Below are 1,153,433 nucleotides of genomic sequence, written 5' to 3' on the forward strand. Positions count from 1 at the left end.
ACTCTGCCTCACTGACCCCAGATTCTGAGACTCTTAGACTTAATTTCTCCAGTGAACAAATAAGTTATCTTTTGGGGGCTTGAAGAAAGGGGAAATCACTTGGTTTTATGGGATCAGGGAAAGAAACATAGAGTCTAATTGCTCTCCTACGGACTGCCAGGCAATCCCTCGTTTTCAGTCATGCCTCACCTCCCCACCTTCAGAGACACTGGACGTCTCCAATGCTTGAAATTTTCCAGCATTGTGAAAGGCGAGTCAACATATTTCTCATTGGCATCTTCCTTAACATTCACTTAGGTTACAATTTCCCTTTCTACAAAGTCAACTATCAATTTAATTATAACTCTATGGTTACAGCATTTAAAAAGAAACCTTGAGAACATCCTAGAGGATATTAGAAAGAAGTGGAGTGAAGGCAACGCTGATACTCAGCCAGTGTGCATTGTTACGGCTCTCCAAGTAAAAATACAAAAATGCTTACATACAGATTGGTTATTGACTGCCATCCCAAGCCTCCTGCCCCTTCTGTGGACCTCTGGATCTCTCCCATGATTAAGCAACTGATGAGGTGATGCCTGGCATAGCAGGGGGCGCTTCCAGAACCCTGCTGGAGTGCTCACCTCTGTCTCCTTGGATTGGTTGGCATGTGTTCTGACTGATCTGCATCTTTTCTATTTAATGGATGTCTGGTTCTGATTGGTCAGTGTCCATAATATTCTCTGTTAAATAATTGTAATATCATCCCTGAATGAAGGAACTCTAATCATAGCACCTGAGGAGGAGTTGAAAGAAATGAAATAGTTGGAAGTAAAGCAGGTTCAGGAAGGATATTTCATTTTCAAATAAAGCAGGGCTTATTGACTTGTTTGAGAGAAGCTACAGGTTTAGATTTAGAACAACTTTAATCTCAGTATAATCATGAACCTTCTAAAGTTAAACCTTTCCAAATTGCAATTGAGCTGTTTTATTTATTCTCTAACCTTGTGAATAATTATATCTAAATTTGATATCTGTCTATAATGTTATATATAATATAGATGTGTGATTTTTAAATATAACATGTATCTGTTAGGATAGCTATTATCACAAAGATGAAAGACAATAAGTGTTAGTGAGGATGTGGAGAAAAGTGAACCCTTGTACACTGTCAGAATGTAGACTGGTATAGCCATTATGGAAAACAATATGGAAGTTCTTAAAAAATTTAAAATTAGAACTACCATATGATCCAGCATCTCTTTTCTGGGTATATAAGCAAAGAAATGAAATTAGTACCTCAAAGAGATATCTGTGCTCCCATGTTCATTGCAGCATTATTAATAATATTCAAGATACAGGCACAACCTAAGTGTCTATCGATGGATGAATGGACAAAGAAATTGTGGTATGTACACAAAATGGAAAAGTATTCAGCCTTAAAAAAGGAGATCCTGCCATTTGTGACAACATGAATGAACCTGGAAACATTATGCTAAGTGAAATAAGCCAGATACAGAAAGAACAATACCACATAACTTCACTCATATGTGGAATCTCAAGTAGAATACATAGAAGCAGAGAGTAGAATGGTGTTTATAGGGGTAGGAAAGTGGGGGAAATGGGGAGATGATGGTCAAGGGTGTTACCGAACCTGAAGTGAGTTCGCTCACTCATTGCGCAGCAAGCCAATCTCTGACACCGGGTGTGGTGGAAGAAAGTAGGAATTTTATTTTTGCACAGCGCTGAACAAGGAGAGAAGGCAGCTAACGCTCAAATCCAAAACTCCCCGAAAAGCTAAAAGGAAGGGTTTTTATTTGGGGGTTTAGGTAGGGGAGGGGGAGCATATGGCCTTGCTGGTCAGAGCTTTCCTACCAGCCTGTCTTTGGCCTTGAGACTACTTGCAGAGAGGAGGGAGCCCGTGACCTTGCTGCTCAGCAGCTTTCCCACCAGCCCGTATCTCTTTGTGGTCCAGGTGCTTGTCCTTGACAGTGTCTGTCTCCATGGAGGATAGCGGATTCTGGAGGCAGGAAACCAGAGAGTAAGCAGGGAATGAGTGTTTTGGTTTTAACTCCATATATGCTGGGTTTAATGTGGGGAAACTGATACCAGGGTCGGTATCAAGGGGGCACAAAGTTGCAGTTATGAAGGATGCATAAGTGTAGAGATCTAATGTACAGCATGGTGACTATAGCTAATAATATTGTATTGCATACTAGAAATTGACTGAAAGAGTAGATTTCTGGTACTCTTATGCACACACACAAAAATGGTAACTATATGAGAAGATGGATATGTTAATTAGGTTCACTGTAGTAATCGTTTAACTATGTATATGTGTATCAAAACATCAACTTGTACACCTTAAATACATATAGTTTAAAAAAAATTAAAGGAATATAACATTTTATGACTATAAGAGCAATATATACTTTAATAGAAATTTGTGCTGGCAAACTTGGAAAGCATAGAAAAGCATGAATGAGAAAATAAAATACCCTATTTTGCAATCAGCTATAATCATAACGAATATTTCGGTATTATTTCCATGTAGGTTTTTTTCCTAAGCAAAAGAAATAAGTTTGTTTCTCTAGGTCTCCCTGTGTTACAACTTTAACATTTTATTGCTTCTTTTAAATATCTACATTTACAATGATTTCCGGTCCTTCCCTTTGGATCACAGGAGGAAGTCCATTCCTCTATCCAAGAAATTTCTGGAAATCACTGAAATATATGTACAGAATGTGTACTGCAAATCTACCGTTTGGTTATATTTGGGAATTGTCTTATTGTTTTGTGTCCTACTTTTGCTCCAAATCTCTAGAATTTTTAGGTCACCTCTCACTGTCTCCAGGGGCTTCTCTGGGTTATATTACTCTTCAATCAATTCACTCACAGGATGAACACACACCAGTCCACATTTAAAGTTCTCACTTTTCCCCTATGATGAGGCTATGGTGTGTCATAAAACCAGAGTGAATGTAGATACCTAGAGCACAGTAGGGGAAGCATGTTACACTGCTATTAGCACTAGTTTCTCTCAGTGCTCAGTTCCAAACCCAACCCGAGAGCTCCTGCCTCGCTCTTGGCAGACTGCTGCTTGGTCAGGAACATCTCAGCTCCATCAGTGAGTAATATCCATCATCTTATACCACAGATACCAGGAAGCAAACTTCCTTTGTAATCTTGGTTTTGTAATAAAAAAAAAATCTGTTCTTTTAAAAATATAAGATATGTTTAATTGAGTGCATGTGAACGCTAAAACACGTAACAATCATCCTTTAGCCCAAAAATTTGGCTATGTGGGGCTGTCCTCAGTGAAAATATGGCAACTCTTTCAGTATACGGATAAAATACAGCCAAATGTACCGTTAGGTATCAAGTTAATGGATGAGGAAGTCAAATAGTAACAAAACATTTTTTTTCTTTTTTTGCAAAGACGTGAAACAAGAGAAGAGAAAATGCTCATGCAAAAGACATTAATTTAAAAACCAGTAAGCGTTGGTTCAAATGCCTTTCAAAAGAAGCAAAAAGTAAAAATCTTCTTTGGGGAAGAACTTATCTTAGGAGATCAACATTATTGCAGTGTTTCTTAAAGGTCCAAAGAAGGTGATTTGGGAGAAGGAATACAACAAAGAGAAACATTACAATTAGTCGATGTTTTTGTTTTGAAATTGGACAGCCTTCAGGAGTTTTATTTGCATATCTATCACCTGTCTGTCTCACATATGTGAATGCATATTTTCAATGCCATTTTTGTTTACTTTTTCCATAACTACTGTTTATGAGAACATGAATTTGTCAGTCATGAAATTCCCACTTTTGGTCCTTCTTAGATACATTGTCTCTGTGTCTGAAGGACTCTGTAGGAAAAGTCCTCCCAGGGAAGGGAGGGTTTAGCTGGGTCTTCAAGGATGCATTTGCTTCCCCAGCCTAAAAATCAAACAGTACATGAAACAACCAAAATTCTATTCTCAGATTTGGAACACAGCTTTTGCAGAATGTTTTTAGCAGCCTCTACAATAAACATATATTGCAGTATCATGTAGCAGGAGATTCTAGAAGTCAGCGGTTAGAAACTAGAAGGGGAAAGGTGATCTGATGTAACTGATTACTGACAAAGCATAGAGACAGAGAAGAGGCCTGAAAAGGGAAATATTTCCTGGTGGGAGGTAACTCAAAGGAGGTTCTGATCTGTATTCTCTGCTCCTTGACCAGAAAGCTTTATGGTATTAGCTTGAAAGCCATAGAAGGTCACAAGCAGATGTGGGTGAGTGGCCTTCTAGGGGTCTTGGGGCACATGACTGTCATGGGGGATACGACTTCCCCTAATTCCTATTTTGTCTGGCTAGCATCACTTATATTAATTGATTCCTCATTCAATGAATGCATTTCTAGAGTTCCTACCAAAAGGGTAGGGACCTATTTTATTCAGAAGATCACTGATTCACAGGGACCAAAACATCATAACAGTCATGAAAAGGATCATGTTCTAAAGGCAGTTGTTTGTTATTTCTTTTATTTACTAAATATAAAGTGTTCTATCTTGATTTTTAAATTAATCCTAGAAGCAGATAGTGGAGATCCTTAGCTCACATCTCATTATCTAAAATTCATAAGTTGAAAGTGTTTAGAGGATTTATGAGATTCATTTTAGCTCTAAATTTTGATGGGCTTATGAGATTTCTTTTCTTGAAACTAGCACAGGTTCATCTAATCAAATGTTGGACTCTGATCAAAAATGTCCAATGGCTTTGAATTGACCTGGTTTTTAGCCTGGTATTCAAATACCTTTGATTACTATCTTCAGCTCATCTCCTAGCATTCCTTAATACAAATACTTCACTGACCCTGTTGGTCTCCTAATTATATTACAAACGTGACTTGGTTTTCTCTGCTATATTCTTTCTCCTTCCTCCTGTAACATTTTTTCCTCTTATCTAAATGCTGCTCAATATTCTCATTTCAAGGCCATTCAAGTCTGTTTTCTGTCCTTTGGGAAGACTGGGGCCTGAGAGTGAGAGGAATCTTTGATGCTAACTAACTTAGCAACCTTGGACCAGTTACTTAAAACTTCTCTAAGCCTTAGTTTCCTCATCTGTGAAATGGGGTTTGTAAGAGTGCCTGGCTCACAAAGATTTTGTGAGGGTACATCCAGAGCACTTACTATATCGTTGGTACATAGAAAAGTTCAGTAAATGATGATGATGATTTTGATAGGTGTTAGTTATTATTGCATATTTGTTTCTTTGCCATGGGCCTACCTTATGTTTTAATTTCCCATCAATTTCAAAAATTCTCTTTAATTAGAACTTATTCTTCCTATACTAACCTGCATGTGATTGTACCCCCAAATGTCCTTCTCCACCTCTGTGAGGAAAATAGGCTGATCTTTATGAGAGAGAAAATACTCCCAGCATCTGAGGGAAAGCAGGCAATTTCACAGCCTCAACTCTTCTGGACATCTGCCTGAGCTGTGCTTTATTTCTTTGAGAGTTTTTAGCCCATTATGCTTTCTCTCCACTCCTTCCTGTCTCACAGTAGTAAACCAGAGTACATGTTATAGAAGAGAGCAGGAATAATTATACCATCCTTCTGATCTGCAAGCACATAAGTTCTGATGCATGTCTTGAGGGTGTACACAACGGGCAGGTGATTGGTACTCAGCACACTCTGCCTTCTTAGATGGCTTTTAAATAGCCTCAAATTCACAGTAACTAGAGAAGAGTATTTCTAGTGAATTACTGAGTATTTACTTCATATTAAAATTTAATGACTCAATACGCAAAAGAATTTGGGAATATTTTAATGAGATCCATACTATTGAATGCACTTTATGTGCATAAAGAAATCTTCCTGTCTCAAAATTCCTACAGTTACTAGTGAACAAAAAGAATGCAACTGAATGGGTCAAATTTCAATTTGATTCTAGGTCTGGGTTGTCTAGTGGCTTATTTTTAGAAATGCCTAGGACACTGACGTGGTTGATTCAAAGGAAGATTATTTTTGGACTTGGTAGTTATGTGCATCCAAATTATACATTTTTTTTCCTGAATTTTACGAGGACCACTAAGATACGTTCCTTGTAGATTTCTCAGTAGAATGGGACAGGCATTTTTAAATGGAGATTACAATTGGGCCCTTAGGTGTTTATGTTTTAGGAATCACTTAAAGTTTATCAGAGCTCTGAGTGCCACTGCATAGAGCCTAGAGTGTCCATTTCTTGCCAAAGAGTGGCCATGTCATCCCTCACCTGTGGAGCCCATCTGTCACTTAGCCATTTCTCCAATCACTCATTCACCAAACATACATTAAATTGCTGGGGATCTGGCACTCCTATGCCCCAGTGATGCAAATGTAAACAAAACATGTTCTCTTTACTCCAATTGTAGCAAAACCGTGATGTTATAAAAGCTGAAGATGACATTGGGTGCTTTCCAGCATTAAAACTGTGTGACCTTGGGCAAGTCCAGACTTTTGTAATATTTGTTTCCTAATGTTTATTCCTATGAAGTGGGATAAGAACATTTATCCTGATTAACTTGTCTTCAGGTGATTGGCTGACACATGTGGGAGTACTTTGTAATGGGCAATACAAGTATAAGATTTTTTTTTTTTTTAACACAGGAGCCTGTGGTCTGTAAGACTTACAAGCATTCCGCCTCAAGTATCCACTTTGCCAGAGATCTAGGGTGATTTCCGAATGTCAAAGGGTTGAATCTGTCTTGTGTGTTTTAAAGCTGGATTTGTCACTAGAAATGTTGTAAAAAATAAAAATTTAAAGAAAACACACGGACAAAGCTGAATTTTAGGTCTGTCAGAAAAGAAGTGGTAGGAAAAAGACTTCCTTTCAAATCTTTAATGCTATTAGGAGTTTTAGTTTTCTTTTTCCACAATATAACATGGTTTTGCATCTTTAGAACTGTGCAATCATCCAGTTTGCTCCTGAATCTAATGGCTTTGACTTTTCAAGCTACTTTCTTTATCTCCATTTATTGCAACTTTGTAGCAAATATGAAATTCATGAACACACATTAATGCTTTCAGTTATGCACTTGTTTACTGAGTAACTTGTTCTCTCATTGGTAACATATTGAAATAATATGATTTACAAACACTTACACAGCTTGGTAAACTTGAAGGGCATGAGTGTATCTGACCCCAGGAGATATTTTTACAAACGTCCAATAGGATAGGAAAAAAATATTGCTGAGAGGAAAGGATGCTACTACTATAATGTATTTGATTGTAATTTATTAAAACCGTCTTGCCCAGATTAATTAGTGAGTGAATGAATTTTAAAATGTCACATAAGTAATGTGTCAGAATGAACCCATATAATTAAAATGTGGTTTACCAATTCCTTTGCTCACATTGTAAATTATTGACATTGTGATTGCATTAGGGTGACTATGTTAATTTCTCTCATGTTTAAAGTCTGCCCATAGGGATAGATTTGCTTATAACAGTAATGAACCAAGAGATGAATGATGACACTTCACTGCCAGGGTTGATCTGATTTGTAAAAAGCTAATATGTTTATATGAATTCAGTGGTATGTTTATTTTTCTCTTCTGTATAATAATTCAGTAGCTAGAATGATCTAAGTCCCCTTTGGGGCCCGTACAGAATCGAAAGTTGGAAACTGGACATGGGCTGAGGTTAAATTGGAAAGGGTAGAATTATGTACTTGGGTGGAAATTAGTGGGTGGGAATATGTAAATTGAAACAATCTTGAAGAGTTGAAACAGGCAAGCAAAGCAAGTTTAGCAACAGACAGGGTTTCAGCAAGATCCTGCAGCTGTACTAGTGAGAGCCTGGCAGCTGCTACGGTGAACTTATCTCATGGTTATCCCAAGCATGTCAGATGCACTGGGGCACACTGTATGCATGCATTTAATTTACAAGAACTCAAGTATTTATAATGATCCAAACAAATGAATCAACAAAGCAAAAAAGAGCAAGTAAAAATAATTATTGACATTGCGCAGGTGAGTACACCAGTGATTTCCCTCAATGAGCAGGAATGGCCTTTCCCTCAGTTGGTCTCAAGTCTCTTATGCCTGTTATAGTATCAGCATCTTGCCAAGCTAAGCAGAACTTTAGTATTTAAACGTGGTACTGTTTTAAAGGGACAATGTGTCCCCTTAAATGAAAATCAAACACTTCAGAATGAGTGGCTCAAATCCTAGAAGGAAAAACAGCAATGATACATTTTTTGAGATATGTATTCTTTTTTTTTGTGCTGTTCTTATGGGATTTTCAAGGGTAATTTTGATGATATATTTTTTGCCTTATAGATTGATGTCAGAACCTAAGCCAGGAGTAAGCTGTGATTTCTCTGTATTATAATTAAGAAGAAATATAGTTGGCTAGGGCAAGGTGTTTAATTAAGGCAGACACTGGACACTGCTGGGTACTGCAGGTCTGGGCAGTGGGTGCTTTGAGTCAGCGGACAGCAGGCTGGCAGGTCCAGGGTGGTAAAGAGGTTTCAGAGATGAACAACGGCAGGTTGGAGAGCACAATTACTGGGATTTCAGGCTTGACCAGATTCCTGAGATGGAGAGATGAGCAAAGACAGGGAGGAGAAAATAAAAAGGAAGGGCGAGCAAATGGTATTACAATCTGATTCTAGTATAAAAGTCACTTGACTTTTGATATATTGGATCAACTTAAGGTTATGTGCCAATTACATACAATAAATATTTCAGCAATTTCTTTGCCATGAAGACCCAAACATTCTATTCCATAATAAGATTCTTTTGTCTCCATTCTTTACCTTAAATATATGACTATATTGGTGGAATCAAAGATTCTTTTTAAAAATGTGTATAGTGCAGCTCTTGTTAGAATATAAATAAATTTGGGGAGAAATTTTCCTTTACTCTTTGAAAGACTCTACTAGGAGAAAGAGGGAAAATGCTGCAAGGATACAGAGAAAAATATGGCCTAAGTAAAATAGTGAGATTAACCTTTTCTTCTTCTTCTTCTTCTTTTTTTTTTTTTGGTGAGGAAGATTGGCCCTAAGCTAACATCTGTGCCAATCGTCTTCTATTTTGTATGTGTGAAGCTGCCACAGCATGGCTTGACCAGTGGTGTAGGTCTGCACCTGGGATCCAAACCTGTAAACCCTGGCCACCGAAGTGGAGTGTGCGAACTTGACCACTATGCCACTGGGCTGGCCTCAAACCTTTTCTTCTTTAATCTGGCAGAGGTGCATAAGCGTTCCTTAGGAAAGTTATTGTTGTAGATTGTTTACCCAAGGAAGCAGACTGGAAGATGGAAATGAGTGTGCAGGCAGTGTGTTAGGGAGTGGTCTTGGGATCAACCCCTGTGGAGGAAGGAAAGGAAGCAGGGCTGGGCAGAAGGAAGAACTTGGGCTGTGATACCATCACAACAAGGACTCAGTTCTGACGCTGGGATAGCCCCTTCAGAGCTATTCCTTTCTAGGGAGAGGGGCTGGGGCTTTATGTCCCCATGTCAATCGGTCCTTGGGCAGAGGCCGATTGGGGAAGAGGGAATCTCACTTATGGAGGCCATACTCAGCTGGGGAAACAAGCCCTTCAGTCCTGAAGGGTGTTGGGGAAGGAGAACTGGGCAGTGCAGCATTCAGAGCAGTCTATCTCTTGCTCTTGGATCCACTCGTCTCACATAAATTCTGGGAGCAGGTCCTTTAGTACTCTGGTGGGCCTCTTTTTTGAAGGAAACTCATAAGAGAAAGGTTAATGGGAGAAACCCCTGCTGCTATAGCTGGGCTCAAGGGTAAACTCCATTATGATCCATTCTAGATTGCTTACTCTTGATTAGTTCCTTTGCTGGTTGAGAAAGTTTCCTTGTGGTTGACTCAGACCTTCATTCCTGAGGGGACCCAGTCCCTGTTTACCACATCTTTCTCAGGCTGTGGCCGTGGCAGTTGGGCGTTTATCGTCAAAATTGGGTCAGGGAGTACTAAGATATGCCAGTCACCTGAGTGCCAAACATGTTCCTGTCTATGCAATGTATGACAGCAGGTCTACCTCCTCCTGATGACTAGGTCAAGTACCCTTGCCAAGATGGTGATCCTCCCTTTTTACTTCTGACCTTGGACACAAGGTGGCCAAAGTGCTCACCATATCTTATACCCAATGGAATTTTTCTATATCTGCTGGTAGAAGGGTTCTCCTAAAATCTGTAGAGCCCAGAGTTGGGAATAGGAAGCACCGATTCTCCAGATTGATCATTGGTGACATTACTGTTTCAGTGCCTTGATTCTGAAATACACATATTCTTTCTTTTGGGGACAATGTACCATGTAATGATCATTGATTTACCATACTGGAGGATGGTGCCTCATGCTGTCAGGATATTGTCTCTAATATGGGACCTCAGCAGCACCTTCAACAGGCCATTCCAATACACTGTTAGGCCAGCGGCTTCTGTGTAGTGAAATAGGTAGGTAAAGACCAGTGAATTTCATGGTTATGGGCCCACTGCCTTATTTCCTTTGGTGTAAAGTGAGTTCGTTGGTTTGATGTGAAGATGTGTGCGGTGCCCTGCTAGTGGATCAAATGCTTTGTAAGGCCTTGGGTACTGGCCTTTATTGAAGCCCTGTCTGAAATGTATGATGATTCCTGTCAACATTAATTACTATGCCATCTGGGGCAGAAGGGGTTCTGGGTGGCCCACCGACCACCAATTGGCTAGTTGGTCTCCAAGAGATAGTGCTGTGTCAGGGCTCATTGTTGATCTTCATTGCATCATTTGGCAGTGGCAATAGATGACCTTTGTTGAGTGAGATTTTATGCTCTTTGGTTCGTGCATGCTTCCATTCCTGCTATAATACTAGAATGTTTATCTTCAGCATATAGGATTTTTTTTAAAAAGAGAGTTAAAGGCTTAAACTTGTTCTCTTAATTACATAAAGACATAACCTTGAGAATTTTGATCCGCCGCCTTCCTGCCTTAAGAACTGCTGTCCATAATCCCCAGGGGCAGTGTGTCTGTGAACCATCCGGGGGCCGCATACTGTGCTCTTATCAGTTGCCCATTCATATGCCATTTCCATTTTTTTAAAGAAAAAATTTGATCAAATAGGCATTTCACTTTCAATAAAAGACTTAAAATCAGATACCAATTCAGAATTAAATTGATCCTCAGCCTGATAATGTTTTGATTTTTTTTTCGTTACTAGAAATTAATGTCAATGCTGTTAAAAGTTAGTGGACACTGCTCTGTATAAAAATAATCCAATGGAGGAATGCAAGGAGGAACTCCCAGGAGCATAAACATGTTAAACAGAACAACATGCCACTGCGTATCAAAAACTCTGTTTATGGATACTATTTCCCAGTGCAAATAATACACTGTATTTGTCCTAAATTTTTCAATCTAGGTTTGCTCCACAGTAGGATTAGACTTTAAAACACAGTCTGCCAACTCAAGGTCGTTCAACTGTGAGTAGAACTTCTTCCAAATTCTTAAAGTTTAAGAAATGACCTGTCAGTTATAAGCTTCAGGAACTTCCTTGAAAATATATGGGCAAAGAAATGTTGCTCTAATTGCTCTTTTGAAGGAGTACAGTCTTATTACAGGGGATGTGGATCTTAATTTGATTCATTTAAGGCAAAATACACTAACAGTTTGATTAAATGAACCCATGAATTGAAACTAATCAAAATTCCCAATGAACTGAACTTTTTTTTTGGCCCATTCAAATTTCATGAGAAGGAAGCAAAGAGTAAGAAATAGTTCTTATTCAAGATTTATCTCCCTCCAGAAAAGCATTTTCCAGGGATATGTGAGCCCTATACAGATCCAGTCCAATGTTAGCACATCCTGTATCTTCAGTTCCTGTGCAGAGGTAATGATGTTTAAAACAATGACTTGGAGGTACTGCAGGGTCTAAAACAATCAAAGGAAGATTCAGTAGTGTTCAGGAGACTCTTCCTATTTAGCAAAGAAAAGTTCCCTATGTGTTTAAAAATAAATAGTGAAGAGTGGAGAGACTGACATGTTCTCTGAATTAACTCAGTTAATCAGATAATCCATTTCCTAAGCATTCTACACACTTATGGTTTTACTGTGTTTGAATTAACTGATACTTCACATAGCGGCATCAATTTCCTCAGAAGTTTGGACACATTTTCCTTAATTTCCTTAATAAATCCAATTCCACAGTTTGGGGGCATTTCTGAGTTTGCTTCTTCATGGTTTACTTCTTCACTTCTTCTTCCCTTTGTGAGGGACTTTTAGATTTCTGTTGCTACCTGGTTGCAAAATATTGTTTATTTCTAGAATTCATAATAAAAAAAATCTAGCCATACCAAATATGCAGGATTTTTGTGGTTCTGGGTAGAGAGGTCATATCAGATAAGCACCAGTCAGTGGCCATCTTGCTGGCTCAATGTCATTTCCACCTGTCCTCTGGGACCATCTCTCACCCAGAACTCTCACAGGCTGCCTTTTGGCCAAGCGACCTTCCCTACTAGGTAGCGCAGCCCCTGGTATAGAAGGGAGCAGCTCCCTCAGGCTAATCAGATTGATGTACATCCCAGCCTCCACCTCTCTCTGCCCCATTGAGTTCTAATGAATAAGACCTACATCAGATTGAGCTTTTATTTCTTGCAAAATGATTATTTTAAATTGCCTCTTCCTCCTCCAGTCCTTGAAGAATAAACAGCCCTTGATTCTGCAGGTCTAACAATCTTAATTCAGTTCAGGTGCTTTATTTTTCAGCTGAAACTAAAGCTCAGAGAAAGGAAGTGATTTACCAAAAAATATTGAGCTATTTAAAGCAGAACTAAAGCCATAAGCTTGGTCTTCTGTCTCCTAGGCCAATGTCCCTTTCTACATGTGTCATTTTGCTCTATTTTAGGCTGGGGTGTTCGTAATGGTGAGGGATCACAGGAGTGCTTATACACCTTGTACACTGTCTATTAGGACTATAAACCTGAATGCATGCTTCCTGCAATATTTGATCATATAATAGAAGGAGATAATGTGATTTCCTGTCCTGTAAATCATGAAAAAATATCTGCTGTATCTTCTTATATTAATGTTTGACATATTGTTACTCTGAGAGTATAAAAAACTTGCCATAGTGTAATTGGGCATAAATTCTGCCTGTTTGTCCCTCCCTGTTAGTAGATGCTGACACAAAGCAATAATTGGTTACATTGCAATAGGAGAATAATGATTTATAAGAATATCACTTGACAATAAGTTTAATGATTTTTTTTCCTATCAGTGGAAAAATTGCTTGGCTTTTCTGTCTACATGGATAGCTTGTTTTTCTTTTGTGGCTGGGTTTATTTTAGTCTTAAGGCAATCAGGTGGTATGAGAGTGTGAAAAAACTGCAGAAATCCAAAATCTAGCAGATAAATTTGAAGACGATGTTCACTCTGAATAAACAAATGCCTTTTAAAATTTCCCAACTTTTAATAAAACTTTGAACCCATAGAAAAGTTGAAAAAGCAGTACAATATGGATACATAAATACCCTTTTGCCTAGGTTCACCAATTGCTAAAATTTTCTGGCATTTGCTTTCTTTGTCTCTTTCTCTTTCCCCCTACATATATGTGCATGTGTGTGCGCACACATATGTTTTAGGGTACTGTATTACTTGAAGGCAAGTTACACAAAATACTTCATCCTAAAATACTTAAAGTGCTTTTCCTAAGAACAAGGACATTCCCTCCTATTAACTACAACAATAATCACAGACATTTGCCACTGACAATTAATATTATGTAATATACAATCTAAATTTAAATGTCTCAAATTGTTCCCAGATATCCTTTATATCAATCAGGGATCACAAATTGGATTTTCTTGCCTTTCTAATTCCCTTGATCTAGAACAGAACTCATTTCCTGCCTCTTTTTTTTTCTTTCTTTTTTTGTCTTTCAAAGCATTCGCATTTTTCAAGAGTTCAGATTGATTATCCTGTGGAACTTTTTTCAAACTGAATTTGTCTAATTCTTTCCTGTGGATTAGATCATGGTTAAAATGTTTTGGCAAAATACTACATATTTTCCGTTGCATCACATCAGGAGGTTCATAACGTCAGTTCGTCCCCAAATTGGTGCAGTTACATGTGATCTCTTCATTTTCAGTGTAACTTTCCACCTTTGTAATTAATAAAAATCTGCTGAGTAATAATTGGGGAGTCTATGAATATCCTTTTTTCCTAGGCATCTCTTAGCCTATGGTTTTAGGATTAATTTCTTGCCTGCATCTTGCACTACATTAATGATTGCAAAACAGTGATTTTTATGTATGATCATTCTTCCAGATCAGAGGTCTGCAAATTTTTAGGTAAAGACCCAGTAATATTTTAGTAAATATTTTAGGCTTTGTGGGCCACATTTGGTCTCTGTTGCTTTTTTCCCCTTTTCTTTAAAAATTTAAAAAATATTGTTAGCTCGTGGACTGCACAAAAACAGGCTGCAGCAGGATTTAGGCCATGGGCAGTAATTTGTCGACATCTGTTCTAGATTATAAAGAAGAACCTTCCCTTCTCCTATAGTGTGTGTATCATTGTAGACCCCAAAATCAATTTTTGATTTAGTGTGATATAATCCATTATGGTCATTATTCCTTTTGATACTCAAATTGTCCCAATTCGTCCAGCAGGAGCAATGGTTCCTATGATTTTGGAAGGTCTCCTTTGGTCTTTGGCCACCTTCTTCCTTTTTGAGTAATACTTTGTTCTGTCTCTGCTCAGACCTTGGAAAAAAACCATTTCGCGCGAATTTAATCACTCGGCCACTGGACTGGCCCCTAAAGTTATTTATATTTAATTTTAGTGTTTGTTTTACTTTCTTTTTTACTTAATTTTGTGTTTGGATATGAAAACTATTTACATAGCTCAAAATCAAAATAGTGAAAATAGTATACTCGGAGAAGTCTTATTCTTATCACTGTGCCTTTCATTTATTTCTCATCCATGCTGGAGGTAACCATTTCATAACTTTTTGGTTTATCATTCCTGTTTCTTTTTGCAAAAATAACTTAAATGCATGTATGTGTGTGTATGAATGCAGGCATACATACACACACATACATATTTATTTTTTCTTTTTTCCATGAACAATGGCATTATACAAGTGTATCTATTATGTGTGTGTGTTCTTTTATATCTTACTTTTTCATTTAATACTATATCTTGAAAATGACTTCTACCAGTTTATAAAGATCTTCCTTCTCCTCTTTGATGGCTGTGTAATTCTCCTTATGTTAATATAGCTTCAAATATTTACTTAGTCTTCTGTGGATAGGCACTTAGGTTTTTCAATATTTTGCTATTATGGAAAACAATATGACGAGTAACTACATGCAAATGTTTCATAGTTGTAGAGCTATATTTTCATGGTAAAATTCTTAGAAATGGAACTGTGGATCACGGATAAGTATATAGATTTGTATTTGCCAAATCTCCTCCATTGTGCATGTACCACTTTGAATGCCCACTAGGAGTGTATGAAATTGTTTGTTTTCCATAGCCTCATCAGTAGTGTGTTTAGTGAACGTTTAAGTTCTTTTGCCAATCTGCTGATTAAGAAATTTATTTTGATGGAATTTTAATTTGAATTTCTTATTATGAGGAAAGTTGGACATTTTTCCATTTTAAGAGACATTTATATACATTTTTTCCTGTGACCTGTCTGTTCATAGCTTATGCCCGTTTTCTAATTTTTTCCTCAATGTTTTACAGATATTTATATACTAAAGAAATTAGCATTTTGTCTCTGATATGTATTGCAAATGTTTTCTCATAGTATGTTATGTCTTTTAAATTTCTGTGGTCATGGTAAAGATGTTCATGTTAAGTGGTTATATTTATCAGTCTTTGATTTCTCTTATTGCATCTGGATTCTTTATAACCCAACATCTAAACAAACCACCCACATTTTCTTCTATACTTGTATGATATCTATATTTTTATATTTAGATCTCTGATCCATTTGGAGTTGACTCTTGTTTATGGTATGGGGAATGGATCCAAATTTATCTTTTCACAACTGGCTATCTAGTAATTCCAATACCACTTATTAAAAAGTCTAATTTTTCCTCAGTGATTTGAGAAAGCATTCACATCATCTACTAAATTTTAATATGTACTAACCATATGTAAGCAGGTCTTTCTATTCAGTTTCTTTAGTCTTTCCATATATTCATATACCAATCTCATACTGTTTTAATTACAGAGGTTTTAATATTTTGTAGGATCAGTCTTCCCAATGACTCCTTTTTATCCTCAATGTTTCCCTACCTATTCTTACATGTTTATTTATCCTTGTAACTTTTGAATCAACTTATCTAATTCTAAATAAAAATACTAGAATTTTATTGGAGTTGTCTTACATTTATACATTAGCTTGAGTGGAAATGCCATCCTGTGGTATTGAATAATCCTATCCAAGAACAAGAGATAGTTTTCTAATTGTTTGTAAGTTTTTAAGTTTTCCTCACGTAGGTTTGCGTATTTCTTGTTAGGTTTATTCCTAAGTATTTTAACAATTTTTGAGGTATTGTAAATGGAGTTTTTCCTTTCATTATTTCTCCTAACTGGTTATTGTGTGTGTACATAGATTATTGATTTTTGTATGTTAATTTTGTATCCTGTTACTGTGCTGAATTTTTTTACTCTTTGTGTTAGTTTTGACAGTGATTTACTTTGGTTTAACTGGCATACTATTATATCATCTGAAAATAGATGTGGTTTATTTCTCCTTTTCCAAATATTACACTTCTACTTGTATTTCTTGTCTGACTGCATTTTGTCTTATTCCTGACCATAATTAAAATGTCCTTGGTATTTCTCTATGAAGTAAGATGAGGATTTGGAACCAAAATATGTTTAGTTTATCATGTTAAGGAAATATTTGCCAATTCTTATTTTAAAATCACAAATGGTTGTTGAATTTTGTTATAGGCTTTTTCAGGATCTATGAAGATAATGTGATTTTTCTCCTTGGAACTCTTAATATGGTGAACTGTAGTAATGCATTTTCAAATAATAAGCCAACCTAGCATTACTAGAACATTCACTCTTTTTCTTTTTCTTTTTTTTGGTGAGGACAATGGGCCCTGAGCTAATATCTGTTGCCAAGCTTCTTCTTTTTGCTTGAGGAAGATTGTCTCTGAGCTAACATCAATGCCAATCTTCCTGTATTTTATGTGGAATGCCACCACAACATGGCTTGACGAGTGGTGCTAGGTCTGCACCCAGGATCCAAACTTGCAAACCCCAGGCAGCTGAAGTGGAGTGCATGAACTTAACCACTATGCCACTAGGCCAGCCCCAGAACATTTATTCTTTTAAAATTCTTTTCTGGATTTCATTTGCCTAGTATTTTTGCAATTATATTCATAATTGTGATTAGTCTTTAGTTTTCTCTTTTTTTGATACAGTATTTTCAGGTAGGTATCAGGTTATACTTCTTTAAATGAAGCTTTTGTAAACTTTATATAAAAAATTTGGTTCTCAAAAAATTATTAGCAAACCAAATTCCATGGCATATTAAAAGGATCACATACCATGATTTGGTGGGATTTATACCTGTGATGCAAAGGTGGCTCAATATCCACAAATCAATAAATGTGACACACCACATTAATAGAATGAAAGGTAAAAATCATATGATCATCTTAATAAATTCATAAAAGCATTTCACAAAATACAACATCCTTTCTTGATAAAAATTCTCAACAAATTGGGTATAGAAAGAACATAACATAACATAACATAATAAAGGTCATATATGACAAGCCTGCAGCTAACACCATGCTCAATGATGAAAGATTGAAAGATTTTCCTCTAAGATCAGAAACAAGGCAAGGGTGCCCACTCTCACCACTATTATTCAACATAGTACTAGAAGTACTAGCTAGAGCAATCAGACAAGAAAAATAAAAGACATTCAAATAAGAAAGGAAGAAGTAGAAGCAGCTGTCAAAATGGTAGCATAAGTGGACTCTGAACTCACCTCCTCCCACAGACACAACAAATTTACAACTACTCTTGGAAAAAATAACCCCTGAGAGAGAACTGAAAACTGGATAAACAGAACCCTCACAATAAGGGACAGTGCTGACTGAGGTGGAAGAGGCAGGACTTCCTTTCTGGAGAGAAAAAAAGCCACCTTCATGAGCTGAAGCACTTCACAGCCATCCGGGAGCAATCCTAAGATATGAAGCCTTCCCTGGAGGAGCAGGGGACTGAGTGAGGAAGTGTTACTGCTATAAGCATCTTTTTGGGCTCCACACAACCTAAATGAGTGTCATAATATCTGGAGTTAATGGCTACTAAAAACAATGGGGAATACCCCCAGAAAAGCTATCAGACATAAGGGGAAAAAAAACTGGCTCTCAAAGGGACCATGCACAAATTCACCCATTTTGGAAAGCAACCTAAATCACCAGAAAGAAAAGTGCACAGTCCTTTGGTGAAAAGAGACTTGATTTGGCTCTGGGTGCATCTCAGTGAGAGGTGAGACCTCTCCAGGGATGGAGACATTGGTGGAAGCCATTATTGTGACCTAGTATAGGCGTGCTAACACAGACACTGGCAGGTGCCATTCGAGTTCTTCCCCCGGCCTGTTAGCCCAGAGTTTGCTCCACTCACTAGAGAACCAATTTAATCCAGATCAGCCAGAGCAGGCAACCTGCCCTAGTGACAGGCCCTAACCAACAGCATGCCCTTGGGCAACTTGTGGGCTCATAGATGTGGGGTGCTTAGAACCTCTGTAGCCAGGCAAGGGGGTCTGCCTCTGTAGGGTAGGGCATGCACAAGGAGTGGGTGGAGTGTGTGGGGCCTCTGCTGTGGGATAACTGGATCTGCCTCTGTGGGTCAGGGTGCAAGCATGGGGAAGGACTGTGTTGACAGGGTATGTGGCCCTGTGGGCAGTGAGGCTTATCAGATGAAAAGACTTGTGCTTCTCAAATAACCACATAGGGAATGGGCCCATCCTTCCAAAGCCTGAAACAATTGGATGCTCACATGTCTTGGGCCAGCCCCACTCAGCTGCAATCCTGAGAGAGCTGACAACAGCCTCCCATGCTGGAGGCTTTACAGCAATTGTAAGCTCCTGAGCCTAGCAATCAGCCACATTGGGAGCCTACTCACGCAACAGGAATGTACTATTAGACCTTGTAGCCAGCTGTACTGGGGCTCCCCATTCCTGATAGAGTGAGTGAAGGGTCCATATAAGCCACACACCACTAAGCTTTATAAACAAAATGCTGCTTAAAAATGATTGGGTCAACGAAGAAATCAAAGGAGACATAAAAATATACCAGGAGACAAATGAAAATGAAAATAAAACATGCCAAAATTTATGGTTTATAGCGACAGTGGTTCTAAGAGGCAAGTTTATAGAAATACAGGCCTACCATAACAACAACAAAAAATCTCAAACAATCTAATAGTGTACCTAAAGAACTGGAAAAAGAAGAACAAAGCCCCAAATCAGTAGAAGTAAAGAAATAATAAAAATCAGAGCAGAAATAAATGAAATAGAGACTAAAAAAAAAAAGAAACTAAAAAGAATAGAGACTAAAAACAATTGAAACCAAGAGCTTGTTCTTTGAAAAGATAAACAAAATTGACAAACCTTTAGCTAGACTCACCAAGAAGAACAGAAAGAAGGCTTAAATAAATAAAATCAGAAATGAAAGAGGAGAAATTACAATGGACACCTCAGAAATATGAAAGATTATAAGAGAATACTACAAAAAGCAATATGCCAACAAATTGGGTAATCTACTAGAAATGGATAAATTCTTAGAATCATACAACCTTCCAAAACTGAATCAAGAAGCAGAAGGGCTGGCACCATGGCCGAGTGGTTAAGTTTGCGTGCTCTGCTTTGGCAGACCAAAGTTTTGCCAGTTCAGATCCCGAGCATGGACATGGCACTGGTCATCAGGCCATGTTGAGGCCATGTCCTGCATGCCACAACTAGAAGGAAGGACTCACAACTAAACTGTATAATGGTGTACTGGGGGGATTTGGAGGAGAAAAGCAAAAAAAAAAAAAAAAAGAAGATTGGCAAAAGTTGTTAGCTCAGGTGCCAATCTTAAAAAAAAAAAGTAGAGAATTTGAATAGACAAGTAAGGAGATTGAAACAGTAATCAAAAACCTCCATAAAAATAAGAGTCCAGGACTGGAAGTCTTCCCTGGTGAGTTCTACCAAACATTCAAAGAAGACTTAAAACCTATCCTTCCCAAACTCTTCCAAAAAGTTGAAGAGGAGGGGAAGCTTCCTTACTCATTCCATGAAGGCAACATTACCCTGATACCAAAACCAGACAAGGACAACACAAAAAAAGAAAATTACAGGCCAATATCACTGATGAACATTGATGCAAAAATCCTCAACAAAATACTAGCAAATCAAATACAATACATTAAAAAGAACATTCACCATGACCAAGCAGGACTTATTCCAGGGATGCAGGGATGGGTCAACATCCACAAATCAAACAATGTGATACACCACATTCACAAATGAAGAATAAAAATCACATGATCATCTCAATAGATGCAGAGAAAGCATTTGACAAGATACAGCATCCATTTATGATAAAATCTGAATAAAATGGGTGTAGAAGGAAAGTATCTCAATGCAATAAAAGCCATATATGACAAACTCACAGCTAACATCATTCTCAACGGAGAAAAACTGAAAGCTATACCTCTAAGAACAGGAACCAGACAAGGATGCCCACTTTTCACCACTCTTATTTAACATAGTATTGGAAGTCCTAGCCAGAGCAATCAGGCAAGAAAAAGAAAAAAAAGGGATCCGAATTGGAAAGGCAGAAGTGAAATTGTCCCTATTTGCAGATGACATGATTTTATATATAGAAAACCCTAAAGAATTCACCAAAAAACTTTTATAAATAATAAATAATACAATAAAGTTGCCAGGATACAAAATCAACGTAAAAAAATCAGATGTGTTTCTATACACTAATAATGAAGTTGCAGAAAGAGAAATTAAGAATACAATCCCATTTACAATTGCAACAAAAAGAATAAAATACCTAGGAATAAACTTAAACAGGAGGTGAAAGATCTGTACACTGAAAACTATAAAACATCATTGAAAGAGATTGAAGAAGATGCAAAGAAATAGAAAGACTATTCCATGCTCTTGTACTGGAAGAATTAGCATAGTTAAAATGTCTATACTTCCTAAAGCAATCTACAGATACAATGCAATCCCGATCAAACTTCCAACAACACTTTCACAGAAATAGAACAAAGAATCCTAAAATTTATATGGAACAACAAAAGACCCCAAATAGTCAAAGGAATACTGAGAAAAAAGAGCATATCACACTCCTTGATTTCAATGTATACTACAAAGCTATAGTAACCAAAACAGCATGATACTGGCACAAAAATAGACATACAGGTCAATGGTATAGAATTGAGAGCCCAGAAATAAACCCACACATCTATGGACAGCTAATTTTTGACAAAGGAACCAAGAATGTACATTGGAGAAAGATTGGACATTAACACTGGGAAGAATGAAAGTAGACCATTATCTTACACGCTACACAAAAATTAATTCAAAATGGATTAAAAACTTGAATATAAGGCCTGAAATCATGAAACTTCTAGAAGAAAACATAGGCAGTATGCTCTTTGACATTGTCTTAGCACCATACTTTCAAGTACCAGGTCTGACGGGGCAAGGGAAGCAATAGAAAAAATAAACAAATAGGACTAGATTAAACTAAAAGGTTCTTCACAGCAAAGGAAACTATCAAGAAAATGAAAGGACAACCTAACAAGTGGGAGAAGATATTTGCAAACCATATATCTGATAAGGGGTAAATATCCAAAATATACAAAGAACTCATCGATCTCAACAACAACAAAAGTAACAATCCAATTGAAAAATGGGCAAAAGATCTGAACAGATATTTCTCCAAAGAAGCTATATACAGATGACCAACAGGCAGATAAAAAGATGTTCAACATCATTAGCTATGAGGGAAATGCAAATCAAAACTACAATGAGATATCACCTCACTCCTGTCAGAATGGGTATAATTAACAAGACAGGAAATAACAAGTGTTGGAGAGGATGTGGAGAGAAGGGAACTCTCATGCACTGCTGGTAGGAGTGCAAACTAGTGCAGCCACTATGGAAAACAGTATAGAGGTTCCTCAAAAAATTAAGAATAGAACCACCATATGATCTAGCTATTATACTGCTGGGTACTTATCTAAAGAACATGAAAACATGAATGTGTAAAGATATATGCACCCCTATGTTCATCGCAGCATTATTCACAATATCCAAGACTTGGAAGCAACCTAGATTGGCCATCAAGGGATGAAAGGATAAAGATGATGTGGTAGATATAGACAATGGAATACTACTCAGCCATAAGAAAAAATGAAGTCCAACCATTTGTGACAACATGTATGGACCTTGACGGTATTATGGTAAGTGAAATAGGTTAGAAGGTGCAAGTCATATCCTGAATGATCTCCCTCGTAAATAGAAGATATAAACAACAACAAACAACACGTAGAGACAGAGATTGGATTAGTATTTACCAGAGGGGAAGGGAGGAGGGCAAAAGGGGTAATTAGGCACATGTATATGGTGATGGATTTTAATTTGTCTTTGGGTGGTGAGCATGATGTAACCTACACAGAAATTGAAATGTAATAATGTACACCTGAAATTTTATATTATAAACCAATGTTAAAACAGAAACAAAAAAGTAGTAAAATTGTCTCTATTTGCAGATGAAATGATCCTGTGTGTAGAAAATCCAAAAGACTAAACCAAATAACTATTGGGACTAATCAATGAATTCAGTGAAGTTTCAGGGTAGAAAATCAACATACAGAAATCAGTTGCATTTCTATACACTAACAATGAAATATCTGAAAAAGAAATAAAACAATCTTATTCACAATATCATCAAAAACAATAAAATACTTAGGAATAAATTTAACCAAGGAGACAAAAGATCTGTACACTGAAAACTACAAGACTCTGATGAAACAAATTGAAGAAGATACAAACAAATGGAAAGATATCACATGTTCATGCATTGGGAGAATAAATATTGTTAAAATATTCATATTACCCAAAGCAATCTATAGATTCAATGCAATCCTTTTCAAAATTCCAATGGCATTTTTCACAGAAATAAAAAAAATAATCCTAAAATTTGTTTGGAACCACAAAAGACCCTGAATATACCATAAAGCTATAGAAATTAATACAGTGTGGTGCTAGTATAAAAATAGACACTAAGAGCAATGGAACAGAATTGAGGACCCGGAAATAAGCTCTTGCATATATAGTCAACTAATATTTCACAATGGGGCCAAGAATAGTCACTGGGGAAAGTATAGTCTCTTCAATAAATAGTAGTGGAAAAACTGAATAATCACATGTAGAAGAGTGAATTCGGACCCATTATCTTGCACCACTCACAAAAATTAACTCAAAATGGATTAAAGACTTAAATGCGAGACCTAAAACTGTAAAACTCCTAAAAGAAAATAAAGGAAAAAAACTCCTTGACGTGGATCTTGGCAATCAGTCTTTGGATATGATGCCAAAAGCACAGGCAAGAAAGACAAAAATAAGTGGAACTACATCAAACTAAAAAAGCTCTGAACAGCAAAAGAAACAATCAACAAAATGAAAGGGTAACTTAGAGAATGGGAGAAAATATTTGCAAACCATATATTAGATAATAGGTTAATATTAAAAATATATTAAGAACTCATACAAATCAATAACAAAAAACAATTCAATTAAAAAATGGGCAGAAGACTACTGGGTATCTATCCAAAGAACTTAAAATCAGCAATTCAAAGAGCCCCATGCACCCCTATGTTCATTGCAGCATTATTCACAATAGCCAACACGTGGAAGCAACCTAAGTGCCCATCAACTGATGATTGGATAAAGAAGATATGGTATATATATACAATGGAATACTACTCAGCCATAAAAAAAGGATAAAATCATCCCATTCACAACAACATGGAGGGATCTTGAGGGTATTATGTTAAGCAAAATAAGCCAGATAAAGACAATCTCTGTATGACTTCACTCATATATGGAAGATAAACATGTGGACAAAGAGAAGAGATTAGTGATTACCAGGGGAAAAGAGGGGGGTGGGCACAAAGGGTGAAGTGGTGCACCTATAATATGACTGACAAATAATAATGTACAACTTAAATTTCACAAGGTTGTTAACTATCATAACCTCAATAAAAAAAATTTTAAAAATGGGCAGAGGACTTGCATAGACGTTCTTCTAAAGAAGACATACAAATGGCCAACAGGTACAGGAAAAAGTTCTCAATATCACTAATAATCAGGGAATACAGATCAAAACCATAAAGAGATATTACCTCACACCTATTAGAATGGCTACCATTAAAAAGATAAAAGAGAAAAAGTGTTGGCAAAGATGTGGAGAAAACGGAACTCTTGTGCACTGCTGGTGGGAATGTAAATTGGTCCAGCCACTATGGAAAACAATATGGGGGTTCCTCAAAAATTAAAAACAGAACTACCATATGATCCAGCAATCCCACTTCTAGATATATATCCAAAGGTATTGAAAACAGGATCTCAAAGAGATATCTGAATTCCCAGCATTATTCACAATAGCCAAGATATGAAAACAACCTAAGCGTCTGTCAACGGAAGAATGGGTAAAGATGAGATAATATAAAATGGAATATTATTCAGTTATGAGAAAGAAGGAAATCCTACCATTTGCAACAGCATGGATAGAACTGAAGGACATTATGCTAAGTGAAAGAAGTCAGACAGGAAAAGCTAAATAGTGTATTATATCCCTTATATGTAGAATCTAAAAAAGCTGAACTCGTAGGAACAGAGTAGAATGGTGGCTACCTGGTGTTAGGGGGTGGGAGAAATGGAGATTGTTGGTCCAAGGAAACAAATTTCCAGTTAGAAGATGAATAAGTTCTGGGGATCTAATGCACAGCATTGTGATTATAGCTTACTATACTGTATACTTGAAAGTTGCTAAGAGAGTAGATCTTGAATATTATCACCATGAGAAAGAAATAGCAATTATGTGATGTGATGGAGGTGTTAGCTAACACTGTGGTGGTAATCATACTGCAATATATATGTGTATCTAATCAACACATACACGTTAAACTTACACAATGTTATATCTCAATAAAGTTGGGGAAAAAAGTTTGGAAGTTCTTGGAAGTAATTTAGAATTGGAATTATTCAGTTTTTGACAGTTTGGTAAAATTTTTCTGTGGAAAGTATCTGGGCCTGATGGTATGTATGTGTCAATGTCAGAGAGACGGAGAAAGAGATTTTTTGATAATTTTATTTCTTTTATAGATTTGGTCTGTTTAAGCTCTTGAAAAATCTCTATTGGAGTTAATTTTGATGAATTGCATTATCTAGGGAAAATTTCTCTTTCATCACCTTCTTTCCTTTTTGATATGGTAGCCACTACCTATCTGCATGAGGATATTCAAATTTAAATCAGTTATGATGAAATCAAATAAAAAATTCAGTTTCTCAATCAGACTTGCCACATTAAGTACCCAAGTGCTCAATAAACACATGTAACTAGTGGCTACCTATTAAATAGTGTAGATTTAGGACATTTCCCTCATTGCAGAAGTACTATTGTATTGTACTGAGCTCAGATTTTAAGTTTATTTGCACAGAGTTGTGCAAAATAATCCTTTATCACTAAAAATTTTCAATTATTTTTTCTTGTCATTTTTGTTTTCATGCTTTTCCATTTATTGATTAATTTAGATATTATTTATTGTTTCAAAGAACCAATGTTTTGATTTATTATATCTATTTTTATTTTTATCTCACTTTTTCCTTTCCTTATGCTTTCTTTTGCTTTACTTTTTTCCTTTTTCAGTTATTTTGAGTTGAGAATTTGACTTGTTTTTATTCTTTTATTTTTATTTATATAAGTATATAAGGCTACTATGGATCTTTCTTTGATCAATGCTTCTATTTTCTCTCACAGATGCTGATGTGCAGTGTTTTCATTATTAATTTTAGAAATTGTATTTTGATGTGTATTTCTCATCAACAAATTCTTTAATAGAGAGATTTCCAATTTTGAGATAGAGCATTTACAATTTTTTTTTTTTGGTAGGGCAATCTTTTAATGAAATTGTGTAAAGTTTTTCTTTTTAATTCAATTTATTTAAACAAACAAACAAACAATAAAAGCCAGTTCACCCATTTCTCCCATACTCTGCCTCTGGCAAATATCTGTCAGTTCTCTGTATCTATGAACTTTTTTTTAGATTCCACATATAAGAGATATCATATGGTATTTGTTTTTGTCGATGTATTTCACGTAGCATAATACTCTCAAAGTCCATCCACGTTGTCACAAATAGGAAGATTTCCTTTTTTGTGGGTGAATAATATTTTATTTGTATATATACCACAATTTCTTTATCCATTTGTCTATTGATGGTCACTTAGGTTGTTTCCATCTCTTCACTATTGTAAATAAAGCTGCAATGAATATGGGGGTGCATATGTCTTTTCCAGTTAGTATTTTTGTGTTTTTTGGGATAAATACTCAGAAGTGAAATTGCTGGGTCATATGGTAGTTCTATTTTTAATCTTTTGAGGAACCTCCATCCTGTTTTCCATAGTGGTCGCACCAATTTACATTCCCACCAACAGTGCAAAAGAGCTTCCTTTCCTTCACATCCTTGCCAACATTTATTTGTTATCTTTTTGATAATAGTCATTCTAACAGGTGTGAGGTGGTATCTCATTGTGGTTTTGATTTGCATTTTCCTGATGATTAGTGATGTTGAGCATCTTTTCATGTACTTGTTGACCATCTGTATGTCTTCTTTGGAAAAATGTCTATTCAGATCATCTGCCCACTTTTTGAAAATTGAACTGTGTTTTTGCTACTGAGTGGAGTGAATTCTTTATATATTTTGAATATTAACCCCTTATAAGATATATGACTTGCAAATATTTTCTTCCTTTCATTAGGTTGCCTTTGATTTTGTTGATGGTTGCCTTTGCTGTGCAGAAGTTTGTTTTATTTAACAACATTTTTTTTTTTTGCTAGGAAAGATTTGCCCTGAGCTAACATCTGTTGCCAATCTTCGTCTCTTTTCTTTTCCCTTTCCAAAGCCCCAGTACATAGTTGTATATATTCTAGTCATAAGTCCTTCTAGTTCTTCTATGTGAGCCACCACCACAGCATGGCTGGAAGCTTTTTAGTTGGATATGGTCCTACTTGTTGATTTTTGCTTTTGTTGCTTTTGCTTTTGGTGTCAGACTCAGAAAATCATCACCAAGATCTACGTCAAGGGCCTTTCTGCCTATGTTTTCTTCTAGGGGTTTATGGTTTCAGGTTTTCTGTTGGAGTCTTTAATCATTTTGAATTAATTTTTGTGTGTGGTATAAGATAGCGGTCCAGTTTCATTCTTTTATATGTGTCTGTTTAATTTTCCCAACATTGTTTATTGAAGAGACTGTATTTTCCCTATTGTATATTGTTGGCTCCTTTGTCATAAATTAGTTGGCCATATATGTATGGGTTTATTTTTAGGCTCTCTATTCTGTTGCGTTGATCTGTGTGTCTGTTTTCATACCAATACCATATTATTTTAATTCCTAGTTGTACTGAATTTTGATACAATAATATTGATAAGATAATGTTTGTATTATTTCTATTTTGTGGAACTTAGACATTTTGAAATTGTAGTTTTCATGAATTTTTCATTTGTGGTCAAGAAGATATATTTTTTGTTTTAATGTCATAAAGTTTGATATAAATATTCATGAGATCTACTTTATTGATATTATTTGTCTTTTATATCTTTATTTGTATTTTCTCTACTTGACCTGTGTTACGCTAAGGATAATGTGTTAAAGTCTCCTATGATGAGTGTGTTTCCATCAGTTCCTCTTTGCATGTCTGTAGTTTATATTTATGAATGCTGTTGCCGTGGGGATTTTTTCCTAAGGAAGATTTATCCTGACCTAACATCTGTTGCCAGTTTTCCTCTATTTTGTATGTGGGTTGCTGCCACAACATGGCTATTGATGAATGGTGTAGGTCTATGCTCTGGAACTGAACCTGGGCTGCTAAAGTGGAGTGCACTAAACTTAACCACGAGGCCATGGGGCCAGCCCCTGTTGCTGTGGGTTTTTTTGGTGTATAGATTCCTAACGCTCATATCTGTATGCAGTCTTTAGTATTACAGAGCATTATTTTTTGTTTCACTTTATTTTTAGCATGACTTCCACCTGGTGTCTGATATTACTATTGGCCTTGTGTACATTTGCCCATTTGTTGCCCTTGATTCTTTTTTTTTTACCTTTTTTTTTTAAATTGAGTTATTGATAGGTTACAATCTTGTGAAATTTCAGTTGTATATTAATGTTTGTCAGTCATGTTGTAGGTGCACCACTTCACCCTTTGTGCCCACCCCCCACCCCACCTTTCCCCTGGTATCCACTAAACTGTTCTTGGTCCATAGTTTTAAATTCCTCATATGAGTAGAGTCATACACAGATTATCTTTCTCTCGCTGGCTTATTTCACTTAACATAATTCTCTCAAGGTCCATCCGTGTTATTGCAAATGGAATGATTTTGTTCTGTTTTGCAGCTGAGTAGTATTCCATTGTATATATGTACCACATCTTCTTTATCCATTCGTCTGTTGATGTTGTTGCCCTTGATTCTTAGTCTTTCTGGATCATTTTGTTGTAGGTGTGCCTCTTGTATGGTATAGAGTTTCATTTTGCTTTGAAAGTCAACCTAAAAATCTTGTTTTATAAATATAGCTGAGTTAAGTTCATTTACAATTATTGTGTTTGCTTATAAATGTGATCTCAACTTTCTTATGTTTTTTTCTTAGATTTGCTGCTTGTATTGATTTATGCTATTTTATTGTATTTCTCCCTCAGTGAGATATGATTTTTTTCCCCTCCTTTTAAATTTCTTTTGTTTTATTGGCAAGTTTGAATTTTTGTTGTAGTTGTTACCTTTATACTAATATTTTTTAAATGATACTTTTAGTATTAATTTCATTATTAGAACTTGATTTGGGTTTGGTTTCTTTGGTTTGTCAGCTTCAAAGGAATACATTTTGATCACCACTTCATACGTAGGGACAATCACTGTGCTTTATGCCTTTATTTTTCTCTTTCCTTTGTCCTCTTTTGTTTTAATTATGTTATTCTGCAGTCAGAATATATAACATGTGCATATGTTTTCAGCCATGTTTCTACCATTGTTTTAGGCTTAGATTTACTTTAAATCTGGCCGATACATGATATTATTCCTCTGCTGAAGTTTTGTCAGTTATCTTTTGATGGCATGAAGCTTATTCTATAGTAAATTTTTCAGGAAGGATTTGTGAATACATTATTCCACAAGGTCTTTGATATTTAAACTGTTTTCTAAATCTTGATGCTTGATGCACAACTTGGTTAAATTAAAAAATCTTGAGCTTACACTTTCTTTCCCTGAGTTACTTGAAAATTTTGCTGTACCACTGTCTTGCTTTCTGTTGCTATCAAGATAATTATAATTATTAATTATTGGCATCCTATTGATGCCAGTGTGACTCGTTTTCTTTTGTAGTTCACCTAGTCTTTTTGCCTGGAGGCCGAAAGGATTATTTTTTTCTTCATCTTTAAAGCTCCTTTCAATACATAGATTTGGATTTTCTATTATTTCTGTAAAATTTCTTGGATTATGTTTTTAAATATTCTGTTCTCGTTTTTTTTTCTTCAGAGACTCCAATAATTTGGTACAGTTTTGCTTATTTACTATATCAGTCTCTCTATAATTTTTTCCACTTTCTTTATCTTATTTTAGTTTTCTTGGATATTTTCATTTCTCTTCTCAGTTCTCATGTGTTTTAAGTAGCACTTATTCTCTCGCACACATTGTTTAAATTTAGCTTTCGTTTCTGAGATATTTTGTATTTTTCTTAAGTTTCTTTTCTGAGTTCAATTAACTCTCATTTCACAGTTTCTATGTTTTGTTCATTTGATTCAGACTTAAATGTTTGATTCAAAAGCTTTTTTTAATATCTACAAATGCTTGTTTAAAGATAGTTAATTCAGCTTGGGCTATTGTGTCACAACCTTTCTCTGCTTCATGTTTGTTTATTTGAGGGGGATTTTTATCAGCTGTTTTCATTTTTATTTATTTCTTATAAAAGATTTGTAGAGATGGCTCTGCCATTTGTCATTGATTTTACATATCTTATATTTTGCTGGATTAGTGATAACAGATGATTCTGCCTGTTATTCTGAAGTTTTGGTGGTTTCCTAAACGTCTTAGTTAAAATCATCCCTGTCTTTTGATGCTGCAAAATCTTTGGTAGTCTTTTAAAGTAAATTTAGTAGATTTTAGTGAGGAAAGAAGGGCATGATATGTTTTCTGATTTGGCAATTCCTTTTTTTTCTATAGGACCCATATTTCCACTGCTTACTTCCCCTTCAAAAGCTTCAAGAATTACCCCTCCCCAAGACTGCTACTATCAGTCCCACACAGTTTTAATCCCTGTCCTTTTGATTTCCCAGGAGCTAGTGCTCTGATCCACAATCTCAGACTTTTTCTTAATGATTTTCCCCATTCACTGTGTGCCTCCCTCTGGCATTGGTTTTATCTGTGTTCCACCACAGTTAGACCCCCACTGCTCTCTCCTCTACTGTGTGCAGTCTCTACCTGATTGTCTGCTCCTGAGTGGGGTTCAAAGCTGACTCCGGTATTTTCAGATATTTGCCTTACTTACTTGTGCATTGTATTGTCTCCTGACTTATGCTTTGACGTGGTTTATGGGTCGTTTTATTTGCTCTCTGTTTCTCTTTGTGGTGGTTGGATGATGGGTAAAGAGATTAGTTTTAGGAAGTTGCTGTTATTCCATGGAAAGCCTGGATTCTTTCAAATGTGTATGTTCCTTGTCTTTCGTTAAGGTAAGAGCACAAAGCTGACCGCCCACTTGAAGGGGGTATAGTGATTGCGTTGGTAGGGGGAGGATTGCAGGGTCGAGCTGGGATGAGAGAAATGAGTTAATGTCTCAAGCTTGAGATCATTTGAATAATTACCTTATAAATGATATTTTCACGTAATTTCAATGCCTGCATGTACACTTTGGTTTACGAATCTTTTGGTGTCAAGAGAAGATTAAATGACTTCATAGCACAGTAGCTGGAATTGAGAACTGTGTCTGGAAAATTAGTTTTAAGCTGTGCCTGCACTCAGGTATTCAGGACCATACCTAAAAGTCGTTGACATATATCACCTTTATAAGTATCATCTTAAAATTCTTCATTAGCTGTAAACATAGTAAATATACAATGAAGACATTTTCCTTAATTTGTTCAGTATTGTTTTTTGAAGTGCACTATTAAAAGAATTCAGTATTAAATATGAGGATTGGTAGTTAGAAATGAATCCATTGTTAGAAAGTCAAAATAATGATAATGATGACAACTCAAATGATTGACTATTATGTTCAAAATAAAGATTCACAAAAGTGAAACTTTTACACAAAAATACATCACTTTACTATTAAACCTATTGTAAATGAATCAGTTTTAATAAATATCACTTTAAAATAATGTTGATACTTGGAATTTTATTGGTCTTAGAGTTTTTGTTGGTGCTAATTTATAAATTTTATACGGTTTTCTAGTTGTATAAAAGCTATAAGTGTAGAGTTTATTTTCGTTTTTATGTTTGTATATATTTAAATAAAAACTAATTTCAGTCAACGCTAGAAGTCTGAGAATTATTTTCCTTTGAAGTGTCTGCATTACTCAAGTTTGAGAAACACTGGTGCAGTTGATACATTGACTACATTGGATAGAACTGAATTCAATTCACTGCCCCGTCATTTACTCTCTTGATGAATTACATAAGCTTTCTGAGCTTTAGTTTCCTCATATATAAAGTGGGGAAAATGATTTTGACATCATAAGGTTGTTGTAAGGTTTAAATGAAAAGAGATAATATATGTGAAATGATAATGTGTTTACAAGATTGTAGCAATTTTTGTTATATTTGTGATTTACAGTCAGTTAAACTGATTTGACTGAGAGATATTAACTCTCAAAATTCTACCATGATTTTCAAATGGGCTTTCTCTCCCCTTCCCCATTAACTCTTTCATACTATCTCCTCACTCCCAAACTCCTACTCTCAGTTACAACTATTCTTGCCTCTTTCTTCAATGGGAAAATAGAATCCACCAGCAAAAACCTCTCTTTTCCTTCTAATACCAAATCCAGAAAATACCAGGATCCACACTCAATTTTTTATTTCTTCCAATCTCAATGGTGGTGAGTTCCTGCTCTTATCAAAGACCATTCTCTCCAAATGTGCTCTACTCCACCCTGCCTTTTACGGACCTCTCTTCTTTGGATATCCCTTCTTTTTCTAGCATCATCAAACTTTTTCCCTATTGGATTATTCTTTCTAGAATTCAAATAACCTCCTTTTTTTCCAGATTTCTATCTAGATAGTGACCTATTTCTCTGCTCCTCCTTGTCACCAAAACTTTCAAAAGGCTGTCTTCACATCCTCATGTCTCACTCACTCTTCAATTTACTCCAGTCTGATTTCAGTCCCACTGCTCCCTTTAACCTGTTGTTGCCTTATTTGCCAATCACCTCCATGTTGCCAAGTGCACCTGAGCAAAATTTTTTGACAAATAAAAATGTATATATTTAAGTCACACAACTTCATGTTTTGAGATATATATATATACACACACACACATTGTGAAATAATCACCACAATCATGTTAATAAACATATTCATCACCTCACATAGCTCTTTTTCTTCTTCTGGTGAGATGACTTAAGATCTACCCTCTTAGCAAATTTCAAGTATTCAATACAGTATTATTAACTATAGGCACATTGATATATGTTAGATCTCCGGAACTTACTCATTTTACATAACTAAAACTTCGTATCTGTTTTCCAAATCTCCCAATTTCCTCTTACACAGACCCTGGTAACCATCATTCTACTCTCTGCTTCTATGAGTTTGACTATTTTAGGTTCTACCTATAAGTGAAGTCATGAGGCAATGTCTTTCTTTGTCCAGCTTATTTCACTTAGCATAATGTCCTCCAGATTCATCCATGGCAGAATTTGTTTGTTTATTAAGGCTGAATAATATCCCATTGTGTGTATATATGTACACACACACACACATATCTTACATCTTACATCTTCTTTATGTGCTTAGCAACTGATGGGCATTAAGGTTGTTTCCATATCTTGGCTATTGTGAATAATGCTACAATGAACATAGGAGTGCAGATATATCCTTTGGATATATACTCAGAGGTGAGAGGCTGTCAGGGATGTGAGATCTCCTAGGTTGAGGACCAGGAGAGGTGCAGCTTGTGCAGGTAATAGGAGAACTAGCTGGGTGGGGAGCTCTCCCCACTGGGTGGGGACCATATCTGGAGAGAGAAGGAAAACTCATGGTTAGGGCTTTGGGGCCCCTGTGAGATTAAAAAATGTTAGCAGAGCACTTCAAATTTTAGGTCTTACAATACACATATCTATGGTTCCCAAATTTCATTCCAAACCTTACCTCTGTGCTCTGTACTTTTTTTCAGCTGCCTCTTTGACATTTTCCACAGAAACATCTCATAAGCAAGTTAAAACTAACATGTCCCAAAGTCTTGATTCCCGTCTCTTCTACTAGATATGTTTTCCCATCTCAGTAAATGGAATCATCATCTACTCAGCTGCACAAATCAGAAATCTGGGAGTAATGTTTTATTTCTACCTTTATTCTCCTTTTGCAGTTCATTATGTTAAAAACGCCATTAATCTTTTATCTACTCCTAGTCTCAGGGTCATCTACTCTTCTCTGTTTTCGCCAACGGCATTTTATCCAGGCTGCCATCATCCTTCTCTTTGACAATTATGATAACCTCCTAACAAGTCTCTCTAGCTCTGCTCTTCTCCCCAATCTGTTCTCACCTGGCAGTTGGAGTGAACTTTTAAAAGTGTAAGTCAGATTGTTGACTTGGGGCTTTGTCTGCATCTCTTTATTGAGCAGGCCCAATTTTCTTGGGTGAGAGTAAGAGCAGAGAGAATAGTCTTAACATTGTTCTAATACAAGGCCAATTTATAGAGGGCACAAAAGTAGTCCATTTCTGTCAGAGATTCCTTACCAAAGATGATGTGCCATACCCAGACTTAACTCTACTCTTCTGCACAAACTCACATTGCTCCTCCATTCTAAAGACCTCCTAGATGGAGCTAATCACACCATGAATTTTTCTGTCTATAATTACTGTATATTTCATTTGAGGGCTTATTATTGTTGTTGTTGTCATTGTTATAATATTATGGGAATGTAGAGAAAGCCCCTTTGCCAGGAGAACCTAGGGTAGTGCTTGAGATTTCAGCCTCAAGTGGACTCTGGTCCATTTGGTCAGACTCCCAAGTGTGTTCTGGGCTCACCTTACCCTCTTGCTCAAAGGAATGTGATTATTCTGCAGTTCCCCCCTCCTTAATTTGCCTTAATTTAGCAAAGTTTTAATAATGTATAGGTTTTCCTCCTGGATTCACTAATTTTGCCTATTCTATTTCTATTGGTTAGCTTTGATAAATATTCTTCTAATCCAATAGATGTTCTTTTTAATCAATACCACCCATTTAACACAGGTCATGCCATTCCATTGTTTGAAATTCTTTAAGAACTTCCTACTGCACATTGAGTAAAATCTACAGTTCTTATCATGCCATATGATGGCTTGTAAGATATGGCTCCTGCCTCACTTTCCAACTTCTTACTTTCCAGCTTCTCTTTTGCTCCTTATACTCTAGCTATCTGTTCATACATTAGTTCCTTGAGTACATCAAGCTCCTTAGTACCTTAAGATCTTGAAAACATGCTGTTTCTTCTGTCAGATCTCCTTTCTCTCCTTTGCTTTATGGTGATTCCTCCTTATACCTATGTGCAGCCTTCCTAATCTCTACTTCCCTCACTCCTTTTTCTTTAAAAAATTATCAAAGTTTGCAATACATATGTACTATGTACTGACTATTTATTTATTGTTTTCTACCCCCACTGGGAATAAGGACTATTATTTTGTTCATCACTGTGTATCCAGTGTCTGGCACTGTTACACATAATAGGGCTCAAGAAATACTTATCGAATGAAGAAAGTAAGAATGAATAAATGAACATAATTGAAGCATGAAAATTTATTTGTGGGTCAGCTTTTTACTTTAGTCTGGCTCAGCAGTTCTCAGAATTTTTCTTCTCAGGCTCCCCTTAAACTCATAAAAATGATTGAGGACCCCAAAGAGATTTATAAACTATAGGTTATATCTGTTGCTATTTATTGTACTAGACATTAAACTAGGAAGTTTTAGTGATGTTTATTAATTCATTTTAAAACCATGAGAACATTATATGTTAACTTTATGAAAATTTCAAAAATAAAAACAATTTGTTCAAAAGATTAGCATTTTTACACTTTTACAAATCTAATGACAACACAATAGAAGAAAGCTGGATTTTTCTGTCTGCTTCTGCATTCAATTTGTTACCACATCATACTTCATGTAGCTTCTGGAAAACTCTACTGTAAACTTGTGAGTGATGCAAGTGAAAAGGCTAATAATGTCATAGTATTATTATGAAAATGTATGATCTCATGCACCCACTGAAAGAGTGTCCCTAAACTTTTTGAGAATTCTGGTCTAGATCATCACCTTTTCATTGAGTGGGAGTGGCATGTACTATTCATAGACACATCATTCAAAAGTTTAGGTGAAGATTGGGGCAGTATCAGAGAGGTAACGATTAATAGAACTGGGTTTTAATCCAAGTTTTAATCCCAACATATAGGATTACCCATGCCTATTTGTTAAACTCATATGGGCCTTCGTTTCTTCCTCTGTAAGATTAAGATAACTGTACCTTTCTCAATTCCTCCATGATAATGATACATATGATATGGCAGATGTAAAGTGGCTGGAAGAAAAGTTAGCAGAGGCAGACAAATGCAAGAGGTTACTTGCTTTTCACCACCATCCCCTCTCACCAGCCCTGCCTTACAAAATGAATAATGGATGCAGGATTTTCTCATCATACGACTTCTTCCCTAGTGGATTTAGTTTTTCATTATGCCCTCAGGGATGGAGGAAAAGTATTGGGTTGATTGATGCTTTTGTAATAGTCTCTATTTTGATTGGAAAATGTGGAAATAGGTGAAAGAAATCCTGCTATAATTTTTGGAAAATCTATTTTCCATGAAATTCAGTTATTTATGTAATGCCAAAAAAAAAGGTCAGTGGCACTCTATTTCGTATTGATTTTCTATTTACTGAAAAGAGGAAATTAAGTAGCTGTTTCAGCAATTTAGCTGTCCCTAGCAGCAGCTCTGCTACAGGAAGAACATCTTTTCTAACAAGGTGTTGCCTATACAGAATCAGTGATTAATGTCAGGACAGTTTTCTTGTCTTACGTTCCCGTAACGTTATTGTCCTGTTTTGCAAAGTCGTGATTCTGATAAAATTGAGAGGCTTATAATATGAACACACCTATAAGTCACCAGATTTTGTAGTGCAAATGAAAACTTTAATGTTTCAAAGAGTAAGAGCTATTGTTTCTTCGTATATTTAATAGACTGGAAAAGTAGGACAACATCTGTGCTAAGGCCCAGATCCTCACAATGGCCAGACTGTAAACTGGATGTGTTTCCAAGTTGTTGGAGTTGCATAGCAGTCTTCAATAAATCCTAAAATTAATAATAACCCTTAAGGTATTTATAATGAGGGAGGGATATTAGCTAGTACTACACCCCTATACTCACATACTTATACCTACCTAGCTACACACACTCACATGCACACAATGACATGAGAATTTAAAGAACCTACAATGATAGATAGTTATCCTGTACTTGCTCTCAATCATCTGATACTTCATTCCTACTTACTTTAGAACAGGATTCTCAAACTTGAGCCTGCATCAGAATCACTTGGAGGGCTTGTTAAAACACAGAGTGCTGAACACCACCCCTAGAGTCTCTGATTCAGTAGATTCAGGATGGCATCCTAGAAATTTGCATTTCTTACAAATTCACAGGTCTAAGGATGGCACTTTGAGAAATACTGCTACAAGAGCCTAATAGAGATCGTGCTTTTAGATAGTGCTTTCAGCTCAGACACAGCATACTTTACATATTTATTCACTCTATGACCTAGGACAGTTTAATTTTGTTATGCCTCAATATCTTCCTCTGAAAAATGAGAATAGCACATCACAAGGCCATTGCAAGTGTTACATGGGATAAGAGGTTTAAGCACGGTTCCTGGACTGGTGAGTGTTCTATAGTTATTACTGTTTTTGAGAATTCTCTTCAATTCAAAGTTGGATTCTCTGCAGGTCTGCAGTGTGGATATTTTATGTTGATGAATGAAAATACCTCTGTAAGATTTAGGTACCCAAACAACAGGTGGAAAGTCTGACAATGCAATGAAAATTGAGACTGTTTTATCTTCTCAATGCCGGGGAGGGCAAACTACGTATTGTATCTTTTTATTTTTCAACCAAAATTATAATATTAGCTTTTCCATAGACCCTGCAATATTTTGGGTCAAAGTGAACTGCACAAGTGCCTTGGCAGTTTTCAGATAGATCAACTGTGTTTTAGATTATCTCATCAAATGCGGTTTCTCCTCCAGCCTTCATGATGTCATCAGGAGTGAAGATGGGATCCCATGGCTTTAAATATTCTTGCTAAGAACCTCTCCTCCCTTCTCACCAACATTCACTGCCTCCCCACAGCATCTGGCTTAAGAATCCAGGACTGATCAGATTGTGTCCTTCATTCTTGTTTCTATCAATTACTCTGTGAACCCCAACATTTCCAAGTCATCTCCTATCATTCATATTCATCCCTCCTCCCAATAAATCTTTTCACTTTTTGTAAAATCTTTCTCCATTATCTCCCCAAACCTTCCAGTGAGTACTCAGGGACTCAGTGTCTATTATCAGCAAAGCCTTCTGAAATCTTAACCTATTTGCCAAACAGTTTTTCACCTCCTTTCTCTCTGAAATTAAACTGTCTCTAAAGAAGCAGCTTCCCATAAAGCCTCTCAAGGAGAGGATGCTTTTTTCTTCTGCACTCTTCCGCAACTTGTCCTCGAGATAAGTAGACATTCCCTTGGTACCTTTCAGGCCATTCTCCTTAAAAATACCCAGATTTGAAGTTCAAGCTATGAGATTATGCCATTCATTGCCCCACCCTATTGTAACCATCTGCAGACCCCCAGGTCTCCTTTTCTTTCCCACATTCCTTCAAACTCTTAGTATCTATCAAATTCATCCTTCTCTTTCTCTCTCTTTATGTATATGTATATACTATATATACTATATATATATATATATATATACTGGATTGTAAACTGGATGTTTGAGTATATATAGAGAGACAATGAATTTCCTTGGTGTGTGTATATATATATGTATATATATAATATACATAATTTTATAAATATAATTTTATCTATGTAGAGAGAGAATGAACCTAGGTAAATATGTATTTACCTAGCAATTTCGTTGTCCACACACCTGCCATCTCAGGTCCTTGACCTCCTCTCCTCCAGTGATCATGTCCTTTACTCTGTCTTAGGCACTCATTTCTGTGGTCATAACCTAGATGTTGGTGTTACCAGTAATTGTACTCCTCTGTAATCTTCATTTTAAGCATTCTACTCTTCAAACACCATGTCTGTTTTTCTGGCCCACTCCCTTTAGTGCTCTGACCCCAAGAATTTTTAAACCCTACCAGGACCCACAATCCATTAGTTTTACTACTTTTGCAATATATCCATGCACCATGTGTTCTCACTTCTGCTTTCACATAGAGATCACTATACTCATCCCCTTTGTTTGTGCCTTCATGGCCTCTTTATTTCTACATTGTGTGTTTCCAGAAAATTCTGAAAACTGTCTAAATACAATTCTCTTCCTACTTACAGAGCTAAAACAATATTGACTGCCTTTGTACCTATATAGCTTCTTTTGCTCTTGTTATTGGTTAAATGTCTGTGCCTCTGTTGAAGGCCAGCCCCTTTGCTTTTACACTGGATCCCATCCTGTTTCAAGTACATGCCTCCGGTAATTGTCTTGTGCCTCTCTCTTGCATCATCAATTTCCCCCGTTTACTGGTTTATTCAAATAAGCTGTAATATTCTCAATTAAAAAATAAACCTTGCTCAACCTCCAATTCCTCCCCAGCTCCTGTTTTATTTCTCTGGGCTTCTTCAGCAAAACTCCTCAAAAGAATTGCCTGTACTTGCTGTCTCAATACGTTTAGTCATCTTTTTCCCATTCTTGCTTAAACTCATTTTAATCAGGACTTGTCTCTACCACTCTATAGAAGTCTTAAGTTGCTGCCATGTGATTAAACCCAGTGGTCAATTCCTAGTCCTTGTCTTACCTAATTTATCAGCCTTATTTGATCGCTTGATCACTTCGTTTTCCTTTAAAAGCTTTTCTTCTTGGCTTTCTGAAGTCTAACGTCTGGTTTTCCTACTTCATTGGCATTTAATTTTCAATTTGCTTTTTCCCTTATTTTCAAGACCTCTGAATACTGGCATATTCTGAGGTTCAGTTATCAGACGTCTACTATTTTGTTTTCATACTCACTAACTAGGTGATCTTATCCAGTGTAAACACTTTAAATACTATCAATCAGCTGATGACTTCCAAATTTACATCTCTACCTTTTCCTAGAATACAGATTCATATATTTTATGATATGCTTAACATCTCCCTGCAGCTGTCTAATAGCTAGTAAAGTTTATCATGTCTAAAAATGACCTCAGCCACATCATATGTAGTTTTATTCTGCCTTGTCTTTCACATCTCAGTTGATAATACTTTCATCCTTCCACTTGCCTAAGCCAAAAACTGTGAAGTCATCCATCATCCCTATGTTCCATTTGTCAGTAAAAGCCGTCAGCTCTATCTTCAAAGACATTTAGAATCTGATCACATCTCACCATTATTATGCCAATACCCATTTCAGGCACTATCATTTCTTAGCTGGGCTATTGCAGTGACCTCATAACTTGTCTCCTAACTTTCTTCCACCCCACATCCTGCTATTTATTTTCAAGGTGTGAATCTGAGTGATCCTTTAACAACATAAGTCAGATCATGTTGTTTCTCTGCTTAAAATTCCTCAATGGCTTCCTACATTTCAGGGTAAAAGTCCAAGTCTTTATAATAACCCCCATGGCACTAAACATTATAGCTGCCCTTTTTCCACTCTAATCTCATTTAGGTCACATGTGTTCTGGCTTCCATGCTGTTCCCTGAGCATACCAGGCTTGCTTCTACCTCAGGACCTTTGCACTTACTTTTTTCTGCCTTGAATGCTCTTCCCACAGATATCTGCATAGCTTACTTTCTCAATCCCTTCCTAGCTTTTTCAAATGTCACTCTATCATCCTGACAATAAGATAGCGTCCCTCCTTGCTCGCTCCTCTGAATCCTCTTTACCTTATGTTTCTCCAAAGCCCTTGTCATCATCTGATAAAATGCGTTTTGTATTTATCTTTGGGTTTTTCCATTGCCTACTTCTCAACAAGAATGTAAATTCCATGAGGGCTGGAACTTTGAATTTGCCACTATATCCTTAGTGCATTGAACTGTCCTTGGGACATCGTAGGTGCCTAATAACTATTTGTTGAGTGAATTGAATGAAATAAATTAATTTTATATTAGCACTTAAAGACAATGAGCTTGGGTTCTAAAATAAATGAACCTTGTAAGCTATAATTAGTTTTTATTTTGTGTTTGATTATTTTTAAAATAGATTTTGCTTACAGCATTTTAATTGCCAGATTGTGGTTATATATTTAAAATTCTCTGGATTCATGATGATGCTAATTATGATAATAAGTGAAGCAATAATAATAATAATAACAAAATCCCTTACCAATTTTAAAGGTTATAGTTCAGTTAGTGTGGGAAAAACAACAGCAACAGAAAATTAAGCAAAACTTTTTTGTGCCCCTGAAGATTTTTTCTCTGAGTAAAAAGAGAAAAAAAACCTTGAATTATGAAATTGCATTTTATCAGTTTAAATATAATATTTAAAATAGAAAATTTGTCTATTTCAAACTTGTCCTTGTTGTCACCTATTACATTGTAGTGAAAAAGTTTCTCAATACCACCTCAGATACCTCTTATTTTATGAACAGTAGATTCACAATCTACTGTTTTCTGTAACAAGCAATGTAACTATTAGGAATTATTTAATTTTCATATAAATTACTAATGTAGGTATTTGCTTTAGGGAGTAGAGATTGGAGATTGATTAGATATAGAGTTTATTTGATAAATGTGGTCCTACTGGGGACCAGAAGTGGTTTATTTCTTTGCTGAGAAAAATTCAGAAGAAAAGAAAAGACATGGTGAAGATAGTCCTGGAGTGGGACAAAAATTAGAGTTTAGGGCTGGATGAGGAGTGGTCTCTGGCAAACATCCCAGACTCCTGGAATTTTGAAATGCTGTATCATATAAATAATAGTGAACTAGTAATAGTTCAGCGCTCACAGGACTGAAACCAAGCTTCACATCCTTTTCATTCCTAATTGAGTTAATGTCATCTTGTATTATGGTGCCTCTAACAAAAGTAAATCCTCTCTGGGAGAAAATAACACACATCATTGACAGTCTTAAATTATCTCTGCTGATCTTCATTTATGATATATAGAACTCAAAGAATAATCAGATATAACAGAAGATAAGATCTTATTGAAAACTGTGAGACACAAAAAGTAATTGAAAGAGACTCTAGATAATGGAGTTTTCAGACAAAAATTTGAAAATAATTTTGATTAATATGTTCAAGATTTGAAGGATTAAATGAAGAGTTTTGGTGGACAATTTTACATAAAACTGAAAGACATGACAAAGATCCAAATGAAAAGTCTAGAAATGAAAGTATAATTGACAGCAATAACTCAATAAATAGGTTTAAGTGTAGATTAGATACAACTGAAGAGAGAATTAGTGAAATAGAAGATAAAAAAATCCATAGACGTTTTCACTCAACTATACAAAATGCAGAAGAACACGAGGCATATACGATATAGTTAAAAGGTCTAATTCGTATGAAATTAATGTATCAGAAGGAGAAAAGAAGAGTATGGTAGAAGTACTATGTGAAGAAGAAAGTAACAAAGTGGGGAAAACTAAGATATGAGACCACAGATTCCAGCCCCAAGCACATTAAATAAAAAGAAAACCTAATTGTGGCACATCATAGTAATGATACTGAAAAAGAAAAGAATCTTTAAAGTGGCTAGAGAAACAGACAAAATAACTACAAAAGAGCAGCAATAAGAATGTCAGTGGCCTTCTTAACTTATGGAAGCCATAAGAAAATCAAATATCTTGAAATCATTGAGAGAGACTAGCTGCCAACCTAGAGTTCTATACAATTCCATCATCAATAAAGATATCTTTCAAAAATGAAAAGAAAGTATACATCTTAAGTAAAAAATTGAAAAATTGTTAGCAGACGCAAACTAAAATATATACTTAAGTATACGGATATTATTCAGGTAGAAGAAAAATAACAGATTAAAGCTCCAAGTGATAAAAAGTGAAAATTCAGGTTAATCTAGTGGAAAGTTGACAAAAATAATGAAAAAAGTCTATTAAATGTTTTAAAATACAGAGAATGAAAATGAATGACAATAATCACTAATAGGACGGAATAAATGAAGTTAAAGTGTACTAAGATCTTTGCATTGTCTAGAAGGAGTAAACATACAAATTTATCTTTTAACTAGTAAAAGTATAGTAAAAAGAATTTTTAATTAGAAACCTAATAGGAAAAATTGAGTAATAAAATGTACTTAATCCAAGAGACAGAAAAGAGTAATAAAGGAACATCGAACAGACAGGACAAAAGGAAGGTGTGTAGTATGTTGATAAATTTAAATGTAATTATTAATTTCATTAAAGGTATGTGGACTAAATACTCCCAATAAAGGCAAATATTTTCTATTTGTTCCATATACAAAGTATGCTGCCAATGAGAAATCTTTGTATATATGTTATACTTATGTATTAAATTTATAAAAATGGTGTGTATCTAATACTTTTTAGGTGAAATAAAGGACTCATATACAGAAATATACAAATTTTCAGAAATATATAACTTTCTCTACTCATTATCTCTGGAAGCTTATTCATACAACTAGTATGAGAATTTGGGGAAGGGATACTGGGAGATTAGGATTCTAGAGTGGGAGAAAGAATTTTCATTATGTACTATTTGTACTGCCTGTTTTTGTTTTACTGTGTGCATATATTTATTTTTGGAATGCATTTTTGCAAATAAAAATAATTATAGGGCTTTGGAGAACAATGACAGCTGCCTGCCTCCAAATATCTCCTTACTCTAACCCAAATAAACAAAACAAACGAGGAGACCAAGCAGAACTATCTTTCTGCATTACAGGAGATGAAGAGCCCCACAGCTTTCTAATTATTTGTACAAAGAGAAAAAAATGCCAACAGATTTTCCATCATGTGCTTATCACTGCAAACCTGTGATTACAGAAAAAGGGGAGAGAAGGCTTAAGGAAATCCATGAGAAAGAGTAGAGAGGAGTAGAGAACTTAGACAAGGAGCAGACAAAATCACCCCTAGAAAGAAAAACAGCATAATAAAAGTTAAAAGACTGAACATATGTCACTGTTCTGGCTACAGAGAAAGGTGTGGAAAGTGTATAGGATTGGAAGTAGCAGCTTTTAAGTAGCATTACTTCTGAGGGAGAATCAGATATACAGAGAAGGGATGGTATTTCTTGCAGTTGAGGCAATAAAGGGAAAGAAAACAATGAGTCAAAAATTAAGAATTCTGCAGAAAAAAAGAGAAACAAGCCTTGCAAATTCTTCTTCCTCCCCAGTCTAACACCACCGTCCATAAAAAAACTGCACAGAACAGAGCAGATCTTGTGGAAGGGGCACTCTTGAATTAGAATACGATAAAAAAAAAAAAAAAGGAATGGCAAAAGGCAGACCACATCCATACAAAACTATTGTAAAAAAATTAGAAAATGCAAATAAAACTTCACTATTGATTAAAGGAAAATCTCCCTCAAAAAATCTACCATAAAGCTGAAGAAAATCATAACATAATACCACAAATATTAAATATTCTCAAATAAAAATTTGAGAATATAAAAATAGACACCTTGAATTAGAAATTTAAAAAGTGAGGCAAAAAATTGATCCCAAACAGGAAAAAATGTAATGACAGTTGATTGAACTCAGGAAGGTAGTAGAAGAAAAAGACAAATGTATATAGGAAATAAAGACAAAATTATGAGTGCCCAAAGGAAAGAAAAATAATGAAAGGGAATAAAAATGAGATAAAGAAGTAAAAAGGATCAGAGAAACAGTGGTTGAATTGGAAAACAAAGGAGGTCAAACGTACATATAATTGATATCCTTGAAGAAAAAACAAACAAACAATGGAAAAATTATTCTTTAAAATTGAAACGTAAGAAAACTTTCCAGAAATAAGAACAACATGAATTTTACATTGAAAGTCCCCAAGTTGGGGCTGGCCCAGTGGCGCAGCGGTTAAGTTCTCACGTTCCGCTTCTCAGCCGCTGGGGTTTGCCGGTTCGGATCCCGGGTGCGGACATGCCACTGCTTGGCACGCCATGCTGTGGTAGGCGTCGCATGTATAAAGTAGAGGAAGCTGGGCACGGATGTTAGCTCAGGGCCAGGCTTCCTCAGCAAAAAAGAGGAGGACTGGCAGTAGTTAGCTCAGGGCTAATCTTCCTCAAAAAAAAGTCCCCACCTGGTGCTGAGGAAAATTGATCTGGAATGATCAACTCCAAAACACGTGAAAATAAAATCACATATAGAAAAAGCCATCAGAGCCTTTAGGCAAAAAGATAAAAAATCATTGCAAAAGGAAGAGAATATGACTTTCACCAGATGTCTCAAAAACAACATATAATGCAAGGCAGCAGTGGAGCAGCGTTTCAAGAAGCTTAAGGAAGCCACAAATTTTATATGTGAACCAAGATATCTAAGATGTTCTTCAAGCATCACAGCTACAGAAATCCAGTTCTGATTGTGCTAGAACTCAGGAAATACTGTACATGTGTCTTCCAGAAGAATATACTAGAGGCTTAGCTTCACCCAAACAGGAAAGCTTTGGCAAAAGGACTGATAGTGAGCATTTCATATATTTAATTGTAGAGCTAAGGGTGGAGTTGTGGATAGAAGAATATTATGTAAACATTGTATGTTATGGTAAAATGAGAGGAGAACAGAGAAAAAAATAGGAAAATAAGAATAAGATCTTTGACTGTTGTATGGATAACAGGTGGAGTCAAATCATACCTACTATAACTGACAAATCAGATGGAAAAAGGGTAAATAAGGAAAAATGTATTAAATAATCATAATAAAAATAGAATCTTTCCTAATAAGGTAAATTTTTAAAAAGCAGAAGTCACGACAAATAGAGAAAAAAATCCAATACTACACAATACCCACAGTAATTACAACATAAGATATTACGATGGAAGTGATGCCAACTATGAAACGTAATGTGTTAATGGGTTTAATTTGCCTATTAGAAATAGATGTTCAAATTGGCTCATTAGGAAAAACTTAACTGTGTATCAAATATAAGAGATACACCTAAAGAGAAGTGATTTATAAAGGCTAAAAACGATATGAATGGACAAAGATTTCCCACGTAAATGGAAAAAATAAGAAAGCAGTTGCTGTAATCCTGATGGAAGATAAAATGAAATTCAAGACAAAACACTTAATATGAGATTTAAAAAAAGATGCTTTGCAAGGTTAAAAACCATATTCAACAATAAAATATAATACCTATGAATATCTATGCACAAATAATGCATAAAATACCTGCGTAAAACAAAACTGCAAGAGATTCAAGGAGAAATATATAGAAAAATACTAACAATAGTAGATACTAACATCACTTTCAGTAGCACAGGTCAAGTAGACAAATACGTAAGGACATAAAATATCAACATAAGATCTATTGGATATGGATTGAACACTAAATCCTAATACTAGAAAATGTCAATTCTTTCAATCACATAGAACTTTCACAAAAACTAACTAGGGCACAAAGAAACATTACTGAGTTACATAAAGTAGAAATATATGATGTAGAAATCTTACAAGCAACACTCTCAGATCAAAGTGCAATGAAAGTAGAAACGAAAAATAAACCTTCAAACAAAAAGTCCCCTTCGTATAGAGATAAAAAATACTTATCTTTTTAAAATGGAGAAAAACAAACCAAAAATCTTAGAGAAAAATGGGCAAAAGACATGAATAGACAATTCACAGTAAGAGAACAATTGGCCTTTAAGAATACAAAAAGATGTTCAATTTCACTCTTACTAAGAAAAATGCTAACTCTTGGGAGAACTTTTGATGAGAAGCAACATATCTTTTTTACTCTTAAGATGTCTCCCCCAAAGAATGGTTACTGGTTTCAAAAAAAAAAAAAAAAAACCGATCATACAGTGGTAAATTTGGCCAACACTTTGACTAGGTGATCAAAAGTTATCACTAATAAAGGGCAGATGGATATCGTAAGCCTCCAGGGGTAATACCGTGAGAAGGACACAACATCAGTCATGTGGTGTTCTGAGTTAGAAGACCTAATCTAAATGTATGCATGAAGGAACATTGGCCAAATTAACAATTATGAATTTTCTATTAAAAGAGGTACTATATTCTTTAAAGATGTCAACATTGTAAAAGACAAAAAGGCTGTGGAAATGTTTCAGATTAATGAAGGTTAACTGAGACATGAAAACTAAATACAATACCTGATCCTACACTGTGTCCTGTCCTGTCCTGTCCTGGAGGGGAAAAAATGGGTCACTGGGCAAAATTGGATGGTAAATTATCCTATCACTATTAAATTCACTGAAGTTGATAACCATGCTGTGGCCATTTAATATTTCTATTCTTAGGAAATACATGCTTAATTATTTAGGGGTAAAGGGCCATGTTATACGTAATTTACTTTCAAATGGTTCAGAAAAAAAATATGTGTGTGTGTACCCAGAGCACAAATGCACAAATAAATAGTAAAGCAAATGGAGTAAAATGTTATCAATAGATGAATCTGAGTAAAGGATATACAGGAGCTATTGTTTCTTATTCTTATAACTTTTCTGTATTTTTAAATTATTTCTGTGTTTGAAATGCTTTTCAAATATGAAATTAAAAATATAAAAAATAATTGGATGAATTCTGTTGTGAGGATATTAGGAGCAAGAACAATTTTGCCCAATATTTTCATTTATTCATCCATTTATTTCCAAGTATTTGTTGAGTTGGCACTGAGCTTAGGCAGTGGAGATGCTGTAGTGCAAAGAAAGAATATGGTCATTGTCCTATGGGAAATTGCATACTGAGAGGTAGACATTAAACAAGTAATAATAGTAAGAATTGCATACATCAAATGGCATAACTACTATGAAGAACAAGTGCAGGATGTTGTAAGAGCACTCTGGAGTCACTCTTCAGCGTTTTAGCCTCTTGGTCATAACTGATTGAATGGAAGAGGAAGGAATCCAAGCCAGGTCACTCCTCCCTGACCTATCCCCTCACCCTGCAATTCTGTTCCTTCTTCATCCTTCTCGGCCCTGCTGTTTGCCCATAGGGCCCCTAGAGACTATATTAATGGGGATCCCTTGCCCTCTGGCTTCCAGTTGGGTTTGGAGTATGGAGGACAGAAGTCTGGATATTTCTTTCCTTGCTCTCTCTCTGCCTCATCACTATCGTTTTTACAGTCATTGTTTCTGTCTTAACTATAGCTCTTGTTGGAAAACTGCGTCCTCCAAGGCTCCCTCTTCTTGCTTCCTCAAGCCTAGGGGTGATAAAGACCTCCTCCTGCTGCTAGATCTTGGGTGCTTCAATTTCCCTTATTGATTCTTTTAATTTTTCCTCCATCACTGTGAATATACCCTTAACTAAATTCTGCTTAAATGTTACAGTCAAGTAAGCCTTCTGTTTTCTGTTGGGACCCTGATTGATACACAGTACTTCTCTATTAATTTGGAGTTAGAACTAAGGTTCAAGCCTCAGTTCTAGATTTGATTACTTAAATAGAGGCTATGAGAAAATTTTGTTATTGTTATGGAATCACCTTACACTATGTGAAAGAACCTAGAAAAAGAGAAGTTTGGCGTGTAAAAAGAGAAATGAAGCATATATGCAGAGACAAGAGACAGAAGGTGAAGATCACCTGGTTCTTACTACTTTCTGGGTGCTGATTCCAGTCCTTCTGAGGACCAGCCACATTCCTGCGCTTGTCTCCTATCAGACACACTGGTATTATTGTCATAAAATTACCCCCCTTTATTTCCTTAGGACAGTCCAAACTGGCTTTAATTTTAGCATTATGAAATTTATCTTTTGTGCTTGAATTTTTACTTTCTCTTCAAAACTTGTCAAATTGTGTTGATATAGCTCTCAACATTCTTCTACTAATAGCTTCATTTAGAATAAAAAAGTCAAATCATGTAATTTAAAAAATAGTCTGGGAGGTATTTACAGTATTTTTGTGTGTGTGTATAGGACTACAACAGGATTTATTTTTCTCTGTATTGTCTTAATTTATTGATAAGAATCACATAGTATCAGAAATTTAATACATTTCTATTTTAAAATTTATTCAGATAAATCTAATAGTATGTAAACATACTTTCAATTTTGTTCATGGGTGATTATTGGAAAAAGTCATATTAGACATAATTTTACTTGATTCATTCAATTTACAGATGAGAAAAAAATGAGCAGATAGGAGCAAAAATAATGAATATATTTTACGTTTCAAAATGAATGAAACATATACATGAATCCATTATGTTATAATATGGTATATAAAATACATATATATCCTGCTCACTTGAACTTTTCCCAGGGCTTTAATATTGATGGGAATTTCTTAATGCTAATAATGTGTTTTAAAGCATTTCCTACCTAAATGGTCAGCCTACAACAAGCCTCATGAATCATAACTCAAATGAGCCGGGGAAGAGGTTTCATCTATTGTAATTACAGAAAGAGAATTAAGCAAATGTATTTTTTAAATTATGCACACTTAAAGAGTGTCTTAATGAGCTGTTATAAATCTGCAGAAAACTAACTGTAAAAACTTTGTGAAACTTAGTGTGGTGAGGGAGACACTGCGCTAAGATCAGAGAACTGGCTTCTCTTTGGGCATCTGCCATCAGCTCACGACTTCAGTTTCTCCATCAATACATTTGGGAATAATGACTCTCTTAATGACTCCCCTACCTATCTCATCCAGTAATTTTGAGATTCTTTGTAATTAGTGGATGTTTAAGTATGTTAACATGTGTAAACATCCTTGCAGCCAAGTTGTTAAAATTGTAATTGTTCTATTTAGATTACAATGCAAAAACAATCAACCAGCAGATGTTTAATTTTTTGCAGTCTATTATCCCATATTTATATAAGCTTTACCATGTTCAAGGCGCTTTCATATGCACAATTTTATTTGATTCTGCAAAAGTTCTGCAAAGTAGGTGCAGCAGGAATCATTCCCTCCCTTTTTTTTTCAATATGCTGAAACTGAGGTTCAGAGGTTTTTATTACTATTGCAGTAATAATTCTAATAGGTAGTATTTTTTATTTACCAACTGCTGGGCATTGTAGTGTAGTTAGATGATTTGTCAACAGTCATGCAGTCATCCAATGGTGATGACTAGACATGTAACAGGATCGTATGACAAGCCCCATGTGTTTTCCACTATGCCGTTGTGGATTTGGAATTTATACACTTTGTTAGATCTATTTATCCAAGTACATTCAGATTCATATTTGAGAGCAATACAGGTTTTCTTCTTCTTCAATCCTATTGGAGAAGCAACAATTACTTGTATTAGACTGGTCAAGAGTGTGAAGGGAAACCTGGAGAAATTGACATCAGAACTGCAAATATATAATGGGGAGGGTGTTGTGTTTTAGTTACTATATTGTATTCAGTGTATTATTTCAGCCAATTTTACTGCTTCAGGTGGATCAAGCAATGCCCCCAAAGCCATGCTCTTTTTTTTTGGCTTAAACTGTGAAATAAGAAATTTCGAAGAGGCTTTTGTCTTTTTTGATTATATTTCATGAAATTTTGTTGTATCTTGGATTAAGAATCACATGACTTGCTATAACCTTGTAGAGATATTTTTCAGATTCTGGATGATTAATTTTTTAGTGTGGTGATGGCTTTGTACATCATTAGCTACTATCTCAAGGCACAATGTCTACTAGGACAAGGTTTGCCCATAACCATAGTGGATGTAGATGTAGATCTATTTTAAAAATAATCTTGATAAATCCAAGATTTTGGAGCCTACTTCTTGTCATATGTGATTAGATTGTCATACTTTTAACCTCAAAGCTGACAAAGTGCTCATACTTAGAGCAGGAAAAATGTCGACTCTGCTTTTGTTTTTGCTCACTTGTGCTTTCATATTTGTTTTATATCCAAACTGATTTTCTGCAGAAATTTTTAAAAATTGTTATTCTTTGGTGAGGTTAGTTTGGTTAAATTTACACAACATAAACTGAAAATCCATTTAACGAGCTTTATATAAAATGAAACATATTGCTGTATGTTGCAAGCAAGCGTATGAGTGAGGGACCACTCGTATCTACTCTGTGTGGGGAACTTCCCCTCCTACTTTAGGGTAGTTTAATGCTCGAAATGTGATATCTGACACAGAGATGTGGTGCTGATTCATATATTAAATGAAATTTAGTTTCTCTGTTCATTTTTATACAAGTATAACTGTAACTGTAAATGTAAATAAAATTGTGGTGTTTTATCAGGCTCCAATGGATCTTATCCACCTCCTAGGACATAAGATAACCCAATTTTGAATGTGGCTGGTCTAGAAAACTTGGTGTGGGAAAGAACAGCAGCAAATGAATTCAACTCCATGAGCCTGGTTCTGGATCTTGAGATTCTTCAGACCATTTGATTTGGCCTCTTTTCTTTCTTTCTTTTTTCTTTTTTTTCCCCCAGTTTTATTGAGATATAATTGACATAGGACATCATGTAAGTTTAAGGTGTACAACATAATGATTTGATGCATGTATTTATTGTGAAATGCTTATCACAATAAGTTTGGTTAACATCCATCACCTCACATAGTTACAGATTTTTTTTCTTGGGATGAGGACTTTTAAGATTTACTCTCCTGTCAACTTTCTAAGACACAATGCAATATTGTTAACTGTAGTCACCATGCTGTACATTAGATCCCCAGAACTTACTTATCTTATAACTGGAAGTTTGTACCTTATGACCACATTTACCCATTCCCTTACCCCTCACCCTCTGCCTCTGGCAACTGCCAATGTTTTCTATGAGTTCAGAACTTTTTAGATTCCACATAGAAGTGCGATCATCCAGTCTCATAATGCACCTCTGTATTCCTCAAGGCACAGAGCCCTCAGAAGACAAATAACTGCACACATTGCTGGTGATGAGTATTCTCTGAAAGGAGGACATGTGATTTGTGGGAAATCCCTTGCCCCCAAATCTGTCATTCTAGCTTTAATTTTATAGTAGATTCACTCTTGCATCAGTGAGAAGCTTGTGTCTCTTAGTGCATAGGAATCATCCCCTACACAAAACCAAACTTATTTTACTAATTTTATTATCAATATTCATGCGTGGATATTTTCCTATAGCTTATGTTGCCCATGTCAGACTAGTCAGACTATAAAAATGAAGCCACCTATAACTAATATGAAACTGCATATTTTTTGATTGAGTCTACCTACTCAGCATGAGATTGAGTCTTCTCTCAAAAAATTTTGGCAGCCTCTAGAAAGGGAAGCATCATGGCTACTTCTTAACCATCAGCATCTTCATGATTTCCTGGTTTCTCAGCTTTAATGGTGACTACTCCTCCATGACACTGAAGCCCTTCAAAGATACTTGTATCAAAACCTGAAATAGTTGCTTCTGCTATCTGCCAGCCAAGGTTGTCTGTGCCTATGTCCAGAGAGCTGATGTCTGAAATGAGACCACCGAAGCTACATTTTCTCACTGCAAGGGACACTGCTACTGTGATTGTTTCCACCTACTTGTATCATTGGTGAGTCTGCAAAAGAGTGATAAGGAGAGGACAGTGCTGTATCCATGTCAAACAGCTTTTTATTTCACTTGGCTTTAGGACTACAGTAGCGCTCTGACCCCAAGTAGATGCTCGCAAAATATTTGTTGAGGAAATAAATGTCTTATGGCAAGAAATTGTATTAAAGATTTTAAGGACTCTGTGCCTCTGTTTGTAGAACTTACCAAATTAAAATTAATTGGGCTTGTATGTAATTGTTTACCCTCTAGTTCTAAAACCACCTCCCTCCCAAGTAAGCTTTGTGAGTCTAGAGACCAAAGCCTGTGCACCAGTACCATCTTAAGTCCTTTTACACATGCATTTCTTCTAATAAAACCATTGCATGTTTAATCTATTGTTGTATTTGCTTCTTGGAAGATCATGACTAAAACAGTAGGGTAATCAGAATCCTTGTTCTCAGTCTGGTCCACTTCACTTGATCAAACGTGTGTGCCTCAGCTTTTGTTTCTTAGGATGGGATTTTTTTCCCCACAAGGCTGCTTGGTCTTTTATGTACATAAACTCCTGAGGTGCTTGCACCCAAATTTCTTCAGACTTACCTAGGCATCTTACCTCCATGGCCTGTAGATGTGAAAGCACAAACTGCTATGATTACTGATAAGACAGTGAAAGAAGACAGGAGACAATTTACCTTGCATCACTGTGGATACAGAGGAGAGAGATATGCAAAGCCTTGTACTCAGCGTTGAACGACACATTAGAATTGGAAGGTTTGAGAAGTCATGGATTTAAACCTTTCCATAAATTATTACTAGTGAGGATGATGTGCTTTTTGTAACGCTTTGCACTTTCACATTTATTGCTTTGAGTAGACATAGACAGTTTTGCAGGAAGAAAAATGGAAAGGCAAATGTGCTTTGTGAGCAGCAAAGTGACAAAACATTACTGGCTAAAATGAGCATATATGGGAGAGCCAAGGGCAAAGTTAATATTATGGAAAAATACAAAGTACTTGGGATTTGTGCTGATAATTTTCTTCTCTGAAATTAGAATTGTGTGGGATAGATTTCTAGTTTATATTGATTACTGGCTGTATTGGCCTATTACAAGTATATGCTGAAGTTGTATAAATTGAATTTGACCAATGGGACTTTATTTCAAAATAAAATTGTAGTTTTATCCACTTGGGTTATGTGTGTGAGGAACTTAGTCAAGAAGCAGCACAGAAAAATGTGATCAACAGAAACTGGAAATTTAGAGAAGATGAAAAATTAGCTTGCAAAAAATGTATATCACTCACTGCGTGAAAATTAAGGTATCCTCATTTAATGAGACTGAGTATTCCAAGGTACAGTGAATTTCCAAAATGCCTCAGAATTGCCCAAAAGACCAGTGGCTTTCAGTGTATCAGTTTTTGTTTGTGCTTTGAATACATATTCAACAGATGGTGAAAACTTTTGGATTCTTCGGGAGAGATGGCCAATGTCATAGTAGAGATAATGAGTGGATGTTCTCTTTAGGCCCAGGAGAAAATGACTAAGCTATTTTCTGAGCATGCATAAATGTATTTGAGAGTAGTCTGAAGGAACTGAGTTGCACTTTCATTGCAAAAGTTTTGTCTTGCCACAATATCACTAAGCACTCCCTAGATCTAGAAGGGAGCTCCTTTAATTGGTAAATACTATGTAGTTTCTTTGGGAAACCATAGCATCATTCCATGCCTGGTGCATTTTAAGAAACTCTAAGTGAAGTGAAATGTAGGTACATAATAGGACATGTGGTGATACCGAGGACCTTAACTCAAAGAACCAAGGACAGGACCAGAAGCTAAGAACTGTGCCTCATGAAAGGATATAGTAATTGAGGAACACTGAGCTTTTTTTTTTGTTTCTTTGCTTCCTATTAGCCTATTGGATTCATCCAGTTCTTTTTAGGTAAACCTAGGTCTACACTGTTGCAGTCTGAGTGAATGGTTTTTGCTCAGTCTACCAGGCTGTCTAGAAAATGGATCAAACCAGTGGATATATGAGCTTTTGAAAGACTCTCTTGTTTCTTAAGACCATAAAATCTCAAACAAAAAGCTTAACTTGCAAGTGAGAGCACCATTGTGTTGGGTCTGGTATGTATCACTATGGGCTATAAGAAACAGAGCAATTGGCTATGGACAGTAGTGCTGGGGGTTCAATAGGACAATTTTCATTTAGGGTCTGCCAGTGACCCAAAATGGATGGTTGATGTTTTAGCTAGTAAAAGCTAGAGAGAAAGAAAGAAGACAGCAAAAGAGGAAAGAAGAAGGAAGGAAAAATAAAGGAAGGAAAAGAAAAGAGAACACAGAAAAAATGAAAATTTACGTTAAAGAGGTGGGGGAATAAAAAATCATGTATTTCCTTTGACCCTCATTTCTATGCCTAGATATTTTCTACATATCTCAAAAAATTCATTTTTTTTGCCATCAAGGACACTCTGTAGTGTTTCTCAGAATAGGAATCTATGCTAAGAAGGATTTTGTCTACTAAATGCTGATTAGAATTAATGTGATACTATTTCTGTTAGACTTTTTAAAATATTGAACATAGATTGGAAACTATCATTTCTACTCTCAAACTCTAGATTGGGACCATTACTTCTAACTTGTCTGTTAATTCAAGGAAGTTAATCCTGTTAACTCTGGAACCATAGTATAGGATAGAGCACTGCTCAAGAGTTCTCTGGATCTGCCAGAGTAGGCTGTTGGCCAGTGGGCACTGCCTCACCCTGTTGCTCATATACATTTGCTGATTTGTGCCGGTACTGTTCCAGTCCCCTTATACAAGAAGGTCCGAGGCAGCAATTCTTTCTTCTTTCCACCCTTTGATTCCCTGAGGGCCTAACTCTACTCTCTTTGGCTCCTAGAAGTTCTACTCTTAGCATATAGCATCGTGGAAGTAGGAATAAAACTATTTAAAAAATAGATAGCTATATTATTGCATTATTCTTATTTATTTTTCATAATCCATCAAAGGAAAATGGATATCTGACTCTTAAAACCGTATCCTAAAACTTTATAGCCTCTGAAAAATGAGACCTCTTCTAATTTATGTAGTCTATCATTGTGTCTTTGAAATTGTTCAGCATATTGATCTTAAGGTCCTGTGCGAGGTATAAATTGGATGCTATTATATTGTATGATAGGCCCCCTAAACTAAGAGGAAAATGGCCTGAAATAATTTTCTTCTGGAAAACCATGAACTCTCTTCTCACCTTCAAATTATTTGATTTTGAAGTGAATATTCCTTTACCCTTTCTTCCACAGTACAAGACAATTTGTTGCATCTAAAAAATTATTAGTGCTTACAACTTTCTTTGAGTAAGAGGCAGTTTCATTACCTTATTTTAATATCAAATTGTTTTCCTTGGTGAAATTGAGCTTATATGACATTTGAATAAAATATAAAAAGTTTAGCTAAAATCTAGATATTTCAAACTATTTTGATGTTTGTTATAGAAAAAATTGTGTGATAAAAATAATTTTTAACTTTTCCTATAATGTTATTTTTCCTATAAATACCTTGAAATCCAGAGAGACACGAGTCCAGAGTCTTTTGGTGGTCACAACGATGAAGCTGTAAAAAGAACTAAATCTTCTGCCACCAGTCATCTTTGGAATATTTTGCTTACGATAATTTCCAGCTCAGCAAGCCTTCTTGATGGCAGCACCAAATGTTTCATGTTAATCCAAGGTGTGATTTCAGTTTCATTTATCTTGCCACACATAGTTCAAGAATAAAGCCAGATGCTGTAGAAATATGTTGTTTAAAGTACAAAGTAAATAAAGTTTTACACGTGAAAAACTTTAGTGGAGATCCACGGGTATATTAGGTTGTGATTGGTTAATGACCATATTCTTTATATGATTTTATAAAGAACAAAATAGAAATTCACATCACCAAAAGAACACAAACAGAAATAGAACGGGAAAGACAGAAGAAAAAAAGTATAGTTCCCTGCTAGTAGATAAAATGAATGTACCTACACTCCAGATACTTGCATATCTGTATCATTTTTTCATTCATTCATTCCCAGATAGATGCCAGATTTTAGCTCTTCTCCTGATCACATTACATATTAACTCATGGTTGAAATAATAAACATTTTATTTTATTTACAAAAAACACCCTCCTTAATCTTATCCAAAGTCACAACTTAAGGACTCCTGTAGGCTCGGAGGTACAGAATTTTAGGATTCCAAGAGAACTTGGAGATGATCTGACTTAGTTTATATTTGAGGAAACCAGGGGCCAGAAACCTAATGTGACTCTTTTGATTCTGTTGACATGGATCAAGGAGAATTTAGTTCTGATTCTCATGACAAATGTTTCTTGTTTCAGTTATAGATGACCAAGTGCTCTACAGATGCCACATCAACTTTACCCCCATCTTCAAGCATATGAAAACTACTATGAACAAAGGCACTAAATTATAGTAGTGATAACCAACACTTATTGGATGTCTTCCATGTATTACCCACTTGACAATATTATTTATAATTCTACCAACTTGTGAACTGGTAATTGTTATATTTCTCATTTTACTGATAAGGCAATTAAAGCTCACAAAAGCAATTACCTTGTTCAAATCCACATAAACAGTAAGCAGCTGAGCCAAAGCCTGGTCTGACTCATTCTAACAATCTCAGGAGAAAGAGTTTGGAGGAAGAGAGATATGAGTCTTTCCATAAATGTATCAAATAACATCAGGGTGAGAATTCACATAATGGAAGACTTGGAGGGGCTTGGACTTCTGTTGGTGACTGAGATCAACAGCAATATCACGAATGCATTGGTTTTTAAAAGTTGTTTAAATGTGGGACATGACATTCTATATATTAAAGATATGTAGAAACCAAAGTATACATATATAGCATTAGAATTTTCTGTTTGCCAAAGAAGATTAGAAGTGATCCATATTCCAGTATAGAATCTATTCACATTTTCGGCATTTTGTTTGACTCTCTTTTTTCGTTTTTCTCTCTTGGGTGAGATTTCTCATTTGTTCATGCATATTGCACATCCTTCCCACTAGATCATTTAACTTATTAATTATAGATATTTTTAAGTTGTTGTCTGAAAGTTCCAATGTCTTTGTTGTCTCTGGGTCTAGTTCTACTGACTACTTTTTCACTTGACAATGGGTGATTTTTATTTTAGCCTCATTGTGTGTCTCATAAACTCCAATTAAATGTCAAACATTGTGCAGATGAATGGTAGCGATTGAGGTGAATAATATTTGTGCCTGGAAACGGGCTTACCTCTTCTTCTGTCAAATCATTAGTGTAGGGGAGTTGAGTAAATCTAGTCAGTAGTTGAGCTAGGTTTGAGTTTTTTGTCATAGTTGCATTCAATGCACCACAGCCTTCAAATACTTCCAGCAGTGGGCTGCTGCTATCTTAGGCTTGGGGTGCCATAGAGTTTTTCCCAATGTTCATACTCCACTTTCATGATCCACTTTGCATATATGAGCCACAATGGGGATCTCTCTCCACATTCTTACCCCTGCCCCAGCATTGATTTTTGATATTGTCCTTCTCCTTGTCCACTGAGGACAGTATGAGTTCCTAACCCTCTCCCATGGCGTAAGGCTTTTGTTTCATAAAATGGTTCAGAGAATGGACATATTTCGTGCCTGTGCATCACCAAGAGGGTTCATTTGGTCCTCCTGCTCTGATCCCCATCTTTTTTGTGAGCATCAGGTGGAGACTTTTGGAAAAGAGCTTGTGAGTGAATGCAGGCACTCCTTGTGTTTGTGCTTCCAGGGATTACAAATTGTCACACTCATCTACAGTCAGCCTTTAAGAATTAGTTACTTTGCTATTTCTTATTCTATTTCATAGCAGTCTTTATCCTGTGTTTTGTCAAAGGTGAAACAATTCTGCTGTCCCATCTCTCTTTGGAACTCAGTTCACCTGATTGTTTTGAAACCTCAACTCTCCAATAGGCTCAAGAAAATTTATGATTTTGTAGATTTTCCAGACTTTTCTTGTTAGGATGAGAATTATGTCTCTTGCTGCTTTCTAGTAGTGGTAGTAGATACCCCTGGTCCATTCGTATTAAAAAGAAGTAAGCATAGCTCTCCAGTTTTTTTTATTCTTGGTTCTAGATTTTATGCAATAATAACTATATGAAGTCTCAATTTGGGTACATTTTAGCCCTTAAGTACATTCCCTTGTAATTTAAAAAATATGAGTCAAGGGCTGCAATGAGGCTGGGTGTTATGGTGAACCTAGAAGCTTGTACTTATAGCCAGACAATACTAGTTTTTGCCATTAATTATCAGGGGCACTGGGAAACTTACTTAACTACTTTGAGCAATAGTTTACTACTTTGCAATGTAATAATAGAAGGAATCATTTTCATACTATTATTGTGAAGATTAGAATGTACTTGTTCATTCGACAAACCTTTCTTGAGCATCTACAGTGTACCAGGCACCACTGAATGTGCTAGGGACACAGGGATTGCAAAAGAGAAGCAATTCCTTGTCCTTATGAAGCTTGAATTCTACTGGGAAGAGACAGACTCTAAACATATAAAATAAGTTCAGCTTGTAATAATTGCTTTGAAGAAAAATAAAGCAGGGCAAGCATATAGAGTGACAGAGTCAGATGGGAGCTGTTTTACATTGAGTGGTAAGCATATCTGAGTACATGACTTTTGACTAGAAACTGAATGACATAAAAGAAAACATCAGCCTTGTGAAGGTCAAAGAGAAGAGAAAATAATTCTAGGCACAAGGAAGCAGCAAGTGTGAGGCCCTGAGGAGGAATAAGCTTCGTGTATTTGAGCAATAGGAAAGCCAGTTTGGCTGCTGCATAGTAGGAGAGAGGACGAGTAGAATGCAGTAGTTTGACAAGAGAGGAAGGAGCCAGATTATGTAGGGTTTGTCAGGCCAGGTTAAAAGAAAATGTATATATGTGTGGTTCTACTCATAAAACTGCCAAATTAAGAAATGTTATTTCCTTTATCATTATCAGTTACTCATTTACATGGAGAAATCTATTTACCCTACCCCATATAAATGAAGGGCATAAGAGGGATGGTGATACACTGCTCTGGAATTGTGAATTTAGATGAATAAGTCTAAACTGAGAATACTGTAGAATTTAAGAATCTAAGAATTTTGTTCTCCAAACTTGTCCTAATATCAATATTCATCTATGTGCTGGCTACAATTAGGATTCCAGGCAAAATTTCAGACTGGTCAGTTTGTGCTTTAATGTCCTAACTCCTTTAATGACTACTTTCCCTCAAATGCTCTTCTGCCCTACCCTACAGATATCAAATGTCTTTCATATCACCCCATGAAAGCTCTCATTCCTAAAGTCAATATGTTAATTAGGAGTTGGAATAAAACTAAGAGATGAATGCTGGTAGATTTTTAAACTGCTAAGCCCTAGTCCATGCAAACACATTCCTACAGGGGTATCTGCATTTCAGACAAAAGTTGCTAGCCAAAGTGTAGTTATAACTGATAAATGTGAGAAAAGCTATTTTTGGGCAAAAGCATCTTGCGTGTTTAAACTTACTATCCTCAGTCCATATTGTGCTCTGTAAACACAATACGTTCAACACTGTTTATTAACATGCAGTCACCCTATCTACTCTTCCTTCATTCTCTTTAGAAACTCTTTGCTTTAAAACAGCAAGCAAACAATTAATTCTTATTCTGGATAGAAATTGACTCAGCACACCACTGAGAGAAGTCTCAAGTTCATTTTCTCATACAATCTTTTTTTCCCCTATTTTAATAGAAAAGAACACTCGTTTAAGAATAGAAACAGAGCCATGGCTGAAAGGCAACAGAGTTATCTTGTCCCATCATCCTCCAAATATTCTGCTCCTCTGTAGTCCTGCTGCATCTCACCAGCTCGTTGTTGGATGAGTCCAGTCTGCTGGTCACTCCAGTGTCTCAAGAGGTAGGCCATTGAATCTTGAATTATTTGTTTTAAAGTTCTTCTTAGAGGTAGATAGACACATACATCCTTTATAATTCTCTCATCCCAAAGTATTCATAAACCGTGCATGTTGGAGTCTGACAAACTAAATGTTCTCAAAATGCTGATATTTTTCCTTCAATTATTTTATCTTGTCTTTTGGGTAATATCTCTTACCCTTGTGATTTCTTCTCTGGTAACTTACATATTTATAATCTTCTGCATTTCTATCACCAACTTGTCAATATGGTGATTTTTTTTAAAGAGCGTAACATTTCTTATTACTAGCACTATCACCAGAAAAGATAAGTTTGTTCATCCATTCATTAAATAAAGAAATACTTATTCAGAGCGAGGTGTTCATTTAGGCCCTGAAGGTACAATAGTGAACAAAAAGAAGTTTTGTAAGTTAGGTGTTCTGACATCTGACCTCATGTGTTCACTTATTTACTTTGTTATGGCCCTAAATTTTACACAGTTCCTATACCCATATACATATACATTATATATACACGTGTAACTCCCTTGGATGTTAAGAGTAAGAAACTCTGGAAATTCTCTAATTTATGGACTTTTATTGTTATATCATAAATATCAATGAAACTGATACTGACCCTGATATCAGTTTCCCTACATTAAACCCAGCATATTTGGTGTTAAAACCAAAACACTCTTTCCCTGCTTACTCCCTGGCTTGCTAGCTCCAGAATCCACTATCCTCCATGGAAACAGACACAGCCAAGGGCAAGCACCTGGATTCATTATCTCCTCCCCCAAAAGAGATATAGGCTGGTGGGAAAGCTGCTGACCAGCAAGGTCACGGGCTCCCTCCCTGCAAGTAGTCTCAAGGCCATAGACAGGCTGGTGGGAAAGCTCCGACCAGCAAGGCCATGTGCTCCCCCTCCCCTACCTAAAACCCCAAATAAAAACCATTCTTTTTAGCTTTTCGGGGAGTTTAAGATTTCAGCTTTAACTGCCCTCTCTCTTTGCTCAGTGCTGTGCAATAATAAAATTCCTACTTTCCTCCACTACACCTGGTGTCAGAGATTGGCTTGCTGTGCAACAGGTTAGCAAACTTACTTCAGGTTCGATATCAAAACTAAAGTAAGAGCCTCCCCATATGCCTTTTTTTATTGCTGAGAATCGCGTACTCCACCCTCTTCCACCCCCCTCCCTGTAGTCTCAGTGGATTCATCTTGAACTCTGGCATCTTTAGAGTCTTAGTCTTTTGGTACTCCACGTCCTCAATGTGTTCTCTTGAAGGTGATCTCTCTTCCCCTCTCAGAAACTCAGAACTTTGTTCTGGTTTGAACTAGACTTCTCAAAGCAGTATACTCCAGGTGACATTCTGGATCTGAACTACCTCTTAAATTTCCTTTAGTTCCTAAGAACATTATAATCAATATCTATTTTATGTGTTGAAAACCTCCTTTGAGATTTCTTTGTATAATCCTTTGCTGTCTCCCTTTCTAAATCTTCAGGCTGCATCCTCAACCGTGTCTTTTTCGCTTTTGTGTGTTACCTTGTTTTCATGTGAAAAATGTTTCCTCTTTAGTGAAAAATCTTTCTAGTCTTTCAAACTGGCAAGTAGAATCTGGAGCTAGACCTACAATTGTTATCTTCTGCTTTTTATAAATGTAGAAACATTGAACTCCTCTGCTCTGATTTTTCTCAGACTGCCTTTCTCTAGTTACATATATACAATGCACCTTCTGGTCAAGTGGACCCAGTTTCTCCATAGGGCTATAAGAGACCTTGCTGGCAGGAGCTGTCCATTACCAGTGTAACAGCTATTATCATTTTCTATCAGCTAGTAAATTCCCCACGAATATACTTTTTTTCTACTTCACTTATTTCCATTTCTTTTCCACTACAAAGGATAACAAATAATCCTTACTGGCTCCTCCACCAATTTTGTTCCTTCAATTCAATTGTATTTCTTTTTCACCCATTTTCTGTAGTTTTGAATTTTGCCCTTTTATCCCTTGCCCCCTCTCTCTTCAGACTCTTTACAACTTTTGATTTTTTTAAGAGAAACATCCACTGCACAAACCGTGGTTGGATTGGTTGGGCCTAGACACCTGAATTTATTATGCATATTTATACTCTTCTCAATTTTGATAAGTATTTTCTATGAAATGATCTTGAAATTCCATAAATTTCCTTGGACTTCAAGGGGCTACTGGAGCAAGCTGCTCATTCTTAAAGATTTTTCTGTATTCAACCTAGGGATATATAGGGATGCTGTCACATCAACACATCAATAGACTTTTAGGAGAAGATTATTTTGCAAGAACTTAAATAGGGAAGCATCTATTAGATTGATAGCTTTTAGATATTATTTTCACACTTCCCTCCTCTGTCGTGTTCTGTGTTTTTTTCCTAAAGTTTGAACAATCAGCTATTTTCTGCTTATTGATGGCACCTACCACTCTCCTCTTTGTCACTGTAAGATTTTGGTGAGTACAGCATTTATCTTTGTCCCATCACTTTCTCCTTTAATCACCGTGACTCTGTTCATTAGGAATGCTCTCACCTATCTTCTCTAATTTTCCACTTTTGTTTATTTCATATGTGTAATCTCTTAAATGGGTAGAGTCTTGTAACATCTTTTTGCTCTATTAAAGCTTATGCATTTTCTCCTTTGATTTAGTTTTCCTTAGATCATTATTCTTCATGATTTAAATTTTTCTCAAGTCATCGAAATTTGCTTACTATGTATATTATACCTCTCTGTAAAATTTCTTATATTTTGGGGAAAAAACATCATTGCCATTGCATGATCAGCAAAGCAATATTTTTTTCTCCATCTATTTTTTCCTACCCATGCTTATTCTCCATATTACCTGGTCACTTTGCTTTTGAGTAAATATGTTGTATTTCTTTGAATTGATATAAGTATTTGTATAATTGGGATCCTTATATGGTTACTTCCGTTTTTTTTTCTCCTTTTTTGAACTCTCTCCACCCCAAGTGCAATATTTCTTGTACTAGGTAGGAACATGTTATATCATTAAATCATTTTTCTTTTTTGGGAGATGAATTAGACACATAATAACCTTCTAACCTAGGTGTCCTTTATTTATTGTTTATATGTTGAAAATCCATAGTGTGTGAAAGCTAAGAAGTACCACTATAGCCTGACTTTGTGGGTACTAGTGTGAAGTGCCCCAAATGGCCTAGTGTGTTTGCCAGTTGATATGTAGCTTTACCTGTGTATTAGGATAACATGACATTTTTGGTAGAAAAGAGGAAAATCATTCTGCCTGTTTGTTTTCCTCATTTGTGGTGGTTTTAGTCCTTCAAGGTTTTCTACAAATCCTCTCTTCTCTTTCCATTTTTGCAGCTTCATCTTCTGTTTCCTGATTTCTTCCTCTGTCTTCCTGGAAGTTGTTCTTCCTATGAATCTTGCAGTGCAGCTACACTGGCCTGTTCTTCTCATGCTTTCAGGATTTTTCTCTCTCTTAATTCTCTCTGTCAACTTTCTTTCATTTCTAATTGATTTTAAAGTCATCTTCCCAAAGGTAGAATTTACATATATTAAAATTCTGTAATTTTAAGTGGACAATTTGATGAGTTTGACAAATACATACAGTCATACAGCCACCACGACAATCATGATAAAAAGGAAAACACTTCCGTCACTCACAAAAATTTCCCTCATGCTGCCAATCGATTGACCAGTTTTTTTCTAAATGAAGTATTGGTTACTTTGAAACCTATCTTCGCTATTATTTTTACCAAATGATATTCATCTTCCTGGTGAAATTATCTGTCTTCTTTCTCCTTCTCCCCATGCCAATACCATAAATCCATCATTTTTAATTTCTCCCATCTCTTTTTGAATTCTGCTCTTGAGATTTTCCATTCTCACAGGAGACTATCCTGCATTTATTGGGACGGGTTTACCTACTCTGTTGATTCTTTCCCTTTCTGTGTTCTAACGCTTGAACAAATGTGCTTTCCTGCCTTTTTTATGGTTTCATGGGTTTGGGTAACTTGAACAACTTAGTACTTTCCTAAAACAAAAACTATACAAGATTTTGCCCCATTCCCCCCGCCCCCAGGCCCCCCCCCCCCCCCCCCCCCCAGTAAGGACGGTGGTGAATTTGTTTTAAAAAGAGTTGTGGTGATTTTATTTGTTACATATTGTATGCAATTTATTTCTAGATCCACAAAACATGGTTTTTCCAATCCTTACCTGAACCTAAGTGAACAGCATCTGGCATTGGTTAATCTCTCCTTCCCTTGCCATGATTTTTACTCAATCTTTGTACTCCTGGATCCAAACATGACGACTTTTACTTAGATTTTTCTGACATAATAATGTATTTATTGTTCTTACAGTAAGCTTTTTATTTCAAAGAGAATAAAAAAAATCTCCTTCGGCTTTTTCTTCCTGTTGCTACAGTTCCCAAAACTTAAGTGCTGCATCAAATACTTTAATTCCTGTGTCAAATGCTTTAATTCCTAAGTGTTTTTAGGTGCTGTCAAAAGACATTAGATATTGGAGGCAAACAAAATACAATTCTAATAACTTCTATCCAAGGTTCTGACTATGAGGCTTTGATATCTAGCTTCCTCAAGCTTCAATTTCTTTTTTTATAAAGTGCAAATAATACTTTTCAAGACACCAAAATAATAAAAATTAGAGATAGTACATGTAAAGGATGATTAGAAATGCATACACGTATTAGAGATAATGTATGTACAATACCTAACACAACATCTGGCTCTTAGAAAGTGTTCATTAAGTGGTTTGAATTTATTATTTTAGCAAATGAGTGCTTTCGATGCATTCCAGTTAAAAAATAACAATGATCATGTAATCTCTTGTACTTAGTGTCACAGCTGATTCTTCTCCTCTTCCACAAGTTTTATGGATTTTCTTTATTTTTGTTTTTTTTGTGTGTTATCTTTTTCACTGGAAATTCTAGGATTTTAGAAAACAAAACAGGCAAACCAGATCTTTGCTTTGGATTTTCTTCTCCACACCTTCCTTGACTTCTATTTTTTTCTCTCTCCTTCTTAAGGCTTCCAGCTTTATGCTGTCTTTTCTCTGTCAGTTTCCATTTTTAAGCAGCCCTGATTCTTTCCCTTTCATGGGTCTTAAGGATGTGGGAAAGGAATAGATAATAAGAAGTCTTAGCACACCCAACCTTCACCAATTTACATTTTTTCTTGTTGTAGTTTTTCTATCTCCTTAAGAAAGAAGAGTCACAAGGCTCTGTTCCTACACCGTAGCCTTCAAATCTTCCTCATTTCATTGGTCACTTTGGCTTTTTCTCAGGTAAAACTCCTTGGTTTTGAAAACTCACAGCAACCTACAACTGTGACTATTGTTATGTGCTGTCAAGTTGGTTCTGACTCCTGGTGACCCCATGAATGAGTGATCTCCACAATGTCCTGTCCTCAACTGCCTATGGCTTCCTTCACCGAGTCAATTCATCTCACATTTGGTCTTCCTCTTTTCCTGCTGCTTTCTACTTTTCTCATCATTATCGTCTTTTCTAAGGAATCCTGCCTCCTCATTATGTGCCCAATGTAAGACAGTCTCAGTTTTATTGTTTTTTGCCTCCATTGATGGTTCAGGCTTAGCTTGCTCTAGGATCCACTTGTTCATCTTTCTGGCAATCAAGGGTATCCATAGAACTCTCCTTCAATACCGTATTTCAAATGAATCAATTTTCTGCCTGTCAGCCTTCTTCACTGTCCAGCCTTCACACCCAAACATAGTAATTGGGAATACAAGAGTGTGGATGATCTTGGTCTTAGTCTCTAACGACATTTCCTTGTACTTCTTGATCTTTCCTAATTTTTTCACTGCTGCTCTTCCAAGTCTCAATCTACTCTTGATTTCTTGGCTGCAGTCTCCATTTAAATTGGACTAAATTCAAGTAAATCAAAGTAAAAAAAAATCTTTAACAATTTCAATGTCTTTGTTGTCTACCTGAAAGTCATGACTTTTGTTTTCTTGATATTCGAATGCAGTCCTGCTTTGGCACTTTCTTCTTTTACTTTCATCAGAAGTTGTTTCAAGTCATTGCTGCTTTCTGCCAGTAAGATGGTGTCATCCATATATCTTAGATTGTCGATATTTCTTCCTCCAATTTTTATGCTTCTATCTGAGTCTAGCCCAGTCTTTCGTATATGTTTTGTGTACAGATTAAACAGGGAGATGAAATGCACCCTTGTCTGACACCTTAGCCTATAGGAAACCTATTGTCTCTCCATATTCTGCCATGACTGTGGCTTCTTGTTCACAATATAGGTTCCACATCAGGACAGTCAAGTGCTGAGGCACACCCATTTCTTTCAGAGCAGCCCATAGCTTTTCATGGTCCACACAGTCAATGGCTTCACTTTAGTCTATAAAACATAGACTAACTTTCTTCTGAATTCTCTAGAGCACTCCAGTAGCCAACAAATAATTGCAGCTAGATCTTTTGAGCCTCTCCCTTTTCAATATGCAGCTTGGACATCAGGTATTTCTTGCTCCATATAAGATAAATGCCTTTCTTGCGGCACCTTGAGCATCACTTTACTTGCACGGGAAATAAGAGCAATGGTCCTAAAGTTACTGCACTCCTAGGCATCTCCTTTCTTGGGAATTGGGATATATATTGAGCATTTCCAGTCTGTATGCCAGTAACAAGTAACAAATGTCTCTGTAACTTTCTTATAAATAAGAAAATTAGGACCCACACAAGTTACTTGAAACTGGCAAATAAAATTGGCAAGCATATTTGGGTCTCAACTGAATCTTATTACAGGACTTTTTTCTAACTGGCCATAGGTCTCTCTAATTCAGTGTTTCTCAGACCTGGCTAAACATGAGCATCGCCTGAGAAAGTTTTAAACAATACTAAATGCCAGAGATACACCATGAATGATTCAGAATCACTGAGGGTAGGGCCCAGGTCTCTATGTTTTTTTAAAGCTCCCTCAAGTGAATCTAGTGTACAGACAGGGTTGAGAAACATTGCCATAGTGAGCTATCTGGTCTCCTAGCTCACTTTTATTTTTATATTCAATTTCAGTGGCTCTTGAACCAAAGAAGTAATTTTTCAAATAAATTGTCTTTCTTGCAGTGGAATTTTTTCTTTAATAAAACAGGAAAAAGTGGAGTTGCTCTGGGGTTAGGGTGTGGAGGTCTACCTAACCAGAATCTCTCAGTCCACATCTCAGAAGTAATAAGGCCACCTACCATACTGTTTGAAAACCCTTAGCAGAGGGTTGGTGTGCAGCACCACAAGGTGTATAGTGAATACATTATAGGGGCATCTGGATATTTATCTCTGTAGTTCTCGGGTTGACTGGGCAGGACATAGACACCAGTACTTCCTGGCCAATTGTCCTAGTAGTCTAGAGCTCTACAAACATCCCCATTTTCTATGTATGCTTTGGTGCGAAAAATGTTGGAAAGCACTGGCCTAAGAAATGGTTTTTAAGTCAGTTTTGTCACCGTAGACATGGCTACAGATTTCACTGCACACACTATACAACAATTAATAGTCAAGCGAACAATTTTAAGCCTATTTAAAATTTTTGCAAGTTTATCCATTTGCTGCTTTTGCTTTTCTTTGTTTTTCTTTCTTTCTAGTGTTTATTTGGTAATTCTTTCAGAAAAAGTACATAATTAAAAATTAATCCACAACTGGTTATAACAGGTGACACCAAACCAAGGAATCATTTCTATCACTATTACTCAGGATTTTTCAGTGGGTCCTAGCCTTGTTTATATGTATTTTTTACAACAGAAACCTTTCTACCCAGAATGGAATAGATTTTTTTGCATCCAGTTTGCCACCTGCTTGTGCGAGATTCCTATCAGGCACGCACACACTCTGGGTCATTGATTCTCATCTCACTTCATCCATATAATGAATTGCTGTTGGGTATAGTTTGGGGGTATGAGTGAATTTCAGCTGTCATCTCTAGGGCAGCTTACCTAGAATTAGATCCTGCCATTTCAAATGCTATTTGTCTTCATTAATTTTCATTCTTGCCCCATTTGTCCTATACAGTTAAGGTGACCTGAATAGCTTAATGGTGCCTGTGTGCTGGCAGGCCAGCTAAGACTGAAATACAGACATACTCTGAAGACTCTGTTACCTGTAAATATAAGTAATATTAAATCTATTCTTTATGTAAATTTGTTGTTGTTCTTGTTAATTTAGCTTTCTTTTATTATTATCTCCTTGGTAATTTGGGACCGAGACTGCTACTGTGCTTCTATTTTCTTCTTATAGCACGGGAGGCGTGGGCGATAGAGAACTGACAGGCTCTTGAAATCTAAAGCAGTGTGAAAATTTCTGTTTAATTCAACAAGTATTTAATGAGTCCTAACTATCTTCTAGGGTAGTTGTTTTACTAGATTAAAAGTTCTTTGAGGTCAGGGAGCATGTTTTAATCTCCTTTATACTTCAGCTCTAAGACAGTGCTTGATATATATAGTAAGACCTTGAGTAGATAAAGTTTAATGATAAACTAATGAACCAGAGAATACAAAAGAAGTACGTGAAAAGTTAATTGTCCTTGAAGAGTGTAAAAAATCTCTTTGCAGAGGAGATAATCCCCTGAACTAGAAGCTTTAAATATATTGTCTATTTTAGTATTCTTAATATCACTATGAGGTAGGCATTATTGTCTTCATTTATAGATGGATAATAAGACTCAGAGAGGTAGAAACTTACACAGGTCACACAATGCATCTGTGGAAGAACCAGTTGTGTAAACCTGAAATACAGTTCATACAGAAAGGCAGGATCAATGTTTGATTCTTTCCTTTAACTTTCTAGTTTTCAGATTAATATGCTGGCATCCTGGCTACCTCCAAAGGGGACCAATAATTTTAGTTTTTAAAATATAACTATTAATTCTTGAATTTTAACGAACATATTTGCTGTTTTAATCAATTGCAGTCATTATTCTTTTCGATGCTTAAGTTTTCTACTTTTAGCTACTGTTTCTTCAAGATGACTTTGGTATCCTTTAGACACTAGCCCAGTAAGTACTCTTTGATATTTTTCTTTCTTGCACAAAAATAGGCACCAGGTTCATTTTGTATATCTTCTGACCAAGATCTTGAATTAGCTATTTCTCCAGTGAGCCCTGGTTCTAGTGGATTGGTTTTTAGAGGCCATGATCTGGGCAATGTGATGTTCATTGCTATTGGGGTTTCATAACTTATAGTCTATTCCAATGGGCAGAACTAGAAAATACATTTTTTAAGAAAAGAAATTATAAATTAATATTGATATTTATAATTCAGAATTCAACATGCAGGTTTTTTCTTTAATTAAAAAATGTTTCTCTCTCTTTAAATTGAATATCTTAGTTCCTAATAATGTTAGCATCATTATTTACTTCCCTTATTCTACATCGTACACTTACTAATTGAAACATAACAATATTATTGCTAACAATAAGGCATACCATTCCTACACTTTATTTTTCACTTAAATATGTCTTGAAGATCATTCTATATCTGTACTATAGAGATATTCATTACTTTTTTCATAATTTATTTTGAAATTTTTTCAAATTTACATTAAAGTTGCAATAATAGTAAAAAAAAAATCTTATACTCCTGCATTCCCTTCACATAGATATCCAACTGTTATTTTATCACATTTGCTTCGTTATCCATACTCCTTTTCCCTCTCTTTCCATATAATATATATTTGCATATGTATATATGTTTTATGCTCATTATCATTATTATTATTTGAACCATTTGAGAGCAAATTGCAGGTATAGTGCCCCATCACCCCCAAATATTCCATTCTCTATTTCCCCCACTTTTTCTCATAACACAATTACCCAAATAGAAAATCAGTAATCCACCACCACCATCCAACTCACAGACCCCATTTACATCACACCAACTATCCCAACAGTTTATCTTTCTTTTGTCTGATCCTTGATCCAATCCAGTATCATGTACAGATTTTGGTTGTGATGTTTCTTAAATCTCCTTTGAATAATTCCTTTGTCTTTCTCAGTCTTTCATGGCTCATGAGTTTTATAGAATACAGGGCTCTCAATCTCTAAGATGTCACTCGATCTAAGTTCCTTCATTGTGTCTTCACGATCATTCTCAGGTCATACATTCTTGGCAGGAATATGGTAAAAATCATGCTGCGCTCTGCTCAGGTACATCAGGTCAAGAGACACATTGATCTCAACACTGGTAATGTTAACCTTGATCACCCGGGCATGTTGGAGTCCGCCAGCCATCTCCACAATGATGTCACCATTTTCCCTTTGAAATTTATAGGTATTTGGTGGGGAAATACTCTGTGACTGTATCAATATCTGGTTCCTTATCAAACATCTACCCACCAGCCATGGCATGTGTTGATGATTCCTGACTGAATTAACCACCGCTATATTGGTTCTAAATAGTGATTTTCTATTTCTATCATTGCTTCTTCACTTTTTTAGTTGATATTCTGCTACAAGGAAAAGATCCCCCTTATCCTATTTATTTATTCATTTGCTTATATAGTATGGACTTATAGCTTCCTATTTTATCAACATGTTGCCATCTATTATCATCATTATTTATTTTGGTGCTCAAATTATTGCAGATTTGGCCAGTGGGCATCCATTCAAGCTGTCTCTGCTATCCTTTTTATTTTTTAAAAATAAACACTATTATAATAATTGTGTATATTTTAAGTATACATTTAAAAAAAGTTTCGACAAGTGTATACATCAGTATAATTACCATCACATTAAAGATAAGGAATAAATTCCATCACCCCTTAACATGTCCCCCTGTACCCCATTCCTCTACCCTCAGCCTCAGGCAACAATTAGAAATCTGGAGATATGTTTTAGAAAAAATTTGCTTTCATTGGAACTCTTATTCCCTTTATGTTTACTATAATGATATATAAATTTCTCTTTGCTTTTTGCCTTCTTTAGTATTCATTTTGAAAAATGTATTTCCCCTTTTCTCCTCTGTTAGCTAGATAATTATACTCTATTTCTATTCTTTCAATGATTACCATGCATCATTGTTTCATTAAAGTATAACAGATTAAAATTTTTAATTCTTTGTGGCCAACGCAAAGAATTTAGAATGCTTAACTCCATTTATATCTCTCAAGTTATATATTAAGGATATTCATTTTAATTCTCATTAAATATAATCCACACCAGGCATCATTATCATTATGATTGTTGTTTCCTACAATCAATATGTATCTTTTTCACTGTTTTTCCATCCTGCATTTCTGACCTTCCATTAGGTGTGATTTTCTTTATATTCACTGTAGCCCCTTTTAATTTGGGACTACTAGTGATGCATTCTTTCAGTTCTATTTATTGTAAAACATCTTTAATTTTCCCTTCATTGTTGAATGATATTTTTACTGATTATAGAAGTCTAGTTTGGCAGTTATTTTTTTTCAGCGTTTTTTGTTTATATCAATGGATTGTCTTCTGGTTTCCATTGTTTCTGTTGAAAGTAAGTCCTTCCTATTGTTTTTTGGAAGATTCTCTCTTTTTTATCTTACTGCCTGTAAGAAATCTTTACCCTTGACTTTCTGCAGTTTTACTGTGATGTGGATTTCTTTCTATTTATCTTTATTGAGATTATAGTACCTCCTGAATCTGAGGCTTAGTGCCATTCATCAGTTTTGGAAAATTCTTAGCTCATATCTCTCCAAATATTACTTTCTTCATTCTCTCTCTTCTCTCCTTCTGTGATTCCAATTTAAAATGTTGGAATTGTTCTTTAGCGCATTTAACATGTACCTTATTTTCTATATTTCCCATTCTATTGTCTCTGAACTTTAAATACTTTCTTCTAATTTGTATTCCATTCAACATTCGTCTCTTCAGCAATGTCCAATTAATCCAGTTCTTTTTTTTGAATAAATTGTATCTTTAATTTCTAGAATTATTTGATTTCTTTTCATATTTCCATTTCTGTGGGAAATTCCCATTTTTGTCATATGCTTTCCTTGAACACATTATTCATGTTTTAAAAGTTGAATCTTAATAACACCATTGCCTTAATTCCTCTTTAGACTGTCTATTTTTTCTCTTTGTTTTAGATCGCCTCATATATTTCATAGGCCTCATTATTTTCTAGTCTGTGTTGAGCATTGTTTAGGAAAAATTATCAAACTAATTTGAAGCTTTGGATTATCTTCTTGTAATGTGGAGTTACTTTCCTATCTTGGAGGCATTTGGGTATAGAGTATCATAATCCAATCAGGCAATGAGATGGTTCTGGTCTATGAGAACAGACTTATTTCCACTTTACCCTTATTACACCCAGGTGTGGACCTGGGGATTTACCAGGACTTACCGTGACTTACTCTTTTTATTGAATCCTGAACTCCAATCTTTGTCCCTACAGTCTAACGATTTCATATGCTTTGTCCTTAACCTCATTGCTGATGTGTCAAATCAACAATGGCCTTTAGAAGAAAAATTGCTACAAATTCAGGGCTCACCTCTCTGTGATTACTTGCTTTCCTATGCCTTAACCCCACAATTCCTCTCTGTCTTGACTGCTTTCTAATGCCATTAAACATCATGTTTATAATACATATCTCCAGGTTTCTAATTACTTTCAGCAGGATGTTTGGTCCAGTAACTGAGACTGCCATTTCCCGAACTGAAACTAAATATCTCTACTTAAAAATCATCTGTAAAAAAATGCTCTTTGCTAGTATTTAGAAATACATTTTCTATATTGATCTTATATTAATAAACTTGCTGAGCTTTCTTAATATTTTGAATAATTTTCTTATATATTCTGTTGTCTTCCCTTTGGTGATCGTGTAATCTGTGTATAAGTATGGTGTTATTTTCTGCCTTTTCTGTCTTTATGACTCTCTAATTGTATCTTTTTATTTTTTAGTGTTTCCTCTAGAGTTTACTGGGTATACATATGGTAGAGATATGTTGATATGTATTTGTATATATATTAATTATCACTATCACTAAGTTTTCACAGTCTACCTTCAAGTAATCTGCCACTTCACATATAGTATAAGAACATTATAAAAGTATACTTCTATTTCTTCCCTCCCATTCTTTATGCCCTTTTTGTCCTAAATTTTACTTATACATATGTTGTAAACCTCAGAATACCTTTTTACTATTTTTTACTTTAGACAATTTATTAACATATTATTTTGAAATAATTTTAGACTTACAGAAAGTTGCAAAAAGAGTACAAAGTGCATACTGTTACACAGCTTCCCTTAAGGTTAGCATCTAAAAAAAAGCATGGCACAATGACCAAAATCAGGAAATTAATATCGAACCAATACTTTTTACTAAGTTATGACCTCAGTCAAATTTTCCAAGCTTTTTTGCTAATGTGCTTTTTCTGGTCCAGGGAGTTATCCAGGATCCCACATTTCATCTAGTTGTTACGCCCCCTTAGTTTCTTTCAATCTGTGGCACTTCCTCACTTTCTTTATCTTTCATGATGACTCATTTGAGTCAGTATGAATAGAGGATTCTTGCTTGCCACAATTATTGCTGTCATGTTTGCCTATCACAATTTTTCTATTTTTCTCATTCTTTCTACATTACTCAACTAGAATTCTACTGTAAGGAAAGCAGTCCCTTCTCAGCTATCTTTAACTATCTATCTATCTATCTATCTATCTGTCTATCTTATTCCATTAGTCAGTTAGTTTATGCGTTATTTTTTTCCACGAAAACTTAAAAAAATTCTATTTAGTCAAAATTTTCAATCATTTTCTCTGGATTTTTGAGTCATAGTTCTAAAGTCTTTCCCTACACACAAATATTAGAAAAAATTACTTGTGTTTTCTTCTAGAACTTGTAAGACTTATTTTTACATTGAAATCTCTGATCCATTTGGAGTTTGTTCTTATGTGTAGTGTAAACTGTACATCTAAGTTATTCTTTTCCAAATGCTACAGTTACCCTAGCTTCATTTATTAAAAATTCTACCTCTGCCTCAGTGGTTTGAGATGCCTTTATTATATTATTATATTATATACTATTATATGCTGAAATCACATATTGTTGAAATTTATTTTGTGAATTGATACATGGTCAGTCTTCTATATATTTCTTATATGATTCAAAGAAATATATATTCTCAAATGTCTGAGTGCATGTTTCTATTTAGATCCATTGGATCTAATTTATTGATTTTGTTGCTAAAATTTTTCTATATTAATGCCGATTTCCTTTGTGTTTAATCTATCATTTATTAATGTGTTAAAATCTCCCACTATGCTAGTATTTTTATTTGTTCCTTGTAATTCTGTCTCATTTTCTTTTAAGCTATGTTATTAGGGGAAAACAACTTTAGAATTACTATTTTTCTGGTTTCTTGAAGCTTTTTAATATGTAATAAACCTTTTTGTTGCTAATGATGCCTTTTGCTTTAAATGGCGTGTACAATGTAATATTAATATAGGTTTCTCAACTTGTTTTCTTAGTATTTGCCTGTTATGCTTTTATCCATGCTTTTATTTTCACCCTTTTATGTATTTATATTTTAGATGTGTGGCTATATGATAAAAATCTAGTATGATAATTATTTTAACTGAAAAATTTAAACCATTTATTTTTATTGTGATTACTAGTAAAGTTGGATTCTTTCCTACCATATGCCAGGGAGTGCTATCAACTCAGGAGCACTTTAAATTAATTTATTAAATGTAAGAATGTTTACAAGATAACAGTATTATTTTGTTTTGTTTTTAACCATGTAGATGATATGAAATCACCTAAACTTGCCTGATGGCTTGCCTTTGGTACCAAAGGATCTTGGGTGCCTTTTTCTCTCCTACATTCAGAATCTAGGCTGAGACAGAAAATTTCTCTGATCTCTTCCTCTGTTCTAGATTTTCCATCCCTGTCTTCCCTACTACTGAGTGCATATCCCCTTTGGGATTCTGTGTTTATGAAAGGGTCTCTATTCAAACCTTGACGAGAACTAAGGCTTTTTTTGGTCCCCTCTGTAGTCATTAAAATTCAAGACCCTGTTTTAATGGCAGTACAAAAACTCTAGATTAGACTTTCTCTGAATACTTCACTTACATGTTGAATCACCTAGTTATTGTTTGCACTAGACCATCTCACAAATTATGTCATTGTTTCTTAAATTGAACATTTACTTTGCCCTACCACACTGGATTTTCCTCAGTCTTCCGAATCTCAGTCGCAGTCACTGACACCACCATACATCCAGTTACTCTAGCTGGCAACTGAGAATTAATCATGTTCTCCTCCATTTCCATTTCTGCATCCAACTGATCAGCCAGGTGTATTGATTTTGCATTCAAGTATATCTCAAATCCAATTCTCTGCATCACTCAACAAAAATCACCATCAGTTTTTCCACAGACTATTTCAATGGCCACCTGACTGTCTTCTCTAAAGCCCCTCTAGTCTATCTATTCCACTCACATGGCACACAGAGAGAGATTTAAAAAAATAAATTTGATCATGTTACCCCTCTCCAGTGTTTTACCATCATAATTAAAATAAAATCTACTTTCTATATTATTTCCTACATAGCCCTATGTTATCAGGCTCCTGTATTTTCCTACAAACTAGATGCCTTCTCGTACAAACTCCAACAAAACAGACTTTTTTCCAGTGCTGTCTTGAGTGCTCTGCTCCCAGCTCTTTCCACTAGAGGAAAATACTTCAGACAGGTTTTCTAAGAAGGCTATATATTCTTTTCATTCAGCTTAAATGTCATATCTATAGAGATTTCTTCTCTGACCAACTTATCTAAATTATATCTAGGTCTCTCCATCTGGCCTTGCTGTTTATTCTTTTTCATTAAATCTGGTTTATTTTCTTTGTAGCACTTATCATATTTTGGAGTTATATGTTGTTTTGGGAGTTTGCTAAAAATTATTTTAAATTGTCTTACTCCTCCTTATAGTGTTAGAACCATGATGGCAGGGATTACGTGTGTTTTGTTAACTCATGTATTCTTAGTATCTAGGATTGTGCCTTGAATATAGCTGAGGCTTAATAAATATTTCTTAAATAAATCATTAACTTTGGCTACACATGTCTCTAAATGTTACTAGACTTCTGTTTGGAAAGACACAGCTTGTGAATTTGATTCAAAATTCAAAGTTGCAGATTTGAGTTCTGTTTCTGTCACTAGCAGCATGTCACTTCATCATTGTGATTCCTAACTTCATCTGTAAGTAGCAGGCTTGGGTTCTCCATGTATTAGGATCATTTTCCCATTAACCAACTTCCCTTAGGGTTTTGGAGTATCATAGCAGAGGGAGAAAAGTTAAAGTATCTTGATTTTTTTTCCCTATGTGACTCCTCCCATGCAGTGGGAATCACAGTGTGTCTTGATTGATCTAAGTACATCTTAGGAAGGAGAAATTCCATGACTATTTTATAAGTTCAATAATATATTTCTTGTTTCTCAGTTGGGTCTCTTTTCCACTCCCCTATAAACACATATAACAAAGTGCCAGAGAAGAATATTCAAAGGTCTATTTTTCCTTAGTGCCTTATCTTCTTTGGTATTCCATGATTTATGACTTAACTAAATAGGTCATGAAGAGACTGCTGTGCATTTCTGCAAAGCATCAAAAATTCCAACTTGTTAATAGATCTACTATATGATCCAGCTATTCCACTGCTGGCTATTTATACAAGGAACTTGAAAACACAAATGCGTAAAGATACATGCACCCCTATGTTCATTGCAGCGTTATTCACAATAGCCAAGACTTAGAAGCAACCTAGGTGCCCATCAAGGGACGAATGGATAAAGAAGATGTGGTATATTATACAATAGAATACTACTCAGCCATAAGAAATGATGAAATCTGGCTATTTGTGACAACATGGATGGACCTTGAGGGTATTATGTGAAGTGAAATAATTCAGAGGGAGAAAGTCAAATACCATATGATCTCACTCATAAGTAGAAGATAAAAACAATGACAAACAAACACAGAGCAACAGAGATTGGATTGGTGGTTACCATAGGGGAAGGAGGGAGGGTGGAGGGCAAAAGAGGTGATTAGGCTAACATGTGGTGATGGACTATAATTAGTTGTTGGGTGGTGAACATGATGAAAGCTACACAGAATTCGAAATATATTACGATGTACATCTGAAAGCTATGTAATGTTACAATCCAATGTTACTGCAATAAAAAAATTACCTTATAAATTAAAAAAATAAAATAAAATAGAGGAGGGAAAGGCTTCCTGTATGTCAGTCCCCTCCCAAAATAAAATAAAATCGTTACCCATCTTGCTTTAAAAAAAGAAAAATCCCAGCTTACTTATATTTTACATGTCATATAGGGCATTGCTCTTTCCATACCTCTGTTCGCAGAGGGCTGTAATTGGCTCCAGGAAAGACTGGGTCACTGTGGTATTGTGTAGCAATCAACAGGCACTACTGAAAAGCTTTGGACCAATATATGTCCTTTCAATGCTATAATGCTTTGAGGATATAAAATCAAATACCAAGTAGGAAATAAGCTGAGGTTCAAACTCAAAGGTTTTCTATTTGAGTGCATTCCCATATTAATATTTGAATAATTAATATTTGGACTTTGCAGTAAGAGGTCTTTGAAATTTTAAACTGTTGATACATCTCTAACTTCTAGAGATGTGACTCTAACTTCTAGAGATGTGACTCTCTAACTTCTAGAGATGTGACTCTAACTTCTAGAGATGTGACTCTCTAACTTCTAGAGATGTGACTCTCTAACTTCTAGAGATGTGACTCTAACTTCTAGAGATGTGACTCTCTAACTTCTAGAGATGTGACTTCTAGACCTATTACTCTTTTATTCTACTATAAAATATACGTAAATATTTTTGATAAAATTGACCTTTTTGCAATTCTTTAGAATGTAAATTAGGTAATAATTTATATTTATATGCTGACATGTCAGTTAAACTATTTAGAAACAAGTCACATGAATGACTTAAGAATTATAAAACAATGCAGGGAACTGTGTTCTGGATTACAGTGTAGCAATATATATTTATATTGTGGTGGTGTGGAAAAAAACAATATGCTTTGAAACAGGAGAAACCTACATTTGAATTACACTTCTAATATTCAGTAGTTAAGTGACCTTGAGATACCTAAGTGATACATTGTCTCTCCCTACCACATTCCTAAAGATTTTCCTGTTTAATTTTGTCTGAAAATGGTAAGTACTGCTTTTAGTCCAGGATTAATAATCCTTATAGTCATATCACTAGGGGTTAATGAACAGATTTGTATCATTCCTTTTATTATTTAAATGACTCTAAATACTTCTATTAATTTGAAGGAATGGCTCCCAAATGTATACTGATTCTATTAGATTTCCATTCATTTCCATAAATTGTCCATTTTTAGGGGCATTATGAATGAGAACAGCTTAGGAAATTCAAATTTATACTAAACACATGCACTTTTAGTAAAATCAATAATGATTTGTTTTTATTTATTGGAAGCAGCAGAGCTTGATACATGATAGCTCAGACTTCAGAGTCAGACAGACTGTAGTGTTGTGGTGTGAATTCTAGCTCTGCCATTTGTTGGTTTACTTACTCGTTTAGGATGAGTGACTTGACCCAATATGTGGGAAATGGACTGAGAGAGGTGAAGTTCTTGTCTGAAGTTACAAAGTTGTTACTGACAGTCCAGGGTAGGATCTAAGCAGTGCCCCCACCCCCTCAAGTCCATCCTTTAAATGAAGTAACATATTTACCCATTTGTGACCTCAAATGTTAATCACAGAATCTGATTGAAGGCATTATAATAGTCCAATCCTGGTGACGTGGCATTGTCACTGTCAGCCCTGGGTCCTGGGCTCTTTCTGGTCCCTGTTTCTTGGTTATCAGACACACAGACAGCATTGTGGGGTGTCATAGCCCATGTGAGGTATATTTTTCTCTACTGTTTATCTTGAGAGAGAATTTTACTGTTATTGGCACCTCTAGTGGCATCTGAGAGCTGGCCATAGAATATTCTTTTGGAGGATTCTAATCTATTCAAGAAGTAGGTCAGTGGCAGGGAAACTATGCATGGTATGAAGGATGCTTTCTTAAGGGAGTTTCTGAGGAAATAGAAATTAATCTGTCTCTTTGAGTGTAATTTTTGTACATTTTAACTGACACGATGGATTTGCTGTTCTGTCCCTGCTACCTCTTGATCTAGTAAGCACTGGATCTGGCATGAAGTCTAGAGCTTTCTAACTCAGATTTATGCAAAGCTACTGGCCTCTAGGATATTTCTTTAACATTCAAATGTCACATGAAGTATGAAATGATGTTTTATTATTGTGAGATATTGTTCAGAAATTAATCCAATACTACATTCTTTTAGATATATAGGATTGTACCAGTATAATCTATAAACTTACATGACCATCACTGTTAATGACTGTTTTATTCTTTTGCTCACACAAAAGTCCTGAGATCCCTGAGGATCCCAGTGCTAATTAAGTGTCTGAAACCAATAGAGTTTCTTACTATCATTGTAAATAGTCCTGCTTTATCATTTCAATTTAAATCCATTCTGAACTCCATGCTTCTTCTGCAAGGGTTTCGTCGCAACCCAGAAGCCAACTTTTCTTGCTCTTTAGTATTTCTTACTAAAATGAAATGTGTTGAGAGAAACGTGCTTTGGCATTCTCTTTCTGTACCATTAGCAACCCTCTGCTGTCCTTCTTAGCTAAGGGGCTGCCAAATGTTTGGGACATCAATGGTGAGGATGCATTGTTCCCAAATTAGCCAAAGAAAACCCAAGGAATCCCTTGAAAAGAGACATGAGAAATTCAGTTCTCACTTGTAGCTCATAATTCTTAGGGAGTTCAGGAATCAAGAAAAGTTGAGTCATAAAGAGGGAATAAATTCCCTCTTTATCATAAAGAGGGAATAATGGTGCCTAATGTTTGGCTGGCACATTGCCACCTGCATACACAGTTACATTCCCTACGCACAGCTAATCTAGTCCTGTGAGGCTAAGAGATTGGCGCTCTGTCAGAGGTTTTGTTAGGTGGACAAATATCAGGGTGGGTAGGAATATGGGCGTTGGAATCAGACTAACCTGCATTCTAATCCCATAGGGCTCTGCCACTTTCCGGGTGCATGATCTTGAACATTAAGTTACATCACCTTGCTAAATCTCAGAATCGCCTCTGATGAAGGATGATAATGCTATTTATTTCATGCATCTGCAGTGAGAATTAATAATATAAAGTACCTAAAAGCTTAGCACAGTTTCTGGTAGGTGGTAGGTGCTCTTTAAACAAGAATAATTATTATTAAGGACAGCAAATTGCTCACTCTTCGAAAAGATTTCCCAGCCTCTGTATTTATGGTAGCTTGAAACTTAGAGACAACCTTCCATCCAACAAATGATGATCAAAGCTGTAAAGAAACTATTTTCTAAATCCCAAATATTTACTTTTCAAAAATTGCTAAAGCCAACGGGAGTAGTAAAATAATTGAAAAGGAACTACCCCAAGATATAGCTGTAGTTGACTCCTGGTGGTCAATTAATATCCTTCCATTGTAGAGAAAAGCCAGGGTTGATTAACATCCATCCCTGGAAAAACTTGACATACAGCAGCTACAAATAGACCTCTTCTAATTGCACAATTGCCCAGTGGTTCCCAGAAAGGAATGTACTTGTTAGTAGTCGGAATAAATAAGGTATAATACTAGACCAGTCACTGACTGGATGATCCTGAAGGAATTGCCGGGACAGATAACAGACCAGTGTGTGCCAGGTGTGTGTTGGCAGCTGCCTGAGAATTCTCCTCCATTTGGAATATACATCAAGCTACAGTGATGGCCAAATGCCCACTGACATAATTAATCATGGTTTCCTGAAATCATGTCCTGAAAAACACCTGGATATAGTTATCCAACTATTTGTGGGAGTTTGGATATCACTGTCTGGCATTCTTTTCGGTAGTAAATCCAGAGTGAACTAATATCCCCACAGATTGGAGCTAAGCAGCTTTAAAGGAAGAGTAAATGTCACTTAAGATTACATTTCAGATCCCTGTGTCAATCATCCTGGCTTAGCAGGACCTTGAGAACAAAGACAGGAAAAAGAGATGTTGTTAATACTAGAGGAAACAGAATATCTTTTGTTTGTGGGTTCCATCTTAGTGAAAGAGATGTATCCATGGAAGTGAGCTCATTCTGTTCTTTCAAAGCTGGCGATTTCAACAATAAGGATTGGAACTTGATGCATGGAAATTCGTGGCGTGCTGTCTGTGCTGAATATTCTCCATCTGCCTCTCTGGCTTCCCTCTCCAGCTTCATCGTGCTCTGGGTTCCAGGAGGTTGACCTCCATGGATCCTATAAACCAGGCTCCCTTGTCTTCCAGCTTTTCGTTGGAATGATCAATGGAAGAACCAAAAGGAGACTGGAGTATGGGAAGAAAAAGAGGTCACAGTGTTTATTTCTTTGGTCCCCTCTCTCTTTCTCTTCCTGAGGCCACAGCTCCTGTTAGGTGGTCCTTGTGGGGACCTGGAATTGGCCACCCCAAGATATGTCTCTTTGGCATCAGGATTATTTGAGGCTGATTGCTTTTGATAAACTGGGACAGGGAAGGAGGCTCTGAGGAATGGAACTTGCCCTTTGTTAGGACACGTTTACATTTGTAAGGTAAATCTCTATCTGTAAAAGGTGCCTCCCTCTCTGTACCAGGAAGAAGAAAGGAGATGATTTTCTCTCTAGAAACTCTTAGTCAATACCAAAGGCAAGGACTTAAATCTGCATTTTATTGTGCTTGTCTGGTAACCTCCTGTAACTAACTTCCCTCCCCCTCCCAAAGTTGGCATTTCTTTAAAGATTAAGCATCTTTCCTTAGGCTAGGAACTGATTGCTGTGCTCACCTGTGACCACCCAGCTCCAGACAATGGACTTGCCTCCTGCTACACCCACCGAGATAGCAGACCATTACCAGCTGTGTCCATCAAGCACTGTGCCGACAGGGCAATCTTGTGACTATTGTGGGAGGGACATTTCAATCATATGTGAAACACCCTGTTTGGGGGTATATAACCACTCTGTGCACCCCACTTCTTCGGTGCCCTTTCTTCCTTCGGGAAGAAAGGCCCCAGGCCATGGTTCCTCATAAAGCTTTGTTTAATTTTTCTCTTGCTATTCTGTCTCATGTGAATTTAATTCATTCTCTGGCCAGACGAACCCCCATTTGGGCAGAGAACATGTCTTCCTCCCCTACATCCTGTATTGGAACATTCAATGGTTTCCAGTAACCTATCCTCTCCTTGCTTTCTGTTGTTGCCTTGCCCCAGGATGTCTTACCATTCTCTGTAATTTCTCTGAACTCTGTCTACCTTTTGTGAACAGTCTCTTTATTCGATTCTCTTGAATCATCGCTTTTGAGTGGGCTGTCTGTTTCCTGCTGTGCCATTGTTTCTAAAGGAGCTGAAGAGGAAAGAAAGGATATCTCAGTGTAATCATGGATTTCTATCAGCTTTCACTAAATATCTGTTAGAAATGAGAGAATTTAATAACCTCAGCCTCTATATATTCCTGACTGCTGGGTCACAGCCTGAGAGGTATTGAGCACTAGAGGATTTGGCAGAGTGGTACAGTGAGCAAAATGCAGACTTGAGGAAAGCAATACGTATATACAATACATATTTGAAAATTAATACATTTCTAAATAACCCATGAGACAAAAAACAAATGAGAGAAATTGAAAATATTTTGAACTAAATTAAAATGAAAACAAACATAAAATTTATGATGTTAACATTTTTGCAGGATGCAGGTTTATATTATATTTCTATAATGTAGCAAAGAACGATTGGAAAATTTTAAAATTCACCATTAAAGTAGTATTACAAAAACGAGAAATAACTAAGGATACATTTAACAAAATATGTGTTTGACCTATACACTGAAAACTACAAAACACTGCTGAGAGGAATTAAAAACTTACATGAACGTTCACGGATCAGAAGATTCAATACTGTTAAGATGTCATTTCTCCTGCAAATGCTCTACAAATTCACAACAATGCTCATTAGAACACTTGTAGTCTTTTTTTTTCTGGTAGAAATTGAGTTACTTCTAAAATTTTCATGAAAATATTAGGGGAAAAATACAGGAATTAGAATATCCTAAATCATTTCTAAAAAGAAAAACAAAGTTAGAAGACATATAGTACCAGATTTCAAGGATTTCTATTATTATAGTAAACAAGACAGTGTACTATTGGCATAAGAATAACCATAGATCAAGGAAACTGAATAGAAAGTCCAGAAATAGACACATACATTATATGTTTGTGTATATAAATGGAGAATATGTATGTATGAAGAGAAAATTATATATATTAAAAAATTACCTCAACTCTTACCTTACACTACACACAAAAATTAATTCAAAGTGTGTCAAGACTTAAACATAAAAGTTAAAACTGTGAAACTTCTTACAGAAAGCATAGGATAAAAAGGATAAAGTCTTCTTGACCTTGGAATAGAAGATCTCTTAGGACACAAAAAGTGTAAACCACAAAAGAGAAAGTTAATAATTAGACTAGATTGAACTTAAAAACTTTTGCTTATTGAGAAATACTCTTGAGAAAATGAATAGGCATAACGCAGAAGACGAGGATGAAATTGTGTGTATCTTTGTGTGTGTGTGTCTATGTGTATTTAACTCATTTATAAGACAAACAACCCAACTAACAATGTACAAAGATTTGAACAGATCTTTTGCATAAGGGGATATACAAATGGCTACTACACACATGTAAATACATTCATTTTTTCAATAGTAAAGAACAAGGGTGCAATTTCATGATATGGAGAGACTGATAACATTAAATAACCAGGTAGAGTTCCTCCATAAGATTTTTGTGGGCATATAAACCAGTTATTTAGCTGCCTTTTCTCATATCTTCCAGATGCCTGAAATCTTTTGGTTAGTGTTTGTGTCTTTCACCTGAGATCTAAGACTTTCTCTTTATCTAACTATCTGTATCTCTCAAAAGTTCCCCTCCTAACAAAGAATGATTTCCCTATGAAATAATGTTTTGCATCTATATTTTAAATATTTTTCTTTGTAAAACAATTCTTTATCTGTTTTTATTATAAAATGATGTGTGTTTATTATTACAATTTAAAAAAGAAGGATGTAAATTAAAAAATGATAGTTTTCCCCTTCCTCTTTTCTTGATAAACATCATTAATCATTTGCTGTGTATTCTTTTCTATACCTGTTGAAGCATAAAAGCATATACAAGCTGTACATATAGCAGGTTTATAGGTAGTCATACTTTATATAGTATTCTACAACTTGCTTTTTTAACAATATAAAATGAACATCTTTCTACTGTACCTGTGTGTGTGTTTCTTGAGTTTTCAGAAGAAATTTCAGAAATGGTATCCCAGTCATCTAAATGTTATGAAGGAACTCCTCCTTCAGGGACACTGGCTGTGTTTATGTTAAAAACCTTTGTGCCCACATGCAAATTTTTAGCTAAGTGGGCCAAATGGACCAAAAGCAGTCTGGAATTGCAATGGCCATTAGGGGAAATTTTGATTTCCCCTAACTAGCTCTTCTTAAAAACAAATTAACAGACTGCAGCTTTAAAATTAAGCAAAACAAATGGTGTGTCTATTTTCATTGATACCTGGATGCTTCTGGATACGCACAAAACTCTAAAATTGCCTCACTGCAAGATAATTTGTCTAAATTAGCTGAAATGACTAAAAAACTAGGGGAGAACAAAATGGCTTCTGAAACCCCATGTTCCCCTCCTCCTCCTTCTTTGTCTAGGCACCATCTTGTCTTCTCAGACTCCTTTGTCTCAGACTCCATCCTGGTAGCCATCCTGTGCCCAGGCTCTGTCCCTGACACCCTCTTCCTCTCTTCTCCTCTGTGAAAATCTGCCCCTTTAAAATCAGACTCTCTGAGGATTCAAATGCTAAACCCCTAAGTACTGTTTCTAAGTTAACTGGAGCAAGTAAACAACTAGAAGGAAAAGTTTAAATAACTTGCTAGACTTTTGATAATAGGACCAAAATGACTCCAAAAATAGCTCTAAAAAGATCTTTAGAACATGCAAATAAAAATAGTAAAAGACTTTGGCCAAGTGAACAGGTAACGTTACCTTAGTCCATCTTCCAGAAATACAATTTGGGTTTAACAATTCTTTTGAGTTTTGTACCTGAGTCACAGCTAAATGTTTTAAAATGAAAGCTATGAGATCTGTTTATGTCTATGACTTTGTATGTATGTTGTAGAGATGAGATATTTTTCTACTTACGGATGATATCGCTAGAATTGATTTGTAAATAGCTCTATTTAATTGACTTGAAATTAAGTGCGTATAAATTAAGTATTCCTAAATCTCAGAAATGTAATAGAAACTAACTTAAATGCTTTTCAAGTTCATGTGATCTAGGATTAATCTTTAAAGCTGGCTTAAAATTGGTGGTGTAAATAAAAAACAGGAATGTCTTCAGAGTTGCTAGACTTGGGCATAACGCAAATGTGCAACATTTTCTCTGTCTGGGTTTACTAGTCAAGTGGCCTCAAGCTGTCTCTGTTACAAAATTTGTCAGCAAGAAAGTCATTTAAGATGATGGTTGGCTATTTAATGTCTAAACCAAGCATGCTTGTTAAAAGCAAGTAATTAAAAGAAGTGTAAATAAGATTAAAGTTTATACTAAGTTAAACTAAATAATGGATAGTCACTGAATACGTAAATCACTTTCCAAACAAGATAAAGTACTAAAACATTAATTGCTGAACATAGGTTTATCTACTTTTGGCTTCCAATAGCAAAGAAACTAAGGATGAATTTGGGTCTGTTGGTAACCATGTCTTATGCCACATTGAAAGATTGCACTATTCAAAGGGCATATACTCCTGGAAATTATGAAATGTATTTATAAACCTGCCAATCCGCAACTGCTTACTTTTTAGTTTTATTAGGAATTGGGAATTCTAAGGGTTAAGAATTCTAATATATGTAACTAAAGCTACTAGAAATTAAAGGGAAACATCTCTATATGCAAGGAAAAGAGGATGTGTGTTTTGGTAAAGGAAGATTTATGGAAAGGAATCTTGGGAAAAGAATTTTATGAGTGGTCAGGACTGACTAAGATTGAAACGAATAAATTTTAACATCAAAAGCTGAAGCAAAATTAAAATGTGGCTTTCTTTTCTGTTAAGAGGACAAAGTTTTATTGGGCTATTGGTCTACTGGTGAAACATTGTGAAATCTTCTTTACTTTTAAGCAATATGCCTAGAAAACAGAGATTTTTGTGTTTTGTCAAAATAATTTCTATATTGTTTCTATCAGGTCTTTAATTACTTAAGAAAACTGAGTCTTCTTGGTATTGAAGGAGTTAAGTTTTTCTTACAACTATGCAACCTTTTGTATTTGCCTTTGAAATCTTTTATTATTACTTTGGTCAAATAGATACTTAAGTATTATTTCATAATGATCTATGATCCTATTTAGTCAAGTGTCCTGACATTTTGATATTTTTGACAAGCTTCCCCAAATATTCAAATTCTAAATGACATTTTTTTTTTGACCCGGATGTAACTTTGGGATTTTCCAAAGCACACCTGGGACATCTCAAAAGATTTATTCCTTCTCTTTATAAAAAAGAGAGATATTACACTAATTAGGCTTATTTGGTATGTAAAATCACATGAGAAGCATGGTGAAATATGTGACAATGGACCTCTTTAGGTTTTATGGATAAATGTTACTAAAAAGTGTTCTAAAAATTGTATAAAATTCCTAAATATCTAATTTCTCATAATATAATGTTATTACCTATAATTCTGGTTACTATCTAAAATATATGTCACAAAAATTTCCTTGTCAATTGCACTTACCTACTACCATAGTTTTTTAAAAAAAGTCTTTTGTCTCTTACAGACAGTTGTTGTTTTACTCTGATGCTTTTAAAAATATGTTTGATTTTAAAAGAGATTCATGGAAAAGACTTTGACAAGTACTCTGCAATACAGGTTTTGATAACTTTAAGATCACAACACTGAACTGGGTGGAAGTTTCTGGAACTCAAGTGAAAGACATTGCTTTAACATTTTGTTTTTTAGTTGTAAAGGACTCCTGTTTTTCTCTTCTCCTTTAAGCTATCTATAACTTACAGCAATTTGGTAAAATGTATCTTTGTAACAAGGTTGAAACATTTATCTTTTTCTCCCTACCTGTTCCCTGAAGTATTCTTTTCATGACAATACATGTATTTACATGGGTTCATTGAAGATCTTTTCTCCCTGTGGAAATATTGGCTACGGTACCACAGCTTTGACTAGAATGTTATATTTTAAAAAGATGTACATAGACTCAGATATGACCAGACAGCTTTAAGGAACTGCTTGAAAAACTGGCCTAGTACCTTGCTTACAAGGTTTCAGCAAAGCAATCTTAAAAAAGAGCTTATGTGGTCAGTCACTATTCTTGCTGCATTTATGTAAATAATCAGGCCAATTTTAATACAAACTAATTTTACTATGATTATCTTTAATAAAAATGGAGGTTAATATGGAGAAAGAAATTACGCTTGCACCTTTGTAGATATTAAATTCTAGTCCTATTAATTGTTTTTAAGGTTTTGTTATATACTTGTAAGTCGTACTGAATCCTAAATTCTTCTAGTTTCCTTAAATGTCTGGTTATGATATTCTATACTGAAGTTTTGAATTTTACTGCCCTTGAAATCCCCTTAGAAGGGACTATGCTAGGCCCTCCTCACTACCTAGACGGCAGCCAAACTCAGGAACTCAAGCCTTTGGTACACATCTCACAGACACAGAAGGCTCCTCCTCATATCTAGTCCTGTACAAACACTGGAGACCTTCCAATCACATTGACTAGGGAAAGAAGCAGCTGACATCGGAGGCAGACAGCTTTCCCCAGATGACAGCACCAGGCTTGTAAACCCTCTTCCCACTGTTGTTTCTTACTTTATTTTCTCCCTCTGTTTCTTCAAAGGACCATGTCCTTGTCCACATTTCCCGATCCCTCACAAAGGGGGAACGTCTCTGATTGCTAGATTTGCCATCAGAAACCTCATTCTGTCCAAGAAAGTAATGATCCTCTAGTTTACCCAATGTGTAATTTCACTGGGATTCCAGATATTGTTGTTTATTTAAATTGCTCTGTTGGCCCATTTTACCAAGACAAGGTGCTAAGCCCAGCTAAGCTCATTTCTTCTTTTAATTTGGCCCAGCGTTGGGCGGGGAAAACAAAATCTTTTGAATATTTGTATGAAAAATTCTGTGGAACCACCAATGTAATCCAGGCTATCTGTAAATTTCTGATATACCCATATATTTAGGCAACCTCTTGGGTATGTAACAACATAGTATCTGAGCCTTGGTTGTATAATGCTAACACCTCTATACCAATGAACGAGTCTATAGATGATATTGCTTATGTGGAAGCCTTATGTACACCACCGGTTACGTCTTCATTTGTAGAGGTTTCAGTAATGGTCTTTATGTGTGGGCAACTCATTGTCTTGACAGCTGAAAAATATAAAGACAGTGTGCCCTTGCCATATTCACTGTCCTATTCTCTCTGCATAACCAGAGGCCTCTCATTTGTCTCTCCCATTGAATCTCCATAGTTGCTCTAAACAAGAACTTCCAGGAGGTGTACATGCCTCTGGGTTTGCCTCCTTGGGGACGGGAGTGAGTGCCAACAAACAAATGATCAGGAATCTCTCCCTGACTCTAGAAGAGTTGTCTGACTCCACAGCCAAAGCAATTCAAGTCAGCAACAGTTGCTTAACTCATTAGACAAGGTAGTTTTAGATTATCATGTAACCCTTGATTATCTACTTGCTGAGCAAGGAGGTGTCTGTGCAGTGGCAAACACTTCCTGTTGTTTAGCCTGTTACCTTCAGGTCTGGGTTCCTGGTTTAGAACCATCTTGCAAACTGGGGTTATAGTTTTGCTGGTAATCTTACTCTGTATACTTGTTGTGAAGTTCTGTAACTATTGCCTGTCAAACCTCTGTAAAAATGATGTACCTAATAAGGTGATATTAGTTCAACAATTTGAAATGATTTCTGATGCTTACAATTTCAAACAACCACAGACTTTAAATAAGAAATGCCTGACAGTTCTCCCTCCTAACCTTCCTTGTTACTCAAATGTGGCCTAAATGGTTTCCAACCACCATGCACTTTCCCTGCAACATGGGACACGACAACCAGAAAAGGTCCTTCCTGGCACTGGGGGACAAGACCACTACATGCAGACAACTTGACTGCTGATTGGCAATCCTTTCAGAGAAAGATCTTGATCCAAAAGGTAAAAGGTGGAAATTGATGAAAGAAATCTTAACTAAATTGGAGTCAGGATGACCTGTAGGGGGAGCTTTTGCACCCTATCATAGATCATCAATTACACCAAACAGGGAGAGACTGATGCTTGCATCTTGGACAGGAAGTAAAGCTACTTTATTACTGAAGGAAGATTTCTCTCCCACCCAGGCAACAGCCCAGCCAATGAGGAACACCTCAACTCAGCCAGTAAGAAGCTATTGCCACCCTGAACTGTTTCTTTCCCCAAATAGACTTTCATTTAGAACAGCCCCTCCCAACTCTCCCTTTTTCTCTATAAAAGCAGCTACCTTCCTTTCTTTTCTGGACTTGCCTATGCTTTGCCATAGCATGCACATCCTGAATTGCAAGTCTTTTGGCTATTCCCAAATAAACTCATTTTGAGGATTTTCAAGTTAACAATGTATGTATATATATATATTTCTTTCTCATGGATGCAGAATATTTTACAGTATCCATGAACTACAATTTATTTAACTATTTGCCCATTAATAAACATTTGGTTTGTTTCCATCTTTTCTTCTTTTCTATGATAAACAATGCTTCTCTAAACATCTTTTTGTGTCTATTTTGTATACTCATGCTTTTGTTTGTTTGAGATAGAAATCTAGACAGACCTGAGCATGACCCTAAACACCTTCAGGTTTTTGCTCATGGCTGTCAAAAATCTCTGTTTGTAAGGAAAGAGGGGTTCTTTTTAAAAAATACAAATTCCTGCGGCTTCCCCACTTCCCAGGATTCTGAGATGGAATCTAGTACTTTCTACCTTTAAACAAACATCCTCAGTGACTTTAAAATAGATATTCCTGAAACCACACTTTAGGAAACACTGTTAAAATCTTAATTATACTGGGAAAGATGCATAGTGTTTTTTTTTTTTAATTTTTTTTTTTTTGAGGAAGATTAGCCCTGAGCTAACATCTGCTGCCAATCCTCCTCTTTTTCCTGAGCAAGACTGGCCCTGAGCTAACATCCGTGCCCATCTTCCTCTACTTTATACATGGGATGCCTGCCACAGCATGGCTTGCCAAGTGGTACCTTGTCCGCACCCGGGATCCAAACCAGTGAACCCCAGGCCGCCGAAGCAGAAGGTGCACACTTAACCACTGCGCCACCGGGCTGGCCCTAAGATGCATAGTGTTTTTGAGTTTCAATTTCTTTATTTTCCCACACTAGAATATAAAATCCACCAGAGTGAGTAGTTTTTATCTATTTAGTTCACTGATGTATCTGCAGAGCCTGGAACCATGCCTAGCACATCAAAAGCACACAAATATTTGATAAATTAAAGAATGAATAAATCTGTGAAATAGATCTAATACCTACTGCTTTTGCAATCCTATGCATCTAATGCTATTGTGTACTATAGTCACTCAGTAAATATGAATTCTTTCCTTTGAATTTTCAGTCACACAGTATACAAAATGCCAGCTACAACTCAATGGATGGTGTTATTTAAAATAATGATAATCATAATAAAACAAGAAGGAAAATGAGCTTGCCAGTTCAATGGCAAAACGTTTATTCTTTATTTTTATTTTTTTGCTGAGGAAGATTCACCGTGAACTAACATCTGTTGCCAATCTTCCTCTATTTTGTATGTTGGCCACTGCCACAGCATGGCTTCTCCCAAGTGGTATAGGTCTGTGCCCAGAAACTGAACCTGGACCACCAAAGTGGAGGGTGACAAACTTAACCACTAGGCAACTGAGGCTGGCCCTACTTTATTTTTTAGTGGAAGGATTATATTCACAATCTACACTGTGTCCTTTCTTTGCCAAAGAATCCATCGAGATGGGAGCATTAACTTATTTCAGTAGCTATGTGAAAAAAATGTGTCATAGAGTACTATACTAATGTTGTTTGTTGTCATAAATCAAGTTCTGAGTGTGTTTGTAGGAGCAGAGGGATATTTTTGAGGCTGATGGGAGATCTATTTAGTTTTTAGACTTAACTAGTCAAAATTTAAGGACAAAATGGATTTTTCCAAGATAAAATAAAATACATTATTTATTCATATCCTGATTGACATTATTTTTGTCTAAGCTGTCAAAACTTCACTTATCACTGTTTACTATGGAAATGCATTGGTTTAAGAAGTACACAAAGCTTTGTAAAATTTTAGGTTTACTAGGTTATGATGCAGAACTTTGACTTTTTATCAATGTTAACTTACTGTTTAGTTGGGCATTTAACTTCACACTATGGGAGTTTCTGTGAAACAGTATAGTCATTCGAGAAGTTGTGAATAAAATTATATTGCTGGAAAATTACTGGAATGGTTAAGTTCCCAAAATAGAAAGTTAAGATTTAGCCTTAAGAGATTTAGAGACAAGATAAACATAGAATTTCAGTGCACCAAATAGGTGGTATTGTATTGGAAAGAATAAAAGAATCTCATAAGGCTGCCTTTTTGAGGGGAGGTCAACGTAATTAGTATGCTTTATCATAAAAAATAAAAAAATAGTACTTTCAAAATCTCAGATATTTATGCTCAAAAATTAGACAAAGGTGGGGCCAGCCTGGTGGTGTAGTGGCTAAGTTCATGCACTCCACTTCAACAGCCCGGGGTTTGCAGGTTCAGATCCTGGGTGCAGACATATACACCACTTGTCAAGCCATGCTGTGGCGGCATCCCACATACAAAAACTAGGGGAGGATTGGCATATACATTAGTTCAGGGCCAATCTTCTTCACAAAAAAACAAAAAAACAAAAAAAAATTAGACAAAGGTGACATTTTACACATGAACCTATAGCTACATCATGTCTTCACAGAGAGTTAACGTGGAATTTTTTTCTTTAAAGATTGGCCCTGAGCTAACATCTGTTGCCAATCTTCTTTTTTTTTCTCCCTCTTCTTCTCCCCAAAGCCCCCCCAGTACATAGTTGTATATTCTAGTTGTAGGTCCTTCTGGTTATGCTATGTGGGATGCCACCTCGGCATGGCCTGACTAGCTGTGCCACGTCTGTGCCCAGGATCCAAACAAGCGAAACCCTGGGCCACTGAAGTGGAGCGTGCAAACTGAACCACTTGGTCACGGGGCCAGCCCCCTAAAGTGGAATATTATGGAACATCTTGACTAGGAAGACTGGTTAACTTTGTCAGTCATTCCAGGTAATTGAAGGAGTCCTTTGGGAAGGTGACATGTAGGGAGCTTCCATCATGACTTATGATTGGATGGGATTTCATAGAGCTGATGTTGGTTAATGTAACAATCTAAGAAGAGAGGGAAGGAGCAACGTTTTTGCCCCTAAGGGGACTATACCACATTACTCTATGTTCCGTCTCAGAGGTAAAAGTCAAATTCATGCAGAGAGAAGGTAAATAACTTGCCCAAGGTACATAGCAGCTAAGAAGCACAGCCAGAACAAAAAATGTCACTGACATAATAAATAAAATCTTGAAATCCTGTTAGATTTACAAATGAAACTGGCTGTCAAATAATCTTGTATCATTTCTTGAGTGAAGAACATTACATTAGTCAGCTGGATGAGGTTTCCCAGACATCTTTCCTTGGGGAAGCTGGCTCATCTGGACTTAAATATTTGACACTACAGATGGCAATAGTCAGTTTACACAAGCAGGGCTGCCTCGTACATTTGTGGTACCCAGCTGATCTAACCACATTGTCTCTTCGGAAACCCATTTTCATCAGGCTAACTGTCTACTTTTCTAACTTCTCTTCTGCATTTGTTTTAGACATTGAGTATTTTCCTCTTTGGCAGGTACTGTAACTGTTAGATGAGAATGCTATGTGAGAAAGTAAGTGTGGTTTCTTCCTTTCGATGCTGAAATGAATTCCAACGCCCATGACAGGCGGGCCTATCAATGTTCTTAGTGCAGGCAGAATGTCCTCTGGGCCCTGCTGCAGCTTCTCAGAATGTTCTAACTCTATCTTAGTTATCACCATTATGGAATCTGTACACTCAGTTGGAACATGGCTGGACCAGGTTGAGCCAAGTGTATGGGAAATTGATCCAGATAAACAGGACTAGATAAGGTTAACAGCTAAGGCAGCACTTTGAGCAAAGGCTCAGAGGTGGGAATAAGTGTCATGTGACGTTTGCGTGGTTGGGGAGGGAGTGAGGAGTGCAATGAGATCATCAGCCCAGTTAAAGCAAACAATAAATTTGTGGAAAGTGGACTTGTGACCAGCAGGGTGCCAGATTTCTGCCAGCATTGAATTCTAGGCAACGAATTTCAATATGGTGTTGTAATTAGTCCCTAAGGATGGGTTGGAAAATAAAAAAGAATATATGGAAACCGCTGTAATATTATTATGATATGCTAGGCTAGAAGCAATGAAAATGTGACTTAAGAAGAAAAAGAAAATTTCAAAGCCATTATTAAGGAAAATAACAAGAATTAGTAGTTCATGTATCACCAAACTCATAATCAATATATATCATGTGCCTCATTGTGTTCGTTGGATCAGATTTGTCTATCAGTAAGAGTTATTATTGTGATTTGAAAATTAAAAACCAACATAACAAATGAGCTGTTATTGGAGAAGTGGCTGGTCCATGGAGAATGTGTTATACCTGGTGCAGACTACAGACAGGACAGCCAACATGCAACTTCGAAAAAGGAAGAAAGGCAGGCAAATTTTTCTTTCTCTTCCAGCTCACTGCTTCACCTCAGCTGCACCCTAGCTGGACTTCAGATGCTGGAGGCCTCCTTAGCTGTCAGGCTTCTCATCCTGGTGAGAGAGAATCATCCTGATGGACTATACATCACACACTTGGAATCAAAATGTCACTACACTGGCAGCTGGAGATTTGAATAAACTAGACTTGGCTAAAGAACCATGGAAATAATATAATAGAGAAAACTCTTGAAACATATGACTCATATTAGACTTTTATATAACTGGCTGTCGAATAGTGAGTCTTAGGACTTTTCTCTGAGAGAGGACATTTGTCAGGTCACCTCTGGATACTGTACTTAGATGAGGGATAGTGCAAATATCTGGGACTTTCTTAGTCCTGTCCTCTGTGCAGCTGCATTTAATGGGAGCTTCTGGTTTGTTCATTTGATATTTGCTTGTTCACACATTCAAGAAGCTTAGACAGCTATTCCAAGCCCTCAGGATGCAGAAATAAAGGTTTAATGGTGGAGACTGATAAGTAAACAGTTGCATAGGATAGGAAAGTGGCATCTGTGTGTGTGTGCCAGGTGGTGGGGGTCGGGGGGGAGCTGTTCACAGAGAAAGGCGATACCAAGGTTTCCTGGAAAAATGTGACTTCTGGATTTAAGTTAAAGGAAGGCCAGTAGGAGCTAGCCAGGTGAGAGAGGATGAAGGTAAGAGCATTCTAGGCTAAGGACAGAGCTTGAAGTCAATTCCTACTTGGACATTTTGTTTTATCAGTTCAGAGAGATGTTTACCATGTCATCAGTACATTTGAAAGGTATTTTGTTCCCTGAAATCTTTTTTTCTCTCATTCAAAAATAAGATAGTTGTAGCTCCCGGTGAAGGCTGACAGTAGCAGAAACCGTCTGAAGGAGAAGAGCTCCTTGAAACACTTAGTGTGACAGGTCGTAGAACTATGCTCTCCAGGAAACTGGAGGAATTAGTGAATCTGAAGTGTTAATGGATTCATTAATAATGATGGAAGACTTTCCTGAAGGGGGGGGGAAGGGCCTAAAGAGTGCCATCTGTAGATTTCTTAAATAAGCCTGGTTTTATCTGTTTCAAAAGAGACAGTGCTTATTTGGTGAGGATATGTGGCATTCCTCACCCAGCAGGGAGGCACAAAAGCTGATAGAGTTGGCTGTTCAGTGGGAAATACATGCAATTCTATTTTCTAAAGAAAGCAGTCTTCACAGAGCAATCATAGAGTCCAGAAAAACAAAATCTTTGATAAAAAAAGATGCCTACCTAGGACTTCAGATTCTCTTCCTTGCATAGTGCAGATTTCAGTGCAACTTCCCCTCTAAGAAATAATTGTATATGAAAGATCCACGAGAGCCACACACTGCCTGGCATTAGGGATCACTGAAAAAAGAATAAATCAATCAAAAAGGACTTAATACTTCAATATGAGGAAATAGGTTGGTTTGTATTTGTTAAATGACTAACTTAGCTGACGAGCTAATTAAGCTATTAATTAATAATTAGCTGTTAAAGTTTTGCTAGATGTTGTCCATGCTCACCAGTAAAAGACACAATAAAACTTTGATGCCATCTGTGTACATGATATTAAATAAAGATACTGTCTTCAAAGTGCGGTATGATGTTTTTCTCTGATGACCTTTAGCAAGTGTTGTGCTCTGCTCTCTAGAAGTTGTAGCTCTCATTACATTCTTCACACTCCCTCAACATCAAGCTTCCTGTGTTACTTGTGACATGTCTCCAATCACAGAATCTTCTTTAAACAATGCTCCTATTCTAGCATTTTTATCTTGTCATCTCCTGTTAGAGTTTAACCCAAACATTTTTTCATAAAAGGAGCAAACTTATTTAAACACCTCATAAAATCTTTTATTTAAATACTATTCAAAATTTAATGCTGTTTTTCTGAAAAAGGGGAAAGGGAGCTAATATTTACTGAGTGCCTACTTTGTATCAGGGGTGTTATGTGTATTTTTCTAATCAGTTCTCAAAACAAACTCAAGAGGTGGGTATTACTACACTCTGTTTACAGAAGTGGAAGTTGAAACTCAGCGGTAAAACAGTTGCTCAAGTTCACACAGTTTGTTGACGCAGAGCAAGGATCTGAGCTCAAAGCTGCATGATGCCAAAGTTCTTCCTCATTCTCTTGTACTCTATCTGTCAATAGAAGGGAATCCCAAAGCTTTAGGGTACTATGAACTCTCAACTGCAAAGAGAAGTGTTAATATATATTGATGTTTCAGGAAACAACTAACTTAGTACCCAGCATCTCAAAAATCACTAAAATCAACAACACAAAACAAACAACAACAATAAACCCCAGCCTAACATAAATCTTCATTTCTTTTGACAAAGTATGAGATTTGAGATGGTTTTTGCAGTTTTAAAATATCAACAAGAAGTGATAGGACTTTATCTCTTTTCAGAAACAAGTAAAACGATCAAAATAATAATACTCCCACACAAGACCCAAAGAAGAGAGAGATTTGTTTGCATCAGTTTTCTCCACCAAAATTCATATAATTATTTAGTATTTTTGATAACATTTTTTGTAACTCATATCATGTTTAATAAGAATCACAAATGCTAAAAATCCTCAAAGTCACCATGGACACATAAGAAAACTAAGTACTGTTGGGGGATGCTTTTTGTTTCTTAAATGGATGATAATTAAATATTGTATAATAAACACTGAAAAAGTATTTACTGAATATCTAAGATATTCAGTTTATTTTACACTAAAAAATGTCAAATAGGCACAAATTTTATGGACTACACTTTTTACGTCAAGAACATATTGTAGTTAGTAAGAGGGAGAAGGATCAGAAAAGAAAAGTAAAGGTCAAAATCAGCAACAAAATCTTAGCTCAGGAGCTTCATACATGAATAAAGAACAGGCTATTTGCTGTTAAATTGAAACAAAGTTCAATGTAAAATAAACAAGTTCCCTGGGGAAGGATTAAGTAAGGTGGCATTTAAACTGTATGTATTCAGACAGGATCTTGAAATCTCACTATGCGCTATGTTGATGCTTTACATGGTTCTTCTATTCCTGAGGGAGTCCCTTTTTTATGACCATGTTGAATAAAGATGCACTTATGGGGACGTGTGTAGATACTGGAGATCTTGCTTGAGAATACTTGGAGTTTTCTATTTCCAGCTCGAGACTAGGCTAACAGATGTTTATTATCCTGGGAAAAATAAGTTTTTGTGGACTTACCCAGTCACTCAGTTTTTCTCTGGATGCCTTAGCCTTTGCAAAGGCCACTGCTATCAAGGAACAAGAAATAGTGTCATTGATTCAATTAAGATTCTTTACCTACCTGACAGAATTCAATGGTCTGTGTTTTTCAAGATTTAAAAAGAAGTATCTTTAAAGAAATGTGAAACACAATAAAATAAGGAAAATATCATCGCTAACCTTATCACTCATTAGTACTATTTAGAATATTGACATATTTATTCACCTATTATGTCTATTTAATCTATCTCCACATATACATCTATATCAGTGCCACTTTGTCTCGAGTACTGCATAGGAATGCAATAATGAGCAAAACAGATATAATTGATCCTCTTAGAACATCTAGTGTGTGTTTTGGGAGAGGCATAGATAAATATTAACCAAATACACTCACCAGTATATAATTGCCCCTGCGATTTAGTGCTATGGAGAAACAGATATAACAAAATGAAGTATCATAAGAGGAAACTATCTTATTGGATAACTAGAAATAAACAAAAATATGACACAAGGAGATATGAGAGGAAACTATATTTTATCACATAAGTTCCTCAATAAAGAAGACTTGAGACCAGATCTTAAGGCTGAGGAGAAAATAAGAAATAGAAGTGTAGAACACAGAGAGGAGGGAGGAAAAGAAATTCCAGGCAAAGGGAATAACCTATGGTGAGACTGCGGGGGAATGCAGGTTGTGCATTTGATGAACATAAGGTCGGAGAACCTCGAGTGCAGAACATCATGTAGAAGAGGTACCAGGGGCAAGGCCGTAGTTTTTCTTTTACATTGTTACTAATTTTGATCTTTATCATATAGACAGTGGGAAACCGTTATACTGTTTTAAGCAAAGGACTTGCATGATGAGATTGACGTTTTAAAAAGTTACACTGGTTGCAAAGCTGCAGGGGAGATTAGAGGAGTCGCCAAAATGGGCTCTAAATGGAAAGGTTTGGAGGTTTGGGTAGTAGCACAGAGAGCTGTGACAGATGTGTAGACCTGGGTGGTAGTGGAGACAAAGAAAAGGTGGGCAGATTTGAGAGACAACAAGAAACTCAGACAGATGGTGCTTGGTCACGGATTGGGTGTGGGAGATCAGGGGTGGGTAACTAGATCTCTCTGACTCAGAACATGTGGCGATGGCGTTTAATTCTAGGTCCTGCTGTTAACGGCCTTTGTTACTTTTAAAAATCCCTCTGTGAAGAATAAATGACATAGTATATGTGAAAAGAGTATGTTGTAAATATTGTACAATGTTAGCCACTGTTATTATTTCCAAAGTGATTAGCTCTGTGGGTACTTGAAAAGTAGTTCAATTTTTTGTTATACATATTGAAAGTCTACTTGGATTTCAAAATTATTGCTCTCTATATAAAAGTTATTCTTTTAAATGTATGAGTGTTGCTTTTTCATAGCTATACTGAAATATAATTTTGTATCTTGCTTTCCTCTTATTACCTTCTAGGCATGCATTGTCCTATGTTTTCACCTAATAGCCATCAATTTTAGTAGCTGTATAAAGCAACAAAATCACTATTTTGTAAATCTGCTAGTTCAGTAATTTCTATGAGTAAAGCAGAGAGCCCATTCCCTTTTTTCTTTGATTCATGCATTATTGCATTCTTTTAAAATTCCAGAAATGTCTTAAATATTGCTGAAAGTAAGAGATTTTATCTTTTTCCTCAGTTTAGAGGGGCAATTTCTTGTGATGAGAGCTATTGATTTACCCCTTATTTTCTCTGAACTTTTATCCAGCCTGTTTGTTAAATTTCATAGTTTGTAGTATCTAACGAGATGATCATTGTAATTTTGTAAATCAATGTCCACTAAAATCCATTTTAGTAACGGATTTCCTAACATTAGATCTTGGTATTCCTAGAAGAAATTTACCATTTGGTCAATAATTTTCTTACAATGCTACTGAATACAATTTGAAATAATTTTACTTACAATTAAAATTTTGTTTCAAATTGAGATTAGTCTGTTGTTTACTTGTGGCATGATAATAATAATTGGAACATATATATTATTTACCATGTGTCATTCATTGTGTAAGCATTTTACATAATTCATTTAATCCTCTCAGTAACTCCAGCACTGCGAATATTTTTTATCCCCATTTTTCACTCAAGATATCTGAGACCCTGTTTCTATCACAGTGGAAATTAGTGTTAAATTAGCTTCATAAAAGAGTAGTTTCCTTTTTTATACTCTGTAACATTTCATAGGCAATGGAGATTAACTGCTTCTTAAACGTTTGAAGGAACTCACCAATAAAACCAAATCCCTCCAGAACTTTAGGGAGAAGATTTTATGGTAACTTATGTCATTCACAGTTACAGCTCAGCCATTTTTGCTGCGTCATGAGGAATCACCGTTGATAGGGCAGAAATGGCTCCATGCTCAGTGATGCTGGGTTTCTTCTAGGCAACACGAGGTACCTACTTTTCTCAGTTTCCCTTGCAGTTAGGCCAATGGAATGTGGTTGGAAATGACGTATGCTTCCTCCATGACTTCCTTAAAATGGTTCCTATAACTTCCGTGGTTACTGTTTCTCTTGTGTAGATGGCTACAAGTGGAGGAAGGATGCGGAAGTCACTGCTTAAAGAAAAGCTACCGAGGAGTCAACCGACCCACATTGGATTTGCTGTCAGTAAGAAATAAACCTTTATTGTTTTGATCCACTGAGACTTTGCATTGCTTGCTATAGAAGTGAACATTATTTGCCCGACTACATTCAGTAAATAAATTTTACCAGAAAAGTGGACATTTTATCCACACTTCAAGATTTGTTAGCATGGGAGTATATTTCTCAACATTTTGAGTCTTTGTAGTGTTATTATTCTTTTTTTAAAGTCATACCTTTGTTGTTCCAAATTTTGCTTATTATTATTTTGCCTATATTTTCATCTTTTCACTTTGCTAAAGGTAAGTTAATTTAATTTTATTTACTTTATTACCTTTTAGTATGGATCTAGGCTGGCCTGTACTCTTTCTTCTTTCTCTCTCTCTCCTTTCCTTCCTACCTATTTAGTATTTCCTTTGTGGCAGAATATTTGATTAATAGTTTAAAATGTTCTCTATAGGCTTTAGAAAATATGTGCACTGCTTGTAATATTTGCAAATTTCAGGAGTGGCAATTCTTTCCAGTTAAGCGTTATTATTCAAACATTATGTATTTTCCATTCTATTTTGGTGTGTCAATCTCTTTTTAAATTTCAGACAGTGTTTGCTTTTAGTCCTTAGTCCTGTGTCCTAGATTTACCCAATTTGTTCTTTTTTTAATTGAAAATATTTGAAATATGACATTGTGTGTTTAAGCTGTGTAACATGTTGATTTGATAAATTTATATATTACACTATGATTGCTATTGTAGCGTTAGCTAGCATCTCTATCTCATCACATAATTACTTCTCTTTTGTGGTGGGAATAATTAAGATCTAGTCTCTTAACAAGTTTGATGTTTATAATACAGTGTTTTTTAAATCTATAATCACTATACTGTGCATTAGGTCTCCAGGACTTAGTTATCTACTATTTGCTAGTTTATACACTTAACATCTCTCTATTCTCTCATCCCCAAGCCCTTGTTAACCACCATTTTACTCTCATTTTGTATGAGTTGGGCGTTTTTTTTAGATTCTACATATAAATGAGATCATATAGTATTTGTCTTTCTCTGTGTGACATCTCATTTAGCATAATGTCCTCAAGGTCCATCCATGTTGTTACAAATGGCAGGAATTCCTTCTTTCTCTTGGCTAAATAATATTTCAGTGTGTGTGTGTGTGGTATATATCACATCTTCTTTATCATTTCATCCATTGACGGACACTTAGGTTGTTTTTGTATCTTGGCTATTGTGATAACAGTGCAATAAACATGGGAGTGCATATTTCTTTTTCATATCCTGCTTTTATTTCCTTTGGGTATATGCCCAGAAGTGGAATTTCTGATTGTTTCTTTTGCTGTGCAGAAGCTTTTAAGTTTGATGTAGTCCCATTTGTTAATTTTTATTTTTGTTGTTTGTGCTTTTGCTGAGGTATATCAAGAAGTTTCTTCCCTATATTTTCTTCTTGGAGTTTTTTTTAATTTAAGTGTAGTTGACATACAATATTATGTTAGTTTTAGGTGTACAACATAGTAATTAAACATTTATATTCTTCACAAAATAGTCACCATGATAAGTCTAGTAACTGTCACCATACAAAGTTATTAAAATATTATTGATTATATTCCCTATGATGTTTATTGTATCCCCATGGCATTTATTTTATACCTGGAGGTTTGAACTTAATCTCCTTCACCTATTTTCCCCAACACCACACCCCTTCTTCTCTGGTGACTACCAGTTTTGTTTCCTGTGTCTATGAGTCTGTTTCTATTTGTTTGTTCGTTTGTTTTATTTTCTTAGCTTCCACGTATAAATGAAATCATATGGTATTTATCTGACTTATATCACTCAGAGTTACCCTGTTGGTCCATCCATGTTGTCACAAGTGGCAAGATTTCATTCTTTTTTTCCAGCTGAATAATGCTCTTTTGCATATATATATGCCACATCATCTTTATCCATTCATTGAATGATGGACACTTAGGTTGCTTCCATATCTTGACTATTGTAAATAATGCTACAATAAACATAGGGATGCATGTAGCTTTTCTAATTAGTGTTTTTGTTTTCTTAAGGTGAATACCCAGAAATGAAATTGCTGGATCACATGGTACTTCTACTTTTAATTTTTTGAGGAACCTCCATACTGTTTTCCATAGTGGCTGCTCCAATTTACATTCCCACAAACGGTGCATACGAGTTCCCTTTTCTCCACATCCTCACCAACACTTGTTGTTTGTTGTCTTTTTGATGGTCACCATTCTGACAGGTATGAGGTAATATCTCACCGTGGTTTTGGTTTGCATCTCCCTGATGATTAGTGATGTTGAGCATTTTTCATGTGTCTGTTTGCCATCTGTATGTCGTCTTTGAAAAAATGTCTATTCAGATCCTCTGCCCATTTTTAAATGGGATTGTTTGTTGTTTTAATATTGAATTGTATGAGTTCTACATATATTTTGGATACTAACCCCTTATTGCATATATGATTTGCAAATGTCTTCTCTCATTCCGTAGTTTGCCTTTTTAATTTTGTTGATGGTTTCCTTTGCTGTGCAAAAGTTTTCTAGTTTGAAGTAGTCCTGTTTGTTTATTTTTGCTTTTGTTGCCCTCATCTAAAGAGACAGATCCAAAAAAAAAGTTGCTAAGACAGATGTCAAAGAATTCACTGCCTATGTTTTATTCTAGGAGTTTTTTTGGTATCAGGTCTTATGTTTGAATCTTTGATCCATTTTGAGTTAATTTTTGTGAGTAGTGTGAGATAGGGGTCTAACTTCATCTGTCTGCATGTGTTTATCCAGTTTCTCATGCACTATTTGTTGAAGAGAATATTGTTTCTCCATTGGGTGTTTTGGCTCCCCAGTTAAATATTAGTTGACCAAGGATATAGAGCTTTAATTCTGGGCCCTCTATTGTGTTCTGTTGGTCTATATGTCTATTTTTATGCCAGTACCATACCATTTTAATTACTACAGCTTTGTAGTATAGATTGAAATCAGGAAGTGTGACATCTCCAGCTTTGTTCCTTCTCATAATTGCTTGGGCTAAGTCCAAAGTTAGCAGAAGGAAGGAAATAAAGATTAGAGCAGAAATAAATGAAATAGAGACCAGAAAAACAATAGAAGAGGTCAATGAAACTAAGAGCTGTTTTCAAAAATATAAATAAAATTCAAAAACCTTTAACTAGACTAACTAAGAATAAAAGAGAGAAGACTCAAATAAAAGCAGAAATGAAAGAGGAGACATTAAAACTGATAGTACAGAAATACATAGGATTATAAGAGACTACTATGAACAATTATATGCCAACAAATTAGATAACCTAGAAGAAATGGATAAATTCCTAGAAATACACAACCTGTCAAGACTGAATAATGAAGAAATAGAAAATCTGAACAGACCCATGATGAGTAAAGAGATTGAATCTGTAATCAAAAACCTCCAAACACAGAAAATCCCAAGACCAGATGTCTTCACTGGCAAATTGCACCAAAAATTTAAAAAATTAATGCAAATCCTTCTCAAACTCTTCCAAAAAATTGAAGAGGAGGGTGCACTTCCAAACTCATCCTATGAGGCCAGTATTACCTTCATACCAAAGCCGATAAGCACATTACAAGAAAAGAAAACTTAGAGCGATATTTCTGATGAATATAGATGTAAAAATTCTCAACAAATTATTAGCAAACTGAATTCAAGAATACATTAAAAGGATCAAACATCATGACCAAATTGGATTTATCCATGGGATGTAAGGATGGCTCAACATACACAAATCAATAAATGTGATACATCACATTAACAGAACGAAAGATAAAATTACACGACCATTTCAATGGATGCAAAAAAGCATTTGACAAAATACAACATCTTTTCATGATAAAAATCCTCAACAGACTGGGTATGGAAGGAACATACCTCAACATGATAAAAGCCATATATGACAAACCCACAGGTAACATTATTTTCAATGGTGAAAAATTTAAAGCTTTTCCTCTAAGATCAGGAACAAGACAAGGATGCCTACTCTCACCACGGTTATTCAGTATAGTACTGGAGTCCTAGCTAGAGCAATGTGGCAAGACAAAGGAATAAAAGGCATCCAAATTGGAAAGGAAGAAGTAACATTGTAATTATCTGCAGATGACATGATTTTACATATAGAAAATCCCAAAGACTAAACCAAAAAACTGTTGGAATTAATCAATGAATTCAGTAAAAGAGCAGGACACAAAATCAACATATAGAAATCAGCTGCATTTCTATGTGTTAATAATGCAACATCTGAAAAAGAAATAAAGAAAACTATCCCAATCACAATAGCATCAAAGACAATAAAACATCTAGGAACAAATTTAACCAAGGAAGTGAAAGACCTGTACAACTTTCAACTTTGTTTCAACTTTGTTGAAAGTTATTGAAGAAGACATTCAAAACAAATGGAAAGACATCCATGTTCATGGATCAGAAGAATCCATATTATTAAAATGTCCTTACTACCCATGTCATCTTTAGATTCAGTGAAATCTCTATCAAAATTCCAATGGCACTTTTCATAGGAATAGAAAAAACAATCCTCAAGTTTGTATAGAGCTACAAAAGACCCTGAATACTCAATTTATTCTTGAGTCATGGACCCTATAATTTAAAAAATCTTTCTTTTCACTCAACTAAAAATATTTTTAAAGTTTAAAAAATGCATATATATCATGAATAGTTACTAGTGGGTTGGTCTTGTAGAGAAAAGGGTTAATGGTTAAGGGAATTGTTTGAGTAAGAAGAAAGAAAGAGTTTCAAAAATCATTAACTAAATATATTATTTTTATCTGAACAAACAATAAAAATATCCAATTTCTTTAGCAATATTTGATTCAAAAGTAAATTTAAAAGTAATATGAATTTTTAACACTGATCTCTGACATGCTAACAGTGTAACAATAAGAACTGCAATAATAGCAACGATATAATTGTGGGCCTAGACTTTTCTACACTGAAAAGGAGGGGTCCATGGGAGAGGAACAAAGAAATATGTGAAGAAACTGTGAATTCTGGTAATATACTTTCATGATATTAAAAATTTTCCAAAGTAATAAAACTGTGGCTAAGGAAGCTATTAACATTTATGTTGCTTAGAATCAGTTAATTTTTGAGAGCAAAACTATTTGCAGATATGAGATTAATAGCATTTTACCAGAATTCAACAATTTTTCAAGAGCATTAATCCTAAAATTGAAATACTGGTGCTCTTTGATTTTTCTTTTAATAGAGATCTCATATTTAGGGTATATATTGAAATTCAAATAGGAATATATGGATAAAAAGAAGAGTCTTTTTTTCATTCTTCTTAAAACATGTTTACCTTCTAAAAGATTAAAAATTTTTTTTCTCTTTATCTCCAGTCCCCATTCCCATATATATCCCAATATCCTGCAATGCAACCATCCCAAGATAATTGCTTTGTTTAGTTACAAGTGCAGTTTTAAAATATATATTTTTCCTGTACTGCATGTATTTTTTAATATAAATAATAATGTGCTCTAGATTTTGTTGTTTTAAACTTTTACAAACCATCACACTGTTTTAAGCTCTGGCCCTGTGCCGCATGTTCTTGTAGTCTGTCTCACACGTTTGGATTGTGTGACGGCTTCTTTGGAATATAAAGCCCGTGAGTGGGACTGTTGAGTGCTGCCATATAGCTTTCCTCAGTGGCTGTACCAGTTTACGCTCTTACTGGCATTTTTGAGAGGTGAATTTCTTAATATATTTTTCAATTTTTAAAAAATGCTTAAGAAGTTATTTGAGGTTTTATATATGTTTTGGCCAATTTTGGCATTTTATATTTTTCTAGGAAGTTATCCTCTTCATCTATTTCTTAGAGTATTTTTGTTCATTATTCTCTTTATTATTAGTATATTTCTGTTTGGGTGATAGTTCCCCTTCTCATTCTCTATTTCATGTAGCAATATTTTATCTGTTTTTCTTGATTAGCCTTGTCAAGGGTTTATCCATCTGATAAATATTTTCAGGAAACTGGATTTTGGTCTTGTTAAACTTCTATGTGGATTTTCTTTTGCAGGAAACCTCTAGGTCTCTGATTTTTTTTTACCTTAATTTTATTACTTTCTTCTTTGTTGTTTCTTTGGCCTATTCTCTTACTTGTCTTTCAGCTTCTTGAGTTAGATACTTCAGTTACATATATATATATATTTTTTTTTTTTTGAGGAAGATTAGCCCTGAGCTAATATCTGCCACCAATCCTCCTCTTTTTGCTGAGAAAAAGTGGCCCTGAGCTAACATCTGTGCCCATCTTCCTCTATTTTATGTGTGGGATGCCTGCCACAGCTTGACTTGATAAGCGGTGCGTAGGTCCACACCAGGGATCTGAACCAGCAAACCCCAGGCTGCCAAGTGGAGCTATGCCACCAGGCTGGCCCCTTCAGTTATATTTTCAATCACTTATTGTTATAAAATAAACACATTTAAGACTATAGAATAACTTTTATATATTGCTTTCACATACAAATTCTGACGTGTTTTTATTATAATTCAGCATCAAATATTTCTTTATTATTATTATTATTTCTTCCATAAGATAAAGGTTATTTGGTAAGATGCTAACTTTCAAACACGTATTTTTAGCTCCTTTTGTTAGTAATTCATACTTTATTGCTTATGGTCAGAGAACACAGTCAGTGAGCTGTTGATCCTTTGGAATATATTGAGTTTGTCTTTGTAGCCTAGTAGCTATTTTTCTAAATGTTCTGCTTTTGCTCAAAAGCAATTCATATTCCTTGTTTGTATGATATAGAATTCTCTATTTATATGTATTTAATAGTTTAAACTTAGTTGAATTGTTGAGATCATTAATGTTTGAGACTTTTGGAGGGCTTTAGAAATTTCTGAGATGGGCATCATATTAAATTCTGCAACTATATTTTCTAGTTTCTCTCTTTTTAATCTTCTAGGCTTGTAAGTTGTTGCTTAAATATATTTTGAGATTCATATGTATTGTTAAATGAATGTTCATCATAGGTTATGTCATGGCGCCTCTTTGTTCTCTAAGGCTTTTTTTTTTCTTTTTTGCCTCAAATTTAGAATGGGAATCATACTATTGGAGTTCAAATCTTGATTTCCTCATTAGCTTCATGGCATGGGGCAATTTACTTAACCTTTCTAAGCCACAATTTTCTTATCTTTACAATGGTTATTATAATACCAATCTCATAATAGTATTGTGAAGAGTAAATAAGTTGATGGATTTAAAAAGCTTGGAATAGTGACGGGCATATTCTAGCAATCATTTAATGGAAGTGATTGGTTATTAAGCATAGAGGCCAAAAAAGCACAAAGGACAACTGGATAAAGGAACTAACCACTCCTGGGGGAAATACTGATAAGGCAGATATAAGTAACAAATTAAAATATGATTACAATAATATAAAATAAAAATATATTGACCTTGAAAACGTTCATATTTTAAATAACAGAGTTCATTGCTCCATAAAAAACTTTAGAAGTCTAAGAAAAGACAAAACAAAACCCCAAAACTCCAAGAAATAATGTGTTAAATTTCTTGACTGGTAAATGTGAAATAAAAATTATTTTGTGCATATTTGATAATAGCGACTATAAATGAAATTTGTGAAAAAACTAAATTAATCACTAGTAGAGTTTTAAATGGAGTATCTTTCCTACAAATTATTGGACAAGATAAATTCCAACAAAACATAATCATCACCCCCTAGTGTGTTGAAGAAGGGAGAGAGATCAGCCCCAGGACAGTCTTTGGCACTAAAGAGCCACTGTTACCAACTCCTATTTGGTACTGCACCAGTAGGAAACATCTAGTTGTCAGAGGTTTACTTCTAAACTCTCAGAACCAACATTGGGAAGACACAGTCTCCTTAGGTTGTAATTTTTTAGCCCTGGGGGTCTAGAAGGGTTGGGGACACAGGAGAGGATTGTCATGCAGCCAACCTGTTTACACCTGGTCTAACAGTGCTTTCACAGTGCTGGTAGTTCTTGCCATTTTCTAAGATGAAGGCCATGATTATCTTCACCCAGGGTAAAGGCCAGTGATGCTGCTAAACATCCTACAACGCCCAGGACAGCTCCCCAAAACAAAAGATTATCCTTCTCCAAAGGTAATATTTTCTCTTATTATTTACTTCTCTTTACTGTCATCATCATTGCAATGTGTGCCATTTATTGCATCTGAAGCATATTTTATTTTGGCTTTGGATCTTATAGTTCGTAGATGCAATGTCTTCTTTGATCTTGTTAATGACATTGAGGAGAGATCATTCAAATTATCTTGATTCTTAAATCAACGTTTTAATATTTTACCAATTTGATGAGTGAGAGAGATTTTGCTTTTTTATTATTTGCATTGAGAGTGAACATGTTTAAATTTATATTTACTGTCATTGCTATTTCTTTTCCATGGATTGCTCATTGATAATATCCCCATTTTTCTATTGAATTTTTAAATGATTTGTATAAGTTTGTGCTACATAACATAGTCGAATCCGTTATTGGATTACGTGTATTAAAAATATATATATATTCTGTTTGGCTCTTCATCTAACTTTGTTTCTTTTGTCATAGAAAAGTTTTAAATTTTAATATGTTCAAATGTATTAATCATTTCTTCTCTCTTTTATGCTTTCTAATTCCTATTTAAGAAATTGTTTCTAATTCCTATATTGTAAAGATACTCTATGTTTTCTTCTAAAATGTCACTGTTTTACTTTTAATTTTTAGGTGTGAAATCCACCTGGATTTTTATTGTGTTGTGCATTTGAGATCTAGTTTATCTATATCCATATAGATATAGAACATATACATTTATTAAATGTATATTAACGTATACATTTATTCAAATGCTGCCCTACCCGACATGATGTTGAATTCTCACATATTCATAGATCTATTTCTATGGAATTTGTTCTATTTCATTGTCTATTTATCTATCCCTGGGTAAAACCCACACTATTTTATTTACTACAGGCTTATGAGAAATCTTGATATTAGAGGTGTGCAACAGGAGGGATGCCTGATTATTCTTCAAAATTGCTTTGGCTATTCTTTTGCTTCCATATAAGTTTTTAAATGAGCTTGTAATATATTACCAAAAAAATCCGTTGGGCTTTTCATTGGAATGTAATGAAAGTTGTAGATTAATTTAGAGGAAATTATCATCTTTATAATATCGAGCCTTGTCATCCATAAAGAAGACCTATATTTTCTTTTGTTTGTATCATCTTCTATGTCCTATAATAGAGGTTTAGAATTTCCTTATATAAATCTTATGCATTGTTAGATTTCTTCCTAGGTACTTTAAAAATTTTGTTGCTGTTGTGTATGGAATATGGTTTTTCTTTCTTTTTTATTAATATATTTTGTAGTTGGTTATAAACCTGTCCATACATCTTTATATGAGCATAAACAAATAAGAATGTGTATGAATCTGGCCAAGTAATCTAAATTCCTCAAGGTTAAGTTTCCTCATATATAAAACTGAAATTAAAAACACATATTTCACAGACTATGATAATTAGAATTATATCAATTCATCTAGATACAAGAACAAAGGAGATGATTAGCATGTGTTAATGTTTTTAACCTCTCCTTTCTATAATGCTATATTCTAAAGATACTCAACCATCTAATATCATAGCTACAAAAAATATGAGAATTAACTGTCTAATTTAGGTAAGTAACACTTTTGGGATATAATCATGATTTGACCATATTGATCCCTTTACTTTCTGGAAGCAGCCCTTGACGACTGGTCTTGAAATAATTAAATGTGCCCAAGACAATGTATTAGGATAGGGTAGAGAAGATAGCTTTAGGAAAACTAGCTCATCTGGGTTCCAATTTCCTATTTAGGGTGTTAACTGGCTGATATTAGGCTAGTCATCACATCCCTCTGGGTCTCAGTTTCTTACTCTTTTTTTTTCCTGAGGAAGATTTGCCATCTGCACCGGTCTTCCTCTATTTTGTATGTGGGTTGCCACCACAGCATGGCCACTGATGAGTGGTGTAGGTCTGTGCCCAGGAACTGAACCTGGGCCACCAAAATGGAGCACACTGAACTTAACTATTAGGCCATGGGGCTGGCCCCTCAGTTTCTTAAGATGTTAAGTGAAGAATTTTGATTAAATGATCTGCATGTTCTTTTCAGCTCTTAAGTTTTATGATTCTATTATACCCTTTTTAGGAAATAACAACATTGATGCTTACAATGTGGACATATATTAGCCTTTCAAATTTGTAGCATAAATGCCTTTCTCTAGAGGAGGCAAAAGACCAATTCATCATGGATGTTTTCATTTCAACTTTCTCAGTTCAGGATTTCGGCAATTAAAAAAATCCAATTAATTATCTTTGTAAAATTATCTAAGTATACCAACTATGTAGAGATTGTCAAATTTGATTTTAAAAAAAGACCCATGTGTGCACTGTCTACAAGTATCATACTTTAAATATAGTGATATTGATAGTTTAAAAGGAAAACAATGGAAGAAAAAAAAATGCCTCTATTTAATGTGATTGTCCATGTACAAAATGCTGAGGAATCTACAAAAAAGATCCTACAAATAATAAGTGAGGTTAGTGAGGTTGCAGGAAGCTATGCTAATATACAAAGATCAATTTTTATACAAGAAATAAACAAGTGAAATTTGAATTTTATCCTTAAATTATCATTTACGCTATCATACGTGCACACACGGAAGAAACACTTGGTAGGATTTGTCTGCTGAAAACTATGAAACACTGATAAAAGAAATCAGTGAAGACCTAAATAAATGAGGACATCTGTTCATAGATTGAAGGCTCAATATTGTTAAGATGTCAGTTGTCCCCATATTTATTTATAGCTTTAAAAAAATTCCAATCAAAATCTCAGTAGGATTTTAAATTTTTTTACAGAATGGCAAAAGTACTAGAATAGTCAAAAACAGTTTTGAAAAAAGAACAACACAGGAAACTCAAAATGTCTGAGTTCAAAACAATATAAAGCTACTGTAATTAAGACAGTGTCACACTGTTGAAAAGGCAGAGATTTTAGAAATAGATCCACATGTTTGGTCAGTGGATTTATCACAAAAGTGCAAGGCAATTCATAGGAGAAAGTGTGCTCTTTTCAACAAATGGTGTGGTGTGGTGCTGGAACAATTGGGCTTCTCTATGCAAGTTAATTAATTAAAAATAAATAAATAGAGAGATAAACCTCAACCCAAACCTCGCACCCCATAATAGAACAACCAACCAACCTCAAAATGGATCATGGGCCAAATTGTAAAATCTAAAACAATGAAACTTTTATAACTAAACATGGGAGAAAATCTTTGTGATGCTGAGTGAGGCAAAGAATTCTTAAATATAATAGCAAAGCCATGATTCATAAAAGAAAAAATGATAAGTTGGATTTTATCAAGATTAAAAACTTCTGTGCTCTGAAAGATACTGTTATGAGAATGAAAAAATAGCCACAGACTGGGATGAAGTATTTGAAATCTTATATCTCACCAAGGACTTCTATACAGACTATGTAAAGATGTCTTCATGGTCAACAATAATAAAACAATCAATTGAATAAATGGGCAAAAGATTTGCAGACACTTCGCCAAAGATAGTATATGAATGGCAAATAAGCACATAAAGAGACACTCAGTATCATGAATCATCACGGGACTGCAAATTAAAATCATATTGAGATGTCACTGCATAAATATCAGAACAATTAAAATAGAGAAAAAACTGATAATACCAAGTGCTTTCAAGGATTTGGAGCAACTGGAACTCTTATCCATTGCTTCTTGGAATGTAAAATGATACAACTTTTACCAAAAATTTCCATTTTGGTAAAAGTTTGACAGTTTCAACATATAATATGACCCAGAAATATTACTAGTAGGTATTCACGCATGAGGATATTTATGTTCACACAAAATCTTGTATATGAATGTTTATAACAGCTTTGTTCATAATCTCACAAAACTGAAAACAACCCAGATGCCTTCTAACTGGTGAATGGAATACTCTTTTGTATGTCAATACAATGGGATACCATTCAGCAATGAAAAGTAAACTATTGATGTATGCCACAGCATGATGACTCAGATGCATTATGCTCAGTGAAAGAAGCTAGGCTCGGAAGACACACACTGTTATGATTTCATTTATCTGACAGTCTGGAAGACACAGAACTAGAGGGCTTAAAAACAGATTAGTGCTACCAAGGATTAAAGGTAGGGAGAGTGCTGTCTGCAAAGTGTTAACATGCTGGAATTTTTAAGGATGATGGAATCGTCCTATATTTTGCTTGTTGTGCTTGTTATGTGATTCTATGACTTTGTCAAAACACAGAAATGTATACCAACAGAGTTAATTTTAGTATATGCAAATTAAAATATGTGTGATTTGTTAAATAGATAACTAACCATTATTCTCTTTTCCTATATTTGTAAATCTTTGTGTAAATATACTTACTATTTCTGAGAAGTCATTTGTTGCAAGATGAACCATTATTTTATATACTATTAAGAAGGGAGAAAAACACCAATTAAACTATAATTTGCCAATGATTATAAAATGTATTCTGATTTCCAAGTTGTCATAATGTGAAAAAAGTGTACTTTAAAATATGTACAATGTGATATTCACAAATTGGAATTTATCCTCCATCAAGTCACATTTCCTAGTTTTTGATTTTGAAAAACAAACACCAGAAGCCTGAATCAGAGAGATCACCAATCTGTGGTGGGCTGGGAGTCAGGGTGCAAGGGGCCAGCTATTTTAAACAAAGGACCGGAGGAAATATAAACACAGGTAGTGCTAGGGAAGGCAGTCTATTCTTTGTGTGTTGAAGAATTCTGCCAGATGGTAATGGGGGAATCAGACATCCATCCAAGAATATTTCCTGAGACTTATATATCTTTGCTTATTTTTCGTTATTTGAGTGTAAAGATTAAAGCTACTATGTTAGTCCATAAGATGGCTAGTGTAGTCATATCTTTATATAATTTAGAGAAATTAAAAGGAGAAAATAAACCTTGCTTCAAATGGTTTTTATAAAGACCAAATGAAAAACTTTAAACTACAATTGTCTTTTATAAATGTGCCTCATTTAAGAGAAATTCAATATATAAATTATCCTAGAAATAGATGAATTAGAGCAGGTTGTGAGGGGGACATCTGATTACTTATCTCAAATAATCGTTCATCAGAGTTCCTTTACATAGTAAAACCCCTGTGGTTTTAAGTACTTCATTTTGGCGAAATTTGATTTTCATGCATTCTTTAAGAACTTCTAAATGAATAACAGAGCTTTGTCTGTGTGTTTTATCTAGAATAAGATAAATAAATCTCCACATACTTTAATGGAGCCAATAGTTGACAGAGATCGCTATGAGCTGTAGAATGATTACTAATTTGGGTATGTAAACTCAACAGACTGTTCTGGAGACAACAGAAATACTTGTGTCTGGGGAAAAACAACAAAGACTACAGAATTGAAAACTATCTCAAAATTAGTACCTGTACTTTATGATATTAATAAACAGACTCAATTCACACTGTCATCATCAGTGTTTGATTGTATTTTATACAAAAAAACTTAATAGATCCAATTAAACAAGCACTGGAAAAAAATACTTAGCTCATCATTTTCTTAAGCGATCAATGCAAACTCAAACTGACGTTTATTCAAGTGTATGATGCTTTATTTTGTGCTGCTAAAGAGCTCAAGTCAATGTTCTGTAAAATCATTATAAGGTAAATTTAGAATGAATCCTCCAGTAAAACAATGAAACCTTTTGTAATATAAGTTTTTATTTAACAATGTTGCTTGTTTATATGTTGAATTTTCTTCATGGGGCTTAACCATATTCAGAGGCATACAGGTAGGTGAATCAGTCCTTCCTTATTTTCAGTGTCTTTACTGTGTAGTATGCAGCTGTTTCCATGAATATAACTCCTGGAAAATTTTTTTCAAATTCTAATGAGATATTAGAACTAAACAATGTGAAGAGTGTTCTATTCAGTAAAAAGAACCTGGAGGTTTTATTCCCAAATAATGAAATGATGTTGTGTAAATGAAATAAAAAGGCAGAAGATACAATAAAGTGTTGCATGTACTTAATATATATCCATTTATTAATGCATATGCCAGAGGATTGCATTGTACTATGCGTTTGGAGAAATCATTAACAAAGCAATTGCTTAACAATTTAACATGAATTAGTGGATCTCAGTGGTCTGTGTTTTCACACCCGGGAACAGAATGGTTCTGAGAGTTGTAATACTCTTCATTTCTGTTCTTAACATATCAGACCAGTCGGTTCACAAAACACAATCATTGTAACAGCTTCTTGTTTCTGCTTGTGTATGTTGTCCACTAACAGTTATGACCATAAGTTACAATTACAAAGTATTGTTTTACAGTCAAGTATTTAGATAGACTCTAAAAAGTCAAACCATAAAAATACAGAAAATGCAAATATTCTTAAACTATTTCATATTCAAAATCCAGCCTAGTTATATTTTTATGTACTGAGCTGTATTGTTTTCCTATTACATCTGATGCATCTTGGGCTTATAAATAACATAAATTACAAAATTGTAAGCAATTTCTTCAGACTTTGTTACATTTTTCACTAAATAGATGAAGACATGACTTTTTGCTCCAGTGCAATACAGAGTAATGCTGCATTCAGTACAAATTGTTGAATATTTTTAAAAAGAAAAAGGCATTTAACTGATTATAGCACTAAATAAATAAGGAGATAGTCATAACTGTCAGAGAGAAAACACTAACAGTGTAGTTACTTATCATAGGTAATTTTAAGAAACAAACCTTCCATCACATTTCTAAACCATTAATCCTATGACTTTCTAAAGAATGCAATTTGGTAGAGCCAAGACATAATGCTAGATGGCAAATGCATCAATTTACCTTTTTTTTACAAACGTGATGTGACCTTGGCAGTTTTAAAGAACAAGGTTTTGTCAATATATCAAACATCGTTAACAAACTCTATTTAGCGCTGCTTTGTATAAGTTTGCTTTAACAGCATTTCTTCACAGTGATATTTCAGAAAGGTTGGAAACTGGTCAGCATAAAATATTTCCCACCTTTTCTATTTTAATTTGTATGCAAAATTCATCACAATATATCTGCAACTATAAAATTACAAACACTTTCTAGAAGTGACTGCATTTCTAGTTATGATAGAAAAGGGTATTTGTGAGACATCTACAATGAGGTAAGTAAATAAAATGGAATTTGAGTCACAAATGCTTCCTGATCTATGGGCAAAATACACAAATTTTAGCAAAGACCACTAATGGACAAACTCAGAAGACTAATTGTTGTTTAGTATGTTTAATGTGTGTGAGAAATTGGAAATGAAGTGAAATCAACGTTTTAAAAGATATTCTAGATATTTCACTTTACATCATAATTTTGGCACTTCATGGAACATTTATTTCTCAAAGACCAGAATTGGTATAAAAGTTCAGCAGGTTTTTCACATACCTTATAGACATTGAGTACTGGCAAACACTGAAACATAGTGAAATAAACATTCCCATGTATTCGCACATGCATGCGGTAGTCAAACGGTTATAATTTATGAATGCTCAAAGATGAAATCTTGTAGTATTTGTTTCAAGCACTCTCTTCAGCAGATCTTGTTTCAGACTTAAGTCTTACAAATTCTTTAGCCACATCGTCGCTGGTCCTCTGAGAGAGTATTCTAAGGATAGTCAAACCAGTTTCATCCATAGAGACATTTTTCAAAAGGGGATACCATGCTCCGTGGCTTCCCTTTTCTGCTATGTTCTGTAGCTGAATTACTGTCATTCCGATAATTCGGTCTTCTCGGGCAAAGCAGTAATCCTTAACTGAGAGATGAAGTTCATAGGCCCCTGGGCGGTTTCCATTACCCAGAATACTGTGTGGATTAAAAATATGAATTTTAAGCAAAAACTTGACTCACGTAGGGATCAGTAGAGTTCTAAAATACTGTTGAAAATTTTATACATTGCTCAGAATATTATATTGGCAAATAGAGTATATTGTATTTTAACTCTGATGCAAATATACTTTAAATTTTACTTAGATCGTCTTTACATAGACATTATTTTGCAATCTAACTGAAAAATTAATTCTTTCCTCAGATAGAAATAGGAAATCAATCTAAATGTGCTTTACTGCCTTGATGTTAAGCATATTAATAGAAACTGCAATTAAAATACTATGTTGTACTTAATTATTGGAGACAGGGTCTCCCCACTGATATAAGGGTAGGATGGGGTTGCTAGGGGTCATGGGAGCTTGGTCAGGGCGAGGGGTAACTCAGAAGAATTTCTGTGCCATTTCAACATCAGTTATTACAATCTGTTTTCTTTACCTCAGACTCCTGGATATGCTGTTATACCTAGGAGCCTTTCTCAGGGGAACACACTGCACAGGCTATCAAGCAGTATTCACAAGATGCTGAATTGGATACAAATCTCTGAGTAAATCACTTCCAGCAAAGCCCTGTGCTTCAATGCCAATTCTTTTCTCTGGCAACAGTTAGACCTGTCAAGTGTGGGGCTGCAAATGGCCTCTGCTAATAACAACCCAAGACAACTTGTCAGTGCAGAACTGAACATAATGAGGAAGGCTAAGTGGTGATATGCTGAGAATAATTTTCCCCTACCCCTTACTTTAATTCATCCTCAGATATTCTTGACTTTCTAATGAATGTACATCTATTCCTCAGCAGCTCAAGCTTCCAAATTTCTTCCTTTTCTAAGTGACTTTTTCTGATCATTTTGCAGAGTCAAACTTTCATTTTCAGGCAAGATTGATAACTAAACTGTGCATTTATTTAGAGACAATCTGAAGTAATATGAAAGAAAATGGAAGCCTGATCGGTAAGAATAGAAGAGCAAAACATGATAGGAGGCAAATTTTCTTGTGAATTAAAATATATCAAAATGACGCTTTTCCCAGAATCATGGTCTCGGTAGCTCACAGTGCTATATCTGAATTTTGAATGATTCAAGTAATTCCTAGAATCTGTTAGAAGACATTTTAATTGGATCAAAGATTTTGTGTAATTTGGAGGAGTGAATAGGTGGAGTCTTGTGAGCTGGTTTCTAGTAGAGATCATTAATGTGATTATTAGAACCTTTTTAATACATGTGGTGGGGCAGTCAAGTTTAATGAGTAGAAGGAGAGTTAAGTATTCAGAGCACAGACTGCAGAAAGGTCTCTGGCAAATCAAGAATGCAAAACAAATCAAGTCAATAAGAGACTATTTTCATGTGTGTGCACTTGTGTGTTTGTGTGTGTAAACCTCTAGGGCTTGGACCTGTGTCCTCCTCTCTCCTCTATCCGTAGGTCAGCACATCTAGATTTATGGAATTAATTACATTGATATCAGATAATTCTCAATTTATATCCAACTACATATTTGATATCTCCTTTTGGATGTACAAAAGGCATCTCCAACTTAATAGGTTTAAAACAGACTCTTTGGTCTCCTCATCTCCTTTATCCCTATTCCCCCATCTCAGTAAATCACTATCTACCTAATGGCTTATGCCAAAACCCTATGAGTCATCCTTGATTTCATTCAGTGCCAGATAACTTCCATTTGCCCCAAATGGATCTACTCTCCTTTGTACTCCTTGCATTTTGCAATAGAATGCTGACCTGTAAACACTACGTCAATAGAGTTTCACCGTGCTCTGGTTTCCAGTTAGTTTTGGCAAAAAGAGCCCCATGAGGATATCAGAAGTAATGATAAGACTAAGGTCAGTCTTCATTTCCCTGGCTCCTTGCATGTGAGGCTGCCTTAAGCAGGCTATTTCCCTTCATGGAAGGCTGCTGCTTTTTTTTTTTATTGAAGTATAATTGACATACAAGATTATATTAGTTTCAGGTGCACGATATAATGATTCAACATTTGTATACATTGCAAAAGGATCATCACATAAGTCTAGTTACCATCTGCCACCATACAAAGTTACTAAAAATGTTTTCTTGTGTTGAGAACTTTTATGATTTACTTTATTAACAACTTTCAAATTTGCAATATATTATCATTGACTATAGTCACCATGCTGTACATTACATCCCTGTGACTTACTTATTTTGTATCTGGAAATTTATACCTTTTGGTTCCCTTCACCCTTTTCCCCCAGTCTCCCTTCCGTCTGGCAACTACCAATCTGTTCTCTATCTATGTGTTTTGTTTTGTTTTGGTTTTTTTAGATTCCACATATTAGTAAAATCATATAGTATTTGTCTAACTTACTTCACTTAGCATAATACCCTCAAGGTCCATCCATGTTGTTGCAAATGGCAAGATTTCATTCTTCTTTTATGGCTGAGTATTATTCCATTGTATATATATTCAACACCTTCTTTACCCATTCATCCATCATTATTTCTATTTAGATTATTTCCATATCTTGGCTATTGTAAATAATCCTACAATGAACCTGAGGGTGCATATGTCTTTTCAAATTAGTGTTTTCATTTTCTTCAGATAAATACCCAGAAGTGGAATTGCTGGATCATATGGCAGTTCTGTTTTTAATTTTTGAGCAACCTCCATACTGTTTTCCATAGTGGCTGCACCCTCATTCCCACCAATAGTGCACGAGGGCATGAGGATTCTCTTTCTCCACATCCTCACCAACACATTGTTACTTGTTCTTTTGATAAAAGCCATTCTGACAAGTGAGAGGTAAAATTTCTTTGTGGTTTTGATTTGCATTTCCCTGATGATTAGTGATGTTGAGCATCCTTTCATGTATCTGTTGGCCATCTGTACATTGTCTTTGGTAAAAATGTCTATTCAGATCTTCTGCCCAACTTTTAATCAGACTGTTGTGTTTGAGCTGTATAACTTATTTATGTATTATGTATATTAACTGCTTATCAGACAATTTGCAAATATCTTCTCCCATTCAGTAGGTTGCCATTTATTTTGTTGATTGTTTCCTTCACTGTGCAGAGCTTTTTAGTTTGATATAGTCTCATTTGTTTACTTTTACTTTTGTTGCCATTTCCTTTGGAGTCAGATCCAAAAAAATTTCACCAAGAGTGATGTTGAGGAGCTTACCGCCTATGTGTTCTTTGAGGAGTTTTATGGTTTCTGGTTTTATCTGCATCATTTCTCCATTGTGAGTTAATTTTTGAGTATAGTGTAAGATAGTGGTCTAGTTTCATTCTTTTGCATGTGGTTGTCCAGATTTCCCAACATCATTTGTTGAAGAGGCTGTCCTTTCCCCCTTATATATTCTTACCTGTTTTATGATAAATTAGTTGGCCATATATGCACGTGTTTGTTTCAGGATTCTCTATTCCATTGATCTGTATGTCTGTTTTTATGCCAATACTATACTGTTGTGATTACCATAGCTTCGTAACATAATTTGAAATCGGAAGCGTGATGCCTCTAGCTTTGTTTTTCTTTCTCAAGATTGCTTTGGCTATTTGGGATCTTTTGTGGTTTCATACAAATTTTTGGATTGTTTGTTCTTGCTTGTGAAAAATGCCATTGAAATTTTAATAGAGATTGCCATGAATCTGTAGATTGCATTGGATAATATGGACACTTTTACAGTATTCTTCTAATTCATGAGCATGGACTATCTTTCCATTTATTTGTGCCTTCTTCATTTTCCTTGATCAGTGTCTTGGTTTTTAGTGTATAGCTCTGTCACCTCCTTGGTTCAATTTATTCCCAGGTATTTTATTTTTTTTTGATGCAATTGTAAATGGAATTGTTTTCTTAATTCTCTTTCTGATAGTTCATTGTTAATGTATAATAACACAATGGATTTTTGTATATTGATTTTGTACCCTGCAACTTTGCTGAATCTGTTTATTAGTTCTAACAGTTTTTTTTTTTTTTTGGTGGAGGCTTTAGGGTTTTCTCTGTATAAAATCGTGTTGTCCACAAATAGTGACAGTTTTACTTCTTCATTTCCAATTTGGATATCTTTTATTTCTTTTTCCTGCCTAACTGCTCTGGCTAGGACCTCCAACACTATGTTGAATAAAAGCCGTGAGAGTGGGCATCCTTGTCTTTTTATGATCTTAGGGGAAAAGCTTTCATCTTTTCACTGTTAAGTTTGATGTTAGCTGTGGGCTTGTCATATATGGCCTTTATTATGTTGAGGTACTTTCCATCTATACCCACTGTGTTGAGAGTTTTTATCATAAATGGATGTTGAATTTTGTCAAATGCTTTTTTTCTATCTATTGAAATGATCATATGGGTTTATCCTTTATTTTGTTAATGTGGTGCATCATGTTGATTGAGTTGCGGATGTTGAACCATCTTTGCATCTCTGGAATAAATCCCATTTGATCATGGTGTATGATCCTTGTTGTTGAATTTGGTTCACTAATATTTTGTTTAGGATTTTTGCATCTATGTTTATCAGGGATATTGGACTGTAATTTTACTTTTTGGTGGTATCCTTGTCTTGTTTTGGTATCAGGGTAATGCTGGCCTCATAAAATGAGTTTGAGAGTATTCTCTCCTCTTCAATTTTTTGGGGAGAGTTTGAGAAGGATATATATTAAACATTCTTTGAATGTTTGAATCTTTGAATTCGCCAGTGAATTTGTGTGGTCCTGGACTTTTTTTGTTGGGGGTTTTTAAATTACTGATTCAATCTCCTTACAAGTAATTGGTCTGTTTAGATTTTCTATTTTTTCATGATTCAGTCTTGGGAGATTGTATGTTTCTAGGAATTTATTCATTTCTTTTAGGTTGTACAATTTATTGGTCTATAATTGTAGAAGTCTCTTATGGTCCTTTGTGTTTCTTTGGTATGAGTTGTAATTTCTCCTCTTTTCTGATTTTATTAATTTGAACTTTCTTTTTTTTCTTAGTTTAGCTAAAGGTTTGTCAATTTTGTTTATCTTTTCAAAGAATCGGATCTTAGTTTCCTTGATCTATTTTTTTTAGTCTTCATTTATTTCTGCTCTGATGTTTATTATTTCCTTCCTTCTACTAACTTTCGGCTTTGTTTGTTCTTCTTTTTCTAGTTCCTTTAGGTGTAAAGTTAGATTGTTTATTTGGATTTTTCTTGTTTCTTGAGGCAGGTCTATGTCACTATAAACTTTTCTCTTAGAACTACTCTTGCCACATCCCATAGATTTTGGTATGTTGTACTTCCATTTTCATATATCTCAAGGTATTTTTTGATTTATCCTTTGATTTATTTGATAACCCATTGGTTGTTCAGTAGCATGTTGTTTAATCTTTACATATTTGCGATTTTTTCAGTTTTCTTCTTGTACAGTCATGTGTCACTTAGTAGGGATACATTCTGAGAAATGTGTTGTTAGTTGATTCCTTGTTGTGGGAACATCATAGAGTGTTCTTACACAAACCTAGATGGTTTACCATATAGCCTACTACACACCTAGGGTATATGGTACTAATCTTATGAGACCACCATGATATATGTGGTCCACTGTTGAGCAAAATGTCATTATGTAGTGCATGACTGTAATTGATTTCTAGTTTCATATTGTTGTGGTCTGAAAATATGCTTGATATGATTTCAGTCTTCTTAAATTTATTGAGACTTGTTTTGTTGCCTAGCATATGATCTATCCTAGAGAATGTTCCATGTGCTCTTGAGAAAAATGTGTATTCGCATACATTTATTAAGTACATATAGTCTAATGTGTCATTTAAGTCTGATGTTTCCTTGTTGATTTTCTGTTTGGATGATCTACCCATTGATGAAAGTGGGGCATTAAAGTCTCCTACTATTATTGTATTACTGCCAATTTCCCCTTTTAGGTCTGTTAATATTTGTTTTTATGTGTTTAGGTGCTCCTATGTCAAATATTTACAAATGTTATATTTTCTTGTTGGATTGACCACTTTATCATTAAGTAATGCCCATCTTTGTCTTTTATTACATTGTTTTTGTTTTAAAGTCTATTTCATTTGATATAAGTATAGCTACTCCACTTTCTTTAGGTTTCCATTTGCACAAAGCAACTTTTTCCATCCCTTCACTTTCAGCCTCTGTGTGTCTTTACATCTGAGATGAGTCTCTTGTAGGCAGCATATAGATGGGTCTTTTTTTCTTGTTGTTGTTATCAATTCATCCAGTCTATATTTTCATTGGAGAATGTAGTCCATTTATATTTAAAGTAATTATTGATAGGTATGTACTTATTGCCATTTTATTGTTTTCTGGCTATTTTGTAGTTCCTTTATGTTCTCTGTGTTTCTGTTTCTTTTTTGTTCTCTTGCTTTCTTCCCTTGTGCTTAATGACTTTTTAGAATATGCTTACATTTCTTCCTCATTATCTTTTGTGTATCTATTATGCGTTTTTGCTTTGTGGATACAATGAGGCTCACATATAACAGCCTATATATACAGCAGTCTATTTTAAGCTGATAGCATCATGTTAAATTTTAATGCATTCTAAAACTCTGCATTTTTACTCCTCCCTCCCCACGTTTTATGTTTTTGGTGTCACATTTTACATCCTTTGATTTTGTATATCCCTTAAGTATGGTAGTTGTAGTTTTTTCTTTTTTTTTTTTTTTTTACTACTTTTGTCTTTTAACTTTCATACTAGCTTTGTAAGTGATTAATTCACTTCATTTATTCTATATTTACTTATACTAGTGAGATTTTTACTTTGATATGTTTTCTTGTTGCTAATTAGTGGCATTTTTTTTTCAGCTTAAAGAAGTTCTTTTAACATTTCTTGTAAGGCCCAATCAGTGGTGATGAACTCCTTTGGCTTTTGCTTGTCTGGAAGCTCTTTCTGTCTCCTTCACTTTTGCAGGGTAACCTTGCTGGGTAGAGTATTCTTGGTCAGAAGTTTTTATTTTTCTTTCATCACTTTGAAATATATCTTGCCACTCCCTGCTAGCCTGCAAAGTTTCTGCTGAGAAATCTGCTGATAATTTCTTATGGGTTCCCCTGTATGTAACAAGTTGTTTTCCTCTTGCTGCTTTTAAGATTCTCTCTTTTTCTTTAACTTTTGAGATTTTAATTACAGTGTATCTTGGTGTGGATATCTTTGAGTTTATCTTGTTTGGAACTTTCTTAGCTTCCTGGATCTAGATGCTTATTTTCTTCCTCAGGTTAGGGAAGTTTTCAGCCATTATTTTTTCAAATAAGTTTTCTGCTCCTTTCTCTCTGCTCCTTCTAGGAGCCCCATAATGTGAATGTCATTTCACTTGATGTTGTCCCAAAGTTTCCTTAAGCTATCTTCACTTTTTAAAATTGTTTTTTCTTTTTGCTGTTCTGTTTTGGTAAGTTCCACTGCCCTGTCTTCCAGCTCACTGATTCTTTCTTTCGTTTCATCTTGTCTGCTGTTGAACCACTCTAGTGTATTTTTTGGTTTAGGTATTCTTCAGCTCTGTGACTTCTGTTTGGTACTTTCTTATATTTTCTGTTTCCTTTTTGAAGTTCTCACTATGTTCATTCATTTTTCTCCCAAGTTCACTAAGCATCCGTATGACCATTACTTTCAATTTTTTATGAAGTAAATTATCTCCACTTCATTAAGTAAGGTTTTTTTTTTTTCAGGTGTTTATCTTGTTTTTTAGTTTGGAACATATTCCTCCATGTCCTAATTTTGCTTGACTCTCTGTTTCTATATATTAGGTGAAACAGCTATCTCTCCAAGTCTTGAAGGAGTAGCCCTATATAGAAGATGAACCTTATCCTTTCCTGAGTTCTTGCTTGTCTCTTGAACTGTCCCTCCAATTGTTTCTGACCCATGGGGTCCAGAAATGCAATACTTCCTGGCCACCAGAGCCTGGCACTCAAGGGGCATCCCCTGTGTAGGTGGCATATGCCCACTGGCTCTGGCAGGGACATTGGAAGTTGCATGGTGGGGTGGGGTGGGGTGCTTGCCCACTGCCTGTGGTGGGGCTGTGGGAAGCAGTGCTAGGGGGTTGCATCCCTGCTGCTTTTGGTGGGGCTGGGGGTGTGATGCAGGTAGGTGGGGCACTTGCCTACTACCACTAGAAGGTTAGAGTGAGAGTGCAAAAATGGTGCCTGCTAGCACCAGCTTTAGCAAGGTAGAGGGAAGAAATAAAAATGGGTCTGCCAGTGACTTTGTACCTGGAGAGAATCCCAATAGGATTCTACCCCTCTGGCAGATGCTTTAAGGTTAGCAATTGAATGTTATTCACATATGGACTAGGCTATTTTTAAACTACTACTTTTGCACTGGGTCCCAGGGTTAGTGAGTCTGCAGGCAAGCTCTTTGGCCACTGCTCCTTTTAAGGTGGCTGACTACACATGAAATTTTTGTTTTCCCAATTTTAGAAATAGCTCTTCCTCTCCTTCCTTCAGGCTCAGTAGGGGTAATCCTATGGCTACTTCTAGCTCCAGGTTACATCACTATTGCTTGTAGTCCATCTATTCTCACATCTTTGAATTGAGTGTTCTCAGGAACCTGACTTACACATTCTTTCTTCTGTGTTCTGCCTTCAATCCACTGCAATTTCTATACAGGAATACCTTGTTTTATTGTGCTTTGCTTTATTGCACTTCATGGATATTGTGTTTTTTACAAGACCCTCTACCAGCAAAAAGATTATGATTCACTGAAGTCTTAGATGATGGTCAGCATTTTTTTGGCAATAAAGTATTTTTAAATTAAGGTGTGTACATTGTTTTTTAGACATAATGCTAGTGTACACTTAATAGACTATAGTATAATGTAAACATAGCTTTTATATGCACTGGAAACAAAAAAATTCATGTGACTCACTTTATTGTGATATTTGCTTTATTGTAGTGGTTTGAAACCGAACCTGCAGTATCTCTGGTATGCCTGTAGAGTCTATTTCCAATACATATTCAGAGTCTTTCCACTTCTTTCTATCTCTCTACTCCTTACTTCTATTTCCCTATTACCATCTGGTCAGTCACTATTACCTCTTGCCTGGACTATTGCAATAGTCTTTTAACTTGTCTTTACATGTTTGGTCTTGCTTCCCTCTAATTATTTCTCTCTAAAGCAAACAGATTAATAATTTAAAGATACAAGTCAGATTGTTCATCCCCTCATCTGAAAATCCTTCAAGGCTTCCTATTGAACTTAGACTGTAACTTACTCTCCTTTACCCTGACTGTGAAGCCCTCTGTCATGGGTACCTATACCCTGAACACCTATGCAAACTCATTTCATCTCACTCCCTTGCCCACTATATACTGTTTCTTAAATATGCCAGACATGCTCCTGCCTTAGAGTCCTTGCACTAGCAATTTTGCTTGGCCTGAAATGCTCTCAACCTTCTTCCTTGCGAGACTGGTTATTTATTTTCTCAGGTTTAAATTTAAAAGTCACGTGCTGAGAAAGGTGCCCCTGAAGACCCAATCTAAGCAGCTGACCAATCCCTCTCTTACATCACTCTGTTTTAATTCTCTGCATAGTACTCACTATCATATGATAAACTTTGTTTATGTGTGATTTTGTTTGTCATATGTTCCTCATCTCTAGAGAGCAGAGATCTCCTATTATATATACCCAATGCGTATAATATTTCCTGTTACATGGCAGGCATTGAACAGATACTGAGTGAATGGAAGGGAACTAAAAACATAGTCTTCTTCATTTGCCTTGGATCAGTGATCAACAGGAATACTGAAACCTATAGGTTTTGCTTTCCTTAGCAAAGCCTGGTGCCATTTCTATCCTGAATCCCTCAATAAGTTTAGCTGTACTATGGGCATTGCCTGGTTGAATAAATGAGTTGGGTCATGACTTACAACTGAAATGTTTCATTGTACTTTGGTGACCACGTGTTGCTTTTTGTCTTTGTGCCTTGTTTTCTCTTCTTGTCTCCAAGGTTGGGTCCCAGTATACAAACTTCCACAAAGGGGCGAAACATTGCGGTGGTCTGCCAGTTTAGGTCATTAATAGCAATCACTAAAAAACAAAAAGGAAAAAGGAAAGGAATGCGAAGTGTTAGCAAACAAATATGTGGAATCTTAGCCTCTCCCTTTAGTCCAGAGAGTGACTTTTTATTTTTAAAAATGATGTGTGAAGCCATAAGTTGCATTTGATAGCACTCTAATCCCATTGACAAGAATGTATCCTTGAAGAAAAAATAATTTACTCTCTGGAATGCACACTTGATGGGGCATTTAGCTCTAAGTTGTGTGGCATTGGTGTGGCAAAAAGTTAACTGTAATTGAAATGACATTCATTACTAATGAAAATTAGTTAAAACATGATAATTTTCATATTAAAATTAAGATATGTTCATCACGAAATATTTAGAAAATAGAAAATAGATTAAAATAAAAGTCTCTAACTTTATCACTCAGAGGAAATGACTGTTAATATTTGGTGTGTATGTTTTCAATATTTAATTACTTTATACATAAAATGGGATCATAATGCATTGCACTCTTTAAGTAGCTTTATGTTTTAAGTCCATCATGGATATCTTTCTAATTCATTATATATTTTCCAACTGCAGGTATTTCACTATATCGATATACCATCTTATATTTAACCAATCACTTATTTTTAAACATTATGGCTGTTTCCTAATTTCAGGCATCATAAAAAATTCTTAAATGTATATTCTCGTATGTATACCTTTTCCCATTTTTTGGTGATGATATCCTTAAGGAAATGTCTTGTAACTAAAACTGCTCATGCAAAAGGTTCATAAAACTTTGGGCATTTGATATATAGTGGTAAAATATTTTTCAAAAATATTTAAGGACACTGGCATGTATAGGCATGCCCACTTATCTGCATGCTTACTGATACTGTACACAATGTTATTATAGACTATAGAAGTGTTACTTTTACAATACAAAGATACCTTAGATAATGAAATTTTAAAATATATTAGAAGGACATAGTTTTGATTAAAGTGACTAAATCTATAATAATATAAAAATAGAATATTTTTCTATTAGGCAAAATTTTAACCATTAAATTTCACCTTTGAAATGTCTCCTGCATTCAAATTACGTTTTTACAATATGCAACCAATAGCTTGAACCACTTATTACAAAAAAAAAAATCAAGCCAGTTGTTGACGATCACATAGAAAATGAAGGAGGTAGATTATGTGAATAGTAAGAACATACTGACTTAACATCTAAAATTTGATTGACAAATTATGGAGCCAACCACAGCACTAAAGTTCAATGTACACCATAGCATCAACCACAGAGAAAATGTTCAATGTGTACAGGTTGATATGTAATCACCAATGTATTTAAACCATTTTGACATTTCAAATAATAAAGGCTAAATATCTGTGCCACTGATTTTTTCAGCTTTGAAACACAAGTTCTGGTTTCATGAAGAAATTTGAGCATGCCCTAAAATCATTTAATATGCATTTTTAAGAACAGAAATCTAAGAATAAAATTACGTTTTCAATATTATTGCAGAGGTCATAGTCTAATAAACTGTTTGATCTATCTGGACCTGAAATATACCTTTTACAGTGACTTTATGCTCTCCAGTTCCTGGGGTGGGGGTGATGTCCACATGAACAGATATCTGACCCACTGAATCTTTGGAGGAGCGACCTGCAAAATAAGCAGAAGTTTACTGGCCTGAACTTTCAGACTGCTTAGTAATGGACATCTACATTCTCAGCATAAGGGACTTTAAAGTATTTTCATGGACATGAATAGTTCTTTTTGTTATTAGCACATGATAAGTATTGATAAATGTTCACTAAAGTAAATTTGCTATGCCAGTTTGAGGCTTGGGTAAAAATCACATTTAACCCATTGAGCTAAAATTTCATATGGTCCTCAAATATATAAGATACCCTCTTAGTATTATTATTGTTAGAAGAACTAGTAGTTGTCTTACTGGACACTTAACAAAGCTGTATCATTGTTTACATACAAAAATATGTCATTGCTTTTCAATTCTTTGTTAAGAGCTTTTCTACAATGTTCCATACCAGAGCACGGGGGACACAAAGATGGCTCTATAGAGCATCTGCCCTCATGAAGCCCACAGTTGGCCAGGAGAGACCAACACATAAACATATTGCTGTAATATAGTGGGATAAGTTCTATAATAGGTATATTTTCAAGGCCTAGTGATGGCATAAAAAAGAGTAGTCAGTTCTACCTTGGTAAGTGTTAGTCAAGGGTCAAACATGTTGTATTGGAAAGTGCCTGTGATTTGGGGTCAGATAAACTTGAATTCAAATCATAGTTATGCCACTACTGGTTCTGTGATCAGAATTTGCTCTATTCTCAAGTCTCAGTTTTCTCCTTTGTAAAATGAGGATAATATCACCGACCTCTCACTATATACACATTTATCAACATATCGTTTATTAACATATAAATTTTTTCCACAAATAGAAGCACATGTGCTATCCTTTACCTTTTCACCTAAAAACATATAATGGAGATAATTTTATTTCAGTATGTATAATGCTACCCCTCATTCTTTAATATACCCTGGAATATCACAGCATTAACTACAAAGTAAATGTTCAATGAGTACTTGCTTGAAAATGAATCACTGAGCTGTTTACAAATATTTGCAAGATTAAACTATTTAAAGCACTTAAAATAATGTTTAGCCTTTATTCCATTATCTGAATATACCATAATTTATTTAACCATATTTTGGTTGTTTTCAATCCCTTGCTATTACAAACTATAATGAATAATTATTTTTCATATTTACAAATCTCTTTCTAGTATAAGCTTTAGAAGTGAAATTTATTTGTCAAAGGTAGGTGAAATTTTAATTTTGCCCATAGAGATTTTAACAGTTAACACTCTCATATACAACATGTAAAATTAACAAGAATCTTATTTTGTCAAATAAATGGCTAATGACCAAAGCTGAAAAAAAAAGATTTTAAGAAACTTTCAATTTCTAACCTCGGAGAATCACTGGATTTGGGCCAGAACCTCTCAACAGGACCTGCTGTCGAGCCAGTTCTCCACAATGACCCCTCTCCCCCTACCCCAGTCATCTGATAATAACAGGATTAAAAGATAGAATGTGATCACTTTGGGCATTAGCAAAGGGGCTAGTCATTGTTCCATGGGAAGGGAAGAGGGGAAATGTTTCCTTTTCCTCAGGTGAAGGGAAGAAAACTCCAAGAGAAACACTCCTAAACTCTGGGAGTGTCAGCAATACAGGCATTTCATTTCTGGATTGCTTGTCTACTTAGCAGACAGCATGACCTGAGCATGGCCAAGTGAGGAGCAACCAGCCGCAGAGTGTGCCAGGACCAGTTCTTTAAATTCATGGTTGCTAACAAGTATGGGAGATGGTTCCTGAATGGACTTGAAGTGCCAGAATTGGGGACAAGAGAGGGAAGACAGGATCATGGGCTTTGGTCTTGTCAGGCATTATCACAGATGGGGCAAAAAGGAAAAGCACCTCAGAGGACTGTGGCATGCTGGTACCAGGTGAGGTGCAGCAGGAATAAGTGACCAAGTCTTCAGCCTTGGAAGAGTCCATCAATGCCCCCAGGGAGCTATTTGGAAATGAGTCTCATACCAGCCAGCTCTATCAAGCTTTTACTTCCTCAAAGACAATGAACTAGAGCAGCGCTTAACACTAATCAAATAGATAATGACCACTAGTCCTCACCAGCGAAGTTTAATAAAGTTATCTTTTTCCTCTCTTTCCTATCTCCTCAACACCAGGGAAACTACTACCAGGAGGAAGAGAAAGAGTACACAGGAGAGAAACCCACGCCTTCTCCTCCTCCTCCTCCTAATGCTAATGTTACATTTGCCTGCTTGTGAAGAGAGGAGAGCTTTGAATCCAATAAGGGATTAAAGCTTTAATGTGAGCAGGCAGAGGTCTTAAAACCCCGAATAACTTTCTAATAGTGAAAATAACTACTATAGTGTGGACCTCGGCTGTGATATCAGTAAGGAAGGTGTCTATGCAGTAAAAAGTGGGTCTCACAAGAGAAGTTAATAACATTTTTTGCAAAAAATAAAATAGTTTCATATTATCCCTCAATTTGTGATATCCTTATGATATGTCTTCCTATTCAAGAATAGACTATATCTTTCCATTGTTCAAATATCCTTTTGTGTACTTCAACTATGTTTTATATTTTTAAGTGAATATTGCACATTTTAAAAAGTTTATTCCTGTGTATTATATCCTATTTTAAATGAAACAATTTCTTCCATTATGTTGTATAATAGGAAGGCTAGTGATTTTTGCACATTAATTTTCTTATCCAGCCAACTGACTGAATTTTTTAATCAAAGATTTTCACTTGATCCTTTTGAGTTTTGCAGGTATACAATCATATTATCTTCAATCAATGAAACATTTAACTTTTTTTCCCAGTTTCTATACCGCTTATTGTTTGCTTTGGCTAATTTTATTGGCTAATACTTCTAATACTATATGATAGGTTTAAAAGTAGATGTGCTTGTTATCCTCCACTTGGCTCTCCAAATTCACATTCTACCCTTCTCCACTCTGCCCTCTGCCCTCAGAGACTGATCTGTATGTACAATTTCAGTGGTAACTTCTATACTTTAGTATCTAGTTGTGTTTGGCCAAAGGAAAGTCTTGGCAAGAGATAGGAAGGAAAGAGGAGAGGCAGGTCAGATATTTATTTGTTTAGTCTCCTTCCTGTGGGGTCACCTTTTGCTGGCTGAATTCTTTAACCAAAAATCATAACTTCTTCAAGTAGCCTTTACTAGGTGACAGTCTCTCTCGTGGCTCCAGTAGCTTCGTCCCCCTCGCCCTTGTTACTTTTGTTGCAAGGTGGTTAGTTCCTTATGGTTTTCTTATATCCTGCCCGTACCTTTGTACATAGTTCCTTTATTAAATCCTCCTTAAATACTCTTAATTTGGGTGTGCCATCTGAGTCCTTCTAGAACCTTGATTAATCAAGTTACTGTTTTTGATTTGCTCATAACTTTAATGGATATGCTTCTAGTAGTTTCCTAATACTCTTAGGTTTTGTGGAATATTGAGACAATTTGGGGGTGGAAGGGCTTAAAATATGGACACTCTCTACTTAGCAATGGTTATCATTATGGATTTCTCAGAGGAGAAAATGCTTAGGGAGGCTTTTCTGTATGTGTGCACATGTGGATGCATAAAACAGAATAGTGTGTCCTCGAAATTGCAATTATTTCAGTATGGATAGAGCATACACAGAGTAGCAAGAGGAAACATTAGAAAAAATGTTGGTACTTTGAATGACATTTAAAAGTCTTTACACATTATCCTACAGCTGCTGAGAAGTCTCTTAAGTTTTTGACCATGAGTGGCACAGTCAGATTTATTTTTTGAAAAGATTTCATCTGTTAAAAGATGGATCATTCTCATCACCCCATTCTCTTTTGGAAAGCCTCACACTTGCATCTCATTATACCATGAATCAAGGCGAAAACCCAGCCCTTCACTAGGATGCTTTGATCACCTTTGCTTCATCTGCCCTGGTGGTCCATGCTGTTCTCTTGACCCTAATTCTCCTAAACTTTCATGTTTTCATCAAGACAAACTACATATTTGCAACATCCTTACTCCGTTGTCCTGTGGAACCCTGTCCAAATACCTCTGCTATAAAATTCTTTGATTTTTGTTATTCTATAAATAATCTGTAATTATATTCTTGATTTCCTCAAATACTATGACATAGTGCAAAAACCCTGGACGATGGAATCAGACTTCCCTGATTATGAATCTGGTCTCAGTCACTCATTAATAGTTAATTAAAATTCTATGAACTTTCATTTCCTTATTTATAAAGTGGGGATAAAACCACCTTCCTGGTAGTATTATGGTGAGACTAAAAAGAGATAATTTAAAAAAAATGTAGGGGCTGACCCAGTGGTGCAGTGGTTAAGTTCACACGTTCCACTTAGGCGGCCCAGGGTTTGCCGGTTCAGATCCCCAGTGCGAACCTACACACTGCTTGTCAAGCCATGCTGTGACAGGCATCCCACACATAAAGTAGAGTCTTCCTCAGCAAAAAGAGGAGGATTGGCAGCAGATGTTAGCTCAGTACTAATCTTCCTCAAAAAGAAAAAAAAAAGAATATTATGTGCCTTGCTGTCTAGCAACAGCTGTCTAGTAAGTGGATCCAAGTTTATTATGATAATGATTCAATTCTTAAGAGTGTTTCAAAGTTACTAAATCTCTTGAAGATTCACGCATAATGCCCACATATAAAAATTATGGAAAAAATCTATGGATATTATGTTATCCAAATGAAAGACTGCAAGAAGAAAACTCCAGAGTGACTGGAGTTTTTCCCAACAACTTTGGAATTCCTTCTTTCTCCACTAAGACTTTCTGGGTTGAGTACAATAACGATGGCAGGTTTTTAAGAGTCCGCACGTGTCTAATAGGAAAAACTCCTCCCTCTATGGTGTAAAACCTTTGATTAAGCAAGAATTCAGTGAAATGAGTTTTCTTGATTAATAAAGATTTTTTTGTTAGTTTGTATATTTAACTACTGTTGAAATCACCTTTAATGAGAAAAGGCCTCTCAGCAACACTGAAAATGCATTCAAGCTGTATATTTGTCTTTGTTTTTGTTCTAAAATCAGAGCCTGCTCAGTTCCCAGATTTGTGGTTAAGACTTTTAGGGGTGGTCTTATATGTGCTATTATATGCAGTAATGTAGCAATGGCTGTTTTCTGCCCATAGTAAACATGAAGAAATGATAGGCAAGTTATTGATTTAACATATTTGTAAATGAGAAGAGCCTTCCATCAAAGCACTCACGAGGAGGTGTCATTTTTTCGTGTGAGTTTCTAATCACCAAGGTAATTTAAAGACTTTAATTGTGGTGTTAGGATTTGAGAGATTTCTATGGTAGGAAATAGAAAATTCTAATTAGGAGAACAATTTCTCTTTGGTGCTCTTAGTTATGCAGGAAAAGATTTATGCTCTTTTAAAACAACCAACAGCTAGAGAAATGTGCCTAAAACCTTTTAAAGGGTGTTCTTTAAATATATAAATACAAGTTTTACCCTTTTCCAAATTGTTTTTCTATAGTCTTCCACTTGTACATCCTAGCTCCGCATGTGTTTGCGTATTTTCTAGAGATATGGAGGGTTTCATTGGAGGAAAAAACACACATTAAAAATCATACTTATATAGTCAGCAGTGCCTGAACACTTCTGTGAAACCTCCTGGGTAGAAACATTTACTAAACTCTCAAAATACACATTTCCTTTTCTAGCACCAATTGTGAAATTTACTGCTCAATCAAGTCAAATGTAGTCTTGAGAACTGACTGCTTAATGCGGCACAACCCTAGAAGAGTGGAACTAGGAACATAATAGTTTTCTGACAATTATGAGTAGAAGCAATTGATTTAAAAGGGTTTATCATTATTGCAATTTTTTCCTCATAGTCATGCTATTCTTAATTGTCATTTTAGAACTCCAGGTTTATGTTTTCATGGCCCATTGTTCATCACTCCTTAGAGCTCTTGTTATCCCTCCTATTGTAGTTAAGTATGCAGATTTTTTCTTCTTAACTACATTCCATAATGATGGGAAACCTCTACTAATATTAGTAATCCACACTTATCTCTCATTCATATAATAAACTTACAAATATTCTTTTGATATATATTCAATGACCAATATATATTTATTCATTGATTAAACATGCAAGTAGTCTTCACTTTGCATGGTGTCAATATGCCTGAATTTTGGTTCCCGTGGTTTAGTTAAATAACACCTGTCTCCCAACGACACATTCAAATTTCAGTTATCTTAGTATATTAAGTGTGTATCATTGCATAAAGTACAAACTTTCCTGCTAGATTTTTAGTCCACAAATCACAGATCGAATCACTAAATAACAGGTATGTGTCATCATCAAGGACCAATCACATCACTTCTTGCAAAGTCTGTTGATGGTTGGTCACTGTGCATCTGTTCAGTTCACACACAGCAAAGTGTGTAGGTGTGTTGCCACTTGTTTCCCAGTGATACACCCATGTGATGTCTTTCAAATATGCATAATCAAAAGTGGGAATTGGCCAGCAAAGATGAAAGTGTAGCAAAGAAACAAAGTGATAAATTCTGGAGTGAAATTTGCATGGAATGTAAATGAGTTAATAGAAAAATTACTGACCCTGGGAATATTGACACCGCTGCCAATGGAGAGACTCTAGAGAAGCAGCCAAGGAACTTAGTGAAGGTGAACTTATTGGCATAAATGAGGAAGAAGATGAATATGTCCTAGTGGAAGTGACATTGGAGAAAAACTTCACCTTAAAGGAACTCTGAGATATGTTATAACATTGAAAGGAGAAAGGATAAATTATCAGTAATTGATCCAAACTTTGGAAGGAGTATTACAATCCACCAAGACATAGAAAAGATGTTCACTCTTTATAGTTATATGATGAGAACATAAAGGCAAGCACTGATCAAACTACTCTTGATAAGATTGTAAAAACAAATGAAACACTTTAATTCTCAATGATTCTAAGGTTTCCAATTACAGTGTATTAAAGAAATGTTTTACTATTTTTTCATTTCCCTATACATTTATAACAGTAAAAAAGTTAGTACTTGTTTCTTTTGACGAAATATTTTTAAAAATGAAGGTAGAATCATAATTTTTCCCATTAATTAGCAAGATTGCTTTGCAGTTTCAGTTTGCAGTTATTTTTACGGTCTTGCTTTACTATGCGAAGTGAGGACTGTCTGTACATATATTTGAATTGATTCATTTAATATTTTTTGCAGATGCAGAAGGTATAGAAGCTACTTAATTCAGTCAGATGTGAGTTATGTGTGTGTTATGTTGTACCACACATTTTTCCTCCCATTTGGTGGGTTTGCTTGACTACAGCGTTGAATCTGATTCTGCAGCCTTGGTGCGTAATGAAATCTGTCAATTGCCTATCCCAGGATAAACATGGAATTGAGCAAAAGCATTTTCAAGTTTAAGAAACTATCTATCAACCAGGCAGTTATTTTCCAAAAAGAGAAAAAAAACCAACATGTAAGCGATTTCCATTTCCCATAGAACGAAATATGAAAATAATCTAATATGGTGCTTTTTATTAATTTATTTAACAACTTTTATGAGCACTTAAAAATTTAATCAGAGGCTATGGCTGTTACATAATCTTGTCTATTCTAAATCCATGGAAATTAGACTATTGTGCCTCAAATCAACATCTGGGTGTCTAGAATGTGTCCTTTGTCACCAACATTATTGGGTCATGAGTACCAAACTTTCCAGTCCAGGAATGAGTAGCGCTCATATGAGTAAACAATGGCAAAGGGCAGGAGGATGAAAGAACTGATTGTGTTATTTGATGTCCTTTTCAGAAAAGCAACTTTTGAGGATAAAAGAACTTGATTACTATCAGATTATGATACAGTATTATATAAGCACCCTAATAGAGTTAGTCTTTCACCCAACATAACTTTAGTACATTCTGTGAGGGAATGAATAATCTTATACACATTTAGTAATGATTATTCATGTAACGTTTTAAACTGATAATCACCCCCAAGTCTTCAAGTAGCATCCTGTAAAATGTAAGATGAAAAATATCATACCCTCTCTAGTGATCCTTACAAGTTAGCCAAACTGCTTAACCCCTGACAAAAGGGTTTGAATTTGTCCCCATGGACCTTTGCTGAAACTCACAAAGGAAGGGTGTAGAGAATTCATGATGGATGATCCCTCTGCCCACATCACAGTTCAATATCAGAGTCCACCTGCCCTACAGCTCCTCCCACTTTCAGATCTAGGACTCCAGGTGGGAGTAACCTACCCCTATTCAGTTCTCTAAGTTGTTAGCCATCATCAAAGATGGTGGGGGTTGAATAAACCAGGAAGTGGCTTGACTTAAACCCCTTTCTTCCTCTTATCCCTTCTTGTGCTTTCCTCCTGTCTCTTCCTCATTCTTTGCTCATTAACTGTAGGTTGTTTAATACATGAAGTATTCATGGTAATAATAATAACGGCTACAATTTTTGACTACTTATGGGTGCAAAACATTGTGCTAAATGCTTTAGGTATAAGATGTTGCTTTGAGATCTGATAAGCATGTTGTGTACAATTTATAGATGGGGAAACTGGGGCCCAGATGGTAGTTACTTGCCAAAGTCACTAAGTGGAAAAAGCTGAGATTTGACCTCAGATCTCTCACATGCTGTGATGTTCTTTGAATAACTTCTCTTCTACCCTTTCTTTCCCTCTCCCCACATCTTTCTTACATCACAGAGAAAAAAGCAAACTCAGTCTTGGTGTCTTTTTTATGGCGTTTAAAATCTTGCTGAACTAAAAGGCAGAAGAGGATATAAAATCGAAGACAAAAAACATACTACATAGACAGAAAATACTTATATATCTTAAGATTACTTTTTTTGTGTGTGATAACATTTAGTTTGCATTTGTAATTTTTTATATTAAACTCCACAGTAATCACTCAAATGTATATTTAAATTAATTTTGCCTCCTGGGACTCTGGTTTCACGTCTTTCTGTGCCTTATCCTTACACTTAAAACTGATTGACTCATCTTATATTGCTGCTTTATATCAGTAAGTTTCCATGGCTATAGCATGCTGAAGTGTGTTGATGAAAAATTAATCAGTGATCAAGATTCAAGATAAGTGTCAAATCCTTGAAGTAAGTCCCTACACTAGTTGGATATCCTTTTAGAACTGTTTTGGAAAGTTCAGTTATCCTAACTTGAAATATTTTAGGATTGAAAAATATACATAGTTTTTAGAATTAAAGAATGTCAGAACTAGAGGGGACCTTGGAAACTATTTGGTCTAATCTCTTTGTTTTAGAGACAAAGAAGTTGAGGCTAAGTGTCAACAAGTTCCCATAGCTGGGCAGTATCAGTGTTAGGTCTTATTTTCAGTAAGGCCTCTTTCCACTGACAGACTAGTTTGTCTCAAACGGTCTTTTGGAATCCACACAATGGGACAGACTGTCAAAGAATAGTAGAATTTTGGAAGTATATAAGATGTGGATATGGTCAATCACTGCTGTTTTTTATGCTTGGAAACTCAGAAGTGGAAAAAATCAGAAAACTAAAGTTTCAGCCCTGACTAATGCCTGAGAACTATTTATAATGTAGTCAGTCACTATCTATTTCCCCTGACTTGTCTGCATCTCTCTTCCAAAATCTGTTCATGCACCATGATTACCAGTAAACACTACTACCTAGGGGAGAAAAAGATGAGAAAGATTACTTCCAAAAGGCAGGGGGTAGCCACACCAGGTACATCATTATTGGCAGGAAGAGACTAGGGCATGATGCGTTTTGAGGGATGAAAGCTTTAGGACATGTCTTTTTGTCTTGGTAGTCGTTGAAGTCAATAAATGTAGTAGTGGGAACTGAGCTGGTTCAGATGAGTAGAGTTAGGCCTGGGGCTATGCACCCCTAGCTTCAAATGGTTGGATCTATCAGTGACCAAAGATTGTTGACAAGTGGCTTAGAGTAATCCAGTTTACCTGAGTGTATTATTTAAATAGATTTACGTGAGCATGAATAAACATATAAAACTCAATGAGGGGTTTCTGAAAAAAAATTCTACAGCACAAGAAAAGGGCAATGATATCTCAAGGACTCAGGAGAGTCCCATCTCTGGAAACTATGTTCCTGAGGAAACCAGAATAAAAAATGGAGCCATAATCTAATAATTATAATAATAATAGCAAATTTCTTTAGCTAAAAAGAGTCCTGAATTTTTAAAGAGTTCAATTTGTTTCAGAAAAATTAATAAATCACAGACTATACCCATGTATAGCTAAGTGAAAAAGAGGAGAAGAAAAGAAGAAGGAGAAGGAAGAAGAAATACATCCAAGGGTAAAAGGGAGAGAATTTCAAATTTCAGAGGGCCTTTATTTTTCCTCACAAAATAAAATTCAGAAGGAAAAGGAGCAATGCCTACAAAGTTATAAGGGAGAGAGTCCATGATCCTAGAAGTTTAAATCCAGTCAAATTGTTTCTCATGTGAGAATAAAACCCAAAGTAATTTTTAAAAATTCAAGAGTTAAGAAAATTTATAATACAGGCACACACACACACATCTTTCCAGAGAAGACAACTCAACCAGAGAGACATATTTAAACCAAAAGAACCTAAGACTGCAGAAGTTATGTTGTAAAAAGCATGGCAGTGTGCACTGGCACCATTTAAATATGAGAATATATTTTATTGTAACTATTAGGTGGACATCAGATGCATATTATTTCTCCTTTTACACTTGAGTTGGTGAGGGCAGGCATGGTCTTACTTAGTTTTATACTCCCAGTGACTATCTTTGTGCCTGGTATGATTAAGGAGCTCCATAAAAGAAGTGCAAGAACAGAAATTTGAATGATGTGTGGATTGAACAGGAAGGCAGATGTTAAGAAGGGATGAACTCTTTAATGGGAAAGTAACTTTGAAAGGTTTGTTCTCTCAGCTCTAATGTTGGAATATTGTGTAAGTGAATCAGTGGTAAAGTAATGAAATTATGGGTGAAATAGTGAAATTATGGGCATATGCAATGGAGATTTTCCTTAACAAACTAAATGGGTATTGATCTATGTCTGGCTTCCACTGCACAGATGTATTCTCTCTTATAACATAACAGCTACATAGGCAAGTTACCATCTTTGCAGGAAAATTGTGGATTCAAATAGTTAAAAACAATTCTGTGAATAGATGATTATGGAGTGTAAAATTTGCTTTGTAGCAGCTCAGGATTCTTATCACACTCCCTTAATTACAGAGGTTTTGGAAGCTTGGGGTTGTGGGTATTAGCTATGGCAGAAGTTCTACTCAATCTTGTGTTAGAATAAAATGGCAAGACACTAGCAGTAATGAGAGAAGAATAAAAAGACAAACCTTGGGAAGAAAAATTTAAAATTATAGAGAAAGTGTACAAAAATAGATCTGAAGTTCACCTGAGGTTTTTACACTATGTGAAGTTTCATGAAAGGAAAGAGAAAAACATGAAAATTATTAAATCTGATTAGGAATGAAACAAGGAGAGCAACACAACAATTAGTCAACGGCCACTTCCCACCAAATCCCTCTGGGGAACTGCTTTTATTGTTAAAACAGCTGCAGTGCTAGGAACTTGGGGTGGGGTTTTTACCCTGTTTTATTTTTTCGTAGTGCTTCTCTGATGTTGTAATACATATTTGTTTGATTTTAGTCTGTCTTTCCCACCAAAATATAAGCTCATGAGGAAAAGATCTTTGCCCTGGTCACAAATGATTAATTAGTACCAAACACCATGCCTAGAACATAAGAGGTACTCAGTACATTTTTGCCAAATACACAAGGTTACAAAATTTGAAAGAAGGTTAAGAATAATGCTTAAAAGTGTGAGGTTTTAGATAATAACTTTTAAATGATAAACTGGATGTTTAACCCTAGAGTTTTATCATGATCTACATCTCTATTTTGATTTGTAGTTTTTACAAAGGAGATAAAATATAGAAATAGTTAAGGTCCCAAGAATACTCCGCCCTGTTCCCATTCTCCATTATCATGGATTCAGAACTTATGACTCCTTGAAATGTTTTATAGCTTTACTGATCAATCTATAAATATTATATATTTATAAATATCATATTACTTCATAGGTTTTAAAAATATTTATAAATAGTATTATCATGAATATGATTCTACATCATGCTTTATTTCATACAATATGGTTTTAGAGGTTTAATGGATGTTGCTATAGTCCATTCATTTCAACTATGGTATAGGATATCATTTTATGAATAGATGATAATTTATTCATGAATTCCCCTATTAATGATTATTTACGTTGTTTCCAATATTTTGCTATAGCAAATATAGCAATAAAATAGCAACACGCTTTCAATAGACATTTTTATATGTCTCCTGAGATTTTGATCAGCATTGCACTGAATTTATAGATTAATTTGGAAATTAGCATTATGATGACATTGTTGTATAGTCCATGAGCATGGACTTTTCTCCATTTATTCAGCTATTCATTTATGTCTTGCATTTAAGAAAATTTCAAATGTTTTCCTAGAAGTTTTACACATATTTTTCCAAAATTATTTGTAGATATCCTGTTGTTTTATTACTATTTTAATTGGAATTTTTAAATTCACATTCTAATTGGCTAATTAATTGTGTAAGAGCATGCTGTTGAGTTTGTTGATTTTGCAATGAGCAATCTTGTCAAACGTTCTTATTAGTTCTAATAGTTTCTCTATAGATTTGCCTATGCTTTCTATGTAAATAATTGTTGTCTGCTTATACGGATTTTTTAAAAAATTCTCTTGTTTTTGGGCAGAGGAGAAGATAATAATCTCCTTAATTGATTTTACATGTATATAACCTTGAGATAAGAACTCAACATGAAGAGTATGAAAAGATCTTGCTAAACTAATTTATACATATAATTGCAGTATTTCTAAATGAAATACTGATAAAATGCAACCCTTTCACCAAGTACAGTTTGTCTTAATAGAAAAAGGTTGGTTTAAACTATTATCCTAATAAATATCACTGAAAAATTCTCTCATAAATGCTGAAAAAGCATTTGATAAATTTCAGTGCCCATTCATGATGAAAACACTTAGATAACTCAGATTTGGAGAATGGTTCCTAAATGTGATAAAGAATTTTTTTTTTAAAAAACAGCAGCGAACAGGGGCCAGCCTGATGGCATTGTGGTTGGGTTCACATGCTTTGCTTCAGTGGTCCAGGGTTTGCCCGTTGGATCCTGGGTGTGGACCTACGCATTGCTTATCAAGCCATGCTGTGGCAGGCATCCCACATGTAAAATAGAGGAATGGGCACAGATGTTAGCTCAGGGGCAATCTTCCTCAGCAAAAAGAGGAGCATTGGTGGTAGATGTTAGCTCAGGCTAATCTTCCTACAAAAAACAAAAAGAAAAAACAAAAAACCCAGCAACCAACCTCATACCCACATGTGAATCATTAGCAACTTCCTTTTAAAATTGGTAACAAAATAAGACTATGCAAAATAAAAATAAATACAGTGGTCTGAAAATTTATATAAAGGTAATGATTTAAAAATAGAAAATATAGGGCCCAGCCCCATGGCAAAGTGGTTAAAGTTCCTCACACTGCTTTGGTGACCCAGGTTTGTGGGTTTGGATCCCAGGCGTGGACCTATTCCACTCATCAGCTATGCTGTGGTGGTGTCCCACATACAAAAAAATAGAGGAGGATTGGCACAGATGTTAGCTCAGGGCTAATCTTCCTCAAGCCAAAAAAAAGAGGAGGAATGGCAGTATGGACTTAGCTCAGGGAGAATCTTCCTCAACAACAACAACAACAACAACAAATGGAAAATATAGTATGGCTTTGGAAATGGTGACATTAATTTTTTTGCAACAATATGCTTATATGAAAAACTAGCATAACAATTGAAAAAGTAACAAGAGATTTTCTTGAATTAACTTGATAAAAGATGAAAACTCAAATAGTTACACGATTTTGGATGACAACATGTCATTCTCAAAGCAGAAAAAAAATATATGTCCTGAAATACACCTAGTTAAAAATGTGATAAAACCATGAAATTTGATTTAGGCATAAAAGAATCATTAAAAATAAAAGAAGTAGTATATCTCTGAAGTTAAGATAAAATACATTAGGATGTTACTTATTTGTGTATTTATTACTAGATTTACTGCAATTATAATCAGAATTCCAATGGCTTTTTAAAATTTTTTGTACAGAATCCAGATTTCATTTGGAAATATACTAGTAATAGAAACTAAGAACTTACTAAAAGCAGAATTTATTAAAAGTAACTAAGAACTTATTAACACTTATTAAATGAATAGTAACTAAGAACTTGAAAAATGGAGAAATAAAAATTATTCTTATAAAATATTTAAGCATTTTATTAAGCAAGAATAATTAAATTGGTCTCTACATGGTCAGATAGAATAGGATAAAAGATTCAGAAACAGAATTCTAATATATTTAGGAGATCAGTGGCCAAAATAATCATCAATGGGAAAGGGCAGGATTCTTCAATAATTTGTGGGAGAATTGTTTATGATTTGAATAAAAACTTTAATCTACATCCTCACTATATATCGTACACAGAAACAAATTCTGATAAAAAGTTAAAATTGAAGAATCAAACTATGAAAAAGGAAGAAAACATATATGAATTTTTATTTGATATTTGCCTGTGCAAAGACTTCCTGAACTTAAAATTAAAGAAATAAATCACAAAGGGAAACACATTGAGAACATTTGTGGGTCAAAGACATCACATGTAAATAATCAACTGAGAAAATGTTTGCAAAAGTTATAGTTACCACCCTTAAAGTATAAAGAAATCACACAAATTGATAAAATAAATTCTAAGCCACCAGTAAATAAATGAATAAAGGTCATAAACAGATAATTCACAAAAGGAGAAATTCAACTAGTTCGTAAATGTTGAAAATGTTTAACTTTTTGTAATCAAATTAATATAGCAGTTATTTAAATAAGATAATTAGTATTACCTATCACATTAGCAAATATTTTAAACAAATACAACCACTTAATGCTAGAGATTTTGTGGAAAAATCTAATATTTTAATCCACTCTTCATGAGAATGGAAATTGGAATAATTTTTTAGTTGTAAAGCTATTTGAGTAATACATGCTTTACAGATATCCAGACCATTGGGTTCAGTAATTCCATTTATGAATTCTATTCAAAAGGTGATTCTAAATACAGAAAATGTTTACATGGGAAAATGTTAGTAAATGTTATTTAAAATGCTGATTGAAAATGAGAAACGTATTTTGTAGTTGGGAATAAATGAATAAATTAGGAAAAATCAATGTGATTGGATCTAAGCATGACAAATTGACAAGGAGTTATAATATCATGTAAAACATTTATATTGGAATGCTGTGTGAAAGATACATAATTGCATATAAAGCTTCTGAAGTATTTAAAACAAATATAATTAAAATTGCAAGAAAACATACCAAAAGTTTAATAATTCTGTGGGTAATCTTTCCCTTTGTTATACTGTTTCACATTTTCTATTTTTTCCAATATGCACATATTATCTTTATAATCAAAATAAAACAAACTTAGTTAAAACAATGTTTTAAAACGTGTCAAAAAAGGTAGATTTTATTGTTATTTTTAATTATTTATTTTTTTGAGGAAGATCAGTGAGCTAACATCCACTGCCAACCCTGCTCTTTTTGCTGAGGAAGACTGGCCCTGAGCTAACATCCGTGCCCATCTTCCTCTACTTTATATGTGGGACACCTACCACAGCATGGCTTGCCAAGCGGTGCCATGTCAGCACCCGGGATCTGAATAGGCAAAACCTAGGCCGCTGAAGCGGAACGTCTGCCCTTAACCACTGTGCCACCGGGCTGGTTCCAAAAGAGCTAGATTTAATACTGGCTAAAACACAAAACTTATCAACAAATGGGAATTTTTAATTCCTGAGTATAAAGGTTTGAAACAGTGTATCCATATATTTTTGCAGAACAGATTGCTGAAGAGATTAAAAATAGCTGAATCTTTCAGGATTCCTACAAGCTCTCCCAGAGAGTAATTCAGAAATGTTTTTAAAAACTCAACCAGCCTATGCTTTGACCTTCTGACTTCTTTAGATGTTATCTTATTTCTCATATTTAATCATCAAATATCTTGAATGTACTATCTGAATTTGCTCACTTATTTCCCATTGAGTTTTTCATCCTCTCTTCTTATCTTACAGCATAATTCTGGGCATTTTGAGAGTCTCCAATGGCCTCTTTTTTAACTGAATATATATATTTTTCCAGTTCCTTCCTATTTGCTTTGACATGGTTGGCCTTGGCCTTGACATGGTTAGTTACCCCCTTGCAGTCCCTTCTCTCTTGGCTCCCTTCACTGTCTGCTTTCTTGGTTCACTGTCTGCTTCTCTCATTTACTCCTTCTCTGTCTTCCTAGTAACTTCCTCTTTCTTCTTTCAGCTTTCTGTTATGTGACATCCCCCAATATCAGTTCTTGGCTCTCTCTCCTCTTTTTGAAATACTTTTGGTTTTATAGTTTTAACTCTCATCTTTATTCTATTAATTTTTAAATATATTTCTAGTCCTTACCCTGACCTTTCAACTGAATTCCAATTCTAATTGTCTAATGGATATCCTTGCTTGATGTTTTCCTCTTAGCTTAACCTCACCAATCCTAAAATTAACTGATGGTGTTCTGAAACCTCCTCCAGTTCTCAACTTCCCCATTTCCAAGCCTGATAACACTCTTTGTCCTACTGTCCAACTTCAAATCATTAAATCCATGAAATCCATGAAAACCCCATGGAACTCTTCCTCTGCCTTATTTGTTGATCCTAACCAATAACTAAATCTTCTCCATTATTCTTCACATAGCTTGTTTGATTCAATCTCTACTTCTACATTCTGCTCTCTTAGTTTAAGGCCCTATCACCATATCTAAATATCTATGTCACCTTCCAAGAAGTCACTTTGCTTTCATACACTTCTACTATATTTTATAAAACTTAGCAGTACTAAGCTTTCCAAGATGCAAATTCCATCCTATTACTATTCTCCTCCTAAAACCAAGGGCTCTTGTTGCTTTGAGGGAAAATTCCAAATTCCCTTAGTAACTCTTCGCTTTAGAAATTCTGCCTCTGTCAATTATAATCAAATTTATCTCTCATTACACTCAACAATATCCCTTTTCACAAGCCTTCCTTCCATATATTCAGATACTACCCCCCTCCATGCTTCATCACCTCTTCACGGCTTTCCCAGTAACTCCATCCTATGTTATTCACTATCACTTGGAGCCACTTCTGTGTTCTTATCCACACCACCCATTTTGGCATTTTGCCTCATCATGTAGTCCTGTGTTTTTTCTACTGATCAAACTTGATTACATCATGAAGTTACACCAAGATTTAAAAAGTTTCAGTACTAAATTAAAAAATTTTTGTCTATGTGTTTGATAATATCCAGTATTGGTAAAACTGGTAGGATAACCAATGTGAAAAATAAAAGTTAATTGGAAATCAAATTTTGGAGATGCAACACAATCATGAGGCAGTGTGCACAGAAAGTAAGAGCTGAGTCTCTGGACCATACTGCCTGGGTTTGAATTCAGGCTCCACTAGATGTGAGCTGGGTGACCTTGGGCAAGTTACTTAATCTGTCTGTGCTTCAATTACCTAGTCCCTGATTAGAAATAATAGTATACCTGCCTCACTCAATTATTGTAAAGTTAAATGAGTTATTACTTATAAGCGACTTAATAAAACTATCTGGCATATAGAAAGTCCTCTACGTTATTGTTGTGGTTGTTTATTAAAATATTAAGCTATTCATCCTCTTTGACCTCGCAATTTCTTTTCTATGAATCTGTTTTACAAAAATACTTGCATTAAATACACAAAGACATATATGACTAAAGATGTTCATAACAACATTTTTATAATGGTTAAAATATGAGAGAAAACCTATATATGTATAAGTAGTAAGACAGTGAGTACATCATCATATATCTTATTATTAAATATTGTGAATCTGCACTAAAAGAGTGAAAGAAATCTGTATATAAGTTTGTAAGAAAAATCAAATAGCACAACAGTGTGCACATGATCCAATTTTGGGGGAAAGAAAGAAGAATATAGGTTTTATATGTGTGTGATGGAGGGTCTGGGAGAATAAACATTAAAGTGCACACAGTAGGGATGGAATCAGCTGAGTGTATTAGCTTTTCCATCCTATACTTTTATATTATCTGATTTGTTTTTAGTGAGCATTTACCACTTGTTAATGAAAAAGTTTAGATCTATAAAAAGAACCAGAAGATTAGAGGAGGAAAATGTAGATGATGAGCTCCTTTCACTGATTTAAAACACTGTGCTTTCCCTCTGTATGGGAATACACACTTCACTGATGTGGCTGTCATTTCCACCAGGATGTTATCCACCCTGCCAAGCAGATATCATCAACAAATTGCTGATTGCAGCATGTGAGCAAGTAACTGAACAGTGTTGAGCGAAAATTGGTAATGTGCATTGATGGGTAGATGGAGCAGTGTCCACAGTGATCTGGTAATAAGTACTTGAGTGACAGCAGAAGACAGAACTGACTTCCTTACAGTAATCGGTCAAGAGTACTCACCCAGCAGAATACCATGAAACAGCAGTAAAAACCATAAAAAAAAAATCAGCTTTGTTGTGAACAACAATGCAAAAAGATCCAAGAGATGACCATGGTTACCAACATTGGGTCCCAGGTTCAAAGCGTATGGCTGAGAGTTCATTTAATACCAAAGACTTTATTGCAGGCCCAAAACTGAAGAGCTAGAGGCGAGTGTTGAAATAGTAAAATGGAACTCTCACCCTCACTTTGAGGCAGCTATTCTGCAAGAGGAGGGCATACACAAATTAACTCCTCTGCAGAAAAGGCGACAGGGCTTGGTAATGTATTGCTCTGACCTTTTTATCAAGAACTGGTCTAATCCAACCGTAATTCAGCAAGGACAACATAACAGGATAGAAGGAATTGTAATGGGCGGAATGAATAACACTTGTCAGAAGACAAATAAAGAATAGATATGGTCCTACTGCCCAGCAGATACAGTGGACACAGACTTAACGCAAGATATCCTCTGCATTTCCTTTTCTGCTTTCTTTCTCTTTCCTTTTTCAGTCTGCTTTGCTTATTGATCATCACACAGTACTGAATAAGACTTTGAAATCTGGAATGTGTAAAAATTGAGTTACTGTATAGACTTTAAAAATAAATGAATTAAACATGATTTCTCCTTTCGGTTATTAATATATTAAACCTGCCACTTTGCTAGGTGTTGTGGGGGAAAAAAAAACATGAAATGAGTGCTTTGCATTCTCTATCTTCAGAGAAGTGGAATACAATATATACATAAATAACTCTACTTGAAGATACTGTTTTTTGTAACTGTAAAGATCTGAGTTTGAATCCTAGCTCTACCGTTTACCTGCTGTGGCCTTGAGCAATCTTCTTTTTATAATTTTTTCAAAATCTTTTTAACATCTGAGGCTCAGTTTCTTTATCTGTAGAAGTGGGATAATCACATCTCCTTCACTAGGTTATGAGGACAAAGTGAGTTACGACCAGCTGAAGTCACAATCAGGTCAGTTCCTCTCTTTGTGTCCTCTCATTTTAATTTGGGAAAGATGATCTATTTAATTTTTATTTAAAAAACCTATTTCCCACTTATAGCAAAATATATGTTATTTTCAAGGAAAATATCTGGATTTGGTTTTAGCTTTGATAAGCTAAGCCTTAGATTTGATTAAGGAAAATAAACATCTACTCTTCTAGAAATGCTTATTTTCTTCCAAAAATCTTGACTTTATCTGTCAAGTGGAGAGAAATTGGCCTTTTTTAAAAAGAATGCAGCAAGAAACTATACCTTTTGGGGAGATTTTAAGTTTTTAAGTAAGCTCACACAGAAATACAAAATCAGTTATTTGTCTGAAGTGATCAGAAAAAAAGCAAAGGGTCTCAGAAATAATGCCCCAAGTCTGTATTCTTTAGCACTACTATCATTCAACCAATTTCACAAGTTCAAACAATGCTAAGAAACTCCCAGGTATGCATAGCATTAAAAATTATTTTTCTTTCCAAAGAAAACATTCAATCCGACTCTGAAAAAGGGCAAACCTGCATGGAGAAACAGAGATAAGAGACAGTGTTCCGAAGGAGTTTAAATACTGTCTTCTAGTAATTTCCATGGCCCACTATATCCCTGTGCCCTGTGGATTGGTCCTAACTTGAGACTTGCCAGCATTTTTACAATTCATTCCCCTCTTTATTTAAAATATTTAAGATTAGACCTCTTTCAGAGCCAACCACTGGTTGCATTCATTAATGCAGAATTTGCTTTATAACTGAACCTACTCCCTCCAAAAATGTCAAGTTTAATGTATAATATATTTTTTAGAAAAAGTTAAAAAAATAAAATAAATGCAAGATTTGAGGCCGAGGCCAAATGCCATCTTCTCCATGAAGCCATCCCTGACCCGTCTACCAGGAAACAGTCCCCCCTCTTATAAAACTTCATTTATAATTTATTTAAACCTATTAGTATTTTCTGCTTTGATTATAGTTATTTGCATACAAAATGCATGTATTTCTAATTTAGTAAATTGTAAACTTCCTAAAGACAGGGATTTTGATAAATTCCTGTGTGTAGCCCCTATGCGCCAGCACCATGAACTCAACATGGCCCCAGTAATGGAGCACAGCAGATGGCTTGAGACCCAGGCTCTCAAGTCGATGCCTGAGTCTGGAATCTAGCTCGTAACTCAGGGTCTGACTTTGAGCAATTCCTTAATCTCTCTAACCCTTGGTTCCTCATCTGAAAAATGGGATAATAATAGTATATATGTCATAGTGTTGTTGTGAAGACTGAATTACGTAAGCATTTAGTAGAGTGCGTGTCAGATAATAAATGGTCAATAAGTAAGTGTTAATGGCCAAGATTATTTCTAAAGTACACTGTCTCCAAAAGCAGATGCATTCAGAACTCTGGGTGTAGGTAAGGCACTTGTGTAGTTAGTTTATCTTTTTTTTTTTTTAAATTAAAGCTGACAAAATGACAAAGAAATTAAGTTTGACCACCCAGGTCTCCCTAAGGGATCCACAAGTTCATAGGATTTGTATGGTAACATCTTTTAGTGACATACAAACTTTGAAATGATTTACTGACCAAATATGGAGCACACGCATTCTTAAATTTGTTTTTAAACAAACTCCTTCAAATTAGAAATTTCTCCTATGAAACACTTGCAAAACTTTACAAAGTTCCTCATATCATATTCTCAGTCATTCTGAAGGAAATTTCAAACTTAAGTTCTTGCTCAACTGTCCTGAAAAGCAAGAAGATTCAACCACATCATGTGTGTTTAAGGGAGAGAATTAGAGATACGTAACTATAATCTAGGAAGACCTTGATTTCTGTTTTAATACCAAGTAACAATAGAATATGTTTGCTTGATAAATCTACTTCTCTTTTATAATTCGATAAAGTAACAAACCATTACCAAAGACAGATTTTTGTTTTATTTACAAAAGTCCTTCTCACAGGAGTGGGAAACAGGTAGTCCAGGAATGACATGCAGTGGTGTCATATGCAGATGCTTTTTGCTTCCCAGAGAAGGCAGAGACAGTGCTCTGGGTACGACAACTAGGCCTGGTTTATTCTCCCTGTCTGCAAAGACTTGTTGTCAACAATTGCAGGCAACACTGGCCAGTGTCCAAGAATAATGTTTACACTGAGCAGAAATGTTCATGTATTTTGAATGCTAAGGAGAAGGAGAAGGAGCATATTGTTAGCAAAGCACTTAAGCCATGGAGCTATATAGGTCTGAACAAGTCCTGCTTTGTTCTAGCTGCATTCTGTTTGATTGAAACCAGCATTGAGTCACTCATTTATTCATTCATTCAGGCATCCATAAACATTTACTGGGCACCTATTATCTCAGGCACTAAAAGTGGTTTAGGGCAGTGATTCCCACTCCTCATGCTGTACATTATAAACACCTCTGAGGACTTTGAAAAACATAGATATGGGCTCCATTCCAGGCCAATTAAGTTAGAATCTCTGGGGTGGAGCTCCAGCATTTGCATTTTTTTTAAAGTTCTGCTGGTGGTTTTGATATGCTGCCAAGGATGAGAACTACAGGTATAGTTACTCCCTAGCAAACACACCTTTGTAGGAACTCACAAGAGTGCATGGAGAGGTTGAGAAGTAGACAGGCACTCACAGTCCAGTGTGGTCTGCACTGTGATAGGGAGGAGAGGGGACTTGGGGAGCACAAAGGGAGAGCGCTTCATGGAGACTAGGGGTGGACTGGCTCGGTGTCAGGGAAGGCTTCCTCCAGGGCCTGGTTCCAGAACGGAACCTCAAAGAGCAATTTCAGTGATCCTTCTCTGTACATTGAAGCTGCCCTTTCCCTAACAGTGGCCCCTCTTGGATCTCAGCCACCTGATCCAGACCAAGACTGATTATGTGGCCTTGCTGACAGGTACTGGATGTGTATCGTTTGACCCTTCCCTGGGGTCCACTGTTTACCTGTGTCTCTGTGAGTTTCCTGCGAATTGCCTCTCCCTACAGCTTCACTACCCAGCAGGTCCTGTGTTCTGTGTCTCAGGCGGTGAATCCTAACCCCAAGCTGGGAAAAAACACCTGACAAGTTCACCTGCTGATGTAGCATCCTTTGGAAATGAGGAAATTACTCATCTAGACATAGAGAACAGAGCTATTTTAGATTTAGGTAGGCCTGGTTTCAGATCATTTATTTGGTTTTAGCTTCTACTTTTTGGTTTTTTTTTTTTTTCCTGCTTTTTTACTCCCCAGATCCCCCCAGTATACAGTTGCATATTTTAGTTGTGGGTCCCTCTAGTTGTGGCATGTGGGACGCTGCCTCACCGTGGCCTGATGAGCAGTGCCATGTCCACACCCACGATCTGAACTGGTGAAACCCTGGGCCACCAAAGCAGAGCATGCGAACTTAACCACTTGGCCACAGGGCCGGCTTCCTCTACTTTTTCTTAAAGCATGGAGATGACTCCATTTTGTTTGATTTTTCTCATGCTGTCTATTATAATGACATTCGGCTTCAATGGCCTCTTGGAATGATAGTGTCCATGAGCAACTCACAGGTCTCCAGGACATTGCTGCCACAGGACTGTCTTGTGCTGGCACTGGAAGGAGGTATCGAAATGGACATATTATCCCATCAGAAATAACGTGGTTAAGAGGAATTGCTGACTTTTGAGATGAAAGAACAGAGGGGAATCTCCTCTCATAGGAGTGGCCTCTTATTTTCTGGAATCAAGATTTAGAGCTGGAGTTTCTTTCAGGGAATCAGGGAGACAGGGGAAGGGGAACCCCTTAAGGATAAAGATATCAGTGATCAAAAAAACTTCTACCACCCCAGTCAAAATAAAGTGTCTACAAGCAAATCTCCACCTAAACTCAGGGCTGTTGCCACTGTGGTTTTTTCTGGTGTAAGGATAAATGCAACTTGAAACTTTTAGTTGTTTTTTCTTAATGGAAAAATGATTGGAAGTAACCTAAAAATGTTAGACTCCTAGCTAAGTACAATTTAACCCATCTTTATGATGGGAAATTATACATTCTTTAAAACATACTTTCAGAGACTTTTAACTGACACATGAAGGTGTTTTGTTATATAATATTGGTGGGAAAAAATCAGGTCACACTATGATATACAATACGGTATATACAATGCTAGAGCATGGATGACAATGGGGGCCAGCTGGTACAGTGTCAGATTAAGATAAGGCTGACTCTATAAAGAGATGAGCAGGGGTCCAGGTCTCAGATCAACAGCTGAGGCTTAAAGAGTCAGAAGCAGATCAAAGGTCTGGAAACTGGAGATCAGGCATCTGTGGTCAGAGGAGATCAAAGGACCTGTGAATAAGTGGGAGTGAACATGTAGGTTTTGTTAATGAAGACAGTGGAAATGCTGTATTCAGGAAGTCAGGTAGAAAAAGTCATGCTCAGGAATGAGCTTTTAATAAGGTCTATTTAAACAGAGAACTTCTTTGTATCTTAGCATCCACATGTGAAGGAGTTTGGGTTGGGAATGGTTATAGATCTGGACTATTAGCAACAGAAGTGATTTTTGGAATATGGCTAAGAATGAGTACTACAACCAGGGTCTGGCAGTAATTTAACTGTGGAATCATAACCAGATAAGCATCTCTCCACATACAGAATAAACATGTTCTCCCAAAGTTGCCAGCAAAGTGATTCTTCTATCAAATATTTTTCTCATTAAAAATTCAAGAATATATTCCTTCAAAAATACATTCAATTTGATTTAAAAAAAAAATCACATTTACAGTATTCTGGGAAGATGGCTGAGATAGTGGCAGCACAATTTTGGGGTCTTCCTAAGTCCACATAAAGACAGCGAGAGCAACTGCCTAATGAAACCGAAAACCCAAGAGAAACATTTACTGAGAAGTGGGTGCCAAGGTAGCCCCAAGAACCCCTAAGTGTGAGAATGTAAGTGGCACCACCAGTAGCCATGAGGCCTCTGTGTAATTGATGTCCGCGTGGAAGAGAAGCACGGGGACATCTGACAGACCTGAGAACCGAAGAACCCCAAAATAGCCAACAGGTACCCACCAGAAGGTTCTGAGGGCCACTTTGAGATAGCAGCTGGAATTTGGAGGGGATTTGTTCAACCCAAGAACTGGCAAGTACATGGGGAAGAGTAAGGACTGAAGGGGCAGAAGCGACCTCGCCTCTATGAATTCTCCACAGTGATTCTACCTATCATTTTGCCTAAGTGATGGAACTTGAATCTATTCGAGCCTCTGGACCCAGAGGCCAATTTTCGGGAACACAGAAGGACATGTTGAATCACACTCTACATCCTTACTCAGGAAAACCCAGATTCTGTGAGACTCTACAATAAAGTTATCCATGTTCTTCAAAAGACAAATTATAAAGAAAAGAAAGAAAGAAAGAGGAGGAACGTGTAAATAAAGGGACTTTAGATGCATCAAATTAAAAAGAATAAACAAGATGAAACTCTAGTGTCTAAGGATACATTCTTGGGTATAAAGCTACAAAGAGATGGAAGGGAGTGACTACAGAAGTCAGGACAGTCGTTATCTTTGGAAGGAGAGTAGGGGTGTGATTGGGATGGGGCACATGGAGAAGCTTCCAGGGTGGCTGGCAGAGTTCTCTTCATTGACCCTGATGGGCCTTACATTTGTTTTATGTGGTTCTCTATATCTATTTATTTTACAATAAGAAGGTTTTACCTTAAAATCATAAAATCTATTCATAATAGAATCTCAAAAATATTAAATATTAAAAATGTCTAACTTCTATGAGGTTGGCTGGGGTGGGGGTGACTCTCTTCCTCCTCTTAACTTACTTTAACCTTGTGTCACTTTCAGCCCAGTGAAATTAATCTATTGTTCTCATTGAAAAGTAGAAACAATTGTTTATTACTCTGAGTATTGTGTTAAAGAACTATTATGGTAACTAAGATATTTCAAAAATAAAGTTATCTCCTCTGCCTCCAGGCTGCAAAGCTCCATGGAAACCACCTATAGCTTTGCTTCTTTTGGATGTTTTCTTTGTCCTCAGAGGCCAATAAGGAGCTAATGTCTCCTCAATAGCTGTTAATTGATGGAGAAAGTGTTGCCTGTTGAGTGTAAGCTAGGCTGAACCAGCCAGGAAAGGGGCTAGGGAGGAGGGCAGGGATAGAAGACTAAGCTGGCTGGTGGATCACAGGAGGAGTGAGGCAGGGGGAGAATGCAAGTCAATCCTCTCATTCTTCTCAGGTGAGGTAGTGAGTGGGGAGAACAGGAAATCACTACAGTAGACTGCAAAAACCAGGCAATTCTCATCTGCACTATTTCCTTACCTGTGTCTGCTTCCACTTCTGCGTTTTGAGAGAGAACAGGGCCCTAGAATGACACCTGGATGATTTTATTTCCTTTTGCCTGTTGTTAAATTCAACAGCACTGACAAAACTGCTTTAGCCTCGAGGTACGGAGGAAGCAAGATAGATGTCTGGACCTTTCAAATAGGCCCCCAAAATGAAAGAGCATACTGGTAATGATCAGGGGAAGTCTTATACTCTCTGTGATCACCAGAACTTTAATACTTTTTCCTGCTGACAGAGTCAGTGAAAGTCAAAGTTAATTTTGATTAGCTGTCCATAGAAGACACTGATGCAAATAAGGCAATTACTATACCACTTTCCCCACTTTTTATGTCTTTCTTTTCTTCTCTGCTTGTTGATGACTATTAAAATCCTACTCATCCTTCAGTGCCAAGCTAGGTCTTGCTCCTTCATTGTCTTCTCAGCCCATTCCTACCATCTAGTACTCCCTCTCTCCTCTAAGCCATAGCACTGTCCCCTAAAGCTCTTATAGGCCTGACTTGAATTATCAAGTAATTTTGTTTGTGGCAGAGCTTATCTCTGCCTTGATGTTAAAAACCCTGTTATATTGCCCTCTGGATTCCCTGTAGCATCTAGCAGAGTTCCTGACATCAAAATATGTTTGTTCTTTATTTGACTTATTTTATTCATATCCATTGCATAGCACACCAACTGTTCTTTGGAACCAAAGAATTAATTGCTAAGAAGAATGCTGTAGTTTAACCTAATCCATTAGATTGTAGATTACCTGAGAGTAGGGGTTAAAATATTCAATGCCGTGTCACCAACATCTGGAATAGTACTTGGTCCATGATAAACATTTAGCTAACATTAGTCCTATGAATGAATAAATGATCAATTGATCTATGGAAGTCTCTTAAGGTATAAAAGAGGTGAGTTTTTTTCAAAGAGAAAAAAAATACTTCTTCTATATAAGGAAAAAAACCTGATTAGGTGAGAAGGATGTTCCATAATTCAGAAATGTTGTTTAACACCTGAAAAAATAATGCACCAAAAAAGTGAATTGTAGCAAATATTCAGGTGTTATGATTATTATACATTTGGCAATATGAAAGTATTATATGGACAAAGAAATCTAAGAGGACTTCTATAATCTAATTTCACCTACTCGAGCTCATCTTGTTCTCAACTAAACCTTCTGTGTTGGCCCATCTGGCCTGCTTCTCAACACCCTGAACACAGCCTGCTCATTCCTACCTCTTGCCTTTGCTGATACTATTTTGTGTTCATAGAAAATCCCTTCTTCTCTGAATCATATGCCTCTGTCAAGATTCCTCACCAGACTTTTCTCTTCCACACAGTTTTCCTTGGGTAACAACTCTATTCTTTTGGGATTTACGGAGGCCTCACTCTAATGAGATCAAGGAACAGTCCAGGGCCTGCTGTATTCCCACACTACGTGCTCCTTTGAAGTGATCCTCTTATGATCCCATGCTTACCTATTATGCCCTGGTGAATTGGATCAAGACTACTCTGGAGTAGGAATGGTGTCCATTATTCTCTTTGGCCCAAAGCACTTAGAAGAATAAAGGGTTAATCAATGACCATATGCCGCTAAGTTACACCTGTGAAATCTCTCTTAAAAACAAACAATCAAAAATAATAAAAACAATTACTTTAAAAGCAAGAGAGGAATTAATCTTTTCAATGTCTCTAACTTAAATAGCATGATACAGTTCTCTGCAAAGTTTACTTGCAGTGGTCAGGGAAAGGCAGGAAAGAAAGAGGAGGGAGAAGACCATATTTTTTTTAGGTTATAAGTAATACTCAGGAAGAAAAGGACCGGATGTCCTTCATGTCCATAGAAACAGAGGACAGAGGACAGAAATAAAACAGACTTAACACCTGCCCAGAGAAAGTTTGTCTAGATGCGGGGAACAAGTTTTCATTGTACAAGTGATTAAACACTGACATAGGCTACCTAAAGATATTCTTAAAAACGGTGTAGACAACCATGTGCTTTGGGTGGTTTAAACATTTGACTGCTCTAGAAACAATTGCTCTCTTGAGGTTCTTCCATGTTTAGTACAGAAGGTGCTGGATGTGGAATCTCAAAATAGGGATTTGTATCCTTGTCACTAGTGATGTGAATTTTAGTGAGTCTCTAACTTCTCTGAACTTCTATTTTCTCTATTGATAAGGAAGGAGTGGTAATATTTCTCTACCTATGTTTTTGTGAGGATCAAGTAAGATCATGAATACAGACGTATTTGATATGCTCTAAAATCTGCTATTACCCTAAGTCCTGGTTAGTATTATGAGAGGGGTTAAGCAGGAAGAAGTGGGAAGGGCAGAATAATAATAAAATTCACTGGAATTTTTAAAAACTTTTCATCCAATAAATATTTATTGAGCACCAGGCACAGGGGTACAGAAATGGACAAAACAGACAAATACCCCTGCTGTCATTTTTGAGGAAGAACGAACTCTTCAAATTTATGAGTATGTGTGTATTTGTGTGAATTTAACCAATATTTGTAAATGGCATTATGAACCATTTATACTAAATGGGTTTTGTAAATAAAAGAGATTTCCATGAACAGATATATGTGGAAATATTGCACACTATGTCCTCGTCACAATGCACATTAGCAAATTAAAAGTTAAGGAAAAACTATTTTAACTTTTAATTTTAAGTCAGAGTTCCCAAAACTACTTTGACCACATAATCTATTTTTTGTTTCTATATTCTTTCCTTCATATCCTCTATAATTATACAAAATTGAGGTGTAGAGAAATAAAGAGCTTACCTAATATTAAATAATTGATAAGTAGCAGAACCAGGATTTGAAGAAATCGATAATATGACCATATTTGCAGAGGAAAGTTCAATTTACTTGAGAAAATAAATAAATTTAAAGTAACATTTCCTTTGTATTTGAGCAGATAATGCTTTGGGTTCTAGAGCTATTCAATGAACCATCTTATCTAGGGCTCACCAATGTCTACCCTTTGATTCTGTCTGATCCAGGTATCAGCACAAAACCCATGTTACTGAGACGAGACTAAAGTGTTTCACTCATGTTCAGTGCCCAGGACAAATTTTATTGTCTTCTGAAACTTAGTGACACAATGAATGCAAATGCACAATGAATCATCATCTTTTTTTTTCTTAAAAATAAAAAGGTGACTCAGTCATTAAAACATGTCTAACTGGGTTCTCTTTTAAATATTTTATTACTGAGTATATCAATATTTCACATGAAGAGGTCTACTTTTTACCTGACTAAAGTAAAAACATGCTTGCCATTTGTATACAGAGGGGGTGTGCAGGGTAGAAAAGCGGAAGGTGGGGAACTAGATGGAGGAGAATCTGCGTCATCTGGCCTTTACTTGCACTCCCCTAACTGGGTTGTCTGAGGGGAGGGGTGAAGGTAACATCTGCCTCTAGGGATAAACTCCACCCTACCAGAAATGCCTATAAATTGAGAAAAAGTTGGGGGTGACCTTGAGGACCAGTGTCAAACTCCTTAGTTGTCAAGTTCCTATTTAAATGTTGGAGGTGCGGTTCTTGGGCTTGGACCTACACCACTCATCGGCAACCATGCTGTGGTGGCAACCCACATACAACATAGAGCAAGACTGGCACAGACGTTAGCTCAGGGCAAATCTTCCTCAGCAAAAAAATAATAATAAATAATAAATAAAAATAAATAAATGTGGAAGTTATAAAACTACATAATCTTTTAAAATATTTAAATCTATACTCTATCCAGAGTACCTTTTACACCACTCATTTTGAGTCAGTGAGTTGTCTTGTATGAATTGGTTGTTGGTTGTTTTCAAGAACTGGGAAGGAGTGAAGAAAACTGTTTCCCACAGTAAACTCTGAGCAAATAGGAAACTCCAAGCCATATAAATGTTTCACGGGTTTTCTGAATTGTACTGGTAGGAGTAGAATTTTTCCATCTGTTATTCTGTCATGTCACTTCATCGGTATTTGTGTCAAATCAACATGACACAACAGGCTGAAATTGAAATCTAAGTTTGAATCCCAATCAATAGACTTATAAAATCTATAATGCTGGTAAATGATTGCTGTCAGGAAACAAATTATCTGGGTAGCTTCTAGCCATACTGGTGTGAAAGATGAATCTATGAATGATTAAATGTTGAGTGAATGGATAAGTGAATTAATGAATGAGTGATACTCATTCATTATTCTTATTCTTCTTATTCTTATTGCTTGATGGCTCTAACAATCTGCACAACCTACTTATATCACCAAGTATCTAGGTGATTCTGCTTCAATATATTCACCTTTCCGGTTCCTTTCTTCTCAAAGATTGGGAAGAAATATTGTTTTTAACTATCTTTCGCCAAAACTCCCAAATGCCAGGGCAAATATTAGACAATATATAAATATCTGTTGAATTGAATTAATATCTATAATTCTGCATCTCTGTTATTATTATATCCACACAAATAATAAGAGGTTCTATTAGACTTTATTACGTCCTAATTCCACTGCTCGTATCAGATAATCAATGGTAGGCTGATGACAAGGAATACTGACTATAAATCAAAATTGGTTTTACTCACAGGTCCATAGCATCACTCTAAATGTTTAGAAAAATTAGCTCTCTGATAAGCTTTGGTTTACTGGTTAGTGGAAAATGTCCCATGTTTATAGCTGGAAGAATTTGGATTTGAGCACAGTTCCACCACTTAATATTGATGTGACTCTTACAAGTCACCCAATCTCACCCTGAATCCCTGTCTCCTCATCTGAAAATGGGTATAGTCTTGTGTTCTTTGTAGGGCCACTGAGAGGATCAAGTAAAACACACAGATGTGCTCTGTATAACGGACATTTGGATCATAATGTTTGTCTAGGATTCACTAATCTTGCCATTTAAATAACTATAACATTTGTCTGCTAATTCCAAATTGTTTTGTTAGTGCTGCCAAGTCAACTCTGATTCCTAGCAACTGTGTACAGCAGAGAAGAACCCTGCCAGGTCTTTTTGAGCCATCCCCTCTGAGGTTTTCATGGCCAATTGTTTTGGAAATGGATGACCAGATCCTTCTTCCTAGTCCATCTTAGCCTGGAAGCTTTACTGAAACCTGTCCACCATGTGACCTTGCTGGTATGTGAAGTACTGGTAGCATAGCTTTCAGCATCAAAGCAACACACAGCTGCCACAGTATGACAACTGATTGATGGGTGATGTGGTTCCCAGACCAGGAAACAAACTCAGGCCATGGTGGAAGAGTGCTGAATCTTAACCAGTAGACCACTAGGGCTGGCAATTTCCAAATCGGCTTACTCTAAGAGAAAATTGACTTTCTTCTTCTCCATTTCTCGTATATCTGTCTGTTCTTCCACTCTTTTGAATTTCTTCCTAGTGGCTTTCCTGCCTTTCAACATCATTTTGTTTCCTGTCTTTAATGATGTAGGACATGTTGCTTATAGTTTTGCTCTGTTTAATTTGGTTCTGCCTCGGAGGTTATCATTGCCAGGGGGCATGCTCTATCAAATTACCTTGCCTTTTCAGTTAAAGAGAATTCAAGGTGTTTGTAAACCAAGGGAATGAAATGACTTCAAGTGGAAAATAAAATGAAACGAGGCATAGCTGCATACTACAAGATAGCAATGCAATTTAGAGCTGGAATGGATCTAATGTGTTCTAAATCTATCATAAAAATTTTACATTACAAACATATATGTAAACAGCCAAGCTTTCCCACAGAAACTGGCTTTTAAATCATTTACATAATATTGTTCATGAACAAAAACTAAATTGAAAATAATTGAAAATAACCCTTTTATTTGGAATGACAGGCAGGAATCAAGTTTCTAGTTCTTCTATTGTATGTAAAAAGGTAGTGTTATTTTAAGTGAAAGCTAAAATATGAGAACATGAGGAAAATATGTGGGGCTGAACGTCAACTTTGGCAAGCATGAAAGTGGTTTTGTTTTCCTTTCATAAAGGCCTTCCTTTATTTTAGCTTTCAGTTTTTTGTCTTTTGGGTGCAGTCTACATAAAGATCTTCCTTTGAGGCTATAAATCACATGCTTTCATTTGGAAAAGAACATTTTTATTGACTCCATAGTTTGCTCTCTTACGCTTTTCGAGTGCTCCTTTTATGTAGAGGTTTCAGCCTGGAGACACATTTCTAAAAAAATTGCCAACAATGATAGTTTGCAGCCAACAAGTTGCCCTGAGTTAGCTAAGGTGGCCCTCATTATGGAGTGCCTCTGTGAAAGGCTTAACAATGGTTTTCAAAGTGTGGTTCCTGGACCAGCAACTTCAGTGGCTCCTGGGGACTTGTTACCATGCAAATTATTAGACTCTACCCCAGACCTAATGAATCAGAAACTCTAAGAGTGGGGTCCAGAAAGCTGTGTTTTAGCAAGCCCTCTGAGGGATTCTAAAGTGCACTAAATTTTGAGAAACACAAGTTTACTGTGACAGGGACCCTAAATGAGGTGACACATTTTAAAAATACATATAAAGGGCCAACATCCTTAGGTCCTTCAGATGCTGCAGAAGGCCATTACCCTGTTTAACAATGTGCCAGGCTACTGTCGCCTAATTGCGTCCAATGATGGTTGTGATTCATAGGTTTCTTAGTTGGCCCTATTCACAAGCACAATGATTTACCCAGAGGACTCACAATGAGTCACAAACATGCCCCTTCAGACATGCTCAGACTCAGTTAGAGACCTTTTGAGGTGATAGTAGCAAAAGTGTTTAAATGGCGCTATTTACCCTGCCCTGATCTTCATCCTCTATTTCCAGGCCACTCCTCTCCCTTGAATGGGGGCTTGCTCAGTGACTTCGCTGATCCTCCCTTGCTGTGTGCCTTTCTCAGAGCTTGCACTCCCCGGGATTCTGTAATCACCTCCTAAATGTAGTGTCAGAACTGACTGCTCTCTTAACTACATCTCCCATCTGCCCAGCGCATGTAGTCACTTGCATGTCCTGCTCTTAACACTGACAGAAATAAATAAAACTGAGTTTATCTTTTGCCTCAAAACAGCATCCCATCTACACTTCCATGTTTTGGTTAGTAGTAGCTTGCAGGGATCTACAAGGTACCTAAGTACCTTTGCTCGCTTTTCTTATAATGACCTGTAGATTTTTCCTTCGTGCTATTCCTCATATTCATCCCTTCTTATCCATTCCTGCTATTACTATTTTTAGACTGTGAATATTTCAACACAAAACTGTTTTCCAAAAGGTTTTTCTCCTTCCTTCCTGTGCAAAACACACAGCATAGCATGAGGGCTTTCCGTTAACCTGTTTGACCCCCCCTCCTTTGGGTCCTCCCACTGACTGCAGATCAATCTCCACACTCCCGGGCCTGACATTCAAAGCTCTCTAAGCTCTGGTCACAATCTCCTTCTTTCATCTCCCCTCCATTCACTCCTCCCTACGTGCTTTTTACTCTAGTGAGGGCTGGTTAAAACACAGATTTTGGGGCCCTTCTCCTGGAGTTTCTAACTCAATAGGTTTGGGGGGATGGCCCAAGACTTTGCATTCCTAATAAGTCCCCAGGGGTTAATTGACCAAATACTTGTGTCCCCCCCAAATTCATATATTGAAGCCCTAACTTCCAATGGGACTGTATTTGGAGATGGGGCCTCGAAGGAAGTAGTTAAGGTTAAGTGAGGTCATAAGAGTGGAGTCCTGACCCAATAACATTAGCGTCCTTATAAGAAGAGACACCAGAGAGCTCACTTGCTCTCTGCACTTTGTGAAGACACCATGAGATGCAGCCATCTACAAGTCAGGAAGAAGGCTCTCACCGGAAACTGAATTGGTTGGTACTTTCAGCCTCCAGAACTGTGAGGAAATAATTTTCTGTTGTTTAAGCCACCTAGTCTATGGTTTTCTGTTAACAGTGGTCTCAGCTGACTCACACATCAGGAGATCCTGATGCTGCTGCTCTCGAGACTACACTTTGGAAAGCACTTCCTCTAGTTCTCCCTAACGAGTCTCCTGGTCAACTTGGCCTCTGTGCCTTGCTCTTCTCCTCCCCTGAGTTGCAACTCACAAAGCTTAGGTGAATCCTTCAAGGCCCACCTTGAACCACGCTTCTTCTCTGAAGCCTCCCAACTCTCCTGCCCACAGGATTTTCTCCATCTTCTGAAAGCCCTTAGGTTTCATCTGGTGTTTAGATTCATTTGGTATTTAGCCTAAGATACCCTGATGATTGTTATTCCCTTTATATAGTTGTTTTGGCTTCATTGGAAGCTCCTTGGAGCAGAGAATTTATCCCATGTCTCATACCCAGCATCATGCTTTGTGCATAGCAAGGGTTCAACAAATATGTGATTATTTGACAAGCATGGCAAGTATGGAGAAGTAGTTCATAGAAATGCAGGTGTGAATCCTTCAGGTGTCAGTGTCTTAGGTTTCTCAATCACTCTGAGGGTCTCTTGGTAATGTGGAGGCACAGCTCACAGGGGAGCACCTGATCATTGGTTTCCTTGCTTAGAGAGCTGCACCCACGAGAGTTCCTCTTTTTTCATATTTGTAGAAGAAAGTTACCTTTTAGACATACACCTAAGAATAATAATTATTATCAATTAAGAATTAATATTCATTGAGAAATTGCTGTGTGCTAAGTGCTTCACATGCATTACCACTTGTGATTCTCCCAGCAACCCAATGGACTTAGGAATTATTATGCTAACATTTTACAGATGGGAAAATTGAGGCTTAGCGAGGTTAAATGTCTTATCTCAAGGTAATATAGCCAGGCAGAGGTAAAGCAGATGCTTAGGCCATGATTGCATGGTTCCCCACTCCTTGTCTTAACCAACACATCAAATTCTTGCCCCAGAGACCTTTACGCTAGAGGTTTATACAAGCTTGGCTTCCAAGCTTTAAGGACTTAGATTTACTATTTCCATGCCACTTAACGCACTTCATATTTCTTTTTCTAAGATAAATCAAAGGCTTAATAACAAGACTTAAATTCTAGTGCCAAGGGATAACTGAAGGAGAAAACATCCCATATCTTTTCTTGGAAGTTAGTTAAAAAGGGCATATGGAGGTTGTAAGGCAATAGTTTGCAGTTTTCAATTAATGCCACTGACGTCATTAGTCACAAAACATGTTCTCAGTGCATTAAAACAGACGTTATGGCTCAGTGAGTCTAGGGAAATTGTATTGCATTTTGCTTTCTTGACTCAGTGATTTGAAGAATGTTTTTCTGACATCTCAGTTTGTCAGCATTTCCATAAAATTCCCGAACAACTGATTCTAACCTCTGTTTTTCTTTCTAATCAGACCTAAAACAAAAATAACAGCAGTAACAAAAATATAAAGGGTATTATAGTTACCCATAAGAAAATATTAAACAATTTTTAAAATACCTGTCTTATCATTGATTTAGCCTTTGATTAATTTTAGTGAATGCATTGCCCAATCACTCTGGTAAATTTCATAAAATAAGATTTATAAATTATTAAATTACATATACACATATAATGTATATATGTGTGTAAAAATAGTGTGTGTGTGTGTGCACAGCTTTCATTGGGACAATTTTCCTACTCACAGAACAATTCTGAGATCCTTTGAGTCCTTAGGAAAAAGTTTAATTGGGCTGTTTATTCCAGCCCACAGATTTATATTCAAGGCCCTGGAAGTCTTCAAAGTCTACCACTTTAAATTAATTATATGTTGTTATTCAATCAAACTCATTTACTTTGCACAGCAAAATGTGTTCTCCATATTTCTTTTTAAAAGAAAATTATGATTCAAAAAGAAATACTTGGAAACTTTGGATAATTTGAAAGTTCAGGAAATTAGAAGCAGGCAGAGAAAAAATCCACCATAATTTCACCACACAGAAGTAAATGTTGCTTTATTTGAGAATCCTGTCATAGAAATTTCTTATCCTAAATCTTTATTAATTTAACAAGATTCATTTCACTAGCCCTTGCCTATTGTACTGCTGAATTACATCTGGAATCTGCCCACATCTTTCCATCGCTGTTCCCAGCAGCCCAGCCTCCAGCCTCTCTGCCTGCTTCTGTCTTGTCTCCCTTCAGTCTTTTGCCCACACTGCACCCTTGCTCTAATCACTTCAATGGCATCTATTGCTCTTGGGTGAAATGACCGTCTCAAAAGAGCATGCAGAGGCAGTGTAGAATATCAGACCGATAATCTAAAGACCTCTGTCTGACTTTGCAGGGTTGTTCTGAGACTCAAGTGAGAAAACGATATTTGAGGATGCCTATAAACTGTAGTAAATCGCAATCGCGAGTAGTTATTAATTAGATCTTTGAATATAATGCCAAATGTCCAGTGTCTTTTTCTTTTACTTGTTTTAGAAACAAAATAACTTTAATTTTAAAATTTTTTGTTTAATTTTAGAAAAATATATACATTACTTTCAGAATTATTTAAACCAATGTTAGCCTTTGAGAGGCAAGTAACAGAGACCACTTTAATTCAGAAAACAGGATTCTAATACCACTGATATTGGGCATGGCCTTGGAATAAGAACTGGTTCTCACCCGATCAGGAAATGAAAAGACACACCTCACACACATGCTTGTTGATTTAAAAGGGTAGTGTTATAAAAAAAAATCTCTCAACTATTCATACCAAAAAATGAATTAAACAATAATGAAAGCACACCTGTTCTAACCTAGAAATATATATACTTATATTAGTGCACCAAGAATGATAATTTTCCCATTGCATGACATACAACACACATCTGCTTATGCTGTGCTGTGAGGACTCTTAAATTTTGCAAATGATTTCACCAATTATACCAAGTTGTCTCAATTTAACTTCAGGTTTCCAGAAAGATGAGATGCTGGGCAAGATAAACTGCATTATGAGAAAGTGGGATCTGGGATTTTGATGCCCTGACCAGAGTGTAATGAAAATAATCCCCCTGAGTGAAAAGCTAATATACTCTTTAGTTCATTCTGCACAGCTCAGACATTAAAATGTAATGTTTTTCCTCCTCCAAAGAGAATTATTCTGAGATTTGACTTGGGAATTTTAACATGCTAATTTTTGATGACCGAAATGAAAGAGAATCAGCATGGAAGAAAAACCTAGCAAAGCCATAAGGATTTTCCTTCATATCAGTGAGGATATCAATAACAAACAGATAGAATCTCAAGTAAGGGTAATTTTGGATGGTTTAAGAACCATGATGCTACTGAGCTTGCCCAGTTAATAGGGGCCAGAATGAGGAAACTGGCAAGCCAAGGAAGAAGTTAGAAGTTTGGGGATAGAGTTTGTTGCCAACACACACAAACTAACTAAAGATTATCTCCTGAACAGAAGGGAGATTTAGTTCTACTAAAATGAAAAGTAAAGAGGATGAAGTAAACTTGATTATTCAAAACTAGGGAGAGGAAAGCATGAGCTGTAGGAAATAATAATAATACATTCTGATTTCTTTGCTGATTAAAATAAGCGCGAGATAGTGGGAAGGGCATTGTCTCTGCCACTTATCTACATGACTTTAGAACATTTCTTAATCTGTTTGTGACTCCATTTCTTAACCTGAGTAGTGGGATAATGTTACTGGCCTTGCAGAATTATTGAGAGGAATAGCACAGTGGTAGACAACTTGCTTGCTGCCCAGTATTGCTCAGCATTACTGTAACCTTACTTAACACTTGCCATTTCTACTTTGGGAAAGGATTCAGTGTACTCAGAACCATATGACATCACCACTCTTATTAGAGTTATTTGTGTATAGCTTTTTGACTGCACTGGAGAGCCTCACACAGCTTTGAATGTCATCAGACCAACTGGAACGTTTTAAAGGCCAAACTTCATAAATTCTCCATTTTTCCACTTGTCCCTCTAAGAAATGCTAACCTCTTGTCTTGGAAGGCAGTGCTAGCTAGTTGAATCCCACTGTCCCAGAGATAAGACAGGGGCATAGATCTGTTGGATGGGATTCTGGATTTCTGGTTATATCTCAAAGGCTTATCAGCTAGCATGAGAAACCACTTCTGACTGTGCTTTCAAATTAGTATTAAATTGAAGATGGCCAAGTGGATTTTAATGTTACTTCCCCATGTATGCTGAACACATTCCTCAGCATTTTCCCCCATAAGTGGCATCCAGTTGAAATTTCAGCTGTGGACTTTGGCTCCAAAGTGAATTTCTTTTGATGCTAGTCTTCTGCCAACTAACTATTATTAATGTTAAATTCTCCTACATTTCTGATAAGAAGAGACCCTTTCACAGTGAACCATTTCAGAAAGGACATATCTTCTATAGTTTGATGAACATTATTAGATATAGTTAATGCTTTCTATACAATGAATGTATTGAAGTGTATTCATAGATTCCAAAATGTGAATCATTAGCTATCTGATTTCCATTTCAAATTAGAATACATTATACTCCACTTTAGCAGGAAACAAGTCATTAAAAGGGTTGAAAGGTTCTGATTTAAATTTTAAGAAACTCCAAATAAGCAGGGACTCAAAAATGTTGCTCATAACAAGTTAAAAAGAGGACAGATCATAGAATAAAAAATTTCATATCATATATTTTAATTGACTGACATAGTCATTAAATGTAGAATCTGTTTTTTCTTTATGAGCCAGTTGTAACTTAGACACGAAAATATCCCTTTTGTCTATAAAGCTTTTGAGATTCAGTTTCTCCCTTTATTAAACTGCTGAGGTAAGGAAACAGAGCACAACACAGGATAGCTCAGCAATTACTCATTCTATGTCTCATTGCATATTGTGTTATTCACTGAAAAAAAAATCAATTTAATATGTTAAAGTTTTATACATTTTCACTGTCTGCTACTGTGTGATGTAGTCAAAGAGCCCTGGGTACAATGAAAAGGTTGTTAGAAAAGCATTTTTTTTTTTTTTGATGATGAATATTGTAATCAAGATGCAAGAAATGAATTTTGTACCAGCTTCTACAACTGTAAGCAACATATCCTTGAGAAACAACAACAAGAAAAAGAGCACAATTTTTCAAGCTAACTACTCAATTTAAACCATTGGGCCAACCTTTAAGAGTAAGAATATATAATAATTACTACAAATATTAAAATAATTTCTAATAGTGTTACATAAACCTACCACAGTATCTAAGTATATTTTAATAGTGTAGGGAAATTTAAGGCACTTTTAACTATATCTATTGCTCAAAAATAGGAGGTGATGTGGTGAATTTTGTTTTAAAAGCAAAATAGACATCGTTTTCCTAATAAAAATATACTGTGGATGTGCTTGAAATATTAGGATTTTAAAATTAAGACTACAAGTATATGCTTTCCTGGACAGTTTCTGCATCCAGAACACTTTTCTCTTTCTACCACTTTATGACACAGTTTGCCCACTGAAGCTTCTGCCTTTCCTATCCTCTCAAGCCAAATGTCCTCCTCTTCTAACATGACCCATGTTATATCACTTCTCACTTTTCAGTCTAGTATTAGGGCAGGGTGTCCCAACCTGGGCGCTTTTGCTATTTGGAACCAGATAAATTCTTGTTTTAGGAAGCTGTCCTGTGCACTGTAGGATATTTAGCAGCTTCCCTGATCTCCACCCATTGGATACCAGTAACAATACCACCATTCCTAAATGTGAGAGCAAAGCTCTTCAGATATTGCCAAGTGTCCCTGGGGAAACAAAATCACCTCTGCTTGAGAATCACCATATTAGAACAACTGGATGTACATCACATTGTGTTCAGGTTTGAATATATGCCTCATTATGTGGGACTTTGTTCGGACATGATGCTTGGTAAATATTTGTAAAGTGAATGCAGAGTAAGATGCTGTTTTATTACTGTAGTATATTGCTAGAATAATAAACATGTTACTCTCATAAACTGAACTCTCAGTTTCATTTGATGACTTAAGAATACTTCTATACCCATTTTGGATTCGTTTATTTTCCATTATTTGGAGTAGAAAGAGGAGAGAAGAAGTGTTTTTCCAAATCAATAGATCTCATTTGAACTCTGTGGTTCATAAATTTCTAATGGGACTCAATCCCTTGCAGTTTTTCCCTTTGTTTTTGTTTTTGTTTTTACTACCAGTGAAAGATGACATATAAATCTATGCCAAAAAGAGAACAAAGAAGGAGGGAAGCAAAGTGAAAATGAGAGAGAAAGGAGCAAAGGAAAAAAAGAAAAAGGAGAGGAGGTAAAGAGAGAATAAGTGAGCAAGATCCAGCAGGTTTTTCTATACTTATAGACCCACTATGTAGAAGCTCAATGAAAATAAAAATATTTTTAAAGGAAAGTATATCTTTCAATTTGAAGACAGTGAAAAAATAATTCCATTAATTGTCATTGTTTTTTTCCTTACATTTAATATTACAGTTAATTTTCAAACACAGACAAGGAAAAAGACAGAAAAGAGAAAGAGATGAGAAAGAGATTTTTAACAAGAGAAAAGGAAAGAAGAAAATGGAGTAAGGGAAGATTTTATGAGAATAAAAGAAGTAAAATATGAATGCTTTAAGAAGCACTCTTAGATTTCTAAAGGACCCCAAGTCCTTTTACACCACATGTAGATGGATTAAACACTTGAATAAAGATTTAATGTTGTTTTAAACAATAATTTCCCTGTAGAGTCTGAGTTAGAAATTAAGGAGACAAAAAATCACTTTGTGTTTTACTGATCATAAGGTAAATAAAACATGTAAAAGTTTTTCCAAATAATGTTTTCTTACTTATAAGTTGAATTTCATTAATTACTTCTGTATTAAGAAATCATGAAAGAAAAAGCTCAAGTGATGGGGAAATATTCATTGAGGGTATTTGGCCTTTATCAAGAAGACATAGGGACTGCCCCTATGGCCTAGTGGTTAAGTTCGATGCACTCTGCTTTGGTGGCCCACGTTCATTCCTGAGCATGGACCTACACCACTTCTCAGTGGCTGTGCTGTGGTGGCGACCCACGTACAACATAGAGGAAGATTGGCACAGATGTTAGCTCAGGGACAATCTTCCTCAAGCAAAAAGAGGCAGATTGACAACAGATGTTAGCTCAGGGTGACTCTTCTTCAGAAAAAAAGAAAAAAGATGTGCACACAATGGTTAAGATTCCGCTAGATCTAGACTAGCTGAATTAGAACCTGGCTCCCCACTTTGTAGCAGTGTGACCTTGGGTTTGCGTTCCCCCAGAAGCAGAAGCTGAGATAAGCATCAAGGGTAAATGGTCTACCTGGGAAGCGATCCCTCTGAGGGGGACCAGAGTTCCATCTCACAGGGGAACTCTGGAGTTCACATAGAATACATGTCAGAGTTGTCCCAACTGAGGAAGCTGAAGTTTTGTTTTTTTAATCAGCCGACTTCCCGTGGTTGAGGGCTGCTCGCTGGGGCATTAACTCTCTGACAGCCCAGTTTACACTGAGTGAGGGTAAGCATGCTCCTGTGGCTCCTCAGGCAGAAAGTGGCAGGGGTTTGCATTATGCAGTACTAGCTTATATTTCAAATTTTATATTTATCTACTTATTTAGTTATTTATTTAAAGATTGGCACCTGAGCTAACAACAGTTGCCAGTCTTTTTTTTTCCTTTTTCCCCCCAAGTCCCCCAAGTACATAGTTGTATATTTTAGCTGTGGGTCCTTCTAGTTGTTGCATGTGGGATGCCACCTCAACGTGGCCTGAGGAGCAGTGCCATGTCCATGCCCAGCATCCAAACCAGCAAAACCCTGGGCCGCCGAAGCAGAGTGCATGAACTTAACCACTTGGCCACGGGGCTGGCCCCTCAAATTTTATATTTAAATATAAACATCAGTTTTGTCTTTTAATGCCAGTATGGTCTTTTAAAATTGTATTAACAAAATATGTTAGATTAACAAAAGTTAAATATAATAAATAGTCATGGGTATTTGGTGCTAAGTCCTAGAAAATTGTTTGAATAATTACAACAATATTTACACTGGAAACTGAGACTTCATTTGTTCATTTTGGACTCTTCATGCTACCAGGATAACAGGTACAAAAAGGGCACAGCTGATCCTGCTATTAACTGTAAACACTCATCTGCAGGGAAGAGTACCAAAGGAATCCAAAGGTGGAGCCCAACTTCATCTCCTTCAACATGTCAATTGTCAAGTGTGAGTAGGATAGTATAGCGCACCATATAAGTAAGATCCTCGAGAATTCAACTTTTCTGTTTCTCTGTCAGTTAAAGAACCCTGGAAGCTAAGGTTCCTTTGAAGCCAAAGGGAATATGGACTGGACAGGAGCATTTGGAAGTCATAAACACAAACCATGACTCTAGAGTCTGCTATAGAGATGAAGATTGTATCCTTTACTATATTTTCTTTTTGGTTGTGTCATAAACATTTCTATTATTCAGCTAATTTTCATTTTATCTCTCCTTTCTCTCACTATTTTATAAAGCATATGATGTTGTTAGCTAACTTTATTATTCAGTCATTGGTAATGAATATTGAGATGGGATCGTGATAGACTTAGAAGAGAGGGAATGAATATAAACTCAGAAATCCTGCATCCATTAACTGAAGAGAATTTGTCTTGCCTCCACTTTTGATTGAACAATGGTTATATTAGGCAGTAGTATTCCTGTCATCCCCCTTCCTTCAATTTGGAAGTACAAATGCTTATTTGAATAAGTGGAGAGGATAATTGTAGAGAGACAACAATGACAGTGAAGCCCCCATCATCACCAAAGACAAAGAGAGAATGTATGAGCTCAAGTGACCCCACAGGAGGAAGTTGGGCTTCAGCCTTCTTGCTGGGACCCCATTTCAGAAGGCTGGCCACTAGGAGCAGATATTCAAGGAGCAAGAAGCTATGGTATGTGCTGCAGGAGGTGGTCACTGAGCGGTCCCTGAAAGGACCTGGAGCAGATTCCACTCACCAGGAAGCTGAACAGATAGGAGGGCCCCTAACACTGGGCCCCCAGAAAAGCCAGCATTTTGATGTACCATAGAAGGGACAATAAGGACATCTCCCTTCTCCCCTTCAGTTTCTGTCCCAAAACTCTGAAGCAGAGAGGGATCTTAGGAGAGGGTAAGGGAGGGGTGGGGAAGGGCTCATCAAGCTCCCTTCACAACTCAGGTCCTTTGGGCCTGATCATGCCTGGCTGGGGGCAGTTGGGAGGATGATGAGGTAGGTAGGGAGGAGATGGAAATAGTTTCCACAAAGTATGGTTGAAGGTAGCTATTGGAGAAAATGCAAAGCCATTGCAGATCTATATCCTGTCAATTTCAGTTATGCGAAAAAAAATTAAAAATTGTTTACTCAGAAAAAGTCAGAAAAGGGCAGTAAAAAAGAAAAAGAGAGAACAAGACTGAAATAAGTCCTGTTAAGTCAGGGGGTTACTGGGATTATGGATCCTCTTGTTTTCTCCCCATATGTTTTTATTGCTGCCATACAATACATACAACAAAAATAAGTACATGTGCCAAATTCCACATACCCAAATTGATGTCCATATGTAGTCTTTTGTTGTGACATCTATGCTAAAACACGGGCTGCATGTGCATATGTGTGTGTGTGTGTAAACACACAAATGTATACCCATAAAAGCAAAGCAAAGATTTTATACACTCACATTCTCTGGGAATAAAGCTACAAACTATATGATATATTAGAATTGCATTCATATTTATGAAGTTCAGCAAACCTTGAGGGATCATGGATTCAGGGAGTAATGTTTGCATATTTCTGCATCTCTTGACAACCCCTCATGAGCTCACCTCTTTTCTCCTTTCTGCAACCATCCCAAGATGTAACTGGGTTTGCATACAGCATTAAAAGGAGCATAGGTAGCATTTAATTGGGCACTATCAGAAAGCACAAAATGTTAAAGACAGGCCTATCATCTACCCGGGCATTTTCTTTCATATAGTTAGAAAAATTAAAATATCCATGAAGAACAACAGACTAGTCTGAAGCATTTTCATCACAGGAAAAAAAAAATCTGTATGCTTTCTTTTCTGAGGATCTCTCATGAATGAAGACAATGTCTTCCTATTTGTCTTTATTATTTCTCTGGTGCAATTTCAGCCTCTATTTGACTCTTTTTTACTGAGAATGACATTTTCAATAATCTCTCAGAAATGCCAGATCTTACATGCATATAATTACCAAAATGTAATAAATCAAAAAGCAACTTGAAAGAAAGGTTACTTAACAGTAATATCCTAGAAGCTTATGAGGTGGGAACTTTGCCACATGAAATAGATCTGAATTTCCAATAAAGTACTTGCGTCTTGGCTTGTTGCAAAGTAAAACTTAGAATTTTTCTCATAGAAAATTAGGATAAAATGAGATTTCTCTTCTGGAAACCCCAGAGCAGGAGATTTCATATTTGAAGTCACGATTTGGGGAATTATTCTCATATTTTAGAAGTTACCAAGACCAGCAAACACTGAAACTTTTGTACCGAATTGAAGAGGATATCACAGTCATGGATATTCAAAACTAGATTTTACTAAATTTTATGTAGTTAGAATCACCAACAAGAGTCACCCATTCTGTACAGTTTTCATACTAAGCATATCCTAGTGTTATTGAAATTATTTATAAAATTATAATCCATGAGCGCTAAAAAATTTTGGTAATTTTCTATTAACCATAATCCTCCATTCTTATTGATGGTTTAATTTATTGTATTAAAATTATTACTATTTATAATCTTAAATTTAATTTTAGTTGTTTTTAGTTTACTTTATTCTCACAACCAATATGTTACTTACTCTGTGAGGTTTGGGTGTCTATGAATTTCTTTATCAAGGCATCAGTAGTTTGGGTATAAAGACTGAGAGCATATCTCAGAGACTGAAGATCTGGGCTTTTCTCCAAGAAATTCTTCTTGAGGCCACTTCCTCCTGCATGAAAGTATTGCTAGAAAGAAAAAAAAAATAATGTAAGCAGAGGCATTTAGAAGAGGTATTGGAGGGGAGATTTTATTGCTGGAATAGTGAACATCAAATGGCATAATACAATATGATCAAAATAAATTAGATACAAAGAAATAATGCTACCATGTGCCCATTGCTAGGTCATTACCAAGTAAGTCAGGTTCCCTCAATATCTTTTTACATCAGAGACCCCAGATTCTTGAGGCTTAAGATTTTTCTTCTCATTCAAAACTTTAGTTAAGCAAATGGGATCATAAAGATGCAGTGGTCAGAATGCTTATAGAATGACAGATTTAGATAACAATTATCAATTCAACAATCATCAAGTTCTATTTCTAGAGCGTGAGAAAAATATCCAGAGTTGTCAAAATTTCACAAAGGAGGTAGCTTCTGGTCACATATTTTTCAGATACTACTTTGCGATTCTAGGCCTGTGCCAGTTGCTTCATGTTCCCAATGCTCTAATAACACACTATATAGATTGTCAACCTGAAGATGCAGAGTTGTCCTTGGAAACCCAGTAACCCCTGAACCTTGTGGCTGATAAATGTACTAAAACATAGAGTCTTTCTTTTGTTTTGTTTTTGATATTGTCATCCAACAAACTCAAAACATTACAATATTTATAGGTAAGATAATAGAGAAGATATATGCTCTTTGACAATAAATATTGTGATTGAGGAATGTTAGCGTTTCTCATGCTGCAAGTATGCACAGACATCACTTTGGAAGGCAGAATATCCAGAGATACGTGATAAAACTAAGGATTTTTCCCCCAGCCATTTATAGATGATAACATATTTGTAGAATTCTGTTAAGGTTAGATAAATTGTTCTCTCTCCCCCTGTGCCAACAATGCTAAACTACACACTTATTGCAACCTGGCTCACTGTGATCTATGACTCTTACAGAATGACATATTTTGATAAAGCTCAACAAATGATTCTGATACCCTCTCTTAAATGGATATGTATCATCTCTCTATCCCACTCCTTAAAAATGTCTGAGGTAGGGGCCAGCCCGGTGGCATAGTGGTCAAATTCATGTGCTCTGCTTCGGCGGCCAGGGGTTCACAGGTTCATATCCCAGGTCCAGACCTACACACTGCTCATCAAAGTATCCCGTGGTGGTGTCCCACATACAAAAAATAGAGGAAGATTGGCACAGATGTTATCTCAGGGCCAATCTCCCTCACACACATACAAAGAAATTTTAAGGTAAAATAATTGAATGAACTGAAAAATGTTAATTGTCTTAGTTTTCTCCCCTATTCAAGGGGAGATACAGAGAAATATTCTGGGCATTTGTAAGCATCTGAGTGTACTTTCAAAGAGTGCAATGCAGAGAAGAATCAAGGCACAGGCCAGAGAAAGTAGGCAATGGGGATGTAATGTGAAGAAAGATTGCTACAATGTGGACACTGCAAGGAGAAAAACCTATGACTACTTAAAACTCCATTGACTGATTCTAGCTGAGAGTACTGTAAGAACACAACTTGTGCCAAAAGCTACCTATGGTTATGAAGAGGAGGCATATAAAAATGGGAAAAGCCTTTTCTTACTTTTTAAGAGATGACAAAGATATAATATTTAAAATTGTTCTACACCTTGATCTTCTATTTTACATATTTTAAATGTTCAAATATTTTAAAATGTTAAAAAATTTTCACATGTAGAAAGTATTTATTGAGGACTATGAGTCCAGAATTGTTTCAGATGTCTTGGCGGGTACAAAAAACTATGACAGTTCCTTTCTTCAGGAAACATGGTATGATATGTAAGGTGGAATATATTAAATGGATGTATTGAGAGGGGAAAATTTAGCTTGGACTAGACTTTCTCTCCTAGAGGAGTGGTTGGGTGCTCTCTGGAGGTCTGTTTTATATAATGAACCAAGGAGTCATCAGATGAAATAACTCACCCTAATTGTAAAGAGCAGTGGGATAAATAATCAGGAAGGGGAGGGGGGCTTAGGGGGTGAGGGTGGGGTTAGGGGTGGCTCTGGAAGGGAACACATTCTCTCTCTCAATGTTTCTCAGGCAAGTGCCAGTCTTATCAAACCTGAGCATAAGTGCTGGAAGATTACAATAAAAAGAAGTACAAGAAGAAGCAGCAGCTAAAATGATGTTTTGTCATCTCTTGGGACTGCTAAGAGTTGACAGGAAAAATTGTGAAAGACTTCAAAATGGACAAAAAAGATTGTGCACGTTCTGTTTAGTATGTCCATCTGAGTTATCTTTGCTTTTCGTTGTCTTTGAGCTTTTTAACACTCTGTAAATTGTGGAAAATGGATAATGATGTAAATGACTCTTGCGCATAGAAATGAAAATTAATTATTTCTGATGGGATGCAACTGATTATTGTTCTGTGGATTGATCTGTTTTGCCTTTATTTGTAAATTTATTTCAGCTTTCTTTATTGCTTATCCTCCTGTGTAGTTCTTAGAATTCTCCTTTGAGCCAGTTGTAAGAGCTTACTGGTTCCCTCATTAATTGATGAGTTAAATAAGATTTTTGACAAGTTTTTTAATTGCATGAATGTCATTATTATGTTCTCTTTTAAAAACTGTTCTTTAACAGTGTATATAAAGCAGCACAGTGACAGCATTCATAAGGATTATCACTGTTACTGTTGAATTTGTGAGGATAGGACCATGGGCCCTTGGCTCACCCTGGTAGCGTCAGTGGTGGGGTCTGCCTTCTTGCCTGTTCTCTCTCCCTCTGTCCCTTATAAATATTTATTAAACCTGTATCATGAGCCAGACCTTGTGCTAGATGCTGAGGATATGAAGTGAAAGAGACCCAGAGGTTGTTCTCAAAGGAATTATAATCTAGTAGCAAATGTAACCAAAATGTCAATGAATAACTCCAATAATACACTGCAGGTATAAGAAAAATGATTTGAAAATACAGATAATGAGGGCGGCAAACAATTCTATTGGGAGAAGGAGTTAGTAAAGGCTTCTAAAGGAGTGACAACTTTGGTTTTTATCAACTTATCAGCATTGTCATTTTTTTTTAAATTTTAGCAGCCACTAGATAATTCATTACAGTAGACTAGAGAAACAGGACAATCCTATTAGGTAACGAAGAGAAACTAAACTCTGGGAATCCCAGCACTTAAGAAGAATTAAGGTAGTTGTAGTTTTCAGATTTCTTTGGTATAGTTTAAAATATACTGCTTTGCTGCTGTTACTCTCTTCTCACCACAAACTTGTGCTGCCTGGAAGCCACAAGTTGCCTCTAGGTAGTAGAGGGCCTAGAGAAGTTAAGAGATGACATTGGGCTTTTAAAGATTCACAATGTCATTAACATATTAAAGGCTCTGAGACTCACTGTGGTAAAGAAAACTGTCTAATCTTTCATTAACATATCTGGTTCTTAAAATTCCTTGGCCATAGGACACCTATCAAATAGGGCATCTATTAACATGCTTGGGGACACAAGTGTTCCATGGAATATGGCTTAGGAAACCATCGGATAGAAGAATGTGACTGGACTTCATATAATTGAGATATTTTTGAGGGTCTAGAAGGCTTCATGGAAGAAGAGAGTTACACTATGAAGGTATAAACTATGTATTCATTCTTGAACTCCTCTAATAATTTTGTAGGAAGACATATTTTTACCATGAAGGCATTATTTTGTAGGTCTCTGGGAAGTGAGGGACTAGTCATGAAGTGAAAACATAAATAAGATATGAGTTTGTTCTGAGTAGAGCCTAAGGCCCTCCCTAGAGTTTTAGGTTATGATACTGAACTGATTTCCTCCTTTTTAGTCATGGGGTACAATGAGTCATTCTACTAGAGGGTCTAGCAGGATAGTAAGTGAACAGTAGGAGATTTGTAGAGGCAGAACTGATGCTTTTGTCTTTTGAGTGCGCTGTGTAATAGGAGATATTGAAAGACAAACCGAGGACAAAAGGTAGCAATATTAGTAGAGAAAACAAGTTGCAAGATGCTAAGAATGAAACCCTCTGTTCAGTGAACACAGATAAATAACACATGCCATGGGCTCCTCACTCGATGAGTGAAGGAAATTATTTCTATAGTTATGCAAATAAAAACTCAATGAAAATGCAGCTTCACGGACGCCTTTTACACAGTGGTTCAGAACCTGGGACAGCTCCTAACAGCATCCGTATGTTTATCCTACTCGCACAGATAACCAAGAGAAAGGGGGCTGCAGTTATGGCTTGCACCTTGGCATTCAGAGATTTCACATTCAGTTTTGACTCTTTGCAATAGCCCTTGAAGGAACAGGAGAGTAGAATTTGTATTTTGCTGAGGCCTGAATTTGAAGAATATAAATTGGGGCTAATGTGTGGGAGTGAATGTCTTAGCTATTAAACAGAACTCGCTATCAACAGCTCTGTGCAGCCTAGTTGATCTTTACTCATTATAGTAAGCATTTGGTGTGTGTTGGGGGGAGTTATATACTAGAGGGGAATTTGTGAGTGTGGGGTTTTAAAGACTTCTGGATGTTTCCCTTATGCCTGAAAAAAAGTGGATTTTTCTCCATTGGTTCCAAACAGAAAAAACCTGGGATTCAGCTTCTTCTTGTTCTTCTGCAAACTGCAACATAATCCAGGAACTTCCAGTTTGATCTGTTTAGATGCTTTACTTAGATTGGTGCAAATCAGCAGAAAATAGTTGGCAACATAACAAGTTGGGACAGGAAGTCATTTCCTCCTCATTCAAGAAAGTAAGTGTCTTTTGTTTTTTTTTGAGGAAGATGCACGCTGAGCTAACATCTACTGCCAATCTTCCTCTTTTTGCATGTGGGCTGCCACCACAGCATGGTCACTGACAGAGTGGTGTAGGTTTGCACCTGGGAACCGAACCTGGGCTGCTGAAGCGAAGTGCGCTGAACTTAACCAGTAGGCCACTGGGGTTGGCCAAGAAAGGAATTTTCAATCAGTTAGAGAACAGTGGAAAAGTTGGTTGTTTAGTGCTGTGAAGGATAAGGATGTCAGCTGGGTGACATTCTCTCTCCCTTGGCCATTTCCTGGCTGATATTTTCACCATGGACTTGGACAGACAAAGGCAGAGAGCATGTTTTTCAAATGTGCAGATGAGCCAAAGCTTGACATTATTACATTGGATGACAGAATCTGGCTTCAGAAATGTCTTGGCAGTCTGGCATGGTGGGTCAACATTTACAGGATGCGATGACAAAGAGATAAGAAAAAGGCTTGTATTCACGATAAAATGTTTACTGCAGAGTACAGAATGGGGGTGACATGGCTTAACATCAGTAGAACTTTAAAAGCCATAAAGCTTTATTTGCTCTCAAGTTCAACATGATTTAATAAGTGACAGGGCAGCCATCAAAGCTAATGAAATCTGATCATGCATTAATATAGGTAGACAGGTCAAGACAAAGGGTATGATAGAGCAACAGCATTCTCTGATGGTTAGAACATATCTGAAATATTAGGGTCATTCCTAATTCATTATTAAGGCTTCATCATTTATAAGAAATGTGAAAACAGTGGAGGGCATCTAAAGGTAGACAACCAGAATTTTGTAAGGTCTACAAGACATGTTATTCAATAAATGGCTGCAGACAACTTGAGGCTGCATGACAGTTTTCTTCAATGTCTGAAGAGTTACATAGAAAAGGAAATAGAATTATTTTATAGTAGTTTCAAAGGACAGAAGGAAAACCAATGAGTAGCTAGAAGTACCATGGAAGCAGATTTTAGTTCAATATAAAGATGACCTTTCTAATAATAAGTGCATCTTAAAAATTGAAGCTGCTTCTTGTGAGTTTAGTGACATTCCACTACCAGTCATTATTAAGTGGTGGCCAGTTGACTATGGGCCAAAAACACTGTGGATGGCATCTCTCTACATGAGCAGGAGAGGGGAGATGTTGCATTACGTTTCCACTGCTGAGATTTTAGAATCCTCTTCACCTCTTTGCCCTCTGCTGTTTAATTTAAAATATGCTAGAAAATGTAATTCTTCATCGTTCCTCTATGCAACGTGATTTTTGTGTATATTATTTAACCTCATAGATTGTCAGTTCATTCTTTTGTAGAATGGGAGCAGAAATACTCACCCTGCCTGACTATCATGTTGTAAAAGTGAAATGAATTACTCTACCTGGAAGAGATTTGTGGACTGTAGAGTTCTCTCTCCTTGTAAGAAGACACACTTAATTGGTAGAATAACTCCCCCAAATCTAGCCCTTCTTTGTTTCCTAAGCACCAGCCCCTGTCTTCAGCAGTTTACCAGATATTTATTTCCATGTTTCTGTCACCATATCTAACTCCAACGTGGCAATAAGAAAACAGGCACGTGCCTGATTTGCCATTTTTCTGAGTGGAACCGTGGTTTCCCAGTCACTTGGCTGAAACCTGAATTACCCCGGGCTCCTCCCTCACTCTTGCCCTGATTTTAGTTCCAGTGACTCTCCTTTACTTGTGTCACTCATATCCGTCTTTCACTTTCTACTCGTAAGGCACCACCCTGGTGATAGCCCTCATCATCTTATGCATTAAATAATGGTAGCTGTAAGATTTCTACTGCTAAAACGGCACTTTTGGCATGCCATATATTTTCAAAACCATCAACGGCTCCGCTTTTACAAAATACACTGAGGGTGCAAAAGGACCTCTGTACTTTCAATCCAAACATTTCCTGTAACCTCGTTTTACACAGCTTAACCCTGAAAATCTCCAGTTTATTCCAGTCCAGTCCATAGAGTGGTCTAGTCACTGACTCCCAGCCCTCTGATCTTGTGCCTTTCCATGGTGAAATCTTTTCCCCTTGATTACGTTCAAGTCATGAATCTCCCTCCAAAAAAGACTGTTGTCTTTCCTATCCAGCCTGTGAACTCCCATCAGGCCTTCAAGACCACGCCTTCAGATTTTCCTGATCTCTTGTGTTCATAGTGTTTGCTCATTACTCTAAGTCCTTACCACTTTTTATCTGTGCTTCTCAATTAGCAACTGTATTACCCTGTTCCATCTCTTACACTGGTGTATTGTAAGTTTACACGTATCATTATTTAATTTTTAACATGCCTTTTCCATTTTTTTTAATCTGGACTAAAAACTCCTTAAGAGAAGGAACAGCATCACCTCCCAGAGGGGAGTCTCAGGGAACACTGAAGATCTTAGATGTTTTGTGCACTTATAGTGAGAAGATGCTGTGCCCAGGAAATCAAAAGCCCTGAGGCTAAGGCCTTAAGGACATGGACTGTTGCTTGGGGCAAAGTTAGATTTAATAGGTAGCTTCATTGAGAGAGAATGAAGCGCTTATCAGGAAAGGAGAAAGAAAAAAACTGGTTGCAGTAGAGTATGTGGGATCCTGGGTTTAACAGCAGAAGGAGGCTCCTTCAAAATAAACCAATCCTCAGGAGATAAGATAATTGCATTTATGAAGAGATTTCTATATTACAGGAACTGTTTTAATTGTTTTGTATGTCATAACATTTAATTTTCTGGCAATAATCCCTTAAATCCCATTATTATTCCCATAGGAGAGGAGAGTAACTTTCACACTCTAGTTTCTCTCTCTCTCCTAATCATGCACTTGCCTAATAGTCTAATTGCCAGTGGTATAATTCCCTATATAGTATCAAATATTTTATTTACATTTGTATTAATATCCATATTCTGATATTTGTACAGGCTTCAACCTAATGTAGTAATACATCGGCTTCCCTAATATAAGGGTGGGTGGTGGGGAGCACTATTATTACAATTGAGTGGGGGTTGGAAAGAGGTATGTATGAAGTATCATTATCTTGAAGAATAACCAGAGAGATTTTTTGTTTCTTGTATTTTTCATGAAACTGCAAAAAATAAAGCACTTCAGACCTGGCTGTGATGGTGAGAAAAAAAATGGTACTGCTAAGTAAAAAATCAGGATAAACATTGTCTGCATGCTTGGCAAGCCATTATTTTTATAATCCCAATAAAAACTCTCTAAATTCTTCTAATTCTTTATATTTGACATATATTTGAAGATCTTTCACAGTCTATTTTTATTGACTGGTGGGAACATGCTAAAGTTTCTCTACAAGTCAGCAGGAAGAATTTACTTTTTGGTTGTATATACTATTTTGGTAGCAGTTTCTCATCATTACTTTTTTTTCCTTCCAATACCTTTATCATACTTTTGGAAAATCCATGCAGACAATTCATTCTGCAAACTTGCATGTAATCATAACAGGCCTTTAACAACTGAAGTTTACCTTTAAAAAAAAATATTTGATAGATATTTTAGAAATTATTTTTTACCAGAACTGGAGACCTCTTTTTTACTTTGGATCTGAATATGCTAACTCCTTCCCTTTTGCCAAAAAACTGAAGCTCAGATTCGTTACCTTGGTGTTTAAGCCTCATCATTTTGGCTCCAATCTAATGTTCTTGATTTAGTCCCTATAATTCAGTAATGATCTGTTCCTCTATACTAAACTATTTGAAGTTTCAGGCTGACCCACACCTTCTCCCATTTCACTATGCTTTTCTCGAAGCCTGCAATGACTTTCCTGCTTCTTTTGCCCAATCTATCTTCTAAACCCCAAAACTTACCTCTCCAGGAAGCTTTCCCCTAGATACCCACAGAGAATTTATCACCCCTTCTTCACTCGCTGGCATTTTGTCCACAACTCTTTTATTTTATCAATTGTAGATGTTTTGTTCATAAGCCAAGAACAAGCTCTCTCTTATCTCCAGCAACCTCTTCATTGCTCACCGTATTTTCTATATACAGTAAGCTCTCAAATAATGATTTTTGAACTGCAGTATTCCAAACTAGGTAGGTCACTTTGTTCTTTCCATGAGCAGCTGAATTTTAAATAATGCAAAAACTATATTTATAATGATAAAAAAAGAAGATGCTGAGAAGCAGCCACCAAAATTGCCTTGTGAATAATGGATAGTGGTTAGGGTAAGAGCTCAGTCAGGGTAAGAGCCTCAGGGGCATAACATTACATATCCTGCTATTTGCCTGGAATCCTGAGTACCAGAAATGGTGTCATCTAGGATTAAATAAGAAAGCAATAAGTAAATTCCTAAGCTATATTTGTATAGATATTCATATTTAGTCAGTTATCTCCTTTATATCAAGAAACGCAGATTTCTAGAGGGCTCTGATCCACGTGTTTATTATTTTTAGAGAAACCTCTGTATCGACACTGAATGATATCAAAAACGTCTGCAACATACATTGCAGAATGTCATGTTCAAGTTCAAATAAAAAGTGTTCCAGGGGAATTTGGAAGGATGGGAAAAATAAAACCAGCCAGCTTTTTTTCTGGGTATTTGAAACTTTATCAGAAAGTAACCTGAGGATTGTTCAAGATTTAAGAATTTTCTTAAGTCTTGGGATTCATGCTTGGGTCAAGAGTACTACTGTTGGAAAAAGGTTTACTGTTTCTCTTTGAAAGAAACCCACATTTCAGAGGATCCCATAGCAGTCCTGAGTCTTCCTAAGATAGGAGCCTGGGACTCAGAGTCTCTACTAGCACCCTTTCAAACTAGGATTTCCTTATTGATTGCTCCATTAGCTTGCACAAACTGATTAAGTTGTTGGTTCTCTGCCTCATAGCTGTCACTTTTCTACTTTTATTTTCAAATACTATTGATTTGGCTGCATGATGGCAGGTGAAAGGAGTGTCTCAAAGCCAAAACATGCTAGCTGTAGCAGATCATTATAATTTCTGTTACCTGTGCATTTTTCTACCCTTTTGACTTATAACTGAAACCACATGTGACTGGTATGACAAAATAGTCCAGTCCAATTAAAATTTTAATATTTAAGAGACAATATTTTTAACAATGCTTGTGCAGAGGTTGAAGGATTTAAAATATTTTTTAAATAATTAGAAAGTCATTTAAAGAAAGGAAATATGTTATTTTAATTTAGAAAGAAGTAATCTCTTGGAAGAAATATGATCCATTTTGGCCTGCTACATTTTACCTACACTTTGTCAACATTTAGTGAAATAACGTGACAGAGAAGCAAGGACACTGATTTTAGAATTTGGAGTCCTTTCTCAGCACTGCCAATTACTAGCAACTCTGCAGGCTGAGACAAACAACTTACCTCTGCTTTTTCATCTGCATAGCCTCTGCTTTTTCATCTATAAAATGTGACAAAACTAACACCCAGGATGTTTATAAGGATCAGGCAAGATGATGTACATACTTGAAAGAATGCAAAACACTATTTCAGTCTATAGTCTACAAACTCCATAGCATTCTCCTTCTACATTTCTCACTTTCATCTTATTTTCTTAAATTGAGCCAAAGAGGAATTAAAGGTCATCTCTTTGGCAGCCTTTGGGAGTTAGCCTGAATAGCATCAGCTGCTTTGGTCCAAGGACATCTTTCTCATGAGCTCTCTGCTTGCCTTACAAGTGTTCCCTTTGCTGGGCTCCAGGCAGACATTGAATTGCTACCTCTTGGGGCTGCAATTTTTTTAAGTATTAGTTCTCTGTCTCCTGAATTCCTTTGTAGTCAACATCAAAATTAGTGCTTGGTGGGATAGTCAGTTGGGCAAATCTCAGATGTAGACAAGATAAAGGGAATCCCAGCTTTGGCAAACTGATAACAGGGCCATTGAAAGCAGATATGAGGTGAAGGCCTTGTCAGATGGGCAGACCACAGGGACAAGAGAATCTAATAGCAGGCACAGCAAGTGTAGCATGGAGACCCCAGAGAAAGAGTTGGCATCACAGACACTGGGAAATAGGGGGCCTGTAGCTGACCTCAGGATCTGAGGCTCAGGAAGACCAGGGTCAGACACTGGTCCCGGAGGAATGAGATAAGGACATGGACCCATTTACTGGATCTTGGACACCAGACAGTAGTTTTTTCCTAAAGAGCAAGGCAAATGTCTGGTGCTGAGGCTGAATTAAAAGATCATCATGAATGACCTGGACAGGGGGATGGGACAGTTGAACTGTCAAGATGTACATCAGGGGGATTTGCTGGGTGATCAGGATTGTCCCAGAGTTTGGGCAGAACTTGGCCTGCAGGTAGAGGTCGTATGTCTCCACCAAGAAGAATTAGAGAAATGTTAGTGTTGAGGACAGAAGCCAAGTCTGTTAACACATTGAATGCCAATCCCTATTTTCATAGAAGATGTTTTCCTTTTCTTAAAGTCATACATTGATCTAATAAAATCCATGAAGTGCTGAATTCATATTCTAAAAATTTTTACTTTTTCCCCTTCATGGTGTACTCCAGAGTTATTATTATTGTTTACTAGCATTTCGCTATATGTAGCCATTTGTGCTGCTATAACTCCAAAGGTCAATCATATCTCATTCACATTTTTGAAAATAATTTTTAAAAGAATTAGTTTTGCCTTTTTTCTGTATTTCTTTTTCATGTTTTCTATTTTTTCCCTCAAAATTATTTTGCAAAATTTCCATACTTCCAGACAATACTCTTGCAGCATCTCTAGAAACTCCGTTTCTGTAATCTCACTGCCCTAAAGTCATACACTCCAGTTTCCACCAAGTGTCACAAAAGTCTCACCGCATAGCTTTCATTTCGCAATTTTTGACACTGAAGCAGCAAAAGATGGCCTCTTATTAGATGCTGAAACTGCAAAACGAAAGCCATGAGGTAATGGTTTTGTGAAGGTGTCCAATTGTTATACAAGTAGAATTCTTTTTTAATAAATACCACTGTAACGTCTGTTTCAATCCAGTGAGATTATTCTGGGCTCTAAAAATGGCTTGTGGTAACTAATAGTTATTTGCTACACTGTCCACACATCCTGGATAATAGAAGCACCCCCCAGTGAAGCATGGAGCATTGGACATGATTTAAATTTAGGAGGCAAATTAATTGTTCACTCTTTAATAAACTTTCACATATAAATATAAAATGTACATCTATAAATATATAAGGAATTATGTGAAAACAAAGAACTTCTTTCTAAGTTACATTTTGAGAACTGCCCATATTTAGCCCACACTACAATAACTTTTGGTCAACCTTTGGCTATGAAAAATTGATGTACACAACTGAATGCCTTTGGGATTTCAGTAGAAAATTAAATTAAATTTTGCACTTAATAAGGGAGAGGAGATTGATCTTTGAAAAATCATTTCAACAAGCATAGAAAACATAAAAAGAAATTCTGCTAACCCCAAATCCCCTGAAGCATCTGTTTAACTGGGGGCATGTGTCTTTCTTTGAAAACACATGTTGCAACATAGATTTCACACACATTTTCTATAGGTAGACAAAGGAATCAAGTATAAGGGCAGAGTAATATGCATGTCATAAGGAGATTGTATGGGCTAGGTCTGACACACTCTGGGAATGTATCTATACAGATGTCTACTGTATCTAGGGATGGCACAGCTCTACAGATATGCATCTGGGGTACTTTTCTCTAAGGGTACACAGAGGATTCTGGATGCATATCCAGAGGCACTATAACCTTACCTTGGTGGTAGCCAGGACCACCTCCATTATTGTGCATTGTCTTGGTGTCAGACCCTTCACATCCTCTCGAATCATGTGCTCCTGGAAAACAGGTTAACAGTTGCTTATAAAATAACCAGTTCATTTATTTAACAACTATTTCAAACAAAACCCGTATAATCCCTGCACGCAAACATTTCCTATTTAAGATGCCATCTTAATATGGACACATTTTAGATGATTATTTTGTCATATATTTAATAAATGTCTATTTTGCCAAAAGAAGAGATGCTAAATGTTTACTTAAAGAGGGGTATTTTGATTCATGTGTGGCTTTGTTTTTCACTTGCAAGTTAATGTTAGGAAAAAAAGAGAAACCTGGAAAATGTGTGTCAAAGCTTTTTTGCTTTAATTCCTTGCTTTATGTTCTGTCACACTGAGGATGGTCAATCATGAAAGGGATTTAGGAGGTGAATTTTAGCCTATTTCAATTGCTACTGATAAAGTCTACTTTAAGTATAATACTCCCAATTTATTATCTTTCTTGGATTCCCTTAATGCTTAGCTATTACTAGGAAAAGCCCCAAAGAGTTAACTGAATTTGGCTCGGGAGATTTTCAATATTTTTAAAAATCATTTTGCATCATTTTGCAACTGATTTACAATAGAATTTCCTCATTGTCCACTGTGGACTGTCTCAGTCTATCATTCAAAGCTTCTTTTGGGAAATGATGGTAGACATTTGAAGATAATAACAAAGGACATAGAAATTTGTCTAAGAGAAAAATTTAGAAATTCCTGACTCCCTAAATTGATAGAATCTCCCCAGGGATACCACTATTCTAGTCAACAACATTCAACAAATATTTATTGAGTGTTCATTATGTGTCAGTACTGTTCTATGTGATTGAGATATATTGTTGAATAAAAGAAAGAATTTTGTCCTCCTGGAGCTTAAATTCTAACTTGTATATTGTCTTTGTGTGAAGTAGAGGAAAAGTCTATATGGCTGGACATAGCTCTGAGAATGCATGGCTTGAGTAAAGGATCAGTGCCTGTGGTCAGCAATAAAAGTGTCTCTTTTTCTATGGAGCACAGCTCCACATAGGCACATATGGGCTTAGCAAGTGGAGCGTGGGCTCTATTTCAGCCATCATTCATTCCCTTAGCTGGGCACTTTTGTGCAATGCACAAATTATGCAATCACATCCAGTGGCTCATCCTTCTATTCTAGCCTTTTCTTATTTTGTTATTTAGTAGATGCTGTGACTTCCTGAAGATAATCTCTAACTATGTCTTACTCACTTCCACAGTCTTTCAGTGTCTATCTTGGCAATTATGACTTGCTAGGGATTCAATATATTTTGGGTAATTGAATTGTACTTCCTTCAGCATATCTTGTAGTGCTCAATGTGCTTGAATGAAAACATACTCCTTTGAATATTGCTGAAAACATAGTATAATGCTTCCTGGATCCATGATATACATGTTTGCTTCTCACTGGATCTTTCTCTGACACAGGGATTTCAACTCAAACATGAATCCATTTAATATTTTTAAAATAGGAATATTAAATACCCATTGAGACTCCAAGAGTAATGGGAAATATTTGCCAAATTATACAGGGAAATGCTTTAGGGCAGCTAAGTACAAATGTTTTATATTAAATAAATCTCTCTGGGTTCATCAATCTTGACTGGTGTTACAGTGTGGTCACATTATTTTTAATAGATGGTAATAAATAATATATGTTGGTGCTAAAGAAAAATATAATTGTTGCAAGAAATAATTCTCTGGGATTTAACAATATCTCATTCAAATAAGGGAGTCTCCGAAAGAGGCTGGCAATGAGTTATTGTCCAATAAGTTGTTACTTCTTTGCAGTAAACTCATAGTCTCATATGTATTTTTATTAATTGGTTTTGATATTGTATCTCCCATCTATGAAGACATAGTCATTTTTGAAAATTTTATGACAAATAAATCTGATCCCATTAAATAGTAATAAGTTGGATATATACAATATACATACATTATGAAGTTCCAGAACATGAAGTAATATAGAATACGTAAAACTGTTGAATAAATAGTTGTTTAACAAATTAATCCTAAATCACAGTCAAATGCAGAAAAACAATTAGTTCCCCTCATTGTTCTATTTTCCTTGATCCTGTGTTCTTTTAAATAAGGTAGTTATTTGTTAATATTTCTACACAGGCTTTCTGAATTTATCTATCAGTACAGTTATTTTCAAATAAGACTTTTTCAAGTGGATCATATTTCCTTTCAAACTAATACATGAAAAATGTAAAGACCCATGGTTTAAAATGAAAACAACAATAACAACAAACAAGCCACTGGCAGTAAATTCTAGTAAAGCAAGAAAAATCAGCTTTGTAAAATTAGAAGTTCTTTATTCTGGCCAGAGTTTTAACTGTTTGCATAAGATTGTAGAGGACTTATTGCTTTGTAATTCAAATAATAAGCAAATAGACTAATAATTTAAAATTAAAAGATCAAGGGCCAATAATAGAAAAATATGATTCATAACTAAGTAATTTATCCATCATCTATAGATAACAAAATTCTAGTTTTAGTCCTTCAGAGTAAGTTCCCTTTTAGGAGATTTTATTCAAAATTTGCTTTTAATTGATTACAAATAGAAAAAATTTACTGAATTAAAGGACTTTGGGGGCTGAAAAGGGACCTAAAGTGTTGTTTTTGGTGGACTCTGATTTTTCCTACTTAGCATACGTATGCCCTCTGGGGAGCGGGTCTCTATCCCACTCAGAGTTCATGAGATTTGGACAGGGGTGGATGCACCCCCAGCTCAGGGGTGGGTATGTGAATTAAGCCAAATGGTATATGTCACTTCCCAGGCCACAGTGGTTGGCTTGGGAATGGCGATAATACTCCATCAGAGCTGATGATGTGCCAGTGGACTTTGCTGGAATTCCTTCATCAAGCGGCTGTTCTTTTCTACAAGATTTCAAGTTCAAAGGATGTTAGCTATAAAGTAGAGACAACCATCTTACAAACAGGAAGGGAGGTTTGTTACAGCAATATATCAAATAAGGAATGAGCAGAATTGATAGTGAGTAACTGGGTTCTGTAACATTGTTTGAGTTTCTAATCAAGCAGTGATGGAAACCAGAGTTATCTCAGGACTATAAAATTTCATGTAGCAATAAATTCCTTCCTTGCTTATGTTAGCCTGGCTTTCCATCATTTGAAACTGAAAACAATTCTAGCTGATATAACATTCCACTCAGGAAACTGAAGCTCGGGGAGATGAAGTGTATTTCCTAACATCACATAGGTGCTAGAAGCATGGCCAGGGCCAACTCTTTTGTAATGAGATACTATGCTGTTTCACCATCATGGTTGTATATGAGAAACTTCAATACTGTGTAAATCCATTTTTCAAAGTAGGGACTAGAAATCCCAGGGAGATAATAAGAGCGATAAAGAAAGGGATAGAGATCCAATATCCAAAACAATAGTTTGGCAGTGACATCTACTTTCTACTTTCCCTCTGAACTGTCAACATCGCTGAATACCCTGGGAAACTACTTTAGGTGATGGTTATGTGTTTTAAATGGATCATTGGCTTTTAGGGTTTTTCTCTGAGGAAAAGGATAATGTAGGTGATAAAATAGGGAGGGCAGCTATTTTATCTCAGTAAGTAATTATGCAGACAAATGGATTATCCTTCCCCTGTGGTGTACACACAAAACAATCCCAGTGATACCTAACTCTGAGTTGCCGACTGGGAGAGAAGGCGGCACACTCTGTGCAGTTACCATGCAAACATAACATATGCATTATTTCATTTATCCTCAAAACAACCCTATGAAACAAGTGTTAAAATTTTCTGCATTTTACAAATGCTAAAACTGAAGATTAGAAAGGTTAAATACTTTGGCTAGTTTCACATAGTTGGAAGCAGTTGAGGTAGAATTTGAACCAAGTTGGTCTGTCCCTGGAACCCATCAGCATGCTATTCTATATTCTAACAGGTATAAATGGAACAAAAACAACATGTATTTTGACTATAGGCACAATGACAGCCTATATGTGGTCCATTGATGAATGAATGGATGAAGAAAATATGGTATATACATACAATGGAATATCATTCAGCCTTTAAAAAGAAGGAAACCCTGCTATATGTGACAACATGGATGAAACGGAAGGACATTATGTTAAGTAAAATAAACTAGTCATGGAAGCACAATATATATTTTAACCAGTCAAATTCCTATCCTAGAGGGATGGAGCCTAAGGTTCCCTGCACAACTGCAAAGTCTTGTGAATCTCAAGCAATAATAAAGGGTAGGGTTATTTAGTTAGCAAATCCTCGTTTATAATGGGTTTGAATATGTTGACTAGTTCAATATCTGCTTTGCTGAGTTTCATTTTCCTACATTAGGCTTTTTGCCTTTAAGATTTCTCTAGACTTTACTAGATTTCTGTGAAGCATTCCATTTTGCCTTTATTCTTACAAAGCCAAGTTAATATATGAAAGAAAATATGTTCTCTAATTTACTCCAAAGGCAATAATGCTGAATGCTACAACACTAAGTCAAAAATTCCCAGTTGTCCCTACCAACTGAAAAATGTGAGAAATATGGGGAAAAAAAGAAAACGGTAAATTCAGTTTCTAAATTTTGACTTGATTCATCCTTAAAGCAGATTGTGAGATCACAGACACACATCTTCTTAGTCCTGCCGTGCTAGATACCATTGCTAGTAGGAGGACCATTTCTTGCAGTGCTGTAGTTAGTTCTACTTTTCACAGGCAACCAATCATTTCTTTATTCTTATTACCTTCAGTTTAGATAATTGTCCAAGATCTTTAGCTGCGATGAAAATCATCTGGGGTCCCTAGAGACACACATGGAAAAGGAGAGAGAAGACTCAGTCTTAAGATCTTCAGAAATAGTTACATTAGAAATGTGGTCAATAGAGAATTTGCTTTATTTTCCTTATTATATTTGTGATTTTTATGCAATCTGCCCTTAATTGGTCTATTTTACAGACTGGGTCAAAGATATCTAGGACTGCTAGCAATGTAACTGTCCTCATAGGCATCTCATTTCTGAAAGTTTTAAGTCTGAGTTACTGAATGGGTTACTGCTAATGCAGCCAGTTTAATGTAGCATATGGATTAAGTCAGTGCTCTTTAACTTTGATTCATTTATTTTGAGAAGAGAAAACTCCCTCACTCCCCTCACCCCAAATAAATCCATGCAAAATGTCAAGATACAGGACTGAACAAGGCGGAGCTGCTCCTTCTGAAATGCTGTCCAATCTATCAGAGACCTGCCCACTTAACTCCTCCCTCAGCTTGAGGCTTTTCCTAGAACTCCAACCACCTGGGAAAGGTTTGAAAAACACAGGACTAACTACACGAAGCACTACTAGAGTGAAAAACTAGAGGCGTGTGTATTGGTAAATGTGACAGGAAAAGTACTAAATTTGGCTAAATTTATTAGTAGACTAGAAGGTTTTCACAGTAAGGAAAATCAGCTATTCTGGTCTAATCTCCATTTTTTAGTGGAGCCTATATTAAGAAATTAAAGACTACAAAGTTAATGAGAACAGCAACTATGTCATGTCTGATTTTGCTTATATTTTAACCCCAGCATGGTGTCTCATACATGGTAGAAGGTCAAAGAATGTGTATTGAATGAATGAATGATATAACTTCCTACTTGGAGATCTCAACACTAGAGACAACTGAGGTGATGGAAAGCTTTCCTAGGAAGACCTTGTATCAAAAATAAAATGCATATATAGCATTTCTGCTATAACATGATACATGTATTCTTGAAGAACCTCATATTCTAAAAAATTCTGCACTAGAAATAGTAGCACTGATAGGGAAAATAGCAGTGGGCAGCACAGTCAAAGCTTATGCAATTTTGTAAGTAAAGAACTATAAAAACCAGTAAGTGCTACTCTGAGAGAGAGCTTGGATAGCTCGCGGGTTGCTCGGTAAGACTGGTGGCTGCCTCAAGGGATATTAAAAATGCAAAAAACCCCAACCAAATGACAACAAACCAATACTGTACAATTGTGAGCTGAGACGACGCCCATACAAGTGGAGCTCTGAGCACAGGGGAAGGGTAGCATGGCTTGTGTGAGAACCATGCAAGGTGCATCTTTCTGGATAGGAAGCGTTGATGTGCATGTATACCTTCTCCCTTGTTTTTTTTTTTTTAAAATAGAGGTGAAAGGGCTCCTGCCTGTGTAGTAGCCAAGCTGAATGCTCTTTCATTTTCTGCTAAAGTTTATAGCTCTTCTGTCATATTCTCAAGCTTGTCACCTGGGAAAATTTACATATAAAGCAATCCAACTTCCAGGTTATGCTGACCTCATGCCCCTTCTGACCAATTACATGATAGCTAACTGGTGTTAGAAAAATGCATTACCTATTGTAGCAGAATAAGGGATGTGTGTGTATCTATGTGGTTTGGCTACCTATATATGGAGGCTATAAACGATTATACCACACATGCACGGCATGAAGCAAAACTCAAAGTAATTTATATTTCATCACTCACTGTCTGACAGTAAGTCAGCAAAAACATATGTATCTTTTCATCTTGGAACCTTTATGAGAAAGCATTTTCTACATAATTTCACTGGATAAATTTGTACTGAGTGTGCATGATTAATGGTGTCAATATATACTTTAGTTTATAATTACTCATTATTTGCATCAGCTTGTCTTCCTTAGGTACAGGAAAAAAATCAATTATTCCATAACAGGTGGTTGTTAGGGTTATTTCTTTCCTTGCTTGGCTCAGATATGTGACCTGAGTTACCTGGCACTGTCCATTGATCATTGGCTAACTTTGCTGCCAATTGATCTTTCTCGTTTTTTGTTTTCTTTTTTTAAATTTCACTGTATATGATACAATCACGTTCTCCAAAGCCACTAAAAGGTGTCTCCTCTATGAACCTCCAGATGGGAAGGTAATAGATGAAAGAAGAATGGAAAGGTGAAAAAATTCCATATATCAGGGTTGGATTTATCTTCTTAAAGTATACATTTTCAGAAAGAAACACAATGGGGATATTCTATCCTAAATCTATTTCCCTGTGGTTTTACAGTAACATTAAACAAAAAAATTATATGTGTAGACCAAGTAACCCTATAAATTGCATTTTATGATACTTTTTTCAACAGATGAAGTTTTGAATGTCAAGTAAATGCGAAGTTTGACTGCTATTGCCACTATTTAAAATTGACTTGTACAGGAAAAAGTCATTTGAATGATCATTGTTCAGACACTGTATGCCCCAAACACTTTTTCCTAAAATGGATTTAATTTGTATTTCATCTGGATCAAAATCATTCACTTAAATGAAAGACAATTAGATGGGTTATTGAAAGTATAATCAATCTTTAGTTTAAATGCTTACTGTTTGATCTGTCAGAGGAGGGAGAACAATTTGTTTTTCTATTTTGTTAAGAACTATCTTCCATAGCTCTTTCAAAACTCGCTTCAGGACTGTTTTCTCACAGATTTTTGCTGAGAGACTTAATCTGAAATAAAATAAAACATCTACTCACTTGTAAATCTCATACCAAGGTATCAACTTATTTTATTGATAAGAAATTCACATTTTTCAGTACTGAGATTCAAAATAGGTTTTTATAACTATCAAATGCTAAATTCCATGTACTGAAAAAGTACATTATATCAGGAATCTATTTAACCATACTGTACATTAGATATTTTACTCTATTTGGTAGAAAATGAATTCAAAGTATATCTTTCCTTAACTTGTTTCCTAAATTGACATCAAGGCCCCCAAAGTACATGACTTTCATCCTCACTCTTGACTTGCATTCACTCCATGCCCCATTCATGGTGCAAGTCATTATCACTACCTGGCATTGAACCAACATAACAACATGGAAAAGATGCATATAATTTCACTCAAAAACTAAAATTTACCGACTGTGTTTATTTTCCAGTTTTATTGAGATATAATTGACACAGAACATTCTATAAGTTTAAGGTGTAAAACATAAAGACTTGATATCTGTATATATTGCGAAATGATTACCACAATAAGTTTAGTTAGCATCCATCAACTCACATAGTTATCATTTTTTTCTTGTGATGAGAACTTTCAAGATTTACTATCTTAGCAACTTCCAAATATACAACAAACTCTTGTTAACTATAATCACCATGCTGTATATTATATACCCAGGACTTATCTTCTAACTGGAAGTTTGTACCTTATGACTACCTCCAGCAACCACCAGTCTGTTTTCTGTATTTCTGAGTTCATTTTTTTTAGATTCAAAATTTACCAACTTCAATAGGTTTAAGATATTTTTTACAAATTCTTCTCATGGTGAGATAATGACAGTAACATCATTAACCACCTTAGTTTAGAAACCTCTTCTGCAGATATTTCTCATTTATTACTGTATCCATTATAGAAACCAAGAACAGGCTCATAGGGGTTAGGGAACTTGCACAAGAAAGTGAAGCTAGTGAGTGTGGGCTGAGATTCAGTCAGGTTCTCTTCCTCTAAACCCCATATGTCTTTCAATGCCCTATGCTGCCTTGACAAATGCACTTGTGGATGCAGGCCCAGCAGTATATGGAGGCACAGTGATGTATAAACATCGAATGTATTATAATATGACACTGAACACTTTGAGACTCCTTTAATAAGATTTCATCAAACCTGTTTTACAGAAAGCCAAAGGTGGGTCCTATACTTCAGGGCAGCCTGATTGACTCCTTACAGTGCTAAGTACTCTGGATACTTTGGGACTCATAAATTGTAACCTGGGTTCTGCTTCTGATAGAGGCAAAATTGACTGGTTTTAATATTTAAAGATATACATAATTAATATTTAAATAATTAATAATTAATATTTAAAGGCATGTGATGTGTGAGAGGCAAAGGGAGAGATTTCCAAAATACATTTTCATGTAGAAGTATTTCTCCTAACACTGCTGTATGTAGATAGCTAGTATACAAAAATACAGGAAAGCAACCTCCTTTGGATGTAGAGGAGAGTTGTGGACCACTAAGGCGTATCCATGGAACTCTCCAGCCCCACTAGTTTGGAAACCATGTTCAAGGGTAGCATTTCTAGCTTGCTGGTGGATATTCATGACATGGGCATAGGGTATAAACCAGCAGATATGTTATAGCAGAACAACAGAACCCATCCTCAGAGAAATTCCTAGGATGATTTGAGACACAACAAATCAGCCAATTTTGCAGCAGATGTGTAATTTGCATTTTCAAAAGGTCTGAGTTTAAGAATTGATCTTGTTTGTATGGTCAGCTCCTGTAGTTGGCATGCTGACTAACCCTGCTTAGACTGGAACTGAACAAATAGGAATAAGATCATTGACATGTCTGCAACTCTGCATGGGATTTCTGCCAGCAGGAAATGGAGTTTAAACAGCTCGTTTTACAGAGTGGTGAGGTCTTGGTGAAGAAAATGAAACATAAAGAAATGAAACGTTTTATTTAGAGAGGCTGCACAAAGACAAAGAGAACCTGTGCATTTATAATACAACATGATTGCCAAGGGGATTTTCTCAAAACCACCTTGAAGACTTTTGGCCTCTATTGTTCACTTTAAATTACAGAAAATAAAGGGGAAATCTAGCAACTTCTTCCTTAATTTAGTCTAACTTGATAATGCAAGCTAAAAAAACCATGTATTTTGAGACCTGAGCTATCTATTTTGTCTGACCACAGAACCAATTAACCAGACAATTTTCAAATGCCATGTATACTAGCTGGCAATAGATATTTCCTGTCATATAGTTGATTATATTTTCATGAAAATTTGTCTAGCCGTTCTTCCTTGTCCGAGAATGCCCATCCCTCATTTCTACACATCCAAACCCTATCTGCCTTTAAAGACCCAACCCAAATGAAATGTCTACTGATTGTCTGAACAGGAGATTATTACTCTACACCTTATTGAGTTTATTTGTGTACCTGTCTTATTTTTTCTTTCTAACCTGTTAGCTCTTTGAGAACAGAATTAACATGTGACTTTTAAACATCTCCTCTAACAAGGAGCCTTATGGTTATGCATTCTGTATCAGCCCTCAGAATTTCTGCAACTCTCCATGCCTCATGTAATATTTCTTTCCAAAAATTTTAAATCTCTTTCACAAATTTTTAAAGCTCATTGATGTTTTCCTATTTTTATACACTGTCTCTTTCTACTAAGAATTACAAGAAATGACATATATAATGATGTAATAAATTATAATTAGAAAATGAAGACTGAGTAAAATAGGAATCTAAAATACTGAAAATCAAGGTCAACTCACTTTTGTATTCGCCCTGTTTTATAGAAGGTGAAATGGATTCAAGGTCCCTCAACTAGTAGATGAGAGTATCAGGATAATTTAACACTTTCTGTATGTGCCACAACTTTTGATTACAATATATACAAAAATAAATAGTTTTGTTAATGATAAGTGATACATCTCTAAACCGCTGGCTAGAGTTTCAAAAATAGAAGGCATTTCAGTAGGAGTTTTAAGAGAATCAGGACTGCTTTGTTCTGCTCTCCATTCACCATCCCATTCGCAACCAATGGTGGTGTGTTTATGTGATTTAATTCTGTTTTGCCCATAGAAAAGAAGGATATAATAAGACCAAAATTTCAAGGAGTTGTACTGGAAATTAGGTGATAAGAATAAAAGTCTGCATTAAGAAACTGAAGAAATGAAGAAATCTTTCTTCCTTTTCTCTTTTTTTCTTCCTCCCTCTCTCCCTCTCTTCTTTCTTCTACTTTTTTCTTCTACATCCACTTGCCTACCTACCTCCTGTGAAGCTATACAACTACCTATTCACCTATCTTATAGATATTTTCTCATAAAGAACAGAAAATAAGACAATTTTTCTACCAAATATCAAAATTAAAGTGATAAGAACATTAGTCTTACTTGTGCAATAAGATTATAAGCAAAGGGAAATGGAAGTAAAGTAGGAGTTATAAACGAATAGAAGACGTTCTCTCTATTAATTCTTGCTTTCTTGTCCCTATCTTAAAAAATAAAGGTATTGTATCCTTCTTATTTATCTTTATCCCTGTAGTATTAATTAATTTTCCACAACAATATTAAATGAGGAAACATATGAAACTATCAGGTGTAACACTGGTCCCTTGGTAGGCATTCCAAATTACTATTTACTTGTCTCTTCCACCTTCAGTTCTAGTTTTAAGTATCACTGTTTAAGAAATCATGTCTCTGCTTGCTTTAGATCAATAGTTCCCAATTGTGGACACATTTTAAAATATAAATGCTATGAACCTACTCCAACCTTACAAAATTAGAAATTCTAAGAGTGGGGACTAAGAAGCATTAAAAAACAAACTTTTTTGGTTAAGAACACTATCTTAGTTGGTCACAAAGACCTCCATTCCCACTCACTCCCATCACTACTAGACCGTAAGGTCCATGGAGTCAGGGACTCGGACTCTGTCATTACTACCTAGTTCTGGGAATAAGGATTGATATGGATGAGTGCTCAATAAGTAGTTATCGAAGGTCGAATTGAGCAGTAATATACTTGCCTCTGAGCTGAATTAATTCTAGTCACATTTGTGCTAGTCTCTTCTTCAGCAGGTTTCTGACATGAAATCAGATATTCTGGGCTCAATTCAGTCTTTTTCTATGTCCAGGAGGATGCAAAACAATGTGTTATCAGAGGAGCATGAAATCCTAGATCTCTCCCCACTCAGAACAGCAACCTCCTTAGTTACCAATATTTATTTCCTCTCCATTTTTCCTTTCCTATTTATTTTAACTCCTGCTATTTTCCCATCTGCTAATGAACTAAAAATGTTTTGCTTTTTAATGAATTAATACATTTTTGTATAAGCCTTTTTAAAGCTGTCTTATATAGAAGAAAACAATTTTATTTCTTAAACCCCTATCAGTCAAATTTAGGGCAATGAATACACAGGAAACTGAGTAGGAAACTTACGTTTTGTCCAAGAAGTCCATGAGAGGTCTTAATACAATCTCTGCATCCATTGCTGCACTGTTCTTATTAGATGCGGTATTTCCATTTGTTCTCATTTGATTTAGTTCAAAACTCATCTGTTTTATACACTCTTCAATGATAAGCTGGAAACTAAAAATAGAGAATATAAATTCTGGAAGAAAAGCAGGCATTTATGCTTTTCTTTGCCTGTATCTGTTTAATTCAACCCTGAGAACTTTGATTTGTTTCAAATGGTATGATTTCCCTCACTCATTAGTTTTCAAACTTGTTGTTCAGCTGCAAAAACTTGTTGCAATAAAAGCTTACTTGGAACCCTTATATGTAAAGCAGATAAAAGTAACACTCTTCAGGTTAAATTAATTTAAGTAGGGGTTCATTTGGCCCCATCTCTCACAGCAGTAGCTGAGATGTTCCTCTGAGCATTGTTTGGAAAAATGCTTGTTCTTGAAAGACCCTTGGCATCTGGGTACACCTTCTTCACTTGGCTTCTGGGACTCCACACTCTCCTGGCTTTCCTCCAACCTTACTGGCTGCTCAATTCTCTCAAGTGTCTGACCTTTAACCATTGGAGCAGAGTTGCCAGCAAATAAAAATACAGGATGTTAAGGTAATTTGAATTTCAGATAGTGAAAATCTTTTAGTATAAGTATGCTCCATGCAATATTTTGGACATATTTATACTAAAAATTATCCATTTTTTTCTGAAATTGAAATTTAATTTGGCATATCATGTATTTTAATTTGGAAACCGAACATTGTAATGCTCTAGGCTCAATCCTTGGACCACTCCACTTCTCCATCAAAAATCACTTCCTTGGTAGGGATGGAAGATGATACTCCAAGCTAATGGCAAACGAAAGAAACCAGGTGTTGCCCTGCTTATATTAGACAAAGAAGATCTCAAGATAAAAAAGACAATGAGAAACAGAGGGGCACAGTATATAATGATAAAAGGGACATTCCACCAAGAGGACATAATATAAATATATATGCACCTAGAATAGGAGCACCGAAATACATAAAGCAGCTATTAACAGACCTAAAAGGGGAAATTAACAGCAACACGATAATAATAGGGGACCTCACTACCTCACTTACATCAGTGTATACATCTTCCAGACAAAAAGTCAACAAGGAAATAGTGAAATTAAATGAAAAACTAGACCAGATGGACTTAATAGATATACATAGAACATTCCATCCAAAAACATCAGAATACACATTCTTCTCAAGTGGACATGGGACATTCTCAAAGATAGACATATGTTGGGAAACAAGGCAAGCCTCAATAAATTTAAGAGGACTGAAATCATATCAGGCATCTTTTCTGACCACAATGATATGAAATAAGAAATTAACTACAATAAAAAATCTGGGAAAGTGACAAATGTGGAGACTAAACAACATGCTACTGAAAAACCAATGGATCAATAAAGAAATTAAATGAGAAATCAAAAAAGATCTGGAGATAGATGAAAATGAAAATGCACCATACCAACTCATATGGGATGAAGCAAGGGTGGTCTTAAGAGGGAAATTCATACTAATACAGGCCCACCTTAACAAACAAGAAAAATCTCAAATAAGAAATCTTAAACTATACTTAGCAGAACTAGAAAAAGAATGCACAAAGTCATCAGAAGAGAGAAATAATAAAAATTAGAGCAGAAATAAGTGAAATGGAGACTAAAAAAAACCATAGAAAGGATTAATGAAACTAAGAGCTGGTTCTTGGAGAAGATAAACAAAATTGACAAGCCTTTAGCCAGACTCACTAAGAAAAAAGAGAGAAGGCTCAAATAGATGAAATTAGAAATGAAAGAGGAGAAATTACAATGGATACCTCAGAAGTACAAAGGATTATAAGAGAAAACTATGAAAAACTATATGCCCACAAATTGGACAATCTAGAAGAAATGGATAAGTTCTTAGACTCATACAACCTCCCAAAATTGAATCAAGAAGAAATAGAGAGAATCTGAATAGACCAATCACAAGTAAAAAGATTGAAACAGCAATCCAAAACCTCCCAAAAGATAAAAGTCCAGGACCAGATGGCTTCTTTGGAGAATTCTACTAAACATTCAAAGAAGATTTAATACCTATCTTTCTCAAACTATTCCAAAAAATTGAAGAAGACGGAACACTTCCTAACACATTCTATGAGGCCAACATCATGCTCATCCCAAAGCCAGACAAGGACAACACGAAGAAGGAAAATTACAGGCCAGTATTGTTGATGGACATAAATGCAAAAATCATCAACAAAATATTGGCAAACTGAATACAGCAACACATTAAAAGGATCATACACCATGATCAAGTGGGATTTATTCCAGGGATGCAGGGATGGTTCAACAACCACAAATCAATGTGATACACCATGTTAACAAAATGAGGAATAAAAATGACATGGTCATCTGAATAGATGCAGACAAAGCATTTGACAAGATCCAACATCCATTTATGATAAAACCTTTCAATAAAATGGGTATAGAAGGAAAGGACCTCAACATAATAAAAGCCATATATGACAAACCCACAGCCAACATAATACTCACTGGGGAAAAACTGAAAGCCATCCCTCTGAGAACAGGAACAAGACAAGGGTGCCCACTCTTGCCACTCTTAAAGATAGTACTGGAGATTTTGGCCAGAGCAATTAGGCAAAAAATAAAGAAATAAAAGGAATCCAAATTGGAAAGGAAGAAGTGGAACTCTCACTGTTTGCAGATGACATGATTTTTTATATATAGAAAACCTTAAAGAATCCATTGGAAAATTATTAGAAATAATCAACAATGGCCACAAAGTTGCAGGGTACAAAATCAACTTATAAAAATAAGTGGCATTTCTATACTCTAATAACAAACTAACAGAAAGAGACTTCAAGAATACAATCTGGGGCAGGCCTGGTGGCATGGTGGTTAAGTTCGCATGTTCCAGTTTGGTGATCCGGGGTTCACCTGTTTGGATCCTGGGTGCACACCTATGCACCACTTATCAAGCCATGCTATGGCACGCATCCCACATATAAAAAAGAGGAAGATGGGCATGGATGTTAGCTCAGGGCCAATCTTCCTCAGCAAAAAGAAGATAGTTGGCAGATGTTAACTCAGGGCTAATCTTCCTCAAAAAAAAAAAAAATACAGTCACAAGAAAAGGATAAAATATCTAAGAAGAAATTTAACCAAGGAGGTGAAAGACCTATACAATGAAAACTATAAGACATTACTGAAAGAAATTGATGATGACATAAAGAAATGGAATCATATTCCATACTCGTGGATTGGAAAACTAAACATAGTTAAAATGTCCATACTACCTAAAGCAATCTACAGATTCAATGCAATCACAATCAGAATCCCAATGACATTCTTCATGGAAACAGAACAAAGAATCCTAAAATTTATATGGGGCAACAAAAGACCCTGCATAGCTAAAGCAATCCTGAGAAAAAGAACAAAGCTGGAGGCATCACATTCCCTGACTTCAAAAACTACTGCAAAGATGGAGTAATCAAAACAGCATGGTATTGGTACAAATACAGACACACAGATCAATGGAACAGAATTGAAACCACAGAAATAAAACCACACATCTACAGGCAGGTAATCTTCGACAAAGAAGCCAAGAACATACAATGGAGAAAGGAAAATCTCCTCAATGAATGGTGTTGGGAAAAGTGGACAGCCACATGCAAAAGAATGAAACTAAACCACTATGTTTCACCATACACAAAAATTAACTCAAAATGGATTAAAGACTTGAATGTGAGACCTGAAACCATAAAACTCCTAGAAGAAAATATAGGCAGTGCACTCTTTGACATGGATCTTAGAAGGATCTTTTTGAATACCATGTCTACTCAGGCAAGGGAAACAAAAGAGAAAAATAAACAAATGGGACTACATCAGACTAAAAAGCTTCTGCAAGGCAAAGGAAACCAGGAACAAAGTGAAAGACAATCCACCAACTTGGAGAAAATATTTTCAAATCATATATCTGACAAGGGGTTAATCTCTAAAATATATAAAGAACTTATACAATTCAACAACAAAAAAACAAACAACCTGGTCACAAAATGGGCAGAGAATATAAACAGATATTTTTCCAGAGAAGATACACAGATGACCAACAGGCACATGAAAAGATATTCAACATCACTAATCACTAGGGAAATGCAAATCAAAACTACAATGAGATATCACCTTACTTCTGTTAGAATGGCTATAATTACCAAGACAAAAAACAACAAATGTTGGAGAGGATGTGGAGAAAAGGGAACCCTCATAACACTGCTGGTGGGAATGCAAACTGGTGCAGCCACCGTGGAAAACAGTATGGAGATTTCTCAAAAAATTAAAAATAGAAATACCATACAACCCAGCTATTCCACTACTGGGTGATTATCCAAAGAACTTGAAATCAATAATTCAAAGAGACTTATGCACTTATGTTCATTGCAGCATTATTCACAATAGCCAAGATGTGGAAGCAACCCAAGTGCCCACCAACTGATGATTAGATAAAGAAGATGTGGCATATATGCACAATGGAATACAACTCAGCCATAAAAAAGACAAAATCATCCCATGTGCAACAACATGGATGGACCTATAAGCAAAATAAGCCAGACAGAGAAAGACAAACATGGTATGATTTTGCTCAAATGTGGAAGATAAACAAACACATGGACAAAGAGAACAGATTAGTGGTTACCAGAGGGAAAGTGGGTTGTAAGGTGGGCATAAGGTGTAAAGGGGCACGTATATTTGGTAACTGACAAATAGTAATGTCCAACTGAAATTTCACAATATTATAAACTATTATGACCTCAATAAAATTTTTTAAAAAATCACTTCCTTAGTAATTATACTTAGTCTCATAGCTTCCATACTATCTACATACTGATGATTCCCAAATATATATCTGTGGACCTGCATTCTAACCTGAACTCCAGACTGTTGCATTAAACTTCCTATGTAATCTTTCTACTTAGAAGTCTAATGAGTTTTTCTCATACCTGATATCTAATCCATCAGCAAATCTTTACAAAGTATCTTAAGTCTGAGGATCTATTATTACTTCCACAACACTACTATAGACCAGCCCACCATGATCTTTTACCTGAATTTGTGTGATAATTTCCTATATTGTCTCTCTGTTCAATCCTCTACAGATAAAATCTTGTTAAAATAAACCAGATCATGCTCCTCCCTTGCTGAAAATCTTCAGTGGCTTCCAGATCCGCTTAGAACAAAACCTAGAATGCATTCCATGAACTTAATTAAATCCTGATATAATCTGGCACTGGAAATCTCCTTGATCTCATTTCTTGCCATTCTTTCCTCTGCTTCTTGCAGTCCAGTCACAACAGCCTTCCCAGTGTTCTTAGAATTCTCTCAGGATGCTCTTTTTTCATGGCCACTATTGTATTCCCTCCCCCATGGAATTTCTCATGAGTGTCTTGGTCTCTCACTTATTTCAGGCATGTACCAACTGTCACTTCCTCAGAGAAGTCTTCCTTGAATGCTCAATCTGAAATGACATTCCTATCATTCTCCATTCCCTTGCCGTTCCTTTTTTTTTTTAAATTGCACTTTCCATTATTTGACACATTTCATAATTTTTATTTGTTTACTGCCTGTTGCCCCAACTAGACCGTAAGCTCCATGAGGGCAGGAACTGTCTTTTTTGTTCAGTGTTACATGCTTATATCATGTGTTGCTCAAGAAATATTGGTTGAATGTCTCAATGGACCATCCTCCTTCCACCCACCACTATTGCCTCACCGCTCTAAGGATTTAAATGTCTGTGAAAAGCCATCTTCAGTATATTGTTTTCATTCTTTATATTCCCTACACCAGTTTTGGTGGTTCTTATCTAAGCAGTGGCCAATAGTAAGAGATTTAAATAATGGAGATTCTCAGCTTATCTATCATTCCTCTATATTGTCTATTACTTTCACATTTCCAAAAATAGGAGTAAATATAATACATATACATGCAGGCAAGAAAAAAGCCCTTTAGGAGAATAGGGACAAATGAAAGCTTGGGAAATGATCACATAACTGGAATGGCAATGAGAAGGAGGGAATTCATTTTAGAATTGCAATCAAGTCAGTCTCATTCTTCTTTCTCCACACAATGATAACACAGTTCATGTTATTTGAGAAGTGTCCAAATACATCAATTCCTTAAATTTTATATAGAAGTTTAGGAATTTTCACTACATAATGCTTTCATTATTAATTAAATAGAAAGAATATAATTATTTATTTATTAATGCATGCATGCATTCTACAAATATTTAATAAATACTATGCCAGTCTCAGTTACTAGATGCTGAGGATACATCAGTGACCAAGACAGATAAAACTTCTTGTTCTTATGGTACATATGAGATCCTTTATTTTAGAATTTATATTATGGAAATATTTTACTTGGCCTGTTGTCAAATACTTCATTTTTCTAGTTATTGGTTTTGCTACCTAATATGAGAAATCTTTGCTAGATTTTAAATTATCACAACTTGGATAATTTTCTTGCTCCCAGCCCTTTTATAACAGGTTTATAAATACATTGGTCCATAATCTTGAACATATAGTCAAGGTCTGATTTTACTCCTACCATCATGTTTAGCCTGTTTCCATCTTTTGGCTCCAGACTTCTCCATGACCTTCTTTACTCTTGACAACACCATTCTTGCCAGTCTGGACTTGGCATTTGTATTTGGTTCCTTGATCCCTGGATCTTAGTTTATCCCCATGGATGTGGCTCATTTTTGGTTCTCTTCATATTTATCTAATCCAATGGAAAATCCTGTTTCAGGCTCAAATCCAAAGGAATCCAAATGCCTGACTATCTGACTTTCATCTGGCTGGATCTGCCTTGGATTTTTGTCAGGTAGTGGTTGTGGGGGAGGGTGGCAGAGAGGATAGTGGAGAAGAGGGTGGAGTTGATGGTGGTGTGTATATTTCGTGCAGATAGTGGTGGTAGATATTTGAGTCAATAGAAAAGGAAGGTATATCATGTTGGAAATTCTGAACAAATTGATTTACCAATGGGTCATCAATGATCCTGCAACTGTAGTAATAATCATCTTTGAAATAGCTACGTTCTTTTACACTGATTCTTAAATCAGTATAATGGGGTGGAGGATAGACTGAACAGAAGGCATGATACTCATGTTCCAAAAATGGGCAAACAAGTTCCTACAACAGACCCATATGGTAAACTTCCACCAGAAGCCAGCTGTGCATGTGGGATCAGGCATATGGAGGAAGGGTTATCACTGTATAAGAGATAATGTCATTCTACCTTAGCTTTAATCCATGGTGAATGAACACCTGCATTTAACCTAAAATTTTTTTGTCTCTATCAACTTTTGGCAAATTCACCTAAAAAGCCTTTTTCTCTATTCATTATTTGGTTGAAAAAGTCTTTATTAATCAGCTTGAATAAAAGCAGTACCAGTTAATAATGACAGACTTTGCGAGCACCCAAGAAGCCAAACACTTACAGAAGAATTCCTATGAAGTGTTCCTGAATTCCTTGTTTACTTAATCCAGCCAGCTCCTGGTACCAAAGTTATCATAAAAGGTGATGTAGTAAATCAAAAAAATCAAACTGCAAAATATGTGTGCAAGCAGAAACCTAAGTAGCATAAGTTGTGAAAATTTTAAGAATATCTTTAAGATATCACTGAACTTATATCACTCAGTCTCAGTTCCCAGGCGGGTGCCCTATGAGCACGTCAGGAACCTGGGCTTCAGATGTGTGGTTTGGCTCTGCGCTGGCTTTACTGAAAATTCGCCCTACCAGCTCCATATGGTAAAATTATTTAATAGTGGGTTTTAATAACACGAGACAAAATGGATTTGGGGCAATTAATTATGAACTTAATTTTAAAGCTCCAGACTTCTAATTTAGACTCTTAAGAAGGATGGATTCAGACTAAAATTATCCAGTTTGACTTCACAGCATGGTCACACTGATCATTATGGACTTCCCACCCCCACCGCATGTGTGATGTAGATCTGGCTGGTAGTGTGGGAAATAAACCCACAGCAACAAAGATACACTAATTATTCTTTTTTAAGGAAAGCATGACATGTGAGCTGTTTAGTCCAATAATCTTAGCCCTCTTCGAACAAAGTATTAAATTCTTTCCTATATTTAAAAAATAATGAGGAAGTAGATACTGGGTACCCAGGAGTTTCAATACTTAGGTTAAAATAGCCAGCTTCAAATGAATAAACTACCTTAAGTGCCATCCTAAGGGCACAAATCCTTATTTCATCACTGAAGTTTGCTCAGACTTTTTCAAATTATAATTCATATTTCAGCCTTAGTAACCTGAATATTTCCCTCTCTCAAAACAAAAAGTAAAAAGTACATGTTTATGAGGGTCATTTGGATATATTACATAAAGTAATTTGTATATACTTTTCCTATCTATATTCTAGTTTCTATTCTGTTTAGATGACTATCTATATTCCAGTTTCTATTGTTTAGTCATCTGACCTAAAGACCCCTAGCTATTCCTGACCCCTGTTTTCTCCCCCTAACTTTGCTAAATAATCTATATTTTTGCCTTCCTAGCTGAAGGCAACAGTCTTTCTGCTAACCACATATTGAATTACAACTAGAATAGAGATAGAAGCCTAAAATCACTGACCAAAGACCCCATGGCTAAGTGTCATCCCAAGTCAGACCAGTGAGACCCCAAATCTCGGGACAAGGTCTGCCTCTCTAACTCCAGGTTAAATGGAAACTCAAAGTGCTTATTAACATTTATGCCTAGTAAGCAGGATCCAGGTCAGCTAACAACACAAAGCAGAAGGCAGAGCAACTACCCTAAGCTCAACACAGCGAGACTGCACCTGGCTCAGGCCCTGAGTGATGAGGGTGGGCTCCATAAAGACAATGATCATAAGCCTGATACTTAAGAGAGAGCCAAGTATTGGATTTTTCTTTACTTTGCCTCGTTCCTATATTGAAGAAAAAGCATAATGCTTTCACTGTCTTTTTTCTTTTTAGTCTTTCTGATTTAAAAGTGGCATAAATAATCAACAAATGTTTATTAACAATGTGTCTTTCCAAAACACAATAAAAAGTTATGAGTAGGGTTCAAAGAGATAGCTAGCCCTTGCCTTAAGAGTAATTTTTATAGTCTTATTTGAGAACTAAACACACAGTTTAAAATAATGTCAACATTCATTGAACTAATATTTAAATCAAATTCTGATGAAATTAATGAGCTTCCTCAAAGATGCATTTTTTAAACATTTTATGTTTATCTATCTCTTTTAACATTTGATGTTAAAATAGAGATGATGGCTTTTTCCTCTGGGACCAAAATGAAGTCTATCTAGGATGACCTCTGTCTCTTTAGAATCACACTATAGACGAGCAAAGTTAATTTTTAAAAAATAGAAAAAATATAGATATGCCAGTAGTTTCCCATGGGGTAATTGCATTAAGATTCCTAAGCCCTAAAACCTAGAATCCTGAATTAATTCAGTTATGGGGTTGGAGTTCAGTTATTTGGAAGTGTAACCACATTGATATGTACAGCATGAATGCAACTCAGACTTCTTATGTACGTGAAGGTTTTCTCCTTGCCTTCCTCCCTCTCTCCATTATTTCAACAGCCAATTGCTAAGCTCTAAATACTAGAATTGCAAATAGGAATGAGATATGGTTTCTGCGCTTAAGAAGTATGTGAGGGAAACAGGCAAGCAAACCAGAACTTAGAGCATAGTGTTATAAATGCTACCTGACTGAAGGATACACCATTAGATTGTGGGGTCATGGCAGACTTTCTGAGAAGATGGTATAGATTGAGTCTTGAAGTTAAATGGATTTAGCCAGTCAGGTGAAAGAAACAGCATTGAAGGCATGATTGTTATTAATTGAAACCTGATACATTTGAATAATAACTACTTAGGCCACTTACCTTTCACCATAAGTGACGCTGAGCTCATCCAAAACCCCATTAAGTTTAACTTGAAGTTCTTTTAGAATAGTACTAGCTTCGGGATCTAGCTGTAGAGAGACCATAAAAATATTACTTTGGGGTTCTGAGAAAGCATGCCCCTGTTTCTCTTAATAAGCATTTTTCTTGTTTTAAGATAAACATCAAACAATATAACACATCTGTACTTTTTTTCCTTTGCTTTTTTTTATCTTTGAAATCAAATGCAAAATTTAGGAAATTCTAAAGAAACTGGAAGAGATTTTATATATAAAAAAACTGATTGAAATGCATAGCATGCATACAAAGAAGAGCTAGATAGCGAAGCCTTTGTTGGTTATAGCAATGGGATGCAAGGCATGACAAAATAACCTCCAGAACATGAGAAATTTATAACTTAGGAAACCTAACATGCTATACATCAGTTGAATATATGTGTTGTTTAAAAATAGATTTTAATTTTTAATATCTCTTTAAATAGATAGGCCCATTACAAATTTAAAAAATTGGTTAAAAAATTAATTTAGCAAGAGTAGTGTGTTGTGCCTCATGTGAAGGCGTTTTCATATTTTTCCAACTATGGAATTAAAAGTAATAGGAAAACGAATGATTCAAGAGCTGCAATGTTTCTCTGATGGCAACAGGCCTGGCTTCTCTTCCCAGATGCCAATTTGTAACTGAGAGTTCAAGCTTCAAAGTTTCACATTTTATTTTTATTTTACTTTTCTTCAAGTATTTGAGTACTTTTAGCTTGAAGCTAAGCTGTTGAGCAAATTTGGGGGCAAAATAAAAATAATTAAATCAAGATAAAGTTATTTAATGCTTGTTGTATTACATTGTAAACTTTAAAGACCAACTATTCTTTTTATCTGATTTCAGTTCTTAAAATAATGTTAATGAATATTACAAAATAACTTACACTATAAATAAACACAAATAAATGAACACATCAATCTATTTACTTGGGAGAATATTTTTGTAATTTAAGTGAAAGGTCATTAGAATCTTAACCAGCATTTTAGAAAATTTTCTCCTGTCTGTTAATTACGTTTTTGCAAACTAGTTGTCAAAAAAGGATGACTTATGATAGATGTATTCTATCAAGCTGATAGAAGTTCATGTAAAGGGAAATCTAGAATATTCTCTGAAATTTAAGTCAATCTTCCTTTGAGTCTTTAGAGATTTAGTTTCCTACCATTTGTACCTATAGGTTTTGTACAAGCTGGTCTACTATTGAAAGAAGAGGATGGGATAAAGCCAACTTTCAGGAGTAGAACAAATTAAAGGAGGACTTAGTATCAACAGGAGAACCTGAGGAGGACACCAAATAAATATAGGACCCAAATAAATATAGGACCCAATATCAGTTAAAACTCCCGGGAGATGCGCAAAACCAAAAAATGTCCCCAGTAGTTAAGGCCAGTCCTGTAATCTTCCAAGAGCATTTCTAACACTAAGAAACTGTTAGGAAGGGGTATTGTTTACAGACTGTAGCAGCTGGGAAGCTCTAGGTTGTATTGACATGACTAAAAACATTGGACTGGAAGCCAAAAATTGCATTTGGCATCTGACACTTTGATTACATCAAACCAATCCTTGATGTCAATTTTAACTTAAATTCAGGTGATTTCGGGATTGATTAGTTTCTGCCCCTCTATCAGAGCCAAAGTGATTCTTCTGGACTCTTTTTTATTATGCCTCTATCATCAGATAGGCTCACAGCTCTTACCCACAGACAGACAGGCCACTAAAACAATATAGACTTCTCTATGTGTTGGAAAACTAGAAAATCCTTGGGTCTTATATTTTCTGAGGGTTCCATTCAACTATAATCAGTTATTAGGCAGTGATCCGGGAAAGACAATTAGACAGTATTTGTTTAAGAAAGACCTGACACTGATATGGATTTAAACACAATTAGCCTAATAAACCATATCCCCGCAAATGTTGACCCAGAAAGCACATGTGGATTGCCTACCCAAATCCTAGGGAACCATGCAGACTGAATGTTTATCATATTTTCTCGCGATTGCTCTAATACTAATTTTAATCTGATTTCATTTGGATAAAATTATTGAGGAATTAGGGAATCAGAAAGCCCTCCTACATGGTTTTCTTCAGGCTCCCACTCCTTGGCAAACTGTCGGGGGGGGGATAGGTGATACTTCTCCACCCACACATCAGCCACTTGCAAGGAAATTGCTCTGAGAATAGGGTTTTCTTCGGGAAATGGGGTTGCTTCTTATTTCAAATGTGTATTTTGTTCCTGTATTAGTTTGATATACACATTGAGGTTGTTTATTCACCTGTTAAGATAATGACTTTAAAGTCACACAAGAAGGCTAGATGCGTCAGTTGTATGAAATTATGCCCCTTCCCCATAAATTCTTTTAAATTTTATGGGAAATTAAATTATAGTTATTTTAGACCACTTTAGGTATTTTGTGAATGGAAATTTCTTATAATTGGTTATTACTTGAAAATCGGAAACTGTCAAACTACAGTAATTTAAATATTGGATTATAGTTTCCATTTCCTGATAGAAGCATGTGTTTCTAAGTAGGTACAGATAGAATGCTTCTGTCACGTAACCATGCCAAAAAAAAACAAAGACACAGAAAAGTTTTAGTTTCAGTTAAGTATTTGATGTTTATCTGATCCAAATCATTAAAGCGTTAAAATAGAAACAGTAATTTTAAGGCCAATCTACGAATTGCAAGTATTTTGCAATAATAATGGGCACAAATATAACACTTATCTAATTATAAAACAACCTCTTTAGACATCAAATTTACTAATTCTTGAGTTCTTTCTTTATGTGCTTAAATTGAGGAAATTTTCCTTATTCCTACAAACTTCCTAAAGTTTCTAAGAAGTAATAATTTAGGGTTTGAGAGTTTATTGCTTAAATTACCAATAGCACATTTTACAAACTATTGGCTACTTTAGAAAGGTAAAAGGTTACCTAAATTTTTTTCACAAAGGTTTAAAACTTAGCATAGTTCTATAAGTAATACAACATCAAATATCAAAATTAACTAGCATTCTTTGTATCATGAGAGTTATTATTAAAAGCAAAAAAAGAAAGAACAAATTTCAAGCATTCAAAAGTCACAGTTAATAAATTTATTATAAATTAGAAACTGAATTAGCATGTGTACCTGAACAACTTAATTGGCTGGCAAAGGAATAAATTAACAATAAATGGTTCCACATAAGGAGGAATATACACAATGAAAATTTAAGAATACTGAGTTAAATTCTGAATTTATAGTAAAGTTTTCAAAATAGATTTTGTTTACATCCTATAAAAAGTTTGGGAATTCCAAAATCTAGATTGGTAAAGTGTGGTTCTAATGACAGAATGAACCATGGTCATATACAGGTAGTATCTGAGTTTTTACACCATTGAGGCATTTTACACCATTGAGCTGTGGTAATATAAGTGACTTGTCTGGAATACATAGCTAGAAGGCAAGGTATCTTTTAAGTTCCCCTTTTTTTTTTTTTTAAAGGTTCACTTCTTTTCCTTTTAAAAGACAATTAACTCATCACCTCCTTTTGCAAATGTCCCAAATGTTGCTTGCCTCAGGCAGTTAGTAGCTTAAGCTTCTGCACTAACTGTGCTTTTTACCATTACTGTCTGTACAATGCTTTCTTCAAATTGTTCTCTTATAAATCTCTCTCTTCCAGCAAACTCTCTGTCTTACTTAACTTTCTATCCTGGGTGTCTGTCCCTGCGTGCATGGGCATTTACCAAATAGTTAAAGAAGGAGGTGAGGACAGAGAGAGGCATGAAGACAGGCCCTCAAAAGGAATCCTGGTATCCAGAGGGATCCTTCTCCTTGGACTGATACTTTGCATTGACTATTAATAGGAGACTTTTGCATATGAAATCTTTCATTCCTTAGCAACCACATATTCTGGAGTTACCAAGTTAGTACAGATTTCAATTTTTTGTCTCATTGCCAGACCATGTCAGATTATGTCCTGATACTTCTTTGGTTCCAAAAATATGGTTACCATACATGCACTCTGTATGTTTTTTTCCAAGCAAAAATTCTTTCCCTAAGGGACCTGAGAGGAGCACATACTATTTCAGCCTCTTAAAACAGCAATTGTTAAACCAACCATCAAGCTCTTGCTAGAGATATAACTAGTGGGTTGGAAAGTGTCAGTTAAACTCTGAAGACAAACTTGAAAAATAAGGACTTCATATGGAAGAAGTTATGGATCTTTAGTGTGAATTTTATTCCTTTTCCACAGTGTTCATCACTATCTCATTTCCTTCCTCTTTTCTACGGGCTACTGGGCTGCCTTTCCTTGAGTTCAGCTCATCAATGTTAGGGTTATATAATTTCATCATCTAAAGAAGTTAGGGAGGATAAGCATCCCCTGGCTTCATCTTCACAGCATCCAAAATTTGATCATTAGTCTGATGAGTTTCACACTGTCATCAAGATTTTTGCAGAAAATCTTTTAATAAGTGAAAACTTCACTACTATTTCTATGAAAAAGAAAGCCTCATTTCCAAGTGAAATGTTGTTCACTTAAGCTTTTGGTTCCTTCTTTTGGGATTTGTTCCATCAAATATCCCTTTCTATCTTCAGTCCTTCCATCGTTATTTTTATTACCCCTCCTATAAATATGCTCAAATAACATTAATGTTAAAATAAAAATAGAACAGATAATAAAAAATCCAACTTATTTCCAACTACTTTATCGTTAGCATCTAGCTAATATCTTTTCTTCTCTTGACCTTCAAACTGCCCACAACATAAATGTAAAACTTGCTGCCTCCACATCCTTGTCTCTTAAACATTCATTAATCCTGTTTTGTAGCTTCTGCTCTGGATACTCCACTGAAATGTTCACATACAGGTCACTGGTAGTCTCTTAATTGCCAATCCTATGACTTTATTTATCCTACTCAGCCTGCATTCAGACTATTGTTTATTCTATTTCTCAAGCTCTTTATTTTCTTGCTTCTCCAGAGACCACCTTCTCCTAGCTAACCTATTTTTCTGCCTATGATTTGTCTATCTCTTTTGTTGACTTCTCTTCTTCTATATAATCCTCAGATATTAATGTCCTTCAATTTTCCCTTCCCAGTACTCTTTTCTTTACACGCTATATTCTCTTCTTGAGCAATCACATTCATGCTTATGGCTTCAACTTCCACCTATATGCTAATGACCCCGGATCTGTTATCTACAGCCTGAGCATCTTGTGCATATTCCCTTGTGCCCACTAGCTTTTTCCACTTCGATGACCTCAAGCTGAACATATCAAAAAATGAACTTATTACTTGCTCATCCTTAACTTATTGCTCTTATTGTCTCTGATTTGATTGATAGCATACAATTGTTCAGGGCAGAATTGTGAAAGTGATCTTTGGCTCCTCTCTGTTTTCTTCCTTCCATATTCACTTGGATACCAAATATATTGACAATATCTCTGAAGTATTTCCTCCGTCTATCCTGTCTTCTTCATTTTCTGACGCAGAATTTTTCTCATCCAGATTACACTGCAATCATCTCCAAATTGTGTTCTTCTTTCCCTCCTCCTAACTGTTCCTATAGTTGTTTTAATACAGCCCAAATCTGATCATGGCATCTGCTGACCCCTCTAGCTGGCTGTCAACCAGGGACACGCTTCAAGAAATTTCTCACAATCTCATCTGGGCTCTTGCTATTTCTTTTATTTTGAAAAGATTATTTCTCTTCAACCCTTCTACTTGACTAGAATCTGTTCATCCTAAAATGCCTAGCTTAATTTACAATATATAATTGAGAAATCAGTGAAAATTCCCTAGTGAATCCAGCAGGAAGTTACTCTCCTTGAAATGCCGTAAATCACTTTGTAGGCCTACAGCATTCAGCATGGATACTGTAGTATGTTGTCAGGAATAAAAGAATACATGGTTCTCTCTATTGCAAACAAAAGTTCCCCAGCTCTACCAATGCTACCCTGTTTTTGTTTCCTTTTTAATTCCCCTTAGGAGAGACCCTCTCCAAAAACTTACAAGATCATTTTCAGAGAGAAACTATGGCATTTTCCTTATGTCAATCAGATTTGCATGAACTGTTAGAGGTATCAGTTATATAAATTCCTGCTTCTAACTTCTCAGTTTCAAAAAGTTGAAGAACATCAGTAGCTGTCTCTCATCCTAATTACAAAGAGTACTCAGTAAATCCTACTGTCATTGTGCTTCAAATCAAGTAAATGCCTTTGAGACATGTTGTTAGGTTCTTCAGCCTAGACAACTGAAGGAAAAGAAATTGCCTTATCTTTTATAATTCATTCAATGTAGTTTTGAGTTAGTGAATATATGGTAAATTGTGTTTTTCTATTTCTCTGAATGTTTAAAAAATATTATACCTTCAAGCCTTATGTGAGTGACATGCCCTTCTTTTCTCTTAAAGATTTTTTTTCCTTCTCACCTACTACATTTACATTATCCTTCTACTCTGTGGACTGCTAGAACGAGGATAACTTCAGAAATCATGTAGTTGAATTCCTTCTTTTTATAGGTGGGGAAAACCAAGGCCTAGATAATGTGTCAGGCCACAAGATGCATTTTGGGGCCACATGAGGATTGAAAAGCAGCATTCTAAGAAGCTATATTCTTTTAAGGGATTCTCTTCTTAAAATGATCATTAAAAAAACTCAAGTCTGATAACTTGGCAGGGAAGAAACTTTGGGCTTATTAACTCCATCTATTGGCTGACTAACTATGAAACTGGACAGAGTAGGAATAAGTCAGGACTAGAAGAAAAGAGACAAAATTTATGTTCAGAATTTGTTCTGTAAAAATTGCCTTTTTTGCCCTGCCTCACGCTGTCTTTCCCATTCAGCTTTTCACATTACTGCATCCATCTCAGTTTAGCAGTGTGAATATAGTCTGTTCAATCAACTGAATTGAGCACCGGTAGGATATCAAGTGATGGGGACAGAATTCCCTCAGTGAGTCACTTGCATGAGCTGCTGAGGGCTACTCTATGAAGTAGAAGAGAGAGGACTGGCTGTGTTAGAGAAATGTTTTACTAGCGTCTGCATTGATTTATGGTTTGCTAAGCCAAGCATAAACAATCAAAGGGGATTACAACAAGACAATAAAGTAGGTCTATTATAGAAGATGGCAGTTCAAGTAAAACTCTATTTCTCTCCCAGTGGGCTGTGGCTTGTATTCTCTCAAGGATCCGAGAGAGGTTAGTTTAAAAAGAGACTTAGTGGCACAACAGTGACCCCATGATCTCTGGATCTCCTGGGACTGCTCTGGGGAATGAGGTTAACAAGCAGCACCTGCCTGGGTCTGAATTTCACTTTGATATGGATCACCTACCCAGGAACCTCTCAACCGCCAAGGTAGCACCTTTTCTTAATTTCACAAGCTTAGCAGTTAGCTGAACTTTATGTGGTGGTAGTACTAGATCCTTAATCATATTTCTTAAATCACCTCAGTGCAATTTGCCCTTCTGGCCCTCATTATTCTCCTAATTTTCTATTAAGTCCAATTTGTTAACTCTAATTGTAGAGATGGTTGGAAGGAGAAAGAAACCAGGCAATATCTGCATGCTGCCACAATAAAAGGCCAGCACTTCAAACACTCAGTCCTCCTGGTTATCTGTTACCATAAAACTAAAAACAGCTGCTTTCTTTTACTGAATTCAGCCAAATGACATCTCACCTTTGAGTTTTATTTACATAGTAAGAGGCTAGAGGTTTGAGTTTATTCTTTGAAGAGTTGCAGAACAAGATATAACAATTACAACTTTCATTTGAAGGATGTTTTCAAGTTTAGAAAGTGTTGGGGGAGTTCCCCCCACAAATCTTACCCCTTTAATTATTCTGACTCCCCTAACAAACTTGAAATTCTTTGAGGGTGTGGTCTGCATCTTAGTAATTATTGTATCTCTGGTGCCTAGTAAAATTTACAGCTCATAATAGGTGCCCAGGAAATAAATATTTGCTGAATGAACTAATGAAGGAATACATTCTGTCTGTAGTTCACTTTGCTCTAACCTCTGTTTTTTATAGTCATCCCAGAGGGGAAGAGATGCTTCAAGTGGTCCAGGCAGGACAGGGAACATTTGGCTTCTAAATACCTCTTTCAATGGGTGCTAATGGGATCTCTGCTCTAATTGTTGTTTTACAAGGTCTTACTGATGTTAGCTCATTGAGGCCTAAGGCATTTATTTTTAAATCTTTTTATTTTCTATCTCAACTCCTGTTTCCCCAAAGATACAGTAAATATAAGAAGGCAACAATAGACACTTCAATTAAATAGGAAGAACTGTGCAAATTGCGTAGGAAGCAATTTTAGAACTAAAAGGAATACATAATTTGACTAGTTAGAATGGCCTATTTTATTATCTAGTGGCAACTAATATATACTTTATTAACTTTATTTTATAATTTATTTTGTAACTGCTATAAAAGAGAAAACAGCAGATTGTCTCATTAATGTATTAACTAGTGAATTACATCTTTATTTACATTAAGGAGAAAAGGTGAGACAGATCAGAAACCCGAACATAAAACTTAACCTCTGTACAACTATAACACCTCTTTTAATAAGATATATATAAAATGTAGGCATAAAGTCTAGAATGTTTAAAAAAAGTTGGATATTTGTATATGACTACAAATTTGCCACCTATATTTTGACATTATTATATTCTTTAATCCAAATATTTGCTGGTGCTATTGCATGCTGTCTCAAGGTTCATCCAACACATTGATTCCCACATATTCTCAAAATTCCAGACACGTTAAGTAGGTCAGTTTGGAGTGGTACACAGCTAAGACAAATGTGTATTACCTATTACCTAGCTGCTTTTCTAAAAGCAAAGAGTGGCAGTTCTCAAAATATGTCTCCTGACCAGTAACATCACCATCACCTGGGAATTTGTTAGAAAAGTAAATCATCGGGCTCCACCCTAGACCTACTGAATCAAATATTCTGGGAATGGAATTTAGCAATGCGTGTTTTAATAAGCTCTCCAGGTAGTTTTGATGCATGTTAAAGTTCAAGAACTTCTGGCATGGAGTGTTATTTCCTTTACAGTGGTGGTCTTCAGCTCCCTGTTGCCTAGCCAGTATAACGTCGAAAGGATAGTACTAAGTAAAATATGACAGAAGTTAATTTCTCTACCCTCTGGTCAGGGGTTGCTTGGCTGAAGACTAAGACCATATTGCTAATAGATTTTACAGTGAATTTCAATCAGCTACATGCATACCCTTTTGGGCAGTCAGATGCAGTTTCTAATTGACACATCAAATTAATCAATAAAAAGTGAAAAGTGACATAGATATGTATCTCTGAAACAAAAGAATAATTAAGTTGCTCATTAAAATATACACCTTTTTGGATAGGTAGGATTATGTTCCAGATTCCTTGGCCCTATTCAGGGAAGTTTACCACCATGAGATGAGTCAGGAGATTCAATCCTTTTCGAGACATATCAATAAAAATAACTTACCATTGTACCTAATTGGTCCTCTTTGTGGTCAGCAGAATGAGAGAATTTAGCTAAGCAAACACCCTCACCCCATTCCTCTAAATGTGTTAATAATGGCTAATTTCTAGAATTTTAAGTGCTGTTAATAGGTGAGCAGGCCTATGGATAATTACGTTTTCTGCCATTCAAGAGGGTTGTACCAATAAAATATTGTGAAGGAGTAATGCATCTTCTGCTTACATAGCAGGCATAATTCTTCTAAATCAATTACTACAATACAAGCTCTGTAGAGTTTCATAACCAATATCTTATGATTCCTGAAAAGAAATTAAATTTTGGGTTATCTAATTTTCTTTTTCATGTACTTGTACAAATTAGATTGAAGAACAAGGAAATACAACTAAGGCCTTTCTGTAGGCTATAACAACATATTTTTATGAAAAAATGAATACAACCTAGGTATTTATTTACAATTGATATGTACTGAGTCATACTCATGAAATAATTAAGCTATTAAAATATTATAAACCAAAATACAGTCATGTGCCACATAATGACATTTCAGTCAATGATGGATCGCATGTACAACAGTGGTCCCATAAAATGAGTACCATATAGCCTGGATGTATAGTAGATTTTACCATTTGGGTTTGTATAAGTACATGCCATGATGTTTGCATGATGATGAAATCGCCTAATGATGCATTTCTCAGAAGGTATCTTATTGTTAAGTGACACATGACAGTATATGTTTTACTTTTGAACTATTTGAACTTTCATAGGACAATAAAACAATTATTCACCAAGGAATGAAAATTATTACCTGGCATCCTGGTGATCATTTTGCTGTAGTTGTGTTATAAAGACACAATAATGTAATACAGGTAATACAGTATGAGCATTGTGGTGTAAATAATTTAACTTGTAGCTCAAGTTGGTCTATACCATGAGTTGGCTATTTTATCTGTTTTAGCATAGTGATTCCCAAACTTTATGCACGTGAGAAATCACCTGGGTTGGTTTTTAAAAAACAAACACTCTGCCTGATTCCTAAAGGTTATTTTTGCTTTATGGTTTTCGTGTGACTTATTTTTTTTTAATATTCTCTAGAGTAATCACAGGGTTGCTTGCCAAAATATGCTCTTAATTTGTATGCAGATAAATGTGTTAGAAAGTCACTTTATAGGAGAAGAAAATTTGTGGCTTGCTTTTCTATTTCAGTTTTGTTTTCTAAATAGAATATTGGAAAAGAATGTGCCTCCATAGCCCATAGGATATCGTGCAGTTGTGAACAGTGACTGCTCGTGTGACTGCTTTGGGAACCATTATTAACAGCATCATCCCAAGATTGTCATCGTGTTAGGCAATGTTTCCATCTTGGACTCCATGCAGAGAGTGAATTTTTCCACCAAAAAAAAAAAGATTTTAAACACTCTTTCCGTTTCCAGAGGGAAAAGTGACTGATCCTGCCAAGAAAGAGCAGCTGTCCCAACGTGGTTGGGTTAAAGCGGCAGAGAGCTGCAGCATCATGCAACAAGGCCTGCAAGTGGCCATCACTTTGCAGATAGTATTAGAGGCAAGCAACACTGTTGTTAGAAGCCAACTAATAAACACATGGCATCAAAAACTATTTTGAGCAAGTGCACAAGCAATCATTTGCTAATTAGATTTTTGTAGCAAGAAGTGCACATCCTAACACAGATGGTAGGGGATCAAATAAAGAGAAACTCTGAAAAGAAGGATATGATCTAGGCTGGAAAGTTTCCCTTGGCAATACCAGTCAAGGTTTTATAACCAGCTCCACTGTGGGGAAAAAATCTGGGAATTGGCATCAGTACACACTATATTACCTTTAAAGGCCATTGTACATGCCTATTTTAAGAGCTATATATACTTTTCATATCAAAGGGTAAATTCTGTCATTTGCAATAAAATCCTTCTTCATCCTTATAAAAGCTCCAAGTTAAGAAGCTTAAGGAACCCATTTAGATACTGCCATATATAAATAACTGGATTAGAAGGACTCTGCCCATTATTTTGAGATTCTGGCACCTGGAGGAGGCTGAGTGTAGCAAGTGGCAACTTTAACATAATTCCGTATTAATAAAGCTTATTTTGGGGCCAGCTCAGCAGCACAGTGGTTAAGTTCAGTGCATTCCACTTCAGTGACCTGGGTTCATGGGTTCAGATCCTGGGTGAGGACCTATACCACTTATTGACGGTCACACCGTGGCAGCGACCCACATACAAAATTGAGGAAGATGGGCACAGATGATAGCTCAGGGCCATTCTTCCTCAAGCAAAAAGAGGAAGATTGGCAACAGGTGTTAGCTCAGGGGTAATCTTCCCCACCAAAAAAATTTGAAAAATAAAGCTTATTTCTATCTAGGAGCCTGCATGTCACACTCAGACTTGGGTTCACGTCTTGCTTCCTCCTGACATTTCAACAACCCCTATGTTGACTGGGCCTGCCTAATTCTTTTTCTTAGCAAGAGAAGGAAGACAAGAGATGGAAAGGAGTCAGAGAAAAGAAACTGCATAGAAAGAGAGACAGGAGAACATAGAAAGAGGACAAAGAGAGGGAGAGAAGGGATAAAAAATAAAAAATATTTAAAAGTAGGAGAAGAAAGGAGCTTGGGTATATACTGTCTCTAAAAAATTACATTGCTAAAAGCTAGACATTCATTTCATTTATTTAATTGAATTTTCCCTTTAAATTATGAGGAGTTTAGCCATTGACATTACAAGAGTTAAAAGAGAGAAGGCACCAAGCTCAGTATTTCTATCTTCATTATTTTCAGTTCAGTTCAGTGATGGAGCCATAGATTTGCAACTAAAGTTATATTGTGAAACCTGTACATTTCAAACTTGCAATTTTATCAGAAATAAGGAGTCCATTTTTGATGGGTCAACAAGCTGCCCCCTAACATTTTTGTTTGGTGAGTGGCTTGGCCCGCATCATTTCCTTTAAGTACAGGTATGATTTGTGTGGTTAATATTCAGCTCAGCAATATATCACTCACATTAGAGTTCAACCACAGAATAGTAACAAAATAGTAGTAGCATTAGGGGAAATTTCTGGAAATATGGCATTTTAAATATAACTTTATCCTTAAGTGATTTTGGTCTTTGAAATTTTCTAAAAGGAGATAGAATTTCCCACAAGAAATCAGTAATTTCTCCACTACATCTTAAAAAAGTAAGTGGACTTGAAGTCTGAATATAAAAACATCACTAAAATCAAAGAGAGACTCTCTAGTTATGATCCTCGATTGCTTGTGCTAACCTAATTTAGCCAAATAATTCTAAAAATGAGATTGATGCCCTCAGACTGCGCAAAAACCATTAACACACGTTGGGGAATGGAGCCTTATTTTATACAAATTAGACTAAGACCGCAGTGGAGCACAGCTCATATAAGTTCATTTTGGAAGTTTTCACCTTCACACACGTATCTTAGCGATTCTCGATTGTAGGACGCTGAATAGCAAGTTCATTTACAAAAGACTGAGACTCGAGGATAAGGAAAAAGACATTGGGGAGACAAGTGTATAATCGTCTCTTTGAAGTTAAAAACAATATCACATGTGAAGAGGCCCAATCTCGAAAGAAGCATTTTCAGCCTTATAAATTTAGAAATAAAAGAGATCTTTGCTTTGAAATCCAACCTGTCTTTACATATAGCTCATATACTTACCACAAAAAGGAGTAATGTGAATAAAATCTTAAACAGAAATATCCCCACATTCTAGCCACCCTTGGGCTTGTTTTATGGAGGTGATGGTGGTGGGAGAATGCCAGCTGCATGACCTTCCCTCTAGGCACCATCTCCAGTCCTGTATTCCCCAGATGCTCATGTCAGCTTGTGAAAAGAAAGACTGAGGCAGCAGGAGGAGGCAGGTGCACAGCTAGTATTTCACTGTCTGTCTGATCCAAACAAGCAAATGAGAATAAGGAGGAAGTGCAATGGTCTTTAGGTTTAGGGGGAAAAATAGCCAGGTAAAGGATAAGATGCTTACTATCACAAACCTCATAAAAGAATCTTTCTCCTTCCTTCTTCTGCTCATGGAATTGCAAGTCAAGGTGTTGGACAAAGACATGACACATTACAGACAGAGCACACAACACATTTTTGACAGAGATTTTTCGATGTGAACAAATAACCACCGATACATCAAAAACCACTAGCGCCACACAGCACGTTACAGAACGAACGTTGGTATCAGGTTAACATTGCACAATACAGTAAAAAGCACGTGCAATTTGTGGAACTTTACAGATCATTAGCATATACATATTTAATTGTGTACATATGACTATATATATATATGTATATATACTACAAAAGGCTATTGGCCATCTCCCTCCTCCCATTCACACTTTTAAAGTATTTACTAAAGTATTCTGTTGTGGATAATAATCGCCTTAGTTGTTAATGGGATTTTAGATTATTATCATTTCCTGTTCTTTGGCTAAACCATGTGAAAACTTAATTACAACACTTTCCACAGCAAAGAGATATGGTGCTAATGATCTCTAAGTAGATATTTGTCAAATGCAAGCATAAAAACATACCCACCTCTTTTCCTCCCATAGACTCAAACATTTTTTCCAGCTGGACCCGCAATTGTTGAATATTGTTCATCAATATACAGGGCTTTAAATAAAACAATCCGAAAAAAAGTACTGTGAGAACCCTTTTATACATTAAATTGTTGAATGAGTTTACCTAAAATATGATAGTGTACAACTATCACTGAATTCCTATTATATTTGGCAAATATAATAATTCTGCTATTTTAAGATTATACTTTTTAAGAGTTAAGAATGGAAGGGGGGGCAGGTGGGCAGCCCAGTGGCATAGTGGTTAAGTGTGTGCACTCCACTTCAGCAGCCCAGGGTTTGCAGGTTCAGATCCTGGGTGGGGACCTATACACTGCTCATCAGGTTGTGCTGTGGTGGCATCCCACATACAAAATAGAGGAAGATTGACACAGATATTAGCTCAGGGACAATCTTCCTCACCAAAAAGAGGAAGATTGGCAACAGATGTTAGCTCAGGGTCAATCCTCCTCACCAAAGAAACAAGAAAAAAGAATGAAGAGGGGGAAATATGACCACTTTGGGGAATGAAACATTAATATAGTCAAACAATAAACCACCGGAGACTTACTACTAAAGTTTCTTTTATTCTTAACATTGTGACATTTTATACTTAAAACTTAACCAAATTCTGTTTTTAAAGACTCATTTTAAGAAAAAGAGATTAATTTAAATTTTTCTATTTCACTGTTTTAAAAACCAAAACGCCATCTGAAATTTAAAAATAAAAAAAACACAAACAAACCTAAACACCTTTAGTGAACTCTCTATGACTACAGATAAAGTCCACATGTTGATATTCAAGGCCTTTACTCATGTCTAAACTATGTTTTCCCTCTCATCTCCATCTACTGCGTTATGATTAACTCTCAACTCCAAGGGGCTTATTCCCACTGGAACACCTGTGCTTTCCAGACTCTGCGACTTGGCTTAGCATGTGACCTCTTCACTTGAATCTCTGCCTATTTGAATCATATCCATCATTTAGGTTAGAGCCTTCTCTTTCCTCAGTTGTAGACTTTTCTTACTCACTTGACATTGTTTTATTTAACTTTATATTTGAGTTGCTTTTCACCATCTTGCCTGCTGACCTTAAATGCACTATATGTGCTGCTGTGTCTTTTTGGTTTTTTTCTCACTCACAGAGCCTTACACATAATACATGCTTTAAAAATGTTTCTTGACTTGTTGTTTCTGAGGAGACAGAAATATGACAATAACAAAAAGATGCAAAGCTTTGTGACAGGACTAGATGTGACCTTAGAATGGTAGTAATTAATTTATAATTGGAAAGTAAAATTTATAGAATAATTTGATATTTGCTGTATGCTGATTCTGAAGAGCCAGTAGATTAGGGAAAGAAAAGAGTAAAAGAAAGGAAAATGGATATATCTTCCAAGTTGCTGGGAAATCAGCCAATAATGAATCAGAGAGAGGAAAGCAAAGGACTTATAGGACATCAGAGAGATGTTAGCACTCATCAGCGGAAAGATTTTATTATTGTTTTAACCACATTACTGACCTTTGAAAAACTTTCTATTTGACTCTTAAAGTGACCACATCCTAACTTCGATTTAGGAAAACAATTTAAAATTTCTATTTTGCTCATTTGATTCCAGTCACTTAAATATTTTATTTTTTAACACAGATATCTGATATTTATCTCCCACAGATTCTGTTCAGTAAGCTGAACCTCACGTTGCACAAATGATTCCAATTTCCTGCCATAATCAAGAGCCACTTGATCTAAGTTTAGTCCTTTCCATAGTATGTATGGTCAGACTTTCATGGGATTCAGCATCTTGACCCCAAATCAACAAACTGAGCTAATAGACGTTTTTCCATTAGGGAATAGCGTCATCATTTTTTTTGTTTCTTTTGTTTTTTTTTTATTACAGAAGGAGAATGTATGGCTTGAACTGGTCAGTCCTACCAGGGAGAAACTAAGGTCAAAGGAAGATCACGACTCTTAATGAGAAGCAGGAAGACTACATGATGAAAGATTTTATCATTCTGCTCCCCATAGGTCCAAGTTAGCTGGATAGACTCTTCTATGGTTATTTGATGTTAATATTCAAGCTTATCTTTTTTGCACATATAATATTATTCTAGTACCCACTTTATAAATAAACACCAACCTCCAAGCCTTCTTACTAAGACCGTTTCCGATGAAAAGGAGCTACTAAGAAATAAAATGAACATAGACACTTGGCTCACTTGGCATTGAGTGCTATTGATGCTTACTGAGATAAGGCTACATAGAGAAAAGAAATGCAGTTATCCAGAAGGAGACAAAAATAAATACAAAACTTTCTTCTTTCCTGAAGCTTTCCCTGACCTTGAAATGTTCAAATTCCAATTTTAGTGAATCCATTTATAAAAACACTACTGGGAATTGAATTACACAAATCCACCCTAAACCTAACTAGGAAACAGCTTTTACTTTAAACACCTCTACAGTAAATGAAACAAACAAAAAAACACCACCACTCACAGTAAAGGGAACATTAAAACCTGATTCAGAAGTATCATTTATTGATGAGCTTGGTTAGATGAAGTAACCTATGTTTGAAGTCAAGTTGTAATCTTTTAAATTAATTAATTAGTTAATTAATTAAATTGTGGTAACATTGGTTTATAACATTGTATAAATTTCAGTTGTACATCATTATATTTTGATTTCTGTGTAGATTACATCATGTTCACCACCCAAAGACTAGTTGCAATCTATCATCACACATGTGTCTAATCACCCCTTTCATCTTCCCCCCTCCCCTTTTCCCCTCTGGTAACCACCGCTCCGATCTCTGTTTCTATGTGATTATTGTTTTTATCTTCTATTCATGAGTGAAATCATATAGTATTTGAATTTCTCCCTCTGACTTATTTTGCTTAGCATAATATCCTAAAGTTCCATCCATGTTATCTGATAAGGGGTTAATATCCAAAATATACAAAGAACTCATACATCTTAACAACAAAAAAACTAACAACCTAATTAAAAAACGGGCAAAAGATCTGAACGGACATTTCTCCAAAGAAGATATACAGACAGCCAACAGGCACATGAAAGATGTTCAAATCACTAATTATCAGGGAAATGCAAATCAAGACTACAATGAGATATCACCTCACTCCCATCAGAATGGTTATAATTAACAAGGCAGGAAACAAGTGTTGCAGAGGATGTGGAGAAAAGGGAACCCTCATACACTGCTGGTGGTGGTGGAAACTGGTGCAGCCACTATGGAAAACAGTATGGAGATTCCTCAAAAAATTAAGAATAGATCTTCCACTTCTGGATATTTATCTAAAGAACGTGATAACATGGATGTGTAAAAATACATGAACCCCTATGTTCATTGCAGCATTAGACACAATAGCCAAGACTTGAAGCAACCTAGGTGCCCATCAAAGGACAAATGGATAAAGAAGATGGGGTATATGTACACATTGGAATACTACTTAGCCATAAAAAGTGATGAAATCTGGCCATTTGTGACATGTTGTAATCTTTTTTATTTGTGTATTTTGGCTTTTCCCCTAAAAACATCATAATACATTGTCTTTCATCTAAATCTAGAACAAAGTTAGAAACCTAAAATACAATGAATATGAAAGTTCTGTTCAGACTATGCTATTTCTACATAACTGAAGTATGTTTCTGAGTTGAAAAATATTGCAAGAAGTATTCAAAATCAAGTAATTCTTATTTGGAGAATGTTGCTTTGCTATATTTCGGAATGTGGGAAAAGTAGATTAAAAAACTTTTGACCCATTTCCAATTTAAAATGTTACCACAGGACTTTTATATAACCTTTGTCTTTAATTCTGACCCCTGGGAAAGCAAATGTCATGGTCTCTTAAAAGACGTCTCTCTTTAAAAATTTCTAGCTCAATTTGCAGATGAAATAGGTATATTGCTGTACATATACTGAGAAAAGAAAAAATAAAAAGTTTCAATGTTCTTGATATTCAAAGAAATCTGTAACAATAGTTATATATACACACAAATGTACAAAAGCACTTCTTCAGTTTGTCCCAGCTGAAAGCATATAGTAAGCAGCTAATTGATATTCTTTCATGGAAAAGCTAAAATGATACTTGGCATTTAGTGAGAGTTTAAGATTGCTCAAGACATCAGTAATTAGTGAAGAAAAGCATTGAGAAAAGCAAAATCAAGTTCCTGTGCTATAATATTTGCAAAAGTGTTTCTTTTTTAATAAAAATTTGATTTTGAAAAGTGTAAAATATACAGAAAAAATAAAAAGAATAAACAATTTATGATTTTTTCTTAGTTTTTTAAAAAATAAAATACTCTACAGAATGGTAACACAAAGTGGAAATCTGCAGTGTCTTTTTAATGTTTTTTCCTTTCTGAATGACAGGAATTAGCCTCTATAATTCTTAGCCACCTGTCAAAATCTTGAATTTGGCATTCTAATAAAATCGAAATCTTTTCTGAAATTATCCGGCTCTGGTTTGCTCTGAATAATTTTGTGCTGGTTACTTTTCAAATGTATTATCCTTTAATTATAATTATATACTTTCAATAAACAACTATCTTGCCTTTTACAATATTTATAATCATTGACAATTAGAAATCACTGCTGAGATATCTGGGTGTTTTAATAAAATTTCTGCACAGTATATTAATTTAAAGGAAAGAAGCATCTTCTGGGACCCTCAAGAACCATTAAGACTGACATCTTAATGAGCTGTCAGCAAGAGGTCAATGATGTTTCAGTGAGAATTCTCTTTTAGACATGCTTGATAGTGAGAACTGCTTTTTTGAGGAGAAAAAAACCTGATTTTCCTCTTTAAAAATCTAGTACTGACTTTTTTAATATATTTTTTTCAGTGCTTTTAAAAAAATTCCTATACTGTTACCAACATATTTCTCCTAATCTTACGTATGGTGAATAAGATTTCACGTTCCATCATAAAATAACACTGATTATATTCCAAATCACTTTACTTTACCTTGCTTCTCTTTGTGCCTTTTATAGACTAAGTTGCAATACTGGTTTGGATTTCATAAACATTTTCTCAATCATCCAAAAAATAAAAGAGTAAGTTAATAACTCAGAGTAGAAATCAGCATCATTCCCTACATTAACCATCCTTCTCAATTTATTTGAAAACTGAAAGACCAAATTATACTCATTTTGGTATTGGTGCCAAACGACACTAGTTGGTGTTAACACTAAATAACCTTTTAACTCCTAATTCTCAGCTCCAATGTTTCACAATTATATGGGCTTTCCATTGTTTACATGAGTCTTGTTCCTTATCATCATGGAAAAGTACAAACTGGCTGGCACTGAGATGCTCTCAACCTTCCTCTGAATTCTGCATCGTAACCAGTTCAGGACTACTAGAGAAGTTTCCAACAGTTTCTTGAGATCCCTATTCCCTATAATCCTGAATGAAGACAGAAAGAAAACAATTTCTCATGCTTACTTATTGATTTGAATAAGTGAATCTCAACTGAGGAGTACTTGAAAGTAGAGACATTTTTACTTACCACATTTTCCTTATCACAATATGAACTGAAATCACTTGATACAATTGCAGCATACTGAAGCAGTACTTTGTTGATAGTCTAGGGAAAAAACCCCAAATATTGTGAAATTCAACCAGGCAAGTAAGTATTTATATACACTATCCAGGTTAATGCTAATCAGGCAAACTTTTCATATGTCTTTTTTTCAGCTGAAAGGGAGCCATAAACAGTGATTAAATCTACACTCTTGCCAAGAGAAGGATCTCAATTAAGCTCTTATATTTAGATCACAATTTGTAATATTTCTGAGTACATTTGAAGGGTATTCCACCTGGACTCATTCCATTTTAATGTAATCTACTCCACAGCAAAATTCTTTATTTCTAACTTAACTAACTACTCAGAAGATACACTATTTTCTGGCAACCTTCTCTATGTTTGGATACTTATTAGCTGATGACCCCTAATGTTCCCCCCCCACCCCAGAAAAAAATGGCACTTCATGCTTTGAATCATCTTTCATGATTTCTAGTGTCACCCCCACCCCTGGCCCAACCAGACACGCACTCATATACCATGCCAAAATTCTTTGTGGTGGTCATTTTCTCAACTTTCTCTAATGTTCCTAAATACCTCATTATAAGTGGGGCCAGAGCATTCCTATACATGGTACTTAGCAATGAATATTTTCAGTAATTTTCTATGATAAGGAGCCTTACTGACATATCAAAGATCACCTCTTAAAATCTAAAACTTCAGCTTTAGTTGCATTGCACTATCTCAATACATTTACCTTCAATTTAGTAAGTTATTTATTGATGCATTATTTGATAAAATATTGCCTGATCTTACCCCTCTGTCTGTCCTTTTCATCTTAATTCCACATTTTCGTTTTCCATCTAATAACAGTTTCTGAGCCTAAAGATGCCCTCTGCTTTCATTAATTATGCAAAAAAAAGGGAAACGAATGAACTTAGTTACATTTTATTTCAATTACTTATAGATGTATTGATCAGTCTGCCTCCTACTGCTTTTACTTATGTACCTTGAATTATCTATCGTAAGCCAAATGTGGATGTGATTTTCTTAGAAGAGAGGAAACAACAATAACAATAGATATATGCCATCTATTTTCATAGAAAAGCGAGGACGAAAAAGCTTTTATTTTCATTTTTGTATAACATATTCTGAATTTTCTTTGTGGCTCAAAATCAACTCAGGGAGACACTCCAAGGAGTTAAACTGAATGAGAGATGTTTAATCTACAAACCTGAAGTCACCAAATGTGACTATGAACTTGCTTTATAAAGTTTTAAAATCACAATGGAAACCTGAAGTTAGGGATAACACGCAGAAAGAAAATCAATGTTTTCTGGGAGTACAGAGTGAGATGATAATATGCATCAATTTAAGTCAGAAGTCGGTCTTGGAAAATATAAAATCTCATCAAGCAGCAGACCAATAAATCTAGGAAAACAGATCACTGATCAGACTGAAGTATCTTCCAAGTGCAGCTGTTCAAATTTTACTTTACACATAATGCTGAAAATTACTTTGGGACTTACCTAAGGAGCACTAATTCACTTGTACATATGAGGACTACTCTCAATTTACAGGTTTTAATGACAGTGTAAACTATAGGGATCATTTCACTATATTGCAAAACCAAAAACAAACAAAAGCCTGACTTTAGGAGCTTGTTGCAACTCAGACATCATAACTTAAGATAAAGTTTGGGCAGGGGAATCCAGATATCCATTTCTGATCATTCTCGAGGTAGCCTATCCCCATGGTCTAAGGCTTGCCTCTGCTTCACAGGAAGACCCAGTTTCTTGAATTCCTGCTTGGGGACAACTGATCCCAGGATCTCACATCTATTAGCCTACAAGCAGCAAGTCAGGATGGGTTGTGGGTAAGGAAAAGTGCTCAGCCATGTAGAACATGATTTAAGGCCTTTTGCCCATAAGAGTTGTGGGTAGACTAGTTGAAATAATATCCATTTCTTTATTAATGTACAAGGTATATCTGAATGAAAGTGTGCATGTACATTTTAGGGGAAATTTGGTTTCACTCCAATTTATTCAACAAAGTAAGTCGCTATCAGATATTAGTTCTTTAACTAATACTAGTAAGTAGTTAATGTAACTCGTGTCTACCCAAGACACAGCTCCAGCAGCAGCATAAGCATCACCTGGGAACTTGTTGGAAATGCAAATACTCTGGTCCTCTCCCAGGTCTATGGAATCAGCAATTCTGGGGTTGGGACCCAGTGATGTGCGTTTTAATGAGCCTCCAGGTGATACTGATCCAAGCTGAAGTTTGAGAACCACAGTCCTAACTAAAGCAAAGCAGGGTGAAAGTAACTCTTCAGAGAGAAACTGTTGATGGAAGGAATACCTAGCAAGGCCTGGAAGATAGGATCTCTGAGTGTCTGAACTTAAGTTGTGGGATTGTTGGTCTTCAGAAATGGGACCGCGCAGAGAGAAAGGCAATAGATAGCCTGGTAGGGGTTATTTGCATCATATTCTATAATAAAACACAGTTTATATGAAGAATAGTCATGAGGAGTAGACAGTTCTTTCATGGATGCAGCAAAGGACCTGCCATTCAAAGAGCTCCAGATTAAATAAAATGAAATTCTAATAGGATTGTGGAAAATAAGCACGTAGTCATAGTACCTATCTCATGGGGTTGCTGTGAAGAATAAGTGAGGCAATATATGTAAAATGATTAGCACACAGTGATGCCCAATAAATTAGCACTGTTGTTTTATTAAAATTAGGATTAGGTTCCCAGAGATGAGAATATGTGTGTCTCATTCAGTATCTCTGGTACCTGGCAAACAGCCAAACTCACAGCCAGGACTTAGTAAATGTTTGTTGATTTGTTTTTAAGTAATACTGAAGATATTGTTACTTCATGTCTCTCTTTTTTTTTTTTTTTAAAGATTTTTTTATTTTTTTTTCCTTTTTCTCCCCAAAGCCCCCCGGTACATAGTTGTGTATTCTTCGTTGTGGGTTCTTCTAGTTGTGGCATGTGGGACGCTGCCTCAGCGTGGTCTGATGAGCAGTGCCATGTCCGCGCCCAGGATTCGAACCAACGAAACACTGGGCCGCCTGCAGCGGAGCGCGCGAACTTAACCACTCGGCCACGGGGCCAGCCCCATGTCTCTCTTTTTTAATTAAACTAGTAGTACAGCCAGAGGAATATTTGCTACCCATGTGCCCACTTTACCACTCATCATAGCTCCTGACTGTGCCGCTATGAAATTTGAAGCATTTGTTTGGTACCTTAGTCAATCTTACATATGCTTTAGTAAGAACAAATCATCCCTTTAAGTCCCAGTTTAGAATGCTATATCTTCTACAATGTCTGTAGATATCATTAATATGTCTTCTTTCCAGGAGTTGGTTTAAATCAATGTTAGGTCCCAGGAAGAGAATATGATTTCAGTATTTTTTGCTACAGAGATCCCAGTCCTAAGGTGGATAGGGTTTTCAAGATCAGTTGGTCACATCTGATGAAACAAAACAAACCCCAATAGTCTGAAGTCACTGTGAAATTGCAATTACATTATCCACAAAGCCCCATTTTTATGAGGTTTTGAATCATTCCAATAAAATATAATTTATTTTTCAATGAAAATTGCCAACTTCTACTGTCCCAGAAAATGTTTTTCATTGTTCTTACATTATTTCCTTGTGATAATAACTGGGGAGTATTGAATTTCCATGAATTGAAAATGTTTTACTTAATTGAAATTTTTTTTTTTTTTTTTAAAGATTTTATTTTTTCCTTTTCCTCCCCAAAGCCCCCCCGGTACATAGTTGTGTATTCTTCGTTGTGGGTTCTTCTAGTTGTGGCATGTGGGACGCTGCCTCAGCGTGGTCTGATGAGCAGTGCCATGTCCGCGCCCAGGATTCGAACTAACGAAACACTGGGCCGCCTGCAGCGGAGCGCGCGAACTTAACCACTCGGCCACGGGGCCAGCCCCAATTGAAATGTTTTTATTGTGCCAATAAAAGCTCACATTTCCTCAGTGACACATGGAACCTAATTCTTTTCTTCTCGCTTCAGAGAATGTTTTCCTGTGTGTGATTCTAATATGACCTCCTTTGTGACCTCCCACACCTATACCTCCCTCAGTCCCTTTGATTGTACCCCTAGTAGTCTCAACATGGCTAGGTTCAGTTTTACAACTGGAGAAAGGTCAGAGCTTCTGAGGGGTGGAGGCTAGGCTGGAGCCCAGGGCCCAGGAGTCCCAGTTCAGCTTTCCTTCCACTTTCTCTCAGGGCTGCCATGTCTCCACCTTTCATACTCTGCTACCTGACTACTCTCAGAGAGAATTCTCATTACTTCTCTAACATGTGCAATTATAATAGCATGTTACGAGATATATTAACTCTGAGATTATTAAATTCTCCTATAATCCTGCTTCCACTACAAGTCCTACAAAGTTCCAAGAATAGCATGTGACATAACTTTTGAAACACTATCCCTAATGACCCTGTTTCATTCTTTCCTTGGCAGTTGCCCAAAATGCAGCTGCAGTTCAAGCAAAGACTTTCTTAGAGAATTTTTTTGAATAATTCTCCTGCAGAATTTACTGCAGATTTCATCATATTGGGAAATTGAAATCAGAAATCCAAGAAAGTCTCCTCTAGGAATTATCCAAATAAATGATTTTTAGACATTATCTTAAAAAGCAGGAGGTTGCTTTAGTCTTCCTAATTAACAGATAGAGACTGGAGTTCAAAATATTTCATGGCAGATAAATAATGTAACACAGCTTAGGCTGACAGCCTGTCTGCCTAAAAGCCTTTGCTGGCTCCTCATTTTCTACTAAGGTTCAGCCACTTTGTCCGCTCTTCAAGACTTTTTACAATGTGGGCCTAAATTTCCAACTGTAGCTCATTAGCCCTTTTTGAGCCTTATGCTCTCTCCTCATTGGGGGCTCTCAGGCTAGAACCTGTTGGTCACAGAATGGTGGAGGGTGACAAAGGTTCTCTCCTTGATCAACCTCTAGCCAGGCTTCTCTGAGCCCTCTTCTCAACTAGACCTCAACCTTGGCCTATAAAGACTTCAAAAAAAACAGTAGTATAGTGTCTAACAGCTCAAGGTCACATCCCTAGGATGATCACAGATTCCCTTAAAGTGTCTGCCTGTGAAAACTCAATGCTTGCAAAAGAATTTTCTATTTGTTTCAGTCAACAGCTCAGGATTGGGCCACTGTCTTCCAGCCTCTGTGGGAGGATAGGAGCCAGCTTCAATAAGCCTCAGTTACAAACCCAGTTGGGTTTCACATGGAACAAACCCCACTTCCTACTTTTTGTGATTTTTCACTTCCCTGACTCTACTGAGCCTCCCCAACCCACCACAGGCCTCTTCCCTCATTCTCCCTTTAAAATACCTGGTCACCTCTGTACAAATCAAAGTTGAGTCCAGTCACTCTGGACTCTTTTCCCTATTGCAATAGCATATTACCTATTAAAATCTGTCCTTACCATTTTAACTAGTGTCTGGCTTTGTTTATCTTTGACAAAGGGTACCCTATAGTGTCACCTAACCCATATCTGATGTTGTATGAGCAGCAAGTAAATCTTTTTGGTGTTAAAACATGGAATTTGTTTTACTTGTTACCACAGTGTAAACTATCCTACCACAATTAATAAAGATATCTCCTGCAAGAAGCCAGTGAACCAAGTTTAAACTTTTCTAAGAGCCAGGGCCAATGACAAGATCAAGCTCAATCCTCCCATTCATAAAGGACCTCAAATTTAGACTTTTTTTGATAACACTAATGAAGTTATATGCTCATTGTGGTCATATCTGTGGTTAAAAGCAGCAGCATGTTAAATGTACACATCCATTATAGGTTGAATTGTGTCCCCCTACAAAATTCATATGTTGAAATCCTAACATCTAGTATTTTACAATGTGACTCTATCTTGAGATTGGGCCTTTAAGGAGGGGATTTAGTTAAAATTAGGCCATTAGTGTGGATTCCAATCCAATCTGACTGTTGTCTTTATAAGAAGAGAAAATTTGCACACACATAGAAACACCAGGGGTGCATGTGCACAGAGGAAAGACCACAGAGGACACAGTAAGAAGGCAGCTATCTGCAAGCCAAGGAGAGAGGTCTCAGAGGAAATCAAACCTGCTGACACCTTGATATTGCATTTCCAGCCTCCAGAACTGTGGGAAAATAAATTTCTGCTGTTTAAGCCACCAATTCTGTGGTATATTATTATGGGAGCACTGGCAAATTAATACAACATCTTAAATATTATACAGTTTGAGTTTTGGCATTTCCTTATTTTTTAACATGTGAAATAGATTTATATTTTCTGGGCCTTTTTCAAACTCTGAGATGTCTTGACTATAGCATTTAAATTTGTCATAGTTGTTTATAGGTTTGGCCCTCCCATTATCAGTTTTTTGAGGTCAGAGATTGTACTTATTCATACTTATTCATGACTACATCTCTCAAAGTAGCTGGTAAAGAGTGCAAGTGAGGCAATGAGTAAGAAGCACTTGTTGAATGAACATCTGAGATCTCTGCCATCATCCCACCCATGGAGCCAGACTTGTCTTTAGGACCATGAGACACAGGACTGTGTAGGTCATTCCCCTACATTACTATGTTTGTTATGTCACTACCTTGCTTAGAAATCTCCAAATGTTTAGTGTTTCTTAAATCATCCAGGAGATTAAATCTAAACTTCTCAGGCTGGAAAGCAAAGCTCTTCAAGATCTGGACCCATCTTCACTCTCCCAACCTTTTCCACTGCCTCTCCTAGCACAAGTCTTTTTTGCCAGAGGGTTGTTTCTCCCTGCTCCTCACATGTTAAGCTTAGCGCTTTACTTCCTTCTTTGTTCTTGCTATTCCCATGGTTTTGAATATTTTTCTAACTTTCTAACCTAAATAAACTTCTCGTTTATTTGAGCCTGCTTTTCCAATGAAACCTTTGTCTATTCAGTTCTCATTAGTTTTCCTTCTGCTCAACTTTGTATAGATCCCAACCGAATTGTGTCCCTCTTCATGTCATCTCCCAATTAGTTCATTCCATGTTATCTTGATTATTACATGGAATCTTTTGTTTTTTAATATTTGAAAGGCAGAGATTACATCTTTTATTTCTTATATTTCCATTGAAAGTCTTGGCAAAGTAGTAAGCATTTTGCAAGCCCTCTTAGACTCCAAGAGGAGGAAGAGGTCTTAAGAGTGATAAAGTTGGTCAAGATCAATCTGTCAACTAAGAAAACTAAATTCGTAAAAATCAAGTGAACTGCTCAGTCTCACACTAAAGTTATTGGCTGATTTCAAATGAGAACTCACTTTTCATGACTTCAAGTCCAATACACTTTTCATCATACTATAGTGTCCACTAAAAAATACTTGCAATTTGAATATGAAATGCCAAGGCTTATTTTCAGTTAGAACCACATTTGAAATGGAAATAATTTGGCTACCCATGGTAATCTCTTCAATTACAAATGACTGTCATTAACGTGAATAATAGGTTTTTAAAATGATAAATCCATGTTTAAGAAACAGGAAGTACAGAAACAAAGATAAATTTCAAACAACTAAACTTATTAGTACTAGAATTAGAAATTAAACTGGGGTAGTTGTGTCAGAGAAGACTAATACCACAAAACAACAGCATGTTTCAGGTTCTGTGTATGAAAATAATAACATGCTACAGTTCCATCAAAGACAGGATTCATTTCATTTAACCTACCTTTGCAAATCTTCTCATTAAGTGAGATAATGCTTCAGGATTAGGACATTCCAGTTTCTTAATAATCTCAAAGCTCTGATTAAGCTGAGCAAAGACATCAACCACAGAACAAGAGAAAAGGGCATGATCAGACGTCTGCTGGAACTGAGGGGAGAGAAGGCGAAACCATCGAGGAAGCACATTAGAGGGACTGTGTAAAGAGTCTTCATTATTTCACATAAACAACTGAATCTCCTATATTATGTACCTTCATATCATGTACCTTCATTTCTTGGTAATAAAATACCCATTTTAAAATCATCCATCAACTTTTCTAGAAAGTGTAGTGGAACTAATATCATGGGGCAGGCTGCTATTCATTGGTTTCTCCATTGCTGAATTGAGGACTAGTTCTTTCATATTTCTCATTCCCCACAGGCATTAGGATGGATTAGCAAGCTGATTGTGACTCAAGACTTTTGAGTTGCTCCAGAGGGGCTGGGAGGGTGTCTGCTCCTAATCTTGTAATCCTGGAAAGGTTCCAGGACAACAAGGGAGTTTTGTACAAGGCTACTGACTCTGTAGATTCAGACCAATTCAAGAAGTAAAGAATCTTGGGGCAAAAGGGTGATTGATGTTTTTTTTTTTAATTTAAGCATTCTCTAGGGTTCCTACTAGCCCTTTAAAATTGTCTTTTAAATTTATTTTGATCATTAGAGAATTAAAACAAAACTTAATTAATAACAATGAGCCTAACAATTCCCATTAGCCTAAAATTGAGCAGCGTGAATGTTTCTTGACAATAAGCAATCTTAAAGTAATTTAAACTCACTCCATCTTTTTTGTCTCTTCCCAGTGCTCCATGAAGGAACTCCATTGATACATCTTCATTTTCATCTAGCCACTGCATGACAAAAGGTTCAAACCACCTAAATAAACAAGAATAATGTTACATACAATAAAAGATGTCATTTGTACATAAATAACAGTGAACATTGCTCTTTTCTTATATGAGAGTAACTCAGGACCAAAAATCTCTTTTTACTCCCTTTTTCCAGTTCTACTTCCTCAGAGACCTTTAGCTTTACTTCATCAAATGTATCCCCCTCTCTTTTACCTTTAGTCCCCCACTCTTTCTTGGTTCTTCCAGTGCTGCCTCAGAAATGCTTAGTTCCCAATTCCCACTCTACAATTCCCTTTACAATTCAGAATCCTGTAAAATTCAGACCTTGTGGGCTGTGACGCCTGTCATGCCTTTCTCTCATAGTGGTTTACGATTGGGTTTCTACTCATACCGACTAGTCTCTTGTAACTTATCCTGGGTACTCACGTTAACTTCTTATGATCTATAATTCATCTGCACTTGGGTTTTTTAAATGGTCTGAGTCAAGTTTCAAAGTTCTTTTTTCTACATGGATGTGCAATTGTCTAGCACCATTTAATTAGAAAACCATCCATTCCTTCACTCCCTTGAGTTAGCATCTTTGATGCCGATCAGGTAACAGCATATGTGTAGGTTTGTCTTTGGGCTATTTTGTCCCATTGGTCTACTTATCGTGCACTAACACTGCACTCTTTTAATAACTGTATCTCTTTAACAAGTCTTGATAACTGATATTTCAGTTCTCCAACATTTTTACTTCTTCTCAAGATTACCTTGGCTTTCATAGCCCTTTGTGTTTCTGTATACATTTTTGAATAATTTGGCAATTTGCACAAAAATATCTGCTGAAATTTTTATGGGATTGTATTGAATCTAGAAGGCAATGTGAGGAGAAATACTATCTTTACAATAATGCATCTTTTTAGGAACATTGTGTGTTTAGTTCATCTTAAATTTCTCTCAGTGATTTTTTATAGTTGCCTGAATAGAGGGCTTGCACATCTTTCATCACGTTTCTTTTTCATGGTTTTAAAGTTATTTGAATAGTATGATTTATATATAATTTTCTAATTGTGGCTATTATATAGAAATGCAATGAACTTTTACATAGACTTACAACATTCACTTTTTATTTAATTTTTTCAATTATTTTATTGAGGTCATAATGGTTTATATCAGTGTAATTTCAGGTGTACATTATTGTTTGTCAGTTTCTGTATAAACTTTATCATGTTCACCACCAATAGTCTAGTTTTTTTATCTTTCACCATACATATGTGCTCTTTTACCCCTTTCACCCACCCTTCAACCCCCTTTCCCTCTGGTAACCACTAATCTGCTCTCTTTGTCCATGTATTTGTTTATCTTCCACATATGAGTGAAATCATACAGTGTTTGTCTTTCTCTCTCTGGCTTATGTTGCTTAACATCATACCCTCAAGGTCCAACCATGTTGTTGTAAGTGGGACAATTTTGTCTTTTTTTATGGCTGTTTAGCATTCATTGTATATATAGATACCACATCTTCTTTATCCATTCATCAGTTGATGGGCACTTGAGTTGCTTCCATGTCTTGGCTATTGTGAATAGTGCCGCAGTGAACATAGGGTTGCATAAATCTCTTTGAATTGTTGATTTCAAGTTCTTTGGATAAATACCCAGTAGTAGGATAGCTGGATTATATGATATTTCTGTTTTTAATTTTTTGAGAAAACTCCATATTGTTCTCCACAGTGGCTGAACCAGTTTGCATTCTCACCAGCAATGTATGAAGGTTCCCTTTTCTTCACATCCTCTCTAACATTTGTTATTTTTTGTCCTGTTAATTATAGCCATCCTGACAGATGTAAGGTGATATCTCATTGTAGTTCTGATTCACATTTCCCTAATAATTAGTGATGTTGAGCATTGTTTCATGTGCCTGTTCACCATCTGTTTATCTTCTTTGGAAACATGTCTTTTCATACCCTCTGCCCATTTTTTGATCAGGTTGTTTGTTTTTTTGTTGTTGAGTTGTATGAGTTCTTTCTATATTTTGAAAACTAACCCCTTGTTGGATATATAATTTGCAAATATTTTCTCCCAGTTGGTGGGTTGTCTTTTTGTTTCGTTCTTTGTTTCCTTTGCCTTGCAGAAGCTTTTTAGTCTGGTGTAGTCCCGTTCGTTTATTTTTACTTTTGTTTCCCATGCCTGAGTAGACATGGTATTCAAAAAGATGCACTAAGAATGATGTCAGAGTGTACTGTCTATATTTTCTTCAAGGAGTTTTATAGTTTCAGGTCTTAATTCAAGTCTTTAATCCATTTTGAGTTAATTTTTGTGTTTGGCAAAGGATAATGGTCTACTTTCATTCTTTTGCATGTAGCTGTCCAGTTTTCCCAACACCATCTGTTGAAGCAACTTTCCTTTCTCCATTGTATGTTCTTGGCTCCTTTGTCAAAGATAACTGTCCATAGATGTGTGGTTTTATTTCTGGACTTTCAATGCTATTCCATTGATCTGTGTGTCTATTTTTCTGCTAGTACTATGGTGTTTTGATTACTATATCTTTGTAGCATATTTTGAAGTCAGGGATTGTGATGCCTCCAGCTTTGTTCTTTTTTTCAGGATTGCTGTGGCTATTCAGGGTCTTTTGTTATTAAATATAAGTTTTAGGATTCTTTGTTCTGTTTCCATGAAGTCATTGATTCTGATCGGGATTGCATTGAATCTGTAGACTGTTTTTGGTAATATGGACATTTTAACTATTATTATTCTTTCAACCTATGAGCATGAATATCTTTCCATTTCTTTATGTCTTCTTCAATTTCCTTCAATAATGTCTTATAGTTTTCAGTTATAGGTCTCTCACTCCTTAGTTAAATTTATTCTTAGGTATCTTATTCTTTTTTTTGTGATAGTAAATGGGAGTTGATTCTTGACTTCTCTTTTTGCTAGTTCTTTATTAGTCTATGGAAATGCAACTGATTTTTATATGTTGATTTTGTATCCTGCGACTTTGGTGTAGCTGTGGATTATTTCTAATAGTTTTCTGGTAGATTCTTTAGTATTTTCTATATATAGAATCAAGTCATTTGCAAACAGCCAGAGTTTCACTCCTTCCTTTCCAATTTGGATACCTTTTATTTCTTTTTCTTGACTAATTTCTCTGGCCAAAACCTCCAGTACTATCTTGAATAGGAGTGGCGAGAGTGGGCACCCTTGTCTTGTTCCTGTTCTCTGAGGGGTGGCTTTCAGTTTTTCACTGTTTAGTATGATGTTGGCTGTGGGTTTATCATATATGGCCTCTATTATGTTGAGGTACTTTCCTTCTATACCCACTTTATTGAGAGTTTTTATCATAAATGGATGTAGGATCTTGTCAAATGCTTTCTCTGCATCTATTGAGATGATCATGTGATTTTTATTCCGCATTTTGTTAATGTGGTGTATCACAAGGATTGATTTATGGGATGTTGAACTATCCCTGCATTGCTGGTATAAATCCCACTTGATCATGGTGTATCATCCTTTTAATGCATTTAATGTATTCGGTTTGCCAATATTTTGTTGAGGATATTTACATCTATGTTCATCAATGATATTGGCCTATAATTTTTCCTTCCTTGTACTATCCTTGCCTGGTTTTGATATCAGGGTAATGTTGGCCTCATAGAATGAGTTAGGAAGTGTTTTGTCTTCTTCAATTTTTTGAACAAGTTTCAGAAGGATAGACATTAAATTTTCTTTGAGTATTTGGTAGAATTCTCCATAGAAGCCATCTGGTCCTGGACTTTTGATTTTTGGGTTGGGGGGGGGGGTTTGATCACTGTTACAATATCTTTACTTGGGATCAGTCTATTCAGATTCTCTATTTCTTCTTGATTCAGTTTTGGGAGGTTGTTTGAGTCTAAGAATTTTTCCACTTCTTCCAGGTTATATAATTTGTTGGCATATAGTTTTCATAGTGTGCTCTTATAATTCTTTGTATTTCTGTGGTATCTGGTGTAACTTCTCTTTCATTTCTAATTTTATCTATTTGTGTCTTCTCTCTTTTTTTCTTAGTGAGTCTGGCTAAAGCTTTGTCAATTTTGTTTGTCTTCTCAACAAACCAGCTCTTAGTTTCATTGATCCTTTCTACTGTTTTTTTTTTTAAGTCTCTATCTCATTTATTTCAGATCTATTCATAAGTGTTATGTCCTTTTGGTGGAATGTCCCTTTTATCATTATATATTGCCCCTCTTTGACTTTCACTGTCTTTTTTATCTTGAAGTCTGCTTCATCTGATAAAAGTATGGCAACACCTGCTTTCTTTTGTTTGCCATTAACTTGGAGTACCATTTGCTTCCATTCCTTCCCTCTGAGCCTATGTGTGTCTTTAGAGCGGAGACGTGTTTCCTGGAGGCTGCATGTTGTTAGGTCTTGTGTTTTAATCCACCCAGCTACTCTTTCTCTTTGGATTGCTGAATTCAATCCATTTACCTTTAGAGTGATTCTTGACATATGAAGGCTTAATACTGCCATTTTATCTCTTGTTTTCTGATTGTTCTATATTTCCATTGTTTCTCTTCCCTTTTATTTCTGATTGCTATTTCAGCTTGGTGGTTTTCTGTGATGGTTTCTCAGTTTTATCTTCATTTATGAATTGTGGCTCTGTTCTGATATTTTGTTTAGTGGTTACCACGAGGTTTATATAAAAGATCTTGTAGATGAGATAGTCCATATTCTGATAGCTTTTTATCTCCAGTAGCCTAAGCAGGTTCCATCCTCTCCAATTTCTTCTTCTGAGTTACTGCTGTCACAAATTATTCTCTTTTGTGTTGTGAGTTTGTGACTAAATTGAAGTGTTTATAGTTATTTTGTATCCTTTCCTTTCTCTTTTATGTTATAATTGTTTGCTAACCTGTTTTGATAGAGAGCTGCAATTTTCCAATTTGTCTGACTGTTTATCATCTGCTCAAAGCTTTGTAAACCTTTGCCTTTTTGTTTAAGATATGAGTGCTTCCTTCAACATTTCTTGTAAGGGAGGTCTAGTGGCAATGAACTCCCTCGGCTTTTGTTTATCAGAAAACCTTTTATTTCTCCACTGAATCTGAAGGATAGTTTCTCTGGATAGAGTTTTCTTGGCTGAAAGTTTTTGTCTTTCAGTATTTTTAATATAGCATTCCATTCTCTCCGAGACTGTAAGGTTTTTGCTGAGAAATCTTCTGAAAGCCTGATAGGGGTTCCTTTGTAGGTTATTTTCTTCTGCTCTGCTGCCCTTAATATTTTTTCTTTGTTGTTGATTTTTCCTAGTTTTACTATTATATGCTTTGGAGAAAGTCTCTACTCTTTGAGGTAAATAATTCTATTGGCTTCAGGTACTTGTAAGTCCAGTTCTTTCCATGGGTTTGGGAAGTTAGCAGCTATTATTTCTTTGAACAAGCTCTCTGCTCCTTTGTCCCTCTCTTCTCCCTCTGAAATACCTATAATCCTTATGTTACATTTTCTAATTGTATCACATATTTCTCCAAGAATTTCTTCATTTTTTAAAATCTTAGTTCTCTTTCTTCCACCTGAAATATTTCTATATGTCTATCCTCTAAATCACCAATTCTGTCCTTCATAACGTCAGCTCTATTTTTTAAGGATTCTAGATTATTTTTTATCTCATTAATTGTGTTATTCATCTCCAGAATTTCTGTTTGGTTCTTTTTAGAGTTTCAATCTCTTTGGTGAAGTATTCCTTCTGATCATTAATTTTATTCCTGAGCTCATTGAATTGTCCTTCTGAGTTTTCTTGTAATTCATTGAGTTTCTTTATTACAACTATTTTGAATTCTCTGTCATTTAGATTGTAAATTTCTGTGACTTCAGAATTGGTTTCTGGAGACTTGTCATTTTCCTTCTGCTCTGAAGTGCTACTGTAGTTTTTCATGGTGTTTGATGAGCTGATCCTTTGCCAGGGCATTTGTAGTAGTATCAGTTTGCAGGTTCCGCCTGCCACTTATGGGGTTGGGGGGAGGTGGCACATGCTGTGTCTGCTGGAAGTTGTGCCACTGGGCTCATCTATGTTTGCCCGCTGGCTGCAGCCACTTGGCTGGTCACACATGCACATGCATGTGCTCTGATGAGGGACTGCTGCCTTGGCAGGGGACCAACCAAGCTGGTGCACTAGCCAGGAGGGGAGGGGTGATTTCTTTTCACTTGAGTAGGTGGGCTCTGTGCTCATGGGTGGTTTGCCTGAGCTGCTCCACTTGGTGGAAGCTCCTTCATGGGGCCTGGGCTGCACCACTTGGTGGAGAGCTTTCCCACGGGCGGGGCCCCTGTGGCACAATGGTTGCTCCTGCAGCTAGCCTGCAACTCTGAAAGCAAACACATTTGCACCAGGCCTGGCTGCCCCTGCCTCCTCTTACAGTCTTGTGCCAGGTGCTGTGTGAGGACCCATGACCCAGATGGCTGCCACAGGGGAGGGGGAGGGTTCTATTCACATCTTTCCACTGCTTCCCAGGAACCCAACCCCCACCTTCAGATGTATGGTGGTATGGATCTCTCAGATGTCCTATTGTGCTTTGTAGAGAATCCTCTGTTGGTTAATGAATGTCCATTTTGTTGTAACTTAGTGGGCGAGAGACTAAGGGAACAACTCACTCTGCTATAAGGCTGTCATCACTCCAACATTCACTTTTTAAATTCTATTAGTTGCTTTTGGATTTTCTAGATACACAATTTTGTCATATAATACTGACAGCATCATTTGATGCTTTTACAGTCATACTTTTCTATTCATTTCTTGTTTCATTGCACTGCCTATGGCCTCTAGTACAATGTTAAATAAAGGTGATGTTATCACTTATCAGTCTCATTCTTGATCTTAGCCCCCTTGCTTTTAAAATTTTATCAATATCAGTAAGCATGTTAGTTTAGTTTTTTTTTTTTGAAGGGGGAATGTCTTTTATTAGATTAAAATAGTTCCCTTCTATTCCCAACTTGCTAAGAGATTTTTTATAATAAATTGATGCTGCATTTTATTGAATGATTATTCTGTGAGTTGTGTTTATGATTACAGGAATCATTCTTCCTTCATTCTTTAAATGTGGGAAATTGCATTCATTCCTTTAAAAATGTTTAGCTAATCTCACATCCAGGAATAAATTCCTCTTCATCCTGTTATGTTAGTCTTTTTACAAACCACTGGATTCTGTTGGCTAATATGTCATTTGAGTTTTTTTTTTTTAAAAACTATGTTCATGAGAGAAATTGAGCTGTAATTATTCATATTTGTTATGTTCTCAATAGGTTTTAGGAGTGAGGATATGCTGACCTTAAAAAATGATTTGAGTATTCCTGCCTTCTCTGCAACAGTTTGTGTAATATTGGTGATATTCTTCCTTAAGCAGTTTTGGAGCCATCTGGGCTTAGAGTTTTATTTGTGACAGGATTTGTAATTGAGGATTCAACTTTTAAATAGTTATGGGCCCATTCATATTTGTGTTTTTTCTTATGTTAGCTTAATACTTTCTATTTTTAAAGGAATTTGTACATTTTGTCTAACTTTCTAAATGTATTGGCATAAATGTTCTTTTTTTTCATCTTTGTAGTATCTTTAGTGGTGTCTTTTTATGATAATTTGGGACATCTCCTCTTTCTTTTTCATTGCTGTTCCAAGCCTTTTTTTTTTTTTTTTTTGTAATGATTGGCACCTGAGCTAACATCTGTTGCCAATATTCTTCATTTTTTTTCTTCTTCCCCTCAAAGCCCCCCAGAAATAGTTGTATATTCTAGTTGTGAGTGCCCCTGGTTGTGTTATGTGGGATGCCACCTCAGCATGGCCTGATGAGTGGTGCAATGTCCACACCCAGGATCTGAACTGATGAAACCCTGGGCTGCCGAAGCGGAGCATGAGTACTTAACCACTGGGCAACGGGGCTGGCCTCAAGTCTTTTTTGATTTTGTCAGTCTTTTCGAAACCAACTTTGGCTTAGTAATTTAAATTTTAAATTTTGCAAATAATTTTATTCTAGGTCATATTTATTATTTTATTTCTTCTGATTTCTTTGGACTTATTTTGCTTTTTAAAAATTTCTTCTGATACATTAATGACCTTATGATTTTTTTCTTGTATCTATACAGAATTAAAGCTATAAATTTTCCTCTATTTCTTTTTTAAGTGCAGTCCACAAGTTTTTACATGCCATATTTTATTATCACTTAAAATATTTTATAATTTACACTGTGATTTCTTCTTTGACTCATGAAATATTTAGAGTGTTCTGTTTAATTTCCCTATCTGGTGATTTTCTAGTTATCTTCTTAGAGGTGATGTCTGGCTTAATTCCAAAGTGGTTTGAGAACACACAGTATATGTTTCAATTTTTAAAAATTCATTAGATTTGCTTTATGGTCCAGCAGATAGTCTATTTTGGTAAATGCACCGCGTGCATCTGATAACAATGTGTATTTTGTCATGATTGATTATAAATTGTAGATAGGTTGTGTGTCTGTGCACAAACTGTATGAAAAATAGTCTATGATTAATTGTGGAATCTTTGGATGACCAGATATAGATATAGATAGAAAAATATCTCTAAGGATGTTATTAATGCTGTTGAAAATTTTCTTTTCTCCTCTGATTCTTCAATCAGTTGCTGAAAGAAGTGTAATCTCCAAATAGAATTGTAGATTTGTTTATTTTGCCTTTCACTTTGGACAACTTTTGCTTTCTATATTTGCCAACATGTTATATCATACATACAACTTTAGAACTTATATATCTTTTTGTTGAATTACTCCTTTAAACATCGTGAAGTGTGTCTATCTCTCAAAATATTTCTTATTTTAAAGGCTATTTTGTTTAATATTAGTATAACTGCATGAGTTTTCTTTCAATTATTGTTTTCATCCTTTTGAATCACCTTTCTATTTTAGGTGAACAAATTGCAAGCAAGATATTTTGGGTTTTACTCTTTTATCTAGTAAGACAATATCTGCTGACTAGAGTATTAATTCATTTACATTTTATGATTACACTTAATTTTCTGATATATCTAATTTTAAATCTATCATCTTGCTTCCCCCCTAAGTTTTCTACCTGTTCTTTATTCTTTTCATCCTCCTTTCTCACTTTTAAGTATTTTTTCTCTCCTCTTCCCCCATTATATTATTGATGCATAGTATTATATTATACCTTAAGGAATTACACTATATATTATAATATGCATCTATGAGTTATTAGTGACTTTTACACTTTCCAAACAATTCAACGATCTCATAACATAGTAACTCCATTTATTGCTCTTTCACCTTTTCATGCTGTTGTCTTGTATTTTAGTTCTATGTATATTTTATTCTATAGAAATTACTTTTTATTTTAAATAGTTAATATGTGTTTATTCTTTACTACATTACTTTTCATGCTTTTTATTCTTTACTACATTACTGTATTTTCACCTTGGGTAATTTTCCTTCTATCTGAGGCATGGCTATAGTATGTATATTTTTGGCGAAGGTCTGCAGGAAATCGGTTCTTTTAGCTTCTCAGTTATGTAAATGTCTTTATTTGTTTTATTTTTGAAGGAGTTTTTGATGCTTCTAGAATCTAAGTTGTTAGTTGTTTTCTTTCAGTACTTAAAAGATATCATTGCATTGTATTCTGGTTTCAATCCCTTCTATTCCACACCTAGTATCTTCCCAAACATTGCTCTGGTACTACTCTTTCTCTCTTCTCCTTTTCTGGGTCTCAATTCTTTGTATATCAGATCTTTATAATTTGTTCCATATATACCTTGTTCTATTTTTTCTATATCTTGCGTTTTCTGTGCCTCTCTATGTTTTTATATGGATATATTGTCCAATCCTATCTTCTAGTTATTTTAGCCCCTCTTCTGCTGTGTATAATCTGCCATTAAGCCCATCTATTATATTCCTAATTTAATCGTATGTCAGTTCTACAATGTCCATATTATTCTTACAGATTTCATTTTTTTTGGTTGAAATTCTCCCACATTTTGAAGTATACATCAAAGTCCATGTCTGATAAGTCTAATATCTGTTTTTATCTTAAATTCTAGTCATTTGGTCCTGTTGCCTGACAGTCTTTAATTTTTTGTTGACTATTATACATTGTTTGTGAAAAATTGAGGAAGCTTTGATTATTTCCTCCAAGAAGGATCTAAATTTCTCCTCATAGGTAGAATGCAGGGAGATTACCATGATCTATTCAAGGCTTGGTTTTAGTCAGGGCTATTTCCAGTTTGCCTTTATTTCTAGGGCAGAGCCCTTCAGGGATCTCACCTGAAAGCCTGGGGTATTTATAAGCTGCTTCTTCCTTAGAAAGCCTTGACCTCCAATTTTTGTCTCCCCAGCATTGTGAGAATGCTGAAGTCTCCATGTAGTTTTTAATCTCTTAGTGCCTAATAAGTGCTTAATCATAGTGCTTAATCATAGCCTACATATTCCTGCCTCCATAATTATGTTCATAGTTTTTCTTTCTACCTTAACACTTGTTTTTTTCTTTTCTTGCCATAACCTGACCATACTTTCACAGTTACATCAAATGCAACTGCATCCATAAATACTGTGTAGAGTCCCCCAAATAAGGCTAATGTCTCTCTTCTGTGAGGCCCCATTGCACTTTACTTGTACTCCTAGAATTAGTACTTATTTCTTTTTGCCTTGCTTTATCATGACTTTGTACTTATCAATGTCTCCTAGAGTATAAGTTCCTTTCTGAGTGAGGTCTTTATAGTATTTACTGTTGTCCTTCAGTACTTGGCACAGTGCCTGGTATATGGAAGACCCCCTCAATAGAATAAAGTAGAATTCTAATAAGTATCCACTGCAGAATATTACATGTCTGATTGTGTGATTACAAATGTATTTGATAGAGACGTATTTATGAAAAAAGTTACCTGTTTAACGATGACTTCTATTTTAGAAATATGAATCTCTAAGATATTTTGCAGTTTGAATTAAAGGGAAAATCTGATCATATAGATCAATATACAAGCACTGTCATTTTCCCCAAAAAACCTAGTTTCAAGCACTTTTATAGGATATAGTTTCATCTTGTAGGCTATATCCTATCATGTGTTTCTTTCTCTTTGAGTCGAATATCCAAGTAAGTCATATTTGAAAAATGCAACACAATTCAATTAAATATGGTTCCCAAAGACATGCAAATCAGTTAATGTTAATTTTATAATAGAAATGTCTGCATTTAAATGAAGACTGTGAAGAGATTTTAGGGCTGCATAATTCAGGTGTAATTTTACAAGACTATGATTTGAGAACAAACTTGGGGGTGAAAATCGCTACTCACAAGGAGTATTCAGGAACAGCATCCTTGAAGGCAGGAAGTTCTCGCACATATTCATTATAAAACCATTTCACTTTGAAATGCAAATTCATATAATCGGTGCTCTTGCATAACCGCTGCTTTTCATGTTCTATAACAGATAAAATCAAACATTTAATAAAGTTTGGTTTGCCAACAATGCTGCTGTGTTCCAACCTACTTTTATTATTAGTATTTCAAAAAGGAAGAAAATAGTGTATTTGTGGTAAAAGCAAAGTGAATTGCTAATGATGGACCTGAAATTTTATAAAACACAGAAAATCATCATAGGTCCTATGTAGAGTAGGTCAAGCAGTAATGTGAAATAACTTGAATGTTATATTGTGCCTTCCTAAAAAAGGTGAGAATTCTGAAGCAATTAAAGAGTAATACCATACTAAAAGTTTTCTATTTATCTACAAACTTCCATAGTTTGACTACTCTTAGCCTGATGCAAAGTGCCAGAAAGAATAAAAACTTTAAGCATGGTTAAAATATGAATCAAACTAGGAGACATAATCCCTGATTAATACTGGAAAGTGAATGAGTAGATCACATTTCAGGCCTGGATATTTAACACTTAAAGAATTGAGGTGGTTGAAATGAGAGGAAATATATCTAATTGCTAAGCCAGATGATTTCTTCTTCACCTTTTAAGTTCAGTTAAAATTATTTTGCACCCTGTGGTTTTTGACACTTCTTTAGCAGGATTTCCTAATATATGGTATTTTTTCTCTCTTGCTCAAAAAGTATAACTTCAAACTGTTATTTTAATCTGGACTTACAGTACTGGGGAATAGAGATAAGTAATAGTGTTACAGAACACATTTCTCCCCCACCCCCATTATTAATATCCTGGGCAATTCTGTCTACGAGTTTAGACACAACCAAACCCAAAATGTCCCTAACTATGTTCATTTGAAAGTGCCCTCTGAGAAGTTCTAGTTGAGGTCTGTGAATCTTCTTCAAATTAAGGGCTTGATTTATAGTAGAAACATCCCATATATTACATTCCAGGCTGAAAATATTAATTGAAGCAATTAGATTGTTATAAACAAATTGAAGGCATCTCTACTTTCCAAAACCTTTCTATAGAGGAACTTAAATCCCAATGATAAACACAAGAGGTAACACATCCCCAAATAGAATATTTTCAAATTATCTAAACAATAACTAATTCAAGACAATTTATAGAACCAAGAGAGAGAGAACAGACACACGGAAACAAAAGTAATAAACTAATCTTTCTAGACCAAACTCCAAACTTCCAAATAAAATTAATGAACTGTGATGTTTTGCTTCAGCTCCCTTCAAATTCATTTCAGTTTTTCCCTCTTTCACCGCCGGCTGTCCCCACTACACCTCTCCCTTTAGATGTCTAGCATCCTTCTACACTTTTAGAGGAAACATTTACTTGATAAACTCAGAGGTAAGAATTTAATGCAGTAACACATTGAAACCTAGACAAGAGAAGACCCTTGCCCTAGGACTCACACATTTAGAGTGCTCCACTTACCACAAATACAAACTCAAAAACTAAATACCTTGTGGGCTCCTCTGTCACTTGGGATCCCACACTTGGTGCTGGCACAGAGCAAGCCAGAATGCTAAACGTTTGCTCTCTTGACTAACATCACTTGCTCTTATGATTAACACCTTCTAAGCCCCAGAGAAACACTTTGGACTATCTTTTCTTCTGTATCCTAGAAACAAAAGATTACTGTCCAAATGCTATCAAGGTTTGCAGATTGCCATTGCTGACAACAGAAATGGATACTGCTTTGGAGGATGGGAAGGAATTTGAGCTATAAAAGCATTTAGATAAGAGAAAGGGCAAACTAATTAACTCAGCAGATTTTTCCTCTGGACAGCATAAATGCAGTGGATTATTTTTCAAATATTAACGGGCACCTCTTTTCTTTGGTTCCAATTCATGCTTTCAAAGGCTCTCACAAATCCATGCAGTATGCAAAACAAGCACACATGATGGCTCAGGAGTATTCTGAATATTAAACAATCCATATTACTCTCAAAGTTTGTATATGTGCAGTTCTAGATGTAATATACATGAAGCCTGATATTGATTCTTTGCCAACTAGATGGCTATTGAATGCTAGAATGGTCCACAGTTTTATTTTTGAAATTTAGACTTATGAAATTTAACTAATTAAATTTTAGTTGTATTCAAATGATTTATATAAAAGTTTACATAAAATAATTTGCATTTTGTCCTCATTTTAATAAATATTTTGAATATTTTAGAAGAAAATAACTTTCTGAAAACTATAGGAACTATATCTGAAAACACATATGGAAATAATTTAAAATTTTAACTTTTGTAGTTTACTAATTACATCTTTTTATAAGTATATATTTAAATCATGTCCATACTGAATACAATAAAAATTTATTTTATTTTATTTATTTTTAAAATTTTTATTGAGTTAATAATAGGTTACAATCTTGTGAAATTTTAGTTGTACATTATTGTTTGTCAGTCACATGGTAGGTGCACCCCGTCGCCGTTTGTGTCCACCCCCCACCCCACCTTTCCCAGTAGCCACTAATCTGTTCTCTTTGTCTACATTTTTTAATTCCTCATATGAGTGGAGTCATACAGAGATTGTCCTTCTCTATCTGGCTTATTTCACTTAACATAATTCCCTCAAGGTCCATCCCTGTTGTTGCAAAAGTGACGATTTTGTTCTTTTTTACGGCTGAGTAGTATTCCATTATATATCTATCTATCTATCTATATATATATATATACACCACATCTTCTTTATCCAATCATCTGTTGATGGGCACTTAGGTTGCTTCCACGTCTTGGCTATTGTAAATAATGTTGTAATGAACATTGGGGTGCATGGGACTTTTGGAATTGCTGACTTCACACTCTTTGGATAGATACCCAGTAGTAGGATAGCTGGGTCGTATGGTAGTTCTATTTTTAAGTTTTTGAGGAATCTCCATACTGTTTTCCATAGTGGCCACACCAGTTTGCATTCCCACCAGCAGTGTATGACGGTTCCTTTTTCTTAATATTTAATCTTTTAAATATTAAGAATGTGTATAAACTGAGATTGGATAGAAAAAATGTAAGCAGATCTCAGGAAAGAAAAAAAAAGGCTGAAAAGAAATAGAAAAAAGCCCAAAGACAAGGTAGGCTTAAATTTTTTAAAACAGGAAAAAATTAGAGAGCAGACAATGTGACTTAGGAAAGGTTGTATTATTTGGCACTACTGTAAGTAGAACTACAAAATATTTGAAAATTTGTATTATAACTGCATAATTAGTAATTTTGCTGAAATAAAAATGAGAATATACATTTTCTGAAAGAAAAATATAATAATTTATAAATTTATATCTTTCTTTGAAAACTCAGACATTGCCAGACCAAGCTGAACACTCAAATATGCATGTTGATAATTAAATTGTGTTCTTTGATATGTTGCCAACTTTAGCATATTAAAAAATAACTGTTACACACAAATTTTTTACCATGCTGATATAAAGGTATCTTTACTGAGGTAGGAAGATAGAACACATTTTATTTAGCAGTTTACTAGCTTGATTTATACATTGTACATATTTAGGTCTATGGTATATGGGCCTCCATTTGTGCTCTTGCCTCTGCAAGTGTTAGGAGTGAGCTTAGGGAGGAAGGGTAACGGATAGAAGTAAACTTAATACAATATGGCAAGTGCCATGATTTGATATGTGGTCAGGAGGATGTGGTTTCTTGGAGGAGATGCATTTAGCCCAACTTCGTGCTTCAGGTGAACAATTAAATAGTGAAATGATTTGCTGTTAGTGGTTTAGTGCAGAAGAGGAATTTGAGTTAGAGGACACATATTATATAAAACAAGACTTCTTACTTATAAGGAATACTATTTAATATACATGTGTCTTTTCTGTGGAATTATATAACTATGTGTCCAGTTAAGACGAGGCTTTTCCCCCTGTCTCTACTCATAGGTTTACATGTTTCGGTGGTGAGTTTGGGTAAACTTTAAATTTATGTTGTGCCTTAAAAGGAAAGCCTATACCAATCCCTGTCCTTTGTCCCTGCCAGGTAAAAGCCAACTGTGGGCAGCATCCCAGTTAGTTTTTCAGGCAAGACTTTCAGTTTATTTGCTTAACCCATTTGCACTTCACTTCTCCATAATTCAGAAATCTTTCCTTCCTCCTCGTTTGGGCTCTCTGCTCAGAAGTTACAGACCTCCCCAAACCCATCCTCCTGGACTCTGCAAGCTCCCTACATTCCTATATTCTCCTTATTCCAGTTTTTCCCACAGTTCCAGGAAAGAAACACTTCTATATGTATAATTTTTTATAGCCACACATTATCCAGGCCCTTTCCCCTTCCTCCCCACCTCCCAAGACTCTCCCATTGAGGATGGATAAGGGAAAAGAGAGATAAATGATGTTAATGATCTTTTTAAAAGATGAAATCTGGTTTGCCTTAGTCTAGAGACCATCCATTTCAGTTCCTAAGAAAGTACCTGATATGATAACTCAAACTATCAGGGTTTTACCAACCCATTTGCTGAAAAAAACCTTAGAATTACTAATAGTTTCCTCCTTACAGAATTGCTTTCACACCCATAAGAATTAGTTTCTATCCTTTTAAGTCATGTATCTCTCATGCACCATCAACTGATATTTACTGCTCTCTGTGGACAGAAATAGGAGACTGGTACCATCTGTTTTCACATTCTGCCAATTCAACAAAAGAATAAGTGACATCTTTTCATGCATTATGCACTTCAGCTGATAAAGCAAGAGGTTTTCAGTTTATTGAGCTAGTTGGTGATGTAGGTTTGATCTTGAGGGAAATATAAAGGAAAATGGAAAGGGTATGCTCTTGAATAATAAGGTCCACCTGTGGTATTTGTGTTTAAGTAGCAAATATTAAATATAATTAAAACTTTTATCAGCAGTGACCTGTTGTAATCATCACGAACCTCAGTATTTGTGCCAGGTTTAACTAACTGGTTACCAAACCATGTCTTTTTTCCTGCCAGGCACACAACCAGACTACATTTCCCAAACTTCCATGCGACAGGTGTGGGCTATGACTCAATTTTGGGTCAAAGTAATATATGCCATTTCCAGTCTTGCCCTGAAACACCTCCTGTGAAATCCTCTGTGCTCTCTTTTCCCTCATTTGCTTGCCAGATACAGAAGATCCAGCCAAAGATTCTAAAACTCTAGGGGACCGCAGAGGGCAGAAAGCACTTCTCAGAGGAGAGCTGCCCCATAAGAAATACCTACTTTGACTTGCACAAGTAAGAAATAAACAAATGTGTACTGTGTCAAATTGTCTGTTATGGAGTTAGGCTACATGGAGTTACATTCTATTGCATCACAAAAAAGGTTTTTGAAGATGGAGACCCACTTATTAATTAATCTCCAAACTACTCTGCTTTACTCTGCTTTCTAATTTCCTGTCTGTTTCGTTATATAGCTATATCTATATAGTGTATTATCAGGCTGTCCCCTTGCTCTGTGGAACTATATCAGTATAAGCACCTCTAGAAGACCCTACAATGAATTGATGCACCATCCCATAGAAAATCAGTTAATCAAACTTAAGTTCACGTTAGAAAATAGCATATAGGCTCTGAGAGAGGATAATCATAGAAGTGAAATACACAGGCTTTGTAGATAGACTGATAGCACTTTTTATCTTCCTGTCAGCCTTGTTTCATAGTTCTGGGCTCTTAGCTATATCCTGAGTAGTTATTATTACCACTTAAATGAGTCTATAAAAAGTGAGCTGTTATTGTTCCAAAATCCATATGCCTGTTTTTCTCAGGTCTTGCTATATTCCTCCCATAATGTATAATCATATACATATAAGGAGATATTTCAAATAAACTACAATTACATCCTAACTACCACCTACGAATATCAGCGTAAAAGATTATAATATCAAATTCAAAAATATCCTTCAAATTATCTTTAATTCTACCCAAATTATCTTCTGCTTAGTGGTAGACGACACTGACAAAATTGTATTTATCTCATATGATGTGAATGACTCTTGGAATTTATTTAGCTATCAATCCTCCTACATTTTTAATTTTGGCAACAAAGGTTTAACCAGCTCATTACATTTACAAAATAAAACATTTAATTCATTTTACAAACTGCAGTATACTAATTTTGTACAAAATTTAATCTTCGAATTTCAATGAGAAATATGAATATTTTACTATGAGACTAAAAACACTTCATTAAAATTGTACAAGGAAAAAGCTTGGCAATTTAGAAGGATATGACTATTTTCCTTCAGATGGTGTTTACCAGCATTTACTTGGAAAGAATACATTTTCTTCTGAGAGTTAGGGTTTATGCATGGGGTTTTATGTACAATGCAGAAATGTATATTAAGTACTGGCTTACAGGGTAGAGGTGGTATACACTCAACCCATTCTCATGCCAAAGGCAAATCTGCTGTCATCAATCAACACAGTGTCATTTTCCAGTCCTTAATTTGTGATGTCATTTTATTGCATAAACACTCTGCATTGTCCTATAGTTGGTAGCACACAATTTTGTAGGTCTCTTAAACATCCCTCTCAGTGTTTGACAGCCTGCTCTGTCTCTAAGAGGTGGTGATATGGAAGGTCTGGAAGGAATATCAAATAAAAAGCCAGTATTAGGGGCCCTATGCATATGATGTTTTGTGAGATATTGTGTGCTCACAAACCCAAAACCTTATCACCTAGAGACTTTGGTTCTAAAAATAAGTATGTATCAGACTTTTGTAGATACATACACACATATAGACAGCTATCAAAGATAACTAAATTCATATTAACAATACATAGATGGGGGTCATGAGTTTTTTTTTTATACACTGAGAATGCTAAGGCATAATTAGAAGTTAAAAAAAAAGAATAAGTGTTACGATTTTCCGTTTTTGAGTAGCTCTATAAAGGTCTTGCAATATCGGCACATCTTTGGGGTGAGAACTCATCTAAAATGCCAGCTGCCAAAGTAAGCTATGGTGTTAACAAGGTATAAAGCTTGGAGTAATAAAATAAAAATGAAAAAATAAGTGGCTATGCATAACATGCTAGCAAAAAAGTAATTTGGACCAATGTGAAGCTTCCAGAGAGGAAAATCAATAAACAAGAGATAAGATTAGCCACAATAGTAAATCATTGTAGTCAATTATCTTAAGAATCAATGACAATGAAGGAACAAACGTCATTAATTTTTGTAGGGTAAGAAAGAAGACATTGAAGTTTCTTTCATGATACATTTCTGATAACTAAGCTTTAGCAAAACACTAGGAAAAAAAGACCAAGCAAAATTAGTAAAATATTGCCTTACTCTATGACCACTGAAACAGATGCCAGAAGCAGTTTTACCCTTGCGAGGAGTACCTGGAAATCCTGCTCATAATTACAACCAATCTCTCAGCAGAATCCCAGAATGAATCCAGGCTCCCTGGGTTCATTAAACCAGGAATGATGTGGGATCATACTTCTTCGTAGATACGCTCTCTGATATAACTGCTTAGAATTCCAGTGTAGATCGACAACCCAAAATGTAGACTAGTGGGTTTTCAGTAAGACTGGTTCTTTTCAGTGGGACCAAGACCTCCTGACCCCCTTTCAGTGTCATTCAAAACTTGAACTTCCTCTATTCCTGGATAAAAATTCTATTCACAAATGGGCTGTGCAATTCGATCACCCTTTTTGACTTCAAACTTTTCTTGGCCAGAATTAAATGGTACAGCACCGACACTTCCTCTATAATCTTCATCTATGACCAGTTCCTACATTTAGGAAGTGTTTTGCAGCCATGCCAGAATGTGAAGCTACTCTTTCATAACACCCAGAAGGAAGAGCATACCATTCCATGGTATGACTTGGAAGAATGCTCCATGACTTGTCTGAGTCATAAACTTTGGAAAATCAGGAAGCAGTATGAAGGCAGGACCATATAATCTGGTGCTAGGAAACTATAGATGGATAGTTATTTTTTAAAAAATGGGATGAAATGGGAAAAAGTGTTAAAAAAGACAGAGATGGCCAACAGGCTGGAACATAATGGTAAAATAAAGACACCCAAAGAAGCTAATTAATTGACAAGTCATGAAGCAAGGGTATAAAAAAGAAATAAAAATGAGCTTCACTTATATTGCATTTTTATCCAGAGTCTTACCAATAGATGTATACAGAGTATTTACATAAGAGTTATAACTGAGGACCGGAATGTGGATTCCATTCATTTATGCAACATATATTCATTGATTATCTACTATGAATCAGGTACTATTCCATACATGGAGAATACAGCAAAGAAGAAAACAGAGTATTCCTGCCATCTTGGAATTTATAATATAGTGAGGAAAGGCAGACAATCAAAACCATCCAATCTAATGTGAGGTAGTACTAAGTGTTCTGAAAAAAATAATGAAAGATAAGGAGTAGAGGAGCTGAGAATTCCTTTTTTGATAGGGTGCTCAGGGAAGATCTCTAATGAGGTGACATGAAAGCAGAACTGAATGAAGTAAGAGAGCAAACCATGCAGCCATGTCCCAGAAGGGCATTTCAGGTAGAAAACACAGCAGGTGAAGTGGCCCTCAAGCAAGAGTGTGCTTGACAAGTTCAAAGTGATGCAAGGAGGCCAATGTGGCTGAAGCTGAGTAAGTGAGTGAGAGTAGTGAGAACTGATTTTAGAGAGAAGCTGAGGCCAGGTCACATGAGCTCTTGTAGCCTATGACAAGGACCTCTCCCCCTACTAGTTATGGAACAACATTGGAGAATTTTGGTCTAATTTACATTTCTAAAACATCTCTTTGGTTGCTGTCTTGAGAATAGATTATAGGGATCCAAAAGTCAAAGCAGGAGGGTATAGAGGAGGCTACTGTAGTAGGACAAGCTATGGATGGGGTGGCTTGGACTTTGGTGGTAACAGCAGTGATTGTGGTATAAGTGGTGAGGCATGGAGTCTAACCTTGGTTCTGTGTATTTCTATTATATAACCTTGCCTCTCACCACTTGCCTTTCTAGATGAGCTCTCTGAAAACAGATATGGTAACTTATTAAAACTTTGACTCTACACCACGTTGTCTGCTTAGAACCATAGATAGAAAGATGGATGGATAAAAGAATATAAATGTTGTATCAAACCCTTTTGCCATGTCTATCCCCTCATTTTCTCCTCAGTCTTGCTGAGAATAGAGTGGGTCATCAATCAGACTGGAGGAGGACCTGTTCAAAACTGGACTTGATCTACAAGTTTTCTGGTTTGTAGCTTCCCCTGAGGAAAAAGTCACTGCTGTGTCTTAAAAGGTCCAGTTTTCTATATTAAAATAAAAGGCCCTATTTATATCAATAAATTTTTTATTGATAATTATCAATAAAATATAAACGTAACTTTCCTCCCATATACATAGCTCATATAAACCCCTCACAAATAATGTTTCATATATTTCTCAGAAGTTTATAACATTTATTGCAAAATCATTGCTTGTAGTCTTTTCTGAAAAGACTCGAATCTTTATGGATTTCACTTCTTGTAGTTTCCTGTACATTTTCTCATTACTTATTTAAATGTAACCTGTAGTTGAAATTCTTTTGTAGGATAAAATTGATTTCTATCCATTATTTACAACATACAAAAATGAAAAGTAGAGATTTCTCTTGTATAGATTTTCACCTAAGCTATTTTTTCCTTTGCTTTCTGGGTTACCATCATGTCATTATTATTTACAGTGTACAATGGAAATGGAACTAATTGATAAGGCATGAATAGGTAAAAAAAAGCTTCAATTAATTTATATTTTATCTGGAAGTTATTCAACCATTGTAAATATTTGATTACTTTTCATTTTATTATTTGTGGTAATGGTTATTTTTTACTTTATTAATAATTTAGAAATTCTAATTTCAAAAAAGATAATGCTCTTTAAACATGTGAAAAAAGCATAACTTTGTTCATATTTAACAAAATGAGAATTTAATGACATGGCATTTATCTATCAGATTGCAAAAAATACAAAATATACTGTTTTGCTTTTTAGGGAAAAATTGCCAACATATGTCAAAATTTTAAATGCACAAATATTTTGATAATTGTACTTCTAAAATTTCACTTCTAAATATATTTTCACTTGTAAACAAAAATTATAAGTTCAGAGGTATTTATCTTAGCAAATTATTAAAAATAATCTAAATATTTATTGATATTGGAAGAAATAAGTATGTTTTATACATCCGTTCCGCTGAAAACAATAAAATTATAATAAAGAATGAGGTAGATCTAAATGTGTTTACATAGTATAAGACCCAAGTTATACTGTTAAGTAAAATATCAAGGTGCAGGACAGTATGGATGATGTATGACCACTTGTGTAAAAAAGAATACGATATGTACGTATGTACATGTGTATGCTTAAAATATTTCTAGAAATACATAAGAACCTGGAAATGATCATCTTTGGGGAAGAAGATTGGTCAGGTATCAAAAAGAAACTTTTTACAAAATACATTTTGGTATTGATTGTTTTAATCATGTACTTGTATTACATTTTCAAAAACCAATACCTCATTTAAAAAATACAGCCAGAAACAATAAAGAGCAAAATAGACAATTTAAGAAAACAACTAAGTAATTTGAAGGGTAGCTCAATAAAATGTTCTAGAATGCACGGATAATACTTAGAGTGGAAAATTAGAGAATAAATGATTGAGCTAAAAATCAGAAACTTCTACTACTAGAGAGTGGAGATCCAACATAGGGAAAAAAGTGAAACAAATGGAACAGATTGATAATAAAATACATAATTAAAGAAAACTATGTTGTAGTTGGAGAGAAAGAGGAAAGCAAGTAGGAGGTTAAGGAATCCTCCACTAGATAAAAGATACATCTAGATACTAGTGGATAGATACATTTGCTAAAATGCTTGAAGGACAAAATAAAGGAAAAAAAAATATTACAGGCTTCTAAACAGAAACACAAACATGTACAATTATTTACCATAGGCTGGCCTGTGGCTCTCCCATTCACTAGAGGCTACGGGATAACCAATCAAGAGCTATTGAGTCACGAGAGGAAAATTTTCCAAGGACTGAAGAATTACATGATCAGTCATATTTTTGATAGGCAAGCAAAGTACATACAACTGAACTGGCTGGCTCCATTAATAAACATGCAAAGATGTGGAGGGATTGGTTCCTTCTTTCGGAACAGCATGTAGATAAAGTTTAAAAGCAATTCACTTTATCCTGAATCATTATTTTTCATTAGAGAAATAAAGCTTCATTGGACACAAGGAGTTCCTCTGTTAAAACCTCTCTCTCCCTTAGGCCAGACTTATAACTAGATTTGGAAGTCTAATTAAATAGGAATTACATTTTTTATTAAAGGATAAAACAGCCAACACCTACCTATGCCAAGAAAAAAGATTGAATGGAAAGATACAAAAGGTTATTGTGATCATCTCCTATGCACTTGTTTGTATTTTAGTAAGAATGTTTCTCATGTTTATTTTGGAAATGAATTTTCACTGAAAAAAATTCAAACAATACAGAAAAGTTCAAAGAAGAAATCATGATTACCAGAAATCCCACGATTCACAGATATGCTCTTAAACTCTGAATACCCTTCAGGATAACACTCTATGAATTTAGGTATCTATAAATACATGTGTTCATACAATTTGTATAAATAGTTTTATTCTATAAGCCACTCCTTTCACTCAACATTTTTCCATACCAATAAAGTGAGATTTATATCATCATTTAGAATGGTGTCTAAGAAACTATGCTTTGTGTATTCTCGAGCATACACTTTTACATTTTTCTGTTATATTCTCTAGATGTATCTGACTTTAGGGTCTAAGCTCTTTCTATTACATCACACAACTTCATTAAGGGTAGTTTGGTGCACAAAATTGAGTTTCAGATGGATTGTAGATCTAAAATTGAAAGGTAAAATAAAGTTTTTAGAAGAAAATATGGGAGATTATTTTCATGATCATAGATAGACAAAGATTACTTAAATAGGACAAAAATAGAACTAACAATAAAGGAGGTTATCGATAAATTACACTGTTGGAATTAAGAACTTCTATTTCCCAAAGACATTAAGAGAATAAAAAAGCAAGCCATAGACCGAGAGAAAATATTTTCAATACAAATATCCAATAAAAGCCTAATATTTACAATAAACGAAGAATTTTTAAATATTAAGAAAATTTCAGACGATTCAATAAAAAAAGATTGAAAAGGTAGTCCACAAAAGAAATATACAAATGGCCAATAAGTTAGTGAAGTTAGTCATCAGGAAAATGGAAATTAAACCACAATTTTAATTCAATCACCATTACATGCCTACCAAAATGGCTAGAATGAAAAAGACAGGCAATACCAAGTTGGTGAAAATATGGAGCAACTGGAACTTTCATACACTGTTGGTGGAAGAGGTCATTGGTATAACCACTTTGGTACACTATTTTGAAATATCTACAAAACTGAATATGCGCATCCCCACGACCTGGTAAGTCCACTCCTTTGGTATATCTATGACAGAAAAGTTTACGTATATTCACTGAAACGTGTGTAAGAACATTTACAGCGGGAGTATTGATAATAACCTAAAATCACTACCCAAATATACCTCAACGCTAAAATCCATAAACAGTAGCATAAACATGCCACTATGAAATACAATATATTGGAATACAATCAGTAATGAGAATGGACTATAATTTAATGCAACCGTATGTGTAAAATCTCACCAAATATAATGTTGAGTGAAAAAAAATCCAGTACAAAACGGAAGGTACTCTATGATTTGACTTACATGAAGTTCCAGAATAGGCAACACCATTCTGTTGTGTTAGAAGTCAAAGTAGTGAGTAACGTTATTAGAGGGATTGGGTAGTGACTGGAAAGGACCATGGTGGTGGCTTCTGAGCTTCCATTAACAGGTAAATTCAGTGTGTGAAAATTTATCCAGATGGACATCTATGATTTGGGCACTGTCTCTATGTATGCTATAGTTCAATAAAATATTTACTTAGTAAAAGTATACCTCATCCTTTAGGCAAGGGTCTGTGATTGAAAATACTTCATGTATTTGAAGATTTATGAACACAGAAGTTACATGATGTCAACTGCACTACATCTAGGCAAACGCTTATCAAAACAGACATAGTGTCTGAAAGTTAAAAATACTAGTCAAATATTTTGTATTTTTAGTTACATTTTATATTCTACCTTTATATAATCAATCTTCCGCTTGTATTGATTTATCTACCTTTTTCATGGTGTCAGCTAACAAACTTTACTCTTCAGGCAAAAGTTCAGACAAACAGAATCAATATATCCAGAGAACTAATTAAGCACAGGCTTTTATTCTTTTCTTTTTCCCTTTCTATTTATTTGCACCACATTGAAATTTAATTCAATTCAGCAAGTATTATTAATTGTTTATGATGTACAAACCACTCTTCTATGTGCTATGGGGACACAAAATAACCCTAGGACATGGTCTCCACATTTAAACAAAAACATATAGAAAGGCTAATCTGTCTTTTGGGTTAAATGGATGCTTTGGAGGACAGACTTGAGAGAGCAAGGGAGCCAGAAGACATGCACTTCAGTCTTGGCGGTATCACTTTCTGGCCTTGTCCCATTAGGCAAGCCATTTTGCCCCTAGAAGGCTCAATTTCCTCTTACATAAAATAGGACTGTACCTCTACTTTCCTTTTGGGTTTTTCCTTTTTGTGGAAAATCCAGTGATATAACATTACTGAAATGTAATTTATAAATGGCAATAAAAGTGATTGTACTTGTAACAAGAACCACTATGTGAGAAAGCTATTACAATAACTTTGTTAAAAAGCATCAAAGACGTGGACTAGATGATAGCAGCAGAAAATGACATTGTTTAGTCCATTCTTTATCTCCATTATTCAAAAATAATGAATTTTGTAATATTTGGATATAATGTAAAAATTATGGAAAAGTTGCAAGAATAGCACAATGAGCTCTCATATATCCTTTACTCACGTTCAACAATAGTTAATACTTTACCAAATTGCGGTATGTGTCTATTTCATATATATATGTGTACTAATACATAGGCATATAAACACATACAATGCTTTTTACAAAATATGCTGAGGAAATATCCATCAATTTACATTTTCATGAATGTTTTTTCAGCAATGTATCGAATTTTGTCAGATGCTTTTTCAGCATCTATGGGGATTATCATATGCTTTTCCTTCTTATATCTTTTAATATGTTATATGATATTAATGAATTTCCTAGTATTAAACTAGCCTTTTGTCTTACTCTGTTTGGGCTGCTATAACAAAATTCCATAGACTAGGTGGCTTATAAACAACAAACATTTATTTCTCACAGTTTTGGAGGCTGGGAAGTCAAAGATCAAGGCACCAGTAAGGTCACATTCTGGTGAAGGCGCTTTCACATCCCAAAGGCCCAGCTCCTAACACTCACATTGGGCATTAGATTTCAACATACGAATCTTGAGAGGACACAAACATTCAGACCATAGTACCTTTTACCTTTGAAATAAATTCCCCTTGACTATGATGAATTATTTCCTTAATATGGCTCTAGATTCTGTTAATATTTAATTTAATGCTTTTGCATCAATATGTCAAAATTAACCCTTAAAGAGATAAAAAGCCTAAACAGACCAATTTCCACAGAATAAATAAAGTTGCTATATTGTGCTTTCCTAGGAAATTATCAATTTCATCTAGTTTTTCAAATTTATTGCATATAATTTTGTACATTAGTCTCATAAATTTTTTAAATTTCTTTATTTCAGTAGTTATTTCTCACTTGTCATTTCTTATTCGACATATTTGTGCTTTCTCGCTCTTTGATGATTAACTTAGGTAATGGTTGGTCTAATTTGTTAACTGCAAAAACCTAGAATTATGATTTATTAATTAATTATGCTTTTAATTTTTATTCTCTATGTCCTTTGTCTTCTTTCTTGTGTACTCTTTTGGTTACTTTGTTGTTTTTTTCTAGATTTTTAAGTTGAGAATACAATTCATTTATTTTCATTTTTACTGATATAACTGCTCAAAATATAGCCTATAAATCTATAGTATATATATATACACATATATATATACACACTACATAAATCTATACAGTATTTTATTATTATTTTTTCAAAATTCTATAATTTCTTTTTATTTCTTCTTTCATCAAAGGATAGAGATTGGTTGGTTGTTTTAATTGCAGGTTAGAAGGATCTTTCTTTAAAAAAAATAATTCTCAGTTTATTGCATTTTGATCAGAGTTCTTTTTTCACATTTCTACCTCATAAAATTTGCTAATGCTTCCTTTGTGATCTAATATGTGATCAATGATTGTGATTGTCTTATATTTACTTGAGAAGATTTCTTCTCTAATATATTTGTTTAAATTTAGATAACAATCACAATCCCTGCTTTACTGGTGTTTCCACTTGCCTGTATTTGTTCTTTGTGCCAAGAGACCCTGAGGATATTTTCTTTATCTTTAAAACTCTAACTAAAATTTTACTAGGCTCTCTTTTACAGGTTACCATTCCAGGCTGATTTTTATAGTATGAAGTGGGCCGTGAGATTTTTTTTGTTGTTTCCATAAAGTTTTCTTTTATTACAGTTTTAAATATAAGTTCGATTCTCTTGTCTTGTTTTTCTTCTTCAGAGACTCTAATTACACATTAGACTTTCTTTACCTAGCTTTCATTTCAACAACTCTCTTTGATCCTCTCAGCTTATTTTTTAAATTTTGTTTTCATTCTTTTGGTTGTTCTGCCTTTCTTCAATGTGCCATATTACATTTTCCTTTGAATCTATTTTTAGATTTCCAGCACATGCACACACACATGGACTGGTGTACCTCTATCCTTAGCTGTACAAATGTGTGAGTGTGTGTGTCTATGTGGTCTGATTGTATTTGCCAAAATAGAACAATCATATATGTAACTCTTTTTACTTAGAGATGCAACATTCTGGCTTGATAATTAACCTCTCCAGAGGCAATTGACTTTTATAGGCAGATTCAGCCCTAAGTTGATCTCTAACATGCCTTTTTGTCATGTGCTTTAGAATCCTGGGATCTGGAGTTATCTTTTAGCAAACTCTCCAGGTGATGTTTTTGCATACTGAAGTCTGAAAGCTACTTTTTTAGGAATAATCCAGGCTTTAGGTGAAAGTAATTTAGACGTACGTGACATCACACTCCTTACGCTGCTTCTTGTATAGTTCTAATCTAGTACCTTTGTTCTGATAATTCTGCCTCTCAGTTAGTTCCAAAATCTAATCCTCATCATGTACCCCAATTCTGGCAGCTGCATATCTGTCACAGTGCTACATTCTGACCATCTTTTTGGAATCATCTTACTATTTCTGCATCTGTGTATTCACTTTGGCTATTTTCTCCCTGTCTTGGACGAATTCCCATTTCATCTAGCTGCAGCCATAATCATCATATTTAAATGCAGCTTTGAATTTGCATAACTCACGGAGTTATCCTTCACTATTACTATTCCATGCTGACCTCTTATTCAGTGGGGAGTCATGCTAATGGCTCCTTGTATTTTCTTATTAACTCTTCCCCTAAGCAAGCTATAATGCTGAGATCTCTGGTTTGATCATGTCAATCTTAGTGTTTACATCTGTGTTTGCAAAAAGTAGGAGCTCAAAGAAACTTTGAATAAATGAATTGGAATTCATCATTTGAAGACCAAAAGGATTGGCAAAGTAAACTATGAATACCACAACATATAATTATTTTTGATGTATCCTTGGTGAATGAATATATGTGCAATAATATGAAGATGAGTCAAGTCATGAAATAGCACAATTCATTTGAAATCTGGAAATTTATCTTATTCTCTTCACTGTCTCTCATTAGTTATCTCATTTTGGTTCATTTATTGCTTATTTCAAGCCTAAGTACCTCATGGACATATTCCAAAAGCAGATAACAGTAGCATCAATACATATTGAAATAGTATGGTACTAAATGCTGCTATCAGATATGTATTATCAATTTAATATACAGAAAAATTCTATTGTATTATATAGCAAATCAACTTCCATTATCCTTGGAACTAGAAAATAAGTGAAAATTTCAGTGAAGCATGTCATTATGGGAGTTCTAAGATACAGAGAAAATCAGCGTCTGAATACCTCTGAACTATTTATCCTTTAAAGGTATTCCATTAATGAGTGCTTAATACCTTTTCATCAGTCAGAAACAGTCAATAAAATTGCATTTCTCTTAGCATTACATTAATTTACTCTCATTTTCTACTAAAAAAAGTCCAGAAAATTTATCTGAAGCAGTACTACCTCTAATATGTGTATGGTTGCTATTGAGAACCTAAAGTTCTTCTTTTTAAAGCTATTCAAATGAAATTTTGATTAAAAGGCTTTTAAACTTGATATGTCCTTTTCCTTGTGTTAACTACAGCCACTATGAAATTTCCAAAAATATGTTTAACTCATATACAATGAATTTTCATCGTTTAGAAGAAAAAATGATTAAATACAAATAAATACATCAACCGATGCTTTATCTATAATTGATTAATAAATATATTCATTATAATGTTTATTTTCAAGAAGGGAAAAATTTATTAATTTTTCACTAAAATATTGCTATAAAAGTAATTCGAAAATACTTGCAAGGCAGTTGATAGCTCAGAGGAAGTTCCTCTATTTCAGGAAGATTTCTTTCAAATAGCTAAGAAAAGGTGAACACAGCAGCAGAAAAGTGGGGAAAGGAATGGAAAAGGAAATACAAATACAAATAATATATGGGAAAAGATGATCAACTGTACTATGAGAAAAGGAAAATTCAGTCCCAAGACACTGTTTTTCACCTAGGAGATTGATAAAGATTAAGCATATTGATAATACCCAGTGTTGGCAAGATATGGAGAAGCAGGCATTTTCAAATACCATTAATGGGAATCTTTAATGATACAATTTATTGGAAATTACTATCACTATTTAAGATTTACGTTCCTTAGCTTACTGCTCCTTTCTCTTCACCTTCACTCCTGTCAAAATTTTTGTGATCTTAATAACCAAGTAGACGGCCTATTGAGTGTCTTGGTTCTCAGCCTCTGATCTCTACTTTTCCATTGGGTTTACCCTCTCTCCCCCCACAGCCACCCCTTTCCATGGTCTTATCGTAGATCATGTCATTACCAACGAAGCATTCCCTCCAAAATCTTAATTTCAAGCATCTGCTCTTTGGAAAGCATCCTACTTGACTACCACCCTATCTCACTCCCTCTTGTATCCACTGAGACACCCATTTTCTCTATAAATGACTTCTTCATAAGTTGACTTTCTCTTTATGTAACTGAGAATCTATGTCCCATGATTGCAATCTCTCTTTTACATACACCCTCAACTATTTGGCCTCTCTTTGTCATACTCATCTGGCAAAAGCCTTACATGGGTAAATACAATTCCTTCTCTATTCTGTATCCCAGTGCCTCAATGTGACTGGAAAAAATACAACCTTGCAGCCTATTATCTAAAGTGATGGCCAGAAATCTCAAAAGGGCACTGAGTACTGACAGCAATCTCTGCATTTCGCTAAGCACTTTGCCTTCTACACTTTGAGATTATTTCATACTAGTGTTCTTCTATTTTCACAAACATCCAAGAACCCCTCTCCTCTCCTAATTCTCAAATGATCACTTAGATTCCACATCTCTCACTACAATTACCAACCTGCCTTCTTCTATAGCCATACACTTTGCCTCCCCTCCTGCTACTATGGTTGAACTACCCATACTGCTATCCAAAGCTAACCAGTTCACTTATGTACTGGATAATACCTGATTTCTGCACTCAAAAACTTGGCTGTTGCAATTGTGTACTATCTTTTCTGCGTTATCAATTTTTCTCTGCCCAACTGAATTATTCCCATAACCATAAAAACATATGACATTTTTCTATTATCAAATGGACTTTTAATACTAAAATGAAGATCAAAGGGGTTAAAGAATTAATGTTATACATATGAAAATCAAGTTAGAGACTAACAAAATGTTTTGCTGGAAAATATTAAAACTAAAAGAGACCACAAAGATAGATTATATGATACAACAAATGCTTACAACAAAAATAACTGAATTTAAGTGGAGAGGACCCTGAAAAAATATGCAATTGTTTTAAAAATTAAAAGTTACACTTTACAAAGAACCCATATCAATTAAAAATTAAAACAGTGCTTATTGAATTGAATACTCCTTGAATCCAATATATAAAGGGCAGGAAGATGAATGAAAAAGATACGCAGGAAGAAATAAAATTAGTCAACAAACATAAAAAATGTTTTATTTGTTGGTATGAAAGAAACTCAAAGTGTAAACAAACAACAAGGGTAACACTTTATAACTCTTACAACGGCAAACTTAAAATCATTACAAGATTCTATTCTGTCAAAGCTGTGCTGAAATGAGAGCACCAATCCATCACTGGTGACAGTACACACTGTTGAAAACTTTGGTACATAATTTGGCAATACATTTTAAGAGACTATAGGGTTAATCATCTTGGACTCAGTAATTCTACTGATAATTTGCCCCACAGATATAAACAAAATGAGGAAAAGCATAATGAAAGAACATTTTAATTGTAGGATTATTCATACTACTTCAAAGAATGCTATCAACTTGATTACTGAAAAATAGAGAGTTGGTTAGAAAGCTGAGGTTTCTGGATTTGATAGAATATTACACAACTATTAAAATGACTCTGAAACTCTATCAATATGCCAAAATCCAAAAACTGTGAAAAAATACAGAAGTGCATCTATGCTATTATTACAATTATATAAAATTCTGTATGCATGTGTAACAGTAGAAAATGGAGTGGTTGAGTCATGGCTAATTTAAAAATCTATTTCTGTTATACTAACTGAATAATAACAATAAGTTAAATAAACTCAAAATTCAAAATTGTCAACGAGTTTTCACGTACCCTGAAGCAGAGAATTTTTGTTCTATTTTATAGATTTTAATTCAAGCTTTAGATTACCTGGGCTAATGAACAGTGGCAAAGGCACTGAGTTCTTACTGCTCTTTCAGGAGTAGTAACATACGTACACATAAATGGCATTTTCATGAAGGATTAGGTAGCTATTCAATGCAAAGATGTTGGACTTGATATTGCTATTGATGGAGTCCCATGGAAGTTTTCTATTTAGAACAACTCCATGTAGAGGAGGAAAAGAGGGAGAGAATGGGAGAGGGAGAAAGGGACAGGGCCAGAGAGTAGGAGGATGGAAAGGGGAGGGAGGGAGAGAGAGAAAGAGACAAGGAGAGAGAGAGAGAGGAACAAAGAGAGAGTGAGAGGTGTTTCGAGTTTAGACAGATCTCATGTGGCAGAAGAGAAGCAATTTGAGAAGCCTGACATCTAGGAAGGAATGCATGGGAATAAATGATGTTGCCCTGAACTAGTGCAGTTGTGGGTGAGTGTGAGGAGAAGGGAGAAAAGAAGAAGATACTTGAAAGTGAGAACTGGTAGAGCTTTGACTGTGCACATGAAGAGTAAGGGGGAGGGGAGACCCTAGTGTGATCTGAGGATGTGATTGGGGTTACTGGGCTCAGAGTGAGACTGTCAAGGATAACAGGGAATGTAGGAAGAACGGCTTTGGATAAAGGATAAATTCTTGATGTGCTTTTGGGATTCTGGAGAGATTTTCCCACCATCAACTCTCTAGAAAGAATAATTGCAACTCACAGATATGTAGATCAAAGCAGGTCAAGAAGACTGACAAATTGTACCTAGACATAAAATCAGAGATCCTGTGCTTTATGGCAAGGGTATTAACATTAAGGTATATTCTATTTATCATTTTAGAATTGAGAAGAAGATTCTGATTATATGAATATAAGAACTTAGAAATAGGACTCCTTATGTTGACTACAGTAGAGGGGTCAACCACACTTAAATCTACATTTAAAAAATATACATGCTTACCATCAGCAAGCACAAAACCTTGGAGACAAGCGAACGGAATGTTTAAAGTAAAAATCTTTTGCAGACTTGGCATTTTCTATTAGAAGAAAAGCAAACAGATGGGCACTTTTATATTGTGATCCCCTTCCATCTTTACTTTAGTAGAAGATTCAGGGCCATTAGGAGACACACTTTGGGGAATCAACTGAGTTTGTAAGGATTTAATCGCAAACCCTGCAACTTAGAATTTACTGTGAATTCAAATCTGCTGATTTGGTGATTTGACCTGAAAAGCTAACCTGAGCTGGTGCAAGTAATGTGGCCATTTTTTTCGCTGGTGCAATCTATATGCTTTCCTTAAGAATAAACTCCATCAAATATTGTGTGAAGAAACGAAACTGGTGATTGCTTGAATTTTAACTTATTTTATCCTTATAAACACACCCACCCCTGCTAATTTGCTAAATTTATGAGTTTTAGATAGTCAAAGAATATAAGATAAGAGATGTAAGGACAGAGGAGTAATTACTTTCATCACATACCCAAAATGTTGCAATGCCTTGAACTCCCTATAAGTAGCTTAGTCAAAAACTATTTTTAATTTTATGGGCTTCAAAAGTTAAGTTTAATCATTATTCTATAAAATGTATTATACAAACTATACTGGACAGATTTTGAAGAAGGGGATTCACACACCTTACAATCTCAGCTGGCTTCTAACCACCAGTATGACCTTGATCATTTGATGTTCCCTGTCACCAGTATTCTTGTTTGCAAGAGGACAGAGTTGGAATAACTGACCTCCCTCTGATGTGTCTTAAATTCTAACTGGAATGATTCTACTCATAAAAGCTTCCCTATCACTCAGCTTTACCCATGGCCTGACTTCTGGGAAAATGGCCTAACTCTGAAGAAATGGAACATATGGGAGCCTGGAAAATAAACACACTATATAGATCCAGGGAAGAGAAGGGCTGTAATGTGAACAATCAAATCAGTCATAGATGAGACTCAGATTTTATGATTAAAACAGCAAATGTTTTGAGAACTACAAGTTTTATAAATTTTGGAGCATCTGTTGAGTGAATTTCTTTGCAGCTTATGAAATAGATACAACAACAATATTTAGATGCTGTTGAATATGTATGTCAAGCTTGCCAGCTGGAAATTATTTCGTGACTAAAATATCATGCACATAATCAAATAGCTAAAGATGGACATGCATTTCCTCTTTTGGAATTTTCTGGGACTTGCCAGCACAAAAAATAGTTGAGGCTAAGTGGTAACCAATGAGAGCAATTATCCAAGAGGAAGTTAATTTTACAATGGGGAAGAAGCAAGTTTGTTACCAGACAAATTGGTGAATGTGTAGTCACATAAACCAAATACTCTCATTGCAGGCCGCCAACAGAGAAACGTAAATTCTGAATTTCACAAGCTATTGACTTACTGGGTCAGTGATGATATTGAAAATCAGTAGTTTAAAGGAAAAGATTTTGCTATACATTGACTGGGTTTTTTCTCTCTTTTTTTTTTATTGTGGTAACATTGGTTTATAACTTTATATAAATTTCAAGTGTATATCATTGTATTTTTACTCCTGTGTAGATTACTTCATGCTCACCATACAAGACCAATTACAATCCATCACCACACACATGTGCCTAATCACCCCTTTCACCCTCTCCTCTTCTCCCTTCCCCTGCATTAGCCACCAATCCAATCTCTGTCTCTATGTGATTGTTTGTTGCTGTTTTTATCTTCTACTTATGAGTGAGATTGTATGGTATTAGACTCTCTCCCTCTGACTTATTTTGCTTAGCATGATACCCTCAAGGTCCATCCATGTTGTCACAAATGGCTGGATGTCATCGTTACTTATGGCTGAGTAGTATTCCATTGTGTTTATATACCACATCTTCTTTATCCATTTGTCCCTTCATGAGCACCTAAGTTGCTTCCAAGTCTTGGCTATTGTGACTAATACTGCAATGAACATAGGGGTGCATGTATATTTACACATCCATGTTATCACGTTCTTTAGATAAACATCCAGAAGTACAATAGCTGGATCGTATGGTAGTTCTATTCTTAATTTTTTGAGGAACCTCCATACTGTTTTCCATAGTGGCTGCACCAGTTTCCACTGCCACCAGCAGTGTATGAGGGTTCCCCTCCCTCCACATCCTCTGCAACACTTGTTTCCTGTCTTGTTAATTACAGCTATTCTGATGGGAGTGAGGTGATATCTCATTGCAGTTTTGATTTGCATTTCCCTGACAGTGATGTTGAACATCCTTTCACGTGCCTGTTGGCCATCTGTTTCTCTTCTTTGGAGAAATGCCTGCTCAGATCTTTTGCCCATTTTTTAATTGGGTTAGTTTTTTGTTGTTGAGATGTATGAGTTCTTTATATATTTTGGATATTAACCCCTTATCAGAAATATGGTTTGCAAATATCTTCTCTCAGTTGTTAGGTTATCTTTTCGTTTTGTTGATGGTTTCCTTTGCTGTGCAGAAGCTTTTTAGTTTGATGTAGTCCTATTTGTTTATTTTTCCTATTATTTCCCTTGCCCAGTCAGACATGGTACTTGAAAATATGCTGCTAAGACCCATGTCAAAGAACTTACTGCCTGTGTTTTCTTCTAGAAGTTTAATGATTCTAGGTCTTACATTCAAGTCTTTAATCCGATTTGAGTTGATTTTTGTGCATGGTATAAGATAATGGTCTACTTTCATTCTTCTGCATGTGGCTGTGCAGTTTTCCCAACACCATTTATTGAAGAGACTTTCCTTTCTCCATTGTATGTTGTTGGCTCCCTTCTTGGAAATTAGCTGTCCATAGATGAAAGGGTTTATTTCTGGAGTCTTGATTCTGTTCCATTTGTCTCTGTGCCAGTCCCACGCTGTTTTGGTTACTATAGTTTTGTAGCATATTTTGAAATCAGGGAGAGTGATACCTCCAGCTTTGTTCTTTTTTCTCAGTATTCCTTTGGGTATTCGGGGTCTTTTGTTGTTCCACATAAATTTTAGTATTCTTTGTTCTATTTCTGTGAAAAATGTCACTGAAACTTTGATAGGGATTGCATTGAATCCGTAGATTGCTTTAGGAAGTATGGTCATTTTAACTATGTTAATTCTTCCAATCCAAGAGCATGGACTATCTTTCCATTTCTTTGTGTCTTCTTCAATTTCTTTCAACAATGTTTTATAGTTTTCACTGTACGGATCTTTCAACTCTTTGGTTAAGTTTATTCCCAGATATTTTATTCTTTCTGTTGCAATTGTAAATGGGATTGTATTCTTAATTTCTCTTTCTGCTACGTCGTTGTTAGTGTATAGAAACGCAACTGATTTTTGTAGTTAATTTTGTATCCTGAAACTTGACCATAGTCATTTATTATTTCTAAAAGTTTTTTTGGTAGATTCTTTAGGGTTTTCTACATATAAAATCATGTCATCTGCAAATAGTGACAGTTTCACTTCTTCCTTTCCAGTTTGGATCCCTTTTATTTCCTTTTCTTACCTGATTGCTCTGGCTAGGACTTCCAATACTATGTTAAATAAGAGTGGTGAACTTGGGCATCCTTTTCTGGTTCCTGTTCTTAGAGGGATATCTTTCAGTTTTTCTCCATTGAGATTATATAAAATTTTTCGTTAAAACGGACCTTCCCTTCCCTTTTTAACTGGCTAACTCCTGCTTGTTCTTGAGCTCTAAAGTGAAAAAATCTCTTCCTTAGGGTACACTTTTCTGAATTTCCTGACAAAATAAAATGCTTCTATCAAATGTTCTTTAGCATACTACACTCAATGTTTTATAGCAGATATCACAGTTACTTTTACCTAAATAAGCATGAATATTTGATCACTACCTGTCTCCTTGACAAGGCTATGATCTCCATAGGGCAGAGATTCCCTCTTTTTTGTTCCAAGTACCTACCACCGTGCCTAATGCAGAATAGAGATTTAAATTTTAGCTTATTAAGTGGTCAAATAAATGAGTAACATTTTTTTTGTGGATATAAAGAGTGGCTTTAAATACAAATTATAAACTTAAATCTTAAGAACATTTTTGCAGTAACCTTTTAAAAATTATCTTACATAATGACTATTTGGTACTTCCTAGTATTATAGCTATGAAGACCCTATAGTCTGGATTCTCTGAGACTGTTCCAGTTTCAAATATGTTGCTCCACTTTATATAGAAATATTCTCTTACTTGTCAGACCATATGTCCTGTTATTTTATTTCAAAGATATAGTCAACATAACTACAGGATATTCTGCATCCAAAAAATGCTACTTTACTAAAGAAAGTAATTTGCATAATATAAAACCAACAGTCTTCAAAACTACTTCCTCAGTTGCAATCATTTCCTATTACATAGATTGCAGCACATATTTTAAGTAGATCTGTTTTACAGAACGTGGATCTTATAAGAATGTGAAATAATAAAACTTCATTTCACCAAACTTTAGAGTTTAAAATAAATAAAGCCATATGGATGTACATTTTAATATAGTGGTATGTACTGACAAGATGTGACATTTCATGTTCAACACTTTATTAGACATTCTAAATATTCAGTCTTATAGAAAAAGGAGGTAAGTTCTGAGAATTCATATAAAGACAAAGGAAAAATATTGGATCACCAGGCAAGACAAACTTTGTTATTTAGAGAAGTAAAACTGGCAGAGGTGGTCCCTTAACATGGTGACACAACACTCGAAGAGATCTGAGATTTTAAAATTTTCATTATTCCAGGAAATTTGCTTATGTTGTACAGCTGGATGGAATCAGCTTTATACATTACCTTTCTTGAGTATATAATTTAACAAAACCAAACATTTACCCAAATAAATCCCCAAATCCAGTACTCCATTAACAATAATTATTCCGAATGTTCCTCCCTGTGTAGTGAGTTAACAAATTTCTTTGTTTGCAAGGGCAGGGGAAAGCAAAAAATGTTAATATTACTGCTTTGGGTGTTATCATCTCCTGTCCTGGTATTCTCTAAAGAGAATTTGCAACATGGTTCATGATATCTGAAATTTCCCATGGGTAGACTTGGATCACTAAAGTAGGGAAAATCTGTCTAAACCCATGCACCAACTGTTCCCTCAGTTACATTAGCTATTGAATATAGTTGCTAAGTTCCAGAACCTCTCAGTGGAGTAAATGAATGGAAGACCTCCATTACCCAGCAGGCTTATTCCCGAGATAGTATTTAGTTTAGTTATCAATCTCATGGGCTCCCTCTTCCATGTAGTGGAAAGAAAATGTGATTTAAATTCCTATGCAAACAGTTTTATTCGGTTAGTACAAATTTAAGAAAGGTAATTCTTTTAAAAGCAATGGCATAGGAAATAGGATTTGACAAGTCATTTGACCTCTGTGTACCTTAATTTCTATTAATAATACTGAATATTTATTTATCTCACAAGATGTTGAAAAGCTTAATACACTAATAAGTATGAGCAAGTAGCACATTTAAAAAATGTTTAAACTTATAAATGAAAGGCAGAATTCAATATGAAAAGAACATGCAAGACTAATAATAGTATAGTTTTTGGATTTCTTTATGTTTTACCACAAATTATCTAAAACTTTAATAGCTGATCCCAGTGGGGTTTGGTTATCAAGCACTACCCAAAATGTTTAGGATATTATCATAATTCAGAGTGTAAAACTAAATATAATAATGCTGTAATACCTTAAGTTAAATGGAATAACAGTTGGTAAGTCATGACTTAAAAGGGTACAGTGAACAGATAGTTTATTTTTCTTTGTTCGCAAACAAAGTGAATATGGAATCTGAGACTTCCACTCATCAAATATTTCAACATACTATTAGATTAGAGACTGTTTTATGGTTAAATTAAAGATATGCCTGACTATGAAGTATGTTCTAAAAAGTGAAGTGACAGTCAATTATACATTTGTTTATAGGTTCATACTCTCAAATTTCCTTATTATTTTGATAACAAAGTGTTTTAGTAACAAGCGTGCGTTTCAGTATATCATGTCTTTATTTAACTACAAAATGTCATTAAAATTCAATTTTTACTATCTAAATGAAATCCCTTACATTTTATACAGAATTTCATTACTCTTCATTTTCTGATACTTACTTGTAAAGTGACATAACATGCTTCTCCCTAGGCAAATAGAACTAAATTTAAAAAATAAAAAAAATGGCAATGCTGTCACTATATTCACTTCAAAGTTTCAATGTCAATTTTCCATAGAGATAAAGAATAAGAATTAGTAGACGACAAAATCTGAAATTAATGAACTTGGATAGAATTCAACTAAGGAAAAAACTAATTAAAATTATAAGTGAATAAATATTCACAAACAATATAAGTGACTATTTATAATGGAAATTATCCGCCTGTACCCCTACCCTCTACATGAATGAATTTGATAAAGAGAAATGATGGGGACATTACTAGTTATAGTTAATATGTTAAGACTAAATATAACTATATCTCCATATTTACTTACATGGAATCAGCTTTTATGATTCATGAGAAATAACTGTTATGATTTGAGAGAAATACGGGACAATGTGTTAAAATTATAAACCATTGCATTGTTTTTAAAAGGTAAAGAGATGTAACATTTGAGAGGTTTATAAAAGAATGCTTTAACCTGTCACCCTCAGAGGCTTCCCTATTCTCTTCATCATAAAAATTGAAAGCATCTATCTAACACTCCTGCTTATAAATCACTTTTTAAAAGTTTTATTGAGATATAACTTATATAGCACAAAGTTCATTTATTTAATGTGTACAATTCAAAGTGGGTGGGGGACAGGGAGTAACTGCTAAAGGGTATAAGCTTTCTTTTTGCAATAATGAAAATGTTCTAAATTTAGATTATGGTGATGGTTGCACAACTCTGTGAATATACTAAAGGACTTTGAGCATTATCTCATTTCATGTTTACAAAAGCCTTTAAGAGTCAACACCCCAGGGACAGACGGCATTCATATGCAAGACACTTTATGAAATTATACAAGACTTGGGAAACATGGGAACAAAGAAAAGGAAGGAGGTACATGAGGGTACAACTCTTAACAAATAGGGAGCAATCTATCAGTGCTTGATTAACCACCTAACCCAGAAGAAGTGGGACAGGAAGCAAAAGCCCCATGGAGTAGGAGGGGCATATTTTGAATCCATCAGGCCTTTTGAGAAGCACACAAGGGGCCAAAGGACATACTGCCTGGGGATTCTGCAGCTATGCTGGCTTATGCTCACTTTAGATCTGATGGACAGTATGCCAGAAAACTAAACTTAGGAAGTCACCATGCAACATATATTTGTTAGAGTACCTACCAACCATGTGCAAAGTACTTTTGTGGATGCTGGAGTTATAGCAGTGGGCAGAACAGAAAAGGTCTTACTGTCATGGAAGTTATATTCTACAAGGGAAATGGGCACTAATCAAATAAGCATGTCTGTGGGTGATACATTGGGGATGGTTCTGATTTCCTGTTTTGTATGGTGGCCAGGCCTCCCTTTTCAGAGACCTGAAGTGTATATCTAGGATGAAAGCACTGCAGGCAGAGGGAACAGTACACACAGAGAACCTGAGGGAGACATGTGTTTGATATGATTGGAGAAGGGCAAGGAGGTCAGAGTGGCTGAAGCAAAGGGACAGGCTGAGAGTAGTAAGAGATGAGTTCAGAGAGAAAGCCACCAGCAACTGTGCAAAGCCTTACAGTCCTGGGTATGGACTTTGGATTTCATTCTGAGTGTGATGAGGGTTATGAGCAGAAGAGTGACATGATTTGATTTTTGTCAGTTCAAAGCAAAGAAACAATAGAAAGATCTTTTCAGAATTGAAGAAATATCCGAGTAAAGAAATTTTAAGGACCCATTGAGTATCAGGCAAAATTAACAATGAAAGCAACCCTTCAACATATTTTCAACCTTTGAAATAAATTTCAAAATCTAATAAGAATCTAGGCTGAAAGAAAACAGAGCAAATTATGTACAAGGAAAAAATTATTCTGGTCTTAGCCTTCCTTTGCTATAACCCTGATTGTCACAAGCCAGTACAGAAATGTCTACACAGTTCTGAAAGAAAACAAGTATGACCCAACAACTATATACTTAGCCAAGTTGTCATTCAAGTGTAACAGAGAGCTATTCTTAGACATGCATAGGCTTAGAATATATAACCATCTACACTTTCTAATAAGACTTGTAGATGAATGCTGGACAAATAACTAAATCAAGATTGGGGATGACATTGTAAAAAAAGTCAAGAATAAAGCAATAGTAGAATATAAATGCAGTACTATATTTTCACACAGAAAGTATTTTGGTTAGCTATAATGTAAAAATTAAAGGTATAAAAGCACTTTTATAATATGTTAAATTTTTGAAAAATATATATGTGTATTATATATATATTTATATGTAATTTCTGGATAGTGAGACAGGGTGATTTTAATGTTCTTTTTTTATGCTTCTTTGTATCTTCCAACCTTCCCCTACTTTCTTTTTTTAATCAGAAAAATAATATTATAAATATTTCAATAGAGAAAGAATTCTGTCATATCCTCAGGTGTTTAATAAAATGTTATGCTCCCTATTTTCTATGTTTTCTAAGAGGAGAAAAAAATTGAGTTTTTAGGTCATTAATGAAACACATAGATTCTTAATTTAGGTAGGGTTTTAGTATATATCTGGTTCAATGGTTTTCAACTCATCTTTTAGCATTGAACCCTCCATTCAGGTGCAGACTTAAATCATCACCATTGCTAAAGCTAATATTCATCGAGCACTTATTCATGGGTGCCAGGTGATTGTCTAACCAATTGTAGCATCTCATTTAACCCTCACAACAATATGATTTCTCTGATAAAGAAACTGAGGCATAGAGTTAGACATGACAATTGCTCAATGTCATATGGCTGGGAAATAGCAGAAATAGATTTTGCACTTAGCTTGTTTGTTTAAAGGTAGTATTTTTTGTTGCTAAGCACTCTGTGGAGGACATCCTCTAAAATAACCCCAAATGATCCCTGCTTTCCGGTATTCACACCCTTGAGTAATAACCTCCCCTTGAGTATAGTCTAGACCTAGAGACTTACTTCTAATGAATAGGATACAACAAAAGTTATGAGATATCACTTTTGTGATTTGGTTAGAAGAGACTATGAACTCTATTTGCCAGTAGACTCTATTCCTTTCTTGGCTTGCACACTTTGATGAAATAAGACATCATGTTGCAGAGGCCTACCTGGCAAGGAACTGAGGATGGCCACTGGCCAACTGCCAGGGAAGAAGTAAGACCGTCTGTCTAACAACTTTTGAGAAGTTGAATTCTGCTGACTACCACATGAAAGGGCTTGAAAGCAGATCCTTCACTAGTTGAGCCTTCAGGTGACACTACAGTCTTGGATGGCACCGTGATTTCAGCCTTGTAAGAGAGCCTAAGATAGAGGACTCAGTTGAACCATCCCCAGCTGACTGACTGTAGAAGGCGAAATAATGCCACTCTGAAAAATGTTCATATGCTAATCTCCAGAGCCTGTGAGTAGGTTCTGTTACATGGCAAAGAGAAATTACGGTTACAGTTGGAATTAAGTTTGCTAATAAATCAACCTTAAGATAGGGAAATAATCTTGGATTTCCAGATAGCTTAATGTAGTCACCAGGGTACTTACACGTGGAAGATGAGGGCAGAAAAGTCAGAGTCAGGGTGACACAATGCAATGTGAGACAGACTTGAATAAGTATTGTTGGCTTTGAAGAAGGAAGGTGGCCACAAGCCAAGAAATGTGGGCAGTCTCTAGAAGCTGTAATAGGGAAAGAAATGGGTTCTCCCCTCGAGCCTCCAGAAGGAAAGGCAGCCCTGCCAACACTTTGATTTAACCTAGAGAGACCCACATCAGACTTTTGACCTATAGAACTGCCTAAAATAATAAACTTGCATTGTTTTAAGCACTAACTCTGGGAATAGTTTTTACATAGCAACAGATATCTAATTAACATACTATGTCACAGAGAGGAAGAATTAGCTGCTTTGGAGTCCTTCTCCCCTAACACTTCACTTACCACCAAAATAGTCGCTGAAGTTCTGACCTCGTGTTCCATACAACACAGTGCGAAGGCAACTGATGTAGACCAACCTCTCAGGAGATGAAGAAATTCCTCTGAACAGTCATTCAGAGGGACTCTTGAAAAAAGAATAACCAAATATTCTAGGCCTTGTTTGCATTTGGGTCTATTGTTCAGATCTTTCATGCCTAGTTGTACCTGTAAGTTTTTCTTATGTGGAGCACAGGATGATCTTTCTTCAGCCTCATACCTATGTCATATTCTCCTGTGCTTGGAGATTTCCTGCTTGCAAATGACTTGCCACAAGTTGCCTCTCTTTGCCTCTGCAGAATCTTCACACATACCTCCATCCATCACCTCGTGCTCAGCTTTCATTCTTTTTACTTTGTGCCTTTGTATTCCTCTAAGCCAGAGCAGTGGTTCTTGGCCATGGTGTTGTGGCATCCTGCTGTCTACACGATGAGTCGTGAGGTGTGCCACAGTGACGTTTTTATTCATCATAGCGATGGTAGAAAGTTTATAGATAATTTACTTTCTTCTTTTAAAAGAATAAGCTATTATGTAAAGTATTGTATTAATATTATAATAAATAATGTATTATTTTAAAATATATTAAAATACTCACGCTCTCTTACAGGCTAAAGTGGTTCTTGTCGGGAGAAGAAAGGCTGGAGTTTCTGTAGCACACAGCATTTATGGGTAGCTTGTCAGCCTCAGCTCTAATTTGACCTATTTTGAAGTCAGTATTAGCATTTTTGGAGTATCCCCAAAAAACCTTTCCAATGACAAGTAATGCACAGTGCACTGAAGTTTCTTGGGGAGGTGGAGGAGAGAGTTACCAGCACAGAGAACAGAACAATGTACTTACCTTCTGTATTAGACATCTCTGTTCTCTCTCCAATGTGCCCCCATGCTCCAACCTGCTATGGTCTCTCCAGCATCAGATGTCATCAGACATAATCTTTCCTCTCCCACTAAGATTCTAAAAATGCCCTCTTCTTGTCCCTTAACTCGGCTTTTTTGCCATCTGGGATATCCCATTGTTATGGGATTGATAAGAGTCTGAGATTACACCATCAAGAACCACTCACAGGTAGTTTCTTAATATGGTAAAACATATGTGCATGTTGTCTATCACGTTTGCAAAGCTGTGGTCTAAAACAGAAAGGGGCTTTAGACAGGGCCTGTCTCTTTCTCCTTAAATTATATCAGGTCATATTTATACATATTATTTATAGTCTATATGATTTGGCAATCACTTCAAGAAAACCAACAGGAGGTCATTCCTTCAGAGCTTTCCCTGGAAGGTCTCCAAATAAAAAGACATGCCAAAATCTTGGTTTCCTAGGCTCCTTATCAGGAGAAAGTTTCTGGAAAGCAGCTTTTATACCAATTGCCATCTCCTTCCCTGGTTTACTTTGTTGCCAAAACCTTTTCACTGGCTGTGTTTCGACAATCTCCAAATACAAAGATTCTTGACCAAAATATTACCCAAAAAGTGACAGACATTGTATTCTTTGGTTGTATCTGTGTATCTGCATGCATTGCTGCACTTGTGACTGATTTGACTTGATTTAATGAGGCTATTAAGTATACAACTTCCACAATTCAAGTGAAGTAGTTTAGATAATGCTCATGTATTCCTAAATCATTTTGTTTTCTTTGATATTTACCAGGGGCAGCAAGGCAGCAATTAGCATCTAAGGCCATGCTATTTAAATGTTTATATTTCCCGTTTAAATCGAGTTTTTCTAAACTAATTTGAACAATCACTTTCAACTTGTTATATCTAACCATGGTTTTATTGCTTCTTTTTTACTTTTCTTTTTTCCCCAATCTTTTCCCATATGAAACATGGCTGAAAGAATAATAGCAGGAAAACAATAGAGGGGAAAAAGAGGAAGTGAATATATACTCTTCCTGTAAGTGATAATTTACTATGTTATGTTAGTGACGTATGCAAACCCATTCCCTAGTTTTCAGCAAATGCCAATTTTATTTTCTTGGTTTCACTCTTACTACATCTTCCTCCCGGCAATTATGACCTATTACAGATTTCCACATTCAAGTGCTCCATTCAAATACCTTGCCCGAGAGATGTGATAATTGGCCAGGAATATCTTAATAGTCTTAAGAGAAACAATTTTTATGCTTAAATATAATATTCTCATTACAGATATTTAAAAATAAAGATCTAGGTACACAAAAACGGCCCACAAATTGTGTCAAATTCCCAAATATAATTAGGGAAATGATGCATATGCTCTATTGGTATTCAAAAATTCATGACTATGGAAATATGTCTGGATATGCTCTTGTGAGATTTAAGGCTTACTACATAGTGTATTTTTTAAATGATTCAAAGATTATTATTTGACTACCTGCCGTGTTCTAGGAGTGAGGATTCAAGTGTAAATGGGATTATAAGGTGTCTGACTCCATGAAACTTACTTTTAAGTTTAAGAGCAGTGCTTTTAAAATCTTGGCCCCAACTCATCAGTGGGTCATGAAATTTAGAGGATTATAACTAGAATTTAAATATGTATTTATTAATATATAATATATAAATTAAATAATTATTTATATATTTATTTATGCATATACAAAATTGAAAAAATAGAATAAGAAATAAAGTTGTAGAGTTTATCACCTTTATCCTTGTCAAGAATCTATGTTTCATGGAACTTGTGTTTTAGTTTTGTGTCCAAATACTTACAAACAGTGCTATAAAAAAAAGAAAAAATTAGTAAACAAGTGGACAAATAACTAGAGAAAATAAAATGATTCCGATACAGTCAGTATTTGGGGCGGAAAAGGGAGGGAAATTGTGGAAGTGTCATGAGGAATGAGATGGTTGGGGCAGGGTATAAAAAGAGATGACACGTGACCTGAGACCTGTAGGCTGGGAAGAACCCACCATATAGAGAGTAGGGAACAGCTTTCTAAGTGGAAAGAAGAGCAATCGTGAATGCCCTGGTACGGAAACATGTTTGGCTCAGTAGAGGAACAGGCATGAGGGCAGTGTGGCTAGAGTGAGAGAGAAAGTGACTGAGATCAAGTTGGAGGGATGGGTAGAGCCCAGACTACATAGTACATTATAAGTCATGGGATAAGAAAGTTGTATTTTGGTCTATTGAAAGAGAAAGATTTTCGAAGCTTTTATATGCCAGAGAATGTGTTGATTTAATTTAAATTTGTGCAGGTCAGATTGGATGCTACGAGCACAAAGGGTTATAGGAAAGCAAGAGTGGGAATGTGCAAACTATTTAGGGGGTTATTACAGCTGTCCAAGCAAAGGGGATCTGTGGCTGGAACTAATTAAAGGTGGAGGAGATGGAGAGAAGGGTACACAGCTACATATATTTTGGAGGTAGAATAGGTATCATTTATTTATGGATTTGTGTGTGTTGTGTGTCTGGGGATGGTGGTAATGTAAGACAAACAAAGGGATCAAAGATAACGTCTAAACACTACACAAATGGTGGCATCTAATGCTGAAATGGAAAAGGCCAGGATAGGAATAGAATTTGGGCGGGTAATTCTAGAGGTTCACTTTTAACATAGAAGTTTGGGATGTCTAATAGACACACTTTTCACCCATAGCACTGATTAAATTTTGTAATTACATATTTATTTGTGTAGTTATTTGCTAATTATAGAGTAAAAAACTCCTCGAGGTATTAGTCATGACTATATTGTTTATGTTGTGTGTTGCATTGAGCTTTGCATGTCCCGCATAGATCAAACATTCAGGGAATATCTCTGGAATGAATGACACATAAGTGTTGGTAGTAGTGATACTTGAATAATATTAGTGACTGACTTTCTTATGGCGGTCATTTTTTTTTTTTTTCAAAGAAATCAAGTTTTAACGGAAGAGAATTTCCGTTCACATAATAGTGAGCAGAGAACAATGAGATGTCTATACAGAACCATGAAGCTAGGGTTATTCAGTAATCACTTGCTTCTACAACCAGCCTTCTAGAGCAGTGGTCCTCAAACTCCAGCATGCATTAGATTCATTTGAAGGTCTTGTTAAAACAGAGATTGCTGAACCCCACTCTCAGAGCTTCTGATTCAGTAGGTCTGGGTGGGGCCCAATAATTTGCATTTCTAACAACTTCCCAGATGATGCTGGTGCTACTGGTCCAGGGAAAGTCAGTGCTCAAACAAGCAAAGGTTCTTAACCTGTGGATATCTGGACGAAGTCTACAAATGGGCTGCAGGGGATTTGTACCTGCACTCCTGGAAGGATATATGCAAATTTTTGATGTACATGCTATGTGTATTTTTTTATAATAGAGCCTACGTATTTCATCTGATTCTCAAAGAACGCCTTCAAAATTTAATCAACATTAAGAGTAGTGGTACTCATTCATGGCTATATATTAGAACTCCTTGGAGTCTTGGCTCTTCCATTCAATTGCTCTGTGACTTTGGGCAAAATACTTAATCTCTCTGCGCCTCAATTTCTTCATCTATAAAATGGAGATAATAATAATACCTATCTCAGAGGATTGTTATGAAGTTCAAATAAGGGAATATTTACATATCATTTAGAGCAGTACCTAGGAAGTGCTAAATAGGAGTTTGCTAAACAAGATTGACAATCTGGGAGTGTTTTTAAAAAGTCTCGGCTCTAACCCCAGTCTTTCTAATGTACAGCCAGGGCTGGAAACCACTGCTCTGCGATATGAGAGAGCAAGAGATAGATGAATGTCTTTCTTGAGAGTGTAGGGTTAATCTCCTCTCAGTGAACCAGGCTTCTCTTCCCAGAGGAGCTTAGCTAGGAAAACTAGAGAGGGCTAGCAAGAGCCCTAGCATATTGGAAAAGAATTTATCTTCTTAAAGTTTCAAGAATTGTTTCATGCTGACCTCCTTTCTTGTGGTAGTGGGAGAGGCTGAGGGAAAGGAGCGGAAAGAAGAAAATTGGGTTGGTCCATGTTGATTGCTACTTTTGTTTAAAATCAACATAAACAATAAAAGCCTATCCTATTATAAGACAATGCTAATATTATAATGAAATGATCAAAGAGGCAAATACTAACAGTGCTAGCCAGCCTTGAAAATAACATGGGTGATCCTTGCCTCTTGGAGTTCATATCCTTGCACATTCCCTCCCACACTGAATAAACTGAATTGTGTGACAAATAAGATATTGTAGAAGTGATGGAGTATAATTTCCCAGGTGAGGTCATAAACCACATGGCAGTTTCTACCCTTTCTCTTACATTACTCACTCTGGGAGAAGCTAGCTGCCACATGAAAGGACAGTCAAGGAATTTATGGAGAGGTCTACACTGGGAAGAATTGAGGCTTCCTGCCAAAAGCCCACAATGGCTTCACAGCCACATGAGTGAGCCATGTGGGAAGTGGATCTTCCTGCCAGTCAAACCTTCAGCAACTGCAGCCCTGGTCAACATCTTAACTGTAACCTCATAAGAGACTCCAGTCCAGAACCTCCTATCCCACAGAAACCATGAGAGATACTACATATTTATTTATGTTTTAATTCACAAAGTTTCAGGATAATTTGTTACACAGCAATAGATAACTGATACACTTAACCCTAACCCTTCTATTTTTGGAATACCTGAGCTGAGTTTCCCTTTTGCTATTTTGGTGCTACTGCAGGTGATCTGCTCATTTTATTCTTTCCTAACCCATTAAGACTACTTAAGGTATAAAGAAATGATTAGCTAGTAAAGTGGGCATGCTCTATGAAGGAGAGAAAGTGAACCCAGTCTCCTGCCTTGTATTTTCCTGAGGCCTCACATCCAGAGAGAAAAAGTCACAAGACTCTTGAGCTGTACCAAGCTAAACAGTTAGAGGCCAGCTATGCTTATGGCAACAGGGACCCTGATTGAGTCAATAAAGAATTTAAATTCTAATACTATTTTAAAAGAAAAATGTGAGAAAGCTCTTAGGAGTACAGATGGCCAGGTTGCCTATCTAAATCCTTGCTTTATCACTGTCTACTATTGCTCTTTATTTTAAAACCAAATAAACGATAGAATTATGTGAAATACAACTAGAATTTTCTTTTTAAAGCCTGAGTTTGGGCAGAGAGAAAATGACCAAGAAGAACGTTATGTGCTGTTTACACACTGGCCATGTAACAATTTAAAATATCTGAATAAGTGGCGCTTCATCTCTTGATTCTAATTAACCAGTTCACTGGGCTTTTGGAAAATCATTTCCATTTACCTGAGACTTTGCTCAAGCTCACCGCTGTGAGAAGACAGAATTAAAAATCATTGATCTTAACTTCAGAACACACATGGGGTGTGTGTGACAAATGGATTTGCTTATACTGCTGGTGAGACCACATCCATAGCCTGAGTTAGCTTAGACCTGTTTTTGACATGCAATTACTTTTTAAGTTGGGGATTTGGGGACCCAGAGAAAGTGGTTGACCAGTTAATTACATCCTACTCTGATACACTCATTTCTATCAAAGGAACACAATATATTACTCAGGTTAAGATATAATTACCTTTTAGTGAAATAGATTATAAGGAGAGTTAGTAGATGGTTAAAAGTTATGATAAATAATAGCATTCCAAATGCTCTGGAATACCTATTTTTCTTTCCTGTTATTTAGAAGCCAAATATTTTAGTCAGTATGTTTCTAGATTAATTACACACACAGCTTACCCTCTCTGTCTAGTCCAGAAATATAAAACGAGTAGTTTCAACTTAATTATGAGGGGGTAGGGGGGTTGCCAAAGAAAAGGACACTGTAAAATGCATTTACTCTATGTGAAAGAGGCTCTGTGCTTCCTAGTTTAGGTCATTTGAATTAACATTGATGCTTTCCTTCAGACTAAAGATGAAAGGAGGCAAGAATCCTCTAAATTTCTGAGAAATAACATGTTTAGAAGGTGAATAGCAGATGGTAATAAGCTTTATTTCTAGTTTCCATTTTATTTTGTTTTATGTTTGTGCCTACCTGGCCACTTCCAGCTCACCGGTGTAAGCAGGACTTATTTGCTATCCCCCGACTCACAATTTTTCATTTTAATGCTTTTCCTTCCTTATTTTGATTTCGGACCTTTTGGAAGAGATCACCACTACGTCCTAAACACCTTAGTGTATTTAATCTGCTGGAAAGCCCTGAGTGTACCAGATGTTCAAGAGGATGATAAAGAAGGGGGAAGGACAGGTAAGGAGTGTGAAAAAAACAGCAGAGCAAGCAGAGGAAGGTGGAACCAGAACACGTCTACCTTGGTCTTGCTGTGGTTTTCAACATTTACTCTCACTGATCTCTATTTCCCCGTTAAGTGTCATGGGGGATTTAATGGAAAGTTTTTAGACTTTAGGTTATATAGCTTGACAGCTGATTTTTATTAACCAGCCTAGGAAATCTGTTTGATGGCTGAAATTTGGCTTTATCTCAGAGAAGCAGAGTTTTACCATATGTTTTGTGTGCTGTGCTTGCTAATGTAAAATAGATCATTATATATTAGAAAGCCGTTGGCTAAGGACTGAATCACAAAGGCTTATCTGAGGAAAGGCATCATGATGAACTGAAGCTTTACTATGCTGTTATTGTCTACATATCAAAATAGACAATTAAACTGATGAATAATGTGCTTTAATATAGAATGTTCTTGAAAATAGATAGAAAGTTTTAATAATATGTAATCCCTGTCTTTGATTAGATGAAAATCATTCTGAATTATGTAGTTAACCTACACACACACATTCATATATATACCGTTTTAGTCCACCTGGGATTTTCATTCAATGATTAGTTATTGAGCACCTACACAGGCCAGGTATGTTAAGGACTGAACACGGTCAACGTAGTCCCTTTCCCCAAAGAGGTCACAATTTTGTATAATTGAGAATGTCGCTAATAAGGCCACCCATTCTACTTAAAAATAAAAAAAGAAAACTTTACTCTGTAAAATATATATGAAGCATGCTGAACAGTTAAATATGGAAAATATTGTTATGCACAGTTTTACGAAAATTCCTAGTTAAAGTCACATGGATAAGATCAATAAAGTAGAAATAAATGATAAAGCTAGCTATCCATCTCTATCGCATTTGGCTTTTGAAGCATTATGGTACAAAAAAGCATTAAGTTTTTCACAATGCATTGAGTTTTGTCCTATTCAAAATAATAAATAAAGATTTAAAGAAAGATGTAAACATTACAGGAAATTTATTTACTCTTGTTGGAACTTGACTCCAAGGCAAGAAAAATGAAAAATGACATGAATGCAGTATGGGTTTCTATTTTTCTTTTGAGTAGGAGATTAAACAAACTACGCAAGTTTTTCATTCTTTTGTAAGGGAAGTTTATTTTCCTCTACGGTAATGAATACCCCATGGACCTTTCTTGACATAAGAATTGTATGCCTGCTTGCCTGAGTCATCAATAACTATCTTCCTTATCATTTTTTTCCCACTAAGTTTCATCTTGATAGACTTGGTTCAGTCTATTCTCTTCCTCCCTTCATTTCCTTGAGAATTATTTTTTAATTCTCTTCTCCTTTTTTCTTTAATTACTATTTTAATTCTTAATCTCTTCTCCTTTACTTTACTTATAAATTTAAAAAAAATTGATACTCAAAAATGAATTTTCTCCTTTAACTTGTTTTTCTTCCATGATTTTATTCCTTTACTGGTTTATCCTTACATGGTTAATGCATCCATACCAGCTCCTCCATTTTAGCTTTTATTTTCAGGGACATATTTCTGACCTACCTAAATGTCTTCAAAAATCATTGTGTGTTCATAACAACAATGGAATAAGGCAGTATGCTAATTATATATTCCCTAGATTAGTAGTTCTCAAAGTTTAGCATGCATCAGAATCACCCAGAAGTCCTGTTAAAAACATATATTTCTAGGGACCGGCTCCATGGCCGAATGGTTAAGTTCGCATGTTCCGCTGTGGTGGCCCAGGGTTCGGATCCTGGGCACGGACATGGCACCGGTCGTCAGGCCACATTGAGACGGCATCCCACATCCCACAAGCAGAAGGACCTGCAACTAAGATATACAACTATGTACCAGAGGGGAGATGGGTGGGGGGGGGGGGCGGTTTGGGAAATAAAGCAGAAGAAAAAGAAAAAAAAAAGATTGGCAACCCGTTGTTAGCTCAGATGCCAATCCTTAAAAAAAAAAAAAAAAAAAAGGAGATTGGCAACAGTTGTTAGCCTAGCTGCCAATCCTTAAAAAAAACAAAAAACAAAAAACAAAAAAACCCATATATTTCTGGGCCCCAATCTGAATCAGTAGGCTTGGAGTGGGACCCAAGAATTTACATTTCTAACATCTTCCCAGGGGATGGGGCTGTTGCTGGTCTGGGGACCACACATTGAAAACCACTGGCCTGGTGAATCAGGAAACCTTAAGAAGTACCAGTAAATACATTTCATTCTTGCCTTTATTTGGGGTGAGGGGGGACAAATATAACACGATACATTTTTGTCTTGCCTTTATTTTGGGGGAGGGGAAAAATATAACACATGATCTCTCAAATAAACTCTCTCATCTAAATTGATATATTAATCCAGAAATCGTATTTCAGTTCATGGTTTGACTCATGTGACCTGCCACTGAAAATTTAAATGAATAGAACTGGTTTTCTGTAGTAATAAGCACTGAGAATTAGTCATCATTTGTTTTAGTTTTGTTTTGATTTGTTATCCATTAATCTAGACTTGGAATTCTGTGTAAAGATATGTTAACACAAATTGGTGGGATGTTACAGAAAAGAAGGTTGGGACTGATGAACAGAGTGTGACTGGAAGAAATATTTCACAATTTATTAAAGAAGCATAGCTTACACTTCATTGTAAACACGCCGTCTTCTCGTACAACACACAGATGCATGAGGAACACACACCTACAGAGTTTCTGTGGGTAAATGAAAGGCATTTAGGTTTTTCTCTCATTTATGCTTATTAAACACTTCTTAGAACTGCTACAACCACAACATCTGGTGAAATAACTGTTGGAACTACATACTTAGAAAAATTTTCTCCTTTGTATGAGTGAGTGTATCGGGTTTGTGTGGTAGTGTTGGACTGCGGCTGGAAATTAGAGTTTGGGGATAGAACATATAGCTATACTATTGCCTGTTTGTAGACCCAGGCTTATATTGATGAATGCAGTCATCGGTTCATAACATTTTCTATCAAGCATCAGAGAAAGGTGACAGTAGGGAGCTTCTTACAAAGATGAATAAGAGATCAGGGTATGGTAAGCAATATATTTGTGAAGTATAATAACAGGATAAATGCTATAATAGGAAGTATTTGGGGGGAATAGAGAAGAAGTACTTATTTCTCTTTGAGAATCTCTGGAAAAACCTAACAGAAGAATCCATTTGAATTGGACTTTGAAGAATATATGTCTTTGCCAGGGATGGCAAGTAAAGAACAGCTTGGGCAGGGGGCATTATGCACAATGTCCTGAGGCATAAATTTATATAAGGATTTCAGGAAAATTTTAAATAGCTAGATGTAGCTAGAGCATATAGTGTGTGTGTGTGTGTGTGTGTGTGTGTGTGTGTGTGTGTGTGTATTAAGTACTAGGGCTAAAATCAGGTATAGAAAGGAGTGTAGGGTACTGATCCAGGCTATGCTAAGGAATTTGGACTTTATCCAGTGGTCAGGGAGGCATCTACAAAGGAAGAACCGTATCACTGAAGGTGGAAGCAGGAAAGATGATGTGTCTGAACAAGGACAGTAGTAAGAAGCATAGAAAAGAAAATTATGGAGGAGAATTTCAGATACAGAGTTTATAATGTAGAGTTGCTAATTGAATGCTGAGGAGAGAAAGAAGTCAACCATGACTTCCCAACTTTTAGCTTAGGCAACTGGGTTGATTATGAGGCTATTTTATAATATCAGGAATGTGGGAGTATCCTAAAATAGTGTTTAACTGTCTCTGGTATTCTGGTAGTCCCTGCCAAAGTATCTAAATCTTAGCAAATAGCTTTGAGAATAGGAAAATGACTTGATTATTAGTCATACGAAATATAGGATAGAATTTTTTTCAGTATGACGTTATCCATTAAAAGCTAATGTTTTCATCAATAAGTATTGTGTTATTTCTTTGAATCATTCAGAAGTTGTCTGTTTCTGGACAAGAGTAATATTGATGATTCTGAATAGGGTGAGGGGAAAGCCACCTGCCATCTCTCCTTGCTTAAGAAACGCTGACATCTCTGTTACTCGTGGGAGTTTCTGTACCTCTGAGGTATGTTGGAACAGGGGAAAAAAACTCCAAACAGGTTGAAAACCACTCCTATAAGTAAAAGAGGCCAGAGGGATCCTTTGCAAAGTGTTATCCTTCTCTGCTCTACCTACAGTCTTTGAAATGTGCAGAAGTGTAGCTTTAATCTCTGTGAGTCTAATAAAGGTAAAGATTGAAAGTAGGAAATAGGATGGGAAAAAAAATCAGTTTTTGTCAGGGAGGATTTATTTACTGTAGAAATTAGGCAGAAGCCAATATTTTCTATCAGAAAATAAGGATCATGAAAACTTGGGAACCAGTGATTTCTGAGGGTAAACTTGAAAATCAGCAGAAAATTGCTGACACGTAGACCAGAAAGAGGACAAGTGTGAAATATTAGTTTGAGGTAGACTAAGTATGAGGTAGACCAGAAAGATGTTAAATATGAGACCACTCTAAGTGAGGCTAGAGAAATCATGGGGCAACAAGTCAGTTCTCTTGGTATAGCCACGGTGGTCAGTGAGAGATGTGACCATGCCTTTGTGTTCTCATTGTCTCTGTGGCTACAAGGTCAAGGGCAATGTTGTCAAATGCATTGGGTGGCCTGAAACTTGTATTTGGGTGAAGGGCAATAGAAAGAAATCACACTTCTTTGAGAAAAGGCCCTAAAAATAAATGTGAGGGAAGTAAAGAACTTTCTGACAGTACTCAATATGCAAATATTCAAATTCCTAAGTCAAGATAAGACAGTGCACGAAAACTGAGGGCAAAGTAAATGGCAGCAGATGTGTTTAGTAGGATGGTGAGATGCTAAAAAATTACCAAGGGAGTCTCAGAATCTTCACCTATTGGTGAGGTCCAACATGATAACTAAGCAGCAGACAGCAAAGACTGGTGGTAAAAAGAATATCAGAACTAAGACATCACTTTTACAACAGTATTAAAGCTTTGCTGCTATTCAGTGTGGAACGCCAACCAGCCCCTGGGCATCACCTCATATTTTGTTCGAAATGAAGAGAATCAATTCCCCCTCCCCAAAGATCTTCTCACCAAGAATCTGCATTTTAACAAGATTCCAGGTGACTAGTGTGCACGCTAAAGTTTGAGGGCACTGATGTGGGAGACTTCACTAACGCCAAATGAAAGATGATTGTGTTTTGAACACTATAAGTGATTTCATCTCTGCTTAAGGTAATTAAGTAAAACAACCATTTTAAACTAGTTTATGTTCAGGGACTTTTAATTGTTTTTCTATTCAAAGATTCATCTGAGAATTTGACACATTCCTTAAACACCCATCTCCCATCCCATCCACCCCTAAATGTGGATGCAATTTCAGGATACGATTGAAGCCCAGTCACTAAACCCAATTTAAGAACCAGTGTTTTAAAGACTCCCAACCACTCTTACAGAATTATTAATTAGAAACCACCTGAATCGTTATGGACCCAATTCACCATCTGGCTGCTATCTTGGAGCCTAGCAGGATTTGCTCTTAATAAAGACTTTGAAGACACAGACATATGCTACACAATTGGCGCCCTGAACAGGACTGTCCTGATTTAAGAATTGCCAGGCAACCAAGTTCTGCAGATATCAAGATGACAAACACTTCATCTCCAGTCAATTGAGTTGTTGATTAAACATTTCAATCACTCACAGGCATCTCTACATTTTGGTGGTATTATACATTGTCTCCAAGTTCTCATTTACTAAATTATAATCAAGCTTGTCATGAAGGCTAGTATTTGTTGAGAATGTATTATGTGCTAGGAAACTAGTCCCCCTCACCCGCATATCTGTCTCTTTATTTGTTCTTATAATAACTTTATTGGGTAGATATTTTTGTCCCTTGTTTACAAATGTGGAAACTGAGGCTTAGTAAGTTTAGTAAGTTGTCCAAGATCATAGATAAAAAGTCAATGGAAAGTAGCAGAGCTTGAACTCAAACCTAGGTTGTTTTAAATTACTGCAAAACTTTTATTTGTCCCTGCCGGGGTAAAGACTAGAAATCTTTCGAATAAATTCCCTAGAAAAAATTCTGAAAAGCCAACTCTACCTCACTATAAAAGGAAACTTTTCATCTGAGCCTTTTTTTCCTTCCTACACTCTCTTTTTCACAGAAAGAACATTTTTTTCAATCTGTAAAATAATTTATTCTGGTTTCATTCAATAAATTATCCCCATGTGATCAAATCAATTACTGTTTATCAAACTTGTAAAGTGGTTAATGTCAAATTTGAAAACAAAATAAGTTGGCTCATACAGATTGAGTAAAATTGAGAAAAAAGTTGTTCTATTTTAAAATTAGCTTATTTCTTTTGCAGCAGCTGATGAGTTCTGAAGTAAAGCGGAAAGCTGCATCAAACAGCCGCAAGTCCATACATTCTAAATGGCTCCTCTCTGTTGACCTGACTTCTTCAGAAGTTGGGCTCAGACGCTTTAATCACAAGATGAACTACGCAGCCCTAATTATATAATAGCAACACAGACTCTTTCTAGGTCAACAGCCCAAAGCACTGCTCCACAGGCAATTAATTTTAACAACATTCTATCAGACAAATAGGCAGAGTAAAAACATTACTATCAATGTGCAACAGAGCCTGCCAGAGGAATGTTTTTAAGTATATGCCCTCTACTCTTTAAGGTACTCTTGGTTCTTCTTTTCTCTAATAATTATTATTTGTGTCACTTTAAAAAACGCATAACAGTACGTTTCTTGAAACCACCTATTAGATTGAAATGGTGAAAGGGAAGCATGGAGAGATAGTGAACAGATTCACATGCATTTGTAAACATTCTCCTAAGAGTTTAAACCTTAACTGACCCCTACAGGAGACAGTTTTGAGACTTTAACAGCTCTTTCTCCCTTTATATAATAATAACAAAGGTCCCCTGCCATGCCCTGAGCTAACATCTGTTGCCAATCTTCCTCTTTTTTGCTTGAGGAAGATTGTCCCTGAACTAAGATCTGTGCCAATATTCTTCCATTTTTTATGTGGGACATCACCACAGCGTGGCTTGACAAGGGGTGTGTAGGTCCATACTGGGATCCGAAACTGTGAACCCAGGCCCCTAGGCAGAGCACTAGAACTTAACCACTATGCCACCGGGTTGGCTCCTCTCATCACTTTTTCATAGAAAAGAAAACTAAAGTTTGGACAGGTTATACATGAATTGCCCAAAGTTGTACAGCTCCTAAGTGATAAAGCTTTCTGAAATTGGGTTTCCCAAACTCAGATTGCTTGCTGCCTCCCAACTTTCAATACTACAAATATTTAGTTTGAACATGGTAAGTATTCCAGCCTTGTCTCCAAGGCTCTTTGCATTGGCTTGTCTCATTTGCAATTTGATTCAAGTAAACAAACACATATTGAGTTCCTATTAAGGTTCAATGAATATAAAGATGACAAATACATTCTTTGCATTCAAAAGTTTTCTCATTTCGTGGAAGAAGAAGCTGGATAAACCGTGAAGTGCAATCCAAGTTACTCCCTTACTGTACTTACCATGCCTTCCTGAAAATGTGTGTGCATGTGCAAACATAACAACTATAGAATTGTACACTTTAAGTAAGCGAATTGTATGGTAGGTGAATTATATCTCAATAAAGTGACTTACATTTCTTAACATAAATATTATACTCAGTTCTCTAAAATTGCTACTTATTTTTTAAAGTAAAGGTAACATAAAATATCTAATAGTTGCACAAATGTTACCATGTTAGCAAAGGTACAGGCACTGCCCCAACAAAATGTGCGCTGGCAAGCAGAAGGCTGCCTGCCCATTGCCCGGCCCTGTGATCCAATGTGAACCTTTCATTGTACAGGTGAAGACGATGAAAAACAAAGGTGCTGCCCTCCTGGAATGTTCCCAAGATCACACAGCGAAATCACAAGTGGAAGTCTCTTCTACTGCCCTTTTCACTACTCCATTGAGTTGGGATACCTGCTGAAGTCTTTACCTTATTACTCAACAAATAGTTATTGAATAGCCTCTATTTTCTAGGCATCATTCTAGGCAACATAAATATGTTGGTAAAAATCATGGAAAAAAATTTTACATTTTGGTGAGAAAGATAGATAAGAAGCATTCAAATGAACAAGGAAACACAAACAAACAAATAAAAGATAGTAATTAGTTGCTGTGCAGAGGATTAAAATAAATTATTCTTGGGGTCACTTTAGATCCTGAAGAGATGACATTAAGCTGAGCCCTACACAGCAACTTGTGAAGACTAATGGAAGAGAAGTCCAGTCAGTAGCCCAGCTGGCGAAAAAGTTTGAAGGCAGGAATGAACTTAGAGTGTGCTGAGGAGAATAAAGGAGTCCATGATGACCCTACATGTTTGACCTAAGTAACTGGATGAATGGTCATGCCAATAATTGCAATAGAGAACAGTGGGGAAGAAATAGGTTTTGACAGAGGGGATTACGAATTCTGTATTGACATCTGCATATCCTACAGCTAAACCCTATACAATATTATGAGCCAATGTTACCTCAATAAAGAGAAAAAGAATTCTACATTGACTCTATAAAGTTTGAGAAGCTTGATAGACATTCAAGGAGGGAAGGTGTGGGAGTGCAGGGGACAGGACTAGAGGAGTAAATGCTGTCTGAAGAAACTTGTTGGCCTCATGGACTGGTGGTTCCTGTCTGACTTAAGAGACTTTTTGGATTCCAAAGAGACAATCAAAGCAGAGTGGTATAAAAGGATGTGGTTGGTAGGAGGCAGAGACAGAGGTAGAGAAAGTAGGACTGATTAATACAACGGAGATGGAACACTTCATTGCAGAATAAGGAGTTGGCACCTCTGAGCAGTTGTGGTGTAATTTTAAGGATTCGATAAACCTCTATATTTGCAGGTGGTAGACCCAGACTTTGCCAGAAAACTAGATATTATAATCTGTTGTGTACCTTTTTTTTCAAATAAGGAAAACTTCCTACGTTCCCTCTGTGTCACCTAGCAGCAAGCTTACATTTTAGCAATGCTAAAAAACAGTGGCATGATGAACATGGACTCTGAACCAGTCTTATCCTATTAATCAGTTTTCTATATTAGACTCAAAATGCTTTTTCTAAGTTGCAAATCTGAAAATATATGTCCCTAATGAAATCCCTTTACAGTCCCTCATTTCTCTTAGCAGACAGTCAAACGACTCATCATGACCCACAAGGCACTGGATGCTGGTCCCTGCCAACTTCTCCAGCCTCACTTCCTGCTACCTGTTGCTCATTGGGCCTGCTGAGTTCTCTATTTTCAAATGCACCTTGTACTCGCTCTAACTGCTAATGCTCTGTTATCTACCAGGACAAGACAGAGATGCTTCTTGCTCATCTCTTCCCTAAACTAACTCTTACTTATACTTCAGGTCTTCATTAAGATAACACTTCCTCAGAGGAAGTTCCTCTAGAAAGCCTACCTTGGCCCCTTGGCCCAAGTCTGATTTAGGTGCTTCTCCTCCAGGCACTCCATCATCCTTAGCCCAGACCACCCCATATTACAATTGTCTGCATACTTGGAGCTATCGTCCATAATCTTTTTGAGGGCAGGGACCATGGCTGTCTTGTGTACTGCTGTATCCTCCACACTGAGTGCAGTCATGGACATTTAGCATCTAGAGTCTCAATATATATTTGTTGAATAAACACAAAATTTTCTACCACAGTACAAATTCCTAGAGGACAGGAACCCTGGCTGGCTTAAGGTTCTATCTCCAACTCTGATCTTAAAGTGAGCGCTCAAAGAGTATTTATAGAATTTTTAAACTGAGAGCTTTACATTGTATGATTTAGTCTTATTGAAAGTGGAGTTTCTGGTGAAGAACCTTGCTGTTGTCCTTGGGCAAGCTTTGGTGAAAGTTTAACCTGCCTAGCAGTGGATACCGTTTCCAAGTCCATGTAGACAATATTTAGACGAATACTACTCACCCACACTCTCAAAATGGTCTGCTTTGGTAACTAAACTACCATAAAATAGTCCTGCATCTAAGCATTTTCCTATAATTGAAATACTCATTATGGTCCTGAAACTTAGACCACTTGATTAAAATGCATATAGTTCTTCAGGGATTTTAAGTACTTTGAAATCTTTATCTTTCTACAATGTGGAAATAAGTTTTATAACTAAACTGATCACAACAATCAATGTTTTAATGCATCAATTCCTTACATTAAAACCAAGAACACAAAATCATGATTTAACTAAAACATGTGTTCTAATAAGTATAGATATTCATAATTACCTTCTAGTGCATATTTCATATCCTGAGCAAAAAGGGTCCACATAATTTCAGCACTGACTTTTCCCATGTTCAGTTCTTGAGGAAACCTAAAACCAAACACATATATTAGCACATCAAAAAGAGAAATGTACCTAAAAAACAGAGCAAAATACTTCACTTTACACATATACTACAGTGATTATTATATTGTTCATAAATACTTTTGTTTATGAGATTTCTCTCTTTTTCGAAGAAGATTAGCCCTGAGCTAACATCTGCTGCCAATCCTCCTCTTTCTGCTGAGAAAGACTGGCCCTTAGCTAACATCTGTGCCCATCTTCCTCTATATGTGGGACGCCTACTACAGCATGGCTTGCCCAGCAGTGCCATGTCTGCACCTGCGATCCCAACCCGTGAACCCAGGGCCGCCGAAGCAGAACGTGGGAACTTAAGCGCTGTGCCAGCGGGCCAGCCCAGAGATTTCTCTTTAAGAACTTTCATAAGCAGGAAAAAAAGCTACACACCAGAGTGTGGTGATGAAAACAATTATTGGGTGGCGGGAAAATAGACTCCATTACATCAGTTCCAAAGTAGTGATCCCCAGGGCTCCGGATGGATGTCTTAGAATGTGTGTGTGTTTGTGTCTAAGGATCCTCTTCAGTTTTAGCAAGCACTTCATCTTCATATGTCTCAATTTTGAGGATAAGTCAGATGAATCTGAGTGACAGTGACCATGAAATACCAAAACCATGCCTCACATTCATCTGTTAGCCATTTTCCTTGGAACAAGCTTGAGTGCTTCCATTTTCTATTTGCTTAAAATGGATTATTGCAAGAAAGATTCTTCACCCCTCAGGTGAAATATCCCATGGTGGACACATTGATCAGGACTCCAGAACTCCTAAGCAGGTCCGTGTTTTAGATCAAACAAGCTTAGGCTAAAGACAAGACTCCCACTACTGCCGAAGATGTCTTCTGTTTGTATATGTTTTCAATCTCATGATAAGCTCCTCGTAATACAAGTCCAGTGAATATAATGACCAAGTCTTTTCATTTCATCATAAACATTCACCCCATGCCAGTACGTAAGACTGAAAGTATTTTCTGTTCTAACAAATATTTACTATATAATATATATATAAAATGTATTCATACATATGTATACAAAAAATCATATATATTAAGAAACAAAAAATATATATATATATTTTAAGGAACAAAATTAGCTCTCACATTCGTTTATACTTTTGGGTCTAAATCAAAACAGAGTAATACAATTCTGAATGGGATAGAAAGTATTACCGAAGAAAACATGACTTCAAAGAAGAAAAGACCACTGACACTACATAAAACTATTCTAGTCAAACTTTTCACCAAAAGCAAGGTGTGCTTCATTAAATATCCCTTACCAACTGCTATCTATCAATTTATCTAACAATGCCAATTGATATTTTAAAACATAATTGCAGAATATGTACATTTATCAAGTACTAAACTCAGAACACTTTCTATGCTTAAAAATATTAATGCAATCTGAACACACACAAAATTAATTTCAACATTAAACTTTTTCGATATAAAAGTAACGTTAGGCAAGTAATTTATTTCAAAAGTTTTCATTTGTGGATAGTGACTAACATCACAATTTATAGTATATTAATTTTTATGTAATGGATATGAAACAACAAAATTGTAAGTGATATAATGAAAGTGCTTCAAGCTCATAAAATGAGGAAATTAATTACTTTAATTTTTTTGAATCGAATAAAGACTGTATTAATTCACTTTACAATGCTGTGATACAAAAAACAAAGACATTATACAAAAAGAAAACTAAAGAACATTATCTCTCATAAAAATATGTGCAAAAATCCTCAACAAAAAATGGCAAATTCAATCCTGCAATACGTAAAAAGAATAATACATCATGACCAAGAGAAGTTTATCCTAAAAAAGCAATGTTGGTTTACCATTCAAGAATGAATCAATGTAATTTACGATATTAACAGACCAAAGAGAAAAACTATTACCATCTCAATAGATGCAAGAAATGTATTTGACAAACTTCAACATTCCTTCGTGATAAAAAAAAAACAAACTGTGAAAACTAGGAATTAAAGGGAAGTTCCTTAACCTTATAAAGAGAATCTATAGAAACCTACAGCTAGGGGCCAGCCCTGTGGCTGAGTGGTTAAGTTCGCATGCTCCGCTGTGGCAGCCCAGGGTTTCGCTGGTTCGGATCCTGGGCGCGGACATGGCACCGCTCATCAGGCCACGTTGAGGCGGCGTCCCATATGACACAACTAGAAGGAGCTGCAACTAAGATATACAACTATGCACCAGGGGGGATTTGGGGAGATAAAGCAGAAAAAATAGCCCTACGGCTAGCATCATACTTAATGGTCTCATACTAAGATCAGGATCAAGGCAATGATATTTATTCTCACTATTCCTATTAAACACTGTACTAGAGTTCCTAAAGACTGCAAAAAGGTAAGAAAAAGAAACGAGAGGCATATAGATAGCAAAGGAATAGATAAAACTCTCTATTTGCAGACAACTCTATTGTCTACATAGAAAATATCCAAAAAACTACAAAAAAACTATGAAATAAGTTCAGCAAGGTCACAGAATACAAAGTCAAGATACAAAATAATTGTATTTCTATATACTAGCAATGAACCATTGGAAATTGAAGTTAAAATAGTATCATTTACAATAGCACCAAAACTTATGAAATATTTAGGTATAAATCTAAGAAAATATGGACAAGATTTATATGAAGAAAACTACAAAATATTGAGGAGAAACATCAAATAAACCTAAATAAATGGAGAAATATTATATTCATGGACTGGCATACCCAATATTGTTAGAATGTCATTTTTCCCTAAATTGATTTATAGATTCAATGCAATTTCAATCACAATTCTTACAGGATTTTTTGTAGAAATTGATAAACTGATTCTAAAATTTACATGGTAAAGCAAAAGAACTAGAACAGAAAAATGTTTAAAAAATAGCTGAAGGATTCACATCACCTGTCTTCATAGCTTACTATAAAATTATAGTAATTTGAAATATATTACAATGTACACCTGAAAGCCATATAATGTTATAATCCAATGTTACTGCAATAAATAAAATAAAATAAAAACTATGGTAATTAAGACAGTGCCTCTTCAAATACAAGGTCAATTAATTTTCAATAATATATTACATTAATTCAATGGAGAAAGGATATTCTTTTCAAAAAGTTATGCTAGAGTAATTGGATAGCCATATGTGAAAAAATAAAGTCATAATTCACAACATATAAAAAATTTCCTCAAAATGGATCATAGACCTAAATACAAAACCTAAAACTATAAAACTTCTAAAAGGAAACATAGTAGAAAATCTTTATGACCTTGCGTTAGGTAATGGTTGCTTAGATCCGACACAAAAAGTACAAACTATAAAATAAAATATTGATAAATTGGACTTTAATAAAATTAAAATCTCTTTAAAAGATACTGTAGAGAAAATGGAAAGATAAGCAACAGACCAGGAGAAAACAATTTGCAAAACAGTTATCTGAAAGGACTTGTATCCAGAATATACAAATTACTCTCCAACCTCAATAATAAGAAAAAAATTAGCCAATAAAAGTGGGCAAATGATTTGAATGACATTTCAGCAATGATAAATTGATAGAAAATAAGCACATAAAAATATGCTCAATATCATTAGCCACTAGTTACTTTCAAATTAACATTACAAGGTGATACCACCATATGTCTACTAGAATAGCTTAAAAGCAAAACAAAACCTGACAATACCAAGAGCTGACAAGGAGGCAAGGATGCAAGTGTGCCGAGAAGCTGGAATTCTGATACATTGCTGCTGAGAAGGCAAAATGTTACAGTCACATTGGAAGGCAGTTTGACAATTCCTTATAAAGTTAAATATACATTTACCAACAGTTCCCCCTAGGTATTTACCCAAGAGAAATGAAACTCATATTTATACCAAAAGCTGCACAAGTTGCTTAATTCTTAATTGCCAAAAACTGCAATCAATGTCTTTTAGCCGATGAATGGATAAGTTGGACAGATTCATAAAATGGAATCTAATAAGCAATAAAAGGAATAAACTACCAAATCATTAACAATGTATGTGAGTATCAAACAAATTATGCTTAGTGAAAGAAACTGGACTCAAAAGTCTACACACAGTATGATTCCATTTATAACACATTATTGAAAAGACAAAAATATAGGGACAGGAAACAGTGGTGGCCAGGGCTTGGTATTGGGAGAGGGGTTGACTATAAGGAAGAGTGAAGAAACTTTTGGGGTGATAAAATATTCCATATCTTAATTTTGGTAGTAGTTACACGACTGTGTTTATTTTCTATATTATCAATTTCTGCTATTTCCTACATCTACTTTCTTTGGGCTTAATATACTGTTTCTTTTCTACCATTTTAAGAAAAATTCTTAGATAATTAATTTTTGGCTTTTCTTCCTTTCTAAAATTTGTATTTAAGGTATAAGTTTATTTTAGGAATTCTATTTAGTTGCATCCTAAAAAATTAGCATGCTGTCTTTGCATATTAATCCAGTCAAAATATTTCACATTTTTAATCTTAATACCTAAACCTCTACTATTTGAGGATTTCCTAAGTATCTTTTAGTAGCTGTTTTCTGCCTTAATCAGACCTAAAGTCAAAAAATATATTCTGAATTATTTCAATTTTCAGAAATTTGTTGAGACTTGCTTTATACTCAAGCCTATAGTTAATTTTGGTAAATAATCTTCATTTTCCATCTCTTGTCTCCTTGAACTTTATTCTGGACATTTTCTTCTGGACTATCTTCATGCTTACTAATTCTCTCTTCAGTTGTCTATAACCTACTGTTAAATCTATATATTGAGTTATTAATTTTATTTGTTGTAGTTTTCAGTTCTAGAATTTCCATTTGACCTTTCAGTAGTTTTGAGTTTACTGCTGAGTTTTTCCATTTTGTTACTTAAGTTCTTATATTTATTAATCATAGTTATTGTAACATCTGAGTCTCTAAATTCTATTATACTAATCTTTTATAATGACTGCTTGTTTTTTACTGAATCAAAGATTTTTTGTACATGAAAGATAAATGCATAATTTGAGTCTCTGGATGATGTGGGTATTCTTCCAGAAAAGATTTATTTTTCTTCTGGCAATAATGTTTTAGAGTTGGGAGAGATGAACTTAATCCAGTTAGGGACTGAGCTCTCTCAAAGCAGGTCAATATTTTATACCTACTTACTCTTAGGATGTACCCCTCCACAGCCTCAACTGTATACTTGGGGTATTCACCAAGACCCACAACCTTGTAGGGTCTGAGTTCCAATTATTCTCCTGTTCCTGTGTTCAGTTTTTTCAGTTTTTCAGGTGCTACTTTCTTTCTAGCTTCTGAGGCTCTCAGCTTTACCATTAGGCAAATCAATCAATGCCTCTAGAGGAAAGGGTCCACGCATTTCTGACATGCTTTTCTAGTAAATACATGCATATATCATAAAGATATAAAGAAACTCATGGGGATAAAAATATAAATTCCATTCTATTAGCTATGTTTGGGCAAGGAGTAAAGGGAATTGGATTCAGGGGGCATATGTACATGTAAGGCTTCAATCAAATTTGCAATGTTTTATTTATTTCAGAAAATATCTAAAATTTTATAAATTTACTAGTAGTAAAATAAGAGGTAATATAATATAAATGACTTCTAATGCATGTAACATTTAATAAGTAACATTCATTAATAAGCTGCTATTAATTAAAGGCCTAGCATGTGTTGTGCACTGTGCTAAGAGCAGATTACGTACTGCTAAATAAAACAGACACAGTTCCTGCCCCTCTGAAGTTTATAACCTAATAGGCATGGCAATAAGGACTAATATATATATATACATATGTATATATATAATATATATGTATGTATATTTATAAATATAAATATTTACATATTGTATATATGTATATATTTATAAATAAACATGCATGTATATATTTATATTCATATGAACATATATATATTTAAAAAGAATATCTAAATAGTCTAGCTATTTATATAGACAAGCTCTCTTCATAATAAGTTCAATGAAAAAAACTGCAGGGTGAAAAGATAGAGATGGTTGTGGGAAACAGAGTGGTTTTGGTATATCAAGGGTTTTGGAAAAACAACAACTACTCATCATTGGTTCCCAGAGGTTGTGACAGCAGCTTATTTTCAATGGAGGATCACTCCTGCAGCCTCTACAGAAATGGGAAAAAGTAGCATGAACAAGTTTGACAACTGGGGATTCGGAACTTTTGGTTATCAGGCACTAGCACTGATAGGAAACCTGGTGTATACTATAAGTGATGGTGACTCCCATGATATCAAAGAAGACAGAAAAATAGCAACATGGAGAGCAGAAACATGGAGGATAAATGGAAATGGAGAATGAAGAACACTAGCTCTAGCTGAGAGGATCCTGACACACTAAACCAAAGAGCAAGAGAAAAAACACTCACAGATGTACTAAGTGGCTGTTGTTTTTCTATGCCATTTTCTACCCTTGGGTTGATGTGACTTCAAGAAACATGGGTTACAATGAAAAGGGACATATTATAGCAGTAAGTGTAAATTACGGAACACAATGAAGCTAAGAGTATATCATGCAGGAGAATGTGTTGGTGACGCCATTGACAGAAGTTACTTGAAGAAAGCAAGATTTGCGTGTACTTGTGAAGGAGGGTAAAGATTAATTGGTGGAAGAGATAAGTTGTGCACCCCAGTTAATGGTTGTAATTACTATAATAAAAGACTTTCAAAGTGACTTCTAAAATATTTTTTCTTTAATCTAGAAGCTTCAATCAGGTAACTTCGAAACAAGGAATCTAAAAATAATCTGTTAGTCTCAGGATTTTCTCAGATGTATAAGCAATGTCAAGTCTGATTTTCGTTCTTGAAAGACTGTAGTTTAAGGGTTCTCATTACTACTATTAAATCCTCAATGTGCCAAAACCAAACTACCATTTAAAATAAAGCAATACACTAGAAGAATATACACAGGATATATAAAAGGCACAGGGATAATATTATTAATATGAAAGGAATTGTTGCAAATCTATAGGAAAAAGATGAATATTAAAAAACAATGGCTAATGAGATGAATGGGCAATCTAAGAAGAAAAAATACAATTGCCTAATAAGCACAAGAAAAGAGATGCTCAACCTCTCTAATATTCAAAGAAATTTCAATTAAAATAATAGTGAAAATGTCTTACTGAAAAAAAATTCAGACTGGAAAATATAAGAAAAAGCTGATGAAAATTCAGGACTTGTTTGAACCTGGTGTCCAAAAGTTATCTAATGACTCTACATGCTTCCAAGTTCTTATGTTATTTCAATACTTGTGTTACATCCACCCCTTCTCTCCTGCACCCCGGCAGTTCCTGTATGGGTACGAAACCACAGAATAATATGCAACTATTAGAAAAAAAACAAGGTGGGTTTGCTTGTATTGGCATGAAAAGATATTTTAGTCAGTGTTAAGTAAACAAAGCAAATTAAAGATGAGTACACGTAATATGATCCCACATTTTATTAAAAAATATATAAAAACACCATCAAATTAATTCCTATGCTCATATATGCAGAAAATATTAGCTGGAAAAGAATATAGCCAATTACCTAAAATTTGTAAGACTTGGGTGAAGGGAATCTTATTTTTGGTTTTTATTTATTTTCTTGACAAAAATGATACGTAGACATTAGAACTTTTGTTTTCTACTTCATACCATCCTTGAAGTGGAATAGGATTAGTTTTGTAATCATAAAAACTTTAAAAAAATCATTTCTCTTTTGAAATAAAATCAATGAGAATTTTAATTTATATGTAGGGGCTTTTGTAAAGATGAGTAACATTCATTTATTTCTCACAAAATCCCTATTTGGGATTTTTTAAAAATGAGGAATTAGTGGTCAGGATTTGAGCTTTGAGCTGTTTTTCCAAAGCTCATGATCTCTCCAACAAAGAAACAGCAAATATTCAATGATTTTTTTCCATACTTAGGAGGGACATAAAGGTAACCTCATTCACAGTCATTTTAGACTCAGGAACATTAGAGATTAAGAAATCTGTCCTAAGACATGAAACAAGTCAACGACAGAATTGGAAATAGAGCTTATGCTTCCTGACCATATTTCTTTTTCATTTTCTTATGACAATAACAGAAATTCCTAAGCATTGAAAATGTCTTCACAGCTTATTTTTTTCTGTCTTTTCTTTGTATTAGCCTATTGATTTTGCCTTAAAATATCTACAGTTCAAATCATTAGCTTCATGTTTTATGCAATAATCCCTCTTCAAATTTAAATATCAAGATCAACGTTTGATAAGCTCAACTTATATGCAGAAGATAATCTTTGGGGTCTGGGATATTTTCTGATATCTGTTTTAGAAGAGGTTTTGCTTATAGTGTATTATGATACGTTGGTTTCAGATTTGGCTGTGCTTACCGTAACCTATGGAGATAAGAGATATCCTAAGCTGGAAACAAAGAACTCAAAGCTTGTTTTTATTCAGCTTCTTTTGAAGTCTATGTTTTTATTTTACTTTGTTACCTCTGTATGGTATTTTTGGTACATTTGGAAATATTTCTCTGGCTCTTTCTTACACAGAATCTAGTCAAATGAAAAAAACATTGCATTTAGCCCTGAATCTAAACAGCAAACTTATTCATCAACTGCTGCCACAATCCACAGCATTTTCTTTCCACACTCCTGTGGATTCTTCCTTTGACACACCTATGGGATTTGCCTGTCTCTGCCCTATCCCTATTGTCACATCCCTAAATCTTCACCCTCACTTGCCTCAAGAATTGCACTAACCTCTTAATCTATTTGCCTCCATCTCTTCCTCTTCCAATACACACTCTATATTACCACCTAATTTACCTTTTAAAGACACAGGCCATTATATTTCAAGCCTCTGCTTTAAAACCATCAATTGATTGTCACACATTCACTAGTATAGAAAAGTTTCAACTCATTAACATGACTTTCCTGGCCAATGATGATCTGACCCCAAGTTTAACCCTTTTTTTGTGTATGCGAGGAACACTGGCCCTGAGCTAACATCTGTGCCAATATTCCTGTATTTTATATGGGATTCTGCCACAGTGTGGCTTGACAAGCAGTGCCAGGTCCGCACCCAGATCCGAACCTGCAAACCCTGGCCTGCCCCAGCACAGCGCATGAACGTGACCCTTATGCCACCAGGCCGGCCCCCAAATTTAACTTTTATCTCCACTCTCCAACACTTTGCAGGCTCTAGCTTCTCAAATTACTCACAATTTCTCAACATATCTGACATCCCATGTCTTCTGATCTTTTTCCCCTGCCTGTTATCTCTCCTCTTCAGTTTCCATTTGCTCATAACTATTCTCTCTTCCTTCAAATCACAGGTCACTCAGTGTCACCTCCTTCTAAAGTATTCTTTTGTACTCAAGGCAGAATTACCAGTGATTAATTAGCTGTGAAGGATAGGGCAAAGAAATGTGTACAATGGCTATAAACTGGATCGTAGCTCACTTAATATTAAGAGTTAGTGATAGTACGGGTGCTTTTGTACTGTGTAAATTCCATAATTTTACTGGTGACACAAGATTTAACCTATCTAGTATGATTTTATTGACATTTGCTTTATAGTTCAAAACTGATGAAAATAATATGAATATTTTTCTCTTTAATCAATTTTGTCTAGCATTAGAAAACAATTCTCCACCTAGCATCTCATCACTGTAAAATAATATTAATTATGCTTATATAGTCTTCTTAATATATGTGTATATTTCCACTCCTCATCATTTAAACTATTCCAGAAGCCAGGATATGACCTGGTGACAATATGTGTAAAACTAATAGTTTGTTTCCTTAACAATTTTTTTACTCCTAGCTACTTAGTGAAAAAAGGGGAGAAAAATTCACAAGTAATGAGCAAAATACAACAGATAAAAGAAAGAAATCAGTACTTGGAGTGAGAGGAGAGACAGCTAATATTTCTCATAACAGATTTTAGCAAGTTCTGAATAACTACTGGCTAGATTTTATGTTTTCAATTTTTAAGGGGCCACAAAAAATCATTATTTCCATAAGTTTTTTTGCACTGTGTCCAAATCTCCTTTGTAGATTTGAAAACACATAATCTCAGTTTAGCATCAAATTTTATATACTTTATCTATGTTACATCCCCAGTACCAAATCATGATTCAAAAGGTAGAGTTGTTGTCTTCTTACATATTCCAGAGTTGAATATTTCTGCCTTTTCTTCGTGCTGGCTAAGTCTACGCTATCTGCATATTTGCCAGAGGCTTATTTTCTGCGATTTAACACAGTTCTGGTTATTTCTTCTGCACAATCCATAGCAGTACAATGCAGTGGTTAAACCTCAATGCAATCCAAAAGATAGAGATTTGATTTCTCCTCTGCTACTTAACTAATTTACTCAGTGGAGCAGTGAGGAATCTCTTTAAAACTCAATTTCCTCATCTCCCAAATGGGGACGATAATAATTGTGCAATTTGGGACTTTTTCTAGGACTGTGTGAGAATTAAATGAATTGTACATGTAAATATTTTGTACAGCCACTGGCACATAGTGAACACCAAATAAAAGTTTGCTGAGGATAATAATGAAATTCTAACTACAAATAAGACATTCAGGTAAATATTATTTGGATTCTATTGATTTCTAATGGAAAAAATATTATCACAGAAACTGAATGGAAGTTTACATTTGTATTTGCTAGTTTTCAGTCTCCAGAAAAAAATAAATTGCTAATAAAATTAATAGCAATAAACTTCATTGCAAAGGGACATTTTTATGTACTCACAGGAATAAACTGGGTTTCACAAAATTCAGAAATCTCAATCTACATATAACAATTTATATGCTAGTTACAAATAAATTCCAAATTATGATATAAGCAGGACTGAAAGAGGTTTTAACTTTCCATAATTGTTTTTCTAACCTTATAGAAATTATTATATATACTTAAAAGTTAAAACAAGTACACATATAATATGGTACATTAAATATTCATGTTTTATGATTCATATCTAGAAAGTAAAATTGGCCCTCCTCATACTGGTCTAAATTCATGAAGTTTTGCTGTACACAAATTAAATTCTCTAATAGCTTCACCTCTTCTTCATTTTCAATGCAGTGAAAGCTTAACTTAGTCTATCATTTATAAAAGGAGGTTTAATGAAATAACTGATCCATTCCAACATTATTTGAAAGTCTCCTGTTTTTAATTTGCAGCAATTAATACAAAGCATAAATGTTTTAAGCCTTGAATCCTATGAGACACAACAATTTAATAACCCAATTTATTATCTTGCAAATCTCTTAGTGAAGTAAGGAAAACATAATCTACCACTGCCAAATTTGATAATACTGATTCATTAGTCACAACAGATAAAATTAGAATCCATTAAATGTGAAGGATTATTTTGATATGCAAAGTTTGTCTTTGAAGAAAAATGTGTTCATTGTTACAAATGAGTAAGCCATGATTCTGTTATTGGGTGTCACATAGGCAACAGAAGCTTTATTATCATAGCTAGAATTCAAGAGACATTTAGTTTGCTGTGTTCTTCTCATATTAGAACAGCTTTTGTCAATGTGTTCTCCATTTAAGAATACTTGACATGCATTAGTGCAGTTAACTGCCATTATCATGAAGAGAAAGAACAGCCAGGAAGAATGAACTTTAAGCAGTACTCTACTAGTAAATTATAAACTAGCCTTACAAGTTGAAGCTATATGAAAGGGAAACTGAAACATATCATAACACTGTAGTTGAGGGTGAAAGTCAGCTTATCATTTGAAGTGTGAATTCATCTACTTGAACATTTCCTGTGGTGATAATTTTTCCTTTTGTCCTTCAGCGCTCTTGTACCAAAAACAAATGGATCACCAATGTTGTTTAAACCAAATCCCCCCTTTATCCTTTTGTTTTTTCTTTATCTACATTTATAACCTAAGGCGTTATTATTATTTTTTTTTAATATTTTATTTTTTCCTTTTTCTCCCCAAAGCCCCCCGGTACATAGTTGTGTATTCTTCGTTGTGGGTTCTTCTAGTTGTGGCATGTGGGACGCTGCCTCAGCGTGGTCTGATGAGCAGTGCCATGTCCGCGCCCAGGATTCGAACTGACGAAACACTGGGCCACCTGCAGCGGAGCGCGCAAACTTAACCACTCGGCCACGGGGCCAGCCCCAACCTAAGGCGTTATTTTAATGAACTCTGATCTTTAAATACATATTTAATTTAAATATGAAAATAAAAGTGGGGATAGAGCTAGGTTAACTATTAAAATCAGCATTTTGGGGCTGGTCCAGTGGTGTAGTAGTTGAGTTTGTGTGCTCTGCTTTGGTGGCCCCAGGTTCACAGGTGTGGATCCCAGGCGTGGACCTCGCACTGCTTGTCAAGCCACACTGTGGTGGCATCCCACATGAAATAGAGGAAGATTGGCAACAGATGTTAGCTCAGGGCAAGACTTCCTCACACACAAAAAATGAGCATTTTTAAGACAATGAAAATGCCACCTGACAGTGGCAAAGGAGATGGAGACAGCCAGAAATAGCCTAAAACCTTGGGTAATGTGAGCAGGTTCTCTTACATAGAAGGCCTAAGAGTTGCACCGTAAGAAGCAACAACCTCTCTCCTTCCTCTCCACCATCTGCTCTGCAGTTGCAAGGCAGCAACCATGTGTAAGTGCACCTCCATCCAGTTTGGCCAGGCTGGTATCCAGATGGGCAATGCCTGCTGGGAGCTCTACTGCCAGGAACATGGCATCCAGTCCAACGGCCAGATGCCAAGGGACAAGACCATTAGGGGAAGAGATAACTCCCTCAACACATTCTTCAGTGACACAGGCATTGACAAGTATGTGCCCAGAGCAGTGTTTGTAGACCTGGAACCCATGGTCATTGATGAAGTTTGCACTGGCACCTACCATCAGCTCTTTCACCCTGAACAGCTCATCAGAGGCAAGGAAGATGCTGTCAATAACTATGCCCATGGGCACTACACCATTGGTAAGGTGATCATTGACCTTGTCTTGGACCAAATTTGGAAACTGGCCAGCCAGTGTATGGGTCTTCAGAGCTTCTTGGTTTTCAACAGCTTTGGTGGGGGAACTGGTTCTGGGCTCACCTCTCTGTTGATGGAATGTCTCTGTCAACTATGGCAAGAAGTCCAAGCTGGAGTTCTCCATTTACCAAGCCCCCAGGTTTCCACAGGTATAGTTGAGTGCCACAACTCCATCCTCACCACTTACACCACCCTGGAGCACTGTGATTGTGCCTTTATGGTAGACAAGGAGGCCATCTATGACATCTGTTGTAGAAGCCTCACTATTGAGTGTCTAACCTATACTAACCTGAATAGGTTGATAGGTCAAATTGTGTCCTGCATCGCTGCTTCCCTCAGATTTGATGTAGCTCTGAATGTTGACCTGACAGAATTCCAGACCAACCTGGTGCCCTATCCCCGCATCCACTTCCCTCTTGCCCTGTATGCCCCTGTCATCTTTGTTGAGAAAGCCTACCATGAATAGCTTTCTGTAGCAGAGATCAGAACGCTTCTTTTGAGCCAGCCAACCAGATGGTGAAATGTGATCCTTGCCATGGTAAATACACGGCTTGTTGCCTGTTGTACCATGGTGATGTGGTTCCCAAAGATGTCAATGCTGCTGTTGCCATCATCAAGACCAAGCATACCATCCAGTTTGTAGATTGGTGCCCCACTGGCTTCAAAGTTGGCATCAATCACCAGCTTCCCACTGTGGTATCTGGTGGAGACCTGGCCAAACTACAGTGAAGTGTGTGCATGCTGAGCAATACCACAGCCATTGCTGAGGCCTGGGCTAGCCTGGACCACAGCTTGACCTGATGATGCCAAGCGTGTCTTTATTCATTGGTACGTGGGTGAGCGCATGGAAGAAGGAGAGTGTTCTGAGGGCTGTGAGGACATGGCTGCCCCTTAGAAGGATTACTAGGAGGTTGGTATGGATTTTGTTGAAGGAGAGGGTGAAGAAGAAGGAGAGGAATAGTAAAGGTAAAATGTCACAAAGGTGCTGCTTTTACAGAGAAACTTGTTCTGCTTTAAACATTGAAAAGTTGTGGTCTGATCAGTTAATTCGTATGTAGCAGTGTGTACTCTCATATACAATTACTTACTTTGCTTTAAAACACAATGCTTTGTTACAGACCCAAGGTGTGTTTCTCTGATGGGTTTGAATAAAGTATTCCCTTTCTTAAATGGAAAAAAAAAAAACCCACCACAACTTGGGTAATGTGCCTGGGGGGAATAATAAATGGAATTTATTGAGTTCGGATAATTGTTTCTTGAGCTACCCAGTACTTCCAGATTAGAGACCTAGAGAGAACAAGTCCTCATATTTACATCGCGGGACAGGGAGCCTGAGGCAGAAGAGAGATGGGAATTAACACCTGCGGAGCTTCTAGGCAATGCAAGGCACTGGGCTAGGTGCTTTATATGTACTGTCTCCTCAAATCCTGATAAGGGTCCTATGCGCTAAATTTTACCTCCCAAGTTTTTTAATGTAGAAAACAATTTGAAAGATGTTGCCAAACTTTCCTAAAGTCTCATGACTCAATCTGTCTCACTCAAAAATGTTAGATCACTAAAGCACTCAAGCCACCTTTATCTTTGCATTCTTAAAACACAGTCCTCCTTATTATCACTTATTACTTAGGTATTCATCTCATTCAAAAATACTGAGATGGTTTACAAAATTACTATAATAAAATGAGATTTGCCTTAAAGTAGAGAAATTAAAGGAAAAATGAAAATATAAAAATAAAATGAGATTAGACTAGAAATGTATGCTGTTAGAGTCTACAGAGTTATTAAATGTGGGGTTCAGTTCTGACATTTCTGGCACCTAATGCACAAAAGAAAACTGATCATTTTTATGTATCCCAATTGCTAGGGAAGCAAAGTTCTTTAAAGCAGTGAATTCTGAAGAAAAAAATATTCTTTCATGGTTTCTCCTGAGGATGCCAGTGAGTACACACAATATATTAGCGTTTTTCTCACAATAAATAACAAATTGCATACATTTTTTCTATTGGTTTATATACAACCTTAACTGGTACCATATGGCATATCTTGCACTTTTAACTTTTTCTGAATAATTATTGTTACAAGTTTATCGTGACCAGGTCCAGATTAATCATGAAAACATCAACAACATTTGGGTTGAACTGAAGGATTAATGCCCATCACCTTTTTCATGGGATCTTCTCCTTACAATTAATCCTTTTGTTAATGCAAAGGGTACCTTAGATTCTGCTTCTGCCACTTCCTAGATGCGTGACCCTGGGAAAGTGACTTAGCCTCTGCTTACTTCGGTTTCATCATCTGTAGTTTGGGGATGATAATAGTACTGATGTCATTAGAAGTAAATTTAGGATTAACTTAAACATTAAACACAATTGCTTAGTACAGTTCCAGGCTCCAGTGAATGCTCTACACTTCCCTAGAGGATGATGATAATAGTTATGTAGATATCTAGTTGTGCCTAAATCATCTGGCAAGCATAATAAACCTTGAAAATTCAAGATGAATCTTTTCTTTCCTCTATAATGTGCAGAGAGGTAGAAAATTGAAATCTTCAGAAGTGGTTGAATTACTACAATTCTTTGTAAGGATTCTTATAACAGTACTCTTGTGCTCTTAGAAAAATATTCTTAATCTTTCCAGATAATGTATTCTTTTAGAAATTTGCAGAGAAATATCTAATCTGTTTTCAAATTCGAAATGGCTATAATTAACAAGAGTAATAACTTTCAAAATGACATTTTCTTTTCTTTTGTACCTTTAGTCAGGTAGTTTTAGCCTAGATTTTCAGATTTTCTGATTATCCATTCTCACTATAAACCCCGCTCTGCAGAACTGATTGCTTATAGGAAATAAATTGTTTGCTTATATTCCAACAATTGAAACTGAAGCATTCCTTTGCACTTCAACAGCAATCTAACTGTGACTGTAGTGGAATACATGTATCATTCCATATAATATCATGTCTGGTTAGTTATGCCACTTTGGTTGCAAGGAGCACAGACTCAAGTAATGACAAATAACTAAAAGGTAATTTTTGTAAGCAGACTTTGCACAACAGAGAAACAAGACTAAACTGCATTGCCATTTTGTACTGGAACCTAAAGAAAGCTGAACTCAGCTTAACAGGTAGTGTGATGACCAGTCAGTCCTCATGGAACCATGAAAAAGAATCTTTTTCAGAGTTGAAGGCAGTCTGGGAGTGCACTAAGTGACAACAGCTGGGATCCTCACTCAAGACGTCCACCAATACCACGACTCTGCTACTCTCACCATTTCTGCTTTTCCTTCCAAGCATCCTTTCTCTTCCTTCACTGACAGCTGACTTCTCCTTCAACCCTGGTTATCTCTGGGCTTCTGTTTACACATCATTTTGATTTGTTCTTTTGTATCACTTACTACAGCCACATCCAAACTTGAAAGCTTTCAATGCCTATTCTCCTTGTCAATTGTCTCCTCCTCTGGATTTCTCAGTCTAGTTCCAGAGAGCAAATGTAGGTTTTTTTTTTCATTAGGGTACCTCAACAGGGACTGTGAGAGGAGGAATTTAATCCCGGAATGACTTGTGAATGGGGCAGGCACAGTGATTAACCAGTCTGAGACCCATGTTTAGTTTTGTACATATTGCTTTCCCAATTATATCTTTATGGCCCCAACTTTGCATAGTCCTCAGCATATATCGAATATTCAATAAAAAGTTGTTAAAGTTAAATCAGAATGTTAGTGAAAAAATTATGAATGAAACAGGAAATAAAAGAATGGAATAAAAATCTTTAAGTTAAAAGAAAGAATTAAGTATTTGTCCTTCCTTTTCTGTACTTATTTCAGGGTAGCTGAGTACATAGCTCTACTTGTTGAAGGGAAGTACTCCTTTACAGACAAATTCTGATGAATAAATGTTGAAGGAATAACAGCAAAAAACCAAAGTTTTGCAATCTCTAATGGAATTACTGATTCTGAAGTGATTATAAGTAAATGAAAGCATTAGAGGAGAGGTCAATAGAAAACTTCGGAATGAAAGGGTTAGGCTGTTAGCACTCATCAATCTTAGCATCACTACAGGTGGAACAACTAGATTTAGTGTGACCTCTGATGTGATCGAGTATGAAGTACACAGAGTCTCCTGTGAGGTATTCTTTACAAAAAATAATAAAAGGAACCTGAAAGTTAGCTTCAAGAGCTAATGTTCAACTATGGAGAGTATCGAATATGGAAGAACAAGCTAAATATAACAAACAAGCAAGCAGAATACAGATCTAAAAAGTGAACCATTCTGAAGGACGTTGAACATGTCTTCTTTATGAAGTCAGTGGCATGGATAAAAGAAAAATGAAGGGAGCTGAACTAGAATGAAAGAGGCTTATGATATAATCACCATGTTAGCGTGTGGACTTTATTTGGATCCTGATTTCAACAAACCAAATATAAAAAGGCATTTTTTTAAAAAAGAAACAGTGGCATTTGACTATGGAACAGGAAATACACAATAACAAGCCGTTACTATTAATGTTATTACTTGTGATAATGGCATTGTGATCTGCAACAAAATAGCCATCATTTTTAGAGATGAATACTGAAGTACATGGGGATGAAATGCTATAATGTCTGAGATTTGCTTAAGATAACTCAGCAAAGAAAAACAAAATTAAAGCTTAAGAGTATAGATAAATAAAATATGACAAAAATCTTGGAAATTGTTCAGTTTGAGTGATGGATACACAGTTCCATTGTATAGTCTCTTTACTTTTTAATATGATAAACACTTCTGTAACAATTTTTTAAATATAAAAATAATTTAGGGAAGCCACAGTGCAAACAAAGAAATCAATAGCTTTAATACTTTGAATAGCATTAGTTCCAAAACAGAAGGAACAAGATGTAAATCCCTGATCCAAGTATCTTAAACCCAATCTTCTCACTGCAGCAGATGAAATATACTACCTTTTAAAACGTACAATTTGAAATAATGTTCTGGCTCATCTTACAGCCTTGCAAAAATAAAAGCAGCGTACTTTATCCTTGCAAATGTAATAGGAGATTTTTGAAAATTGGTCCATTTTCTACTTAACACATCGGATCCTTTCTGATACATACTCTTAGCTCAGGTATACTTTTGGAGGAAACCAAAAGAAATTACAGACCGTAATAAAATACATGCAAACACAGGATCATAGAATAGATGCAACATATTTCTGCTTATATTTTGGCCAGCATTACAAAAACAAAATAATTTAATGTCACAATAATTTAAATGAACTGAAAGGAAAATTTTATAACTATTTAAGAAGAAATAAGATTTCTTACTTTCAAGCAAGTAGTAGACCTTGCTTACATCACACATTTAGTTGACATCAGTCTAAATACTTTCACATCTAAGTATACAATTGCCTACTGCATTTAAAATTCATGGGAGTCACACAGATAGCCAAATCTCTATAGATCCAAATATAACTTACTATGTACTTTCTTGTTTTTTTTTTTTTAACTATATTCTCCCTTAAATTTATACTTCCTCCTGAATTCATCTCAATTAATGGTGCCCCCATAAATACAGCATCTTCATTGTCTGTCCCATCTTCCTTAACACTCTACTCAATGCAGTTAGTTTAAAAGATCTCTTGATTTATCTCCTTAATATTTCTCTAATCTGACCCTACCTCTCCACCATCTTATACAAAGCCCTCCTATCTTCTCAATGGATTACTGCTGTAGCCACTTAAGCGTTACCTCTACTTACAAAGTAAAGAAAATGATAAAGAATAGAGAAGAAACCAATTTACTTTAAAACCAAAAGCAATATAAAGATTTAATGAAACCCAAACCTGGGTTTTTTTTTACAAGACAAATACAATTTATAAATGTCTAGCCAGTCAGACAAGAGAAAACAGAGAAGATACAAAATATCAATCCTAAGGATGAGAGAGGAGGAAAAGACTTCAGATTTTATAGATATTAAAAGGATGAAAAGAGAATGTCATGAGCAGCTATATGATAGCAAATTCAACCACTTAAATGGAAAAATTCATTGAAAGATACAAACTACAAAAGCTCAATGAAGAACAAGTAGGTTTGGGAGGGACCCAGATATAACATAGGAGGCTCCTGAACTTCCCTCCACCCACTGATGCACTGAATGTATAATGACACATGGAGCAATTCCCTCTGAGGGAAATCCAGAAACTAGCTGAGTGACTCCTACACATAGAGTGAATGAGAAAACACCCACATCAAAATGGGTAGGAAAAGCTGAGACACAGTCTTGCTATAAACCCCACCCCTGGCACAGCATCACACAGCCAGGAGGGAACCCCCAACTCCCAGGTCTCCCTGAGGAATGAAGCGTTTTGATTGCACACCTACTGCTCCAACTTTTAAGATTCCCACCTGAGTAATGCGCCCCTGAAAAAGCTAGCTCTGAAAGCCAACAGAGCTTTTGTCCACAAGACTCACAGGACTATAGCAAATAAAGCAGTTTTTAGTAGGTGTGCAAGCACTCCCTGTGGCTATTGCCTCAAGGTTCAGGCCAGAAAGAGCAGGAAAAACAGTTCATCTTCCAGACTACATACTTTACAAGCTGCTGCCTGAGGGTCTGGCTTCTAATTTAGCATGCATGTAGGGGCAGCTGAGATTCTCCCCAGAGCCTGGGGGAGCCTGTGGGCACTTACCCTGCTTTCTCCCTCTGGCTTGCTCCAACAATAAAGCCAAATCACTAATATCTCCCTGAAAGGAGATTGTTCACACATTTAGTGCCCCACCTTTTACGGCTTCCATGCAAGGGGTGGGTCCCCAAATCACCTACCTCTGATAGCCAATGGGGCTTGCATTCACAAGTCCTATAGGACTATAGCAAATGAAGCAGCAGGTTTTCAGCAGGTGCAAGAGCACCCTATGTGACCAGCCCCCCCAACTGGCTATATAACTGGGCTCAGTACAGAGGGAGCAAGCAAAAATGCCCATCTTCCAGTTTCTCTTTGGAAGGGGCTTAACTACATGCTTTTCCAGCTGTTGCCTGAGGGTCTGACTTCTAATTAGCTTGCATCTAGATGCTGACTGCTATCCTCCTGACAGGCCTTGGTACATCCTCAAATACAAGAGCCACTAAGAACTAAGACAGAGGCTTGGATAAGCATAAAGATTTGAGAGACAACCAGGAGCTTGGGTTGGGCTGATTGATGAGACTAGTCTGTCAGGACTGGGAGAGGTGGCTCTTTTATCTAATGTGCAGAAACCAACATAGAGAGTCAAGGAAAATGAAGCAACAAAGGAACATGTTTTAAAGGAAAGAACAAGATAAATTACCATAAACTGATCTTAATGAAATGGAGATAAGTGATTTACCCAATAGAAAGTTCAAAATAATGGTCATAAAGATGCTCACTGAGGTCAGGAGAGCAATGCATGAACAAAGCGAGAATTTCAACAAAGAGATAGAAAATATGAAAGACAGAGAGAATCTTAAAAGCAGCAAGAGAAAAGCAACTTGCTACATATAAGGGAGTCCCCATGAGACTGTCAGTGGACTTTTCAGCAGGAAAGGAGGGATGTGGGTCCCAGAAGGGAGTGGGATGATATATTCAAAATGCTGAAAGAAAAAAACTGCCAACTGAGAATGCTCTTCGGCAAAGTTGTCCTTCAGAATTGAAGGAGATATAAAGAGTTTTCCAGACAAACAAAAGCTGAAAAAGTTCACCACGACTAGACTGATTGACATGTGGATCAATAGATCAACGTAACGGAAAGTACGGATTCAGACTCTAGCACACACAGTTAATTGATTTTTGACAAAGTTGCCCAAGTAATTCAATTGAGAAAGGATAATTTTTCTAACAAGTGGAGTTGGAAAGATTAGATAAACTTATGAAAAAAAATTCCAAAGAATCTTCAACTCCATATCAAACCATATACCAAAATTAACTTGAAATGAATCATAGACCTCAACATAAGACATCTAGAAGAAAACTGCGGTTGTAAGTTGACTGTGGGCGTTGCACAGATTTCTTAAATAGGACACAATAGTCCAAATAATAAAAGAAAACAATCAATAAAATTGGACCACTCCATCAAAATTAGAAAAGAAAAAGTCTCTTCAAAGACACAAGTAAGAAAATGAAAAAGAAAAACAAACTGGGAGAAAATATTGCTTCTATATCTGACAGCAGGCCTTTATTTAGTATATGTAACAAACCATTATGGCTCAATAATAAGAAGATAAACATCCCAATTTGGAAATGGCAAAAAGATTTGAACAGATATTTCACCAAAGAAGATATATGAGTTGAAATAAGCACATGAAAAGACGGTCAACATCAGTAATTAGGAAAGTGCAAATTAAAACCACAATGAAATAACGCTATATACTTATTTGAATGGCTAAAATTAGATGTCTAATTGTGCCAAATGTTGGCAGTATACAACCATTTTGTAAAGTATTTTGGCAGTTTTAAGAATTGTTAAACATGTTAAATATGCCCCAAGGGAAACGAAGGAATATGTCTATGCAAAAACTGGCAAACAAATATTTATTGCAATCTAATCTGGAAAAAATCCAAATGTTGACCCTCATCCTAAGCCATGAATGAATAAATATTTTGTGGTATATCTATATAGTAGAATATTACTCAGAAATAAAAAGACGCAAAATGTTGATACACAGAACAACCTGGATGAATCTCAAAATAGTTGTAATGAGCGAAAGAAATCAGACAAAAGAATGTACATAGTACATAATTCCTTCATATAAAAGGATAAGATTTCCAAACCAATTTATAGTATCATAAAGCAGACCAGTGGCTTCCTGGGGTAGGTTAAGAAGGCACATGGAAACTTATTGGGTTGATGGATAATATCCTCATTATCTTGATTGTGGTGAGGGTTTTGAGGCTAGATACACATGTCAAAACTAATCAAATTATATACTGTAAACATGTGCCGTTTTATTGTATTCAGTTATACCTCAATAAATCTGTTAAAAAGAGAGAGAAAGACCCACACCTAAAGATCTAAAAATACTCTACTTCATAGTTTTCAGTTTCAATGAAATGGTGAAATTTCTACAAGCATCTAGAAAGGCCTTTCATGAAAAAGAATTTTAAAAATGCGAATAAATATTGCTCAAGGAAATACTCTAGTATATCAAATAATCAATGGAGTAGGACAGAGAAAACAGATACCAACTATACATATGGATTTAGCTTAATTTATTCATTTATTCAACCAATATATATGCCTGGATATATACTAGTGTACAAAATAAAACAAATCCCTCTCCTCATGTTTACATTCTACAATTACTATAAATTTTTATCAAATTTGAATAAGTAAAAGCTTACAATGATTTTTCAAAGTCATAAAACTTTATTCAATAAATTATATCGATAAATCTCGATTATTGAAAGATATATGTCCTATATTTTTAAATCATTTGTTCACTTGCCATTGCCTTCAAAATAAAACCAAAACATGTTTTAGCCTGACATGTCCTTCACAAATTGGCCTGTGCCCTCATACGTCAGTGTATATAGAACATGAGGGATGCTCTATTGACAGTGCAGGCTTCTGTGCCAGCTTCAGATTTTGACTTCATAGATTTGGGATGGAGCTCAGAATCTGCATACTCAACTAGCAGCCCATGTGACCCTCACCCGAGTGGTCTGGATTTTTCTACTTTGTGAAACACTGTGCTAGCTTAACTAACTGATGAGTTAATTAGTGAAACCTAAATGTGATGACACATTGTACAAATAAAGGAACAGATGTGATTGAAAATCTCACGAAATTATACAAACGCAACATTGGCTACCAAGACCATACCTTACTGTCCAAATGAGTTTATTTAAAACATAGATTTAATTAAATGAGAAGCAAAATGTAAAGATCCTTAGAAAGCAAAAAAAAATCTTGAAAATATCCTCAAAATCTGAGTGAATACAATCATAAAACATAGATTCCAAGTAGAGGGAAGGCATTCAGGGTTTTTAGGGCTAGGTTTTAACAGAAGAAAAGTGACTCTAAACTCTGAAATTAAAAACAAAACTAAAAAGCACAACAAAGACATTTCTCTCCTTTCTGTGTGTCACCGTTCATTCTTATACTTAGTACATTTAATTTAGTTCATAATTTAATTTTTGCCATAACTAAATGTATTTCCTTGAATACAGTTACAAAAAGTCAACTAAAATCTTTGTATATCTTTGGTATAGGATTAAAGATAATTCTGGGAAACTTTAATTTATACCATGGTTTTATAATATATCTTTTACTACTCATATCCTGATTTTTTATATTTGGTAAAGGTAAAAAATTTCTTTGATTAAAAATACAATCCTTTCATATTACTTTTTTTTTTCTTTGAGGAAGATTAGCCCTGAGCTAACATCTGCCAGCAAACCTCCTCCTTTTGCTGAGGAAGATTGGCCATGAGCTAACATCTGTGCCCATTTTCCTCTATTTTATATGTGGGACGTCTGCCACAGCATGGCTTGATAAGCAGTGCATAGGTCCAAGCCCAGGATCTGCACCATCCAACCGCAGGCCGATGAAGTGGAGTGTGCAAACTTAACCATTATGCCACCAGGCCGGCCCCTCAAATAACTTTTAATTAGCATTGCTCAGCAGACGTTTGTTTTCATTCAATAGTCATTTATCAAATGGCCTATCCTAGCCCAAGGACACAGTCTTGAAACAAGTTGTTGATCTCCTTATCTTTAGGAAATCTACTCTGTCTTCAAGAAAGTTCCAAAGAATGAATGAGAAAACATATCTATTTCACAAACCTACCCAGGATGAGTTGAGGACATGTCATGTATTAAAAGATCTAGTCCTGGGCTATCAGAAGAGAATAAAAGAGCAAAGTCTCTACAGATGGTCGTCAGGAGACAGTCTGCCATTAGGCAGGAGAAGTGGCTATAAGGGGAAGAGGGAGAAGACAGTGGAAAGGCAAACCTAATGATGCTCTCAGGGATGCACATCAAAGAGAAGAGCATTTGCTCCACAATTAGGAGGAATTTGGGGCATGTGAAATGGGTGGCTAAGAAGCAGGAAAGGATGAAAATTGAGATACTTAAATTTATTTCTTCTGTAGTTAGAATTTCAATCGAATTCAACATAAGCTTTTTGACCCTATCTTGACCAGTTTAGAGAGTGAAAAATAATGAAACAAGATGTCCATAGTAAGTCTGAATCGACTCGATGTTCCACTTCATGGTTTGTCTATTTCTGCTATCGCAGCTGCCCACAGCATTTTAGGTATTACCAATATGTCAGGATACCCTCTCCCTAAGCCAGATTGCAAGTGCCTGGTTGGCAGAATCAGCTGTTATTTTGCTTTTATAGCCCTCAACATGTGGGCATGAAGTAAATCCTAACTGTAGAACATTAAAGCTGGATTGGATCTAGGAAATTATCTAGTAATATGTCCTTATTTTACATATGAGAAAACTAAGACCCAGGGAAATTAGACGATTTGCCCAAGGTCTCATAGCTAGTGGCATTTTGATAAGTTGATGATTTTAGACTTTTCTAGTGTCTGTTCTTCTAGAACAGACGCTGATTTTTAATCCATCTGTCTTGACTACCTGCTTATAATTTGTAAATTCTATGCATGGAGGCATAGGCTTGAGAAAATGGACTTGTTCTATTAAATATCGCATCGTTTGTTAAATCCAGGATACACAAATATTTTTAAAGAGATTTTTTTTGGACAAATCTTTATTATTAAAAAGTCACAATGCAGCATATTTAATACTAGTTTAGCATTCTTTTTAGTTTTGAGGGGAGTGCATTTTTTTCTTTTGAGACAATGGGATAGTTATGAAAGGAACCAGAGAAAAGAGGAAACTTTTCTACCTCAAATAAAAATAAATTTTGGGAAATGTTTGTCTCTATATCCAAAGAATCTCATTCAATGGGGCTTACATTAAAAATTCTTAATATCACCAAATTTATGGTTACTGATAAAAGTAGAAAAATACAGCTTTCTACAGTTTAATTTTGGAAAACTTTGTCATTGTCATGAGCCATGATTCAAATATTTTATGTTTTCTTAACTTTAGTGAAATAAAATCTATTCACTTCCAAAACAGTGTACTTACTGATTCAGCACAGGTGTGTAGGCAGTTTTATCCTCATCAATAATAGTGACCATCAGTGTAATAAGTTGGGGCCAAAAATCCAAATTCTTGGTGGTTGGTCCCTGATCTTCCCGAGGAATGTCCTGTTTCTTACTCTGCTCACAAGGTCACGCAACATGCAAAAGAAAAGGTTAAATAGTATGACTTTAGTTAGATGTCACTGTCAAACAGGAGGATCAGAGAAAAGTGGTTATGGAAAAACTCTTAGATCATGTGTTCCAAAGCTATTAAATTCAAGTTTCCTTTTTTCACTGAACAGCATCCCATAGGATAAAGTCACAATGGCCGGGCTTGTATTTCTAAATGCTTTGGTCCTGGAATGGAGGTATCTCTTCCTCCGACTAGTACAGGTCATGATCTTAGGAATTATTATTGTAGAAATCATCCCTTTAGTGTAGCTTCTTCCAAGGAGAGGTTGAATTCTGTGTGTGCAAAGGTGTGTGTGTGTAGTTTATCCCGCCTAAATATTTTGTCCAAGGTCACTTTGGTAGTAAGTGGGCAGAACCCAAGTCTGCCTGGTTACAAAGTTGGTACTGTTAAATTCTATAGTATATACACGCTACACGAATGGCCTGGAACTCTCTTGTTCCACCCAAAAATGTATCTAGTTAACTAAACCTTTGTAAATCTATCTTTCTTTTGTGTATTTGTGTGTTTAAGTCATGTTTGATTCCTTCTCAATTTACCGCACTGAATGAATTCTCCAACTCTTACCTCTAGAAAGATAGTGTTGCCTGGGAAGATCTAAATTTACATTCAGATTAACAGCACAATAACAATCTTAAATGTTTCACATATATACTTCAAACTCAACACAATTCTTTCAGACATACAGATAAGTTATTCTGGTTATTTTGTTTAATGAGTATTCTTCTTAGAGCTCTTCTTTTACATTTACTGTTTTAAATTAGGAAAAAAGGTAAAGGCAGAGACAATTTTCACTCAAGTATACAAATAAGTGGGAGGTATATGGCTTCTCTGACTATTTTTGCTAAATTATTTACAAGCTTATAGGTCCAGGATACCCGAACACTTTAAATTGTAACTTAGGAAATTCTTGGGCTCTCTGATATAAAAGGTGGATTAGATTTTATTTGGCCCAATCTATCGCTATATCCAACTACCACATCTTATCCAAAGATCAGTCACTCTCTGCTGAATGGCTGTATGCATATCTTCTAATGCTTCCCAAGACATGTAATCAGATTTGGATGAGTCATTACCCTATTATTGTTCTTACTTATGTTAAAATACATCACTGTATTGAATCCACTTACTATTAGAGACCTCCATACACAGACTATAATGTACCTTTAGGGACATGTATTTTCCTAGGGTACTTCCAAGCACTGCTGATTTATTTTTATGCTCAAAATGCAACAGATATTAAAAGTTGGAGAGCTAAATTAAAATAGACAAAAATTAGTGGCGGGCACAAATTATTTCAAGTTGCCAGAATGAACTATAAGCCATCTCCAAAGGATCTTAAGAACCTTGTATATCTGGTCCCTGAGAACCACTTGAAACTTCTTGCCGGGCTTCCTCTTTCAATTCCTGAGGTACATCAAGGCACATCAGAAAATTTTTAAGGGGAAAAAGGCAGCAATTCAGGCTTACAACTATTTAGACTTCCTACTTTTAAGTTACATTTTCTATTGAAATGTCTCCTTCTTTTGTGAACAGGACTTCATTATTGTCACAATAATGTTATTATTTAGTCATTACATTAAGCTCAATACATTTCCCTCTCTATCTTATTTAGAAATCCTGAGGATCTGGTGAGTTGTGCAGGTTGTAAATAAAATTGCTTCTGATGGCCTCAGTGAACTATATTAGAATACTATCATTAATCATCATGATGTGTACCTAGCCACACTATATGTCTAACTTATTTCAAGTAATGTGACTAAATGAAAGGAAATGACTATAGGTGATATGTCTAACATCACAGTCACTTATCATCATTCTGCAAAGAGTGATATGGAAAGGAGGAGAGACTAACGTAGTTGACTATGCATTGATTCCAAAGTGCTTAGCTGTCACAAATAATACTTCCATTACTCTTTTTTATGACATCAGAGGATTAAAGAGGGTCCATTTTTTGCATCAAATTCTGTATGTTGCATCAGAACAAATCAAACTGGATGCTGAATCATTAAGTTTGTACATACCACACAATAATATCATAAATTAGGCTTTCCCTATTTTACTAGTGCGTTTTAAAAGACTGTATGTTTAAAACGATGGGGTATAATCACGCCTATTAGAACATTTGCCCGATTTCCTAAGAATTAAATTTTTCTAAGTAACACTTTATTAATATCCTAGAAGTCTCACTAGGGCAGCTGACCTTATGGATGGAAAAATTAAGATAATGGTAGTAGAAATTTAGGAAGCTAATAATAAGTACATTAATATTTACTGAAACCATTATGAATTAATATTTATCATAATAAAATATATATTTTATAATATATACTTATATATAAGTATAATACATAATTATAAACTCATTAATAACATAAAATACAATAAGTTTATAAAACTGTGACTTAGTAGTTCAATTTTAATTATGGTTGTTATTATTATAGTGACAAAATAATTTTGTTAATAGATTACTGAAGAAGGAAACTTGAAGGAAAGTCTATGAGAGTATAATAGGGAAAGGAGTTTTTGAAAATGGAAAGTTGCAAGGGCGTAGGATCAGCTGAAAAAAGTTTCCAATAGTCGTGTTTATAAAGGATATTCCCCCTACAGAGAAGCTTATATGCACAAGCTAAAAAGACGTACAGTATACTTTCATAATATCAATTAAGAAAATATGAAGATATTCCATGAAGAAGAGATCAGTATATAGAGAATATTACGTGCCAAAAAAAAAAAAAAAAACCACTGAAATAACATGCAACACTTCTAAGATTACTATAAAATATTTCTGTGGCATTCCACGTTTTTGTGCAGTAAGCATATAATTTTGAAATGCCTTGTCTAAAGAGTAGGCCAGACAAGGGTTGTGGCAAGATATTTGGTAGAGAAATACAAAGATGAGATGTTTAAATGCAAAAGCATATGACAGATGCATACTTGGAGAATTACTAGTAATACGACGCTGCAAGCTTTTGATAAAGTGTTTCTCTAACATAAGTTGTACTAGATGTTAGTGAGTTTCCCACACACATACACACACATGACTCATACTTAAACAAGTTAAGAAAATGTTTGCTTAAACAAAGTTAAATAGGTATTTCCAAACTTCTTTGAGTAATATGCTAATGTGCATTGTGATTCTCTAAGACAGTGGTTCTCAAACTTTAGTGGATATCAACATTGCTGGGAAGGCTTGTTAAAACATAGATTGCTGGGACCTACCCCCAGAGTGTCTGATTCAGTAGGTCTAGGGTGAGGCCTGAGAATATGCATATATAATGATGTCTCAAGTAATGCTGGTAGTGATGGTTCAGAGGGCAGTTTGAGAACCACTGCTCTGAGAGCTAACACTGTTGCATTAGTTTCTCCAATGTATTTGAACTGGATAAAGCCCTTTACTCTCATTCTATTGTCCATACTCTATCTTGCAAAACTTTCCACAGAATAAATGTGCCTCTGAACATACTTTGGGAAACAAAAGTCTAGAGAGATCAATGCAGTTAAAATCCTGAAGGACCTGTGTATCCTCTTAAGGAAACTGCACTTAAACCAAACTTGATGAGGATCATTAAAAATTTTAAATATGGAATTATTTAATGATATTTATGTTTTAAACAACTTGGCAGTAGCAGGAAGTTTAACAAAATTAAACTTATGAAATAGTTAATAAGGAAAATTGATAGAACTCATTGCCTAGTTAGTGAGAAAGAAGAGAGGCAGAAATCAAGTGGAATTATCCAGAAGGTAATTAGGTAGATTATTCTCGAGTTTAAAAAGCATTCTGGACTACTGATGTAGACAGAAGAATTCCGGGGTATATATGGAAGCTGAAATTATGGAGTAAATAAGAGTACTCAAAGAGAGGGAGGAGAATTCATAGCCACAGGCAAAACCTTGGGGAAAAATTCTAAAGAAAAAGAAAAAATTATGAAAGAGAAGCACAGATAGGGGAGTGAGGCCCCTGTTGAAATGAGAGAGAATGGGATCTGGAGTATATGTGGGAGGATTAGCCTCAAACATAAATGAAGAACATGGCTTCTCCTGTTCTTCAAGTCAAGTGATAAAGAGTCTTGCAGATAAGTCTTGTTGATGGTGAGAAAGGATAGCTAGGAATTTCCATCCTGAGAGAGGAGGAAGAGTAAGTAGTAAAGGTTTGAAATAGCCTTTGCCAGGAATGAGAGAGAGCGCCTTGAGTCGGGTGAATCATGGCACTGCCAGGTAGCTTGGGAGCTCTACTGAGGGTGGGTTCCTGAACTTATAATGACACTACTCTGGATCATTATGCGTTTTCTCCAGTACTGGATTTAGAAGTCGAGAGAACAGAGTGTTGGATTTGTTATTGGAGTGCAATGAAATTAGAAAAGGAGAAAGAGATTTGAGTGTTTGACAAGACTGGTCAAAGTGCTGGAAAAAATATACATGTTGATCCAGAGAAAGGAAGAAGAGAAATGAGAGGGAAGATGGAGAAATAGATCTAGAGGGAGTAGGGAGTGAGAAAGGGAGAGGGCAGCAGACTGTGGTAGCAGGATATTAGTGTCTAGGCATTCAGCCTGTGCGAGTGGGAAGCAGGAATGGAAATTAAGTGAAGGGCTCTAGAACTGAGCTCTAGAAGAGCCAAGGAAAGTGATTCCTCAGGTAAGGTAATGAAGCTTGATATCTCTGAAAAGAGCTTACAGAATTTGTGTGTAAGTAGGTGACTGCTGCGTGTGCACGTGAAACGGTTTTAGTTCAAGGCCCAGGTAAGCAAAGATTAAACATGTTGGCAACAAGGTTTATTGATGTTAGGAATCTGAAAAATTGAGATGTTAGGAATCTGGAAAATGGCATGGATATAAAGACGTAAAAAAGAAAATGAGATACAGATGAACCTGAATATTTAAAAAGAATTAAGTTTTAAAATGTGATGATAAAAAAGACTGGCAAAACAAATTAGCATCAAACCATTAACTAGACAGTGCTTACATAAGATGTTGGCTACTTCCTCTGACTCTGAGTTGGCTGCTGACCTCCTCATACTTCTGAGATAAGGAAATCTTAACCTGGTAGTTCACAGGTTAGAAAAATGGGAACACTGTCAGTGGTTTTGGAAGCAGAACATAAAGTTTCAGACGCTTAGGGGATCTCAGATCCTTGTGAACAGCGTTGTGGACATTTTATCAGCTGGGAGAATGGAGGACATTTGTACTACCCTACCTACACTTAGACAGGTTGAGAGAATTTCTTTGTGTAGGCTTCCCCTCACCCAAGGCAAATGGTGGAACATTCTTGACATCAGTGGAGCCACCCTTCTTGCTTCTCTCTTCCAGATATTGCTGCCTTCTCTTTTCTGTTTTCCACCTCCTCCAAAAGCAGCTTGTCTTGCTTCTTCTCAACTTTTGCCAAGAGCTCATAGACCCAACTCATTCCATGTTCATAAAACCATTAGCCTTGAAGACTAAACACACAAACAAACAATGGCCAGATCATATTTAACAGAAATCTGACCCACAATCTCTGTACCAAGCAGCCCAGGAAGCCAAACCACAACCTCTGCCACCGTCAGCCCAGAATGGTAGGACTTGGTCAATGACTGCCAGTTTCCTTATATTTTGCCCTCATTTCCAACTCAGTACCAACCAGAGAAAGCTAAATATGCTTTCCGAACCAATCTCATAGGATGTCCTTCTTCTAGTTAGCTGACTGCCAGTTTCCCCACGCCAACAAGGTCTAATATATCAGATCTGCAGCCTTCACTGCTTTTCACTATAAAGTTTTCCCACTTCACTGCCTACCTTTGAGGCTTTGCCAAATAAGTGATTTGGCTTCCTTCCTCGCTACAGCAAGATCTTAATAAATATCCTCTGTTTGTTCTTATTTGGGTTGTCTTCATTCATTTCCAAATATCAAAGCCAAATAATATAATCCTCATTTCAGAGATGAAGAAACTGAGGGTTACCTAAATTCGTAACCCCTCTTCTTAACTGAAAACAAAACATGTAGACCACATTTTAAAACTTATAGCCTTGGTTTTTCCTTTATATCCACAACTCCAAGACCAGGTTACATATTTTATAGACACAGGTGACAACCTTTACCTCCCACTAATAATACTAAGCTGATTTTCATTCTGAGTTATATATCTTGAATGAGAAGGAAAGCTTTCAAAGAATAAAGTTATTGATGCTTATGTGAAATACCTACACATTGCCTGAGTTCTTGAGACTTTCACACCTGCTTAGCACTCATTTGCAGTTTGAGAGCTATTGATAAAGAGTCTAGTTCTAAGTTAGTTTCAGTTTGGTTTTCCCCCAGTTTTAGAGCTTTCTTAATTGTCACTGTTTTATCATCAACGCCCTATTGTCCCAAAATTTCCTACTAAAGTTACAAGTTAATCTTTACTGTTCATATCACCACAGTTCCTTCTTTGGCTTTTCCCAACTAGCGTTGGCTTAATTCCATTTAGTCTGGGGCAGTATGGACAACTAGCCGTAGACATAATAGAAAGATCCAGAGAGTGAAGTTCTCAGCTTTTTACAGACTCCCTACGCTGCTTGCCTAAATAGAAAACCATCAAAATGATACTACAATGTCCAGAGTGACTTTACTAAAATTGCTTATTTTGGTAATCCTGGAAGGCTAAATCCCTGTTTGACTGATTACACTTAAGCAAAATGACATGAATCTGCTTATGTGCGAAGGGGCAGACAGAAAGTTAAAAAAGCAGGATGTGAAAGTATTTTGTGGAGGCTTCCACACCTACCAGAGGAAGAAAATGAAAGCGGAGGATTGTTAAGATGTATTAGCTTTGTGTGAGCAACTTGGTCGCCACACCAGAGAGTTCTACAAACCCTGATTTTTGTCACTCAAACAAAAACAGTCAGCTGGATTCTAGGGTCTTGCACCTGGAGAGAAATAAAGGAGACTGTCCCCAGGCAAGAGAGAAAGAGATACAGAAGTTAAAATCAATACATAAGTAAATGAAAATCTTTTTTGTCTTGCTTCTTCTCAACTTTTGCCAAGAGCTCATAGACCCACTCACATTACTCTCTTTTCTTTGTTCTTTATTTACACTGTGGCACTGAAAAGGCTACAGACAACATCTATTGCAATTTCTGCATTCTACAGATGAGGATATTGAGCCTGATGTAATTTAAAGTAGTCCATCCAAAGTCACATAAGTCATAATTCAAATAATCCAGACCTTGAAAATGTGATGTTCTCAAGAGAGCCTACCTCACTCTACCTCCCTTCTCCTGAAGTTAAAAATTACTCAAGTTAAATAGTCGAAAATAGAGTTGTAATTTCTTTGTTAAGGCATAAAGCAGCAAAATGAGTTGTTGATCAGCAGGATTTATCACCTTTCCTAATAAAAAAAGTGTGAGAGTCATTGCTAAATGAAGGCATTAGTATTTTTAATTGATGACCTAAGAAGCCTCTTTATATATCTTAAGATCTAATATAAACGGGGAATCCTTTTTAAGGTGATGCCAATATTTCTCATTACTTATTTTTTTTGCCTTTGGGAAAGTTCAATTCATCACTTACTTAGACCATTTGCAAGTTCATAACCTTTGATCTACCTACTTCAAAAGTTCATTTCACTATTAGTCTTTAATGCTACTGCCAAAGATGCTTTCTTCTCCCCCAGAATTTTACTGACATATAGCAAGTCATTTAAACTTTGGCCATGAACGGGAGAGATTTTGGGAAGTTAGGCTGGATAAGGCTGGCTGCCTGGAGTCTCTAAGGAGCTGCGTCTTGATTACACACTTAGTGAACAGCCCTTAGTTTTCTGGCCATGTCATGGATCTATCTGAGTTTACTTTCATCACAGACAAATTTGTGTCATCTATGCCTTTCTGGTATAGCTAGGGCAGAGTCTATATTCCAATTGTCATGAGTTACTGTGTAACTGGCTTTTAAAATCCACAGCAAAAGTGCCTTGGGACAATATGAGTTGCAACTTATACAGAGAATCTAAAAGAAAAATACTGAGGAATGAAATTTGAGACTATGTTCAAAGCTGCCACTGACCAGTGATTTTCTTGGTCTGGTCCATGGATCACCTACATCAGAATCACCTGGGTTGCTTATAGAAATATATTTGATTTTAGAGCTCCTGTTGCAGGCCTACTAAAGTAGGTAACTGGAAGTATGGCCTGGGAATTTGGATTTACACATACGGCTCTGCTCGTCTGAAATCCTCACATTCATAGCAAGAGTTCACAACTAACTTGTAATTAAGTCAGGTAAAAATAGGCCTCATGTTTTTAGGAAGAAGAGTGATATAGTTCCTCCTGGATGCCAATATCAGTCATGGGTTTACTAGATTTTACATTTCGTCGTAATAGCAAAAGACTTCTGTTTCACCTTTACATCTGACAGATTCCAAAATACATACAATTCCCTAATTTTAAGAGGAAGCGGAGTATCTTACTGGATATTTACGTGGTGCTCCTTCCAGGTGTTTTAGACTCCTATGCTAGAGCCCTTTGTTAAACATCACTTTTTAAATTAACAGTAACTAGAAAATTACTGGTATACTCAATTTAATATACGATTGCTATTTGAGAACAAAATTTGAAGAACTAGCAGTCTTAAGTAAGAGTATCGAAAACTAAAAACATGTTAACCTGGTTAGGAAAAATAAGGAATTTCCATAGATTAGAATACTTCACTTTTATTACAGCAAAATATTCAAAGAATCTTCACTTGGTCCTTTCAGTTTCAATAAGTTTGAGATATGCTGACGTTTAAATTGCCAAAACTGCATTTCAATGTGTTTGAGCACTCTAAGTGCTTTTTAACAGCACTAAATGGTTCTTTGAATTTGAATAGACTGTACATGGTTAAGTGATCTTTACGTCACTATAAATTTTTATAACTCTGAATATGGACTTTAAATATATAAATTACTTAACAGGATGGTATAATAGAAAAAATAATTGAACATGGAATCAGTAACTTAAAGTCTGTTCTCAGCTTTCCATTAACTTGTTGCACAAATCTGGGCAAGGAATTAATTTCCTTGACTTTGGATTCCTAATATTGAAATAGGAATATACAGACCTAATCCTATGTTTCTGATAATTCTAGCAAATACATAGGTAGAATATCTTCAATAAGAGGCGTTTATTATCATAACAGATAAATACTCATCTTTAATTAAATTTATGGCATATGTTTTGTCTAATTGACAAAGTTCTTGTTAGAATCCAAAGACAAATGTATAAAAAAGTTTCTTGAATATAAAAAAATCAATTTTAATGGATAAAATAATAGTTTTCCCTTTTTTCTTTATATAAAGAAAAGCATTAAAAAGGAAAAATGCAATAGGTAACATCTAGCAAGCATTTATTTTCCTTTTAAGATATCATATCTTTAGAAGAACTAGTAATACTTAGACCAAAGAGAGGAAATTCAGGAGTACCGTGATAGCTGACTTCAAATTCTTGATGGACTGTTGTATAGAAAGAGATTAGAAGATAAACTGAATTTGTCTTGTTTAGTGGAAAAAATAAAATTAGTACTTGTAAGTAAAATTTTCAATAGAGAAGATTTTAACATTAGGAAAAACTCTCTAAATATCAGAAATTTCCAAAGGTTATAAACTCCCATTTAGAGGCACATGGGAAGTGCTATACAAGAAATCCCTTGTCTATATCGTATCTAAAAATTGACCACGTGCCCTGAGTTTCTTTCTAATATTCATTTTTATGACTATATGCCTGTAACTAAATTCATAGAGATGAAAACAAAATTCACAAGTTTGGAGCACTTGACAGGATGTTGATAAAAAAATATACAGCTACTGGGTTTTTTTCAGCTTTATTAAGGTGTAATTGATATATACAAATTGCATATATTTAACGTATACAGTTTGATGTATACATTATGTATTGATGTATACATGTTTGGGCACATGTATCACCCGTGATACCAGCACTACAAAGTAATAAAAATATCCATCACCTCGGAAAGTGTCCTTGTGTCTTTTTGCACCTCCCCCCACACTGTGGAGAGAACACTTAACATGAGATCTACCTTCTTAATGAATTTTAATGCATAACACTCCATTGTTAACTATAGGCACTACGTTGTACAGCAGATCTCTAGAATTTTTTCATCTTGTATAACTAACTTCACACCCACTGAGTGCATGGTTACTGTTTTAAAAAGCTAAAATACTTTGTGGTAGAAACTGGATAGCTGTCGCCAAATGTTTTCCCCTTCTCCTTGAGTAAAAAGCTAGACTACTGTGGAGGATTAAAGATGTCTTCAAATTCTCTGATAATCCTTCCATTAAAAGCTGTGTCTATATTTCCTTCCCTTGAATATGAGTGACTTTGACAAACAGAATATGGCAGAAGTGACCTATGTCTGTTTCTAGGCTGAGGTTTTAAGAAACTGGCAGCTTCCAGTTCCAGTCTCCTGGAATACCTGCTGTTAACATCTAGCCATTAAGCTGTGAGGACATACCAAGTAGTGGAGAGGTCCATGTGGAGAAGAACTGACGGGTCTGGTGCAGTGTCCAGCTGACTGAGAGCACCCACTTGCTAGCCATTTGAGTAAACATTTTGGAAGTAGATCCTCCAGCTCCAGTCAGCCACAACAGCTGAAGCCACCTGGAGCAGAGATGCGCCTTTACTGCTCGCTCTGCTCAAATTGCAGATTTGGAGCAAAATAAGCTATTGTTATAGTTTTAAGCCATTAAGTTTTAGGGTGGTTTGCTATTCAACAATAGAGAATCAGAACAGAATTTGATACCTGAAGTGGGGCGTTAATGTAATGAAAACCTATAACGTGTGGCATTGATTTGGGACTGAGTGGTAGTAGGCAGAAGCTAGAAGGGCTTCAAGGAGATTGTTAGTGAAATCAGAAGACCTGTTGGTGAGGGCTTGAAGGATAATGAGGAAATTGTTATTTTAGGCCATATTAAAGCAACTCCTGTTATTTAGTGAGGAAAATTTGTCAACATTGTCACCTGCAATAAACATGGTAAGTAGGAAATATAACGTGAACCGGTAGCTTTGACAGGACGAACACACCAACTGGTTTCTCATGGCCATGTAGAATAAGCTACAGCTGGAGAGAGAGATGAGCCAAAAGCATATGGATCATTTCCCAAGAAGAATTCAGAGAAAATACAAAGAAAACAGGACTCCCTGGGTTCAAGAGTAAAACTTTCTCATCCTTAACCTCTCCAGAAGACAAGGTTCTTGATCTGAGAAATAGCTTCAAGGAATATATCAAATTGAGGCTGCTGTACTGGTATGATTCTAAGATCACGCAAGATGTCTAGGTCTAAAGCAAGGTTTCTGAGACGCTTATGAATATTGAATGTGTATCTAGTAGAGTTTCTAAGAATTTTAAGGAAGTTCCTTTCGAGATTTTTATGCTAGAAAAAAGGGCTTATAAGAATCTTACAGGTATGCCTTACAGTTCCTTTCAAGTAGGCAAAAAGACTTCTAAGAATCATAAGTATATTGTCCTACAGCCCATGACTTTTAATCCAAGTATGGAAGATGGGTATTGCTTTTGTCTAGTGGAATGCCCACAGATATTTGAAATAAATTATATCAGTTTGGACTGAAAGGGATTAAATCAGTATAAAATGAAAAGAGGCCTTTGAATCTCCAAACTTCGATGGGCAGGAAGCAGGCTAGAAGGTTACTCAGTTGTAATAATGAGCTGTTTCTTACAGAACAGGATAGATGACTCAAGGGCAAGGCCAAGAACCCACAGAATGGAGCCAAGAGTCATAGAGAATAATCCCCAGAGAGCAGGACTGGGCACCAATTAAGAACTGGCAACACGTTCCTGGCTGGATTTCAGAATTTCTATGGGCAAGTGATCATCATGTTTCTCCTATTTCTGAACAGAAATGTCTTTCACAATCATACTGTTTCTTCTCACCATTGTATATTGGGCATGTGGGAGAGGGCAGACAACTTTTCCCTTTAGTTTCCAGATATTTAGATCAAGAGGAACCACACATCAGAAATAGGACCCAAAGAGCTTCATCCCCATTTGGACATGATTTAGAGGGATCCTGAACCTCAAGCATGAGCCTGATGCTGTAAGAGGATGAGAATTTTGTGAGGAGTTGGGAGTGGGTGAGTGGAATTTGCACTTGAGAGAAATGTAAGGAATCCATAAAGAGGCCTGTATGGAAATGAGCTAAGGTCCCTGGATAACAACCTCAGCTAACCTTCCAGATGACACCTGTTACCAACCCTCCAGCCATGTGTGCAAGCCATTTTGGAAATGGACACTTCAGCTCCAGATGAGTCACTTCAGCTAGTGCTGCATGGAGCAGAGATGAGCCATCCCAACTGGGCCCTGCCCAAATTGCAGATGCAGATTCATGAGCCAAATAAATTATTGGGGTTTTTTTTTCAGCTGTTGATATTTGGTATTGTTTATTGCATAACAATAGATAACCAGAACAACTATATTTCCTAGCCTCCTTTGCAGTTAGTTCTGGAAATATGATTGAGTTCTAGGCAATAGAATGCAAGCAGAAGTGCTCTAGCCTGTAAACCTTCCGTGTACAATCCTCCAAGCTCTTTTCCCTTCTTCCAGTTTGCTACGCAAAAGCACAATCACTTTAATACCACGTTTAAGATGGTAGAATCACAAGATAGAAGAGACCTGGTTCTCTCAGTCACTGCTTGGAGGAGTGAAGCAGCTGCTTGTGGAATAATAGCATCACATCCCCTCAGCCCGCCTGAATTCAGCACACCTATGGTGGGTGAGTGATTCCATGTAGTTGCCAGGGTCCCACATCAAGCACTCGCTGCAACCTCTCTCTGATTTGCTGCCTGGGACTTTTTATAAAGTCACAAAAGGCCATCCTGTCACATTCAAGTGTGGCCCAGAAGTGCAGAGGAGTCAACAGCTCAGCCTCCCTATGTTAGTTTCCTAGCGCTCCCATAACAAATTACCACAGACTGGGTGGCTTAAAACAACAGAAATTTATTCTCTCACAGTTCTGGAGCTTAGAAGTGCAAAATCAAGGTGTTGACCAGGTTGGTTCTTTCTGGAGCCTCTGAGGGAGAATTCCTCTGATGCCTGTCTTCTAGCTTCTGATGACTGAGGGCAACCGTTGCTATTCTTTGGTTGTGGATGCATAACTCCAGTCTCTGCCTCTATATTCACATGGCCTTCTCTGTGTGTGCCTTCTTTTCTGTCTCCTAGAAGGACACTTGTCATTGGATTTAGGGCCTACTCCAATCTCTAGATGCTTACCTTAATGACATCTGCAAAGTCCTTATTCCATATGAGGTCACGTGCTGAGATTCTGGGTGGACATATCTTTTGGAGAGACAACATTCAACGCACCACTGGGACAATTCTGAGGTATGTTCTATGTGGTTTCCCAGTGGGCTCCCAAAGGAACAGAGCCTCGGTAGACCACAGAGATAATCACCTCATTATAGCACCCTTTATTGCTTTTCTCTCTTCCTTATCTCATTTTCCCTACATACTCAGCTTCTCTTTCCTGAGATCAATGTCTCAAATAAACTACCTACAAAATCTTCTTTCAGGCTGTATTTTCAGAGAACCCAACCTATGACAGGAAGAGCCACTTGCGTATCTAGAACATCCATGTTTACAAACTCTACATGAGTGAGAGTAAAATTTATCACTCATATTTAAGTTTATTGGTTTTAGCAGCCAGTTTGATGTAAAATAATGTAACTCTCATCATTGTTTATAGAATTTAAACTTTCTGTAGGCTTTCTATGCCTGTATCTCAAGTGTCAGCCACATTTTTCTTTTGTTTTCATCATTGTCACCTTCTCAAAACTCTTTCTGCCCTTAAAGGAATCTTGAAGCACTGTAAATAACCCTTACATTTTTTTCTTCTTAAGCTTGGCTATTCTTGGATGTTTCAGGAAAGTGATTTTTAGATATTTTATCCTTAAAACTGACATAAATAATTTCTCTTCAATCCTTAACTTTCCACAGGTACACTCAACCATGGAAAAGAAATATAATTTCTTTGAAGGGAAGCAGTTACTTACTGGATACTATGCTGAGCAATTTGAGTTACATCCCATGTCTCTTTACCATGGATTAAGAATTCTCTTAAGTATAGAAATAATAAAGTCTCTCACTCCAAATACAAAAGACTTAAGGAAACGAAATAGTCAGATTGAGGAAATAAAATGCTGTGATTGAAAAGAAGAGAAATTTTGCTGCTAAGCAGGTGTATTTGTTTTCCACTGTTTTGAAACAAATTACCACAATTTTAGCGCCTTTAAACCATACATATTTATTGTCTTACAGTTTCCATGGGTTAGGAGTCCAGGCATGGCATAACTGGGTACTCCGCTCAGTGTCCCACAAGGCTGCAATCAAGGTGTTGGCCAGGGATGGAATCTCATCTGAGGCTGAGGGTCCTCATGCGAACTTACATGGCTGTTGGGGAAATTAATTTCCTTGTATCTGTAGAGCCCATTGAAGCTTATTTTTCCAAGGCCAGCAGGACAATCTCTCTGACCTCAGAGAAGGCCCAAGCTTCCTTTCAAAGGGCTCACCTACCCAGCATAATCTGTTTTTTTGGTAATTCAAAGTCAAACTGATTAGGGACCTTAATTACGTCTGTAAAACCCATTTGTCTTTAACATAAAACATAATCTAATCATGGATTTAGGTTTTTGTTGTAGGTTTATGGTTTTTGCCATATTCTATTGGCTAAAACTAAGTCACAGGTTCTGCCCACACTTCAGAGAAAAGCGTTATACAGAGGCATGACTCATTGAGAGTCATCTTATAATTCTGCTAACCACTGCTGGGTAAAAGTTATTTTAATGCTTTATTCAGGGGGAAATGATATTAAAAACCCAAAGTTTGTCTTCTGAATGGTAGAATAAGTATTCTGAATAAATCTGTCAATTGACACAACTGAGATATTGAATGAAAGGCTGCAATTTGTAAAATATACAACCATTTTGGAGAACAGCTTGGCATTATCTAGTGAAGTCAATTATGCACATATTCTAACTGCCTATAATTCCACTTATGGGCATATATCCCTGAGAAACTCTTGCTTTCATTCACCAGGAGACATATACAGAAATGTTTAGAGAAACACTGTTTACAATAGCCATATTTCCTCAATTCTCCATCATCTGTAGAATACATAAATAAATAGTGATTTATTTATATAATGGAACTTGCACAGAATACTGAAAATGAACGGTCAACAGTGTAGTGGATACTGTGGTGTTTTGCTCAGATTTCCTCTTTAGGACCTAGCACCAATCCCCTTGCTTCTGGTAATATTGTCTGCTGAAGGTTTATATTTGTGCTGTTCACTGGGAATTGCCCTCAGAGGCAAGAAACTGATTCATCCAAGGTTACGCCTTCTTCTAAGTGGCAGCGCTAATGACAGACTAATGCTGTGATAATGAAGCTCTGTTGCTTTCCCTCAATTGAGGATGGTTCTGAAGAGCAATCCCAGCTCCAGACCTTCCTGCAGGATTGGCTGAGGTCTCATCTATAACCATATTGCAAGTCAGCTTCTCCCTCTGCCTGATCCTGGCTTTTTCACTTCCCTACAGGAAGTGCTGTGCTGTCCAATACAGTATCCCACTAGCTACATGTGGATATTTAAATTTACATTTAAATTAATTCAAGCACTCAATAGCCATGTATGGCTAGTGGCTATGGCTACTATATTAGGCAGTGTAGATAAAGAACACTTTCACCCTTCTGTGAAGTCCTATTGGACAGCACTCCTTAGCACACTCTTAGGTGAAACTTTTGCATGCAATTCTCCACCTTAGACTCTATTTCCAGGGGACCCAAGCCAAAACAAACTGTCACACATGGCGGCACATATGACTCAAGCACATAATGCAGAGGAAAACGATCATAACACAGAAGAATATATTTAGGATGATTCCATTTATATCAATTTAAAAACAAGTAAAACTAGATATTAACTAATTTAGACAAATGTTTATATGTGGTAAAACTATAATGAAAAGCAAAGGAATCATTAACATAAACTTGCTAAGAGTGGTTATTTCTGAGAAACCAGATGCTATCAGGGTAATCTCTAAATCTGAGTTACAAGTCCTTAGGTGTTCATTTCATTACTATTTTCTAAAGGATAAGTGTTCACTATTTTTTACTTAGGATATTTTTCAAAATAAAAACAATTTAAAAAATAATCTGGGTTCTTAAGGAGAAGAGGAAAATTGATTCTTTCTGTATTAATAGTAGAGAACAGGTATAAATAAATTAAAACTCACTGATATGAAATATTACTATTAAAGAGTCTTTTATTTTAAAAAATCTGTAGTAAAGTCATAGGCAAATCCTGAGAATTCAATAATTACACATGAAAATAAGATTAGAGACATCAAACAGCATTGTAAAACTTATAATTTAATTATATCACATTAAGACTTTCAATAATAAGATCTGTTATTCATAACAGACTAATGATCTAAAAACAGCTGATAAGTCTCAGACCAGTCAAAATGGTTTTGAGATGAGTTGAGTATGTTTATTCAACTTGGGGACTTACTGGGTGCCATGTTGGTGGCAAGAATGGAGGATGAGTAGTGCATGTGTTTAATTGGACCTAAGAGCTTTTATTCTATACATTTCCTTCAAATGTTTGATAATCGTTCCAAATAGGAAAATTAACAACTAGTGAAATTTTATATTTTAATGAAGATTATTTTAATTTTCAAGCTTAGTTCAGTGGGATTTTAAAAAGTGTTAGATTTCTTATACTTAAGAGAAATTTAGATTCTAATGCTTTCTCTAGACAGTAAGATGAGAGACTATTATTACAGGCCAAAAACCAGAAAGCTGTAAATAGTCTTTGGAATGCTGGCTTGTAAACTGAAACCTATAAATAAAAATATGACAAGATGTCAGTTTAGAAATCAGAATGATGAACTAGAAAACACCAAATTGCTGTTTTGTCAAAAGTAGACTGAAAGTCAAGAGACAGGCAGGGGCCATTGAGGAGAATTAGCCTTGAGGTACCTGCAGCTGTTGTCATGACATAACTGTCAGATTGCTCATAGCCAGAGAATTTTAGAGTAGAAAGGAGCCTTAAAGTTTCCAAGTCTTACTTTTCTCTAGGCATAATGACAAGTAAGCAAATTTTATCTGTATGCCTAAATGTCTGTATTTCATTATAAGGTATTTACTGATTTTCTGTAGTGAAGTAAATAGTCAGAGGGTAATTCAAGCTTCCAAAATTTTTGTCAGACTTAGCAAAAATAGAGAGTGACTAGGGCCTCGCTGTTCTAGAATTGACTATTTCTCAATATTTAATAGCCATGTTAAATGGGGTCAGAAAACACGGTATCAGTTCATTTCTGCCATTTACTATTCAAGGTGCAGCAAGCCACCATACTGGTGTTTTTTTTTGAGGAAGATTACCCCTGAGCTAACTGCTGCCAATCCTCCTCTTTTCGCTGAGGAAGACTGGTCCTGAGCTAACATCCGTGCTCATCTTCCTCTACTTTATATGTGGGACGCCTACCACAGCATGGTGTGCCAAGCGGTGCCATGTCCGCACCTGGGATCCAAACCGGTGAACCCCGGGCCGCCTGATTGGAATGTGCGAACTTAACCGCTGTGCCACTGGGCCGGCCCCCACCATACTGGTTTGGTTTTTGTTTCAATCTGTGTACATAGAGAGATGGAAGTTGTTAATATGGCATGAGCAAATACTAAGTGTTATAGAAATGCCAAGAGTTAGCTTTACGGCAATGCCATAATGCATCAGTCATAATAGCACAGGAAAACTCAGCAACAGATACTAGGTAAAACCAATGAGCTCCTAAGAAACAAATGTTGCCTGTTATTCCTTATCATTCTTAAAAACACAAGGAGAGCATGTGGATCCCTGACAAACCAGAGATTCGAACAGAATCATGTGTCACTTAAGGATGAGGATACGTTCTGAGAAATGCGTCGTCAGGTGATTTCATCATCGTGTGAACATCATAGAGTGGACTTACACAAACCTAGATGGTATAGCCACTACACACCCAGGCTACATGGTAGTAATCTTTTGGGACCACTGTCATATATATGGTCCATCATTGACTGAAACATCATTATGCATTTGCATTATACAGCATATGACTGTACAGCCAACTCTCATTTTTATTGAAAACAGCAGAAAATGGTAAGATGGTGACTAGAAGAGCACAGACAGTCTCCTCCTCATCTCGTCTTCTGGCACGTGAGTTGACTGCTCTGAGCGTCGCTTTTCTTTATTGTTTATCCACCCATTAGTGAAATAATAAATCAGTGGAATTGTCATAAACAAAAAATAGAAAAGGAGAATCAAAGGATCTTTCAAACTAGATAATTCATCTGCAAATAACCAAAAGGAGACTGTGTTTTCTTCAAGCTCTATCTTTAATTTTACAGCTGATAGAACCCATCTAGAATTTCCTTCTGGATTTATCATTTCATTGGGTAAACATAAAATTTGTGGTGCATTTTTTAAATTGCATAGCTTCTTATTAATGCCTGAATCATTACTTATGAGTTTACTGTTGCTTGGGGAACAGTGATCTTAATAGTCAATTACCAAGTTAGCTGTAATTGTGGCTGTTATGTTGGATTGAAATAAGCAAGAAAAGAAGGAAAAGGGCTTCAGCAAAGGCAGTATTTTTGTTGAGGGAGACAAACCTCCAAATAACCGCAGTTCAAAACTACCAACTTTAAAAAATGTAAAATCCTATCATTCAACTGGTGGATGCCAGCATTCAAAATTCAACTTTTCTTTGGCTAAAAATCCTTTAATCCACAAAGTCTATTTCTGTAACTTACTTGTGCATATAAAAAGACAAAGATATTCAATTTTATTAATTGTGCTTATTAGACAAAATTCTTTTCTTTTCTTCATTTGTAGCTCTGGGAGGAGCTATAAGGTATATTTGAACAAATCATTCCTTCACAGAGGAGAGGATTCTAATGGTTCTTCCTATATCAACAAATTATAATGAAATGAATCCCCAGTTGTTTAACACAGTAATGCCATATTGATTCATTTGCTCTCTGGATTTTATGAAACAGACTCCTCAGCCTTAACAACAGAAAATATAACTCTAAAGACTGCTATTTAATGAATGCCTACTCTGATTCAGTTACTAAAACAGAAACTTTGAAGTCATAAAAGACACATCATAATTGCCTATTTAATTATTGACCTAGATCTACTCTGTGTAACAAAAGGCCAAATCTCCCTTGCTAAATAAATAATCTGGATTTAGCACAAATACCAGGCATATAGCAGGCCCTCATTAAGTAGTTCTTAAGAAAACAAACATGAGTTAGTATTAGCTTCACCATGTTGTGGCTCCAGGCAGGGAGGGTGTTGGAAAAGGAACTGATGCTTAGATAAGTTAAATAACTTGTTTAGGCCATACTGCTTATCCACTGTTTAAACCCAATTTTGTTAGGAGAAATAAATATACAAAGCACCAAGAAGCACTTCACAGAGGAGATAACATTTGATTTGATTATAGAAAGACAGTCTGATATTTAAGAGCTGCCAAAAGATACGAAAGGGGTAAAAGGAAACATGTCTGCTTCCCACAATGCAGATAGGACCTTTCTTAGGTCTGTGAACAATCTATTCTGTAGATGACATTGTTCTGGAATAGTCAGTAATGGTGCCCCAGTGCCATCTGTGGCTTAACTGGGCTCCAATAATATAAGGCAAAGCGTCAGTGGTAAGAAATCCTTGCTGATAGTCTCTGAAACGCAGGGCTGGGGCTAGGGTGAGGTAAGTGAGGTGCCTTGAGTGTAAAGCTTAAGAGTTGAAGCTACGCTTTTACAATCCAGGAGTCTTATCCTAGTGGGCCCTGGTCCTGGCCTAGCTGAAGTGTTTTAGCCCAATGTAAATTTCAGCACTTGCTCTAAGGTCCAGAGCTGTGTGTTCCGATACGACTAAATAGCTAAATGTGGCTATTTAAATTAAAAAACAAATTAAAATTTGGCTCCTCAATAGCTATAATTTTTGAATCGTTTGCATTCTTCCTCTAGAAACTTTTAAATATTTATTTTGAATTCATTCATTCTATCAGTATTTGTTGAGCATATACCATGTGCAAGGCACTGTGGGTAGGCAGGGGAGGGGGAAAAAGTGATTCTCAGAGATGAATCAGACCAAATCCTCCCTCCAAAGCCCTGTGGTATAATAGATGAGCTAAGACTTGCGAAATATAACAATAACAGGAAGTGGAACAAATTCCCAAATAGAAGTTCAGAGTGGAGAAAAATTATTTACTGATAGATCTATCAAGAAAACTTTATAGAAAAAGTGGCGTTTAAATTGAGCTTTTAGGGATAGGTAAAGTTGGGAAATGTAAGTATAGTAGCAGGCAGAGCTCTACAAAAAAAAGCGAGGCAGGAGGAAAATGCGAGCCATATGTGGGAGGAACTATTTGGTTTGCTTGGAATATAAGGGGTGTGGAGGTTAGCATACTTTCTTACATTTTTTTGGTAAATCCTGTTCTGATAACTTTTAAGGAACGGCTTTAATATAAATAGATTTAATATAAATAGGTTTAAAGTAATAAGTAATTTTCATGTCATTAAAAGCTGATCTTATGCATAATTAAATTCCTTGAGTTGGAAGGTCACTTTTACCTCCTGAGCTTAGATGACACACAACCAGTTTTCTCACGAGAAGATGGTAGTGTTAGAGCCCAATAATTCTTGACCTAACTGGGTTTTAGGAAAGAGTGTATTGCTCTGTTTTATGGTGACATTCGTGCCTTGCGGCCCTTGGATGATTTAGTGTATTATACACATATAATTGAGGGCTGTCCAAATATGCTTTAAAGACAGATTATCCATTTTTCAGAAAAACAGAGAAAAATGTCTTCTATAGATTTTCTGTAAAATGTTTGTGAGAGCTCAGGCACATTGCCACAATAAAACACCATCAGTTTTCAAGATGATGTTTAATAGAAATATCACATAGAGACTTATTCTTCCTGTCAATGTGTTAGACTTGTTTCTTCTAGCAAATTGGAGCTACAATTACTGCTAGTATCTTGGGTCTAACAGTTAATCATTTTTAAACCAATTAACAGAGAATATTTATAGTTTTAGCACACAAGCCTTATAGAACCAATATAGCAAAAGCAACAACAAAAAACTACAGGTACCAGGCATGGATGTGTGTGTGTGTCTGTGTGCACATAAGCAAAATATGATGAAATGTTTTCAGACAAGAATGCTTTTTATCCCAGGGATCTGACTTTGGGCTGAAAAATGAATCTCAGGGAAAATACAAAGCAGGATTAAAATCCACATCTGTAAAGCCATGAGGGAAATCTGGAAGGGCTAAACATAAGTACCCTAAGCTGCTAGCTTCTTTATCACATTTTGCCATGTTATGGAACAAAATCTGTTGTACAGCAGGTAGAAAATGCATCAACAAAATTATATGTAGATGAAACCTCAGTAATTGACTCTGAGTAACAGAATAATCATAATAAAAAGATGCTTTTAAAATAAAAATAAGGTTTTTGTATCTGAGGGAGAGAAGCTTTATTTTAAAGAGAGCTATTAATCAAAATAGGAAATAAAATAACACACATGGGCAATGTCCCAAATTGCTTATCTTCCAACTAAACAAATTCTCCTAGAACACTTTTACCTAGAGTGATGCAAAGGTTAAAAAAGTTAACATAATTCTAAACTATGTTAACACAGTTAAAATAATTCTAAACATCTTCAAAATTCAGTATTAAAACTGACCTCTTTTTATTTCCTTATAAAACCCTATGATATTTTTTACAACTGAATAAGATGAGTAGTCCAAGTAACTGAGCGATCAGAAAGACACAGTGCAACTGAATAATTTTTAAACAATGTTTCACAATGTTCACAAAGATAGAGCTGCTTCTGGGGGTCAAGAGTTGAGGGGACAGGGCAGGTGGGAAGCTTAGGAACTTTGTCACAGGAGGAATGACCATAAAGACTCAGACTCTTCTGTCATAAAGCTTGAGTCTCCCAGTATGTATTGACATATGTATATTGTCATATGTATATTGACATATGTAAAATTGTAAATCAACGTGGATTTCTATGCCATCCCAAATTCCTAGGTAATACAAAGGATATCTTGCAAATATAAGAAATAAATGTGAACAAATTAAAAGAAAAGCTACTTCAATATGGGGCCCATGGATAGTAACCAGAGAATCGCCCTTCCCTAAGGTGCTATGAAGCTGAGGGGGAGACTTTCAATGGATGCAGTGAGGTTAGTCTGTGAAGATAAGCTGACCAGAAGGGGAAGAATGGCACAGAGGGAAGGAAAGCAGTGAGGTCACTGCATTCAGTGAAGTCAGAAACAGAGCAGAGACAGGGAAGGACTGAGATGACCATTAAAACAGATGCCTGTTTTAGGGCTCTGCATATCCGACAGAGAATAGTTTAGCTCTCTGGATGGGATCTCTTCTGCTGGGCAAAGAGAAAATGGCTATCAAAATTAGAATGATGGGGCTAGCCCCGTGGCCGAGTGGTTAAGTTCATGCGCTCCGCTGCAGGCGGCCCAGTGTTTCGTTGGTTCGAATCCTGGGCGCGGACATGGCACTGCTCATCAAACCACGCTGAGGCAGCATCCCACATGCCACAACTAGAAGGACCCACAATAAAGAATATACAACTATGTACCGGGGGCTTTGGGGGGTAAAAAAATAAAATCTTTAAAAAAAAATTAGAATGATGATGCGCTGCGCCATTTCAGTGGCTGGATTCTTTGTTAATCAGAACTATTGCTGCAGACATGGTGATAGAGTCAGTGACAACAGATGGAAATGCGGTAGCCTGCATAGATGTTGAATTGCTCTTATGTTCAACAGAAAGTGGTTCTAGTATGCTACTATTAGGCTCATCCATGGTTTTCTAGTTCACGCAACTATTGATCAGTGAGAATCAATCACTAGATAAATGTGTTACCAGCACTTTCTAGACACAAATTACATTGAATAAGGTCCATTAAGTCACTTAATGGGGAACATGATAAGTATGATCAGTGCCATCTTACACTTCTAATGCCCTGAGGTGAACCTTAGATATGGTACCTCTATTTTCCATAAAGGTTTTAGACTTTTTATTTAGATTCATATGAGTTTGTTCTCATAAAAGAATGTTACTAAACTGAATTCATACCATCCATCTCTAAAAGTACGAACTGTCACGAGCTCAATCAGATTACAAAAACACCTGCCACTCAAAAGATGAGACAAATTGCATTTGAATGTGAACAAAATGGCATTAAACCCCAACAGGCTCGCTAAAGAAAAATGAACATTGAAGTGGGGCCCTGCTCAAATACCAGCTACGCAGGGCACTCATGGAAGATGATGTCTCTCTCTCAAAGCAGCTCAGAGTGTAATTACTTACAAAAAAATGATTTTTATCTCAAAAATTGAACTATTTTCATGCAATTTAATTTTTCTTTTCTTTTCATTTCAGGTCAGTTTTCTGCCTAATGCTTGGGTAGCCACCTAATTCACTTGGGTCCACCTACATCACATAATAGATAACATGTCATGGTTTGTGATCTTAAACTTCAAGATACGTGTACTTAGTTTTCTCCCTTGAATCCTATTTCTTTTTCTTTCATACTGCATTGGCTACAATAAAGCTCATTTTCTCATGTTCTTGTTCTCCAGTGATAGTAAAGGTCAAGCTGGAGTTTCTAATCAGCAGCAAATGACTAGACTACCACCTACACAGAGTTGATGGAACTTTAGTAAAAATGAGAGAAACATGAATTTTTAATTTACTTTTACACGAATGTGTGATTCTTGTTGGACTTTTTAATATACTGAAAATAGCTTGTGATTTCCCCTTACTTTCTATAAACACCTATAGTTGTCCAGAATCCCCAAATTGGAAGCCATTATCTAAAGGATAAGACTTTAATCTTTCTGTATCCACTACTCTTACTCAACATACACTGAAGAACTAGGGCATATTTTTGTAAATAAATTATTTTAGCAAGAACAAATCAGGTTATATTAGGAAATTTAACTCAGCCAGATTACCCAAACATCCTCTTAGCTGCTCTCCTTGCTTCCAGTCTCACTCCTCCAATTAATCCTCTGTTCCACAGTCAGATCCATCTTTACAAAACACAAATCTGATCATGCCATGCTTCTACTTAAAATTCTTAGTGGCTCCACGTTTCCTTCAGAATAAATCCAAAATCCTTAACTCAGCTTATAAGGCATCTGCTTTCTTCCTCAGCCTTATCTATCATCAGTACTACTTTCACTATTATTAGTATCAAAAGATTTGTGACATCCCTCACCCTTGATTAAGCCTCATGGTCTGCTGGGCACTGTAGTTGGTCACAGTTACTCCAGCCTCTGGTTCTGGGAGGTATCCAACCTTCATATACCTTTGAGGTTTTGCGTATGCGGGACCCTCCTTTATTTATAATACCCTCTCTTGCCTTTTGCCCCTCATCATGCCATCATTCTTTTACCTCACCTACCTTGCTTGCTTCACTCTTACTTATTCTTTATTTTTATAGCTCTTCTTAGAAGTCACCTCTTCTTGAAAGCCTACCTTGATCCCTTCTTACCTCCTGCAGGGCATTACATGTAGCCTCCTATGTGCTCACAGAACACTCCATCTTTTCTCTCTCAGAGCACTTTCCATTCTACATCGTAATTGTTCTTTACTTTGGCTTATGCAGTAGATCAGTGATTCTCAAACATGAGTATGCATCAGAATCATCTGCAGGGCTTGTTTAAACAGATTGCTGGAGTGGCTGGCCTCATGGCCAAGTGGTTAAAGTTCCATCCGCTCTGCTTTGGTGCCCCGGGTTTTTATCCTGGGTGCAGACCTACTTCACTCACCAGCCATGCTGTGGAGGCATCCCACATAGAAAAAATAGAAGAAGATTGGCACAGATGTTAGCTCAGGGCTGATCTTCCTCAAGCAAAGAAAAAAAAAAGAGGAAGATTGTCAATGGATGTTAGCTCAGGGCAAATCTTTTTCACCAAAAAAACGAAAACAAAAACAAAAAACATTGCTGGGCCCTACCCTCAGAGTTTCTGAGTCAGTAGCCAATTACAAAATGATATGTATAAGGTGGTTTTTGTTTTGTTTTATTTTGTGAGGAAGATTGGCCCTGAGCTAACGTCTATTGCCAACCTTCCTCTTTTTGCTTGAGGAAGATTGTCGTGAGATAAAAAGCTATACCAATATTCCTCTATTTTATCTGGGATGCCTCCACAGCATGGCTTGATGAATTGTGCTAGGTCCGTGCCTGGGATCCAAACCCGCAAACCTGGGGCTGCCAAAGTGGAGCATGCAAACTTAACCACTATGCCACTGGGCTGGCCCCTAAGGTTTTTTTTTTTTGGCATTGTTTGTAGTAACATAACATTAGAAACTACTTGAATTTCCATCAATAGAGGCAGGTTAAATAAATTATAAAATACCCATTCAATGGAATACTGTGTATACATAAAAAATGGGATTATTTTATGCATTGATATGAAACCCTCTCAAAGATACATTGCTAAGTCAAACAAAATGCAGTACAGTATGATACTACTTGTGGACAAAAAGGGGAGTGATGCACATATTTGAATATGTATGTGTCTATATATACATACATATCTATATGTACACCTATAACTATATGTATATCTGCAAAGCACATATGCTTGTATATGAACACAATATCTTTGAAAGGATAAACAGCAAAGTGATAATGCTGTTTATTTCTGGGGAGGGACACTGAGTACTTGGGCACTTGAGGCTCAAGAGAATTTTTATTTATACTTTTTAAAAATACCTTTTCAATTATGTACCCAATGAAGGTATTACCAAATAAAAGTGAGTACATAAAATTTGAATGAAATGTAAAATGAAATCTGAAATCAAGATGAATTCAGGGATGATCAAACACATTTTCTTGGCTGTATGATCATAGAAATAATTCCAATTCTTTCCTCTCTTTTTACTCGAGTAACAATTCCCATATATATTTTTTTATCCAAGTTACTTCTTATGCAGAATTTTGGGGCATTGGTCTTTAAGTTGTTTTTCCTGCATAACAGCAGAGTTGAGATTTTCCTTGAGTTGAGAATGATTCTTTGGCTTGTACAATCTCATTCTTGTTACCGGATCTGAAAGGAACCTATGCCAGAAGCTATGCCATCAAAAGAAGTAAAGGACAGTGAAGTACATTTCCAGCAGGAAAGATTTTGATTGGGCTTTAGTATCAAGTTTAATTACAGAGTGCTTTCCAGTGATTTCAGATTTCTGGAAGATGGTTTCAAAGCAGATGGAGAGAAACAGTATATGCATTTCAGAGTAAGCCTGATGGCTTTAGCTAACTGTGTACTTTGCATCTTATAATCTCCTCCTTCTTTATAGTGCTAACAGAATCAGAAAGAGAAGCACTGAACCAAAAACTGTGTTTCAGTGCACGATGCTATAGCAAAAACTCCTGACCCATCAGTTAATTTAGTACAAAAATAAGGCAAGTATTGGTGGAATGAAGAAAAGGAAGAGCTGAGAGTGGTCCAAGATGGCAAAGTAGGAAGTTCCTGAACTCACCTCCTCCCACAGACACACTAAATCTACAGCTACATATGGAACAGTTTCCCCTGAAAACTACCTGAGAAGCTCTTTCACATTGGCAAAGGAGAAAAGGACCACATCGAGGCTGGTAGGAGAGGCTGAGATGAAGTCTTGCTACAAACCCCACCTCCAGCACAGCGACTCACAATAGGGAGGGAAGTCACGAACCCGGAGCTTCTCCCTGAGGAGTGAAGGGTTCCTAGCCTAAACCAGGCAGCCCTAACTTTTAAAGCCTGTACCTGAGAGACAGGCCCCCAAAACATCTGGTTTTGAAGACCAACAGGGTTCACATCCATAAGACCCAAAGAGCTATAGTGAACTGAAAAATGACTCTTAAAAGGCTTGTTCAGAGTCACTCACCCCAGGGCCCAGCACAGAAGCAGCCTTTTGAAAAGTGTCTAGACTTTATGTGGAAGAGATTTATTTGCTAATCTTAAAGAAGTGTCAGGGGGCTGTCGGAATACTCTCTGGAACAAACGTGCTGGCCGCCACCATTTTCCCAATCTTCCCCTATCTTGCTAAAGTCAGCAGGCACCACTTTTTTCTTTTACTTGACAGGTGCCATCTTTCCACTCCAACCAGTGGGGTACCATCTTTGTGATCTTCCTCTATCATGCTCCACAGCACCAGAATCTCCTTGAGAAGAGCTTTTACACATGTATGGTGCTTGGTTTTAATAACTGGTGCCCCTGTTTCTATGATTGAAGCCCAGGGGATGCCCCTTGATCACTGGCTCTGGAGGCCAGTGGGGCTTGTGTTCCTGGGTCGTCTGGGACTGTAACAATCGGAGAAACAGTTTCTTGGCAGGCTACCACCCCCAAGGCACGGTACCGATAGGAAACTGAAACACATCCTGATTCTTTCTAAGAAAGAGATCTATTTACTTGTCCAGGAGCTTGTCGTCTATCTAGCACACTTCTAGAATCCTACAGAGATGCTCTCAGGAACAGAGGCCAGTGAGGCAATCTTTGCACTCTCTTTCTGCCTTGCTCCAGATCATTGGTATCTCCCAAAAAGGAGCCTATACCTTTTTCTGCTGCCCCAAATTTTGCAACTGCTGCCAGAGGACATCTCTATATTTCCTGGCTCTAGTGCCCAACAGGGCTTACACTTGTCAGTCCCATGGGACTGTAACCAATAGAGAAAAAGCTCTCAAACAGCTACCATCCTCAGGGCACAGCAAGAGGCAGCATACCTAGGAGCTCAGTCTTTCTGTGAAAGAGACCTACAAACTTATTATCATAGCCATAGCTGGAAGGGCAGGCTTCCAGTTAAACACACATTTAAGGACTGACTATAAACCTTTCCAGAGACCTCAGAAGGCAGGCACTATCCTCGGTGCTTTCCTCTGCTGTGCTCCCGGGCACTAGTATTTCTCAGAGGGAACTCTCACGTGTGTCAGGTGCCCTGGTTTTTATATCTGGTGTTCAGATTTTTGTGGCTGCTGCCAAGGGATGCCCCTTGATCACCTGGCTGTGGTGGTCAGCAGGGCTTGCATCCCTGAATCACATAGGACTGTAAAAATCAGACAGACAGTTCTTGGCAGACTACCATTCCCAGGGCACTGTACAGATAGCTGACTAAAACACACCTCCAGTCTCTCTGTGAAAAAGTCCTATATGCTTATCCTGGAGCTTTGGCCTAGGGGACAGGCTTCAGGTTTGGCACACATCTAAAGGCCTATGGAGGTACTCTCAGGGAATGTAGGCTGGGGGACACTATCTTTGCATTCTCCCTTTGCATTGCCTCAGCTTGCCAGTGTCTCCCAGAAAGGAGCTTATACACTCTTATGGAGTCCTGCTTTTTCCTACTATCACCCAAGAAACATTTCCAAATCAACTGATGTGGTGGCCAGCAGGGCTTACCCTTGCATTCTCACAGGACTGTACACACATGCATACTTTAAAAACTGCTGCCTAAGGGTTGGGTTTCCAATCAGCCTGAATTTAGGTGCTGACTGAGATCCTCTCCTTTGCGACACTGACAAGTCTTGGCACACCTTAAACAATGGGGAGCTTAAAAATAAAATAGGCTGCTTAGATAGTCACAAAGGTTCAAGAGACAACCCAGAGTTAGGGTAAGCTTGAATGATAATGTTCATTTCCAACATAAAGCCACTCTTCAAGACAGTGAGAGGTGGCTGTTTTATCTAATGCATATACTGCAACACAGAGTCAAGCAAAATGAAGGAACAGGGGAATGTCTTCCTAACAAAAAAACAAGATAAAAGCTAAAAAAAAACCAAAAAAACCCTTAATTAAATGGAGATGAGTAATTTACCTGATAAAGAATTCAAGTTAATAATCATAAAGATGGTCACCAAACTTGGGAGAAGAATGGATTAACACAGTAAGAACTTCAAAAAAGATAGAAAATATAAGATAGTACCAAATAGAAGGCACAGAGCTGAAGAATAGAATATTTGAACTGAAAAATACACTAGAGAGGTTCAACAGCAGACTAGATGAAGCAGAAGAAAGGATCGAGGAACTCAAAGACAGGGCAGTGGAACTCATCCAATCAGAGCAGCAAAGAAAAAAAAATTAAAAAAGGGAAGTTAACCTAAGGGACTTAAGGGACAACATCAAGCTAGCATTTGGACTATATGGGTCCCGGGAGGAGAAGAGAGGGAGAAAGGGGCAGAAAAATTATTCAAAGAAATAATGGCTGAAAACTTTCCTAACTTGAGGAAGCAAACAAATACATAGATCTAGGAAGCCCAGAGAGTTCCAAATAAGATGAACCCAAAGAGAACCACACAAAGACGAATTATGATTAAAGTACCAAAAGATAAAGACAGGGAGAGAATCTTAATAGAAGCAAAAGAAGAGTAACTTGTCACATACAAGGGAACTCCCATCAGACTACGAGCAGATTTTTCGGCAGAAACTTTGTAGCCCAGAAAGGAATGGGATGATATATTTCAAAGTACTGAAAGAAAAAAAAAAAACAAAAAAAACTTCCAACCTAGAACTCTCTACCTGGCAAAGTTATCATTCAGAATTGAGACAGAGATAAAGAGCCTTCCACACAAGCAAAAGATGCAAGAGTTCATCACCACTAAACTGGCCTTACAAGAAATCTTAAAGGGACTTCTTTAAGCTGAAAAAGAAAGGGGCCGAATTAGTAACAAGAAAATATATGAAAGTATAAGTCTCACTGGTAAAGGTATATATACAAGAAACATGGTCAGTTAATCACTTATAAAGCTAGTATGAAGGTCAAAAGACAAAAGCAATAAAAATAACTATAACTATAATAATTAGATAAGGGATACACAAGATAAAAACATGTAAAATGTGACATCAAAATCATAAAATATGAGGGAGAATATAGAGCTTCAAAATGTGATGAAACTTAAGTTGTTATAAACTTAAAATAGACTATTATAAATGTAGGTTGTTATCATGTAAGCCTCATGATAACCCCAAAGCAAAAACCTATAGGAGATATTAAAAAGATAATGAGAAACGAATTTAAGTATACCACTCAAGAATGTTATCAAACCACAAAAGAAGAGAGGAAGAGAGTAAGAGGAGAAGGAAGAAACAAAGAGGAACTACAAAATAACCAGAAAATAATTAACAAAATGTCAATAAGTGCATACCTACTAATAATTATGTTAAATATAACTGGACTAAATTCTCCATCCAAAAGACACAGAGTGGCTGAATGGAAAAAATGGCAAGACTCATCTATACACTGCCTATAAGAGACTCACTTCCAATATAAGGACACACATAGATGTAAACTGAAGGGATGGAAAAAGTTGTTCCATGCAAATGGAAACCAAAAGAAAGCTACTTAAATCAGACAAAATATACTTTAAAACAAAGACTGCAATAAGAGGCAAGAAAGGGCATTACATAATGATAAAGTGGTCAAAACAGCAAGAAGATATAATGTTTCTAAATATTTATGCACCAAACATAGGAACACTTAATTATATAAAGCAAATATTAACTACCTTAAGGGAGAAATAGGCAGCGGTACAATAGTACTAGGGGACTTTAATGCCCCGCTTATACCAACGGATAGATCATCCAGACAAAACATCAATAAGGAAACATTGGCCTTAAATGACATCTGAGAACAGATGGACTTAACAGATATATAGAGAGCATTCCATCCAAAAGCAACACAATACACATTCTTCTCAAGTGCGCATGAAACATTCTCCAGGACAGATCATATGTTAGGGCATAAAACAAGTCTTAATACATTTAAAATCATGTCAAGTATCTTTTATGACCACAATGGTATGAAACTAGAAATCAATTACAAGGAAAAAACTGGAAAATGCATAAATATGTAGAAATTAAACATGTTCCTGACCAACCAATGAGTTAAAAAATTCAAAAGAGAAATTAAAAAATACCTTGGGACAAATGAAAATGGAAATACAATATAACAAAACTTACAAGAGGCAGCAAAATCATTTCCAAGAAGAAACTTCATAGTGATAAATGCCTAACTCAAGAAAAAATCTCAAATAAACAACCTAACTACACACCTCAATGAATTGGAAAAAGAATAACAAATGAAGCCCCAACTCAGTAGAAGGAAAGAAATAATAAAAATCAGAGCAGAAATAAACAAAATAAATATTTAAAAGGCAATAGAAAAGATCAATAAAATTAAGAGCTGGTTCATTGAAAAGATTAAAAAAACTGATAAACCTTTAGCTAGCCTCACCAAGAAAAGAAGAGAGAGGGCTCAAACAGTTAAAATCAGAAATGAAAGAAGAGACATTACATCTGACACCAAGGAAATACAGAGGATCATAACAGACCACTATTAATAATTATATACCAAGAAATTGGAGAACCTAGAAGAAATGGATACATTTATAGAAACATACCACCATCCAAGACTGAATCATGAAGAAGCAGAAAGTCTGAATAGACCAATTACTAGTAATGAGATAGACTCAGTAATCAAAAATCTCCCAACAAATAAAAGTACAGGTCCAGATGGCTTCACTGGTGATTTCTTCCAAACACTGAAAGAAGAATCAATACTATTCCTTCTAGAACTCTTCTAAGAAATAGAAGAGGAAGGAATACTTCCAAACTCATTTTACGAGGTCAGCATTAGCCTGATACCAAAACAGACAAGGATATCACAAGAAAAGAAGACTACAGGCCAATATCTTTGATGAACATAGATGCAAAAATCTTCAGCAAATTATTAGCAAACCTGTTTCAACGATACACAGAAAGATTTTACACCATGATCAAATGTGATTTACTCCAAGAATGCAAGAATGGTTCAACATCTGCAAATCAATGTGATACACCACATTAACAAAATGAAGGATAAAAATCATACAATCATCTAGGGCTGGCCCCGTGGCCGAGTGGTTAAGTCTGTGCACTCCGCTGCAGGCGGCCCAGTGTTTCGTTGGTTCGAATCCTGGACACGGACATGGCACTGCTCATCAAACCATGCTGAGGCAGCGTCCCACATGCTACAACTAGAAGGACCCACGACGAAGAATATACAACTATGTACTGAGGGGCTTTGGGGAGAAAAAGAAAAAAATAAAATCTTTAAAAAAAAAAATCATACGATCATCTAAATAGATGCAGAAAAACATTTGACAAAATTCAACATCCATTTATGATAAAAAACTCTCAACAAAGTGGGTACAGAAGGAATGTACCTCAACATAATAAAAGCAATATATGACAAGCCCACAGCTAGTATTGTACTCAATGGTGAAAAATTAAAAGCTTTTTCTCTAATATCAGGAACAAGACAAGGATGCCCACTCTCCTCACTTTTATTAAACATAGTATTGGAAATCCTAGCCAGAGAAATTAGGAAAGAAAAAGAAATAGAAGGCATCCAAATTGGAAAGGAAGTAGTAAAACTGTCACTATTTGCAGATGACATGATATTATATATAGAAAATCCTGAAGATTTCACTAAAAAACTGTTAGAACTAATCAACAAGTACAGTAAAGTTGCAGGATACAAAATCAATATACAAAATTTGTTGATTTCTATATACTAATAACAAACTAACAGAGTGGGAAATTAAGAAAACAATTCCATTTACAATTGCATCAAATGATTAATATACCTAGGAATAAATTTAACCAAGGGGGTGAAAGACCTGTACACTGAAAACTATGAGACATTTGTAAATGGAAAGATATTCCATGCTCATGGATTGGAAGAATTAATATTTTTAAAATGTCCGTACTAGCCAAAGCAGCCTACAGATTCAATGCAATACCTATCAAAATTCCAATGGCATTTTTCACAGAAATAGAACAAACAATCCTAAAGTTAGTATGGAACCACGAAAGACCCTGAATAGGCAAAACAATCTTGGAAAAGAACAACAAAGCTGGAGGCATCACAATCACTGATTTCAAACTATACTACTAAACTATAATAATAAAAACAGTAGGATATTGGCATAAAAACAGATCAATGGAACAGAACAGAGAGCCAAGAAATAAACCCACACATCATGGTCAATTAATTTATGACAAAGGAGTCAAAAATATACAATGGGAAAAAGATAATCTTTTCAATAAATGGTGTTGGGAAAACTGGACAGCCACATGCAAAAGAATGAAATTGGACCAGTATATTACACCATACACAAAAATTAACTCAAAATGGATTAGAGGCTTGAATTTAAGAGCTTAAACCATAAGACTCCTAGAAGAAAATACAGGTGGTAACCTTGACATTGGTCTTGGCGATAATTTTTTTGGATCTGACACCAAAAGCAAAAGCAACAAAAGCAAAAACAAACAAGTGGTACTATATCAATCTAAAAAGTTTCTGCACAACAAAGGAAAGCACCAACAAAAAGAAAAGGCAACCTACTGAATGGGAGAAAATATTTGCACATCATATATCTGATAAGTGGTTAATATTCAAATTATATAAAGAACTCATATAACTCAGCAAAAAAACAATCTGACTTAAAAATGGCCAGAAGATCTGAACACACATTTTCCAAAAGAGGACAGACAGATGGCCAACAGGTACATGAAAAGATGCTCAACATCACTAATCACTAAGAATATGCAAATCAAAACCACAATGAGATATTGCCTCACACTTGTTAGACTGGCTATTATCAAAAAAGAGGAGATATAACAAGTGCTGGTGTGGGTGTGGAGTAAAGGGAACCCTAATGCACTACTGATGGGAGTGTAAATTGGTGCAGGAACTAAGGAAAACAGTATGGAAGTTCCTCAAAAAATTAAAAAATTAAAAATATGATCCCACTATTCCATTTCTGGGTATTTATCTAAAGAAAATGAAAACACTAATTTGAAAAGATATATGCATTGCCATGTTCATTGCAGCATTATTTACAACAGCCGAGTTATGGAAACAACCTAAGTGTCCATCAACGGGTAAATAAAGAAGCTGGGGTATATATATACAATGGAATATTATTCAGCCATATAAAAGAATGGAATCTTGCCATTTACAACAACATGGATGGTCCTTGTGGGTATTATGCTAAGCGAAATAAGTCAGATGGAAAAAGACAAATACTGTATGATTTCACTCATATGTGGAAGTTAAACAACAACAACAACAAACACACACATAAATACAGAGAACAGATGGGTGGTTACCAAAAGGGAAGATGGTTGAGGGGAGGGCAAAAGGGGTAAAGGGAAACACTTGTACAGTAATGGATGGAAACTAGACTTTTGGTGGGGAACACAATGAACTCTATACAGAAGTCAAGATATAATGATGTACACCTGAAATGTATATACTGTTATAATCCATGTTACTTCAATAAAAAAGGACAAAAACAAAAACAAAATTTAAAAAATGTAAATCTAAGGGTAGTTACTTCTTTCTGAAATTACCTGGATTGTATAACTATTGACTCTCTACATACAATAAAAATGTTCAAAAATTGGAAAAAAAGTAATACTGCATTGCATATTTGAAGGTTGCTAAGACAGCAGATCTTAAAAAAAATATTTTGACTGTGTACGGTGATGGATGTTAACTAGACATTGTGTTTATCATTTTGCAATATATATGTATATCAAATAATTACGTTGTACACTTAAAACTAATATAATGTTATATGTGAATCATACCTCAATAAAAAAATGGTATACAAAACTAAAAGAAAGGGAGACCTTCTGAATATCTATGAGTAAAGTGATTCACAAACACTATCACATTTAATGCTATAAGTAATTGTTGCTATCCCCTTTAACCAAATGAAGAAATTGAGGCTTAGAGGAGTTAAATAACTTATCCAAGACTCAATATATTCCCAGTGGATGGGGGGAGAGGGCTCTATTTGAATGCAGGTGCATCTGATTTAAAAACCTCATTTCTTCCTAAGACATGCCAACTGCCTGCCCAAATGGAACAAGATTCTTTGATGACACGAGGCAGGCAAGACCACCTATTCTTCTCTAGGACTTGTAAGAGTTGTTTCCAGAGATTGAAGGAAAAGGGTCTAGTTCCTTCAACCCTCACTTTCCAATAGGTTGATGTGATCTCAGGGTTTCTGTGAGACTGCCTTGTGTTTGAAGCAGTAGACTGAATCACTAAGTGTAGCTAGAGTAAGAGCCAAGAACAGAGCCCTTGGGACTCCAGCATTTAAGAGCCTGGTAGAGGAGGGGATTTACTAAAAAGTTCAAAGTGGAGGAGCCAGCAAGGTTGGAGGAAACAGTTAAAGATGGCAGTTAAACACTGAGAAAAGAGTATTTCAGGAAGCATGGAGTGGTCAATAGTTACAAACGCTACTGAGAGATTGAGTAAAATGAGGCTAGAGAATCGACCATTGATTTAGGTAAAGTCTAGGTATCTGGTGACCTAGTTAAGATAGTTTCAGAAGAGGTGGGTAACTGAAGCCCAAAGAAAGTGAATCTACTTTACCTCTTTTGCTGAGAGGAAAAAGAAGACATCTTAAAATATAATATTCTTGGTACTGCCTACCATACTGTGATTTTGAATAAAAGTAAGAGGATGTTCTGTTTATTTTCATTTTCTAACATTTCCCCACTCTCTCTGGAAACATTACTCCAGAATTAATACCTCTAGGGAAGGATCTTTCATGACGGATTTCCAGAGATCATATAAACGGTACTCTTCCCTACACCCCAGACTAAGATGGTTCTTCCTGTTCCATATTCTAATAGCACATTGTATTTTCCCTTTCCAGCATCTGGCTAGTCTAGATATTGGTGCAATTATTATGTTTAATGTCTGTCTCTTTGGCTAGACTGTGAGTCCCATGAGGATGATGACCATGTTTGTCTTGTTTACTGGTCTTTCTCTTATTCAAACAGGGTCTGGCACATAACAAGAGCTCTAAAAATTTTAATTATTGTCTATTTGTGAATAAATGAGTGAGTTTTAAATCCTCTTCCCCATATGGAACAGAGAACTCAGAACCAACCTTCCTGCATGATTTGGAATGCTTCCTTTTCATCACTGCCAAAAAAAATCCACAGTAACTCAAAGTTAGAACTTTAGGTGGAATTTTAAAAGCAATAAAGCAGGATACAAACTAAATTTTTAATAAGATATTTTAAAGAACGGTAAGGGAATTGAATCCCTCTTTGGAGAGAAATGTAACATATTTGAGGAAAATAGAATGCAGAAAGAATATAGAGAAAAGGACCAATTCATTTCTTTGTGAGATTTCATTATCCTTTAACTTGCTCCAGAGATAGCAAGGGAAATCGGATTAGTGGATTATTACAGTCTATTCCGCCTTTGCTAGCCACATATTAAAGAATGTGTATTACACCACTTATGCATGATGGTTGAATCACGTATGAATAATAGACGTTAGTACAATTGATAGTTTGTTGTATTTTTGTTTTATGCCTTCTATGTGACAGTGTTCTGAAGAGTTAGGAGCTTCAAAAGAAACCTGCTACTAAATCTAAGGCTCTTTTAATAAAGGAGACTGTGTCTAATCAGCACATTAAATTCCATTTTATTAATGTGACATCATTTTATTCACATGAGTTTATTGTTGCTGCTGATGAACCAAAGCAATCAATGTGATCAAAACTACTCATGAGGATACATCCTGTCTATAAATATTTGTCTGTATACCTCTATAAATAAAATATATAAACAAAGTCAAAGCAATGAAGACAACAGTATCAGTGTTTCCTGGAAGACTGCAAATAGTGATTTCCTTTAAAAAATGCATCAAACATAACCATATGGGGGTCCTTTGAGATGGTCCAAAGTTTCTGATCTCCTCTTTTAGAGTTTCACGTTTGCATTTCAACCCAAGGTCTCTGTTTCAGTGAAATCACTGAGTAAATAATGATATTTTAAGATGAATTCTATCTTCAGTGTATTTCTCTTTTTTTAATTAATTATGTTTGTGCACTGCTTTCTAATTTACCAGGCACTTTCAAACATACTTCTTTCTGATTTTAAGACCTAATAACTCTGGACTACAGAGGAAAGATATCATCGTGCTTATTTTAGAGATGAGAACACCTTGGTTAATGAGTGCTTTCTTTGCTAAGCCTAGTTGGTGAGTAGTAGAAGCATAAATTGAAACAAAATCCTTGTAGTTTTAATTTAAATGTATTACAAACAAAAATCACAACTATTATATCCAGTATTTTTGGAATGTTTATTGGGTGTGAATGCTATACCACATACGAAAAATTCATTGGTGAGTAAGGACAACAAAATTCCTACTCCTTTGGGCTTTACAATCTGCTCTACCATATTGTCTCCCCTGTAATCTTATTTGCTGTATTATTTCACTAAGGACTCAATAATATCACTAACGTCTACCTAATTTTTTTCCTCTTAAAAAGGAACTATATTAAGATTTCTGTAAGTTCTAGGAAACTGGAAAACGGGACCCTAAGCCATGGAAAATAATATAGACTGTTAGACAAAAATAGTTCTTAAGCAGATTTCTTACACACTATAGCTCTTTTCAAAATTTGGTTTTCAATGGAAGTTGAATTTATCTTCTTTTTCTTCATATAATTCTCAAAAAAAAAAAAAAAAGAAAGCAGAAATCAAAGTAGTGACAAGTGAAATTCTATTTTATTTCATACTTGCCCAACGTCGAGTATCACTTGAAAAACTTGTTAATAATACAGATTCCTGGGGTTCTTTACTGGATATCCTATTTTATTGGCTCTGAAGTGGTCAAGAACCTGTGTTTTTATAATATTCCCAGGTGATTCTTAGGAGCAGGAAAGTGTGGGAAACATTAAACTAGAGTCAAAAACCTATAAGAAAATGTAAGTTTCCATCTCTATATCTACTGGACTTTTCATGAATTTGGAGTAATTTCATTTACTAAAATGCCCCATCTAAACCAACAGCTATATTTTAAAAATAATAGATTGAAGAGTAATTGATTTCCAGAGTAACTACAAAAGTTACAGTGTGAAAAATAGAATAAATTGTGAGATAACTCTATGTATAAACTTCAATGAAACATACTGTGTTCCAAACAACTTAGTTAAAGGTTTCAAAATACCAAGAAGCACATTGTAGACTAATTCATTTTTGCCTGTTATCATTTGTGAATAAAGAACATCTTTAAAGAAAGAAGGTTTATAAAGTGGGAATACATTAAAACAAAAATCAAATAATGCATTATCTATCATACTTCTTAACTCTACTAGGTGGTTTTATGACTACAACATTGTGCAATTTCAGGCATCACCATACACATTATTGTGTATGGCCATGTGAGATAGAAAGAGTCAATAAAAATTCTAACCCAGTTTTATACTTGTTAGATGCAAATTCATACCAACTGAAAAATCTTATAAAGATTAGGTACTTGATTCCAAATATATCACAAATATAGCATATTTTGCTCCAGAAATTTAGACTTAACTTATCTTTTTTAATTTGAGGTGAGGGAGATGTTGGAATCTCAAATACAGAGATTTGGACCATGTAAATTCCAGCTCTATGCTGGGTAAAATTTACATTTCTATCCATGTTACTCTGTAAACATCTATCCCATTTCTTCTACGTGATCCACAATATTCCATAGAATGAATCCAACACATTTTACTTATCTGTTCTTCTGTGAAGGACACCTGGATTGCCTCCAACTCCTCAGTATCACAAAAATGCTTTATTGAATATTCTAGTAAATATCCTCTTAGGGGATCTTTGTGAGAATGTCTCTGATATATATACCCAGGAGCAGATTGCCGGCTCCTGGTTTACATGCCAACCAAAAGTGCAGAGTTCCCTATCCCCATGAATATTAGCATTATCCAGTTTACTAATTTTTTCCAAATTGCTGAATATAAAATACTAGTCAGTGTTGTTTTAATTATATTTCTTTAATTAATAATGAGTTTGAGAATATTCTCATAAGCTTATTAGCCTTTGAGCAATCATTTTTGTAAATTCCCTATTATATCTTATGCCTGTTTTTAAAAATAGGTTCCCTATCTCTTTCTGGTTGATATTCTAGCATTCCTTAGTCCTTTTTCAGCTTTTGACATTGCAAAGGTTTTTCACAATCTGTCATCTTTCTTTATCTTTCTGACAGTGCACCCTTATAAGAAATTCTCAATTTTAACATAATGAAATTGGTCATTTTTTCTATATAAAATTTGTGCTTTGGAGTTTTAAGTCTTTCCTACTCTGCATCAGAAAGTTATTCTCCTAACTATCATTATTATTACCATTTAGACTTGTCTCTTCCATCCTCTTGAGTTCGTATTGTATATGGTGTTAACCAAGAATCCAATCCTTTTATTTCCCCTCTCCATGTGGTGAGAAAGTTTTCTTAACACTCTATACTAAACTGTCTGTTTTTTTCCATAGTAATGTGTGTGCCATAAATTCTAGTGTAAAAAATTCTAGTTCTTGCGTTTGTTAAATGAGATTTATTCTTATGTGAACCCAGCAGCTTTTTTTTGCACATTCTGTTAGTTTTTCTGTGTATATTGTCATATCATCTGTAAATTATAACAGTTTTCTTCTTTTCATTCCTGATTCTCACTCTCTTATTTTTTCAAGTATTATGTTATACAGCAATATAGATAGAAGTACCTATATTTCTTAAATAAATGCACTTAAATTTCACCTAAGTATTAATGTTAAGCACCGTTTTTTTAATGTAATCGTAACCAAATAAAAAAAATTCTGTTCCATTCTTCGTTTTCTGTGAGTTTGTTTTTTAATCATAAAGAGGCATCAAATTTCACCAAATGCTCTTTCTACAGAAATTGAATAAATATATGATCTTCCCTCTTTAGTTAACTACTATGGTGAATTGTATTGATAGATTTTTCTAATGTTGAACCATCCTTACATTTCTGGGGTAAAATTGATCCAGTTATATTTTACATATACTATTTGATATTTTATTTAAAAATTTTTCACCAATGTTGATTAAGAAAATGAGTTTATGATTTTCTTTTAATGTATTGTCATAATCCAGTTTTAGAATCAAGATTACAGTAGTCACATGGCACAGCACACTCTGTCTGTTGTTGATTCTTTTAGAACTTATTAAGGTTTCATTTGTGGCTTAACTTATTGACCTTACTTTGTAAGAAAAATAAAAATACACATTGATGGAAACATAACTGTCTAATAATTTTGTAGGCTTTGGATTTTCATGTTTCTTTCTTCTTCACCAATAAGTAAGATATGGCATATCCCATTCATTTTAAGCAGTTTCTTTTTATAAGTAAGCATTTATATACTGCTTATGAAGCTGGCATTTAAGAAGAAATTTCCTGTTCATAACCTTTCTTCCACACATTTAACAACAGTCAAACTTTAAAAGAAAATTAAATTTAAAATGTTTGTATTTACGTAGATCCAACGCTGAGACAATAATCACATAAGTTAGTGAAAAGTCACCTTCCTCCCAGAATGAGCATTATCGCCTAAGCTAATGCTACTGATTGCATAAGAACATCCATTGCTAGAAAAAATATAAGAAAAATCAGGAACAGTTTCTAGCTAACTCCTTAATGATTACTCTTTAAATAATATCTCCAATTAAGAGCTATAGAATTGCAATTTTTTTACTTGTAAATTTCAAAGTCACATTTTATTTTTAACTTTCATTTCATTACTGAATTATTTAGAACTGGCTAGAGAAAAAGTAAAGAAAAAAACAAAGAGAAATAGCTACAGTCACTTTTCTGGTTAAAATAACTGAAAAAGCACACATCTATAAATCAAGGATAGGCTTTCTGAAATCTGACTGACTTAACTTCATGTAAGTTGCAAAATTAAAGTATTCTGGGAGGGAATTTTCTTTTTCCCAAGGAATTTTCAGAAGATATCTTGGTCAAAACTCTTAAATGAATAATTGTATACTTATTATATGATGCATACATACAGACATGTTTTTGGATAGAGGTTCTATTAAGTAAGCAAGTATTTATTGATTCCTGCTACTGTGTGTGAGGCACAGAACTATGTGCTGCAAATTCAATAATAAATAAAGACAGTTTCTGTTCTCATTAAACTCAGACAGGTAAAAGGACATTTTAACACATGTTAAGAAACAGAAGGTGCTTTTAACCACAGGGTATAAGACAGGTCACAATCGAAATTACATTCTTTCTAGCAGACATGGAAAAGCAGGAGAAAGGAGGGCATTCTCTTGTTCTTTAAGGGCACAGACTGGAAGTTGCACACATCACTTTCACCACAAAGATATTTATTGCACTATTATTTGTAAAAGTGAAACATTAGAATGGATATGTAAATTGTGGTATATTTGTGTTATAGGTAGCTGTAAAAAAATCAATAAACTATACCTAAATGCATCAATATAGATAGATCTCCAAAAATAGTATTGAGCTTTAAAAATTGCAGAAGCCTTCCTACCAAATAATATCATTTAGGCAGTCTGGTTCTAGAGTTAGCACCTGTAACCGCATCACTGTACTGCCAGTTTATACAGTGTAATACATGAGAGATTGATGGAGATAAATAGGGTACCACAAATGGATAACAGACATGTATAATAAATGTTCAAAAAGAAGAGCCAGAAAGCTAATATAAAATTCATAATAGAGATTGCTTCAGAGGTAAGAGGCAGAGGAATTTGATTTTGGAGGGAAACAAAGGGACTCTAAGCATATGTATGTGATTTTCCATAGACAGATAGAGAGACAGAGAGATAGACATAGATATTCATTCAGCAAATGTCTATTCGGCACTATTATATGCCAAGAACTAGTGTAGGTTCTGAGGACACTTCAGGGAACAAATGAGAGTTTCTTTAAAATAAAAACCCAAACATTTCAAACAGACTTGAAAATGTTTTGACTTATTTTCTCCTGGAAGAAGATCTATATGAAAAGAAAATTTGTAACCTGAAGGTTGCTTTAGGATCATGGAACAACAGCAAGGAAAATTAGTTGGATGATCTTAACAGTGATTATTAGCAAGCTAGAACACATGCGTGTCATTAAAATCTACAGAAGGAGCCGCTCTACTTGTGGAATGGGTAGGAAAGACTTTTTAAAACCTCCAAGTGCAGATTTTAAATAGGAAAGTTGATCATTTTGATTATATTGAGATTTTCTTATAAATGTACACTGTGACGAAGATAAAGAAAGATGACATTGTGAAAAATATTTGCAATGTCAAAAGCTGACAAAGGACTGAGGAATGCCAGAATATCAACCAGAAAAAGATAATCTATTTTTAAAAATAGGCACAAGATATGAACAGGCGATTAATAAAAATGGTTACTCAAAAGGCTAACAAGCTTTTGAGAAGACTCTTAAACTCATTCTTAATTAAAGAAATATAACACAAACATTAGGCTCGTTTGCAGATTGATCTCATATATATTTATGCAAGAGATGTCTACATTGCTACATTTGAGTTCTTAGTTATGCTAAACTGAATGACAAATATGGAGCCTGGTAAGTCAGTCAAGGTAAATGCTGCTCTATGAGTGTGCAGCTGGCCTCTGGAGACCACACTTCTGTATTGCTCTTCTAACTGCAACTGTTGCAACTTTTCTCTCAAATTTATTTTCCATTTTTATTCCAAGTACTATTTTTATACGGTTCTTCAAAACCCCTTTGGAGAGAGAAAGTATGCTTCTACATTTTAATAAACAGAATTATACCGTGTCCAACAACCCTGAAAGTTTTATTTTTTTGTTTCAGGCATTACATCATCTAGATAGAACTCAGATAAAACAGAAGTAGACTATTAAAAATATGTCTTGATGAAGAAACTGAGATGTGAAGAGGCCAGGCAGCTCATCCAAGGCAAGAAAATTAATAAGCAGTAGAGCTAGGATTTGAACTCAAGAGTTTTGATATTGGAGATCATGTTCTTGACCACAGACTTTGATATGGAGTCATTGAAGGAGACTATAAATAACTGAGTTTATGCTGTTTTTATAAAATTTGTTTCTTATTAATTAATTACTTTGTTTATCGACCTTACTCCAAGTCAGACACAGCGTTGAACACAGAGGCTACAAAGATGAACTCACACCCCTGTGGAGAAGACAGGCCAGACAGATAATATATACTAAGTGCCTAATAAATTCAGCATGAAAAGTGCACTGGTGATGACATGTCAGTGTATCATGAGAGCTGAGAGCAGGAACACCTAATTCAGCTGGGAGAGGACCTAAAGGCTTCCTGAGGAAAAGCCCAGATGACCTAGAGTTAGCCATGAGGGGGTTTGAGGAGGTGAAGCACAATCCAGGCAGGTAAAGACAATGCAGGAAAAGGCATCATGGAATTTAGTGTGCTGAATCACAGAATGCAAGGTAGAAATGAGGTTGAAATAAGGAAAAATAGCTAGAGCTCCAATCTTAGAGGACCTTTGGATAATGGCAAAGAGTTTGGACTTAATCCCATGAGTGAGTGGGGAGCCAGTGAAGAGTTATAGATAGCATAGTCATATAAAAATGGACACATTATAAATAGATAGTTTTGGTGGCAGGTTGGAAATGGATTTGAAAGTCTATTAGTCAAAATAAACCAAGTTGTGCTGTGGTAACAAATAAATTTCCAAATCTCAGTGAGTTAATGAAATAATGGATTATTTCTTAAGTATCCAAAGTCTGAAGCTGGCTAGATAGCTCTCCTCTAGCTGGTAGCTATACCATCTGGAATGTGTGGGCTTCTAGGTTACTGCATCAGAAGATCGCGAGCTGGAGGATATTGAGGATGTTTTTAAGGGTTGGAACTAGATGTGGCTTTCACCAATTCCTCCCATAGTTCATCATCTAGCACCCTATAATATGACCAGGACAACTGCAAGAGGCTTTAGTCAAGCACTGAGAGCCTCCCACAGAGAAGAGCACTTCTTTCAGTCTTGTTTATAATAGGCCAAGTGTACCTATAAACTCTTATTGTATTGAGAAAAATTATTGTTTATTCATTTATTCGATTCACTCAACAAATGCTTTTGAGTACCTACTATGATCCAGGCATTGTCATAAGTACAATGGGTATAGCATTGTTCATGTTACTTTCCTGTGGGTAAACTCTTATTTGGCTCTCCACTCACCTGATAATATGTGCAAAAGATGGAGTAATAGAGTAAGTGGGGTGGAAGTTGTAATTTGGGACAGATCCTGTGTCTTATAGGTCATTGTGAGGACCTTGAATTTGACTGAAATGAAGAGACTTTAGAAAATTCTGTGCAAAAGAGTGACATGATCTGACTTGCTTTCTACTTACTTATTTATTTTCTATTTATTTATTTTTGAAGCATCGAGTTTGCACTTTGCACTTAGCAGCCCACCCCAGCAGGACAGCTGGCTGGGCTGCTGACTTACTTTTTAAAAGTGTCACTCTTACTGCTCTTTTGAGAACAGACATAAGGTGGTAGGGAGACAGTATTGAACTCTATTAGGAAGTTATGAAGTAATCTAAGTGAGCAATGATGGTACCTAAGACCAGGGTGGAAGCATGGAGCTGGTGAGAATGGTCAGATTCTGGATGTGTTATGAAGATAATGTATTTAATGTTTAAGATAAAGTCATCAGAATTTGAGGACGATTCACATGTGTGGTGTGAGGAAAAAAGGTCTTAACTTGAGCTCCCAGGAGTATGGAGTTGCAGTCAAATGAGAGATAAGCCTTAATAATTAAAACTGTTCTGAGATGGCTTCTGAAGGGCTCCAGGGAGCATTGGTTTCCTAAGTTATTCAGATCCAATAAGTGCTTGCTTTAGAATTTCTAATGATAACAATGTTTATGGAAAGATCTTTTTCTCTGATTTGAAGCTTAGCTACAAACATTCCCCACGTTGATAAGATTTTATGTAACATCTATAGATCTTCCTACCTAAAAAGAAAACTAGTGAGTTAGCAAGTTACGTAGATATCTCTTTTTTGAAAGCCAAGTCAGCAAATATTAAGCTATACTAGATTCATTTTGATATGGCAATGATTTACTTTTTCTTAGGGGCATGTTTGTTTTATGGGAACTGCCCATGTTTCTATATCTCTTACAGAAATAAAACTTTAGGGGCTGGCTCCATGGCCGAGTGGTTAAGTTCACATGCTCCACTGTGGCGGCCCAGGGTTTGGATCCTGGGCGTGGACATGGCACCACTGGTCAGGCCATGTTGAGGCAGCGTCCCACATCCCACAACTAGAAGGACCCGCAACTAAGATATATAACTGTGTACCGGGGGGCTTTGGGGAGATAAAGCAGGAAAAAAAAAAAAAAAGATTGGCAACAGTTGTTAGCTCAGGTGCCAATCTTTAAAAAATAAATAAATAAATAAAAAGAATATTTTATTTATTATCTTTATCATTATTATTTATATATTAGAAAGACTCTAAGGTATGCCATTTTGGTGTTAATTAGTAGAACAAGAGGTTATATTTAAGTTGGATTTTGATGAAGGCAGAAAACGGGGGAGGAACATTTTAGGCATAGAGTACAAGACACATACATGCATGGATGTATAAAAGGATGGCCAATTCACAGAAATTATAGAATTTAGGGCCCATGAGAGGGGACCAGTTCGGGTTTGGAGTTGTAAGGAGTGAAAAATTGAGGCTGGTAAAGTCTGATAAAATTGATAATGAAGTTATGTAAGGTACATGGTATAATAAATATAAATAAATATGTACATGTATAATAAAAAGTTTCAATTTTATCTTTTAGGTAAATAAAGACAATGCTGTTGAAAATGCAGAATTGAAAGAACCTTGTGGTAGGAAGATAGAGACTACAGAATAGATGAAGGGAAGCTGTTAGAAAGTCACCCAAGAGGAGAGTATAAATTAGAGATAATTTAATCCCTAGAAATCCCAGAGAACCAAGTTTCTAAACTAGAGCACATCTAGCAGAAATGATAAACTAAAGTTATCGACAATTATGTGGTTATATATTGTTTTGCTTATAGAATGAAAAACTTCAGCTTTAATTTTTTTCTCCTATTAGCTAAGAAATAAATGACTGTAGAAAGATTTAATACCATAAGACACCCAGCTTGAAACCTAGCTTAAAAGAGTCTCACTAGCCTTCATCCAACATATGCTTTCTAGAATCTGCTGCACTCAAGTAACCAGGAAGTTCCACAGATAATTGCAGTTTTCAATATCTAGTGGAACAACTGCATTCTTCAGGGAAGCAGATAGACAATAGACACATATTAAAAAGCCACCTCAAACACCAGTTTTATAGAAGTAATAGCTATGTATAAATCATAGTGTGCATTAGATAATGTCAATGCAACAAAAAAACACATCACATATAAAGAGGGAAGTAATATATGAGATCACTTAACTGACAAAGGATTAGTATCCAGAATACATTTTGTAATTTTCTGCAAGTTAATAAGTAAAAGACAAGCAAGCCAAGAGAAAAATCAGCAAAGGATTAATAGGCAATTCACGGAAAATAAAACTGAAGCATATGTGAAAAATTGAGCATATGTGAAAAGACGTTCAAACTCACCAAAATTAAAATTGTGCTCATCCCTGAAGGGGGAGGAAGGGAGGGGAATCAATTTGGAAGAAGTATAAAGTGAAATACCATTTCATGTGCAATATTTAATGCCTTTAAACCATGAAGAGCAGAGCAAACATTGCTAAAGGTTAACATTTGGTCATCTAGGTGGTAAGTATATGCATGTTTGATTTACTTTCTGTATTTTCTTTTGTATTTTTGAAATATTTATTAATAATAAATTTACGTATATAACAACTTTACCATCCTGATCTATAAAAATTTCCACATCTATCACTTTTATGATGTAAAATGAGCAGGGAGGCAGTATGAGAACATAGGAGAAGAACATAGGGAAGAGCACAGGAGCAGGAGTTGGAATCCTAAATTCCAGTCCCAGATCTGCCACTTGCCCACTTCTGACCTTGATGAATTACTTAATTCTTCTAAAACTAACTCCTTTCTTGAAAAACTTCAACAACAATATCCGTCTTTACCACATAAAGTTATTGTAAGGAGTGAATTACTCCATGTAAATAAAAGTAATGTTCAAATGTGAAGAAACAATATGGAAATTCTCAAAACCTGCAGTTAATGTGAAATTAAATGAACATATTTTCCCATTTACTGTCATTCTAAACTTACAGAAATAGGCGTTAGAAACAGAAAGTAGATGCTCATCTTTTCTTACCGGGTCTATTAGCTGGGAATAGAGTTCATGGCAATTGTCGAAAATATACTTGTACGTGGAATCCAGGCAAGCCCTGACACAGTCCTTCACCACCAAGCTGGCCTTTGGGGGACTTGGCAGCTCTAAAACCTGAGAGACAGATTATTTTCTTAAACTCAAAACTAGAACATTTTAATCCAGTACAAACAAACAATATCCAATGAATGCTTTCAGTTGATTTTTCTGTGTTCAGGAAAAATATGGTCTTAGAAATGTTTTAAATGTGTACATCTTCACTTTAACTTTCTGCTAGGACAACTCAGTGAAATGATCATAGTTGTAAATATTCAAATAGAAACACTTAAAGTGTCCAATTACGGTATCATTCATTCCATTCAATCATTCAACAAATATGTATCACATACTATTGCAGACAATGGTGACATTGCAACGAACAAAAGAAGCAAAAATCCATTTCCTTATGGAGCTAAATTCTTTTACATAATAAACATAATAAATCGGTAAAATGTATTACATAATGATGCATGTTGAAAATAAAAATAAACTAGAGAAAAGGGGATAGGAAGTGATTCAGTGGAACAGAACTAACACAGGACTGCAACAGTAGATAAATTCAGAAAAGTAAGAGGATGGTGCCAGGAGAAAACTTACATATAGACTGCTGCAAGAACCTGGGCTTTGAGCAAGGTGGGAAGGAATTGGATTGTTTGAGTAAAACAGCAAAGTGACCTAACTTAAACTAGCTTTTAAAAGGCTCTCTTACACTGCCTTAGGTTGAGCTATGGAAAAAGTAGAAAGACTAGTGATGAGAATACTGCAATAATTCAGTCAAAAGAAGATAATGCTTAGACTATGGTGGTAAGCTAGAAGCTGTCAGAAGAAATCATATTCTAGTTAATTTGGGAAGGAAGACCTAACAGATTTGCTACAGATTGGATGATTGGTATGAGAGAAAGAGGGGTTAAAACCCCAAGTTTTTAGCCTGAGTAACTGGTACAGTGGAGATAGCCTCAACTTAGATGGGCAAGACTGTGCTTGGGAGATCAGGAGCTCACTTTCAGACAGGTTAAGATTGAGCAAACTGTTATACACACAAGTAGATTTCAAATAGAAATTTGGATAAATAAGTCTGGAGTAGTGGAGCTGCCCAGGCTAGAGATATAAATTTGGAAATTATTAGCTTAGAGAAGATTTAAGAAATGAAACTAGATGAGTATGGATAGAGAAGAGAAGAGTTCCAAGAAATAAACCCTGGGTAATTCTAGCCCTATGACATGAGGAAAATGAGAAAGAACAAAGTAGTGGAAACCAGAAAATAATCAGCCAATGAAACAGGAGGAAAACTAAGCAAGAGGGGTGTCCTGGAAATCTAGAGATGAAAGGGTTTCCAGGAGGAAGAATTGATGAAATATATTAAGTGATATTGAATGCTGTTGGATGAAGATCAATAATGACCACTAGATTTAGCAAAGTGATGGTCATTAGTGATTTTGACAAGATCATCTTTGGTGAAGTGATGACATAAAAGTCTGTTTGGAGTGGGTTCAAAATATAATGGTGTATTTTGAGATTTAATATTGTTAGTATTGTTAAAAATCAGTTCTTGTCAGACTGATTTATAGATTTAGTGCAATCCCAGTCAAAATCCCAATGAGAAATAACATTGCCTAAACAATTCTGAAAAAGAAGAAAAATGGTGGAAGACTCACACTATCTGATTTTAAGATTTGCTATAAGTAATCCAGACAATATAGTCATGGTGAAATTATAGGCAATTGAACCGTCCAGAAATAGACCCAAACAAATATGGCTAACTGATTTTTTCATAAAGATGCAAATGCAATTCAATGGATAAAGGATAATCTTTTCAATAAATGGTGTCAGAACTATTGAATATCATATGCAAAAAGTTATTCTTGACCCATATCTCACACCTTATTAAAAACATAACTCCCAAAATGGAACATAGAACTAAATAGAAAAGGCAAAATAAAACTTTTAGAAGAAATGTAGGAAAATCTCTTTGTGACCTTGGTTTAGCCAGGAGCTCTATCCACAAACAGAAAAATTGACAAATAGACTTCATGAAAATTAAGAATTTTTCCTGTGCAAAAGATACTGTTAGAGAATGAAAAGACAAAGCACAGACAGGGAGAAAATATTAACAAATAAAGTACCTGATAAATGACTTGTATCAAGAGTCTATAAAAGAACTTCTAATACTCAACAATAAGAAAATAACCTAACAAAAAATTGGCAAAATATTTCAACAGATTGTTTATAAAAGAAACTCAGATGGAAAATCAGCCCGAGAAAGGATGATCAACATTACTAATTAATAGACAAATAGGGGCCAGGCCCCGTGGCTGAGTGGTTAAGTTTGCGAGCTTTGGCAGCCCAGGGTTTCACCAGGGCAGATCCTGAGAGCGGACATGGCACTGCTCATCAAGCCATGCTGAGACGGAGTCCCACATAGCACAACCAGAAGGACCTAGAACAATGATATACAACTATGTACTGGGGGCCTTTGGGGAGAAGAAGAAAAATGAAGATTGGCAACACATGTTAGCTCAGGTGCCAATCTTTAAAACAAATAATAATAGAGAAATAAAATTAAGACCACGATTAGATAGAACTTCACTCCTAGCACCATGGGAAATACCAAGAGCTTCACCAGAAGATGTAGAGCAACTGAAATTTTCATACATTGCTGCTGGGAATGAAAAATTGTACAACTGCTTTGAAAAATGATTTGGCATTTCTTGTGAAGTTAAACATACGTTTACTAAATGACCCAGGAACCTCATTCCTAGGTATTTACCCAACGAAAGTGAAAACTAATGTTTACACTAAAAATATGTATATCAATATTTTTAACAGTGTTATTTGTTATAACCCCAAACTGTGAACAACCCAAATGCTTGTAGTACACACATAACAAAGAATTACTACTACTCAGCAATAAAAAGGAATGAACCATTGATACACTCAACAAGATGGATGAATAGCCAATGTGTTATGCTTGATAGCGTATTATTTCATCTACATAATGTTCTGGAAAAGGCAAAACCAAAGGGGACAACAACAGATCCATGGTCGCCAGGGCCTGGGAGAGGGTTTGACTCTAAAGGAGCAGTACAAGGGAATGCTGGAGGATTATGGAACTGTTCTATGTCTTGATTGTAGTAATGGTTATACAACTACAAATTTGTCAAAACAAATAGATCTGTACAACCAAAAGACTGAATTTTACTGTCTGTAATGAGAAAAATAGACAATGGAAGAGGAAATGTGTCCAAAAGATAATGGGAGGAAAGAAATTGGAAAGAAAATGTAAAGAGGATTATTTTGAGGAGTTTTGGCATCAAAGGAAAAGAAGAGTTAAGGTAGTAGCTGTAAAGAAAGTGGAGTCAAGCACTATTTGTTTTTCTCCCCACAGCCCCAGTATCTAGCTGTATATCCTAGTTGCACGTCCTTATAGTTCCTCTATGTGGGATGCTGCCACAGCATGGCTTGATGAGCAGTGTGTAGGTCCGTGCCCAGGAAGAGAACCAGCGAACCTGGGCCACCAAAGCAGCATGCGTGAAATTAATCACTATGCCACCGAGCCACCCTGGAGTCAAGCACTATTTTTAAGATTGAAAATTAAGAGCGTGTTTGGTGATGGAGAATATCCAGTAGAAAGGGGAAACTTGATAATTCAGGCAAGTGGGGAGGATTGCTGGAAAATGTTTTAGTATGCAAGAGGGGAATGAAATCAATTGCACAGGTGGAAGAGATCACCTTTTCTAGAACAGACAGCTAATCAATAGTAATTTAAAAAAGGAAGAGTATACAGACAAGGATGTAGCTAAGTAGGTAGGTGAGATGGGTTATGGGAGCATATGGTTGGAGCTTGAGGAAGCTCTCCAGTCTTTGCTTCTGTTTTTTCAGTGAAATAGGAAGCAAGGTCATCAGCTGATCATGAGGGAGGGGAAAGAGGACTTGCAAGTTTGACAAGATTTGTTTTCTAAACACTGCAAGGCTGGTGACTGAGGAATGACAGATATGTAGCACTTGTGCTGGCACTCTCTAACCTCACTCCCATTTACCCTCATTGTTTATGGTAAGCATCACCTGTCAATCAAGTAAACTTTCCCACTGAGCCTGGACTGGGTCTCACTATCATTTTCTACACACTGTTCCAGCAGCTGCTGCCAGTAGGTCAGAATTGACATACATTCTATTCATCCTAGTCACCCAATTTAACCACGGTTTTAAACCAAATACATTTTAATTGAAGTTTAAAGAATTTAAATGATTATTGATACAGTATGGGTTTTTTTGCCTTTCTTATATTATAAAATATCATTTTTAGTGCTTGTAGTGGAAACAATCACAGGCAACACCAAAAAGAAAAACAATTATTTCCAGTCTTTTTCTATGTAGAATTTTTTTGAATAAACATCATAAAACTCTTTCAAAGAACAAAACTTTTTAGCCCATAGCCAGACAAATAATTTTAGGAAAGACTTTACATGAATTGTCCTGCTAGCCAAAGTATGATTCTAGAGAACTTTCTATTAAAGCAGAGGAGATATATCTAAAAAGAAGTGTCTGCATAGTTTGGTAGATAATAATTATTATAGTGGATTAGGTGATCAAATATATTCCTATGTAGACAGGCCAAGGCTAAAAATGGAAGTTGCCATAATTGGGGTAAACTTAAAGAGTCAGCTACTCTCTTATGATGAAAAAGTCAGTAGGATATCTTAGTTAAAATTAAGACAAGAAGTAAACTCCACTTCCACATTTTTAAGGACTTTTTTTGTAAGTGCCATGTCCACTTATTAGAGAGCTGTGTTTAAGATGGATTTAATTTCAAACGAAATTTGAGCCCAATAAAATATCTCAACTGTCTAGGATAATCCCTTTCAACCCTCCTTATACTGGAAGCTTCATTTAGCTCAGGCAAAGTCACCACAATTTAATTGCTGAAGTTGAACAGTATTGATCAAGAGAAAGGTAAACCAGACTTTACCAGGGAATAAATGTGTTATGTCACACCAAGACAGTGACAGAAATAAAATGAGGTACCTTCATCCTAAAAAAGGTGATACTTGTTAGCAGGTCAACCGTTGATTTCAAGTCTTGCAGTCTTTCAGCATTGCTGGCAGGAAAATTTTCCTTATTAATTAGGAAACAGAAAATGGGTAAATTATCAGCATTAAGCCTCCAGTGGGAAAATAAGCGAAAACTAGCTTTCTATGAAAGAAAAAACTGTGTAAAGTTTTTAAAATATCCCTACAGTATTCTCACAATAATTCTATCATAAAATGTTCCAGAAAGTAAACAATTTGAAAATAGTCTCTTCTTAGTCTTAGAAAGCCATATCTTTCTATTTATCCCCACAATGCAACAAAAATATTCAAAACATATCATTAATGCAATGTTATTAGGTTATTTGTCATGTTCATAAAATAGTTTTGCTACTAAAAGTGGGGAGGACAGCATATATTTGAAAATATTTTTATGATTTTCTCAAGATGGGTAATTTTTTTCAAAAGTACTTTGGGAACTTTTGCATGTGCTACATTTTCAGTCACAAAGAAACTTTTCTAAAAGTTAAGAAAACTAAGATTGCACTGCACAGTCTCTTCCTAAAGTACCATGGATTTCAACAAAAGTTTCTGTTAGTGAGATTTGGTGAAAAATGTCATATAAAAATGCAGATGTTCAAAACTTTGAAGGAAAGGTATAATTATGAAAGTGTTTATGTAAGAAACAATTTTAACATTGAGACATTTCTCACATTAACCTGCTTTCATATTGGATTTTAAACAGTTATCACGAAAACAACAGGTAACTTTTGTATATTCATGAACTGAAGCAGAGCGGGAGAGTCTAAATGATGGTGAATGAGGCGGCCTCCAGGCCCTTCTTGCCTCTAAATATCTTTTTTGTTGCCTAGCCATAGCAATTCTCTTCTCATAGGGTTGGTCCCGGTTCCAACATAAAAGGTGAGTCTGACAAAATTTGGTATTAAAATTTCCAGAAATATGCAATTCAGGTATCCATCAAAAAGAGACTAAAAAGTAAATGCAGGAGAGATATATATGTGCAGATATGGAAAGATGTTTAGAATAAATTGCTAAATAAAGAATGGAATAGTTATTACTATGGAAATTTAGGAAAGAAAATTTGTAACTAATTTTTTTATAATTAAGATACTTTGTAATTAAAATTATATGTTTGTACTCACACATACATGAATATATTTGTGTTTGTGTGTGCATTTGTGTATGTTTCCCCTGGAGGTGAAGTATAGAAGTGTTGACAATGAACTACGAACAACTTCAAAAAAAGCACATTGTATTGATCTAGAAGGAGTGAATTAAACAGTGAATCCCAGTAGGAATCTCAAAGCTGGGGAAATATCAGCAGGATATCTCGGTAACAAGGGGTGAGCTTTCAAAATGAGGACTGGGCCACATGTCTACTTCATGAATTAGCTAAGGGCCACTCAGTCTGGTGGTTATTAAAATAATTATAAAATTAAAGCTGTAAAAACACACACAGTATTGTAGGCTTATTTGGGACATGGCCTGAATAAGGGACATCTGCTTGCTTACTTAGTGGACTCTTCTAATGTGACAGGACTCAAGATTGATATTTTTACTTTTCCATTACACTGTGGATTATTTTGTACAATAGGACAAGAAATCATCTGAGCCAAGCCCCTATTTTACCTTTAGGCAAATAATTTTGTACATACCCTGTACTTTGACAGGTCAATCCTTAAAGAGTTATGCAACTGGTCCAGTAGTTTTATGAATTTTTCCCTCTGTAGAAAGCAAACACAAAGTAGGAGAATGGAGATAAACGGTCATTCTAAATGTAGTCCTGACAACAAGTCTGTGAGTTACTGTCCCCATTTTATAGAAAGGAAGGTTCAAAGATGTCAATGACTTGCCCAAGGTCATACAGCTGATACGTGATACAGCAATGATTCAAACTCTTGTCTTTTTGACACCAAATCCAGGCTCTTTCCAACAAGTCACTGCCTCTCTGTGATGAATGAGAAAGCACCCAGAGACTTGTGTTCTACAGAAAGAGTCCAGACAACGGAATTGTCACTGTACTGATTCACAGCAACATGAGCCAGCAAGAGAAAATATAACCCACCCCTGTTTCTACCCCTGCACACCACTCCACCTCCCCAGAAATAAATTACAGTTTTTAAAGCTTCTCCCACCTATGGTAGTGAGAGTAGCTGCTGTTTTTGTCAAAAACAATTTCAAAAAGCATTTTCTTTTGGTAACAAGTAAACACTTCATAATCTGAAAGGATTTATTGCCTTTAAAGTATGTTTATGATTTAATGCTAAAAAATAGCAGGCAAAAATTCACTGATGCTTCCCTTTGATGCTGTGTCAGTGTTGGACTGACCTCTTCATAGAAGGATTTGAAGATTATAACAAAAAGGAGTTTTGTTAATAAGCAGAAGGATGAAGTTGTGTGGACTAAGTAAATTATATAAATTAGATAAATTAAAACCATCAAAGTCACACACACAACCCTTATAGGTATACAATTCACCATTCTGAATTTTAGATTTCGAATCAAAAATGAAAAAAATAGGAGGGTGGGAGTAAATGACAGTCAAGTTCTCTGCCTATATTAATATTCTGTAAACATCAAATTGCACTTTGGAAGATGTTGGCAAAAGTAGAAACTTTTTCTAATAGTTTCACATATGAGGTGGATTTATAGTGTATATAACTCTTATGCCTTGAAGTCACTGATCTTGTGGAAGCGAGCTGAATATTAATAGGAATTGATGAATTGTTCCTAAGTTGAAACTCCAATTTAAACTGTCCTCATCAGGTTTACAAATCAGTGAAAAAAATTTGAGTATTGCCTCCATGTTAACCCCTGTGGAGGCAATGAAGGAGCCTAAGAAATGATCCTTGTCTTCCGGAAGCCTGTCATCTCATTAGGCAGGTAAGACTCTACAGTAAAGCTACTAAAACATACAGATGAGTTGAATGTCTTAGATCTTTCTTTCCCACTCTTATCATATGTTCCACGGAGAGGAGACAACCTATGCTGCCCATTATTAACCCCTCATCCCTCATTCACATGGGTCAATGGCTTTCAATCAGAATAGAAAGATAAAAGAGCCACTACAATCATCAGTTTAGGCCACAGTAAAGTTAATCATTCAATGACTGTAAAAGTCAATGTGTTCGTGTCATGTCTCTGAAAGCTTTGTCTGACCTCTGTGATTGGTACTAATCATCGAGACAGCTGATGTGACCCTAGCCAACCACGCTATGGCTGAAATCATTGGCCCTGTTATATACACTGGGACTGAATGTTCTGGTTGTCTGCTCAATACCCATTCTTCCACTCTTCCTTATAATCGAACCTCATGAATCAAACGTGTCCATTATGAAATGCCTACCTTCCCAGACCTCTTTTCCTCTAGGAAGGGCCATGCAGCATGGTTTGGGTCAATGAGATACGTACAACGTATTAAAGGGGATGGACCCAGATAGCATACTATCAGTGAATTATTATTTGTAAAGATTCTAAAAGAGTGCTTGGCAGGCTATTAGTGTTTGCTGTATGATTCTCTGTTGGGCTATTTTCCATTTGCCCTTTGTGTTTCTCTCTTTTTTTCTCACATTAAACTCAGACTAGGTACTAGAAGGTAAAACAGTCATCCTATGGCTATAAGATGAAAAGCTTAAGAGATGGTAAGAATGTTTGCAGCAGGAAGCGAGATGGAGCCCCACACCTCATCCAAGCCCTGTCTGATCACTCTTTCAAAAAATTACAATACTGAGAAGCTACACTAGCCCTAAATTTCTTATTACCTGTGGACTTAAGTTACATGGGAAAAAAAATCTTATTTACTTAAGTTTGTTGAGTTTCTGTTCCATGCAGCTGAACACAATTCTGACTGATACAGATCACACATGTGGTCTTCCTACCTAGGTCTTCAGGGCCCAGCTGGAAAATTTACATCCAAGCAGAATAGAAAACTGCAAGACTTGTTTGTCACTAAATTGTGAACAATATCAGATGATGTCAAATTAAAAGTGTGCTTCTGATTGAATTTTCATAGAGATTCTTTAAACAGCAGGACAGCTTGAAATTTAATTTTGTTTACAATATTTCTATTAACTACAGTGAGATTGCCTTTGCAAGAACAGAGGAGGCCTATTGCTTGCATAGTGTGATTTGAGAAAGAACAAAAGATGGCATGATTAAAAAATGATTCCCCTGAGGGGCAGCATGCCACAGTATTTGAAACTGCCACATTATTCAGGTCTTTGCATTAGGTAAGGACTACATATGTCTGGTATTTGGTAAGGACCAAATCGATAATAATAACAGTGAGCATTATCAGTTATTAAAAATTTAGGTTTAATTAGTTGATAAGGATACCTCTAGACCAGGGGTCAGCAAACTGTCTATAAAAAGCCAGATAGTAAATATTTTCAGCTTTGTGGTCTCTGCCACAACTATTCAACTCTGCTGTTACAGAGCAATAGTTCTAGCAGACAATATACAAACAAATGGGCACGGTTTGTTTTCCAATAAAATTTTGTTTCTGGACACTGAAATTTGAATTTCATATAATTTTAGTGTGTCACAAAATAATAATCTACTTTTGGTTTGTTTTTTAATGATTTAAAAATGTAAAAACATTCTTATCTCATGAGCCATACAAAACCAGTTAGTGGGCCAGCTTTGGCCCCTGGGCAGAGGGGAGATTTTGAGTCTGGGGAGACAGTTGCTACGCCACAAGAGCACTCTCCGTAATTTTCCCTAGGATCCTGGGAACCAAAGAAGGAAAAGCTCATATAAGGAAGGGGTATAAAAACCTCTGCATCATCCTCAGCTTCTCTCTTCCATTCCTTTCTTTCTCAGTATTTCACTCCAACAGCATGGGTAGGTTTATCCTGAAGCTTAAGCTTTGGGGGCCCACATTTGCTTCAGCTTCCCTGGGAGGAAAACTAGCTACGTGTTCCCGTGATCTTAGGTTTTTGTAAAATTCATAAGAATAGGATAAAAATTATTTTGACCTGGACTAGCAAATTGTAAAAACTTTTTTCCAGATCATATCAAAAGCAGTAATTCATTAAGAAGAACAGAAACATTTCAAACAGAAGTAAAGCATAGCCCATTTGATAATTTTTTGACAATTAATGTTAATCATATGAACATATTGGAAATGTTTACATTTCTTGCTGATATGAGATTAATTCTGATACGAGATACCATAAAATTATAAAATTATAAAACTACAATGATGCTATCAATAAAAAAACTAATTAATAAGTGTTACCAATTTGAACAGTATTTAAGGGGTCACTTCATAGGCAAACTTGAAAAGCACTGAGATGTTATCATTCATTGACCAAGTCAGCCTTAATATTTCCCTGGGTTTGACTGAACTTTCCACAGAGCTCTTCCTGACTCTAAGTCCTGACTTCCCTTTTTTATTTTTAGAGAATTTTCTTTAGAAAATTTACAATTGTAAATTCTTTCTCTGCCCCTTTGAGATTTAAATCTTTTTAAAAACGTCTTCCCAGGGGCCCCGCCCCATGGCCATAGTGGCTAAGTTCAACACTCTCTGCTTTGGTAGCCTGGGTTTTGGGGTTCATATCCCAGGCATGGACCCACACCACTCGTCAGCCATACTGTGGTGGCAATTCACATACAAAAACTAGAAGAAGATTGGTGACAGATGTTAGCTTAGGGCGAATCTTCCTCAGCAAAAAAAAAAAAGAAAAGAGAGGAAAAGAAATCTCTTGCCAGTTTTACAACCCAAGAATGTCTTCCTCGAGTACTTGGGAGCCAACCCTTTGAAACATAATCATCAAAGAGATAGCACCCCTATCTTCCAGCCTCTGTGGGAGGGTAGGAGACTAACATCTATGGGTGTCAATTAGCAAACACAGATAGCTTAATCACAGGAAAAGATCTTTGCAAACTCAAGAATGATTCAATGTGCTGGTCACATACCACTGACCCTCCTTATATCCTCAGGTACTTTTCCTCTAGCTTGTTCCAGCCCTTAGAAATTCCTCTCTTTTGTTTCAGCAAAGTCCATCTCAGACTGGGCTCTGTTCTCTCTCCAATTGCAATAGCCTTGAATAAAGTCTTCCTTCCCTCTTTAACTTTGTTGTGTGCAATTTTTGCTTTGACATCACATAGGAAAGAAACAATAAATGTTTTCCCAAATTTGATGAAGGTCATTAAAATGCATGTGGCATTATCAATGAATTGTGAAAGTAAAAGAAACTCCTCTAAAGTATCAATTTAAAAAGTTTGATCAACTCTGCTAGATGAAAGCCTAAAAAATTATATTTCAGAATTTTTGTCGTATGAAGAAGTGATCAAAGAATCTGCAATAAAAACTGTAGTAAAAACTCTTATAGAGGTGTGTCAGGCAGTTAATTAACGAAAATATTATGTTGTTTTTATGGAATTTGTAATGTTTGTGGTATTTGTTGTATTATAATAACTTATAATTCATTGTGATTTATCTGATAAGGGGTCAATATTCAAAATATACAAAGAACTCATACATCTCAACAGAAAAAGAACTAACAAGCCAATTGAAAAGTGGGCAAAAGATCTGAACAGATGTTTCTCCAAAGGAGATATACAGATGGCCAACAGGCAAATGAAAAGATGTTCAACATCATTAACTATTAGGGAAACGCAAATCAAAACTACAATTAGATATTACCTCACTCCTGTCAGAATGGCTATAATTAACAAGACAGGAGACGAAAAATATTGGAGAGGATGTGGAGAGAAGGGAACCTTCATACACTACTGGTGGGAGTGCAAACTAGTGTAGCCACTATGGAAAATCGTATGGAGATTCCTCAAAAAATTAAGAATAGATCTACCATATGATCCAGCTATTCCACTGCTGGGTATTTATTCCAAAGAACATGAAAACAAGAATCATAAAGATACATGCACCCCTGTGTTCATTACAGCATTATTCACAATAGCCAAGACTTGGAAGCAACCTAGGTGCCCATCAAGGGACAGATGGGGAAAAAAGATGTATATATACAAAATGGAATACTACTCAGCCATAAGAAATGATGAAATCTGGCTATTTGTGACAACATGGATGGACCTTGCAGGTATTATGCTAAGTAAAATAAGTCAGAGGGACAAAGTCAATTACTGTATGACCTCACTCATAAGTAGAAGATGAAAACAACAACAAACAAACATACGGAGACAGAAATTGACTTGGTGTTTACCAGAGGGGAAGTGGGGAGGGAGGAGGGCGAAAGGGGTGATTAGGCACAAGTGAGTGGTGATGGATTTTAATTAGTGTTTGGGTGGTGAACACGATGTAATCTACACAGAAATTGAAATATATAACGATGTACACCTGGAATTTATATAATGTTATAAACTGTTACTGCAATTTGAAATAAATAAAATGCATATTAATTTTATATTGACAATTTTATATTCTTCTTCTTAAAGAGAGTTTCAGCAAATTGTTTAAGGTTTAGGCAGCACAAAACCTAGATCCACCTCTGCCCAGAACTAATCATTTGGCAAGTCATAAAGAAACCTAATCTATATGAGAATGTTTCCTACATTCATTCTCTCCTTTGCCACATCACTTCATTTTCTCTAAACCGTTGTCCAGAGGCAGCATCATTAATTTTGCCATGCCAGGGCTAGTGCATCGACCCTCTCACCAGTTTCCATGTAGTCCTCCTGTGTTTAGTACCAAGAACTGGCTTACTCATTCTTCCTTTCTTCAGCGTGGCTTCCTGCAGTTCTGAGACTGGAAAACTTAATGCCATATTTCCCAAACTTCTTTGTAGCTAGGTTTCTGCAAGATTTTCATTTCTGCCTATTAGATGTATGTGCACTACTACATTTGGAAAGCAGACATGAGATGGCGGTCCACTTCCTGCTTCTTGGTTTACCTCTGCTGCTAAGTAAAGTCCTCAAGACATTTGTCTTCTGGTCACTGGCCACTAGCTTTGTGGTTTTTAAGACAGACGCATGGGCAATATAAGCAGTCTTCTGATTCTTCTCCTTTCTGACTGTCAGAAAGTTCACAGCTTGTTTTGCAAGTCAGTTTCACTGTGATATTGTGAGAATTATTATAGAAGGATCCCCCTCCTCCTAAGTGCTTCAGCTAATATTGTTAAGCATCGAATTCCCTGTGCCAAACCTCTTTCTACTTAAAGTTGCTCGGATGGTTTTTATTACTACAGCTGAACTCTGTCTGATGTACATTCTCTCTCTCTCCTCTGTAACATTCCCTCTACAGAATGATCCCTCTAATTCAGAAATTCGACCAGATTATACTCTATGCCTCAAGAATGAAGTCCAAACATCTTAGTGGTCATTAAAGGCCCTCAACAATCTAATGTCAACCCAATAACACAGCTTCCTCTTATACTTCCATCTTTTGTTCTATCTGCCCTACTCCAGAGGCAGACTACCTTACACATACCTCCTTGAATTTATTTTGCATCTTTACTTCTCTTTGTCTTTACTCAAATGTCTTCCCAGGTCTAAGGTAGTTTTCCTACTGCTTACTGGATTTTGAAAATTGCTATTCCTCCCTAAAAGCCCTGTTCATTTTGTCAAGCTTTCATGAGCCCCTGAAGAGAATCAATCACTTGCTCCTCTTCAATCTCAAAGCAATTGGAAGTATACACTCCTTTTACTCATCATATTTTGGGAGTGATTTATGGTTATTGTTACATAGGTTATATTACTTTCCCATTAGAGTATAAATCCCAGAGAACAGAGGTCAACATTTATCTTTCAGCCCCTCCACTGTCTGCTATATTGCCATACATGAGGTATCACATAAATACTTATTGAATGAACAAGTGGACAAATAAAAGAAATATGTAATGGCAAAGAAAAACTTATTAACATATTTGCTTCTGCTCAGCACTGCCTGTGTCAAAGAGGGTGTATATGCTTAGGAAAAATATTTAGCTAGATAAATATCAATTTTACTAAAAATTTATTGGCTATTTGTGTCTTAAGATAACTCACTAAATAAATTTCCTAAAGACTTTTCTTCAAAGTTGAAATATTGACCCCCCCACCTCACAGAGTTTTCCTCCTTTCCAACCATTGATCTACCCATGGTGCTTTCAACATCCGTGAAAATGTTTTACCCAATACAGTTCTCTGATCCTCTTGACTCCAAGCAAACTTTACACTCAATGGTCTGCTCCTAAATCATCTCTGAAAGAAGAAAGGCTTGATTTTTAGCATTTGCCAATTTCTGTGATATAAATATTCTCAATATTTCTCATGTCAAGGATGACTGTGTTCAACAACCAGCTTGCGATATTCCTAAAAATTCAGCAATCACTGCCTGTGAGCATGTACAAACTAGCTCCAGTATACCACTGTTTTACACCCAATTTTCAACAATCTACTCCCAGAGCTACACCTTGGACCTGAGGCTTCCCTTTTGAAATCTTGACTGCAATGTATGATGTTCCTACCAAAATCCTGTCTCTGTCTCTGTCTCTCTCATGGTGCTACTTATCAAACCTAGACTCCATGGTGAACCACTTCAACTTTTCTCTTGACAGCACAGTCTATATACCAATTCCCTCACCCTTCCATTGCCTCTTTTCTGCAAAATTTCAACCTACAGTCAATCCAACCATCTGCTGTATCTGTTACTACATCAGTATCAGAATGCTGGAAATTCTGACAAAATCTCACAGCCACATGAATTGGTGTGACAACAAACTTGTGCTTCCCAACACCAAATGAGACCTTCAGCTTTACTAGAAATTCCTCTTATGTGGCCCTGAATCATTCCCCTTTCTATTTCCTTCCGTAGTAGCTCATCCAAACCTTTACCCAACCTCCTCGACCTTGTGCAATTATATCACAGGCCTTGTCTTGTAGATGAGCATTGCTTGTCCTTGTAGACAACCATAGAGAAGATTAGGGAAATAGAATAGGAATTCTCCAACTTTTCATTCCTATGTCAAAAGCTTAGTGTTCTATGCAAGGGCTCTCACGCCATTTCCTTAACTTTCAGAACATAACTTGCCATTTCTGATTTCAAGGAATATGCCTCCTTCTGTCCTCCTGACTGCACTTCTTTCTTTCTCCTCTGCGATGTTCTTATATCACTTATTCTCCATCTGATAAATATGCAACTTCACTCTTGCAACTAGCTCCTTTCTAACAATCCATAAACATGTTCAAATTTATCTTATTAAATAATAATAAATTCCTGCCCAACCAGACAGGAAAAATAAAATCCCTTTCAAAACCTCTCTTTTGATTTATCTCTCTTTTCCTCTTCTCATTCAAGTTCCTTGATAGAACAGTCTCTATTTCCTCACCCACTTCCTCCCTTTTTTCACATTTTTATTATATTATTAACACAAGTGTAGAAAATTTTAAAATTTTAGTCTAGAGATGAATACAAAACAAAACAACAAAATACTAGTGGTAATCCCACGAGGTTGCTGTACCATTGGCATTTTGGTGCATTTCCATCCAGTCTTATTTCTAAACCCCTGTGTGTATGTGCATCTGTGTGTGTGCGTGTGTGTGTGTGTGTGTTTTCAATGTTGGAATTAGACTGTATATAGATTTTTGTATCATATTTTTTCACTTACCATTATATTATAGGCATTACTCAATTGTATGAACTCTTCTTTAAAAACTGATTTTTAGTGATTGTATTATGTTTTAGTGAATAAATGAACCCTAATTTATACAACTATTGATCTATGCCATTCACTGAACAACCCTGTGAAATAAGGCTTCAACCTCAACTGCTTCACTAAGCACGGACCCTAACTGCCAAATCCAAAGGGCTCAATTCTTTCCCCATCTTCCTTGAACTTTTGGTAACAGTTGACAATGTCATATACTTCCCTTTTCTCAAAATAGCTTTACCTTGCCTTTCATACTATCACATTTTTATTATTATTTTCATCCAATTCCTCATTTTCCTCAGCAAACTTTGCTTGCCTCTCCTCTCCACACCCAAGGGTTCTGTCCTTTTCACTTTATTCTTGAGCATTTTTTTTCCAAACCATGACTTCAAATAACACTTGTACACAAAAGAGTCTGAATTTGTATGAGTAATGGTTTTCTTTTCTTAAAGATTTGTTTGTTTTACAATCCTCATAAGCAAGAAAGCTTTTTCCACTGGCTTATTTTTTTTTTTTTTGAGGCTCAAATGTCTGGGTTACACCTTTGAGAAGGATGAAGAAACGCTGATATAACATTGTTCCTTGGTCAGTAAGTAACAGTATCAGCTTCAGATTTCAGGTAAATAAGTACTTTGGGTCCTAAAGTGGAGGTGGGAGACATTATACTTAGATATATTTGACTCAGCAAACAGCATTATTTTCAATAGAGAGAGAAAAATATAATCAAATTTACATACCAAATCACCAATTTATCAAGATGTCGTTTAAAGAAAGATTTCCTCTTTTAACTTTCTTCTACCATAAGCTATTTGACTTACAAAATGAAGTTTCCTATAACCACGTTGCCACTGAAACACTGAAAAGTACTGAAATCAATTGGGTTTCTCTCTGTTGGGCCGGCATGAAGTAAAGGAGCACACTATCTAATCTTCCTCTGGGCAGCTTTTACGGTGGATGTCAATCATATAAACACAGCTTCTTTCTCAGAGGTAGAAAGACTCAGTGTTCCATAAGATTGGCTTATTCTCTACAATGTACCCAAGCAGAATATTAAGACTAAAACAATTTCATAACACTGAATGCTTTATGTTACAGGTTAAATCCCAAGATAATGCATACTGTTACCAAGATGAGATTTTTATAACAAAACTGTTCTATGATCTGGTATTGGTCATAATACTATTTTGTTGAGCTGCCTAGGAATGTTCTTTGGCGCCAGCTCTTACAAGAATCAATCTGTCTAACAAAAGTGTACAGAGTACTGTTTATACTATGAGTAGGGCCAGAGAGATGAAATTCTCTTACCTTATGTTTACAGAGCATTTTCAACTTTTACAAACTGGCTTACCGTCTTTTACCTCATTTGATTTTCATCTTAAATTTGAGAAATATGTTAGAGCAACAATTGTTATCCTCACTGAACAGATTGAGAAATTGAGGCTTTAATGACTGAACTTATTTGCTAAATTTTAATACAAACTCAAATCCCATGACTCCTAACTCAGTGTTTTCTTCTACTAGCATTTATTTTATCATTAAATAGAAATTACTTTTTCCTTTAACTCATTCCAACTCATCCTACACATCTCACAAGCATTGTCATTTAGATGAAAAGAACAGGAAAAGAGTAAACACAGTATCACATTTTTTTACCCTAATAGCTTTATATCCTTTATTTGCTAGGTCTCATTTGTTTCTGCTCTGTGACACATACCCAAAAATTTGATTTCTAATAACATGATCAATAACAAAAACCTATTCAGTGAACCAATTTGGAAGTGCAGTGGGAAATGTAAATATGATGTCATGGAAATCACTTTCCTATAATGAATCTTAGTTTCTTGCAAGAAAAAATGAGAATTAACATACCTGTCTCACAGGGTTATTGAACAGAGCTACTGTCTACCTAGTTGCCTTGGCCAAAACCTTTCCTTCACTGTCCAAATCCCTAATGACACCAAGTACTCTTGATTCTATGCCCTGAAAAGCTCTAGAACTTGTCCTTCCTTCTTCATCACCATTAATTCCGTTTTAGTTTATGCTCCCATCATTTTACTGGGATTACTCAATTTTATATCCCATTTCCAGTCTTGCCAATTTCATTTTTATTATACTTATAGAGAATGAGTTCCAGTGACAGGTGCAACAGATAAATACTTGAGACTCCTTAGAATCTCTGCATTTCTGCCTTTAAATGTGTTCTTGATACATTTGAATACTTCAGCTGGACAGTCTTAATTCAGAACAGATAGTTCTCTTAGGCTCTTTATACACCTACTGTTTTTTACTTAGAAGAGGTACTGTTACCCATCAGTAAGAATCAACAGGAAGCACAAATGGAGCCTAATAGGCTCCAGAGAAGTCAACCAAAGTCAAATTTGCCAGGGAACAGTATCTGAAATGGTGAATCCTAAATTTGCACACATGAAGAATTTCCTATAAAATACCAGTACAATCTCACAAAATGTATGTTTTTCTCCCATTGGAAACGATCATTCTAGATTTGGGGATTTAATATAATGAAGATGCCAATTGACTGCTAAATAAAGTTTTTTCACTGGATATGTTTCAAATAAAATTTTCAGCTTTAGACTATTATACTAAGAGACATTCCCTAAGATGTAACTTCTGCAATAAGATTCCAAGAATATCTTGAATCCAAAGCTTCTTGAAAATGAAACTCCCATAAGCTACTAGGAATTTTAAAGTTCAGAAAATAATACTTACACCAAAGTTGGTAGCGGCAAATCGATCTGAGGCAGAAACTTGTACATTTGTTGAAACTGTTGTGTGAGCATAGAAAGCGTTTATATTCGCCAGCAAGGTGCTCATGACGGCAGGGACACCAGGGCACATGTATTTAGAAGACAGACATGAAAAGTGCCTGCAAGACAAAAACATTAAGCGCTTTTAAAGCAGAAACTAATTAGTTCAGATAACAGCATATCCTCTAACATCAGCAATTAAATAATTCCTCAACGACATCTATGAAAAGGGGAGAAAACTCCCACAATCTCTAATTGAAAGAGAAAGCAATTTCAGCCTTTTAAAGATTTCTCATTCACAAATGTGAAGTGGCTTAATTAGAATGTGATTTGCCGCAGGGATTGTGCATAATTCCTTTCAAGTGTGAGAATGTTGTTTATACACACCAAAAGTACAATTTCTAGTGGAATCTAGCACTGCTGGAAAGCAATAACAGAGGGGTCTCTCTTTTTCCCCCAACTCTGGCCCCACTTATTTCAGTTCCTGAAATGCTATATTCCAACCAGAATGTTCCCTCACGCTCGTATTCCTCTCACATTGATGAAGTGAGCAGGAGGCCCTTCTTTCATTGCACATTGATCGAACAAGTAAACTTACTATCTGACTTGAGCCCTGTTTGGGAGTTTTTGTCATAAAGGAATATCTTCCACAAGCAGTTCTGTTTTCTAAGCATTTTGTTAAAACTAGGATTTAATTAGGCAAACAGATGAATAGCGTGGACAGATTGAATTATACCAGCTTTATGCTTAAAGACCATTTCTTTTAAACCTTGAATAATAGTGTCATTTACAGACATCAGAAGCATCAAGTGTTCAATTCTGTTACTTCTCTCAAGAAAATCTGTTTCATTTGAACTGTAACAAAAGACTTGAAAATTGAAAGCACAGCTTATGATAAAAGTGAAAAGATAAAATACTCATAGAGGAAAGAAATTTTCAGTATATAATCTGATCCTATTTTGCTCTCATATGTCAGTAATTTATCCTCCACCTAGGAATCTCTGAATTTTGTATCATTGATCACAAACACAAAACATACATACGTAAATAAGTGTCCTGAGTGGCACCTCAAAAGAAATGGATGGTGGTCCTGGAAATGGTGGCTTCTCTTAGCTCTTAGGCAGGCCATTCGCTTAGCTTGTCATGATATTAGCTAATAAAAGTAGGTTAAAGTTTTAAATGGATCTTTGAGTATCGTGCATAGCAATGTATGCCATGAGAGTTACATGATTTGTGCAATTTAACCCTGGAATTAGATTATCGCTGATGTTTCTTTTAAGTAAATTACACGTATTTTGACTTTATTATAAACTAAATTAATTATAATTACTACCTATTAAGAATACCACCAATGGTATAAAAATATTAAGAATAGAAATTTAAAAACACCTAGCACTATGCTATCACATTCCTTTTTTTTTCCCAACAATTCCCACATAATTAGATTTGTTAGACCCAAGTCAGAGGTTGAGAGTTGTTGAACATGCAACGCCTAAATGTAATGATGTGGGGGGGTGGCAAAAAGAAAATATACATACCTAGTAGGTACAAGAGATATAGAAACATCAATTGTCAAAATAGACTGGTAAGAAACTCAAGGACCAGAAGTTTATTATCCTGAGCATGCATTATCTATCTAAAGGGATACTGAAGGTCACCAGAATGAATAATCTTGTTCTTGATTTTAAAAAAGGATCAGTGCTTTCCTAACGTGGCCGTGTCACTTAGTCTTTGCTTCTTGTAGCTGCCACTGTATAGTTTTTGGTGCCTGATTAGCGTGGCAGCAACAGCTTAACAGGTACTGTCAGCAGAAATAATAGAGAAACATATGAATACTCTGCTTAAAGCGCTCACAGTGTGAATTTTACAAGCGAAATAGAAAGTTTTATATTGAAAATGAGGCAGTTATTAAACATTGTTCACTGCCTATAAGCCATCTGAGGAAAAAATGAATGCAATATGGGAAGACTGGGGATATCAATAAGCACGCTTTGCCTATTTTAAACTTTGAGTTGGTTAAGCCAGTATCCTGATGAAAATACCCTAAGAAATTGTGGCTTTGGGATCCCAAAGCAATGTTTTACAAGCATAATGAGAGGTTTAACAAATAATTTATAAGTTAGATATGAAAATTTATGGATAATATAGGCAAAGCCATGTAAATAAATGTAATTTGGAATTATCTAGTTTAATGCACTCCTTGCTATGCATTTATTATTAATGATAATACATATTAATCATAAAAAACTATAAAAACAGTAAAAATAAACTGCTGTTCACACTTTAAACTTTTCTTTAAACAATAGTTTCAATTTATAGCCAAATATTAGAATTCTAATACTTTCTCTTATTAATATTAGTTAGAAATAGAATTAGAATTGATTCTAGTGTTTTTCTACTCTTTAATCTTTCATCCATTTTTCATGTTAAAGGCATCTGGTCAGAGGACTCTCCCTTCAATGACTATACATATACTATATTTCTGGGACTATTCTTCGTGGTAAGGATCTAGAGTTGATTAAAACATGGTCCTGGTGTAAAAAAGGTATACCTTAATTGAGAGGCATGCACATTAAACCCTAATGTTGTCATACAAGAGAAAGTGGTATTACAAAGGCATCTAAAGGTTTGGATGGGCCATAGGATACAGGAGTGAGGCCTGGAGATGGAGGGCAAAGGTCCAAAGGCTGAGTTGAGTCCACCAGTGGTAAGCCCCCTAGAGGAGAAGTCAGAGGGAAATGCCTAAGCCAAGGTCTAGAGGATTAGAGTTTATGTAACGGCCATGGAAGAGTGAAGAGTTTGGTGTCTCTACAACTTGGTTCAATAAATATTTATTGAACATGTCTGAATGCCAGACTCTGTATTAGGCATTGGGTATACAGTAATGAATCCACCTACAGACTAGTGGGAGAATAAGACACACAAGACATATAATACAATTATGAGAAAGTTATGAGAAAGAAAAGCACAACACGGTACTATGAGACACCAAGTTACAGTGTGTGTATTGTAGCTGGTAGGGAAGGTCAAGGAAGTCTTGCTGAAATGGGCTAAGAGTTAATGCATAACTAAGAGATAGCCAAACCAAATAGGGCTTGTTATCACTGATAAAGAATACATTCCATGGGAATGGAATAGTACAGGCCAAGGCGCAGTGGAAAAAACCCAAAATATTGTGTACAGTGAACACTAGCAATTTTAGCCTGGTGGAGCCCAAATTTCAAGGAGAACATTCTAGGCCTGGTATGACCAGAGACAAGATGAGGGTGTATTTAGGAGAGTCTCGTGTAGTATGTTAGGTAAGATGGACCTATCAGATAGGTCAAAAGACTTTTTCAAACAAAACTCAAAATCTTACAGAGTTAATGTAAGTAAAAAAGTATCTCCAAAGAACTCTATAGTTGTTTACATGGAGTAGGAAGTGACGCCAAATTTTAAATAGGTTAATTTTGTTGGGCAGAGATTTTAGGAGGATGATTTTAAGGAAGATGAAACTACAGAAAAGAGTACAATTAGGAGGCTATCAAGGGAAGAGATGATGGGTGTCATAACTAGGGCAGTAGCTGTAGAGAAGGGGAGGTGGGAATGGATTTGAAAAATATTGAGAAGAAAAACTGTCAGGACTTAGTGATTGATGAGGAGTGAGAGACAGAGAAGACAAATGGTTCAGTTCCAAGGTTTTAGTTTCGGTGACTGGCTGAATGGCGCTTCTGCCAAGTGAGCTGGGAACAAAAGAGGAGAAAGTAATTGTAAGGTAGGGATTATGAGTTCAGGTGAGTTTGAGTTTAAGGTGCTTTTAGAGCTTTCCATTTATATGGAAAATCCACCAGGTTTTTGGAGACCTGGGCTGGACGCTTAAATTGGGGAATCATCAGGATGTAGGAGTTAGTCAAAACCATGAGAAAGGATGAGATCATCCAGGAGACCGTGTAGAATAAAAAGAGAAGTGTCAGGGAATGGAAACTAGGAAACACCACAATGTAAGGGACTAGTGGAAGAAATAAATTCTATGACTGAGACCAAATAAAACATCAGATAGGCAAAAGGAAAGCCAGGACACTGGAATCAGGGAAACCATGGGAAAAAGGGGTTTGAAGGATGACTGATGCTGTTAAGTGCAGTGAAAGAGTCTTATAACATAAGACCAGCAGATAGACTATTGGACTTGACAAATAAACATTGTTGTCACCTTAACAAGATCAATATCAGCAGAGTGACAGGAGTTTGCACTAAGAGGAAACAGGATGAAAAGGAGGAGACGCCAGGTATGACCAAAGTAAAGTGAGTCAAGGTCAGATTCTGTTGGTCTCTAGCTAAGAAGTTTTGACTTTCTCATGTGGAATATATGGAGTTAGCTGAGATTTTTGCAGAGATAAGTGACATTATCACACAAATTTGGGGTGATGATTCTGAAGTGGTATAAAGGCGGATTAAAACTAGTAGGTGTTAGAAGCAGAAAAACAATTTAGGAAATACAGAAGCAAAAAATGACACTTCTACCCTGCTTCCAATGTGACTAAGCAGTTCACATACCACAGCCAGAAGGAACAAAATATTTTGCACCTTAAGATAATCGAAAAATCACAGAATTACACTCTTTATGATCTCCAAAATATAAAACTTTGAATATTTCTCCAAAACCTGAACTTCGTAACAAAACAATTTTGAACTTGATTTTACTCATGTTATATCTGAAAATTTATTATGACCTCTGAAAATATGAAAACCAGGTAGGAAAGCTGCTGTTTCCACCAAGAATAGCATGAAAACGTCATGTAAATTAGGTATCCTTAGGAATGTCATGTTTTTGTTTTGTTTTGCCAGTGCTTCTGAAGTCTGACTCCCTCCCTGTATTTCTTGTAATTAAACAGTTCTAGGGGGCCAGCCCTGTGGCCGGGTGGTTAAGTCCATGTGCTCTGTTTCCACAGCCCATGGTTTTGCCGGTTGGGATCCTTGGCGTGGACACGGCACCACTCATCAAGCCATGCTAAGGCAGCATCCCACATAGCACAACCAGAAGGGCCTACAACTAGAATATACAACTATGTACTGGGGGATTTTGGGGAGAAGAAAAAAAAAAAGATTGGCAACAGATGTCAGCTCAGGTGCCAATCTTTAAAAAAAAAATTTCTTTCCTTTTCTGTTTTTTTCTCTCTAAGGTCGCGGAGCAAGTAATGTAATTAAGGACTGGAATTCAGGCAAAGTGAGTTCAGAATCATCTCTCTTAACCACTTGGGTGTACCTTTTCTTAATTTATCCTCCTCCCTCTCTCTTCACTGAGGTGTATTACTTGTGTATGTATCTGTTTCTTCCAGAGTGAGTTTAGGTCATGGTTAGTTATCATCTTATCCAGCCTGCCTCTAGCATAATGCATTCTTATACATAGGAGTTGAGCAATAAGCATTTATTAATGAAAAAAAATGAAACAATATGAGCCAAAGGTATTTATGTAGAGTTAGAGTGTACAGGACATGTGCTTGTTTACCTTGAGTATGACCGTTTATCAAAACATCCAATTGCTTTATGAACATTTGGTTGAAGTGTTTAGCAGTTAATGCCGTAATGATGATGACAACTTTGAAGGTTAATAGTATTCTGCTTATAATTGGTGTACTGAGAGCAGTACTTCAAATTTTCCAGAGCATTAGGCATGCATTCATCTTAGAGAACTGACAGAAATCTTTTACCTTCTGATTAAAATTTAACTGAGATGATTTCAAGGTATGATGGGCGGTAGCTAGCTGCACATGATTCACCCCTAAAAACTCCCAAGGAAATATCCAAGAAAACCAAAAAAAGGATGTAAAGTTATAACAGCGCTGGAAATTAGGGTTTCCAATCAAAGATTTCCCAATATCAGGGAGTGACTTTGCCTAACTTTAGGGCAGCTGGCTAGGTTGAGAGACATTCAGTGACCAACTGCTGTCTAAACTTCTAAAATATTAACCTGACTAGAATGGAAAGTGTAGGATATTTCTAGGAACCATACACTGTATACCCCTATATCAGACATCTGGGGGCTTAAGCGACTGGCCAGAAAGACTGTCAATCACTCCCCTATTCCACAGTAATGGCTTCCTGAGGCAGTAAAGCTGTCTCTTTCCCCCTCAACCTTTTCACTCTATATCTATTAAAGAGTACAAAACTCCTAAGATTGCAATATAGCTTGTGCGATAGGGCAACGAGAAAGGGCTGAAGGAATACTGGGAAAAGTCTACCCTGGGGAACATATATAATCTTTCATGATCTGCTTCAGCAAGACAAGAATTCACAGATTGTTTACATTATCCAGGAAAAAGTCCAGCTCTTTGAGAACCCACCAATAAGAGTAGGTGAATATCTTCCCTCAGTCTAAAAGAGAGCTGTATTTGAATAAAGACATGGCAAAGAGTGGAACGTTTTTAGAGGCTTGCCTTACAGTTTAAAGTCTGCAGGTGAATACTGACAACATCGATGTGGTCAACAAATACTGATTCAAAGGAACCCTGTATTTTGTCAGACAAGTAGGTTGTAAACATCTTTGTACATTATTATCCAACATACACACATGCGTGCACACATAAGCATACATACAGCAAAAAGGACCAAAAACTTGATAGGAAATACTACTAACTAAAATGATGACAGTGTTATCTCTGGGTGGAGCTACAGATTTTTATTTAAAAAATATATTCTATATTTTAAAAATAATTTAACATTAGCATGTTTTATTACCCTAATCAGAAAAAAATACAGAAAATACATATTTCAAATGTTATTGATTCAACTTCTGCCCTATTGTTGATTTTACAAGTCTTCGTGACTTTTAGCACTAATAAGAAGAAAGTAGTCTAACTCCTTTTAAAAATTTTGTTTGATTAACTAAAGTAAAAATTTCTTTCTATATCTTTCTTTTCTAAAAACACTTTATAAACTTTAAAGTGTATAATGTAAAACTGTAGAACCTATAAATATTCTTTAAAGTATCATTAAACAAGATTTTTGTGGAAGAAGTCAAACAAATCACCCATAAAATGATTTTTCCTTTCAAAATTTATCATTGACCATACTAATTTATGGTTAATGAGTAGATGCAAAAAAAAAAAACCCACTATAAAATTACTATGAAATAGAGACCATTTTGATTTCACTAAATAAAATATATCAAGAATTAATTTAAAGATATTAATGGAATGATCTGGGCTCATAATGGTTGCAAAACATAGGGATGAGAAGGGTAAAGATGTGAAAATCAAAGGAGGACAACAAGAAAACCCAATATTTCACTTAATGTTACTTTTCTTCCCATTAGAATTTTGCATCAGTTTCAATATCAAATTAGCACTCTATGGTGTTTCTCCAGTCAGCTGATTAAAACTGTAAGTAACAAAATTTTTATTGTTTGGTAAAAGGAGAAAGGTAAATAGATCAAAGTCATAAATATGACCCTTCTAAATTTGGTCAGAATTAGGTTGAACATGTCTCAATATACATAAAAATTAAAGACCCAATATTTGGAAAATAGTTGTCACCTTTTAGAACTTATATTAACATATCAGGAGTTAAACAATCAGTTGGAATGCCAAGACTAAAAGTTTAAGCATTTAATACTAATTTGAAAAATATAAAACACAAACTCAGAAACAGGATTTCTAGGTCACTCTGATGAGTATAATCTTTTCCCTGGTTGGTAAAAATACCTGTCCTTTTCTAGAAAGTGTGACTAGAAGCATGGTAAGTTAAAGATGGTACCTCTTAGTACCGAAACAATAGTCTACACTGAACTTGCCTTTCCACGTTCACTCTTAACTCTAAATAGTGAATAATTAGGCAGTCAATATAATAAAGATAGTCGTATACATTAAAGTACACATTTCTTAGATGATAGAAGGAAAAAAAAGACAAATTTCAAAAAAGGACAAGTATTAATCAGGGTTAGTGGCTATCCTTCTTGGAAACCTTGAAGAAATGGTTAGCAAATTGCTTTTTTTGTATGTTGGAAGGTAGGCTAGTGGAGGGATAGAGGGATTCTGGGTGACCAATTTAGAGTTATAGGTACCACGGCATAGAGATGACTCATTCTAATTCCAGTCCTGTTCCGTGACCTTAGAAAAGTAACTTCATCATTCCTAGATTCAGTTTCTCCATTTGTAAAATGAAAGGGCTATTAGAAGGTCTAATCCTTACAAGATTTCACATGCTATGCATCTCTGAATACAGATAATACGCTGTACCCAGCCATACACATTACTTACTCCTACCATCAACATTTGATTCTATCGCAGCCCCTGGTTAGCAGGGATGACCAGAAAGCAGGGGTCGAGGGAGTCATCCAGAGTTGGCTTTTGCTCTTTGAGAATTTCCAATTCACAGGATTCTACATGGTCTCCAATTTGGCAAGCATCTGCTTCTGAGTTTACGTGACCTTTCTTTATGCGTGGTGTCAAGGCAAACTTTCTCACTTCTAACCATCTCCTTGAAAACCATTTCCTTTTCAAGGCTGCAATTCCAATACTACTTATATTATTGTAAGCGGGAGAGGGGAAACAGGATTAAAAGTACAATTAGCAATTTAAAATGACTGAGTATTCCCTGCAGGAACCACCTCTTCGAAAAATACACCTTCAAATAAAATAGATCAAAAATTACTACTGAATCCCTGGGAATACTTAACATTTCCCCACAAAGACATGATTAAAAACAATGGGTTAATAATGTTATAATCACTTGACCTTGCTTTTGCAAGAAAATGGAGTTAGTGTCAAACCAACTTAACTAGTGAAGTCTCAGTTTCATGGGAAAAAATGAGAGTAACAAACTCCAAAAAGATGATGCTTAAATTGCCAATAATGAGATAGTTACTGGCATGTTTTCAGCTGAAGCACTGCTATATTATCAACCATTAATTCTCAAAATATTATTGGCAAAATATTGGGAAACCACGTGTATTTCAATTAACACATCTAGATTCAGCTCACTTGCTACTGTTTGGTAGGCATCGTGATGGAAAAAATATAAAAGAATCATCTGACTCACCTACTGTTTCATGGACAATTGTCCCTAATCACACCCATCTTGTGGTTTTCAAGGGATGGAAATGCCTTTGATTCAAAAGATTTAAAAATCAATTATTTTCAAATGAAAGTAAAAGCAGGGTGATTGGAAAGAAGCAGCCAAAGGAAGACAATGAGTTTTGAACCCTTAGAAGAGATTTCAGAGAAATAATACAAGACGAAAGACTGTCTGTATTCCTGATGTTACAAACACACTAAAACAATATTTATCACGTTTGCTCCCCAAAATTCAGATTAGCGTGCATTTCAGTGATGAGTAAATATTTTATTCACCCTTGTCACTAAAGAGGGGCTCAAACATTTGAGGATCACTTCTCCTTTGGCCAAAAGCATCACAGCTTTTCATAGATGCTATGGATTGCTCAAGCTCAATTAGGGAAGTTTGGATATGAGGGCAGTCGTGTGAGACAGGAAAGCAATGAAATGCATAGGCTTTAGAGGAATGATGGAAATTGAAGAGCAAGTAAGGATGGGACCCTCAGGCTGTCCATCAGCTTTCTCTGACACCTCTCCTCATCTGGATTTGGTCCCTGGATTTGGTCCCTCCATGTCTATGCTTCTATAGCACCCACACATACCTCCATTACATTGTCTTGTTATTATTCAATTTCTTCTTCCTCTTCCCCCTAGATTAGGAGCTCACTAGGAGCAAGACCTATCTTTTATTGCTATATCCCCATTGCCCTGTATAAATCTCCATCCTTAGATACTCAGAAAGTGTCTCTCGAATAAATGAATTGCATCTTCTGGAATGTGGGCTCCGTGAGAGACTGGACCTTGACTTCTTGTTTGCTGATGTATCTCAGCACTCAAGATGATAGGCACTTAACAAATATTTCTTAAGGGAATGAATGATTCACTTAAACAACACCCTCCTTAGAAAGCAGACTCATGGCTCAAGCAGCTAAAATAGACAAACGGCTTTAATGTAAATTGTATCTCAACAGTTCTGATTCAAATATAAATTAGATTTAGATGGCCAGTGCCCAAGTACAGGTTGTTTGTTAAGTACATCAAGGTAAAAAACAATAACCTAATGATTTTCTCTTAATTGATATTACAGATGCATGACTACAGTCTAACAGAATCTCAGATTTTGTGAGACATCTTGGGCTTCATTTTATAATAAATGAAAGGCTCACTAAATACTTAGTTAAAATGTATGTATTTGATGGATAGAAATCAACTCCAGAGGACAATTTCATTCTTTTTTTTAATAAAAGTTGTGTTTTTTTTTTAAGATTGGCACCTGAGCTAACATCTGCTGCCAGTCTTCTTTTCTTTCTTTCTTTTTTTTTCTTCTTATCCCCAAACTGACCCTAGCACATGGTTGTATATTCTAGTCATAAGTCCTTCTGGCTCTGCTATGTAGGACACTACCTCAGCCTGGCTTGATGAGTGGTGCTAGGCCCCCGCCAGGATCCAAACTCACAAAACCCTGGGCTGCTGAAGTGGAGTGTGCAAACTTAACAACTCAGCCACGGGGCTGGCCCCCAGTGATTTAATTCTCAACAGTGAATTTGACATGAAATTCTCTGTTTCTGTTCATGGGTGAATAGTGGGTCTATCAGAATATTATTAAAAACATATATGTTTGTATAGATAGATATAAAGCATCAAGGACTCCCAAAATTTTCATGATGGAAACAGGTTCTATGCCTGACTTCAAGATGTTAAATATGTGGAATACCATGCTCCTTTGAAAAACGGAACAGACTCTCATTCTTACTGTCATAAATTGGAAAATTGCTTTTATTTTTGATGGATGGTTGTATTTACCATGTGGGAACAAATCCTCCAGGTCATTGATCAATCTCTTGTCCAAATAGGAAAACTATAATCTATTTCCTTCTTTTCATGAATGCTCCAAAACAAAGGATACATTTTTATACAACAAATAGCACCAATAAATTGTGCCTTCATAGAAAATGTTCCATGGTAAAAGGAGAGAGCATTTCCTGTAAGCAGGAGGTACCCTAGAGGACTGGGAATTTCAGTATTAATGTTCAGGTTATTTACCAGCAAAATAGATTCAGCCTCCTTCTTATGACGAGAAATACACAAGAGGGAAGTTTAATAATGTACAACCAGACTCTCTGACTTAATACACACTTCCCCTTTATTTATTTCTGCTCTAAATCCGTCTTCAAAGAAATGGGAGTATCTTAAAAGAAACCAAGCAATCTCTGTTAAAAGAGGAAGATTACGAAGTTACCTAGGGGTTTGGCTAAGCATAAAGGGAGTTTAAATATCAAAAGAAACTGTGATTTGATTTCTTTTTCTGATCAAACGGTGTCTAAGAAAGTCCACAAGAATTAAGCAGCTTTGTCCTTTCTCAAATTCGTGAGTGGTCTTTCTATACAGACAGGACATTTGTTTCTTCCTTGAAGCTGAGTTCCTCAATTTTGTGTTTTTAAAAATTAAGAGGACATACTTCTGAGATAAGTTTGACATGTCTCATTCTACGTTTTGTTGTTACTCATTTGTTGGTTTTCTGGTTACATTTTTTGGTCCCCTAAAGCAAGTTTAGAAATAACAGAAAAATACTGATTCAATAAGCAACCAGTTTAAATTAAAAGATACGGTTGCTTATTTGTAAACCCTCTTTTTCTCTTTTTAGTTGAGTTATTCATTGGCCAACAATAGGTTAGGACTTAAGTTTCAGTTCAGTTGCCAAAGTATCTTTTAGAAAATATGGCCAAAAGCATCTCTGAAAGTTATATTTCAACACCTGACAGAAGAATGTCAGTACTCTGAAACTTCCCCAAATTATTAGAAATGATCAATCAATACAGTATGCTCTAAAACTCTTAAATGCAACATAAATGGTAAAATATACACTGGCTTAATTAAACTTTTCGGTTTTACTTTGCTCGCTTTTGGCAACTGAAAACTTTTGACGTGAAGAGATGTATCAGGAGAACTTGAGAATAAACGTATTTCTGACAAACAACTTCTGCTTCTGATTTATTCAATTACAAATACATACTGAGTTTCTATCATGCACCCAGAACTTCTTATAAAGCAGTAATAAAATACATGACACCTCAATTCAAGATTTCAATTTGTAAATCTTTGAATAGAATTCAAGTGCCCCTCCAAGTGACTCCATTCTATCATCTCTCTTAAATGTGACTATACATGTAATGATAATATTAACTGATATAAAATGGATGTGTGTGTATTCTTCTATAAAAGTAACTAATTTTCAACAATTAATGATCAATGAGTAGTAAATGGCAATATCAGATTTGCATTGGTAGTTAGTTTTTCTAGGAGTTATCAGATTGTCAAACATCAGAAATTTTATTTTTATCCTGGTGAGATGGTAATTTTTGTACTCTCAAAGCAAAAATTGGACTGGATATAGTTAAATAGGCAAGAAAAATTTTATTCAAGGCTGTGCAATAGAGAAGAGAAAACAGAACTCAGTCTGAACTCAACTCCACTGAAATAAAAGATGGGAAAGTTTTTAAGAGCTGAGGAGGGATGGAGGGGAGAGTTTCTAAGAGCTGGAGTCGGGGAAATCCTAGTCCCCAGCGTTTGCCAGTTTGCCTTACTCAAAAGAAAAATAAACTTTTCTCTTATCTTCAGGACAGGAGGTGGAATTACAACTTGGAACAAGGCACCTGCCCTCCTACAGAGAGTGGGAGATAGGGACCTATCTTTCTTGATGATTACATGTGAAAAGGATGGCTCCCAGGTCCTTCAGAAATCTCGTTCTGGATTGTAAAACTGCTAAGCGGTTTTCAAAGAGTTTATATCTCAAAGGAGCACAGAAAGAATTTAAAGTTACAAGTTTTCTGAAGTCAATGCTCTAAGGAAAGGGAGGTCGGGGCCTCTGGAGTTAGGCTTTCTGGATTCTGTTAAAGCCAAGGTGAGAGGGAGGTGAGTGGCCTAGAGGCAGAAAGAAGCCTATTTAAAGTTCTGTCCAGCTGAGGGAAATGTTAAGGCCATCTTGGTCAGTACTCAGTGCTAAAAGAAACATTTAATAAGTAAAAATATCAGTATCAAATCAAATGTATAATCAGAAGTAGATATAATCTACCACATTTTGTTATCATCAAAGTGCATTTGTCGGTGTATCACAAAAAAAAGAAGGCATTCTTTTTCTGCCTGCCTACTGCCTTGCCCTCACTCTTTAGCCCAGCAGCTGGCAATCTAAGCCTGTAATTTTCATTTTTAAAACAAAGTTCTATCAGAACATGGCCATACCCATTTGTTTACTTAATATCTATGGCTGCTTTTGCATGAGGAGGGCGGAGCTGGGCAGTTGTGACAGAGACTGTAGGATCCACAAAGCTGAAAATATTTACTCTCTGGCCCTTTGCAGGAAAAACTCTTTGCCGACCACTGCTTTACTCCAGTGTGAGCAGGGGCTTTGTCAAAACTGAATCTTACAAATAGGAGAGGATCCCATTCATCTGCAGGTCACTTGATACCAAACAAGTAACTAAAAATAGTTTTTTATTGTTATTGTTTATTTAAGTTAAAAGGTATAAAGTGATAAAAGTGATAAAATGAAAGAGGGGTGATTCTCCTCTTCTATTTTTATTTTTTGAGGAAGATTAGCCCTGAGCTAACTGCTGCCAATCCTCCTCTTTTTGCTGAGGAAGACTGGCTCTTAGCTAACATCTATGTCCATCTTCCTCCACTTTATATGTGGGACGCCTACCACAGCATGGCTTGCCAAGCAGTGCCATGTCCGCACCCGGGGTCCAAACCAGCAAACGGCAGGCCCCCAAGAAGCAGAATGTGTGAACTTAACCGCTGCACCACCGGGCCAGCCCTGGTTCTCCTCTTTTAAACTTCATTTACCATTTTTCTATATTAATGTGATTTGCTTCTCAGAATATAAGAAACACGGAAATGAAGAAATCTGACATCAGCTCACAGAGATATTTTGGAATAAATTTAACTTGATCCTTTCTTTTACTGGGATTCTTTCCAGAAGCAGGGTTTTTTGTTTTTTGTTTTTTGTTTTTTTTTTTAAACATAGCTCTCTTTTGGCAGAACTGTTCGTTTACTTTAGACTGTTAATCATAATTACGTTTCAATTGCGCTCAAATTTTATACCAAATGTTCTGAATTCTTATAGCCATCGACATGGGCAGACTATATGGCAAACTCACAGACTCCATAATGGCTGCCCAATTACACAAGAGGTTGCCTCAAAAGGAGTGAGCTCCCTGTTAATGGACGTGAGCAAGCAGAGGGATGATGATCCCCAGTCAGGGATGCAATAACAGGGTTTCCTGGTTTGGAGGGAGGTTCATTTGGGTGACCTGTAAGTTACTTTTCCTGGCTAAGAATCTATGTCTTTATTATTTAGCCTTAGGACACTGTAAACTGAAAAAGCACACATACTTTCTCTATCAGAAATTTTTAAAAAAATTATTCTTACAGAAGCTGTTCAAGAATTATGACTGGTGATTGAATGCTGTGAACAGCAAACTTTGAAGAAGAGCAATGATTTTGATCCAATCCACATTCATTATTAGGATGGCTGAAAATGATTGATCTCGGGCAGCATCTATTCGGTTCACACGAAAATATGATCTGATCGTTAGAATGTAAGAACAGTCCTCTCTTATGTGTACATAAGTAGTTTACATATTATATATGGTACATATCTTAACAAAATGCACTTACGATGCAGACCAGGTTTCCAAAGGTTAACTATGGGCAAGTAATAACTCAATTCTAAATTCTCACTGAAACTCCTCAGTAAGGATTATGTGTCTGTCTGGGTCACTTCTGCAGTATCACATTTACCGTAGTGTCGAGTTCTATGAGTGCTCAGTAAGTCTTGGTTTTACTGAATTAGCAACACTGATACAAACATAGGAAGGAAGGATATAGTCTAACGTTAGGGTCAAGATACCGTAATGGCTCTAGATGTGTCTCTGGCACTAACAGGCTTTGTAACCTTGGACAATGCACATCAATTATCAGACTTTAGTTTCCTCAGATATCAAATAAAGCATTGGTTCTCCAACTTTAGAGTGTATGAGGATTGCTGTAGGGCTTGTTAAAACACAGATCTCTGGACCCCCTCTTCAGGGTTTCTGATTTGGTAGATGTGGGGTAGGGTGGAAAATTTGCATGTCTAAGTTTCTAGATGCTGCTAATGCTGCTAGTCAAGGGACTACACTTTGGGAACAGAATAAGTGTTGGAAAAATAGTGGCAGTAAATTACCAATTCCTTAATATTTTATAGCTGTAAGAGAGAGGGCAGCCAGCATCAAACCAGCACATTAAAATGAAAGTGTCTTTTTAATCAAAATTTCATTTGAATTAGAAGAAGAAAGTTGAATGCTCCTCTTAGGTTTTTTTTTTTCAGATTTCAACAGAGATTTTTGAACACGTAAATGTTCTGTAGTACTTACGTCATAGCTTGATAAATGGACTCAATCCCATAACGCATGGCAAATTCATCAACTATTTCTTGAGAAGCATCATCAAAGAAAACTTTCCAGGCTTCATCCCCTTTGACCTCTGGGATTTTCACTCCACCATTAGATTTCACTTCAGTCAAGTAATGGAACAGATTCTAAAAGTAAGCGGTTTTCAATTGTTCAGTAATTCCTCAGAATAGGCCAGAAATATTTAACTGTAATTTTCAGTAAATTATACTTGCATTGTAATTGCATCTAATGTTTCATCTGCATCTAATGTTTCATGAGCCTCTGTGAGCAATAGGAATATCATGGGTTTTCATTCTAACTCACCTCACCTTCATGCAAATTCTGGGTTTATTTCTGCCTGGGTCTGTACAGAATCAATGATTCAAATGTTTCATACATACCAAATCATTTTAGAAGGAAGTAAAAGGTTTTGCATATAAACATTTCTACATGCTGGAACATATTTTGCATTTATGGGCTCTGAGTAAATTATAGAGCCCTGGATGAATAATGTGCTTACAGCTGTGTTAATACAGAATCTAGGCATATAAATGATACTAAAGGGCTTTGGCTGCAAAAATGGGAGGAGTCAGGTCAGTGAACTGAGGTTGAAAATGAACGCTTGTAAATTTTACAATCAAAAAGATCACTGTGCCCAATTCGTTTTTGCTTCTAACAAGTTTAGAAACTGCTGTATAGATGCATTCTGGGTCACTGAAGGAACTTTTCTTGGATTTTACTTCCTTTTGGTTCTTGGACCAGCAGAAAATACTCTGAAAAGCAAAGCATAATGCTGTTCCTCTGATCCCAAATCTTCTGTGCCCACACTTTAAGGCTAGAGTTGCCTCCTTATCCTGCCAATTCAAGAGATTTCCTTTTATTGATCTGAAAATGGAACCCCTTTCTGGAAGGAATGTTATCAGTGGCCAGGAAGTTAAGGAATTAAGGTAGTCAGGAAATTAGGCCTAGGTCTTATATCTAATTACTGTGCAACGTGTAAATGACTTAAATACTGGTCCTCATTCCTTCTTTAACAAAACAAAGGTGCAAATAATTACACATATAAATTTTCATAGATATATTTAGAAAAAATAATATGCAAAGAGGAAAGATTCTCTCAACTATCTTTTTGTGTCTTAGGAAGGTACTTTCTCTTTACCCCTTTGAACATGGGGAAAGACACATTCCTCAGTTTTACCTTATATTTTTCAATACATGGGACAAGTGTCATTTGCATCAGAGAAAAGATCTGGCGACACCTCTAACTAAGCTCTGAGATGCAAAGCATCCAATGGCAGTTCAAGATTATTTGTCTGTGCATCTACACTGCCTCACAAAAAAGAACTGATGAATTTGCCCTTTAGATTCAAATTGGGTGGTCTCTACCTCTCTCTACATCAGCCCTACCTTTTGGGTGAGTATAGTCTCTAGTGTCCAGGGGTGGGTAACTACTTCTGATATTCTCCTTATCCAGATAAGTTTGTGGAAAGGGTAGTTACAATGGAGGAGGGTTCATTATGAATGAAGCCCTTTGTTGTATGCAGAAAAAGGAAGGAAAAAATACTGCTTATTATATTGGCTTCCAAAAGCCATTAATACAGCATCAATATTTTTTATTTCTAGTTATAAGCAATACTCCTAATTAAATCTTCAATAAAATCTGAACATTAATTCAGAGTTCTCAAAAACAATCATGATTTGCATCCTCTCCTACATTACTAAAGTCCTATATGTGTAATGCTTCGGAAGTATCTGTCGTGACTTATTTCTTCAATGAATGCTTTTTAACATTCTTCTTCCTCCTTGGAAGAATGGTAATTTAATTTGGTTTACTTATTCATTATCATCTTATTAACTTGTTTATTAACACCTGCCTCATGAGCTTGTTCTAAACTCTCCTTAGAGGACACCCACTCTCTCTTCAGGGGGCAATACACAGGCTGTGTGATAGCCTAGCACATCACCTGCTTTGGTATAGAGTAAGAACTCCAGGAACAACTCCACAAACTTAATTCAATCATATTTTTAAACCAAATATTTTGTTGTATGATCCATAATCAAGACCAACTTCTTTTCTAGATTTTATTATTAATACAATTCAATTTACTTACCTCATGTAAACATGTATATTGTATATGATATGGAGCAACTTTCTCCTCTCCTTTTATTTCCACATTGATTTTCAATCGAATGGCCCCAGATACAGCTGACTTATCTGTCCGTTTCTCTGATGAGGCAAAAACGTAATTGGTCAGTCATTTCTGACAATGCTATATTCCTCACACGACTTCTCAAAAGCTTAAAAAGAGGCTTACGTTGCTAAAAGCCATTTTTCCAGATCAGGTTTGATTATTACCTAACCATAATGATTCTGCTAAATATAATTTAAAATAATGTGCCTGTTGTGTCACTGTGTTTGCCAAACTGCATTATAGATACTTCAAATAGAAAAGCTTAATCAGAAGATCCTGCCATTCTGAGGTAAATGTCTGTGTACTTAATCAGTTCATACAATGAAGTTAAATTATTATTTGGGCAATTAAAAGCAAAATAACTTAAAGCTAAAACTAACCAGGAAAATATTTTATCTAAAAGCTTCCATTTCTCTTTCGGTGCTTGAAAAGATGAGTCAAAGCTCTGGCTAACAAAAAAGTCTGTTAATAGATTTCTCTGTCAGTGATTCATAAAGACCGACAGTCACAGTCTGTGTTTACTTATGAGGGTTGGATTAACTGTTTATTTGAATGGAACCAATATGTAGTCAGTTTAGTCAAATAATGTGTGTGTATGCATGCACATGTGTCCAACATGAACTGATTTGAGAGAAATAAAAGCATAGTCACAAAATTCCTAGAGTGTGAATGTAGGGAGGGGACCTACTTTTGACACCCACTTAACAGATAAAACATAAAGAGGAAAGCTGACCCATTTCACAAGAGAAATATAAACAGGTAGAGTGACACAAAGTCAGTGGTGAAGAATTCTTTAATTGACCCTCTTTGTAAGTATAACTGTATTTTTAGCAGTATAAGATAAAGCTAAATTGTAACGTCTACTTTCTTCTTGTAGAATGTCTGCTGACTTTTCATTGTTAATATTAACACTTATTGTGTTGCCAAGATTCTTCCCTTAGGAGTGCCAGGATCATGAGAGTTTCTTCTACTGACTAAAAGATAGTTGATTCTCAACAAATATTAAAGTTCTCTGCTGGGGCCAAGAGAAATGCAAGTCCTGGGATCTTTTTGTCACAGCCCTCTTTCCAGAGCTCCAGGAGAGAATTGCTGGTTCTTTAATTTTAACTATCATCCCAATGGATCCATGGGACACAGTCTCTGCTTGGAGGCCCAGGGCTTTGGGCCAAGACCCGTGGATGGTGGAATGCATTCTAAATGATGAGGAAGTAGGAATGTTGCACACAGAACGAACATATGGTACTTAACGTGGATTGAACCCACTGAGGGATTTTACACAAAGCTAAAACCCATCCTCCTTCTCCTTCTCTCTCTCATTTAAAAGATTAAACTTCGGCAATGAGCACACAAAAGTACAAACAGGGTGAACAGGCAAAGGCTTCCATGTCACATGGCATCATATTTTCCTCTCCATAAACTGAAGGACGGTTTCAGCTTGAGAGCTGGATAGTTGATTTTAGTGATAGTACATTCAAGTTCCTTGGCAAACTGAGTATACCCATGTACATTTTTTCAAAAGAACAAGTTCAAGAATTTCTGTTTTGAATTCCAACTGCTTCAATTCAAGGACACGCTAACTTACTGTAGAAAAAAAGTCCACATATAGGTAAGCCACTTTAATTAAAACACAGTTTGGGAGTATGACACAGAGTTAATGGCCTGAAGTTTACCTTTGCCTAGCCTCTGAGTTTTCATAAATAAAGTTATTTAATAGTATAAACAAGATACAGGAGGATGATCGTTATAACAGAGGTAAAAATTGTATGCCAATAATGTAGGAGCAGCAATTTTTTTTAAAGATTTCTTTAATATATGTATATATATATATATATATATTTTTTTTTTTTTTTTTGCTTAGGAAAACTCGCCCTGAGTTAACATTTGTGCCAATCCTCCTCTATATTTTTGTCCATGACTGGTGAGTAAAGTAGGTCGGCACTTGGGATCCAAACTGGTGAACTCAGGCTGCTGGCGGAGTGTGTGGAACTTTAACCACTAAGCCACCTGGCTGGGCCCTTCTTTAAAATATTTTTTGATACTGAGTTCTTAGTATCATCTGGATGATGAGTAATATATCTTTCTATCTTTAAATTATTATATTATTTAGAGTTTCATTAATTCTATGTGAGTCTTTCCCTTTCTTTGTCAAATATTACATTACTTGAAGTATGTAGATTTTTCCAAAGCTAAAAGCACTCTTTAATTTGCTTAAATATATTGGTATCTTAAATGGAAATTCTTTGTAATTCTTGGACTGTGTGAACACTTCTTTGATTCACAACCAGCCCTTAAAAATTTAATTAAAACACTTCAGAGGATATGATTAAGAAATCTTAGATCATGTCTTTTACAGAGACTGAGGGGATCCATATATTTTTTACAATTATTAAATCAGCACTGAATATTGGTTATTATTTAAGTCTAGTAAAACTCAAATTAAGACATGTTTATTTAATTCTTGGCTCCAAAATAAAATTTCATTTAAAAAATCATGCCAATTAAGCATACTCTAAATATCTTCATCATCAGAGTAAGCATAAATCCACATATTTACTTGGCTTTGCCAACTAAAGCCTACTTTTATATCATCACTTAAAAGATATTCAAAATATACTTTTCCTTTATTGCCAAAATTTCATTAAGAGACCAAAAAGAAACAACTCAAACAGTATTAGGTCATAAATTGATTATTTGTTTCTTATACATTTGGCAAAAGGTTTTGAAGGAATATTTTATGAATTAAAAATTAATAATGGAATATTTTTCTCCTAAAAGACACCTAGTTGATTCTCTGAAAGGATTTTGTCTTTTCATCACTAATTTACCAACATCTTTCAATAATACTGAGTTTGAATAAATAATTATCACCTTTAGTTTCTAATGAAACTGAACAGCCTAAAGTCGAACAGAACGTTCCAGAAAGACATTGGTTATTTTTACTTATATCGGAATATAATACATACCACAGGTATTCTGGAATTTTATTTAACTTTTTTTCAAGTATGTATAAAAATAATCACCTAAGTTGTACCAGACATCCATTTCTCCACTCAGGGTCCTGACTTCTACAATTGTTTGTCCCAGAAAATCATCTGACTCCTTTTTGAAATGTTGCTTGACTCTGGATTTAATGTCATCATCTTCATCCCAGACTCTGACTTTGATTCGATCTGTGGAGTTATGGCACTCACTGAAAAGAAATGTGGTTAAGTTAACAACCATTTCTAACTGCTCTAAATGGCATTTGATGTTAGCAACTTATTTTAAATCTATCTAATCCAGAAAGGCATAGTATATTACATAATAAATGAGATTTCCCACTGACCCATTCCATCTATCTTGCAGGTATCAGAGATATTAAAGAAATGATGCATTAGTTAAATAATGTTAATAAGGGGAAATCCTATCCTATTCCCTCCTATTTCCTTTAACTGAACTAGGTATAATCAAATATGGGTCAAAAATATTTATTTGGGGTGTTTATGACATATTTTCTATTTGCAACAGTTATCTAGAACACAATATCCATGCTCAGAAAATTCTGCACCATAAATATAAAGCTAATTTTATTACATTGGGTGTTGACAAAGTGGATGTCACAGAGCATAAAATGACAATATAGTTATGTGCAAGTACTTGATAAACTAAAAATCCCAGTAAGCACATCGGGTATTGTTAAATCAAGTAGAATTAGAGCAAAATCCTTTTGTTTTTAAGAGTAAACCATGCATTTTAATCCATCCCTTATTTCCAGGTTTCCTCCACCCCTTTTTGTTGAAGCAAACTACTTAGTATTGCCCACACATATTATTGGCTTTCCTGACCCTGTGGCTTTTGTGTATACTCCTTCCTATGCTTCTCTGCCTGCTAACTCATCATCCTTTAAGAATCAGCTAGTCACCTGCTCTATGTAACTTTTTTGCAGCTATATAACAGTTAGGATGATCAACTCTGGCCTCCCAATTTACTCTGTATGTGCATTCACTCTAGCACAGGGGTCTTCAACCTGGCGTCAGTGGATGAGTTCTGAGCACCACCAAACTTGGATTAAAAAAATAATAAAACAACATCATCTTTATTTTCCTTCAATTATGAACACAGGCAACAAACCACAGCATTATTGTCAGTACCTGGAAGATTTTATCACCAATAAAACCACAGATACCTACATATAACTTTACAAGTGTTATGAAACTTGAATTATTTATAACTATCCTTACTGCACTAAAACTATTTTTCAAAACAATTATTTCTTTTCAAGTCTATGTATTTTATTTTAGGGATTTAAAAAATATATAGTTTTGAAAAAGATTCCATAGTCTTCACCAGATTGCCAAATAGGCTTATGGTACAAAATTTATCTAAGAATTCTGGACAGTATACAATCTCTCCCATTAACCTATGAGGCAAGATAATATAGCACACTTAAGAATAAGATTTGGAGTCTGGCATGCCAACGTGCAAATTTTAACTCCACTATTTCTACATAATGCAAGAGTTTTCAATACAGCATTTTGGCAATTTCTAAGATATTTTTGGTTGCTACAAAAATTAAGGGGCACTGTCGGCATTCAGCGGTCTAGGCCAGGGATTTAGACACCCTACCATCTACAGGACAGTCTGCATAATTTGAAATGACCCAAAGGTATTCATGAAGACGCAAAACCCATTGATGATTACCTCAGCTTGGGACTTAAGTCTTTTACATAAAAACACCAACTCTTTTGCATGTTTTTCTAGATACTAAAATTTCCCGGAAAACAACTAGAATGTAAAGCACTAACCAAAGGAGGATTTTTGTTGTTGTTTCTGTTTAGAACTTTACCAAAGGCTGTTTTCCATTTCAAGAAATTACATTACCAATGTCAAAACCACACAAAGTATTTGAATCAAAGTATCTGTATCAGTCTGCAGTTGAGATGGTCACATACATGCTAATTCTACCAATAGATGAAAATATGTGTCTACTAAATTATGTATTCTAGGGTAGTGGCATCTGATTCTTACATATCAAAATACTTTTGTTTCTCCTTTATTTAATACTTGGAACATTGTACTGATTACTTGAAATTATTGTAATATTTCAAATTATGTATTATTTTGTTTCAGCACTAAAAAGTCATCATAAATTATTTTATATAAAAAGGGTCATTGGATCTGATAAGGTGGAGAACTACTAACTACTTCTACCTGACTTAACCTCTATGAGTCTCAGTTTCCTTTTTTTTTTTTTTTTGCTGAGAAAGATTAGCCCTGAGCTAAGATCTGTTGCCAATCTTCCTCTTTTTTTTGCTTGAGGAACACTAGCCCTGAGCTAACATCTGTGTCAATCTTCCTCCACTTTTATGTGGGTTGCCACCACAGCATGGCTGATGAGTGTTGTTAGTCCATGCCTGGGATCCAAACCCATGAACTCAGGCTGCTGAATGGAACATGCCAAACTTAACCATCACACCATGGGACCAGCCCCAGAATCTCAGTTTCTTTATCTATAAAATGCAGGTAATGATACCTGTCTTAGAAAATATTTATGGAAAATAAGTGAAATAACATCTTACAGTAGTTAGGACAGTGACAGATACATAGTGTTTGATTTATTAGTCATTATTATTATACTATCATTATCGTATAGTTCTTTTTGAACTTAGAACCTATGTTTGTTAATATATCTATTCTTGACATAGTTTCTAGCAGATGTCTGACACTCAAAAACTATTCATTAAAGAAAATCTGCAAAGTTGTGTCAAAATAAAATAACAAAGAAGTTCTACAATTTTGATAGCTAAACACAACCTGAAATAATGGTAGCAAAGATATTTACATACTGAAATCTTTGGCAATTTACCAAAAATTTATATTTAAAATGACTAAAATTTTAATTTCTTTCCTATCAAAAACAAAAAGTCAACAGAGAAACAAAAATCCACCTACCAGCCCATTTGCCTCTTCTTTATCTTAGAAAAGTGAAAGAAAACTTAAGAGTATCAGGAAAAATATCTTTGCCATAAACTTAAAACACACAGCATTACAAAAGCAGAAAGAAATCCTTTCTTGTCACCTTTTGATAAAATAAATCACCAGAGTTCATGTAAGTCCTAGGAGACAGAGATCTAATATATTTCTTCCCTGCAAAAAAACAGGTGCAATAAATAGCAAGCTAGAGATAATAAAGATTGGAATAAAGACTGGTAAATATTTCTAGCATCTATTCTTTAGGAAGACAAAAATATCCCATCTCATTTTCAAGAATTTTTGAAGCTCTAGTGTTTGTTATAAATTTAAGGTAAAGATTTTTAGCTAGTTACATACACACACAAATAGTAATTCACATAAAACAGTAATGACATAAGTATGCATGTATGTGTATATATATATATGTACACACATATATACATATACACATACATACATGTACATGCATTATAACCTCTCCTTCTGTTTGTACATAATTCATAATTGTTTACGTACACCTATCCATTCTGTGTGTTTGTGTGTGTTTATTATAGATAAAGCAGAAAGACAATAGTATCTTTTTGTCCAAATTTCTATTAGAAATAGCTCTTTTTTATTTTGTACCAGGTACACCTTCCAAACGACTGCTTACATTTCCATTATTTTCTTCATTAATTTGTTTTGCATTTTTTATTTTTATTATGATATCAAGAGTTCACTATGCCCTCATCCATATATCCATCTATTCATTCAGTCACCCATTGAGCAGTTATTTATTGAATACCTACTAACGTGCAGACACAATTGAGGCTTAGTGAAGTTAGATAATTCAACCAACCAAACTCTTTCTGGTTTTAATGTCTAAATAAAATGTATGTGATATTAATGGATTCAGGACAAAATATAAATAATCGATTATGCGCCCCATGGATATACTAGCGATTTTGCTGAAGGGAATTTGAATCTCTGCGTTTCTCATTGATTCTGTTTTTTTTCATGTTTTAATTAAGTAAACTTTAAAATTCATAATAATTTTAGATTCATGGAGAAGAGTAGTTTGTACTTGTATAGGTACATTTTTGTATACAGAAGCAGCTGGCTTTTCTCAACCATGCAGGGTTCCAAATTATGATATTCTCAGTCAATTTATATTGCCGGACACAAGCAGAGTGAGTTTCTTTTGGCATAGCTGTTCTCCCTTGCGTCTCTGCTTACAGACTGTTTAGCTAAATAGTAACTCATGTAGTAATTTTTAAACAATGAAGGGAGCTCCAATAACAGAACTTAAAATGTAGAATTGACTCTGTAGAGGAGATGATGGGGGAAGACAGCAAAGATTTAATTGCCACAGGCTGGAAAGCGGATGCATTTTGAAATGCAATAGCAAAACAGCTGGTCAAACTGTTGCTTGCTATGCCTTGGAACTCCAACCACATGCCAATTGAAGCTTTTTTATCAGTGCGAATGGTAGGAATAAAATTCAGAATATTGGCATATACTTATTAACTTTTACTGCTCTCATAAATGTAGAGTATGCATTCAAACTAGAGCTAGACAATCTATAAGCAGAGATGCAAGGGAGCACACCTATGCCAAAAAAGGCTCACTCTGCCTGTGTCCTGCAGTATAGATTGGGTGAGAATAATTTGGAACCCTGCATGGTTGAGAAAAGCCAGCTGCTTCTGTATACTAAAATGTTCCTACACAAGCAGAGGTTTCTAAGTGCAACTTCAAAAAGAGATAAAATTGCTACCCCAGGGCTTTTCAAATCCTTTCCTTTAGGAAGTTTCTGAGTGACAATGAAGGGGAATTTAGTGGGAAGGATTAGATTAATGGTGTTGCATTCTCACCCTGGTGTGCTATTTTTCTGGGGCTGAGGCAGCAGCCCTTAGGTTAAGGGAGAAAAGTTGATCAGAACAAAGGAACCAATAGGAAAGAGTTAAAATTTCCAGGCTTATGTGGTTACTCTTAAAATTGTCTTGAAACCCATCTTCTGGAAGCCTGGTAAATTTTTCAGGAAACAGTATTAGAAAATGTGACTCAGGCTGGCTACAGCTATACTTAATGTGGTTTCTGGGTCCTGGAAGTGACGGCAATCGGAAGTGGGCTCCAAGTAGAGTCTCTTCCTAACTAGGAAGATCATACGTCAGGATTTCTTGAGATGATCCCAATTTACAGTTATTGTACATATGTAATGCCTTTTAATTATTTTTAGACCCCTGTTTCATTTATTTTCACTTTATGCAGTAGCTGCCTAGATTTGTAGACATCAACAAATTGGGTAAGGAAGGTCTCCCCTGATGTAGAATCAAGAACTTGGAGGAAATGGATAAAAGGAATTCACCCAGAAAGAACTCCCAGGGCCTGCCAGATTGGCTAGCCAAGTAACTACTTCTGTTGCTAGGATCAAGAAGCCCTGAGTGTACCCGTCCAGCAAGACTCAATATTTGCTATGTACCAACAACAGTCATGAATTTCTCACTTTCCCTCTTACTGAATGAGACTTTTAAAATCCTGTTATCCTACCTTTTTCTCTCTTCACAATAACACCTTGGTAACATTGGAGGAAAATAACTTGTCTTTAATTCACAGGTCCGAGGATCACAGAGAGCCAAACCTAGAGCTGATGGAGAGACAACCGAAAGATCCTGGACTTCAAGCTAAATATAGTAACTGGATATAATTTTGGGATTACCTATCATGGAAAGAAGAGGATGAATTCATTTCATTTAAAGTAAATACAAAGATAGAAAAGTTGTATATAAATGTTGAATAGCCAAAGAGGTGGAAGGTGGCAGTTACTATAAACTAGTTCACTCAACTTTTCAACCCCTCCTTTCCTGTTCCTACTTTTATGTAATTTCCCAGTCTCCCGTGCAACTAGAGATGACCACTTGACATAGTTCTGCCAATGAGATATAAGCAAAAGTCTTTTGGTCCTGTCTCTTTTATTTTCTTCTTTTATTACCCTGGAACGTGGATTTAGAACAGACTTCACTAAAGATGTTTAAACAGGCAGATAGAATAAGGTTTGTTCTTCAATGGATTTAATTGAGTTACCATACTAGCCCTCAAAGGCCTATATCTGGAATTTTTGTTGAATGAAATAAATAAATCTCTTTTTAACTAAGTCACAATTTTGGCTTAATGGGAAAATGAATGGAATTCTAATTGAATTAAGTGGGAAATGAATAAAAAACCTACTATGTACCTTTTGTTTGACAGTATATGAAATGATTAAAATATGTTTCATTGATGAACTGTTACTATTTTTTATGCTTGCCATGCTTCATGACCTTCCTTAATTATTTAACATGTGTTTCACAAACCCTGACTTTTACGAAAATACAAAGGCTTGCATTTAGATGGGAAAAGATAGGCTTGTGTAATAAACAAAATTTGACAGCAAGAGAAATATCTTTACAAACCGGAGAAAAATTTCTCTCATATGATAGGAAAAGCATGAAATCTTACTCTACTAGACCATTTCCAACCCGATTAATTAGCTAACCAAGGCGCCTGATTTAGTTTACCATTTTGTGAATTTGCTTTTTTTATCATTAGAGTATAAGATATTTTATGGTACAAAGTCTTGATAAAGAAAATAAATACTGTTAGAGCCATTTGCTTCGTAGTTTTCCTTTAATTAAAAATAACTCCGTTCTTAAAGAGTGGTTTCTATGTTTAATTTTATGTTTTTTCATTGTTAAAGAGAGGACTGGTTTTGTTTCCATGGGAATAAAATGTTTTATTCCTTCTCCAATTAAAGGAAAACATTTCTCCCTTCTGGACTCAGGATTATTGTGTATAGTTTGTGGGGGTTATTTTATTTTATATTTTTAATTCACAGTACCATATCTCTGTAGAGCCAATCACTGTTTGGCCAGTTTTCCCTTGGCAGCTATCAAAATGACTAACTTCTCTATAATTATTTATTTCAACTTTGCAAATGATCTCACTGCAAATATTTTTATATTTAGTTCCTGGATATGGCACAAATACATATCGCCTATGATTAAAGCAAAAAACAAACAAACAAACTAACTAACTAAAAAACCAAAACCTAAAGGTTCCAGTTCAAGATGGCAACATAGGAAGAAACTGAACTCACCACCTCTCAAAGACACACCAAGTCAACAGCTGGATACGGAACAATTTCGTCTGAAAAAAACCTAAAGGCTGACTGAGCAATGGCTACACATTGGGCAAACAAGAAGAAAACCACACTGAAGTGGGTAGGAGAGACTGTGGCATAATTTCACCATAAACCCCACCTATAGCACAGAGACTCACGACCCCAACCCAGTCGAGAGGGAGCTGAAAACTGAGGTGCTAGGGGTTTGAACCCCATGCCAGGCACCCCATTTTTTAGGACCTGCACCTGAGAGATGAGCCTCCAAAACACCTAGCTTTGAAAACCACCGGGCTCATGTCCGTGAGATCCATGAGACCCACAGGTCTATAGGGATCTGAGAAATGGTTTTTAAAAGGCTCAAGTGCTGGAACTCACCCACCCTAGGGCCTAGCTCAGAGGCAGCCAATTGTGTCAGACTTTAAGAGAAAGAGGCTCACTTGTATATATTAAAGCATTGACCTGAGGGACAGGCATCTAATTTAACACACACATCTAAGAGCCTGCTGGAACACTCTTCAGGGACAGAGACTAGGGGGGTGCCATCTTCACATCTCCCTCTGCCATGCTGTAGACAGTGGGTGCCACCGTTTTTTTTTTTTCTTTTTCCTACAGGAATAATCTTCATGCTCTCCCTCTGCCTCACTCCAGAGCACCAGTATCTCTCAGAAGGGAATTTTTACATGTGTCCAGTGCCCTGATTTTTGCAGGTGCCACCCAGGGACACACCTGGATGGCCTAGCACTGGAGGCCAGGGGAGCTTGCATTCCTGGGTCCTGCGGGACTGTAATGATTGGAGAGACTTCTTATCAGACTACCACCCCCAGGGCACTGCACAGACAACAAACTAAAACATTCGCAGTCTTTCTGTGAAAGAAGCCTGTTTGCTTCTCTTGGAGCTTCAGCCTTAGGGGTAGGCTTCAAGTTTGTCACAAACCTGGGGCCCTATGCAGCTGCTCTCAGGGAACAAAGGCCAGTGGACATCATCTTTTCACTCTCACTCTGCCTCGCTACAGCTCACCAATATCTCCTAGAAAAGAGCTTATACATTGTCTAGAGCCCTCATTTTTGTGACTGCCACCAGGGGACACCTCCAGATCATCTGGTTGTGCTGGCCAGTGGGGCTTATGCTTTCAGTCCCACAGGATGGTATATACTTACATACTTTAAAAGCTGCTGCCTGAGCGTTTGGCTTCCAATCAGCTTGAATCTAGGTGCTGACTGAGGACCTCCCCTTTGGGACATTGACAGGTCTTGTAAAACCCTCAACTATCGGGAGCTATTAAAAATATAATAGGCTGCTTAGATAATCACAAAGGTTTGAGAGGCAACAAACAGGTAGGGCAGGGTTGAATGGCAAGGTTTATCTGCTATACAAGGCCACTACTTCAAGACTGGGAGAAGTCGTTCTTTCATCTAATGCAAAGAAAACAACACAGAGAGTGAAGCAAAATGAAGAAACAAAGGAATATGCTCCAAGCAAAGGAAAAAGATAAAGCCTCAGGAAAAAACCTTAATGAAATACAGATGAGTAACTTACCTGATAAAGGGTTCAAAGCAGTAGTCATAAAGATGCTCACCAAACTTGGGAGAAGAATGCATGAACACAGTGAGAAGAAAGAGATAGAAAATATAAGAAAGTACCATACAGAGGTCACAGAGCTGAAGAATACAATAATTGAACTGAAAAACACACTAGAGGGGTTCCACATCAGACTGGATTAAGCAGAAGAAAGGGTTGGTGAGCTCATGACAGGGCAGTGGAACTCACCCAATGAGAGCAGCAAAAAGAAAAAGAATGAGAAAAAAGTGAAGATAGCTTGAGAAACTCATGAGACAACATCAATGGGAGTATAATTCCCATTATAGGGGTCCCAGGAGGAGAAAAGAGAGAGAAAGGGGCAGAACACATATTTGAAGGAACAGTGGCTTAAAACTCCTAACCTGGGGAAGGAAACAGATATCCAGATCCAGGAAGCCCAGAGAGTTCCAAATAAGGCGAACTCAAAGAGATCCATACCAAGACACATTGCAATTAAAACGTCAAATTTAAAGACAATGGGAGAATCTTAAGAGCAGAAAGAGAGAAACAATTTGTTAGGTACAAGGAAATAAGCATATTTTTCAGCAGAAAGTTTGCAGGCCAGAAGGGAATGGCATTGTATATTCAAAGTACTGAAAGAAAAAAACTTCCAACCAAGAATAGTCGGCAAAGTCATCACTCAGAATTGAAGAAAAGAGAAAGAGTTTTCTAGACAACTAAAAGCTAAGGGAGTTCATCATCACTAAACCGGACTTACAGAAAATGTCAAAGGAACTTCTTTAAGATGAAAAGAAAAGCCACTAATTAGTAACAAGCAAATATATGAAAATTAATTCTCACTGGAAAGGTAAATATATAGTAAAAGTAGTGGAATAGTCACTTATAAAGTTACCATGAAGGTTAAAAGACAAAAGTAGTAAAAATAACCATAACTACAATAACTAGTCAAGGAATATACAAAATAAAAAGGTATAAAATGTGACATCAAAAGCACAAAACATGGTGGGGGAAGTAAAAATGTAGAGCTTTAGAATGCGATCAAACTTGTTATCAACTTAAAACAGACTGTTACAGATATAAGTTATTATATGTAAGCCTCATAGTAATCACAAAGCATAATCCTACAGTAGATATACAAAAGATAAAGAAATCTAAGCATACCACTATAGAAAGTCATCAGGCCACAAAGGAAGAGAGCAAGAGAAGAAGAAAGGAATAGAGAGGAACTACAAAACAGCCAGGAAACAATTAACAAAATGTCAATAAATACATACCTATCAATAATTACTTTAAATGTACATGGACTTAATTCTCCAATCAAAAGACAAAGAGTAGCTGAATGGGTAAAAACAATGTGACCCATCTATATGCTGCCTACAAGACTCACTTCAGATGTAAGGACACACACAGACTGAAGGTGAAGGGTTGGCAGAAGATATCCCATGCAAATGGAAACCAAAATAAAGTTGGGTAGCCATACTTAACACTTAGATTTGTTAGAATGGCTATTATCAAAAAGACAAGAAATATTGTTGGCAAAGATGTAGAGAAAAGAGGACCCTTGTGCCCTGTTTGTGGGAATGTAAATTGGTGTAGCCATTATGGAAAACAGCGTGGAGTTTCCTCAAAAAATTAAAAATACAACTACCATACGATCCAGTTATTCCACTTCTGGATATTTATCTGAAGAAAACAAAAAACACTAACTTTAAAAGATACATACACCCCCATGTTCATGGCATCATTATTTACAATAACCAAGACAAGGAAACAACCTAAGTGTTCATTAATGGATAAAGAATGTTATTCAGTCATAAACAAGAATGAAATCTTGTCATTTCTAACGATATGGGCATTATGCTAAGTAAAATAAGTCAGACTGAGAAAGACAGATACCTTGTGATCTCACTTATATGTGAAAAATGGAAACAAAAACAACAAAAAACAAGCTCACAAATACAAAGAATAGATTGGTGGTTGCCGGAGGTGAGGGTGGGGCTTGTGAGAAACGGGTGAAGGGGGTCAAAAGGTACAAACTTCCAGTTATAAAATAAGTCATGGGATGTGATGTACAACACGGTGACTATAGTTAATCACATAAAAACCATCCTTGAAAAGGGAAAATGATCAAAGTGGAAGGAATCTTAAATAAATACCAATTGTGAAAAGAAATGTTACGATTGAAAACTCAATTATCATTGAGTATCATTAACTTTCAAAAAAAAACACAAACATCTGTTGCTACCCAAGTTATCAAAGTTTAACTTATTCTGAGACGGATTGTTCTAACTAGAGAGATGCCCTTGGATTTCATAAAGTCGATGAAGACTGATTTCAATGAAAAACCCAGCTCTTGCTCAAGTAATCATCCCCTGGTGGGAAGTCATTACTGTAGTTGTATATAAGCAAATAGTTATTCAAAAATGAAAGGTACACCCATAGTCAAGCTAGAGCTAATGAAGTAACTAAAATTTGTCTCCCATGGCACCTATATCAGAAAAAAAGCCAGCAGTAAGTGACGTTACCATCAAAAATAATATTTTTTAAGAATATGTAAAATTCTAGGTACACATTGTATAGCAAGTGAGATTCTATAATATTTTAAATATTATACCCAGTTTTATTTATAGACACATTAATAAGAGAGATATTAAGCACATATGAATAAAATATATATATATACACACACTGAATTAAGCTGTAAGGTATATGTCAAAATATGGGAGCTAGAATTAAAAGCTTATTTTATTCTTTATATTTTTAAGTTATGATGAATAAAATTGTATTTTAAAATATCTAGCAATTATAAATAATCCCATTTCAACGCAGGCTGGAAGGCTGGGTGTTGATTAAGAAAATCATCAGGCAGAAATCTGCAAGAGCCATCCTGAGGCAAAGCAGCAGCCTTTCAAACAGTAATTAAATTCTCTAGTTACAGCTTAGTTCCTTAAACTCTGACCCATCAAGTGGAAAAATGGTGAGACATTCAACGTCCACATTTCTTCTTTGTGATTTATATGAATTATGTAATTCACCATATTGGCATCTCATTTGTTATTGACTCAAGATCCCTAACCCTATTATCTTTGAATTCTATTACAGTAGATAGACAAACTCTAAGTTCAAAACTCAGTGACAGTGCACAGCAACTTTTCCTGCCTGCATTTATCAAGGACAATTTAATTATGGGAGTTAGGATCAAAAAACAGTCCAACATTTTACTTTTGTTTAAGTTTTCTTGAGGTTTTTCTTTGTAATATTTGAACATTTTTGATCCATTTTATAAATCAAGGACATAGAAGACAATAAAAATACGAACAAGAAATGAAATATATTATTAGAAGTATTTTCAAAAAAGGAAAGGAAGTGAAGAGGAATTCATGCACTGGCATTTAAGGGTTGGCTGAAGGAGGTCCTTTTACTATAATAGATCAAAGAACCAAAGGGTAAAGTATGACCTTATAATATATGTTCATTTCTCTGCCCCACCTTCTAGCCCCACAATTAGATCATTAAAACCTCAGTCTTGTATTCTATTGTTATACCTAACATTTTCTCCACAGATATTAATGCTGCATAATAAACTTATTTTTACAGCTGTTTTGAGAATTACAGTCATGCATTGCTTCACAATGGGGATACATTCTGAGAAATGTGTCTTTTAGACAATTTTGTCATGTGCAAACATCATAGAGTGTGCTTACACAAATCTAGATGGTATATCCTACTACATACCTCGACTATATGGTACTAATCTTATGGGACCACCATCACATACACAGTCCATCATTGACCAAAACGCCATTATGCAGGGCATGACTGTATTGAATATTAAGCAATATTAAAACAATATTAACATTAATTAATAATTAGTAACTAATAATATTAAAATAATAAAGGTAAGATACTTATTTGTCTAGAAAAATACTTTTGAGTCCATTTTGCTGTGGAAGAAAGAGACCATTTAGGAAGAAAGATCAGAAAACAGGAAGATCTATATGATATCACTTACATGTGGAATCTAAAAACCAAACTTGTAAAAACAGAGGGTAAAATGGCCATTAGCAGCGGCTGGGGGATGAGAGAATAGGAGAGATGTTGTTTAAGAGTACAAACATGGGACCGCCCTGTGGCTGAGTGGTTAAGTTCATGCACTCTGCTTTGGCGGCCCAGGTATTCGCCGGTTCAGATCCTGGGCGTGGACATAGCACCACTCATCAGGGCATGTTGAGGTGGCATCCCACATGCCACAAGTAGAAGGACCCACAACTAAAAGTATACAACTATCTCCTGGGGGGGATTTTGGGAGAAAAAAAGCAAAAAAAAAAAAAAAAAAAGAGAGAGATTGGCAAGTTGTTAGCTCAGGTGTCAATCTTTAAAAAAACACAAAAGGAGTACAAACTTGCAACTAGTGGATCACTTAGTCCTGGAGATCTAACACACAGCATGGTGAATAGAGACAACAACACTATATTATAATCACTAAACTTGCTAAGAGACTAGATCCTAATTATTCCCACCACAAAAAAGAAACGATAATTATGTGAGGTGACAGAGGTGCTAACACTAGAATGACAATCATACTACAAAATATAAATGTATCAAATCAACATGTTGCACACCTTAAATTTATACAACATTATACATTAAATATACTTCAGTTAAAAAACACATGTAGAAAACAGGAGGATCAAACTGCTTTCTCAGAAAAGCAGGAGAAATGGGTGTGTGTAAGTGTAAGTGTGTGTGTGTGTGTGTGTGTGTGGGTGTGATGGGGGTGGTTTCTACTCACCAATTTTGTTTCACCATATATTAGCCTCAATCAAACATTTTATTCATTGCGGTTCTTAGGGCAAAGATATCTTTTTCCTACTTGTCTGTATGGTGAACAATTACCCATTTTTCAAGACACAGATACAATATGACCTCTGTAAAACTTCCCTGGGAGCTGTCTTTGTTTGTTTATTTTTTCTTTTTCATTGTCCAATCCCTAGTACCTGCAGCAAATAGATATTCAAAAATTGTTTACCAAATAAATAAGAGGCATATCACAGTTAAGAGTAATCATACTCTTCTTTTTTGTTGTTCATTAAAAACTTCAAATACCCATGTTCCAATTAGTGGCATAATTATGTAGCTGAAATGGGACCATTTGTTTGAAGTTGGAAATAAGGTCTTCTTTGGATATATGTTTGACGTTTATTTGACATTTGAATAATGACATTATCTTCCCAAATCTGACTTTTCTTTACGTGGTGATATGAATTTTTTTCTTAAACTTTCTTGCCCATAGAACAAAGAGCTCTGTGTCAGTCATCTATAAGGAAACAATAACGTAACTGTAAAGGGCCTGGAACAGTGTATGTTGCTGTTGTTTTTGGCTATCCTATTCTAGCTCTAATATTCCAAGGTCTGTGATTCATAGTATAAGTTATGCCTTTTTTCATTTTACTTTCAAGGTCAATGTGTATCAGGCATGATGGAGTAATGGAACAAGTGTGGAAAAAGATCTGCTTGATTCAAATTTCATTTGAGCCACTTACTAGTAATATGACTTTGGGCAAGTTATGCAATTATGCTGACCCTCCTTGCCCAATATATTAAATCAGAATATCAATAATTATCTTTTAAAGATGATTAAATATGTATCTGTAAAACAGAATTGTGCTGAGCACTTAGTAGGTTTTTAATTACAGCTAGCTAACTAATATAGCTAATTATATCATTTAAACATATAAATGTATTTTGCCTTTAACAGCAAAGTACAAGTTACTGCAGATATATAAAATGGTAAAAATTTTATTAGCCTAATTATCAAATCAAATAAACTTGATTAAATAAGTAATGCATACTAATACAACAAAATCTTATTCAACTATTAAAAATACTGTTTTAGATGGCTATAATCACTAAGACTAAAAATAACAAATGTTGGAGAGGGTGTGGAGAAAAGGGAACCCCGGTGGCAGTGCAAACTGGTGCAATCACTATAGAAAACAGTATGGAGATTTCTCAAAAAACTAAAAATAGAACTACCATATGATCCAGCTACCCACTACTGGGTATCTATCCAAACAACTTGAAATCAACAATCCAAAGTGACCTCTGTACTCCTATGTTCATTGTAGCACTATGCACAATAGCTAAGACATGCAAGCAATCCAAGTGCTCATCGGTCGATGAATGGATAAAGAAGATGTAGTATATACACTTATACTATATATATATACACACACACACACATACATATACACACATACATACATACATACACATAATGGAATACTACTCAGCCATAAAGAAGACAAAACTATCCCATTTGCAACAACATGGATGGACCCAGAGGGTATTAAGGTAAGCAAAATAAGCCAGACTGAGAAAGACAAACACTATATGACTTCACTCATATGTGGAAGATAAACAAACACATGGAAAAAGGAAACATTCAGTGGTTACCAGGGGAAGGGGGTGTGGGATGAGCCCAGGGGGTGAAGGGGAGCACTTATATGGTGATGAAGAAGAAATAATGTACAACTGAAATTTCACAATGTTGTAAACTATTAAGAACTTAATTTTAAAAAATACTGTTTTAGGTGAGAGTTTATTTCGAGGCTCTCTAATCTGTTCTATTGCTCTATATGTCTATCTTTATGACAGTACTATACTAGTTTGGTTACTATAGCTTTACAAATTTTTAAGTATACAGTACAGTATTGTTGATAGGTACAATGTTGTATAGCAGATCTCTAGAACTTATTTCTCTTGCTTAGTTGAAACTTTTTGCCTGTTGTTAAGTATCTCCTTATTCTCCCTCTCCCCAGCCCCTGGAAACCACCTTTCCAGTCTTTAATTCTATGAAATTTCTATTTTAGAGACCTCATATAAGTGGAATCATACAGGATTTTTCTTTCTGTGACTGGCTTATTTCACTTAGCATAATGTCCTCAAGTTTCATACATGTTGTTGTCTATTGCAAAATTTCCTTCTTTTGTAAGGCTGAATAATATTCCATTGTATGTTTATACCACATTTTCTTTATTCATTCACCTGCTGATGGACATTTAGGTTGTTTCCACATCTTGGCTACTGTGAATAATGCTGCAGTGAACATGAGAGTGGTAATATTTCTTTGAGATTCTGATTTCAATTATTCTGGATAAATACCCAGAAGTAGAACTGGTGAAACATATGGTGGTTTTATTTTCAATTTTTTGAGGAAATTCCATATTGTTTTCCATGGTGGCTGCATTTTTCATTCACATTAAACAACGTACTAAGGTTCATTGACAAGGTTGTCAAGACTATACAGTAGGAAAAGATAGAAAGGAACTGGGACCACAGAGGGGGATCCCATCCAATGGGAACTTGAATCATGGAGGAGACTCAAATATTGCTGATAGTACTGTCCAAGGCAGAGAGAGAAGGCAAGAAATACCCTGACTTCTCCCATCCTCTTATTTTTGATCTCACTGCAGTGCTTCCTGATGGCTAACCCACAGTGGGCCAGGTAGCCTTCAGAGTTCAGTTCCCTGAGATACAGAGCCTACCAAAGAAATTTCAGGGAATGAATGAAAGAGCAAGCAGGCAAATGCCAAAATCATATAGAAAATGCCACAGAAAGATACATAAAACTACACTCAACTTGAAGTATTTCTTTCCTCTCTTATTCCTTTCAGCATTTCTTAGTCCTTCACTGAGAGGTCTTGGCATTTGCATCTCGATAGACAAAACTCTTTAATGCTAAAAGAATTTTTCTAGAGTGTATCATCCAACTTCCTTCTTTTGGAAAGGGAACTGATAAACAAACAATAATAAACATTTTTTCCCTAGGTAATACAATGAGTGATTTGGAAAAAGTTATGAGTATAAAAATTCTTTGGAAAAATAATAGTGCTTTATAAATGTGAACCATTTTATTATCATTAATTTTATACTTATATATTCATTCTATATAAGTATTTGGATGCTTTAAAGACTTTTTAAAAAATATTGAGTGTTTTCAGAACAATGGAGGACCCCTTTACCAATTTCCACTGCAACGAGAAAAATTCGTATTATATATTTGCATCCACTGCATTACTTGATTCATTGAATATTATTGTCAATTTTTTAATGGAAAGATATTGTATAATATTAGTCTCTACTTTTAAAAAGTTTGATACACTGTTTTCTGCATGTAAGTACCTATTTCGAATTGCTACAAATGCGGGATCATACTCTACATACCATTTGGCATCTTGGCCTTTTTTATTTAATATGTCACATACATCCTGACATATACACATGTATATCATTCTTTTTAACGATTATATAGTATTCCATTATACAAATGTGTCCTAATTATTTAATTCATCCCCTATAGATAGTAGATGGGCATTTGTGTGGTTTCCAATTTACTGTTACAGTGTTACACAGAACGCCTTGTATGCACATCTTTATGAACTTGCAAAAATATTTTAATCAAGTTATTAAAAATGGATTTTCTAAGTTGAAAAGTATTATATTAATAATATACACGTCAGTACCGATACACATACTTACAGACACACACTACTAAAATACCCTTCAGAAGGCATGTATGTGCTCGCCCTTGCACCTGTTTCTCTATACTCTTATTAATACTGAGAATTATCACTTTTTAATCTCTGTTAACCAGACAAGTGAAACCTCCCTTTTCATATTATATTGACTCTTTTAGGGAGCAATATATACATTAAGTGAAATATGTATATACAATATTTTTGTAATACTTTCCTCTTTCCCATAGCAGTCCATCTGAAAAGCAGAAAAAAAACTAATGAAAAATGCCCACCCATCACCCTCCCCCACACACATATTTAATAGACCTCTAAAGAGTTTATGACTATTTCTGGCCAGAAAAAAAGGATTAAATTAAATAGCCAGAATTTATTGCTGGCAAGAGAACGGGATCAGTGAGCCTTCATTTCTAGAGCCATTTAACTTGACTTTTTCTTAAAGCCTTCCCCTCACTCTTTGATGGAAAGGAAGAGCTGCTATTCTCCCAGAAACCTTAAAGCAATGAGGGAAATACCAGAAAGCTGCAGCTGCATCAGTTGCATGACCACACTTTATCTGAACAACATACTTGACTCAGGAGTGACAATCATAAAGGTAAATACTATTAACGAACATCCCTCTCATTCCAAATGTCAGCAACACAGTAACACAGCACAGGCTTATGGAAAACTTCTGCGCTAATCGCCAAGGAATTGCTAAAGAGAAGGAATGTTAAGAAATTCTACATTCCAATTAACTTTTCCACTTAAATCTAACCTTCAACCAATTATCTGGAATGGAGCAACTGTGCTTAAGAATTCGTAAATAGTAACGTTGGTTATACTTCAGTCCTCTCTGGACCCTTTTGCTGGGTGTTATGGAAAATACAAAGAGATGGAATCCAAAATGAAAAAAACAAAAAAAACCAAGCCACTCCACAAACACAGCAAACCACCTGACAGCACCTGTGATATTTTGGCATTGGTGCCCACCTGCAATAGCTACCCTTTATCATTTAAACGAAAGTATTTTGAAAACTAAAGTTGAATCTATATAATTATGAACAATATAGCCAAAATTTAGATGAAAAAATTAGCTGAACATTTATTTGGAAGTTTTCAAACTTTAAAAGTTTGTGTAATGAAAATAAAACAACCCAATTTGATCATCTATAAGTCAAATTAAAATATACGAAAACAATTACCTTCTAGATGATAAAAAGGTAATACTTATTATTCAGGTAGAATTCATCTTAAAAGAAGATATTACTTTAAGATGAACCATGTGAAATTGCCAATTTTTTGGAGGTCAAAAGAGTCAAATATCAGTAATTTCATATGGCTTGACCTAGTAATGAGTTTTATATAATGAAGCCTTGTCTGTGTCCTAATTGAAAATCCAGTTTGTACTTGGCAAGTACAAGAAATTCTATTAGATTAAAAAAACTAGTACATTCACAAATCCTAGTCTGATTATTAATCAAGATACTGAAGAAATTAGTGGTGGTTGTGCTGTGGGAAAGCAAGTAAAGAAAAGCATCAAATAACTATAAAGTTGAGGAAGCCCTGGAAATCCTCAAGATTTACTAAATTTGATTCATTTGCAAATGGCAATGATCCTTGAGGGGATCACTTAGACAGTATCTTGAAATGCTTTTCAAGAAACTCAGCCATTTTTTAGAGGACGTCTACCAACAGACAATGGATTAATTTTGTCTAGTCAAGGAAATCTAAAGATTTTAAGCTCACGTGAGAATATTATCCTGACCTTTGCCCTAAAGTGGGAGGCAGTCAAAACTTCTGGCTGTTAAGGAGTTTCTTGGGGGTTCTAAAAAGGCAAGGTCCATACTCATTAGGGACTGTAGATAAAGAAAGAGGATACGATTTTAAATAAGGGATAAATTCAGAGTAGGGTGTTAGCATTAAAAAAAAAAGGCAGCGTAGAAGCTAGGCAAAACAGTCCGAGGTCTAAGGTCAGGGCCAGATGGCCACAGAAGGTAAGAAAAGTTAGCCACACTAGTAGACAGCATTCACATGACAGCCACTCTTGCTGCACTGATGTCCTTTCCAGAAACAGAAAATCTTCTAAAGGGACCAACTGTCCATTGGCTACTACTCGTACTTAAAAGGAACCTCACTCTACAGTAGTCCCCGGCCTCCAAGAGTTTCTGGAAAGCCAGTGCATAAATGTATCAGCAACTTAATATTCTCCCAATTTATCATTTTCTCCACAACTATACTTCTGAATTACAAAACAGTTTGGGTTTGAATCATTTAGTTTCATTTTAATCCTTGTAACTGAGAATACAACTGAAAAATAAAACTGGATTAGTTGTTTCAACTCCTCCTTGGAACTAAGCAAGGTACAAATAAACATTAGCTTAAAATTAAATATTTAATTAAGCGTCCTTTAAATCATTTTAAATATGGCCCTGATATTAGCAGTGTTAAAAAAATAAAGTTAGTGTCTCCTTTTTTGATAGAATTTTCCCAACACATGTACTTATCTGTCAATAGCAAAGTTTCATAAAGTAATAAATCTCTAATGGCAGCAAGAGCCTTAGATATGATCTTGGGGTAAAAAAGACATGCTAAATGCTCCCCCAACAGCAGAGTCAGTGGGAGTTTTCCATCCTGTGTTTTCTTAACTTTGTCCTCAAGATCTGGGAGGACAGAGTGAAAAAGGACGACAAGATCTAATCATAGTGAAACCTCAAGTGGTTACTTCCTACTGCTTATTTCAGTGCTTTAAATAAATAAAAATACATTGTGTCCCTTTTATTGTCTCTTCGGGTCCAATCTAATCAAAAGCAGCTCAAAGTTTATTAGGTAGAAACATAACTGGAAGAAAATAACAAACGTCTTGTGAAAACTAAAAAGGCATTGGGAAGATTTCATCAGGCAGGAAAACACATATTGTAGAAACAAATAAAAAAAATGTCTGAATTAACCAAATAATGCTCAAGTAGCATATACAGAGAACAAAAACATATCTTTGAAATTTCTCGGGAAAGAAATGTCATTGAGCAAACATTAATAAGAAAGAAATAAGGGTGAAGAAATAGTGCAAAAGAAATTAGCAGTGAACGTTTATAACAGACAGTTTTATTGGTAAGAAATTAACCTAGAAATTATCATTTGAAAACAATCATTAAGCATATTTTTAGGCTTACTATGTAACATCATTTTAAGATGTCCTCACCCTCAAGCTGCTCAAAACTTAGGTGGGCAAACAACATTAACATATAAAAAAGACATGAAAATCATTAGGGACTATATTAAAAATGCTCTAAAATGTTGTATAACTAATGAGAAAAAATGGTCAATGCAAGCAGATCTGCCTAAGATGGCACTTTCTTTTAATTTTCATAAAGAAATCAATGACTAAGCCGTGAAAAACTTATACCACCATTATGTATCAATCCGTCCCTCCAGAAACCTCCAGTGAGAGTCAAGTACTTAGAAAAAAAACATAGAGGCTGGGGTTTTAGCTCTACTACCAATATCGTCAGGAAAGTCTGAGACTCATTTTTCTCAGCTGTAAATGTGAGAGGACAAATGCCTATGACACTGAGTTTCTTCTGGCATTTAAATGATATTAGATGTATAGAAGAACATTGTAAACTATAAAATGCCAGCACAGAAGGGGTGATGGTGATGGAGGTCATTGACATCATCATCATTGTGGTTGTCATCATCATCATCATCATTCTAGAAGGAGCAATTCTATACGATCTTGAATTTGTAGAGCATAAATGCATAACTAATGAAATAGTGGTTAATAGAGTGATGAAATTAACTTTTCAGAGGTTATTTTATTTAACAGTTTATTGAGATACAACTAACGTACAATTAACTGCACATATTTAAAGTGTATAATTTATTAGGTCTTAGCATATATATTCACCCATGTAACCACTACCACAATCAATATAATTAACATATCCATCACCTCCAGAAGTTATCTTGGACTCCTTGCAATTACTTCCTTCTATCCTTTCTCTCCCTCACTTCCCAATAACCACTGATACGATGTCTTACATTATTAGTTTAGTATTAGTTTGCATTTAGCATTTTCTATAATTTTATAGAAATGGAATTATGTAGTATGTACTCTTTTTTCTGAGTTCTTTCACTCAGCATAGTTATTATGAGCTCTATCCATCTTGTTGTATATACCCATAATTCTTTCCTTTTCAGTATTGAATAGTATTTCAGTATATGCATATGCTACAACTGGTATATCTATTCACCTGTTGATGAACATATGGGGTGTTCTCTTTAGAGATTACAAAGAAAGCAGCCATGATTTCTTGTATACAAGTGTGCGTATGGGCACATGCTTTCTTTTCAAGAAACTAACAGTTTCCCCAAGTGGTTGTACGACTTTGTATTCTCACCAGCCATGAAGTTGAATCCCAGTTCATCCATATCCTTGCCAACACTTGGCAACAATAGCATAAAGATCTAGAGGAGACAACTGGAAGTGTACTATTATAAAGTTTTTATATTGTGCGTGAAGTGATATGATATTACTAATAGGTTGACTGTGATAATTTAAAGATATATACTATAAATCCTAAAGCAACCAATAAAATAACAAAATATTGAGATATAAATAACAAAGTAGATCAAATGCAGTTATAAAAAAGTCAATTGGTCTGAAAGAAAGACAGAAAAAGAGACAAAAAAACCACACCATTCTACTAGTTATGAAATAGTGTTCCATTCTGGCTTTAATTCAGCTTCGTTAACGATTAAGGACATTGAGTATATTTTCATATGCTTATTTGCTACCCATGCAAACGTTCTGTACGCTCTCCAAATTAACATTTACTCTGCTCTTGTTGAGTAAAGTGTTCTAAGTAGCAGACCTACAAGTAGTAGACCTATCTGTGTCTTTATATATTTAAAGTGTATTTCTTATAGGCAGGATATTGCTGGGACTTGCTTTTTTACTCAATATGATAATCTCTGCCTTTTAATGTCAGTGTTTAGAGTTTTTCCATTGAATGTGATAATTGACACATTTAGGTTTTAGTCTGTCATCTTGCTACTTATTTTCTATTTTCTTCATTTGGTTTTTACTCTCCCTTTTTTTTAACTTTTTTGAATTTATTAGTAACTTTTTATCATTGAATTTTTCTATTTTGCTGGCATATTTGCTATTACATTTTTGTTTTGTCATTTTAGTGGTTTCTTTATAGTTTATAGTACACATCTTTAAATTATCACAGTCGATCTACAAATGATATTATACACTTTTGCATAGTATAAACACCTTAAAATAGTATATTTCTAGTTCTGTCCCCAGACTTTTATGAAATTATTACTATTTAATTATTATTTAATAATTTATTTAACCCAGGAATAAACTATTGTTTCTGTTTAAATATTGAGTCATTTTTAAAATAAAACTAAATAGTAACATAATAGCTTATTTGTCAATGTAGTTAGTATTTCCAGTTTCTTTATTCATTCTTGTGCCTTTATATAGATCCACATTTTCATTGGTGTCACTTTTCTTCTGCCTGAAAGACTTCCCTTAACATTTCTTGTAGTGCAGCTCAGAGGGAAAAGAATTCTTTTACCTTTTATATGTCTAAAAAAACACCCTTTATTTTGCCTTCTTTAAAAAGAATATTTTTTGCCTTTATTTTTGAAAAGCATTTTATTGGGTATAGAATTCTAGTTTGAAAGTTTTTGTTTCAATAATTTAAAGAAGTTGCTCCACTGTATTATTGCTACCATCACTTCTTATAGGAAGTCTGCAGCCATCTTTATTTTTCTTACTCTGTATGTAGTGTGTCTTTATTCTCTGGAAACTTTCAAGATGTTGTCTTCTTCACTGGTTTTGAGCAATTTGACTATGATGTGTCTTGGTGTAATTTTTTTTCATTTTCTTATGCTCAAGTTCATTGAGCTTCTTGTCTGTGAGTTTGCAATTTTGATCAAATTGGAAAAAAATTTGGCCATTATTTCCTCAAATATTTTTTCTGTACCTATCTTTCTGTCTTCTCCTTTAGAGGACTTCAATTAGACATTTCTTGGCTGCTTGAAGTGATCTCACTTGCTCTGCTTATGTTTTAAAATATTTTTCTCTGTGTTTTGTTTTATATTTTTCCTATTATTATGTCTTTAAATTCAATAGTCTTTTCTTCTGCAATGTCTAATCTGCTGTCATTCCTACTCAGTGTACTTTTCATTTTACACATTGTATTTTTCATTTCCAAAAGTTCAAATTCAGGCTTTTATTTTTTAAATAACTTTCACATCTCCACTTACCTTTTTAATGTGGGGCTTTTTGTACTGACTTTGCCATGGCTCTTGATGGGTGGCTGTTTTGAATGATTGCCACTAGTGAGGGAATAAGGTACTGTGGAAAGGGCATTTAGTGTGATAACAGAGGATAAGGATATGAGTTCTGGTTCTTATACTTTACTTGTTGGATGAGTTCTTTAGCAACAATCTATTGACCTCCCTGAGCCTTAGCTTTCTAATCTGTAAAATGACAACAACAACAACAACAACAATGCTTTGTAAGATAGTTGTGAAATATAATACGTGTGATGGGAGTTGAGATACAGTCAATAGCTATACAAATATCAGTGCCTATAATTAGGATATTTGCAATGATTTTGGTTTTAGATTTTCCCTTCTAGACTTTAACATTTCTTCAATAAGATGCTTACCTGTCTAGAACTTCTTTCACCCAGCTTTCAAATTTTATAATCCTTTAAACACACGTTATTTAGAGGTAAATAACTATTCTATTGTCCAGCCCAGCCAAGATGGCAGAACCATGCAGAACTGCCCATTCTCACCTAACCTCCTAAGATTGGATCTCCCTAGCTGATGATATTAGTCTCAGCACCATCTCCACCCCAACTAGAATGAAAGCTCTATAAGAGGGAACATTTGTCTTTCATATTTACCTCAGCGTCTATAGCACCTAGGAGAGTGCCTCACACATAAATATTTGTTGAATGAATTATTCCTCTAATGATTGTTGGAACTAGTACTGGAAAAAAATTGTCCAAGAAGTTGGATATTACAGTTCTGGGTCAACAGAGATCAACAAACTTCTAGCTTGCCTAGGACTAGTACTAGCATGTTAATCTCCTTTTTCTTCCTTTAAAATGGTTGGTCCACACATGAGGTACATCCAAGAGGTGTGGAAATGAAGCAAATAGAGGTTGACTTGCATTGTAGTGTTTGGGTCTTAAAAATGCTTGATAGATTTGGATGGTTATAGTGTCCTTACTAGACATATTCCGCTAAGGGAAATTGCTCCAATTTCCAGGCTTAAATCAATCACCAGCAGACCACCAGGACTTCCCTATTCTCCCCTCCTCACACAAAGCACAATTAATGGGTTTAAGATGTTCTGATCACAGCCTGACCAATACCTCATAACTTTCATGGTTTGTTTCCTAAAGATGAATTGGAATAATTGGCTACAAATGCAAGAAGCTTGTTGCCAGCAAACTGTGAATTCAAGAGTTGGGAGACACATGGCTGTAGGGCCAAGGCTGTTATGAACCACATGCAAGCCAATGATATGAAAGCTATTGAGTAGTGATCAGGAATCAGACCAGAGTACACAGAAGAAGAGGAAGAAGGGAGAGAAGGGGAGGCTGGGAAGGAGATACACAGTGACAGATGAAAGAGATAGAGATAGAGAGAAAGACAGTGAGAGAAAAAAAATATATTGGAGAGGAAGAGACAATCAGAGACGAAGAAAGTGTCAGAGGAAAATAAAGAGAGGAACAAAAGGGCATAATAATTTCTGCCTTTTTGGAGTATACTTGTTTGGCTTTTCCTGGATTCCTGCAAGGGCTTTCTGTGTCCATATAATAAAATTTGTTCCCTCCTAATCCTTTTTCATGGACCAGTTTAAATGTGAAGAGCTCTCTTTCTTCCCCCCAAAAGGGATCCCTACAAAATAGGCCTCATTGCCCCAAGGCTTTGCTGTTTTTAATCCACCTGCTCCCTAAAGATTTGGGAGATTTTGTTTGAATTCTACTTGATCCTCAGTTAAAACTAAGTAAATTACATGGTCGCCTACATCTCGGTCTACAGAATATTTGTTCTGATCTGAAATTTTATGGTTTGTTGACTGTGAATCAATTCTCTTTGGTGACCCCAAGGTCATACTTCACCAAATTCAGTCCAGATCTCTTTCCACACCCACTTCCTCTCTGTATTGTAAAACCCGTAGGTTCTGGTATGAGGCAGTGATGAAGTAAATGCTATTCCACTGCCTCTGCCATGTGGCTTAATCTCACTTACTAAGTGAAAGGCAGTATCAGTGAGTGTATCTCCTATATTGCCAGGCATATTCACAATGTAGACAAGGATTAGTAAACAAACTTTTAATGCCATAAAGTGTGACTAAACTCCTTCTTGCTTTAGACAATTGTGGGACTATCTTCTTGACAAATGACTTCCTGACGCAGATACCATTGTTGTGAGCTAGCTCAGACAAGTGAGGAAATGTTCCCTTCCCGTGGAGCCTGGGAAAAGCCTATGCTAGTAATTTATGTAGTACATCAAATCCTTAATTACATTTAGGCTGTCATTTAAAAATGCTATGAAGATATTTTTATTTAATTGTAGTATTTAAATAAGCTATCTCCTATAGAGCTTAATTCACGCCTAAATTCATACTGAGCAGCACATGGCATGGTGGAAAGCCAGGGTCCTGAAGACTGTGCCACCAGATCGAGGTAGCTGTGAATTGAACATGGCTGGTATATGCTTCAGAGAGCCAGGGCAATCATGCTTCTATAAACAACAGCATTATGGGTTTCTCGTGGTTATGTGTTAAAAGAGCTTTCATGTACACTGTCTCTTAACAACAAGTTTATTGAGTCCATGTGGAGATTTCTGAGATTTAAAAAGGCTAAGGGGTTTCCTGGAGGTCAGGAAGTATGTTCAATCCAGAACCGTTCTGAAACTCAGGTTTATAAACTTGTAGGCCAGAGAAATTTTGGTATAATATAAAGTCACTCTTCAAGTTAGTACATTCCATGGACCTAGTACAGTGCTTGCATGTAACGGCCACTCAGGAAATGTGGGTGGAATTTAAGTGATACTCCACTAAGCAAGTGGAGCTGGTTGTCTAGCCAATTACATAAACAGAATCTTTAAACACCATTGCTGGGTCTATTCAATACCACCATAAATAAATGAGGGCATGTTTGCACTCCTATGACAGGCAATGTGTTGCCTGGACTTTCTGTTATTAATAATTTTTTACTCCAATGGTTAATACCAATTAAAAAAAAATAACCAACACATTCCTTTTATTACCTCTATGACCTACCTCCCCTCTAGGAAGGAGACAGAATGAAGTTTTGTTTTTGTTTCAGAATTTTGCAAAAATGAGGACCAAGGATAAACTATAGAGTCCCACAGAGTGCTCTAGAAAACAAAATATCAAGATATACATGAAATATATGTCTCCTAACTCCAAAATTTCTTATTCCAATGAGCAGACTATGCTGCTGTTTTCTCTCTAGAATTCACTGGGAAAAAGTTACTCCCTTTCCTCCTGAGGGAATGGTTTATGATAAGCATAAAACATTTCATTAACTGTAGCATAGGAAAGTAAAATCAAATGTCATAATTAGTTATGAAGTGATTAAATATACAACTTACTAGGATCAAAGAGCAAAGATAATTATCAGCTTAGATTTATGTAATACTTTATCATCTTCAACGTGCATTCATATATATTATCTTAATTAATCCTCATGTGATATTTTAAAAATTACAGGTGTTTTAAACCCCTCCTAACCCATATTTCTGCAAGAGCTCAACTGATCTCATCTCTATTTTATGCAAACGCTCTCTAGAGTGCCCCATTCCAGAATCATACAACATCCACGGTCTTTTGAAGATTAAAATTTCAAACTTTTTTTAACTCATAGTAAGAGAGGTAAAATTAAAATTGAAATTACTCAGCATTAATCTCTCAAGGGCTTCAAGTGCCATCAATGGGAAAACAATTAAGCTTTCAAACCAAAAAAATTTGAAAAAATGACTTCATTTGCATTTTCATGTTAACCAGTTTTGTGATTGTCTGTCTGGTTCAGAGCAACAGCACTTTTTCCAAGGGAAGAGTTTGGGTGTGGGAAAAAAATACACCTCTTTATTTTTACTTGTTTGTTACTTATGGCTTCATAAAAGAGGGCTTCTTTGAAGTTTTGGCTCTACTATAAGCTGTCTGAAGTGCGACTTTCTCATCAGTAAAATGAGGGTTTTGGATAAAACAATCTCTCAGATCCTTTGCCCAATCTCAGTTCTCTAATGCTTATTTCAGCAGCTCTTTCTACTTATTTCTTGTTCATGGGTCTTTTCCAGGCTCCACTATTCAGGTTGGAACTTTTTTGACGTGAAAGTATTACTGCCATGCTTGCTTTAGGCCTGAATCTCAGCACAAAGGACGTGATCATGTCATTAACACTGCCAATGCTAACAATACAACTGCCACTTCTAATGCTTAGCAAGTGCCATGAGATCTATATACATCATCTCAACAAAGATAACAATCCTGTGAAGTATGTATTACTCTAATTTTTCATATTAGGAAAGCTAAATCTCAGAATTTAACTAAATTGCCCAAAATGCAAACTAAAGCCATATCATTAATAAGACGTCCTATTTTCACAATGTCAGGACACATTTTTATATTCCAGTTCACAGGGCAGAACTGTCAAGGTAGTAGGAGGCATGAATGACTTAATCTATGACACGTATGCATTTTTCAAAATCTGCACATAAATTCACTATGAACTCATTTCCTCCTGCCCCCCAAAAAACTAATAACGGAAGATAAGTTTGCAATTCTCATGCCATTTTCATGGTAAAATGAAAACTCTCACAGGAAGATCCAAAATAGTATTTCTGGAACCAGGGATATAGAACCTCAATGATAAGAATGGAATCTTGGCATTCAGGAAACTGACAACATAAAGAATTACTATTGAAAATTTAGGCGCTAGGTTTTGATATTCTAGACATTCTAGAATAAGACACATAGAAAATAACTATGCCTGTATGTTCACTTAATGCTCATAAATATCTTGTCAGTACAATGAAAAATATTGTGAAAAAATTATGCAAATTATATATAATATGCACAGCAGGGTGCAATGGTCTTAAATTTGAATTTCTTCTTACTAGAAAATAATGTTTAAAAAATAGATATATCATTATTGCCATTGTAGACGATGCTTCCTCTCAAAAGGAAAACAGAGGCATAGGGTATAGTAAATTATATGAAAATGGAAAACTAGACTACAGATAATCCATATTTTAACTATCTATTCCAGTATATTCTTCTGTGTACTTGCCCCATGAATCATGAGGCTGTCTAGCTTGTCTCGTGGGAACAAACACTATTCCTGGCCTGGATGAGCAATGGGCACTGTCACATCTAGTTCTTTTGGGTGACCTTTATCTTGGCCTTGGGTAGTTTCTTCACATGCATGCACTTATGATTATTCAGCTGATTTCTCAAGGGGGACCTTCTGCAGGATTAAAATATTAGAATAAATATTTCTACTACTGTATTTCCTTTGGATGGATGCTTTATTTCACAGATTGTAACTGGAAACCTACAGAGCAAATATCTCCAGAAATTCTATATTGTTTGGCATGCTGCATGCCTTGTGCTGGCTTTTATATTGTTTTATTTCATTTTGCTTATCAATTAAATTTAGATTTATAGGCTTTCTATTCTAGTCAAGAGGGAGTAACAGGGACTGGAGATATATTCCTATAAGAAAAATCAAAAAGTGAACAAAATATAATAAAGCAATAGTTTTCAATATACTGGAGATCTGTTAATGAAGGACAGTGATCCCAAGGAGACAATAAACTAACAAAATGACCCTTTCGATTACTTCAGTTTATTACCTTGAGGAAGTTTCCAGGCCACTGTGCAAGCAGAGGAAACCCAAGCAGAGTCCACTGGACTCTCTGAATTGAAAAGACAGAGAGAAAAATCTGGGAAGACCAAGGCAGCTAGAGGTCAGAGGCATAATATTGAAAAGAGAAACGAACAGAAGGAAAACTCAAGAATCTGCAGAGGGTTCCTCTTGAGCAATCAGCTGAGTAATGATAAGTGCATGTATATGATGAAACTACCCAAGACCTGGTTAAGAGCCATCGAAAGGATTAGATGTAACAGTGCCCAACACTCACCAGGGCCAGAAATAGGGATTGTTTCTACTGGGCAGACTAGAAAAACTTATCATTCACGAGTCAGTAGACAGAGTGAGTACACAGTAGAGTCTTGCTTCAGTTTTGAGGAATAATTAGCCTAAAGTTGAGCGCTACTTCATTCCCACTTAACAAATATTAAAGGCAAGATCCAAAGAACCAAACTGTTCCCAGGTAACTTAACTCTGTTCCAGAGCAAAAAATATTTACAGAAAGCAAAAAGTATACAACAATCAATGAGGTAATATTTGCAATATCTGGCATCCAGTATGAAAATGTAAGCATGTGAAGTAGAATAAAAATCGGACACATGAAGAGGAGAAAAATCTATCAATCAAAACTAACCAAGAATAGGTACGGACATTAGAATTGGCAGTCAAGCACATCAAAACAGTTATTATAAGTTTTGCATGTGTTCAAAAAGCTAAGTAGAGAAAGACAGTATCAAGGGAATGAGAGGGCAAGCCACAGATGGTGATAAAATATTTTCAAAAGGCACATGTGATAAAGGACTGCTATCCAAAATATTCAAAGAAGTCTTAAAACTTGACAATAAGAAGTCAAACAACCTAACTAAAAAGTGGGACAAAAACCTTAACAGACACCTCATCAAAGAAGATATACAGATGACAAGTAAACATATGAAAGGATGCTTCACACCATATTTCACCAGGGAAATGCAAATTAAAACAACAATGAGATCCTGCTACACATCTATTAGAATATTCCAAAATCCAGAATACTGACAACACCAAACGCTAGAGAGGATACTGAGCAACAGGAACTCTCATTCATTGCTGGTGAGAATGCAAAATGGTACAGACACTTTGGAAGACAGTTTGGCAGTTTCTTCAAAAACTAAATATACCCTTACCACATGATCTAGCAATAGTGCTTCTTGACATTTACCCAAAGGAGTTGAAAACTTATGGCCACACAAAAACCTGAATTTGGATGTTTACCAGCTTTATTCATAATGGTCAAAGCTTGGAAGCAATCAAGATGTTCTTCAGTAGGTGAATAGATAAATAAACTGTGGTACATCTAGACAATGGAATATTATTCACTGTCAAAAAGAAAGGAACTATCAAGCTATGAAAAGACATGGAGGAACTTTATATGCATGTTACTAATTGAAAGAAGCCAACGTGAAAAGGCTACATATGGTATGATTTCAACTATATGACATTCTAGAAAAGGCAAAACTATGGAGATGGTAAAAAGATCAGTGGTTGCCATGGATTTGGGGAGGAAGGAGAGGGACAACAAAGTGGAGCACAGAGCAATTTTAAGGCAGTGAAAATACTCTGTGTGATACCATAATGATGGATACATGTCATTATACATTTGTCCAAACTCAGAGAATGTAAAACACAGAGAGTGAATCGTAACATAAACTACAGACTTTGGGTGATCATGATGTGTTGATGTAGGTTCATCAGTTGTGAGAGATGTACCACTCCGGTGGCGGATGTTGACAACAGGGAGATGCTATGGATGTGTAGGGGTGGAAGATGTATGGCAAACCATTATACCTTCTTCTCAATTTTTCTTTGAACTTAAAACTTCTCCAAAAAAATTGTCTTAATTAAAAAAAAGGTAAGTGGAGACATGGAATATGCAAAGACCCAGCTTGAACTTATTGAGATGGAAATTAAAATATCTGATATGAAAAATGCAGTGGCTTGGATTAATAGTAGATTAGACCTTACAGAAGAAAAGGTTAGTGAATTTAAACACATAGCAATAGAAACAATCCAAAGCGAAACAGAGAAAAGAGAGAGAGAGAGAGAGAAACCCAGAGCATTTGTGGTCTGTGGGACAATTTCAAGAGGCCTAATGTATAGATAAGTGGAGTCTTCAAAAGATAGAGACAGAAAAAATATTAAAAAAATAATAGCCAAAGTTTTTCCAAATTTGAAGAACATTGCAGACTTATAGTCCCAAGTAGTTCAATAAACTTTAAGCACCAGAAACAAAGAAAACTACATCATGGCACATCATAATCAAATTGTACAAATGAGTAAACAAAACAAAATCTTAAAAGCAACCAGCAGGAAAAAAAGACATGTATAAAGGACAACAACAACAAATGAGAACAACAACAGATTTCTCACTGAAAACAAGAAAACAATGCAACCACAAAGACAACAGGAAAATATCTTCAGAGGAAAGTTTTTAAAAATGACATTCAGAATCATATGTTCATATCAATAGATGCAACAAAAGCATTAGACAAATATAACATCCATTTCTGATCAAAACTCTCAGCATACTGGAAATAGAAGATAGCCTTCAACTGGATAAATGGCATCTACAGTAAACCTACAGCTAATATCATAGTTAATCAAGAAAGGAATGTGTTCCATCTAAGAATGGGAGCAAGGCCAGGATGTCTGCTTTTATCACTGCTACTTGGCAAATACTGGATCTTAGCCCAGGCAATAAGGCAATCAAAATTATATCAGGCTTTTTATTTTTTGTGAGAAAATGAAAAGTTGATTTTAAAGTTCATATAGAAATAATTCAGAAGTTCTAAAATAGATAAAATAATTGAAAAAAAGTTGAAAGACTAACACTGCCTGACTTTGAATTATCATAAAGTAAATCTATAGTAATCAAGACTGTGTGGTAGTGGCATACAGATGATAAATTTAGATCAATGGAATAGAATAAATAATCCAGAAATACATCTACATACTTTTTTTTAAAGATTTTATCTTTCCTTTTTTTCTCCAAAGCCCCCCAGTACATAGTTGTGTATTTTCAGCTGTGAGCCCTTCCAGTCGCGGCATGTGGGATGTAGCCCCGGCACGACCTAACGAGTGGTACCATGTCCCCACCCAGGACTCGAACCGGCAAAACCCTGGGCTGCCAGAGCGGAGCACACGAACTTAACGTCTTGGCCATGGGGCCGGCCCCCACATTTTTATTAAAGGTGCAAAAGCAATTTAGTAAAGAAAGGATAGTGCTTTCAAAAAACGGCACAGAAACCATTAAATATCCATCTGCAAAATATTGAACTTAGGTCTATAACTTACGCCACATTAAAAAATTACCTCAAAATGTATCATAGACTTAATGTAAAACATAAAACTATAAAATGTATACAAAAACAATAAAAATGGGCAAAATATTTGAACAGACACTTAACTAAGGAAGATACATGGTTGGCATGTGAAAAGATGCTTGAAATCATCAGCCGTTAGAGAAATACAAAATAAAATCACTATATCACTACACACATATTCAAACAGCTAAAATTTTAAAGACTGGCCTTACCAAGGGTTGGAAAGATGTGTATGAACTGGAACTTCCATACATTGGTGGAGGAAATGTAAAATGGTACAACCACTTGGGAAAAAGAGTGTTAAGAGTTAAACCTATTCCTTATATATATTCCAGTTATGCCACCCATCAGTATTTTTTCAAGAGAAATGTAAACATATGTCCATACAAATATTTATATACGTGTTCCTAACTGCTTTTTTAAATTGATTTTGTGTGTGTGTGTGAGGAAGATTTGCCCTGAGCTAACATCTGCGCCAATCTTCCTCTATTTTGTAAGTGGGATGCCTCCACAGCATGGCTGATGAGTGGAGTAGGTCCTCACCCAGGATCCGAACCTGCAAACCTGGAGCTGCTGATGCAGAGTGTGCGGAAATTTAACCACTCGACCATGGGGCTGGCTCCACCTAACTGCTTTATTTTTAATAGCTAAAAGCTAGAATTAAACCAAATGTTTATCAAAAGGTGAATGCATAAACAAACTGTGATATTTTAATACAATAAAATGCTACCTAGCAATAAAACAAATGAACTATTGCTGAACCCAACAACATGGATATATCTCAAAATAATTATGCTGAATGAATGGAACCACAAAAAAGAAGAAAGCATACTGTATGATCTATTTATATAAGATTCTATAAAATGCAAAATGAAACATCTCCTACAGCACCATAAAGCAGATCAGTGATGGCCTTGACGTTGGGAGGTTAGGAGGGATGGCTTCACTGGGGCATGAAGAACCTTTTTGGGGTGATGGATATGATTGTTCATTATCTTGTCTGTAGTAATGGTTTCATGGAGGAAAACATATGTCAAAACTTCACAAATTGTACACTTTAAATATGTAAACTTCATGTTTTGTCAATTTTACTTCAACAAAACTGTTTGTAAACTTTTGAATTTCCAGCTTCTCCTGAGAAACTGGAAGCTCTAGCTGCATTGTATCTGCATAAACAGCAAGGCAGTGGAAGCTGCCTCTTTTCCAACAGTCACTTGCTCTCAAGATTGCCACGGTCGCTCTCCATCCCCTTTGTTGCCCTTGTCCTGCTTTATTCATTTTACTTGATGGTTTTAAGAACTTGAATATATTGCTATCAGTTGATTTATTTTCTCCTCTAAACAAACAAAAGAATATTAAAATAGTTTCTTCCATCAGTCCGAAGGAGAAACCATCCAAATCCCTTAACTCATTCTATGATACCCTCTCTTATTTGGCCCCAACTGATTTTCCAAATCTCTTTCTTAACACTCCCTTTATCAGTCCATATATACACACTATATTTCTTACACACAATTGCCCACATTTCCAAACAAGCTGTATGTGTTGGGTTTGCTTACTTAGCATGTCAACAAGATCTATGTTTAAACCAATAGCAAAGAGAGAAGGAAACAGAAAGGACTGCCTTTAAACTCTGGTAGGGATTTTCCTTTCTACCAAATGCTAATTTGAAGTCATTTTAAGTCTCTCCAAAAAGGATTGGTAGAAAGCAAAGAACTCTTGACAGAAAAATGATTTCTTGTTGTTTGATGCAAGACATAGGAGGTTTAAAAATAAATGACCTCACGGAAAATGAGAGGTTGCAAAAGTTATCATCAACCACTTCACCAGGATAGGCTGGGGAAGGTGTGATATGCCAGGTAATGCCCAAAGTCTCTCTATTGTCTTTACTCATAAATCTTCAGATGTCAAGATATTGCTGAATCAAGCCTGTAAATTCCTGGTTATGTTGGGTTTACCCAAGTTATAGATCATCTTGTAATCTTTTCTTTTCTCCTGCAAAGTCACCCAACCTGTGCCACCTTTTTTTGTTTGAAATATTCTTTTTATCCACTTGCTTCCCAACATAAAGAATAAATAATAAATATTATAAGTATTAAGTGAGTTGATTAATTTTACTTTTTTGTGATTTCTGCATAGATACTATTAAAATATGAGATAATTATTGCTTGTATATTTTGCATGCTGGTCAAATTTATTCTCAAATTCTTAAATATTTGTAATAGTTTCACATTATATACTTACAAATAAAACTTCTCATCCCATACTGGATTTAAGTTTCCAAAAATGGTTTTAGTCCTTCTTTTGTTCTTTCCAACTTGAACTGTCACATAGGGGTCACTTGACCCTGTTTTGTCTTTTGCCTGCAAGCCTTGTGCAGAAACCACTAAAATAAACCAAAATAAACATTTTAACATAAAGATTTCCTCAGGAACAAAAAACGGTAATGAAGGAAACATTTTCTATCGCTTTGTCCCCTGGGTTTGCAGATACATCCCCATTGTTTTCATTTCATAAGCAACAAAACTTTCAAAAATAATTAATAAAAGAACAAACACACTGAACATTGAAACCTTCCTTTGACTAATATTTGCTGTTGCCTGTAATGATTAGGGGCTAAATACGTAGACATGCACATAGATATTGGCTATATTCACATTACTGTATACACAAATAGAGAAATGAGGATGCACATACAATACGCTAAAAGTTATCCAACGTAATTCAAAAGGCTGTGATTTAAAATTTGTTTATTTATTAGTTTGCTGTCAGTATTAATCAACTCAACCTAGTAAAAGAAGCGTCTTTATTTTACCTTGTAAGTATGATATGAGTAAGTTAAGAGGCTTGGTAGACATTGACATAATACTTATGCACTTGCTGTTAATGTCACAAGCAACTTTAGAAGTTCAAATTATAAGACACTACTAAGCTCAAATTGCCTTGACTCAAGGATCAAATTAATGAGAGATATTGATCCAGTAGTAAGTAAAATGACACTCATTTTCTCATTAAGAGAAACCAACTCTTCTGAAGAGACTATTGGCTACTCTTGTAATTTATCAGTAGCAGGCAGCAACAAAGATAATCTCTTGTAAACTGTGGGGTATTGATGAGTGTATTGTAAAACAGAACTTCCTTCCTCTGGAAGAGCTTTTGATTAGAATAAGACACAGACTGAAATTACTTCAATTATCTAGTATATATTTTAGAAATTTGAAGTACCAACAAAGCTTCTTGTCAATATTGACAAGATTGAAAAATTCTATTTATTTTACCTATAATTATTATTGGTAGTGATTTCTAAGACATATAAAAATCTCAATGTGGAACAAAAATTTTAAGGGGGACTTATTTTTACCTGTAATAGTTATTTTTGCTGACCATTTAGATGTCCCATCCAGTACACTCTGTTTGGCCGCCTTTGTGTACTGCACAAAATCTTCTTTAGAAATTTGAAAGATTTCCTGAATTACTTCAAACACCTCTGGTCTGTTTTTCTCCCTGATCTTCATTCTTTCTTTCATAGCTGTAATAATGGTCTGAGTCTTGTCTTCGGCACCATGCCTAGAACTCTTTTCTGCTGCTCCTATAATGGAAAAATCAATGGTGATGTAAATGTACATGAAGTCACTTTTTGAAGGCCTAAGAGAGAGAGTAAAAGAAGGAATATGAGAATGAATGAATGCTTTCATTCTGGGGAGTCAGAGTGGCTTTTTCAGAAAATATTAGAACAAGCCCTACACTGAGATTCAGAACAACCGGGCCTTGTGTTATTGACCAGTAAATGGACCTCCATGATCCCTGTTTTTTTCAGTTGTATTTTTGGATTAAACCAGGAGTTGTGCAATTATTTGGTTTAAATTTTCAAAAACAACAAAACTAACACACACAAGCAAATGTGTTATACACCACACATATTTACTCAATGGGTAACCAAAACAAAAATGAGAAGTAGATTGGATATATATGACAAATGTCACTCAAAAATCAATATTTCAAATACTTGTGGTCATCCAAAGTGCCTAATTATCTTTATTGATGGAATTTATTGCAATTAAATGCTTAAGTTTTTCTTGTATAATAAATACCACTGCTATTTGTTATATATTGAAGTATGTATAGGGTAAGATTTTACTTGGAAAGAAAGTGGTTCTGCTGTTTAAAAAGGATTTGGAAATCACTGGGCTACATGATCTGTAAGGTACTTGATGGACCCCAGACTTGAACTCTCATTCTATGATATGGCCACAGTTTTGAACAGGCTGAATTCTTATTTTCTACTCAAAACCTTTTTGATTTCTAAGGCATTGTTTTTTATGATTGGTGTCAATGTTCTGGGCATTTTTATTTATAATACAAATCCTTCTGGCAGTGAAGAATTTCAAAAAGTCCATTTTTGAGTCCCTTACCTTTTCCAACTACCAGCCAGGTATTCTCAATGCTTTGTGTAAACTCTAGGTTGCCCAATATTATGCAAGTAAACAGTGACCAGTGATCGCAACTCTCATGGTTCCTTAGTGAACTTGAAGTGAGAAAGCAAAAGCCGATGCACCAGTGTCTGCAAGAACTGTAACTGCTGAAACCAAGAAGTTTTTGGCCCAAGAGCAATTGAGATATAGTGAAAAAAATAAAAAGACGTGTGTTCAAGCTAGTAATTGTTTTAGTTTTCATCTATGTAACTGCAAGTATTGCCCAAATTGTATAATAATTGTTTGAAATATTATATTTCTGAAAGAGGCATACTATTATATCATAAAATGTTTAGAGATTAAATGGAATAATTTATCTGCCACAAAGGATAGCCTCAGTAATGTTCTTTGAATCTAATCTTTGTATGTTAAGCCCAATTTAAGTATAGAAGCTAAGATGAAAGAGGAAAGGTCAATTATTAACTTTTATTATAATAAATTCATATACAATTTGACAGGAGTAATTTAGTGAAAATCTTCATTTATTTGAAAGTATAACTTTTGTTTTCTAAAGTGGAAGAAATACATTCATAGTAATCAAGGTGTAATTAGAGGAAGCTAAAAGAAATGAATATTCTGATGGTAGAAAGAGCAGATTTCCTGTCTTTACAAGTTTTTAAAATATCTTTGAGGACTTAAACCACATTTGAAAAAAGAATACTAAAAATTAATGCATCCATTTAAGGTAATTTGAAAGGACATTTTAAATGCCCTAGTCATCTGTTAAAACAAGCCCTAGAACAGATACAAATTTGTAAATTATACACTTTTAAGCAATTAAGCATGTTTGTAATTTATCAATAATGGCTTCACTCCAAAGTGCATAATTCTTACAATGCAAAACTAACTTAGGCTAGACTAAATAGTTACAACTACCCAATAGGCACATTTTATTTCAAGTATTAGAATATTCTCTAAAGAAAAGGACAGTAGTGGCTTGAAAAAGTTAACTGCAAGATTCAAAGTGCCCCAGAAGTTTGGTTTGTGAGGGTTTTCCTAAGAATGTTCAAAGGGTTAGAAATGCCATAAAAATGTGACTCTCCCCCAAATTTATAAACAAGTATTATTATTGTAACTATTCACGCCCCCAAAGGTTCTAGGAAAAAATGTTAAAGTTCTGGAGAGTTGAATATATTTTGGATTATTTTTCCAAATTCAGGAAGAGCCAGTTGACCACCACCCATATAACAGTGCTCATCATTCAAGCAATAATTACTAAATTCAAAGCTAGAATGTCAAGAGATTTTTCATCCAAAGGAATCAAATCTCTGTACTTAATGACTACCTCTTGAATCCTTTTAAAGAAGTAATTAAGAAAGCTTGACAATTAACTTTGAAATCTTTCATCAACGCTTTCAATGTTGGAGTAGAGTATCTTCTCTAATACATACAGACAATAGACGGACCCCAAAACTGAAATCCCCAATCTGGGTAGAGCAGGTTAACAGAGGCTTATGTTTAAGCCTTTTATCTATTATTTAGAAAAAAACATGTAGCTTTTTAAAAGTTCTACTGTTAACAGTTTTTCATCTGAAGAGAAGGATTCAACTTAGATCTGTTTAGTTTGGAGAGACAGAGACTAATTCATAATTAACTTTTGTCACTGATCTACAAGTACTTTCCATTGCCCTATTGTTTATCAACACCACATATCTTATTTTTCTAATGAAACTATTTCTTAAATAGTTGCAATTTGTCATGTATTCCTAGCACTTTGAGTTTTTTAAATTTTGCTTCAGGCTTATTTTGTTTATCTCAGTCATCAAAGATAAACTTAAATTTGCATTTATATGAGTTTTCCTTCAAAGTATGTGGTAGAAATTCTAGTAGGTTCACTGAAATACAGCAGTACGTCAACCAGAGATCAACAGTAAATGAGGTCAAAAGAGAAATGTGCAGTGAAAGCACTCCATAAAGTGTAATACATTATCCAAATGGAAACATCATTGGTACTTTTAAAAACACTTAATTGACAGACGAGACAATACAATTATGCACAACAAAACTGCAAGAGAATTCAACCTTAAACAAGGCAAATTTATCTCACAGGGTTCCCTTCTATGCAATTTAACAGGACAGTCAATTAATTAGAACCCTTACTTTTTCTTTAATTTCTATTTATTACCCACTATATATATGTTTCATGTGAAATTCCCAGTTTCGCCACCTTTACATGGCGATTTATAATTTTAGCCTTTCTTTCAAATAATTACCTCTTTCTATATGACAACTGCAATATTCTCCCTTGGTCTCAGTCTCTTCTCTTTCCTATTTTTCTCAACAGCTGTTCCAAACATTTCTACTCTTTCAGGTCTCCTACCGCACCCCCATTACCCCCCATTCTCAGCATATGATCTTCTCTCTTCCTTAACAACAATAGAGGCTTTCTAAACTCAGTGATCACATTTTCTGTCTTCCCCTACAGAAAAAACAACCGACAACAACAAAACCTGATTTGTAGCATTAGATTTCTGTGGTGTAAATACTCCTGAAATGGCTGATTTCAAGCAACTGCTTCACAAAATTCTTGAATATTTATCAATCATGATATGGCTACCTGAATATCCTACATGCTCAGTTAATAAAATGATTACTAGATTTGACTATTTAATTTGGCTCTGGGTTTAATTTAATGTATTCGGAACTTCTTGCACACTCTGGCCCTAAGGCCATGATCCTGGAAGAAACAAGAATAAATTCAGTGTAAAATAATAGACATGCTGTGGAATACATCTTATGATAAGACAAAATACACCTGGCTCTTGGCTTCAGGTTTGGAATTTTCAGAAAACAAAGGCTGTGTGCCCATCATTAGAAAGCAGAATTTGGTTGGCCTATATACCTCGTGCACTTAATAGTCAGCATAAAGCAAGGGCATAAATCCAAATATAAATGGAAGAAATACAACAAGAAAATCACTTTTAAATAAGGCAAAAGAGCGCAGTAGCTCATGATGCTTTGGGTATAGAAGGAGACAGTCTTGTGTGTGAATCCTGATTTGCTACTTACTAACCATTTGAAATCGGACTAGTTACTTTATCTCTGTAAGCTTCAGTCTTCTCATCTTATAAACAAAAGGAAATAATAGTGTCTTCTTTGACAGGGTCATAGTAAGGATTAAATGATAATGCATATAGTTTCAATACCAATGACTGAACAAGTATAGGGATTTCAGAATGTCAAAAGCTGAAGATATAAGCATGTATTAAAGAATTTCGTATTAACAAGGAATTTTAGTGTTTTTGAGCTTCATGATTACTTGACGTGTGCAGCAACTTTTTGAAAATTCTCCCATGGACAGTGCCACACCCAAGCTCTGCCACATGCTAAATGCTCTATAGTTATTTGTTAGATGGCAGCCAGTGAGGTGCTTGAAGATAAAAGAAAATAGAGTTCAAAGAAGCTGGCAGAAACGGTTATTTCTATTTTTCACATCTGTAAATCTTTACCTGGATTTGAGGCTGGTGAACCCAGAGGAGGTAGGTGGTTATCATGCATGGAAAGCTTGCAGACAGTCTGATACTGAGGCATTTCTCTCTCTAGCAGTCTCTACCATGAGAAACTTGATTGCTTTTCTTTTCTTTCCCAGTAAAATCATGTGGGTGGGCCTGCTTTTGGTGCCTCTCTGTTTTCTTTCCCATGAAATCATGTAGTTGGCACGTGTTTGGCAATTGCTACCCTTTCCCTTTAGCTGCTTTATGTCCAAGACAATCTTAACCCTCCTCTTTGAACATGCCTTCAATCTTTTCAAGGAGCAGACCTGCAACTCCCCCAGTCTTGAAGCCAGCCGCCTCCCCTTTCTTGTAAAATCAAAGCACACACTCTACATGATTTCTCACAAACAACAAAGGACTGACGTTTAACAGAAGGATAATTAGAGGAGCACAGATCTAGCACAGCATCATCTCCCACTGCTGTAGGCAGCCCATCTCTGACAGTGAGAGAATGTGAGCAGGTAGCCCCCTTTCAAATAATTGCTACCTTCTATAAAGTGACTTCACTGTCAGTGAGCTTGGGTTCAAAAACAAACAGAAAAAGATCCACCCTTCCTCCTCCTCCACCTATACCACCCCCGCCATATTCAATCATCCCATTATTGGTAAATGCAAATTTTTAGAACAAGTTTGGAAAGATTTGCATATTAAAAGAAGAAAAAAATCAAGAATGCACTCTCGCAATTATCTGTCAAAGCTACTACATCTCACGAACGTTATCTAGATACTCACTTTCTTGAGATTTCCCAATCATTGCAGAATCAAAAACTATTTATACGGATTAGGGGAACAAATTAATTGTAAAAAAAAAAGAAGTGCTCAACTTCAAAAAATAGTTTTTCTATGTAAAGAAAAAAAGAAGAAGACAAGGGAGGAGGGCGGGAGGAAAGATCTTTTTGTTCTTATTACTTTTAGTTACAGAGATTTCTCCATGTCCTTTTCAAAAAAAACGAAAAGAAAAAATTAAACACAAGATTTCTTTCTATTTCTCTTTTCTTAAATAGCCTCTGAGAGAAACTTGGCTGACATTTACAACTAGTTCACAGTGTTGTTGGAAGTCGGCCTGGCACTCACAGCTAAGCCATGTCATTCTCTTGATGGACGTGAGCAAGCTCACAGGCACCTCTCACACATGGTCATTCTGGAATAATGTTGAAGTGAGACAAACGACACCACTTCATAATTTTGTCTAAGCACGGATGAAAACAAGGTCACTGTACAAACCACAAAATACTAAACTTACGCTTTCCTAACTATTGTGAGTGACCACTGTTTCTTTACTAAATACAGCTATTAGTCTCACTCCAGTTTGCTCTCCTTCAGATAAGATTTTTTAACATACACGGAATTGTCCTCACTTCCAGACAACAGTCGATTCAGAGCAAACCTCTGCTTTCTAACACCCTCTTACTGAAACACCTTATGGTTTACTCTGGTATGCATTCTCCTTTGCAGCAATGGGTAATAAACTGAACTTTTAAAACTGCAGGTGTGTTCCTGGTGGTCTTTAGCTAGAGGGCATGGATAAGTATTATTAACTCTTTTCACATACGTGGAAAATGATGCTCAGAGAGGTTTTGAAAAATTCTAGTGGTGGCAGGATTAGAAACAGATCTTTCTCAAGTAGCTGAGGACTATGAAATATAAAGATAGAGATATATAGCTATCCATTGCTTGTGTTATATTGACTACCTCTGTGACATTATGTAAGGCACACTCACTCTTTTTGACCCCCTTACAGAAGCCTACCCAAGACCTGAAAATGCTCTGTTATTAGTTGATTTCTTTGGGCTAAGAAATTGACCATTGTATTAAAGTAACTTAACCATTGATTCCACTTTTACCCACATTGACTCATCAAATCATTTCCCCCTTAGTGTTGTTGAAAAGTCAATGCAATAAGTATGTTGTGATTTTTGTATACCCCAACCTTGGTGGGTTGGCCATAGAGGACAGGACTTGAGGAGTCATCATGATGGGAAGCTCTGTGAAGCCACGGTCTGGTCAGCATAGAATGTCTAAAAGACAGCGGTAGTATATAGGAAAGTGGAAAAGTACAAAAAATAAAATTCAACAACTTTCCGTTTTTTTCCCTTAGAGTCAACTTTGTATATTTCTTTATAAATTAGGAGAGAACACCAGGCTGGGTGTTGAGAGACCTGGATTCTAATGCTACTTATAATATCTACTTCATTCTTTTTTACAAGATAATATATTGCCTGAACTCAGTAAAATCAGTAGATTGGGTTCTCCAACTCTGTTCTCAAACACCCCCCTAAACATCTGTGGTTCTGGGGAAATAAAGACTATGGTCTCCACCCTATAGCAATGGATACACAGAATATTACTTCAAAGCTTCCTGAGTACTCATTACATAAGCACATTTTTCATAGTTGCTGTTGAAAGAGTAGAATGTCAAAAGTTTCCAAGATACGTGTTCACATCTATTCATCTAAGTTTTAGAAAATACGTTTGAGTCCATGGACAACATTCATTACTTTCTTTTGAGCTCTGAAAGCCCAGAATAAAGCTCTCATCCATGGTAGCTGTTCATTATACAAATAACTGACCATCTTAAGACATTACAGTTGCAAAGTGTGGTAACATGAAGATAAAATAAAGAGAATCAATATCTAGTTTGCAGACAGGAGCACACTAGCCAGATTTTGTTAATGTTATAAATTTGCAATGGCTAATAATGAGGACACACAAGCTTAACATAATGTCAGTGGGAAACACACAGAACAAAAGAACACATCTCATAAGATGCTACTTTCCTGAACTTTTGGTGAAATACTTTCTGTTCTTATGCAGGTACTTGAAATTTGTAGTTAGGAACTAAAAGTTGGCAGAATGTTTATTCAGTGGGACTCTGGGATTCCTTCTTTGGAGATGTATAAGGACGTACAGGCCAGTTGGGTTAGGGACCATGATTATTTGCATATTTTTTCCAATTTCTGAAGTTGTCTGTTTTCTACTTGGAAAAGATAATCAGAGAAAATACTTTACATATGATCTCTCTTCTACATATGTCTCACTCTGCATACAATCTCATCCCAGCCAACACACAGTTTTTTGCTTTTCACTAGTTTAAAACTGCCACCATAACTGTCATGGCAAGTTCCTTGTGGGTTATATTATCATTCAGAGGCACAAACTGCTCCTTCATTAGCTACAATTCAATTCTTCTACCACCAAACGCTGTTTCCAGAAAAGAATGAAATGCCTTTTTTAAAAAATAACAGGGCACAATTGAGTTAATTAAAGAAAAGGCAGGTGGTCCCTGGCTACTGCCACTGGAACTGAGAGGAGAAGGATAAATCAGTTCTCTTTTCTCAGAGATTGATCTTTCTGTTTCCCATTGGTCTCCTGTTTCTGTCTCCCACTCTAAATGTCTGTCAGCCTTGGGTCAGGAAGGCAGTAAAGTGAGGGAACCACCACCAAGTAAACTCAGTTACACAAGAGCTGAGATGAGGCTGTTTGGGGAACTTGCTTGGCATTTTCAGGCATCTCTGAGCCTTCAAGGAAGTACTGAAGCAGTGAACGGGGTCTTATAATCACCTGGTCTAATTTCACTCAAGTGCAAGTATATAAGTTACAGACCCAAAACTTGATGGGAATGAAATACCAAACTCAAATCGATTTGAAGTAACTTTAAACACTCTCTCTTTTGCATGAGTCATGGTCAGACCACATGTATTTTTTTGTCTTTTGTTTTATTCTGTGTGTGTGTGTGTGCGTCTTGTGTTAATAGACTGCATATCTTCAGAAAAGGATTAGCAAAATAATAAGGGTTCTAGATGCTCAGACTTGAGAAAGACTACTATTTTCAAGTATTTGAAAGACTGTCACATACAATAGAAGTCAATTTATTAAATCTTTTCTCCAGAGGTAAGATTTGGCTTAAAGAATAGAACTCACCAGGAGGCAGGCCTTGGTTCAAATTTTGACGTATAAGCTAGAATATTCTAATGGTGAATTAAGCTACTTGCCAAGGTGTGAAATTTTCCCTGGAGGTGTTTAAATAGAGATTGAATCATCATTTTGAGAAGGAAATCACAGAATATCTTTACATTTTCAGGAGGCACTATTAGCAATAGCTTTCAGCTTTGACTTCTCTTAATTTTCTATTCTCTCCTTTTCTTCCAGTATTGGCATACATGAAAGTATTTTGCACAAGTTGCCACCATTGCAAATTTCTTGCTAAAAGCAATAAAAATATTTTCTTAAGGAAATCTCACTCATTCTGTAGGGAGAATTTCAAATGTTATTGAGAGTTATTGCGGAATAGGTGAGGTTGGATTGATATACTTCCAAAACCTCTTTCTGTTCCATGTGAGTGCAGATTTTAAGGAAAAAGTAAGGAGGTATCATTAAAGATGCCCCTCTTCTTGGGCATCTTCATTTACATCTTGATAGATCTACATCTTCGTCTTCATTTTTCTGCACTATTTTTTATTCTTCTAATTTACATGTGCATGTTAATGAATAACCTCAATGAAAAATTGCCTGATTTATTCAACCAATATCAAATAATACATGCTGTCTTAAGAAATGGAAATAGATTACGAAAATGTTTCTAAAGTTTAATGAATGGGTGGCCTCTCCTCTAAAAGACTGAAAGAAGAATGAGCACATTTCTTAGATGTGAGCTGCATCATTTTTTTCTTTAAGGGATTCAAGCCATTTGATTCTAGATGGCAATATTTTTCCTGTTTTCTCAAATGTCGCTGACCTAATATGCTTATTCCTTAACATGCCTCTTTACAATTCATTTTTTAAACAAGTGAACTGAATTTTAATTAGATTACGAGATTTTGCAAGTAAATTGGCTGAGTAATATTGGGTCAATCCCCCTTCCTTTTAAGCAGTTATTCCTAAATATGCATTTTATTTTTCAAAGAAGGTATACTGGATATTTTGATTTTTTAAAATGCATTCATTACTATTAACAGCCTCAATCTGAACTGATTGTGTAGGGAAAATACCAATCAGATAGAGAAAACTGTAGAATGTGTGTGACTTAAAGCCAGCTGGGACAGGATTTCTGATTTAATCTTTATTTTGATATTTTTCTCTCCCCCTTCAATTTTAGGCAACCCATGCACCTCATATTGATTGCATTCATATAAATAATAAGCAGAGGGGACAATATTTAAATGTGAAAAAAGTTATCTGCAAACAAAAAATCCATGTTTAAAAGGATTACTTTGTCAATGTTTTGTAGTAATTTAAGGTCAGCAGACACAACCAGATAAATGCAGCGGTGAAAGTCAACAGTATGTTTTTTGGAGTGTGGTGTTTTGACATTTTTGGACCTAATCAAAGTACCAGCATAAAGGATTTTTTTGGAAATGGAAAATTTAAGAGAACTTGTCATAAAGGTCAAAGTGACGTGTACCTATTCAGAAGTGTGACCAGATGGGGAGGCCATTAATATTCCTTGAGCATCTATTATGCACCAAAGTCTTAGCAGAGACTATTTCATTTAGTCTTCCCAATAACACTCGGGGTAAATTTTATTATTCCTATTTGTTTGGTTAAGGAAAATGAAGCCCTGATAACTTACAAACCTTGCCAATGTCACATATCTGGTAAGTTAGATTTGTCTGTGACATTCAAACACGATACCTCCCAATTCCAAGGCAGGGGCTGTAGAAGTATATGGCTCCTTCAGGCAGGTACAGAATAGACTTGGAAAAGAATTCCACTTGCTGTAATCACAGGGGTGTACCTTAGCTCCCGTGTGGGGAACATGACTTTACATATTCCCACTTACACATGGGGCTATTATGAGACGAAAGTGAGAAAACAGATTGGAAGTCACTTTGAAGTTTTCTACTAGATGAGAGTGCAATTGCAGTCCAGGTACTCATTCTGAGGAATCTGCAAGTGTTAAGTTCAACACTGTAGGAATGTATAATTAACGATATGACTTGATGGACAGCATGCGTATCTTTGTGTAGCGGTAGCAGGGAGTCGGTAGGATTTGTTGAAAACCAGTAAGAGTTGAAGAGGTCTAACCTGAAAACATATAGGATAAGGCAGGCTCTGCATACCCACTTCTTTAGCCTAACCTAGTACTCACTCTGCAAACAGTCAGCATTTAGGAGATCCTGGCACTTTTCATGGCACTTCACTCCACACTCCAAACACTTCATGCCTTGCCGGGCAATGCCCCACAGGAGCCCTTCACACTCGTAACAGTAGGTAGGTGTTGTAGCTGTCCAGACCTCAAAATTGTGTGGGGTGGTGGAGGACATGGGGTAGATCAAAGCCTGCAAGGTCTTCTTGAAGACATGTATTTTCTGTGAAGATGAGAGAAGTTACCAACATAAGCCAAGTCAGTGGATTTGAAGCATTTCAACATAAAGCAAATCATTTTATCATTTTTCCCTGAAAATGTTATTTTGAGAGAGTCTCTTGATTACTGATTTAAGTGTTGACAGTAAGCACAATAATTCAGCTTGCTTGTTGTTCTCTCAGTGTTCTAGGGCCCAGTTCAATTACTGGAATACAAAGAACTCCCTAATCTTCCAGATTGGACTGGCCTCCACTATTGTGCAAGCTTCTTCCATAGCAGTGTACAGCTCTGATTACTTGATAATGTCTATGTCCCTGCTATACTGTAAACTCCAAGAGGCAAAGGATGATAAACACCTTCCTCAAAGCTATATCAATCCTCAGAGGCTATCCTAGTCTTTGGCTTGAGATAGGTGCTCTGGAAACAATTTTAAAAAATGAATTTATATTACCATCCTTGGTCTGAGTTGGTTCTTGGCAAAACCGTGAAGTAGATGGAAAGTATTTTCAGTGCTGACCCTAACCCTCTAGAAACATCCCCACCCCTCTTTTGTATCCTATCCAGGCCTCTTTTCCCTAGTTCTGTACCCTCCTTGACACTTTAACTCTCCCCAGGCCCAAAGCATGCTTCTTGTACAATTCTTTCTGCAGGGGACTGCTTTCATTACCTATCCCATAGGAAGGAGCTCATCAACTAATTCATAAGAATGCCCTGGTGGCAGATAAAGGTTAAAAGTGGCATGGTGATTTATATTTTAATGGGTGATAATTTTTAATAGCACACAGAATGACTTTCTAATGACAAGCCATTGGTGGGGTGGAAAATTCCACTGAAAGAGTAGCCAGGAGATCTGAGTTCCTTAGCATAGGTCCAATCACATGGCATTTAAAATGGACTTCCTTATGCAGGAACTGCCTGCCATATTTCTCTCCTTAGTGCCTAAACAGTGCCTATCATTGTCTCTGGCACGTAATAGGGGTGCAACACATTTTTTTGTGAAACAGATCTATGTTTTGTACTTATGGGTCTTGTTATTTACAGAGAAATTTAAGGTCTCTGAGTCTCACTTTCCTCTTCTACTATCTACAGTATTATTTTGAAGGTCAAATTATATGATGATAACAAAAGTATCCCATAGACTTCAAAACACTGCATAAATACTAAGTATTAGTATTGGTAGTGGATTTTTAAGAAACAACCATAGACTAACAGAAAAGAGTCTTGTCTGGATGAGTCCTTCCCTATGCTTCTCATCTCCCACTATGCAGGTGACTTCCTGAGAGAAAGACTAGCACTCACTGAGGTTACATTGACAGATAATTTCACACAACTCCCTGATGCATAATGAATGCATATTTACATAAATCCTGTAAGATCCTAGCTAATAAGTAATGCTGGAAGGGAAGTGTTTATATTTTACATTAATCATCCTTAAATCTCCTTTCAGAATATCTTCCCACAGTGTTGCAATGGCCAACTTTCCATTTCATTTTTAATTCCACAGTATAGTAACAGCATATTTCCCTTTACTAGTACATTCTCCTTACTATGTATTTTCCCAGAATATGTTTGGTAATGGTCCTGGGAGGTTCCCTGCCAGAGAGTTAAGCATTATTAACTTTTTTTTTTTTAACTTTTCAATAGTCAAATCCAGCTGTGCCACTACAGGAGGGTCTAGTCAAACCTGATCACTTTGAGTGATCTATAGAGCAGCACTATGGTCAAATATGGGAATTACCCAGGTGGGGTTTTTACAGACAGAACAACTGGATCCATTACTTTTCAATAAAGATAGCCTGAGCAAAGCAAATCTCTTGGCTTCATTGCATAATGAAGATGTCTTGTCTTGCAAAGAACTATTAAGAGTTCTTTTTAGTTCTTTTCAGGAGCATGTATTATTCATCTTTCCTTCCCCTTTACTGCCTAGCAAAGTGGGTATCTTCAATATCATTAAAATGAATTGAATTATTCTTGGCATAACAGATTTTTCCATCAGCTGTCCATAGACAGTTTCCTGTTCAAGCTGGGCTGTGGGGCTTATGGTGTGTGTGTGTGTGTGTGTGTGTGTTTAATATAGCATTTTAGGTTTAGCAAAAAAAATAAGCAGGGAATGTCTTAGTTATATTTGCAATCATATCAGGTAATTTGTTGTTTGTCTTAGTAGGGGAAAAATAACAATTCCAACTCAATGAAACACTAGTTGGGGATAGAAAACAGTCTGCTACTGAACGCAAGAAAAGTGAGAAATACATATGAACTTCAAAAAAAGAGATGGGCAAGGGGTTGTTTTTGAACATGAATTTATGCATATATCTTAGGATTAAGTAAATGATTAGTACGTGTTATCTAAACCCCTATGTCCATTTTTTCTTTTCATTGAATTCAAGTGGTATATAGTCAGTCCTCAAAATCCTTAGGCTAGACAAGTAATACGTATAAGGAAAACTTGCTAAAAAATTAAACAGGATGTAGGAAAACAAATAAAAAATAGTTCTGAATAGACAGCTGAAAGGATTTCATTGAAATGTTTGGTTTGGTTTGGTTAAACAGCCATGATCCATTTCATGAAAAAAGAGAGTGAAGCTAATTTAAAAGAAATAAGAAATATGGAAAATTTACTAGACAGAACATTGAAAATTAATTGAATGAGACATTAAAATAAATTTCAACATTTAAAAGCTATAGAAGCTAGAGAAAAACATTGGGTAATTCACTGGAAGGTATATATGCCCAGTCTCAGGGAAATGATACGATAAGTCTTTTCACTCTTGATTTTGGGACACGAGCATGTGTTTATCAAAGCTGAAAATTACTCTAAAATAAATGATGTGAAAACATTTCTTACTCCAGCAAAGCATAAGATGAAGTGATGGTCAGTTTAGAAATTCAAGAAATGAACAGCTAGGGAAAGCATGTAAAAGTACATCTCATAAAAGGGAATTCTTACATCTCAGGGGAATGCTGCCTCTTGGGGAAAAAAGGTGCTTTCTTAGCAGCAAAATGAGACCAGATCAAACCAGAATATATGAAGGACAGAGAGTGTTGGAATTTTTGTGGAATTAGGCAAAAAGATAGGATGAGGGCCATTGACTGAAAGCAGCACAGAAAAAACAAGGGGAAATTCTAACATTAGCCATAGACCATGGGAAATGAAAGTCTGTAACTCATCAATAGGAGCTGGATTAAAGGGAAGAGAAAATTTTTCTTTTAATTTAGCACTTAGAATAGGTAGAAAGATTAGGTACAGCTAATAGGATCCTAGCTGAAATGCAAGGATGGGACTGGGCATGGTAACAAGAGAGGGTCTCTGGCCTGGGTAAAGCCTAGGAGAGGGTGGTCTCAAGAACAAGCAAAATCCGAATTATGAGATTAGGACCCAAGGGCATGGTGGATTCAGCAGTTTGGGGGGCTTGCTGTTAATCTATTTTAAATACTTCTAAACTTTTCAAATCTTCTACAACAAACATATTATTTTCTAAAATGTATGTATTTTCTGATTATAATAAAACGCATGCTCATCGTAAAAATAATTTATAAACCAAGAAAGCACAAAAACAAAAAGTAAGTTACTTGATTTTTCAAATTTAGGCATGGTTTGATGCGTGTTCTTCCACTGGTTTTTTCTATTTATAGACAAGATGTAAGACTTCCACAATAAGAAAAAAAACCCCAATAAACATTATTTTTACATTACTGAAGTGATTCTAGAAAAGAAGGCACTTATTATTGTGTGTAGACATTGTTTTAACCTGTAGAAATGAGGGTAAGAAATGCTTTTATTCTGATAAGACTTTGCAGCCAAGTACAAGCTACAGACTACAAAGGAGAGGATGCTCGTATTCTAGACAAATATTTTGTCAAAAATTTCTGCTCCAAGAAACTGGAATTTAAAGTGAGTTGCCCTAATACATCACTTTTTGAACAATTAGGACACTGGAAAGAAATGAATTGCCTTTTATATTCGTAACTATATGAGGAAATTAAAGTGAGTTCAAGAAATAAAGCAATCAGGCCTCCTGCCAACAACAATGACTAGTGTTTTTAGACCATCAATATCCGAATCTACCAACTGCTAATACATCTAACAGGAACAAAGCTTGTCTGCCTCCATTTGCCATATACCTTTTCTCTTTCTCCCTAATGAAGTTCTAGTTTCCTCCTCATCCTGTGGGTTTCCCTCATGGCATTATGTAAACCATTTCTTTCCTATACTAAAAAATAAACCACATTTTGGTAATTTTGAGAAAAAATATGCTTCTTGTTTTGAAGCATTTTTCAAGTACTTGAGGCGTGCTTTTTAGAAAAAAAAATCTATTTGCTGTCCTGTAGGTATCATTTTACTATTTCTGGACAAAAACATCAGAAGGATTTGCAGAGCAAAGATTAGGTACAAAGTGACCTTTGAAATTTGTTATAAACATGAAGGCAGAACAACAGTAGATTAAGTTCCTGAGTATAAAAACAGACACAATTTCAGGGCTGATTTACTCATCAGAATAATCATCACGTAAGATTGGCTGTAGAAGATAAAATTACTCAGGTAAATTTTGTTTTGTGGCAGAAAGTGCAAACAGAGACTAAAAGTTATGTGCCTATCCGTGGAAGACTGCAAGTAATTTGTTTTTACTTGTATCATTTTATAAGAGATACTGATTATCATTGACCTAAGTAACTTATGGGGTGAGTCCAAATAAAGAGGACAAAACAATGATAAAGTGAATGATTCAATAACTCAAGGAGAGTACAACATAGGATATGCTGTCTGTTATCACATGCAACATGATCTGATTCAGATAGATTGTCATGTACTGTATACTTTTTCTCCAATTCCAACTTCCAGTGAAAATGTATACATAAATAATGGAGGTGGTGTGAGATGAGTAATTTATTAAATGTAAGAGGCCAAACACGTGAATTCCTTTACTGGGGGAAACTTTAGTTATTTTAATGTGGAAGTTTTAATTTTTACCACTTGGGGTAGAGAGCAAGTTTTATAAATCTTCTACAGAGGTCATGAAAGAGTAGGAAGAAGGGTTAGGATACTGCAAACGGAAGAGAGAGAAAAAGGAGACCATCCTCCTTAAAGGAAACCCATCCTACTGTCTTCTTGTCTAACCAAGCAAAGCCAATCATGGAGCCATGGAAAGTTGTGTGGTAAAAGTAATTAATAATAAAAATAATAACTAGCATTTACCATATACATAAGTGTCCAAAAAGACTGAAGTGCTTTCTGTTTGTGATCTCACTTGATTTCCCCTGCAACCCTCTGGAAATATTAATATATCATTTTACATATTGGAAAACTGATCTGGTGACATGGCTGCTAAGTTGATATAGCCTACTAGAGAAGTGTTGGAAAAAATATTTTAATATGTAGAAGAGCCCAAAAGAAAGATTCCCCAGGTGCCTGAAAAAAAAAGAAAGAAAGAAACTTAATGCCAGAATTACAAAAGCTGATTCTGTGGAAACCCAAGGGATGTGTTTGGAATCCAGTTAAATTCCATGGCCTGGAAAGCTGGGGTTTTCACACCATTTTCAGATGTGAGATTTTGACTTTCCTTCTACCTAATGTGGGTATTGAGGGTGGTAATGACAGCCTAAGCATTTTCAGATCTTTCTGGTTTTCGAGAGAGAGAATTATTGACTAACTTTAAAATTTTAAAAATAAAATATTTTTATCAAACATTTAAGAAATACAGTCACGATATTAAAAGAAACAGTATAGATAATTTTAGTCTATTTGATGGAGAAGAGGGAAAATAAAAACAACTCAATCTATACAAAAGAAGCTTGGAAAGGCAATAAAGTAAAAAAAAAAGAGGCAGTGAATTTTTAAAAGTAAAAGAACTAAGCACAAACATATTATTATAAATGTAAGTTGATTGAATTCACCTATAAAAAGAGAAAATCTCAGACTGAATTTTAAAATTAAGCTATGCGCTTTTTATGAGATACACATAAAGCCACATTAAAATTTAAAGAAAGTCCTAGAGGGGCCAGCCCCGTGGCTGAGTGGTTAAGCTTGCGCGCTGCACTTTGGTGGCCCAGGGTTTCACAGGTTCGGATCCTGGGTGCGGACATGGCACCGCTCACCAGGCCATGTTGAGACAGCATCCCACATGCCACGACTAGAAGGACCCACAACTAACATATACAACTATGTACCGGGGGGATTTGGGGAGAGAAACAAAAAAAAAAAAAAAAAAAAGGAGAAGAAGATTGGTAACAGTTGTTAGCTCAGGTGCCAAACTTTAAAAAAACAAGAAAGTCCTAGAAAACGTTCTATCAAGGAAATGTTGACCTAATCAATCTAGTGTAGCTGTATTAATATCACATAGAATATATTTTAAGGATAAAGCATTTAAGAGACCAATAAGATAATTAGCAAAAGTTGAAAGAAACAATTTTTCAGGAATATAGAAGTCCTGAAACTTAAGTACCCAAGAGAAAAAGCTCACATGGATATCTGCAAAATTGATTATGTACTAAGCCACAAATCAACCCTCAATTAAATACTAAAGACTGAATAAGTCCATGTCCTGAGCACAATGCAGAAACAAAAATAAAGCTCATATGACTTATCTTTTGAAGATTAAAGAAAATATTTTCTAAATAATGGGTGAGTCAAAATACTAATCATTGGATCATTTATGAAATGATTATATCTAACAACAATGAAAGCACTATATATCAAAAAGCATATGATGCAGCTAAAGTGTGCTGAGAGGAAAATGAATAGCTTTGAATGCATATGTTAGAAAAGAGAAAAAAGAAATTAAATTACAACATACAAGTGTGGTAAAAAAAAAAAAGCAAGGAAATAATAGATATAAAATCTTTGAAGTCTGGAAGGAGAAAGAAAGCAAGGAAAGAATATACAAAGGATGGAAATATTTTCTAAGACTGAGTCACGGATAGATAGGTGTATGTATTATTGTTATTTATTGCCTTCACTTATATTGTAAATATTTTTGTATATATGAAATGGATAATAACAACAATAAAAATTAATAAACTACATATTCAACTCAATAAATTAGAAAAGTAGCTTCAGGATATATACAAAGAGGGCAGAGGATGAATCTAAACAGGGCAAGCAGAAATAAACAAAACAGAAAACAAAGGAACACTATAGAGTTAACAAAACAAATGCCAGAGAAATCTCTTGCAGTACTGATTTGACAAATGAGAGAAAAAATACAAGTAAATGATAAGTTGAAAACAGCACAAGCTTTATAAATCATAATATAATTATGTTAACAATTCGATGGTACTAAATTTTAAAATTTAGAAAAAAAGGATAGCTTTCTGGGAAAAATATAAATTATCAAAGACAAATATTTCAAGCACCTGAATAGAATTATTATATTAAATAAATTCATTCAGTAGTCAAATAACCTCTCTTAAAAAAACTGCAAGATGGTTTTAGAGGCAAGTTTTGCCAGTCTTTCAAGGTATAGCAATACTTACCTTATGAGAAGTGACAAAAAGGAAAGCTCCCCCACTTATTTTATGAAACTAGTTTATTATTGATGCCAAAATTATTCAAGGACATAGTAACCATAAACCATTTTACTTATGAACATAGATGTAAAAAGCTTACATAATTGGAAAATGTGAGAAAATCAAGGCCAACAGAGTTTCGGTTACTTGCTCAAGTTCCCACAGCTAGTAAATAATGGAGCTGGACCAGAATCTATCTCCAGCCGAAGACTATACTCTTGAAGAAGGATAGAAGCAGGACTAATAGCAATACTTTTAAACAAGAGATAACCTTAAATTTGGCTTCACTACTGCTCATTCCCTTGTCAGTACTCCCTGGAATATGACCCTCAGCTACAAGAGGCATTGGACTCAGCATGTACTCTGGATACCTGATTGAGGACCGCAGTCCCACCTCCCTGACTGCCCCCTGACAATCTGCTAAGACTCTTTCATCTGGCAAGACATTTCTCTTAATTCTCCCAAACTGTGAGATAAGTATTATTACTCTCATTTTACAGATGAGGTAAACAAGTCTCGGGGATATAACGAGAACTGATAAGAAACAAGTTCTCAAAGGTACTAAGAGGTGGAGCTGAGATTCAAATTCAGGCCCACATCACTTCAACACTCATACCTGTTGTTTGAAAGTGGTCCTGTTCCTGAGCAGGAGGTCCAGAGTACCTGGGTGTACTGTGAACCTGCAGCTTCTGGATTGACTCCTAGGCATCAGAGAGGTGTTCTGACCTGCTTCTTCCTTCCATGTTATCTTTCTAGTGTCATACTAGGAAGAGGGCCCAGGTCTGGCCTCCGGATTGCTTCCAAACCAACTTCTTGTCATTTCTTTTATTAAGCCTGAATCCTGTTATTGGAAGAAAGACCCCCACTCTCCTAGACAAACCAATCCTTACTGAGAATTGACACTTTTGGAAGCATGCCATTAGATCAGCCCCCTAAACATGGTCATCAACCCAGATAGAAAAAACACGATTCTAGGATCCCTTTTCAGTTTAGTGATTTGGAGTTCTCACACTGCTTGAGTTTCTCGTAACCCTCACCTAAGCCTGTCTTAGTGTAAATATTCCTGCCTGTAGAAACTTCCATTATGACCTGTAGCATCAGTGGGTACAAAACATACTATTTCAGATCCCCTTCCACTATATGATAAGCCTCATAATGGCAGGGATTTTCAGCTGAGTTGTTCACTGTCTTATTTCCAGAATCTGAAACAATGTCTGACACATAGAAAATGGTCAATTAATATTTGTTGAATTATTGAATGGATCTACTTTTATTGTCCCACTGTTGGGTTCATACCTTGGAAACTATCACTCTGTGAAAGCAAACACAAGGCAGGAGAGTATAGTGCCAGGCAGACTATTGTTGTAGTATATGGAGACTAGATTGTTATTCCTTCTTGTGTTATTAAGCCAGATGGAAACGTTCAGAAACTGAAGTCCATAGCATTTATTTGATTGAGATTCACAATCACCCCCACTAGCTCCTTGTGAGTGAATTGGAACTGGTGATGGATGGGGCACCCGGCAGTGCTTCGCCACCGCCAACAGGGTGCTAAGGGAGGCTGCGCTGCTGAACATCGTCTCGCATCAGACTTTAGAGCTCCCTCCTCATTTGGAAGCGATAACTGAGCTTTTTACCGTCCTAAATCTCTTTAACTAAAAGAGAAGTGCTACCATTCAGTATTTTCCACATACCCAAGCCATTTTTCTTCATGTAAAGGCAAATATTTCATGCTTTCACATTGAGGGTACCTAGGAAGACTTTCAGCACCGAGAAGTAGAAATTATTCGCTTCAACATTTATGTTAGTAGCCCATGTAACAACTTAATGTGACAGCTTGTCAAAAGTGATATTTAATGTGGCTCTTGTACAGAAGTCATATTTCATTTACTTTTTGAGACATGGGCCCAAGGGAAATGGGCTTTATGAATTTTAGAAGAAGCTGATGGACTCCATTCATCCATCCAACAACCACGCAAAGTCTTTTACGTAAGACTTCTGAAACTAAAGAAGTAAAATGACATTTTTAAGCTGTTGGAAAGTAGAACAAGAGCTAACTTAACCATAAAGCGAGGGTGTGCTCCCTGTTCAGGGCCTCAGAAAATGTAGTAGCATTCTTCTAATTTCTATTAATTTCCTGTGAACTTTTCATAGGAATGAATATTTGTGGTTCAAACCACATACCATATTTTAAAATATAAGAAAGGTATAGTGTAGGAGTTTATCAATAAAAACCTTTGTCTTGATTATTTCCTCAAAAGCAAAGGACTAGATACTTTGAGACTCAGCAAGCAATATGGGGCTTACTCATACACCAGAGGATATTTACTTTCTCTTCTATCTAAACACTACTCAAAATACTATATGGCATCATAAATATAATAGATAAACATAGGACCTTGCGGAACTAGACACATTTTTTTAATCCTGTGGCACAATAGAAAATGTTTTAACTTGCTGTAGACTCAGATATACAAATGGACACATATTGTTTTGGCGATGTGTATTGGGATGGGAAATGTTTGCTGACAGAGACCCAGGAAATGCTGGCTTTGGGGAAGCCAGGACAATCATGGGAAGAAGAGAATGAGAAATAGAAATAATGGTGTCAGATGTCAAACGTATAGAAATTTAAAACAAGTAAGGTAATATTATTGGCCAAATTTTATTCTTTAAGAGTGGGAAGTCACTAAAATTGAGAAAGGTAGAGTATATTAGTTCCCATAAGGGAGGGCAAAGATAAATTGTCTCCAGAAAAAGCCCCAATAGAGAGGCTGTGCAGAATGCAGATACCATGGCATAACATCCATGGCAATTAGAATTGTCCAACAGTTTTCTACAAGCCCCTTATGCCCAGGCTATACCTAAAGCCAATTAAACCAGAATCACATGGAGTGAGACCCAGCCCTTGGTAGGTTTTAAAGCTCCCCCAGGTGACTCTAATGAGCCAAATTTAAGAATACTGACCTAGATATTCGCAGCCTACTTGAATCTTCTAATCATATTGGTTCTTTCATTGAGCAAGAATTTATAAAGCACCTACCTCATGGCAGACAGTGTACAAATAAGAGGAACAAAATATTTAACAAGAACAATAAACCAGGTATAGAGCTACCATCAAGGACATCAGAGTGTAAAAAAAAAAAAAGGTTTATGCAAAACAATCAAATTAATTGTAATAACAATGATAATAAAAACAACAGCTTGTATTTATTGTTTACCCTAGGCTCTGCCAAGTGCTAAACATGTATTCACTCCGTTAATCCTGTATCTTACTATTACCTCACTGTACGGATGAGAGGACTCGGACTCAAGAAGCTACCTAGCTTGCCCGGTATAATGCCAATGCTAATTTAGTAGTACAGATGGGACTCACGCCAGGCAGCCTTTACTCTCAACCATACTACACTATAGAGGTCATGATTAAATGCTAGAAAAGCCTGGAGGAGGAAACTAATAATTTACCCAAAAGAGGAGGGTGTTTGTGAAAGCCTCATAAAGGAGGCAAAACTTAAAAATTTAGCAGGATTTTTTGAGGGGGAGAATAACAGGTAAACTGTGTTACGATGGACTAGCATTTGTAAAGATGAGAAGCTGCATGAATATTCGCGCAGCAGAGGATAGTTTGTATGATAGAGAAGGTGAGACCAAGAGGAAATTTGTTTGGGGTCAGACTCTCCCTATTCTCCCAGGTATTTCTGGAACACTGGAACGGACATTACAAATGAGTGGCTCAAGCAGAATGGTTTTCTCCTGGACTATGATGAATATATAGTTAGTAATTGACTCTGCACCTACCAGTTCCTCATTGTTTAGTGATGTCCTAATCACCATAGCCAGGGAGAGTCCAGATTTCCGGGCAGCCAGAGTCTAAAACAGATAGAATTATGACTTATTTGTACATGAGGTGGCTGCTATGTACATAGAATGTGAAAATGTAAGAATATCAATGTTCATGTTTTAGTCAGTAGAGACTTGCCGTTTCCAGTAGTCAGCCAGTTCAACCAGAATATGGAATCATAGAACATCAAAGCTGAAAAAGGCCCCTTAGATCATCAAACCCAACCCTTACATTTTACAGATAAGAAAACTGAGGCCAGCAAGGCAGATGACCAGCCCAAGTTTTCCAGGCTAGCAAGAGGCTTCTAGAACATTGTTCTTCACCAAGGAGGTCATGATCACATTCTTTCATAAAACATGACAACTGATACAGAGCCAGCTGATTTGTATGATAGCTTGGAATCACAATTGGTGCTAGATGGTTCCTGAGTTATTCATAGTTCTATGGAATATTCTTCCAGGATATTTTCTTCAAAATGTCCATTTTTTCACTTGAGAATCATCACACCCCTGTTTGTTTTCTTCACTCAGTGTTGGTAACTTAGGTGATTTTAAATAAGACTCAAGTACCTTTAGTTTCTCCTATAAAATAGAACCACCATACCCTTCCTACCCGAAGCATATGCAATATAATAAACTTGACAGTGCCATAGAGAACTCTGGAATCAGAAGTTTTATATGGGGAAATTAAATCTGCTCTCTGATTAGGAGCAAAGGGAAGTCATTGTGGAGTAATGCATCTGGTCATAAATATATCTCCTTGGAAATACAAAGTCATGCATCCAAATAAAATTCAGCACAATCCTAAGTGGGGAAGTCACTCTCCACTCATCTGCACCCTTAGCCTATAAACCTATAGAGGGCTGACCTACAAAGGCTTACCCAAGATGATCTTCCATCTCTGAGAACTAGTGTCCATAAAATTACGTTTCTAGTCTGTATTTGCACCTGTTGTTTACATAAGTTGTTCAGTCTTTCAGAATTGAACTAGATATTAAATTCTTGGAGAACCATAACTTCTTATTCTTGTATGTTTCTCTCTTTATATTTTCCCATCTTGCTCTTTTTTACCCCAAGAATAAGTCCAGTGTACATTTGAGATTACAAACATTAATTAAATAAATTGAAAATCACTTACCATGGCCTGAAGATTCCAAGTGTCAGAGGAAACAAAGTGCACACAATTAGACATAAGAAAGGTTAGAAAAAGAGTATAATGATGTCAAACAAGCCTAACAATTTAAAATAATATCCACACTACAATGGCAGAAATTCAAGCTAGTTGTACAGACATGTCATACTTTCCAGTATAAGATATTTCCAGTCAAGATTATATCTTTCCTAATTTGAAACTAAAGTGATGGCCTTCAGATAAAGGTTTTCACAGAAAAACCAAAAATTACTGATATCAAGAAATTGTGCAAATTCTTGCCAAAAGGGAAATTTTGGCTTCTCTGGGGAAAAATATGTTTTCGCGGCAGAAACTATTAAGAATATGCCTCCAGAAAAATGTGACGACCCTGTGGATGATAGAAAACGTTTTTTAATGCTATTTGTGTTTGTAATCTAATACAGATCATTGTCAATTCTTTATATCTCTAGGTGGTCGCCAGCATATTTCATTATAGGAGAGTTTGGGTTATTCAGAGTTATGTCCAGGGCTAATAAAGGTTTTAATGACTTGGGAGCCATGGTTTTCTTTAGATAGTGGAACAGCTTAATAGTTTGGCCAGACTTGATCTTAATATAATAGAATAAAGAATTGATTAGTATTATCTGCTTGCTTTATAAAGTATTAAAGTCTACTGGGTTAAGGCGAAGAAGTTCAAATCAATGCTTGATTTGAACCCGTGGTCACTCATAACACTGAACACATCAAAGCCCAGTTGCAGCAGCTCACTTGGCATGCTGTGTGACTTCTTTTCACTCCATTATAGGATCATTTTAACTCAATTTGTAATTTCAACTAATATCAAAAGCTGTCAAAAGATTAGAATTATTTCTTCCATCTAATAGATTTTTAAGAAATAATAAATATAATACTTGCTGGATCTAGCTTCTTGTATGTTTCATTCTATGAAATACTTACAGGCTAGGCATTTAATGAGAGGAAAAGACAACACATGCAATCAAAGAGAATTAAACAGGAGCGACTTACCACATCTCGTACAATAGGCAAAGTCTTTTTCCTGCGGAGATCTGGCATACTGTCAATCCCGTAAAGTCCCCGCCCAGCCCTGAAAGAAGAAAAACAGGACTGATTTCAATGGGGACTTCTTAGAAGAAAAATTCCACTGTTCGTAGTAAAAAGACTATGAAAAACATTAATGGATGCCATGGTTTTCAACTGGTTCACAAAGCAGCAAGGATCCAAGACTCCAGGACCTTGACCATTGAGAAGGAGAGACTCCAGCTACCACACTTAGTGGTCACTTGCCTTCTTGGATAGTTCCATACATTGAAACTTTAAAATATACATGGTCTGGTTTGACACACTGTTTTACTGTCAGTATCAGTGAGAGGATAATCAAAATTGTTGGGTATATGGAACTTTGTACCTCCTGAAAGCAACAGAACCAAACCATTTTTTGGTGAAAGTTTGGTCTGCAATGGTAAAGAAAATACTTTAATTGTAAAAATATCATTTTTGTGTGTGTTGTGTCTTCACAGATTAAACTTCAAAGTGGCGTCCAAGGATCCATAGATACATTTAAAATATTAGTGATTACCCTAATACAAGAATTTCTACTTATCAGAATTTATCCACACATAAATGCACAGGATTAAAATAACTTGTTATACAAGGATGTTCACTATAAAATTTTTTTTGTAACAGCAAGAAAAGCTAGGTAACCTAAACATTCAACAATAGTATACTGATTAAATGAATTATACTGAATTATACAATGAGAAGAATGCAATAACTAGGTAAATATGTATATATGAAAAATATGCATAGTATATTAAGTAAAAAAAGCAATTTTGCATATTAGTAAGTTTAGTATGCTCTTATACACGTGTATATTTTTTATGCACAGAAAGTATCTAGAAAGATAATCACCAAATTAATAACTATTGATACCTCTGTGGAGTGAAATTGGATGAGAGAAAAAGAGAAGACTTTCACTATGTTATAAATTTGGTAATGCTCAATGTTTTTATAATAAACATGTGCCATTTTTGCTATTTAAAATAATTTTAAGAGATACTACTAATTATGTTTATTAAAAATTAGTTTAACTCATTGAATTTGATTTTTTATTATATCAAAGCTAGTCTTCTTATACAACCAAAAACGTGCTAAAATCACTGATGATAATCTCTCCTTATGCTCACTTGAACTGTAAAACTCTTTCTAACTTCTAGCTTAGAATGAGCTTTTTCACCAGGAACAATACAATTCATATTTCTGGGTGTTAGCGGGGAGAACTCTGCCACCAGAACAGGCTACAATAGGCAGTAATAGGTTACCAGCATTTTATAGTCCAGTTTTCCACTGACACAGAGATGCCTTCTGTGTTCTTGCTGCTTAGCTTTAAAAAGGGAAGCCTTTATTTTATTGGATTTTCCTTAGTAACCAAGGTCTTTCCTCCAATACTTCTAGTTGTATCACTTACTCGCTCGGTGATCTTGAATAACTCACTAAATTGTTCATACAACTCTTGTAAAATAGTAATAAAAGCAAAATATTAATAAAGATAAAATGGTAATAAACAGTGATAATGCCATAACTCATATGTTTGAAAATGAGGATTAAATGCAGTAATATATGTAGATTGTTAAAACCACTGCAGGGGAAGACCCCACGGCCGAGTGGTTAAGTTCGCGGGCTCCGCTTTGGAGGCCCAGGGTTTCGCCGGTTCAGATCCCAGGCACGGACACGGCACCGCTCATCAGGCCATGCTGGGGTGGCGTCCCACATGCCACAACTAGAAGGACCCACAACTAAAATATACAACTACGTATTGGGGGTTTTTGGGGAGTAAAATCAGGAGAAAAGAAAAGAAGATTGGCAACAGTTGTTAGCTCAGGTGCCAATCTTTAAAAAAAACCAATGCACATGAGTAAGAAGGATGTGTTAAACTCAATGATGAGCAAATTATACTTAAGGTCATGTACTTCACCTTAAAGTTACCTTTAGTTTAGATCACAGAATACAGGAAAATAGTAAATGTGGGGCAGAGATCAAGAAAGAGGAAAGAAAGAAGAGAAGGAAAGGAGAAAAGATAGGAGGGAAGACAGTGTGCATGGCAGGGGGAAATTACATTTAAGATCCTGTCCACACTGATCCTATGAGAAAGGAGTTAATACAGTTTCCATCATTGCCCACCAAATGCCAATTGACACCCTCTAGGGCAAGGGCTGTGATAATCACAGTGACAGTCAAAGATCAAGAATTGGGGCCACAAAAAGGAATCATTGGCAGCATGCTCTTATGAACTGCAAGAAACTGCAGAATTGAGAAGGGGAAAAGAGCAATTAATTTGTTTTTCCTTCTTCTCAATAACCATCTTCAGAAAATGAACCAAATACTCTCTCAGTGTAACTTCTCGCTTCCCTCCTACCCTCTTTCCACATTCTTCCCCCTCCCTGCTAGCTCATGCTTGACCTCTCACATCCCAAACACCAAATATATGGGTAAAGGATTATGTGAGTTGGTTTCTAGAAGGATTTTTCCAGTTCTATTTGCTCCAATCTAAGGCTCTGATTCCAAGCAGTTTCTACTTTATCCCCTCTCTGAACAGAATTAATAATGGCATGAAGTGTACATTAATAAATGTCTTTTCACAACATTACATGGCAATTATACTAACTAGCTGCCTTTCAGTGTTTTGAAATGTTTTGACTCCCTTATAATGTGACTTTAATAACTATGTAAAGAAACACATTCAGTTGTGATAATGGTTGAGAAAGTGATTTATAAACTGCAATGTGTTATATAAATGAGTTGTATGTTTTCTTCCTATCAATAATGATTTTTCTTTATGTTTTCCTTCTCATGAAACATAATTCAAATTCCCAAACACACCTAGAATCTTGAGCAACCCTATATACTCACAAATTCAGGAATCAGTTACACACATATATTTTCTTGGGCCTCACACTTCACCCCATGCTTGTCTCATCAGAACAGAGGTATCCAAGGACCCAGACCAAACCTGAGCATTACAGAATAATGAGCCCAAGTTAGAAGACATGGATCCAAAATTCATCTCTGTCTCGTCTGAGTCTCAGAAAGACTGACTGAGACAGACTCGTCTGAGTCTGTCATTTAATTTCATTGAACCTATGTATGGTTATATATAGAATTGTAATGCAATAAAAGTGTTCTCTTAATCTTCACAGATAGCCTCAAAAAAGTTCTTTATCAGTTGTGTTTCTTTATAATTTTACAATTTCATCATTACTATAAGAAGTTTATATAAACATATACTTTCATGAACTTATCCATCAAGTAATAACAAAGATTTTATTGCAAACCTGAACCTTAAAAAAATCTGCCGTAATGGCCTCATCTCATGAATAGAGAAGTGTTTGGTGAATACTATGAAGCTCTACACATGTAATCTATTTTCATAATATTTATTGAGAGTCTTCCTAACCAGGAGAGGTGTGAGAGAGATTAAATAAGAAAAAACGGTAAAGACTGTAAATATCAGTAGATAAGTAAATCATTGACTTTCCAAGTAAGAGGTCAAGTTAATGGATATTAGTTAAAATCCAAAGGAACTAACTAGGCTCAACGATGAGGAGGTCAGAGGAAGTCATCAACAAAGGCAATAGCAGACAAGTAATTCCAAAGCTGAGATCTGATTCTAGGGAAGAAGCTCTTTGATTTCAGCCCTTTCTCATATAGATGAGTGGATTAAGCTGACCCTAACTGTATCCAGGAAACTAGCTAAAAATAGCCAATCTTTATGTGGTGCTTACCAGGAGCCAGATATAATGCTAACAGTTACACCCAAACTTTACATGAATTACCTCATTTTATTCTCAAGAAATCAAATGAGGTATAGGAATAAGTACTTCTCTGATATTATACATGAGGAAATGGAAGCACAGAACGATTCAGAATGATCCCCAAGGTCATTATCTAATAGTTAGCAGCGTCAGAATTTGAACCCAAGCTCTATGGCTTACCATGCTCTACTGCTTATATGGTTGGATCATTCCATATTCATAACAACACTATGAGGTGAGGCTTACGATTAATTCCGTTAATGTAACTAAAGTTAAGCAACTTACCTAGGTCTAGAAGTATATGGCAGAGCTTGATTTCCATTGGAGGATTGTCTTACCTCAAACCTCATGTTCTTAATAACTAATACTTTTTGGCAGGAGGAAATAAGAGGCCTGTCCCAGTCCATCTAGAGGTGATGCCAGTATTTAAAACTTTTTCAATGTATTCCTAGAGAGTATTATCTTCAGATCAGAAACCCTATATCACTGGATAAGACACTCCCAACCCTCCCCAAGGAGTTCCTCTCCAGCTATTTAAGTGTCTCCCTAGGAAAAAGGAGCCTTTTAGACTATAGACATTGCAAATAGGACAAAAACATCAGGAGAGCTACAGAAATATTTGGAAAGTCAATGATGACATATAATGACAAAATGGATATAATTTTATAGGCTAAATTAAGTGAAATGTGTTCTAATTCAACATTCGTTCTACTACATAGTCAATATTTTCATGGTTTATTTATTTCTTACTTCTTTGCATAATTATATTAAAAGGAGTTTACTGAGTTTAATAAAATCTGAGATATAAAAGTATAATATATACATCTTGACTCAGGTTCAGTTAATCATCTTGTTATGGAACAAACAATTATCTAAATTATCTAAAGGATATATACTCTGTAATTTTTAAGGAATCTGATATTTAGATACAGGGGGTAAAATATGATTTTACTAAGTACACTTTAATTATTTTAATCCAAAATTGGTCTGATAACGTATTGAATGTATGGAAATTGAAAAAGAACTCTGAGAAGGCACCAAAAGAGTATTGCATGAAAACTATCAAGCAAACTTTCTAAAGGTAGAACTTTCTGATTATGGGACAAAGGTATGTTATCTCTGCAAGTGGATGGTTGACGGTTAATCGGTAATATTCGTAGACTAACTAATTTCCACTAGAGATCATAAAACTGGTATACTTTCCTTATATCCAATGGAGTTGTTAAATTAAAGACTACAGGCCTAAAAATGCAAATTGTAGTGCTTCTGTTTATTTCTATGTTTCCAAGACAAGGCAGAGCTACATAATTAATCTTTTTTAATGGAACCTTAAGGCAATATAAAGATTAATAATGAATCATACTAAATCCCTGTCCTGTAATACAGCTGTATTGTCTTTCAGACTATTAAAAACAATTCTTTGTATTTATTTAGTTAGCAAATGGTAAACATATAATAATCTATTTTTCTTTTTTTACTTAACGTTACATATTTTACGTATATTTTTAACACAATTTTCCTGATGATCATTGTATACTTTAATTATTCACCTGTTACATATGAAGATATGCTATTCAGGATATTTTATTTTTCACATTCTCTCTTTTTATTTCCATTATTGTCAATACTGAATGAGTATTTATATCTGTGTAATTGATTATTCACTCCCCATATCCAATTAATCATCAATTCTTAAAGATTTTTTTGTTTCCGTATTTCATCAAAACTAAGACACCATCTGTCATAAGCATTATTTTATATATCATTATGAAAAGAATCAGATTAATCTTTGACACCAAGCTTTCTTTGCAATTAGAATTTAAATTTTATACTTATTGCAAGGGCTCTCTTAAACTGACTTCATCTATGATATAGATTTGTGATATATCAATCATATTTTTCTATCCATGAAAAGGAAAAAATAAACTAAATAAACTGTTAGTCTTTGAACTTCTCATTCAGAGTCCAACTTGTCAGAATCATTCTTCAACTCAGAATTACCAATGTCTGAGACTTTTTCCAAATTTTGTCCTTTAAGCCATCCAGAGCATCAGTGATTTAGCATTAGGCAAAATATGTCTCTTTTGTTCCAAGAAACAGACAACTATGATGCAGATTTTGATGCTGGTGGGCTCTCAACCTTATCAAAACATCAAAGTAGACAAACAGGCAGGCAATGAAACACTTACAAGTGCTGCTTGGCTACCAATGTTTTTAAGACACCACCTCTTAATGCATTATTAAGATGCATCTCAGTTTGTTATAATATATAAAAACGGATGTTGTAGAATTGACAAATATGGTATTTTGGGCATCTGTATCCCTCCTGAAACTCCTCCATTGACAGTGCCTATTCTAGGCCTTACTCTCTTAGATAATCTCTTTGATTTTTTGCCACTCCATTTTTTACATTGCCAATAGAGTGATTTTTCTAGAACACAAATCCAAAGATGTCATTTTCATACTCAATATCCCTCATTGCTTACAGGATACAGAGCAAACTCCCTTATATCCCAATATGGTATGGTTGCTCCTCCAGTTTCACCTCTTTTGTCTTCTCCCTCTACTTCCTTGTTCCACTTATCCTGAACTCCTTGTAGATCCTCGAGGACATCACACTGTTTCCCACCTGTCTGTTTTTGGTCTGCTATTCCCTCTACTGGTACTGGCTTCCTCACTGAGTAGCATGAGGTAACACCTACCTACCTCTCAAATGAAACTTGAACATAGCACTCATTAATCCATAAGATGGATGTAAATACCTCCTCCTCATCTCAACCAAAGGTGCTTTGCTGTAACTGCAACATCAGGGATTCTCAGTGGGAGGGGCTGGGGAGTGAGCGGGGTGGAAAGGGGAGAATCATGCCTTCCCCCTGACAAATGGGCTTCTCAGCAGCTGTGTGGGTTAAACCATAAATATTTGTTACTTACAGAAGGATATCCTACTTTTTTGTTCTGGGGCAGAAAAAACGTTTGAGAACAGTTGTTCTGTCTTCTGTCATAACGCTTGTAAAACTGCATTCTGTTTGTTTATTTACATGGATGTCCCCACCAGAATATATGTTCAAAAAAATTAGAAATAAATCTTACTCATCTCTACTTCCCTAGAGCCAACTCTGGCATGTAGCAGGGAAGAATGAAAAGTGTAGGTTCAAGTTAATAGTCCTTGACATCAGAGAGATTGGACATTAAATAAACTATGATCTTGGTTAAAAATGTAAGATCCTTATCTCTGAAATAATACCAGGAAAAAGTAAAACAGAAGCCTGAGGACCAGGAAGAAAATCAGGGACTTCACACTAAAGTGGATTAGCAGGCAAAGGACTTAGTCACTGGAAGAAGATAAGAGCCTAATTACTAGACCCATAAATATTTTTTAACCTCCATAAATCTCAGTTATCTCACATGGAAAATGGAAAAATTAGTTTCCTTGCAGCATTGTTGGGAGTACTGATTGAGATAATGAATGTAAGCAGATAATACATTATTGGTAGCAATTATTTTATTATAGAATTGTGTAGACAGGAACATTATTGAAGTTGATGGAATGTATGCTCACCCACTGCAGCCCTAAGTTATTTATGTTCCTCCACACTACGGAATAGATTACTCACAGAGTCTCCGGCAGACATGAACTTGTAGGTAGCTATCTACCCAAAGATTAAAGGAAGAGAAGGGCAGAAAGCCAAAGTTGTGATTGCACCTTATGTTGTATTCTGAGCTCTATTAAGTTCCTCTTCTGACTCAGCTTTAGTCTAGACTTCTTTCCTCTGCTGATCCTGTCTTGGTTAGCATCTCAGCCCTGATGATGCATCTTGGCTGAGCTTATTCCCTGCCTAACCCTTATCTACAATCCTGGTCCCAGTTATTTAGCTTCATGTTGGATAAAGGTCCCACAGATGCCCCAACTAACTTCATTTTTTTCTGTTAGCTCTCATCTTGAAAAACACTGCTTTTATCCTCTCAAATAATTTTCTAAGCTCTGTCTTAAAACAGGAAATAAAATTCAAAGCATAAATCTCCTCCCCAGTACTAATCACTGCAGACTCTTCCATCTTCTCTTCATTACTTCCTGGATTCTCTTAACTGTGGCCATTAAGAAGGATGTTTGTCTTTATTGGAAATGGCATATAGTCCTTTAAACAACCCTTGATGATCTCTTTGGAGGGATCTACATTAGACACTGACATGCCATCTCTCAATAAAACCAGAAGAGCCATATTTCCTTTTGCCTTGGAGTGATCACTAGTTCCTTGGTTGAGCATGACATGAAATAATTGGCTTGAGTTTTGAGGCCATGGTTGCATGAAAAATAATAAAATTATGTGCAGTGGAACAATACTATTCATGTCCGAGAGGCAAAATGAAAATGAAGCAAATAGAGTACAGCATATTCATATTTCCCATCTCTTGCTCATTCTGGGTATGTATTAATAAAATAGTGAACTGGCATGTTGAATTACCCACCGTTTTTAAATGGTTTCTTTTCTCTTTCTGTGTTTTGCTTTCACTCTCTTGCTCTTTCTCTAGTTCATACAGTAAATTTGTATAGAAAGGGACTCCACTGAAGTAGGCAAGGAGCATGTTTGTTGTGCTGAATGCCTGGAACACAGTGGGTATCAAGAAATAGTTTTTGAATGTTCTTGAACATAGCTACAAACCTGTCAGCACTTTCAAGCCAAGACATCCATTTCAGAACCAATTATTTTCACTGCAAATGTTTTTTGGATGTCTCCTTTTGATTTCTCTGTTTTTTATGCTATCACCATTTGCCCAGTTGCAGAAGTTTAAAATCCTAAATAACAGCTAATCCAAGCTGAAAAACTCAAGCAAGTTAAGAAATGATATATTCCAATATTCAGTCTTGTATTTTAGGTATGTGAAAACTGAGCAGCACAGAATTTAAATGCTTGCCCAAGATACCCAGATTATGGCAGCAGGCTAGAGATACTCGGGGTTCCAGACCATCACTGCCGTCCTTTCCCTCTCCGTTTCTTCCCATTTTCCTTCACGGTCACAGTTTGTCTGTCCAGCTCTCATTTGCAACTTTGTCTATATTTGGGTCACTACAATTTTGTTGTGATGTTTACTGTGTTATGCCTGGAATTCTTTTTATTGCCTTTATAATTAACAATTTGCCCATCTCCAGTTTATCCCATCTTCAGTTCACCTTGAACAAAACTGCTCCATCCATCTTCCTATATTTATGTAGCCAGGAGACTAACATGATGAAATGATGTTTTAAGAAGTCCAGTCTGGCAGTGCTATCAGATGGATTAGAGGACGGAGAAAGGAGACAGAGAGACGGTCTAAAAGATTGAAGTAATCCTGAATTCCTTAATGGATTCCTTAATGAGGGTCTTGACTGAGGTGGTTTCACCACTTTCTCTTTCAACCCTTTCATTCCACCTATGAACTCTGCTAAAATTCTCAATTCAAACTGCTATAATATTTTAAAGAGTAAATGGCCTGATTGTCAAGCAGAGCCTTTGTATGCCACTAAATTACTTTCTCCTTTCCTCGCCATTTGACCTCGTACCGCTCCGCAATGCTCTTTAACACTTTAAGCAGGCTTTTTCTTTCAAACATTTTATCCTTTGAAACATGGTTTCAGAAGTGCTGACTACCTCATTATTCATCTTTACATTATTTTTAAAAAGCTAATGTTTTTACTATTTTTATGTTTTTAAAGAGATAAAGGGGATGTGAAAGATTTACCATCCTGGCAGTAAAGGGGATTGCGAGTTATATTTCCAAGGATTAAAAATATTTCCCATAGCAAAACAACCAAATGGTTATAGGTTTTAGTAAAATGAGTTGCAGAAGTGAAAACCTAAAATGCAGCTGTTAAACATTGCCCTGAAGATATCTCAATGTTAGACTTGAGGGGCAACGTCAGCTGTAACTTCTAACAACTCAATTACAGTATGTACCTTTTAGGGCTCACTTCCTTAATAGATTGTTTATCAAGTAGACAAGATAGCCTTTTCTAGGGCTTGCAATTCCCTATACCAAAAACCTTTCTTATCCCTCCCATAACATTATTTGCACCTAAATTAACCTCATACATTATCTCATGCTACAGAACAGAAAACAAATTAAAAATACAGCCTTCAACCTTTCTCATAATTAAGCATTCGGTATTGTTTGAAAAAAAATTTTTCCTTTAGTTAAAATTCATGCTACATAGGGTCTCAATTTAGAGTGTTAATAAATCCTAAACCATGATTTTGCGGCTCAAAGCTGTAGTAAATATGAAATTGTGTGCACCGTGTGTTCCTTGGTTTGAAGCTAATTTTCTTAGTAATCTCTGTCTGGAAAATCTCAGCATCCATTTATACATAGTTTATAAAGTATAATCATTCATAAGTTAATGAAAAACTAGCTTCTTAATGTTTTACTTAAATTCCCTAAATAGAATCAAACATCTGATAGCAAAGAAACTACACTTCTCGAAGCTAAAACCTCAGAGTCCTTTTAATTATACTGCTCTTTAGACGTATGATGCATATTTAATCCCTGGAATTTTTAACAATCTCTCTCCTATAACTAGTGAAGATTAGCAGTACCTGGCAGCAGAGACTAAAGCCATTTGGTGGTTGCCAGACTTTCACAGCCCAAGACCCTCTTATTCTTAGACAATGTTTCTTGAATCCTTTTGTTACAGCTTCCCTGCTCCATGCTAACAGAAACACAAAACATGACCCAGAATTTAGCTCAAATAAAGACACATCCAATCGAGTGGTCTAGCTTTGACAGGCAGTACCAACAAAGGCCTTGAGGCCCTGCTCACCACAAGGAAAAAGAATAAAGAGCGAAGGAAACTCATGCTTTGTATAACTCAGGAAATATCCCGTTCTCAGACAAGACAACCGAGTCAAGCCCTGGTTACATGCTATCTCATGGTTATCTCATTTTAAGGGGTATTACAGAATTCTTAGAGTAGAATTAACATCTAATTTTAGAAAAACAATAAATATATACCAAGTACTGTTTTAACAATATGCCAACCAGGGGGTGGATGTTGGAGGGATTCCAACTGAGCCAAATATGCAGCGATAAAATATAATAATATTGTAGTATCAATTATATTTTTAAAAAATGTCTTCCTGTCCACTGATTCCTGTCTGTTATTTCTGTCCCTCAGTAGCTCTGTGGGAGCTTTGACTCTCTGGCTGTATGACCTCAATTCTTATGACTGGCAGACTTCTGGCACCACTGGACTAGAGGACATTCTCACGCCTCCAAACATTTTGAGCATAACTACTTGTTACACTTGGCAGGTTATGAAGTGGTTTCCCTCACCTATCCATCTGCTGCAAAATCCTTCCTCTGCAACTCACGAAGGTTCTCGAGGAGTGACTGCCCCGAGGTGTGTAAGTAAGCAGAAGCTTATGAAGTTAATAAAACTCAACCACATGATCTGAAATAACTTTATTTAATAGCCAAGGACAAATCCTACCATGCTACCGTTGCACTCAATTTATTCCTTTTATAATGCACAGTTAAGCATCATGTGATCATTATTTGTTCACATCTGTCTTCCCCCCAGATTATGGACTCCTCAAAAACAGGAACTATATACAATTTGTTTTTCATTCCTAGTATTTAGTATAGGATTTTACACATATTAGTATTAGTATGTATATCACTTAGTAAATAAATAGTAAAATTAATGATTGGAAGAATTCTTTTCAGTTATTTTTTTAGGTACTCCTTTCTAAAGTAAATAAACATTTACACGTAGAATCTTGAGTAATTAGAAATTAAAAAATTGTTCCAATTATCTTGTCTGAATCAGGCTTGGAACAAAGATTATTATTCTAACAGGTATGCTTTGCTGAAAATTGAAAAACAAATCAATTCATTATTTCTCTAATTCAAAATGTTGCTCTTCCTGTACTTAGCATAGGAACATGTTACTTACTCAGTGTAATCAGGGGTTAGACAGAGAATAAGTATTATTTTCTCCTAATGGATATGACTTGCAATTTCAGGTAAACCTACAGTACAGAAATGGAGCTTTTGAAAAACACATACCTGACCAAAAGGTAATTATAGTTATTTAAACAAAGATAAATCCATCTATATTTAGCTTAATGTGTAATCAACTCTGCTAGCAGACTGTCAAACTAGTATTCTAGAAACAGTTTTTAAAACCAGTATTTAAAACAAACAAACAAACAAACATCTAATTAGAATGGAAGGGAGAGTGAGGGAACCAAGTTATGTAGATTTGGAGAATTTGGCTGTGCTGACTGCAGAAGCGGAAAGAGAGAAGACCTTGTTTATTCTGCTCAGCTGCCGTGAGGGTCACTTTATCGTGTGCATAATGAGCAGTCTTCTTTCAATGTGTGTTGGCATTGGAGCTGGTTTCCAAGGACTGTATATGATTCTCTGGATTTGGGCAAGAATCATCTGGCCAGTGGTATATAAGTATAGTTACTTGAAATGGGCACATTTCTGAATATGATCATTAACACAAAAATGATACAAAGATCTACCTGAATTTTTCCTTTGGGTGCATGCCTGCCTGGCATTTCTCCATCACATCGATCTCTCCTCAGTAGTTTGGCACAATGAGAGCTTAGCCATTTACCTTTTTGTGATTATTTCACCATGGGAGATGAAGTAAAGAGGATACATGTCAAGTTTGTTTGTAAACTGCAAGCAATATGATAATGGAACAAATGTAGCAACCTTCTAGCAGTCAGCAAGTGCTGGTCAGAGAATATGTTAGTTCCTGGAATCATAACTTGGTCATTTTGCCTCCCCATGCAAGCTAAAGCATTTGAGCCAATGAAAACTAGGACCTCATATAAAATAAACAGGTCTTAGGAGTGAATAAGCCAATGAGAAGTAATCTACTGGCTCTTACCTTATAACCTGGGGGTAATAAATGAGAGAAGAGCAGACTTTTGCCACTGATCTTAATAGTGTTGTAGGGGATGGGAGCTCAGGTTGTGCCCTGACCTGAATTCTGCTCACAGACTAGGCAGCTGTCAAGCAAACTCATTTCTTTTGATTTTCTGTAGAAAAGGCAACTAAGACTAGATCTGCCAAATATGGTATATCCCAAGAAGTCCTACTAGCACTACACTCATTACCCTTTTTAAATCGAGGGAGAACACTGGGACAAAGTGTGGAAGTTGGGGGAATGGGTATTTGGTATTATTACTTCCATTTTGTCCAATGCAACCAGTTGTGCACTGGAGCTGGCCTCATGGCTCTGGAGAGCAGATTGTGCATATCTTTACCCAACTCCACATTCACAGACGACACATTGATAGCCTGAAATTGGCCATGGTAGGATAACTTAGACCAAGAAAACAGGCAAAACTACAAATTAGGACCTTTTTTACTGGAAAGCCAGTTATAAAACATTTACGAGCACACCACTAATCATGACTCTTGCTAATAAAGGGACTCCTATAATTTGTTACTTTATTAACTAAACTAACTCTTTTGTTTCAGTTGATGTCTATCTTTGATTGATGTGGGCCCTTAGTATCTTTCTGCATATCTTAGTACAAATATTTGAGTTCTTAATCAGTATCTTTTTTAGAAACTCAATTGAAAAGGAAGTCAGCATAGAGTACACATAAATAGTCATGCAATTTACGTCAGTGACCTTATGATTCTCTGGTCATATGAATTCACTTCAGCATTTACTGAGCTCCTACTCCGTGCCCAGTCTACTAAGTGCTGTGGAGTGTTGGGAGACAATTCTTCATGGGTCTTTTGCATTTCTATACACCTTATGAGTGGAGGCACTGGCTCTGTTCCAGAGTAACTTTTCACTATGTTCATAGAGTGCACATAAAGATAGTGTCCTCCTCTGGAGTAGAGGACAAACTTGTGTGCTGGTCAATATAGTAAATGTAATCTCTTCTTCTGGGGCAAAATTTGGCCTGGTTTGCTTTTAAAAGATTGGGGTTTCCTAAGCTCAGAAACTGATGCAAATCCACTGTATAATTTGCATCCATCTAGGTCTGCCTCCACATTGTCCCTGCGGGGTTTAGCAGACAAGAGAAACTAATGCGAACACGAAGTTCATGCTACCTGCTGTGTAATGAGTAATAAGGTCCTTTCTCTGACCCAGTAGTCCCATGCCTTCTGCTAGCAACTATGAAACTGTGGTAGGCTAACTTGTCAGCTAATAAGTAGAGTAAAATATCAGATCTTTCACAGTTCCTGACATAGAGGACATAAAATAAGTTTATTCTTGGCCTTAAAGAGACATATAAAATGTTGAGGAGATATGCGATGATGTATGAATGCATGCAATTATAAAGCATTGAATTGCATATAACCAAAATATATAAAGCTATATTAAGTAGTTCAAAGAGGAAAGATGTGTAGCATAAATGCTTGAATCACTCATCATGAAAAAATCTATGGTACAGCACTACATTTCATTACAAAAATAAATATTTTATGCCACACAACCCTCATTCATGGTCATGCTTGTTAGGTAGAAGCATCAATCATCTAATTAGTGACAAAGCAACTGATTTAAAGAACCAAGATACAAACGACTTTCAACAAAAGCACTGATGAGAAAAATTAACACTTGTTTTGCTAGACAAAAAAAAAAATTGTAGTTTAGTAAATTTTGCTTTCTTAACAAATGATATGAAACATTTCTTTACTCTGTTGAACACCAACTGTATGTCAGATAGTCCTGTAAACTTTTTTATAAGTATTCTTTGTAACACTCACAATAACTTTTCAGGTAGGAATTATTATTTATATTTTATAGAAGAGGAAATTGTGGTTCAGAGAAGTTAAATAATTTGTTCAAAATTAATACAACTACTAAATAACAGAAAATTGATTCAAATATTATTAGTCAAGTAGTTATGAAACACAGTGTCTTACACATACCTTTAATAAAATAAACATATACTGATTAACGTGTGCCAGACTCTTCAGTCTATCTCTGGACCATTTAGGATAGTTTATAATTGGAGCATAGAACTGGGCTCCAGGTTGCCCATAATCTCTTCTCAGCTACCAAATAAGGTTAATAAGGAACTTCAAATGGGAGAGCTAACAAAAACATTTTTCCCATCTTTGGGTTTCTAGGACATTTACCCCACTATAATTTCCATTCTACCCTGAAACCCTCTCTCCTCGGGCACTTAAGTCTCCATACAGCTAAACATTTAGAGTGGAGGGGGACAGGGGCAGAGGAGCTTGAGGACAAGGGTTGAAGATGCAGGATCCCAGGGACACTTGGTTTCAGTACAAGAGCCCTAAGCCATGAGGAGGGCAAGGGCAAGGTGTTCAAGTCCAGGGACTTGCCTTGTTAACCGTGGGTTTGCTTTCATAAAGAAAAATCTCATTCTCTCTAGGAGACATAATCACATAGAGCAAGAGCCCTTGCTCTGTTTGGGTTTGACTGTGTAGACAAACACTGATAAGCATAAAAATATTTAGGGCCAAACAAGTACTCAAGTAGAGAACCAAAAAGCAATTTCACTTTTTCCTTGAAAAGCAAATACAAGAACTCAAAACTACTATAGTGTAGGGCTATTTATTGCAGATAAGTTTTTGTTTAAATCTCATCTTTTCAATGAGACTTTTTTAACCTTGCCACTCTATCTAATACCACAACATGTGAACTGCCCCTACTCCCCCACCAAAACTCACCTCCACATCGGCACTCCCAAACCCCTTTAGCCTGCTTTATTTTTTTTCTATTTCCATAGTTCTTATGACCATCTTACACATTACATAATTTATTTATGTTTATTTGTTATCTGTCACCCGTACTAGAATTCAAGCTTCTCAAGGAACAGGGATCTTCGTTTTGCTTCCAAGTGCTTTGAACAATGCCTAGTGTATAGTTGCTCAATAAATACTATGGGAATGAATGAAAGCGTAAACAACCATTAGCTGTTCAATAATAATTATTATTTATTTAGCTTTTACTATGTGCCAGTTATTGTTATAGCTGCTTTGCACACATTAACTCGTTTAATCCATACAATAAATCTATGAGATGGAACTACTCTTATCCTTAACTTATAAAATCCTTATTTTACAAGTTGGCATATTAAAGTACTGAGACGTTAAGTATCTTGCTCGAAAATCACACAACTAGTAACTACAGAGCTGAGTTTTGAATGTGGGGAGTCTGGTTTCAGAGTCAATCTTCTTAACCACTACATCAGTAATTGTAGTCATTGTATTCATAATAGTCACATGAGTCATTTCAAGAAAAGACAAATATGTTGTATTTTAAGAAGACATAGACGTATATAATACTTTTTAGAAACATATTTAATCAAAATTATTCTAATAAAGTATTAATTATTTAGGTATCTTTAATGGGAACTTCAGTTATCTAGATAATTAATTTATGTAGATTATTGTATTCCCTCAAATATTTCGTTAGTTGTTGAATTCTGTTGAACATATTTCTATTTCCACAATTTCTTCCTCTCTCTTTCTTCCCTAATCCTTCTCCCTGTCCTTCCCCATTCATGTCCTTCTGCTTCTCTAATTCGTTATGATTGCCTCCATCATCATCACTATCATCACCGTCATCATCACCATCACCATTAACAAGGTGTCACTGCTACATTAAATTGGCTCCTGCACTGTAGGAGAATGCTTACTCTCCAAAATTGTAAGATCCAAGATTTTAGTCATAACTTTTATTTAGGGCCCAAAGTTACTCTTGCTACTTCATATACCTTGGGTTTTATTTTCCATTAGAAGTGTGATATATTTTAACAATCCCAACACAATACTTTGTTTTGGGAGTTATATATGTAACCAGAGGTCACCACGTTATAAACTTCTGACATTCATGAACTATGTTCTTGCCATAGCAATTTCATAAGCAAAGAGCTCTTACCTTGCAGTTTCTCTCACCTTGCAGTTTCACTTGCTGTAATTTTCCAGTTTGTGATCTTTTGACCACACTAAAAGCTGACTCCTTATATGCACATAAGTACATCTATAAGAAACACCATGAGGCTCCCATTTTTACTTTACACTCAGTGACAAGCACCACACGTGCCTTTAACACAATTTACTGTCTGGTCTAAACAGAATCATGTCTGACAGGCATTTCCTTCACCTGATCCTGGTTTAGCGCCCAACTGTGAGGATGATCTGCCTTGCTTTAGGGAGCAGAAGTGCGATGATTGAGTCCTTAAATACCACGGGCATTGATTCATGGCCCATGCTCTAATAACCATCAACCATTTGAACGTCTGAACAGACACAATTTAATATTCCAATTTGTTAGCCATTTTCTGTTAGGGAGGTCAGGCCACATTGAACTACTTAAAGAAGGTAGAGATGAGTTCAAAATAATTCCAATTGAAAATAATCCAAACCTTTGCTATTATGGAAAATAATTTCTGTTCATGTAGGTGAGTACTTAAGTTGATTAGAGGATGAGAGATAGGAGTCTTATGAAGATCGATTTAGGCAGGGTAAGTGGGAGGTAAATGAATAGCACAAAGAGAAGGAGAGACACTATTACAGAACAAAAAAACCCACCTATCATCTATAAATATTTTAGGAAGATAATTTTTGAGTTTCTGTAAAGGAATAATTGTACCCTGAGAAAACTGAATATTTACTACAAATCTAATCTGTTGTGCATTAATACTTTAATATCATTGATTTCATTATATTCTGTTATATTAGATGATAGTAAATCCTTGATCTAAAATTAAATTGTACCCTGATCCCTCAAAGTAAGAACTTAACAGTTTAGCTAGAGAAACTTGCCCTTAGATATGCCTAGTTTAGTCCTATTCCAGTCATAAATTTTCAGAAGCACAGCTGTAATTTCAAGCGATTTAATTACTTCCTTTTTGCCCCACTGGTGACCCAATTTTGGAGAGATACTATAATACACTCCCTCCCTGTGTTGTTGTGCCCTACAACACATTCTGAGAAGAGTGCTCACAAAGGTGAGGAGTCTGTGGGCAAAAACATACTCTAAATGGTTAAAAATCTATGTGTGACTTTTCAGGCCTGACCACAGGCAATCATGAAGACTTCGTGTCGTGGGCCTCCTAGGGGAAAGCTGCCCTCCCTGTACTAGACTTGGTGCACAGCCAATGCACTGCAGTCTCCGGAGGGAGGGGCAGCCAAGGACCCAGCCTCCGCTGGCTGGTCATGCTCTTTCCTATATTTACATTCCTAGTCCTGGTACCTTCATTCCTAGGTCTCTTTTTCCTTTTTTTTTTTTTTTGTTGTTGTTGAGGAAGATTCACCCAGAGCTAACACATGAGCTATCATCTGGTACCAGTCTTCTTTTTTTTGTACATGAGCTGCCATCACAGTACGGCCACTGACAAACAAGTGGTATAGGTCTGCGACCGGAAATGGAAGCTGGGCTGCTGAAGCTGAGAGCACGAAACTTAACAACTAGGCCTCCAGGGCTGGCCCCGAGGTCTCTTTTTCTGGGACTTTGAGCACAGGTCTTCTTCTGGGACCTCTGAAGGTCTCCTAACCAGGGGAGGAGAGGAAATCCTTGAAGTCACATTTTCCCCACTCTTAGTATTTGTCCACTCCTAACCCTTCCCCCTTGTGTCCCCCCAGACACACACCTCAGGGTCAATAAAACTGCTGGAGCCCTTTGTTCTGGGCTCCCTCAATGAAGAGAAGGCCTCTTATGTCTGCACTGATCCCCATGGCCCTATATCTATGTTTCATGGGGGAAATGCAACCCTAACTTGGTCATAATATACTGTCTTTTTATACATTGCTGGATGCTATTCAATATTGTATTTAGTAATTTTCTATCTATGAGTGAGCATGGGCTGTAAGTTTCCTGCTTCTTATTTTCCTGGTCTGATCTGGGTATCGAGCTTATACCAGTTTCATAAAACAAATTGGAGAATATATCCTCTTTTTCTATTATCTGCAAAAACGCATGTAGTTGGGTCCTTCTAGAGTTTCTTTTTTATAGGGCTCTCCACTACAAAGTCTCATTTTTGGGGGTCCTAGGTTTTTTTTCTCCTGTTGGCTGCTTGCTTCTAAAACTAAAGATCTAGGCGTCTGAAATTAGCAGATGCCCCCAGGGCAGGTGACAGTTGATGTTTGCTTGTCTGTCTGGATTTGCACTCTCATGTCATGTGAAACTTAAGAGGATTTTCCTTAATTTCTTGCAAGCTCAGCATACATTTAAGAGGATAATTCTCATACTTTACTTAGGAAATGAGTGTGTGTCATACATTTAGTGGGGAGAAAGATAAACTTCATCTCCTATTCATAGGAGAGCTTTCGCAACATGATGAAACATAGTCTGCTTTCATGACTACAGGGAAGTATTCATAGAGTTGGTGAATTGAGGATGTAAAAAAGAAGATGACCATGACTATCCAGCACTATAAGAAAGGGGGACAGCACGTGCATTTGCAAAGTGTCAGTAATGAGACAAAATAAGATGAAGCTGGGGTACGGCAATCTGTGTAGGTTATTTTAAATTAATTCAGCTTTAGAGTATCATAAAGCAACAGGTTAATTTGAGCAATTTTAACCAAATGCAACAGGATACCCTCTTTGCATTCATTAGCGCTATCTCCTTTGGCTTCACTTCCCTGAAACCTTCTCATACTCTGCCACTTAAAAAAAAAAAAAAAAAGGGGCTGGCCCCGTGGCCGAGTGGTTAAGTTCGCGCGCTCCGCTGCAGGAGGCCCAGTGTTTCGTTGGTTCGAATCCTGGGCGCGGACATGGCACTGCTCGTCAGACCACGCTGAGGCAGCGTCCCACATGCCACAACTAGAAGGACCCACAACGAAATATACAACTATGTACCGGGGGGCTTTGGGGAGAAAAAGGAGAAAAATAAAATCTTTAAAAAAAAAAAAAAGACATCAATATATATCCCTGAAAAGAAAATGGAGATAGAATGGTAATGAGACTGACTCGCTAAGGATATGGAGACTGAAGAGCAAGTAGTAGAAGATTTTGAATATTCAGAGGAAGAGTATGGGTTATGTAAAGTTTGACTCACTTTGTACCTGTGAACCTTCACGATATTAATGCTGTACTTATTGATCCATCTGTAGTACTCATGCGGCTACTTCTATCCTCCTCCCAACACTCTGCCTCTCTGTCAACAAGGGCCAAGTGGGCTATTCGATAATATTTACTGAATAAACAGAGAAAGGATGGGCATACTCATGACTCTCTTCAAAACTATTGTCACTTATTATATATTGGTTCAATACCAAAGCTACAATGGAATGGTAGCTTGGAATAGTAGTGTTTGCATTGTTATCAAATGACTATTCACATCTACATATTGTCTGCCAGCCAGGCTTTTACTTAGACAGTGATGTAGGACATAAACTTGCCTCCTACTGTGGGCATAGGCTTTTTCCTCTTCCAGTAGAGTTGATTATGGAGTAGTTACCAACTGGAGAATAACCAAGATCGAAATTCTACCTTCCTTTTATGTGTGATATCAGAGATTTGGGAGAAGTACTAAAAAATCAAAAACACATGCACACAAAACTCTCTCTTATCCTGAAAGGCTAATTGAACTCAATATTCTATGCATGGGATGCCAGGAGCAAAATGTAACTTTTGATTAAGGATGAGGGATGAGGTGGAGAGGAACTTTAAATTACGGATTCCATCATCATTTCCTATTTGTCTTTCAATGAAATTTTTGTTTGATAGTTTCTTCCTTCATCCTTTTTCTCAATAAACATGTTCAGTGTTTAAAGTTGCTTTAAAACTATATTTATTTGTGCATTTTTTAACCTAATCTCAACAGCAGAATCTGGGTCAGAGACCCTCAGCTGTGTGTAGGGGGACAAGCACGCCTATGTGGCTGATTTGGGGCTCACTAAGCAGGAAATGTCCCTTTTCCAACATTGGGAGTATATGGATATCTTCGGTTCCTAGTCAGTATCCTGCTCCATTTCAACTCTGCACCCCATACCTGATTCTCAATACAGGGGTAAGTGCACCTCGTGGCATTTTACCCAGATTTCACATTGAAATCTCACAATCTAGCTTTGAAGCAATTTGGAATCAAGGGAGAGTTTTGCATTATTTTGTTTTAATCCATAGAATCAAGCAAAGCTATCAAATTCTTACATAGCAATGTATAAAAGTACATTAAAGTCTCACTCTTCATTAAAAGTGTCAATCTAAGAGCTTTAATTTTAAAACTTCTGTTTTTTACTTAACACGAAAAGTATTTATGATTAAATTATAGATCTATATTACTCTTGCCACAAACATGTTACAGAACTTTGAAAAATAAAAAAATATTTGACAAATGGAAAATGATGCTATTATCATAAGTGAAAATCATCCCTCCACATAAGGATGAAAATTAAGAGCATGTGTCAGGGAAAACAAGAAGTGAGCTTGATAAAGCAGGATTTGGCTAATGACATTAAAGGACCTTCAAAATATGATTATCTACATCCATCACTGCTCTAGTCTAAACCATCATTTCCTCTAGACTGGATTATTGCATAGTCTCCTAACTCGTAAGCACAGAGCTTCCAGAGTGATCTCTATACTTGTATGTCAGTTTCCCTAATTAAAATGCCTTCATTACTTCCCATTAAACTTAGAATGAAGTCCACACCTTTTATGAAGGCTTGCCAGGCCCTCAGTGTTCTAGCTTTTCCTTCTCTCCAAACTCATCTTCAACCACTCTTCCTCTTGGTTTACTCTATTTGGACTACATTAGCCCTTTTAGTGTTCTCCTATTTGCGAGGCTCATCTCCATGTGTTCCCTCTGCTGGGGCCTTTTTGGTTCCAGATCTCATTACCCAGGTATGAATTCAAATATTATCTTAAGAAACAATCCGAAATGTAACACTGGCACTCTCTAGCACATTAACTTGTTTTATTTCCTCCATAGCACTTAACATATCTGATAATTCCTGGTTTATTTATTTGTTTCTCTCAATATATTAGAATTTAAGTTCCATGAGAGTGAGATCTTATTTGTCTTGGGACAGTTACACCAGAGCCTAAAAACATGCCCGAGACATTGTAGGAAGTTAATAGCCATCTGTTGAATGGGTGAATTAAAAAATATTATCCAATATTCCATAGAGAACTACTGTAACTTCTGAGCAAGGGAGTGATATGATAAATTGTTCACACACACATAGCACTTGTGTGAAAATGTGATTAGACTTAGAGGAGATTGAAAGCAGTATCGCTAGAAGAAACTCAAGATGAATTGCATTACTAAACTGAATTTAAATAAAGAAAGACCACTCAGAAAATTTGTATTGTCCAGGAGCAAAGATGGAAGAGTTTAGCAGTATTAGCAGTGTCTTAACCCTTAGGAAACAGGTAAATGAGATTATAATTGCTACAGGAAGATTAAAACTGTAAAAAGTTATTTTCTGTATGGAATTAGAGTGAATAAAAAATCAATGTATTTTTAAATATTTAATTTTCATTTGTATAAAAGCTCATTTTTACTTCATTAAAAATAAAGGAGACGTAAGTGGGAATGAAGAATAAGTTCAGATATGTAAATTTAGGAATCAATACTATACAGGTAATAGGGAAATCTTTACGGGAAGATCAATTTCTTTTAAGAGAAGGTCTCATATTGAGATAAGGTTAGGTTACTTTCCCTCTTACTGCCTAAGTTCCCTTATCATTAAAATGGAGATAAATGGTAGACACCAGTAGATTGCCTAACTCTTCAACTGGTTTATTTGTAAAGGGTAAAATAGAAATCGCAGAGTAGGTTGAATGGCCAAGGATGTAAGTGCAGGGTTTTTTCATAGATGGAACAAGAGGAAATATTGAAAAGAAGTAAGACTGATAGGTGACTCAACATAGATGGAAGCTTCTAGGATAGAAGTGTATGAGGAAAAGGGAGAGAGGATAAAAAAGTGGTGGGAAGTGATGGGTTGTAGGGAAAAAGTAAAAAAGGTAAGCTTTTGAAAGAAAGAAGCTATTTCCTCACTGAAGAGGTGTCAGTGTGTACTGGGTAGTGTAGCAAACTTAGGCCTTATATACTCAGGCTTCTCAGAGAAAGGAGTCATGAAGAGTGGACATCATAACAAGCATATCATGCAGTCATTAGCACAGTAGTAACTGAGGCCAAATTTCTGATTCCTAAGGAGATATGTAAAGACTGATTAGAATTGCAAAAAAAACCAATCGCTCCTAAAAGCCCAAAACCTTACCTTCTTTCTCATTTGCCACATATTATACATCACCTCACTTAGTACTTTATAAAACATAAGAAAAAGAAACTTCATAAAAACCTGAAGCCCCAGTAGTAATGATCAAGAATCTAAGATGGTAGATTATTTAGAAAAATAGTAGTAGGGCATTGCTAATGTAGTATAGTAGTGTCACAGAGTAATTAAGAGTATGAGCTTTGAGTTGCTTAGGTTTCTATTTTAAAAATGGATAAAAAGTAAATAGCACTGTCCCTTTTCTCCTCTTATCTGAAATTAATGAGAGAGAGAGAGGAGCAAATTTGATCTTAGATAAAACTAGGAGATATCTGTAATCCAAACCACAATATATGAGAAAGGGCTGCCAAATGCAGTGAAGGTCGAATAAGGTACAGGGAGAAGCTGAGAAAGTAGTCCTACAGCTACAGCTCTCAGATGAAACTAACAGAACACAATGATCAAAATTAGATACCCCACTCCAAGTAATAAAGCCAATCATTCTTTGTAATGGTGAAAAAGATATGCCCTGGACACTGTATGGTGGTAAAGCAAATCAAGGGAGAACAACAAAAGGAGGAATTACCCAGACAAGGTCATTTGAGAAGTAAAATGTTGGAGAAGAAAGGCTGCACTGTGAGCTGTCTGGCAGCTGCCAGACTCCGTTGTCTGGAGAGAAGTAAAAGCAAAAAGAATTCATGTATACACAGCCCTGTGCCATCAGGTACAGCTTGTGAATCATGGAGAAGCTATTCTTGCCTGGGAGGCTCCTCTGTTGGTAGATGATCCAGGAACTCACCTCTCCTTTAAAATGACTGAATAATAATAATAATAAACTAACACGAGATTGACACAAAGACACTACAAAAATAAAAAGGAAAAGGAACAGGCAAAACAAATGAGAAGAAAGAATGCAACTAAGATATAAAAGTTTCCCTTGAAGAAATGAAAATTGTGACAAGCACACTATCTTGCATTCAAGAAATAATTCCAGAAATATAATGAAACAATTGCCTCTGTAAAACAAGATTTCACAGGAAATGTACACAACCTCAGAGAATATGTACGTAGATAGCATCTAGAGCTAAATCATTGCAAGAGAGAACTAAAGGAGGAAGGAAGCAAAGAAGAAAAAAATTATTATAGAAATTAAAAACTAGAACAAAAGGGAACAGATCCTGATGAAAATACAGAGACAAGGAGGATAAGATTGAGAAGAGTGAGAAAATTACTGTATAAATACATTTAGCATATAAAATAATTACAAATAAAAAGGTAGATAGTAAGAGATATCATCCATGCATATTCAATGCTCCAAGAGTAAAGGAGTAAAAGATAGTAATAGTAATAATAATTATATTTTAAGATAGATTAAAATATGCCAGAAATAAATGAAGGTTTAAGACATATTGAAGATACATTAGGTTCCAGAATAAAAAAGATTTAGAGTGATCAATATCAAGATACTTATTAAAATTACTGAGCCTTAAAGAAAAAGATACTTGGAGTAATGAGGCAAAAATGTTAAGGTATCAATAAAGGGGGGAAATGAGTTATCCTTAGATTCATTCACAGCAACATTCAGAATATAGAATTGCTTATAAGTTCCTTAAGAAGTAAAATATGACCCAAACGTGTTTTTTGGATTTTTACCGAGATATTGGGTACGGTGAATTGGTTAATTTGATCTCTGTACCATCTTCCATTTACAATGTATTCCAGGTCTGTGAAGGAAAGGTAAAAACTCCACCTGCCAGGCTCACTCACAGATACGGATATTATTCCGAATTAGGATCCACCAATTACATGCACTCAAGTGAGATTTGGAAGGCAGAAGTGCTGCAGAGTTCACTTTCTGCCTTGTTTTAGCAAGCATGGTAACAGGTTTTTCTTTAGCAACATTCCATTTTTCATTCTCCAGGTTTCCAGGTTCAAAGGCAGGTGTGATGGTGTCAGTAGCAGTGGCAACCTCTTAATTCTGGTTTCCTAAACTCTCAATTGCAGCTATAAGTTTACAGACTGAATTCAGCATCTGCAGTGATTACCTTAGAGGTAATAACTCAGCTGTTGGATGAGTTCTACATTGTTCTGCAAGACATTTCTGAAGGCAACTTAAAATATTTACAGTGGCTTTGTTTCCTGCATTAAGTTTTGATTAATAAACCAGTTAAATTATTGTTCAATGATAAAGGAAACAAGCAAACTTTATTTTAATGTTGAGAATTCAGAGAACACAGTTAAGTGAGCCCTTCATGGAAATACTAGTAGAGAATGAATTTCACCTAAACAAGAGGTAAACGGAGAAACTATGGCAAAAGGAAGAAGGTAACACGGAGTCATTTTAACTGTATACAAAGATGACAACATTGAGTATAAACATTATGACTGTGGAAAAGAATGTAATATAAGCCCTGATGACGCAAAAATGAGGGAACTGACAAAAGTTGGGAGGGGAATGGAAACAGAAGGTGAGAAGTAGTTCAAGTTAGCTGAACTCATTGTATTTATAATCATGGGCAAGGCTAGCATTTAAAGCTAAGTACCAGTTAAGAAGCATAAGTATATGTAAAAGTTATAAATAATAAAATTAAATTTGGTGGTGAAGAAGGGAAAATTGAAGGGCTAACCTAATGTAGACTAAACTGATTCTATCATTGTTTATCATCGTAAACATATAAATAATGTCTTAAAAACTAGAAGACTATATCACAGATTAAAAAGATAAACTTTGCAGAATACTACAGAAATATATAGACAGACTACAAACAGAAAGTAATTGTAGGCTGTAAAGAGAGAAAACACAATATGAAAAAAGATGGCAGAACTAAGCCAGTTATATCAATAAACGTCAATGGTTTAAATATTATAACATTAGGTCAAAAAGCAGAATTCAACTCTATCATATACAGAAATATACACCAAAACAAAATTACTAAAGGCCATATAGAAAAATAATAGACTTTGCGACACTGTTTGTAATAAAACAAGACTGGGAACAACCTAAATGTCCCTCATGGATATTATGATACATTATACATTGGAATAGTATATAGCTTCCAGAAAATATGAGGCAGCTCAATATCTGTTAGTATGGAAGAAACTTCCATATTAGTATGGAAGATATGTAAAGTTAAAAAAAATGCAGAATAGGGCCGACCCAGTGGCACAGTGGTTAAGTTCACATGTTCCACTTTGGCAGCCCAGGGTTTGCCAGTTTGGATCCCGGGTGTGGACCTACACACCACTTGTCAAGCCATGCTGTGGCAGGTGTCCCACATATAAAGTAGAGGAAGATGGCCACAGATGTTAGCTCAGGGCCAGTCTTCCTCAGCAAAAAGAGGAGGATTGGCAGCAGATGTTAGCTCAGGGCTAATCTTCCTCAAAAAAAAAAAAAGCACAATAGTGTGTATGGTATTCTACCATATATTTTTTACACACGTAATGACATATATAAAAATGCTTGTCATGCATAGACTACCACCAAAAAGATGTATAAGTAAATACATGACTATGATTGTGCTTAAGGAAATGGAATGGTTGGCCAGAAGTGGGGGTTCGGGAGATTTACTTATCACTTATCACTATGTACTTTTGGTGCTTTTTGAATTTTTTTTGTGTGTGTACATATATATATATACATATGATATATATATATCATATGTGTATATATATATATATATATATATATATATATGTATGTGTTGCCTATTTTTTAATACACTTTTTTAAAGTAACAGCTTTCAAGTTAGTAGGTCTTGGATTTGAGTCTTGCTTCTGCCACTTACTGGTTGTGCAGAACTGTATCATTCCAGTGGAGGTGTCTTAGTGAGCTTGGGCTGTGTAACAAAATACCATAGATTGGGTGGCTTATAAACCACAGAAATTTTTTTCTTACAGTTCTGGATGTTGGGAAGTCCAAGATCAAGGTGCTAGCAGATTTGGGGCTCATAGACAGCTATCTTTTCCCTGTAACCTCAGATGGTGAGGGTTCCCCTTGGGGTTTCTTTTCTTTTTCTTTTTTGTGAGGAAGATTGGCCCTGAGCGAACATCTGTGCCAATCTTCCTCTATCTTGTGTGGGGTGCCGCCACAATGTGGCTTGATGAGCAGTGCTAGGTCCATGCCCAGGATCCAAACCTGCAAACGCCAGGCTGCCAAAGCAGAGCACAGGAATTTAACCACTACACCACCAGGCCAGCCCCGGAGTTTCTTTTATAAAGGGACTAATTCTATTCAGGAGGACTCTACCCTCATGACCTAATCCTCAAAGTCCCACCTCCAAATACCCTCATATTGGGGACTAGGTTTCAACACATGAATTGTGGGGGAAACAAACATTCAGCCTGTAGCAGGGGGTAATAGTATTAATTGATTGTTATGGTTAAAGTAAGTATCTCTCTCTTTCTTTATAGATGCAGATAAACATATAGATTCATAAATGTTGTTGTTTTAGCCACCTTCAGGGACCAGAATACTAGAAACTTTGAACTTACATATAACCCTATAACCCTAAGGAGTAAGCATTGCCACTTTGGACATTTTCCCAGAATTTTGTAGAATCGGTTCTGGCCCCTAAGCGTTCTTACAAATGCAAAAACATTAGGTAAAAAGACCATTTATCTGAAGTGTTAATCACATTTATATGATTTTACCCCCAAATTATCTAAGTCAATTCTATCTTTGTAGTAGCATTCTTTCCTAAATGGAATGTTTTTTTTACTGAAATGGTTATCTAGCAGCTTCAAAGAATAAAGACGCCACAATGAAGCAGCTGTGGGTGGCACTGAAAACTTCTTCTGCACATGATCTTATAAACTTTGCTGCAACTAATATTGACTCATGACCAAGAAACATCTTGAGTTAAATAATTCACCTTTTCTCTTAATTATCTTGCTTCTACTTGCCTAAAATATCTAGAAAATTGCCTCAACTGCCACCTTCATTCTGCCTCTGTTGACACAGCTCCACACCCTAATATACTCTTAAAATTTCCTAATAACTCTTATTGAAGTAGTTACTACTTTTGGAGCTCATTTTCCTAATAGTTATAAAAGATTCAGTAGGTAACTGGTGCTACAAAGCTGCTGTTTTTCTTTAAAGCGCTATTAAAATAAATTGAATTTTTAAAAATGGTAACATCAAGAGCTCACTTTATAAGAAAAGAAATTCTAAATAGAATGTGAACAGGCAAACTGAACACCTACATCCTCCAACTCATTTCTCTCCTGCATGCTGAAGGACTGTTTATTTTCTGGGTGAGGGGAAGAGAGAATTTCCTGAGCCACTTTTATACATTCTACTCTGATTCCAGACACTCACCTGTAGGACAAAGAAAATGAGCTTCTCATATCTAAACAATAGATGGCCAATACTCACAACAGCCAATGGGATGTCATTGATATTTTATTTATTTATTTTTGGTGCAGAAATCTCTAACGTTTCTAGTAATAATTGATTTTGTTTGGAATATCATCTAGCCTAAACCAACTTTCAAATTAACAATATTCCTGGTTTTTATGTAGTTTTATCAAAATATTTATATAAGTATATGCATTATTGCTAGAGAATTTGTAAACTCTAACAATGCAAGAGTGAGCTTGCGGTGCTTTCTGAGAAAAGTTCCTATTTGGAGAACAATAAAATTTAAGTATTAGTGATTTCCCCTATTTGTGATAATTTTAAATTTATAATAAATACAACTACACAAAGAGGGCATCTGATAAATAGGGAAAATAATACACACCTATCCAGCAACGAGGCTCAAGTTAGATCATGTATGTAAAGCCCCTAGCAGAGTGCCCGGTACATAGCAGATGCTTAACCAATGATGGTTAATATCATACACATAAAATTGCCACAGCAAATTAGCAGTTTAATTAAGATCTTAGGCGCTGGAATTAGCCAACCTGGTTTTGAATTACATTGACAGTTGCAATTACGAGGACTAAATAAACTAATATTTGCAAATTGCTTAGCAAATACCATTCACATAAAAAAGTCAAAATAAATGTAGTTTGCTGTATTCCACCATCATCCTAAAGTCTTTCTATCAAGTTTGTCTATTAAAATTATATATATTTTAACAGTGATAAGTAAAATGCCTTCTTATATAATTACTACTTGCTTATTTCCAGTACATAAGTGAGATAAACTCAACATGTGTTTTACCTTTATACACAGCACAATTGGAAAATTACTTAACAAATTTTGGGTTCATCCAAAAAAGGGTCAGTTTATGTTTTCTTATGCTATTGGAATTAACTTCAGTTGTAATGACTTTCTACTTAGTTTAAATGATGTAAGATTAGACATTGTTTATTGAGTGCTACTATGTACCAGGAACTCTGCTAGATGCTGGGGAGCCAGTGGTAAAAACACAAAATCTGCATCCTGGTGGCCTTCATTGTCTAGTGAAGAGAGAAAACACTGATCAAATTGTTATACTGATAAAGGCATAAGCACAGCTGCCTGAGTGATGTAACGCAGACATACATGGTGCTGTGTGAACTAACAGAAGAAAATCACGTTGTTGCAGAGATCAGAAAAGGCTTTCTTGAGGACATGCTGACTGAGATTTGATGGATGAATAGGAGTTAACTATGCAAAGAGAATAGAAGGCAGACTACTCTGAGCAGAGACAAAGGATCAGTGGTAGAGAGAGCTAGACACATTTTAGAAACTGAACATCAATGTGACCAGAATGCAAAGGGCAGGGCTATAGAGTTATGGAGATGTGTCAGGCCATTTTATGGATGGTTTTAATCTTTATTTTAAGAGAAATTAAAAGTCATTAAGGAATTTTAGGCAGTAGGATGTCATATCCACAACTGCATTTCAAAATAGCCCACCCTGGCCATGGTATGGAGAACATCTTGGTGTGGGGCAAGAATGGATGTAAGGATGCACATAGAATGTAGTAAAACTTCAGGTTAGAGTAAGGGAGTAGTAACAGAGAGTAGTAAGGGAGTAGTAACAGACAGAAACAGAATTAGGAGATATTTAGAATTTTGCTTTAATTTGAAAAATAACTCTCAGAAATGGATATGTACTCATTTTCATACATATTTTATATGTATAAATACCATACCAACTTCATGTGTGTGAAAATGATACCATCCCAGTGTCTTGCATATGCCATAGATCATAATAGTTTGATGATTAAGGGCAATGTGCATTAAGTAGTTTTTAAGTCAAAGACACATTTTCTTTTTCTCAACCACATCATAGAGATTTTCTCCAAAAGCCCAAAGGTATTAAGTTGTTCTTATATGGAGATAGTATTGATCCATCCTTACTATCAATCCCTAATTAAATTTCCCCCGCAATGGGTGTGGATTTTTTCTCGGTTATAACATAAAAATCATAATATAAATTATTCACTTTGAGAAAAGTTATACTGTGTGATATGAAGTTAAGAGATAAATACGTTTCTAGAACTCTGAAACATCCTGCATAATTGAGGAGAAAATATTTTAGTATTGCTATACTTGATTGATTCCATGCAATTACTCTGTGGCTTAAGACATAATTTTTCAAGTGTCACTATATAGCAGAATTTATTTTATTTTCTTTATCTGCTTTCAGTGAGAGAAATTTAAACTACAGAGCAAATGGATAATGAATTGAATAGAGAAATACTAAAAAATTCAACATTGGAAAACAAGTTGACTTGCTTTCTTGTAAACTTTCTCATTAGTTATCTGTTATTTCGGAAACAAAACAAGACTAAAGAAACAAACTTAATCATACGTAACACTTCATGTGATGGAAACACATAGTATGTATTTCATAGACTATGATGCTGAAAAATTGTCATACATTTTAGTACCATTTTTATAAGTTTTAGAAGCTGTGAATCTACTTGCAATTTTTTACAAAACTGGTGAAATATCCCTTCCGCAACTAAATCATCTATTCAATATTTAAGACACAGCTAATGTGCCTGATCCTTTGTGAAGACTTCCAAGCCTCACTCTAACAAATCAATTGTTCTTCTCTGTACCCCTGCTCAATCTGTGACTTACCTCCACTCTAGTACTTATCACTGTCTGCAATGATGGGTCTCCAGGAATAGAAGTGCTTTTTTCATCTCACTATGTCTGTGCCTAGCACAAAGACTAGCATATATTAGGTGCTGAGTAAGTACTCACTGCATGAATGGCTGAATTTTAATACATGGCCCATTACTCAGATTCTCTAGAATGTCATTCCAATAACTCAAGTCCCTCAATTTTATAAATTCTGTATATGGGTAAATTTCTTCTTGATTTTAACACAAACAAGCAATATATTAGCCTTTAATAGCCTTGTCATTACATATGTAAATAGTTAGGCAAGGCAAATGATAGTTTTCATTGCCTCAGGAAAAAACGATTGAAGAATCATATGTATATTCAAGAAAACTTTTACAAAATCATCTTTTGTCTTATAAAGATAAATTTCTATCCCTTGGCCTTACAAATAGTTAATAGCATAGTCAGTACTGGATCCAGTTTGCTTGAATTCAGAATAATTCCTTCTAATCCCCTGTAATATTTAGTGATAATGTTTTCCAAATTTCTACCATTTATGTACAATCAGTTCCACTTTTTATTGACTATTTTTCCTTAAATCAACTTACTTTTTAGGTTTACATAATGTATTTATAAAGGAAACTTTATATTACTATAATAAAAGGAAAACCAGTATTTTTATAATATGTATCAATATTTGATATTAATTGTCACATCTCTTTTTTGTTCCATTTTTCCACTTCTCTTACTTTCTTTTGAATTAGCCAAATGGTATTCATTAGTCTGTTTTTCTCCTCTATTAACTTCTTTGTATTATATGCTTTTTATTAGAGTGCTTACACTAGATATTAAAACCCCATCTTGGGGGCCGGCCCCATGGCCAAGTGGTTAAGTTCACATGCTCCGCTTCAGTGGCCTGGGGTTTGCTGGTTCAGATCCTGGGTATGGACCTATGCACCGCTCATCAAGCCCTGCTGTAGCATCATCCCACTTAGAAGAACTAGAACGACTTACAGCTAGGATATAGAACTATGTACTGGGGCTCTGGCGAGAAGAGAAAAAAAAAAAAGAGGAAGATTGGCAAAAGATGTTAGCTCGTGGCCAATCTTCCTCACCAAAAAAACCAAACAAACCCATCTTGTTTATTAAAGTCAACCTCAAACTAGTACTTTTATCACTTCATGAACAATGAATGAAATATAATACTTTAACTGCACTCACACCATATTGTTGGCATTTATTTTATTGCTGCATATGTGATATGTTATTTACCTTTAAACAGTCAATATTCTTTTAGATCTATGTGTGCAGTATCCCTTTCTGGTGCTCTTTAGTCTTTCCTAAGGTTCAATGCTTCTGTTTGGAATTTATTTTCCTTCAACTAACTTTTTTTTAATATTTCTTACAATAAAGGTATGCTGCTGAATTCTTTCCATTTCTGTTAAAGGATATTTTCTCTGGTTATACTGTTATACAGAATAGAATTCGAGATGAACCTTTTAAAACTTTTTAGCACTTAAGATGTCACTTTACTTTCTTCTAGCTTTCAGAGTTTCAATGAAAAATAAGCTGTAAATCTTATTGCCTCTCTTTTTACGATAACATATCTGACTGCTTTTAAAATTTTATCCTTTGCTTTGGTATTCAACACTTTGACTATAATGTGTCTTGGTGAGTTTTTTATCCTGCTTGAGTGCTGTTGGATTTTTGAATCTGCAATTTGATGTAATTAATCATTTTTGGAAATTTTGTGGGGTTTTTTTAATATTGATTTTCTTCCTTTTCAAAGTCTTTCTTCTCTCTTTCTGGGATTCCAATTGCACATATATTTGAATTTCTCATTGTAGCTCACATTTTTTCTTTGTTTCTTTATCCTTTTTTTTCTCAGAGTTTTATTTAGACATTTTCAATTAGCCTATCTTTAAGTACATTTATAGTATCTTTTCCATGTCTCTCCACTTGTTAATCCAACTAATGAGTTCTGAATATTACGTATTATGTTGTGTAGCCCTAGAATGTTAACTTGTTTTATTTTAATGTATTTTGATCCTCTGGTGAAATTCTCCATCTACTCACATATTTAGTGTACCTTTTCTTCTACTCTTTAATACATTAATAATAGTTATTTGAAAGTCTATATCTAATAAATCCAATACAGGATTTTTGTCTGCTTATTTGTTTTATTTCTTGTGATTATTGGTCATATTTTCCTGACTATTCATGTGTCTAGTAACTTTTTTATTATATGTGCACATTATGTATAAAGGAAACACAAAGGATCTGGTAGATCTTATCTTTTTTTCTCTTGGATACAGTCCCCCTTTTCTTCTGTCAGGGAGATGGGGTGGGGATGGTTAATCACTTTCACACAATCATGAATCGAGATGGGTCATTGGCTGGGTTGGTGATTTAGTACAAATTTATTTCTGAATCTTTCTTGCTCTTCAGGCATGTCTCAGGCTTTTGCCTGAGAGACTAGTAGGTCTCTACCACTTTCTCTCTAAACAACGATGGAAGACTCACTCAGCCTCAGTAGGTTTTGAGTTTTGATGTCTGGCCTTCCATTCCATGCTACTTCCAAATTTGGTAAATGTCTTGAAAAGAACATAAACTGTGTTTTTGAGGCTGATCTATCCCTTAAGTAGGATGTTATTTGATCAACTCTGTGAAACTATGGGAAAATGTCAGACTTTCCTATAAAGCTCCCTAGCTTTCATCAGGGCCCCCAAATTCAGCAAATGAACCAGGAGAAAAACAGTTTACTTTTTGAGCTCCTAGAGTTTCTAAAATGTTGTGTGAGTCGTGGACAGAATATTGTTAATTTTACTTTCCCCTTTGTGTAAGCACAGCCTGATCCTTAGCTCATACTGAGAATAGGTAGCTACTCCAAGGGAAGAAAACAACAGGTGTCCAACTTTGCACCCTGGAAAGGTTTGTCCCTCTTGGAATTTTGTTCATTTAATCATATTTGTTTCCACAGTTCTCTCTCTCTCTTTTTTTTTTTAGAAACTACTTATTAAAACAAGTTATTTAAGACTCCAAGTGTTCCTCTTCTGTGTATTTGCTGACATTTTTTGTTTTAGAATTTGAGGATTCTTCAAATCCAGCAATTCTGAAGCCAATAAGAAAACCAAGAGCTCCTGAAAAGGCTTATCAGGGTTGTCCTGACTTAGCTATCCTGAACAAACATGGGGAGAAATGAACCCCTATCTCCTTAGACGGGGTTCCTAAATCTGACTTCAAATAAAATCAATACACTTTAAGTGGTTTTACATATTCAGCTTATATCTAATGACCCATTTAATACAGGATTCTATAACATGAAAACCATGCCTGATGATCAGATACATGATTTACTATACTTGAAAGAACACTATAATTTTTCTCCCTAAAAGCAAAATATTATGTTGGAAACTAATGGGAAAGACAGAGGAAAGTAGTGAATAGTTTTTTTTTTTTTAAATCAAAAGTGTGTAAAGAAGAAAAATTACATACATAAAAAAGTTCAGAGTAATAAATTCCTGTAGGATCATAGGCCACAAACTATTAAAAGAAATGGCAAAAAAAGAAAAGAAGAGAAAGAATGTTTAATAATACTACCTTCATATGATGAATGAAACAGGACTTTATCTTTTAAATAGAAGTTCACTTTCTAGAGAATGAAATAACACAGCTGTTATACTTTACTAACTCAAGAAGAGGATAAATTAATAGTAATTGAATTTTCTTATGAGATCTCTCTAATAAAAAATGAATTTTGTTTGCATAATCTTTAATTGTCATACAACCAACTCTACAATATAAAGTTTAAAATATTAATTTATCTTAAATAGAAAAAATGTCCCTGCATGTCTGAACTTTGCAAGATGAAAGGGAAGTGTTTTCAAAGGAAAACTGCATTTGTACCTTCACAGGCTCAGGAGATATGTAAATTATCTTTAGAGTTTCCTAAAGGAGAAACTTCTGCTGTTTCCACCTCCATATTATCAAAAAGCCTAAAAAATAGAGATATAGGATCCTCAAAGTGAACTCCACCCAGGATCTCTGACCAATAAATACTCAGGAACTCCTGGGGGTGGGGTTGGAAACACTACTTTCAAGATTTACTTAACAATTCACCATGTCTGAGTTTATACTTGTGAGGCTTAACTAAAAACTTATTTTTGAGTTAACTTATCAGGAAACAGACCTATTGAAGACAGGAAGACAGGAAACAGACACATTGAAGCAAAAGTGGAAAAATAAGGTTCTGCTTGTTTCATTCTGCTTTTCCTCTAAATTGGTTTATGGCCTCTCTTTAACCTCTTCACAAGGACAGACTAGTGACTCAGGTCAGAACTACAATGTAGTTACATCTATATTTATTTTATTATTACGCATATGTTTATATTAATATAGGTCACTGCATGTAGTCCTTTCCCTGAGTATGGGAAGTTGCCTTAGCCCATTTGCATGTGGGGATGCTTATAAAATCCTGAATTGTAAAGAACCTCTTCAAGTACTAAGGGAGAACCCAGTGGATTGATGTAGTCACTACCCCAGTCTACACACACAATGCCTCTGGTAACTCTTACCATCATCATCATTTTTTATTACTACTGGTGGTAAGACTAGTCGTGGTAGTATTTTTCAGAATAGTACCTGTATAGGATCAACTCTCTTTAACTGTGTTAACTCTTACACATGTGTGTGGTCTGACCCTAAAATCCGTGTCCTTGCTGTTAGATGTAGATGATTTTTAAGATCGTTCTTCAGAATGCCTTTGAAACATTTTAGGTTTTCAGATTTCTAGGCTACAAGCAGAGAAATGCATTCATTTTGGAGTTTAGAGTTAGGCAACCCGATCACATATCCAGCCTGCCAGTTCAAAGGTAGGTTAGTAATATCAGTCTCAATGCTCCTGGTGTTCACTTGATAAAGAATACTATGCTCTCTTCAGTTTAACTTGATGATTCTTCGTCAGTAGCATTTATGCTTCTTTTATAGCACTACAAGATGTCTCTCATAAACCATTCATCTTTTCGTCCCATAGAGAAAGGTGGAAATCATGACTGCATGGTGAACCAAAAATTAAATTCTAGAGCTGATATTTTAGTCCTCAAATATTAAACCTATATCATATTTGTTCTTTTAAGGTACTATTTGGTAATATTAAATGTATTCTTCAGTGTCAAACTTTCATGAAATACAGCTCTATAGGCTTAAATATCTTTTCCTTCTCTCTGTTCTTACTGTAGATATGAATTATTAGAACTATAATTTTCTCCTTAAGGACTTATTCATAAAAGGCTTAAGTCTTTCAACAATTGCTCCAACCTTATTTTTTGATATATATTTGCAGAAACATTATTATAAAAGGTGCATAGAGGGTTAAAGGAGATATTATAAAACATGATTGTAGGTTATAAAGCCAAGGTAAGCCAGATCCCAAAACTCAAAAATGTTGAGGCAGAAAGCCAGAACAGACAACCCAAGGGAAAATGTATATGGTTACTTTGATGAAAGATAATAATCTCAGTACCTTCACTGGAATTGGCTCTTACCGTCCAGAAGCCACTGGTCCATAGTCTGATTTAGAGATGCTACTAAGAAGTGGGAAACACTCATACAGTACTGGAAAAAGCCATCATAACATTTAACAGAGAAAAAAACTACAACTTTGAAGATTGTAGGTAAAAAAGAATGTTGGACTGTTTGTCCCTTCAGATTATTTTCGGGATGTTTCGATCTATGATTGCATGAGTTTAAAATGAAGAAGAATAATACAAAAACATAAGGAAAGAAAAGGGTGGACAGCTACACTGAATCTAAAGGGTAGACAGCTTGTTTAAGGGGTGAGGGAAGAGAAACCCTATATATGGCAAATACATTATTTTACTACTAAAATTATGTTCTACAGTAGTGCTTCTCCAACAAACTATGGGGAAAGGCAAGGTTTAGCTTTTTTAAAATTTCCTATCTGTGGTAGAGCATTGTGTGGTCTTACTGCTCATAACTTGTATGCAGCTTAAACCACATGATTCACACCCCTGTTTAATCAGATAAGTCCACCTATCATGGCTTTAAATGTTGGAGAAATGTCAAATCACTACAACATTTTCCAAACCTTTACTCTCAGCTTCTGCATTTCTCCTTGTAAAAGGGTAAGAGTTCTTGGACCACAACAAGACTTTTGGAAACAAGCTGCTTCTTTCTTCCGACTTCCTCTGTGTTCAACTCCATTCTCATTTCTTCACAAGAAGAGAGAACCTTATTGCAGTTGGTCAAGTTCAGTATGTCAGGTTGGCTATTTTTATAACAGCCTAGGATCATTTTGTATTAAAATATGGTTCTATGTAGTGGTTATACCCTTAGGTAGTGATCTTATTCTTCCTTCCCTTCTCCCTCTGCCTTCCACTCTCCCTGCAATTTCTACTCTATGAAAGTTGGTGGTTGGACGGACTTAAGTCCTACCCAGCTGGTGCTATCACACAACTTGAATGCCCAAGTTGAATTTCCACTGAAGCCAATAAATAGCGGTATAATTCCCACATTTGCAATCTGGGAAGTTGAGATGTGCTTAGGTCTCTAGTCTAAGCTACTTTCTCTATATCAGTTTTGCAGAGAATCCTACATTAAGGCATCAAACATTAGTCTAGATATCAAGAAAGTAATGCTTTGTATCAGTAACTTGAAATTCCACATAGAGAAAAGATGATGGAGGGATGGGGTTTAAGAATTTCAGAGATTACTGGCTCTTATGCCATCAAATATAATTTAAAAATAAATAACATAAAGGAGGAGTTTTGACAGCTTAGTTGGTGAACTAGCATTTGGGAGCAAAATGCCTCATTGAGAGAACTAGGCTTTAAGTTCAGCAACTTATGACTTTCCCGTGTTATTAAGTACACAGGAAAGAGGATTCTTTTGGCACCAGGGAAGACTCCCCTCAAAACTGTGGATCTTTGGTTTACTGCTTTTTAGTGTACTAGTAGGGAGAATAAGATATTGCTATTGTTGCTAGATTGGCCACCATAGATTCTGCTCTTCTTGTGGTTGTTTGGAAACTTTCTCCCCCTTTAGTCTGTTTTTCAACCATGGCTGATGAAGAGTTTGCTTTTCCATTGTAAGTTAGTTTCTGTTGAAGCAAGAAAATAAGTGGTAGAGAGGAAATATTTTGGCCCCATTGGAGTAATGGTTAGTCAAGGCCTGAGGAATTGAGGAGCTGAGCAAAGATAAAGGCTCAGCTCAATCTATTTCTCACTACCACTGGGATCATAGGCTCAGAAAGTGCAAATAGAAGCACGTGGAGTCAGTAAACTTGAGTTTGGCAAAAGGATTTAGCAGCATTCAGCCAAAGCAAAATTTAATCTCATATGAGGTTTTCTCTAAATAAATTTAAATTCAAAGTCTGTGAACTTTGAACAATTGACATCTTTGTAAAACTGAAATCAAGAAGACTATCTCTAGTTTCACCTGCTTTATCTGTATGTACACTCAAATTATTCATGAGTAGAAAAGGCAACATGAGAATATTCTTTTGATCATGAAATGCTATTACTTCAGAGAAAAGAGCTGTCTCTGAATTATGTGGGTCTGGCATTGGTGGTATGATTTTCTTATGTGCCCTGTTGACTCTTTAATGCTTTGGACAAGTGGGACTCAGGAAAGAATGAGTCTTGGGTTAAGTGAATGCTGGAGATGTTAAAGGAGCTAACCTATTGCAATGAGCAATATCTGGGGCTATTGATCCTGAAGAAGGAACCAAGACTGCACTCAAACCTTGGAGACTGAGCACCAAGTGACCAAACAGTGAAAAATATGAAATGGAAAACAAAAAATTTTTAATTTTAATAATTTAGAGCCCATTTTTTGTTCGTTTTTATAAAGTGTGACAAATGTGAGGAATTAGGATACTTTTTTTTTTTTTTTTGCAAGGGTTGATTCTTCCTTCGTTAACATCCATTGTCAATCTTCCTCCTTTTGCTCCCACCCAAAGCCTCAGTGCATAGTTGTGTATAATTGTAAGTTCTTCCAGTTCTTCTATGTGAGCCACCACCAGAGCATGGCTACTGACAGATGAGTTGTGTTGTTCCATGCCCAGGAACAAAACCCAGGCTGCTGAAGCAGAGTGCATGGAACTTTAACAGCTAGGCCATCACCACTGGCTCAGAGACTTCAGTTTTTACAGATAATGTTAGGTAATTTTGGTTTTAATTTCTGTAATAGAATTTAATAATGAGTTTATACTGTTCAAATGTGGAGAATTTTTATACTGTTGGGCTTTAAGTATTTTGATTAGGTTATCATTCAGTTCTTATTGTTATACTCTAATTAGGTCAGAAAACATGGTGGAGAATTATTGATATGAGTCAATTTTTGATCTACAATACAGAATAGCCATGAAGTTAATTCAATATAGACTGCCTCAACTGGCTCGGTTAGGATGCAGTAGAGCCAGGGTATATGTTGGGAGAATAGCTTCAAAAATTTGAAATCTGGACACCCTAACTAACTGTAAACTTAGACTTTAGTCCAATGGATTAAGACAAACAAAGATTTGAAGAATTTAGGTAGAAGGGACCTTTTGTCTCCTTTCAGAACAATAGGACACTTTCTCTGTTACACATCTCTCCAAGCCCTCTTTCACCATTTCACTTTGGAAGTAGCTTCTGCTAATTTGATTAGATTGGTTAGAGTTTAAGATATTTATTAGGCTATGTGTACCAGTGGACATGGTTAACATGTACTGAAAGGCAAGAATCCATGTTCTAAAAACTGTCCAATTCTCTTCCAGGTAACTTGCTGGATTAATTCAACTGGGTCCAGCCTCCTGGAATAAGTGGTAGAATTCCTCTTGTCTTTCTCACTGAATTCCCAGAAGTCTGGCAATAGTACAGCCCTAAAATTTCACATTTGACTTTGAGAGGGAATATAGTATAGTGGTTAAGAGACCCGATTCTAGAGTCAGTCTTCCTGTATTCAAATCTCTAACTCTGACATTTACCACCTGATAGGCCTAAGCAACTTACTTAACCTTCCTGCACCTAATTTTGCTCATCTGTAAAATGGGGATACTCATAGTTCTTCTCTCGTAGGGTTATTGTGAGGACTAAAAAAATGCTTTGATATATTGAAAGTTCTTAGAACAGCCCTTCTATAAATGTTAGTCACTGTTCTTGTGTTGTTATTGTTATAGCCCCACTTTGGCATCAAGGCCTAAGCAATGTCCCCTAATTGAGCTTGTAACTACAAGTTCTGCCCTGGGGGTTATTGGGTACTAAGCAGTTCTTTCTACAATAGAATTTAATTATTATCTGTTATTTTAATACGTAAATAGAGGAAGGACCAAAGAGGAATAATTGGCAAGGTATCAGTACAACATTCCTGCATCTCTGGAAGTCATTAAAATCTCACCTGTACTCCTCACTTTGGCAAAGCAGAGATGATTCACCAGGCTTTAACATAAGCTAATGAACTTATCTGTAGAACTCAGTATTGACCAATAGAAATATAATGTAGTAGTCAAATTAAATAAATTAAAATATATGTTATTTAACTCTATATATCCCAAATATTATTTTTACATGTAATCAATATAAAAATTAAGATATTTTGCATTTTTATCACACAAATTATTTGAAATCCAATACACCTTCCTCTAATTTCATGCTTTACAGTCTACCTTTTGACTATTAACTCAATGTTTTATATCTCATGATGTGAGAAAGCAGGCATCCTAAGTACTTTAATAAAAAAGTATATACTTCAATTTTCTAGAATAAATCTGTTTCAAATGAATTTGGATGCAGTTATCTAATTATCATAGGAACTAAACTTCCCTAGATAAATTTACCTTAAAGGATTAAAAAGTACAGAGTGGAGAGAACAAATTTTCAAAATTAAAATTCCTCAAAATCACATCAGCATTTGATGTCCAGCTCCACACAGCCAAACTCCTTCTAAATGAACACTTGTTGCAGTTAAGTGATTGAAAGTAAAAGCAATTTAAGTTTCCTCCTGAAGCCTAAGGAGATTTGTCAAATTTGCATCCATTCAATAATTTAGTTGCACCACAGCAGGAAGTTTATTAGCAGTGAAGTGTAAGATTACAGAAAATTACATTAAATCTTACATTTTGGAGAATAGCTTGACTTTACTTAAAATCCAAACTACCCCCCAAAATCTGTGTTAAATCTCTTCCTGCAGTTCACATAACTGAACAAAGATGCACAACCAAATTTCTAAGTCTTGAAGCCAAAATTTTAGGATAATCATAAAATATAGCATCTAAATTGGAACTTTTTCTGAGAGTGAATCAGATGTGCCATTATTAATGTATAAATCATACTGTTAAAGAACGTCCCTCACAACTGATACATGTGGCCACCTTGTAAATCTTGAGATACATCACGCTGTTGCACAAATGTTTGTATGGGGATAAAGATAACCTTTAAGGACAAAGGTTTATACTGTTGACTTCTTAACAAGATTCTAGATCCAGTGTAGGGGGATGGCTTATACTCATGGAAACTATCAGAAAACAGAACCAGGCATCAAAAGATCTTAAGGCATCCTTTCATCTTTAACATTACAAGCCCAGCACAATTGTTATTTTGTCCTTCCACTCAATTCTGATATCACTTTATCTCTTTTTGAGTCCTGTAAATTACATGGATTTCAGCAGATTTGGATTCATATTTTGGTTCTACTATTTACTAGCTGAGCAATTTTGGGTAGATAATCTCTCTGAGAAGCTCCTTTTAGATGTGGTGATATTTGTCTCACAGGATTGATGTATTAGTGACAGGGGATTACACATCCTACAGGCACTGTAGCATGCAGTATAGACTGACACCTGTAGAAGATCAGCTGTCTGCTCCGCCATCACAAATATCTCCATATTTAAATCTTTATTTTTACCCACCATCCTGAAATGATGCACTGAGTTTCAGGGTATTTGACTTTGACTGTAGTAGCTGATACTCTTCCAAACATACTAATCGTTCTGTTCTTTTCTGCAACACAGCCATGTGGAACATAAACTTAGGCTTGCCTCGCTGTCTCTCAATGCCATGAACCTCCAATATCTAATTGGTCACAAGTGCTTTAAATTTAATCTCCCTAACAGCTAGAAAATCTATGCTCTCCTGTTTATTTTCACTGCCACTTCCTTTTTCAGACCCTTGTTTTTTCATTCAGGTTTTTACAATTGTCTTCCAGCTGATTGCCCTCTCTTCATTCTCACAAGTTAACAATTCATTTTCTGAAATACACAGGTTGACTGTCCTAAAACTTAGATCTACTTGGTCAATCCTACTGATTGCAATCCCACAGGAATTTTTTTAAAGCTTCCTGTAAAAAACCCAATCTCCTTAGCATAGCATGCCCTTCACAATGTAGGCTTTCCCTACATCTCTACCTTGTCCTTGTGCAAGGTCCACCTTACCTTTATTTTCTCTATACTGAAATTATTGTAGTTTCCTGGATTCACTGTATTTCTGGCTTTGAAAGTGTTTTCCCCTCTAGTCTGTGTGGAAATCTCTATTCATTCTTTCATATCTAGTCCAAGAGGTCACACCTTTGTTACTAATTTCCTGATGTAGGCTTCTTCTCCCTTTTTTATTCCACTTTTTCATTAAAGCTCTTATTGATCATTGTAATTATTGGTTTGTGAGTTCATCTTCCCTACTATCGTATTAGCTCCTTGAGAGCAAGGTCAAAAATAACTATGGAATTAAGGTAAGGTCTAGGCTTTGTTTTGCTGTAAGGATTTGAGACTAAGATAGAATCACAGATTAAATATACTGTTTATGAGAAGTTGGTATAAGTACAAGTTTGTTTTCATCCTAGTGTTTTAGTTTTATTTCATAGTGTTATACTATATTATAGTCAAAAATACACTGATTAAATTACACCTGAACCAAACCATTTGCTAAATTTTGATATGAATTCAAACAGCAAAGGTATAATTAAAAATTAAAAGCAAGATTTTCTACGAATAACCTCTCCACAAATAAATGAGAGTTGATTATATAAATGAGAGAGCTCACTAGTGGTGGAAACACCTACATTCCTGGACAGGATGTATTTTGTATAGAAGCAAATTCAATTTTGTTTTGCAATATTTATTTTCCTCTCTATCATTTATTTTTAAAATATAACCCAAATATCTAAAATAAAGTCGCAGAAATAGAGAATTTCCTCATTCTCTATATAACAAAACCACCTTATGTTATCTTTAGAAAATAGAATAAAGTTCTAACAAGTGTTGCTGTATTGCTTATTAGTAACTTTAGTAACATTTTAAAATAAACATGGAAGAGAACATCAAGAAGTATCAATATCCATTTACCATGACATTAAGAACATGAAATAATAGGAATCAACAAGAAGTGATAACATTTAATATATTTACATACATTGACCCAGCCATTTGTATAAATTGACCATTGAAAACACTTTATTCAGTATCTCTAAAGCCATGTTTCTCCTTCTGACACATACCTTTTGATGCCATGATAAGGTGCTCCTTCTCAAATAGTGGCAAGAATGAATGTTTACTCACCTTTCTCCATTGCAGGACTTCAGAGAATTATTCACTGAACACTTTTGTAACTTAGCTTCTATAATTGCTACATTTAAAAATGAAAAAATTCTCTCTAAAAGCTGGCAGCCACTCCAGGCCCACATGACTTCACTGGTGACTTTTGTCTAATTCTTATGCAAACTTTTCCAGAAAGTCAAGGAAGAAAGAATACTTGCCAAAGTATTTTATGAGAACAAGATGACCCTAATAATAAACCCAAACAAATATATCAGTGGAAGAGAAAACTAGAGACCAGTTTCCTTCATGAACATAGACACAGAAATCCTTCACATAATATTAGCAGGTTGAATTCAGCAATAGATAAAAAGGAGAATACATCATGACCAAGTGGGATTTATCCTAGGAATGCAAGATTGATGCAACATTTGATGATCGATTTAATTCATCATATAAGCAAATTAAAGGGAAAACCCCACATATAATCTCAATGCATGCAGAAAAGGTATTTGACAAAATTCAACACACATTTAAAAATAAAAACTCTTAGGAATAAAAGTGAACCTAATAAAGGGCAACTATGAGAAACTTGTTGCTAACATGTTTAATAGTTGAAAGCCTGAACGCTTCCCCTTAAGACTGGGAACAAGGTAAATACGTGCATTCTATCACTTCTCCTTAGCATTGTACTGGAGGCCCTATTCAGTGCATTAAGGCAAGAAAAATAATAAAACTCATATACAAAAAGGAAGTAATAAAACTGTCTGCATATGTAGTCAAGAAGATTGTGTACACAGAAAATCCTAAGCAAGCTGCAAAAATGAAAACTAATTGCTGGTTTGGGCAAGATTGCAGAATACAAGATTATTATTAAAAAATAAATTTCATCACTCATAATTCATCTCTAAGAAATTGAAAAGCAAAATTTTGTAAGTGCAATTGACAACAGCATCCAAAACCATGAAACTCTTAGACATGAATTTAACAAATACTTGCAAAAACTGTATGCTGTAAACTATAAAAAAGAAGTGCAAAGAGAAATTGAAGAAAACCTAAATAAATGGAGAGATATCTCATGTCCTTTGATCAGAATACTCATTATTTTTAAGACGACAATCAACCAGCAATTGATCTAGAGATTTAACATGTTACCAATCATAATCCCAGCAGACTCTTTCAGTAAAACTCATAAAAATTTATATAGAAATTCAAAAGATTTAGAATATCTAAAAAAAATCTTGCAAAAGAAGGACAAAATTAGAGACATATACTACTAGCTTTCAAAGCTTACTATAACGGTGTGATATTGGCATCAAGAAATACAAATAGGTTGGTGATCAGGATAGAGTCCATAAATTGACTCACTCATAAAGATCAACTCATTCTCAAACCACCTGTGTGGTTACGAGCTAATGGTTTTTTTCCTATTTTTCTCCTTTTATCACTCTGTAGTTTTAGGTCTGAGAATTCTATCACCTGAAAAACTCTCTATTTCATTAACATGTTGTATATTTATCATATACAAATGCTTCTCACGTGGAAATCTATTGTTATTATCAGACATGAATATCATGATAGAGACAAGCTTTTCTCACTTCTTTCCTTCTAAACAGACAGGTGAGAGCGAGGTCTTATCTGAAAGCAACAGGAACCCATTTTGATAGCATTTAACTTTTAAGGAAATGTTTATGGAGCTCCTACTAAATAACACGCACTGGGCTAGGTATAGGAGTACAATGATTGACAAAAAAAGAGATATCATCCTTGCTGATGTGACGCTTACAACCTGTGGGAGAGGAGATAGATGTCAAACGTTATCGAATAAAAGATACAGATTCACAAACTGTGAAATGTTCCCTGAAGGAAAAGCACTGGCTGCAATGAGAGAGAACAGGGGGACCTAACATAAACTATAGAGGCAGGGAAAGCTTCTTGGAAGAAGGATCCCATAAGCAGAGATCTAAGGTGCGTACAGAAGCTGGTGAGGAGAGATGAAAAGTGTGCCAAAGAGCACTCCAGGCAATGAAAAGTGCAAGTTTAAATCCCTATTGCTGGAAAGTGCAATCGGCATGTTTGAGGAAACCAACAGGCCCTGATGGTGGGCAGTGTGGTGAAGAAAGGAAAGATGGGCATGGGGTGAGATAGGGGAGGTGGTCTGGGCCTTTCAGGTCATGTTAGGGGTAGTGAATTTTAATTCTAAGTGTAAAGAGGTGCCATTATTGAAAGAGAATGCTCCTGGAAACACCAGTAGTTGATTGAATAAGTTTTGGAATTGACAAGAGAGCTTAGTAAGGTGGCCAGTAATGTGGAATATACTAAAAAATCAATGTGTTTCTACATAGAGAAAATCCCATACTTAGGAAGAGGTTGGATTCTGAAAAGCTGTTCATAATTCTATTAGAGCATAAATTCAAAATGACTAAGAGAAATTTAAGGTTATAGCCAGTAGATGCTTTCCCCCCAAACAGACTTCTGAATTAATCCATCAAAGCTGTTTAACCAGATATAGTCTTCTAAACCTTCTCTCTGGCTTTTTTTAAAGGTCTATTTTCATCTATATTGAGAAAAATGTTAAGCAAATCCCACCCCCTCTAATGGTCTTGGCCAGGATCCACTTCTTTAGTAGCTGGGTTACTTCCAAAAGTTCCCTTGCCATTTATTTTGATGTGCCTATTTGGATGGGCTTACCCTACCCAACCTGTGATAGTAGTTTCATCAGCAGGACTCTATCATGCTTCCCCTTCCTCTGAATTAACATTAGGTTAATAGGTGACCATGCTGATATTTGATGTTCCAACCACATGCTTAATATTTTTCCATTTCATTAATCACTTTTATTGATCCTTGCCAATTATTGTTGATTGCATAGACACAGCACGTTATGTGTTGCAATAGTCATTCACTTCCTTTCAAATGTTTGTTTTGTCAAAAAATGTATCTCATATACACATACAATAATTATATTTTATTTTTAAGATTTCTTTGATTTTCTTTACTTTTTAAAAAAATTTAATTCTAGAAATCTGCTTTCTAAAGTTCTTAATGTTCTGGCTCTCTCATTGCTATTGAGTTTAACAGATGTAATGGGATTATTATATCCATAAACTACGTCAAAAATAAGCACAGGAAGCAAGCCACAGCCTGGGCTGTCCCAGAACACAATGACTGTGGACAAAAATTCTTTTCATCTGATGTTAATGGGCAAAGTAATAAAATTTTGCTTTGGTGCATATGAAAGCCGGAAGTTGAAAACTCTTAAGTATAAGAGCATCTGTATTAGAAAGAACCAATTAGAAAATGAGTGTGAGATCCCAATCACACAAAGAACAAAAGACATTTAAATACTAGCAACAAACTACAATAAACGTAAACATAAAATTATAAATTATATAATATTTCAACTGTAGAGTTTTTATGAAATTGTAACACTTATCTATGAACAAACAAAAGACCAAACAAATTTTAAAATTATATCTTTAAAATAATAGTGAAAACAACCAGGAACTTTTTCAAGATGAGGAATATGGAAATAACTATATATTTAAGTGTATTTCTTGAAAATACTAACCCAATTTTTTATTACAAAAGTTTTTACGCATTCAACAAACTTGTAAGAAAGGTTTAAGGGAATACTCTACGCCCATCACCTAGATTCTACCATTATCATTTTACTGTACTTGCTTTATCACATATCTATCCATATATTCATCCCACTATCCACGGAATAGTTTTCCCATTATCCATAAGAGAGTTCTGGTTGCTTCACACCTTTGCCAAAATTTGGTGATGTCAGTTGTTTTAATTTTAACCATTTTGGTGAGGGTGGAAATATCTCATAATGGCTTTAATTTGAATTTTCCTAAAGACTAATGATGTTACAGAGTTTTCCTTGAGCATATTGGCTATTTCTATATGTTGTTTTGTTAAGTGTTTGTTGAAATCTCTTGCTTATGTTTTATCGGGTAGTTCAACTTTTTACTATCGAGTTGTAGGATTTCTTTGTATAACCTGCATCCCAGTCCTTTGTCAGATTTCCCAATACGTGGCTTGTCTTTTCATTTTCTTAATGGTGTCTTTTCTTGAGTAGAATTTTATTGAAGTCTAATATATTTTTTTCAATTATCAACACTTTCTGTGATCTAAAAACAAGAAATAAAAATATTCTTCCATATTTTCCTCTAAAAGTTTATTTTAACTTTTATATTCAAGTATATGATAGATTTTAAATTACCTTTTGTGTATAGTTGAGGTTTAGTTACCCACCTCATACGGATTTTCAATTATTCCAACACCATTTGTTGAAGGTTTTCTTTTCCCATTGTACTACTTTGTCACCTTTGTTGAAAATCAAACAACCATATTCGTGTGGGTGTATTTCTGGACTCTATGTGTTCTGCTGATATATTTTTCATTCTTATGCCATTTTCCACTGTTTGACTACTGTAACTTTATATTATATCTTGAAGTCAGATGGTATATGTCCTCAAACTTGTTCTTTTTTGAGATTGCTTTGAATATTCAAGCTCTTTGCATTCCCATGTTAATTTTAGAATCAGTTTGTCAATTTAAAAAGAATTATTAAATTAACAATAATTTAAAAAATTACTTAAAAAACAGCTTTCCGGGATTATGACTGGGACTGACCATAGAATTCTCATTGTTTCTAGTCCTGCAGTGCCAACTGGATTGGTTGTTAAGAAAAAGTAAATCCAAGTAGTTTATAGCAATCCAGAGCACTTGACACTGCTTCATATTTGATAAGACACATACACACTATAGTCATTAGTTTAAGTGGCCCCTCAGGAAGGCCTATGGTTCTGGAAACCCTGTTGAATTGACAGAATAAAGGCTGCTTCCACTTGTAATATCTGTTCCCACTGAGGAGGTGTTAGCCCCATGATCCTCTCCTTTTTAGTTTTAACACTGTGCTCCTGACATTATAAAGAATCAAATAATTTAATGAGTATTAACTTCCAAAATAAAGTGGTCTTCTAATTTACATTTGAGAACATAATTCTCCAACTAGGAAAAGAAAATTTTTTCTATGCCAGCTAATGGAAAAGATAATAATCGCTTTCTCAGGTTGCAAGTAACTTCACTCTGCAAGTTTATTCTTGAACTCATGACTACAAAAGAGATTATAACCTCTTAAAGAGGATGCATCAGAACAATACCTAGCATAGCACTGAGCACCTAGCACATACTGGATAAATAGCTTCTGTTAGATTGACGATAGAGGCAATCCCAATTCTCAAGAACCTATGGTAGTGAATTTGTATAAGAGGCTCTGGTTATAAAATAAGGCATCATGTATAGGAGAGAAGACAGGAAACTGAAAAGAACAGTAAATGTTCCAGAAGATCCAAGTGCTCCGATAGGAAAGTTTAAAAATGATTCAGACCCATTAAAGAAATAGAGGGAGAGTGTATTCATTTCCTACTGCTGCTATAACAAAATGTCACGAATTTAGTGGCTTCAAATAACACAAATTTCTTACTTACAGTTCTGGTGAGAAGTGCTAAAATCAAGGTCTCAGCAGAACTGTGTTCCTTCTGGTGGCTTTAGGGGAGAATTCATTTCCTTGCATTTTCCAGCTTCTAGAGACTGAAGCTGCCTGCCTTCCTTGGCTTGTGGTCCCTTCCTTGCATCATGAACAATGACCTTGGCTTCCTTTCCATCATCACATCTCCTTCTCTGAATCTAACCCTTCTACTTCTTTCATAAGGGCCCTTATAATTGCATTGGGCCCACCCAGATAATCCAGGATAATTTCCTCATTTCAAGATCCTGAATTTAACTACATCTGCCAAGTTCTTTGCCATGTAAGGTAACACATTCACAGGTGTCAGGGATTGGGAGGTGGACATCTTTGCAGGGCCTTTATTCTGTCTACTACAGGGAAAGAGAGAAAGACAAGAAAATCCTAAAATGTGGTGTAACTTTACTTTATCTAGAGGTCTCCTCTCATCTATTCAGGGAACATAAGGTGAAAAGTCATAATCAAACTCAGTGACCTTGGATTATTCAACTTCTGCGTTGTCTAGATTTTTCCCTCATGCTTAATCTAGTTGAGTTTGAATGGGGATTATTTAGGGAACTATTTTAAACACAGAGTAGAAGTTTTAAAGATAGAGCTCTGTAAGAGATTAGAGAGCTAATGAATTAACTGGAAACTAAAAATTATGTTAACCAGAATGTAAACTAGTTTGTATTGGATGAAACAGAGGAAGGTGGGGGAAGATTCTTAGGTCCAAAGACCCCTGGAGACCCTTCTCACTAATAGCCAGGGAACTGTCTGTTTCTTGGAACTGGTCTAAAAGAACAAAAGACATAATAAGAGAAATTGATTTAAAAGTAAGACTCTGATTTTGACAAAAAAGAACCTTCATTAGACAGTGAAGGTGATAAAATATCAGAATGCATTTTAAAGGGAAAGAGGCTTTGAAATCTCCTTGCCAGGAGATCTTCCAGCATAAGGCCACCATAGTTAAAATGTTCTTTTGGATTGCAAAGCCTGGCCCACCGGGGTGATCTCTCTGAGTGCCTTTTGGTTTGTCCATCCATGATTTCATAATGGCACAAGCCAAGGGATTTGGGTCTGTAGATTCTGCAATCACAAAGGATGAGCCCTAGAGTGAACCAAACAGGGAAATGGACAAGTCTCTGCTTTTCTAATGAAATTACCAAGGATTATATTCTAGTCACTTGCCTGGGCTCACATTAGCCCTTTTGAAGTTACAGGTTGTTATTTGACATAAGAAAAAAAAAATCTTTAACAGTAGACACTTGTCATACCCCCACACATGCACACACACAGACTTATAAACAACAACAATATGACACTATCATTTGTAATTTCCTAATTACTAGAGAGCGAGGCAGCATGAAAATGAGAATTCTGAATCCCCAACATAAGATTTGCACTTCAGCAAAATCACAAATCCCTCTATGACACAGACATAGAGTTGCTTGGAAAAAGTCAATCTTCCAACTGACCAGAGGCCTACTGTATCCAATATAAAACAAAACACAAAAAGACCAGAACAAAAGGAAAACAACTCTGAACTTAGAAAAATAAATATTGAGATCTTTATTCCCATTAAAGAGACATTGTGGCAGTCTTATTCTTAATTCTCCCAATTCATTGAAACATTATTAAATTAATAAGTATTTAATTCGGCCATCTCCCTGGACAAAGCCATTGGCCGCAGGAAGTCTTATATCACTGTCATACTAAGCACATGTGCCTGGCAGCAAGTCATGGCTTTATAACTAATGTAGCCTGAGACCGCCATTCTCTGTGCCCAACTTGGCCAGCTTGTTTCTTTTTATTACTGAATTTATAGAATGATCTTAAGATTAAATATAGATCAAAGAGTGACTTATGATAGTCCATTGAGTGTGGATAAGCTGAGCTCTTTTGTTTAAGGGTGGAGCTGTCCTGTTACTCACATTGGCTTTTCCTAGCTCATCTTAGATGATGTATCATAGTCCAATCTGAATGTACAGGTACAGGGATTTTTCACATTACAAAGCATATTCAATGATTGAGTACTTAGGTTCTCATTAAAATATAGTTTGATCTTTAAAATCTAAACTCACTATCAGAAAGCTATCAGAGATATACATATTGAAGCATATTTGAAAACATGAAGGAATCGTTAATAACCAGCTTGTAATGAACGTTTGCTTTCCATACGCTATATGTACATTGTGCAAAATGCTTACATATGGTGGTTCATTTAATACTCATAGCAACAGAATGAGGTGGAAATTGTAATCATTGCCTTATACAGGTGAAAGAAATAATTTTAGAGAAATTAGGTAACTTGTCCATGGTTATACTTCTGAATATCCGTTTAGCTAGAATTTAATTCCAGATGTCAGAATCTTATACCAATTTTAAAGTTAGTGAATTCCATTTCTAAATCAAAAAAGAGGATGAATGACTATAGATTTTCATAAGTTAGTCTTGGAACACAAGTAATTCAAGTATGTCCTGGAGTGATTGACAACTTATTACAGTTCCTATGACACAGCATGTGTCATAACTTTGTTACTTGGTATAGGGAAGAAAGAATTAGTATGCATTGTTATGAGGGTTTAGCAACATCCTTCTTAATCATTCAGCCTAGGTTTTTATACTTGATCTGTGCCATTTTCATCTAGCTTGTGGAGTTGAATCTCAAATTTCTATAATAGTCCTCAACTTTCACCCACGATCCAGCCCTCACTCTTACTGGTCTACCCAACATTTCTGTTGGTTGTCCATTTCATAGTTTTCCCAAGGTAAAGACGTTTAAAGCTGAAGTTATCATTTATTCTGATAAAGTAGTCCCTATGCTCTCTTTTTGTCAATAATATTCCAAGTCTTCCAATTGTCTCGTCTCTAGTATATATTATATACAACTTCCACTTCAATCTTTATACAACAAAGACTTAATTTTTTTAGCTCACTTTTCAAATTCCTTCCCTGCCTCCTGATTGCCTAAAACTGGTGTTTTAGTCAAGGAAGGACAGGATACACAGGTGACATAATACTATCTAAAAGAAAAGGAAGGTATATATAGCTCTCCCCCTGCCTTCACAAAATTCTGGTACTTTCTCTAGTGCACTACTGCCATAATAGTGAGCCAACACATCCTTTGGATATTTAGAGTTAGAAAAGTCGGTTAGAAAACAAACAAAAATTTCATGCTTCTTAGCTGATGATCAAGGCCCTTCCCAAGCTGACACTGGCCTATCTTCAAAATCCTCCTGTCCCAGTAATACCCCTGTGAACCTTAATCATTTACCAAAAGGAATCACTAATTCCCACATGTAAGTCATTGTTCATGCCAGAAGTACGGCCTTAAATATCAGGAGATCATTAATGCACATTTCGGCCATGAGGCCACCTGGTTTTTCTTGTTTTGTATTGTCCCTTAAAATTCCTATGCCTGTCTTATCCCCTCAACTATCTTTTCAGCTAAATGCAATATGCACAAGGAGAGAGATGGCCTCAGACTTCTGCATTTTCTAATCAAAAAAGACCCTAGAAGTAACAGTGATTTTGCACTTGGTGTACAGTCAATAAATGTGTTGATTTGACTTTGACTGAAATGATACAGTCCTACTCCTAGGATTTTCCTCTCTACTCAAATCCATTGATATTTATATTGTGTCAGATTTTTACTGTGTTCATTCTGCCTGGTCCAGTGGTCACAATAGAATTTGAATGCTAGAGAGACTTGGAAATTATTATATCAGCATGTTTACTAGACAGTTATATTGTAGCCTGCTCAATGGTGGGCATGAAACAGCTAAAGTGTAATAAGTAAGATGTAATGCCTTTAGGAAGATGTTTAATGGTGTGATGCACGAAATGTCAAGTTTCTAAGCAGTGGTAAGATCTGTTTTCAGCTTTAACTCCGAGAACTTGGCCCCTCCTGTCAGTTAGTGAAATAAAACTCTGCTCATACCCCAGCTTGCAATAACAGGAAGGAAAAGGCTTATCTCAGTTGAGATGATAAAGCTAATATCTAGTTAATAAAAGCAGAAAACTACACTGTAATACACACAAAAGGGAAGAAGTTTGTCAGTATCTGCCATGTCTTCAGTCAAACATCAATGTTTTTAGAAAAGGGAGGCAGCCCTACTGAGTTCTACTTACTGTAGCTTTCTCAACGAGGCAACAGAACAGATTTCTGTTCTACCCAAGTTTTCCTTCTATCAATTCAGTTCAGAAACGGGCTCTCCATTCTACCTCTTAAGGCCTTTCTCTTTCCTGTTCCTTTGTCTTTCTTGAGATAAGATCCTTGTATTTTCAGGGGGCAAACAATACGAAATGTGCCACATAGGGGACTGAAGTAGGTAATTACTTTTCCAAACTTGAATCCATGCATTTTCTCAGGCAGAAGCACAGAGAAGTGGAGCTACATAGATAGAAGTATACTGCCTAATTTAATTCTCTAAATGAGAGCTTCTATTGAGCTACACATGCGTTACAGGTATGTTGAACTTCTCAGAGAAACTCTCTCAGCATCCAGTTGGGGAAGCCAGAGTCACTCAGACCCCCTAGGGTGGACAACTAATCCTGGTTTGTTCAGGACTTTCCTGGTTTTAGCACTGATAGTCCTGCATCCTTCAAAACCCCTCAGTCCCAAGAAACCCCATCTCTGGGACTATAAGCAAAGCTTTTACTTTTCCAATAATGTATTATAAAACTATTATTTTTGAGTGCGCCAGCTGAAAAAGTTAAGATCCACTAAATTATCCTGTGATCTAATTGTTATGATTATAATCTCCATTTTTCAAATTTTTCAAATGAGGCATTATGACTCACTAGGTTAAATGACTTACCTGAGCTCACCCAGCTAATAAATGGTGGAGTGAAGACTTACAACCAGGCCTTCTAAATCCCAATTCTGTGTATTTACCATTCTACCACATTATTCTCTGTCTTTTGCTCGGAGATGATGTAGCATTTTCCCCTCCTCAGATCCCACTGACTGAATGGAACAAGTGAAGATAGTATTTGCCCTCACTTAGTGTTTTATGTCTAATTTGTCCCCTTTGAGTTGTTTACCCACTTAGTGGGGTAGTGGGCAGGTGGGGGTGCTCAGCAGTTTTGCTTGGTTCTCAAAGGAACAGTTCAAAGTCACATACACCCTTTTTTCTCCTTAAAAGTTACTTATACGGCCAGGGTAGCTAGGTAAGGATGGCTTAACACACACACACAGTAACCAGAATTCTTTCCCACGGATGTTCAGGTTTTCTTGATGAGTCTGAATTGCCATGTCAGGCTCTTTGTTTCCTTACTGTAAGACTTCTCACAAAAATCCTCCTGTCCTCCGAATTCTGCTGCCTATCATTTTGATTACTATTAATCCAATCTTCCAGCAAATGTCTAAATCTGAAACCCAGTTGCAAGTACTGTCCAAGTACTCTCTTCAGATTGTATAAATCAATGGGGGCAAATACATAATTTGAAAAGACTTTTCACAGATCTCATCACATTGTTCAAGTTAACTCTCAGCTCTGATCCAGATAGGATACTCTGTGGTTTGCAATCCATGGTTGTGTTTAGTCTTGCTCTATAGCTTTGGTGCTTCTTACACTTGATAAAAATAAATGCATCTTATCATCGAACTTGGAGAATCTTCTGAGATTCTGTAGTTGTCACTCTGTAACTCTGGAACAACTATTTCAAGTATTGTTTCCTGAAGGGATCTTTATAGGTAAAAACTGTGTGCCAGATGGTATCACCTTACATGAAAAGATTTATATCCAGATCATTTTGAGCAGCAGTGGCTTCTACTGATCTCATGCTTTGGCCTTTCCTACCTGGGACCTTAGAGTCTAAATATCAAGATAATGAGCAGGAGTTACTGTGATGCTTATCATGGTAAAAGGACTCAAAGCAAAAGAGACATCTGCTATGCCTGAGTGCACTGGCTTCTCGAGACTAACGTCTTTCTAAAAATTAAGTTTCTTGTACTTTTGGCAGATGAATCTGCTCTGGTTAATGAAAACTATACAGTCATGTGAATATTAATGCATAGCTTCTTCTCTCTCATTATCATCATCATCCGATAGTTATTTTTCAACCACTATGTGCCCAGAACACCTGAGACATTTTCACAAGATGCAAGTATTAAAAGTTATAGATATAATATTCAAAAGGTTAATATACTTAGTCAAGCATTTAAAGTTTTAACTTACCTGTCCAAGCACATCTTCCACTCCGTCATAGACTCTGACGCATTATCGTACAGTACATTTTCTTGCCCATGGTGCTATTCAAGGTTTTGTACTGCTTCCTGCTCTGCCTTTTCTTTTCCATATCTGTGTATCAAAGTTCTGCCCAAACTTCAAATCCCAATTCAATGCCATCTTCTCTATAGTCTGCCCTGTTAACTCCAAATTAGAAATATCTTCCTTTCTTAAGTTTTCAGAGCACTTTATCCATTGGAAAGTAAATCACTCTTTACCCTGTATTGTAGCTGAGGTAATTAGGTAAATACCAAAAATGAGATTCTGATATTTATGTGGCAATTGCTACTTTTCATTACTCCAAGCATAGGGAATATAACATTATAAGTAAAGGTAAATATATGAAATAACATTCTGCTTTCTTCAATTTTGAGAAATATGCAATTTTGAAGAACATTTAATTGCAGGTACACATGCTTATAGTAGATTATAAAAAATAGCTTCAGTTCACTCCTCCTGTAAAGAAACAGGGTCTATTTCCATGTTCTGTGAGTCCTAGCTGGATTTACAACTTGTTTGGGGCAATAAAATGCAGCAAAAGTATTGGTTGTCAGTTCTAGCCTTGGCTTCAAGTAGACTTGCAAGCTTCCACTTGTTTCATTAGAATCCTTCACTACCATATGAACAAGCTTGGTCTGGCCAGCTGGACGATGAGTGACACATAGCCCAATCCCCTTTCTTGCCCAGACAATAGCCAGACACCCATAGACAATAGAACTAGCCCATGTCCGGCTGACCATACATGCATAAGTGAACGCAGACAAGATCAGTGGATTCATTATTCCAAACCACTTGAGTTTTAGGGTGATTTGTTACACAGCACCATCTACCTGATACAGTGACTATATTAGGATAGAAGGTAATAAAATCTACAGATTGGAAGAGCTTTCAAGAATTAAGCATCTGATATTTAAATTTCCTTTGCAACATTTCTAACAAGTGATCACACTAGTTATTTAAATCTCTCTAGAAATGGGAAACTTAGTTTTTGCAAAGGCAGCTCTTGTTGGAAATTTCTCCTTATATTGAGTAGAAGTCTGCTTATCCATAATTTCTCCAGTGATCCTTGTCCTGCCTTCTGGAAAGCTCATGGTAATTTAATCCCTTTTCCACATCTAATCTTTTTTAAGACCACAGACATATTCTCACTTTAACTTCTTTTTTTCCAGATTCAGCATCCCTGGTTCTTTTGTGGGTTTTCATGTGTTATGATTTGAGATACCTTTTCAATCTGCTTGCTTGAGCTGCGAGCTTGCTCTTCTGCTGACACCCTGTCCAAGCGTCGTGCCCTGCACTGAGCACAGCAGTCCTGAGAAGCAGTGGAGCTCTGTAAGCAGCAGAGCTATTCGTCCCTACTCCACATACTGCACTCCTCTCATTGAACTGGAAGGGTGCTTCTCCCACAGGTCCACTGCACTATCACTACAATCGTACTTTATTTGCCACTAGAGTCAATGAATACCTTAATTTTTTTCATTCATTGACATTAAACTGTATTCCCTCTCTTCTATGAAGTCTGAATTTAAGACCTTCCTTTAACCCTAATAGTGAAAATTAGGACTGTTAGAAACATTCCAGTTCTTTTCTCCTTTGAGGCAGATGATAGGGTTGCACTTCAACTCTCCCTTTAAACTTAGATATTGTCATGTGATTTGCTTTGTCCATTGTAACATAACAGAAGGGAGGTGTGTCATGATGTCTATGTGCCACATCTTAATTTCCCTACAGTGAAATCATGAAAGCATATGTTGAGACAAACCTCTATCAGCCTGGTTCCCTGAGCAACTATAAAGAGTAAAGTGCATCCTTCTCGCCCATATCTATATGCATTGAAAATGCAGTATGAGTGAGAAATAAACCTTTATTTGATTAATAAACTGAGATTTGGTAGTACAGTGTGTTACTGTATTGTAATCTAGCTTATCCTGACTGATACCCTATTTATATTTCATCTAGCTAGATACAGCTCATTGCTGTAGTATAAGATCTTTTAGATATTAATTCCATTATCTAATACACTAGTTATTTTGTCTAGCATAAGGTGACCCTCAAATATTACAATCAGGTTTTTTTATAATTCCATCTAATTCAATCAAAAATAACCTGTCTAAAGGCAATTCCTGAAACACTTAAGTAAGAGCCCTTAACTAAGATACAAAATCATTCGTGAATTATCACATTTTGGGTCCAGTTATTCAACCTATTGTTAATCCATCTATGAGATCTTTTCCTAGGGCGTATTCTGAAAATCCTTAGCAAATGCCTTTCTGGAATCTAGATAGAAATGTATCCACAACATGTATTTCATACACCTATTTAGAAACTTTGTCAGACCAATACACAATGAAACATTAAGTTCAAAATATAAAATTATAAAGAAATGACCCAGAAATAAGCATTGTTTATTTGCAAATTATATCAATTTGGTATAATAGTGAAGCAGGTAAGCCCTGGAGTTAGGTAAATCTCATTCAAATCTCAACTCTGATACTTAGTCACTGTTTGACCTTGACTATGTTTAATGTCTTCAAGCTTCAGTTACCTCATGTGAAAAACTAAATATCTATTATAACATCTACCTCAAAAAGTTGTGATGAGAATTAAAGGAGGTAGTACATAAACAATGCTTAAACACAGGCAGCCTGTACTGTAACATTTCAAAAAGTATTAGTTATATGATAATTATTAAGAATTTGAGACGTTATCTCCATTTTTAAAATAACATCTAAAATGTTCCTTTATATTTACCCTATGACATTTCATGCTGTTTCTGAATACCACAGAAGACTAAAAACCATGAACTACTTAATTTCCTAGTCTTCAATTTAGAATTTGTCATATCTGAGAATTATGGTATGGTTCTGACAGCAAGATGTTTAATATTTAAGAAAGTATTGTATTAAGCAAACCTATTACTTTAAATAAGGAGTGAGTAATGACAAGCTTATAGAAGAATACTATTTTACTAGCAGTGATTATATTACTCTACTCTGTAGTCTACTATAAAAGGAAATCTATATGATCTACCTTCATGGAATATGATATTCATTTATTAAAAGATACTTAAGAATACACTCAATATAAGCTTTATTGGGCAATACAATGATCAAGCTCAGTGCTCTTCTTTGTTTTTGTAAGGCATTTGTTTATATGGCAGCTGTACTCAATAGCCATATCAATTCAATTTTTGAAGGAACCAGCAGGTTTAGGTGTCATGGTACTCATTATAATTGCAATCTTATTTAGTGGGGTTATTTTCAATGTTTTTTGACTAATAGCTAGTAATTTTCTAACACAAGTGATTATTCTGCTCAATGTAACAGATGATATTTTCCATAGTTACTGAACTGGTACCGTCTTAAGATTGACTACTTGAATACTGTCTTCATAATGGATGTATCAGTGATTTTAATTTGCTACTCCTCAAACACATAAAATATCTGGAAGGCATTAGAAGATTAAACTTGATTCTGTGTGGTGTCTCCCTAAAGATTCATTGATTTTCTAATAAATTTAAGCCAAGCCAGAGACTTAGAGGTCATGATTAAAGATCTGTTTTAAAGAACTGAAAGGGTATAGTAATATGTAAATTCAGTAAGCAAATTAAATACAGAAAAGCCTTTAGAAAAATGTGCTTCTTCATAGTAATTTTTTTCTCCAACAAATATGCTTTTCTCAGGTTTCTTAACTAGGAATTTTATTTTCTGAGGCTGGATTGATCCTAGTAGCTGCTACATTAATTAGGTTGGTCCTCCTGTGACGCTCAGAGTCAGAGAGAGAACAACAAGCACTAACTTGAAAGGCATTTTGTTTTTTTTGAGGTGGAGCCTGGAGCAAGGAAAGAAATCTTGAGTGGGAGTCACAAAGGTTAGGAGGTAGGATCAGCACCGTGCTTAAGCTTATGTTGGTGGCTTTACTTTCCTGAGAAAAGATTTGGCCTCAGGGTCTGGGCATATAATATAACTTCTATTACTAAAGTTGAGGTGGGCTTACCAAGTACTAGTTTTTGGAAAGTGAATGATTTGGGATTCCTAAAAGAGTGTCTCAAGTACTATGAGGTGAAGTTAACACTTTCAGAAACTAGGGAAAGGCAGACTTCTTGCTGGGCACATTTTTGATTGGCAGTCACCTGAAGATAAAAAGAAAAACAGGACCCTTCTAAGGAACCAACCAGTGCTGTGCACAACAATTATAAAAGGTCCCGGCGCCAGGAGCTCTCTAAGAGAAAGTTGTCAGAGTTGATCGTGGCTGTGGTTTCCTTCCCTGAAATGAAAACATTATCTGCATCCCAGGTTAATATGGATGAGGGCTTATATGAAGCCTCTGTATCTAAAATGTAAACCTATCTTCCTTAAGAATAAAAGAGTGGCCTTTATGCAATGAGTAAAATTTGGTGTTGCCCTTGCTTGCAACCCAGAATGATCCTGAAGTTTCATATTCTTACACACTATTAAGAAACAGAAATGTAAATATGATTTGGGAGAATTTTCTACGGTCTACCTTCTAAGCACAGGATGGCCTGTACTAGAGTAGACATCAGGTTTCTTGTGGATGTGTGAGGATGGAGAATCTGTACCGTAATATCACTACCAGAGGACGGGGCGTCTTATACAGTATCCCTGGATTGACTGTGGGTGATACTCAAGTGTCCTTTCTGTGTTTATAGTCTGTTACTGAATAAAAAAGACTGTTAAGCTACACACTCAGGCCAGAATATGACATGATGCAAAAGTGTCAATCTCTAACTTTGTGAACTATAAGCTATTACTAGCTTGAGGGTAACAGCTCCGTTTTCTTAATACTTTGAGTGAGTTCTACGAATTCTTTGCCACTATCTATGTAGGAAAAAATATGCCTAAAAGGAATTATTTATAATCCACTCCAAGAAAACTATGGAGTTTATAACACTGGTTTAGCTTGTAGTTAGTAACTTTGATCTTACTTCCACAGGTACTTTGTCAAAGTGTATTTCCCACTAAGGGAGTCCATGGTTGTGGTCCTGGTGTCTTGTAGGTCCACACACTGAGGGAATCAGCCTAGTGGTTGGTCTCTCCGGTTAATATCAAAACACACTTTAAGGTCCCCATGACTTCTAAATAGAGAAGATATCAAATTTTTCCTGTAATTTCCATGACAGCCTAGTGAAGCATTTCAACTGTCCGTGAACTGGAGAACTGATTGCTGGTGGTAGGCCAAAGTTAGAGAGGTAGGATTTTTCTGGCCATTGAAGCAAATGGCTTAGTAACGAGTTCTTGACAGATTGGTTTTAGAAAACTGGTGGCTTCATTGCTGGCAGCTTTCCTTAGTAAGAGGCTCTCTATCAAGGTAAAATCTAGGTATACAGGATATAATGTGTCTGCTTGCTCAGAGGACTGCAGGCAGTGTTGAGGACTACTGGGCCTGGTACAATCAAGAGTATACAATAGGATTGGGACTTCCCCTAGCCTCACGCGAGATCCTTTGCTAGCTGATATAACTACCCTGTGGCATGACTGTGTCCAACTCTAGCTAAAAGATGCCAGGTTTTTTTCATCTTGTAATGGACTAAGCAAGACAACTCCCTTTATTACATTTATAAAGAACAAGGTGAAAAGGGTCATTGAATATTAATCACAAAAAAACTCCTTCCTACAGAAGTAATATGGAGCTGATTAAAGGAAATCTTTAATACAGTGTGAATTTATATCTAGAGGGTTCTAAAGGGCTAAGGTTTTCAGATAGGAGAATGAAAAGATAAAATTTATATCTTAGCATTATGAGAGTAATATTTTTACCAATTTGCTCAATACAACCTTCAAAAGTTTCTCCAAAGTAGACAAAAGGGAATTCATGATCAAAAGCAAAGTGGGCTCCTGATCAACCGGGGTTAGATATAATACAAGAAAAATCCCTTGGTGATTTTTTTCTTGTAAGGGCTTAGTAACAGTGAGTTTGGGGGGTGGGTTAAGTGGCTTTTAAACCTCAGAGTATTTATGTGTGTCTCATCCTGAAGTCATGATTGTTTCAGGAATAATTTTTTTCTTATAATGTGATAGACCTGAATCTCCTAAGAAGTAGTAATTCTAACCAATTGATCTAAGAGATTGCCTTTCTAAAACAAAATTTATCAGCAAGGCACTATCACAAGCTTTATGGAAGGAGACCTAAGTGAAAAAGTCAAACTCTGGGCCTTTAAAGAGCTTAAAATCAAGTTGGAGGATAGGAATCTTGTTAAATTTATGCAACTTTAGAAATTAACGTGTACAATAGGAATGACACAAATAAGTAGGAACACAGAAAAGGGAGATAATACTTCTCCATTGTAAAAAGAAAGAGAGAAATAGAAATCAAGAAGGATATTCAAAGCCACGTAGAAAGAGCTATACTTTACATTGCAGAAGTGAGGAACCATTAGACACATTTAAGTAGAAAAGGACTGTGCTTTTCACAGTGTATAGATTGAACTTAATGTGGAAGAAGGAACTGATGAAGGAAGTTTAGTTAGATCACTTTGCAATTTCCTAGGTAAAAGGTATTGACGACTAAAACTAGATTGATGGCACTATGAATAAAAATAAGTTGAAAAAATTATGGCCATGGTGATTGAATTGCTACGCAATAATGAATTGTGAAAGTAGACCCTGTTTGAATTCTGATAAATCTTCATAATAATTAATAATCTCTAATCCTAATTCATTTCTACCTATATCTATAGTGAACTCCTTCTGTACCAAATCCCCTGGGTGGGGGTTGGGGGGGGGTGGGGCAGGGAGGAACTCTTCCATAAAATCAACTAACTGGAAAGTCAAAGAAAGACAAAGCTTCCATTTTTTCTCCAAAGAGTGACCCGCTATTGCGACTGAAGTAAAGTATTATGTCGGTGCTGTCATTTTCTTAATATTTGGCAAATTTAGTTCAGAGCATGAAAGGATGTTTGTGTAGGATGAACCATTGACCCAGGGAAGGGATTACAGCAGTGGACACAGCCATTGACTAGTCTTAGGGGAATTTCTGGCCCTCTCCTTGAGAAGTAAGGAAGTTACCCAAAAGGGTAGGGAAGAATCTGATTTATGGGCTAAATAGGAAAAAATAAAACAACAAGTTCTCGCTACCATGCTTCAATGAGAAAAGATGGGTTAAGAGCCCCTGGAGAGTAAGAACAAACTGAGTTTCATTGTTAAATGACTGACTTTATGCCCTGGCTAAACATGGAGATCAAGACTAGGAGTGGAGAAAAGGGCATGGCAACAGTATGTAACCTCCTAAACTTTATAGAAAAATATAAAAGCAATATCAGAACTACAACAGCAATATTAAGAGTATATTAAACAAACTATGTCCATATATTGTGCAATCTAACTCTTGTCAGTTTTCATAACAGTAACAAAACTCACTATTTTAATCCAAGTAAATTTAAAAGCAAAAGAATTTCTCAGAACTTTGGTTAATAATTGTTCACACTCACGAAGTTAGTTGTTTACTGCAATAATTGAACAACATTGGAAATTTCAGCACTTATTTCATTTTTTTTTGACAATTGTTTTTATTTGAAAATGAGGTCAAAACAGAAGCTTCACTTTTTTTATTTGGCAATCTTTAAGCATCCTGCCCTTCAATGATATCTCTATTTTTTTCTCACCTCTCTCAATGTCACCTCTTTCCTGACAACGTTCAGTAATCCTGGTAGTGGCTGTAAAGCAATCACAGATTCCTGGGGTTAAAGAAAGCAGCTACAGCCTAGTTCAGAATCATGGACAGGGGATAAATCATCCTTCACATAGGCTCTAGGAGCTTAGTTCTGTGAGAACTTGAAGCAATGACTAGAGAAGAAAAGGAACAAAAAAGATAAATATTTCCTCTCCAAAACTATCTGTCTTTCCCCTGTCCCCACCATTGTCTTATCTATTTTCCTGAATTGTGGTACAGACAAGGCTGGTACCTTAAGACTAGAAACAAAAAAAAAAGAGAGAGACAGAAAGAAGACTTGAAATGCTTATCTTGCAACCAACGAAACTCTAACTACAAATGTCCAGGGAAGGATAAATTTAAAGTAATATGCAATCAAAGCACCAAAGGAGTGTCATTCTAATTTAAAAAAGTGATTCATATTTTGAGAAGGTATTCATTGACTTCATTCACTATCATTTATTAAAGTAGTGTCACCAAATTGACTTATAAGATGCTGGGTAACCAAGGCCATGTATCACTCAGATATCCCTCAGAGAAAATATTCTCAAATAAGTGTAGTTAGATGGCAGCCTTCAGCTACCACACTTCCAGAATTTGCTGAAATATTCATCCAAGTCCACACTCTCCCCAAGCTGCTCCCAACCAATGACTGAACACAGTGGAGGTAACAGAGCTGACCACTTATGCCCAAGGTGGGACTCCTCTAACAGGAAAACTTTTCTCTAGGACTCTTCATTGGTCTGACACTTTCTCGTAGTCTCACTGCAGTCAATTTAAGGCTTTTCACACCCAGGCTTCCTTCCTTCCTCCTCTCCTTTCACAGTTGTCAGATCTATATCAAGTTCCAAAGGCTTTTCTTGCCTACATCTGCTGTTTCTTCACATTATCTCTGAAATGTTTCCACCAAAAAAGCTATTCTAATTCTTTCACGTTGGTGTGTGCTTCTGGTATTACACTTTGCTTACATATATGACAAAAGTTACCAAACAATTACAAAACGACTAAGAGATGTGAAATATTAAATTTAATGATTTCACTAAAACATCCATCCTTCCAGCCTTATCTCTTTCTTCTTCTGTTCATTTTTTTTCTCTCTCTCTCAATTCCTTTTCTAGATCCTGTCTGAATTTACTGTGACAAATTGGAAAAACAGAATGAAGTTTGCCACGTCTTTTTCAGCAACACTTTTAGGAAATGTACCCACACAGATGAGCAGAAATTAGACAACAGTACTGCTAACTCCATTATGTGTTTTCAGTGTGTATAGACTGTTCTTTTGTGGGGTTTTTTTTGTTTGTTTTTTTGAGGAAGATTAGCCCTGAGCTAACATTTGCCCCCAATCCTCCTTTTTTTGCTGCGGAAGCGTGGCCCTGAGCTAACATCTGTGCCCATCTTCCTCTATTTTATATATGGGATGCCTGCCACATCATGGCTTGACAAGTGGTGTGTAGGTCTGGGCCGGGCAGTGAAACCCAGGCTGCCGAAGAGGAGCATGTGAATTTAACTGCTACACCACCCGGCCAGCCCCTAGACTGTTCTTTTATTGACGCTTAAGAAGGGGGAGGGAAAGATGAATGTGTGGTTTAGCTCTGAGCTGACTAGGGATGCTGAAGGTAGAGGAGTGAATGATGTAGCAGCATTGTCATGAAGAAGCAGTGACTGCTTATCTTGAAAGTCTGCTCCAGTTTCAGTTTCCCAGAACAATGGAAGTTCTAATATTTAGAAGAATTATAGTAATATTTCATTTTATTAAAAATATTTATAGGGGCCGGCCTGGTGGCACAGTGGTTAAGTTGCACATTCTGCTTCAGCAGCCAGGGGTTCGCCGGTTCGGATCCTGGGTGCAGACATGGAACCACTTGACAAGCCATGCTGTGGTAGGCATCCCACATATAAAGTAGAGGAAGATGGGCACAGATGTTAGCTCAGGGCCAGCCTTCCTCAGAAAAAAAAGGGAGATTGGCAGCAGATGTTAGCTCACGGATAATCTTCCTCAAAAAAACCCCACAAAAACATGAAACAACAACAACAACAAAAAATATTTATAGAAAAAGTAAAATAAGAAGCAAATCTTTCTGAAAGAGGCTATGATTGAAGGCTTATATTTAAATGTACCTTTCAGGTTCTTCAAGAGGAAATAAGCATTCAGATAATAGCAAATTCTCTTGATAACTGCAAATTATTACCCCTTTTCTATATCATCATAACTCCAAAATCCCTAGGAAAGTCCTCATAATAGGCAGTTTCTGGAAAAATGATGTGGAAGGGATCTATTCAAAATGCAAAGATGACCTATTTTAACTAGACATTTACACACCATGCACTTAACAAAAACCTGGATGTAGATTAACTCCATTGCTTTGACACTGATAAAGGTCCATATTCAGACATGAGTTACAGAAGCAAGTTGCTATGAAGTAACGGATGCTGAAGGCAAGGAGGAGTGGTGCGGGAACTATAAAATCATAAACTCAGATATGCCTCCAAGATCATGACATACAACATTGTTCATAATTAAATTGGAATTCACCTTAATTATTTTCTAAGGCAACCATTTTATTCATTTTTGTCAAGTTATTTTTTAGAGAGCTTAAAGAAAAACAGTACAGTTGTCCCCCTATATCCACGGATTCTGCATTGTGGTTTCAACCAACCGCAGACCACAAGGCTTGTGATAGTTGCATCTGTACTGAACATGTACAAACATTTTTTCTTATCATTATTCCCTAAACAATATAACAGCTATTTACATAGCATTTACATTGTTTTAGGTATTATTCTTAATCTAGAGATGATTTAAAGTATACAGGAGGATGTGCATAGGTTAAATGCAAATACTATGCCATTTTACATAAGGCACTTGAGCATCCATGGATTTTGGTATTTGGACCGGTCCTAAAACCAATCCCCCAAGGATCCAAGGGACGTCTATATTTGTGGCATCAGGGAGAGAATATAATCCACTTATTACTGGAATTTTCTATGGATAATCCATAGTGATCTTTTGCCACAGCTGGTTTTCATAACATACTTAAATCATTGTGACATTACAATAGGAATGTGAGTAATTCTTCACATGTTTGTTTTAAGGACATTGAAGAGTTTATAGACCTAAAAAATAACATCTTAATTACTTTTATTTAGGAAAATCAAAATAAAAATGGTCTATGTTATTATTCAGGAGCTTTAAGTTTGAAACAAAATTTCACGTTTTATTTGAAGTAACGTAAATGTATTTAACAAAAGATTCATTTTAAAAGAATGAAATTCTTATAAAAGATAACTGTGAAACTATTTATTTGCCTAAAATAAATCTAAAAGATGTATCTAAATTTTGCTTCTACTTATATTGTACACAAATGTATTCAAATTTCAACACTTATAAAACAACTTATCTATCTATCCATCTTGTGCATAAGCTTTGGTCCACATATTACACTTTAAAAATCTATTATATGTTTGCTTCAGTATTGTTTACAATGACACCTAGAAATATTCTTGAAAATCCATTAATAGAAGGAACAAATAAATATTACGTAAGTGTCTTGAAATATTTGCATCACTTAGAAATAATGAAGTGGAAAGTTTTCAAGGCATGTTGTTAAATGGAAAAAAGAAAAGGAAAGGAAAAAGAAACCTCAAGTTGCAGATGCAATATAGCACAGTGATTAAGACCATAGACTCTGGAACTAGACTAAGTTTGAATACTGATTTTGTCACTTACTTGCTGTATGAAGGGAAAGTTTAACTGCTTTATACATTGGTTTCCTCATTTGTAAAAAGGAGGTCAAAACAGTACTTACCTCATATGGCCATTGTAAGGATCAAATGAGTCATTAATATGAAACAATTGTAACAATACCTACTACAAAGTCAGTGCTACATTAGTGCTCATTTATTTACATACATAATGGTCTAATTTATGTTAAAAGCACAGAGATATACAATATAAAACTACTTATTCTATATGAACATAGATATGTATGCAAGCACACAAAAAAAGGTGTATGAACATACATTCCAAACTGATACCAATGTGTAATTATGAGCATTAAAGGAGATCCTTTGCTTTTTGGTTATTTTACATGGAGAATATAATTCGTACATTATTTTTGTGATTAAATTCTAAATACATTTTTACACCCAATAAATGTAACTTTAAAAAATGGTGAAGATTACATTCATTGACATATTGACATAGAAGAGTGTTCATGCACATATCAAGTGCAAACAAGTAGATCAAAAGATAGTATTAATTGTATTAATATGAAGTCATTAATGTAAAATTATGTGGTTGTATTTGTGTATGGAATGATAATATTAACAACTAATCTGGTTAGGTGGTTTTGACTTTCTTCTTTATATAGAGAGAGATACATGAATACATAATTATACATGCATACATATCTATACAGTATTTTTTAAACTCTATGAAAACTACTTTATTGTGAAAAAATAGCAATAGTGAGGCTAGCTAATTATACCATCATGCAACATCCTGCATTCAAAATACATATGTTGACAGCACAACCAAGTACCATTGGTGAAAGGAATGAATTAGAAAGGTTATGAGTATACTTACCCACCAAATGCCTGAAGTGCAGAGAATTTGGAAGCATCCAAATCATTGCCACCTACTATTCGAGCCTTAAATGAAAAACAAGAAAACAAAAACAAAAACAAGAAAAAACAGGCTTTTAGCATACTACAGCTGTGTATACGTGAATTTGGGACACGGGTCAACTGCACTAGACACGTAACACCTAGTATGACAGATGCTAAGCAGGGTCAGCTCCAAGTCAAAGCTACTGTGTTTTTGTGAGTGGAGGTTTTGAAATTAGCCATCAGCATTTAAACAAAAACACTGGCAGAGTCCGGGAAAATATTATATTTCAAATACTATTTGCCCTTAAAACTTGGTATGTGCAGTGAAGTCATGAATCAGTCAGAGAGATCATAATTAGCCAGACTTAAGAACAGATGCTGAGTTTGACCGTAGCAGACCCCCAGGTTGGCAAGTGTAAGCTAAAGTAAGCGCAGCTGGCAAGGTGTAACCTCTTCGTAAATGCAACATATCAGGGCACACTTAAAGGACAACCAAAGAATGGAAAGCTGGGATAACATGCACATTTCACAACTAAAACAGAAGAACCAACACAGGTCTAAGATGTCACAAACAAACATGTACAAAAGACAAGATCCCTCAGGAGGGAAGAAAAAGTATGATTTAAAACCTTTTCATCCACAGAACTGCTATCTGAAAGAGAATCAGGAAAAGAGGGATAAATGTTAGATGGAGTACTTGTCAAGAAATCATATAAACATATACATGAGCAAAGTGTTATTGTGTTACATTGTTTAAAATCATGAACGAACAGAATTTCAAGGCTGAACTTCAAGAGAAGAGAGATAGTTGGTCCTCACCATTTAAAGAGCTGGAAAATGAGCCAGAATGCTTGAAAAGTATAAAAGTGTGATTATGGAACTTAATGAAAGACAATGCATCATATAAAGAAAAGAACACAGTTGAAGAATCAGAAGTCCTAGGCTCCAGCTGCTCTGTCACTTACTAAGTGTTCTAAGGGTTCTGTCACTTACTAAGCACATTGAGCAAACTACCAAATTCTCTGGAGTCTAGAGTCTAGACCTAGCTCTGAAATAAAGTCACTAATACTTTGCCTATTTGCTTCCAAACATTGTTGAGAGGATCAACTGAGATCAATATGTGAAAATAAACCTCAGATGACTATATAAATTAAATATGTTTTGATAAGGGACTGTTTATTCATGGCTTCTCATATCATAGAACTTGAGCTAAAGATTAAATATATTTCACCTCTCAAATAAGGAAACTGATGCCTGAAGGGGTTAAGTGAGTTGATTAAGATCACAAAACTAGTAAATGGCAGAAGTGGGATACAAATCCAGGGTCCTGATCCCCCCTTTACTGCTCTTTAGATCCAATGTTCAGTGAGTTGAACAAAACAGTGAGGGATAGTTGGTTTACAGTTCTCCAATGTAATTTAAGATAAATCACAAAGTCCACATTTCTTAGTTCCAACTGCTCATGGGCCCAAGTAGATGAACAATGGACTACTAAGTTTTTTTTTTTTTTTTAGACTCAAGTCTAAATCTGCCAGGGTCATCGTGGTATGGTTAATTTCTACCTGACATAGTACATTGCTCTTAAACTTATTAATCAGTTTTGCTTATTAGCACAAAGCTGGAGGAGCTTCTTTATGAATACAAGCTGGCAGAAAGCTAGAACTGGAGTGACCTTGGGGTTCATGTCGTCCAAACTTCTCATTTCTATAGATGAGCCCCAGAGAGGTAAAGATTTACACATTGTCATCTAGCTCGGTGATGACCTTTATTGATGAAAATCTGAAACATATTTGTTTTATTGACTCGTTAAGTATAAACTAATTACCATACCTAAATATTTTTATGCAATATTTTAGAGATTTACAACATCTCAGGGTAATATCTTTGAATATAAAACAGGGTAAGGCAAAATGTAAAGTAATAAAAGACCAATCTTATTTATAGCCATAAATGTCTTAAAATACTACATAAATATATAAAATAAAATTCAGCATTATATCAGAAGAATAATATATCACATACTTGAAGATTTTATCACAAGCATGATTTAAAATCATGGAATAAACTATATGTCATATTAACTGGTCAGAAAATATGTATCTGCATTTGAACAGGCACCAAAAAGTCATTTGTTAAAATTTCAAAACCATCTAAATATTTTTTTAAACCTATTTAAAATGGGATGGAATGAGTCTTCCTTAAGTTTAATATGTTAAAAAAAATCTTTCAGAGTCATCAACTTAAATGTAAAATATTAGCGCCTTCCTGGTATCATTAAAAGTAAACAAAAATATCCACTACCATCATTTTAACTTATTTCTAGAAATTCTGACCAATATATTAAAACGCAAAGCAGAAATAAACAATATACATGTTAGAAGGTAGGATACAAACTTATCATTTTCAGGAATTACAATATTATACCCAGAAAATAAACAAAAAAATCACCTGGAAAGATTAGAGTTAATAAAATAGGTAGAAAAGTAAATATATAACCAACATGTAAACACAATAATAAGCTATTTCCTATTTACTAGCAATAAGTGGTTTGGAAAACAATGACATTAGATTTGATTTCAAATATCCAATACTTTGACATTGATATAGCTGGCGTCTATATCAACCATCCCACTGAATAAAGGTAATCTTACCAAAGTCACTAATTATTTTTCAGCTGCAGAATCAGGTAGTACATTTCAACTTTTTCATTGATTGATTCATTCATTCGTTGAATACATATTTTTACAAATTATCAATGATCTCTTTTGTTTAGTTTGACTCCTTTCTTGTCCTCATGCTATATTCTTCCCCTTGAAACCTTTCTACAATACAGATATGATCATATCACTTCCCTTTTAAAGCCCACCAATGTTACCTACTGCCCACATGAGAGAAAATCAGATTCTTGTCTACTGCAGCTTCATGGCTCATTAGTTCTCATTCACATCCTACACTTTGGCCACGACTAAATTCTTGCCTTTCATTTCCATGCCACGCTCTCTGAAATGTGCGCCTTTGCACTTTCAGTTTCCTTTCCCTAGAACAGGTGCTCCGCTTCTTCACCCAGCTAACTGCCTGTCAGCCTCCAGTACTCAGGTGAAGCATAACCCCCTCTCCTGGAAATTTGTCACTTCTCAGGGATTCATGGTATCTGTACATGAGCACTGTACTGGGTATTCCTCTTGGCTAATCCTCATCCTTTGCCGCTTTCCTTATCTGCAATCCTCCTAGACACAAGTTCCTCGATGATAATCTATTCTTTAACTTCTTTTTCTTAACTTCTACTATATTCCTGATATATAGTAGATGATCAATAAGTGTTTGCTGAACATTGAGTGAACAACTTTACATAAGCTACACCACTTTACAGAAGCATCTAAAAATCTTAATAAAGGAAACTATTATTTCACCTTCCTGTATAGGTAGGGTGAATTATTTTCAACAGATTTATAGATCTAACAGTTAAAATCCTAATGGCAAGTTGTTGAAACTTGAAATAATCAAAATTTCAAGTGTAACTGGATTAATGAACAAGCGAAAATATCTAAGACTTCTTTAATGGAGATTTATGAGGAGAGTCTATACAAATATTGAAAATCTATAATAACTAAAACATTAAAGTCCTGGTAAAATAATAGATTAAAAGATCAGTGAGACATAAAATATAGCTAAGTAATCTACCTTTATACTTAAGAATTCAGTGAATCAGAAAGGACATATTATTATCAAAGACAAAGAGAAATACCAGTTAATAAATGATGCTTAGACCGCAGCTTAAGTATCTGTAATATTCATTTGTATCCTCATTTCACGTATATCCCAACGAGTTACACATGTATTAAATAATTAAATATAAAATAAAGTAAGTAAAAGCAAGTAAAAATAGCAAAATATTTATTAACCCTATGGAATGAGAAGATATGCTGAAACTTAGAGGTAAAAGAATATACTACAAAGAAAAGTTTAATAAATTTATGTTCATTTAGTACTTGTGTATATAAAAATAATTAAAAAGAAAATAAAAATATATTTGCTGAAAACATGTATACTAATTAATGTTCAGTCTATAAAGAATTCTTACATGTCTATAAAAATGACCCTGATAATCCAATAAATAAATGGTCAAGAACATGACTAGATAATTCACAAATTAGAATGTAACAATGGTAAATGAGGATAAAAAATGATCCAATTTATTAAAGCTTTGCCTAATCATGATTATAAAATTAGCAAAGATTAGAATAATGATATTAATGCTATTAAAATTAATTCCCAAGGCTTTTGAGAGTGTCATGAATCAGACACTCTGACGCTCGGTTGATGACAGTGACAATTATAATAAAATTTTCAGAACACTTTTAGTGATATCTAGTAGTAAATTTTGTTTGATTGGGAAATTCCTTTTTTGGAAGTTGATTCTAAAGAAATCATTTTTGTTACTGATTGAAGTGTGCTCCCCCAAATTCATATGTTGAGGTCTTAAGCCCCAGTACCTGAGAACGTGGCCTTGTTTGGAAATAGAGTTGTTGGTTAAGATGAGGTCATACTGGAGTGGGGTGGTTCCCAATCCAATTGGACTGGTGTCCTTACAAAAAGGAGAAATTAGAAGATAGATACATACTCAAGAAAAACATCACATAAAGACTGGAGCTATGCTGCCACAAGCCAAGGAACTACTAGAAGCCAGGAGAGAGTCCTAGACAGATCCTTGCCTAGCGCCTTTAAAGGGAACATTGCCTGTCGACACACCTTCGTCTCAGACTTCTAGCCTCCAGAACTGTGAGACAATAAACTTCTGTTGTTCTAACAAGTCACTCAGTTTGTAGTACTTTGTTACATCAGCCCCAGCAAACTAATATAATTTTAAATACTGAAAGAGAAAGTCTATGTGTGAAGATATGCATTATCCCATTATCAACAATAAAAAACTAGAAAAATATGCATGATCACGTGTAGAAGCATGGGTTGAAAATTATGTTCCATGACCTTGATGCAATAATTTGCATATTAAAATTAATTACAATTAAAATAAATGGATTTAAAAGACTATAATAAAATGTAGGAAATGCTTGTAGTATATATACATGTGTATATATCACACATGTTGCATATATATGTAATCGATACACACACACATTATCTCATGATGGCTTTGCTCTCTGATGAATTGCCTTTTACTCTACATATAGTTGTTTTGCTTAGTCAAATTCCGGTTAAATCTCTGCAGTTACATGCTGGATATTCTCTACAATGCTGCTCCCAATGCTCCTTGTCTTAAAGTCATATCGTCTCATAAGGTGATTTTGTAGTTCAGTGACGTAATATCTTTAATATAGGACCTTGGTGCATCCACCTACTTTATAGGAAACCTCCTCTATAATGGGATTAAAGTGAAGTTCCAAAGACTGTACATTTCTTAATGTCTCAAAATTCCATAAACTAGTTATTTAAAAAATTTGTAAAACTTATATTTACTAGGTGAACATCCCTCTTCTATGATCCATGCTACAGGAGAACTGAAAAAACTAAAATCTTTAGTGTATAGGAATGCACGTGATATAAGTTAAACCCATTATAGGTTCTTATGTGAGCATCCCCGAGAAGGAAATCTCAATGTGATTTAGGCAACATGTGGCCTCTTTAACCCTCAGTTTTCCTTCACATGTAAGTAAAATAAAGTTTGAGCAGCATATATCTAAAGCTTCTAACTCTAAACTTTATGATTTTGTTTGTTTTGATTTTGATTTTGATTTTGTTTTGGTTTGCTTTTGTATAATGAATTTTTACTATAACAAAGAATACTCATTGGTTACAATAAAAAATATTTAAGATTAATACCTAATGCCTAAATTTGAGATTTATAATCACTTCTCAATTTTTTAAGATAAAAGTAAAACTTGTGCTCTCTTTCCTGACATTTTACCCTGATTGTAACACACTTTCTGAAGGAAATTTGGATAGATCTGTACGTTTGTAAAGAATTTGAGTTCTAGCGTCCTACCTGGCTTAGAAATGTCCTTCGACTTCTTTGCTCTAAAGTCGTTCAGTGATAACATAAATCTCTCACTGGTCATAATATTGTTCATTATCTGCTTTGGAAATAGCTTTGCTTTATTTACTACCATATCAAAATATATGACTTTTAAAACATATACAGAATGCCTGAAAGTCCTGAGATGGAAGCTGAAAGCAGTTTTGAGAAAAGCCTATAACGTAATCAGAGGATTGCTGAGTTGCCATTGACCTTTACAGGGTACCTACTATGTGCTCGACATTCTACAAAGCATTTTATCTGCTCTTTTATTGAATCCCCTCAACTGTCTTGTGAGGTATCAATATGCGTTAGATGCCGCCAGGGCAGAGGGAGCAGTTTGGCATGGCTCATGTTTCAGTTGTAATTCTGGATGCAGTGGGGTGAGTGCTAATTGAGAGATTAATGCTGTCGTAACTCACATCTCACACATTTTTGTTCACTTATGGGCTGGGGAGTAACCTGAAAAAATGAGTCACAATGACAATACAATATGATGGGATATATGAAAGATATGAACAAGTTGATATAGGAACACAGAGAAAAGATCTCAAAACTGCATCCAGAGAAGGCATTGTGTTTGGAAAGAATTCACAGGGGAGATGATTTATGAGTGGGTGTTTATCAGATGAATGAAGGCATTCTTGGCAGAGGGAAAAGAATTTGCAAAGGCATTGAAGCTCGAAAGAGTATAGAGTGTTAGGAACTGAAACATGGGTGTGCAACAGTAAAGAATTATAAGAAATAAAAGGCAGATTAATAGGGTTCATAGCATGAAAGTCTTCGTATATCCTATTAAATAATTTAAATTATATCCTAATTTCAATGTGGAATCACAGATTGTTTTCAAGCAAGACAGTGACATGTAACATGATCAGAATTTTATCTTCTCTTTTTAAAAATCCAGGGCAGTTCTCTGGACCATAAGGCAGAATAAGATGATATAGAAGGAGTTTGTTCTCCAGTCCATCTATACCACAATTCCACACACATACACAAATGCTAGATAAAATAATTTTCAAAATTTTAAAACATCTAAGCTGAAAAAGAAAAATAAACATAATCTCCCAATCACTACAAATGAAGTAGCAACTTAAAACTAACTATTAATGAAGCTAAAAGCCAAAATTGCTCACAGGGGTATTGAAACAACTCATTCATTCATTCAGCAAACATTGATTAAGTGTCCCCTACAAGCTAAGCATTGTGCTAGGGACTAGGGATACAATACTTGAAAATAAAAATAAATATCATTACTCTTCATGGAACTTTAATGGCAAGCCCACACCACAGAATCTATGCATAAGAAAGGCTAAAACTTGTTTTGGAGCTACCTGGATAAGGCAGTAAGTCAATACAGTATAAATACACTCATACACAATAAATGCATGAGATAAAAATGACCTATGAGAATAGAGAAACAAAAGGAAGTTTTCCATCTACCTAAGGACACAAACGGAAAAAATTTACCCATGAAAAAACAAAACTTCTGACCTGTACCAACTGTGGACTCAAACTCACAAACTGAAATACATTTATTCTTTTAATATAAAATACTATTAAAAATTGACGACACACGGGGCCACAAAAGAAACCTCAACATATTCCATAAAAACGTTATCATAAATAATAAATAAATTAAATAAGGAGTCAAGAATGGACTGGCAATTAAATAATAAACAAATAAAAAACTGTATTTGGAAACTTATGAACATCCCCGAATATGATTTACAGAGGGAAAAAAGTAGAAATGATGAAATACTTATAACTAAACTAAAATTAAACATATATAAAGACGTACACATACATACATATACTTTTGGAATAAATCTGATTAAATAGAAGGAGGATTACAGCCTTAAAAGTATGTTTTAAATATAATTAAAAGATTTAAAATAGACAAGGAAAGAACGCAACTCAAGAAGCTAAAAAGAAGAATCATAGCAAAACTGAAAGATAGTAAAAATCAGGATGGCAAAGAAAAGATAGGAAATAATGATGTAAAATTATTTTGTGAAAAAAATGATATGAAAACATTGTTTTTTTAAAACTTTAATGAAACATCAAATCTCTAGCAAGACTGATTAAGCAAACGGATTGTATATATGAACAATATTATTACGTAAAAAGTATATAACTAAAGATGCAGTGGAGATTTTTTAAAGTTTAACAGTATGCTACAAACATCTTCATGTCAATTAATGCTAAAACTTAAAGAAATGGGTAATTTTCTAAAAACATTAAATTAACAAAATATAAATTTTTAAAGGATATAAATTACCAAAATTTATATGAAAATAATATAAAGCCTAAACATACTGATAATTACATGAATCGGTAGGATAATCTCCCCAAGAAAGAATACCAGATGATTTTAAAAGTAATTTTTATCAAATCTCTATGAAATAGATAATACCATTGTAACACAAACTTGACTACAGAAGTAAGATGGACACGTAGAATGGAAACAGGAGATGCATCCAACTAATTTTCTAAGGCTACTGTATCCTTGATATTGAAATGGGAAAAGGATAGTACATAATGAGATAATAAACCAGTATCATATATGAGCTCATAAGCAAAATTCTAAATAAAATTTTTGTATGTGATCCAGCAGTATACATCAGCATATACATTTATCCAAGTTGCATTTATCCAAGTTGTATTTATCCCTGAGATAAAGAAGTGCTGTAACAATATAAAATGAAGTGAACTTATGCTTCCAGGAAAAAATGGATAGACTTACCTTCCTTATTACTCCCACTAAATACAACTAAAAACTTTGGGCATTATATATAAAACAAACATATATATAAAACTCTGAAATGGAAAGAAGGCGGCATGCTGGTTAGCGACTTTGTACTCAAAGTACAACATGGTGATGAGCTTGTTGGGTTTCCTTTTTGCCTTGAATATGCCAAAGCGGGTAGTGGAGAAGCCATCAACCTAGAAATGTCAATGATGCAGACAAGCAGAGCCCTAAGGATAGCCTACTCTCTCCACCAGAAGGACCAAGAATAGGCTAGAAAGAAAGAAAACTGTTAGACAATAATTAACCTATTCTAGCTAAACAGCACAGAAATGGCCTCCATTCCCACTTCTGTCAGCAAAGGCCAAGAGGAGTACCTAGACTTCTGCCCTTGCGAGGCTGTAATGAGGTGCTCTAACTCCCCACATTAGCTGGAGTACTGCCAGAGAAGGCCAAGTGGGGAGTTGTAAATCACACAGGAAGCCTGAATTTCTGCCCTAAAAAAGTGGTAAAGAGGCATCCTTTCCCTCCTCTCTGGAGTGATGTTAGAGAGACCTAGTAGAGAATCAGGACTTTCACCACTGCTTAGCAGTAACAAGGTCACCATCCACAATGTCAGTGGTGGCCACATAGGAAGCAGCAACTAGGCACCCAGTCCTTCTAAGCTAGGATGGTATAAGCAGAGACCTAGTGGGAAGCCTCAACTCCCAGTCAAGACCCATAGTAACAAGAAGTCCCTTCCCCTAGGTGTCTGGAAACTGAGAACCTGGACTTCCACCTCCACCTAACAAATGAGTCACAGCTCCCATTCAACCGCTGAAGCAGTGTCAGACAAGGCCTGCTAAAATATAAGATTTAAATAAGATCCAAAGTCTTGTAACACAATACCCAAAATGTCCAGGTTTCCATGAATAATCACTTCTCATACCAAGAACCTCAAACTGAGTGAGGAAAGACAACAGATGCCAATGTGATAACACAGATGTTAGAAATATCTTGTGAGGATTTTAAGCAGTCATCATAAAATTTTTTAACAAACAATTATAAATATGGCTGAAACAGATGAAAAAATAGAAAGTTTTAGTAAAGGAGTAGACAGTCTCAGCAAAGAAATTTAAGATATAAAAAAGAAACAAATGGAAATTTTAGAATTGAAAAATGCAACAACTTAAATAAAATACTAAATGGATGGGCTCAACATCCACTTGAGAGAAAAACAAATCAGTGAACTCAAAGATAGAATCGCAGAAATTACACAATCTGAACTATAGAGGCTGACCAAAAAAGTGAACAGCCTCAGGGGCATATGGGATTATGAAAAAAATATAAAAATCTAATATTCATCTCAGTAGAGTCACAAAAGGACAGGAGAAAGAGGAAGGGGATCGTATGAGTCTACTCGAACTGCTATAACAAAATACCATAGATCGGGTGGCTTAAGCAACAGACATTTATTTATCACAGTTCTGGACATTGGAAAGTTCAAGATCAAAGCACCATCAGACTTGGTTCTTGGTAAGGACTTGATTTCTGGCTTGCACATGCCCACCTTCTCACTGTGTCCTCACATGGCAGAGAGAGAGCAAGCTCTGATCTCTCTTCTTTTTCTGATAAGGACACTGATCCTATTATAGGGTCCCACCATCATGACCTCATCTAAATATAATTCTTCCCAAAGGCCCCACCTTCAAATAGCATCATATTGGGAGTTAGAGCTTTAACATATAAATTTTGGAAGGACACAAACATTTAGTCCATAACAGGGCTGAAAGTGCACTTAATGAAAAAAATGACTGAAAAATACCCCAAGTTTGGCAAAAATTAAAAAACCAAAACACAAACCTGCAGAAGCAGCTAAGTGAACAGGATAAACACAAAGAAATTCATGTAAAGACACATCACAATCAAACTTCTGAAAACTAAAATCAAAGAAAAAATATTAAAAACAACCAGACAGAAATTGAACGTTATCTATAGGAGAACAACATGTTGAATAAAAGTGGATTTCTTATCAGGAACCATAGATTCAAGAAAGAAATGGCATCACAGTGTTCAATGCCGAAAGAAGAAAATTATCAACCCAGGATTCCATATCCAGGGGAAATATATCTTCAGAAATGAACAAGAAATCAAGACAGTCTCAGATGAAGGAAAACTATGAGACTTCTTAACCAGCTGACCTACTCTAAATGAATGGTTAAAGAAAACTTTTGAAACAGAAAAAGAAACGACAAAAGAAGGAATTTTGAACATCCAAAAAGAGAGACTATGTTTAGAGCAAAACTATGAGTGAATACAGTATACTTTTCTTCTCCATTTGAGTTTTCCATATTATGTTTGATAGTTGAAATGAAAATTATAACAGTATCTAATGTGGTCATAAATATTTAGAGAGAAAATATTTAAGACAATTTTACTTTAAATGTGGTGAAGTAAAGGGTATAGAGGGAGCTAAAGTTTCTGAACTTCACTTGAACTGGTAAAATTTATATACCAGCAGTCTTTGATAAATTACATATATATAATGTGTAGTAGGCAAAATAATGGCCCCAAGGATGACCATATTATAATCTTTGGAAACTGAATATTTCATGTAACATGGAAAAGGGGAATTAAAGTTGCAGATGGAATTAAGGTTGCTAATCAGCTGACTCTGACATAGGAATATCATCCAGGGTTATCTGGTGGGTCCACTATAATCAAAAGGGCCCTTAAAAGGGAAGAAGGAAGTAGAAAAGTGAGGTCAGAGTGATGCAATATGAGAAAGCTCAGCACACAATTCCTGGTTTTGAAAATGGAGAAAGATGGTCATGAGACAAGAAATATGAACAGTGTCTAGAAGCTGAAAAAGTCTGGAGACAGATTCTTCCCTAAGCTTCTAGAAGGGAATAGAGCTGAGCTGAAACCTTGACTTATGCCAGTGAGGCCTGTATCAGACTTTTCACCTTCAGAATTCTAAGGTAAAAATTTGTATTGTTTTAGTTTGTAATAATTTTTTAAGGCTGCTATCAAAAACCTACACACAATGCAATATCTAGAGTAGCCACCGGAAAAGCTAACAAAGACATACACTCAAAAACTAAAAAATACACAGGCAATCTATAGCAATGCAGGAAAAATAAAATACAGAAATGAAAACCTGAAAAAGCAAACAGAAAACAAATAATAAAATGGCAGATTTAAGCCTTAACATATTAGTAATTGCATTAAATGTAAATGGTCTAAATCCATCGAATAAAAAAGAGCTTAACAGAGTGGATAAAAAATCATGACCTAACTATAAATTCTACAAGGAACTCATTTCAAATCAATTCAAATATAAGGATATAGGCAGGCTGAAAGTAAACAGATGAAAAAAAGATATACCATACAAACATTAATTAAAATAAATCAGTAGTATTTATGTTAATATCAGATAAAGTAGACTTCAGAGCAAAGAAAACTAACAGAGTCAGAGAAGCACACTGCATAATGACATAAATGTCAATTTGCCAAGAAGACATAGCAATTCAAAATGATCAGGTACCAAGTACAGAGCTGCATATCACGTGAAGCAAAAACTGATATGACTGAAAGGAAAAATAGACAAATCCACAATTATTGTCAGAGACTTAAACTCCCACCCCACATTAAATCCCCACTGATGAAAGTAATCAAAGAAGACATTAATACAGAGATATACCAATGTTCATGGATTGGAAGTCTTAAGAGAGCAAGATGTCAATTCTCTCCAAATTTATATATATAAAGTTGAATATATATTTAAATATATATATAATACTTATTTTAATTCTTAACAAAATCCTAGCAAGATTTTTTTTGTAGCCACAGATAAGTTTCTCTAAAAACTATATGGAAGGCAAAGAACCTAGAATAGCTAAAACAGTTTTGACAAAGACGAATGAGGTGAAAAAATTACCCAATTTTAAGAATTATTTTATAGTGACAATAACCAAGACTGCGTGGTGTCAGTTGGTAGAATGAAACATAGATTAATGGACCAAAATAGAGAACCCAGAAATAGACCCACACAACTGATTTTTTGAGAAAGATGCAAAAGCAATTCAATGGAGGATAGCCTTTTCAACAACTGGTGCTTAAGCAATTGGATATTCACAAGAAAAACACCATCCCTAACCTAAACATCATGTCTCATGCAAAAATTATCTTACAGTGAATCATAAATGTAAATGTAACTATAAAATTATAAAAATATTAGTTAATTTAGGAGAAAATCTTCAAGACACAGGGCTTGGTGAAGAGTTCTTAATTATGACACCAAAAGCATGATACAAATGAGAAAAAAATCAATAATTTGGTCTTCATCAAAATTAAAAACTTTGCTCTTAGAAAGACTCTGTTAAAAGGATGTAAACACAAGCTATGAACTGGTAGAAAGTATTTGCAAACCACGTATCCAACAAAGAATCAGTACTTGCAACATATAAAGAACTCTCCAAACACAACGAAAAACAGCGACAAAACCATACAAAAACACAACTAGGAAATAGGCAAAAGATATAAAGAGACATTTCAATGAAGAGGACATATGGATGACAAACAAGCACAAGGAAAGATGATCAATATCACTTGATATTCAGTAAACGCAAATTAAAGCCATGATGAACTGTTTCCATACATCTACTAGAAGAGCTAAAATAAACAGTGACAATACCAAATGCTGGAGAGGATGCAGTGAAACGGGGTCTCTCATACATCATCACTGGGAATGTAAAATAATATAGTAACTCTAGAAAATAGCTTGGCAGTTTCTTATAAAACTAAATATATGCTTACAATATAACCAGCAATTGCATCCTAGGCATTTATTGTATAGAAATGAAACATGTCCACATAAAAAACTTACAAATGATTGTTCATAACAGCTTTATTTTAATAGCCCCAAACTGGAAACAACAAAAATGTTCCTCAATAGGTGAACTGTGATACATCCATATCATGGAATACTAGTTAGCAATAAAAATAAACTACTGATACACACAATAACTTAGAGTGATCTCAAGGGGATTATGCTAAATGAAAAAATCAATATTCAAAGGTCAGAAATTATGTGATTCCATTTGAATAATGTTCTTGAAAAGACAAAATTATATAGATGAAAAACAGATTAGTGGTTGCCAAGGGTTACGAATGGTTAAGAAAAGCAGAGGTGGGTAAGAGTTAACTATAAAGAGATAGCATGAGGGAGAAATCATTTTTTAGTGATGGAACACTTCCATATTTTTATTGCAGTGGTGGTTATTTAATCTACATATGTGATAAAATGAAACATACACACACACTGTACCAGTGTCAAATTCCTGGTATTGATACTGTACTCTAGTTGTGTAAGATGTAACTATTGGGGCAAATTGAGTGAAGGATACATGTGACCTCTATATTATATTTTCAATACCCTGCAAATCTATAATTTTTTCAAATTGAGCAGTTTAAAAAATCAGTGTTAAAAGAAAAATAAATGAGGAGTGGGGTTTAATCAAAATTTAAAAGTTCTGTTCTTTGAAAGACACCATAAAAAAAGGAAAACTTACAGACTGAGGAAACATATATATGAAAATCATTTATATTATTCACATGTATGTATTTATGCATTTATGTATATGTGTACATACATATATATATATATTTATGAATTTGCATCTAAAATACTATACTAAGAACCCAATTTAAAATTGGATAAAAAAATCTGAACAGACACTTCACAAGAGAAAATATATGAGTGGCCAAAAAGCACATAAAAAGATGCTCATCATCATTAGTCTTGGGGGAAATAAAATTTAAAATAACAACGAGACACTATGAGATACTGTAAAATGGCTAAAATTAAAAAGACTGACAATAACAAGTGCTGATAAGTATGTGAAGTCACTCAAACTTGCTTACACTGCAGGTGAGAATGTAATATGCTATAATCACTTTGGAAAACAGGTTAGCTGTTTCTCAAAAATTTAAACATACACTTAACATATGACCCAAGAATTATGGTACAAGAAAAATGGGAACATATACCCATAGAAAGACAAACATAAAAATTTATAGTAGCTTTGTTAATAATAGATAATACTGGGGATAACACAAATGCCAATCAAAAGAATGTATAAACAAATTTTGCCACATCATAAAACAATGAGCGATACATTGCTGATACACACAAGCATACGGATGGAGGTCAATATTATGCTGAGGGAAAGAAGCAAGATGCAAAAACGTGTACACTGTATTATTCCATTCCATTCCATTTCAAGACCAAGTAAAACTAATTTATGGTAACTAAAATCAGATAGGAGTTGCCTAGTATAGCAGGTTGGGGGGATTGACTGCAAAGGGGCATAAGAAAACTTTTTGTGATGATGTATGCTTTCTCTGTCTTGATTGTGAAGTGGTTTACACAGGCACATACAACAGTCAAAATATATCAAACAACACACTTAAAATGGATTTATTTTATATATATATATATATATATATATAGCTTATATCTCAATGAAGTTGATTTAAAAAGTCCATCTGTACAATTCACCATGTTAAAGAGTCGAAGAAAAAAGAAACAAAATCTCATTATATAAAGTAAACTATATTTAATAAAATTAAACAGTCATTAATAATTACCAAAAACAAACTAAAAATCAAAACAAAACTATCTTAAACTAAGAATCGCCAGAGAAGTGCTTACCTTGATAAAATGTGTTTATTAAAAACATATAGCACACCATATATAAATGATGAAACTTTAGGTCAGAAATAAGACACATATGCCTACCATTTCTACAATTTAACAATGTCTTCCAAAGATCTAGCTAATGCAATAAAAGAAGAAAAAAAGTCAGTCTTTATTTACTGACAACGTTACTGATTGCATAAAAGCCCAAAAGAACCTATAGACAACCTATTAAAATTAGTAGGAATGTTCACTAGGGTCTCTTCACATAAGATCAACATACAAAGCTAAATACTATGCCCATATTTTAATGAGAACCCATTAGGAAATACATACCAAAAAAATTCTACTCACAAAGTGTAACGATAATACATGTCTATGAGGAAAACTCTAACAAAACAAGTGCAAGACCTTTACAAAGAAAATTATAAAAACAATCTTGAAAGATATAAAAGACATGAATAAATAGAAAACTACCATTTTTGTTGGTAAGAAAACTCAATATCCAAAGATAGAGTCTCCTAAAATTAATCTGTAAAGGCAGTACATTTGGAATCAATACAATAAAATTTTTTCATAGACTTCTACAAACTAATTTAAAATTTATGTAAAAAATAAAAGTCTAAGAGTAGCAAAGAGAACATTGTGAAAAGGAGAAAAGGAAGAGCACCACTGCTCTAACAAATATCAAGGGTAGTTAAACTGCTATGATAATTGGGAGAGTGTGGTATTGTTCACAGAACAGATTTTAAAAAATCAATCATTGTAATCAGAGAGCCCCTAAATACACAAACACACACATATACATGGAGACCTATAAAAAGAAATAACAGTACAAAACCATGAAGAATTAATGAAGTTGGCACAACTGGTTTTCCACATGGAAAAAATAAGAGAAAATTAAATTTCTCAAAATATGCACATAAATACATTTTTGGTGTATTAAAACCCAAATGAACAAAACTAAATTTATTTAAAAATATAGTCTATTCTCTATATATTCAATATATATATTGCCATGAAATAAGACACAGAAAGCATAAATCATAAAGGATAAGAATGATAAATTTATCATATCAAAAGTAAAAAACAACAACAGAAGAACAGAAGATATTTGCAACACATATAACAAATAGAAGGTTAGCTTATCATCCATAATAAAAGAGCTTGAAGAAAAATAACCCAGTAGAAAAATAGGAAATGCATTTCAACACGCAATTCATTGAGGAAATCTGAATTAAATAAATGGGAAAAGATACTCAAATTCTTCAGCTATGAGGGTTGTGCATATTCTATGCTCACGGATTGGAAGAATAAACATAGTTAAAATGTCCACATTACCTAAGGAAATCTACAGATTCAATGCAATCCCAATCAAAATCCCAATGACATTTTTTGTGGAGTAGAACAAAGAATTCTAAAATCTATATGGAACAACAAAAGACCCCGAATAGCCAAAGGAATCCTGAGAAAAAAGAACAAAATAAAAGGTGTCACACTCCCTGAATCCAAAATACACTACAAAGCTATAGGAATCAAAATAGCATGGTGCTGGCAGAAAAACAGACACACAAATCAATGGAACAGAATTGAGAGTCCAGAAATAAAACCAGACATCTATGTATAGTTAATTTTCAACAAAGGAGCCAAAATGTACAATGGAGGAAGGGAAGTCTCCTTAATAGCTAATGTTGGGAAAACTGGACAGTAACATGCCAAAGAATGAAAGTAGACCATTATCTTTTCCCATACACAAAAGTTAGCTCAAAATGGATTGAGGACTTGAATGTAAGACCTGAAACCATAAAATTCCTAGAAGAAAATATAGACAGCATGCTTTTGACACCGGTCTTAGCACCATCTTTTTGAATACCATGTCTCCTTAGGCAAGGGAAACAAGAGAAAAAATAAACAAATGGGATTGCATCAAACTAAAAAGCTGCTGCATAGCAAAGGAAACCATCAACAAAACAAAAAGACATTTTGATCTTGGTTTCCTTTGCCTTCCAGAAGCTCTTTAGTCTGATGAAGTCCCACTTGTTTATTTTTTCTTTTTTTCCCTTTTCTGAGTGGACATCGCATTTGTAAAGATCCTTTTAAGGCTGATGTCAAAGAGTGTACTCCCTATGTTTTCTTCCGGAAGTTTTATGGTTTCTGGTCTTACCTTCAAGTCTTTGATCCATTTTGAGTTTATTTTTGTGTATGGAGGAAAATAATGGTCTACTTTCATTCTTTTGCACGTGGCTGTCCAGTTTTCCCACCACCATTTTTTGAGGAGTTTTTCTTTTCTCCATTATATGTTCTTGGCTCCTTTGTCGAAGATTAGTTGTCCGTTTATGTGTGGTTTTATTTCTGCCCAATGACTGATGATTGGCTAAATAAGATGTGGTGTATATATATATATATACAATGGAATACTACTCAGCCATAAAAAAGACATAATTGTCCCATTCACAACCACATGAGTGGACGTTGAGTCATGTTAAGCAAAATAAGCCAGACAGAGAAAGACAAACACTATATGATTTCACTCATATATGGAATATAAACAAACTTACAGACAAAGAGCACAAGTTAGTGGTTATCACAAGGGGTGCAGGGGTACATTTATATGGTGTTTGACAAATATTAATGTACAACTGAAATTTCACAATGTTATAAACTATTTATACCACAACAAAAATTTTTTTAAAAAAAAACCAAAAAGACAACCCACCAAATGGGAGAAAATATTTACAATCATTTATCCCATAGAGGGTCAATTTCCAAAATATATAAAGAACTCTTACAACTCAACAACAAAAAATGAACAGCACAATACAAAAAATGGGCAGAGGATATGAACAGACATTTTTCCAAAGAAGATTTACAGATGGCAAACAGGTACATGAAAAGATGTTCAAAATCACTAATTAGAGAAACACAAACCAAAAACTACAATGAGATATCACCTCATACCCATCAAAATGGCTATTACTAGAAAGGTAAGAAATAACAAGTGTTGGAGAGGATTTGGAGAAAAGGAAACCCCATACACTGCTAGTGGGAATGTAAATTGGTGCAGTCACTATGGAAAACAGTACATAGACTCCTCAAAAAATTAAGAATAGAACTACCATATGATCCAGCTATTCCACTTCTGGGTATTTATCCAAAGAACTCAAAACCACTAATTTAAAAATATATTTGAACCCCTATGTTCATTTCAGTGTTATTCACAGTAGCCAAGACTTGGAAACAACCTAAGTGCCTATCAATGGATGAATGGATAAAGATGTGGTATATATATATATGTGTATATATATATATGCCACATATATGGAATATTACTTAGCCATAAAGAAGATGAAACCGTACTATTTGTGACAACATGAATGGACCTTGAGAGTATTATGCTAAGTGAAATAAGTCAGAGAAAGACAAATATTATATGATTTCACTCATATGTGGAAGATAAACATACAGATACAGAGAGAATATTGGTAGTTTCCAGAGGGGTGGGGGGTAGGGGGAGGGTGAAAGGGGTAAAGGGGCACATATTTATGGTGATGGATAGAAACTAGACTTTTGGTAATGAACAAGATGCAATCGCAATCTATACAGAAGCCAAAATTTAATGATGTATACCTGAAATCTATACAATGTTATAAACCAATGTGACTTCAATAAAATTAAAGAAAAAGAGAGGATGAAAACTACTGAGTTTAGGCATTAACTTTATTTTTTATATGGAAATAAAAAGTTAGCTTAGTTAAAGTCATTTTCCAGCAAGGTCACATAAATCTTCTGTGTAACTGATTCGATGTTTACAGAATTCTTGGCACAATGGGAAGCTTTTCGGTTTCTAAAATCCGTCTCACCATACCATATAAACTGGGGGATGTTCCTCCAAGACTCAAGTCAGAAGTGAAAGGATAATTATGTTTAATTTACCAACAGAGCAATTCTGGTATAAATTCAAGGAGGGAGAAGGTCAAATTTTCTCCCTCAAATTTTCCAGCGTGCGTCAAGCTCTGCTCTAACAGTTGGAAGAATAAGAGTCATCATCAACTTGTATGGGCATAACTTTTAGATTCATTTAACCTAGAAATAACCTTCTTAATAAGCATTAAAGAAGGCGCAGTGGTGTGTGAGCTTTTGGAAAGCAATTGTTTACTTTTGTCTGAAGTTGCAGGAAGACGAACAGGTCATCAAGTCTCCATTCCTGCCCGTTAGCCTTGGTAATTTCTATAGAAAGTCACGCATGAGGCTAATCATTTCTCTTAAGGAAATCACTAAAAAGGGGGATAATTATATTAGGCATCAAAGCTCATGAGGAAGAAAATTCACAAAAACCAACTTTGATCTTTACTCCAGGCTCTGCTTAATGGTCTGGAAAACCAATAATCATTAATTTTCACAAAAAGATGTCATATGGCTACAGCTATAATGTTCAAATAACATTCAATTACATTTTTTCCTATTGAGTGGAAGCCTCTTTTAATCATTTTGAAACCAACTATCACACAATGTATTGTTTTATTCCTATAACATCTTCACCACAAGGCTTCAAAACACAGAAAGCAATCTCACTTCCCAGGTTATACACTGAAGAGACAGAAGTTGATTTTGCATTCAGATCTCATTTGACCTGATAAGTGGAATAATGACATATTTTTCTCTACTCTTCCTGGTATAGAATCTTTGAAAAGTAGTTTGTCCCAGGTTAGGAATTGTCTATTAATATTTCTACTTTTGACAGTAGGACCTACCACCATTCTTGGAGAAGATGTTTAGAATAACCCTCTTCTTCCCTGCTAGTGCCCAAGGAAGGTAGTATAGCCACCAAGCAGAGAGACTTTGATGGGGAACTGGTTGTCACTGTCTGTCTGAACATATTTTGCAGAGGAAGGGGAGAATATTCGCCCATAATATCCCTATCCCCATACCTGAAACTCAGAACCCACACTGTTTAATAATAATTCCAACTCTTATCGTGGAGTACTGTACATGTAGAGCTTATGAGGTGTGGATTATTCTGAATGAAGATTATTAAATAAAAAATTATTTATATCAGCAGAAAATATAGTTTGTAAAAAGTTCACCTCTCCTGGCAGAGAAGTTGCTATTTTTAGCTTTCAGTTTTGTAAAGCATTACTTGGAGGCTGAGAAAGCCACAGATGAAAAACATTTTTAATCCTAAATAGGAAACATCTGTAATGCAGGAGGTGCAGAAGAGAGAGAAGGTGAGTGGAGTATCCCCAAGCACAAGTGGAGAGTACAGGAACCTTACTATAGGCAAAGGAACTGAAAGCTTGCACCCATATTCCAGGTTCTAATTCTCACACCATGTATCAGAATTCCTTCTAGCTGATGGATAAAAGTAAACCACTCCAAGATGGTACAGCTACATGAGATACTTCCTCCTCTGAGTTTGCTGAGCAGTGACTCTGTCTAAAGAGTAGCTTGAATCTGTTGTATCCTCCATAGCAGACTCCTTCACTTATCATCACTAATCACCAATGCAGAGAAATTCAGTTGATTTGTATACCTGTACCTTTTTTTTAATCTACTGCCCCTATTTTTCAGACAAAATAATAGAAATGGGGAGAAAAGTTCAAGTTACAGCTAAGAGAAAGACAAGCCCCTTCCTTTAATCATCAATAATTCTTATCTAGCTTTGGAGGTAAATGTATATGCTATGCAGAAAAAAAATTAAGAGAACTTGATATAATTTGAAACTTGAAATAAAACCTACTACAATGATTGTCATAAAGATAATTTTTCTAGATCTACATTAAGATTTTAAATAAAAGGATTATAAAACAATATGTTCTATAATATAAAATTAAAATACATTTTTGTTGAATAACAGAAAAGTGGTTGTCAAACTATTATGTCCAAAAATTTGCTACAGAACCAAAAAGAAAACAGTAATTCCTGCAAAACAGAATAAAAACCAGATAATCCTGTATTTTGTTGGACACGATAATTTTTCTCTGAAGTATGTTTTCTTCTGTTTTACAACATGTGGTATCAAAGTCACAGAAACCATTCATTCTCTTGTCCTTGCTCATACCAGTTTTCAGTAACTTTTAGTATAGACGATTAAAATTTCAACCCTCTCAAAACTCAACTCAAATCTTCTAATGGGAAGTTCCATTTCAAAGGATGTTTTTGCCCTTTTATGTAATCCTCGAATGAAAATAAAGAGATCTTGAGATGACCTAATCTATTCTCATGTTTCCTTAGAAATGGACAGCAATATCATCCCAAAATAACGGCAATAACGTTATTTAATATAAAAGCTTGAGAGAAGACTCCACTTCCCTTGAGTAGTGTATATCACACTAATTCCCGTTAAACTAATAGTTGAATTCTCATTCTGTAGGAAAAAAGCAGTCCCATTGAGAGCCAATTCTGCTGCTGTTCTCAGCTGGATTCCAAAGTTGAATTAATACCATAAATTTAAAGATTGTCTTATTTTACTGTCTCTCCTGCAGATTGTGAGCTCCTTCAAAAATGGAAACCAGGTGGTCATCTGTATAACACACTGCACATTCTAACTCCCTGTCTAGCATATACTTGTGCATATCAAGCAATACATGAAAGTACTACAGGTGTGTCAGAAACTACATTCAATTGGCTTGGAAATGTCTACATTGATGTTTGAATGATTAGCATCTACAATACAAATATAAGTCCTTTTATTGTTATAACCATTTCCTGCCTTGTACCTAGATAGCCCTTACTTTCAGCCTTTTCCTATTCAATTATTGGTGTATAAAAAAATAAAAATTCAGACAATGCCTCAGGCATGTAATTGTAATGTGGGATTAAGATTTAATAAAGAAAACCGTCAAAAATATGTCACAATTTTCTTTTCTATCAATGAAAACAGGTGTTGTAATAATCTATTTGCTAACTTTCTGATATTGTTCTACACGAAAACATACTTAATTTCAACACAGTCGGATGCTGCAGCTGCATATGAACCTGTGAAACAAACTAATTTGGAGAATTTATGTTTCCAAGAATGTGACTTCACTCTAAAGGTATCTTTCATTACCCACAGTAGGGGAACATATATGAGCAAGGGTACCCCTGAACCAGTGCTCTGCTATGTGGAGCTTATTCTGAAAACTCAAAAAACAAGTAAAGTACTTTTTCTGTCTTGCCTAACTGCCAACTGCCAGTACCACTGATTGATTCAACTTTCACTATTGTCCAGTTGCCATTAAACATAGGGGCTGATTTGGTATTTTGGCCAATTTATACCTAAGTCATATGGTAGGTATCTATTAAGCGTCGTTTTAGAGGAGGAGTACAAGAAAAGAAAGACTGGAGAAAGAAATTTGGTGAGTAAGATGATATGAATAGCACATGGAACAAAAAATAAAGGATTGACTTCATTTGAAAAAAGGAGAAGACGAGTTTTCTGTTGAAACTGAAGAAGAAAAATAAGAGAACAAGAGTGTGTGTGAAACCTGAAAATATTCTTACTTGATGTGATTTCTCTCTCTCTCTTTTTCTTCTTTTGGTGAAGAAGATTGTCCCTGAGCTAACATTTGTGCCAGTATTCCTCTGTTTTTTGTATATGGGATGCTTCCACAGCATGGCTTGATGAGTGGTGTGTAGGTCTCCGCCCGGGATCCAAACCCACGAACCCCAGGCCGCCAAAGCAGAGCATATGAACTTAACCACCATGTCACCTGAGCTGGCCCCTTGATGTGATTTTTTTAAGGTTTAGAGGAGATTAGGCAGTTATTGGGATATTTCAGGTTCTTGTTTTAATATTTATTCTCTTCAAGGTGACTTGAGGATCAATAATGACATTTTAATAAGAAATTAAATTATCCACTCTGACAAACCCAAACTCTAGGCTTCAGATCCTCTTTTCTATATATGGTCTCCTATTTCTATAAACATAAGTCTCAGATGTCATAATTCTTTCTCATTTCAAGTAAAGGCAGATGCTTCTGAAATGGAATCACTATATTACTTTTATCTGCTGAACGAGTCAAGGGTCCTAGAAACACAATTCTACCAACAAATATAATGATTAGAGCTTATTACAACTATACCATTGAGGATGACTCAAGAACACAGTGCAGTCACTGCCTTTCAAACTTCAAGAGAGAAGTATCTATCTAGTGGCCATCTCTATTTGGGTGAACCCCAAGCATCAAATTCAGTAAGTTTAAAATAGTATTGATCTGTTCCTCCGCCAATATTCCTCCAGCATTCTATTTAAAAGATGGGAATGGCTTTTACCCAGTCATCAAGTCAAAAGCCTTGATGTCATTCTATATTTTTTATTCCATTTATTCCATTCACCCTCATATTCAACCAGTCACTAAGCCTGGTTGAAACCACCTCCTATATCCCTCTCATATTCACACTCTTCTATCTAATCCTGTCACTGCCATTGTTCAGGTTTTAATGATTTCTGCAACTGTCATTTTGGTTTTCCTGCCTCTGGATTTTCATGATAAACTGGTAGAAGTGTTTTTTGTAGTTTGTAGCAGAGGGAGTTGTTTTATTTAAAGTTTTCTATTCCTTACTCACCCAACGGCTTTAAAATGCTACATGGGACTTGTGTTTAAACTCAATGAATTGCCTATAAACATGTACGTCTTCTCCCTTTTATGACTTCACTAAAGTGATAATAAAAGATTAAAATATATAAAAACCTTCAGAATGAAGGAAGCAACAGGAAAGAGCCTAAAATGGGTAGTTACTACATGAAATATACATTCATATCACAAGAAACCTTGGCAGATTCCAGACAGCAAGCCACCAGTGGCAAATAATACGGACTAAGAGAAAGGGGCTGAAAGCAAGAGTAGAATTGACCATCTAAATACAATATTTGGACCCCCAGGTCTTATTCACCATCATGTGAACCACCAAGCTGTCACTGCCTCAGGAAGGAGGTCCAAGGTTTATTCTCATGAGAAATTGAATCTGAGAGGCTATGGACCCAGAAATTCCAGGTAAATGGTGGGAATCAGATAAAACCAACTGTGTTAAATAAAATCCTATATATAAACTGTCAAAACTATCAGACCCTTGCCTGTTCTGCTCCCAGAACCACAGGAGCAAGTGTATACTCCTCAGTTAGAAGAATGGGTGACTTCTCGTCCAGACAAAGTGAAGAACCTCAGAGACAAGATTCCTAGAAAGTGATATTTGCAACACTTTCAGATACACACACACTCCTGTGAAAATTCAGGCTTGCCACCATATTACTGTCCAGCGTAATTATCAGTCATCAAACCCCACCCACGTACACAGAGCTCACAGTCATCATCCTAGAGCCTCATTCTTATATATGAACCAGTAGAAAAGGACTAAAAGACAATGAAAAACAATCTGCTAATATGAAGGGTGGAAACAAACAAACCAGAAAAGGAATCCAAATGAACCATAGTCATTTAATGGAAATGTCAGGAAGCATAAGTCTTTTTAAAAACTGTAATATAACTTCTTTAGAGAGGTAAGAAACCATATTGCATCATAAAATAAGAATAAAATTCTATAAAAATATAAGAGAAGAAAGAACTCTTAGATATTAAAAATCCGATAACTGAAATAAAACTATTCAATTAAAGTGTAGAGAGAGTTCAGAAAATCTCTCCAGAAGTCAGAACAGAAAGAAAAAGGGAAGGAAAATAGAACAGATAAGAAAATTAGAGATCAATCCTGGAAGTCCAACCTCAAGTTAAAAGAATTCCAGGGGCCAGCCTGGTGGCACAGTGGTTAAGTTTGCATGTTCCGCTTTGGCGGCCCGGGGTTTGCTGGTTTGGATCCCGGGTGAGGACATGGCACCACTTGGCAAGCCATGCTGTGGTAGGCATCCCACATACAAAGTAGAGGATGATGGGCACGGATGTTAGCTCAGGGCCAGTCTTCCTCAGCAAAAAGAGGAGGATTGGCAGCAGATGTTAGCTCAGGAATAATCTTCCTCAAAAAAAAAAAAAAAAAGAATTCCAGAGAGAACAAAGAAATCTGTGGAAAATAAACCAATTGAAGAGCTTTTTTAAAAAGCTGTTATAGACAAAGACACTTTCAAACATGAATATGCTACAAAAAAAAAAAAAAAAAGAAAAGTGAGCATCATTGGATTCTTTCTCAAGAAGTTACTGACTTTCATGATAACAAAGAGGCAAACCCCAAAAGAGATAGAATCTGGGCAGCATTTGAACAAAAGGAAGGGAATTCCAGAAAGGTTGCCAGTGGAAATCCCAGGGAAAGCAACGAAGCAGAGATCCAGAGTGAGGAGCCCAGGCCAAAGCCTGAGTCTTGAGGACTTGAAGAGAAAAAGAAATATATTTGACACAATATCTTAAAGCTCTATATGTTTGGGAAATAATATTGATAGTTGTCTGATAGGTAGGATAGTGCATATAGAAAAAGTGATAGGGTTACAGAAAATTAAGCAAAGGAAAAAAAAGGCAATCAATAATCGTAGGGGGAAAAACAATGCTCAAGTAAGTAGATTTAATACAAGGATTCTATTGGGTTTGCAGTAAAAAATATGTACATAGTCATAGTAAACATAAACAAGAACTATTTCAGTAAAAAATCGTGGAATACAGAGCAATGAGAAGGGTTAGCAGAGGAGAAAGATGTTGAAAAACTTAATCCATATTTACTATAAAAATCTAATAGATGATGAATAATATTGAGAACCAAGAAATGGAAGTATAAGCACATTATTTTGACATATGGAAGTAAACCTCAGAAGCTAAGATAATTTTGAGAGGTCGCTGTGAAATAAACTTCTGGAGGCTTACTCTAATTTCATTAAAAATCTTTTAGATCATTGATTAAAACAACAACAATACATTCTTTTAATTAAACATATAAATAATTTTAACGATAATTTAATTAGGCAGACTTTGTTTAATGATAAGCTGTTCAACCTAGCTTTTTACTTTCCTAATAGCTTTGAACTGCTTGTGAGTAGAGACAACATCTTACATGTTTTCTATGTAGTCCACATTTCTAGTGCTCCTCATTCCTTTCTGTGGATTTATATTTCTATCTGGTATGATTTTCTTGCTTCCTGAAAGATTTTCTTTAACATTTCTTGGAGTGTAGATCTGCCAGTTTCTTGTACCTTCTGTTAATTTTAATATATATGTATATTTTACAGAAGTATAGAAAACAATCTTAAAGTTTATATGGAAACACAGAAGACCCCAAATAGCCAATGCTGTATGATAAAACTAACCAAAAAAACTAGCTAATCAAGAAAGTAACCAAAGCAGTATGGTACAGGCATAAAAACAGACACATAGACCAATGGAACAGAATCTAGAGCCCAAAAATAAATCCATGCATATACAGTCAACTAATATTTGACAAGAGAGCCAAGAATACTCAATGGAGAAGACAGTCTCTTCAAAAATGATGCTTGGAAAATTGTGCATTCACAGGTAAAAGAATAAAACTAGACCCTATCCTACACCACTCAGAAAAATTAACTCAAAATGGATTAACGACTTAGATGTAAGACTGGAAACCATAAAACTCCTAGAAGAAAACATAGGAAAAAAGGTCCTTGACATCGATCTTGGCAATAACTTTTTGGCTATGACACCTAAAGCACAGTCAATAAAATAAAAAATAAACAAGTGGGACTATATCAAACTGAAAAGCTTCTGCACAGTGAAAGAAATGATCAACAAAATGAAAAGACAACCTAAAAAATGAAAGAAAATATTTGCCAACCATATATCTGATAAGAGATTAATATCTAAAATATATAAAGAACTCATACAACTCAATAACAAAAACCCCAAATAATCCAATTTAAAAAATGGGCAAAGGACCTGAATAGACATTTTTCCAAAGAATATATACAAATGGGCAACAGGTACATGAAAATGTGCTCACCATCACTAATCATTAGGGAAATGAAAATGAAAACCACAATGAGATAACTTCACACCTGTTAGGATGGCTGTCATCAAAAAGACAAGAGAAAACAAATGCTGGCTAGGATGTGGAGAAAAGGGAACCATTGTGCACTGTTGGCGGGAATGCAAATTGGTAAAGACACTATGGAAAACGGTATGGAGGTTCTTCAAAAAACTAAAAGTAGAACTACCGTATATGATCTAGTAATTTCACTTCTGGGAATATATCCAAGGGAAATGAAAACACTATGTTGAGAGCTATCTGCATCCCTATGTTAATAGCAGGATTATTTACCATAGCCAAGACATGGAAACAATCTAAGTTTCCATCGATGGATGAATGGATAAGGAAGTTGTGGTATACGTATATATACACAATATATATATATATATATATATACACACATACACACACAATATATATATACACATACAATGTGGGGTGTGTGTGTGTATATATATATACATACACAATGGAATATTATTCAGCCATAAAGAATGAGGAAATCCTGCCATTTGCAAGAAGATGGATGGAACTTGAAGGCATTATGCTAAGTGAAATAAGTCAAACAGAGAAAGACAAATACTGTATGATCTCACTTATATGTGGAATCTAAAAAAAAAGAGCCTCATAGAAAAAGAGATCAGATTTGTGGTCACTAGAGGCAGGGAGTGGGGGGAGGGGGAATTGGATGAAGGTGGTCAAAAGGACTTCCTCTTGGATAAGTATCCAGGATGTAATGTACAACATGATGTCTATAGTTAACACTGCTATACTGTATATATGAAAGTTATTAAGAGAATAAATGCTAAGTTCTCATCACAAGGAAGAAAAACATTTTTTCTTTTTCTTTTTTTTTGCATCTATATGACATGGTGGATGTTAACTAAACTTATTGTGGTAATCATCTCACAATATATGTAAGTCAAATCACTATGCTGTACCCCTTAAACTTATATAGTGCTATCTTTAAATTATATCTTAATTCAACTGGAAAAAATTTAATAAAAATTTTAAAAATTTAAATTTAAAAATTTAACTTAGGGGAAATGAAATCCTTATAATGTTGAGTCATTCTATTGAAGAACAGGAGGTGTCTTTCCATTTGTTCAAGAATGCTTTTGTGTCTGTCAGGAGTGGCAAGCTAAAATTGCTTTTTAATTACATTAGGGACTGTATTGAGTTTTTAGAAACGTGATAACATGCAAAATGGAGAGAATGTATATTCCATTCTATGGATAAAGATCAATATCTTAAAGGCTAATATGATTCACATAGTAAGAGATGTTTTAAAAAACTGTAGTCTAATTGACCAATGCCTTTGATGAAACTTAATCAATGTCAGCTGTAGAGGGATACTTTGGGAAGTCAGGAAATGCCAGAAATCTCAGGGCTCTTCAGGGAGTCAAATCTTTTCCACCTAAACCATACAATTTTTTGAGAAAGATAAACAGCTTCTCCCTTCCTGAGAGGGGGAGCAGGAGGCTGATACAACCAATGGAGTCAATGATCTAAGACAAAAACTTTCAGAATAAAGTGGAGGAGAAAAAGAAAGTGAGTGTGTAAGGGTTTGTAGCCAGGACAGCAAAGCCCTTGTGATGAAATAAACAGGCACTGGACATATTGCAGAGAATCTACAGGTATACACCCACCTTTCTACTCTCACACACATACCCAAAGAGGACAGAGAATGACAGAAAAGAATTGATCAAAATGCAGAGAACAGAGGTCTGAGAGGGACAGGACAAAGACCCTGACTCAGCCTCCACAGCTACAGAATCTCTAGCAAGCTCCCTGTAAGTGAAGTGTGGTGTTCTGAGCCAAATACACCTCGAAACATTAGATTTCTAATTAGTTGTAATGTTTAACTATTTAGAAAACTTTGTGCATTGCTGATACTTAAGTTGAGAATTTTTTTTACTACAAGTTCCAGTTTAAGAATCTGATAAGGTTATATGAAAAATGCAAATCTGATTAGCTCCTACTGCCCATTTGTCTCTGGCTGAGGGATGGCCAGACTGCATTTAGTTTATCTACACCCATTCTATCTGGAAGAGAGGAAGGGTGCTGGCTACATGATTGATACTCCCAATGGAGGGATTGCCTCCAAACCTCCCCTGCAGGTCAGACATAGTGAGATTCAGGTGAGCTCATTAGGCCTGGACGCCATGTTCTGAAGTTGTACAAAGGCTGGGTCAGGAGACCACCCAAAGAGGCTGACCTCACCCCTAGATCCGGGCTGCTCCTGATTTACTCTGTGACCAAACGCAAACCTTTGCTGTGTCTTGTTTTACCTTTCTGATCTGTCAGATGAGAATAATGACACGTGCCCTACCTGCTTTACTGGCATTGAATGAAATGAGACAAAAAATGTGAAAACACATTAAAGAGAATCAGAAGTACTATCTCAATGTAAGGGACTCTCCAGAATGGCCCAGTGGTCCAGTACTTTTCAGGGTCCTAATTAGGAAGAGAGGGAACAATTAGATAGCTGTCAAACATATTTGTTGTGGATTAAAAAAATATCCACTCAGTGGCTGAGTCACTATTCTAACCACAGTTGTATATACATTAGATCATGTTTAAAGGGCTGAGAAATCTGTGTTCCACCAGCTGAAAAGACTTCCAAGCCCCCATAACCTGGCAAACAGACTCCGGAAGGAGGCCTCATGGCTGGCAGGGGAGGCTGAGAAGACGGGGAAAGAGGTTGAGTCAAAGGGAAAAAGTTATTGTCACTCGGAAAAGATTCTGAAGACTCAGAAGTAGAGTCTGCTATATTTTACTAGGGAACCAACGTAATGAAAGGAAACCTCACATTTATGCCCGTCCCTTTTGGTGTAAGCATATTTGTTCTCTGAGTTCATGCCCAGGAAGAGTTACCATCTTTTGAGCAACTCAATCCTTGCAAGTATTTTGTGGTGTGTGGAGAGATTTGTGAAATACTTCTCCTACACAAAAGTCACAAGTGGAATCTCATGCAGATGAAATAATTCAAGCAGTGACCCCTGCTGCAGCCAACACCACCACTGCCCCCACGGGAACTCTGGCCCCCGCCAGTCTGTCCGTCTGAGATTGATTTCAGGTAAACAGGGCCCAGGAGAAAATGGCGGGGCTGGAAATATGGGTCTTTTAGGACCTCAGCCTCCCATTTCAGGGCTTTTTTCCAGCTTAGGATGGGGTCCCTTTTCCTAACCTCTATCGGCACTGGAACAGGTCTTACCTTAGTCACTCACACTTTACTGTGAATACATTTGGGGTCAGGAAACTTTTGTCCTTTGTATTATAACTTCAGTCTTTTGAGTAAGGAAGTGAAAGGTTTTATTTGCTATTAAGATAATTTTAGTCAACAGCAAATAGATGGTGTGGGGGTGGGGAGCATATGCAATTGCCCTTGAATCTCACCACTCCCCTAGGGAGGCCAGCCCCAGAGGGAACTAAATCTATTCACTGGGGTACTTTGGGGTCAATAGTCATCTGGGGTACAAGGATAGAGAGGAGGGGCTTTCTTTCCTCCCTCCAGGGCTTGTCTCCTTACCTGCTCTCCCTCCTGGAGTTGTGAAGGCTTTGTCCAGGTAGCTGCTTGTGACAACACAGCCTCGGGTCCTGTCCGTGCCGTGCATACTGTTCCTGTCTACTTTGGGCTCTTCTAGGCTCCCTAACTCATCTCAGTCTCTACTTCCTCTTCCCCAAGACCTCCCCAAGACCTCCCCAAGGTCTCAGAACCCCTTCTCATCGTGCTTCTCCCTCCTCCAGCCACCCGGCCTGTCTGTTTCTCCACCCACCCAGCTTCCTCCTGGAGGTAACAGAGCTGCCTCCCACCAGTGAAGTCCCACAGGTGCTGGGGCTTAGGGTGCCCACAGCACTTAGCCTCCCAGCACCTGGTGCTTAAGTGAAGAAGACTGGGCCAAATTTGCAGTGGGAGGCACAGGCAGGGTCTCAGATTGGAGGGAGAAAGGTGAAATTTGGCCTGGCACAGGGAAATCGGGAATGGGAGCCCAGGTCATCAACAGGCGTCACACGTCAGGCTACAGGTGTGTGCGTGTGTGTGTACAGGGGGTGGTCAGCACCGAGTGGAGAAAACTTTTGGCAACAATTACAGGTCCTGGAATATCTAACAGAAAGGGAAGAAAAAACTAAAAGCTTGGTTTTGGTTAGAAAAACACTAACACTACCAATTATATTATTATCTTTCCCCAATCACCACTTATTCTATTAGCTATAAAATATAATAAAATTAATTCATCAAAAAAGAATTGTTCTTTATTATATGTTGAGCAATTTGCTTATGATGTGATTTAACGTAGTTTTCTTTGTTTCTTATACTTTGCCAAAACAAGAAAACCTGTAGCAGATTTTTTAAATTTAAAATCCCTTTCTTTTTATGGCAGAGATCATGAAAATGTGTCCATGTCCCTTGCTTTCTTTTTTTTTATGAGTAAGATTCATCCTGAGCTAACATCTGTTGCCAATCCTCCTCTTTTTTTTGCTTAAGGAAGATTAGCCCTGAGCTAACATTTGTTCCAATCTTCCTCTACTTTGAATGTGGGATGCCTCCACAGCATGGCTGATGAGTGGAGTAAGTCCACACTCAGGATTCAAACCTGCGAACCTGGGCCGCTGAAGCAGAGCACGCAGTACTTTACCCTCTCGGCCACTGGGGCCAGCCCCCATGTCCCTTTCTTGAATTTCTTTTGATGGGGCTTTTTCAGTAGCAATTCTCCAATTTAACACTCAGGATCCAGGATCTCTTTTCCTTTGTTCTCTGCCATTGGAATCCCAGAGCTGAAAGTATTTTAACAATGATTTATTTACTAATCTTTGCAGACATCCTGACAGGATTATGGTTTGGCAACTAATGCACATCTGACAACAATAACTGGGATAAACAAACATCCATTTCCCATTATTCCAGCTATCCTATGTGCACTTATTGAATGATGACTCTTTGAAAGTTACCATGAAAAATTTCAGTTCTGAGGGCTCAATTTATTAAAGAGCAAAAAATGAGTTACTGTTTGTTGACATGTGTCTCAATGAGACTGTTCTGAAGTAGGTAGGAAGGTTTAGAAGTTCCTCCTTTAATTATGCCAGTGCATTTGAAAGCTCACTCCTATAAAATGGTAAAAGTAGAAGTTACTAATTATTAAGCACTTACTCTGTAGAAGGCAGAGCAGAAGGAAGTTTGAATCCACTATATCTATTTTTTATAAAGAGCTTTAAGGAATTATCTCCATATTACTAATAAGAGAACTGACTTCTCCAGATCACATAGCTAGTAAATAGTAAAGCCAGGATTCTAAGAAAGGAAGGTCTTGTTGCAAGGCCTGTCTTACTTCACTTAAAATTTTTATATAATATAAAAGAAATCATCCTCCTTTAGCCATTAAAAATTAATTGAGCCACTACTGTTGTTACTTCAACAAGTAGCTAAATCACCTGCAAACAATATTTTTTCTTGCACTCAGCAAAGATTTGGGTAAGATACCCTGAAATTAGTTCTTCTAACGAAGAAGGAAGTTATTGTTTTATTATAGTATATCTATGACATAGCAGACAGTATGCCATGTTATTTCACATTTATTATCTTATTTATTTTTACCCAAGCCTTGTAAGCTATATATCATTATCGTAATTTACACATGAGAAAACTCAAGCTCATATAAGTGATTCCCCATCAACCAGTAAGTTACAAAGTCTAGGTCTGAACTAGATGCCAGTGACTGTAAAGTCAGTGTTCTATCAACTGCATCCCATTATATGTTAATGTAGCAAAGAAAGAGCATGAATGATGCTAAGAGGATAGTAGTTCCTCGGGTGTAACTCACCAGCAAAGTCTCCTGACATTTATCCATTGAAGTAAAATAATGTTCTTGGTTTTTTAGTTAATTCTAAAGTGCTGATGGGAGTGGTCATTTTTAGTTACCTGAATTCTTAAAACCAAACCTTGTACCTTAGAGCAGTTATCAGTGGCCTTGCTATTTACTGGATACCAAAAAAAATACAACTCCAGATCCAAAATGAACCTTCTTGAGGAGACCAAAGTCATATGGTTATAAATCTGAGAAAAAATAGATAAAAAGAATGAAGAGTTTTATTGCACCAAAATGGCAATATAAAGTGATGGAAATAATATGACAATTGATAGATCCATGGAGTTTTTCATCAAATTTGAGCAGATTCTTAAATTTCTATGAAAGAACAAAAAGTCTAAAAATATCCAACAAAACAATAAAAACTATAATAAATATTATTTCATGTAATACTTAATATAAAGATAAAGTAACGAAGATTGTGGATTTGGTTTATAGACAAACATACCAATGGAACAGAAGAGGGAACCTCGAAGAGACCCTGAAAATATATATATATATATACACACACATACATATTATACATATATTATATATATGTATACATACACATATACGCATACTAGGTACAAGATAGAGGGAACATCGCAGATCAGTGGGGAAAGAATGGAAGACTGAATAAATTATGCTGGGATAATTATATAGATATATGAAAAAATAAAATTGGATTTCTACCACTTTATTCCTTTAAAAAGTCCAAACAAAGTAGAGAAGTATAAAAATTAAAATTCTAAAACATAGAAGAAAATTTAAGAGACTATACGACCTCAGGGTAAGAAAAATTTCTTCAAAAAAACCCCAAAAACACATCTCATAAAGGAAGAAAATGTTAACTTTTACTACACTAGATGTAAAACTTATCAAAACTCACCCTGACAGGGTGAAAAAAATAAATAAATCACAGACTGTGAGAAGATTCAGTTAGCCAATTTAAACGACAAGGGATTATAATCCAAGGTATATGACGAATTCCTACAACTGAGAGATAAAAGGACAAATACTCTACCAGAAAAAGGAAAAGATATACGGATTGACAATTCCATCAGATTGGCAGAAGTTCGAAAATCATATAAAGAGTTGGCAAGGATATGGCATCTACATATATGCTTTCCTTTGCTGTCAATGGGAGGGTAACTGGGTACACCAACTTGGGGATGACCTTGGCAATATCAAGTTAGGCTGAAGATGTGCATTTCCACGACTCGGCAATCGCATTCTTCTATATATTCCTTAGCCCTCTCTTCCATGGAGACGTGTACAAGAATTTTATAGCAACATTACCTTAAATAGAAAAAAGTATAAAAAAACCTAATGTAGTTGTAATAAAAAGTGGCCAACTAGAAAGCAGGAGAAATGAATAACTAGGACTATATGTATCAAGGGGAGTGAATCTCACAAACCTAGGGTTCAGTGAAAAAAATGAGTTGCAGAAAAACACATGAGTTTTCTTAAAAACTGTTAATAACTCAAGTCTCACTATATGTCAAGCATTGTTATTTTTTATAGATACTAAATCATCTATGTTCTCAAAAACCTAATAAAGTAGGTATTATTATTATTATTGCCATTTTATAAATGAGGAAACTGAGACACAGAAAAGTTACAAAATTTGTAAGAAGATGCAATAGACATTGTTGGGAAGTACATATATATGTGGTAAAAATGTAAAGAAATGTAAGAATATGATAAACAGCAGGTACAGAATAGTGATTTCTTACCAGGAGGAGGGAGCTGAAGGTGGATAAAGAGAGGCACAGGGGGTTTAATTCTATTTGCAGTATTTTATTTCTTAAACTGGGTAGTGGGTACATGGGTACTCACTATATTACTATTTTACATTTTTATGTCTGAATACTTTTTATATCAGAATATTTGTAGTATTTTTAAAATAAACACCCTATATTGGGGGAAATATAAAAGAGAGATAGGTTTATTATGTAAAAGCAGTGTGTCCGTGGGCATGTCCCTTAATGTCCCTGAGTTTGTCTTGTTTCTAATCTATAAAAGGAAAATAATACTATTGTGTTTTCAAATAAGATACTTAATTTGAACACATTTTATAAACTATAAGATGCTCTGTACACACCACCAGGTATGGCTTTTTCTTAGAAGGAATATTATTCACTTTCTGTCAGGAGATAGAGTAGGTGTTGGGTATAACAAGATAAAATTTCAGCTCTCAAAGGCCTAAATATTGAGATGATGAAGGTAAGCTGTGCTTGTCACTCTGGTGCACCCCTAAGAAAAAGTGGGAGTGGAGGTATTTGTGTGACTGCACAAGTGCATGTATGTGTCTCTTTGTATGTGAGTGTGTGTGTGAATGTGTTATGAGAGTGTGTGTCTACATGTGTGTGTGAGCAAGTCATCAAAAGCCATATTGGGTGGGCTCCAGGTCTGTGATGGACATGAAACAGCCACTGCTGAGCAAAATACTGTGGGAAGAAGGTGTTTCTCTCAGATTGCACCCTGAAAAGCTGCCAGACCGTGAACTTCAGTCACAGAGGACAAAATCTGCCTTCTTTGGGTCAGCCTTCACGGTCTAGGTTCCTTTCCTGGGCACAGAAGCACACCACCCATCTGTCGGTTGCCATGCTGTGGCAATGGCTCACATAGGAGAACTACGACTTACAACTAGGATATACAACCATGCACTGGGAGGCTTTGGGGAGGAAAAAAAGTGATTCAAAAAAAAAAATCTGCCTGCTTCCCAGAACAATAGGTGTCACGGGTAGGAGTATTGATCTGCTAAGGTCATCAATAGCCTTACAGCAAAAGATAAATACAGCATCTGGCCAAGGGATCACCTATTTTCATCAGTAATACCAGTACTACAGGAGCAAAAAAATAACAGGAGTAGCAGAGAATGCTGCTCTCCAGGAGGACCAATCAGATTTTCTTCTTCATTCTTTTCCCAAGAGGCAAGAGTCACCAGGACTCAGTCAACCCTGGCATTCTTGTTCTTAGCAAAGGAGGAGAGTAGAGGTAAAGAGAGATGTGGGGGAGGAAAGATAGATATTTTCTCAATGGTAGAATCAGCACTCAGAAGCATTTAATTTAAACATTTAAAAGGATGTGGCTTTTTTTAATACTCCCAACTGAGAAAGTAGAAAATATTAGCTACATACAGAAAAGATATTTATTATAATTTTTAAATATTTGTTTTGTTCTTGCACTCCCAAAAAGGAGGATAGAGTCTTCACAGACAGCATATTCCCAGCGTGCAGACAGGCTTCAAGGGTCAAGGAGAAGCAGGCAGGTGAGTAACGGCTCTGTGCATCATGAGATGATATACAACAGCAAGTTCCACAGCAGCAATGAAGTTTTCAGCTTGAAAATCTTTCAGCCAGAACATAAGGTTCTCAAGGCACTTCTGGTCACCTTCTTTAACATCTTCTTTGAAAGTTGGAAAACTAAATTTTAATGAAAATACTATATAATAATATAAACATTCTCAGGTGAGCCTGGGCCTCCAGGTAATTATACTAAGAAGGGTCTGGTAAAAATTTATTATGCATTGCACTTAAATGTGGAAGAAAGAATATTGGACTCTAAACATAACACTTTGGTTTCACTTCCTTCATTTCTTTATTTTTATGATTTAGAGAAATTTGCTTAAGCTGAGTTTTGGTTTTCTCACCTATAATATGGGTATATTAAAATTCCATGCCTTAGATACCTCACACAGGATGCAAGGAGCATCGAATGAGACAATATACGTGCAAAAACTCTGTGATACAAAAAGCACTAAACACAGGCAGGTCATTTAATAATTTGAATTGATTCAATCTACCAGTGTTTTCTCCATTCTCTCCTTTGGTTCTCTAGGTTACCAAGGGGGAGTGCAATAGTGGGGAGGAGAATGAGGAGGAGAAAATGGAAAGGACTTGATGTCTCACCTGAACTTGACCTGAAGTAACTCCCCTTTCATCTTGTCCATATATTGGAATTATGAGTAAGATTTTATTTAATAAAAAATGTCTTTCTGTTTCAAAAATATTTGTAAATTAAAGCCATAAACAACAGGGAAGGCCTCTCACTCACAGAACAGACCAAAGGGAAAAATCTCTATTTAATACAACTCAACACGACAAAGGGAGGCAGTGAAAATAATAATAGGTTGTGAATCAGGAAACTTGTATTATAATTCCTTCCCTGTGCTACCAGCCAAGTGTATGACTGCAAACAAGTCTTTTAACCTGCACAAACCTCAGATTCCTTACATGTAACATGGAGGTAGTGCTCTCTAGTTACAAAATTATAAGATTTAGTCCTGGAAACATTTGATTTAAGGACTTTCAACATACCTATAAAGTTCTCTTTGAATAATCGTTAACTGCTGATGAAAGTGCTAGAAGGAAGAGGGAGAAGGTTAGAAAAAGAGAGAATGTGGGCTGTAGTGTGTGTGTGTGTGTGAGAGAGAGAGAGAGAGAAGGAAAGACAGCAAGAAATTGAGATTTAAGTCATTACTAAATACAGTGCTAAATTCAGAGAGTCTGACACCTTTCAAATAATTTTGGCAGTGATATGAACTTTGAAAAGGTAATGAAAAAGCTTCTTATTTAGTTCAGTTTCATAAATATTGAGGGCCTGTTATGGTGCAGGCACTGCAGTAGGCACTAGGAACACAAACAGCACACAGTTAAGTCCTATATGTTTCCACCGATTTGGCCAGGGGTCAGGAGGAATCCCATTCATCTCACCAAAATACAAATTTTACTTTTCGCAATGGCACAGCACCCTCAAAAGGGATAAAATTGTTGCAGCCCTGGACTGGGAATAAAAGATCCTAGTTTTTTATCCAATTCCGTCACTCTGCTACATGCCTTTTGGCAGATTATTTACAATATTTTAGGTCACGGTATGGAGTTTGTATTTTCTTACCAACTCAATGGGCAGTTGGAGAATTTGAAGTGAAAGTGGTTTGATTTTTGCATTTAAAACAGAGGAGAGTTTTATCTTTGCCTATGACAGAAGAGCTAATATCAGACTAACCCTCCCACCAGGAACAAATATAAAATTAAAAAACAAACTGTATGAAGGCATTAGAAAATGACCAAAATATCAAGATTTGAGGGGGACAAGATTCCAGACAAAAGAAAAAAAATTATGGTAAGCCTAAAATTCTGTATACGATTTCCCCTCGAGGCATTTCCCAATGTCTAAGTCACACAAGTGTGGATGAGACAGTAAAGAACCAAACAGAAAGCAACTGCTAAGAGGCGAAGAAGCTAAGCAAATATTTCAGCACTTTTATGGTTTGTGGGTAGATAAAAAGTAAAATTCAGGACCTTCCAAGTAAAGGGAACACTGCTATTATGGATTGAATGTTGGTGTCCCTTCAAAATTCATATATTAAACCCCTACCTCCCAAATGTGATGGTATTAAGAGGTGGAGTCTTTGGAAGGTAATTAGGATTAGATGAGGATATAAGAGTGGAGCTCCCATGAATGGGATTAGCGCCCTTATAAGAGTCAACAAAGAGCTTCCTTCTGCTCTCCATTGTGTTAGGACACAGCAAAAAGATGGCCATCTATGAACCAGGAAACAGTTCCCCCAGACTCCAAATCTGCCAGCACCTTGATCTTGGATTTCCACCCTCCAGAACTGTGAGAAATAAATGTTTGCTGTTTAATCACCCAGTCTGTGGTAGTTTGTTATAACAGCCTGACTGACTAGGATGACTGCTAAATGTCCCAGGCTTTCTATTGAAATCACTGAAGGGATCTACTCTTCAGAGACAGAGGATAAAACTGGAAACAGACCAATCTCTAATAGAGCAAAGAGACCCGAACCTACTCTAATTGCATCCTGAAAAAAAATAAATTGTTGGTGGACAAAGATAAAACATCATCTTAAAACTATGCAATCTTTCATACATAGTAATGATGATTCAGTCAAAAACTACTAAGCATGAGAACATAGAATGGAGAAAAGAAAGTCTCTTCAACAAATGGTGTGGTGAAAACTGGACAGCAACATGTAAAAGAATGAAAATAGACCATTCTTTTATGCCATTCACAAAAATAAACTCAAAATGGATCAAAGACTTAAAGATAAGAGCTGAAACCGTAAGAATTCTGGAAGAAAATGGGCAGTACACTCTTTGACATCAATCTCAAAAGGATCTTTTCCAATACCATGTCTTCTCAAACAAAGGAAACAATAGAAAGAATAAACAAATGGGACTTCATCAGACTAAAGAGCTTCTACAAGGCAAGGGAAAACAGAATTGAAACAAAAACACAACGCACCAACTGGGAAAAAATATTTGCAAATCATATATCCTACAAAGGGTTAATCTCCATACTATAAAAGAACTCACACAACTCAACGACAAAAAATCAAGCAACCTGATCAAAAACTAGGCAGGGGATATGAAGAGATGTTTCTCCAAAGAAGATATATGGATGGCCAATAGGAACATGAAAAGATGCTCAACACACTGATCATCAGGGAAATGCGAATCAAAACTACACTAAGATATCACCTTACACCTGTTAGAATGGCTAAAATAACCAAAACAAAAAATAGCAAACGTCGGAGAGGTTGTGGAGAAAAAGGAACCCTCATACATTGCTGGTGGGAATGCAAACTGGTGTCACCACTATGGAAAACAGTATGGAGATTTCTCAAAAAATTAAAAATAGAAATACCATATGACCCAGCCATCCCACTACTGGATCTATATCCAAAGAACTTGAAATAAGCAATTCAAAGAGACCCAGGCACCCCTATGTCCACTGCAGCATTATTGACAATAGCCAAGATGTGGAAGCAACCTAAGTGCCCATCAACTGATAATTGGATAAAGAAAATATGGTGTATATATACACAACAGAATACTACTCAGCCATAAAAAAGGATAAAATTGTCCCGTTCACAACAACATGGATGGACCTTGAGGCTTTATGCTAAGCGAAATAAGCCAGATGGAGAAAGAAAATCTCTGTATGACTCCACTCATATGTGGAAGATATGCAAACACATGGACAAAGAGAACAGATTAGTGGTTACCAGGGGAAAGGGGGGTTGGGGGGTGGGCACAAAGGGTGAAGTGGTGCATCTATAATACGATTGACAAATACTAACGTACAACTGAAATTTCACAAGTTTGTGAACTATCATAACCTCAATAAAAAATAAAATAGAAAAAAAAACTACTAAGCATGCCAGGAGACAGAATCAAATTACTAAAAATTAAGAGGAAAAAAAGAACAGAAAGTGGAAAGAAATTAACAGGCAATCCAGATATTGGAGTTATCAAAGACCGACTTTAAAAAAAATTACATATATGTTGAAGGAAATACATGATACGATGGAGAATTTCACTATAAAACAGATATATATATATATACATATATACAAATCAAATGAAATTCTAGAATTAAATTACAAAAAACTGAGATAGATGAATTTAACAACATATACTGGCATTGGGGTGCTAATAATATGATATTTTTTATCTAAATGCTAATTATTTGGGTGTACACGTAAGATCTATGCACTTTACTATATGTGTATGATATGTTATACCTAAATAAATGTATTTTTAATTCATTCCTCCTCCTGTGTAGAAAAAGGAGTTGGAGGAGGTAACGAGAGGGGTGAACAAAAGTGAAAGCTGGGAGACCAGTTCAAAAGCTGTGTAGTGAGTTCCAAAAAGGATGATGGCGTGAATTAGGTGGTAGTGATGGAGAGAGTGATTGATGAAAAGCTTTTGAAATAATGTTAATTGGATTGCTAATACATTTTCAAGTTTTGAGAGTTCATTTTTTGACATGTTAAGTTTGAGATGTTTGTGAAACATCTGCCATGTAGGCAACTGGATACACAGGCACTAAGCTCAGAGTGAAGATCTGGGATAAAGACACAAATTAACTCCTCAGTATAAAAAATATATTTAAGAAAACCGTAAAACTGAATGAAATCACGTAGGGAGAGAATATTAACAGAGAAGAGAAGGGGACCCTGTCTGAGCCCTAAAATGCACCAACATTTAGAATTTGGGTGCAGGAATTGGAGATAACCAAGAACACTGAGCTTTCTATCCTGTTCCATTGGTCTATGTGTCTGTTTTTATGCCAGCACCATACTGTTTGAATTGTCACAGTCCTATAATATGATTTGGAATCAGGAAGTGGAATGCTTCCAGATTTAGTTTTCTTGCTTAAGTTTGTTTTGACTCTCTAGGATCATTTGTGGTCCTATATGAATTTTTGGATTGTTTTTTTCTATTTCTATGAAAAATGACATTGGCATTTTGATAGGGATTACATTGAATCTGTAGATCACTTTGGGTAGTACGAACAATTTAAAGATATGAATTCCTCTAGTCCATCAACATGGGGTATCTTTCCATTTATTTTTGTCTTCTTTGATTTCTTCCCTCAATGTTTTATAGTATTCATGGTACAAATTTATGTTTATTCCTAAGTATTTTATTCTTTTTGATGTTATTGTAAAATGAATCACTGCCTTAATTTCTTTTTCAGATAGCTTGTTGTTAATGTATAGAAACACAACTGATTTTGTATGTTGATTTTGTATCCTACAACTTTACTGAATTTATTAGTTATAACAGGTTTTGGTGGAGTCTTTAAGGTTTTCTGGATATAAGATCACATCATCTGCAAAGAGACACAATTTTACTTCTTTTCTGATTATAGATGGCTTTTATTTCTAATTGCCTGGCTAGAACTTCCAGTACTATGGTGAATAAAAGTGGCAAGAGTAGGCATTCTTGTATTAGAGGAAAAGTTTTCAGCTTTTCACTGTTGAGTATGATGTCAGCTGTGAGCTTGTCATATGTGGCCTTTATTATGTTGAGATACATTTCTGAATTAAAAGTGGAACTACCGTGTGATCCAGTAATCCTACTTCTTGGTATTTATCCAAGGAATTGAAATCAGGATCTCAAAAAGATACCTGTACTCCCATGTTCATTGCAGTGTTATTCACAATAGCCAAGAGGTGAAAGCAACCTAAATGTCCATCAACAAATAAATGGATAAAGAAAATGTGGTATATACATACAAAGGACTGTTATTCAGCCTTAAAAAAGAAGGAAACCCTGCCATTTGCAACAACATGGATGAACTGGGGACACACTATGCTAAGTGAAATAAGCCAGACACAGAAAGACAAACACTGTATGATGTCATTTGAACGTGGAATATAAAATAGTAAAACTCATAGAAGCATAGATTAGAACAGTGGTTGCCAGGGGCTATGGGGAAGGGGAAATGGGGAGGTGATGGTCAAAGTCACAATGTTTCAGTTATGCAAGATCAGTAAGATCTGGAGATGTTCAATACAGCATAGTGCCTATAGCAGACAATAGTGTATCGTATACTTAAAATTTGCTAATAGAGTAGACCTTATGTTAAGTGTTCTTATCAAACTCACAAAATAATAATAAGGGGGCTGGGGGAAAACTTTAAGAAGTGATGAATATGTTTATAGACTTGATGATACTGATAGTTTCACAAGTGTATACTTATCCCCAAATTCGAGGTGTATACATTAAACATGTACATTTTACATGTCAATCATATCTCAATAAAATCATGTAAAAAATTTTTTTTTAAAAAAAGAACACTGAAAAGGATTAGTTAGTGAGGCAGGAAAATATCCAGATGAATGTGGTGTGAAAGAAGCCAAGAGTGGAGAACATGTTGTTAAGAAAATTGTAGTCAATCATATGGAATTATATTGAGAGATTAAGTAAGATACCAGCTGGTATTTGACTGAGTGGGGTTCATTGTTGAGACCATTTCAGTGGGTGGTGGTAGCAAAACTTGAAATAAGTGAATCAAAAACAGAATAAAAGGTGAGGAAGTAGACACAACAAATAGAGACATTCCTTTCATTATGTGAAAGGGAGAAAAATAATTGGGTGGTAGTTGGAGGAGTACAAGAAGAACATTTTGTTTTGTTTTTAATATGGGCTATATTAAAGTATACTTCCACTTTATAGGAACAAAATGTTTTTAAAAAGTCAGATTGGATGGGTGAAGACTTCAGGGGGAGGGGATAGAAGGGCTTTTCTTCCGTTTCAGACAGAAGGAAAATAATTGGGTGCAGATATACATAGGTTTAGGAATTCAATGATGAAAAGATGATGGGTTTCTTTTTTTTTGAAATTGCAGTAATATTGGATTATAACTTTATATAGCTTTCAGAGGTACATCATAATACATTTCGAATTCTGTGTAGATTACATCATGTTCACCACCCAAAAACTAATTATAGTCAGATGATGGGTTTCTTATTGGAATGCTTCTATTTTCTCATTAAAGTTTGTAAATTTTCATACTGTGAGGCATTAATATTGGAGGTTTAAAGGGAGAAGTTATGAAATGGTCATCTTGGGGAATTAGGAAGAAAATTTATTGAGGAAATGCAGCAGAGTTGCTAGAAAGGGCTCCTGTGAGATGCATGGCTATAGATTTACAGTGATACCATTTATCAGGCTCTGGTCTCTTCTCAAGCAAAGGTCAGTAGTACAGGTGTGGAACAGGGTACGGGATCAGGAGGAATTTTGGATTTAGCCACAGCTTAGATTTTTCCCATAGAAGGCATGTGGGAAAAAAAGGGGGCATTTTATCCATCTTAGATGCTTCAGCCTCTTTCACTGGAATACACTGGAAAGTTCTATCACCCAAGGTGTGAAGAAGCTGGGGATGGGAAATCTGGATTTGCTGTCACTTATCATGGTTCTACTCTGACAAAATTGCCCTTTTCCAAGTAAAAATCTCTAAAACTTCATGAAGTGGTATCAAATTCTTTGGACATCTTTGGTTAAAGCAAAGGGATTGCTGAGCTTTGATAAGTCTTCTCTCAGAACAATTATTTAGGTCAATAAAATATACAAGACAGTCACAAATTGCAAAGTTACAGAAATGACAATCCACTTTCTAGCCCTGAGTTAAAGAGGTAATTGTAGTCTATATCTTCAACTATTTCAAACTCTGCTGACCCACTTTAGCAGTGTATTGCAGAATAAAAATGTCCTTCAGGGATTCACTGACATTTGATGGAGATGGAAATCTCTATTAGGAAGATCATTATTTGCAAATTATCAGAAAGAAAACACTGAATTTCTTGGTTAAAAATGTTTCCTGGCAAGATGTTTTAAAAATGTGCCTATGGAAAGGTTAAACAGTGTACTTCACTTGCCTGCTGTGATATGGATTGGAAAAGAGTAATTCTTTGTGACATACATATCTATCTTATGCTGGTATGCCATTCTTTTCTTTATAATCTACTGAAAGAAACCCATGTAAAGTAAAAACGTAAAATCTCTAACCTTCAAAAGAATATGGATGCATGTACATAAATGAATATTGGGGATCTGGTGCTTCTTGCAGTTTCAGGAATTTGAGTGGAAGGAAAGGAAGATGTAGAGGGAGTCACCAGACTCAACTATCCCTAGAAGGACCTTCCCAGGCCACTCTGCCTGGCTGAGACCACTGAAGCTACCATGACTTGTTACCAACCTCCATACCGGTAAAAACACACTCAACTGCATTGTTCTGTAACAGTTAGTGCAAATTTAAACCAATATGGCAGAGAAACTTTCATAATCATTTAGCATATATGACATGTGGCTCTACAGGATGAAGGCACTTTTTTCACCCCAGTGTCTCTACATACAAATAAGTGTTGTTCCCATCACAACACTCATTTTGCAAGCAAGTTATTCCAACAATGATCTCAATGTTATTTTGATGAATTCCTCTTAGAGGCAGTTTATCAGCCATCTAAGAACATCAGTCTCATTGCCATACACAATTAGCCATTTCAAATCCTGTGTGAACCAGGAGAGATGAACAGATGAACAGATAGATGGACTCCTAGATGAGTTACAGATAGGCTTGAGGCCATGACTCTCTCTAGGTCTACTCCTAGAATTTGTTATGAAGATGAGTGAATTATTTAAACTTCTAGACTTCCAAGATTTTCCACCTAGAAAACAATCCATAACTCTTGGACCCAGATTCCTTCACAAGTTAAAGAAGAAATAAATGAAAAAGTGTTTGAAAGTCATCAAACCACACAAAATACCAGCATGGTAATTTTTCAGCATCTCACAATCTTCTTACAAAGAGCTTCCTCCAAGTTCTCCCTTGAGACAAACAATTTTCCTAAATATTGGTAAAAATGAGGTAGATCTAATCTCCTGTCACAGGAAGACCTCTAAGCTATATTGTTGAAATGAAAAAAAAAAAGCCAACTAACAAATAGTATATGTGGCAAAATAGATGCTTTTAAAAGAGAAATAGATACCAAAATAATTATCCAAAGTGAGCTCCTTCAGGGAAGGGACAGTGACTATCTTAGCCAACTACATATGTACTGGGTCCTCCATAAATATTTGTAGAATAAATGAAATGTTAGAATACAGCTATAACCAAACTGCTATAAGAACACAGAAGAGAACATGTTCAATTTTCTCTACTTAGAATATTTGGAGAGAAAAAGGCTGTATCCTAACTGAGCCTTTTCAAAATCTGACTTAAAAAATTACCAAGTGATATGTGAATTTATTTTTAAGGTGGTGTGAAATAATAGAAAATATATATATTGGTCTCTGCCCCCAGTTCCTGGTACAGAGCTCCTAAAACCCTTGAAATTTCCTAAGTGTTAAGACACAAAGAGTATCTTTTGTTCTGATATTTGGTCTTCAAACCTGATTACTGACACAGAGCTCCTAAATCCTTTGAATTTCCCTGGGTGATAAGACTGTCTTTTATTCTAATGAGGTGACTCTTGGTAGGCTCCTGGCTAGCTTCAGGATGGGGGATTCTCATCAGAAAAACCAAGCCATGATTAGAAGCTTGGAACTTTCAGCCCCACTCCCCATCCTCCAGGAAGGGGAGAGGGGCTGGAGATTGAGTTAATGATCAATCATGACTAAGTGATGAAGCCTCCATAAAAACCCCAACAGTACAGGGTTGAGAGAACTCCTAGATTGGTGAACACATCTACATGCCAGGAGGGTGGTATATTCCAACTCCACTGATACAGAAGCTCCTGCAGTCAGGACCCTTTTAAACCTTGCCCTATATATCTCTTCATCTCATTGTTTATTTCATATCCTTTAATGTAAACCAGTAAACATGTTGCCCTGAGTTCTGTGAGCCATTCTAGCAAATATCAAATCCAAGGAGAGGTTTGCAGGAACTGCAATTTACAGCCAGTCGATCAGAAGTATGGGTGACAACCCAGGACTTGTAATTGGCTTCTGAAGTATGGTCAATGTTGTGGGACTGAATCCGTAACTTATGGGATCTGATGCTAACTCCAGGTAGATAATGTCAGAATTGAATTGAATTATAGGACACCCAGCTGGTGTCACAGAGGATTACTCGATGTTTGGGGGGAAAAAAATCCTCACATTTGTGGTAGTGTGAAAGTAAAGAAGAAACACGGGAGTGTGTTTCTCCGGTACGGCTGGAGAATTGGATTCAAACATTACAGATAATGCATTACAGATGAAACAGATGAAAAGTTTCCTCTCTCAATCTCAATCTCCTGCGCCTCACCCCAAATAACCATAATTATCAATTTACTATATATCCTTCTATAGAGTAAAAAATATATTTACATACATATATGTACATAGGGAAATACACAGGATTTCTTTTTCTTTTAGCCTTGATCTCTCTTACTGTGTGTTTTATTCTGCCTCTCGTCTGGTAGACTAGAGTTGAGTGAATGAAGTATGGGAGAGCATGAGACAAGGTTGGAGAGCAGGGCAGGAGCCAGCCCATGCTGAATTTTAGGCAATGGTAAGGAAATAGTGTTTATTCTAAACTGTTTTTAAATGCTCAAAGCAGGGAATTGTCATAATCAGTCTATGTCTAAGACCACTCTCACAGCTGAGTGGAGACTACATCAGAATGGAGCTTAATCCGTATTGAAGTGAGAATGAGAGTTTAGGAACTGGAGACAGTAACTATAGACAACTTGAGAAGTTTTCCTTGAAGGGGAGCAGGAAATTGGCACTTCTCAAAGTAGATTCCCAAACACTGTATCCAGCATGGTTCTCTCTTAAAATTCCTCTGGAAGAACTTAAGACCATAGTTCTTAGCCTATCATGGATTATTTTTTTCAAATAGAGAAATGAGTAGCATCTAAGGATCATGGGACCAACCCTGGGATTACTGCCCTAGTATAATCCAACCCTCACCTCCAGATTTATACTTTCTGCTCCAGCCATATTTTAACTTCAGAATCGAGTTAAAGTCTCAAGCTATTCCTCTAACACACTAGTAGCTGCTGAAGAGCAGCAGCTAAGGGGAATCATTCCACACACCATCATAGGAACCCTTCACTTCATTTCTAAACGAAGTGGAAATTCTGACTCAGCCTTCAAGGCCCCGATGTGTCTTCCTTAATGTTGCCCCAGTATCACCCTCACATACCCTTTCTTCCAGTGAAACATGGCTATTCCCTGAACATTTGCCTATGATGTGCCCCTCTGTGCCTTTCTGTATTCCAATCCCTCCACATAAAAAGACCAGTTCTTCAACTCTACATGGCCAGGTGCTATCTTTAAAGACTCAATTCAAATAATTTCCTTTCTGAATCTCCAGCCAAAAAATAATCTTTCCTCTTCTAAAATCCTACAGAACTGTATTCTCTCTTAGCATTTTAATTTCATTCTTTGCATTTTGTTTATGTAAGAGCTTGTCCAACCTCCCCTCCAAGACCCTATTAAGTCTTTTGAATACGTCTTGTACCTAATACTAGTCAAGAAATATTTATTTAATGAATAATGACAGTTGTAATAGAATGTTAAAATAGGATATTTATTACTCCTGTTTCAGCTGAGTACTCTAGGCTAGCGCTTCTCAAAAGTTACTCTGAATGCAAATCACCTGAGGACCAGGTTAAAATGCAGATTCTGATTCAGTAAATCTGGGATGGAATGTGAGATTTAGTAATTTTTAAGCTCCCAGGTGAGGATGTTGCTGGCACTTGTACCACATTTTAAATATCAATCTAGTTAATAGGTACCAACTATTCCCACTTTCCGAAGTGGGACCACAAAAGCAGGGAAGGTTGCTTAACACTAGTTTAGTGACATGAAGCATAAAATGCACCACTAGCTTGCAAGAAAGTTTAAAGTGGTCAAGAGGGGGGCTTAGAGTTTAGAGGAGTTTTAGAAAGGATGTTGCAAACTAAGGGTCCGGCCCACCACACCACACCCCACTCTATGAGAAAGAGAGAGGAGATGCTTTTTTATCCCTCAAGCTGTGGGAAAAATTCGTGAATGTGACTAATACACAGACTGATTTGTATCCCTTGGAGTTTAAGAGACACAATGCCAGAGAAATATAAATGAAAAGAGACTAGGGCAGTCTATCTGCTGGAGTGGACAGTGTTCTTCAGTGGGACTGCTATACTGGGGCAGCCCGCATGCCTAGAATTTGTCAGACGAAGGATGTGTGAGTGCTTTCTGTGGAGCAGATGTGGACACACCTGTGAAAGAGTCGGTGTGGGGCTGTCTTATGTGTTGCTGAAGAGGGCCATCAGAATGTGTTTAAAGACCTCACTAGAAATATGCTGGAGCTGCCTGGGTAGATCCCTCAGAGAGGAAATAGAATGTAAGCAAATAGCCCGAAGTCTTGCGTTTGGCCTTATCAAGAAAATGGGAATGAGAGGGCTCCAGTGATGATGGGTTTCCCCAACAACCCAAGAGAAAGGGACTCAACTTTAAATACTTGCCAAAACTCAGAGATACTCCCACAGGCCTACACCAAATGGAAGAAAGACTTCAATAAAGCTTTAATAGACCTCTCGATTATGACATGGAAGTGGGCACTGCAATTGATGCACTGAGACTATTTGGTAAACTAAAATATTGAAAGAACTTTCTTATCTCAGAATAACATAAAAGTCAATGACATCCGGTCAAGCTTTCATCTAAGAGGATGGGAAGAAAAAGTCCCAAAAACAAGTTTGAAGGGACAGGAGACAAAAATAAAGTTATTTTAAACCTTCACCCTATGAGTCTAGCTTGTTTAAAGGCATAATTACACAGTGACCTCAAAGCATGATATAAAATGCACAAATTCGTGAGTTCCAGTTGGCCTAAAAACTAAGCCTGTAATACTATTTTAGCTTGAAAGGTGATGGTGTTAGACTAGGTCCTCTAAGAAGCAGATGTCAAGATGGGATTGATTAGCTGCATAAAGATTTATTATGGGAAACATTTGTTAGGAAAAATAAAGAAGGAGACAGGAGAGGCTGGGAGAGCGGTCAGACAGAGATGCAGAACTGACTGTGATCCTGGGTGAACAGAGAGAGAAGGAAGGTTGAGGGGAACTGTCTAGGACAGCAGTGTAGTTCTAAGAGAGTTTGGCAAAGCCTTTGGAGAGTCCTTACATCAAAGTCACCTGTTAGAGGAGTCCCACGTCACCAAGCAAGCAGGTCGTCTGCCTTTGCATCTGTGCCCTGCTAGGTCATTGGCTGGCATAGCCCACGGGAAGCATGGCCTCAGCAGAAATGCAGTAATGGATTTCAGAGCACAGCAGCTGGGGCTGTAGGTCAATTATCCTTACAGTTAGAGATTTGGGAGGTGCATTCTCGTAAGTTCTACAGTGGTTCTGCATATTTTGAATTTGTTTACTTATTTTTGCCATGGGATCTTAAATTGAGACAACAGCATTTTGAAGATGAACCATGGCTCATGCTGTCATATTTTCAGAAGGTGTTTTAAATTACTCTTGGACAATGTATTTATAAAGCTGAATATGACTACTTCTCTTCCTCAGAATTAAAAAGATGCTATTCACTTAACAGCAGCAAGAGGCAGTCACATCGAGTCCAAAATATACCTAAATTATAGCAGAAGAATCTGAATATGGCTTTCCAAGGACTTTCAGATCACACTAAGTCAGACCGTTGCAGCACCCTCTATAGCATTTGGTAACTATCCACTGATACGAACAAGATCTTAAAATGAAAACCCATTTAAAAATAAAAGATGTTCTCATTAAACTGTTCATTTCAAGAGAGCATCATTAATATCCAGAATGACAAAGGTTATAACCTGCGCTTTTCATTAGTTGCTAATCATCAAATTACACCTTTACATAAAAGCAAAGCATGATTTAAAGAGCAAGACTGATGCAAAGCAAACACAACTAGGTTAACTCTTTAGCTATATGTACATAAAAGGTATAAAACTAAAAGGCCCTGGGGAAAGTGAAAAATCAGTTCAGTCGTTTTATCCATGCAATAAGAAATGAATAGGTTAAACATATTTGAGTGACTCAGTTATTTGTTTGGAAACAGCCTTTGATTGTATTGTCAAAATAGTCAAGATTGACATATTTTTTAAAAACATTTTACTCAATTTTTAGCTTGTTGTAAACATAGCCTTAGGGATGAATAATAGCCTAAATATAAGTTGGAATAGGACTGGTAATCAAGAATAGATGTCAGATAAGGATAGGCCCCTGTGGAACTTAGCATGCCAGGGCATGAATAATGAGTGGAGACTAATGGGAAGTGGGCTACTTTAATCTCAGAAGCTAGAGGATTCTTCCAAGATCATTTCACCTTTCTCTGAGAGGAGCATATTGTTAGATTCTCTAAGCAAAGAAATTTTTTTCCTATCTGTCTCATAAAATAACTGGAAATTTAAAAACGATTTTCCATTGAGGTCACCAATGAAGTAACGTCAAAATCCATATTAAAAAATGAATCTGGGATGATGTAATAGGTAACTATGTCCCCTATTATCCCATTACACATTGTATATACTTCCATTTACAGTATATTTACATTTTATGTATTATATATTAATTATTCAAATATCTATCTTCCCAATAGACTTCTATATATATTGAAGGTATTAAGCACCTCTTTTCAACTTCTACACATCACTAGCAACAAGCAATGTTCTTGGTGATTAAGAGGAAGAATTTTTCCAGTTTCAAATCTTGGCACCAACACTAAACGTATCTCCTTAAGCAACTTAGTAAACCTTTTCAAGACATAGTTTAAAGAGGGATTATAACACTACCTCACTGTGTTGGTGTGAGCATAAATGGAATAATGTATGTAAACATTTAGATAGTACCAGATCCAGTTACTAAGAAATGTGGATAGTTTATCACTATCATTGGCATGGTTTTTAAAATTATAGCAGGTGCTCTGTAAATATCTGTTGAATGAATGTGTTTCATGATCCTATCAGCCCAATAATAGCATCTAATTTTCAAGATTGTGGAGGTTCACAATAAAAATAAATCATGTTAAATACTTGACTCTATAACACCGTATCCTATCATCCTTGAATTATTTGTTTAGGAAGCAACCTAAACTGCACAGCCTCAGGGAAGGGGCTCTCTGGGGACCTCATGCCCTGCCAGTGAGGCAGGCAAATTACAGCCAAGACCTTGAAGGGTGGCTATGTAGGAGGAAGAAATTAAAAAGAGATAACAAGCCTCTCTCCAGCTCCTAACAGAGAGGCTTCACTTCCAATTCCTAAATCTGAGAGGTACAGTAAATTTGAATCCCGTGAAGCCAGTATTGATGTCAAATTTCTGATATCTAAGGAAATAAACATGATTGGATGCATAATAAGAAAAGCTTGCCAATGATGAGAAGACTCAAAATTAAGGAATAAATCTCAACAGGAAAATGCTTGTAACAGAAACCATGCCAAACGGAAAATTTTAAGTCCTGTGCAACAAAAACTCAGTGATGTCTCCTGAAAAGCCTATCAACTGGAAACTTTAAGATCTAATAAAGGTTTCCCAAGAGAACAAAGTTACAAAACAAATATTCAGACATTGATAGCTTCTCTGGATATTAGTAATGTCCAGTTAAAAACATAATGAAAAAATACCTCATTCAAAGGACTAATGAAAGTATAAAACCCATAGAAATAAACATATCAACATAGGAACTACATTTAAAACCTACAAAAATTTACAGAGATAGAAAATAAACCTTGAATAAATGTAAAAATACAGAATAGTAACCATGGGAGGATTTATCACTATAAACATATCAACTCTTCCCAGATTAATTCACAAATTTAAAGCAGCTCCATATAAATTTCAATGGATTTTTTAGAACCTATGAAAACACTCTAAAATCCAGAAGAATAAACGGGAAAAAGAATAAATGGAAAAATAAATGGGGAAAATAATCAAGAAAAAAAATGGGATCGAGGCTCTATAAAGACAAGCACAGGTGGGACATAGTGCAAATTCTAAGCTGAAAATCAGAGGCAGGATCAAACCAGCACCACAAAGCAAGTGTGTAGTGAGCCAGAGGAAGTCAATGAGCAGGGCCATTGGTGGCTGTGGTGGCAACCCCTGCTGGCCTTTGTGGAAGGTGTGTCCTTCTCAGGCATTTTGGGGTGACCTTTGGAGCTTAGAGAACCAAAGCTAAGTGGTGCTAGTGGAAACAAGCTAAGTGACACCAACAGCATTTTCACCCCTCTGCACAAAGGCTCCAAACTCTCCTTAGCGCTACTCAGTCTCTCATCATCAGGTTCCTACTGACATGTGCCAGTCCCATCATGCATTCTCCATCACAGAGGGACAGAACCAAGTTGATGCTTCCCAGAGCTAATGCATCTGCCTAAATCTCAGGCAGGTTAGCTCAACTACGAGGGGGTTCCAGGCTGAAAACCTCTCTACAAGGAGCCATCAAATGCTATGTAACCCACCATCTCTATAGAATATAAACATACGGATGGATAAAAGGGAAGGCTAACTCCTTTCCTTTAGATTTTTTCAAACATTTCAATGCTAATGTTTGGCAGTGTGCACAATAAACTTCTTAACGATTGGCAAAATATAACACAATTGGTTAAGAGCCTGAACTAGAGCCAGAGAGTGTGAGTCTGAATCCTGACTCTGCCACTTTCTAAATGTGGATGGATGATCACTTAATTTCTCTAGGTCCATCTTGGGTTAACTGGGTTAATTGGGTTAATATCTTGTAAGACTGTTGTGAGGATTATAAGCAAATAAAGAAAGCATTTAGAAGTGTGTTTATTACACGGTGTTATAAAAGCATTTGCTCTTATTGTTACTTTAAACAGGACAGTTAGTATTGAGTAGACAGAGTTTCTTGTCCCTTCATCCTTGAGCCTTTTTGTCAACACTTATTTTTCTACAGAAATGGCAGAGTCCTAACTGAAAAAATCTTCTTTAAACAGTATCCGAAGAAATCCTTCAGAATGGCCTAGAAGGCCCCAAAAGAAAGCCCTACAGAATGTATTCTTCCCCTGCAATCCTGAAGTGGTTCCATTTTCAGTGAGCTGATTCCCTTTGGATAGCACAAAATTATCACTTGACATTTGCAGGTGATGCATAACCTCAGAGAAAGAACTTTAACCAATGTCAGAGTTCTCCTGTACATCAGCAAAGGAAACACATGTGAGCCCCAGGCTGTCTGTGTCACGGCCAAAGTCCTTCCCCGTAATATAGGTCAGAGCTTTGCCGCGATCCACGCTCTCTCTTACATTCCACTCAGGATTCAAACGTCATATTTGGAAGTTCTACTCCCTGTAGTGGCCCCACTCCCACAGGCAGGAAAGAGGTAGGAAAGGGGCATTTTAATGAATCATAAGAGTAGGGTGGAACAAGGTTGCTCAGAATGTTCAGGGCATAGGGGTGTGGAATACGATGGGACAACGATATTGCCAAGCTATCATCAAGTTTCTGGAACTTCCATAATGTTTCTCTCCCTAGTTATTTGGCCCCAAAGGCAGGTGGGGTCAATCCCAAATGTTCCTCTGTTTCACTGGCATGAAACTAGTTCCTTCTTCTCCTCCCCCTAGCACTGGCAGAAGGAGGAGTAAATTACTTATGAAAAAAAGCAGAAAATGATTAAGTCCTCATTTTTTGCTTGCAATATGAGTGCTGAGGCAAACTATACATGACATTATTTTCACTGTCTATATGCTTAGAAATTAAAGATGAAAAGATAAAGAGAATTCATTCTCTTCCTAACCCGTAGTCCTAACTCCCATGACAAATTTAACCTTAAGAGAATATTTTGAAGAAAGGAAGTCATGTATACTGGTAAATATCCAGGAGTAGGTAAACCTGTTTGTAACTGAGCTCTGATTTAAACAACAATATTAACAACCAATACAAAACAATGATAGGAACAACAGTATTTTGTGAGAACAAATGAATAGTCCAATGAATCAGCACAACTCCCTCTCTATTTAAAAGCATTTACTGTTTGGAACTACACGTACAATCACATATTGACCAATGCTGTCTAAGAATGCTACTCTCCCTTCACAATCAGAATAACATGTCCTTCCTCCATCCAATTTTTCCTAAGAGTGAAAGACTGATTTGTGTCAAACTGAAAGCCAGGGATACAGGCAAGGATGGGAGGAATTATGTCTGCGGACTGGATCCTAAGAATTAGGGCTGCAAAGGGAGAAGATTTTAGTGATTGCACAAAGAAGGAGCTTACAGCTGCTTCTACGTCTATGCCTAATGTGTTTAAAAGAAAAAAAAAATACAATTCAGTTGATACAAACACGATAGAAGCCCCTCTAAGCCCATTTTAAAATCAAGAGATGTATGTAATATTCTGGATTCCTAAGCTACATGGGTATTATTTGTATACATTTCAACAGTGTCTTTAGAACAGGTGAATGTGTTCTTCAATATTGGGTGCAATTTTAAGTAAATGAAATTACCTTCTTTCCATTTGATCTGCATTTTGACTAATTTTGTTCTAAACAATATTAGAAATTGTTTCTAAGCTCCTTCTCTCCTAATTTCCAAGTTATCCAGAATGGATTATAGTGGGAAATTATTTGATAATTTCCTCAGTCATGGACGTCTGTGAGAGATAAAAACTTTTAGTCACTCAAGAAAAAGAGCTTGAAGAATGTGAACAGAAAGTCATTTTTAATTTAGCTTCTTGAGTGCTGGGGCTAACCTGTAATAATTCTCCTTTGTGCTTAGAAAAGGCTCTGCCTAAAGCCATTGCCCTGTAGGCGTCTGTTTGGGATAACTGAAGTAGTTTGGGCACAGGAAATCTACCTGTGGTGGTAACGTTCATCAAACTAGTTTGTCTGTAATCTGCACAGCTGCGGACCTTAGGGACTCTTTGCCCATCTCTACACACTAGTTAGTATATACTCATTACTGAGAAAAGTGGAAATAAAAATGATCACAAATATCATATAAGGATAGAACAAAGATGGTAAGAATGGGTGGAAAATTCAGGGTTCTAGACGTCAACTTAATACAGAAGGGAACTTTCTCATAAATAGAGCTTTGCAAACATGCACAGAGATGGTCTCATAAAATTATGAATTCCCCAACACGAGCAGTATTCAAGTACAGGTTAGAAATCTATCTATCATATCTGATGAACTAGAGGCTTTCCATAAGCTCTCTAAAACTTGAGATTCTTTGAGTCTATAAAAAAAAATGATTTCTTGCTCCCTCCCAAAAGCATAGCACATGCTAAGATAAATGATACACCTCCAGAGTTAGAATTAACATCACGATATTTAACGCAGAGACAACCAGACTTTAAGCCCATTCCACTGTCTGGAGTAGAATTTATAAAAATAGTGCTTGAAATGGGAACAATAAGAAAAATATGTCAGAGGAGGTGAATGACACTTGGCTGAACCAGGTAAGTCCAATTTACATTGCTAGGAGAAAAGGAGATAGTGCTTCCAGCGACTGACAAGCGCTGAGGTAGAAAATTAGCAGCACCTATGGTACCTATAAAGGCAACGGTAATGTTTCAAACCTGCCCCAAATAAGACAATTTCCATGGCAGCATATTGCTGCATTTAAACAGATTTATGTTTCCTTTTTTTCACCTCCCCACTCTCCCTCTTTTGAACTCTCATTTTTAGGGAGATATCAAAACACAACAGTTGAGAAGAGATTTATGTTGTTCCTTTGTTAGGAGAGCATCAAACCCATTTAACCTCCAGGCCCTTTGGTTAACATTTTATTTTGAGTGCCCTAGCAGCTTTGATTTTACCATTTTGCTGACAAACTTTTGGTTATGCCATGTGACCCTTAAGAAGATAGGAAATATCATTTCTGAGAATCTCAGAAAAATATTTCTTAAAAAAATTTTTTGGATGTTTCCTTGTATCTACACATCTTTCTCCACGCAGATTCTCTTAAAATATGTCATGCTATTAGGGATGCAAAAATAAAGAGAGGCTAAACTACCCTCCAGAGCTAACAATAGTTTCATAATTACTTACTATTTTACTTTGTTTTTAAGCATTTATAATTGTGCAGACAGAAAAATTCACTGCATGAAATAAAATATAGAGTTCAAAAATTATCATAGTGTGCATACCCAGGGAGGCTTCACACAGGTCAGGAAACAGAATATTGCCAGCACCCTTGAAATTCATCTTGTGCCTCATTTAAATTAAAGGTGCCTACAATCCTGACCTCCATGTTATTCACTTCCTTGTTTTTCTTTTTAGATTTACTACAAGAGCTGGTATCCCTAAGTACTACACTTCAAATTGGTTTTGGAACACACATAAATGAAATCATACAGTTATGCATTGTTTTGAGATTGGTTCTTTTTCCTCCTCAAAATTGTTTGTGAAATTCATCCAAGTTGTTTGTGTACTTGCTCTTCATTCATTTGCATTACCATAGAACAAATTTTCTCAGTCTTATCACTATTGACATTTGGGGCCAGATAATTCTTTGTTATGGGGGACTGTTCAGTGCATTGTAAAATATTTAGCAGCATTCCTAGCCTCTAACCACTAGATGCCAGTAGCATCTCCCCACTTGATTGTGGCAACCTAAAATGTCTCCAGACATTATCAAACGTCCTCTGGGTCCAAATTGCCACCTGTTGAGAACCACTGATGTTGCATACTTCACTGTATGACCACACCGTAATTTATCCATTCTACTATTAGGGGACATTGTGTTGTTTCCAGTTTGAGGCTATTACAAATACTACTACTCAATATTCTTATTCCTGTCAACGTCTCAAAAATGTTCTAATGCATATTTAGGAGCTGAGTTACAAGGTCATAGGGTATGGGTCCCTTTAACTTTTATAGAGAAAGCAAAACTTTTTCTAAAGTGGTTGAACCTATCAACACTCCTGTCAGCAGTGCATGAACATTCCCACTGCTCCCCACCATCACAACATTTGTCAGTGGCAATTACTTTCATTTTAACTCTCCTGGTGGTATACAAATGTGTTTAATTAATAGTTTTAATTACTATAATACTGATGACTCATGAGGTTGAGCGCCTGTATTTGTATGTTTATTGGTGAATTGGCTATCCTTTTCGTGCAATGCCTGTTTGTATCTTTAGTCCATTTTCCTATTGGGTTGCCTGATTTGCAGAAACTCTTTATATATTTTTAGTATAAGCTCTTTGTCAGTTATAGGCTGTATTAGTCTTCCAGGGCTGCTTTACACAATACCACAGACCTGGTGGCTCAAACAACAGAAATTTATTTTCTTGCAGTTCTGGAGGCTGACATCCAAGATCAAGGTGCTGGCAGGGCTGGTTTCTGTGAGGTCTCTCCTCCCAGCATGCAGATGGATGCCTTTTTCCTGAGGCCTCACATGGTCTTTCTCTGTGTGCACACTCCTAGTGTCTCTTCTTCTTATAAGGACACCAGTCCTAATGGATTAGGGCCCACTTTAATGACCTCATTTAACCTTAATTACCTACTATCTCCAAATACGTTGCACATTAGGACTTCAACATATGAATTTTGGAGGGACACAATTCAGTCCATAACATATGCATTGCAAATGTTTTCTGTCATTTTGTGGCCTCATTTTCGGTCTCTTAATTCTATCTTTTGATGAATAGAATGCCTTCATTTTAGTGGCAGTCCCATTTATCAGTCTTGTCTTTTATAGTGCCTCTTTATATTTTAAGAAGTCTTCATAATCCAAAGTCATAAAAATAATTTTGTTTTATCTTTTACAGCTTCATTGTTTTGCCTTCTACATTCAGATCTACAGTCTAATAAAAGCTATTTTTGTATGTGATGTGAGGATGAGATTAGAGATTATTTTTCCCATATAGATATCCAATTTAACAAGCAGCATTTATTGAAAATATCATCCTTTCCCACTGCTCTGTAAGGCATACATTGTTGATCAAGTATCCACAATGCATGGGTCAAAACTTTTTCTGTAATGGGCAAGATTATAAATATTTTAGGCTTTGCAGGACATATGGTCTCTGCTGCAACTACTCAACTCTGCCATTGTAACAGCTATAGAAAACAGGAAAATAAGTGAGTATGACGGCGTTTCTATTAAACTTTATGTACAGACATTGAAATTTGAATTTTATGTAATTTTTACATGTCACAAAACATCGTTCTTTTGATTTTTATTTTCACCCATTTTAAAATGTAAAAAACCTTCTTAGTCCTGGGCCCTACGAAGAGGCAACAGGCCACACTGGGCCCATGGGTTACTGTTTCCTGTCCATAGGTCAGGGTGAGCCATTCAGAACTAATTGTATAGTGCATGTCTGTGTGCTTAGAAGTGAAAACTTATGAGGTGGTTGCAGAAAAACAAGTCAAGAATCTGATTTATGAAATAACAATTTTAAACAAAAATGCCAGTAAGAGAGAATACTGATAACTATAATCATTACTTATATAGCTCTTACTATGTTCCAGGCACTGTTATTTACATATATTAAATCTTTGATGAAGTAGGAACTATTATTACTCTCATTTTATAGATAAGAAAATGAAGACAATAAACACAAGAGTATTAAGATAGTTATAGCTATCCACAAGGCTTTATCTGCAATTCTGGAATCCTAAAAGTTTAGAAATTAAAAAAATGTATTGTAAAACCTGAGCTGACCTGAACTGATTTGATAGCAAATCCTAATCTGAAAGGGCACGTGGTTATGCATAGTCTTTATTTTTCCCACCTAGGGTGAACAGGCATGCATACATTTCCTGGTAGAAGTATTAGTTTCATTTAAGATGCTGCCCCAGACTCTCCTGGACTTGTTCCATAATAGTTGATATATGAATAGTATTATGTCTCTAAGGTTTAAAAAATTCTGACTTTCCAAACATATCTGGTCCCGTGGATGTTGATAATGAATTGTATACCTGCTTTAACTCCTTATTCTCTATCAAAGTATGAACTGATTTTCAAGAATGATAGTGTGCTCTAGTAAAAAGAAAACTAGATTAATAGTTAGGAGTCTTTGGGTCTAATCCACCCTGTTACTAATTAGTTGGGATCTTAGAAAATTAACTTCACCCTCTCTGGGTCTCATTTTCCTCATCTTGATCAGGGGTTATAAATTCAAATACCCATCTGGCCAGACAAGATATGTAAATGGGAGAAGCAGAGCCGCTGTAGCTCCTGAGAGGGCAGAAACCACAGCAAACTGGGAAGCACACGCTCTGATTTTTGCCATGTGACATACATGGCTTAAATCTTCTGAAATTTTTTTGAGAAAAACCAAAAACCAGATTTTTACATTAATTAACCAGAAGTTAGAAAAAAAAAAGCTACGCAGGCCAACAAAACAGGCCTGTAGGCTAAATGTGGTGTCCATGCTACGACCCCCAACTGGCTGGTAATGTCTTATACTACATTCAGACTCAAATTCCTTCCCTTGTGGTTTTGCCTGCAGCTGGAAGTGACTTGTCCTTCTCTAACCCCTGTAGCACTTACATTTTCCATTTAGTCAGCTCTTGGCATGAGTTGCCTTCCATTTTCAGTTATCATTTCATATTGTCATGTCTTTTATCCCTAACTAGATTATAAGATCCTTGAGGGTCCTTGACAGTGGCAGTGTATCTGAATTTCCATAACAGTTGGCATAGTGCCTTGAACACAGCAAGGGCTTAATGAAAACATTTGGGTTGATGTTAAAACAGGCTATAAATAGCTAAGGCTAAATCAGAAGAGCCCCAGGTCTGAGTTACTTGGATTCCTCATTGCCAGTGGGAGACATTGCGGTAAAAATCACTTATTAGGGGCTTTGGAATCCAGCGGACCTAAGCCAGAATGCAGGCTTCTTTTGCCTCAAGTTATCTGACCTTGAGCTTATCACTTAATTTCTCTGTGAGTCAATTCCTCATTTCTAAATTGGAAGGTTAATGATATTTAACTCATTCTGTGGGTTAAGTGAAATAATGTACGAAGTATGTGGCATAGAATAGATGTCTATAATTGATTAATTCTTGCTTATGTGGCCAGAAGAAGGGAAAGTTTCTTACAGAAGACTGAAGACTATTCCTTATACGGCTCTTCATCATCTACAAAATTTCAGGTCCAACCATAGCAGGAATCCCCAGGGCTTAGGTGCACCTCACAATGACTCCAGACACGATCTAACTTTACAGTATATCGTGTGTGCTCTCAAAGCAGCTTTGATTTTCTGAGTTGCCCTGAAAAATCACTTTTCTCTTTCAAAGAAATCAGAATACCTCTGCCAGTACAAGGCCCGTGGCAAGAAGATATTCGCAGCTTCAAAAGAAAAGTTTGAGGCAAACGTGGTAAAACATAAAGCTGTGTGTCCTTTTCAATATATGCATCAGAGAATTTAGTGAAGGATGTGATCCCCAGGATTATTTTATTCAGAAAGTAATAAATTTGTAAAATAAACAATCTCAAGAAAACATGTGCAGTAGTTCAGTATTCATAGACACGCTTGTGATGTTATTAATGTCTGTCCACATGGGCTGCATGAATAGGAGATTGCCAATGACTGTGATAAAAAGGAGACTGTAAACAGGACTCCTAAAATGTCATAGGCTGTTAATCATAGAATCTCAGCCTAGAAGGAGACTTTAATAGCCACTTCGTCCGGCTCTTATCTCTATGACTTCCTAATGGTCGTCCTGGAACTGTTTAAACACTTTCAACCCAGAGGGCAACTTGCTCTTTCCTGTGATAACTTGTGTCATATTAAGAGGAATAAAATTGAGACAAGACCAACTTCCTTAGAGCTGCTTCCTATTGTCCCTTTGTCTGGTCTCTGTAGATACAGAGGATACTTTACTGTGTAAGTGTCCATATTTGTATGCATATATATTGTATATCCCACTGTGTTCCTGGAATTGTTTAAGATGTGATAGATAATACAAAATAAGTCAGTGCCTTTTTTGACTTGTTGTCATCTTGACGGAAAAATCTGTGTTGTGCCTTATTTTAGAATGCCTAAAATAGACATAATGCCCTGTGCACAATGATCTCTCAATAAATATTATTCACTAATCATGTAGTTTGCTCTCATTAAGAGATCAAAAATATAAAGGGAAAAAAATTTAGTTCTGACGATTCTAGTGCACCTTATTGAACTTTGGTGACTACTACAGTTATAGCAATTCATGTATTGATTCACAGTTATATACAGCTTATGCTTTGTCATTTTTGAAAAGGAAATTATACACTTACATGGTCTACAATAATTAGATGAGCAAACCCAGTTATAGCCTTACAACCATGAGGTGAAGACAACACTTTCTCCTGCAGCAGCAATCAACAGATCATTTTTGTAAAAAGCCAGATAATAAATATTATAGGCTTTGCTGGCCATACAGTCTCTGTTGCATTCTCAACTCTGTCACTGTAGAGTGAAAGCAGCCATAGAGAATTATGTCAATGAATGGTCATGGCGGTGGCTATGTTCCAAATAAAACTTTATTTACAAAAGCAGGTGGTTGCCTGTATTTAGCCCCAGTGCACAGGATGGTGAAGCGGAAGAACATTGGCCTGGGAGTCAGGAAAAGGGAGCTCCTACCTCTAGTTACCTGTATGATGGCAAACCACCACTTTACAACTTTGGGCTTGAGTCTTTATCTCTAAATGGAGCAAACTTTAATTGATTTTTAATGAACTTCAGTTTCAAAATATCTATGAGCCATTTTTAAAAATCAAACAATTGTGGCTATTGTTTGCACAGGTTGCTCTGCAGCTGTATCCAGAATGGTTTATCAAAGCTTTCCTTAAGATGACTACAAGGGTACCCTAAGGGTCCCCCTGAAAATCAGTCACCAATGTAGATAACAAGAAGGGACAAACAATTTCTCTTCCCTTTGGAAAGGATAGAGACTGTCCTTTGCAACTTGTCAATAACTCCAATCTAGGATTACTGGATTTAGGAACTATAAATTATTTGCTGTTTATATGAAATTTACATTCAACTGGGCATCCTGTATTTCATCTGGAAAGATTACACCAATTCCTTAATTTGAGAAAGGAGTCGGACTCTAGGCACTTTTACAGATGTATTTTCACATATATTGATCTCATTACGTCTCACAGTACTCCATCTCTTGGGCACAGGGGGCATTATCTTCATTCAATTCAGGTGAGGTGCAAGAACTCATGAATTATCTGAAGTCAGAGGGTTAGTGACAAATAAGTCTGACATCCCCTAGTAACTCCAGACAGATACAAACATTTAATTCATTATAGAATTATTATCTAGCTTGTACAATAGACACTCATAAAGATATACCTGACAAAAGTGTAAAACTTTAGTTTCCCTTTGGTTTGTCTACATCGTGCCAACATTTATAGCTGTTTCCTAAAACAGCATGCAAATGAGTCATCATTGCAACAATGTTTACCTGTCACACAATGACTTACTAACTGAAGCAATGAATTCTCCTTCTCTGGGAAAAAGAGCAATTTTTTAAATCAACTTAACAAAGTCAAATTTTAACAATTTTATAACACGTTATAAGAGATTGATTGAATCTGAGAATAGAGAATCCAAAATTAGATATGTAGTGTACCGTCCTAAAAGACAACCTAAGAGACACACTTGTTCTCTCCGAAGATAAAGTAAATGATGAAAGGGCATTTTAAATATGGCATTGATCTAAACATTCAATAATGTTTATGTGAAGACAATGCAGTTTTCCTTGAGGTAAAAGTAATTACTTGAGACATTACTTTAAGGAATACTCAACCACAATTAAGAAAATAATCAATCATCAAATTGAACTAAATGGTGTATGGGAAAGAATCTGTCTTAATAATCTAAGAAACTCATTTACCTTGAGAAATATCAGCATCAGCCACAGCTGTAAGCTAAAAGACTGTCGAAACAAGTAAGCATTAGATGGAGTATGGTAACACCTTGTATTACCATGGCAAAATCTATTCTGCCTAGATTTAAAAGAACCAAATGTAAATTTCTATATTCCCCATCAACACTAATGCCTAGATTCCAGGAATCACATTTACATATTTCCATGGGAGAAGCTCTGCCTTCTGGAACACTGTGCTAAACAAAATCTGGTAGAAATCCTGAAGCTAATATGTCTAGGATGTTTTTCCATTCCTCAGTTTTGAACGCTCAAACACTCCCATTGGTCTCATTTATGGTTTCCACTTTTCAGAGGAAAGAAACGTTCTGTCAGCTGGGTCTTTAACTTCCTGGAAATGGTCACCTGAAGGTATAGGGTATGACCTCTCAGCATCACAAATCTCACTTCAGTGGGCCTCAGTTTCCTCAAGTGGGGAGTTCTCTGAGCAGCCCATGTGGTCACCTTGGGGTGGGGCTGAGGGCTGGAGGATGAATGAAATCCTTGCGTCCCAGCACCCCTTTCTGTGTCTATTTTACATAATAAGTGTGCAGATAACATTGAATTTGAACATGCACTTCCAGATGCAGAAAAAATGTTTGAAAGCAGTGGGGACAAGATGGGCTGGCTCTAAACAAACACAAGCTCCAACTCTACCAGGAAAGAATTTCAAAACGCTACTCCAGATTCACTGGAGAAATTAGTCATCAGAGGAGGGGAAAAGAAATTAACTTCTATCCAGTACCTATTATGTAGTAGGCTGTTGACCACCAGATAAGACACAAGAAAAGCCTTAGACATAAATCTTAATAAATCTATAACTACTTACTTATTAAACTAGACGATCCGTGAGTATCTTTTATTGACACTAACCATAAAAGTGAAATAAACTATTCCCAGAAGCTGCCCTGGGCTTGACTTTGCCTTTTTTTTTTTTTAATTTGCCTAAGATTGGCTCAAGCCGCATTTAAGTCATAATTACAGATAAGACAATTCAGATCTCCACAACTTTACATGAATGTTCATGCAAATAGAGAGTAAAATTTGTGGGTATGATTAATTACTCATTCGAGAGAAAATAATTAAATCAAACTGTACTTACTTTTTTCCCTAAGCCAGTATTGTAATCACTTAATGTTTTTTCTGTTATTGGAAGTCAATAAGTCATTCAATGACAGGTGATGTAGACTGTAGCTGGATGTTCACCAAGAGCATTTCCTCTTCCTAGGTGCATAGTAAGAGTACATTTCCCAATCTTACTTGCAATTAGATTAGGGCCATAGGACTAGCTCTGGCCAATGGAATGGCCTAGCACTGAAAAGTTCCTGTGAGGTCCTGGATTTTCTCCTACTAACTGGAAATAAAGGACTCCAAGATGGTGAAGCCACCTTAAAGAAAGTGCCCAGATGCCTGCATCCACACTTGGAAGATAGCCTCCTAATCTGCCCCAAGCTGTCACGTGAACAAGAAATAAATCCTTGCTATGTTAAGCCACTGAGATGTTGGTGTTGTTTGTTACAGCAGCTTACCAGCATTACCCTGACATTTAGGAAGGGGCTTGCTCCAACCCAATGTTCTGAGTCATCTTAGCATGGCTCATTATTATGGGAAAAATATTCACAGGTCCAAAAGGGAGCAGCAAGGAAATGGTAAAGAGTGAAGGTTGGCACAAAGATCATATAACGCAGAAAAAGCAAAACTGAGAGTGGAGTTGGGAATATAGGGAAGCCAAGACTCTTGGCAAATAAAAGGCAGAAATAGCAGAGGTCGAGGCAGAGCTGGAGAACATATCTTGGACCTGGCTCCCTTGTTAGGGCTGGGAAGGCTGGCCACCAACAGAGAGGCGAGCTGAGGATTTTCCTGACTGTATCTGTTGTTTCTCTCTCTGATCCAGGTTGGAAGGTGAGTACAGCCAGACCAACTGACATACATACTGCAGTCCAGAGGTTGGAGAAAGACACTGTGGTTTGCATATCTAATTTGGAGACGTAGATATTAGCTCAGAATTCCAAGAGTACCATGAAATTGGAGTGAATGAATCTTAAACCCAGGCAGTTTTCTATAATAAAACTAATATTAGTCAGCTAGAAATTCTTGCAGAATCAATTTATTTATTTACATATTTCACTTCTCAAATGCTCTTACCCCTCCCCAATTTTCAGAACTAAATATAAGACTTTCTTCAATGAAATCTTTTTCACCCAGTGATGGTCAACAACAGCAAATTAAAACCTCTAAGGTTTTGGGAAGCACATCCAGAGATGGGAACTCTTCAATTAAAGCCTGTTTCCTGAAAGTAAATTAAACCATACGTTTAGTTGTTCCTATTTAACTGGTCTTAACAAGATTTTTAGGTGGCGGTTCCTGCTGATAGATTCAGTGCAGAGGAGCGAGAAGCACAGGAAATGGGGGAGGAAAGTGACGGATTTGAGTAAATAGTATTTGGAAGATTTCCGTTTAATTCTTTTGAATGAGCTGCTGGTTCACGTTAGCATCATCTCTTGGGAAATCAGCCACAGTGCATCTTTTTCACTGCTCCCACATGCATATTGAATGAAACAGAGAAAACTCAATACAAATTTACTCTCTGCTTATCCTAACTAAGGTGGGCACAGTGGTAATTTGAGGCACTGACCTGCCAGGCCCCTACTGTAAATTCTAAAGTGAGGAAAGACCTCATCATGGTCTCCTCTTCTTAAGTGAACTATAGATATCTTCTCAAGCTTCAAGGATGTGATCATTTCTTTATATATTTTTTAGCAACAAATTCACCACATTTATGTAGAGCTTGGAGGTCTATTTATAGGCAGAAACAACAGAAAGGAAATCATGGCAAGATCATGGAGCCATGGATCTCTGTCTCACCACGAACTATCCCTATGACCCTGAGGTAATGTCCCTGTGATTTCTAAATAATTCTCTGTTCCTCAGCTTCGTGGGCTAAGCATCTTTTGTGAGAATAATTTCACCAAACGTTAGACACAAACAATGATATGCCTTAAGAATCTAAAGAAAGCAGAGAAAACTGAGGCAGGGACACAGTGAGAAGTTAGACAGAGGGAGAAGCAATCAAGCCTTTTCCATCCAGCTCCTTTTGCACCTGGCTGTGAGTCAAATCTCAGAAACTCATGGGTGGCAACAAACAGTGGTTGCTTTCTTCATAAAACTCCTATTGTCCTTTGTTTCCCCTAAAATCCCTTCTTTCCAGGTCGTGGTACAGTTATTTGTCCACAGCCCTTTCCCTCTCTTCCTCAATGACAGCCTCTCCAGGGCAGCCCTTGCATCTCCCATCTAGGTATCCCCTGCAGTATCTGTGGCAGACCTCATTGGAATTTTTCTGCACACACAAAAGTTTATGAAACTCAGTGGAAGCATAGAATTTCTTCCACACACTTAATACAAACAATGGTCATTTTTTTAAAGGTCAAGTTATTCTTGTAGCATTTACCAGGTACCTAGAATTCATTCATGAGAGACTCCCCTTTAAAGCTTTTTCCTTCATGCCACTGCCAGAAAAATACTAATTTGCTCCCATACACTCCGTCTCCTGAGTCAAGGAAAATGAAAATGAGTGAGGGGGAAGTACGTAAGGATGTTAAAAAAAAAAAAATCAAACAACAGCTACCTTTGACTGAGAGCTGATGGCTTCTAAGAGAATCTAAAATAAAAGTGAGAAGCAGACAGTATTTGCTTTGGAATACACCTCCAATACCTCTCTCCTCCCCATTGGTGCTTTGTGTGAGCTCACCAAGACCTCTAACCACCTAAATCCTTCCACGTCACTCCCCTCCCTTATGAAGTCCCAAACCTCCTACTTAACCTCATGTACGTCTTGCTTTGGAATTACTGTTCCCTGAAACCAAAACTCTCATTTTCTTTAGGTATCTCAGCCAGGTTAGAATGAAAGTTAATTAAGCCAATTCATATTAAGTTTATGATTAATCATCTCCCTACATACTCTTTAACCTACTCAGGAATGTTTTCTTATTAACTCTAGTTGGCGAAATTTCAGTCAGTATTGAGGAGATATTTTGGAACAGGAAGGCATCTTCTTTCTTCCAGGAAGGGGAAAACCAACAGCCACAGATTTTATCTTCATCTGTTCCCATCATGATCCCAAGGCCTATTCCTGATAGGAAGGAGTGAGCCTTTTCGCCCCTCTTATCAGCTGCCTGAATCAAGGCCAATGAGCCTTCCTAATTACAATTTTGTCTCTCAGTGAAAGGGGCTGGGGATGGATTAAGGACAACTGGGTACACCAAGCTACAGCAGGACTTCCTTATTTCAGTTTACAGCTGTCAATCATTATACAAGTAGTTCTCAAAATTTATAGTGGATCAGAGCTACCCAAAGGGCTTGTTAAAACAGATTGCTAGGCTCCACCTCCAGAGTTTCTAATTCAGTATGTTTGGATAGGGCCAAAATTTGGCGCTTATAACAAGCTCCCTGATGTTGTGGCTGCTGCTGGTCCAAGGACAACATGTTGAGAATCATTGCCTTGTACTAAACTTCCTTTCCACATGAAAGGGAAAGAACATTCCAAAAGGAGGGAGGGTATACTCAACAACATAGAGGTGTGAAAGAGCAGGACATGTTTAGTAACAACGGCATTTTGCTTTCCCTGGAGATTGAGCTTTGGGGAAAGTTAAAGGAAAGTGTAGTTGACGGAGTTTGGGGCTAAGAGTGAAGAACCATACCAGTTTAGAATGTGGTGCTGGGATCACCCTCTATAGGAAACTGTGACCTCTAAGTTGTTAGGAGAGTAACACAGAGAATGGAAACTGTTAAAAGATATAAGAAATCATCTTGAGTCATTCCCCATCTTGGCATCAACTAAGAATCAAGTTATTGGTATATAACATAAGCTACCTAAATTCTGAGATATCTTTTTTAAATTTATAAATATCCACGACCCTGATTTAACTGACATACCTTAGGTTAAAGGGAAGGCTGAGAAGGTCTCTGACTCATTCACTTCACACCGCCTCCACCTTCCTTCCTCCTTGATTCTTCCTACCTCCAAGTATGTCTAGAACCATAACTGGGCTGTATTTATACTGAGTAAGGCCATTGTGCATGAAAAGTTTTCATGGAATGAGATTCATCTCTTGTACATTCTGTTATCCGCACAATGGAGTATGCATTCCCTCCTTACTTCACTCTCTTGCTCCCTTTGTTCTCTTCCACTTACACATGCTTAAGGGGCTTCCTGTACCATTTTGCTAACAAGGGAGGCAAGATTCCAAGATCTGGACTTGGACACAGGGAGATGTATACTTCCTCAGAGGTTTTTAGACTAGTCTTTGTGTTCCAACCCAAGTTTAACAGAGAGAGATTTGGTATGAACAGAAATTGGGCAGTGGTCCAATTAGTGAAAAACATCTCTGGTCCAAGGCACAAGGTAGGCAAGCTTCCAAGAGCAAAAAGAAAGTGTTTCCTCTGTTTGCACAAGCAAAGTGTACTGAGGAGAGTACAATTTTTTTCCAGGTACCTGAATGCTAAAGGAGCACAGCCATTGGTCACCATCTTAGATTGGGCTCTTCCCAAGTCAGACCCTGAAGTAGGATGTAAGTGTAAACAGTTTATTTGGGAGGCAATCCTGGAAAGCAATGGTAGAGGACTGGGAAAGTGAGAAAGAGGAAGGAAGCCTACACAGAAAAGTTAGCTCAATGGGAAACTGGGTCTCATTCCTGCTATGGACTCTGGAAAATGGTACAGAACACACCCCAGAGTCGCCCCACTGAAGTGCAAGGAAGCCGGGGGATGTACCTACCAACTCCCTCTAGTTGTCAGTTAAAGGCTGCTCCCAAGATGTGATTTTTTTTTCACATTTCTGGCTTGTCCTCAGATGGACCATGCACGCTCCCACAGCCAAAGAAATCATACAGAGACTTTATAGAAGCTAACGGAGAGTGTCCTGTGGATGCAGGGAGAGCACCCACAGCTCTCCTATAGTCATTTATGAGATTTCTCCTCTTCCATCATTCAGTTGTCCTAAAATTCCTAAAATGTACCCATGGGAAACAAAACAGATATTTCAGTTTCATAACCTTTCATTTTCTATTAGTGGAACCTCTATTCCATTCCATCCTGTTATTTAATTGACTCTATCAATGTTTTCCTAGAAAATGTATGTAGGAATAAATTTGTCCCAAAAAGTCAAACACCACCTAAGCAAAGATGTCTTAAAAGCCTTGAAAATTCATTCCATAAAACAATTAACTCTATAAAACAATTGAGAAGTATCCTCAACACTTTCCAAATGCATACTGACAGTAAGAAAAAAAATCAAGTACCCACATTTGCATTTTGTCTAGACATGGTAACAGACTACAGTCCCTCAGTTGATCGGCTTGAAGCATCAAATAAAACTCTGCATCAATGATAGTACTTACTTGTGTGTTTTGTAGCAGTACATATGAAAAAAATATATATACAAAAAGAACCCAAGGAATGTATTTCCCCAAGGCAAACACTTACCAAAGCATGATTGAATGGTTAGTTTGATATAACTTTACTAGAGAATGGCAGAAGAGAAGACAGAACAAAAGATAATTATCAAGTTGGCAAGGACAACTCCTAAGCAGCTAATTTAGCATTCAAGGAAACCCAATACAGAGAAATATGATTTTTTCATTTGTATTTTGTTCACATACTACCAATGAGCTGTTTTAACCAATTTAGAAGTGAGGCATGAGTATTTTATTGTAATAAATTAATTATATGGTAATGTGTTTTAATGAATTTAATCAAATCAATTTGCCTTTGTAGACAAAGAGTGATTCTTGTAACGTAACATGTGGCATAACCAACTTCAACCCCTACAATAATGCCTGTTTATCTGTATATTGTAATTAAAAAATAAGAAAATAAAATAATCTAGCAATGTTGATCAAACAATGCCTGCCACATTTGGTTCAGATGTTGCAATAGCTGATCCAACTCATTGGGCAGCAGACATCATGAGTGTTAAAGAAAAACAAAAATCAACTGTGCAAAAATCAACTGAGATGATTCTTAGCCTTCATCAGGAGCCAACAAGATAAAATAAAAATCAAAAAATAAGTATCTTGGTGAAAATTTTATTTGGGCTCTCATCAAGATGGCAGGGTATAGAAGGAAAATACATATTTGAGATAAATAATTGATATTGTGATATGCCTTTATGATTGAAAATAGGTGACAATACATCGTATAACTGGCAGAGAAAATGGCAAGTTATTAAGGAGTGAAGAAAGTCTGTCAAATTTAGATCACAGGTCCATATTTAAATTATAAAGAGTGAGTGGATGCTGAATATCCAGTTTAATGATCCTAGTTTCTTGTTTCTGCAAAAATATAAGAACTTTTAAAGTACCAAGTCATAGATTCATAATATTTAAATCTATTCACAAAATTCTGTTTGCCCCAAATCATAAAATTAATGTTTAACAGGGTCTGGCCCTAAGACAGGCATTATGATAGGAGAATGTAAAGACTAATCGGTCATGGCCATTGACCTCCAGGAGGTTACAGTCTAAGAGGGAGAGGTTGACCAGAGCAAAAGAATGGGGCGTACTCTGATGAAAGTACGTACAAGGTAAGTGGAGGTCCAGAGAAGGAGGCCATCAAATCATAGGTGGGCAGGGAAGCATACATCCCAGAAAGCTTTGTAAAGAATGTGACACTTGAAGTAAATGTTCACTGTGGGGTTTATGCTTTCATTTTTGTACCAATCAGTCTGACGTTCCTAGAACACAGTCCAGGTTAACAACGAGAGAGTTTGAGTTAATTGGGTTTCTATATTTCTTTTTCTATATCCTTTTATTTGACAGTAACCACTTCACTGAGCATCCTATTTCTATCACTGAATAACTATAAAATCAAATAAACAATTATATTGAAGATATGTCCTAGATGGTAAGTGAAAGCAAATAAAAAAAAAAGGAGGGGGTGGTGCGGACGCATAACCTGTACAATCGAAAAAGGAAAATGACCCATAAAAGGAACTTGAGCATATAAAGAGTTCAATATTAACATTTAAGATGGAGTTTAACAAATAGAAAGGCAGGCCTTTTGAAGAGCACATCTTGACACCACAAACATGTCATTATCATTCAATTTATATTATATAATACTATATTAATTTTATATTTATATAAAATAAATACAAATCTCCATGAAAACACCAAAAAAATTTTTGAGGTCAACAAGCTGGATTTAAAGTTCATGTGAAAAAAAAAAACCTTAAAATAGAAATTCAGGAAAAGAAAAACCACAGAGTATACAGCTGTCTGGTTAGCAGCAGGCCTTTTCAAATACTGAAAAAGCTATGGCACATGAATAGAGAGACTAAGCAGTGGAAAAAATAGAAAGTCCAGGAAAAAAAGCTCGGAGTAAATATAAAAATTCAGTATAGTATATTATAAAGGTGTCAACTCAATCCACTAGGTAAAAATAGATACTTTTAAATAATTAGTGTTGGGACACTGGATAGTGGTTTGGAAAATGATGAAATTGGATCCATTCCCTATACCATATACCAGAATAAACTCCAAATGGATCAAGGATACAAATGAAACACATGAAACCACAACATTACTAGAAGAAAACATGGGTCCATTCCTTTAGAACCTTGGTATGGGAAAATCTAACTATGATTGAAATTTAGATGGAACAAAAGATTGATAAATGTAACTAAATAAGTATGAAATTTTGACATGACAAAAAACCACAGTAAAGAAAAATTTAAAACTAGGAGAAAATATTTGCAACATATATCATAGGTAAAGGACTAGCAATCAATGTAAAAATACTCTAAAGTTAAAGGAAAAAGCCACCATTAGAAAAATAGCCAGGGGCTGGCCCAGTGGCCAAGTGGTTAAGTTCGTGCACTCCTCTGCCATGGCCCAGGGTTTTGCTGGTTCGGATCCTGGCCGTAGACATAGTACTACTCATGAGGCCATGCTGAGAGGGTGTCCCACATAGCAGAACTACAGGGACCTCCAACTAGAATATACAACTATGTACCGGGGGCTTTGGGGAGAAGAAGAAAAAAAAGAAAAAAAAAGAAGATTGGCAACAGATGTGAGCTCAGGGCCAATCGTAAAAAAGAAAAATAGCCCAGAATTTTGAAGAGGCAAATACAAAAATAATCCTGGTTATATAAAAAAAATATTTTATTTCATTACAATAGGGGAAATTCAGAATAAAATTACACTGAAATATGTCATACCTATCAATTGGCAAAAATATGTCTGACAACATACATTATTGGTGAGGCTATGCCACAACAGGCATGCTTATCTATTACTGGTGAAAAAAATCACTGTTAAGGTTATATCTACAGACTTGCATTTTCAATGATAAGTTCCAATGTATTTTCATTCAAATGAAAATCTTGAAAATGAAATTTTTAGAAAATAAAAACTTTCTGGCAATTATTTAGATACAGGGCTCTAACACCTGATTCTGTAGTAGTATGATTTCTTATAACGCCAAGCCCTAACTTCCTCATGCTAAATTGAGACGTACAAGACCAGGTTTTGAAACATTACAGTCTCCATAAATCTTACCAAATAATCCCTTTCACTACTGACAGCACTATATTCTCAGAATAGACAGGCTTCAGTTGGGATGAAATGCTAGAAACTTCCATTACCCTGAATTGTGCCCAGCAACAGACTCCTTCAACAGATGACATCACATTATTCATAGGAAGCCAGATGTTTTGTGCACATTTGAGAACACTTATTCCGTAGCCCCTCTCAAAACCTGCCCTGAAGTTAAAACTCTCTGGGTACCACAGTCTCAATTATGAGTGAGTTAGAGTTAATCCCCCTGCCAATTACAGATATCATGGGTGATCTTACACTGAAGCTCTGATAAGCATCATGGGGCTCTTGTGAAAATGTTGAAAAAGAGCTCCCCTATGAAAGTTTAAGCGAATTAGAGAATTGATTCAATTTCTTCTCTGCTCTTATTCAAATCTCTTCAGAAACTGTAGGCTAATTTGAAAATAAAAGCCAAATTAGAACTTAGCTCCTAAAATACACTAAAATGCATTTTAGAGGTATAAAAGAGGCAAAAAGAAAGCCTATAACAATTAAAGTAAAATCTAAAATATAGGCAAACATCTCTCTGATTTCTGAATGAAGAAATTCCTCTAAACTTAAAAAATGAGGACACAATAAAAGAAAATTAATATATTACCATATAACATATAAATATACGTGGATATCAAAGACAGACAACTAAACAGTAATCATTTAGTTAGGAAAATATTTTATCCAAATATAACAAATTAATTTTCTTACTGTATAAACCAATAAGAAAACACTAGGAGGAGATAAAATTCACAAAAGAGAAAATATAAAGAGAAATTTTCAACTTCAAGCTGCAATTCAAAATACAAATAAGGCAAAGCAAAGTACCATTTATTCATTATCAATTTTAAAAGGTCTCAATATAATACTAGCCAACAGTTACATAGTGCTTATATCAAGTATCAGTTACTCATCTAAGTGCTTTACCTATATTAGGTAATTAAATCCTCACAGCAACATTAGGTAAGCAATATAATTTTCCTCATTCCCACCTAACAAATGGAGGAAGTGAGACACAGATAGGTGAAGTAACTTGTCCAAAGGCACACAACTCATAAGTCAGTGAACTGCCTGATGACTGGTATTCAGTCCAAGACAGTTTATTTCCAGACAGATGCTCTTAACCACTATACTATGCTGTCTCAGGGTGACGGAGAGGGTATGGTGATCCAGGCATATTCATTCATTGTTGGTTAGAGGTGTTTGGGGACAAAATTTCTGGAAGTATGTATTCATCAAGAATCTTGACAGTAATTTTTAGCGTTTATCTCAATATTTTAACTTCTAGGCATCCATTCTAAAGAAATTATATTTAAAATGAAACAGATTTATGCACAGAGAAGCTCATCACAGCATTATCTATAATCACCAAAAGAAAATAGGAAACACATTAAATGCCAAACATTACAGGAATGTTTAAATTATTTATAATTTATAGAGTCAATGGAATGTTTGGCAGCCAACAAAGAATGCCATTTACTAAGAGCTTTCATGATATGGGAAATATTTATGATATAATGCTAAACAAAATGCAGGATTCAAAATTTTATGTATACTACTATCTTATTTATGTTTAAAAATACAGAAATTTATTTATTCTAATAAGTAAGCAAAACAGATCAAATTCCCTGTTGCGATGGAGCTAACTTTCTAGTGGAGCAGGCATACAATGAACATAGTAAGTAAATGGATTATACCGTGAACGAGAAGGATAAGTACAATTGACAAAAGCAAGGGAAGAGCAGGATGATGGGAAGTGGGAATTCTGGGTTGGTGCACGCAGGTTCCAATATTACACAGAAGAAAACCTCATAGCCATGCAAATACCTGAGGAGAGAACATTTCAGGCTGAAATAACAGCTAGAGCACAGGCTTGGGAGCAGATGCTGTTGGTACACTGCTCATATTTGAGTGCACACCTTTTTACACCTGAAAACGGTTTACTGCAAACATCTGTGACTCACTTCCTGAAGGCCTCTATTTTCAGGCCATGGAGCATGCTCAGTCAGTACACAAGGCAATCTGGAAATTAACGGCCCTGAAATCAGAACTCAACCAATGACAGCCAAGGAGTTGATGAAAAAATACCCCCAGATTCCCTGCCCTTCAGTGGGATAACTCTGAAGCACGTTCTACATTACCTCCTAGAGCACCGTTTCTCAAACATCAAATAGGACGTATGAATTACCTGGCATCCTTGTTCAAATGCAGATTCTGATTCAGTAGGTCTGGGGTGGGATCTGAGAGTCTCATTTTAACAAACTCCCAAGTGATGCCAATGCTGCTAGTTTACAGACTATAGGTTAAGTAGCGAGGTTCTAGAGTTATTCAGAGGGAATAAACCCACTTGACCACAGCAGTGACACACTCTTTATTGGCTTCCTTCCCATCTCTGACTCATTTCTTCTCTTCCATACAGTGTTAAACTGGCATCACTTTTAAAATAAACTAGTCACATTCACCTTGTCTTGGGGTCTGCTAAGTCAAGTCTATACCATACCCTGAGGCAGGGGTGCTCCTGGTGACCTACAGGAACACAAAGAATCCAGTGTGGCTGGAGCAAAGTGAGTGTGGGGCTAAGTAGCAGGAAAAGAAAAAGAATTTGGAGAGGTAATGGGAGAAGATGACATAGGACCACTATTAGGGTTTTGGCTCTTACTCACAGTAAAATGAGGAGCCATTGTAGAGTTTTTAGCAGAGGGTGACATGATGACACACTCTAACCTTTATAACCTCATCCTGGCTACTGGCAAGGGTCAAGAGCAGAAGCAAAGAGGTCAGTTCAGATGCCACTGCAGTAACCCAGGGTGGAGATAATGGAGGCACACAGTAGGGGGGGATGGATGGGAGACAGTGGTATGTGAGAAGAAGATAGATTCTGGACATCCAAGTGAGGTAGTCAAGTAAACAGTTGGATCATAACAATCTAGAAGTGGGAAAGAGGTCTGTAGTAGGAGATATGAAAGTGGTTGTCATTAGCATATAAGTGGCATTTAAAATCATTGGACTGAATGAGATCACTTAGAAAGCAAGTGAAAATAGAAAAAAAGAAAGAGTCTAAGCACTGAGCCCTGGCACACTTTAAACTTAGAAATATCGGAAGCCAATATGCTCACAGTCAACAATCGCAGCAGCTGTGTGGAGGCATTCTAGATGGTGATTATGTTTCCTTACTGTCATTAGCTTGACTTCAGTTATGTCTGTGGAGCCAAAGACCAGAGGGACATACAGTATCCAATGCCATGTCACTCTATCTCATTGTGGCTCTGCCAGTCAGGAACAATATGAAAAGAATACCGAATTCCAACAACACAAATCAGGCAATAAAGTTAAATGAGATTTCAAAAGTATTACATATGGTGTGAAATATCCGACGGCATAGAAAGAAAATGTGTTTTGAGGCATATGGGAAAACATTAAAATATATTAAGTGAATCAAATAAGTGTAAAACCTAAGCAAGCCATGAAGAGAATCACAAACAATCACAATGGGAGTTGACAGCAATGCTACATAACAGTAGACTGAACTCAAGAGAGGACAATGTCCTCTAAAGGACATGGAGTCCCTGTTGTCATAGCAACTATAGAAAGCAGGTCAATTTGTGGGTAAGGGATACAGGGAGAATCAAGTACAGCATGGAGGCCCCAGATTTGTAACCTCAACTGGACTTAAACAGAAATGTTTAGAATTTATAACAGAGGTAAGAAATCAAACCCATAATTAGAAAACAATTGTGTTAAGTTCAGGAAAATGGTTTTTGTAAAAATGAAAACAATCTGTCTATATTTAGTAAAGTACTAAAAATATTTAAGACAATTCAATTTATTAAGCTAACATATAAGCCTCAGGATTATAAATTTAAATATAATTAATTGATTTTGGAATTGTGATCCTAGTTATTCAAAGAGAATTTAGTTAAGTTTCTAAACAGTGTTGGGATGTTTAAAAGAACTTGATATTCATTTTACTTATAAGTTTATTATATTTTAAAGAATTAATCACTTGGGAACGTTCTTTTTATCAGTCAAAGTGTTCAAAAAACCAAATATTTTAATATATAAATACAATTTAAAAAGTTTAAAATTGTGTAGTTAACCTCATTTGTAAATGGAACATAACATTAATTTAGTCTCCTTGATTTTAACAAGTGATTCTTAAAATTTTACTACATCTATGAATAGAATAAGATATACAGATTGAACTTAAAAGAATAAGGAGAACCATGTTTTTTTAAAATTTGTAACTGTAATAAATTGAATATTAATTTTAAAGCAAGGTATAAATAGAATTTTCTTGCTCAAAAGTTGTTCTCGAAGACATCTAGAAAATAGTTCACTTTTATACTTCCCACTTTTTGTAAAAGAATACAGATTCTCTTGCATTTGTCAAATTTCATCCAATAAACTTATGAGTTTTATTTGGAAAAAAAATTTAATAGGATGCACAAAAAACCATGAATTAAACCAAAAAGCCAAATGGACTTCCCCAAAATACTTTTATAAGTGGTAACTTGAGGTGTCAGAAGACCAGAACAGAATGGACAACTTTCAAAGTTCTTTTACCTCTGAATTTCTATGACTGGATGAACTTTGAAAACCCCCCAGTGACTCATTTGAGAAGATCTTGGGCACAGCAAGGAGAATCAGTATGCTAATAAACCTTCTGCCTTTACCTATGTCACCAGAAGCAGGCCACTCCACCCACATAAAGGGCAGAACCGCCAAGAAATTGATCCCAGTGTGAAGACTAAATGTGACTTATTTTATATTGTTTGGGTTGCTGAAGGACCTAGCACTAAGAGGAGACTTGTGCTGAGTACTCTGTGCTTTCCAGTTAAAACATTGTTCCTAAACCGGGAAAGCTTCTTGAAAGAAAAATAGCTGCCTTGAGTTTAACATCACTGCCTCCAGCTATTTTGAGTATTAGCTACCCTTTTTAGCATTCACATAATTTTGCAGACTTCCCCTTCAATAGTGGTTGCACTCTTAGGCACCAAATTGAAGTGGTTAAAAGTGTTTTATAGTCAGAGAGGCCCAGGTGTTCCACTCTGAGTTTCTTTATAATGTGCCCTGGGCAAGTAGTTCAAGTCTCTACTCCCTGCCTTCCTCAGCTACAAAATTAGGGCAATAATAGTATTTTCCTCATTGGGTCATTGTGCAGGAAAAAAATATATCTAAAAGGCTTAGCACAATGTTTGTCATTGGGTAAGCGACCAGAAAAATGTCAATAATTATTTTGCTATTTTAGCATCTATTGATTATAGCAAAAGCAACTTTTAATTCATTTATACATTAAAATGAGTTTATAATTTATTAATTACACTAGAGTCTATATGCATTTGAAATATAGTAGAAGATTATCTATTTGATAGAGTAACCACTGTCCTGACTTCTTTGTTTTTTTTGGTGAGGACATTAGCCCTAAGGTAACATCTGTTGCCAATCTTCCTCATATTTTTTCCCCTCCCCAAAGCCCCAATACGTAGTTGTATATCCTAGTAGTAGGTCATTCTAGTACCTCTACGTGGGATGCTGCCACATCATGGCTTGATGAGTGGTGCAACGGTCTGCACCCAGGATCCGAACCGGCAAATCCCGGGCGTCCAAAGCAGAGCATGTGAACTTAACCACTCAACCATGGGCCGGCCCCTAACCTGTCTTCTAACCTTAGAAATTAGTTTGGCCTGTGTTGGGATGTAGTGTTCACTTTAAAAGATAATTGTGTGATTCATACAAGACGTTCCCATGACTTCTCTAAGTGTGTTAACACTATTCACTTAGCATTGAGAAACAAAATGGTTAGGTTTCCAAGTTTCTTTGGGAATGAATACAAGACTGAAAGCAGGTAGAGACAAATGTCCCTAAAGGAAAGGGGTTGTGCTCTGAAGACAAATCTCTCAACTCTGCTTGCAAGGCCCTAGCATGACAATAATTCTTTGTAACCTCAAGTCCCGGGTGGCCAGCCTACAAAATCGCTGAAGTATTACTACTGGATCTATCTTTTAAGGCAGAGGAATTTATGACCACATCTTCATCTTTTTTATCTCTTTGTGGCAGCCAATGACTTCACCTAGGAATGTAAACCTGCTCTCTTTGATTTAATACCTTCCCCCTGTGTGAAACCTCTCTGTCAGTTGCTTGGGCTTTTGGAGTCCTGTCTTAGACACTCTGCTTCCTGGCATCATGCTCTCATCCATTCTCATTTGTGTCACTGACATCTTGGATGATGAAAACCTTCTCATCACCTGCAGAAATCAGTTTCCACATTTCTCTCTGAGTGATGGTGCGCACAGGAGTTTTTCTGTAAGTAAAGTCCGAGCTTGAGCTACCTCCCGAGTGACAAAGGTGCATGCACCCAGCAATGAGCTTTAGATTTATAAAGTGGTAGGAGTGAGGGCAGTGGAATGTGAAAGGAGTTCCCCAGACAGAGGGATCTCTCAAATGGAGATAACGAGTTTCTAGAAAGTCAGTAAATTAATTAGCAGTAAGTATTTGTTGGGTACTGCTAAGTTCTCACCACCATTACTGGAGCAGTGTGGTTTGCTAATTTTTATAACACAACTAATATCTGTTTATGACTAAAAACAAAAGAAAAAGAAAAACATAGGAATATATCTCACAAATAGGGTCACATAACATATGCTGTTCTGTACCTTGGATTTTTTTCGACTAAATATAGCTCAAGCATCTAGATATACATCATTCTTTATAATGACAGCGAGTAATCCAGTGTCTGAATACATCACACATTTTTAACATCTCCCTTGATGGATGTTTAAGTTATATACTATGTTTCATATGACAACGGATGTTTAGGTTGTATACTGTGTTACAGATGACAATGCTGAGATGAACGGCATACCCATGTCTATCTGAAGCATCATTCGCAAAAGAAGAAATGATGGGAAAAAAAGATATGTTTGCCTGAAACTTTGGTAAATATTGCCAAGTTGTTCTTGAAAGTGGTTGCACCAGTGTATAGCCTGCAGGGGGCATTTTGAAGGGTTTGTTTCCGACTTCTGGGCCGCAGTAAATTGCAGGTTGTGGTTATGAGACAAACTGAACTTTTCCTACCCTGGTTCTCTTGCTCTGTGGTTTCTCTCCCAGCTTTAAAATCTTTTACGGTGTATACAGCAAAGTTTCACTTAACCACAGAAGGAGGTTCTGAAGTCAGTTGCTAAGGAGGAAGCCTATGTAGTCAAAATTACCTTTGAAAATATCTTACATAGCTTACAAAGTATGTTGTCTATAGTTATGTGTCAACAAACTTGTACATTAGTATGTATTCAAAAATGATAAAATATGCAGTAACATGCAATGCAAATCAAGTAAGTATGCAGGTAAAATTTCACATCACTTTATTCTTAAAGATAAATTATTTTCAGTTCAAGAAGTTACCAGCACTATAAAGGAACTCAAGAATTTAGAATTTCTGAGGGAAACAAATAATTCTATTTCCAATCTTGTACTAATACAGCTGCCTGCAGAAAACAATTAACAACACTGGTTCAAATGAACGTCTTTAAGAAAGGGACAAATTACAGAGGGGTGAGCTGGGTTAAGGGGACAAAAAGGGATGGTAACATTCCAAAGACTAGATACAGAGGGAAATGGTTACTGTGCCTGGGGCTTAAGGGTAAAGGGGGTGGTGAAATAGTGTGCCCAGTGCGAGCTGCCATGGTGGCTGACAGAAGCTGGGAACCAGAGAGACACAGCTACTGCCAGAGCTAAGGCACTGAAGCTGAGAGTGAGAAGAGATTCCCTGACCTCCTTTCCCTTCTGCAGCTGACCTCCTGCAAACTTGACCAGAAGCTTGCTGACAAAGCGGACTGAATGCAGAGGCAGAGGTCAGCCTCCTGGGGCAGAGAGCAAACCAGAGGAGTCCATTCAGGGACAAAAGCTCACCGAATGAATTGGCAAGAGGAATCACTGGCACTATTTAAATTATTTTTCCTCTCTCTCTTTCTCTCTCACTTTCTTTCTCTCTCTCCCTGTAAATAAGTTCCATTAATTGAACTAATTCAATGACCCCATGATGACATGCCACTGTATACAACTGGGGATTTTACTAGACAGCTCATTCCTGTTGGATGCTTTTCATAGCCCACAACAATGAACAGTAAAAAGAAATATAGGTCACACGTGCTCAAGAAGCTCAGTGTGAGAGCTTTCATGAAGTTAGTGCTTAGATCAACTTCCTAAAGGGGCCAGTTCCCTTTCACATCACTCCAATGTGCTGTGCTAAAAATAAATAAATAAATAAGAATGAGCCAGCATGTCACACCCGGGTTTCAGCTTTTCTCATCTGTGAAACAAGGGGATTGTATTAGTCTGGGAGTTCTCCAACCCAGCTGGTCTTCAGAGACTTAGGGAATCCCATGGATGATCCATATTCCCAGGCCTTCTCCAGACCCACTGAATAAGAATCCTCAGGAGTGAGACCCGAGAACTTTTGTATATAAAATTCAACCAGGTGACGCTGGCATGCATCCAGGCTTGAGAACAACTGTACTCAGTGATCTGCAAGACCCATTCCAGCTCCAAAATCCCATGACAATAACATAAAGTTAGAAAGGTGATTGAAAGAATTATTTTTATCACTCAATACAGAAAATTAGGAATTAAGATATATCCAGAGTAATGATGTCTCTCCAACCTCATTCAAAACTGCTTTAACATTTCCCTTTTTTATTTTTTGCATTTTCAGACTTTCATTCTAATATTGGTAAATAGAAGTTCATTGAGTATTTTGCATTGGTGTTTCTTCCTGTATGTTATATGACAGGATCTGAGGCAATTAGTCTTATTATCAATTGCATGTATGCCAACATTAAGGGAACATCATTAAGGGAACAGCTATTTTAATAGCAGCATCCTTTTATTTCAACTCAGCATGTCGTTTTACAACTCACTACATGAGGAGAACCAGTTTCTAGTAAGTTCTTCAGCACAATTACTGTGTGATTTTAGACAAAACATTTAACCTCCAGGCCCTCAGTTCGCTCAGCTGTTAAATTACAGAATTGGCCTAAATGATTTAGAAGGTCCCTTATAACCTAAAAACTCATGAGTCTAAGAAATGCCACATTAAATCTACTTATCTTCCTTTGTTTTCTATTGTTTTACCTTAAAAGAGAGAGTCTGGTACCTTGTGCTAAAGGGAATATGGCAAATAAACAACTCTCTAATAGTTATTTATACTTCAAACCTAAGTAAGCATTCCCCAGTGCAATGGGGGAAGCCCAAGAGTGTGGAGAAAGTTTCTCTGAAGAGTTGGCTTCTAGGCCTGTCCAAGCATCCCTCATGTTTATTCAGTCTTATAATCAAAGGAGTGTTTTCTTATCAATCTGACTTGATTTACATTAACATGGAAATAACTTCCTTCCCCACAAACTGCTTTTCTTTCTAAATTATTTATAGTCACACTGAACAATGCCAGAGAAATCAAACCCACCAACAGAATCAAATGATAGTAATCAATGGTTACACTCATAACCCAATACTGCTACTGAGCCCAAAGAAGTCATCTGACCCTGAACTATAAATTAGATGTATTTCCTGCTTCTACAGTCAGCCTCAGTCTTTAAGACCTATAGAGTCATGTCTTTTCCATAAGAAAAGGAAATCCTTCTAATTAATACTTCACTAACTGTTTAAGTCATGGACAGAAAAATGAGTTACCTCAGTAGCAGACCATAAAGATCAAGTTCCCATGTAATAAATAATTCATCGTTATAACAAACAAAATTTATGACAAAGTTCATCAGTGATATGCAAAAATTGGTTTTGGTTAATAATTGGTTTTAATAATGATGTGACCATGTTAAGCAGATAATGTACTTGACTGTGATTATGGTTAATTTTATGCAGCCAGAGCAAAACTTCACTATATTTGATCCCTATTTCTGTAGTGTCTAGAATAAAAGGCATCGGGGAAAACCATTTGCCCAGCTACCAGTACAGTTAGGTCACTATGCATGTGTGTACATTCGCTCAGGCAAAGACATACACTTGTGCCTCTTCCCAAAGTTTTGGACATAAATAATGCCCTGGTTCTTTGCAGCTCTATCAGTCCCTCTAACTCCACCTCAAAAAGTAGAAACTTCAAATTGTTCAAAGATGATTTCATTCAAGCCCAGCCTTATGTGTGCTCAGTTGCAAAAATGCCATGATTTCAGGATATCTGGACAACTCTGCTATCCAAAAACTATACCCTACCTGTTTGCCACTGCCTAAAATGCCTTTACGAGCAGGAAAACCTGTCATTGTAGACAGAAGAGAAAAGGCATAAAAATACAAACATCCCCAGGAGATGCAGCTTATTAACTGAAAATCAGTTATAAAGAATATCAGAGTTATCCTAAAAAGCAATGTTGGGAAGGGCAAGAGAGGATAATGCAGAAAGCAGGTGGCTACAGGACACAATAATCACAAGACACAGCTCTGCCAGCCCAGCAGACTGGGGGTGGGGAGAGGCTGCGGGGTACAAAGAGGATGAAGGAAGCCCGAGTGACGTCTACACAATTTTGCCCTAATGCTTTCCAAAAATATACAGGAGTGTTTTTGTTCACTTACTGTTGTCATTAACAATTTCTAACCCAATTCACCTCACTGTCTGAGATCATTCCTAAGGCCTCTCAAACTGAAGCATTCTGAAGGCAATTAGTTAGGCCCTTTTCACTAGTAGCTTCATCTTGTTCACAAGAGGTTGTTGAGCAATTAAGAGCAGGTATTCAAACCCTTGCTCTGCTGTAAGTCAGTCAGCTAGGCAAGTGACACTCAGCTTAATGACCTAAGACTCTTATGACCTCCTCAGTAAAATGAGGACACTAACAGTTATAACTTCAAGTCTTAGTTTGAGTTTCCCCAAAACTAGAGGCTAGGACAAGGACATAAAGGTAAGTAGTTTCTTTGGGAGGTGGTCCCTGGGAGCAGGAATGAGGAGCAGGAAGAATGAGGCAGAAAAGGAGGAAAAGCCAATTTAAGGGCCTATTACTGAGGTTGCCGCTGAAGACACTAGAAGCTTGAATCAGCTGGGACCTCCAGAGGTGTGGGCTCCGGAAGGCTGGAAGGCTGCCGCATTATCTAGAACTCCTGAACACCTCTGTTTGAGGGTTGCTGAGGGGAATCCACGAATATCAGGGAGACTCTGAGGCAGAAATCCGAAAGAATGAAGGCACCTGCTTGAGGTGGGAGGCTGTCAGGAAATGAGGCTGAGCTCACATGCTGTGGTCCACAACAGCTGCAGCTAAAATGAGAGGAAGGCTCAGGAAGGTGACATGGATTTCCAGAGACATCTGCTGTACCTCTCGAGGGTGTGTGGAGACTTAAGTTGAAAAATGCATGCAGAGTACTCACCTCTGTCATACAGTTTGAGTTGAATAAATGTTAGTTGTTATCTTTAATGTTATGACTCCTTTTTATCCTCTAAGCTTATTAGCAGTCATAATTAATAGCTATGAATTAAGTAATAATTATTAATAATAAAATAGTAAGCATCATTTGTCATCCAGTTATTTAATTATCTTTTCTGTGTTTTCTATATATCACTATGATGTCCTTCACAGTATACATTCAGGTAAGTGCTAATAAATAATTTTTAATAAACAATTGAATAATAATATTTGATTATAAGCCACAACGCCTCTCACAACAGTTAGCTCAAGAAATAATTTTGAATTGACCTGAACCAGAATGTAACCCTACCAAGAAAAGAATCCATCTTTGCATCTTGAGTTTTCTCCCTTCTCATAGCCCTAATCTTGAGCTCACCACTCTCACAGCCTCAATAAATGTTGATGAACTTCCTTGGTTCTCTATGTTGAAACTGCCCCAAGGCAAAGCAGTTAACAAGCCAGAGAGTTCAGGCAGTTGCATGTTTTTGTGTTTCATCAAAACACGAATAACTGTAGCTATTAATACTGTGTCTAGCAGCTTGTGCCAAGCTGCCTGTGCCCAGAGTCTTTCAAAACTTCAAACCACAAAAATCATCACATAATTGATCACTTTCCAAAATGCATTCTGGATGGTTATTTTAGTTCAGTTAAAAAAATATATAGGAAGGTAATTATAACATTTGGCTTCTGGCTCATATTTCTCAAAAATAGTTTAAGATCAAAGGAAGGAGTCTTTACGCTTTTTAGGTAGATTGGCTCCCTACTGATTCAGCTGAAAGCTTATCTTATTTCTATTTATTTTATTTTTATCTTATAGAGATACTATCCTTATCTACATTTTGTCAGTGAGGAAAGTGAGCCACAGAGAAATTAAACAGCTTGCTTAAGATCACATAACTTGTAGGGCAACTCCAGAACCCATGCTCTCAACCGCTATGCCCTGCTGCCTCACTGCTGGTCACTGGTGGACACTGGGAGAGATGCCCAGGGACACTCCCAGGAGCTCACTGTCTAGTGAGCGAGGCGGCAAGTAAACAGGTAATTTCGGGACAATGGGGCCATTGCTTGTTTTGACCTCACCCTAAAAGTACTACAAAAATGTCTTTTACAGTTTTGCAGATTTGTATGTATCTCTGGATGCAGAGAGGTGTCAAATTGGGGAATGGGGCAGGGGAGAGCAGGGCAAAGACACAGGAAGCCTAGTTAGGAAGTTCTAAAAATAGTCCAAGCAAGAGATGATGGGTATTAGAACTAGGGTAGAGACAATGAAGATTGAGAAAATTTGCTGTATTTGAGAGATAATTAGGAGACAAAATTGTCACAGCTTGTTCAGTAACTGAATTTGGGTTGACGAATGTACCCCAAGTAACAAATTCACTTTGGTTAATAAAAGGAGAAAAAGGTTTCAGTGCATAGATCATAGAATCAACTGGAAGTTTAAAGAATGGGGCTTGAGATATAGGAGTTGAGATGACATAGAACATGGCCAAGGCTCACCACAGTCTGGTTAGTTCACCACTGCTGGCACTCCTACCATAAGCAATTGCAACCACTAGGCCTGGATTCATGACTCCATGCACAGTGCTAACGTGGAATTTCTAACTATCCCTATTTTGCATCATTCTCTCCAAACTCAAAGTCCTGAGCAGAAGCTTCCAATTAGCCACGTCTAAGGCGCGCACTCAATCCGCAGCTGCCAGGGGCGGAGAGAAGGAACTTCCAACTCCCTTCAAACTTCTGCAGTAGGACACGGTACTGTTTCCCTCCAAGGGCTCACACATTCAGAAACACCAGCAAGAAAGGAATTCAGATGCTAGGCAGCCAAAAAAGAGGCAAATGTCCACCACAGTGTGGCAAGGAAGGAGCCAAGGAAGATGACTCTCTGACTTGAGCAAACAGGAGGATGGCGGTGCCATTTATCGAGATAGGGAATCCAGGAAGAGAAGTAGGGCTCGGAAATAGGGGAAGAAAAAGAGTTCAGTGTTAGGAATGACTTGTTTGAGGCCTGTGGGATATCGGATTTGATGTAAGTCCTACAACTCATCATACCAGTCCCTTTCAATGGTTACTAGGAGAAAAAAAAAATCCCCATGTAATCTATAAGAGTCAGAGAAATCTGGTCTCTGATTGTTGCACCAGATTTGTCTCACATCATTCTCTGTCTTGCTTGATGTTCTCCAGCCACACCTGGCTTTCTTTAGGTTTCTCAAGCACAGCATGCCATTGTCTGCCTTAAACCCAGTTCCACGCCATTTCTTCTGCGTGGAATGCTCTTTTTCCTTTCTCTTAGTCTACATTAGAAGAATGTACTCATTCTTCAGATCTCAGATCAAATTTCATTTCCTCAGGGTGTTTTCTCTAACCTCCAAACTTAATTTGCTCTCTTAACACTTTGTATTTACTTCTATAGGAATTATCAAAACTTAAAATTATACATTTGTATAATTTTTTAAATTTAAATTCATCTCACCTACTTAACAAAGATAAAGACCAAATAAAATTTGTCACTACTATAGCCTATATGCCCAACCAGGCAATTTGATATTTATTAAAGAAGGAGCTAACTAGTAGGTGAATTAATGACTGAAAGAACAAATGTATATAATGAACTAGGTTTGGAAAGTCAGCCCAAAGACACTGATTTGAGACTATCAGCACAAAGATGGTAACTCAAACCAATGGAGCAAATGAAATCACTCAAGAAAGAGGGAAAGGAAAGGGTACTTAGGATGTATTATTAATTATTAACTATTAAGCATTTCTTAATGTGATTCATGAGTCATCCTGCATGGAAATCAACTGGAGACTGGGTTGAGGAACTTATATTTTTAACATTTACTCCCAGATAATTCTCATGCATTTGAAAATCTGAGAAACACTAACTTTAGGATTCAGCAGAGAGACACCCTTGACACAGGCCCAGAAGTTTGTATTACAGACCAAGTGTTCTAAAATCCAGAAGAAAGAAGCATGAATGTGTGCAACTAGCTAAAAGCATGTTGTTGTGCAAAGAGTACCAGAGTAGGAGTCAGAAGTCCTGGGGCCGACACCTGGTCCCATCACTTCCTAGTTTTACAACCTACATAACTACTGGTAACTACTTTGAGGGAACAGAGACTTGGGGAGGTTGGCAATAGTCTATCTGATTGATGTTTCATGAGGATTAAATATTTGATAGTTAACTTTTAAAAATATTAAAATTCTTTAGGTGTCTAGAAAATGCAAAGGGAATGCTGATCAACTTGGGAATTTCCTACTGGTTTCTCTCAGATACTAAAATACCAGTATGTTAAGCATTAAGTGACTTCATATTTTCTGTGTGTGTGTGTGCCCATGAAAGTGTGGATGTCTTTAACTGTAATCACTGAAAAACAGAAATAGAAAACTAAAACCGTGGGCTTTCCCCAAGACATCACTAAACATCAGAAAAGATATTAAGAAAAGGGGAAGCTTAACCTACATCTCTGGGAAATAAGATCATACTCAATCTGTCATTTCTTGTGGCCACTGTTACATGCAGCCAACAATTTCTTTTATCACAAGTTGCATGGAAATGACACCTAGATAATCATGTTGCCTGTAACAATATTATGTAAAAAGGAAGAATGGTCCAATAGCTTGAGTGCTGGCTTATGATTTGGGAGATAGCTTGTAATTGTAGCTCTGCTGACAAATCGGTGCTGTCAGGCAAATCAACATTTTGTCACCTCAGGTCTCCACCTTATGAAGTTGAATACCAATATTTCATGACTGAAATCCTACACTAGGCTGCAGTGAGTAAGCACATAAAATCTGTAAAAGAAATGCTTAATTCTAGATCCTAATTCTGCCACTTCTCAGCTTTTATTTTATCCCCTTAGATAAGTTACACTGTTTCTCATCTATAAAATAAAGAAAATAATAGTACCCATCTCATAGGTTTATTGTGAGAATTATATGCCTTAATACAGTGTAGAATATTTAGAATAGTGTCTGGGACATAACAAAGCACTTAATAAATGTCACTCATTATTAAACTACTGACATTACAGAGTTCTTAAGACAATGAACGTAAGTGTGTGTTTGTCAATACTACATTAAAATATGCCCACACAAACATTAAATTTCATACTTCAAAATGAGGACTATCCTTTTTAAAGTAGTAATCATGGTTGAATTTTGGAAGAAGTGATGGATAAGTTGGAGTCAGTGAAGATGGTTTGAGGGAGTAGGGAGAGATACATTTATTCTAAATAAAGTAATATTGCTCAAAGTATCTTTGGGACCCTTAGGGAATGCCTACAGAGTCATATCACAGTTGCTGGAATATGCTGAATGTTAGTCATTTTTATCCTCTGAGGATTTCTTTTATCTTTTGGAAGTAGCTGAGATCCAGCATGAACCAAGTTTGATGAATGAGGTAGTTGACAAGATTCCATAACATACTTTCCTTGATGAAGAAGAAGGAGGAGGAGGAGGAAGAGGAGAAGCAGCAGCAGAAGCAGCAGCAGCAGCAGCAGCAACAGCAGCAGCATACCATAGGTTGAAATAAGCCACGGTGAAGAGTCCATTAATGCATTTTGTTCTGTCTGGTCTTGTAGTCTATGGAGGCAACTAAGCTAATACCTTTAGCATGGGGAACGGTTCTGCTTGGGGTCAGGGTATCCCAGGAAACTGAGACTCATCATCAAGTCATTCTGCCTGCAAATAAGGCTCAGTCATTGGATGGAGGTGGGACAATCAGGCTTTTTTACCTGTTTTAGGGACTCATTCCTGACCTTGGACCCCAGTTCAGGTAACTAGGTCACTCACTCTTTTGATGTGAGAGCAAAATCCTCTGGGATTTGCTTTCCTCTTAACAGTTTCCATTCTGGGATGTTTAGAGCCTTCCTAAGTCCCTAGCCAGGTAACCAAGGCCCTATCAGCAAAAAGCCTTCCTAGAAAAAACTTCCCACGCATCTCAGGCCCCAGTCCTCTTTGCCTCTGGCTGTTTTCTCCCTGCCCAACTGATAGCTAGAATTAGACTCCCATATGCCTTAGTAGTTATCTGTAGTCTGAGGTATACTCTCCAGGTGGCAGATTTTCTTCTGCAGCTTTGGATTTTCTCTTCTTACTTGTTCCCGAGCTTTATGCCAGAGCATGAATCACCCCAATGGATATATCTATTCCAGGTCCTAGCACCTCCCATTCTAACCTAATCAATAGCAATTGATTAGGCTACACTTTGCTGTATCTGACACCAGAGTACAGAGTTACCTTATTTAATACCATATAGAAAGTTCTCAATTGATTCATAATTTCAATAGAATATATCTTTCTGTTTGAACTTGTAGGAAGAATATGAACAATGGCATTAGCAGAAACAAATAAATAAAAACTTATTTATCTGAGATTTTGACATAACACCTTTTCTTGAGTCTCTGGAATTTGGAAAATAGTACTGCAGGCTTTGAACCAATACTCCTAGTACAATCTGGAAATCACCATCTTTCATTGTCAGTTAATATTTCCCTTGAAAAATGTGTTACACTTTTAGCTTCCCTACAAAGACAATTGTTCCAGGTACTATATAGTTTGGGACCTATTAATAATTATAAATAAACAAAATCTTTGAACACTACAACATTCTCATTGTTCCTGTTAATAGCTGGCCTTTGTGATTTCTTGTGAATTTCTTCCCTACCTTCTGTAAAAGGCTTTCCTTCCTCAAAAACTACTGCTATTGGCACTTCCTCACCCCTAATAAAGGCTTTTAATGTGACAAGTGTCACCATTCCAGATTTTCTAAACTTTCCGAAAATGTGATACTATCCCTTAGCCCAAACTATTATCACTCACTTTGTGTTAACAGAGATCAAAATTTACTACAGCAGCTAACACAAAACTGCCTGACCTCGAAAGCACAACTTATTCATATGCTTAAAAATACGAGCCATGCCCTTACCTGACAAGCCTTGCCCACACCTGCAATGGGATGTCATGGAAAGAGCATCAGACTTTGGATTCTGTCATATGTAAATGAGATTCCATCAATACTCTTAGTAACTGTATGACCTTAGACCTGCTTTTGCCCTTTTGAGACTCAGTCATCTCATTTGTAAAGTGGGGCTAAAACTACCTTCTTCCCAAGATTATAACGAAGATTAAATATGTATTTAAAATTTTGAGAAATGAACCTGATAGGAAGGCATTAAATATGTGTTGGTTTCTGTCCCTTTCTCATAGTTCCATCTCACACCAGAGTATACTTTAAGATCTTTGGCTCCACGTGGAACTAATCTCCTTATACACACCACCATTACCTGTCCCCCAACTCAACTGATTTAGAAACATGCATGTTCTTTGAGTCCCAGTCCTGTCTCCTAGAATTATCCCCTTGGGCCTTTGGGTTTATGTCTAGCAAGAAGTAGAGACTCCAGCTGTTTCTGCTGCCTGTAGGGGCTCTTGGCCACTTCATTCCTCACAGGTCTCCTTTCTAGATCATAGTCTGTTTAAAAAAAACAAAACAATCACTTTATATTATAGGCAATTCTAGAGTATTTAGAAGCAAACAATACTAATCCAAAAGTTTATTGCTATGCACTGCATCTTAATGGAACATTTTACAAATGGGTTGCCTCCTACTGCTACCGGTACTGCTATACTTGCTTTGAAGAAAGACGTTTCAATTTCGGGAATATATCTATTGCTTCCCTATGTTTTAATGCGGAGATGTTACCAAAACCTTTTCATAAATGTAATAACCTGCTGCTCTGGAGAACTAGGAAATTATCCTCTATTTGTTTTTAAGTTAAGAAAATTATCCCATGTTTCCTTAGACTGATTCTATCTGTTCCAATTTGAAAAGAAGAGATGAAATGATGCTATGCAGACAGGTGAAATATTTGTTACACAGTATTGAGCAGCATTCTTCAACTGTGCCCATATGATCAGTTGCATCAGAAGCACCTTGGGAGCATGTTAAAAAGGCAGACCTCATCGCTCCTGACCTGGACTCTCGGCAGGTGAGGCCCAGAGGCACTGTAAAGTTTGGGAAGCACCTCTTGACAGATTTGGGCCAGAAAGGCCCCAAAACTTAGCTGAAATATTTAGTCTTCTTCAACATTCAGCCTGGAATTTAAGTAATTTGACTAAGTTTTTGGAGATGTATAGGTTACATCATCATGGAAAGAATATCTAGACTTCTCATAGATGCCATTAACTGAGCCAAAGTGGGGAAAAGTCACACTTTTACTCTCAATGATGTTTTTCCCTATTGTACTACATTAAAAAAATATATAATCAAAAAGTCTTTTTGATTGAAAGCAAGAAAACTACAGTTCATTTGAATTCTAACAGTCATTCGCCTTACATGGAATTAGCCCAACACCTTAGGGAAGAGGCTAGCATTTATTTGTCTGGTCAACAAATATTGGGCATTTACTCTATGTCATCCACTGGCCCAGGCTAATGTTATAATAGCAACGGAAAGAAAAATTCACTCATTGATTTTACAATCTAGTCTAGTAGCAGAGATCTAAATAAATAATCATGATACAAATATTATATAATTAATGTAAATTTACAGCTATGAAAGGTGCTATGAATTGACCTAGAATTCATGAGTTCCTAACTCTCTTAAGCTGGATAAATCATTGACGCAATAATTCCACATCCTGGAATTTCTACATGCTCTCTCATTTGCTCAAAGATAGATGATAGGCTGCATTGTTTGTGAGTTTGTAAGAAACTTAACTGTTCAATGATAAGGGACTGAATCAATAAATTATACAATAGCTATATAGCATAAATCTTCCTGTCATTAAAAAGAATGCAGTAGATAATAACATGAAAACATCTTTCAGACATATATTATATGAAAAAAATCAAGGTGTAGAGCAACATGAATACGTGACAGTATACCATTTGTGTTAAATGAAAAACAAAAGAGGTACACGTATATTTATGTATATAGAGTGTCTGAAATGAATTATCTTTCTCTGAAGAATGGGAGGAACTATCTATTTTACTTTTCACTTCGGAATTTTCAGGATTTTGTTTTGTTATGTTTTTATTTGTGTGTGCGTGTGTGGTGGTGGTTTTATTTACAAGGGCTGAATGGGATGAATTTACACATAATTCGTCAATAACACAATACATATCTGTGGGCTCCATTATAGGACCACAAAATCAAAATATTCAGTGACAGGATCCTAACAATTTGTAAGTTTACAACACCACCACGGGAACAAGAAGAAGTACTGCGAAAGTTCCCCAGCTGATTCTTAACAACCAGTCAGAGTGGGAACCACTGGTCTAACGTTATAAAGTATTAATCTTAGGCAAACTTTTTACATTCAATTTCATATCCTAACTCGGAGGCAAAATATTCCCACAAAGTTTTATAACCATTTAGAAAACAAAATGCACACCATGATATTAGTAATTATGCTAATTATAGATGCCACAGTCTCTTTCAGAATCTACAGACATCCTGGGAATGGCATTTCAAAACAAAACAAGGTTTCTGTTCTTCTGCCAGAAAATTTTGCTTCCAATGGACTTTAGACTCTAATTCCAGGTAAAGTGTACTCAGACTTCAAATACATCATCCTTCAAGCTGCTGTTGTGCAGTATTTATTGGGCTCTACAAGTCTTGATTTGTAGGATAAAGCAAGGCTTTGAAGTAGAAAAACTGAGAATGAGCTATCTCATAACTAAAACCTCAATGCCTTTCATATTGTTACAATTTTCTCATGAAAATCCTTTACTTGGAATAAACCTTGTGGCTAACGCTGCTCTCTATTTTTAATCATGTTTTTCCATCTTAAGACGTGAATAAAGCAACCTTTGAAGTGAGTAAGCATATGGCTGCTCTAAATAACCAAAATAACCATCCGTTTAATTCTGGATCCACCTCTTACTGGCTATATGACATCGAGTAAGTTACGTAAGTTTTCAGCATCTCAGTTGACTCACCTGTAAAATGGCATAATAATGAAATCAAATTCATAGTGGCGGCAGAAGAAGAAAAGAACAGATAAACTGCCTAGAAAGCACCTAGTATATAGTAATGTTCAATAATAAGCTTTTATCTCTAACCATACTTCTGAACTCTCAGGAGATAAAGTTATAGTCTTAGCAATTAGAGGCCACAGTTTGGATTTGGATTTGACTTTGAAGCTTGTGTGTTTTATTTAGTATCCTGCTTCCCTTGATTCAGGCATTCATCCATCACATATTAACTCAGTGCCGTCTCTGGATAAAGCACTGGTCAGGGTACAGTGCAAATGAAAGAATGAAAAAGACAAGACCTCTCACCTCTCGATTACAGTTTAGAAAAGAAAATAAGAAATGCACATAAACTGTCATTATACAAGGTGGAAGCCAGTGCTGTAAGAGGCAGGTAAATGGGAATTCAGAAGAGACATAGGTTAATTCCAGTTAACAGGTGGTGCAGAACTGGAGATGGGGGATCAGAGAGTCACCATCATGGTGTGGGGTTCAGGCCAGCTACACAAAATGTGCCACTCAGCAGGGTCTAGCAACAAGGGAAGAATATGACCTCATGGAGTTTCTGACTACACATACTCCAAGATGTCTTTCCCACTGGCATGCCGTTCAAGGTGAAGGTTTTCAGAAACATTATCACCAAAAATGCGTGTATGTAAACATTGCAGTATTTAAAATCACACTTTAGCAGAATCCTGATGGCAAAAGTTGAAATAAATAATTCAAATTTATGATCTTATAATTTCATAAACCTTTGTCAGGGGAATAGCATCTCACAGAGTTTAAAGGAAGAGCTCTGTGGTCCAATATTGCCAGGTTAGTAGTGGAGAAAAGACAGCACTGCTCCCTAATGGTGAGTGGGTAGTCATGGAGAGAAAAATCTGTTGGCATCTGCCCAAAGCCCAGTAAGCAGATGGCCCTGGGCACAAAATCCACCATGACGATTGGCACTTCATTGGGATGCTCTGAGCAGGGAAGGCGCCTGAAAAATGTCCTTCTTTGGCTGCCCTTCCTCCTGAGGCATATTGGTGGCACAGGAGGGAGACAACTGCCTGACGGCTGCCAAGGGGAGAAGAGATGGCCTTTAAAATCTAGGCTACTGCAGCCTCCTGGGTAGTCAATCTGGTGCCTTTCAAGCAACCAGAGAGCATCTTAAAGATCTGTGTCTGATTTCCTCTAAGATAAATGATATCCAACAGATTCCATTCAGAGGATAGCAAGGCTCACAAGACAACGAGCCAAGCTCCAAGATGGTGGAGGGGTCTGAGTCCTCTATAGCCTGCCCTGGTTTGTCAAGTTTATGGAACAAGATTGATTCACCTATTTCAGGATTCTTAAGTTTGTGATACGTGTATAACCAAGTATATTTATGTTTTCTAAGGATAAGTGCCACTGGACGACCAGGGTTGTTAGCTGTTTGAAGGGTCACTATCAGGAACAATCTACTTTGCAGAGCTTTGCTAATATTTTAAAAGTTGATGAAGATTCATTTTTTCCTGAAACTTATAGTCTTGTCATGTTTATAATACTGCCTGACACTTCAGATACCTTAACCAATTTGCATTGAAAAATTCATCTATTAAATCACAACAGGTGCACCTACACATACACACACACACACACACACACACACTGAGTAGTCTTAACATGCCTTTGGTTAGACTTCTGTGAATCCACAGCAAATAAAATACAATGTCAAACTGCTGTCCTATATCCCAAGAAACTATCAACTGAGTTTTAGCAATAAAGATATCTAACTATTAAAAGTTACTCTGAAATAAGATGGATATTATTCCAAGATGAATTACATTCACATAAAATTTGACTACTTTGCACTTTCAAATCAGTTTTAAATATAGTTGAGAACTCTCTGTTGAAAAAATTAACAAGAACAAAAAAATCGTAGCCAATGCACCCAAGATCCCCCTAATTTAGATTCCTCTTTAAATAAAATACATAGGCTGTGCTGTTTCATATAGACAGAATTTTAAGCAGAGAACCCTAATTGTTACTTCAATTATCTTAGGGCCTGAAACAGTTTAACAATAAAAGTATCTATCTGATTATTCAATAATTTACCCATTTCAATCAGAAAATGGGCAGTTTAGAGTAGCGTCTGACCACAATTTTAGTCAAGACAAAGAAGCTATAATCAGCTACTGGCTGCAGAAATTATTATACTATTTCATAATAGCAAGTAACACTTGATCATATACATATATACCTTTATGAAATAGTATGTAAATATTTTAATTAAAGATGAAAATGCTATAATTGAGGAAAAACATTAACAACATATAATTCATTAAAATTGAGATAATATCAAACTATCTCAAAGATATAAAGTGATAAGCATGCAAATAAAATAAATGGTAAGAGAGTGAGGTAAGTGCAGATGAAGTTTGGGTGAGAGATAAAAAGTGAACAAATGTTTCATTTATATGCAGTTACTTTTCAAAAGTGTAAGATCTAAAATTGTTCCCCCAGGAGATCAAGCAAAATTGTCAGATAAGGTACTCTTCTCATTTCCATAATAGGCAAGAGACTTCTACTTCATTCTTTAGGAGGAAACTTCTCCATTCTACCCCCTTACTGACTCCTCCTCAAAGAGCGGCTGGTGAGCACTTAGGCATGGCCTAGGATTTGGCCTCTATTTCATTCCCTCAGCTGCATCAATAGATAATGAGGGAGGCTGTGGTCCTCCATGGGACTGGTTAGAGTTGGCTATGTAGACCCAGCTCTTCCTACTGGCTGGCCCCAAAGTGTAGATTTGATGGAAAAAGGAGTGGTAAGTGCAGGAGTGCATCTTTCCTAATTCTCTAACTGTGCCTTTCTCCCCATCCCTGTAAATCTAATAGAATAAAGAAGTAGACCCCATGCTACTCTTTGATTTCATTCATCCTGTCTTTGATAACTGATGCCACAAAGTTGGTTTATATGAAATGGAGTTTATGCCTAATCCTAGCATAGAAATCGTGATCCCCAGAGTGTAGGGTTCATTTTAGTAGGAACTATTTGAAAACACTGACTTTAAATTATCAAGCCCAACTTGTTGGTGGAGCTGATTAAACTAAAATCCTTCTGAAAATAAACATGCAAATTCCTTGAAAGTAAATTCTTTCCCTCAAGAGAAAACACAGAACATGCTCTAAAGAAGCATTGTTAAAACACAATTAACTCATAATGTAGAATTTAAACATGAGTACCTCCAGCCAGGATCTTCTCTTCCAATTCTGCCATTTGCTTCTTATAGGCTTTTAAAGCTGCTTCTTTGAAAGAGGGACGGATTCTCTTTGGCTTTGTGATTTCCACTGGCTGTTCAGGGATGTTTTGGTTTTCATCTTCTTTTACTTCCATTTCAGGTGGTATCTCATTTAAGAGTTCCAATCCCCCTTCACTAGCCACATCATCTGCCTGTCCATCATAACCCTCATCTTGTGGGGTTTCATAAGGTGTTTCATATGAAGGGTGATCGTATTCCTGCATTTGTTCATCTGTTTCAGTAATACTAGTCCTGTTTTCTAGCTTAGCAAGGACTTGTTCCATCACTTCAACATAATCTGTTTCGTTATCAGCCACTGGTTCACTATAATCTTCCTCATCCTCTGCTTTGTAGTAATAAGGCTCTGTGTAGACATCAGAGTCAAGGGTGGTACTGGATTCATTTGCAGTTGATTGGGATAATGTCCGAAATCTCCCCATTAAGGAAGAGCCACTGTCCTCATATCCACTAAGACTCTGTGTGCTTTTGTTCCATACTACTTCCAAGGCTGATTTAGCCCTCTGTAGTGTAGATCCAAATTTTGGGAAGCTGAAAGCCTTATCAGAAAGGTCAATGCTTAATCGACTATGCCAGGATTTGGGTGGGGCATCCTCTGAATCATCACTTTGAAATTCACTTTGACTTCGATATATCATAGACAATTGGTTTTGATTTTGGTACAGCTCATTAGAATTAGCTTCCCGGTAAGAATCATATTGGCCAGCCCATTGGCCTTGTGGCTCATTATCCAACCCAGGGCATGGAGATGAGTTGTCATCTTGGGTTAAATCATAGCTCTCAGAGTCATCCTGAAGGTCACTGTGGTACTTTGCTAAGTCTTCTAGGTCTTTATTATAAACATCTAGTTGTTGATCAGATAGACTGTTTGTGTCATAGTCAAAAGCTTCCTGGGTGGATGAATCTAAACCTACGTCAGTTCCTTGCTCTACTTGATTCCATTCCTTCCATGGAGAAAGATCCTCACGTAAAGAGAGCTGAGAATCACTGTAATGACTTTGGTCTCCAGATGCACATACCATGCCACTACTCATTCCGCTATCCACAGTTTCTGTGTTAGCAGTTTTACTCTGCCCTTGGACAACTTGAACAACCCCATTCAAATGTTGATCCTGAGGACTGTCATACAAGGTAGGTGTGCCCTCTTGTTTCCTCTGCCAAAGTTCCCGGTCTGAAGATGACAGGAGGGAGCTTCCATTAGTCCTGGTGAAAAACTGGCTTTCTGAAAAATCTTCCGAGTAAGATTGACACAATTTGGAAAAATCTGATTCAGAACGACTAAGTTTAGAAGTGAAAAAATCACTCTGTGAATGCCAGAGGGGCATTGCATCTGCATAATGGGTTGTGGTTTGTCGTTCCAAGTTATCCGATTCTGGCAATTGTGAAGAAATTTTATCATAATCTGATTTATTTGAAATTCTGCTGCTACTAGCAGTTTTATTCTTGGCTCTAGTATTGTGTGATTTTGAACTTGACTTGGAAGTACTTCCCCTTGTTGGAAACTCTGACTTAGAAAGCACAGCATAACTGCTTCTATTGAGATCAGATTCCAGCTCTCCATCACTGTCATCGGGTGATTGCCAATTGTTCTTGATTTTGGGCTCTGGAGTAGTGAGCTTTATATCCATGCTCTCATATGTTTGGGAGGATGGTATCCCTCTCTCTCTCCTTTCTCTGATGTCATGAGTAAGAATATCTGTTGAGACACCAATACCTGTTCCTTTGAGTTTATATGATTTTTTTAAAATGGAATCCCTTTGCTGTGGGGTTTCAAAGTACACAAGTATGGGTCGAGGCTTTGCATTTGGGCAATCCCTTTGGTGTCCTATCCTCTGAGCAAATTCAATTTTAATAGTATTTGGTGCATCTGAAAAACCCATTTTATCTATTAGAATTTGGTACACCACACTTTCAATGTATTCAAATCTTTCTTCAGGCACATTTAAAAATCTCAGGCTGGCCTTGCTACCCATATGACCTAAGTGTTTAATATAATCATGGATGTCTCTGGTTTCCCTCCGAGACTGGACAAACCCTGTACGTAGCTGTTCAATTTCACTTTGTACAACTTCTACACTGCTGGAGATCTCATCGATGGAATGCTTGAGAGCATTGACATGCCCTCGTAGTTCAGAAAGTTCTGTTTCGATCTGACTTATTCCCTGAAGCTCCTTAAAGATCATTTCCATGACATCATGTGTTTGGCTAATACAACCAGAGGAACTGAATCCTGGCTCCAGGGCATTTGCCTTTGGGTTTCGGGCAGTTCGGTCCAAAGATTTGCTTCTTATTCCCCAGGTTTTCTTCATTGTGCTCAATTCTGAATCTGAAGAGACACACTCTTGACTCTTTTTCCATTTCCTCAGTTTGCGTAAAGCTCCTAGTTTTAAGCTATGTAGAGTGCGTTCCCCATCAGAGCTGCCCTCAGAGGGTGCCAGGCTGCTTGAACTCTTTCTATTGCGTCTAACTGGCATCGTGTGTGTTAATTGTGCCTGGTTTTCTGTACTACTCCTTAGTTCATTGAGTGATTCTGAGTAGGAACTCTCAATTGAAGATAACTCTTGAGGCAGATCCTCATTATCATTGTTGCTCACATTAATTTTTTTTTGCAGTCCATTGGCAATAGCCACTCGATAACTGAATGTTGGTGAGAGGGAAAATTCTTTGTTAGCCTCGTCGTCTTCAGTGGATAAGTTGCGAGCAGATGAACACTTTGCAATCTTCTTTACAGTGCTTTTCAAGGTATTAGAAAGTTTGGGGGTTTTGGTCTGGCCAGCAGTAGAAACGTCTTGATCCCTTTTCTGCTGACGATTCTCTTTTTTTTTGGTTGTATTTCCCAATTTCTTTGTAAACATCCCTTTGCAAAGCTTATGTATGTAAGGTAAAATCAGGTTCTTGAAAAGATTAGCCACCATGGACAGCAATTAGTGCAAGCTTTTCTGCCCTGAAGAAGTAAACAAGGTATCAGGATGGAAATCTGTAAATCCAAGGCAAGCATCACTGTTCAGATGTTCTGTGAATCATTGAAAATAGCAGGAAGGGCAGGCATGGCTCTGCCACGGTGTCAATGTCCTATGAAAATCGGAAGCAAAGCTCCATTGATGAAAGACATTCTTTCTTGGAGAAGGGGTTTCATGAATCTCTCTCATTTCCACATAGCTTCATGTAGTGTCTAAAAGAAAGGAACGTTAAAATGAAAATCAGAATTCAATTCCAGATTGAGCCCATTTCTAACATTTTCCAAAAGTTTTCAAGATGTACAATGTGAAAAATTGCAGAGGGTGCAGGGGCATATCTGAATTTTGACACACATTTTTAAAACAACTAAAAAGCAAATCAGAACCAATAACTATGTTTAAATGATTTTTTTTCCTAAATCACTTATGGGTGGACACAATTGAAATAGTAACAAAAGGTAATAATGATTATTTGGAACAGGTTTTGTAAGTTGACATGCAAATTTAAAAAGCTATAGCAACTGTATTGTATGATCATTTCCACTTTATTTCCTTTCCTAAACTTGCATTTATTTACACAAACATTAGCATTTAAATTTAAATGTATTCTCCCCACCCTAGACATTTAAAATTCATCAAATTAATATTATCCATGTATGTAAGACCTTTTCTTCAAGTAATCATTTACTTTTCAAACTATTCAATGATTGGAAATTTCTTAAATAATGATTGAAGTAATCCAACTAAGAAATATTTCATATGATGAAGTAAACATCAAGAGAAAATACCTCTTATATAGCCATCAGGTTTGTCAATAGATTATCATGAGTTGAAAAAAACAGGAGGTTACATCAAATTAGGCATTGTAACAACAATAAAAATAGGAAAATATTAAAAATGTAGATAATATCCAAGTTTTCAGAGGATGTGACTTGAGAGAGCAGAGTCATCCTAATCAACTGGTACAGGCTTGTGGCAGATGGCAGGGAACCCATCCTCAGTGTTAGGACCGTGACTAGAGATAGCGTACCAAATCACAAAAAGAAATTGTGCCACAAATAAAATACGCCTACAGATAATCAAGAATTGGTCAGACATAATTCATCCTATGATTTGGTGTTTTATAATGCACATAACCACACAAGTAAATAATCTTTATGATAGCTAGTTTCTTGAATTATGTGAAGAAGAGAAGGAGGAGGAGGAGAAAGTTTACATTAATCTTGCTGGTTCGCTCGCATGATGCCTTGAATGTGGTAGGTATTCAAATAAAATTTTGCTGAATTGAACTTCCTATTTATTGTTGAAATATATCACAGAATAATGGTTAACAGCTCAAAGACTTTGCTGATGTTGGACTACATATTTGGGTAGATATATAATCCATTTACTTGTCTGAAGAATACATCATAAACTGCATATTGTTTTAGGAGCTGACTGATATTTTCAGCTTCCTCCATTTGGAAATCTGCCATCTTTACTTCACTCAGGCTCTGCAGGGCCTTGGGGAATACATGCTGTGGTCACAAGCCAAGCTTCATGAGAGACAGGACAATGTATATGAGAAAGTGAAACAAAAAGACGGAGGAGAGAAAGACACTGACTAAAGAAATCCACATCTTCTGGGTTTCATAAGCTGTCAGAGCCTAATTCCTCTCATCTGAAACAATTTGGTATTCATTCACAATTATAAGCCAATACCTGTTTTCTACTATAAAAAACATCAAGAGGGGCTGGCCCCGTGGCCGAGTGGTTAAGTTCGCGCGCTCCGCTGCAGGCAGCCCAGTGTTTCGTTGGTTCGAATCCTGGGCGCGCACATGGCACTGCTCATCAAACCACGCTGAGGCAGCGTCCCACATGCCACAACTAGAAGGACCCACAACGAAGAATATACAACTATGTACCGGGGGGCTTTGGGGAGAAAAAGGAAAAAATAAAATCTCTAAAAAAAAAAAATCAAGAAATTGACTCCTGAATTAAATTCAAAAAATATTTATTGTACCCTTGCATGACTTCGCCTTGTAGAGAAAAGACTTTGGAAAGTTTGGTAGCAGTGGGAAGACAAATTGTTTTAAAACCACGTTTGGTAGAATAAACTGTTCTATTAATCACTCAATCCAGGATCCTGGGTCTCCCAAACCTAGAAACAAATGCTTAATTTCCGTTTAAACGAAAGCAATAATTTTGCCAATGCCTCTGATGTTTTCATGAAATTTTGTCTAGACATCCTGACCTGCATTACTAGTTCAGAACTATTTTTCTAGGCAATAATTTTGGAAAAATTTTAAGCAGGAATATTTATCCTGAAAAAACACAAACCCAAGGGCATGTGTCCACTGTTGCAATAATGGACTCAAGTGCTCAATATTCCAACTACATAGAATGATTTGTTATTCACTAAGGCTCTATGCTCTTTCACACCTCAGTAACTTTTCTGTTCTCTCTACCTAGACTATCACTCATGTCAAGCCCTCCCTGTCTCTAAAACTTGTGTTTAAATTCCAAAATCATTTGTCCTGTAAAGACTTCACCCACCACCCAAACTGAGCTTTTCTGTCTCCTTACCATACTCTCCCACAACCCAGTTCATAGGCAATTAGAATTCTTCTGTATTTTAATCTCATTTCTGTCTCCACCCACTGAACTATGTCCTCTTTAAGGGTAAAAGTAGGGGCTGGCTTGGTGGTGCAGCAGTTAAGTGCACACATTCTGCTTTGGTGGCCCGGGGTTCACCAGTTCAGATCCCAGGTGTGTCCCACATATAAAGCAGAGGAAGATGGGCAAGATGTTCAGGGCCAGTCTTCCTCAGCAAAAGAGGAGGATTGGCAGCAGATTTTAACTCAGGGCTAATCTTCCTCAAAAAACAAAAAAAACTTAAGGGTAAAACAATGACTTATTCAATTTTAAACATCCTGAACCCAGGACACATAATAAGCACTCAATAAATGTTTACTGAAGAATGGGTCCGAAGGATGCAAAGTTTTAGTTATGCAAGATCAATAAATCCTAGAGATCTGCTGCACAGCGTAGTGCTTATAGTTAATAATATTGTTATATACATAAATTTTTTGCTAAAAGGGTAGATCTTATTTTAAATTTTCATATTACAAAATAATAACAAAGAAAGAAGAAAAGGCAGGAGGAAACTTTTAGAAATGATGGATCCGTTCATGGCATAGATTGTGGTGAAGGTTTCACAGATGTATACTTATCTCCAAACTCATCAAAAAAAAAAAGAGAATTGGCTCATATTTCAGCCATTTACTAAATATCTTCACCTGGTTGGCCCAAATTAAACTCCATCCACACCCTAATTGTTTTCTTAGATTATTAATCTCAATTAATATCATGATAATTATATACATTTTTTGTTAGTGCCCTCAAGGCGGTTCCAATTCCTAGTGACCCTGTGTACAGCAGAGAAGAACCCTGCCCAATCTTTTTGTGTCATCCTCTCTTCTTCCTGCACTATACCAGAAAATGTTCCAGTGTTATTCATAGAGTTTTCAGGACCAATTTTTTCTAAAGTAGGTGGCCACGTTCTTCCCCCTAGTCTGTCTTAGTCTGGAAGCTCCACTGAAACCTCTCCACCATGGATGACCCTGCTGGTATTTAAAGTATCAGTGACATAGCTTTCAGCATCACAGCAACACGTAGCTGCCACAGTATGACAACCAACAGATGGGTGGTGTGGTTCCCTGACTGGGAAATGAATCCGGGCCATGGTGCTGCCCAAATTTTAACCACTACCACTAGGGCAGGCTAATCATCCACTTACCTAGGACATATACCCAGGAGTCATTCTAGATTCCATATGATCCATCCCATAACCACACTCGATGTAAGAATGTCACCTCCTCCCACTAGCAATGCCTTAGTTCTGAACTCTACAATTTCTCATCTGGATTATCACAATTGTATCCTATATGGCCTTGCTAACTCTAAACTGGCCCTTTTTCCAAATCTTCCTCTCTAAAATTAATATATTTTAAAAGATATAAATCCTCCTGCTTAAAACGCTGCCAGTTTTAGCAGCCTCATATCCTATCACTCCCATAAGCACATCTGCCCCAGCTACATTGAGGTAGTAGCAGTTCCCTGATCACTATAATGTTGCCTAACCAATGCGCCATTTTCCATGCTGTTTCTTCTGCCTCCATTCCTTTACCCTTTCCTCTACCCCTACATGTCCTTCTCATGAATATCTCTAGAATACCTATACAGCTTAGATCCAGCAGGGACCAGCATCAGCTTGTTTGACCTCCTCAGAGTTGGCATTTCCTCCTCTGTGCTCCCATAACACCTTGACTGCATGTTTGTTATGGTAACTCTCAGAATATAATAATTATTTATGTGAAATATTTTATCTACATCTTGATCTCTCAAATATGTCTGTGAACTCTTGAAGAGCAGAGACTGTGTTCTATTTAATTTAAAATATTCATAATGCTTGATATGTGGTAGACTCACGATGATGGTTGGACAAATGGATAAATACATAAACAAGTGAATGAATGGACAAATAATAAACCCATGAACTAACAGATAAACAATAAAGATTCCAAGAATCCTGAACTGGCTGAACTGGGCCTTAAGTAATCCAGAGGAAGAGAAGCAGTGTGAGCAGAAGGAAAGTATCATAAACATTCATGTCACGTGCAAAGATGGAGAAGCATACACCTTGGAGAAAGATGGGGACTACAGGGAGATGAGTTTGGGTGGGGAAAATAGTAACAATGTGGGAAGTTTTGAAATTTAGGCTGAGAAGTTCCATCTAATGAGGAGGCACTAATGGTCATTGGTTTTCAGCAAGACCACTTGATCCAGGTTACCTGCATTAGAATCCAGCTCTGAGATATATTAGCTGCATGATATTGAGAAAGTTACTTAATTTCTACACTCCCCTCACTTGTACATTTATTAAATTGGGATAGAAATAGCATCTCCTCAAAGATAATCGTAAGGTTTAAATGAGTTAACACATGTAAAGTTCCTAGAATACAGCAAAGCTCAGTAATATCAGTCATCATTAGCACTGTGAAGGGTAGTGAAAAGTATTTACAGAAGATTAATCATGCAGTATCTGTTGTGGAATTAAGGTGAATAGAAGGAGGAGGCACCTTGGAATCCTGCTAGGTTGGAGGACGAGATGAAGAACAAAGAAGCAATTGGAAAAGAAATGGAAGATGCCTTACATCTATATGGTCCAGTGACAATTTTCCAATATTGAAATCTCACCTTCCCATTACTGGGATCCTTTCTTCTGTGTGTGTGTGTGTGTGTTACCATCATGAAACCACAGCTGCTTTAACAGCAGCGTTAGCGAGTCTCAAATATCAGCTGTGGAACTTCCTTCAGACAAGCAACCAGGATAGAGAAGGAAGATGACATTTAATAAGCACCTGTTATGTTCCAGAAAATTAAGCAGCCCCAATTAATCCTCACAGATACTCTCCGAAGAAGGCATTATTATGCCCATTTTACAGATGAGGAAATAAGAGGTTCAAAGAGATTAAGATATATGGCCAAAATTACACAGCTGGTGAATTGCACCATGTTTCTCTCCCTTCCAATAGCTTCATCCAGCAGTTTAGGAAAGATAAATAAAGCAAAATGTACCTTGGCCCCTAGTCCTAGAGTCTACGAAGCTCTCAGCTGCATGTAAAGTGAATATTACAGGGGGAATTGACACATGTTCTAACGCCCACCCAATAGAAGCCCAAATATTTACTCTCCTCTCTGAAGTTCAATTTTTTAAATGGAAATAGCCAAGATGAGGACACAATCAGTATTGGGGAGAGGTAGGCCAGGTGGAGTGGGAAGTGGAGGAAATGAGGGGGAGAACAGGACAACATCACATGATTCTCAACTACTTGAATTCAAAATCTCACACTCAACTTCCAGTTGTGTTACCTTTTAACTACACAGCCACACATTGTTTCTGGTAAGAAAGTTTAGGGGTAAGATTTAAGGGTTTGGAAAGGAGATCTTTGAGAGAGATTAAAATACTAGACTATGTTGCCATGGGAAACCTTAGTGATAATACCTATTACTTACCATGTGCCAAGAACTGTGTATGTAATTTTCTAAAATTTACTTCATTTCTTTCCCATAGTAATTGTGTGAAATTATTATCGTTTGCCAGAGAAGGAAGCTAAGGTCTAGAGTTTTTAGGAAATTTGACTTAGATCATGCAGTTAACAAGCAATACAACCTTGACTCCAAGCCCCAGATTTGAACTGCAAGTGTACAAACTCTGAAACTAATATTAGAGTTGAATAGGGAGTAAAATAATTTTTGCAGGTATGTTAAATTCCTTTCGTAAGAGATTTATTTAACATGACTATAAAGCTAGATGCCCTCATGGGCTAAAAGAGCTAATGAACCTTTAAACAGCAATTTATTGCTAAATCATTACCAGAATTAAGCTAAAGCATTTTCAGATCAATAAACAATTTTATGTTCCTTACCAAATATAGTAAAGTAGATGAACAGGGTATTTAGGTATTAACTTGCAAGAGAGAGACACAAGACAAGGAGATGTGATCTGATAGAGCCCTCACAGGTCACCTCCCCAAGTCCTGCCTTCTCTACTTATGCATAATGATGTCTTTACAGTCCCTGACTCTGTGTCCCCGATTTCCACCTTTGCCCTAGGAACCCCATGCTTATGACTTGAGTTTCTGACCTTCCATTTACTGTTATCTGCTTAATCCCTGCTCCTAGCCCAATAGAATAACTTCACTCTTAACTGCTCCTTCACGTGCAGTGAGCATGTGTTAAGTATCCTAGACTGTGTTAGGATGATAACTAATCACCCCATCAGAAGAAAGCAAGAAAGCCTCTGCTTCTCATTGTATAACACCTCAGCAGTGAATACCCTATACTATATGATTGCCAGTTTAAAAGAAATTTTTCCAAAAATAAGTCCAAGAGAAATACATACACATGGTTCACCAAATATCTGTTCAACAGAAAATTCTTCGTGATTTGCAAAGTAGCTGATTGAAAGAGACTTCCCACTACGTGAGAAAAGCTGCTGCTACAGAGAAGGAGTAAACCTAAGAAAGTTCATCAGAGCAAGACGGCCCCAGTGGAAAGCAGCATTGGCCAGCACAATGACCACGTAGCTTTATAAACAAAATCGCACAACAAAGGAGAAAACCAGGGAAGCTGAGATGGAAGGGAAAGCTAGCCACACCAACAGCAGTGAGGAGACACAAGGCCTGATGAGAGGAAGCATCAGGGTAGTTGGGACAAGGCAAGTGATGAGAAAATAAGTTGTTATCAAAGATCAAGTTTTAAGAAGTATCTTTTAGATTGTCTTTATTGGATCAACACAGATTTATACCTGTTTTATATAACTTTTTCATATGAAGTAGTAAAAGTACTATATATATAATGTGACTGATGGACACAGGGATGACCGTGACAATGAAAATTGCTGAAACAGTAACATATGAAATGATGTTCTTGTGAACTATTTATTTTTTGCCTGATGTTAAGGCAAAACAATAAACCAATACATACTGAAAATTTTCCAACAAAAATGATGAAACCAGAAAGTGATAAAAAGGTTTATCCTAAGCTAATAAATTGTTTTAAAAGAATAAACAGAAAGATCCATTTCCCCAAGAACGAAGCCCAAATGATTCACATCCTGTTTATTCCAGCTAGTCATATATTTTTTGAATTTCTTCATCCAACTACAGCCCATCTACATTTTTTACTCACGTCCATTGCTGCTGCTTTGGTTTAGGAGTAAACAATGAAATCTAGTACTAATATTTCTATAAGCCCTTTTGAATCTACAAAGTAGTTTTGTATGTATCAGCTCATATGATCTTCCTGGTGACTTTGTAAGGGTATTATCTCCAGTTTATGGTTAGCAATGATGAGCCTCATAGCTGCTAATGTAGTTGCCTGTGTCTCCTGACTCCAAAGCTTGGTTCCTTCACTATAATAATTTACATGCTCCTTACTTTAAACCTTTAATATTGCAGGAGATTACTGGCCTCCTAAAGTAATAGTCCCCACCATTCCAAACCATCCCATGAACTGATTTCTATCTAATATTCCTTAATTTTATTTTCTATCATTTTCCTCTTCTTAGTCTCCTACTGCAGACTATTGCACACCTCTATTCCATGGCACTTTATAATTCCATGGACCCACTAAGCTTATTCTTTCATTGTTTCTTTTATACTTGTTCATCACTCTGCCTAGAATGTCCTCCAGCTAATCTGGTCTCAATCATTCAAAGGACATATTAAGTCTAATGTTTTCCACAAAAGGTTTTTTAATTACTCAGATGCCTTCGCTTTTTCCTGTAGTCCTTATAGTCTGCACCATGATATTTAGTCATTAATTATTCTTCTAAACTATTTACCAAATAGCTTTGGACATGTTTTCCCATTTTTTAATGCTATTATATGCCAGACACTGTCTTGAGTGCTTTGTATAGGTTATTACATTAATGTTTGATAGTAATTTCTGCAGTAGGTACTATTATTAATGCCCATTTTACAGATGAAGAAACTGAGAACCTGAGTAGCTAGTCCAAAGTCACACAGCCGAGAGGTGATGGAGCTAGAATTGCAACCCAAACTGACTGGCTTCAGAATCCTTTATCGTAAACACCATGCTACACTGCTATGCCCATAAGGACCAATTAGAGAAAAAGGTTGTCACGTATGTAGTATCTTTGAAGAAGAACTCCTCCCTCAAGAAGAGTCTATGTCGGTTTCTACAATTAGAGCTGTATTCCTTTTACTTAAGATTTTGGTCCTTTTGGTAATGCAAATCTCACCTAGGGGCCCCTCTGTTTTAAGACTTATTAGCTATTTTGTATCTTGGCATAAATGGTTTAGTAGAGCATTCTTCAAGAGTAGGAGGGAGAGCAGAGACAACAAGAAGGAGCCTGAGAATGGGAAGAGTCAACCATCAAAGGGGAAAGAAGGAGGATAGGCCAGAAATGAGAGACAAAGGTGCCTAGAGTACGCTTTGCCCACTTACTATTTTGGCCATGGCCCAGCCCTATTCCCAGCTAGAATGTACACCCCTTGAGGATAAGAACTATGTCTTTTCAATCTTTGAAACTTCTCCCCACTCACCTACAGAGAGTAAAGCCCAGGTACTCTGGCTCATGGATGAACAACTTAGAATGATATCATCTCACAGCCAAGTTGTTTCTCATGTGTGTGTGTTTCTTTGTTTTATTCTCAGAATCCACCCTTTTTTCCTCCAACAAAGATCAGAAGTGGAAACTCAATGAATACAGCTGATAAAGCAGAGCTCCTTTGGTTGAATTAAGGGAGCAGGGCTGGAGTCTCACTTTACCTGCTACTTCCACGTGAGCTGCAGCCCATACAGTTTCTCCACAGGGTCCTAGGGCTTGGAGAATACAGTTTGAACAGCACTAATCTTCAAACTGTACACAGCATGGAATGAAAACCCAGAAAGTTCAAAACACTTGCCTGAGTTCACACAGCAGAGCTGGAACGAAATTTTAGGTCTCCTATCCTGACTTCACTGTTTTTTTCTCCCTGTGCTGCGCTGCCTTCCTTTAAAGCAATCACACCCAAGGGTTTGGCATCTTCCTACTGTGCCAGTGTTCTCTGATATGGTAACCTAAGTCTATCCTTAGATAATTTGACTTTTGCCTTGATTCTCTATAGTCAATCTTTGTAATTTTCTGGAACTGGAAATTCCTTTGATATTAAAAAGGATTTCTAAAAGAAAATCTTGTGAGCAATTTTGACGTGTGGTGGAATTTTTACTAGAGGCATAAACTATGTAAAGAAAGGCCGCTGAAGAAAAGACACCATTCTGGACAAAAGTTGTTACTAGTTCTAATGTTTCCCGCATCTCTGTCCCACCAGAATTGTTGGATACATTACCAGCCTAATGTCCTGTGCCAGAGAAGGGGCCCAGATCCCTGTGAGAACATATGACCCCCGACCCGTGCTTCCTAAGTACTTTTTGATATCCCCATAGTAATAGGAAATGTCTACTTCAACATGTTAAAATGATTAATCCTTAAAAAACTTCACAAGGGAAAATATTACTCTCATTTTAAAAACAAGAAAGCCAAGACTCAGAGACCCTAAGTGACTTACTCCAGACTTACTCGAGCGATAGGGCTAAAATTTGAACAACTTATGTGTGGTTCCCAAACCAGACTACACCACACTGTTCAAATAAGATACCATCAGTTATATCAGGGAGCACGTCCATCCTTGGTGAATAGGAGGCATATTCCATTTGGTGCCCAGCTGAGCTCCAAAATACACCATTCATACTTTAGCAGAGGGGCATAGAATGGAGGCTTAAGCCAGACGGCCTGCTTTGAATCATGGCTTTGCTGTACACCAGCTGTGCACAATGAGCAAATTGTTTAACCTCTTTGTTCCTCGGTTTTCTCATCTGACAACTGAGATTATAATGATACCAACTCCCTCATGTTGCTGTAAGCATTAAATAAGAGATAATTAGAGGAGAGTCTGGAACATCAGAAGTACTCAAAAATGCTAGTTATTGTTATTAACAAATGATGGTAAAATTTCCATCTGGGCAGACCTTTCCTCTACCCCCACTCCTTTCCTGACTGTAGGGCAGCCGAGGAGGTCTCACAGTAACACAGTCCCTCTTTTGTGTTTATTTAGAATAATGCAAATTGTCCAGTTTTTTTAAGGTAGAGTAAGAGTCACAGTAATTCTGAAGGCTAATGAGGAAGATAAAAATTAGTAGTGTTACATGTACTTAAAAGTTATTTCTTTTAAAATGTTGCATACTCTAAAGGAATGATAAGCTACTCATAACAATGATTTAACTGTATTTTATTGATTCTAAGGCCCACATATTTTTACAGTTTAACCTTTTCTGAAACTGGGATTGGGACCATAGAAACTTCACATTCCTCATGTATACACCAGGGATGATAGTATCTATTTCCTAGGGGTGTTTGCGAGATGTATCAGACTATGCGATAATGAGAGCAAACACATCTATCACATTTCTTGGCAGGGCACATTGTTTAGTTTCATTAATGTCCATTTTCTTCCTTACCACTCCCTTTCTTTACCCCCCAAAAAATGTTATTTAACCCAAAACTCATGAAGACAGCCAGTATCCTGAATTCCTTACTTGGCAACTTGGATTCTAGGTCCAGGTCAAGCAATATCTCCCTCCAGAAGTCTCCCTGATGGCTCAGGCAGGAATTAATGTGCCTTTCCATCTGTGTCACAACTCATTTGGACACCATAGATACAATCTTTGAAGTACACACACACCTTTACTAAGCTGCACATGTATTACAGCAATATTATGAGATAATATAATCCATTTTTGCATCTGTTTTCCATAATGGAATGTATCAAGGTGCCTGATATTTAATAGCAACTCAATTAATTTTCATTGGAAAAAAAGGTAATCAATAAATGTACCAAAATATTTCATAAACTATCAGTAATTTGCTCAAGCATAAACAGAACTCGACCTAAATATTAGTAGGGTGGAAGAGAAAAAGAGTTACCCTGTTCTTGATACAAGTTTAATACCCTCCTAGATGAAGTAATTATCACCCTTTCTGAAAGAATAAGGTTCAAATTTATAAGATATTACTGTATCTCTACAAGAATTGCCTACACAATAAAATGTTTCAGCCAGAAATATGTCTTATACTAAAACTACACTAAACATATCTATAACAAAAAATTAATAATATTGTTGGCAAATTGGTACATTGATTAGATGTCCACATTTCTAATTAATGAAATCTGAAGAGCTCTGCGCCTTGGGTTTCTCAATAAAATTCTGTTCACAAAGTATTCTTCATAGATGATTAGGTGCTGCTAGCTCATTTTGTTCAGTTTTATTACTTTTGATCTGTTCAAAAATTGACTCTAATGCCAAGCACACATCCTTAAAAGCAACGCAATCAGTTAGTAATTAGTGACAACTTCAGACTGATTTCTAACTGGCCAATAAGCACACGAAAATGTGGCCTACAGCATTAATTATTAGGAATATGCAAATTAAAAACCAAAATGAGATACCATTTCATAAAGACAAAAATGGCTAAAATTTTAAAAGACTGATTACACCAAATGCTGGGGAGGATATGGAGAATCTAGAACTTTCATACAATAAAGAGGACAATGTAAAAGAATACAATCACTTTAGAAACTGTTTGGCAGTTTCTTATAAAGTTATTCCTACACTTATACTATAATCCAGCAATTGCATTCCTAAGCACTTACCAAAGAGAAATTAAGGCATTTTCTCAAACAAATTCGTATAAGAATTTCTATCGTATCTTTATTATTAACAGCCAAAAAGTGGGAAAATATCCATCAGGAAGAGAATGGGTACACAAATTAAAGTATGTTAAAATAATCTAGCACTAATCAGCAATAAAAATAGAATGAATCACTATTACAGATGAATCTCAAAAATATCATATTAAGCAAAGTAGCCAGACACAAAAGAGTCAATACTCTATGATTCCACTTATAATAAATTCAAAGCAGGACTAATTTATGATACTAGAAGCCTGAAAAGTTGTTGCCTATGAAAAGTGGAGACTGACTTGAAAGGGACATGAGAAAACTTTTTGGATTGAGAGAAATGCTCTGTATCTTAACTGGGGTAATAGGAGTGTTCATTTTTTTAAATTCACAATGTAAATTTGAGATCGATGCATTTCACTGTTTGGAAATCTTATTCTACTAAAAAACTATGAAAATAAATAAATATGAATAAAAAATGACATGTACTTTGATAATGGAAGTAGTACATGAGAAGCAATTTCTTGGACGGTGGAAACTGATTTAATTGATTGTTGCATGAAAATTAGGTCTTCTTTACTTACCCCATTTAGTGCCATTGCAGAACACGCAGCACATGGAAAAAGTAGTTGGGCTGTGCACCCCGAGGCATAAAATTCAAAGCAGAGAGACAGCATGTCTAGGGAACAAAAGGTTCTTTTGACATTCCGCCTCATTACAAAGGCCAGGGTTCAATTCTCATACTTGCTTGGAAATCCAGCTGACACAGAAAAGCCTCCTTGACTAAGGACAGACTGAAGTTGTCCAGAAGTTCAATGTCATCCAACTGGAACAACTACAATAAGTACTCAGAGAGATTTTTATTTCAGCACTGTCTGTTCTCTGTATAGTTCTAAGATACAAGAATCTCTTGTTAGGGACAACTAATTTACTATAAAGGAGCCAAGAACATACAGTAGAGAAAAGAAATTCTCTTCAATAAACAGTGTTGGGAAAACTGGACAGCTACATGCAAAAGAATGAAACTAGACCACTATCTTGACCGTACACAAAAATGAACTCAAAATGGATTAATGACTTAAATATAAGACACAAAATCAGAAAACTCCTAGAGGAAAACATAGGCACTGTGCTCTTTGACATCAGTCTTAACAATATCTTTTTGGATATGTCCCCTCAGGCAAGGGAAACACAAGCAAAAATAAACAAGTGGGACTTCATCAAAATAAAAACCTTCTGCACAGCAAAGGAAACCATCAACAAGATAAAAAGACAACCTATCAAATGGGAGAAGATATCTGCAAATCATATATCTGATAAGGGGTTAATATCCAAAATATAGAAAGAACTCATATAACTCAACAACCAAAAACTAAACAACCTGATCAAAAAATGGGCAGAGGATCTGAATAGACATTTTTCCAAAGAAGACTTACAGGTGGCCAACAGGCAAATGAAAAGATGTTCAACATCACTAATTATTAAGGAAATGCAAATCAAAACCACAATGAGTTATCACCTCACTCCTATTAGAATGGCTATTATCAAAAGGACAAGAAATAAATAACAAGTGTTGGAGAGGATGTGGAGAAAAAGGAACTATCATCCACTATTGGTACAGCCATTATGGAAAACACTTCAGAGGTTCCTCAAAAAATTAAGAATAGAACTACCATATGATCCATTTATTCCACTTGTGAGTATTTATCTGAAAAATACTAAAACACTAATTTGAAAAGATATATGCACCCCTATGTTCACTGCAGCATTATTTACAATAGCCAAGAGATAGAAACGATCTAAGTGCCCATCAATAGATGAATGGATAAAGAAGATGTAGTGTGTATATGTGTGTATATACATATATATATAGATATACACACACACATATATATATACAGATATACACATACCATGTAATACTACTCAGTGATAAAAAAGATGAAGTCTTGCCATTTGTGAAAACATAAATGGACCTTGAGAGTATTATGATAAGTGAAATAAGTAGACAAAGAATGACAAATACTGTATAACTTCACTCATACATGGAATATAAAAAAATAAAACAAAACAAAAACAAAACAAATAAACAAAACAAAACAAATTCATAGAAGCAGACAACAGATTGGCAGTTACCAGAGAGGAAGGGGGGTAGGGAGGCGGGTGCAAAGGACAAAGAGGGCCAACTATATGGTAATAGACAGAAACCACACTTCTGCTAGTGAGCAATCTGTAGTATATACAGAAGTCTAATTATAATGCTGTACACCTGAAACTTCTACAATGTTATAAACCAATGTTATCTCGATTTAAAAAAAAAATTTCTTCAAGGGTCATATCTCCTCCTGAGCTGTTGATTGAATCACCTCCTACCACCTCTAGGATAGTGTTCCAGCAAGTATCTCTTCTATTACTCACATTTTAAGTCTCTTTCTCTCCAAGCGGTCCAGGCCACCTAAGCAATGAGCATATTTACATCTTATCCTATTGTAAATAAAAAACTAACGGAAGACAGCCTTCAGCTTTCCTTCAATGTCATTACCTCCTCAGGCTACGGCACTTTCTACTTACCACTTCCAGAGCACAGATGAGACCTGCTGTCTCTATCCTCTCAAGAGTCCAGTCATCTTCAACCTCTTACTGTCCAGTTTCAGCCCCAGAACTCTATTAAAATTTCATTCTTACTGGGCATGAATAATATTTATATAAAACCCTAATCTTCCCTAATCTATCTGCTGCATCTGAAATGATTAACCACTTAGCCTTTTTTTAAATCATTCTATACATCTTGATGACAACATGGCCTCTCTCTGAACACAGTTATTTTGACCAGAGTGGTCACATAATGGCAACTGAACCAATCAGTTCTGTTTCTTGGGAATTGGGAGTTGGAGCATAGAGACTGTCAGATCTTTTCAGGCATTTAACAAGAAAGCCACATAAAGTTGTGACCTAAGCAATCAACTTTTGATCTTTGTAAAAACTGAACAGTGAAAACATATTTTCAAAAGAGAAAGCAATGCAGACAGGAGGTCAAAAGCAGAAATGAGAGACTGCATAGCCACAGAGGGAGAGGAGGCCTATGTTTCTGATTGCTCTCTAGACCAAGGTCTGGGGCCATTTGTCTATGGTATGGTGAGATAACAGTTTAAGTAAGTATTCTTCTTTAATGCTTTAACAAAGAAACCCCAACAAGGTCCTTCACTGGTCTCTCTTTCCTTTTCAGATTTCTTTTATTCCCCTTTCTTCTAACTACCAAGTCAATATGTCTGCATCTATCTTCTCTTCTTAACATTAATTCCAATTTTTGTGTTAACTATTTTGGCCTGAATGACCACTAACATCTCAAATCCAATATTTTCAAATTCATCTTCACTCATAAACTACAACATTCTCTAAATTTCTCATACAGTACTAATGAATAAAACCAACATTCTCTTAGTTATATGGACTGGAACTCCAGGTTCACCTTTGAACTTCTATTTGTCCCAAACTTCTAACCAAGTCTAACTCTTATGACCCTTAACCTTACAATTTCTCTCAATCTCTACACCTCTTTTCCATTCCCAGAGCTACCATCTTGGTTCGGTCCCTCATCAATGTTCATTTGAGGTCATTAGCTTCTTTCAGAAAATAAAAATTCACAAAAAAATTGAACATTTTTACGTTGATCCTAAAATATTCCCATCATTGTACTGTACACATTAAAAAACATAACTTCACTTAATCCTCACCACAGACTTTACACGTGACTATTGATATGACTTCCAAACTGCTCTTCTCACCTCACTGATTGTACATAACTCTAGATGTGTCTCTCTTCTGTAGTACAAGTGAGAATTTTAAATTTTAGTGAATGTTGCACAGCATGAAAACAGACCAAAACTTAGATGCTTACATAATTAGTATCTTCCCTCCCTTCCCCTTTAAGTGTTAGATCCAATGCAATTTTCCTCACACAATGGAACTTCATTTGATTCCAACTCTTGGGTAAAAGTCAATTACTTATGTTTCAAAGCATGCAAGTAAAATGGGCGTGACACTTATAACTAAAATTAAAATTAGTGTCTCACTAAACAGAGCTGCAATTTCATCCTTTTCCTGTATCACAGAGTGCCTTTTAAGTAAATCTATACGGAAATTATTTCAAAATGCCTAATAGAAAGACATTTTTTAACTTTTTCTGCAAAGATAGAACACATTCCCTATAATAAAAGGTAATACATGCCCCCAATAAAGAACTCAAAATATCAAGTTCAGTTCTTTAAAAATGTCTCATATTTTTATTATGGAATATGAAATTATACATGTAAAGTCTCTTCAGTTTAAAACTAAAACATGCTTAGCATCAGCCAGCTCTTACCTCAAAGAGCATCCGGGAATAAATAATAATAACAGAAGTGGTTGGTAACTTGATCTATGGCAAGTCTAGGTGCTAGTGTAATTGATATAAAAAAATAAGAAATTAAGAAGGCAATACAAAAGTTTTACATCTCTAATAACCACAGGGATAAAAATATACAATGTCTATCTATCCAAATTCAAGTGTTCCAAAGCCCCTTGTCACAAACAAAGTTAAGTCCTTCCTCCCTCCCATAAAATCACATTAAGATTCAGACTCTCATTGTATCTGTGTTCATCTGTCCCCCTGACTTAGCCCAGACCCTTTACTTAGGCCTTGATAAAAGCTAGAAAGCAAAGACCCAGAAGAATGTTGTGGGAAATTCTTTGACACCAAGGAACCAGAACCCACTAATTTTTAAAAACATTTTAAAAAGATAATTTAAAAGTAATTTAGAAGAACTTAACCAGCGCTCTGAGTAAACTTCTGTGCCTTAGGAAAAAGCAGGACATAGAAGGATATCCCAGGGGCCAGCCCTGTAGCCAAGTGGCCAAGTGTTCCACTTTGGAGGCCCAGGGTTTTGCTGGTTCGGATCATGGGCACAGACCTAGCACTGCTCATCAAGCCATGCTGAGGCAGCATCCCACATAACAGAACTAGAAGGACCTACAACTAGAATATACAACTATCAACTATGTGCTGGGGGGCTTTGGGGAGAAGAAGAAAAAAAGATTGGCAACAGATGTTAGCCCAGGGCCAAAAAAAAAAAAAAAGAAGGGGTATCCCAGAGAGTGTATACTCTCCATGGACCCTTGATATTACAATCAAGGTAGTCTCAACTATAATATTTGCACTCCAACATCCCATTCCACCTTCAGAATTAGTGGAAAGATAATAGTGTGCATAGCTGTGCTGTGCCACACAAATGTCCCCTTAAGGACTAAGGTACTCCAACTGCAGAGAGTGTTGTGTTCATTGCCAAAGGCACATAGCTGAGCTGCTCCCTGAGAATGACAGTGGTCAAGGGGTTATTCCCCCTCCTCTGGGTCAGCCCACATCCAATGAATAATTGATGTGGGTACTCAAATGCCTAGCCCCCTTGTTTTAATACAGGGACCATCCCAACATTAGACCTTCCTTTAAGATTGCCTGAGGCCTCTGTTGCAAATGTATCATGGTTCAGCTTCTCCCTCTACCTAATCTAAAAGAAACTCTGCACATATAATCTCTGTGGTACAGTCTGTTTCCTAGAGAACCTGACTTAAGAAAGTTGGTACCCAGGGAACACTGAGGAAGTCATCCTAAAATGAGATATTTTATCTGGATCTTCTCTCTTGGACTGGCAATGAGGACCTCATCATTGATGTCATGTGGACAGCTGATAGCCTGTGGTCTACTGTAGCAGTACAATTGTTAAAATATCCACTAGTGGTAGACTGGAGTGTGATACTACTGCAAGGGAATGAACTCATATGTACAACATCTCAAGGTATCTGAGGGGTTGATAAGAGGAAGTGATTAGCACTATGGAATAGAATAGCTGTTGCTAGGGTCTCTTGATGAACTGAAAGACAATGAAAGGCTAAGAGTGATTAATCACCAATTTAAGGCTAACTGTAAAAACAGCAAAAGGCCATGTTGCCATATAAATAAATTCTCATCTATTGCAGCAGATGCAGAAAAAGCTGAGCACCAGATCCAGGAATTAATCATAAAAGTGGCAGAGCTCCAGAGAAGGTTTAAATCTCAACTTAGGCAGGTCGGCTATGCCAAGTTCGGGGCCTTAATTGAGAAAAAATGGGACTGTGCGTCACGTGATGGGGACATCTGGGTTAATTCACTTGAAACTCTTGAATCCTCAGATTCCCCTGAATCCGTGGATACTGTAAAAGTGGCCTACTCCTCCCTTTAGTGGCTAGTGCTCTATCCTTGCTTGTAGACAATGTAAAGGTCTCCAACTTCCAAGACAATCTGTGTACCCTCCATCAAGATCTACCACAAATACCCCCACGGACATCCAGACCAATAACTAGGGTAAAGCCACAACACAAACCAGCTGAGTAAATGTGGGTCTGTTAAGGAAGGAAAGAGACTGTATGTTGAAGAAAATACAGGACCTTACCAACATATATGCACCAATAGGAACCGAGAAAGTACTTATGAACCGGATTCTGCAGGTACTAAATCACTGGGGAGGTATATAAAGTTAAATAGGGAAGAATGTAATGCTATGGAAGCACTCTCCTATGATATTGAATTTAACACCTGGCAAGGATCATGGGAGACAGTATTAAAGCTATGGTGATTCTTGAAGGCTTGGAAAATGTTATGGTCTGTACCAAGTAGAAGTAATATGGTAAAGAGTAGAGAAAAAGTTCATAAGTCTCAGAGAAGTGGATGTACTAGAGTAGATATACTGCATAAAGCCAGAAAACTCATCAGCGTAAAATGTTCCATGGGAGGACACACTATCTACCATTGAGATAAGTAATGTGATGTTGAGTTTCTCAATGGCATCACAGAGTATCTCAGTGGTGGCTATCCTCTATAGGCCAGGGATGTTATAGAACTAGGTTTTGATAACAATGGCAATGATAGGATCCCAAAACAATTTAGGCGAGGTAGTAGCACTTAATTATCAGAAACAGGGTGGGTGTAATTATCATAATAAGTTGCAATGTTAAAAATGGAAGCCATAAAGCGACTTAGGGAGACCTAGGCAGATGGTTAATAGAATGCAGTTCCTAGAGGCAAGATAGATGCACACTCCTCCACAGATACTGTTTAATTTACAGAAGCAAAAGGAATCATGAATAGGTTATCAGAAGATTGAGGACAGCCTCCCCACTAAGAACATAAATCTCTTGCACAGTTTCTGGACTTGAGCCAACACTCAAAACCAGAACCTGATGACCAAAGGAGAGGCCACGTCTCCATGAAGTTTGGACCCCACTACATTATGACAAATGAATATGGTAATGATTCCCACATACCTTCACCATAGGGACCTACTTCTATAACTATACACAGGGGAAAAGAGAATATCCAAACATTTTGATCACTGTGAGACACAGTCTGAGTTGGCATTGATACTAACTGATCTGAACTCTATTTTAGAGTGGGGGTAAGTGAGATCAGGTACTAAATATAGTCTTAGCTCAGGGATGGCTCTCAGTGAGTCCAGCAGGTCCACAGACTCACCCAGAGGTAATTTCTTCAGCCTGCAAATGTATAATTGGAATGAACATATGTGGTAGTTGGCAGAACCACCACATTGATTCCTTGGCCTGTGGGGTAAGAGCTATCATGGTGGGGAAGACAGAGAGAATAAATAAACAAACATTATCATGTTCTGAGGAATACAGAGATTAGCACTACCCTTGAAGATTTAAGTGATGCAGGAGCAGTGGTCTCCGCTATATCCATATTTAATTCATGTCATTTAGCACCAGACTTGCCCCTGAGAAAGCCAGATAGATCCTAGTAGATGACAGTGGACTATCACAAACTCAACAAAGTAGTCATCCCATTTGCAGCTGGTGTGTAGATGTGGTATCTTTGCTAGAGCAGATGAACATAGCCTCAGAAACATAGTATATGGCCATCGAACTGGCAAATTTATTCTTTTCTATCCTTATTAGGAAAATGGTTCAGAAGCAGTCCACATTCAAGTAGGGTAGACAAGAATATACAGTCTTCTCCCAGGACTGTTTAATTTTCCCAACATGTACAGGGACCTAGATTATCTGAGTATTCTGAAGAACATCACATTGCTCCACTACATTGATGACATCCTGTGAATTGGATCCAGTGAGCGAAAAGTGACAAGAAGGTGAACAAGAAGGCCTTGATAAGATATGAGCTCCAGAGGAAGATGAATGCTATGATGATTCAGAGATCATAACAGTGCAGTTTTTAGGGGTAAGTGGTAAATATCCCCTCGAGAGTAAAAAGTAAATCATTGCCTCTCACATCCAAAGCATGGTAGCCTCTTCAGGTTCTGGAAAGTATTATAATCCATACTGGTTAATACTACTCTGAATAAAATGCTGTGATATGAAAGACTGACACGGTTAGGACCTGATTAACAGAAATATCTATGGTGAAAAAAGTCAACTTGTAGAATATATGGTGAGTTCCAAGAGAAGAATCACAATGTTGACCCCTGGATTCTGGAGCAAGGTCATGCCATCTGCACTGGAGACCTATACACTATCCAAAAAAATATTCCCCAATCTGCAACTGGGCCCAAATACATACAGAGCACTTGAATATGTGACATCAATTGGCTATGCTGCCAGAACTACCTGTCATGAGCTGAGTTCTCTCTGACTCACCAAGTCATAAGGTTGGGTAAGCACAAGTAAACTGCATGAGTATAGGGCCTAGACTTTTGTCATCCACTACTATTGCACCAGTGCCTCTCCCTCAGTGTGTGTGTGTATATGTGAGTGTGTGTGTGTGAGTGTGTGTGTGCGTGTGTGTGTGTATTCATTGGAAGATATCCCTTATGGACAGCTAGGAGAAGAAGAAAAAAACATCTGAACTTAGTGTATGGATGGGTTGTCTCAGCATGTGGATGCTTCAATATGTGCGTAGCCCATGAAAATGGACTACTGCTACACAGTCCCACTCAACATGGCACTGAAAGACAGCGGTGAGGGGAAACCCTCCCAATGGGCAGAATTTGGGGTAGGTTACCTGATCATCCACTTTGTGTGGAAAGAGAAGTGGCCCATGGTAAGAATGTACGTGGACTCATGAGCAGTGGTGAATCACTTGGCTAATGTCTCAGGAGCCTGTAAAAACAAAAATTGGAAGATAAGGGTCAAAGAAACTGAGGAGAGAGGCATGTGGATGGATTTAAGGGAAAGAGCTCAAAATGTGAAAACTTTTGTGTTGCATGTTGAGGCCCACCAGAGAGCATCCACCATGGAAGTAGCAATAAATAACCAAGTAAGGAGAATGACCTGATCAATTGTGGTTGAGATGGAGATTATTCATGGATTAAACAGCATGGGCTCCTTTTCACCAAGGCTGATCTAGGTACTGCTGCTGCCAAATACGCAACCTGCCAGGAACAGAGACCAATGCTGAGCACCTGAAAAAACAACATCTTTCAAGAAGATCGACTAGCCACTTGGCAGCAATTGATTACATTGAACTTCTACTCTGAAAAGGGCAGTACTTCATTTTAACTGGAATCAAAACAACTATGACATAGTAAATCAAAGCCCAGAAGCTTCTAGGCTGATAAATTTTTTTTTAAATAGGCTTCAAAGACACATTTGAAGTGCCAGCTTAGAAATGATACCCTGATAGGATGGGGTGCCATACTTCAAAATGCATTATATACTCTAACTCCATGACCATCACATGGTATTGTGTCTCCTATAGACAGAATACATGGGTCTGAGAACCAAGGAGTGGCCCTATTTATTATCATTCTTGATGTCCCTCTTGGAGTGTTTGTACTTCCCATCCCCCACAACTTTGTTCTCTGTGATTACAGAGCACCTGGGTCCCAGAGGAGGACTGCTTCTATGAGGACACACAGAGAAAGTGCCATGAAATCTTAGGAGATGATTGCCATCTGGTCACTTTAGAGGAACTAACTCTGATCATTAGGAGAAAGTAGGGATGAAATTACACTATGGGGACAAGGAGGAATATGTTTGGCACCCAGGTAAGCCACTGAGGAAACCCTTCAGAGTCCCCTGCCTGATTTGATGGTAAATGGATAAGAATGGCAAAATGACTGAGGGCTCAGACCCCTCATGGATGATAATCTGGGTCATCCCATGAGGGAAACCACCTAGCCCAGCAGAGATGCTAGCCATGGGTAGAGGGTATCTAATATGGGAGGTGTAGGAGGGAGATGATGTATTGTGGTCATGAGAGCAGCTGAAATTACAGGGGCTCTAGTTCATTCCAATAACTTTCTTCATGTAAGTTTCTCCAGGAAAAGAAACCAGCCAGCTGTTCCAGATGGTGCTAACTTGCGCTATGAAGCAAATGGGTTTCAATGGCACATAGGACAGACTGTAATGGATGCCAGAGTGTGGTACCTTCAGAACCGGGGTACTCATTCTCCTGAGTCAACCTCTGGAAATGGCCCTCAACTGAAGGCCATTCTTGGTTCCTGGATCGCTACAGATACAAGTTCACAGCTTTTCCATACTGTCCCTGAACATGCCCTAGTTTTGACCTTCAGGTTGCGTGACTCCAGTTCTACAAAACATATTATCTTTATTTTCATGGTATAGCATAAGTAGCAGAGGCAGTTGATGAGTAACAAAGAATAATAATAGTAGGTGCCATTTAATATTTGCTTGCTCTGTTCCAGGCACTATACTGAGTATTTTTTAAAATTATCTCATTTAATCATGGCAACAATCCTCTAAAAAATTTACTGTACTATTCCTGTTGTAGAGAGCAGGAAACTGTGGCTTGGCACAATTAAGTACCTTGCCTAACACCACAATTCTAGAAAGTGGAAGTGCCCACATCTGCATACTGGATATGAAACTCCAAAGCCTTCACCTTATATCACTATATTATACAGATAACCTGAAAAATATAAAAGGTACATACTTTTATCAAGGAGAACATAATTTGAATTTAAACTGCCTGATTATATATTTAAATGTACTATTGAATACACTAAACATAAACGTAGTAAATATTCTGCTGAAAAGGCCCTCTATTGGCATATTGTACAGAACTTAAAAAAAATCACTCTTGGTGGATCTTTATTAGAAATTATGTCTCCAAGGCAGAAGTTGTGTCTCCATCTCCAAGCTGTGTTCAAACATGGAACAGTGTTCTAAATCAAAGGTTTCCTAGCGTCTGATGGAGCTCTCAGTCAGTTGCTCCCAGCCTTGGAGCTGAGGGACACACAATGCCTAGCCCTGAATATACAAAGTTTGTGAAGTAAATAAATTTTGTTCCCAACAACCTGGCCCCTTTGTTTACCTTTGCTGTCCCACTGAGTCATTCCTTTCTCTGTCCTTAAGTGTCCAATGACTCAGGTCTTACTTGACCTACCACAACTTTCAGGAAACAATCTGATAACTAGACATGTTAATAATTGATGCAGCCTAATTTATTTACTTTTCTGGGGTACTTGGAAGAATTTTAGAGTAACAAAGCATCAATATTAGGGGGGAGAAGGATAAAGGTTGTTATTTTTTTTCTCCAAACATGAGGACTTCATGGCCCTTAAATCTTTCCAAATAAATAAAAACTACTTTGCTACTCCTAATACACCTAATCTATTTTGCCTAAACTAGTTTTTCATTCTCTACAGGTTCAAAGTCTACTGGTAGTAAAACTTAAATCCACTTACACACAAAAAGGGTAAGTACAAAGAAAATTTATAGTTGTGGAAGAAGGTGTGAGGTAGGAAAGATTTATGCATCTATCACTACTAAAAAATTTTTTAAATAAAATATTTTAAAATTTTACCATATAATACTTAGGTGTGACTCCAATATGTCCTTTACACACAAATATGAATAAACCAATTGAAGCTAGAGTTATGTTATCAATTTGTTGGCCATCAAAGGGCAAGACAGATAGTCCCCTGTACTCCTGGCTCTGCATTTCATCTTCCTAATCTTTTGTTGAATTCTCTTGAAAGCTCTATACTTCTTTATTTCTGGTCTGTCTTTCTTAGATGACCCCATGGATATATGGAATAATTACCTGCATGTTTGGAATAATTTAAAAAGTTCCAAATAAGTAAGGGAATGAGACACAAAATAGGTATGTTTTAATAGGGAGAGGGATCCCCCCCCAAAAAAAAGGATGGAGAAGAGAATTGGAGGCAGAGATGGATGAAATGAGGAGGCAGAGATACTGCCAGTTGTCACAGCTTGCTTACATTTTGGAAAAGCTGGCCTGTTCTCCCTTTATGAGTTATTTCCCAACTAAATCCCTACCTCATTACCCTGATAGGGATAGCAGTCAGGACCACAGAAAGAAACTTGAATATAAATCCTACAATTTATATGGAACAACAAAAGACCTTGAATAGACAAAGCAATCCTGAGAAAAAAGAACAAAGCTGGAGGCATCACGATCCCTGACTTCAAAATATACTACAAAGCTACAGTAATCAAAACAGCATGGTATTGGCACAAAACAGACACACAGATCAATGGAACAGAATTGAAAGCCCGGAAATAAAGCCACACATCTTCAATAAAGGAGCCAAGAATATAGGATGGAGAAAGGAAAATCTCTTCAGTAAACGGTTTTGGGAAAACTGGACAGCCACATGAAAAAGAATTAAAGTACACTATTATCTTACACCATACACAAAAATTAACTCAAAATGGACTAAAGACTTGAATCTAAGACCCAAAACCATAAAACTCTTAGAAGAAAACATACACAGTACACTCTTTGACATTGGTCTTAGCAGCATTTTTTCGGATACAATATCTACTTAGGCAAGAGAAACAAAAGCAAAAATAAACAAATGGTACTATATCAGACTAAAAAGCTTCTTCAAGGCAAAGGAAACCATCAACAAAATGAAAAGACAACCCACCAACTGGGAAAAAATATTTGTAAATCATATATCTGATAAGGGATTTATATCCAAAATATATAAATAATTCATACAACTCAACCACAAAAAAACAAACAACCTGATCAAAAAACGGCCAGAGGATATGAACAGACATTTTTCCAAAGAAGAGATACAGATGGCCAACAGGCACATGAAAATATGTTCAACATCACTAATTATTAGGGAAATGCAAGTGAAAACTACGAGATATCACATAACACCTGTCAGAATGGCTATAATTAACAAGCTAAAAAATAACAAATCTTGGCAAGGATGGGGAGAAAAGGGATCCCTCATACACTGCTGGTGGGAATGCAAACTGGTGCAGCCACTATGGAAAACAGTATGGAGATTTCTCAAAAAATTAAAAATAGAAATACCATATGATCCAGCCATCTTATTACTGGGTATTTATCCAAAGAACACGAAATCAACAATACACAGAAATTTATGTACCCCTATGTTCACTGCAGCATTATTCACAATACCCAGGACTTGGAAGCAACCCAAGTGTCCATCAACTAATGAATGGATAAAGAAGATGTGGTATATATACATAAGGAAATACTACTCAGCCATAAAAAAGATGAGATTGCCCCATTTGCAACAACATGGATGGACTTCGAGGGTATTATGTTAAGCGATATAAGCCAGAGAGAGAAAGATAAACACGATATGATTTCACTCACATGTGGAAGATAAACAGACACATGGATAAAGAGAACAGATTAGTGGCTACCAGAAGGGAAGGGGGTGGGGGGGGTGAGCGAAAGGGGTAAAGGGGCACATATGTATGGCGATGGATAAAAACTAGACTATCGGTGGTGAGCACAATGCAGTCTGTACAGAAACTGATAGATAATAATGTACACTTGAAATTACACAATGTTATAAACCAATATGACCTCAATAAAATAATTTTTTTAAAAAAAGAAACATTAATACAGCCTCAGACTCTTCAGCCCAATTCTTCCTCTGTTTTTCATATCACGACAGTGCCAGAGATCTCTACTAAAACTGAGATGCAGGGCTATTGCAGTATCACATGTCAGCACCAAGGACGACTCCTTTTAAAACTGGAGGACAGAGAGGCCGGTGCTGTCCATTGTTTTAAAAAAAAAAATCCAGGGGCCAGCCCAGTGGTGAAGTGGTAAAGTTCATGTGTTCCGCTCAGGCAGCCCGGGTTTGTCAGTTCGGATCCTGGGCGTGGACCTAGCACCACTCATCAAGTCATTCTGCGGTGGCATACCACATAGAAGAACTAGGATGACCCACAACTAGGCTATACAAATATGTATTGAGGCTTTGGGGAGAAAAAAGAAAAAAACAAAGGAAGATTGGCAAGAGATGTTGGCTCAGGGCCAATCTTCCTCACTGCCCCCCCAAAAAAGAAAAAAAATCCCAGTTATGCATCAGTCTAAGCAAGCTCAAACTTATAAAACATGTAAATCAATGGACTGATACTTTCTTTAGAAGATTATTTAGCTCAATTTCCCAGAAAACAAAATGCCAGTTCCCTAGTGAATTTAACATTGATATTAGCTTGCAGATATTTTGGAAACCCACATGGTATATAAATTAAGAAACACCTGAACGCACAGTCAGAAATAATAATCCTCCCTGTGGTTTGTATTTGGCTGTGTTTATGTTCAACAGCAAAAAAGAAGAAAAAAGGAAACAGGTTTTACATGGCATAATAAACAAAACACAAAAATCCTTATGTTTGCCAAAGAGGAAATCTACACATTTAAGGGCAAAATAGGCAAAGCATGAGGAATTAGAGTTTTAATTTAAGGTCATTGCTCTGCCTTAGTGCCTTTAGAATTGTTTGGACTAGTGATTTTTTTTTCTATTTTTATCACTGAATTTCTTATCAGGCTATTATTTCAGGCAGAAACCAAGAAAGATTGCCATTTTTTTAAACAATTAAGCAGTGCTTATTAATCAGAGTTTTCCAAGATTGTAGTTGAAGTTGCATAACCTTGCCTTCATTGATAAATGCAAATTGAGCCATAGTGTTCAGGGAAGAAATATCTGATCACAATTTGGAGGGGAAGTGTTTAGTTAACAGATTCCAAAATATAGAACAATACGCTGACATTAGAGAAACAGCTCAATTTACTCTTTAATGTTCTACTCACACCAAGCATGGCATCTCTCTCTGTCTTCTCTCCTTAATAAGGTTCTAAGTCCCTCCTTTGGAAAACTATTCCTTGTAACCCTAGTACCCTAGTACCTACATGGTTTTATACACAGAATAAGTTACCAGTGAAGATGAAGAAGTGAAAAATATATTCAAGCTATAAATTTGGTTTTAATTCAAAAGCTTTAAAAAATATTGACATTATGGAGATAGCAACAGTTTATTCGTTCACCCAACAAATATTTATTGAGCTCCAGCTATGTATTCTAGCCTGTACTAGGTTTGGGGGATACACTGATGAGCAAAACAGCAATAGTCCTTGCCCTCTGTAAGATCAGAATGAACAGGGACAGTTATTTGAGAAAGCAATTTCAATAAACAAGAGTATTTTCTTTCCAACCATTTCCACCAAAAGGTTACTCTTTGATGCCTACTCTATGAAATTCAGACCTTTCAACAGCTTTACCCCTCACCATATATTCTCTGCTCTAACCCCAGACGTCTCTTTACCTCTTGCATCGAACACAATGTACTTTCATTTCCTCCTCACCAGATCATCACAGTTGCAATGTAGAATCCTACAATTCATTCCTTCCATTTGTAGTTCATATTTAGCCCACTTTCACATTCACTACTTTGGCAATCTCCCTTAATTCACCTCTTGTATAGTAATTTGTGTTCAGATTTCCCTCTCCCAGTAGATGTAAGGGCTTTTGAAGGCAGGTCCTCTTTTCATTCATTGTCACATTCTTTCTATAGAGCCTAGCAAAGTGTCTGAAGGCTTCTTAAATATCAACAAAATCAGCTTTCTGCTGTCGTCTCACAACAACTTTATTTCCTTTGGTCCCACGAGCATCCCTCTGCCCAGAATATTCTCTCTGACCAATAATCATAATCTATGCCCTCCTCTCTTCTTTAAAATATCAGGAAAAACTCTTCTGAACATTATCTTTTGTTATTAATAATGTCAAACACAGGAAACTCTGTATTGTATCCCATCAGAACCATTTTAATCCACCAGGTTTCTTTTTCTCTGAAACTAATATACGTAAGCATTCTACCTGTTTTGCAGTGAGGAGAACAATGGCACAAGACTTGCCCACAAGGAGCTCACAATCTAGTGAAGAAAAGAAGAGAAGGCAAGCACTAAAATTCAGTCCATACTAGATGGTGAGGGAGAGGGGCATTGGGAAAGCCAAGCCTTTCAGTCTCTGCACAGGTAACCACATATTAAAACCACATAGACACATCTTGTCTGAAGTTGAACTTGCTTCACTTCTCCTGCAAAAGCTGCTCACAGCTCTGTAATTAAGCCAGAAGGAATCCCCTAGACTCCAAGTGTTTTATAGCTAGTCTAATTAGGACAAAGGCAGCAGCTCAAGAGGCAGAATATACCTCTCAATCAGAAAGGTACAGGAGATGTCCCTCAGGCAGCCTAAGGCATACAGCAAGAACAGACAATGTAAACATAGTCACCTCAGCGTGCTGGGATTTCTGAAATGTGGGTTTTGTGGACATGTTTCAAATCCAAGCTTGCCTTTCGCCTGTTATCCATGACACTCCTGCCCCACCTTCTTCCATAGCCACCTGCTGTGTCCTCAGGAGCCAGAGAGTAATTTCAGTAGTGATCTAACCAAAATGTAATTAAAATAAACCTGCCAGTACTCAGAAATACGAAAAATGTACTGTCTTTCATGCATATGGTTGAGGCTCCAGTTTCTCTTCAGGAGAATGCTGGCTTTGAATTGTTTTTCTGGGAAAAGAGATGGATTTTGCACAATAATAATTCCTTTTCTATTCTTCTTTATGAGTAAATGTATTCCTCTTACAAGATGATGTGTTAAAATCCAGGTCTGTGATCTTGGGACAGAATATTTCCCTAAGTGCTGATATTCAATCCACACAGGAGTTAACATACTTTCAAAAGGTCATTTCTACTACCTCCCACACCAAATAAATAGAATTCTAATTACCTAGATAGTTATCCTGTATCATCAACATTGTGCTATTTAACTAAATAGCAAATGCCTATTTATCCAAATATATACTTACCAACTTCAAATACTTAAAAAGTATTAAAGACCAATTATGCTAAATATAATTTAATATTTTATATTATAGGAAGCACTAAGGGGAAGCCTTGAGAATCTTCCACGACATCATAATGAATATATATTGCTATTGTACAATATAGACGACATAAGATGATGTCTTAACTTAATCTATAAGCCATCACCTATAAATATCTACTATATTTATCTTTGTTCAAAAGCTACTGCCACAAATTAGTTAATTGCTCACTAATGTTTGAATTCTTGATAAATAGGAGTTTATAGTATCTCTCCATTAGATTTTAGATTTCTTGGTTTTATCACTCATTAATATTCACAGACATACAATAACAAATTTCTTTGCTTTAAAATATGAAAAGACTTTACTTTTTGGTACATTTCCATCTGGCATTAAGCAGTACAGTAAATCATCTGTCTTCTAGGAATTTTAGATAGCTGAACTAAGAGACTGAGTTCACAATGAAAAGAGGGATAATATGTAGACTAACTGTGAAATCATTGAAAAACAGGCATCTAGAAACTGTAACTACTTTGATAAGTACTTTCTTGATGCTCCTGTAATTTTTTTTTTTTTGCAGGAAGACTCAAGCATAAATCTTTATTAATCATTTTCTGAAAAATATGGAATGCTTCACGAATTTGCGTGTCATCCTTGCGCAGGGGCCATGCTAATCTTCTCTGTATCGTTCCAATTTTAGTATATGTGCTGCCAAAGCGAGCACGCTCCTAGAATTTTTTAAAACCATATCTAGAATCTTATAATTCTACTTAAATTTGACATCTAAAATTTGTGTCACGTCTTGTGGACTTTTTAAATTTTCTGCACTCTAAGAAACATCTCCTCCATTCTCGTGGAAGGAAGTTTTATCTTCCAAACCAACAATCAGCAAATAATATCTTGTGGGTAGGACCTGAAGATCAGAGAACTGGAACCAACTATGAGAGAAATTAATCAAGGCTTATAATGTCAAGTGTCTTAAGAGAAAGGTAATATAAAATCTAGAAACTGAGAAGTAAAGCTTACAAAGCCAGGCTCAAGCTTTCTCTCTAGATTCTAGAATTGACCATATTTTGCCACTTGTAATTGACATCCCCTCCTCTTACCATCATTACTGAGGAATTTAGAGATTTCAAGCTCAACCAAGGAATTCAAGGCAGATTTTGCTCAGATTCCTCATTCACTCTTTTCTGGGAAATTTTCCTCCAACATGAAATATCACAAGTGAAAACACCTGTCTATAATCAGCCACATTGCCTCCTATTTCAGAATAAACAGATGCTCTAAGAATTCCTTCTAGAATACTAAAAAAGACCATTAGGAATTCGTTGGATTTCTTTCCATAATTGTGGCTATTGCTGAATCCACTGGGAGCTAGAGCCACAGAGCAGAAGCTAGGGTGGTAAAGACCATTAACACAAACACAAGTTGGATGTGCTACAGGACTAAATAGGAGAGAGGTAGACCACGTTCTAGATTATCAGCTGAAGTTAAAAGGGGAAGATTTAGATACAAGGAAACAAGGGAGGATATGGGACATGGAGCCAATGAGGAAAGTACTGTTATTAGAAACACCAAGCTGAAAAAGTAGTATCTAGTCACAGCACCCTGGTCAAGAACAAGAAAACAGACATTATCGTGAGTTGACACCGACCTATAATGTGACATGACTCTGACTAAAGTAAAGTCAGGCAGGTGGCTCCCTGTTATTAATTGTTCATCTTCCACCTCTCTTGAAGTACACTTCTTATGCCTTTCCTCTTGTGCCTTGTGGTTGTGTTCATAAGCTGCATGGGCACTAGATCTTGACGTGTGTCATACAGTTACTGAGAGCCTCTAAAGCCAGAGCTCTGAACAATGAGAATAAATCACAGTCACTTGTTACACACTAGTCTCTCCTCTTGTTCCCAGAAGCATTTTACAGTGGTAGACTCTCCATGAAATCCATCTCAGCTATACTATGGAAAGTCATTAAGATTTGCTGCCTCATAATACTATGGCAAACACTCATAAGAATATTGGAATCTCAGGGCCCTTGATTTCATCAAAAACAGGGTGTTCAAAGCTATTCCAATCTGTTCTAAATGTAGTTGCTGAGGTAACTACTATCTTAAATCATAGCAGACATTTGAGTTTTTCCTTCTTTTTCATGTTTTTCTTTTTATTTCCTACTTTGTATATCAGCCTCTCTCTTCCCTTACTAGTCTTTTCTTTTAATAACTGATAATATTATAGAATTCAAATTAAATATAAAAGCAAACAAATTTACTGAGTATCCATCTTCTATATACAAGGTAGTGAGGAATATGAACATAATAACTACAATTAACAACAGCCCATATTCTTTGGGCACTTAATCTATATTATTTCATCTAATCCTCATGAAAACTCTGAAAAGCAATACTCTTTATGGTGCCATGATTTTCTGGTTGAGAAGTTAAGATGCAGAAGTTTTAAGTAACTTGCCAAAGTTAACTCAAATACTTCACTTAATGGATTTATAGTGTTGCTAGGAATTTTTTTTAAGTTACATGCAACAATAAAGATTTAAAGTATAGGTCAAGACCAAAGGATAAATCTCATAAGAAAGTATACATGTGTTACTAAATGAATTGTGCAAATAATTTAGTAATGAAAATTGTATGAAATTTTACTATTTGGAAACTGAATAATCTGTGTAATTGGGGCAGAGATTGGGTAAGGAACTAGAAGAAGGTAAAGCTGGAAAGGCAGTCTGAGATCTGCTTGTGAAAGGTGCTTTAGCCACACTAAAATATTTTGGGCTTTATCTTATATACAGTGTGGTGTCCTTGAAAGTTTTTGAGCAGGCAGTAACATGTGCCATGACCAAGGCATTTTTTAGGACAATGAATCTGGCAGTAGTATGCAGAACAGACGCTCCGATGAGAGGCTCATAATAGAACAATTGGAAGGCCAGAGCAGAATTCTAGTCATGAAGTGACAAGAACTTGAAGTAGGATGGTGCCAACAGGAGGAGGAAAGAAGGCATGGCTGGAAACAATGTATAAAAGAGAAAACAAGATTTGATGAGTCCTAATTGAATATGGAGTACGAAGAAGAATAAGGCAATGTGGATGACTTGAGATTGAGCCTGAGAGACTGAGGAAAATCAGGAAAAAGAGCTGCTTGGGGGAAGCTAGAGGAGTTGAATCTCTTGACTTTGGTGAGATGTGTTGGTATAAAATTCCTCAATGAGGTAGTATAGGCCACTAAAGAAATTCAGCTCATCAAGATAAAGAGTAGACAAAGAGGATCAAGGGCATGCTCCTGCTCAAGGTTAATGGAGGGAGACATCAATTTCTTGTAATTTGCTGTACCTATTTAGACAAGCTTTACATGTCTTATCATGTACTATTTAAAAAAAGATGCTCTTCACCTCCTGTCCAGTAATATTATGACACTTTATTGGGTAATTAAGCATGATCTTCTAATCCTATGGATTACTTGCTAAGAAGTAACTAGAATTAAATTTTAATTTTTACATATATGAAATTAATCTATATATTTTGCCTCCTTCCAATCAACTTCCTTTGAAATTAAGAAGGAAATATGAATTCTCCTTTGGGTTGAGAAGCTTTCCTAGTTAAGTCTGCCCCTTCAGCCATGAGCAAGCCCTGCAATCCCCTGCTTTCTAGCATGTTCTCATGAGTGTGCCCATCCAAAAGGGAAGGCAGCTGGAAGTAGAGAGAGTAATTCTATTCAAATGACTACAGTAGGTACATACACTTTATTTTTAAAAGCTCTCAATAAAGCTGTTCTATGAGTGACTCTAATAAGGCAAGCAGCTAAGTACCCAAACACCATTTGTTTCTTGTAAGAAAATGGCAGCATTTCAACATCTATCAAAGATGCAGCAAATATTTTATGACTCACAAATACAGGGCCTTATACAAAATATGCAGTTACATGGAATATAATTAAGCCAATACTTATCATTGCCTAGTTGTGTGAAGGAAAATAAGTTGACAAATTTCTTAAAAGTTCTAAAAGGGTTAATACTGCTTCCTCAGCTGGTCAAGCAGGTAAATGATATTTACAAACCTCTAGCCTCAGGAGAAGCAAATCAGAATGAAGTAATTCTGTAGCTACATTTCAAATGGAGTCAACACTATAGAGTCTGCATGATGTAGATCTTATAGAATTTCTGAGTCTGAAAACTGAGTCTTCATGAGCATCAAAGCAATAGTCTTTTACAGATGAGAAAATCAATGCTTAGAAAATGACAGTCCAAATTTGCCCAGACAGTTGCAGACTGAGCCAGGATTTGACTAGTTCCAGTATTTTCCACTATAGCAAAAAGCACTGGACTTCTGTTGGAAAGTGTGAATTAATTCTCTATTTTTATCTGATTGGCAATTTTTACTAAATAGTTCTCATTGATAAGCAAAGCAACTGTTTAGGTCTTTCCAGTTATATGCCACTTAACAGTGACATGATTCCAGCTTTTCTAAGATAAGGTCAACAGTGTGCCCTCAGAAACATACCTCAGTGACTGAGCCTAGCTCATCAGCTCTTCCCACCTGTAAAATAGAAATCATCATCCCTGTCTGACAGCTACTCTTTTTTTTTTTTCTTTCTTAGGTTTAATATGCCTGGAAAATCTACGTCTAGAGTATGTTATTTGAACTTATAAAACACATGAAGCAAATTTTATTTTCATGTAAAACACTTTCTCTTTCTATCAAAAAGACACATCGCACCCAGCTTCTCAAGAGCCTGAATGCTCAGAAAATAAAGTATGTTTTACTCTGAACACAGGACTTGGGCCAATGGAGATTGGCTGCCGAGAATAGAGACAGATTGATGGTGGGGCTTTAAAGGTCTAAGAGAGACAAGAAAATATTCTAGAGAGAAACTCATCTTCTCTGATTGCTTTTTTAAATACTTTGAAAATCCTGAGTACAATTCATAATGTTGACTATGCTAACTAGCATTTATTTCCTCAAAATACTTTCTGAACTGTCTACATAAGAAAAATAATATAAAATCTTCTCCAATATCAAGATTGTAATAATTTCTACATGCTGAGACTAAACTATACAGGATAACTAGGATTTGCAAGAGATAGGAAACATTATGTCTCTTGGATCACAACCAGTTTCACAAGAGAAGGAGAAATGATTCAGTGTGTTTTCATTTATACTTCTTCTCTGGAGGACTTTTGATCTAGAGTTTAGAACACAGCCTGTCCTCCTAACTATGTCTTAAAAGACTACAAGTGGAGCAAACGCTGCTGTGGTATCCGTTATCTCTGCAGAGATTACAGAACAGGGCACTCAGTCTTCTGCATACTCAAAAGCTACAGACTGAGAGGGCTATTAATAAATCTCCCCTCCTCTTTTTCAAGCTGGAAGGGGATTGGAGCTTAGCCATCCAAGCTCAGAAAACTTAAGATCCAGAAAGGATTTGTATCAACAACAACAAAAGATGCAAATTTAATTCCTTGAATTTGCATTATTGCGTGAGAGATATTATTTTAATGTATCTTATCAAATAAGTTGATAACAGGTATAAACAATAATACAGTTAGAAAGTGACTTTCTACCTGTAAAAATGTATTTTAGAAACAAATTTGGCATGTATTTAAAATTCCTAAAGCTCCCAGCTGAAATGCAGGAATGCTTTTCTCAGGTGGCAAGGTGATTTTCACATTTCAAAAATTCTGGAGAAAAAGTCCTTCCGTAGTAAAGACTGTGGAATGGAAAGAATGAATAACAGAAACTGATGATATTAAAACTGGAAGACAATGTACAGGTGGCAAAATGTCTCAGAACACTCACAGTAGGGTTTACACATTTCATTCGCTGAGTAGGTCAACAGAAATGAAAGTGCGTGGAGCATTAGAAAAAAGATATCATACCAAAATCAGATATTCAAAATCAGAGGTTTGCCCTAAATCAGCAAAAACCCTTCTCGATTGACCCTTACACACACATACACATGCACATGCACAAAGACTCTTAGTATAATTTGTCTTTGAAAGGGAAATAAGCACAGTTGTCATCTGTTTACAATGATCCATGGGCTCTTAAGCAAGTAGTTCTGTGCACCACACACTTCATTGTTTCAAATTTAAAGACTAGCAACCATAGACAGGTGTTAGATGCCCTAGAAAGGGAAATAGTTTACTTTGTTAATAATAAGCACATGGAAAGTGAATTCTCTAGGCTTATCTAACATGTTTACCTCATAGTTCACCTGGACATGAATTTATCCAAACACATAGTGATGACAATTTCTGGAAGAAGTTTCCAAATCTCTATAATGGAAGTCTAACAACAAATAATCAAATGCTAGGAAATAAACCCATACCTGCTTATCCACCTTCAAATCTGAGTCCACAATTCTGTTGAAATTACTTTCACAACAGAATTCCATTGTAATTTGAAAAGGCAACTTTGTATTTGAGAGTTTCAAATATTCTTTTAAATTACTTTGCTCAGTTTACTCATTAGTTTGAAAAATAATCATTGAACGGATTCAGTAAAATTACTGTCGTATCCATTGCTGTAGTGTTTCATCTACAGATATCATAATGCTCCCCATACAACATCAACACAGAAGAAATACACAATTTTTTCCACACCCTACTAATGAATGTAAACTTAACTCTTTGCCCATCTTGCAAATCACTCTTCTAGTCCAGGAATTGCTTATAGTTACCTAACATATTTTAATAGTGCTGTTATTATAGTAATATGTGAAATTTTGGAACAACTGACTTCCTCATTTTGTTGTATGGCCCAAGACAGTGCTCCGGATCACTGCCATTTGGCCAAAATGAGATTTTAGTTTTAAAAGAGCAGAGTGGTGATTTATTTTACATTATGCATAAATCATAATTTAAATCCCATTTACCTCTATTCCATTTGGACTTTTAGATCATAAGACTGTAGAACCATCAGTAATTAAAAGTCAAGGTCCTAGAGCTTTAGCATTAACTCTTTGTATTAACAAAACACCTAAAAATCTTTAATATTTTGATATATACAAAAATGTAACAAACTTTCTCATTCTCTTGTTTCTCCTCTCCAGTAAAGCTCATTGACTTTAAATACATGTATGTTTAATTTATTGCCAGTTTCACCCACTTTTATGAAAATAATATATTGAAGTGTAAAAGGTGGCAAGATTATTTTCAAAAGCACTACATTTATTATTAGTCCAAAAATGAGATAAATTTATATTCTTAGCTTTTTAAAGAAAGTTAGAGTATTTCCAAAAACTCATTTTTGTGTGTTACCCACCCACCTCTTTCCTTTTTCTCTTTAAAAACCTAATGAGGAAAATTGACTTTAAGATTTGTCATCTCAGCCTAGGTACTAGAGGCGGCCAATGTTACTATTGTTGCCGTATGTGTCTTTCTCTTTATTATACAAGTGTATCGATGATGTAATTGCAGAAGTTAGGGTTTACTCAAGCTGTTGGAGCAAAGGGATGTTTTTTTAGCCTGCCTCCTTCAGCACCATGGAACAATCGTAAAACAGAATCAAGTACACAATTTAAGCAATTCATCTCTTTAAAGCAAATCTGTAGGATCTTCATCTTGAAGGACTGATCAAGAGCTAGAAATGCAGAACCATTGGTAAAGCTCAAACTGCTCCAGACCCGAAGCTGAGCTGGAAAAACACTTGGGTGACACAATGCTAGTCTATGACATCTTGGCTTTTAACCCCTTCCTAGAAGCCCTCAACTTTTTTCTTTTGTTTGGCTCTATTCTTCCCCCAAATTCCAAGGGATTAGGAAATATCCTAGCCTTGTTTGTCCCTAAACAGATATTCCCCTGAAAGTTGAGCGGAAACTAAGCAATCATTTATCATTCTGCATTTAAAATAAAACAATGACTGAGAAGTGATCCTCAATAGAACCATCCATATTATAAAGACAGGAAGGCTGAGCATTTACAAACGCATGTACTACACTAGGAGAATCCCATGGTTGTGATTCAAAGTGCAAACGAAAAGAATCAACAAGAAAAGGCAGACAAAAATCACATGCAAATGAGGCAGTACATACCAGGAAAAGAGAACATACCTGAGGGATTCTCCTTTAAAAAAAAATGTACACACCAGCTGGGCTGTTCCTCCCCACCTTGTGGAGTGTCTGTGTTTTCCTTTCAGGAATATCACTTGCAATTGTGTTTCTAGTCTCCTTTCCTTTATTCAGCCACAAATAGTTAGAGCAGGAGAGGAGGCTGCGTCCCAGCGATCCGACTCAAGTGCAATCAGGCATGCCTTTGGTCTGCATCGGTGTCTGTTCTTATCAATTCTATCGTGCTCCCGGGGCAGCAGCCTCCAAAGCAATTTTACAACTTAGCTGCTGGCAAGAAACTGCCTTTCACTCTCCTTGTTGCCAAATTCCTTCGGCAGCTCATTTCTCATCCCTATCTCTGAGAAAGCAAAACGGGTTGTCTCCCGTGCGTTGTCGAGCGCCAAGGCTCGTCAACAATTGAGGGTGAGGAGCTGTTGCGTGCCGGGAACTTCACACAGCGCCGGCCGCGACCGCCGGTTTTGGGAATGCAGCACCGACGATGCGATCCCCCGGCCGCCTCTGCCCAGAGCGCCTCGGCTCCCTCTGCTGCCGCCGCCGCTGCGCACAGAGCTGCTCCTGAGGCTGAGCCACAGCCCTTGCTCACAGGCGATGCACTGTGGCCGCTGCCAGGTGTGGCCGTCACCACCGCACTGACAACTAACTGTGGGGCGCAGCTTCATTGCCGGGGGAAACGCCTGATTGCCAGAGCTTCCTCAGCCTAAATTTCCCTTTATCGCTGAGTGATGACCTAGGAGACAGTCCTACAGCCGATTTTGCTAGCCGCGTTTGCAGCCTCTTTGAAAGCATGGATAATTTGATAATTACTGGTTTAGATGTAGTTAGCTGTGTTTGGAATCATGAAAAGTACACTGCACAGAGCATAATTCCCCATTAGAGAGGAGATGTTAGTATCTCATCCCGGGTGGTTTTCCTTCTTCTTTGTAATGTGTGGAAGCCCATTTGAAGGTGATTCCTCAAAAAATTTGAGTTAAAGACACATACACAAATCAAAGTGGGAAATGGTGGAAAACTTAATAGTGATACAAAGGTTTGGCATCTCACTTAGAAATGATATCTTGCCATTTCATGTTAACCGTTTAAAGATCCGGCTAGGAACTGAATGGGGTTGCTTTCTTTTTTAGTCTTGCTGAGTAGAGGAGGTGGGGGGAATAAGGGCTCCCACTTTCCATCAATAAAGCATTTTCAATCCTCTAAACCTCCTGTTGAAACAGACCAAAAAAGTACTGGATCTTAAAATGGAACCTTAGAGAAGCTCATGTCCTGGAATAATTTGTAGGTTTTAAGCTGCATCTGGTCTGCTGGCTTACTTCTATTTACTTTTCTTTGCTTTTTTAGAAAATAGGAGGATGTTTCCAGGACTGAAGAACAGTCAACTATCAGCTGAGATCAAACAGTAACATGAAGCATATACATAGATTTGTATGGCCTTTTTTCAGTACATTTAAGGATGAAAATACCTTGACTAACTTTAGAATTGACTCTACTTTACCTAAATACTTAATATGTGATAGTCGCCACCCAAGGAACAGTTAACCCTGATACAGCATTTTTGGAAAAACTTGTGGCAAAAAACATTCCACCTACTGTACGTGGCAACCAATAAATAATACCTCTATGGTTAAAAAGAATAGCCCCCAAATTTTGCACAACATATGTGCCAGGTGCTGGTAGCTCAGCCCTCCCCATTCCCAGCTCACAGCCCCACCTTTAGCTCATAACAGCTCAGCTTCCTCAACCTGCTGTTTCAGTGACTGTTAATGGACTTGAGCAGCTGCTCAAGGTCTAATGAGCTGCATGGGGAGACAGACACTGGGGCAGTGCGATCCCCACTGCAGCCACCGGAGTGGCAGGCAGGACGAAGCTCTACTGCCCCCGGCTGTAAGCACACAAATGTAGCAAAGGAAAACTGTTCAGACCTAAAAGTAGATGATAGGGCTAAACTTGACTTTTTTATACAGAAAACTTCAGGCTAGCCGATACACTGTTTTGAAGAATGCTCCTCAATATGCAGAGGAAAGAACACCTGTTCACAGAGCCTTTTTTCTTCTCTTTTGGCGTGCAATACCCAGAACAAAGTGCTGAAGCCACATTCAGCTGAGAGCGCCCAGCACCCAGCCTAGTGCAATGTCTCTAAGTCCTCAGTAAACTGGGATGTAATGTAAATGTTTAAACCTATAGAAGGAAATACAAGTAAGATGATCCTAACGCTGACTGGTCTCCAGAGTATGTAGTATAATGAAAAGAGGTGTGAAAATATTGCTCTAATTCAAATACTCTCATAGAGAAAATAACAACAGGAGTGGTGATCATCAGTCTTTGCTTTTAAGAGGACATAATGTTCCATGAATGGTCCAAACCCAGTGTGTGGGTTCTGATAAATGTACTGCTTAGCTCTAATCATCAGGATTCTCGTTATATATTTCAAAATGGAAATTGTTTACATCCCTAAAAGTGTCAGGAACGATGCATCTAAGGGACATTGACTACTAATAAAATATGTCACCACTGGAGGGAGTGACAGAGCTTTATGACTTTATTGGCCTGCAGGGACAGCAAAATCCCTAACAGCTTCCTGGGCTGTTGATGGATAGTTTTCACCTGCTGAGTACCTGACTTGAATAACGTTTAATCACAATGATATGAATACAGCAATTGGTTAGAGCCCTACACATTCCTATCAATAAAACACACTCTATTTCTTCAAAAAGCTTTCCAAATTCTTGGATTAGTAACATTAAACAACACAGGATAGGAAATGAATAATTTCTACTTATATAGTCACAACTCACAGGTACATGCCCCAAAATTTACTCACAGATTGATTGACTAAGACAATAAGATCATTTCTTCTCTAAATCTTCCAGCAGTAATTTCAGAAGGAATAAAACCTCTATGGTGCCATTTATCTCCCATATCCCAAGACATAAACTTGGCCAGATCATTTATTTCATTTATGGTTCAGATGGGAGAAGAGCAAGGTGTCTGGGTCATTGGTCATTTTTTATCGGTAGTAAAGTTTGACTAAACCAAAAGGATCAAGTAAAAGGGTCGTTCTTGTACAATTCTGTTACTGCTTGTGCTCTTGGCTTTAAGCAATAGAGGAATTCTTGAAAAAGCATAAATCAAGTTTGTGTGCATTGAATTGTATCTTTAGCTTTCTAGAAGACTTCACTCTTTGTTTCAGGGAACTGGTAACCAATCACTGGACCTCACTATTTAAAGAAAAAAGCAAAACTGTAACCAGCACTGGCTCTCTGTCTCCATTGAAAAGAATTAATGAAATAGACTAATTCTCAAGATAATTGAGGATAAAAACATGACTACATCTAAAATAGCAAGTTAATGTTTCTAGCTCTGTATGAATAAATAATGTATAAGGGAACAAATATTTGGGAATAAACCATCCAATGCAATTTGGAAAGATTTGCAAAATGTCGATTTTGTGATAGTAAGGCACATACTAATTTTTGCTCTTAAATTCAGGCTTTTCATTAAATTATGGGTTACTTAAATTTGTACCTTCAAGTGGAAGTAACAGGGTGTAACTTACAAGTCTTTGCCCACACTCTCTTGGTTCACCCTTTCTAGGAAAGTTAGCTGCCATGTCATGAGGACACTCAAGCAGCCTGGGTGGAAGTCCACAGGGCAAGAAATGAAGGTCTCCTGCCAACAGCTGTATAGGAACTGAGACTTCCTGCCAACACCCATGTGCATGAGCCATTTTGGAAGCCGACCTTCTAGCCACATTCAAGCTTTGAGATGACTGCAGCCCCTGCTGACATGCTGAATGAAACCACCTGAGAAACCCTACAGCAGAAACACCCAGCTGAGCTGTTCCCAAATTTCCGACCCACAGAAGCTGATAATAAATGTTCATTGTTTAAGTGGAGAAAAAAAAAAAAGAAAAAAGGAAATGTACCTCTGGAATTTCCAAATGAGGAATTAGATTGACTATTATTTAATATGTGGATCTAAGTGTACCTAAGTGTTTTAAGACGTAAAAATGTTAGATTCAACACATTCAGTAAGAAGATGAGAATGCCATACTTTCCTAGTGAATGTGGGTAGTTCTCTTCTCTGTGCTCTCTTAGCACTTTTAGAAACCTCTACTGTAGTGTTAGTTTATTATAAAGTATGTTAACTATTAATTTACTCATCTGCCTGCCTTTCCCTGCTAGACTGTGATCTCTTTGAGGACAAAGACCATGGTTCATTCACCTTTATATCACCAATGCCCAGCTGAAGGCCAGACTCATGAAGGTAGGTTGAGTGAGTAACAGTGTGCTTAGTTAGTAGAGCACAAAGTTCATGAGGTTAAGGACATGGGTTGAGTCCCTGTGTAGCCAATTAGTTTTGTTCTATTTCTTGGTCCAAATGGCACCCTTGGTTCTCACCAGCTGTCTCATAAATGTATGCCAGAACAAACCTTCTAACTACCCATTCCAACAGTGGTGAGTCAGTAACACAATAATATTGTCTAAAGTTCATTTAATACCCTTACAAAGTGTTTTACATATATTTTCTCATTTGATATTTATCTTTAAAAAAACTGCAAGCTACTATAGTAGTCTTGTTGTTGTCTTCATACTAAGATGAAAAAAGAAAGACTCAGAAAAGCTGCATAATATACCTGATAATACAGAACTAGCAAGTGGTGGAGACTAGATTAGGAAGCAGGCATTTCGCTTCTCCTTCAAAACTGGTTCCACCACTATGCTGACAGGTATTTATTTAAACTAACATAATCAATGGCAAAATTTGTAATTTTTTAAAAATTTTAATAAGTAAAGAGAGTAAAATTATTCAAGCAGACATTTTTAGGATATTTCTGCTTGGGTAATGATGGGTAGACTTTGGTTAATGATCATCAGATGTTGAATGCTGTTTGGTGTGACAGCATCTCATTTTCATGCTGTTGTTCGTTGTTTTTCTTTCTGTAAAATTAGTGTCAGTACTGTACTCAAGCAAATCATCAGATTAAGGTATTTTTAAAGAGATTCTTTTTGCTGAAAAGGCACAGCATTTGGACAATATGAATTAAAAGATTTCCATTGACTTTTGGTGATTCAAGGGAACTATAATTTAGTAGTACAGCTCAGCATTGAAAAGCTGGAACTCTAGAATCAGGGTGCCTGTGTTCCGATCTTGGCCCTACTATCCGCTATCTTTTTGATCGTAGTCAAGTTTCTTAGCCTTTCTTAGCCTTACTTACTTCATCTGTAAAGTGATATAAAAATAATTCCTCTTCATACTCTTGCTGATGAATCAAATGAGACAGTCCAGGTAAAGCAATTTAGTATATACCTGACATGTAGTAGGTACTCAATAGATATTAGTTATTATTAACTTAGCTAATATTAATAAATATTAATAGTAATTAATATCAAACTTCTTACCAGATATAATTTTCATTATTTTCTACTATTACTAACCTGCCCTCCATTCATCAGGTGAAATTTTCAGAGGAGTAAATTTTTTTAAAACTCTAAGAAGAAATTTTTCCTAAAAATCAAAGTTTTAGAATACCAAAGGGCCTATTTTTGATTCATAGCTCTGCTGCTTTCTCCCCCTCAATGGACTCATCTCAGATTTGTAACCTCCCTGAGCCTCAGTTTCCTGTGTTTATATGTACCATCTATTCAATATGCGTACTTCTTTTCCTTTTCTATTCTTCATGCATTTCCAAGGGTAAATTTCAACTTTGAGAAAAATAAAAACTGAATTGTTTTAATGGTTCATATTCGCCTGCTAAACGTTTTATGTCCACTAGACATTTTTACATGCTTGACAATAAAGTTCATAGGTAATTTGAGCTATCTTGTTCAATATTAGAAGGAATAAATGTCTCGGATAGTATGTGTATGTACACAGTGATAAATAAATGATTCTTGGGTTTGGCTTTCTTCCAACAACAGCAATGATCTCTTTTCCACTCTTGAGAAGATTAAGGAGTGTAATTTTAGATCATATTACTTGCCAGTATTTCAGGAGTTATTCAATCTGTGCTGATGACTCCAAGAGCAGTGAAAATGACCTCAACAGAAGCTCCATGATGACTGGGTGAGAAGTATTATGACCAGAAATGACATGGATTCAAAATTTGTGAAGATACATTCTTTGTTTAACAGGTTTTTAAAAACCATATCTGGTACTAAAGAAATTTTAATTGCCTAGTTTCTGGTTATAAACAATAGTTCATGTCTCATACTAAAAGTTCTTTCCTGCTAACTTAAACAATAACTGTCTAAGACATACACAAACCATGAAGCAAGTCAAAAACATGTTTCTTTGAAATGGTCTAAAATACTTGTATCAAAAATAGATCCACTTAGAGCATTTTATTTAATGTGGTTGGATGTTACATCCTTCCTCTTCAAGGTGTTTCATCTTCTGCCCAGTTTCTTGGCTGTTGTCTCCAGAGAGCACATCCACACACTCTGCAGATCACGGAAGGGAAAAAACAAAAACAAAACCCTGCATCCTGATTTGCAGCCAAAGAGAAAGGCCCTCTTACAACCATCAGAAGGGTTGACTCTAGTTTAACTGTAAACCAAGTGAAGGTTGTCTTCAGAGCCCTTCACTTTCCAGGTCTTCGCCTTTTTTCATTTCTCTTTCAGCAACTCTTTGGTTCCCTTGGCTATTCTGTTGAGAAAAGGCTCTATAAGTAACTAGTGCTATGTCTTAAATTAATAAAGTATGTCACATGGGAGAAAGTAGAAGTTAAGGCAATGAACATAAGGCATAGCCTTTTTGGAATAATTCTGCCATCATAGCACTTAAGTACAGTTGGTGATTTTGATTTATGGGACATCTATAAAATGAGGGGAAATAAAGAGTAACTACCTATTTATGTGCTTTTTGTTCAGAATAAATGCATGAAAAATATAAATAGCTTGATAGAGTATCAGCCATTATTGTTATCATCATCATCGTTTTTTTATGAATACTGTAGGAGATGATGTATACCTCTGGAAATGGTAGAAGGGAGCAGTATCTGATAGCATCATATAAGAAGTGAAAGGGAAATAAAGTCTTCCACATGTAGATGAATTTTTAACCAGTTTCCAAATATACACCTTAAAAGAAAATATTTTTTTAATTACAGAAAGATCTTCTGCTTAAAAACATTGCCCTCTTATGATACCTGAAATTCCAACAGCTAATGAAGACTCTTTCTAGATTAACAAATCATCCTATATTCAATTAAAAATACTTCTCCTTGCAAATACTTTCTCCCTTTCTGTATGTTGCCTTTTCACTCTGTTGATTATTTCATTTGATGCGCAGAATTTTTTAAGTTTGATATAGTCTCGTTGGTCTATTTTTTGCTTTTGTTGCCTGTGCTTTTAGTGTCATTTCCCAGAAATCACTGTCAAATCCAATGTGAAGCTTTTCCCCTGTTTTCTTCTAGGAGTTTTGCAGTTTTAGGTCTCACATTTAGGTTTTAATACATTTTGAGTTAATTTTTGTATATGGTGTAAAGGTTAAGGTCTAGCTTTATTGTTTTGCATGTGGATATTTAGTTTTCCCAGCACTATTTGTTGAAGAGACTGTTGTTTCTCCATTGTATGGTCTTGGCAATCTTGTCAAAGATCATTTGACCATACATGTGAGAGTCTATTTCTAGGCTCTCTATTCTATTCCATTGGTCTGTATGTCTTCATCTGATAAAAGGTTAATATTCAGAATATATAAAGAACTCCTACAACTCAGCAACAAAAAAAACAAACAACCCAATTTAAAAATTGGCAAAGATCTTGAATATACATTTCTCCAAAGAAGATATACAAATGACCAACATATGAAAATGGCAAAAACATGAAACATATACAAATGACAAACATGTGAAAACATACTCATATCACTAATCATTAGAAAAACGCAAAGCAAAACTACAATGAGATATCACCTCACATCCATTAGGATGGCCAGTATCAAAAGAGAAACACACAGAAAACAAGTGTTGATGAGGATATAGAGAAATTTTAAGTCTGTGCATTGTTGGTGGAAATGTAAAATGATGCAGCCACTATGGAAAACAGTATGGAGTTTCCTCAAAAAACTAAAAATAGAATTACCATATAATCCAGCATTCTCACTTCTGGATATATACCCAAAAGAATTGAAAGTAAGATCTTGAAGAGAACATTTGTGCACCTATGTTCATTGCAGCATCATTTATAATAGCCAAGAGGTGGAAACAACCCAGATGTCCATCAATGGATGAACAGATAAAGAAAATGTAATATATACGTGCAATGGAATATCATTCAACCTTAAAAAGGAAGGAAATCCAACATGGATGAACTTGGAGGGTATTATGCCAAGTGAAATAAGCCAGTACAAAGAAACAAAAAATGAGGTATTTAAAGTAGTCAAACTCACGGAAACAGAAAATAGAATGGTGGTTGCCAAGGGCTGGGGGAAGGGGGAACATGGAGTTCATTGTTCGATGGGTATAGAGTTTCAGCTTTGCAAGATGAAAAATTCCTAGGGATCTGTCACACAACAATGTGAATATATTTAACACTACTGAACTATAAGCTTAAAAATGGTTAAATGGTAAATTTTATGGTTGTTTACCACAATTTTAAAAAATACTGCTATCTAAAGAGAGTATTCTGTTAAACTATGTATTAACATTCCGAAAATCGTTTATCAAGTTCCTGTTCAAGGTAGAGGATAGAATGCTGGAATTGCCTCCATCCTGAAGTCCTTAAGAGCATGACCAGGGGCCACCCTAAGTTGCCTCATATTTCTCATTCTTTTCAAACACAAATACTTCTAATTGTTCAGCAGGTCATGTCAATGGTTTAAGTCAGTTGAGTGTGATAAAATTCAGAGATAGGGACTGTAGGACACTGGAGAGTACAAGCCCTATGTAAAAGAGACAGCTGCCCAATGAGAGGAGCACTAGATAATGAATTCTGCTTGTTTTTCAAAATAGGTCATAAATCTGGAACTTTGTGTAAATACTTGCAATTTTTAAGACAATTTTCATGCCAAAAAGAAAGAGAAAAACCTGTAGGTTCTTTGCAGTTTACTGGCCACCGGTTTTTGATTCTTGCTATAAAGCTCAAAGATATAAGGAATTTGGATCCTCTCTTAATCTCAAATTACACATAAAAGGAGGACTGACTCCTCTATTCTCATGGAGAGACCCAAATATGGAACCTTATGGGATCCTAGGATGTAGGATCTTTCCTTAGCCCAACATCCTTTCTGGTGCTTCTTCTCCTTGGTATCAGTGGCTTCCAAAGGCTACTGTTAGTTGACAGGCTTTGATTTCAAAAGCTCCTCCCACAGAGTTTCAGTTATTATACTGACACTGTCTTTCTTTTGTCACCTAATGTCTTGGGTGTCTCTGCTTCCCCCGCCATCTTCCCTCGGTTCTCCATCATCCTGATAAGTGCTTAATATCTTCGGTGTTTCCACTCTTCTTACTGGTATCTTAGATTAATAGAAGTCTTCCAGTAGTAAGGAGTCTATTCAGTTCACTAGAAGCAACTGTGAGCTGAATTTTAAAATTCATTTAGGAACCAGTTCTCACAGAAACAATCAGAATTCATTGAGAATTCCTAGAGATTGCCTAGAGAAATAAGCTTCTATAATACAGCATAATACATTCTCTTATCTCTTGTCTAAATTATCCTCTGATATGTGATGAGTTGGGCCACATTCCCCTCTGGCCCACAGTACAAGCATATTTTTCCTCTACATATCCAGACTCAAGTCTCCAAAGCCATGAGAATAATCCCATTTACCATCAGAGACATTCCTCATTGCGCACAGGGTGCATGTACAAATCAAAATCCAGGTATGGTTATTGGTTCTCAGTAGTTTCTCCAAGCTAAATATGCAAAATATTTTGAGATATAGAGGTCACAGGAAAAAAATGAAGCTAGCTATTTGAGAAAAAAGACTTTATATGATCTACAGATAGACTTTCTTTAAACAACCCATCACAATTGATACTGTCCCATATTATTTCTCTCTACTTGAAATCGCCAAACCAAATCAACAAACTGGTTTGGCCAAATACAATTATTTACATTCAGGAAAGGCAAAATAATTCATTAAAGGAAAAGAACTTAATGTAGTTTAGGCTTCTCCTTTCCCTCTTGCCTTCACGTTAATCTGCATGATGCACTGTCTTTTAAGACTAGCGCAGGGGAACACCACTTAACATTAGACAGAGTAACTGGGATAGCAAAACCGAAAACCCACAGACAACCGATAAAAATAGTTGACAAGATATCCTCATCCCAAAACATGCACAGCTGTCAGATTCTCCTTGTGTCAGAGGAAATAGAAGGAAGCAACAAGGAATGTAAAAGACTTGAGAAGAGGAGAACCCAAAAATAAACAAAGATACTCCCTTCAAAGCACAGTGGGTCATTTGAGAACAGCAGCTGCACACGCAACTCAGGACGATTGCAAAAATCTATGTTCTGGAAAATTAATTTTATGAGAAAGTGAAGAATAGAGAGGCAACACATTTAAACCCCATACAAAGTTTTTACAAGGAAAAAGCTGTGTACATGAAGCACAATAACATCCCTCCAGAAAGTAAAAACATGATATAAAGACAAGCCTACAAAACAGATTTTTAAAAGAGGTAATCTAGTGTTTCAAATAAACTGAAATAAATTTAAGAAAATGGTACCAAGATATGAAAAAATAAATTAGAATTAGAAAAACTATAAATAGGGTTATAGAACTCAGAACAGAATTAGAAATAAAAGCAAAATTATTTTGGAAATGAAAGAACACAGTTTATAAAAACAACTGATGTTACCTTAAGAGAAATATAAATAAGAGGAGCAAAAATTTTTAAGTAAAAATATGTAAAATAGTAAAAAGAATTCAAGATAAAACGATAACTATAAAAGTTAGGCAAAGAAAATCTAACATACATTTTATAGGAGCACTTGAAGAAGAAAAAGGATAGTAAAACCTTTAATTCAAGAAAGTTTCCTGAAATTTAAAACAAAAAAAAAATTTGACATATATAGTTTTGAGAGGGCATACTGCATGCATGTAAAATTAATCCATAAAGATCAATAGCAGCATATATTCTAGCAAATAATGTGGACATCAAGACAAAAAGACCACGTTACTTATAAGAAAAAGAAATGAGATTGTTTTCAGACTTTCTGACAACATTTTATGCCAGAAAACAGTGGAATAAAAGAGTTAAAATACTTAAGGAAAGAAAATATGAGCCATAAATTTGATATTCAGACAAACTGACTTTCAAGGATAAAACACTATAAATTCCTTTAAACATACAAAACTCGAGGAATATTATTCTTGTGATCTCTTGCTGAGGAATATACTATAAAAGGAGCTTCAGATAACCAAAATGAATGGGGGCTTGTTGGCACAGAAAAATTGGTGGCATTGAGCATCAACAGTTGTTAACATCACAAAAAGAGAGACAATCAGACAGCGTGTGCCTTCTTATGGAAAAATATACACAATCATCTATGAAATAGTCCTACCAAAGAAGATTGAACCTGAGTCTAATCAAGCCAGTGGATTCAACTACTGATTTATAGGAAATATAAATCATAGAATGTGTTAACTATGCTACAGGGATCCAATCAACAAAATCTAGAATGTGGAAACTCTATAAAACAGGTAACTCTTCAACAGTTTCTTCAACAAATAGATTTCAGGAGAACAAAAGGAAGACGAGATAGAGGGAGAACCTGCACTTAAAAGACATGTCAAATTCAATATTTAGATATTATTTGGATTCTGATTAAAAGGGAGAAGAAGAAGAAAAAGGAGAAGGGGAAAGAGGAGGCGGAGGGAAGAAGAAATGAGCAAGAGGAGAAAGAAAATATTTGTGAGATAACTGAAAATTTAAACATTCAAATAGATATTCAATAATATTAAAGAATTATTGATAATTTATGAAGCAATTGCATGGAAAGTTGTGTTAAAAAAGTTTAAGTATTTTAAAGATATATACTGAAATATTTAAGAGTGAAATGATATAATGTCTGACCTTTACTTCAAATTAACACAGGCTAAGGAGGAGTAGATGGAGCATAGAGGAAAGATTGGTCATGGGTTGATAATATTTGAGGCCAGTTGACAGGCACATGGCAGTTCATTATAATAATCTGCCCACTTTTTATATGTTTAAAATTTTACGTAATCAAACATAGTTCAAGTCATTGTATGCCTAATGGTCACATTGTAAAAACAAGCTTATTTTGAGCTATATTGCCCTATAAGTGTAATGTGCCAAATATTTCTATACCTTTATAAATAAAAATTATCTCGGGTTTATTAGTATAATCAGAGAGAAGACATATAAGATCGTTAGCATTGCTTTCCTGCATGATTGCATTTTCTTACGTAAAAGATGCACATCTGTGGGCAGAGCACAGCCAAAACTATCTCAGCCTGAAGAAACCATCTTTAAACATTATGAGATATGACTCTGGAGGGTCCTGATGCAATATTTAACAAGCTTCACATAGAAAAATCTTGATGACAACTGTATCATGACAACAGTACTGTAAATGACAAATGTACTTTCACCACTGGAGGGAAAAGTCTTTTCCAAGGTTCTGTCTCCCAGAAAGCAAGGAAGTTCAGAAATCATCTTAGCATGTAATACACGTGTATGATTGTGGCTGACAACACAGTTTTAAGCTGTGCACTATCTCCCTCCAGGAACATTGGCTGCTGTCAGAGCCTCTGAGGTGCCAAAGGGTTATAAGTTTGCTGGTTGCTTGTCAAATCCTCACCTGGTGCTGACTCCAGATGAGATGCTATTTCTAAAAGACTACTTGGAGTTTTAAAGAAGCATGGCATTTTATCTTTAATAATGAAAGCGAAGTCTTTAAAGTGATAGATTTCTGGCTCTCATAAGTACCCAGACCTGTTCAGAATTTATTTTGCCTGATTGAAATGTATAATAAGTCCTCAGAGTGTAGGGAAATATGGGATCTTCAGTAATTATTTGAAGAAAGACCATTTTTATCTACTTTTCATAGATATTCATAGGGACAGCTCTGTAAAAACGGCTGCTAAAAATATAGCGTTTATATTAAATATAATTCTTAGACTCAAAATACTACTTCCACAGAGCGTTCAGGATCTAGGGAGACAGATCAACCATATCGATTTGTTTCAGGAAGTAGACGAACATCCCTGTAAAATTGTTAATTTGCTTCCAAACCCTTTGTATCAAGCTGTTTGATTTAGTGGTCCCCTGAATACAGTTCAGGATGAAGAGCAGATACAGTCTTTCCCATGAGATTTCTCAGTGCTCATTCGACTCCATAACCGTGTTGGTCCTTTCTGATTTTATTTCCTGCAATTGTAACCTGTTTTTGCTGCCCCAAGCTCACATCTTTCGTCTGTCAAGCCTCCAAACTGTTAAAGAGCAATGGGTAAAGACTATTTCCTTCCAGAACAGATGGGCCTGTTGTGATTTGCCAAACTCCAAAAGATATGTTCTTCCCAAAATCCTGCCAGAAAGAACTTGAGCGCTAAAATAGATGCAGAAAATCCCTCTGTCCTGGCACAATTGCTTGACTGTAAATTATGTTTCTGGATATAAAACCATCCAGCCTGTTTTATTTCCATTTCTATGTGCAGCACTCAATTCCTCTGACAATTTCTTAGTCATTTTAGGTTTGTGAACCGTGAACTTTAGTCATTGGCTCCGTACTCCTGTAGAATCACCTCCGCTAAGTGAAATACGCATCACACTTCCTTGAGCATCTTGTCTGTCCTTCAGTTCTGCAGACTCATCTTGTAATAAGCCTGCCCAAACTCACTCTTAGCAAGGCTTCTCTAATGAGTATTATTACTATTTTGTGTGTCTACTCTTTCCCAGGATCTGTGCTCATTGCTAGTAATACATAACACTTACCACGATTTTACCATGTGGCTGATAGAGCTAAATCCTGTACATATATCATCCCATACAGGTATCTCAACAACACAATGAGGTAGATACCATTTCACCAATGAGGAAACTGAAGCTCAGAGAAGTCACAAAATTTGCTTCAGGTCACACACCTCCTAAGGGGTTCAAACCCAGGCAAGCTTGGTTTAATTCAAAGCTTGGTGCATTCTGCTACACTATACTCTTTTCCCCAAAACCGAGAGCATTTTTACAACAAAATCTAGGTGTAATTTTGCTGAATGATGAACGCAGCAGTTGAGGGTCCTCATACAATAGAGAAAATGTAATAAAAATTTGAAATCTTTTAAAATTAAGCCCACAAAATAATCAAAAGTAAGTGTGTGTGTGCACATAGGAGAGAGCGTGTTTGCCTCTCTAGAAAGTAATGTCAATGTGAGCCTTTCTCATGGCTAATGCTCGCCCCCTGCTGGAGTATCTAATTTGTGTTTCAAAAGCATTCTGTGGAAAACGAACCCTTCGGTAAGATCATGAAAACATAATCTACCTAATGCCAGTTTAGAATTAGGAGAGCAAAATCAGCTTTCTGACCTTCTCAAACCAACACGAAAAATCATGACATGGCTATAACTACATGAATATGCTCTGTTATCATTCTTTGCAGGTGGGGATAACTTGCTACCTTTGATTTCTAGGCAGTTTGAATTTTGTCATGTACGAAAGATGGCAGATGAACTCTTATTAGCTATTCCCTTCAGTGGTTCTGATGAGGGCAGCAGATAAGAAAAGGCTGACATTCTCACCAAGGGAAGAATTAATTGGAGCAGAAGCTCACCTCTGTGATTCCATTTTATGTCTGAAGAAAAAAAGACAACTAAAACCTTGGCATTTGCTCCAATCTATTCCTCTCTTCTCTTTAATAATTCAGTATTCTTTTTTGCAGCCAGTTACCTGATGAACACTGCAACACTGAAATGGAACAGTCAGCATCTTATAGGTTTATCTGCTTCTTGAGACAGATAACTGTCACTAAGTTTGCTAAGGTTTCCATTGGAGCTAAGAAAATCCATCAGACATGTGCTCTGCAAGAAACAGGCGTGGGCCCAGAGTATAATAAACTCACGCTCAAATATACACATATGCTTGAAAATAAAATAAAAAATATCAAATCATGTACTTGAAAGAAATCATAAATTTATAATGAGACAGTGAATATATCAAAATATTAATTTACTCAAATATCATCAGTATTTTAAAAGGGCAAGATCTAAAAATAGTTAGCAAATTAGCAGCTTTCAATCTGTGCTTCCTGTTCTATTTTCTCATGTGATAATCTATACATTTGTCTGATCTCATTCAAGTTGCTAGCAAGGAAAATTATATTCCTTAAGCCAGCAAAATGCTTAGCATTGTGAGACATTAGCTCGATATAATAGAGTTTAGACAAAATACAAGCAGCAATCGAAGACCACTCCTAAAGTCTGATAACATAAACAGAAGTGAAGAAATAAGGAAAGATTCAAAATAAGAAAGAGGAATAAATGAAGAGTAGGAGAAGGGTTTGTAATTTCCATGCCTTCTTACTTTCCCTCAAATTCTCGAGGGGGAATTTATGGGTTTGTGAGGTTGGTTTGCAGATTCCTCATGGTGATGCATCATCCAAAATACAGTTTATTCTGCTCCAGCACATATTTGTATAAGGAGTGTTAACTCATATATCTGTGGTAAATAGGACACTAATTACAAGGTTTTCAGGAATGCTCATTTTGTTACAGCAGTAACGTTACCCAATGATAAAAAGCCAATTTTTTCTTCTAGGCACTTAACATACATTAACCAATTTAATACTCCCAATAACCTCATTTTTTTCTCTGTTTTACTATTAGGGAAATGAAGGCTTAGACACATCATACAGTAACAGAATCAGGATTTAAACGCAGTTTCCATACCCGCTCTTCACAAGTGTGTGCTATTTCTCTGAGGCCCCAAAGATAAAAGCATCTCCGTGTCATTTATACATTCATCCTTCATCATGAAGAAGTTAAAGGCAGTGTTTTTCAGACGAGCAGAGTCCTCTAGGGGAGGAAAAACAGCACCAAAGCCTCAGCGGATTCATGGCCAGGTGCTGGGTGACTGGGCAGGACTTGGGAGGAATGGGTATCCCTCTGCAGGACCATGTTCCATTGTCTAGGGTGCCCCAGAGAGCCCCAGCGAATTGTTCACTGACTGTCAGCTGCAGCAAAACCTCAGGGTGAAGGATAGGTTGAGGGCAGGAGAACTGGGGGCCATCAGAAAGTAGGCAGACACTCAAAAGGTGAATTTTGCCCATACACAAATTTTAGGTAAAGGAATACACACACAGAAATTTTGAATTTTTTAAATAATTTTGTAATTTTCCCATCACTAAGGATAATTTAAAATACCTGCATCATATTCTTTGCCTGTTACATAGTATATAAAACCAGGCAATCTCATTTGTACATGGAATTTAAAAAAACTGAACTCATGGAAATAGAGAATAGAATGGTGGTTGCCAGAGGTTAGAGGATGGGGGAAACGGGATTATGTTGGTCAAAGGGTACAAACTTTCAGCTATAAGATCAGTAAGTTCTGGAGATCTAATGGACAGCATGGTGACTATAATTAACAATACTGTATCATATACTTGAAAGTTGTTTAGAGAGTAGATCTTAAATATTATCACCACACACACACAAATGGTAACTATGTGAGGGGATGAAAGTGTTAACTAACCTTATTGTGGTAATCATTTGCAATATAAACATGTATCAAATCATCATATTGTACACCTTAAACTTATATATGTCCTATATCAATAAGATCTCAATAAAGAGGGGAAAAAATACTGCAAAAAAAAAAATGGGAAGATGTGAAGGTGAGAAGTTGGCAGCAGAGAAGATGAAAATATCTGTGACATACATCTCAATGGACAAACTTGATTTGATGTTAGGATTAGTTAAAATGGGTATGAAAGTGTTGATTATTAAAAAGATAAAACTGGACAACTCTACCTTCCAAAAATAATCTACTTTGGGATCTAAATTGTATGGGTGGTTAGTTACTACTATTAACTAGTAATCTGAGTCATTTCCAGACCACATATTTACTTCACATTGTAGCTATACATGTTCATAGTAATCTCAAATAAGTATTTTTTGTCACAGTTCATGTGTACATTTCAGTGTATAGGTCTTGGGCCTCTTATTTAGAACGACTTTCCTTAAATGTTACACTAATGGCCTAAAAAATTTAACCAAACTTTGAACAGGACAGAATATAAAACAACCTTTCAAAGAATAAGGACAGGCTGGTTCCATTGCTGTGATCCTATAAAACCCAAGCTAAGATTTAGAAGAACGAGATATAATTTGGTGGGTTCCATACTTGGAAATTTACCATAGTATCCTACACAGTTCTCACAACCCTCTAAGGCAGTTGTTACTCCGTTACACAGACAGAGAATATAAGACTTAGAGAAGTTATCATCCACCTGAGGTGACGATGGCAGCGTGAGCATCCCAACCCAGATCTGATTCAATTCAGAGGCAGATGTCCCTTTAGTAACTGCATGAAATGGGTGAATATGGCACAACTAGTGAGAAACAGTACATTGCCTTACTGCCTGCAGTTAGCCACAGTAAGAAAGTGATCTCAATGTTCTCTTTTAACTACACACACACAACAATTGGGATAGTTGTTGACTACTAGGAAAATAAAATGTCATATTCTTTCTTTATTAAAAAAATGGCAAAAACAATGCTTATCCAGGGAGTTCTAAACACTGTCTTCTAGACACTTCACAACATTTATTAATTTCATATTTTTTTCTTTTCTAAAATGTGATCTGTAAAGATTGGCTTTTTCGATTTAACTTTATTACAGCAATACCCAGCTCAGATTTTATAATGAAGTCCATGGAAAAAATGTAAATGGAAATTCACTTTATGAGAAACTTGGCTGTAAGATTTACTCTGATCAACATGGATCAGCTATATTATATTCAGTTTCCACTTCAATATTGCAGCTTGGATCTGTTTTCTGTTGTGAGACTTAATACAAAAAACATTGCCATGAAATCTCTCTCAAGTAACACTGCATACAATAATTTATCAAAGTGGATTAGAAAGCCTTTGTTTCAGCTCTGAAACACAAAGAGAACACACTCAGTCTTACAGAACTATGGGGAAGCTACTAGGTGTAGGTGGAAAATCAGTAGTGAGGCTTAAACAAAGATGGCTGCCAACATGAACATGCGCCAGGGCAAGAAAGAAGACAGGAGGCAGAAGCAGCGGGAGGAGACTGTGATGTGGATGGAGACCCAAAGTTATCATAACTCATGAAAGACTGGATATCTTTGGGCAAGCCAAGAACTCTGTTTCTTGGGGCTGGCCCCGTGGCCTAGTGGTTAATTTCGCGCGCTCCGCTGCAGGCGACCCAGTGTTTCGTTGGTTCGAATCCTGGGCACGGACATGGCACTGCTCATCAGACCACGCTGAGGCAGCATCCCACATGCCACAACTAGAAGGACCCACAACGAAGAATATACAACTATGTACCGGGGGGCTTTGGGGAGAAAAAGGAAAAAAATAAAATCTTTAAAAAAAAGAACTCTGTTTCTTCACCAATAAGTTGAGGCATCTGCATTTGATGCATCTAAATTTCCCTCAGATTATGTGATCTGTCTCTGAAAAGAAGGGAGCACAAAGTCTTCAAGACCAGGCAAAAAGGCAACCACAGTGAGCACAGGTGTTCACTTCACGCTGATCTCGGCATGGAGGAAACAAGGAGGTAAAGACTTCCCTAAATTACACAGTCATATGGAACCCCGGGGCTGAGTCCATTTGAAATTTAGAATGAACTTTTAGAGAGAAAGGACATTGCCATGTGTTTCTAGAGCTGTCCAAGTTTTAGGTGGTTCTAATTCTAGAAACCTAACCCTAATCCTTTCCACACTTTTGTAGTTAGAGCGAAAAAAGGGGACTGAATGACAAACCTTGTCTAAAATTCTCTGCAGCTCGTCAGCTCTTTAAGCAGGGCCTCTATAGGTTTTCATGCTCCTACTAATTTATATGGGAACATAACTTAGCACTGTTTGACTACCTCTTTAAAGGGACTCTGAAAATAAGAACAACGTTATCTTCAGTCTTCACTTTCTCCACCCACCAAAACTGTTTAAGGCTGTGTCGTAATCTTTAATCCTAGTTTGCTTCCTAAGAGATCTGTTTACTGATGCCTCTTTCTTTCCCACTAGACTGTGAGCTGCTACGGGGCAGGGACTGTTTGGTGTTGCTGCTGCCCTCCACACAAGGCTTAGAGCACTGTTGCTGGCATGTACTAGGAAGTTCAATAAATGTGTGCTGACTTGAACCAAATTTACAATAAGGCCAAATTCCTCTCTTTCCTTTATTCATGTAATATGCTATAATTGAATGTTGAACCATAACCATAGAAAGGAATTGGTATTTATATCAAACTAGTCAGAATTGCTGGGCTATAAAACAAAATGATTTGCTTGGAGTGGGGAGGATTTTTTTATTGTAGTACAATACACATAATACAAAATTTACCATTAACTACATTTAGTACATTCGCAGTGTTGTGAGGATTTTTTAAATTATATTTAAAGTCTATCAAAGAAAATTAAGTAGTCACAAATAAACCAAGTACCACGTTTAAAAATGCAGCTTTGAGAACATTTTTATTGCTGTGAATTCTCACTTTGCATATGTTAGAATTTCAGGGTAAGGACTATTATAATTAATATACATGTAGTAATAGTATATGTTCTTTGGCATTTATTTTAGTGATAAAATATTCCTATGAAGGCAATATTGGAGTGTTGGAGCCTTATGGGTAGTACTCAGAGCTCCTAAACTACTTTATAAACCTCGAGGAACAGAATGTCCATGTTTTATACACACACACGTGCACACAGGCACACTCAACAGCACAAATTTACCAGCCCCGTGAACAACCCAGCCGACGGCATTGCCTCTTAGTTCCATGACCTCCTCAGCTCTGATGATCTTGTCTTCCATTCTACTTCCTTCATCCATTCCCTAGACCATATCATGACATCGTCATCACCCATAATTTCTTCAACTACACGATCGTTCTCTGCTCAGTTTCCTCTGGTTTTCTGTTCAACTGCTCCCAGTGTGACTGATCTGCAAACTCAATGAGCTATCCATCCTCTTGAGCTCCTAATTTTATCCCAATCCACAAGCTTCTTTTTTTCACTTGCCAATTTATACACCTTAAATTCCAAGACCTATCATTTCAGTAACACCCTTGCCAATCCTAAACATCTTTGTCCCTCTGTTTTGTTTTGTACAAACCTCATTTAAAACACATAATAGTTAAGAACAGGAGGCTGGAGCAAGATGATGTATGTCTATTTTTGAACAATGAGCCTGCTGAACACCTAGCATAGTGCCTACAGGTTATAGGCAGTAACATGTATATTTGCTGTGTGAACACCCCATCCCTTCATATTCTTAAATGCGTAAAATCTGATTTAAATGACCAGCATGAGAAAGCATCAGGATGGGGCAGGTAGGTGGTTGTGGGATGGCCAGACTGCCCAGCTGATTGTGCGTGTGTAAAGACTTGGGATTTTTAGTACCAACTGCTTCTCTCTCTCTCCATGCATTCCACCTCCCATGTATTCTTGAGCCCCTGGCACCAGCCACTTATAGCCCACCACATCATGACTGCCCCAAATTTCTGTAGAGAATACTCTAACTGTATTTAAATGTTTTGGAGGTGGAAATTCAACAGCCCTGTCACTTTGATTGTGTTTCAACCAAAAGTAGATTGCTCTAATTACCTACATCATTTCGGCTGGAGCAGTTTCAATTATTCTCATTTCTTAGTTACTTTCATTCTAATGAAATAACAGGAATACAACAACTGAAAAATCATGTCTGCTACTAACCTTGTCTTTCATAATTTTGTATTCCTTAATTCAGCATGTTCAATATTAAAGATTATTTCTAGGTTACTCTTTTCCCATTATGACTTTTTTCCAGTTAGAGTTGATATATATGACTGGAAAAAATTATAACTTTGATTTCATTGTATAAAAAGAGGCAGTAATCTTCACAGAGTAATCCAGCATCCCTGTCCACAAAGAAAAACTACTATGGATATAATTGAAGACATTATATAGATAATTCATGCTCAAAGTATATACTCGTGTGAAATTAACTTGCACTTAATAGCACTGATATTTTGGTGCTTTTGTCACTGAACATATATGCTCCAATTCTCTTCTCATATTTTCCAAAATACCAGAAGTAGAACCAAGAAGTTAAATTTTAGATGTCCTAGCTAGTTCACCTTAGTATTATAACTGGACTTCCAAAATACGCTGATTTTTTGATCATTTTGACCTTTAACATTGACCTTTCATCTTGACTTTGGTAACAACATAAATTATGAGAGCCTTAAAGTAACAAAATAACAGTACACTGACTCTTCATATAAGGCTAGGAGCATATCATTTATTTATTATAAATTTTTTAAATATAAATTTAGCCATAGAATTTTATAATTCGTATAAAGTTTCTCCCTTAGGTTTGAGAGAGTGAGAATGTCCTATCCCTTAAACATAAACCAAAACATTGAGGAGAAATCTTACTATTCTTTTATAAGCTTGTCCTGGGAGCTATCTAAATTTAGAGTCTGTAACAAATAAATCTAACTCATAACTTTCATTTGAAGTATGTAGTTAGAAGACAAAACCTGGAAAGATGTTTCAATAGCAAGATGTAAAAATATACAGTAACATCTAATTTTGGATTGATTTTCATCAAAAGAGACTATATGATAGCGTAAAAAGCCCTGAGACCAGAAGTTGGACCTTTGGGGTTAGAATTCCAGGTTGATCAACTTACAACTGTGTGTAACCTTGTGCAAACTACTTTTGAACTTCTTGGACTTTTAGTTTTCTTTATTCATTCAATTAATATTTACTTCTTTTGCAAATATCAGTCACTGAGTTTTTGAATAAATTTATAATTATACCAAACACCTATTACGCGAAATTTAAACAGTAATAGTTCAAAGAGAAACATAATCTCTACCACCAAGAAGCACACAGTCTAATGATACCAAAAAAAATAAAATGCTGTGTCAATATAGACTTAGCCATGGATTGTGCTGTATATAAGAATGCAGCTGAGAAACACCTGGCCCAGACTTGGGCTGAGGAGGTTATGATGATAGCTTCTGACAGGCTGTTTGGGTTAAATGAGATGGCATATGTAAAATTCACAGGCACGCAGTAGTTATTCTTCCTACAACCCATCACTACAAGAAATTCAGTTTCTTTAAATGATGAATGAGAAAGAAAGGAGAGAATGGTGGAGGACAAGGAGAGCCGGGCTGCCCTGCTACTCCTTCCATTTGAAGCTCAGAGCCATGAATACTCTTCTGGCTGCTGTGTGTCCCTCCAGAGTAATAGTATGTGTCTGTTCACATCCCATTGCATATGGCATCTGCCGGCTAGTTAACCAGGAAGCTCTAGATTCTGCTCTGACATTGCCTTCAGGGGATGTAGGAGCAAGAAGAGATTTGTGATGAGGAAACCTATCATTGCTGGGTTATTCTTGGCTTAGAGGCAATTTAACAGGAAGCCAGAAAGCCCTAAGATCTTTTCATAGCCCCTTCAATCCTATGATTCCACAAGTGAAATTAATATGTAATATATTGGCAAGTATTATCACAAATGCTATAGGACATGTAGATTATATCTAAATATCTGTTCTGCCTCTGAGTCATTGCCTCCAGTCCCTGCTACAGAGCAACTGCCCCCAATTTGTAATGCATCCATTTTTAGAGCAAACTGTTCAAGCTTTAGCCAAGTCCAAAAAGGAAAATCTTTATTCTGCTCGTCTTGTAATACTCTTGAGCGATGCCATAATATTGCTATTCCAAAAATATCCCTGGGTCTAAAGATTCCTCAGGGTTGAGTTGGACAGAAGTTGGAGACTCATTGTTAATGTGCCTTGACTTTTGGGGCCCTCCTAAGGGGAAACCCCTGAGCACCACATAGCATCTGCCTGCCGGCACAGCCTAGCTCCCCCGCCTACCCGTCATGCTCTTACAAGGGAAACCATCAATTTCTCATTTCCCTCAGGATTCAAAAGTGCCTGCTTTGCATCAAATTAATGGAGCTTTGCCACATAGATATAAAATGTGATCTCTGCTCATTTAACCATGTGAATCTGAGGGAAAGAATTCTCAAAGCGTATTTCAAAATCTTCTCATCATATCAAGTCTGAAGCATGATATAAAAAGAAGCCTAAATTTCCCCCTGAGAGCAGCTGTTGTGAGGTGCTAATTCAGTAACAATTTGCTCTATTCACATCTATTTTACTTGATGTTTTGAACATAGAAGTGACATATATTTCGCATTTTGCACTTCACATAAATAAAAGGCACTCCAACAATCTTATTTTCATTTTGCTATGTTCTTCACCAAACCTCTCAAAATAAATCAGACATTCAAAGAAATTGTAAAATTTTGCAAATTTTATTTTATATGCTCTGAATGTTATAAACATCCTTGATCATTGTATCTTAATGGTTTCTCTGTAAACTTGGAGTAAGAAGGATAGTCTGTGAATCCCTGATTTCATTGCAATTTTTTAAGGGTATCAGTTTGCTTAGGTCATCTTTTTTTTTTTTTCTGGAGAAGATTAGCCTTGAGCTAACATCTCTGCCAATCTTCCTCCACTTTATATGTGGGTCACTGCCACAGCACTGCTGACGATTGGTGTAGGTCCATACCTGGGATCTGAACCTCTGAACCCAAGCTGCTGAAGCAGAGTGTGCCAAACTTAACTGCTACACCATGGGGCCAGCCCAGCTTAGGTCATCTTTTATCCCTAGCTCCTAACCAAGTGCCTAACACAGTGGATTCCTAATTTAATTACACATTAGAATCACCTGGGAAGCTTTTAACAATCCTGATGCCCAGGTCACAGCCCATCAATTAAATCAGAATGTCTAGGTTGGCAGCCAGGTAGGAATAAGGAATTTTAAAAGCTCCCAAGGTGTCTCAAACAGGCATCAACATTTGGAACCACTGGCCTAGCACAAAGTTGATACTTAGTAAATGCTTGATAGTAACTGACGATATGAATTAATTAGCAAGTGGGAAGGTGAATTGATGAAGGAAGAGAAAACGGATGGGAGAACAATTTATGGTTGAGAGAATGATTTAGAGTTAGAAGTCCTGAGTTCAAGATCCAGCTTATTTATTTCTGTGTAACATTGGGCAAGCAAGTCATAAAGTTGTATGAATCTATTTTCTTTTCCATATAATGGAGATAATAATATTATCTTAACAAGTAACACCAACATCATCTTAACCACCATTACCACATTTACTTCTTAACCACTTTATGAAGCTCCCACTTTGGTTCAGATCTGCACAACCTTAAGGCAATGACCATCTGTATAACTTTAGGGTCATGTGTCCATCATCTTCAGAATCCTTACTTTTTAGAAAAGATTTCTCTTTCCTTCTCAGGACGACGACAGCTCCAGGAATGGTTTATTGCATCGTTTGCTTTCAGAATATCGCCAGAGCCAACCGCTACAAGCCTCAACACTGCCCAAGTTTCACACAGTCCTACAGCAGACGTGTGAATCAAAGTGGCATGGCAACCTGTGCAACCTCTATCCTTTGTTCTTTGCAACCAAAGTTTTCCATTTACTGAGGCTTACAGGATAAATACACCTCGAACAAAGATAAAATCCTTGTGACCAACTGGTCTCTAGCTCTGCTGGGACAGAGCCAAAGAATCACTTGAACTTCCAACAAGATGGATTTGAGTCTAACATAAGGAAAAATGTCCTAGGAGCAAATGTTATTTGCACTTAAAAGAAAAAAAACAGAAGTAAAGGATGTAATAAACTTTTCAGTGTTACATTGTAAGTAACTTTCTCCTAGTATTTGGTAGGAAAATAAGTCCTTGAAGGGTAATGGTTAAGAACATTGGTTTTGGTGTCAGACAGAATTTAATTTTTATCCTGCCTTCACCACTTTCTAACTTAAACAAGTTGCTTAACCTCTCAAAGCCAGCTACCATTTCCAGATCTGTGGGATTAGGAGACCAATACATACTTTACAAGGGTGTTGTGAGGAATAGGATGACTGTATAATTTATCAGTCAAACCAGGATACTTTTGGGAATAAAAGGGGTCACCACAATAATTCATGGTTTTAATTAATCTGTAACACAATTTAAAAAGGTCTGTCCCTGGCAAACCTGGATGTATGGTCAACCCACAAAATGGGCATCCCCCAAATGGTTTGGTTATTCACATTACTGTGTTAAACACTATAGAAACCCTTTATAGATAAGACAGATGTGAAATCAGGGTAAAAGGTTGAAATGAGTCAAGTTGGAATTCAGTCCCCCAATTCAGTTTATATGTTAACTCTTTGACAGGGCATTTCTTATGCCAAGTCACCCATCAATGTAGGTTTATTGAATTGAATTGAGATTAAGAGAAAAGATTGAGATTTTCACATTTGCTACAGACTTATATAAATAATCATTAAAGAAAGCTTGACAAAAGGGGCCTTAGAAATTATCCAGTCCACTGCTCATATTTTACAATTTAGGAACAATTTCGGAGAAAAGGCATAATCTTCCCATATTTTCCTCACAGTGAGTATGAGAATGGAGAATACTCCAGGGTTCTTTCCATCAGATTATTAAATTTCTCTTTGTAATATATATTTAAAAAAATGTTACATAAAGAACTAAAACTTTTGGGAATGTGTTTATGAAGAGAATGCACTTGCTTCAGCTGGTTTCCTAAAAGCTCTTTGAACACAAATGCGTCTTATCTAAGCATAACAAAGTGCTGTAGCCTAATGCCAACCCTGAGCTTGCTTTCTCAGCTGAGAGAAAAATACAGAATCACTGGCTGCTACTCACTGTTTCTGTATCTTACGTCCCAAATCCAGAATCAGAGTGACTTTCCTCAAAGAAGCATCTTACAAGAAGCCTTTCATGCTTTCCAATATGGACAGATGCTGGAAGTGGACCTTCTGAGTGTAATCAAAAATTAAATATAAAAACCCTGGCGTGTCAGTTGAAACTTTGAATTCCCCAACTATTGTCTTCTGTTGTCAAACATGATAAATTACTACAAGAGTAGGCTCCTGCAAAATTGTAACAGAAAAGGCTAGCATCAAATTAGCTACTAACCATCAAATCCTGCAAAGGAAAAAATCTTTGTTGGCTTCTGTTTTTGTTGTTGCTGATACTCTTTTGAGCAGGCAAAGGAAAAGGGGAAAATGACAATTTATTTAACAAAAAGGAAAAAATAAACAAAGAGACCTTCTCTGGGCAAATTACTTGACCTCTCAAAGTCTCAATTTCCTGTCTATAAAATGGGAATAAAATTGTCTACTTTACATGGCTGTTGTGAAAAACAAATTCATAAATATAAGGTATGTGTCATATGGTGGCCCTTCAATACCTGATCATCTTTACCCAGCCCCTTCTTTATATTTTAATTTTAGAAGTTGCCTTAGAGATGACTTTTCATTAACCTCTGACTGGGGTTAATGTGGAATTTTCTTCCCCATCATGTACTGATATAATCTACTGGGGTGAGAGTGTCACAGATGTTTTTCTAGATACATTTCTGTGTATTGACATTGATATCTTCTTCCTGCTTGTGTTTCTGACATTGAGGATAGTGGTGCCAAAAATATAAAAAGAACAAAAATAGCTAGTGGAGATTTTTAAGGTCAAATATAATTTTAGTTAAACCTAGATTTATTATAAGATACCTTCTCCACTCAAAAAGAATAAGTTTCTTGAATATCGGTTCAGCCAGCAATGTTTTATTGAGTCTTTATTAAATGTTTCTCAGACTTTACTGTACATAAGAATCTTTTGAGAACTGTATTTAAAATGCAAATTTCAAACCTCCTTATAAAATCTGATTCAGTATGTTTGGAGCAGGGCTCCAGGAATCTGCATTTTGTAAGACCCTCAGGTGGTCCTGGTGTGATGCTTTGAGAAAAATCTCTTTGACATTCCAGGGCCTCTGCTTAGGATTCAGCTTAGAGTCCTGGAGTGCTCCCAGTCCTCCAATCCTAGGATCTAATCAGAAGATGCGGTAAATACTGAAGAAGGTCTGGGCAGGGTGCTAAGGGGAAATAGAAGAAAAAATGACTAAATACTCCAGATTATACTTAGACAAATCTTTGAGAGATTATTCTACATAAATTACTTCTATAACTTGCAGTTTTCTTTCTTACTTCTCTCTTAAAACAACAAATAAACACAACACAAAACCAAACCCAACTTGTATGGATTTCCTGGGTTACCTCAATGAATAATTCCTAGTCAGGTGCTAACTTTTTGAAATACCTGCTAATCTCCCTTCCAAAAAGTAGGAAGTGGCCTAGGAAATAGGACATTAACTAACTATGTAGCAGCAGGTACTTTACCTAAGCAAAATAAGCATCTCACGTTTTGCCAGCCTATAGCCATCTCCAAATTGCAACAAAAGTGAGCAATCTAAAATATCCATAACTTCTTAAAAGGTGCCAAGCCTCTCCACTGCAAACAAAGATAAAGCGTTTATTATACTGTAATTGCCTATCTGTTTCTCCATACCCTAGACTTGAGTATAAGTCCCTTGAGGTAAGGCACTGTGTCTTGCCTTCTGCTGTATCCCCAACACCTAGTATGGTGCCTAAGCACAATAAGTGGTTATGAATGGATTAATTGGAAATACCTTTAGCAGTTTAACAAAGAATAAATTCCAAGCTCTTTAAGCACAACATCTAAGGCTCTAAATTTATCTCCTTAGTCTCATTTCTTATTATTCCCCTGCCTTTCACCTCAGCCTAAGGTCCCTCTATACATCACACTCTGTGTCAGCTATGTGGCTTCACTCTCCCCATTTCCTCCACTTGAAAGTCTGTTTCTTCACCTGGATAATTCCTGCACATCCTTCTAGAGTCATTTTGGTCCCCTAGTCTTTTTTTTTATTTTTATTTTTTTTAAGATTTCACTTTTTCCTTTTTCTCCCCAAAGCCCCCTGGTACATAGTTGTATATTCTTCGTTGTGGATCCTTCTAGTTGTGGCATGTGGGACGCCACCTCAGCGTGGTTTGATGAGCAGTGCCATGTCCACACCCAGGATTCGAACCAACGAAACACTGGGCCGCCTGCAGCAGAGCGCGCGAACTTAACCACTCGGCCACGGGGCCAACCCCCCCTAGTCTTTTTTTTAATTTAAGAGCGCAGAAAATAAAAAGACCCTTGCCCTAGAATGCTAGAGTATAATAAATACATTTCTATTGGTCTTCAATATCTATGATGGCTCTTTCTTTGGTAAAGGTTTCTCAATAGAGTACTTTCTTCTGAAAGCAGTATCATTTTTTCTGTCTTTAAAATCTCCATGAGAACCACCTTCAAAAAATAACATTCAGTAAATTGGCACTTGAAAAAATAAAAAGAGTAGACAAACGAGAATTATTATGTTAGACAGTCTAAGTAGTTCTTACCTGGGTAGTTTTTGAAATGGAAAACTTTTTAAAATCAAGATTTTAGTTTTGGTCTATACCCTTAGCCTGCTCTTTTTGTTACTTTCAGTTTTTGCTCATTTATCTTTAGAATATATTCACCTCGTTGCACTACTGAGTTACATAGCAAATCAATCCTGCTGACAAAGTTAAAACTACAGCTGACATTTTATTCAGAAGATACTGTCACTTTCCAAAATTTATGTCACAATATAGTTGTGAGGACAAAGTCATTGTGATAACATACAAAATTTTGGTTTTAGATGTTTTTCTGCCCATCTGTTCCTTTGCAGTGAAATCTGAAGGGTCATCCTCTAACCTTGCCAATCCTTTACCATCATTATGGAACAACTCCTGACAGTAGCAATGACCTCCTCATGCAGTCACAATTTTCTGCAGTAGACTAACAATGAGACACTCTGATTGTACAAAATATTGTATCAGGGGCTATTGTGACAACATCAAAAAGACTTAGATGCCCTTTTTAGGAAATAAAGAGAGCTGCAGGGTCATAATAAGACGTGAATATTTTTAACAAAAGGCAGAAAGTGGTCTGTGGCATTACGAAGGACTATAAGATTTCAGGAAAGGGAGAGACTACCTTCAGATGGAAGAAGATTCAGAAAGTGTGAAAGAATTGCACTTTGAGCTATGCCTTGAAGGATGGGGATTGGGTATGGACAGAAGGTGCAAGAAAGGATATTCTAACAACTGAGGACTGTTCTTGAGCTGGGAGCTAATAAATCAGTACTCTACCTCATTTGTTCATTCATTCATTTGTCAAATGTTAATCAAATGTATTCTATATGCCTCACTATACTATACTTTAAATATAAAGTGGTGAACAAAAGACACTTCCCCTGCCTTAATGGGGCTTAGAGTCCGAAATTGTCTATCTACTTCCTTTCCTTATTTTCACTTTTCAAGTCTGAGGCAGTGTACAGTCCTGGAACTCATCAGAGGATAGATTAAAGAGTCTAAAGCAGGACATTTTTATATTTCTAAAGATAGGGAACAAAATAGAAAAGATTGGCTGCTTCATTTGTTTGCTCACAATCCAAGTATGACAAACTAGAACTTGCACTAGAACCGACTAGGCTCTGTGCTAATGACTTTTTAAAAATTGAGTGAAATAAATTAAATTATCAAAATAATAAAATAGCTAATTTATTTTTTCCTTTTCAGAGCTTTAAGAAACAATAACAATTAGGAAAACTGGAGCCATCTTAGGATAAGCCATTTTATATTAAATAAAAATAATTGAATTAAGTGTAATTCATCTAAATACACCAATTGAAAGATATATTGACAGAGTGGATTAAAAAACATGACCCTATTTTATGCTGTCTATAAGAAATTCACTTCAAATATAACAATATATGCATGTTGAAAGTTAAAAAGATAGAGAAGACAATGTGCAAACATTAATCAAAATAAAGCAAGACTGGTTATACTAATATCAGATAAGACTATAGACTTTAGAGCAAAGAAAATTATCAGACACCGAGAGAGACATTACATAAGGATATAAGGGTCAATCCAAGAAGATATAGCAATCCTACATGTACATACACCAGATAAAAATATGCAAAATATCCCAGGGAAAAATTGATAGAATTGAAAGCATAAGTAGACAAATACACATTTATAGTTGTAGACTTTAATCCATGCTTTATCAACAACAGATAGAGCAACTGGACAAAAAATTAGAAAAGATAAAGAAGAATTCAACAACAGCAACAATGAATAGAACCTAATTGACATTTGCAGAACAAACCCCCCAATAACATTAGAAAACACATTCTTCTTAAGCACCCTCAAAACATACCCAAATTGGCCATATTATGGGCTATAGAGTAAACCTGAACCTATTTAAAAGAACTGATGTCTTACATATGTATTTTCCACTCACAATGAAATCAAACTAGAAATCAATAACAAAGATAATAGGAAAATCTCCGAACACTTGGAGACTAAAAAACACACTTCTAAATAGTCAATTGGGCAAAGAAGTCTCAAGGGAAATTTTAAAAAGAACATTGAACTGGGTGAAAATGAAAATATAATATATCAAAATTTGCAGGAAATGGCTAAAGCAGCATTGAGGGAGAAATTTAAGGCACTCAGTGAATACAATCAAAAAGAAGTCTCAAATCAATAATCTAAGGTCCCAACTCATGAACTAGAATAAGAAGAGCAAAATAAACCCAAAGCCAGCAGAAAGATAGAAATGATAAAGATTAAGAGAAGAATCAATGAAACTGAAAACAGAAAAACAATAGAGAAAATCAATGAAACAAAGTGCTTGTTCTTTGGAAATATCAATAAAATCGACAAACCTCTAGCAAGACTTACAAAGAAAAAAGAGAGAAGAAACACATTTCTGATGTCACGAATGAAACAGAGGATATAAATATAGATTCTACAGACAAAAAAAGAATAGAGTATATTATGAACGACTTTTCGCTATAAATTTAAGAACTTTGATAAAATATACCAATCCCTTGAAAAATAAAAACTACCACAATTCATCTGATATGAAATAAATAATAAAAAACAGCCCTGTACTATTAGGGAAATTGAATTCGTTAATAAAAGACTTACAAAAAACGTTAATCTCTAGGCTCATATGGTTTCACTAGAGAATTTTACCACACCTTTAAAGAAGAATAGCACCAATTCTACATACATTCTGCCAGAAAATAGAAAAGAAGACACATCGATGCATTTTACAAAGTTAATGTTACCTTGTTACCAGAATCAGACAAAGACAGTATAAAAAAAGAAAGCTACGGACCAACAGCCCTCAGGAATTTAGATGTAAAAATTGTTAAAACATAAACAAATAGAATTCAGCAATACATAAAAAGAATTATATATCATGACCAAATGGTATTTATTTCAGAGGTGCAAGGCTGTTTCAGTATTTGAAAATTAACCAGTATAGTCCAGTATATGAACAGCCTAAGGACAAAAAATCACATTATCATATCAATAGATGCAAAAAAAGCATTTGACAAAATTTAACGTTCATTCACAATAAAAATTGAGAAAAACAGAAATAGAGGGGAACTTTCTTACCCTGATAAATACTATCTAAAAAAATTTACTTAATGGTGAAAGACTGGATGCTCTTCGCCTATGACTGGGAACAAGGCAAGCATGTTTGCTGTCACTGCTCTATTTGATGTGCTACTGGAAGTTGTAACCAGTGTAATAAGGCAAAAAAAAAAAAAAAGGAATTCAAAGACATACAGATTATACAGGAAGAAATAAAACTGTCACTATCTACAAATAACATGATTGTTCATGTTGAAAATCTCAAAGACTCTACCAAAAAAATAGCACCTTCTAGAACTAATGAGTTAGACAAGGTTGCAGAATACAAGATAAACACACAAAAATCAGTTGTTTTTCTATATACTATCAATGTATACAGAAAATCAAAGTTAAAAATATTACACCATTTGTAACTGCTCAAAACATTTAAATACTTAGGTATAAATCCCAAAAGAAATGTATACAACTTTATGCTGAAGACTACAAAACACTGATAGAAGAAATCAAAGAAGATCTAAACAAACGAAGTGACATGCAATGTTCATGGATTGGAAGACTCAGCACAGTAAAGACATCAATTATCCCCAAATTGACATTCATGTTTAAAGCAAGAATTTTTATAGATAGAGACAAGATTATTCTAAAATTTATATAGAAGGGCAGAGGAACTAGAATAGCTTAAAGAGTTTTTAAAAGAAGAATAAAGTTGGAGGTATCAACCAAATTTCGAGATTTTATCATATAACTATTTTAGGCAAGACTGTGTGATATTAGCAGAAAGATAGACATACAGATCAATTGAACTGTATAGTTGAGGGAACTTCCTCAAATACTGATTTTTGAGGGAAATAAACCCATACAAACATGTCCAACTGATTTTTGACAACAGTGAAAAAGCTATTCAGTGAGGAAAGAGAGTCTTTTCAATAAATAGTGCTGAACCAATCAAGCATGCATAGGCAGAAACATTTAACCTCAACATAAGATTCACACTCTATGCAAAATTTTACTAAAATGGATCATGGACTTTAATGTAAACTATAACACCATAAAAACCTTTTCGAGAAACATATTAAATCTTTGGGAACTAGGGCTAGGCAAAAAGTTCTTAGATTTAACACTCAAATCGTGAGCCATAAAAGGAAAAATTGATAAATTGGGCTTCATCAAAATTAAAAATTTTTGTTGTGCAAAAGACTCTGCTAAGAGGATGAAAAGAAAGCTACAGACTGGGGAAAATATTTTCAAATCACATACCCAAGAAAGGACTAGTATTGAGAATACATAATTAACTCTCAAAATCCAAGAGTAAAGGGAGTTGGCGCTGTGGCCTAGTGGTTAAGTTTGCGCGCTCCACTGCAGGCAGCCCACTGTTTTGTTGGTTCGAATCCTGGGCACGGACATGGCACTGCTCATCAAACCACGCTGAGGCAGCGTCCCACATGCCACAACTAGAAGGACCCACAATGAAGAATATACAACTATGTACCGGGGGGCTTTGGGGAGAAAAAGGGAAAAAAAATAAAAAATTTTAAAAAAAACTTCTTAAAAAAAAATTCAAGAGTAAAAAAGAAAAAGCCAAACCTCCAACTAGAAAATGGGCAACAGACATGAAGATACAGTTCATAAAAGAGGATATACAGATGGCAAATAGGCAAATGAAAATGTGTTTAAGATCATTAACCATTAGGGAAATACATATTAAAACCACAATGAGATATCACTACACACCTATCAGAATGTCTAAAATAAAAAATAGTGACAACATCAAATGCTGAAGAGGATGTGGAGAAACTGGATCACTTGTATATTGCTGGTGGGAATGTAAATGATACAACCGCTCTGGAAAACAGTTTGACACTTTCTTAAAATATTGAACATGCAGCTACCATATGACCCAGTAATTGTACTCCTGGACATGTACTCTAATTAAATGAAGACTTATTTTCACATAGAAACTTGTACGTGAATGTCCACAGTAGCTTTCTTCATAATACCAAGAAACTGGAAACAACCCAGATGTCTTTCGATATGGGAATTTTAATAAAAACTGTGATACATACATGCCATAGAGTGCTACTTAAGAATAAAAAGGAATGAACTATTGATACAAGAAACAACCTGGATGAATCGCCAGGGAATTATGCTAAGTGAAATCTCAAAATATAACCTATTATATAATTCCATTTATATAACATTCTTGAAATAAAAATTTATAGAAATAAAAAATAGATTAGTGATTGTCAGGGATTAAGAAGAAGGTAGAGTGGGAAGAAAGTGAGTGTGAAGGATCCTTATAGATAGAGAAATATTCTATATCGCGACTCAATGATTGTAAATTAAATATACTGGTTATGATGTTGTACTATGGTTTTGTAAGATGTGACCATCGGGGAAACTGGGTTAAGGGTACACAAGATTGATCTGTACTATTTCTTACAACTGCATGTGAATGTATATTACCTCAAAATGGAAGTTCAATTTAAGTTATGCACAGGGCCGGCCTGGTGGTATAGCGGTTGAGTAAACATATTCTGCTTTGGCAGCCCAGGGTTAGCCAGTTCGGATCCCGGTTGTGGACATGGCACCGCTTGGCAAGCCATGCTGTGGTAGGCGTCCCACATATAAAGTAGAGGAAGATGGGCACGGATGTTAGCTCAGAGCCAGTCCTCCTCAGCAGAAAGAGGAGGATTGGCAGCAAATGTTAGCTCAGGGCTAATCTTCCTCAAAAAATAAATAAATAAATAAATAAATAAATAAATAAATAAAAATTATGCACAAACTTTTTAAGGATAAAACTTTGCCTTTATTGCAATAGAGAGACATATGCTAACATAGATAAGAAATTGTCAATTCTCCCAAAATTCAAAATGGCTTCAAAACAATCCCTATCAAAATTCCAACAGTCTTTCTTGTTATTGTTGTTTAGGAACCTGAGTTACAGATTCTAACGTTATCAAGGAATTACAAAGAGCCAAGAATAGTGAAGACACTTATAAAGGAGAAAAATTAAATGACGGGATTTGTCCTACTAGATAGCAAAATGTATTATATAATTAGGATAGGAGAATATGATTTTGGACTAAGTATGGATAAATTAACCAATGGAATGGAATTGCAAATTTAGAAACAGATTCACCAAAACTTGCTAGTGAAGAAGAATCATTGCGAATTAAATGGAGAAAGGTGAAACAATTCAATAAATTATGCCAGGACCATTTTTTATGCCTCTAGAACTGGGTGCAACAACAACAAAAAAGCAAATAAAAGTCCCATTTCTTCAGCATGAAAGAAAAGTCATTTACTGTCCCCCAAATAAATGAACACAGGAAAAATACAGCTAAAGGCTGAGAATTGCCCCACCACATATTACCATTTGGTGATCTGGAAAAAAAAAAAGCAGCGTCCTCACTGGTAAGCAAAGTTCATAATGGGTGGCCCATTCCCCCTCAACTCAGAAACCATTGAAAAAGTTTAAACCAATGGGGGGGGGTGGTAAATAAAAGTCATTAAAAAAGAAAGAAAAAATAAGGGAAATTGTGGCAAAGACCACTACCAGCACTAGATGTAGCTGAATGCCCTGGGTGATGTTGAGGAAGTGCACACCGTTTCTGCATCTCAGTTCCTTCATAGAAATGAGAACACATACCTTCTAAGACCATATTAGGGATTAGAGACAACGTCATTTAAAAATATATAACAATTGTCTAGACATAACTGACCCTTATTGACTGGTAGCTTTGTTTATTATTCTAGGACTTGAATTTATCTTCTGGTTTAAGGACAAACTTGTCATAAATATATTCGTTCATTCCACAAATGTTTATCATGCAGCTACTATTTTATGAAACATTTTTATGCGCTGGGGAGGCACTGTTACAAGAGAGTGTACAGTCAAGTATCAGGAGACAATTATAGATACAAGCAAATGCAGTAAGGTTGTGTGGATGTTCTTGCAGAAGTTCTGTACAGAGTATTGTTGGGTAAAATTGTAGGAAAGACTTCAACAATGAGAAGATTTATGAGTTGTTCCTTGAACATTCAATAAATCGTCACCAAGTAGACAAGGCTGGGGAGGGTGCTCCAAGCTCAGAAACCAGAGGGAGCAAAGACACAGAGGCATGCAATAGCTTTGGTGCAGCCAGGGAGCTGCAGTGGTTTAGCATGACCACAGCACAGTGTGCTAACTGGGCGTGTTAAGTAGAATGGCTAAAGGAGCAGAGAGATCAGATCATATAAGACATGTTAAAAACTTTGGAATTATCCAATAGCTCAGAGGTCTACACAGTGAAATGCATCCACCACCAATGCTTTTGTATACAGTGCTAAAGTGTGGGAAGTAAATATTAGAATGTCTAATTATACTTATTTTAATCTCATGCTTAAATTCTACTTTTGTGTATTTTGTAATGTAATATATTTGTGTGGTAATACACGTGGATATTGTATAAATGAATAAATATACATATATTAGGGACATATGTCTAAGTTTTTCCTTTACTGATGAGGTACATTATCTACATTTGGAGACAACTGCTATTAAAGTATTAAGCAGGGCCATAAAGTAGTTAGATTTTTACATTAAAAAGTCCTTACGGTAGGGGGAGATGGGTAGTGTGAAGTATTGATTGGAGGCAGTTAGAATGTTATTGTAATTGTCCTGGCTGAGATGATGAGGATCTGAACTACAGCAGTAGCATTAGAATTGGAGAGGAAGGAAGGGACCGATATTGAAGGATTTTACAGAATTATTAACAGGACTTAGTCACTTATGAAATAGAAGAGAAGAGAGGGAAGCATCTGGAACGACTCCTGGATTGGGTGACTAGGTGGATGGCAGCACCAATCATGGTGCTTGGGGCATGGAAACAGAGAATGTTTGGTGGGAAAGCTTCACATTTGACATGTTTAATTGTGAGATTCTTCTTTGACAATCAGATGGCAATGGTTAGGATACAGTTGAATATGTGGATGTTTAAGTTCTGAAAAGAGCTCTGGCCTGGTGATAAATATACATGGGAGTGAACAGCTTATAGTCAGAAGCCCATAGAAATGGCGAAGAGTGCCCATAAACTGAAATGAATATAAAAAGAAAAGAAATCCAAGAACAGAAGCTAAGGGAACACCAATATTTAAAGGAAAGGTATGCGAAGAAAAGACAGAAAAAGAAACTCAGAGGAAAAACATGGCTAAGAACAGTATGAGCAGAGATAGAGTCACCGAAGTCCAAGCAAGGGAGAGTTTCATGAAGAAAAGTGATTTGTCTAATTGTCTTGGGTAAACAACATTCCCTTTTTCATCCGACCATTAATATTTTCAAGTATTAATTGAGCACCTGCAGTTAGAGAAATTGCATTAATTTTAACATAATAGGATTATAGACACAGACTAAAATTTAGAACAGAATATTTGGGAATAGTATTCTCAACGTTAAACATTTTTTCTGCCATTTAACCGACTGAGGGCAGCACTGTTAACGCAGTACCTAGTATATGATAAATTAAGAACAACATGAGATGTGTCCTGTAAATGGTTAAAAAACACTAATACTGATGGTGGTTCAGATGTTAACAAATGATCAAGTTAATCATCTCCAGTTTGGTAAATGACTTCATTTCCTACTACATGAATCACTGATAACATCATAACACAGGGGGTGTAACTCTACTTGTAGCATACATGCCATATGTGGTGCTAGGCATTCTTCCTATTAGCAAAACAGGAAATTGCTTGGACCAAAACACAACTCAACTGATTTCATCATTCCTAAGAGAAGAGTCTCAGAATCCTTCACAAAACTCACCAAGGTGTATATTTTGGTATATTTATCTTAACAATGTGTTTTAAAGCTTAGGCTAGACACATAAGCCAGAAGTGTACCCTGTAATCAATTCCTCACCCTGTGTCACACAGGAAAGCGTGTATGATTAGGAACAAGGAATCAAAGACAATTTATACACATGCGCACACACACACACACACACACACATATACACACATATATTTTGTAATACAAAGCTCATGAATAATTAAAAAACAACAACAACAACTTCCTGCCTGAGATGGTAAGCTCATCTCACTTAAGCAGAAGGCACTGTCACTAAATGGCATTAGACAGTTGTCACCTGCTGGTTCTTTCCCCAGGAAACCTCTTGATTAAGTGCCCTTTCCAATTAGGCACATTCAATTCAGGAAGAACCCATTAGACAATGACTAGATAGTATTTTTCAGCTGACGCAACAAAGTGTTCTCTGCAGAGGTTGACGACAACTTTATTTAGGTTTAAATCTTACTTTTCCTTGCTTGAGAAATCTTAACACTGAAAGAGTATACTAAGATCAAAGAACTAAAATGCATGAGGGCAGCAACTATGTCTGCATTATTCCTGAATGTTTCACCAGCATTGACCTAACATTTAGTTGGCCCTCAGTAATAGCCAAGTGAAGAAATTAGAGTGCAATCTTGAATCTGTACATTACATTGATTCTGTCAGGTAATGAGCACAATGTTGAGTACAGAGGGCAAAGATACAAATAAAATCCGGCAAAGTCTACTGAGAAGCAATTTGCCAGCACAGACAGACCAATAGTGTTCTTTTTCAACACCAGTATTTTATATTCAATACGCCACCGCCCTAGAAGGAGCCAAAGCTGCCCTCCTCCCAGAAAATCTACTTTGAATGATGTGGTCAATTGTCTCCAAAAATGGCCACCAATAATTCTACCCATGCTTCTAGTCACAGGCTGCCCTTCTCATCAAAAAGTGGAGATTATTTTCCCTCCCTTTGAATCTGGGCTGGCCTTGTGATTTGCTTTGACCGAAAGAATACAACAGCAGGGACGTGTGTGAGTTCAGGGCCTAGACATTAAGATGACTGGTAACATCCACTTTTGCTCTCTCAGGACTCAACCGCCATGCTTTAAGGAAATCCCTGCTCTCCGGCTAGAGAGAGTGGTCCTGTGAAGAAACCCTGGAAAATAAGACACCATGTGGAAAAAGAGGACATATGAAACCCTGAAGAAGAACTGAGGTGGCCCAGTTGACAGCCAGCTTCCAGGCCCCAAACATGTAAGAGAGGCCATCTTGGACATTCCAGCCCAGCATTGCCAGCTGAATGCAGCCAACTGAGTGACCCTAGCTGGGTCAGAAGGACCACCAGTCAACCCACACAATACTGAATAATAAAACCATTGTTGTTAAACTCCTATGATTGGGGTGATTTGTTACATAGTAATAGATAACCAAAACAAACGACATCACAGTCCTCTTCTATGGCAGCATTAGCATCTCATTTTGTTCTTTTTGATACTTTTCTCATAGAAATTCTACCCTGTTTCCTGTAGCTGTAGTGCTAAAACCAGTTTTTAGAATGAAGAGCTATACTTCAAAAATATTGGTTTCTAAAACTTTCCTGTGGGTACAATGCCAGATAACATGACTTAGTATAATGGAGACAGTCTGTCTCTAAAATGTTTATAATCAAATTCACTGTAGTTGAAATACTCAAATGCATAGAAGTTTTACTCTTAAAATTCAGTTAATATTTAAGAGGTCAATATAAGAAGAGCAAAGCCCAAATTTAATGTAGCCTGTCCCCACTATATGCACCTAAAAGAACCATTCTGGTCTAAGTCAGTCCACTATATAGTTAACTACATATCTAAATATTAAAATTTTTCTAATAAATAATCTCTTCCTCTGTCTTTCTAAATTTCAGTGTTAGATGCTTTAAAATTACTCAGGGCAGATACATTCATCAAAAAAGTCTCTGGCAACATCATTTTACTTAGTGGCATTTCAAAATAAGGTGACACAGTGAGGCAAACTCTCAGTAAAACCTCCAGGTGAGCACTAAGTATGGCCCTTCTCTTCAATGACTCCTGCCATGATGTAATCCTCATCCTTTTCCTGCAGACTGAATTTCAGTGTGGAGTCTTCCCAAACAGAACATAAAGGACATGACCCACTCCTGAAACTGTTTATTCTTCCAGTGACGTAAAGAATCTTTTGCAAGTTAACATTACTTATACAGTCAGTGAAATAGCAAGGTAGACCTCCCAGTACACTGTGAAAGCAGCAGTGTCTCTGGGAATGTACCCCAGCCTGCCCCTAGAAAGCTGTCCATGTAGACCACACTATACTATAAATCCCAACGGCAAGAGTCTAGAGTGACACTTTCTCATAACAAAGCCAAAAGTAAATATAATCAAGTGTCTTTCCAGGGGAGTCTAAGTAGAACTGCCCTTTTGAATAGTCAGATAGTCTATGTCTGTGCTAAAATGCTCAACATGTAGACATGCTTTATCCCTTCTTTTTCATAAACTATTATCTCTGCAATTGTCAAACTTTCATTCAGGAGTTACATATGCCTATTTCAACTAATTGTTGGCAGAATATACTGATGTGACTTTGTTCATTCCATCACTCTTGAAGACTCAGTGATAGCTGTCTCTCCCTAGTGTTCTATTCCAAGGCCTCTGCTCTTCTCACTTTGTGCCAAAGGAGGCAAACTCAAATATCTACATCTCTAAGCCAGATAAAATCAGTAGGGATCTGTTTAATATTTCCCTGGGCAATCACATGTACACCCACAGCTTCCAGTGATGACTCCTGAATCTAAATTTAAGATTTAGACCTTTCTTTTGAATTCTATCTCCATATAACCATCTGCCTTCTGTAGATGACCACCTCCATACTTCACAGCTGCTTCAAAATCCACATGACTGTTTATCTTTCTCCTCCCTTTCTTAGTCCAGTCCTTCCTGTCTTATTAATGGAATTAACACTTACCCCAAAACCTAAGATCCTTAACTCCTTCTCCCTTACACTCCACAGTCAGCTCACACTAATTACTACCAATTCTACCTCCAAACACATCTTCTGAGCCCATCCACTCCCTCTCCCTTACCTCATTGATGCATCATTTCTTGTCTGGTCTCTTGCACCTGTATCCCAACTGGCCTCCCAGCCTATAGCCTTGCTTCCTCCTCAGTCCACTCCCTGCACAGTAGCCAGGGTGATCTTCCTAAAATATGGGACTAATCCTGAGTGGTAGCACAGTGAAGTGGTTAAGAATGTAGACTCCAGAGCCTGAGCTGAATCATGGTTCTATCACTTACTAGCTGTGTCATCTTGGGGATGTTACTTGACTTGTCTATGCCTCACTTTCCTCAGAATTTAAATGGGAATAAAAATAGTACCTACTTCACCTTATTGTTATGATAATGAAATGAACTAATATTTATAAAGCTCTTAGAACAGTGCCTAGCACATAGAAAGTGCAATATAAGCATTTGTTAAATAAATGGATGTCACCTATCTGCTTAAAACCTTTCTCTAGAGGAAAGTGTTTACTCAAGGAAAGCGACCCTATATAATCTGCCACCTACTTACTTGTTTAGCCTCAGATCACTCCATTAATCCCACATAAGAGCAGAGCTCCAGGCATAGCAAACTGCCAGCAGATCACCAGACCTGCCCTGTTCTGTCATCCCTCCATACTTTTCTCTCCAGAATGCCCTCTTCCCCATGGGAGTAGAGTAAACTCATACTAATCCTTCAAGCATCAACGGATTGGTTGTCTTTTTCCTTTCAAGGCCCTTCCAGACTCACTCAAGTCAAACTACTCACTTTCTTTGTGTTCTGTTCTGGGATCTAGTAGCTATCTCCATTATTCCATTTACCATACTGCCTTGCAATTATATATATATATAAAATTTTTTTTCTTTTAGGAAGGTTGGCCCTGAGCTAACATCCATTGCCAATCTTCCTTTATTTTGTCTGTGGGATGCCACCACAGCATGGCTTGATGAGTGGTGTATAGGTCTACGCCCAGGATCCAAACCTGTAAACCCAGGGCAGCTAAAACGGAGCATATAAACTTAACCACTACACCACCAGGCCACCTCACAATTATATTTTTGACAAGTCTGCTCCCCCTACCAGGCGTGCTGTTCAGATCAGGGACTATATCACGTGTTCTTTTATCTTTAATGGATAGCATATTATCTAGTATGGAATAGAGGATACAACAAACCTTTGTATATATTTATTCTCTATATTCTCTTTCCTCTCCCAATAGTCTTAGTAGTAGTAATAATAATATCTGCTTTAATATTCATAAAACACTTTGAAACACATTATGTCATCTTATTTTGATCCACAGAATACAAAAAAAAAAAAAAATCACCACTTTGCTGAGAAAACCAAGGTCTCAGGAGTTATGTAGTTTCTCTGGGATTGGGCAGCCATTATTTACATCCAGGCCTTGCAATTCCAAATCTTACGCTTTGTTTTCCCCACAATCACAAACCCTCCTTCAAGATGATCATTTTATACTAGTTACAGTCTGGGAAATTATTGATGCTGCTCCTTTTACCTGATTTAAAAAATATCTCTGCTTTAATGTCTATAAGATTCATAATCCCCCATCAAAAAAAGACAACTAAACTATCTTGTTTTAATCAACAAGAATAGTATTGTTCCTGGTCAAATGTGTTCATTTCTTACAAATATGTCTTGTAAACTCCCAGCAGGGTGTCATTTTAAAATATGTTGTGTTCCCATGGGAATGATAACTAACTCTGAGGGTCCTAGCCAAGGGTACCAAGTCCTTGGAGCCAGATCAGAAGCCAAATCTGTGATGTCATTTCATATTTTACAGACCCAGGAAGGAAAGGCCACAAAAACAAAGCATCTGGATAGACATGGAGATTTTTCATCAGATCTAAACAAGGAAGATCTTTCTTTAAAAAGTAGTTTTTGGAGACACCTGAAGATTAGGCTCTGAGCCAGCGTCTCTGGTAAATAATAGTCTAGTGTTTACGTTTTCACTGGGGATTGTTTCTCCTGGCACCACAAATTAAATGAGGCAGCCAGGCTCTCAGAGCCTGAAATTTAATGGGGAGAGCTGTATGTTTAAAATCTGAACAAAAGGGCTAGCCTGCCTTTTCCAGGGAGTTAAAGAAAAACCAGAATTTAAAATGCAAAAACTCTTTTATCCTGCTTGACTAAGGGGCTTTATACCAAAGCTCTACAACTGAGTGTTTTCCTCACCTCAGAAGTCCTGCCAAATTCAGGTGTGTGGCCAATGCTAATTGCCACAGAGAAAACAAGCCCTTCCCTTGGGAAGCAGAGGCTGTATTGCCAGACACAGACCCTTTGGGGTTTGAAATCTTGACAGGCCCCAAAAGTGTCTTGTTTTTGTCTCTTCTTTATAGACTGTAATGTTTAACTTTTTGTAACTTGAAAAGATATGACATGCTTTATTTTATCTTTGTTTTAGGGAGATTTCTACCTTACGAGAGAGTCTCTGAAATAAGAATCTAATATAATTGCTGTAAAAGTCAATGAATACCCAATCAAATCACCGGGTAACATTCATCCCCTCCATTGAAAAAGCAGAATAATGCAAACAAATTCCCTTTGTTTCCGGACATCTCCCATGAAACTAAGTACGACTTTCTCTTTATAAAAAACATTGACTGAAACAATACTTTGATTCAATATTTGGCCTAGAATAGCTGTGAAAGCACAGTTTTCTATTGATAGCTTAATTCTCATCTCACTTTGGGATTCTTAGTTATAAGCCAGCTCATAAACACATATAGGCATATATCCTCAATACACAGTTTATAAACAACATTCCATCTTAATAGAGAAAACATTAATTTTTGAAATCAACAGAGTTTATTTACCTGTGCTTAAAGAAGTAAATTTTGATTTGACAACAGTTTATTTACTTGTGCTTAAAGAAGTAAATTTTGATTTGACAATACTCAGATGATTCAGTGTTCAAAAGTCTATGATTTAGTCAAATGAAACAGAGGCTTTCTCTGCAATTAGGAAAGGCTCTTATATTTAAATTTTCTGACTAAAAGTCTTTATGTATGGCACATTGTCTTCTAAATTTGCACTGAAAATTAAATAATTATTTAGGTTAAACTAAGTACAAGATTATAAACCAGTGTTATTGCCCAAATTATCCCAAATTAAAATTTACCCCCAAATATAAGCTAAAAAGATAATGCAGTCTGTTATAATTTTCTCAATTCATAAAAGTAAAATATTAATGGAAGAGGTAAATAATAACATCTTACACTTTCCAAACACTTATCTATTTATTTTCTAAATGGAGCCTCACAGAAATTCTATGAAAGAGAAGGGAAGGGATCGTTACTCCCTTTGACAAACAAGGAGCTGTATGTCAGAAAGATTACATGACTTCTGCAAGATCATCCAGCCGGTAAATGACAGAACTGAAAACAAATCTAGTCTATTGGCACTAAACTACCATGCTATCTCTCTTGAATAAATTTTACTGTTACCTAGAATAATCCACTTAGCACCCAAACTGCTACTGGTTGCCAGTCTGCTATAAATTAACTCTAGCAATAGTTCTAAAGAATTGGTAAGCATGAATGGAGAGTTCCTGTGAAGCAGCTATGGAACACTTAGAATCTGAGAGAAGATTCTCAGGGTGATAGCTCCAGACCAAGGAAGAACCAGCTCTCCCTCAATATGTCCCAGGTTCTCTGCGTGTTCATCTCTTTCCAACCAAATCCTACTCTCTGCAGCTCTCCATTTTAATAGTTTCCACCAGAAAACAAACAATGGGAGTTCTGTAGGAACAGCTAATACTGAAGGAAGATGCAATGCTAGGGGTTGCACAGTTGCTTGTTGAGTATCAATCGAGGATCACAGGGGCACTTTCCTGCAAGTCATCAGGGCTGTTGCTTATTGTCACAACCCTCTTCATTATTGTTTCTACCGTAAACATCATATGGTACCAAATATGCAATGAAGACGATCCTAGAATACTCTAAAAATTATTCTGCTTAGAACATTCAGTGACAGGCACATGGAGGCTTACCAGACTTTTCCAGAGTCTTCTTTCATCCAGTAAATAATTATTGAGAGTCTATTATGTGCCAGGCTCTAGACTAGCTTCTGAGGACACATCAGTCTTGTATAGGAGACAGACACATAAACAATCACAGTGCTTCCTGGTGGATGGTATAACTCAGTGCTTTGGGTGTGATCGTTTCCACTTGGATGAGTGAGAAGGCATCATAGAAATTATGCCATTTGATCTGATTCTTATAGATTAAATAGTTCAGTAAGCAAGTGGTATAAACGTTAGTATTTTATTCCTGCTGCAGTTCACAAATATATAAATATAAACTCATACATCAATTCTCAGGGGAAGTCTCTACCAACCTAATGTTGAAATATTTTAATAGAAAGAAAAAAATCTCCAGAACAATGTATAGAATGGCTCAGGAAATAATAACTACAGAAATCCGCCTTAGGTATTTCACTGTTGATAATTGCTTCCAATATAAAATGGGCACTTTAATTATTACATCTATGCATAGATTCTCAAAATATCAAGGGCAGAAAAGTTCTTAGCTATATCCCAGTCCAATATCATCCTTTTTGATAAGGCATAGAGAAGTTAAGTGTCTTATTTAAGACTCATACAGATAATTTCATACACTGAAATTAAAAGACTAAAGCTTAGATTTCCTGATATTCAGTTTAGTTTCTTTCTGCATGCATTATTCCATGCTCTATTATGTAAGTCGATTGTTTATGGTTAGAGAGGTCTCTTGTCAGACATAAGAATTGTAGTTTGAGGTCAGAGGGTCATGTTAATAAACCCATGGATGTTGTTATTTATTTTCTGATTAATACGAAAAGGAATAAATCCCTGAAGAAGAGAACATGGGCAGGGGAAGAAATTCCAAAGGTGAAGGACAGGAATGGAGGTAAACATGAAAGACCAAGAGTCAAGAGACCTGGATTTTATTGCGATTCAGTCTTTTTAAGTGGTCTTGAACAAGTGGCTTGCCCGTATTCACTTTCATTTCACCACTTGTAAAACTGATCCTTTAATACCTGGCTAGGAACCATTCACTTGTATGTTTTCCTGTCTTAGTTTGTGTGTGAATATGTGTTGCAGTTCTAAAAATATTTATATAGGTTAAATATCTCCTGAGAACCTTTTTCATATATGCCCCCAATTATTACTCAAGCCAGTCTCATACATTTGGTACTAGTTAGCCTCAGTGTAGAAATGAAGAGAGTGTGCTGCAGAGAGTTTATATGACTTGCCCAAAGCCTCTTATCTAGTAGATCATGGAGCTTCAGTTTGAGCACAGTTCTCCAAGCCCATTGCTTTTTATGTTAGAAATATCTTTAGCGGGGTCGGGGCCATGGCATAGTGGTTAAATTTACATGCCCTGCTTGAGCAGCCCGGGTTCACTTGTTCAGATCCTCAGCACGACCTACACACTGCTCATCAAGCCATGCTGAGGCAGCATCCCACATAGAAGAACTAGAAGGACGTACAACTAGGATATACAACTATGCACTGTCTCTGAGGAAGAAAAAAAAAAACAAAAAAAAGGAAGATTGGCAACAGATGTTAGCTTGGAGCCACTCTTTCTCACCAGAAAAGCATACAAAGAGCAGAAGATTTTTAAAATAAAAGAAAAATAACACCTTTAGACTAAATAACTCTTAAAGTCCATTCTGGCTCTAAAGCTGGACATTTACTACAACAAGAAATATGAAAATGTTTTAGAAAATTTCAAGTACCATGAAAATATTAGGTGGCCATAATACACCCATTAATCCTATCCAACCATCTGTACCAACTCAAAGCCCTACAAATTCCACCCATCACTGTCTACATGCCAGAGCGAGAGGGCAGGCATTTTGAGTCCTTGATAGCCCAGAGAAGATTAAGTCATAAATAGCCATAATTTGTTCTGACATTTAGAAAGTTGATATCCCACTGAAGAAGTTATTGGATTGGAGAGCTCTGAGAATAGTAGATATTTAAGCAATATGACTTCCTTTCATATGCAATATATAATCTCTACAGAGATTTGGCCAACTTTATTGTCAACCAGAATATTTATATTTGCTTGGCTTGGCTCAGAAGTCATCTTGAAAATGAAATGCCTTTTATTGACATAAAGTTATAGACGTGCATTTCATCTCTTAAAAAGAGCTTTATAAATAATAAGGCAACTCTTTTTTCTTATTGATTACAAATGGAATATTATTTCTAATAAGCATATAGAGACCACGAAGCAACTCTGAAGGCTTTTCCCAATATTAGAACTGGTTTTTACAGTAGCAATGAGAAGTTTGCAGAATAAAAAGTAATAGAAATATCAACTCTATTCTCCCATTCAGATCCAGAGTAAACATTCTAGAGCAATATGCCTGCCTGTCACCGAAAACAGAGAATACTTCAGTATCTGTGCTCCAGCTAGCCTGGCATGACTTTCTTATCTCCAATAAGCCTTTCCCCTCCTGCCACAGGGCTGGTTTAAATGCTCTCTCCACTGCCTAGAAAACACCCTGGCCTCCTAATTTAATTTCCATTCATCCTTCACAACTAAGCTTAAATATCACTTGCTCAGAAAACTACCCTGAGCCTCTTGCCTTAGTTACACCCCATAGTTAAACCCTCATGGCGTATACATACATTATTGTTGCAGCTATTGTCAGAAGTGTGACTTATTATTTATTTGTGCAATTATTTGGTTAAAATGACTCCCTCACTAGAGTCAAACTCTAAGAGGACAGAGACAGTGTCTTTTTGTTCATCATCCTATCCTTAGGGCCTAGCAGAATGCCTGGAACATGCAAAACAGTTGATTTTTTTTTTTTGAAAGAATAAATGATTCTCTCCTGGAGATGGCTCCATCCACTCTCAGCCCCCATGCTTCAAATCCTCCTTCAAACTCTGTCTGGGTCTATTCCTAAAGGGCCTTATGCACCAAGGAGATAATACTTTATGTGAATGAGACAATTCAGTTAATAATTATGAATATGATATTAGTTTTTAAATTGATGCCTAGAGAAGGAATCCAAGAGAAAGGGAAAGAGGTTATGCACAAAGTAATATGCTGTAGTGTTATCTTAACAATAATATGAAAATAACCTTAGCATCCAACTAGAAGGAAATTGTAAAACACGACACATCTATTCAGGTGAATGCTATCTATACATTAAAATGAATAATTATGAAGGTTATGTTATAAAAAGAAAAGTAAACTCAAATAAATAAGCCTAAGGAAACAAGAACAAAATATAAAATTATGTATCTTCTAAAATACAAAGCATATGTTTATATATAAAGACTGACTTGAAAAGAACATGGGAAAGAAAAGCAACTTGATATGGGAGTGTCATATAATCATATAACCTTATAATAAGATTGTAAGTGTGGTAAGATAATAATGAATAATTTTATTATGTTGTCATAGTACTTGAATCAAGTTATCATTTAAAAGTATACACACAGTAATACGCAGAGGCTGACTGCAGAATATTTTTCACCAAAACTCTAGATACTTGTCTTGAGAATACTATATCATGTTATATGTGGCACACTTTCCAGGGTAAAGAACAACTGGGTTATGCCTTTGAATGAAGACAGTATTAACAGACATCTAGTCTGACTCTTGGAAACTCTGCGATTTACAACTATTGAGTATACTTGGCTAAAATTTAAAATTAACATTGTTGCAACAAAAGATTGCGCCAGCTTCTTGAGATATTACAGTGTGTCCCATCATGTGATGGTATTGGAGACAGACATGTGCTGGCCTGGAATGCAGATGAGCCCAGTTGATTTCTATCTAGAAATCAGCACCCAAGCAGCTAGGAGGATCCAGCCTCTGAGAATCCCTCTCTGATTCCAATCAGGGAGTTAATTCATTAGCATAGAGAAGCTCTACCCTAAGAACACACAGTCTCCCAGGAAAACAAGCAGGCCCTTTTGATATTCGTACCAAGGGCTAATATGTTTGCTTATGACGCACCAGACACATCTCTGAGCACACTGACCATGCTATTCCATTTCATCCTCACAACAACTCCCCAGATTAGGCATCATTATTAACCCCCACTTTTTAACAAAAGGAATTGAGACACCATAATAGTTACATAACCTGCCACGGTCAGAGAGCTGGTAAGTGTTCGAGTCAGGAACTGAACCCAGAGTCCACACATTTAAACATTGCACCATGAAAATGTGAGATTTGCAAAACTTTAGAAAAAAATGGCAAATTAGAAAATACTTGCTTCAACTCTATATTATCAAATTCAGGTGAATTATAGAGCTTCTTATGCCTCTACATATCATAAGAGACAAACTACGATTGGAGAGAAAAAATCTCATTGTTCACTTCTCCCTCCTGCAGAGTCAGGGAAGCACTTATACTCTGTCTGTAGAAAAGTCCCTTGCGTCCCCATCTTTCTAAAAAGTACTCAGAAACACTATGCAATGCCCCAACCAAATTCGCAAGCCCAGGTCGTATACTACCAGGTAAATTCCGTGATGTGTGGGATAGAGGCTCTCCGATGACAGGCACTTGCAGGAAGAAGCATCTGGCTTCGCTATCCTCACTTTACCAACTAGCCTTTGAAAAACAGCCAGTTTCTGAGTCCCAGTGGGACCCAGCAGTCACCAGGCAATGGGAGTGTGCAGTCTCCAGTAGCCGCAGACAGTGTGTAACATCATGTAGAAGGGCTGGGACAGCCCCTGTGCTCAGCATTGACTTGGCTGTCATAGCAGGGAACAGACATAAACCAGACTCACTAGCCAGGGACAAAAATATCAGTGTCACAGACTAATGCTCCCCTGAGGGAGAGGGAGAATAATTTACAAGCTACAAAAGGTTGAAGGTTGAGATATTATTTTCACCTCTGCCTTAACCAAAAAGACTGTTAACAAGCTGTTAAAAAGTGTGATTTATGACAAGAGGGTGAGAAAATAGAAAGAATCTTAATAGGGAAATAAACAGTTGCTGACAACAGGAGGGAGGCAGCTGGGCCTGAGGCCAAATACCTGCTCATCTCCCCAGAGCCGCACTTAGTCATGAGAGCAGCACAAAACAGGGCCTCAATATACCACTGATTTGAGTCCCTGTTGCTTCTGCAATTGAGTGGCTTCCATACTCAAAAAAAGACAAAACTAGCAAAAATACAAAAAAACCCCAGTAAGTCAGGGTTGAAAGTGAACAATCAATCATCTTTATTAAAACAGAATTTAGAAACCCTAAGTTTTGAGCAAATAAAATGCTGGCAGGAGACTCTTGCCGGAGGCAGGGGGAGAATTTATTGTCTAAGTATTCATGACTGTTTCTCCTCGAGTCTCACTTCCCCTTCTGGGTCCTCTTTTTCTGATCCTACTGCTATTACCATCCCAGCCCCAGGAATATCTTACTCTCCTTAAAACATGCTGCACTAAACAATATTGAACAAAAACCCTTTCATTCTTTCTCCTCTCTCAGTTAAAACAGGTGACTGTGTTATAAGTTACTAAATATTTAGGTAGGGCAATAAAGGAAATAGCTAATAATGAAAAACTATGATTTCTTAAACAAAATCAAGGAAAGTAGTTAAGAACGTTACATAGCCCCAAATCCTATCGTCCTAAGCCCGAAAAGCTGATTCCACTTCATATATCTCTTGCTGTCCTACTTTCCTATCTTCTAGAGGAAGAATAACACAGTGACTAAAATGGGTGTGAGGGTGTATGAGTGTGTGTGTGTGTGTGTGTATGAGTGTGTGTGTGTGTGTGTGTATGAGTGTGTGTGTGTGTGTGAGTGTGTGTGTGTGGTGAGGAGTGGAGTGGGGTAAAAGGGAAGAAGATGAAGAGGCCTTTCTTACGTGTCACATTTCTGTCCATGATCTGAATTATCACTGAGTTACCTTTCTTTAAATCCAAAGTTTTCCCCATAAGAGTTTTGAGATGTTCGTTGCCCTGGATCTCCACCAATGTCAAGCCTGCATTCAGACAAATGTCAATCAACGACTACTCATTACCTAAAAACTGGTGGACTCAAGTAGAAGTTCCCTCCCCCAGGGCCAACAAGAAATCTCAACTTTCTGTTTTCTCTTCTTTCTTCTTTGTGTTTTCTTTGCCAAAATCTCTGGGAGGCTAGTGCCTTCCCACTTTGTTCTGATTTCCAGTCTTAAAGGCATAGCCAGCTGGAAGGAGGGTATTCGACACCAGAGGGTAGCCACTTCTGACTCAGGCATTAACTGCAGCCACCTGTTAAAGAATTCTGGGACGTTCAATTGCATGAAATCACCTCTCACATTCAAGAAATGAGCTCACAAAAGTCATTCCTTCGCATGTTTACAACCTACATGATACCCAGTAATGATGGTGTGGGGATGAGAAAGGACAAGAGTCTCTCACAAAGTTCTCATATCATGTGTATTTAAATATTAAACAAATTCACCAAGACTAGAGTATCATAAAAATATATGAATAAATAGATAAGTAAATAAGTAAGGAATTAGGATGCCATTCTGATTAATATCTAATCTCAGTCAGGTCATCTGATTCTTTGTTTTCCTGCCAATTTTTAAGTTTATCCAAAGAACCTATAACATTTTTTCCCTAAGTGCAATTTGTGACCCACCTGCCTCAAAGCCCCAAAGTGCTTGCTAAAAATGCCCATACCTTGACAGCACCCCAGCTGCAGTGCCTCAGGACCTCCAGTGATGGGATCCGGGAACGGGGAATGCATAGGTCCTTTATAGGCTTCTTTTAAAGGGCGTGAGAATCACTTTGAGAAGGTGCATAAAATGCATACCCTCAGGGACTAGGATTCAGGTGTTCTGGATTAGGCTCGGTGATCTGCATTTTTAGAAATCAACTCCCGTAATTCTGAAATAGAAGCACACTTTTCACAACGTTGGATAGAGTTTCTGAGTATTGGACAATGAAAGCAGTTCTACTTCCCAATTCTGACTACCGTTGAGTCTGTTTTCTTTATCTGGCAAGTCTCGGCCTTTCCCATTCTCCCTCTGCTTCCTTTCCCCGTGCTACTTTCCTCTCAACCTTTCCATTCCAGGACAGGCTACTCTTTAGATTCAAGTGCAGAAGGAAACTTCATTAGGGAGTAGGACATTTCAGGGAATATGCAGCAGTAGTACAGATAAATGACAAGTAGGATTCTCACTGTTCAGGATGTCCTTCTCAGACAGACAATGTTGTACCATCCTCAACTGACCTGAACACTTGCCGCCAAGCCCTGACTGAGGTTATATTCTTAGGTCCAGCTCCCCCCAGTCAACCCTCCAAGCCCAGGTATAGCTAATGACCTGGGTTGTACTGGAGATCACTGCCCTGGGCGGCTAGCTCTTCTATTACCATTCCCTGGACCATGACTAGTCCTGATCTCAGACTACCCTACTACACTGCCCCTCTCTTACAACAATCTATGTGCAATTTATAAGTTTTTTACTTTGAAGGCTTTACTTTATAGATTTTTATTTCAAAAGTATAATAAATATAATACGGTAATAGAAATTTGGGGAAAAAAGGAAACTTGGGAAAAGAAATTAAATAAAAGGAAGGACTATTGAAAGTAATGCATTCCTTTTTCTCCATTTTATGGAGAAGGAAACTGAGATAAAGAGCAACGAGCATTATTGCATCAGTACTTTTTCATATGTGTGCCTTTGTTCACATGCATAGATTTCAATCATAATACAAAAAAATTTGTATCTTTTATTCCCCCTAATATTTATCAATCCATCTCTCTATTCATTCAACAAATATTTAATACACTACAGTGTGACACTATTGGTTTATATTCTAAAATTTTTGCGGATGTAATAAGTAAGCTAAGATACAACCTTCTTATTTAATTTGTACTATTTTGCTTGCTAGAGAAATTGAACATAGTTTTCAAATATTTGTTTACTAATTGTATTCTGTCATTTATGAAATACCTGCTTAAATCCTTTGTTCATTTGTCTTTTGAAGACTTTGTGATTTTTTATTTATATGAACACTTTTAATATAAGAAATATTAATCCTTTGTTGGTCACAGTTGCTACAATATTTGCCCAGTCCATAGTCTATATTCTTATTTTGGTTCTTTGAAATTTTTCACGAATGTAAGTGAAAGCTTTTAAAAATCATATTTGTAAATGTTTTCATTTATGATCTGCTTTTTTTACTTGACATAAAAATTTATTTCCTCTCTAGATGTTTGATAAATATACAGTTCTGTTTTCCTCTAAGTTTTATCTAATCTACTACAATTGGGTAAATTTCGCATTTTTTTCACAGTTTCTCTTTAGGCCTCTGTGATATTTGAGGCCCTGTCTTCTCTAGAGCCTGTTATTGTACTCCTCTTTTAAAATCCAGTAGGCGTAAGTGAGCATCAAAGGGGGTCCTCTCTGTATAATAGCTAATCGTGCATGGATTGGACTCCTCGCTTGAGTAGAAACTATATCATATTGATCATTCACCCTGCCCAAGCACCCTGCCTACCCTAATCCCTGCCCAGACACCTATAGCAAGTATGTGCTCAAAATTATGATGACAGAATGAATTGAAAGTCAGGATCCATTGGCTTTATTACATGTTTTCCAAGTTTTAAATTCTAAGTCTAATAAACTGTAGTACTCTATTGGAAAGATGGTATACCCTAAATTCACAGTTATATGTGAATTTAAATGATGTTTTGCTAAAGAGACCCAGAAAAATTCCCATAGTGAAGTATGGCTACTTTGTGGGAAGTAGTTAGAGGGGCTTTCAGAGAGAACTAACAACATGGATTGTGGGCAAGTTGATTTGGCCCAGGAGGAAAGTAAGGTTTTAAAAAAAGTGTATAGAAAATTACTGTCTCCTCAATGTGTTTGATGAAGCAGTATCCCCATAGATTTTTTAGCTTATAAAATATCTTGCCTAATTAGGTAGAGCGTTTCTGTGAAAAGCGCCCCTGGAGCTCTGATTGGAGAACTGGGCTGACCTGGGCCCCAGGGTGCAGGCCCAGAACTGAACAACCCTCAGCGGAATTGGCCTGGGCGCTCGGCAGTGCCTAGTGCGGGTCCCTTGGACCCACCCCAGTCTGAGGTAGGCACACTGGGGCACAGACACGCCGTGGGGCTAGAGAGGAGGGAGGGGGAATCCCTCGCCTTTTTACTGGCCTGCAGAAAGCTGGTAATTGCAGCAGCATCACATTTCACTCAGGTCCAAACCACGGCAAAATTCCTTTAAAAGGAGCTTTAAATATCTGCTCCAGGTTATCAGCATCTGAGTCAGAAAGATAAGCTGCTCCAGGCAAAACTTTTAGCAAACAAGCCCAAAACTTTTCTCCACTGAATACAGTGAATGAATCACTGTAGTTACCATCCTCATGACATTTTATTTCTTCCTTTCAATATTTTACTTTTCCCTGTGTGTAAATTCTAGGATTTCTTTCAATTTACCCCTGGGTATAATGCAAAGTCACAGGATTGAGAACCAGGATGCCTGGGCTCCAGTCCCTGCTCTGTTACGGTCTCATTTTCACATTACCTCCTGAGTCTCAGTCTCCTCACCTATAAAATGGGGGCGTTGGACTAGATCAGCACTAAAACCATGCCCTGGTGCTTCAGGGTTTCCTAAGTCTTGATTCTTATTTCATTGTTAGATATATAATTTAATATGTGCTGAGATAGAATAAAATCTCCAAAATAAAGTGGTTTAAAAAAAAAAAACCACAGCACAGAAAAATCTTCCCATACGGAATTTTAAAATGAGATACACATAAATATGCTTATCTCAATTAGGTATTTCTACAAGAATGCAGAGAACACTAGTGATGGCAGAGTCCTCTGAGGAGCGGAACTTGGGCACTCAGGGGGCGGGATGGGAAACTTACTTTACAGAGAATATGCCTTTCGTGTTTAAATCTTCATCATGCACATGTGATAGTTTTTTGGTAAAACTATTATATTTATATATATATGTCTATGTACAAGCCATGCATATAAATTTGTTTTAGATATATGGAACCAATTATTAGCAATGTTTGTGTTCAAGATAAAATTGTTTAATATTTTTACCATGTTTCTAATATATTTTCTAATATTTTATTGTTCTACAATTAGCATGTGTCATTTGTGTCTGCCGAAGCAGAACATGAGAACTTTGCTGCACCACCAGGCCAACCCCAGTATTTTTTTTTTTTTTGATGAGGAAGATTGGCCCCTGAGCTACCACCTGTTGCCAATCTTCCTCTTTTTGCTGAGGAAGATTAGCTTTGAGCTAAGATCTGTGCCAATCTTCTTCTCTGAACCTGTGAATCCTGGGCTGCTGAAGTGGTGAACACAAGCTTAACCACTACACCACCGTGCCAGACCCTAAAATTGTAATTTTTGAAAATGTGTAAAACCAAAGGTTTATATGCTACATTTTTAACACAGTGGATACTCCCCAATGGGTTATGTACTGCCAACCCCACCATTTTTTTGTGTAAATCCTGGAATAAAGCTTCTCCTATTAACTCTCAGTATGTATGTACCATTAGCCAGAAGCTTGCCAGTACTGCCTAAGTCTCCTTTAATACAAGTCTCTGCAAGCTTGGTAAGGTAAAAATAGAACAACCAAGGCACTAGGACAAAAAAGGAGCACTGTCTTCAATGACAAGGATGTGCACATGTTCCTGCACAGAGTGTGGATAATGAGCGCGTGCCTAACACTGAACAGGGATAATATTGCCAAGTACCTACTCTCATCGTATTTTTACACTTATAGTAAGACATGCTAACAGCAAGTAGAATATTTAACCACTTAAAGGGAAAATTTCCTACACTCCTCTTTCAAACTTCTCAGTTTAATTGAAGTAAATCCTAAAGCTCCAAGATACATATATTAAAACAATTATATCTATGAAAATTAAGAATTTCTTAATTTTGACTAACTAGAACAAAATAAAAAACAAACTGTATGTCAAGGGTGATATAATCTCTAATGGTTCTAGTTCTCATTTTGCTTTTATTTTACTCATTTATTCAACAAATATTTATTGAGCACTGCTTATATAAGCATTATGTTTAGAACTAGAGGTACAATGGTAAAGAAAATAGATATGGCCTCTACTCTTTGGGAAAGGAGAAAGACATGAATGCTTAATTAGATAATAATAAATAAATATTATTTACAGAACTATTATTTACAGAATTCTTGCCGTGAGTGAAATCGTGTGCCAGACACTTTCATACTCATCATCTCAGTCAATAATTAAAGTAACTTTTCGCCAGAGGTATTGTTATCCCCACGTTACAGATGAGGAAACTTATTCAGAGAAAGAGATTAAGTGACTCGGTCAAGATCAACAATGAGAAATGAACAGAGGAATACTCAATTTCTGAGGCAAATTTGAAGTAAAACTCTTCCTATCTGGCTTTCTCACCTGTTTTAGACAAGATCTACTCTATTGGTCTGCTCAGTGCTGATCTTTTATTACAAATGTTTATTTGTATCACAAATATTTATTAAAAAAATTAAATGTATTATTTCTTTTGAATGCAGTATATTATCAATTTAGTATTTATATCAACTACCAGAAAACAGGCAAAATCATGGACTGTGTACTCTATTAATCAGATACCTCCTGATCTTAGGAGTTCTTTTATTTAATAAAACAGAAATGCACTCTAAGTTTAAAAAAAAATGACATTAATGGAAGGATATTGAGTAGTTCATGTACTTGAAGCAAAAGTTCAGAAACAGGCTTTGTATACACCGCCATCTGGAAGACGCAGAGATAACCATTTTAGTCTTTGAATCTGTCCACTCGAGATTCAATATCCTGGAGTGAAAGTTTAATTGCCCTGGCTGATCCCTTGGCCAAAGAAAAATGGGACATCTTGATTGACTGTTCCACCTACACGCCACGCAGAAGGGAGGAGAAGGTTGTTACTAGAAGAATAGAGAAGAGTTGCCAGACAGAATCATCAAATGTAACCTAAGCAAATCTTGCTAAAGTGGATGTTGAACATCAGAATTTTGTGGAAATTCAGAGGCAGCAATATAAATAGTCCATGCTGGATTGATAAACCTTGGAGCAGTAGTAGGACTATTCACATAACTCCATTACAGAGATTGGTTTTTGCCTGTTTGGTGAATAAGATTGGCCCTGAGCTAACATCCGTGCCAATCTTCCTCTTTTTGCTTGAAGAAGATTGTCCCTGAGCTAACATCTGTGCCAATATTCCTCTATTTTGTATACGTGACGCCACACAGCATGACTTGTTGATCAGTGTGTAGGTCCACACCTGGGATCCAAACCCTCAAATCCTGGGCCACTGAAGTGGAGTGTGCAAACTTAACCACTATGCAACTGGGCCAGCCCCCTACAGAGACTTCTAATGGTCTCCCAGGGTTCCCTCAGCCACTAAACACCACACTCTAGCAAGAGTATAGGACAGCAAATATTTGCATGTTCTCTAAGTTTGCATTACAATATTTGCAATTTCAATTTGTTTAATGTGTCAGGAGTAGCAACATGCCCTCTATTTTTCATACCTCTACCCTAAAGCAGGGAGTTCCATGTGTCATGCATTCAGTGCTTAACAAATATGTATCATTTCTGCTTGTGATTTCCTCTCCATGCATGCCTCTGTTCCAAGGCCCTTGGAATATCTATTTTCCTTGGACAGATTTTTATAAAAATGTCGAACATTTATTATGTAAAGTTCCTGTTTGTATCGTTTTCCTTATATCATTAATCCTTGCAACAACACTTATAGGTGGAAACTATAATTCTAACTACTCTTCAGATGAATGAAAACAGCATCATAAAGGTTAAGTAATCTGCCCAAGCCACCAAAACTAATAAGTAGTAGAGCCAGAGTATAAATCCAGCAAGCTGATTCCAAAATTTATGTTCATGAGCATGAAAATATAGGGTCTTTTCTCACTGTTCTGATTTGAGGTACTTGAGAAGAACATTTGATTTAAGAATAAGGATCTGAGATTTCAAGATTTTGAGATCCCCCTATAAAGTTCAGAGTAACCTACTTTGTGAATACACTTTGAATTTTGCAAAATAGAATGTTTCCTTTGTGAAAGCAATATGGTAACATCCCTAATGCCCTGAAGGAAAGCAAAATAGTTTAGAGTTAATCCAAAAAACACTGAAAGAATGATTTTGTTCATTTTTATTGAAAATATTTACATGATGATATCTTCTGGCATTTGTACAGTGCAAAGCACAGTGCATATGGATAAAAATTAAAGTGAGATTTTCCATTATATTTGCATTCCAAATTATTATGCTTTAAAATGTGCATTTATTTGTATAAAGTATTTGGATATATTAAATGTTTTATCATTTGCAAATGAGGTAAATGAAGATTCATAAATTCCTCAAATGATACCTAAAAGTGTTATTTGATAAATATGGCACTATTCTGCACTGGAAACAGAACCCAGTATGTTCCACCATTTCTGCAGAAAAGTTCAGTTTTCCCCTACCGAAGGTCTCCTTATTGAGGTTTAAAATCATAATTCTCAGGCTTGCATTTGGCCAAGTAAACCAATCAATCAGCCAACCAACCAATTAAGAATTATTAGGTATGTGGATATTCATGTTAAAGACCCACTAAGGTTCAAGTGTTTTGACCTTTTACATTTTGCACAATGACATCTCTACTTCACATTGTCTTTCCTTTCTTATGTGCTTCCAAGGTCTAAATACTAAGCCCTCCCTATCTCAGATGGAAACTTCATTATCTCCTTTCCTTTCACTCTCCCACAACCCCCAATGCAGCTTTCAGAGAAGTCTTCAATAAACACCTTCTCATTAAATGCCAATTAGGCTGTACATATGATATCCCAGCTGTCCTAGACTTGAACACAACCCTTCAATTTCCAGCTTCCTATTGCCAGATCGTGCTTACACCCTGTTTTCCTATGCCTGCTCTCAGGCTAAAGAATATTTCTAGAGAAAGTCACTGGACAACAGTGTACCTGGTCTGATCATTGTGGATAGCTTGGAGATTCATGGGAATTGCCACTCTATTGATTTGGCTGAGGGCAATGGAATTGAAGAAGGGCAAAATTATTTGGTCAGCCTATGGCCATCCAGGTCCTCATGGAGATATCATCAAAATTTTAAATTAATGAAGAGGACTTTGATCAGATTTGCTTTGCTCTGGCTGGATTTCAAAATCAAGAAACTTAATCAGAATGGAAATCATTTTCTCTTGAGAGATTATACTCTGAAATATTTCAAGTGACATTTGATGGATGTGCTTCTGATTTATTTTGATAGGCTCCATCAAGAAATCTTGTGATGTAGAACAATATGTTTGGGTCCTTTTATTTACACTAGGAAATTCTAATGGGTTACATCTGTTGGAGTCAAGGCAATCTTGAAATCTGAGTTGATCTGATGTCATGCAGTCTGCAGTGGCTTTACAGTACTAAAATGGAGACTAATATCCATATATCAACATAACTTATTTGAATTTTTATGAAGACTTTATCCCCTGTGCTGGAGTATAAACCCAGAAAACAAAATTTGGCTTTTTTAAGCAAACAAATAATTGCATTGGCATTATCTTGTCTTTATTTCTAACAAAATAAAACTTCACATTGACTATGTGATTTCCATTGGCAACTTCCAAAGGCACTATTTTTTTTTTAGTGAGAGATATTGGCCCTGAGCTAACATCTATTGCCAATCTTCCTCTTTTTGCTTGAAAAAGAATGTCCCTGAGTAACATCTGTGCCGATCTTCCTCCACGTTGTATACAGGACATCCCCACAGCATGGCTTGATGAGTGGTGTGTAGGTCCATGCCAGGATCGGAAACTGCAAATCCCAGGCCACTGAAGCAGAGTGCATGAACTTAACCACTATGCCACCAGGTTGGCCCTCCAAAAGTAATTTTAATAGGACGCATGTCCCAGCATTCCAGCCTCATCATTGCCACCTTTGAAGCTTCTACTGCATATGATTTTCCTTCTCTCTCTCCTATAATCCCTTATTACACCATTATTTCCTTCCTTCATACCTTATATTATTCCAAAATAAGTTTCAGTTGCCTTCCCTGATACTGTGATCCATTTATGCTACAGTCACTATGCATCCTTGTCCCACAAAATCCCCTGAAGATCCTTGACCAAACAGTTTCTGCATTGACTTCTATAACTACAGATTTCTTGCTTCTGCTAATATTAACAATGAATTATCTACTTCTTGAAACACTGTATTCCCTGTGCTTTGCATGTAGGTTGTATTTAATATGAGTTAATTAAAGAAATGAATGAATAAATAAATCAGACTTCTTAGTCACAACTATTTTCTGGTGCCCCATCTGTCATTGCAATTGGGCTCTTCTCTCCATGTTCTCCTTTCTGCTGCCCCAAACTATGCATATTAGGTCCTCATGTTCCACAACCACTAGCTGATGACATTATTCCTTTCTTCAGTGCACTTTCTAGCAATATTAGTCTTCTTTCTCTTCCGTTACTGCCAATGGTTGGCTACAACTGGAAACCTTGTTGAAGTAGATATTTGGCTGAATTCCTTCAACCTGTCTGTCTCCTTTCTCTAGAAAAGTCCATGTAGATGGGATTAGGGTCAGGGAGTATTACAAGTAAGAGGAGTCCTTAAAGGAGCCCACAGGATTTGCATATGTTAGATCACTGTTGATCTGAGCAAAACTTGTCCCAGAGGCATAATGGCTTTGGCACTCAGGAGAATGCTAGAAGTGGAGAAAGTGAAGACAGGGAGTTAAGACAACTCTTTCAAAGAAACTTGACTGTAAAAGGAAGGACAGAAAGGAGGGTGCAACTGGAATGGGAAATTGGATGAAAAAAGGATTTTTTAATTAAAAAAAATGAGTATTGTTATAAGCCATGAGGAAAGAATCATAAGAGAGGAAAATATTGCAAATACTGAAGACAGAGGTATGACTGAAAGAGCATGATCTTGGAGAATATAGAAAGAGATGGGAGCTCAGGTGCAAGTGAAGGTATTAGCCTAGGAAAAAAAGGTAGTTTCTTTTATTGAGGCAAGTGGGAAGGAATAAGAATGAGTGTGGCTATGGGTAACTTTGTAGATTGAGAACTCCTCAGTTTTCACTTTAAATAGGAATAAAGGTCATCTGCTGAGATAAGTCAGTGGCAAGGGAGAAGCCCTGAGGAAAGGATAAAGACATGGAACACGTTGATACCTACTTCTTAAAACCCATTAACTTAAAAATGGCCCATGGGGCAGGCTCCATGGCCAAGTGGTTAAGTTCGCGCACTCAGCTTCAGTGGCCCAGGGTTTCACCGGTTTAGATCCTGGGTGCAGACATGGCATTGCTCATCAGGCCATACTGAGGCAGCATCCCACATAGCACAACCAGAAGTACCTACACCTAGAATATACAACTGTGTACTTGGGGTTTTTGGGGAGAAGAAAAAGGAAAAAAGAAGATTGGCAGCAACAGATGTTAGCTCAGGTGTCAATAAATAAATAAAATAAAATAAAATGGCCCAGTCAACACTCTGCTCCCCTAGTAAGCTGATGCCTTTTGCTTCTTTTCTCATTTACCAGCGAATCAGAAGAGGCCATGGTGACCTCCCTCTTTAGGCTGCGTGGAGCAAGCCAATTAGGGAAAAGTTTGATTTTGTGAAGAATACATATAGCTATTAGGAAAAAAATAAATGTGTGTGTCTGTGGTGTACGGGTGATCATGTCTGTAGGCAAGAATTTAAATAGACTTTTAGAATCTGGTAGGTCAAGAAAAACTGTAATCAATAACCTTATGATATCACCATTGATGATTTAAAATAATTTTATTAGGACTATGTTTAAAAGATAAACAAGATTGATTTACAATAATAGTGTAGTTCTAACTCTAATGCTAGATGATGATGATGACCATTGTTATCATCTTTGTGTAAAAGGAGTGTAGGCTACATTTTCGGGACTGTAAGCACCAGCAGGAAGAGGCGATCTAGTTCTTATATTGAACTGACCAGCATGAATCTCACGGCTGGAAGAGTTAGCCCAATAAGAGAGCACTTGTAGAGAGCAGTGTTTTTATCATCAGACACCTATGCTCATCAAGGCTTGAATCATAAGAAACTGAAGGGCACAAAATACCCACCAAGAACTACAATGGTCAAGACTCACAGTTTTTCAAAGTGCAATATTAATTCCTCAGAGTTTTTAGTAGGAATTAGCAACAAAACGAAGATAGGCAGGGCATACTGAAAGAAAACAAATCTGGAAAGTGTAAGATAAAGTTAAATGGATTTTTTATTATAGTACATATCAGCTTATCTTTAATATGCTACATATCTTTAATATGCTAATGTGTTTTGTGATTTTCCAAGAAAGGGATCCACATATAAAGCCCATTAAGATGTTGTTTCCAGTCATGGAAATTCAAGAAAAGTATCAAAAATGGCACACTATGAGGTATAAGTCTGAAGAGATGATGCTACAAGAGTTTGATGACATTGTGAGTAGATTCAACTGAATTGTGATGTGTTGCTGTTTAAATGTGTATATAGAATTATCTTGTTCTCCATGGACTTGAAAAAGCCCCCAAACCATCAAGTAGTGTGATGAAGGGTCATCAGGAGATTGGATTGTAATTCCTCTTTTACCATTTTCTTGGTCTATCTACCCCTCTGAAGGCTCACTGATTGATTCATTTATTGAATGAACATTAGAGTCTCTGCAGTATGAGACACTGTTTTAGGTGCTAAGGATATAGCAGTGGACAAGAAAGATCTAGTCCTTAACCTCATGCAACTTACGTTCTAGTGTGGCAGACAGACAGTAAATAAATATAAATTTTCAGCTGATTTTAGGCACCATGAAGAAGAATAAGGTTGGGTAAGTTGTTATAAAGTGAAGGAGGAAAGTAAGGCTCAGTTAATTCCTCTATAAAATGGAGAAGTTGAACTCCATCAGTAATTTTCACAATTTTTAAGTAATTACATGTAAGAAAAACCCAAACAAATTACCTATGTGACTTTCCCAACTAAAAGTTTATTTTTCTCATTTGACAAGAAGGTCCGATGTAGGCAGTCTAGGACTGGTGGAGTAGTTTCATGATGTCAATGGTATCTGGGTGTCTTCAATGTTTCTACTCACTGTCCTTAGGGTGCAGTTTTTATGCTCATGGCCATCATGCAAGATAGCGGTCTCATATTCACATTCCAGGCATTGCAGAGAAAGAAGTGCCAAGGAATACAGAATAGTATCTGCATTGGGAAAGGGAGACTTCCTTAGGAATCCCCAGCAGATGCCCCTTGCATCTTTAGGGAGACTGAGAAACATGAATGTTTTTTAGCTGATTAAGTGTCTCTGCTGAAAAATATTCAGTTGCCCTGAACCTGGTTCACTTAAGGAAAAGGGATAGAGTAGAAATTGAGTAAGCAATGAGTCTGTCATAATGCTTAGGGGTACAAATGTATGTATACTTCAGCATCCAATGTATTATTTAATAACAATCATATTGAATATTATAATAGTAATATTCATCCTGATATTCAGCATTTAGAGGAAAATACTGATTCATATACACTTATTTACAAATGATACCTTTGAAAAACAAATATTCCATGAAAGCTCAGAGGAGTCTTATACCAAACTGAACCAGAAGTGCAAAGTAGCATCCAACTTAAGATAAGTGTTAAAACTACAATGGAAGATTAAAATATAATTCACTATTAGATCTAGACTTACTGTCACTTAATTGGGCTTGGCATATTTGGGCTCCAGTAGTATATTTCTCACATTTGTCATAAGTAAGTTAAAAATCAGACAAATAGCAAATGAAACAATGATGGTTACATGCTTCACAATCAACATGTTTATAAGATACTCAAATATATTTCCATAGATGACTGCAGAAGTGTTGATCTTGGGACTCACAAAAGTATATTACATTGGCAATTCAAATTAACTTGATGATGGTCACTAATGTGTCATATCCGATATTAGCATATTAGGAGTCATGGGTTACTTTTATTTACTCATCATTTTAATTTCATTCAGATGTATTTTTAAGAAAAAAATCAAATAAAATGTTTGCAGAGCTCTGAAGAACCTCAGAGAAATACTAAAAGTTGAAAATCACTGAACCAAATGGCCTCAACCTCACCTTCAGACTGAGACAGTCTCAATTTTTTTGCATCTTATGAGAACCCTATCTTTGTTAAAAACATCAAGATTAAACAATAGATTAATGTTAGTCTTAGTTCATACTTTCAATGCTCATCTAAGAGCAGTAATTTCTCAAAACTTTGAAGAACTTGGAGTAGACACTATAAAGCTGGTGGAAATGTTAATGATAATGAATTCAGAGGTGGGTAAATTTTTCTCATTTATAACTCCTATGAAATGCAAAAATCAGTATTCATTCCTCAGCTAAGCAAAAATCAGTACTCATTCTTCAGCTATCTGCATACATTCTAATTTCACAGACAGCTGGAGAATACAAAATTCATCTACAAGGGATTATAAGTATTATTAGTTAGATATACAGTTTACTTAAGCTGGGATATATTTTAGTTATGTTTACAGAAGCATTCTGAAATACATTTTACAGAAAATGTTTTTATTTTGTCAATTTATCAACCTTGAGTTATTTCATCTAAGACTTAAACAGTATCAGATCATGCCTAAATCTTCTATAACCTATCTTTCAAAAGACAAAGACTATTACCTATTGACCTGATAATTTCATTTCTGGGAAATACCTTTAAGAAATAATCCTAACCACAGAAAAAGCTTTATTCATGAAAATGTTCACTGGATAATTATACATAATATTTAAATTTAGAAGCATTATAATTATCAACATAATACTGTGCAGAGCAGAGTGAAAAAATACATATGTTAAATAATAAAGGATCATAAGAAAGTAAACAAGAATAGATGTTTCATAACATAGTCAAGTTTTTACATAAACTTTATTTTTTAGAACAGTTTTGATTTACAAAATTGAGGAGATAGTATAGAGAGTTCCCATATTGCAATTTGTCTGATGTTTTCCCCATGATTAGACTAGAGTTATGGGTTTGGGGGAGGAAAATCGGAAGTAAAGTGTCAATTTCATCACATCACACCAAGGGTATGTACTATCAACCTGATTTATGACTGGTGATGGTGACCTCAATCGTCTGGTTCAAATAGTGTTTATTAGATTTCTCCACTGTAAAGTCACTCTTACCTTCCCCCTCCGCTTTTTTAAACACCACATTCTTTGGAAGAAAGTCACTACATGCAGCAGTACCTAAGGAGTCGAGAATTATACTCCTCCTCCTTAGGGTGTAGTATCTTTATAAATTATTTATAAAAGTTCTACATGAGAGATTTGTCTTTTCCCCCGACTTGTTAATTCATTCCATTATTTACTTATATCAGTATGAACCTGTAGATATTTGCTTTATACTTTGGGTTATAACCAAATATTACTTCATTTTGTTGCTCAAATTTTTCTAGCTTTGGCCTTTAAGAGCTCTTTCAGTTGACTCCGGTGCCCCTTTGACACATCCCTATCAATGTGGGTTTGGCTTTGTTATATTCTGTTTGTGTGTGTGTTTTTGAGCATTCCCTTACTTTCTGGAAATACAAGATGCTCCAAGCTCATCTTGTATATTTCCTGCCCCAGATCTAGAAATAGCCATTTCTCCAAGAAGCCTTGGTATTAGAAAATGTCAGGTATTTCTACTTGAATGGTATTAGAAACCAAGATTAGTTGTTAGCTGTGCTCATTAGTTCTAGGGTGCCTTTTCTGTTTTGACGCCCTCTCAACTGACAGAGCAAAGACATATACGTATGTGTACTAACAAATGTATATATACATATCTATAAATATTTCTATACATAACCATCTAAACGTGAGTTCTTTGTAAGGTCTCCAACTCTTATCCATTACTATATGGACCATTCCAACCTGCTCCCCTTAGTTATCTGTAAATTGCTAACCCAACAGTGAGAGACCTGGCTCCCACCATCCACCATTCGTTCACATAATTATTCAATTCCAGTATACAAGTAGAGCAGTGTCAGTTTTGTTAATCGGTGCTTGATGGGAAACAACTTTATTAATGAGAGCACAGTGCTTGTGTGCTGTTCCTTTTGCCTTTGGTGTTAGACCCCACTCATTTCCAGACCTACTTATGTCAGCATCTTTTCTCCCATCCCTATAAGTGAGATTGTACACATATATTCTCTTGTCACAGTCTGCATGCTTCCGGAAATCTCCTGACCTTCTAAATGATTTTTATAAGAATGATTTGCATATGTATTAAGGTTCATTTTTTGTGTTACAAAGTTCTATTGGTTTTGAAAAACGCATAATCTCATGACTCCACCATTATAGTATCACAATAGTTTCACTGACTAAAATCCCTTAGCTTCACTTACTCATTTCTGCCTCCTCCTGAACTTCTGGCCACCACTGATCTTTTTCTCTATAGTTTTGCCTTTTCTAGAATGTCATATAATTGAAATCTTACAGTATATAGCCTTTTAAAATTAGCTTATTTTACATAGAAATGCACATTAAAGTTTCATCCACATCTTTTCATGGCTTGATAGCTTATTATTGCTAAATAAAATTCTATTATATGTATGTACCAGAGTTTCTTTATCCATTTACCTATTGAAGTACATCTTGCTTGCTTCCAATTTTTGGTGATTATGAATAAAGCTGCCATAACCATTTGCATGTAGGTTTTTGTGTCTGTATAAGTTTTCAACTCAATTGGATAAGTACCTTGGAGCACAATTACTGGGTCATATGGTAAGACTATGTTTAGATTTGTAAGAAACTTCCTGTCTTCCAAAGTGGCTGTACCATTTTTGCATTCCCACTGGAAATGAATGAGAACTCTTGTTTGTCCACATCCTTGTCAGCATTTGATATTGTCAGTGTTTTGGATTTAGCCATTCCAACAGTTGTTTAGTGATATTTCATTGTTGTTTTAATTTACAATCCCTAATGACAAATGATGTTGACAATCTTTTCATATGCTTATTTCCTATCTATATATCATCTTGGTGAGGTGTCTATTAAGATATCTTAGATCTTTTTTTAATTGGGTTGTTTATTTTCTTATTTTGAGTTTTGGGAAATCTTTGTTTCATATTTTGGAAACGACTTCATAAGATATGTGTTTTACCAATATTTTCTCCCAGTTTGTGACTTACTACTTCAATTTCTTAATAGTGTTCCTCACAGAGCAGAAGTTTTTAATTTTAATAATGTTCAACTTATTAATATTTTGCTTTTATAGATTGTGACTTAGGTTTTGTATCTAAAAACTCATCGCTAAGCTCAAAGTCACCTAGATTTTCTCCTATGTTATCTTCTATTGATCTTTGTGTCTATTGTTTTCCCAATACCACACTGTCTTGATTATTGCAGCTTTATAATAAGTCTCGAAATCGGTTAACATCAGCCCTCCAACTTTCTTCTTCCTCAGTCTTGTGTTGTCTATTATGGGTCTTTTGCCTTTCCATAGAACTTAATATCAGTTTGTCGATATCTACAAAAAAGATTGCTGGGATTTTGATTGAGATTATGTTGAATCTATAGATCAAGTTGGGAAGACTGACGTCTTAACAATATTGAGTCTTCCAATACATAAAGATGGAAAAATCTATCCATTTACTTAGATCTTTGATTTCTTTTATCAGAATTTTGTGATTTTCCTCATATATATCCTTTACATATTTTATTAGATTTATATTTAAGTATGTCATTTTTAGTGCTAATATAAACGGTATTATGTTTTTAAATTAGTATTGCAATTATTCATTGCTAGCATATAGAAAAGCAATTGACTTTTGTATGTCAACATCATATCCTGTGATATTGCAATACTTGCTATTTAGTTCAAGGTTTTGTTTTCTTTTCATCAACTGTGTGAGACTTTCTTCATAGTCAATCTTGCCATCTGCAAACAAAGACAGTTTTATTTCTTCCTTCCAAAATCTGTTTACACTTTAATGATGTTGTGATTTGTATATTTTGGTCTTTGTCCAAATTTCTTGTAATTCTAAAATCTTGGCATGTATATGTCATGCTTAAATAAGATTAATGCATATATTTTAACCTTTGTTAAAAATCACTATATCCTCACAGTTTCTTGAAGCCTATAAAAATACCAACTATTCCAAATTCTAAATTGACATATTTTATTTATAAACTCAAGAATTATTTATCAAATATTTTAGTCACTGGTGATATTCCCAACTTAGTTATAGAAATCTCACTCAAGCCTAGAAGAGATTCTATTTAAAACAAAAAACAAAATTTTTGGCTGTAAATGAAAATAAAAAAATAAATTTGTTCACTTGAATTAGAAGATGTATTAATGATTAAAACACAGTTGTTACGAACAAATCATCGGTCAATAATATAAAATCTTTAAGTGCAATTCATTTCTGTATGTTACTTGTATTGCCCCTAGGGAACACTAATTTCATAAACTAAGAAACTTAATGCTCCATAAGAAGTACTTGAAGCATAGACAAAAATAAACATAGTTTCTTCCTTTGGCCATCAGAGAAGACAAGATGATGTTGTGCTCTATAATTAAAAAACAAAATTACTTGTTATTGCTATGAAATGTCATCCCCAAAAAACCTGTAAACCTTTCACAAACTTTGGTGATAATAAATGGTGTTACGATTTAGTTATCAGTGCTCAAAAAGGCCTTAACATTCAGACTACTTGTCAATATTATCATGTTTATGAATGACTAACAAAAAACAGAACTTGTAGCTATGTATTCATCTAACAATCTAGCTTTTTCACCATCTACTAAATTTAAACTAGGCAGGTGGTAACCTGCAGACAATGGTAAATAAATCCATCTTAATGAATCTATAATTTGATCATGGACAATTATACCAAATCATTTCATAGAATTAGAAAAACCCTCCTATATTGGTCAATACTCCAAACACACTTGTCCACACTTGTCCACATAAGATGCTTATGCCATTCCAAATCTGACTTATCTTTAAAAATATACTGTGGAAGTTCTCTCAAGTCCACCTTACCAACTGGGGGAAAAAAAGATATTTGAAGGAAGAAAGGAACTTACGTATGGGTGCATGCTATGACATACGACTCAAGCAAAAGAAGAATGGTAATGCCAAATCCTAAATCTTATCATTATAGCTACCAATCTGAGCTAACTTCAATTTAATTCAACAAATATTTATTGAGCACCTACTCACGTGTGGGGCACTCGTTTGGATATTTGCCCTCAATGGGAGAGTGCCTGGCATGTTCAAGTGATAGCAAGAAGGTTGAGTGGCTGAAAGAGAATGAGAGAGGGGAAGAAGTCAGAGAGGTGACAAGGCAGGGCTAGGATGGTTGTAGGGAGAGGAGGCAGATCATTTAGAGCCTTATAGATCATTGTAAGGACTCTGGCTTTCACTCTGAGTGAAATGGAGAGCCATTGTATGGTTTTAAGCAGAAGAGTAACATGATCTGACTTGTTTTAAAAACATTACTTTGACTGTTTTTGAGAATAGGAAATAAATGAACAAGAATAAAAGCAAGGAGATTTTTTTTGGAGGTCATTGTAGTAATGCAGATAAGAAATGATGGTTGTCTGAGACAGGGTGGGAGATGCGGAAGTGAAGGTAGAGTCAAAAGGGAATTTCTGATTACTTGGATGTGGGGTGTGAAAGGAAGATGACCCAGTAATGACATCATGCTTTTTGGACTAGTCAGTGGAAAAGATGAAATTGCCATTAGTTAAGATGAGGAAGATTTGGGGGAGGAACAGATCACTGGTTCAGTTTTTTATTTTTTTTAATTTTATTTATTTATTTATTTATTTTTGAGGAAGATTAGCCTGAGCTAACATCCATGCCCATCTTCTTCTACTTTATGTGTGGGAGGCCTGCCACAGCATGGCTTGCCAAGCAGTGCCATGTCCACACCCGGGATCCGAACCAGGAACGCAGGGCCGCCAAAGCAGAATGCATGAACTTAACCGCTATGCCACCAACCAGCCCCCCCTTTTTTTTTTTTAAAGCGAATCTTTTTTTTTCTTTTTTTGAGGAAGATGAGCCCTGAGCTAACTGCTGCAAATCTCCCTCTTTTTGCTGAGGAAGACTGGCCCTAAGCTAACATCCGTGCCCATCTTTCTCTACTTTATATGTGGGACACCTGCCACAGCATGGCTTCTCAAACGGTGCCATGTCCGCACCGAGGCGGAACTGACGAACCCCGGGCCGCGGAAGCGGCAGGTACGCACTTAACCTCTGTGCCATGGGGCCGGCCCCAGTGGTTCAGTGTTTGATAGCAAAGTTTAAAAATGCTAAAAGAGATTGCATGTGAACTGGATAGACACAGAAACCCAATATCCACATAATTTTTCCTAAATAAATCTCTATCGTAGGCAAAAATCAAAGAAACATAACTGAATGGCAACAAATCATCCTTTCCATATGCTCTAAGTAATAAAAAAACAAATAAAAACAAAGATCACTGACTTTGAAACTCTTCAGAAAAGCAATGCTTCTATTCACATAAATTCCATATGCTTTTGAAATTTTGAAGACTGATTAACTTCATCACTATAAAGAGAGAGAGCTTGTCTGGGGAAAAACTAAAGGGAAAAATGTAGAATATCCCGATACAATGGTCTGAATGCTCACAAATTAGATCCTATATTATAAAGACCTCCTTAGGATCTGAAAAATTAATAATTGCTATCTGAGTGTCCGAAAGTTACACAAATGCCTAAAACAATGAAAAAATAAATATTAATAATAATATAAGTTGAACTATATGAAATTATCAATATTTTCAAACTTTGTCAATTTTTGAACTATAAAAATAGCAATTTAATGTGGTTCAATCTAATATATTATGAAATTTAAAAGAAACAATCATGTGTTAGGCAAAAGTCATTCTTTTCTGAACAATAAATATTGACTTTCCATTGCCAGCACAATGGTACCAAACAGTAACTCAATAATTCATTTCAGCCAGTGTTTGTGGTGTAGCCTCTGTCTGCAAGATCCCTGGTAGATGCTGCTGGGTAAACAAAGATGAGAGAACGTAGTGCTTGAAAAGCTTACAATATAATTAAGATGAATAGGAGAACTACCAAAGTAATTGCACCAGAAGTTAGAATAAGATGAGTGGAATTCCAAAAAGGGAATTTCCAAATTTGAATGTGTAGTTCTAGAATGTTGTCATACAAGCAATGACATTCACCTGGGGCAGGGGGAAAGTGCTGTAATGCTGCCAACAAGAAATAAAAAAAATCTGAGGGATAGCAATTCTGAGCTTTAAAACAGTACTTAAGGGTCTTTTAAGAGAGAAGGAAGTGGGGTCTTATGAAAGAGGAGATTCTAAGACATACTTTGGCCTGAAGTGGCCATAAACAGAACTAGAGTGAATAACCTATCAGGGCTGAGGAATGCCTACTTAGACATGCGAAGGAATTCCTAATGCTTTACATATTATTACATCTTAGTCATTAATTTCTCTGTGTTTCTGGAATCATGGGACCTAGAAGGCAAGAGTCAACAATTCCACTCCACTGCTTTTGGAACAAATGCCAATTTTGGAGGTCAATCCCACATAATACATGATAAAGCTGAAAAAATTAATGAATATCTCATTAAAATTTGGAGGAATAAAATCCTAAAGTGGGTTTTTTTGAGCTAGGAAGGGTATGTTACCCATTACTACTAATTTAAGATTTGTAAACTATTATTGACTTTCTATTTAATATGCTGCCTTACTATCTGCTTTTAATGAGCATAAAATATATTAATAAATACTTTCATAACTCATACGTAATAATCTTCTTACCCTGTATTTTCTATAACATCAAATTCCTTAAACACATACTGGAGGCTTTTAGAACTGTAATCTCAGGACTAGGACGTGGATACTCTTGAAAACCATGCCTAAAATATAAAACCCGGTAGATAAGCATATTATTTCTCCCTTTTGGAAACCTTAAACTATATAAGTAACACATCATATATATTTTTTCTTATCAAGATTCTTATTTATATAGAAAAAGCTTATTTTTAAATCAGATTTTTAGTTGGATATTGAGAAAAATATAAAAGTCCTTCAAAAGGGGAGTAGGATTAATAAACTTACCCCAGGCTTTCCTTTCTACAAAACTTTCTCCTTGGTGAGGTTGTATCACTAGATAGAAACAGCAACCATCGCAAGCTTGCACATGGTAGGCACTAAACACATTTGTTGAATTGCATATTGTCTGATGAAACCTGTAACATGTTTGGACAGGACCAGCCTTAGTCGGGGAGTCAGGGGAAGGTTTGGGGCAGAAGCTTCTGCCTGGTCAGCCCCTAGGGCAGAGGCAGAGAGAACTAGTGGGTGACCACGAAACAAATAAGCGACCTTAGAAAGAAGGGGATATCCATGAATGGGAAGTGGACAGAAGGAGGCTCCGCAGCGGTAGAACCTGAGAGAAATGGCAACAAGTCTCTGCCTCACAGCAGTGAACAGAGGCAGTTGCCTTGTGGCTGGTGAGGCCGCTGCTAAAATTTTACACGGAGTAAAGAATAAAAATTGCTCATTAAAGTTCGTTTATTTTCACCAGGTTGAGAAACATATTGAATCCTGAAATATTTCAATTTAATCTTCTTGTTTTTCAGGAAAAGAAATTCAAGTTTAGCAAGGTGACGTGAATTATAAAAAGAAAACTAAAATCTATATTCAGCTTCATAGAAAGGGACGTCTTTTAAAAAGAAGATCGGTGTATATGGATCGTGTGTGGGGCAAAGGCGCTACTGAGTTGGCTAGAGCTGGCCATAGGGGATGAAAGTAGGAGGGGGTGGAGTGGGAAGAGAGAGAGAGACAGAGAAAGAGCACAATGGTTAGAAATAGAATTCTCTTTCTTTTCAACTTCACGTTTGGAGGTATCAATCCAGAGAAAGGAGAATTAGTCAGCTGCTCTAGCCATCTGGATTTTTTTCTCTTGAGACTCAGAACATAAACAAAACATCTTACCTTGGTTTTTCATCAAACCACCAGGTGAAAGAATCTGCTGGATCTTTGCCAAAAGAGAAAAAGTGTCACCCTACCATATCTATGAGGAGCACACTATATCTTTCTTCACCAAAAATCTGTCCAGTCACTGAGTGGGGTGGGGAAAGTGGAAACTATAGGAAGCTATAGATTTCTAAATTAGTCTCTTTGTAACAGTGTAAATCACCTTTCTTTGATGAACAGAGATAAAAATTCCAAAGACTAGCAAAGATTCTTATCAGGATTTTTGAAGCCATAACCCTCATAAGGGGAGAGTAATGATGGATAGGATAATGGAGGCCTGGCACCCAGGCTCCTGGAGTATTCAGGGGTAGCTTAGAAATATACATATAGAGTCAGTCTCATCTAGATTCAAAAGCTTACTGAACCCATTTCTAATTATGTAATCCTGAATAAGTCATTTAATGTCTCTCCAAAATGAGAATAAAATTCCTGACTTCATACCATTACTGTGGGGATCAATTCACATAATATATGTGAATATTTCTAGTATATTTCTATGTACATAATAAGCACTAAATGAATACTTTTTCCTCCTTTTCCATTCATTCAGTGAAGTAACCTACTAGGAAATATTTAACACAAGGCAGTCATATGAGAGCCTTCCAAGTACCTTTAAATCTAAGGGGCTGCCAACAGGGTACAGCAAAGTGGGTTGATGCAACTTGCTTTAGCCAACAAGGCAGCAGATGTCCTTTGGCAGCTGCTGGAACAAATGCTGCCACAGACCCCTTCTGATCATGATAGTGAATATGAAATGGTTAAGAAAGGAATTTGTCCATTGAGTTGCAGGAGTGGGAGGTAGGGAAGAAGATGGTATTGTTCAATGGTGTTACATCAAACATGTCACAGCATTCTATGAGCCTGCCATTTGAAGGGTCTGTATTCACTGGAGTTTCAATCAGGAAGTGACCGTTTTGGCAAAAAGGAGTTACTGTTTCAGCCAACAGAGTGATGTTTAACTGTTCCCCTTCCCATATCCAGAACATGTAACAGGGCAGAATATTGAACACAGAGCCCTAAGAGCAGAAAGCCAGGAAGTATTAACACCAGACAAGCCCAAAGAAGGAAGCCTCATGAGTTAATACATAAATAAAGATATGTTACAGAGCCAGAGTCCCCTAAGCAGTGCAACTTGCAATGATTTATTACCCCAAATCTGAGCTTTATGCCATTCAGACTGGGACTGAGGAGTGTTGAAACAGAATGGGATTTGAACATTCCTGGGTTTTAACATCAGCTTGAATTTACCACTCTAAAAGTATGGGGATATGATTTCATCTCTCTGAGATTTGAGTTCCTCAACTGCAAGGTGGCAAAATATCCACCATAAAAACTGTTGTGTGGAGTACATGAGCTTGTTTTTATAAAGTTCCCAGCACAGTGCCTGACAAAAAGTAGTAATTGAATAAATGGTGGTGGTGATGGGAGCCTGAGCAGCAGCAGCAGCAGCGAAGGCCAACAGGTGGAGAAGGAGCCCTTCTCAAGGTCCTCAGGAGCTAAAACCTCTGGAAGAGTAAGTCCAAGTCAAAACCACTCAGAGAATGCCAAGACTTGAGACAGGGAAATCCCACTCAGTCAATATATCCAAAGGGCAGGATTGAGGCCAAAATAGTAGCCTGCTCAAGATGAGGGACCAGTTGGAATGGAATGAGTTGGGAGCAAGTCAAGAGTGAAGTAAAAAGGATCCCAGGAAATTACTGAGAAAATCGCTGAATGGAGAGTCAGTCTGCCTGGATCACAATTCTGACATTAGCTGATCATATGACCTTGACAGGTCCCTTCATCTCCCTATACCTCAGTTTCCCATTTGAAAAACAACAGGATTATATAGTTGGTTTGGACAATTCCTTCCAGCTTTAAGCACTCTGCAAGTCTCTTTTATCAATCACTATAAAAATAACAATGGTCTCGACTGGCCTCGTGGACACCTAGACTCAGCTGTGAACAGGAGCTGAAGCATTTCCCCCAGACTTCCACATAAAAGCAACTTGAAAAACTGGAAACTGAAGAGAGAAAATGAAAGAAATCTATCCTCAGACTTTCCATACAAATTTTTGCCCAGAATTATGAAGAAAGATAAATACCAAAACCTTGAAAAATTTTGCATGCTTATTCCAAATATTATAATGCTTTGAGGAAGTCTGAGGCTTTCAAAGTCAAAACAAAACTATTTTGAAAGAAAAATCTTACTCTTCAGTTTTTTGTACTTCTTAAAAGTAAAAACGAGCCTGGGAATTTTTCCTCTGAGATTTTTGCAGCAACCAAAAACAAATATAACTTCTTTGACAAATAACAGCTCTGTATTATGACCAAAAAAAATCTTGTCATAAAAATCTAATCTTGGAAAAATACATACTCTGCCTGCAATAATCGAACCAATATCTATCATTTCTGTCATTTATGCATTTAATTGCTTTACCAACAGCTCCATGAAAGGACATGTGATAGATCCGAATTGTCATTAGGTTCTCTCCTTTTGGGTTAAGAAAATTAAACTCTTGAATTTGATGCAAAAAAGACAGTTATCTTCTAAGAGTTATCTTTTGCTTGTGACTCCATCCAAAAACCTGAGAAATATGTTTTACTTGTCAGCCTTTGCAGGGCTATGACTGATAACAAGAGGAAATATTTCAAAGCAAACAGCAACAATATTTGATGTCAGAAGTGAAAAGAAACAAATTCCCCATTTTTGAGGCTTCCAAAGTTATAGCCTGCAACCCAGATCTACCACCAGCTGCTTTACTCTTTTCTAAGGCTGGCATTCACCTAAGGTAAGATAATAAATTTGTGTCATTTTAAGTTAAAAAAAAATCAATCGCTGGTTCTCCATTGCATCTTTTCCTACAAGATTGGTTTTCTCACGTGCTGTAGCTATATAGCTCTTCCAAGATTCTCTGGATATTAAAAAAAAAAGATAACCGGAAGATGTCTATTAAAGAAAAAAAATCATAATATCATCATCAGTGGAGATAACATTTTCCCAAAGCTATATAGTTTTTTAACACTTAATAACCTCTGCAGAGATCATGTTAACACATAAATGAGGACCTCAAGAATGTTTCATTCACCTCTCCACCAAAACTGTTTCTTGGATGTACTGATTAAACAAAGTTTTGGGAAGAAAATGGGCCACTATCACCAAATCCATTTTCAATAAATGTAAATTATGCCTCAATTAGCTCTGTTGTCCTATAAAATGGTAGAAAAGTGTTGAAATGTGGAAAAATATTGAAATGCTTTTTCTCAAAGGGCATGGCTTTGACATTTGCCAATATGAATAATTCTGGTTCCGTGTCACGAGACATACAATATGTCTGACATATTATAAAATTAATTGTGCACAGACACACAAACACAGATAGAAACAATGACTCTGGGTCACATGAAGTATCATGAATAATATATTATAATGTGATAACCTTAGGTATATTCAAAAACTATTATAAGCAATAGTACTACAGAAAATAATAATTTCCAGACTTGCAAATCTCAAAGATAATACCATATTTTTGTAAGAACTGTACAATAAAAATGAAACAGCCATGAGATAACGGAAGATTTTGAAGTAGTTTAAAAATCAAAAACATAATTATGTTAAATATTTTAATATTTTTATTATAGTAGCAATAGCTGACATTTGCTGAACATAAAATAAGAGCTAGGCACCATATTCAATATCTGAAAATGCATTTGCCCAATTAATCTTCATATAACTTTCACTAAGTATTATTTATACCCATTTTACAGAGGCTAACTTCCCATAACCATGCACATTCTGGGCATTTTCAAACCGAAGGTGTCTTCTCCCTACCTCTTATGATGTTTGTGTCTGACCTTTCTTTTCCTTCAAAACTGACCTGTGCTGACTTTTCTGTGAATACTCAAAGAGGCTGCTGACTAGATAGCAGAAAGATGATTAGGGTTAAAGTGATCACAGATGTTGGAGGCTTGATGTATAGTCCTTCCCGATGATATCTGTATTTTAGCAGGGTACTTTATGGTTTTATGTAGCTAATGTAGGAATAATCTATTTATTGGAAGCCATTGAAAGATTTTTGAGAATATAAACCCTCTAAACATTCCCCAAACAAAGAAATGTACTGGTCAGGAGTCTGATTGCAAACGACAAAATCAACTTTCAAACCTCACAATTTCCAGGACATGAGAAAACCGACTAAAGAACTTTCTAATTGGGTGGTTAAAAGCTTTGACTGGCTGCTTAAGTTATATGCCCAGCAATGGATAATTAAATTATGCCCAGGAAAGAGAATCAAGAAGAAGTTGACAGCCCCTATTCATTCTCTAAAGGATGCTCTTTACATTATTTCTCATTCATGTTAATCTGGCTTAAAGTAGCTGAAAGTGGTGTATGGCTGAGCAAAACTTCCTGAAAATTTACATGAATTTGATTTCAAATGTCCTCAAATCAGAAGTTATGATCCCAATACTAGACAAATCTTTTTAACTTTAAGATACTTAAAATGACCACTTTGACAATGGGATGGGGATAGGGTACAGTTCCACAGACTTGGACACAATTTTCAGCTCTAACATTCCCTAACCATGGAAACTTGGGTAAGCAGCAATCTCTCCAACCAGCATGGCTAGTCTGAGGCTCAGAAGAACTTAGACACTTGACAGGTTTCATTTCTCCTCGTTCACAAACAAAAACAAACAAAACCAATCAGATTTAAATTTACACACACACACATATCCAGCTTCTCCTACTGGCTTAGAGAAGTTAATGCAGCCCTTAAAGGATGGGCTTATTCTTTGCTGTGGCTCAGACACTGCTGAAACTAGACTCAAGCTGTGATTCATTTGACAAGACCAACATTACTTGGGGCGATACAGAAAAAGGATTGCTTCTTTCCTGTTCCACTTCCAGTTCATCCCTAAGTTCTTTTCTCTCTTGGTATGTTTCTTGATTGCCTTAAAAATTCAGACTCTTACTCATAGGCTCCTTCTTTTATTCATGAACATTAAAACTAAGGGTATTCTCTAAGGGGAGTAAGAAGCAATGGTGTTGGGAGGGAGCAGTGAGCAATCTCCCACATCTTATTTTGTTTCTTATCTGCTGCAATGTCTTAAACAGAACAACTCCCTCTCAAACCCTTCTTTTGTGATAATTTCAGTAAAGGAAGGATGACAAAGCAGCTTGCTTTTGAAGTGAGGAAAAAGAGGCTGTGGTGGTTAATTCCTGTTAGAAATCTCATTTCAAGAGCAGACTGCATCATCCAGATCATAGATCAGAATTTGGTCTCAGGAGAGCCCACAGCTGACCTCACAGAAGCTTCTTGAAACTGAAGCCCTTTCATGCTGTCACCAAAATGCTGACCCGCCGTTGTACTCTAAAGCACAGCACACAAGCCCCCCTGAAAACCGAACATGCACTTCAAACAGGATTGGGTTATTTCTTCAGCTCTTCAGAAAACAATTGCAAAGCTACTGCAACACAAATTAACTTCTTTGAAATTTAAGTAATTGGTCAATAAAGTGTATTGTAGATGAATATTGATTTCCCATCTAGTTTCTTCAATCTTTATGATACAGTTTTTCAGCCAGCTTTCTAGTTCTCAGATCTGAGTAAAATTACTGCTCATCCAGAGCTCTCATTACACCCTTTGCAGACTCTTTCTGTTCTTGGCTTTGCTCCTAGTCCTCTCCTTGGGTGGCTGCACCAAAAACTGGAAAAGACAAGCAAAAAAATAAAAGTGTAGCAGGAGAGCACTGGAAAATCTCTCTGAGGGGCTGAATTTTAATTTCAACCTCACCTCTTTCTAGCCCCTTAATATTACAGTCACCTTCCCATATCTGTAAAATGGGAACAGTACTTGCCCTGTTTACTTCACAGAGTGTTGTGGAGTAACTGCACACTTTAAACCAAAATGCCAGTCATTCTTGATAAAATGTGTTGCCTGAAAACAAAGAAGAAAAATCACAAACACACACACACACAAAGCATAAGAAATTTATTTAAATTTTTTATCATATCTTAAACATTAGATTACATGGCCTGTATATAATATTTTTACTTTAAAAAAAAGAATCAGGATTTACTTTCAAAAAATCACGAGTATACTTATAAAATCTAGAAGCGCAAAGTTCATTACTTACTGATAGAATCTATAAAAAGCCACTAACATAAATGCTATTTCCACACATACATTTGATAAAAATTGAACCTATTTAAAATCATGAAGGAATATTTTCTTTGCTAAAATTTTTTTCTTTTTACTTTTGAATATGCTACTTTTATAAAGCCATCGAAATGTACAAGGTATGTCTTCTCTATAAAGAGAATTTGGAGATGACTCTCTTTTCCAAGGGAAACATGATCAGATATGATTTAACTGTCCAAAAGCAAAAGCTGTTTTAAAATAAAAGTCAAAGTGCTCATAATATAACATAGTAAATTTTCTGAAGGTCATCATTCCTCCAGATATCAAATAGTTTGCATAAGCACATTCATTGCTCCACAGTTTCATTTATTGGCTGGTTCCATGAATAAAATAGTAGTCTTTCAGCAATGCAACAGGACACTTATACAAAAGTTGTTTTCTCCTTAAGTGATTTCAGAACTAAACTGCATTGAAAATATCTTGATTTAAGGCAGCTATCTCTTTCCTTTATTTCTTTGAGAAAAGCTTCCAAATATCCCTTACTTTTAAAAAGAAACATGTAAAAGACCAAGGGTGCACAAGGAGCAGCACAGACAAGAACCATGTGGCTATAAACAGGCACACTCAGCAGGCCAGTATGTTGACTGCACTGAAGCCCTAGCCAGGCCCTTACAGCCACTCAGAGAATTAGTAATTCCTATTACAGTTCCAGAGAAACCTGACAGAGCATCACATCACAAAATTAGAATTTGGGAAGACAGGACAAGAAAGTTCATTTACTTGACTCTCTATTTCAAAATCCAGCACCTAGAAACTCTCAGCGTTGATCAAGGTGAAAGAAAATTTTGTGTATGAAAATGCTTTGTAAACTGTAGAGTCCTGCATAAATGTGAAATGTTATTACCAAGCAGACCTGGGTACTTCAAAGGACATTAGCTTCAGTTTAAAGTTTGGTAGTGAGAAGATGACAATAATGGGCACAGATGAAGTTCCTAAGTTGACTGCAGATTTCAATTATCATCATTTCCAAATGATCTGGTCCCTTATCATTGTGAACTCATGTATCTTCATTTCAAATATTGAAATTGCAGTAACCAGGACACAAAATAAAACAATCAAATAAAACATGACAAAACAAAACAGAAAGACAAGTATCATGAGCAGACAAATGTAGTATATTCATAAAGCGGAATCATAGCACTAAAAAAGAAAGAATTATGATACAAACAACATGGATGAATCTTAAAAACTTTATACGGAACAAAAAAAGCCAGATACAAAAGAGAACATACAGTATGATGCCATTTACATGAAGCTCAAGAACAGTCAAAAGTAATCTATAGTGACAGAAATCACCAGAGTTGTAGGGAGGGTGGCACAGATTTGACTGGAGACAGAGTGAAGAAACTGTCTGGGGTAAAGGAAATGTTCCATATATTTATTGAGCATTATTTACACAGGTGTCTACATGTCCTCATCTGATTCTACACTTAAGATCTGTACGTTTCTTTCTCTATATTTTTTACCTCAATATATTTTGTAAAAGGTGAGCTTTCTTCTCTTTTCTTCTCTCTTCGTTTTTCTTCTCCTTCACATTTCTCTCCCTTTCTTTCTCCTCCCCTCCTCAAGCTGGATTAACCCTAGGCAATCCTCTACAATTCCGAGCAGAAACCTCCCTGAGCTAGATTCTGTCTTCCCTGAGCCTGTGATCCTAGGAGCTTCTGCTCACTCTCAGGGAGTGAACATGGCATTGAGGGATTGATGAGGCAGGAGACATCGGAGAGGGGAAGGTAAAGGACAACAGGAGTCTTTTCTAGATCTGCTATAAACTACATCTGGTACACAGAAACATTTTTGCATGATTCATCTAATCAAATCGAATAATTATCTTAAAATGACCTTTTTAACCTGACTTTTTGTCATATTACTATATTATCGCAGAGAGAACTTCTCTTGACAACTTCCTAAATTACCCAGGGAAACCACTTCCAGAATCTCTAGGCCCCAGTAACTCAAGTTATCCACCAGCATCCCAATAACCTAGCATCCACCGGTTAACTCAGCCACTGATTTAAATTATTGCACAGAAGAGTTTAACAGCCTGAGATCTAACAGCCTGAGATTAGTGAGCAGTCCTTCAATGATCACGGGGTTAAGAAACATGCCCCACTAAAGTTGTTGGATCTTAGATCAAGATAAAATCCACACATGAAATAAATTGCCTTAGTGATTCCAGAAGAATATGCCATATTTGGACTTACAAGAACACCATTATTTATTTTTTGGTCAAAGCACCAAAAATCCCATTTATCTATCTATCTGTCCCACTGAACATCAAATGGTGAAACAGTTGACAGTGGTTATCTCTGGCGAGAAGAATAGGAAGCCTTCTCTGTCTTACTCATCTCTGTGTTTGTTTGTTGTTTTGTTTTTACAACTAGTATATTGTTTTTATAAGTACAAAAAAGACTAACAATATAATAAAAAATACTTCTATGATGAGGCAATGATAAATGGGTAATTGTAACAGTCTACGTCTGCTTTGTTGCCCATATTTTGTAAAAGGTATAAACCTGGATGACTTGTCCAAAGATAATGTTATAAAAAACCATCTGGAACAAAAAAATTCCTAACATTGACAGCAGTTTCTGTTCTCAGTTGATTTCCAAGGCAAGGAGGTATGTGAGCACTATAAGACGTGAGGCTTTTTATAGAAGAAATCAATCCATGTCTATAGCATTTTCTTAATATCTTAACATTCTTGTTTTTTTAAAAAGATTTTATTTTTCCTTCTTCTCCCCAAAACCCCCTGGTACGTAGTTGTATATTTTTAGTTGTGGGTCCTTCTAGTTGTAGCATGTGGGATGCCCCCTCAGCACGGCCTGATGAGCGGTGCCATGTCCACACGCCCAGGATCTGAACCAGCAAAACCCTGGGCCGCCGCAGTGGAGCGCGCAAACTTCACCACTCAGACATGGGGCCGGCTCCTCATTATTGTTTTATAATGTGGAGACAACACGGGGCAATTGAATTGCCAGGACTGTTCACTAGTCCTACGAAGATCAACATACTCCTGAGTCAACCCCTCAAGCCTTCAGTTTTAAACATAATATTGAAATAGGTAGGTTCGATTTTGAGAATGACTTAATTGAGAACTCAATAGAAGTTTTAGTACTTGAGCTTACAGGTTTTAACTTTCCATTGGATTAGAAAAACAGACTTCAATGTATTAATGAGAATGTTTAGCATCACATTATACCAAAATGCCTGTGCATACTGGACTTCAAAACGCAACATGAGCAAAAGCTAAAGACAATCATGAATAATTCAGATCACATCACGCATGTCAGACTAGAAAAATAAAGAAATTTTATCTCCAACAGGAAAGCCTATTTAGCATAAAAGGTCATTATGTGGGACCAGAGCCAAACAAAAGCATTTTAAAACACATGTCCTGTGTTCAGGTATCTGAGAGAACTTCTTTAATAATTTAAATTGATATAGCACATGAATTAATGTCCCTTCCTCACCACCTCTTGTTACCTCCAGAGAAGTAACACTGAATCTCCCATCAAACAATTTCTCTGTGGACTGCCTATCGTGTGCCAGTATTGAGTGACACACAAAAGATACAAGGTACAACCCTAGATCTCTAGTGTTTGAGTAAAGACTGCTGCAACAGAAAAAATTAGAGCACACAGGACAGTGCTACAGTGTGTAACGCAGACCACAGACCACAAGAAGTATTGGAGAAGCATAACTACTTGTGCCACAGGCTGCGAGGGGTCAAAGAGGACATTGATTTCTTACTTGATTCCTACTTTTTTCTGCTCAGTCTTACACACCACTGCCAGATCCATTGTCCCCAAGTGCAGCTCCAATCACATTACTTTTTCACTCACAAATATGAGTCTCTTCCCCAATGATTTGTTTGAAAAATCTTTACCTTGACATAATATTGGCCTCCAAGCCACCTTACGAGCATCCTCCTGCTACCCTCCTCACTCAAAAGCCTTTAGGGTCTAGGCAACCAAGGTAAAAATGTGTAGCAGCCTGTTGGAAAACTACAGAGAGTACACAGACTAGGCAGGACCCACCTAAACGCATTCAGATTATAAGTGGAAGGAAATCTTATGGTGGTCAAACAAAACAAGCCTGTGGTCCACAGTCAACCTGCTGGGCCACACGCTGCAACCCACGCAGGCCATAGTGAGCCTTTACCCTGAGCACCGTTTGTCTTTCCCTTCACTTTTTCTTGCATTTCCTTTGCCTTCAATGTTCATAAAACCACATCATCACCTTCAAGGCTGACCTTAAATCTACTTCCTCCATGAAGTCTCTCAGATCCCATCAAACCAGATGTAATCTGTCCTTTCAAGTTTCAGAGCTGTGGCACTTATATAACTTGTTCTTTTAAAAGTAATAATTTGTGCACTTAAATTACGTTCCTTACTAAAAAAAAGAAAGTTCCTTGAGATTAGAGATTTTCTTACTCATCTCCAGGTACATTGTGTTATTAGGTGCTCAATACATTTTCTACAAATTGAACTAAAATTGCAACATGAGAGAATATTTTTCAAAGTTTTCTGCTCAAGTTACTTACAATCTATATGAGAGGAAAAGTCACGTGCACATGAAAGGATTCTTTTAATTAGTCACATGGCAATTAAAGAAATGCATGACAGTCTATGTGGAAGTGCTAAGTAAGAGGTACCAGCAGAAAGTGGTATAAGTTTCAGAGGAATGTGAGTCCACTGAGGACCGGGCCAGACAGGGAAGGCTTTGGGAGGTGGAATGGGTTGGGATCTGAGCTAGGTATTGAAGGCTATATAGGGTTTGGATATATAGGACAGTAAGGGAGGCATTTCAAAAAAGAAAGTTCTGGTGTGTGACCTTGATAAATCCAGCTGTCCTCTCTAGGTGAAGGTTCTCATCTACATGATGGAAATATCTAATTGGATAATCTCTAAGTCCCCCAATTTCAATGATATAAGTAAAGGCATAGTGCATGACGTGTTTGGAGACAACCTGTCATAGAGGTTAAGGGCATGGGCACAGAAGTCAGACAGACCTGGGCTCCAGTCCTGGTACTGCCACTTCCCACATGTGTGGCCTTAGAAAAGTTGTATAACTTATTTAAGTTTCAATTGTTTTCATCTATAAAATGAGAATGATATTAATAATGCATACTCCATTGGGTTGTCAAAGGTTTAAATGAGATAATGCATTACAGTACTTTGTACAGTACCTAACACAGATTAAATGCACAGTAAAGTCTAGTTATTACCTTTATTGTAAGAAATATACCTACTTTGGAATGTATAAGAACACTGAATTAGGCTCTTTTTGTTTTCCCAGAGTGGGCACTATAACTTAAAGCAAAGGACCAATAGCTGACAACAAGCACATTCTGAAAACTCTTGAAAAATTAGACACCTTTTTAAGACTTTTTAGAGGTAACTAAGCCATCTCATCTGCTCTACAATCATTAGCCCATGTCAACTCTCCCATCCAGTCTACACAAGCAGAGGAACATGCAATGGTGGGAGGGTGGAGAGGAGTGGAGGAAATGGCAGAAATTTAAGTCATGTGCCAGGACAAGGGTGTTAGATTATTTTCCCTTCTCCTCCCAATGGAAGAGGGAGAAAGTGCTCAATCCTCCCCTAAAGCCAAGTGATATGGCTTCCAAGACATTTACTCAGCACATAAAGGTAATTGATATTTCATCCCATGGTTAGAAGTATGTTTACACGGACTTTGAACTGAGGTAAAGAACAAAGAGAGAGAGAAGGGAAAAGGGATGTGGCTGTAGGGCAGCTCACAAGCCCACAATTTGACAAGGAAAAGCTGCTGCAGGTGTTTCCGTGGGTCAGATCATCATGGAAAAGGAGCCAAATTGAGCCATTTTGCAGGCAACAAAGGAGGGATACTCCAGCAACAAGAGGCTGCAGCATACTGCTTGGTTGGAGAAGGAGACAGAGTGGGAAGAGGAAGATTCAGAACGGACCTTCCACAAGAACCTCAACTTCCACAGGAAATCCCAGAAACTCACAGCTTCCCCTCCCCAGAGCTATCACTTGGAGGCCTAAAACACAGAAGGCATTGACAGCAATTTGGTGTTAGAGAAACAGGGACAACCCCAGAGAGAAGACTACAACAACAGCCACAAAAGGAAAAAGGACTTGTCCCTGACCCTCTTCCTCCTCCTTAACACACCAAAGGATCTAGAATCAGGGCAGGAAGGAAAGAGGAGAGCAGGCACAGGCAATATCCTACCATCCTGAAGATTTCCTGGAACAAAGATGAAGCCTGTGGAAGTGGCAGGGAGAAGGTAAAACTGGAGTTTAAAATTGCACTAGACTGGACTTTTTAAGAACTAGAGTGACCAAAAAGCCATGTGACCTGAGGAAGTTGTCATTTAAAGAACCTTACCTTGCTGAAGAAAGTGAGTAAAGAATATGATTTTATATGCATGCCCCTAACAAGGTCTGTTATAGGTACAGTCAGCCTAGAGGAATAATGAGAGATGATATCAGAGGGTAAACTACAGCCAGATTGTGAGAATCTTGAATTATGAGCACTTGAAATGTATCTTGAAGGTAACAGTGAATATTTGAGGTTTGGGACCAGGTCAGTACAGACCTTTAGGAAGGTTAAATGAGCTAATGTGTAGGGTAGATTAGAAGATGCAGAGCCTAGAGACATGGAGGCTGGAGAGGAAGTCGTTACAATCATTCTGATGACTCTTAGTCACTGGGGCCTTGAATAAATGTATGGCATGGGGATTCAGAGCAGAGGCTCTAGTCCTCTTATTTATTAGCTGTGTGACCTTGGCCAAACTTCTTAAATTTCTGTGCCTTGGTTTACTCATTTGTAAAATGGAAATAATGACAAGACTCGCCTTATAGAGTGGTTGTGAAGATTAAATGTGAGAATGTACATAAGGTGCTGAACTATCACCTGGCACATACTAGTTGAATTAGTTAGGACATTGGCTCACTTGCTGTAACAGAAGCTCCAAACTATGGTGGCTTAAATAAGATAGGGTGTATTTTCCTTTCATCCACGTGTAAGCAGTCCTAGGAAGGCAAGCTGGATGGCCAAGGACTCTTCAATCTTCTTGCTCTGATGCATTCATTTACATGGCCCAGGACATCTCCATTACAGCTAGTGGGAAAAAGAAGAAAGAAAGATGAAAAGGAATAGCACATACTGCAAAAATTCAGGAAGTGTGTCATTATAGAAAAGGGGAGGATGCATATCAGGAGACAGCAGCAAGCAATATTTGATGTATATTAATGTTCTATAAAGATAAAAATTAACTGCTTGAAGGAGAGGAGAAAAGTAGGAAAAAAGCATTTTTGGTGGGTGAGACTTGGTATGCAAGACAAAATATTTCCGATTTTATTGAAGAAGGATTTAGACAAAACTGTATCATAAAAGGATAATGAAGAACCCAAAGGATCTGATCTTCATGTAATAGGGATATTGCGAGAATTAGTTAAGGTATTTAGGACAAAGCTACATGAACTCCAAAATATTATTAATGAACTGTTTCAAGGAGAGGGGAAATGTATACTAATATTGCAAGAAAAGTGAGTAAGCCCACAGGAAGTTTCTATGGATTCCCTTTTTTATGGAGCAAAGCATGACATCATGGAGGGAAACATTAATGATTTCCTTCTACCCACGAAATGTCTTCAAAAGAAATCAAAGTCGTGAATGTCTTAAGTCAGTGTACGAACACTTGCTTTTACCTAGCTCGTGAGACAAGTGATATCTCATCTGAGTCAAACCGCCTTAAAGCAAGTGGAGCTGACCACTTCATGATTGCAAAGGTTTGCCGCCCCCATGTGGCAGTCCTCTGTGACTGCAGGGACTGCTCGTCATCCACTGCCCTAAGCTTTCTACCTTCACGTCCCAGACGCTGATTCCAGATCGCCGTCTGTCTGTCATCAAATATGGTGGATTATCGGTTCGCTTTCTGTCCTTGACTATTCTTGGTTTTAAATCAGGCCCTCGGTGAAGTCTCTATAGAAAGCCTTAAAGAGCATTTCCACATGCCTGAGTAATGGAATCGAGTCTCTAGTTTAGGATTTAACTTATTTTCATCCCTCCAGACCATATGGGCCATTTTTAGCTCTTTATGGTTTGGCCAAAAGCAAAATCAACAATCCTAGCTGGCTGTGGTTTAAACAAGAGGAGATATATGACTCTTTGTGGACAGGGCACTTTCCCAGGCAAGAACACTTTGTACATTAAGCGGAGATAAGGACCCTGCTGGGGCAGGCTGCACAGGCTGTTAGGTCTCCCTTGACCCCTCTTCTGACCCCTGCAGCACAGTTAATACAAGCTGAGCATTCAGCCTCCAGACCCAGGAAAGATACCCCAGGGGCTGATCCTCAGGTGGATCATTGTACCTATTTTCTTGTTTAAATGTGTCCTTTTGTTACAAAGAACCATAGACTACCAGTCCAAACGGCCCCTGGCTGCATTTTGGTTGATCAGCTGAAGCATATAATACAACGCTTTTCCAATTGCCAGCGAGGTGAGAGTACATTGAAATGTCCTCCACCCCTCCCTGCCTGCCTGCAATTCCAGTCAGGTGGTCAGTGGAAACTTCTGGTCATCAGAGCAGCAACTTGGCTGTTTTCTATTCATAGATAGATTAATGTGATAAAGGTTTGTAATATAACCTTGGACAAGGAGAGAAAGAGTGCACCTTAGCAACATAAAGTAAGGGTTATTATTTTACAGGAAATAGGATACAAATCACATTAACGGGCAGGAAGGAAATCAATCCTCATAGTGACAAGGTGTGTTTATTCTTAGATACTTTAGGGAAAACAATCACCATCCACAGGACCAGAGCTCTCCCCACACCCCACTCCACCCCTCTCTCAATTCCTCAGAACTTTTCCATCTGCAGAGTTTTTTCCAGAAGAGAAAGCCATTGACTTTCAGTGGATGCCTTGAGGCTTCAGGATTCGTAAAGAACTAGTTGTAAAGTGATTTTCATTGGTCCACAGAGAAGCAGGGCACTAAAAGAGAGAGGGCAGGAAGTGGACACTTCTGAAGGCATAAGAAGGGCTTAGGTAATGGGAGCAATTTCACCAAAATTGAACATCATTCATATTTCATCTGCTAGGTAAAAACTGTATTTTATTGTAGTTTTAGTTTTCGTTCCTATTATTACTACAGAGAAGCATGTTTTCTCATGCTTATTATTCATTGTTCATTTGCATTTCTTCTGCTTTAACTGCTCATTTGTACCCCTTGACCTCCAGTCTGATGTTAAATAATAGTAATGAGAGTGGACATCTTTGTCTTTTTCTTAAATTTATTGGGAATTCCTCTGGTGTTTCTCCATGAGTATTATTTCTACCGCTAATTGCTGATAAAAACTCTTTTCAAATTAAGTATATTTCCAAGTTACTAAAGATGTTCCTCAGAAATGGATGTTGAACTTTATCAAATGGCCTTTCTAGAATCAATCATATACTTTCTCTGCTTAATTACTGATGTAGTGAATGACTTCAAGATTTCTGAGTGTTGAACTATCCCTGAGCTTCTCAAATATGACATAGTGTTATTTTAAAATTTTGCTAGATATTTAGATGACTGTTTTTAATACTTTTGTTTCTATCTTCATATATGAAAAAAGTCTGCAAATTTCTTTTTAGTGCTATCCTCCAACACTTATGTGACTGTGACAACAGAATGTGACAACTAGTGACATAACAGTTTCATAGTATGAATTGCTAATTTCTATGTCTTTATGCTTTGCAATAACTTAACCATCTCAAATTTTTTTGTCTTGAAGTTCAGGTTGGATTTGCTGCCCAAACATTTGGATCTGGTGACTGTGGATCAGGAGCAAGGTGGGGGAGAGAGCTCTTTGATTATCTTTCTTTATTGCTTTTACCTGTTCTTGAAGCTAAATTGCTAATTGTTTTTCAGGAAAGTTATCCATTTCATCTACATATTCAAATTTGCTCACATAAATGTATAGTTAGTATTCATTTGAAATTGTTAAATTTCTTCATTATCTGAGTAAATACTTCCTCATTACTAATATTGCATATTTGTGTTGTCTATATGGTCTTTTCAAAGAAATAGCTCTGAAGGCAATATTTTTGCTATTTCATTAATTTCTGCTCTTATCTTCATTAATTCCTTGATTCTTATTTCTTTAGTATTGCCACTTATCTGTCTTCTGAGGTGAAATGTAAAGCTCATATATTTTGAATTGATTGGGTTTTTTGCTTTTGTGGGGGACTGGCATTGGCCACCCCAAGATATGTCTCTTTGGCATGAGGATTATTTGGGGCTGGTTACTTTTAATAAACTGCAGACAGGAAAGGAACTCTGAGAAGCAGAGTTTACTTACCCTTTGTTAAGAGACATTTACATTGTAAAGGAATTCTCCATCTGTAAATGTGTCTCCCTCTCTGTACCAGGAAGAAGGTGGATGACCTTAGCTCTAGAAACTCTTAACCAACGCCACAGGCGAGGACTTAAATCTGCATTTGTTTACTGTGCTTGTCTGATAACTTCCTGTAACTGACTCCCCCCACCCCCAACATCCTTTGTCTTTAGCTGAAGATGATATTTAAGGTGGGGGCTTCAGCCATTTTGGCGAGTTGCTCAGCTTGCCTGAGCCTCTCCCATGTATACATGTTATAAAGCTTTGTTTAATTTTCTCCTGTTATTCTGTCTCATGTGAATTTAATTTGTTCTCTGGCCAGAAGAACCCACAGTGGGGAGAGGAAATGTCTTCCTCCCCTACACTTTCAAAAAAGAATATAAAGTTTTAATATGTTTTGTTTTCACTATCATTTATGGAAAATATTTACTGTTGTAACTGTGATATAATAGCTTCATAATTTCAGAGTACTGAAGAACAGCAGTTGAAAAGATTTTTTACTACCTTTGTCTACCACATAATTTTTGCTTGCCTCTTTAACCTGAGTTTTTAGAAAAGTTTCATTTTAAACATGATTTCTTTGTGGTTATTTTACTGTCTTATTTTGCTTTTTTATTTTATTTTACCATCTTCTAGTCACTGATTTCTTGCTCTATTGCTTTGTGGATTCAGGATTTCTACTTTGGGGGATTTATTGACATTTTTCTTTTGGCCTAATAATATGTAATCAATTTTTTGTGTGTGACTGTTTCATAGTTAACTTACTTTTAAGTAGAGCCAATTTTTAGCAAATTTCTATATTTACAATTAAGAAGAAAATAAACAGTTAAATAGAAATATAATTTTAGATACATATTTTCAAAGCTCTATCAAAAAATACATAACCTGAGATTCAAAGTAGATTTTGCTGGATCATTAAGTTATGGAGTTCAGCGGTCCTCAAAACCTGAAGCTTCATCATTCTTTCACCTTCCTACCTAAGTCACTGTTATGGGCTGAATTGTGTCACTCAAAATTTGTAAGTTGAAGTCCCAACCCCCAGTACTTCAGAATGTAACTCTATATGGAGATAAGGTCTTTAAGGAAGTGATTAAGACAAAATGAGTCCATTAGGGTGGGGTTCTAATCCAATGGGACTGGTTTCCTTATAAGAAAAGAAAGAGACACCAAGAGCACGTGCACAGAGAAAAGGCCATGAGAGGACACAATGAGAAGCTGGTCATCTGTAAGACAAGGGGAGAGGCTGCAGGAGAAATCACACCTGCTGATGTCTGGATCTTGAACTTCCAGCCTGTAGAACTAGGAGTAAATAGTTTCTGTTGTTGAAGGCACTCAGTCTGTGATATTTTATTATGATGGCCCTAGCAGACTAATACAATCACCCATGGACTATGGTTCCAACCACACCCTTCGTAACTGAGGCCAAGTACATTTGCTATTTATCAGTCACACCTGCACCATTGTTTTTCTTAGGGTAAAGAAATATTTTTCAGTATTCGGGTCTTTATCCAATGTAGGAAAAGAAAAGATAGTCCAAATTAGATCAGTTTATTCATCATGTATCTTGTCTATTCCCAGTAGACATTAACTCATTCCTTTAATTTTCTCAATCTTTCCTCTCTGCTTGAAAGTTTGCCACACCCACAGCCCAACAAGCAGGTCAGTAGCTGTTCCAAGGCTATGAATTCAGGTCCTGACTCTTGGTTCAATGCCCTTTCCCACTCACTACACTGCTCATTTCATAGACTCAAAGACTTGTTTAGAGAATTTACTCTTCTCTCCATTCCGACAAATAGAATTGTGTGATAGTCAAACAATTGCCCTTCAAGCTCTGTGAAAATGAACATTTCTGAAACCCATCATAAGGTTTGATATCTTTTCATCTAGAAGGAATCAGGGTTACTTTATAATAAATAAAACAATCTAGAAAGAGGGCATTCTTCAGGGATGTCTATACCTACAATTCTGCAAACACTATTGGTTTTTATGGGCCAATCTTCTTCTGGTGAAAAAGGGAATTTCTTAGGTCTAAAATATTTAAAGATGTAGCCAATGCAGAGAGAATATTGAAAGTTTAAAATTGAAATTCACTTGCTACAGAAACTGCTTGAGGCCTATATTGCCTTTAATATTCCTTTGACAGAAAGCCATGATATAATTATGCAATATGTCTTTGCACTGTAAATCAATGGAATTCATATTAAGGCACTTTCCTTTGCAGGGACTGAATTGAAAATGGGATTGAGAAAGAGTGAAAAGCAAGAAAAACATTTGTTGGTTTTTCCTGTTTAAAATAACTTATTTTTTTCTTCTTCCAGATTCATTAAAGATAATGCAAATAAGTAAAAAGGAAGAAAATACCCACCTATAAGCTCACCATCTCCAGAAATAACCAATGTTGCTAATTCAGTGTACATATTTCCAGTCAGTTTGGTATAGACATAAATATTATTTTTAATTGAAATTTTGTTTGAATTGGTATTCTAGGTTGGATTTCCCTAAGAAAAGCTTGTGACAAAGATTCAAGTGCTAGTAGCTCATGTGAGTGATGATGTCTGGAAACACAGGTAGGAGACAGAGAAGAGAACGGAAAGCAGCCAATAGAGGGCACATTACCTGGGAAGTTACCACTGTGAGTAACTGGAGCTGACCCCAACTCTAGGAGACAGTATGGAGCATGGGTCTCAAAGTTATCTCAACAAAGGGGTGAATGGGCTGTTTATACATGAATTCCATCAATTATTGGCTGACAGCTCATCCAGGAGCATAATTCTTCAGCACTTCTGGCTGCTAAGCACATGGACAAAGAAAACTCAATTGGAAATATAGCAAGAATACACTGAAATAGTGAGGGTGAATGTATGGGCTGTTGCACACATAGCATCTACCACAATTGGAATGTTGTTTGGTAACCTGCTTTGTTCATTTATTATACCTCGAATTTTTTACATGATATTAAATGGTCTGAGTATGATATTCACTGTTACTCCTTTTGGCTGCATACTAGTCTATTGAACGACTACATCAATCTCTGATTGTTGGCATTTGGAGTTTCTACTTTTTTCATTATAATATACAAATTGCGATAGATATTCTTGTATTGAAATGTTTTGTGCAACTATAGCATATCATTATTATAAATAGCTAGAATTTGAATTATTGCATCAAAGAATATGCAAAATTTTATGGCTTTTGATTTGCATTGCAAAACTGCCCTCTAGAAAGATTTTACTGATTTACACAATTAGCAATGTGTGTTATTTCTATTGTTTCCTGCCTAATATTGAGCCAAAGGGACAGGGCTGCCCCAAAAGCCGTGAGGGTGGTGCTGCCACTACAGTGAGCATGGAGGGCAGAGCATCAAACCAAAGAGAATCAGATCTAATAGAAGTTGCCTTGCTAGGTTTTGGACCTGCTTGGGACCTGTCACTCCTTTCTTCCTTCCAATTTCTACCTTTTGGAATGGGAATATCTACCCTGTACCTGTCCACCTTTATATTTTGGAAGCACATCACTTTTCTGGTTTCACAGATTCACAGATGGAGAAGAATTCTGCCTCAAGATGAATTCTATCTTGAATTTCACTCATATCTGATTTAGATGATATTTAGATAAGACTGGACTCTAGACTTTAGAGTTTTAGCTAGAATGAGCTAATAGTTTTGGGGCTGTTGGATAGGATGAATGTATTTTACATGTGAGATGGACATGAATTGCATAGGAGGGACAGCAATGGATGCTATGGACTGAATTGTGTTCCCTAAGACTCCATATGTTGAAACGCCAACCCACAATGAAATGGTATTTGGAGATGAGGGCTTTGAGAGGTAAGTATGTTAGATGAGATCATGAGGGTGGAGTCTTCATGATGGGATTAGTGCCCTTATAAGAAGAGACACCTGGGAGCTTGCTCTCTCTCTCTCTCTCTCTCTGCCATGTGAGGACTCAGCAAGAAAGCAGCAGAGAGCTCCAAAGAGCTCCTCAAGCTCTCAACTGCAAGGCAGCAAGAAAGCTCACCAGAACCCGACCATCCTAGCACTCTGATTTTGAACTTCCCAGCCTCCAGAACTGTGAGAAATAAATTTCTGTTGTTAGGCCACCCAGTCTATGCTATTTTGTTATGGCAGCCTGAACAGACTAATACATCTGATTTAATTCCAGATTTGAGATTTGATGCCTCCTAACCAAGTACTGGCAGACACAGATATACCAGGGGAAAACTAAGTTGGAGAGACAAGATAGCTGAGCTGGTGGCAATATGGGGAGTTAGTGTGGATGAACCTTGACTAATGCAAAGCAGGAGACAGCACAGATATATTCCTCCCTTTTAACTCTCTTCATTGGACCACTCTGAGTTGTGTTTTCTCCTTACAATCCTCTGTTCCTATTCTGAATGCCAAGCAGACATGCCCACTGAGCAACCTGCTGGGTCTGTTTCCAGCTCACTGTGTTTCACGTCTTTCCTTGCTTCACTTCTTATTTTCCCTATATCTTACCACACACATGTGTTCATACCTCTTTAGGCAGCAACACTGAAATTGTTGCCTCAGGCTCCACTTTCTAGAGTACCGATGTTAAGAAACATATTTTTTATGAAGAGTCTATATTTTTATTTCGACAGAAAAAAAAGTCCAATGAACTTATAGAAAACAAAAATAACATAAGCAAAAATTATCGAATTGAGTCATTTTATGTTTGAAATGTCTCTTCAGATACCATTGTCTTTTAGAAAGTAAGCAATAAAGTTTCCAATTATATCCTTAAATAAAACATGGGCTGAATAATAAAATGTACTTAATTAGATTCATGGCTTTTAGACAACTATACCCAATAATGTGAATTAATGACAAAGTATAAAGATGATAGGAGATCTCGAATATAGAGTCCTTGAACAGATTCATTTTTAATAAAATTAAGATTCAAAATGATCTCTTTCTATAATATGAAGTATCTCCATCTTAAACTGAATGCTTAAATGTATTGGCAATGTTAATTTTAACAAAGATAAATCTGAAGCCCCACATTTTGGTTCAGAAATTCAAATGTACAAGAACTAAGTAGAAAGAACCTATTTCAGCAGCAAAGATTAAATCTAGGGATTTTTTTATTACAAAATTCATGTGAACACTTCTGAGAATCTAACCCAATCTCACACTGTATCAATTGGAGCACTTTATCCAGGTGACCCAAAAGAAATAGTCCATCATTCTCTGTTTTGCAAGACTTTTCTCAGGAATGTCATGTCCAGCTCTGGGAGCCAATGTGAATCAGAACACTGTTAAAATAGTCAACATATTTAGGAAAATTTAGTCTGAAAAATTAAGGATCTGAAAAACATGTCACATGAAAAGTGAATGGTTGAAGGGACTAGGAATATTTAACCCAGAGAAGCAAAGATTCCTGGTGGATTTGACAGCTATCTTCAAACAGTCCAAGGGCTAAGATTAGAAAAAGATATAGACTTGCAGATTTCAGGTCATCCTAAGAAAGAAATTTCCAATGAGGTTGCCCAACAACAGAAAGAGACACCTTATGTGGAAATGACATCCCCATGACTAGAAGTGCCCAAATAGAGGTTGTATGACCATTTAATTCAGATGTTATTACTCTACATTATGGGTGGAATGGTGGAACAATGACCTCTGTGGTTCCCTTCAACTCTAAGTTACTGCTGGAAGATCCTCAAAACATCTTTCTTTAATTTTGAAATTTTGAAAATTTCAGGTCATAGAAACATTCTGTAAAATATCATTTAAAATATATCATCATGTGAATCTCACTTTGGTAAATTATTTTTTTTAAGTAATATAAAAGCTCCACACATCTTGAAAGCTTAAGACAACTATATTATACAATTGAACAAAATATGCTCCTATTTTAAATGTTATGGACAACAAGGCAGCATTAATATCCAGGAAGAGAAGATGCACCATGATAGTATAACTAGCAGAACTGAAATTTGATTCAGGTGGGGAAAAATATGTCTGAATTTTTTATCAAAGCTGGGGCTATCACAGCTAGAGTGGGGGATTCCAAGAAGCAAGAGGGTAGCACAGGGATCTCTTACCCTAAAGCAGCAGAGAATGGCAAAGCAAGGGAGTGTGCATAGCCAAAACCTTTATAGAAAACGTAGGTCACCAAAGCCAGAAGTGGAATCAGAAAGTTTATGCAATGGAAAGACAACACAAACAGGTATCAGAAATTAGGTGTGGAGCGAAGAATTTAGCCAGGGAGATAAACAGAGGGTCTGGGTAACAGCTGAAAATTATGTTCTCTTGATACCTGTTTAGATGAAGTTTTTATAGCCTCCCTTTTATGAAATAATGATAATTGTAAACAATTTTGTCTTGTTTTGTTTAATGTTCTCACTGGCAATGGGAAATACTGACAAACCTGGGCCAACCTCTTTATTTGTTTTCCTTTTAATTTCACCAGTCTGTGAAATTTAAATGTCTGGAAACAACTGGCCCAGAACATCCATTAGTGTTTGCAGTTTGATTTTGTGTGGCAGTCAGGGTGATATGTTAAGTTCGGACAAAAAAATAGTTTGAAAATAATCATTCATCTAGCAAATGCAATAAATAACTGTACAAATTATTTCCTTCATACTATACAACTTCATTATTGTTTAAATATTCATGTTTTTAAAATAAGATCAAAATATTATAAGACTATATAGGATTCTTTTTTGTTTTATTGTGATTATTAACTGCTTTGATGAATGCATGGTAACTAGCATTATTCTATGAATAGTACATGCTTATTTACAAAATGAAAATAAGAAAACAAAATCGTTGTTAAAAATTTTTAATATTTAAATTTAGCAGATTTCAAATATTAAACATCATTACCCAGAAATATTTCTAAATGCATATAAGAATATTTTGATCTCAAATGAAATATATCTATGGCATAAAATGATAATTTGAATCATGGGACTATGACTGAGTCCTGTTTTTATTCCATCCTATCTATCAATTCTTTTCAGAATTAAAATAAATCATGAATATGAACTCTATGCATATTTACACTTATAAAATTTAAGAGGCAATGTATTAGCCATTAGGCCACAGATAAGCATTATTTTCCTCAGCCTGTTTCCCAATCTCATTATGAGGAAAAAATGAGACAATGGATGATATACAACTGTGAGTTGTTTTATCATTGAAAATTATAAGTCACGTCACAATACTAAAATGAAATCAAGCATAATTTAATTCAATAATATTCCCAAGCAAATGATTCAAAATACATATCAAAATTTTATAGTTCAATTTTCAGTGTGTGTAAATATGCTATAAAACAGAATTTCAGTTGATAGAATACTAGATAATATTTTGCCTATTCTCATTTCTATCTAACCACCAATATTATAGATGTACATAACAAAAGTGAAGAAATTAAACATGACATATAACATTCATATAGAGCATAAAAATAACATTTCTGCAAGAGCTAAATTAGAAGTTCCAAAATAATGTGTGTCATTTTATTATACTAACATGTTCCAAATTAAGAAAGCAGCATGTTAAGTGTAAATCTTAATTTATGAACTGCCTTTGGGAATGAAATCAATTCTGGGTGACTAAGTTGTTTTAAAAATAACTTTGCATTTATTATTTTAAGGAATATTAAAGAGAACCTTCACACCAGCTCACCACTGTACTTTCAGCCTGATAATGCAAGTGTCATCCAAAAAAAGCTAGCTTATCATATAACATTTATATTAAATCATTTCATTTTTCAGATAATTTTCCTCCTACTTCTCTGCCAAAATCTGAGGAAGAAACGGAATCTTTTCTGCGCATAATTTTCCTCCAGCAGACTGCCATTGCCAGCAGCAGTTGGTTAATAATAGATGCTCAGTGACTCGTAGAATCTTCCTGGTATTAGGCAGCACAGAGCCTGGGGTTAACACAGGTCACTTAGGGTCATTCTGCTCATTAGAGCTACGAAAATAGTTTGCTAAATCTCTCTTCATAGAATTTGAAAAGTTTAATGCCTTCTTTCAGATTTCTGAAAATTCCCAGGAGTTTGTGTTCCCAAATCTGATTTCAAGCTTCTGCTCCCAATACTAGCTCAGTTCAGGGTAGCCTTTCTATCTCTTGCATGCTATTTCTGTTCTGCCCGGTACCAATCTAGATGTGGGAACTCACGCTTTTCCTTAATTTATACAAAATTTACTCAGTCATTTATTTTTGTGTTTAGCCAACCCTATTAAAGATTTTGGATGTTAGAAGTATTTACATCACAGAAACACAAACAACTTAAAATCTACTATTAGGTAGTCTTCTTTCTCAAATACCTCCTCTTTCCTTATTCTTCTCTTCTTCTTCCTTCTCCTTCTTCTTATTACTAATTCTCTATTTTAAAAGATCTATAACCAGGGCTTCAGGCTCCCACAATGCTATTTTATCCTCTATTCTAGCCCCTCTTCTCCACTTCTATGCTATATCCCTGTCTTCTTTGCCCCTCAAGGGAGTAAAACAGAAACAGCTCATTTTTTTAATGCAGACTAGTTCAAGTTTCTCTTAACAATGCTGCCTATCACGGTGACTATAAAAGCAACATCAAAGTCATTCAAAGGTGCTTCTCAATTTAAAGCCTCCTATCTAAAATTCAAAATTACTTGGAATAATAAAACCATAAGCTACTATGATTCAAATACTCTCTGCTGAATGGCCATGATGGGGAATAAATTCTCTGGGGATGACTTCAGGCAAGTAGCTCCTACCAAAGAATACACATATCTCAGGGAGTTGGAGGCATATGCCAAGTCACAGCATGTAGGCAGTAATCAAGGTTCATGAGCCATGGATGTGCTTGGTATGTGTGTTCATCTGAGTCAAATACTCTTACCTTTCCCTTACATGCTCAACTATTGGGTCATAGGGAAAATCAATTATTAAGATTGTCCTTTAAAGTTAAAATTAGTTCTCCAGCAATTTACTCAGATATATGATATTCTTTTCTCTATTTCACCATTAGCTACCCAAAAAGCAAGTAAGTTGATTTCCACTACCAATATTGAAGGAGTACCAGAATCCAAAATTAACCTATGGCCATAAACAACTAGAAAAATTATATAAAATAAAAACTATTTTTACATATCAGACTGTAGGTAGTGTAAGGCTATGATGCCAGAGGAAAATAAAGCAAATGAGATAAACCTTATAAGTGTCCATACTTTCTGCCTGAGGCAATTTTCAGATAGCATCACAGACAAGAATGACTGGAAAAGAGCCTAAAGAAAGAGCTCAGATTTCAAGAGGTAAAAGTAGATAAAATTCCCAGAGCAGAGTACCTGGGAGATAGAAGCTATGAAGTGAAAAAATTCTAGAAATGTATCTTTGGGTTACTTTAAGGCTATGGCTGAATAGCAGTCAGTGCATATGTAGGGGGAAATACCATGAGGAAAGAACAATTATAGAAACCTGTGAGATGAAAAATTCCCGAGCTCACATATGGCCTGGAATAATTCAAGTTCCCAACAGCCAGAGTAAAAGGCCCCAGTGAACATACTACTAAAAGGCCAGACATTAGAATTGGAGCTAAAGCAAAGGCTACTCTATACTCACTATAAACAACCTTAAAACAAGCCTCAGAATGATCACACTGATACAAGAGTTAACCCTACTGTGAACAAAGTCCAGCATTCTTTACAGGAAAATAACAAAATCTAGGCATTTGATAACGTAATATTAAAATGTCTGGTATCCAACCAAAAATGAGCAGACATATGAAGAACCAGGAAAAATATGAGCAATAGCTAGAAGAAAAATCTGTCAATAGAAACACACTTAGAAATGACAGAGAGGATGAAATTATCAGATAGAGATGTTAAAACATTTGATTTAAATACACTATATACGCCCAAAGATGTAAGGAAAAAATAAAGATAACAAAAGAAATGGAAGATATAAAAAAGAAACAAATACAACTTTAAGAAAGACTAAAATAAAATGTCAAAAGCAGAAACTTCATAGGATAAGAATAACAGCAGATTAGATAATGCAGAATTAGAGAGCAGAGAACTGGAAGACACAGTAAGTTTGTGGCATCACTAATCTCATGGATTTTCTAGTTGTTATAAAAACTAAATAAATACAAGCAAACAAAACAAAAGATAATCCACCATAAAATTTGAATTCTCTTTACCAAATGAAGAACATCACTAAATGCCATGAACTGTAGGTTTGTTTCCCTCCAAAAGTCATATTTTAGAATCCTAATCCTCAGGATGATGGTATATTAGGTGGAGACTTTAGAGGGTGATTGGGTCATGATGTCAGAGCCCTCATGAGTGAGATTAGTGCCCTTATAAAAGGGACCCCTGAGAGATCCCTTGTTCTCTGACATATGAGGACACCATGAAAAGATGGCCATCTATGAGTCAGAAAGTCAGCTCTCATCAGACACTGAATCTGCCAACAACTTGATCTTGGACTTCCCAGCCTCCAGAACTGTGAGAAAAAATTTCCATTGTTTATGAGCCATCCAGTCTATGGCATTTTGTTATAGCAACCCCAACAGACTAAGACAACTAATTTCATGGATTCATTAGTTATGTTTCTCAGACATCATATTACACAATGCCATGTGGATGCAAAGATTTGATGAAATCATTTCAGTACAAGGATTCTGCCCAATAAAAGAAAGAGGTGCTGCCTACAAATGTCAATTGAGTTTGTTCTAGTTCAAACATGTCTCATTAACAATACCTAAAAGATATCTTTGAATTCAGAACATTATGGAAAATAAAAAGATTCAGAAGTAAAACTTCACCACCTCATGTACTGAATCACATACAATTTACTGACAGTTAAATTAAGCATAAATATATACAGCACACAATTCATAAATAGTTTCAGTTATATTGAGCTTTTCATCCCCAGACCAGTGCTTGGCATATAGTAGGTATTCAATAAATCTTATAATGATCAAAACATTGAATGCATGATGAAGTAATATGCTGTGGAATTAAAAATCAACTCCATATTACAAGACAGTGTTGAAGGCTGTAGGCAAAGTGAAACAGTTGTGCCTGACTTCTGGGTCTGCTCCGTAGTTCCTTCTTTTATGATTCTAATTGTGTAGTTATGTGCTTTTTAATCTATTTGTGTGTTTCAGTTTTCCATATTACTCTAAACTTAACATTCTGTCATCAATTTTTATATGATCATTTTAGAGAGTTTTCTACGAGATTGCTTAAATTTCAGTCTATATTTAGGGCTCGCTGCTTCACCTGGATTCACACCTAAATCATCCAAATCAGTATGATCTTGGGAAAGTCAGTACCAGTGTGGTGACAAACACCCTTCTCTTGGCCAAACCCTAGCAAGATCATGGCCAGCTTGAGGCCATGTCCTTAGGGTGATGAGCCCAGACCCCTTAAAATGCCTGCCCGAGAAATTTCAATGCTGCCAAGAGAATTTGCTGTTTCTTCCAGCCAAAACCTGACTATGGGCTCCTGATCTCCTTTGTCTTAGGTCATTTACTTTAGGAAATTTGCCATTGTAAATCTTTTCTCTAACCCTTTGAGATGTATCTTCTACAATCCAGGAATGTTTTTCTCAAAAACCTGGGAGCCATCCTTCTGAAACGTAACCATCAAGAAATATAGGGCCCTCTCTCCCAGTTTCTGTGTGAGGGTAGGAGCCAATTAGCAAACACAACTTGCCTAATCACATCGATCAGCCTCCCCACCCACCAATGTCTTCCAGTCCTTTTCCTTTAGGACACCCCAGCATTTAAAAAGCCTCTCACTTTTTGTTTCAGCAAAGATGAGCTCAGTTCATATTGAAGTCTCTCTCCTACTGTACTAGAATAAAATCTGTCTTGCCACCTTTAACAACTGTCCAGCTCTGTTTTTCTTTTAGAGTGGCCAAATTTCCTTGTCTCATTTATAACTTTGCCTTCTCCTTCAGTAAGAAAATTAAAATTATCAGTGGTGATCTCCAGCTTTCTAATTCCCAGTCAACATACTTTTCTATACTGACACACTTGTTGCCTCCTTTCTTCTGATTTCAGAGGTGGTGTCTTTTCTGTTCAAGGTCAACACATTTATATATGCTCTGCTATTCATTTTTTTCTTTCTCAGCTGGGGCCCACCTTTATCAATTCCCCCTTTTATATGTCACATCTCCTTTAAACTGGCTGCTTGTTTTCAGCCTATCAACATACTTAGGGTCTTCCATTCTTAAAATATTTTAAACTCTCCCTGATCCTATGTTCTACTCCTATTTCCACCATCTTTCTCTCCTTCTCTTCTTATGCTTCTTCAATTAGTTATCTCCACTTTTCAACTCCAATTTTTAAATATTCACCCATTTCTCATTTCACTGAAATAGAACCTCTCAACAAATCTCATGAAATTGCCCTCACTAATTACTGATAGCTTCTTAAATGCTGATCCCAAAGGAAATTTTCAGCCTCTATTTTACTGGGTTCCTGTGTTGCATTTAAATATGCAGATCTTTATCCCACTCCTGAAAGATTTCAGTTACTCACTAGACTCTGTAGCACTTTACCTTCATTTTCATTCTCCTTCATGGACTCTTCCTTCTCCATATATGTATGACATACTGTCTTCAGGCTTCTAACCTTGGTCCTCTTCTCACCCATTTGTCCCTCCATAAACAATATCCCTAGTGTCATGGTTTCATTACTTATTGTAAAAAATAAGTAAAATGCGAGCAAATAAAGCAAAAAAATATCCATTCTAAAAAATCAATTATACTTACTACATAACTGACCCAATTCAATGTTCATAAAAAGAAATGTTAATATGGTAAAAAAAAATTCAACTGAGAAACATCTAAGGGGAATGTTATATCAAAGTCAGAGATGGCTGATCTTTGACTACTCTAGCTATGAGCAAAATTCTAGATAATTAGCAATTTTTAATTAAAAATAATCTGTGTATCTATATAAGTATGTTGGTGATTCAAGTATGCAGAATTTCTTCAGTTTCAAGTGATAGAAACCCAACTCAAATCAGCTTAAGCAATAAATCAGCTCACATAATTTTTGAAACATTAAGGAGCAGATGCTGAAGAGTGCAAGTGGTCAAACTGTGCCATCTCTCTCCCTCAGCTCAATTTCTCTATGTGTCAACTTGATTTTTAGGCTAAATGTCCCCAACTGGTAACACAGATATCTCTCAACTCAGACTTATATCCTACCAGCTAAGCAACTATACTTGAAAGAGAGTATAGTTCTCTAAATATATTCAACAGAAGTCTCAAGAAGGTTTCTCAGTGGCGTGGCTTGTGTTATGAATCCATCCTAAACTATTTATTATGACCAGGGAGATTCAGAACGCTAATTGGCCAGTTCTGTGTCACAACCTCGGTCAATGTCTAGGGAAATTGTCAGTCTAATCTGAACATTATGGATTGAAAATAATGGAGAATAGTTTCCCCGAAGGTAAACCAGAGTGCTGTGTTGCCAGGAAGTTCATATGTGATGATACTTTATACCTGGAAAGTGGTTTTTTATCTTCTCAACAACAGAAACTATTCACACTTTATGAATAAGCAAAACAAAATTCACGGAGATTAAATTCAAAGTCACATAGTAGAAAGCAATATTGGACTTTAATTTCTATTTCCCACTCTAAGGTCAATGTTCTTTCCACTATGCAAAGATTCCAATTCTCCTGCTCAATAGGAATAAAAGTCTGTACAATTTTCAGAGTGTAAAAGAAACACACTTACTGAAAGCTTACATTTACGCAAATGCAAGCATATAGTTTGGTCTTCACACTTATGTTCAGAATATTACAACGGCCATCAAAATAGAAAGAGGTATTAAGACAGTCACAGAGTCAAAATTTTAACAGACAATTCTATATCCTTACCCTGGCTTTAACACATATAAAAATCTTCCCCAAATGGTCAAGATATTCTTTCTACCCAACTCATGCCAAAGTCAATAGGTAAGAAGCAGCAATGCTCTGTGCAAAGCTTGATGTCATAACATCACCATGGCAACACTATCCCTGAAGAAAGGAGATGCAAATTTTGTCCTGAAAATTAATCAGCTGCAGTGACAATCTTATTTACTATCTCTGGCAAGCAGTACAAATCCACATAAAATCCCTGACAATCTTCCAGGGTTCATTTCCATTAAATAAGACCATAGATCTTATTAAGAAAACAATCTTTCCTAAACAAAAATCACAAACCTTCTATTCCTAGGGCATCTCGTGGGAAGCACCCATTTATCACATGTACTACAAACATTTTCTTTTTCATTTCATATGGTAGGTAATCTTTCCACATATTGGTTCTCAGGTAGGATATCTGACCTAACTCCTTTAATGTCTATTAGTTGCCTGCGGATTTATGCTTAATAAAAATGTCTGGAGAAAGAGGTTGTGATGAAGTGCAGAATAAGAAAATCCACCCAAGACATATTTTAAAGAAGGAAAAATGCGTATTTTTCAGCCTAACCTGTGGTTGGATCTGTCAAGACCCAGTTGAAAGGAACAGGAATTCATTTCATTGAGAGATGGCAAGCTGTAGTGGAAAAAGCACAGACTCTGAGTAAAATAAACTGATACATAAATCCTAGCTCTGCTGACTGATAGATGTAAAATGGTCAATCTCCTAACACCTTTTAATCCCAGTTTCTTCATGTAAAATAGGGATTGAAAATACTCCAATTCTCCAAGATTCTTGAGAACATTAGAGATGATATTTATGAATTTCTTGGCACACAGTAAGCAGTCAAAAAAAGGCAAACAAAAGCAAATCATCGCTGTTTATGAGACCCTCTGTACTTTGTCTGTGCCAGACCTGAGCCCCTAAATTTTGACTTCTCGCTCACTTCTAACAGCTCTGAGCCTGGACTGAGCCTCTGAATCCGATACCTTCACTTATCACACTGCAATCCTGGCACCTAGAATTATGTTCCCTTTTGCTATGCCCCCTCTGCTCTGCTCACAGGTCAGTAATAATGGATCCTGCTCATTCATATCTGATCCTCTTTTTCTTCCCATCCCAGTTTTGAGGGCTTACATTGACACTTCCTCAATGCCTTGATTCATAGCAAAAATGGGGCCTGTAATGATGATAGAAGAATTTAGAAGAATTACTCAAGTGCTATAAGAACTGGACATCAAGGCAAGAAGAGGTTGTGTTAACCATTTGCTGGTCCTCCACATTTTGAACCCTGTCCTTGAGCTCCACCGCCAGGGCCTAGTACCTCAACTTACTGCTGCTCAAATCTCTCAGACCTCCATTCCAATTCTCTTTTCTCCATGCTTCTTCCCAGTTTGAGCCTCTGGTTTCACTTAGCCAGAAGCAGATGTAAGCCATACTGCTTTCCAGAGAATATCGATGAACTCCTTGACAGCAAGCTTTTGGTAAATTACTTAGTTTAGCATATTATCTCATTTTGATAGAGTTGAAATTCTAAGGAGACAATTTTCTAAAGTTTAGAACAAGAGAAATGGTTTTCAGGCATATGGTTGCTGTCCTCAAATTATTTCCTCATAGCTAAAATACTTAACATGTATGCTTCTTCCTCTGAGTATAATTTCATTGAGGAGACAATTCTCTAAGATTAATAATAAACATCATAATATCAATTGCTAATTTTTATATAGTGTTGAAGGAGTAGGTTCTTAGCATAAACACCCAAATGTGAAGTTGGAGAAGCTGCTCTATCATCCTGTCAAAATTCATTTGGTTACAAGTAACAAATCACTGAAAGTATTTGCAGTTTTAATAAACTTAGAGATATGAGTCTTACTGGATGAGAGGGACAGTAAAAGATAGAACAGAAATAAAATACTTGCTATCAATAACATGTAGGATGAGAGGCAGGAAATTAGAGTTAAGTCTTCTAAAGTTCTCATATAGAGTTATTAATTAATATTAGCCATCATTATAACACATCTGCGTATCAAAATTTTACAGGTAACCTTTAAAAAATAAAAATAGTATACATAATTTTCAACCAAAGAGAGCAAAAAATAAATCAATCCAATGAAGGCAATGTAGGAGGGGAAAAAAGCAGAGGAAAAAAAGGAACAAATAGAAAGTACCATATAAAATGTTAGAGATACGTCCAAATATCCACAGTAATCATAACAGATGTGAATGAACTAAAACAGCAAGTTAAAAAACAGAGTTTGTCACAGCAGATGAGAAAATTCATATGTCATTTATAGGAGTCAAAGCTAAAATGCAAAGACACTGAAAGGGAAAAAAAGGATGAAAGCTAGTGAAGCAAAATTTTATCACACAAAATTATCCTTAAGACCAAAAGTGTTCTTAGTAATAGAAATTGTCATTAGATAGCATATTGAAGTGGTTCTAAAACTGCTTTAGATGTATTATAGAATTGAACAATTAAGTAAATGTGGTGTTGTTGGGAGTCAAGTTTCTCACAGTGTGAAAGAGTGCACACACACCCCCCCACAGACAAGTATACATATACACATATGTGCATGCCTACATAGTCATGCATATACACATTTTATACATATTTTAGAAATCATGGAAAAAAGAGAGAAGAACAAATATAAAATACTTGGAATCAAAAAAGGTCATAGCTAGAGCTATAATCACATTTAGAAGATACTATGTCAATGAATTTGAAAACCTGGACAAATTTTAAATTTCCTATAACATTATTTATCAGACATAACTTAATAAGAAATTAAAAATCTGAATATATCTGAAACCAGAAATTGAATTAATAGTAAAATTCTAACCAACCTCCTCTTTGCAGAAAATCACCAAGACTTTAGGGCTTACTAGTAATTTATATCAAATATTCAAATGTTTTTATAAACTTTTCCAGAAAACAAAAAATTAAGCAAATCTTCTCTAAATTATTTTATAAGGATGGCAAAATATTGACCTAAAATCAGACAAGAACAGTATGAGAATGGAAAATTATAGGTTAATCCATCTCACAAAATTATGCATATATCCTAAATGAAATTTCAAGAGAAATTTAAATGTATAAAAACACAGTTCATCATGATCAAGTTGAATAGAGATGTTAGAATGTTTTAATACTCAAAAATCAATTAATGTAATTTTCCACATTAAGAAGAAAACCCTATAGCCATCTCAACAGATGAATTAAAGCATTCAATAAAATTTAACATCTATTCATAGTAAAAACTAAGTCTAGAAAGGAACTTAACTTGATAAAAACATATCTACAAAAGCCTACAGTAAACATCACAACTAATGAAAAAAACCACATTGATCTAAAATCAAGAAGGACACAATGCTGGCAAATTTGCTATTTGAAAAGTAAGCTCTCTAAGAAAATAATAAGTGAATGAATGAACGAATGGCATAACATATGTGTGATAATTTTATGGAGAAAATTATAAAACTTTTTGAAAGCATTAAAGAAGACAAATAATGGATAAATATATCATGCTTATAGATAAGAAGATAATATTTAAAGATATGGATCCTTCCCAAATTGATCTATAAATTTATATTATCCCAATACGAATTTTAAAATTTTTCATGAAAAATTATAAGCTAATTTAAACTTTTTAATGAAGAGTAAAAAATAGAAAAATACTCCCCCAAACTGATGATTAAAGGAGGAAACTCTACCCAACAAAATAGCAACATTAAGTCAAATAAACTAACTAATTAAGCCATTAGTTTAGCAAGTTGGTAGGAATACATTGATTTAAAAGTAATGCATTGAATAAATAAAATCAGAAACAAAAGAGGAGACATTACAATGGACATCTCAGAAATACAAAAGATTATACAAGAATACTATGAAAAGCTATATGCCAACAAATTGGATAATCTAGAAGAAATGGATAAATTCTTAGAGTCATACAACCTTCCAAAATTGAATAAAAAAAAAAAAACAGAGAATTTGAATAGACCAATCTCCAGTAAGGAGATTGCAACAGTAATCAAAAACCTCCCCAAAAATAAAAGCCCAGGACCAGATGGCTTCCATGTTGAATTCTACCAAACATTAAAGAAGACAATACCTATCCTTCTCAAATGCTTCCAAAAAATTGGAAAGGAAGGGAAGCTTCCTAACTCGTTCTGTGAGGCCAACACTACCGTCATACCAAAACCAGACAAGGACAACACAAAAAAAGAAAATTACAAGACAATATCACTGATGAACCTTGATGCAAAAATCCTCAACAAAATACTAGCAAATTGAATATAACAATACATTAAAAAGATCATACACCATGATGAAGTGGGATTTATTCCAGGGATGCAGGAATGGTTCAACATCCACAAATCAATCAACATGATACACCACATTAACAAAATGAAGAATAAAAATCACATGATCATCTCAATAGATGTGGAGAAAGCATTTGAGAAGATACAGCATCCATTCATGATGAAAACCATGAATAAAATGGGTATAGAAGGAAAGTACCTCAGCATAATAAAGCTCATATATGACAGACCCACAGGTAATATACTCAATGGAGAAAAGCTGAAAGGTATCCTTTTAAGATCAGGAACCAGACAAGGATGCCCACTTTCACCACTCTTATTTAACATAGTATTGGAAGTCCTAGCCAGAGCAATCAGACAAGAAAAAGAGATAAAAGGGAACCAAATGGAAAAGAAGAAGTGAAATTGTCTCTATTTGCAGATGACATGATTTTATATATAGAAAATCCTAAAGTATATACCAAAAAGCTTTTAGAAATAATAAATGAATGCAATAAAGTTGCAGGATACAAAATCAACATACCAAAATCAGTTGAGCATCTGTACACTAAGAATACAGTCCCATTTACAACTGCAAAAAAAGAATAAAATACCAAGGAATAAATTTAACCAAAGAGGTGGAAGACCTGTACACTGAAAACTGTAAAACATTGTTGAAAGAAATTGAAGAAGACATAAAGAAATGGAAAAATATTCTGTGATCTTGGATTGGAAGAATTAACATAGTTAAAAATGTCCATACTTCCTAAAGTGACTATAGATTCAATGCAATCCCTATCAAAGTTCCAATGACATTTTTCACAGAAATAGAACAAAGAATCTCAAAATTTACATGGAACAACAAAAGACCACAAATAGCCAAAGGAATCCTGAGAAAAAGGAACAAAGCTGAAGGTATCACACTCCCTGATTTCAAAATATACTACAAAGGTCTAATAATCAACACAACATGGTACTGGCACAAAAACAGACACACAGATCAATGGAACAGAACTGAGAGCCCAGAAATAAACCCACACATCTACGGACAGCTAACTTTCAACAAGGGAGCCAAGAACATACAATGGAGAAAGGAAAGTCTCTTTAATAAATGGAGTTCGGAAAACTGGACAGCCACATGTAAAAGAATGAAAGTAGACCATTATCTTACACCATACATAAAAATTAACTCAAAATGGATTAAAGACTAGAATGTAAAACCTGAAACCATGAAACTTCTGGAAGAAAACATAAGGAGTACACTCTTTGACATCAGTCTTAGCAGCATGTTTTCAAGTACCATGTCTGACCGGGCAAGGGAAACAATTGAAAAAAAAATCAACAAATGGGACTACATCAAACTAAAAAACTTCTTCACAGCAAAGGAAACCATCAACAAAATGAAAAGACAACCCAACAACTGGGAGAAGATATCTGCAAACCATATATCTCATAAGGGGTTAATATCCAAAATATATAAAAACTCATACATCGCCACAACAAAAAACCAAACAACCCCATTAAAAAATGGGTAAAAGATCTAAACAGACATCTTTCCAAAGAAGATATACAGATGGCCAAAAGGCACATGAAAAGATGTTCAACATCACTAATTATTAGGGAAATGCAAATCAAAACTACAATGAGATATCACCTCATTCCTATCAGAATGCCTATAATTAACAAGACAAGAAATAAGTGTTGGAGATGTGAAGAAAAGGGAACCCTCATTTACTGCTGGTGGGAATGCAAACTGGTGCAGCCACTATGGAAAACAGTATGGAGATTCCTCAAAAAATTTTGAATAGAACTACCATACAATCCAGCTATTCTATTGCTGGGTATTTACCCAAAGTACATGAAAACATGAATGCGTAAAGATAAATGCACCTGTGTGTTCACTGCAGCATTATTCACAATAACCAAGACTTGGAAACAAATTACCCATCAAAGGACTAATGGATAAAGAAGATGTGGTATATATACACAATGGAATACTACTCAGCTATAAAAGAAGATGAAATCTTGCCATTTGCAACAACATGGATGGACCTTGAGGGTACTATGCTAAGTGAAATAAGTCAGAGGGGGAAAGTCGAATACTGTATGATCTCACTCATAAATAGAAGATAAAAACAACAACAACAAACAATCACATAGATACAGAGATTAGATTGGTGGTTACCAGAGGGGAAGGGGAGAGCGAGGAGGGCTAATGGGGTGACTGGCACATGTGTATGGTGATGAATGATAATTAGTCTTTGGGTGGTGAACATGATGCAGTCTACACAGAAATCGAAATATAATGATCTACACTTGAAATTTATATAACGTTATAAACGAATGTTACCTCAATAAAAAAAAAAGGAAAAAGAAAGGAAAGTAGTTAATTTTATTAAAGAAAAAAAAACAGACCAATAGAACGCAATTCAGAGCTCAGAATCTGACCAACACACATTTCCTTATATGTGTTCAGTGGCATTGCAAATCACTGGGGAAAGGGTGGACTATTCAATAAATAGTGCTGGGGGGGAAATCCATATAAAGAAAAGTGAAATTGGGTCCCTACCTCACACTATATACAAAAAACAATTCCAGTTATACTAAACATGTAAATACAAAAGCAAAATATTAAAACTTCCAGAAAGACTATCACCTCCCTCTCTTGCTGTCTCCTAATGCTGTCTGTGTGCTAGTGTGATGCTGTCCAGCACCTCTTTTGTAAAATAGCAGCTAAAACTACTCCACATTGACCTTGGCCAATGAAAAGCCCATGTACAGAGTCAAGACTGAGAATAAAGATCAAATTAATTTGAACTTGCAGGGGAGGTGCTGCAGTGCAGTTTAAGATGTTTATACCACTTAGTAAACTAATGAAAACATATTGTGAACACTGGGCTTTTCAATAAGGCAGATCAGCTCCTGATTTGGTGGGCAGCCAATCAATAAAACAGATGCTCCTGCAGAGCTGGAAATGGAGAATCAAGACACTGCTGGTGTGTTCCAGCAGCAGACAGAGCTTGTCTAGTAAATAAGGAAAGAACATGCTACTTTTCTCTAGAACTGTGCTCCTGCGTAAGGCAATGTAGTCTAAATTAGAAAACTGTGATTTGATTTCAACACCCCCTGATGACTATGGTAGATTTTCTTTAGTCTTTCATTTTCCTCTTCTTGATTCATTTTAATTGTACATAAAATTGCTGATGTATGCACACAGGTACACTGCATTTTCTTTTCCAAACAGGCAATGATATGCAAAGCTGCACATGAAAGGAGTTACTCATCTCTTAGAAATTCTGATAGGACCTTCACTCCTCCGAACTTCTGTAATTAGTCTCTCATAAATAAACCCTCTTTAAATTACCCTAATTTGAGTGTGGCATCTGTTTTCTTGGACTCTTATATACCTATTTTTTCCCCAGGCTTGGCACCAAATCAGAATGTTTGTTGGCAAAATCTATATGATTGCCCACTCATGGGGTATAATCCGTTCTGGCTGAGGTCAGGAATCCTGAATCCTCAGGGAAGAGACCAGAATGAGATAGCAGGCAGCCTCACAGCCCAGTCAGTATGAGCCCCCAAGTGTGTCTCTAGGAATTAGGACAAGAGGTAATTAAGTGAGTTCTTTGGAAACACAGTTTTACACACAGGAACACATTCACATAAAACCTCTCTATAATCCATAGATAACAGAATGGAGCCAAGCATATTAAGTGCCTATTTATTCCAGTAACAATGAGATTTCTTACTTTGCTGCATAAACTTGAAAGTTTATGCAAGTAAACTTTCTAATCTATTGGTGTATGAAGACATTTGTTAATAATGAGAAATGTATTCATGATGTTAAAGTTATAAAATCTTATTGTCTATATATTTTAAAATAAAAATATAAAAACTAACCAAAAATTTTTAAAAAATAAGATGCTATATTTCTCTGTTTTAAAGGCCCCTTTACCTTCAGACATTGAAGATGATATTAACTTCATGATTGCAAGGATAGCAGACCATGAAGGTTTTAGTTCCCGAGAGGCTTGTGAAGTTCAAGATCCTTAAGCAAGCTGATCACAGCTGGGAGGATTTGTTTTGCTCTCTGTTGTTTTTCTGTGCTGTCAGATAATTAGCAGTATTTAACTTCTATTTTTTTAAAGCCCTCTTCTCTTTTCCAGTCTGTTTTCTTAAAATTTGTTTCTAGTATTAATGACAGAAGACATTTCACAACTCAGCTCCAACTACTTTCCTAGTGTCGTCTCCTATTTTTCCACCTAACAGCCTTTCCCCAGCCTCTCCCTGCTCCTGATACAGCCATACCTTGATACTCTTATTGCAGGTGATGTTGCTCATCCTTTCTCACCAATTTACCTCATGTCTCCTTGTCTGGAATGCCTTCGTCCCCTTCTTCACTGAACCCTCTCTAGCAGCTGCCCTACCATGCATGTTGTGAGAACCTACTGTGTGCCCAGTGCCCTGCTAAGCACTGGCAATATGACGATTGCCAGTGCGGCAGAGTAAAGAAGATGGGAGAGAACAGACACTCAGGCAAAGAAGCATATTTCAACAATCCATCTTGGAGGAATGGACAAAAGGCTATGAAAGCACAGATACTATAAACAAGAAAGATCATCAAAGGCCATGCACAGTGGGCAGGAAAGAGTTAAAGACATTTCCTGCTGGTCCCAGTCTGCAGTGTACCATTGCAAAGTCACATTCATACAGTTTCTTTTCATTTGGGAGAGAAGACAAGAAAAGATCTTAGAGCAAGTAGAGCATTTTCTGGTAGATACCAGTCTCCCTGTAGCCCTCTCTTCTTGTCCAGAATCAAAGCGCAAAGGCCCATGTTCCCTCTGAGAACACAAGAGCCCCTCTGTGGCCACATCAAATCCCCTCTGACAGATCTCCTTGTACCAGGTCTCTCTCCTTCCTAGCACTTGGCATAGCTGCAATTCTGAATTTTTAAAAACATGATTGCTTGTTGATTGTCTATAACACTGGCCTGTCAAAAGCCACAGGGCCAGGGCTATGCTTGTTTTTCCCATCTTTGTATCTTCAGCACCTAACACAATGCTTGCCACATTCAACTGCTCAATAAATACATCTCAAAGAAGAGAAAATAAGTGATAACACTATCAGCTAAATAGCAACATAAATTTAGGTACCTTGTCTCATGTATCCTTACAATAACCCTAATTAAATGTGAGATAACTGAGTCTTTGAGAGCTGGAAAATGGCAGGTTTAAGATTTGAACCCAGGTCGGTTTGGCCTTGCCGCAGCCACACTCTTAGCTATACCACCTTTATAATAAGATCCCCATGCTCTCAATGGGAAAAGAGATGGTTGATACAGCAAGTTTCCGGAAACAGCAGGGGCTGGCAGCAACAGACAGAATGAACAGTCATTTTCAGCAAGTCCCTCTGACACCGAATGCAGAAGTACTAAATTTCTGCCACATTCTATTCTACAATGACAAATTGGAAACCACTTACATATCCAAAATATGTGAAGTCAATTATGGCACATCTGTGTGATGGAATACTATTTAATCATTAAAAGTCATGTTTTATAAGAATATGGGAAAATGTTCAAGCTACATCATTAAGTAGAAAAAGCAGATTATAAAATAGGTATATACTATAACTCAACTTTGTTAAAGCATGTATTGCATATGTTTTCACAAATGGTATATACACACACATTTTAGAAGGATATACACCAAAATGTCAATAGTGGTGTTATGGGTAGTATATTATGGATGATTTTAATTTCATTTCTATTTTTGATTTTTCCATATTTTGTATAATAATCATATACTACTTTTAAACTCTTACAAATATGATTTATGGTAAATATATGGATAAAAGAAAAGAAACTAACAGTCATTTTTTCTGTATGGTAAGATAATGGTCTTATTTATTTATTAATAATCTTTCTGTATTTAAAAAAATTAAAGAACCAAAAAACACTTATAAGACTGAAATAAAATTAAATTTCTCCCGAAATATGCTTTGACAGCACTCAAGTTGCAAATAGAATTACCTTCTGCTCCCTCCCACTCCTCCCTATGTAATTCTGCTACCCAGATTATGTTCTTAGCAACTATCACAAATATATGTTCACAGTTGCACTAAATTTGGGGTTTCAGTCATTTGTCTAACATATATATGGGAAAAAATATGTGTGTGTGTGTGTATATATATCTCTACCAAAAACATGGACCCTAAATTAAACAAAGGGTTTGCTTCCATAGCATTGCTAACACCCAGAGTCCCTGAGGAAGCACTAGGTTTACTTTCACAGCCAACTTTTGCCTTTTTGGCTGCCCTGGATCCTGGCTTCGTTCCCAGATTAGGTCTTGGCTCCTGTTAGGAGTCAACCAACTGCTGAAAATACAGAGACTTAGATGCCAAAAGACTGGAAAAGAAGAGCTTGAAGAATGAGCCAGCCTGTCAGCGGGCCAACAGGCTGTATCTGGTGGACGGAGGTAGAACAGAAGCTCCTGCCAACCATCAAACGGATTCCAGGGTGGACCGCAGAACATTTGGGACAAGCTGCAGGGAGTTCAGGGGTGGGACTGTTCCAAAGCTGAATCCTGACTATAACCTAACCGTAATTCTTTTCATTGGATTATTTCTCTGTGGGTCTTATCTTTTATCTCCTCCTTGCATAGTGCTTTCTCTTTTTTCACATGCTTCAATAGTAACTCCCACTATTAGCAGGTAATAAAAGCCCTTTCTGCCTTGTTAACCACTCAGTAGAACATGAGTTGGCCTAGTTGCCCTAAAACCTATATCCAGGGTAGAGTGTAAGCCTGAGAAGTTTGTGGTTCCTAATAAGATGTGCAGGAGGGCCCTCAACTCTCCTACAAACTCTATGGAAATCAGAGCTCCTAGGAAGCCTAAGAGCTTTGCTAAAATGTGAGAGTTGCCTCAGGGTCAGCTTTCCTGTATTCATAGACACAGAATATTGAGCAATAAAGAATAAAAGGAGTGTTGGGCTAACAATATATAGATATGGAGTATTGAGCAATAAAGGACAGAGAAACAACCTGACCCGGGAATCAGAGGCAGCAATTTCAAGTACAACCCTCCCACAATCCCCATCTATAAATGCCCGTGTGGGAAAAAAAAACACCTGTCCCAATGGAATCACTGGGTTAATAGTAGCATTTGGTTTCAGGAAGGGTTTTCCCTGTCAGAAGTGTCCTGCTTTCTGATAGATTACTTTACTTTCAATTTAGCCGAAGTCAAACATTTATTTTTAACACTACTCTCCCTCATTTGCTGAGACATTCTATGTGTCTATATATTTAAAAGTAATAAATTCACAAGGAATCCTTGTGGCATTAGAACTGTTTAGTGTCTTGACTGTGGTAATAAATACAGGAACCTACACAGGTGGTAAAATCTGTAGAACTTAATACACACAGACACACCAAGCAGTACAAGTAAAATTGGGGAAATCAGAACATGATCTTTGGATTGTATCAATGTCAATATCTGGATTGTGATACTATGCTATAATTTTGCAAAATGTTACCATTTGGGGAAACTAGGCAAAATGTACCAGAGATCCCTTGTATTTTTTCTTACAACTGCATGTGAATTTGCGATTATCTCAAATTACAAATGATCTTTAAAAATAATAGTAAATCAAGGTAACAACCTGCTAAATAAAATATATTCCATCCCCCTACCTTGAAAAATGTACATCATAACAACCTGGAATTCCAGTTTCAAATTTCTTGTTCTCATTCCTTGGAGGTTTGCAGAAATGTGGCTGCCCTAGGGTACACACGGGTACCCTAGGGTACCCATCCTATGTGCACCATTCTTCTCTTCTTGTCTCAAGCTCCACCTGCACTGCAGAAGGTGCCTGAAATGCACAATTGTGGGTGTCTAGCTGAACATACAAGCTCCATTCACACCCTCCCATCCCTCAGGCAGCCCCTCCTTGGCTACCTCAGGCAGGCTCTGAAAGCAGACTCAGAGCTCTATAAGCCTAAAATTCTGGGGTCCTAGATACTTGGAGTGGTCTGTGGGGTGGAGACAGGGGTGCTGCAGGCTCTGGGTGGGCACATGTCCTTAGCCATGCTAACTCTTCACACCTTGGGGAAGGGCATAGTCAGAAAAGGGCCAGAGTAGGGCCCAGGGCAAGGGCCTTTCTTGTCAAAGTCTAAGAGTGGTGTCAATCATTATTACCATCTTATAGATAAGAAAATTCAAACTTAGAGAAATTATACCTCACACAACCAATAACTGATAGTAGCAAGTTTCAAGCCGCTCTGGCCCAATCCAGAGGTCTGTTGGAAACCTGAGTAAAATTTCCATTTTATTGTCTTTTTAAGGAGCCCACAAAGGGCCTTCCTATCTCCTCAGAGCTGTCATAATTATGAGCAGGATATACAAGTTGCCTTTCTCAGGACTTGTGTCATTCATTTAATGGGACAGATTATTATTGAAATTGAATTCAACAGTCATTCATTGAGAACCAATGCCACAGTTGTTTCAACACTGCTCATTATTTGCAGAGCCATTATTAATCTTGATTAATTCAGGTGCCACAGCTGCAACATAAAAAATAGACGCTAAACTTAAATAAATGCATTATGCAGTCACCATTATAAAGAGTAATGCTTTAGCAGGCAGTCTTGAGATACAATGTCTAAGCATTGTGCTCTATTTTTTCATTATTTCCAGAAATTTCTCTCTGGTTCTTAAAGAATAGACTGATTAAATAGGATGATACAAAAAACTCACCCTCCTTCCTCCCAGGTAGGGAGATGGCAAAGAGATACATAAAAAGGAAGATGAACAGTGGAAAGACATGGAAGTGGAAGAGAAGAACAGAAAGCTTAAGAATTAGAGGGGCCGGCTCCGTGGCTGAGTGGTTAAGTTTGCGTACTCTGCTGCCCAGGGTTCGGATCCTAGGCGGGGACATGGCACTGCTCATCAGGCCACGTTGAGGCGGTGTCCCACATCCCACAACTAGAAGGACCGGCAACTAAGATATGCAGCTGTGTACAGGGGGTGTTTCGGGAGATAAAGCAGGAAAAAAAAAAGATTGGCAACAGTTGTTAGCTCAGGTGCCAATCCTTAAAAAAAAAAAGAGGAAGATTGGCAATAGTTGTTAGCCCAGGTGCCAATCTTAAAAGAAAAAAAGAAAAAAATAAGAATTAGAAACGCTTTCTAACTTGTCAACTATAGCTCTCCCAGGACCTCTCACTTCTGAACTTTAAAAAATGTCAGATATATCCTTGCTCCTTCAGGTCAGAACATCCCAGTTCATTCCTTCAGGTGTCCCTAATATTGCCTACTGATGGAGTGGTTTACATACTGTGGGACTGACTTTACCCTATATTATGCTGAGTAAGATGAGTAGTCCATCCTATCAGCTGGGGAAAAACAAATTCTTCTTTATGGTCAGTGGGATAATAAGTGAGATCCCTAGAAACAGGAAAAGAGAGAAACTTCTTGCCAAGTCCACCATGTATCTCTTCTAACATGTCTCTTCTAAATATCATCTGTCTCTTCTATCAGTCGTTTGTGGATATGAGACTGCAAGAGGAAAACATACGGACTTTAGGGCATCTTTTCTGGCAGCCCAGAGGCATATTTTTCTGGATTCTCTTTTGCATTCCATTTAGAGAAGGCTTTGGAGTCAGAAATCAGCAGGTAAGAAAAGTGTTACTTTATGGGGCCGGCCCCTTGGCTGAGTGGTAAAGTTCGCGTGCTCTGCTTCGGTAGTCCGGGATTTCACGTGTTCGGATCCTGGGCACAGACATGGCACCACTCGTCAGGCCACGCTGAGACAGTGTCCCACAGGCCAAAACTAGAAGGACCCACAACTAAAATATACAACTATGTACTGGGGGGATTTGGGGAGAAAAAAAGCAGGAAAAAAAAGTGTTACTTTAATAAAATAGAATCATACACATTTAAGAAATCATTTTCCAAATGATGGATTTAGTTGCCAGAATCCAGGAGTGTTAAACTATTTGAAAGATGTGAAAATAAGTCACCTGCAATGTTTTTCCCCAGTATAAAATATGCTGGAAGTGAATAAAATCAGACAATGACCTGAGCTGGATCACAAAGGATTGAACAAATGGAGAGAAGAGTGGTATAATACCAACTAAGAGATCAGAGAAAAGGGGAGGAAGCAGGAATGCAGGTGAGACATAATAATGAGGCAGAGATGGGTCTTCTAGACTGGATGACTGCTAGTGCCTCCTGTCTTCACACTTGCCTGCTATTTCCTATTCTCAACACAGCCATCAAACTTCCCAAAGGCTTCCTTCGTACTTGAAACTCAAAGACATCATGCTCCAAAGTCTTGCATGATCTGGCCCCTGGCTCTCTCTTCAATTATATCTCCACCATTCTTTCCTCTAGTTTATTGCACTCACCCACTTTGGTCAGCTTGCTACTCCACTTCAAGCGTGGTCCCACTTCAAGAACTTCACACTTGCTCTGCCCTCTACCTAGAATGCTCTTTCCCTAAATAGTCACACAACTCCTTCCCTCAATTATTAAAATACCCCCATTATTCAAGAAAACTTCTTTAACCACTGTATGTAAAATGGCACATATATTCCCCTAAATTTTTCTCTCTCCTTCTATCATTATTTCTTCACAATAAGGGTTACTAACTGATATCATGTTATTCTGTTTGTTTATTGTCCGAGCCCCATACTAGCTTTAAAATCTATGAAAGCAGGGATTTTGTTTGGTTGTCTCTGTATTCGCAATGCCAACAATATACTCAGCATATGGTAAGCACTCAAAAGCATTTGCAGAAAAACAGATGAAGTAGAGTGAATGGTTCACACTGGAATACTATGCGAGAAGTAAATTTCGCCAAATGGATGAGGTCAAATCATTGAAAGACTTGAAACATAGTTTGAGTTTAGATGTGGAGGCAATGGAGTTTCTGAAGAACAGAGCTCAAGCCCCAGGACTCAGCACCGTTCCTAGCACACAGTAAGCTGTTCACTAAATGTTTTAATGAGGATATTATGTGGGATGTTCAACAAAATGGAGAAATTTCTTTTCTGTCCTATAGTAGGGCAAGGAGAATGCACTCACCCAGATTATAGGATTGACATTTCCTGAATTCCTCTTCACCTGTACAGAATACGAGAGCTGAATTGTTTTCTTCTAAAATTTGTATGTTGAAGCCCTAACCCCAATATAACCGTATCTATCTGGAGATAGGGTCTTTAGAAGGTAATTAAGGTTAAATGAGGTCATAAGGATGGAGCCCTAATCCGATAGAAATGCATATAAGAGGAATGCTTGTAAGTAGAGGAAGATTTCTCTCTCTTTGTGCAGGGACACAGTGAGAAGGTGGTTATTTGCCCACCAGCAAGAGAGACCTCTTCAGAAATTGAATCAGCTGGCACCTTGATCTTGGACTTTCCAGCCTCCGGAACTATGAGAAATAAATTTCTGTTGCTTAAGCCACCCAGCCAGTGGTATTTTGCTACGGCAATGACTAAGATATTTCAGTCTCACAAAATGTTAGAGCTTCTTTCCTGTTCAAAGAGTCTTCTGGGAACTCTATCCTGGGTGAAACAAGATAGAAACTGGTGATGGGTGGTAAATGGGACTGTTTCCCTTAGAGACACTGACTGTAAGTTACATATCTATCACTGAGGCAGGCAGCATACGGACCCCATTGTAAGTGCTCTCTGAAGATAAATTACCAGGAGGGATGTCTAATTTCCCTCGGGATAAGTATCCAATGTTCAGTTATATTGTGCATTCTCACAGATGAGGAGGGCTACGCTCAACTGTTTATACCAGTGCTCTAAGACACTCTAGAAAAAGTACTTTTTTTTATTGAGGTAACATTAGTTTATAATATTATATAAATTTCAGGTGTACATCCTTATATCTCAACTTCTGTATAGACTACATTGCGTTCATCTAGTTGCCATCCATTACTGTACATATGTGCCCCTTATCCCTCTCCCTAAAGCATTTTAAATGGCTTCCATGATCAGAACAAGACTTTTTAGCCAATGTGCTATCTGCATTTATTTTACTACAAAGAGTAAGAAACAATTTTGCAGTCATAAAAAAATTATTAAAAATTAATTTTAAAAGAAAAGCGATACATGCATACATATTCATATATTATTATTATAACAAATGTTAAAAATACATGAGAAAAAAGCATAATAGCAAATAATCAACAATGGTTGTTTTGGATGATGTTAGTGAATGCTTACTAAATATTTCCTGGAGCCAGATGGTTTACCTGAATGACTTATTTCATCTCACAGCAACCCTATGGTATAGTTAGTATTAACGTCGTCTCTATTCTTCAATTGTAGAAACTGAGGCACAGGCAAGTACATTAACATTCCCAAGGTCATACAGTTAGTTCATGGCACAGCTAGGATATGAACTTAGTCTATTAGACCCTAAAAATCTGTGCTCCAAACCATTACACATTCTTCCAAAGACGTGGTATTTTATTCCTTCTACTTCCCCATTTTTTTATATAATAAGCATGCTTTACTTTTACAACGAAAAAAAATTTAAGATTCTCCATATTTCTTATTTGTCATGTAGAAAAATAAAATAGTGTTTAAGGGTCAATACATCAAATTCAAGGTGATGTACAAAATATATCCTAAAATTACAGCCTGCTTTTTAGAATTCTGCTTTGCCTGAATAAAAATTGAATTGTCCATTTCTTGCTGAGACTGTTTTCAGAGAACAGGCAAATGCATATGTCTTGATGGAATGACCCACACCTTGGAAAGATAGCCTACTGTGACTGCATCTGCAAGCTGAAGCATAATTATCAAAAGAATTAAACTAGAAAAAGAAAAATACAGTGGCATGAAATATGAAGTACATGGTTTGAAAAAAAATTAATGGTGAAGCCATTTTATCTTTTTAACATCATTATTTAATCCTATTTAAGTTTCTAAATATATTTCTGGGAAAAATACGTCATTTAAAAAGTATGGATTTTGTGGGCCAGCCCAGTGGTGCAGCAGTTAAGTTCGCACGTTCTGCTTCTTGCTGGCCCGGGGTTCGCTGGTTTGTATCCCGGGTGTGGACATGGCACCACTTGGCAAAAGCCATGCTGTGGTAGGTGTCCCACATATAAAGTAGAGGAAGACAGGCAGGGATGTTAGCTCAGGGCCAGTCTTCCTCAGCAAAAAGAGGAGGATTGGCATTAGTTAGCTCAGGGCTAATCTTCCTCAAAAAAAAAAAAGTATGGATTTTCAAACACTATGATTTTCTGAAAGAGATACCTTTTAAGTAGGAAAAATTAAACAAGATAACATGATAGCAATCAAAACTCAATAACTATAAGCCTTTTTAGAAATAAATCTATAAAGAAAGGAGTATATTGAAATCTGTATATGATGCACACTCTAAGAATCAGTGACTATAAGTTCCACTTTACACAAGACTCAGTTTAGATACAGATCTAAGGAAGGCCATGATTTTGGGTGAGTTCTGGTAATACAGCCAGTGATATTGTACACTGCTACTGTCCACGAAGTAGTCTGTGTCTCAGCTGCACGTTTTGCACGACGTTAAGGACAAGGTCAAAGGTTCTATGTTTTCCTCCAATCAACATTACATTATAAATGAAAATATACATATATTAGAGATAAAATAGAGGTTTTTAAAATTCTTTTTTTAAATATTTATTCAGAGTTTTGGGAAATATAGATCTCATTAACTGTTGCTAAAACATCAGGGAGTACTGTGAAGCCATACTTACCATTTTACATGGCGAAAGCCTCCTGCTTGTTGTCACTGTCGATGCAAATAATCCACAACTAACCTATAAATCAAAATTGGGTTGAGTTTATTATGGGCCTACCCTGAGGACCATGTAGCCCAGGAGAGTCCTTTCACAAAAGAACGGAGCACTTGAAAGAAGTGAGAGTGTACAGAGTGGTTATCTATAGTCAAAGAGCATGTATCACATATGATTGGAACATCCCTTTGTACAAGAGTCACGAGATTGCTTTACCAGCACAGCAATTCCATGAACACAGCAGGTGGGTAGTCTCAAGGTGAGTGGTCACAAGGTGAGTGCAGCAGGTCAGCAACCAATCCTTAGTTTAGAGAGAGATGCTTATCCTTAAGGAAATTCTGATGTGGAGGAAGTTACATCCTTATCTTTAAAGGCATTCTTCTTCTCTTTGGGACATAGCAAATACTTAAAGCAGATATACAATGCATGCTCAACAGCCACATCAGGCCCTTTTAGAAAAATAAGTTCAGGCCAAAATAGTTTTACACCAAATGGCTTCCTCACATACTCCAATATATCCTATTGCTTGTCATTTATTTATCGTCACTCAGCCACTTATCCACTATTTTATATATTTTCATGATTCATTTATTAGCTTTAAATTAACAGGAATGAGAGGCCAGCCCCATGGCCAAGTGGTTAAGTTCACGCATTGCACTTCAGCAGCCCAGGGTTTCCCCAGTTCAGATCCTTGGCGCAGACCTAGCACCACTCACCAAGCCATGCCGAGGCAGCATCCCACATAACACAACCAGAAGGACTTGCAATATACAACTAGGTACTGTGGGGCTTTGGGGAGAAGATGAAAGAAATCTGGCAACAGATGTTAGCTCAGGTGCCAATCTTTAAGAAAAAAAAAGAAATACAGAATCTCAAAAAAAAAATTTACAGGAATGTATTATAGATTCTCCTGTAAATAGTGGACATTTTATAAGCACATATTTAATAATGACTAACAGGTTCTATTCTTTTTTGCTGTTAATTTCTACAAAGTTGCATTCTTAATATCCACTTAAGTATGGGTGTAGAACAAAACATTCCGAAGTTACAACCTATAATGTTATGTTCTGAACTATAGAAAACAAACTTTGGTCAATTAGAATGGTTTCCTCCCTCTCAAATGTTGATAGGATGTGTTTGTTTCGCCAAATGCATAATTATAAATTAATAGTTTTAGCCATGAAGTGAAATTACAAATATAACCATATATAATAATTCTTAAGGGTTCATCTCTCTATTACACTTATTAAGGCATATCTGAACAATGAGTACAACTGAAATGTGGCTATGCAAAAAAATACTAAAGTCCACGATAAGAATGGAACTGTTGATGAAAATAATCCATAACCAATCTATAAATCAAAATTGGGGTGAGTTTATTACAAGCCAGATCCGAGGACTAGCCTGGGGCCTTCCTTCCCTAAGGAAAGAAGGGCACCAAAGAAGTGGGGTGTACAAAGTGGTTATATACTGTCAAAGAGCATGTATCACATGATTGGAATGTCCCTTTTACAACAGTCATGAGATGGCCCAGCCGGCACAGTGACTCACACAGCAGGTCTATTGTCTCTAGCTGGGTGGTCACAGGGTGAGCATAACAATTAATTCCTAGCCTAGGGAGAGATGCTTATCCTTAAGGAAATGCCAATGTGGGGGAAGTTTCATCTTTATGTTAAGACCATTTGTTCTTATCTTTGGAACATAGCAAATGGGTAAAGCACATATACAAAGCATGCTCAACAGCCATGTCAGGCCCTTTTCAAAAAACAAGGTGAGGCCGAATTAGGTTAACGCCTAAGGCTTCCTCATATACTCTAATATATCCTATCGCTTGTCATTTATTTACTAGAACTAATGCTGAACCCTGAACCCTGTCTTATTCTAGCTATAAAAAAATATTAATCTACAGAAATATGGTCTAATTGAAAATAAAAGTCCTATGCATCTCACTAAAGGATGATTTTACAAAATAATTTTGCTTGTTATATTTAATATTTAGTTGAATACATTTAGCAGAGCTATGTAACTCTTTTATTTTAACATGTTGATTTTTTTTTAATGCAAGGAAGTTTTCTCCTATATTTACTCTTAGTTGCCCATCTTTAAATGAGGGGCATTTGAACAAAAAAGTGTGAAGAATACACCAATAAAGACTTTTAATTTAATTCTAAGTGCAATGGAAAGTTCTTAAATGTATATCATGTGGGGGGCTGGCTCCGTGGCTGAGTGGTTAAGTTCGCGCGCTCCGCTGCAGGCGGCCCAGTGTTTCGTCGGTTCGAATCCTGGGCGAGGACATGGCACTGCTCGTCAGACCACGCTGAGGCAGCGTCCCACATGCCACAACTAGAGGAACCCACAACGAAGAATACACAACTATGTACCGGGGGGCTTTGGGGAGAAAAAGGAAAAAATAAAATCTTAAAAAAAAAAAATGTATATCATGTGGTTACTGAAGTAATAAGATTCACATTTTTAAAAGATCATGGTGGTTGATACATGGAGGAAGAAGTTAAAGAGTGAAAGTAGAGAGACTGGTTGAAAGGCAGTCTCTCATCCTTTCATAAGAAAGGATGGTGGGTTGGTCTATTGTGGTGGTTGTAAGAATTGAGAGAAGGAGTGGATATGAAATATATTTTAGAAGTAGAATCAACAGAGCTTTCTGATGGGTCTGATGTGGACCACGTAAGTCAATGAAATGACTAGGTTTTTGTTTTGTTTTGTGTTTTGAATGAGCAATTGAATGGATAATAGCATCATTTATTGAATCAAGAAGCCTAGGAGAAAAGTAGACTGGGGGACATCAAGAGCTCCATTTCTACAAATTAAATGTGAGCTGCTATCAGCCATTTAGTTGAGTTTTCAAGTAAGTTATCGGATATAAAAGTTTGGAACTGATAGGAAAGCTCAGAGCTGGACATATAAATTTGTATTCATCAACATCAGATGGTATTTAAATCCATGGGACTAGAAGAAACCACCTATGGAGTGATAGTGAATAAGGAGAGAACTCCTGATTCTATACCGAAGCGCTCCTTCATTTGGGGTCAAGTAGAGGAGGAGGAGCCTGTAAGGAGACCAAGAAGTGGCAGCCAGCGAAGTAGGAGGAAAACCAGGAGAGTACACCATCATGGGAAGCAAGAGAAGAAAGTCTTTCCAGACACATTTACTACAGTGATTATTTGAACCCTACCTTCCATTGGCCTATACCTGAAATGTGCTATATGTAGCAAAATAGTTTTAAATAAGAAACTGTAACAAAGAATAATTTTGAGAAGGAAGCAAAAAGGGAAAAAAAGAGAGATAATTTGAATAATGATTAAAGGGACATTTAGTCCCTTTACTTATTAACCTGTATTTATTAACCAGAGGTTAATTTGGAGCTTGTGAGTCTGAGACCAAGGGGGAGGAAGTTGAGAAAGCTGTTCTCAGACCTCTCAGCATGCCAGGATCTTGAAGAACGAACTTAAAGGAATCTTCTTCACTTGCAGAATACTAGTCACTTCAGGTCATGGCTTGGTTAAGAAGTACCAAGTTTAACATTCAGAAAGATGAGAAAAAGACAAACTACGAAAAAAAAAAAAGGGTATGAGTGAGATGAGTTCAGTGCTCTCCGTCTCTCTTCACTAGCCCTACTCAGTTACATAAACATTTGCATGAAGTAACCAGAGGGTAGATACTATAAGGACAAATATAAATTAAAAATGAGAGGCTTAATTCTCTCTGCTGAACATAAAGGAAGAAATTTCCCTCTCCTTTTTCTTTGAGCATTTACTTTAGAAAATTTGAAATTTATAACTGTAAGTACTACCTACTCTCTTTGAAATGTATATAAATCCCTTTGAAGACTACATTGGCTGTTTGTCAGCTTCATGATCTAGGAATGTCTTTCTCAAGGACCTGGAGCCATCTGTTTGAAATGTAAACATCAAGGAAGATAGCACCCCTATCTCCCAGTTTCTGCGAGAGAGTAGGAGCCGAACTTCCCTGTGTACCTTGCTCCAAGTTGCAAAACTACCTCCTGTCATAAAGATATGCCAGGTTTGGTTTTCCTCTGGATAAAGCTAATTAGATAAGATAGATGGTCACCCCAATTACCTATTTAAGTTAGGATGAACTATGCGTGACAAACAGTGTTGTTAAGTCCTCTTACTTAAGGACTAGTTATTGTTTATCTTGAGAACATGTATGTAAAGGGTTTTATCTGCTTCGCTCTAGAAAAGAGTGAGATTTCTTTCTGTCTTTGAGATCTCTTAGTTTATCACCTGTGATGCACATCACATTTCTGTTTTAATGATTATTCAATAATAAAGTGTCTTCTTTTCCACCTAACTTTGTGAAGAGGATTTCTGGGTTGGGAGAAGATTTTGTTTTTAGTTATATTTCCCCAACAGTACCATTTACCATTTAAATTAACCATCTGCCTTAATTAAAATTAAAAACAAAAATCCTCCTATTCACGAAAAGTCTTTCTTACTTAGTGATAAAGAAAAAAAAACTGTTAAGGTGGATTATGTACAAGGAAACTTTTTGGATTTTCAATGCATTCATCCTGAGTAGATAGCTTTCCCTACTGTTTTTCCAAAATAATACATTCTGTGACATGGAAATTAGCATCTAGGCTATATAACAAAATGAATTATAAAGCAGAGCAAAAGCTTTTAAATTAGAGGAGATGTACATTTTAAAGTCAATTTTCTTCTACAATTAAACAAATGGGAATTGAGTATTTTCTGTATTATACTTGCTGAGTAGGCAATGGGCTAACCAAAGAGAATAAGGCAGCTGCTGTTCCAAAGCTGCTCAAGTCTATCTGAGAAGAGCGTCTTTCATCTTTAATTTTGTACACATAAATCATAGTAAGCAGGAGTACCTTAATTCTTGGGTGGATAATTTCTAATTCTATCTACAGATTTTTTTCATTCACTTTGCTTTCATTTTATATTTTAAGTGTTTTTCCAGTTATGATGTGAAGGGAGGCCAAAACACTAAGTTGTGAGTAGAAATGAAAATGTAAAAATTTATGTGTCTAAGTTATAGAGGAGAATATTTTTTAATAAAGTGACAATCTTGGACAAGAGTCACCAAGGTTTTCCTAAAGGGAAATAGGAAAAGAAAATTTAATTCCAAGGCAGGTCAAATTCAATCCTTTGCCCATAAATCATGGTGAAAAATTGAAGGAAATATAAAACAAAAGTATCACTCGGGTCTTCAGTTTGTCATCCTGGCCCCAAAATGCATCCACTCAAGTTGAACTCCTATTCCAAACAGGATTGTTTTTTTTTTTTAATCAAGGGATGAAGCCATATTTGAAAATTGTGTGTCCTGAGCTGGAGCTACGATTGCTAGATATGGGTCACTTGGATTGTTTCATTTTCTGGAACTGTGAAAAGAGTGTCTGCACTCGCCTTATTTCACATCACAGTTGTAGAAGTCAACAGATTTAAGTGTAAGAATGGAAAGGTCTTCAGTCATTCAGACCTGGGTTTGAATTTCTCCCCTGCCAATTGCACAACCTTGGGGATTTTAAGTAACACTTCCAAATCTTGTGTTCCTCAATCATGAAGTGAGTATAAAATTTACAGTACTATTATGAGAAGTCAAAAAAGATAAAATGCATCGAGTATGATGAAATATGTACAATCTTTAGTATGAGGTAGAGAATCGTTAAGTATCCATTGCCTTCCATTTTCTTGAAAAATCTGAATATGATTCAGAATAAGCTAGGTAAGCAATTCTCAAACATTTTGGTCTCATGAATCCTCTACACTCCTAAAAATAATTGAGGACCACAAAGAACTTTTGTTTATATGGGCTATATCTACAAATATTTACCATATTAGGAAATAAACTGAGAATTTAAAAAATATGATTTACTTTAAAATAGCAATAATAAATCAATATTTTAACATTAAAAAATTTAGTTTTTGAAGATTACCTATATTTTAAAAAAGTGATGAAATTTGTGACTGTTTCACAATTTTGAAAACCCCTTAATGTCAGTCTTAATAGAAGATAGCTACATTCTTATGTATGCTGCTGCATCCAATCCGTTTTAATACGCTGTTTTGGTTGGAGTACATAAATAATCATCTGGCCTCACACAGATATGTAGTTGGAAAAGGGAGTAGTATTTTAATAACTTTTCAGGTAATTATGGTTATTCTTCTTTGATACTCATCAAAGCTCAATAGATGGCAGTTTTTTAGGCTAGTTGCAATGTGGAATAGGAAGCCACATCACCGAAATTTTCATACACTATTGAGTTCAAATCCATTGGTCTATCTTATACTTTGAACAGATGCTTTAGTAATGTGTGACTTTGTAATGTCATATGTAAGGGAGGAAGATAAATCCTCTACCCTCTGGGTCCTTCTGGCTGGGCTACAAATTAAATTGACATGAGACAGAATAACAGGAGAAAATCAAACAAAGCTTTATAACATGTGTACGTGGGAGACACCCAGGAGAACTGAGCAACTCGCCAAAACGGCCCAGCTGCCAGCTTAAATATCACCTTCAGTTAAAGACAACGGAGGATGTTGGGGGTAGTGGTTTGGGGCTTCAAAGGGAAGGAAGGCAATTCACATGGAAATGGAAAAGCAAATGTTTGGTAGACAGAACTTTGATAAGGATGGGCTTAGCATGGACCCTCACAGTCTACTGATATCCAGAGGTATCTATGGTGATGGCCTGTCATGGGGACAAGGCTTTCTATCTTAAATTGTTTTAGGCAGTTAGGTGGGGAGGCCAAAGTTTCTTTCAGAGTCTTTTGTTCTATCAAGGCAAAGAGATATATTCTAGGGTGGCCAATTTTGTCCCCCACTTATACACTGGTCATTCATAGAACATTGGTTCATGAAGCTATGCAGATATTCCAAAACTGACAAATTGCATTATACAATGAAAAAAATTGTATTTGTTATTATAACCAGGGATCTCATCAGAAAAATATCTAGATTTTGAAAAGCTATAAAGTTCATGTGACATATGCCACAAAGTACTAGTAAAGTTTGATAAACTAAAGAACTACAGAAATGCAGTGTATTATTTCATTGTGTCGAGGTTTATTATTGCTAATAACTTAGACGTACCCTTTTTATAATAAGAAGAATAAATATAGGGTGGGCCCCCATTGCCAAGTGGGTAAGTTGGCACGCTCTGCTTTGGTGGCCCAGGGTTTCACCAGTTGGGATCCTGGGAGCAGACATGGCACCGTTCATCAGGTCACGTTGAAGCAGCATCCCATATAGCACAACCAGAGGCACTCACAACTAGGATATACAACTATATACTGGTGTGCTTTGGGGAGAAGAAGAAAAAAAAATAAAAAAGATTGGCAACAGATGTTAGCTCAGGTGCCAATCTTTAAAAAAAAGAAAAAGATCATCTGGCCTGGCTCTTTATAAAAAAAAAAAAAAAGAATAAACATAAAGATCCTGATAATATATAATCTAACCTAGAAATGATATGATGTCTGTGATTGGTTTCAAAATAATTCAGAGGAGGAGACATCGAGATCAGTATAGATAAAACAAAATTAGACATGATTTGAAAATCACTATTAATTATATTTTTCCATTTACCATAATAAATGTTTACCATAATAAACATTAACATATAATTTTAACTCTTTGATGGAGTTATGGTTTTCCTTTATGGGTCTCAATATGATTAATTAAGAACCAAGTCTTTCTTAAATTTAATTTGATGAGCTAGACAACTAAAATAAGATCTGTCTTATAATTTTTATGGATTGTGCAAGAGTAGGTAACACATTGATTTCTCATACTCTTCTAAAGTAGAAATTTTCTTTCACAAATATAATCTAGCAAGCTTCATCCTAACCTTAAGTCAGAGCTCAGAAACAAAAAGAAAAAAGAAAAATAAGGTAATATTTTCTGTAGTTACCAAACAAACACTCTTCATATATGCTCAATTTTTTTTCCAGGAATGGATTTTAATTTCAAACTTTATCCCAAAATAGTTTTTTTCAGTTGAGGAATGTCAGAAATTTTTCACAAGTACTTTTGTTGAACTAATGTGCTGTTTCCTACAACCCAGGTACCTCTTCTGTTCTCAATTTAAACAATAATTGCAACATTGTTTTTATATCCAAATGAAATCAATTGCCTTTTAAAAACCAGCTTAATTTATCTATTGAATTTCAAACATTTGAGGCCAAATTTGAAAAGAAGACAGCCCACATCTCACACCCAAAACAGCAAAGCTTGTTTTTTTTCTTTTTTCTTATTGGAGGATTATTCTCCATGCCTTCTAACCTCAATATAGAAGTGATAACTAGTCAAAAGTATCAGTAAAATGAGGTGGGAGGGAGAAAGGTTATTTATGTTCTTTAAAAAGGTTCTCTGGAGGCATCATGAAGAATTTATAATGTTTATATCTTTTAAAGTTAAAGTTTCATTGAAGTGCGAAAGTCAAAAGTGAACAGCTCTTCTTTATAATTTGTGCACTTTTGATAAAAAAAAAAGGTTCTTTAGTCTCCTTTAAGCTAGAATAGTTGCCCAACTTTTTCTGTCCTTCATGGTTGATATTTTTAGAGTCCAGATCAGTTGTTTTGCAAAAAATTTGGTCAAAAGGCCTAATCTATATAAAAAAGGAAACATAAAGAAGTTTCATTTTCATCCTATTCTCATCCTTGCCATTTAGGTAACCATTTTTAGGAGTTTCTAGTTTATAATTTCTATATTTATTTTTCTTTTTTTACAAAAATGAGTTTATTTATCTTATTTCCCCTTATTTCTTATATAAAAGTTAGCATGATAGATTTGTTATTTTATACTTCCTTATACAACTTAACAATATATCTGGAAACACTCTATATCAGTTTCTAGAGATACTCATTTTATTTTTTGGCCACAAATAACTCCATTGGGTGGATGTGCCATAGTTTATTCAATCATTCTTCCAGGATGGGCATTAAGATTATTTCCAATCTTTTGTGCTTATGAATAATTCTGAAATGAATAACCATGTGCATATTTTGTTTTGTATTAATAGAGGTGTACCTTCAGGTTCGATTCCTACAAAGATTTCTGTGTCAAAGGATATATGAATATGTGGTTGTATTAAATATTTCCAAGTTCCTTTCTATGTAGGTTCCACCATTTCGCAATTACCACCAATAGTATGAGTGCCTGTTTCTCTACCCCTTTGCTAGCAAAGTGCATAGACAAACTCTTTACTCTTTGATAGGTGAAAATGATATGTCGATATTGTTTTAATTTGCATTTCTCTTGTTATGAAAGAGTTGAGCATATTATATGTTTAAAGACCATTTGTAAATATTTTTCTATGAATTCTGGACTCATGTCTTTTGCCCATATTTCCACTTAATGTTTGGTCTTTTATTTTCTATTTTTAAAAGTTTATCATATGTTAAAGAAATTGTGTGTGTATACGTATATATAATTATTCTTTTATCTGTGATATATTTTGAAAATATTTTGTCCCAGTGTGTCATTTGTCATTTGACCTTGCCTATAATTTCTTTTTGACATGCAAAACATATTTTGGAATCACACTCATCTATCTTTTATTTCATCTGGATTTTTAATCACAGAGAAGAATTCATAGTTATACAGTTATATGGGAGGTCATCTTAGTTATAAAGTTTAAAGGAATTCACCCAAGTTTTCTTCTAACTTGTATGAGTTTTTTTACATTTATATCTTTGGTCCATTTGGAATTTATTCTGATGTATGATATTGGGTATGACCCTATGACCATAACTTGTCACAATACCATTTATTTAAAAGCCTATCTTTTCCCCAAGAGATTTGAGCAGCCACATATTTAATATAAAATACTTCTATATGTACTTGGGTCTGTTTCTGGATTTGCTATTCTCTCCACTAGTCTGTCTATTATCCACCAGTATCATAATGTTTTAATTACAGAGGCTTTATAGGATATTTTAATATCTGGCATGGTTAGGCTCCCTTGTTGTTCTTTTTTCAAACAAGACTTTCATAGCTATTCTTGCAAGCTTAGGTTTTCATATGAAGCTTAGAAGCAATTTGTCTTGCTCCAGAAATATCTGTGGCCTTTCAATTGGGATAGCCTTAAATATATGTGTTAACTTGAGGAGAACTGACACCCTCTTGTCACTGACATATCTTATCCATAAAGAAGTCATGTCCATTAATTTGCTCAAAGCTATTTTTGTGTCTTTCAAGGCTGCTGCAAAGTTTTTCTCATATGGGTTGTGCATATTCTAGTTAGGTTTATTCCTAAGTATATTGGTTTTGCTGTTACTATTCTAAAAGTGATTTTTCTTTTTTATTAAGTCTGTTGGAATTTGAATAAAGCCATCTATTATATTTCTCTTGGTAGCAAAATAATTTTAATCTTTCCCCAGGGTAGATGGATACCCAGGGCTAAGTACTTGAGAAGGCAAAATAGAGCATCTTCTACCTCGAAGGCGAGTTCGCTTGCTTTCTAGGGGCCTTTTTAGATAATTTCTGTGCCAGAGCGACACCTAGTGGCCTACTTTGGTATAGTCGTTGGTAGAGAGCTAAATTCTATTAAAGAATTAGGGACTACATAGTTATTTGCACGTTTGAATGTTAGATAATTTTATATACAATTAACTCTTACATAATACATGGTAATAACAATCCCCAAATAGTGGGTACTGATATAACAATCATTGCTCTAAACAGGAAAAGTTTTCCCTTTGAAATAAAAATTTATGAATTTTCACCATTTCAGATGTTTCACTCTCTCACAATAAGTCAAATAACTCTGGGTTTGGAGGTGGACAAACGTGAAGTTATGTCTCTGCTCCATCACTGTGTTCTAAGTAAATTGCTTTCAGTTTCTGAATCTCTGTATGACTAATGTTTGGAGGGAAACAGAGGAAAAAGTTTTCTGTTCCATATCAAGTTTTTAGAGAGCAGAGAGAAGAGCAATCATAGAGAGGAAGATACGGGTGGGGAAGATACAGGTGAGATCAGGAATTCAGGCGAATGGAGTCAGAGGTGATGAAAAGAAATTCAAGCCACCCAGGACTCTCCCCCATCAAGAATCCTCAGACAGGTGGTATTCCTTACTATGCATGGGATTTGGGCAGTTTTTTCTTCCTGCTTTAGTCAGAAGCGTCTGACTAAAGTTTGATCAAGCAGGTAGTCTTTATCATAATCCTCAAAGACTGTCACTATGGATGATGTCTGAATGGATGCTGCTCAAGAACTAAGAGGACTCTTACATGATACAGAAAATGACCATGTATTTTAGGCTTACTTGTGAATGATTATAATTTAATTAGAAGGGTGCTTCTGAAAAAAGATTTATCATAACTAAGTAGTGAGAGAAAAATTTGCAATGTTATATGGAGAAGTGTCTCTGTCAGGAAAGCAGAAATGTGGAGAAACATAAAGACCTGAGTTTTGTCTCCAATCCTGCCTGTGTCAGCCCCCATATTAAGACATAAAATATCACCAGTTTATACATGTACTACCAAGAATAACCTACATATGAAAGGAAGGCTAGCTCTTTTGTTTTCTATGGATCCTAAGACGTTAGGGCAACATCTGGTAGACAGACACTCTTAACATGTCTAGCAAGACTATAAATTTCTACCTGACTCCCACTTTTTAAAAAGTTGTCAAAGAGTTGAAAATTTAAAAAGAAAGTCATGCCTCAACTGGACAGAAAACACAATGCTTAACTCCAAACACAAACTATTTAGAGTGGATCCTCATAACTGAATGATTGTATATAGAGATACCACATATACTGTCATTGCCCCTTCTAAGAAGCATAGCTGTGAATGAAAAGAAATATTTGTGTTTGTCTTGTTAATGGATGGTTTTTAAAAGAGGGTAAAATCATGACTCTCATACAGATATAAAATGATTCTGTGTCAAAGATTTTACTTAACTCATTAATTAATGAGGGAATCAGTAAGTTTTTATAACCTGTTCAAAGTGTTCAAAGAACACATGTATATAGTCAGATAAAAAATGCTGAAATGGAATAGATCAATAATCAATTACATCCCACCAGGCACAACTAATTAGCATTTCTATGGACAAAATCAGTTGTATTATTATTAATTTTCTACATTTTATTGAGTTGTAAAATAGCCAAAGATATTGAAAGGCAGAGATCAGCCAACAGGGTGACCATTTCAAAGTCTTTCATTAATTTTTCTGACACTCTTCAACCAATCAATAATTACTTATTAAACACTTATTATACACAGTGCTAGACTAACTGAAAGGAGGAAAAGAAAGTTACATACACTTAAGGAACTTAAAATACATTTGGTAAAATGAAGGTAATGCCAAAAACAGATCTTTTGTAATTTCAACAAATCCTTTATAATTCCTTTCTTCCCTCAATTTTTATGGAGTAACTACTATTGATATATGCTAAACACTTTCTAGGCGCTTGGTATTCAATGTGAAAGAGAGGCAAATTCCCTTCTCCTTTAGTGTTTTCCTTCTAGTGGAGAATGTAAACAAGGAACAGATAATAAAAAATCCAGGTCAATATTCCTTTTAACACCTTGACATTACAATTCCTCAAATTTTTCAAAACCAATGATGTTCACTTTCATGCCACAGACGTTCTCCACCCCCAGTATACTCCACAGTCACATGACATGCAGGTTCTGGTGTTAGTTTGACTGTATTCAAATTTTGGCTCCACCTTTTGCTGGCCAGATTAATTTAAGCAAGTTTCTTGCTTTTTTTTTTTTTAAGGAAGATTAACCCTGAGCTGACATCCGCTGCCAATCCTCCTCTTTTTGCTGAGGAAGACTGGCCCTGAGCTAATGTCTGTGCCTGTCTTCCTCTACTTTATATGTGGGACGCCTACCACAGCATGCTGAGCCAAGCGGTGCCATATCCACACCTGGGATCCAAACGAGCGAACCTCGGGCCGCGGAGAAGCCGAACATGTGCCCTTAACTGCTGCGCCACTGAGCCGGCCCCTAAGCAAGTTTCTAAACTACACTGTGCCTCAGCTTTCTTTTCTGTTCAATGGGTATAGTAGTATCTACTTCATAGGATTGTGGGGAGGATCAAAGGGATATTACAATGGATCTTATGGCAAGAATACCTGATAGTCAGTGCTCAATAAATGCTACCTATTGTTACTAATAGTATTAGTAATAATATTACTATTGTTATTAGTATCATTATAACCTTGAATTTCATCACCTCTTGAAAATGTTTGAGTCTTGCAATTTCTCTCTCTTGAGTCCATCTCAGAGAACATATGAGCACATCCTGTTCATTCACTTATTAAATGAATATTTATCAAGTACCTATTATACACACATTGTACTAAACACTGTGGATGTAAAGATAAGGAAGACACTGAAATGCACAAAAATAAGATACATGATCAGTTCATGAAACTGTCAACAGTTAAATGTGACTAGAGCATAAAGTACAAGATGGGAAGGTGAATGAAATGTCTAAGCAGGGTGACTGAAGTCAAATCATGAAAAAATCTTCCAAATCAATATAGGAGATTGGATACTTTTCCAAAGAAATGAGGAGCCATTGAGATTTTCTTTTCCTCCCCAAAGCCCAGTACATAGTTGTATATTATAGTTGCAAGTCCTTCTAGCTGTTCTATATGAGCCACCAGCACCACATGGCTACTGATAGTTGTGGTTCTGAGCCCAGGAACTGAACCTGGGTCACCAAAGTGGAGCATGCTGAGCTTTAACCACCAGGCTATCAGGGCTGGCTCACCACTGAGATTTTTAAGCAGAAGAGTGACAATTAATAATTTAATTTGTGCCACAGAAAACCAGTCTGGCGTTCATGTCAACAATGGATTGAAACTTGGAGAAAGACAGAAGGTAGGATCCAGGCTAAGAAGTGAGAAATTTCTCTGGGTGAGAAATGAAGTATGCAGTGGCACGGGGAGCAGAGAGAAGGAGACAAATTTGAGAGACATCTATGAAAGGTAGAAATCTCCAAACCTCTCAAGCCTGTGAGGGCAGACTGAGTCACACAAATTTATATTCTAATCTTGCTAGCTCCAAGCCTCACAGGCCCAAGCAGGACTTCCTTTCCTCTGTACAATCTCTCCAAAATATTTCTGAGAGTTTGCAGTGGATTTCCTACATGTGCTTACAGAACAACAACAACAAAAATTTCAGCATTCCCCTTGCCACCAGCATCTTCTGCTCTGAAATCCAGAAATTTGCTGATTTTCCCTGGCCACCAGTGCTCAGTCTCAAAATGCAGCGGAATCTCCGCAGTATCTTATGAAGCAGGAAAGGCTATTCACCTCACAGTCCCCCATCCCTATTGTCTTTAATTGCAGAATGTCCAAAGCAGGGTAGATTGAGCAATGATGTTCTATAGAGCTTAGTGAGAGAAGTTTTCAGGACACACGCCACCCATTTTTCCACAGGGAGCACACAGGCTACCAGGATAGCTGGATTGGCATGAGGTCACATACCATCACTACCTTGAAACTTGCACAGTCTAACTCTCAGTCCTCATTGTTGAGTCGAAAAGTCATGCTAGATGCTTTCTCTGCTTAGAATGAATTTCTTCTGTGTCTGCTTCCTCCCTGTCTGCGGTCTACCTCTGCATCTGGTAGTCCTTTATGCACTCCAAATGGGGAGAGAGTTCAAGCCTTACATGCATCAGTGTCCTCAGCACTCATGGAAATCAGAACTATTAGAGGTCAAGGAGATAAGCGAAGTAAGGAAGAACGGGCTCTATGGCACCAGCAACATTAGAATCCAGTTGTAAACCGCTGAAATCCCTGTTAGACTCTACATAATACAGTCATCAACTAAATGTAGAACGTGAGAGAAGGAGAATGGGTAAGGTGATGATTTCTTCTTTATGTCCTACATTTTTTATAATGCATAGTATTACATGATCTAAAAAAAGTTTTTTTAAATAAACTTTTTACAGTAGAGTTTCTTTTTTCAATTCTTGTAACCAAGTCTGTCTGGTCTCACTCCACCCTCTAGTGGAGACAAAGAGGAAATACACAGGTGGATGAATTGCTTGTCTTCTGATCTTTCTGGAGTATGCATGCTGTTAGAGTTAAACATAGTATCACTCCACTTCATAGATGACTAAACTGGGGCTGGGAGATAAGAGACATGATATACCAGTCATGTATAAAATTAATGGGAGAGCCAGCCTTACAACCAGGATATCTGATAGAGACTTCTATTTCAGTTACTCTCGTGGACTATAAAAGGCAGCATTATGCATGATTTGAGGGACATTCAAAATCCCTGCATCAACTTGTTTCTTTTTGAATAGTTAAGAAGAATGACCTATGCCTAAACAGTAAGCTGGGTTCAGCAATTAGCCCATTTTCTAGCTGTGTGTTACTCTGGCAAGTAACTGAACCTCTCTTTACTTCAGTTTTTCTGTTGGCAAATGAGAAAAATAATAGCAGTTTCCACTGGGGTTGTTTGTGAGGAATAAATGAGTTGGTATTTGCAAAGAACTTAGAACTGTTCCCAGTACCTAATAAGCACTAAATAAATGTTTATGGAATAAAAATGAGAAAGAAATAGAGCAGAGGTCTGTCTCATTTTAAACTGGGCTAAACTTTGCTGAACCTCCAAAAAGAGTTCATTGACTGACTATTTTATCTGATATGCTGGAGTAGCTTGGATAGACCAAACCACTCACAGATGTAAAGTTCTAAAATTTGAACAAAAATGTTTACGAAGAAAACCCATCTGGAGGCACTGGAAAATAACCAAAAACAGGTAAAAACTGGAAGGAAATCTACTCTGGAAAAACAGGAATTGCACCTGTGAGACTGGGGAATTTGGAGCTTCTTGCCTGGGGACAATTCCCAGTGTGCACAGCAGCTCAGGGCAGCAGAATGCCAAAGTCTTACCACTGTGACGCTACGAGGCTAGAGTTCAGGTTTTGGAGAGCAATCAGAAGGCTAAAGAGGGCAGTTTGGAAGGAAAGAGTCACGTAGTGGGTGAGTCTCAAAATATGCGACCAATGTTGGCCTGAAATGTTGGCGGACCACTAAACTAATATTCACAAAGGAGGCCACAGAGAAACTAGTAAAAGAAGGAACAAAAACAGAAGCTGGAAACCACAGATCTGAGGAAAATGTCAGCCACTGACGGCAGAGGGGATAGAATATGGAGTTTGGTCCAGCCAAGTTAACTGTTGATTAGAATATAAGTCACTCTTCCACGTGTCTACTATGCATCATTCATAATATCAGGTATCCAATCACAACTCACTAGACATGTGAAGACACAGAACTATGTGGCCTATATCAAGAACAAAAGGAGTAAAAATAAATCCAAATTGAGATGGCCCGAATGGTACAATTAGCAGAGAAGTTAATTTTGTTCAAAAGCAACACATATAAATAGAAGGAAACACTAAACAAAAATAGCTTCTCTTGGCTGTAAACAGTTTCTCAGCCTTTCCTTGTTTTTGATAACCTTGCCAGTTTTCAGGAGTCAGGTATATTGCAGGATGCCCCTCTAGGAGAATTTGACATTTTTACCATGATTAGACAGGGCCTATGGTCTTGAGGAGAAAGATAACAGAGGTAAAGTGCCATATTCATTATTTCATAGCAATCTGATCCATAGCAACCTGTTAACCTGATTCATGACTGTTGATGATGACCTTGATCATCTAGGTGAAGCAGTGTTTATAAAATTACTCCTTTTTCCTGCTTTTCATGTGTACTCTCTGGAAGTCGCTATGCACAGCCCACACTTAAGGAGAAGAGAGCTATGCTCCACCTCATTGAGTGGGGAGGCATCTACATAATTGCTTTGGAATTCTTCTGTATGAGAGATTTGTCTCTTCTATCCCATTTATATATTTATCCCATCATTTATTTATATCAGTATGAACTCATGGATATTTATTTCATACTTTGGGTTATAATCCAATACTACTTGCTTAACTTTGTTCCTCAAATTCTTCTGACTTTGGCCATTTGGAGATCGTTCAGTTGGCTATATTAGTTTTCCAGGGCTGCTGCAACAAATCACCACAAAGTCGATGGCTTACAACAACAGCACTTTATTCTCTGACAGTTCTGGAGGCCAGATGTCAAAATCAGTTTCACTGAGTCAAAAACAAAGTGTTGGCCAAGCTGTGCTTCCTTTGAAGGCAGAGAATTCATTCCTTGCCTCTTCCAGCTTCTGGCAGACATCAGCAATCCTTAGCTTGTGGCCACCTCACTCTAATCTCTGCCTCCATGAACACATTGCCTCCTCTTCCTCTCTGTGTCTATGTCAAAGCTCCCTCTGCCTCCCTCCAATTAGATTACATGTGATTGTGTTTAGGGTCCAATCAGATTATGTAGGATAATCTTCCTTACTAAACAACACTGCAAAGACCATTTTTTCTTATAGGGTAACATTTCCAGGTTCCAGAGATTAGAAACAGATATCTTTGGGGTCATTCTTCATATAATGAATAGGGGGGTTACATGCAGCTCCTGTGCCCCTTTGACATATCCTCATCAATGTTGTGTGTAGGGTTTATTTATTTATTTTTTAAGCACTTTTTTACATTCTGGCACTACAAGATGCTCCAGTCTCCTCTTGTATATTCCTGCCACAGCCCTAGCATCACCCATTTCTCCAAGGAGCCCCAGTTGCTTTTTTTGGAGAATGGTATTGGAAACCATAGTCTGGATAGTTGGTATACTTGCTGCTACTGGTGTGTTGTTTCTTTTAGGCCCTCTAAGCTGACAAAGTAAAGAAATACATGCATGTATACTGACACATACATATACACATCTATAAATATTTCTACATGTAACCATTTGTACCCATATTAACTTAAACGTGAGTTCTTATTGATGTAATCCATTACCACATGGATCATTCTAGCCTCCTCCCCTTGCATATCTGTAAATTCCCACAACAGTGAGAAACCTGGCTCCTATCATCTACCCTCTATTTGTTTAATTGTTTAATTCTAATATACCTGTATACCAGTTTACAACAAAAATTGCTAACTTATAACCCATGGAAGACATTTATCAACTAGGATATAGTGTTTATGTGCAGTTCCTTTTGCCTTCAGTCTACAGACTCCATTCATTTCCAAAGTTACTTAGGTTAGTTAGCACCCTTCCCCCAACTCCTCAGTGAGATTGTTTCATTTGTTTGTGACACAGTTAGATTCTTTTGTCATAGTCTGCATTTTTTCTTGTGACTACAAAACATCCTAAAAAACTTTGCAAAAATTGCATACATTGAGGTTCATTCCTTTCATTGTAAAGTTCTGTTTTAACAAATGCATAACGCTGGCAACACATTATCATACAGAATAGTTTCACCATCCTAAACATGCTCTGTACTTCACCTATTCATCCCCCACCCCCCCTCAAACTCCTTACAACTACCAATCTTTTCATTGTCTCCATAGTTTTGCCTTTTCCAGGAAGTCATAGATTTGGAATCATACCATGCCTTATCAGATTGGCTTCGTTCACTTAGTAATATGTATTTGAGGTTCCTCCATGTCTTTTCATGGCTTGATAGCTCATTTCTTTTTAGCACTGGATAATATTCTGTTGTCTGGATGTACCACAGTTTATTTATACCTTTGACTACTGAAGGATATCTTGGTTGCGTCCAAGTTTTGACAGTTACGAATAAAGTTGCTATAACTATCTGTGTGCAGGTTTTTGTGTGGACATAAGTTTTCAACTCCTTTAAGTAAATACCAAGGAGTGTGATTGCTGGATCATAAAGTTAGAATATGTTTAGTTTTGTAAGAAACCACCAAAATGTCTCCCAAAATGTCCTCCATTTTGATTTCCCATCAGCATGTATGAGAGTTCCTGTTACTCTCCATCCTTGTCAGCATTTAGTGCTGTCAGTGTAACAAGTTTTGGCTATTCTTATAGGGATGTAGTGGTATCTTATTCTTGTTTCAATCTACATTTCCTTGATGACTTATGATATGGACTATCTTTTCATATGCTTATTTGCCATCTGTATATCTTCTTTGGTGAGGTGTCTTTTAAGGTCTTGGGTCCATTTTTCCATTGAGTTGTTTAGTTTTTTATTGTTGAGTTTTAAGAGTTCTTTGCATATTTCAGATAACAGTTCTTTAACAAGTGTGTCTTTTGCAAATATTTTCTCCTAGTCTGTGACTTGTCTTCTCATTCTCTTGACATCGTCTTTCACAGAGCAGAAGTTTTTATTTTAATTAAGTCCAACTTATCAATTTTTTTCATAGATCATGCTTTGATGTGGTATTAGAAGTCATTGCCAATTTCAAGATTATCTAGATTTTCTCCTGTGTTATCTTTTAGATATTTTCTAGCTTTATATTTTATGTTTAGGTCTATGATCCATTTTGAGATAATTTGTGAAACATGCAATTTGTGTGTCTAGATTCATTATTTTACATTGGATGTCCACTTGTCCCAGCATTTGTTGAAAAGATTATCCTTTATCTCTTGAAATGTCTTTGCTCTTTTGTCAAAGATCAGTTGACAGTATTTGTGGGTCTATTTCTTGGCTCTCTTTTCTGATCCACTGATCTATTTATCCATTCTTTCACTAATGCTACAGACAGTCTCGATTATTGTAGGTTTATAATAAATCCTGAAGTTGGATAGTGTCTTCCAATTTTGTTCTTCTTCTGTATTATGTTTGCTATTCTGGGTCTTTTGCTTTTCAATACAAACTTTAGGATCAGTTTGCCAATATCCACAAAATAATCTGGCTAATATTTTGTTGGAATTGAATTGAATCTATAGATCAAGTTGAGAAGAACTGACATCTTAACAGTATTGTCTTCCAATTCATAAACATGGAATATCTCTCCATTTATTTAGATCTTCTTTGATTTCATTCCTCAGAATTTTGTAGTTTCCTGATATGGATCTTATATATACTTTGTTATATTTATACCAAATACTTCATTCTATTTAGGTTTTTTTTTTGATGCTAATGGAAACTATTGTATTTTTAATTTCAAATTCCACTTATTTGTTGCTGGTATATAAGAAAGTAATTGACTTTTGTGTATCCCCCCTCTTTTATTTCTGATATTAATAATTTGCATCTTCTCTCTTTTTTCCTGGTTATTCTGTCTGACTAGAGGTTTATCAACTTTATTGATCTTTTCAAAGAACCATCTTTTGGTTTTGTTAATTTTCTCTATTAAGTTACTGTTTTCAATTTCTTTGATTTCTGCTTTAATTTTTATTTACTTCTTGTCTTCTACTTGGATTAGGCTTTTATTGCTCTTCTTTCTACACTTTCCTAATATGTAAGCTTAAATTTATTTTAGCTCTATCTTATTCTCAAATACATGTGCACTCAGTGCTATAAATTTCCCTCTAAACACTAATTTTGCTGCATCTCACAAATTTTAATAAGTAGTGTTTTCATTTTTGTTTAGCTCAAAATATTTTAGTATCTCTAGATACTTCTTTGATCCATGTGTTACTTATTTAGAATTATGGTGTTTGATCTATATCTGTATTTCTTTGATTGATTTCCAGTTTGAGTCCATTGTGATCTGGGACATATTTGGATGATTTCTATTATTTAAAATTTTAAGGTGTGTTTTATGATCTAGAACATGGCCTATTTTGGTGAATGTTCCATGTGAGCTTGAGAACAACATGTATAATGCTGTTCTTGGAAGTATTCTATAGATGCAGTTAGATGCATTTGATTGATCATGTTGTTTAGTTCCACTATACCCTTACTGATTTTCTGCCTTCTAGACCTATCAATCACTGAAAAAGGGATGTTGAAGTTTGCAACCATAATTATGGATTTGTTTATATTTCCTTGCAGTTCTAGCCTCACATATTTTGATGCTCTGTTGCTAGATGAAACCATGTTAAGTACCGTTATGTCTTCTTAGAGAATTGACTGATTTATCATTGTGTTATGCCCTCTCTTTATCTCTGGTAATTTTCCTTGCTTTTAAGTTTGCTTTGTCTGAAATTTATTAACTACTTCATCTTTCTTTTGATTAGTGTTATTCTGGTATGCCCTTTCACATCCTTTATTTCTAACCTATTTGTGACTACTGATACAGTTGAATTAATATATACCATGTTTTTAACTGTTTTCTATTCATACCATTTGTTCTCTGTTCCCTTTTTAAAATATTCTTCTCTTTTTCTCCCTTTTCTGGTTTTAATTGAGCATGCCACAAGATTCTATTTTTTCTCCTCTCTTAGCAAATCAACTATACTTCTTTCTCCTCCTTTTTGTGTTTGCCTTAGAGGTTGCAATATACATTTACAGCTAATCTAAGTTTACGCTTGAAATAACACTATGCCACTTCATGGGTAGTGCAGGTACCTTACAAGAGTATCACCAATTCCTCCCTCTCATCCCTTATAACATTGCCATCATTCATTTTATTTATCCATATGTCAAAATCACCCAATATTTTTACAATTATTACTTTGAACAGTTAACTGTTAGATCAATTAAGAATAAGAAAAATAAAAGATTTTTATCTTTCATTTATTCCTTCTCTGATGCTCCCTTTCTTTATATAGATCTGAGTTTCTGACCTACATCATTTTCCTTCCCTGTGAAGAACTTCTTTAACAGTTTTTGCAGGACAGGTCTACTGTTGATTAATTTCCTCAGTTTTTGTTTGTCTGAAAAAGTATTTATTTCTCCTTCACTTTTGAAGGATAAATTTGCTGAACATAGAATTTTAGGTTGGTGTTTTTCATTCATTCAACACATTAAATATTTTGCTCCACTCTTTTTTGCTTGCATGATTTCTGTCAAGAACTCTACTGTAATTCTTACCACTGTTTCTTTAATGGTAAGATGTTTTGTTTTGTCCCCTGACTTCTTTAGAAGTTTTCTCTTTATCTTTGACTTTATACCATTTTAATACAATATGTCTGTTTTTTCATATTTACCCTGTTTAGTGTTCTCTAAGTTTCCTGGATCTGTGGTGGTTTGTTTTCTGTCATTAATTTCAGAAAATCTTCAACCATTATTACTTTAAATGTTTTTGCTCCTTTTTCTCTTCCTTCTCTTTCTAGTATTCCAATTATGCACACAGTATATCTTTTATAATTGTCCCATATTTATTGGATAATTTGTTCTTTTTTATTATTCTTTTTTTCTTTGCATTTCACTTTGGGAAATTTTCTTGACATATCTTCAAACTCACTGATTCTTTCCTTGGCTATGTCCAGTCTAATGAGACCATGAAAGGGATTCTTCATTTCTGATACAGTGGTTTTGATTTCTAGCATTCCTTTTTGATTTTTACTTAGGGTTTCCATCTCTTTACTTACATTACCCATCTTTTTTGCATGTTGTATTATTTTTCCACTGGGGTCCTTCACATATTAATCAATGAATCACAGATATTTTAAATTCCCTATCTGATAATTCTAAAATCTCTGTCACATCTGAGGCTGATCCTCATGCTTGCTTTTTGTCTTCAGATTGTTCTTTTTCTGGCCTTTTAGCATCCCTTGCATTTCTTGTTGAAAGCAGGACATGATGTACTGAGCAATGGGAAATGAAATAAACAGGCCTTTAGTGCAAGGTTTTATCTTAATCTAGCAAGACGTTGAGCTGTGTTTAAAGTTTTGCTTTAACTGTAGGTACCAAAGACTTTGGTTTCTTCTAGAGTCCATTTTTCACCCCTTCTCTTGTTTTTGAGTTTCTTTAAGTGCAGTTTCTTAAATTGAGCCTGTGTCTTGCAGTTCTCTCAATCATAATCCACTGCTATTGTACTGAAACTCTGTTGATGTGATGGTAACGTATAGGAAGGCAAAATGTTCTATAATCTTATGATTATATCTCACTGGGCCTATGTCCCTGGGCTGTGACCTTCACAAAAGTTTTTTAGCCTTTTTTTCCTCCCTTCAGGTGAGATAGGAAAGCTAGAGGGACTAGAGTTGGCTTATTGCCTTGCCCCAGGGTCAGACAGGCTCTGATAAAGTATTTCCCCTTGTTTAAATTAAGGAGGGCAGGCCTTTGTCAGGAAGTCCATGCTGGGAGTATTCCCAATGGCTATTTTTCCCATACACATAATTCAAAATGATTACTTTCCCCTCTCCCTGTCCCAAGTGAGATTTTTCTCAGATCTATACCTTGGAATCCTCGTAGGTTTCTAGAGGTAAAAACCTTCAAAAGTATGTGGACCCCATAAGCCTGGGACCTAGCAGTTTCTTACTCTCAAGCTAGTCAACACTCAGCCTCCAAGAATTCAGCAAAATTACCATTTAAGTCCCCTTGGCTGTTTCTGGCTCCAGTGGTGTCTGCTCATGTCAGCTCATCTTGGCTGAGATTCTCTGTAACCACTTGTCTCTCCAGATTATAAGGTGGCAGTTGTCCTGTGGCTTCAGTTCTCTAATGTGTCTAAGAAAAAACTAATTTTCAGGGTTTTATTCAGCAATTTTTCTTACTGTAGGAAGGGAAATGACAATTTCCTAGCCCTTTATATGTTAGAACTGAAACCCATAGTCTCTTATATATCTTTTAATCTATAAATTCTCCCTCACTATTTTTCTTCCCTCACAATTTATTTGTTGAAGAAAGTGGAGTCCCACATTCTAAACTTTGCTGATTGCCTCCCGATGGGGACTTTTACACATTCCTCTGGCTCCTATATTTTCTGGAAAGCTAAAGGCTCGATCAAATTCAGCCTAGATTAATGGCATGATGATTTTATAGGGGTGTTGTGTAGTTCCATTAGGAGGCTCATAATGTCCAGTTTTTCTCTTTTTTGTAACATTAAGATTGGGCAATAGGATTGCTGTTGTCAGCCTGATCCACCATTATAAAACTCTCCATCAGCAATTCACCTAATGGTTTTTAATAGCCGTTGATGATCATGGCCTAAATCCATTATTTCATTAGGAGTTCAATGGTGACATTCTAATTTTACCATTGTTCCCATATTTATTCACTGAAATTAGTTTAAAAAGTCTTTCCCAAATTAACTATTTGGCACCCTTAAATACTATTTGTACAAGAAATGCGATATAAATGCTCAATTGTTTCACTTCATTTGTTAATTTTTAGAATAAAGTGTTGGTTCCACAGCATCTCCCAAAGGTGACTAATGAAAGTTTTGTGTGTGAGTATTGTTAAGAACTAATGGATTTTAACATATTTGATATGTCTCAATCCATTATCATTATTATTCTTTTTTTTGTGCTAATATTCTTTCATCTTTGGCAACTGCAACCCCCTTCAAATTAGCTCTGATGTCCATTTGACACGAACTCAGTTGTCTCTAATAGCTTCCTTGTCTTTCAGTATGACAAGATATTCCAGACACATTTTATTCATTTCCTGGCCCAGAATTGGTATCAGCCCTTTCTTCAAGGATACCTACAGTATCCAAGCCCTACACTATTAATAGAAACCACATACACAAAACAATTTGAAATATCAGTGTCGGTGGACTGCAATTTGCCAATATTTGATACCATTCTGTTAGTTGTCTGCCCTTAACTATATATAGGATATTTATCAGGATAATAAATGTCATTACTACAGATATTTCTGTAAAACAAAGTTAATGCCTCAGTCAATAATCTACTTGCTTCATGTAACATTCCATACAACACAATTCCAGTGCACCAAAATAATATTTCTCTGTCTCTGAAAACCAGCTTGGTATTTTTCCTTTCTGGCTACCATTTATTTGGATACCATTGTTCATACTTCTGCAATATCAGCTCTCCAGCCTTATTCCAACCTTCATCCTCCATAACTGCACCCTTTCCCCAAACCACTTAGTTCTTATTTCTATTTCAATTCCACCTAAGTATCGAACACCCATCCTAGATGTCCTCGTCAATGAATGTATGGAATTCTCAATCTCAGAGGACTCCACTATTTAGTAACTGCCTTATCCCACTCATATTCTGTTTTGTCCCATAAAGGAGGACACACAGCCTGCTCTAAGTGTGTACACAGCAACAATTTGTCCCTCCCCACTACCCAAGAATTCGATTTGGCCTCTTAACCAGTGCTTTTCAAACTTTATTATGCACAGGAATCCCCTGTGTGGTCTTGCTAAAATGCAATTCTGATTCAGTAGGTCTGAGGTTGGGGCCAAGATTCTGCATTTCTAACAAACTCTCATTGTGCAGATGCTGCTGGTCTTAGACTACACTTTGAGAAGCAAGGCTCTGCAATGCTGGGATTATATGCTTCTATGAAGAGATATTCTAAACACACACCGTTCTCCTTAATCTCACCATCTGTTCATCTCTACTCTCACGCTTAATGATCCTCCCCCTTACGTCATCTAAATCACAAGACGGACATCAGGTGCAAGCTTGGACAAGTGATACATTGTTACCATTTTGACAATGAGAAATCTGTTATATCCTGTGGTAGTTTTAAAATATGTTACAGATTATTTAGCAGTTCCTTTCTTCAAAAAGGGAACTCATTCCCCTCCCCTTGAACATAGATCAGCCTTAGAGACTTGCTTCTAAAGAACTGCAGAGGGAGTGATGCTGAGTGACTTCCAAGGGTAGGTCATAAAGGGAATACAGCTTCTGCTTGCATGTATCTTTGGAATTACCTTGAAGTTACCATGCTAGAGAGAACACACAGAAACACAGATGCTTGAAAGCCCCAGCATTTGAGCCCTGTTGTTTGAGTCTTTCCAGCCCATGCGACTTTCCAGACATGTGAATGAGCTCGTCTTCAGACAACTCAAGCCCCAGCCACTGACCAGAACTGCGTGACAGATCAAGAGCCAGAACCTCCCTGCTGAACTATACGCCAGTTCAACTCACAGAACCACGAGACATAATAATAAATGATTGTTAATATTCTAAGTCACAGTTTTGAGGTGGTTTGTTATGCAGCAGGAGGTACCTGGAAACATATCACATTTCCCCTTTGCTCCAATTGCCAAAAACTTTGGAGCCAAATTTGACACTCAATCACCCAGCTCTATCAGCTCTCATGGTGATCATGTTTGCTTCTTCCTCCTTTTTGAGTCCTGGTCTTTCTTCTGTTTATTAACTTTATTATTCCGGTGTCCTCTTTTCTAAGCTCTTTCAAATTCTTTTAGAAAATAGAGGAGGTATAAATAAACAATGATTTTCTGTTTCTTACTCATTTGCCTCTACATTCTCATGTTTCAATTTACTTTCTTTCATTCTTTCATGTTGTCTCAGAAAAAAAATTAACGTCCTATTTCCTTTCCCTTCTTCACTGTCTTTAATCTCTCGCCATCTGTCTCCTTGCCATCTGATTTTAAATAAGTACAAAGCTCTTCTGTCGTGAGAAAACCTTTATACTTTCACTACTGCCATGTTTATTACTTTTTTTCATAGTCAATCTTCTGAAGAATGTTTCCCTTCTACTTTATTGAGGCTCCGATGGAATTTTCACTTGTATATCAGCATGTGAAATTCGACACCTCCTACAAAGAAAACACGTGAGTATGGTGGGTGCTTTAATTTAACGCGGAAGAACAATAGACTGTAAATACTGTTACACATAAAAAGCATTCCTTGGTCAGCACCCAAAGATACCTCTTTAATTACTGGAGCTATCTCCAGTGGACATTTTTGCTCATCTATCCTTTAGCAATTTGTAAAACCATATTTTTTCCAAAACGTTCTTAACTACATCTCCAACATTCACTCAGATACAAATAACACTATGTGTCTTTCACCACTTGGTTCAGTAGATTATCTTTGCAAAACAAAAGCCTGGTAATGACAGGAAAAGTGACATTTTCATTAATATTTAATTGTGTTGTGTGTATAATAATGCAATAAATCCTCCCTCTTTGACAGTGTCCTCATGTACCCTGAACTGATGTCTCCTCATTCTTTACTATACCATCTCTCCCCAGCACTGATGAGCACTAATTCAGAATAGTATTGGTTGAGGACAGAGGCTTATCATTGAGTGTAGAAATGGAGGATAGGATCTGTGCCACACTTGGTCCAGGATCAGAAATGTTTACAATATTGATGGGAGTGGATGTGAGGAATTTCAACAAGAATGTCAGACTATATATTCTGCATCTAACGAATATTGTTCTATGAAGCTCTCATTTTTAGAAGCTGATTATTTATTCAAAATTCTATTTTTGGAATTACCAAATATCTTCTGAAAACCATTCAGTGGTTACTTATTTTCCCAAGATAAAGCCCAAAGTCCTTGGCCTGGCTCATAAATTCTGTTGCATCCGGTCTCATCCTAGCCTCTTTATCCCTTCCATTCCCATTTGCCAACTGACAGGCAGCTTATCTATGTTTCTGCCAAACTAAACTATTTGCTTTTCCACAATTGTGACACATTTCCTTGTGTAACCCAACATTTGCAGAGGCAAATCTTGTCTAGATTTCCATCGCCAATTCTTCTTATCCTAAAACTCTCTTTTTACTACCATTTTGTATGATTATCACCTGCTACCCCTCAGTTCTAAACTGGGAAATCAATCCTCCAGAAGACCTATCTGACTACCCACATTGGGCTTAAGTGCCCCTTCTCCACATTCAAATAGCATCCCATCGTATCGCTATGTCCACTATATTGGACTCAACTTCTCACAAGTCTGTCCTCTCTGAGAGCATCTGAAAGAGAGGTCATCTTTTTTTCTTTTCACATTATATTTTCTGCACCCACAGAACCTAACACAACCCTGGCACACAAGACACTTGCAGTGAATGTTATATGTTGAATGAGAACTGCATGTTCATTCCTTTCGATGCTTAAAAACAACACATTTTATACATATGAAGGTAGGTTTGGTTTTCTAAAGGAGTCAAAAGTTATTTGGATTAAGTAGGGAAATAAAGCAAGTGATCAAGTTTAATAAAAGCATTTTTGAGGATATGAACAATATAACTGCTACCTTCCCCCACAAAAACATGTCATAACTGCAGCATAATGAGAATGATTTTCTTATGTAGTTTCTGAAATGTGACTGAAAACCATCCCAAAGGAGGGTTTAGAGTGTGAGAGATAACAGCTAAGGAGAATGAGAGAATCACACCTGAAAGAAACTCTTTTGAATGGGACAATTTTCTTTGTCTGTATAGGGACCAGTTATGTAGAAAAGTGGTTCTAGTGGAAAAAATACTGGGACGGAGTTCCAAGTTCTGTCTCCAGCTCTGCCACTGGCCATGCATATGACTTTGGGAAAAAGATTCCACGGTGTGTTTCCTTCCCCTTGGCGAAAGGGTAGACGAACAGTGCCGCTTATCAGGGAACTGCTACACTGTGGGCGTTCTGGACCCCTGTTGCTAAATGCTAGGAGCAACCCCAGGAATTGTCACAGCCCCAGTGGAGAACTACTGCCAGATGATCTTTCCAGTCCTTTACTGTCCTATCATCCTACAAAAGAAGCAGAGGCTTCTTAACATGACTGGTTTTTTACAACCATCACTTCTATTTAATTCCAGGAGAGATCTTAGGAGATTCAGCCAATGGGCTTACTTTCTAAATGTGAATCTTTCTCATTATTTGGACCCTGTTAGGATATCTGAAATTTCATCAATAGATTCTTAGTCTAGGTTAAAACACTAACATTTTAAGACTCTTACACATGCACTAGATTCCCAAGAGACTCAAATTAATGTCTTAAGTGAGGTTTAGTTGTTATCTGGAAATAAGTAGAGAAGAAAGGACTAATCGATAAGGAGGTATAGCTTAAAATTAGGAGGATCTTGATAAGGTTTTGGGAATTAGAATATTTCCCTCTAAGGAAGAGAGATAAAGGCAGTAAACACAGTGATCAGTTAGTGCACCAGCTAAAAATACCTTAATCCACTGCTAAGGGATATAGAAAACTTCAATACGTCTGGCTTTTCTTATCACACATAATGGGGAATAAACAATAAAAGAATATGGTTGATTGGGAGAAATTCTATCTAGACTTTCACACTATCCATTTGAAAGGATGTAAGTATTTTAGTCTATAAGATAGCACCAAGGTCTGATAGACTGTTTATTGCTTTTTCTCCAGCACCCAAAGAGCCTAAACATTTCTTGATTGCTGTATTCTTTTTTTTTTGAGGAAGATTAGTGCTGAGCTAACTGCTGCCAATCCTCCTCTTTTCGCTGAGGAAGACTGGCCCTGAGCTAACATACACACCCGTCTTCCTCTACTTTATATGTGGGACGCCTACCACAGCATAGTGTGCCAAGCAGTGCCATATCCGAACCTGGGATCCCAACCAGCAAACCCTGGGCCGCTGAAGCGGAACTTGTGCACTTAACCTCTGTGCCACCGGGCTGGCCCTTGATTGCTGTATTCTTGATGCACAACAGAATGGGATAACCCGATCAGCACCATTGGCCTATCAGCACAGGTTAATGAGATAACTTGGGTCATGATGCCCTCTCTGATGAAAGGGGATTTAGGAGGGGGAAAGTTAGGAATGAGCGTGCTCTCAGGGAGATAACAAGTTGAAGTGAGAGCCAGAATAAATAAACTAGCTGAAAGAAATGAAAGGGTAAGCCTACACCAACTTCTCCTGATGCGGGGTCGGTGAGCCGAGGAGTCAAAAGAAAGATTTCTTAGACTCTTAAGATCTGGCAGTAGTGCTCTTTTATTTAGAGAATACAATAGCATGGGGACAGGACCCATGGGCAGTCAGAGCTTCTGCTGCCGCCGCTTCTGCTGCCCCCACTGGCATGGGGACAGGGCCCATGGGCAGGCAGAGCAGCTGCTGCCCCCGCTGGCATGGGGACAGGACCCATGGGCAGGCAGAGCTGGTGCGTGGGGACAGGACCCACGGGCGGTCAGAGCTTCTACTGCTGCCCTGAGTTGAGGGTTAGGGCTAATTTTATAAGGTATGGGTACGTGACTTATTTTTACTGGAGAAAAGAAAAGATGATGTAAAAAGTCATTAAATGATTTCAGTGCAGATGGGGTCTGGTTATTGTGCGGTCATATAACTTTAGATACGAATCTGGCCATATAGATCGGCATGTAGGTGAGGATGCCCTGGGCTTCTCTCCCTGGGGCAGTCCTAATTCATACCATAAAAAAAGTCCACTGGGTCGTATAGTTTGGCATGTAGGCCAGGTCACCTTGGGCTTCTCTAGCTGGGGCAGCCTTAATCCACATCACTCCCACTCAACAAGTTTGTCAACAGCCAGACCTGTTAATAACCCCTTTCTGGCAGTGTCACTCTGTGGTGACCAAGGAAATTTGAGCTTCTCATTAATGTTATCTCAGGAGACCTAAATCGACCACACTGATGTATTTTAAGAGAAGTGAAAGCCTGTAAATCAATGGACTAAGCATAAACTTTGGAGCTAGGCAGATGTAGGTTTGACTCCCAGAGGAGGAGTGTACATCACCGTGTTCCTTCCCCCCATTTTAAATCCATCTACTCTCCCCCGACTTCCAGAGCAGAGGCATTGCATTGGAAGGAGCTAACCAGATAGACGAGGTAAAACTCTCTGGATACAGAACATGAAAAAACCATGATATTTACAGTTGTTTCAAAAAGTAATAGAACTTCACTTATGTTTTACATATCTTACTGTACTTGGAATCAAATATGCATATGCAAATACCATCATGATTTATTATCACATCTTCAATAGTTAGAGTTGTTCTCCCTTTGGGATATTAGTTGGTGATATGGTGTGCCCTACTATAACCCAGGAAATGTATGATCATTCTACTTTATCATCAACTGAAGCTACACCATTATTGCAAAATTATAGTTGTATAGCTTTGAGTAAGTTCCTCAACCTCTGTGAGCCTCCTTATTTTTAAAAAAAGAATTACAGTAACATATAGAGCTTATTATGTGTTAGGTCCTACTCTGGACACTAACACTTTACACTGCATTGCCTGATCCTCATAGCCTTCCTGAGAGGTAAGTATTATTACCATCACCATTTTATAGAAGAGGAAACCTGGGGCCTAGAGAGCTTAAAGATGACAGAGCTTTTGCCCATGGTTACAGAGCTTTTAAGTGGGGTAGCTCGGATTCAACTCCAGACTGTCCTGCTGTGGGGTCCAAGTTCTCAGTCACCGTGCTACAGCTGCTTCTCTTGCTCACCTCCAAAATATTCCACACAGCAATCATTACAGTCAGATCTTTTTGTTACTCTGCTTTAAAATCTCACAATGGCTGTATGCTATGGAGGAAATAACCAAATTTCTGTTCAGAACTAAAGGCCCTGAATTATCTTGTACCTGCATGCATCTCTAGCCTCACTCACACTATGCAGTTTACCTGCTAATACTCCCTAGTATGCTTTCTCAGACTTTTTTCATATATATCTATGATATATTTCATATATAAAAAATTTAAGATTATATATGTGTATATAATCATATAATATATTTTATATTATATATTATGTAATATTTTAATAAAAATGGGATATCAAATACATTATTATGTTACCTGTTTTTTTTTACTCAGCAATGTATCATGAACATCTTCTTAAGCTCATAAATATAATCTTGCAGCATCATTTTTGATACACCACAATTTAATTCATCTCTTAAAGTCAGATAATCATAAAGAAATTTTTATTATAATAAAAAATGCTGCATTGAGATAATATTTATGACTAAACCTTTGTGTAATTCTTACTTATTCTCTCAGGAAAATTTCCTAAAAATTAAATTTTTTGGTCAAAAGGCATATACATTTTTGAGGCATTTCGTACATATTGCTAACTGCCCTCCAAAAACATTTTAACAATATTCACTCACACTAGCAAATATAAGAGTGCATGCCTTCCTAGCATCATTCTATTTTATTTTGGTCAGTTTGATGGGCAAAACAAACAGAAAAACACCCAGTGAGGATACTATTTTAATTTGCATTTCTTTGAATATTTGTGAGATTGAGCAAGCTTTTACATATCTCCTAGATATTTGTGTCCTGGGAAAAATGCCTATTTATTCTTTTTGCACATTTTTAAATTGGGATATTTGTTTTACTTGTTTACAAGACCTCATTTGTTTATTTATCAGACATTTATTTAGCATCTATACCATTTTCTGAATGCTGCAGTATGTGTTGGGAATACAATTTAGTTTATGATCAAACCAACTTTTACAATCTCCTTGAGGTCCTTTCAGCTTTGGCCCCTAACCCAGTTGCACATGTTTTAGTTTTTCATCATGTACAGGAGCACATTTAGCTACTGCTATGGACTGAATGTTTGCATCCCCTGCCAAATTCACATGTTGAAACCTAATGCCCAAATTGACGGCCTTTGGGAGGTGATTAGGTCATAAGAGTGGAACACTCGTGAATGGGATGAGTGCTATTATAAAAGAGACTCCCACAGAATTCCCTAACTCTTTCTACCGTGTGAGCTAGAAGGCATGGTTTATGAACCAGGAAGTGGGCCCTCATCTGACACTGAATCTGCCTGCACCATGATCTTGAACCTCTCAGCTTCCAGAACTATGAGAAATAAACGTTTGTTGTTAATAAACCACTCAATCTGTGGTATTTTTTTATAGGAGCCCAAATGGACTAAGATAGCTACCTAATTCCATCTCAGTTGTCGATTGGTGCCTTAAATGTCAATCATTTTACTATGCCCCCTAGTTCTGGGGTTGACTGAGCTCAGCGGGATACTTCTACTGCTTTTGCTTGAGATCTCTCACAAGGATGCCATCAGATGTCATCTCAGGCTGAAGTCATTTAGAGTCTGGAATGGGACGCTCATATGCTTGCTCCTCTCTCCCTCTTCTTGTAGTATCAGGTCTCAGAAGTGGGCAACTGGGAAGTGATCTGGATTATTTCTGAGGATGGAAAGTTGAGAACTGAAGGGTTTACATTATCCCTGAAATGAGCTGGATTCAATTAAAGTGAAAAAACATGAAAGACAGTCTAAAGGAAAGAAGTGACATCATGCAGAATTGCTAAAAGCAATGCCTAGTCCAAAGCAAACAATTTCTATGTCATGTCCTCTCTCTGTTATTTGTGCATCTTCTCCTTTCATTGCATCAGTTAAAAATAATATGTATGAAAGTTTGCTGAAGGAGCACTACCCAAATGTAAGGCATTGTTGCTGTTATAAATTGGAGTGTGGTCCTAGTTTGTGAATTGATTTTCTCAGGATAATATATACAGTACTAGGATACTAACTGTAGACAACTCTGTTCCTTGACACTTCCTGGGATGCTAATATAATTAAGTTCTGGGAATTAACCTTCCCTTCATGTCAGAATGTGCTAAAATCTATGGGACAGTTTTTCTTCTGGAAACTTCCATTTCCTGATGATTAAGTACACAATGTTACAATCATTTATATAGACAGCTGAGCAGAATTCACAAGGAGACTGCAAAATTCAAACTGCATCTGGGTCATTCTTTCTAAGATATTGTCTCAGGTAATTATTGTGCTGTTACATGAAGCATTTAGAGCATGGAAAATAACCAGGTTTGGTCACTGTGGTAGTAACTTCAAATTGCTTCAATATCTACCCTTTTTAAGATCCAGAATTCCATCATAAAAAATGTGTTTACTTGTCTTTTCTCATTTTGCTTTCAACGTAGGCACTTCCAAAACACGAAGAAGAAACATATTTGACCTTGAAATCAAGCGCTAGAAAAATAACCTGTCTAAATGTTACTTTTCACCTAAAATATTATATTATAGGGCTGCTCAATGGCACTGCTTTAATCAAGAACCTGCCATCATTTTTTTAAGCTCCTAGTTTCACAGGCTTATAACTTCTTTAAAAGTCACCCAAGGATCTTCAATCTCACTGCCAGTTCAAGAAAACACACACACAGAGCACACAATTTTCATTTTTTCAACACAATGTGGGGGTAGGAAGACCATTGTACTAAAAGGTTGAAATTTGAGCCCAGCCCTGTCATAACAAAATGCACAACCTTGAGAGAATCCCTTAAGTTCTTAAGGCCTCCATTCTCCTAGCTAAAATGTCATGTTGGACTTGATAGTGTCTAGAACTCTATAATTTTTATAGGTAGGGCTTAAGCTGCATAGCACGAAAATTGCAAGTCCTAGACTTCCCTCCCCAGTGACTGATCAGAAGGCAATCTTTCAGTCACTACACATCTTTGCCATTGTCAGGTTTTTCATACTTCTCATATTACATAGTCTTGGTTTAGGGGATTATAATCTAGTGAAAGAATGCTTGTGAAATGTCAACAGTAAATGCTAAATTCTTATTATGCATTGCTGGTTTAAGTTGTAAATGACAGAAACCCACTCTAAAAGTTTCAGCACAAAATTAATTTATTAAAGTATACGGTGAGCATTGCCAAGGACAACTAATGGTTTAGAACTGCTCTGTGGAGACGTGAATGCCATTGCTACTGGGCACAAGCATCAGGACCCTTGTCACTGCTGTGGGCACAGGATCTTATCACTAGAGCCACCATCACTGCTGTGTCTGGAAGCAGAGGTCTCTGCCACCAACACGGCTGAATTCTGAAAGGCACCTACTCTGTCCCATCTATGTTAACCCACGTCTCCTATGGGTGTATCTGATTGGTGAATCTAGATTATGCACCTGACCCTGACTGTAAGGTAAACTGGGCAAGAAAGTTTTATCTTTTATCTTGGGGGAGTAGAAGTTGGTAGAGTGAGAAATTTCTCCCAAAACAAAGAGCATTCCAAGAGCCAGGGAAGCCCAAAAGAATACACGTCCATTATAATCTTCTAGCAAATTTTAAGTAGAGCGAATTTCATTTACATTTTTTTTGGTACAAATGTCAGCTATTATTATTATCATGGTAAGTGCTATTTTTTTTTTTTTATTTTAAATGTTAACTTAAGTACTTGTGTGGTTTCGTGTTTAATTTTTTGGTGCTTTCCCCTCAATGATCAAACAGACTCAAGAAATGTCTCTTAATAATTTTCCAACTGTGCATCCATATCAGGTAATCCATCAATTCCACTTTTTTCTCCTCTAGAGACTTTTTTACACCTCTTTTCTCCATTCCACTGTGGACTGGCTACTTTCGGGCTTTGGGCACATGTCTCATACTGGATTTTTCCTTCACTGCTTTCTCCTGTTGACTCCTCTGTTCCCATAACTTCTGGGTATCGTGCTTTCCTTTTAGCCGGTTAACATCTTTGTTTTGTTGAAGATATCCTTCATGGCTTCCTAAAATTGTGTATGAAACATTTATCTTTTTCGTTCTTGCATGAATGAAAATGCCTCATAATTGTCAACTTGGCTAGATATAGAATTCTTATTTGAAAATCATTTCTCCTCAAAAATTTGAAGACTTTGATTCCCTATTTTTTACCACCTGCCTTGGTACAGAAAAGTCTAAAGTCAATTACACTTCTTCCTTTGCAGGAGACCTTTATTTTTCTCTCTTTTAGATTCTGCTCATTGTCCTGGGCATTGTGTAATTTCATAATAATGTAATTTGGTAGGTTTTCATTTTGCTTTGATAAGGATTTTTTTAATTTGTTTTGTTTTTAATGATATTTGTTGGCAAAATTAGAATTGATAATCCTATGTTTGTTCTCCCCCATTTTCTTTGAAATTTTATGATCTATGAAATCTTAAAGTTTGGGAACTGCTTAGAACAAGGATCCCAAACAAGACTTTCGAAATCAGCTGGTCCCTTGGTCTCAATGCTGGCAGAGTCCTTTGTCAGTGAAAATTCATATACAACATCATGATCATAAATATTCAGATCTTCTCTTGAATTTCAAGTAATTTCAGCTTTTAAGAAAAGGAAGGCTCTGCCGTAGAGAAGACTCTGGTATTAGCTACTGAGACACAAAAATTGCAAATAATTTCAAATAAATACAGTAAAGGTTGCAGAAATGAGGCATCTCACCCTATATATTTTTTTCTATTTGTGAAATATCACCCTGATATGGTATTCCTTAAAATTATCCTTGGCCTACCCAGGCACTGAAGGGTTTTGCATTCTTTTGCTCAGTTGGTATTATACTGGTAATAAATGTATTCTAGCCTCTCTACTTAGTTCTACATGGTCAAATGAGTGACTCTTTAGTTCCTGGTTATTTTTTAAAATTTCAATACAGTAAAATTCACACTTTTTGGTGTAATAGATACACATTCAAGATATAGAACAGCTCCATTATCCCGAAAGGCTATCCCATGCCTCTGGCAACCACTAATATGTTTTCTGTCCCTCTAGTTTTGCCATTTCTAGAATGTCTGACTTGTTTAATTCAGCACAATGCATCCACATTTTTGTGTGTATCAACAGTTTGTTCTTTTTTGGCTGAGGAAGATTAGCCATGAACTAACATCTGTTGCAAATCTTTCCTCTATTTCATATGTGGGTTGCTGCCACAGCAATGGCGGACAAGTGGTGTAGGTCTGCACCTGAGGGTCCAAACCCATGAACCTGGGCTGCTGAAGCAGAGCACACCAAACTCAACCACTACGCCATGCGTCAGCCCCTAGTTAGTCCTATTTTATTGCTGATTAGTATTCCCATATACGGATATACCAGAATTTATATATTGACCAGATAAAGACATTTGAGTTGTTTCCATAAGTATTTGCATACAGGATTTTGTATGAACATAAATTTTCACTTATCTTGGGTAAATACCAAGGAGTAGTATTGTTAGATCAGAAAGCAAGTACATGTTTAACTTTGTAAGAAACTGCTAAACCATTTTCCAAAGTGTCAAAACCACTTTCCAATGTCACTATCATTGTATGAGAATTTCTAGGTTTTTGGTATTTTCACTGGCATTTGTCATCAACAGTTTCTCTTTTTTTAAATTTTAACCATTTTAATAGTGGTTTAGTGATACCCCATAGTGGCTTAATTTTCACTTCTTTAATAACTGATTGATGTTGAACATGTGTCTCATGTGTTCATTTTCCATCTGTAATATTTTTTTTGGTGAAATGGCCAAATACTTCGGCATTTTTTAATTTAGTTCTTAGTTTTTTTATTACTGAGTTTGGAGAGTTCATTTTATATTCTGGATACAAATCTTTTATCAGATATATAATTTGAAAATAATTTCTCCTAGTCTGTGGCTTTTCTTTACTTTTTCTTAACAGTGCTTTTCATATACCAGAAGTCTTTAATTTTGATGACATCCAATTTTTCAATTTTTTCTTTTATGAGTCATACTTTTTGATGTCATATCTAGAAACCTGTGCCTAACCCAATATCACAAAGATTTTTCTCCTATGTTTTCTTCAAGAAGATTTATAGTTTTATGTTTTACATTTAGATCTATGATACATTTTTAGTTAATTTTTGTATAGGACGCAAGATAAGGGTTGAAGTGCATTCATTGATTCAATGTATGGATGACAACAGTTCCAGCACCATTTGTTGGAAAGACAATCCTTTCTCCATTCAACTGCATTTGCATCTTTTTAAAAAAAATCAGTTGACACTATTTATGTGCAGGTCTGTTTCTGGACTGTTTTGTTTCAATGATCTGTATGTCTGTCCTTTCACCACTACCACTGTAGTATAGTGTATCACTGTAGTTTGATAGTAAGTTTTGAAATCAGAGAATGTGAATCCTCTACATTTGTTCTTCTTTTTCAAAATTGTTGACTATGCTAGTTCTTTTGCCTTTTCACATAATTTTAAAATCAGTTTGTCAATCTGTATAGAAATTTCTGATGGAATTTTGGTTGGGATTACACCAACTTTACAGATTAGTTTGAAGAGAATTTTTACAATATTGAGTCTTTCCCTTGGTGCACATATAGATACGTCAGGTTGTATATTCACCAGCTGAAGGACATCTGAGTTATTTCTGGTTATGAATAAAGCTGCAATAAACATCTGCATAAGATTTATTTTTATTTCCCTGGGCACTTAGTGGGCTCTTTCTTCCTGGAAATTTATGTTCTTTATTTCTATTAGATTTCCTTCTGTTATTTCTTTGGTCAGTCATCCCCAGCCTACCTTTTTCTCTGTTGTCTCTTAGGGGAGTGATTGGTAAGTGTTGAAACTCCAGGATTGATCTAGTTTTTTCTTCTTTCCCATTGTCAATCTCTTTATCTTTGTTACTTACTTGCACAAAGATTTTCTTAACTTTATTTTTTAATCTTTCTATTGAAATGTATACATTTTTAGCATTGCTTTAATTCCAAAGAAATATTCATTCTCTATTTGTTTCTTTTTAAAACATATAGTGTTTTAGGGGCTGGTCCCGTAGCAGAGTGGTTAAGTTCGCGCACTCTGCTTTGGCGGCCCAGGGTTTGGCTGGTTCAGATCCTGGACACGGACATGGCACCGCTCATCAGGCCACGGTGAGGCAGCATCCTACATAATACAACCAGAGGCACTTACAACTAGAATATACAACTATACACTGGGGGGCTTTGGGGCGAAGAAGAAGAAAAAAAAGAAGATTGGCAACAGTTGTTAGCTCAGGTGCCAATCTTAAAAAAAAAAAGTTTCTTAATCTTGTTTAATGGATTCAGCTTCTCCTCTCCCTGATAATGCTTTCTTATTTAAAATTTTATTCTGTTCCCTGAATTGTCTCTGTTTCTTCCTTTTCCCTTTTCTAATTTATACATTTTAATTTCTTTCATATTGGAGATTTTCTACATAATTCTGGTGATCCTTTACTTCTTATTAAAATGTAAAAGTAAGGCAGTCAAATTCAAGTGGACATTCTTTGTGTAACAGCTGGACTTGTCAAGTAGTGACCTTCACAGTTAGATGGGTACTCATCTATTTACAAGAGAAATTTGCAAATGTCATTTTTCTTGAGAACTTTTTCTAGAATCATCCCATTTTCTTTTAAGAAAATGTCTCCAGTGTTCTGCATGGGATTATATGCCTACTTGCCAGCATTCTTATAGCTGATGGCATTTAAGCACTGAGGCCCCTGTTTAATAAGTAGACTTTGTCCTATCTCCTTATTTTTCAGGATTCTCTCCATTGGTTGGGCAGAGTCTGGAGTCTTTCTCTTTCTTTTGTTGGGCTGGGGTGGGGTTGTTCAGATAGGTAAAGGGGCTTATTAAGTATTTCATCATGGATAGAAACAAAACCCTGGGAGAACATTAGGAGTGGGTAACAATTACTTCTTCCTGAGGGCTCAGAAGATGCTGCAAAGAGGAATCATCACTAAACCTGGGTTTTGAAGTTAGAAGAGGCAAATTGATTAAATTTGCTGGAGGCAGGGATGGAGAGAGAAAAGTATTTGTAGGAAGAAGTATCTGTGCAATATCAAGGAAGCTTAGAAGAGCATAGTCCATTTCTGCAGCAGTAAAGGGTTCAGTGCCATAAGCTTGGAATTTAATATGTGGATCAGGGCAGAGATCCAGCATTTCATCTCGTTTAAAGAAAAACATTATTTATTAAAGTATCTAAACCCTTTATCTTTTAAATGCTAAATTTAAAAGTTTGTTTGCTTAGTTCAATCTGTACTAATCAATATATTCCAACTCTATCACTTGCTACTTGTATCTAGTAACACAACATTTACAATGTTCTCATCTGTAAAATGGAGATAGTATCTGCCGGTAGCAGTCAGGGTTTTTAGTTGTGTGCAAGAGAAAGCAATACTTGCTAATCTAAGCATAAAATGATTTTATAAAAGGATATTGGATCTCTCTAGGGAAATGGAAAACTAAATTTGGATGTTATGCAGTCATGACAAAGTCCAAAATCACACTGCAGCACTGGTACCACGGAGGCATGGCTGCCATCAGCACTAGGCACAGAAACTGACACCTCTGCTGCCAGAGGTTGGATGCAGCTGCTAGAAGCACTGCACTGCTGCCTCTGGAAACCAGATATGGCTGTGGTGCTGCCATCTCCCTCACCAGGATGTATTTTGTCTGGGGCTGTGAATCTGATTGGCACAACCATAGAACATGTGTTCATGTCCTGTGTATAATGGAACATCAAACAGTAAACAATGGTACCGTTTTGCAGCTTCTCCAGGAAGACACAGGTTCTGCCTCATAAGGAAGGTGAGAATTCTCCAAACATAGGAAAGAGGAGCAAAGACTGGATAGTTAAGAAGAAGGATAAATGTCTACATAGTTCAGGCTATCAAAAGGGGTTTGGAAGATAGATAAAGCATTATAATGCAGAAAACTCTAAAATGCCTGATATTATTAGTATTATCATCTTTAGCACATCATCATCATGGAAGTTTCCTGAATAAATTCTGTATTTGTTTTCTATTGCTATGTAACAAAACACTGCAAAACAACTGCTTAAAGACTACAAACATTTATGATTGCAGAGTATCTGTGGGTCAGGGATTAAAGAGTGGCTGAACTGCGTGGTTCTGATACAGGGTCTCTCATGAGGTTCCAGTCAAGATGTCAGTTGAGACTGGAGGATCCATTTCAAAGATGGTATTCTCATATCAGGTGGCCTCAGTTCCTTGACAGCTGTTGGCAAGAAGCTTCATTCCTAACCACATGGGCCTCTATAGAACTGCTCAAATGTCCCAACAACATGTTAGTTGGCTTTCAGAGAGAGTGATCCAAGAAACAGCGAGAACAAGATGGAAGCTACAATGTCATTTTATGATGTACACTTGATAGTTACTCTCCATAATTTCTACCACATTCTATTTGTTAGAAGCCAGTCACTAAGTACAGCCCACACTCAAGGGCAGGCGAATTAGGCTCCATCAAAGGGAGGAGTATCACAGAATTTTTGGACATGTATTAAAAGCATCACAAGTTATTATTTATTATTTCACAGAATTGGCCAAATTAATTTCCTTATGCATTATTTCTATTCATTTTTGTATTATATTATGTCAGAGATTCTATTCTGATTTGAAGTTAATTTACCATATACCCTCCAGGGATATTTATTTTATTTGGTAAAAATCTTTCACTGCTTAAAAAGGAGAAATGATTGCACTGGATAGCATCTTATCACAGAAACACATTTCAACTATGAACGAAATATTTGTCCTTTTGTTCAAACACCTGAATCCTATAGTATAGAGATTAACAGCTATCGCTATCCATGTGGTGGGAGGAAAGGGAGGAGACATTTTGGTAATTCAAGGCTCTTTTCTGAGAGCACAAAAGTATTCTAGGAACACAAATTTAAATGCCTTCAGTGGCCAAACAGGTAATAAAAATGGTGAAGACTACAGGGAGTGAAGAGGCCTGTGACATTCAAACTCAATTTAAAAAATAACAGTAACAATACCAGGCTAGCCAAATCAAACACTTCCAAGTGGCCAGTTTGGCTCTCAGTGGCCAGCTTGCTCTTCTTGCTGAGGCCTATATGGTCTGATTTGACTTCTTTGGAAATTCTCCTTCTGAATTCATTAGTTTTGGAACCAAAAATGATCTTGATCTACCTAATCCAACTTTTCTATTTTACAGACAGGAATCTGAGACAAGGCACTTTCGCATTTGGGGGCCCCTTCCTCCATAAAAATTATATTTTATGAGGTCAAATAAAAACAAATTAGAATGAGGAAAGGAGAGACTTTATTCAAAAAGATTTTATAAGGGACTATTGCAGCGGGGAGGGGGCACTACATGAGGAAGAAAGCTCTGATCCTTAGATCCATAAGCCTTTCAAAGGTTAGGCAGAAAAGGTCTTTTCTTTTCTAGGAAGCAATACACAATGCTGGAGAGGACAGGATGTGGGGAAGAGGGCTGAGTTAGAGTGGCATGATCTTATGGCAGAGAAGAGAAAGTTTTACCTGGTGGCCAGCCTATTGTCAGGTGGGCTGTCAAGGAGGGGTGTATTCTGGCTCAGGCTGAGGGAGGATGGGTCAACGTTGAGGTCTAGGGAGAAAGAGAGAAGACTAACTAAAGTTTGGTCAAGTCAAGGTAGCGGGTATCTTGTTCAGATTGGTTAGCAAGCACAAACAAATCAGCTAATCATTTATGAAGCAAAGAATGAGAATTTGGAGGGTCTGTGGCCAGTCTGGTCATTGATAAACAAGGTAAGTCTTATCAGGACCTCTTATCTATTTCATTTGGGGATGGATGATTCCTTGCAGTAAACCATTTCCAGAACACAAAGGGGTAGGAAGATTTCTTTAACTCTTACTGTTTTCTAGAATTGCAGGGCTTGGGTAAAGTTCACCACTGTCAACAATTGCATTGGTATAAAGACCAATAAATTAATATTATATATTATAACATTTTCTTCAACCTAAAAGTTCTTTTTTTCCTTTTTCCTTTCTTTCCATTTGCGCAGGCCCTAAAAATATCAAGCGCTTTGATCTGAGACCCAGAGAGATTGAGGGCCTTTAAAAACAACAGAACTAGTTACAGAAGAGCTCAGACAAGAGGAACCAAGTCTAGGGCTTTTTCCACGCCGCTCCTCTACAGAGACTGAAGAAGAATCTGCCCAAGAGGTAGGATGAAGACTTGGGAATGGGGTGGGAGTGGGAATATTTGAAATAAGATCCTGCAGACTTAGAGGCGACGATAAGTGAGAAATTCATTAAAGAGCCGGGGCCTGGGGGAATCTTAACAGTCGACTGTTACACGCATGTCATCATTCAACAATATTTATTATGTATTTACTATATGCTTGAGCTGACAGTCAAGGAGGGGAGGCCAATGCAACAAGCAGTTGCACTAAGTCTAACAAGTGTCATGACAGAGGAATTGAAGTATCCTGAGAGTGAACAGCAGGAAAACCTAACCTGCATGGGGGACGTGAGCTTCCAAGGGAACCAAGAACAGAAACTGACCAGGCAGAGGATGGAGAAGGTGAGGGGAGTGTCCCAGTCAAAGGGATTTCACACAGGAAGATTCGGGGTACATGCGAACTTTGACCCCAGAGGAGACCTAAAACTTAGGCTCTTACTAAATATCCTTAGTATTTGGGAAGCTAGGTATCAGTGAAAAGCCAGTGTTTAGAATTTCTCCCCACCTGCTTCCGGGAGTCTTAGCATTCACGACTAGGCTGCCCAGAGGGTATGGACTGGAAAGTAAAATAACTGAGAAGACACACTGTTCCTCACATTTTTCTAAACCACTCGGTCCGTCGCGGTACTTGGCCGACTCAAAGCAGGTTAGGAGGCCGATTTCAATGGTGAGTTTCCCCCCCGCCCCATTCTAGACCCTCGAATCTCACTGTCCCCTGCTAGGCGGATGCAGTCTTGAGGGGAACTTCCTCTCATGCCTTCTCATCTCAAAGGGCCCTGCCAGGGTCCGGGGCCGAGGGTGAGCCGCCCGGCCTCCCTTGATTTTCCTCACCTGACCTCGAACTCTCAGCCCTGGAAGGACAGGCCACCTCGAAGGCTGCGGGCCGGCAGGTTCAGCAGCCACGCCAGGGAGCTAAGCAGGGACCGGCGGGCCGGCGGCAGCCGGAGGGAGCCTGGCGAGCGAGGGGCGGGGCGGGGCCAGGCGGGAGTGGGCGCGGCGGGGTGGGGCTTGGGGCGGGGGCGGGGCGGGGCGGGGCGGGGCCGGGGCTGGTCCCCACTGCCCAGAAGGGCCGCCCCTCTGCTCAACCGCTGTTTCTGCCAGACTGCCAGGCCCCTGCTGCTCCCTGCTCGGGGCTCGGGTAAGGCGGGCGCCCCCGGGCTCGGCTCAGGCTCCGCGTCCCGGGCGCTGGGTCACCGGCTGCCCCGGGCTGATGCCCGCCCGGCTTCCCGCCCTCAGAGCCCGCGCAGGCCCGGCGTTTGGATACTGAGGGGCGGGGAAGGAAGGTGAGCGCGTGTAGCAGTTGCTATGACCTCTTCTTTTGCTCCAAGTTCTTGCACGTGGAAAATTCTCTCTTCAAACTCTTGTCCAGATGTCGCATCCGTAGTGACAGAAGTCGCTCATCGGACACGTTGGTCCTTTCCGGTCAGGGGAGGGGGCGGGAGAGGGGGCGGTTGGTGAGGGCCTCCTATTCCCACCTGTGGCCCTGGGAGGCGTCTGCCCCCAGAGACTTTTAGGGACCCGCCATTCACCATTGAGAGCGTTTCTTGAGACTGCGAAGTTGGACTTCTAAGGAACGAGAGTCGGTTGAATTAATTTCAAAATTGAGCTCAGTAGCTGGGAAAACGACTCGGGCTGGCGCGGCTGTGACAGCTTGCGGGCTGTCCAGGGCGGGGAGATCCGGTGAAAACTTTCCTTGCCGCGCACCTGCGGCCGAGCCAGGCATAAAGCCAGCTGTCACAAGACTTTTCCCACTTGTAAAGCTGGACAAGGGGCAGGAAAATAAAGCTGGGTCGGGGGGGAGGGGAGATGTCTGCTCTGACAAAAATCTGGAGAAGATGAAATACTGGGAATATTCACTTCCGGGACAGGTGCTTCCTTATTCCACCCTCCTCATTCACTAGAGCATTTTTGTGTATATTTCTAAACAGTTAACTAAGATCCAAACAGAACGTGGCTATATAGCAAGGTTACCTTTTTTTCCCTTTCTCTCGCAGTTTTATGCTAAATGAGTTCAAGGTCACCTGTTGGAGACAAGGTCACCTACTGGAGACTAGGTCACCTGTTGGGAATATTTTTTCCTACAGAAAGGGTTTAGAAACTTTTGTTTCTTTCATCCCCTTCCCTACCCACCCTCCCTTTCCAGGCCCCCTACACCCAGTGAGGTTGCCCTCCACCCTCCTTGATTCTCACCCCTTAAAGACCAGGGGTGAGGAAAGCACCCACTTTTGTCATGCAAGTATTTGTGGTTAGTTTGGTCTTGTGACTTTTGTTCCTAACCTTCCTTTGGTTCCAATTCAAAATTAAAATGTACCAATAGTGTTTTCTGTAAAGAATGAGAAGGGTTGGAGGCAAAAGGGAAACTGTCCATGTAGTAAAATGGCTATTTTTTTAAACCGCAAAACTTGGGACTCTGTTGAATTCTTTTTGGGAAAGATATTTTAAAATTATAATTATTTTATCAACAAAATATCAACTGTTAAGCTTCTCCCTGTGTGTGAAATCTTACATTGATAGTCTCTACCCAATGAAGTAAATGCTTTAGAAGTCTAAGGTTCTACTTAATAGAGGCCAGCTGGAATAGAAGTGTATTTAAGTTATGAAATAACTTCGTGGAACCTTGAAAATAATGCTATTAGGAATATTTCAAAGTTGCTGCATTCCGATATCTTTGTGGCTTCACAATTCACTTATTCTTTCTGTTATTTAATAATGTTACTCACAATATGTGGCATCTCATTAATAATTCTGTCAGTGCATTATAAAGAACATCTCTCTGGGACTCTGTTCTGAAAGTATAGTTATCTTTCCCAGTTGTTAGTATTTTTAGATTCAGTTCTGCTCTAGATTGAATTGTAGGCAGGGAGATGAGGTGGGGACCAGGACTAAAGGCATCGGTGCCCTGAGCTCTAGTACCGGATCAGCTTTGAAGTCCTGGCAAGTTCCCAAGTTAACTTTGGGGTCCCAGCAAGTCCCTTAACATATGTGTGTCATTTTTGTCCTCAAAATGAGGAGCTTGTCTTTGGTCGTAATGGACATTCTGGTCCCTTTGAACTCTTCTATAAAAGGCAAATCCTTATGTCTAGAGCTAGGTATCACTGCTCTAGAGAAGTATGCCTTCTAGAGTTTGCTCTCATTTCCAGAGGGTGTCCTTACATGCTGGGCCCCACCCCTACCCCACAATAGCAGTGCAGTGCAGTGATTAAGAGCTTGAGTTTTGGAGACTGGTGGATCTGTCTTTGTTTTCTAGCTCTGGTCTTGGGCAAGTTACTTATGTCTCCAAGCCTCATTTTCCTCCTTTTTAGTATACAGATAATAATAATGCCTGAGGTCATTATGAAGAGCAAATGAAGTGATGCACATAGCGTAAGTAGCACAGTGTCTGCAACTCAATAGTCAAAAATGGTAGGAATTGTATTTCAACAGTGACCTCCCTCCTCTTTCCCTTTGAAGAAGATGGAATTTTACCTGGAAAAATGTGAAGACCTATACCTGGGTGTTTGAAAAATAAGCAAGTACAAGATGAGGAAGTTGTAATTAACTGAACCATCAACCTCATGTTTAATTGACTGTGTTTTCTCTGAGTCAGCAGTGAGTTGTAAGGGCCCAGAAAGCTGATATGATTTTAGGCTGCTTTAGTAGAAATTAGAATTCACGTCTATATCCAAGATACGTTTCTATGTGTACCTTTTGCTCTTTGTGTGGACCTCAGAGTTACACTCGAGATGACCATTTTCAAACTGATCTGTCTGAAGCAAGAAAGGAGAAAAGAGAGGCAACTCTTGAAGCCATATCATATCCATTCATAACTATTACATTAGTTGTTTGACTTCCTCCTCAACATTTTTTGACTTCTTGTTATACGTAGAATGCCCTGATAGAGGAATGCAAAGGAAAACAGGGCAGGTTCCTGCCTCCAAGCATTCATAGTATAGTTCAGGTCACGTGAGTAATTATAGCAGAGCGATAAAAGGTCTGATAAGGAGAAAAGGGAATGCTGGGAGTTGAGGAGTGCTAAATATCAACCAGAAGAGGCTCAAATGAGTTAAAATTTAGTTCCAGTTTTGAAGGTTCCAGTTTTATGGGAGTTTGCCAAGAGGAAATGCTGAGAAAGAGGATTCCAGTCTGAGGGAAAAATTTGTATGACGGTATGATAGAGTGAGAGAGCATGACAAGTGCAAATCATGGCACACGGTCTCCATGCTGTCCCATCCTTTTCTGGCTATGGAACATTGGCAAATTATTTTGCCTCTCTGAGCTTTAGTTTCCTCAAACGTAAAATGAGGATTGTATATTTTACATTATTTGGTACTGATTTAACCTTCAAGTCTTTCCTATGAGGCTGTCTACCTCAAAACTTTGTTGGAAGACTTAGTTGTGTGTAAAACATGAGGCCATCTGATGCACAGTTGACAATCAACCAGTGTGGTTCCCTCCACCCATCTCATTCTCTTGATTAGAGAAAACACAACACTAATCTAGCCTTGAGTATGGAAGGGATTTATCATTTCACGCATGTTATAAAAAGCTGACCAAGAAATGTTGTAACTCTTCTCTTTCGGAAGAGTTTCCCCAACCACTACTGTCTTTCCTTCAACACACAAAGGCTGTGTTGTTAGCCTGTATATCAGGGGCAGGCTCTATAAAAGGAGTTCTGATCACATTGAGAGTTCTTTGGGAGCAAAAGTTAGCATTCCTGCCATTTGCATGATAGAATCTCAGACCATTTTAGGCCCTGCTTCGTGCTCCAGTCATTGTGTCAGTCTGAAGCTATTGAAGTGAGTCTTAGAAAAAATTTTTGTGGGGAGGGGATATTGAAAATTGGTTAGTTATTTTGGAGTACCGAAATGCAAACTGAACATTTTGGGAGGAATTTGTTATTAAGATTTTACCCTCTTGCGATTTTTCTTTACTATTGTTAGCTCTTAAAATTCTTTTTAAATTTGGAAAACTTTGTCTTGAAATTCCAACTTGATCGTGTATAAATTGTCTTTCATGCAAACAGTGTTTACAAATTTCCTGAACAATTGAATATCTAGAATGTCCCCCTTTAGGCCTTTTTCCCACATGAATTTCAAAGAGAGGACCTCAGGCAGTTTTGTTGCAAAGTCCTACAAAACAGGGAAGAATTGTACATGCCGTTGAGACAGCTGTAGATAGCAAAAGAATTTACCTACTTTAGATTTCATTCATTGCAGGGAAAAATAGTGGGTCAGAGGGCCAAGCCAGGACTGTTTACTAGAGAAGGCCCAGATCAGGCCGGATATTGGCATTTTCGTTAGGTCATACACACGAGGCCCAGAATAAGAACTTTTTGAGGGAATTGTTCTTTTTGGTCATACACTCAGTGCATGTTGTTTAAATTTCATCAATTAATTTGAATTTTTAATTAATTGTGCTGTGCATGGGGGATGCTGAGATTGAATGAAGTTCCTTAGCCTCAGTTGTGAATAAGAATGTCTTTGGAGGGCTAGAGAAAATTCAAATTCCTGGGCCCTACATCTTAGAGCCTTCTCATTTAGTACAGCCAGCCAGGGGCCCAGGATTCTGCATTTCAGTAAGCCTTGTGGTTAATTCTGATGCTGATAGATACTTTCTTTTTTTTTAATCAATGTTTTTCCAGCATTCTTCTACACATTTACGTAGATTCTCTGGCGAATAGTGTAATCTCTCTGTCTAGACCTTATCATTGCTGTCTAAGTGTCTAAACAAACTCAAACTCTGACCCTCTTTGCCTTTAACCAAGTCAACTTACCTTTCTGTTGTTGTTGTTTTTTAATCCGTAAAATAGGGACTTGGACTGAATGTCTGTAAATTTCCATGCTGCTCTTAATTTGATGCTTTTCTCTCCTTTTGATATAGTAACATCCAGATTAGTCTAAAAGAGTATTCTTTGAGCACTTACAGATTCAGACCCCTCTTTGAAGAAATGGACTGAGTGAGATCTACGCAGAGCTCTGTGAAATCCTTAGACTCTTTGGGGTATCAATACACCCACTTTTTTTTGCTAAATTAAACAAGGAGGCCATTAGACTGAGGTGGCTCTACTGCCATGGCTGCCTACATTAGCAAACCAAAATCTAAGCCAGTAAATGCCTCAAGGTTATGAAATTGAAACCTAAGGACAACCAATCACAAACAGCCAACTCCGCTTTACGCTATAGCTAATCAATAATTTCCTTACTCTGCTTCTGCCTTTTCTCTATAAATTCTCTCCCTGAGCTCCTGTCGGCAGAGTGCTCCTAACCACTTCCAGTTTGGCACTGCCTGATTCAAATCTATTTTTGCTCAAATAAACTCTTAAAATTCTTAATATGCCTCAGTTTATCTTTTAACAGTTCATTGCCACCTTCTTACGTTAAGAAGTGTAATAATGGATGATTTCAAGACTACGAACATGAGAAGATTTGGTCTATAGAGACCTAGTTGGAGACTAAGCTACCTTTTAAAAAAAATTTTTAACTGTGGATATAAATTACCAGCTGAATATTTTAGTAATTAAACTTCCCTTTGAGAAGCCCTCCTGATCCCCTCCCCAGACAGGGTTAAGTGCAGCCTGCCTTCGGTGCTCCATATACCTTGTGGGAATCAAGCCTCAGCCCTTCTCACTCTGAGGTGATGGAGGTTCCATGATCTGTCATCATCGTGGGCCAGAGACTGGTCCCTTCCTCTCAGTCTCAACTGGTGACCAGAGTCAGGCAGGTAGTAGATGCTTCATAAATACTTAAGTAAATTAACTGCTACTTCCAAAACTGCTGTTAAGACAAAATTCAGTTATTTTCTGTAACACATTTAATAATTTTCTCCTCTTTTCTAAATGTGGAAAACTCTGTGCTAATTCTATATGCTTGCTTTTGAGAAGTGCAGTGTATTTAATGTGATCATTATTTAGAAATTGAAAATAAAAATAAATTTTAATAACAGTATATTTTTTTTTTTTTCAGGTAGGAGAAACAGTGACTGTAATTCTTGATAGCCCATCATGCTACATGGGCACACAAACACTGATTTCTCTTCTTTCTGAGGCACTGGGAAGTGAGCATTTGAAGCATCTTTTCTGTGCATTTTGATTTCCTATTGAACAATAAATGCAAACAGGAAGAGCTTCAGTTTTTTTTTTCAGTGAGATCACAGAGATAGACCAAGTCAGAGCAACTGTCTTGAATAGCTAATATCTGACACCTGGAGAAGGAGAAAATTATTTTCTGCCCTCCATGTTGATGTGTATAGAACATGTGTTCTGAGTAGCTACTATTTTCACTGCCTCTTTTTCCCGTTGAAGTGCAACATAAACTATTTTAATTAATATTGTGTCACCAAAAGGGATTGAAATAGCCAATTGAATTCTACCAAGATAGAGTCTTCTGATGAAAACATATCTTTATTGATTGTGGACAAAGAAAATCATTCTTAAAATGAAATCCAGAGAAAAATCATATCCCTCAGAGAAAATTTCTGAGTGGCAGGCTGAGATTAACATCATAAAATTGAATTTGTGCTGCAAGCCTTTGATGTAATCAGCAGCTGGGAGATGGTGTTGCCCTTACTGTGCTCCCTCTGATTGTGGTGAATTATTGTGTGGAATGAAATAAGTGTTTCTTGTGTCCCTCCTCCAAGAAATACAAACAAGGTATTACTAGGTGGTTTCTTGCCAAGTAAAATGGGTTGGATCAATTCCAGGCCTCTTGAGCTCTCATACACCCATGAACTGTAGGAGTCAGGTATTTATTTATGCCCTAGGGACAGAATTTCTTGATATCACTGGACAGTGACTTCTTTGGTCAACAGAAACCCAGCAGAGCAGAGACAAGGGCTTCCCCTTGCCAGGGACATTTCTTTTAGAATAAGTAGAGGCCGGCACATATTAGAAAGTGCCACATTTGCCTGATTTCTGTTGGCCTGTAGCTCCAGTCAAACCCTTCCCTGTCTCCCTGGGCTACCTCTGGGACATGTGCTGCGTTGAAATCATTGCAGTGTAGAAATCTCACTTTGTACTGAGCCTTGTTCCATGACACCACTGTTACAATGGGCTTCTTGTTGTTTTCAAAGTCCTGCTGCTCTGAAAACACTCTTGCCCATGCATGTACTTCCACACATGTAATGAGTAGGTTTTGTAGGTTAAGTAGAGAAAATCTACTTATACATTTACCCTTGGATTAATGAGTGATTTGGCACCTTAACCACCCCTGTATTTGAACCGAAGTTGTTTTTGTTTTGTTTTTAAAGAAATAGGTGGAATGGCTTGTCTGTAAACAGGAACTGTAAATTGTAAACAGGTAGTGGTGTCATTGTTGTATACTCTCACTCTCAAGCCCTTTGAGAAGTGAGATTGTCCTTGAAGTCAGACAGATTTTTTTTTTTTTTTTAAAGATTTTATTTTTTCCTTTTTCTCCCCAATGCCCCCCGGTACATAGTTGTGTATTCTTCGTTGTGGGTTCTTCTAGTTGTGGCATGTGGGACGCTGCCTCAGCGTGGTGTGATGAGCAGTGCCATGTCCGCACCCAGGATTCGAACCAACGAAACACTGGGCCGCCTGCAGCAGAGCACGCAAACTTAACCACTCGGCCACGGGGCCAGCCCCTGAAGTCAGACAGATTTAAGGATGTAATCCTAGCCAAGGGATTTAGATTCACCAAGTCTCCTTTCTTAATAACACCAATGGTAGGTGTGCAGATTAAATGAGATAATGCGTGGGAAAGCCCCCAGCACAATGTCTGGAATGCCCATGATTCTAGTTGCCATTCAGTAAACACTTGAATTGAATTTGCAACACTATGTCTTTTCTGTTTTTTAATTGAACACTGCTCATCAAATCTCTCCAGGCTTATTTTTCACCTTTTATTTATTTATTTATTTTGTGAGGAAGATTGGCCTTGAGCTAACTTCTGTTGCCAATCTTCCTCTTCTTGCTTGAGGAACATTGTTGTTGACCTAACATCTGTGCCGATCTTCCTCTATTTTATGTGGGATGCTGCCACAGTGTGGCTTGACGAGTGGTGCTAGGTCCTCGCCTGGGATCCAAACCTGCAAACCCCAGGCCACTCAAGTGGAGCACGTGAACTTAACCACTACACCACTGGGCCAGCCCCAACACTATGTCCTAAGTTTGGGAAGAAAGAGAAAGGACATTTAAGGCAGAAGGTGGGGATGTGTTCTGGGAAAGTAGGAAAGTGGGAAAGTGGGAGGAGCCAGGGCTAGGGAAAATGCTGTAAAGACATGAAGTAGGGGAATACAAAGAGGAGATAGGGCTTATCTTTGCTCATGACAGAAAATCCATTAAGATGAGAAGAATGGTTGCAATGACTCACCTTGTGTGTCTTGAATTAATGCTAGAACGGGCTAGAAGTCCCAGAAAATATGTTTTTAAAAATTTGGGTATTCTGGTAAGGCTAAGATTCCTTTCAATTACGGCCCTCAAATGCTATGCCTCCTTTACCACTCTCTCCAAACCACCATAGAATTCTGCATGCATAAGCCTCCTTGATGTGAATCTGTTTTGGCCAAGCTTCTGCTAGGATTCAGGAGCGGAAGAGGGTGCTTTTAAAGACTTCCCTGGCAGAGGTGTCCCTGTTTTGTGGGCAGAGTCAGAAAACACTAGAATCATGTGCATTAGGGAGGCTTCTCCAAGCAGGACTTGTCTGCATTGGTTCATATCCCTGCCTGTGGAAGAGCCTTCCATCTGTTTATTTGGGGAGGAAAGGATTGCCATAAAGGCAGTGGACTGCCTTCCATTGTCAGCTTGTGCTGAAGTTGAGAAAAGAGAAGTAGATGTCAGGGCCAAGGAAGGAGACAACTGGCCCATGGAAAAACACAGAATTTTTCTAAGAGAGAAGCTGAGGTGTATGGAATATGCCATCAACGACCATGGGAGTGAAGCGAGCTTTGCTCTTGTACCTTGGGAATTCTCATCCCAGCCTACTTTGCAACAGTTATTTATGTACTTATGACTTGACTCATAGGTTGTGAATTCCTAGAGGCCAGGAACCTGTGTTTTTTCATCTTTCATTTAGTAGGGCTTTCAATAAATACCTGTTGAATGAATAAATAACTATATTCTTTTTTAGGGAGCCAATAATGTGGACAGAAAGGAGATTTATTACACAAAGGAAATAGAGAACAGAATTTGGTATATGCCAGTTGCATGATTCAGTATACAATTTAAGTGTATGTCTCAAGAATTGATATGTGTATTATTAAGATTTCTGTTCTGACTAGAAAGAAACAAAATCTGTTAGATGATGTATTAGTTTTCTAGGGCTGCTGTCACAAAGTACCATAAATTGAGTGGCTTAAACAACAGAAATTTATTGTCTATAGTTCTAGAGGTTAGGAGCCTGAAATCAAGGTGTCAGCAGGGTTGGTTCTTTCTGAGGGCTATGAGGAAGAATCTGTCCCATGCCTTACCCCTACCTTCTGGTGGTCTTCTGGCAATCTTTGGTGTTCATTAGCTTATAGAACTATCACCCTATCTCTGCCTTTCATCTTCACGTGGCTCTCTCCCTGTGTGCGTCTGTCTTCAAATTTCCCTGTTTTGTATGAATACTAGTCATATTAGATTAGGGGCCCACTCTAATCCAGCACAACCTCATCTTCACTTAATTATATCTTCAATGACCCCATCTCCAAATAAGGTCACATTCTGAGGTACTGCGGGTTAGGACTTCAACATATGAATTTCAAGGTGGGTTCAATTCAACGCATAACCGATGGGAAGATGGTAGATTTTGTTCTACTTTGCCAATTTGGTCCCTTTGGAGTTTTATCTTCATCTCCCCTGTTTAATTCATTTAATAGAATATACTGTAAATTATGAATAATAAAATGAAATAGTGTAAATGGCAAGGATTCTACTTGTTGTACCACTGTTTACTTAGCAGGATTTTTACACAGATTTTGAGATTTAAAAAGCCTTCCAATAATGGTGGCTAGCATTTATTGAATGCTTACTATCTAATGATTTCCATGGATTATCCAACTTAACTCTCATATCAACCCTATCAGATTGATATTATTATTTATTTACACTTTATTGATGAGGAATCCAATACACAGTTATAAAGTAACCTATCCAAGGCCATACAGTAGTAGAGTTGGCATTGGAATCCAGGCTGACTAACTCTAGGGCCTCATCACTGAGTACCTGCTGTCTCCCTCCTCTTATTACTGCCAAGTAAGGTAGATATTATTCCCATTTCATGGATGAGGAAAATAAAGTTTAACGTCTATAAGATTAGGAATTTGAGCTTAGATGTTATCTCTTAGAGAAATCCTTCCCATGTTTGGTTTCAAGTTCCACTTGTGTTTCCTCCCCAAACACTCTTGCATTTACTTTACATAGCCCTGATCACACCGTTGGTAACTCAGGACTCACCTGTCTCCTTAGACACTGGTGAGCTCCTTGGAGGTTTGTGACTGTCTTTACCCTTCTTGTCTACATCCCTAGAATCTTGCATGGTCTCTTGCACATATAGATACTCATTAAATATTTAGTAACTAAATGTATATAAGTAAGGGCAAAGGAGCCAAAGAAAAAGGAGACCAGTTGAAGATACACAAAATAAGGGTTAAAAAAAGGAGTAACTGAGGTGACAGAAGATGAAATTTGGGCTAAAGATAAAAATGTTATTATAGCAGATTAGTATGGATATCTTAGAAAAATAAGCTAAAAATAAGGAAAAGATGTGGAATGTTCAAGGGATGAGCAGAAGCTCATGTCTAAGTGCCTTGATTTTCTTCGTTAATTGGAAGGAAGGATCACCAACTAAGAGTTTTGGGGTGTAAGGAATTGCCTGGGTTGGGGTGAGGTCTTGAAAGAGTAGAAGAAAAGACTTTACTATGGGAATGGATTAGAGACATGTTTCCCAATATGACTTTAGGTAGTGCACAGCAAACATTTATGGTAATAGACGACTATTTCTTTAAAATGCATTTTGAAAAAAATCTAACCAGCACTTCAAACCCCATGATTTTATATGGATGTTAATGATTAAGATAATTCTAAAAGAAATACTTGTGTGATTTAAATTATTCTTAAATAAGTTAATTTAATACTCTAAAATAAAGTGAGTTAATTTAAAGAAATAGGTAAATAGTTTTAGATTGTATTTGGATATGGCAAAGAAGAATGTGGCTCAAGATTGAAAATAAGTTTATAGATTCACACACAAAAAAACAGTTGTTTTGCCCAGTAGCAGGAATACTTAGTTAAAACTAATTATAACATGACTCAGTTGTAATTACTTTGAGGTCAGGGACAGTGTTTTTCTGTTCTTTGTGTTCTCTGTAGCCCAACCCACCACCTTGAATACATTTGGTTCTTGATGAATATTTGTTGAAGTTATTTAAGAATGGACTAGAACAGAGGTATTTTTTTGTTCATGTTAGATACATCTAGGTTAAACAAAAACAAAACAAAGACTTTGTAAATATTCACAGAGTTAAATGTAGAAATTAAAAGGAAAACAAATCAACTTCTTAAAGCCTAAAACTAAGGCTTTAGAAAAGAGAATTGGAGTTCCATGAAGTTGTTCACTGACTGAATATAAGTAAAAGTGAACGAGCTACCCAGAAAGAAATGAGTTGTCCTTCTCAAATTTCTTTTACAAGCTGAATGCTCATCTCTTTCACAGTGACTATAAATGGAACGGACTTGGCATTAATTCAGCTGTGTTAGCTCTTCTGTACTACAGCTTAATGAGCATGGAGGTGAAGTTTGAAGGTAATACTTTGTGAAAATCTTTGACTCTCAAGGCTGGGAAAGCTTCGAGCTGTGACAAAAACCTCATCGTATAGTTATAGAGATGTGATTTCTTGGCTGTTTTGGGTATTTGGAGTTCAGAGATTAATTTGCATAACTGGTTAATTCTTCTCTTGAACTCTGGGTTATTTTACCATTAACTTTACCTGTCAAGATATTCCCTACCTAAAACGCATTACCTTCTAGAATTTCTTAAGTAGCAATTAATCACTGAATAATGACATGTTTGAAGGAGCTTGGCTTTGATGTTGGTTAGGGGTTAATTCTGAAATAGTCATGCTCCAGTGGGTAGACCAGGTAGATTTTTATGTGTTATTCAAATATGCCTAGGGCAGCCTTAGACTTTGTAGGAACAATTTTTTACCTTTTCTAAGGAGTGATCTGATTACAATCTGTTGATAAAATAAGATCTTTTGCTTTGGGAGCATCTGCAAACAAAAAGGTTGGGGGGACAGGGTTTCTGCTGAAACCAGCTGTGCACAAACCCTTAGGCTCCCGTGGACTCCTGAGGCTGCGTGCTTCATAGTCCCTTGTGGTTCAGATACCTCCGACTCTGGCCTACCCTGCTACCCAGATACTTTCTCTACAGCTTAACTTCTCCTGTTCTTTCATGAAGCCCTACTTTATCCTCTTCCAGTTTATTGCGACTTACTAGCTAGCTGTGTGACATTGACCAAATTGCTTTACTCTAATCTCCAATCTATTTTTTCAGCTTTATTAAGGTATAATTTACATACAATATACAACACCCATTTAAAGTGTACAATTTGATTACTTTTAGCACTCCAACCTTTTTTAACCTAAAGTCTAAATTTAGAAACAAAACTCCCTCTGGGCTCAAGATGACCAGGTTATCTTTTGTGAAGGAAAGAATGATGAAGTAATTCATTTGTATCCCCCATGGTGCCAATGTATGAGGTTTGAAGAAAGTAGGTAGGATTCCTCTCCACTTAAAAGATGGATCAGAGAGATCGTACGACTGGAAGTGGCAGATCTGAAATTCAAGCCCAGATCTGTTTTATCTCAAAGCTTCTGCTACGTTATTTTTACTTTCCTCACAGATGTTTCCTTTAGTCAGGAGGTTACTCTCAGAATTCATGCATGGTGACCGAGAACTTTGTTCTTTGTATTTTTTGATTGGCTGTCCTCAGTCAAGGGGTTCAAGATTTGTCTCTGTCTTTGAGGCTAGTAAGGCAAAGACTCAGTGTCTGGGCGTGTCCCTGAAGAAAGGTATTTATAATGAGGTAAACTATTCCAGTGTTCAGTCCGCACCTGCCGCAAAACCGTATTTGCGTCACACTCATTATTCTACTAGCCTCAGATGAGTCAGAGTGATCAAAACAAATTGTTACAAGGAAGAAGATGAAGGTGAGAAGGAGGATGGGTCTGTAATGTGTGTTGTTTTGTGCTTGCCAGGTATCGTATTTATGGGGAAAGGACCAGGAAGTGCTAGCCCAGCTTTTAAAGTCAGTGGAGGCCACATTGGAACCTGAATATAAGAGATTTTACTGTTGTTGTTTTGCTTGACTTCAAAAAATATTTTGGGGGCCAGCCTGGTGGCACAGCAGTTAGGTGCGCATGTTCGGCTTCGGTGGCCTGGGGTTCGCAGGTTCAGATCCTGGGTTCGACATGCCACCGCTTGGCACGCCATGCTGTGGTAGGCGTCCCACATATAAAGTAGAGGAAGATGGGCATGGATGTTGGCTCAGGGCTAATCTTCCTCAGCAAAAAAGAGGAGGATTGGCAGCAGTTAGCTCAGGGCTAATCTTCCTCCAAAAAAAAAAAAATTTTTTTTAAGAAGCACCAAAATAACGAAGAATTTTGCTTAGCAGATCACTAAAATTTTCAGGTAGGGAAGTCTGGGTCATCTTTGTCATGGTGTGCAGGGGGAGAGTTCTAAGCAGGTTGAAAGTAGACCTGCTTCTGGTTCTTGCTCAGCTACTCTCTGCCTGGGTTACTCTGGCCAAGTAACTTTCCTGGGTCTTGTTCCTTCATCTGTAGAAGGAGGGAGGGGAGTGATACTGAGTTCCAGGGCTCCCATTTGGCTGTAGCCTAGGGTTGACAGTGGCCCTAGGATACCCAGTTAACTTTGGATTTCAGATAAACAATAAATAATTTTTTATAAGCGTGTCCCATGCAATAGGCAGTGTTTTCTTTTTAGTGTAAACTTGTCCCAAATATTTCTTAGAACATACTTATGCTAAAAAAATTATTTGTTGTTTATCTGAAATTCAAATTTATCTAGACATCTTGTATTTTTATTTGCTAAATCTTACAGCCCTAGTTTGACCTGGAGTCATTGATTAAAAGATCATCATAGATTTTAGAAGTAATATTAACAAATTTTACATTTTCATGGCCAAATAATCTAGTATATGCCCACAATATTTTTGAGAAAAGAAACTGTAGTTACCGTATTGCAAAAGTAAGGAAAGAAATCTCACACCGAGAAAGGTATTGCTAGAAAGTGATAGTCACATTCTCTGCCCCCGGTATAAAATTATAGTAATTCATTGCCTCATTCATTCATTCATTCAAGAAACAGTTACTGAGTACCAATTATGAACAAGGAATTATGCGCATTTTCTGTGAAGAATCACCTGTCCTCACATCAGTTTTCCAAGGTAATTATCTTTCCCATTCTGTCACGAGAAAGCTGAAGTTCAAAGAATATTTGCTAGCTGTTAAGGGAGGAAAAAGACAAAAATCTGTCTGACTCTATTCTATTTTCTTGCCTCTTTTCTTCATAATAAAGTATATGTTGAATTAACTTAATGGAGATGTTGGTGTGCTGGATATGACCTAATAATCATCCTAGAATCAGAAACCTTATATTTCCATCCATTTGGAGGGAACACAAAGAGGGGAGCAGGAGAGGTAACTTTCCTCAGAATCTAGTTCTACCAGAACAAGAAGACTCTCTGGTTGTAGGAAAGTCTCATCACCTTTTCTCTACTTCCTCATAAGCAAAATAAGAGTTTAACTCCACATTCTTAAAGTTTCTTCCAGTTTCTGGTGAACTATTGCTCCATTTTCAAGATGAAATACAGTCACTTAAGAAATATTTATTGAATGTCATGTGTGTGGCGGGCAGTGTGCTAGTGACTAGGGATCAGACATTGAAAAGACATACCCATCCTTTGTCAGCCGCAATTTACAAGTTTGTCGGTGTTTCCTTACTGGTGAGTTAAGAGCCCCTGTGGTTTGGGAGGCGATTAGTAAGCTCACATTGTTAGATTAGGTAGCCCTTTGCTATTTCTACTTAAAAATATATTATTTTTTAAAATTTCCCTTTAAAATGGAACAGTTTGGGAGCTTCCAGGTGCTCATGACGAGAGTTTGTGCAATCAGTGTGACTGCATCACCAGGAGGTTTATTTCTTAGTTATAAGTATTGTTTTCCAAACTCTGTAATTAATGGTTTGGACCTAGCTTTTAAATTATTTGTGTTCCTAGACAAGTTTTACTTAATTCAATGTTTCCCATCCTTTTTCACGTCAAAGTATAAACACAGAAAATGATTGTCTTTGTACACACACTGGGTTGAGGGTTTCAATTTCTCTCACGCCTCATATCAACTATTCACGGGCCAGTATGTGCCATGGCATACAGCTAGGGAAGCTCTGTTTTAATTTATATTATAGTCAGCTATTGGGTATAGAAAGGAAGCACAGAAATCTGTTGTTGAAATCCTGTGTCACTGAAAGTGAAAACAGTAAGAATGCTGCAGATTCATTACGAGAAGGAATCCTTCAATCCGTAAAGTGCGTTCATCTGATAAAGAGTCTTGTATAGAACATCAAACCGTCACTAGGACTTTAAAATCAATATTAAAAAGGGGAAAATCAGAACAATTTCATTGAATATGGCTTTTTCTGAAAAGGAAAAATATTCACAAACTTCATGTATTTTGAAAGACTAAAAACCATTTGCAAATAAAAGTCTGAAGCTTCCTCTCTAATTTAGAAACACAACGTGGAAATTATAAAAATGATTCCTTTGACTTTATTAACCATATAAGATAGGAAATCCAAACATTATGTCACAGATGCAGTTTTGGTTTTATTTCCTATGTACCTAAATTTCAATCTATATTTAAATACGTAATATTAAAATAACATATTTAAATTTAATGTTATGGTTTTTGTTATAGTTAGGAATAAATTGAATTTATCTTTATATATAAAAATATATCAAAATCAGCTTTGTAATACATAGTTTAATAATTACTAGATCTAAAATAATCTTTTTCCTTAAAATTATTTTTCATTATACTTTTCAGAAATAAGAAAATAATAAATATATATGTATGAAAGGGGTTTTGAGAGATTATATATTGTTGAAAAAGGGGATGAAAATCAGAAGGATGGGAAAGATGATAAAACACCAGCTACTCTCTATAGGTCACAACACACTCTTATCTGTGTTCCCATGGCACTTATACATGTCCAGAGCACTTGTTACATAGTAAAGTCACTTTGGGAAGACCAGTGGAATATGTATAGATATCTATATATCTCTATATATTCAACTATATAACTAGTGAGTAATTCATTTACATGGGGGATTCTACCTCTGAGAATCCATTGTGACATCTGAGTAGACTGCATTCAAAACTTTGTGTAGAAATTATTTGAGAGTCACTTATGGGTATAGTTTTGTGTGTGAGTGTTTATATAATTATTTAAATAGCTATACTGATTATATGATAAGCTATTGATTATATTGTTTATATGAGTTAGAAAATACAATATTAAAATCTAAAATGTTGTGCTTGGTACTGTGACTAGATCCAAATGAGAGAAATTTGTTTGCCCTTTATAATGTAGTCTGTAACTTTATTCCTGTCTATGTAACATTTTGTGTGTGTGTGAGGAAGATTGGCCTAGCGCTAACATCTGTTGCCGATCTTCCTCTTTTTGCATGAGGAAGATTGTCGCTAAGCCAACATCTGTGCCAATCTTCCTCTATTTTATGTGGGATGCTGCCACAGCAGGGCTTGATGAGCGGTGCTAGATCCGCTCCCGGGATCCAAACCTGTGAACCCCAGGCCTCTGAAGCGGAGCATATGAACCTAACTGCTATACCACCGGGCCAGCCCCCAAGTATTTTTTTTTTTTAATGTCTACTTTTTTTTCTCCAATGGAAGTATTTATTTTAAATTGCCTTTAAATAGACCAGATTTAGAAATCATTTAAGGACCTATAAACATCTATCCATAGTCTTGATTTAGACATTCCAAAACATCAGTTGGGTACTCAAATTTGTACAATAATTATAAATTATAAATTGTATAAATACAATAATTATAAACTGGGATAGAGGTTTGTAATCCTTTTCCAAAGATTTTAAAACTCATCTAGACAGATAATCATTTGAAACGGGACAGTATACTTCTGTCAGGAGCATAACTTACTCCCCCACATCACAGAGTTTCCCTCTAGGTTAGAGACTCTACAATAGACCTTTTTCTCTGAGGTTTATTTTTGATTAGAGATTCCTGGGGAATTGTACAGGATCTCAGAAGATATAGATTTGCTCTCTCTCCTATTGATAGCAAGGCTCTAAGTTTCTGGGGTCACTTTTAAAAGTTTGCTGCAAGAAAAAAAAAGAATCTGAAAAAATAACTTAGGAGATATGCAGCCTTTTAATCAGTTACTTATTCTCACTGTACAATTTGCCTAGTCTCTCAGAATTAGAGGTAATCTGAAGAGTTGTCTAGACCACGTTTCTCATTGTCAGCTTTCTTAGAAGCAAGGGGGATTAGATAGTGATCCTCAAGGACACTCTTGCCCTAAATTCTAGATTTATGGAAGTTTATAATGTCAGTGATATATGTAAGGCATAATGATAGCATAATATGTATATTTATACCCATATGCTTTTATTTACATCATTGAATTTATTTCTCATAAGAATACTGAGATGTAGGCATTGCAGGTGATAGTATCCTCATTTTACTACATATTGCTTTTATAGTCTGGAAATAAGGATAATAAGAGGTAATAGAAGCCTTAGAACTATGTCTCTGAATTCCAGGTCTGTTTTCACTACTGTTAGCAATCTGGATTGTTCAGGATGAATTCTGGTTAAGACGTGATTTCTTGTGGCTTTGGCCTTGGTGCTTTTTGTTTTCTAATTTGGATGTGTTAGGAATCCTATGACTATTAGGGATTTTAATATTTGAAATTCTTTGACTTATTTGATTTTCTAAACTCTGAGCACCTTGTATTTTGATACATTCCTAAGTATTTGTAAATATTTGAATGGGTGGATGCTTTCCCAGATGTGAGTCTTTAGACTATAATATATATTTCCATTCATTTATTCATCCATTCAGCAAATAGTTGTTGACTACCTGTCTGTCCCAGCCCTTTTCTGGGCCCTGAGAATACAGCAATGGACAAATCAGACAGAAGTTCCTGCTTTCAGAGGATTTAAAGTCTATTGAATTTAAGATGAATTTAATTTGAATAAGCAAAAGTGTAAAGCAAAAGTGTAATGGTGAAAAAGTTTGATATATGGGTAACTGTTGCTATTATCCAGAAGTATGGGAGCTAATATAAAAATAATAGTAATTTACTGAATTCCGCTCTGTGCTCTTCATTATAAGCATGCTCTCACTTCAACCTCACAACCACTCTGAGCTAGGTGTTGTTGTTATTCCCAGGTTATAGAGGAGAAAATTGAAGCTCAGAGGGATTAAGGGGCTCACATTTAATTCTAAGCCAATTTAAAGCTCATACTCTTAGCCAACTCTGTCCCTCTCGAAATATAGAGCTTAAAAATAATAAAGAAAAGAATTTATTCAACCAATATTTACCACTTTCCTATGTTCAGAGCACTGTGCTTCAGGCACTGTAGGAAATATAATAATGTCTAAGACATGATTCCTATCTTTCACAAAGAATATAAAAGGAAGAAGCATCAAGATCAGTTTGGTTAAAAGAATATTTATCAAGTGCCCACTATGGGCCAGGCGTTACACTAAGCAAGGTCTGGTCTATATTCTTGGGGGAATTGTATCATTTCTTTGGGGAGACATCAATGCAGAGTAGATAATTTCAAGGGATGTTAAAAAACCAGAATAATACAAAGTGGCTGATTGTTGCGTAGACAAAGTTGCAGTGAATCAAGTAAGAGAAGCTAATTTTCCAGAGTAATAGGGATGTAAATAACTCACTTCAGGAATTATTTATCTTTAGTATCATGTTAATCATTACAAATGTATTAATTTCCTGGTAAATGTTCCCCAAATTTCTTTCTGCTGTGGTTGTACTTAGCAGTCTAGACAAGTTGCCTTGCCTACGCTTTCCTAGGTAAAGTTAAAAAGGTATCAGGAGAGTCCTTGGACAAGAGTCAGGTGTACATTGCCTAAGGAGAAAAAAAATGCCTAGTTTCCTTTGGAGGGATGTGACCATGAGCACTCTCTTTTCTACAGCTTCTTAGTTCTGAGAAGCACATATTAGCCAAGCCAGGAGTGGAGGTCAAAATGCAAATGATTTTTGAATGGTGATTTTCATTGTAATTCTAGGCACTACGGTGAAAAGACTAATACAAAGTTAGGAGTAGTGATTCTTAGTAGCAGAATGTTAAACACACCCATGTGGGTCCTTCTCACTACCAGCTTTGCAATCTTCACTTGTGTCACATTCATCTGATATTCATGGGTCTGAGCTGTTCCCCCAAAGTGAATTTTCCTGATAAGTGAAACTTACTATCTATTTAACTCTTTGTCTTAGATATTGTTAAAACTACTACTTTCTGCTTTTCTGCCTTCTTAAACAGAGTGTATTAGGCATTTCATCATCTTTTATTCAGCCAGATCGGGGCCATGATGGGCAGTAACTGTCCTGAGCTGGAATACCATGGAACCCCCAGGAGTGGTGGAGATTTGAGCCGATTTGCTCTTACACTACGAGCCCCAAGACTGCCAGATTTTGCCACTCTACCAACAAGTTTTGTGGGGGTTTTAGTCTTCTGTTTCTTTGTTTTGATTCACTTTTTTCCTCTGCTTGCTTCAGTTGGAAATCATTATGTTCCAACTTTCTTTGCTTCTTGCTCCCCCTCTCTCATCTGTTGATTTGAATACAAGTGAGCTGTTATATGAGCTGTCATTTTACTTAGAAGAATTTATGTGGATTTGCCCTATGTTTTCATATGTAAAGATGTACCTGCTAATTCCTAAGATTATACTCCAATATAAAGTTTTTGCTAAAATGGGTGTGTGTAGCTTTACTTTTTAATGGTTACGGGTATATTTGTGTTGTCTATTTCATGTCATTTGGTTCTAGTAATCTGTACTTCTATAAAAATTATTTCACTTAATCTTTCCAAATTTTTGGCATACAGTTACTTATAATATTCCCATTTAACATATTTATGTTAAATTATTTTTTCTTTATATTATTTTTTAGTGTTTTTAATTACTTCCTTATCAAACTTATCAAACTTGCCATAGATTTACTCATATTATTTCAATTTTCAAAGAACAAGGTTTTGGCTGTGTAGATTGTTTCCTTTTTAAAAAATTATTATTATATTAATGTGTGATCTTGTCTGTATTGTTTTCTTCTGCATTCTTTGGATTTACCCTGCTCTCTCTCTTTTGTTTTTTCTTTTTGGTGAGGAAGATTTGCTCTAACATCTGTTGCTACTCTTCCTGTCTTTTGTTGGTTGGTTGGTTGGGTTTTTTTTTTTTTTTTTGCTTTAAGGAAGATTTGCCCTGAGCTAACATCTGTGCCAATCTTCCTCTATTTTGTATGTGGGTCATGCCACAGCATGGCTTGATGAATGGTGTATGTCCATGCCCAGGATCTGAACCCGCGAACCCTGGCTACCGAAGCAGAGTGTGCCAGACTTAACTACTATGCCACAGGGCTAGCCCCTATGCTGCTCTTCTTTTATATAAGATTTTAATTTAGATGCTTAGCTCATTAATTTTCCATCTTTTTTTTCTTACTACTTGCATTTAAGGCTATAATTTCCCTTCTAATACAAAATCTACATCTGAAAAGTTTCATTATACAAAGTCTTCATTGTCTTTTGTGTCTTAATAATATCTAATTTTCATCATGTTTCCTTGATACCACAAGGAACATTTAGAATATATTTATGTTAGTTTCCAAATATTTAGGGAGGGAGAATTTCAAACTTGTGTTGTGTGTGTCTGTTGAGCTAAGCTTTCAGATTTATATTCATTTTGGTCATGATTATCTTGCCTATTTTGGATTGTCTCATCAGACAGTTTTCAAAGTAAAAAAAAATTAAAAGAAAGAGAAAAAGGAAAAAAAGGAAAATGCAGGAGTGGTTTATGATTGCCTTCTGCTGCATGATGTGTGGGTTCAAACCACGTGTGCTCTGGTCTGTGGTGTCGCAATCACCAAATACCTGTGAAATGTAAGTGCCCCTGTGGGTATTGTGGATGAGAAGCCACTATCAGGACAGAATATGGAGGGACTGAAGGGTTTCATATATGCAAAGGTGTCAGACAAAGATGTGTTTTATCTCCTTATCAGGTTAATCTGTATTCAGAACATATCATACAAAAAACTAGGCTAGACTCAGATGAAGGAGTGAAAATTGGAGGAAGAAATATCAATAATCTAAGATATACAGATGGCACCATCTTACTGGCAGAAAGCAGAAATGACTTGAAATGATGTCTGACGAAAGTGAAAGAAGAAAGTGCCAAAGCAGGACTGCATTTGAACATCAAGAAGACAAAATCATGACTACAGAAGAACTACACAACTTTAACATAGACAATGAAGACACTGAAATTGTTAAAGATTTTGTTTACCTTGAGTCAGTCATCAATTTAAATGGAGACTGAAGCCAAGAAATCAAAAGAAGACTGAGACTCAGAAGGGCAGCAATGAAAGAATTAGGAAAGATCATCAACGTAAGGAAGTGTCCTTAGAGACGAAGGCCAAGATTATCCACACCCTCGTATTCCCAATTACTATGTACGGGTCTGAAAGCTGGACAGTGAAGAAGGCTGACAGGAAAAAAATGGATTCATTTGAAGTATGGCATTGGAGGAGAGCTCTATGGATACCCTGGACTGCCCGATAAAGGAGTGGGTCCTAGAGCAAATTAAGCCCGAAGCACCGCTGGAGGCAAAAATGATACAATTAAGGCTATCCTACTTTGGGCACCTCATGAGAAGGCAGGACTCTTTGGAAAAAGACAGTAATGCAGGGAAAAATTGAAGGTAGCAGGAAAAGAGGAAGACCAAAACTGAGATAATGGATTGACTCCATAAGGGAAGCCATAGGCATGAGGCTACAGAAGCTGAGAAGGGCTGTAGCGGACGGGACATTGCGGCCATCACTCATTCATGAGGTCACCAGGAGGTGGAGCTGACATGACTTATGTAACAATAACAAAGTTGCCTATATGATATAAAATCCTTTGGGACCCGTTGAGACATATTTTGTGATCTAAAATGGTCAGTTTTATAAATGTTATATATATGATTTAATAGGATCTTTTTCAATACCTGGGAGCAGGAATCTCTGTATGTCCATAACATTATAAACCCAAATTATGTGCTTCAAGTGTTTTCTCTCCTTGCATTTTTTTTGTCTGCTTGATCTATTTATTACTAATGCAGATATGTAAAATCTGCCTCTTTAATAGTAAATTTATCAACTTTTCTTTGCAAGATCGTGTTTTATGTATTTTGAAGCTCTTCTATTGAGTACCTACAGATTGGAGATCTTATTCTTTTCTGGTGAATGATTTATTTAATCATTATATAGTGACCTTTTTCCCCTTCTCCAGTAATGCTTTTACCCTACAGCCTATTTTGTCTAAAATTGTATCAGTTTTCTTTCATTATTATTTGCCTGGTTTATGATTGCCCATCTCTTATTTTCAAACTTTCTATGTTAATACTTCAGGAATTTCTTATAAATAGGATATGGTAGGATATAATCTAATTGAGAATCTTTGTCTTTTAACTAATAAGTTTAATTTATCTATTTATTGTAAATTCTGATATGTTTGGATGTGAATTTACCAATTAGTTTTACGTTTTCTATTTTCCATGCTTGTTTGCTGTAATAAAATTTTTTCTTCTATTGGATTGATAATTTTTCTTTATTTCCTTTTACCACCTAAAGGTTTGAAGGTTACACACAATTTTTTTTTTCTTTTAGCATCTTGTCATGAATTCTTCCCTTAAGAAAATTTAATCAGTATCTCTGCTCTCTTTGCATGCATACAAGACCATTCGAATGCTTTAACGTTCCACTTCCTTTTCTTTCATATTCTTATCTGGACTTTTAATTTACCTCTTTAATTTCCTCAGTTAGTCACTTCATCATTATTAGTATTATTATTTTACAAATAATGCTCATTTAGATTTACTTGTGTGCTTACTGATTTCTGATTACTGCTGCATCTTGTATTCCATTTTATTCCTTTCTTTTTGATTTAATATATTTTCCCTAAAGCACATCCTTTCATAATTGTTTCAGCAAGGTCTGTAAATGCTCTATTTTCTCTGGCCTTATTTATTGGAGAAATGTCTTTATAGTGCCCTCACATTAAATGATAACTAGATACAAAAACCTAGATTGACATTCACCTCCCTTCAGCATTTTGCAGGTAAAATTCCAGTAGCTTCTGGCCATCATTTTGCTGTGGAGAAATTTGCTTTAGGCATACTTACTGTTTCTTTTTTGGGTCATTTCATTTCTTTCACACTTTGCTTCTAGTATACTGCAGTTTCTCCAAGATGTGCTTTGGTGTCTATTTTTGTTTTAATCTTTAATGCTTATTGGATTCTTGAATCTAAGTTTTCATATTTTTGAAACATTTTGGAAAATTGTCTATCATTAATTATTTAATTTTATTTATATATATAGTGTGTGTTTTTTTGAGGAAGATTAGCCCTGAGCTAACATCCACTTCTAATCCTCCTCTTTTTTGCGGAGGAAGATTGGCCCTGAGCTAATGTCTGTGCTCATCTTCCTTTATTTTGCGTGTGGGATGCCTGCCACAGCATGGCTTGATAAGCGGTACGTAGGTCCGTGCCCAGGATCCAAACCAGCGAACCCTGGGCCACCGAATTGGAGCACGTGAACTTAACCACTATGCCACCAGGCCAGCCCTAATGATATATTTTTAAAAACAATCTCAGACTTACAGATAAATAGTAGGTATGGTTCACAGAACTGTTTACCTGAAAATTATTTGTGTAAGTTGCGAATTTGTTACCTCATCTTTTCAGAATACTTTATGTTTCCCAGAACAAAAACATTCTCCTACACAATCACAATAAATCCTTAAAGTTAGGAAATTAACATTGATATATTACTTCCATACAGTCCCTATACCCCAATCAAGTTTTTTCCACTTACACCAATAATATCAGTTATAGCAAAAGAATCCAGTCTAGAATCACATGTTGCATTTAGTTGTCACGTCTCCTGAGTTTCCTTTAGTTGGAGTAGTTTCTCAGTCTTCCTTTGACTTTCATGACCTTGACATGTTAGAAGATTACAGGCCAGTTATTTTGTAGAGAGTCCTTCAATTTGTATTTGTCATGATTAGATCCAGGTCATGCATCTTTGGCAGAAATATTGCAGAAATGATGTTGTGTTCTTCTCATTGCATCCTATCACGTGGCACATGAATTTGCTTTGTCCTATCACTGGTGGCTAACTTTCATCACTTGATTAAGGAGGTATCTGCAAGGATTTTCCACTGTAAAGTTACTCTTTTCCCTTTTGTAATTAGTAATTATCAGTGTGAACTCATGGTTTCCTATTTTATTCAAGGAGTTATAATCTATTCCTCACATTATTTATTTTAATGCTCACGTTGTCCATAATTTGCCAGTGGGAGCCTCTTCAAGTTGGCTCCCATGTCTTTTTGCTGTGTCTCCCTCATTCATAGAGCACTTCCTTGCTTTCAACAACATGTTCCAGTATCATCTTGTGTTTTCCCTGCTTCACGCCTGGAATCAACTAACTTCCCAAGAAACCCTGGTTCCTCTTATAGAGAATAGTGTGTAGAAGATGGTAAGTGAGCTCATTGCCATTGCTGCTGCCCCTCAGCCCTCAGCAAACAGAAATAAGAAATGTGTGTGTTTGTGTCTGTTTACATCTACGTTTATTTCACACCAAGACCTCTGATTCCACTACAACACCACAGGGATCATTCTAGTTTTCTTCCTTTCTATATTTCTGACTCCCTTTTCTCATGGTAAGAAATCTGGTTCCTGTTATCCTAGTAATATCTTACTTATTTGATCATTTACCCTTTATGCAGCCAATTTTCTGCTGCCCTGTCCTCTATATGCATGCCCTCCTGATCATTATATATCTTCATCATCCCTTGTGAAGCTGTTCACTGACCCCATGTGTGACTACCCTGCAGCCCCCCTGTGTTCCCTCATTATGTCTGGTTATACTTTTGGGCAGTAGCCCTCCTTACCCCTCCATGATGTGCTGAACTTCCCCCAACATGCACACCTTTCTTATCTTCTCTGGGCTGCAGCACTCTATGCCTGGCCATCCTTGTAAATGAACGTCTTCCTCACTCTGCCCAGCCTCTGACCTCTTTGCCTATACCTCCCTCCCCAAGATGAACACCATCATTCTCTGCTTGGGCTCTAGCACTCCACACTGGATTTCTCTTCCGTATGAATATGCTTCCCACCCTACACAGGCACTGACCTCCCACACCAGGGTCCCTTCCTTTGCCATCCTCATCCCTTTTAGGCTCATGACAACCCTTGTTGAGGCAGCTCATTGTGTGAACTCCTTCCTTACCTTGCTCAGGCTCCAACACTCAGTACAAGACAGGCTTGCACACTATATTCCTCTTCACCCTGCCTGGGCTGTGCAACTCACATGGAACTGCCCCATGTGTGAACACCCTATTCACTCTCCCTGGGCTCTGACTCCACATGCATCTGCTATAAGGATGCCCTCTTTATGCAGTTTGACCTCCCACGCCCTACTCATGCCCTCTCTACCTGATAGTTTTAGGACTGAAATAGCCAGAAAGAGAGAGTTCTACCTTTTTTTGGAGCTTATGTTAGATAAATGTTGTGTTATCATTTTATCATCTATAGCTCTTAACATCCTGATTAATATTAATTTCTCTGATTTTTTTTCATTCATTTTCTAATTCTTTTCCATTTCTTGCTGTATTCTGTGTAATTTCTTGAGAATTCTCTTTAAATCTATTGATTCTTCACTTGAGTCTATTCTGATTTATCCTATTAATTGACATTTGTTATATTCCAATGATTATATTTTATTTCTAAAGGTAGTATTGTTTCTTTTAAAATTTTGCCTGTTTATTTTTTTATAGGCTGTCTTTTTTCGTAGGGTTTTAAATTTCTTTGTCTCTTTGATAGTTTATAATAAATTTAATATATTCGTTCTTTTGCAATGTGTTTTTAGATTGTTTTCTTATCATTATTTCCTGGAATACTAATTGCTCTTTTTGCTCTGGTTTATTATTTCCTGAATGTTTTTTCATTTTTAATTGTGAGCTTATTTGCCACTGGGGTTGTTTGTTTCTGTGGAAATCATATGCAATCTTGGTTGTGGAAGTGTCTTCCAAAATGCTTTCTTTTTTTTAAACAGCTTTATTAAAATATAATTGACATGCAATATGTTTGTTTGTATATACAAATATATGTATGTATATATTTATATATAGGTATTGAAAATGTACATTTGATGAGGTTGTGTGTGTGTGTGTGAGGAAGATTGGCCTTGAGCTAACATCTGTTTCCAGTCCTCCTCTTTCTCCTTGAGCAAGATTGTCTCTGAGCCCACATCTGTGCCAATCTTCCTCCACTTTATGTGGGATGCTGCCAAGGCACGGCCTGACTAGCAGGGCTAGGTTCACACTCGGGATCTGAATGCACCAACTCTGGGCCACCAAAGCAGAGCATGCAAACTTAACCACCATGCCACTATACCACCGGGCTGGCCCCTCTTTGACATTTTTTAATGACATTAATGTCATATATACTTAGAGGAGAAAATTTACTGATTTATTCTAAGGACTTAAAGTGTTATTCATCCCCAAATTATTTGTATTTCAGAAAATAATGCCTATTTGGAGAACATTTAACTCAATGGTTCAAAAATGTAATGCTCATATTACTGGGTTATATTTCAGATTATTTTGGGTGGTGCACAGGCAAGCAGTTTTTGGTAATTATGTGTTCATTTTAACCCTTGTAACTAGCAAATGAAGGTAGTGATTTTTCTAAAAGTATTGTTTAGGAAGATACCAAATATAAATATAAAAATAAAAATTATTATTATAAATAGCAAAGGTCGAACATGAATATAGCAGAAATCATAACAGTCTTATATGAATCTTTGAAGACTAGGAAACGTTTTTGGAATAGATTTACTTTTTTTTTTTTTTAAAGATTTTATTTTTCCTTTTTCTCCCAAAGCCCCCCGATACATAGTTGGGTATTTTTAGTTGTGGGTCCTTCTTGTTGTGGCATGTGGGATGCCGCCTCAGCATGGCTTGATGAGCAGTGCCAGGTCCATGCCCAGGATTCAAACCGGTGAAACTCTGGGCCACCTAAGCAGAGGGCACAAACTTAACCATTTGGCCATGGGGTCAGCCCCCTAGATTTACTTTTTAATAGCAAAGTTCAGATATTTGTTATCTAGATGAGGTGACATTTATGGAGAGAGAGTTTGCAAAGCTGTCTTCAAATTATAGTGTGTAGACAGCTCTATTCTGTAGAATAGAATATTATATTCTATATACAGAGTACGACAGCTTATAAGAATATATACAGAATATGACAGCTTTCTGTATACAGAATATAATATTCTATAGGATGTAGAATATTCATATTCTGCTACAATTCATATGCATATCAATAGTAGAATATTCATATTCTACTGTGGGTGGCAACCACCCACAGTAAGAGCTTAGGGAAGAGTGGATAGACTATTCCTAGCCTTCTCTTCATCAGCATCAATAATCAAGAATTGGAATAAAAGTTATTCCTCTTTGATGGATTAACACTGAGCATGGTCATTTCAATGTCTGAAGACTACCTTCTCCTCTAACTGATGGGGAAGCGCCCCACTCCATAGCTCTGGGAGAAAATGTTGTTAAAGTTTATGTCATCATAAATCCACCTTGTGATATGACCAGTTCCCCCAAATTTAAGAATGATGACTGTGTATACCTCTTCCCTCCTCTGTGTGTCCAGGATTCATTCAACATGAGGCCCTCCTTGCAGGCAGTGGCACTCTGGGGGAGGAAGGCCCCTCCACACAGCATCACTGCAATCATGATCACCGATGACCAGCAGACGGTTGTAACTGGGAGTCAAGAGGGGCAGCTTTGTCTCTGGAATCTCTCACCTGAACTAAAGGTTAGTGGAAACTATTCATATTGAAAAAGACAATGCTCACAAAATAAGCACAGCTTGCTTCTTCTACCTGCAGTGACAGTGGAAGTTTGCGTGATTGTTAAAAAGATGCTTACTGAAGTAGTAGATTGGTTTTAATTCTGAATTTGGGGAAAATTAAGTGTTATATGGTGGATCAAGATCATATTGGAAAATTATATTATGAGTATTGCTAATCTTAGCTACCAGCTAAGTGTTATCACCCTTTAAGCTATGCTGAGTTTTACTGTTTTATATCCTGAATTATATGCTTAAGTAACTGAACTACAGACATGTAAGTATAATTCTAAAAATTATGGCTCATTAATCTAAACAAAGGGCATCCTTGAAAACCACTATTAAATAAATGAGTAATATCTTAATTATCTGGGTGTTTCTGTCGGTTTGACCTTCTTGCGATTCTTTTAGTCTCTGCTTGCCTGTGATTTTTTACAGATCACATCAAAAAGCTCTAAATCCAATTTACTATTGTCATCCTCCTATTTCAGAACCTGACCTCACCTAGGATTTGGCCCATTGATTAGCAATTAATTGTCCCTGTCCCAAGTCATAAACATTTAACATATTGGAATAGATATTTGCTTAGCTCCAGCAGCCTCTAGACCCAATTTGAACATTTAAACTAATGACGTACTTAAAGTATACTGCCCTCATTAAGAAGCCTTTTAAAGATCAAAGACTATTTTTAGCCTTTAAAGTTTGTCACTTTAAAACCTAAATTAACAATTAATTGTAATTCTATTTTATAGAGTAATTAATTAACATCTCCCTTCACTGAACAGCTACACTGCAGGACTGCCAAGAAGTGCATAGCAGACCAGCTCAGCTCAATGTTTATGAACATTCCTGAAAGAAGGAACTGGCATTATTGCAACAATTGAGCTTTGAAAATTGGCCTTCACATTTATTATCTCTTATAGTTTAACTCAGACTCCTAAATTACTTGAAATGTCTAAACTACTTTTAATGTTGAAGTGTAGTGTTTTCTGGCTGGGGTAATTGTCTTGTCATATGTAAATTACTATAAGCTTAAGAAATCTGGAATCCTAGCATCTCTATCTTTTCACATATGTTCCTGGAATTTATTCAGCATGCATTTATTGAGTGCATAAGTTAGGCATTATGCTAGGTACCTGAGTTCAGACATGAATAGGAAGACTTTGTGCTGGCTGCCCAAGATATTGCATTATAGTAGAGGACAGACATAGGCTAATGAGGTGCAGTTATGTTATAATACAACATATTCTAAATAGGGAGTAGTCTACACTGCATCTTTAGTGGGAGAAGTTATGCCATGCTTTTCTTAGGAGCAAGTCTTTCGCTTGGGATTAGAGATTCTTAACAGAGAGCGAAATTGACCCACAAGAGACATTTGGTACCATCTACAGATAATTTTGGTTGTCACAGCTAGAGGAAGGGGGATGCTACCGGCATCTAGTGAGTAGGGGCCAGGGATGCTTTAAACATCCTATACTGCACATGAGACCCCTTCACAACAAAGAATTATCCCATCCAAAATACCAATAGTGCCAATATTGAGAAATCCATAGTAGATATAGGAGGGGAATGGGAATCAGATCAGCTGGGGTGGGAAAAAACAAGGAGAACCATTGAAGAGATTTTAGTAGGGGATTGGATCAGCTTTATGTTTTGGAAATTCACTGTCAGGACATTGTGAGAAAGTTAATAACATAAATGTGAGACCAATTAATATGAATGTGAGATTTTCGACGTGCGAGTTTTCCTTCACATTTTCTGTGGCTAACCGTATGATCAGAAAGAATGAACATTTTCTCTGATTTTTCCTAAGAATCTCACCCCTACATGACAACAGATCAACTATTAGCAGGGAACACTCTAGGCTTTTCAAAAATCAAGGGCATTTTTAAATCTCAACCAATCTTGCTACCTGTAAGGCAGTCAAGTGAGTGGTCCATCATTAATATTTTAATGCTTGGTAGTTTAATTTGATTTTTATTAAAAAATTTTTATATATAAAGGAATAATTTGGGCAGAGGAAGAAAAGGGAGGGCTTTGAGGACATGAGAGATTGTAGCTGTAGGGCATGCTAAAGCCAGTGGACATATCAGGGGGAGGACAGCAGGAAGGGAAGAAGAAAGTTACAAGGAGGGGGTGTAAAGTGACCTGGAAGCCATTTATTTCCTCTTCATACTAAATTTGGAAAGCTCCATCTCCCGTCCAAAAGGATTTAGGTAAGACAATACATCATGTTCTGTGGTCTTAAATACTCACTTGCCACCATATAAAGTGGAAAAACAAACCTGAGGACACTTACTTAGGGAGTCATTAGACAAATTACACAGATGCTTTTTGTTCTAGGCACAGATCTCTCTTTTGAGTTTCTCAGTCTAGTGTGGAAGACAGGCTTCTAAATAGGAAGTTGTAGAGCAGTGGGATACCTCCTGTCTCTGTGAATTTGACTACTCTATGTATCTCATATAAGTAGAATCATACAGTATGTATCCTTTTGTGACTGGCTTATTTCACTTAGCCTGGCGTCCTCAAGGTTTATCCATGTTGTGGCATGTGTCAGAATTTCCTTTTAGGGCTGAATAATATTCCCTTGTATGTACATACCACATTTTGTTTATCCATTCATCCATCAATGGACACTTGAGTTGCTTCCAGCTTTTGACTATTGTGAATGATGCTGCTATGAACCTGTATGTACAAACATCTGTTTGAGTCACTACTTGTACTTCTTTGGTGTGTATACCTAGAAGTCAGATTGCTAGGTCACATGCTAGTTCTATTTTAAATTTTTTGAGGAGCTGCCAAACTGTTTTCCATAGCAGCTGCACCATTTTACATTCTCACCAGCAGAGTACAAGGGTTCCCTTTTCTCCACATCCTCATCAACATTGCTATTTCCTTTTAGTTAGTTTGATTTTTGTTTTATAATAGCCATCCTCTCATTCTGAAGTGGTATCTCATTGTGCTTTTGAAGTCTTTCTGAGGGTGATGCTTGAGTTGAGTCCTAAAGGATGCACAGGACTTGAACAGGAAAAGAAGGTGGGAGGAGATTGCAGACAGAGAATGATAAGTGTGTGTGAAAGGCATGAATATTTTGCCTTCAGGGAACTGGTAAAAGTAGTTGAGTAGACCTGGAACATGGTAAGTTAGTGGTGATAGGCACATCTGGAAAGGACAGAGCAGACTCAACATGGAATCTGACATGCTGAGGGGTTTAGATTTTTTTAAAAAACTAGCAAGAGCTAATCCTACATCCTAATTAAAAGCAGTGGTGATATTAAGGGATTTTGAGGATGTTGTATGAGAGGAGATGACATGATACTGTTTCATTATATTTGTAATATAGAACATCACTTGGTATTAATGTGAAGGGCATATTGAAGGGAGGTGGAGATGGGACTATGGGCAGGAGGCTTCTGTAGTTATTTAGTCAGGAAGTTTTTGAACATGAATCAGATCAGTGGAAATTGAAATGATGAGGAGATGAAACCTGGAAAGATGTTAGAAAAACAGAATGGACAGAACTGAGCCACCAGTTGGATTCAAGGTAAAGGAGCAGGAACAGTCGAAGATACGTTCCAGATTTGGGGTTGGGTGATGGGTGGGACTGGTGGGATGATGGTATTATGTATTTGTATAATGATTAGGAATGGAGAGGGAAAGATGATGATTTAAGTTCTGGATATCTTGGAGTATCCTAGTATTCATTAGGGGCTTGGGTACACATCTTACTCTTTCCCTGTCCATGGGTGGTAGGATGGCAGGGTGCAGGGGAGCTGGAGAATAAGTGTTTCCTCATCCTGGGCTTCCCATCACATGCCTATATTATGCATGCTATTTCCAGGCTCTGAGTCTGACTCCCAGAGCCCTCTGGTTTCCCCAGAGCTTTGAGAGGTCCACTAATGAGATGCTTCTCCAAGTCCCATGCTAGGAACTTCCTTACCTGGGTTTCCTGGTATTGATTGCTGGTATTCATCACACCTTTAAGCATAGAAAAAGGTGACTTGAACATCCTCTCAGATATATTCCCTTAGTTTTGGTATATTTTGTTTTTCTGTCTGTTTAGTACTCAGAAGGCAACACAACAATGATGAAATGAAGAATAGCAATGTTGTGTAGAAAGAAAAAATATAAATCTAGGTAAAGTTCTAGCTCCAATATTTACCAACTCTGCGATATTGGGCAAATGCCTTATATCCTTTGAACCTCAATTTCCTCACCTGTGAAAGGGAGATTGAACACTGTTCATAGTTGTACCAGTGTTTGGAATATGGTCGTAAACACTTGTCATCTTATGCATTCTTTCCCCTCTCTCAATGTGCTGTTAGAAGTACCTCGGGCGGGCATAAGGGGGGACAAATGCTTCTAGAGGTAGAGACAATGAATAGAAGTAAAGGTCTCCTGGATGTCGTCATGACAATGACTTGGTGTTATTGTAGAATTTTTTTGTTATTCTTTGCAGCTGTTCTAGAATGTGATAAAATGAGGAGATTATAGTGAATTGTAACAGCTTCAACTGTTCATGTAGCTTCAACTACGCGTAGGGATTTAGCAGAATGAGGACTTCATATGAAAGGCATTGGTGTTCCATTCTGACATTTTGTTCATAGTGGATTTTCTCTGGAGGAGGGAATGTCCTTGAGGAGCACTCATTCATTGTTTAATTTGGCCTGTATATATTGGAATGGGGTTAAATTCATAGGGGTATGCATTTCCAAGTGTGATGATGGGGAAAGATATTATGTTGTTTTCTGAGATGGAACCTTCTGAGTTTCCCAGGAAAAAGGGAGAGAGTCAGAACTTGGGTTATAAGTGATTCTAACCAAATACAAAACCCTCTTTGTAGCACTAGAAATTTAGTCTGACAACAGACCTTTTAAAGAAATATTTCTGATTATGATAGAAATAAGATGAAGGCAGAGAACAATTATCATATGAAATAATTTGTCCTCATTGCTATGGTTGGGTTATTACCTACGTATATGTTTGCATAGTTCAGAAAAAACATAATGAATATTAATTCATTTGGAAAATAGATTATTACCCATGAGACAAGTTTTATTAACCTCAAGTTTTCTACTCATTCAAATTAAACTTTTAGTCCCTTGTTGACAACCTCTTCTCCATTTGAGGGTATCTTACACGTTTTCTGTTTTGTAGTTTAATTTTTACAATCTTGTTTTACAAAATAATAAAGAATAGACTTTTTTCACACATGAGGTAATGGAAGAAATAGCCATTGGTGCCATATTTTTAAATTCGAATATAGGAAGAAAACAGTGGCATTTTAAATAATAGCTTAGTTGCAATTTTATTTTTAATGTAGAAAAGTTAATATAACTATTTCTGAGGCAGGTAGCCAAATAAGGTATTATAATGGTTACAAAAAGGGTAATCTTTTTTTGTATTATTTTGTAAACTCATTTCTGAAATCCGAAATTTGCACGTTAATAAGCTACTATCATTTGAGGTACATTTTGTGCATAATAAACATCAGCACTGACTTATTTGTATTCAAAACCTAGATGTTGTAAAACAGGTCTAGCAATCAGCTAGGTTTCATGATGGATACAAAACGAAAAATAAACAAAAAAATATGTACAACACAATTCCTCTATCTAGGAGTTTATTATTCTGTGGATTTTGATATGCCTTATATCAGTTTTCCTGAAACTTATGTACAGCAAAAACATAACAGGATTTTCTAGTCAGAATTATGAATGTTTCTATAATGTCATGTTTATATTCTTGAACTAAAAAGTCAACAGATGTTTAAAAGCTTGCCCTCATCATTTTCAGATTTCGGCTAAAGAACTTCTATTTGGTCATTCGGCTTCAGTAACATGTTTGGCAAGAGCAAGGGACTTCTCTAAACAGCCCTATGTCGTTAGTGCTGCTGAAAATGGGTAGGTAAGATGTGTGGAACTTGTACCTGTCTCCATTCCCTCTCCCTTTTTAAAACCTATGTTGGGGTACAGAATTCTAGGATGGAGGAAGCCTTAGTGATTAACATGTTCCTTCTACATATAGGAAAATCTAGATCTTGAATGATTGAGTAATTTGTGTGATAGTGCCAAGGAATGTAATTGGTGCTATGACTCGCAATCTAAAACTCTTTTTTTACTGAACTGGGACCAAAATCAACACCCAAACATGTATAGGGCTTGCGGCAGCCTCATTGTGCGAAGGATACTGGCAAATGCCACCTATTATAAAATTTGAAATGGAAAAGTCTGGGTGCTTGTCTTTTTTCATATAGAAACTCACTTTGAGCTGTTAAGCAAACCCATCTAATGCTTCATAGTTTTGTAAAACAATTCAGTAGTTACAATCTTCATGTTGTACCCTCGTCTGATATCGTTATAACACGAACAGAGGAGAGGATTTGCTTGAAAGTGGAATGATGGGAGAGAAAAGGGATGCCACATAGACAGTGATTTGAGTTTCATGAAAGTGAGGTTTGTTTCAATGAAATAGGACTTAGCTGTAGGAAAAAGCCCCACTGATGTAAGAGCTGCTATGAACTAGACTCCGCTGCTGAGTTATTTGCCAAAGTATACTCAGGAATGCGGAATCGATTCGGCATGTGTTTGTGAATGAGGGATTGGGTTGAGGTTGAAACAAAAGAACCCCTTCCTTTTCTGTTTTTAACTCAAGGAGAAATTATATATATGGCTCTGTCGAAAGAATAATGAGGAATCAAGTGTTCAACTTGTAGAAACTGAATAGTTTAACAAAATGGCTAGTGGAAGAGATATCAAAGGGTACCTATTCTCATAGTTTATAACAAAGCCATAATTGTTATACTTAGAGAGATTAAACTTTGGGCAAGGCTAATGTGAAATGTCCTAGTACCTTCTTTTTTAACAATTGTCAGTAGCTTTCATACACTAGTGCTCCTACAAAGCCTGTTACACATGTTGAGATATTTATTCCAAATCTGGAAAATTTGGGGGATGGTGAATTTATTCTGAGACTACTTAGAGAGTTAGGAAAATTAATAGCTAAGTAAGAAATAGATCTGAAAATAACTGAGTTCCAGCTTGACGTTTTTGCCCACAGTGGCCTAGCTCCAAAAAAGAAACCAGGGTTAATGGACATATTCTTGATGATGGATGAATTCAGCTTGTATGAGCCCTGTAAATATGATTGTTAAAGAGCCAGGGGACCTGGTTTGGTTTTCCTTTTCCAAAATAATTTGGATTTTCTAGAACTCTGTTCCTTTGGAGTGCAAAACTTAGCCTGCATCTATAAGATACTTCTTAGAGGGGCTGGCCCCGTGGCCGAGTGGTTAAGTTCGCGCGCTCTGCTGCGGCGGCCCAGTGTTTCGTTGGTTCGAATCCTGGGCGCGGACATGGCACTGCTCATCAAACCACGCTGAGGCAGCGTCCCACATGCCACAACTAGAAGGACCTACACCGAAGAATATACAACTATGTACTGGGGGGCTTTGGGGAGAAAAAGGAAAAAAATAAAATCTTTAAAAAAAAAAAGATACTTCTTAGACAGTACCTACACTTCAGCTACTTCATGCTTAACAAATCCTAATTTACTCTGTTGGAAGTTACTAAATTTACTAGGCTTTGCCCATTATTGCCCCCAAACAACAGTGATTTTTTAGCTTTGAGAAGTCCCAGGATATGCCTGTAGGCTTAGTATTCCTGCCTCCAAAATGATCAGAGGGGACCCAAAATTGCCTCATGACTCAGTTTTTCATTTTTTTCCCAAAGTGTTACTTTATCTGTAGGCATAAACGCTAAGATTCGATAATCTCAGTGAATTCCTGGATAAATGAAAGGAAATAAACAGCTGGAGACTTGATGTTGAAATGGTGGAATGCCAAAGAAAAAGGGAAGATTCTGAAAGTAGTCAGTGAGAAAAAGCAAATTATTTATAAAGGAAAGTTAATTAAACTGAGACTTCTCAACAGTAACATGCAAACTAGACAGCAGTGAAATCTTCAAAAAGTTGAGATAAAATATCTGTCATCTTAGAATTATATCTCTAGCAAAAACATCTTCCAAAAGTGATGGCAATATAGTAACATTTAAGACAAATACTAAGAGTGCTCGCTGCCAAGAGACCCTCTATGAATAATGAACTCCTAAATTATATATTCTTCAATGAGAAGAACATTGGTTTCAGAAGGAAGATCTGAGCTGGAAGAAGGAATATTGAATAAAACCCAGCAAATTTTTTAGAAAATTTAAATAAACACAGACTATAAGACAATAAGCCAGCCCTGGTGGTCTAGTGGTTGAGATTCAGTGCTCTCACCATTGGGGCCTGGGATTTGTTTCCCGGTCGGGGCACCGCCTCACCCATTTGTTGATTGTCATACTGCAGAGGCTGTGTGTTGCTGTGATGCTGAAAGCTATGCCACCGGAATTTCAAATACCAGCAGGTCACCTATGGTGGACAGGTCTCAGCAGAGCTTCTAGACTAAGACAGACTAAGAAGAAGGACTTTGCCGCTCACTTCTAAAAAAATTGGCCATGAAAACCCTTTGAATAGCAGCAGAGCATTGTCTAACATAGCTCTGGAAAGTGAGAGGATGGCACAAAAAGACAGGGCAAGGTTCCGCTCTGCTGTACACAGGCTCTCTAGGAGTGGAAATGGACTCCACGGCACTAACAAATAGGACAATAATGTTCATATATATATATGTATGTATCCCATCCTCCCACACATACACACTACCCGAATCAGCAATTGGATATAATAGTGTAGTGATCAGATGCCGTGTGTTCTGGTGTTCTAGAGGTGGATAAAGATGTTGATTAACTTTAGACTTTAACTAGATATACGTGTTGACATTTCCAGAGTAGGTAGAACAGACAAAAGAAGTAGAATATATAACTTCCACCTTAAAAAGAAAAAAATATTGTTCAATCCAAAGGAGACAAAAATAAATGGAACAATAGAAAGCACAAAATAAGATTGTTGAAATAAATCTGAATAAAACAATAGTCTCAATTCCATAAAGGAACTAAACCCACTTAAATTACAAAGATTGCCAAACAATTTAAAAAGCAGGAACAGCATAAGGACATAGAAAAATTAAAAGTAAATGGATGGAGGGGCTGGCCCCGTGGCCGAGTGGTTAAGTTCGCGTACTCCGCTGCGGTGGCCCAGGGTTCGGATCCTGGGCGTGGACATGGCACTGCTCGTCAGGTCATGTTGAGGCGGCGTCCCACATGCCACAACTAGAAGGACCCACAACTAAGCTATACAACTAGGTACGGGGGGGTTTGGGGAGATAAAGCAGAAAAAAAAAAATTGGCAACGGTTGTTAGCTCAGGTGCCAATCTTTAAAAAAAAAGTAAATGGATGGAAAAAGATTTATCAGATGAATACTAATCAAAATAAGGTTATGGCTGTATTTATATTTTATATTAATAAATATAGTACTTCATAAAACCTTAGGACCAAAAAAGCCTTGGCCTTGAGAAAGAGGATTCTTACTTATTAATAAGACTTTTTTTTTAAAAATTTCTTTTTAAGGAAGATTAGCCCTCAGCTAACATCTGCTGTCAATCTTCCTCTTTTTCCTGAGGAAGATTGACCCTGAGCTAACATCTGCGCGCATCCTCCTCTATTTTATTTGTGGGACGCCTGCCACAGCAGGTCTTGACAAGCAGTGCTAGGTCTGCGCCTGGAATCCAAACCAGGAAACCCTGGGCCACAGAAGTGGAACACACAAACTTAACCATTATGCCACGAGGCGGACCCCTAATAAGACTTTTAATAACCAGCAAGAGATGAGACTAGGGAGATAGGCAGGCACCCAGTCTTGGAGTCTTCTAGGAAAGTGTTCCTTAAACCTGAGTTTGCATTAGGATCACTTGCTGAGCTTGTTTAAATACGGATTTCTGGGCCCCGCTCCTGGAGGTACAGATTCAGTAGGTCTGGGCTGATGTTCAGGAACTTGCACTTCTAACACATTCCTGGATGATGCTGATGCTGCTGGTTCAGAGAAGGTATTTGGAGTAGTGAGGACCCCACATTTGGGGCATTTAGAAAAAGTACAAGATCAAGAATGACTTGGGAAACTCATTGATGACAATACCAATCATTGAGAATAGGGAACAAAAGGAAGATGCTATTTATTGATTTATTTATTTTGAGGACAATTAGCCGTGAGCTCACATCCACCGCCAATCTTCCTCCTTTTTTGCTGAGGAAGATTGGCCCTGAGCTAAAATCTGTGCCCATCCTCCTGAATGTGAGACTGTAACAAAGCCTAAGACAAAAATCTAAGGAAAACTAACATTTAAGAAGCAGGCAGAAGACGAAGAGCCTGAAAATGACGGAGAAAACCCAAAAGTATAATGGAAGACAAGAGAAAACAGAGTTTGAAGGATATAATGGACTTCCGATTCAAGATGGCAAACCAAGCGTTCACTTTTATCTCCTCTCCCTCTAGATGCTTTGTGAAAATTTGAGCAAAGCAATAACTGTCATAAGCACACAAATATGTGAATAGGAATGGGACTAAGAGAAAATAGGATATTTCTGAAAGATGGAAGGTGTATGGAAGAGTGGTGACTGATATATTTATCTATTGAATGAATTTTTATTGAGGTCCTAAGGTAGAGATATAGCGTTGAATTTAAAAGAATTTTTAAAAAAAGGAACTTTAGGAGGAATTTAACAATTTTATAATTTTATATGTTGTAGGTATTTTTCTCTGTTTTTCTTTTCATTGAAATAAAAAGCAATTCAAAAAGTTTGGAAATCGTTAAATTTAAGTTTTTTTAATAAGTGAAGGTGATTTAATCTATGTAAAAACTTTGGCAACAGTATTTGAAAAAGAAAAGAGGAATATGCATCTTAATTAATTAATTAATTTTCATGTCTTCTTAAGTATATAACTTGTATAGTTCTAGCTACAATGCTGATGCTGCTTTTGATACACAGTGAATTTGATTTCTTTTCTTAAATAGAATCGATAGGTAAAGAATCAATTTTGCCTTTTGATATTTTTGTTTTTCAAAATTTAGGATAGAAAGTAAGATAATAAGCAAACAGGGAAAGCATTAGAATCTGAGAGAGTTTAGAGAATTAGTTTCCCTGGGAGGAGAGCTTTCACTGATGCCCAGGCTCCAAACCCTGGAAAAGGTGATTTAATTAGCCTGGCTTGGCATCTGGGTTGGGTCCCAGACATCAATATTTTTAAAAAGCTCCCTGATAATTCTAATATATAGCCAGAGTTTAGAATCACAAGTTTGCAGATAGACTTACCGAAAAACAGATTAACTGACCAGGAGTTTTTCAAAATCCCATATGCCAAGTTCCCAGAACAGAGCCATGGAATTAGAATCTCTGAGGGTAATTTTTGAAATATTCATAAGTGATTGTTGATGTCTAGCTAGAGGTGATGCACTCAAATTCCTTGTAAAGAAATTCCTTCTCAGAGGTAAAACTTTATATTGATGACTGCTTAAGATTCGGTTTCTTTACTTTCGATGTCTATTTCTTTACCTTTGAGATACATTATTTCAGTTTCTCCCTTTCTCCCAGTCTTATTTTTCGGACACATACACACACAAATTTTTTCCCCTGTTATTGAGTTGCGTGTCTCAAATCCTTTTTGGAATAAGGCTGGGTATAAACAGAGAGAGAAAAAAGCCAGGAATATTTTGTTTCTATATCTAGAACATGGTTTCTCACCCTCAGTGCTTATGACATTTTGGACCAACAGAGAATTCTTTGTTGTGGGAGACCATCCTATGTATTGTAGGTTGTTTAGCAGCATCACTGGCCTTTCCCCACTAGATGCCAGTAGTGTGTTCCTAGTTGTGATACTAAAATATCTCTAAACATTGTCAAATGTCCTTTGGGGGGCAAAATCGCTGCAGGTTGAGAACCACTGATTTAAAGATTGAGTTCCACTGTTTGGCTAGAAAAACGAAAAAGCCTGCGATTACCAAATGAATAAGCATTTAACATTATTAGTTCTTATCTTTTGCTTCTAAATAGCAGCTTCTCCTTTAAAGCCAATAAAGCTTTCATTTTTCTTCCATGGAAAATTTTGCTTATGTGTTAAAACTGTCAAAACTGAAGAATATTGCCAAACAACTCTGAAACAGCCATTCTTTATTTTGTGAACAGAAATCATATAAGCTACCTTACACTGGATATATTGTGTAACTGTATTTTATAACTGTGTCTATCTCTTTGTAACATTCACGTAACCAAGTCAGAGTTTTCTGAACAATGAGAATTTTCTAAGCATTAAGTGGCCAGGATGATTTCAGGATTTCAGGGGAAGCAAAGAAATAAACTGTATCAATGATCACCCAAATAAACCATATCAATGATAGACCAAGGCCTCTTGGTGGCACTGTTTATTTTTACAAAAATGATGCGTCTTCTCCACAAGATGCAGCACTTGATGCATTATGCTTTTCAGAATATGTAGTTTAAGTTCAGTGAAATAAACCATTTTCAAGAGGATGCAGTTTCCATGGAAAGATTGTTGTGCTGTCATTCTCACAGGCTATGATAGCTGTATCCCCACAATTTGTTGTAGGTCAGGTTGGCGCTAAAGTCAGGTTTGTAGGCTGCAGGCAGGGTGTAATTACCCAAACAAAAAGACACAGATACAGTATGTCATCCCTGCTAATGACCACAACATTTTCTTGCCCAATAATCTGTAACAAAAAGCCACATAAATGATCCGGCTGCATTTAAGTGCAGCACTAAAGAAAAACTTGGTGGCACAAAAATTATTCCAGCCAATTGAGTGGAAATGACAGAGAATAATACAAAGTTATCTCTGCTAGGGAGATGTGTATTTGGAATGTCACCAACGGACAGTGCGTGGAGAAGGCCACACTTCCTTACAGGCACACGGCAATCTGTGTAAGTACGTGCACTTCCCTGAGAACACTTCTGGATTCTACAATTCCTTTAGAGCATTTGCTACACACATAGTAAAGAAATGTCTTTGGAAGATATGCTTTTCTTAAATTTTTGTTTTGTCATTAGAGTAGTTATCATCTGTTATTTTGGCATTTTTCTTTCCCCAAAGTTATTATTCAACCAATTTTTTTCTGATTCTCTCTCTTATTTCTCTTTCTTTCAACATAGATAAATTTGAAAGACAATTTTTTTATTTTTCCGTAGGTACATTCACAAAAAACACACACACATGCAGACACACACACACAGAAAGATTCCATTTTGATGGCGTGCTATTTTATAAAGCAAAAACTTTTTTTCTCTTGTTCCCAATTTTAATCTTTTTGAGTGGATAGATTCTTAACTTCTAAATTTCTTATTTATGAAACGAGAGCAAGAGGCATGGCCATAAACCTTATAATCACTTCCTAGTATTTAAAACAGATTTTGACTTTTGTGTAGATGGACTCCAAGTATCTATGTAAGGTAGTTGTGTTATTCCAATGGTGCTGACAGTGTTTTTTGTATGTCACTCATTGGGTTAGCATCGATGTCTTGCATTGCAACATTTGCAAACTCCTTTCTAGAACCAAAACCTGCACAATGAGTGAGCTCATCAAGGGTAGAATATACTACTCAATCTTTAATGAAAGTCATTCTCATGATTTATTTGGCACAAGAATTCCTCGAATGCCCTTCACACACTTTTATTTCTTCTTAACATATAGCAGTGTTGCCAGGATAAGGAACCTGGTTTTGTTGTTGTTGTTTAGTACTACATAGCACTCCAGAAATAGTATACTTGTGAGCTTTCCATGATTTGAAATAAGATTCCTCCTTCTCAAAAGATTCCTCTTTCTCCAGAAAAATGATGAAATATATATAAGACTAAAGTGCAAAATCAATACTTTAGATGTATGGAATAGTTGAACTAAAAGAAATTTTAGTTGCTATTCAGTCTAATACCTTAATTGAATAGGTGATAAAAACTAAAATCTGAAGAAGTCTTCACACAGCCAAAATTATGTTAATTGCTGGTGATAATTAAATTTCACTTTGAATTCCTTTTGCATAGTATTATCACTGCTCATTCCGGATGACAGGAGAAGGCTGGCTTCTGTGTTGTGGAGAATATCAAGACATTCTTATAATTGATGCCAAAAGTTTGGCTGTTGTCCACACTTTTACATCATCTCAGTCTCCTGATTGGATTAACTGCATGTGCATTGTACACTCCATGAGAATACAAGGTAATAGATGGGTATTATATAACACTAAGAGTGCATATAAAAATATAACTTTTTGAACTATTTGTTAAGTTGTTGGGCAAGAGTTCAGAATGCTTTTTTATGTCGGTGGGGGTAGCACTCTAAGTCAGATCAAGAAAAACTGAAAACGCTCATGCCAGTGGTTCAAGTTTTTTGGAAAGTCAGAAAGAGGAGACCCTATGTTTCCATGACCCAGTTCTGCTTGGTACATTTAAGAGTGACAAGCAAGTGTGTGTTGTGGATTAACAAGACTCAGAATTTTTGCCCTGCTGCGTCTTCTGGCTGTAGTAATGAAGAGAATTTAGTTTCTGTAATGAGTAACTACACAAGAAAGGAAAGGCTGACTCTTTATTTCTGAAATAGGAAGTGGTAACGTTGCCAACATGGTGGCTTGCAGTGTGCTTCTGCTTTAAGTGGTGCTCTCCTTTTACGTGGAGGTCACTTTGAAATTTTAAAACATGATCTAAAATGTTTATTTTTTATTAAATAAAAAAGCTGGATATTTTCCACCTACATAGGCCTGCATGATCCTTCAGCGGCTGTGAAATGATCTTTACACCAACCAGGTATAGCAGTGGTCAGCTTATATGTGGTCTTTGTTGTTTTTGCAGAAGATTCTCTCTTGGTGGTATCAGTAACTGGTGAGCTCAAAGTCTGGGATCTCTCTTCATCTATCAACAGCATTCAGGTTGGCTTGTGAAATTCTACCCTTTCTTCTCCAATTTCAAGCATATTTATTGACTTTTTTTAATTATACGGGTATTACACACTCATTATTAAAAGTTTAAATAATATAGAAGTCTATAAATTTTACTTCCCTGTACTTTCCCTGTCCTTCTTCCCATAGATAAGCATTGGTGATGGTTGGATTGTAACTTTCCAACCTTTTCTCCATGCATATACAAATGTTTTGATCTACACACACACACACACACATACACACCCACATATGCATGCACACACACACTGATCACATTTTTAATTAAAAAAAGAAAACTGTCATAGAAGAATATCTTTCTGTCCCTTACAGTAGAAGACTCCCTTTCTCCTGGGGTGTATGAGGGGTGTCAGGGAGATGACGAAGAACAGCTGAGGGTCACATACACTGGGAGTCCATTATATTCACCTGCTCCCTGGCATCAGGCTACAAGTTGAGGTCATGCACAAAAGAACAGTCATAGTGTTTGTGCTGGTGACAAAATTGTTTTGGCTGCCCCTTGGACCACTGGGCTCTCCCTTAGGAATTTCTTCACTGCAAAAGCCTAGGAATTGTTTTGACATACTGAGCCCAAGAAACACACCCCAGAATTTTCAGAAACTCATGGAGAATAATATTCTGTGTGTTCTGTTGGCCACACTTCTGTTTTTTTCAGAACACTTTACTTTTCCATTTTAGCAATTAAGATACTGCAAGGTTTTTAAGAAATTGTTTTACTTATTTTTTATCTTTCTGCCCTGTCTGAAAGTCAATAACTTATTCTTATCTTTACATTCTCAGCATCCATCAAAGTCCCTCACAGAATGTTTCTTGAATGATTATATATAATGAGCCCTTGAGTCCAAGTGGGTTTTCCAGTCAGAATCTCTTTGCAAAGTAACTTGTCTGCAAAAGGACACTGGGGTACTTTTCATTTTATAGTAAGGGTGCGATCTACTTCTGTTGTACAGGAGAGTAAATCTTCTCCTACAGTCCTATATAAATTGCCTAGAACTAGGACTAAAATGTTTTCATTCCTTTTGAAGGAAAAGCAAGATGTCTATGAAAAGGAATCCAAATCGCTCGACTCCCTGAATTGCCAGACAATACGATTTTGCACGTATACAGAGAGACTTCTATTGGTGGTATTTTCTAAATGTTGGAAGGTATTATAAAATAACATAATAAATACCAGTGATATACAAATGTAGCTTGTTTTTTTCTTGTTCAGTGCAACAATTATAAAAATATAATTTAAATATGATACAGACTCTTAATAATATTATTACCAGAGCATGGAATGTCTTGTCTTTTATGACAGACTTTTATCAGTCTTCCACTCCCCGCATTCAGCTGTTTTCTTCCCAGGATATTATTTATATAGTAGCATGTCCTAATTTTATTAATAACAAACCATAATAATAATGAGCATTTATGTCTAGATTATTTTCAAAAGTTGGTGCCTACACTTTAAAATTAAAAAGAAAACTAATACTTTTCATCTACATAAATTGATCTTATCTTTAGATATTTTTTCTTTTTCAGCTTTGTCACTACATTTTTTTTTTAAGATATTTTAATTTTTTCTTTTTCTCCCAAAGCCCCCTGGTACATAGTTGTGTATTTTTAGTTGTGGGTCCTTCTAGTTGTGGCATGTGGGACGCTGCCTCAGCATGGCTTGATGAGCGGTGCCATGTCCACGCCCAGGATCCGAACTGGCGAAACCCTAGGCCGCCGAAGCAGAGCACACGAACTTAACCACTTGGCCAGCCCATACATTTGTTTTTAATGAATATACATTCCTTTCTTGTGAATATATTCACTGACATCTTCAAGAAGAAAGAAAAGCTAAGTTACCATCAGTTGATAGCATCCTCTTTTTCTTTAATGTTTCATATACTTGGCTCAGTTAAAAAAAAAAGCTATATTGTCTTAGTTATATGCTGGTAATCTATTTTTGAACAAAAATATAAAGTACATGGTCTAATAAAGAATTTCTGCTATATAAACTTTTTTGTGTTATAAATTTTCACATGTTACAAAGTTGAACTATCCATATGGAAAGAATAAAATTATATAGAAATTTTGAGATTTTTAGTCTTTGTGCTTAACGGGCACATTCTGGAATAATACAGTCAGATGAAGTTTATCCACTGAAATCTACCTTAGGATAAATGTGAAAAAAAGTACTAGTAAAATATTATCTTGATACATGAGTACAGTGTGGCCTTTTATTAATACTTAATGTGTTGTTGCATTAACACTGTCATCAAAATAGTCTTGATAAGCATAATTTGTCTTTCATCTCATTGGCAGATTAGATTGTAAGCTTTTGTTAATGTGCATCATTAATTTTGTATTTTAGGTTTATGATTATTGTGATTTTTCCCTTCTGCGGACTGAAGTTAGTAGAAGCGGGCAGTTCTTTGCTGGTGGCGAGGTGCTTGCTGCTCACAGAATCATCATCTGGACAGAAGATGGTCACAGTTATATCTATCAGCTGCTGAACAGGTGGGCTCAGATGGGAGCAGCATACAAAACATTCAGGTAGAAAATGAACTTTGGGAGGTTTATTATGGAAAAATCCCTGCATGCTGCCCATGATCAAAAACCAGAACAAAACAACTTTGGCACTAGAAGATTTACTCTGGGCTTGGTGGGCTTCAGCCTTTGTATAAAACAGCAGGGGATGAAGGAATGAGATTAACCATGTATAACTTGTACAGCTGGTGCTGCGTTTTCAAAAAGTCACTTGTAATTATTAACCCAACAATTTCTAACTGGAGTTTAGAAACTTGAATGGTACCATCCGGCTTTTGAAAGTGGGAGGGGAAAAAAATGAATAAAGAACCCCAAAGTTCTAAACTTTGCTTTTTATTTTTTTGCCACACAGTGGGCTTTCAAAAAGCATATACCCTGCTGATGGAAGAGTGCTTAAAGAGACCATTTATCCTCATTTACTGTGCTCTACTTCTGTGCAGGAAAATAAGGTAATGCAAGAAAAGAGTGACTGCCTCAAAGCTTTATTTCACTCCATTTCTTAGATAAGCGTTGCTTTGTCTGTAACAGACTCAAGCTTGAACAAATTGAATTGAAGAATCACATCAAGTTGTTAACGAGAAAATCAAATTTAATTGTTAATGGCTACTGAAGAGGAAACTTTGCCTTTACAAAAAAATCTATATTTTGAAGTCTGATTAACTAAACAATGCATATTTATTGTAAAACAGTTATAAATGTTAAAAAGACAAAGGAAGAATTAAAATTCCTGATTTTACCAACATTAATATTCACTATGAATATTGTTTATTTTGTGTATTTACTTATTTTAATGGGACCTTTTTCAATTATTTGAAAAGTTACAAGAATGGTACAATGATCACTCATATACCCTTTACCTGGATTCACTAACTGTCAACATTTTGCCATATTTATTTTCTCTCTCTCTACATATATATATACACATACTTTTACATACACGCATACATCTTTTCACTGCCCCTTTTGATAGATGGTTTAATACAATGGTATAAACATTTTGACGTATCTACTCCAATTTTTAGACTTAATCAAATGGTTTATATCTTGCTTTTTTTTTTTTGCTTAACTGTATATTGAGATCATTTTCACATGTATTTAGCTATTCTGAATAAATTTTCTTTTAAAACAAATATAATTATGATTCCTGGCAGAGAGTTGAGGGTATAATTGTGAGCATTTACTCGACTGAATTATATCTTTGACACTCTGAAGCCTGAAAATTTAAGCAGTTACTTTATTTTAATAATGTTAACTAAAGTGTCTTTTTTTTGGACTTAGTCATCAGTTAATTATCCCAAAAGGTATTTCACTGAGAATGGAGGAGTTTTGAATTATTGATGTGTCAACCAAGGAAGCATGTTAGTTTTTACAGAGTGATGGTTTGCTTAATTAGGCAGCATAGCTGTTGGAAATCCTATAGTTCAGGGATTGTCCTTTTAACATATCTGTGAGGTTTTGTTGCAAAAACTTGATTAAGAAACTGTCAGCCAAAAATTAGAAATCCAAGTGCCAGTGGGGCACAGGAAAACTTTAGAATTATGGCATCAAGCACTATTTCTAATTTCATTTGTAAGGAACAATAGAGCCTTGTTTTGCTGTTGATCACAAGAACAATATTGTGGCTTACTCAGAAAGGCATTTTAGTTTTTTTAAAGGACCTTTCCTTTCTTCTTTTCCAGCTCCAGAATGCATACTTATAAAGCACAGTTTGGCCTACAAGCTAAATATAGTGTCCTTTAGGAGCTTCTAGTCTACTGAAAATAGCAATGATATACGTAACTACTAGGAAAAAGTACAACAATTAAAAGTTAAGTTAAAAATAATAATCTTATGGGAAGCTACCTTGCTTTGTTTTTCAAAATATGAAGACAAAGATTTATGGGTCTTCTCTCAATAATTCTTGTTTAGACAACCACAGTTCTTTGTGTATCTTAAAGATGGGAGGGGTCAGCCCATGGCCGAGTGGTTAAGTTTGCACACTCTGCTTTGGCGGCCCAGGGTTTGGCTGGTTCGGATCCTGGGCGCGGACATGGCGCAGCTCATCAGGCCACATTGAGGCGGCGCCCCATATGCCACAACTAGAAGGACTTGCAACTAAAATATACAACTATGTATTTGAGGGATTTGGGGAGAAGCAGAAAAAAAAAGGAAGATTGGCAACAGTTGTTAGCTCAGGTGCCAATCTTTAAAAAAAAAATGAAGGAGGTACTTGGAAGCCAATGAAATATGAATAGAATGATCTGAAACTAAAAGAAGTTGGTCTACCCATCCTTGGACCTTTGCTTGCCCTTTATCGAGCCAAGAAATTGAAGACAGACATTATTCTTCTTATTCAAAATATTAATGTTCACGAAATGTAAGATTTCTTAGTCTCTCTTGAAGCTAGAAGGCAATGAAGGCCTTTTCGTGAGGTGGGAGATGAGTTCAATAGACACAGTGAGCTTGGAAAAGGGTGCTCTGTAAACATGTTGTATTGACTGGACTCTTTTTTTTTTTCGAATAATACCATAGAATTAAATCTCAGAGTTTGACAGTAACATGTTCTCAGAGTTCCCATTTGTAATGCGGGAACATATCTGCCGATGGAGTTGCAGTAGCAAGAATGGGGACTCCTCCTTCCTTCCAGTAGCTTTATGAGAGTCTCCCTAGCTTCAAATTACAGCTGATGATCACTGACATCTGTGGCAGGGGCCCAGACTGTTGAGATGAGGAACTGAGCTTCCCAGGGTCTTAGGTGTAGAGTAAGAGTGCAGTGCTGAGATGGGAGTAGTTGGGATAGAAACAGCCTGAGAATTGTAGATAAGGAATTTGGGAGCATGAATAAGAGTAATGACAATAATGATGATAAAAGATAACTTTTATTGAGCCTTTATTATGTCACACATACACACACTGCCTTATTTACATGAGTTCCCACCATGACCTCATTTTGAAACTGATGTTCAGAGAGGTCAGTTCCCAAGATTTGAACCAAGGTAGTTTGGCCCCAGAGTCTGGCAATGGGTCTCTGGAGTGAGTTTCTTAATTGTTCTGAGAAGTGGATAATAAGAATGGCTAATATTTATTGAGTATGTACCAAATGCCTGGTACCACTCTAATCACCTTACCTTTGTCAACTTATTAATCCTGACAGTAATCCCATATAGTAGGTGCTTTTATTAGCCTTCTTTCATGGTTAGGGAAAATGAGACACAGAGTGGTTAAGTAAATTGCCTAAGTCAAGAAATTGGTTCTTTTGATAGAGTTAATATATGCTAAAACCAGGATTTGAATCCAGGCAGTTAGCCCAAGAGAATTCACTCTTAATGACTATTTTATTACCTCTTGGAGGATGGGTACTCCTTGTGATGGGTACTGGGTACTGTGATGAAAAATCAAAATTCATATAGTAGGGGGCTCTGAGGCAGTTTTCAGGTGAATAGCAGAACTAGTGAGGGAAAAACTAGGAATGAGGAGGGTCGAGGGGTCAAGGAGTAGGTGTGAGCAAGTGAAGAATGGCAGCACAGAAGGTGAAGGCAGAGGGGATGATAGCAGCTTGGGCAGTGTGGGCTCCCCACAGGGCAGTGCTTGGAGCTTGGAGGGAGCAGACATAGCTGCTACCAACTTGAGTCACCACCCAGCCTCTCTGGAGCTTCATCCCCATATCAAAATCAAGAGGGAGTTACACTAGTCAATTCCAAGTTCCTAAAGGCTGAGAGAGTTTGAGAAGCCAATTTAACCACATTTTATCAACAACATCTCTAACACCTACAGAAAAGATGACTATGAGAACTACAAGACTCCAAAGTGTCTTCTGAATCTTTAAAAAAAAAAAAAATCTATTCAGAGAACTAACTTCATTGGAACTGTTTTCTCTTCTGCAATGTTCTCATTTCTTGGGATCGTAGAGGATTACATATCTTGGTTGCACGATCTTAGATTAGTTTCTTATTCTCTTCCTGTCTTAGCTTCCTTATCTCCATACCAGGAATAATAACAGTATTTACTTACTTCGTAGTTTTGTTGTGAGGATTGTAGAAATATTTTGACCCTTAATATTCTCTAAAGATAGCTTATAGATTTTTTTCCACTAATATTTCTAAATCCGAACCTTCAAACATACATTTCCTGACTAGGAACTATCACTTTCTTAGATTTAATTCTAGCACCCACCAGTTGGCTTTCTTCTCAGGATGGCTTTTATTTGGACATTAAAAGAAGTTTGGGGTTTTGTTTTTCTTATCACTTAACCATTTTGATCTCTTGTGCATAATCTCTATACACAAGCCTGCCCAAAGAATATCTGCACTGCACTGAGGTACTAGGTTCATTCACTAGTGAAAGCATCTTTCAGAGTGCTGTTGCCCAATATTTATTCTCTGTCTCGGCAAAATTATAACTATATATATACATTTATATGTAATATTATGTAATACATATTAATATAAATATATGTATAAGTTGTGGACTCATTTTTCTTTGTGGCTGTTTGGGAAATTTGAAATCAGGTATGTTAAAACTGAAAAATGGTCAACAGAAAGTGGAAAGCATATTAAGAACACAAAATTACTATACAAATATTAGTTGTTGCTATTTTAACTACAATTGGAACTGAAGGGACCATAAGGATATCAGACCTCCTTAGTGGACTGTAGAGGATTGTCATCAAGACATGGGCTCTTGAGTCAAAATTACTGGACTCAAAAGCCTGTTGCTGTCTGTATCACCTTAGATAAATCAACCTCTTCACTCTCAGTTTACTCATCTGTGAAATGAAGACAATAATAGTACCAACTTCGCAGGATTATTGTGAAGATTATTTAATGAACACACGTAAAGCTCCAAGCAGTATGTGTAATACATACATAGAACCTGTTCAATAAATGTTGGATAGTCTTGTTAACTCTCTGAAGTCTAGCTGATGACTTTGCTTCTTGTTTTATAAAAATTTTTTGTCCTAAGAGATTATTTCACTTAATTCACTTGCAATTTTTAAAAGAGTAGGAAATAAATGGAAATAATTTAGTTCATCTATGGAGTCTTGTTCCTCCATTTACAAACAGTGGCTGTCATTTTATACTTAGATATTTTCCCTACATAAAAGCTAACTTGTTGTTTTGGACCAGAGCAATCCCTTTATTATGGGCTACATAAATGAAAGAAAAGAGCCTTTTTATAAGGTTCTTTTCTCTGGAGAAGTCTCCGGAAGAATTACTTTGTGGCACATCCCTGATGTTCCTGTATCCAAGTTTGATGGGTCTCCTAGAGGTAAGACAATTTCCATTTCTAATCACATGTCTTTTGATAACTAGTTTATGATTAACTCATTGCTTTTCTAAGTTGAGTAGCATGAGGCTACAAACAAGAAAAATTTTCTTGTGTACTACTATGCATTAGATGCCAACATAAATAGGTATAAATATGATGCTTCTAGATATTATACAACAATATAACCAATATAATTCAAATTAACATCAATTTAATGTGAGTGATGTTTTATTGAAATGAAATGAATGCTAACAATGTGAATATAGGATAGGTTGATACATCATTTTCTTATTTTTGAATTTGTCACTCCATATCCTATACTCTTTTTCAATCAATTTCTCTATTGGGATTATTACATATGCTTGGAACTACAAGCACAGATATAAATTTGGACACTAAAACATTTGGCAATTTGAATAATTAGATGATTTATCATTTGCTTATTTGAACTTTTCTTAAAATACAAAACTGAAATCATCAAAGTAAACATTATTGTGGAGAACTTTCAAACTCCTGGGACTATGTATTCCAAATTGAGGAATCCTATCTTACTCTTTTTCCGTTATTCCAAAATCAGTGAATCATCTCTGTGAGATGGTCTGGGGCAGAGCAGAAACAGGGTCCCTATTTTCAAAACTTGAATTTCTAAGCCCAGGGTTCTATCAGTTAACAAGTTTACTGGTATAACTTTTAGTGTTCCTGCTCCAGATGTTTTCGAAATAGTTCGTAATAGACCTAGATTAATAAGAAATGGGTCAGGAAATAGACTTAGAATTTGGTATTGGGTGTGAAAAAGTTTCTTCTTACAAGTTCAATTTTAAGAGTTAAAAAGTATACCATGCCCACTGCTGAGTCTGCTTGATGGTGGCTCTAGGGTTTCTCATGTCTGTTCTACTTCCCAGCAACAGAATTAAGCATCTAGCCACCCTTGCTTATAATTAGAACTGTATAAGTCTATGACAACTCTTGGTGTTAGTCTAAGATTTGGGGTTGAAGTTTTCATAGTCACTGTGGCATGTGTACTTCAACGTCAAGGAGGCCTTTTCATAGCGAGGTAGGTCAGCTTTAACTTTCCTTCTTTGCTTCTGGATGCCAAGGCTGTCTCACTTCCTGAGCCTACCTGAGGCACATGTCAAATGATTGGTTGGTCAGCTATATAAATGATAACCAGTGCTCTTGGTAGCCATAGATAGTTGCCTGGGAGCTTGGTATGACTTTGAGATATTCATATCCCTGACATTTAAAGAATAAGTTTCTTTCATTTACCTCACGCAACTAATAGACCCTCAGTTTTCCTTCTTAACGTTACAAAGGCAAATAGTTTGGTCCACCATTTTACATCGTTACATGAGTTTCTCAGTTCTTTTCAGTTGACCTAAATCTAAAATGAATGTACTAATACACGTCTATTCTTCTGAGGCTTCCTGTATTGAAGGACAGAGGACCAATAAAATAGCATTTTGATGGAGACAGTGCATGGTAGGAGAACTTTTCTGCCCATAGCCCACTATTAGGATAGCAAAAGAGCCTCTGTGTAACCCAAGGGATGGTGCCTTGATAATATTTTCCATATCCATGATGAATTTATAAACCAAATTTTTCTTTTTTGTTTTCCTTTTAGAGATACCAATAACTAGCACCTGGACCCTTCAAGATAATTTTGATAAGCACGATACCATGTCACAAAGTATTACTGATCACTTCTCTGGATTTAAAGATGGGACTGGAACTGCAGTAGTCACTTCATCAGAGTATGTTCCAAGTCTTGATAAACTAATATGTGGCTGTGAAGATGGGACAATTTTCATTACACAGGCTTTGAATGCTGCCAAAGCAGGACTTCTAGAAGGCGATTCTTTATTAAAAGGTCATTGAATTTTATTTGACCCTATTTATTTAATTTCCTAAGCTTCAACTTTAATAAGCTATACTAAGAAGATTGCCAAAGCTTAAAAAATTTGCTGGCATTTGCTGATAAACGTGTACGTATTTTAATGTTAAATAAAACGTACATCTAGATTTTTTTAAAAGTCAAATGTAAGGTTATACAATGAGAACTATGTTTCTCTCCTTCCTTGATCTTCCCGTTCCCTTCACCGAAGGCAACTGCTAGTAAGTTTCTTTATACCCTTCTCAAAATTTTTTATGCATATACAAGCACATACCAACATAGCAGTATGCATTCTTCTAATTGTCATAGAAGCGTTTTACTACACACTTTACTGAAATGTCTTTAGACAAATCTTAATAAAATATTTTGAAGCATATTCTTTATGAGCTTATTTTAAATGATTAATAATAGTCAAATTTTAATTTTAAAAATCTATTGATACTGGTTTTAGTCTTGGCTACTAAAGACAATGCAAAATTAACTATCTTTGCATATATATGTGGGTATATCTGTAGAATTAATTCTCAGGAGTGGAATTACTGGATCAACATTTGTATATATTTTTAATTTTGAAAATATATCTAAAAATGTAAACATATATCAATGTGCATATGTGTCCACTAAGATCCTATGAGAATGCCTTTTTCCCTAAACCTTAGCCAACTTTGTGTGCTATTAAACTTTTTAATTGCCAATCAGGAGAAAATGGTATCTTCCTGTTTTAGTTTTTATTTCTTTGTTAATGAAATATGAATATGTTCTTATATGTCTTTGTGCTTTACAACAGCGAATACCTATTAAATAAAGACTGTTATGCATTAAGTTGTCTTGGTAAAGGAAGGAAATGTAGGAGGTGATTGAGATTTGGGGATGTACAGATAAATTTGTATACCCATTTTACTATAAGGATCCCACTAGAATGCAAGGCCTTTAAGAGTAAAGACCAAATCTCAATTTTTTAAAAAAATCTTGGGGGCCGGCCCAGTGGCACAGTGGTTAAGTTCACACGTTCCAATTCTTGGCGGCCCGGGGTTCGCTGGTTCCGATCCCAGATGTGGACATGGCATCACCTGGCAAAAGCCATGCTGTGGTAGGCATCCCATGTATAAAGTAGAGGAAGATGGGTATGGATGTTAGCTCAGGGCTAATCTTCCTCAAAAAAAAAAATGAAAAAATAAAAAATAAAAATAAAAAACCCTTGTTAAATTGCCTACTATTGTGCTCAGCATACTTTGGGTACTTACTAAATGTTACTCATTTGTGATTGACTGAAATAGAAGAGTGAATAACAATGAACCAAGGAGAGATAATGTACTACTATACAGTTCAACGGCTGCTGTCAAAAGTTACTGAAAAAGCTTAAGACCTTAGCATTTTTTATCTAGGCTGGTTTATCAGAAAACAAGCAGAAACCTACATTTGACTTGTAGCATTTGAATTAATATTCATTTTTATTTGTTAGAAGGTGTAAAATGAGGATGTACTGGATGCAATAGAAGTAACCAGTGATTCTTTAATAGAAGTAATAATGATTTTCAATTTGAATAAAGAGTTTGTGATCTGCGTTCCTCTCCAATTTTTTAGGGTTATCTAATGATGAAGAAAGAAGCAGTGTGGAAACTGGGTGTCAGTTGCTCTGTATTCTAGTACAGCTATGGTATGAAATACCCAGGTTCCTACCAAATGCCAGTGCTAAGAGTTTATGGAAATTATTTATTCCACACAACAGTCTTGTGTGAAATAAGTGGTATTATTACCCCAATTTTTCAGATGCAGTAGCTGTGGCTTAGAGGGAAGATGCATCTTGTCCTTGGTGACGCATCTAGTAAGTGACAGACCCAGAAAAACAGAGCCAGATTTGTTTAACAGCAAAGCTATGCTCTTAAACATTTTGCTGTGCTTTTTCACACTTGGAATCAAACCACTTAACTCTCTGAGCCTCGGATACTTTATCTGTAAAACAAATATTTTGTAAAACAGTGAGGTGGAACTAGGTAATCTCCAACACCGTTTAGAGCAAAAGTGTTCTGTGAAACTTTGCTTTTCTTTTGTGGTAGACTTGGTCATGCTAATTTAAAGGACAGCACTAATGTTCTGAGCTTATTTTTGTAGAGGCCAAATGTATGAATTGTTCATTCTTTGGGAACAGCGTTTGCTATTTCATGGCACTGGAATTGGTGACTTGCTAACTCCGTAAAGAATTAGTGGATTTTGAACAACCAACTTCAGTTCTTCATCAACGGCTTATCATGAGGCTCTTGTCTTTTGAGATGGTCCAGGGGTTGCTCACTAATTTTCTTAGTCAACTGCCTACCTTTACTTATATGTGGTTTCCTTACGTGAAAAATTTATAAAAGAAAATCTCGGGACTATTTCTTGAGCAAAAATAACTTTTTTATTATTTGGTCTTTGGTTGTTTTCCAGATTCCCTTCCTCACAAAGTTCTCAAAGGTCATCACCAAAGTGTTACTTCATTACTTTACCCACATGGTCTCTCTTCAAAATTAGACCAAAGTTGGCTAGTGTCTGGGGACCGGGATTCGTGTGTCATTTTGTGGAATATCTTTACTGAAGAAATTTTGCATAAATTCGTTTTGGAAGCTGGTCCAGTAACAAGTCTTTTGATGTCACCAGAGAACTTCAGAGTAAGTTAAGACAAAGAGTAAAATATAACATGTAAGTTTAAAAGTTATATAACATTACAGAATGTTTAAAAAACAAAAGGAAAAATAGCCCATATTCCCACAGAAAGAAAAGTTGTATGTGCCCATAATACAACTGGGTGATTTTTATATACTCCTTTCTAATCTTTTTATATGCATTTTATTATTATTATAGCTTATACAAATAAGGTGGTTCTAAAGCAGAAATTTTGTCAATACTTGGCTTTACAAGAGCCAGTTAATTCTCCTTAAGTACTTAAATTTTTTTTCCTTGGTTATGTGTCTTAATTTTTAATGAAATTGTCTTTTCTTTTTCAATAAAAGTTGTAAACACTCAAGGCTGGCCCTGGTGGCCTAGTGGTTAAGTTTGGCGCACTCTGCTTTGGTGGCCTGGGTTTGGTTCCTGGGTACAGACCTACACCAGTTGTCAGTGAGTGGCCATGCTGTGGTGGTGGCCCACATACAAAAAGAGGAAGATTGGCAACATGTGTTAGCTCAGGGCAAATCTTCCTCAGAAATAAAAAAAAAGTAATAAACGCAATGTAAAAACTATTCAAATAGAAATTAACTTTTGCCTTCAACAATTTACTTTTATAATAATATTGATAGTTACATTTTCTTTTCTTAGATAGATTTTGCTTGCTCTTTCATTTATTTAACAAATAATGAGCTTTAGCAAATTTGTGAGCATCTGGCTTGTTCCAGGCAAAAGGAAACACTTTGGTATAATTTTCTTTTGCAATGTCAACTTAAATTCAGCTTCCATAAAGTTGATGTCTTTGTTAAAATATAAACAACAAACTTTTGAGTTCCTGAGTTTGTAAATTAGTTGATTGGCTTATAAAAATTATTTCTCCATAGTAATATTATAAAAAATCAGCTCCAAAGTAAACTCAGAAAATTTACACTGTATTTTTGTAGTAAGACATAATGAAAGCAATATTTCAGCAACACAAACGATTAAACATAACAGTGAAACAAAGTTAAGTGACTTTAAAAAAAAACACTTCCACATCTTGATTCAGGATACCTTGATATGTCTTTTATTCCTAAGGTACCTCTCCCTGTTTTTTTTTAAACTAGTTTTTTCTCTCTGCTCCAGGAATGTAGTTCAAGTCCATTCCACTCCTGATCCCTTTTACTTTTGCCTCAGTCACAGATGATTTAACTCTAAGGATCAGGACCCATTCAAACCAAGTCAAATTAAAAGGGAGTTTATTGAAGGGTATAAGAGGAGAGACGATCCTTTAGACATCCAAGACAAAATGCTACAGCAAGCACCCAGTGGAACTTGAACTTAAATTCAGAAACCAAGGTTATCCTTTGAGTACTTTATCCTGAAAGAGTCTGCCTTTCTGTGAATGCTCCCTTATCTTGCTTCTTCCTGTGCCTCCTCTAACTTTACAATTTCAAATGCCTAGGAAAGAGAATTTGATTGGCCTAGTGTGGGTCTCCAGTGTATGTCTACTCCTGGCCATAGGGACTGTGTTCACGTGTTGTGTGTGTGTGTAAGTTTCCTCAAGTACATTGGGCTGCCCATTCTAGAAGCTGTGAGTTGGGCAGGTTCTCCAGGTAGTGGAGAGGCAATGTCATCTGCCTCATTCTCTCCCGGTCTAGCATACCTGCCATTTTGTAATTTTTTTCCTCAAGATTTCTGTAGTCTCTAAAAAGAATTAAGAAAAATAATATGCTTCCCAATGTCCCACAGAAAGAGGTCAATGATGGGCACTGGGAGCTTCTCAAGAGATCCCAACTAGCAGCTGAAACTCTGGCTAGGTGCCTTAGTGAAAGTTGGAGAATCCACTCAGCATGGTGGTCAGAAAATAAACACAGGCAAGGTAGAAGAGCCACTCCCTGTTTCCCCCCTCCTCCAGCCACCCCACCCCACCTGCCCCCCTTCATGGGCAGGCTAATGGATGGCCCTTGTGGTAAGGCACAGAGGTGCCCTGTAAATTCCTCCCAGATTAACCTCAGCAGCACCCAGCACGGATAGTTTTTGTCCTAAACTGTGTTCAAGGTAACCACATGCTGACCCTTTAAAAAAAGTATCTTAAGAATCTTTGTTCTATGAGCCTATTTTTGGTCATTGTGTCTTTGAAGTTGTACATTCAGTTGGAACGATCTAATGCTTACTTCTTTTAGATTGTGTCTACACAGAGTTTCCTGTTTGGATTAGAATCTGTATAGTTCTGGGAACAGCACCAAATCACATTTTGAGGCTCTAAATGAAAAATATCAGCTCATGATACTCTTGGACCTAAGCTTGTGTCTACAAATAGCTTCTTTTTGTGGCAACAAATTAGTTCTGGGGTTTATTTTATTCTGCATTATTTCCGATGTCTGCCTCATTGCCTGAATTTGCTGAGTGATGGTCAAGTCCTTCATTTATCTTATAAGTAGATCTGGCCTGGAATTCTCCTTTTTACTTGCATCTCTTGACCTTCCTGATAGGTGTTGAGTTTAAAATCTACTCAGTAGAGTGTTATGTGGAGAGGTGCTGTAGAAAGCAGAAATGTCACTTTGTAAATGCGGTTTTAATAAAAATTTTATTTTGCTAGGGGAAAACATCTGATTTAATTTTAAAGAAAGCGTTTGATCATTTACTTACACAAGAATGTTGTTTTTTTTTTTTTCTCACAGCTGAGAAGTGATCAGGTAATTTGCTGTGTGTGCAGTGACCATTCCGTGGTTCTCCTTCATCTTGAGGGGAAGAGCTGCCTCCTGCATGCCCGGAAACACCTTTTCCCTGTGAGGATGATAAAATGGCACCCAGTTGAGAATTTTTTAATTGTTGGATGTGCAGATGACTCTGTTTACATCTGGGAAATTGAAACAGGTAAATTGAAATTTTGCCCCTTTTCATCCTTTACGTATTTATGACATCAAAGCATTTGACTGGGTAGAGAATTCTACAGAAGTAGCAGTGACGACCTCACTTTCTTTAACCTTTGGTTGGGCTCCATGTAATGGCTTTAGTTGAAGGCATGTGTGGAAAATAAAACACAAGGGCCTAAGTCAGATCCTGACCAACTGATGATTAGCTGACAGGGCAATGCGCAGGAATGAGCCGGATATTTCTGGAAGCTATAAATAAAAATATAAGTTATCTACTTTAATTATTAACAAGGGAGAAATTTAGTGTCCTGCTAGTCTCAAATTATCGTTAAATTCTGCCTCCTTCAGCATACTCACCATCTCAGCAACATTTTGAGCTAATTGATGATCAGTAATAATGGAATATAATTAATTACAAAACTCCAAAAAGTTGAGTCAGGGAAACTGAAAACTGAGTGGTTCAGTTGAACTTTTGATATCATAGCATAGAGAATGTATACTTTGAACTTTAAAGTTTTTAAAAAGTTTTGCTGTATAACCTAAGATTGAGAGTTAAGCATTTCAGGCAAATACTGGAACATATCAAATAAGGCAAGGTAATTAATGCATGCGAGTCAGCGGAGTGCGCTCGAGAGTACATTTCACTGAAGCCATTGCATGATTTTTATTGATTAATCAGTGGTGGGTTTATGTTGGGTGTTATTAACAGACTGGATAGTTTATAATATTATAGTTTAGAGCCATACGTCACCAAAATAATTGCTATATTCTTTACATTTGACTTTTGTGTGTTAATGATGAAGGCTAATGTACTGGTGTATAGAGGGTGCAATGTAATGCTACCTTGCATTTGTACCTTGCTTTAAAGCTTTGACGGGTTTTCGTGCTCATTTTCCCATTAGATTATTACAATTTCTAGGGTAGGTGTAAAAGGTATTATTCCCCATTTTATTGATGAAGAATTTGAAGTTGTTATAGCAAATGTGCGAGATTGCATAGCTAGTAATTGGTGAACCAAATGAGGCCCCCCCATTGTTCTCTGCACGATACACACAAAATTGGGAGAGTTTTAGAATTCTTAGGTAATCTATCAACCTGAGTGACTGTTGAATATGATAGATAAAATAGACTCTCAAGTCTGGACTTGCTTCCAGGACCTGCTAATGAAGAGCTCTTTGACCTTGGGCAAATAACTTGGCTTCTCTCCATGTCAATTTCCTCATCTGTGAAATGGGAGTAATAATAGCACCTTCCTGTTAGGATTAAGTGAACTAATACTTAACAATGCTCATAACCAGGCCTGTAGGTGCTCAGCCCTTAATAATATTCCCTATTACTATTATCAAATAATGCAGCAAAATCTTACCTTCTGCTTGTGAAATCTGAGTCTATAAAAGACATACACTTATAAATATGTACAATTGCATTGTTTTCAATTGTTAACACTTGCTAATCCAAAATATTTTTCCTAGAAAATAGAACCTAGTGAGAATAAAGAAATATCTGAGCACTCACAAGTATTTATGGTTCCATTGCCCCATCAGGATACCTTTCAGGCTCTGCAGCTTTTTATTTATGTATCTTTTGATGGGGTGGGCAGTAAAGGAGGGAAGCCAAACCACTAGCACTTCTTGAGCCCATATTTATTCACATTGTATTTTAATTTTATTGTTTCTTTTTATACTCCAAAAATACATAATCACTTCTCAGGTGTTAAGTCTGTGTATTTTCTACTCCAGCCAATTTTTCCTGGATCGTTGCCTTTGAGCTTTGTTAAAAGGTTCAGACTTAGCTCCGTATGTGAACATACCTATTCTTTGCTTCATTTCTCCAGCACTCTGCTTCCTTTAAATATATGAAGGAGGAATAAATTGACGTGAAGGCATTTATCAGCTCTTTCAGCACTAGAGCAACTTCGGAGCTCATAGAGAGAGAATAGGAGGTGCCAGTGGCATAAGGGTTTGGGGGAAGGGGGTGTAGAAAGAAATGACAGAGGAAGAGGCTCGAGGCCAAAAGTAATTAATTCTCAACTGTGCCAAAAGCCTACCTTCCTGGAATATTGGTGGGGTGCGGTAAAGGTCAGTCCCTGTGCCACGTTCCCCTAGGTTAGAGGATGGGAGATGAGACTTTTTCAGTTTTTCACAGACACTTTTTAACAGCCTATTCTTGCTTTATTCATGGGATTTATTCATTCATTTATTGATTCTCTTTGGTAGAATGCACAAACATATTCTATAGCCATGTACCCCCTTGCTTATTTTATCTTAAAAGCATAAGAGGTGTTTCTTCCTGTGACGATGGCATAGTCAGACACGTACCTGGGTGGAGTTTGGCATCAGAGGTGGGCATGCTCATCTCGTGGGAGAGGCAGACACCAGAGTAAGGAAGTATTCATTAACAGTGAGGGCCCTCGTCTTCTGACTAAAACTGCAGCACTGCTAGGTTAGGAGTGATGAGGGCATCTTGGTTTGCTTATTGATTTGCCAGATGTCCCATGATGTTTAGGCCTGATTAGGAAGGGAAAAAATTGGAGATGTCATTTTGATTAATATTTGAGCTCCCACAGTGTGTTTGGCACTAACAACTCTGGGCAGCTTTGTCACCCTCTTTGCTGTGAGACACAATAGGGATAATGTAATACTGATTTTTTCCTCTAAAATACACACCAGAAATAAATCTCAGCTATGAGCTCATTATTCTTTTAAGAATTGAATTTAAAATAATTCTGAGGACTTTTCTGTTCACAGTAACGGATTTACATAGCAGAAAGCTTGTGTAATGAATTTCTTGTGTGTTATTAATATAACTGTAATTATTATTATTGAAGGTCTTCTGTTAAGCTTATGGCTTGTGTTATGAAATATGCCATATTAAGCAACTGGATTTTTTTTTGTGGGAAACTGAAACCTTACTTTCTTGAAAATAAAACATTTCTTGATAAGCTAGGTCAGAAAAACTTTCTTTGGAAAGGGCTGGATAGTAAATATTTTCAGTTTCGTGGGCCGTATGATCTCTGTTGCAACTTCTGAACTCTGCCCTTGTAGCAAAGGAGAAGCCATAGCTGATACATAAAGGAGTGGCTGAGGCTGTGTTCCAATAAAACTTTATGTACAAAAACAGGCAGCAGGCTGGATTTGCCCTGCAGCCATAGTTTATAGACCCCTAAGAATGATGATAGTTCTTTAAAAAGATCACTATTTTCATAATAACTCATTCCAAAACAGTTTATAATTTTTAATCCATTATACCTCACTGACTCTGTATGGTTATACACATTTTGCTAGTGAGGAAATGGAACACAGATCTTTTGACTCTGAAGCTCTCCAGGCGGGGTGTTGGGCACCTGCACTAGAATGTGTATCTCTTTCTTTTGTTCTGGTGTGATCTCCACTGTACCGAACGAGAGGAGCACCTCTTGCAGATAGGGGTCAGCTTTTTGAGACTGTCAAGCAGGGAATTAAATAAGAAAAGCTCTGAGAAGACCAAAAAATGGCTGCCAGGAAACCTGCTAATGCTCTTCTGAAGAAGAGGGTCTCTGGCTATCTGTCAGAGCTTGGCTCTCAGTTTGCACACAGTTCTCCCAGCTCTGGTCATCTGATTGCTCAGATGACAGATTAGAAACAGCAGATTACAAGTGGGGAAAGGATGAGTGGCGGGCACTCTGACAGCAGAAGTGACAGCTGATGGGAAAGGGAGGAGAGGCAAAACTATGTGTCACTGCTCAGGGCAGTTTTTCCTGTGCTCATGGGAAGATGGTTACCAAAGAAATGCTGAAATTGTTTCCCCTGTTCAGGAAGCTTTTAAATATGTCTGCATGGGTGTTGGGCAGCTGCCAGTCTACGCCCCATGATTCCTGCTGGAGAGCTGGGCTTTCTCCTTCCCAGGTAATCCTGGCTTCAGAAGAGATATTTAAAGATATGATAGCCACAGTGGATTCCAGATCTAAGGATATCTCAGAAGTCCTTGGGGCCTAGAATTCAAAGGGAACCGAAGTCTTTGGCCAATGAGTGGGTAGAACTCATGTGAGTCTATTTTTGTTCATTTCTTCCTGTTTCTGCTCAGGTAATGTGAGCTGTGCAACCTTGAGCAGGAAGCTTTATTCTTGTAGCGTGGCCAGAGGACCCAGCCTCTGGTTATGACATGGTTTCTGTGGGAAAACACATTCTGAGTTTAAAAACAACCGTCTTATAAACAGACCATTGGAACAAAGCCTATGCATACGAAATTAAGGAAGTAAGGAAGAAGATAATACGTTTCGGAGTTATTTTCACCACAGGTGTTAAATTGTCTCTCTCTTAATATCTTTTCCTTAGTGAAATTAGTAGCAGATAGTTAGAAAATTATTCAGTCTACTATGATGCTAAATAAATGAAGCATTTGTTCTTCTATGATTTCAAAGTACATAGTCTTAAAAAGAAAATTAAAAAAATAAAACTATTAGGAAAGATAAGATGAGGTTTGTCAAGTAGTAACTAATAGGCCATATTTTTATAAAATATCCAATATTTAATCTTCTATTATAGGTCTGAGTTTGTTTTAATTGTTTAGGGTGACAGATGTATAGATACATGCAGGACACTGTTTCCCAGAAATATGCAGTCCTATTTTCCCCAATAGAATAGAATTGTGTGAGTAACTTCTTACTTTGCCATACCAAAATATCACACAAGGTCACTGCATGGAGAAGTACTGTTCCAGGACACAAGTTTTATTTACTTGGTTGCCTTCTTTTATAGTATATAGTGTATAAAATGAAATTTTAAAATTCCACTAGGTACCAACTATACCATTCTCAGGGACAGTTTTGCTTGGTTTTCTCATCAAGGTCACCCTCTGTAGACATAGGGGTAAAGTCACATAGTGTCAACTGCCTTGCCAGCACTATCAGAGTATGACTTTCATTATAAGTGTGTTAAAGGTAGGTTTTGGATATGCAGCATCTGGCAGGTAATAGTCTCTCCAGTATGTCATTTTCTCAAAGGCACGTTATTTTGTTGTGGTAGATTACAGATGGAACCCTCTTGGGATGATTGTTTTTAGAAAAGAAAAATGGGATACATTAAAGCACAGGGTGAGATAGTTCCTATATCACCTTTTCCAAGACCTTTTCTTCTTTATTATAATAATTACTGATGTTATTGCTCAACATATATTTTTAGTTTATTGCCAATTTTTTGAATCTTTATTTCTTCCTCCTTGGCCCTACTTATCACAGATACACTATAATTTGAGATTTTCATTCATGTAGTATTGTGTGTGTATGTGTGTGTGCATGCGTGCTTGCACATATGTACACGCTTGTGTATATGAACTTTGTCTGCAGCTTAGCTACTAAGTTTTTGCATAATTGTCAAAGTATAATGTATTGAGTGGGAATTAGTATCCAGAGAAGTTATGACCATGAGCCTTGGGATTCAGACTGCCAGGGTTGAATTTTTCTTCTATCCTGTCCAATATATATTACCCCATCCACTTTTAACTCTTCAAAGACTCACCATCTCTGAATGGCAGTTAGCAATGAATAAACATGAACTATAACTTATTATAAATCCTTCATATATTACCATACCAGTTTGTACTTAAAGTTTCATTGTCCCTGCCTCCTTATCTCCCTGTCTCCATTCTAGTTGAGCTCAACAATTATTTCTTGTTCTGATGAAATGCATACCACTCTGAAGTATTCGAGAATTATCACATATGTCCTTTTTCCTTAAAGAGCTTTCAGTATAATCAGGGACAATTTGTACCTTTGAAACAATTTGAAAAAATGTAGGACAACATATAAGAAAGTGGTCTGTGGAGTATCCTAAAGTGCCCAAATGTACTCATGAGTGTTCTGAGCTCTTAACTGGAGGTGGGGGTGAGGGCAAGTTAGTGTGGGGGAGATTTTGATTACTTGCTGCCATAGCACAGTGTACTTACAATTTCATACTTATAATTTCAGGGTTAATATCTGTCCTCCTCACTAGCCTAAAAACACTAGGAATGAACTGTTTTGTTCACTGTTCTATTCCCAGAAGCTAGAACAGCACCTGACACTTGGGAAGAAATCAACAAATATTTGTTGAATTTAATTGAAAATTTTAAAAACATTTAGCTTCCATAAGCATAAATCATTTCATATGACTCATTATTCCCCGTTAAATGTGTCAAGCTAACGTTATTGTCTAATGTTTAGAGACAGAAGATTCTGCTACTGTTAGTTTGTGCATTCTTTGGCAAATCACTAAATTGATCAGGGCCTTGGTTTCCTCAGGGTGATGATGATGATACTTAACACAATGTTTCCAAAAAGATATAAGAAGTTCCTATATGTGAGAATATTGGCTTTATTTTTTAAACTACTATATATGTGTGTGTATTATATTATTGTATTATATTGTATTTATATTGTATATATATATTCATATACATACATATATACACAATATATATATTGCTATATAACATATGTTATACATAATGTGTTATATTATACACACACACACACACAACACATATATATATATATACACACCACATGGTTGCTTTAATAAAAAAGAAACCAGAGCAAGAAAACAAAAATAGATAAATAGGACTTCACAAAAATTAAAAACTTTTGTGCATCAAGGGACATTATCAAGAATGTGAAAAGACAGTCTACAGAATGGGAAAAATTATCATATACATGATAAGGGTTTAATATCCAGAGTATATAAAGAACTCTTATAATAGAACCAGACAAACAAACTAATTTTAAAAAGGACAAAGGACTTGAATAGACATTTTTTCAAAGAAGATATGCAAATAGCCAACAAGCACATGAAAAGATTATTGACATCATCAGCCATCAGGGAAATGCAAATCAAAATTCCAGTGAGATACACTTCACATTCACTAGGATACTTATAATAAAAAAAAAAGGAAATAACAATTTTGGCCAAAAATGCAAGAAATAGAAACCCTTGTATATTGCTGGTGGGAGTATAAAATGGTACAGCCGCTGTAGAGAAGAGTTGGGCAGTTCCTCAAAAAGTTACACATAGAATTACCATATGAGTCTGCAATTCCACTCTTTGGTATACCCTCAAGAGAAATGAAAATATGTGTTCATGCAAAAACTTGTGCATGCATGTTCATAGGAGCATTATTCATAATAGCCAAAAGATGGAAATAACCTAAATGTCCATCAATGGATGAATGGATGAGTAAATTGTGGTATATACATACAATGAAATATTATTCCACCCTAAAAAGAAATGCGGTAGTGATACATGCTACAACTTGGATGAACCTTGAAAACATTCTGCTAAATGAAAGAAGCTAGACACAAAACATCACATATTGTGTGATTTCTTTTATATGAAATATCCAGAATAAGCAAATCCATAGAGATAGAAACCAGATTAGTAGTTGCCAGGAGATGAGGGGAGGGGAGAATGGGGAGCCATTACTTAGTGAGTATGGGCTTATTTTGTGCCACTCTCAGCCTATCAATAAGCACTTTTGTCGTTGGACCAGTCCTTGTGGTTCTTATTATGATTGCCAGATGCCCTGCAGCGACAACCATCAGGAAACTTTGAAAAAATAAGGGTTTATTACTCACAGGACCTGGAAATTACACAGCATACCTGGGGCCACATAGGGAGGTTGCAAGTAGAGAGAGAGCGTGAACACAGGCCTGGGGTCCTGCTTATATTGGGGTTGAGTGTGGGGCCTAGGGTTTCGTGGGCTCACTCTTTACTGGTGAATTTAAAACATAACAGTAGGAATTTAAAGCACAGGAAGAGAAAAGAACAAGTCGCCCAGACAGTCAGTTATTGAAATCAACCAAGATCTCTAAAATAAATGAGCCTCGGTAGGGGGAGGTGACTTGGCTCTTTATCTAGTCATGGCTTGCAATGTGTTTATTTGAGATAGCCAACTTTGAAATGGGTGCCTCTTTAAAGTGAATGCCTTGGCAATCAAAGCTTAAGTCAGGCACTTGCATTACAAAAAACAGCAAAAAAACAACTGTCAGGGCTTACTACACCACAATCCACCCTGTGATACCTGGGCCTCAAAGTCAATGATGAAGACATTAACTGCCTGGATAGCTGATATGCTAAAAGTCAGGAGTAGGGCGTGTTATAATCCAGAAAGTACACGTCTAAATAGGATTATAGTGGCAAATCCTATAATAATTATACAGGCAATAGCCTGAAATCCAGTCCATAGCCATTGTCCGAAATTTGAAGAGTCCCACAATGAAACTAAGTCAGTAATCTTAGGGGCCCTAGGAATCTGTTCAAATATTTGGATAATATTGTGAAATATTGGGCCATCTGGTATCAGTGGGTTTGAAGCTGTCCTAAGTTGGTAGATTGTTCCATATCTCATTGAACCAGTCTTGTAGCCCTGAGAATAGATCAGTTCATCGAGAGGGTTCTGCCTCATTTCAGAAGCTGGTGATGCAGGTGGGTTCCCCAAATTAGGCCTACATGGTACAAGCATTTGCATCAAATATTTAATAAGAGCCATTTCTACAAAGACAAGAGAAAAAAAAAAAAAACGGTTAATGACTGGAGCAGAAAACAATCCCAGATTCTGAGTTCTGAAGGCAACCAGTCAAGAAGATTTCTAGATGTCAGGCTCAAAGCATCTTCACATAGAGTTAGGGTAGGCAGTGGCAATCTGACAGGTATTCCTGGCTTGCAGTTGGAATGTCTTTGGTGATCTTTCTGAGTGGCCAGCATAGCAACAGGCATAAAGATTGTCAATACAGGAGCTGTTGTGGTGCCTTCTCTAAAGTTTATATAAAGTTGTTCCACTTTAGTTTGCATGTCTTCAGAAAAAAGGGCAGTTTTACTTCTCAATGATTCCAAGTCAGAAGGGTGGGAGAAAAACTGGAAATGTTAGTATGGAGAGTTGTAGCCCAGTGTAGGAGGAAACAAGAAGAATTCATTTTACAGGCAGAAAATAAAACCTCAGAAGCAATTAACAGAACCAGAATCTAATATCCACAAGTGTGTATTATAGTTTCTACTGAAACAATTTTTCTGTCTACAATTATCCCCATTTCTATCAAAGATAACTATAGTACCTATAGTATACTATGTTTGCAAATTGAGTCTAGTTTTAATAAACTTGGCCTGATTATTTACATAGGTGCAGCAAGAATAGTGATTGACAATATAAGCTCTTTTAAGTCTGCATGGCTGGAAACTTTCATAAGGAATCACAGATTAAACTTTTAAAAGCCTCTCCAGTCTAAGAAGCCAAGCCAAATACTTGCCATTAGACTTCACCTGCCATACCTATAGATTTGGGTGAATTTGTTTCTCCTTGAGATCCCCCAAATATCCTGAGCTTCCTGGACCTGCCAGAAAGTGACCTTTCTTACTCTTCTGGTAAGGCTGCTGGGGACCCTGTAAGCAACGTACCAGGCCAGACTTTTCAAGGGACTTTATTGGCTCATAAAGTCAACCTTAGTTCCTTAGAGCTATCTGGTCATATCTGAGTCTATGTATGTCTCTCTCAAACATGACATTGCAGTCAAAGCTTTGTTAATATAACCAATATTTGCAATTGTGTCCTGTTACAAGGAGAACAGATTCTTATTGAACTTATGCAAATAACTATATTATCATGAAAATAAGAATACTCGCTAAGAGTTTCTGAATCTGGAGAGATCATGTAGTGAGAAACATTAAATGCTACATCTTTGTTTACAAAGGTATATTTTACCAAATTGCTTTAAGTGATAGATAGCTTAAGAGAAAAAGTTTCCTTAAATCTGGAAAAGCAAAACATTAGAGAAACAGCAATGTTTCAAATAAGAAGTCATAAAACTTATAATCATTTCTCTTCAGTTCATTCAGTCTCCTGTTATTAATTTTTGTTCTGTTTGAATCCAGTTTTTCCACTTGTATGGAAATTCTTATCCAGTTCAGTTTCATGATCTTCAAGTTATCAGAAAGCTGTACTTCCTATGCAATTTTTTCTATGAATTCTCCTTGAAGTTGAAGCACTTTTTTTTTTTTTTAAGAAAGATTGGCCCTGAGCTAACATCAGTGCCCATCTTCCTCTATCTTATATGTGAGATGCCTAGCACATCATGGCTTGATAAGTAGTGCATAGGTCCATGCCTGGGATCCAAACCAGTGAAGCCTGGGCCACCAAAGCGGAATGCATGAACTTAACCACTATGCCACCAAGCTGGCCCCAAGAGGAGGTACTTTGGCAAGAATACTTTTGTAAAAGCATCAGAGTAAAAAAATAACTCTATAAATGACAAAGAAGTTATAAGTGCCCATTATTAAAGATCTGATGAGAGTTTATTTAATGCAATTGACAAGGAAATTTGGTTTTCTGTGATACACACAGCATTTTAAGATAATAACTAGAATTAAAAGTGAGAACATTATACTAGGACACCTGATTTCTAAGAAAGTTATACAATTTCTAGAAGGCTTATATTAATAACATTCACCCATGCAATATAACCTAAGAGGTTTATCATCACTTAGTTGACAAAGTTTCCTATGTAATTTAACATACCAAAGTAAGCCTAATTAGTGTAATATCTCTCTCTTTTTTGTTGGTTTTTTTTTTTTTTTGAGGAAGATTAGCCCTGAGCTAACATCTGCTGCCAATCCTCCTCTTTTTGCTGAGGAAGACTGGCCCTCAACTAACATCCATCTTTCTCTGCTTTACATATGAGATGCCTACCACAGCATGGCTTGCCAAGCGGTGCCATGTCTGCACCTGGGATCCAAACCCGCGAACCCTGGGCCACTGAAGCAGAATGTCCACACTTAATCACTGCGCCACAGGGCTGGCCCCTCTCTCTCTTTTTTTTTTTTTTTTTTTATGTAAGGAGAGGGAACAAATATTTTGAGATGTTCCAGGGTCCCTCTGGAAAAATCCCAAAGTTAGTTCAAGATCAAAAAGATTTCATTTAGAATTAAAATTTTAGAAAGTTTGTCAAAATATAAGAAATGGTTTGGAGATATGACTAAATAGGATCACAGATAATTATGAAACCATACTTAATTATCCATTTAACCAATGTGACGAAAACAAAATTTCAAAGGCAAATATAGAAGGTTACATACTTCCAAGCAAACCCTAGTTCTTTTAATATCAAAAAGATTGAGTTTATTTAAGTAATCAAAGACCTGATGATAAAGATAACATGAAGGAAATTACTTTGATAAAACATAAAATCTTTCCTTTTACACAGATTATTTTAAAAGATAAAGAAAAACCTTTTACAATCTCTCATCAAGAGTGGTCTAATAGCCCAAGAATGTTTGTCCTTTTAACAAAGAGAAAGCCAAATTCTAATTTTGTACCAGCTTACTTTTGATATTAAAACTATGTTTTAACTCAAATAAATTCATTTTAATCTTAGCCAGCTTCACCACACCTAAAATTCCTTCCCAAGATTCCTTTTTTCACAAACCTTCTACAATTTTCTTTTACCTTCAGATTTTGTCCTATGTTTTTCCTATTTCCCAACCTCATTTTAGGACAGAATCACTTTTATTTCCCTCAGCAAAATGCATCTCCATTCCCTCTTTTACCAAAAACACATAACCTACTTTCCTTGCATACAGAGATGTTTCCCTTGTTATTTTTAGTAGCTTTAAATAATTACTAATGGTCTGTTACTGGCAAATTTATGAATACATTTGATAATTCCTAAAAGTATATTTTCCTCACAGTAAATTTTTCATGGTAGCACAAACATATTTACCAATAAATCCAAATATCTTTAGGGGCCAGCCCAGTGGCACAGCGCTTAAGTGCACACGTTCCATTTTGGCAGCCTGGGGTTCACCGGTTCAGATCCCAGGTGCAGACATGGCACCACTTGGCAAGCCATGCTGTGGTATACGTCCCAAATATAAAGTAGAGGAAGATGGGCACAGATGTTACCTCAGGTCCAGTTTTCCTCAGCAAAAAGAGGAGGATTGGCAGCAGATGTTAGCTCAGGGCTAATCTTCCTAAAAAAAAACAATCCAAATATCTTTAGTTCCTCTGTAAAGGAAGCCAAAAGTGGATAAACCTATTTTTAGTAATGTTTTAGTTTTTATTTTATTTTATTTGGAGATGATCTAGATATGCAATGAATTTGACTTAACTCATTTATTTTAATGTAGCAGAATTTTGCTGTTTCTAGTCACCAAAAGATTTTAGAAACTATTTGCTGGAAAGTTCACCTAGAAACTTTTATCCCATTTATATCTATTTAAATAATTTATTAACAATTATGTTTAGATTATCTACAAAAACTTCATTAGATAAAGTCAGTCATCATCCTAAATTGTCTTCTGGCTGACAAATTTTATAACAGAGAAAGCATGAACTTATTTGATTAGTAAAACCATGTAGAATAAAAGTATTATATTTGATACTGATAACTCTAAAGACATGCCTGTTTTAATTAAACCGACAACTTTAAACTAGCTTTTATTTACTGAAGATTAATCCTAGAGCACATGAATTTGAAAAACATTTGGGTTAATTTCTATGATATTTCTGAAATTTAGAAATACTTAATTCATAAGTACTTACTTTTTAACCTAATCAGGTAGAGCTCTTTTACAAATGAATTTTGACAATATCATCCAGAGATAGAAAAATATCATATCTATGACATACATATATAGACACATGTGAACATACAGATGCAGAGATCTTATATTTTAAAGGAATGCTAAATATGGTTGATTAATGCCAATGCTTATGATTATTAGTCCTAGGAGGCTTGAGGAAAACCCTCTATTACCTTTTTAAAAAATATTTCTTTAGTTTGTGGCAAGTATGGGCTGTGTTTTAGTTATCTCCTGGGAGGTTTACATTTCAAAGACATGGTAAGATTTACATCTTCAAGGAACAGAGAAAGAATGTAAGTTTTCTCCTCAAAATTTTAGTGCCTTTTGGATGATTTTGGCAGTCCCAATAACATGTAGTAGTGCTGCCCTATAATTAGGGAGAGCACCCTGTAAAAGTAATTCTTTGCACTCAGGGCCAAATTGGGCCTCTTCAGGGCTGGAAATGAAGAGGTGTCCTTTGGGTCATTATGGTCATGGAAATGATAAACCCGTTGGACCATGCCAATTTTTCGCAGTAGGAAATGGGCTTCATCTTGATGTTTTCCATTCACTGTGAGCCTCAGCGGTGATCACTGTGCAAAGATGGGCATGGCTTCAGGCAATAAATATCCAAGTGAGGAAAGCGAGGGCCCTGGTACAAATATTGGGGGCTCTAGGGGCCTTTGATTTCCATTTCCCTCTTCTTACTCACTACAGGGCTCAATAACTCTGTCAGCTTTAGGGTTAAAAGTTGAGTTTCCCTTTTTTGGAGAAAAAGTCAGGGGAAGCTGAGGGAGTTTAGTATCTGTGGTACCTCAGAGCTCACAAATATATAGCCTGGATGAATCTTTAAGACAGTTAAGGAATTTAGGGCCTTTATAGATACTGACCTATTGACACATTTTGGCAGCCAGGAGTTAACAATTCAGAGCCCATTCCAAACAAGTAAACAACAAAAAACCCCACAATAGCCAATTAGTTCCCCTTTCTCCTTCCTGCTGCATAAAATCTTTAAGTTTGACTTTCAATTAAGGTATAGTTTTTGATCTTAGTTTCTACTTCTTGATTTTCTCCTGTTACTTTAATCTTACATGTTGTTACCAGAAAATTTTGCATGGTGTCACTGTGAACCCTCTTCGTAGGTGGCCACTTTCCTTTCCAGGGTGTCCTAAGAGGACTCTCCAGGATTGGGGATCTGCCTCCGCTAGCGTGATATGTGCAGGGTCTTTGGGAAAAGCCCCAAGGCCTCTGGCTCATAATACCAGAGCCTTGGTGTGTTAGTATGCATAGCATTGAATAACACCCAGGCAGTGTCCATGGGGTTTTGCATTTATCAAGGAGCTAGTGTACCTCCTCAGGGTTCTTAGGAGGCTCTGGCACCAGATGTTCAGGACATTTATATTTGTCCATTAATATTTTTTTTTTTTTTTTTAGTAACATCATGCCAGGGATTGGACCCACAATATCCCATTAGGTCAGTGGACAGAGAGAGACAGTAGTGAGTGAAGTGGTGACACAGAGACAGTAGGCCTCTGTTGTATTTTCCCTCTAGTGGTACCGTTGGTTTCCAGTTGTGGGGCTATTTTACTCTTCTGGGTTAGGGTACATAGTCCAGGTATGACTCAACAATCCATGCATGACGCACTGACTCATTGGTCGCAGGTGTAGGTATCCTATGCTCTTCACCTGAAGGAATCTTTTCCTCTTGTCTTTAACCCAGAGCCTCTCCTTGCGTGGTGACAATAGCCTTGCTATCCAATTCACCCTCCTTAGTTCTCCTTAGCCTTGAGGTGTGGCGGACCCCTCCACACAGTAATAGTCAATTAAGGTCTTTATAACTAGTGGTCTAATCATCTCATTAGACCACATGGCCTTGATTATGCTGCTCTGGGGAGATTGTTGGATTATTATGGCAGCCTCGACTTTTTGGGTTGGATACTGCAGGCAACACACAACAGACACAATGGAAGAAAGCACTTAGCGGCCTGACAGACCCCCAGCAAGCGGTGTTCCTTTCCCAGATTGTGTCAACCACAAGAGTTATGTGAATAGTAAGAAAGTTGCAGCTAAAGGGAGTTCCCCTCAGTTAATTGCAAGGGAAATCACACATTCCTGCCAACTACACCAATTATTTTGTGCTAGTCTCAGCCTATCAATAACCAATGTTGTGGTTCGACTGGCCCTTGTGGTTCTTATTATGATTGCGAGATGCCCTGCATCAACAACCATCAGGAAACTTTGAAAAAATAAAGGTTTATTATTCACAGGACCTAGAAATTACACAGCACACCTAGGGCCACACATTGAGGTTGCAGGTAGAGAGAGTATGCATGGGCCTGGAGTTCTGCTTTTATTGGTGTTGAGAGTGGGGCCTAGAATTTCATGGGCTCTACTTTTTCTTGGTGAATTTTAAACATAAGAGTGGGAATTTAAAGGCATAAAAGTAAAAAAACAAGCTTCCCAGATGTTTAGTTATTTAAATCAACCAAACAAAGGCCCCTCTAAAACAAAGGGGCCTCAGTCAGGGGAGGAGCCTGGCTCTTTATCTAGTTGTGTGGCTGGTAATGTGTTGATTGAGACAGCCCTCTTTGAAATGAGTGCCTCGTTGAAGTGAGACTTAAGTCAGGCACTTGCATTATAAAAAAAAGAAGAAAAAGGACTGTCAGGGTTTAAACTACAGGGGTATTTTTCAGGGGTGATGAAAAAGTTTTGAAAGTAGAGGTTTTCAAATATAGTTGCAAAATATTGTGAATGCACTAAATGCTACTGACTTTTGTACTTTAAAATGGTTCATTGTATGTTACGTCAATTTCAACTAAATAAAGAGAAAAACCAGAAATACAGAAAGTATAAAGAAGACATTTTTAAAAAGCAATAGAATCCTAACATTTGTAGATAATCATTATTAATGGTTGGTGTACTATACTTTCAGTATTTTATTCTTTTACATATTAATCTATATGGAGACATGCTTATGTATTTTCATATCATGAAAGTCTTTGGTAAAGTGTTATCCGATTATTTGTTCATTATCTTCATTATTAATGTAACACCCTGGGAGGTGTAATGGGGAGCTTCAGAAAACCATTTTCCTTCCCTGGCTCCACAATCCACAAGTCCTTTTTTAAAGAGTTTGTGAACCCTAAATGAAATTAAGTATTTCTTTCCATTTTGAATGTAGGGAACACTTCACAGCTGTATTAGCAATACCTGTGACTTTGTCAATAATAGACATCACAGATATTTTCCTATCACACTACAGTGGTCACCAATATCTCAAAGTATTATTTATGTTTGTCACTGCCATAAACATGTAGGCATACCCCAGCTCTTGCTATTTAATACATTAATAAAGAAGCAATTGTTTTGTTTTTAAAATATTTTGATGATTGTATTTCAATATAATTGATATCCTTTAAAATCTTATATATTTTATTTCCAACATTTTAAACAAATAGTGTGAAAAAGTCTGCATTGGTTTCCCCAGACTGCTGAAAAGGTTCATGGCATGAAGAACATTAAAAACTCCCTGTTAGTCTAAATGATTTTTAATGTGGGATTCATCGAAATTACTCAATGGTTGCAGGACAGCTGGGGAGTATATGTTGATGTCTGCCTTTGTTTTTAATTCCAGAGCAAAAATACAATAATAATAAAGAGTTTAACATTATTTTCAACAAAATTAAATCCAACAGCTAACTCGGCACTACTGAAGAGAGGCACATGAATGTCATTGTATACAGTTTTTAGTTCAGTATAAAGCCTTGGTAGACACTTTTACTTGCGTGTGTGTGCATACACACGTGCACATGCAACAATGCATGCCCCCCCTCCTCACCCCACAGTAGTCTTCTGTAACTCCATCTAGGGAATATGGACCTCTACTTTGGTAAAATTATATCAATGTGAATTTATTCTTATAATTTTACAAACTTTACAAAGTGAGGAAATTGCAAGAATGTAGAAAAATTCAAGAAAAAAAATGATCTGCTTGGGGCAGTTTCTGCTGTGCTCTTTAAAATCCAGATATTACATTGAAAGGCTATTAACAAAAGAAACATAAATAATTTTCCTTTCCCCAATTTGGATTTGCTTCTTTGTCAATATTTATTAGTTATAAATATTTGAACAATTATCTGTTTTATTACAGAATTGTACTTTATATGAATATGGTTTTATGTTGTTTTTAGATACCTCAGACTTATTCTTAAATTCTAATTATATGATTAACTTTTATCTGGTGTAAAACATACACAGGCATTTGCGTGTGTGTGTGCATTTTAATTAAGGTATTATTCAACTCCACCTTTTTTTTTGATCTCCTGGCATCTTAATATATGTTAGGCATATTATTGTGGTATTTGCAGGATATCTTTGGAATATTTTGTACGCTCAGAAACAAATATGAAAATCAATACAATCTCATTCTAATGATAAAAATAAATAGTTTCTGTTCTTAAAATTACTTTCGCCAATTAAGTCCCACCCTTTACTGCCTTTATTGTTTCCTTTGGCAGTTGCTATCTTCTTGGGTTTTCATTTAGTAAAGAAAAATACTCACTATGATCGGTTTTAGCTGATTCCTGTGGTCTGATTACACTTTTGCATTGAGTGCTGGCTGGATATGTTTGTTATGTAATTGCTTTTAATGTTCTCGGGAGCTTATTTTATAGCAGCAGAAAGAGAAACATGTTGGCATGGCTGCTCTGTGGCTCCTCCTTAGCCTAGCCCCTTCTGTGAGCATTTTATATGGACACTTGGAACGTTAGTGGGTTTCACAGCTGCCATGTTTGGTGAAATAAACCCAAAGGAGCCATCTGCCCCTCCCCACGCTGCCTCCTTTCAATTCCCTAGCAACTTCCCAGCAGCCAGCTGCCGCAGAAACGATTGGAAAAGCCAGACTCAGTGGACTGTAATGATTGTTATTCTCTGGGAAAGTAGGTTCTCTGATTTGGCTGAGAGATAAAAGGATATTGGATGCACTTGATTCATCTGAGTGTATCAATAATATCCAACTTCTACCATTAACTTACTTGTTAGGATTTGATGGGAAAAATCTCTTGTGTTTCTAGGATGAATCAAGTGAAAACAAATCCGAAGGTCAAGTCCTTGGCTTGGGAGTAGTGAGTGGAGAATTTGACTGTGGGAATGTTGTCAGATTTTATCTTGGGTGTTACAAAAAAAAAAAAAAAATTGTTGGTTGCTAATCTCAACCTTGTTGAAAAGTCCTGGACATGGATTTCCCCACTGTTTTCCCCAATCCTTTTCACATTCAAGTGCAAGCAGATTCTGAAGCATCAGGGTACCAGAAACTCCACTGAGGGACACAAGATGTCATCTTACAGTCAGTTTGTCGTTTGAGCACATAGCATGTTGTTTTTGTAAATTTAGTTAAATGAATTGTACTTTATGCTGATAGATCAAAACTGAGAATGTTTATGAGTTAACATTCCAGAAAAATAACTGGAATAAGAAGATTTGACAAAGCAATTTACTTTTAATCCATGATTTCCACTGGAGGTTAACTTTCTTTTGTCATCCCATTTTTCTTACTTCCAAAAGCATCAAATGTAAGTCTAGTTCAAAAGTCATATTGTTACATATTGCTTATTTTATGTCTATCATTAAAAAATGTTCTTATCTTCATTTCTTACAACCTTGATCCTTCTCCCAAGATTGATCCGTTAGCAAAGCTATCCCTCATCAATGATTTTATAAAGGAAGTGTGCTTTCTTTAAAGCACTGGGTTTAAAAGAATCTTTAGTGCGTTATGATCTAATCATAGATGACATAGACAAAACAATCAGCCAAACTGGGGGTTTGGAATTAGATGACTAAGCTTACTTGTATAGATAGAAAGAGAAGTTAAATACATGATCTTATATCCTATATTGCAGAAAACTGAGCATCCTACTAACTCGTCTCAGAGAATATCTCTTTGGTGAGTTCTGGCCTACAAGCTACCAATTATTTTGATTACAGATCCACATTCTCTTAGCCACAATTTAAAATCTGAGAACAGAACGATTTTTTTTTTCTTTTTAGTTTCTGGTAAAGCAGCAAAACCAAACCTTAACTCAGATGAGGTTATTTATCCACCAAGTGTGACTATTTTCTTTTCTGCAAGTATGTGACATGTTTGATTACTGTTTGCTCTCCCAGACCCTGATGTATACTATATGTATACTATATATATATATATATGTGCATTATCCTGTCTCTCCAAAATCTGAAAAATCGTGAGTTCTAAAATCCTAGGTCCTAATGTTTGAATAAGAGATTTGGAGCCTTTATTATCTTTCTCTGTCATTCTCCTCAAAATAATTGGTAGTTTTCTACAAATGCCATCTATACTCTTTCTTTTATTTTTTTGCCTCCCATTTATTTAGCACATTTTAATCTGGCTTCTGCCTACACTATTCCGAAGGCACTGTTCTTCTTAAGGTTACCTCACAGCCAAGTTCAGTTGTCTTTCTCTTAGTGGAGAGTCTAGACTTCTCTGCAATCAGTCTGTCATCAATGTCCTTCTTCTCTCTCTCTCTGCCCTCAGCCTTAGATGATACTGCCTTCTCCCGGTGGTCAGTAGGCCCTCTTCCTTAGGTTGCCCTATTTCTGTATACTCTATTATTTCCTGGGTTTATTCTCAGTGTACTTCTCTTTTTGTTTGTATTTTCCTTGGGCTGTCTTATCAACATAGATGCTTTTTGTGTGTGTGGTAAAATATATATAACATAAAATTTACCAATTTAAGTATTTTTAAATGCACAGTTCGGGGGTGTTGTGTACATTCACATTGTTGTACAACCATCACCATCATCCATCTCCAGAACTTTTTCATCTTCCCAAAATGACACCTTACACCCCATAAATGGTCAGTATCTGTTCTTCCTGCCCCTCAGCCCTTCACAGCTACCATTCTACTTTTTGTGTCTATGAATTTGGCTCCTCTAGGTACCTCATATAAGTAGAATCACACAGTATTTGTCTTTTTGTGACTGGCTTATTTTACTTAGTATAATGTCCTCAGGGTTCATCTAAGTTATAGCATGTGTCAGAATTTCCTCTTTTTTTAAAGCTGAATTAATGTTCCGTTGTTGTTTTCTAATTCAGAGTTGGGTAGGAAAATGGCTCATGTCAGAAACTATTTATATTCTGTAAGACTCCTTCCGTGGTATAAAACTACATACAAACCACTTAGAGGAAGTGGCAGCAGATTATAAACTACAGAAACAGTGATGGTGGTGAGTGGAATAGGATAAATGCTCAGGCTAAAGAAGAAGAAAAAGGAAATCGTTCTAGAGTTAAGAACCCACCAAAGACCTCTGTCTATTTAGAGAACCTAGATAGCCATTCTGTGACAGTCCTGATCAATAATTCCAGAGGGCATTACTGGGTCTTAGCCCCAATACTATTACCAATGTCTAGTGATGACTTTGGGTCATTTGAAAGGTAAACTATGTGCTACATGTATTTTGTAAACCTCTAGTAAAACACGGAATTACGTATTTCAGAGGTACCAAAAACATTTTAAAATAAAATGCCTTAGGGCCAAATGAATTGGGATCTTCATCTTTTTCATGAACTATTGAAAATTTTCCCAACTGCTGCACTGTTTTAAGAATTAAATGAGATATATGAAGTGCTAAGCAAACCACTTAGCACGCAATTAATGCTAGCTAATGGCAATTTTGATGACGATAATTAAAAGGATTAAAAATATTTATATTTTACATATGATTCCCTCTGAAATAATTGAGTGCTTTAAAAGGTCTTTTTTTGATGTGGTATATGATTGTTCAATCTTCAGTGATTTAGTGAATATCTTCATAGTTCCTGATACTCAGAGCATAAGAGTAGAGGAAATGGTTATAAAAATAGTATGAAATATCTAGCCAGCCTTTACATTTATTTGTTTTTATGACAGAAAAAAATCTATTTTTGAAACATTTTAAAATTTAAAAATAAGTATGTCTGGCATAAAGAATTCAATGCACAATGAATAACACTTTGCAATACTTAGAAGCAATACAATTTTAATGTTTTGTATATAATAAATAATTATAAACAGATATATTCTTCACATCATAATACAGAAAAACTTTTCTGTAAACATTCACCTCTTAAGTTCGTGGTAAATTGTATTAAGTTTTTGAGTGAGGTTAAAAATTAAAACTTAATCATAGTAGACTCTATGTTGTTAGTATGTGTTTAAGAAGAGGGAGAATTTAAGAAGTATAAATACCTTATCAAGAAAACCCTAGTTTAAAATTTGTTTAAAATTAATGCATTATTTGTATTCTTTATATATCTCAGCAACTTTAAATCTCTCTGTGTTTTAATCCTTTTTTTCCTTCACCGCACTCCTGTCCCTTTATTCTGTTTTTCTGGAGGTCAGTGGTCAGAATTAGGTGTGAGAGTTGACTATGGCCCAGCTGATAAATCCCAGTATTGCTCTGAACGTGCTGGAGACTGTGGCAGAGCTGGGGTTAAGGTCGTGGTGGTCGGAGACTTTGTAAAACTGTATTCTATATACCCTTAAGCTATAGAATGTTGATGAGAAGCCAATCATGAGTTTGTTATCATATTAGGACCTTTATATCGAACAAAATGAGCCACACCCGCAGTCTATTTTACAGCTGAATTTGTTCTATTCAAACATGTTTAGGAATGAAGGTATGTGCCTTTAAGCCTAATTTAATATTTTCAGATTTATTCTCTTTTCCCACCTCTCCATTATTTTTTAGCTAGCTAAGTTTAATACCTCCAGGGTCCCCTGTCCCTGGTCAGAACCCCCATCAGTTATACGTTTTCTGGAGTAAGATGCGGTAACTGTGAAATGGTTTTGTTAGGAAGGGGGCACCAGGTCGATCTCCATACACTTCTGTGAGCAAGGCAATGAACTTCATGTGTAACTGAAGATAAATGATAAATCTTACAACGGACCCAGTGGTCAGATTCCTTGATACGTAAAATTTGATTATAGCTGTCAGTCAGCTGTTTTGTTGAAAGCTGATTTTATGAATTTGACTACTAAATGTGGTAGTGAGGCCATTTGTCTTTTCCTATTGTGTTTTAGAGAGACTCACTTTGAAATGTAACTGTCCTCTTAATCACTGCTCAATATCGTGGTGAATTCAGTTAGAAAATACCTGCCTGAGGCAGACAGAAGATGTAACTCTGTCGTGTATCCACTCACATATTGCTGTCATGCCCTGTTCGTATAAGTACGATTTATTTTACTAATCACATAATAGGAATTATTTACTAAATTCTGGTGTTTTCACAATCCCATAATACAGAGAATATTTAATTGAAAATGTTTCTTTTTCTTGTGAAATGAATTGTTTAAAATTTGTTGGTTTGTAATACATGTGATTTTCGTGGGCTGCGAGGATTTTCTGTTCCTGTAGTAAAGCTATTTCTACTATGTTCTTCTGAGGAAAAGCACCAGGAGTTATAAGCCAATTATTGTCTCAAGTTTATTTATGTATGATTTTTAAGTAGATAAAATGTTTCTGTACAATGTGATAAAATGTGACTACATCTGGGTATTGTTTTTGAATCTTAGTTTTATTCCTGATCATTTGCAGATGGATTCGTCAAGTGACTATGATTGCTTTTTAACCATTTCTGTATTTTGGGATAGTAGCTATTCCTTTTTCCACAGACTTAGTGGACCTATTTGTTAAGTTGTAGGATAGAGTTTGTCTGGCTGGGGGTTTAAAATATGTAATTTAAAGCTGTTCATTAATTGATGGTAGGCTATGATAATTTTGTTGATTTTAGAAAGCAAATAGTTGTGAGAGTTGAAAAAATGTTTAGATAGAAGACAACAAATATTAAAATATGGGCAAATTACAAGAGAAATAAAGTCAAGGGAGCAAGTTTTGACTGTTTGGAGGGGAATTAAAGTGTAGAATATTATTACTCCCTCTTCCCTTTGTTTATGTAGATATTCAGGTCTGTTACATCTATAAGGTATATTTTATCACCTAAAAGTGTTCTTTTTACCCTCTGTCTTGTTCTTCTACCACAATTGAAGGCAGCATCCTTCGTGGTGCACACATCTTGTTTTAAGATAGTTGAAGCTTCAAAACCAGATTTTATAACAGGCATAACCCAAAATGATTCTCTGCCTTATTTAAAAACAAAATGAACGGAAAACTGTAGGCATCCTATAAATATTGAAAATCTTAATGCATTTAAAATATGGCCGTATTTTAGCAACATCCTGATTACACGGTTTCTGAATCTTCCTTCTTTCCTTTCCTCTTTACGTGCAGAAACTGCTAAAGGTTTTGTGCTTGTCTCTTGACTCAACTCACTCCAAATTCTCTTGGAGATGGCATTTTTCCTTGAGATTTAATCCCCACCCAAGGGCTGATAATGCTTAAGCCTTTATCTCACTGCTCTGATCTCTACCTGGAACTTTACATGCTAATTTTGCAAGTCTGTTTGGATGTTCTCACACTTGGCCTTCACAATAATGGAAACATCTCCTCTGTCCTCTCTTTATTAGGACCCTTTAGGTAAGTAGGAAGCACTTAGAAGCCAAGTTAAGTTGGTTTCTATCAGAAAGAGGTATTTATGGTAAGGATTCAGGAATGTTGCAGAGACCTCAGTGGTAGTAGTCCTTAGGAAGGGACTAAAAACAGAACTTGAAAGTTGAAGATGTCTCTCTCTCTCCCCCTTCACCCTCCTTCCCTCCCTCTGTCTCTCTTTCCTTCCCTCTCCCTCCCCATCTCTGCCTCTCTCTGTGCATTTTCTTATTCTTTTCTCTCTGTAGACTAGCATATTCTGCTCTTCTTTCCATAGGTTAAGACACGGCTACTCTACAGGTCAAGTTAATATGTCACATTCAGAGACTGACTTGCTGTTTCCAATTCCAAGTTCTTAGGGCATCAGGAATGACCTGGCAACATAGCTGAGAGCTAGGACAGCCGTCAGACATGTGAATGCTACTTTTCCCATTGTTGGCTCCTCCTAGGCTCTAGGGTTAAAGTTTATAACGAGTATAGTTTGGCATTCATAGCTGATGCTTTCATAGCTATCTTCTTCCGCTGCTACAGGGAAAAGATCAAATTTAATTTATTCGTTCAGTGGACATGTGTTGAGCTCTGCTTTGTACCAAGTTCATAAAATACTTACCTGTCAAGAAGAATTTAGCATGTAGTAGGAAGGCAGCCCTGAATTTAAGCAAGCAAATGAAATATACCAATTGCAAATGTATTAAGTTCTGTAAAGTAAAGGAAAAAAGCTGAGATAGAAAACAATACAAAAGAGAAGAATTTACTTTAGAAAGGTCTCTCTAAGGAGGTGAGATTTGGGGGTAATACTTAAAGAGTGAGATGGAGCTATCAGGAAAGGATTTGTTTATTTTCAAGGATCTTTTTTTAAAAAAGATCTAATTTGTGAACAGGGTGGGGGGTGACATGGGAAGAAACAGAGGAGAGAATATGACTTATAGGTCAAGGAGTTTGGATTTAATCCCAAGTGTAGCCACAGTAAAAAATCATTAGCCAGGTTGCTGATGTCATATAATCCATTAAGAAGTACTTATCTAGCCTTTAATTTATGCCAGGCTTCAGTCTGGTTTACTGAGGAGGATTAAAAAATAAATCAAATATATAATCCTACTCTGATTTTGATGATAACCTAGCCTGAGAGGCAAGGCTGATTGAGGAGGCTCAAGTCTCAGGTAGGACGAAATGGGGGCCCATGCTGGTCATATGCGCAATGACCTCAGGCCTGGGTGTCAGGCAGATGCCAGAGCCACAGAGCTGAGAAGGTTTGTTAAACTGCTCACAAGGGGCTGAATGAGAACCTGTCATGTGTCAGAGAGAGGCTGTCATATAGCACAGCACTCATTGTGTCCCAGAACCCGCTAAACCTCTTAAAATAGCTACTCAAGTTAATCTTCATAGTAACCCTGGGAGGTAAGAATTATTATTAACTCCATTGTGCAGATGAGGAAACTGAGGCACAGAAATGTAAAATGACTTGCCCCAAACCACACAACTGGGAAGAGTAAAACGAGTATCAAGTGTAGGGCAGTCTGGTGCTGAGTCTGCAATTCCTCCCCTCCACTCTCCCCCTAATGCAATGATGTCTCCAGGCCATCAGCCTTGACTGGTAGAGAGGACAGTGGCTAGACACCAGGTTGCAAAGGGGGTCATAGAGAAAGTTCTGGTTAAAAAAAAGTGATTAGTTATGCTGTAGGGTGTGTTGAGTTTTTGGTGAAAGCAGGGTATACAAATGAAGGTATTGACTATTTGGCCCTGGGGCTCTGCAAAGAGAGTCAGCTGCTCCTTATATTTCTGTGCACTGGCTTTTTGAGGAATAGGCAATTTGGGGTCAATGAAAATTGCTTCAAATGCTTGCTGGTGCCATCTTTCCTTTCCTTTTGGTTAGAACACTAACTGTTTTAAGCTCTCTTTTCTTATGATTGGCTCCATTCTCTAATGTACTATTAAATAGTTTAGGATTAAAAACAATTGTACTAAAGCTCATATTAGTAAGTAATAGAAAAAAATGCAAGATATTTGCATATTTACATGGAAAGCGTGTTGTATGATGAAAATTTTACTTGAGGTAGATTTTATGGTAATTTTTGCATAGTATCTACTTTGAAGGAGGAAATGATATTGTCACTTTCAATAATATTTTACTCATATGTCTTTACATCTTTCCTTATGTTCACATTGATCCAAATGAAGAGCAAGTGTGAGTTTTCTCTCAGAAAAGATCTAACTATCATTGAGTTCACTTTGGAAAGCAAACTTTTCTTTGAAATTGGAAGTTGAATTAAGCAATTTTGTAATTTTTTTTTGATATTTCTTTAATATCAGGAAGAGTGACTGTTCTGTGTCTTGCCAAAGACAGCTTGTTAGAGTTGCATCCCTCGTTGGACCTCCTTGGGGTCACACTCTCCCTCCCAGGTTACTGCCTTTGCCATAGACTCCCCCTAACAATTGAAATATATTCCTGAAGTTATGTGAATTCCATAATTTTAGGGATATATTTAAAGGAACATTCTGCATTGGAAGTGATTTACCATGATATATTAGTTAGGGTCTAACCAGAGAGAGAAATGATACAGTAATTTGAACAGAGAAAATTTAATATAAAGAATTATCGGGGCTGACCCGTGGCTGAGTAATTAAGTTCGCTTGCTCCATTTCAGTGGACTGGGTTTCACAAGTTCAGATCCCAGGTACAGACCTACACACTGCTCATCAAGCCATGCTGTGCCAGCATCACACGTAGAAGAACTAGAATGACCTACAGCTAGGATATATACTATGTACTGGGGCTTTGAAGAGGAAAACAAAAAAAGAGGAAGATTGGCAACAGATGTTAGCCCAGGGCCAATCTTCCTCACCAAAAAGCATAAAAAAAAAAAAAGAACAACTATCACAAAGAATTTGGAGGTGAGGAATTGATACTAAGAACGAAAGAAAACTCTAAAGAATATAGGAATAGCAGATTTAAGAAGTAACCGTTACCCTTGAAGCTGAGATAGCCTGCGTGAGGAAGAGACTCCCCAGGGCTAAGAACTTTTTTTTTTTTAAAGATTTTATTTTTTTCTTTTTCTCCCCAAAGCACCCCGGTACACAGTTGTATATTCTTAGCTGTGGGTCCTTCTAGTTGTGGCATGTGGGACTCCGTCTCTGTGCGGTTTGATGAGCAGTGACACGTCCGCGCCCAGGATTTGAACCGATGAAACACTGGGCCGCCTGCGGCGGAGCGCGAGAACTTAACCACTCGGCCACAGGGCCAGCCCCCAGGGCTAAGATCTTGACCTCATTGGAGAGGTCATAGCTGTGGTCACTGGATGGTCGAGGAGCTGCTGTGATGTGGTGTGGTGTGGTGTGGTATGATGGAACTTGCCAGGAATGTGCCCTCTAGGGTACTAGGGAAAGTTGTTCACAGGGAGATGTCTTGCTGGAGGCACTCTGCTACAAAACCTCACAAAGAGTATGCCAAGAGAGGCTGCTGCCTGCTGGGTACTGCTGGCTGTCATGCACTGCAGGAGGCTGGTGCTGGGGAAGCCACCCGTGCTGCTGCAACAGAGCACACCAGAACCAAGAAAAAAAGAACTGTTTCTTATACTAGATCTTTCTAACACCTTTTATCCACAAAGGTTAACATCACACCAGCTGCTGAAGGAAAAATATTTGAAGAGCACATATCCATTTTCACAGAAGAGGCAATGAAGGGTGACTTTGGAACTAAGCAACAATAAATGGATAACTGGCACATGGAAATCCCTATCTATCCACTGCCAGGGTTTTGACCAAGGGTTTTAAAAGCTGTTGTCCTGAACTTATTACCAAATCAATTTATTGTTTTGGATATGTAATTTCTTTGTCTGATAACTTGAAAAGAAATTGACTCACTCTAACCACTTCATATGTCACATTTGTGCTTCACCCAGTTCTCTGAGACAAAATAATCTAATTATTTTTTTAAGTATTTTATAATTAATCATGATGGAAATTATTGTTCACAAAACCAAGTGTCCAACATTTTGTTAGAATGGGAGATTTTTAGTTTGGAGTCAAAATAGCTTAAATGTTACTTTAAATATTATAGCAAATTAGTTTTCAGGTATTTCTTGCCTCTGCACAACCATCAGATGTTAAGTAAGCTCCAGATTTTAAGTCCGGGGGACCAGGACTCAGTCATTCTTGTTTAGTATAAATTGCCAGCATGTGGCACAGTGAACGGTACATAACTGATGCTAGGTTGATCAGTTATCTGTGCATGAATGAAAATGGATAACAGCTGCCCAAGTTTGTAGGTAAACTACTTTCATCGCTGAAAAGTACAAGAAACAGTTGTGTTTATGTAAGACATTAAGTGTAGTATAAAATATATGAATATCTACAATGTGTCGTATAAGGCACATATCATATTTATTAAAGTACAATAAATTCTTTCTCAAGAATTCCCAAAATCTTTGAAAAATATAATTTGAGGGGCCACAGAAAACCTGTGAGAAGAAAATATCCATGGGGAAACCATATTCAAAGGGAAATTCCTCAAAAAGACGATGAATTTTACCAAGAGTCACATTTACAAGTTCTGGAATGCATTTCTAGGAAGTAGGTTTGAGAAACTGCTGTTATGGACATCCTTGAGAGAAAGGATTTTCTTGTTGCTGCCAGTTTCATTTGTTGAAGATATATCAATCTTGAAAGAAAAGGAAAGCTTAGAGAAATAATATGTTTATAAGTTTATATGTTAAATAGAAATGTTATAATGAAAAAATATCACTGTTAAAGGACTAAAGACTGAATTTCTACCCGATATTTTAGCATAGTAGCTGTTACTGATGCAGAATCCAAAATACCAACTAATGGTAGTCTAGTTACTGTAAAGGAAAGATATGGAAGAGAGGAGGAGAAATGAGAAAGGATTAGATAGTCATAATCTTCAAACCTATCTACCTATCTAAAGACATGGTGATATAGAATTATTTCTGTTTTCTTATAGTAATTATTTTAAATTGATATTTTCTTAATGCTATCAATAATAATCTTTTTCCTTCTTAACAAACAGTACAGTTATTTCTTTCTCATTAGTAGGAAAAGAATAATAGGATGTGGAATCTGTATTTAAGTTGTATGTCAAGTTAATTTCCTTAGCATCTTTACTTAGTGGGATATAGGTTATATATTTAATATAGTATGAATAATTCATATGAACTCATAACCTATATAACAGTGGCCATGATTGATTCTCATTTATTAGTATTTCACTGAACGTGTGGCATTATATTTTATAAAAACAACAACTCTTTGTGAATTGTCTTCTGATACTTTTGCTCTATTTTGTACTTGTTCCTCTTTATTATTTTTGTTTGTTTGTCTTTTGAGGAAGATTAGCACTGAGCTAACACCTGCTGCCAATCCTCCTCTTTTTGCTGAGGAAGACTGGTCCTGAGCTGACATCTGTGCCCATCTTCCTCTACTTTATATGTGGCATGCCTGCCATAGCACGGCTTGCTGAGTGGTGCCATGTCCATACCCGGGATCTGAACCGGCAAAGCCAGGGCTGCTAAAGTGGAACGTGAGCACTTAACCACTGCACCACCAGGCCAGCCCCTGTTTCTCTTAACTTTATTTTATTTTATTTATTTTATTTTTTTTAAAGATTTTATTATTTCCTTTTTCTCCCCAAAGCCCCCTGGTACATAGTTGTATATTCTTCGTTGTGGGTTCTTCTAGTTGTGGTATGTGGGACCTGCCTCAGCATGGTCTGATGAGCAGTGCCATATCCGCGCCCAGGATTCGAACCAACGAAACACTGGGCCGCCGGCAGCGGAGCGCGCGAACTTAACCACTCGGCCACGGGGCCAGCCCTCTCTTAACTTTAAATTGAACTTGCTAGCACCTTGAAATTCTGAAACTGGAAGAATGGCAGAGAAGAGGGCAAAGAATTTTTTTTTTCTTTCTAATAACAGAAAATAAAAGCCGAAGGATATAAAAACAACAACAACAACAAAACCCTGGAGTGGCCTGCATTCCTGAAGCTGTGAGGGCATGTGGGTGATGGAGGCAGAAATACAAAGCATCTGTGTTCTGACTTGCCCTATTCAGTTAAATTATGTATTATCAATAGAAACATTTTAAGCTTGGGAACCCAAGCAAAGCCCTGTGGATTCTCTGTTGTTTGTGATTTGGAACACTAGGGGACAGCACTAAAATATTCCATAGTTGTTTGTTATTGATCACTTGCATACTGTATAATAAGTAAGAGATTTTACTGTTAAAGACTATGAATGCCCTGTTGATTTCAGTGGACGAGAAAGCACAAAGAGGAGGTTGAGCTTTTCATATCCATAATTTCAGCCTTTGTAAGATGGTGATTTGAATAATTTAGAGAAAGCTGCCAGGCTGCTTTTTGGTGGCAAGAAGATAGTAAGGCATGATAACTTAAAGAATTGTGATTTTCTTTTAAAAGTATTTTGTTCTTTTTACTCCTTGGGGGTAAATATTTTGCATAAATTTTTATTTCTAATCTTGTTTTCCAGGCACTTTGGAAAGACATGAAACGGGAGAAAGAGCAAGAATTATTCTTAATTGTTGTGATGATTCTCAGCTTCTAAAGCCTGAATCTGTACTTCCAGTTGCCTCAGAGACACATAAGCACAAAAGTATAGAACAGAAATCCTCCAGCTCCTACCAGTTTGGGCCAGTACCTTGCCCTGGTCTGCAGGTGGAGTCTTCATGTCAGGTAAGTTCAAATCAAGCTGCTACTCACAAAGAGCAATATCAACCCCGAGTAAGAAGCAGTATGCCATCATAAATATGCAGCAGTTGAATATCAGCACAAAAACAAGAACTCACAGAGGATCGCGTCTACCATACGTGTCTACCAGGGGATCTTGGGTGAATCAGGATAACTTTTTGAGTGTTCATTATGCTTGATCTAGCATTCTTTTTGACAAGATAGGTTCTGGCTTGTCAAAATTGAACCAATTTTATGTTAACTCTTGAATTCTAGGTGGTTTTCAATGGAGTGGTGGAGAAAAAACTCTATATTCTGTGGTCTGGATCCATTTTTTTTTTCAATTGAGATTAGTTGACCTCTTTTTAAAATGCTGATTGAAAATAAACCAAAAAGGTATCATAAAAACTGGGTCATTATATGGACAGTTCTTTTGATATATTCAGCATCTCTAAGATCACCAGCTCCTTGGGATTCTGAGCCTTAATTAGTACACAGTGATGGAGTTTGCTTTTATTTTCATAAACCAAATCAACCAGCTTCACAGAAATTTAGATGAACTTTATTATTTCTCCATTCTAAACGTGATATAGTAACTTAATCTAATTTTTTTAAGGGACTCTTCCATCATTTTGTCATCTGTGCCTCCAGGTTATCCTCTTATCATGTTGTTGTAACTATGCCATTTATATGCATATATCTAATGTAATGTTTTTTCATGTAAACCTATTTTCATAATATTATCTATTTCTTTTTAGTGGGTGTATTATGTTCTATCCTGTGTATTTGCTATTACTGATATGAATTATTTTCCTATAGCTTAATATGTGGATTGTTTTTTATGTTTCATTTTTATGAATAACACATCTATGAACCTAAAGATTTTTCATATTCAGTATTATTTAATTGGATATATTTCCAGAAGTGGGCTTTCTAAGTATTCATTCATTGAGCTCTGAGAGTCTAATGCAGTCATCTCTTTCAGCCCATCAGTGCACTATCTCCCTTAGTCAAGGCTGATATACATTGAAAACTTTGTAAATTTTAGATTTCTCTTTTTAAGAGTCCATTTAGGCCACCTACTTTTGTTTATACTTTCCTCCTTCAGTTGTTAAAATCAGTGATTAGGCTTCAGCTTTTATTTTTCTGTTCTCATTTAGTCAGATTGTCTTAGATTTCTCAAATCTATTTTTCATGTTCTTAATTTGAAAGAGGTCATGTTTTACCAGGACAATTTTATCAATATCATGAAAATTTAACATTCACAACTGCAGATGAAAGTCATAAGGTTTTAGTCTCCTAAGGTGGGAAATTTAACCACACATATTCTGTATTGAATGCTTGGGGTGGGGCCAACCCCGTGGCCAAGTGGTTAAGTTCACATGCTCTGCTTTGGCGGCTGAGGGTTCCCCAGTTCAGATCCTGGGCATGGACCTACACACCACTCATCAAGGCATGCTGTAGTGGCATCCCACATAGAAGAACTGGAATGGTCTGTAACTAGGATATACAACTACATACTGGGGCTTTGGGGAGAAAAGAAAAAAAGAAGAGGAAGATTGGCAACAGATGTTAGCTCAGGGCCAAAAAAAATACAATAAATAAATAAAAATAAAAGGTTGGGGTATGTAAAGCCCAGTGAGTGAGCCCAGCTGACTGCCAAGCATTCCCATCGTAATGTGATTTGTGGCTCTCTGTTCATAATGCATCTTATAATGGAAATTATATGCTAGAATAGTAGATGAGAACTTGGAGATGTCTCTTGACTTGTGGATTTAGATGTCTAGGGTCTGCAGGAACAAATCTCATTCATCAAGTGCCTATTTTACTAGTTGAATTCCCAGAAGGTAAACTGATTGCTATTTCTTTCAGTTTCTTAGAGGACCTCAGAGCTACCGTTTCGGTAGTAATAATAGTATATATAGATTTCATTTTCTTTATATAATTTTGTTTCTTTCTTGATTCCAGGAAGCAATAAAATGCTAGGGTCTTGTTTTCCTACTCTAAGGCTGACTCCAACTTTATTTCTTAGCTGCCCCGCTTTACCTTAGATGACTCCAATTTCTAACCTTCACTCTCTACAGAGTCAGAGAATTGAATTAGACAGGACCATCACCTCCTTTGTTCTATGTACTATACTTCTGTTATTATTGAGATTGCTGTTAACTACAGCTATTATTATTTCTGCTTCTCCTAAGTTATATCTTCTTCACTTATATACTGCACGTCTTCATATTTCATCCTCTTAGATTTAAGCCATTGAGATTGTTTTATCTGCATTTACAAATTTGATAAGCATGAAATTTCAAGAGTGCTTATAAATTCTCCATCCTTCTTGTTGTTAATGTAGTAAAATGCTTCATGAGTTATCATAAGAAAAACATCAATTTTAAAGAAGCGGATTTAAATCACACTCATTTTAGAAGTGGGAAAAATGAGAGACAGTAAGCCTGTGAAATTTAGAACTGTCTAAGGTTACTTTGAGTTTCAGGTTTTTTTTGTGTGTGGATATTAGTGAGACACAAGTGAAATATTTCTGGCTGGTAGAGTAAACTGTTTAAACAGAAGAGTTGCTTGTAAGATCTGTGCAGTGAGCTCTTTCTGTTTAACAATATTTGGAATTTATTAGAATACAGTTTTTGCTTTTTCTTCTTGCATTTGAAGAGTGCATATAAATTTGGGAAAAGGTTTTAAAGAGAACAACAACTATAATAAAACATTTTGAAAATGGGTCTAATTTGAAATATTAGAGGAGTTGAATTTGTGCAGCTAGACAAAGAAAAGTCTTTGGGATAGAACAGGGCAAGAGTCTTAAAGGATTTAAAGGAATACAATATCATATTAGTAATGGGAAACTGGTTTTCTCAGATTGTGCTGAGGCTAAAACAAGATAGAAACTGTTTAAATTGCAGCGGGAGGAATTTAGCTTCAAAGTAGGAAATAAACAGCCTTACTAAAGTCATGTCTATATGGCAGAAATCATCATCATATTTTAAGGAGAGAAGGTCTGTTTTCCCAGTTGGTTGATTGGTTGATTTTAGATTCTTTTTCTTCATTTCTTGTCTGTAACATGAGTAAAAGGATAAACAGGATTATTTTAACTGTCACACTTTAGACCCATTGTAGTGTCCTGAGAATGCCTTTTTTTAAAAACTGATTTTTTGTCAAATGGATCCCCAACAGCAACCTCTTGTTGCTTATTTAGAGCTGCACTGTTTAATATGGTAGCCATTAATCACATATGGCTATTGAGCACTTGAAATTTGGCTAACACATGTTAAAATGATATTTTGGATATATAGGGTTAAATAAAATACATCACTAAAATCAGTTTCACTTTTTTTTTAATTGAGGTAACATTGGTTTATAACATTATATAAATTACAGGTGTATATCATTACATTTAGATTTCTGTGTAGATTACATCATGCTCACCACCTAAAGATTAATTACCATCCATCACCATACACATGTGCCTGATTACCCCTTTTGCACTCCTCCCTCCCCACCTCACCTCTGGTAACCACCAATCCAATCTTTATCTCCATATGTTTGTTTGTTGTTGTTTTTATCTTCTATTTATGAGTGAGATTTATGAGTGAGCCAAATAGTATTCCATTGTATATATACACCCATCTTCTTTATCCATTCGTCCCTTGATGGGCACCTATGTTGCTTCCAAGTCTTGGCTATTGTGAATAATGCTGCAGTGAGCATAGGGGTGCATATATCTTTACACATTCCTGTTTTCATCTTCTTTGGATAAATACCCAGCAGTGAAATAGGTGGATCATATGGTAGTTCTATTCTTAATTTTTTGAGGAATCTCCATACTGTTTTCCATAGTGGCTGCACCAGTTTCACTCCTGCCAGCAGTGTATGAGAGTTTCCTTTACTCCGCATCCTCTCCAACTCTTGCTATTTGTTCTCTTGTTAATTATAGCCATTCTGATGGGCATGAGGTGATATCTCATTGTAGTTTTGATTTGTATTTCCCTAATAATTAGTGATGTTGAACATCTTTTCATGTGCCTGTGGCCATCTGTATATCTTCTTTGGAAAAGTGTCTCTTCAGATCTTTTGCTCATTTTTTAGTTGGGTTCTTTGTTTTTTTGTTGTTGATGTATGAGTTCTTTATATATTTTGGATATTAACCTCTTATCAGACATGTGGTTTGCAAATATCTTCTCCCAATTGTTAGGTTGTCTTTTCATTTTGATGATGGTTTCCTTTGCTGTGCAGAGCTTTTTAGTTTGATGTAGTCCCGTTTGTTGATTTTTTCTATTGTTTCCTTTGCCTGGTCAGAGATAGTACTTGAAAAAATGCTGCTAAGACTGATGTTGAAGAGTGTACTGCCTATGCATTCTTCTAGAAGTGTTATGGTTTCAGGTCATACGTTCAAGTCTTTAATCCATTTTGAGTTAATTTTTGTGTATAGTGTAAGATAATGGTCTGTTTTCATTCTTTTGCATGTGGCTGTCCAGTTTTCCCAACGCCATTTATTGAAGAGACTTTCCCTTCTCCATTGCATGTTCTTGGCTCCCTTGTCAAAAATCAGCTGTTCATAGATGTGTGGGTTTATTTCTGAGCTCTCGATTCTCACCTTTATAAACTTTTTTTTTTAATATATCTACTAGGCAGTTTAAAATTACATACGTGGTTTGCTTTGTCCTAGACAATATTTAAACAGACTAGGGATAAGCAAAATTTTTTGTAAGGGGCCAGGCAGTAAATACTTTAGGCCTTGCAGGCCAGAGTTTTGTTGTTGTATCTATTCAGTTATGCTGTTGGAGCATGGAAGTCCCCATAGGCAATTCTTACACAAAGGGGTGTGGTTCTGCTCCAATAAAATTTTTACAAAAACAGGCAGTGGACCAGATTTGGTGCTCTTTAGCTATAGTTGCCAATTTCTGATCTAAACGGTCCTCTCTAGACTTGGAGATCGTGAGGTCCTAGGAGCAATGGGCAAAATACCCAACACTTCCTCTCTCTCTAGATATCTGAATTTTTAATAAAGAAATTTATCCCAACTTCTGCACTATGTGGAATGTAATCCAAAAGACCTATATCCAGTCTCTTCCCTGACAGAAATCTTGAAATTCATGGGATTGAAAATTTGCCCTTTGTAGAAAACATGTGCACATTATAGCTCCTAATCTAAGCAAGATTTTTTAATGGAATTTTCCTCAAATAATGCATTTATTTATACATGTATCTTTATCTAAACATATAAAACTGATTATAAATAAAGATACAATTGCATTTATTTACGTTCCAGTTGAGTTTTCTAGAAATACATTTATATTTTTTTAACCTTTAGTTGACCTTAAAGTGATATCTATTTGGTGCCATTTGCTCAAAAATCTTGTTAGAGCTTTATCCTGCTACCTCTCATAAAACACAGATAGATGATGCACTGGTAAGGCCACCAACAGAAAATTCGACCACACTACTACTTATTACTTTATCAGAATGAAGCGTTAGTTCTTTCCTATTTTATGACACAAAAAGTTAACCAAGGTAGAACTAGCTATAGTGGTTTCTAAATGGTAAGATTTCAAAATGTCACCTGCAACTCTACATGTATAAATATGAAATAACAATTCATTGTGGCAATACTACATGTTGCAAATTAACTCTGTTTTTATTGACCTATCTATATTTTATTATCAAAATTGAATCACTATAGAAAAGGACAAATAATATCTTTTTGGGAACAATTAATTATATTATGTAGGGGTAAATCCTCAATATAGGATGATAATTTTCACTTTTTTGATCAGTAGTTAATTTTTGATATATTCTTTTTAAAGTAATAAACAGCATATAACTATTTTTTTCTAATGCAGAAAATATTTTCCATCAATTTTGTACAATATTAGAAAATAGATTTTTATTATTAGACATGCAAGCACTTTATGAAAATATAGGAATTACTCTCTGTAAACATTAGATTAAGATTTTTAAGTATTTTAATTTAGTGAATTCCAACTTAAAACTTCAGTGCCTAAATGATAACACTCTTCCTAGTAAGATAGAATAGAGAAATATACAATGGCAGAGAAATATACAAGGCAGTTTTCTTTTTGAACGCATGTGAGGTGATGCAAATTTTTGACAGAGTATAACCATTTCTCATAAGCATTTTATATATAATTTTAACTACTGTAAGTTAAGTAAAAATTTCTGTAATACTTAATACTTTTTTATAGCTGCTTTATGAAAGATGTCCTTTTTCTCACTTTGTGGCATGAGTTTAAACTTTTTTTGGTGAAACTTACCTCAAATGGTGAGGAAAACCATGAAAAGCATATCACAGCTTTGTTTCAAAACTAATTTAAGAGGTCCCAGAGTCACTATGAAAAGTGGGAAACGTGGGATTAAATGACTGCAGCTGTCCGCCTCGCACCCAGAAGCAACCCTGAATTTCCTCACAGGACTTCAAAGCTTTGCTTGTATCTAAACATTCGTTGGCCATGAATCAGAGGCACAGAAGGAGAATGCTCGTCTTTCATGGCGTGCGGCTGGTTAAAGTCCACATTGTGCTGCACGTGCCGGTGGGGAGTGCCAGGAGCAGAAGGGCACTATTCTGACTCGTGTGACAAATGTAGTTAACACCAGATCCATATTAATGTTGTCAAGTTCCCTTGATGTATTTAAACAGATTTTAATTATTTTCAGCGTCCAAAGGCCTGAAATATATAGCCTAATAGTGCTTCAAAAAAGCTTACTTAATGTGTGAATGTAAAACCTCTCGTAAAAATGAAACTTTTATATTGGCCTTAGTCATTGACATAGGTTATTCATCAAGTCAGCAATTTGTGTGGCAAAGTGCCATTTGAATAGTGTATTGTTAGGATACTTATGGTCCACTTGACAAGGGCTCTTGCTGTAAATAGTGCAATTTGACTCCAGCTGTTAAAGAGTGGCTTTGACAGCAGCCAAATAGAATGGAGATGCCTTACTGCACCGCCAAAAAATCAATATTGGGTTCTTGTTCATAGTAACCTGTTCTTTTCCCTTCTCTAGATTTATAAATGACGATCAAGGGTTTATAAGTGGAAGTTTAAATATTATTTTAGATGTAATTCACTTTGGTTTCAAATTAAGACATGATAAATGGTACGAGTACAGAGTTCTAGGATATTACTTCCATCCCCTGGTTCATGTTTAGTGACAATTACAGTTAAGTTGAATTTGGATTCTCCAGGTATAATAGAAAAGAATTAGTGTAAAACATGGACTCAAAATTGTGTGGCTATTGCATATTGCCAGCACAATTATTTCTTCTTTTTGATTTTCTTATCAGTTTATCTTCTGTGTCCCTCCCGTCTTCTCTGTGTGTATACCTTTGTGTAAAGATAGCAGGGTTCTTTGTGGCTGTGCCCATAGCAACACCCACAGATGTTGACAGCCGGTAATGTCCCTGGTGTTGTCGAAGATTTCCCTAAAGCAGAGTCTTGCTGGTTTTGAAGAGTTTTCTAGCAGTTTTCAGCAATACAAGGTTGCTATGATACCTGTCTGGCAGTAATAGATATTGAACCTGTTAATTACAATAACTACACACAATGGCTCTTTTGTCCATTGGGTTTTTCTGCTGTTGCTAGCTGTTATATTTAAGATACAGAATAGGAAGTGAAATTATATACTCAAGATGAGAAAAGAAAATGTTTCGAGAGTTTACTTTGAATCCAGATGTTGAATTTTTAAAAATTTCCAGGTATAAAAACCTTTTAGCTGATTGTTGATTTCCCAGGATTGTAGATATAATTTATTTAAATCATTTCTAGTTTTGACTGAATTTGATTTTGAATTTTTATTGTTGTTTACCTCAGATGTCATAAGTGTTTGTCTAAGGTATACTGAACAAGTTTGAAAGAGCTGTCATTTTTAATATGGAAAAATGGTGGTATAATATGTACTTTCTCAAAAGCCTTTTTCAGCGTAGGCTGTTAAAATAGCCATGTTCCTATTACTGACCAACTCTGCATTTATTGAATTTGTGGCTGAGATAGAAACTGAAAATTCATAAAGCTGATAATATAATTTCGTGCAAAGACCTTTAAGGCTGATTCAAGGTCAGTGTTATTGTTTTTATAATTGCTGATAGGCGGTTGTGACTTCTACCAGAGAAAGGGTTTGTTCTACTTGGGTTTTAGCTGGTTTCAAAAAATGTTCTCTCTTCTGTTAATTCTAAAGTAACTCTTTTCACTGAATAAATGTTTCTGTCATTTCTTTAGTACTAGATTTAGCCCTGATTTACCCAGTTCCTTCCCCTACCCCCACCACATTCATCAACCCTGTAAGAAACATGAAAATCTAAGATTATAACTTTCTTCTTGAATTAAATATTCTGATTATAGCCATCAACTGACTTGTGGGGAGGGGGTGATTCTAGCATAGAAACAGGAATAAAAGTTAACCATATCAGGCATTTTAATTTTATATTTAGCTTCATCTAGGGAGAGTAGCATAATTTGTTAAAACATGTCTTTAAGTTGCCTTCATTTACATTAATAATTTTATATAAATATTTTACAAGCTATGAATTTTGTAATCATGTCCATACCGTATTACCCACCTGGAGCCGTTTAGGTACTTTTTTTTTTCACCTTCACTTTTTCTTTCCTTTCCTACTTTTTTCTTCTCAGTTGTAAATTAGTTTTGCTTTTTAAAAACTTGTGACTTTTCCAAACATGTTAAGACTCAGCTTCTTGTAGGATCCAAAGATGGACCTATTCAACCTACTGAAAGAAGTCTGTATCTGCTGGGATACAAATATACTCCAGTGGATTTGGATGCTTTGTTATTGAGCAACTTGCTGGTTCTGATTAAAAGGTGATGGTGCATGTTACCCCTTTACAGAAACTTGGAGTTTCCTTGGTAACCAAGTCATTGTCCTCCATCATGAATATTTTGTGTTTCTGTCCTATTTTTGATGACTACCACAAGGGATGATATTTTCAGGAGTAAAAAGTGAAGTTTGTAGAAATTCAGATGTTGAGTTAACTAACAGGGTTAGTGACTTATAACAGGAAAGAAAAGAAGGAGAATTAAATCTTTCTTTTTGAAAGCTGGTAATATCACTTATTGACTGAGAGTACCATCTGGACCCATTTAAAGGAATCCCACCAGGAGCACTACTTCTGTACCAATGACTTATGTTGAAACTGGCCCTAAGAGAGCAGCAAATGCAGAAATGTAGCAGGAAGCCATTCTCGGAAAAGAAAGCATTTATTCTCATGGAATCTTTACCCTATGTTGGTAAAAACAAAATGTATTCGGCTTTATTCATTGGAATGAAGAGAGTGAACTTATTTGAAAAATAAATCCAGCTAATATTCTCATCCATTTTTCTGAATTTGGTTTTAATAGTGACATCCTGAAGGCAGAACCAGTTCTCTGCATCCCCAAATGGCATTTATGACATTAAATACAAATAATGACATCAATTACATTATTTTTAATTTTCTACACACTGTAAAGCTCATAATTACTTTGGAAACTGCTGTTTTAATCCTAAGGTAAGATATCCTGCATAAGCTTTTGGTCCAAGCATGATTGTTACTATCAGATATAAAAAATGGTCATAAGAGGCTGCTGTGAGCAACAGGGTCTCTCTTATGCACATATTTAACTTCATGCACATCCAAATAAGACTTAAAATTTTAGTTGTTTTTTTGTCTTCACTTGTTCAAGGCCTGATGATTAGAAAGTCCTTATGAAAGCTTACAAAATATACAGTTATGCTCGCCTTTACTACTTTCTTCCCAGCTCCCACTAGGAGTCTCTGGTCATTATACAAAACAGCTTTCTCCCTTTACTCTCTGGTAGTCAATATTTTGTTTTCCGTTTTGCTCCTTGAACTAAAATATTAATCTGGATGCATAGAGAGTAGTAATGGAGGGATACAGGTTCATCAGACCCTTTATTTCTAGTTTTAGCATTGTAGCATGTTAGAACTGGAAGTGGTCAAGTTACCCGTTCCCTCCTTTCTTTACTTAGAAGAATTTTGGAGCCCAGTCTTGATTGAATCATGCAGTAAATTAGGTTTAGAACCCAAACTGGGACCTGTTGTTTCCTGTTTTCTCTCTCTTAGTCCCAGTGTAGCTGAACCCACTAATGGGTGGACCTTGCAGCCAGGCTCCGACCTGCCAAATTTCTTTCACTGCTGGGTTCCCGTGTTGTCCTGTCTTCACTTCCCCGCCCCATTTTCTTGAATGTTCATTGCCAACTAAGCTTGGGATCTGGTGTACTAAAAGTTAGTTTTAGATGTTTCTATAGTTCCAGAATTTCAGAATTCCCTGCTTTTGCTGTGATTAGTGGGTGGGATTTAACTTTTGCTTGGATCTCTGATTTTTCTTTTCTCTGTCTGATTACCCTGCCAAGTATACCTCTTCCTTCCAACTTGCCTTGCTAGGAACCAGAGTCCTCAATCTCTGCTCTCACTGATGAGCACTCTGGCTTCTGTCTGAACCCTTCAAGATGACAGTGTTTTAGTTTTCTATTGCTATGTAACAAATTGCCACAAACGTGGAGGCTTAGAACAATACACATTTACTATATCACAGTTTCTTTGTACCAGGAGTCCAGCATGGCCTGACTGGGTTCTCTGTTCAGGATCTCACATGGCAAAAATCTAGGTGTGGGCTGAGGTTGCTGTATCATCTGAGGCTGGGGGTCCTCTTCCAAGCTTCTTCAGGTTATTGGCAGAATTCAGTTCCTTTTGGTTGTAGGACTGGGGTCCATGCATTCTTGCTGGGTGTTGATCAGGGGCTACATGTTCCTCACTATATAGACGCCTTCATCTTAAAGCCAGCAGTGGAGTACTTGTGCATCTAGTCCCCTTCATACTTTGAACCTCTGAGTTTTCCCTCTGCCACCAGCTGTAAAATACTCTCTGCTTTCAAAAACTCAGTCTGATTTGATCAGGACTACTCAGATAATCTGCCTATCTGAAAGTCAACTGATTTGGGACCTTAATTACATGGGCATGATCCTTTACAGCACTGCCTAGATTAGGGTTTGGTTGAGTAACTGGAAGAAGATATGTTTCACAGGGGCTGGGAATCTTAGGGGCAGTCTTATAATTCTGCCTACAGATGGGAAATCATTCTAACTCAGGATGACTACTGTTTTAGGACTAGTACTCTCTTCTTCTGGTTCTGGAACATTTAACCTCTGCCCAAATGCTCTGATTAGCTGTCCTGTTACTAATCATTTCTGAAATTTGAATTAAGACTCTTATTTCTCTTTGGGACCTTTGACGCTAGTCTTGCAGAGAGTTGGCCTGTGCTATGGCAGAACTGTCTCTCAGGCCAAACTCTGTTTTACAAAAACCGTAGCGTGGCATCAATCGTATATGGCAGAGTAAGGAAAGAATAACATAGGTCCTGTCTCTTCCTGCATGATTATCATGAGACTTAAATGAGAGAATCATTTGACAGTTGATATGGCTTTCCAGATCTAAGAAGATACCTGAATCTAGAACTTCCACAAAATTTTTTTATCATATGTTTGGCAGCCCAACATTTTTAATTACAAAGAACCTATCTTTTGTTCAACTCTGTCACTAATAGTTAAAGTCAAGTTTATAGATGGTAACAAATTGTGTTTAGGGTCTTTAAGCGTATTTTTGCTTTATGCCCGTGGTGTTTAGTTATGCTAATGATCAGCTTAACCAATCTATAGAACATGCTTTTACCTTAGGCATGCAATTTCTAGTGTTATCAAGGATATCTGGAGTTAATATGATAGTAGCAAAACTACCAATTTTGAATATGTTTTGTCAAAATTTTATTTGCCTTTTTATGATAATTCCATTAGTCGTGATAAATTATGCCATGAAATATCTGTTTGACTTAAGTGATCTACTTTCTCTCTTAATCAAGAGAGCAGTTGGGATCAGATACATCAGATATAATGAGTTGCACCATGAGTAAGTGCCCAGATCACACACAGCACCTCAGATGATGGTTTGCTTCACTGATTTTGTGACCCAGTTATGGGGCCACAGCTTGATGGTTTTTTGCCTTGACCTAATAGTCTGTGTCATTGACTCTAGGACTAAGTTCTTATATTTCAAAGCATTATATTATTATTCTTTATCAGAATTCAGTTTTATAACAGGAAATACTTATCAAAATCTGTTTATCTTTCACTAATGGATTAAACTTAAGGACTTTGGCCTTTTTATCTGTCTGCAAAAAAAGGCATAATAAGTGGTGCTTAAATTATAGGTAAATGATGAAGTATAATAGAACTAAGCAATATAATCTACAAAATACTCAGTACTTCATTATGTGTAAATGATACATTATATCCTGTAAAGCTTTTCCAAACATCTTAGAGTTACCTGATGTCTTCTCAATAAGTCAATAAGTCATTTAATATGGTTTCTTTTGATTCCCATTTTCGAGATATGCCTAATTTCTTCAGAGTAACATGCAACACCATACTATAATTAAAAATTTCCTCACTTTGGAATTAGAGCAGGTGTAGTCAGTAGTTGATGCGTGATACTTGGGGAATAATTTAAGTTGAGTTTTACTATCCTCTGGTAACTTTGTTTTAAATTCTGGACACTTGGCTGCATAATCAAAACCTAGAAAACATCCCTTTTAATATTTCAGAATATTCATAAAATTCAAATTGCTAGCCATTATTATTATTATGTAATTTTTATGGTATCTCCTAAACTTGAAATGATATCTACTCTTTTCTTCGCAAAAATACCTTCTGAGCTTTAAATTTGATTTTGATACTTATCTTGGAGGTTGGGTAAATGTCCTGTAAAGATTACACATATTCTTCAGTCATGTGACTTTCCAATCTCTTGAGTTCACATTACAGTTTATGAAATAGTCTTTTTAACTTCCACCAGGATGACCTGGATGGGAAGAAAAGAGCCTAGGAAATTGACATTCAATTATTATTAAGCTGAATTGTATTCATCCTCAGAATAATATCCAAAATTATCAAGCACACATGAAAGATATATTGAAAAACATCAACTAGATTTGGGACCATTGCCAAGATATTTAATCCCCAGCTACTTGGCCTCATTAAAGAAACTCATATTCCCACTACTGCTGGTCTTCTGCCAGAAGGTTTTCCCCCTGATTCTTCACCTTCAAGTTTAAGTTTCAGTGTCACTCCCCTATAAAGTAAATAGGAACCCACCTCCCATTTTCTCTTTCTCAGCATCCTTTTCATTTCATTGTTTATCTTCCCCACCTTCCATGGCAGTATAAGCTCAAAGTGGGCAGTGACTTGCTCTGCCAGCTTATTACACTATCCTTATCATCTAGCACATGTCTGACACATGTCAGGCATTCAGAAATATTTGTTGAATAAAAACATGGACTGAAAACTACTAAAGTCTAAACATGAAAGATAGATGATAAGAAAGTAGAGAATCCTTCTTTTTTTGAATTGTAAGGAAAAAAAATTAAAATGACTAACAGGAAAAAAAAAAGTGTATTTATTTTTCCAGTCAATTGCTTTAAGTTCAAATTGGGTTTTACATGTGGCTGGATCTTACAGAGGGGAGTAACCCAGCAAAATAGTCAATAACAGCTACCCCACCGATATTTAAACACCCGTCTCAATCAATTCAAAAGTTGATAAGGCATATTGATATTTAGAACAGTCCAAATCAATTCTAAAGTTTATAAGAAAAAATTATTAAGCATTGGTGATGAAATTTAGGATGTTCAGCACATTAGGGAGCAATGGTTCACAGTAGCTAAGGTGGGCACAACAGTGAGCTGATATAGGCTGGAAAAGAAAGATTAAAGGGAAGTTTCATCAAATAGTTTCTTACTTCAGCCAAATTTATGTTATTGCCCCAATCACTTGCCCCTAAATTTCAGACTCCTTTTTCTAGTAACGATTATCTAAAATAAGCACTCAAAAATAGCCTGAGGATTGTATTGCATATCATGAGCCCTCTGTTTCCCTCAAATAATTACTTTACTAAGCCCTCCCCTCAATACAAAACCCCTGAAGCCGGCAACAATCTAATCAACAGGTTTGTAATAACTTTTAGAAATGTAAGTGTAATAAATATGAAGAGGCCTGATTTATGTCTCATTTCCCAGATGCAGAGTCTCTGGCACAATCCTGCATCCCTCAAGTGGCAAACATCACTTCCTACTTTCATAGATCATTTGAAAATTGCTGCTCTCTCCCTCTCATCACAGGTTGGTGAGGAGAGGGCTGATTCCACTCCGTGATGTGTGTGACAATAAATGCTTTTAGGTAACTCCCTATTGTTGGAATGTAGGGTAGCGTGCTAGAGTATCAGTCCCCGGAGACACCAACTCTTGTAGGATTTGCTCTTCTTCCTTGTTTCCTTGCCTCTAGTGAGGATGCCTCTCAGTCACTGTGGGCAGGCCAGTGCTCCTCCGCCTGACTGCCCTGCTGACTGTGCTCTCCATGCATCTCTTCCTGCCTAAAGTCACATACAGAGGATGTTCTTCTCTCCACTTAGTCAAATCCTACCCATACTACAGCATATGCATGCACTATTTAATGTGCACCTGGTAGACAAACATTTGTAAGTTAGCTATGTATTGCCTAGTTATTTTACAGGTATTTATTTGTCTTATCTTCTCAATTAGGCCTTAAGCTCCTTGAAAACAAACAGCTGTGTCTGTATGTTATATATGTTTTGTAGCGTGGAATGCGGAACAGAATACTTTATTTATTCAGCAAATATTCATTGAACACCTACTATGTGCCAGACACACTTCTTGATACCAGGAATTTCAACGAAGTCCTGCCATTCATGGTACTTACATTTCTAGTGAGAGGAGATAGACTGTAATTTTAAAAAATACAAAAAACAAAACAAGAATGTCGGATAGTGCTAAGGACTGTGCAGGGAATGAAGATCAGGCAGTGCGATAGTGCCTGGGGGTTTGTTGTAGGCTGAGTGGTCAGAGAGGGTCAGAGGAGGAGGCAGTATCTATACTAAGTCTGAAAGGCAAAATGGAGCAAGCCATGTCACTCTCAGAGGAGAGAATATTCTAGGCAAACAGCTACTGCAAAAGGCCTTAAGTTGGAATGAGCTTGACATAGGCAATGAAGTCAATGAGGCCAGTGTGACTGGAGAGAAGTGTATGGGGAGAGAATTAGAAGTTCATATTGGAGAGGAAAGTAGGTGCAGACTATGCTGAATGTGATAATCCAAAGCATGGAGCTTGAGTTCTAAGTACTAAGGGGAGTCTTCATGGTTTTACTCAAAAGGAGTGATGTGATCTGATTTATGTTTTAGAAAGATCACTTTGGTTCCTACGTAGAAAATTGGATTAGAGGAGAAGGGGTGTCATGAAGAGGAAGCTATTGTATAGTTGCAGCAAGAGAAGGAAATTATTAGTTGGTGTTGAGTTTTTGAACATCAAACTGGTAAAAGCTATGATATGATATATGTGCTCTAGTAGGCCTATGTCCCGAAGTGCCACTGGAACCCCTGTAGATGGTAAGACCAATGCTGTCTGCAGAATGCAGAAGTCATGTTAGGTCTAAATCTTAATGGATGAATAAGATGTTGGTGTGGGGAACAGCAGATCCAAAAGTCCAAAATATAAAGATGGGTAGTGAGTGGGGGATTGATGAGAAATTGGTATGACTGGAGATAGAATATACAGTGGGAATCGTGGAAGATGACTGTGTCTTGTACTCTTGCAGGAAAATAAAAAGCCTTTGAACTTGGCCTTATATTTCTGAGAGCAACTTATATTTGTAGTGGAAACTCACATAAGGGACAAATGAACAACCAATACAACGTTAAGATAGAGTCCTCTGTTACAATACAACTTATCTGAGTCAGGGGAATTTGACACCTTAAATTGTATGCTTTATATTTATATTATGGTTTTGCCTAGAAAAAATATTTTTGTATACATTTAAAATTCCTGTTAATTTAGAATAGGCCAGGGGTTGGCAAACTTTTTCTGTAAAGTTTGGCTTTACAGATAGTAAATATTTTTGGCTTTGTGTGTGATACAATGTGACATTTTTGTCACAGCTTCTCAGCTCTGCCTTTGTAATGCCAAAACAGCCATAGATGGTGCATAAACAAATAAGCATTTCTGTTCCAATAATATTCTATTTACAAAAGGAGGTGGTAGGCAGGATTTGGACTGCTAGCCATTGTTTTCTGACTCCTGCAATAGGCAAGCTGTGGTTATTTTCCATTATAAATAAGTGTAATAGAACACAGGAAAAAGAGTGGAAGCTTTCCACTGGGAAAAAACTGTATTCAGTTATTGTCATTAACAGGTGTTCTTGTCATGTTCCCTCTTTGCTGAAAGTTATAACTGTTTTCACTCAATTTTGGAGCCTGGTTTGTGAAATCTGTTTTGACTTTTTAGAAATTTTTGTCTTATTTCCGTCACTTCTTCTTTAAGGTAGTCTACAAACTTGATCTTGTCAATCAATTATAAGATATGTGACAAATTAGCATGGCATGGTCATTTGAAAGAACTCGTTTGCTCAATTAGGCATTTCATTAACTTTAGTTTAAATTATACACTTTTTTTAGGTGAGGATATTGATTTCAATTTTATAAGTATGTGTTAAATTGAATTGACTAAAATATCTCGTGGCCACACAGAGACATATATCTAAAAATAAGTGTTTGGCTGATTACTCTTTATGTAAATACACCTAAGAATCATTCCAAAGAGAAAAAGCACTTTTTTTTTTGGTCCTTTGGTCTACTTAGTGGTAAACCAATTCTGACTAAGTTATTTTTCCTTCAAACTACATTCTTTCTGACCTTTTGGCCAATTATAAGTTTATTAGTATGATGTTTAGAAAGCATTAGCATGATACCATTGACATGTTATAGTTGAGAAGCAAGGGTGACTGGAGTAAGTCAAATTAGCATATCCACAGCACATCTCTTTTAATTACTTTTTGTCTCTGCTGGGGGATGAGTACAGAGTAATTTAGCCACACATACTTGTTATCTTAATTGACAATTATGTACATAGAGAGGTAAAAAACTTGAAGGAAACAGTTGCTATTTAAAAAGAGCAGAGGGACTGGCCTGGTGGTGCAGTGGTTAAGTTCACACGTACTGCTTTGGAGGCCCAGGGTTCGCCGGTTCAGATCCTGGATGCGGACCTGGCGCCGCTTGACACGCCATGCTGTGGTAGGCGTCCCGCATATAAAGTGGAGGAAGATGGGCATGGATGTTAGCTCAGGGCCATCTTCCTCAGCAAAAAGAGGAGGATTGGCAGTAGATGTTAGCTCAGGGCTAATCTTCCTCAAAAAAAAAAAAAAAAAAAGCAGATAGGACAAGTTAATTTTTTTCTATGGGTGTCGTTGAATTTGTTTATAAGTTGCAAAGTAGACCAAAGTTGAATTATGAAGTGTTCATTCAAACAGTTGTGACCATGTTTCAGAAATGGGCAGAAAAAAATTGGTTTCCGTGTCTGCTAGTAGTTTCTAGGGAAAACATAAGGCACATAAACATGAGATCATATTTTTTTGTGGTGGAAAGAGCACCGGAGTGGGAGTAGTCAATTTACGTTCTAATTTAAACTTTGGCACTTGAGCACATTGGTTGACTAAATGAATGGCCGCATGAGTGAATCAGTCACCAAGCCTCTCTTGATTATTGCGATATTGTGATATAGTAAGAAATATATATTTGGTCTTCATCCAAGGTTTCTGGTAGACAGTTCATAAAACCCTTGGAATTTCCTTAATGATAAAAGCCATAAAGGTGTCTTTTGTTACTTGTAACAAGCCTTTTCAACAACCTGTAAGTTTATGTTAATGAGGTGATTTTTGGAATGCCCCTAGATAGCCTCAGGATGATGGGCTGCTTGCCAAGGGAACCAACTGCGTGATTAGAGGGTTGGAACTCAGAGCTCCACCCGGTGACCTCTGGCGAGTAGAGGGATTTGGAGGGTGAATTAATTACTAATGACCAACGATTTAATCAATCATGCCTATGTAATGAAGCATCCATAAAAAGGTGAAAGTACCAGATTTGGAAAGCTTCTGGGTTGCTGAACACATGGAGGTGGTGCTCCTAGAGAGGGCATGGAAGCTTCGTGCCCCTTCCCACATACCTTGTCCTATGTATCTCTTCATCTCATAGTTGATTCCTACCCTTTAAGATCCTTTATAATAAACTGGTTATCTAGTAAGTAAACTGTTTTCCTGAGTTCTGTGAGCCATTCTAGCAAATGATTGAACCCAAAGAAGAAGTTGTAGGAACCTCTGATTTATAGTCAGTTGGTTAGAAACACAAGTGACAACCTGGACTTCCAATTGGCATATGAAGTTTGGGAGTGGGGCTAGTCTTGTGGGACTAAGCCCTTAACCTGTGGGATCAGATGCAATTTTCAGGTAGGTAGTGTCAGAATTGCATTAAATTGGAGGACATCCTGCTCTGGTATCTGAGAACTGTTTGGTGTGGGAAAACCCCAACACATCTGGCGTCAGAAGTGAAGTATGGAGAGTACGGAAGTATGAGTATGGTAGTAGTAGAGAGTAGAGTGGAGAATTAATATGGATGTTTATCCTTTACAGTTATCTATGTATTCATCTATCTTTTGATATCAAGTTGGATAATGTTTAGATCAAGATATACTAGATTATACTCTAGCAACAAACAATGCCTCAAATCTCATTAACTAAAAATAACCTAAATTTATTTCTTGCTCACTCCATGTACCAATCTGAGGTTAGAAGAGAGTCTCTGCTCTTCGTAGTCCCAGAGACCAGACAGATGAAGCAGAAGCCATGTGCTAGGAAAGGAGGAAAACTAGAAGCATTTGGTAAAATACTAATGACTATACAGATGGAATTTCCAAGACCCTTTTTGTCTATAAAATTCTATGAAATTTTGTGGGAAAGCATGGTTTCTGTCCAGATTTCTACTTCAAAAAGTTAAGGATCTCCCTAGATGTTTTGATTATGAATGATTTTAATTTTCTTTTTGTTCTTGTTTTTCTGTATTTTTAATGCTGTGTAAATAGTATTAGCATTGTTTATTAAAGGAGAAAATAATATAGCAAAAGCTATTTTTGTAAAGTTAAGGATTGCTTTCAGATGTCTCTTGTTTCTCTTACTAATTCGTTTTTTAAATCTGTAAATGTATATCAATATTTTTAGTCTCTTCTATAATTCAGAATTTGGTGTCTGAGTTAACATTTCGTATTCTGTATTATTATGATTTTACAATAATGAAACGTATCTTTTCAAGGTTCTAGACTGAGTCATATTATTTTTTAGTCTTTTTGTGTGCAAAAATAGTTCTGCCCCTTCACATTTTGTTCTTGAGATCTGGCCAGATTTAGCCAGCATTCTGATGGAGTCCTCACCATAGCTTAGTACCAAGATAGGATAATCTTTTCTATATTGTCTCTAGTACTGGTGATGCCCTACATTTTGGAGGGGTTTTTTGGCTTCAGTAAAATGTTAGAGAAGTTTATCAGCAATGATCCTTAATCACTTCTAGATTTTTCTTTTTGATAGCTTAGGCTGCTATAACAAAATTCTTTATACTGGGTGGCTTATAAGAAACAGACATTTATTTCTCATAGTTCTGGAGGCTGGGAAGTCCAAGATCAAGGTGCTGGCTGATTTAGTGTTTGATGAAGGACCTCTTCGTGGATGCAGATGGCTGTCTTTTTGTTGTACCTACATATGGTGGAAAGACAGCCAGCTAGCTCTCTGGCCTCTTCTTATAAGGGCACTAATCCCATTCATCAGGGTACCTCCTCATAACCTAATTACCTCACAAAGGCCCCACCTCCAAATACCATCACATTGAGATTACAGTTTCAACATGTGAATTTTGGGAGGACACAAATATTCAGTCCTTATCGTTTGATTACGTGAATTATTTTCGATAATTCGTATTTGGCCACATGTCAACTTGCCGTTATTTTCTGAACTCTCTCAGTGCCTTTCCCTTAATTAGGTCTCTGTCACTTTGGTATTTCATTGCCTAGAAAGGAGATTGTGTTGTGCATTTACTTTTCAGAATTACTTACAAAAAACCTGAAACTGTAAAGCTGGTATTTGATTTTTGTCCCTTTTCAGAAGGTGAGGGCACAACTGTGGTTATGGTTCTTTTTTGGGGGGAGTATGCATCTGTCTCTAACCTATTAGCCATTTCCCATTCCAGAATTCTCTGAAACATTCCTACTGACCTCTTGGTAATTTTGTCTACCTTCTTCTTTCCCTTCCTCTATGCCTCCCTCTCTCCCTGAACTTCTAAGTTCTTTAAAAGTGGTAGGTGGTTTGTTTAACTCTAAATCGATTATATCTATTTTTTCTTACTTGCCTGCAACCAAATTTGTTTGCCTTACAGAAATTTATTTGATTGCTGAGAGATCATTTTGGAAATACCATAACAGGATACTAGTTATATAAACTTTATAAGCATAAAATATAGAAATAAAAAGTTATGAATGATTCATTAATATTCTTATGCCGGGGCTTTGGTTATTTTTTCATTTACTACAAATCAGAAGTTTTTAACAATTGAAACTAAGTAAATTGAACTTGAAAGTTAAAAAAATTATCTTTTTAGTCATTTAAAAAATAGACATAGAATTATGATTGTGATTTACAAAACAATAGTCACATTTCAAGAGTGATACAGAAATACAGATTTTTTTTTTTAATAAACATACTTTTTGCCATATTCCTTTAAGATAGGGTGACCATACATCCAGGCTCACTGGGACAATTCTGGTGTATGCCTATTATTCCAATATAATTATTAATAGTGAGCTATTCCACTCTCAAAAGTGGCCTAGTTTGAACAATTAGTTATATGACCACTTTATTTAAAGGAGACCAACCTTTAGTTCAAATGAAGAAAAATATACATCTTCTACTTTACGTTAAAGTAAAAATTTCAAAATATTGAAATACCCATGATGGTATACTAACAAACAGATTAATAAAATATAAAGGTGCTACTTAGTCATTTTCCTTTCACATCCAGATACGTAAAAATACTAAGATCTTCTTCCAGTAGGTAAATGACATAGTTTAAGAGAAAAATTTATGCCTAAGGCAAATTGAAATCTTCATTCATCACTTATAGTCTTAATTTTTCTGTGTACGGTATGACTTTCTTGATGCATCATTAATAGAAAAACATGCAATGATATCATTGCACAGTAATGAAAAGTATACCCTTCATTTTAAAATAGGCTATTGTTGTAATAATTAAAATGTTCCAGGTAACCCTTAGTTGTGCTGTACAAAATTCTGCTGTTCCTCAAACTTAAAAAACAAAACATAAAATTAAAAAAGAATCAAGCAATTTTGACCATTAGCCAGAGTCAGAGTGTGCACTTTAAAACTGGAGATTTTGTAAGATACACTAACAGTATTTTACACTCATAAACCAGTTTGAAGCCTGAAACACAATTTCATTTATCTTTATATTCTATGCTTTATAGTGTCACAGAAAGTGTCCATCTGTTCAGCTGAGATTGCTTCAAATAGTGAGTGGTCAGAAAGACTTAGATGATAAAGGTCAAAGGAGCCTCTTGACCCTGTGATACTTGCCAAAGCAATTGGAGCGTCGGGACTGATATACTGTTAGATACAGTTCACTAAAGCAGGCTCCACTTTAATTGGTAATGATAGCAAGAATGCACAGTAAAGTCATTGCTGAAAGAAAACAAAAAGTATCCAATATAGTAATTTATTACCAGTCAGTAGGTTTCCTGCACTAGGTTGTTTTACCCCTGCAGTGGTGAGAGAAAGCAAAAAGGTACTCTAACACTTAGCTGAAAATAGCTGCCCTGCTGATACCCAGGATGCATGGTAGCCCCATGATTGCCCATGCCATTAGCTTGGTAATATTGTCTCTGTTGTAAACTCAGCTCCCTATGTTCTTCCTGTGTGTCAGCTGCAGATTGAAGGCTTTCTCCTTTGTCTTCTATTTGTGCTGCCAATCACGCTGCTCTCCACTGACCTTTTGGAGGGAGACAGTTTTTACGACCATCAGCTGTCTCCAGCGAGCGAGGGCTCAATAGGTCAAAAATGAGTGGCACGTTGTTTGATTTATACGTTGTTAGGGTGTTTCTTCATTCTTATTCCATCAATGGTTTTCCACATCTTTGTAAGGTATATGTTTTTTGTAACTGGTATATCTCTACCTGCTTATGGTTTTCTATGAAACTGAATCATTTGTTATAAATGTTGAGATGTATTTGGTGTGATATGAGCAAAGCCCTTTGTAGATCTTCATTTAGTCAACCGATACAAAAAATCCTTTTAAAAATAGTTCCTGGCTTCTGTCAATAAAGATAATTTCCCATGCAGGAATATGAGTAAGTTCTTTTGAATGCCTAGATTTATTCCATAAAAATATCGTAGGATAAACTATATAGTGCTGAGAAAAGACAGATTAAAGGAGAGAATTTCCAATTGCAAGCACAGATATAGTAAAATAAATCTTATTTCACATTTCCAGTTGTATATGTGAAGTACAGTTTGTGTTTTTGGTTTGTTTGTGTCTGCTTTAAAATAGCCCCACCTATATAGAATGAGTAAAAATCAATAAGCATATGGATACTCTTCCCTTCCTCAAACACTTGAGTTTACCTCAAGGATCACTCCATTTCATGACTGATAGATACCCCATTTTCCTCAAATCGTGATAGAAATTTATTCCTCAAATAATTATATACAGAGCAATATTAACAACATTTACAGTTAAACATAATACTTGAAGTTGATTTTGTTTTTATAATGGAGAGTCCAGGTGCTGCATTAAAAGTTTGTTACTGTATACATTTTTAGTGGATAAAGTAGTCTTTCATACATTTAGTTTGCACATATAAAATTAAATGACGTGTTATTATAATTCTCCATGGAAATGCCTCTTTAATTAAAGTTTAGACATTTTAGGTTTGATCTTGGAAATCAGTAAATTGTTGAAAAGCATTATTTTCTCTCTTTCTACACACAAGCACACACGTTTCAGCTTTTAATTTAAGCAAACATTATCTAGGATTATTCTGGACTAAAACTAGATATGTGAGGAGCTAGAAAGCTCCAGACAAGATTCAACTTCTTCTTCACTCTCCTTCACTTTTTGACAGGGTTCTTAGCACTGTATTTGATTACCCCAAAGGCAGTTGGTGGGAAACATCCCAAGCCAGCTCCCATTAATTTTATTTATTTTTTAATTAATTTTTATTGAGGTGACATTGGTTTATGACATCATATCAATTTCAGTTGTACTTCATGTTTCGATTTCTGTGTAGACTACATCATGTTCACCACCCAAAGTCTAATTACCACCCATCACTGTACATATGTGCCCTGTCACCCCTTTCACCCACCCCCTTCTGCTCATCTCCTCTGGTAACCACCAATCTGTTCTCTGTATCTATGTGTTTGTTTGTTGTTGTTGTTTTTTATTTTAGAAACCTTAGTGCTTAGCACTTCAAAACAACCAGGGACTTCAGCTTTCAAGGCTAGAATGGAGCTTTATCATCTTTTCAAGGACAGATAGAAGAAGGCATTTCTGAAAGAAAAAAAAAAATTGCTAATAACTTGTTTCTGCTTTTCAAGGGATTGTTTGACTTGCTGAATTAAAATTTTCTCCTCAATAAACATTGAGTTATTATTACATTAGTTAATTAATTTGCTGCTGGTATGGAGACCAGGCACTCATTATGCCCCATGTCGTAAATATTCATAAACCAAAGAATCCTTAAGTCAATATCTGCCTTACTTCTGAGTTCTATTTTTTTAGACCAAATAATTCGAAAGTGAAAATTGTGTGAAAACATTTTAGCACTGGATAAATGTTAATTTATCATTACATTTAATAACAATTCTTTCACTTTTCTTTCTAACTTGTATTTTCTACCATAGAATCAGCCAAAGGGCAAGGTAACAGGCAAAGGAGGAGCTCGTTCATCAGGAGTGTGTGTCTTATTAGGAAAAAAGCTAGTGTCTTAGGAAAGAGGGTAAACCAATGTGGGACTCGCATCAGCTAATGGAAATGTGTATTTTAAGGGAGGTAGCAGAGTTCCCAGAATAAGTTGAATCCCAATGGTAAACATCCTTCAGAGACAAGAAGGTGGATAGGTAAAATAGCATTTAAGTTGTACTTTCCATGAAATTTTTATGTGGTTATGTGTATTAAGTCAGTCAAAGTAGATGGCATGTCTTGATATATTTGAGGGGGGAAAATATAAAAGCATTTTCTTTTCCTGGATATCATGTCAGTAATATATACAGTAATTTGACTTTTCAGGTACAGTTTATGTTGTAATTTAAGACTTTCCAAAATACAATGTAGCAGTATTGGTTTTTATGTATCACTAATGGATCAAGGCTGAATTTTAGGAAATGAATGCCTGACAGTACAGGGAAGACCCTGACATTTATGGATAGTAAAGAAACCTCTCTCACTCTTCAAACCATAGCTGTTGTGTTAGCCTCCACTACTGTGATGCTGTTGATGTGTTCCTTTCTAGACCATAAAATATAGACATGTGTGTTGGTGTGTGCATGTGTATAAATTTCTTTTTCACAGAGAAATGAGATTATATTATAGATACTATTCTAAAGTTGTTTTGTTAAGTCAAAAATATTTGACAGACATCTGTCTCTATCAGTATATACAGATCTACTATGGTTAGACTTTGGACGAAGCCCCCAATAAATACTATTTTAGTTTTCTCTTTCAGAAAATCTTTGATGGGGAAAGCTATATTGGCTATGTTAATATGCAATTATTACTAGTTTATGATGTTAAAATGGACCCAGTATTCTTTCATTTACCTGATATTACTGTGTAAATCAAATTTGAATGACAGGGATTAGAGAAGGATGCTTATTCACATAAATGGACCTAGGGAAACCATTCCAACTTAGCCAATATTAAGAAAATGTGTGAATCAAATGATTTTTGTTTGTTTGTTTGTTTGTTTGTTTTTAAGATTTTATTTTTCCTTTTTCGCCCAAAGCCCCCTGTTACAAAGTTGTGTATTTTTATTTTCATTTTTTATTTATTTATTTTTTTGAGTAAGATTAGCCCTGAGCTAACTACTACCAGTCCTCCTCTTTTTGCTGAGGAAGCCTGGCCCTGAGCTAACATCCGTGCCCATCTTCCTCTACTTTGTATGTGGGACACCTACCACAGCATGGCGTGCCAGGCAGTGCCATGTCCTCACCCGGGATCCGAACTGGCGAACCCTGGGCTGCCGAGAAGCAGAAGGTGCAAACTTAACTGCTGCGCCACCAGGCCGGCCCCAATCAAATGATTTTTTAAATAAAAAACTGCAATAATCATACGAATTTAATTTATAATAGCATACTGTCTCTACTATTCTTTTACTTTCTTTTTTTCTGGCAGTTTTAGCAAATGCAAAGGATGAAAAAAAGAAATTTAAGTAGTAAAAATGGGAAGAATGAAACAAATTACTTTTATTCAAATATAGTAATAGTGGATAATCTATATAAAAAATGTGAATGGAATAGAAAACCTAATAAAACAAACAAAAAATAAAGTTAAGTATGGAGTGCTGAAAACAAAACTCATATACTAATATAAAAAACACTAGTTAGAAGGTACAATGAATATAGAAATTTCATTGATAATAGCAATAGAAAAGAAGAAAATAAAAAAGGATAAATATCCAAAACCTTTATGAAAACATGTTTTAAAAAATACTAAAAGACATGAAAAATATGTTGATTTAATAACTCAATGTAACCGCAGAAGAAAAGCACAGTATTTTATTTTATTTTTTTATTTTTTATTTTTTTTCAAAGATTGGCAGCTCAGCTAACAACTGTTGCCAATCTTTTTTTTTCCTTTCTGCTTTTTCTCCCCAAATCCCCCCAGTATGTAGTTGTATATGTTTTAGTTGTGGGTCCTTCTAGTTGTAGAAAGCACAGTATTTTAAAGATTTCTCATAGTCACAAATCTATACATTTAATAACACAAATTTCAAAATCTCCTTGGTGGGTTTTTGGGAACTTCATGAGTTGATTACAAAATTCTTTTGAAAAAATAAATTTATAAAATGAGCTAAGAAAAATTAGAAAGAAGAATGATGGGCATGGAGCGTCCTTCTGAGATGTCAAACATTATCTATCTATCCATCCATCTATCTATTTATCTGCAACAGAGTTCGTTAGTGCTTCAAGAACAGACAAATAGATAAGTGGAAAAGAAAAAGAGTCCAGAAATGAGCATGCATATAAATTATAAATTGCTGTTTGGAAAAAATGGCACTTAAAATCATAGGGGAAAGTTAATAAGTGGCTTCTGTATAATTGAGCATAATTTTTTGGTAAAATATGAAATTATATCCCTACTTTCTAGCTTTAATAAAAATAAACTTCAGATGAATAAAAGTTTTAAATATAGATAGATTACTAGAAGAAAATATATAATAATGTTTTTAGTAATTGGGTTTGAAAGATTTGAGTGGCAAAATTCCCAAAAGATACATGAAAAAAATTATAGTTTTTACTGTTTAAAAATTTTTAAATTGTATTGCAAAACTCCCCAAAATCTATAAATTTATAGCCTAATGAGATTTGAACAATATTTGCAATATATTCTATAGAGGATTAATATCTTTATATACAAAGGGGTTCTTACAAATTGGTATGGTAAAGATAAATAGTAAAATAGGAAATTGGACAAAGATTAACTCTTAAATATCAGAAAAATAAAAATAGTCATTAAGTTTTTCTTACTAAAGAACATCAATGCAAATTTCCTATTATCAGATGAATAAATATTAAAAGAAGTGCTGAACTCGTTAATGTTATGACAGAATAACTTATATACACTCACTTTTGGTTGAAGTGTGTTTTGAAACTAACTTGCAGGAGCACAGTCTAATTTAACCAACATTTTAAAGGTGCATATCTTTTCACCCTGAAATTCCCTTTCAAAAAATTTTAAAAAGAACCAGAAAACTGCTCCATGATTTTAGGCATAGGTATGTTCAGAGAAGGCATAGAAAACGGTGGTTTTCATTTGTAATCTATGGAGAAATGGCTTTTACTTAAAGAATATTTTTGTCCTTTTCCAAATTAGTCCAAATTCTGCATTAATAAAATTTGGAGGAGACACAGTCCAAAGTCAGGACAATGACATCCAAGTATACCAGGACCCAAGAGTGGGGGCACCCTAACTGAAGCTCTGGGTAGACAGGAACCCACTGGCCAGGGCAATCTGTTATGAAGCAGGTTGACTCTTGACTGACCCTGTAATTAGGTGCTTAAATGGGCTAGTGTTGTGAGACACTTATTTTTCACTTAAGCGACAGTTTCCTAAGTGAATTTCTCTGATCACACAGATTAGAGATGGGCTTATGGAAAGGTGCAGGACTGACACCCAAGGGCTGAATCCCAAGTTACCATAAACAAAGGCATACTTAGTAATAATTTTTAAAAACGTGCTGGTTTTTATTTGTTATTTTTCAAAAAGACCTGGAATAACATCCTCAACCATTACGTTTCAGTATTGAGTAGTTTCTGGAGGGAGAATGACATGAAATAAGTATATTTTTCCTCAGTGGTTCTGTGACTCAGCTTATCTGGCACTGTTAGGCTCAATGAAGTCTCCTATAAAAAAACCTCATGTTTTATGAACTCGTAACAGAACGCATTCCTAAATTCCTACTGGTGTAATGCGCTGAGGTGAGGCATACTCTCCTTAGAGACTGGAGGAGGAGAAAATAATGATACTTGTACATATACTGATGACAAAAGGTAAATGTTGGAAAAGAAATCAAAGTGTCATGAAACAAGATTACAACCAGAAAGGGAGATTAGAAAAGGTTTGGGTAAGGAAGTCTCTTGGGAAAATGAGCTTTATTTAGGGGTAGAATTTCTGTAGATGGGGGTTAGGGCAATCTCAGCATGAGAAGAAACACAGAGGGAGAGAAATCAGAAAAGACTGAAAGGCCAAGACAAACTATGAACCACAGAAGAATCAGGCAGCAGTGCCAAGCACTGATTGCAATTAGAGGAGGCTGGGAAGAAGTTTGAGTGAGATGATCTAGACCGCAAGCTGAATGCATCAGGGACTGTCTGTCTTGCTCACCACTGAGTCTTCCACATATGGCACAGCACCTGGCACACAGTAGATGCTTAGTAAACATTTGATGGATAGCTGATTGAATGAATGATTTAAAGGTGAAGGAAGGGACATGGTATGAGAGGCACTGAAGAAAATGAGGATTAAGGGAAGAGGAGGAAAAGATGGTGTCCAGTTTAAGTCTGGTTCACTGGGAGAATGTGGCTGCAGGCAGGTCAGGAGATGGAGTAGGCTTACTGAAGAGGCTGCTGCTGTGGTAACTATGGTTTAATACACATGTTTTAGAGCACAAATAATACCTTCTTGATATTTTAAAGTTAAAAAAAAATTTCTGACTTTTCAATATGTTTCCTTGTAATTTGGTAAAATGCGTGTGCCAAAGAATGTGATTAGGAATAAGTATAAAATCCTGATTACAAGTCTAGACGGATGTTTGCTTTGTTGAAGTACCGGTGACTAAATGTCACTTTCCCTGACTTCCAGGACCATAGTTAAATAAGCCTTTGCCGTGTTGCAATGGAGCAGAAATCTGTCATTGTTCTTCCTTGTGTCATTTTTCTACACCAGCATAACCCTCTGTTGTGTGATTGGAAGGGAATGAAAGCCATGCTGATTGAAAATTAGACTTGAGCATCTCTTACTTTGCTAAGGTGGGAGTATTTGGGAATATTTGGCAGTGATGGAGCTGCCTTTAGGAAGCCCCAACTGTGGTGGTAACTTTTTTATCTCACACCTGAAGAAAGACCCTGTCTAATGTTGCAGTAAAAGATTGGACATGCATATCTTAGGAATTATTCCCAGCTCTTTGTGGGTGAAGTAGTGATAGTAATGTCGAAATTTACTTCTGTTCACTTCTTGTCTTAGGGTTAAGGATGGACAAAACCGCATTCATTAGTTAGTCAGTACTATTTCGTGAATTCATTTTGCTGCTTTTGTAGGACATATAAATATTTTTTATTCCATGAATATCCTTGAATACTACTATTTGCAAAATATAGATTTGGGAAGTAGCAAAAAAGAAGCAGAAGAAGAAGAAGAAGAATTAGATATGAATCCTGCTCTCAAATAGCTCACACCAGAAGATACAGTTCCTGGATTGAAAGAGCTTCGCTCTTTGGGGAAGATGAAACTTTCACACATGAAAATGTTCCGTGACTACCTAAGGCTCAAAGTGTGATACAGAGAGTAAGTGCTCAAGAGTTGAGAGAGGAGAGAGAATATGGGGCTGGAGTGGGCAGGGATGTAGCACTGTAGGAGTAGGATTTGGGGTAGAGCCTGAGAAGAGAAGGATGGCTGTTGAGGTGACAAGCAGAGGCAAAGGCACAGACGTGGACACAAGTCAAACATGGAGGAGGATCAGTCAGAGAAATCTGACCCAATGGAGGAGGGGTAGTAAAGTTACACAAGGCAGAGAGAAAAGGGCTAGACTGGAAGCCGGGGATGCCAACCCCATGAATTTGGACGTAATTCCACAGGCATTTGGGAGCTTTTCAGAATCTAAATGTAATATATTCAAAGCAGTTTTGGTTTGTTTGTTTGTTTGTTTGTTTGACCCTAGATTACTCTGGCAGTACTGTGCAGGCTGGGTTCAAGGTAGGCAACAAGTAAAGGTGTTCTGGGAAAAGCCACATAAAATGATAATGGTCCCTAAACTCAAATGGTGAAAATGTGGAAGGAAAGAAATGTTGTGCAAAGGAAATGTTTTCATCAGCATAAAGATCTCAGATCAACATGTTAAAACATTTTTATTTCTCTTCAATTATAAGATCATTTGTCCAGTACAAAACTAATAGGGATGCAGCAATAAAAAAGAATCTAATATTGATACATACTACAATATGAATGAATCGCAAAACATTTTGCTTAAGTGAAAGAAGCCAGATGCAAAAGTGCACATATTGAATGATTCCGTTTATATAAAATGTCCAGAAAAGGAAAATCCATAGAGAAAGTGATAGCATCCAATACATAGATATCACGTTTCCCCCATCATCTGCGCCATCCCTTATTTGAAAAATTCCCATTGTCATAAATCTTTCGATGTGGCTACTTTTCCTTGAGTATAGATATATTTGCTACTAATCTTTTTTCCTTGCGTGAACTACACTTGTAACGCATCAACTGTGACTTCCAGTCTTTGTTTATTTAAAGAATAGAAAGAATTTAGAAATTTTCAGAGGTTTCAGAGTGCAGAATGTTTGTATATTTTTATGATTATTTTCCAATCTGTTTCAGTGGCTTCATCCATACCTAGTTAGCCATTAGTTTTTAGAATGACTCATCACCATAGGGTCTTTCAGATTACTAAACTTTGTTTTCTTATATTTTACATGACGAGTTCCTCAATTCTTGCATGTTATTAAAACATGTGGTGAAAGTTATAAGCACACCTGGAAAAAGAAGGTTGAGAACAAAAAGAGGTGAGATTATTGAAAAGCAGCTATCTTAGTTCCTGTGATCAGAATACAGAAAGTAAAAGATGGTCCACCACTGGTCAGAGGCGTTAGAGAGGACAGGTTAAACTGATGAGTTAGCTGTTAAAGGATTAAAAAAAATTATTTTTAACTTAAAAATGGAATTTAAATTATCAAAGTAATGTAACATTTTATATTTAGCAAAATTTAGATTATGATTGGAATTATGTACTAATGCTTTATATGACTGTAGAATGAATCATGTGCTTTATTTTGTATATTTTGCTAATTAAATTGTATGGTTCACAATATGTGACATTTTATTTCATAATAAATTATTTTGAAATAATTATTTTGAAATAATATTATTTCATAATATAACTTCATAATAATAATAAAGAATTACTTTAGAAAAGTATTTAAATGATATTCAAGTTTTCAATCAACAAGCTTCTCTTATACACTTTATATTAAAAGATGTGTCATTTGAAGGATCTGGATTAATTTTCTCTTCTTCAGTCTTTAACTGGTGTCCTCTGCTGGATCCTTATTTGTCAGTGGCATTGGGTGTGAGTCAGGTGTGACATCACTGTCCGGATTTAGTATAATCCTGCATCTTTAACAGTATTTGCTATCTACTTTGCAATTGGATCGCATTATCTAATAATCATTCAGAGGCTGACAAATGGATGGAGATGGGCCTTTATGTTAGAAAGAGAGGAGTGTTTGGGTACTAATTTTATAAATGATCAGTTGATTGTGAATATTTTCACTTAATGATGACTTTTTCTTCCTTATACATCTCAGTGAATATGACATTTCATAAAATAAATCCTTAGCTGATGAGGATCCCTTGTATATCTTAGAAATGATAAATAGGAAACATTATTCTATTCTTTGAAAAATTTAAGTAGATAATGTCATCTGAAGAATAGTCAGAAAAAATAGACTTGGGAATCCTGACTTGGCTATTTACCAAATGAGTAACTTTGAACAAGTCACTCTACTTCTCTGTTCCTCATTTTCCCTTAGTTTAAGGGGAAAGCGTCCAATTAGGTAATTTTTAAATTCTTCTTGCTCTGTCATGACAAAATGTCTAAAATATTTTTGCAGCTTTCATTTATATGTTTTCTTACTTAGTATTTAAATATTTGTATTAGGTATTATTGCACAAATTCACAAAAGTGAGAAGATGAAGATAGTTTTAAGCATCAGTTTTACCAAATGTATTTTGTGGTTGTGGTAGGTTGGGCAGTGAAATCCTTTTACAACAAACACAGTGGGGGATCCAATATGTTTTCAGAGAGAAGATTTATCAGAACATATTGTTAGACAATGCGTTTCCACCTTCAAAGGCAGGGGGTAAAACCTGTCTTGTTTAATCATTTTGTCTTTCTGAATCAGATGAAAAAGGAAAAGGCACAAGCTGAACACAGGAGGATGAAGGAAAAAAAAATAAATGAATAGACTTCTTTTTCATAAAGGTGTTCGACTTATACTTCATACCTATTACAGTTTTTCCTCTAAACTTTGGAGTCTTTTTGGGTTTCCCTTTTATATGTATATTGGGTTGTTGCAAGTTTGAATTTTGTGTTGTTGACTTCAGTTTCACTTGTCATTCAGTCTGGGTTCTTGCCAGCACTAGAGGAATGATTTCGGCCCGCTGGCCATCTGGGATTCTACTTGCAGACTTTCTGACTCAGTAGCTTTTCCCAAAGTCTGCGTACTTCAGACATAGAGCTCTGCTCTGTGTGCCTCTTCTTATTCCCCACCTGCTGTTTACGGCATTCACATGTAGGTGTATCGGTACCATTTTCTCCCCAGCCTTACCGAAAATAAGGGGGCTGGAATGGACATCATCCTTCAGCAATACCCTCTTGCTGTCCTGATTGTAAACAGCATCTCCTCTCTTGCCTCAACCTGGAACTTCAGAGAGTAGGACTAACAGTGATGTGATGTTGGGGAAACACCAGCACCTTGTCTATGTGTGCAAAGCCCGGACAGGACATTTTGGGGAATTATCTGTCAGGCAATCAGAGAGCATTCTCTCAACAACATGTGAACTACTAACTTAAAATTTATCTTTAGCTTTCACATTTTTGCAGTGACGTAGATTGAAGGAAATACTTTTTGTGTTTAAGTACTTATTCTAGACTTTTTTATTGTAATCAAAATGATGAATGTTTCTAAAACACTTCTATTATAATGATGGTTTAGATATACTCTATCATCCTAAAAGTAATCTAAGTATATTCATATTTTTGCAGGATATCAGTCATGATTTAGCAGGCTACTTTTAATAGAATTCTTGTCTGAGGAATATATTGTATCTAGATAATGTATAAATATAAATAAGGTTAAGATTAACTATAGCCTTTTCTAAACATTACTAAGTATATCATGTATGCCCAATTTATAATATGTGAAAACTCAGGAATTACTATTATAGGCATTTATTGTCATTCTATGTTACTTATATCCAAAATAATGGTAAATACTGTTTTTAAAGTCCTTTGGTGACTTAAAATATACTCATTATTTCTTAAAAGATTTAAAAAATTTCAAACAATAATGACAGGCTAGAATTATAATATTTAATCATTTTAGGACGTTAAAATATAACAATTGACTTGGATTATTAAAATATAATCTAATGGACTTGTTTCCAAATAGAAATGAAATTTGTTGTATGTTAAATAAATTTGGAATAACATTTATGATTTGAAAATACTGTAAAGCATCCAGTTGCTCCTGAGCCTTAAGGTGATCATATTTAGGGACAGAAATTTAGGACTTTTGTTTACAGCAGTGAAATGGGCCTATTGTGGCTGTGTGGATCACAAAATAAGAAGATGAGACCAGACTAGGGAGTGTGTCATATTGCCAGAATCATTGCCATCATTTTGATTGGCCCAGTAATTAAGGAGGTCTAGATGCTGTGGCCAGAGAAGATTATAGCTTTGAGGATGCAGAAGTGCATAGGAGGGCAGAACCCTGCCTTCAGCCTGCTTGATTAACTGGTAATTCAGAAAAAACCATGGCAATAGTTTGTGACTGGGTGACTTCCTTGCTTAAATACCACTTCAAGGGTCATAAATGCACTTAGTATAAATCTGAAACTCAGCAGTTAGCAAGGCTTTAATGTAATCTGCCTCCTGTCCTGTCTGGCTCATTCTACATTCCCGTATTCTACTCTCTAGCCGTGCTGAAATTTTTACACTACATGCTATCTACATACCTTCTCACCCCTCTTCCAGCCATCACTCCAGGGTCTTCTCATGCTCTTCCCTTTGCTTAGAATACTTGGCCTCCCACTTTTCTTTCGTTCATTTCTCCTTAATCTTTCATATCTCTTTTGTCACTTTTTTTTTGAGGAAGATTAGCCCTGAGCTAACATCTATTGCCAATCTTTCTCTTTTTGCTGAGGAAGATTGGCCCTGAGCTAACGTCTGTGCCCATCTTCCTCTACTTTATACGTGGGACGCCTGCCACAGCGCAGCTTGATAAGTGATGAGTAGGTCTGCACCTGGGATCCAAACTGGTGAACCCTGGGCTGCTGAAGCGGAGTGCATGAACTTAACGGCTACACTACCAGGCCAGCCCCTCTGTGGTCACTTCTGCTTAGGCCCTTTCTTGTGTCCTCAAGGCTGGATGTGAGGTACCTGCTTCATACGTTTATAGTTTCCTATATTTGCCCTTTCTCTGCCCTCATCCAAAAGATGTGGTTATTGCTTGGCACTGTCTCTCTCCCCTCTGTGTGTAAAGAGGGTGAGCTGCATCCATGCAGGTGCTGGGTCTTGTTCTGCGTTGTGTGGACAGCTGCTCACACTGTGTTCTACTTAGTAGGCCCTCAGCAGGGACCTCTTGAATGAATGCTGAGTGAATGAAAACCAGGGATAAGTCCAAAGGAAGGAACTGGGAACGGTGACCTCCAAAACAAGAGATAACATCTAAATTAGAGGAGAGGATACTGAATATTTTTAAGATTCTTGATCTATATTGCCACAATGTTTTTGAAAAAGGTTTTGGCCATCTAGATCTTTTCAGAGTCCAGGTTGAAATGAGTGCTCAACAGGTGGGATACTCTACTTTTTGTTTGTTATTAAATTTGCAAAAATTTTCGCTAATTTAAGTGATCAAAACCAGTATAGTATATAAAATTTTACACTTTTTTTTTACAGAGGCAAATGATTTAAAAACTGTTCCCCTCTGTTGTGTTTTTAATCTCCTTTGCTTATTTTATCTCTTGAGTCATGAGTATTTTACTAATTAATTTTTTGAGTTCTTTGTATATCTAAAATATTAGTCTTTGATTATTTGTCTTGTAATTTTTTTGTTATGCTTCTAAGTTTAATCTGATTATTGTACTTTTGTTTTGGAGGTACATGTGAAAAACAGATAGCCATATCTATTATTGACAATTTCTTTGGCAATTTTGATTACTTTTTTAAAAGAACTTTTGTTTAGCATGGTAAAGTATAGGTTTTTGTATAACTTATTTTAAAAATAGATATAATCATATGAGATATTAAGAAATCACTGCAATTTTGTAAAAGATGGAATTGTACTTTTTAACTCTAGGTGTTTTCCATCAGCAGTATATGAGAATTTCTTGCCATGGCATTATATATTTTACAAAGAACTCTTTTTAATATCTGCTTAGTGTTTTAATGTGTGCATATACTATCATATATTTAGCCAAATCTATATCATGGAACATGTAAGTTGTTTTCAGCTTATTCATATACAAAATTCTATAATGAACATTCTTTTTCATATAATTGTGTGCATCTTTGTAATTTTACCCTTAGGATAAATTATTTTTAAAAGAATTTCTCCATCCAAGGGTATATAATATTTTAAGGTTGTTGATATATTTTGCCAACTTCCTTCCATAAAAAGGGTACCAGTTTATACCCATCATGCAGTGTAAGAGAGTGCCTATTTTCTCTCTTTGTTATCAAAACTGAATATTTTAATTTTTAATGCTCTTTACAAACCCAATTTTCTATCTCTTTGTGAGTAAATAGTTTAAGCATCAGTTCTGCTCGAGTCTCTAAAAGTAGTGGAGAAGATATTTTAAAATGCACCCCTAAAAATAATACATATCTGAGTTAAAAAGAAAGTGTTAGAGATAAAAATCTAAATGAGAGCACAAATCCAGACAGGTGGGAAGAAAGCTGAAAGAGCATTTGCTAAGCCCTGAGTTCACTCAGTTTTACTTGTAACTGCTACACAGATGATTAGAGAGAATGTCCATGTCCAGTGCATTGATGGGAAGTTGGGTTGGAGATCACTGCATAAATCCATTATCCTCTAAGAGCTACATATGCAGTGAAAAAGTGAACCTAGGTGATGGATATATTCCACAAAAGGAGATAATAAAGACATTTGTGTTTGTTGGCTTTAACCCTTGATGGATGGGGGAAAGTAGTTTTACCTGAGAAGTAATAACCATAATCCAGACTTCACACAGGTTAAGGTTCAGAATTCACACTACCAGCAAAGAATGAAAAACTCTTACACTGAAATTTTTGTTTAAAGAGGGCCCTGTTTGTAGTACCCCTGGGTACCTGGCAGTCGCAAACACAAATCCTCTCCTGAAGTATGCATCTTCAACCCATGTCTCAAAGGATCCTCACCAATAACGTTTCACACATGCACACACACACACACACACAGAATTGCAAAACATATAAGGAAACAGGAGAGCATCAGCAAAATCAAAAAACAGAGTCATACTCATGAAGATTTTAAAAATTGGAATTACAGACATAGCACACAAAATAAGAGTCTTTAAAAAATAAAAGAAGGGTTTAAAAATATGAGTAAGAAGTAACTGGCTATAAAAGTGACCAATTTGTTTTTTAAAGGGACCAAATAGTACTTCTGGAAATGAAAAAATGTAAAAATCAAAAATTAGAAACTCAATGGGTAAGTTAAATGGCAAAGTAAAGACAGGTGAGAAGAAAATTGGCAAACTAAAAGAAAAATTCTGAAATGATTGCCCAGCATGTGGCACAGAGAGACAAAGACATGAAAATCTTGAAACGGGATAGACTGTCTGACAAATAGCTAATCAGGGTTGCAGAAGGGAATAATAGAATAGGGAGAGAAAATAGAGAGATAAGTCTGAGAATGCCACAAAATTAATGAAATATAGGAATACTCAGATATGATGTAGGCTTAGTGGAAAACACCCACACCTAGAAGAATTGTGGTGACTCTACAATTCTAAGCAGAACATTAAAGATAAAAAGATCTAAAAAGCAGTGGAAAAGACAAGTGGAGTGGCAGACTACCTGCTGACATCTCAACCACTTCAAAGCAAGCCAGAAGACCACAGAATAATGCCTTCAAAAATGCTGTGAGAAAATAAGTCAAGTTAAAATAGTATACTCAGTGAAACCATCCTCCAAGAAAAACATTGTTCCATTGAGAGGATCTGCAAAGTCAAAATTTGATTCTTTGAAAAGAATATAAAAATTGACAAACCTCTAGCAAGAAAAAAACAAAAGCAACCAAAATAATACCAGAAATGAAAAGGACCCATAGTTATAGATGCTACAGAAAGATTAAAAATTGATAAGCAAATCATATAAACAATCTTTTGAACAACTACAAAGCTATCAAAAGAAATTAACCAGGGTCTAAATAAGTGGGAGATATAATCTGGAACTCTAGGAACATCCACACATTTATATAGAAGAGTAAAAGACCATAGGAAGAACAGGATACGAGAAACTACCAACCAGATTTTGTCTTTTTGTAAAGCTATTAAACAATGGAGTATTGTACAGCCATAGATAAATTGATTAATGTCCTAGGTAACAGATCAGTGAGAAAAGTACAAATTCACAAATGATGATGGAACATTTGGATATCGACATTAGAAAAATGACAATTATTCCCTATTGCAAACCAAACATGAAAATGAAAAAGTATTAAAGAATTAAAAACTTGTGTGGAACTTTAAATTTTAGAAAAAGTATAGATAAAAATTTTTATTTCCTCTAGATAGGGAAAGTTTTCATTTTTCTTTTTAAAGAAGACTCAAAAGGTATAATCTTTAAAGTAAATGTTTCTTAAATTTGACAGTTTAAAAATAGGAATTCTATGTTCTTCAGAAAAGACTAATAAAAATAGTGAAAAGACAAGCCACAAATGGAAGATATTTGGACCACATAACCAACAAAATATTACTTCCAGAATAAATACATAAGCCTAAAAATCAATAAGAAAAGCACGAATAGAAAGTTTATAAAAACCATAGGTAGGCATTTTATAGAACAAACATAAAAGGCCAATGAAATATTGCAATAATATTCAATTAATGGTAATAAAGAAATGAAAATTAAAACTACAAGGGATACCAACTTATATTCTTCATATTGACAAAAATGAGATCCTGTGTTAATAAGGATGTGGAACATGGAAACTCTTTATACAATGCTATGAGATTTATAAATTGGTACAATCATTTGAGGAAAAAACTTGAAATAGTCTCATAGAGTTGAAGATGTGCATATTCTGTGAATTATCAATGTTACTCCAGAAACTTTTGAAAATGTGCACCAAAAGTCTTTACCCAAAGAATATTCACTGTAAACTTTTTCTTTTTGTAATAGTAAATCTTGAAAATAATTTACATATCGACTTAAAAGCAATGGATAAATAAGCTATAGTTATCATTGAATGTAATACTTTAAGCAGTGAAAATGAAAGAACCACATACAACTATAATCATCACCATGAATTTTGCAAAAGTCAAATTCAGCATAAGTAAATCAGGGAAAATTATAAATAGCACAATTAATATTTATATGAAAATAAAAAAACATGCAAAATTAAATAGGTCTATTAGGAGTATATATTTAACCTAAGCAAAGAAATCATGAACATGAAATTCCAATATTGGTTACCTCTGACAGTAGGCAGGGGTATAGAATCAGGACAGGTTCTATTTTCTAACCTGGATGGGGACACTTGGTTAATATTCCTTTAACTTTTCATTTACATTATTTATTTACTATGAAATATGTAACACCTATAGGAAAAAAAAAACCAGAACACAGGACAAAAATATACAGCTCAGTGAACTGTCACAAAGCACACACCTGCATAATCACTACATAGATTAAGTAGTAAAATATTCAGCACCCCAGAAATTATGTCCTCCAAAGGTAACCAGTATCCTTATAGATAAGGCAGACAGTTAATTCCTTTGTGTCCAGCTTCTTTGGTCAACATTATGTTGGTAGAGTCATACATTTTATACATGTTTTTGAATGTCTATAGTTCTTTCATTTACATTGTTGCATATTTTTCCATTGCATGGATACATCACAATGTCTATCCATTCCACTATAGATGGACATTTAGGTTGTTTCTAGTTTGGAGCACTTATGGATAATGATACTGTATAGTTATGTCCATGTTTCTTGGTCTACAACACTGATAATCTTACAAAGACTAAATGTATGATTTATATATTATTTTGTATGTATTAAACATTAAATAAATTAATGTAAGAAACTCTTTTTGCTAAATTAATAGGTAATGAATAGTATTATCTTAATTTCACTTCTTAATTACTACTGGTGGTAATCAATATTTTAATTTGAATATTATTCTTTGTGAATTGCTGTTGATGCTATTTGCCCATGTTTCAGTCTGTATAGTACTATTTTTGGTTTTCAGAAATTATTTGTTAATAATTATACTAACCCTTCTACTATCTTATTGGTGGAAAAATGTGTTTTTTAGGTTTGTCCCCATTTTGTCTTTTTACTTTTAGAAATTATTTATGGTTGTTTTTTAAAATTTTCTCTTTCTATGATTGTAAATTAAATAGATCATCACTGCAAAAAATTCCAAAAGACTAAATAAAAAAACCAAAAGCCCCTAAAGTATAAAGATCATTTTAATCCCCTCTTCTCAATTAACTGTTTTTAACATTTTGTTGCATATTCTTTGTGACTATATATATAACAGATGTATGTACACACACATATATTTATATTGACTATATATGTATTGACTATGTATAATATATGTGCTTATATTATATATTAACTATATATTTATATACATATATTTGTGCTTATGTGTATATATGTATATATCAATATGTAGAAATATCTATATATTCACACACATATAGTTTTACAAAAAGGGGATTATTTTTCCTGCCTAATAGAACACTTCTTTTCCCAATAAATATAGTTTTACACCATCATTTAAAAATATTTGAGAAGCTGGCCCGGTGGTGCAGCGGTTAAGTTCACACGTTTCGCTTTGGAGGCCCAGCGTTTGCCAGTTGGGATCCTGGGTGCGGACCTATGCACTGCTTGTCAAGCCATGCTGTGGCAGGCATCCTACATAAAATAGAGGAAGATGGGCACGAATGTTAGCTGAGGGCCAGTCTTCCTCAGCAAAAAGAGGAGGATTGGCAGCAGGTGTTAGCTCAGGGCTAATCTTCCTCAAAAAAAATTTCAGTGGTATTCTGTTGTATAAATATGATAAGCTCATTCAAGAAATATTTATTGAGCCTCTTAATAATGCTGCATCATCTTAAAGGCCTTAGGACCAAAGTAATACATAAAACTCCTGCAAAGGTGAAGTTTGAATGCTATTGGGGAAAATATACAGTAAACAAATATTTCATATAATATAAGGTAATCATAAGTACGAAGAAGAAAAAAAGGCAGGAAAGAGGATGGAGAGTAATGGGTTGGTATGAGGGATTAGGTACTCAAGGAAGGCTTTATATGTGAGAAGGAACATAACTGAAATATAGGGGCCCACTATGCTGGTATTTAGGGCAAACTCATTTTAGGCAGAGAAAGAATAATGCAAGTCCACAAGGTGAGCCTTAAAAAAAAAGCAATTTGATATTGTTTAACATTTAGGTTACTTCCAATTATTTAAAATTTTAACACATTTGGAGAGACCATTTTTAGTAAAAGACTTCCTAAATTCTTGTAGATGTTCTAACTGTTCTCTTTAGTGTTCAAACCCACTTTTTCCCTGTTGTATGTCTTCAGTATTATATTGATAGGAAGAAGTGAAAGTGTGTATTAAAGGACGTTAATCTGATGCTGTCTTACTCCACAGGCCTAATTCATAATTTTTTAGAGAAAAATAAGTTTTAGAAAGGAAAAAAAGTTTTCAAAGAATCTTAGAATGTAGAATGTTTAATTTAGAGGGGAATTTTTATTTATTTATTTTATTTATTTATTTTTTCTTTTTTTGAGGAAGATTAGTCCTGAGCTAACTACTGCCAGTCCTCCTCTTTTTTGCTGAGGAAGCCTGGCCCTGAGCTAACATTCGTGCCCATCTTCCTCTACTTTATATGTGGGACGCCTACCACAGCATGGCGTGCCAAGCAGTGCCATGTCCGCACCGGGGATCTGAACCGGTGAACCCTGGGCCATTGAGAAGCAGAACATGTGAACTTAACCACTGTGCCCCCAGGCCGGCCCCTAGAGGGGAATTTTTACAGCTAAGACAAAAAAATTGAAATGACTTGCCTTTAGTTGTACTGTTACTTAATATTTCCTTTTTATGCCATTTTAATATCATGGAAACTATAATAAAACCACTTAAAAAATAAGAACTTTGACACATAACTTTTTTTATCTCACTTAGGTTGCTGATGCCAAGTGTTTCTCAGGACCTTTTAATGTCTTGCCTGTGAAAACAAAATGGAGTAGCACTGGCTTTCATATCCTTTTATTTGATCTGGAAAACCTTGTTGAACTTTTGTTGCCAACTCCAGTCTGTGATGTTGACCCTTCCAATTCGTTTTATGGTAGTGAGATTCTGAGAAGAGCCAAAAGCACAGTCGAGAAGAAAACATTGACGCTGAAAAGAAATAAAACTGCCTGTGGTCCTCTCCCAGCGGAGGCACAAGCCAAGCCTGTTAGTGAAAGCCCAACCCAAGGAGATAATACCATCAAATTCTTAGAAGAAAATGATGGCATTAAAAGGCAAAAGAAAATGAAGTGCTCCAAAAAGATGCACCCTAAGCCATCGAGAAAAGTCGATGCCAACCTCACAATAGACACAGCTAAATTGCTTCTCTCTTGCCTTTTACCATGGGGCGTGGATAAAGAATTAGATAATCTCTGCATTAAGCATCTCAATATTTTAAAGCTTCAGGGTCCCGTTTCTTTAGGACTTGCTTCAAGTGAAGATCACTTCTCATTGATGCTGCCAGGTTGGGATGTATGCAATGCTGAAATGAAAAAAGACTATTCAAAAGTAAATTTGTTTTCCAGTAAAGTTTTGGACTTGTCAAATAAATACACATCCACTCTTCCAAATCAGACTGGGATGCAGAGAGGACTGGAAAATGATTGTGATTCTTTGCAAGAGTCAAAAACTATAGTTTATTTATTGAGCAGAATATTTTTAGTTAATAAGTTAGTTAACATGCCTTTAGAATTGGCATGTGGAATTGACAGGTAAGACATGCCTAGAAATTTTGACTATTATTATTCTAGACTTTAAAAATGTTATCATTATTTGCAATATTCAGCTCTCTAGCCTTCTTCCCTCCCTCTCTCCTTTCCTTCTTTCCTTCCTTTCTTCTCATAAAGAGTAAATATGCAAGAATTCCTTCGGCTCAAAACATATTTAAGAAAATCTACCTTTTAATTCTTTGGTATTAGAAGATAATTTAGACAATAAATCTATATGTTTTAAAATTTATTCATTCAAAAAAACTTCAAAATTTGTTGCATTCAACAAAACAACAAATCCTTTGCTCTCATAATATGTGCCAGGGAAATCATACTGATGGATGCTGAATGATTCGATAGATAGATAGATTTGTGCACACCTTAAAATCCGTTAGCCTTGCTGTGAATTAAGTAGGAACAAAGAACATTTAGGTAAATGCCTATGATGTATTTCATATATCATCAGGAAAGGAAATGTTTGAAGATTTTACACCTCAAATTCCACTATTTAATTTGTACCCTGGCGTATTAAAATAGAAGAGACTATCAGTAATTCATTTCTAGAAACTACAGTTCAGTAATAATAACTATTTTTTTGAATGTTTAATGTCTACTAGTCACCATATAAGCTCTTTACATACATGATTTCATTTCATATGCACAGCAAAGCTGGGATACAGGTACTATTATTTTGCTCATTGTATAGATGAGGATATTGAGGCTTATGAAGAGAAAGTATCAACCTCAAGATTCGTTCAGTTCCCTAGATGCTGATTCAAGGCTTATTCTAGAGCCTAATTAATTACTAACCTTGACTCTGGATGTTTACCCTCTCCCACTGCTAAAATTCAACGTGGTTTTCCATAGTCTGATGTTAGAGGATTGAATTCAATGCACCAAATCCTTACTGGCCTTAACACTAGCCTACAGAGGAAATATAAATAAATCTCTCCTTTGGGTAGGAACTCATTCAAATGATAAAGATAATGCACGTGAAATAAGTAGGAAACTCTGAAGCAGGGTAAAGGAACAAGGAAAAACATTCATAGGATAGATAAGTATTACAGGTGGTCAGTGTAAAGAGAATAATTAGTGTGAGATGAAACCATCAGAAAGCCTTTATGGAAGAGATACTGTTTGAACTGCCCACTACATGGTGCTAAACAGTCCTTGACATTTCTGTTCATTGACAAGAGCTCAGTTCAACAAATACCTGTGCCAGGAACAGTAAACAGACACAGTTCCTTCCCTCAGTGAGCCTACAATCTGGCAGCAAGTCCATATGGATTACATAGGATTCAGTGTAATGTTTCCTTCCATTATAATGCTTCTATGCTACAGAGTTTTCTATTTTATGTTTGGTGGCCCTAATAGTGAGAAACAGAGACTGGTGGATCTCTGTGATTCGTATACTTACTTTTCCTCTATTTTCTTTTCTTTCATTCATTTTGAGTGCCTAGCTAGATGTATATATTTTTAATTTCAGATAGACTTCTCTTTCTTTTCTTTCTATTACTAAGAAAATTACAGAGCACCTAAACTATGGTAAAAAAAAAAAAAAAAAAATGAAGGCAGCCTGGAGCCTAAAAAATCTGAGAGTGAATCCAGTTTTGCTGTTTAACTGGTCATGTGGCTGTGGAGCAGTCACTTAGCCTTCTGGCCCACACTGTCCTCATTTACAGAATGAGGTGGGTGAGATAGGTGATCACTAAGATTTCTTCAAATTCTTAAAACCTTGGACTGCTAACCAATTTTATTTGTCCGCCTAATCATGATCCCACAGAGTAGATAAGGGACTTAGTATTGTTTTCCAGTTTTTATTCTGACTTTGTTCCTGATGTGGAGTACAGGAGGTCGAGGGTGTGTCTGGTGCCCTTTACAGGAGATTATGGACTTTCAGCATGCCTTCCATGAAATGGCCTTAAAATCGTTGCCACACATTAGTTAATTCTTTACAGAATTCTTCATTAAAACAAATTTTTGAATGGAGGTGTCAGAATTAGAGACTGCTTCCCTAAATCAGTCACTTTAGATTCAATCTGCTGTCAGAAACTGCAGGTCATTTTTCAGGAAATCAAAATAATGTGTATTGGATTTGTCACACCAAACCCTTCTAACAAATTTGACAATTTCAGTAACATTTCACTGTGGTTGTAAAGGTTGAGAAATCCTGGTATGCTTAATAACTGGGTGCATGATGTAACTGAATTTTAAGGAAAGAGCCATCTGCCTATGAGAACTGGAAAGTTCCTATGAATCAATGGACTAGGGTAAGCCTGCCTCCATCAGGTCTTGACAGTACCTGGTGAGAATTCTTTGGCAGATGTCAACATATTAGGATTCCAGAATTTATTGCATTAGCCACAGATCACATGACCTAAAGTAACAAGGCCTCTCCTGTAAAACTGGATCACGAGACAATTCTGGTAAACTAAGATTCACAATTCAATTGGGGTTAAGTTCTAGGCAGGAGCAAAGTGGGGAAATAAGACTCACCAAAGACGTTAATATGGAAGAAATTCAAAAAGTGAGGTGTTCAATTCCCAAATTTGTTAAAGTGGTCATGCACCCATATCTTCAATTTATTTCTCAGAATATTTTTCAGACATATTTAATAATATCCTTTAAATCTTTTTTTCAACAGTTCTTTCAAAATGGACTCTGTGCATAACAAGATGAAAAGTCCTGGGAATGATGTTTTGAAGATTTCAAGCTTCCATGGTTACTTACGTAATGGTAAAGGAACCACAGATATAGTCTGATTTATTTTTCTTCTATAAAATAAAATAACTAGTCTTTCTATAACTGGATAGCACTCTACAGTTTAGAACGAGCAGTGTGTGTATTTATTATTTGATTTAGTTTTCATTTCACATGGTTATAGTTTTGCTTTCTGCATATATTTGAAATATATATGAAATTTGTTTATTAAATAACATCTTGTAAGACACATAATGTGATGGATTTCATCAAATGATCTTTGAAATGCCTGAAAGTCTGAAACTTTTCAGCAAAGGAAATATTTGGATGTTTAAGGTCACATGTGATTTATGGAGAAGTATATTAATATCTTTAACACCAAATAAGTGATTATAGAATTTTAGAGCTATTTCAGAAGTTTATATAGTGGTCCTTGAATTGTTCTGAGTGTTTAGGTTTTCTTTTGATGCCAAATGGCTACTTCATCCCCAAAACCAGCTTCTCCAAATCTTTGACATCTCAGTAAATGGCAATTCTATCCTTCTAGTTGTTCAGGCCAAGAACTTTGGTGTCATTTTGACTTTACCCTTTCTCTCATACCCCACATCCAATCTTTTAGTAATCATATTGGTTCTACCTTCAGAATATATCCCAGATTCTGACTGCTTCTCCCCACCTACACGACCACCCATGGTGTGACCCTTCATCGCCTCTTGCCTGGATGATGACAGAAGTCTCCTAACCACCTGTCTGCTCCTATTCTTTGTTCCTACACTCTATTCTCAACCACGCAGCTAGAGTGATCTATTCAAAACTATGTCAAAACCTCATGCTTCTGCCTAAAACCTTTCAGCGGCTTCTGTTTCACTCTGAATAAAAGCTACAGTCCTTAGGAGAGCTCACCTGGCTGATCTGCCTGTGTCATCACACCGCCCCCGCCCCCTCCCCCCCAATCTGACCTCATCTCTTTGTGCTTACCCGTGCTCCTGGAGTTCTAGCCGTACTGGCCTTTTACTCTTACCCAAACATGACAGGTACATCTTAGGGCCTTTGCACTGTCTGTTGCCTCTGCCTGGAGTGCTTTTTTCCCAGATTCCACAGAGGCCAACCTGCTGCTCCCCCCACCCCCACCCTACATCCTTCAATTCTTGCTCAAAAGCCATTTTATCAGTGAGGTGCCCTCTCTTCTCCCAAGCACACCCTACCCCTTTCCCTGTTTTAGTGTTTCCATAATCCTTTTCACTCTCCGACATACTATATATTGTTTTTTCATTTGCCGTCTACTTCCTGCTACTAAAATCTAAGCTCCATAGGGGTTATTTTTTTAGGACAATTTTATTCACTGCTATTTTCCCAGTTGCTAGGAAAATGCCTTCAAGAAACTAAGCAAATACTTTGGGATTAATGGAAGAATAGTGAATAGAACAGTAATTTTGGAGACATACAGCTGAGGTTCAAGATCCAGTTCTGCCACTTACTCCTTGTGTAACTTTGGGCATGTCTTTTACTCCTTTAAAAGCCGAATTTACTGCATTTGTAAAATGAGAATAAGATTCCAGACTTGTTGTGCATATTGCCTCCAAAGTTATGGAGTAGAAGATCAATACACTGGGATTACCTGAAGAACAGTACATAGGGGCCCTCTCAGGGCTATTGAAAAGAATATTTGAGATATTTTAAAGTGACAGTTTATTAATAGCTTCCAATTATTGAGTACCTAGTATGTTCAAAGAATTATGCTAATGACTTTACATATATTACCTCAATTAATATATAGACAACCCTGCACATAGGAGGAACTATTTGTGTTTTACCCTTAGGAAAATTGAGGCTCAGAGAAGTTAGATGTCTCACTCATAGTCTAATAGCTATTAAGCCAAGGGTCCAGGATTCCACTCCAGCTCTGTCTGATTCCAAATCCCTTGCTCTTGCCAGTATGTCAAACCACTTCTCACTTTTATGATACAAGTAGTGTTCCCATCATATGGTGCCAGTCTGGGTTGCCTACCTTCTCCTTAGTAGTAGCCCTTATTAGGGTATTTATGCTCATTTTCATTTTTTATAACACTGAGAAAGGGATTTGAGTTAAAGGCACATTATAAGTGGTTTCTGCAGAGACTGAGAGAATAGCTAACCAGAGCCAAAAGGCCCCAGCTTTTCCTATGGCTGCCCCAACCAAAGCAGCCTGAGCAACTAGTGTTACTACTGAATAGTGTCCCTGGTATTTCAAGGTGGCATTTATAGCATTTAAAATTCAGTTAGGTACTAAGGAAACATGGTTTTGTGTTTTAATAATTGGAAGACAGGAGGTGAAAGGAAAGGAGGGATTAACTTCATGCTATTAATTCTATAAAGTCAAAGCCCAAAGAATAAAATAATGCTCTGAGTTGCTCATTCTAAAGGGTTGACAAGAACCAATATCCACTTCTGTCAGCAGAAATGGTGACTGAGTAATACTGGTAAAGCTGAGATGTTTTCTTTTTATCTTTCTCCCTGAAGTTGCAATTAATTCTTTAACTCACTGACATTGCCAAGAAAAGTTGGCTCTTATTTCTACCTCATATTAAAATTTTAACATCACATTAAAGTGCACTGTGAAGTACCCCGTGATGCCAGTAAGTAGAGGTAGTTGAGGCCAATACTTAGCTTTGATGGTAGAGTCACAAGGTCAACAAAATGAAAGAGGGAAACAGGAGAGAGATCAAAAGAAGATTTTCTCTTACCTGCTGTGCTCATGAAGAAATGGTAAATATGACTTCAAAATCGTAGTGCTCTATCATATTTAAATTTTTATGCACTGATCTTGGTCATTGCAAATTCACGTTATGTGTTCCATCAGGAAAAGATAATGATGTTAATAGTGACCCAGAATTTTCATGTGTATTTCCTTCATATTCTCAGTTTACATTATATCCAATACCTTCTATCACATTTCCCTTAACTACTAATGTGATATATGTGTGTGAATATATATATATTCTTATATGTGTGTGTATAATATACATATATTCATACACATATATACACAGTTATTAACATATAAAATGGTGATTCAATGACAAGCATATTGCATTAATACTGCTAATTTAAATAGTTGGTACCAGCTTTCAAACATATATTAATACGTTAATTTAAATAGACAATTATAGTAATTTTCACTCCAGTGCAGGCAAGCCCTCATCATTCTTTCTTATCTCATTCCTGGGATCTGGCACCTAGATAATACATTTTAGTTTTCAGAAAGCCTTAATTCATCGATTTTTCATTTGGATGATAATATGTACATTTTATGAAAAGGTACTTATTAAGTGCTTTTTTGTGTAGGAAACTGCTGGACACTCTATGGATCAATTTAAATAAACCAAACCCTAGCTTACTCTTAAAATTTCACACTTAACATTAAGGCAAATAGATAAAAAGAACTTTCAAGAGGGCAAACTTAAAAGAAACAATACATAACCAAATGAGTCAAATTAAAACATAAGTGCTATACCTATTGATCATAGTACTATAGCTGGGTAAGGACAAATCAAAGAAAGTCTTTTATGTGATTTCTGTGTGGTAGATACTGATTTATGGCAAGGTAGAATTTCAGGAACTATTTGTATGAGGAAGGAATTGTAAAATTTGATGATCTGTTTTGGGTAGGAATATTAGTCGTTACTTCTATTGTCAAAAGGGTACAAAGATGGGTTTAAAGTGTAAAGATGAATTTAATTTAATGTGAATATGTATTTATATAATTGTTAGAAATACATATCAACTAATTAATGGTTCTCGACTCTGGCTATACATGAGAATCATCTGAGGTACTTTTACAAAATATTAATACCTGCCCCATCCTCACCCTGCGACCTATTAAATGAGAATCTCTGTAAGATTGAACCTGGACACTGGTGTTTGTGAAAAAAAATAAGAAGCTCCCCAAGTGATTCTAATGTGCAGCTGGGGTTGAGGACCATTGGGTTGCATCCATTTTTAATACTCTCAAGATATGAATGTGTTCTATATATTTCTAGGTAAGAATGAATCCCATATACCGACAGCTGATGTTTCACTTTTGAAGCTAATTTCCTGTTGGAGAGACCAGTCTGTGCAGGTATGATACAGTTCATCGTCTTGAAATTATTGGAAGGTTTCCTTGCTGCTGTGGTTCATTCATACTCCCCTCTTCCTGAGGGTACAAGTGAGTAGGTACTCCTGTCCTCACAAAATGTCCTCCCAAGGCATTTCATTTAACAGGCCTAATGCAGAGACTAGTAATGAGAGGAAAAGTGGAAAATAGCAGATGCAAGGATGCACCACGTTAGCAGGTATGACTAGAGGGGGCTGAGGAAGGGATGTTTGTGTTATTATAGGTAACTTATTGCCCTTTGAGGTTTCAATTTGTGGCAGAATTGTCTATTATTTGATTTCAAAATGTGCCATGATGTAAAGGTCCCTGGGCTTGGGAATTCAGTATGTGTAATTAGAAATCATTTTTCTATGCTGAAAGTACTTCATCTGTGAGCTGATTTAGAGAGCTGTTTCCTTAATGCCCAATTTAAATCCTTCTTTCTCTTTTAAGGCTTTTTTGGGGTCCTAAAAACTAACTGGGTAGCTTTGTACACCGTACGATAAATGTCTCTGCATTGATTAGATGAATATTTATTGGAACTTTATTCTTCTTCATAAGCTTAATAAATGTCAAATTTGCAAGATGAGAATAGCAATAACTCCAATTACAAATGATTATGCTTGGTTACAGGAAAACAAAGAAAGATAACTCAGAACAAACTGTGGGGGCTGACACCATGAAACCAAATAAACAGTTAGAATGGCTCTTGAAACCATGCCTGGAAGTTTCTACGTGATTTGCTCCTAGCCTAACCTCTTCACTCATCATTCTCCCCCTGTTTCTTACTAGCCACTTTGACCTAATATATAAACCCATTTCCACTTAGGACTTTACATTTTTCTCAGGCTAGAATTCTCATTTTTCCATTCATCATCTGAGTCTTTGCTCAAAACAGCACTTCAGAGTATTCCCTAATCGCTCCATCTAGTATTATCACTGCACCCTCCCCACCCCTTGCCTCCTGTCACCAGCACGTTACCCAATTTTATTGTCTTTGTTGTGCTTGCTTTTAATGGAAGTTATACCATTTGCTTTTTTGCTTGCTTATCTTGTCTTCTCACTGTTATAGAAGCTTGCTGAGAGCAGGGACTTTGTCTGTCTCACTCACCCCTCTTTCACCAATGCCCAGGAAATCAGTCGTGACAGTAACCAGTCAATAAATATTTAATGAATACCTATGCAAAAAGCCTCTTGATAATCAGACAAACATTAGCACATGTTGACTTTACCAGCATATTAGCAATCACTGTAATGAAAGAGTCTATTTATTAAAGGCGATATTTTTTTTTCCCCCAGTAGCCAAAGATATCCTCAGTGCTGGAAAAGAAAATCCATAAGGAAAAGAATTCAACAGAACATTTATCCTGATTTGCTTTAACTAAAGATCATTTGTAGTTGTTCATTTGACCTTCAAATAAATTTTAATGTGGTTTGGACATCTTTGGACTGATGGACCTTTAAGGTTCTATGATTCTATGACCTTGTGTAAAATGCTGGCAGCAGGACCAGTATTACCAGAGCATTTATTACTCACTCTGTGGGAAATCTAAGCTTCAAAGTTCTCCTCTCATCTCTGTCACTCACCTGATGAATGACTCTGGAAGATGTTTAACTTATTGATTATTTATTTTCCTCATGTATAAAGTGGAAATGAGAATTCCTGGGCCCTTCAGGAACAATGGAGGCTCTTTCAAGTATACATTTCAATGCTTCATTAACTAATCTTCTAATTCCTTATAAAGCTGTTCATTTAAGCACTTAGTCAAATCGTGTTAACTTAAGTCTACTTTTTATGTGTTTTAGGAGCAATAGGTGGTAATGGGATGCTTTTGTAAAACAGAGGAAATCCTATTTCAAAAATTGAAGGGGGACTGGCCCCACAGCCAAGTGGTTAAGTTCGCGTGCTCTGCTTCGGCGGCCCAGGGTTTCACCCGTTCAGATCCTGGGTGGGAACATGGCACAGCTCATCAAGCCATGCTGAGGCAGCGTCCCACATAGCACAGCCAGACGGGCCTACAACTAGAATATACAACTATGTATTGGGGGCCTTTTGGGAGAAGAAGGAAAAAGAAAATGATTTGCAACAGATGTTAGCTCAGGTGCCAATCTTTAAAAAGAAAAAAAAAAAGATTTGCCTAGCTTTAAAAAAAAAATTGAAGCAGAGGGTACCTTTAAGGGAGGAGGTAAGAATGAGTTATTTTCCAGGTGAATGAGTTTGTCTGGAGATTGTCTCTTTTGCTTTTCACACATGAAACATATCCAACATAGAAATAGATGCTGGAAAAGCAATAGCAAGGTTTTGGAGTTGCTAATTTGCATGTTTCTGATACTGCTCTAAGGGATTTTATAATCTATCAACAGTGGGTGAAATCATGACATCCAGGCCTCCAGGGAGAAATGTTGCCTTTCTAGGAGATGCTTCAAAAACATTAAAGACCAGTGTGAGCTTGAATGTTGGGAAATGTTTTTATAGCAGAAAATCTGGAAATGGAAACCACAAGTAGGACATGGGGCCTCCTATGAGTCTTCATAATTCTCTGTGTTATTTTGTAGTACTTTGCAGTTTCAAGGTGTTAGTAGAAAACCATTAAAATTTTTAGCTTTCCTAGGTTACAGTAATACTTATAATAATAACTTTATGGCCCAGATTTCTGGCTGTCTGTTTCCAGCCAGTGGATTTGTAAACCTTATTTTGAATCTTTGCACATTCCCTCATAAGAATGTAATACTTTGCATATCTGTCTTTTCAGAGAAACTTATTTATATGCATTTGGAAGACAGCTTTATAGCCATAGTGCTTTCAATTCTGGATCATTATTAAAGTCACACAGTTATATAAATTATTGTCTAAAAAGTTTATATTTTGTTGCAGAAAATTCTATGCCTACTAGCAATGTACAAAATTTATCTACTATATTTATGTACTAGACAGACTCAAGTGTTGTTAGTCAGAAATTGTCAACAAATTCTGCTTTCCACAGTTTATATATATATATATATATACACACATATATATTTACATATATATGTATATATATTTTGATGAGGAAGATTGGCCCTGAGCTAACATCTGCGGCAATCTTCGTCTATTTTATATATGGGATGCCACCACAGCATGATTGATGTGCAGTGTGTATGTCCGCACCCGGGATCCAACCTGCAAACCCCAGGCCACTGAAGCAGAGCACATGAACTTAACGACTACACCATCGGGCCAGCCCCTAATTTATATTTTTTAAGTATACAAAATCTATTTCTATTCCATTATCATTTATTTAGTGCCCACTGTATACCAGATCCTGTGATAACAGTATTATGTGTTTATATGATGTACAATTTCTCTGTGAATTGGAGTCGTGCTGAGTATTGATTCTATACAGCATAAAGTATGTATTTTGAGTTTGTTTCCAATTGGGTGTATGCCTTTCAGTATTCACTTTTAAGTTTTGTGGCTCTGAGTGTCCTACTCATTATGGTTAATATATTTTATTCTCTTATTTCTACTTCTTCTTGTTTTCCAGTGATATTCATAGTAATTATTCTTGAGATAGCATTTTTAGTGACAAATATGTCAAAAAGCTCCAGAATTCAATAGTTAAAAACTGTGGTCTTGCTATATAAATCTAATAATTAGAAATGTTAAATTACGTAAGTCTCTGTGTATTTTTAAGAAAGAATATTGATCCAAGTTGTATATCCAGTGAGATAGAGGACGTCCTAAATCATAACTGTGAGTTCTCCTCAGAGGTGATAATGATCCCAGTGTGAGAGGGCAGCCATAATCCCATGGGAGCATATGGTCAAACTGCCCCTTCTGAGGAGTATACCATAGTCTGGACATAGATGGGTCTGAGGACATCCTCTAATGTACTCTTGATTTATAGGTATGGACAGAAGCATGTTCCGTACAGGATTCTGTGATTGAAAGCTCTCATCCTAGCCTCTCTCAGTATCACGGACTTTGTTTTATAAGTGAGGACATGAAGTCCCAGAGTAATACGTGACTTGTCAAAGGTTACATTGTAGTAACTGTCATAGCTGGATCAGAAGTTTGAGCCTTCTCATTTCTGACTCAGAACTGTTTCTACCACATCATCCACATCTTGAAAGCAGTGCCATCAAATAAAATGTGTGACAAAACTAAAATGAAATAAGTTCAGTGATGTAAAATTGTTCATGAATAATTAGTACAGTTTTTCCCATCATATGATATACATAAATAAGCATGGTTCATCTATATTGTGCTATAGAGTAGTATGTTAGTAAATGTCATATCTAATAGTTAATATATCCTATATCTCATTACATAGTAGATATTAATAGGCATGATGCACCAGTGTCATGATACATAAAACTATATGTTAGATTCATGGTACTCAATAGCCATCACATTGTTGAGTGTTTCCTCACGTGATGTGCATGAGAAGCATTATGTACCTATGTTGTGACAGGCAGTACCACAATGTTAGTAGACATTGTATGCAATAGTAAAATCACATCATTCATTATCCTTTTTTCACAACCTAAGCAATCATTTCAGTGGACAAGAACAGGTGAATGATCAGTGGTCAGGAAGCTGCTCTGAAACTTTTGGAAAGCTTCCTATATTTAAAAGTCAGATACCCAGCTCCTTCTGCCCCAGAAGTTCAGTGAGCAACTGACATCAGCATAAGCTCTCTGAGTGTTCCTGGAGCCAAAAGGTCTCATATGCTGTCACAACACATAAAAGAGACTAGATAAATATTTAGATTAATATCTGTTCTGTTTTTGGCATCAGCATCTCTAGATCACCAGTCTCGATTGGTGTTGTCCCAAAGCCCTAGCTCTAAGCATCCTATAGGTAGACTGGATATAATGCAGAAGGCACAGTGGCGATTGGGGAATATGAGTCGTCTTGACACAGGGCGGGCTTTTGAGGGGAAAAGACATTGGGATGTGGCTATATGAAAAGTTTAACTATGAGCCAAAGAAGGATAATGGGAGGTGCCCCAAGTCCACCTAGATCAGTGGTTCTCTTCCTTTCCTGATTCGACTCTTAGCTTTCCTTGAACTCTGTCCTATTCTTGGACCTTGCCTCATCTCTTGCCAGGAAGAGGCTAAGGTACATCATCACTGGCTTTTTATTGAGAGACAAGGATATAGACTCGCTGGAGGACATATATTACAAAGGACATAGAATCAGGGGTCAGAAGTCCTGTCTACCAAGTCTTTATGACCTTGGGATGTCATGTCCCAGATTCTTCATTTTAAAAATGAAAATATTGGATTCGATGCCCTGTGACAAGCATCCTCCCCACACACCCAAATACAGGTCCTTGACTGGGTATGTACAATAATTGGAAGGCACACTTTGAGGTATTTTAGGTGGTATAAAATCACATACACATGCATACAGTTTAGTGAGATTTATTATAAAAGTCTTGTCTTTAACCTTCTGTATTAAACCTAGTGTAAATCAAGTGTTTTTAGCTAAACAGTGCTTTAGTTCTAGACACTGTTTGAGGAGCTAAGCTTGTCTTTAAGAGCAATATGATATATTCAAATTAATTTTCTTTATCATCTGGTGGAAATGAAAATATTTTAGGAGAAAGAATTGGGAATTCTTCAACTTTCCTTTCAGAATCTCTTGAGTTTGCAAAAGAAGAACAGTGTGTGGTTTGAGTGCCAATTCTCAGTATCTGCATTTCAGTTGTTTCAGATGCTAATTCTAGTGGAATGGAGCAAAGCAATTTATATCTGAAACCAATTCAAATAAAAATTCCAGGCTTTGGGTTTTGTGCAAAACCCCAAGCATTTGTAATAGTACTAAAAATAATTCATTAAAAAAAAACTTTACAGGTTACTGAAGCAATACAAGCTGTTCTCTTGGCGGAAGTTCAACAGCACATGAAGACATTGAGAAAGGCACCAATCGACAGTCAACCAGAGTCCATGACAGAGAATGGTAACTGGGAGATGATACAGATCCTGCCAAAGGGGGGATGGGCTGAAGAGCTAGATTTACAGTGTATTACGGACACTTTGCCTCTCCAAAGTAAGTGCAAAATTTATTGGCGTGCTCTTTCATCAGAACTTTTTGTACTACTTAGAACGTGTTGAGAATATGAGTTCACAATATATCATTTCTGCAAAAACCAAGCCTGTTTCTGACCTATTCTGCAATCAATTTCCTTTTATAGTTGTTGAGTTTTTAAAGAACTTCTAAATTCTAGTATAATCAATACATATTTTCCAGAACAAAAATTTATGTCATTTATAAAAATGTTTTAAAGTTAAGTGAATAAAAATGAAAACAAGATTAATAGTAATAGCTTAATGGGATGTACATTATAAAGATACCCTGATAATAATGGGTCCTAAATTTGTTTTCATGTGATACCTTGATAATAGCTATGTGTCAGTTTTTTCCTTTTCTGGGAATACGAAATGTACCAACTAATAAGCTTATTTATAGTTGGACCACTTGATTGTATAACAAATTTTATCATTGTAACTTCGTAATGATAATGTTTATGGTTTATGGCTCCCAAGTGAATCAAATTTCTACTGTAAAATTTTATCTGATTTTTCAGCCTGTTAGCTGTGACTTTTAAAAATAGAGATTAAAAACAGTAAAAGAAAATTAAGTACAAATTTGATTTCAACTTTGTTAGTAAGCTTGTGGTGAACAAATTAATTTATAATATGATTAAATGGATATTTTTGTCAGGAAAACGTGTTACAAATTTACATGTTCTGGATTGTTAAAAATTGTCGGGTACCTCTTTTAGCTCTCAAAAAGAGATTTTCCTTTATTTATCTGGGATTCAGAGGAGTGTTGCTATATTGGAACTGTTAAATATTAGAACAAGTGCCATTCTTAAAAATGTGTTATATTTATTTCTCATTATTTTTATGAGACTGATTGGAGAGCGTTATGTGGCGAGAGAGGATATGTGGCAGGAAAAGGCTTTTTCAGTAAAGGCCAGCAATCAAAATAGAATATTCCCTAATGCCAACACAGTCACTGAGGACGGTAAATTCAATAAGTAACTTGATAAAGCTCGATGGTGATTTCAAGTCATTTGTTTGTTGTCCAGAAATTAGCTTTAGTTATCTGGGAAATTCACCCACTTGAAGAAGCTCCTTTTTGATCATATCACATAATTGTAGTTGTATTATACCTTTCAAGCAAGAAGTAGAAAATTCCTTTTTAAACTAATTTTCGGTGAGTATATTTGAGTTCTTGAATCATTTGGAGAGGCACCCATAGTGTCATTAATAGGTTTCCTCCAAGTCTCCAAAGATAGCTAGTGTCATTTGTCACATATTAACTCTCATTAGGTGATATTTCTGTGTATTATCTCAAATCTTCAGTGTCTAACTTATCCATTGACCCAAAGCCCTCTTTTCTAGGGGAGAAATTCATGGAGGCCATCAAGGTGAAACTTCTGATGAGTTTTGCTGTCACATAGCTTACCCATCATTTGAAGTTTCACTGGTTGGGCCCTGTTCTGTCCCCAGTTAATTCTCTGGTTTAAGAACTATTGATACTATGGAATTTAGTCTTACTGTGACTAAAGACATCCAGATTTTAAATTAGATATTAACTATCTTTTGATCAATATTGAAAGATCCTTTGCCAATGTCAAAAAAAATTAGGGTGAGTTTGTGATAAGACTTGGAACCCAAAAATAGTAAAGCTACTTTAGATGTTGATGGATAAAATATAGAATATCCTGTTTAAAAGAAATATATTCGTAAAATGCTGAGGATATATTTTCTTGGGAAATACTTCTTGTAGGAAAATATTGACTGCAATTGCAATTAAATAGGAAACACATAACATGCATCAGAGAGGAGAATTTCCAAGCAATATTGTGTTAGATATTAACATTGCCTTTTTTCCCCTTTTGTTTTTAAAATTATTCAGAAAAGATTAGTGAAATTACAGGAAAAGTTTTAGACCTTGATTACAGTGATAGGTACTGAATTACTTAATGGAATTTTTAAAAATAAATAAGTAAAAAGCTATTTTATTTATTTCGAATGTTGTGATTCAAAGGTTAAGGAGATGGTGTAGGTATTATTCACTGGGTGTGATTGTTCTTCAAATTTTATAGGCAGATTTACTTAGCCCCACTATCACTGTAACATATATCATCTTACCAAATATCTTATGATAAAAGGCTTATATTGTTTAATTTTGTAAGGTCCTTGCTCATTTGTCCTCTGTAAGCTCTTCTCCTCTCTTTTTTTCCTAATTTCTTTTATTTTTTCTTGGTTTCTTGGTGATGCATTTTGTACATAAATCATTTGGAAAGTAACAGATGATGGTTTTATTATGCACAGATAATCATAAATTTCTTTCATGCCAGGCTGGAGTATATTTGGTTTATTAGCATTATGGTAATACGGCAATAATAGATCAGAAGGAAAAAATAATAACAATTAATACACTCCGACACTATGCTAAGTACTTTTTGAATGTTATCTCACTTTTTCTTTTAATTTTCATATACTCCACATGAACTCAGGCTCTGTTTCCAATATTTGAGTCATTTGTGTAAACAATTGTACAGTTTTTTAAATGTCCATGTTTATGGAAATGAAGTTTTGAAGTACAGCTGAAAAGAACTACTCTCTGAGAAAGAGATTCCCAGGTGCTACCTAGACTTATCCTGAGAAATTATCTCTGTAAGTTTTTTATTTGACATACTAATTATGTATTGTTCTCATACACATTAAAATAAACAGTATTGGAAAAAAGTCTATCACTAAACCAGCTATCTTGACTGCCACCAGTGGTGTACATCTTGCACTTTTAGACATCCTTTTTATTATTATCCCACTTTTTAAATGAATAAACTGGAATATATAAGAGGCTATGTGCCTTGTTGACAGTCACAAAATTACTAAGAACAGGGAAGCAAACCCAGATATTCTGTTAAACACTGTGTTCTTATCCAGTAAGCTGCATTTTCCATATTGGCAGCATGAAGGAAATTTGCTCTAAATCAGCTTGATGTGAAAATTGGATAATTTATTGAGTGGTTTTCTTAGATTTTTATTCCTTTCTCATAAATCATGCTTTCTATTACCAAAGAAAATGCAGAGTGTTCAATCATTGCCATCTCAGCCCTTGTAATCAAGAAAATCACCGGGTTTCTTGAACTATTTGTACATGAGATGCATCTAGGAAGCAATGGAAATCAAAAGAAGGGAGAGTTGAAGCATAACATGTGTTTGAATTTTACAATTTTGTATCTTATTTCTTTTTCAGTGTTTTCACTGGTTACATTTCACAGCATGTGTTTTACTTAAGGTCTTAATATTTGTTCATCAATATTTTATGGGAGAATAGTTTTATCTGAGTTTACATTTTTATGATGATTACATTGCTATCTTCCTTGAATCTTTTTAATAGGAAACTGTACAATTAACACTCACATTTGAGCTAAAATTCATTGCTTTAAAAACAGCAATGGTTTCTTTATTAAAATGCATTTGAGAGTTATTTCCCTTTACTTTTCTGTGTGTGTTATTTGGATCAGTTTAAACAAGTGCTCTAAATTGTTCCATTAAATAAATTGGTTGAAATAGAAATGGAGGCTTTGTAGATAAAACTGTCACCTTGGAATTATTGACTGAATTTAAATTCACGTTAAACTGTGTGGTTGTGAAGATGATGCATCAAATGTGGGTATTGCAAATAATCTTTATTACATGCATCGTTTTCAAAGACTTATCTACAAAATTAAATAAGGAAAATGTGCTCTTTGTTTAAATAAAACCATGCATTTGTAGTAAATCAGGGAATAAACATCTATTCAACAGAAAAGTTTTGTGGTCCTGGTGGCCATCAGTAGAATTACTGGCTCAGGGCAGAGTTCCTCTGCCTGCTGAATTTCTCAGAAAGGATTCTTCCTAGTCGGGGAAAGGCATTGAAACATAGTTGACTACCTCACAGGGAAACTCTTTCTTGACTGTCTTTATTTATAGTTAATGCATTTTCCACCACCCCCTGTGAGGTCTCCAGGCTAAGTGAGAAGGCCAATGCATTCTTCTTTATGGCCACAGAAGTCATTTAGGAAAGGTCTGTGTGAGCAAGGAGCAGAGAAGTAATGGGGGGACACATCATAGAAGGCCTTTTGTGCCATAGTGAGGTCTTGGGCTTTCTCTCTAAGATGAGAAACCAATTGAGCAGACAAATGTCACATATTTTAGTGGGATCATGTTGCCTGCAGTCAGAGGCCAAGGACAGAAGCAAGGAGACCAGTTGGGAGGCCACTATGCTAATCCAGATGATGGCAGCTTGGAACAAATAGGGTGGCCTGGATGGAGAAAGTGAGAGCTGATCAGATTCTGAATGTATTTTGAAGGTATAACTGAATGTGTTTGCCAATGGATTGGATATAGAGGAGTAAGGTAATGAAAATCTATACTTATATTTTTTTCAACGAAAAATATTTTAAACACGGATTGACCCTGATGTCCTGACTTGATTCCTATGTCAGGTGGTGCAGAGTCATATATGTTATTCTAGGTATGCTGAAGGAAGAGTGGAAGACCCACTCCACAGAAGGATGTCCCTGCTGCATTCAGTTTCAAATGGCCGTGCTTCGATACCTACAGATTTGATTTTCTCATTCTAACTAAACTAGCCCTCAAAAAATGGACAAGAGTCTCCTGCCAAGAAACTGAATTGAAGATAATACTAATAATGCAAGCTTAAGCAATTAAGTTGTAAATGGCATTGCCAAATCTATCATAAACTACATCACGAGATGTTTGCATGTGTGTGTGTGTGTGTGTGTGTGTGTGTGTGTTAATGTCCTTTTGAAATTTCTATTTTTGTGTATATTTTCTTTTCTTTTTCTTGCCTAATTGCTCTAAGACTTCTGATATTGTGTTGAATAAGAGTGGCAAAAGTGGGCATCCTTGTCTTGTTCCTATTCTTAGAGGAATAGCTTTCAGTTTTTCACCGTTGAGTATCATGTTTGTATGGATTTGTTGTACATTGGCTTTATTATGTTGAGGTACTTTCCTTCTATACCCATTTTATTCAGAGTTTTTATCATAAATGGATGCTGAATCTTGGTGAATGCTTTCTTTACATCTATTGAGGATCGTGTGATTTTTATTCTTCATTTTGTTAATGTGTATATCATGTTGATTGATTTATGGATATTGAAGCATCCTTGAGTCTTTGGAATAAATCCCACTTGATCGTGTTGTATGATCCTATTAATATATTGTATTCAATTTGCTAATGTTTTGTTGAGGATTTTTGCATCTAAGTTCATCAGCAATATTGGCCTGTAATTTTATTTTTTGTGTTGTGCTTGTCTAGTTTTGGTATCAGGGTCATGTTGGCCTTGTAACATGAGTTAGGAAGTGTCCCCTGCCCTTCAATTTTTTGGAGAGTTTGAAAAGAACAAGTATTAAGTCTTTTTTTTTTCTTTAGGAAGATTAACCCTGAGCTAACATCTGTGCCAATCTTCCTCTATTTTGTATGTGGGTCGCTGCCACAGCATCGCTAACAAGTGATGTAGGTCCACGCTCAGAAACCAAACCCACAAATCTGGGCCACTGAAGTGGAGTGCACCAAACTTAACCACTACGTCACAGGGCCAGCCCCTAAATCTTTTTGGAATCAGTAGAGTTCACCAGGGAAACCATCTGGTCCTGGACTTTTGTTTTTTGTGAGGTTTTTGGTTCCTGTTTTGATCTCCTTACTAGTGATTGGTCTATTAATATTTTCTATTTTTGCTTGATTCAGTTTTGGAAGGTTGGCTAATTCTAAGAATTTGTCTATTTCTTCTAGTTTAGCCAATTTGTTAGTGTATAGTATAGTGTACTGTTTTCACAGTATTCTCCTATTATCCTTTGTATTTCTGTGATATCTGTTGTAATTTCTCTGCTTTCATTTCTGATTTTATTTATTTGAGCTTTCTCTCTGCTTTTTCTTAGTGAGTCTAGCTAAAGGTTTGTCAACATTGCTTATATTTCCAAGGAACCAGCTCTTAGTTTCATTGATCTTTTCTCTTATCTTTTTAGTCTCTATTTCAGTTATTTCCTCTCTGATTTTTATTATCTCCTTCCTTCTAGTGATTTTAGGTTTCGTTCTTTTTCTACTTCCTTTATGTATAATGTTAGATTGTTTGTTTGAGATTTTTCTTGTTTCTTGAGGTAGGCCTGTATTGTTATAAACTTCCCACTTAGTGCTACTTTTGCTGTGTCCCATAGATTTTGGTATGTTGTATTTTTATTTTTGTTTGTCTCCAGGTATTTTTGGATTTCTCTGTTGACCTGTTCAGTAGCATTTTGTTTAATCTCCACATACTTGTAACTTTTCCAGTTTTCTTCTTGTAGCTAATTCTAGTTTCATACCATTGTGGTCAGAAAGGATGTTGGATATTATTTCAATCTCAAATTTATTGAGACTTGTTTTGTGGCCTAATATGTAATCTATCCTGGAGAATCTTCCATGTGCATTTGAAAAGAGTGTGTATTCTGCAGTTTTTTAATGAAATTTTCTGTATATATCTATTAAGTCCATCTGGTCTAATGTGTCATTTATGGCCAATGTTTCCTTATTCATCTTCTGTCTAGATGATCTATCCATTGATGTAAGTGGGGTGTTAAAATCCCCTACTGTTATTGTGTTACTGTCAATTTCATCTTTTGTGTCTGTTAATATTTGCTTTATGTATTTAGGTGTTCCTAGGTTGGGTGCATAGATATTTACAAGTGTTATATCCTCTTATTGGATTATACCCTTTATCATTAAGCAATGCCCTTCTTTGTCTCTTGTTACAATTTTTATTTTAAAGTCTATTTTGGGGACCAGCCCAGTAGCGCAGCAGTTAAGTTTGCACATTCCACTTCGGTGGCCCAGAGTTCGCCAGTTCAGATCCCAGGTGCAGGCCTACACATCGCTTGTCAAACCATGCTGTGGCAGGCATCCCACATATAAAGTAGAGGAAGATGGGCACAGATGTTAGCTCAGGGCCAGTCTTCCTCAGCAAAAAAGAGAAGGATTGGCAGTGGATGTTAGCTCAGGCCTAATCTTCCTCAAAAAAAAAATTTGTAATAAATAAATAAAGTCTATTTTGTCTGATACAAGTATTGCTACTCCAGCTTTCTGTTCAATTCCATTTGCATGGAATATCTTTTTCCATCCCTTCGCTTTCAATCTGTGAGTGTCTTTAGATCTGAAGTATATCTCTTGTATGCAGCATATATATGGGTTTTGGTTTTTTATCCATTCAGCTTTCTTATGTCTTTTTATTGGAGCATTTAGTCCATTTCCATTTAAAGTAATTATTGATAAGTATGTACTTATTGCCATTTTGCTACTTTTCTTCTGGGTGGTTTTGTAGTTCTTCTCTATTCCTTTCTTCTTCTCTCACTTTCTTCCTTTGCATTTTGATGGGTTTCTTTAGTGTTATGTTTGGGTTCCTTTTTATTTTTTGTGTATTTATTGTATTTTGTGTATTGTGTATATATTGTATTCTTCAGCTCTGATTGGTTGTTTTTTGTATTTTCTAATTCTTTTTTGAAGTTCTCTCTGTGTTCATCTATTCTTCTCCCTGGTTCAGTGAGCATCCCTATGACCATTAGTTTGTACTCTTTATCAGGTAGATTGTTTATCTCTGTTTTGTTTAGTTCTTTTTCTGAATATTTGTCCTGTTCTTTTATTTGGAACATACTCCTTTGTCTCCTCATTTTTCCTGTTTCTCTGTGCTTATTTCTGTGTATTGTCCTGATCTTGGAAATGTGGCCTTCTGTAGGAGATGCCTTATAGAAACCAGCAGCATGCTCCCCTCTTGTCATCCATGCCAAATGCTCCAGGGGTGTCCCCTGTGTAGGCTGCATGTGCCCTTCTGTTGTGGCAGGGCTAAAACGATTGCTGCAGGCATGTGGGTAGTCTGGGCTGGCCCCCAGGCCAGCTGATTGAGCGGCCCAGGCATGTGTAGCTGCTAAAGGCTCATTATTGGATGGGGCAACCCCTGGCACAGCTGGCTGGGAGACCTGGGAGCACACAATTACTGCAGGTTTCCTGGAGAGTGGGTTAGGCTCCTGGTGTGGCTGGTTGCTAGGTCCAGGGGTATGGAACTCCTGCAGGCCCCCAGTGTGGCTGGCTGCATGATCCAGCAGTGCTTGGCTGCCTTGGGTGCACTGGTGGCTGGGGCAGGCCCCTGGTGAGGCTGCTTGCACAGCTGTTGCTAGCTCACTTTTAGGCAGGATGGCCCTCTGGCACAGGCTGGCTATGTGGCGTGGTGGTACACAACTGCCTCAGGCACGCTAGTGGGCAGGACAGGCCCCCGGTGGCAGCTGTTTCAGGCACATTGGGTGGGGCTGATCCCCTGTGTGGCTGGTTGCAAGGCCTGGTGGTACAAGTCTGCTGTGGACTTGCTGCTGGGCAGTGCGGGTCCCTGGGGCCAGCTGCCTGCACTGCCTGTCTGTGCTTGATTTCCTCGAGTGCTCTAGTGGGCAGGGCAGGCCCTATGCTACCAAACTAGAGGAAGGATTTCAAAATGGCACCTGTTAGCATCTGTTTCAGCATGGCTGGACTAGATCCCAAAAATGGCTGCCATCAATGTCTCAGTCCCTGGGACAGGGTGGGCCCAGCCGCCTCCTGCCTCTCCAGGATGCACTTTGAGCTTAGTAAGTGAATCTCTTTTACCAATGGACTATGAACTTTTCTGTCTGGTGTTTCTGTGCTGGTTTTTGGGTGGAGTGAATCTGTGCATGGGCCCTTTAAGGGCAGATTTTCCTTGCCCTGAAGTTCTATAGTTTTCCTGGGTGTATTCCCTATTCGTTTTCAAAGCCAGGTGTTTTGGAGTCTGTTCTCTCTTGGGTTGGATCTAAGGGCTGGGGTGCCTAACATGGAGCTCAAATCCCCCGCTCCTCTGCGAAAAGCTCCATACCTTTGAGATAGCTCTCAACTGTGAAGTGCCCTGGCTAGGGTATGTTTTTCCTCAGCAGGACTATATCTCTTTTCTTCTACCCCTCTCTGTGTTGTCCTTGTTGTGGAAGTTCTTTTCATCCAGTTTCCAGATCTCTCTCAGAGGAAATTGTTTCACAGGTAGTTGTACGTTTGTAGTGTCTGTGGGAGGATGTAAGCTCAGGATCCTCCTAGGACACCATCTTTCAAACTCTCCTGAATAAAGCTTTATGCATCACTCCTCTTTATCTCCTCTATGCTTCTATGCATTGATCCAAAAGTTGGGGATACCAAAGAGAATAAGTTGGAAATCTCCATTCAGAGATACACACTAGCAGCAGAATAACCTTAAAAGTGTGTCAGATGCCACTGAAGAGGCTGTGAGAGCACATCAAAGAGGCACAGAACCCAGTCTTTGGGGTAAAGAAGTCTTCTTAGAAGATGCCTGATCCAAGATCTGAAAGTTGAATATGACTTGGCCAAGCAAAAAGCTGAGGTAAGAGAAGGTAGCTGTTTGCTAAGACCACTAAAGCCACCTTAAGCCCTTATTTTCCTCCCAAGAATCATCTGATGAATACATGCATGAATGAGGAGCCTGGACATTAGAAAGAAACCCATATGTCTCAAATTTCTTCTCCAGAGAACATCCCTGTCCTCTTTGAATCTCATTGTGCCAACTCCTTTTTTTCCTACCCTTCAGCCTTCCAGAATAACGATGACAGTGATAATGACAATAATAATCATAACAGCTAATACTCTTATGGCTTAGTTTGTTCTAAATGCCCCACATACCTTGAATCATTTGATCCAGGCCACCATCCTATGGGATAGGTACTATTGTTATGCCCATTTTATTGATGAGAAGACATATACAAAGAACTTAAGTAACTTGCCTAAGATCTTACTACCAACAGGCAGCAGAGCCAGGAGTCAGACGCAGGAAGTCTGGTTTCTTTGTCACTACCTGGCATTGCCTCCCAATTAACCACAATTCTCCTTCACTAGTTCTTAATTCAACAAATATTTAGCAGGTGCTTCCTATTTGGCAGTTACAGAGGTAGACGTTATCCAGGTTGGGGATTACAAGGCAGCAAAAACTCAGATATTTGGCATTAACAACAAAGGAAGGATTCTCTTGAAAAATGTAATCAGCAAATATCAAATACCTATTTTCTACTAACCTTTGAGTGTGGCTCCAAAAGCCATCTTACTAAAGATGTACTAAATACAAAGACTTTTATTTAGAATATGAATTTATATAAATATACGTTTTAGTGGTTAAAAAAATAGAAGCTTTTATGCCTGAGAACTGGAAATAACAACTAGTAAATGCTAGAAATGAAAAAGATTTGGTATATACATATTAGTTGAAAAGGGAAAGCATCACCAGTGTGGGAAGAAGAGAAGAGGAAATTTAAATTTCCATTCTTATAGATTAATTTGAATTATGTAATAGATAATCTTATTTAAATATGAAGGTACTCATATTTTAGATGAAGATGAATTTATATGTGATAAGCAAGTAAATTATTTAGCACTTAGAATATATTACATACCTTTCAAAAAACACTGTTGTCATTTGGGTTTAATATATGTCCTGTCTTATTTTTAGCTCCTTGTAAAATTGATGGAGAAATTTCATCATTTCCCTTTTTCCCCATATAAATTCTTCTGAACTTCTCCACTGGCTCAGCCCTCTCTGTATCATCTTAAAGATTGTATTGCCTTAGAAAGACTGATAGAGTTCACTGCTCTTGTTCCAAAAGTAGTTCCATCTTTCACGGAGATTGAGATTGATGATTTTCATCTTGGCATATGAAGAACTAGAGTATTTTATTGTCTTTTTTCCTCAGGAGCAATCAGAATGCCAGCCTGGCCCAACTGCACAGCAACAGTACTATTAAGAAACTGAGTTAAATATTTCCTTGGTAACAGTTGTGCAGGCACAACTTTATTGATTATCGTCTACATACCCATTTAAATTTACTGACAAAGAAAAAGTGATCTAGATTTTGTTGCTGAAACCAATGTGTTTTGCACTATCGTTCTCCCAAGCTGAGACTGGCCTCCCAACATTGACCCCTCAAGGACAGGGGTCAGGTCTATTTATCTTTTTCCTCCCAGTCCTAGGATAGGCCTTCACCTAATAGCTGATAATAAGTGATTATTGAGTAGATGAATGAATGGATGGACTGTAGGATAGCTTGTACTAAAGATTCAGCCAGCTCCTAATTAGTAAAAGAAAGAGGAGACAAGGAAAATCAGCTGATTACTTTCCCATTGCAGCTAGATATCGTCTTGAATATACGCTAAAATTGTGTTTTCTGAGCGTTATCATCCTAGGATCATGTGGTGTACACACAGTAGGCTCCCAAAAAATTAAAAATAGGCACACAAATGAATCTAGCTTGTAACCATCTAGAAAGCTTCTCTTTCCTGATGATTGATTATTTGGCTCTTCACTACTCATTTTGTCATGATCTGATTTCATTCTGATATTTTTAGAGAGCCCCAAGCCTTGCTAAAACTCATCTTCTTGCTCCTCATTCAACTACGGCTTCTCCATGGAAGTATTTAAGGAGCTGCTGCATCAAGCGCTTTCCTCAGGTTTTGGATTCACATCCTGGGTTCTGACTCACTTGCCTTTCTCTGGACGTCTGGCTCATTCCTGATCTCCTGTAGCAAGTAGCCCTTAAGCTGCTAATTTGGAGCCCTCTTTACAAACTAGATCACCTGGGTCAGCCTCCTCCCTATTAACTCCATCCTTACTTCTGAGCCTGGGAATTTGAGTGATATTAGTTCCTCCATCAAAGGCAATTCTATTAGCCAATATGGATATGAATTCCTAATTCTGGAAACAATTTCAGCACAATTAAATTCCTTGAGAGAAAAAGCAAGAGATTTAGTCAGCTTTGTATTTTCAGCAGATAGCACAGTGTCTGGCATGTGGCCAGGCAATTGCTAGAGAAATGGTAAGAGAAGGAAAACATTCATTTGTCCCCGTGCCGTTGGAATATCCCATTCCCTCAGAATGTCATTCACCTTGCTAACAGGAGCTTTATTTTTCCATTTTAACTCGTGAATGTATCTGTCCAATTTTCAGCCTTGGAGCAATTTAAATAACTTTAAAACATCTCTCATTAAGCACTTGGTATGTCTAAGGTTCCATGTAAGGTACTGAAATTTTCAATTATGTCACTTTCTACTCTTATGTATATCCTTCCAAATAGTGTATATCACCTGCACTCTAATTCTTTATTTGCCTTTCTTTCCCACGTCTCTGAACTCCTTGAGGGCAAAAGTTGGAACTTATTAATCTTGTGCTCCTAGCAGCTAATGCACCACGTGGCTCGTGATGGGTGCTCATTACATGTTTGTTGCCTGAGTGAAAGGACGAATGATAAATGACAGTGACAGATACGTATCAAAGAACTCTGGTCTAAGGCAGGATGAAAAAAATACTAAGTAATATGTTAATAGTCTATAGGTAGGAAGAGAATGGAAAAGGTCATTATAGGGACAGTGGTTTTCTTCTACAGTGTTAATCCAGAGGCATTTCTTCAAATTTATCTCTTTAGTTCAGGAACAATTTAGCTGTCTAGAGAGCCACTAGGAAAAATTAATGCCAACAGATATTTGAAAGCAAAAAAAAGGCAGCGTACTTCATTTTCAGCCCCCAAGAATAAGCTGCAAGAAATGAAGACAGTTTAAAGATGAGTTGTTATATTTTTTTTCTTTTACCTGCTACAGATGAACATGGGCCAGTTATTTAAACCTGTGCAGGACAGCTGTCCTCCAGCCAGGCGGCCCTGCTAATGTGGGGCAATGTAAAAGCGCTCCTTAGTAGCTGAATATACATAAGAGCGCTGTAATTGTGAACACTCTTCCAGCTCCTTAGGTTTCTTCTCATGAGAATGAGGTCAGTCTTGAACTTTTAGAAAATTTAAGTGTAGTAGTTCTCAATTCCTTTCAATTCCAGCATCGACCTTATAGTCAGTATTTGGTAATACTCCCTTTATAATCCTAAAATGAAATTCATGAGTAGTACAACCTATCTACACACATAATTTATATACAATTTAAAGGGAAAAAAACAAAAAGTAGTTTATAATAAAATAATATGTGCCTCAGTAGGTAAAAGCTTGGGCGTGACTGTATTACAAGATTTAATAAAAGGCTGACAGGGACACATCCCATTGCTGAGAAGACAGCAGTTACAAATGCACACGTGTGATAGTGCTGTCAGTGACGTGACTGTCCAAATGGATTTTCGTGGTAAAGTTCTGGACAAACAATAGCAGCAAAATATTGCTATTTCTTGATATGCAGGTTTAGTGCCCTTCCTAAAAGATTCAGGATGTTTAACACCTTGAAAGATTCCTATGTGTAAAATAAAGTTAGCTTCTGGGCTCAGGAAATTATCAACAGGGTTTCACTTCCGTGAATGTCCAATGGAATATTTGGAAACCACATGAAATATCAGGACAACTATTCATTGTGAAGGACTGTCCTGAGCACTGCAGGACATCTGGCATTTCTGGTGTCTGCCCGCTAAATGCCAGTGTCTCCACAGTCACTGGGGAAACCAAACGTCCCTCACCTCAGCAGTTTCCAAAGCCTTCCCCTAGGAGGCAGTGCCAACCCTACCAAGAACCACTGCCTTTGGGAAAGGGATTATGTATGTTCTGAGGCCTTTCTTTGTTTCTGTCCCTCTCCCATTTTAAAAGTGCACAGGGAGATGAAATCAAATTAGTAACCCTCAACTAACTCAAGAAGTTCCTTCCTCAGCTCCCCCGTGTTTGCTCTTTCCTTTGTGTTCCACCCATGTTGTTTATACTTTGGTCATAGTACTTCCCAGGCTGTGTAGTAAAATCATCTGATTACAGTTCTGTCTCCTCCTTTAGAAAAAGAGCTTCTTGTCCTATCCTTTCACTTTCATCTGTGTCCTCAAAGTGTGCCTCTGAGCCTGGCATAGAGTCAATGTTGGCTGATTAAATGCAGAGCACATGTTACTGAGCTACTAAGCATTCTCTAAGGAAGTCATCAAAGAAAACTCCAAAATTTACAATTGAAATTAAATTATTATTTTGTGATGCAGAATAAGCAAAGTACATCTAGAATTTAAAAATTAGATGACCTATTTCCAATCTGTGAATTCAGCAAACTGGAAATGAGAAAAATGGATGGAAAGCGGTATACAAATAGGTTCACTTAAATGATTGAGAATATAATTCCAAAACTTTGGCTTAGAACATACTAATTTTTTATCTATCTTATCCATAAAGTCCAATAACCCATTAGTATTAAAGTATATTAAAGTTATTTTTTGAGAAGTTCATAATACCCTTTGACATATACAAGTATAACTCTGGTGTCTCTGCACCAGAGTAGGGAATAACCAATCTGATTGATTACTCAGCTGGTAGGTCCATCCATCCATCTGTCAATTCACTTTACCTCTTTTGTATATGTTATATGTTAGGTGTTCTGTTTCTCAAGCTATCTACTAGGAATCTGAAAAGAATATGACGTGATTTCCACTTTCCAAAAGGCAGAGTCCTGTAAAGATAATGAGACCACAATGCAGTATGAAAGATACTAAAGTTCACAATTCTGTGGAAGCATGGAGAGCCACCAATTGCCTGGGAATGATTTTTAGAGGCTTCACACAGGGGTAGACATTCACATGTGCTTTGGAGAATAATGGCGTGGCAGGCATGGAGAGATGCACTGCTTAGATCACTCTACAAGAAAGGACTACTTGCCCAGCTGTGAGGAGTGTGGCTAACTGACAGCTTCCAGCTGTTGGCACCTCCAGGATCCATCCCCACATTGGAGCAGAGGCCATGCTCTTCTTGGGACAATGGCTAAGCAAGGTGGTGGTACAAGGGCCTTGCTATTTCCAGTTCATACAGACCTCCTCTAAGGGTCAGTTTTGTTCTGTAATTTCCATTGGGCTGATAGAGACTTTGTCAAGATAAAGGGAGCCATTAAACATTATTTTAAGAGGAGAAGTGAGACACATCCAGTGCAAAGTGGAGAGTGAGTAGAGCAGGAGATACAAAGAAACCCTTGTGCTCAAATTTTGTCGGAATATCTGTGTTTAATATCTTATTTGTAGAGCAGTGCTCGTTTTTCTTGATTTTTTTATTGACTCTTCATGAAGTTAGGGTATTTAGATGGAAAATTTGTGCTTCACGTCCCACATGGAGAAAGAAAGTACATTCACATTACATGGGGGAAAGAAATTCTGACTCCCTGATTTTAGACCAACCATCACTGAACATCATTCAGGATCGTCAAAGTCCGGAACATGTTAGTAGCACCTTCTGAGTTGGTGTGGCTCTTGGTGCTAATTTGAAGTTATTTGTCTGTCTTTATATTTAGCCGTTATCTCAATCTCCCACCTTCCTTAAATCAGTTCAAAAAGTTGAATTTTTCCCAACTTGAATACACTAGTATTTGGTCTGATTTCTCACTTCCTTTGGATACATTTGTATCATTTACCATTTATTGACAAGTTTGGGTTTCACCATCCATTTTTTTTCTTTTTTGTGTGTATGGATTTATGTAGACATTATTGACCTCCTTTTCTACAAACATCCTTAACTGAAACATTAAGTAAGACCAGGCTTATTAAATGTTTGCTATTAGACATTTTCCAGGAATAAGATATATTATTTCCCTTTACCACTTAGAAAAATCTTGATTTAATGAATAGAATTTTAGCAAAGCAAGGTAACTTTGAAATGTGCTTTTCCATATGTTTATATTAATATCCAATGAATAATTTCAAAGGTTAAACTTCGTGATTCATCTCTTCAAGCCATCTACTTAAGTCTAGAGTCATTACATCACCTGCTTCCCTTATGCCATTGATTTATGTTTCTTTCAAACTGCTGAGATTGGGCAGTATCATTTATTTTTTACATGACATACCCTGCACTGTGAAACAGTGTTTCAGAAGGTAATGGCAAAATACCTGTAATGCAGTGTAGACTTGCCTGCTCACCTATGTGAACAGTAACATACCCATTAACATTTTTCTGGGGTTCTCATGATACTGAAAAGGAATGAAAATTTTTATTCAGTCTTTTTTCTGGAGTAGAGCTGTCGGAGGACTCTCTAGGTAATAGTAGTACTCAGATACCATACTGTGTCTGTGTTTAATGTTGAGGGATGCAAAAGAGTTTTTAGAATTTTCTTAGGGATCTCATATTTCAAGCTCTCCAAATTAGCTAAAGTCTGCTCACAATGTACTGTGAGGAAATGCCCATTTCAAGGCCCCAGAAATATCTATTTAAACATTATTTTCGGAGACTAAAAAAATATTAGATGGATTAGTTTCAAATGACTAGCATGCCTTTTCTAGTACTTACCTAGCCCCTTACTTTTTTCAAAAGGTTTTGGCAAGTGTTTTTTATTTCTCTTTACAGATATCAAATGAAGAGAGCCTTTGCGCATTTCAATGAGGCAAAGTAGGGCACGATAGACTTAGGTACCTTTGCTGTGTTGATATGACTTCTTGGAAAATGGCCTTAGACTAGATTGTATGCTCCTATTTGCTAATCGCAAATTCTTTTCTGTAAATTACACTGTTTCACGGGGCATCATGTAGAGCATGAAATTTACAAGAGTAAGTTCATTTACTTATGAAAATTGATGTGTTTTCCTCTAGCTAAATTCAGGCCTTTCCCTGGGAGGATATTGCCATTTTTATATTTCCAATGGCTCATTTTAAAGGAAAATATATTACACATTAAAAAAATGAGTTAAACTATTTCTGCCTTTAATGGCAATCCACTGTTATGATATTCAGATTATAAAAGCCAAATATTAGTCAAAAATATAGTTTGATGAATATAGTATGAAATTGAAGATAGTCATTTCATTTCTTCCATAATAAATTTGCTTTAAATATTAGTTTATTACATATGTTCACTTGTATTACAAATATTTCCAGTAAGCAAACACAAATCATTTTTATATTTAGCATTTAAAATGTATCTTAACTTGACCATTAAATCATCTATTAAATATTCAATTAAAGTGGGTTTTGATCCATTTTTAAAAATTAGTGGTCAGGTATTCGGGGAAACAAGCTTGCAAGATATTTCTAAAACACAATTCACTTCATTTCTTGTTCTGTATATTTTGTCAGAGAAGCCTTAATGTAACAGAAATCAGATTTGGTGTGTATTTTTACACCAAATCAAATTGTGCAGGCGCCACCCTCAGCTTTCTCCAAAACATTATAAAGGATAAGATTCCACCATGATATAGCTTAAGAAAGCAGAACAGCCCTGGAAGAAGTCCATACGTGGAAAGTGAAGCTACAGGAGTATGTTTTACTGGAAAACCACGTGTCTTATAACCCAATTACAAAACTGGATTTAAAAAATAAGTTGACTTAGCTGAGTTCTGTCTCCTTCTGGAATCTGTATGTAAAGCATATATGGTTTTTCTAGTTATTCTGTAGGCATAAATCATAAATATAAAAGGTACTGAAAAAAATGTAATAATGAAACTGCAATATCCTAGTGACTAATGGTATAAAGCACTTAGATGCTCCAGTTATAACAACTATATGAAGAGGGTGAAGGGATCATAAATCATTTTATTTATTACAATTGGCAGGTTTCCCTTCCTAGTTGTATTGAATATCGTCTCACTTTCCCTATTGTCCTTGCCTAATCTTCACTTTCCCAAATTCACAAGCCATAATTATAAATTTTCATATTTTTAATCTATTCTTTTAATGTGTAGCAGTATTCCAAAACTATTAATTCCTTTTGTCAAATCAGATATGTGAAAAGTCAAGTAAACCTTCATAGGCTTTTTCTATTAGAAAGTGCTTTTTTAGAATGCAAGTTCTAAAATTTTCCACTTCTGATTCCTAGAGGAAAGAGCTGTGTGCTGTCCCCATATACCTAGTTGCTTATATATCAGAAAGTTAATGCAAGATAATTTCTACACTATGAAGTGAATTAAGTTGTTGTCACCTTTTCATGAGATTTTCTACACAGCAATAATCGAGAGTTTGCAAGATATTAGAAAAATAAGCCAAGGTTCACCAGTAACTTCTATCTGATATGTAAAGCATAAACATTTCTAAAGATTTTTACCAGTGACTACCTTCCTTTTGTTATTTGAGAAGTGATCTAAATAGATATTTTAAAACTTTTGTAAGCATCTGAACCTTTTGTAAAAATGAAGCAACCAATTAACTAGACAAACTGTATCTTAGTAGTTTATAATAACTTATATATTACAAAGTTAAGCACTGAGATCAAGGATATTTCGATGAATTATGGGATTTGAAATTAAGACAGATGGATGGCAGTCATATAAACTTTTGGTATTCATTTTAGTATACTGCTCTGGATATGTTGTAGTGAAAAAAAAATATGATTTATCCTGATAAGCAGAATGGCACATCAATAGCACTTATTTGTGCAGTTTTACCTGAGTGAAACTACCTCCTACCAACATTAAATACACACAACTGCTTTAATCAGTGATATATGTATAAATTTAAATAGAAGCACAGAGATTAATCTTGGGATCTACATGGAAACAGTTATTTGGCAGCATAAATCACTATGTTTATGGTTTTCAAGTTTATTAAAAATTAGTATAAAAATATTCCTTTTAAAGTCATGGTTCTTTAACAATAGCTAGAGTACATAATTTAAAAATAAAATTTGAATCAGACGATTAGGTAATTCCTTCCAAGAAATGCCAAGATTCCATGGAACGCAGGTTGGAAACCAGTGGACAGGGTCATGAGGAGAGAGGCTATATAGTTTCTTCTGAACACCCCTGCACCTACTACAAAATTGTGGCACCGCAACAAATACTTGCCTAATTACCCCAATTTTATTTTTTTCAATGGTCGCTTTTAGTTGTATGTTTTATTAAAAAATTGAAGTTTGATCTCGTGATTTGAATAGTGTGAGCTGTAGTCTGACTGCCTTGTTTTAAGATTCAAGTGATAAACCACAAACCATATCACCTCAGGATATGCCCATATGTTTCCCAGTGCCTCAATTTAGTGCCCAGCTAGTACCAAGCAAGCTGCTGACTTGCACAGAGAGGAATTCCAGGAAGTCGTTGGAGCGGGCCATTTTCCAATAATGCTCCCTGGCATGGACTCAGTTCAGGGCTCTTTTACAAATGGCTATTACACTGAGATCCTGATGAGATTTCCTAGAAGTACATGCAATGCTTTTCACTAAAATTTCCTAATTCAAAACTTTTTGTAAAAACGAAGGTTTTCCCCTGCATTCTTAATGTCACAACCATATATCATTTATGGTACATTTTAGTGTCCCCTTAAGATATGAAAGTGCTTAGATCTCTTGGAGACATACTTTTTAAAATTAAATTATTATTATTTTCACTTTGCATCATTTTGTTTTAGATATTAAGCTTAAATTATACTGGATTTTTGTGTCTTACTTCAAGATGGTTGAAGAGCATGAGTACTAAATTATTAATTATCTCTATTAATTCTGTCAATCATCAGCAGTCACTGAGAGTTTATGGTGGGCAAACATTGCTTAAATACTGTAGACATGCGGGTGACTATCTTGGGTGATCTCAGATTAGATTGGCCTGTCAGAGCCTACTGTAGCACCCGCCACTTGAGGAATCTAAAGCATATAATAAGAAGTCTTCAGTGTTGGATATGATCACTATGTTACACAGGATGAAATTTGGTGTAGAGAATTAACTGTCCTCAGTTCCACCATGGACTAAAGACTGACTCTAGCTTTTGTCCCTGACTCCTTGATCTTTCTGTTGTAAAGCACTTGGTGTTTACTTGATTTTGAATGTCCTTATGGGGGAGGGAGGGGTATTAGAGATTAGTGTAGTACCTGGCATATGAGTGGTACTCGGATAATAGGACTCTTAGGACCTTTGAGTCAAGATCATTTGGAAGTCATTGAGTCTAAGCCCTTTGTTTTTCTCCTTAGGAACCTGAAGCTCAAAGAGGCCCAGTGACTTGTTTAAGGTCACACAGCTAGTTAAACAGAGACAGTATTCAGATCTAACTCTTTCCAATATTTGCTGATTTTTTAAAAATGGCCTGGTGGTCTCCACTTAGTATTTCTTCCTTTCCCTCTGGTTGTTCTTATTTGCCAGTCAAGCTTAATGTTTTCTCCAGTAGGTGACAGATGAACCACACACAAAAAGACATGGAAAGCAGTTTGCATTCCTGTAAGTCCCACTTGATGGGCTTAGAGCCTCTAGATCTAGAAGAAACTTAAAAGGAAGGTATTTCTCTCTCTTTTTCCCCTTTGAGGCTTCTATCTCATTCCAGGAGGGCTATTAACTAATTCTGGTTACTGTATTATTAGAGTAACTTGTCCTAGAGGCAGTTGTCTTTAATAGCTAAAGTGATGCTATAAAAACAAATCTGTTCATATTAACTCTCCTACCTAAAACCCTTCAGTGGTGCAATGCCCACCAGAGATTCTTCTTTAGGCTCAACCAAATATTCAGACTCAAGATGACCATGCACCACATCTGGCATCTGTCTGCTCAAAAGAACAGAGATTAAGAAACACAGCTTGCCTGCAGGGCAGCAGGAGGCCTTCCAAACCAGTGAAACCCCAGGCCGCCAAAGAGGAGCACCCGAACTTAACCACTTGGCCATGGGTCTGGCCCCAGAATCCAGCTAAATTTAACCAAAAGTCAAGCTCTTATGCAGAAATGGAAAATGGATTTTTTTAAATTATTTTTTAAGCACATGTGGCTTCCCTTTTCTCTTAGGATAAAGTACTTATTGTTTAAATGATTCATGAGGATCATTTTCAACTGGCTGCTGGATGCCTCTCTAGTCTCATCTTGCCCTCTGCTACCCACTTCGAACTCTACAATTCAGCCAAACCAAACCCTTTTAGTTCCTCCAAAGAACCTAACCCTGCTTGGCTGTCAGCCTTCACACATGCTATTCCTGCACTCATTTATCTATTTAAAAAGTTCTGAGTGCCCTGCATGAGCCGAGCAGTGAGCAAGGCTCTGAGGACACAACAATGAAAAAGACAGCCTTGTGGAGCCTATAGCCCCTGCCTGAAAGCCTTTCCCCTCTCCCACTTTCCTAGACCTTCATGTCCCAAAGTGAACCTTACATCCTCTGGGATACCCTCTCTGTTCCCTTGAAATAGGTTAGGTGGCCTACCCTGCGCTTCTGTCACAACACTGATAGCCTTGTATTGTCATTGCCTGTTTTCTTGTCTACTCCCCATGAGATTGTGAGCTCCATGATGGGAAAGGAATGTGTCTAATTTGCTCATCACTGTATCTCCAGTGCCTAGGTCAGTGCCAGGTACCCAGCAGATACTCCATAAATATTTGATAAGCAAATAGATAGGTTACAATTCTAGGAATTCTAGAATTGCAACATGCATTTAAAACCACAAATAACGTACTCCTAAAGTTAAAATTTCAGGCCCTGTTATAAGAAATGAAGACGACATTTTGGGAGCAGAAATGCCCACCAAAATTCATGATGTATATAGAATTTTTGTTATTTTTTAAGAATTGTATTTATAAATAAAAAAGCAAAATAAGGGGCAGCCCCAGTGGTGTAGTGGTTGAGTTCACGCACTACGCTTTGGTGACCCAGGGTTCACAGGTTTGGATCCCAGGCGTGGATCTACACACTGCTCATCAGCCCATGCTGTGGCAGCATCCCACATAAAAAGGAGAGGCAGATTGGCACAGATGTTAGCTCAGGAACAATCTTCCTCACCAAAAAAAAAAAAAAAAAAAAGCAAAACAATATTATACAAAATGGAGTAAATAAATTTTGAAAAGTGTTGCCCACCCAAAATCAAATCACTTGAATAAAAATAAATTATTATAGCTGGGTTATTCCCAGTTACCTGAAACCTAAAGACAACATTAACGTTAATGGACAAATAATGGGGGAGGGTCAGTAAGGGCTTCAAAAACTCAGAAGCGAACCCAGAATTCTTATCCTCACTTAATGTAGTTTTTGAAGTTTGACCTGACAACTGAAGAAAAAAATTGTTTCCCATTAAGACATCATATACAGATGCATCTGTGAGGATAAACATGGTTTCCTGGAACTATTTTTCTTGGAATCTATCACATGAGTTCCAATATAAAGCAGTATTAAGTCACACAGTAGAATATACCTCCAACCAGTTTGCCAAAAGGTACCAAAAAATGCTCTTAAATGTGACACTTTTTTTTATCAGCTGTCTATAAAATCAAAGGATATGATATTGAGTCAGAGCTCAGAAGCCACGTCTTTGATTGACTGAGATAATGTGGTCCAAGACATTATTTTCTGATGGTCTGAGAGTGCAGGGAAAGAACTTGGAATAGTGTAGATAAATGGACAGTTAACATGCCCATTTAGGCTTTTTCTCTCAAATATCAAATATCTTAAATGAGCTTTGGAGAGGTGCTGGACCACATTCAATTTGCAATCAAATTCCCTAATAAGATTTTACAGTGCAGAAATTCTTCCTTGCTGATTAAAATGAGAGCCATAATTTTATGAGTCAGGTACTCTCCAACCTTCTTACATAAGGAAAGACAGCACACTGGAACCCAGCCATGAACAGCCTTGGTGCTTACAGGTAGCATCCTCGTGTTTTGGAAGGAGCGGTAGATCTTTTCAAGCTCAGATGTGTACTAGTAATTTCTAGAAGCTGTCAAGTCTTAGAGCTCTAAGACAGGTTCAAACTGGTTCCCTGTATGTGTACTCTGTTTGTTTGATTTACATTATACTTTTTATGGGGAAAAAAAGAAAAGACTTAATTGCCAACATTTAAAAACCAGGAGATTTCATGAAATATTTTGTATTTCTGACTCCTAAAGAAAAATGGGAAGAGAGACCACACCGAGTTATCATTTTAGTGTGACGTCAGTAGGCTGGAGCTGAGTTATGACAGACAGCTTTTTCAGAGTGCGTGTGTGCTCTCCAGATTATCTCAGTACCTGCCAAACTTGCTTTAATCAATTTTCACTAGGCTCTTACAGGAATCTGAGTTTTTGACTTGCTTAACAACATGAAGAAATAGCTTTAGCTTGAAAAACTCTGTGTGTGCATGTCTGTGGGATTTGAGGAAGAAGGGAAGAGGAAAGGAATTATCATTTAACAGGATCCAAATTTCACTTAATAAGTAGTGGGCACACAAATTACCATACATACAAAAAGTAATAAGACACAAGGAATACATTAAGGTATTTCCTTTGCTTGGGGCAATGGGAGTGGCTGCTCTGAACCCACCTGCTTACCAGAGCCTCAGAGAAGCTGGAGGCGTTACACCTTACTTCTTTTTTTCTGAACATCCTTAAAATTTGATGTCAAAATATTCATCTTACTGATATCTCAAGGGATCTGTGAAAGATGCTAACAATGGGGATTCCTTTCAAGTGTGATTATCTTGGGAGATGTGGAAAGGCATGCACTGGTTGACTTTCCGCCAGCCAAACTCTTGTACTTTGGAGTACAGCCCTTGGGTGCACCATCTAGAGAGGGTTAGACACCCCACAGACTGATAATATCACAATATCATAGAGCTACTTTAGGAGTGTAATTAGACTACAACCTCATGGGTGAATGGAGCGGGCTTAAGGTTGAAGTGGGGCCAGTTTGTGAAAGGTTTTGCATGCCATACTTTAGGTGCTAGAAAGTTTTCGGGTCTCTGCTTTAGGTACTTCTCAGTATGCTACATGGATCAAAGACTGAAGGGGCTAAAGAAGGGAGACCAGTTGTCTCAGTGGGCTCCAGCGATGTCTTCCAATCATGCAGAAGTCGTTGGCTGTCAGTTCTCCCCTCTGAGATAGCTGAATGAGCTAAATGATTGCATAGGCTTAACATTAACTATTAAATATCTGCGTGTTAAGGTGTTGACAGCAGCTGTTGAAATGCACAGGTTAATACTAACCTGATTACAGGCATCAATACTCAAATTCAGATTTTTACCCTTCCCCAATTTTAGTAGCAGCCTAAAAATTCTTGTACTTTGCACACATTATCTCATTTCATTTTGGTAACAGCTTTGTGAGCTAGAACTATTATTGTACAGACGAGGAAACTGAGTTCGGTCTCCCTCCTAAGATGTCTGAGCTGTTTGCACAAAAAAACCGATATGCAGGCTCATGCTGTACCTTTCAGATATCAACATTTTAAGGCTTTTAAAATGTAGGTTGATTTTTATACCTGGTAATAAAGTTGTGTTAGGGGATATACATGGTTACTATATATCTAAACAGGGATGTTTGTGTTAGTAATTAAAACTTTATTTGCAGAACAATCACAGTTTTATTTCAGTGACAGAGCATGTAGCGAATAGTATTGATTATAGCCTAATACATAAAGTGTCAGTACCCAGATATAAAGCTTCTCCTTAGCATATTGTAGAAACTGGCCATGAATCACTTCCCATGAACATCAAAGATTAAGTCCACATTTACACATGAAAGTGGATGTTCACTTGGCAGTTTTCAAATACAATTAGTAGCAATTCTCCTTTTGAGTTTGGAACATATGATGTGTTAGTACTCATGTGAAAAAAAAATCTGCTAGTAATTTCTCTATATTGCTTTTTAAAATATGTATGTATCAAAGCATAACATGTATAAATTACACATGCACATGTATATATATAGAGAGCGTTTAATTTTTAGCAGCCTGTTTAAATGCACTCTAGGACAGTGTCCGTTGGAAGTTTTCCTTGCTTTGAAGTGAGGGCTTGATGTATGAGTTGTTTTCATCCTATCCAGCACGACCATCATGAACACCCATGTACTCCTTCCTGTCCCCATATGTACTTTTTCATATCTGAGTACAGGGAAAGTAAATGGAGTATACCCTATGAAAATTCTCTATTAATTTGTTTTATAGAAGAAAAAAAAGGAGGAGGAGAAGGTCTGGGTTTTATGTCACTTGTTATATAAAACTGCAATATTTTGCATTACAAATTATATAATTAAAGAAATATCTTTTCAAGGAAAATATGTGAATACTAAAGCAATCTCTTTTGGAGAAGTTTTAATAAAATTAAATGCATTAGAAACAGTTGAATTAGAATATCTGAAAGACCCTAAAGTTACATCATTTTTTCTTCTCTATTCTGAGATTCGTATTTTCCATAGTTCTCCACATTTTATCATTTCTGAAATCTGGTGCTTCGCATAATTGAAAAACATAAGCTCAATGAGAGTGAAGTTTTAGTCCATATTATTTGCCCTCTTTCCTTAGTACCTAGGTCTATTCTTGTCAATATTTGGCTGTAAATAAATATTTGCTGAATGAATGCATGAATCTAAGTTAAAGACAGCTGCCAGTCATCCAGAGAATGAGTGTCTTTGCCTATGCATGAACTTAGCCATGTGTAGAAGGCACCTTTTCATTCAATTTTCATTCAGTTGAATTATTTGCCATAGTAGCACTGCTTGTGGCTAAATTTTAAACTAAGTTTGGATTTTTAATTGTCACTTAAAATATCTTCAGAAGGATTACACTGTGATATAGAACTGAAACAAAGATTGCCCTGTATACAGAAGACTGATTGTCACACCAAGAGATACAATTAAAGACAGTAAAAATGGGTAAATCTTTCATGAGAGATCATCAAATTTTCAATCTGGGTATATTCGTGTAACCAACTCATGCGTTATAAAGGACTAAAAAGTTTCCAGATGACTTTCAAGAGGATCTGTTTAATATCCTGGGATATGTCATTCAATTAAAGAAATAAAGACAAAAACAAAACTATGACATCAACACATAGAAAACGGAAATGAAACAATTGATGTTAAAATTGATAAAGGAGTTAAAATTATAAGCAAAAATCATGAAAAGCAGTTCATCAAATGACATTGTACAGAGAGGCAATGGCCAAAAGTGAATCAGAAAAGTCCTAGCCTTTGAACACACAGTATTAGATTCTAGTGTTGTTAGGATATTGGAAAAGAAAGGGATATGTATTGCATGAATAAATGTATGTCATGGTGAGATGATACCAATGTGGACAATTAGTATGGAATTTCCTTCTGTCTAAGGACTGTTATAAAATTGATAACACATTTTAGAATTGATGGTATCTTAGAATGAAAAAAATACACTCACATACACATTTGAAGGTGTTTAGTCAAAATGAGATACTTAGCAAAAGAGAAACGAAGTTAATTCATTTGATATTTGAATATCACAAAAAAAAAGATAAACGGCCTTTTAACACAACATTTGCTATCAGAGTGGTTGGCACTATTTGGAATCCTTGACCATGGGGGAGAGTCTCTTGACTGAAAACTGGCCACATCTACCTCCTCCCAACTCCAACTCTATGGGCACTAATATTCAATATAGCAACATAATAGTGCTTTTCTTTAGTTGAATTTCCAGTTAATAAAAAACTCAATCATTGTGGAAAATTCATACTTGTGGTAAAAGGGTAGAAAATGTGGTTCTCTGAAAAGGAGAGCCTTAATTGTTGCTGGATGCTGATGAAGATCAGGAACGTTTCCAGAAAAGCAATGCCTAGAGCACAGCGTGAATAGTTATAAAAGACCTGTGCTGCTTTTTACCCCACTATCAGTTGTCCTTGGGTGCAGGCCACCCTGGTAGAGTATGCAACTTCTGGGGCATCGCTAATCAAGTTGGCTCTTGAATGCTGAGGGCAATTTCCAAGAAAGGTCAAAAGTTTCTTGCAGCAATGTCCCCATTCTCTCCTGCAGAAATTTTTTTTAGTTGTGATGAAGTCTAATTTATCAGTTTTTTCTTTTATGGGTTATGCTTTTGAAGTCAAGTCTAACTAGCAACACTTTTCCTAGCCCTACATCCTGAATATTTTCTCCTATTTTTTGTATTAATAAGCTTTTTTAAAAATGCAATCTTTCAGTGTAAGAGGAAGAAATCATAAGAAGAAGAGAAAAAGAGAGAATGTGTACCTACAAAAGCTTATTTTTCTTGGTGGAAGACCAACTCACTTCCACTGAATTGAGTGTGAATGACCTTTACACACCTTCTCTGAAGACCACAAAGAACCACCTACTTTAAATGTTCATTGTTTTCATGGCTCATTTTTTTTTTTGTAATTCACCATTAATGTAAAGATAAACAAACCAAAACATAAAAGTAAATACAGATGAAACAACACAAATTGTTTTCTCTCACTCACATAATGACATCCTAGTGGGGCATGAGGAATGAGATCATTGCTCTTCTGAGAGCAGACCTAAGCAGCGTGATAAGAGGGGCTTAATTAAAGCTACAGCAACTATACCTCTTTCAGGATGTGCAGGTGGCTCATATCTTGTGCTATCCACATCCTATTTAGTCTTGTGAATGCAAATAAATGCCTCATAAGCTGATGCACAGATATTAGATGGAATTCCTGATATATAGAATTCTTATGACTTGAATGGGTGATTTCATAGTGTAACTATTCAAGATATCAATCTTGGCTCTATATTTAATATTGTGTTTTAGCCAAGAGACACATGCTTCAATAGTATTACAGTAGACAACTCTCAGGGTACCTGTCTGGCTGATGCTTCCTTCTTCCACAGCCTTGTCCATGACCTTTCAGAGAACCTGTACCTACAGTACAGATACATGAGCCACTGGTCGTATAACCTTGTAACCTTGGTCATCTCTTAATTGAACCAGTAGTGGGTAGAGACCTGGGACAAAATGAGATTTTCTGTCTCAGAAATTGGAAGCTAGGAATGTAGAGGCCCAATCCAGTTTCTATTTGATGTAGATCAGAATGACCACATAAAGATAGGGATGGGCCGGCTATAGTAATTCAAAGCATAGAAGACCAATCTGCAGAGAGAGAGAAAGAAGAATGATCATATGTGCAGAAAGGAACAGACCATAGTCCTATAAAGAGGAAAGAAAACCTTGGACTTGTGTGTATGTTTCAATAAACTCCCCACTTTGCTTAAACGCTCTGAGTTCTTCTAATTCTCCTGATTACTCTAAGACAAATTGGTAAATTGAATGTTATCTTACAATTTAAATATATCATAATTAAAAATTTTCTCTATTCTTTGTGCTAAACTCCAAAAGAAAGTGGAAATATTTATGTGTCGACAGTATTTTCCAGTTACATATGCTCATAATATAGTTTGCATTGATAGAAACTAAGGACCCACGTCCTGGGAAATAATAACCCTATACATAGAGTTGTGTCGTATTTAGTAAGATGGTCTATTGTTTCTGCTGAAGATGATAAGCAGTGCTTTTAGAGCAGGAATTGATGGGGGACTGTCAAAGCGATGTGGTGGAATACTGACCAGAGGAGATAGAAATGTTTGCTTCAAAAACTAAAATCTTAGCATGGGAGGCATGATTAGTGACCACCCTATTGAAAAGAGGGAAGACTATTGGGATTGTTCCAGAAGCCAGAGCAAGGGCCATTGCGGCACATCTAAGGAGATTTGTATAGAGTATTTAAGGAAAAATATTCAAACTCCTAGATCTGATGAATGATGGAACAGCCTGCCTCATTAGGTAGTGAGCTACCTGTTATTTTTATTGTTTAAACAGTGGCAATCAAGAAGTCAGAGTCACTGTTTTGGGTATGAGACTGGTTAGAAAATCTCTATTTTCCACCCCATAAAAATTGATTTCATTGTTCTGAATATTTTTAAGGATCTGTAAAAACAAAGGCTTATGCGCTTAAGAGGAACTGCTCTTTAAAGCTGCTGCTGTTTGTTCCAGGCTTTCAGCACCAAAAATAATAATAAATAAGGCTGCTGCTTCCACATACATACACATATGTGTGATCCACAGATATGTGATTCACTATTAAGTGGTAAAGAATTCTTTTGCATTTGATCTAAATAAACCCTCCTATTTTTAAAAATCAGATATACGTTGACTAATATTTAGAAATTAAGTAGAGTTTACTTAAAGAAAATAAACTTAGGAGGAAAAAATGCCTAAAATCAAAGCTTTATTTGGAACATCCTAAATAATCAATAGTTTTCTTTTTTTGTTTAAGGCAACTATGTTTATGTTCAAGATAATAAGCAATTGATGTCAAAGATAAAACTTGATAGAATGGAAGAATATTGAATTTAAGATATTTCTGATAAAGCTTAGAAATAATTATTTTAGTATTTTTTATTTATAAAATATAAAATCTGGCCTAATAATTAAAAATATGTGTTAAAAATTTAGCTATTAATAGTATATATTAGGTATTTAATTGTTTTTTGGAATATTGTAATAATAATTACAATTTTATTTATATCATTTTCAGAGCTTCTGTTCCTATAAAGATCAGTTTAAACACAGAAAAATGTGTTTATATTCTATATTTCAGTCCAATCATAAATTTTCAGCTTTGGTATATTCAGAAGTGGCATGTGATTTGCTAATATAGGAGATATTGGTAGTTTACAAGACAGATTCTATAAACTGTTAAACAAGAAAATCAGTCCCATCTCTCCAGGTCGTGCCACACACTAGAAAGGCTACAGAGATTGTTCAGCCACTTTCAGAGAATGTACTTCCTTTGAAAAGAGGTCTTTTTTTCCCTTGGGAGGAAGTTGGGGAGAGTGGGCAGGTTTGAACTTCTTGAGGCTGAATCCATCAATTGACTGACAGCACCTACATATTCTTCCCCCCAAATATATTGTATGAACTGCATATTACACAATCTAGGCAGTCTCAGAAAATCTATACTCATTTCTCGATTCCAAATGTGAAGGTCCCCCTTAAACCTAGAAGACTCCTGGAAGGATTTACAGGGAAAATATAAGGAGACTGATTTTCTAACACGTGTTGGACACACAGCTCACATAAACCTTCGGTAGCCCTCTGTAGATTTATATGAGATGGTGCAGGAGAATTCTCCTAGCCATTGAGTGTGACTCTTCTGCTTCTGAGTTATGTCAGGTACATAGAAATCACTCCCAGACACTCTCCTGGGACTACAGCCGTTGCCTTTAAATCCTCAATTTGACACTTTTCTGCATGGTTATTAGAGCTTTAAAGAAATGTATCAGGACTCTCAGCCAGCTTAGGGAAAGTGATTTTTCCCTGGACTATCACCTCCACAAGACAGTACTGGTGGGGCTGTATTAGTAATCTATTCTTTCTTTGTGTTCGGGGAACATTTTATGAACATTACTTTCATAATATATGAGAGATCTTAGACATAAGGAAAAAAGAGTATTAATAATTTATTTGTAAAGTAATTCAAAGTGTTTTTGTTTTAGTTTGTTTTTATTTGGTTTGCGAGAGAGAATATTTTCTTCTGGTTTTCCTTCCTTTCTTCTTATTTCTTGATTCATTCTTAATCTCTTTCATGTTCTCCTCATCTCTGTCCTGTTCCTTAAATGTTGCTCCCTGGGTGAGCTCACCCATTCTGGTGGCTTCCAAGCATAGTGGCTATTTACTGATGTTGCTGGCATCTACACCTCCAGGCCAGACTGCTCTCCTGCTCCCAAGACAGTAGAGACATCCTCTACTTCACCTCTCACTGGCTCCTCAAACTAAAATCAAATTTACCCCCAACCCTCATCCCTTACTTTCCAATTTTAAGTCTTTGTGGGTTCTCAGCAGACAATATGGTTATGTCCCCTTTCTTTATGCTCTGCATCCAGTCAGTTGCTAAATTCTGTCAATCCTATCTCTGATAAGTCTCAAATGCATCCTTTTCTCCATTCCAAACAGGATATTGTAATGGTTAAAATCACGCGCTCTGAACTAATTCTTCCCTGGATTTGAGTCCCAGTTTTGCCATGTACTACCTGTATAAACATGGACAACTAATTAACTTATGAGCTGCAGCTTTGTTTTACTTTTGTTTTTTGTCTGAAATCAGAAATAACAATAGCTATCTGTCAGTATTGTTGTAAGTAATAAATGAGATAATACAGTTTAGATGCTCAGCACAGAGTTTGGCATATAATATATGCTGAGTAAAGATCTTTGTCCTTCCACATAATCCATACCAGGTTATTTCTTCTTGGCTAATTTCTACATAGCTTTCTAACTACCCTTCTTGCTTCCTGTCTTACCTACACCAATCCACCCATTCTCCACATTGCAGTGGGGGCATATCTTTCTAAAATACAAGCCCAATCAAGTTATTCCTCCTCTTAAGACCCTTGATTTACTCCCCAGTTTTCTCAAAATAAAGGTCAAACTCCTTTTTGGAGAATAAGTTAACAGTCTTCTCATACTTTGCATGTGGGATTGCAAATTAGTACAGCCTCATGGTAGATTTGGCACAATCTACCAACATGTTAAACACCAATTCCCTTTGACTCCAAAATTCTGTTTCTTGGAATTTAACATCTGTGCACACATTTGAAATGGCTTAGGTACAAGTTTATTCTTTAGAGTACTGCTCGTAAGAGTGAAAGACTGGAAATAAGCTAATTATCCATCAGCAAGTGAATGGTAAAATAAGTCATGATGTGTGTATATATGGAATACTATATACAGTGTTTTACAAAGAATAAGATGTGGCTCAATCTCCAAAATATATTATGTCAAAAAAAGCAAGGTGCAGAACTGTGCATAGTATACCTTATTCTTTAATTTATTGGGACAGAGTGTTAGGAATATATATTAATACATTCTTGTATATGCATTTAATATCTGTGAAAAGATACACAAAAAAACTGTTAATGGTATTTTCCTCCTAGAAAGAGAAATGAGCAGCTGGGGAGAGAATGGAAAGAAAACTTTTCATTGTATATCCTTTTTACATGTTTTGTTCCATGCCCATGTGTTCAGAAATAAATGATTAAAAAGGGAAACAGATATCTTTCATGATAATCTCCTTCCAACTTCTTCAAATGCATCTTCTGTCTTGGCCTCTTGAGTTTTCTAAACTAAGCTGCCTAAGGTCCCCAAGCTCGCTCTCACGCAGTTCCCTGACTGGGAACCCTTTCCCCTCTCTTCCCTCTATTGTGCCCAGATTATGCCCCCGTGGAGTTTCTGTTTCTCTACCAACTTTCCCCAAAACCTTTTCAGGGCTTTTAAGATTGAGTCAAATGTTTTCCTATACCCCTCAAAGCACCCAGAGCTTATTCCTTGTGCTTAGGAAATTCTCTTTTAGACCACTGACTATCTGCACTAGAATTATCTAAATTACGTGTCAAAAAGGTGTGTATGTGAGCCCAGACTTAGATCTGTTGACTCAGAATCTGGGCTTATGGAGCCCCCAGAATTTTCATTTCTCATAAGTGCCTGGCTAGTTTTTCTACACACACTAAGCTTTATATTGTACTTGCCTGTTTTCTTGTCTGTCTCCTTCCACTAGGCTTTCAGCAGAACTCGGGTCTTCATCATTTTATGCACTTAGTAATGTGACTGGAAAATAGAGGTGGTCAGTAAATGTTAAAGAAATGAATACCATCCTCCTAAATAAGACTTTGGCTAGACTAGCAAATACCACTCTTATACCAGATAGAGATACTGATGGTAAGAGCAACCAAGTCGCTTATCTAAGGCCATATAGAAGATTTAGACACAGAACCTTGAGTCAAAGCCAGGCCTCCTATCTCCTTTGACAATCTTGTTTTAAGGCTATGTAGTTGACCTGGAGATAATTTCTTTAAAGTTTACGTTTAAATTCTAGTTCTTTTAATCTTAGGAAAGGAAGTGAAGGAAATAATACATGGCATGTCTACCAGGTAATTTGCATGATATCTTTAGACAGTTCTGAGATATGAGAACATAGCACACAACTAGAAATTTTAGATAGGTATTTGGTCTGATTTAGAATTTTTTAAATATAAAAATTTAAATTATGTGGAGCAGTTGACATTTCAGGTTTATATTCCTAATAGTATCTAACTACTCTCCATATGAATTTGACTCCAAAAAATTAATTATCGTGTCAAGCAATTCTAGCCATGCCAAGATGATAGCCATTAGACACCTTGTTTATTAAATTCTGTTGCAGATAAAGGTGCCAGAAATAAATTAATGACTGTTATAACAGCTGGGCTTTCTTGGTTGCAAGAAAAATACCTTGACATATTTTTTGACTCTGTGATTGGTCTACATTTCAAGGGTATAAATTAATCTTCAGAAGATCCTAAAGAATATCTTCCCTGGACACTTCACTTATACATCAAGTTGGCCATGTTAGCAATCTAATCACAAACCTGTAATTCAGTGGACAACAATTTCTTATTGTGAACAGCATAGTGGCTTTTACTATCATTTAGGTCAGCCCAAGATTGCTGATGTACCGTATGTTTCAGGCCAGGGATGATGGATGGCGAGCTCTGATGCCCATCCCTAAGTGATTGGAAAGATTGAAGACACGCAGTTCACTTAAGCTTGCTTACTATTACATCAAGTAATCAGTGTGATAGGCAAGCCCATGCTCTTTATGTCATCCAACCAACTTTTCGCAGGAACAGTATTTCACATTTTAAAAAAATCTTAAGAATTGTGTTCCACCTGACATGCCTATGACTAGATCAAACAGCTTCACCTCAAACGTGGGTGTTAATGAACATTTAAAAAATATCTTTGTTATAACAAGCAGACCTTACTTTTCTTTATCTTAATAACTCAAATAAAGTACATGTGTCACTGAAGTTCTAAGTGAAAGATACAAATTTGTTTCTTTTAAACTTTACTCAGGCCAGGAAGAGAAAGAGGCTGTTAAATTCATATTTTCTATGCCTAATTTCCAATTTAATAAATTAGTCTGCTTGTTAACTTTAAATCGTAAAGTTCCAAAGACTTGCCTTTGCTGAAACTGATTCACGTAAATACCGTTCTGTGAATCTCATCGGACCAATATCCAACACAAATAATTAGGGGCATCTTCCTAGCTACTATTCTGTTGTGTGGGATATTTCTTTCTAAAAGTGGTGAAGAAAAACCAAGTGTATATCGTAAATTGTCAGTTTTGCACTAAGAACATAAATCACTATGATAAGTTCAAGAAAATCCTTTGCTTTTATTGTTTCAGACAATGTAATTTATAACTTCAAGCAAAACATTTCATGGAATAATTAAACATATCTTGATATGATTTAAGTAACTTAGGGAACACAAAGCATAGAAGACTTAAAAATTTTTCATAATTGCTCATTTATTTTCCAAGCAATGTCATAATGTAAGTTTCTTTGATTTTTAGAATACAGGCATTGCCTACTATCACACACCAAGTCTAATTTTAGCTTTGTAGAGAAAAGAATACTGAAATCCACTTATTTCTTGGGAAAGGTTTCTATAGGGGATAGGAAATCACTTACTTGAAGTTTTATTTTATCATCAGTTCTAATTAACATAGTTTATATATCATCATCCTTCTGTCCCTTCTTTCCTATTTTTACTTGTATATATCCTTTCTATTTACATAAATGGTTGAGGAAGCTCAAAATGAATACAAGTAACATAATAAGATCCACTACAATTAATCTAGCCCAGTGATTCTTAAAGTTGGACCAGCAGCATCAGCATCGCCCGGGATCTCCTTAGAACTACAAATTCTTGGTGCCCTGCTGAAGACTAACTGAATCAGCAACTTGTGTTTTAGCAAACTCTTCAGTTGATTTTAAATCATGGTAAAGTTTGAGGCCCACTCATCCTTCCAGAGTCTAAACCAAAGATAGGAACTAAGACAGAAGTAAGGGGTTTGTGCGTGTCTGAAAGAGAGGTGCCAATTAAAAGAAAACTAGTTCACAGATTGAGAAAAGCTACAAGAATTGAAGACACAAAGAGATTTAAGAGTGTAACTCGGTAGTCAGACACAGGTGGTTTTGATTCCTGGCTGTTCTGCTGCTAATGAGCTATGTGACTTTGATCAATTTATGCTACCAATCCTAGTCTCAGTTTGCTTATATGTAAAATGGGAAAAATAACATTGCTTTGAGAGATAAATGAAAAAAATGTACAAGAAGAAGCTTAATGGAGTGACCAGCATGAGATATACATATATTACTTTTTAACTTATTGTTTGTTGCTCTTAATACAAAATGATAATTAATATTGTAATTTACCGCATTTGTGACAACCTGAGTGGAACTCGAGGGTATTATGCTAAGTAAAATAAGCCAGACAAAGACAAACATTGCATGGTATCACTTATATTTGGAATCTTTTTTTAAAAAAAAGTCAAGCTCATAGAAACAGAGAGTAGAAAAGTGGTTGCCAGGGGCTGTGGGGTGAGGGAAATAAGGAGAGGTTGGTAAAAGGGTGCAAACTTTCAGCTATAAGATGAATAAGGTTTGAGGATCTAATGTAAACCATGGTGACTGTAGTTGATAACACTGTATTGTATAATTGAAATTTACTAAAAGAATAGAATTTAAATGTTCTCACCAAAGGAAAAAAAAGATAAATGTTTGAGGTGATGTGTTAATTAACTAGAGAGAGGGAATCAGTTCACAATGTATATGTATATCAAATCACCATCACAATGTACACTTAAAGTCTTTCAATTTTATTTGTCAATCATTCCTCAATAAAGCTGAAATTAAAGAAAAATTGCTCTAATTTACCTAAATGATTTATCTTGACTACTTGAGCTTCCTAGCAGCTGCTGTACAAACACAACAGGTTACATAGCTTTGATTGGAATGGTGGTCGCTGTCTCTGGAGGCACATTTGAATCACCTGGGGAGCTTTTAAAAATACCAGTGCTTGGTCCCTACTGTCAGAAATTATGATTTAATTGGTTTATAGCAGAGTGCTTACATCCCTATCACAACCCTATTTTTTTGTTGTTTTTTGGAGGAAGATTAGCCCTGAGCTAACATCCACCACCAATCCTCCTCTTTTTGCTGAGGAAGACTGGCCCTGAGCTAATCTGTGCCCACCTTCCTCTGCTTTATATGTGGGACTTCTGTCTCAGCATGGCTTGGTGAGTGGTGTGTAGGTATGCATGTGGGGTCCGAACCGGTGAACCCCAGGCCACCGAAGCGGAGCGCGGTGCGAACTTAACTGCTGCGCCGCCAGCCACCTCCTTGCATCCCTATTTTTTAAGAGGTCCTCAAGTGAACCTAAAATGCGGGCAGGACTGAGAACTACTGCGTTAAAGCTGGGGTTTTCAAATGTGAAGTGCATGTGAATGGCTCAGGGAACTTGTTAAAAGGCAGAGTTCTTTTGTGGGGTGAGGTCTTAGATAGTCTAAGAATTCCTCAGGTGACAGGTACTTTGAATAACAAGGAATTTAAGTATTGGGAAATATGGGAGTTCCTAGGGAGAAGCAAACCATTTCCACCCCCCCTTAGCTGTAAGAGGAAATAGAGCCAGAATGCAGCAAAGCATATTCTTATTTTGTGTAGCGGAATACCCTCATTGATGATAATTTTAAACACAGTAAAACTAAGTTATACTTCGATTATGTTTTTTATAATTACTTTGCTTTATAATTTTATGTTTGGGATATGAATTTGGGTTCTGGACAGATTAATAGCTTTCAATATCTTTGTTTTTTAGGAAATTTTAAAGTAGATTACAATTTCTTTTTTTTTTTTTGGAGGAGGGGAGTCTAATATTAGGTTTTGGTTACACACTTCAGTTTTAGAAATAAATATATCTTTTTCAGAATTAATTTCAGGTGAACTCTGTTGGCTGTGCCATATTGGTTTACTCATTTGTTAAAGACAGAATTCCAAGCGTTCTGAACAATGCAGTCTAAGTCTATGATACTCAGACACAAATAATACAACTCTAAAATGTCAATAAAGGACTAGAACTTGAAGATTTATAATGTTCTAATCTCAAACCAGGATTATGATAATAGTATCTTTAGAGAATGAACTCTGAGAATGATGTATAAAGAGATAGTATGGAAAAATGTAGTCTTTTAAAATGATTCTAGAGCGAGTCTTCCTCTTCTTCTCATTCATTCTTTTTTTTTGAGGATATATAAATAAGAATAGCTCTAGAAGAATGCAGACTGGCTATTTTGAGATTAATAAATTTAGTTGACAAAAATCAAGCTAGAAACGAGGATCAAAGCATTTTATTATTTCCTGTTAAACTCCTTAGCAAAACAAATTTCGGTCATTGAAACCTGCTAAAAGCAACTGACACCCTATTCCCTATTTTAAAGCACAAAATGAAAATAAGAATAAATACAGCATCTTGATTCTTGGGCAAAAAAATCATCTTGCATATTGGGGGTGATGGTTCTGAACATCCTTGCTTTCGACTCCTTGGAGTTAGAACATACCCAAGCAAGAAGTAGGCATCGGAAGCCTACGACAACATTCTTCCTTTATACCACTGTGGTTAAAAGAGTTGTTAGTAAGGACAAGTAAAGAATTAGAGCTTTTAGCCAGTGCTATCTTCTGTCCTTTATAGTAAATCTTTAAAAAAAAAAAAATGGGAAGATGGCAGACCCTTATGTTAAACACAATGGCTGGTTGGTCAAGTTAACCATGTGCATCAGAAAGCGGGAGAATATGGAGCAAGGTGCAACCTCAGTACGGGCCATAATAAAGTAGCTGTTCATCTGTGGTCAGAGAGCACCATGAAAGACCTTGAGTTCCTTCACTTTATTTGCAGAAAGCCAGCGGACAGCTTTGCATCATCTAGCTCTATCAATCAAGGACCTCAACTGCTGCTCGCTGCTGAAAGCTTTCCTGTTTGGCTCTGTTTTTTCACAGACAGCTCAATAACTTGTCTGTGGCGCTGTGATAAATGTGCCATGTGCTTCTAAACTGTCTCTTTAACACTGGACTGCATTTCAACTTGTAATGCTTGTGACTAATTGCTTGTATCAAAGGCTTTTTATTTATTTGTAATGATTATCCAATAGGCTTATCATTTATGTTTCTCACTTCTCTTCATGTGGTGGTTTTATTTTAAAGTTGCATGCAGCAGACTGTCAGCTAACTTCTAATGTAGCAGCTCTTGCTCAATGAATAAGCTGTCAAGTTAAGAGAACATAATTGGCAAACCCTAGTATATAACCAGAGCGAGTGTGAACTCCTAATGATTTTTCTTTCTCTTTTTGTGATCACTGCACATCAGCCATAGTTTTAAACACCAACTTTGGGGCTGCCTACTGTGGCTGTCGGAACAGAAATTTCCTAGTGGTTTTGTCCTCTTGTGTAAAAACAGTAGTCAGGATCACAAAACCTTCTTATTTGGACACAATTGCCGGTTTCTGCTAAGGAGGCCCAGAATAGAGCTATTATGGAAAATGAATAACTTCTCACTTTGAAAGAAGGTGGTTCTTTCAGATCAGGTTGAAGGTCAACGACAGGGCAAGGAAAGGAAGCTCATATTGCAGCTGTCTGCAAATGAGCTTTCCTACAGTTACTGTAAGGAAAAATAAGAGTCTAGTGGGGAGGCTGATCTCCACCTAATCTTTAATAACATATTTTAAAAAGAAAGGAAAACATGCACGCTTTTTCTTAAACTTTTATTGTACTTTTGAGAAAAAAAAAATCCATGCATTTATCATCATTAACTTTGTTCATGTTGGGAATGAAAAGCATTTCTTCTTTCTAGCTCATGGCTAAAAGAAAAGGAAATACCATGGCAGTAACAGAGTCCATGTCTTTCAGTCCAAAAAAAAAAATGCTAACACTCAAGCAGAAAAATACATTAACAAGTTATAGGTAACCTATAAAGCTTGCTATTGCTTTTTTTTAATATTTCTAAATTCTTGATTTGATTCATACGTTGATAAACTGAAGAGATAACTCTTTGTCTGTATGCCTGAGATACTAACTCTCCAAGAGCTGGATTTAATAAAAATCATACACATTTTAGGTATGCAAATAGAGTAAGTTAAAAAGTAGAATGCCTCTTTTTCTTTTTTTTTTCTTTTGGTGAGAAAGATTGGCCCCTCAGCTAACATGTTGCCAATCTTCCTCTTTTATTTTTTTCCTCTCCCCAAAGCCCTAGTACATCGTTGTAAGTCCTTCTAGTTCCTCTCTGTGGGATGCCACCACAGCATGGCTTGATGAGGGGTCTGTAGGTCCAGGCCCAAGATCCGAACCAACGAACCTCAGGCCACCGAAACTGAATGCGTGGACTTAACCACTACACCATTGGGCCAGAGCCTAGAGTGTCTCACTTTTGAAAGGCTTTTTTTGGGGGGGGAAAAAAAGATTCTTTAAGAGACTTTTATTCTGAAGCCATTTTCTTTCTTCACTGTAAAAAAAAATCCTATCACAAAAATGAAATCGAAAGCCAGGTGCCATTTACTGCTGTGAATCAGAATAAGCTAGCTTCACTCATTGGCTCAATTGGAAGGAAGAAGTTGCATAAAAAATCAAGAAATCATCTACATAAGGTTTTGGAATGCATTACAGGGTCCTGTCTTATACAGCAACCTAGTGGGTGGACTTTAACTTTTTTGAATTTATAAATTAGGAAATCAATTCAACACTGCATTAAACATACTTTAATGGAATGTTGAATTGCTAAATCATCATTTTGAGAGGTAATGAAATAATCCTTGCTCCTCCTTCACTCCACCCCTAAGCCATTTTCCTAAAGATCAAGGATAGAGGGTAGTATCTATAGAATAACATTTGATGAAGTTTGAGTTGTCTAATGAAATCTGATGCAAAGAGTTTACAGCCCATTCTTTCAGAATTTGGTTTTGTTTTTTAACTATCAGGGCTACCCTATGCTATACATAAATACTTCTAATTTGGTTTGTCTTGAACAGTTGGCGTCCGCTGGAGCAATCCCAAAAATCGGCTAGATGATAGGAAGAGGTAATCTGGAATTAAATATGTCATAGATAATGTTTAAAATGTGGACAATTAAGAATATACTATTATAGGATAATTGTTTGCTATTAAGATTGGATAAAACATTAAAATTAATATTGGAGTCTATAAATTCCTATTATAGAAGGAGCAGTAGGTTCCAGGACACATTTACGGTAGCAGTGGAGCTGTGTTAGTCAATGTTCATGGAAAGATGGTGGATTGGGCTCTTGCCATGAGCTCTACCCCACTTCTCGTGGTTCCACCACTGCTACTATTTCAGTGACAATAAGGGAAGAAGTCATTTCTACCCAGTATTCCATATAATCCAGATATGGTAGTGAAGACAGTGGAAGCATTTTCTTTTTTCAGGGTCATATACCAGCGTTGTCTATTTTGTCCAAGCGAGCCTCAGCAGAGGTAATAAACTGCTTCCTCTAATGCTTTCCATTGACAACATGATGGCTCAGCTCATTTGTTTTCATGACCCACAAAGCAGACAGCAAGGTCTAGAGGAGGAAAGCATCTGCTGCTTCACTTGATTCTGGGCTTCAAGATTTAGCTCTGGCTAGAGACCTTTTTCATTGTTGAGGAAGTCCAGGAGACTAGTCCCTCCTGAGTGAGAGACGCACCAACTGATAGTGGCTCCAGCAGTGATGTGTTGAGGAATCTTACAATATGCTAGGCTAAGTAAGAAAGGCTGCTATGATAGATTAGTGATCTCTACCATGGGCAAGAATTGGGAGACCTAGGGGGACGGAGTCAGGGGATTGGCACATGACAATTTGTTAGGTGCTGAAGTAGGAAATATAGTTGGTGTGTCCGTAGAAATGTACATTTGTATATGTATGAGGCAGTGTGTTATTTGGATGGAAACTAATGTTTGGATCCCAGCAGTACACCATGTGTCACTGTGGTTAGCTTCCTTGAACTTTAGTTTTTTTATCTATAAATTATTAATAATGATACAAGAAATTAATATATATAAAAGATTTTTAGGATTGTAATATCACTGTGCAAATATTAGCTGCTAGGAAATTATGTCAGGGATAACGAGAACCTCAGAAATTATCTAGTAGCACCCCCTTCATTTAAAGGTAAAGAAACTGAGCCTCAGGATGGTCGATGGCCACTTTCCCAGGTTCATGGGGCTGGATATCTCTTGAGCTCAGCCCAGATCTCATTACGCAAGATCACAAAAGGTGCCATGTGAGCTTTCTGTCCTCCATTCCTGGCTTATGGCAGATGTTGCTCATGGATCAAGGCACTGTTTCTTGTTTGGTCTAGATGCAGCATTAGAAATCTTTTGGACACATCCTTCCTATCAGTTATTGTAATCTTTTTGGATGTGGCATGTGAGATGAAACTCTGAGCCATCTTAATGTCTTGGTGACCCTGAAGTTCACCCAAAGTAAGTTTACATATAGTGCTCCTTTCTTTAGGTGCTCTTATTATCGTACTAAAGGCATCAGTCAACTTGTTTCTCAAAGATTATCTGACAGTTCAGAAAAATTTATTAAATGCTGAATACAACATGACTCCCTCCATTTAGAAAACAGGAAGGAACTTCTTAACCTTAGAAAACTAAGTATAATGATGCTATAATTGTACATTTCACTCATATTGCTGTGGTACTGCCTCTTGGCATCTAAGCTCTCTGGATAGCCTGATACTAAGAGCTAATAAAGTAAATTACGTTTTAAAGTGCAGTTTCTTGTCCTAGCTGAGGAACAGTGGCAATAAGCATTGTTTAATTGTTGAAGTCAGATTCCTACTGTCAATAAATCTTTTATTTCTTTTTTCTTTTTTACGTATTCACAGTGAGACTCCTTTTCATTGTTGCTCTATTAACCTGAATTCTTCATTCAGCTTATTGTAGCTGGATGTGTAATGTGTACATCTATATGTATTGTGTTGTATGTGTAATGTGTATTGTATGACATTAGTAACTTTTCTACATGTACTCAGCATTATGTATACCAATAGCTGACATTTTTATAAAGACTGGATTTATGCTATGTTTTGAACTAGGTTATAGAGTACCCGTAATAGCAGTCTGTATTTTTGGTCTTATTTTAGATGGCTTGATTGGCCTGCTATTGCGAACTGAATCCAGTCAAGATATTGCATTTAGAATCATCAGAAAGGATTCTCCGTGATTTCCCGATGCAATTATATTTATTCTTTGAACTTTTGTCAGTCTAGGCAGTTTACTGGGCTGGGCTCACCAGATAATTGCCAGCTCGGTGCCAAGTCAGCCTTCTTCACGTGGACGATCTGGGTGACATAGGTGACAGTTGGAAAGTCAGTTCCATCCATCCATGTACAGGAACACTGCTGAATGTCACCCTGCTGATTTCCAGACCCTACAGAGGCAGTGCTTCTAGAAGCACTTAGGCGAATTCTGCGAAGTAACAGATTTGGAAAAAAAGTGACTTCTTCACAACATAATGAAAACTAAAATGAAGGAGGGAATGTGAATCCTTAGTTCTAAAGACAATACTTTACCTTATAGTTTTTTCTTATGCTGAAAGTTTAAGTGATTTCATCAGCATAACCCATATCCTCATACTAATGTTAAATAACCTAATCTTATTATATAACTGATGGTAAAATGTTTTCTCTAAGAGATGGACATTATATGAGCTCCATTTATACATTTTCCTCTTCATTATGCCTCTCTTAAACATTTACATTGGCAAGTAAAGAAGAGCATTATTATTTCTCTTCTCCGTAGAGAAATGATGGAATATATTCTTATCCAAACATTTATATTCAGAGAAAAGGTGTTTAAAATTTAGTGTATATTTTGATTTTGAAATAGTGTGTAGTATAGTAGAAAATATCATAGAATATAGTAATGTAGAAATACAGATTCAAGCCTCAGTTCATTTTACTATTTGTCAAATAAATTACCTCAATCCTTTTGTCTTCCCTTATTTTGTAAATGAAAATAATAGCCCCTTTTTCTGAAGGAGTACTGTAAGACTTTTTAGATAATGAATGTAAAATACCTTGTCTTCTTTTCAAAGTAATACTATCATGAAGGGCTGGGAAACATTTCTTTTTTTTTATTTTAAGCCATGAATCCAGCAAAATAATCAAATAAGAGGTCTGAATGTAAAACAAATAAACCAAACCACATTTTAATTTACTTGATAGGGTAGAGGGGTGGGGGAATTGAGAGAAATAAGAACTACTAAGTGGTTTGTTGTTATATTAACAGGGATTAGAAAACTACAAAGAATACCACAAATAAGACGTCCATGTATTACAGCACGAAGGAGAGGAGGGACCAAAGTGAGAAAGAGCCAAATGAGCCAAAAGGGAAAATTAACGTATACACGAAAAGAGAGAGAGGTGAAATGTCATGGAATGATAGTCCCAAACTTGTGACATTTCAATATATTATGGCTGAAGACCTTCAACTACATGTTGGCTTTTATTAATTATAGGAATAAATCAGGATATCATCTTTAATCTGCCTTATTGCCTAGATGAAATTAAGTCAAAGGCCAGGGGTTCCTACCCCCTGCTCCAGACATTTAATGTGGAATTCTTTTCACTGGTCTTCAAAATCTACTAAACGAAGCTCTGTTGAGTAGTTCAAAATCTACTAAACAAAGCCATTTGGATCATATTTGTCGTGCGGTTCTGCCAGATGAAAACAAATTTAATTATTGTCTTGTTAAACTGGTTTCCTTTTGCTTTGTCTTTGAGTAAGTGAATTGGACCATTTGCCTTCCCCTACCCCCACAACCCCACCCCAAATGGTTCATTTGGTGTACAACCTCAGACGAGCATCATAGGAGAAAGAAGGCCTCCAGAGAAGAATAGACTTTATTCACGGATGTACCTGTTACTGGCTGTCGTATACCACTGGATGGCCAGGGATGTAAAAGTACTTCGTAAATGCAGAGACCAATACATCCTCAGCATATACGGTCTTAAGAATACCTGCTTAGATAAGGGCAAAGCAATCCTTATAGGGAAAGGAGGCAAATCTAGTCAAAGTTTGGGACAGTGGTGTCTGAGGCAGCAGGCTTTGTTCTTAGAAGACTTGCTGGTTCCCTTTCTGGTGCTCTTTCTGTCTGGTTCTCTCTCTCTCTCTCTCTCTCTCTCTCTCTGTCTCTCTGTCTCTCTGTCTCTCTCTCTCTCTCCCTCCCTCTCTCCTCCCCCCTTGCCCCCTCTGTATCTATCTATCTATCTGTCTATCTATCTATATTTCTTTTTTTCTGTATATGTGACCATTTCTCTGTTTCTCTCCTCTTACCTTTCCTATATTTTCCCAGCTCTCTCCACTGTTCTCTCCTCTCTGTCTGCATCTCTCTTCCACTGTTTCTTTCCTTTGTGTCGATGTCTGCCCTGAGGCCTCTGTCAAGGGTGTGTGCTTCCCTGTGTCAGGAAACGGTTTCTTTACTCTTGCGGCACTTTCTCTTCCTTCTTTTTTGCCCTAAATGGCTTCACAGAACAGAAAGGGGAGAAAAGTTCAGAACCTGGTAGTAAAAGGTGTCTGGTATCAACCCTGCTATTCTTTACCTCTTCATCTCAGATTAATCCCTTAATCTCTCCACCTTAGTTTTCTCAACTCCAAAACAAAGATACTAATATCTGCCCTGTGTCTGATGGTGTGATGGAGCCAGCTAGCACCAGCTCCTGAGAGCCAATTGTATGCATCCCTTCCCAGCTCTGTGTTTAGTGACATCACTTGATAGCTTGAAGTTGATTATGGTGGGAGTATTCACATCCTGAAAATCAGCAAATGGTGCAAATTAGTGTTTTTGTTTGTTTTTTAGAGCAGATTGTTAAACATTTACCAGCACACAACTGCATGTATTCCACATGAGGTTGTAGTGAGGCTAAGTGAAAAGAAATGTGAAGCGCTTTAATGAGACTGAGAAGTGTTCCACAATACCCACCAGGTGTCCTTTTATTCTCCTCAAGCCTGTGAACTCACTTCCTTTCTTCCCCGTATCATAGTTTAGCTGCTGCATGTCTATATAGCAGTAGTATTCAATATTATTAATTAGAATATGACCTCACCATAAATCAAGATCAGGTGCTTTTACTTTGTAAAACTTGTGACTTTGTTGAAGAATTCAATATGCACGAGACAAAATGTTTTCACATAACACAGTTATGCTTATTAAGACCCTGCACACCAAAAGTGTTCCAAATGTACTTATTCAGTTGTATCAAGTTGAATAAGCTGAAACCAATTGAACAACAACTAGTTTTGGTTGCCATTTTGCCTTTTTATTTTGGGCAGACATGGGGAATTGTGATGAATATGTGGTGAGGTTTTCTTCAAATCCTCCACGGTTGTCTTTTTTTTTCAAAAAACAAATTTGGTTCGTAACACTCCCATCTCACCTGTGTTATATTACTGCAAAATGAGATAATGTTATTTTACTAAGTGGCCCTTCTGCAATTCACAAATTGGCAAGAGTTTAATATGAAGAGTGAAGAAGAATATCATTTTCAGTTGAAAGCTGAAAGGGAACCCAAAGGGAACCCAGCAAGATAAATATAATTAGCTAAACTGGAACTTGGTCAGGCTCCTGACATTTTTTATTTAAAAGAATATCAAGTAAACAGAAATGCACTGTGCATGTTCTTAATCAAAAATGCCAAAATGAGACTTATTAAAACGTATTTATTAAAATAATGTAAACGTTTACCAGGTTGACTTTATAACAGTTGATTTTTCCCGAAAGCAATAATGAAAAATTTAAAAGATTAAAATTATAAGGATGGATAGTTTAGTTTAAAACTATATTTCTGTTTTTATTTTTGTTGAAAAGTTTAAAAGTTCTGGATTAGATCACTGTGTCATTCAAATAAGATTAAACATTTTAACGATTAAGATAGAAATATCCACATAGCTTAATACTGTGTACATCTAAATCCTTTATCTAAATACAAAGACTATCTGCAGTGAAATGAAGGGCAAAAGTCACATCTTTAGGAAAAGTAGGCTCATTCCTATATTCAGAAAATTCTTATAAAATCATCTTGCTGATAATATAAATGAAATAAATATAGCAAAAGGAACTTTTATTTTTTGCCAGTGCTAAAATAATAAAGGAAATCAGAATTAGAAGAAAAACCTTGGCCACCACTTAGGTTTCTACTAAATTTAACAGCTAAATAGAAGCATTAGGAAGTAGGAAAATAGGCTCCTTAGAAGAACAATAGAAATATTTCTATAAATATCTCTTTACGTGACACAACAGCTTTAAAAACCTATTCTCTCTTGTGTTACCTGACACTAAAGTACCACAGCACCTACAACCTGGGTTGAGGCAGCTCATTAGCTGAGCTGTCTGTGTGTGTGTGTCTGCCAGCAGCATCTGCTGAAAGGGGAAACACTGACCCTGCCAGATTTGGGTCATGAGGTCAACAGGTCTCATTTATTATTCAAAATTGCCTTCTGACCTTTTATCTGCTAGGTCAAAGGATGTTGTATTCTAGTTGGTTGAATTTTTTAATGATGAAGCCACTATCTTGCCAGATAATAAAATTACTTCTACCTTCTGTTGGATATTATGATTTTCTCCTCCCCTATCTAAAAGTGTAATATTCTCAATTATTGGTTGTGGAAAGGTCCTCAAAAGAAAGCCATTAGTTTTTGTTTTTCTTTTCTTTTTTTTCATGAGATTTCTAGAGATTTAAATGATAATGACTGTTAACAGTGGTCGAAGTCATTTTTTTGGCTGTGGTTTGAACCATTCAGCCCACATTTGGGATTCCACTACTCTCTGTAAGGCTCCTGTACTCCACAGAAACTGGTACTCACCATGCCAACTCTTCCTGAGTTTGGGTAGTCATAGGTTTCCAAAGCAAAAGAGAGTGAAATCAAATGGCATTAGATATTTACCTGTTAATATTTGCTTGAGGAAGAGATATAAATGACAGACAAATGTGTTAACATGTCTTCCAACTCAGAGGATATTTGGAAGCATTATTCTATATTATACAGCTTTTTCATCATCCAGGAAAATGAATTTTCTAAACCACTTCATTATTTTCTATCTCTCCTCCCATAAAATATAAGAGATGCAGTTAAAACCTACTCCAGTAGAGAATAGATTGGAAAATATTCAGACATCTATCCCTATACTGTAAAATTAGCTATAAACATTTAACAGCAATATTGCAGAAAATTGAGTCTCCTTCAATAGCAGATTGGGTAGCTGTGCAAATAGACAATGTTCCTAAGGAATAATTTTATCTTTTGTAAAACAAAAAGTCAAAGGTCACATTGGTCTTGCCCTTGGTGCAGACATGTGAGAAGTGACCATGTGCTTTGTGACACTGTGTATGATGAATAACTCTGACAAGCTAGTCAACAAATAATGGAGAATATGTGGCACTCATGAGCCCACTGAGGGATTAATATACTCTACAGCTAAAGTTACAACTCTAATTTTGGATATATAGCTTTGTCACCAATATGAAATTACCTGAGAATGACTGTGTCTTTGTGTGTTTATACATAATACTGTGCACATACACAGAGATAGATGTATAACTATTCATTTGGGGATACTCTAAAAATGTCAGGTGACACTTATGAAGCATTCCAATCAACAACACTCTGTCCTTTCTCTGAGTATGCTCAGCAGCAGATGGTCAAATCGTCACTTCACTTCCTTCCCCAACCCGATCTCACAGGACCATGATACCAAATGGAGACCAACTGCCAGACAAGGTCAGAAGCCTCCAGCCCAGTAGATTGTGTTTGCATGTCTGTGTGTGTGTGTGTCTATTCTAAGTCTTCTTCCATATCAAAATTATCACCCTACATCTATTTGTACCACCCCTTTCATTGATGCCTTTCGTTACCAGAATTCTCTTCAAGGGAGTTTCCACCTCTGGTTCCCTGCTTTCTTTGACCAGACCATCTGATATTTGAATCTTAAAGGAATTATTTTACATGGTGACTCTATGATTCATAAATGGAATTTTGATCTTTTATTTGATTTGTATATAGAATTATAATTGTGTGTTTGCACTGGGAACCAAATTTATGGTAATAAATTTGTCCAGTTATACCCTGGGGAAGAGAGAGTAGACTTTCCTGTTACCCATCTCCTTACTCTACATAGTTGCTTAAAGGCGCTTGCCCCAAAGATGCTGAAAGGAGGAAGGTGGAGAGTGCATTTGATCAAATTTCCCTTTCCAAGCCATTTTTTACACAGCAGTCAAAACGATCTTTTTAAAATGTAAGTCTAATCATGCCACTTCCTGCATAAATTATTTTGATGTCTTCTCATTGCAATGAAGATACAATACAAAATCCTAAACCAGTTCTGTTAGGCTTATGGTTTGATCTCTCTCCCTCTCCAGCTTCAGTCCTGGCCAGTTGCTTCCCCATTTTCTGGGCCCCAGTAGCACAGGCCTTCTTCTAGTCCCCGGACTGGTCCAAGCTCCTTCCTTCCTCAGGACTTTAATAAACTTTTGCAAGGCACCCATTTAACCTGTGATCTTTCCCATCACCCACTCTTCACCTGATTTCTACCCATCCTTTGGGTCTTGCTTCCTTAGAGAGGCCTAACCTCTGAGCTTCATTAATTTCACTCCATTATTCCTTCTCATAGCATGCTGTGATTTTCTTTCAGACCACTTATTGTCATGTGTAATTGGTAATTATTTATAGTTCTTAATGTTTATATATTTATTGTATGTCTCATAGTAAGATTCTAAGCTTTATAAGCGATGGAGATCCTGTGTGTTTTGTTTGCTACTCCATCCCCAAGATCTCAATTCCAAGACCTATTACATAGTAGGTGCTCAATAACTATTCCTTGAATTAATGGTACTTTAATTCTCTCTTCTTGATTTATAGCACTTCTAGAATGGAGTCCTATTTATCTGAGAAGATAATATGAGTACAGAAAATCTCTATTCGTTTCCCTAACCATTCCCTATGGAGGAGGTCAAAACACATCTTTTTCTCTGTTGGACCAGTGTGGTGGTTGGATGGGGCTTTGAAGGGAAAGACAGAGTAAATTTTATGTTTAATTTAATTCTTAATAAGTAGACAGATGGAGACAATTTTGTTTCTAAACCTAGGTTCAGAGACTCTGATGAGCTCTCAATTAATATCATCACCATCCTTGTGCTGTGGAAACTTGGACTCGACTGGTGGCTTGATAAGCCAGCCAGAAATGGTCAAGACCAGGAGTCTGCAAACTACAGCCTGTGGGCCAAATCCAGCCTGCTGTTTGTTTTTGTAAATAAAGGTTTATTGGAACACAACCGTCACCCATTAGTTTATGTATTTTCTGTGGCTGCTTTTATGCTATAACTGCAGAGTTGAGGGTCAGAATGGCCCACAAGTCTAAAATATGTACAGTCTGGCCCTTTAAGAAAATAGTTTGCTGATACTTGGTCAAGACCCGTGAGGGAGGGAAGGAACTGCAGGACATCATGTCTCATCATGCCTATTTCCTCAACACTTACAACAGTACTTGGCACAAAGCAGTGTTCAATAAACAGTGGTTGCATTTAATTAAACTTAAATATTTCTGATTTAATTGAAATTCTGACTCATGGGGTTTGTATTACTAAGGAGGACACCAGCAGTTCACCCAGGAAGATAACTATGTATTTTCATGATTGCAAAGTATCTCCATGAATGAAAAGGAAAGCAAATAATGACAGATGGGACAGATAACTGGGAAATCCTAGGACCTAAATCTGGGTCCTAAGGCTTAAGTATTGAATTTGGGAATGTATTATGGAGTTGAGCACAAGAATAAGGCAAAAATCTGGGCAATAATAGATCATGATTCAAGGCTAGAGCATGTTCAGTAGGAGCGAGCTGGTTCCTGGATCAGGAGCTCTGTGGTTGCCTGTTGTAGGCATTGGAAAGTAGGGGGAAGATAACAGAATGATCATGAACATCAGGTCCTGAAAGGAAGAAATTTTGAAATCTATTATAACAATAGGCTCTTTGCCATCAAGGAGTTTACATGTAGGTCAAGAAGAAAGACATACAAGGAGGAAACATTTTGACATAAAATTTGAGATATAATGAGTTACAGAAACTTTGGGCACAGGCAAGTATTATGGAAGTCAGGAAGTGAGGAGAGGTACATGGACTCTATGAAAAGGTGTTAATTGGTACCTTTCCTTTCGACAATTTTTTTGTGGAGCAGGCGAAAAAGATATAGGAGGGAACATTTCTTAAACACCTGCTACAAATGCCCGTTATTTCGTCAGGTGTTTTAAATAGATTATCTAATTTAATCACTATGGAATTGCAAAGGTCAGTAGTTCCTAATGATGGTTGCTAACTAGAATCACCTGGGCTATAACCTCCCCCCCACCCCCATTCTGATTTAATTATTATGAGTTGGGTCAGTCATAGATATGTTCATAAATTGTTCTAGGTAATTCTAATGTATAGCAGGTTTGCAGCCTCTGGTGTTTATGATAATTTTTTCACCATTGCTTCTGTGGAAATCCCAACATTTACTGTGGAGGAGAGGGAGAGGCTGAGGAGAGGAAGGATGTGGCTAGACCTCAAATCAGAATTCGAGTAGCCTTGATAGACTGGTTAGAGCTCTGTCATTCAGTTATTAAGTTACAAAATATGATCTTCCCAGGATCTCTCTTAACCTCTTACTTTATTCACTTGGATCTGAGTCACTAACTTCCTGACTCAGTACCCTTTACAGTAAAATAGAAATGCAAATAGCTTGATCCCTCAAATGTTGCTCTGTGAAGAAATAAAGCACAAACCAGTCTTTTAAATGATCTCTGCCTTCACATCTCTTTACACTCATACATACAAAACTAGATGAGCCATGAAAAATGGCTCAAACCAAGAGTGTAGAGTGGCTCAGTGGTTCTCAGATTCAAGTGTGCCTCAGAATCACCTAGAAGGCTTGTTAAAATAGATTCCTGGGCCCACACCCAGAGTTGTTGATTCAGTAGGTCTGGGGTCAGGCCTGAGATCTGCATGTCTAACAAGTTCCTAGATGCTGCTGCTGCTGGTCCAGAAACCACACTTCAAGGACCAGTGGTGTAGTGGGTGCCCAGGAAGTCTATGGAAGCAATGAAGACCTGATTTACTAGGGTCCCCAAAATATGTATATTGTTGAATGGATAAAATGCTGGATAAATAAAATGTTGAGTGCAATAAAAATAGCTAAGAATAAATAAAGCAATATTGTCCATACTTAACTGCCACAAACTGTTCTTACCTTTTTCTGTTTGTGTTCTTTATGCTCAGGGCACAGTTGTTGGTTCTCTTTCTTTTCTAAGTTTCCCCAGATTGTTTCTCCATCTTCTTGCCTGTCATTCCCAGGCTTCTCTATGTTAGGATTAAGAAGATGAACACAAAAATGTGAGCACTATTTACGCTGCTGTCTATGCCAGTCTCTCTCTGTTGACTTTGAATTCTAAAAATGTCTTCTGTAACCACTTAGTTCTTACAAGTCCCTTCTAGCAAATGGCTCTTCCATTTTTCAGTGGCCAGAATTGGCATTTTTGAATTTCATAATCACTTATAAGCTACCAAACAATATGTAATGTTTTACAGTCAAGCTGTACATTTTGCCCCAGAAAGCAGAGTTCATGACATGGTCAGAAAATCATTGGCATTCACGTCAGATAGTTCCCTCAGTGCTTACTTTTTCACCTCACCCCAATTCCCATTGCCTTTATAAATTAGTAAATGGAGCTTATCAAAGATTAATGCCTCACTTTCTCCTTTTGGTGACTAACTCTCTTTCCTCAAAATCACTCTCTTTGAAGTCAGCTGAAATTCTGCACATGGGCCAGATGCACAACAGGAATTCCAAGCCCAGTGTGTGATGGAAACTAACCTTGCTGTGTGATAGACTCAAGTCCTCACATCAGGCCCGCTCTGCTTACTCCACAGGAGGAAGGTGGCACCAGCCATTTCTCTTCTGTTTGGGAAGTCTTACTTATGAAAGATACCTTACCACAGGTTCGTGTAGAAGGAAGGCCAGGAATGCGGTGCAATGCTAACATATGCTTTAAAGAAAGGAAGATTTAGGTAGGAGGTGACCAACACATAGTTCTAAACTGCTATAGGGAGTGAGCAGAGTAGATGAATACTCTCTGATCAATTTTATACGCCTCATTTTTCATTGGATAAGATTGCTTCACGTTCAGTATAGACTTAGCAGAAAAATCTAAGTGGTCAGTTATAAAGAAGTCATGCAGCTTATCATATCAACCTTGGGACATCAGTGACATCTGTCCTTTTTGTGCTGCCCAACATTCGTTGCTGCCCTGAGAGCACCCCATTTTCTTTGGTGTATTTCTTCAGAGACAATAAGTCATTTGTCCTCCCCCTTCAGACACCATAGGCGTGCTTGAAGTACTTACCACTAGATCAAGTCCTCTATCATGACCACAGTATGGCCAAGGGGTGGGCGGGTGCCTGTAGCGCAACCCACCAATTAATCTTCTGAGGCTTAGAACCTTAAGATGAGTGAGGCAAGGGCAGAACAAGTGGATGAAATACGTTCACTCCAGGGGTGGCATCCACTGGAGACTAATGCAGTTCTTACTATGAAGAAATTTTAGCTGTTCCCTGTTCCTGTCTACTCTGAGCCTGTGTTTTCAGTCTGCCTTTTACTCTATGGTGAGTATTCTTCTAGTAAATGGGCAATATTCAATGGTTTAGAACCAATGAAACCTGAAATACAGAGATTACCACTGAAATAAGAGGTTACTAGTAAAATAGAGATTGATCACCACTGTGTACCCCACACTTCACACAGCGCCTGGCACACAGTCAGCACTCATTGTTTAGGGAAGTAATGATATTATAATAGTAATGCTTCGGTTATTCTGCAATATCAGAGCATTAAATGTTCATGCAACTCATTTCTAACAAATCATTTCCAGATGGTTTGATGAAAATACCCACTCTATTTGTTTAAATTTTATGTTAAAAACCTTTATATTGAAATTTTGTGTGTGTGTTTTCTCATGTGATAATTACAATTCTCAGGAGACTGAGTGTAGTCTATTCAACACCAAATCACGAATTCAGATCCAAGGCCATGTTCTTCCTCTAAAATGGAATCCCTGTGACTTCTCTGAACTTGTTTTTTTTTTTTTTAATGATATGCCATAGGACTAAATTCAGAGAGTTAAGAAATTCAATAACTTGATCAAAGTTTTACCTTACAAGAATAAGTTATATCTTGCCATTTATTCAGATCTACTTTTGTGTTTTTGAAGAGTGTTTTAGAGTTTTCCTCATATAAATTTTGGATATTTCTTACTATTTTTAAAAATTATTTGTAAATAGGGTCGGCCTGGTGGTGTCTCAGTTAAGTTCACGTGCTCTGCTTTGGTGGCCCCAACTTTGCCAGTTCAGATCCCTGGCATGGACCTATGCACCACTTATCAAGCCATGCTGTGGCAGGCATCTCACATATAAAGTAGAGGAATATGGGCACAGATGTTAGCTCAGGGCCAATCTTCCTCAGGAAAAAGAGGAGGATTGGCAGCAGATGTTAACTCAGGTCAGTCTTCCTAAAAGCAAAAATTATTTGTAAATAGAGCCTTCTTGTTTATTATATCTTCCAACTAGTTTTGTTTGGGTTTTTTTTGAGGAAGATTAGCCCTGAGCTAACTACTGCCAATCCTCCTCTCTTTGCTGAGGAAGACTGGCCCTGAGCTAACATCCATGCCCGTCTTCCTCTACTTTAAATGTGCCACACCTACCACAGCATGGCTTTTGCCAAGCAGTGCCATGTCCACACCCAGGATCCAAACGAGCAAACCCTGGGCTGCTGAGAAGCAGAACGTGTGAACTTAACGCCTACGCCACTGGGCTGGCCCATGTTTGTATTTTTGAAGACTATTGATTCATATACTGTGCTGCTTTACTAAATTATCTTTTTGCTGCAATAGTTTTCCATAGATTCTTTGAGTTTTCCAGACATATAATTGTATCTTCCAATAAAAAAATGGCTTTACGGGAGCCAGACCAATGGCATAGTTGTTAAGTTTGCATTCTCCACTTCAGCAGCCTAGGGTTCAGGATTTGGATCCCAGGTGCAGACCTACACGTCGCTCATTAAGCCATGCTGTGGCAACATCCCACATACAAAGTATAAGAAGATTGGCGCAGATGTTTGCTCAGGGCCAATCTTCCTCACCAAAAAAACTTTTTAAAGTCTAACTTCTTCCTTTCCAGTTATATGTGTCTAATTTTTTTCATTTACCTAATTGCTTTGATGAATATTTCCAACACAATGTTGTATAGGAGTTGGAAATGGTGAGCATCCCATTATTTTCTTTACTTTGGTGGGAAAGTCACGAGTGTTTCTCTATTAAGTAGTATTCTGGCTTTGGGGCTGAGGCGTATATATTTCATCATATCAAAGAAATATCTGACAACCCTATTTTATTAAGTGTTTTTACATAACTAGGTGTTAAATTTTGTCAAATAAGATTTCTTTCCCTACTTCTGTTCTGGTAAGTTGTCCATTCGCCCTTTTGATCATTACCAATTTTTCCATAAAATTAATTATTTAATTTAGATGTTCAAATTAATCTGTATAAAGTTGACCACTGCCATCTTTTATGACTTTTTAAAATTTCCTCTCTCTTGATAGCTATTTCCCCCCTTTCATTTTTCATTTTATGTGTTCTTGAGTTTTCCCTTTACTTGATTAGATTTGCTAGTGAATTGTTGGTTTTATTGATTATTTTGTTAAGAACAACTTTTGGATTTTTTTCTTGGTTCTTCTGTTTTACTGTTCTTTAAGTCATTATCTTTATTAATTCTTTCCTCTTGGTATCTTTGAGTTTACTTTATTGTTCTTTACCTACATTTTCCAGTTGGATACTTAATTCATTTTCACTTTTATTAATCAGGTATTTAATGCTATAAAATGTCCTTTCATAACTGGATTAATTGTGCATTGACTTCATGGATTCTGTTATGTTATGCTTTCATTATTGTCATTTTGAAAAAATTCTTCAATTTTGTATTGAATTTCCATTTTGAGCCAAGAATCATTTAGTAATATGTTTTGAAATTTCCAGGTGGAAAGATTTTTTTTATATATATATTCTTACTAATTTCTAGCTTTATTCTATGTGATCAGAGAATATTGTCTGCAGTAATTCTATTCCTTGGAATATTGGGGGATTTACTTCCGAGTTTAGGTTGTGGCCAATTTTCATGAATGTTTCATGTACACTTAAAGACCAGGTGTGCTATTATTGGCATTCAGAGTTTAATTGTTAAGATCTACCTTATTGATTTCATTGTGTAAGTTTTCTGCATGCTTGTCAATATTTTCTCTCCATCATCTGTCTTAAATTGAGAGGGATGTGCTAAAGTTATCTATTATCAGTTTTTATTTCTCTTTGCACTTCCTGTAGTTTGTTTTACTAAAGTGGCTGTGTTATTACATGCCCATATATTAGTAATTAAAATAACTTAATTGTGAATTGTGGCTTTTAGCATCATAAATACCCTTCTTTGCGTCCTTATTTGATGCTCTTTGGTTTGCAGTCCACCATGTTCAATAATATTGTGACAGCTGCTTTCTTTTTGTTTATATCCTGTCCTTTTTATTTTTAATCTTTCTTAATCTCTGTTTTTACTGTGTCTCTCTTATACAACACAGTGTTAGATTTTACTTTGTTAGTCAATTTGATCATCCTTTCTTCTAATAGGTTAATTAAGTCCATTAACATTTATTGATAATGTCGGTAAATTTGTGCAGACACACAAATATATGAAGTTGTATATATCCTTTCACTATGCGATCTGTTTTATTTGATTTTCCTTAAAATCTCTCTGCTCTATCTGTGTCTTTTTTTGGGGAGGAGAAGTGGGGAACTATTTAGGAAAGTTTCTTTTTTGTTCCAATGCCTTACCTTTATGCTAATACCTTTATATAATAACTTTTTTTTTTACTCTTGCCAGTTGGTTCTTAACTATGAGAAATATTGAAATAAGGTTGCTAGTAACATTTCAACTCCCTCCCTCCCAGCGTCTAATTTGAAATAATATTCTCTTACTCCCAGGTAATACTTACAATGTTATCAATGAGCATATCTTGCTTTTTACGCTCTCTCCATATCCTTCCAGTCCCCTCCATTTTTTTGTAGTTGTTCTATCCCTGCATTGTCAGAGGATATGGTTGTATTTCTATAACCATCATTTAGTCTTAGTCCTACAGGTGCGTGTAGATTTACCTCCTGTTCTTATGCTGATGTTTCTTCGATTATGCTAGTTGTCTAAAGCTCATTCTCTAGTAAATCCCTTAGGAAAGGTTTATTCAAATAATATTCCTTAACTTATTGCATGTTCATATCCGCTTACAGCCTTTATAGTTAAAGATCGATTTTGCTGGATAGAAAATCTCAGCTCAAATTTTTCCTTCCCTGAACTTTTAAAACATGTTACTCCTTTATCTTCTTGGGTGAAGTGTTGTCATCAAAATCTTATGACAATCTAATTTTCTTTCCCTTATGAATAACTTGACCCATTTCTTGTTCTATTTATATTCTGAACATTGTTCAAATTTGTAATATTGCTAACATCAGTAAATTCATATTAATGAGAGTTCATGGAGTATGTGTTGTACAATACCAAAAGCAAGGTACTACTTAATATCTAAATGTACTTGCTAAGATCTTGGCAATCACCAGGGCTCTGTCCAGTTATTGAAGTTACTTTTACAGAGGAATCAACTATGTAGTGATCTGATTAATTTTGTGATCTACTGTATGTGTAGGGGCAGGGGGAACAGTTCTAAAAATATCTGGATCAAACAAGATATGTTTTTAGCTATGGCCAGAGATGGATGTAAAATAATCTTAATTTATCCTATCTTACCTTAAAAATGAAAACGTTATGATTTATGTTTATGGAACATAATAATGAACTGAAATAAATATACAGTTTTTTCAGCTTTGTGATTAAGATGAATATAAGCCATACTTTTTTGAAGGTTTAACCTGATGTTCAAGGAAGAGAGTTGTTTTATTGTTGTTATTTGATATGGTATTTTATGGTGCTATCTACCCTAGAAATGAGAGAGAAGGGAATGTCAGTAACAAGTAAACCACTATTTCTGTGTTTGAGGTTTGTACTCTGTCAAATGACCGCCCTCCAGTAATGTTTTTGCCTTTGATGAGGCTGAGCTGGATTAGACTTTCAATTTTAGTACTAGCGCATCCTTCAAACATAGTATAGACTGGAAACCAGTAAAAAGCCTGGCAATCAAACATCCTACATGAGTTATGGTGAAAGAGCTGTACTTAGTTTGCTTGCATTGTCAGAAACCAGTTTTACTTCTTTCCATATTTAGCACTTTTGATAGGAAAAAGGAGAATTATAGATGACTTTGTGCAGGATGTTTTCTGGCTATGGATATCATCAAATTTATACTAACTATTTTTTTAAAATGGGCCACAAACGTTATCCTCTAGACTTCTACAATTTTAAGTGAAGTTCAAGATTGAATAACTTTAAAATGTTTCAGTTAAATTTTAAATATTACTATATTGCTAGTAAAATAAAGTGCCTTGATCTGAAGCCTGGGCATCTGATTGCCAATTACACACATTTCTAAGCAAGGACAAATGTAATAATAATAATAATAATATTGGATTTATTTAGGCTTTCTGCTTTCTAGCCACTAGTCTAAGCACTTTGCATGTTTTAACTCATTTAATTGTAACAACAATTCCATGCATCTGGTAGAATTATTACTGTTAATCATTATTATCATTATTACTATTTTGTAGATGAGGAAACTGAGACACAGAAAGATTAAGTAACTTGACTATAGTTAGCCAGTTTGTGGATGAGCCAGGATTTTCTTTGAATTGGCTATTTTACTAGCATATGGATAAATTTCCATAACAATAAGCTACTTGTCTTTCAGTTGTGAAAGCTGTCCTTTTTAGCAGACCCCTAAAATTGAATAGGGATCTTAAACAGTGTTTGTCAAAGCAAACATTTATAAGAAACTAGCCTATTACAAAAGAAAAGCAATATATGTAATTCTTTCAACATCTAATCATCTATATCTTTCAATTAAATCATCACTTAGAACTAGAATCCCTGTATTGCCAAGTACAATCCTTGCCAAATATCCAGACACAATCATGGGCTTTAAGGATTACAAGTCACATAATAAAGGATAATGACCTAAAATTAAGCACACCAATATAGAAAGCTGGGACTGCCATGCTCTGTATAAGTCAGCAATCTATTAGATTTAATGTGAGATTAAGGAGCTGTGTAACCTGCAATTATGCTGTTTTTCATTAAGAAAAAATGTGATGAAGTATTCAGTAGAATTCTTCCTTCTATTTACCTCTGTTTAATTGGATTGAGGACTGCTTAAACATCTTTGAGTTGGAGCTTATAAGAAGATGATCCCAGCTGTTTTTCAAAGCTTAAGACAGCAGGCAGACAACACGATCATGTCAAGACTCATGCAAAAGCCTTAATCCTACTTTTTTCCATCAACCGGCTACTGCAGCTGAGTGTTTAACCTTCTAAGTACTAAATGTGCTTTGTCACTGCTTTGGTAGATTTGCTACTGAATTGTTATTGTTTAATACCGTTAGCTTCACTGCCATTAAAAGATCTTCTCAATTGCCTCTGCCTTTGGATTCTGACCATGTTACCATTAGGATTCTTGGTATTTCATGCCTTAATTTAAAAATAGTCAGTGGTTTACCACACTTCTAAAATGTCAAATAGAGAACAGTGACTTGTTTGTTCATACATTCATCCACCCATTTATTCACGTGACAAATATCGAGTCCTTTTGTGTCTTTCCCCAAGCTCTGCAGTGGACACAGGAGAGCAAGCATCAGGGTAGTAACCAACTAGCCTCACAATCACAGTATCTCAGCCAGCTCTTTGGACCTCATTGTTGAAAGTAAATAAAATAATTTGGAGTTCTCTTTTACTTTTTTTTCTAGCTACATTTTGCCTAGTCCAAATATCCAGCATCTTAACCTCAGAACTATCATCTGTAGTTTTACCTAGATCAGCAATATCATAATATTTAAAGAGTAAAGTCAAATTAGCTCTCCCTACAGCTGCACATGCTACTTGGATGATGATTCACTTTCTTTTCTCTTTTCCTTTGGAAGGTGAGTAGTATAGGAAAAAGGAAGTGGCTCTCTGATTTGTCCCAGTGGCAGTGAACAGCCAGCAGAAAAGCAGACACAGTTAATGCTCAGCTGCCCAGACCAGTCAAGCAAGCTACCAAGTCCCAGCTGTGCCTCTTGATGTTTTCTGATTGCACCTACTCTTCAATCTGTGAACTGTTTTCTGAACTCAGATTCATCAAGCGCTGCTGCTTTAAAAACGCATGCAGGCAGGCATCCTAGGATATGCCATTATAAGCTGCTGCCAGGGGATCTTCTAGGAGATAAATGGAATCTGTGTGAAGTAAATTAGTGTGAACCAGTCAATCTGAGTGTCAGCCTTGAGCCACTTCCATGGATAACTAGCTGGGTGACTGGAGGCCAGGGTCTTCTGCCGTGTATGGATTGGAATCTCTGAGATTCTGTTCCACAGGATGGAGAGAAGTTGGGGGCTGTTTATTCTTGGAAGAAGGCCAACTTTATCTGTGTTGTAGATTTGTCAATGAAACAGACTTCTATAGCATTTTTGTTTACCTCTCTGCTCTGGCTGTACTGAGTGCCTTGAAGTTGGACAACTTTCCTGTGGGAAATATGAGAGAAATACTGTGGAAAGAGCTGCTTCCTCCTTGCTTGAGCTGTCATTTTGCAAACTCCAACTGTGCTGTGCTTGGTCTGAGCTCCCTATGATCTTTAGGCTTTTAAAACAAAGTAATAACCATAATTTGGCAAAACAAGTTTAATCCAAATCTCCTTTCCCTATTTGTTTTTTGAGAAATAAATCTGTGTGATCTTTAATTCATGAAGAGAGCGAGGTTCTATGCATAGCCTGATGATCATGGTTCCCTGTAGATACCCAGCATGGAAAATCTAATTTTGACTATTAGAGGAGTGGGAGAAAGCCTCTCCATTGCAGTAGAATGAGAAAACCTTTTCAAATAACTTAACTGTTCTGTGGAAAGAATTTAGAGACAAAAAAAGTATATGAACCAATAGAACCATAAGAATTATTTAATGTGATTAAATGGTAAGTGTAAATGGTTCTATTATGTAAAAATCCTGTGTCCATAATTCAATATTCCTTTAGAAATCATAGTCTGTTCTGATGTTAAGATCACAAGAATTCATTTTATCTAGTTAAATTATGACAAATCATCTTTATTTCTTTTTTCTTTTATTACATTAATAAAAATTTTTATCACCTCCTTCTCTGTAGAATGAAATATCAATAAGATGATTAAACATAGAATGAAAATGTATAAAATAGAATGTTAGAACACACATTTGAGGAAAATTTCTTAGAGTACTCCCTTTCCCATCTCCAGGGAAGCATTTTGCCTTTCATAAAGAGAGAGAGAGAGAAAACTATTGTAGAATAAGAACTTGGGCAAAACAATAGCTATTTAAATAGTCAACAAATAAGTTTATTTTCTTTTACTGGTCACCTTTCCTAGACTCATGTGTCTGTAAGGTAGCTTCTGAGTACTTTATGTGAAGGTACCACCATTATGGGGTCCATGGAGACACATTATATATATAAGATACATTTCAGTATATAAAGTGTGTCTGTGGATGTTAGATAGCATGAATCATAGCAAAGATCAAACCAAATGCTTTAAAAATTGAGTGGCCCTTTCCTTGAACTAATGAAACAAAAATGGGATGTCTTGCGAGAACAAAATTTGTTTTATGCCTGTACACTGAGCTCAGAGAAATGAAATCCCTAGGGTAAATTTAACTTTATGATTTATGAGGGTAAGGAAAAGAGAGTGGAAATCAGTGAATTTTCCCTTCTGTTGTAGGGACTAGGTATAATATTTTACAATGTATGGCTCTTATTTTATAAAGTTCTGTGAAGGGAAGGGAAGTGAATGTTGTATAAATGATGCTTTAGCCTAGAGATCTTGCTCAGCATGGTCCACCTGATGTCTACATAACCTCATTCAATGTGGAGAAAGTAGACTCCCCTAGCCATCACTGTCCATAAGTAAGCTGTCCCATGAGCGCTTACTCATCTTGTTAGTGGAACGTGCATACAGTCTGAATTTCTAAGTGTCTGAGACAAGCTAAGAATGACAGAAACTGACACATTGGGTCAGGCCTGTGATTCTTCTAGCCTAGTCTTCTGATTGCAACACTAGAAGTTCCAGGGTAGAGAAGCAAAGTTATCCTCATGACATCAGCCTAAAAATTTCAAGATATGTCTAAAATATCTTGCTTCCCTATTAATGTAGCCCAGTGAAGTAGTCAGACACAAGAACCAAAGAATGGGGTAAGAAGAATAACACAGGCCAAACAAAGTGCTAACAAACACAGAAGAGGGGAGAAAAATTAATGTTAACTGCTGGGTTGATGAAGACTTCATGGAAAAGGGGGCATTTGACCTGAGTCTTGAATGAAGGGGAGTATTTTGGCAAGCAGAGAATTGGAGATTGGGGTGAGAGAGGATCTCTCCTGCTGGGGATCTTCACAAAGGTACCCATGTAGAAAATAAATGGCATATCCAGGGGACAATGAGTGGTCTCTTCCAGCTATAGTATGTGATATCAGAGTCTAAGACGGGGAGGAATGGGTGAGGGCCAGCATCCAGTAAGAAACCTCTAAATGTGAGTTGAGACTATCATGAAAGACCTTCAAATTCATGGCTCTGGAATCTCCCATTGCTGACTGAATAGAGGTGGTTGCAGGTTTTTCTACACAGAAGCTACGTGACCAGACCTTGGAGTTAGGGGTATGACTTGTCTCAGTTTAAGAATTACTGGAGGGACAAACACGTCTTATCAGGCTATTAAAATAGAGAAGTCAGTCTGGTAATGGAAAGTAGGGTGAGAGTATAATCATCTTGAGGGGCTGGAAGAGCTACAGGTGAGAAAATGGCAGTAATAGATGTATATAACTCCTTGGCAATTTTACAAATATCGGTCCCATTCTTCTTCAGATTTACTTCCATACTGGAGTCTTGGTCTTCCTAATTTCTTTTTGAGGTGTTCTGATATTGTATAAACTCTCCTCCCAGACCTTTGGTTAGCCTCTTAAATTCTATCGTGTCCTGTATTGGCTGTGATCACTGGAGACATGCAGGGTTTCAGGTGCAGAGGCCTCCTGGGCTCACTTGTTGATTTTCTTGTGGTTGATTTATTGTGTTGATCATCCTCTTCCTAAAGTGCCAGCCTTCTGTTAACCATTTGCCTACATTTTTACATTGGCCTGATGTCCTGGAGTCATAGCAAATGATAGCTCAGGGCCGTGTTCTTGTCACGTATACTTTGGATCCTGTTTCCTTTAAATCTTTCCCAGAATTTACTATTATACTGAAATGCATACTTAGCATGTATTCCCACTGATTCAGCCTGTGATTGTCTTCTAACATTTCACAACTCAGAAACCCTTAGTGTCGTCTATAGTCCTAGAGATTTTACCATGTATTCTTTCAAACAATTTATGACAATTTATTATGAGGAGTACTTTACACTAATCTAGGACACTGTTTTATACTGTCTTATCTAGAAATATCTATTTGTTACCTTTTGTTTCCTATTTCTTAGTCCTCCAATTATGATAACATCTCTTTTGTATTGAATCAGTTTTTTGGAAAGTCTCATTAGATTACAGTTGCAGGTTTTCCTTTATCCACATGCATGTTTGCTCTTTAAAACTTTGCTTCCTTTGGGTATATTTCTCTTATCCTTTATTTATAGATGTCTCTGGCTTGTCTAGTATCAAAATGAATCTCTCTACTACTTATCAAGTTCATTTCTATATCTTGGCAACCATCTCTTAGAGATATTAGTACAAATACTGAGGTTCACTCAGTGACACAGCTTGAGGATATGAGAAGGCATCTTTCGATTATTTATTCCCCAGCAAAATTAATATTTTGAAGGGAGTGGCTATATTTTATATGCATGACCATAAGAAGCAATCAATGCCAACAGATCACCTATGTTTTCTATGTCCAGTATGAGTGCATATGTGGGGTGTGGGGTATGAGAAAGTGATGCTTGCTGCTGATTGCATTATAATACAGTGGGAAAGCGCATTATTAGCATCCAAGCATATCTTCCATTCAATTGCAGTAAGTTCTCAAGTACACTAACATACCATTTTGATGTCTTTCAAATGAAAATGAACCACATTCAGAGCAACTAAGCCTAATAATACAAAATACGTAACTTAGGCCTTTTCTTCCTTGCATCCTTCTTAAAGTTGACAAAGAACTAGAAACCAAAGGCACAGTCTAGATAATTTGATTTCCTTATTTTCCATTTCCTATCTAGAGATGAAAGAACTCTGACACTTGACTAAACGTCTGCAACAAATGTTTTCCCTTGAAATAGAAATGGCTGTCAGCTGGGAATTGAAGACTGCCTGCCAACCATTCTCCCATGCTGAGGGTATCATCTTAGGTTCAGCCTATGGAAAGCTTGCTGCTCTTACAAATTCCAATAGTAGTTCCATGTGACAGTTTCTTCTCCCATTGATTCAAAAGGAAAATGCTTCTAGTGTTTTTCCTTACGGATAACTTTAGACTTTGCTGTGGTTTAAATTGCCCTATGCTGTGAATCCTTATCTTAAGTTGATATATAAATCACGTTTCTCTCTAGTCTCAAATGCTAGCTTGATGCTCTTTTGTTTGAAGAGTCTCTTTTGTTTTCCTGACTTTCTTTTAAATTTTCAAATGCAAGTGGGGAAGTTTACTATAAATTTCTCTTAGAATTCTCACTTTACTGACTGTCCTTTAATTTGTCAATGTGTGGGAATCTATTCATTTTCTTCTTTCGAATCTATTCCTGCTTTCAACTTCTTGAGCTTCCGAACAGTGAAATTAATGCATTTCTGTATTTAACCGTAGGATTTGGTCATTATGAGAAAAGTCAAATGACTTTTGCAGAATCTAAACTACATGAAGAGTGTGACAGTTAATTTCTATGCATTCTTGAACTCATTCATCATCTATACTTCCTTTTAGTGATGAAGGGGTCCTTTCAGGTAAGATGTTCCTGAGTCCCTTTGTCTTGAATAATTATCTCCATGATTTGATGTAGAAAGCTGGGGTTGAGGTTGCTGATTTGACCAGTTTCTTCCTTGCATCTAGGAATTCTCATCTTTACCAGGTTATAGATAAATATAAGAAATAAAAATAAGTAATGTTTCCCTGAGTTATTTCCACTCTGAATTTTTAGTAATGCTTAAGAATCAAAGTTATGGAAATTATTTTGATTTAATGCTAAAAAAAAGAAAAAGCTGCCTGTTTATCTGCTCAGCACCTCTCTGCTTGGAACACTGCTTGCCAAGGAAATGGGGCTCTAAAGGAGCACATGAAGAAATCTAGGCAAACCTCTCATTGGTAACTCTGAGAATTACCCTTTTATGGGGTGAGGAAATGCAGCCAAAAAAGAAGCAAGAATTGCATCATTTCCTACTATTTTTCTTTCTTACTTTCTAACTTAGACGTTTCCTTTGTCATCCTCTCTCCCTCCTGCATCTCAATGTGTCTCTATAGTCTGTTTCAATCTGAGAGTTTACATAATTTGATTAGAGCTGGTTTTCATGCCAGGCTCGACTAAGACAAATGACTTCATGGGCCCCATCCTTACGTATGAAAGGAATAGAAAGAACTGGACTCTACTGATTCTCTCTTTAAGAGATTTGACTTGAGGAAAATACAATTCCACAGGAATACACTTTGTATTCACTTGACAAACAATAATTGGGAACCTCTTTGTGGCTGGGGCCCCAAAGCCAAGATGGAGCCAGTCCTCGGAGGAGTCTAGTGCACATGTAGCCTAACCTAAGCCAGACCATCTATCTTCCAGGCCAGGCCTTGTCCACTGCAACTGTGCTTCTTGCAATTATTATGTGGACCTAATTAATTTACTTTAGGATGATTCATCTTGTACTGAAGTTCATATTTGTCAAATTGATTGATGAAGAGAGGGGTTGTTTAAAGAAAGTAATAGCATAAATACGATTCCAAGAATGGTAAGGTATAAGTTATTTTTTTTTAAATGTTTGGTTTTAAAGATTTTTTTTACACCATTGGTCAACATCTGATAGATGCTTTTCTATGCCAAGGAGTCACCTTGCTTTTTCTCTCAAGTAGCCCTACTGCAGCCTCAGTCCTTTCTTGGTCATCTTTCCATAGGGCTGTCTTACCCTGGCATTGCAGCTACCCACCTCTCTCTCTGAAGTTGCCCTGATTTCCTCTGTCCCTCAGTCACACTGGGTATTGCCAGTTGTCAAAAAATAGCAATCTCACTTAATTCAGAAAGGACCTCAGACATCCTTATTATTTCCAAGGCCAGTTTCATAGCCACTAGCCTCTTGGTATCCTGTTCAATGATACAATGAGTGATTGGTTGGTCTTGGATTCTTAACTGGCAAAATATTTGAATCTCAGAGCCAGAAGATGTCAAGCAGGTTGTCCAATCCAACTCTCTAATTTTATTAATCAAATTACCTAAGTCCAGGCAAGTGAAATGACATGCTCAAGGTCACATTCTTAGGAGCAGAGACAGAATTAAAAAAACAGATCTTCTGGGTTCTGTTAATGAAGGTTTTTTCTAGTACAACATCTTCCCCCTCAGGAACTCAGAAGTTCATGTCTATGCTGAAATTGTTGATATTCACTTTTGTGGCAATTAATACATATGTTTGGGTGCTAAACAATGAGGAATTTTATTTTCCATTCAGAAATAAGACAGATAGGGTCTCTTTCTTTATGCAGACTGCCTGTTGGGATTAATAACAGATTGTGGGAGTATTTGGGTATGTTTGAACTGTAAACCATAGGCCTGACCTTAAGATTTCTCCCTTAAACTACAAGTGAAGTTAATCATTGCTTTTTTAATATGAGGAATCCTCATTAGCAGTTTTACTCTATCCTTTCATAAGTACCTGCCTTGTGCCTTGCATTAGGCTACAGATATATGTGGTTGTTTGTCAGCCTTACCAAGAAGCCCATTGTACAAACATCCTGGATAGCGGGGGACTTTCTGTATCTGAGAGGAATAAAGTGTTGTTTACAAAGATTCAGTAAACAATATACCTCTTTCTCATTAAAATTTATCTTTCCCCAAATTAGTTGGCTGGTCTAGGCATACATCTCACCTGTAGAAGTTAACTCTACACAGGTTTTTTTCTTTCCCTTAAACCAGATAGTCAATAATTTGATCCTTGTTTTGCATGTGTATTATATATGTGTATATACGTATACAAAATATTTAAATAAAATAATTTCAATTCTATGAATCTAGTAAAGATACTAAAATAATAGTTACCCTTCATAGCATCTGGAAAATTCATTTCTTTACCAGTTGAAAAATATATCATCCTTAAAAAAATTCATACTAGAAAATGTCACTTAGAAAGTAGTATTCCATGTCAGATTACAATTACAGGAAGATAGCAAAGACACGTAAGTTTAATGTTAACTCATCTTGCTGAACTTGTCCATAAAAGTTATTACTTAATTATAAAGAAGCATTATTTTATTTAATTCTTGGCATCTCTATATGATTTTTTTTTCCAGTGTCCAGTCCACACTGAAAACAAAGTTGGCCTGAAATCTGATGCAGGGTGTAGCTATTGCTATTCCAGTGTAATCAAGAGGTCCTATCACTTGATTATCTCAGTAGATACTCTTAAAGTAGGGGTAATATGTACATAGCTCTTTAGCCAGATACATTTCCTGATAAGACATCTGTCCACAGAGAACCACTTTGTAAACTAAATTTGAGGTCTGTTCAAATGACATCCTCTTTGTTTACAAATTTGGTGTTATCCCTTAAAGTCTTTTTGCTGATTATGCTTGTATCTAATTTAAAATATATTGCAGTCTTTTGTGATCTGTGAGTATTACATTGGTATTTACTTCTACTTGAAGTTAATGTAATTTTTCCTTCTTCTAAGCCTCTAGAAAGATTTTTTGAGTTGATTCATAGTGACACTGTAAGATTGAGAAGATTCAACTGTCTATAGTTGAACCATTCATTTCTTTAGGATCTAGAAGAATTATACTCATAATTAAACACACTGTAATCAAGCACATCCATACAAAGTACATGGACTTCTCCTTCTCTTTAGCTACCAAAGATATTTAAAACACTGGCCTTTCAGTTGTCAATATTTTGAGGTGTATGATGAGTAAATGGAACAGCCTTACATCTTTCAGCTGTAGAACTGTCAAAACGAGTTTGTCTTTTTTACCCCTCGCCCCCCAAATGCAGACTATTTCAGAATCCATTACAGAGGAAATAAACAGTTGATTTTAAGTTAAGGATGAGCCTAGCAACAATTTGCACTATATTGATGTCAAAAGTATCTCTCTGCCAAGCTCTAAAATGCATCTTCAAAAACTACTGAAAATATCCAAGAACTTTAGTGATGAGCTACAAATGGACTTTGGTATTGATAAATAAAAGTCAATATGTATAGTGAAAGGACAACTTACTGTGATAAATGGGCCCACCATCAGTAAAGATCAAATTATTGACTATCTAGGCAAGGAAAAACCTGTCTATAGCTAACTTCTACAGGTGAGAAAAATTAGCCACAACAGCAATTCAGGAAAAGCTCAAAGAGACATGTAAGGAGCATTCATTAAAAATTCATACAAAAGTTGGCAGCAACAATCTGTTAACAAGTACATTTGTGGCACAAAGTTAATATATTTCTTTGGCCATGCCCAGGTTCACACCTTTTTCTTTTGCTTTGAATGGGCTCCTTTTGTGCTACTCATATTCCCTATCAAGGAGATCTAATTCAAATTTCACTTCCCAACTATCCTATTGTAGGGGAATTACCTCTGCCTTCCTAAAACCATGTCACTCTTGGAACATTGTTTTTAATGCTCCTGCTAATAAATTTTCATTTTACCTCAGCTAGATCACAAGTTGTATGAGGGCACATTAAAAGTGCCTTCATTGTTTTTTACCCCTCACATGGTCTAGCAGAGAGCTCTACTTATAACAAGCACTAGATCAATATTTGTTGATTTCATCATTTTTGAAATGATTCATTAGAGAAGCCTTGGTCACGCAGCATGTCAGAGTTTAATGATGAAACATCACAGGAAACACCCAAAAGAACAATTGTAAAGATTAGCCTATCAAAGAAAAAGGGTGGAATGGCAGTAATTAACCTCTCCAATGTCAGTTGTTCCCAGTTGATAGAATGTAGGCATTTCTTCTACAGTAAATTTAATTGGATACCAGTAAAGATGACAAATCTTGTACCATCTCAGATTTGGAAGCTAAAGTATAATTAAGCAAAATATCTGAAGAATAACCTTCTCTACTCTCCTACTCCCAAACAAACCACACCCTCCAAAATCAGAGGTGGAGACAAAAATCACTGCATGGTACCTACTAGTGTGAATTTAATGAAGATCAGGCAGCTAAAACTACATCTAACTTTCTGGCTTTTTGAGAGGACTGGGATGTCAGTTCATCCTGAGACCACATTATTGCTAAATGTGGTCTAAATGTGGTCACTAAAAATGATTCTAGACATTTACTTTGTTGTACTAATACCATGCTCTCTTCCTCCTTGAGGCCCCTGTGTCTAGGACAGAGTCTTGTTGGAGGAATGAATGAATGAATGAATGGGTGAAAGTTTTACATTACAAAAGAACAGTGTATGGGATGACAAGTGCAAAACATTTGCTGAAATAAACACAGATGCTACCTCATTGGCGATTAGTAATAGATTTAGCTGTATGGTTAATTTCCAATTATAAATACCAATGTAAATATTTCAGAAAATTAACAAGTAAGAAATATGGAAATAAAAATTATTAAAACAGACAAGGAAATCTTGACGAATGTAATAGTATTCTACAACTTCAATGTGTTTAATTATCTCACTTAAAATTTCACAAAAATCTATGGATTCAAAAATAATCTCTAAGTATGAACTAAACTGAGGAAGGTTAAAGGCGGCTACCCCAATAACTACTTAGGCCATATGTGTCACTTCTTCCAAGTCACAGACTAATCCATACCACCATTTTGCAAATATACATCCTTTGTCTCATGTGGGCCTAAACAAGAAACTGAATAGATCCACTTAAAGATAATTCAAAGCACATATCCTTGGATCAGGAGGATATCTAGCATGGCGTGTCTGCTTTGTTCATTTGTTCGTTCATTCATTCCATAAATCATTTGAGAATACCTTCTAAGGCCCAGGCACTGTTATACACCCAGCACACAGACATAAATGAAACAGACGCAGTACCTACTTCCATATTTTTTTTCAGAAAATTCAAATGCACAAAATGAAAAATCAGATTTATTTATTTAAAATCAGAATTTCATACATTTTTTCTCATATTTTGTTCCCAAACAAAAAGTTTTAGAGAAGCAGTGAATTCAAACTCCACACTCTCACTTCCACAGAACAGAGAAGTGTTATATGTTTCCTGAGAGAGTTGGTAACACTGTTTGAAGAGAATATTTGAACCAGAATTATGTTGCTAGTCTCCTTTAAAGTGTGTGTATGTGGGCCCCAGGTTATGATCACCAACCCTATGCACACCCCGTGAAAACAAGACAAGAAGTATATAAGGTGTGAGCTCTACTAATGCTGCTTGGACCTCTGGCAGCACTCCTTTGTGTCACTTATTGAATGTGTGAAGTAACACAGGCTTTAGCCTCTACGTTTGCTCTCTCATCTCCTAATGGAGGTTCAGGAACAGCAGCCAAGCTCTGCCCCTGTGCCAACAAACTTGTTATTTCATGTATGACTTATAAATCTGTATTTTCTTGATTGCATTTATGGCTTACAAATAATATGTTGTGTGTGTTATCACGACCTGAGGAGACAGTGATAGTGTTTACTGCAGCAATTTGTGATAGATAGAATTCCAATGTAGTCAATAATATACATATTTATGTTGTTTGGCTTCAGACCAGTAAGTATGACATAATTTATATTATTGCAGGCTTGCTTTGTTTTGTTATTCACGAAGTTTCTTCATGAAGACAATGTCCACTTATCCTGACAAATGATTCCTGAACAAATGTAATATGGAAATACGTTACTTGTGGAGATAATTTAGACCAAGTATTACAACTTCTAGAAAAATGTGGAAACTTGAGTCTATGCTTCTGTAATGAAATTTAGTGGTTGCAATGAGTTTATAGGAAATTTTAGATTCCTTTGCTAGCTTTGGTTTCTGTTCATAATTCCTGCTCAGAAAATAATGTCTAGAGATCTACCATTCATGACATCAGCCCTCCTTATTATCGTTTGCAATGTGTTCATTCTACATTTTTAAATTTATTTTTATAGAGCTTTTTATTGGTGTTTGGTACCATAGTTTTTAATTTGATGAAAGAGAACCAAAATGCATAAAAAGTGTTCATCAGCTGTGATTTGTGCAACAAAAGGAGCCATTGCACCAGCCTAGAGCTGGTCTTTCTAATTGACTAGCCCGATGTTCTTCTCTCTGTGTCCTGTTGCCATTAATTGACTGTATTGTTTTAGATTTATGCATTCAAAATACGATTTCTACTTCGAAGGGATCACTTTGTTACTTTGTAGCTTTTAAGCTGATGCCATGAACTTATTTTTCTTCTAAGATAAAGTCTCATCTATAGATTTTTCAACTAATTACATGTCTGCCAATACATACTTAGAGGATACATTTTATTTCAATTTATTATTTGTGTTTACATAGTGTGTCCCTGGAAATATCTGTGGAACTGAAGGGAAATGTTTTAATGGTGTTTGTTACTACTTTTTCATCGCTCTCTTTCTTTCTTCTCTCTTTCTCGCTCTCTTTTTTTAATAGCTCCAGTCAGTCCGGTCAAGCATGACAGCAACTCAAACTCGGCAAAGTTCCAAGACACCGAGGACGTGCCTGACAGATGTGTCTTCGAAGAGTCTGAGAGCCCAGGTGAAAGCCATTTAAAAATAGTCAAGTATAAAATGATAAATTTGACACAGCTTTGGGGTCCTTGGAAGGGGGTGGGGGAAGAGGACATTGCAATGCTGTTTTCTCTTAGCAGCTGCACTGTCAAATTAATGGTCACCTCCAGGGGTCACAGTGTGGAGCTGTTATCTTTTCCTCTTTCATCAAGAATTCAGTTGGAGGAAGTACAAAGGCTTTATGACTGAGAAGGGAAGCTGACACTATTAGTTCATTATCATCAATTTTAGGCTAAACTGGTTAATAGAGGCAGAGATTGGAAACTGGAGACATGACAACATTTTAAATATTTCAAATAATGGGATCAAGCGCAAGTGGAGAGTTCGAGAAAAGAGAAACAAATTGTCCCCATTACTATCTATTTACGTTTCTAAATACAAACAGAACTCTAACTGGGGTGAGAGGATTTTAGCATCACAATAATGGACTCATGGATGTTGTCAACTGTTCAGAACAAGAAAAAAGAAAATAGTAACCCTTCCTCACTCAATAAAATTTACCCTATGTCCAAGTTACTTATGTTTGTATTTTCTTTGTGGAAAGAATAGACTGAAATGTACCGGAAGGATTTGACCAGAAACACTTGAGCATGAGTTTTTCTCTCTGTTTTTGTTTTGTTTTGAAGCATGCTTAGTCTTAACTAATTAATTAAAAGAAAAAAAATCTTGCAAAAGTAGAATGACATTCCTAGATCAGTACAAAGCCCTAAGGTGCCAGAGGGTACCTTATTTCCATGTATTTCCATGAGTGAAAGAGTTAACTACCTCCCCCCATTGAACGTTTTCTTTCCTGTTTTCTCTGGCTCCTGTGTACCCTCTACCCTCTTGCATCTTTGTGTGCTGATCCATGTATCAGATTTTTGATTCATCCTCTCTGTGGCCTGTCAGCTTAGTTAAGAGATTTCCAAATCTTGTAGCCTTCGCTGACAGGGGGCAGCTGCAAACAGTCCCCTGATCCTTCCCCGAGGAGAGCTACTGAGATTTAATTTTCAGTGAAAGGTGCAGCCTGCAATCTATGTCAGGTCCCCTAAGTCATCTCGGAACCCCAATAGGCCCAGTGGCACTGGCGTTATATTTCAGTCCCCTCCACCACACCAAGGTTCCTCAAAGATGAACAGCTGCTGTGTGTCTGTTCTCAAGCACACTCCTGCTTTAGCATCCCGTGCACCTGAGAAATGGCATCTTTAGCAATAACAGAAATTTTTAATCAGCACGTTAACCCCACCCCCTGCCATAATATCTAGAAGACAAATGTAGATTAGTCCCAATCTAAAAGAGAGAGTGTAGTAGTAACATTAAATTTCTATAAAAAACTATTTTAAAATTATTCCTAGTTTTGACTAAAATTATCTAATTTCGACTAGGTTTTTAAAATGTCTTAGTAAACAGTTTTCTATTGACCGTTTGTCAGGCAGTTAAATTCATGAGTCAAGTTTTTACCTAAGAGTTAATTGTTTTCGGCAAGAATAGATCAGTTTTAAACCATATCAGAAGTAGAATAAATTTCTATCGTTCCTCAATATGAGTGCAATTGTAGTGATTCAAATATAACATAATCCGTCTGATTTATATAAACAAAACGATATATCAAAACAGAAAGATTAATTAGGAAATATAGGCACTGATAAAGAATCTTAACTTTAAAAGTGAGTAGTGTTCTATACATCGGACATCATTAAACTGGTAATAAAGAATGAATTACTCTGGCTTTTTCCTCTGTCCATTCCTGCATTTTAAGACGTCTTGCCTTATAGGCCTAGAAACCTCTAGAGAGTTCACTACTGGTCTCACTGCCTTCCACTGAGAATTTGTGGCTTGGTTGTCATGGAGACATCGTATTTCTCCAAGAATTGCTCATATTGATCCGTGGCCAGGCGTAAATGGCCAAGCGAGTGTGAGGAATAAAGGGGGCTGGGCAGTCCTATAAAATGACCAGGGCTTGTGGGTTGGAAATAAGCTCATAGCACACACTTAGGTAAAAAGAAAGAAGCAGTTTTATTTTGTTTCAGGATTTCTTTCTGCACTTTGGGCCATTGTCTTCTTTCACTATGAACTGAAAGAAACTTGTTAGTCACTTGTCATGTCAGATCTTTGGTGCTTGTCCTGACACAGCTGTCAGCCTTCCAGCTCTGTGCAGTTCAGGGACACACAACAAAGAGGCAGTGACATGAATTATTTATTGCTCCTTGTGTGGATAAAATTCTGTGATAAGAAATTAAGACACTTCTGACAGAGGTGCTTGTTTAGTAGAAAGATTTTGATGAGAGAGTGCATTTCCTTGAAGTATGAGCATTTGAGAGGCAAAATTCTTAAAATTGAACACGAAGGAAGATTTGTGAAATTGGTGTCCCTGGGAGACTTTCTTGAACTGTGAAAATATGACTGTCCACTTCTCAGTGTCCACAAATTAACTTCAAAATATCAAGTCATTCAAATGCGGGGGCTCCAAAACTATAAACATTGCTTTATATGGTGGTTTAGTTACCTCTATTTACCAGGTATGAGTGGTGTTTCTCTGGAAACTAAGTTTAACCACCTTTGTTGGAAGAAAAAAACAAAATTTGGAGTTTTTAAGTGATAAGCTTTGGGAAGATGTCTTCAAATCAACAGAGGTGCTTCAGTAGCTAAGCTTATAATTGTATTACAGTCGTGCGTCACTTAACTACAGGGCTACATTCTGAGAAATGCATCGTTAGGCAATTTCGTGGTTGTGCAAACATCATAGAGTAGTTACACAAACCTGGATGGTTATAGCCTACTACGCATCTAAGTTGTATAGTACTAATCTTATGGAACCACAATCATATATGTCATTCGTTGTTGATAGAAACGTCGTTAAGCAGCACATGACTGTAGTATATTCATTATTCCTTATATGGAAAGGAGTGCATTTAAATCTGAATGCATCATTCTTACCATTTTCACCTGGAATATTTATCACTCATTTAAAATTCCTTTTAACATTTTCATGTACATGCAAAATCTCCCAGTTACAAAGTTGAATGTATGTGGTCAGTCTTCTAGCTTTAATGGATATTGACCTTACATGGTTTTATCTATGCAATTCTAAATGACTAATATATTTATTACATCATTTTTAATGAATAGACCAGTTGTTCGAAGAGCATATAGAAAATGAAAACAAAAAATCAGTTTCCCATCCAAGCACAGTTCAAGAATATTGCCTATATATTGTTCTTTCCAAATAGTCTTTTCTTTGCACATCCTGTAAACATCATTTTAATTCAGCGCTTATAGCTTCATGTTGCTAATAACAACTTATTTGCATATGCAGAGAGCAAAGGAACATTGAAGCACAGAAAAACTAAAATAGTGTTTTTTAAAGATGAGGTTGAAGTTTTTAAAACATTGATAGAACATTTTTAAATGTAATCAATAAAATCAAGTGTTTAGAATATATATAAAATGGTAAGATTGACTTTGTCAATTGATTATCTTTTAATACAATGGGTTTTGAACTCAGTCTGTTTGAACTTATTTCTCCATTGACATCACTGCTTCTCCAGTACTGAATTGACTAGGATGACCCATTTGTAAATGGGCTGGTGTGTGCATATAGGTCACAATTTAGATGCCTAGTGGAGTGGTCATTCACCTGGTCTCCAGAGTGCTCTACCTTATTCATCATGCCATTGTGATCTCTTTATTGGTTCAAGCTGTATACCCAGGTGAGTGCCTGTAGTCCATTAAGGTTGGCAAAGCAACTTTAGACCAGAGCATTCTTGTTACTCTGACCCCACTAGTGAACCTGGAGGTCTTGTCTGATAGGTTAAGGTCTCCCTCAGCAGTGTCTTTTCTTAGGAATTATTCATTAGCAAGGAGTTTTGACTCACAGGTGAATCACAGATTGAAGTTTCTGGTTCAGAGTCTGTGAAGTCTACTTGCTTCTTCACTGGCATTTATACATTCCCATAACCAGTGGGAATAACGTTGATGTCTAGTAATAGAAGCACTGAGACAACATCGTGAACTTGCAGCTCCCTTTTTTGAGATTTTAGGGCCATTAGGCTTTCTTTCTTTGGCTCTTTAAGGCCTGGTTGCTCCTGAATCTGAAAGATGCTATCAGAAAAATAGTTCAGTCTAGTCTTTCGCTGGTTAACTTCTTGTTAACTCTTCCACAGTGATTAAAGCTCAATCCGCGTTCTCCAGAATATGATAAAAAGTGTTCCTTGCCCCTCATCTTTGTACTCACGATGATAAAAAATTTCGTGTGACATCACAATTGTTATCCAAGTGTTAATGAGAGACCTTGAGCTTTTATCACCTTATTGGCTTGGAAAATTAAGGATTGTACTTCATAGTACACCAGGGACCGTGCACTTAAATATAGCTTCAGCTGAAAATAGTAGTGACAAGAGAGAGCTTGAAAGTACAAATAAAAGCATTCAGACAAGCATTTTCACATCATTCTGAAGTAGGTTATAATCAGTATGTGTTCTGTCATTAATAGAACATTTTAGTGGTTTTTATATAGCACGTTATGTGTGTAGATCTGTATACATCATTGTCAATCAATATTGCATTTGCATGAATCTGATGAACAAAACTAGATTTCTCATGGTTTCCAGGGGATACTACATGTGAAAAGCCAAGGTGGATGTTTTTTTTCTTTTACTATTCTGGCTCATGAATCACTAGCAAAAATCAGGTAACAGAAAGTAGGACAGATTCAGAACTGGAGTGTTGGAGATGGCTGATGATGATGCATGAAGCAGAAAAGATGTGGAATGTATGAGCAGCCCATCAATCATAGCTGTCGAGAACACACTTATGGTTAGCACTAAAAAAAGTGTTCTAGAAGTAAGAACAATTTCAGTAGCAAAAAACGTTTAAGTTCTTTCTTTTAGTTGCATTTAACAATATCAATAGTTTAAAAAATTTATCTAAAGGGAAGAATTTAAACATCAACCTAATAACTTTTAAAAGATGTAGAATTCTAGGGTAATAATATGCATTCATATTTATATATATAAATATATAATATTTATATATATTTATACTTATAAATATATTTATATATACACTATATAGTGTATATATCATACAATACTGAATATTGGTTAACTAAACCACATAATCAGCTTTTTGAGTTTTTGCCAGTAGGAATAGGAGTTACTATACATGAGCACATCATTAATATAAATGTATTTAGAGGTAGTTCACTAAGGCATGATGCTCCACTTAGTTTGATAGTCAAATTAACTTAAATTAAGTTATATTTTTTAGCCTACAATAACAATCATCCAAGTAGTCTGAAAATTAAATGCTTTTTTTGATTCTTTAGCTCAAATCATATTTCAAGTAACATTTATAACATTTGACCTTAAAACTGCAGCTGTGGGTTTCTCTAAGAACAATTCAGCCACTTGAAATTTATGGAAATTTAATAATTTCAAACCCAATTCATCTTGTTGAAAACATTCATCTTTCTTGGCAATTAAAAGAAGAACCTATATTAATAGTGTGTGCAATTAAAATATATTTACCTGGGGCCTAGTTTATAAGACAAGAATATTTTTATTGTATTAACATATTTACCTGGGGCCTGGTTTATAAGACGAGAATATTTTTATTATCTTAACATATGTTATTGCAAGATAGAAGAGAAATGTAGAAATTATAGGCAATTTCTTCCTTCCTCCCTTTCTTCCTTTCTTTTCTCATTCCTTCTTTCTTTCATCCTTCTCTCTCTCACTGCCTTCCTGTCTCCCTTCCTTCCTCCTTCCCTTCTTTCTTTATTTCACCAAATAACCATATAATCTCTTTTCTTTCTAGGTGAGCCAAGGCATCATTCCTGGATAGCAAAGCTGTGCTCCTGCAAGCTGTGCTAAATGGAATCTCATCTATAGCAACAGAATTTGGACAAATTAAAAAACCCAAAACATGCCATTTATCATTGTATATAAGCCATGTTATTAATAACTCAAGTTACTAAGTTGTAGTAGATTTGCTAATACTTCAGAGTGTATTGAAAGTGTAATTACTGATTGAAAATACCCAGGTTCATCTAATTCTAAAAAATCATTGTCTAAATTATTATATAGTACTGCTTCTTACTTTTTAAAAAATATTTCCAACACGGAATGCCAGCCAATGGAGATAAATTTAATACCATTTTAGTTTTTCTTCCATCTTTTCAGTCCCTGAATTGTATGATAAGCAACACTAAAACCACATTGTTTTTAAGCAATATAACACATAATGCTTTTAAATTTACTGTTGCTTCAATGTATTTAATCTAAAACTTTACCAAATTTGTTTGATTTGTTAAGTTAGGACATTTTGTTTTAGTAGATGCTTTAATTTAGATCAATCACCCTGCAGTAAATCTCATCCCTAAGCGTGAAATGTTGTCAACAAATAGCCAGTTCCATTTAGTCATCAATTAGCCCAAATAAGTGATACACAGTATAACAGGGACCAATCTTGTGCCGTCAAGTTAATTTGGACTTCTAATGACATAGAGGCTAATGTCTTTAGCTAAAGGTTGATCTCGTTGGCCATAGATGGGAACTAGGGAAAGGGAATCTGCTTATAGCACGTCACAATTGATCCTTATAAAATATAAACTCTTACAGTTCTTTTCCCAGAAAGAAGCTTGACTAGCAGGAATTCTTAAACTAAAATATGAGAAGCAATATAAGTAGGAAGAGACATAAATTGCTCATCTATTAAAGCCCTTAGTGATCTGACGTATTTGCTTTGATTTATACTGTATAATTTCTGGATTTATAGAAAATCATCAAAAAGATTACTACTGTGCATATGAATACAAATATTGCCTAAATCATAGAAAAATGGAAATAGAGTGTTAAATATATGATATTTATATCTATCTATGTATCCAATAGGGAAGTTCCAGTCACTTCAATTCACCAAACGTTTCGGAGGGCACCAGCATCAGCTTCTGTGCTGGGATGCAGTGGGCATGGGAGAGGGAGAGATTAGAATAGAACTATATAATTGAAGTAGTATGGTCCCTACCCTGAAGGAACCTATAATTAATGATTGACCTGAATGAATATACCAGAACGTAGACATCAAATGAATGTGACTCCTTTAAAGTAGATAGAAATGTGTATTTTTCCCCTGCAATATGATACCTTTGCTTGAAATTACTGTTGAGTTGTACTTCAAAAATAGTAACATTGTTAATATGAATAATCATGGAAAATTGTCATCCTTTGCAAATCAACATGTATACTTTCCCCCCTTTGGAAATAGTCAAAAACTACTTAGAACAAGTTTCAGAATAAAAGAAGGTAACAAGCTAAGCAATGGAACACCTTTTCTTGCATGTTGTGTACTGGCTCTGAGGCCATTGCAAGAAGAACTCCCAAAAACATTTTTAATGATGGCAATATCAAATAAGTATATGTCCTATCAATAGGGCAATTTTAATAGTTAAAACTGATTTGGATGCTCAAGTTCTGTTAGGTTTATTAAAAACAAGCTTCTTTATTTTTATAGCTATGTCCTGTTATTCCCTTTTCAAAGAAGAATCAAAATAAGTGCCAAATTTAGCATTTTTTCAGGTGTAAGGAAACCAATATTGAATCCTTGGTAAATATTTTATGATGCCACTAGCTATAGAAAATTAGAACTAGTGTGACCCTGACATTTCTAATGAGATTTTTAAGAATTTTTTGACATCATATTTTACAGTTGCTAAAATTTAATAATTCATATTAAATGAGTAATTAAAATCTTTTTACCAATATGAATTCTGGAGGCCAGGGCCATTAACTATCAAAACTTTTAATTTCTAAAATGAGAGTTTTAGAGATAAATATTTAAATAATGTTCCCTAATATCCATGTACAAGTGTGTTTTGACACAAATCCATGAGTCTGTTTAAACATCATTTCTTTAATTTATATTGACTTATGTTCAACATGTTCCAGAAATTTCTATTGCAAAGAGAACTTGAAATAATAAGCTGCCACATAATTAACCAGATCAACCACATGGTGACCCTAACCACTTGGTACCATAGCTAGAAACTCAAAACTGACCGCCTCTTGATTATGTGTTTGTCCTTTTCTACATCCAGCCTCAGGTAACAAGTGGAGTCATTGTATTAGTGGATGTGTTTGTATCCAGAGTCTTCCCTGTCATTGTAATAAATAAATCATTAAAAAAATTATCTTGTATTTCTTTTTTGATAATAATCTTGGCAATATTTATGATTATGTATTTCCCTCTAAGGAATATCGTATTTTCAAATTTGCAAGCTGGGATCCTGTTATTCATGGTAGAGTTACACACTGCCTACATTGCTGAGGAAAGAATCTTGGAAAGAATTTAGGCTTTAGTGCCGAGGCCTCATTGCCATGTGTCCAGGCAGTGTGTCCTTGCTGTGCTTCTCAGAGCCCCACTTCCCACCCGTGATGAGACTTCCCTGACAGGGCTTATGCATGCAAAGGCACTCCATGAGATGATGTATGGAAAGCAGTTTGAATACTGTACAGCACTTCAAATAGAAGGTAAAATTTATAGTATTAGAAATGTACAATTAGATAGGTGGCTTCAGGCCTGAAACAGTCTATTGCTGTTTTAGAAACTAAGTTAAGGCTACTTTGAAAATGTCACTATTAGAAAAATGATAAGAAAATATTTTGCTAAATATTAACAGTCTATCTCTAAATGGTAGTATTGGGGGGTAATTTTTATTTCCTTCTTTGTACATTTTCCTCTAATGTTCTGTATTTAAAAAGCCTTTTATAATTATTTAAATGAACATTTTATAAAAGCTATTCTTTCTCTTCAATGTTTTTAAGGCACATTATAATAATTGAATTTTTAAAAATTAAGTGTTATGCCATGTATTTAAAGTGAAAGCTCAGAATACATTAATTCCAATTGATTTAAAAGTCTTATTTTCACAAAATGGACTCATTTGTGTAATTTTAAAAATTTTACATTGCCCACTTTTTGATTATGCAGTTATTTAAAAGCAGTGCTATTTACGCTTTGATTCTCCACAAAATGTTGTTTCACATGTAAAGTACCCAAAGTTGTGTCTAATTTCATATGAAAGTCACTGCTTTGTAAACATGTACATAGTTGGCATTGTAAAATACTTTCAAAACTAGCTGTGACCAAAAACTTTGCGGTTAAGACTTTCTTGCATAGGGGCCGGCTCTGTGGCTGAGTGGTTAAGTTCGCGCGCTCTGCTGCGGCGGCCCAGGGTTCGGATCCTGGGCGCGGACGTGGCACCGCTCGTCAGGCCACGTTGAGGCGGCATCCCACATCCCACAACTAAGAGATACAACTGTGTACAGGGGGGATTTGGGGAGATAAAACAGAAATATATATATATATATTGGCAACAGTTGTTAGCCCAGGTGCCAATCTTTAAAAAAAAAAAAAAAAATCTTGCATAGATACATTTTTGATGAAATTGTGTGGCTTCATGTTCAGTGGTCCCAAGACTGCTTTGCACTGTGATTTCATCAACGAGGACCCTACAGATGGCATGTAAGAGAAAAATGTAAACTGGAATGAACAGGTCTTCCAGTAAGAGCATGCCTCAGGAAACTCCCATCCAACTGAGCCCTGCAAGACTGCGCACATCAGTTCATCTCATTGGCGGGAGGGGACTGGGGTGACGTCTGTCTTGGCACAACTCCCTCACACCTCTCCCTCTCATCCCAACCTTCTCAGATCCCATCTGCATTTAAAATTTCTGTATCATGGATTTTTTTGCATTAATTTGATTTTTATAAATATTGTATTAAAATATATTTAGCTTGATTACTGAATTTTTTTGCCACCTTCTAGTCTTAGGCCCTGTTCATTAAGTCTGGGATAAATTCACTTTTAACCCAGGAAGCATACCACAAGTAAATAGACTGCGACAATTGCATCATTATGAGCGTGATTATAATGATACAAATGGTAAGAAATAGTTATTTTAATACCATGTGAAAACTAAAGCCATAGACCATTGAAAATGTTTAAAATAGCTTACTTCTAGAGGTTTGCAGGGGGAACTGTCGAGCATGTGTGGTTCTTTCTTTTGACATTGTTTCTCCAAATGCCTTTTTATCACTGTACAAAAGCATGAATTCCTATCATCAGTTTTAGAGATCTTTTCTGTCTTCAACACACTACTAATCGGAAAAGTAGCAGTGATTTTTTATTCAAGGATGCAAGGTTTTTAACAGCAAATATAATTAGTACATGTTTAGTACAACACTGTGCCTAAAGCTGCAAAGTGCCAAATGCCAGCAAAATGCCAATATTGATAACGTTATGCAATAGCAATAATTGGTCGGTACATGCTTACAAAACCTATCATTTATTCACTTAGCAATTCTTTGTAAAGTCATCAGTCGTGTTTTCAATCTTGCATGTGTATGTTCTTGGGAGAAGGTGTTTTCACACAGCCTCAGTCACTAGCATCATGGCCTCAAATGATGCCATCTAAGATAAAAGGACAGTCTATGATGTGTTCTTGACATATTACAAGTTTCTTTTAGACTTTTAAAGAGATTTCCTGTTAATTCTGCAGTGACAACTACATTTCCTATCAGAAATAACCTCTCTTGTATGTCAAAAGAATTCTTATATTTATGTTATCTCTATTTGCATCAATTTATAGTTATAATCAACTGAGAAAACATTGTTTTATTTAATTTTTATTTCTGTATTTTAGAGCCTGCCAGGAAAAAAGAAAAAGGCAAAAACCTGTAGCATAGTGAGATTAAGAGCCTTCCTCCTCTCCCTGAGACAGTCATAGCCACAGGGATCAAGTTGCCCCTGGGATTGTTTTTATGATAAGAAAGATTTCCTTAGATGAGCCCCTATTTCAAATAATCAATGTATTCCCACCAATCTAAGCAAAACCAGTTGGTCCAATTTCTGCAAGAATTTGAGATAGGAAGTGAGGTAAAAATAACAAATACTGTCATTTCATTTGTCATTGGGATAGTCAAATAAAGAAACAAATTTGGGAATTTCTAAAATATGTTTTCATAGAAAGTATCCTGCAGCTGATGCCTGTCTGGAAAGGTGTTGGGTTTTGTGTGTAGTCTTCCTGCCATGTAGGTGGCAGCAACACTCAAGGTTAGAAATTTCCTTTCACATTCTCTTAGCTCTAGTCCAAAGCATATTCTTACTAAAAATCCTTGTGGAAGAGAAAAGGTTTAAAGTGTAGAGACAAATTTCTCTATGTCCTCACATATCTCTAAAGCACTATTTTAAGGTTGTGCTAAAGCGGTTCCCATAATGTGAAAACATTTATCATTTCCCTTAATACAGAAGTCATATTCTGCTCTCATACATGTTGGTAGTATTAGGTTTCTGTTTCTTTATTTACTAGGATCTTACTTCTTTACCTTCCCTCAGGCTAAAGCCTTTCTCTGAAGGAAAAGGAAGAAAACTGCTTTATCCCACTACCACCTAAGTTTTTTCTGGGAAATAGTAAAAGTCTGCCCCTTTATTCTTTGTAAGCATCTAAAAAGTCAGCATATTAAAGCATCTAAAAAGTCAGCGTATTTAGTCAATGTGGAGAGATTTTCCTTTAGTCTTCCAAATGAAGGCATTTTCTCTGATTGTCCTAAGGAGAGGTGACTGCATTCAAGTTAGTTCTGTGTGCAAATCAAATGAAGGCTAAGTCCGAGCAGACAGGCCCAGGGCACCTGAAAGGGAAGCCAGAAGACAAACAGAGGACAGGCAGACTAACACTGAGGGTGTTGAATCATTGTGTGGATGTAGGTCACTGCCTTGAGAAAGCTAGTGGCTAGTGTACCCAGGCAGAATGAAACCAGGATGCCCACCTTATATAAATCGATTTCCTTAATGTTGGAAACCGATGAGCAGTAAGCTTTTCTCCAATTCCTGGCATTTTGCTAGAACTAATACATGTTATAGCAAACATAGGCAGCTTGTGTGAAGGAATCTTCAGAGTGTTCTTTTTACATAGGGTTATTCAACGTGTCCGAAATACCAAGCAAATATACACAATTCCAGACACAGGTGAAGAAGACGCCAATTTAATTCCCAGGCTACGAGGAGGCCATTGAATGGTTTGGAGAAGGTAGATTGAGGAGCGGGTTCTGTATCTAACATGTTTCAATCTAGTTTATTCCATTCGTCACTTCTTTTGTCCTTCGTATCTTTGATTACTTTCCCCAAATATCAATGTAGTTTAATGCAAGTGTTTTGCATTGTAGCAGGCATTGAACATGGAGTCTGAAGTATTGGCATGTGTCTCAGCTCCTTCCCTTTCTTACTAGTTATTTGACATTAGCAAAGTAGTTCATATAGTACCTTGAACTTCAATTTTCTCATCTATACACTGAGACTAATAATTCCAATTTCTCAAGCACCATATGTATGTACTACTATTATTGAACATAATATTACAAATAATTGAAGTTACTACACATACCAAAAAAGTCTGCTTAGAATCTTAATTTTAGATAACCATAATGGATCTCCAGGTGCTCAAGCAAGCTTTTTACTCAGATTGGACATAACCAAGCTATATAAATTGTTTTGGTAAGAATTTCCTCTTTTAAAATGTTTCATGTTAACTGAGTACTCCTGGGATCTAGGGCTAGTTTCAAAGTTTTCAACAATTTTTTTAAAGGTAAAGACTTTCCCCAGCTCAGTGAGTAATAATAAATAGTAAATAGTAGATAGTTTTTCTTCTGGCTCATGAAAGATAATCCTCTGGGGATGTTTTATGTCGGAATGAGATAGGCCATGGTCCATCTAAGGTTGTACTAAACAACAAGTAACTTCCCTCTTGATTTCTATCAGTCTTCATATCATCAGTTAACACTAAAAAGCATGTTTCTATAGTTTCGTATGAGTGTGATGAATGAGACCAAACCAAAAGACATAAGTACTTCTAAAGAGGTATCCCAAACATAGAAAGTCAATGAATCCCTGAAAGACTGTGTGTAAAGCAAAACAGTGTAGATAAAATTCTACCTTCCCAATGAGGATGGTGTGTATTAGAAATGTTTTCCTATTAGGCAAAAATCTGAAAATGGATGAAATGAGTAGAAAATCTGAGTCAAGGAAGGGCCAAAGTAGGGGGCTGACTATGGCATCAGGGACATCAAACACCAACAGAATGTATCTAGAGGGATGCTCATCCTTATTTTTACTTTAATAAAGGTTGGTGAAATGTCTCACGATATTTCTCTGTTTCCGCCCCTCCTTTCCCCTCTCTAAGTGGGAAAAAAAAGAGTATTGATTAGGAATAATAATGATAAAATGACTAGAGGGATTTTCAATTAAAATGGAAAATTAAAGACACACATTCATCTCCACCCTCTCCTGAAGCCCCATTGAAATCATGGGATAAAAGATATAAACCCAGAAGAAAAATAGAGAACGGGAAAAGGAATAACAACGGCAAAATTTTAAAAACCAGAAGGCAAATAAATGCCATAGGAGATGATGCCAAGAAGGGAGCTGGTTGGTGTTGCAGAGCGCCTTAAAGGCTCAGACACTGAAGTCAACTATCACCTCCGAAAGTGGGGGTACAGGCGTGGCTGAAACAGAAGAACTGAAAGAAACAGTTAATATTCTTGATTCCCACATCCATTTCTCTCCTCAGCTGATGCCTGGAGTTTCCTTCCCTGAACAGGTTGGCCACACACCCACTTCCCTTCTGCTTTGCTCCCAAAATGCTGATAACCATTCTTACAAACACTAGACAAGAGACAGATGATTCTTTTCTGATTAAATAACCAGCCTGAGGCCAAGAAGCACATGAAAAGATGCTCAACGTCACTAATCATTAGGGAAATGCAAATCAGAACTACAATGAGATACCACCTCACACACATTAAGATGGCTGCTATCAAAAAAACAGACAATGACAAATGTTGATGAGGATGTCAAGAAATTGAAACTCTTGTGCACTGTTGGTGGGAAGATAAAATAGTGTGGCTTCTATGGAAAACAGTATGATGGTACCTTAAAAAATGTAAAATAGGGGCTGGCCCCATGGCTGAGCGGTTGGGTTCACGGGTTCGGATCCTGGGTGTGGACCTAGCACTGCTCATCAAGCCATGCTGGGGTAGCATCCCACATCAAAGAACGAGAGGAACCTAAACTAGGATATAAAGCTATGTACTGGGGGGCTTTGGGGAGAAAAAAAGTGGGGGAAGATTGGCAACAGATGTTAGCACAGGGCCCATCTTCCTAAAAAAATATATATTAAAAGTTATATAATTTTTTTTAAAATGTAAAATAGAATTACCATATAATCCAGCAATTCCACTTCCGAGTACATATCCAAAAGAAGATCTGAAAGCAGGGTTTCAAAGAGATATTTGTATACCCATGTTCATAGCAGCATTATTCACCATGGCCAGAAAGTGGAAGGAACCCATGCATCCATTGACAGATGAATGGATGAACAAAATGTGGTATATATATATAATGGAATATTATTCAGCCTTAAAAATTCTGACACATGCTACAACATGAATGAACCTTGAGGACATTATGTTGAGTGAAATAAACCAGTCACAAAATGACAGATACTGTATGATTCCAACTATATGAGGAACCTAGAGTAGTCAAATTCATAGAAAGTAGCATGGTGGTTACCAGGAGGGAGAGGGAAGGAAGAATGAAGAGTTCTTGTTTAATGGGTTTAATGTTTCAGTTTTGCAAGATGAAAGAGTTCTGGAGATTAGTTGCACAAGAGTGTACATGTACTAACACTGCTGAACTGTACACTTAAAAATGGTTAAGATAGTAAATTTTATGTTATGTCTATTTTACCACAATTAAAAATTTTTAAAAACAGCTGATAAAAAATATCTACAGATGCTGCCTACTCAGGCTCCTTCAGTGAAACATCACACCCAAAACACCCTATGGTGTGCCCAAGAACACAAAATATTTTTGTGCCTCACTAGTTGGAGAGCCAAGAATCATTGGATAAATGAAGAAAGCTTTCAATAGGAAAGACAGAGATTAAAACAAGTAGAAGGTGACAGCAAAAACGAGCAATATGGTATGTTACAAGAAAATCCCAAACATCTATAATTAATACAATCAGAGAGATAAGAGAGGAAATTACCTTCAAGAAACAAAAATAAGAGGCTATAAAAAAGAACATTCACAAAGTTAAAAATATGTGATAGCAGTTATTTATTCAATTCAGCAAATCTTTTTTTCAGCTTCAACTATGTGCCACTCACTGTTCTAGCCATTGAGAATACAGCAGTGAACAATACATACACATACACACTCAAAGGCTAGCAATTTCTTTTTCCAAAAAAAAGTTTGGAAGATATAATCGAGGAAATCTCTCAGAAAGTAGAAAATAGGAGCGACAATATGAAAATTTAAAGATCAATTAAATTAGAGGAGGTCCAATATTAAAAATAATATTAATGAGGGTCCCAGAAAGAGTAAACAGGAAATCAGCGGGAAGAAAATTATGTAAAATCAAATCGAGCAAAGTTTCCAGAAATGATGAAAACAAATTCCAGAACCCATGGTGCGCCCGGTAAAATTTATGAAAAAGATCCACACCAATGCACATTCTAGTGAAAGTTCAGAACACTAGAAAAAGGCATGATCTTAAAAACTTCAGGAAAAGGAAGAGAACTTTTGCCCAGTGCAAATGATAGGAAATCATAATGGCATGAGACTTCTCAATTGTAATTAAGGATGATAGAAGAATATGAGGCAATGACTTAAATATCCTAATGAAAACCATTTCCACCTAGGAATTCTATACTTAGCCAATCTATCTTCCACACATTCTTTCTCATAAAACTACTAGAGGATATGATCTACCTTCAAGATGGAGTAAACCGAGAAAAAGAAGCATATACAATATAGAAAAGAAGGACATTCCCCAGAGCACAATGACAGTAGATTGCATGTCTACTGCTGTATGTGAACCTAGAAAGCAACCGGGCCAGTTGTAGCAGAAAGTAGAGGATTCCAGTAGGGATGCCTCCAGGACAACTATAAAACTGGTAGATTACCTGATAAACTGGACTGTACTGAGAATGATTTCAGGGTCCTATCAATAGGCTTGGTGGTGAGTTAGTGATAGGTATTGTGTGTGAAAGAAAACTAAGCAAATGAAAAGAGAGAGAAAAAAATGTAATTATAGTATATTACATGGTCCAACTGTGAATAAAACAAGTAATTATTACAAAGTAATTATTACTCTAACAAAAAAGATAATATAACTATCAGGAGAATGAGGGAGATGGATGAAAGGAGTGGGGAATGGGGGAAAGAAAGCTAAATCCCCATCTTCTATAAGTCAATAGAATATGGACATATATAGATACATAGAGAGAGAGAGAGAGAGAGAGAGAGAGGAAACAGCTAAGGAATCACTAAAATTGAGAACTTCAATTAATCTGAAACAGTGGGTAAATTCCTCCTTTACAAACTTTGTTATAGAAGTGTTGGTATATTGAATTTATTTACAAAAAGAACTATCTGGCACCTTTGAGCATCTCACCTCTGCTTGCCTTGTATCTGGTCCTATCTTTGTATCTCTCTGATTGCTCAGGATCATAGCTCAAGAAATTACGTGGGTTGTGCGGTTCCTCTGAACTCCACAGCGATGTCACACATTTGATGCTGCCCCACCACAGTTGGGTGTAACCCAGTCTCTGGAGTAATCCAGCACCCATGGCTTCCAGGCAGGGGATTCTCCTGCACATTTGGCCACAATTGTTAATGATCCTCCTTTGTAGCATGATTAATGAGTGCAATGTGTGATTAAAGAGTGTGAGATAGTGAAATTTAAACAGCTGAAAATGATACTGAGTGTGTAGCTATTCATAAGGTTTTTTTTGGATAGCATCTAAGAATATTGTTCAAGAATATTCTATGCCTGCATAGATGTCCAGTAGACTAGAAGGCCACTTACATCTGTACTTCTCAAAAATTTACCAAAGTTTTCTTAGAAGAAAAGCAAAATAGTACACAGAAGTAGCCTCAAAATAGCACACTATAAATGTGAGATTTTTCTTGAATTTTGTAGTTTATCTTTTTTTTTTTAATTAATGTTATGCTAGATTACAACCTTGTGAGATTTCAGTTGTACATTTTTGTTAGTCATGTTGTGGATACACCACTTCCCCCTCTGTGCCCTCCCCCCACCCCCCCTTTTCCCTGGTAACCACCGATCAGATCTCCATATCAATATACTAAATTCCACCTATGAGTGGAGTCATATAGAGTTCGTCTTTGTCTGACTGGCTTATTTCGCTTAACATAATACCCTCGAGGTCCATCCACATTGTTGTGAATGGGCCAATTTTGTCTTTTTTTATAGCTGAGTAGTATTCCATTGTGTATATATACCACATCTTCTTTATCCAATCATCAGTTTCTGGGCATGTAGGCTGGTTCCACGTCTTGGCTATTGTAAATAATGCTGCGATGAACATAGGGGTGCAACGGACTCTTGAGATTTCTGATATCAGGTTCTTAGGATAGATACCCAGTAATGGGATGGCTGGGTCATAGGGTATTTCTATTTTTAACTTTTTGAGAAATCTCCATACTGTTTTCCATAGTGGTTGTACCAGTTTGCATTCCCACCAACAGTGTATGAGGGTTCCTTTTTCTCCACAACCTCTCCAACATTTGTCACTCTTGGTTTTGGATGTTTTTGCCAATCTAACGGGTGTAAGGTGATATCTTAGTGTAGTTTTGATTTGCATTTCCCTGATGATTAGCGATGATGAACATCTTTTCATGTGTCTATTGGCCATATTCATATCTTCTTTTGAGAAATGTCTGTTCATGTCCTCTGCCCATGTTTTGATCGGGTTCTTTGTTTTTTTGCTGTTAAGCCGTGTGAGTTCTTTATATATTATGGAGATTAACCCTTTGTCGCATAAGTGGCTTGTGAATATGTTTTCCCAATTAGTGAGCTGTTTTTTTGTTTCAATCCTGTTTTCCCTTGCCTTGAAGAAGCTCTTTAGTCTGATTAAGTCCCATTTGTTTATTCTTTCTATTGTTTCCCTCAACTGAGGAGTTACAGTGTCCGAAAAGATTCTTTTGAAACTGATGTCAAAGAGTGTACTGCCTATATTCTCTTCCAAAAGACTTATTGTCTCAGGCCTAATCTTTAGGTCTTTGATCCATTTTGAGTTTATTTTGGTGTGTGGTGAAAAAGACTGGTCAATTTTCAATCTTTTGCATGTGGCTGTCCAGTTTTCCCAGCACCATTTGTTGAAGAGACTTTCTTTTCTCCATTGTAGGCCCTCAGCTCCTTTGTCGAAGATTAGCTGTCCATAGATGTGTGGTTTTATCTCTGGGCTTTCAATTCTGTTCCATTGATCTGTGGACCTGTTTTTGTACCAGTACCATGCTGTTTTGATCACTGTAGCTTTGTAGTATGTTTTGAAATCTGGGATTGTGATTCCGCCGGCTTTGTTTTTCTTGCTCAGGATTGCTTTAGCAATTTGCGGTCTTTTGTTGCCCCATATGAATTTTAGGATTGTTTGTTCAATATCTGTGAAGAATGTTCTTGGGATTCTGATTGGGATAGCATTGAATCTGTATATTGCTTTAGGTAGTATGGACATTTTAACTATGTTTATTCTTCCAATCCATGTGCAAGGAATGTCTTTCCATCTCTTTATGTCATCGTCAATTTCTTTCAAGAAAGTCTTGTAGTTTTCATTGTATAGATCCTTCACTTCCTTGGTTAAGTTTATCCCAAGTTATTTTATTCTTTTCGTTGTGATTGTGAATGGGATTGAGTTCTTGAGTTCTTTTTCTGTTAGTTCATTGTTAGTGTATAGAAATGCTACTGATTTATGCACGTTAATTTTATACCCTGCTACTTTGCTGTAGTTGTTGATTATTTCTAATAGTTTTTCTGTGGATTCTTTGGGGTTTTCTATATATAAGATCATGTCGTCTGCAAACAATGAGAGTTTTACTTCTTCATTACCTATTTGGATTCCTTTTATTTCTTTTTCCTGCCGAATTGCTCTGGCCAGCACCTCCAGTACTATGTTGAATAGGAGTGGTGAAAGTGGGCACCCTTGTCTTGTTCCTGTCCTCAGAGGGATGGCTTTCAGTTTTTGTCCATTGAGTATGATGTTGGCTGTGGGTCTATCATATATGGCCTTTATTATGTTGAGGTACTTTCCTTCTATACCCATTTTACTGAGGGTTTTTATCATAAATGGGTGTTGGATCTTGTCGAATGCTTTCTCTGCATCTATAGAGATGATCATGTGGTTTTTGTTTTTCATTTTGTTGATGTAGTGTATCACGTTGATTGACTTGCGGATGTTGAACCATCCCTGTGTCCCTGGTATAAATCCCACTTGATCACGGTGTATAATCTTTTTGATGTATTGCTGTAATCGGTTTGCCAAAATTTTGTTGAGGATTTTTGCATCTATGTTCATCAGTGATATTGGCCTGTAGTTCTCCTTCTTTGTGTTGTCCTTGTCAGATTTGGGGATCAGGGTGATGTTGGCTTCATAGAATGTGTTAGGGAGTTCTCCATCTTTCTCAATTTTCTGGAACAGTTTGAGGAAAATAGGTATTAAGTCTTCTTTGAATGTTTGGTAGAATTCTCCAGAGAAGCCGTCTGGTCCTGGACTCTTATTTTTGGGGAGGTTTTTGATTACCATTTCTATTTCCTTACTTGTGATTGGCCTATTCAGATTCTCCATTTCTTCCTGATTCAGTTTGGGGAGATTGTAGGAGTCTAGGAATTTGTCCATTTCTTCCAGGTTGTTCAATTTGTTGGCATATAGTTTTTCATAGTATTCTCTTATGATCTCTTGTATTTCATTGGTATCTGTTGTGATTTCTCCTCTGTCATTCCTAATTTTATTAATTTGCGATTTCTCTCTTCTTTTCTTGGTGAGTCTGGCTAGGGGTTTGTCAATTTTGTTAATTCTTTCGAAGAACCAACTCTTTGTTTCATTGATCCTTTCTATTGTCTTTTTTGTTTCAATATCATTTATTTCTGCTCTTATTTTTATTATTTCCCTCCTTTTACTGACTCTGGGCTTTGTTTGTTCTTCTTTTTCTAGTTCTGTTAGGTGTCGTTTGAGGTTGCTTATGTGAGCTTTTTCTTGTTTAGTGAGGTGGGCCTGTATTGCGATGAATTTCCCTCTTAGGACTGCTTTTGCTGCATCCCAAATGTTTTGGTATGTCGTGTTCTCATTTTCATTAGTCTCCAGATAAAATTTGATTTCTTCTTTAATTTCTTCAATGATCCATTGTTTGTTGAGAAGCGTGTTGTTTAGTCTCCACATTTTTGCACCTTTCTCTGCTTTTTTCTTGTAGTTGATTTCTAGTTTAATAGCATTATGATCAGAAAAGATGCTTGATATTATTTCAACTCTCTTGTATTTATTGATGTTTGCTTTGGTTCCCAAAATATGGTCAATCCTTGAGAATGTTCCATGTGCACTTGAGAAGAATGTGTAACCTGCTGTTTTTGGATGAAGTGTTCTATATGTATCTATTAAGTCCATCTGGTCTAATTTTTCATTTAATTCTATTATTTCCTTGTTGATTTTCTGTCTGGATGTTCTGTCCATTGGTGTTAATGGTGTGTTGAGGTCCCCTACTATTATTGTATTGTTGTTGATGTCTTCTTTTAGTTCTATTAAGAGTTGCTTTACAAATTTTGGTGCTCCTGTGTTGGGTGCGTATATATTTATAAGTGTTATGTCTTCTTGGTGGAGAGTCCCTTTTATCATTATATACTGTCCCTCTTTATCTTTCTTTATCTGTTTTGCTTTGAAATCTACCTTGTCTGATATTAGTATAGCGACACCTGCTTTCTTTTGTTCATTATTAGCTTGGAGTATTGTTCTCCATCCCTTCACTCTGAGTCTGTGTTTGTCTTTGGGGCTGAGGTGTGTTTCCTGGAGGCAGCATATTGTTGGGTCTTGTTCTTTGATCCATCCAGCCACTCTGTGTCTTTTGATTGGGGAGTTCAATCCATTTACATTTAGAGTGATTATTGAGATGTGGGGGCCTACCACTACCATTTTGTGTCTTGTTTTCCGCTTTTCTTCAGTTTCCTTTGTTTCTCGTCCCATGGTTTAATCTGTTCTGATGTAGAGCTGCTACTCTCTGTTGTTGTCCTTCTACTTATCTCCTCTGCTCTTGGTTTTGTAACCCCTTTCCTTTTTTGGATTTTTCAGGAATGAGGGTTTTCCTGAGGATTTCCTGAAGAGGAGGTTTTGTGGCAATGAACTCCCTTAATTTTTGTCTATCTGGGAAAGTTTTTATTTCTCCATCGTATTTGAAGGATATTTTCGCTGGGTAGAGAATTCTCGGCTGTAGATTTTTGTCCTTCAGATTTTTGAATATATCATTACACTCTCTTCTAGCCTGTAAAGTTTCTGCTGAGAAATCTGCTGATAGCCTGATGGGGGTTCCTTTGTAGGTTAGTTTCTTTTGCCTGGCTGTCCTTAGTATTTTCTCCTTGTCGTTGACTTTTGCTAGCTTCACTACTATATGGCGTGGAGTTGGTCTTCTTGCATTGATAAAGTTTGGAGATCTATTGGCTTCTGTCACCTGAAGATCCATCTCCCTCACCAGATTTGGGAAGTTCTCAGCCATTATTTCTTTGAATAGGCTTTCTGCCCCTTTCTCCTTCTCTTCTCCCTCTGGTATACCTATAATCCTTACGTTGCATCTCCTAATTGTGTCTGATAATTCTCGGAGAGTTTCTTCATTTCTTTTTAGTCTTGCTTCTCTGTCCTCCTCTGCCTGCAGCAATTCTATATTGCCATCTTCCAAATTGCTAATTCTTTCCTCCATATTATCGGCCCTACTGTTCAGAGCATCTAGATTTTTCTTAATCTCCTCTATTGTGTTCTTCATTTCCAATATTTCTGTTTGGTTCTTCTTTATCGCATCAAACTCTTTTGTGATATAGCTCCTGAACTCGTTGAGTTGACGGTCAGAACTCTCTCTTAACTCATTGAGAATTTTAATGATGGCTGTTTTGAAGTCATCATCATTTAGGTTATATATCTCATTTTCTTTGGGATTGTTTTCTGTGTATTTGTTACTTTCTTTCTGTTCTGGAGATTTAATGTATTTTTTCATATTGCTTGATGTTGTTGATTTGTGCCTCCGCATGGAGATAGAGTTTAGTTGCTCCTTTCACTTGTTTCAGCTGCTGCGGTGGGGGAGCAGCTGTTTATACTGCACCAACCAGGAACCCTGTCCGCAGTTGCTAACTGGGCCTGGGCCCCTCCTCGTAGCCACAGTGGCCCTTTGGATTCCCTCCTCTGCTGTGGGGGCTGTCACAGGGGGCCTTCAGGCTGCTGGTGCCTACTGTTGCAGCCCACCTAGATGTGCTCTCTCCTTGGGGTCTGCAATGGTGTTATGGGCTTTTCCAGCGGCCAGGGGTGGGATCACTTATATTTGTCGCTCCGTTGCTGTCGGCACCCACAAAATCTCACTTGTCCTCTATGGGTCGTAGGAGAGCTATTGGCATCTTCTACAGTCTGTGGTTAGTTCACCTAGCTATGCTGCTTTTGCCCTGGGGTCTTCCAGCCTTGTGGCTGGTGGCTGGGTGCCTTCTACTGGTGCTGTGCAGAGGCTTTCCCTAAGGCTGCTGTGAGCCTGTAGGGTTTCCCCCTAGGCTACGAAGCTGGGTCTCTGGAACTCCCCCCAGCCCCAGTCCTCTCTGAGATCTCCGGCTATCCCTAGACCCACGGGGTGGGCAACGGCAGCTGGGGGTAGCCCCGCCCTCTGGAATTCTCTCCGGGATTCTCTCCGGGCCTCTCCCGGAGCCGTGAATGCTCGGCGTGGCCCCTCTGCTAATGGCAGACAGAGGGTTTTGTCTGCTGCCCGGGCGGAACTCTGGCGCTTCCCATCCGGGTCGCAGAGCCGGCCTTTGAAACGTCCCCCAGCCCCGGTCCTCTCCGAGATCTCCGGCTATCCCTAGTCCCACGGGGCGGGCAACGGCAGCTGGGGGTCGCCCCGCCCTCTGGGATTCTCTCCGGGCCTCTCCCGGAGCCGTGAATGCTCGGCGTGGCCCCTCTGCTAATGGCAGACAGAGAGTTTTGTCTGCTGCCCAGGCAGAACTTTGGCGCTTCCCGTCCGGGTCGCAGAGCCGGCCTTTGAAACTTCCCCCAGCCCCGGTCCTCTCTGAGATCTCCGGCAATCCCTAGTCCCACGGGGCGGGCAAGGGCAACTGGGAGACCTCCGTACCCTCAGCGACTCTCTCTGGGACCCTCCGGGTGCCGCGAACCCCCGGCGGGGACTCCCCGCCAATGGCGGGGAGAGACTCTCCCCGCGGGCTCAGGTGTGCAACTCCAAAGTTTCCCTCTGCGTTTAGGAGTAATTGCGGGGGGTTTAGGTAGGGTTCTGGTCACCTGTTTCCACCGTCGCTCCTCTGTTGTGTGCTCGCTCCTGCCCTAGATGTGTGTAGATCCTCTGGGGGCATCCGTTGGAAGAAAGCCGCTTGCGGGTACTAGGCTGCTCGTCGGGGTCGGAGAGTTTTCACCTATTTCCACATCCTCCCGGAGGAAAGTCCATCCGCCTTCCGATGTATAGTCGCGTGGGTCTCTCAGACGTCCTGAGATGCTGTCTGGATATCCTTTGTCAAGCGATAAGTGTCCAAATAATTGTAGACTCGAAGGGGGAGAGACAAAGAGGACTACTCACGGCGCCATCTTGGATCTTTCCCTGTAGCTTATCTTTTAAAAATCATTTAAGTTTTGCATGCATATACATTTATGTTTGCTAAATGCACAAAATTTTAATAACTAACATTTTCTGGTTGTGCTGTGCCAAACAATTTATGTACAGTTTCTTATTTAATCTTCACAGTCATTTTATGAGATACTTTCTATCCCATTTTATAGACAAGGAAATAGAAACACAGAAAGGCTAAGTAATTTTCTAAAGACCACATAGCTAGTAAGCAGTGAAAAAACAAGTTAAATATTACAGTGTAGTTAGTATGCATGCAGGTTCTGCATTCAGACTCTTTGGAATCATTTAATGTCTTATAACTGTAGTGTTATCTGAAGATCCCAGTTTTTCATTAGGAGTATGAGACGACAATTTGAAAAGCATGAATCTATTTCATTTACTCCCTTTCGTTATGGCAGAAACTAGGGGAATCAACAGCAAGAATATCACCACTTTTAATAAAAATGGATCAGCAAATTACTGATTTGATTAAAAAAGAAAAACTAGGTATTTTCATACTCCCAGCATTAATACTGTAAACATCTTTGTGGCAATTACCTGAAAGCCCTTAGCGGAAGGTCACTTTGGAAGCAGTGGACTGGGTCTAGGTCTTCTTTTGCTCCATTGATAGCACACTCTACCAGCTAGGCTGCCAAAGCACATGTGGATGACATCTATTTAGAGTCTGTCGTGTGTCAATCACTCTGCTAGCTCTGTATGTGACATTTGATTTACTCCCAAAAATAACTCTTTGAGTCAGGTCTTATTTTTACCCCCATTTTACAAATGAAAAAAGTGTAACACGTAAGAGAATAAGTAACTTGCTTAAGAGCACGCAACTAACGAATCATACAACCAGGAGTCTTGCAAACCCAGATAGTTGGACTCAGGAACCTGTGCTCTTAACTATGGTCTTACATTGCTCACCCCCTTCACCACCTTTTGTCCTCGTATCTGGCAATGCGGTAGCCTAATTTAATGGTCATTTGCAATCCTCCACTTTTGAGATGTATTTGGTGATATATGCTTTCCCATCTGTTCTCATGCTATGGAACTTGTTATCTTTGCATCAACTGCTAACCTATGTTGTGGAGTCAGTGAGTAAAAGTGCCATACTTTCTTGGAGCCTTCAATGTGGTGTGTGCCCAGAGTGCTCCCGTGCACTCAAGGGCTTTTGACCAGATAAGTGACCTTTTGAGTTAGAAAGCTAACTAGACTTTAACTAGAATGGACCTCCCAGCCAGAATATCAAGGTTCTTTCATGCATTACATCAATGTCCTTCTGTGGTGTTTCTTGATCAGAAAAACAGTTCAAGGATGATTTCAGCTCTTTCAACAAAATTGTTAGCTCAATTGTCTGAGGCAGAAGTTCTTCAACCTCGGCACTATTGACATATTGGGCCGGATAATTCTTTGTTCAGTGGGAGCTGTCCTGTGCATTGTGGGATATTTAATAGCATCCCTGGCCTCTACCACCAAATGCCAGTTACAAATCCCCATGCCCCCATCCAGTTATGACAACCCAAAATGTCTCCAGACGTTGCTAAATGTCCCCTGCAGGGACAAAATTGCCCCCAGTCGAGAAACACTGGTCTAAGGTAAAATTCTTCCTACATAAATTACCAACCAAAAGTTAGAGTGTTATATTGTTTTATTTATTTCAAAATAATACCTTCTAGCCTGACTTCAGAAGAAACTTACTTGGGTTATATTATCATCTGTTGAGAGACAAAGAAAGAGCAATCACCTTATTTTTTCTTTTTTTTCAATGCTTACTACTTTCCCTAACTCTTATAAGCTGGTAACCCCATATTACACATCCCTCATACACATCTTCATGTCCAACTCCATACCCCAAAATTCACCTGAAAAACAATCATCTCCTGAACGTCACACAGGAACCTCAAGTCAATGTGTCCCATGCTGAATTCATTCTCTATCTCCATAAATCTCTGTTTCTCACTCCTAGTGTAAAATTGGTCTCCCAATATTTTTCCATTTGATTTTCTAAGTGGCTCTCCAATCTGTCCTCTTGGCATTCCCACTGTCACTTCCTCAGTTCAGGCTCATTTCCCGCTCAGATTGCCTTAGGAGCCTCCAGACTGGTCCTTCTGCCTCCAGACCATCATCCACACTTTTGCCCAAGCACTCTCTCTAAAACACAAATCTCAGTCTTTTACTCCCTTGAATATAATCCAAACCCCCTTAGCTGGGCTTGTGAAGCCCTTCGTAAAGTATTCCTTGCTTTCTACCATCTTATAATAATAAATTAGTGAGGATTACATCTGCTGCTGGAATAAAGGCACTACAAGAACTTTAACCAGAAATTAAACATGTAAAATATTGAAACTTTATATATCCTATTGTATTCAAGTAATAGTTTGTGCATAGTGTAATAGGTTTCAAGATGCAAACTCCTGAGGTTTAGGTGCCTTTTAAATAGGAAAGGTGAATTTCAGTACACAGTCTTGTGTATGCCCAAAACTCAATCTTTTCTCTATAAATGAATTTAATTTCTATTTTAGATTTTCTTCCTTATTTTTCCAGGTAGAAGAAACAATCTGAACTGGTTCAGACTTCGCAGTTTTTCTCCTATGTTGTCTCCAAGTTTTGAGGGCTTAGGTAGGAGATCATATAGTTTTTAGTGCAAAGTAGGACACTTTCTAGAGTGAGAGGGACCACTATTTAACAATTATGTGTCAAGCAACCAGTATGAATCAGGAATATCCCTGGCAAATGGAGATGTACGGTCACCTCTGACAGGTAATGTCAGTCTAGTAGTAGAGCGGTGCAGGTGTCTGGAGACTATTCAGTCATAATCTGTCCATACTAGATGGACAGATAATAGTATATCCAGATAAACAGTGTCTAGAGGGGAAAAAATATTTTGAATCATTCCTCTCTGGTCTTTGGTCATCTGCCCATACATATCTCAGCTACTTCTGCCCTCTTTTCTAGCAATAGGCATCTCTAGTCTGGCTCACTTTCAGGTCCTTCCAAGCCCCAGTGAGATAAACAGAAAAGATTTGAATCTCCTGAACTTCACTGACACAGCATGTGGCTGTCTTCGGCATTTCTACTCAACCACATCTATGTCAGGCTGCATGCAGGAACGTTTTGTGGAGTTTGTAATCCTCCTGAGCTCCACCCAGAAATTCAGATAGAGCTCTCCACTGTTCTTGAATTCTGAACTCTGTCTCAAGTTTCTACTCTGCACCCCACCCCTAACTAGGAAACAGACTGTGGGTAACACACAGGATTACTTTTTAGGAATCCACCTACATCTAAGCTATTTGTCTTCTCTTTGTCCTCCCCATGTAATCTTTACCTTTTCTGCAATGAGATAGCCTGACTTGTCTATTTTCTCAGATTTGTTCTTTGTGACATAAACATTTTACTCTAGTATTATAGAACTAAGGATTTTAAAATGCAAAAGCCTTATTGCAACTCAAAAGAATGTAATTTGCTTGTGCATCTTGTCATCTTTCCCCTGAGACAATGAATACTGCTGACAATAAGGGGGGAAAGCAAAGGGTATAAAAAACTACAAAGAGTAATACAACCTAAATCCTTGATAACAACATAATACATTTCTCACCTACTGAAAGCACACGAATTCTAGAGTAGGAGAAAAGAGTATGGGAGTTGCAATGGTTAATTGTATATGTTAACTTGGCTAGGCAATGATGACAAGTTATTCTGTCAAACACCAATTTAGGCATTAATGTGAAGGCATTTTTAAAGATATGATTAACATTTAAATCAGTAGACTTTAAGTAAAGCTGGTTACCTTCCATAATTTTTGTGAGCACCATCTAATCTGTCGAAGGCCTTAACAACAAAGACTGAGGTTTCCCAAAGTAGAAGGAATTCTTCTCAAGACTACAATATAGGAACCCTGCCTGAGTTATCATCCTGCTGCCCTGCCTCACAGATTTCAGACTTCAGACATGCCAGAACTGGCCTCCATAATTGCATGAGCCAATTCCTTAAAATCTCTCTATATATCTCTATCATCTCTATCTCTATATCTCTACCTCTCTATCTTTATCTCTGTCTCTATCAATCTATCTATCTTGTTGACTCTGTTTCTCTGGAGAACCCTAACTAATGCAAGAGTAAAGGTGGGATTTTATTGGATTCTACACATTGGTAGACCTGGATTGCCGTAGGTAGCATATAGTGATCAGCAAACTCTTCAATAGTGACAAAGAGAGTGAATGAATTCTGTTTAAAAACCCCAGTCTCAGCAAGACTTAAGGAGCGACGAGTGAGGCTGGGTGTCAAAACCTATAAAGAGATAAAGGAGAAAAACTAGTGTCAATAAAGCTTCTGTAGAGAGCCATTGCAACCAGATTGGTTAGGTCCAGTTGAAAACTAAATGTTAAAAATAGGCAAAATGAGTAGAGATATCACTAATTCTAAGACTTGAGCACTGAAAGTAACAAAGAAGAAAGAGAAGAGGAATAGCTGGAAGGAACTGCCAAGTCCAATTTCAGTTTCTCAACCATTTGGCTTGAGAATGGAGCCATCAATCTGAAAACTGTTCCTCTCTCCTCCTGCCAAGGAGCCCCTGAGACACTGATGATGAAGGGGCTATTTTTTCCTTACCCTAACAGCACGTAGTGAGAACTCCATAACTTTAATAAGGCAGGCAAATTATTCATCTCATTAATAGTTTAAAACACAGAAACCAAGTGATTGATCCTGTTCATAGATGGCAGAAAGCCACTTAATAAAAGTCAATATCTATTCTTAATTTAAAATTTAAAAACTATAACAAATAAAATAACAATTTAAAAAACTAAACTTTTTAATTAACTAGGAAGAGAAGGATACTTCCTCAGTATGATAAATAAAAAACCAGGAATCTGTAGCAAATTTTATACTTAACCATGAGACACTAAAGGCATTCTATTTAAATCAGAAACAGATATACTGAGGTCAACTGTTCACCATTGCTTCTCAAAATGATTCTATGGTGTGGTCAATGCAAAAAGACAAAATAATAAATGGTGATATGCATTATAAAGGAAGAACAAATTAACAAAATTTACAAATGATATAAATAAATTCCAAGAGGACCAACAGAAATGAAATTGTGGTAAGATGGCCACATAAACATACAAAGCAATAACTTTCCTATACACTGGGAATAACCAGTCATCAAAAGGAACAGAAAAAGACTCCATTGACATTACTAACAACACTTAGAAGCTAGGATAAAGAAAACTTAATCCAAATGTATGTAAATTATTTGGAAAAAACCTATAAAATTTTACTGAATGGTATTAAAGATGATTGAAAAAAATCATGGGACATACCATTTTCCTGGATGGGAAGACTCAAAATTATAAAAATGCTAATTATCCTTATAAATTTCTAATTAATGAAATTCTAATCAAGACTTTCATATGTATGTGTGTATACGTTCGTGTGTAGACCTACTTGTAATTTGATAATTTTCTGGAAAACAAAATGTTAGTATCTAAAATTAACTCAAGAAGAAATGGAATACCTGTGTAAGTGAATAATCATAGAACAATTTTTTAAAGTTGTCCAGAAAGTATCTCCTCTCCATAGAACACCAAGTCAAATGGTTTTATTAGGGACTTCCACTAAACCTTCCAGAAACAGATAATTTCTGTACTATTAAAATACAAAAATAAAAAGCTCCCCAATTAATTTTATGTGTCTCCAATAAGTACCCTGAACTTAACAATAATAGCACATATGCATATGACATACACTCACCACTTCAAAGCAATCTCAGTTAATCATATTGAGGAAAAAATTCTAAATAAAGTATTACATGAGTTTATATTTATCAAGTGTTTAGAACTATGCAAACATACTAAGTAAAAATAACAATGCCTGGAATATAGTAAGTACCAGATCGAAACTTCTTAAAGGTAATAGAATAAATAAATAATAAATAGATGATAAATAAATAAATTCTAATTAAATCCAGCAGAAGCTTAAGGATTGTTTAACAAAATATATTCACAAAATTAACCCCATCAGTAAGTTAATGGAGAGAAATTATGTGATTATCAAGAGACATGTTTTAAAAGCATTTGCTAAAATAGGTAAGCAAATAATAAATCTCATCTATTTGGCAATATGAGAACACTCTCATAAATAACTCCTGGGTGAAAGAAAAAACAAAGTAAGAGCTGCGTTAGATCTTATAACAAGAATATTACATACAAAAACTTGCAAAATGCCGTCAAAACTGTCCTGAGAGTTAATAGCATAAAATAATTTTTTCAATAAAAAAACTCAAGAAAGTAATTATTCAACTTAAGCAGTTAAAAAACAGAGAAATATTAAAACAAGAAAAAGGCAGTAAATTAAAAGAATAAAGTTAAAGCAAAGCAGCTGATAAAAGAAAAAGAGTTATGGAGATGAGCGAGTTGCTCTTTCTTTAAGTCTTGCCTTGCATAATCTCAGCGAGATCTACTCTAACCCTGCTTGAGCACTGGTCCAAGGTGAAGTGGAAAGTTCTCGAGAACATTGTCTCTACCATGAACTTAAAGACAGCAGCACAGTGTAGCTAGTGCCCTGGATGGATTTTTCCCTGGTCATAAAAATCTCAGCTGATTCCCTCTCTTGGCTTTTCCCCTCTGTCTCTGTCTCCATCTCTGTCTCTCTCTCTGTATCTCTCTCTTTCATTTTCATTAAAAGGATATCTAGAGCAGAGGTCAGCAAGCTTTTTCTGTAAAGGGCCAGATAGTAAATATTTTAGGCTCCTGGGCCCGGGTGGTAGACTGGCTTTGGCCTGCAGATTACAGTTTGCCAAAAAGTACAAAGCATAAAACTTCAGTCGTTAAGTGGAAAGTCAGTAGCTTGCAGTTACTTCTATTCTTAGACCCCATGTTGAATGATGAGTAGGTGCTTGTCTGGCCACACGCTCGACTGAGCAAGCAGTGTGGGATAGGTAACAGAGGGACTGAAGAAAAGACCCGGAGACAGCGTAAGAGACGTATAAGTTTATTGGGACTGACTTACAGGGAGTGTCCAGGGGCAGCTGGCTGGATGGAGTTTTGCACCTGCTACTGTGGGCAGAGAGGGGTTGCTTATATATGCAGGGGACTAAAGGCTATGTGCTTGCCAAGAGGGACTGCCCTTGGTAGGACCAACGTTCCCAGGAGTAGCAGCTGCCTCAGAAGGGTCTGTGTTCCTTCAAGAAGTGATGCTCTTTGAGTGAGACAAGTTAAGATCCGCATTGGCCAGGCCCTATATCATTACAAATCCCAGAGGGTTGGCGTTCCACCCAGAAGGGGGCCAGAAGGACACATGGCTGTTAAAGGGCTCGTAGTTTATTGCTGAGCATGTGAGACCCTGCAGTGCTCATCTGCTAAAATGATATAGGCCACAGAGTAGAATGTAGATCCTGGTGCTACATATGTGTGAATATGGTGGACATCAGGACACCAAGTTGAAAGTACTTGGCCCGAGCAGAGCTCACTGTGGGAGGGCACGCTATGGAAACCACTCTCTTCCACCATTTGTTTCTTTGTATTGAGAGAACTTCCTAATCATTAGAACCTGAATATCTTCCATTGACAGGAAGACAAAACAAACTTATACCTATCTGTTCTTTTTCTCAATATTTCAACATTCCAGAGAATTTTCTCTTTTAAGTTTCTGTTCTGTTCATACCTGATGCCATATTCAACCTGCTTCTGGGTTGAGTTTTCAGAATTTTCTTTTGTTAGAATGAGAAAACTAATTTCAATAGAAGAAAAATAGATACTTCTTGTCCTTGAAGTAAGGTGCAGAAGAAAATTCTACAAGCCTTTGTATTAACAAATTCTTTGTTGGCATTTATTCCAGTCTGACCTCCATGAGAACTGCTTTTGCTGAGCTGTAGTACACATGATACAATCTAGATCAGCACTGTCCTACTGAAATATAAGGTGAATGACTTAAGTAATTATAAATCTTCTAGTAGCCATATTAAAAAAGTAAAAAGATGTAAGGGTAATTAATTTCAATAATATATTTTATTTAACCCTATGTATCTAAACATATTATTTCAACATGTAAGCAATATAAAAGTAACCAATGAGATATTTTATATTCCCTTTGTCAGACCAAGTCTTCAAAATCCTATACATATTTTACACTTCTAGCACATCTCAATTTGGACTAGCTACCTGTGTCTAATGGCTAACATATTGGAATATTGGACAGCTTAGATCTAGACTAAAATGTGTTGTGGGAAAGAATTAAGGAGGCATTTCTATGCCTTATCATGGATTATATTATAGATTATTAGAACAGGGAAATATATTTGAAGTTTAATCCTTTGATCTGACTCCCTTATTACATGAATAGAAAATCCAAAACCCAAAGAAGTAAAATGATTCTCCAGAAATCATTCAGTTAATGAGTGGCAGAATCAAGAAGCAATCAACATTTCTCATTTTCATGCTTAGCTCATAAGTCACGTAAAAATTATACAGAACAATATATGAGACCAAGCTGCAGTATCAGGACTTCGAGGAATCAAACACTCCAATCAAATGGGCTGAAACAACACCTTAGATAACCTTGTTACCTAACATAACAAGATTCCCGGGTTGGTTGCTTCAGAGGCCCAACAGGGTCATCAGAAGTCACAGTCCTTTGCATCCTTCCGCTCTGCCATCCTCTGTCAGCCTCGCCTTCAGCTGTCCCCTCACGGTTGCATGCTGGCTTGGTCATTCCAGGCAAAACCTCTAGCGAGAAGGACGTGCAGAGGAAGAAAGGAACAGTCTCTTTTTATGCATCCTCAGGAGGGAAGAAACTTTTTACAGAAGGCTTTGCACAGCAGAATTCCTCTCTTACCTCAATGACCAGGACTAGGAGACACGCTATTCCTAAACCAATCACCAAGAAGATAAATAGGATTACCAGGATTCTCTTAGATTAATGTTTAGAGAGTAGAATGGATGTTGGGAGAACCAACCACAAAGGCTACCACACCTCTGATTACAATCAATAGCTGGAAAACAAATTTTAGTAGAAATATAGTAATACCCATAATCCAAGAATTCTGTAAAAGCTGCTTTTTATTAGCATTTGGGTTTAAAAACTAATGGCTCAGCAAACGTACCTGAAATGACCTGACTGACATCATGCTCATATTTCTTCACCCAAACCCCAGAATAATAAGACAGAAAGCTCTCATTATGTTACAACAGAAATTCAGAGATTTGACAAGTCTTTATTGAGGGCTTACTATACAGCAGGTACGGGCTCAGTCACTGCCACGTACACCATGCTTGATCCTTGTGAGCACCCTGTGAAACAACTGTTAAAATCATATTAGCTCGTGTCTCAGAGAATTTAATGACTTCCTTCAGGTCACACATCTCTGAGATTGTATAGAGCCCAATTTCAAATCTAAGTTTTTGACTTTAAGTCCAGCGCTGTTTCTACTTCATTAATTGGCTATTACACTAGTAAATTTTGTCCCCTGTAGCTTAGGTTAGGAAACAATGCAGAAGTTATTTTCTCTTCTTCCTAATCTTTATAAATAAACTTTATGAACATTTAACCAGAAGAGAGTCTATAAATAATCCCAAATGGAATAGAATTACAGGGGAAACATAATATAAAGCAGAGGTTGGCAAACTACAGCCCAGCTGCTGCCCGGTTTATACATAAAGTTTTATTGGAACACGGCCATTTGTTTACATATTGTCTATGGCTGACTTCTCTCTGCAAGGGCAGAGTTGAGTATTTGCAACAGAAATCCTGTGGCCTGCAAAACAGAAAATATCTACTGTTTAGTTTTTTACAGGAAATGTCCAAACCCCCCAAATAAAGGAAAGTTTTTGGAATTTGAAATCAAGAGACCTGTATTTGAAATTTAGTTCTGACTAGATTTAATGATTGTGTGCTCTTGGGCATTTCATTTAACTTCTCTGTATTCAGTTTCCTTCTCTGAAAAGTAGGAATCATGCCTAATTCAAGAAATTTTGAGAATTATTTAAGTCAACGTATACAACAATGGTTTGTAATTGAAAAGTTGTAACTAGTGCATACGAATATAAAGAGTAGTTTTGTTAGGTCTCAGAGAGAAAGAAAAAGGAAAAGCTCATTTCTCTGCCATACTGAGGTTTTCCTAACACTAAAGTGGAAATCTAAGTTGTAGCCAAACTGGAAATAAAAAGAATAGGGATTTTTGCTTCCCAAAGTAGCACTATCCCCTTAGCTGAACAATAGTTGATCGTGAAGAGTTCAATGACACCAAGGTCAAGGGATGGGCATATCTAGTGGCTTCTTACAGAAGCTTGAAGAATAGATAGGAAGCCAATGGAAATAAGTGGGTAGCACAATTGGCCAAGCCAAATAATTCAGAACCCAGATGATTGTCCTAAAAGGAGATTTCAAAATTAGATTGAAAACATAAAGAAGTTGCAATATATTGCATTTTCTACCAATAAAATATGCACATTTCCAAATACAATGGTTGTGCCGCCAGAGGATAATAGCATTTACATTATGAGTTTTAAAAGCAAAAATGTTACATTCTAGCATTTTTAAAAGCTTCTTGTGGGGGCCGGCCCAGTGGCACAGCGGTTAAGTTTGCCCGTTCTGCTTCTTGGCAGCCCGGGGTTTGCCGGTTCAGATCCCAGGTGGGAACATGGCGCTGCTTGGCAAAAGCCATGGTGTGGTAGGCATCCCATGTGTAAAGTGGAGGAAGATGGGCACGGATGTTAGCTCAGGGCCACACTTCCTCAGCAAAAAGAGGAGGATTGGCAGTAGTTAGCTCAGGGCAAATCTTCCTCAAAAAAAAACCTTCTTGTGGTCTAACTTTGTTTATGATGCACTCACGGAAATTCCTTCCTTGCTGTTGACCTTGACCACAATAAGAAAAATAGTCATCTTTCTATTTTTAAGGCTTGTCAGCAAATATCTTCCTCTGTTGTTCCAGGCCAGACTGGATTATAGAGCAAAAAAATGGTAAAATACAGAGAAAAGTATAGCAAAAAGGGCCATTTACACTGCTATTCTGACTGCTATTACCAGCAAGAACTATCATCTCTAAGCTGTTCAACCGTGAGTCCACACCAATAAGTGGAAACATTTTTTATAAGTGCTGGATAATAATATCTGACATGTATATAGCACCTTTCAGCTATAAGAAACCCAAAGTGCCATGTGGAGTATCCTGGAATCACATCATCTGCTCAAGAAATGCAACAATCTCTGGAGTACACAGTGGCAGCCCTTCCACACACAGTCTCGGTATTCTTGGGGAGAAGGCAAGAGCAAACAAGTTTCACTCTTCTAGCCCCTCCAGAGCGTACCTGGCTTATGCTCTAGTTTCATATGTACAACCTGTGGACCCAGAAGATACTCTTCTACTTCTTCCTTTTCTGCTTCAGTGGGAAGGCTGATTCTTGAACAATTGTGGAGCACTTAGAGAAGGTGCTGATTTGTTCTGATGGCTTCTTATTTAAAGAAAACTTGGTGGGAATTAATTAAAACACAGCAATAGTAGAAATGCCGTTGAAACTTGAACCATTTTTGATACCTGGTTTTGATAGTTTCTAGCTGTAGATTTGGGGCAGATTTCTTAATTTCTCTCAGCCTCATTTTTTTAAACGGAGATGCTAATACCTACTCCAAAATGAGCTTACAAATTTAAAGTGACTAGCAGAGTAGTCAGGATGGTTTGGGCAAAAAATAAGTGTGTTTTTCTTCATCTCCACAATGTCTGTCTATAGGAAACAGTCCATGCCTACTGAGTAAATCAAGGGGGTGGGGATAGAGCGTGAGGGCTCTAATATTTCTTAATAGAGAAGTTAACTTTAGTAATGATAATGCTATGGATTAGGAGCCAGGAATTTGATTTAATAATCTTTGGGTGTGTCAGTTATTTGATGCCTCCAATTAACCCTGTCTGCTAAAAGGAAAAAATAATATCCCCTACTCTCCTCACTAAAGACTAAGGATAAATTGAATAGTGTTTGTAATACGGCTTTACTTCCTCAGAAAATGGTGCCATGTAAAGATAATGCAACATTACTCTGGTTATGATTCTTGACCAAGACCAAATTAGAAAGAAAATAATGAGTGGAAGGAAAACATTCAGAAAGGTTATATTAAAGTCAACAGATGAAAAGGAGTACAAATGTTATCTCAAAATGACCCCCCATCACTCCCCTACCCCCCATTGTAAAAGTTCAGAGGGATGTAGAAAACCAAAAGAGGGTAAGACATCTGGTTTTTCTAGACTGTGTAGTATATTAATTTAGCAAATATTTATTGGAAACCTACTGTGTGCAAAGTATGGCAATATTTCATTCTCACATCAAACTATAAGATATTCAGTTCAACTAGCATTCCATGATGCCTACTATGGCTGAAGAATCATGCTTAGGCTCAGTACTAATGAGCTAGAGAGATGAAAACTTTATCCTTCAAGAAAAAGGTTCACATAGATAGATATAGCTATGTCATGGAAGATAAGATGTAAAATGTAATACATAATTGTAAAAAGCATGAGCCTTAGAATTGGCTAATTGTTTAAAAATCAGCTCCACCATTTACTAGCTATCTGACTCTCTTCTCTTTCCTCATACTTAACTCATAGAGATATTTTAAGCACTAAATAAGTTTATATGTGAACATGCTTTCAAAAGGGCCTGGTGTACAGTATTCACTCACTGTATATTAACTTTAAAAATGGTAAAAAAATATTTTGTCATTATTATTTACTAATAATTGGGAGAATAAGTTTAGAGCAGTGACTCCTGACTAGGGGTGTTTTTGCCCTCCAGGAACATTTGGTTATATCTAAAGATATTTTTGGTTGTAAAACTTTGAGGTCGGGGGAAGACTACTATCTAGTGCGTTAAGAGAGGCCAGGGATGCTATTAAACATCCACAATAAATAGGACAGCTTCCCACAACAAAGAATTATCCAGCCTAAAATGTCGATAGTCCCAAGGTTGAGAAATCTTGATTTAGAGAAAAGTATTTATCTATCTATCTATCTTTTCACCGATCTATCTATTAATCAAAATTGGTTTTGAATCAGTTAAACAAATATAATTGCTGTTACATTGGATGAGAATAAAATGCAAACTGCATCTCTAAAATGAAGTTTGTAACAAATGTGAATCCTAGAGGTTGAGAACAGACCACAGAATCCAGAAAAAAACTCTTGGTACTGCTGGTGATCAAAAGTGGAAGCCCATTATTATTAAGAAATCAGGGTATTGCTATTGGAAAGTATAACAAGACATATTAGTGATACTTTCTACTCTGTCAATGAAGGGAGAACAAAAGAAAAAAAATAAGCAGTGAAAACAGAGGCCACTAAGGCCAGTGAAACTCATATGGAGAGTGACATGTTTGAAACCCAGCCTCAGGATCCTGCTGCTTTACTAAAGGGAAAATGAGAAAACCTAAAGTACCATAGAAATAATTTCTAGTCTGTTTCCTGGGGGAAAGGGCCTTCTATTCAAGTAAATAACTCTTTTATTATATAGAGAGTGAGAAAGAGAAGGATGTAACAATATAGTCAGTCTCCCATGGGGCAGATGGTAGGTAGAGAGGCTATGAGACAACTGGTAGCCAAATGTCTGGGGAGCCCCAGGGAAGCAGCTAAGAGCCAAAGGGAGCACAGCAGATTCTCACCTGGAAAGCAGTGAATGCACAAGCAGGGGTCAGGATCAGTGGATTGTGTTTTTGTAACTGCCATGAAGAAAGTTGCAGAAGAGAAAGCACTCTGGCTAGGGTAAGGAATGTTGGACATAAGGGAAGTGACCTGTCTTAGAAAGATTTGTAGCCAGGGCCCAGAGCCCTGGTAATATAATGCATGGATACCAAGCAAATGGAGAGAAAATTCCTAAGTGCAGGGAGAGTACGCAGAAGGGGAAGGATCATCCCAATCGTCTGAAACAGCAAGACCGACTCTTCAAAATATTCCCGCCCAGAGACTTTTCCCCCGCTCACTGTGCTTTTGGAAGAGTTTGTAGTCAGAGTTAGAAGGCTTGATTATAATTGGTTTTCATATTCACAATTCATAAGGATGTTCAAATGCAGCAAATATTGAGCCTCTGCTACGAGCTGATGCAGATCCCAGTATTTAAAATTAGAGTTGGGGGTACAGTGGGATGGGGTACAATGCTGGTGGTGGAATAGAGCAGGGCATAGGGAGACAGGCATAAATAACCTGTTAAACTGCAAGGTACAAGAAAATAAATATTTTAGGTATGAATAAGATGCTCTGAATCTAGAGAAGAAAGAAAAATTAAACCGAACTGAAGGAATTGTGAAAAGTATCACAGAAGAGGTGACATTTGAACTAGACTTTATCCTCCCATATGATGAAGACATTTTCAAGCAAATATGTTTTTGATTACAGCTTAGTCTAAGCACCTAAGCAAGTTAGTAAGTACAACACGAACGGAGCCTGGATTCACAATCTGGAAACTGGAGAGAAGAGAATTCAGAAAACAGAAACATCATCAGTATAGCAGAGAGTTACCCAAAGCTGGACAAATCCAGCAATTATCCTGATTGAATCTACCCCAAGAGAAGAAAAAGTCAGGGCAAGGAGTAACTACAGAGATAGGTATGAACGGGCACTCACAAACTTTCTTCATTAGAGAATCCTTAGCTATCCAGTTAGCTCCCAGTTAGAAGAGAGCAGAGAGGCTACTGGCAGGCCTCCTCATAGTGACCAGGAGAAAGGGAGGAGATAGAAAATCTGTACAAAGCATCTGCAACGTTTGCAATCTGGAGCCACTTAACATAGAGGCAAATATACCCTTGGTGACTACAGGTCTTATTTCATAAATTGTGAACTTAGTGCTCATAATAAATTCTCTGAGTCGCTGAGAAAGGCTTAAATATTAGCAGTAATTTCTATTTAAAAGCTAGTATAATATGTAGTATATTGTAGAAAAACAGGTAAAAGAGACTTCTAGTTTCTGGTTTCAAATATAAGGAGCCTGGAAGTTGCCATTCTGTCCTAACAACAAGTAAAAAGCTGAGCAGACTGAAAAATCAACAACACTTCTTGGATCCATAAGAGAGGAGAGTAAAGAGGCAAACATCTGCCCCTGACATTGGAGAGACAGGCAAATCCAGGGAGTCACTGCTTACTGGAGCAGAGCCTCAGGAGCGGAAACTGCCAGGGGAACCTGGAGTGGAGAAGAAAACCTGAACTATAATTGATAAATTGCTGGAGGCTAAGTGTGGACAACTCTGAGAGTTAAAAACTCCAGGAGACTCAGTCATAGGGGAGTCCCCACAATATTGTGAGATTTGCCTCCAGGAGCTTAACCATATTCCCACAGTAAACATCAGAGAAAAATCCCCTCATGCTTCTGGCAGGGGGAGGGGAACAGGAACCATTTTGAAATACATCAGAGCACTCTGCTCTTCTTAATAAGGCCTGCCCCCAGGAGAAACTAATTAACCAGAGCCTAACCTGCTAGAGTATTGTAAGAACCTAACTGACCTTGGGAAGAGAAATACCCAACTCCAGTCCACCTAACCATCCTATCCTATCTAACAGGGAAGAAAAAAGCTGAGAACCACTTGTGCAGTTCACAGTCCAGAGGCATGTGCTCAATAAAAGCCTGAGACTTAACCATAGGACTACAGATGCTTCCCCCCTCACCACACTTACCACCACATTACTACTTATAGTAGTTCCTTTTACTCAGTACATCATGACCAGCTATCAAGAAAAAAATTACAAAGCATACCAAAAGGCAAAAAACACAATTTGAAGAGTGAGAGCAAGCATCAGAACCAGATATGGCAAGGATGTTAGAATTATCAGACTGGGAACTTAAAACAACTATGATTAATATGCTAAGGGCTGTAACAGATAAAGTAGACAGCATGCAAAATGGTGATATAGGCAGAGAGATGAAAATTCTAAATAGCAACTCTCCCAAAATGCTAGAGATTAGAAAACACTGTAACAGAAATGAAGAATGCCTTTGATGGACTTTTAGTAGACTAGAGATGGCTGAGAAAAGAACCTCTGAGCTATAGGATACATCAATAGAATTCTTGAAAACTTTTCAGTTTTCAGCAAAGCGAACAAATACAGAAAAAAAAAAAGAACGGAAAATCCAAGGACTATGGGACAACTACAAAAGGTATAACATATGCATAACAGGAATACCAAAAGGAAAGAAAGAGCGAATGGTACAGAAGAAATATATGAAACAATAACAACTAGAATTTCCCCAAGTTAATGTCAGACACCAAACAACAGATCCAGGAAGCTCAGAGAACCTCAAGAAGTTGAATGTCAAAAAACTACACCCAGGCATATGATTTTCAAATTACAGAAAACCAAAGATAAAGTAAAAATCCTGAAAGAAGCCAAAGGAAAAAAAAACCTTACCTACAGAAGTACAAAGGTAAGCAATATGCAAAAACCTGCAACAAAATATTAGCAAATCAAATCCAAAAATGTATGAAAAGAATTATACACCACAACCAAATGGGATTTATCCCAGGTATGCAAGTCTGGTTTAACGTTTGAAAATCAACTAATGTAATCAATCACCTCAACAGACTAAAAAACAAAAGTCACATCATCATATCAATAGGTGCAGCAAAAGTAAAATTCAACACATATGATAAAACCCTCAGTAAACTCGGAATAGAGGGGAACTTTCTCAACTTGATAAAGAATGTTTACAAAAAGCCTACAGTTAGCATTATACTTAATTGTGAGAAACTTGAAGCTTTTCCACTAAGATCAGGTACAGGGCAAGCATGTCCCCTCTCACCACTCGTCTTCAACATTGTACTCGAAGTCCTTACTAATGCAATAAGGCAAGAAAAGGAAATAAAAGGTGTACAGCTTGAGAATGAAGACATAAAATTGTCTTTGTTTGCAGATGACATGATCAGCAATTTAGAAATCTGACAGAATTGATGAAAAAACTCCTGGAACTAATAAGTGATTATAGCAAGTTTTCAGGATACAAGGTTGATATATAAAAGTCAATTGCTTTCCTATATACCAGCAATAAACAAATAGAATTTGAAATTAAAAACACAATACTATTTATATTAGCACACCAAAATATGAAATACTTAAGTATAAATCTAACAAAATGTGTACAAGGTCCATAAGAGGAAACCTACAAAACTCTGATGAACAAAATCAAAGAACTAAATAAATGGAGAGATATTCTATGTTCACGGATAGGAAGAGTCAATATTGTCAAGATGTCAATTCTTCCTGACCTGATCTACAGATTCAGTGCAATCTCAATCAAAATCCCATCAAGTTATTTTATGAATATAGACAAACAGATTCTAAAGTTTATATGGAGAGGCAAAAGACCAAAAATAGCCAACACAATATTGAAAGAGAAGAACAAAATTGGAGGACTAACACTATCCAACTTCAAGACTTACTATAAAGCTACAGTAATCAAGACAGTGCGGTATTGGTGAAAGAAAAATAGACAAATAGATCAATGAAACAGAATAGAGAGTCCAGAAACAGACCCTCATAAATATAGCCAACCAACCTTTGATAAAGCAGCCAAGGCAATACAACAGAGCTCATAGTTTCTTCAACAAATGGTGCTGGCACAACTGGACATTTACATGCAAAAAAGTTGAGTCTAGACACAGACTTTACACTGTTCACAAAAATTAACTCAAAATGGATCATAGATCTAAATGTAAAATGCAAACTTATGTAACTCCTATAAAATGACATAGAAGAAAACCTAGATGACTTTGGATATGGTAATGCCTTTTTAGATATGACACCAAAGGCACAACCCATGAAAGAAATCATTAATAAGCTGGGCTTCATTAAAATTAAAAACTTCTGCTCTGTGAAAGACAATGTCAAGAGAATGAGAAGACAAGCCACAGATGGGGAAAAAACATTTGCAAAATACACATTTGATAAAGGACAATTATCCAAAATACACAAAGAACTCTTAAAATGCAACCAAAAGAAAACAAACAACCCAATTACAAAAAAGTTAAAGACTTTAACAGACACCTCACCAAAGAGATACGGATGGTGAAAAGATGCTCCACATCATATATCATCAGAGAAATGCAAATTAAAACAACAATGAGATACTTCCACACACCTGTTAGCATGGCCAAAATCTGGAACACTGACAACACCAAATGCTGGCAGGGATGTGGAGTAATAAGGACTCTCATTCATTGCTGGTGGCAATGCAAAAGGTGCAGCCATTTTGGAAGACAGCTTGGTGGTTTTTTACAAAACTAAACATACTCTTACCATATTATCCAGCAGTCATGCTCCTTGGTATTTGTCCAAAGGAGTTGAAAGCTTATGTCTACACAAAACCCTGCACATTGACATTTATAGCAGCTTTATTCATAATTGCCAACACCTAGAAGCAATCAAGAAATCCTTCAGCAGGTTAATGGATAGATAGATTTCCTAGCATTTACCTTTTCATATCATTTTTATATTGTAAATGTATTAATTACTTAGAAACTTAAATTCATTCCTAGACTATTGCATTTTTTTAAATCAGGCCAGTCTGCCACCATTCTAACCACTTTCAAAATGTTTTTCTCAAAACCTGGTTATGTCACATTAAAACTCTTGGTGTTTTCTCATTGCCTTGAGGAAAAATATCCCAATTCCATATATGGCATCTCAGACCCCTCCTGATTTGTTCTTCCATATATCAGTGTCTACCTGCTTTCCGTTTCTTCTCACGGATCCCTACTCATTTTTAACATTCAGCTCAGGGCAGTTTCTCTCCCTTTCCTCCCTCTCCCCACACTGGTCTACATTTTTCAGGCACTGTCTATATCATATTCTCTTTCTTTTTCTTGGCTTGCCCTTGCCTGCATTCCTGAAGGGCAATGTACTGCATCTTAACCCCCAATGTTTGGCACCCAGTAAGGAGGCAGTGTTTATTGGGTGGGTGGATGGATGGTAGACAGTGTGCCACTAACAAGCTACTGTGTCTCAGCTCCACACTCACACTCCTCTACACTGTTTTGTGTCCCAGCAGGGACACAAATTACATATTTCTGCTTTGCCAGAGTCTCCTTGATAGGTGCATCCAGTAGGGGGCGCCAGAGGGAGAATGCAAGGCCCCAGTGGGGAGAAGTGACTTGCTCCTTCTTTCCTGTAGGTTTCCTGTTCCTGTCAGGGGCTCCCTAGCCTCAGTAAGTGTCTGCATGTTCTGGTAGCAGCAACTGAGTCCTGTTGGCAGTCAGTCTCTCCCACATGACACCCTCAAGAACCCCAGCTCCAGCTGAGCAGCGCTCCTACCTCAGAGGCCTGACTTTCAGCTCCAAGGGGCCCTTTGGCCAGGCTTCCAAGGTGGAACAGTTGTAACCTCTTCCCTTGGTTCCCTCAACCCAAGGCTTGAAGCTGCTTCTTGCACTTGCTCCCTCTGTAATACCTTAGAGTTCTCTTTTACATTTTCGGTTCTTCAAAACATACTTAACAAGTCTTTATATTGTGAACGAAAATAATCCATAACCAATCTATAAATGAAAATTTGGGTGAGTTTATTCTGAGCTGAAATCTGAGGACCATGGCCCGGGGTCTTTCTTCCCAAAGGAATAAAGGGCACCAAAGAAGTGAGGTATACAGAGTGGTTATATACCCCCATACAGGACATTTCACATATGATTGAAATGTCCCTCCCACGATAGTCACAAGATAGCCCTGTTGGCACAGCGCTTGATGGACACAGCAGGTAGTGGGTCTGCTGTGTTGGCGGGCGTAGCAGGAGGCAAGTGTATTGTCTTGAGCTGGGTGGTCACAGGTGAGTGCAGCAATCGGTTCCTAGCCTGAGGAAAGATGCTTAATCCTTAAGGGAATGCCAACTTTGGGAGGGGGAGGGAAGTTTCACCTTTATCTCAAGGGCCTTTGTTCTTGCCATAGGGAATGTCTAAAGCAGATATACAATGCATGCTCAACGGCCATGGAGAAGCCCTTTTGGAAAGACAAGGTCAGGCCGAATTAGGTTTACACCAAATGACTTCCTCATATTCTCCAATATATCCTATTGCTTGCCATTTTTATTTGTCAATATCAAATTCTCTCTGTTAAAATAGCTAGTGTGGCTTCTGTCTCTTGCCTGGAGCCTGAGTGAAGCTGCAGTGTGCCCACCCTCAGCATATCCAAGCCTGTTCCCAGTGTGACCTTGGACTGGATTTCTCCTCCCTGTTGGCTGCACAGATGAGTCCTGGGATCATTTGTCAGATCTTACTACCTCACTAAATCCTCCATGTATTGAGAAAGCTGAGGACGTCTCCTCATGGGCCTTGGTGGAAAGGAGGACCAGCTTTCAGCTGTTTTAAGGGTGGCTTTTGTTCCCTGCCCTCTGCTGTTTTGCTCCACTTCCCATCTCAAAGGACCCACGCCCATTTTGTTTTAATCCAAATGTTCAAAGTATCCTCTCTACCCTCGCCCATTTTACCTGCCTCCTTCAGGTGCCCTATGTTCCACAAAATTGTTGCAGTTATTGAGAATTTTCTCTCATATGTGGCAAGCATCACAGAGGACAATAATAATATTACCTAGCACTTCTTAAGCATTTACCATAAAACACAAAGGTGAGAGATTCTCCTTTAATACTCGAAACAATGTTATTTTATAGATGAGGAAGCTGAGACAAAGAGAGGTACGATCATTTGCTCCAGATCATGAATGAAACCAACGTTTGGCCCCAGCCACACTGACCTATTGCTTCTTTAATGACCATTAGAGTAATGTTAACTGGGGAAAATTTCAGTTGTTTTTCCAAAGATGATGGGGCTATGAGGTCTTAACTAAAATTACGTTTGGTGTATGTGTGTGTGTAGAGTGTATATAAGCTCTAGATTTTGAGGGGCCTACGTATTTAGAATTTGGGAAAGAAAAAAAGTCATCTGTGAGGTTTCTCTGCAGCATACTGTATAACCAGAGGTCAAGAGTGGGGGAAGGGAGGCATTGTCCAAGAAAAACAATATGTAACTGCCCATTTCTCTTGGCAGCACCTGGATGATTGCTTGCTCCTTGGCATTAATCACTTGTCAGAAATTACCTTCCCCACACCTGACACTGCTACCTTGACAATTTTTGCCTCCTTGCTCATGAGTGATGGGATGATGGTTAGACCCTATCCATCATGCATTTTGATCAGACTGTCATCCCTGGGTGACTCACATCTCCTGCCTGGGACTAAGTCCCAAAGATGTCAGCCCCAAAGTGATATCTTATGATAGTTGGGTAGATGGTTCTGGGAGCAGATTGATGGCAATCAGGGTTTGCTATATGTCAGCATCGGGTTGCCTACTGTGACACGAGAGCTGTGCACTCATATAAAAGTACAGCACGAAGACCAGCTTGAAGACGATGTTGGCCTGGGTCTACCTCCTAGCATAAAGATGAGCCTAATTGGATAGGTGCTCAGCTGTGCCTCATCCAGGGTCACGGACTGGTTGGAGAAGGACAGAATTCTAAACTAGTAAGAAAGCAGAGTTTCTGTGATGTCTGAAAAAGTGACTCAGAACACCTTATGGATGCCTACTTTGGAAATGAAAGAATTGGAAGCATGAGAGAAGATTTCTAGGGCTCTGAAGACCAAAGAACCCAAAGTGGAAAGATTAGGAGAATGAATTATGAAGATCTAAGAGTGGATTCTGCTTTCAGATGAAATAATAGTTTGTAGTTAGCAGTATAGCCTCTGGGTAATTAATTTCATAATTCAAAGTCAGTAAAATCCTTCTCCAGTGGGGAAGCCCAAAGGCTTTTTTTTTTAACCATTGCACAGTGTCCCTGATTTTTTATCAGCATTAGATATTGCTGCTTCCCCTCCTTCTTGAAATATTCTCATCATCCGTTGCTTAATAATCTAGAACCATCTAAAATTCATTCTCTGGTCCTAAATCCTTGTTGAGCCATTCTTACTCAAATTTGTTTTGTAATTTTGGTCTTTCTTATACAACTCATGTGCTATATTTGCATACTGTACCTTACTGGGTATGTTTTATTGGAACAGTCGATTTTATAAGCCTGTCACCTGAACGTATAATTGTGTTTGTCTCCTCTCCCTCCCAATTGATTAGGAGGCGTTTGAGATTAGGGATTATATTTTATCCCGTTTTGGGTTCCCTAGTATTTAGCACTAGTATATGCTCTGGAAATGTTTACTGACTGATGATATTTCTTCTTTTGTCCTCTGATAACACTGACACAGGACTACGTGCCTAGAAGCTGAGTAAGAGCTTAGACAGCTTCAGGTCCTATTTAGAACTGTGTCAGCAAGCCTTCCTCAGGACGCATTCTGCACCTCTTTCTAGATACACAGATGCCATTTCTATTCTCGAGGTCACAGAATTCAGCAAATTGCAAACATTTCTTGGGTCTCACTCAGTAAACTCTTCGCAGTTGAAATGGTATCTGTTTCAAATGCGGCTTATAAGGGCCAATAATAATACAAGAGCTTGATCTTGACAACAGAGAAATGTGTTAACAATGTGCTATATTTTCTGTAATCTTGGGTAGATTTCACTCTTTTTTCTTCTTTACTACCTCTACTTCAACTCTCTCATTTGGAGAATAATTTCTTTGGAATATTTCCCAGGTTAACAAGGGGCCTCCTTTTCTGTTTTCATTCCTAAGGTTGTCCTTAACCTGAGTGTATAATTTTTTCTTTCTTTTCTTTTTTTTAAGGAAGATTAGCCCTGAGCTAACATCCACCGCCAGTCCTCCTCTTTGTGCTGAGGAAGACTGGCCCTGAGCTAACATCCGTGCCCATCTTCCTCTACTTTATATGTGGGATGCCTCCCACAGCATGGCTTGACAAGTGGTGTGTAGATCCGCACCCGGGATCTGAACTAGCGAACCGTGGGCCATTGAAGCAGAACGTGCAAACTTAACCGCTGTGCCACTGGCCCCTTTTCTTTCTTTTCTAATGCTTACCACCCGTGTCTTGTTCATTCAGTTCACTCCCTCGCTCATTCACTCACACATTCATTCAACATTTATTAAACAGCAGCTGTTGCCACTGACCCTCCTAGTTTTAATCTTTACTAGCTATGTGACTTTGGCCTTCTCTGTGACTCAGTTTGCTCATCCATAGAGTAGGAATAATAATGGTGCCTGCCTTGCAGTGTTATTGTGAAGATTAAATAGTGTGCACGTTTGTGTGTGTGTTGTTTGTTTATGTCTGTAGCACTTAGAATAATATCTGGTGCATTCTCAGAATTTGTTGTTTTTATTTTCAGAGAGAATGGCACCAAACACGTTAGGAAGGAAATTCTAACCCCTAGAGCATCATTTTTTTTCTCCTTTGAATCTAAAATGTATGTCAACAACATTACCCAAATATTACCCAAATACAATATTACCCAAATACAACTGTTACCACAAAGCTTCTCTGGCAGCAAAGGGAAGAGAGCATTATGGCAGAGGGCTGGCTAATGTGAAAATCCGGAGAGCTCAGCATAAACTCGGTTTCCATGGAACACTTGCTCATTTATTGATCTGCTAAACTGTCCACGTCAGATAATTTACAAGTACCTCTGTCTGTGATCATGATTCCCTGCTGGCTTATAGGAATGGAAAATCAGAGATGCACAAGGATGCAAAGAGACAAAATAAAAACATCAAAAAAATGAGTGGATGTTGAGCCAGCATTCCCCAAACTGTGTCCTGATGAATTCTTGAAATATTATATAAGGAAAGAAGAGTGCTGTGGTCAAAATATTTGGGAAACCTTCAACTTAGTAGGTTAGCATTCCCTACTGCTGCCACCCTATTCTAGGTTTTAAATCAACTCTCATGGATTATTGCTATAACCACCTGCTTGTACTCTGCCTCTCACTTTCTTTCTCCTTCTAGTCCAACCTTTCTACTCTTGCCAGAAGAATCCTTCTAAGACATAGACATTATCGTATCACTCCACTCTTTGAAACCATTGGTATTTCTTCATTACCTATGGCATAGAATCCAAATTTCTCAGCATGGTTTACAAAGCGCTTCAGAATCTGGACCATAAACCATGTTTCCAATCTTCCCTCCAATCTCCTTCTCTGAACACACCTTGTACTCTGTTCACACCAGAGGTTTGCTCTTCCTTCACATTCCATGGACACCCATTGCCTTTCCACATGCTGTTTTCTCTGCCTGGTACGACATTTTCATGTTCATATGCAGGAATTCATTTAACGCTCATAGCAACTCTATGGGGTATATACTATTGTTATCCCATTTCACAGTTGAGTGAGCTAAGGTGAAGAGTTGTTAAATAATTTGGCAGAGGTTACGCAGGTCATGAAGTAATTGATTTGAACCCAGACATTCTACCTCTGGAGCCAGTGCCTTTAAGCCTTGGGCTTCCCTGCATCTGGGAAGTTGACAGAGAGAGATAGATCAACTCCTACTGATCCAGCTTGAGTTAAGCCCCTTTCTAACCAAATATATACTCTATTCCTCCTAGAAGAATGAATAAATTATCCTGTTATGTTTTCTCTCACCAAGTATATACATATAATGTTATAAATACACATTATAGCCTCTTAACATCCTGAACTGCAGTGCTTACTGAATCGTTTGCCCCACAGGACTATGGGTTCCTTACAAATAGAGACCTTTTACAAATATTCTGACATCCATTTCTATCCTAACATCCGGGCACACCACCTGGTGCACGCCGGCCACTTAAATCTTTACGGAGTTGAATTAAAATGAATCCGCTTGAAGGTAATGGGAGGCCATGGTGACAGCTTGGTTATGATTTCTGTCCAACAGTTCCCAGACACACACCTGATAAATGCAAACGCCTTGTCAAAAATGACAGTGTCTGCTAAGCTCTGTGTTGCAAGCAAGTGTTACTGAACTGTAATTGTCGCAGCAGGGTTTAGAAATGGAACTCGAAGTACTTTTGAGAAAGTCCACCTTTGTCAAGAACTCCTTCGCCTGAAATGGCCTTGGAAAAATCAATTTGGCTTCCTGTCTGAGATTTCTTGGTCACTTCTAACAGGTATAGGTATGCGGCAGCTCTTCCACAGTCCTTTCAATATGAGAATCAATACCAAGCCCCTAGATCTGGCTCCCACTCAGTGTTTCATGTCACATGGAGAGCTCTCCAACAGTCCGGAGGGCATGAGGCACCCACACATTTGACATCTGTTGTGCACCTTTGATGCAGTGGGCTCTGTGCTCAGGCCAAGGATACAGAAATGGATAAGACACAGCCATTGTCCTAAAAAAAGTTCATAGTCCTATAGAAAGCAGGCAAGGAAGTCAACATTAGGGCATGTCATGTTGTGGAGCCATGTGACAGGCTCCTTACAGAACAGGAGGGGCTTTCTAACTCTGTGAGGATTGACGGGGTTTCAAAGTAGCTTTTTAGGGGGGGTGATGCTTAGGTTGGGACTTTAAGGTAGTAGGAATTAGTCAAAAAATAGGGAACATCACTTGCATTGTTAATTCTACTCCCATATATCTCTTGAGTTCATCCACTATTATCTCTTTTCTGATCTGCCAGAATAACCTCCTAAGTAACTGTACCTCTCTCTCGTCTTTCTCTAATTCATTCATCACACAGATGCCAGAGCAATCTTTTAAAAACATAAATTGAACTATGTTACGACTTTGTTTAAAGCCAACCAATAACTTCTAATTGCACTTGGAATAAACTCTTTGCTATGAGCTAGAAGGCCCTGATTGACGTGAGGTCTGGCTACCCCTTCATCTTCACTTAGTGCTGTGTCCCCCACACCATACTCCAGCGACATTGGAGTTTATTCAATTCATTGAACCTGAGAAAGTCTTTCATACTTTAAACCTTGCATATGTTGTTTCCACTGTCTAGAAGTCTTGGCCCCAGGTCTCCACCTGGCGCATTCTAAATGTCATCACCTTATGCCCCTCATTCCCTTTTAGTCTCTGTGTCAACACTCTGGTTTTTTTTCTTCCCAGCACCTATCGCAATTTAATTATTTTATTTATTTTTATTTACTTACTTTGGCAGGGGTGTGTTATTTTTCTTTGTTATCCCCACTAGAGTATAAATTGCATGAGTCCTTGGGTCATGTTGCCTTGCTCCTCATTTATTCTTAGCTCTTGGCACGGTGTCTGGCACACAGCAGATATCCCCAAAATATTTATTGAATGAGTAAAGAAAGGCATGGGGGCTAAGCGGACACAGTCCACTTAGGCTCTACCATAATTAATTGTGATACATCTGTGGTGATTGGTGGATGTGTGGGTGTCAGAATATGAGATTGAAGAGGCAGGCGAGGGTCAGGTTGTGAAGGATCCTGTATGCTATTTGGAGTGATGAGAATGTCATCCTCGAACGATGGGCAACTGCTGAGGAATGTTGAAGCAGTGAGTGTCTTGACATAATGAGGTTTTGGTATTTTGTTCAAGGTCACCCATGTAAGAAATATGACCTTGGGAACAAAGAATGCTCAGCAATTGCATAGTCTCTGCCCTGTGTGCTTGTGTAGGATTTTGAAAGGAAATGCTGCATTCTACCATTGGCCTAACACTGCAATTTCTTCCTGCTCCATGCTGATTGCTAATTACATTATTGCTTTTTTCTTCTTCCAGTGACAGACAACTTTGGGAAGAAGGAGTAAATAGGCAGTTTTTTATCTTGTTTGTTAAACGGTTCAAAATTTAAGAGAAAGTGTAACCATTGTACACCATTCTCTGCCTCCATTCCCACCTGAAACATAAGAAAAAATTTATATGTAATCATTTGTCATTTTCACACTCTGACAAACCCTTTCCATATTTTATTACCAAAACACTGTAAAGTGTACAAAATGCACATGACATAGTGAAGGTTTTATGTTGCTTTTCAAACTGACTCTATTGCAAAAGAACCAAGCAGACTGTCTCCCAAGATATATTTGTACAAGGGTTGGGATAACATGTAATATATTCTGGATTCTCCCTCTGCCCAACCTCCAATTATTTGATCAATGGGTAGCTTTCCATTATTTGAACTGAAAATGTCCTTTTGATTAATTCGTACAAGTTTCAACTTTACTTAAGAAAGGCATCTTCTTTGAGTATTTTCTAAGAAAAGCAACATGTTGAATCTGAAAAAAAAACCATTTTCCCTGGACAATATTTATCAAAATGTAAATTATAAGAGAGTCATATATTAATAACCTGAACTGAATCCTGTCATATCCTTGAATTGTAACTGGTATGCAATAATGGAGCAGTGCTATCTAAACCCTGCTTGTTTAAACCAAGACCACAAGATAAATTTTCTACCACCTTATATCTGATTCCTGACAACAAATTATACTTTTTCCTTTCCTCCTTTTACCCCAGTGTTTTTAGGAATTCTATTAATAGTTTTATTTTCTATCAAATTTAAATGGAATTGAATTCCAAATTATTAAACAGAAGATTTGATTTTTAGTTTTTATTAGCTACCGTTTTTGGATCTGAGACACCTCTGATACCACTTACATCCCCATCAGAATCTAAACAGTCGCAGAGAGCATCTACAAACTCTCAGCTCAACCGCATTCTTTAAACCTGGTCCCCAATGTGAAAGATTTACGGTGATTGTTTGGGGACAATTTCTGTTTTGGAAACCATCTGGATCTGTTCTTTGGGGCAGCACAACACACCTTTGCCTTTGTTTTATCAGCTCCTCTAGCTGGATGCGTGACAAAGAAAACCCTCCTATATACAAAACTAGTGAAATTCAGGATCAAAATATAGAACTCCATCAGGACCTATTTGCATATATTTTATTTGAGCCCAAAAGCATGTTAGACTTTACAGGAGGTTAAATATATGAGTCTACTAGTCTACGCAATGCTTTTTACTTTTAATGCTATGAATTTCTCAGTAAGATTCAGATATTTCTGCTACAGTAAACATTTGGCTTCACTAAAGAGGTTCCCACAAGGTAGCTTACCGTGTTTCCATCAACATTGAGCACCCTCTTCACTCTAGAAGAGGCTGAGAGCCTACAGCAGGGTAAGTCAGGGGGATCCAGACTTCACTTTCCACTTCCATTTCTCAAGAGCAAACCTGTTATTGTCAAGTCACTCTGAAATTCCACTTTGTGATGAAACTGAAATTGAGCTCTGAAAACCTCCATTGAAAAGCACCAAATTACAGTGAATTTATGTTTAAATATCAGACTCACTAGCTTTCTGATAGTTCCTTATGGGCAAGGAGGGGGAAGTGTGTGCACAGAATCTGGTTTCCCCATCTAGCCCATCCCCCCTCTCTCCAGTCATAAGCACATTGATTTCCCTGACGTCATGGTGTTTCACATCCCGTAAACCAAGTGTGTATCTTCTATTGGCAGCTTGTTACAGGCTTCACAACAAATATTAATATTGAAACTATCTTCCTTACATTTAACCTATCTAATAAAATTGAATATTTTGATTATCTAAAAAAGATGATACAATGTTTTATTGAATATGAATGTTTGGAATGAAATTAGAAGATATATCCCAGATTTCCCATCAAAGACAGTACCAGATGGCTGTGGGAGAAAGAGCCAATAAAAAGGCTGTGGCTGCCTTGAGAAAAGGAGCTGTTCAACTTTGATGAAGCATTTTGGGAAGCAGGAGATTTTATGAATCCCCTATTATAAAGCTCTTTCTTAAGTGGATCCAAATATTTGATTTCCATTGAAATGTTTATTGTTGATAAATTTTTTAGTTTTCATAATCAGAAGATAGAACTTTTCTTTTAAAATAATTATTGCTTTTAACCCTATTTTAAAGCCAATTGCAAGTCTTGGTTAATTAAGTAGGCTCTACTAGGAAGTAAGTTCCAAACTACAAGGACAGCAGACAGTAAATGGCTACCCGGGCGTGTGCTGTAAGAGAGGACAGTGCTGGACGTTTTCTGCTGGTCTCCCCATGTCCACCCTGTACCCTTCTACACACTACTTCGTGCCCTGTGAGGCTGACCCATGTGGACAGCATCAACAGGAACTCTCGTCTGTTGGCTTCCAGTTGGTTCTGCCCAGTAAGAGGCACTAGTAGATGACAGAGGGTGGGAGGAAAATGAGGATGAGAGAGATTTCCCTCAGCTTCCTCTCTGCCAGGTCATGGTGGGTTAGCTGGTCTCTCTATCAGAGGCCCAGCTCCAGAGAGTCATTCTTTCCATACAGTGACCTTCGGTGGGTTTTTGAAACTGCTGTTCCTTCTTGCTTCTTCAGGATGGTAACTACACCTGCCAATATTAGACCCTGGGTTCTGTACAATTTATTTTTCTAAACCCTGTCCATATCTCTGAAAAAATTTCCTATGTCACACTCCACTCAATTATGAAGTTTGTGCCTTTATTTCTTGTTGATAATGTGACCAGAAGAGCTCATGAAAGAGCAGAACAATCCCCTTCATAGAAATCTGACAGGGTCAAGGTCTTTTTGCACAAACTGTTTTTTAATATATAGAGAAAAATTTTTTAATAGAAATTTTAGGTTCACAGCAAAATTGAGAGGAAGGTAGAGAGATTTCCTGTATACCCCTTGCCTTCACACATGCATAGCCTCCCCTATTATCAACATCCCCCACCAGAGTGGTACTATGTTTTCTATAAAAAGAAACACTATAATGATACATGTCATCATACATTTATCAAAACTCACAGAATGTACAACCAAGAGTGAACCCTAATGTAAACTATGGACTTTGGGTTGTTATAATATATCAGCGCAAGTTCATCAGTTGTAACAAACGTACCACTCTGACGGCGGATGTTGATAATGGGTGAGGCGCTGCATATGTGAAGGCAGGGTGTATACAGGATATCTCTGTACCTTCTTCTCAAGTTTGCTGTGAACCTAAAACTGCTTTAAAAATACAAAGTGCTTGTTAAAAAGAAAAACTGACACTTTATCTTATATTTCAGGAGTTTATAAGAAATTCAAGGATATCTACACTTCCACTGTGGAATAAATTCTTCTGCCTAAATAAGGGAAAATAAGGAAGAATTGAGAATAAGCCCAAAGGGATAGCCAAAAACAATAAATTCCTGTTTGCCTGTTGGTGGAGGTGTTCAAGAAAGCTGGTTTAGACAGCCTGAAACAAGAGAGAAGGCTTTAAGCAGGCTCCTTCGCCATGAGTCCCAGGACCCAAGAATATCTGGAATAAAAGGTATCTGAGATGTTATTGTTTTAAATCCCCTTCTGGTGCTTGAACACCTGCAGTGACAGCTCTGCCAAAGAACAGCTCAGCCTCTGCATGTACATTGCTGGTACCTAGGAGCTCCCTACCTCCTGAGGCAACTCACTCCAGCGTGAGCTGACCTAATAATTTAGACAGCTCTTCCTTCCATGGAGCCTCAATCTGCCTCCCTGTTGCTTCCACCCGCTGACCCTAGTTCAGCCCTGAAGGGCAGCACAGAGTGAGTCTAATCCTTCTTCCCTTTGACAGCCTTTGCGAAAGTGAGAACAGCGATCATGTTCTCCCTACATTTTTTCATCCCCAGGCTCAAATCCTTCGTTCCTAGTTCCTAGTGGTGGAGGCATGATCCTCAGGATACATGCAATATTTATTTTATCAATGGCTTGAACTGAAAGTTGTGTTTGAGAAGTGATCTGACCAGCATAGAGTGGCACTATCCCCTACTATATTCCAAATACTGTATTTCTATCAATGCAGCTTCAGAGTGTATATTTTTAAAAACTTCCCCCAAACACTGTTACATGCCAGGGGTGAGAAAGCATGGTTTTCAGTATGATGGGTTAACGGAACTTGTATGAAGCTTTACGATATACCCGGATATGTAGTGTACCCTGTCAAGGTCGGCAAAGTGCAAAAATGATGACAAGGGCAGTAATAAATAAGTTGTGAAGTTTGGGGATTTCTTTATAAATTTCCATAAATGGAATTAGTGGTCAGGTGACTCATACAGAACATCCAAGGTGCTATGACAATTTGTCTATCACCCAGTGCTAGGTCCCTTTTCCTGCACGTACAGGCTGGTTCAAAACATCACCAGCAAAGCCCTGGGAGTCAGAAGACCTGAATTCCGATCAAGCTCACTGAGCCTATGAGGATGAATTCATCCTCTGGAATTATCCTCTATAAACTGAGGATAATAAACCTCGCCAAGTTGTGATTATGAAATGAGAGAGTCCAGGGACAGTGCTCTGTGAACTCTAAAGCTCAGAGCAGACAAGTATGTCACATGCAAGGGGGAGAGCAGGGACAACTGCAATGGGGATTTACAGATATTGGGTCAAGGAAGAAGTTCTCCTTCTATTTGGTGATATTGCTGACAGGTATCTAGCCCAGGTCCTGAGCAATGTTTGTTTGTCTCTGACTTTGTGTATACACTAAAAACCTGGTAATGGGGTTAAAATTATCCCACCTATCATGAGATTTTTTTTTCTGCCTCCTAAATGGCCCATTTACATGCAGGAAGGAGCTTGGTCATAGGTGAGAAGCTAAGCCAGAAAAAGAGGAAAGTGGTTATACATCTAAATTTTCTCACTTTTTGAGCAACCACCCAAAAGTAACCAATCTTCTTCCATCCCTAGGCTAGAAAGATGCGTATGCTAATATTCTGGATACTCTGTCAGTTGAGTTTACAACTACTCAGCAAGGTTTTTTACAGACTGGCCTCTTTGCATGAAGGGAAAGAACTGGGAGGCATCTTCATAAAGCACGTTGAATGTCGGCACCAGTGTAAGGTGCACTCTGAGACCACCTGGACACAAATGGACAAGACAGGGCTTTCTGGAAGACAAGAGGTAGTGTCTGTGCCGAGGAGCAGTTCACTGCAGCCCTCTCTGCTACTTTCTGGACTCCTTTATGAGCAACAGAGGTTTTTTGTTTTTGTTTCATGTGCTAGTCTCTGAATGTGGTATTTTCTATTTAACTGGGTGAAGAGATCAATGGAATCAGACTAATCCCAACTGATATTTGACAATTTTCAAGTAAAATTCAACCACATATGGAGTGTTGAAAGTACTCAGAATGATGACCAAGCTCTGCTCATAGTTTCAATAGTGGCTTAGAAAATCAAAAGATGGTTTTGCAGTAGTAGTTTCAAGATAATTACGACATTACTTTGACCAGGTTTAAATAAGTTAGATGAACTTATATTTCTTTTCTAGAAAAAAAGATAGGTTATATCTATAGTTTAATTCCTTTTCACATCATCTCATCTGATTCTCTGTAGACCTTGTAATGTTGTTAGTATGGGAATTGCCATTCCTATTTTACAATGAGTAATCTGAATTCCAAAGGTATGACAGTTGCTTAAGCTCACAAAGAGATTAGACTATAAATAGATATAAATAGGTTTTCAAAAAGTTTTGTTGGAATGATTGAATGAATACATGAATGACCAAATGAGCAGTTAGCAATAGACATATATAGGACCTGAAGCCTAGTTCCTAGTGTTTTCCATTACACCAGCATTGTTCAAACTTAAGGAATATGTGAACCGTTTGCAAGAAAGGAATCTCCGTAGGAATAATATGTGCTATAATGCCATAATAAACAGTATGGTTCTGGTATTAATTTTCCAACTTTCCTCTGTAAGAAATTGGTAAAACCGTTTTACATTTTCTTTTGTCATTCAGATTTGACATTGTCTGCTTGTTCTGTGTTCTTTGATTTTGTTTCAGGCCATTCTGCTCTTTATTTAAAGCATCCTCTTGTCATTGGCTTTTCATAGCAATTACAGAGAATTCTCAGACTTTCCTTCAGAAATTGTGCCTGGTTCAGATTTTAAATTGATCTTTAGCTATTCCATAGCTCTGACCACTGATGTTTCTACCTCCACAATTTGTGATACTAAAACAGAAGCACAGGTTCTTAAAAATACCAACTCCAGTAACCTCATTTCTCTGTTTTTCCAGTGCTACTATCCCATTTTCCATCTTTGCACTTTATGATCTGCATTCCTGTACATTTGCTGCCCTATGGAGGGCTGGTGGTGGGGCGAGGGGAGGCCATACTCTTCTCTTTAGGTAGGGGACACTTGGAACAGGTCTCAGAATAAAATAACCACTTCCTTGTACATAAGTCATGGGCACCACAGACGCTACCAGGATCCCCCTCTGTCATTCCATCCCATCTCTTGATAGCAGACACCTGGGGTGTGTCCTACTTAACCCCAGCTCACAACCGCTACCCTCCCAACTACACTAAGACTGCAGAGAATTCCAAAATGTGTCATAAGATGTAAATGCTGCCCTCAAAAGTTTATTACATACTTGGATTTTAAGATTAATCACATAAAACATATGCAGAGAACAATCCAGTGCCATACCAAGATGTATTAACCATAATTAAAAAGGGAATTGAGAGAATGGGGAAAAATCTGTGGGGTTTTTGATTGGCAAAAGATTCTTGGAGCCTCTAAGGGCAAGGCAAGACCTCAAGGAGTAAATAGGATTTATAGAGGGGATGGGGTAGTAAGGACATCAGGAGGTAAAGAGAAGCACCAGGAAAGACTGTCTGGAAAGAGCAGTGTGTTCATGGCCCAGTGAGCAGTGTCGCCTACCTAAATGACAAATTGAGAGTTGGAAAGTAAAATGTAGAAAGAAAGAAAGTCAAAAAGGAAAGATAAGGACTAAAAGGAGTAGAAAATAGGGAGGAGTCATTGTAAATCCTGGAACAGTGAAGTGACTGAGGCCTACGCTTAAAAAGTTCCATCTGGAAGCTCTAGCACAGAAGCTCCTTAGGCTACAGAGGGTAAAATTCAAACCTGAGTAGGTAAGCATGGAATTCGTGACTGTTCATAACCTGGGCCAACCTTCACTATTGCTTTCTTCCCATCCTAATAGTTGAGATACAAAGAACCACCAGGCGTCCCAAACCTTCTATGAATTTTAACGCCTCTCTGCCTTCCCTACCCATCTTCTTTCGTCCTGATTTCTTGTTCATTCTTCAAGGCTCCTCTCAAAATTCCAACATCTGTGTTTTTATTAGCAGTTATTTATTGAGCTTACACTATAATATATTATCTACCAAGCAGTAAGAATTTTTAAGAGAATAGATATGAATATAGATACAAATGAGAGTGAGAGAGAGAGAAAGCAAAAGAGAATGCAGTCCTAGGCTTGGCACTGGCACGGCATCCTTCCAATGCATTCTATTGGTCAAAGCAAGTCACAAGGCCCCACCAGAGAAACAAGTGTCACCTTTTGATGGGAGGAGTAGCATAAGTGTTCAGGGTTGGGAGGAACTATTGGTAACCACTGTTGTAGACAGTGTATGAAAGCCACTGTTGTAGACAGTGTATCAAAGCCACTGACAGATCAAGTTAGTATGATAGAGAATTAACCATTGGATCTAGCCACGTGGAAGTCATAAGTGACCTTGTCTAAAATATTTTCAGTCAAGTAGTTGGGGCAAAAGCTTGAATGGAGTGGGTTCAAGAAAGAATGGGAGGAGATAAATCAAAAGCATCAAGTAGGGGCCGGCTCCGTGGCCGAGTGGTTAAGTTCATGCGCTCCACTGAGGTGGCCCAGGGTTCGGATCCTGGGCGCGGACGTGGCACTGCTCGTCAGGCCCTGTTGAGGCGGCCCACAACTAGAAGGACCTGCAACTAAGATATACAACTACGTACTGGGGGGGGTTGGGAAATAAAGCAGAAAAAAAAAAAAGCATCAAGTAAGGGGAGCAGAGAAACAGTGTAATAGGTGGCGAGAGTTGTGCATCAAGAGAGACCAAGCAAGTGTTGGGGTTTTTCTTAGTTTTTAAGATGAGGCAAATAATACCATGTTTATATTCTGATGGGAACAATTGAGTAGATTGGAGAATTTTGATAACACAGAAGAATAAAAGGATAATTGCTGTGGTGAGGTCTTTGAATAAACAGGAGGGGATGAGATGCCACGTACAAGTGGAGGATTTTTTTCTTAGCCAGGGGCAAGGACAGTTCAAACAGTAGCAGGCAGGAATATGGGGAATATGGGTTCAAACGCAAGCAGCAGGTGGACAGATGTGGAGTGGAAGTTCCATTCTGACTGCTTCTGCCTCCTTAGCAAGACAGGCAGCCAGGTTATTATCAGAGAATGCAGAGAGGAAAGATTTGAAGCTTTTGGAAAGAGGAAAAGGGATGAAGCAGACATGTAAGAGAGAAAGAATGTTCTAGGAGAGCATAGAAGGATTGCTGGGCAGCACTAAGGCCTATATACTTAGAGACTGTGAATTTAAGCTTGAATTAGTCTGAATTTGGGTTTACCAAAACTTTCCATTTTGTGTGAGCAGCCATAGAATAGGAAGAGGATTGGCTTTAACTGGGGAGTTTTAAGAGGGGGCGATAAAGGAAGAGTGGGACAAAGGAGACTGGGATGAAAGCAAAAGACATTATAAAGATTGGCCATGAACTGAGGTTGGATCAGGAGAGAAATGATGAGATGAGGTGGGCGTAGGACAGAGGAAAAGTAAAGGAGATGGGATCAATGGATTGGAAGTCCTGATGTGGTTGAAGATTTGTAGGAATAACAGTATTAGAGGGAATGACTAGAAAAAGTAGGAGGACTGCTTGAAATTGACATTATGGAGGGGGTACAGTTATTGAAAATGACAAGTCTAGCATGTAACCATGAGAATGATTGACTGAGGTAGGGTAAAGGACAAGATTAGTGAAAGACAGGAGGTTAAGGAACTGAGAAGCATTACCTAGGTGGAAATTGAAATCACCAAAAATTTCACATAGATTGTTCTGAAGAGACTGGCAGGGATCTAGATGCTAAAAACCCTTAAGAAATGAGAGTAAGTGACCTGCAGGTTTGTGGATGGCGGTCACAAGGTGAGGTAGCAGGTGATACAGTTCAAGGGCTCAATCTTGGAAGAGGGTAGAGAGAGGGAGAATGTTCTGGGAGTGGCAATAAGGAGCAAGGAAGACACCTACCCCAGATTTAAGAAGTGCAAGAGGAAAACAGCCACCCCCTGAGAACGCTTCAGGGAAACAATATCCTCAGGGAAGAACTAGGTTTTAGTTAGAGCAAGAATGAGAAGGGAGGAGTGAGTACTACTCTCAGACCTGACCAAGACAGGCCCCTGTCCTGGGCCGCACAGCAGAGACCTCTGCTCTTGTCCTTTGCTGTCTGCATCTTGACACATGAGCAAGGGGTATGTGTATCTCGGAGATGCTCCCACTCGGAAACAGTACACCTTTTCTGGACCACACTGTAGGTACTAGGACCCACAATTTCCTGCCCCAAACATCTCTGGGCCTATATGTGCTCTTCCCCAGCCCATCCTCCTCAGGACTGGCCAATCTACCAGGTTCCAAGGAAACTTAGAGACTCTTTATGATGGAGCCAAGATGGAAACATAAGATCAGTTGACTTTAAGGCAGGAGCCAGGAGCTAGGCCTGCTCTCTGCATGATACCATATGAACTCCCAGAAGTCTAAATTCAAAGTTGGCCTTCCAGGTTGTGATTAAGTTACATTTGTCAATGTATGACAGTAAAGCATAATTTATTTATGAGTCCGTTAGCTTGACTTATGACTTTTAAATACTTGGACTCTGCTTTTTGGGCCTCTATTTCTACTCTTGTCAGGGGTATGTGGGCCTGAGGAAAACTTTGAGAATGTAGGAGATTTGGCTGATGTCACAGGATCCAAGAACCCTTTTCCTGTCTCTCCAAGCAGAATTAATGACACACTCCTCAGGTCTCCACTTAAATGGTGATTGTAATCAAATGACTAATGTGGCCCTTAGTCTGTTGTGTCATAGTCATGGGCATGTTCTCTTCCCACTAAACTGTGAGCTCCAGGAAGGGAGAGACTGTCTGTATACATCTCTGTGGCCTTAGCCCTCGGCACAATGCCTGGCACATTATGGTCACTAAAAAAGAAGAAAAAAATTCATAAAACGTGAATTGGGTCAGATAGAGTCTAGAAGCATCTAAGAGTCCAGCCAAAGTGTGTTCCTTTTTTCTAGATGATGCTGATGAAATAAATCAAAAATACAAAGTCAAGGGGCCAGCCCTGTGGCCAAGTGGTTAAAGTTCTGTGCACTCTGCTTCAGGGGCCCAGGTTTTCTGGTTTGGATCCAGGTGAGGACCTACTCCACTCGTCAGCCGTGAGTGCTGTGGAGGCATTCCGTGCACAAAATAAAGGAAGATTGGCACAGATGTTAGCTCGGGGTGAATCTTCCTCAAACACACACAAAAACAATTAAAAAAAAAATACAAACTCAAGCCCACATATACATTGGGTCCTGACCACCATTCTTCAGATTTTAAGTTTGGACTGGAACTTGAAGCCTCCTTAATCACTGCTTTCAATTTTAATAGCAGGTCCAATTTAAAAAAGGAAAACTCTTTGAATGATTTCAGTCAATTCCCTGAAATGATGCTTTCCTTGAAGCACCTGATGCCTGCTGCCCTTTTTCGTGGGCATCCCCTATTGTGGCACGTTTGCAGGTAATTGATGTTGCCATTTCAGATTAAGATGAAATTTTGGGTGTCAGCTCTGGACTGCTTCAGTGGTCATGATCACTTAGCTCTCAGTTTACCAATTTGTGTTCCACTGAGTTGAACAGTAAAAATCCTTGGTAGTTTACCTGAAAGGCCATGAAGATGACTTATGGGCCGCACCACACAATATTTCTTTTCTGTACTTTATCTAGACAAATAAGTGCTTATAACTCTGGATTCAGGGAAGACGTTTATTCTTCAGAACTGACATCCCATTAAAAAGAAAATAAAGTAAGCATCAGGATTAGTCTCCTAAGCTTCCATCAAGTCTTTTGCCTTGAATGTCTGTGTGTTTTTCCCCTGTCAGCTCTCGACACCCAAAATGCATTTTCTACAGAAGATAATATCATGTTACTTTTTTCTCTCCCTCCACATTTGCCACTCTTCCCCTACCTCCCTTACAGAAATCAAGCCATAGATCTTAAAAATAATAGTAAAGGAATAAGAAAGGAAAGCTCTTGTGGAGTAAGACTGATGGCAGTACCCTTAGCAAAGAACTTTCCTCACTCTTGAGAACTATCCATCCATTGCTATTAGGAAAGAGGGACATGGGGCAGAGCCAGGCAAAGCACAAGGCTCCAGTGACTTTAGGGCACCAAGGAGAGGTAAGAGTTGAGAGAAAAACAAAGCACTATTTGACAGTGGTAAAGGAATTTTACTGGGATAGATGGCTTCTTTCTTAATATCTCTTACCAATCAAATCAACCTTTTAGTTATCGTTTAAGTCAAATGAAGTCAGAGAAATAAGGATGTATTTTGGGCAAGTAATTATAAGGAAGTATGTCTAAGTCCTAGGTTGTAGGAGAAAAGAGAACTTGGAAAACCAATTGGCCTATTCTGGTAGGTAGGTGACTAGCCAGGAGCAGGGGTAGATGGCTATTACAGATCTGGATCTCATCTTGAGGGACCTGAAACCTACCCTCTAATTTCTTTGAGATGCTTTAATGGTAAATGAAAGTTCCTGTCATCCGTCAGTCAGACAGGGCTATTGTGGTTTCAACAAGAGAAGCCCGTTGGGATGTTGTATTTTGGTGGAGAAATGGGTGCCTCTCTCCATCTTCCTTTGGTGTCTGCGCCCTCAGACTCCAAAGTCAATAAGACAATGTTCCTGTGATGGTTAATTTTATGTGTCAATTTGACTGAGCTAAGGGATGCCCAAATAGCTGGCAAAACATTCTTTCTGGGTGTGTTTGTGAGGGTGTTTCCAGAAGAGATTAGTATTTGAATTCACAAACTTGAGTAATGCAAATCGCCCTCATCAAAGTGGGTGGCCATCATCCAACCCACTGAACACCGAATAGAGCAAAAAGGTGGAGAAGGATGAATTCTCCTTCTCTCTAAGCTGAAACATCCATTTTCTCCTGCTTTCAGACGTTGATGCTTCTGGTTCTAGAGCCTTCAGACTTGGATTGAATTACATCACTGGCTTTCTGAGTTCTCCAGCTTGTAGACAGCAGACTGTGGGACTTCGCAGCCTCCATAATCCCTGAGCCAATTCCTATATAAATATATATCTGTTTCTCTGGAGAACCCTGACAAATATAGTTACTTACCGTCCAGCAGTGATTGGCAGTGGGGAAGCAACTGGTATTGAGTTCACGAGGCAACTCGCAATGGGAGTACAGTGTGCTTGCTTAGCTCCACCCAGCCCACCTCTCATGGAGGAGGCTGGCAGGGGAGTTATACTCACCTTATACACATTGCCTTTTTAACTTTGTAGACGGAGACATAGCATTCTTGGACTGGAAGTAACCCTGGTCACTATTTGAGTGATCACCTTCCCTTTTACAAGGCGGCACTGAAAGGGCACACTGCTGGGTAGCAGCAAATCACCTAAACATGTTCTTTCCACTGAACAACATGAGGCTGAGGACAAAGTCGTTGCCCTTCGCAGGTTGCCCTTGGGCTTATGTTTAACTGATAGCAGTTGGGTAAAAATGTTTGAAATGGGAGGCTTGTCATCCCCAGTGATGTATTTCTGGTCCACAGTCCCAAGGAATGGTCCTAGTAGATCCTGTTGGGTGATCATAAAGAGAGAACCTGTCTTGTCTTTGACTCCAAGAAAGACTCAGAAAGTAGATGGGAAAGATACTTCTTTTATTTAGGAAATGGAATACAGATTTTGTTATAGCCAAGCATGTTGCAGAACATGAGCAAGTGTTTCTGAGTGGATGGATTTCCAGTGACTTAAATTTGTTTGTTGTTGTTTTTCTTCTTACTGTTCATTTGCACTCCCTAATTCTTACACAGTGAACATTGTGTCTCTTGTGTTATTAAAAAGAGTAGAAAAGTCCAAACAGATATTGCAAAGTGTGTCTATAATGCTTCAAGAGTAGTGCCCCAAGCAGGGAAATAATTCTCTATTATTAGTAAATGAGAAGCCATTCTGATATTTGCTGCCATTATAGCCAAAACTCTAAGTCTCAGATCTTGTGCTTTTTGGTAACTTCACAAATACTACTGAGCATCTTCTATACAGCAGATAATCAGTGAGCCCTGGAGATATGATGAATTTGCATAGGCACAGTCCTCAGGGAACCTACAGGAGATAGAACTGGCATGCATCACTCATTTCTCTGAGCTTCAGTTTCCTCCCTTGTAACATGGAAATAACTGCACCCTTGTAGGTCATTGTGAAGATTAAATTATTTAACATATGTGAATTCTCCAAGTGCAGAGGAATGACTCAATTAAATGTAGGATCTGAGAGTGTTCGAAAGCAAAGATGAACTATTAGAATTTCAGGAGACCAATATCAGCTCACTAATAATAGACATCTCATAACAAACTCATGTTTCTCTGTTACTTATTATGACTTTAAGAGAAAATACATTAACTTGTTCAAATATACGCTGTTGAATTTAGCTCCAGCTTTGATTTACCTTTCCCACAGAGCTGTTGGTACACAAGATGCAAGTGATAGAATGTTGTTAATGCTCACTTCTTGTCACCTGAGGAGCAAGTCAGTTTCTAGGCATCCCAACTCTGCATGGCTCTATCTAGAAGAACAGATAGACAGGATGGAAAGACGAAAGTGTCTGTAGTGAACCATTTGACCAACGCATTCTCATAGTTTTAGCTAGACTCCTTTTTCGTGGCACTTTCCAGAAGCTTTTCACAGCAATTACAGACACATTTTCCTCAGCCCTTCCACAGAGCCGTGTTCATAACAGACCACGGGGAAATGAATGAAAGAATGAAGGCATTTAAAAAAGCAAGTCCATGGGAGGTAGTCATGAAAAAAGGAAGTTCAGATTTCTCTGTGTAGTCATTTTAATTTCTCCCAAATAACTCAATAATTATATCCTGGGAAATTATCTGCCATTTTTCCCATTGAAAGTTCTTTAAAAAAGTTTTTTGTAAAACTTTAAAAAAGTCATCTTTCTTAAACTGACTTAAATAAATTCTCCACTCAAACCTTCCTTCTCTGCATCTCCTCTCCAGACTGGGTTCCCCCAGCCGAGCTGTTTCCCAGCACCCAGGAAGCTCTTCCAGGCCCTCTGCCCCGCGTAGGGCCTCAGGGCACAGGAGGACCCTCCCCTGCAGGCTGAGAGCCCCCTCTCCAGGGATCACAGAGCCTTCAGGACTGAGCCAGGCACTAAGTCTGCGGTGTGGGCAGCAGTCAGGAGATGCGTGTGGTGCAGAGAAGGCGAATCTAGAGTAATAAGTCAGGGACCACCGACAGATGTAGGAGTGGCTAAAAAATGTCTTTAAATTCTTGCAACTTCATTTTCCACAATCTGTCAAATGGGGAGAATATCGCCCACTGCCTAGGGCTATGAACAGGATTAAATGAGAAAACACATGTAAGTGGCAAGCATGGACAATTACTAGAGAATTTTTAAAATCTTAATGTTGCCTGGTACTGTGAGCTGAACTGTGTCCCTCGGCCAAATTCAAATGTTGAAGTCTAACTCTCAATGTGACTGTACTTAGAGACAAGGCTTTTAGAAGTAATTAAGGTTGAATAAGATCATAGGGGTGGAGTCCTGATCTGATAGGATTGGGGCCCTTATAAGAAGAGGAAGAAAACACTTAAGATGTCTCAGCAAATGTATAAGTATGCAAAATGGTATTGCTAACTATAGGCACTAGCTGACAGATCTCTAGGATTTAGTCATTTTGTATAACTGCAACTTAGTACCCTGGACTAAAACCTCTTTGTTTCCCCCTCCCCCTAGCCCTTGGCAGCCACCATTCCATTCTCTCTGTCTATGAGTTTGCTTTTTAGTTAATTGTTCTTATAACATACACAAAATAATAAATAAATAAATAGGGCAGGAGGAAACTTTTGGAGGTGATGAATGCGTTTATGGCATAGATTGTGGTGATGGTTTCATGGATACAGAGTTATCTTCAAACTCACCAAGTTGTATACATTAAGCATGTATATGCACAGCTTTTTGTATGTCAATCATACCACAATAAGGTGGTTAGAAAAAAGAAGAGAGAGAATTCTCTCTCTCCACACACATGTGAGGGCATGTGAGGACACAGCAAGAAGGCAGCTGTTTGCAAGCCAGGAAGGGAGCTCTCGGCAGAATCTGACCATGCTGGCACCCTGATCTCAGGCTTCCAGCCTCCGGAACTGTGAGAAAGAACAGTCTGTTGATTGGCCACCTTGTCTATGGGGTTTCATTATGGTATGATCTTGCCATTGCTGACTCTTCACCAGCCCCCCTCGCCAAACGTACCACCTTGAAATTCTTTTCTTCCAGCTCTTAAACAACGAGTGTAATGCAGTAGTTAAGAGTGACAGTAAACATTTACTACATGTGTGACCTTGGGCAATATGCCTAGCCTTCCAGTGCCTCAATTTTCCCATCTGTAAAAGCAGGTTAATCACAGTATCAACCTCGTGAGCTTGTTGTAAAGATGAAATTAGTTTAGGAACATTAAGAGTCAATGGCAGATAGTAGTGGATTGTCATCCCTGGAATGTAATCCCATAACAGCGGGAATGTTCATCTTTTTTGTTCCCTGATGTATTCCAAGCACCTGGAACTGTGTCTGGCATAGATATATACATAGTCAGACTCAATAAATATTTCTGGAATGATTGAGTAAATGGTCCTCCCGCCTTTTCTGACCGGCTTTCCAAACCCTCTCTAATGTGATCATTCTCAAGCTTTACAGTCTTATTTTTTCCTCCATAACCAGCTCAGAAATGTGCAGCCATACTGGCTGACTGGATATTTTTTTGTCTAAGTCCCGCATTTTCATATTTCATTTTCCTTGCTCTGGCTACTTCTTCTAGTTGCAATGTGTTGCCAATTCCCAACCTATCTCAGCCTCCTAAGTCCTACCCATCTTCAAGACCATCTCAAACTACAATCACGTCAGTAAATGTTTATTGGATTTGATAGACCATCCAAACTTCTTCAGAAGTTTCCTCAGCTCCACTCCACACACCCCATCTCTTACAAAGGCAAATACGCAAAACTCCTACCCCCTGTCACATACACACAGTCACAAACACACAGTCCCAAAGGCTCTTTGAGAGACAGGAAGTGGGATTCTCAGGGTCTTACCTTCTCAGACAATAAGAGCCCTCCCTGCTCTCAAGTTGAAACTTCCTATAAGCATGGTTTGGATTCCTTGAGCACCTCCTCACAACGTCCTCCAGGGAGTACTACCTTACCAGGAGAGAATAGAAATATCTAGAGCTATTGCACACTGGATATGTCTATCGTACATTAGAATTCACTGCTTCAATTTGGGGAGAAGCTTTCCAATACATTTGAAACGACCCTAGGAGAGACCGAGGGTGTCGTAAAGTTAGGACTGATTCTCAATGCATTGGAGGCAATGCTCACAGATGAAGGGGATGCTCCAGACCTTTTCCTTCTGTTCTCTGCATTCCTCTCCACAAAGATGTTCATGACTGCCTGCTCCTCCCTGGAATTTAAGTAGGGCTCTTTCTACTCCCAAAGTCATCAGAGAGTACACCAAAATTTGATGAGGAAGGGCAAGAGGGCAGAGAACAGAGAGATATGAGAGGTTCTGATTCCTGCAGTAGCTTGGTCTCCCACAGACTATGGATGGAAGGCCCATTATAAGTTTGATATACTTTCATTTGCTTCTCTGCCCTGACTCTTCTGCTACCCTCTCCCGTCCCTGAGGTGCCCTTCATCCCCTTCACTGGCAAAATAGGTTTGTTTGATCAAATCCTGACCCTGCTTACACAAACAGAAGTTGAAGGGTAAGCATGGCTCTGTTTGTTCTTCTGGGGAAATTAGTGGCTCTTCCCAACCATTGTCCCTGACGGAGAGCAGTGATGTCATCTCTCAGTTCTAAAACCTTTCTAGCTCCTTGCAGCTGTGAATGGCTGCGTTCTGAGGGCATGAGAGCCACCTGCTGCTGTTACACATGCCTTTTCACCATGGCAAGTGGATTGGAGTACAGCCTTATAGTGTGCAGAGACCTGAGGCTGGGGCTTTGAAGTCACCCCAATTCCCTCTCCAGCCTTGCTTCTGTTTTGTCCTTTATTACTGAACTAGTTATTGCCTTGGCTAGGAATTGGCTGAGTAGCCTAATTAAAGCATTTGAAATTTTTTTCTCTCCAAAATATTCATACCAACTTGCTGTTAACTCCCAGAGCAGGTGGACATCACACATAATTAGGAGCGTTGCAATAATGCCAGCCTACATTGATCTCACGTGTTCTAGAGTACAAGGCCATTGCTTACCTGTTACTGTAGATTATATTCATAATCACCAACCCCTTGAGGAAAGCCTGGAGACTACAATTAGCCCTTTTACAAACAAAGATTCTAAGACAGGTTGGCTGAGTGATTTCGGCTTGTAAGTGGCAGAACAAAATCCTCTGTTGAATAAATGGAGGGAAGGGGCTATTAGGAGGGGAGTGGGAAAAGGTCTACAGGCCCCACTAGAAGAATTATATGGTGTGTCTGATAAAAACCAGGGTCTGATCTGCCTCATAAGTATCAGACTGATTTAATTAATTTGTAAAGATTTCTGAATGAAATCCCCTCCACTCATCCAGCTTTCTGGTCTCTTTCAGTCTATTGATAGCTTGCCTGCCCTTCTGTTCTTGCCGCCATCAACATGCTGCAGCCAGACAAATCCAACCTGAGCATATTATGTTATGTCATGTCATATCATATGTCATTCATATCATATTGTATCCTATCCTATCATTTCTCCTGTACAAAACCCTTCAATGGCTTTCCATTGCTCTTAGGATAAAGCCCAAGTCCTGCATGATCCTGTCCCTAAAGGCCTGTTTCTGCTTTATCTTACCTCCCATCCATCCTCACTCTCTCCAATCCAGCCACACCTTCAGTTCCTTGAGTACTTTTCCTCCTGCACATCCAAGCTCAATTGACACTTCCTTGGGTAAGTGTTTCCTGACCTTCCTGACTAGGCCGGAAAACCCTACTATAGGTTTGCATAGTCGCATGCCCCTCTCCTCAGAGGGCTTAGTAATTTTATATTTGTTTGTGTGATGAGTTGATTAATGGCTCTTCCATCATCTACACAGAGAGGTAGAGGTGTCTGGTTCAGCTCACTGTCGTTTCCCCAGTACGTACCACCACACCTGACATATAGTTGATACTCAATAATTAATATTGAATGAATGAATGAACAAATGAGCAAATGGAGAATGAAGGTGATCCTTCAAACTAATTAATCTTCGTTAAAATTTAAAGTTCAATAGAAAGCTATGTCCTTCTTGGTAAGTGTCCGAAAGATGAAATAGGCAGTGAGTAGATATGGCCTATTTATGTGTTTTGTTGCAAAATTTTGTGAATTTAGTCTTAATGAACTCCTGAGAAGTTCTTGTATAATTCTCCTTTTCCTTTTCATTGAGAACAATCTTCCTGGCCTTTTCCTCCTCTCGACCCCTCTCCCTACCAAGTAATAGCAATATCTCTTTTTTTTTTTTTTTTAAGATTGGCCCCTGAGCTAACAACTGTTGCCAATCTTCTTTTTTTTTAAAGATTGGCCCCTGAGCTAACAACTGCTGCCAATCTTCTTTTTTTTTTTTCTGCTTTTTCTCTCCAAATCCCCCAAGTACATAGTTGTATATTTTAGTTGTGGGTCCTTCTAGTTGTGGCATGTGGGATGCTGCCTCAACGTGGCCTAATGAGCAGTGCCATGTCCGCGCCCAGGATCCGAACCAGCGAAACACTGGGCCACCGAAGCGGTGCATGTGAACTTAACCACTCAGCCACGGGGCCAGCCCTGCAATATCTCTTTTAAATAGCATTTAAATAGTGGTGTGAATTATCTTTTAACAGGAAGCTCTTGAGGGTCAGAAGCACTGGTCAGGTGTCTACCTGTGTGTGGGGCTAGAGTCACTCATCCTCACACGGGCAGTGGGGACCTCAGGGGGGATGGGATGTCTGAGGGAATAACCACCTTCCTCTCCCAATGACCCAGCTCATTATTAAGAGCCCCACCTTGAACTTACTTACATCCAGAAAAGCTTTTGCAGCAGACACACACCTGTTTCCAAACATCCCGAGGGTGAGCTGTGGGGTTTCCTGATGAAACAGTTTGTTCACGCAGAGCTCAGTGAGTCTGACTCAGAAAGAAAAATGAGTACAAGGAACATTTTTTAAAAGCCAGCTCTGTCCAAAGGAAAAGTACTTCTCAGTACTCGAAGAGAGTTTGAAGGCAAAAAAGGCAAAGCAAATAAAAGGTGATCATCAAGAAACCGCACTGAAGGAATTTTATTTCCTAAAGCAGAAATGAATGTATGTTTTCCTCTCTATCAGACTACTTCAGAAAAAGAGAACTGGAGCTCGGGAGATTAAACCGGCATTTGTGCTGCGGTCTTTGTCACTAACTCTTGGTGGGAGGAGGGAAGAGGGGAGTGCTTGAAAAAGAAGATTTGAAATTGGCTAATTTGCGGCCATCGTTGGTTAACACCAATATATTTGTGTCAGGCGTTGGGAAAGGATTTAACTCTCCTCTTGATCTGTGGATGTGCCTGAGGGGCAGTGAAGTTTTGAAGGCAACAAACCAATGGAGGATTTGTGTTTTGCTCCATCAGTTTGGACCTAAGAATCTAGGAAGACACTTGTAGCACTGTCTTCCCTCTTAGCAGATTTTTTGCTCTGAATCCTCGCAACATGTAAAGCCTTGACACCTAGGATACCCTGAGGGGGAACGCAAGAGAGAAGGATGTAATTGTGCCGATTCATCTGGCCAGGAGACTGAGGGCACAATGTCCTTTGGGCAGAATAAATTGTTATTTTGGGGCCTTGTGTTGATCATTTTGGCAGTAGTATCCTGGAGGGACAAATCCAGAGTTGCAGAAAGACGTTTGGGTGCCTGGGGCAGGAAGTCAATTAGTTATAAAGCTCTCCTTTTTCCCACTCATATTTATACAGGGTGAATATCCATTAAAGGTCCCATTTAATGAAGTGGTGGCTGATTTCTATTCTATAGTCTAATTTAAAAAGCTTAGGCTGCTCTTTATTTCATTAATTTGTCATGCAAGTAAATAAAAATAAGTAGTTATATTGCACGACTTGTAGTACTTAACACACCGGCAAACACTGGAATAAAAAATGTACATATGCTTGTTCTGTAGAAGCCCAATGTTTCATAATATTCAAGTTTAATTCTCTTTGGCCCTCAATTTCTCTTCTCATATTTGATAAAAATCTTCACTTATTATATTTTAAGAAGAAACATTTTTGGGAGGTTCTATTTCTGTTAGGCCATCTGGGCCTTATTTCCAATTACCCTTGCAATGCAACCTTGAATTTCTGGCTGCCTTCAGCCATCACTGTAGAATTAAATACAGTTCTCAGATTTAAAGGGCTAAGAAATTCACAATGTAAACACTTCCAACTCTGAAAACAAAGAAAGAAATGTTCTACTAACAAAATCTACTTTAGGAAGTTTTCTTTTTTGGAAAGTGCTATTTCATTGTTCTAAACCTTTCAGACCACTCTAGCTATACCTTACTCTCCAGTCAAACCCACTCCAGTTCTGTCTGTCCTCTGGCCCTCACACATGGCCCAGAGGTGAAAGACTAGGGCCGACAGCATGCAGGGCGTGGGTTAGGACTGAACCATGGTGTCCTGGGACGTCAAGTCTACCAGGAGGAGGGGGAGTGTAGAGATTGGGGTGTGGGGCTGTGTGACTCTCTTTTTCCAGCTAATGACCTTTAAGATTGTTGCCTGTCAGTTTACACTTCTCTCCTCCACTTTTTCCGCCTCCTCTCGGCTTCCTTCTCCCCCTCGTCCCTCTTCCTCTTCTTCCTCCTTGTTCTTCTAGACTATCTCTAATTAATAGAACAGAGGATCCACTATGAGAGAGGCCGCTATGGAGGCTCTGGGCTGGAACCATACATAGAGGCAAAGTTCCCAGGGGACTGACGAGAGAGAAAGAGAAACAAGGTTTCTGCCCCCGAAGAACCTGGAGAAATGCCACAATGGGCAACAAAAAGGAGAATAGAGTTGACCATAGGAAGATAGGACTGTTTTGTTTTTGTGTGTTTTAGTACACACCTTTCATGTGAAGTCAACTGAAGTAAACAATATTAGTCTCACATTTTCCATTATATAATAGTTTTTTCAATGTTCATTTAGAAAACATATGTCCTTCTTGGTCGGCATAACCTGCCTAATGCAATCTCTTTCATCCGTGTTGATATTAACTTTTCACCTAAGACACATTCCTCCTTGTGTGACCCATTCTGCATGTTATTAGAGCATCTCAATAGTTAAATTTTTACATGATGGAGAATGCATCATCGAAGAGCAAACATTTTTGAGATTTTTTTGGATCTGTTTTAAAACTGCAGCTTGGAGATTATCAGATTCATATGTTTACACTGTGCTGTGTCCCACGCAACTTGTAAATATTTGATAAATGTTACCTTTTAATTCCTGATAACATTATGAAAGTGTTAAGAAATGTTATGGCCGATAACCTCTATCTGAGCCTAAGATTCACATTTACCATGCAGAGTTATTGATTGACTAGAGCGAAATGATTTTGTTTTCAGGGAAACAAAGTCTCTCAGAGGCCGCATTCAAACTTTCCCTTCATTTAATTGTACGCTTTCCAAGGACAGAGATAAGGGTTTTTTTCCTTCTGATTCTCAAGCAGGTCAACCTGGGTCTACCAAGACCAAATATTTATGGACATATGTGGGTATGTAGTTCCCTAATGACAAATGTGTGATAATATGTCAGAATGAAAGATTTTTGAGACAGTAATGTTGACTGTCTGAGTTGGGCATTTACTTAAGCTGTGTTGCTGGGAAGCGAGTACCTGGCCCTCAATCAAATAAAGCATTTTGTAATGAATGAGTTCACATTCTAAAGTGTAACCTCCAAGATCAGGACAGCCAGGTACAAAAGGCATCGTCCTGGGCAGAAAGAGTTGGTGATTTTTATGCAAGCCTGAAAATACTTTATTCCAAGCCTATGTTTCACAGTGGGTCAACTTTTCCTGGTTTTGTTTAATGAAGAAAGCATCAATAATGAATTGAAATTTGGAAGGAAAATGTCTTTAAAATTTGTAGATTATACTTTATGATTCTGTTTATATAGAATACACAGATACAAAACATTTCATGCTATTAGAGTACAAGGTATTGGTTGATCTGGGGGCAGTGACTAGAAGGGACATGATGCAGGGATTCTCGGGTGCTGGTAAGGTTCTATTTCTTGATCTGTGTGCTGGTTCCATAAACATCTCCAGTTTGTGAAAGTTCACTGAACTCTTCAGGTATGGTATGTATACATGTGTATACACACTTGAAAAAATTTTCAGGTTCAATTTCCATATATGTTTAGTAAAACTTATATACACATTTAAAGTCTGAGTATGTCTTAGTAGCTTTTATTTCTATTCTTCTTTAAAGAAAGATGTATGTATTTTCTTTCTTTCAAGTTCAAGGGGATTTTTTGAGTAAATGTATTTGTATTCTCCTTGAGGTTGATATGTGCACACTTACATAGATTTCTTGAAGGGATCACTTATTACATCCAACTTAGTTTTTGTGTAACTGTTCATATAAGTGAAAACTTATTCTCATCGCATCACCAGGCTCTGAGCTCCTCGAGGCAAGGGTGTGTCCTGTTTATACCTTTGAGCCTGGTGTACGGTAGGCAATCAATAATTATTGAATCAGATGCAAAAGATCAAGAAGATCACTCCCAATATTCCCCAGCTCTGACCCCGAATCCCTTCCCTCTCTTTCCACTTGATAGTTCATTACACCGAGTTGAAAAGAGAGTTAAAGCATAACTACTTCTGCTGTGACCAGGTTATATGATCTGCAGAAATCCAGCCTCAAATCAGGAGATATTGCACAAGCGCCAGGAAGTAGCCAAGGACGAGAACTGAGTAACTTCATCAGAGTTAGGTAAACAACAGCTAGCACAATGGCTACACCAAACAGGACAAGCTCAAAGTGCAGTGTCATGGCCAGATGTCTCCTTTCACTGGAATGGACACAGGTGCCCCTTAGAGACCTGCCCTGCGGGAATTACAAGGAATATTTACCAAGTGATTTACGGCTTATGTGCTTTGTCTTGTTTTAATCTCACAATAACTTTGTGGTATAGGTAATGCTATTCCTGGTTTGTAGACGAGGAGACTGAAGCTCAGGAAGTTTAGTAATTTGCTCTTAGTCACTGAGTAAATAACAGAATTGAAACTCAGACCTGGGTCTGGCTAACTCCAAATTCCGTGAACTGATGCCACCAAATGATTAAAAAGAAGAAAAATCTGCGAAAACTCAGATTATTCTCACTAAGCTCAGAAATCAAAAAAGCAAAAAAGGTGGGAGGGATATTAGAGTCTTCTACGTTATTTTTTATTTCCTGGATGAATTTGCAGTTAGAAAGGAGATTTAAAGAGGCACTGTCCCTGTTTTCTTTTCAAGGATAATTAACGTCTATTCAGGTCCTGTGCTATATGCATCTCATTTTATACCTCATAGCAACCCTGGGAAGAAGGTACTACCAGGGTCTCTATTTAACAATAATGTGATTGAGGATCTTCAAGGTTAAATAACTTGCCCAGGGCCACTCAGCGAATAAGTAGTTTCCAGGGTTGGAAACTAAGTCTCTGCCAGTCCATGGCCGACGATGCCAAATAAGTTTCCTCTCTAGAGCCAACCCTGGTAAATGGGTAGTGGCTGCCTGGAGTTCTGTGCTGAAATGCATTGTGAGGCCACTGCAGAGCCCCATGGGAAAGAAGGCCGGGATAGATGAGCCATGCTGCCTATTTGCCATCCCAGTGCTACATGTTCTTGCAACCCACTTCTCTTATGCCTTTGGGGATCCACCAGTATTTAATTATCACAAGCCTTATTATGCTTCTTAGCTTGCAAGGCACAGACATGAAGACCACACCCTACTGAGCCATCTTTGTATTTGCATGCTCCAAAGACACTACATCCATTTGATAACCAAGTAGCAGATATAGAGGTTTGTAATGTTTCTACTTAGGCTTTAACTTCAAGTAAGGAGACATTTAAATCTCTAAAGTAAAGATCGACTAAAATTATGCTGAAGTTACCAGTTCCCCTGAAACAAAAAGACATTAAATGCCTACACTAGTTTGTGAACATGGGAAGCAGACTAAGACAATGAAGAAGCAACTAAATCTCAGGGCCAGTTTCCAACTTGACCCCTCACTGGATCCACAGCCGTGGAATAATCATTCAAAAGCATAGATTTTGGAGTCAGACCTGGGTTTGAATCCTGGCCCTGACATGTACAAGTGCTGTGACCTTGTGTAGTTTGCTATTTTTACTAAAGCTTTTTTCTCCTGAAACTGTTTTCTCATCTTTAAAATGTGAATAACAATCCCTACCTCATCAAGTTATGAAATTCATGGAAATGTTGCATGTTAGCTGCTTAGCATAGTCCTTGCAACATTAATGTCCTCAATAAATGCTAGTTGTTATCATCATTCCTTATCACTCACTTCATCTCTAAAACTTAGCTATAACGCAAATCTTTCTATCCTTCACAGTGTTCATCGACAAGTTCAGGCTCTATCAATACATAGAATTTTATTTATTGTATATTGTTCACACTTCAAGGAGTATCCAACCTATTAAGGAACAGAACCAAAAAAAAAAAAAAAAACCCCAGTAAGAGATAATAACACGTAATAGATATTTGCAAAACAAATGAGGAATAATGCATGGGTATGGGGAAAATCTCAGAATAAATGAAATAATTAGAATTGAAAAGTTTAGTTAAAAATCTGGATTTTGACAGAAGAGAAGACCATGCTTTTCACAGAGCACAGAAAAGGGAGTTTATAGTCTCATTCTCCTGGAAAGAATATTCTGCTCAGATTCAGAAGACTTGATATCGAGTTCTAACCTTAACACTCCCTAACTTTAACTTTTCTCAAACTCAGATTTGCTCAACCTGTAGAGTGGGAAAAATAATAGCATTGGCCTTTCTAAGGCCTGAGAGAATAAGATGAGATTCTGCATGTGAATTGGCTTTGAAGAGCTGAAAACCAAGAAAGAAATAAAAATTGTTATTTTTGGTTGATCATACTAGGCAAAGCCAGAACCAGAATAAGGCAAGTGAACTGCCTGGGTGCAAAATTTAAGGAGAGACTACTCTGAAAGTGTGTCTCTTCAGATTTTACACCTTAATCTCCTCACTTGCCTCACCAAGCCTGGGACAGAGACAACCAGCAGGTCTCTCTAAATAGAGTAACAATGTGAAGATTAATAATAAGACATGAGAGCACAGTAATAAATCCAGCTAATAACAGGCTATAAAGCACAGAGCAATGAGTCCGGAGCCAGTGAGACAGTGGAGGACCTCAGGTTTTGGGGAAGGAACATGGTATCTGTTTTCATAGCTTGAGCATTTAATGTAGCAGTTTGGTTGGATTCTGACATGTGTGACAGCTGACCTATACAAGGGGCCAATATTGTTCTTCTTTATTATGGATTTGGGGAGAAGATAAAATTATGTATAACATTGTATATCAACTATTAAACTTACGAATTACTGAATATCACCCTGCACTTGCAAGAATTAATAATGCATGTCCTCTTATGTAGTATATCGGATGGCTGTGGTAGGTATTGCTGGATAACTCATGCCGGACAAAGAAACACTTGGTATCTGCCATTGGTACAAATTGGCTACTAAAAAGGGAAATAATTTGGTTAAATTGGTGCTTTTAGCACAGTAATTCTTGAAAAATAGAACCACTTAGATGTAAATATGGAGCAAAGTTGATCTGGAGTCTACAGAGTGTCAGTGGACTTGAGCGTCTAGATATCTAATGGAAGAGGTCTTAGTTCTCTTCTGTTGAGGGTTGAGAAAGAGCTTACAGGGTCATGGAGGGTCAGAGACCTGGGAAATCATTTTGGCCTGTAATGGGAAAGTTTTATCCATTATATCTAAACTTATCAATTAATAATGGCTGCCCGGAACACTGTCAAATGAAGGATTCTGAGGCCTCAGCCTGGCTCAGTGGGAAAGAGCCACAGTTGATTAACAATGTCTGTCACAAGTATTGCATAGCCGAGTGGTGGTGTATGTGCCATGTAGAGTTCCCTGATCTAGTTCGACCATTTTATTTCACAATTAATAAAGCTAAGGCCCTAATAGGGGAAGACAATCAAAACCGCACAGAAGCCCAATGAATAAGTCAAGAATCAAACTCAAGTTATCCAATCCAAGGCAATTCCTTCCCAATCCACTTGTCAAATAAGTCCCAGAACATTTTATTTGTTTGTAGCTAAGTTTATCTGTGCTTTGCATTTTGGGGCATAAGGGAAGATGCAGCACCTCAGAGTAATGCTTTTCTTCAGGGTAGTTTACCCTAGCTTAACCACATCTTTTCTAGGCTACTCGATCAGAAATGCAGCATAATGGGAACCTTTGCTGAATATGAAGCAGATTCCTAGAAAACAAGTGGGCATTGATTTATTTTTATCGATGTGCTTTTACTAACTGACAGGAAGTGTTCTTTGAACACCTCTCTCCCAACCATTCCACTCCAATAAGCCACTGAGTTTGATCTTTTCCAACACATGGTTCATCCCGCTGTCTGGAGAGCTGAGAGCCTCACCCGCCACAGTGTTAAGTGGACCAATAGGCACCCAAGTCTCCCCCATTAGGGTGGATATTTTCCTGATGCAGGATTTGCATCCTGACCTGAAGATAACCCACCCATTTTGGGAAGTGTGAATGGGAAATGAGCTGGGATATGGATACCTCGGACAACTCTTAGTTTTTTTAAAAAAAGAGATTAGCTAGAAATAAACTTCAGATGCACTATTCACATATCCAGTGTGTGAAATGCAGGTTTGGGGAAAAAAGGTTATAAAATGAATGAGAAAACAGATAGTTTTGTTCCTCTTTGAGTATAGATGCTATCTAGCTACCCGTCACTGAACTTTTAGGCACCGTCTAGGATCTCCAAATTCCATGTCAGTTTCTTTGTGGAAATCAGCAGCACAGAGGCATACAACGTTTTGAAGGCTGAGTTGGGAGGACCCTGGGGGTGTTGCTCTAAGGAACAGAGTGAAATGGCCTCCTCTGAGCTAGAAAGAGCCTACTGGGTCCTTTCATTCCCAATTTGTCACCTAATCACAGGACAAATGTGGTGTTAACACATTTTAATAAAATCTGGAAAAAAATTATCCTTTTTGAATGATGTTCTCCACCCAAAAAAGAGCTTCTTAGGGCTTATTTCTGCCTAGTTTTTTGTTTTATTTTGCTTTTAATTAATACAATATCCAAATCACTACCAATAGACATAGAAGGGAAACATTTCACCCATAATACCACTGTCCTAACACAACCACAGCATTCTTTTTGGTATGTTTTCCTGAGCATGCATTTTTCCATAGCTATAACTTCTTCTTCTTATTATTTTTTACTTAAAGCCATAGTCTATGCTTTTCCCCCCATATTTCTTTTTTCCAAAATCATTATTTCTAATAGCTGCAAAAATGTGTTATCAAATGCATGTGCCATAGTTTAGCCTTTTAAATCCATTATCGCTAGACATGTCAGTTATTTTCAGTTCTAAATAATACTTCTGTGAACATCTTTGTGCATGACACAATGACTTTAACTGTGACATTCCCTTAGCCTAGATTTCAGTGGTTCGGTTTCCTCTCATTTTCACTTCCTTCTCTCTTTCTTATTCCACAATAAGCAGTTGGTTTTGTTTGATGTTTTGCAATGGTTAAATTATTTAAAATATTTGAAGTTTTGCCAAAATCTTGCCTCCTATTTTCTCTGTTATAGTCTTGGTCTGAATTAATGCAGTTTTAGCTTCCCATATGCACATGTGGAGCCAACTTTCCTATAAAGAGGGATCGTGTTGGATCTTCTTTGAAGGGCTTCCATGACATCCTGGGTACCACACTCCTTTGTGCTGGGGCCATAGCAGGGACGTCACTGAGAAGCCTGCCTGAAATAAAAATGGCACATTTATGGCTGTGGGTGTGTTTGTCCAAAGAACATTTAATCACTCTGAAGGCTTTTTTCCCCTTGTCTGTAGTAAGCAGCATTTTGTAACTGTAGAGTTCTGCTAATGCACGCTTCTGCCGGGAAGCTTCCCAGGGTGGGGCACAAAAGATGCTAAGTGGCAGGGGGCGATGGGGAGAGTGCCATTAACACTCCAGCAGCGAGGTCAGATTTGATGTTTCCTTTTGTTTGCAGGATCCAAATTAAGAAGCCGCTTCTGTACTTTCCCTGTTGCCTCCCACCTAAACACACTCTTGGGTCATCTCACACTGGTCACATCTTTTGACAATTAGCCACCCATTAACAGGATGATTGAAAAGGAGCCAGAGTGGTTTACACATAAAGTGCTTACTCTTTTCCAGGAAGAACACATATCTCTACAGTTTCATTAATGCTTTCGCCGATTAGTACACAAAATAGAATACTCATACTCTAGAAAGCACGAGCAGAGGAAGAAAGTGGGGCGGGAAGGAAGAAAATTAAAGAACAAAAATAACCGTTAGAGGTTTTTCTTCTTTTTTTTTTCTTTTTGCAAACACGCTTTAAAAATAGGTGGGGGTGTTATCTTGCTTCTCTCTGTTTCTACCTTTAAAGCCAGTATTACCAACCATTTTACTTGTACTTTACCATTATTATCTGGGTGATGGCTGTGACATGTTGATCATATGTGGCAGTGAGAAAATTGATTTCCCTCAACGGAAATGCTTCCAATTTTCCCAGGGCCATAATTTTATGTCCACAACAAAATAAAAGGGTCATTTTCCTTAAGATGAGGGGAATTGAAATCTTTGATAAAAGCTATGGTAAATGTTGTACTTTTGATTGCAGAAACTGCAGTTTTCACAAACATCTGACCTGTCTGATTTTGGGATGTGGGTTGGGGGCAGGGGAGAGGGGTTTGCAGGCAAAGGATTACTGTTATTTCTCTTTAAAGAGCAGAATCTGCTTTAAGAAAGCCCTGCAAGTCCATGGCTGCCCTCTCGGCACTCCTGTTCCCATTAAAGGGAAGCAGCAACAGGGCCGTGGCTCTGAGCTACCTGCCAGGAAGCAAGATGACTCGAAGAAGCCACAGTTACCCAGATGGAGCCTTCTCAAAGAAGGAACACCTGTGCGGCCCGCAGTGTATAGTGAGCCTGCTACAAAATGTATTCATAAACTCACTGATGTTCTTTGCAAGCCAAAGACATTTTATACCGAAGAAAGCAGAGGGTGGGAGGACTGAGGCCAGGGACAAATGGACACAGCACAGGCACAGGGAGAAGAAAAGTAGAGGCCGTGTTCTGCCTGGAGTCTTAATTGCTGCTTTGTTTGGTTAGCCCACTTTACCCAATCTGATGGAAACTGATTTCCAAGTAGCTGATGGAGTAATATTTACCAACAAATATTTAGAATTAGAGACCTTTGCTTCACCCTGAATCTACACGCAGGGTTAAACTGTAAGCTTTCTAGCCAAGAAGCCAAGTGTTCTATTTCACATTTGATTTGCCAACAGAAAAATTTTTATATACTGGCTATAAACACGTGGGAGACGATTGTAAAAATCTCTTGGTTTTAAACGGCAATCTTTCTTGACCTAAAAGTAATCTGCGCTCTTATGCATTTTCCATGTAGTCTAAAAGAAACAAATACAGCTTTTGTAATTAGAAAAAGTAACTTTTATTATGGAGTTTTCTGTGACTATGAAGAATGAAAATTCATTTGTTAGAAAGCAAAAGTCATAATCCATTATGAATCTAGGAGTACAATTTTATGGGGAGAAACTTTACGAGTAGTAAAAGTACAAGAAAAATCACAGCAATCTTTCTTAAAGTACATATTGTAAGGAAAATCATCTTTATGCCTCTTGATTTTTTTTTCTTCCGGATACTCTCCTAATTCTGTAAAAGTAAAATCTGAAATTACTAGCATTCACACACTGCAATAGTTGTTCTGTATGTATTTTCATGGTTCCACTGATCTTCTTATCATATCAGGTGGAATGAGTTCATGTTGGTAAAGAACTTGAAAATGAAATGTAAGGAAAGAGGTTATATGCCTTATTTTCAAAGCTACAGGTTAAGGCAGGGGTCAATAATCTATGGGCCAAATGCAGCCTGCCACCTGTTTTAGTACAGCCCCACCAGCAAAGAATGGTTTTTACTTTTTTAAATTGCTGAAAAAAATTTTTTTAAGAATAATATTTTGTGGCACAAAAATTATATGAAATTCAAATTTCATCGTTGTCCATAAATAAAAATTTATTGGAATACAGTCACATACATTCATTTACATATCAACTGTGGCTTTTGAACTGTGTTGAAAAGTTGCAATAGATCATATGGCCTACGAAGCCTAAAGTATTTACTACCCGGCCTTGCAACTGATGTATTCTTTTACCTATTAGGGAAACTTATTAGATGATTAATGCAAAGCACTGTGTGAGTATCATATAAATACACCAATAAATATTGCTTTCATATAGGCATGACCTTTACCTTTCGATACAGATAAAGCTTACAGCTAAATGATGTGAAGCCATTAAGAAATCCTCCTTCCCAGCTCATAATTTGGGCAAAATTGAGATCTGTAGTATAAATAACATTTTGGTGTTACCGAGGAGTCAGCTTTAGAAAGTGAATGAGACATTTTCAAGGGGATACTTCAAATAATAGAAATTCTTCGAGCACTTAGACGTGTCTGCACCCAGAAGAAATCTAAGTGCTTACACTCTGCGGGCTAAGAGCATGTATGCCCCTCTATTCAGAGGTGCCAGTAACAGGGGAAGAAAACACATTTCATTGTTTGGGGGCTGTGCTCTTTGAATGTCCAGTTCTTTTTGGACTGGTTTAGATGACAGCAATTATAAATGGCTCTGAGGACACTGGCCCAGACAGGGTGAGTGACAAGCCACAAGTAAGTGACGCTCATTTGAATCCATGGTCCCGCCTCTTTGATGTGAAAAGGTCTCTGCATTTAGAACAGTAACAATGAATTAGAGTAACTTGCTGGCCTCATTAACATGCGGTCTGATCTAGGTAAATCAATTTGGAGGATGTCAGCGTATTTAATCCTTCCCAAGGGTGAGTTGTGGCTTTTTCCAATTTGTTGACCTTACGGCTACACCCAGAAGAGTTTCCTCATCTCCTCTCCAGCCTGCCTTGGATGCTGAACATGTCTGTGCTGAACCAGAAGGTGACTGAGATGCTTTGCATTTATTCTGACAAATGCAGTGGGTTAGTGCATGCTGGAATGCTGAGGAAGATGCAGGTCTTTTTTCAGGAAATTTATCACGCCACACTGAGAGCACCCATCCTTCTCATCCTGGTGTAGAATCAGCTTTGTTGTGTGAATCATGCTTCTTAAGGGTCAGCATCTGAGACATTAAAGAGCACGGTTATGTCTTTAGGACAGAAAGATTTGCAACTACACTGTAATCTGAGAGGCCAAACGGATTTTTCAGAATCTCTGCCATGCCCCAAATTTGGTTCAATGACTATGTGATTTGCACGAGTGGCCACAACTCTGGATCAAAATCTTTCAGACTGTCATGCACATCTACTCAGCCTTGGCCCCTACCTGAGGATGAATACATAATGCGTGTAATAACCAGTGGGATGTGGTTCTCTTGGACTTCCTATTCCCTTGGCTGACAGTGTCCCGCCCACTAGCCTAGTGTTTACAAACTGTGTTTTCTCATGTCACTGCTCCATATGTTGATAGGTGTTCCATGGGGAAAAACACTGTTCCATGGACAAATAAAGTTGAGAAATACTGGATTAAATAATATAAACAAATTTCTTTACTGTTTCTTGAAGGCTTTAATATGGTTATACATATGAAACATCTCTAAGGAGACAATATTATGTGCATTTCCCAAAAGTTTTTGACCTGAAGCCCTTCTTTTAATCAACAAGTAGATTTCCATGGTACAAAGTTTAGGAAATGCTGAATTAAAGAGAGTGAGAAGCTCTGATCTGACTAGTGATGGGGGGTTAGCTAAACTAATAGAATCAGAGAATGTTAATGGTGGAATGGATTTTAGTGGTTTTCTAACTAAAAATTTCTCAAACTGTGAGCAATTCTCAAGCCTGGGAAACATTACAGCTATTGCAAGTTCGTGTGCTCATACCTCTTATACATGTATGTGCTATAATTTTTTAAAACATGTAAATTGCTTCTGTGATTAATAATGAATACATTTATTTTAAAGTGCTAATGAATTCATAGGAGCTTCTTTGTTGTCCATCAACCAACAGCACAACACCTATCATGTAGAGTCTTGGGATATTTTTGCAAGAAAAAAAGAGTTTTCTTACTTGGAAAGGTTTGCAGCCTCATCATTCTATGTAAGAGGGGATTGACATTCATCTCATTATTATCTCATTAGAATGGTTCTCTCAGAGTTTCTTAGTAATCATTCTCTTTGTGGTTGGACAAGAAGTCTTTGAATCAGTGTTTTTTAGACTAGCTGAGAGTATAGTGGTCTGTAGAGGTGGTTTCCAGCCACTCAGAGGCCAGATTAGGGTTTCAATCTGACCAAGGAACAAATTGTGAGTTGGGTCCTGGCTTCTCTATTTGACTGTAGGTAGGGTTGTTGGTAATGGTGTGGTTGGGATATTTCAGGAGCCACACAGATACTTGCTTAAGCCAGAACAGGATGCATAGGAAGGCCTTGGGGGTTGGAAATGTCTTAAGACAGGACTGATGATGGCTGGATGGATTAGAATACCATGTCCATAAGCCAGTGTGGGTCAAATATAGGTCATGAAAAAAAGATCATTTTTGCTAATGTGAATGGACAAAATGAACCACCTAGAGAGCATGCATCAAGACATTATTTAATCTAGATGTTAAAGTTTAACTCTAATTGGGATAGATATAAGAAGCCTCAAATTAGTAAAGGTAGTAAAAAGGGAGAGAGTATATTTAGGAACACAAATCTGTATTTAGTTAATTTGTTGCTTCAGTAAAAATTTCTTATTGTCTGTGTCATGCATCGAAACTTCAAGAGTAAAAAAGACTTGGTCTTTCCTCAAGTTTACAAACTGGTTGGAGAGATAACTAAAGAGACGTTTGTAGTAGAGTGTGACAAGTGCTAGAAGAGATGTAAGCACAGGTTGCTCCACAGAAAAGGAGCCTTTCTCAATGACGAGATGAGAGAAGGCAGGATGGGAAATAAAGCAAGACTTTTCAGAAAAAGTAATAGGTTAGCTAAGATCTGAAGGATGTATGGTGTCATCAGATAAGGTGTGAAACAGAGTTATTCCCAGAGAAAGCAGCAGGTAGAAAAGCTTGGAGGTGACACTGACAGCAAAATTAGTTTGGAAAACTGAAAGTAGTTCAGGACAACTTTAGAATGAGTGTGTTTGGGATGGGAGGGGAGAAGGGATGACATGTGGCAAGTGTACCAGGTGAAGCTCCCTCGGTAAGCAGCAGTCAGCTGTTAAGGATATGTTAAGAAGACCTTTGTTACAAAGGCAATGGGAAACTCTTGAAAGATTTTAAGCAGAGAAATAACATGAGCACAATATATTTCAGAAAGATCAACCTTAACCTGAAAAGAATTGGGTTTGGTGTGTGTGAAGGAATCAGTTGGAGAGAGAACAACTAGAAATTAGCAGTAATACAGAGAAAAGATTAATTAGTGTAGTGATAGTGGGGCTGGAGAGAAAAGGACAGGTTTCAGAGATAGAAGGTAAACTCGAGAGGAATTTATAATGATTGGATGTGGAAATTGGAAGGCAGAGGTAGAATTAAAGACAGTATCTAAGTGTTTGTCTTGGGCACACATGTGGATGGGACTGCCGTTTACTGAGACAGGCATCGTGAGAGGAAGATCCAGTGTTTCCTTTGGAGTGGGGTGGAGTGGGGCTAGATAATGGGTTCTGGTTATTTTTGTCTTTAATTTTTTATTTTGCCTCTAATTTTTTAACTCAATAGTTTATACTATATTTGAATGCAAAATTTCAGAGGTAGAGAAACTCTAAGTGATGAAAAGGCCCAGAGTGTGCCCCTGGGAATTAATGGCTGAAGTGGAGTGGAAGTGAAGGTTACTGGAGTACAAGAGATCAAGAAATGGATTGGCTAGGATAGATTGCTCTTAAGAATTGTCAAATCCCCCAAGATGAGAGCAGAGCTTGGTGCACAGATCCAATTAAGTGATCCCAGTTTAAAATCTTCAATAAACGAGGAGTTACCACGAACCTAGAAAATGAGAGTGACAAGAAGTCAAGAATGATATGGCCAAATATCATGAGTAGTCTGTAAGCACCAGGGATTTTTACACAAGGGTAAAAGAGTCGTGTTTGGTAAGCCGTACAATTTTGGGAGTAAGATACTGGGGATATAAGAAAAATAAAGGTGTCTTCTTGAGGGACTTTCAGGGGTGTTGGTGTCCTCAGGAAAGAGCATTGCACAGTTATGGCTGGCAGTTAGGGGATGCATTTGGTGGAGAGTCTGAGAACACAGGGGAGTCTGTGTGCAATCTAAAAGAAAGCCTAGAGAACTCAGGGGAAAGATCTGAAAAGGAGAGGCTTGGTGGGAGGTCAGATCCGCAGAGGAAGCACGGAGCAGCCTGTGGATGAGAGTCTGGGAGAAAACGGAAGAGAATGGTGAGTCTTAGGCAATGACCAGGATAACAGGGTGGTGAAGAGTGTTTGGTTTAGGGGATTATTATATTCTTATAGCTTCTGTAACACACTGCCACAAATTTAGAGGCTTAAAACAACACAAACTTATTATCTTATAGTTCTGGAGGTCAAAAGTGCAAACAGGGCCACAAAGGGTTAAAATCTATGGATCAGCAGGGCTGCATTTCTTCTAGAAGCTCTAGGGGAAAATTTGTCCCTTGCCTTTTCTAGATTCTAGAGGCTGCCTTCATTCCTTGGCTTGTGGTCCCCTTCCAGCAATATCACTCCAACCTCTGCTTCCATCATCACATCTCCCTCTCACTCTTCTGCCTTCCTCTTTCCCTTATAAAGATGCTCATGCTTACATTGAGTCCACCTGGTTAGTCTAGGATAGTCCCTCATCTCAAATCTTTAATCAGATCTGCGAAGACCTTTTGCCATGTAATCTAACATATTCACAGGTTATCGAGATGAGGATGTGGACATCTTTGGGACATCTGCCTCCCACAGGTGCCACAAAGTCCTCTGGTAAAGGGATGAATAGAGCTGGAAATGGCAGTCCTCTCAGCAGGGATTAACCAAGACCTGGAATGATTGTGCTTCCAAGAGAGTTCTGCCACAGATCAGTTGACAGAAGAATCATGTGGATTTTAGGTTCCCACCACAAACTGGAAACAACAATAACCTCCAAAGTTGTCAGCAGAGAGCTGAATTGAGAGAATGGCATTCAAAGCTACTGACAGCCACTAGCGGGTCACATCAGTTTCCTCAAGAAAATTGAAAATGAGAGTCATTCTTTTAACAAATATTTATTTAGCTTATAACTATGACTGGCTCAGTGGAGGATAAACATAAGAAGGAGTAATTTAGAGAAAGTACTTTGGTTAGTTGGAGAAAGGAGGTAAGGCAAGAACAAAGAATGGGGTCAAAAGTGACGTAAAGCCCATTGCAGGGACACTGAGGAGACGCTTAGGCTAATAATAGTTTCTTTATCTTTAAATCATTCCTTACATCTCACCAGTCATTAAATCCTATATTTATTCCTTGGAAAGTTCTTGCAAGCACATTTCTTTCTTCTAGTTTTTCATGCTACCACATCAGTCCACATTCACCTAAACTTCACATCTTAATTTTTCTCAGAAATTGAAAAATCAGGACAAAAATAGTTTGGGGAGAAATGATGGATTAGATTTGGTATATGCTGATCTTAAGAAACTGGCAGGATAAAGGATACAGGACTAAGTTGGAGAGGCAGATTTGAAAGTTATGTCCACAGTGATAGTATTCAAATCTAAGACTGGTAGATACTCTCAGGATGAGATTTTGGAAAAATAAGAGCTGAGGTCCCTATGTGAGGAGAATGAATCAGATAGATGGGAGAGAACCAGGGGAGAGAAACATGGGGGTATCGTTTGCTAGGGATAATTTTACCACAAGCTTCAAATAAATGGTCACCAGTATTAAGAGCTACAAAGAGAAGAGATAGAGACTTGGATTTAGCCAGAAGGAGAGCCTTCACAACCTTGAAAAAATTACTGCAGCAGATAAGTGAGGATCACAGGTAATGACAAACTTCAGTTTCCTTGAAGATGGTGTTATTACATAGACAAACGCTGTCTTAGGCTGTTTGGGCTTAGTCTGATGTTCAGAGTAGGAGCTCATAAGCAAAAGAAACATTCACAGTTTTAGAGGCTAAAATTCCAAGATTAAGGCACAACCATGGTCAGGAGAGAGCCCTCTTCTGGGTCACAGACTTCTCATGCTGTCTTCACAGAGTGGAAGGGGTGAGGGATCTCTGCGAGGTCTCTTTTATGAGAACCCTAATCCCATTCATGAAGGCTCCACCCTCATGACCTAAGTACCTCCCAAAGGCCCCACCTCCTAATACCACCATCTTTGGGGGTTAGGATTTGAACATATGAATTTTGGGAGGCACAAAAATTCAGACAATAGCAATCCCCATTCACCATGGTCCACACTTTTAAATGAAGTTATTTGTTCGATATGATTCCACATGACATGGAATGGCAAGTGTTTGAAAACCATGGGTGCTTCCTGTTTAGGTAAGAAGCAATTTAGAGGAATTTTCAATTATCTGTCAGAAAGAACACTTGATGAGGGGTTGTATTTTAATAACAGAAAAAGAAGAAGAGAAATGGAAGTATCCAGACTCAGGTCATAGTTTTAGGTTCAGAAAGGAAAGGTGGAAGGATATTTTGGCCATAGGTTTGCTGTGCAAACCAGCGGCAATGTTGATTCCAACATATTGTTGAGTCTCTTGCTTTGGAAATCAGTGATCATGTGATCCTTAGTGCTGTGATGGGGAGTTAAGTGGGCAGAGTATCCTAATGGGGACTCAGGAACCTGGTCTTGCTCAACTCACCTTGACACTTGGATCAAGATATTTTATATATAACTTGACATCTCAGGGTCAGACTGAGTAAAGCTCCTGGACTCATTTGATGTTTCCCAAAATTTTGGCTATTGAAGAAGATCAGGATGAAAGAGTTCTTAAGGAAACTTTCTTAATCTAAATACTCTCATCACTGCCTTTAGCATCAATGAGAGTGGCTGATGAGAAGCCTGCAATGGAGGCCCTGAAGAACTAGCATGAGGCAGAAAACGATCACATAAAACAAGAAGCCTAATTTCTACAGACAAGATGTTGAATAAGAAAACTGTGGCTCATGGGTTGAAAGATGCACAGAAGCTCTCAGAACGCATTCTGATACATTAGTAATGATAACCAGGCAACTGGAAAGTGTGGTTTACCCAAGCTGGCCTGTCCAAGTTGGATGACACCCTTGAATGGACAGACACTTAGGTGTTACCAGGATACAGATAGAGAACAGGGCTAAGTGAATGGGGCATGAAAATGGCCTATTCCATCTTATAAAATATAAATACACTCCAGAGCACATTGCTTCCTATTTGAACATTAACTGGTCTGTGACAATGTAATAGGGAGGGAGGGGGGGTCCCTTTAACCTTACAGAAGTAAGGATTTCATTCATATAATGGCTGAGTCTTAGTTTTAGAAATTAAAATGTTATTTTAGAAAAAAATAATGTTTGTACTTACCCATTTCTTTCACCCACACTCTTTCCTATCATCTCCAATTTTCTCTGTGGTATCTGGCATGAGAAATTGCACAGCATTGTGGTTAACCACTTTTGCATGGTCTCAAAATCCGTCTTTTTTAGTTTAGAACTTTGTCACAAGTTACCCAAACTCTCTGAACCTGAGTTTATTCATCTGTAAAATAATACTAGTAAAAGTGTCCCCTTCAAGAGCCTGTGTGAAGATTACATGTGATAATGTGGGTGAAGTGCTGCATATGGACTGGGGCACAATAAACGCTCAATGAATAGTTGCTGTTGTTGTTATTATTATTTTATTAGCTAACATCACAGTGTATTAGAAAGAAAATTGAACCACAGAATGGGCCTAAGCTCTAATTCCAAATGAATCACTTCTAGCCTTTTGACTCCTATCTTTTAAATGAGAACAATATCTATACCAACAGATCTCCAAGGCTTGTTCTGTGAATGAATAGAACAATGAGTATGTGCACTTTTTAAAAGGTATTTAGTGTAAAGTATGGAAAAGAAATAAAGATTTTCCATAATAGCTCTATTTCTACTTCCAAAACTAGCATAAGGGCAAATAAAATACAATGTTTAGTTAGTTGAGACCTATCTGGCTGCCATCGTTTATCCAATGGGAACATAATGGTTATTATTTTGCCAGAGATTTACAAACCAGTTGAATGGGTCTGTCTTAAGTCAGTCTTGGATTAAAAAAAAAAAAAAAAAAAAGCCTTGAAATTGCATTTTATTTAATTGCCTATTGATAATATAATAAAGTTGAATGGATATTTTTAAATACCTACTATGTACTATGCGTAATCTAGTAGTAAAAGTTAGATATGGGGAGTTAGGACCCCTGAATTAGACCTGTTGTAATAATTTGCAATGACATTGACCTTATAATGTATGTATTTCCGCCGTCATCTATTAAAAGACTATTATGATACTTATCTACTATGCAAAGGAACTATAAATTGGTTTGAATGTTAAGCTTCACTCAGGAAAAACACTATCTAAGCAAAAGCCTCAACATTGTGTCATTCCTGCATTTGGTGCCATGGTTAATAGATGTAAAGTACAAACCACTGAATTATGCATTCGCCAGTACAATTCTGCCCCAGACAAGGTACTGCTGGAAGCCAGCCCAGTGAAGGGCAGCAGAAAAAGTGCCTGGTTTTGAAAAACTGATGGGAAGAGGATACAGTAAGAGATGACAAGCAGACCTAGAGCAATACACTCAGGCTATGTCCACTGACACAACCCCTGCCGTTGGTTCGGAACCGATATTTTAACCAAACTGAATGGTTGACTAAGAATGCTAAGAAAGGGTCTCATGGGAAATGCATGGGGACAAATCGCTTCATAGAAAGATGATCTGACCAAAGGTAAGCAACCCATGTGTGGGACAGAGAGCAAAAAAAGGTTCAGCTTGGTTTACAGAAATCTCTGCTTGGTGTGATTAGAAGTCCCAACACAATAAACAAGTTTGACGTATCACTTTTCAGTGTATAAAGCCCTTTCACATGCACAACCACATTTGACTCTCATTAGTCCAAAGGCTCCTTGCCTTTTCCTTTTTTTAGGGAGGGATTCGCCCTGAGCTAACATCTATTGCCAATGTTCCTCTATTTTTTTTCCCCTTCTCCCCAGAGCCCCAGTGCATGGTTGTATATCCTAGTTGTAAGCCCTTCTAGTTCTTCTATGTGAGCCACTGCCACAGCATGGTTACTGACACATAGGTGGTGTGGTTCTGTGACCAGGAAGTGAACCCAGGCTGCCAAAGCACTGAACCTTTAACCACTAGACCATCAGGGCTGGCTCAAAGGCTCCTCACCTTGTCTGTGCTTACATTCTGGGCCAACAGAGAGGACAACCCCTTCTCTACTTGTGCTCAGGTTCACTCTGATTTCAGTTCTTAACATGAACTGCCACATGAGCTGCCACCTTCCTCACCAGCCTGGACAGTATGCCTCTGGACTCTGGCTGTGAGGTCACGGCCCTTTGCTCTTATTTGGAGACAGGCTCATGGTATTTGGACACGGGTTATCCTAGGACTGCATTCTTGGCACCTTCAATTTATCCGTACATCCCATTTCTCCTGCTCTTTTTCTTATATGCCACAGAGCTATTCAATTCAGCTTCTCGAAGTCTTCAGATTACCTGGGTTCAATTAAACTTTTCCTAGTGTCATAGCATCTGAGAGTTGGAAGAGGCCTCAAAGGTCATTTATTCAAACCTTCTACCCATAGTAGAGCCTCTTCTATAGCACCACTGACTGCTGGTCATTCAGCCTCAGTGTGAACGGCCCCAGTGACAAGGAGTTCACTCATTTGGAAGGCAGCCCATTCCAACTGATTGCATTTCCCTAAATGATCACAGTCATATCTTCCTTCCCACCTACTCTTCTTATGACGTATCTTTGAGGCTTCTTCCGCTGAGACTGGAGCCTAGGGCTCCTCCACTTGAATCTGGACAGAGCTGGGGTCTGCTCCAACCAACAGAGTACTGCAGAGTGATGCTATGTGACTTCTTAGGCCAGCTCTCTTAAAGACCATAGCTTCCAGCTAGCTCACTCTTTAGGATGTTTGTTCTGGGAAAGTGATGAGGAAACCAAACTCTCCACACAAACGGATCACGTGGAAAGGTCCGCCTGGAGAGAAACTGAGAAACTCTAGCTAACATCCAGCATCACCTATCAGACATGCGAGTGAATGACACTTCAGATGATTCCAGCCCCCAACCTTATAACCACCCTGTCTGATACCAAGGGGACCAGAGACAAGTTATCCACTCTATATGATGTCTCTTTAGTGCACGGTGCTTCATAACAACAGGACTAGTGCTCTAGGACCTGAAAGTGAGGAACTGCGCTGGAGGAGCTTCCTTCTCATCAGGACCTGATTAACATGATGAGATCCTGGACTTCCAGTTGATGCCTCAATGTGAGGAGACTTGGAGGCTTGGAGGGAGGGCATGAGTATATTTTGTATGTAGGAGGATTTGAATTGTTGTGGCCGGAAGGCAGATTATGGCAGATTGTATTTTCCTATATGCAACAATATCTCCCATTCCATCTGCTCACCTTACAATGTGATGTTGAGGCTCCTTCCACTTAGAGGTGAGGTCTATTTTCTCTCCCCTCGAACCTGGGCAGAGTTTGTGATTTCTTCAACAAATAGAGTAAGGCTGAATACCCTTGTACTTGGAGTAGAGCCTTGTTTTGGAGTAGGGTCCTTTGTTGGGATGGAACCCTTTACTGTAGTAGAGTTCTGTATGGACAATAGAGCCCTGCACTAGAGGGCAGAACCCTGTATTAGAGTAGAGCCTTGAAAAGGGGATACAGCTTTCTATGAAGGCAAAGCCCTATAGCAGTAGGCAGAAACACAGAGTTCCAGTCTACCCTCTACCCCGAGCTGGGAGACCTTGGGCCAGAAGTCTAAATGTCTCAGATCTTACATACCTCATTGGAAAAACTGACATGATGACTTTATTCACCTAAAAGGAGATGCTCTTGAGATTAGGTTAGATACTGCTCTTGACTTTATGATTCAAAATTGCCATTTATTCATCCAAATACTTTTTGTGACTGCCATTGCGATCAAACTTGGGATTTATTTCCAAACTGAAAGCCTCTACTGAAAAATGAGGTAGAAAAACAGCACTAGCAGTGGAAGAAAAATTCTTCACTCACCTCTTTGTGTCTTCTAAACCGCTCCCTCACCAGCCCTGTTCACATATAGGTCTTTGAGGCTACCCCCACAGAATGGGATTCTTGCTGCACCTACAAAGAAACAGCGTATTTGTGCATATTTTCCTTTCAAAATAAAGTACTGGCAAAATGCAAGATTTACTCTTCTCTTTTGCAATGAGTCTCTGTGCTGTGAAGAAAACATCCTAACATTCCAGAGTTCTTGCAGATAACATCCTCTGCCAGCAAAGACTTACATTCTCAAGTACACAGCAATATTCTCAATAAACTAATTTTCCATTTGGAGATTTAAAGTGTGATGTTATTTCACCTAACATCCCTAATATAAAAGAAAGATGAGAGATTGACTAAGTGGTTTGTCAAAAATGAAACAGAAGTTTACCCCCTCTGACTAGAATCCAGTTATCTAAATTATGAAGCCAAACTACCAAACATTGTAGAATTACCGGGCTGTATAGAAAGTGCTTCTGCTGTTGCTCCTGAATGAGGGGAAAGATAAGGATGTACCTTATCATGCACTAAATTTACTCTCTAAATAAAAGAGATCCTGCTTCTCTGGGCTGTGCGGCTTCAGGTTTCTGAAGTGAAAGTCGCACCCACAAACCAGGAGAAAAGGGCTTTTGGGGCTTTCCTCTTCTTCCTCCTGACCTGAACCTCCCTCCTTCTCCCATTTTTTCCCACACCCTTAACCTTTTCCTCAAAAGGCAGATATATTTAAGATTTTTTTTCTAAATTGATCATTTTGATGTCAGGTCACTTTGGAACCAGTGATTAGTGAAAATGACAAATTACCAGTAGCGGGTTTGCTTTTGTAGGTGTGAGGTTTTGATGCATTAGTTATTTCCACCTAGGAAAATTATAACTGTGCAACATCAACTTCTAAATCTCCAGATGGGAAACTAGTTTGTTAAGAATATTGCTTTGTATTTGTAAAAGCAGGTCCTTTGTATCGAAAAGATCTAAATTTGTAGTATTATTGGCACCTGCTAGCTTTAAAATATTTTCAAATATTTTCTCCCCAACCTATTTCATCGAGCCCAGAGATATTTCTCAGAGTTTAAATCAGGTTGATTTTTACAATTCTGTGTTCCATAAAAATTTCAAGACGTAGGCTCAGAGGATTGCGTCCCTTTGTTTGAGGTGTGTGTATCATACAAGATAATTTCTTAGAGGTTTGCTCCAGAATTGGCAGGTCTGCTCTCTCTTTGTCCTCCTCCGTTTGTCATCCCTCTGAAAGGGTCTTTGGACAATGGAGTTAACAAACAGCACATAAAGCAAATGCCTAGATGTTTATATTCCTAGGCTGTGCTTTACACAAATTTTTCAGTGTTTGTGGTGATGGGTGTCCCTCCCCGAGATGTGAGAGGTTGGGGGAGGCTGGTTTACATGAATTCCTCTCTGGGAATACACATGGATTCACATTAGAAGCAGCAGGAAGATTTTCAGGGGAGAGAATTTCAGGACAGTGTACAGAATCGGAGCCAGGGGGTCGTGACCTTGCCTATTGATCCAGCCTCTCTAATTTCCACAGCTTGCTGAGGCTTGTTCTTCCAGCCTGCTGGTGTACATTAGAGCAGAAATCCATAACATGGCCATGTTCATCCAAGCACAGGAAGAAACTAAATTAAATGTTAAAAAACAATCTGAGGCTAGAGTTGGAGACAATTCATCATGATCCTAGATGCCAGGCAGGTGGGATGACCGAGGATTCCTCAGCCAATAGACCCCCAAACAGAATATGGAAAGGCCTTGGTGCCTCATTTGTCAGGTACACAGCGGAGAGTCTGAAAATGCACGAAGGTCAGCTCTTTTGGCTGCAACGTATTTTTCCTCAAAAATGAGATATTACACATCTGAAAAATGTAACTGAAGTAAATTAGCAGAAAGAATTGGGAGAAACGAATGGAATTCCTTATGAAACATACATTTGGGGCAGCATTTGGCAAATTCTCAGAGCCAGTGATGCTTCTGCGCTGGCCTTGGCATTTTCATCGCGCTGTGTTCCGAGGCTGGCTGGTTCGATTTATATTGTAGGAAGGAGACTGTCTCGCCAGAGTCGTGACCTTCCTTCTGGGTGACAAAAATTCAGAACAATAACACCTCTGGCACCTCAAAATGAAGTCAGTGTCTTAAGGTAAAGGACGCCAGACACCCTAATGTTCTAAAACATCTGGATGATGCACTTCATTGTTCACTTTTCCTCTGGCTATTTCACCTCAAGTAGAGCTGAAGGCAGCAGGGCTCAAGGCGTATTGGACAATGTTGAAACTGCCCTTTTCTGCTTCTTCAGTTGATCTTATTTATATTGGACATGGGGCTCATGCCATTTATTTGCCATTTACTTATTGATTAATCTAAAATGTTTAACCTGAAGGAGGCATCACAAATGGCAGGTTGTTCTGCTGGGAGCTGCCTCAAATGCTGGGATGCATTCCTCAAAAGGCATTATCCAGGTAGAATCCCATTCTAATGAATAGGATGGTGGAGCAGCAGGGCCTTGTTTAGAAAAACCCACCCATGTTTGGGTGGTGGCAAGGATGCCACAAGGACGATTTAAAGGTTGACAGAATTGTATCAAATAATAACAACATTCCAGCAGGACAGACTCAGGCAATCCTGGCATGTGTACCACTCCACTCACCTACAAAGGAAAAGGAAAACAATGGTTCTGCACTTGTGCTTTGGGCTAAAGTTCTGTTTGCATGCTAATATCCCATTGGGCTGTAACAGGAGACTTTTCTGAGGGGAGGGGGCCAAGGACAAAAGGGGAAGTGGAGAGACACAGGTATCTGTTAGCAAATCGAGGTGGAGCTAGAATGGGAGAACTAAAAGAAGCAGTGGAAGAAGCTGAGGCTCCAAGACAGCAGATGACTTGCCCCAGACACACTGGGGTGCGTAACAGAGCTCATTGCTTTCGGCAGTGTGGTAGTTCAGAACATGTGCTTGGCAATGAAAAGTCTGTGTCTCTATTGCTTATTACCTCCCTGCACGGACCTTGGACAAATTAATTTCTCTCTTTATATTGTGGTTTTCTCATCAGTAAACTGGGGATAATAATAGTATTCTAATAGTGTCGTGAGAGTTAAACGAGATAATGTATCCAGAAACCTTTTGCCTGGCACACAGTAAACACTGAAAGGATAATGTGGATGTTATTCTGTGCTGATGGCACCTAGCCCTGCATATCTTTTATTTATGTATTCATTTTAAGTAAACACATCCATTCAGAAAAGTGTTCAAATCTTGCCTAGTGTGTGATGAATTTTCACAAAGTGAACACGTACCCCACCTAGATAAAGAAACACAACTTTACAAGAACCCCGGAAATGCATCTCCTGCCCCTCCAGGCCAATTCCTCCCAACAAACATAAGTACTAGTCAAATTTCTCTCACTGCCTATTCGTGTTGCCTGTTTTCAACTTTATGTAAGTGAAACCCTGCCATATTTATTCTTGCGTATCTGGTTTCTTCCCCTCAGTACATGTTTGTGAGATCCATTGCTTGTTGTAACAGCAGTTGGTTAATTCTCGTTGCTGAGACCCTGCATTTCCTTATTACAGCCTCACAAAACACTTATGTCTTCTAAACAGCTGGGAGGAATGTAAGAAGTAATTTGTTAAGCAAAATAAAGTACCAAAGTTGGATATTATTTACTTTAAAATTTTGTTTAAATTAGAGACCATTTAAAGTTATACCTAAAGGGACTCCAGGCTCAGCCATCTGCATGGTGAAAGACTTATTGAATGGGAGAAAGTCAGCGTTACAGCTGATACCTTACCTTCTCCGCAGCCAACGATGCGTGACCGTCATTGATTCACCATCAGAGAGCAACTGACAAATTGTCGTAGTACTCTGAGCTTTGTTAAATCTAGGTATACCAAAGAGAGTGCTTGCATGAATGGCCTCCTTTAAGGGTGTGCCATCGGAACAAAAGGTTGTGAACCACTGAGCGAGCCTCGAATCCTCATTTTCCAGGTGGGAAAACTGAGTGCCAGGAGAAATAAATTTCTCCTCCCTAGGATCATACAGCAGGTGAATAAGAAGGTTAGGGCTGAATGGAAAGAAAGTAAAAGAACAGAGGAGTTGCGGTGTTGGTTTTAGTGGAGCAAAAGCATAGCTTCTGGAACAAGGACACAGCCATCTTGAACCCAGCCCCTTTGAGCCAAGACTCTTTCTGCAAGAGGACCTCTTGCCTTGCAGCCCAAGCATTCCTTTAATAGCAGAAATTGTCCCAGAGCCTGTCGTTCTTAGCAATTACAGAGCACAAGGGAGCACTTCTTTTACTTAAAAGGCAACATTCCATACTCTGAAGATGGTAAATATCAGTTGCTCCTTAAATATAATTTAAATTTTCAAAAGAAAAGTTAGTGTCTAGTCAGACAAAACAGCTTTTTCCCCCAATAAAAATTTATGTGATAGCACCAGCATTTGTCAAGTCTGTGGTAAAATAAGGTGTCAGCATTTTTTCAAGTGCATGAAGTTGATTTCTGTGGTCAAGTTTAACTCAGTCAGTTCATTAAGAAGTAGAGAGTCAAGAGAAATGCATGGAACCCACCAGGAATGGGAAAAGGTGTGCTCTGAAAGGTGTATGAGCGCAACATGTCCTTAATGCGAGAGGCTAACTACTAACTAGTCTGGCTCCTTTCTTCAAACTTCTCCCTAACCCAAAAGCCCAAATTGTGGGAGAGAATATTCTTGTCTGACAATATGTACATTACCGTTGTAATTCGTTAGTCTCTGTTTTCCAGGTAGAGAAATAGTTTAAGTAATTGCACTTCAATGCTTTTAAATGTTTTTATTTTGCATGTTTCCATTTTCATGCTCTTTATACTTATTCTGTATTCTTCTATAAAACTTTTCCTTTCTCATACAAAATGGCTTTTAGGATACTTTCCCCTACATTTTTCTATAAATTTAATGTTTCAATGTAATTTCAGGTTTTGAAACATTTTTTATTCTTAAAAAATGTTTAATTTAGTTCCTACTTACTTCCAAAAATAATATGAAGTATATTTGGGAGCTTTTGGCATTAGAACACTTTTTCCTCCTCTGAATAAATAGTGGACCAGATTTGCTCATTTCTCTTTAAACTGGAAACAAATGAACACAAACCAGATAAATGTAAAGAATATATATAACATATACGCTTGCTTCCATTTGAAGCAAAATGGGGGGGAAAAGCAGATTATGGGCAATCATTTTGCATTGACTCAGCTCACATGTGGCCGATTCAAGGTAGTTGATAAAATTATGGTCTATCCCACATGTCATTGCCAGCTTATCAGAATTTGAGAGAACAAGTGGGTCTCTGTGAGGAATGCAGTGACTACCACAAGTTCATGGTAATTATGAGAATTAGAAATAGAGCCTCTTTGACTATGATCACTAATCAAAGGAAGGCCCTCACATGTGCTTGTTGAGAAAAGAATTGTCCTAAAGTGCCTCACACCCTCTGTCCTCCCTTTCCCTTCACACACACAAGACATTTCCTGATCATAATCAGAATCAGGAAGACTCATCTTTTGGGATTGAGGAAAGGAAACATCCCCTGGGACCCACCTGGTCCATATCTAAATGCTATGATTATGACTCTATTGATAATTTCCCAATCAAATAGGTTCTTTTGGTCATCATAAAGGCTGATTGTCATTAATGGTGAAGCAATCAATGAGATTGATGTTATTTCAGGCACCTTAACAACTGAATTGGATCAACCATGCATGAGTCCGTAGATAGCTCATTGACTGGCTGATATTGTGGCTGATAAAACCAAGTCAACTGGAAAAGAGCTCTTTCAGTCTGGCCTTGTAGACAAACTTTAAGTCTTTACTGTGGAACCCTCCAAGATGATTGGCCCTTTGAAGCCGCAACTAGCATAAGCCTAGAGGGATTATGACCATAACAAGAGGACCTAGCCCAGAGATTCAAGTCAAAGAGAGCTCTAGCTTTCGCAAATACACATTTAAAAGCATTCAGTGATGGGCTTATAGGGCAGAACTAATTAACTCCATGGACATTTTAATGCTCTTCTGGTGGCACGACAGTCAAGAGAGAGGATGATGCAGGGTTGAATAATATTGATGAAGCAGTTATCAACCGAAGTTAGTAGAAGAAGTTTTGTTAAATGCCTATGTCCAGGCCTTGTCTTACTGCAGAAGCAACTGGTTGAGTAAGCTATAAGGAGTGAACTATTTAAGCTGGAACAAGTCGGGCACACTATAGCTGCCATTCCCAGAGTGCTAACAGACTGCCCAGGAGGAGGAAGAATTCGGATATGTGCAACGCTATTCATGTATCAGCCCTGGATCTTGGGAATGGACTTCTCTATGTAAGCTGATTTGAATATCATAGTTATCTAGGGAGCCAGGCTGCCCTTTTTATGGAAATTCACCTTTGTTTTGTTGTGTTTCTCTTGAGGACGATTAGTCCTGAGCTAACATCCGCCACAAAGCCTCCTCCTTTGTTTGCTAAGGAAGACTGGTCCTGAGCTAACATCTGTGCCCATCTTCCTCTACTTTATATGTGGGACGCCTGCCACAGCAGGGCTTGCCAAGTGGTGCCATATCTGCACCCGGGATTGGAACCGGGAACCCTGGGCCACCACAGTGGAAGGTGCACCACCGGGCCAGCCCCTGTTTTGTTGTGTACTCTTTGAGGAAGATTAGCCCTGAGCTAACATCTGCCAGTGGTGCGTAGCTCGCCTCCCGGGATCTGAACCAGCCAATCCCCGGCTGCCAAAGCAGAGCATGCGAACTTAACCACTATGCCATAGAACTGGTCCTGGAAATGCACCTTTGTATCTTTCAAAGGCATCTGCGGGTTGTGTCAGGGACAAGGAGCTCCAACCTGAAAAGGTCAGGAATGTAAGCAGACCCTAGGGAGCTCTTAAAACTGAAGTCCTGATGAGCGTGGAACGTCTAGTTTCCATGGAGCAGTTTTGGTTTACACCTGTTGACTGGCAGAAGTTTCATTATTTCTAGATAGTATGCTTGATAGTACAAAACCCTAGATACCATTGTTAAGTGCTGCTTTCTTCCTGAAATTGTGAATCAAAGCTGGGCTGACCACATTGAGAAGGAAGAAAAGGTAGGAAAGGGCCAGAACACAGAAATTGGCTAACTAAGCTTGTATGTGCTTGACTTGGCCCAGCGTGTTTTAAGAGACCTCAGGGAATCTGAAAACATTCATAATTATTGTAATATTCCAGGCATTGTTCCCTGTGTACATTTCTACAAGGCCTTATGTCATGTTTCCTTTTACAGATAACGAAATTGATGTGACACTGATATGGATGTAAATAAAATAGATACCTGTGTGATTTTCTGGACAATTCCCTAAAGTAAATCTTATCTAAAGCAAGAGTCCATAGTTTCCATTAGGGTCCACTCCTGGGGGTGTATATTGTCTGAGTTTGGACAAACGTGTAATGACATGTTTCTGCTATTACAGTATCATTCAGAATAGTTTCACTGCCCTGAAAGTCCTGTGTTCCACCTCCCCGCCTTCCTCCCTCGCTTCTCTGAACTACTGGTACCTGCTGATCTTTTTATTGTCTCCATAGTTTTGCCTTTTTCAGAATGTCCTGTAGATGGAATCATACAGCATGTAGCCTTTTCAGATTGGCTTCTTTCACTTAGTAATTTGCATTTAAGTTTCCTCCATGTCTTTTCACTGCTTGATAGCTCATTTCCTTTTAGCTCTGAAAAATATTCCATTCTCTAGATGTACCACAGTTTATTTATCCATTCACCCACTGTAGGACATCTTGGTTGCTTCTAAGTTTTGACAGTTATGAATAAAGCTGTTATAAACATCTGTGTGCAGGTGTTTGCATTTATATAAGCTCTCAACTCCTTCAGGTACATAGCAAGGAGCATGATTGCTGGATCATATTGTAAGAGTATATTTAGTTTTGAAAGAAACTGCCAAACTGTCTTTCAAAGTGTCTGTGCCATTTTGTATTCCCACCAGCAATGAATGAGAATTCCTGTAGCTCCACATCCTTGCCGGCATTTGGTGTTGTCAGTGTTCCCGATGAGGAAAGATTGGAAGATTTTAAGTGTGACATGATCTGATTTATAAAGGTCCCTCTAGCTGCTGTATGGAGAAAGCACTGTCGGGGAGCAAGAGTGGGAACCAGAGAGATCACTGTCAGGAGACCATTGTCATTGTCCAGGTGAGAGATGGTGATGTCTCACACAAGGGTAGTTGGAATGAAAATGGAGAAATTGGGGCTGAGTTGAGATATACTTTGTAGGTGGAATCAACAGGACTTGCTGATAAATTAGATGCAATGGGTGAGGATAAAAGATGAATTAAAGTTTTTGTCCTGAGGATGTGGGTGTATGTATAGTGGTGCCACTTATGGAGGTAAGAAGATTCAGGGCAGAACAGGCTTGGGAGCGAAAGTTAAGAATTCTATTTGGCCATTTTAAAATTTGAAATGTTTCCTGGATATCCAAGTGGAGAAATCAATTCGGCTGTCAGATATACAAGTCTAGAGCTTAGTGGAAATGTCTGAGCTAGAGATATAAATGTGGAGGTCGTTGGCATATAGATGATGTTTAAAGCAACGAGATAAAGGCAGTTACCTATGGAGAAAAGCGTGGACGGAGAAGAGGGCTGAGGGCCAAGCTTTATAGAAGAAAGCTTCCATAAATCCCATTAGGAAGAGGTAGGAAGTAAAAGGAGAATATGACATGGGCCTCTCCTGTCAGTCTACTTCAGAAGACAAATACAGAAGCAATGATTTGAAAGCTTGTTTTGTCTTATAAATGTGGTTTTGTTATCCTACCCTGGATTTAGTTTCCCTCCTACTGTGAAATTAATTAGTACGCATATTAATTTTGCTTCTGTCTCTCATTTTGACCAGGTTTGTTCCTAGCTTCCACCGTAGCTTACTAAACAAATGAGCAACCCTTTCTTCCTTTATTGTGGCTAGAATTAGGGCAATCCACTCACTGTGCCTCCCCTACAGGGGTTGTTTTGACTTTTACTGTCATTCCCACAAAGATACCTATTAAATATCCAAATGGAGAGGTCAATATGATAGATAGTCAAGTCTGGAACTCAATGATGACTTATCTCGTCATTCCTAAGTGTGCATCTTCTCAAAACCTCCACCACCACCCTCAACATCTGTGGTCTCTGACAGTCTACAAAACAGGAAGTCCAGGTGGGGCCATCTCAGGGAGGCCCTGCAAACTCCCGTGGTCCAAGGGGACCGATTCATCTCAGGGTCCTGCTTTACTCCACACTGGAACTGGCCACATTAGAAAATTCCCTCACACTGCACTTTAGGAAACAAATAGAAGATGGAGTGTGGTGCACGCCTACTCAACAGAACTTTCTCTATGGCTCTTATTCGAGTTCTCTCTCTCTCTCTTTCCTACACTGGCATACCATTTTGTGCCTCTTGAACTTCTCACCTAAATGGAACTTGTATTATCCTTACTCTTTCATCTATCACTTTCCTTGAAGGGAAAAAAGTATGTCTTACCTAACTTTATAATTTAATGAATAATAATTCATAATAACTTATCCTTACATGGTGCGTTATGTACTTTTTTCATTTTTTGCAGGCAACGACTCACCCAGAGCTAACATCTGTTGCCACTATTCCTTTTTTTTCTCTCCAAAGCCCCAGTGCATGGTTGTATATCCTAATTGTAAGTCCTTCTAATTCCTCTATTTTAAGCAGCCACCACAGCATGGCAACTGACAGACAGTTCATGTGGTTCCATGATGGGGAAATGAACCCAGGCCACCAAAGCCAGAGTGCCAAACTTTAACCACTAGACCATCAGGGCTGGCTCAGCCATTTTAAAAAATTAATAAAGGGAAACTTCATTTGAAGAGAAACTAACTTAAGAAATGAAAACCTTTATCAAAAATATCTTTCAAATGCTACTTATCACTGCAAAAGATGCTTTCATCTATAATAGATAAAAATATTTTTAAATATTGGATTCAAAATCAATGTATAAAATTAAGAAAATTTTATGGAACCCCTGGGGTCGTGTCCATGGTTCCCAGGAGACTTTACCACCAGTATGAGGAATGCCACCCAGGAGTGAAGTCAGCAGAGGGACCGGGTCTGTAGTTTCCTAGGGGGATATCAGGAATATGTACAAACGATAGGAAGCAGATGGGCTTAGTTATAATAATAATTATTAACATAATGTTTTTTCTTTAGATCTACTTATTTTTTTACTGAAAGAAATTTATTTCAAAGGGAAATGTCATCCCAAGCTTATTATACTGATTATATTTGTCTAATATTCCTTATAACGAATATATATTTAAAAGTGTTCATTATTCTATTAAAGTCAGCTCGGGTAACTCACTTGGGAAATGCTGGCTGACCGATAACGGGCTCGAGCTTTGGAGTCACATAGGCCAGAGCTCATATTCATCTCTGCAATTTGTTAGTTGAGTGTCCTTGGAAAGTTACTGAACTGCTATCATTCTTAATTTTCCTCCTCTGTCAAATGGGAACACTCACACCGACCTCAGAGGATTGTTTGAAGGACAAAGGAAGCAATGTAAGTACGGCACTCACCTTGCTGCCTGCCGTCTGAAAAGGCTAAACAGGCGGCCACTGAGTCATTTTTTAATGATTCACTCCTATGAGAGTGAGGCTGGGAGACCAGGCTTAGTCTGGGCCAGCGTGGGCATCAGTGGTTGCGTGGGAGGTGGGGGGCACTGCCTAGAGATTCAGAATCCCTGGGGCCCCCTCAGGAGAGGCTTCAAAGGAGAGTCATGGCAGCGGGGTACGTAACATTCCCAGAACTGGAGCCTGAAGGATTTTAATAGGAGCCACCAAAAAAAAAAGAAGATGGGGAAAGGTTACTTGACAAAATACATTTGGGAAAAACTGGGTTAAACAAAGAGAAACATTTTCATAGGCCAGACTTTTCAGAATTTTTAAGGCTGATATACAATGAGAATCTTTAAGAAGGGCAATTAGTATGTAATACTTTGCTTCCCTTTTTATTTTTTTAAAGAAAGCCCTATGAAACTAGGTTGTAAGGAATGTATTTCAGGAAACAGCATTCTAGACCAAATTCTCCCGGAGGCCCAGGTCTACACGTCACTCCCTCTAGTAGTTTCACAACCTAGCACAGTGCTTGGCACATTCAAGAAATTTTTAGAGTGAAGAAAGGAAGAAACAAATGAATGACATATGAACGAACAAAAACTTCACATATTTCATAATTTTGTCAAGGGCAAGGCTTGACAAAATCCACACAAATGGGAAAAGACCCAGATCCCGTTCCTAGACCAAACTGAGAAGCTTCTCTAATTTCTCAACAAAACTGGTTCCCAAGTCAGAGGACAAATGGAGGTGTTAGATTCAAACCCAGTGAGGGGCAAGGATTAAAAACACACCCCTAAAGGAAAACGCAGCCAAAACCTCCAAGCACAAGGCAAGCGAAGGGCTATGATAGACTGATGGGCTTAGATCGGCCTCTCATCACCAGACAGCAAGGTATTAAAATAATTCCCCAGTGAAAGCACTTACATTGCCAGAGATGAGATCTGGACCTGGCATCTTACATGTGAATGTATGTACTACTAATGGGACAGATTCCAGGTGTTAACAGAAAGCTTTTTCAAAAGATAGAAGCAGACAACAACCATTTTTAATTTTTAGCAAACTTTCTTTATTGAAGTTTAACACACATACAAGAATCTTCAGTGCATAGGTTCCAAGGCCATAGCTTGGTTAGTTTTCACAAAATGAACACATCCACATAATCGGCACCCAGATCAACAAATAGAACTTTACAGGCACTCCAGAGGCCGATGTCCATTTTTTTTTCTTTTTCTTTTTTGGTGAGGAATATTGGTCTTGAGCTAACATCTGTTGCCAATCTTCCCCTTTTTGCTTAAGGAAGATTGGCCCTGAGCTAACATCTGTGCCAGTCTTCCTCTGGTTTTTGTATGTGGGTCACTGCCACAGCATGGCTTGGCGAGCAGTATAGGTCCACGCCCAGGATCCAAACCCATGAACTTCAGGCTGCTGAAGTGGAGCACGCCAAGTTTAACCACTATGCCATCGGGTTGGCCCCCCAACATCCATCTTTTTCTTTTGTTTTTTTGGGGGGAAGATTAGCCCTGAGCTAACATCTGTTGCCAATCCCCCTTTTTTTGCTGAGGAAGACTGGCCCTGAGCTACATCCATGCCCATCTTCCTCTACTTTATATGTGGGATGCCTGCCACAGCATGACTTGCAGAGAGGTGTGTAGGTCTGTACCTGGGATCCAAAATGGCAAACCCTGTGTTGCTGAAGCAGAACACGTGAACGTAACCACTGTGCCACTCGGCCAGCCCCCTAACATCCATCTTTTAATGGAAGTTTTTGATAGAATTTGATCAGCTGTTAAAATAAACTTATGCTTTGGATTGACTTCAACCAGACTTTTTTAAACTAGATTGTACACATAGGTGATAACTCTCTTTAGGGATTCACTCCATGATTCCTGCCTAAGATGGCACAAGTTGTTCCCAAATGAATAAATGCTGTAAAAAGCAGGATGAGGGCCAGCTCCAGTGGCCTAGTGGTTAAGTTCAGCACGCTCCAGTTCAGTAACCCAGGTTTGGTTCCCAGGTGCAGACCTATACCACTCATCAGTGGCCATGCTGTGGCAGTGGCTCACATTAAAAAAGAGGAAGATTGGCAACAGATGTTAGCTCAGGGTGAATCTTCCTCAGCCGAAAAAAAGTGGGAAGAGGAGGAGAATGCTGTCCAGCA

General features: G+C 36.6%; 2 protein-coding genes, 2 long non-coding RNA genes, 1 other non-coding gene and 2 pseudogenes across 13 annotated transcripts; 4 read left to right on the forward strand and 3 right to left on the reverse strand.

The window, feature by feature from the left end:
• Positions 1-114,116: 114,116 nt before the first annotated feature.
• On the reverse strand, positions 114,117-672,083 carry UNC13C (unc-13 homolog C). Of its 6 annotated transcripts, XM_070236386.1 has the most exons (34): positions 671,097-672,041; positions 654,952-655,049; positions 630,591-633,836; positions 534,761-534,783; positions 534,109-534,173; positions 466,612-466,690; positions 464,412-464,483; positions 452,895-453,114; positions 442,202-442,429; positions 441,085-441,226; positions 406,417-406,586; positions 403,316-403,431; positions 401,187-401,350; positions 385,707-385,863; positions 374,028-374,096; positions 372,350-372,439; positions 367,274-367,402; positions 319,902-320,035; positions 294,665-294,750; positions 246,128-246,254; positions 234,799-234,895; positions 233,988-234,131; positions 226,261-226,338; positions 220,711-220,788; positions 220,161-220,190; positions 206,650-206,738; positions 196,666-196,815; positions 192,091-192,214; positions 189,487-189,543; positions 184,678-184,758; positions 172,091-172,238; positions 127,471-127,563; positions 125,773-125,932; positions 114,117-115,943 (listed from the first exon to the last, which is right to left on the reverse strand). In XM_070236386.1, exons 3-34 carry the CDS (start codon positions 633,577-633,579, stop codon positions 115,658-115,660), a joined length of 6,675 nt encoding a protein of 2,224 aa, XP_070092487.1. In that variant the 5' UTR covers positions 633,580-633,836; positions 654,952-655,049; positions 671,097-672,041; the 3' UTR covers positions 114,117-115,657. The 6 variants fall into 6 exon arrangements, with proteins under 6 accessions (XP_070092487.1, XP_070092490.1, XP_070092497.1 ...); XM_070236389.1 differs by lacking the exon at positions 654,952-655,049 and having other exon boundaries at positions 671,097-672,083; XM_070236396.1 differs by lacking the exon at positions 367,274-367,402.
• LOC138917273 (tubulin alpha-1A chain-like) lies at positions 307,433-309,412 on the forward strand (annotated as a pseudogene).
• Positions 663,659-663,765, reverse strand: LOC111769813 (U6 spliceosomal RNA). The gene has a single exon (XR_002802622.1). It is a non-coding gene; the product is annotated as a U6 spliceosomal RNA (small nuclear RNA).
• A 77,654-nt stretch (positions 672,084-749,737) lies between the features above and the next one.
• LOC111767715 (uncharacterized) lies at positions 749,738-835,517 on the reverse strand. 2 transcript variants are annotated; one of them, XR_011439995.1, is made up of 3 exons: positions 835,104-835,237; positions 833,591-833,675; positions 749,738-756,803 (listed from the first exon to the last, which is right to left on the reverse strand). It is a non-coding gene; the product is annotated as an uncharacterized lncRNA (long non-coding RNA). The 2 variants fall into 2 exon arrangements; XR_002799495.2 differs by lacking the exon at positions 749,738-756,803 and adding an exon at positions 816,168-818,414 and having other exon boundaries at positions 835,104-835,517.
• Positions 755,948-762,687, forward strand: LOC111767716 (uncharacterized). The gene is made up of 3 exons (XR_011439996.1): positions 755,948-756,081; positions 759,460-759,517; positions 762,550-762,687. It is a non-coding gene; the product is annotated as an uncharacterized lncRNA (long non-coding RNA).
• Positions 781,003-782,300, forward strand: LOC102148757 (small ubiquitin-related modifier 2 pseudogene; annotated as a pseudogene).
• On the forward strand, positions 835,299-1,054,737 carry WDR72 (WD repeat domain 72). Of its 3 annotated transcripts, none has more exons than XM_023617119.2 (20): positions 835,299-835,555; positions 863,248-863,412; positions 869,242-869,348; positions 876,231-876,309; positions 877,424-877,598; positions 878,228-878,304; positions 879,360-879,479; positions 880,679-880,824; positions 881,207-881,303; positions 885,960-886,101; positions 887,723-887,968; positions 890,417-890,637; positions 893,296-893,491; positions 923,089-923,291; positions 964,428-965,245; positions 967,887-967,978; positions 971,962-972,041; positions 977,898-978,093; positions 1,048,586-1,048,690; positions 1,054,519-1,054,737. In XM_023617119.2, the coding sequence occupies exons 2-20, from the start codon at positions 863,260-863,262 to the stop codon at positions 1,054,572-1,054,574; spliced, it is 3,309 nt and encodes a 1,102-aa protein (XP_023472887.2). In that variant the 5' UTR covers positions 835,299-835,555; positions 863,248-863,259; the 3' UTR covers positions 1,054,575-1,054,737. The 3 variants fall into 3 exon arrangements, with proteins under 3 accessions (XP_023472887.2, XP_070127133.1, XP_070127144.1); XM_070271032.1 differs by lacking the exon at positions 835,299-835,555 and adding an exon at positions 846,899-846,987; XM_070271043.1 differs by lacking the exons at positions 835,299-835,555; positions 863,248-863,412 and adding an exon at positions 867,912-868,018.
• Positions 1,054,738-1,153,433: the final 98,696 nt, after the last annotated feature.

This window comes from Equus caballus, chromosome 1, assembly GCF_041296265.1.
Source record: "Equus caballus isolate H_3958 breed thoroughbred chromosome 1, TB-T2T, whole genome shotgun sequence".
In the NCBI taxonomy this organism is placed as follows: Eukaryota; Metazoa; Chordata; class Mammalia; order Perissodactyla; family Equidae; genus Equus; species Equus caballus.

Excerpts from the sequence above, each read along its gene's own strand:
- UNC13C (XM_070236389.1), bottom strand. The coding sequence starts at position 633,579 with ATGGTGGCTAATCTTTTCAAGAACCTGATTTTACCTTACATACATAAG. Across the intron at positions 534,784-630,590 it reads AGAGAAGATCCTGGCTGGAG|ATAGCAGTTCTGTGGATGAA; the intron begins GTACTCATGTTT and ends ATTCTCTTTCAG. Across the intron at positions 220,191-220,710 it reads AGTCTATGGGAGGAAAAGAG|AAGAAGGAAGGAGAAAGATT; the intron begins GTGGGTATGTTT and ends TTCCATGAGCAG.
- WDR72 (XM_023617119.2), top strand. The coding sequence starts at position 863,260 with ATGAGGCCCTCCTTGCAGGCAGTGGCACTCTGGGGGAGGAAGGCCCCT. Across the intron at positions 877,599-878,227 it reads ACACTCCATGAGAATACAAG|AAGATTCTCTCTTGGTGGTA; the intron begins GTAATAGATGGG and ends TTGTTTTTGCAG. Across the intron at positions 965,246-967,886 it reads TTGGCATGTGGAATTGACAG|TTCTTTCAAAATGGACTCTG; the intron begins GTAAGACATGCC and ends TTTTTTCAACAG.